General features: G+C 45.7%; 1 protein-coding gene across 1 annotated transcript; it reads right to left on the bottom strand.

The window, feature by feature from the left end:
* Nucleotides 1-356,021: 356,021 nt before the first annotated feature.
* On the bottom strand, nt 356,022-972,860 carry CA11 (carbonic anhydrase 11). The gene is made up of 9 exons (XM_069200634.1): nt 971,946-972,860; nt 735,132-735,206; nt 500,135-500,277; nt 419,854-420,039; nt 388,317-388,412; nt 369,024-369,096; nt 366,805-366,959; nt 362,004-362,169; nt 356,022-357,582 (listed from the first exon to the last, which is right to left on the bottom strand). The coding sequence occupies exons 1-9, from the start codon at nt 972,007-972,009 to the stop codon at nt 357,548-357,550; spliced, it is 993 nt and encodes a 330-aa protein (XP_069056735.1). The 5' UTR covers nt 972,010-972,860; the 3' UTR covers nt 356,022-357,547.
* Nucleotides 972,861-1,153,433: the final 180,573 nt, after the last annotated feature.

Below are 1,153,433 nucleotides of genomic sequence, written 5' to 3'. Positions count from 1 at the left end.
GTGGGACAGGCACAGTATAATCTGCAATGCTTGTGATGCATTCTGTGAACCCCTCCATTGTTCTCTGCTCAGCCAATGTGTGATGCCATGGAATGTTGGTGTGTGACTGGAGGAGTGTGACGGTTAGAGAGAGTGTGCTGAGCAGAGAGGATGCTGCTCCTGGTGGTGTTTCCTTATTATGTAACTTATCCTTTATATTTCTTCTTTTTAAAAAGAAAATCCTGTTTCGGGATTTTCTTTTTGAATAGAGAAATAAAGGGCTGCGCCCTGCCGATGCAGCCCTGTAGCAAAGAGTGAAATGCATTGATAGGAACCGGTGTGATGGTGGTTTCTGGCAATACCTTTATAAATTACCACTATAAATTTGGGAGGTGGTCTTGTCAGTATTGGGGATGCAGTAATACTCCGGGAGGAAGTAACTTTCTCTGTCCCCATGGCAGAATGGTGAGCCGCCCACCTTTATGTAAAGCAGGCCCTAAGTCTCCCATATCAGAAGCTGTTAGGTAGGTGAAAGCCTCTAGTAGACTATACCAAAACATATGATAGGCTTTGGCCCACACCATTGCTTACCATTGGTTACCATGTAGTCGCTATTATTTAGTTGCTTTTTATTCAATGGCTTTCCTTTTCAATCATTTATCTGTCCCTTGACATCTTCTGTTTTTACTTCCCTTTGAGCACTGCTGTAAGGAAATGGCTCCCTGTTGCAATTACCCCCCACTTTTTCCCTGATACTGATGCTGACTTGACTGAGAAGTGTGCTGGAACCCTACTAACCAGGCCCCAGCACCAGTGTTCTTTCACCTAAAATGTACCATTGTCTCCACAATTGGCACAACCCTGGCACCCAGGTAAGTCCCTTGTAACAGGTACCCATGGTACCAAGGGCTCTGTTGCCAGGAAAGGTCTCTAAGGGCTGCAGCATGTCTTATGCCACCCTAGGGACCCCTCACTCTGCACAGACACACTGCTTGCCAGCTTTTGTGTGCTGGTGGGGAGAAAATGACTAAGTCGACATGGCACTCCCCTCAGGGTGCCATGCCAACCTCACACTGCCTGTGGCATAGGTAAGTCACCCCTCTAGCAGGCCTTACAGCCCTAAGGCAGGGTGCACTATACCGCAGGTGAGGGCATAGGTGCATGAGCACTATGCCCCTGCAGTGTCTAAGCAAAACCTTAGACATTGTAAATGCAGGGTAGCCGAAAGAGTATATGGTCTGGGAGTCTGTCAAAAACGAACTCCACAGCTCCATAATGGCTACACTGAATACTGGGAAGTTTGGTATCAAACTTCTCAGAATAATAAACCCACACTGATGCCAGTGTTGGATTTATTACAAAATGCACACAGAGGGCATCTTAGAGCTGCCCCCTGTATTTTACCCAATTGTTCAGGCAGGACTGATTGGTCTGTGCCAGCCTGCTGCTGAGAGACGAGTTTCTGACCCCATGTGGTGAGGGCCTTTGTGCTCTCTGAGGACAGAAACAAAAGCCTGCTCTGGGTGGAGGTGCTTCACACCTCCCCCCTGCAGGAACTGTAACACCTAGCAGTGAGCCTCAAAGGCTCAGGCTTCGTGTTACAATGCCCCAGGGCACTCCAGCTAGTGGAGATGCCCACCCCCTGGACACCCCCCCCACTTTTGGCGGCAAGTCCAGGGGAGATACTTAGAAAAACAAGGAGGAGTCACTGGCCAGTCAGGACAACCCCTAAGGTGTCCTGAGCTGAGGTGACTCTGACTTTTAGAAATCCTCCATCTTGCAGATGGAGGATTCCCCCAATAGGATTAAGGATGTGCCCCCTTCCCCTCAGGGAGGAGGCACAAAGAGGGTGTAGCCACCCTCAGGGCTAGTAGCCATTGGCTACTAACCCCCCAGACCTAAACACCCCCCTAAATTGAGTATTTAGGAGCCCCCAGAATCAAGCAAGATAGATTCCTGCAACCTAAGACGAAGAAGGACTGCTGAGCTGAAAAACCTGCAGAGAAGACGGAGACAACCAACTGCTTTGGCCCCAGCTCTACTGGCCTGTCTCCCCACTTCAAAAGAACTGCTCCAGCGACGCGTTCCACAGGGTCCAGCGACCTCTGAAGCCTCAGAGGACTACACTGTATCTAAAAGGACCAAGAACTCCCGAGGACAGCGGCTCTGCTCCAAGGAAGAAGCATCTTTGCAACAAAGAAGCAACTTTGAAAGAACACACGTTTCCGGCCGGAAGCGTGAGACTTTGCACTCTGCACCCGACGCCCCCGGCTCGACTTGTGGAGAACCAACGCTACAGGGAGGACTCCCCGGCGACTGCGAGACCGTGAGTAGCCAGAGTTGACCCCCCTGAGCCCCCACAGTGACGCCTGAAGAGGGAATCCAGAGGCTCCCCCTGACCGCGACTGCCTGCTTCTAAGAACCCGAGGCCTGGTAAGGACACTGCACCCGCAGCCCCCAGGACCTGAAGGATCCGACCTCCAGTGCAGGAGCGACCCCCAGGTGGCCCTTTCCCTTGCCCAGGTGGGTGCTACCCCGAGGAGCCCCCCCTCATCTGCCTGCATCGCTGAAGAGACCCCTAGGTCTCCCATTGAACTACATTGCAAACCTGATGCCTGTTTGCACGCTGCACCCGGCCGTCCCCGTGCCGCTGAGGGTGTACTTTTTGTGCTGACTTGTGTCCCCCCCGGTGCCCTACAAAACCCCCCTGGTCTGCCCTCCGAAGACGCGGGTACTTACCTGCTGGCAGACTGGAACCGGGGCATCCCCTTCTCCATTGAAGCCTGTGTGTTTGGGGCACCACTTTGACCTCTGCACCTGACCGGCCCTGAGCTGCTGGTGTGGTAACTTTGGGGTTGCCCTGAACCGCCAACGGTGGGCTACCTTGGACCCAACCTTGAACCCTGTAGGTGGTTTACTTACCTGCAAAACTAACAAACACTTACCTTCCCCAGGAACTGTTGAAAATTGCAGTGTCCAGTTTTAAAGAGCTATTTGCCATTTGTGTGAAAACTGTATATGCTATTTTGCTAATTCAAAGTTCCTAAAGTTCCTAAGTGAAATACCTTTCATGTAAAGTATTGTTTGTAAATCTTGAACCTGTGGTTCTTAAAATAAACTAAGAAAATATATTTTTCTATATAAAAACCTATTGGCCTGGAATTGTCTTTGAGTGTGTGTTCCCCATTTATTGCCTGTGTGTGTACAACAAATGCTTAACACTACCCTCTGATAAGCCTACTGCTCGACCACACTACCACAAAATAGAGCATTAGAATTATCTCTTTTTGCCACTATCTTACCTCTAAGGGGAACCCTTGGACTCTGTGCATGCTATTTCTTACTTTGAAATAGTACATACAGAGCCAACTTCCTACAACTGCTATCCCCATCCTTTTTATTGGATGGTTATATCCTTCTACTGTTCTCATATGGGGAAATACTTTTTTCTTTTTCCGTGTCTTCGTACTATTTGTTCATTTTTGCCTATGCTGCACACCATTGGCAAGCAGCGTTGGCTGTGTCAATAGGACCAAAATGCGAGACCTATTGGCTTTACCAACGCCTTTTCTAAGAGTATGAAGACTGAAAGTGTATTGAGAGTGCTCCAACGTGAACATTTGTATTTTGCGTAGAGTGCAGAAAATCCTGGCAACATGCTTCGCACCAGGGTCTCACCCAGTGCTTAATTTGTGCTTGTTGTTTCCGGTGCTGAGCTCCGGCACTTATTTTTGAGGGCCGGGACTTATTCTTCTGCCTCAAGCATTTGCTGGGAGCAAAAGACACAAATGGGAAAAAGGGAGGAAGAGAAAAACGAAAAAGCGTCACAAAGGGAGAAAGTAGAAAGCTGCTAGAGTGAGCTAAAGGGGCAGGGAGTGGCTTTAAATGGATTGAATGGATCGAGATGGCTTCAGGATTAGGCTGCCTCAGTATTCCCTGTTCGCACATTTAATTGCAGCAGCCGCGTGTTTAAGAGGAGGGCTTTGGGTACCGGCACCTTTTTATTTAGAAATTAAGCACTGATCTCACCCTTGCAGCTGCACCGGCCTGGTCATTTGAGGAGGAAGGAGCTCAGCACAATCTCAGGCCCCTGTACAGTATAGTATCTTGTTGACTGGGCTCCGCAGGGATAGGCAACCTATTTATTTTATGGACAGCGCACTAAATCGATCGCGCAATATCAGCCACTCCTCCGGTATGATCCAGCAAAGTTACAGGTACGTTAGGGACCTGACATCAAACGTGCTTCTTTGACCAAACTTCTGTGTAAGCATCCAAAGCGACGTGCTGCTCTGGGCCACTCGTTCTCCATGGCAACAGAGGAGCTTTCCGAAGCAGTTCACGAGAGTCCCTTGAAACAAAGGCCGCACGAGTTGCCATGGCAACAGTGCTAGTCCCGGCAGCCCGCAGAAGTTTCCTGCAGGGTACTCAGTACATAGATCTTCTTCGCAGTCTGACTGCGCTGCAGACAGCAGCCTTCAGAGACCTGCTGTGTACAGATACCTGTGCCTTTCCCTGCATCTTGATGCGCTCGCTGTCGCCTGAAGAGCTTCCTAAAAGCTCATATTTTCTGCACACTGGCGGGACATGACTAATGCGAGAGAGGCATCCTTCATCTTTGATAATAGTGCTAAACTTGCATTTGTACACGTTGTCGCATAATCTGGCCTGCCGGCTTTCCAATCTCTGACACCTGAGACCTTGGACGGAAATTCCTGTTATCCAATTAAAAATGGTTTCTGCTTAGTATATTTAATAGCACGCGATTTTCGACATATGCTTAACTTCTATGAAGAAAATTCCGGTGGGTTTAGTGTCTAAAATTGTTTATTGGTTTTACCATTTTTTTTAACCATTAGAAAATGCCTTATTTTTAGGTATGGGTTTTGAGAGTGCAGCAGTAAAACAGAGATATTGTTTCTAAAACACTCTCAGTGGCCTGGATTGGGGATCTGCCCCATTCAAATATTGTTAATTTTCGACCAGCCTCTTAAACTTATAGACATATGACTTTGTCAATCAAATTCTGGCTCAGGCCAGCAGCATAAATATCTTTCACCTACTTCTATTGGCTATTTCAGTGTATCTTTACACTTCTAATCAAATGCATGCACTGCAATGTACGAGGGACTAACTTACATCAAAGAATTCCAGCGTAGTAGTAGCTGTCTGTGACAATTTGGTGAAGGTTTCTCCTAATAAAAGTCTACCATTTTTAGGGCTCGCCTACCAAACGGTGCTTACTGTCTCATTACGAAAGAATTATTGTGGGCTTACCAAACATTTACAGTGGGCATTCCACCAATTGCTTACCATTGGTTGACTTTACTGTCACTCTCATTTGCTTGCCTTTCTCATCTTGTTTTGTCCCTCCCTGGTGCATGTCCTCTTTAGTATCCTTTTTGATTGATTTGTATCCGTACACTGCTCATTTGAGGAACCTCCTTTTTTACTTTTTGGTCAAGTTGCCTTCTTTTTCCCTTGAGTGTCTTGTCAGAATTTGAACGTCAGAGTTTGACGACAATCCCCCCCACTATCCAGGATGTACTTGACTAAGCATGGATAGCAGGACCAAACTCTGGAGTGAAGGGGCAGTGAGAATGAGAGAGAAAAAAGACAGTAAGAGCACCACAATGTTGTATGGTGTAATTCTCAGAGGACTCACTAATGCTCTTACTGGTTGACACCAAGCCTTTACTATACATGTGAAAAACAACACACATTTATTATAGTTCACAGTTAGAGTCACTGGAAAAAAAGGTGGTTTAAATTTAAATGCTAACCAGCTTCAAAATGTCAAACAGCAGTGAACATTTGGTAACATGGAGGAAACCAGAAATAGTGAACTCCAAGTTGAAAGCAATCCTGGAAAAAAGGTCAGAGGAAGCAATGGACAAGATACAGCAAATCAATCCAAATTGTAATCCACAAGCAGGTCAAACTAGAGGCAAAAGCCAGGAAACTGACAGAACTGAACAAGGGGCAAAACTACAAACATGACAAAGGGTAACGCAGAGAACGAACTTAACAACAGCAAAGGAGACAGCGTTTAACTAAATTAATTTTTGTTGGCTTTAGGACTCTGCACACCTTAGCACTGCTAACCAGTGCTAAAGTGCTTGTGTTCTCTCCCTAAAACACAGTAGCTTACACCTAATTGTCACATTTAATTTTCTTGTAAATCCCTAGTAAGTGGTACTAATTGTACCAAGGGTCTATAATTTAGTGCTACTAGTGGGCCTATAGCCCTAATTGTACCACCCACTAAAGTAGCCTTTTAGAACATCTCACTACCACTGCAGTCTGTAGTGCAGTTTTAAACTGCCATTTCGACCTGGCAAAATAAACCTTTTGCTTAGCCTAGACCTGCTTTTTAATACACATGTCATCCCTAAGATAGGCCCTAAGGGCTCACAGCACAGAGTAGTGCATTGTACTTAAAAGGTGGATATGTGTATTTAAGTTTTATATGCGCTAGCAGTGGGAAACTGCTAAAGTCCTTTTTCACTGCTGCCACGCTTATCTCTCTCATTGACAGTGGGTTACCTTACTACATTTACAAAGTGATAACTTTGGATTGGGAGCAGATAGAGCTAAGCTGCTAAGACTTGAATGGATTGTAATGTAAAATGCTCTTTAATGGTAAAGTCGGATTTCAAGTCACAACTGTGAAAATGACACTTTTAGAAAGTTTGCACTCTCTTGTCCTAACTGGCCTAACCAGTAGTGCCTTCCGCTAGCATCCTGTGAATGGCTCTGTTGTTGGGGTTTGTGTATTCTTTGCAAGACAGTGACACAAAAGGGGCTTGAGTGTGATAGGATGGGCCATCCTGCAAAGTTGGCTGGGGATGGAGCCCCCACTTAAACTTACACCATGGTGGAGCACGGGCCAGATACTGTCAGGAATCTGGTTAGTCTCACTGAAAAAGTTAACTTCTCAAAGTCAGGTGCACAGAGTTCCATTTGTGGTGAGAATGCCGTGAGGAGCAGGGAGAGTGTCGTGGATGGTCATCACTGTAGCGAGAAAAGCAGGCTGTTATTGCTGTAGTACAAACAGCTGGTTGGGGGTTGCAGGAGATGGAGCTGGAGCTTTTCATTGGGGGGTCTCAGCAGGCTATTGTTGCTGTAGCACAAAGTACAGATCTTGTGTTGCTGGTCCTTGCTGGCGGTCACTGTGCGGCAAAGAGTCATCTCACCAGTGCTTAACATTGGTGGTTGTCATGGCTGGCAAGTTCTTGGCGTGAACAGGCCCATTCACGGTTGTGAAAAGCCCAAAACGCCAGGATTTCTCCTTTCTTCCCCAGAGAAACTCAAATTATACCAGGCAAAGTTCCAGGACCTGGGAGTCATCTCTTGAGGATCAGGATCTAATTCCATTAGAGCCCATCAGGGTTCAGGTAGGTCCAGTGCAGCAGGTCATCTTGGCAGTTGCAGGGAGGTCTCTGGAACTTGTTATGTCCCTGTAGCTCAGACAAGAGGTCAGGCAACTGACACTTGGAGTTGTTGTAGGACTCTGACCATGGATAATTGACTGCTGGGTTTGGGTGACAGCACCACTGCTTGTGGGTGACGAAGACTGGACACTGTCAGCCTAACCCTTTTGGCTAGTTAGCAGCACCTTACTTAAACCTAGTAAGTAAAGGTGATTGGTGGCAACCTGACGCATGCAAGTCTGACTCCACAAGGAGGTCATGGTAGAACAGTTCTTACCCCTTTCTCTCATTTGCACAAGGTCTCATACACACAGAGGAATGCAGGACAGGCTTCAATATATTTTATTGAAGTAGCTGCATTCTACTTAAAAAGGCATGAGCTGAGATTATTAGGAAAATGAAACACAATGCAAATATTATGACCATGAGCATGAAACAGATGAAAAGCCCCAGAATCCTGGCACATTAGTGAATCTCAAATCCCTACCTACACTTCCAGCATCTACAGGAGAGCATACCACTGATAACCCTTCTCTGCCCATACTAGTTCCTGGAAGGACCCCCTGGTCCCATACCTAAATAATAAGCAGGGGTTTTGCCAGTGGTCTGCTGACAGTCCTCCCAAGTGGGTGGAGCGACAAGGGTGGGTTCAGCAGAGATGCAATGACGTGGTACAGCATAAGATGGATGGCTGGAATGTTCCCTCTAACTTTATTGTGCCAGTGTGGTCTTTTTTCATAACAAAACGTGTTGTGTTCTGAGTACTTGCCTGACATGATAATGCATCTTTCTGTTCAAGGTCAACTTCATACTCTTAGACAGGGAATACTTGGAAAAGCAAGGGCACAAAATGAAATGTGAAGGACAGAAGACACAAATGAAGAGGACAAGAAAATGGCACCTTTCTAAGAGTTGACATTTGTGACTTAAAATCTGACTTCACCATTAAAGAAGATTTTAAATTATGGTTAATTTGAGTGTAAACACTGTATCTCTAGCTGCTCCCAATCAAAAGTTATCGCTTATTAAAACTAAACGGTAACCTAGTGTTACTTGACAGGAGAGATAGGCCTTACAACAATGAAAAAAGACTATAGTAGTTTTTTACTGCCCCAAAATGTACCATGCCCTATGTACCTTTAGGGCCTACTGTAGGGTTGAATTATATGTTTTAAAAAGTAAGGTTTATTTTGGCAGGTCGAAATTGCAGTTTAAAACTGCACTCCAGGCTGCAGTGGAAGGCCTGAGACATGTTTTCAAAGGCTTCTTCAGTAGGTGGCACAAGAAGTGCTGTACACCCACTAGTACCATTTAATTTACATGCCCTGGGTACATGTAGTACATGTATGGGGGATTTACAAACACATTGAAGGAGCCAATCAGGTATAGGCATATTTTCCATGTTTTAGGGAAAGAGCATATGCGCTTTAGCACTGGTTAGCAACAGTAAAGTCACAGAGTACTAAGGCTAGCAAAAGCAAATTTACAAAACAGGAGGGGTGAAGGCAAAAATTTAGGGTGTGACCCTGCAGAGGGAGCCAGGTCCAACACTACCCATAAACAATATGTAAACATTAATACAACCTTATGTAGTGGGACCAAGTTGTATCCATTATTTTAAGGACCCAATATAGTGCAAAGAGAAACACCTTCACCGATTAAGAGGTCTGTTGATGTGGCTTTTGGGGAGACCATAAATTGTCCTGCCCTGTTGACAATGAAGTTTCTGTTGTCTTTTCTGCTATTACAATGTTAACAGTGTAAAATGGCAGAGTTCAAGGTGAGCCTGCATGTTTGGCATTCAAGGAGGTGTGATGGTAGGGGCCAAACCTTTAAAATCTGAGAGAATTAAACATCATAAAACAGTACAAGGAAACTAACCAGATTCACTAATATTATTACTGCACTTCCACAACTGGCTCATGATTATCAGGCTGCCCTCCAAGCTTTTCAGCTAGAATGAACCAGAGGCCAAATGCACGAATATAAAAATGTTCATTTCCTAATTTGTGACTTTTAAGGAATTGTAATTATCAAATCACAAATTGAAATACATGTATTGTAATGAAATGGCGATGGCTTAAAATTTGCTATTTCAAATAGTGAATCACAAAGTGTGTGTTTTTATTAGTGACACTTTAGCAATTCACTATTTAGCGAATCACACTTGGATTGATTGTCGCTCTGGAACTTCCTGATGATATCATGAGTAGGAAGTGACCCACGCTTTCAACTGTATCAGATGAGGTCTCAGAGAATTCAGGAGAGGATCTGTGCTGAAGTTAGAGAAGCAGTACTTCATATAAGAAGAAAAATGGTCAATGAGGAGCCTGAAGGCACAGAGGCTGCCAGAAATAGAAAAATAACGTTTTCAGAAATAGAACTTGAAATCCTACTGGAAGAAAGTGCATATGCCCTGAAAGTAGGTGTTTGAAACCATGCTCATGTTCAGAAGGTGAATGAGCAATAAAGATGCCTTTACATTTTATTTTATCTTGTAAACAACTACAGGAGTAACCCATAGAACCAACAGGATTGGGGTATAAGGTATGTAAATGCAACAGTGTCCAGTTAGTTATCAGTTAACAACATATATTTAGATGCCGATGATAAAATAATATTTTATGTGCTCAGTGAAACGTGACCACGCACTACTCAAAGTATTCATGCAGCAAATGGAGCCAGAAGTTAAAACGGGATCACAAATAGCAACAAAGGAAACAACGGAGAGATCCAATCAGGGGTTGCAAATATGAAAATAAGAATTTTTTAAAGTCCAGTCAAAGTTTTGTTTCAATCCCAATCAGAATCAATCAGTGAGGATCTCCTTTAACCAATCAATGCCTATGGAGTTTTGACCCAAATATCAATAAATGGGCATCATCAGGGCGAAAAAGATTGTGAACAGAATACAACCATTTAAAGATTCTGTATAAACAAAATAATGGTAGATAAACTGGGATTAAATAATTTGGTCTACTCCATATGATATAAGGGAATTACATGCTCCAATGTCATATCCACAATGCATTAGTATCACTAAAGAGGCACCTAAAACATAAACATAAACAAAAAAGCATCATGGTTGTCTGTAATTATAAGTGAACAATGTGGAAGGGTGGAGGGAATCAAAATTGTAAGACTCACATATGACTCTAATGGGCTCAGAGGGATGCTATACAAATGTAAATGGAATCACTAAAAGATGTAGATAATACTATTTCCAATAAAAGTAGAGTATAATAGTTAACAGTTAATAGAGAAAGCGCACACAAACCTCACAATGGATTATTGTGAAGTTCAAAAACAAAAACCCAGGTCTGGAAATCAATAGTCTGCTTCAAAAGGAAGGCCTCAGGGGAGCAGTCAAGAATGGCTTGAGGAAGGGGAAAAAACCTTCCTACACAAAGCTGAGCCAAATCTCGGGCCACGCTGAATGCATGAACCGGGGCTCCCTGAGTGATGTAGTAGAAATGGACACTTGCAGAGGAACCTGTGACTTCACTGCATCAAAAAATGCTAGAATGTTAACCAGCAAGTGAATGGAAATTCCACACAGTACAACTCTGGTGGACAACCTGGAAGGAAGGATTATAATATAACCACTCTCTGAGAAGTAAAACAATAAGGGGCAGATTTAAGAGCCCCTAGCGTCATGGAGCATCACTTTTTATGACACTCCGGTGGCGCTTACCACTGCTCCATGTTTACATGGCGGTGTAATGCCACTTTTTGTGGCGTTATGCCTCATTGTAAATATGGGCCCCTTTGACGCTGTTTTCTGCGTTAGAGGGGCATGCAATGGGAGCTGCAATGGGAATTCCACAGCAACACCCATTGCTATTGATGCTGCCCCAGATTTATGAGAAATCATAAATCTGTGGCAGCTTCAAAACCTAACGCCACCCCAAGGGTGGCGTTAGCATAGCAAAATGAGGAGGAATGCTTTTCTTCCTCCTTGTTTTTTGCTTTTCCTATGTGTGCTGCATTCTGCAGCACACATAGAAGAAGCAAAATGCCAATTGATGATTTGATGATTTTTTATGTGCAGGAAGGGCTCCCTTCCTGCACATAAACAATCATTCAAAAATGACGCTTTGGTGCTTCTATGTGTGCTGCATTTTGCAGCACACATAGAAGAGCCAAATCACCATTATAGATTGTTTATGTGTAGGACGGTACACCTTCAGTGAATCCTGAGGGAGTACTGAGGGACACCTCACTGCACCGAGCAGTGCCCCTTGGTCACTAATGTTAAATGGACCCAGAAGAGACATGGCCCTGGAAGGTCACCACCACCATATGATCCAAGAGACACCCAAGCCTTATGTGTGCAAAACAATGCATGTGCAAGTCTGAAGTAATGTGGAGTGACATGACATGTTGAGCCCGGAGATCAGGTTATCATCAAGGACTGGAGTTCAAGGTGGAAATTCCTGACCCCTTTTGAATATTCAAACCAGGAACATAGACAGTTCTCAACGTTACTGGCACCATGGTCACCGCCCGAAGGAGAATGAGCAGGTAACCAGGAACAATTTCAGTGGGCCACCACTGATCAGCTTCACATCCGAACCAGATACCCAAGGAAGAGAAACAACAACAGCCAGGACACCCAAGTAATGGAGAACCACAGGCCAAATCCAACAGCTCAGGGACTTTGTATGTTACACAAGATGTTAAACTTTTAACACTAAGGGGGTTATTCTAACTTTGGAGGAGTGTTAATCCGTCCCAAAAGTGACGGTAAAGTGACGGATATATCACCAGCCATATTACGAGTTCCATAGGATATAATGGACTCGTAATACGGCTGGTGGTAAATCCGTCACTTTTCCATCACTTTTGGGACGGATTAACACCTCCTCCAAAGTTAGAATAACCCCCTAAGTTGGGAAGGGATGTGGTGGGTCACCCGGGACCACCCACTTGCAGAGGCATATCACTCCAGATGTACACCTTTCCAGGTGTGGCCAGAGGCTATATAATATATGGGTGTAGACCTCACAGGGCATTTCCCTCCATACCCAGTAACTGTTTGTTAAGGTTTCATTTACTGCATGCGTGCTAGATAGGCCACCACATGATCCAAGATCCAGCATGGGTCACAAGACATGAAACTTAGATCATTAACAAAAAGGAATTGTTCATCTAGGCAGTAAACATACAACAATGTTTTCAGATGCATTCATGAATACAATTATGTGCCAGAAAGGTTTTAAAAAGGAGCCTAGGGGGATGAGTTGCGAAAAAAAACTTTTTGAGAACAAATTTGCAATTTGAATACAAATCTATCCCCTAGTTCATCTGTCCATAACACAGTCTGAGTAAAAGTTGTATATAGTGTATTTAAATAAATACCTTAGTGTTACATTTCATCTTGACATAGAGGTCAGATGTTAGGCTTTCTCATCTGACAAGTGCTGCTTGTTCTTTTCACATGAAGTTTGGTGTTTCCGTTCCGTTCTCTGACTGCAAAGTGAGTAGATTTTGTATTGCGATCTTTGGGGGTCATTAAGACCCCGGCGGATATATGGCGGTAAGTGCCGCCAACAGGCTGGCGGTACGTACCGCCATATTATGACATTGGCAGGTTGGCTGAAGCCAACCCGCCAATGTACCACTTCAACCGCTATCGCGGTGACAGCCCCCGGGCTGGAGATAGCTATCTCCAGCCCGGTAGCCGTCACTGTTCCACCTGCAGGATTATGACCCCACTTACCGCCATGGTTTTCATGGCTTCCTTACCGCCACGAAAACCATGGCATTAGGCACTATCAGTGACAGGGAATTCCTTCCCTGTCTCTGATAGGGGTTTCCCCCTCCCCCTCCCTCTCCAGTTACCCCTCAACCCCTCTGCCTCTCCAATGCGTCCCACCCCCTCACATTCACGCCCCCTTCACACACACACACACATTCCCACAAACATCCACGCATGCATACTTCCACTCACACCCGCCCACACTTTCAAACATGCATGCACACACGCATTCACAACAGAACATACATGCACTCACACCTTCATACATGCACACTTGCAACACACACCCGCATTCACACACATGCAAACATACACACACACCCACACACACAATACCCCTCCCCCTCCCCTGTCGAAGCACCCACTTACCTGTGTTTAGGGGTCCTCTGGTAGAAGATGGAATGGGGCGCTGCTGCCAGTGCAGAGCCCGTCAGCAGAACACCGCCAAGCCGTATTATTTGTCATAATACGGCTGGGGGCAGTCTACTGGCGTGGCACTGCTGATGGCAGCAGCACCACCTTACCGCCATCCGCCGGCATGGCCACAGCCGAATTTCTACCATCCTTCTGGTGGAAATTCAGCTGTGGTCATATAACAGCGGACGGCTGGTAGCCGCGGCGACAGTTTTTTGGCAGCCGTCGCCGTGGCGGTAGGCAGTTTTTACCGCCAGCATCATAATGATGGCCTATGTGAAAATTGGTCTGAGTGAGAAAGGAAAGGTTGTAGAATGTTACTTTTGTTTTCTGACAGAACAAAACTTGAACTGTACAAATATTTAAAACTGTATCAGCAGTTGGGAAAGCATGAAAGAATCACAGACATTTTTACTTGAGGATGCAGAAATGATAAATATTAGCAGAATGTGATTTCCACACATTATCATATCTGTCCTGTATGGTGTTGTCTGTAAAACATCATGGGGGTGATTCTGACCCCGGCGGTCACGGACCGCCGGGGCCAGGGTCGGCGGGAGCACCGCCAACAGGCTGGCGGTGCCCCGCAGGGCATTCTGACCGCAGCGGTTTGGCCGCGGTCAGAAAGGGAAAACCGGCGGTCTCCCGCCGGTTTTCCGCTGCCCTATTGAATCCTCCATGGCAGCGTAGCTTGCTGCGCCGCCATGGGGATTCTGACACCCCATACCGCCATCCTGTTCCTGGCGGTTCTCCCGCCAGGAACAGGATGGCGGTATGGGGTGTCGCGGGGCCCCTGGGGGCCCCTGCAGTGCCCATGCCAATGGCATGGGCACTGCAGGGGCCCCCGTAAGAGGGCCCCAAAAAGAATTTCAGTGTCTGCTTTGCAGACACTGAAATTCGCGACAGGTGCAACTGCACCCGTCGCACCTTCCCACTTCGCCGGCTCAATTCTGAGCCGGCGTCCTCGTGGGAAGGGTTTTTTGCACTGGGCTGGCGGGCGGCCTTTTGGCGGTCGCCCGCCAGCCCAGTGCAAAAGCCAAAATACCCTCAGTGGTCTTTCGACCGCGGAGCGGTATTTTGGAGGGGGGAAGTCTGGCGGGCGGCCTCCGCCGCCCGCCAGACTTAGAATGACCCCCCCATGTTCTTCCAAACTTAGGGTCCATATCAATGGAAAATGTGCAGTTTGTAAATGACAGTGTGCTATCACACTGTACTTTATTACTATATTTGCAACAGTGTGATATCGCACCACTGACTGCATGCCCCAACATTACAACTCTCCTGCTGAATTGGCATTAAACAAATGAAGCGTTTTTCTCAAAAGACCGATCATTAACGAAAAAGTGTTGAAGGTATAAACGTATGAGAGCATCACTGTTCTACAGGGACATAGGCGAATACGATAAATTCCTCCCCACAACTTAAGAGGAATGTAAGGGTAGAGCAAAAAATATTGCCATTGCGCTTTCCCCTTTTTTTGAGTTACAGCTCCTCGATCTGCAGGCTCAACATCAATATGAACACGGTGGTTGAGCCTGCAGATCAAGGAGCTGTGACTTTATCGTGTTAGTCTATGGCAATCCTTGAGGAACATAGATGGTCTCATATGTTTTAGATATTACCTCACCCCTAGTCAAGTTGCTAGGTCTGTCCTGAGAAAAACCCTGTTAAATTATATCCTAGGGGGTGAAACGTCGACTGTTATGTCTTAAACACTTTTTCATTAATGATGGGACTTTGAGGACTATGCTTTGATTTGTTTCACTTTCTGGTTCCTCTACTCCAAATTATTGTCATAACGGTTTAAACTATTTTGTTATGCGCACTGTACATATTGTGCACTATTTTGTCACTTACTTCCACTCACACTGCACCGTTCCTTGGAGCACCTTATTACTGATTGGAATTGCCACTTCATTGATGTGATTTATCTAATCAATAAAAATGGAAGTAATTTCATACCGTCTATTGCAATAGCAGCATTCATTGAATTGTAATTCCCTGCCTATCTGCCTAATTTCTTCTACACAATTGCCTTTGGAACATCTGTTGTATTTATGGGTTCAAGGCAAGAAGGTCCAGTCTTCCTTCTTCAGACAGCAAGGCAGCCCTTCTTTAGAATCTTCTCATGTACAGGAGTATTCTGGTTCCATGTTCTGGTCAGTTCTTCTCTTTCCCCTGGTTTTGGCTACAGTCTGTCTAGTGTCAAAGTGCAGGCAGGACCAGGTGTAAGCTGCATCTGCCAGTGGATGGATAGGCACCCCCTGAAGACAGGAAGGGGATGAGTACAGCCATAAGGCTACAATTGAAGCTCAGGAAGGGGCTGGGTACAGCCCCCACAGGCCATCCTTCTCAGGAGAGGAACACCCTTCCTAACACCCAGTCCTTTGTCCACTGTGTGGAAGGAATATACACATCATACCACAGGAGAATCATTAACAGTCATCTGACCCTGGACACTGGCAGAAAGTAATATAAAATCCAATTTTACTATTAAGGAGAATTTCAAATTACTAACTGCTCCCATACTGAATGTATCACTTATTGAAGGTAATAAGGTAAACCACTGTTATGTTTAGGATGTATATATAGAGAGCTATAGGATGCTAGCCATGCTGCAATAAAAACATGTTTTTTTTAACTGTTATTTCATGTTAAACTTAAGTATATATGTTGTAGTTTTTGAATATCACACACTCTGCCCTATGAGCCTTTAGGCCCTACCATTGGGGTGATTTATAAATACTATAAAGAAAGGTTTAGGCCTTCAAAAAAGATTTATTTTACCAGGTCAAAATGGCAGTTTACAACTGCACTAGAAGCTGCACTAGCAGGCCAGAGGCATGTTTTGTTGTGCTACTTCAGTGGTAGCACAATGAGTGCTACAGCCTACTAGTAGCATTTAATTTACAGTCCCTGGGTACATTTAGTACCATTTCGCAAGGATTTATGAGTAAGTTAAATCTACTAATCAGGTGTATATCGATTTTACCATGGAAGGGAGAGCACAAGCATGTTTCTGCCAATGAGTAAGCAGGAGTAAAGTGTGCAGAGTTCTGAAGCAAACAAAAACTGGTTCAGCAAAAATAGGGTAGTTAAGAAACAATCAGGAGCAATGCCACACAAAAGATGGTTATTTCCAACAATAACCTTCACGAAAGTTCACTGTGACGAGATAGTTCCAGAGTTCAGAATGGTGAAAAATATGTGAATCATATTTACTCCTTGGATATCTAGGTACAAAATCAGTAATCGGGTTCAGGGCATTACGTGCCAGCTGTAGCTTTGATTGCTGAGTTTTCCCATTACAATACAGATATTTTGTTTAAGAGGGAGGGTTAAGCATGACATACATCCCATCACCAAATTCTTTCACATGTCGAAGTTGTGCCTTTCTATGGAGACCTTGGTTTGTTGTAATTCCTGTGGTGGATTAGGAAATCTAATATGGCTGTAAATCTGGGATAACATTGCATCAAAGACAGCTCTAAAAAACCTAGAAGGGAGATGTGATGAAACGTCTAACTCAATAATCAAATGATATTTAACCTCGCTACTAAATCTGTACTTGGCTTTTAGTTCCTCCTCTGAATGGTCCAGTAAAATTATCCTGAACCTAAATATCCTCTCATAATTACCATCTAAAAACCTAATCTTCCTTGCCATCACAGACAGTACAGTCATTTTGAAAAAGAGGAAACACTTCCCTTTTGTATTTCACACAAGCTTACCACCTGCTTCCATAATTTTTTTACCATTTGCTATTCACGAATGCTTAGTGCGTATCAATTGTAATTTCCAAATAAGTAATCACTATTAGGCAATCGCTAACTTTGTTCACAAAATACACAATTTTAGTAAGCAGGGCTTTTGCACCCTTTCATATATTTCATTTTCATGTTTTAGAAGTAGCAATCCAGTTTGTGACTGCACTGTGACTCCAAAACTTTATTAGATCTAGCTCCAGTTTTCTTAGCAACGATTTATCAGGATCTCGCAACTTGTATCAATAATTCTCCAACTTCTTCATTACAAGTCAGGTAACAGAGGCCCACAGTGTCTCTAACAAAAAGGCACCACCAATTTGGTTTTTGCATGCAGAAGTTGGTGATGATTGATGAAAGAATGTGACTTTAGAAGACACTGACTGCCACTGGCCACTGGGTTGTAATCTAGGGCATCCCATCTGGACTAGCTGGGCTCTGTTGTTTAGCTGGGGCTCAAACCACTGCAGTTTGCATTCTCTGTGATGAAATGTTTAGTAGGGTTTCATATTTCACTGCTACAGAGATGAAGTGTAGGACAAGATGGCAGGGGTCATGGTTATCTATCTGTTCTTTATAGAATGCCATCTATCACTTTGATGGTTGACTTTTCTGTGTTGCACCAAGGGTGAAAGCCAGATTGATAGGTCTGTATCAGAGCAATATTCTGGATTTTATTTTGGAGTTAGACAGCGGTGGTTTTCCCAATAATTCTCCTTGGAATGGAAGTCAGTAAATGGTCAGTAATTGCCTTTTTGAAGATTGACAGGAGCAGTGTAGCCCTAAAGATTTCAAGGATGGAGTCTTTTAGAAGAGTCATTAAAAATGTTCAATTCATATGTGAGGGGAGTTCGTACTATACCCTTATGACTGCTAAATAGATTGGGTGTTTTTCATGTGGATTAGTCTTTAGTGACTTGAGTCACCAGTGAATAGCATGTTCAATAAGGTCCATTTTGGTGGATTCATGGTGGGTATGAGATGTGGGTGTCAGGAGAAGTAGTATGATCAATGTGGTGTTGGATTTTCTTGATTCTTCCATTGAAGAGGTTGTTAACGGTGATGCACTTCTCATTTGAGTCTGTGATTTTGGATTTTGCTATAAGATATAGGTGATGCGTAAAAAGTTCTCTGTTACTGTTAGATGCCTTGCTGATTGTGCTTCTGTGTTAGAGGACCTTGACCTTGGTGATGTTTTCTCTGGGTAACACAAACTCATTTCAGGAATTGGGAGGCCTTTGGGTCATAGTGAAATTGTCTATTTCTTTTCAGTCTTGTGGTGACATTTTTGTGGTACCAAGGTAAGGTTGATTTTTGTTTACTATTTGTAATGGGTGCTTTTTGCTACCTGGACTACATTGTTCAGGATCTGTTTGAATTTTTCAACATTAATGTTGGTATTCAAGGATGATCGAAGGAACACCTTGGATAGAGTTTTGCACAGCATTTCCTCCACATTAAAAGTTCAGCAAAACTGCAACTACACATTATTTCCAATTCTGAACTATGCAACTTGTAATGGGCAGGTAATGTCTGTGGGGGGCAATGCTACATGTGGGATGGTGTTTAACTTGGGCAATTTTATCTCCTGCAAAAACTACAGCCCTATGTATGAGGCCAATATCTCAACTGGATGGTAGTAGCAGGAGGGCAGACGTTAGTTAGGCAGGTACAAACCGTGGGCCCAAAAAGTCACAATTTTAATGCCTACCAAGCTCCCTTCTTTCAACCACCTTTACCTCCACATCTGTGCATTACGTGGGGTGTTAAGCCTCTTTAATCACTTGGCACCTCGGAGATTCCCACACAACTGCAGAGATCTTTTTTTACGAATAGGACAAAGACAGCGGGAAAAAGACAAAAAAGCACAGGTCTTTTGTAAGGACAATCAGCACATAGTCACAAGAAGAGTGTGACAGCTTCACTTTCTGTGAACAGCACAAACTCAACTTTGATTAATTTGACTCAGAAAGATTTGGTTGACACAGGTACTCAATAGGAGACTAGGGGTTGTCCTCAATCCCTATTTTGATACGTTACACCTCTATGGTGAACTGGCTGTATTTTTAGGAAACTTAAAATAAAGGCCTTTTTTGCCAGTAAGGACAATAAGACCCTTGAGGGGGACTGCCGAGTGGAGCGTGGTCTCCCCCCTCTCCTGGGATTGTTTGGGGAAGGTGGTACGTCCCGGGGCACCATTGGGCTATTTTTGGGCTTTAATGTGGGCGCCGGGAGGAGATATTTATAGGGGCCATTTTGTACCGGCCACCATTTTGTCAGTGGGTGACACGGTGGCCGGTTAGTGGTTAGTGGCAGGTAGAGAAATTTTTCCAGAGTGCGTATATATCTTCATTAAATAAAAAAAAAGAATTCAGTGAAGAACAGGTTTTCGTTGCATGTGCAGTGATTTGGTCGGTGTTGGTTAGTCAGGTCAGGTCAAAAAACGTTATTTCGGCATCTAGTGCCATAAAATTAAAAGTCGCATAGCGCTGCAATAAATAATGGGTTAGAATTGATAAAATAGTTTGGGTTGAAATAAATAAGAAAAATAATAGTGCACGAAATGTAGTACAAAAAAAAGAATATGGCATAACACAGTTCCAAGATACAGCATTGGGACAAAGATAGACATGTATAACTACAAAGACTTGGGGCTAGACTGTCTTAGTCAATTTCATTCTGGTGCGCCACATTCCCCTGAGAAATATGTCAACTGCAATGGCAATGGGCGGACTGGAGTCTGATTTTAAGATTCTCATGGCCACAGCTTGATCTCGGGTCCCAAGCCGTTTGCAAGTTGACATGAGCCATTTCCTTCGCTGATGAGCGTAGGATGGGCAAACAAAGAAAACATGGGCAGTTGACTCCTGGCACAGGGTACAGCAGGGGCATAAGTTGTTTCCTGGAGTCTTGTTTTTCCATCTGCTGGTAAAGGTATTAAGAGGGAGGGAACGAAATCTGAACTGCATATAGAGCTTCCTGTCGGTCGGATCTAAAATGCAGTCCAGGTACGGTTCTAGCGACCTGGTGGATTTGAAGTCCAGAAACTCGTTAGATAGACGCCCTAGTGGGAGCGAGCGAGATATGGACTGGGATACCCACTCCTAATAGCAGGACTTCACTCTTTCTTTGGTCGGTAGTGGCCCTGTGATGGGAAAATATGACGAGTTTCCCATCCCAATGGCAATCAATGCTGACTTAACTGAGTGGATCTACCTGATCTTGTTGGAGGTATCCAAAGAGCAAACTTCCCTAAACGCAGTGGCAAAGGGAGAAAGTTCGGGAGTTGCCATAATTCTCCTCCAGAACAGCGGCGGCCTAAGACCAGCTATAGCGCCTAGGGGTTTGTGGGCCAGATCCATGTGCAGAGGAAGAAGCGGGGTGCTTGGGGGCAGAGAGGTGAGTTTTCTCATAAACATATATACGGGTGAGTTCCCTTACATCCTCGAAGCCCCAGAGTTCAGCCTCGTATAGAGCTGCGCTAACAGACTTCATGTTGTAGATGTGGAGAGCAGCAGATACTGGTCGTGATGATGAGGCATGGTGCTCCTTGAAAAGGACACCCACTAACTGGCCAAATTTTAATGAAGTGGAGTTGTTATGGGCTTTGCAGGACATTGAGTCTGCTAGTTTGATCCCCAGGTAATCAAAGGTGTTGACTAGTTCTAGTTTGGACCCACCTAGGAAAAGGTTCCCCCTATGTGACCTGTGGGGGTTCATGACCATGAACTTGGTTTTGGAGGTGTTTATTTCTAGTCCTCTCGTGGAGCAGAAGTCATTAAATCGATTCAACGAGGATTGGAGGCCCATCAGGGTTTTGGATACTATCAGGGTGTCATCTGCGAACAAAAGTGTTGTGATCTTTTCGTTGCCTAGGGCTGGTGCATCAGAGGGCTGCAAGGTGGGATGATCGATGACCTGATTCAAATAAAGGGAAAAAAGAGTGGGAGCTAGTACGCAGCCCTGCTGAACGCCCCTGACTACTTGGATCAGATCGGTGAGATTGCCCTGGTTCCCCCAGCATATTTTTGCATAGTTGTCCTCGTGTAGTCGGATTGTTGGGTCAGAAGCCCTGGGGGCATACCCATTTCCTTGAGGACCTCCCAAAGTTTACCTCTAGGGACCAGATCGAATGCTGATTTAAGGTCTATGAAGGCTACATAGAGACGCCCCTCCCCTATCACTACAACCTTCCAATACAAGAGCAGAAACCTGAACACCTGATCTATGATGCTTGTTTTGGACCTAAAGGCAGCCTGGAGTGGTGATAAAATGCTGTTCTCATTGATCTAATCTTCGATTTTCGATAGTAGTGCACGACAGAATGCCTTTTGTACTGTATCTAAAAGGCTAATGGGCCCATAGTTGGTGGGTAGGGACCTGCCGCCTTTCTTGTGAATGGGTATTACCTCAGCACCCCTCCAGGACTTAGGAATGGGAGCTCCCTTGACAATTGCATTGGGTAGAAGGAGAATGTACTTGGCCCATTTGTCAATGTTGTAAAGGAAGAGGTCTCCAGGGATGCCATCAAGGCCCGCAGCTTTCAATCGAACTATGTTGTCAATTGCTTCTCGGATGTCACCCAAGTTGAACAGTCAATCCCCATAGATGGTACTCGGCTGGGGTTGGGCTGCGATGGTTACGAGTTGGCTTTCGACATTATAGAGGGAATTGAAATGGTGGAACCAATCTGAGGGCAGGATGTTATTGCCAATTGCAGGGGCTCCCTTAAGGTTTCTTTTGCTTATTATGACCAAAAAGATCTGGAGTCCCTGCGTTCACATGCAGCCCTCAGGAGGCTCCATCTTTCCTCCTCCCAGTCCTTCCTGGCCTTCTTCTGCGTCTGGTGTTGGTTAGTTGTACCTGTGGGTGTCCGCCTTTTTTCTTTCGGTGGCAGTTGTTCAGCCGTAGCATGGCTGACGACAGAGTTTGGCAGGTGTTGGTTCTTTTAGAGGAGGCCGGGCGCATGGACCTCATGAGAGCAGAGGTCCTGTCTCAGATGCGCCCGGCTTGTAAAGCAGCATACGGCGTCGCGGAGGCAGTGTGGGCATGTTCGCCCCGTGCCGTGGAAAGGCCTGCTTGTCACAGGTGAGAGAAGGGGGGCGGGAGGTGGTGGGGGGAACATGGTGTTTTTGGCAGGGAAGATGGGCGGGGGCTGCGAGGCCTGTCGGTTCGCCACTAAGGGCGCGGCAGCTCGCAGGAGACTCAGGGTGTTCCAAGAAGGGCGGCGTTCGGGTTAGGGTGCCGGGCCCGCCCTCAGGAACGCACTAAGACAAAGTGGTGGGCGGCGCATGGTTAAACTCTTAACCGAGCGTGGCCCAGACAAAGTTGAGAGAACAGAAGGGAGGGGCTACTGGGCCCAAAAGGAGAGTCCTCGCATGAGGACACACTCGCGGAGTGCCGGGGAGGGGGCAGGGGGTTGAAGGGGATGACTTGGAGATGTCACCAGGGGCAGCCAGGAGGGCCCTAAAGTGGAGGACGAACGAGGCTATAGAGACACTGCCTTTAGGGGATAACCAAGGGTGGGAAGGGGGTCAAGGGGATCATGGATGCCACAAGGCTGATATGCGAGGCAGTGAGTTGGGGGGAGGGAGTAGGGAGTCTGGAAGAGGGTGATGACTGCCGTATACCGATTTGCCAGAAGTGGCCTACGATGCTGGAATGGAGTGGGTCTGACAGTGAGGGCAGGGTGGGCGATGGGGCTGATGAAGGCACTTGCGTGGTTCGGGGGTCGCTGCCTATGCAGGTAAAGCCACCCAGGCATGTTTATGGTCAACAGGAGCAGTTTTCTGGAGAGGTTAGAGATGGTAAAGGGAGGGTAGGGTCTCAGAAGGTGGGGGTGTGCGTTGTGTGAGGGAGGGAATTTCAGGTAAGGCAGTTTCGTAAGGTATAGGAGATAGCTCACAACCCGGCACATCGGACCTTTTCTGGCAGGAAGAGGCAGGGACGAGTGGCGGTTATCCAGGCGGGCAGTTTGTGGCTTCACGGTGCTGGGCCGAAGAGAAGGCGGCCCCAGGGCGGGTAGCTGGATGGCGTCACTGGAGGATTATATTCAGGAGAGCATGGCAAGAGACGCTCCTTGGGGAAGGTGGGATGATCGGGGCTGTACGCCCATCGGTGCTGCTTTTTCCGGGGAACACCGTCTTGGCGGGCAGGGCACAGGGGCAGTCCCTGCAGCACGGTATGAGGCTGGTGAGTTCATGGTAAGTGAGGGGCTGGGTGAGTGGAGTCAAGAAGGACCCAAGGATCACAGCGGTGACCTGGACTTTAGTGATGGGAGCTTGGAGGAAGGGGAAATCTCAGATGGGGAGGAGGAGGAACAAGCGTGGTGGGGCGGTAAAGGGGGGCTGTCTAATCCTGTTGATAAGTTGTTACAGGTAGCCCGTCCATCACAAGGAAGCACACAGGAGGGAGCCCAACTGGTTAGGAGGAAGGCACAGGAGTGGCTGCTGACCTTGGCACCAGATAAGGGCTCGTGCGATGCCCAGAGGAACATGGTTTCGATGGAGATTGAAGTGAAAGACAATGTCAGTGAGGGGGGAGAGGCGCTTGGTAAAAGGGGTGTGGTGGCTGCAGGGGTGACGACAGACAGTGAGGCGTTGGTGATGTTGGCTAAGGTTGAGGATAAATCGGAGCAGCAGGTAGCCAAGGGAACCAAATTGCCCCACATGGGCACGGCCAAGCCATTGGGAGCTCATTTGATGCAGACTACAAAAGAAAATATTTGGAAAGGGTAGTATGTAGAGATTTTGAAGCTCTTACACAGGAAGGTTCGTTCGAAGGAGGGGTCAAAAGAAGAAGAATTTGAGCTGGCTTAGTGGCCGAAGGTACCCATTAATATAGAGAACTGCACAGCTGCATTTTTAATTTTTGCAAGTGTGTATTGTGAAGGACATCCTGATAGGTCTGTAGCACTTTTTAAGTATATGGACGTTATACGGAAAGCGCAGCTTAATTATGGAGGGTACGCTTGGCTTCAATATGATGAAGAATTTAGGGAAAGAATGGCAGTGGACCAGGAGGTACAGTGGGGTGAGATTGACGCTGACCTTTGGCAACATACCACGGGTCCAGGGAAATTCGGAAAGACCATATTTAAGGCCAGTGGACTTCACATCACTTATCTGCCCTGTCGGGAGCGCCCAACCCAAGGAGTGGGGGTGGCAGGAAAAGGACAGTCGGGTCAAAATGCTAGCACACGCATTGGAGCGTGTTGGGACTACCACAAAGGAGCGTGCACTCGGGAATATTGTAAGTTCCGGCATGAGTGCTCTACGTGCGCAGGACGGCATGCCCTTGTGCATTGTTATGGACAGCCCACCCAGTCGGGGGGAGGAGCAATGCAGGGACCTTTACAAGGACAGGCAAACGCGGGGAGACAGACTACCAGTTCCGGAGGACAGCGCTTTAGACAGGGCCTTGCTGGAAAAAGCATGTACTCCAGGTCAATCGCTTGACTTTTTGGTTACAAGGATATGACAGGCGACAAGACGCTGACAGGTTGATTCAAGGTTTTACGCATGGTTTCTGGTTGGGGTATACAGGACCGAGAGAGCGCAGGTGGGTGGACAACCTCAGATCGGTATGAGGTAGAGAAGCAGTGGTGAGGCAAAAGCTGGACAAGGAGGTGGCGGAAGGTCGCATGGCTGCCCCTTATACAGTTTGGCCGATGCAGAACCTGATTGTCTCTCCAATTGTGGTGGCCCCCAAGAAGGAAAAAGGTCAATTTCGGCTTATCCAACATCTATCCTGGCCTGAGGGCTCCTCGGTGAACGATTTCATACCGGTGGAACTGACAAAAGTCTTATATGCGTCTGTTGAAGTGGCGGTTGATATGATGGAATCTATGGGGCCTTGCGCATTTATGGCTAAGACAGACATCAAGTCTGCCTTCCGCTTGCTGTCGGTCCACCCCCTTGATTTTGAGTTGCTTGGTATTCAGTTTCAGGGGCAGTGGTATGTAGATAAAGCGCTCCCGACTGGGTGTTCTATCTCCTGCTCTCTTTTTTAATGTTTTAGTACTTGCCTGCAATGGATTTTCAAGAGAGACACGGGGCACAGACACGTGACGCATTACCTGTATGATTCTTTCATTGTGGCCCCGCGGGATTCTCCGAGGTGCGCAAAGATTCTGCAACAATTCCAAATGGTGATAGGGGACCTTTGTGTGCCCTTGGCCCCCGAGAAAACCATGGGGCCCTGTACAGCCTTGACATTCTTGTGTATTGAGCTAGATACGGTGAGCAGGACAGTGCGACTCCCTGACAAGAAAAAGGTTAAGATGTTGCAGAGCATTTATGCTATGTTGGAAAAAAGTAAGGTGATGGCGAGGGAGGTGCAGGTATTGTTGGGTCATCTCAACTTCGCATGTATGGTGGTGAGAGCTAGGCAAACCTTTTGTAGATGGCTGGGGATGTCCTTAGCGGGGCTTTCCCTCCCTCATCACCATGTTAGACTCAAGGCAGGTATGCAGGAAGATTTGCGCATGTGGTGTCTCTTTTTGGAGTCTTTCAATGGCATTCCGTTGCAGGTATGGCAGGATTATGAGTGGGTTGTGCAGATCTTTTCGGATGCCGAAGGGGCTCATGGCTTTGTACTGTATTGGCATGGACTTTGGTGCGCAGAACGTTGGCCGGCAGCTTGGCTGAATGGAGAACGCAGTACAGCGTTTTTGAGTTGTTTCCTCTGATAGTGGCTGTATGTTTGTGGGGGCATTTGTTGCAACACAAACGGGTACTGTTTTGGGTGGATAATTTGGCAGTGGTGCAGATGGTTAACAGGCAGTCGGCCAGGAAAGCTTGAGTTTTGCAGCTGCTTCGAGTGTTTGTGTTGCAGTGTTTATGGCTGGATATTCTGTTTATGGTGCGACATGTGCCTGGTGTGGACAATGACATGCCGGACGCCTTGTCTCGTTCACAGTGGGAGAGATTCCATGGGTTGGTCTCAGGCGTGCCCCTGAGCAGAAAGAGAATGCCAGACCGGATGTGGAGCATGGGCACGAGAGGATGCTTCGATTGGTGATGAATTCATTAGCGCCCTCCACACGACGCACCTACATGGGCGCATGGCAGGAGTTTTTTAGATCAGGAGCTCGGAGAAGGGTTTTGTATACTGACAGGGTGGTGGATGTTTTTCGTTTCATAATGGACTTAATTGCTCGGGGACAGTCCAGGGTGACTATAGCTGGTAAGATGGCAGCGCTGGGTATTATGGGTAATCTTTTGTGGGGATATCACCCATTGGCAGGAGAATTGGGGCAGAGAATTATTGAGGGTTGGGCAAAAGAAAGGGGTAAGAGAGAGAGAGTGAGACAGCCGCTGTCGGTGAGTTTGCTAAAGGGTTTGTTGAGAAGCCTGAGTGCGGTGTGCGTGAATGAGCGAGAGGCTTTGCTGTTTAAGACTCTTATGTCATGGATGTTTTTGGGGGCTTTTCGGGTATCTGAATTGTTGGGTACAGGGCAAAAAAACAGGCATTTCCTGGAGGGATGTTTCCTTAGATAGTGCGGGGGTCAAATTAGATTGAAGTATTCCAAAACGGATCAGGTGGGGAGAGGGCTTGACGTCAGGTTACGGCACTACCCGGTAGCTGATATTTGCCCTTTAGCACTGGCCAAGCAGTGGCGTGAGTACAATAGGTCTCTGGAAGGAGCAGTTTTTCGCCATGAGGATGGGAAGGAGGTCACAGCATATCAACTTTTAGCGGTCGTGAGAAAAGGTGTGGCTTTGTTGGGGGAGGACGGGGAGCAATTTGGTACTCATTTCTTTAGGATTAAGGGGGTGGGGTAGGGCGGAGCTAATGGGGTTGAGGAGGTGGAAGCCAGACAATTTTAAAAGGTATGTGAGGTTAGGGCAGATTGGCTTTTAGGAAAAGGCTAATACTTGTGTTTTTTCCCCTACAGGTGTGGTACTGGGTCCAGAAGTTTCTTTCGTTTCTATTTGGGTAGTGGGAAATTCCTTTATAAAATAGGCACAGCGACAAGCGCGTAGAACTATCATTGGAGAAAACCTGGGTTTGGACAGGAATCAATACCATGTGCGGTGGGATGGAAAAGGAGGCCTGAAATGGAGTGAGTTGCTGCCCCGGCTGTGCAAGTTAGCGGTGCGGGGGTTTTGTCAAGACATTTTGCTTGTGCATGCCGGGGAGAATGACACGGTGGAGAAAACAGGGCTAGATTTAATGAAGAGTATGAAGAGGAATTTAGAAGAGTTTCATAGTAGGTGGCGAGGGTGCCATGTAGTTCTTACAGGTTTCGTACTGCGTCGGGTGTGGCGCAGGGCAAAAAAGCCAAGCACCATTGAGAGGGCAAGGAGGAAGCTGAATAAAGAGATGAGGGTTTTTTGTGAGGATCAGGGTTTTACTTTCATGGAGCACAAAGATTTAAGCTTTGAGGATGTAGAATTCTTTAGAGGTGACGGAGTACACTTGTCTTTCATGGGGATGGAACTTTACTTACTGCACATGAAGGAGACGTTGAAAGCAATGCTTCACAAAGTGTGACGTGGTGGGTTGATTTGGGTGGGACGGGCACAAAAGCCAGGCTAGCTGGCTTTTCTGGTGGCGAGGCAGTGAGACTTACATGACAAAACAAAATCTGTACGGATAGCGAATCGGACAAGACTCTAGCAGTTATTGAAAGGGGGGACAACAGACGGACAAGACGGACAGGAAGGTAGACTGACATTAACAGTTATGATACCGGCAGGGATGATTGTCAGGTTGCATTAAGGAATGGATAAGGTCAACAAACGGGTTTGACAAAGGAAGCAGGCACGGACAAAGTAAATCTGGGCAAGGAAAAAGGGAAGGGGAGGGGGAGGGCACAGTAGGGGAAGGGGGAGTATTTTGGATAGGTAATGTTGATGTTTAGTGAGGTTTTAGTTTTGTAAGGCGAAGGCCAAGGTTTGTTATTTCTAAGTGCGCCTGTTTCCAATAAAGCGGCCTTTTCTACACTCAGCAACGGTAGTATGTTTTCGTCCCCTCTTCCCCAACACAGGAGGCAGACAGAATACTGGACTTTGAAAAAAGTCTAACGTCTGCCCACCTGCTACTACCATCCCAGTTAAAATATTAGGATTTGAACTGTCACTGTTCAAAGAAGTAGAAACCAGTGATAAAATGAACATTAGAGATTTTCAGAATATGTCAAAAGAGGAGAGACAGGCTTTAGCAGATTTAAAGCCGACACTGACATCATCATAAAACCAGCCGACAAGGGAGTTGGATAGTGGTCCAATCAGTGACTCATCACAGGAAAGAATGTGTGCGCTTTCTACAGGTTAAGCAGAACTACAAGGTTTTAGTAGCAGATCCTACATCTCTGCTTACAAAAGATATTCATATACTGGTGCTGGAAGCAGAATATGAAGGTTGGATCTCTAAAAAGGATGCTGCTTTTCCCGTAATACAAACCCATTAACTCCGTACTCCTGCATCCTCCATAAATTACAAAAAACAGATTAGCACCTCCAGGACGTTCTAATGTATAAGGCATTGGTTCCATACTTAAACCATTCTCACATTCTGTGATTTCTTTTAGAAGCCATAAATACAACAGACCCCAAAGTACCTAAAGGATTCCAAAAACCTTTTAAATCTTCAGGAGAATATTACGTTTAATCCACAAGAAAATAAACCAATTGGTATGGACATAGAAAGCGTTTATACAAGCTTACCTCAAGAGGACAATCTTGTGGTAATTCAAGAAGCTCCAGAACTGCCAACTGGAACTATTCTAAACCTCCCCAGTTCATTCTGTAATGGGTTAGACTGACACTCACTAAACACGTCTCTAAATTTAAAGATACTCTGTACTTACAAACTCGTGGGAAATTTATGTGTAGTACTTTAGTCCACAGTATAGCAGGGCTATACATCTACAATTTTGAGAAGCAGTTGATACTTGATCCATCCAATCCTTTCAGAAATAACATAAAAACATGGAAGCGATACATAGATGACATTCTTATTATATGGACAGGAGATGTAGACTCCACTACCACCTTTTTTCCTGGATTAAAAACTGTGACACCAATCTGAAATTTAAACACCCTGTAAGTGATGAGTCTCTTACTTTATTGGACGGGAGGATTTTTGCCAAATAGGGTGTTCACAGATAGATATACATCACAAAAAGACAGACAGACACAACGTGTTAATTTTGACAGCTTTCATCCTTGTCCTCTAAAACAAATCTCCTATTTAGACAGTTTTTGCACATAAGGAGGAATTGCAGTAAAATATTAGACTTCAACTCACAAGCAGAAAATCTGTCTGAGAAACCGAGAACATGTAATGACCTAGAAAAGATAATACAAACATCCAAAAAGGGCCAGAAACCAAAATAGGGAATCACTGTTGGTAATGATAGCAAGAAATGATACAAAGGATAAATCATCTGTGTCCTAACCTTTAATATAGCATGATATAGTTAAAATGATCATCAAAAATAATTGGCAGGACCTTGGACATGGTAGCGTCTGATATGTTCACACAAACGAGCCAGAAGTCTGAGGGATGCCCTGGTCCATACTAGACCTATAAAAACTATTATGGGAGGCAATATCATGGTTAGTCATTGTTAGACCTGACAGCCTTAAGGTGGTCTTCCCCCAGACTTTTTGCCTTTTACCTCCTGTTTTGCCGTCCCATTTTGTTATTCGTAGGACCTTGAGCACTCTACCACCCCAGGCCAGTGCTATCGTGCTAGTGCGTCTCCCCTAAACATGGTAACACTGGTGTATCCACAAATAGCATAGTTAATTTACTTGAAAGTCCCTTGTAAAGTGGTATACCATATACCTAGGGCCTGTAAATCACATGCTACTAGTGGGCTTGCAGCATGGATTGTGCCACCCTCATAAGTGGCCTTTCAAAACTGTCTCAGACCTGCCATTGCAAGGCCTGTGTGTGCAGTTTCACTACCACTTTGACTTGGCATTTGCAACCGCCTGCCAAACCTTAAATTCACCTTTTTTACACATAAATCACCCCTAAGTTAGGCCTTAGGTGACCCATAGGGCAAGGTGCTCTGTGAAAAACTCCCATAGTCATTTTCCACTACTGTGAGGCCTAGTCCTCTCACTGGCCAGTATTGGGAAATCCTTAATATTTACTTTTAAGCTGTAATTCCTGATCAAAAAGGAATAGCTATATCATGTTTCATATCATTAGAACAGTAATGATAAATCCTCCTTACTGTAAAGTCAGATTTACCATTACTATTTTAGAAATTCCACTTTTAGAAAGTGGGCTTTTCTCTGCTCTTACTGCTCTGTGTGCCTATCAGCCTGTCTCTAATAGACATCTGGGCTAGGTGACAGTTACACCTCTAGTCAGCCATGAAAACAGGAAGGGTGGGTGTGACAAAGGACTCATCTGCATTCATCTGTATTCTGATGGGCGCTTCTGAGCTGGAAGGTTGGAGGGGAGCTAACACACTTCAATAGGGAAGTACCTGTTCCCACACAAAAGGGCTAATTCTCCCCAACTAGTAGTCTGGAGCTGGGGCTAGGAAGAAAGATCTCTGTGCAATTCAAGGAGCTGCTTTGAAGTCATCCCAACTTCAAAGGCACATCTGGGTATACATACTGGGTCTCTGATACCACCAAGTCAGTACACTTCTGGACTTGGGAAGAACTTTGCTGAAGTAAAGACTGCTGTGCTGTAAGGACTGCCACTTTGCCTAGATTGACTGTTCCAAGAAACTGCTTCTTTGCTTTGCTGAGCTGACTTGCTGCCTGCTGATCTCTGCTCTGCTGAGGACAAGGACTGGGCCCATCTTGCTGAGCCCATAGTGTTTCTAAGTGCTTGCTGGCTCGACCCCTATTCTTCTGCAGTCTCAGGGACATCAAAGACTTCCTGCAACTCACCTGATGCTGCTGGACTCTGCCATCTTTGAGTTTGTCCCTTGCCTGAGGTGCCCCCTCCTGTACTGAGCCTCAGAAGGGGGTTTTACAGCTGATTTCTGCAAAAAAACAAGGCATTACAACGCAGAAGAAATTCCACAGCATCACTCCTTTGATGGCAATGCAGAGGCTGTTCGATGACAGTAGATTCACTTTCTGCGTGGCCCAATGATGACGCTCTGTGCGGCTTCATGATGACACATTGCATTCACTTAACAGAGTTCGATGCAACATGGGACCTGACTGCGAGGATCAGAAGACACATCATGCCCTTGAAGCTGACGCTTTGCTCCATCAAAGGTACTGTTTCAGCGGACCCCTTCTGGGTTCTGTAGCCGGCGTACCCTTCATCACAGTCAGCCTGAACTTTGGATTTGCACCAGTCCTTCATGACCTCAAGCAACCTTTTGACTTCTAAACACTATTTCTGATTTCATCTTCAAAGATGTGTATCTCAACTTCTACTGATTAGAGTTTTGTCATTTTGGTCTTGTTTTACTCAGAACAATATTCTCTATTATTCTTAACATGCTGGGGGGGTGTTGCACAAATACGTCATACATTGCCTCTTAAGTTAGGCCTGGCTGCTCTGTGCCAAGCTACCAGAGGGAGAGCACAGGTTAATATAGGAAGTGTAACTTACTTACCCTGACTAGGATCGCAGTCAGTACTTGGCAGGGTGCAAACCTCTACCAACTAGAGACCCAATTTCTAACAGTCACCTAGACATTCCTAAAGTAACAGGACATTACCTGTATGGTCATTGCAGCATCTGCCTCTTGACAACCCCCATGAGACCTAACGATCTAGGGTTACCTACAACGTGGCACATTAGAAAACATACAAATTGCAATTTGAACCGGGTAATTTATATGATCATCTGCCCTAGTGGTCTTTGCTATGTCGGAATCACTGCACGTAAGGTATAGACTAGAGTATGTGTCTATACCATATGGAGTAGCCTCTGATCCCGGTCTCAGCGCTCTCCTCCACTGCCTCTGCCTTGCTCCTCATGCTTGCTGCCCAGCTGGAGCACACAGGGCTGCTGATTCGATCCCACTGTCCGCCTGGACTGACTCACCGCCTTGTGTAATTGCTGTCACTGTAATTCTTTTATTGTAAAGTGTTTTTTGTAAATCGTAATTATAATGTTGTTTTTCTGGACCCTTTCTGTTTTGCCTCTTAGCTGTGCCTTGTTGGTGCCTGTACTTTGTCAGTTTTTCCTAGCCGTTTTTTCCATCCACCAACCCGCCACCCTCCAGCCTCCCTGCCATTCCCTCCCACCTCCAAGGACTACTTATGGAGGATGCTGCATGACCTCTACTGAGTAGCCTCTTACCCTGGTCTCAGCACTCTCCCCACCTGCCTCTACCTTGCTCCTGGTTTTCTGCTGCCCAGCTGCAGCACACAAGGATTCTGGTTCAATCCCACTGTCTGCCAGGACTGACTCACCGTCTTGTGTAATTGCTGTCACTGTAATAGTTTTTTTGTAAAGTGTCTTTTTTAAAGTGTAATTATAGTCTCATTTTTTTGGACCCTTCGTTGCACCGTCCAGTTGTGCCTTCTTGCTGTGCCCTGTCATTGTCTGTACTTTGTTTGTCCATTTTTCCCACAGTTTTTCCCCTTCATTACCCCCCTCTGCCCACTTCCCTCCCACCTCACTGCTACCCCTCCATCCCCACCTCCCAAAAATACTTATAGAGGCTGCTGCGAGGCTGAGCTGCTGGCACACTGAAGGCATGCCAAAAGCAATTCTAGCTGCACCCCTCTGTGCCTGGACCACACAAAGCGCCAGGAACCCTGGGCCCCCACAGATACTCTTCCGTGGATCTCTGTGCTCTAGAGCCCCAGACGCAACAACAACTGCTGCCTTGCATCTCCCCACCACACAGTGGGCCCATTCACCTGCACCTACTGCCAATACTCCTCCACCCCAGTACTACCCACCATCATTTCCACCAATGCCTCGCCATCCCCGCTGTCTTCAAACAACTCAGATCACTCTGCAAACAGGCAACCAAAGTCTGGGATACCATCCCCACCCTTGCCCCTGATGTAACCCTCTTAACAGATACCTGGCTCAACCCCGTCTTGGCCCCAGACATCGCCATGGCAACACCCCCTAGCTACAAAATGAAACACTACGACCACACCAACAGGCACAAAAATACACAAGGAATCAATCACCTGCACCATCACCAGTGACGAAACCACCCCCATCATATAACACATGAACTTCCAGTTCCACGTCGACAACACCACCACCATCAAAGGCACCCTCACATAGAGACCACCAGGACCAAGAACCAGCCTCAGTGACGCCATTGCCAAATTCATCACCTGCTTGCCATTGAATTTGAACACCACGTCTTCTTGGGAGACCTCCAATACCACCTGGACGACCCCACTGACACCAACTCCACTGACCTACTGGAAAGACTGGAAAACATCGGCCTCAAGTATCTGATCACTGACCCACGCACAAAGCAGGACACACGCTGGACCTAGTCTTCACATCGAGCAACAGAATCAGCTACAACCACACCACAGAACCCACCTGTTTGGAACACTACATTGCAAACTTCACCATCGCCGGACCCCCCGCACCACACCCATCAGCCACAGCACACTCTCCCAGGGCTGGGCCAGGTCACTCAGCAGCAATGGACCGACATCCTCAGCATCCCACAGCTCAACGCCACCACCAAGTTGGCTCAGGCAGTACAGAACTTTGATGACTGGATCAACAGTGCCGCCAACCTGGTCGCCCCAACCAAACCAGCCAAGCCCCACAGAACCACCAAAAAAGACAGCTGGTACACCCAGGAACTCAGACAATCAAAATGAATGTGCAAACAACTGGAGAAAAGATGGTGCACCAGCAAGAACCATGCCGACCAAGCCACCTTCAAAACGGCCCTCAACGCCGACTTCCACTACCAGATCAAGGCCACAAAAAAAAGGTTCTGACCCGCCATATTGAGAACAGTGCCAACCACACCAAGGAACTCCTCACCATCATCAGAGACTTTGCCTACCCATGAGCCATCAAAAACTCCATCCATCCATCAGTAAGCTAGATCCCCAACCCTCCGACCTATCCAGCATCCCATCAACCTCCACCGCCGACCACACGCTCACCGCATGGGGACAGCTCAGCACACCGAACATGATCACACCCATGAGCTCCATCCACTGAGGAGCATCCACCGACCCCTACCCCCACAGGATCTTCAACCTCAGAAGAAACAAGATCAGCCATCAGCTCACTACTATTCTCAATACCTTCTCAACCAAAGCCATTTTTCCAGAAGGTTGGAAACATGCAGAGATAATATCGGGTAGTAGTTCGGGAGCTCGCTAGGGTCTGAGAAGCCCTCTGCTGAGTGAGCTTCAGAACTACCACCTGATCTCTCTGCTCCCGTTTCCTGGCAAAGTCCTGGAGAAGGTCATCAACCTTCAACTCACCGAACACCTGGAGAGAAACAACCTGCTAAACCCATCCCAATCAGGCTTCAGAGCCAATCACAGCCAGAGACAGCTCTGATCACCATGCCAGATGACATCCATGCCCTGCTCTATAGAGGAGAAGCAATCGCCCTGCTTCTGCTCAACCTTTCTACCGCCTTTGACACCGTCTGCCACCACACACTGATCAACCGACTATGCCAGATTGGGATCACAGACGATCAATCAGATGGATGGCATCCTTCCTCACAGCACACACCCAGAGAGTCCGCCTCCCTTCCTTCACCTCACAGGTGAAGCACACTGTTAGACCTGACAGCCTTTGGGTGGTCACCCCTAACTTTTTGCCTGCCTCCCTCCACTTTTTGGACACTGTTTGTGCTGGTATTTAGACTCTGCGCACTGTACCACTGCTAACCAGTGCTAAAGGGCATATGCTGTCTCCCTTTAAACATGGTAACATTGGATCATACCCAATTGGACTATTTAATTTACTTATAAATCCCTAGTACTGTGCACTATATGTGCCCAGGGCCTGTAGATTAAATACTACTAGTGGGCCTGGAGCACTGGTTGTGCAACCCACTTAAGTAGCCCCTTAACCTTGTCTCAGGCCTGCCATTGCAAGGCCTGTGTGTGCAGTTTCACTGCCAATTCAACTTGCCATTTAAAAGTACTTGCCAAGCCTAAAACTCCTCCTTGAAAACCGCCACTTACATTGAAGTCAACTAGTAAAGTCAGGTCGCTCATCCCCAAATTGAGACCGGGCTCCTTGGGACGCACGTTCTAAGGACTCACATAAACAAATTTGTTAATGGTCCTTCGCTATGGACTTACCCTCTGGACGGCGCTCCCGCATTTTACCAGTTGACTTCAATGTAAGTGACGGTTTTCAATCCTAAAGTGAGGGCGCTTCAATTCTTTGTTATTACATTTTGGAGAAGAGGTTTAATCTTATGGTTTTGGTCCTGATGAAGCGTCAATGGATCTGGATGGACCGTAAGGACGCGAAACATGTTGACTTCGGTGTAGAGGCACTATATCATTTATAGTCCCCTAGGTTCGTTGTTTTGAAAGTTATTGAGCATTAGACTTTAGTGTTACTTTCACTCATGTTTAATCTTGGTCTTCATCCTCCTTGTACTGATTAAAATTATGATGTGTTGCTGCGATGAATAACCAATTTTATACATATCTTTCTGTTTTCTCCAACCTATGCTAGTGCCTGTTGTAGGCATTAATGCTTAGTTAGTAGAACCCATCAGTTAATATCAGAACAGCACGGCGTAGAGCCCCCCTCGGGGAGCCCGTCAGGCGTTGCAGCGCCGGCCTGGCGAGGCGCATCTCCCGATGATGATGCCAGTCATCCATTGTGATGCTTGAGGGCTCTTGCTCCTGAGACTCCAGGTCTCCTAGGATGTCAGAATAGTTTGGAACAGTGTACTCTAATTTATATGCCCAAAGGACTCACCTGACTGCTTTCTGTGAAGGACTGCTGCCTTTGCTGCTTCCTGGCTGTGGTGAAGAAGTGCTCTCCAAGGGCTTGGATAGAGCTTGCCTCCTGTTCCCTGAAGTCTCAGGACCAAAAAGACTTCTCTCTTGCAACTGGACTCATTGTGCGGTGAAAATTAGACGCACAGCTTGCTAAAAACGACGCACAGCCTGCCCGTGGTGAAAAATTCACTGCGCGCCGAACCAGAAAGACGCAGCGCTTGTAACTGCACTTTGTAAGCCCAGGATTCCATGCACAGACCCTGGGGCGTCAGAAAACCCCACAACCCGAAGAGGATCCACGACCGAGAGCCGGAAATCGACGCACAGCCGTCCCTGCGTGGAAACTAAACAACGCATCACCGTGTGCGGCCCGAGAAATTGACGCACACCTCCTTTGTTTCCACGCTTCTCCTCCTCTGCAGCCCATTGCGGAGATTTTTCACGCGAACCAGGTACTTTGTGCTAAAAAGAGACTTTGGGCCTCATTACAACATTGGCGGGTACCGCCGTGCGGTGCCCATTTGGACATCCCCGCTGGGCCGCCGGGCGGAAACCGAGTTTCCGCCCGCCGGCCCAGCGGGGATGTGGGCCGCAACATGGGAGCCGGCTCCAAATGGAGCCGGCGGTGTTGAGGCCGTGCGACGGGTGCAGTTGCACCCGTTGCGCTTTTCACTGTCTGCACATGCCAGTGGCATGGGCAGTGCAGGGGCCCCCAGGGGTCTCACAACTCCCCGTACCGCCAGCCTTTTCCTGGCGGTTCAGACTGCCAGAAAAAGGCTGGCGGTCGGGGAGTCGTAATCCCCTGGACAGCACTGCAAGCAGCGCTGCCCTGGCGGATTACATCCGTCGGGGCTATTGTGGCGGTAAACCGCAGGCCCCGTCGGTGGTCATAATACGCCGGGAGGCACCACCAGCCTGTTGGCGGTGCTCCCGTCGTTTTGGCCCTGTGGTTGTAATACCGCCAGGGTCATAATGACCACCTTTGTTTGCTTTAAAAAGACTTAAGGCACTTTATATCACTTTTCAGTGATATCTCTACATTTACTTATTGCATCTTTGATCGTTTTGACCTGCAAATAGCCAGATAAATATTGTATATTTTTCTAAATACTGTGTGGTGTATTGTTGTGGTGCTATATTGTGTTATTGTATGATTTAATGCACAAATATTTTACAAATTGCCTTCTAAGTTAAGCCTGACTGCTCAGTGCCAAGCTACCAGAGGGTGGGCACAGGATAATTTGGATTGTGTGTGACTTACCCTGACTAGAGTGAGGGTCCTTGCTTGGACGGGGGTAACCTGACTGCCAACCAAAGACCCCATTTCTAACATTGGTGATCAGCGGTGAGGATAGGACTTGTATTTGTGCAGTGACATACAGTAAGTAAGTATTTCACTACCTACCCACAATTGAAGGTCAACTTGATTTTTATCTTTTTTCTGCAATTTTGTTTTTCCTGTCAATTTTTTGACCAAAATCCTCACTCAACATGTCTCAGGCTGGGTCTCAAGCAAGAGATTTTGACCTAGCCCTGTTGGAGACATACACTGTCAAACAGCTGAAAGGGTTCTGCAGGGATATGGGAGTACCCACCCAAGGTGCCTCCAGAAAGGAGGAATTTCAAAAGGCGCTGAGGGCCTGGGCAGAAGCCCCTTCAGAGGATGATGATGATGAGCCAGAAGATGTCCCCCAGAGGATTTTTTGCCATCAGTGGACGTTACCACTGCAACTGTGCCCCCTGCCAAACCAGGGAGCAGTGTCTCTGATTAAAGCCTGACCGCAGAGGAAAGGAGAGAGAGTTTCAGTTGCAAATGGCAAGGCTAAAAATTGAGGCTCAATAGGAGGAAAGGAGGGCAGAGAGAGAAGCCAAGCAAGCTGAGGCTAAAAGAGCAGCCAAACAGATTGAAGCTGAAAGAGCTGAAGCTGCAGCTCAGAGAGAGCCTTGGCTGAAAAAAAACTATTGTTGGCTCATGAACTGAGTCTCAAAGAGCTGGAGATCAAGGTGAGACAGTCTGAGTCCAGCAGTAATAGTGGCAGCATACAGGCAGGACCTGCTGGAGAAAAGAAGGTTTGTATACCCAAAAATATGGTGCCCAGTTTTGTGGTGGGAGATGACATAGATAAATGGCTAGCTGCTTATGAAGTTGCACTAAGGGCTCATGAGGTTCCTGAAGGGCAATGGGGTACAGCTATGTGGAGTTATTTGCCAGCACTGGGGAGGGACACACTTCTCACACTGGGTCCAAAGGATCAAAACACATACCCACTTCAGAAAGCCATTTTACTTGCCAAGTTTGGGCTGACCCCTGAGAAATACCGTCAGAGGTTCAGGGACAGCACCTAACAGTCTACACAAACATGGGTAGATTTCTTTGACTTTTCCAGTAAGGCACTGAATGGATGGGTGCGGGGCAGCAAAGTAGATGATTATAAAGGGTTATATGACGATTCTGAGAGAGCATATACTCAATATTTCTTTTACAGAGTTGCGCCAGCACTTGGTAGAGAGTAAGCTGACTGACCCAGGGAAGCTTGCTGAGGATGCGGACCTCTGGGTTAGCACCAGAGTGTCCAAAAAGGCATCTGGGGGGACTCCCACAAAGGTGGTCAGGGTTCCCAACAGAAAAAAGAGGGGGGAGAAAAACTTAAAGACAAGGAGTTCTCAAAAGGCCCCGAAAAGAATTCCCCGGGGGGTGGATACCATTCCTCTTCTAGGTTTGCAAAGAAGCCAGGGTATTTTGATAAAACACTAGGAAAATTCATCCCCAAATGCTTAGAGTGCTACCAGCATGGACACTCTAAGGGCGACTCCCAGTGCCTCAAGAGGGCACAGTCCACCACTGGACAGACACCTGGGTTGTCTAGTGTGGCGCTCGGGGGAGACAGTCCCAGTTAGCTTTGGGGAACAGGCAGAGGTTTCCCTAGTGTCCCTGGGAGAAAGAGAGATGGTGCCTAAAGCCTACATGCCAGAAAATACTTCAAGGTGTAGGCAGTGGGTCACCATTGATGGGCAAAGGGTGGAGGCTCTGCGTGACACAGGAGCCAGTATGACTACTGTCAAGAGTCAGCTGGTGTCATCAGAGCAGATAGTCCCAGATACATTACACCAGGTCATAGTCGCTGACAATGGCGAGAGTCACCTACCAGTGGCTCGGGTTCCCTTTGAGTGGGGTGGGGTCTGTGGTACTCTAAAAGTAGCTGTGAGTCCTGCCATGCCTGTAGATTGTCAGTTAGGCAATGATCTTGAGCATACTGCCTGGAAGGGAGGTAGAGCTCAGATCCCACCTGGAGATGTTAGGTTTGCCTGAGTGGGTCTGCATGACCACACAGTCCAAGGCTGCCCGGGAAGGGAGTCAAGGGCACCTGGAGCCTGGAACAATGGCCCAGACAGATGCAAAGAGGAAGGGCAAGATGCGTGGGAAACCAGTGGCCCAACCACAGCAGAATTCTGCAAGGCGCAGAAGGAATGCCCCACCCTTGAGGGTCTAAGGCAACAGGCCACAGCCCAAGCAACAGGTGACGCCTCTGGCACTCACCATATTTACTGGGAGAATGATCTCCTTTACAGTGAGCCTAAGGTTCCAGGTCCTGAGGCAGCACGTGTGCTGGTGGTCCCCCAGTGTTACCGGGCCTTTCTCCTGGGTCTGGCTCACGACATTCCCCTGGCAGGACATCTGGGCCAAAACAAGACCTTTAACCGGCTTGTTACCCACTTCCATTGGCCCAGAATGAGGTTAGCCTCAGATAATTTCTGCAGAGCTCGCCCCACCTGCCAGGCTAGTGGGAAGACAGGGAAAAAGCTTAAGGCTCCCCTGCTCCCACTCCCCGTTGTTGGCACACCTTTTGAAATGGTGGGCATCGACATTGTTGGTCCCTTGGACCCCAAAACTGCCTTGGGCAACAGGTTTGTCCTGGTTTTGGTGGACCATGCCACCCACTATCCAGAGGCAATCCCTCTGAGAACAGTGACTGCACGGTGGTGACCAGATCCCTGTTGGGAATATTTACCTGTGTGGGATTCTCTAAGGAGGTTGTGTCTGACAGGGGCACAAACTTCATGTCTGCGTACATGAAGTCCATGTGGGATGAGTGTGGGGTGACCTACCGGTTTACCACCCGTTATCATCCTCAATCCAATGGGCTTGTTGAGAGATTCAACAAGACCCTGAAGGGCATGATTAATGGCCTGACTGAAGCCATGAGGCGTAAGTGGGACATCCTCTTACCATGCCTGTTGTTTGCTTACAGAGAGGTGCCCCAGAAAGGGGTGGAGTTCGGCCCCTTTGAGCTTCTCTATGGTCACCCTGTCAGGGGGCCTCTAAGCATTGTTAAAGAGAGATGGGAGAAAGCTCCCAAGACACCTCCCCAGGATGTGGTCAGCTACATGCTGGCCCTCTGCAACCAAACCCAACGCTTCTGGAAGCAGGCCAAGAGTAAACTCAAGGCGATGAAGGAGTGGTATGACCGGAAGATCACTCTGGTTGAGGTCTTACCTGGAGACAAGGTGTGGGTGATGGAGCCAGTGGTGCCCAGGGCTCTCCAGGACTGCTGGACTGGCTCCTTTGAGATCAAGGAGCGTACGGGGGCCACTTACCTAGTAGACCTCAAGACCCCTAGGCACCCCCTAAGGGTCCTCCATCACAACAGGCTCAAACCTCACTTTGAGAGGTCTGAGATCAGTATACTCCTGATCACAGATGAGGGCATGGAAGAGGAGAGTGAACCTCTCCCGACCTCCTCTCTGCCAAAGAAGGTGATGGGTCAGTGGAGGGTGTCATTCTCTCTGACTCCCTGACTCTAAACCAGAGAGGAGACTGTTATGAGCTGTTAGAACAGTTCTCCTCCCTGTTCTCCCTTACTCCTGGCCTGACCCACCTATGTGTTCATGACATTGACACGGATGACAGTCCCCCTGTGAAGAACAAAATTTACAGGTTATCGGATAAGGTGAAGGCCAGCATCAAGGATGAGGTCTCCAAGATGTTGACTTTAGGGGTTATTGAGAAATCCAGTAGTCCCTGGGCCAGCCCTGTGGTGCTGGTTCCTAAGGCTGCTGCCCCCGTGTGAAGCCACAACTCAGGTTCTGTGTGGAATACCGGGGTCTCAACTCAGTCACACGGACTGATGCTCACCCCATCCCCTGAGCTGATGAGCTCGTTGACAGACAAGGCGCTGCCAAGTTCCTGAGTACGTTTGATCTTACTTTAGGGTACTGGCAGATTGCCCTGAGTGAGGGGGCCAAAGAGAGAAAAGCATTTTCTACACCTGATGACCATTACCAGTTCCGGGTGATGTCATTTGGGTTGCAAAATGCCCCAATGGTTGGTTAACGGGGTCCTAGCTGGCAAGGATGCCTACTGTGCAGCCTACCTGGATGACATAGCTGTCTACAGTTCCAGCTGGGATAAACACCTGCTCCACCTCAAGGAGGTGGTTTCAGCTCTGCAACAGGCAGGCCTGACCATCAAGCTAGTAAGTGCCAGATTGGACAGGGTTCCGTGGTGTACTTGGGACACCTAGTAGGTGGTGGCACGGTGCAGCCACTCCAGGCCAAGATTGAAACTATCAAGGCCTGGCAACCACCTAGAACACAGACTGAAGTGAGAGCATTTTCAGGTCTCACTGGATACTACCGCAGATTCGTCAAGGGCTATGGTACCATTGTGTCACCCTTGACAGAACTCACTTCCAAGAAACAACCTAGGTTGGTGATATGGACAGAGGCTTGTCAGAAAGCCTTTGATTCTCTGAAGGAAGCCATGTGCACGGCCCCCGTGCTCAAGGCCCCTGACTACTCTCAGGAATTTATTGTGCAGACAGACGCTTCAGATCATGGCATAGGGGCTTTTCTAGCACAGCTAAATGAGGAGGGCTCAGACCAACCAGTAGCCTTTATTAGCAGTAGGCTATTACCATGGGAACAGAGGTGGAATGCTATTGAGAGAGAAGCATTTGCTGTGGTCTGGGCACTGAAGAAGTTAAGACCCTACCTGTTTGGGACTCACATCCGGGTTTAGACAGACCACAGGCCCCTCAGAAGGCTCATGAAAATGAGGGGTGAGATTCCAAAACTCTTGAGGTGGTCCATTTCCCTACAGGGGATGGACTTTACGGTGGAGCATCGCCTGGGGATTGACCACGTCAACGCTGATGGTCTCTCCAGATACTTCCGCCTTAGCGATGAGAGCTCCCACGAGGTTGGGTAGCTCTCCCCACTTTCAGCTGGGGGGGACACATGTTAGACCTGACAGCCTTAGGGTGGTCACCCCTAACTTTTTGCCTGCCTCCCTCCACTTTTTGGACACTGTTTTTGCTGGGTTTTAGACTCTGCACACTTTACCACTGTTAACCAGTGCTAAAGTGCATATACTCTCTCCCTTTAAACATGGTAACATTGGATCATACCCAATTGGACTATTTAATGTCCTTTTAAATCTCTAGTACTCTGCACTATGGCCCATATTTATACTTTTTGACGCAAACCAGCGCCAGCGCTGGTTTGCGTCAAAAATGTTACCGCCAGCTAACGCCATTCCTACGCGCCATGCAGGTGCCTTATTTAAGGCATGACGTTAGCCGGCGCTGCGGACTGGTCTGAGTAAAAAAAAAATTACTCAAACCAGGCAGCGCCGGCGTAGGGGAAAATGGGGGTTGTGCATCAAAAAATGGTGCAAGTCAGGTTTGAGGCAAAAATCATGCCTCAAACTGGACTTGCGCCATTTTTTTAGACGCACAACCCCCATTGAAATTACTCCTGTCTTTGACAGGAGTCATGCCCCCTTGCCCAATGGCCATGCCCAGGGGACTTGTGTCCCCTGGGCATGGTCATTGGGCACAGTGGCATGTAGGTGGGCCCAAATTAGGGCCCCCCCTATGCCACTTTACAAAAATAAAAAATAATACTTACCTCAACTTACCTGTACTTACCTGGGATGGGTGCCCCCTTCCATGGGTGTCCTCCAGGGGTGGGCGAGGGTGGCAGGGGGTGTCCCTGGGGGCAGGGAAGGGCACCTCTGGACTCCTTCCATGGTCAGAGACCATGGAAGTGAGCCCACAGGTCACTTAACGCCTGCCTTGACCCAGGCGTTAAAAAACAGCACACATCAGGCTGTGCGCAGTTTTTTAGGCCTGCCCCCTCCTGTGCGTCAAAATGACGCTGGAGTATAAATAAGGCGCACAGACCTTAAAGTAATTTTTTGGGCAGGAACGCCTACCTTGCATGTCATTAACGCAAGGCAGTTTCCCGCATCCAAAAAATTACGCACACAGAGGAATTTTGACGTCCGCGGGCATCAAAGTTTAAATATGGTGCACGGTTTGCGCCTAATGAGCGTCAACATTTTTTACGCACATTCGGCGCAAACAGAGTATAAATATGCCCCTATATGTGCCCATGGCCTATAGATTAAATACTGCTAGTGGGCCTGCAGCACTGGTTGTGCTACCCACTTACGTAGCCCCTTAACCTTGTCTCAGGCCTGCCATTGCAAGACCTGTGTGTGCAGTTTCACTGCCAATTCGACTTGGCATTTAAAAGTACTTGCCAAGCCTAAAACTCCCCTTTTTCTACATATAAGACACACCTAAGGTATGCCCAAGGTAACCCATAGGGCAGGGTGCTGTGTAGGCAAAAGGCAGGACATGTACCTATGTAGTTTACACGTCCTGGTAGTGTAGAACTCCCAACTTTGTTTTTACACTGCTGTGAGGCCTGCTCCCTTCATAGGCTAACATTGGGGCTGTCCTCATATATTGTTTGAGTGGTAGCTGCTGATCTGAAAGGAGTAGAAAGGTCATATTTAGTATGGCCAGAATGGTGATATAAAATCCTGCTGACTGGTGAAGTTGGATTTAATATTACTATTTTAGAAATGTCACTTTTAGAAAGTGAGCATTTCTCTGCACTTAAATCTTTCTGTGCCTTACAATCCACGTATGGCTGGGTTTAGTTGACCGCTCCTTGTGCATTCACTCAGACACACCCCAAACACAGGATACTCAGCCTCACTGCATTCTGAATAGGTCTTCCTGGGCTGGGAGGGTGGAGGGCCTGCTCTCACACAAAGGACTGCCACACCCACTACTAGGACCCTGGCAGTCAGGATTGAACTGAAAGGGGACCTGGTGCACTTCTAAGCCACTCTTTGAAGTCTCCCCCACTTCAAAGGCACATTTGGGTATATAAACAGGGTGTCTGCCCCTTCTAACTCAGACACTTCCTGGAGAAGAAACTTGTAACCAGAACCTGCATCCTGCCAAGAAGAACTGCCTGGCTCCCCAAAGGACTCACCTGACTGCTTTCTGTGAAGGACTGCTGCCTTGCTGTTGCCCTGCTGCCTTGCTGCTCCCTGGCTGTGGTGAAGAAGTGTTCTCCAAAGGCTTGGATAGAGCTTGCCTCCTGTTCCCTGAAGTCTCAGGACCAAAGTGACTTCCCTCTGGCAACTGGACTCCTTGTGCGGTGAAAATTCGATGCACAGCTTGATAAAAATTATGCACAGCCTTCCCTGCGGTGAAATATACACTGCACGCCGAAACCGGGACTCGCTGAGGGGCTGCTGGGAGGGCGGTACTGGTATGGGGTGGCAGCTGTACCTAGGGCTGGGGTGATCACAGATGTGTCCGCCACCACCAGGGAGCTCCCATCGGAGGAGGTATCAGAGTCTGTGTTGTCCCCTCCAGTCTCCGCCATGGTGCTCCCCTCACCCTCCGTCCCACTGGTGCCATCAGCGTCGGTGGACTCTGCCTCCAGGGTCCTGTGGGATGCAGCTCCCTCTGTCGTTGGTGCCTCTGCTTCTCCACCAGATGATGCTAATGCACATAAGGACAGAATGACAAAACAAGAATGGGGGGAGAGAGACAAAGGATACACTGGGTCAATGACTGCAGCAACCCCACCGTTGGCGTACACAGCACCCTCACACACAGGGTACAGGCCTACCCACTATTCATTGCACTACCAGTGATATTGCTAGCCATCAAGGCATGAGGAGGAGTACACACCGCCAAATGCAGCACACCTGGGACCCAGGCAACCCTAGCTAGTAGTGGATGCTAACAAGCTAGGTAGGTAGTATTACCTCTTCAGACCCTTAGCCACCAGAGGACCTAAGCTGCTATGTCTGGCCTGGCCTAGGGGCACCCACTGACACACAACCACCACCCGAATACCACCCCTGCAGCCGTGAGCTTCAATGATGGCCACTGTACTCACCCCCTTGTGGCTGCTGTGATTCCCTCAAGCCCCCACCCAGCTCTGGATAGGCCACCACCAGTATGCAGGCCATCAGGGGGTCAGGGTCCGACGGCCACCCTTCCTCATTGGGAGGCCGTCCCCAGCTGGGCCTCCACGGTCTTCCGTGCCCAGCGTCTCAGGTCCTCCCACCGTTTGGTGCTCCGCCTGCCATAGACCCCCAGGGTCTGCACCTCCTTGGCGATTGCACACCATATACCCTTCTTTTGATGGGCGCTGACCTGCAGAGGCAACACAGACAGGAGAACACCATTAGACAAACAATCCAACCAGTAACACGAATGGCCCACTATTCCCGTTTCCATCACCACTGGTATACACATAGCCCAGCACACAACGTTTACCCAGCCAGAAGGACATCCCCCCCTTACACAATGCACCTCCTGGGCGATGGCACACCATATACCCTTCTTTTGATGGGCTCTGACCTGCAGAGGCAATACAGACAGGAGAACACCATTAGACAAACAGTCCAACCAGTAACACGAATGGCCCACTATTCCCGTTTCCATCACCAGTGGCATACACATAGCCCACCACACAACATTTACCCAGCCAAAAGAACATCCCCCCTTTACACAATGCCTTCACACAGAATTCCATGCATTCATACCACATGCATCGTGCCCACAGTGTACTCACCTGTTGGTCTGGAGGCCCATACAGCAGTCTGTACTGGGGTAGGACCCCATACAGCAGTCTATACTGGGGTAGGACCCCATCCACCAGTTGCTCCAACTCCTCAGAAGTGAAGGCTGGGGCCCTTTCCCCGGTCACACAGGCCATGGTAGGTTTCGGACACAGGTCACAGCAGCACATGCAGTGTAGGTCGTTTCCTATGGAAGGTCAGGAAACAATTGAGAAAAGTGAGTGGCGGTCACGTCCGCGGTGGTGTATACCGTCACCGCCGGCATAGATCAGCATTGGCCACTGTACCCCATAGGGCCCAATAATAACCAATGAGGAGTTGCACTGCGGTTCCCGACCGCCTACCACCATGGCGCACAATGTCAGCGGCATTACCTCACTTCCACCTGTCCCTCCACATAGGACAGGCGGACGCATTTCGGGGGGGGGGGAGAACAGGCCTATGGAATAATGCTGCATCACAGGATAAATAGGCACATACATGACAAATTGCACTGTCCCATTACATGTTTACAGATTGGGGACTACTGTTGTGGCTCCATTGTTCAGTTTGTGACAGACTTCTCACTCTTTTGTACTTAGATACCTACGGCTGCGGATGAACATACCCCCATGTACACACCCCTAGTGGACTTGGCTACACTGGAGGACAGGCCCATTATCTTCACCTACAGACTGGACAGGGCCACAATCACAGAGTTGTGTGCCCAATTGGAGCCTGCCCTGATATCTGCTATCCGTCATCCCACTGGGATTCCCCCTCTCGTGCAAGTGCTAACAGTGCTCCATTTCCTGCCAACTGGTTCATTCCAAGTGACAGTAGGCTTGGCAGCAGGAATGTCCAGCCAATGTTCTCAACAGTGCTGACAAGAGTGTTGTCTGCCCTGATAAAACACATGTGCAGCTACATTGCATTCCCCCAGCTTGAGGATTTGGCCACTGTGCAGGCCAGGTTTTATGCAAAGGGACATATCCCCAATATAATTGGGGCGATTGATGGAACACATATAACATTTACCCCCCCCCCGCCCTTTCCCCCCGGCCAGAATGAACAGGTGTTCAGGAATCGTAAGAGTTTCCACTCCATGAATGTGCAGATGGTGTGCTTGGCGGACCAGTACATCTCCCATGTTAGTGCTAAGTATCCTGGGTCGGTGCATGATGCCTTTATCCTAAGGAATAGCAGCATCCCAAATGTGATGGCCCAACTACAGAGGCACAGGGTGTAGCTAATTGGTGAGCCCTGGTTCTCACCCAGTATATGTTGGTGTATGCCTATATTGTGGGCCATATAGGATAGTGTGTGGCCAAATGTTGTCCCTCAATATTTGCAGGTGACTCTGGTTACCCAAACCTATCATGGCTGCTGACCCCTTTGAGAAATGCCAGGGCAAGGGCAGAAGAACGTTATAATGAGGCAAATGGGCGAACCAGAACGATCATCGAAAGGACCTTTGGCCTCCTGAAGGCCACGTTCTGGTGCCTCCATCTAACAGGTGGATCCCTGTGCTACTCACCCAAGAAGGTCTGCCAGACAGTAGTGGCATGCTGCATGTTGTACAACCTGGCCCTCAGATGACATGTGGCTTTTCTGCAGGAGGAGGAGAGTAAAGATGTCCCTGTGGCATCAGTGGACCCTGTGGACAGTGAGGAGGCAGAGGATGAGGATGTGAACAACAGAACATCTGTGGTCCGTCAGTACTTCCAATGACACACAGGTAAGACAGTGAAAATTTACATTTCTATGACTTTGGTTGTATTCTGTGTGGCACTGGCATGCTGGTATTTCCCACTTCTATGCCCACTTACTGTTACCTCTGGCTATTCATTTTGCAGATGTTGGTGATTTGACAAATACTCCTGGTGTGATCACAACAGCCAGCTACAGGTCATTGATTCTATGTTCATTCTATGACCAGTTCATTTGCAATGGTTGTACCTGTTTCAGTCAATACATATTTGAAATGCATGACATACTTGAAATCAATTAATCTCAAAGTTTGTTTATTGGAGTGCTAATATATAAAGGGGAAAGTGCAATGGTACAGGGTATTGTTCCAGTTTGCTCGTAGCACAGGTTCATTGTCCAAGGGGACATAGGAAGGGGAGCAATGGCAGTTCAAGGTGGACAGGGTGACTGAGTGGGGCACAAGGGGGACAACCAGGAGAGTCTCATTTCCTGGCGGGGGTCTTGGCAAATGTCTCTGGCTTCTGTCTGGATCGCAGGGAACATTTGCGGGATAGTTCACCTTCTGCAGGGGGAGGGGTGCTGGTGGCCTGTGGGTCCTGTGGCGGGGCTTCCTGGCCACTAGCGGTAGCAGAAGTGGAAGGCTGTTCAGATGACTGGCTAGTGGCAGGGGCCCACTGGTGAGACACTGCCTCCCTCATAATGTTGGCCATGTCTGATGGCACCCCTTCTATGGAGATCAGGGTGCTGTTGATGGCCTGCAAGTCCTCCCTGATCCCCTGATACTGTCCCTCCTGCAGCCGCCTGTTCTCCTGCACATTGTCTAGGATCTGGCCCATCGTGTCCTGGGAATGTTGACAGGCTCCCAGGATCTCTGAGAGCGCCTCCTGAAGAGTCGGTTCAATTGTCCTGTCCTGCCCCTGGTGCACAGCACTCCTCCCAGTTTCCCTGTTGGCCTGTGCATCTGTCCCCTGAACCGTGTGCTCACTGTCACTGACCACAGGTCCCTGATTGTCTTGGGACAAGGTGTAGCCTGGGGTCCCTGTACAGGTAGGCACACTGCTGATTGACGTGTCCTGGGGACAGAGGTTTGGTTACGCTGGGTGGGTGCTGTGGTGTTGTTTCCAGATGGGGGAGGCTCTGTGGTGGTCTGTGACTGGGCTTGGGTAACCGGCTGTCCAGTGGTCCAGATGGGCCAGATAGCTCATCCAGATCCTGAAGACTAGAGTTACTGTCATCACTGTGGGCCTCTTCTGTTGGGGTACTGGATAGTGCTGGCACCTCCTCTCCAGTGACATTGGCAGGGGTACATGTGGGGATGTAAATTATGTGTTATGGTTAATGTGTATAACATCTTGTACATCCCTGGCTTCCTCTCTCTGGTTGTTGTTGCCCTGCCAGCTTTTCCTGTGTATGTTGGTGTATGGTGGGATTGTTAGTTTCCCTATGCTGTGCATGCTTTAGTGATGAGTCTCCATGCAGGGCTCTGAGGGTGCCTATGCATTGGTACAGCATGCAGGGCTTGGCATTGGGATTAGTGGGATGTGATGGTGGAGGGTGTGGGACGGAGTGGATTGATGGGAGTGAGGGTATGTGATGACATGCAGGTATGGGGGTGATAATTGATGGAATTTGACTTACCAGAGTCCAGTCCTCCTCGGACTCCAGCCAGGCCCTCAGGATGCAGTATTACCAATACTTGCTCCTCCTATGCTGTGAGTTGTGGGGAAGGAGGTGGGGGTCCACCGCCAGTCCTCTGGATAGCGAACTGGTTTCTTGCTGCTATGGAATGTACCTTCCCCGTAGGTTGTTCCACCTCATCCTGATGTCATCCCTTGTTCTTGGGTGCTGTCCCACGGCGTTGACCCTGTCCACGATTCTCTGCCATACCTCCATCTTCCTGGCTATTGATATTTGCTGCACCTGTGCTCCAATAGCTGTGGTTCTACCCTGAAGATTTCCTCCACCATGACCCTTAACTCCTCCTCAGTGGCACGTGGGTGCCTTTGTGGTGTCGTGGGTGTTCTGTGATGTGTGTTGGAGAGGGTGTGTTGGGTAATGTGTTGGAATGTTTGAAGTGGGGTGCGTGAGGGATGTATGGGTGTATGTGGTGTGTGTGTCTAGTTGATGCAGTGGTCTTGGTGTCAGTCTGGTGGCGCTTATTGGTATTCGTAAGGGGTTGTGGGTAATGTGGGTGTGGGTTTTATAGTGGTGTGGGTGTGTGGGTGTGGTGTGTGTATGGGTGTCAGGTGTGTGTTGTTTGAATTGTTCAATGTGGTGGTGTTTTGTTTGTTGGTGTCCACTGTGAATACGGCAGTATGTACCGCCAATGATGTACCACCATTGAATGTCCGCCGTGGTGATTCATGGGTCATAATTTGGTGGGCGTTGTTCTGTTGGCGTAATGGTGTAGGTTTTGGTGCCGCCAGTTTATCACTGACCTTTGGTCTGGCGGATTTGTATATGTGGCTGCATTCTGTCGGATTGGTGTGTGTGTGTCATATTATGGTGAACGTATATCCGCCACATAGCGGTAAGTTGCCGGCCGTCAGCGTGGCCGTAAGTGGATTTACCGCCAGTGTCATAATGAGGGCCTATTTCTTGTGTATTTCTTTCCTCCAGAGTATGACTATGGGGTCCGCCCACCTCTAAGACTCTATGGACCATTAAAGTCATCATATAAAAGTAGGGTCAGAGAACATAACGGTTGCATGTTTTCACAATTGTGATTCCACCATTTTATGTACGTAGTATTGTTCTCACCTCAGTATGAGCGCAGTGTGTATTGCCCTTTACCAGGGCTAAACTCAGCAATGATACTGCAGAAACACTTAGATATTACACACACTATAAAATTGGAGTGTATTATTGTCCATGAGTGACCAGTAAATACATGGCTTGTTTAAATAAATCTAGCAGGAATCAAGTCTCTCTTTATCCATCTTTACAGATACTTCAATGGGTGAAATTTCCAGTTTATATTTTGTAAGTCATGCATAGCTCATAGCATGTGAAAAATGAACTGATAATTGAATGGACTGCACAAATGTTGGAGTACATTGAATACTCTAGGGAGATCGGTTTATGTTTTTAACCTTGCCATAGGTACCCCGAATAAATCTTCAGGATTGGGGAGACCTGCAGGCAATTTTAATATAGATCCCATACTAATATATATCAAAAGAGTTCTGCTACTAAAATAGCACAGACCCCACCCAGACACACTTGGGACCTTTGGTGAGGACCCGAGGATGAAGCATGCCACTGGTGTTACTGGTGGGTGAGGGACCTTTTAAAAGAAAGTGGGAATCCTCCACTATCTTTGATTAAAGGGAGGCTAGATTGACTACTTACTTGAGTTCTCTCTATTGTAATCTTGTTTTTTGTAGGCATTGGAAGAGTAGCAAATGTTTTGCTTCTCACCGCCCCCCTCTGGGTTTGGATCGTACTGTAATTGGGCATGTCATACGCATTACAAAATGCATTGTTATGGTATACATTATGGTGCTTGTGATGTACATTGCTCAGATGCAGTGGTTAGTATTGTATGAACCTATAACAAGGACTTCTAACCATTGTAGAACACCTCCACTGAAGTTACTCTCTCTCTTGTTGATGCTGAATAAGCCCTATGCAGCTACCGTTTTCTAAACTTTTGGCTTCACATTTTTAAAGTCTGTTGATAGTGCCATTCCATCGACAGGATATTTTGAGGATGAGTCCATCAAGACAAACAGGGAGCAGACAAAATCAACATTAAAATTTGTCTATGAAAGCAGCACATTTCGTCCATTAATAGAGAGACAGGACTGTCTCTTCCACTAGTCACTTGGTAGAGTAAGACATCATGGATGATTTTTTATAGCAATGTGCACTTGTTGGGGAATCACACTTTAACCCACTTTTGTCTCTGCATTCCCCAGCATCACTGGTTGACAAGCTGGATGACTATTGTTCCCCTTCTGACCCAGAGGTCACCAGAAGGTGACAAATTATGCTTCATGATTAACAGCATAACAAAAACTGCACTGACACCTATTTTAAAAGTGCTCATGTTTTCATTTTTGGTGGTCACAATCATGCCTACCGGATTCAATAATGTGCTAATAAGATTTAAATAATGTCAAAATATAATTTAGACTATATTAATTGCTAGTATTGAAACAAATGTAGTTTTCTAATATTTAATGTGTGATTTATGAGTTTAAATAGATGTGCCCATAAAATGAATATCTAACATGATGCATTAACAAGGTTTTGAAATTTATAATGACATTTTTTACTTCTTCTGATGGTATATTATTAATGCTGAATTTACAAGTTTGCATGTTGTGAGAAAACAAGGCTGATTGCAGAGGCCCCCTAACTTTTTGCCCCCATTTTCCACTTTTTGCTGGTGTTTTCCTGACTCTGATGGTGCCCTGGGTACTGCTAACCAGTCCCAGGGCCTGTGCTCTGTGTAAAATCAATATGCAAATTAGTCTAATTATAATTGGCTAAGTTAACCTACCTATAAGTCCCTAGTATATGGTAGGGCATGTAGGTTTAGGGACCACAGCATAGGTAGTGCACCCATAGGTGCACTGCTGAGGTGCCCAGTGTCATTTTAAAGGCAGGCCTGCCTTGCTGGCTGCTTTTAAATTAAATTTATATGCAAATTCGACTTTGGAATTAAAAGTAGTTCCAAAGTCTTAAACTACCTTATTTTTACATATAAGTCACCCCTAAGGTGTGCCCTATGTGCCCCTAGGGCTGGGTGCCATGTAACTATAAGCAGGGACTTTATAAAAATAGTTTTATAAGCCCTGGTGAGGTAAAAACAGGCAAATTCGTTTTTCCCTCATTGTAGTAAATGGCCTTCATAGGCTAGAATGGGGAGACTTTATTTTAAATTTTAAAGTCTCCTTAAATGTTGCATACCAAGAATTTGGTATCAAATTAATTGTTGTAATAAATCCCACAACTTCCAGTTGTGGGATTTAATATAACTTGTTCAGGTAAAAAGTTTTAGACTTTGCCTAAAAAGTTGCCAATTTCAGCCCTGCATTGTTTTTGCTGCTGTGCTCTGATTGGCCAGCCTGCTGCAGCTTAGCCAAGCTGCCTTGATGAGGTGTGAAGTGGCCTGGCTTCACACAAAGGAATGTGCCTGTGGGAGAGAATCTCCCCTCAGCAGATGGTGAGGCAGGAAGGCGGAGGGCTGCCAAACTGGTCTTCAAAGGCCGAGAAGGACATTTGGAGCACCCAGCAACACCCCCACATCCTGCAACCCCAGACAACTAGGTGCCCCCTTGATTAGATTAGGAGAGGGCAGGAGAGGGGTGTGTTTATGATTTTTAGCCACACCAGTGGGTGGGCTCAGCCAGATGTAACCTCCAAAAATCAGATTCAGCCATGATGGATTTTTTGAGAATGTTGCCTTCTGGGATGGATTTTTGCCACACTTCCCAGGAAGTGGTCATCACAGGGGGACGACCCTGTACCTGATTGGAGAACCAGGACCCCCCTGCTTTTCACCCAGGAGCAAGGATAAAACTGGCAGACCTGCACCCACACCTCAGATCCCCACAAGATTTCAACAAGAAAGAACTAAAGGAGAAGAAGGACTGCCCTGCTGGACCCCTGGCCTGCACCTGGAACCTGCACTCAGAAGGACTGCACCAGCTGCACACTTGGGCTTCACCACAAGAAGGACTTTGCCTGGCTTCAACTGGTTCAAGGAGGGACTCCCTGTTTGCTACAGGTGAAAAATTGCTATTGTGGTTCTAAATATTCTGGACCCATGTAATTTACTTTGCCACAGCAGTATGATTTTAGTATCAAAAGACCGATAATGACTAGTACACTAAGCATGAGCATTTTCGCTCAATTCCAGCAGCGTTTTCACCTCGAAATCGCCATTTTCGTCCTGCACTCGTGGCTCCCATTTTATACACGGCAGCCATTTTTAAAAGTTGCCCTCACATAGGCTTATAATACAGTCAGATTTGATTCCAAGGACACGTACACCTTGATTGACTTTTCTCTGACCTGGGCAAGCTGGAACCAGTGCCTCAGGCCAAACCTGTTTGGTCAGTCCCTCTCCCAGTGGCCGAATCAGATAGCATCAAGGCACACCATGCCATAAAACCCTTATTATCGCTCACACACCCTGCCTAATCTTGCTCACACCTGCACCTGCTCTTTTCTTCTTCTTACTTTACGAGGGGGAGGTGCCCGTTTTTATTGGGGGTCCACACTTATCTGATGTAAAATACTAGGCCTTGCCGGGTAATTTATTATGGGTTGGATGACATGAAATATGAGGTTTCAAAATGACACTGTTTTTTCCTTTGTAGTGAAAACATGTGAATGACCAACCAAAATGTCAAGAATGTTTGCCTGATGCTTAAAAAACTGTATATAAGGAAACCTGACTTTGCATTGAAACACAGTCTCCTGAGAACATACAAACCGTGCTGTTGTACTTCTAGGACGCTTGTTACTTGGTTGCAGCCAATAAATTCGATCTTTGACTTCACCTAGAAGACTCTGAGTTTCTGTGGTCTGAATCAGGAAAGTACCCGAGGTCTTTGGGTGTACCGTGGCACCACTGGGTTACCGGATCAGTACCGGTTCTGAAAAACCCAGTACCTCAGTTGGCGCCCAACGTGGGGCGATACCAGCGGTACCGGTCCAAGCCTGAGGTCCGTGAGGAGCTTCGTGTGAAAATTCTGGAGGAAGGCCGCCACTTCATCGACCCCTGCATGTCGACGTGGTCCGAAAGTCTTTGCTGCGAGGTTCCCCGCTTCCCGACGGCTACGAAGGACTGCTGCCCTGGCTATCGCCCTGATTTGGACCCTTGATGTTTGGTAGAGCGAAACGATAAGACGAGTCTTCTGGGGACGTCATTGATATTTTCAGTTAAGTATAAGTGGAGCGTCTCCCAGTCCTTAGTTGGACACTTGGTTTGGTCCTTAGTTGGACATTTGGTTTGGTATCCCTTCGGGATCACTTTGATTTGGAACTTGCAAGTACCAAAGCCGAAGGACTCGTGTATTCACGAGCCTATCGTAAACGATAATCCTTTGAAGTTTGAAGCTAGACTAGTGAGCGAAGATGCCTGGTCTTAGCAGACTTGGAAATTTGGTTTGTCTTGGTTGTAAAAGGGACTCCCGGTTGGAGGACTCATGTCCGGTTCCTCCGATTGGAACTCCAACCTATGAACTATATGTGAAGCACGGAGTAGGCCCCATCACATATAATGAAGTATGGATCCGTTACACCAGAAAAGATGGTGTTTTAAAATGGCCCCAAAATGGTAGCTTTGACACAGAAATCTTAGATAACCTCGAAGTTAGACTTTTTAAGAAGAAAGCCCGGCCGGCAATGTTTGATTCTTTCCGCTTATGGCGTAAGGAAGCCAAGCAAAAGGAAATTAAATTAGCTAAGAAAAATAAGAGAGAAAAAGGTATTTCGATTATGCAAGCTGCTATACAGTTTAAAGATAACGAAGTAGAACAGTTGAATGAGCAGTTGCATAGGCGACATAAAATGACAGTAGATAAATGCTATCCAGTTTTGCCGCCTCTTCAGCAAGATGCAGCAAAAGACTCTGAAAAAGATCCCCTAATGTCGCATTTGCTAAGTTCGCCACCACCCTATGCGCAGAATGCCACGGCACCTCCGCAACCTCTAGTTGCACAACCAGTGGTTGCATTGCCTCCTGCTCCTCCACAGAACCCACCAGCTATTCTTCAGTTGGTTCCTATTCCTCCGGTGCAGCCTTCTCAAGGGCCACCGGCTTTGACATCTGCTCTGCCTTTAATTCCTACAACTTTGACTACTATAGCGACTACCACTCCTGGTATTGTTTCTGACACTGCTTCTGTCTCTGCCTTGTCTCATTCTGTTTTTCCTCCTGTTCATTTGTCAACCTCTCCCTCTATCCGTCAGAGAATGACAAACACTGTGACTTGTCTTTTATCCCTTCTCTTTGGGTCATTAGCTACGATCCCAGTATCAGAGCGTAAACAATTGCGTAGCCAATTGCCTGATGGTAGGGAGAAAGAGACACTGAATTATTTGGCGCATAAATGGGTTACTGAACCAGCGAGATATGAACTAGAGTCTGTTATGGATGTCTTCCATCAGTGGGAAGAACCGAAACAGATATACATTTTTGAGAAAATGTGTACTTTTCTTTCTGAGGATTTAGAGGAAAATGGTTTGGAGCCCAATCCGCCTAAGTTGTGTCGTGTACGGTTCGATTTTGCGACAGGTTTGATTGTGGGTTCAGATGTCGAGAAAGCAGTTGCGATGTTATTGTCGTTTAGGACTGAAGGTGTTTCCAGGTTATTGTTTAAATATGATTCTTCTGCTAAAAAGAAAGGGAAACAGTACCCCATGAGAGAAGTTCCCCCACAATGGAGGGAAGGGGACCCAAATGCTAATCCACCTGTCCTGCCTCATTTCCAGCGTGTATGGGTACACGTTCCATGGAAGCGAGCTGAAGTTTTAGCCCTTAAGCAGACATTGCCTGATCCCCGTAAGAATCCTACAGGGTATTACAAGGAATTGTCACAGACTGCGGGGTCTTGCATTATGAATTTAGCTGACATAGACATGTTGTTTGGGAATGTTGTTCCACAGCCTTTATGGGGAAAGATTCGCCATACAGACCATGCTCAAGAGTTAGGTGACACATGGGCTAATATTGCTGCTGCAGATGCCCGACAAATTGGTGGTGCTAAACCTGAGCCTTTAGTGACAGAGCTTCCTGGTAGGTTTATTGATTACATGAAAACTATAATGCCTGCGATGCGTGTAAACTGGGATAAATTGTCTGCATGTAAGCAAAAGAAAGAAGAAACGGTATCAGATTTCTTCACCAGGTTTGAAGAAACGTTTGTGGACCACAGTGGTCAAGATATGAGCACGGAAGGTGGTCAACGTTTGTTCGTCGATAAATTTGTGCATAATCTGCTTCCTGAGTTGTGTAAAAAGTTAAAAGATTCAGAAAGTTCTTGGGCAGTTTCCTCTTCATCGCAGATATTGGCTACTGCACAGTACTACGAAAATAGAGATAAAGATGAGAGAGATAGAGTAGAGAAGAAAACTAAAGAATTGAAAACGAAGGTTCTGTTACAACAAGCGTACCTGCCACGTGGTGGTCAAAATAGTGGTGCACAGAGTAACTATCAGAACAACTATCAGAATAACTATCAGCCCCAACCGTTTCAGAGAAACTCGCAAAGAGCCGAGTAAGCTCAACCACGTATCCCAGTAGGTCCCAATCAGTGTTCATATTGCACGGAAGAGGGTCATTTCAAGTATAGTTGCCCTGCTTTGCTACAGCGCGTAAATGGTACTTCTGGTTTAAGAGGTCTAGGTGTTCCACAAGCACCTAGAGGAAGAGGACGTGGATATGTTCCCCAGAGCGCGCGCCCATTCCTCCCTCAAAACTCAATGAACAGATTTGATCAACAGGTTAATGCATCTGGTAGGACGGCTCAGTACTATACTGATGATTACTATACAGAGGATGAGCATTTGGACAGTAATGATTGCTAGGATAGCCATAGACAAAGAGAGGGAGTTGTTTCAGTTCCAGTAGATCAGAGTGGGCCTTATGTTAAGGTGATTGCATCAGGTGTGTCAGAACCTTTTCTGTTGGATACTGGTGCTACCAAGAGTTCTATTATGCACTCAAAACTCCCTGGCGCACCTTTGTCTGGCGAAACAAATGTATCAGTAGGGTTTTCCGGCGCCCCAGTTAGAAATCCGATTTCTAACCCTATATCTCTTTCTGTTGGACCTTGTAAATTTGAAACACCCCTTATTTTGACGACAGGTTGTGGCGAGAACTTGTTAGGATTAGATCTGTTAAAGAGATTGTATGCGACATTGTATTGCTCTCCTTCTGGAGTGCAACTCACATTGGGTAAGAAAGTGGTTTCACCAATGTATTTGTCAAAGGACAGATTTCCACCAGAATTTTCGTCTCTTCCTAATACTCTTTGGGCTACTGGACCTAATGATGTAGGTCTTTTGGAAATTCAGCCATATGTGATAACATTAAAAGCCAATGTTAAAATGCCATGTATTCCCCAATACAAGATCTCTAGTGAAGGGGAAAAAGCGTTGTTAGCAATTATTTGTGATCTGATTCAGAAGGATGTAATTGAAGAGACAAGAGGCAACGTTTGCAATAGTCCTGTTTTGCCTGTCTTGAAGCATACTGACCCTACTCAGCCACATGTTTATAGGTTTGTAATTGATCTTAGAGAGGTGAACAAAATAGTTGTGCCACAGTTTCCAGTCGTCCCCGATATCACTGCATTGTTGACAATGATTCCAGCTTCAGCCACTTGGTTTTCAGTGATAGACCTGAAAAATGCTTTCTTCAGCATCCCTATTGCAGAAGAGAGCAGGGACATTTTTGGCTTCAATTTGGGAGGACGAAGCTTCAGATTTAAGAGAGCTCCTCAAGGCTATTGTGAAAGTCCATCTATCTATAGTCAGGCTTTGAAAGCACAAGTTGACACTCTTATGTTACCTGATGGCGCCACTCTCATTCAATATGTTGATGATTTGCTAGTTGCTGCAGATACTAAGGAGATCTGCAAAGAAGCAACATTGTCATTATTGCGTCATTTGTCTGATTTACACCACAAAGTGTCCCTTTCAAAGTTACAGTATTGTCAAAAAGAAGTGACCTATTTAGGTCATCTCTTTTCGAAGGAGGGGAGGCAACTGACCCCAGAGAGAATCAGGGCTGTTGCAGCAATGAGTGTGCCAAGAACACAGAGAGAAGTGCGTGCTTTCTTGGGTATTACATCATATTGCAGACAATGGATACCTAATTTTTCGTTAATAGCCAAACCCTTGGTGGTAGTCCTTATGAAATAGTCTTTGGCCGCCCGGCCAATATATGGGGAGTGCCCAGGCCCAAGAAGTTTAGCGAGATAGAGCATCCTGTTTTGCTTGACTATCTGTATGAATTGACAGCTAAATTGCGTGTTTTACATCAACAGGTCCACGACACCCTGCCTCCGGTCTCTGAATCTCCAGGTCATCCCATTGAGCCTGGATCCTGGGTTTTAATAAAGAACTTTCAGCGAACCAAAAACAAGTAGCCCAGGTGGACCGGACCGCACCTTGTTCTTCTCTCCACAAGATCAGCTGTTCGAGTAGAAGGGAAGAAACACTGGATCCATGGGACCCATTGCAAAAGGGTACCCCTACCTCTGCCATATGACCGGTGGGTCCAGGAAGGTGTCGCCGACTCAGAGACTGAAACCGTGCCACGTTTTCTGCCTTTCAGCTATGCACGAATAAAAGGAACACTCACTGAGAAAGAAAGTGATGACATTTTACAATCAGCAGTATCACCGTCAGTTTGATTGGACACTACAGAACCTGAACTCCTTTTTAAGGACCACACGATACCTGGGACTAACCGTTATAATCTACGACCAAGAATAAAGGACAAATAAAGCAGTTTACTTTTCTTCCCTTTAGCAAAGTTCTCCAATATGGAAAATTATTTTTGAATGACTTTTTGCTTTTTTTGTGTTTTTTGAACCTCCATCCGGGTTCAGCTGTAGGATCGTGGCTGAAAAGACTTAGGGGGGTAGCCTGTGGACACAAGGTCTACAGGTCTGGTTTGTTCTAGGGCGGCCTGGAACATTCAGAACACTCCTAAGTGAAGTAAACCAACCGCCACAAACGGCAACGGTTAGAGGATGGAATCTTTCCAAAATGGAGAACATGTTGAAATACTGAGTTTCAAGAAGAGAATATGTGAAACGATAACCAGGAAACGGTTTTTGCTGCTGTGCATTTTTATGTTATTTAGTATACTTATGTTTTTTATAGGATATGTTTTATTCTGTTTTAACGTGATATTGGCACCCACTACCTCGTCTACACCTCCTCCTTCCACTGTTTCCCCACATTCTTTTCAACTCCTCCCTAAACATGAATCTGCTAGGAGACTAGAGTTCATTAATAACTCCTTCATCCAGCTTTTGCACCAACACCAACTAGTGATAAATACAACTAACTGTTGGGTATGTGGCCTTATGCCTCACACAGCAGATAAAGGTATCCCTTATCTGATCCTGCCTTTCAGCCACAATGCTTCAGTGTGGGCATTCAGAACGATATTCATCTATGCACACTACCCCCTACGTTTTGCGGAAGACAACCCTAAGAAAAATGCTTTAGTTAAAGGTATCATAGACATGATGAAGGACAATATCTTCTACGAGACTATCCCCAGAGATGAGACAATAGCATATATAGGATGGAACATGACCGGATATGAAGCCACAATGAGTGAGAAACAGCAAGCTAAGATATCTTCCCTGATTTGGGTTGTACCCCATCAGGGTCACCTGTGTCTGCAAGGTACTGGCAAGAATCCCAGAGCTCAGCTAGGGGAAAGCGTCTGCACTGAGACATATGTCTTCGCATCTCAGACCTCCCCTCTGCTCTTGGCAGCTAAGGGTACCTATTTCATCTGCCATGATAGAGCCTTTACATGGTTGCCCCCTGACTTTTCGGGCACATGCTTCGTTTCGTTCCTGTTGCCCCCTACCTACACAGCAGCGGCAGATTACCACAAGACAAGGATAGTTAGAGGCGTCTTCAGTGAAGAATACACTGCAGGACAAGAATTTGGGGACTTCGTAAAGGGTTTTCTGCCGTTCTGGGGACAAATAGGTAACAGCAGGAGCATAAGGCAATTGATAAGAGTGGTTGAATTCACCGTGGCTGAAACCGCTGATGCCCTTGGTAACTTGACTGCTGAGCTCCAGTCGGATCGTCTTATGACCCTTCAGAACAGGGTCGCATTAGATGTCATACTTGCAGACCGGGGTGGAGTATGTACATTGATCCAATCGAGTTGCTGTGTTTTTGTCCCAGATAACGCTCCAACAGTATACCAGGCCATCTCCAAACTGCATAGAATTTCCGAATCTATTCATTTAGATAGAGGAGATTGGTCATTAATGGGATGGTTCTGGGAACTGATATCAGCATGGGGATGGAAGATACTGATGGTCATTGGGATGATCTTGGCCATTCGTTTCCTGTTCTGTCTATGCGTGCAGTGTGCTCCTGCGATATGTGGCCTCTGTGTTACATCATGCATAAGGAAACCTGCACCAAGAGACGAGCTAAATACTAGGATGATGTTACAGCAACATCTCAACGACTTTAGAAACATAGACCTGGACTCAGATTAGCATGAGAATAGGTTTATTGCCTATGTAAGGGCAAAAGGAGGGTTTGTGGTTCTAAAAATTCTGGACCCATGTAATTTACTTTGCCACAGCAGTACGATTTTAGTATCAAAAGACCGATAATGACTAGTACACTAAGCATGAGCATTTTCGCTCAATTCCAGCAGCGTTTTCACCTCGAAATCGCCATTTTCGTCCTGCACTCGTGGCTCCCATTTTATACACAGCAGCCATTTTTAAAAGTTGCCCTCACATAGGCTTATAATACAGTCAGATTTAATTCCAAGGACACGTACACCTTGATTGACTTTTCTCTGACCTGGGCAAGCTGGAACCATTGCCTCAGGCCAAACCTGTTTGGTCAGTCCCTCTCCCAGTGGCCGAATCAGATAGCATCAAGGCACACCATGCCATAAAACCCTTATTATCGCTCACACACCCTGCCTAATCTTGCTCACACCTGCACCTGCTCTTTTCTTCTTCTTACTTTACGAGGGGGAGGTGCCCGTTTTTATTGGGGGTCCACACTTATCTGATGTAAAATACTAGGCCTTGCCGGGTAATTTTTTATGGGTTGGATGACATGAAATATGAGGTTTCATCATGACACTGTTTTTTCCTTTGTAGTGAAAACATGTGAATGACCAACCAAAATGTCAAGAATGTTTGCCTGAAGCTTAAACAACTGTATATAAGGAAACCTGACTTTGCATTGAAACACAGTCTCCTGAGAACATACAAACCGTGCTGTTGTACTTCTAGGACGCTTGTTACTTGGTTGCAGCCAATAAATTCGATCTTTGACTTCACCTAGAAGACTCTGAGTTTCTGTGGTCTGAATCAGGAAAGTACCCGAGGTCTTTGGGTGTACCGTGGCACCACTGGGTTACCGGATCAGTACCGGTTCTGAAAAACCCAGTACCTCACTATCCAGAGTCCCCTGCACCAACTCCTGAAGAAAGTGACCAGCTGACCACTGTCCAGTGGCCAAAAAGGAGTTTGCGCCAGGAGCATTCTGGGAGTTGTAGTCCGCACCCCCCAAGGACCATCACAGAACTTCTGGACCCTTGGGGTGAGCTGTGGACCCCAAAAGAACCTTAGAAGGACATCTGGGTGAAGCCCCAGAAGTTTGGAGAAGATTTGAGAATTTTTTTTAAAAAGCTCCATAGAGGGACTGACCCGCCGCGGCAATTCTAGCCGGCTTGCCTCAACCGCGACCCGGGCTGATTTGGTGGTTCGTCCCGGTAAAGAAAAATCTCCGAAAAAGAGACTAAGTCCGAAGGTAAAAAGTTGACCGGGACCTTCCAGCCATCGTATCCGAGAAGGGCTCCATGGACGTCGGATCAAGATCCAGGTTTACCCCGGTCGAAGGATTTTTACCTCGAAAAAACGACTAAGTCCGAAGGTAAAAATCTACACCGAGGAATCCAGCATTGCGTATCCGGAGAAGGGCTCCAGGAGGTCGGATTGGACTGGCAGGTTCGTCCCGGTGAAGAAAATCTTCAAAATAAAGACTAAGTCAGAAGGTAACTTTTTAACCGAGGCCTCCCGCGACCTGTAGCCGAGCAGGGCTCCATCGCGGTCGGCCTGAAACTTTGACTTTGCCCCGGTCGAGGTGCAACCAGATGACCCGATTGGCACTTTTTGTTTTTAAGCTCTAGAAAAATAATAATTCTTTAAAAATTCATATCTCCGGTTCCCTTTATCCGATTTTATTCGTTTTTGTGTCATTTTAAAGATAAAAATATAAACTATTTTTATAAATTGGTTTGGGATTTTTAAACTGTTTCCTGTGTTTTATTTAATTACTGTTTTGTGATATTTGAATGCTTTACACACTGTCTCCTAAGTTAAGCCTTGACGCTCGTTCCCAAGCTACCAAGGGTTGAGCTGGGGTTAATTTACTGAGACCTAACTGGACCTAAGTGGAGGTTAGTGGCTTGTTGCTAGGTGTAGGTACCTACCTGCCCTTACCAATAACCCATTTTCCAACACATGTTATGTGTGCTTTATTCACAAATATATTGATGCATTTGTACTTCTTGTGTTAGCATAATTAGGCCTGGAGAGCTTGTATTTTGCAGTCGTGTAAAAGTGATGAATGTTAACGTGAAATATTTCTTTGGGTTCTGTTCTCATGAGTAGCAATAGGTTCTTTGTTCAATTTCACAGAAACTTTTAGTTCAGTAACTTTGAAAAAAGAACATCCAGGGCTGTGGATGTAAGTGGAAAAATTGCTTCAACTAACCTGCAGATTCACATGGGACTGAGACAAGTCCATTGTACACCCTGGGAAGAAACTAGGGGCCAGATGTAGCAACCCTTTTGCGAGTCGCAAACGGCGAAAATCGCCGTTTGCGACTCGCAAACGTGGGTTTGCAATGCACAAATGCATATTGCGAGTCGTTACCGACTCGCAATATGCATGTGCGACTCGCAAATAGGAAGGGCTGTTCCCTTCCTATTTGCGACTCGCAATGGTATGCAATACCATTTGCGACCGCATATGCGGTCGCAAATGGCATCGCAGTTACCATCCACTTCAAGTGGATGGTAACACAATCGCAAATTGGAAGGGGTCCCCATGGGACCCCTTCCAGTTTGTGATTGCACCCAAAAATAGATTTTCAGGGCAGGGAGTGGTCCAAGGGACCACTCCCTGCCCTGAAAAAACCGAAACAAAAGGTTTTGGATTTTTTTAAAATGCAGCTCGTTTTCCCTTAGGGAAAACGGGCTACATTTAAAAAAAAAAAAACCTGCTTTATTGAGCAGCAGGTCGCTAACATGGAGGCCTGCTGACGTCAGCAGGCCTCCATGTTAGCGAGTGCCCATAGTCGCTATGGGGCCGCAATTTGCGACCCACCTCATTAATATTAATGAGGTGGGTCTTTGCGACCCCATAGCGACTTGCAGAAGGTGTCTGAGACACCTTTCTGCATCCCAAATTGCGACTTGCAATTTGCGAGTCGCAGAGACTCGCAAATTGCAAATCGCAATTTGGTTTTTTCGTACATCTGGCCCTAGATTGTTACAAGTGGAAATAAATTGTTATTGAACTGTTTGGATTCACAGAGAGAGAGGAGGCTATCCCAGACCAAACCTGGGAAAGTATAGGACTATTGCAACCCAGCAGTTTTTTTATTTTTGATTGTATGATACCTCTTTTGCATGATGTGAGGCCACTGAACTGACAAATCAGAGCCTTATGTGTGCTTTTTTATAAGGTGGACTTTGTAAGTTTCTGACAATCTTTCCTTGGCTCTTGAGAACTCTTGACTCTGTGCATTTCTCTCTCTCTGCACTTTTCCTGATGATGGCTAACTGGACTTTGCTGCTGATATAATGCTTTGCTGATGAAGAATCCTTGAATGCTGTCTCTTGCAGAGGCATTTCTCCATGCTGATTGCCATTTCCCTTGACATGTCTTACTTTTTCTAAATCAGACACTTGCATACTGACACTCACTCTTTTTATTTTTCTAGTTAATAATCTATAGCTCTAGATTCATTTTTCCAAATTGTTTTTGTCTTCTTCTTCTATTTTGTCCATATGTGTTAGCCCGTTTCCACACAAGCATGTCCTAATTTAATTGGCTGTATGAATAACCTATTTGCAACCCAAATTGTGTTCTCTGCTTTTTTGATTTGACAAATGTTAACACAGTCTGATCTGAGATATGCTTCTGTGGCGTGTCATTTCTTTAATGATATGTATTATTATCCTTGAATGCTTAATTGTGTTGATACTAATTAGATTATATTTGTTTTGCCGTTTTGGGCAACCAGTGGTGTTGATTTATCTTTACAACTTGCTTTTGTGCATAGTCTATGAGACATTAGCTTGGTGGTTTAAATAAAGTTTTGAAACTTTTCATTGATTGGAGTCTTCTTCTGTGGCTACACTGGTCATGATGTTTAAATTGTTTGGGTGGTGTAAATGTAAATTTGTGTATGGTTCACCACACTTCTTCTAGGTCAAAAGGTCCGTTGGGTCAGTGAAGCATTGGATTCCCGTGAAGGATGAAAAACGTGCTCACAACACTCATTTGTTCTCCATGTCCTTGTTCTATAGGCCATCTAGATGCAATTTCAATGAGAATGGTCTAAAGGCTCCTGTCATCAACTGTAAACATTCAGCATTCTTGATTTCCTCTGCTTGTTTAATAGTTGACATGATAGACGGACAAGCGGTCTGCATCACAAATCAAATGTGATCTCCTGAATTTGTAGTCGCCTCTCTTAGCCAGGGTCGCAGTTTGCTGTGATAAGACGTAAGCTGGCCTGTTAAACCTGGATCTGTACCCCCACATAAAAATGATATTTTTGGAGCAGGCGTGCCCATTCTCAATTCATGTTTGCTTGGGGTACCATTTCAGGAACAATGGAATGAATAGTTTGTAGTCAGTGATCACTCTGAATGAGTGGCCACATAAGTAAAGATGAACTGTGCACATTATATTTGGATATATGGAGGGTGCAGACAATGTAACATGCACTGCTACTATCATGCAGCTTCAACGCATCTGGCATAATGGGTTCCCTCATTAATCTACATCAAAGAGACTCATTTGTGTGAACTCATACAGGAACAGCTCCTAACAATTAAAATACTACGCAGCAACCTCAGTGGAGAGAGACACCCAGCTTCCTTAAGGCAGATTAGGGCACACAAGAACGGGGATCGGGAAGGAAGAAAAGTGTATTCATTGCCACTCTGCCTGATTCCACCCAGATGAGTTTATCAACCATATGACTCAGACAGGTTGCCCTCTGAGTGGCTTTCTGATTGCACTATTTTACAAGAAAAACCACAGTGACAAACATTGACTGCATTGGTGTTGTACTTTCAAGTGCAATCCCCAGCAGAAAAAGAGTCCCTTTTCTCACTATTGGCAAACACTGACACACAGGTTAAGCACCACATGACAATATCATATGATGGGTAGATACCCTTGTGTCACACAGGCAGTATTTCTGGTTAGACAAGTTTCTGGGTAGAGACGCAGATACTTATACTGGTCAGCAACTGAGAAAAACCTCAGTAGTTTCAGTAGAAATTTTCACCCACTGTCCACTTTAGGCAAGTTATTACTATACCAAGTTTGTAGTCGCTCACCTATCTGTGATCCTACTTGTCTTACGGTGCACAGTGCACTGCATGTGAAGATTCCTGTCAAGCGACTCTTTCACCTCATGCCTTTTGTTGAACATGTCTCTGCTGAGGGAATTTACCTGAAAGTTTTTGCTTTTTTCTCCCAGTCTTTGCTGACTCTCTGTGCATGACCTTAGGACTCTGGGCACTTCTTTACTGTTTGACAGTTGGAAAGTGGGTGTGCCTGTCCTACGTATGGTAGGAAGGGGTGAGTAGGGACATTGGCTGAAGTGCTGTACCCAGGACGGCCCTGTGAAACATACCCAGGAGGGTACCGACCTGGCTACTAGCGGGACATGCACTGGGTATGCTACCCCCTAGGAGACCCTTTTAACCATGTCCTAAGCCTATGGAAGGCGTTAGTGCACCTGCACTCTTGGTGGCAGTCCTGATGCGGGGGCTAACTCTGAGCTGCCTTATGCCTTCCTTGGAGGGTGCCAGTGGTGTGGCTGGCAGGGGGCTAAGGGCTGGGTGGGGATATAAAGGTGTACCCTGTCCGGGGGGGGGGCACCTCCATGTGGGTGCCCTCTACCGAAAAGGGGGGGTCAGGTGCATCCATAAAGGTGGGCTGGCCTTCTACTAGTGGCCATGGGCCATGGGCACTGTCCCCCAGTATGGACAGGTGGAAGTGCGTGCGCATGCCCTGCCTTAGAGGGGAGGTGGCACTGACCAACGTGTGTGGGTTCCACCATGGCAGGGACCAGGGTGTGCACAGAAGCCATGGGGTATTTAGAGGTACTGAGCCTGGCATACCAGGTCAGTAAGAGCACACTTACACAATGGGAGATTTCATGTATGTTGGGTCTGGCACAGCTTGCCAATAGTGGCACCCTTGTCAAGGGGCAATGGATCATATAGTGAGCCAGGGCCAGAGGGCCTCTTCATACCCATGTGCATGTGGGAGCTCACATATTTGGGGAGCTTGGCATAGCTGCCCTCGAGGTGCCTACTTGCACCAGGGCGTCATTCGCTTAAAGGAGACTGGCACAACTTGTCAGTGTGTGCATACTTGCACACAGGTGTTGCCATGTGTGAGTCGAGACTAGTAACATTCGCCCAGGTGTGTGACTTGCACCCTGGAGGTACTGAAGTTGGCATTACTTGCCAGTGTGTTCACATTTGAGCATGAGTAATCTAAGATAGGAATTGAGCCTTATAGAATGGGCCCGTATGGGCACACTTGCACCTTTGTGGTGGCATTAACTAAAGTGTCCCACATGCCCAGCGGGTATGGATGTGCACCAGGGCATATGTGCTCAGAGAGTGCTGAACACCCATGCATATTTGCACTAACTATGAGTGCTGCTCTACCCATAAGGTAACCCGGCAAAATGGGTCTTATTAAGTCTGGTTACAATTGTGGATTGCAGGGGAGCAGCCTCATGATGATTAGTGTTGTTGGACTCAGGATGACAACCCCCTGTGATAGTAAAGGTAGTTTTGTCATCGATGCCCTAGAAATGCCCACTTCTAGGAAGTGGACATTTCTAGGTTTTGAAATGTTTCTGGTGTCCTGTAAATTAGGCTTCATTCTATGGGCATTCTGAGCATTCCCAAAGTGACTGCTATAAAACCTTGGCATCCAGAACAACAGACCCCTGCCTTTTGGGGCCTGGATGGATAGACTGGGGGGAGAGGTTTATGACACTTGGCCTCTTGAAGCCATGGCATGGCCCCATTAAGAATAAATATCTACATTCCAGAGCCTCAGGATGGATAGGGAGGAAATTTATGGGAGGCATATGCGGTTCAAAGGAGAATCCATTGAACCACCCCCAACTTCAAAGGAACTCTCTAGTACAACTGGGGGTACTCAACATCTGCAAGGCAGAGTAACCTTTACGGTGATGCTGGATCAGTGCTGCTGGACCGTGTGGGCACACTACCAGAGGAATCTGTGGTGCCCAGAGGGATAACTATCTGAGAAGGGGAACAATGCACCCCTTCCTGCTTAGAGACTGGCCTGGGGCTGATTGCCTGCTGCTGTGTAGCATCCTGAAGGGTAACTCTCCAAGGGCACGCTAGCTTGTCCCCTGTTCTTGGAGGAGGTTTCAAGGACATCAAAGACCTCCTAGGAGGGAATTAAATCAACAACTGGTAATATCTGGAGAGAGGTACCTTCTGCTGCGCCTACATCATATGCTGGACTTCACCTGGCAGTAGTGGCGTTAGCGTGGCCTACGTTTTGTGTGTGGAGACCGTAACCGCCTAGTGCAGAGCTCACCAAGGACTGTCTGCACTTCAGATGAGTGGCCCTTCATGGTGGGGAATACTGCCCGCCGAAACCCCGCCGAAACGTCCTGTTGGTGCGAACAGGATCACCAGGTGTGGGACACTGCAGGCCCGCTATTGTCGAGTGTGTCACATTTTTCTCATGTGAGCCTTGGCTGAATGCTTATTGTGTGCGGTGCTGTGTTCATTGGCTGTGACCCTCAGAGGTGGGGGTGCAAGCTGAGTTGTGCTGTACTTGGCCTCGTATGGTGCAGCTGAGCTTACATTGAAGTGTGTGACGCGAGAGCCTGGTGTGTCTAAAGTCACTGTACACTAGACATGCCAGAGAGGTACAGAAACCGATTCAAGTCATAGCATGCTAGAGGTTGTGCCTTCCAGAGGGGTGCAGGATTTACATCTTTCATGGGAGAGTCTGGGAATGTGTGGTGCTTTTCAAATCATCATGCACCAGACTTGTGACTCTTTCTGAGGAGGTACCATATTGGGAATTGGCTTGGGAGTGAACGTACGTTCAGAGTGACTCAGATCATTGGACCCCTGACGTTGTGCCTCCTTTTTGTGGAAGTACAGCACTGAGCACTTTTCATGTGAAATTCCAACTATCTGGGGTCACTGGAGTCTTCATGCCCCAGATATGGCATCTCATGGTTCAGGAGGTGAGGGCCTTGTAACTTGTAATGTACAACTAAAAGTTTAGACGGCAACTCAAGTCAACAAGCCCCAACAGTGCCTCTCTATTTTGGGGGTGCTGAAATTAGTAACTATTTGGTAACATCGAACTGTCAGTCTGGGCTGGACACCTCGGTGTCTAACGGAGGCCCCAGTGACACTCCACCTGTTTTTGCAGACCTCTGAGTGAACCTCCTGTGGGGAGTCAGAACGCCTCTTCCTTAATTGTTTACCAGCTGTTGTGTTTCCTTTCCCCCACTTTGACCCTGTAACCATGAGACCAGTGAGTAGCTGTGAGTAGCCCAGTAAGTTGATGCAATCTTTGGTTCATGGAGGGGCAGGATAGCAGAAACTGGTTGGTGCGTGAGGGGTGTTTTGGAACCCAGGGTGTTTGCAAACACAGTGGCTTCCACAATCGGGGTAGCAGGGCATTGCATTAGGGTGCCGTAAGTGAGTGTTGTGAGGGTGTACGAGTGAATGTGTGCACACTCCGGCTGGTGTCTGTGCCACCACATTGCAGAGCAGAGTGGATGTGCGAGAGTGAGTGTGGGTGAATACAAAGGAAGTACCATGGTGCTGCGGGTCACATTTTTCCTGTCAGGAAGTTTGTACAGTTGTCATTACGTCTTACTAGTGTGTCTATGGCGACAGCCGCAATGGTAGGCAAAAGTGTAGTAACCAACCTGCGCCCATCAGAGACCAGAATCATCCAGGCCGGTCTACATCTCTTGGCCCTAAGGTAATTGCTTTCTTGTTTAATTCTTTAACTGTTCTTGTATATACTTACCGGCTCCTTCATTAACTTCTATAAGATGGGAAAGTATAAAGCGCAAGGCAGTCCTGCGGTGGCAGCTATATCATCTAAAATTCTCAAGTCTAAAAAAAATCCAAAAAGACTAACAAATTGTGCTACTGATGAAATCGATACTTTAATTGAGGAGGTGGAATCATTGTTAAATGGCATAGAGAGGCAACTTTCCAAAGAACAATCCAGAGTCCCCTGTACCTCTTCTTTCAAACCTAGAGTATCAAAAAGACCTACTGCAGTGGGCTCCATAGACCCTGCCCCAAATTTGGAATTTAAAATGAGGCCGAGTGGTGTAGTCAACCAAGTGGCTCCAAGTAAAGACCTTACCCAAACTGCAGCTATGGGTGTTGCTCATGGAAGAAAAACAGTTCATGACTTAACTTGTTCAAATCGTTTCTCTATTCTAGGAGACCTCAATCTAAACATAGAAGAATATACCTCCAATCCCAACTCACAAATGTCCACTAGTCAGCCTACGGATGAAAATTCTCAGGTAGAAGTGGTCAATCTAATTGTAGATCTAAAGCAAGAGATAAAGGTCCTTAAACGGATGCTGACTGAGGCTCTTACTTTACTTCGCCCGGAGGCCATAAAGAGAGTCGTGGCATCTGCAGATGGGGGAAGCTCTAAATCCCCTCTTCCAAGAGCCAACGATAAAAGCAAGGAATCTGACTTGGGGGCTGAAAAACTATTGTCTAGTAAAGGCCAATTTGTGGGTCATATGGAAATCCCTAGTGCATCCAGCTGCAGTAACCGTATACCCCAGTTTAGCCCTCATACCGGAGATCTACAAAATACTTCCACCAGGCAACGTACAGGGAAAATCCATAACCATAAATGTGGTTATTCTATATACAAGTATAATAATGTTCCGAAACTATCATTAAACTCGTATGAAGACAGTCTTTCATTAACGAATAAGGCTATCCATTGGATTAGACACATCAGGAATTGTGCTTCTATTATTCATTCAGATGTTATCTTTGCAAAGCGTCATATAGGTAAGACAGGCCAAGTGGATACAGTTGAGTTAGTATTAGCAACTCCTGACTTGGTTAATGGCCTGTTATCTATAGAGGCACGAAACCCACTACGGAACACATCAAATATAGTTCTCCAACAAAATTGTCCTTCTGGGGATATCTCTGCTAAGAAACCTGTGGCCAACACGGGAAATGGGGTGGCCAACACGGGATTTTCTGAGAAACCTACTCTAATTCCATTGGCCCTTTCTTCGGATATTCCTCTGAGGGAGTGTGAGACCTTGGCTAAGCGATTTAAAACTCCAAGCAAAAGCTAGGTTCAAATTGACCAGAAACTGATTGACTCAAAGAAGAACTAGCTCAGTGGAATACTTATTTTTTGTATGAGGGTGGAAACTCATTTAAGAACAAGGAGCGTGGTTTCCAGGGGTTATGCCAAAGGGGTGGCACACTGGAACAGAATCCAAGTATACAAGATGATATATTATCCTCGTCTTTGGTGTCTTGTTGGGGGGTCTCCAATTATTCTAGACCAAGGCCTGTTCACTCTACTGTAATTTCCTGGAATATAGCCGGTTTACGGAACAAGATTGACGATCTAGACTGGGGCTCCCTTATTGATTCTTGTAGCATCTGCCTCTTCCAGGAAACCTGGGCCACTGCTGACTTACATAGGCAAGGGTTTACATCATTCTGCAAAGAGGCTGTCCCCTCATCTGCGGGGAGGGCAAGAGGGGGTCTTATTACATGGATAAAGATAGCTAAGGTAAGGGAAGTGAAGGAAATCACAGTTAATTCTCCTGACATTCTGCCTGTCTCAATCAAACTAAAGTCAGGTCCCACACTTTTGTACGTAAACCTTTACAATAGGCCAGGTCCCCCTAGTAAAACCTCAGAAACTATATCTTTGTTGAACACTCTTGTAGCTGAGTTACTCCCTTCACATTTCCTTATCATAGCTGGCGATTTTAACACTTTATTAGAGTCCAATTTACTTTTTGCAGAGCTAGCTCAGGAAGAGGATGAAATAAGGGGAATTCCATCCTTTCATATGCTGACAAATCAGTCCAAATCTAATCCGAGGGTGCGGCAGGTTTTCGAGCTAATGCTGTCACATGGTCTACGGCCAGGAAACGGGCGTTTTCCTTTGGACATTCCAGCATGTTCCACGTTCTCTAGAGGGTCCTATAGTAGTTTGATTATTTCCTTATTGATATCAGGATATGGCATGAGATAAAGGATGTTAAAGTGGGAGATCATCGCTACAGCGATCCTTCCCCCTTTTTTTGGAGTGGGACAGGTGGTTTTTGAGGTCGAACCAACAAAGCAAGCCGAGAGAGCTACGTCCGTCCTGGAGGTGGCTAGTAACCAGCATGTATTAAGATGGGAGACCTTTAAGAACAAAAGCGCATTGCAAGCCCAACTGTCTGATTTGGTTTTGAGGTTTGCAATTCCGAATATTTATCCTGCTGATTAGACCATGGCTAAACACACAGAGTTTTTTGCTTCTCTGAAGGCTCTAATATTAGAGAAAACAAGGTAAAGGGGAGGCTCAGACCAGTTAAATCGAATCCATGGTAAAACAACGCTTGCAGGAGAGCCAAAAGTTGTCAGGACTCCAGTAGCGCGCGGGCGCAATTGCCCATATGTTGAAGCCACCATCGCTGTAAAACCACACACATTGTGTGGTAAAAGTCATCTGCCCAGATGCTTGTGCCACTGGTGCTTTCATTGCTTTCGTGAACATTTGCCATCTTGAATATTAGAGCAAGATATCTGCACTCTCATCGTTAAAACATGCATGTTGTTGTGGGCATGGAAAAGGGGAAGTCAAGAAGGACTTCATTTCCCAGCCTCCTCGGCAGAAAACTACTTTGGGTGTGGTCAGGTTATAAATACCTGTCACATCCAGTTAACCGACGCTTCCTATTCTGAGCGCCTTTGGAGAGTAGGTCCCTTTCGAGTCTCGGCCTGAGGTTTCTCAAGGCTGTCTTCATTTGCGAGCGGCCTGCTCACGGCGGTGAGAACTTTCCTTTAGGGCATTCATGCCCTCTCGGTGAACTCCGAGATCGGAGTTTATTTAGAATAAGAAAACTTTCTGAACGAGTTGCTTTGCAACATTGCTTCTTTTAGCAGTTATTTTCCGTGTTACCCAAAATAACCATTTTCCTTGTAGTACTTGCCTTTGAAGTTGAATACACAATTACTTGTGTATATTCCGCTTATTTTGTGCAACTCAAAGTAATCATGTTCTCTGCGACATTTTATGCAAAAGTTGGCTACACAATTGCTTATGTGTATTCCGTTTCGACTAAGGTGTAATTTTCCTACATTGTGAAAATGCTGATTTGAGGTCATAAGATTATTTGAGTTTCTATGATATTTCCTAGCTGAAGAAAGTGACATTGTGTTTGGTTTAACATTTTCCTGTCAAGATCTGAGTAAGTTTAATTCATCAGAAAGATCAATACTATAATTTCAATTCACCTGAGTGTCATTAAAGAATTCTAATGTCATTGTATGACTAATAATTATACAGGCAATATATTTGCGACATATTTTGATATACTACGTTTTTGGATCTCTGGAGTAAAAGTCATACAGAATTTTGTTTCTTTTGGCAGAAAAAGAGATTAGTGAGACCTTTGGGAGACAGTGAATTGTTGTTGTATATTATTTACTGCATGTGCTGTATTAACCTTTTCCTTTTCAGATCTCCCTCCTGGCTGTACCTTCCCGGCTACCCCTTCCCCCGTCCGGGCCCCTCTAAAGTTCAGCGCCATAACGGCATCTGACTTTGGTGTTGCCTGGAAGTGGGACCCTTATCAGCATCGTGCAGATCCCGAGAACTTGGACCTCCTGAAAGAATAGGAAACCCACGAGTTTTCTCTTCTCTTGATCTGCACGATAGCTGGCAAGATGGCTACCCTAGATACAGTGATGCAGGCATTAACACAATTGAAAAAAGAACTACAGGATTCTAGGAATTAAACTGCAGCTTTAGTTACTAAAGTCTCTCACTTACAAACCAAGGTGGACAGTCCTGGAGGCGCTCCTTTGCCGCGTTTACCCCCATCTCCCACCAATGTATCTGTCACTGTTCCTACGCAAATACCATTAGCCACTCCTGAGAGATTTTCTGGAGATGCCAATAAAGTCCACCCAAGTGGAGTTACATTTCACTTGTCGTCCGGCTGCTTTCCCTGACCCACAGTCCAGGATTGCCTTATTAATTTCTTACTTGTCAGGAGATGCAGCCAATTGGGCAGTTCACCTAGTAAGACAAGTTAGTCCTTTGCTTTTCAATTGGCATCGATTTGTTGACGAATTTGAGAAGGTGTTTGACTGACGAGCAGTTACCATGCCAGCTGATAAAGAACTATTGGAACTACGACAAGGAAACAAAGACCTTATTTCTTATCTCTCACAATTCAATCGTTTGGTGGTTGAGACATCTTGGCCCGAGGAAAAAAGAGCTGCGCTTTTTTATCAAGGCCTTAAGGAGGAACTAAAAGACGTTTTGGCTCAAATCGATCCTCAACCTAAAACATGGACAGATTTGATAAATCTAACTATAAGACTTGATCATTGATTTTCTAAAAGAAAAGGAGATAAGAAAAGACCTGAACGTGTTACTTGGCGTCAAGATAGTTATCGCCCCTCTCTTTCCTCTACCTCCTCAGATACTGTTAGTGAACCTATGGAAATTGGTACACTTCGCCAACCATTAACCAAAGAAGAAAAAGAACAAAGACGTTGTAAAGGTCTGTGTTTATATTGTGGAAAGAAGGAACATTTCGTAAGGGATTGTTCAGTCAAACCCAAAAACAAAACAGATTATTTTTCTAATACCAAAAGTCAAGTTGCTTCGGTAGGAAATGTTGAGGAAAACTAGCAAACCCAAGAGATAGAGAAGGGAATCCCTTGGGTGTTGTTCCAATCCCTTCTGTACATTCCTGTTCAAATCAACACCATAGACATTTTCGTATTCCAATACAGCTTTTGATTATGGATCAATGGCAGAAGGCCTTTGCTCTAATAGATTCAGGAGCCACTGGAAATTTTGTAGATTCCCAATCTGCATACCGATTACAACTCATGCGTAAAAAAAAGGTGATACCCAAAATTGTACAGGCTGTAGATGGCAGTGAACTTGCTGGAGGTCCAATCACCTCTCACACTTCGTCAATTCAACTGGCATGTTATCATTCTAATGGCCATCAACATTTAGAACAAATACAGTTTGATGTTATTAAAGCCCCCCAATATGGTTTCATTTTGGGTATGCCTTGGTTAAAATTACATAACCCACACATAGATTGGAAAAAGGAGACTCTAACCTCCTCATCGTCCTATTGTTCCAACACTTGTCCTACCACTAAACAAGTTATTCAACAAATAGATACAGCTGCAGAGAAAATAATAACATTGCCTCCTCAGTATGCCACATATGCAGATGTATTTAGTGAGCAAGCAGCTAGTACACTACCACCCCATCGTCCTTATGATTGGCAAATTGATTTGACACCTGGATCTGTGATTCCTAATTGTAGAATCTACGCCCTTTCTGAAAAAGAAAATCAATATTTACGGCAATATCTTGACCAATGTTTAAAAAACAAGTTAATTAGACCATCACGATCTCCAGCAGCTTCCCCCCTGTTCTTCGTTTCCAAGGCCAATGGAGAATTAAGACCGTGCATTGATTATAGAGCACTGAATAAAATCACAATAAAAAAATAAATATCCTTTGCCTTTGATTCCCGTACTATTGGATCAAGTAAAGGACGCTGTCATTTATAAGAAACTTGATCTTCGAGGTGCATATCATTTGGTCCGTATACGAGAAGGAGACTAATGGAAGACAGCCTTTAAAACCTGATATGGCTTGTTTGAATATCAAGTAATGCCCTTCGGCCTCTGTAATGCTCCTGCTGCATTTCAATATTTTCTCAATTACATTTTAAGAGAATATCTAGATCTATTTGTCATTGTCTATATTGATGATATTCTAATCTATTCCAGTGCAAAAGAAGTCCATGAAGAACATGTGAAAAAGGTACTCCTAACATTACGAAAACATCACCTATACTGTAAACTTAGTAAATGTGAGTTTCATACAGAAGAAGTGGAGTTTTTGGGCGTCACTTTAACACCCAAGGGGATGCAAATAACCGACAGAAAAATCCAAGCTGTTATTGATTGGCCCATACCTAAACCTGTTCGAGACGTCCAGTGTTTCCTGGGTTTAGTCAATTTTTATTGGCGTTTCATTGATCATTTTTCCCAAAAAGTGGCTCCCATTACGAAATTACTTCGCAAAAATATTCCTTTTATTTGGTTATCACAAACTGAAGAAGCCTTTTAAATGTTAAAACAAGCTTTTACCACTGCCCCTATCCTAGCCTATCCACGAATTTCGGATCCATTTATTGTAGAAGTGGATGCTTCCGATGTGGCAATTGGGGCCATTCTTTCACAACAACATCCTACTACAGGACAATTACATCCCGTGGCCTATATGTCCACAAAAATTAACACAGCAGAGCAAAATTATACAATTGCAGAAAAAGAATTATTGGCAATCTGTGAAGCTTTCAAAGAATGGAGACAATATTTGTCCGGAACAGTCCACCAGATCACAGTCTATTCAGACCACAGAAACTTACAATTCATGAGTTCAGCCCGAGTGTTAACCCCAAGACAATTACGATGGATGTTGTTTTTTGCAGAATTCAATTTTGTTGTTACTTTTAGACCAGGCAGTGATAACAAAAAAGCCGATGCTTTAACAAGACAAGATTCTACATTAGTGCACGAAAAACCTCAGCCAATGTCAATCATTAATCCTTCCAAAGTTATATGTTTAATAGCAGCAGATGAATTCCTTGACTCCATTCGTACTCATTTCCACGCCACTGAGTGGCCAATTTGGCTTAAAAAAGGCACTGATTACTCAATACGACAAGGATTACCCTTTTATAACTCTAAAATCTTTTTACCCACAAAAGAGTTACTATGCACAGCATTCCAATGGTTGCACACACATCCAGTAGCAGGCACCCAGGACCTCAAAAAACCTTAGAACTTATGAAGAGATATTTTTGGTGGCCCACTTTTACCAAAGATATTAAACAAATGACCGATGTATGCGAGACTGGCGCTCGTTGTAAAAGCTCTCATGTTAAACCAAAAGGGCTATTGATACCTTTACAAACTCCTGATTACCCATGGGAACATATCTCAATGGACTTCATTTCGGGTCTCCCTGAATTCAACCTGGTAAACACAGTATTAGTGGTCATAGACAGTCTCACTAAATATGCTCATTTTATAGCATGCAAAGGACTTCCCACATCAAGTGTCCTAGTTAATCTCAATCTGCAAAATATTGTGCATCTCCATGGTCTTCCAAAGATTATACTATCTGACAGAGGCTCTCAGTTCTCAGCACATTTATGGCAGAAATTGTGCCAGGCTCTACATATAGATTCTAATCTATCTACAAGTTACCATCCACAAACTGATGGTCAGACCGAAAGATTAAACCAGACTTTAAAACAATATCTACGCTGTTACGCAGCAGAAGATCCTTCTTCTTGGCCAACACTTCTCTGGCTTGCCGAGTTAGCCTATAATAATTCTTGTCATTCTTCGACAGAAAACACTCCATTCTATGGTCTTTATGGTCTACACCCACGCATTTTACCTGTTGATTTACCAGGTTCCACACCAGAAATGCCTGCAGTACAGGGGATGCTATCACATTTACAAAAAGTCCCTTTACAACTTCAGAAAAATCTTTAACAAGCCAAGGTAAAATACAAAAAACAATATGACAAAAAACACCAACCCGGCCCAGAATACAAAGTGAAAGACATGGTTTGGTTGTCCACAAAAAATGTGACTTTCAAAGATAAAAGTGTGTTTCATCAAAAATTCATACGGCCCTATGAAATACTTCGATGCCTCAACCCCGTAGCATACAAATTGAAGTTACCCCCGTCCTTACGGATTCATCCTGTTTTTCACACTTCATTACTTAAACCTGCTATTGCAAAGTATAACACACGTCCACCCCCGATTCTTGCTCAGGATCAATGGGAATATGAAGTACGGTCCATTCGAGATTCTCGGTTCTGTGGCAATTCTTTATAGTATTTAGTGGCTTGGAAAGGCTATGGTCCTGAAGAGGTCTCTTGGGAACCTGCTTCAGAAATCCATGCCCCACGGTTCATACGTCAATTTCATCTTCGTTATCCCAACAAACCTGGTCCGCGCCTGCGGAGAGGGTGTACTGTCAGGACTCCAGTAGCGCGGGCGCAATTGCCCACATGTTGAAGCCACCATCTCTGTAAAACCACACACATTGTGTGGTAAAAGTCATCTGCCCAGACGCTTGGGCTATTGGTGGTTTCATTGCTTTCGTGAACATTTGCCATCTTGAACATTAGAGCAAGATATCTGCACTCTCATCGTTAAAACATGCACTTTGTTATGGGCATGGAAACGGGGAAGTCAAGAAAGACTCCATTTCCCAGCCTCCTCTGCAGAAAATTACTTTGGGTGTGGTCAGGTTATAAATACCTGCCACACCTGATTTACCGACGCTTCCTATTCTGAGCATCTTTAGAGAGCGGGTCCCTTTCGCATCTCGGCCTGAGGTTTCTCAAGCCTGTCTTCATTTGCGAGTGGCCGGCTCGCGGCGGTGAGAACATTCCATTAGGGCATTCTTGCCCTCTCGGTGAACTCCGAGATTGGAGTTTATTTAGAATAAGAAAACGTTCTGAACGAGTTGCTTTGCAACATTGTTTCTTTAGCAGTTATTTTCCGTGTTACTCAAAATAACCATTTTCCTTGTAGCACTTGCCTTTGAAGTTGAATACACAATGACTTGTGTATATTCCACTTATTTTGTGCAACTCAAAGTAATCATGTTCTCTGCGACATTTTATGCAAAAGTTGGCTACACAAATGCTTATGTGTATTCCGTTACTAAGGTGTAATTTTCCTACATTGTGAAAGCGCTGATTTAAGGTCATAAGATTATTTGAGTTTCTATGATACTTCTTAGCTGAAGAAAGTGACATTGTGTTTGGTTTAACATTTTCTTGTCAAGATCTGAGTAAGTTTAATTCATCAGAAAGATCAATACTATAATTTCAATTCACCTGAGTGTCATTAAAGAATTCTAATGTCATTGTATGACTAATAATTATACAGGCAATATATTTGCGACATATTTTGATATACTACGTTTTTGGATCTCTGGAGTAAGAGTCATACAGAATTTTGTTTCTTTTGGCAGAAAAAGAGATTAGTGAGACCTTTGGGAGACAGTGAATTGTCCCCGGCCGTACCCCTCTAAAGTTCAGCGCCATACCGGCATCTGACTTTGGTGTTGCCTGGAAGTGGGACCCTTATCAGCATTGTGCAGATCCTGAGAACTTGGACCTCCTGACAAAAGTACCCTTGCAGAAGCATTTAAACTATGGGAGAGACCTGATATAATAATGGCAAGGCAGGATTACATGGATGTAATCAAGCTTAGCAAGGCGCAGTGGGCAGAGGGCATATGGCAAGAACTGTTGGTAGCTGCCAGGGATTCAAACACAAGGCGTTTTTGGACCCTAGTCTCCAATGAAGGAAGAAACTCGAGCCCTAGGCCTGACTGCCATATTCCTCCAAACACCTGGGTCTCCTATTTTACCAAACTCTATAGTCAGGATTTTGATTCTGTAGTGGGTGCAGAGGAGGAAATTGTGGCTGGGACTGATTGGGCAGGCGATATTGCACCCTTCATTATGAAAGAAACTGAGACAGGTATTAGGGTACAAAAACTAGGGAAGGCTCCGGGATTAGACGGGATCCCATCTGATTTGTACAAGTCTGACCTGACATTATAGGGCCCTTGTATTAATAAGGTTTCAAATGCTATCTTGGAGACCAACATCCTTCCTCATTCGTGGAAGGGTGCAATAATTCTCCCCATTTATAAAAAAGGGGACAAATCGGCCCTGGGGAATTATAGACCGATTAGCCTCCTAGACAACCTCCAATTTTTTTTTTCTTTTCAGGTGTAGGGAAGTCTTAGAAGTTGGATTGCAGAACATGGGGCCTTGAGTTATTTTCAGGTGGGCTTTAGGCAGGGGACGGCCACCGTGGACCAGGTCTTTCATTTTTTCACAATAAAATGGAAGGTGGCGGACCTGGACGGTGGCAGGCTCTTTGTTGCCTTTGTTGATCTTAGATCGGCTTTTGACCTGGTCTCCCATCCTAAGTTGTGGGAGACTTAGTCCAAAATTGGAGTTCCGGGCCCATTGCTACATTTGATTATAGAACTGTACACAGATAGCTTGCCAGAGTAAGGTGGGGAAGGGATGGAGAGCTATCTGACGAGTTTTCCCTTCAGAAATGTGTTAGGCAAGGATGTGTGTTAGCTCCAACCCTTTTCTTGCTTTTTATAAATGCATGTATCCCATATTTGCTTGATACCCAAAGTGACGCACCGAAATTGGGTGGTATCAAGACACCATGCCCGCTGTTTGCTGATGGCACCATGCTTTTATCCCAAACTGCCTCTGGATTATCTAGGCTTTTGGAAAAATTCTCTGATTTTTGCAAGGAGTACAGCCTACAAATAAACTGCACCAAAACTAAATGTATGATATTTGGTGACCCAAAATGTAGGCAAAAAATAATAATAATAGTCCTCAATGGTGAGGTTCTTGAATGTGTCAGTGATTTTGATTATTTGGGAATCAGGTTAGACAACTCCAATAACTGGACATCACACTTGTCAAAGTCCGTTATGTCCCTGAAACAAAAGACAGGAGATATTTTGAGATTTGTGGCTAAAACGCCCACCTTTTCCATCACACCCACAATGGATATTTATAAAGTGCAAGCTAGAGCAGGTATTTTATATGGCGCTGAGCTCTGGGGGCATGTTAAGTTCCATGATATAGGAAGAGCATAAAATCTTTTTATTAAAGCCCTGTTAAAAGTTCCATCTAGTTCTCCAACCTTGCCCATCCGAATGGACCTAAATCTGCACTCAATTATGGATCTTGCAGCTTTGCAACCGCTCCAATATAAGATTCGGATTTGGTCCTCAGTAGCGTTAGATCCTTATAGGACATGGCTAACAGCGCTTTTACGAGATCCTCGGGTTGATAAAATCCCATGGTGCAAATATGTAAAAAGGTTTTTTTTTATACTCGGGCTGATTTCCTTCTGGACGGACCCCTTGCACCTTCCGAAAAATGCTCCCCAGATGTTGAAGGACGCATATTGGGAAAATGTACATATGTTAACTCTAGCAGCTGTCCTGTCGGGTAGTATGACAGACAGCTTCTTATCTTTCAAGTGTCACTATGAGTTTGAGCATTTTTTAGACACTATTACACACCCAGTGGCACGTGCACTTTATATAAGACTTAGACTGGGATCTTTACCAGTGCACGATCTTACCACTAAATGGAAGCAATCTACTAGCTTGTCAAATTCTTGCCCAATGGGATGTAACACTAGAGAAACTATTAGTCATCTTCTATTCTACTGTCCAGCATTTAAAACGCAAAGGGCCCGTTGGATAAGACCTCTTTGTAAGACATTGGGCATTGGAGACCGTCATTCGGCCCTTAGTATTTTAGTACAAACCCCCATAGGCTGGTGGCGTGTGCTGTGGCAAAGTTTTTAGCAGCTATCTGGTGGCACAGAGCAGGATTCATAAATTGATAAAAAATGTTCTTAAGGGTAGCGAATGTGTTTTCGGTTGTTATTATTCCAATTTTCAGATTTAAACACATGTTTTTATTATACTAAACTTTTTAATATTGGGAGGAGATTCATAGGTTTTGTGAACTTTTATATGTATTTTGCCCAAGTCTTATCTTGTGTTATTTGTCTGAGAATCTAACTTTGGTCCATCAACTAGTATAGATTCTCAAAATGATAAGTGAACAAGCCATACTTATTCCCGATAGAGACTTCTTGCGTGGGATTTTTACATTTCGGATGTTGAAAACGTGGAATGTTTTATTTAGTGTGAAGATCCCACAATTTTTACTGTGATTATTTATTATTACCTTTTTACATACGTTCTTGTGAACTTGTTCTTCTGTTTGTATTTGTTGCTTTTATGGTACCTGTGCCGAAATAAAGCTTGAATTCAATTGTATGTACATTTTGCTGCTAACGTTGGGAACCAGGATGCACCCTGAAATTATGTGTTACACTGATTTTGGGGAATTCTAGGGTGGGTCTTGTGCTGAAACATGGCACCTTATGTGGGTGCGGGGAAGGAATGTATAATTTTCCTCATGTATACATACAATAGTAGTGTTTAACACAACTGGGCCTCATATTGCGGCTTCCATTACAAATCGGGATAGAGGCACAGAGTTACATTATACTTGTACAGTGTTGACCAGGTGTGTGTTGAATTCAATCTTTTTATGCATACATTGTGTATGAAGTCTCCTTTGTGCTGTGCAGCATGGTTGTGGCGGGGAAGTGCTGTGTCTTTGTTTTACTCTTTACCTCAGTGATAAGCCTGACTGCTGTGTGCCAAGCTACCCAAGGGTAAGCACAAGCTGCACAGTAAGTGTAATCAACCACCCTTGACTGGACTGGCGGGTTCTGCCTGGCTAGGGCCCTGCCTCAGCCAACCAGAACATGCTGCTTCCAACACATTTGCTGTTTGGTGTATCATTCTGCCTTCTATTGAGTGCTTACAATGAAACAGTTTAGGGACTATGGTACATCTCAAAAGCACACTAAATGATCACACATTAAGGCCCGCATTACAACCCTGGCGGTCGGTGATAAAGCGGCAGTAATACCGCCAACATGGAATTATGACCACAGCGGAAACCGCCAACACAGACAGCCACTTTAACACTCCGACACCATGGAGGTAGCAATAAAGACAGCGGCAGTAACCGCCAACAGCCAGGTAAAAGACAATGTACCACCCAATCTATTATGACACACCAATCCACCACCTTTTCCAGGGTGGTACCAACGCCATCAAAAGCACGGCGTAAACAGTACACAGAAGGGAAACGACTCACCTCTCGACACACAAGGAATAACCACGACGCCATGGAGCCTGAACTGCACATATTTCCAATGCTGGTCTACCTCCTCCTACACCAGGAACACGAACGGCGGCGAAGACGACCACTGTGAGTACTGCATCTAGCACACACGGGAGGGGGGGGGAAAAAGAGTGTGACACACACACACGCAACACACAACGCCCCCACCTCCACCCCCAACACCATACACACAAACAGATGCAACAACATCACATATACACCCCGTAAACCTCAGGAATACTACAAGGAGAAAAGGAATTGATTAAAGTGAGTGTAATATTACACATTTTGATAAATACGTCCTTAAAGTAATAAATAGTATGTACAATATATACAGATGGAGGGACAATGCCCTCTCCAAAATGTCAGTGGCCCACAGGGCCATAGCACATAGGCCAAGGCCACACTTGACTCCTGCCTCAATACGGAGAGAACACTGCAGGAGAATCAGGTCGAAAACACACATTCACCTCAGAGGGGACAGGGAATGTGCTGGCACCTCAGCCGGAAGATGGTACAGCGCCACTGCTACTGGAGGGGGCTACATGCCCTCTGCACTATCCTGGGGAGTGCAAAGCCACAGTCTCTCAAGTGGATGGTTTGCCCACTGCTTGGTCCTGGGGAGTGCAACGCCATAGTCTCTCAAGTAGGTGGTTTGCCCACTGCTTGGTCCTGGGGAGTGCAAAGCCACAGTCTCTCAAGTGCATGGTTTGCCCACTGCCTGGTCCTGGGGAGTGCAAAGCCACAGTCTCTCAAGTGGGTGGTTTGCCCACTGCTTGGTCCTTGGGAGTGCAATGCCACAGTCTCTTAAGTGGATGACTTCTCCACTGGTTCTGGAGTGGGCTTTGTGCCCAGTGTGCTTCATCCTGCCAAGGAGGGGTTGAGTGGATGCCTTCTTCCACTGGTTCTGGAGGGGGCTTTGTTCCCAGTGTGCTTCATCCTGCCAAGGAGGGGTGCCCTGTGATGCAGATCCTGGATGGTGCAAGGTCACAGTCTCTCACCTGGGTGTCACACCTACAGGTGTTGCAGGGGCCAGGACACACTACAGCCCATGTAGGCACGACTATACACTGCTCGCCGGTGGTGACGGCTGCTCAGTGGATGGCAGTTGCGGTGCAGTTGGCGGTGCTGTCAGTGGTGGGGGGAGGCTCCACCCCCCCTGCAGCCTCGGACAGCTGCCCACTGGGTCTGCTGCTGGCAGTGGTGCTGGTGGCGGTGCAGGTGGCGGTGCTGTCAGTGGTGGGGGGAGGCTCCAGCCCTTCCCCTGCAGCCTCGGATGGCTGCCCACTGGGGCTGCTAGTAGTGGTGCTGCTGGAGATGCAGGTGGTGGTGCTGTCAGTGGTGGGTGGAGGCTCCAGCCCTTCCGCTGCAGCCTCGGATGCTAAACTGCCATGGCTGGTGTTGTCGGCACAGAAGATGCTCCAGCCCCAGGCACCAGATCCATCATGCCTGCAGCGTCAGTTCCCTTTACATTGGCCTTGGCAGCTGTTGTTCTCTTCCTGCCCTTGGCAGATGGTGGTGCCTCCTTGCTTCTGCCAGCTGGTGTTCCCTTCCTGACCTTGCTGTCTGGTGTTCCCTCCTTCCCCTTGCTGGCTGGTGGTGCCTCCTTCGTCTTGCTGGCTGGTGGTGCCTCCTTCATCTTTCTGGCTGGTGTTCCCTTCTTGCCCTTGCTAGCTGGCGGCCCTTTCTTGCCCTTGGCAGGTGGTGCAGGCACATTGGCTGTGCTGACGGGTGCCTCCTAGGAGCCTCTCACACCTGCAGTAGCTGCAGGAACCCCAGTGGCCGTGGACTAGGTGGCTGAGGTGCTGGCCTGGGTTCTGCCCACCCTGGCCCGAGGTGAAGGACGGGGGTGCAGGGAATAGGTCAAGGTTGGAGAGTAAAAGCCTTTTACAGACACTGGGGCTGGAAGAGGGTGAAGGTTTGGGAGTGGAGGAAGAGGGAGTGGTGGTAGGAGGTGTCAGTCTGGTGTGTTTCGGTGCAGGTGCATGGGCTGGATGCTGTTGTGAGGTGGATGGCTGTTGGGTGTCTGATTGCTTGCGTTTGTGTACTGCGGGAGGAGGGGTCACAGACACAGTGGGAGAGGACACAGGGGACGTGTGCATGGATGTGGGAGTGGTGACTGCCAGTGAGGGGCGTGTTGTGATAGGCGTGCTGATGAGGGAGTTAATGGATGAGGATGTAGTGCATGCAGGTGTGAGTATAGACGCAACTGGGAGAGAGGTGTACGACGAGAAGGAGGGGGACACAGTGGAGGCAGTGGATGTTGGTGTGTCTGCATCTGGATGGTGCTTGTGTGAGTGCCTGTGGGATGAAGTGTGTTGCTTGTGTTTGCCTGAGCCACTTCTGTGTGTTGATTTGGGTGTATGCTGGTCTGAAGGTGTGCTTGGGATAGGCTGGGGTTGACAGGAATGGGACTTGGTAGAGGAAGTTGGAGGGGGGAGGCTAGAGACAGGGACAATGGCTGCCATCAGTGGGTTGGCCAGAGCCTTCGAATGCTCTCTGTTGGGCCGCCATGCCAGAGTGAAAGCCCTCCAGGTATGCCTTTGTTTGTTGCAAATGCCCTGCAAGACCATGGATGGCATTCACTATGGTTGACTGCCCAACAGAAAGGGATCTCAGGAAGTCAATAGCCTCCTCACTGAGGGCATCATGGCTGACTAGGGCAGGGCCTGAGGTGCCTGGGGCGAAGGAGATGCCCACCCTCCTCGGTGAGTGGGCATGGGAAACTCGCTGAGGGGCTGCTGGAAGGGCAGTGCTGGTACGGAGGTGGTGACTGTACCTATAGTTGGGATGGGCACAGAGGTGTCCGCCACTGCCAGGGAGCTTCCATCGGAGGAGGTGTCGATGTCAGAACTGTCCCCTCTTGTCTCCGTTGTGGTGCTCTCTTCGCTCTCCGTCCCACTGGTGCCCTCACCATTGGTGGATTCGGCCTCCAGGCCCATGTGGAATGCAGCTCCCTCCGTCACCGGTGCCTCTGCTCCACCGCCAGATGATGCTAATGCACACAAGGACAGGTTGACAAAACAAAAGGGAGGGGGGAGAAACAGAACATACACTTGGTCAATGCCAGCAACAACACTACCATTGGCGTACACAACTCACAGGGAACATCCCTATGCACTAGGCCATGCTCTACCAGTTACAATGCTAGTCACCAGGACATGGGGTACAATGCCTAACGCCATTAGCTGCACACCTGAAACCCACAGGACCCTGCCCAGGAGAAGATGCCCACTAGCATTATTGGGCTTGAAGTGCATCTGAGCTTGCCCATCATGGAACCTACCCTGCCATGTTCGCCCTGGCCTAGGGGCACCCACAGACCAACATTCCCCACCCAGGTGACACCTTAACACGTGCAAAGTCATGATTCTGAATGTGTACTCACCCCTTGTGGTTGCTGTGATGCCTTCAAGTGCCCATGCATCAGGATAGACCACCGCCAGGATGCGGAAGATCAGGGGGGTCAGGGTACGACGGGCACCCCTTCCTCGTTGGGAGGCCAGCCCCAGTTGGGCCTCTGCTGTCTTCCTTGCCAAGCAGCACAGGTCCTCCCACCATTTGCGACAGTGGGTTCTTCACCTGTTAAAGACCCCCAGGATCTGCACCTCCTTGGCGATGGCACGCCAAATACCCTTTTTCTGATGGGCGCTGACTTGCAGAAAAAGATACAACAGAAAAGGTATTATTCATACCGTCTGCACTGTTAAACTCATGACCCACCATATCCCTCCCATCCCCTTACGCACAGACATTGCCCATTGAACATGCAGCACTCTGCCCAGGACACCTAAGCCCCCCCCACACGAGGCTTAAACATGCAGCACGCCATACATTCATGCCCCACGCATCGCGCTCACAGTATACTCACCTGTTTATCTGGAGGACCATAAAGTAAAGGGTACTGGGGTAGGACCCCATCCACTAGTCTCTCTAACTCCTCCGAAGTGAAGGCAGGGCCCTTCCCCCAGACACTCTATCCATGGTTGCTTCCAGGCACAGGTCATAGCAGCACTTGCAGTGTAGGTCCTCTCCTGTTGAAGGTCAGGTAGCAAGTGAGTGAACAGATAGAAAATGGCGGTCACGTCCACGGCGGTGTGTAGCGTCTCTGCCGGTGTACATCACCATTGGCTCCTGGAACCTGTAGGCCCCAATGATAACCAATGATGTGTTGCACGGCGGTCGTGGACTCCTTACCGCAACGGCGCACAACGCCAGCGGAATTACCTCATTTCCATTTGTCCCTCCTCACAGGTCAGGTGGCCACCATTTCAGGGCGGCACAGGCCATGGCACCTAACTACGTTACAGCAGACATAGGCCCATCAATGGACCTACACGTTCACATACTGTTTCTGTAAAAAAAGCAGGCATATTAATCTGAGTATATCTTTGAATCTGACCATCTGCTCACCGTTTTTCACCCTAGAGTTCAACCGCTGAGGATGAATAGGAGATGGAGACATACCCCAGTGTACAGACCACTGGTGGACCTGGCAACAATGGAGGACTGGCACATTATCCTAACCTACAGACTTGATAGGGCCACAATCCAAGAGCTGTGTGCCCAATTGGAGCCAAACCTGATTTCAGCTATCTGCCACCCCACAGGTATCCCCCCTCTAGAGCAGGTCCTGTCAGTGCTCCATTTCTTGGCAAGTGGTTCCTTCCAAGCGACAGTGGCCATGGCATCAGGGATGTCACAGCCTATGTTCTCAAACGTGCTGACTAGAGAGTTGTCTGCCCTGATGATACACATATTCAGCTACATCGTATTTCCACAGGTGGATGATTTGGCCCCAGTGAAGTCTGACATCTATGCAATGGGACATATCCCCAACATCATTGGTGCTCTTGATGGTACACATATTGCCTTTGTCCCACCCCAGAGAAATGAACAGGTGTTTGGAAATCGAAAGAACTTTCGCTCTCATAATGTTCAGATGGTGTGTTTGAGGGACCAGTACATGTCCCATGCCAATGCAAAGTATCATGGGTCTGTGCATGATGCCTTTATCTTGAGGAATAGCAGCATCCCGTATGTGATGTCTCAACTCCTGAGGCACAGGGTGTGGCTAATAGGTGAGCCCATAGCCCCTACCCAGTTGATGTAGGTATATGGGTGTGGGGTTGGCCCAAATGTTGAGTTTCTGGCTAACAGGTATCCCTCGATATTTACAGGTAACTCTGGTTACCCCAACCTCTCATGGCTATTGACCCCAGTGAGGAATGCCAGGACAAGGGCAGAGGAACGTTACAATGAAGCACATGGGCGAACAAGGATGATCATTGAGTGCACCTTTGGCCTCCTGAAGGCCAGATTCCGGTGCCTCCATCTGACAGGTGGATTCCTGTACTACTCACCCAAGAAGGTGTACCAGATCATCGTTGCATTTTGCATGTTGCACAACCTGGCCTAGAGACGCCAGGTGCCTTTTCTGCAGGAGGATGAGGCTGGAGATGGTCGTTTGGCAGCGGTGGAGCCTGTGGACAGTGACAAAGAGAAGGCAGAGGAAGAGGAAGTGGACAACAGAACTACTATAATTCAACAGTACTTCCAGTGACACACAGATAAGACACTGTAACTTCACCTTCCATTGCAGTTTTGTGTTGGACATTGTACATGGCAGCCTGATTTTCCAAAATCTATGGCCACTTACTGTACCCTTTGGCATTTCTATTTTCAGATATCTGTACCCCACTCTGGCTCCTGGTGTGTTTACTCCTGCCCACTACAGGTCATACATATGTATATATAACTGTACATTTGAATTGCAATGTTTACAGCTTGTTAAACTAATACATAGTTCTATCAATTGACAGACTCCATATTAGTTCCAAGGGTGTTTATTTATGTGATAATAAGTGTAGGGAGTATTGCAATTGGCTGGGCTGATACAGTCTATTGGTATCACAGCTGCATTGTCCAAGGGGGCATAGGGAGTGGGGCAATGGCAGTTCAAGGTGGACAGGGTGACAGAGTGGGACACAAGGGTGACATTCAGGGGAGTCTTATTTCCTGGTGGGGGTCTTGACAATGTTCTCTGGCTTCTGCCTGGATCGCAGGGACTTTTTGCATGGTGGTTCTCCTTCTGCAGTGGGAGGGGTGATGGTGGCCTGTTCCTGTGGCAGGGCCTCCTGTCCACTAGCATTGGCGGAGGTGGAGGGTTGTTCTTCGGTGTGGCTAGTGTCAGGGGCCTGTTTGTGTGCCACTGCCTCCCTCATGGTGTTGGCCATGTCTGCCAGCACCCCTGCAATGGTGACCAGGGTGGTGTGGATGTCTCACAGGACCTCCCTGATCCCCAGGTACTGTCCCTCCTGCAACCGCTGGGTCTCCTGCAGCTTGGCCACTCTCTGGCTCATGCTACCAGGATGTTGGTGAGTGCCTCATGGAGAGTCGGTTCCCTTGGCCTGTCCTCCCTCTGTCATACAGCATCCCTCCCATCTTCCTTGTTGTCCTGTGCCTCGGTCCCCTGAACCGTGTGCCCACTGCTACTGACACCAGGTCCCTGATTGTCCTTTGTTTGTGGGGTTGCCTGGGGTCCCTGTAGTGATGGACACACTGCTGAGTGATGTGTCCTGGGAACAGAGGGATGGGCCCACTGGGTGGGTGCGGTGGTGGTGTTTCCTGAGGGGGAGGCTCTGTGGTGGTTTGGGATTGTGGCTGGGTCGGGACTGTGGCTGGGTCACCGACTGTCCAGAGGTTCCTGATGGGCCAGGTTGGTCATCCATTTCCAGGCATGTAGAGCTGCTGTCATCACTGTGGGCCTCTTCTGGGGGGGATCTGGAGGTTGCTGGTACCTCCTCTCCAGTGACGTTGTGTGGGGGTCCTGTGGAGATGTAAATGCAGTGTTATTGTTTCTGCGTGTGACATTTTGTGGATGGGTATTTTCACTCTATGGTTGTTATTACCAAGGCAGCTTTGGCTTGTATGAGTTGTGATTTGGTTGTCACTAGTGTGTATGCTGTGGTGATGGGTGTCCATGCAGGTCTGTGATTTGGGTCCATGCATTGGCATTGCGTGCAGGGCTTGGTATTGGGATGGGTGGGTTGTGATGGTGGGGTATATGTGAGGTGGTGGAGTGATGGGGGTGAGGGTAGGGGTAGGAGTTTGTCATGGCATGCAGGTGGGGGGGGTGAAAGTAGTAAAGATTTGACTTACCAGAGTTCAGTCCTCCTGCTACTCCTACTAGGCCCTCAGGATGCATGATCGTCAAGACTTGCTCCTCCCATGTTGTTAGTTGTGGGGGAGGTGGTGGGGGTCCACTGTCAGTTCTCTGTACAGAAATCTGGTGTCTTGCAACCACAGAACGCACCTTCCCCCGTAGGTCGTTCCACCTCTTCCTGATGTCATCCCTTGTTTTGGGGTGCTGTCCCACGTCGTTGACCCTGTACACGACTCTCCACCATAGCTCCATCTTCCTAGCAATGGACGTATGCTGCACCTGTGATCCGAATAGCTGTGGCTCTACCCAGATGATTTCCTCCACCATGACCCTTAGCTCCTCCTCAGAGAATCTGAGGTGTCTTTGTGGTGCCATGGGTGTGGTGTGGGGTGATGTGTTGGGGTGTGTGCTGTGAGGTGCGTGGATGGTGTATGGGTGATGGTGTTCTGTGGCTCTGATTCAGTGGGTGCTCCTGACGTGTCTTTCTCTCAGTTGTCAATTTTTTTTTTGTCAATGGTTATGGGTTGTGTGTGTGTTTTATATTGGTGTGGGTGTTTGGGTGTGGTGTGTGTATGTGTGTCAGGTGTGTGTAGTTTGAATTATCCAATGTGGTGTTGTATTGTTAGGTTGTGTGTATTTTGAGCGCAGCGGTCTGTACCGCCAATGGTTTACCACAGTTGAATATCCACCGCAGTGATTCGTGGGTCATAATGCTGTGGTCGTATTTCTGTTGGCGTAACAGTGTGGGTTTTGGTACCGCCATTTTATCACTGACCTTTTGTGTGGCGGACGTGTGTGTGTGTCTGTATAATGGCAGATTTCTATGTGTGGGTCATAATACGTGTAGCGGTATACTGCCGCGGTATGTTGGCGGCAGTCAGCATGGCGGTAAGCACCACTTACCGCCAACGTCATAATGAGGGGCTAAATTCTTTGTCACAGAAGGATTGCACTTAAACAGAGTTTTTTTATATTTTAGTCAGGGCTTAAAATGTGAGCCAAACCTACTTGCTTCTACAGAGCTTATTTATTTCTGCCTCCTTCTCTCCTGTTGTCGTCCTACATCAATCTCATTACTCACTTTCTATATTTCATTGCATCACTCCCACCTATATGCATTATTCTCTAGATTATTTGCTTCCATCTATTGCTGACTTTCCTCTTTCCTTTGTCCCTTTTCCCTGTTTCTTAACTTCTTTTCTTCTAATATCCACTGTTTACTTCCTCTGTTACGCAGAGGCACAGCTATGCTCTATCCAGTGCTGGGCGGGCATGTCCTCTGAGATATGCGCTTAACCTCCAGCATGTGCTGTGCATGCAGAAGGGGAAAATCAGCTAATGTTATCAAGTACAGAAAGCTACATAACCAGGGTTTCAGATCTTGTAAATTACTGTAAACAAAGGTCAAGTTAATGCAGAAACCAGCATAAGCATGATGAATGATTATTTCAGGCAGCATTACTGGGTACACACATGGGAAGCATTAGTCGAGTTTTTGGCATCATAGGATAACCATAATTGTGGCAAATCAATGTTTTGTTTTATTTTAGGCTTCGGATCATACCAGTTGTGAGTTTTCACTATTCCAATCAATTAAAGATTTGGACTAATGAATGAGAAGCCTAGATACGTGTATAGCATACTATACTAAAAGGATTACAGTACAGAACAGCATAGTGTAAAACTGTTTTTAGCACACATTTTCCTACAACACAGAGAATCAAGCTTGGTTCCTTAAACGCAGAACCTCTGCCCATTTTAAGAAGGGCTTCCTCAAAGTTTGGCATTGTTGCCCCTTTCATTTCATATCTCTAACAGGCATTGCAAGAAATTATCAGATCAGGATTACTTAATATCAGTTCCTATCGTGATAAAATAAAGTGTATCTTTGCCTCAGTTTCAGTAAAGATACATTTAATGGTGTAACATTATGTACGTTTGCTGACCCACAATTAAATAGTAAACTGAAATTAAATTTTAACATCCTGAACTTCCCTGTCCGCTGACCACAGCTACCAGTAATATTGGTAGCTTGTACCAAGTCTAAGGACAGTATTAAAATATGGGTGTTGTCTGGAAATTTAATCTACGTCTGATTCTCTAAATAGATAATATGCCCAGAAACAGGTAGCTTAAATTATGTCAACTGCTTAAGGCTCTTCACATTCAGTTTGCAGCACAAGGATAATGTGTTGATTGAGACTGAGATACATTTTTAGACTTGAGTATTACAGTGCCCTTTATAGGAGTATCCTTATGTCTCAAATGCAACTACTACAAAGTAGTCAAACAATGCCATTTGCTTGAGATTTAGGCTGGCAATTGGTATCATATTAAGATCATAATAATTCTCTGAGCCTATTATTCAAAGATTTGAAAGATTTACGTCCCGGTTACCTTGCCAACAATCTAATTTAGCACATCCCAGGTCGAGTACGTTAGAGTACCATTGAGATGTACATCTCACATGAACAGGTTTTCATTGCTTAAATCTAAGTTAAGGATCCGCTCACCAATTAAGATCAGACAGCAACAGTTTTTGATGACCTATCAGAAAGCATGGAAAGTTGCTTTACTGCTGATCTGATCAGTTTGATGAGATATGTTTCTTGGATTATTTTAAATCTTGTTGAGTTCTGGTGACATTACAAAACACTCAGCCTCATTGTTCATTATTACACCACCAGAAAAGCCCACTGGCATTAGTGGACCATAATACACAGTTATTAAATATTATCATGTCATATAAAGACATAATTGTCATAAGCTTTCAAATAATTGACTAAAGTTTAAAAAGTTCTTCCGTGCCTCCTTGGATGCACATGCTTCTACACATGGAAAGTTTGGTGATCATAATCAAGGACATATGAGTTTAAAAGATATATTCTGTCAAGTCTATTCCTGAGCACTATCACAATGTCAGTATCTTCTAGAACGTTTTGAAGCACACATTAAGTTGTGGATGGGGAGGGATGTGATAACAGCAGCTTTCATCCCTCCTGACTTCACACCTGTTCATGGACATTTTAAGCAGCCCTCATGTCACTGCTCTTTATCTGGAAAGTGAAATGATTAGGCAGAGAATAATCACAGCAGCTGACATGTGATTCAGTTACAAAACATAAAGTTGCGCAGCTGGAAATGGTCTTTGGACGATTTATTGCATGCAGTTGTTCCGCAAACTCACATCAGTCAGCCCAGCTCAATGTAGATGAATAGCGAGTGAATGCCTTTCAGCCCAGTGGGCTTCAGGCACTTTGGATGGGCAGCTAAGGTAGGATTTGGGCAGCACAGAATGGCAGCAATAGCAAGATTCAACAAATGGTAATGTGTTTGCAGTGATGTATTCAATGTCCCCAGTGATGCAGTGGTTCTGTTCTGGGTTTAACAACCTAATTTATTCTACAAGTTGTGCTGGTTTCTTCAGCTAATCCAATTAAGTAACAGACCTGAAAACAATGATTTACGTAAGCCAGGGGTGATTTCCTCCATTTTGCGAAGTAAGGGCCTCAGGCGCAATAGAAGGGCCCTCCACTTATGCCCCAGGGCTGTTATAGCCAGCTGGATGAGCAAAGTACTTCAATAGACACGTGAGTCATCCAAATCAGCTTAAATCACACAGAGCATCACTTGTGCCCTGCTGCCAGAATAAATGCTTTTTTCCTACATGAAGTATGAAGATGGCAATGAGGCAAGATGCTCTAATTAAGCCAGATGTATTGACACTGTGTGGATCTTGTGGACCTTGTGAATGGGGCCCTGTTAACTCATTGCACAGAAGTGGAAGAGCTTTGAAATAGTTCCATAGGTAAAATGAGAGTAGAGAGAGAGTACAGTGAGCCATAATGTACAACAGAGAAAGTGAAAATGGCCACCAATTGTGCAGGTTAGTTCAAGAAAAAGGTAGGCAACTGGTGAGGTAACAAAGGGGCCTGCAACCTTCCACACACAGGCTGGGCAAGAAGAGTGAAATAAGTGCATAGAACTTGTATTCTTGAATGGATGGGGACTCAGTTGAAGAATGGGAACAGGGAAGGCTGGGGCAGAGGAAACCCTGGAGAGCAGTGATATTCAGAGGATAGTGGGAAATATAATGGCAGGGTAACAAGAGTAGGGAAGTGCACATACAGGTGAAAGTCCCGGGGGCACCCAGGTATCCTCCTGCGGACAGGTGCAGTCACTCTCTGTACAAACCTGTGGAGGGATCCCTGCCCCCTTTAAACTAAGACCGGATCTGAAGCTGCAAGTGAAAGGCAGACCAGTGGCTTCAAGCAGCTGGTCCACCTTACACAAATGTGCTGTTCAGAGTGCAGGTGCATGTCCACTTCTGCACTCTGAACAGCATACTTAACATATTAGGGTGTGCTGCCCCAGTAATTGCCCAGCATAACTGGCTCAGGATTCATTTTGGCGTAGAATGGGGCAATGCACCCTAAATGCAATGAGGCTCCAGGTACATTCACAGTCATTGTGCAGGCACTGTCAAGAGTATAATACCAAAAATTAGGAGCACCCCAGGGCAACAGAAGGGAAAGTGGTAAGAGAAGACTGGCTATAAGTTGCAAGGGTGGACAAGAAGCTGGAGGGAACTGAAAACAGGATGATAGAAGAGAGCTTAGAAGACAAAGAACTTGACAAAATGGAAACAATGGATGCACAAAAGGGCAAGAGGGAAGTTTTTAATTTAAAGAAAGGGACCATGGAGGTGATAGTGACAATGATATTTGATGTTGCAACCATGATTAGGAGAAAGTAGTGGGTCTGAGCAGGGGTATAGCAACATGGGAGGGACTGACAGTAATTCAGTGCATGCTCAACAATGTGGTGGAAAAGTACAAAAACATAGACAGGATATGGGCATCCGTGGATAGGTTAAGTCACTGACAGTCAAGGCTCGCGACAACCAGAAGGGGCAGGGCGGTGCAGGGGGTGGGTGGGGTAAACAACAATTACATTTTTTTAAAACAACCTTATCCCCTCCACCGTTCACCGCTCCACTCCTCCGTCTCCTCGCTGCAGGCACAGGCTCCCAGCCTGCCCTGCGGACAATCCATGACGCTGCTCAAAGCAGCATCAGGATTGGGTGGGAGTTCCCAGCCAGGGCACTCCCAGGCTCTCTCCAACCCGGTAACTGTGTTGCTGGGCTGTAGAGAGCCTACTGTGCATGTGTGTTTGGCCGGTCTGAGACGCCCCGGCCAAACACACATGAGCTCTGAGCTGAGTGCTCTGTGTATTCCCCTCAAGTGCTCGTCACTCCCAATGCCCTTTCAAGAAAACGATAAAAACACAGTTAATTATTGTTTCCTTGAAAAGGTTTTGCAGCTGTGGCTGCTGGCTGGGGGCGACGCTCCTCCGCACTAATGGAGGCGCCGCCCCTGGCCACTAGAAGATCTCTAGGAAAAAGAGAACGAGTGGTCAAGTGTGCTACGAGAAGGCATGGCAGGACACGTTTGTAACTCCCATCCCCTGCCCAGAAGAAATGGAATTGGAAAGGTGGAGGGAGGAAGGAAACATGTAAATTTGATTACAACGAGTGTGGGAGAACACAAGGAGACACAGGTCTAGGTTATGTAACTCATGTCGGTACATTTTAACAAGTTGTTTAACTTATCCTATAAGTACTTGATATTCCAGGTCAAGCAAGGAACTATAAAGAAGCAGGAAGACGCACACTAACAGTGAGTAGAGCATTGGGAGGATGCATCTTGATATGCATGGAAACGGGAAGAAATGGAATGAACAAGGAAAGCAGATGCAGCCATCACATATGTGAAGTTGGAGCAATAGGAATAATAACTGAAGTTAAAAAGTGGAAAAAAATTGAAAGAAAGAATAAATATCCGAGGTTGTGGACACTAAAGTATTTTGATGCAGGCTTTAAGGGATGAAGAGTATTTGAACATAGCCAAGCAATTGCAATGAAAGCTAAGAGGTAAGGAAGTCTCATGGTACCCAGAATCATATAAACATGGGAAACTGTATTCTTCCTATTTACTGACAAATATTGTGAAACCTATTGAGGCAGGAGAATATATATATATTTTTATATATGGATGTGATTATGAGAACACAAGTTAAGCAGGCTTGCTGTGCCAAAGAACCCTTTTCTACTGCACACCACTCTGGGATTCCAGCATAAGGTTACACCATGAGAAGATGGACCCTGCAGGCGGTGAAGATGCAGGGATGTGCTAACCCTGCAAGTAAAAGCAGGCGTGCTAGAAGTGCATTGTGCATTGCACTCCCAACTAGTGCTATTGCATTCCAGCGAGTGTGGGCAGAAGGAGACAATATTGGGGAAGGCCATGATGAGAGAGCTTTGGCACGTTATCTGGACTGGAGGCTCTTTATCCAGTTGAGGACATTTGTGAACAAATTTCTAAGCTCCGTCACTTGTATCTCACTGACAGAAGAAACACTTTTTCCCCTACACGCTGTAAAGATACTTCCTTTGCCACTTTAATCCCTCCCTTTCTCACATTCACTACTGGTTTTAGAGGGGTAAGTTAAGGCAGGGTATTTTGTGGTTGTAACAAAGTAATGGAGTAGAATTGGTGGTAGAGAACAATCTAAAATGCTGTATAGCTCACTGATAAAATACACTACATCAATTTTCCCTATTCACCCCAAATGATCCCCTCAATATAGATTGCTCTTTAACCTTTGGCAAAAACCAGCATGTATTCGCCAATTCAGTGATTCGTGTGAAATAGAGGTGTATTAAACTGGCGACATTCCTGCAACCTGCACTACTCCAAGAAACAATCGAAATCAGCATCAGAATCGATTTATTTCCTTCAAAAAATGTACACAATGTCATGACATGATGATGTTATGGTGGTTCTGTAATGTTAGCGGCCAGACTAATCCCCTTGTGACTTTGCTCTAGCTCCCTGTGTCCCACTAAATGCCGCATAAAGCACTGCGCTTAGCAAATAAAGCCCTGTATGGAACTGGAACAAAATCACTATGACAAAACTTGAGACTTCCTATCCCAGAGGAAGCCTCCAATCCAGGCACACTTACAACTGAAAATGGCACTTTTCAACAAGACCTAGCTCGGAGGGTCTTCTTTCTCAGTACTAGTCAGCAGACTGTAAAACTCCCACTCCACTCAGGTAAGATAACTAGGAAAAGTTCTATCTTTCAGGTAGGCCATAAACACAAGTGATACCTAAGCAACCTCGAAAAAACTACCCATCAGCCCTGTTAGACCTGGCATCCTTGGCACGGTTTCCCATGTTTTTGGCCTTCTGACCTCCTGTGTTGCTGACTACATTTTGTTGTGCTCTTTCCTTAAATATGGTAACCTTGGTCTATCCACAATTGGCATATTTCATTCATATATAGGTCTCTATTGGTAACGCGTCCCAATCTAGATAATTTATTCACTCTGGGACTCGTTTTAGACCGATGAATCTTTTGACCCTGATTGAAGTCTCCTTAAGACGAGATAACTAATCAACATGTCAATCAATAGATCAATAACCTTATCAATATTAACAATAGCAAGTCAATCAAATCAGTTAAGATCATCAATAAGAATTGGAGCACACCATGACCTTTCAGTCATGAATACCCATGCAAGATTTAGTAAGATTTATGATATTTATTACCTATTGATTACAATTCTACCTGTAAGTTTATTAGTCTCAATACCAGAAAACACATCAACAATGTCACAATATGGCAACTCGAATAAGATTTCATCAAAGCAAAGATCATAAACATTAGAACAAAGCACGACGTCAACATGGATTAACTTTATCAGAGTATCATTAGCGCATTATTCAATGGATTCAGTCATTTGTCTATTTGCGTCCATTCAGTGAACTTCTTAACTAACCTTGAATTAGCATGTTGGGCTTCATGCAAAACAATTTAGTTACACAAATTTAGAAAACATCTAACTATGGTCTCTATCAAAAGATAGCAGTTGGTACCTAGAAAGGAAAGGCAAACAGACAATTACAATTTCATTATCATATAGTTACCCTCCACAATGGGTCAGCATACAGAGTCAGTCTTTGTCCTCAGGACATCAGTTGATTCGCCATTGGCCAGGAAACACAACAAAATTCAGCAGGATAGGCAATAAGGGACACTTCCCTCATAAGGAGGAAAAGTGTAAATCGGGCAAGACAAAGTAAGGATGGTTCGAAGAATCAAACAGGAAAGTTTTTAAGACAGAGCAACAAAGTGGCTATGTAACCACAAGAATAGCAGGTAATGGCAGTGGCAAAAAGTAGCTCGGAATAGCTAGAGTACTGGCTCCTAATAATGGCAGAGAATGTCTGATTTCTTCATGTTTCTAAGGGTTATATCAATCTTGTTGTACAGTCCCCTAATTTTCAATTGAGCAAGTTTTGGTGCATCATTATCTCCATCCTATGCTTTACTTGTCGCCTCATTAAGATTGTCACTTTGAACAGTTTCACGTAGTTTATTGGCTCCTGTAATTGACGTCTCCAACGGGTGAAATGTCAGGTACAACTTCTTGTTCTCACAGTCTCAGTCAGTGGTTCCATTGTCTATACCAGTTCAGGCGACCTTGTACCTGTTGCAAGTTTACACTGTTGCATTCAGCAAGAATGTCTCCCTGAGCACGTCAAGTCTCATGAGAAAGAATTTACTACGGCAACACACATCTTATATCTTCTGGAAAAGTGCGGCTCTATGTCCTTCAGCAAGTTAGCACATTACAGGTTAGAAAACACATTAATATGAAACAGGGCAGCTAGGCCCCGACTCATGCTACCTAAGGCCTAGTGATTAATTCAGCAAAACCTTAACATATAATTCTTAATGCTAATACAAAATCATACATTAGTACATTAATAATTCATTATTATTCAATTTCATTTATCATCGTATACATTGGTGGCCACTCCCCGTGGACACATTTCACACACACACACACGTTTAGTTAAGCATATTAATACATTTTCTATGAGGCATCATAATACATGAATTTGCAAACATTTCATGTTAATTTTGATTATTATATTAAAACTACACTCCAACAATCCCTCCTCTGATGACACTTGTCATCACACAAATCCATTCTTTAACATTTCTTTCATTTGTTCATTTCCCTCATTTCAATTTCCTCTTTTTGCTTTGCCTTTTCATACTTTGTCCTTAACATTTCCTTCTGTTTCTTGTCTCCCCTCCTCTCTTTATGTTTTGCCCATTTTGTTTGAACCCTTTCACTGCATTTACTCAATAACCATAGTCCGAATAAGCAAGCCAAAATAATTACTATTCCCTGTATTAGTTTTCCTAGAAACCCATGCCAAAGACCACTAAACCAACTTCCCACACGCGCAAATCCTCCTCCAACCTTTTCCCAGACTCCTTGTTCTTTCAGTTCTTTCAAATCTGCACTATCTCTTGTTAGGTTAGTAAGCATACTTCTAATCTCATTACTATTATCCGGAATATAGGCACAACAGTGGCGCTCATTAAGCATCTTACAGACTCCGCCACTTTTCGCTAAAAAATGTCTAAAGCAAGCCTGTTTTGAAGAGTCATAGCCCGCAAGTTCAGTATACATCAGGAGTATAGCCCCTGTGAAGTTGGTCAGCATGTTATCCACATTAGTAGACAACTTTCAAATCTTTATGGAGTTCAAAACAACTCCCACTGAAGGAATTATTGCTCCAAATATGTCTCCCACTACACCAACAGCAGTTTCTCTCTTTGGTCTAGCACAAAGTAATTCTGTCACTTTCAAGAATTTCTTTAAGTCATCTAGTTGATAGATATTTGGAAACACTATTCCCAAATAACATGTCCCGTACCATCCCTTAGGAAGACGGTAATAAGCACTAAGTCCACAAATATAATAGACCCCTGAGATCGCTTGATCCATTCCATTTAGCATGAAAGTCCATTTATTCTGAAACAAAAACACATGCTTACATTCACTCGTTCCCACAAATACATTGTCATAATATGACTTTGGTCATGTAATGCATGCTTACCTACATGTTTCGCATCTAAAGATAGCTTCCCTTGTTCCCTAACCCCATTGTTGCTATTACTTAGGAATGTTCGTTGCTGCAAACCCTTTTCTAATTTCCCCTTTAAAACCCTCCTATCTTCAGTGTGATCTAAAAAGCTATTTTCTACGGATGGAAGCAAGCATGTCAGATTATTGCGGTGTGCATATAATGTCCTAATTGTCATTCTAGGGTCAAAGAAACCCTTAATCAACTTTATGGCATAATATTTAGCTACGCTATTCAAATCTTCTATGATAGGCACATAAGAGAACACTAAATCATAGTTTGAGTAAAATATTCCACTTCTTCTTGGTTATAAACACACGTTAGTAGCAGACTACAACTAATCCCGTATGTTAATGGCAAGCTGTGATAGGTAACTCCCTCTTGGACCGAAAGAGGAATTTGTGTACACACATAACAAGCCTTCGCATCCATAGTGTCAACATATTCACTCAGCAAGCAATAGAAAACATTAGTAGACAACTCCCCTTTTGCATTATTTTCGTCATGTAAATACTTTGTATCCTGCTCAAACCTATCCCACGGTGTTAGTGTAGCAGTCTCAGAAACTGTAGCATTGTTAGCTTCACTCTCATCCACCAAACGCATTTCTACAAATTTAGCTATAATGAATACCATTCATACAACACCCAAAGCAACACCCAAATATTTATAGCGCTTATTTCCCTCAACATCATATCCTGACCTAGGCATGATCTGTAAAGAATCAGAAAGTAAAGTACTACAAGCGAACAACTAATTAGAGGATGGTTAATAATTCTCCTTTCCTCTGCAATGCCAAGCAAAGTCTTTCTTCAGCAAGTATTTACAGCGTTCTCATTCACTTTCGGGGTCTTTGTCAAATCCGGTTAGCAGCTGGTCACAATCCGTTTTCAAATGTCAATTCAGGTTAACAGTGTCACATCCGGTAATTTTCATTAGTCTCTTTTCTCAGGTTTCCCTTTTTCAATTTTCAGCTTAACACAGTCTCTTTATTTGTAGCCAACTTCAGGTACCATAATATTGACCTGGAACTTCGCGATCAAAACAGAATGCTAAGAAAATCCTCTTGCCATTCAGCTGACGTTGCATAAGCCCATTCAGGACCTGCGTAGTTTCTGTTTGCTATTCTCTTTCTTTTCAATTTGCGGTCACCCTGCAATTCTCCTTCACTCAGATCTTCCTTCCTAGTGGTATCGACCTCTTCCTCTATTGTTTTGTTAATGACCACTTTCCCTTTTGCAGCTTGCGACTCTGGCCACTTATCTCCTCTTAGTGTCCTTTTACTGTTTTGTTTTTCAGATTGTTGTTCACTGCCCTCCTCTTGTGCTATGGTGTTTTCTTTTGCTGGATCTGCAAGTGACTCAGGAGGAGTCTGAACACCTTGACTTCCTTCTGCCTCAACTCCTTCGCCTTCTGGGTCTGTCAGGGGTTCAACTTCAAACCCGTACCTGTCTGCTTCTGGGAGAACCTCTCTTTGGGTCAGTTCTCCTGGTGCCTCAGTTGAGATAGGCTCACTGTCACCCTTCTAGATCTCTTTTGCTGTTTGAGTGACCAATCCGTCCTCAACAGGCTCTCCTTCAGTCTCAGTTCCCCTTTGATTACTCTCCGGCACTGAGACTTCCTCTTCTGTAGCTGTTATTTTTGACAACTCAAGTTCCTCATCAGTTGGACTCGTCACCTTCTTTGTGTGACTGGCATGGATCCAGTTTGGAATTCCCGCACATTTCACAGCAGTGGTAGTTGTCAGTATCACCTGATAAGGCCCCTTCCAACGTGGCTCCAAACACGACTTCCTCATGTGTTTCTTGACCACAACCCAGTCACCAGCTTTCAGGTTGTGACCTGGATCATTTATCGGTGGCAGTGTGGTTGCTTCCACCTGGTGAGAGAAAGAGTGGACCACGTCAGCCAGACCCTTGCAGTAGTCCAACACCATATCATCCGTGATATTCACAAGAGCATTTGCAGGCACCGCGGGCAATCTCATAGCTCGGCCCATGAGAATTTCATGAGGAGACAGTCCTGTTTTCTTGTTGAGTGTATTTCTCATTGACATTAGCACTGAGGGCAATGCATCTGGCCATTTCAAATTCGTAGCTGTGCACATTTTTGCCATTCTCGACTTCAAGGTACCATTAATCTGCTCCACTAGTCCTGAGGCTTCAGGACGGTAGCTACAATGCAACTTTTGCTCAATGTTCAATGCTGCACACAAGAGCTTAACCACCTCATTGTTGAAGTGACTTCCTTTATCTGATTCTAAAGAGATCGGGAACCCGAAATGTGGTATCAATTCCCTAAGCAGCAACTTCGCTACTGTGAGACTGTCATTCCTGCGTGTAGGGTAAGCTTCAATCCAGTGACTAAAGATGCACACAATCACCAGCACGTATCTCAGACCTCCACACACAGGCATCTCAATAAAATCCAATTGCATTCTGCTAAATGGACCTCCTGCTCTCCCAATGTGGCTCAAATTCACCACGGTCCCTTTCCCAGCATTCATCTGCTGACCTTGAACGATATACAGTTCAATGCACAAAACCTTGCGACTTGATATGCATATCCACTTCCCATTGACACAAGGTCTTGTGATTTCACATGAGCATTGCATTTCACCACAGCAATTTCAAGAGGTAACTGAATCGCGTGCAACAACTCCTTAATTCTTTCACCATTTTTCACTGGAGAACCAGAAGAGGTCATAAAACCCCTCTGTAACCATAGCTGGCCAAAATCATGGACAATTCCAAATCCGTATCTGCTGTCAGTATAGATAGTGACTTTCAATTTGTCAGCGGCATGGCATGCCCTAGTAAGAGCAACCAATTCAGCCACTTGAGCAGAGTACACTCTCTCGAGCCAAGATGCTTCTAGGATACCAGTGATTGTACACACAGCGAATCCGGCTTTCAGTACTCCCACTGAGTCTCTGAGGCATGAGCCATCAACAAAGATAATGTAATCATTTTCTTCCAATTGAGTATCTTTAATGTCAGGTCTCGGTTTGGTGCACAGTTCTGTTACCTCAAGACAATCATGTTCTACTTCCTCAGCATCATCAACATCGGTATTCTCATTAGGAAGCAAAGTTGCCAGGTTTAACAAAGTACAGCGTTTCAATGACACATTAGGTGACCCCAATATAATCGTCTCGTATTTTGTTAAATGGGCATTTGTCATATGCTGCGTCTTAGTTCGGGTGAGTAGTATCTCAACTGAGTATGGGACCATGACTGTTAAGGGATGTCCCATCACTATGCCTTCACACTGAGTAAGGCTTTGACGAACTGCTGCAACTGCATGCAGACAACCCGGTAAGGCACCTGCAACTGGGTCCAAAGTAGCTGAAAAATATGCTACTGGGTGGTTTGACCCTCCGTGGACCTGCGTCAAGACAGACAAAGAACAAGCATCACGTTCATGACAAAACAGGCCAAAAGGCTTAGTGTAGTCAGGCATACCTAAAGCTGGAGCCCTGCACGTGCACTCTCTCAGCACAATGACTGCCCTCATCTCTTTCTCGGACATAGTTAAGCTACCCGGGCCATCCTTAACCTCCTTGACGGTCAACCTCACCAAAGGCTTATAGATGATTGAGAAGATTATTGTCCACTGGTGACAGTAGCCCACCATTCCCAAAAACATCCTAACGTCTCTCTTGGATGCCGGGGGATTCATCTGCAATATGGCTGTTACTCTTTCTTTAGAGATTGTCGTTGAACCTTACCAATTAGATGGCCTAAGTACTTCACCTCTTTCTGACAGTACTGCAGATTCATTGGGGACACTTTATGTCCGTTCTTTCCCAAGTGATTCAGTAAGGCAATAGTATCATACCTGCAGTCATCTTTCGTTTTGGACGCAATCAACAAATCATCAATGTACTGTACTAAAGTCGAATGAAAAGGCAGTTCCAATGATTCCAAATCCCTCTTCAATATCTGATTGAAGATGGGAAGCGATTCTGAAAACCCTTGAGGAATTCTACACCAACTGTAAACCTTGTCCAAGAATTTGAAACTGAAAAGAAATTGGCTATCCTCATGAAGAGGCACAGAAAAGAACGCTTGAGACAAGTCCACGACTGTGAACCACTCTGCATCACATGGAACCTGGAACATGATCATGGTTGGATTTGGCACTATAGAGCAACATTTTACCTCTATCTCATTAATTTTCCTCAGATCCTGGACAATTCAAACTTTCCCACAAGTCTTTCTCAGACCTATTATAGGTGAGTTACATGGGCTGCTCATCTCTTCCTTTAGTACCCCTTGCTTCACAAAGCCTGCAATTATCTGCGTCACCTGTATAAGGACATCTTGTGCCATGTGGTACTGCGGTACCTGGGGAAACACAGCATTTGGCTTCACATCTACCTTGACTGGTTCTACTCCTTTTATCAATCCCACTTCCTTTCCTGTCAAGTCCCACACTTTCTCTGTTACTGTTCCCTGTAATTCTGCTGGCAAATCGGTCACTGTGAACATCGGGAAGAAGCTTATCAAAGGGTACTCCTCACCTGCGGTCTCCGCTTCTGGTTCTGAGATCTCACCATCATCCCCTTCATCATCGCTGTTTGTCTGCACCTCAATTCCTTCACTGGAACAGGTGATTGAACACCTCGTCTTGCACAGCAAGTCTCTTCCCAGTAGGGACACAGGACTTGAATCACAGACTACAAACCTGTGCAATCCCTGGAAGGTACCAATCTCAACTTGGACCGGATCGGTAATCGGATTAGTCAGGAGCTGGTTTGCTACTCCTATCACCTTTATTGTACACCCTGAAAGCGGTAATTTCAGAACCTTTGCACTTCTGACTGTCAAGCGTGTAGCTCCTATATCAACCAAGAATGAAACTTTGTGACCATCACCTTTCCTTGTACATAAGGTCCCCTCTGATCTACTTCTAGGGATGCTGAAAGCCTGCACTCCTCACTATCTGAGCAGTCATCCGACCATTCATCGTTTATTCCATTCTCACCACGCAATGGGAACTGTTGTACTGCATTATTTTGACTCATTGTTTGGCCTGTGACCTGTTGAGGAAGCATCACCTGTTGCTATCCCATCGGACCTAAAGGCAACTGCATTTGCTGCCTGGGTACCACGGGAATCTGCTGTTGCACCTGCTGCACCTGCACTGGTTTTACACGTGGCATTTGCATTTGTTGCATAGGCTGGAGACCCTGCATCTGAACCATGTTATTCTGGAAGTTCGGATTTGGACCCCTCATTCTTGGACCCCTCACATTTTGAAATGCACTGACATCATTGCTTTGTTGAACAACACCATCCTACACCATCATCGGACATTCCCGCTTCCAGTGTCCCACGCCCCCGCACGCATGGCATGGTGACATCTTTTTCATCCCTTGCACCTCATTTTGAACCACAACAGTATTCAAATCTGGACCACGGTTCACAAAACCTCCTCGACCCTGGCCCTTCGGTTGCGTCTGAAACATCCCGTTCCCTTGCGGTTGCTGTACCATCTGCTGCACTCCGTTTCCCTGCATCCCTGCTTGAGCTGCCTTAATTTGCATCACCATCACCTTCTCTTTCAGCTTTCTCTGCTTCAATTCAATCTCATTGTTACAATATTTTGCCTACTGCAACACCTCATCAATCGGCTTCGCTTGCCAACAGATCAAATGATTCTTAATCATCTGGCTAATCTCTGGCCTCAATCCTTCAACAAACCTGAACACAAGGTGATTTATGTCTTTCGGTTCTATGACCTCTGTACCACTGTAATGTTTGAACGCTTTTAACAACCTCTCATAGTAGGCATGTATCGACTCTTTGCCTTCTTGTGCCGTTCGATCAATTTTCTGACAATCAGTAACTTTCGGCGACACTTTCTGCTTCAAAAACTCATTCACCTTATAGTAATACCTCATTACTTCAGGAGACGGTGCTCCAGTAATCTTGTCCCTTGCCGGTTCCTCTGTCGGCCAATCCACGCTCCTCTTGCATTCAAGCCACAAATCGTCTGGAACTATAATCTCAAACAGGGTATTCAGGTCTTCCCAAAGGCATATCGCAAGCTTCACAAACCTGTCTGTCTGCTGATACCATTCTATCGGCTTTTCCCTCAACCTGGGATAGTCATTCGTGAATGACAAAATGTCTCCTCTAGACCACAGTACGTGAACTAGTACCCCTCCAGCCGTTTCTCTCATCGGCAACATTTTTATTGTTCCCGTGTCTGGCACAGCTTTCGCCTGCTGCGGTTCCAGGCAGTCACTTTTCCTCTCATCTCTCTTCTTCGCCCATCTGCCTTCCCACTTCTCTAATGCCCCCCAAACTTGAGCACTCTGTAATATCTCCTTAAGGTGTGCCTTCATTCCAGTAGACCTCATGTGATCAAAGTCTTTAGGCTCGAAGTCTAACCTATAACTCCTCTTCAGATGCTTAATATTGTCTAAGTCTATGCCGTATTGGTCTGCCAGATTCGTATATATTGGTGGCCACTCCTCGTGGGCACATTTCACACACACACACGTTTAGTAAAGCATATTAATACATTTTCTATGCAGCATCATTATAGATTAATTTGCAAACATTTCATGTTAATTTTGACTATAAAACTACACTCCAACACTATTAAAGTGTACTATACATGCCAGGGGCCTGTAAATTAAATGCTACTGGTGGACCTGCTGCACTGATTGTGCCACCCACTTTAGTAGCTCTTTAAACATGGCTCAGGCCTGCAAATGCAGTCTGTGTATGCAGTTTTAAACTGCCATGTCGACCTTGCAAGTTAACCCACTTGCCAGGCCCAAACTTTCCTTTTTAATACAGATACCACCCCTAAGGTAGGCCCGGGACAGCCCCAAAGGCAGAGTGCAGTGTATTTGAAAGGTTGGAGATTTACTTTAATGTTTTACATGTCCAGGTAGTGAAAAACTCTTAAATTCCTTTTTCACTTCTGCAACGCCTATCTCTCCCATAGGTTAACAATGGGGTTGCCTTATTACCTTTTATAAGTGTCAATTTCAATTGAGACCAGATAGATATTTTGAGTTTGGTGTTCCTGGACTTACAACTTAAAATCATAGCTTATTGTGAAGATGGATTTTAAGTTGCAAGTCTGAAAATGCCACCCTTAGAAAGTTAGCATTTTATTACTTTAACCATTCTGTGCCTCTGCCTGTCTCTGAATACATGTCTGGGTGGGTGAAAGCTGGATTCTTGTGCATTCCTCCCCAGACAGCCACACAAATGATCTGAGGTGTGCTACTTACATTCTGATAGTCCATCACCAGGCTGATGAGTCTTCCTAGGCTGGATGGGGGGATGAGCTGACACTTGTACCTGAGTAGTGCTGTGCCTGTCACCACGCAAAGAGCTGCATAACCCCCTGTAGAGTGTCAGGAGCCAGTTAAGGAAGGGCAGGGATCTTGTGCACTTCAAAGGCCTCTCTTTGAAGTCTTCCCCACTTTAAAGGCACAACTGGGTCTATATACTGGACCCCAAGCCCCACCAAATCAGTACACTTCTGGACCTGAGCACATTCTGCCAGGAAGAAGGACTGCTGTGCTGCTGAACGGACTGCCACTCTGTTGGATTTTGCTCAACTCCTGCTTTGCTGCTCCTGCCCTGCTGCCTCCTTGCCTGGGAATGAGAAGGACTGAACCTTCATCTCTACATCCCCAGAATCAAAGTGACTCCAAGAGCTTACTGGCTTGCCTCCTGTTCGTCAGTATCAAGGACATCGAAGACTGTCTGCATCTCTCTTACAGCTTCTGGACTCTGCCAGCTGTGATTCCTATCCTGTCAAGTGGTGCCAATTCTGTCCTTGGAGCTTAGAAGTGGGTTTTGCAGTGGTGGCCTGAGAAAATCCACACATCGCCGTCACTGTTCAGAATGGAACCACTGCATCTCTCCTTGATGCTGACGCATCACTGTTGGCTCTAAGGATGAGGACTTTGCATCGCTGATTGCATGGCTCAGGACCGACACATCACTATCAGCCCCAGAGCATTGCCTTTTCATTGCCGGCTGCACGGCTCAATGACGATGCATTGCCTTCATCACAAGGGGTTCAACACCACACCTCGAGGACATTGCATCTAGGACTGCGAGGCTCAATGACAATGCATCCCCTGACTGTGCACATTGGAACCAGAACATCACCTTCACATCACCTCCTCTGCTTCTCGCATCGGGTCTTTGACGTCGACACAACCCTCCAACCAAGGTACTGCTTTAGCAGGACAAGGTTGGCCCAGTAGCTGGCCCACGCTCCATCGCAGTCTGCCTGAACTTTGTATTTACCCCAGTTTAGCGCGACCAAATAACCCCGGTTGGTGCTTTAAGCTTTTAAGCACTACAATTGCAGATTTTTTATTTATTTTGTATCGCAACTTCTACATATTGAATGTTAGATGTTTCAGTCTTGTTTTGTTCGGTAAATTAAGATCTATTTTTCTAACTTGATATGGATTATTTTTGATTGGTGTTTTCACTGTTTAACTGTTTAAAGTGCTGCAAAATACTTTACACATTTCTTTTTAATTTAAGCCTGAGTGCTCTGTGCCAAGCTACCAGAGGGTGAACACACGCCAATTCAGGGTGTGTATCTGACTTGTGATTCTGGTCCCTACTTCAGCAGGGTGCATACCACAGTCAACCTGATGCCCAATTTCTAATAAGCCCCAAAAAACATTGAACTACAATGAAAAATAGTGTATGCCTTCCAGATAAGAACTCACCAGCTTCCAGGTACAATAAAAGTGAAGCCCCATTCATCTCTGTCACATACCCTTTTAAATATTAGCAAGCTAATGAGCAGCACCATGTTTGTCACCACACAACTAGACCACACATCAGGAACTCATATACCTCACCAAATTCACATTACAACCACAACTTCTTCAACTGAACTGGACAGATCTGCCTGTAATCAATTGGACAGTTGAGTGCCACAGTAGCACACTAACGGTGGTGGAAGCTGTACATGGGCTAGATAAAATAAAGTATAGAAAAAAATATAGAATTTTATTACAAGACCAAAGGCAAATATTAGGCTGTCTTCATTTACTACTTTCATAATAAAAGCCACAAATTACAAAAACACTACATTTCCCAGCAAACCCTGCATCACAAACCACAGGTTGAGGGGACGTGAAACCATCAGAAAGCCATGGGCTTAATCTGTATATCGCAGTCACCAGGAAGTAGCAGCATCTTTTCTTGCTGCTCAGCCACAAGTTAAGTACTCCACATATCTCCTACTATAGACTAGTGTTAGGTATTTATTTTGAATTTTTATTATTGCATATATTTTTTTCTGAACTGGGCTGCGTTTCCCACGGTTATACTTCTTGTGCTTTATTTCTATATTTAGCAGTGGTGTGGACATTGTGTCATGGGCACTAGTACAGAGAAGTAAATGGGCCCCGTGATTGCTATTTGAACGGTGAAATACAGCAATAGTCAGAGTTCAGTAGGACCCTCATGCCTCTGGGCCTCAGTGGCACTGCGCCTGCTGCACAAATGCTTTTTTGTGACTTTGTTTTCCCTTCCTTACTACTCAAACTCCTATTACTGACACGCTGTATTTCATGCTCTGACATTTTGTTTACAAACATGTTATGAACACTACAATTGCCACTATGCATTGCTGTTGTAGGCTAGGTTCAGCACTGGAGCAATGCACTAATTATAGGTCGCATGACTGCCCAGACGTATTTGTGGCTTGCACCGGTTTATGTCTTTCTGAGGAAGTATTGGCGACAACATTTGAAGTGGGAATGGTTGACGGTATTGTTTGGTGCATGGCATAAACAGTAAAAAAGAAAACTAAAGTGCATGCAGTTTGCCCATTTTGATTTCTAAACCTTTGATTTAAATATATATGTATTTGTGTGCTTGCTATTGGAGGTGATTTTCAAGTTATTTTAAGATTATTATGATAATAATTATGAAGGGCCTGGTATTTTCATGAAAAATAATTAATAAAGCATAACATATTCTTTCCTCGATATTTCTGTTTCAAAGTTCATTGCTTAAGATATTGGCTCCTGGGCCAGTGTAATTACTGAAATATCGACCCTCACCTGCTGGCTATATCAGACTGTGCACATCCCATTCTGAAAGAGCATACTCTTTGGTGAGTTTTTCTCTGTTGCTAGAGAAATTCGGACTTCAACCAAAAGAGGTAAATGCCATTAAAATCTAAATGTGTATTCTTGTGATGTCCAAGAGCCTTCTGTACAATGTATTTCTGACTATGTCAGTTCTGCGATTAGCTATTCTTAAACACCCAAAGATATTAACACCTAGTCAGTCCTTTGGCCCTCATGTCTGGATGTAGAATGCAAAACAAAGAAATCACCTAATGTTGTTGTGGAGAGTGCAAAAAAATATGATTAAGGTAATTACAATACCACTGATTCAGCCAATGATAATGGGATGATTCCAGTAATTTCTGCTTTGTTTCTGATCTGCCAGAAAGACATAGGGGGTGATTCTAACCCTGGCGGTCGGTGATAAAGCGGCGGCCAACCCGCCAACAGGCCGGCGGTCGAAAAAATGGAATTCTGACCCTGGCGGGAACCGCCAACACAGCCCGCCACATTAACACTCCGACCGCCGCGGCGGTGCAGACAAACAGCGTGGCGGTCACCGCCAACAGGCAGGCGGCAGACAATGTACCGCCCACAGTATCACAACTCACCAATCTGCCACCTTTTCCGGGGCGGGAGCCCCGCCGATAAAAACACGGCGGAAACAGACTACGAACGGGAAAACGCGCACCAAAACACACTCCACGAGGAAGGAGGACAGCATGGAACCCGAATTAAACATCCTACCTGCTCTCGTCTACCTACTCATCTACCACGAGTACGAACTCCGGCGCAGACGACAACGGTGAGTACTGCACCTACAACACACGGGAGGGGGGAGGAGTGAAGCTTACGGCACACACATATGCAACCCCCACCCCCCCAAACTATGTACACACTAATGCAGAGCAACAATGCACAGTGACACCACCCAAACCCCCCTTAAAAATGCAAAGACAGAAATAAATTGGGACGAAAATTTTATATAAAAAATAGACTCTGATATGGAGCGGTCAACTATGCAAAATATCCATAACAAAATGATACTATATACACTGCCATGGAGAACCGAGGCAATTAGTCCTGTACATGAAAGTTAAATGGAACAGTCCGTGGGCTACAGTGTAGCGACACAAGGGCAAAGCCCACACAGGAGACCTGAGTCCTTTGGAGAGAACACTGCAGGGGCATCTGATGAAAAAACTACAGGCACCTCAGGGGGAAGGGAAGGGGGAGGCACCACAGCCACATGAGTCCACGACGCCAGATCCACGAAGGGGCCACCATGCCCATTGATGTATCCTGGGGAGTGCAAAGCCACAGTCTCTCAAGTCTCTACAGTGGGTGGGTTGCCCACTGTACCATCCTGGGGAGTGCAAAGCCACAGTCTCTCAAGTCTCTACAGTGGGTGGGTTGCCCACTTCACCATCCTGGGGAGTGCAAAGCCACAGTCTCTCAAGTCTCTACAGTGGGTGGGTTGCCCACTGTACCATCCTGGGGAGTGCAAAGCCACAGTCTCACAAGTCTCTACAGTGGGTGGGTTGCCCACTTCACCATCCTGGGGAGTGCAAAGCCACAGTCTCTCAAGTCTCTACAGTGGGTGGGTTGCCCACTGTACCATCCTGGGGAGTGCAAAGCCACAGTCTCTCAAGTCTCTACAGTGGGTGGGTTGCCCACTTCACCATCCTGGGGAGTGCAAAGCCACAGTCTCTCAAGTCTCTACAGTGGGTGGCTTGCCCACTGTACCATCCTGGGGAGTGCAAAGCCACAGTCCATCTGGTGGATGACAGTCTCCACTGCTCAAGGAGGAGGCATGGTGGGCACAGTGAACCATAAACAGTGCTTGACAGGAAGGGCCCAGCGGAGCGGTGCTTGAGACGGCGGTGCCCAGCGGAGCGGTGCTTGAGATGAAGGGCCCAGCGGAGCGGTGCTTGAGATGAAGGGCCCAGTGAGCGGTGCTTGAGATGAAGGGCCCAGCGGAGCGGTGCTTGAGACGGCGGGGCCCAGCGGAGCGGTGCTTGAGACGGCGGGCCCAGCGGAGCGGTGCTTGAGATGAAGGGCCCAGCGGAGCGGTGCTTGAGACGGCGGGGCCCAGCGGAGCGGTGCTTGAGACGGCGGGGCCCAGCGGAGAGGTGCTTGAGATGAAGGGCCCAGCGGAGCGGTGCTTGAGACGGCGGTGCCCAGCGGAGCGGTGCTTGAGACGGCGGGGCCCAGCGGAGCGGTGCTTGAGATGAAGGGCCCAGCGGAGCGGTGCTTGAGACGGCGGGGCCCAGCGTAGCGGTGCTTGAGACGGCAGGGCCCAGCGGAGCGGTGCTTGAGATGAAGGGCCCAGCGGAGCGGTGCTTGAGACGGAAGGGCCCAGCGGAGCGGTGCTTGAGACGGCGGGGCCCGGCGGGGCCCAGCGGAGCGGTGCTTGAGATGAAGGGCCCAGCGGAGCGGTGCTTGAGACGGCGGGGCCCAGCGGAGCGGTCCTCTTCTGCACGGCGGGCCCTGTTCAGCGGTGCTCTTCTGCACGGCGGGCCCTGTTCAGCGGTGCTCTTCTGCACGGCGGGCCCTGTTCAGCGGTGCCTATCTTCACGGCGGGCCCTGTTCAGCGGTGCTCTTCTGCACGGCGGGCCCTGTTCAGCGGTGCCTATCTTTACGGCGGGGCCCAGCGGAGCGGTCCTCTTCTGCACGGCGGGCCCAGTTCAGCGGTGCTCTTCTGCACGGCGGGCCCTGTTCAGCGGTGCCTATCTTCACGGCGGGGCCCAGCGGAGCGGTCCTCTTCTGCACGGCGGGCCCTGTTCAGCGGTGCTCTTCTGCACGGCGGGCCCTGTTCAGCGGTGCCTATCTTCACGGCGGGCCCTGTTCAGCGGTGCCTATCTTCACGGCGGGGCCCAGCTGAGCGGTCCTCTTCTGCACGGCAGGCCCTGTTCAGCGGTGCTCTTCTGCACGGCGGGCCCTGTTCAGCGGTGCTCTTCTGCACGGCGGGCCCTGTTCAGCGGTGCACCTTCTGCACGGCGGGCCCTGTTCAGCGGTGCCTATCTTCACGGCGGGGCCCAGCGAAGCGGTCCTCTTCTGCACGGCGGGCCCTGTTCAGCGGTGCTCTTCTGCACGGCGGGCCCTGTTCAGCGGTGCCTATCTTCACGGCGGGCCCTGTTCAGCGGTGCCTATCTTCACGGCGGGGCCCAGCGGAGCGGTCCTCTTCTGCACGGCGGGCCCTGTTCAGCGGTGCTCTTCTGCACGGCGGGCCCTGTTCAGCAGTGCTCTTCTGCACGACGGGCCCTGTTCAGCGGTGCTCTTCTGCACGGCGGGCCCTGTTCAGCGGTGCTCTTCTGCACGGCGGGCCCTGTTCAGCGGTGCACATCCAGTAGGTCAAGGGAGCCAGACCTGGCCTGGACTCCTTGCTCAGTCGCCCTCCGACCGTGATGCTTCTGGACCCTTCGGGGACGGAGTCCTGGGCCCTTTGGTGTCCTCCTTTCCAGCTGGGATGTGGCATGTGAGGCCCACCTGCTCCGCGCTCCTGCTGCCTGACTTCTCCGCCCTGCTGCCCTTATGCTCCTTAGATGGGGCTCTCGGGCCCTTGCCTCCCCTAGATGATGTGGCTGGTGAAGTGGGCGAACTTTGCTCCTTGGGGGCAGCCGTGTCAGTCCTCGCACGGCGGCCCTTGTGTTTCCTGGTCCTCTTGCCGGGGGGGGCTGGATGTGTCCTTGCTGCTGATTGAGGTGTCACTGCTGGCAAAGGGTGAACTCCAGAACCCATGCACAACAGTGACACCCGAAGCTGGGCTGGTGGTGGCTGTGGTGCTCTTGGGACTCTTTGCAGATGGAGGGGGTAGGTCATCGGAGGGAAAGAGGTCAAGATTAGCCAGGAAAAGTTTTTTAGGGCCAAGGTAAAGGGTAGGAGAAGTGGTGATTGGAGTGGAGGAAGAGGATGTGGTTGTAGGAGAGTCAGGTGTGCTGTCATTGGGTGAAGGTGCTGGTGCTGTAGGCTGTCGTGAGGTGGATGTCTGTTGGGTGGGTGGCTGCCTGCGTTTGTGTGTCTTGGAAGAGGGGGTGACAGACACAGTGGGAGAGGACACAGGGGACGTGTAAATGGCAGTGGGGGTGGTGACTGCACGCGTGCGGACTGTACAGGAGGGTGTGGTGGTGATGGAAGCACTGGCTGATGTTGGTGTGCATGCAGGTGTGAGTGTAGACGTCACAGGGAGGGAGGAGGGAGACGAGGAGGAGGGGGACACAGGGGTGGCAGTGACTGTTGGAATGTCTGCATCTGGGTGTTGCTTGGGTGAGTGTTTGTGGGATCTGTGGTGCTTGTGTCTGGATGAGCTGCCCTTGGGTGTTGAGGTGTGTGCAGGCTGGTCAGATGGTGTGGATGGGATAGGCTGAGGAACAGGAGACAGAGACAGGCTGGAGGCAGTCAGAAGAGGGAGGCTGGAAACAGGGACAATGGCTGCCGTCAGTGCTGAGGCCAGAGCAGTGAACAATCGTTGATGGGCAGCCTGACCCGAATGAATGCCCTCCAGGTAGGCATTGCTCCGATGCACCTCCCTTTCTACCCCCTGGATGGCATTCACAAGGGTAGTCTGCCCAACAATGAGCGTCCTCACAAGGTCAATGAGCTCCGCACTGAGGGCAGCAGGGGTGACAGGGGCAGGGGCTGAGGTGCCTGGGGCGAAGGAGACGCCCGCCTTCCTGGGCGAGCGGGCACGGAGCGTAGGCTGAGGGGCTGCAGGGCTGCAGGGAGGGCGGGGCTGGTGCGCTGGGTGGCGGCTGTACCTGTAGAGGCGGGGGGCCTGGATGTTTCCGCCCCCGCTAGGGAGCACCTATCCGAGGACGTGTCTGTGTCGCTGCTCTCACCACCGGTCCCCGTTGTGGTGCTCCCCTCGCCCTCCGGATCACTGGTGCCCTCGGTGTCTGTTCCTGGGCCCACTGGGGCCTTGTGACTTGCAGCTCCCTCGTGCTCCGATGCCAAATCTCCTCCGTCTGATGATGCTAATGCACACATGCACAAGAAGATGAAGAAGAAGGGTGGGGGGAGAAAAAAGAAGACCAGGTTGAGTGCATGCAATGTCAACACCGTTGGCGGAGAGGACAGACACAGGAGCCTCATGCACTAAGCCGCGCATTCGGGGTACACTACTAAGTACTTCTGACTAAGAAAACAGGTCAAGAGACGACAAACGCGCAGATGTGTGAGGCTGGACCATCAATAGCTGTACTTCTCACCCTACAGAGGTGGGGGCCGGGAGCACAGGGCCATGCCTAAGGGAGAGGACTACACTACAGAAAGCGCCCTGGCCTAATGTCACCCACAACCCTCCTCCCCCACCCAGACGCCTCCACTGCGCAGAAAGATAGCAGAATGTGCTGATACTCACCCCCTTGTGTCTGCTGTGATGCTCTCAAGCGCCCATCCAAATCAGGGTAGGCCACCGCCAGGATCCGGGACATCAGGGGGGTCAGGGTACGACTGGCACCCCTCCTAGGTTGGGAGGCCATCCCCAGCAGTGACTCGGCGGTCTTCCTGGTTCTGCGGCGGATGTCCTCCCACCTCTTGCGGCAGTGGGTGCCCCGTCTGACGTGGACCCCCAGGGCCCGGACTTCCTTGGCGATGGCACGCCAAATCTCGACTTTCTGATGGGCGCTGACCTATGTGACATGTACAGGGTGTGAAGGAAACATTCATCAACTTACTGCATGTTAGATGTGATTGGCCCCCCCTCCCCAACCTTGCCATATGGCACATGCTCTCATCTGTCGTGCGTTGCACTCCTCATTCGCCCCCCACCCCACCAACTTACATCCACCCCACTCCACACAGGCATCGCCCATTCCATGTGCACCCGGTGTACTTACCTGTTGGTCTGGAGGACCGTAGAGTAACGCATACTGGGGGAGGACCCCATCCACAAGCTTCTCCAACTCTTCAGACGTGAAGGCAGGGGCCCTTTCCCCAGTCGCAGCAGCCATTGTCACTTCCAGACCGAGGTCACAGCAGCACTTGCAGTATAGGTCCTCTCCTGTGGATGATCAGGTCTCGAGTGATTAGCCAGATAGAAAATGGCGGTCACGCCCGCGGCGGTGCGTACCGCGGCGGTGCGTACCGCTACCGCCGGCGCACCTCGTCATTGGCTCCTGAAACCCATAGGCTTCAATGTTAACCAATACGGCTCCGTGTAGCGGTCTTCGACGGCCACGGTGTGCTCCGCCAGCGCATTGACCTCACATCCCATTGTCCCACTTCACAGGTCAGGCAGCCGCCATTTCAAGGGCCCACATGGCATAATTTCTACTGCGACACACAGGCCTAGGCCTTGCATTGCCACACATACACGCCTTTCAAAACATAGATAACCGTGTGCTATGCAAGCTGTGGTGAACGTACCAGTGATTGGCTTGACTCTGTGCTCCATGTTGTCATTCCTAGGCACCGTCCGCTGGGACTTGCGAGGAGAAGGATGAATCCTCGCGTGTACCGACCGCTGGTGGACCTGTCGACAATGGAAGAACGCCACATCATACTACGATAACGACTTGACCGTGCCACTATCCATGAACTGTGTGCCCAGCTGGAGCCAGCCCTGATGTCCCCCATCCGCCAACCCACAGGAATTCCCCCTCTGGTGCAGGTTCTGTCAGTCCTCCATTTTCTTGCAAGTGGCTCATTCCAGACAACAGTGGCCATGTCATCTGGAATGTCTCAGCCTATGTTTTCAAAAGTTTTGTCTAGAGTGTTGTCTGCCCTGACGAAACACATGCGGAGTTACATTACATTCCCTGAGGAGGTTGATTTGGCCACTGTGAAGGGTGATTTTTATGCCCTTGGACATATTCCCAACATCATTGGTGCCATTGATGGGACCCATGTAGCCTTAGTCCCCCCAAAAGACGATGAGCAGGTGTACAGAAACAGGAAAAGTTACCATTCTATGAACGTCCAGGTGGTCTGTTTGGCTGACCAGTACATCTCCCATGTGAATGCCATGTTCCCTGGGTCAGTGCATGACGCGTATGTGATGCGTAATAGCAGCATCCCTTATGTGATGGAACAGCTACAGAGACAACGTGTGTGGCTAATAGGTGACTCTGGTTACCCCAACCTGCCTTGGCTATTGACCCCAGTGAGGAATCCCCGGACCAGGGCTGAGGAACGGTACAATGAGGCCCATGGGCGAACTAGGAGGATCATAGAAAGGACCTTTGGCCTCCTGAAGGCCAGGTTTAGGTGCCTGCATATGACAGGGGGATCCCTGATGTACTCACCAAAGAAGGTGTGCCAGATCATCGTGGCCTGCTGTATGCTTCACAATCTGGCATTGCGACGTCAGGTGCCTTTCCTGCAGGAGGATGGTCCAGATGGTGGTGTTGAAGCAGCTGTGGAGCCTGCGGAGAGTGAAGAGGAGGAAGACTCAGAGGACGACACAGACAACAGGGACAGAGTTATCCAACAGTATTTTCAGTAGCACACAGGTAAGAATCACCCACGCCATTTTACTTTTCCTGAAAGCCTCCTGCTTCTCAACTTTGTCTATGACCCCCCAGTTCTTTTAAACTGATGTTTGATTTTCCCTTCCCTTTTCAGTGCTGTATGACCCACTGCGTGACTTCTGCTTGGTTAGCCCATGGACTGATGCTTATTGATCTCGGTATGTGTTCAGCACAAAGTTAACAGAACATAATTGATCGGTAATGTGTTACACATTTGTAAATAATACAGCCTGACTCCTGTTTGATTTCAGTGCATTGAGTGATTTATTTTTTGTGCTAGATAATGGTACATGATATAAACATGGTGATGGGTGGGGGTGGAGTAATGGCCATGGCAGAGTCCAGTTCTCAGTCTCACAGGTCCATTGTCCATATGCCTGTGGAAGGATGGAGCAGGGGCAGTTCAAGGTTGGACAGGGTGGCAATGTGGGACAGTGGGATGACTTCAGGGGGTATCTCATGCTGGCGGGGGTCTTGACATCCTACTCTGTTGATTTTTTTGATCTCAGGCTCCTCTTGCGGGGTGGTTGTTCTTCAGCAGGAGGTGGGGTTCTGGTGGCCTGTCGTTGTGGTGGGGCCTCCTGTCCACTAGCACCGGCGGAGGTGGTAGGCTGTTCCTGGCTAGTGACAGGGGCCCTGTGTGGTGCCACATGGTCCCGCAACGTGTCTTCTATCCGGTTGAGGGCCTGGACTATGCTCCCCATAGCGGTAGAGATGTTGGTGAGTTGATTGGTGAACCCCATGTAGCGTTCCTCCTGCTGTGCCTGGATCTCCTGGAACCTGGCCAGTACCGTCGCCATCGTCTCTTGGGAGTGGTGGTAGGCTGCCATGATGGTGGTGAGGGCCTCTTGGAGAGTGGGTTCCCTGGGCCTCTCCTCCCCCCCCTGTCGCACAGCAGCCCTCCGAGTTGCCCTGTTTCCCCCGGCCTCTGTCCCCTGGACGGTGTGCCCACTACCACTGCCCCCAGGTCCCTGTTGTTATTGGGGTGGTGGGTTAGCCTGGGTGCCCTGTAGTGGCAGACACACCGCTAATTGACCTGTCCTAGAGACAGAGGCATGGGCCCGCTGGGTGGGAGCTGTGCTGTTGGTCCCAGAGGGGGTTGGGTCTGCTGTGGCCTGTGTGTGGTGAACCGACTGTCCAGAGGTCCCCGATGGTCCGGGCTGGTCATCAGGTTCCAGGTCAACAGAGCTGCTGTCATCACTGGGGGCCTCTTCCGGGGGGGGGGATGGACATTTCTGGACCCTCCTGGCCGGTGTGTTGGCGTTCGGGTCCTGCATGGGGTAAGAGAGTATGGTTATTGTTTCTGTGTGTGCTATTGCGTGCCATTTATGGGTGCCCTTGTCCCCCAGTGCTATCATTCCCTTGGGGGAGGTGTTGTGGGGGTGTTTTGGGGGGGGGTATGTGCAGTGGCCATGCTTAGGTGATGGGTGTCCATAGTTTGTGGTGGCATGCAGGAGTTGGTGTTGGGTGGGTTGTGCTGGAGAGACATTCTCAGGGAGGATGTGTGATGGGGGTTGGGGGTGAGGGTGGTGGTGGGGGTTAGCATGCTGGGGGGGGGGTGGTGAAGTAGTTGAGATTGTACTTACCAGAGTCCATTCCTCCGTGTACTCCAGCGAGGCCATCAGGATGCAGGATGTTTAGTACCTCTTGCTTCCATGCTGTGAATTCGGGTGGAGTGGGTGGGGGTCCCCCGCCAGTCTTCTGCACTGCGATGTTGTGTCGCGAGACCATCGAGCGCACCTTTCCCCTTAAGTCGTTCCAGCGTTTGCGGATGTCGTCTCGATTTCTGGGATGCTGTCCCACCGCGTTGACCCTGTCCACGATCCGCTGCCATAGCTCCGCCTTCCTGGCTATAGTGGTGTGCTGCACCTGTGAGCCGAAGAGCTGGGGTTCAACTCTTATGATTTCCTCCACCATGACCCGGAGTTCTTGGTCCGAAAAGCGTGGGTGCCTTTGGGGTGCCATGGGGTGGTGTGGATGAGGTGTGGGGTGGTGTATATGGTGATGAGTGTGTTGGTGTGTGGTGCTTTGTGCTTCTATGTGGTGTGTGGGATGGTGTAGTGTGCCTCTGTGTGATGTAGCTCTCTATTCTGTGATGTGTCTCTCTCTCCTTCGTCTCTGATCTTCGGTCGTAGGGGTTTGTGGGTGATGTGGGTGTATGTTTTATAGTTGTATGGATGTGTGGGAGTGTTGTTGGTATGTGTGTCAGGTGTGTGTATTTCAAATTGTCCAATGTGGCAGTGTTTTGGAGCTGTGTGTGTATTTTGAGCGCGGCGGTGTGTACCGCCAATGGAATACCGCGGTTGAAAGACCGCCGCGTGGATTCGTGGGTCAGAATGGCATGGGCGTGTTTGTGTTGGCGTGGCGGTGGAGGTTTGGTCATCTCCAGTTTTCCGCGGCCCGCTGATGAGGCGGCCTTCCTTGGATGTCGGGTTTTTGGCGGATTCACAGTTGGTGGTCAGAATGACCGTGGCGGTTTACCGCGGCCGCGGCGGTAGTATGGCAGAGTTCTGACCGGCGGTATAGGCCTTTTACCGCCGGGGTCAGAATGACCCGCATAATGTGTCCATGGTCACTCTCCTTAAAGAGTAGTTTTGTGGTTCTACCTCCAATGTTAACCCTATGTTGGATCCATCTCTTATATAGTATTCCAATTCCCCAGCTGCCTCTATAGTAGATGTTAGAAATTGGGTTTTTGGTTGGCAGTCAGGTTATCCCCTGTCCAAGCAAGGACCTTTACTCAGAGTAAAAGAGAAACACACCTGGTTAACCCCCGCTCACCGCCTTGGTAGCTTGGCACGAGCAGAAAGTCTTTAACCCAGAGACAATGTGCAAAGTATTTGTACCAACACACACAGTAATACAGTGGAAACACTGCAAAATGACTCAACACCAAGGTTAGAAAAACAGTCAATATTTATCTGAGTAAAACAAGACCAAACGACAAAAAATCCAACATACACAAGCAAAGTTATGATTTTTTAAACATTATAGCACTTAGAAGCACAAATGCTTTTATTTGGTGATGTCACTACGTCGTGACGGAGTCGTTCCCAACAATCCGATGCCAAAGGCACCGGTCAAAGAGTCACACAGACCCCCAGGTACAGTATGTTGTGAGAATGAGGAAACAAGCTTGTGCACAGAGTAGGGGATCATGGCATTGCTGGATCTGAGGCAGAGTCAGCTCCGGTGATGCGGAGTGAGGGAGTGGAGGCATCATGAAGAGGCAACTGGACCCTGCTGTGGAGTAGTGGAGGTGAGGTGGCATCGGTGTGAAGCGTTAGGTGGGGGCGATATCTGACAGTCCCGACGTGGTGCGGTGACTTCCACAAAGTCCTGGACTTCAGTGAGGCTGCAGCGGCATCGGGCCTGTGGGGATGTCGCACTCCAGCGAGGACCATGGCTTCAGTTGCAGGCAGCGTCATGGGATCCGGCCGCGGCGTCATTCCGGAGTCGTTCGAAGTTGGTTTCCTTGGATCTTCTTGGTTTTACACCTGTTTCTCCTTTCAAGAGCCAAGGTACTGGATTAGGCACCATTTGGCAGGGCAGGAGTCTCAGCAATAAGTCCAGGTGCTGGCAGAGGAAGTCTTTGATGGCTCCTAGACTTCAGAACAGGGGGAAGCTTATTCCAAGCCCTTGGAGATTCTTCTCAAACAGGAATATACCACAAAGTCCAGTCTTTGTCCCATTCCTCAGGCAGAAGCAGCAACTGCAGGATAGCCCAACAAAGCACAGTCACAAGCAGGGGTAACACTTCTCCTCAGCTCTGCTCCTTGGCAGATGTTCCTCTTGGTTCCAGAAGTGAATCTTGAAGTAATCTGAAGTTTGGGGTTTTGGGTCCAATACTTATACCACTCTCTGCCTTAGAAGTTGCCCCACTTCAAAGAAAAGTCTCTGTTGTTTAGGCCTGACCCCAGACACACACCAGGAGGTTGGAGACTGCATTGTGTGAGGGCAGGCACAGCTCATTCAGGTGTAAGTGAACCCTCCTCCCTCCACTGTAGCCCAGATGGCTCATCACAATATGCAGGCTATCCCCCAGCTCCCTTTCTGTCACTGTATGGAGGAGAATTGCAAACAGCCCAACTGTCAGTCTGACCCAGACAGGGAACCCACAAACAGGCAGAGTCATAGAATGATTTAAGCAAGAAAATGCCTACTTTCTAAAAGTGGCATTTTCAAACTATCAATCTAAAAACCAACTTCACCAGAAGATGTATTTTTAAATTGTGAGTTCAGAGACCCCAAACTCCACATTTCTATCTACTCTCAAAGGGAAACTGAACTTTAAGGATATTTAAAGGGAGCCCCCATGTTAGCCTATGAGAGAGATAGGCCTTTCAACAGTAAAAACCAAATTGGGCAGAATTTCACTGTTAAGACATATAAAAACACATCACTACATGTCCTAAGTTTAACATACGCTGCACCCTGCCCATGGGGCTGCCTAGGGCCTACCTTAGGGGTGCCTTACATGCATAATAAGTAAAGGTTTGGGCCTGGCAAGTTGGTATACTTGCCAAGTTGAATTTGGCAGTTTTAAACTGCACACAGAGACACTGTAATGGCAGGTCTGAGTCATGTTTACAGGGCTACTCATATGGGTGGCACAATCAGTGTGACAGGCCCACTAGTAGCATTTGATTTACAGGCCCTGAGCCCCTCTAATGCACTCTACTAGGGACTTACTAGTAAATCAAATATGCCAATCATGGAAAAGCCAATTACACATACAATTTCACATAGGGAGCAGTTGCACTTTAGCACTGGTCAGCAGTGGTAAAGTGCCCAGAGTAACAAAAACAGCAAAAACAGAGTCCAGCACACAGCAACAACCTGGGAAGCAAAAGCAAAAAGTTAGGGGAAACCATGCCGAGGATGCCAGGTCTAACACATGTCCCCCCAGCTGAAAGTGGGGAGAACTACCCAACCTCATAGGAGTTCTCATCACTAAGGCGGAAGAATCTGGGCAGACCATCAGCATTGGTGTGTTCTGTTTCAGGGCGGTGTTCCACTGTAAAGTCCATTCCTTGTAGGAAGATGGACCACCTTAACAGTTTTGGATTCTCACCCCTCATCTGCATTAACCATCTGAGGGGGCTGTGGTTGGTCTGAAACCGGAGGTGAGTCTCAAACAAGTAGGGTCTTAGCTTCTTCAGCATCCAGACCAAAGCAAAAGCTTCACCCTCAATTGCACTCCACCTACGTTTTCCTGGGAAGTAACCTCCTACTGATGAAGGCCACAGGTTGATCTAGGCACTCTTTGTTTGGCTGTGACAACACTGCTCCTACACCATGCTCTGAAGCATCAGTCTACACAACAAATTCTTTAGAGAAGTCGGGTGCCTTCAGCACGGGTGCCATGCACATGGCTGCCTTTAGGGCATCAAAAGCTGCCTGGCAAAACTCAGTCCAGATCACTTTCTTTGGTTGCTTTTTGGACATCAACTCTGTTAAGGGAGCAACAATGGTGCCATACCCCTTAACAAACCTCCTACAGAAACCGGTGAGACCTAAAAAGGCTCTCACCTCAGTCTTGATCTTGGGGGGTGGCAGGGTTTCCCAATCCAGAATGGTGTTAATCTTGGGATGTAGGGGTGCCACCTGGCCACTCCTTACCTGGAGCCCCAAGTACACTAAAGAGCCCTGCCCTATTTGGCTCTTACTAGCCTTAATAGTGAGGCCTACCTTCTGAAAGGCCTCTAACACTTTACACAGGTGCCTCAAGTGTTTCTCCAAAGTGAAGCTGAATACAGCCATGACATCCAGGTAGGCTGCACTGAAATCATCTAATCAAGCCGACACCTGGTTAACCAGCCTCTCCAAGGTGGCAGGGGCATTTGTTATCCCAAAGAGCATCACCCTAAACTGGTAGTGCCCATCTGGGGTAGAAAATGCAGACCTCTCCTTGGCCCCCTCAGTCAGAGCAAACTGCCAATATCCAGAGGTCAGATCAAACGTACTTAGACATAGGGCAGTCCTAAACTGATCAATGAACTCATCAGCTCAGGAAAATGGGGTGTGCGTCTGTCTTATTGACCGCATTGAGGCCCTGATAATCCACACAGAACCTGAGTTCTGAAGTGGCACCAGGAGCAGCAGCTTTAGGGACAAAGACCACAGGACTGGCCCACATGCTACTGGAAAACTCAATAACCCCAAGATATCACATTTTGGATACCTCACCCCTAATGTCGGCGCTAACCATGTCAGTCACTCTGTAAACTTTGTGTTTCACAGGAGGACTGTCTCCAGGGTCCACATAATAGGTACACAGGTGAGTGACCCCTGGGATCAAGGAAAACAATGAGGCAAACTGTCCCAACACCAGGCGACAGTCCCTCTGTTGCTCTGGGGTCAGTGAGGGGGAGAGATTCACACCCTCCACAGACCCATCTTTCTCCTTAGCAGACAGGAGGTCAGGAAGAGGCTCACTCTCTTCTTCCACCCCATTTTCTGTTGCTGGGAGCATGGTCACTTCAGACCTCTCAAGGTGAGGTTTGAGGCGGTTCACAGGCAGTACCCTCAAAGGGTTCCTAGGAGTCCACAAGTTCACCAGATAGGTGACATCACTCTTGCACTCCACCACCTCAAAACGTCTTGGTTCACTTGTCCTGGGAAGCACGAGGCTCCACTGGGGCCATCACCCACACTTTCTGTCCAAGATGAAATTCAACCTGAGTGGCATTCTGGTCGCACCACCATTTCATATCTTCTTGGCTTGCTTCAAGGTTCTCTTGAGCAAGCTTCCTGAAGTGGGAATTCTTGTTCCTAAAAGCCAGCATGTAACTGAATACATCCTTGGGGGGCTTACTGGAAGCTTTCTCCAAGCCTTCCCTAACCAGACTCAAAGGTCCCCCGACAGGGTGGCCGTACAGTAACTCAAAATGCTAAATCCAAGACCCTTTTGTGACACCTCCTTGTAGGTGAACAGAAGGCAGGGCAAGAAGACGTCCCACTTATGCCTAAAGGGCTCTAACAGGCCCATAATCATTCCCTTCAAGGTGCGCTTGAATCTCTCAACCAGACCGTTTCCTTGGGGATGGTAAGGAGTGGTAAACTTGTAGGTTACCCCACACTTCTTCCATAAAGACTTCATATATGTAGATATGAAGTTGGTACCCTTATCAGATACCACCTCCTTGGGGAACCCCATGCGGGTAAAACCCCCCATCAATGCACGTCCCACCACAGGGGCTGTGATTGACCTCAGAGGGATGGCTTCTGGGTACCGGGTGGCATGGTCCACCAAGACCAGGATGAACCTGTTGCCCATGGCTGTCTTGGGGTCCTTGGGTTGGCCCTTTCAAAGGGGGTGCTGACTACAGGAAAAGGTTGGCGGACAGCCTTACATTTCCCCCCACTCTTGCCACTTGCCTGACAAGTTTTGCAAGACCTACAGTACGCATCAGAATGCCTGCACATTTGGAGCCAGTAAAAGTGAGTGACAAGCCATTCAAAGGTCTTGTCCTGCCTCAAATGTCCAGCTAAAGGCACATCATGAGCCAAACCCAGTAGGAAGGCTCTGAAGCACTGGGGTACCACAAGCACACGGGCTGACCCAGGCTTAGCAACCTTAGGCTCACTATATAGGAGGCCGTCCTCCAAGTAGATCAAGTGTGATCCAGACTCATTGACAGACGCCTGGTCTGCAGCCTGCTGCCGCAAACCCTCCAGAGTAGGGCATGTCTTCTGTGCCTCAATTAATTCTTCCTTTGTGGGTCCCCCTTCCTGCTGCCACTGAGTCAGCTAGGGTACCTCCCCCATTTCAGCCACCTGTTCCCCTATAGGCTCTAGGGCGTCCCCCTCAGGTTTAGCCTCCTCCCGGACCGTGGGAACTTCTGGGGCAGGTTTTCCACACCCCTTGCCCTTCCTCCTTCTGGTAGGCCCCTGGGTCACTCTTTTAGGCTCCAGGGCCTCCTGGTCACTCTGACAGGCTGCCAATGACCAGGTGAACACACACACACCAACCCAGGCAAACCCAACATTTCCAAGTGAGACCTGTGGTCCACCTACTTCCAAGGGGAATCCTCCAGGTCATTGCCAAGCAGACAATCTGCAGGCATCGTTGGACTCACAGCTACTCTCAAGCCATCTGAGACACCCTTCATTCAAAGCGAACCTGCGCCACTCTGCACAGGTGCTCTGCGTTGTCTACCGCTACTACTTGAAGAAGTGCATGGGAAACTACCTGCTCTTTAGACACCAGGTGAATTCTCACAGTAGTCACATTGGCTCCTGTGTCTCAAAGCCTCCACCCTCTGTCCATTGATGGTTACCCACTGCCTTTACTTTTTAGTGTTCTCTGGCACAAGAGTTCTATGGACCATCTCACTGTCACCTAGTGAAATAAGGGTCAACTCAGCTGTCTCCTACCCACCTAGAACCAACTCCTTCCCAAGCGCTGTACTGGTCAAACCCTGTGACTGAGCACCAGTAGGAACCGGTGTCCACTTGAGACATTTGGGATCCCACCTCACATGACCTACCTGGTCACAAGCATAACACTTGTGGGCACCCCCCTGTGCAGGTTTCCCTTTAGAAAACCATAGCTTCTTTTCCACAGGGGGCTGGGAATCCTTTCCCTGGGAACTAGTTTGGGACCCTTTAGAGGACTCCCCCTGTTTACCCTTACCCCCTATTCTTTTGAGAAGGACCCTGCCTACCCTTGGTGTGGTCTCCCCCATACCTCTTTTGGACCCTGGTGGTCTCCCAATGGTCCACTTCCTGCGCAAGCTTCCTCGGGTGAGTCAGCTTGCTGTCAGTAAGGTGCTGGCGCAGCTCTAGAAAACAAAGACCGTACAAGTGCTCCCAAGCAATTAAGTTGTAAAGCTCCTCATAAGTTGTTACCTTACTGCCCTTCACCCAACAATCCAGTGACCTGCAGAAAGAGTCAACACATTCTAACCATGTTTGGGTTTCTTTCTTCTTGTAGGACCTAAACTTGTCCTTATACCGCTCAGGGGTGAGACCATACCTTGTGAGTAGGACATCCTTTATTATGGTGTAGGTGAGTCCCTGAGAATCCCCTAAGGTTGTCAAGGTGTCCCTCCCTTCTACCTGCCACAAACCAGCCCACCAATGTGCTTCAGGGACCATGTTGATGTGTAGAGCAGACTCATATCCATTAAATCACACGTAGATATCACCCTCCCTCTTATAATCCTTAACTAGGTCTTTGGGAATTTGCACCCTCCTTTCAGGCTGCACTGTGGTACTGCTGCCACCATCTCTATTAGACTAGCTCCTCTGACCTAGTTCCCTTAAACTAAGCTCATGAGCCAGCAGTATGTTCTTCTCCTCAATGGCCACCCTCCTCTCCTCCATCTCCCTTTTGAGGTTCTCCAACTCAAATTGGTGTACCCTCTCTGCCTCTAATACGTCCTTATGGCTGTTTTGCACCTCCGCACCACCAATCTCCTCCTCTGTGTGCCCCCCAACCTCCAGGCCATCAGTGCCTTTTGCAGCTCCTCCTTGCTGGCGGAGCTCCTAAATGGACAGGCAAGATCCTTAGTGAACTGTTTCAGTTGAGCAACTGTGTAACTCTCCAGCTTCTCCAACTCAAAAACAGCTCCAGCTGGTGCGTCTTCAGAGTGAGACATTATGGCAATTCAAAAGTGCAAAGTTCCAAAGCAGAACAAAGTGTTCCCAATGAGAAGTTCAAAAGTAAAAAAATGGAAGCAGATGAAGTCCAAGAAGAGAAAAAAAAACAAAATCACAAAAACAAGTGGTATGTGGTTATGTAATGGTCTGCGCTGAAAATAGTAGTGCAATGAAAATGGTAGTGTACTAGTAGTGTAATCACTGTATGTCAAGTACAAATACAAGTTCAATCCTCACCGCCGATCACCAATGTTAGAAATTGGGGCTTTCGTTGGCAGTTAGGCTACCCCCTGTCCAAGCAAGGACCCTCACTCTAGTTAGAGCAAAGGTGAAACACAACCGGTTAACCCCCACTAACCCCCTTGGTAGCTTGACACGAGCAGAAAGGCTTAACCCAGAGACAATGTGTAAAGTATTTGTACCGACACACACAGTAATACAGTGGAAACACTACAAAATGACTCAACACCAGGCTAGAAAAATAGGCAAAATGTGTCTGAGCAAAACAAGATCAAAACGACAAAAAAATCCAACATACACAAGCAAAGTTATGAATTTTTTAACATTAAACTTCAATATAGCCCTAGAGACACAAATGATTTGGTGATGTCAGCATTGTGACGGAGTCGTTCCCAACAATCCGACGCCAATCGCACCAGTCACGGAGCCACACAGACCCTCAGGTAGAGTACCTTGTGAGAATGAGGAAACAAGCCGGTGCACGGAGTCGGAGATCACGGCGTTGCTGGAACCAGTGCTGCAGAGTGAAGGAGCATAGGCGTCACAAAGAGGTGTCAGGTCCTCACTGTGGAGTGGTGGAGATGAGGCGGCGTCAGTGTGCAGCGTTGGAGCCGCGCACTTCCGATGGAGTCACAGAATACAGCAGGCGCGTCAGTCCAGCGTCGTCCGAATTCAGTTTCCTTAGATTTTCTTGGTTTTCCACCAGCTTCTCCTTTCAAAGAACAAGGAACTGGATTAGGCACCACTTGGAATGGCAGGAGTTTCAGCAGAGAGTCCAGGTGCTAGCAGGGGAAGTCTTTGATGGCATTGAGACTTCAGAACAGGGGGAAAACTCAGTCCAAGCCCCTGGAGGGTCTTCAAAAGCAGGAATATACCACAAGGTCCAGTCTTTGTCCCCTTCCTCAGGCAGGAGCAGCAACTGCAGGATAGCCTAAAAGAGCACAGTGACAGACAGGGGTAACACTTCTCCTCAGCTTTTCTCCTTGGCAGAGGTTCCTCTTGGTTCCACAAGTGAATCTTGAAGTACTCTGAAGTCTGGGGTTTGGGGTCCAATACTTATACCCCTTTCTGCCTTTGAAGTTGCCCCACCTCAAAGAAAAGTATTTGTTGTTTAAAGAATCCTGCCTTGCCCATGCCTGGCTCCAGACACACATCAGGGGGTAGGAGACTACATTGTGTGAGGGCAGGCACAGCCCATTCAGGTATAAGTGACCACTCCTCCATCCACTCTTTCCCAGATGGCTCATCAGGATATGCAGGCTACACCCCAGCTCCCTTTGTGTCACTGTCTGGAGGAGATTCACAAACAGCTCAACTGTCAGTCTGACCCAGACAGGGAATCCACAAACAGGAAGAGTCACAGAATGGTTTAAGCAAGAAAATGCCTACTTTCTAAAAGTGGCATTTTCAAACTAACAATCTAAAAAACAACTTCACCTAAAGATGCATTTTTAAATTGTGAGTTCAGAGACCCCAAACTCCACATGTATATCTGAATATTCCAAAGGAAAACTGCACTTTAAGAATATTTAAAGGCAGCCCCCATGTTAACCTATGAAAGGGATAGGCCTTGCAACAGTGAAAACCGAATTTAGCAGAATTTCACTGTTAAGACATGTAAAAACACATCACTATGGGGGTCATTCCAACCCTGGCGGTCGGTGATAAAGCGGCAGCCAACCCGCCAACAGGCAGGCGGTTAAAAAAAAGGAATTCTGACCCTGGCGGGAACCGCCAACACAGCCCGCCACTTTAACACTCCGACCGCCACGGCGGGACAGACAAACAGCGCGGCGGTCACCGCCAACAGGCAGGCGGCAGACAATGTACCGCCCACCCTATCACAACTCACCAATCCGCCACCTTTTCCGGGGCGGGAGCCCCGCCGATAAAAACACGGCGGAAACAGACTACGAACAGGAAAACGCTCACCTATACACACTCCACGAGGACGGAGGACAGCATGGAACCCGAATTAAACATCCTACCAGCTATTGTCTACCTGCTCATCTACCACGAGTACGAACGCCGGCGCAGACGACAACGGTGAGTACTGCACCTACGACACAGGGGAGGGGGGAGGAGGAAAGCGACACCCCCCAAACCCCCCGGAAAAATGCAAAGACATAATGAAAATTATGATAAAATTTATGTATAACATAGGTTCATTGAAGTCATGGAAAATCATCTATATGAAATATAAAAAAAAAAAAATGAACAGTGCGAAATCTGAATACATAGGCAATAAGTCCAGCTCATTTTGTTAAAGTTCCACAGTCCGTGGGCCAATGTCCACAAACACATGGGCAAAGCCCACACAGGAGACCAGATGCCGTTGGAGAGAACACTGCTGGGGCATCAGATGATAAAACTACAGGCACCTCAGGGGGAACGGAAGGGGGGGCACCTCAGCCACAGGAGTCCACGACGCCAGATCCACGAGGGGCCTCCATAGACACTGTGCCATCCTGGGGAGTGCAAAGCCACAGTCTCACAAGTCTCTACAGTGGGTGGGTTGCCCACTGTGCCATCCTGGGGAGTTCAAAGCCACAGTCCATCAGATGGATAACCGACTCCACTGGTATTGGAGGAGGCAGGGTGCTCAGAGTGCAGCGTGAACACCAGCTCGACACAGAACCGGCACTGTCAATGGGCCAGCGGTGCTTGAGACGGCGGGGCCCAGCGGAGCAGTGCTTGACAGGAAGGGCCCAGCGAAGCGGTGCTAGAGTTGAAGGGCCCAGCGGAGCGGTGCTTGACAGGAAGGGCCCAGCGGAGCGGTGCTAGAGTTGAAGGGCCCAACGGAGCGGTGCTAGAGTTGAAGGGCCCAGCGGAACGGTGCTAGAGTTGAAGGGCCCAGCGGAGCGGTGCTTGAGACGGCGGGGCCCAGCGGAGCGGTGCTTGACAGGAAGGGCCCAACAGAGCGGTGCTTGACAGGAAGGGCCCAGCGGAGCGGTGCTTGAGACGGCGGGGCCCAGCGGAGCGGTGCTAGAGTTGAAGGGCCCAGCGGAGCGGTGCTTGACAGGAAGGGCCCAGCGGAGCGGTGCTAGAGTTGAAGGGCCCAGCGGAGCGGTGCTTGAGACGGCGGGGCCCAGCGGAGCGGTGCTTGACAGGAAGGGCCCAGCGGAGCGGTGCTAGAGTTGAAGGGCCCAGCGGAGCGGTGCTAGAGTTGAAGGGCCCAGCGGAGCGGTGCTTGAGACGGCGGGGCCCAGCGGAGCGGTGCTTGACAGGAAGGGCCCAGCGGAGCGGTGCTTGACAGGAAGGGCCCAGCGGACCGGTGCTTGACAGGAAGGGCCCAGCGGGGCGGTGCTAGAGTTGAAGGGCCCAGCGGAGCGGTGCTTGAGACGGCGGGGCCCAGCGGAGCGGTGCTAGAGTTGAAGGGCCCAGCGGAGCGGTGCTAAAGTTGAAGGGCCCAGCGGACCGGTGCTTGAGACGGCGGGGCCCAGCGGAGCGGTGCTTGACAGGAAGGGCCCAGCGGATCGGTGCTTGAGACGGCGGGGCCCTCTTCAGCGGGGCCTGTCTTGGCGGGGCCCTCTTCAGCAGTGCTCTTCACGGCGGGGCCCTCTTCAGCAGTGCCTGTCTTGGCGGGGCCCTCTTCAGCGGTGCCTGTCTTGGCGGGCCCTCTTCAGCGGTGCCTGTCTTGGTGGGGCCCTCTTCAGCGGTGCCTGTCTTGGCGGGGCCCTCTTCAGCGGTGCTTGAGACGGCGGGGCCCTCTTCAGCGGGGCCTGTCTTGGCGGGGCCCTTTTCAGCGGTGCTCTTCACGGCGGGGCCCTCTTCAGCGGTGCCTGTCTTGGCGGGGCCCTCTTCAGCGGTGCCTGTCTTGGCGGGGCCCTCTTCAGCGGTGCCTGTCTTGGCCGGGCCCTCTTCAGCGGTGCCTGTCTTGGCAGGGCCCTCTTCAGCGGTGCCTGTCTTGGCGGGGCCCTCTTCAGCGGTGCTTGTCCTGTATTTCAAGGGAGCCAGACCTGGCCAGGACTCCCCGCTTAGTCGCCCTCCGACCGTGCGGTTGCTGGCCCCTCCTGTGATGGAGTCCTGGGCCCGTGGGTGTCCTCCGTCGCACCCGGTATGGGGCTGGTGGGGCCCTCCTGGTCCGCGCGCTTGCTGGCTGACCACTCTGCCCTGCTGCCCTTGCCCTCCTTCGATGAAGCTCTCTGGCCCTTGCCTCCCCTTGATGTTGTGGCAGGTGACGGGCCACGACAACGCTCCTTGGTGGCAGCCGTCTCAGTCTTCTCGCGCCGGCCCTTTGTTTTTCGGGTTCTCTTCCCAGGGGGTGGGCTGGCTGTCCCCTTGCTGCTGGCCGATGTATCTGCACTCGGGAAAGGTGGACTCCAAAACCCGTGCACAATGGTCGCCCTCGATGCAGGGCTGGTGGTGGCTGAGGTGCTCTTAGGACTCTTACCAGATGGAGGGGGTGGGTCAGGTGATGCAAAGAGGTTAACTTTGGAGAGGAAATGTTTCTTAGGAGCAATGGGAATGGTAGGTGCAGTGGGTATGGGAGTGGAGGAAGAGGATGTGGTTGTAGGAGAGTCAAGTGTGCTGTCTTTGGGTGCAGGTGCTTGTGACGTAGGCTGTGGTGAGGTGGATGGCTGTTGGGTGGGTGGCTGCCTGCGTTTGTGTGTTTTGGAAGAGGGGGTGACAGACACACTGGTGAGAGGACACAGGGGACGTGTAGATGGCAGTGGGGGTGGTGCCTGCACGTGTGCGGACTGTACTGGAGGGTGTGCTGGTGATGGAAGTACTGGCTGATGGTGGTGTGCATGCAGGTGTGAGTGGAGACGTCACAGGGAGGGAGGAGGGAGACGAGGAGGAGGGGGACACAGAGGTGGTATTGACTGTTGCCATGTCTGCATCTGGATGTTGTTTGTGTGAATGCTTGTGGGATCTGTGGTGCTTATGTCTGGATGAGCTGCCCTTGGGTGTTGAGGTGTGTGCAGGCTGGTCTGATGGTGTGGATGGGATAGGCAGAGGAACAGGAGACTGGGACTGGGTGGAGGCAGTTAGAAGAGGGAGGCTGGAAACCGGGACAATGGCTGCCGTCAGTGCTGAGGCCGGAGCATTGAACGATCGTTGATGGGCAGCCTGACGCGAATGAATGCCCTCCAGGTATGCATTGCTCCGATGCACCTCCCTTTCTACACCCTGGATGGCATTCAAGAGGGTAGACTGCCCAACAATGAGTGTCCTGAGGAGGTCAATGACCTCCTCACTGAGGGCAGCAGGGGTAACTGGGGCAGGGCCTGAGGTGCCTGGGGCGAAGGAGATGCCCGCCTTCCTGGGCGAGCGGGCACGGAGCGAAGGCCGAGGGGCTGCTGGGAGGGCGGGGCTGGTGCGCTGGGTGGTGGCTGTACCTGTTGTGGCGGTGGGCACGGATGTTGCCGCCACCGCAAGGGAGCTCCCTTCCGAGGACGAGGATGTGTCGGTGTCGCTGACGTCTCCACGGGTCCCCGTTGTGGAGCTCCCCTCGCCCTCCGTCTCACTGGTGAACTCGGTGTCTGTAGCATGGCCCTCCGGGGCCATGTGAGTTGCAGCTCCCTCGTGCTCCGATGGCAATTCTCCACCACCTGATGATGCTAATGCACACATGCACAGGAAGATAAAGAAAATGGGTGGGGGGAGAAATAAAGACAGGTTGAGTGCATGCATTGGCAACACCGTTGGCGGAGAGGACAGACACAGAAGCCCCCTGCACCACGCCGCGCAATCGGGGTACACTACTCAGTACTTGTGACTAGGCCTACAGGTCTATGGACAACAAATGCACACATGGGTGATGCAGGACCATGGATAGCTCGACTTGGCACCCTACAGAGGTGGGGGGCGGGGGCACAGGGCCATGCCTAAAGGAGGGGACTAGCCTACAGAAAGCGCCCTGGCCTAAAGTCACCCACAGCCCTCCTCCCCCACCCAGACACCTCCACTGCGCGCAAAGATAGCAGAATGTGCTGATACTCACCCCCTTGTGTCTGCTGTGATGTCCTCAAGCGCCCATCCAAATCGGGGTAGCCCACCGCCAGGATCCGGGACATCAGGGGGGTCAATTGGCGGCTGGCACCCCTCCTACGTTGGGAGGCCATCCCCAGCAGAGACTCGGTGGTCTTCCTGGTCCCACGGCGGATGTCCTCCCACCTCTTTCGGCAGTGGGTGCCCCGTCTGTTGTGGACCTCCAGGGCCCGGACGTCCTTGGCGATGGCACGCCAAATCTCAATCTTCTGATGGGCGCTGACCTATGTGACATGTACAGGGTGGGAAACGAAATATCATCACTTTTCTGCATGGTAGATGTGAGTGGCCCCCCCTCCCCAACCTTGGCATGTGGCACATGGTCTCATCTGTCGTGCGTTGCACTCCTCATTCGCTCCCCTCCCCACCATCTTACATACACCCCACTCAACACAGGCATAGCCCATTCAACGTGCACCCAGTGTACTCACTTGTTGGTCTGGAGAACCGTAGAGTAGCGCATACTGGGGGAGGACCCCATCAACAAGTTTCTCCAACTCTTCTGAAGTGAAGGCAGGGGCCCTTTCCCCAGTCGCAGCAGCCATAGTATCTCCCAGACCGAGGTCACAGCAGCACTTGCAGTATAGGTCCTCTCCTGTGGATGATCAGGTCTCGAGTGATTAAGCAGCTAGAAAATGGCGGTGACGCCCCGCGGCGGTACGCGTAACGCGACTGCCGGCGCACATCGTCATTGGCTACTGAGACCCATAGGGCAAAATGTTAACCAATGCGGCTTCGCACTGCGGTTTCCGACCGCCTACCGCCACGGTGTGCCACGCCAGCGCATTGACCTCACAGATCCCATTGTCACACTTCACAGGTCAGGCAGCCGCCATTTCAAAGGCCCACATGGCTTAATTTCTGCTGCGTCACACAGGCCTAGGCCGTGCATTGCCACTCATACATGCCTTTCACTGCATTGCGATTCATTTACTGTGCAAGCTGTTTGAACGAACCTGTGGGTTGCTTGACTCTGTGCTCCATGTTGTCCTTCCTAGGCATCGTCCGCTGGGACTTGCGAGGAGAAGGATGAATCCGCCCGTGTACCGACCGCTGGTGGACCTGTGGAAGAACGACATATTATACTTCGTTACAGACTTGACAGAGCCACTATTCATGAACTGTGTGCCCAGCTGGAGCCAGACCTGATGTCCCCCATCCGCCAACCCACAGGGACTCTGGTGCAGGTTCTGTCAGTACTCTATTTTTTGGCAAGTGGGTCTTTTCAGACAACAGTGGCCATGTCATCAGGGATGTCTCAGCCTATGTTTTCTAAGGTTTTGTCCAGAGTGTTGTCTGCCCTGATGAAATACATGCAGAGATACATTGTTTTCCCTGAGGAGGAGGATTTGGCTGCAGTGAAGGGTGATTTCTATGCCCTTGGACATATCCCCAACATCATTGGTGCCATTGATGGGACCCATGTGGCTTTGGTACCCCCCAAAGGCAGTGAGCAGGTGTACAGAAATAGAAAGAGTTATCATTCTATGAATGTCCAGGTGGTCTGTTTGGCAGACCAGTACATCTCCCATGTGAATGCCAAGTTCCCTGGGTCAGTGCATGACGTGTATGTTATGCGAAATAGCAGCGTCCCCTATGTGATGGAACAGCTTCAGAGACACCGTGTGTGGTTATTAGGTGACTCTGGTTACCCCAACCTCTCCTGGCTATTGACCCCAGTGAGGAATCCCAGGACAAGGGCAGAGGAACGGTACAATGAGGCCCATGGGCGAACTAGGAGGATAATAGAAAGGACCTTTGGGGTCCTGAAGGCCAGGTTTAGGTGCCTGCATATGACAGGGGGATCCCTAATGTACTCACCAAAGAAGGTGTGCCATATCATCGTGGCCTGCTGTATGCTTCACAATCTTGCATTGCGACGCCAGGTGCCTTTCCTGCAGGAGGATGGTCCAGATGGTGGTGTTGTAGCAGCTGTGGAGCCTGTGGAGAGTGAAGAGGAGGAAGACGACGGGGACGACACAGACAACAGGGATACAGTTATACAACAGTATTTTCAGTAGCACACAGGTAAGATTCACCCACGCCATTTTACATTTACTTGAGGCCTCCTGTGTCTCTACTTTCTGTGTTTCCCACCATTTCCTTTTAGCTGAATTGTGACTTTCCCTTCACTTTTCAGAGCTGTTTGACCAACTGCGTGACTTCTGCTTTGTTTGCCCATGGACTACAGCTTGTTGTCATTGGTATGTTGTCATTACAATGTAACAGAACATAATTGCACTGTTATGTGTGATACATAATAGTAAAATAAAAGCAGACTCCTGAAATTGTAAGTGCAATAGGTGATTTATTATAAGTGCTACATATAGGTACATGATAGTAAAACGGTGATGGGTGGGGGTGGAGAAATGTCCATGGCAGAGTCCAGTTCTCAGTCGCACAGGTGCATTGTCCATATGCCTGTGGAAGGATGGAGCAGGGGCAGTTCAAGGTTGGACAGGGTGACAATGTGGGACAGTGGGATGACATCAGGGGGTATCTTATGCTGGTGGGGGTCTTGCAATCCTACTCTGTCTTCTTGTGTGATCTCAGGTTCCGCTTGCGGGGTGGTTGTTCTTCAGCAGGAGGTGGGGTTCTGGTGGCCTGACGTTGTGTGGGGGCCTCCTGTCCACTGGCGCCGGCGGAGGTGGTAGGCTGTTCCTGGCCTGGGCTAGTGACAGGGGCCCTTTGGGGTGCCACATGGTCCCGCAATGTGGTGACTATCTGGATAAGGGCCAGGACGATGGTCCCCATTGCAGTACCGATGTTCCTCAGTTCCTCTCTGAACCCCATGTACCGTTCCTCCTGCTGTGCCTGGATCTCCTGGAACCTGGCCAGTACCGTCGCCATCGTCTCCTGGGAGTGGTGGTATGCTCCCATGATGGTGGTGAGGGCCTCTTGGAGAGTCGGTTCCCTGGGCCTGTCCCCCCCCCCTGTCGCACAGCAGCCCTCCCAGTTCCCCTGTTTCCCTGGGCCTCTGTCCCCTGGACGGTGTGCCCACTACCACTGCCCCCAGGTCCCTGTTGTTGTTGGGGTGGTGGGTCAACCTGGGTGCCCTGTAGTGGCGGACACACCGCTGATTGACGTGTCCTGGAGACAGAGGCATGGGCCCGCTGGGTGGGAGCTGTGCTGGTGTTCCCAGAGGGGGTTAGGTCTGGTGTAGCCTGTGGCTGTCTGTGGGGAACCGACTGTCCAGAGGTCCCCGATGGGCCGGGCTGGTCATCAGGGTCCAGGTCGACAGAGCTGCTGTCATCGCTGGGGGCCTCTTCTGGGGGTGGGATGGACATCTCTGGACCCTCCGTGGCGGTGTGGTGGCGTTCGGGTCCTGCAGGGGTATAAGGGCGAGGTTATTGGTTCTGTGTGTGGCTTTTCGTGGGATGGATGGGTGTCCGTGTACCCAAGTGCAGGCATTCCCGTGTGGGGGCTTTTGTGGGGGTGGCTTGTGGGGGAGATGGTTATGTGCAGTGGGCATGCTTTGGTGATGGGTGTCCATGCTTTGTGGTCGCATGCAGGTCTAGGTGTTGGGATGGGTGGGTTGTGATGGTGGTACATTTGGAAGGAGTTGGTGTGATGGGGGTGGGGGTGAGAGTGGGGCTATGTGCTGGCATGCAGATGGGGTGGGGGTGGGAAGTAGTAGTTAAGATTTGACTTACCAGAGTCCATTCCTCCAGCTACTCCTGCGAGGCCCTCAGGATGCAGGATGTGCAAGACTTCCTCCTCCCATGCTGTGAATTCTGGGGGAGTAGGTGGGGGTCCGCCGCCAGTCTTCTGCACCGCAATGTTGTGCCTTGATACCATGGAACGCACCTTCCCCCGTAGGTCGTTCCATCTCTTCCTGATGTCCTCCCGATTGCGTGGATGCTGTCCCACGCGTTGAACCTGTCGACTATCCTTTGCCATAGCTCCATCTTCTTAGCAATTGTAGTATGCTGCACCTGTGCCCCGAAGAGCTGGGGCTCTACACGTACTATTTCCTCCACCATGACCCTGAGTTCTGCGTCAGAGAACCTGTGGTGTCTTTGGGGTGCCATGGGGTGGTGTGGATGAGGTGAGGGATGTTGTATGTGTTGTGGTGTGTGGTGAGTGTGGTGGTGTATGGTGTTTTGTGCGTTGTAATTGTGTGGGTGATGTTGTGATTAGCCTCTGTGTGATGGTCTACTCTAAGCAGTGCTGTCTCTCTCTGTCCTTGATTCGCAATTGTGGAAGTAAGGGTTTGTGGGTAATGTGGGTGTGTGTTTTATATTGTATTGGGTGTGTGGGAGTGGTGTGTGTATGTGTCTCAGGTGTGTGTATTTCAAATTGTCCAATGTGGTTGTGTTTTGTAAGGGTGTGTGTATTTTGATCGTGGGTCGTAATGGTATGGGCGTATTTCTGTTGGCGTGACGGTGGAGGTTTGGTCATCGCCTTTTTTTCGCTGACCTTTGGTGTGGCGGACTTTTGTGGATGTCGGGTTTTTGGCGGTTTGCCAGTTGCGGGTCAGAATGACCGTGGCGGTTTACCGCGGCCGTGTTATGGCGGTCTTCTGACCGGCGGTATGCGCCTTTTACCGCCGAGGTCAGAATGACCGCCTATATGTCCTACCTTAAACATGCCCTGCACTCTGCCTATGGGCACACAGTTCAGGGGACAGAGGCACAGGGGAACAGGGACACTGGGAGGACTGCTGTGCGCCAGGGGGAGGACAGGCCCAGGGAACTGACTCTTCAAGAGGCACTCACCAATTTTCTGTGGGCTTACCAACAATCCCAGGATAAGATGGGCCAGATCCTTACCAATATGCAGGAGAACAAGCGGCTGCAGGAGGTACACCATCAGGGGATCAGGGAGGATTTGCAGGCCCTCAACACCACCATGGTCTCCATATCAGGGGTGCTGGCAGATATAGCCAACATCATGAGGGAATGGACAGCACAGCAGCGGGCCCCTACCACTAGCCAGTCTACTGACCAAACCACCGCTTCCGCTGCAGCTAGTGGGCAGGAGGACCTGCCACAGGACCCACAGGCCACTAGTACCCTCCTCCTGCAGAAGATGAACCACCCTGCAAATGTTCCCTGCGACTTAGACAGAGGCCAGAGACACTTGCCAAGACCAAGACCACCGCCACGAAAGAGACCCTCCTTAATTTCCCCCTTGTGTCCCACCTTGTCACATTGTCCACTTTGAACTGCCTTTGCTCCCCTTCCTATTGCCCCTTGGACACTGGACCTGTGCTACAAACAGACTGGCACAATACCCTGGACTTTCCTAAACCATCACCCCATTCCATTGCACTTCTCCGTCAATTATATGCACTACAATAAACACCCTTGAACACAACAGACATGCGGCAGTCCTTAACTGATCAATGAACTAATCAGCTCAGGAAAATGGGGTGTGCGTCTGTCTTAGTGACCACAGTGAGTCCCTGATAATCCACACAGAACCTGAGTTCTGAAGTGGCACCAGGAGCAGCAGCTTTAGGGACCAAGACCACAGGACTGGCCCACATGCTACTGGAAAACTCAATAACCCCAAGAGTTAACATTTTGGATACCTCATCCCTAATGTGGGCGCTAACCTTGTCAGTCACTCTGTAAACTTTGTGTTTCACAAGAGGACTGTCTCCAGGGTCCACATATTAGGTACACAGGTGAGTGACCCCTGGGATCAAGGAAAACAATGAGGCAAACTGTCCCAACACCAGGCGACAGTCCCTCTGTTGCTCTGGGGTCAGTGAGGGGAAGAGATTCACACCCTCCACAGACCCATCTTTCTCCTTAGCAGACAGGAGGTCAGGAAGAGGCTCACTCTCTTCTTCCACCCCATTTTCTGTTGCTAGGAGCATGGTCACTTCAGACCTCTCTAGGTGAGGTTTGAGGAGGTTCACAGGCAGTAACCTCAAAGGGTTCCTAGGAGTCCCCAAGTTCACCAGATAGGTGACATCACTCTTGCACTCCACCACCTCAAAAAGGCTCGGTTCACTTGTCCTGGAAAGCACGAGGCTCCACTGGGGCCATCACCCACACTTTCTGTCCAAGATGAAATTCAACCTGAGTGGCATTCTGGTCGCACCACCATTTCATATCTTCTTGGCTTCCTTCCAGGTTCTCTTGAGCAAGCTTCCTGAAGCGGGAATTCTTGTTCCTAAAAGCCAGCATGTAACTGAATACATCCTTGGGGGGCTTCCTGGAAGCTTTCTCCAAGCCTTCCCTAACCAGACTCAAAGGTCCCCCGACAGGGTGGCCGTACAGTAACTCAAAAGGACTAAATCCAAGACCCTTTTGTGACACCTCCTTGTAGGTGAACAGAAGGCAGGGCAAGAAGACGTCCCACTTATGCTTAAAGGGCTCTAACAGGCCCAAAATCATGCCCTTCAAGGTGCGCTTGAATCTCTAAACCAGACCGTTTCCTTGGGGATTGTAAGGAGTGGTAAACTTGTAGGTTACCCCACACTCCTTCCATAGAGACTTCATATATGTAGATATAAAGTTTGTACCCTTATCAGATACCACCTCCTTGGGGAACCCCATGCGGGTAAAAACCCCCATCAATGCACGTCCCACCACAGGGGCTGTGATTGACCTCAGAGGGATAGCTTCTAGGTACCGGGTGGCATGGTCCACCAAGACCAGGATGAACCTGTTGCCCATGGCTGTTTTGGGGTCCTTGGGTTGGCCCTTTCAAAGGGGGTGCTGACTACAGGAAAAGGTTGGCGGAGAGCCTTACATTTCCCCCCACACTCTTGCCACTTGCCTGACAAGTTTTGCAAGACCTACAGTACGCATCAGAATGCCTGCACATTTGGAGCCATTAAAAGTGAGTGACAAGCCATTCAAAGGTCTTGTCCTGCCTCAAATGTCCAGCTAAAGGCACATCATGAGTCAAATCCAGTAGGAAGGCTCTGAAGCACTGGGGTACCACAAGCACACGCGCTGACCCAGGCTTAGCAACCTTAGGCTCACTATATAGGAGGCCGTCCTCCAAGTAGATCAAGTGTGATCCAGACTCATTGACAGACGCCTGGTCTGCAGCCTCCTGCCGCAAACCCTCCAGAGTAGGGCACGTCTTCTGTGCCTCAATTAATTCTTCCTTTGTGGGTTCCCCTTCCTGCTGCCACTGAGTCAGCTAGGGTGCCTCCCCCAGTTCGGCCACCTATTCCCCTGTAGGCTCTAGGGCGTCCCACTCAGGTTTAGCCTCCTCCCGGACCGTGGGAACTTCTGGGGCAGATTTTCCATGCCCCTTGCCCTTCCTCCTTCTGGTAGGCCCCTGGGTCACTCTTTCAGGCTCCAGGGCCTCCTGGTCACTCTGACAGGCTGCCAATGACCAGGTGAACACACACACCAACCCAGGCAAACCCAACATTTCCAAGTGAGACCTGTGGTCCACCTCCTTCCAAGGGGAATCCTCCAGGTCATTGCCAAGCAGACAATCTGCAGGCATCGTTGGACTCACAGCTACTCTCAAGCCATCTGAGACACCCTTCATTCAAAGCGAACCTGTGCCACTCTGCACAGGTGCTCTGCGTTGTCTACTGCTACTACTTGAAGAAGTGCATGGGAAACTACCTGCTCTTCAGACACCAGGTGAATTCTCACAGTAGTCACATTGGCTCCTGTGTCTCAAAGCCTCCACCCTCTGTCCATTGATGGTCACCCACTGCCTTTACTTTTTAGTGTTCTCTGGCACAAGAGTTCTATGGACCATCTCACTGTCCCCTAGTGAAATAAGGGTCAACTCAGCTGTCTCCCACCCACCTAGAACCAACTCCTTCCCAAGCGCTGTACTGGCCAAACCCTGTGACTGAGCACCAGTGGGAACCGGTGTCCACTTGAGACATTTGGGATCCCACCTCACATGACCTATCTGGTCACAAGCACAAACACATGTGGGCACCCCCCTGTGCAGGTTTCTCTTTAGAAAACCATAGCTTCTTTTCCACAGGGGGCTGGGAATCCTTTCCCTGGGAACTAGTTTGGGACCCTTTAGAGGACTCCCCCTGTTTACCCTTACCCCCTATTCTTCTGAGAAGGACCCTGCCTACCCTTGGTGTGGTCTCCCCCATACCTCTTTTGGACCCTGGTGGTCTCCCAATGGTCCACTTCCTGCGCAAGCTTCCTCGGGTGAGTCAGCTTGCAGTCAGTAAGGTGCTGGCGCAGCTCTAGAAAACAAAGACCGTACAAGTGCTCCCAAGCAATTAAGTTGTAAAGCTCCTCATAAGTTGTTACCTTACTGCCCTTCACCAAACAATCCAGTGACCTGCAGAAAGAGTCAACACATTCTAACCATTTTTGGGTTTCTTTCTTCTTGTAGGACCTAAACTTGTCCTTATACCGCTCAGGGGTGAGACCATACCTTGTGAGTAGGACATCCTTTATTATGGTGTAGGTGAGTCCCTGAGGATCCCCAAAGGATGTCAAGGTGTCCCTCCCTTCTACATGCCACAAACCAGCCCACCAATGTGCTCCAGGAACCATGTTGATGTGGAGAGCAGACTCATATCCATTAAATAACACGCAGATATCACCCTCCCTCTTCTCATCCTTAACTAGGTCTTTGGGAATTTGCACCCTCCTCTCAGGCTGCACTGTGGTAATGCTGCCACCATCTCTATTAGACTAGCTCCTCTGACCTAGTTCCCTTAAACTAAGCTCATGAGCCAGCAGTATTTTCTTCTCCTCAATGGCCACCCTCCTCTCCTCCATCTCCATTTTGAGGTTCTCCAACTCAAATTGGTGTACCCTCTCTGCCTCTAATACGTCCTTATGGCTGTTTTGCACCTCCGCACCCTCAATCTCATCCTCTGTGTGCCCTCCAACCTCCAGGCCATCAGTGCCTTTTGCAGCCCCTCCTTGCTGGCGGAGCTCCTAAATGGACAGGCAAGATCCTTAGTGAACTGTTTCAGTTGAGCAACTGGGTAACTCTCCAGCTTCTCCAACTCAAAAACAGCTCCAGCTGGTGCATCTCCAGAGTGAGACATTATGGCAAGTCAAAAGTGCAAAGTTCCAAAGCAGAACAAAGAGTTCCCAATGAGAAGTTCAAAAGTAAAAAAATGGAAGCAGATGAAGTCCAAGAAGAGAAAAAAACAAAATCACAAAAACAAGTGGTATGTGGTTATGTAATGGTCTGCGCTGAAAATAGTAGTGCGAATAAAATGGTAGTGTACTAGTAGTGTAATCACTGTATGTCAAGTACAAATACAAGTTCAACCCTCACCGCTGATCACCAATGTTAGAAATTGGGTCTTTCGTTGGCAGTCAGGCTACCCCCTGTCCAAGCAAGGACCCTCACTCTAGTCAGAGCAAAGGTGAAACACAACCGGTTAACCCCCACTAACCCCCTTGGTAGCTTGACACGAGCAGAAAGGCTTAACCCAGAGACAATGTGTAAAGTATTTGTACTGACACACACAGTAATACAGTGGAAACACTACAAAATGACTCAACACCAGGTTAGAAAAATAGGCAAAATGTATCTGAGCAAAACAAGATCAAAACGACAAAAAAATCCAACTTACACAAGCAAAGTTATGAATTTTTGAACATTAAACTTCAATATAGCCCTAGAAACACAAATGCTTTGATTTGGTGATGTCAGCATTGTGACGGAGTCGTTCCCAACAATCCGACGTCAATCGCACCAGTCACGGAGCCACACAGACCCTCAGGTAGAGTACCTTGTGAGAATGAGGAAACAAGCCGGTGCACGGAGTCGGAGATTACGGCGTTGCTGGAACCAGTGCTGCAGAGTGAAGGAGCATAGGCGTCACATAGAGGTGTCAGGTCCTCACTGTGGAGTGGTGGAGATGAGGCGGCGTCAGTGTGCAGCGTTGGATCCGCGCACTTCAGATGGAGTCACAGAATACAGCAGCGCGTCAGTCCAGCGTCGTCCGAATTCAGTTTCCTTAGATTTTCTTGGTTTTCCACCAGCTTCTCCTTTCAAAGAACAAGGAACTGGATTAGGCACCACTTGGAAGGGCAGGAGTTTCAGCAGAGAGTCCAGGTGCTAGCAGGGGATGTCTTTCATGGCATTGAAACTTCAGAACAGTGGAAAAACTCATTCCAAGCCCCTGGAGAGTCTTCTCAAGCAGGAATATACCACAAGGTCCAGTCTTTGTCCCCTTCCTCGGGCAGGAGCAGCAACTGCAGGATAGCCTAAAAAAGCACAGTGACAGACAGGGGCAACACTTCTCCTCAGCTTTTCTCCTTGGCAGAGGTTCCTCTTGGTTCCACAAGTGAATCTTGAAGTACTCTGAAGTCTGGGGTTTGGGGTCCAATACTTATACCCCTTTCTGCCTTTGAAGGTGCCCCACTTCAAAGAAAAGTATTTGTTGTTTAAAGAATCCTGCCTTGCCCATGCCTGGCCCCAGACACACATCAGGGGGTTGGAGACTACATTGTGTGAGGGCAGGCACAGCCCATTCAGGTGTAAGTTACCACTCCTCCATCCACTCTTTCCCAGATGGCTCATCAGGATATGCAGGCTACACCCCAGCTCCCTTTGTGTCACTGTCTGGAGGAGATTCAAAAACAGCTCAACTGTCAGTCTGACCCAGACAGGGAATCCACAAACAGGAAGAGTCACAGAATGGTTTAAGCAAGAAAATGCCTACTTTCTAAAAGTGGCATTTTCAAACTAACAATCTAAAAAACAACTTCACCTAAAGATGCATTTTTAAATTGTGAGTTCAGAGACCCCAAACTCCACATTTATATCTGAATATCCCAAAGGAAAACTGCACTTTAAGAATATTTAAAGGAAGCCCCCATGTTAACCTATGAAAGGGATAGGCCTTGCAACAGTGAAAACCGAATTTAGCAGAATTTCATTGTTAAGACATGTAAAACCACATCAGTATATGTCCTACCTTAAACATACACTGCACCCTGCCTATGGGGCTGCCTTGGGCCTACCTTAGGGGTGCCTTACATGTATAAAAAGGGAAAGTTTCGGCCTGGCAAGTTGGTATACTTGCCAAGTCGAATTTGGCATTTTGAAACTGCACACAGAGATACTGCAATGGCAGGTCTGAGCCATGTTTACTGGGCTACTCCTGTGGGTGGCACAAGCAGTGCTGCAGGCCCACTAGTAGCATATGATTTACAGGACCAGGCACCTCTAGTGCACTTTACTAGGGACTTAGTAGTAAATCAAATATGATAATCATAGAAAGCCAATTACACATACAATTTTACGAAGGGAGTACTTGCATGTTAGCACTGTTCAGCAGTTGTAAAGTGTGCAGAGTAACAAAAACAACAAAAACAGAGTCCAGCACACAGCAACAACCTGGGAAGCAGAGGCAAAACGTTAGGGGAGACCACACTAAGGATGCCAGTTCTAACAGTAGATATTTGAATGGTTACTCTTTTTCACTGAAAGTAGGAGATGTGAAGGTAAGGGGTTTGAGTCCTGGCCGCTCCATCATAGTGTGCCTAATTCAATACAAAGTTTTAAGGTTTAATGAAACAAATAAACAATAGTTTGCTTCTGTGATCCATAGAATGGTATTTAGAAGGAGGCTGTGTATCCTGCTAGGATAAGCATTTGAATGTTGTGGATCCACTTAGAAGATTTTAAAACTCACAGACCAAACCAAGGAGAATGTAGATTCAGTAGACTGTCTTGCCTAACTGGAATGAAAAAGATTTGTGTTTTGCTGAGAATGCCAATGTGGCTATTTCTCTTTAAATACACAAAGGCCCTCATTATGACATTGGCAGTAAATGCTGCTTACCGCCCTGATGACGGCCGCCAACATATTGCTGCGGTGGCGAATATCCGTTCCCCATATTATGACATACACACAGCAAACCAACAGAATACTGCCACATACACAAATCCGCCAGTCCAAAGGTCAGTGTTAAAGTGTCAGTACGAACACCCATACCATTACACCAACAAAATAACGGCCACCACATTATGACCCATGAATCACAATGGTGGGCATTCAATGGCGGTAAACCATTGGCGGTACACACCGCCGCACTCAGATTGGCCACCCAAATACAAAACAACACAACATTGGCCTAAATGAAAATCACACACCTGACACTCATACACACACACACCAACAGCACTATAAAACACCCACCCACATTATACACAACCCTTTACGAATACCAATAAGTGTCAAAACACCAACACGAAGACCACTGAGACAACTACACACACACCCCACAAACACCCATCCATCCGTCACGAACCCCACATCAACCACATCCCACCACATCACCTAACACCCTCTGCACAACACACACCACACAACACCCATGACCCCACTAGGGCATCCCCATTTCACTGATGAGAAGTTGCGGGTCATGGTCAAGGAAATAGTCAGGGTAGAGCTAAAGCTGTTTGGAGCACACATACAGCAAATATTCATTGCCAGGAAGATGGAGCTACGGTGGAGAATCGTGGACAGGGTGAACACCGTGGGACAGCATCCAAGAACAAGGGACGACATCAGGAAGAGGTGGAACGACCTATGGGGGAATGTCCGTTCTGTGGCAGAAAGGCACCAGCTCACCATCCAGAGGACTGGTGGTGGACCCCCACCTCCTCCCCCACAGTTCACAGCATGGGAGGAGCAAGTCTTGGCAATACTGTATCCTGAGGGACTCACTGGAGTTGCCAGTGGACTGGACACTGGTGAGTCAATATTTACTACTAATCACCCCCCATACCTGCATGCCCCATCCTCACTACCATCACTCCACTCCATCCCACACACTGCACCTACACATCTGACTAACCCCAATGCCAAGCCCTGCATGCCATACCAATGCATGGACAGCCCCCCCAGCCCTGCATGGACACCCATCACCAAAGCATGCACAGCATGGAGAACTAACAAGCACACAATCCATCACCATACACAAACAAAGGTGGCAGGCAACCGCAACAATAGAGGGGATCAAATCAAATCATTAACATTTATAAAGCGCGCTACTCACCCGTGCGGGTCTCAAGGCGCTAGGGGAAAGGGGGGGGTTACTGCTGCTCGAAAAGCCAGGTTTTTAGGAGTCTCCGGAATGCGGAGTGGTCCTGGGTGGTCCTGAGGCTGGTGGGGAGGGAGTTCCAGGTCTTGGCTGCCAGGAAGGAGAAGGACCTCCCACCCGCCGTGGAGCGGCGGATGCAAGGGACGGCAGCGAGCGCGAGGCCAGAGGAACGGAGGAGACGGGTGGGGGCGTAGAAGCTGAGGCGACGGTTGAGGTATTCCGGTCCCTTGTTGTGGAGGGCTTTGTGTGCGTGGGTGAGAAGTCGGAATGTGATCCTTTTGCTGACTGGGAGCCAATGCAGGTGTCTCAGGTGTGCGGAGATGTGGCTGTTGCGGGGTACGTCGAGGATGAGGCGGGCCGAGGCGTTTTGAATACGTTGAAGGCGTTTTTGGAGTTTGGCGGTGGTCCCAGCATAGAGGGTGTTGCCGTAGTCCAGGCGGCTCGTGACGAGGGCGTGGGTCACGGTTTTTCTAGTGTCGCGGGGATCCAGCGGAAGATCTTGCGGAGCATGCAGAGGGTGAGGAAGCAGGCAGAGGACACGGCGTTGACTTGCTTGGTCATGGTGAGAAGAGGGTCCAAGATGAAGCCGAGGTTGCAGGCGTGGTCTGCGGGGGTCAGTGCGGTGCCGAGGGCCGTGGGCCACCAGGAGTCGTCCCAAGCGGATGGGGTGTTGCCGAGGATGAGGACTTCCGTTTTGTCAGAGTTCAGCTTTAGGCGGCTGAGCCTCATCCAATCTGCGACGTCCTTCATGCCCTCTTGTAGGTTGGTCTTGGCGCTGGCGGGGTCCTTGGTGAGGGAGAGTATAAGTTGGGTGTCGTCGGCGTAGGAGGTGATGATGATGTCGTGCTTGCGTACGATGTCGGCGAGGGGGCTCATGTAGACATTGAAGAGTGTCGGGCTGAGCGATGAGCCTTGAGGTACGCCGCAGATGATCTTGGTGGGGTCTGAGCGAAACGGTGGGAGGTAAACTCTTTGGAAACGGTTTGAGAGGAAGGAGGCGATCCAGTCCAGGGCCTGGCCTTGGATCCCGGTGGAGCGGAGGCAGGTGATTAGGGTGCGGTGACAGACGGTGTCGAAGGCAGCCGAGAGGTCGAGGAGGATGAGGGCGACTGTTTCACCGTTGTCCATCAGGGTTCTGATGTCGTCTGTGACTGAGATGAGGGCGGTTTCAGTGCTGTGGTTGGTTCGGAATCCGGTTTGTGAAGGGTCGAGCAGGTTGTTGTTTTCCAGGAAGGTGGTCAGCTGTTTGTTGACGGTCTTCTCTATTACCTTGGCGGGGAAGGGCAGGAGTGAGATGGGGGGGAAGCAAGGGATGTACAATATACCACAGACATGAAGTATAATACATCACTTACATCCCCACAAGTGCCCCAGCCAATCTCAGCGGGGAGGAGGTGCCATGACTAACCAGTCTCCCAACAGAAGACGCCCCCAGTGATGACAGTAACTCTGGACTTCAGGATGTGGATGAACTACCTGGCCCATCAGGAACCACCGGTCAGTCGTCCACCCCAGCCCACTCACAGGTCACCACAAAGCCTCCCCCAGCCCACTCACAGTCCACCACAGAGCCTCCCCCATCAGTATCGAACACCACAGCACCCACCCAACATCCCTACACCTCTGTCCCCAGGACAGGTCAATCAGCAGTGTGCCTCACTGTACAGGGACCCCAGTCCACACCGCACACCCAAGACAATCAGGGTCCTGTGGTCAGTGGCAGTGGGCACACAGTTCAGAGGACAGAGGCACAGGGGAACAGGGACACTGGGAGGACCACTGTGCGCCAGGGGGAGGACAGGCCCAGGGAACTGACTCTTCAGGAGGCACTCACCAATTTCCTGTAGGCTTACCAACAATCCCAGGACAAGATGGGCCAGATCCTTACCAATATGCAGGAGAACAAGCGGCTGCAGGAGGTACACCATCAGGGGATCAGGGAGGATTTGCAGGCCCTCAACACCACCATGGTCTCCATATCAGGGGTGCTGGCAGATATGGCCAACATCATGAGGGAATGGACAGCACAGCAGCGGGCCCCTACCACTAGCCAGTCTACTGACCAAACCACCGCTTCCGCTGCAGCTAGTGGGCAGGAGGCCCTGCCACAGGACCCACAGGCCAACCACCCTGCAAATGTTCCCTGCGACCTAGACAGAGGCCAGAGACACTTGCCAAGACCAAGACCACCGCCAGGAAAAGAGACCCTCCTTAATTTCCCCCTTGTGTCCCACATTGTCCACTTTGAAGTGCCTTTGCTCCCCTTCCTATGGCCCCTTGGACACTGGACCTGTGCTACAAACAGACTGGTACAATACCCTGGACTTTCCTAAACCATCACCCCATTCCATTGCACTTTTCCGTCAATTATTTGCACTACAATAAACACCCTTGAACACAACCTAAGTTAAAGTGTTTTATGTGATGAAAATGTGCATATATGGAAACAGTCACATCATTTGCAAATGATCTGAACACTGCGATAGCATACATTTTATGACGTGTATCTATCTGTAGTCATCACATCAGTACACTGTTGTTATATCACCAACATCAGCAAAATGAGAAGCCATAGGTGACAGTAAGTAGAGATGCAAAGGAAGTGAATGCCATCCTGCTACAGCCACACAGAAAACATCAATAATCAGAGGAATGGCCAGTTCAACTGTCTCACCTGTGTGTAATTGGAATTATTGACGTATAACTGATGTTCTGTTGTTCACATCCTCATCCTCTGCCTCCTCATCCTCACTGTCCTCAGGGTCCACTGCTACCACAGGGGCATTTCCAGTCTCCTCCTCCTGCAGATAAGTCACATGTCGTCTGAGGGCCAAGTTGTGCAACATGCAGAATGCCACTACTATCTGGCAGACCTTCTCGGGTGAGTAGCACAGGGATCCACCTGTCCGATGGAGGCATCTGAAATTGCCCTTCAGGAGGCCGAAGGTCCTTTCAATAATTCTACTGGTTCGCCCATGTGCATCATTATAACGATTCTCAGCTCCTGCTCTGGCATTCCTCACAGGGGTCAGGAGCCACAACAGGATTGGGTAGCCAGAGTCACCTGCAAATATTGAGGGACAAACATTAGCCTTACACAAGGGTATGGGGTCAACACCAGAAGGCATACACTGACATACATTGGGTGGGGAGTCAGGCTCACCAATTAGCCACGCCGTGTACCTCTGTAGTTGTGCCCTCAAATCTGGGATGCTGCTATTCCTCAGCACGAAGGTATCATGCACTGATCCAGGATACTTGGCAGTGACGTGGGAGATGTACTGGTCAGCCAGGCACACCATTTGCACATTGAGTGCATGGAAACTCTTCCGATTCCTGAACACTTGTTCAACTTGTTCAGTGTGGTGGGGGGAACATTCGCCCCAATAATGTTGGGCATATGTCCCATTGCATAGAATCCTGACTTCACAGTGGCCAAATCTTCCACCTGGGGGAAACCAATGTAGCTGCACATGTGTTTCACCAGGGCAGACAAATCCCTTGCCATCATGATTGAGAACATTGGCTTTGACATTCCTGCTGCCAAGCCCACTGTCACTTGGAAAGAACCAGTTGTCAGGAAATGGAGAACTGATAGAACCTGCACTAGAGGGGGGATCCAGGTGAGATGACAGATAGCAGATATCAGATCAGGCTCCAATTGAGCACAAAGCTCTGTGATTGTGGCCCTGTCCAGTTTATAGGTGAGTATCATGTACCTGTCTTCCAGTGTAGCCAAGTCCACAAGGGGTCTGTACACAGAGTCTTGTCTCCTCCTTTGATTCCTCCACAGTGGTAGGTATCTAAGGAACACAAGAGTGAGTAAACTGTCACAATTTGAGCAATGGAACCACCACCTCTGTGTTCAGGGAGCAGTAACGTGATGGGACATTGGTAATGGCAATGTATGTGCAAATTATAGAAATTACGCAGTTCTCAATTATCTGAATATTGCCCACCACCATAAAATGGCGACCGCCTGTCCTGTATGTAGGGACAAGTGGAAGTGAGGTAACTCCGCCGGCATTGCGCGTCATGGCGGAAAGCAGTCCTGCACCGCCGTGCTATTCCTCATTGGATAACATGGGGTTCTATGGAGTACAGTGGCCAATGGGGATCACTGGCGGTGGTGACGATGTACACCGCCTCGTACGTGACTGCCATTTTCTTCCTATAACCTCACTTGATTCCTGACTTTCCACTGGACAACACCTACACTGCATGTGCTGCTGTGACCTATGTCTGGATCCTGCCATGGCCCCTGTGACCAGGGAAAGGGCCCCTACCTTCACTTCAGAGGAGTTGGAGCTGTGGTGGATGGGGTCTTACCCCAGTATGGGCTGCTGTATGGGCCTCCAGACCAACAGGTGAGTACACCTTGGGCACGAGGCATGTAATAAGGTTGCATGGAGATGTGTGTGCAAGCATCGTGTCATTTGGGGGGGTCGTATGTCTGGTGGTAGTGTACATGGTGGGCACTGGGTGATGTGTGTGCCAATAGGGATGGAAGGGGATTTGTGGGCCATATGGGTGACAGGCTGGATTGTATGTGTAATGGTGTCTTCCTGTCTGTGTTTCCTCTGCTGGTCAGCGCCCATCAGAAGAAGGGATTGTGGCGTGACATCGCCAAAGATGTGCAGACCCTGGGGGTCTACAGCAGGTGGAGCACCCACTGTAGGAAGAGGTGGGAGGGCCTAAGATGCTGGGCCCGGAAGACCGCGGAGGCCCAGCTGGGGATGGCCTGCCAACGAGGGCGGGGTGCCTGTAGGAACTTGACTCCCCTGATGGCCCGCATACCGTTGATGGCCTACCCAGAGCTGGATGGGCGCTTGAGTGCATCACAGCAGCCACAGTGTGTGTTACAACTTTGATTGGTAGGTGGCATGGGAACCTGGTGGTGGGTGTCAGTTAGTGGGTGCCCCTTAATGCCAGCTCAGAGAACGCAGCGTGATCCAGCTCAAGGGTACTGGTTGTATTGCTAAGTCTGGTAACGTAGCTAGGTTGCATTACATGTCAGACAGGGCTTAGTGACTCCCAGGAGGGGTGCAGTTAGCGGGGGCTGGCTCACATCATGCTGTGGTACCTAGCTTATGTAATGCCAGTGCGATGCATAGTGCTCAATCCTAATCCCTGTGTGTGACGGTAATGTTTATGCCCTTGGCTACAAATTAAATTTTAGGAAAACTAAAATAGCCTGTCCCAGCGAATTGTTCCTGGCATATGAGCTATCAAACGAGAGCAAAAGCCTGGCCCGTACTTTCTAGAAAAATGTGCTAAACTCCAGCCACCAAACACAATCAAGAAACTACAGTCTTTACTTGGTTTCTTTAACTTTGGCAGAACTTACATTTCTGACTAAGCCCAATGTGTCAAACCACTTTATGACTTAATACACCCTGATTTTTCTAGCAGACACTGGACAATTGAACACACATGCATCCTTAGGTAATTGCAACAGGACATGCTAGAAGCAAAACACTTGCACACCCGTGATAACAAAACAAACTTGGTCATCTGAGTAATTGCTGGTGCCATTGGGTTCACCTATGTCACCTTTAATGAAGGTGCTCATAGCATATAAATCACATTTATACTCCAATGCATAACAATGTTTTGCACCCACAGAAAAAATTCTAACTGCAGTACAGATGGCTGTCATTAAGGAGAGGCCACTTGCCCAAGAAAAATGCATTAATTCCCGCCTTTTACCAGGATGATGGACAGCTTTCCAAAACGACCCCACTGCGTTTACCGCCGATTCAGGTGGTGCGTTGTTGATGCGCAGAAGCACGAGGACATCTCCACAAAGACGCACTAGTAACAATCACATTGCCAAAGGCACACAAGGTTGCTGGAGACGTTTTACCCCGTGGCCCATCACGTACCCTTAGTGTACAATATAAACGGGGCGTATAAAACATGCTAGGTTACGTTTACTGACATACTCGTAGAAAATACTCCGGTTGGGTAGACCACGATGCTCATTTTACAGAAACTAAACCTCAAAGGAAGCACTTACAAATATAATCGTAGCAGGTGCCGCAGTTGAAGCTCAGCTTCTGGAAAGGACAAGCCACCCTAACTCTTGGGCTTGGCAAAGATAAAGCAAGGCTGTGCGCTCAGAGATCCCATAGCAGAAAAAGATCTAGAATCCATCCTGGAGGTGAACTGATGATGTACTGGAGCGTAATCTGTATCTGACTGAGATGCGCGGGTTCTATCTTCCTCTGCTGGAGACACAGAGTAGAAGGTTCTCCCTTTATAAAGCACCTGTAAGCTCCGCCCGCTGAGCCACGCCCCGTCCACCCTCGAAGTAGGTAAAGGAATTCCCGCCTTTTACCAGAATGATGGACAGCTTTCCAAAACGACCCCAATGCGTTTACCGGCGATTCCGGTGGTGCGTTGTTGATGCTCAGAAGCACAAGGACATCTCCACAAAGACGCACTAGTAACAATCACATTGCCAAAGGCACACAAGGTTGCTGGAGACGTTTACCCCGTGGCCCATCACGTACCCTTAGTGTACAATATAAACGGGGTGTATAAAACATGCTAGGTAACGCTTACTGACATACTCGTAGAAAATACTCCAGTTGGGTAGGCCACGATGCTCATTTTACAGAAACTAAACCAATAACAATAAAATACACACACACTCTTTTAAACCTGTCTGACTAAGTATTTTTTACCCATGATTCTAATTATGTATTGTATGTGCATATGTGTGTGTATTCATGTGTGTGTGTGTGTAAATATATATATATATATATGTGTATGTATGTGTATATGTTGTTTCTGTGCCTGGCATGTTTGTGGATCATTGCATGGCTCCTGGTTTTTTTGGGTTGTTATACTAGATATCTATGAATTTCTGCTCTCTTTTTATCACACTTATCTACTCATCACTCTTATGTCATGTCTCTATCAAACTATCCTCCATTCTCACTCGGACTCATCCCAAATCCCTTCGACCACTTTCATCTCCTAAATATCTCTGCCTAAGCTCTTCCCTCCACCTCCACATCTAACTCACCAAACCTCACTCTACCTCTGTGACCTCCCACACAACCCTACTAAATTTTCCTGCATTCATCTCACCCTGCTACTATGCTCTCCCTAACCCTTCCACATCCTCTTTCCCCTCCGCTCCCCTTTTATTCATCTCAAGCCTTTGGATTGAGTAAATGAAGGATAAACTCCCAATTAACACTTCTGGATTTCTTTCCTCCTCCACCCCTCCATTACTCCAGTCAATCTAACTAACAAACTCTCATATCCGCAACTCAAATTAACTCATAATAATACTAAAACTGTACTCCTTATTAAATTATACTAATCCATCACTAATTCTTGTTGGGTACCGGAGTAGCGTGCTACTCATCGAAAAGCGCTTCGACGCCTCGTCAGGGGTAGTAAGCGCTATATAAATACGATTACAATTACAATTACAATTACAATTATTGTCGTTACCCTGGTGCCAGCCTTAGAGGCTGTCACCAAAGCAAGCGTTCTGAACGCTAAAGCATTACATTCACGCTGGATTCAATGGGCAACCTCCCTGACGGCCACTGATGTAGATTATGGGGGTTATTCCAACTTTGGAGGAAGTGGTAATCCGTCCCAAAAGTGACGGTAAAGTGACGGATATACCACCAGCCGTATTACGAGTCCATTATATCCTATGGAACTCGTAATACGTCTGGTGGTAAATCCGTCACATTTGGGACGGATTACCACCTCCTCCAAAGTTGGAATAACCCCCTATATCTTTGATCCAAAACTTCAGACACAACAATGTCTCCAATATGAACAGGAGTACCCCGTTCCTCTAGACATTTTGCCACTTAACAGATACCATGCTGTCATTTACACTGATGGTTCAGCACAGCCAGCTGTAGGCACCAAACATCAATACTTAGATGCTTGCACAGCTGTGAGTGGAGTGATGAAAGGATGGTGTATTCCACCCTCACACTACCTACATGCAGACCCCACAGGAATGCACAGTTCAGCTGGCTGAACTCAAATCCCTTATCATAGCAATAGAACACACAGAGCCAGGATTACTGACCTTAATTGTCTGTGACTCATACTTCTGCATCCAGTCCATCAATGATTATCTTAATCATTGGTGATTGAATGGGTTCAGAGATTCCAAAGTGAACACCATAAAACACAGAATTCTGTGGGGTAGGGTAGCTGATCTCAAGGATAAGCTACCTTGTGTTCATGTAGTACACGTTATCAACAACACTTTGGCTGATGAAGTGGCCAAATCTGCAGTAGCTACGGCTTCTGTGGCTGCAGTGACTCGTTCTCAGACGAGATTGGATAATGAAATATTGACTGCCGTGAAAAATTCGGCTGCAGGCATGCCTTTCCCAAAAGCTCTTACCACATCAGTGCATAGAATGTTGCATACGCAAAAATTCCTGGCGTTGGAGATCAAGTGATCCCCAACCAGGACCAGAAATTAGATCTAATAACAGCTGCGCATGACTGTTCTGCTTCTGCTCACACTGGTATTTCAGCCACAGTAACACTCTTACAGAAACGCTTCTGGTGGCCAGGTCTATACAAAAAGACAAAACAATACATCCTTTATTGTGATATTTGCCAGCAAATTAAGGGCTCCAACATCAAACGCCCACTGCAGACATCCCTCTTAGTGTCCAGCAGGCCACCACAATGTGTGTACCTAGGCCATTGTGGTCCTCTTCAACCTGATGGTGCATACAAATACATCTTAGTCACAGTAGATTCTTGTTCTAGATTCCTGTGTGTATGGCCTCAACGGTCGGCTGATGTTTGAACTGTTATAAAAGACTTGCTGATCTGAACATATGCGGTTACAACATTCCATTCGGACCAGGGCCCTGTCTTTGCCTCTTATGCATTCAGGGATGTCATAGGGATGATGAGTGTTGAACTCCATTACTCTTCATCATACCATCTCGAGGGAAATTTGGTAGTGGAGAGGAGGAATTGTGATCTAAAGGAGTTCTTAACAGCTAGAGTATTAGGTTTGGGCCGCAGTTGTTTTCATCACCTATATGGGGTCCAGCGAGCACTGAATAATCTGCCAAGATGGTTCTTGGGGGGACACACTCCCTATTAGGTTCTCTTTGGGATACCTATGTACGTCCCAGATCTTGATGGCCCTGGCTTAGTGGCAGCAGACACACCTTTTGACATAAATGAACGCCTCACTGTCTTACAGGAGCTTCAGTAATTTTGTGATGATAAATCATACACCAGTGCTGCCACCTTAGGAATAAGGGACTTACCAACAACTTCCACTGGCTGGATTCCTAAAGTCAGGCATCTGGTTTGTGAGAAGATCGCTGTGAAGAAGGAATTCGGTCCATTCTACAGAGCACCGGTGCCAGTGCTGGGAGTACAAGGCACAAGATCTGTTATCTCACCACCGCTGCCTGGTTCAAAAGCAACCTTCAACGACGTCAAACTTTACAGTGTGGCCGATCCTGCACAGTAGACCTAGAGGTACCTTGGGTAGTTTCCGGTCCCCTCTCACTACCCAACAGGCTATATGTCTTCAAAACAGAAATAACAACACTACTTCTGACTACACCAGCATGTCCAACGATGCTACAAATACCTTGACCATGGGGAGGGTGGAAAATGAGCTATTGCTGATTCTAGTTACCACTTCAACAACAACACCTGTCCAAGATTTGGCTGTTTTCTACACCAACACAACATAAACAGACATCGGCTAACATGAGCCTCCACGCGAAGTGGATGCATCCACAGGTAATGCACTTGTTCCTGCATTTGAAGAGACTGCTTCTGGTTACTTTATCGACATTGATTACTTTTTTTCAGATTCATCCACTCCTGTGATTGAAACTGTTTCAAAGACAAGTAAGTTGTATCTATGGCTTAAAAATAACTATTTAATTCACCCATGGAACTATTTATACTTCTGCTTAACATTTTTTGCATTGTTTCTTTGGATTGGTTTAATGACTGTTTTCGTTTTACTTATAAATGGTCATTACCGTCCTGGACACTCCTCTGTTGAGCCTGTGGATAAAGTCTTAACTCTGTATCATGCCTCACATTAAGCATGAAGAGACTTGTCCCTTGTGAACATTTCAGCTGTACCTATTCCTGATGGGATTGTGTTGGATAAAGTTCCATTTGTATATACGGGCCTACTGAGGTCATTCAGATTCCATATGTATTTAAAATTTCTATGACAGATGTAATTACACCTGGTGTTGTTTCAGATGATTGGGAGGTCCAGACAGTTGATTCTATGTTAACTGAAATGAAGGACTATTCAGTATTTGAAAGTGATGATGTATACACAAATACAAAGAATTATGGGGAAATGTTCTGCTATAACAACTGGGGACATTACTACCTGCACAGTGCCACTCGACATAGACCAGTATTTAACTACACACAGTGGGAACATTGTTCAACTCCACCTGTGGGAGCCCAAAATATCATGCGGATAAATTCACTTATTTTTCTGGCCATAACACCCAAAATTCCAGAGTCACATTATTTCAAGTTACCTCCTTCAAAAATTAGGAAAAGTTTGCTGACTGACACAGAACTGATTTATTCAGATTCCTTTGTTTCTTGTCTTGCAGTTGAAGGTTACAAATACTGGAAGATCACTATTGATATAAAGAGTGTATGAGGAACACAAGATTGGCAAATAGAGCTTTATTTACAGCGTGCCTTATCCCTGTGCAAATTATCTTTTTAAATGATACCATTCAACAGACATCCTGTCTGGGGTTAGCAAAAATGAAAGAAATGAATATGCCCAGTATTCCCATGCCGGCCAAGTTAATAACTAGCAAGCCTTCCTGAATATCACGGAAAAAGAATTTGATGCAAAAGCTCAGGCTGGTACCTATAACTCTTCACTTTCCAGTCTCTGTGGGTGGTTACTATGGCCATCGGACACAAATGGGTGTCAGGGACGTCTTATGAATTCCTCAGGGGGTTTCAGGATTAGCCGGCCAGACCCTTGCTTTGTCTGGGGTCAACACACGGGTATAGTTACAACATACAGTGTGGGTAAACTGTGCCAGCAATGGCTACAAAGTAATATGTTAGCCGCAGTTAAGGAACATCTTAACACTCTTTCTGAAGATATAGACTTTCAGGACTTCTTGTTAGGTTCTGCAAAGCCACGCTCTGAAAGATTCACCTATGCCATATATAATGAGATCTGGAAGCTTTCTCAGATACAAGTTGCTCCACATTTAAGGCAGATAGACAAGGAAAACTTAGAAAAGGCTTTAGCTGTTGTCGACAACAGCTTGAGCACTCTGTCCAACAGGATTTTTTCCCCAACAAACATAGGGGGTTATTCCAACTTTGGAGGAAGTGGTAATCCGTCCCAAAAATGACGGTAAAGTGACGGATATACCACCAGCCGTATTACGAGTCCATTATATCCTATGGAACTCGTAATACGGCTGGTGGTAAATCCGTCACATTTGGGACGGATTACCACCTCCTCCAAAGTTGGAATAACCCCCATAATGTTTTCTGCGATTGATATAATTCAGACAGACATGTCCCTTTTATATCATGGGCAAAGTGAGCTGCGTTCCATCATGCAGTTAGGTTGGACATTACAGACTTTGAAAAATGGTCGTGTTCCATGGAAGTACATTAACGGTAATGACTTGTTTGCTGCTTTTAACTTATCCAAGGAACAACGGACAATGGCTAAAAGGGAAGCAAGTTTCACCATGCTTCACATAGAAAAGTTAGAGAAGTTGCCTTTCACAGTTGCAGAAAGTCCATCAACGGTATGGCTTTTACATGGCATTATTAACTTTGCGAATTTACACTTTTCATTTTGCGAAATGCCTGAAACATCTTACTGTGTGCAAATACGAGCGGCTAGGTGATAGCTATATTAAAGGAGAGTGGGAGTTGCCCTTTGAGTATAAATGTCTGAACGGCGAAACAGAGGTCTTTCTTAGCAGAAGCGAATGTGAGACTACTGTTAGTCATTCAGTGATCTGCAAGCAGGTGTCCCTTCACGACCTTTGCAATGCAGGGGTCGCGAACATTGCCTGTTTTCTGAAGGGCACTCCCATCCCTTTGATTAGACCAGCATTTCATGTACTTTCGAATGGAAGTTATGTGGTGCTGAGTGACCAAGGCAGTTGCGGTATTCAACCAGTAATTGCCTATGCAATTTCAGTCTCTAAGGTCGTTACGTGTTGTGGACAAGTTTTATTCCCCCCCACATGAGAGATAAATCAGAAATGTGGCCTCACATTGATGCTACTAATGTAAATTATGACAAGCTAAGCAGACTAAAGGCGCTAATGTTCCAAAAACAAGTTGTCTTGACATTGGCTAGAAAAACGTATGCTCTTCACATAGCAAGATCATCAGCTGAGATAAAATCCCTAATAAATACCAACTTCCGCAAGCACTTTGGAGAGCTAGTATCCAGAATCTTCAATGCTTCAAGCAGTGAGGGGATTATCCATTTCTTTAAGGCTGTTAGGTCTGGATTTGTGTCCATCTTCCAGACTGTCTACAGAGTCATTCCATCAGCCATCCATTCACTCTTTCATTCAGCGTGTTTGGCGGCATCCCTATAATTTTGGCATTAATAGGTGGAATACAGCTGCTATCTTATCTGATTCGCAGTGGTTGGGTCTTTCCAGCTATGCAAAGCAATGGAGCCACTGCCACCAGCTCAACTGTGCCATGAACGCATGGTTCAGGTCTTAAATGCTCTGTTGCTGGAAGAATTGGAGCGTGATTGGTCATTGTCATTCCGACCAATCCTATGGTGCGTGCAGCCAGTCTTTCATTGCATGTGGTGCCTCTTCGAAAACATTTGCCTACAGTGTGTCCTGCTGTTTTGCCAGTGTCTTCTGTGGACCAAGCACTGCTGATGTCCCCGATGAGGGTTCATTCACGGTTGTGCCCCTTGAGACCAAGGCTGATTCGCGAGGCCACTTTGGAGCCACCCTTGGTGAGCGATCTGGCTCTTCTTGGCACTAGAGAGAGTGCCACTCCTGCGGGTGGACCTGCAGAAGAGACTGATAAGCACTACTGCTCTGTGGATGTCTGCCTATCCTGTTATCGATCTAACATCTGACGATGTGGCCTCTTTCCCGAGGTCCTTTCCATTCAATGGCTTCGAAGATGCTCTTCAAGATCATGACTATTGTTAGAAGGATCTGATGATTGGTTTATAATATTAAATTCCATGATTGCCTTTTAACTTTGGCCTGCTGTGCTTGTCATGGTCGTCATTATATCTCTGTGTATGTTTTTAGCTATTACTTTTTTATGATGTTTTAACTAAGGTTTTTAGCTCATTTTAATGATTTCAGCTTGTTTTAGTCCGGAGCATTTTTTTAGCTTGAATCCTTCACCTTCGGTGGCGTCATCCTATGGCACCATACTTGTTAGGGCAATGGGGAGGGTGTAGTGAATCTTATCTTGTTTTAAATTGGAATCAGGAGTGAGCTTAGCCTTCTGGCTTGCGGACCTGTGCCCCCATCACCTAGTGACTTTTACCCTATTTAGGTTGCTCAGTTTTAACGCAGTTATTTAATTATATGTTTCCAAGATGGCTGCATTGTTTCTAGTTAGGCCAATGTGTTAGTTTTACCTTATCAGTGCCACTGCGCTAATGCGTCAATATCAAGCGACAAAGATAAACAAACAGTAGGTATTCACATTAGGTACTTTCCCTCTCCATGCCTTCGAGGGAATTGTTTACATAAATTTCCATCCCAAGCATGTCTTGTTATCTATTGTTTGGGAACAGACCTATGCAAGGGGTCGGAGCAGATCTGTATACATGTACCTCACTTAGACAGATAGTCAGAGTGATTCCGACCAGATGCCATTGCTGCTATCGATGCTGCACATCACCTTGACACTGACCCAGTCTTCGTGTCACTAAGGAGTCTGAGCTACAGACCTCATTCCAAGGTAACAAGGGTTGGGGCACTTCTCATGGACATGTCATTGGCAGATTAGGTTTAACCCACCTAGCTCTCTTTAGGTTAGGAGTTAGGTTCATCCTGCTAGGGTATTAGGACATATTTCACATCTCATGTCACTTCATGTCATTGCAAGATGGTGGGGGTCTTTGTATTATTGACTTTTGTCTTCACAATTCTGTTTCTTGCATTATTTATTATCCTTATCAATGCAGCCCATGCAATTTATCGTACATTTCAGTTTTGATTAATAAAATCTATTGAAAACTTTACTGCATCTCTCTTCATTTGCCTGTGTTTGATTGAGACATGTTGTTTATGTGAGAAAGGGCTAATCTCCGTTTCACACGCCACTCCCTGAGATGTCACACACTTGAGTCCATGCGTAAATGCTGCCACAAACCACCTTTTACTGTTTGGGCTTTGGTGAGGTGCTGCTTGTGAACCGGGAGGGTTGGGACGACAGTTGCGACGTGTTGTAGAACTGGCATAGTCGGCTACAAACATAAGTACTGTCATCCTTAAACCAGCAGTCTTGCCTAGAGCTAGAGTCAGACTACAACAGGGGCGTTCCCCTGTTAGGGGAGCCGGAAAAATGGCGTAAGGAAATATATGAGATTTCCTTGCGCTACTTTTTACTTGAGCAGGCGATAAAAGTAGGCTTCCATTCTTTAGAATGAGGCCCTATGTACTCTGCAGGAGTAGAGCCAATATTTCGGCACTACTTCTGCAGAGTACATCAATAGCGTCATGAGAAATGGTGCTATTGCCCTCTACCCTGCACCATTGTGGCAGTAGGGGGGCTCTAAGGGGCTCAGGGAAAGTGGTGCTGCACTTTGTGCAGTGCCACTTTCCATGAATCTGTCCCCAAGTGTTTCTACTAGACGTTCTCCTCAGGGGTGTTCTTTTCTGATACGAAATGCATGAAGCATCCCTCCACTAACATTGAGTATTCTTGGATGTGTGTATAGTGTGACATTAAATATTATGAATTAAAGGCTACAGATTAAATAAGGTCCTCTTCTTATTAGGTAATCTTTCCACAAAAAAATGCTACTCGATCTTTTTCCACTTTAGCAAGAGGTTTAAAGCTATATCATTGGCTGAAACGAATCGAGAAACCTTTGGGGCTCAATCCACTGGAGGAGAGATGGCCTCCAGAGCCTTTTTGCCTGAAACAATGTTAGAGGACATTCTTAGGTCTGCTGATTGGTACACAATATTTACTTTCAGGACATTTTAATAGGAGGCTACGGTCTTATAGCAAAATGCAGCTTTTCCTGGCCAGAATAGTGAAAGAAAGTCATGATTTTATTAATGATGAGGGCAAGCATTACTCTTTCACTGTCAACATCTTGGCAGATGTTTTGTTTCTCATTATTGTTTTACACTACAAATGTTTTGATTCTGGCTTGCAACTCCAATTGCTACAACTCTGGTTTCTACCAAAGGCTCCATATTACCAGGATACATAAGAAACTCAAGCACTCAGGCTTCAGGACATTTCAGATGAGGTGCTGATGACCTGTTGTTTCAATTTGGTTTCTGATAACGATCTTCCATTTCATTCATCAAGAAAAGAGGCTGCTACTTATACATAGACTTAGCTCATGGCTGATTGGTGGTTTCACTTCCCCTCACCCTGCAGTTGGCGATTTAGGGTGTTTTGTGGTGTTTAGACAGAATATTGGAAACAAAAATATCAGGGGACAAAATATTGTGTCAAGAATATCGAGTATAAAAATATCGTGACGGTAAGTTTCTATAGGAAAGCAAAGTTTTACTATATATGACTCCACATATAAGTTCCTTGACAATATTTGTGTATAATCAAGTAGATGTGGAGCTAAGAACAGTAAATCAATACTCACTTATTTGCACTTACCATCTCGATACTTTGGCCCGTGATATTTTTGTCACAATATTCTGTCCACACAATATTTTTGTTCGGCTATTCTGTCAGTGATCTTTTTTTTGTGACTGGTGTCTGCTATATTAAAAGCAGAAAGTTAAGAAAACATATGTCCTAATAAAATCAGATCTTTCCTTCACAATTCTAGCTATGAAAATCTGCTTTATCCTTTTCTGCATTAAGCTTGCTTATAAAGACACCAGTGACAACTTTAGTACACAATATAATATAGTGGACTTTCGTGTATCCTTTTCTGCATTAAGCTTGCTTATAAAGACACCAGTGACAACTTTAGTACACAATATAATATAGTGGACTTTCGTGTATTGTACCTAAGTCCTGTTAAGAGCACTGTGGTTCTAAAAATTCTGGACCAATGTAATTTACTTTGCCACAGTAGTACGATTTTAGCATCAAAAGACCGATAATGGCTAGTACACTAAGCATGAGCATTTTCGCTCAATTCCAGCAGCGTTTTCACCTCGAAATCGCCATTTTCGTCCTGCACTCGTGGCTCCCATTTTATACACGGCAGTCATTTTTAAAAGTTGCCCTCACATAGGCTTATAATACACTCAGATTTGATTCCAAGGACACGTACACCTTGATTGACTTTTCTCTGACCTGGGCAAGCTGGAACCATTGCCTCAGGCCAAACCTGTTTGGTCAGTCCCTCTCCCAGTGGCCGAATCAGATAGCATCAAGGCACACCATGCCATAAAACCCTTATTATCGCTCACACACCCTGCCTAATCTTGCTCACACCTGCATCTGCTCTTTTCTTCTTCTTACTTTACGAGGGGGAGGTGCCCGTTTTTATTGGGGGTCCACACTTATCTGATGTAAAATACTAGGCCTTGCCGGGTAATTTATTATGGGTTGAATGACATGAAATATGAGGTTTCATCATGACACTGTTTTTTCCTTTGTAGTGAAAACATGTGAATGACCAACCAAAATGTCAAGAATGTTTGCCTGAAGCTTAAAAAACTGTATATAAGGAAACCTGACTTTGCATTTAAACACAGTCTCCTGAGAACATACAAACCGTGCTGTTGTACTTCTAGGACGCTTGTTACTTGGTTGCAGCCAATAAATTCGATCTTTGACTTCACCTAGAAGACTCTGAGTTTCTGTGGTCTGAATCAGGAAAGTACCCGAGGTCTTTGGGTGTACCCTGGCACCACTGGGTTACCGGATCAGTACCGGTTCTGAAAAAAACAGTACCTCAGTTGGCGCCCAACGTGGGGCAATACCAGCGGTACCGGTCCAAGCCTGAGGTCCGTGAGGAGCTTGTGTGAAAATTCTGGAAGAAGGCCGCCACTTCATCGACCCCTGCATGTCGACGTGGTCCGAAAGTCTTTGCTGTGAGGTTCCCCGCTTCCCGACGGCTACGAAGGACTGCTGCCCTGGCTATCGCCCTGATTTGGACCCTTGATGTTTGGTAGAGCGAAACGATAAGACGAGTCTTCTGGTGACGTCATCGATATTTTTAGTTAAGTATAAGTGGAGCGTCTCCCAGTCCTTAGTTGGACACTTGGGCGGTCATTCTGACCCTGGCGGTCAAAGACCGCCAGGGCGGAGGACCGCGGGAGCACCGCCGACAGGCCGGCGGTGCTCCAATGGGGATTCCGACCGCGGCGGTAAAGCCGCGGTCGGACCGGCAACACTGGCGGGCTCCCGCCAGTGTACCGCCGCCCCATTGAATCCTCCAAGGCGGCGCAGCTTGCTGCGCCGCCGAGGGGATTCCGACCCCCCCTACCGCCATCCAGATCCCGGCGGTCCGACCGCCGGGATCCGGATGGCGGTAGGGGGGGTCGCGGGGCCCCTGGGGGCCCCTGCAGGGCCCATGCCACTGGCATGGGCATTGCAGGGGCCCCGTAAGAGGGCCCCTAAATGTATTTCACTGTCTGCTGCGCAGACAGTGAAATACGCGACGGGTGCAACTGCACCCGTCGCACAGCTTCCACTCCGCCGGCTCGATTCGAGCCGGCTTCATCGTGGAAGCCTCTTTCCCGCTGAGCTGGCGGGCGCCCAGCGGGAAAGTCAGAATTGCCGCCGCGGTCTTTCGACCGCGGAACGGTAACCTGACGGCGGGACTTTGGCGGGCGGCCTCCGCCGCCCGCCAAGGTCAGAATGAGGGCCTTGGTTTGGTCCTTAGTTGGACATTTGGTTTGGTATCCCTTCGGGATCACTTTGATTTGGAACTTGCAAGTACCAAAGCCGAAGGACTCGTTTATTCACAAGACTATCGTAAACGATAATCCTTTGACGTTTGAAGCTAGACTAGTGAGCGAAGATGCCTGGTCTTAGCAGACTTGGAAATTTGTTTTGTCTTGGTTGTAAAAGGGACTCCCGGTTGGAGGACTCATGTCCGGTTCCTCCGATTGGAACTCCAACCTATGAACTATATGTGAAGCACGGAGTGGGCCCCATCACGTTTAATAAAGTATGGGTCCGCTATTCTTGGAAATAAATGTCTGTGAGGCTGTTTTTGCAGTTTTTTGGAACACTATTGAGAAAAGTTTTCTTTTCTCTTGTAAATATGACTTACAACTAGGATCTGCAAACGGTTCTGTAAGTAAATTGCGACGGCGCTATTTATGAAAAATGGCTAAAGCGCGCTGTATTGTGTGTCCTGAGTGTTTTCTGTTTATATCTGAAATGAGCTCAATGTGTGTTTGTGGGTCTTCTTGATGTTTTCAGTTTGTTAAGTAAAATGTTGGTTAATTAATATTAAGTAGAAACTTAGAAAAAATCCAGAAATGAACCATGTGATGTGCTAACATAGCTATATGTTGTTCTTTAATTTATAGAATGAGCAATTGTGCACATATACAAAACTGCCGTTAAATGCTTAATACATTAGAAAACACATTCAATAGATATAAATAGGGCCCCAAAAAAAACCGAAATTATCTATTTTTGCAAAAAATAAAATAAATTTACAGCATTTTTCTTAGATGCATTGTATTAGATGTTCACAGGCAAACTTTTCAGCTGCAGTATATTTGATAGGAATGTTCAATTCAGCCAGCACTTTCCCAGTTAAACACGGGTGGAATTTTGCATAACCTTCCTTTTAAATGAAAGTGGCGCAAAAATGTAACGCATTTCAAGTTAGGCTTATGCGCTTAGGCTTGTGAGTTAATGTATCCCAAATAATAGGCAAGGGATGCAGCTTGCTTTTATATGTGGAATTATCACAAAAAAAAGAATAATTGGGTTTTAAAAAAAAAAAGAAAATTATTAATTATGGAAAAATTATTTAAAAAATAAGTGCCTTTCAAAATCGTTTTTAAATATTTATAAAGCTTAATACCTATACTATGACCTCCTAGCATTAAAATTTAAGTTATGTTGCACCGCTAAAATGACATTTGTATGTGCAATTTTCCCTTGGCGCAGGAGCAAACAAGCTCATTTCTATAAAGTATAAGTTAATATTTTCAATGGCTGACTCATGGATTGTGTAATAGACATTCTGGTAATGCATATTATGCAAGAAAATTGTAGGATATTGATTTTTAATGCCTAAAATATCAAAGTCGATTTTGGGCAAAAGCACTGTTTAAACTGCATTTTCTTTCATTCAGAGTACTTTTTAAAGTGTCTCAGGCTTCAGTAAATGCATACATTTAGGTTTGATATATATTTGCAGGTTGTGCCTTCTTATGATTCAATGAGTCAATGTGCCAGTACAAAGGCTTGTTTTAATATCGAGGTTGAAGGTTCTAACTTCAGCTGGGCCTACTGAGACGTTCATTCATTCGAGGTTGATGAAATATGTACCATTGCATGGGATTGCAACAAGCATTTATTCTAACAACTGGTATGTGTGTTATTAAGGTTTGTGAATTATTCACAGTAAATGTAGTTTAATAATCTGGAAATAGAGATAAAAAAAATGTTGTGCCTAAAAAGGAATTTTTTCTTTTTTTTTAAATAGAGTGAATTATTGCAGGTTAGAAGGAAAACAGGAAGGCCTACTGTCTTTGACAGATTCAGAGTGGCAGAAGCTAGGAGAGCTACAGAGGCTGGCTCAAGTCACGCTGCTGAGATGCTATCTTTAGTTTTCCCATAAACAATGGAGGAGGCTGTCATGTTGACACTTGTGACCTTTTAAATTAGGGCCTTGTCTCTGTGAAATGCAGAATGACCCTACGGGCCTCTAAAAGAGGGATTTCTGGTTTCTCCTGAAGAACATCAATACAATTAAAGAACTTAATTCCAAAGGGAAAATATAAAAAAAAGGGGTTTCTTCGAAAGTCCCAACATCATGTTAAATGCTCTTCAGAACTGATACATTTGTGTCTCCGCTCTAAAAAAATAAAATGATGCCTGCTAGTTGCTTTTATTTGACAGAAAACGAAGTGTTGCATTAAGTCTTAGACAGAAAATAAGATGCAGCCCTTTTCTAAAATTTTGAAGACTACATGCCTTAATGAGAACGATTTACCAATTAAGACTTATTTTTCACAGTGGAAATTGTAGGTGCCAAATTAATATGGAGTGTCAGTGTAACAATTTTTACTTTTAGAAAGGTAAAACTAAGGTGGCTTGATGTTGCGAAGTAACTGACAAGAGGGTAACAGTTAAGTAATGGAAATTTATTTTTGTGTATTTGGTCCTATCATGAATTGTTCTTGCTGGTCCTGTATGTTAGAAGAGAAACAGTAAAGTTATATTTGACAGCAGATTTCCATTGCCTGGTGATCTACTGTCAAAAGGAGGGTAAGGATTTTAAACCTGACAAATTAAACAGGCCCAAATATTGGGTTTTGGGCTGCAGGTTTACAGTGCATAAAGTACATGAGATGGTGTTGTGTGTCACCGCTTATTCACACATGCTATTGTTTTGTCTATGCTTTTTGTGCTTGATACACAGCAAGTATATCTGATAGCTTGACGTTTTGTGCGTTTTTATTATTTTTTATTTGTTTTTTTTGCATGTTTGTTGCTGCTTTTGATACTATTACAAGCTCCCCTGTGTTGTGAGGGGATGGTCATGACGATGCCCATCGCTACGCAACAGTTGGTTGAACTTGTTCTGGTTACTAAATTCCACAGATAATGATATTTCATGCTGTGAACATAAGAGACAACACTTCACCAGTGCATGTCTATTTGGCTATAATGGTATTGAAGGAAAATAAAAAGAGATATACAGGATCAAAGTGTGTCACCTGCAGTTAGTCACGTTACTGCCCCTTCCCTTAAAGGAACAGGCAGCCCTACATTTATGTAGCCTTGATTGGACCTAAGGATGAAATTGTAGATCTGTGACTCAAGGTGGCCTAATTTCTATATTACATTAGTTAATGATGTTCTGTTTCCTAAGTAGCATATGGCTTTTGTTCCTTAAAAGAAAACCAGGTTTTCATTTTTTCCTGAGAAGGAACTGAAACATTAGCTAGGAGTACCGTATATGGTGTAGTCACCAACGGTATAGTTAACATTTGTGTAACTTTGGCCTTTGTGTATCACCCGTACTCTCGGTGTTGTGTCACATGCCTGACTATCACCCAAATAATTTTTTTGTTCTTCCTATAGATTTTTTCTTTTGTTACTTCCCCTGACCAATGTCGCATCATGCTTAGTTATTGAGATTTTAGCTATGTCCTAGTCCCATTTCTCTTTTTCAAATTCCTTTCACCAGTCACACCTTTTATTATTATTGATGTATTGTTCAGGTTCACATTTCCAGACTGCAGTGATGTACCAGGGACCCCCATGTTATGTATAATTCCCTTTGGTATGACCAGACTGGTTTTCAAGAATTTGCCTTAGGCCTGCTTCAATGTTTTCCAGCCTCACTGTCAGGGTAGCGATAGACTGGTTAACTGACTCAATATTATAGTAAGACAAGTTTTCCATCTCAATAGGAGATATCTTATGTTTACCTTTTTGAACATGACGAATTTTCAATGTCTATTTTAATTTGGTTTTCGGTTCCCTTCTGTTCCTGCTACTTAAATTTTTGGTGGGATCAGATGTGTCCTAATCATGCAAATATCAGGACCCTCTAGTTCTTGTCTTTTTGTTTGCACATTTGACTATTAGCCTGTGTATTGCATAGTGCACCTGATGCACAGTTTTTAAAGGAAGGTTTCTACATGTCCCTGATAATCGGTATCATGTGATTTCTCTATTGAGATGTTCTAAGATAAGGAGGAACACCTAGACTTAATCATTGAGGAAAATATGTGTTTACCCCATTAGACAATGCCACTGTGTGAGGAAATCCATTCAGATAGAATTCTCATGTAGCTATAGATGGCAGCGAATAATGGAGAGAACCCAATTAAAGATGCTAGAGACCCTGTTTTGCCCTTCTGCCTTTGTCTTTGTATTTTATGCCCATGGTGTACGGCTACTCCTTTAAGATTGCAGACCACCTGCTTGCAGTCCCCTTGTTAAAAACCATGAACTGTTTTTGTACTAAATTGAAGGGAACTAACAACTGTGGCACATTTCCTACGTCACTAGATTCTGCGGGTATCAAGTCATAATAACCTGCAGGACATTGATTTAAGCCTAATTCCCATCAGTGACAGCTACAGATGAAAGACGGACGTTTTGGCCCTACAGTCTCAGCACCCAGAAAGTAGCAAAGCTGGACAGCGATCACCAGCACATGGTATTGTACTTGCTCCATCAGACGGCGTTGGACATCACAAAACCAAAGTTTCAGTGTAAAAGAGCTAAAGAGAAGGATTCCTGTTGTTGATGGCAGAGCTGTTTTGAGGTTTCATTTCTCTACCTGTCATGTGCTGGTAACCTCTGACAGTGTGCAATCCCTTGAGCCCCTTGGCCTGAGTTTTGGCCACACCCCCCCTTTTCTTTGCTCCAACGGAAGAAGGGCAGTGCACCGGAGATTTCAAGTTTGGAAAAAGGCACTATATTGTGGTGCCCATGAAAGAGCAGCTTGAGCGTCCTCTGACACTAAATAATGAGTGTTGGAGTCTGAAAGTGCTGCTGAGCTTGAGCTATTTCCCAATTAATGGTGCTTGGGTCTGCACGAGATGATTTGTGCCCTTGATCAATGAAGAGCACATTGTTTGTAGTGTCTGCCACAGAGGAGAGACACTGGTGCATTACTTTAAGACATTGAGACTTTCGAGTGAGCTGTGGGTGTTTGCCAGGAGGGCACTCCAACTAAGCAGTACTTTTCTCACGAAGAGGCCTGAATTGAGAGGCCCATGCGAAAGAAAACAACAAAAGAAAATTTGATGGAAAATAGAAGCCTGCCAGAGAGGCTTTTTGAACGGACTCTGGGCATAGTTGGTTTCACAAGAGGTTTCCGTGTGATTGTATAGACTAGGTGTTAGGAGACTGATTGTTTTGCTGGCATTGTTTTAAAGTACTATTCTGTTAAGTAAAAGCAGAATAAAGTCCATTTTCTGTGGAAAGAGTACCCCCTTTTCACCTTAGAACATTGATGAGAGTCACCACTGTTCCACCTGAACATACCAAAATTACTGAAATGCAGAGGAGCCCTAAAAATGTTACTAGATAATTTTAGGATTTGCTTTTTGGTTAGGGTTGTGAAAAATTATTATTTCCTTTGTAATAGTGGTCACTACTTTCTCCCGTTGTCTATATGTTCTTAATAACGTGTTTTCTAGTGTCTTTTAAACATGACGTTGTCATTTATGGGTGGGATTGTTTTTCTCTACTCAATTGACTTCTGCACCCACTTCCCAACCTATGTCTTTTCCTACTATTGTTTCTTTGCACTCTTTTCACCCTTTTCCTGAACATGAGCAGGTTAGAAGATCAGAATTCGTAAGCAATTCTTTTGTACAGCTTCAGCATCAACACTAGTTAGTAGTGAACATCACTAATTGTTGGGTGTGTGATCTTATGCCACCTACTGCAGATAGAGGTATTCCTTAATTTGTCCTGCCATATGTGGCCTCTGTGTTACATCATGCATAAGGAAACCTGCACCAAGAGACGAGCTAAATACTAGGATGATGTTACAGCAACATCTCAACGACTTTAGAAACATAGACCTGGACTCAGATTAGCATGAGAATAGGTTTATTGCCTATGTAAGGGCAAAAGGAGGGTTTGTGGTTCTAAAAATTCTGGACCCATGTAATTTACTTTGCCACAGCAGTACAATTTTAGTATCAAAAGACCGATAATGACTAGTACACTAAGCATGAGCATTTTCGCTCAATTCCAGCTTCGTTTTCACCTCAAAATCGCCATTTTTGTCCTGCACTCGTGGCTCCCATTTTATACACGGCAGCCATTTTTTAAAGTTGCCCTCACATATGCTTATAATACAGTCAGATTTGATTCCAAGGACACGTACACCTTGATTGACTTTTCTCTGACCTGGGCAAGCTGGAACCATTGCCTCAGGCCAAACCTGTTTGGTCAGTCCCTCTCCCAGTGGCCGAATCAGATAGCATCAAGGCACACCATGCCATAAAACCCTTATTATCGCTCACACACCCTGCCTAATCTTGCTCACACCTGCACCTGCTCTTTTCTTCTTCTTACTTTACGAGGGGGAGGTGCCCGTTTTTATTGGGGGTCCACACTTATCTGATGTAAAATACTAGGCCTTGCCGGGTAATTTATTATGGGTTGGATGACATGAAATATGAGGTTTCATCATGACACTGTTTTTTCCTTTGTAGTGAAAACATGTGAATGACCAACCAAAATGTCAAGAATGTTTGCCTGAAGCTTAAAAAACTGTATATAAGGAAACCTGACTTTGCATTGAAACACAGTCTCCTGAGAACATACAAACCGTGCTGTTGTACTTCTAGGACGCTTGTTACTTGGTTGCAGCCAATAAATTCGATCTTTGACTTCACCTAGAAGACTCTGAGTTTCTGTGGTCTGAATCAGGAAAGTACCCGAGGTCTTTGGGTGTACCCTGGCACCACTGGGTTACCGGATCAGTACCGGTTCTGAAAAACCCAGTACCTCAGCACCAGAAGGCTCAGAAAACTGGAAACAAAAAAGGTGATAGTGAGATTAGACAGGACAGCAGGCCTTCCAAATCACACTCTGGTTGTGTATCACATGTGAACTTTAAGGACAGCTAGAAAGCCTTATCTAGCATGGGCTTTCAGCTTGTGTGTGATCTAGGTTGGGCGTCCTAATCTGTGCTTCCCAACCTTTCCAAGACATGGAATGCAGCTGCTGAAAGCTTTTTATTTTAGGGTAGATCAGCTGCCTAGCCAGTGCTGGAACACCAAATGTCTGCCCACTTCCAAGGACCTGGGCACCTAGAAATTAACCCCTCCAAATATCACACAGTTCTAATTAGGGTGCCAGCTGACATAGACGTCATTTAGAAGCCACGAGATCTTCCCTCCCCTGGATTTCCCTTGCAACATTTGCCATAAATGTTCTTGCAGTTCTGAATATCGCTGCACAGACCAAAATGCAAAGAGAAAAAGCTGACTGGATGAGCTATTAATTGAATAATTAGGTCAACTTAAGAGCCCTGACAGCACAACATACGTTTGGGAGTCAAAATTAAGTTTATTGAAAAAAGAAGAAATACACATTATTTGTACCATATGAGCTTCAGCCGAATGCATGCTTTTGAAGGGTCACAACAACCAAATCAAATGAATGTCATTTAAAAGCTAATGTATCATGCACAGGGAGTTGGACTGGGCATTTTTTGCTAAGGAAAGGAGGCATATTCACGCACTTAACGTGGAGGTGTTTGGGCCACCTCCCAGCTTCTAATCAAATTAAGCACAATATGGGCCTGATTACAACTTTGGAGGAGGTGTTAATCCGTCCCAAATGTGATGGATATACCACCAGCCGTATTACGAGTTCCATAGGATATAATGGACTCGTAATACGGCTGGTGGTATATCCGTCACTTTACCGTCACTTTTGGGACGGATTAACACCTCCTCCAAAGTTGTAATCAGGCCCTATGTTACTTGCAGTGTTATTTTATGAGCCAACAAGCCTACCATAGCAGTCTTTGCTTGCAGCAGTCACTCCAGGTTAAAAATGTCATCACGACTGACATGTTCTTTTCTGTTTGAGCTGGGCCTGTGCATTAAAGTTCTGATACCTGCACATGCCCAGCACAGTCACACATGCCGTTTTAAATGATTTGCTCCATGTTGTCTTATGATACATCGGGACACTCGTCACCTTGCCAGTGCAGAGCAGCTATATGCAGAGGAAGCCAGTAAATATTCTCAGTGTGGGCCCAAGCCCTAGAAAAAGGTGAGGACTAGGGCCGGACTGGGAACCCAAAGCAGCCCTGGCAATTTTGTTGGACCAGCCCACGGGGAGAGAGATGTGCAAGTGTGAAGCACTACTGCTTTTGTTATTGGGAGCTGATGTTGCTACACTGCTGCAAAACCGCCCCCCCCCCACTTCTGCAAAATCAGCCTCCAGCCTCTAGCCTCCCGGGGAAACGCCCGATGCCTGCTAAGCCAGTCCTGCCCTGGCGAGGACAGAGGCAGCACAGTGCTGTCTGCATTCGTCTGACTGTTCCGCTCAGCTACATTATCCCCACATGCTAGTGAGAGGTGACTAAAGCATTGCATGTAGGGTATATATGGATGAAGGCATTGGCACCACATCTAGAAACAAGCATTGACAAAGCCGATAGGTTTCACCTATGCGAGATCTATTGGCTTTATAAATGTTTTTAGACATGCTGCACAGCATTGCTGGCAGCGTTGTGTGTCATAATGCAATAGCATTGTGTGTCATAGTGCAATTTTTTTTTTTTACTTTCAGCCAATTGACAAACATAATAGCTCTCGCATTGGCAAAACCTTTTGGCTTTGCTAATGCTTGTTAAAGTTGGTACTGAGTCAAGTAAACAGCAGCCCAGTGCTGCTATTGACCAGGGGGAGCATGTAAAAGTCAGGAGGGCCTAGGTCCACCAGGCCATACTTTGAGTACCATTGGGTCTAGATACATTTTTCTATTTAAAAATATAACAGTTTTACATGACTCTTCCTTAACATGAAATATCGGGTGATGCAGCAGATTTATTTGAGTGGATAGTTTCAGGTTCATATATTTGATATTAATGTGAAGAAATGATACTATTTATAAGCACTATAATAACCTTAATTTGTTGTTTTGGAAGTTTCTAGTTCCTATTTTATAAAACAAGTAGTCATAGGAGGGGCTATTAGTGGGAAAACACTCCAAAAAAATAAATAACTTTCCTTAAAAGCAACAAGTCTGCAGAGCATTCTTTGAACATCCTTGGTAATTTCACTACCCTGGTCTTGTGCTTCGAAATAAGCTGCTGTTCTGGCCCACTAGGCACAAAGCGGAGGGCCATTTAAAATTCTCTCTCCCTTCACATGAATCTATCTGTCTAATGAACCTGTTTGATCAGCGCCTGACTCTTGGTAACTTTAGGGTGCTAAATGTCACAAGCAAATTATAAACGATAGATCTGTATGTTCAGTGTTTTGTGTCTCGATTTTGTTGCTCTTTATACCGGACTGAAATAAAGGGCTGCAGGCAAGTTCACTGTCTATTTGGCGCTGTCACTCGGTGACTTTTCCAACTATTCGTCTACTGACGGCGGCATTTTGTATTCTAGCGCCCCTTCAAGGCACTTAGGGGCTTATTTACAAGCCTCCGATGCGCAGGGTGGCACAGCAAGTGTCTTGCTGTGTCACCCTGTGCCACCAGGAAAGGGCAGAAATGTGCTGTATCTACAAGATATACCGCATTTCTGTCCTCCCCACCTGCACTGGCACTGAAATGAGCTCCCTAACGCCAACGCAGGCACCCTTCCTGCACATAAACAATCAATAATGCAGCACACAAAGAAGTAGCAAATCGCCATTATTTAATGATTGTTTATGGGCAGGAAGGCACACCTTCCTGCCCATAAACAATCATTGATGGCCTTTTGCTTTTTCTGTGTGTGCTGCAAAATCCAGCACACATGGGAAAAGCAAAAACGAGGAGAAATAAATGTATTTCTCCTCGTTGTACCACTCTTTTGCCACCCCTGTGCATTAGTTTTTGGTTAGTTAGTTTTTGGTGCTGCCACAGATTTTTGATTTCTCGTAAATGTGGGGCAGTGTCAAAAGCAATGGGTGTTGCGTGAAAACGCCTACAGCAACACCCATTGCATGCCCCTCTGCCACAGAAAACTGTTGGGGGGGCTTGTATTTCCAAGACGGCATTAAGCCATAAAAAGTGGGTTAACGCTGCCTTGTAAATGCGGTGCAGGGCATTGGGCCACCAGAGCGTCACTGAAAGTGGCACTCAAGTGGTGCATGGGGATTGTAAATATGCCCCTTAATGGGAACAAAGAAGCACACTCTGGACCAGATCTACAAGAAACAGGTGCAGTATGATGCTGCACCAAAAATAGCAGTACCGCGCTGCACCAGTTTTGAAAAGCAGGGATGCGCCATATTTACAAAAATATGGCACACCCCTGCATTTATCCCTGCGCCGGCCCTAAATTTAGGAGCCTGTACCAACACAGGCATCCTTGTACCTTGCTGCAAGGGTGTCTGCATTGAGGGGAATTATTGTTTATGTGCAAGAAGGTGTCCCTTCCTGCACATAAAGAATCTACTATGACGATTCAGCACTTCTATGTTTGCTGCAGAATGCACCACAAATAAAAGTACCAAATTGTCATTTTTGAATGATTGTTTATGTGCAGAAAGGGACAACTTCCTGCACATAAACAACCATTCTTGGCCTTTTGCTCTTACTATGTGTGCTGTAGAATGCAGCACACATGAAAAAAGCAAAAAACAGGGAGGAATAAAAGTATCCCTTCTCTTTGTGCCATGCTAACGTCACCCCTGGGGTGGTGTTAGTTTTTGGAGCTGCACAAATTTACGCATTCTAGTAAATCTGTTGCAGCGTCACAACCGATTGGTAAGTGAGTAATAGATGGCATGGCCTCAAAAAGTGACATCCTGGAAACTCTAATAATAACTATACCTAGCAAAGAAAACAACATGTGTTCTAATTATCCCGCTCAGTGGTACTCCTTTTATCGTCCTGGTGAGTGTGAAGAGCTGAGCTGATTCCGTGACAACTCTCTGCCCCTGGCGGTCATCTCTTCTGAGCTATCTTACCTGCTGTACTCATTTTCACAAGGAGGGGTAGGTGCCTGTTGCATGTGCTACACAAGGGTCAAAATAACAGCCAGTCCATACAGCTGCTTATTGACCTATTGCACAAGGTATACAACTCAAATGTCACGAAGCCAGCGCCTAGAAGCCCTTGCAGGTTTAGTTGAAGAGAAATTACATAGAAATATGGTCTCCTATTCACACCCACCTCCATATATAGATATATATTTGTGTATATGTACATATATGTACTCTAGATACAGTATAAATTACACTGTAACTGGAAGGTTAATTTAGAAAGGGAACTTCAAAAAGTTTAACTGTTGTTAAAGCCGCACACAGTGACATAATAAGTAGCGAAGCGAGGAGGGGTAAGGGCCTTTTTGCTTATTGCCCCACATACTCTGGGAGTGCATCTTTTCGAAGGATGTACACCTTAGTCATGTTACACAGCACGGATATGGAGCTCTACTGCAACAGGAGCTCACTGAAGGCGAAGAGCTCTCCACAGAGCAGGGCGCTGGGTGGGGTGAGGTTGATACTTACAGCAGGCCCTGCCAACGCTGTGCAGGAGAGGAGGGGGGCTGCAGTCTCTCGAGCATGCAGCGAGTGGCCTCCCATCCCTTCTTTAAAAATGTTCGGCCATTAATTCCACACGTTGCTTGCTGTGATTAGACTAGCATTTACTAGAACAACCAAACATTTTAATTTAAAATCAGTTCTCTAAGGCGGAGGAGCGTTGCCCCGGTGCTTGCAGCATAAAGAAAAATAAAATGATAATAAAGGACTGTAAAGCCTCTGCCTTAGTGGAGGAGTCCCCCGGTGACTTTCAGCTGCATGTGCACACACTTTCAGCAGCACCTGCATGTGATGTCTGCTTTTGTTCTTTCTGACCAGCAATGTGCAGGGCAGGAGAGGGCTTTTTAAAAAAAATTCTCCCAGCCCAGGACAAATGCCCAAATTAAGAGGCCATCAAGTCTCCTTTTTTTATTGTCCTGCTAGAAGCTGTCTGGAGCCTCACAGCTAGCTGCAATGGAGGAAACAAAGCCAAACAGCTTGTCATCTCTTCACAGGTACTTGAGAGGCATGGTTTTCACTTTCTTTAATCCTTGTATATAAGAGAAATGCTTGCAGTGTAAGAATGTCTGATATGTTGGTCTGTCCCAGTATTTACACAAACAACAATTTAAATAGCGCTATTTTGCTTTTTTTCATTCATAGCACTACTCATCCCAATGCAGGGTACCCAGGCACTTTGCATCATAGGTAAACATTATACATTGACAATAAACAATGTGTGTAAAGCAGTGTACAGCATGTGTTACATCATACATTAAGGGTTGCAAGCTGTAGGAGTGACGTCCTTCATAGCTCCCTGTGCTATATTAGAAGGATTACAAGTTGTGAACTGCAAGTTACAAATAGATCTTTGCTAAAAGCAGTAACCCAATTACCTATCTACATAAAATACAAATCTGTCATATACACATCGCATCATGTGCTTTGCAGGTGACACAATAACCCTCAATGCTACTTTCATTCAAAACTGGGACTAGGCAAAACACAGATCTCTCCAGCAAATGCATTAACCCCCAGAGTTATCTTACCATTATTATTATTCCCTGAAATGTATTGGGCACACAGAGATCTCTGCAGCAGGGGCCTTAACCCCATAAGATATTTTAAAATGCAGACTTTGTAACCAATTAAGCAGAACTGATTTACTGTCACATTTTTCTGTGCTGCTAATTTCTGTGTGGCAGAGTTGTAAACAAACAAATGTATACATTTAAGTGCAGAATTTTGTGTTTGGGTTGAGTAACTACTTTGGCACAACCCTAACCCAAAGTTTCACTTGTTAAATCTCACAATGCACTCAAATGTAGTGATAAAACTGCTAAACATGTGTTTGAGGTGATAAGACCTGATGCCACATCCTGTGTGTTCATGGGTTGTGATGTCAAGTACGATGTCACACTGTGATGTCAAGCGCCATGATCTCACTTGCAAACTGCCTAACTTGGTGAGTCCACTCGCTTTTTTTTAATGACTTGTGCCTCGTACAGCGCTTTCTTACAGCTCTACCTGCGACACATGTGAAGCCAGATCCACCCAATCCATGTATTAGACATGGCATCATTGGCATGGTCTTCCCTAACTTTTTGCCTCCACTTCCCAGGTTGTTTCTGTGTGCTGGACTCTGTTTTTGCTGTTTTGTATGCTCTGGACACTTTACCACTGCTGACCAGTGCTAAAGTGTAAGTGTTTCCTATACAAAATATATGTGCATATTGGCTTATTCATGATTGGCATATTTGATTTACTAGTAAGTCCCTAGTAAAGTGCACTAGCAGTGCCCAGGGTCTGTAAATCAAATGCTACTAGTGGGCCTGCAGCACTGGTTGTGCCACCCACATTAGTAGCCCTGTAAACATGGCTCAGACCTGCCACTGCAGTGTCTGTAAGTGCAGTTCTAAACTGCCAATTCAACTTAGTAAATGTACCCACTTGCCAGGCCTAAACCTTCCCTTTTTATACATGTAAGGCACCCCTAAGGTAGGCCCTGGGTAGCCCCATGGGCAGGGTGCAGTGTATGTTAAAGGTGGGACATGTACTTATATTTGTTACATGTCCTGACAGTGAAGTACTGCCAAATTCGGGTTTCACTGTTGCAAGGCCTATTTCTCTCATGGATAACATGGGGGCTGCCTTTAAATGTTATTACAGCGCAGATTCCCTTTGGGAGCAGATAGACATCTGGAGTTTGGGGTCTCTGAACTCACAATTTAAAAATACATCTTTTAGTGAAATTGGTTTTTAGATTGTGTATTTTAAAATGCCACTTTTAGAAAGTTGGCATTTTCTTGCTTAAACTATTCTGTGACTCTGCTTGTTTGTGAATTCCCTGTCTGGGTCAGTTTGACAATTTGGCTGTTAGCACCTCTCCTCTAGACAGTGAAAGAAAGGGTGCTGGGGTGTAGCCTGCATATCCTGATGGGGCATCTGGGCTGAAGGGAGTGGAGGAGTGGTCACTTATATCTGAAAGGGCTGTGCCTGCCCTCACACAATGCAGTCTCTAACCCCCTGGTGTGTGTCTGGGGTCTGGCCTGGGCAAGGCAGGATCTTGAAAACAGCAGAGACTTTTCTTTGAAGTGGGCATACTTCAAATGCAGAAAGGGGTATAAGAAGAGCACCCAAAACCCCTGACAATCAGATTACTTCTGGAACCAAGATGAACCTCTGCCAAGGAGAAGAGCTAGAGAAGCTGGAGGAGGAGTACTGCCCCTGTGACTGTGCTTTGCTGGGTTGGCCTTCAGTAGCTGCTTCTGCCTGAGAGAGGACAAAGACTGACTTTTGTGTGACTTCCCACTGGTAAAGTATCTCCAGGGGCTTGGAATGAGCTTGCCTCCTGTTGTTGAAGTCTCAGGGGGAACAAATACTTCTCTCTGCAAGTACCTGGGCTTTCTGCTGATAGTCCGGCCTGCCAAATGGTGCCCTAACCTGTCTCTGGGCCCTTAAAAGATGTGGCTGGTAGAAAAGGACATAAATCCACCCAAAGACCGCAGTGTGTGGAAACTTTCGACGCAACACCTGCCTCATGTCTGAAAAATGACGCGCAGCCGGCCTCGCGGCTAAAATCGACATTCCACCTGCATTACGGCTGGGAGATCGACGCAATGCGGCTGGAGAAACGACGCGCAACACCCACAGTGGCTGCTGTTATCGACCTAAGCCCCCACGCAGTGTGGTTTCCTGACACCGCGCAACCGGATTTCAACACAACATCACTGGGCGAAAATCAACGTAAAGCCTGCTCGGATCTGAGGTACCTATCCTGGATCGACGCATCGCTCTCTTGTGGGAGAGAAGAAACAACACACGGTGACCCAACAGGAGGAGGAACGACGCACGGTCTCACTTGCATGTGAGAAATCGACGCATCGCTGGCCTTTTTCGATGCACACTCATATGTGCGGCTTTATTTTGACGCTACCCAGGTAGTTTTGTGCAATAACAAGGTTCTCACTGTTTTCTAGAGGGTTTAAGACTCTTTTTCTTTTTAAATTCATAACTTTACTTGTGTATGTCCGATTTTTATTGTTTTGCTCTTGTTTCATTTAGATAAATATTGCCTATTTTCTAAACCTCTGTTGTGTCATTTTGTACTGTTTCTACTAAGTTACTGTGTGTGTTGGTACAAAAACTTCACACCTTGCTTCTGAATTTAAGCCTGCCTGCTCATGCCAAGCTACCAAGGGGTTGCATGGGAGTTAACTGAGGGTGATTCTCGTTTACCCTGACTAGAGTGAGGGTCCTTGCTTGGCAGGGTATAACCTGACTGCCAACCAAAGACCCCATTTCCACACCATGGATTTAAACTCCCTGCAGTTTGGATGGCTGGCGTGGGACTGGGTGGCAGTAATAGCAAGGTTTGAAAGTAATCCTGGACAGTGGGAGAAGGTTGGGGAGGTGGGGAACTACAAGAGTGAGAAGGGGAAGGGAAAGGGAAAGCAACACAAGGAAACAGTAACAGTAGGAGGAGGGCAGTGTCAGGGATATGACTGCAGAGACATGCGTTCTATAGGAGTGCCTGCTAAAAAGTGAAAAAACAGAGTACCTGCAACACTCTCCTGTGAGTGAAAGGACACTGGCCACAGAAATCCTTCCCTGGTCCATCCTCCACAACAGGACACAAACTCTATGGCCAGGAGGGAGCTGGAGGCAAGGAAGTGACACTGACCATTAGGAAGAAAGGAACCTGGATTAACATGGGAGCCAACCAATGGTAAGTAGAGGTAGGTAATGAATGAAGAGTCCAAGTTTGCCTCAACTCTACTATACCCTGGAGACTTATGCAGTCTCTTTTCAGGCCTTCAGACAGGTGGTTTTAGCCTTCCCACCACCTAAATAGGTCAGGATATAGAAATATGAAAATTTTGCATGCCCAAAGTGTCACAAAGCAAAGACAAGAAAATACAATTTCAAGTATTCATTGAAAATAACTTAGCCTTGTAAATAAAACATGAGGTGCAATTATTAAGCAGATGAGACACATCATTGTAATAATCATTTTGGAGTGGTGAAAAACCCAAACAATTCAACCTTGTTAGTTGTTCCTAATGCTAGTCCTATCTGTCACAAGTATCTGTACAGTAAAGTGAGCATAGTGGGAGTATCCTTCTGCCAGACCTATTGGAATAATCTAACCCCATACCTTAGCATCACATGTTAGGATCTGGCCGCAGTGTATCAAAGAATGTACCTGTCTATTTGTGCAAGCCTGCACACTTCTCTTGCACGGCTACGTTTCTTCTCAGGATGAAGGTTGGGGTCAAAAGGGCTAAATCTCAGTCACTGCTCATAGCAGTTTCCATGACAACTTCAGTGAAAGTGCCTCTCACAAAATTCAGCATGGATGCTGTTTAAACAACAAAACTCTACCCTTATTGTACTGTGACAGAGGTACAGAACAGCATCTTTAGTCAGTTCAGGGAGAAAGAGTTGTCTTCTATGTGCCCAATATTATAACAAGGGCATTGTTTTCCAATTGTGTGACCCTGGGAAGAATTGTGCAGACTATAGGGTGACAATGCCTATAATGAATGAATGCGTGTATGGCACATTTTTGCATTAGAGAAAAACTTGTCTAAACCACCATTAGAAAAAGATGCCAAGTTAAAAAGGAAAACTAAAGTGGAGGCTAAATGTAATCTCTATGTAATCTCTATAAACCCTCCTCTTGGTCGGATAAGACACCTATATAAAAAGCAAGCAATAGCAATGAAGATATGTAAAAAGCCTTGCTTTTCATACACACACTTTTACAGCATAAGCAGACGCAGAAAGCCATAAAAATGCCAAAATAAAAAAACTCACAAACTACTATAAAATGAAAACAAGAATGCTTAAAAAACAAAAAGCCAAGCAAAGAGTCTTGGAAGCACTCCAACTGAAGCATGAAATTTCCAAATGTCCACCACTTTCATTTCCAGAGTGTTGTTGGGGCCCTGGAAGGAACTTGCATCCACAGCCAACAGCTCAACAAAGACTTAAAGAGCAAGATCCTAGGAATGAATATGGGCATTACTAGCCCAGTCAGCAGAAGCCGAAGACAACAGTGCTAGGAGTGCAGCCTCAGAAGAAGATCCAGAAAACGTGAAGTGCAAGGAACATCCAGTATTAGGAAAAGTGGCTCACAATTGCAGCAAAGGATACATCATCACCTGACAACACAGTTGATGCAACCGCAAAGGATGCACAAGCAGAATAACAACCATAGACTGTGACAACTGCTTAGCAATGAACAAGTATATTGCACACTTGAAAGAGCACCACAGATGGTGAAACACAGGCTGCAGTCTCTGAAACCACACAGGTCCGAAGGACAGTAACCAGTTCTCGTTCAGTTCTGATAACAAATAAACTACAAAATACTGTATCATGTGTTCATGACACAGAAGGACATGCATCAATTCCGTGGCCATTTGGCCTTGTTGTGGGACATCCATTGCAGGGCAACAAAAATGGAGCCAAAATAGCAACCAGAAGGAATAACACAATTGGAATGACTCAGAAAATGCTTGAAAACAAGAAATGAAAAAAAAAAAATGGAATAACTGCAAGTATACACTGGAACATAGAAATTAGTCCAGACCCAAGTACTTTAAAAACATGTGTCAGTCCAGTGGTGTTAAATGCATTAAAAATTTGATTTAGAATCTCACCAAAATGCTGTGGCAATTGAGTGTGCAAAAGTGATTGCATTTCTGGAGACGAACAGGCTACCTGAAGATCAAATATTTCTTGGGCAGATTGTAGAGATATGCTTGTAGGAGTAGAATAGAATGTGAAGGGTATGTACATTCTGAGAAGATTAATTGGAAGGTTGGGGAAAAGAATGTTGGAGACTGGAGGAAGAGGAAGCTGGGAGTTATTAATGCTGATCATGAAAGAATATTTCTGGAATAAAGGACTTCTCTACTCCTACCAAATTGTGTGATTACAATGTTGTCATGTCATTATTGACAACAGCAAAAGCCTTTTCTGACTTTTCCTTATCAATGTGTCTTAACTGTTCAGCAGCTTCTTGTTGAGAAATTTTAAAAACTGTATTATAAAACATTTAGAACGAGGAGATCTGAGACCCAACTAAAATTCCTGTTTGTACATATCACCTGAAAGAAGGGATAAGTGGTCTTTAACTGCTGATAAGGTGGAGTGTTCTAACCATTGCTGCCATAAATTTCCTAGGCTATAGATAGTAACCACCCCCAAGGGTTGTGACTGAATATACCAGGTGTCTGGCCTGCATCCTTTAAACCCCTTGAAAGAGTTTTAAAAACATAAATTGTAGCCATTAATTTCCAATGGCCACAGTAACCACCCATCTGAACCAAAAATTTAAGAACTGTATGTTCCATTTCAGATCATTCCATTAGGTTGTTCATCCGTTAAATTAATGAACTGTTGCATATTATCAAATCATGCAACAGAGGGAATGCTAGGTGTGTTCACATTTTTAGCATTGACCAAACCAAGACATATAGGCCCTCATCATGACATTCGTGGTAACAACCGCTTACGGCCACACTGACGGCCGCCAACGTACCACCGTAGTGGTGAATATCCGTTCAGTATATTATGACACACACACACCAAACTGACAGAATACAGCTGCATACTCAAATCCGCCAGCCCAAAGGTTAGTGGTAAACTGTCGGTACCAACACCTATACCGTTATGCCAACAGAACAACGCCCACCACATTATGACCCACGAATCACCACGGCGGACATTCAACGGCGGTAAACTATTGGCGCGCTTAGAATGGACATCCAAATACTAAACAACACAACATTGGCCAATTCAAACAACAAATACTTGACACTCATACACACACCACCCCCACCCACTCACACCACTATAAAACACACATCTACATTACCCACAACCCTTTACGAATACAAATCTTTGCCACCAGACATCAAGACCACTGCAACAAATACACACACACCCATAAATTTCTCATGCACTCCACTATGCACACCCATTCACACCACCCAACACCCACACACTTACAGACACCACACAACACCCATGGCCCCACAAAGCACCCCTGTCTCGCAGATGAGAAGTTGAAGGTCATGGTGGAGGAAATAGTCAAGGTAGAGTCACAGCTGTTTGGAGCACAGGTACAGCAGATATCCATTGCAAGGAAGATGGAGCTATAGCGGAGAATTGTAGACAGGGTGAACACTGTGGGACAACATCCAAGAACAAGGGATGACATCAGGAAGAGGTTGAACGACCTACTGGGGTAGGTGCGTCCCTTGGCAGCAAGGCACCAGCTCGCTATCCTGAGGACTGGCGGTGGATCCCCACCTCCTCCCCCACAGCTCACAGCATGGAAGGAGGAAGTTTTGGCATTACTGCATCCTGAGGAACTCATTGTAGTAGCTGGAGGACTGGACACTGGTAAGTCAACATTTGCCACTTATCACCCCCCATGCCTGCATGCCATCACACCCCCTCAACCTCACCCCCATCACTTCACCCGATCCCACACACGTCACCTACACATATGACTAACTCCAATGCCCAGCCCTGCATGTCATACCAATGCATGGACAGCCCTCCCAGCCCTGCGTGCACACCCATCAGAAAAGCATGCACAGCATAGGGGAACTAACAATCCTACAATACATCACCATTCACATTCAAAGGTGGCAGGCCAAAAGCAACCATGGAGGGCAAGATAGGGAAGTACAACATGTCACAGGCATGAAGCATAATACATCACTTACATTCCCACAGGTGCCCCAGCCAATCTCAGTGGAGAGGAGGTGCCACGACTATCCAGTCCCCACCAGAAGATACCCCCAGTGATGACAGTAACTCTGGACTCCAGGATCTGGATCAACAACCTGGCCCATCAGGGACCACTGGACAGTCAGTCCCCCACCCCACTCCAAGTCCACCACAGAGCCTCCCCATCAGTTACCAACACCACAGCACCCACCCAGCGTACCCACACCTCTGTCCCCAGGACACGTCAATCAGCAGTACAGTGCCCACCTTTACAGGGACTCCAGTCCACACCTCACACCCAAGACCATCAGGGGCCTGGGGTCAGTGGGCACACCATTCAGGGGACAGGGGAACAGGGGAACAGGGCAACAGGGACACTGGGAGGACGGCTGTGTGTCACGTGGAGGACAGGCCCAGGGAACCGACTCTTCAGGAGGCACTCACTAATGTCCTGGGTGCCTACCAACAATCCCAGGAAACGATGGGCCAGATCCTGAGCAACATGCAGGACAACAAGTGGCTAAGGAGGAACACCATCAGGAGATCAGGGAGGACTTGCAGGCCCTCAACACCACCATGATCTCTATAGCAGGGGTGATGGCAGATATGGGCAACATCATGAGGGAATGGACTGCACAGGAGCGGTCCCCTACCACTAGCCAGTCTATCGAACAGCCCACAACATCCGCTGCAACTAGTGGACAGGAGGCCCCACCACAGGACCCACAAGCCACCAGCACCCTCCCCCTGCAGAAGGTGAACCACCCCGCAAATGTTCCCTGAGAACCAGACAGAAGCCAGAGACACTTGCCAAGACCAAGACCACCACCAGGAAATGAGACTCTCCTGATTGTCCCCCTTGTGTACCACCCTGTCACCTTGTCCACTTTGAACTGCCATTGCTCCCCTTCCTATGGCCCCTCGGACACTGGACCCATCCTAAAAACAGACTGGAACAATACCCTGGACTTTCCCCCACTATCACCCTGTACCATTGCACTTTACCCTCAATTTTTTAGAACTACAATAAACACCTTTGAACACAATTTGAGTAACACTGTTTTATGTGTCTTAAATGTGCATTTGTGGGAACAGTCACATTGAGTGCAAATGATCTGAACACTGTGATAGCTAACAAATATTGACCTGGAACTGCCTGTAGTGATCATATCAGAACAATGTTGTCATTTCACCAACATCTGGAAAATGAGAAGCCATAGGTGACAGTAAGTTGAGATGCAAAAGAAGTGAATGCCATCATGCCACATGCACACAGATAAATCAGTAGTCAGAGTAATAGTCAGTTCCACTGTCTCACCTGTTTGTAATTGGAAGTATTGTCGTATAACTGATGTTCTGTTGTCCTCATCCTCATCCTCACCGTCCTCAGGGTCCACTGCTGCCACAGGGTCATCTCCAGTCCCCTCCCTAGGAGAAAAGGCACATTTCGTCTCAGGGCCAGGTTGTACAACATGCAGCATGCCACTACTATCTGCCAGACCTTTCCGGGTGAGAAGAACAGAGATCCACCTGTCAGATGGAGGCACCTGAACCTGGACTTCAGGAGGCGAAGGTCAGCTCGATTATTCTTCTGGTTCGCCCATGTGCCTCATTATAAAGGTCCTCAGCCCCTGTCCTGGCATTAGTCACATGGGTCAGCAGCCACAATAGGTTTGTGTAGCCAGAGTCACCTGCAGGTATTGAGGGACAACATTTAGCCCTATACAATGCTATGGGGATAGCACTTGAAGGCATACACTGACATTCAGTGGGTGGGGTATCTGGCTCACTTATTAGCCACACCCTGTGCCTCTGTAGTTGGGCCACTACATTTGGGATGCTGCTATTCCTCAGGACGAAGGCGTCATGCACCGACCCAGGATACTTGGCAGTGACGTGGGAGATGTACTGGTCCACCAGGCACACCATTTACACATTCAGTGAGTGGAAACTCTTCAGATTCTGAACATCTGTTCATTCTGGCGGGTGGGGGGGACTAACACAATATGTGTACCGTCAATGACACCAATTATATTGGGGGTATGGCCGATTGCATAAAATACTGCCTTTACAGTGGCCAAATCTTCCACCTGGAGGAAAGCAATGTAGCAGCACATGTGTTTCACCAGGGCAGACAAGACCCTTGCCAGCACAATAGAAAACATTGGCTCTGACATTCCAGCTGTCAAGTCCACTGTCACCTGGAAAGAACCAGTTGCCAGGCAATGGAGCACTGATAGCACTTGCACAAGAAGGGTGATCCCAGTGGGATGACAGACAGCTGATATCAGATCAGGCTCCAATTGGGCACACAACTCTGTGTTGCATTTATGTGATGGGACAGTGGGAATGAAAAGGTATGTGCAAATCTAGGCAGGGACGCAGTAAAGGTTAATCTGATGGTTGTCCATCACCATGAATTAGCGACCACCTGTACTGTATGTAGGGACAGGTGGAAGTGAGGTAACTCCGCCGACATTGTGCATCGTGGCGGAAGGTAGTCTTGCACTGCTGTGCAATTCCTCATTGGATAATATGGGGCTCTATGGAGTACAGTGGCCAATGGGGATCTGCACCGGCGGTGACGGTATACACCACCACGGACGTGACCGCCATTTTCTATCTGATTCCTCACTTGTTTCCTGACCTTCAACAGGTGAACACCTACCCTGCGTGTGCTGCTGTGACCTGTGTCTGGAATCTACCATGGCCCTTGTGACTGGGGAAAGGGCCCCTGCCTTCACTTCGGAGGAGTTGGAGTGAATGGTGGATGGGGTCCAACAGGTGAGTACACCTTGGGCACTATGCATGTGGGAAGGATGCATGGAGATGTGTGCAAGTATCGTGTCATGGGGGTTGATGTCATGTCGTGGTGTACATGGTGTGCGCCGGCCGATGCGTGTGCCAATGCTGAAGAAAATGGCATTGGTGGGCCATATGTGTGACAGGCTGGATTGTATGTGTAATGGTGTCCTCCCATCTGTATCGTCTCTGCAGGTGAGTGCCCATCAAAAGAATGGATTATGGCGTGCCATTGCCAAGGATATGCGGACCCTGGGGGTTTATGGCAGGCAGACCACCAACTGTTGGAAACGGAGGGAGGACCTGGGACGCTGGGCACGGAAGACCGTGGCGGCCCAGCTGGGTATGGTCTCCCAATGAGGAAGGGGTGCCCATCGCAACCTGACCCCCTGATCGCCAGCATACTGACAGTAGCCTACCCAGAGCTGAATGGGCACTTGAGGACATCACAGCAGCCACCAGGGGGTGAGTACAGTGGCCATTACAACAATAATTTGTAGGTGGCATGGGATCAAGGTGGTGGGTGTCAGTTAGTAGGTGCCCCTTAATTCCAGGCCAGACACTGCGGCGTGATCCAGCTCCAGGGTAATGTTTGAAAGGCAAAACAAGGTAACCTAGCTAAGTTGCACTCCATGTCAGACAGGGTTTAGTGGGTCCCAGGAGGTGTGCAGTTGGCGGTGTTTGGTCCTCATCTTGCTCTGGCATCTACCCAACTCAGTGCCAGTGCAATGCATAGTGTTCAATCCTGATCTCCATGTGTGACGGTGCTGTGTATGCCAACTGTGGTGTTGGTGCAGTACTTGACCCAGTGTTCTCTTTCTCTCTCTCCCCTTTATCTTCTGTCATCCTGTCCATGTGTGCATTAGCATCATCTGAAGGAGGAGCAGGGGCTATGACGACAGAGGGAGCTGCATCCACAGGACCCAGGACGAAGAGTCCACCGACACCGAGGGAACCAGTGGGACGGAGGGCCAGGGGAGCACCACGGCGGAGACAGGAGGTCACAACCCAGACTCAGATACCTCCTCCGATGGAAGCTCCCTGGTAGTGGCCGACACCTCTGTGACCACCCCAGCTGCAGGTACTGCCACCACCCCTGTACCAGCACCCACCTCCCAGTAGCCCCTCAGCGAGTTGCCCGTGCCCGCTCACCCAGGAGGGTGGGCATCTCCTTCACCCCAGGGACCCAAGGTCCTGCCCCAGTGAGCCCTGCTGCCCTGAGTGAGGAGGCTATTGACCTCCTGAGATCCATCTCTGCAGGGCAGTCAACCATTGTGAATGCCATCCAGGGGCTGGCATCCCAGATGCAGCCATGCAATGCATTCCTGGAGGGCATCCACGGTGTACTGGCAGCCCAACAGAGATCGATTCAGGCTCTGGCCTCCTCTCTGATGGCAGCCATTGCCCTCTCCCTACCGTCCCCCCTCCAAAAACCACTTCCCAGTCCCAGTCTCCTCAGCCCCAACCCAACCCATGCACACATACAGATGAGCATGCACACAAGACAACACACAAGAGTAGCACAGTCAAACACAGGCACCACACTTCAACACACATGCACTCATGCAAACACCAGACAGCTGCAGACACAACCACATCCACTACCTCCACTGTGTCCCCCTCCTCCTCCTCTTCTTCCTCCACCTCACTCACAGTCACGTCCACACTCACACCTGCATGCGCTGCTTCAACATCTACCACCAGCATCACCACACCAAGCAGCACACACACCTCACTAGCAGACACCTCCACAACATCCATGCATGCATCCCCTGTCTCCTCTCCAACCCTGTCTATCCCCACTCTTCCTAAAGCACACAACTGCAAGCAGTCAGACACCCAACAGCCATCCACCTCACATCAGCGCACACTCCCCATGCACCTGCACCCAAGTCTAGCAGACTTACTCCTCCAACAACCACTCCCTCAACCTCCACTCCTATCCCTCCTCCCTCTTCCCACCCCACCATCCCTAAAAAGCTTTTACTTGCCCAACTTGACCTCTTCCCTCCCCTTTCCCCCCGTCCTGCCCATAAGAGCAGGGTCCCAAAGACCCAGCCCAGCACCTCAGCCAAACAGTCCACGTGGATAGTGGAGGTACCTCCTAGTCGTGGAGGCAAGACAGTGATGGTTCCACTACACCAGCCATGAAGGGTAATGATCCCACAGCCACTGCCTTGAAGGGGAAGAAGCCCTCGACCCCTGCCATGAAGGGGAAGGAGGCTGCACCTCCTGCCATGAAGGGGAATAAGCCCTCGACTCCTGCCATGAAGGGGAAGAAGATCTTGACTCCTGCCATGAAGGGGAAGAAGCCCTCCAGCAGAAGCTGCCAGGATGGCACCGCCGCCACCACCGCCGGTCATGGAACCCTCACCTCTAGCTGAGGCAGTGCAGCCCACTCCTCCTGCAGATGCTGCATCTTCACCCGCTGTGACAGTGCAACCCTCACCTCCAGCAGAGGGCATGTAGGCTACCCTCCTGGGACTGCTGTACAGGGAGCCCCCTCCAGAGCCAGTGGGCAAGTCACCCATCTGAGAGACTGTGGCCTTGCACTCCTCAGCACTGAGAAATGGGAATGAAGCCCCCTCCAGAACCAGTGGGCAAGTCACCCACATGAGAGACTGTGGCCTTGCACTCGCATGCACAAAGAAATGGGCATGGAGCCCCCTCCAGAGCCAGTGGGCAAGTTCCTGATTTCAGATGAGGTGCCCCCCACCTCTTATCCCCCTGAAGTGCCTGTCCACTTGCAAAATTATGCCCCTGCAGAGTTCTGTGCAGTTGCTGTCAGGAGACAAGTTGGGCCTTGGACTGTGCCCTGTGGCCAAGTGGGCCCTTGGAATGGGACTGGGCATTGGACCTTTGTGGACAATTGTACATATCAGGTTCATGTGGTGGCTTTTCCCTTGCTAATACATTTTCAGTACTTCCGAAACCTGGTCCTTGTTTTATTGTGCCATGTGACGTCTGCAGCTGGTTGTGTGTATGGTGTGTGTGTCTGGTGTGTGTTGTGCGTGTATGTGTCCCTCTTGTTTTCCTCCCTCCCTTGTGTGGTAGGCGGCTGTACTCACCGTCATCGTCTTCTTCAGCATTAGTGTTCCAGGTGGAGCATGGGATAGTTGAGCATCGGAAAGACTTGAAGTTCCTGTTCCATGACGGCAACGGAGTCCCATGTGTACTTGTTGGTGAGTCTTTTGTTTTCTGTGTTCTGTTTCCGCCAGGCTTTTGATGACGTTGGCACAGCCCTGGAAATCCTGGCTGTTTCCTTTGTCATAATATGGTAGGCGGTACATTGTCTTCCATCTGGCTGTTGATAGCTACCGCCGTAGTCAGTGATGTTAACGCCCTGGCAGATGGTGTGGTAGATTGGCTGTCTATGGGAGTTCTCACCACCATGGTCATAATTTGGTGGTAATTACCGCTGGCCTGTTGGCGGTATTTCTGCCACTTTATCACTTACCACCAATGTCATGATGAGGGCCATAGTCTGTTGAACTGTTTTAATTAAAAACGTTCATTTGGTGAGGGAATCAGACAAACCCTAAATAAAGCATCAGTGCCCTGGACCTCCCAGTGTTGTGTACCCAAATAGAGTTAAGGTCAATATTGTCTTCCAATAGTCATATCCCTTTAGGGTTAGCTGTGAAATAAAGGAGTCAGAATCAATCTATTTTATATGTGTAGGCATGTTTTTCTTTGGTGGGGAAGGTGTATGCCTACAATAAATAGAAAATGGGTATGTAGGGACATGACAATGAAATATAAAGGAAATTCTTTAAATATGTTTTAGAACTACCTACAGGTGGTGTTAGGCAGTGTTTCCACTGTGTATAGTTAAAAATAGCAATCGGAGTACTAGCTCTGTGTAAATAGTGATGTGCAAAATGATGGTAGCAAAACATTTCACCATGGTTTGCAGAATTCAAAAACAAACCCAGATTTCCAAATACTGTGTACGATTCTAACTAAGACAGTATATTAGAAACAGTCATAACTTCCCATTAATCAGAAATGAAACCTGGGTTAATCATGTAATGTATAGCAATTTAAAACACATCATAATTTGTAACGTATATGTAAGACCAACAATGTCATAGGGGACCTTATCCCAAACCCAAACAATACCATCACTGACAGGGAATGCATTAAAATTCACATGGAACAAGTCTCTTTGGACCTTATGTGAAGAATGGGGTGTAAGCACCATGGCTGCCAGTTCTGGAGAAGAGCGATCTGAGAGGTAGTGTCCAATCCAGAGGAAGATAAACAATAATGAAAGAAAAATCCCAAAACAGGACCACGGACGGATCGCATAAGCCTGTTTTAGGCAAAAGAACAGTGCACATGTACCACCCAGGGAGATATGTGAAGAGCTTGAAGAAAAATCTTCAGTGTTGACAAAGTAACCAGAGGCAGTCTGAGTAAAAATAAGGACCTCATCAGGCAAAGGAGAGCAGATAGACACCTCCAAATGTGGTTAATAGTAATCAATTTCATTGCTAGGAGCAGCAGCGGTAGGAAATGGCAAAATCATGTTAGATACACATCTTGTGTTTTTATCAGTAACAGATACGATTGTAAGATCAGCATCTGAAGTCCCCAGTTGGGGCGAGAAGAAAGAACGGAACTACTTAGTGTATGCAGAGGGATCTCTTGCAGGGTAGAAAGAAGAGACAAGTAACTATTCAGATACCCTTGTGGCCTACTAAGGAGAACTGGCCAAATGATGTAACTTGATCAAATCAATGGAAACTTGTTATTTCTGTTTACAACCAGCAAGCAGTGGTAAAATCACAGTTTGAGTACTTTGGACAGCAAGGACAGGCACTGGTGCACAGCAGGACTGGCCAAACTCTTTTTTGTCTGCAATCTTCTCTCGGCCTAGAACCCCAACTTTAGGAATTCAGCAAGAAGCCAATGGTTGATTGTTCACTTCATCAGTGGTAGAACGTTTAGAAGTTAAATCCGAGTGCTCATCTCAGAAGTCTTGTAATTCCTGTAAAACAGCGAAATGTTCGTTGATGCCAAAGGGTGCATCTGCCCCCACTGAGTCATCAAGATCTAGAACAAACATTTGGACCCCAAATAATACCTCATAGGGAGTCCTACCACCCAATGACTGTCTAGGCAGATTATTTAATGCTCTCTGAATTACACGCAGATAATGGATCCAACTATGACTTGAACCTATTACTCTAGCTGTTAAGGATTGCTTTAAGTTGCGGTTCTTCCTTTCCACTATTGAATTATTTCCATAAGGATAATCAGGGCGGAATAATGCACAGCAAAACTCAGGGTGCCCATAGTATCCCAGTAAGCCTTAGAGGCAGAGCCGGTCCCTGGTCCTAATGGAATGACACAACTGCATATGTACAGATCAAGACTAGCAAATCTTTAGTAGCAGTTTGAGCATCAGCTGATTGCTCTGACCATGCCCATAGAAATCGAGAACAAGAATCAATGGCCACTAAGATAAGTTTAAAGACACAGAGTAGTCCGCAATGATCTAAATAGACACATTGTAATGGCTTATTTGAAACTAAAAGCGGTGTCTGTGTTGGGTGTGCAACTGTGGAACTTTTAATTTGTTGACAAACATCACAGCAATGGACAAATCCTTTAGTTTGTTTATAATTACCCTGCCACCAGTAGTGTTTCTGTAATAAAGGAACTGTAGCTGCCACACCAGCATGGGGAGATGCAAATCCCTCATGAGCAGCTATTATTAACTCTAACCTGAAGTCCCAGTTGGTTATCTCTCGATCACCCACCCCGGGAACAGAGGCAAAGGGATATTATGAAGACTCAATAGAAAGCTTTTTGCTGAATAGCCTCTAGGTAGGGGCGCGCAACTAGCTGAAGCAGGCACCACCGCCATGATGTCACCATCGATCCTCGTATGTGAATGAGTAATTGCAGCTACTAACACAGACTTAGCAGCTGCCCTGCCAGCTTCATCAGCTAACGCATTCCCTGCAACCTATACGCCAACCCGTTGATGACTCAATGTGTGGATCACATGAGGCAGTGGCAAAGCATCTTTCAGTTCCACCACCTTTCAAAGAGAGGCCTATGTTGGATAGTGTTACCCTTAAAATCTCTAAATCGATTCAAGTGCCAATAAGGAAAATTATCATTAAAAGATTGGACGCAGTAATAAGAATTGCACACTATACATGTGAGGAATTCTGAATCCATATTCTGCAGTGCTGGAACCAAAGCTTTCAATTCAGCCAGCCGAGCAGTACAGTCACTCACATTTTCTGTACATGTTGTATGTGCCTGAAATAGACCATCTTTCTTGATACCTTTTAGCGCAGCACATGCAGCCAAGTACTTATATTTCGTACCAACTGTGGGCTGGGCTGAACAATCAGAATATTTTATGAAAGTATACTGATCTAGAGGCAAAATTTCACTAGACACTGAGGAGCATATTTAAGAGCTCCTACGGCCATCGTAACGCCTCATTAATGTAATATTTTGATGCTAATGTGGCGTTAGAAGGCCAAAAACACCACACCATATTTACAAAGTGGCACCATGCATGAATGGCACCAGGCATAATGTATGCAAAGGGGGAGTTTCCCCTTTAGGGGGGCCGAGAAAATTGTGCAAGGAAATCTAAAAGATTTCCTTGCGTCATTTTTTTGGCACCTTTTAACGCCTGCTCAGAGCAGGTGATAAAAGGGGGCATGCCATTGAATACAATGAGCCCCTATGTTCTCTGCAGGAGTAGCGCCACTACTTCTGCATTGTACATCAATAGCGTCAAAAAAACTATCCTATTGCCCCCTACCCTGCGCCATGGTGCACTGTATTTTAAACATGGCGCACACATAGTGGTGGTAGGGGGGCACTAAAGGGCTCAAGAAAAGTGGCGCTGCACTGTGTGGAGAACCACTTTATTTAAATATGCCCCTGGCTATTATTCTTCATACTGGAGGAATTCTTGTGTTCTCATAGTAGGGTTAAAACATAATCTACATCAGTAGCTGTAAAGGAAGTGGACCACTGGAACCATCTTGGATTTAGGCTTTTGCATTAGGAACACTGGCTTTGGTAACATCCTCTAAGGCCAGAATAGGATAAGCCACAAATATTTGTTTTACCCTGAGTCAATTGACATTGCTTCATTACAGCCGTTTAAACTGCAGCCAGAATGTTTTCTGTGGATGCAAAAGGCAATTCCACATTTGAATATAAATGTGATTAATAAGCAATTAGCACTGTTCCACCTTCATGAACAAAACATATGTCTAACTACGGGAACCCACAAAGATGCTGATCACCAAACTAGGAGCCTCATTTACAAGAAACTGATGCATCGGGCTGAAGCATCAGATTTCTTGCGCTACCTAACGATTCCTTAACAACACCATGGAAGCGCTGAATTTACTAAAGAGAGCTCCATGGCGAAAGCTTTCACAGATGCGTCTGAAATTCTGAAGCATCTGTGGTGCTAGGTAGCTCATTGATGGACTAGCATAAAAAAAATGGTGCTACTTCAGCAATGCGAGGAAGGCTCCCATAAACAAAAGCCCAGCGCCAGTTTATTGACTGTTCTGAGCAGGTGTTAAACGTTTGACACAAAAGTCACAGATTGGCGCAGTGAAATGTTGTAAATTTCACTGTGTCAGTTCTGGGTGGCTTTTTCCCTGAGAACGCCTACCTTGCATACATTATATCTGGCGCAGATATAATGTGACACATTTGGTCCAATGCGTCAGTTTATAAAGCTGGAGCAGTGTAAAGCACTGCTTAGCACCACCCTTTAAAAAAAAAAATGACACGACGGTGGCGCAAAGGCCTTGTAAATGAGACCCCAGTAGTGTTAACACGAGTATGTAAGTGTTTAGACTCAGTCACTGGAAATGTCCAATGTAGTTTTGCATTTTTTATGAACCATGGTATTTATTAACCCTGTGGTGTGCACATTTTGTACAGCAAAAGTCTGTGTGTGACTGTTTAAATGTCAAATGTCTAAGACTATATGATAGGAATGATCAGGTTTAATCACAGGAAATTGTGGATTATTCAAGGCTCAATCACTCCTTGATATTCTAATTGTGATAGATTATCCTTAACAGGACATTTAGGGCCAGATGTAGCAAAGGTTTTTACCCATTCTGTGTCTATGGGAAAAAGTGTTCGTACATATGGCCCTTAGCTTCATGTTTAATAGGGTATTGTGCCTGCATCTGCAGGCTGGCCCTTATAGGTATAACATGATAAGGCAGTGGTATTCAAACTTTTTCATGCTGCACCTTACTCCACCCCACCCCCACCCTCCCTGAGGGAGGAAAAAAAATCATCAGGCCCTCCTCCTAATTTTTCACATTTATTCTATTAAATTAACAATGTTTGAATGGGTATGCATTTATTTAAACTTTGCGGTAAATTTCTGTTACTGTGTTGAAAATGTAATCAAATACAAGATGCCAAACATAATATTCTGGTCAGGCATGCCTTGTTGACATGTAAATGTTTCCAGAGTGTGATTTTCAGAAGTGAGGGTGGGGGTTTTGAAGTGTATTTGGAGTACCTTTCATTTTAACACATACTCCCAGCTTCGAGAAAGATGACAAAACATGTTAGTGATGGTTCGTTACAGAGCGGTTTACTGCTGTTCATTTTTTTCAGCTTAAAACAAAGCCCTCTTACTAACATAATTCTACTTTTGGCCAGAGTCTGGTGTCCCCCTCACCCCCTGGATCACTTGAGGCTCCTTCCAGTTTGAAGACCCCTGGAGTCTTTATCCCAACATGCCTGATTGTGATATAATGCTGGGGTCTGTGCAAGAACCCATTTTGTAGCATATGCTGCTTTAACTTCCTCAGGAACAACAACAGAAAAGGAAGGTAGTATTAAATTATCTCCAGGTGGGCAATCTACCTCAACCAAGAGAATGTCATATTTATTAGTGCCAGAATATTATTTTAATAGTACCCACTATGTCACTCTCAATTAGTATGTCCAAACCATAAAGGCGGTCATTCCAACCTCTGCGGTAAAAGGCGCTTACCGCCAGACAGAAGAGCGCCATAACACCGCCGCGGTCGCGGTAAACCGCCATGGTCATTCTGACCCACAACAGGCAAACCGCCAAAATACCGACATCCACAAAAGTCCGCCACACCAAAGGTCAGCGATAAACTGGCGATGACCAATCCTCCACCGTCACGCCAACAGAAATACGCCCATGCCATTACGACCCACGAATTAACGAGGCGGTCTTTCAACAGCGGTATTCTATTGGCGGTACACACCGCCGCGGTCGAAATACACATACTCGTACAAAACACTACCACATTGGACTATTCGAAATACACACACCTGATACACATACACACACCACTCCCACACACCCAATACAATATAAAACACACACCCACATCACCCACAAACCCCTATGACCAGAAATTCTGAGAGAAGGCGAGAGAGAGACACCACAGTCAACTACCAAGCATCCACAGGCACACAATACCAATACCCACAGAACTTCCACGCACCTCACACAACACACCACTAAATAGCACCCCACCTATCACTACACACTCCACCCCACACATCATCCACACCACCCCATGGCACCTCAAAGACACCCCAGGTTCTCAGATGCTGAACTCAGGGTCATGGTGGAGGAAATCGTACGAGTAGAGCCCCAGCTGTTCGGGACACAGGTGCAGCACACCACCATTGCCAGGAAGATGGAGCTATGGAGCAGAATAGTCGACAGGGTCAACTCTGTGGGACAGCACCCAAGAAATCGGGACGACATCAGGAAGCGGTGGAACGACCTACGGGGGAAGGTGCGTTCCACGGTATCAAGGCACAACATCGCGGTACAGCGGACTGGCGGCGGACCCCCACCTCCTCCCCCAGAAATTACAACATGGGAGGAGCAAGTCTTGAACATCCTGCCTCCTGAGGGCCTCGCAGGAGTCGGTGGAGGAATGGACTCTGGTAAGTCCCATCTTCACTACTTCATCCCCCCACCCCACCTGCATGCCAACTCATACCCCCACCCTCACCCTCACCCCCATCACAACTACCCCTTGCAAATGTCTCACCATCACAACCCACCCATCCCAAAACTTAGCCCTGCATGCGGCCCCAAAGCATGGACACCCATCACCAAAGCATGCCCAATGCACATACCCATCACCCCCCCCCAAAACACCGTCACAACAGCCCCCACAAAGGAATGCCAGCACTGGGGTACACGGGCATCCACCCATTGCACGCCATTGGCACACACAGAAGCAATAACCATACTTTTATACCCCTGCAGGACCAGAACGGCAGGTCACCACGCAGGAGGGTCCACAAATGTCCCCTCCACCCCCAGAAGAGGCCCACAGTGATGACAGCAGCTCTGTCTCCCTGGATCTAGATGACCAGCCTGGTCCTTCGGGGACCTCGGGACAGTCGGTTCCCCTCAGACAGGCACAGGCCACAGCAGACCTTCCCCCCTCTGGGAACACCAGCACAGCACCCACCCAGCGGGCCCATACCTCTGTCCCCAGGACACGTCAATCAGCGGTGTGTCCACCACTACAGGGAACCCAGGCTAACCCACCACCCCAACAACAACAGGGACCTGGGGGCAGTGGTAGTGGGCACACGGTCCAGGGGACGGAGGCCCAAGGAAACAGGGGAACTGGGAGGGCAGCTGTGCGACAGGGGGGGGGACAGGCCAAGGGAACCCACTCTCCATGAGGCCCTCTCCTCCATCATGGGAGCATACCACCGCTCCCAGGAGACGATGGCGACGGTCCTGGCCAGGTTTCAGGAAATCCAGCTTCTGCAAGAGCAACAGTATATGGGGTTCAGGGAGGAACTGAGAAACATCAGTACCGCCATGGGTACCATCGTAGTGGCCCTGAATGAGTTAATCTCCACATTGCGGACCACTGTGGCACCTCAAAGGGCCCCTGACACTAGCATGGACCAAGAACTGGCTACCACCTCCGCCGGCGCTAGTGGACAGGAGGCCCCGACAGAAGACCAACAGGCCACCAGAACCCCACCCCCTGCAGAAGGAGAACCACCCCGCAAGCGGGCCCTGAGATCCAGGAAGAAGACAGAGTAACATATCAAGACCCCCGCCAGCAAAGGATACCGCCCTGATTGTCATCCCACTGTCCCACATTGTCACCCTGTCCAACCTTAAACTGCCCCTGCTCCACTTCCCACAGGCATTTGGACAATGCACCTGTGAACCTGATAGTCTGGACTCTGCCATGGACAATCCTCCACCATCACCCCTCACCGATTTGCAACCACCCATCCAAATTAGAGCACTTGAATAAACACACTTATTGCACATAAACAATCTGGAGTCTGTCTGTGATTTTAACAAATGTATTAGACATGACAGTGCCAAAATTGTTATTCACATTGTGATATGCCAACAAACCGCTGTCACACAGCTGTAGTCCATGGGGAAACAAAGCAGATGTCACGCAGTGGGGCCCACAGCTCTGAAAACGGAAGGGAAAGTCACAACACAGTTACCATACACTGGGGGAAAAAGTCAGACAGTAGAGAGGTAGGAGTCTTTAAGTAAATGTAATATGCCGGTGTGTACTCTTACCTGTGTGTCACTGAAAATATTGCTCTATTACTGTGTTCCTGTTGTCTATGTCGTCCTCTCCAGCTTCCTCTTCTTCACTCTCCACAGGCTCCACAGCTGCTACAACACCACCATCTGGACCATCCTCCTGCAGAAAAGGCACCTGGCGGCGCAAAGCCAGGTTGTGAAGCATACAGCAGGCCACGATGATCTGGCACACCTTCTTTGGTGAGTACATTAGGGATCCACCTGTCATATGGAGGCACCTGAACCTGGCCTTCAGGAGGCCGAAGGTTCGCTCGATCACCCTCCTAGTCCGCCCATGGGCCTCATTGTAGCGTTCCTCTGCCCTGGTCCTGGGATTCCTCACTGGGGTCAGTAGCCAGGACAGGTTGGGGTAACCAGAGTCCCCTAATAGCCACACCCGGTGCCTCTGGAGTTGACCCTTCACATACAGGATGCTGCTATTCCGCAGGATGTAGGCGTCATGCACTGAGCCAGGGAACTTGGCATTAACATGGGAGATGTACTGGTCTGCCAAACAGACCATCTGTACATTCATTGAATGATAACTTTTCCTGTTCCTGTACACCTGTTCACTCCTGCTGGGGGGTACCAAAGCCACATGTGTCCCATCAATGGCACCTATGATGTTGGGGATATGTCCAAGGGCATAGAAATCACCCTTCACTGTAGGCAAATCCCCCCACCTCAGGGAAAATCATGTGTTTCAGCAGGGCAGACAACACTCTGGACAACACCTTGGAAAACATAGGTTCAGACATCCCTGATGATATGGCCACTGTTGTTTGAAATGACCCACTTGCTAAGAAATGGAGTACTGACAGCACCTGCACTAGAGGGGGGATCCCTGTGGGTTGGCGGATGGGTGACATCAGGTCTGCCTCCAGCTGGGCACACAGTTCCTGTATAGTGGCTCAGTCAAGCCTGTATGTCAGTATGACATGTCTTTCCTCCATTGTCGACAGGTCTACCAGCGGTCTGTACACGGTAAGATTCCTCCATCTCCTCGCATTGCCCAGCGGACGGTGCCTAGGAAGGACAACAGTGAGCACAGAGTCAATCAACCCACAGGTACGTTCCCACAGCTTGCACACAACACGATTCACTATGCATTGAATGGTTTGTATGAGTGTTGAGGAAAGGCCTAGGTATGTGTGACGCAGTAGAAATTAAGCCATGTGGGCCCTTGAAATGGCGGCTGCCTGACCTGTGAAGTGTGACAATGGGATGTGAGGTCAATGCGCTGGCGTGGCACACCATGGCGGTAGGCGGTCAAAGACCAAGGTGCAAAGCCGCATTGGTTAACATAGAATCCTATGGGTTTCATGAGCCAATGACGATGTGCGCCATTTTCTACCTGCTTAATCACTCGATACCTGATCTTCCACAGGAGAGAACCTACACTGCAAGTGCTGCTGTGGCCTCGGTCTGGAAGAGACAATGGCTGCTGCGACTGGGGAAAGGGCCTCTGCCTTCACTTCTGAAGAATTGGAGAAACTCGTGGATGGGGTCCTCCCCCAGTATGCGCTACTCTACGGTCCTCCAGACCAACAGGTAAGTACAGTGGGACCATGCTTTGTGGGCAATGCCTGGGTTGAGTCGGGTGGATGAAAGATGGTGGGGAGGGGAGCGATTGAGGCATGCATCAGACGACAGATGAGAGCATTGGCCACATGGCAAGGGTGGGGATGGGGGGCCACTCACATCAAGCATGCAGAAGGTGATGATTTTTTTTCTCCCCCTGTACATGTCACATAGGTCAGCGCCCACCAGAAAATTGCTATTTGGCGTGCCATCGCCAAGGACGTCCGGACCCTGGGGGTCCACAACAGACGGGGCACCCACTGCCGGAAGAGGTGGGAGGACATCCGACGCGGGAGCAGGAAGACGGCGGAGGCTCTGCTGTGGATGGCCTCCCAACGTAGGAGGGGTGCCAGTCGTCAATTGATCCCCCTGATGTCCCGGATCCTGGCAGTGGCCTACCCCGATTTGGATGGGCGTGTGAGGACATCACAGCAGACACAACGTGGTGAGTACACTCTCATTCTGGTGACTTTGCGCACACTGGAGGTGTCTGGGTGGGGGAGGTGGGCTGTGGGTATCTCTAGGCCAGGGAGATTTCTGTAGGCTGGGCCCCTCCGTAAGGCATGGCCCTGTGCCCCCGCCCCCCCACCTCTGTAGGGTGCCATGTACAGCTATTCATGGCCCTGTGTCATCTCTGTGTGCAGTTGTCGTCCATAGGCTTGTAGGCCATGTCCCACTGATTGAGTAGTGGACCCCAAGTGCGCAGCGTAGTGCAGGGGGCTTCTGTGTCTGTCCTCTCCGCCAACGGTAGCGGTAATCCATGCACTCAACATGTCTTTCTTTCCCCCCTCCCCTTTTTTGTGGTCTTCCTGTTCATGTGTGCAATAGCATCATCAGGCGGAGGAGAAGTGGCATCGGAGCACGAGGGAGCTGCATCCCACATGGCCCTGGAGGGCCATGCAACGGACTCTGAGTACACCAGTGGGACGGAGGGCGAGGGGAGCTCCACAGCGGGGACTCGTGCTGATGTCAGTGGCAGCGACTCGTCCTCTGAAGGGAGCTCCCTTGTGGTGGCGACAACATCCATGCCCCCTGCAACAACAGGTACAGCCGCCACCCAGCACACCAGCACCGCCCTCCCAGAAGCCCCTCAGCATTTGCCCCGTGCCCGCTCACCCAGGAAGGGGGGCATCTCCTTTGCCCCAGGCACCTCAGGCCCTGCCCCTGTCACCCCTGCTGCCCTCAGTGAGGAGGTCATTGACCTCCTGAGGACCATCACTGTTGGGCAGTCTACCCTTTTGAATGCCATCCAGGGTGTAGAAAGGGAGGTGCACCGGAGTAATGCATACCTGGAGGGCATTCATTCGGGTCAGGCTGCCCATCAGCGATCGTTCAATGCTCTGGCCTCAGCACTGACGGCAGCAATTGCGCTGAACAGGGCAAGGACCGCTGAACAGGGCAAGGACAGCCAAGGCAAGCACCGCTGAACAGGGCAAGGACCGCCAAGGCAAGCACCGCTGAACAGGGCAAGGACCGCTGAACTGGGCCCTTCATCTCAAGCACCGCTCCGCTGGGCCCTTCATTTCAAGCACCGCTCCGCTGGGCACCGCCGTCTCAAGCACCGCTGCACTGGGCCCTTCATCTCAAGCACCGCTGCACTGGGCCCTTCATCTCAAGCACCGCTGCACTGGGCCCTTCATCTCAAGCACCGCTCCGCTGGGCACCGCCGTCTCAAGCACCGCTCCGCTGGGCACCGCCGTCTCAAGCACCGCTCCGCTGGGCCCTTCATCTCAAGCACCGCTGCACTGGGACCTTCATCTCAAGCACCGCTCCGCTGGGCACCGCCGTCTCAAGCACCGCTCCGCTGGGCCCTTCATCTCAAGCACCGCTCCGCTGGGCCCTTCATCTCAAGCACCCTGCACTGGGCCCTTCATCTCAAGCACCGCTGAACAGGGCACCGCCGTCTCAAGCACCGCTGAACTTGGCAAGGACCGCTGAACAGGGCAAGGACCGCCAAGGAAAGCACCGCTGAACAGGGCAAGGACCACTGAACAGGGCAAGGACCGCCAATGCAAGCACCGCTGAACAGGGCAAGGACCGCCAAGGCAAGCACCGCTGAACAGGGCAAGGACCGCTGAACAGGGCAAGGACCGCCAAGGCAAGCACCGCTGAACAGGGCAACGACTGCTGAACTGGGCCCTTCATCTCAAGCACCGCTCCGCTGGGCACCGCCTTCTCAAGCACCGCTCCGCTGGGCCCTTCATCTCAAGCACCGCTCCGCTGGGCACCGCCGTCTCAAGCACCGCTGCACTGGGCCCTTCATCTCAAGCACCGCTGCACTGGGCCCTTCATTTCAAGCACCGCTGCACTGGGCCCTTCATCTCAAGCACCGCTGCACTGGGCCCTTCATCTCAAGCACCACTCTGCTGGGCACCGCCGTCTCAAGCACCGCTCCGCTGGGCCCTTCATCTCAAGCACCACTGCACTGGGCCCTTCATCTCAAGCACCGCTCCGCTGGGCACCGCCATCTCAAGCACCGCTCTGCTGGGCCCTTCCTCTCAAGCACCACTCCGCTGGGCCCTTCATCTCAAGCACCGCTGTACTGGGCCCTTCATCTCAAGCACCGCTCCGCTGGGCCCTTCATCTCAAGCACCGCTGAACAGGGCACCGCCGTCTCAAGCACCGCTGAACTGGGCCTTCATCTCAAGCACCACTGGCCCATGGGCGGAAGGGGCAGTGCCGCATCTGTGTTGGGCAGGGCTGCACCAAGCACTCTGGGCACCAGTCCCCCTCCAGAACCAGTGGAAACTGTCATCCACTTGAGAGACTGTGGCTTTGCACTCCCCAGGATGTAACAGTGGGCAAACCACCCACTGTAGAGACTTGAGAGACTGTGGCTTTGCACTCCCCAGGATGGTACAGTGGGCAAGCCACCCACTGTATGGACTTGAGAGACTGTGGCTTTGCACTCCCCAGGATGGTACAGTGGGCAAACCACCCACTGTATGGACTTGAGAGACTGTGGCTTTGCACTCCCCAGGATGGGACAGTGGCCATGGAGGCCCCTCGTGGATCTGGCGTCGTGTACTCATGTGGCTGAGGTGCCCCCCCTTCCCTTCCCCCTGAGGTGCCTGTAGTTTTTCTATCTGATGCCCCTGCAGTGTTCTCTCCGTTGGTGTCAGGTATCCTGTGTGGGCCTTGCCCATGTGATTTGGGCCCAGTGGTCCACGGACAATGACAGCTAAAATTATCGGACTTTTAATATTTATGTATATATTAGTTTTAAATGTGTGATATTTTTATATGCCGATAATACAATATATTCGACCGTTTATGATCATTTCATTTTGTCTTTGCATTCTTCCGGGGTTTTGGGGGTTGTAACAGTGATGTATTGCTATGCATTGATGTGTGTGTTGTAGTGGGTGAGGGTGGTGGTGGGTGTGTAGCGTATGTGTGCCCGTAATATTTTCTCCTCCCCCCTCCCCTGTGTCGTAGGTGCAGTACTCACCGTAGTCTTCTGCACCTGTGTTCGTGCTCCTGGTAGAGGAGCAGGAATACAATAGCTGGTAGGATGTGTAGTTCGGGTTCCATGCTGTCCAGATTCCTCGTGGGGTGTATGGAGGTGAGCGTTTTCCGTTTGAAATGTCTGTTTCCGCCGTGTTTTTATCGGCGGGGCTACCGCTCCGGAAAAGGTGGCGGATTGGTGGGTTGTGATAGGGTGGGCGGTACATTGACTCCCTCCTGCCTGTTGGAGGTGACCGCCGCGCTGTTTGTTTGTCCTGCCGTGGCGGTCGGAGTGTTAAAGTGGCGGTCTCTGTTGGCGGTTTCTGCCAGGGTCAGAATTCCATTTTTTAAACCGCCAGCCTGTTGGCGGTAAGCCGCCGCTTTAACACCGACCGCCAGGGTTGGAATGACCCCCAAAGTCTATCACGAGGACTTAACCGCTAATCTGGAGTTTCAACCTGTACATAGTCATTAGTCTGTCTTGCCACCAGAAACTCTTGAAGAGTCTGGTGAACTATTGTTGTGTAAGTATTTGTGGCATATTTAGTGGAAATCCCTGCCACTTTTGTCTCTTTAAATTGTGATTTTTGTCGTGGAAGTTTATCCTTCTTTTTATGATGAGCTCAGAGGAGCAATGTTAGTCAGTTTTTGGTTTCACATATTTTTCCTGTCTGCAGTCGTGACATCCATCTCTCTCTGACCCCTTGTCCGTAGAGTCCTGAAAGGAACAAGCAGGACACATATCAGAATACTGATACCTATCAAGCTGTTTAATTGTATCACAGTTATAATGTTTTTCAGAAGACTCAGGTTGCAGAGATCCAGTCCATGTTTTAGTTTTAACCTTTTCTTTAATTTTATCACAGCACATTTTACAAGATTCAGGTGTCTTCTTGGCAGAATCAGAATCCTGTTTGCCTTTAAGTTGTGGCTTGGTAGGCATGGTTCCCAAGCTATCACCACCTATAGATGCATAGATTTCAGAAATTATTTTAATTAGCTCTTGTCCCATTGGTGTATTGCTAAAAAAGTTGCCTCCCCTTTATTGTTACTTACATTCATGGAGCACATTATGGGAAAGTTGCCAATTAATTTTATCCCCAAATCCAGGTCAGGGGCCTTTGCTCATTTTGAATTTGCTTAAACACTTCAGGCAAAACAGCAATTGATGGAGTACCATGAATAAGGGTGTAAATGGAAGCAAATTAAGCAACCCATGTAGTATATTCTTCAATGGGGGAACAATGTGTGGAAGACACATAGGGCCTCATTACGAGTCTGGCTGTCACTAGACCACCAGACTTGCGGATGGCAGTCAGACTGCCACATCACAACTCTGGTGGTCGGGCCGCCAGAGAACAGCCAGCTCCACAAGGATCAGAGATCCCAGTGGTCTGGAGGTGCCGGTGGGCCGAATCCACCAGGGCAGCGCTGACCTCCTTCTCTGCCAGCGGTTTCATGGCGGAACTACCAATATGAAAATGCTAGCGGAGAATGGGTGCAGGGGGCCCCAGGGCAGTGCAGGGGCCCACCTGGCCAGCACCATCACAATGTTCACTGTCTGCAAAGCTGGTGCATCCTGCGCTCTACAGCATTGCCGCCAGCTCGATTATGAGCCGGAGGCAATGCTGCAGGCTGTTTCCCGCTAGGCTAGCGGGTGGAAACTCATATTTCTGCCCGCTGACCTAGTGGGAAACTCTTAATGGGGCTGGTCGGGAGGTAGCCAGTATGGCGGCAACCTCCCTGTCTGAAGTTCAGTGGACAGTGTAAACCATCTAACAAACTCATAATCAGCCCCATAGTGATAATTCTAAAGTTATCTTGTGGTCCTGTATGGGGAAACACAGCTTCAAGGTGATTTGTTTTTTGTGCAATTCAAAATTGAATTTTAGCACATTTGGTAGGGATTTTACCCATAATGGCATTAATAGTAACTGGACTAATTTCAGGCACAGCTAACCGTGCCTGCTCAGCTTGAAGAGCCCGTGCTGGGACAGTAGTTAATGGATGCATTATAAACTGCAGCAGATGTTGAAACAGTCTAACCTTAAGAAAGCAAGTGTCTTATGCTGGTTTAATACATTTGCATGAGGATAAGGCCTATAGCCTACTAAGAATGTCCAGGTTGCCCCGTCATTATTGAGAGACCCAGTCGCACATTTTGAAGTGTATGCGGGAGGGCGCCTTGGAACCAATTATGAGGTTCCTGGTAATTCAATGGTATTTCTAAATATTTATTAGGTCTGTATACAGCTGGAACTGCAGCCTCAGTTTATGAGGAAAATGTTTGGAAATTGGTATTGACTGTAGGAAAACTAAACTGGGAATAAAAAACTTCACATTTATATACTTCATGTGCCTCAACCACGACAGTAATATCTCCACCGTTATTGGTGACCCTATGTCTAGTTAAATGATCAGTGACAGCTTGTCTGCAATTAATAGCAATAATTACTGGTTGCACCATATTTAATTAATTGAATCCAAAGAAAGGAAACACTATAGGGGGTAGTCCTTTTAAAAAATCAAGCTTGGTCAACCTACAGGCATAATTAGGTGCTTCCTATTAAGGCTGAGGAGGATAAATCCTTATCACCATGGACATCTCAACATAGAGGTGATAAAGGAGCCTTGGGCACCTGCAAGAATACTACTCAGGAGACCCATTAAATAGGTACCAGACCTAAAACATTACACGGTTTCTACAAATTGAGTAGAAATGTGTAATGGATCAACAAAAATACTAATGTGGGGACTTAGTCCTGTTATATTATCAGTAAATGTTGTCTTTTTTGGCTAGCTCACAGTACCACATCTAAATCCCTAACCTTTCAGGGTTATAGATGTTGTCAGTGATCTCGAACATGACAACTCCAATTCCCAAGCAATTTGTGGAAACAGATCTTAGCCTCTGGTTCATCACTTTTTCATGCCTAATGTGTCACGAAGAAAAGATATGAAAACACATTTTCAAATATTTATTGAAAAGATCTTATCCTTGTGAAAACATGAGCTGTGGTTATTTAGCAGATGAGACGCATCATTGTAATAAGCATTATTGGAATTGTGAAAACACACAATCAATTAAACGCCGTAATTTGTTCCTAATGTCACTCCTATCTTTCACTAGTATCTCTAAACTAGAGAGAGCATAGTGGGAGTACCTTTCTCCCAGACCTATTGGAATGATCTAGTCTCCTACCTTGGTGTTATGCGTCAGGAAGGCAGCCATAGTGCATTAAAAAATGCACTTGTCTAAGTGTGCAAGCCTGCACACTTCTCTTGCACGGCTATCTTTTGTCTGAGGGTGAAGTTTGGGGCAAGCAGGGCTGTATCACAGTCACAGCAGTTTCTATGATAACTTCAGCACGAAGTACCTTGCACCATATTCTGTATGGATGCTCTTTAAATAATAAAACACTTTCCTTATCGTATTGTGTCAGTGGTGCAGAACAGCATCTTTAGTTAGTCTGGGGAGAAAGGGACATCTCCGAGGAGCACCAAAAATAACAAAGTCATTGTGTTCTAATTATATGACCCTGGGACTAATTGTGCAGACTACAGGGCAACTATGACTATGAGGAATAAATGTGTGTATGGCACATTTTCATATTAGAGGACAACTTGCAAACTGAGATTAGGAAAAGATGCCAAGTTAAAAAGGAAAAATAAAATGGAGGCTAAATGTAATCTCTACAACAGTACCCTGTGCATTTATGCTGGCTGAGATGAGTGAGTATTGTTGACTTGCATGATCGATGCACAGCCTTTTGAGCTCTGGAGGAAAAAAGTACCAATCACATAGAGAAGCAGAAGATTGTAAGAAGACTGCCACACCTATAGGGAATGTCATTGTGCTAGTAAGTGGGCTAGCTAGTTTCATGTGCAAAATCAACAAAGTACCAGAAGCCCCATGTCACATGAGATCCTTAATCCAAGACAAGATTTTATGCTTACAGCACTAGTGGCATCTGGCACTTTTCAAGTTAGAGGTGTGCAACACTTCGTTATTGGCAATACAATATGCCACCCTGGTCTCCTCTCATCATCTTGCCTTGACTGTGTTCCTCATTTCCCACCTTATCCCCTCTTGTCTCTTTCTCAATGCCTTGTCCACAGTTGTTCCTCACATGTTTCCTGTCCCTGGTTGCAGTGTCCTTGGTCAGCTAGAGCACTGACCAACAGGGTTAGTGTCCTTCAGCCATAACACTTTGCATTTTGGAACTAATAGTTTAGTTTTTTAAGTCATAGCTTTTTAGTCAATAATTACTTAGGCTTGTGGCTCTTTTTGTCTACACCATGAACATGACCGTCCCCACCTCAACAGATTTACGTCTTTTATCACATTTCCTGTATTTCTTTACAATTAGACCAGTGCTTTGCACATTCGACCAGTCTATGGTGTTGAGTTATTAAAGATGAACCAATGGGAAACAATAGCTAAACTCCTGTACTGTGCAAGACCATTTCACTGGAGCCTGCTTCTGATTGCTGTAGTCTGGACGGATGGCATTGGGGGATCAGGCGGTGGTTCAATGAGAGTTAGTCTTCCAGAGGAAAATTGATTAAAGCGATCAATAGCAAATCTTTAGTAGAAGACTTTCCAATATGTCCTACAACCAAATAAATGCTGTAGCTTGGTCAGCACATTTCAAAAGTATCTATGGGGATCCAGTACCCAAAGAGTGATGCTAAAGAGTTCTGGAAGATTGAATGCACAAGGAAGACTCGGAAACGAGAGTGAAGTGCTGCTGCTTGCCCTACTGGCATTCTTTAACACTAGCCCAGAGTTCCTATTTCTATAGAGTAGTTGCCCTTCAAAGCATATAACTGCTTGGACTCAGCAGTCACTCAGCAACTGATCGCTGAACCCTGATTCTCAGCCTATTAGGCTTCTGAGGGAGGTCACTCCCTCCTCCATTATTGGATCCTTTAAAAGGGCACTTGAACAATTGTTAGTGCAGATTTCCTGCGTCATGGTATGGCTATGTGCTGAAAGTGGGGAGGGTAGGGTGCGTATGCTCTCCCCTTCCATCGACACACTCCCCTTATTCCCTATCACTAATGCCCATACGTTCTGGAGCCCCCGGGTGAGTTAGCCGCGGTCCCCTTATAATCTGGCTACGGCTCCCTTGCCTGCTGTTTGTCTTTACATACTGCTCTTTAGCCAGCCCTTGCTTTCTAACCAAAATAACTGCATTCTGGGAGTTATAGTTTGATGGGAAGAAGATAGATACAATAAATAAAATAGCATAAGAAGGCGAGCACCAAGGAACTAAAAATGTAGGTCTTTTTTATGTAATATGTGGAAGTTGGGTCCATTGCTTTTCTAGCATTTCACATTAGAGTGATTGGTGAAAATTGCTGAAAACATCTTACTTCACCATTACAGAACAGTTGTAAATTTGGACATATTACTATGGACTGTATTTCTTTTAAAGAAAGGGGCAACTTCTTACGATGGCATATCTGGGAGGCGGTGGCGTGGGCATTACAGCTAAAGAGGATAAGGTTGTATTTTAAGATAGTGTGGGGAGGCATTGTAGAATAACCATTGTGTCATTGAGGTGTTTAGGGTCACAACTGGACTGCACGGCAAAGAAGCTGCAGATATGTGTTGCATGCCTTGTCGCTTCACCTCCACTGTGATTTTTTCACAACTTAAGGAACCTCCCTGTGCTTCGTCAAACAAAACAGTGAAGCATCACTGTTGAGCTATGATAAATCTTGATCATTAAGGCATCTTTATACAACATTGTTTTCTGAGCTCAGATTTACATTGCCTGTTTATGATCAAATAAACATACTTAATTTTAGATTTGCTACACCATCCAATGGTCTATTGTGTCATTCTTTTTCATGTCTGTCACTAAAAGATGCAGCAAATGGGTCGGCCCATTTTTAGCTATTGTTTAGCTTCTCTGTGAGTGATGGCACTTTGATCTTTCACAAGGAGCACATGCATACACAAAGTAGTTCCCTTGATTGGAAAAGATTACTGTGGCAAAGTGTGTTTTGAGACCAAGTAATTGCTTTTTCTTTAGTCACATTTTTATATTTTTGTGTGGGCCTGGTAACAAACAAAAACGTTTTACAAAAACCATGACACAACAAAAGTATTGACAAAGCCAAAAGGCACACAGCCAAACATCGGAAAAAATGTTTTTTTGCCAATGCTTGTTTTCTTAGAGTTGCTAAACACTGACTGTATATTGGGTTTGTGCTTTTATCATCTCCCACGGCCAGTCAGGGTTCAGCACTCTGGCCCAAATGAAACAAGCATGTGGCTCTGTTTCCAAAGTGGAGCCGTATACGTTTCTTGTGTATTCACACTTGTAGCAATTGCATCAAGCACATTTTGTTTCCAGATGAGCTTATTCACCACATGTGTGCCTCACAGCAGGCTTGGAAATTAGAGACAATTTGGATTACTTAGAGAAAAGGGTGATCTTATATGGCCTCTGAAAGATTTCAGAACGAGTTAGGATGCTTACAGCACATTTGTTTGCTGAACATGCCCCAATTACTTCTCGATACCCTCTGAGATAACTCGACTCATTTTGTTAGGTAACAAGATTACAAAAACCCAAAGCATATTTGTGCCACAAACAGTGTGGATTACTTAAAATGGCAGGTGTTTTAAAATTCTGGCAGCCAGCTGGAAGTATCACTGTGTGACTGTTTTCTCTTCCTCTCACGCAGGTTAAAGAGTTGTCTCCATTCAGCTCTGGGATTTATTTTAAAGGAAAAGTCTCAGCATTTTCGTCGTAGAAACTATGGGGCATATTTATGAGCCCCTAGCGCCACTGGAGCATCACTTTAGTGAAAGTGCCGCGCTAACCTCTGCTCCATATTTACAAGAAGGTGTAATGCCACTTTTTGTGGTGTTACACCTCCTTGTAAATATGGGCCCCTCTGACACAGTTATCTGCATCAGAAGGGCTTGCAATGGGTGTTTTGCTGTGGGTGCGCCACAGGAACACTCATAGCAGTTTGACACTGCCTCAGCTTCACGAGATTTTGTAAACCTGAGGCAGCGCCAAAATCTAACGCCACCTCCAGGGGTGGCATTAGCAAGGCACAACCAGGAGGAATACTCTTATTCCTCCTCGTTTTTAACTTTTTCATTGTGTGCTGCATTGTGCGTTTTGAAAATGACGGAGCGCAGTGCTGCCAATTTTGGCGCAGCGTCGCGCTCTGTCATTTTCCCATAAATATGGGGCTATATCTCTCTGGTGAGTTTTCTGCCCCTTGTTGAAAGTGATCAGCATATTCCAGCTAGAGATGGGCAAACATAGTTTTTGTAGTCCTGTGGGCAACTGCGCCATTTTGCATCTGCTTACAGAGGAGTGGTAAAAGGGAGGAATACAAATGAAATGTTTTACAAAACAAGAATTAATCTTTCTGGACACTGAGGAATGGAAGTATCGAGAAACTCCTGTGCCTCCTACAATGTCCATTAAAAGTACATTACGTTAATTACAATGACTGGCCCCGACAGTGCTCCTCAAAGGAACTGAGAAGACTTCCTGCTTTAAGGTGACCACCTCAGATTATCACAGATTCTGTTTCCAGACCTGGGTTTTTAACCTTAAAATAATTCCCTTCAAGTGTCTTAGTCTAATTGAGGCAAACCAAGAGTTCAGCAACCAGAATGCATAGGTTTTCACACAACAGCCCAGGACTGGGCTGATGTCAGGAGTGGAGGTAACCACTGTTTCCAGTAATAGTTGGTTGGAGCCGATGAAATATGGGAAAGATGGCTGATTACAAAATAGCACTACTTGAACTGGTGGCATTTAGGCAACTTCAGCATCTTCTGAAGGATTAAGTCAACATGGACAGCTTTCAGAGAAGATTCCATTCTCATAATGTGGACAGTATATTAACGACATTATAGCATCATATATCTTATCCACAGCTAAAAACAAGGAGTTCTCCTTTTTTAAACTGCACTGACTAGCTTCTATATGTACAGCTATATGATAATATTTCATTTTAACACCAGGAATATTAATTAGCAAAAGCAAGGCTAGCCTATGATTTAAGAGGCACTGTGCATAGAGATACTATAGAACCATCTAGTCAAAACATGGCAGGGCACATTTATGAGAGGCTTGTACCACGGCTGTGTCAGTTTGTTCCCTGGGGCATTGAAGATATTGGGTGCGGGGAGCCACGTGCCCCCTACACCCAATTTCTGCAATGCCCTGGGGAGGTGATGCTGATGGCCTCCGGGGTCGCGGGGGTGGAGGGGCAATCACCCCCGCACCCAATTTCTTCAATGCCCCAGGGAGGTGGTGGTCCTAGGGGATGCGGGTGTGCCAAACAGCCCTCCCAGTTCATTTACATTTGTGCCCCGGGTCTGCGGGGGGGGGTTAGCACCCCCCATTACACATAATGAAAGCCCCTGGAAGGTGGTGGTGCCTCCCCCTTCATTACAATGAAAAATGCCCCAGGGACTTGGACCACTAAGGGGTTTCAAAATTACAAAGCGTGGGAGGCCGCGCTTCATATATATCTATATCTATATATCATACGGAAAGACTCAGATCTTGGTCCAATAATAGGATCAGGTCCAATGATCACGTATCGAAAGGCTCCATCATTGAAAGATTATATTGTAAGAAGCCACTTTACAATAAAAAATCAACAGAATTGGCTAATTGAACAACAATGTGGCTTCGTAAAATGTAACAGTTGCAAAGCTTGCAAAATTGGAAAATCAACTAAAACTGTAAAATTATGGGATAAAACGGTAATGAACATTAAATATCGAATAACTTGCAACACCAAATTTACAGTTTATGTAATTGAATGTCATTGTGGCTTGAGATACGTAGGCAGTACAATCTGCATGCTTAAGAAAAGAATTTTAGAGCATGTCAGAGCAGTTTTACATAAAGATCAAACATATGCCATAGCCAAACACTTCCAACAACATGAAACAAACAGTTGGAGAATGTTACGCTATTATGGGATAGACCACATTCCCGAAAATGAAAGAGGTGGAGATAGAGTAAAAAAATTGAGACAACTGGAATCTAAGTATATTATCTCAATGAGGACCAAGATCCCGTCAGGGCTTAATTATGATGAGGAGCTTTATGTCCATCTCTGAATTAAAATGAATCGGAATTTATTTTATAAAAAATATTATCAGAACCATGATTAAATATTAAATCATAGAATTACACTAATTAAATTCACATTTTTTCACATGATTTACACTTGAGAAATGAATTTTGAGTAAATAATTAGGGAAATGAATTTTGAGGTTTATTCAATCATGAAATGGCTGATTATTGTAGATTTATATTTTATAATTGTTTGGTTCTTTCTCTAATTTATGATAATTCGTTTTTCATTTTAAGTTATAAATATATAATTTTTTTATCATTTATATTATTTCATGGGATGAACACATTTTGAATTGATGAAATTTAGTATAAATTTGGTGAAATTTTGTATTGCATAATTGAACTATTATAACCAGAATGCATTGGATTGGTATGTGAGATAGATAGTATAAATAGATCTGTTAGAGAAAGGACTATAGAACTAAGAAGAAGACTGTATAGTCGAAACGCGTTAGAAGACTGTATAGTCGAAACGCGTTGTTCTTTTTCTTTTGCACCGAATAAACCACTTAAATTTATTCTGTGGCTGAGCGGAGTGCGTGGCAATCAATTCTTTTGTTTTTACATATCTATATCTATATATATATATATATATATATATATATATATATATATATATATATAGATATGTATTTTTTTAATTTTGCAGAATCAGTAGATCCGCCACAAATCACAGAAAAAAATGTAAACCATGCTTTTTAGCCTTGAGGGGGGTCCCTTTGGGATCCCAGTACCAGAGCTAAAGTGTCAGAGGGTCCATACCCTGGCCCCTTTTCTTTATTTGTATCCTTTTTTCAGCTGCCTTCCTTGTTGAAGTGTTGGCAGCCAATCAGAGCCCAAAATCTTGAAGGGTCAGAAATACCTGCCTATATATACAAATTTGGATTTTCTTAAATTTCTCAAAAACTACTGAACAGATTTGCACCAAAAAGGGCTCTTTCTGGACCAAGAGCTACCTTTCTGCCAACTTTTATGTAATTACGTCCAGAAGTTTCGGCGCTATCGCTGTTTAAAATCCCTATGGAAAAATTAATGGGGAAAATTCGTTTTGGGACCCTCCCCTTTTTTCTTAGGTCAACTTTCCAGACAGCAGCTGAAGGGAGCGCCATATTTTCTTGAAAAATATGGCGCCAAAGTTATTAGCAAAACAAAAAACGCTCTTTCTGTAGAAAACTAGGTCCTATCTATAACTACCTTGTGGTGACCACCACTAGGTAATATATATATATATATATATATATATATATATATATATATATATATATATATATATATATATATATATTTATATATATAGAGGATCCTTTCATTTAGGAAGGCATCTTTGAGGAGATCATCCATGAATATATTACCGGTGCTTCCAACTGCCAACTCTGGAAACCAAAGTTACACTTTCCAGAAACGTGCAAATGTACTATTCTTAATAGAATGGCTTCTGGTCCTATTAGAGACATAAAACTTAGCAAGCATTTTTGAGGCTAAAGGGCACTTATAATCGATATTTGATTATAAAATATATTCAGTACAGAAAGTGCTTTATGAAAACAAATAATGCTGAATTACATAATATGTGATGGTTTTCACAACCCCAATCCTGTTTTACAATAATTCAGTACAAAAGAGCCTCATAACTTTCTTCTTTATATCTTAATTTAAATTTTCCTCATCATCCTCAGAACTAGCAAGTGTATAAATAATGTCAGTACAGTTAGTTTTACAAAAGCGTAGAATGCTGCACATTATTAATTATATTGGAATGTACAATACAACCTGTAAGAAATTGGGTTACTGGTTGAAGGGAATGAAACGCTACTCAAGCAGGAACCATAATGCTTGTCAGGGTGAAGTCACAAACAACCTGAAATTAACCTATACTCAAACCTCGGGTGGGCTGGCACAGAACAGTCATGCTTAACTCAGAGGCAAGTTGTAAAACATATGTGCAGCACTTTAAACAGCAACATGGTGAAAACACACGAGCAAAGGATAAGACACCAGGTTAGAAAAACAGAATCATTTTTAACAAATGAAACAAGTAAAAATTACAAAAATCCAATCAATAGAACCGAAGATATGCAGGTTTAAAGATCACATGTTTAGACTGACTACGATAGAACGTGGGCTGGCTAGAGGGACCTAGTTAGGTTCGCTGAACAAGAGTACCTTGCGAGGTCCTGTGTGAAGGATGTGTCGTGCAGCTGAGGTGATGCGTTGGTTCTGATGGGCTGCAAGGCTGTGATGCAAGGTCTGCATCTTCGTCAAGGATCCTGTTGATGAGAGCTTGCAATGTGAAGTCCGGTGCTGAGGATGCTTTGTGCAGTCAAGGCGAAGCGTTGGTCTGAGGAGCCGTGAGGCTGTGATGAGAGAACCTGAATCATCATTGTCGAGACTGCCATCGCTGAGAGATTTGCAATGCAAGTGTCTTTGTCAAGAAAGCTTTGCAAAGGCAGTGGTTCCAGTATAGGTTGCAAGGTTGCATCAGGAAAAAACTCCAGCAGAGGGATCACATATTCAGGAAGAGGCTGCTTGTAGGGGCAACATCTAGTGGCAGTGGTGGTACAGGAAAAGAAGATGGGCACAAAGGAAGTGTTCCATCAGCAGGCAACAAGATAGCAGCAGGAGTTTGTCAGGGGATCTAGACCCAGGGCATGGCACAGCTCCCAAAGCATGAATGCTGCTGTCTCTAGTGAGAACAGCTCGTTTGCAGGAAGATGAGGAGTACCAACAACATTTGACAGCTGTTTTTGTGATAAGCAAAATCTGATAGGGGCCACACCAGTGAGGCTGCAGTGTGGTCTATATGTAAGCATATATGCAGCTAGTCACTGGGCTAGAGGGAGTGGTAAGTTTTGGTCAACACCCAGGAAGGGTTGGAACATAAATTGTAGAGACACTGTATAAGCTTTCTGCAATATTGTAAAACTCCATCATCATTCAAGTGTAAATCCAACTAAACACCTGCGACTAGGGGTTCAAGGATAGCCTCACAGATCAGCCCATGATCATTTCATAGGGGCTCAATTTGGTCTCTTGAAAAGGAATCACTTTAAGGGACGATAATGCAAATGGCTGACATTGGGCCATTTTAACTGTGTTTGTGAGCGTGTCTTAGCTATTTTGTTCTTAAACGTGTCATTGTTCCTTTCTACTGTGCCCGCTGACACTGGCTGATATGCACATTGGAAATGCTTGTCTATACTAAGGGCTTGCAGGAAGTGTTTCTCGCGGTCACTTGCAATCCGGTGTTGTACTCTGAACTGAGGGATACACCTTCTAAGTAACCTTTTAGTTACTGTGCTTACACAGGAACAAGGGCACACTTCTACCTATCTTGAAAACATACACCACATAACTTGGACATATCAACAAGTTTCAAAATTCTGTATCTGCATAAAATCATCTCGATGTGCACAGATGGGCCCCAACGAGGAGAGTGGGCAGCAGACGTGGCCTTAAACTTTTTCCTAACATGGGCATATGGCACAGAACTGACAATACTGCTAGGCTGTGGTAAAATGGATGGGTGAATTCCAATGGGCTGCTTCAGCACGTTTCCTGCTGTTCCTACCAAAATGGGTTGCTCTGTGATACAACCTGGTGAGGTTGGTGAGTTGAAATTTCAGTGGGATCACACGCTCAGTGCTTTCGCTTTACACCCGATCAGGTCTTATGTACATTTCTACTTGCCCCTGTAATGAGACAAATCCTTTAGTGTTGGTACAGGGAATAAGTCAATTCTCACAACATACATAGCAACATCAGCATATTTTTAGCAGATCACATTTTTAGCAGCTAAATCAGCTACAGTGTTAAACCCTCTGAAAATTATCATGCGGCTGCTGGTGTGCATCACAATTTTCTTCTGCCACTTTCTTGGGAAACTGTAAGGCATTTTAAAGATTTCAACATGAAATCCATTTAATAGGGGTTCCAGCCGATGATAAGAAACCCCTATGTGTCTATAGAAGTCCAAAGTCATGTGTCACTAGTACATTGTTACAATCTTTTCGTTGGCAAAAATGCAGGTTCTGGTGAGAGCTATAAGCTGTGCAACTTGAGCCAATTTTACAGTAGAAGGCAACTCTTCACAATCTAATACACAGTATAGCCAGCAAACAGGACACCATCATCATTTCTGAGACATGACCCCTCCACAGAATATGTTAACTCACAGTCAAGAGCTGGCATATCAGATAAGTTCACATAGGGTTTGGTTACAAGCACAGGAACAAGAATACAATTATAGTTTTCTCCTTCTTCACTGGTGCTCATTAGAGAGGCAGGATACAGGGCTGCACACTGGATCAGGGCAATATGAGAGGCAGACAACAATAAAATGTCATCAGGCTGTAGAAAGGTATTGGGTTTTGTAGTGAGGAAGAGAGCAATCATGAACGAGCCACAGCAACAGTTAAATGGGAACTCAGCCCAATAATATCTAATGCCTCTATGAGATTTGCATCCGCCGCCAAAGACATTAAACATGGCAGAAGCCTATTTGCGACTTGATCCAGAATTTAAGAGTAATACGTTATGGGCTTTTTATGCTCCTGATGCCTCTGTACCAACACTCTAAGTAAAAAGTCATTATGTTCTTGACAATCCAAAGGAAAAACTTTGGCATAGGGTTTTGCTTATTTTGTATTCCTCTGATTCATAATGTATGATTTAATCTCTTTTAAATAAACATATTAAATACATGTGTACATCTTTAACCAATAAGATGCTTTAGGAAGTAGGAGTTACTAGGGCTACTGGATCAACCTATATTCTGGTTGATCTTAATGAATGAAACATTTTAAATCAACCCTTCTATATGATAACATCCTATGAAAATGAGTGTGCATTCTGTCCCAAAAACATTATAAAAATATTTTATTTTGGAAGGAAAGGCAGTGGTATTTTGTGCCTTCTTGGGAGATGAACTCCATGTCAGCCTATTTTGCAGATCTAATTAGATATGTATATTTATGCTAATTCTTTTGATTTCTTAATTATTTTTTTTAGGTTCAATAATGGTACTATTTTTAATACATTCAGAATCTTATTAAATTTTAAATCTTCATGGTGCAAGAGTGCCTGTCTTATAGGCAGGATTGTTTTGCAGGAAAAGGCACCTTCCTGAACAAAAATAATCCTCAGAGGCATTTTCCTCTTTTTAAGTGTGCTTCAGAATTCAGCACACTTAGAAAGAGAAACAAGGATAAATAAAGCTATTTTTCCTTGTTGCTCCTCCCCTAGGAAGGCATAGCGTTTTGACTCATTCCCAGTTTAACCTGGGTGGATAATTCTTGGAAAGCCCCAAAATCCATGGGTGGATGCGTGCGAACACCCATGCTCCACCGCATGGAACCCATCTCTGGGGCAGAGTATTGGGAGGCAGCATTTTGTGCTGCCTTGTGTAACTCCAGATTAATCAAGCCATTCAGGCCGGCACATGTGGCCTTGCGTGACTTGATAAATCTGACTTAGGTTTTGCTTTGCCCTTATGTGTCGCAACAGTGATGCAAAACCATGATTAACTATGCCCCTGTTTTTTTATTAAAACACCCCTTTTTAGTGGCTTGTACAAAGCATTGTCTACTTTATTAAGTTAATTAACACTATTTAGACAAATTAGTGAAACATGTTGGCCGTCAAGGAGTCAGAGAATCTTGGAAATGTTTGGACTATTGCCAGACTATCTGTAGACATTAGTCCAGAAGTTTCATTTGGTAAATAGAGTCTTGTGCAGCAGTGTGTTTTGTGACATGTATTGTGTTTTGATGATTGTGTCCGTGTTGTGCTTAGAGTATTTTTCCATGCCCAGTATGCAGCATGTGATATATTATGGTCTGTTGATGATGGTGCATTATTAAATATTGTTGAGATATTATTTGTCTTGATGTGTATTTTGTGTGAAAATGCATGGATTTTTAAAATGTGAGTTAGATAAAGGGCCTCCTAAAGATTTAAAGGTAGAATGTATGTTTAAAATAAGTTGAAGTTATGAGATCCTTAATAGTCTTATTGTGAATGAGTACTAATTAGGAACAGTAGTATTTATTCTATGCACAAGGGTAAATTATAATGATTCCAGGTTAGGGTACTGAGCGGTGAAATGCCTAATTTGGGTGTGTGGGATGGTGTATGTCTTAAAGCACTGCTTCTCTTAAGTGATGAATTTAACTTTCATCCCATATCCTGGTACACAGGCACAGATTTATTGTTTGTTGATTTTGGAATTTCTGTATTTGAGATATTGTTGGAAAATCTATAGTAATTTATTGCGCATGTATATTGTGAAGTGTTTCAATTTGTAATGGGTACAATTTTGGTAAAATCTCAGAATTCACTGTCACAAGGGCAAGATCTGTCTCTGGTTATAAGTCCTACACATGAAATATTTTGAACCATGGTATGTGTATGTGCCTGGGGGTTAAAGAATGACAAAAAATTACTGCAAATGACATAAAAAGCAGCAATTTCCTGAAAACGATATGAAGAAACTTGATTATTTAAGGCTTGTTTTGTTTGACATGAAACTGCAATTGAGACCTGTGCAGATTGAAGCAATGAATGAATGGGAGTATGAAGCTAATGAGAAAGCACATAACAAAAGGTTGACACCACAAATGGACGGATGCACATCTGCATTTGTTATAAAATATTTGGTGTGAGGAAGTATAAGAAACTGGTGCATTTCCAATATTTGCTGGTGACCCAAAGAAAAAAAAATCAAAAGAATAACGTTTAGGAAAAGAGTGATTCTGAGGAAGAAGATGAATTCATGGATGATTTTGGATGATTATGATTAATTTATTGCATGTGGCAAGACCACCTTCTTATAATGAGGATCCAGTTCAGATTCGAGAACGTGGGTTCAGTGAACCAAGTGACAGGAAGGATGATTCAGAAGCTGGTGAACCATCACAAAGTAAGACTAGGGTTGTGAAACACATGGAGTAGATTTAAAAGAATTTGTAGACTCAGTGATTTATAGTTGTAAAATTCAACCATTGACTTCTGATGAATTTTTGTTTTTAAATTTGAAAACAGGGAAACAAGTTTTAATGCATATGAAGAACTCAAGGAATAGCTGAAGAAATGGGTGTGAGTCTGGCTAAAAAGAAAATTCAAAACAGCAAGCACTGTACGAGTAAGGGCAAGTTTCAGAGAAATTATAGATTTAATTTGAGAATAGGACAATGCAAAAAAGTGCAAAGGTCACTGGACTGAAACTGAAATGAAAATTGAAAAAAAAACATGAGTGGTTCTAAATGTGAAGTTGTTGAAAGAGAGTTCTTATTGAGAGAAGTGCATGGAGGGGCTTATGTGCATGTCCCCAGACAGGTAATTTGGAATTTTACAGGTTTTCCAAACCCCTGGAAAGTAGTAAGAAAAGTGGTATACTGAAATGGATAGGATTGTGACTGTTTCAAATGTGCTTCATGGGCATTTGGTTGCATTATTTTCAACAAATTAAGTAATTGAGCATTTAAAAGGAAAGGTTCCAGAATCAAGTTCTTTGGTCAAATAATTATGACATTGAGACAAAATGCAGGTGGGTCATTTCATACATAACATAAGAGATTAATGTAGATTTACAAACAGTGGAAGAAATGATCCATTAAAGGAAGGCGAGTTGGGATTTGTTTGTGTTTGGATCCGGAGTTGAGTTCACAGATCTGCAGAGTGTGATGTGTTGGCAATCAAATTTGTTGGACAAAATACTAATGTATGTGAAATACCATAGTGATTATTGTGAGTTTAAAAAATAAGTCAACAAAAAATAATTTTATGCTGGAGCAGAGAAAATACTTTCAGAAAGGTGGTTATGGTCTTTTTGAAGCTTCTGTTGGGGAATTTCATGGTCCTCCAGTAAGTGGAGGAAATGGCCTTTCAGGTGCAAAATAATGTATGGGATGTTCACAGAATTACAGATTTCATCAAAATCTAGCTCAACCTCAAATGAAACTAGCAGGATTTAGTTGCATTTTTCATAATTTACAGCTTTACTTAGAGTGCCTTTTGGACTGAGTCAGTCACAATGATGGTGCCTGAGGAGGGAGAAGGATTCTATGCTTGGCGCAGTACTAGAGGTAGACCAGAATGAACCCTTTATAGAAGGAGAAGAGAATGACAGTCGGTACCATTTTTGGTTGAGACAGGTGCTACCACAATTAGACCACAGGAAGTTCCAAACCTACCTCTCTCAAGCAAAAAGAAGTCCAAGTAGGAGGCACTTCAAATAAACAGGTGACTAATAAGTTGTCAACAAATGTTCCTGTAAAAGTAGTCTCAGGTAAAGTAAGGATCTCTTTATAACTAGTGAAATAAGTCATGTAAATCTAATAGGTCGTAATAATGTAGATTGAATTGTGTAATCCGCCAGATAGTGTTTGCATTCAAACAAATGATCCTGATTTTGATTTCAACATTTCAACATCAAAACACCAGAAAAAAAAATTGGTATGTTTCCAGCTGTCACAGAGAAAGATTTACCCTTAGATTTAAGACACACAGTAAATAGAGGCGTTTGAGATTTTACAGGAATAGAGAGGGCTGATTAAATGTGTGAAACTAGAGCAAATTAAAGTGAGATTAGATGCAGCGTTTCCATACCATTCCCCAATACAGACTTTCTCATGAAGCTGAAGAAGAGATTATACCCATGACTGAAAACATGGTGCAGCAAAACAAATTAAAAGAGGTTTTGGGGAGTCCATGTAACACACCTGACATGGGCTTCTGCAATTGATAGAGGATAGTCCAAGATTTGAGAAAGCTAAATGAGATGATAGTTTCATATTATCATGGTATCCTATAAAGGAGTAATTTAAATCCAAATTCCAGTAGATACTGAATGATTCAGGGTAATTAATCTGCGCTCAGCATTTTTCTCCATACCAGTATCTTTTTGAGTTGAAATGTCTAAATAGAGTCCTGTCCTGGTTTGGGCTAGAATTCAACAAGTTCCTTAACATTTTTCTCCCAATTACTGAAGAAGGATCTATAATCCTTAGTATTGCCTATTACAAATTCTAGATAATTTTGGGAATAAAACCACCAACAACACAGAGAAAAGAGAGGATTTTTCTAGTAATGGTTGGATACTGTCATCTATGGATTCCAAACTTTTCCTTGATTGTAAAGCTTCCACAAAAACTAATACACAATGGGGGTCATTCTGACCCTGGCGGTCGGTGACCGTCAGGGTCACCGACCACTGGAGCACCGCCAACAGGCTGGCGGTGCTCCGTCGAGCATTCTAATCGCGGCAGTTCAGCCGCGGTCAGAAACGGAAAGTCGGCGGTCTCCCGCCGACTTTCCGGTGCTCGGGAGAATCCTCCATGCTCCGCCGCCATGGGGATTCTGACACCCCCTACCGCCATCCTGTTCCTGGCGGGTCTCCCGCCAGGAACAGGATGGCGGTAGGGGGTGCCGCGGGGCCCCTGGGGGCCTCTGCAGTGCCCATGCCAATGGCATGGGCACTGCAGGGGCCCCCGTAAGAGGGCCCCACAAAGTATTTCAGTGTCTGCAATGCAGACACTGAAATACGCGACGGGTGCCACTGCACCCGTCGCACCCCTGCAACTCCACCGGCTCCATTCGGAGCCGGCATCCTCGTTGCAGGGGCATTTCCGCTGGGCCGGCGGGCGCTCTTTTGGAGAGCGCCCGCCGGCCCAGCGGAAATGTAAGAATGTCCGCCGCGGTCTTTTGACCGCGGTGCGGTCATTTGTCGGCAGGACTTTGGCGGGCGGCCTCCGCCGCCCGCCAAAGTCAGAATCAGGCCCAATATTTCTGAGCTGGGATAAGGTTCTGTCTATGTGTTTCTGTTTTTGTTCCACTCTCTTGGTCGGCCCAGCTCTGTTTTTTGTTTCTTGCCCCAGCTGTAGTATAGTGTCAGTGGAGCATGGGGAAAAGAAAGGCGGCATCTTTGAATCAATCAACCCCTCACGTGGCTTGAGAGTTTCCACTATTGATGGTTCCTTGGCATGCGCAGTAGGGGTAGAGTTGAAGGAGATTGAGATGGTGGAGCATCGCCTATCTCTGACTGGGGATGGCTCTTCTCTTGTACAGTTGAGTTTTCCCATGTACTTGGTGATCCCTCCTTTGCATCCTGGGCATTTTAACCCTGATGTGGGGCGCTGGACAGAGAGTATTCAGGACTTTGCTTCAGTATCTACATTTTCGCCACAGGGTCTGGATGTAATTGGTGACTTAACCCGAGAGCCTACACAGTCTTTGTGCCCAACTCAAGCCCAAAGAATAAGTGCAGGAAGCGGGCGGCAGCACCCATAAGCGTAAGCAGCCATGCTAATGTGAACATGTAAACAGTTATTGCAACATTCCTCTCCCCCCATGGGATACCTTGTCTGATGCACATTTAACGGAGTTTAATGCTGTTCTCAGTGCTAAACTGGACCCAGTTCTTACCAAGTTAATGCTTACTGAATCCAGATTATCATTTATCATTGATATCTTGAACAATGTTGGTGAACCGGCACTTCAAGTTGCAGTTTAACTAATAAGGTCTTCCTTGTTTATTCACGGATCCCTCAAGAAAACGTTGCTAGGCCGGACGCCCTTTCTGAAATGCCTCAGCCTTGTAGGGCACCAAATAATGCTCTGCTTTTTTTCCTGTGGCCACTTAGTTCCCACCCCAAAGTTCTCACCTTTCTACCAAGGCTCACTCCATAGGCTCCAAGACAGGAGTCGTTATCTGGGGAATATGCCACCACTGACTAGACCCATGTGAGAATCTTATGTTCAGCTTAAAAACAAACGGCCTGATTTAGAGTTTGGTGGAGGGGGTTACTCTGTCGCAAACATGATGGATATCCCATCTGCCGTTTTATGATTTCCACAGGCTATCATGGAATCGTAATATGGCGGACAGAAAATCTGTGTAAGAAGTTGGCTCTGTATGTACTATTTCAAAGTAGGAGCATGCACAGAGTCCAAGGGTTCCCCTTAGAGGTAAGATAGTGGCAAAAATAGATAATTCTAATGCTCTATTTTGTGGTAGTGTGGTCGAGCAGTAGGCTTATCAGAGGGTAGTGTTAAGCATTTGTTGTACACACACAGGCAATAAATGAGGAACACACACTCAAAGACAATTCCAGGCCAATAGGTTTTTATTTAGAAAAAGTATATTTTCTTAGTTTATTTTAAGAACCACAGGTTCAAGATTTACAAACAATACTTTAAATGAAAGGTACTTCACTCAGGTATCATAGGAACTTTGAATCAACAAAATAGCATGTACAGTTTTGGCAAAAATGGCAATAAGCTATTTTAAAACTAGACAGTGCAAATTTCAACAGTTCCTGGGGGAGGTAAGTATTTGTTAGTTTTGTAGGTAAGTAAACCACCTACAGGGTTCAAACTTGGGTCCAAGGTAGCCCACCGTTGGGGGTTCAGGGCAACCCCAAAGTTACCACACCAGCAGCTCAGGGCCGGTCAGCTGCAGAGGTCAAAGTGGTGCCCAAAACACATAGGCTTCAATGGAGAAGGGGGTGCCCCGGTTCCAGTCTGCCAGCAGGTAAGTACCCGCGACTTCGGAGGGCAGACCAGGGGGGTTTTGTAGGGCACCGGGGGGGGGGACACAAGTCAGCACAAAAAGTACACCCTCAGCGGCACGGGGGCGGCCGGGTGCAGAGTGCAAACAGGCGTCGGGTTTGTAATAGATTTCAGTGGGAGACCCAGGGGTCTCTTCAAGGAAGCAGGCAGGCAAGGGTGGGGGCTCCTCGGGGTAGCCACCACCTGGGCAAGGGCGAGGGCCACCTGGGGGTCGTTTCTGCACTGGAGGTAAATCAATCAATCAATCAGTGCATTTATAGAGCGCGCTACTCATGGTGCTGGGGGGGGGGGAGTTACTGCTGCTCGAAAAGCCATGTCTTGAGGAGTTTCCTGAAGGCAAGATGGTCCTGGGTAGTTCTTAGGTGTGCGGGGAGAGAGTTCCATGCTTTGGCTGCCAGGTAGGTGAATGATCTTCCTCCGGCGGTGCTTCTGTGGATCCGTGGGACGGTGGCGAGAGCGAGGCTGGCTGAGCGGAGCTGACGGGTGGGAGAGGCGGCTGTTGAGGTATTCGGGGCCCATGTTGTGGAGTGCTTTGTGTGCGTGGGTGAGGAGCCTGAAGGTGATCCTCTTGTTGACGGGGAGCCAGTGCAGGTGTTTCAGGTGGGCAGATATGTGGCTGTGGCGAGGAATGTCGAGGATGAGGCGTGCGGAGGCGTTCTGTATGCGTTGTAGATGTTTCTGAAGCTTTGCGGTGGTGCCTGCATATAGGGTGTTTCCGTAGTCTAGTCGGCTTGTGACGAGGGCATGGGTAACTGTCTTTCTGGTTTCGGCGGGGATCCATCAGAAGATTTTTCAGAGCATGCGTTGGGTGTTGAAGCATGATGACAAGACGGCGTTGACTTGCTTGGTCATTGTGAGGAGGGGGTCCAGGATGAATCCGAGGTTGAGTGCGTGATCCGAGGGGTTTGGTGCGTTGCCCAGCGTCGTGGGCCACCAGGAGTCGTCCCAGGCGGATGGGGATTGTCCGAGGATGAGGACCTCCGTCTTGTCTGAGTTCAGTTTTAGGCGGCTGAGCTTCGTACATTCCGCGACGTCTTTCATTCCTTCTTGTAGGTTGGTTTTGGCGGTGGTTGGGTCTTTGGTGAGGGAGAGTATCAACTGGGTGTCGTCGGCGTAGGAGATGATGTTGATGTTGTGTTTGCGTGTGATGGCAGCGAGGGGGCTCATGTAGATATTGAAGAGGGTTGGGCTGAGCGAGGATCCTTGGGGTACGCCGCAGATGATCTCGGTGGGTTCTGAGCGGAAGGGAGGGAGGTGAGCTCTCTGGGTTCTGTTGGAGAGGAACGAGATGATCCAGTCTAGGGCCTGTCCTAGGATTCCAGTGGTGCGGAGGCGGGTTATTAGGGTGCGATGGCACACGGTGTCGAAGGCAGGCGAGAGGTCCAGGAGGATGAGGGCGGTTGTTTCTCCATTGTCCGTCAGAGTCCTGATGTCGTCGGTGACTGCGATGAGGGCGGTTTCTGTGCTGTGGTTGGCTCGAAATCCAGATTGGGATGGGTCGAGCGACTTGTTAGCCTCAAGAAAAGCGGTCAGCTGCTTATTGACGGTCTTCTCGATGACCTTGGCCGGGAAGGGAAGAAGAGAGATGGGGCGGAAGTTCTTCAGGTCATTGGGGTCTGCCGTGGTTTTTTTTAGGAGGGCGTTGATTTCTGCGTGTTTCCAGCTCTCGGGGAAGATGGCTGATGCAAACGATCTGTTGATGAAGTTCCGGAGATGGGGAACAATGACAGACTCGGCTTTGTTGAAGATGTGATGGGGGCAAGGGTCCAAGGGGGAGCCAGAGTGGATGGTGTTCATGATGCTTCTGGTCTCTTCTGAGCTGATAGGGGTCCAGGAGCTGAGTGTAGTGGTGGGGGCTGCTGGTTCGGTGGTGGGGGCGGGGTCTGAGGTCCGAAGCTGTCGTGTAGATCTGCGATCTTTCGGTGGAAGAACGTAGCGAGGGAGTTGCAGAGTTCTTGTGAGGGTGTGATGTCGTTGGAGCTGGCGCTGGGGTTGGAGAGCTCTTTGACGATGTTGAAGAGTTCCTTGCTGTTGTGTGTGTTGTTGTCTAGTCGCTCTTTGAATGATGTCCTTTTGGTGAATCGGGCTTGACAGGTGAAGGGTCCATGGGTTCGTTTAGGGCTGGCTTGGTAGCAGGTGGCTGTTCGTCCGGTGTTGAGGGCATTGAGGGAGGCGGCGTCGTATCTTAGTTGAGTGCGATTGGGGCCAGGGGTACTGGCGCTGGGCGCGGTCAAGGCGCAGACGGGCGCGCCAGCGGACGCCATAAGATAGAAGGGGGGGAGGAGGGGTCAGCTGGGAGGCTGGAGGGAGGCAGCGAATGGGAGCGGGGGCAGAGCCGCACGGGTGGCAGTGGCGGGAAAGAGCGCAAACAGAAAATAGTAAAATCAAAGAGGAAGACACCAAAAAGGAGAAAAACGCTTAGAAAAATGTGGCAGGGGCCTGGGCAGGCGGAGCTGCAGCGGCGGGGAAGCGACCTACCCAAGGGTCGCTGTCTCTGCCGCGCAGCGGCCGCCATAAGAGGGAAGGGGGGGAGGAGGGGTCAGCTGGGAGGTGGGAGGGAGGTCAGCGAATGGGGGCAGGGGGGCGGGGCCGCACGGGTGGCAGCGGCGGAAAAGAGCGCAAAAAAAAAATAGTAAACTCAAAGAGGAAGACGCCAAAAAGGAGAAAAATGCTTAGAAAAACGTGGCAGGGGCCTGGGCAGGCGGAGCTGCAGCGGCAGGGAAGCGACCTACCCAAGGGTCAAGGGTCGCTGTCTCTGCCACGCAGCGGCCGCCATAAGAGGGAAGGGGGGAGGGGTCAGCTGGGAGGCGGGAGGGAGGTCAGCAAATGGGAGCAGGGGGGGGCGGGGCCGCACGGGTGGCAGCGGCGGGAAAGAGCGCAAAAAGAAAATAGTAAAATCAAAGAGGAAGATGCCAAAAAGGAGAAAACCACTTAGAAAAATGTGGCAGGGGCCTGGGCAGGCGGAGCTGCAGCGGCGGGGAAGCGACCTACCCAAGGGTCAAGGGTCGCTGTCTCTGCCACGCAGCGGCTGCCATAAGAGGGAGGGGAGGAGGAGGAGTCAGGCGGGAGGGAGGTCAGCGAATGGGAGCGGGGGCGGGGCCAAATGGGTGGCAGCGGCGGGAAAGAGCGCAAAAAGAAAATAGTAAAATCAAAGAGGAAGACGCCAAAAAGGAGGAAAACGCTTAGAAAAACGTAGCAGGGGCCTGGGCAGGTGGAGCTGCAGTGGCGGGGAAGCGACCTACCCAATGTCGGATCCTTCAGGTCCTGGGGGCTGCGAGTGCAGTGTCTTTACCAGGCGTCGGGTTCTTAGAAGCAGGCAGTCGCGGTCAGGGGGAGCCTCTGGATTCCCTCTGCAGGCGTCGCTGGGGGAACTCAGGGGGGTCAACTCTGGGTACTCACAGGGTCGCAGTCGCTGGGGAGTCCTCCCTGTAGTGTTGTTTCTCCGCAGGTCGAGCCGGGGGTGTCGGGTGCAGAGTGGAAAGTCTCACGCTTCCGGCGGGAAACGTGCAGTCCTTTAAAAGTTGTTTCTTTGTTGCAAGTTGTAGTTTCTTTGGAACAGGGCCGCTGTCCTCAGGAGTTCTTGGTCCTTTTAGATGCAGGATAGTCCTCTGAGGCTTCAGAGGTCGCTGGACCCTGGGGGACGCGTCGCTGTTGCTGTTTTCCTTGAAGTGGGGAGACAGGCCGGTAGGGCTGGGGCCAAAGCAGTTGGTGTCTCCGTCTTCTCTGCAGGGCTTCAAGTCAGCAGTCCTTCTTCGTCTTCAGGTTGCAGGAATCTATCTTCCTCGGTTCTGCGGGCCCCTAAATACTCAATTTAGGGGTGTGTTTAGGCCTGGGGGTTAGTAGCCAATGGCTACTAGCCCTGAGGGAGGCTACACCCTCTTTGTGCCTCCTCCCTGAGGGGAGGGGGGCACATCCCTAGTCCTATTGGGGGAATCCTCCATCTGCAAGATGGAGGATTTCTAAAAGTCAGAGTCACCTCAGCTCAGGACACCTTAGGGGTTGTCCTGACTGGCCAGTGGCTCCACCTTGTTTTTGTCATTATCTCCTCCGGCCTTGCCGCCAAAAGTGGGGCCGTGGCCGGAGGGGGCAGGCATCTCCACTAGCTGGGATGCCCTGTGGTGCTGTAACAAAGGGGCTGAGCCTTTGAGGCTCACCGCCAGGTGTTACAGTTCCTGCAGGGGGAGGTGAGAAGCACCTCCACACAGTACAGGCTTTGTTCCTGGCCACAGAGTGACAAAGGCACTCTCCCCATGTGGCCAGCAACATGTCTGGTGTGTAGCAGGCTGGTAAAACTAGTCAGCCCACACTGGAAGTCGGGTATGTTTTCAGGGGGCATCTCTAAGATGCCTTCTGGGGTGTATTTCACAATAAAATGTACACTGGCATCAGTGTGCATTTATTGTGCTGAGAAGTTTGATACCAAACTTCCCAGTTTTTCAGTGTAGCCCTTATGGTGTTGTGGAGTTTGTGTTTGACAGACTCCCAGACCATATACTCTTATGTCTACCCTGCACTTACAATGTCTAAGGTTTTGCTTAGGCACTGTAGGGGCATAGTGCTCATGCACCTAAGCCCTCACCTATGGTATAGTGCACCCTGCCTTAGGACTGCTAGAGGGGTGACTTATCTATGCCATGGGCAGTGTGAGGTTGGCATGGCACCCTGAGGGGAGTGCCATGTCGACTTAGTTATTTTCTCCCCACCAGCACACACAAGCTGGCAAGCAGTGTGTCTGTGCTGAGTGAGGGGTCCCCAGGGTGGCATAAGACATGCTGCAGCCCTTAGAGACCTTCCCTGACATCAGGGCCCTTGGTACCAGGGGTACCAGTTACAAGGGACTTACCTAGATGCCAGGGTGTGCCAATTGTGGAGACAAAGGTACAGGTTAGGGAAAGAACACTGGTGCTGGGGCCTGGTTAGCAGGCCTCAGCACACTTTCAAGCATAACTTGGCATCAGCAAAGGCAAAAAGTCAGGGGGTAACCATGCCAAGGAGGCATTTCCTTACACAGCCCCCCCCCCCCAAAACGAAAGAGGATGAGACTAACCTTTCCCAAGAGAGTCTTCATTTTCTAAGTGGAAGAACCTGGAAAGGCCATCTGCATTGGCATGGGCATTCCCAGGTCTGTGTTCCACTATAAAGTGCATTCCCTGTAGGGAGATGGACCACCTCAACAGTTTTGGATTTTCACCTTTCATTTGCATTACCCATCTGAGAGGTCTGTGGTCAGTTTGAACTACTAAGTGAGTACCAAAGAGGTATGGTCTCAGCTTCTTCAGGGACCAAACCACAGCAAAGGCCTCCCTCTCAATGGCACTCCAATGCTGCTCCCTGGGGAGTAACCTCCTGCTAATGAAAGCAACAGGCTGGTCAAGGCCATCATCATTTGTCTGGGACAAAACTGCCCCTATCCCATGTTCAGAGGCATCAGTCTACACAATGAACTGCTTGGAGTAATCTGGAGCTTTTAGAACTGGTGCTGTGCACATAGCTTGTTTCAGGGTGTCAAAGGCCTGTTGGCATTCTACAGTCCAGTTTACCTTCTTGGGCATTTTCTTGGAGGTACGTTCTGTGAGGGGTGTCACTATTGATCCATATCCCTTCACAAACCTCCTGTAGTACCCAGTGAAGCCAAGGAATGCCCTGACTTGAGTCTGGGTTTTTGGAGCTACCCAGTCCAGAATAGTCTGGATCTTGGGCTGGAGTGGCTGAACTTGGCCTCCACCTACAAGGTGTCCCAAGTAAACCACAGTTCCCTACCCTATCTGACATTTGGATGCCTTGATAGAGAGGCCTGCTACTTGCAGGGCCTTCAAAACCTTCTTCAGGTGGACCAGGTGATCCTGCCTGCTGGGGCTAAAGACAGCAATATCGTCAAGATAAGCTGCACTAAAGGACTCCAAGCCAACAAGGACTTGATTCACCAACCTTTGGAAGGTGGCAGGGCATTCTTTAAACCAAAGGGCATTACAGTAAACTGATAATGCCCATCAGGTGTGGAGAATGCTGTCTTTTCTTTTGCTCCTGGTGCCATTTTGATTTGCCAGTACCCTGCTGTCAAGTCAAAGGTACTTAAGTATCTGGCAGCACCTAGTTTGTCAATTAATTCATCTGCCCTTGGAATGGGATGGGCATCTGTCTTGGTGACAGAATTAAGTCCTCTGTAGTCCACACAAAACCTCATCTCTCTCTTTCCATCCTTGGTGTGAGGTTTGGGGACTAAGACCACTGGGCTAGCCCAGGGGCTGTCAGAGTGCTCAATGACTCCCAATTCCAGCATCTTGTGGACTTCCACCTTGATGCTTTCCTTAACTTGGTCAGACTGTCTGAAAATGTTGTTTTTGACAGGCATGCTGTCTCCTGTGTCCACATCATGGGTACACAGGTGTGTCTGACCAGGAGTTAGGGGAAAGAGCTCAGCAAACTGTTGTAAGACTTTCCTACAGTCAAATTGCTGTTGGCCAGAGAGGGTGTCTGAGTAGATCACTCCATCTACTGAGCCATCTTTAGGGTCTGTGGAGAGGAGATCAGGGAGAGGTTCACTCTCAGCTTCCTTGTCCTCATCTGTTACCATCAACAGATTCACATCTGCTCTGTCATGAAAGAGCTTGAGGCGGTTCACATGGATCACCCTTTTGGGGGTCCTGCTAGTGCCTAGGTCTACCAGAAAAGTGACCTGACTCTTTCTCTCTAGCACTGGGTAAGGGCCACTCCATCTGTCCTGATGTGCCCTGGGAGCCACAGGCTCCAGAACCCAGACTTTCTGCCCTGGCTGAAATTCAATTTTAGCAGCCTTTTGGTCATACCACATCTTCTGGAGTTGTTGGCTGGCCTCAAGGTTTTTGCTGGCCTTTTCCATGTACTCTCCCATCCTGGAACGTAGGCCTAGTACATAGTCCACTATATCTTGTTTAGGCTCATGAAGAGGTCTCTCCCAGCCTTCTTTTACAAGAGCTAGTGGTCCCCTGACAGGATGGCCAAACAGAAGTTCAAAGGGAGAAACCCTACTCCTTTCTGTGGGACCTCTCTGTAGGCGAAAAGCAGACATGGCAAGAGGACATCCCATCTCCTTTTGAGCTTTTCAAGGAGCCCCATGATCATGCCTTTCAATGTCTTGTTAAATCTTTCTACAAGACCATTGGTTTGTGGATGGTATGGTGTGGTGAATTTGTAAGTCACCCCACACTCATTCCACATATGCTTCTGGTATGCTGACATGAAGTTGGTACCCCTGTCAGACACCACCTCCTTAGGAAATCCCACTCTGGTAAATATACCAATGAGTGCTTTGGCTACTGCAGGGGCAGTAGTGGACCTAAGGGGAATTGCTTCAGGGTATCTAGTAGCATGATCCACTACTACTAGTATGTATTGGTTCCCTGAGGCTGTGGGAGGTTCAAGTGGACCCACTATGTCCCCACCCACTCTTTCAAAGGGGACCCCCACCACTGGAAGTGGAATGAGGGGGGCCTTTGGGTGTCCACCTGTCTTACCACTGGCTTGACAGTTGGCACAGGAGACACAAAACTCCTTTAACTTCTGGGACATGTTGGGCCAATAGAAATGGTTAATTAACCTTTCCCAAGTCTTGGTTTGTCCCAAATGCCCAGCAAGTGGAATATCATGAGCTAAGGTCAAAATGAACTTCCTAAACTCCTGAGGCACTACCACTCTCCTAGTGGCACCAGGTTTGGGATCTCTTGCCTCAGTGTAGAGGAGTCCATCTTCCCAATAGACTCTATGTGTTCCAGTGATTTTTCCTTGGGTCTTTTCAGCAGCTTGCTGCCTAAGGCCTCCAAGAGAGGGACAGGTTTCTTGCCCCTTACACAATTGTTCCCTTCTGGGTCCCCCTGGGCCTAAGAGTTCAACCTGATAAGGTTCTAACTCCATGGGCTCAGTTCCCTCAGAGGGCAGAACTTCTTCCTGGGAAGAGATGTTCCCTTTCTTTTGTTGTGTCGAAGCTGGTTCCCCATTCTTCTTTCCTTTTCTCTTGGAGGGTTGGGCCATTTTTCCAGGCTCCAACACCACGTTTTCACCCTGAGCCTTGCACTGTGCCCTTGTATTGACACACACCAGTTCAGGGATACCCAGCATGGCTGCATGGGTTTTGAGTTCTACCTCAGCCCATAATGAGGACTCCAGGTCATTTCCAAGCAAACAGTCTACAGGGATATTTGAGGAGACCACCATCTGTTTCAGGCCATTGACCCCTCCCCACTCTAAAGTTACCATAGCCATGGGATGTACTTTAGTCTGACTGTCAGCGTTGGTGACTGGATAAGTTTGTCCAGCCAGGTATTGACCAGGGGAAACCAGTTTGTCTGTCACCATGGTGACACTGGCACCTGTATCCCTCAGGCCTTATACACTAATCCCATTAATTAAGAGTTGCTGTTTGTATTTTTGCATATTAGGGGGCCAGGCAGCCAGTGTGGCTAAGTCCACCCCACCCTCAGAGACTAATGTAGCTTCAGTGTGAACCCTGATTTGCTCTGGGCACACTGTTGATCCCACCTGGAGACTGGTTATTCCAGTGCTAACTGGAGTAGAGTTTGAAGTTGAACCTTTCTTGGGACAGGCCTTGTCTCCAGTTTGGTGTCCCTGCTGATTACAGCTACAACACCAGGCCTTTTTGGGATCAAAGTTTTTACCCTTGTACCCAAAATTGGATTGTGAAGAGGCTTTGGACCCTCCCTCCTGAGCAGGTTTTTGGGGCCCTGTAGAAGACTATTTACTTTTTCCCTTGGATGTCTCAACACTCTTCCCCTGGGGAGTCTTTGTGACCCCTTTCTTTTGGTCACCCCCTCTGGAAGTCTTGGTCGCCCTAGTCTTGACCCAATGGTCTGCTTCCTTTCCCAATTCTTGGGGAGAAATTGGTCCTAGGTCTACCAGATGCTGATGCAGTTTATCATTGAAACAATTACTTAACAGGTGTTCTTTCACAAATAAATTGTACAACCCATCATAATCATTTACACCACTGCCATGAATCCAACCATCCAGTGTTTTGACTGAGAAGTCAACAAAATAAACCCAGGTCTGGCTCGAGGATTTTGAGCCCCCTGAATCTAATCCTGTACTCCGCAGTTGAGAATCCAAAGCCCTCAATCAGGGTAGCCTTCATGAGGTCATAGGACTCCGCATCTTTTCCAGAGAGTGTGAGGAGTCTATCCCTACACTTTCCAGTGAACATTTCCCAAAGGAGAGCACCCCAGTGAGATTTGCTTACTTTTCTGGTTGCACAAGCCCTCTCAAAAGCTGTGAACCATTTGGTGATGTCATCACCATCTTCATATTTAGTTACAATCCCTTTAGGGGATGCCAGGAGAATCTCTGACCCTATTTATATTGCTGCCACCATTGATGGGACTTAAGCCCATCTCTTGTCTTTCCCTTTCTATGGCTAGGATCTGCCTTTCCAAAGCCACTCTTTTGGCCAACCTGGCTAGCAGGCAGTCATCTTCATTGAGGCTGTCCTCAATGCTTCCAGAGTTGCTGGACTCTCCTGTGAGAGAAGCAGCATCTCTGACTATCACTTCTGGAGTCAGGATTGGAGAAACCCTGGTCTCCCTATCTAGGGTTGGAGGTGGGAATTCCTCCAACTCACTAGTGTCCCCCTCTGTGAGGCCATCATCAGAGGGATTGTTTTTAGCAAACTCTGCCAAGAGCTCCTGGAGCTGTACTTTGGTAGGGTTTGAACCAGTCTTTGGGGGTCATTCTGACCCTGGCGGTAAAATCCGCCAGGGCCAACGACCGCGGGAGCACCGCCAACAGGCTGGCGGTGCTCCCTTGGGCATTCTGACCGTGGCGGTACAGCCGCGGTCAGAAACGGAAAACCGGCGGTGTACCGCCGGTTTTCCGCTGCCCTGGGGAATCCTCCATGGCGGCGCAGCTTGCTGCGCCACCATGGGGATTCCGACCCCCATACTGCCATCCTGTTCCTGGCGGTTTTGGCTGCCAGGCACAGGATGGCGGTATGGGGTGTTGTAGGGGCCCCCGTAACAGGGCCCCACCAAGATTTTCAGTGTCTGCCATGCAGACACTGAAAATCGCGACGGGTGCAACTGTACCCGTCGCACCCCTTCCACTCCGCCGGCTCCATTCGGAGCCGGCATCCTCTTGGAAGGGTGTTTCCCGCTGGGCTGGCGGGCGGCCTTCTGGCGGTCGCCTGCCAGCCCAGCGGGAAACCCAGAATACCCGCGGCGGTCTTTTGACCGCACAGCGGTATTCTGGCGGCTCCAGCCGGGCCGGCAGCTTCCGCCGCCGGCCAGGGTCAGAATGACCCCCTTTATATTTTTGATTTTACAGAGAGACCTTAACTCTGACATCCTAAGATGCAGGTAAGGGGTGAGGTTGAGTTCCATCACATTCTCTTCTGTAGTAGACATTTTGGGCCTGATTACAACTTTGGAGGACGGTGTTAATCCGTCCCAAATGTGACGGATATACCACCTACCGTATTACGAGTTCCATAGGATATAATGGACTCGTAATACGGTAGGTGGTATATCCGTCACATTGGGACGGATTAACACAGTCCTCCAAAGTTGTAATCACGCCCTTTGTTTCTAAAAGTTGGAATACTTTTTAAGAATCTAAAACTATCTCTAGAACTTAATTCAAACTTTTACAAAACTTTTAAACTCTAAAAGAAATGCAACAGGGGCTAACACAAGGCCCTAGCAGGACTTTTAAAAATTTAGAAAGATAGCTCAAATTTCAAAAATCAGTTTCTAATGACAATTTTGGGAATTTAGTTGTGTGATCAGGTATTGGCTGAGTAGTCCAGCAAATGCAAAGTCTTGTACCCCACCGCTGATCCACCAATGTAGGAAGTTGGTTCTGTGTGTACTATTTCAAAGAAGGAAATAACATGCACAGAGTCCAAGGGTCCCCTTAGAGATAAGATAGTGGCAAAAAGAGATAATTCTAATGCTCTATTTTGAGGTAGTGTGGTCGAGCAGTAGGCTTATCAGAGGGTAGTGTTAAGCATTTGTTGTACACACACAGGCAATAAATGAGGAACACACACTCAAAGACAATTCCAGGCCAATAGGTTTTTATAGAGAAAAATATATATTTTCTTAGTTTATTTTAAGAACCACAGGTTCAAGATTTACAAACAATACTTTAAATGAAAGGTACTTCACTCAGGTATCATAGGAACTTTGAATCAACAAAATAGCATGTACAGTTTTGGCACAAATGGCAATAAGCTATTTTAAAACTAGACAGTGCAAATTTCAACAGTTCCTGGGGGAGGTAAGTATTTGTTAGTTTTGCAGGTAAGTAAACCACCTACAGGGTTCAAAGTTTGGTCCAAGGTAGCCCACCGTTGGGGGTTCAGGGCAACCCCAAAGTTACCACACCAGCAGCTCAGGGCCGGTCAGGTGCAGAGGTCAAAGTGGTGCCCTAAACGCAGAGGCTTCAATGGAGAAGGGATGCCCCGGTTCCAGTCTGCCAGCAGGTAAGTACCCGTGACTTCGGAGGGCAGACCAGGTGGGTTTTGTAGGGCACCGGGGGGACACAATTCAGCACAAAAAGTACACCCTCAGCGGCACGGGGGTGGCAGGGTGCAGAGTGCAAACAGGCGTCAGGTTTGTAATAGATTTCAATGGGAGGCCCAGGGGTCTCTTCAGCAAAGCAGGCAGGCAAGGGGGGGACTTCTCGGGGTAGCCACCACCTGGGCAAGGGAGAGGGCCACCTGGGGGTCGCTTCTGCACTGGAGGTCGGATCCATCAGGTCCTGGGGGCTGCGAGTGCAGTGTCTTTACCAGGCGTCCAATCCGTCATGTTTGTTTGTGAGTAATCTCCTCTGCCAGACGCTAAGGGGGTTAGTTGGCTAGAAATGCATTCGAACTCGGGCCCACATATATAGGGATCCATTAATATGGTAAGAAGGGAGAATTGAGTGGTGAGTGACATTAAGAGGTAGGTCAGAGACTGCGTGGTGATCAGTTTTAACAGACCTACCATTGCAGCACGTTTTGACAACTCTAAGTAAAGTTAGAACTAGCAGACCGTCAATCATCCAGGCTCTTCATCTTGGATTCTTTTATCAGCTGGAAGTTGTTGCTGAGCTTCTTGGAAACAGGTGCCGCATCGGTCAAACTCTTGGGGCAGATGATTCCCTGTTTCGCCTGTATCCCCAGTTGTGAGGATTGTTAAAAGATTGGCCCGATTGAGCAACTTGGACTCTTGAGACTGACTCGCCCACCCTGATTTACCTTTGCCTTCCACTATCCCTTTGTTCACAAACTCCCCTGTTGATACCAGTTTTTAACCCTCATGATTTCCTATTACTATCATGAAACATCGTGGGCTTTGTGGCTTGTTGTTAGCTTCTTTTATAAGGCAATACCATTTGATCTACTTGCAAGAAACATGGGAAGAGTCAAATTGTTTTTCTCTTGAAGAGTACAAAACTTATGTTAGCCCTGGTGTGGTCTCAGCAGTGGGGGTGGGTGCTAAAGGAAGTTTGGTCACCTTTATTTTTTTGATTTTTGTGGGAAAATCAAGGATTTTGCTTGGGGCTCACATCTATTATAAGTGTTGAAGTTAACATTTCCAGGCATATCTATTGCATTGATTAACTTTTATGATACAAAAGCTTGGTCTGTTGAGTCATCTAACCTCACACTTTAAGTACTGCTATTTGTACACTGACTGGCAGTAGGCATGGTCTGGATAAGCTTTTAGCTGTTGATTTTAGCATCCACTTATGTGAGTGCCCCTTGGACTTAACTAACACCTAGTCTAAATGTACTTTGGTAGAGGGGCTACATGTGGCTCATAGTAGGGAGGGTTCTGAACTTAGCACAATCTTAAATAACTATACTCTAGTGTTTTTCCCTTGGAGAAACTGGTCAATTCTATTAATCCCTGTATGTTACCAACTTTTATAGGTAAGGGTTGTGCTTAATTTTTGTATCAGATTCGTTTTTTTGTTGATTACTAATTTTAGTATAGTGCACAGCCCATTTAGTTATCATAACCCTCTATCTTTAGCAATGAATGGGATACATTCTTCTACTAGGAATTCACCACGGATACAGGGGGTTGTTTTCTCCAACAGACCAAGGTGGGCGATTAAGGTGGTCCCAGTCTCTCTTTTCAGGATGTAGGCATGAGATGTTAACGTGTTTGAATTTATGCTCCTCGGGTGGGTCAGTTCTATCTGCCCATGTGGATATCTTCATAAGATATCCGCATAAGGTATCAGCATTACTTAAGGGACCCAAGATGATCACAATGTCACATGAATCTAAATGGTTTGACCGCAAGTGCTCTAAAGATGTACAAAGTCTGAAAGAAGTACTAAAGTGTGTGCCTAGAGATAAGAATTGCATTGTCGTGTATCGCAGGGTGTATAAATTGGAACCTACGAATCATAAAAACATTTAAGAGAGATAGCTTGGGTTGATATAGCTCATGCTTGTGCCAGTAAATGCAGCTCTTTGTTCTAGCGTGCAATAAATCGGACCTGTTTTGCTAGTGATAATGGTCCTGCTCTATGCCACCACATCACAGAGCTCCAGTGGATAGCAGAATTTGAAAAGATTTATAATTGTGCACCTGTTTCAGGAAGTGAAGAGATGAGTTTGTCCTTGGGTGGGAGATCCAAGCTTGTTTTTACACTAGGGAAAGTTATCCAGGTTATTTTAACTCTATCATGAAATAAGGCCTGTGCGTCTGATGGAATACACCCTGATCTGTTTTGGGGCGCTGTCGAAGGTCTGGGGTCCAGTTTTTATGATGGTTTTAAATGCTGCAGTGAAGGGGCCATCCGCTCTCATGGTCTACTTCTATAATTGCCCCTATATTCACGAATGGGAAAAAATAACCCTCAATGTTATTTACCGATATCTTTGATAGACACAGTAGTGAAGGTCCTGGAAAGGGTGCTTTTAGATAGGTTAATGTTGTTGGTGAATGAGAACAACATAATCTCCGAGCTTCAATATGACTTTAGGTCAGGTAGATCTACAATTGACCAATGCCTGAATTTGTATATGATCATAAACACGTACACCGTCTGAGTCGATCCACCTGGCTTTTATGGATATCACATCTGCCTTTGATAGGGTCATCCTAGAGAAGTTGTGGAGTTTGCTTTTTTCTAGGGGTTGGACCCTGGTATTATGCAGCTCTAAAAGAGATTTACATGTACACACCTCAGATTCTGTTTTGGCTCTGCTTGTACCCAACCCTTTAAGAGGGGTTTTGACACCTTCACCCTTTATTGCCACCTTCACCCTTTATTTAAATGGGTTAGAGCATGCCCTTCTTTCTTTGGAAGCTGATTGCCCGAAGGTAGGGACGAAATCGCTCCTGGGGCTACTGTATGCAGATGACGAGGTCCTGATGGCCAGGACTGCTGTTGGTCTACAGCTGTTATTGAATAAGTTTGTAGATTTCATGGGCAGCTTAGATTTTTCAATTAATTTTAACAAGTCCTATGGCTTGGTAGTGGGCCTGCAGTCTTCTAGAACTAAAACAATTAAGGTGGGTGACCACATCCTGGACAAAGTTTTGGCTTTTTCCCATCTTGGGGTTTTATTCAACTCCAGTAGGAACTGGAAGCCCCGATTGCTAATAAGAAAGAACAGCTTGTTAAGGTCAATGCGGCCGTTACTAGCTTTGCTCAGAAGTTGGGATCTAGGCCGCCCTGGGCCCTAACAAAGGTCTATCAGGCCAAGTGTGTTTCCAAGATTTTTTATGGCAGTAATGTTTGGGGATTTATGAGAGTAGACACTCTGCAGACTGTTGAAAATATGTTTTAAGGCATTTGCTGAGGGTTCCCCAAAGATCTCCAGCACTCTGTGCATGAAGAATTAGGAGTAAAGTATATTGGAGACATTATTACACTGAGGCCACTGTTATGCTGGATTAAGGTCTGGACTAGGGAAGAATCTCAGTTGAATAGGTGGATCCTCGAAGATTGTCTGTCGCTTGACCATGCTGCTAAGATCCAGTGGATTGTATCTGTTACAGAGTCTTTTAATAGTCTGGGTAGGGAGGATTTATTTCACAGTCCCCAGACCATGGTCCCCACAGAGCTAAAGTGGGTGAAGAATCACTTTCTGGAATGTAGGATGTTACTGAGAGAGCAGTCGGGACTGATGAAACCCTTGGTACACGTGCACATGCAGTTCAGCATATGGTATCTTATTTATGTATCCATTGTAAAAAGAGACAGGGACAGATTTCTGTTGATCAGATTTAAATTCAATATGTTATATTATTAATTGGCTTCTCCTTGAAGTTGGAGTCTGTCTGACCTCTGGGGTCCATGCGGCGACAATGTGTCTCCGCAGGACACCCTACATATTATGATATTTTGTAGTTATTTTAGGTTACCTAAGAGAATGTTTATTATTCCTTTGTTGAAATCCCTACATTTTATGCAAGTTCGACATGCTCTTATGCTTTTCAGATTTTATCTAACAAGCACATTATTTTTAAAGTCATTTGTTTTATAAGAGACTCAGTGAGATTGAAATATTCCAGGCTTGATTAATTTTGCTGCTACTGATTGATGATTTTATTTACGTGATCTTGGTGTCATTATTTTTTAGGGTTTTATTAATTGATTTCATCATTTTAAGTGTAATATGTATTTTATCTTTTTTTAATTATTATTGTATCTATGTAGGATTTGTTTATGCTTTCTTGTGTTGTTTACATTTGTGGTTAAGATTATAATCGAATATAGTTTATGAATGAATAAACCTGGATGGCGCAAGCCGAGACAGGGAGCTGTATCTGTACAAGGTTGTAAAACCTGGGCCTCCCTTCATTGCTGCACTTGATGTTTCTTCTGCAGCATAAAAGCTAAAACCTCCCTCACATAGTAATGTTAATAGGGTTAAGTTGACAAGAGCACTCCTGCCTAAATCTGTGATTGGATGAACCAGCAGCCTTCCTTTTTGTGAGTCTGACAGTACTGCTCATGATGCAGATACATTGGGCTAAACCCGAGTGGCATCAAGACAGTTTAGTGAATAACTACACCTTATAACACACAGGCAGTCAGGAGGGAGTGGCTCCCTGCAGACCATTTGGACTGATGGCGTGATAGAAAGCTCAAAGGCCATAGTGTTGGCAGTCCAGAAGCAGGGGTGGACTGACCATGCCATAGGAGGTGACAGGAACGCAGGTCCCTCTGGTGACCATCGACGAGTTGAGCAGTCGGTGGACCTCGAAGGGATACCACACACATTTGAGGCTATTCTTGAGGCTATTACAGCATCTCAAAAGGCCCTTGAAAGTAAAATTGATGGAGCTGCCACATATTTGCCACTGCTCTGAGCAGAACCATCTAATTTATCTGACAGATTGCCACAAGGTGGAGTCAACCCTAGCAGTGACACACCTGACAGTGGTTGAGCTGCAGAGGAATGTGGCATACCTCAAGACAAGATGGAGGAGATGGACATTAGAGTGGAGAGGGCAGAGGAGTGTTCCAGAAGAAACAATGTGAGAAACATTGGATTTCTAGGGAAAGATGATAGTCTCTCTGTGGAATTATTCCTGGAGTGGTGGGCCACAGATCATGTGGCACCAAATGGGCTGCCGACATTCTTTACTGTGGAAAGAACGCACAGAGTGCCCTCGACCAATCTGAGACAATGCCTCCTCCGATCAGTGGTAGCAACACTCCTAAACTACAGGGACAGAGACAACATGTTGCTGCTAGCCAGGAAAAATTGATTATATGAAGTGGAGAGGGGAGGTACGTCTTAACCAGATTATATGGTTGTGGTGTTGTGCAGGGAATTCCTTCCTGCAAGTCAAACTGAATCTTAGACTCCTGGGAGTGAAATACATGTTAATGTACCCAGTGAAAGTAAAGATTAATTGACAATGGAGTGATGCACTTTTTCCTGAAACCAGAGGATGTGTCCGCTTGGGTAGATAAAGTGCCTGCGGAGCGAAAAAAGTGGCGCTCCGGTGGCAATTGGGCTTTGTAAATCTGGCCCTCGATGTGGATGAAAGTATTTCGTCAGCGGTACTGTGCTGCTTACTTGACACTACACGATACAGGTGACTAAATATACATTTTTTCACTTTAAATTTGCTTGGTATGGGCCAGCATGTGCAGTTTACACAATTTCCTTTTCCGACAAGGAACGGATGTGGCATGCTTCCAAGAGATTCACCTGGTGCTGCAAGACCTTACTGCACCTTGTAGAGGTTGTAAGAGACAATAATATTGCATGGCACAGTCTTCATGTGCAAGGGGGTGGCATTGTTATGGATTAAACTTTTATTGCGCCCTGCAATAGACCAAGCAGTGGCTCTAGGAGCTCTACTGTAGAAACAACTGTTGCAAATCAAAATGAAATACTGATGTGCACTATGGATCACAAGCAATGATTGCTAGACATCACATGGCGAGGGACAAGGCAGGACATTTGCTATTTTGGCTTGTTGGACACAATGATGTAGGGAACAGATGATGGCACAGCGGGGTGTCATTGTGACATAGAAATCATGTAGGCTTACATTGATGCTGTTATAACAGACTATTATGACGTCCTTTACTGTTAGAAGGGGAATCAGCAATGTGGAAAATGTGACTGCTTATGTTAGGTCACTAGGAGTGTGAGAAATAAACAGTGTGAAAAGAGAAGACTTGGAAACCCCTTTGACAATTGAAGAGATTAAAACTGCTATATTGGGATGGGCAGCTGTTCTGGTGCAAGGTTGAGATGGATCACCTGTGAAGTTTAATACTTCATACTTTACTATGTTGATGCCCAAGTTGCATAAAATGTATGAATCGCCAAAGGAGAGACAAGCACTCCCTGATACAACTTGAGGGCTGTAAAAAAATGGGTTGTTGGTTGACTGGGGTGTGAGCCTTGGCAAAGCAACGGTCACAATCCCTTGCAGGGTGAACCACAAAATGTTACTAAATTGACCTGTGCTTAACCCTGAGTAGCTTGACACAAAAAGCAATCAGGCTTAACTTGGAGGCAATGTGTAAAGTATTTATGCAGCACACAAACAGTAATAAAGTAAAAATATACCCCCAGAAATCACAAACCAATTTGGAACAATAGAGTAAATGTTACTAAATCATTTGACTCCAAAACAACAAAAATTCAATCAGTAGAACCAGAGTAGTGAATTTTAAAAGCTTAAGGGTTAAGAAAGCGCCTAAAAGATACAAGTTTCCACCGTGGACATCTAGTCACATTTAGCACTACAGCCAAGAGTCCAGGAGCATATGGAGACCTCTTGGGGGTTCAGGACTCACTCAGGCTGGGGCCAGTTGCGGGTTCAAGATGGTGGGAGCCTGTTATGTCCCTGTGGTTCTGAACAGGAGACCAGCAAAATGTCCCTAGGAGTCAGTTCTGGAAGTCGTGGGTGCAGGTGAAGATGCAGGGCTCAGCGGCAGGACTGACCTCTGAGGGTTCCAAGCAGGCTTTAGGCAGCAACGCAGTCCTTCCGGGAACAGCAGGAGTCTAGCAGAGTGCACAGTAGGTCAAAGCAGCAGGCAGTCCTCTGAGAGTCCTTCCATCAAGTCCAGCATTGAACTGAAGAGTGTGTCTGAAGGTCCTATTTTTATACCCAGGTGCCCTTCTCCTGGAAGGTGGAAGACGTTTTTAGAAAGGTTCTTTGAAGTTCTGAGTGTTTTCTGCCTCCCCTGCCCTGGCTCCAAGCTGACTACACTGGCAATACACGGTTGTTAAGTCGATTTGACAGGAGACAGGAAACAACCTATTCAGGTGCAAGAAGGGCTGTGCTCAGTTCCACCACTCATCAAGCCAGTTAATGGCACGTTATGGCACACCTAAGCACAGTATTGTCTGGGAGGAATTCACAAAGTCTGTCAGTTACAACTAGTCACGTGACCCAAGACAGTCTGCAGGCACAAAGGGCAGAAAAATGGCAACTTTCTAAAAGTGGTATTTTCAAAATCGTAATGAAAAATCCAACTTACCATTAAAGAGGGTTTATCATTACAATTCCATGGATACCAAACATGATTTATCTACTGCCTCTCATTTCGGAATTACAACTTCTTAAAGGTAGTAAGGAATCCCCAATGTTATCCTATGGAAGGGATAGTCCTCACAGTAGTGGCAAAACGAATTTTAGAGTTTTTCACTACCAGGACATGTAAAACTTAAAAGTACATGTACTACATTTCAATTAAACAACACCCGGCCCTATGGGCTAACTAGGGCTTACCTTAGGAGTGACCTATATGTAATAAAAGGGGAGTTTAAGGCCTGGCAAGGGGGTTTTAAATGCCAAGTCAACATGGCAGTGCATTCAAGCTGCAATGGCATGGCTGGGACATGTTTTGGAGGGCTACCTATGTGGGTGGTGCAAAAAGTGCTGCAGACCCACTGGTAGCATTTAATTTACAGACCCTGGGTATATGGTATACCGCTCTACAAGGGTATTACAGGTAAACTAAATATGACAATAGGGTATAAACCATGTTTTATCGAGAGCGCACAAGCACTTCAGCACTGGTTAGCAGTGGGAAAGTGCACAGAGCCCTAAGGCCAACACAAACAAATTCAGCAAAAAAAGTAGGAGGATGAAGGCAAAAAGTTTGGAGGTGACCCTGTTGTAGCTATTCTCAAGACAGTCCAAAACCTGCTGGCACACCGTGGATACTGTTCCCTGATGATGCTTAATATTGATTATAAATACTTACCAAGGCTTTATCCAACAGGCGAACTTCATTGATGATATCACAGCTACACCTACATCAGTCAGGAGTCATCCCCACTAGAAATGCAGCAATTAATACCAGGAGGTGTTTTCTATGTCATGGCAGACTGTCCTGAGACACAGGGTATGGTAGTAGTGTCAATCTACATGGAGAACGCTTTTGACACCCTGAGATGGGAATACCTATTTGTGGTGCTCTAAATGATGAGGTTTAGCCATATAAGCCTTCTACTAATATAAATGACGTTCATGCAGCCAGTAGCAAGGGTGTGAAAGGGCAAAATCGTCTTGGAGTCATGACCTTTTAAATGAGGGACTCAGTAAGGCTACCTGTTCTCCTCACTGTTTTTTGCCCTGACCATGAAGCCTTCGGCTGTGTGTTGCAAACAGCGAGTGTAGCATGTGGAATAAAAATGAGGCGGGAGGTCCATGTCATCTCTGTATGCAGATGATATACTATTGTATTTAAAGAATGTGTCGGACACTAGTACTAGCTCGTTCAGAACTTGAAAAAGTGGCAGTCTTGAGAGTTAATGTTCCTAAATTGTGTATTCATTAAAGTGCAGAAATGAATCTGCTAGAGAGGACAATGTAACTCCAGTCTTGCCTGGGAAGAACATACCTTTAAATATTTAGAGGGGACTATCTCACTTCCTGATGTTGTTGCTGGTAATATAACATATGCTAATGCGTGGCTTAGAAGCTCTGTTCGATTTTGGAATAAGCTGCCCCTGTTGCAGCAAGGGCTGGAAGCCATACCAAAACTGATCATTCTGCCACAGCTTCTTTACTATTTTGTGACATTGCCGGTGAGCCTTCTCGGGGAGAATTACCAGTCTGTTGCTCTAGTGTGGGGTGGGAGTAGACACAAGGGTGCGCTGAAAAAATTACACCTGCTTTTAAGGAACGCAGACATTGGCACACCAGAAAGGGTGGTTTACTACCTGGCAGCTCAGGAGCAATGCGTGGCCTGGTGGCTTTCAGAAGCAGCTGGGCAGGACTTAAAATTTGCTATGAAGCAGTGATGCCTACTCAAACAACATGATAAACATGTCAAGTATGCCAAGCTGATGCTGGTTGCAAAGTATGGTTTGGCTAGGACAATGGTTCGCATGAGACTGGGACGCCATTAGCATTTGTTGGAAGGTGGGTCACTAGTTGTGTGGCCTGCACAAGTAATGAGTCCGCACATGACCGCTACTGAGAACCAAAACCCCATTGTAGCGCTTGAATCTCATAGGGTAGCGTTGCAGAACAGTCCAATGCTTACTCCAGTGAGGTGGTGTGGGCTAGTAATCCCCATTCACGAGCACACAAGCATGACTCTCAATAAATGATTCTCCAGTCTGTGCTTTTCTTTTGATAAAGTAAAAGTACATTTGTTACTCACACACACATTACTCAATAATGTGCAACAATCTACAAATATACACATAGTGATGGAATCACTATGGGAGGGCATTGTGTAATCTTTCATGTCTCCTCCAAGGGAGGATATAATCCAACAACCCACACGGCAAAACAATCCCCGGTGTCCCCCTGCAACATTTGAACATTTTACAGTAATGTGGAACTAACACACATACATCTGCAATTAAGTACATATATCTTGCCAAGAGGTGGCTGTCAGTCTCATTCAAATTAGCATCAACAGGGAACATATAGGACCATATTCAAACAATTTAACCATTAGGATTACTTTTGCATTACTTTCAAATTACTCTTAATTGACCATCAAATAACAGTTGAATACATTGGGTAATACCAGCCTACATCTCTAGTAGGCACATTCCCACAAGCCAAAACAAAAGTCCACATAAGCTTGTGCTGTAACACATGGTAGAACCCTTGGGGGGTTATCATTCCTTTTTCCCACCCTATCTAGTGGGGGACACAAACTGCATTGGGGGGAGGCTGCACTGCTCCTGCAGCTCCCTCTGTCCATGAGCATGGATTTGGTGGTGGCCCCATCTCCCTGAGACCACCACAAGCTGGTTTATGGGACTAAACCCCTGCTCCTGCCCGCAAAGCATGCTGGGGCAGCCGCATATGCGATGAGCGGCTCTCCTGCTGCACTGGGGAGAGCCGCTGTGCCAGCAAAATGGACGCTTCTTACAGTGGGGTGCCCGGTCCCACACCGGACATCCCCACACAAGGTAAGTGCTCCCTCGTTGGAGGGCAGCGCAGGGAGCCCACCCCTGGCCAGCCACCTCAGTGTGCTGCCGTAGGAGCCGGCCTTCTCTGTGCTGTCCGCCTGCTCCAGTAGGCAGATGCGTGCAGGCCCGCGGCTGGACGGGCCGCTTGGGGGAGTGGAACGGCACTCCCCCCCTTCCTCCTGGCAGCTTCAGGGCCCCGGGATGGGGTCCGGGGCCCTTATGAAGATTTTCACGGGGTGCGACAGGGCCCCCCGATTTGACTTCTGCTGGGGCCACAGGATGGGGTCTGGGGCCCCCAGCCAATCTTCACGGGAAGCGCAATGGTGCTCCCCGGCTTCTTCGCCACCGGCTCCTCCACAGCTGGCAGCCATCTTGCAGGGATGCGGGAAGGCTCCCCCCACTCCTCCTTCTTCACGGGGCCTCGGGATTGGGTCTGGGGCCCCTTATGTCCAATCTTCACAGGAAGCGCGATGGCGCTCCCTGAGTTTACTTCGGTAGCAGGGGGCCCCGGGATGGGGTCCCTAATCCTGAGCTGAGTCAGAGAAAGATGACATCCATGGATGACCCATAAGTTGTACAACTATGCTCCTGTAACATACTGCATCATTCATTTCTTACAAGTTACAGTGTACTTTGGTGTGACTCTGGTCTCGGTGGACCCCAGAGAACTGGAGTTGCACCCTAGGCCCTCCTTTCCCATTGACATTTACTGGAGTACCCCCACAATGTAAATACCCTAAGCACACTGACATTGGCATTTAACTGAGTGTCCCTACAGTGAAAAGACAGTAAGCACACTGACTCTCCCTCACATGTGTACACCCCTCTCATGAGACCTACTTCAGGTCACTACCCACTTTGCATAGTTCCTCCTGCACCAGGCTTACCTAAGCCCAGTTCTTGGGCTGCGCACCCCAGAAATCCTCGCCCCACAGCCCTCACATGGGTGCACATTTATGTGCACACATGATAACATGTAACCCGCCCGGGGCCTCCTGCCCTGCCTGCGTCACAGCCTTTCCTTAGCACGGCGGCACCGGCGGTAAACACGTGCAGTCCATTTTACCATGTGTTTACTGTGTGTGAGTCCCCTCATAGGAGGCTCCCTCACAGTAAAAAGTAAAAAACCAGGTGGTCAAAAAGCAAAAAATCAGGGCAGACGTGATGGTCAGAACCGTCCTCTAACAGCATTGATGATGCCTTTGTTGGCCCTTCTGGATTTTAACTGATCGATGGGTAAGATACAGGTGGGCACCTGGGATGCATGGTGTGAAAAGACCTCTAGAGACGCATGAGTGGAGCTGTTGCACCATTCAGGAACTCAGGCATGGGGCAAATTTTGGCCATTAGCAATATGTTATATGCCATAGAGACTACCTAGGGTTGAAGAGTTGCTCCCGAGTAATCATGTTGTGCTGTGCACAGTGATAGCATTAAGATTGTCATATAGGGTGGTTGCTGAGATATACCGGGGTCTATTGAACATGACAAAGTGACTCTAAATCCACAAAGGGAAACGTGGGTAGAATATGTTGATGGCGGTATTTCAGATATGAAATGGGACAGAATAAAGGCATACCCACAGACAGTAGCGTGGAATGTTGAGTTTAGGCTGCTACAATTCATTATTTTGCACTATATGTGGCACCCAACAGGCTCCAAAGAATAGTTCCTGGTGTTTATGATGCTTTTCATAGATGTAGAGGGAAGAAGACAACCAGTTATACATGTCCTGGGACTGTGCAATATTGTTCTGCTACAGGACTAGCATTTACAATTATGTAGAGCAGGAAGCAGGCTCCCCGATTGGAGGTTGGCCCCTGGACCGCTTTTTTGGGATTATTACCTACTTTGAAGTATCAAAAGAAGCCGGGTCGATTTGCAGACCTGGCCATTCTGCTAGATAAACAGTAAATAGCAATGCATTGGAAAAGTGTTAGAGCAATATCATTGAATGAGTGGGAAAGGGAACTGTGAAAATAGGTAGGAGATGACATTTTGATGGTGGCATGGCTGGTTAGATGAAAGAAGAAGTGGTGCAGGACAAGTTATTTGAAACAGCTGACCAGTAGGAATGATGATAGGACTCCATGAAAATTGAGGGTGTTTCCCTTTAAAGGGAATGACAGCTGATATAAAAATAAACCTTGGGTATAGAGAAACTGGACTATGGGAGGTAGAATATACAGGGCATCTCTGGGCATGTGCTGACTGCTAAGGTACCATGTGTGAGTGCAATTTCCCAACAGTCCTCACCTTGGGGGGGGGGGGGGGTTGTTTACACACAAAGGATGAAATGTACAACAGTGAGGAACAACTGCAGTTAAGTGATACATGAGGTGGATCGTTGATCCCTGCTATTTTTAATGACTTTTCTAAATGCAAATAAAAGACAAGAAAATTAATAAGAGAGTTCTTGGTATTCCATCTGCTGCTTTTGTAAATATTACTGATAATTTGGTCTTGGATTGCTGCAAGACCTAGCTAATACAATACGCTCTATCACTCACTAGGTGAAACTTACAATACCTTCCGCAAGACAGATATTTGTCATGATGTTGAAACGTAAGACTAGGTTCATTTGAAGAAGCATGTAAGAAGGTGCTGCCTGGTGCCATTCTGAAGTGGACCAGATATGGTGATAATGGTGACTAACACAGTTGTGCAGAGTAGAGGTTTGCTATATTGTAGCTACGCATCTTACACAAAGAGTGTGTTCTGCAGATGAAGAAACTGTGAAACAAACTATTGACTCACAAAGCCAAACTCAGGTCCACTGCAGGGATCCATAGAGAGGAAAACAAAGAGTTCAAGAAAAAAGAGATGGGGAAAGAACTCTGAACGTCTAGACAGCAAATCTAAGTACACAGCTTGCAAATTGTGCAAATTAGGAAATAGATGAAACTGAAGCAGATCAAGTAAATTAAAATGAAGATAGAAACTTGATTTCAGATGATTTGCCTGGGGGTGTGAGATAAAAAGTGAAGGTTTGCAAAAAGAATTTAAGAAAAGTCGTGAACAATCAGTTAAAGACAGTAAAAGGGAATGCTGACAAAGAGAAAGAACAAAGCATTAATGAATTATCATTTGAGAAGTCAACTATAGATGTTGCTTCAAGAAAATCAACGAGAGTAAGAGTGCCAACCAAGTGCCAAGTGGTTCCTTAATGGGCATATGCAACAAAACCTGTGTCCGAAAAAAGACACATTGATTTGAAAGATTTTACATTTTTGTTTGAGAAGCCCCCATGAAATGACAATTGAACTGTAAAATGATTAATGTTGAATATGTTTCCTGCACTGTTACTCTGAATTTTTAAAAGTCTGTGATGTTCTTAAAATTGTTTTGATAGGTTTGGATTACTGTAACACTACATTTGATTACTTAGATTACCTTTGGGTTACTTTTAAATTGCTTGTGATTTATTTGATTACTTTTTGTACTATGTTTAAGAGCAAGGGAAGATGCCTTCAAGAAAAGCAAGAGTTTGGCTTTTTAAATATTTTTTTTATATTTTGTGATTCTTACTTCCATTGCAGTGACTAGTGTGTTGATGTACCGGTACTCTCCTGCTGAAAATCTATCAATCCTAAATAACAGCTCAATTTTGTATAATGATACTAACACTGAAAATCATATGTGGGATCCTTAAGATAGTTATAAGAAGAGTTTGGAGGATATCCTTAAGTCAATATACTATAGCCTAACAGGCTGCGATAGCGGGCTATATCAGCCATTGAAGACCCACTTCAGCATTAAAGGCCCAAGCCAAAAGCAAGCTTTCAACGTTCCAATATTCTAATTTTTGCTTTCTTCAGTTTCTGAAGATGTTAGTTATGTACAGTTAACTCTGAGCCACAGTGTTCATGTTTAGAATTCATATACAATACAATCATCATGCACCCTTACTTAGTAGAATGTGATTTAGATTTTAATTTGTCTATTGATGGAATACCTGGTAGTAAAAGACTTGAAATGCCTGAAATCTTTAGGCGTCCTCTAAACCTTTATGGCACCAACAGTTAAAACATTAACTGACAACGTGTGTGTAATTGGAATGAAACTGAGTGTGATTTTGTTAGAGAATGTTACAGGAAAAGATTAAAGGAACAATTAGAATAATCAGACAAAATGAAGTCTGATGTGAGAGAAGAGATAGTGATTAAGAGCACACATATATGCCCTAGTCTAAAAGTTGGAAAGAGAAAAAAAACAGATGTATAAGTGTAATGCGACTGATACAAAGTGAATATGATAAACCAGTTGTAAGAGGCAATAGTGAGTGTGCTAATACGTATATTATCCATGTGGTTACATGTTAGGTAGTATAATGTTCATGTTTAAAGGCATAATTTACGTTTGCACTGATTGTTTTACACTTCCCCAGGATTGGAAAGGCTCTTGTCATTTAGCATTAGTGTTTCAGAAGGTTCATGATGTGCAAAGTCTGAATGAATTGAGTGAAGTATGACATGGAAAGGTGAAGAGAGAAAGTGTGAGTCAATGAGAGCTAGATGTGTTTAGTTTATGTATTCTTCCCATAGGAATAGCTTTAAATGATTCTAAGAATAGAAAATTGCCTACTTTAGTTGAGTAATTATCTGATAACACAGCAGTTGCTTAAACTAAGAATAATGAAGAAATGTTTGTGACATGATCTATGCTTATACAAAAAATATCATTAGATATGCTATTGAGCAAAGAGGAAAGTGTTTGCTGTTTGGTGAAGTCAGGGTTGTACTTACATTCCTGATAGTAGTCATAGTATTAATAAATATATTAACAATAGAACTAGCAGTGTGACTTGGATACAGCTAATGAGGGAACCAGGAATTTGGGAAAAGGTTCATGGTTTGGTGAGATTGGTAAAGGTATACTAATGCAGAATTTTTCTTTACTAATTGTAATAATCCTGGTTATAATGAGTGTCTAATATTTACGCTTTTAGAAGCAATTTACATTAGAGATTAAAGTTATATTTGCAGAGAACTCTGCTGTAGTTGAACAATGTTTCATAATGGATGATTTCATCTCCTTATTTAAATATGTACAGCTTTAACAATAAGTTGCTTTAGGAAGTAGCATTGATTATGGATGCTGTACCAACCAATATATTTATTGACTCTCAGGAATGAAACATTTTGAATCCAACCCTCCTATGTTATGTCAAGCTATGAAAATGTGTGTGCTACAGTCCCCAAAAAATAAAATAAAAGGCATGTAATTTTGAAGGAGAGCCAGTGACATTTTGGGCCTTTTTGGGAGATGTACTCTATGCTAGTCTATTTTGCAGATATATTTAGATACTTATAATCATGTTCATTTTTTTGATTTATTGATTAATGTTTTTTTCTTTTTGTAATACTACTATTTTTGAATAAACCCACAAGGTTATTAACTTTAGAATCTTGTCATGTGCAATTTTAATAATAACCTTTGCCTAAGTCTATGAGAGACCCAGGTAGTTCCATTCCTGCCCAATGAGCTTTTAATTTCTTAAATAATGCATCAACAATACTCATTAAATCATGGGGAGTCCATAATTCTACCCTTGGCACTGGGTAGTCCCTCAAAGGAAGAAGGAGGAGGGCCCTCATAATAAGTGCCGCTTGAATTAAGAGACAGGAAACACCTCCTAGACAATTGTTCTGTGGTTTGTATCAAAACTTTTAAGAGTAATAGTAGGACATTGTTCAATGAAGTCTCTACTTCCTGTGATGGGCCATACATTAGACCTTGGCTGATCCTAAATAGTGGAATTAGAGTCTTGTCTGCTTGCTCCCACCTCTTTACCAGGCACTTTACTGTCAGTCATTCATATTGCAGAGCTTGCCTGAGCATTACCTCATTGTGCTCACACCACCAGTAGTTCCACAGGCGCGGTCTATGTCCAAGGTATGGTCTGTTACAGGATGTTGAGACTCCACTGAAAAATTCCTTATTAATATACAAACAGCTGCACCCCAGCCCGTTCAATCAACATGAGGAGCAGGTACATTAGATCCTCATCTCGTGTGCTCTCATTCTCTTTCTCCTTCTGTGGTTATGTATTCTGGGAAAATATATGTGGAGGGAACTCCATCCCTAAGGGGACTAATTTGGTCTACCGAATTCTCCATGGTATCCCTCATACCTTGGACTTGGGATTCATGCTTACATATGTGCACCTCCTCATGCAACTGTAAGAAGAGAGGCAGTTGATCAGCATCTATCTTATTTTTAGGATCCTTCAGTTTCTTCTGTAAATGAGCTAATCTTGCTATCTTCGAAGTACTGTATTCAGTAAAAGACGCCATTCCATCTGTCGTAGTTTGGACTGAGCAAGACTGCTGGTCTCAGGATGACAGTACTTTCGTTTGTAGGTGACTAAGTCTCTTCCTACAAGTAGTTGTAACTGTTGTCCAAACCTTACCGGCTCACTAGCAGTACCTCACCAGAAACACAATAGTAAAAGGTGATTTGTAGCAGTCGCGTACGCATGGACTTAAAGTAAGATATCTCAGGGTTGTCGTGGTTAAACGGAAATTACCCTTTTCTCACAGATCTATTATGTCTCATACAAACAAAGGCAATGACACAGATGCAGTAAAGTTATAATAGTTTTTTATTTAACATAACTGCAATTTGCGATAAGTTGCATGAACTGCAATGATTAGGATAATAAATATACCAAGAAACAGTATTGTGAAGAAGAGAGTCATGGTTATAAAGACCCCCACCATTTTTGCAATATATGAAAGAAGTATATATATATGTATGAGATGGAATATGCCCTAATACCCTAATGAGAATAGGTCTAACCTCCTACCTAAAGGAGAGCTGGGTTTGCTAAACCTAATCTGCCAAAGCAAGGCCCATGAGAGGAGCCCCCAACCCTCGTTACCTTGGAATGAGGTCTCTATCTCAGACTCCGTAGGGACACAAAGTCTGGGTCAGCGTCAAGACGACTGCAGCATCGATATCAGCGATGGTGGCGATGCCCTCTGGTCGGAATCCCTCTGATTATCTGTCTAAAGTGTGATGTATTTATACAGATCTACAAGGTCCCCTGACGTAGGTGTAATTCAAAACAATAGATAACAGGCATGCTTGGGACGGCAATTAATATCAACAATCCCTCGAAAGTATAGAGAGGGAAAATCCCTAAGTGTGAACATCTACTGTTTGTTTGTCTTTCGTGCTTGATCTTGACGCCTTGGCGCAGTGACACTGATAATAAGACTCATAACAAGTGGCCTAACTATAAACAAGGCCGCCATCTTAAAGGAAATAAATAATTAAATGGACTAAGACAGAGCAAGCTAAGTAGGTTAAAAGTCACTAGGTGACGGGGGCACGAGTTTACAAGCCTACGGCTAAGCTAACTCCTGTTATCCCGTTAAAACAAACTAGGATTCACTACACATCCTTAGTGATTTCCACACACTCTCACTACTATTTGCACACGTTTACTGTATTGTAGGTACATAGTTTGAGCAGTAGTCCCTTTCAATGGTAGCACACTATGGCACATATTTATACTTTTTGACGCAAAACTGCGCTGATGCAGTTTTGCGTCAAAAAGTTTAACGCCGGCTAACGCCATTTCATTGCGCCACCCGGGCATCAAATTTATACTTTGACTCACGGCGGCGCAAACCACTGGTGGGAGTCATTTTTCTTTACTCAAACCAATGTGCCACGTCGTAAAGAAAAACGACGTTAACACGGCGGAAACCGGATACGCGCCATTTTTTGACGCAATAGCATAAAAAAGCAGCGCAAACACTGCAAAATGTGCCAAGGAGCCCCAAAATGGATTCCAGAAGCTATGAGAGACCCCAGGAGGATGATAACCGACCAGGAACCAGCCAGGAGGACCCACACAAGACCCAGGGGAGGGAAAAGAAGAAAAGAAAGTGTCGGTTCAGTGCAGAGGAGCATGAAATACTGGTGAAAGAGGTGATGGAACACCAGCACCAACTATTTGTTACCTTCTAATTGCCAATTGGGAGGAGAGAGGCAATTTGGCAACAAATTGTCAATAAGATCAACAGTGTGGCAGAAGTACGGAGAACAGTCACCGAGTGCAAGAAACGCTGGCAGGACTGCAAGCGCAGGGCCAAGGAAAAGATGGCAAGGAAGGCAGCACTGCAGACTGGAGGTGGAAGTCCAGCACCGCAGGAGGCACTGGACCACATGGAGGAGATGGTGGCAGCCGTCATCCCTGAGGAGATCATCACAGGGATTCAAGGACAGGACAGCGGAGACTACCAGGAAACAGTACAGATGCAGGGTAAGTGGCATGGGGAACTAAAATGACTAATTGTAAACTTCAACTAGGGGGAGGAGATACCTACTACACAATGCATGTAAGCCATGATAATCAGGTAGTGGAAAAGGCAAAGGGACATGGCACGGGGGCATGGGCTGTGCTGGGCAAACCTGGGGCACAGCACAACACTACACCAACAACCTTTGCATGGGGGTATGCTGCCATGCCAAGGATGCTGGAAAAGCAAAGCCAGTCCAGGAGGGTAGGGTACAACGTAAAACTGGCATGCTGTCACACGACAGCTGGTATTGTCACTTTTTTTAACTATGCCTCAATTTCCATACCCGCAAGTGAAATCAACAGTTGCCACTACCACCTCTGCTGTGTGTGCAGGTCAAGTAGCTAATGGCAGTTACGTGCCAATGGATCAAACACACCCAAATTAGAGAGTTCAGGATGACAACGTTATCAATCTCCTGTAATTAATAAAAATGTGCTAATCCTGTCAAATGTTAATGTCCATAGTCGCTACAAACATCAGGCACTGTCATAAACATTATGAGGTACACAGCAGGTCTACCCTGTGCCTGGGTCACAATAGCTGCAATGCCATCATGCAGCATCCCAACTGTTATACTGCTAAGACAAAAACATTGAGGGGGAGGACATATGTTTCCAGCTAGTGAAACACAGCCGCACAGTCATAAGAGGAAATGGAACACTGCTAGGACCATCAGTGCAATCCAATGTAGCACACATTCCCCAACATCAGCAATACACACTACCAATGCTGACACCTGTATTGTGCCATGCCAATGCTATACATAGTATATACTAGGTATCAGCAAACATATAGCTGGATGTGAAATATCTGAGACTGGGTCAGTTCCAGATTGTTAATTGTGGTGCAAGTGCCATCAGAACACCAACAGCCATTGCAAGGCCACACCATTATAATAGAAGTAGACGGAGGGTTTAGTAGGACAAGAAGGTGGCAACATACAATTTGGGCAGAACCTACACCTAGAGGATGTGACGCAGATATTTCCCCAAACTGCCCACACTACATGTGACATGCAGGTGGGGCATAGGCCTAGGAGAATGCCAATATTGATGACAGTAACAATGAACAGGAACCAAGATCACAATTTGCAACTAATAGGCACTCAAGAAATTCATATTACAAATGTCACAACACAGACACACTAATTGTACAATATCTCATTGCAGAGGATGAAGGCTCTCCTGGGGGTATGCCTGTCAAGGACTTCCCTGATGACATGGATGACGAACTGACAAACATCAGCCAGCAAACCCTCCAAGATGTCCTTGGAACCCTCCAGACCCCACCTTCAGTTGCAAGAAGGAGCACAGAAGTAGCAGCCATCACAGAGGACCCCCCCCACACCCCAATTGTACGACCTGGCAGCTCCAACCCAGCTGAGGACTCTGACAACACTGGCACCAGCTTTGAGAGGACTGTAGTTGGAGTACAGCGGGAGCTGGGCAAGGAGGTGCGGGTGGGGATGCAAAATATGGCAGCCAGCCTTGAGGGTGTGCGTTTGTGCATGATGTCATCTGCAGAACAGGCAGCAGCCATGCAAGGGCGAACATCTATCTTACAAGAATTTCAGCAAAGTGTGAAGGAAATCAGCACAGCAGTAAGGGAGTTGCCACAACACCTCGCACACCACATCTTTCACTGCGTGCACAAATGCAATATTGACCACCTCAGGGCCGACCTGGCTGCCTCCCACAGTGATGTAGCTGCTATACTTAATAACCAACATCTCCTCCTTGCTGCAGTAATGTCCTTAATAGCCCCACAATTGGCAGCTACCGGGACTTTTAACTCCACGTCTTCAAACACTGAAGTGTGTGTTGCCCCTTCAAACCCACCACCACCAAGGGCAGAGGAGACGACACACACATCAGAAGATGAAGACGTGGAACAGATCACCTTCACCTGTAAGAGTACCCGGTAGTGCAAGTCCTTGCCACATGGGCACTGATATCCTAGGTCATGTGCTTCATAACATGCCAGTCTTGCAACAGCAGCTCACATGCACTGTTTTCCAGCCCTTAATACTATGCTCTGTGATTGTCTCTCACTACCTCATAGGCAATTCATGTTCCTCTGCACTGTATGACACTTCAACCCAGCATGTCCAATGACATGACCTTTTGCACTTGTGTAGTATCACAATAGAAGGCCTCACACTAATGGACTCACAATCCTGGACTATGTAAATATAGCACTACAGCACTTTAAAATAAATAGCACTTACACAATCACTTTGTCTCTGTGTAATGTGACACATCAACCATGTAGGAGATTAGTGATGTTTGCCTCTTGTCAATGGCCATAGAATGTTAATATAACTGCCTTGAAAGATTGTGGGCTGATATCTATGCACGTTGGACAGAATAAGTTTGCTTCAAGGGATGTCTAAACAGAAAATCAATGTCTTCAAATTTGTCTTCTAGACAATATTTAGGTATGTGACATTTGACTCTAAAATTTCATCACACACACCATACAACAGGAATGGATGTGTACGGGTGTACAGACGAAGTAGTAACTTGGCAGTACAATGTAAGAAATGATAGGTGTGAGTTATGTTTACTGTACTACATAACATTTTACTATCACTCACCTTATCAGGGTTCTCATGAACATCAGGCTGCAGGCAGACATACCACAGTGTCCCAGAGACAAAATCCGGTCTCAAAGTATGACGGATTGAAAACATACATCTAAACTTAACAACACATTGTGAACCATAGTAAACTTGAGTGGTGGGTGCAATGGATGGCAGATGCATAGAGAAGTAGCTTTGGTGTAGCAGCCAATGTGACAGCTCATTGGGATTTGGATGCAGGATGGAACACAAATGCAAATACTAAATTGACACTGTTCACCCATGCCAAGGCCCTGATCCCCAAGCATATGACACATACTGTAAAGGAGTACCTAAATGTTTATTGAACTGTAAAAAAAGGATAATAAAACTTGGGAAACACCTTAACTAACCTAACTTATCCTAACTACACGTTACCCACAACTGGTCCTAACTACCCTAAGCTAAACTTACTTATCACTTTAACTAAACACTCTAAACATCAACTCCCCACCCCCCTTATATGACGGGACACATGGAAGACAACAAACACTAATCCTTGAGCGCCTGTTTCCCCATTAATCCACACCCCTTCTTTTTTTGTCCGTTTGTTTAGTGGGCAGCTGCTCGGATACTGGCTTATCACATGGTATTACTTAGGATGCATAGGACCAAGCTAGCAGAGGAATTATTTGACAGTTTGGCTAAGGGAGGTACGTTTCGTGACACACTACAAAGCAATTTGCGTTCACAGAAGGAGGGTCTCAGGAGCAAATTTATCAGACTTGAGAAGTTAAAAAAGAGTGAATTGTCCAAGTGGTGGGATGGGGCGACTTTGAAACAATATAAGAAACTTAATCGTATTCCCTGTAGTTTGAGATCTCAGATTTTCCCTACTTACGATGACTTGGATGCTGACCTGTTGAGACTATGGACAATGAGTTGATGGACAGCTCCATGAGACTCATGGACATTTTGATTATGAATGCAGATAGGAAGGGTGACCGCTTACAGTCCAACATAGATGTTCTTGAGAAAGAAATTTTGGATTTAGACTTGAAGGACGCCACTGAGAAAAACTACAAGATTTTAGAGGAAGTATTACATACATTTCAAGAAGAGGTTACCCAAAGAAAAGCAAGGAAACTCAAACGGGATGAAAGGGATTACTTGACAGGCAGGGTCTTCACCTTTGCCAGCAAATATGACCACCTGGTTAATAATAATCAAGACTTGAGAGGGCCGAGGGTGTCTAACATCTCGGATTCCACCTCCATGAGCTGCTCAGTTATTAGTGACAGTGAGGTTGAGAGTGGGATGGGTACTTCGGTACAGAGAGATGCTTTACAAAGTAAGAATGTTTTTTTACAGGAACTGATGAGAATGAAACAGGGCAAATCCAATCTAAACCGAAAGGCTGCAACTACAGGAAGACTAGGAGGGGTGGAAGAGGGTCAGGTGGCAAGACCAAAAGATTCAAATGGTATAAGGACGAGGTCTTGGGACAAAAGAACGTAGAGTTGGGTACATCTTCCTCCATCAATGTCATTAACTGCTTGTCACTTGAGCTTCCTCCAGGGGCCACCAGTCTGTCAGAGAAGGGTCTCAATTTTTGCCCCAGCACTTTTGGTGATCCCTGTAGATCCAAGGTTGATCTCTATAAATTTGTTTGTAGATTAAAACTAAAAAAATATTTTTACATAATTCAGATTTGGATATTTTTACAGCTACTCAGCCTCCTAGGCTACCGATGAGCCCGTTATCCATTAAAGAGGTTCAGGATACAGCACTTATATTATCCATTGCTGAACGTGATGAGGATCCTAATATTATGTCACGTGTACTACAGGACTTAGAGGTAGCTCCAAACACTAGTATTTCTAGTGGTTTTAAGAACTAATCGCGCTGGACACCGAGGATGGTGGGCATCAACTCTCTGGATAGATTCTTTGACGTGGTGTGTAAGGACTTTGACAATTATCTACTGAAGAAAAGCAGATTTTTACGTTTTTCCCAAAATTTGAATTCTGTTGAACTGGGGGCATTGAGATCGCTCCAACAAGAAAAAGAAGTTATTATCAGGCCAGCCGATAAAGGCGGTAATGTAGTCATTATGAATAAACTGGACTATGACAATGAGATTTTGTCCCATTTGAATGATGTGACGTGCTATGAACGTGTTAATGGTAATCCCATTCCAACTCTTACTCACATGATAAACAACAGGCTACTTGCCTGGCAAAAACAAGGGCTTCTTAATAAGGATGAACTTCTTTATCTTAAGGTACACCATCCTAGTTTTCCTTGTCTCTACCCACTACCTAAAGTACATAAGGAATTACATTTTCCTCCAGGTAGACCCATTGTGTCTGGCATATTTGGTCCGACAGAGAGACTTTCCGACTATGTGGATTTTTTTCTACAACCATTGGTTTATAATATCCCGTCTTTCATTAAGAACACCACGCATATCCTCAGTATTTTGAATGATATAGATTGGGAAAATGGTATGTTACTGGTCACGTTGGATGTTACCGCTCTCTACACATGCATTAATCATGACCTAGGGCGTAGGGCTGTCCAATATTTCTTGAACAGAAGATCGGCTAGTTTATGGGAGCACACTGACATGCTAATTGAGATGATGGATTTGATTCTTACTAACAACTTTTTTCTGTTCAATGGGAATTGGTTTCGTCAAAAACAAGGTGTAGGTCCAAATTCTCCCCCTCCTATGCTAATCTTTTTATGGGGTGGTTTGAGGACAAGTGGGTGTGGGGTCCGGGATCTACTCAGTGGCAAACACATATTTTGTACTGGGGTCGCTACATCGACGATTGTTTCTTAATTTGGAAGGGTGGTGTAGATAAATTGTTGGAATTTTGTGATTTCCTAAATTCAAACACTATGAATGTGAAGTTCATGTATCAATTTAGCTCTGAGAGGATTGACTTTCTGGACGTGGAGCTTTTTATTTTGAATAACAGAATACAAAGTTAACTTTTCCGCAAGGCAACGGCATGTAACTCTATTTTGCATGCCAGTAGTGCTCACCCCGCACATCAGATTGTTTCCATCCCGTATGGTGAATTGGTAAGAGCACGACGTAACTGTAGTATGGATCAGGAATTCTTGTTTCATGTGACTGACATGGGGATGAGGTTTGCTAAACGTGGTTTCTCCAATCATGTGATCAAGAAGGCGCAACAACGGGCCAGACAACTTAAAAGGAATGATACTCTAAAAGACAAGGTTGCTAACTATGACAATAGAAATTCAGACAATGTTAGATTTGTTACAGATTATAACTAATCATCACTAATTTTGAAGAAATTTATGTTGAAACACTGGGGTATATTACGTGAAGACGAGTCTTTAAAGGATGTGGTTCCTATACAAATTCCCATGTCCTATCGTAGAGGTAGGACTCTGAGGGATATCCTGAGCCCCAGTTTTACAGTTGCTATGCCTACTAAAACGTGGCTCTCACCACTGGGTGTGGGGTTCTTTAAATGTGGTCGTTGTGGTGTCTGCCACTGGGCCTGCCATAACATTCATGAATTCACCACACACAACCAACGAACTTACAAAATCACTTCAATGATTGATGGTAACACCTCGTTTGTTATTTATATAATACGTTGTAAATGTCTTCGTATATATGTTGGTAGCACTGTTCGTTCATTGAAGATTAGAATTGGTGAACATGTCAGAGCTCTTAAAAACTGTGATGCAAGATATCCTATTGTCGCACACATTATGAGTCGTGCCTCACAGGATGTTCATAAAAGTTTTGAGTTTTTTTGGATTTGAGCAGGTTCCCACAAATCCAAGAGGGGGCAACAGGGAATTGGCTCTACGCAGAAAAGAAGCTTTATGGATTATGATACTGAGAGTGGTGGAGTTCGGGTTGAATTCTGATAGGGAGCTAGAATATTTTTTGGGTGATTAATCATTACTAGAATACTTACCATGACATGTGTTTGTATGTCCTTTTTCAATATTCTGTATACGTTTACACATTTATTGTTCTTTTTCAGTTTTCAGACTTTGAATGATGATCTGTTGTCTTTATACAGTACAGTTAATTCTATTGTGCAATGTGAGCTTGTACCATGTGATGATTGTTTTTCTATTCCTCACAGCATTTGAGTTGATAACTTAAATCTACTGGTATGATCACACATGTATAGATTTTTATCTTATAGACCTAGAGATTTGTACAACCATCATTTACTGATCTAGTTATTCCCTTGTTTCATCTTATTTCTCCTGAACTGATATTTCTGGAGTCTTTTCTTTCTCTTTCATTTTATGTACTGTTTATGTTATGGGATTGTGGTTTATTTTCTAGTGTTGTACTTTTTGATATGGGCTATTGCTATTTGGCATAGATTTATTTTAGATTTTCCTTTGTTTCCGTGTACTAGCTGGTTTGTTTTCCTGACACACTGGCTACACGTTAGATGTGTACTCGTCCTCTTTCTTTTTCTTTTTCCATGATTGTGGTCCTTCTTTGATTGTTACCGCACACAGGGCTGTTTATATATTTCTGCTTGACAGCGGCCGCAGGCAGTATATGCGCGGTCGCATGGGACGCATACCGGAACACCGGTTGATTTGCTTTTAATAATGGGTAAGTGGTGACTTGTTCATGCGCTTCTTTACGTGGCGCTGTTTTGTTTTCACGGGGATACACACCAGTTAAGGGTTTGTTTGTCTAACGCGTAGTTTGGTATGATTTTCTTTCTTTCCATAGTGCTGTGGAGATTTATCCATGCGATTTAGTTGAATATATGGTATTTGCATTACGGATACTCTGGTTTATTCATGAAGAATTTTATTCAGGTATTTTAATAACTTTCTTGTTTTTCTATCACGGGTTTGGTGATGGTTTTTAACACTATTCACGATAGTGGTTGTTTTTCACAAGATGTGTGTTTATACTCTATTTAGTTGGATTCGGGCCATAGACTCCGTGACTATATTGTTGTCGAGAAAATCGCGCATCACCATGATGCTATTGTTTTCTACTTTTGAGGTAAAGTGAGCTATTTGATGAATCTTACGTTAGCCCATGTTTATTAATTCTTATATATTTTCATATTTTCTTTGGACATTAATTACTTCTCTGGGTGGGCATTACACAACTTCTTTATTGGGTCTTTCACAATAGCGGTTTTTGGTGATTATTTTGATATGGTTTTGGCAGCACATATTTTTTTCTGGTTTTGCTTGGGTGTTTCCGTTCTTTTCAGCTTTCCTCTTTCTTTCTTCCTTATGCTTTTGACTTTCGTCCTTCTTCTCCTGGTGTAATGCTATTGTGTATTGTTACCTGTTTTGGTTATGTGCAATTTATGTTCTCCACTCAAATGTTGTATCTATGTAATTTTCTAGCACTGAAGAAGTCATGTGGGATTTTGGTCCCGTGACGAAACACGTGTTGGCTTGTTTTGCATTTCAAGATCTGTTTTGCGTCTGAAATTATCATGTGAAGCTTCAGCAATTGGACTTTGTGGTGACTCCATTTTCAGAAGAACTGTGCTTTATAATACATTTGGAGATAACTGGATTGGTTTCACATGGACTGGTGATATTACTTAATTATGTAATTGAATTGTTTAACTACTTTACTACATTATCTGTTATACCTTCATTTATACTTATACCTATGTTATGATTGTTTTTTTGAGTGCCTCACATAGATAAATTAACCTAAACACATGCTATCTTATCCTAAACAATTATATATTTTTTTGTTATTTTGTTTTTATATATTTTTTGTAATTTGTTTATATATTTTTTTGTATTTTTGTATTTTTTAACACACAAAAACCCCAATATCATCCCTCCACCCACCCACCCACACAAAAAAACATGTAAAAATATCATACCCCCAACCCACTTATACTAACCAAACTAACAGCCTATTCTAACCTAACACTAAGTCCCCTTAACCCACTAAATATAAGAACCAGGAAGGAGGAGGGAGGGGTGGGAATCATGGCTGAGGGTCTCAAAGTTACAAGTTTGCCCTCCACAGGATCTTTTTTATCCCACACACTCTCCTGTTAATCTGGAACACCTCCTGCTGAAGCCTGTCCATTCTGCGCAACATCCGTTGCATGTTGGCCATTAGGTCAGCAAAAACAAATTATTATTCCAAAGCCATTAGAGAAGCGATCAATGTCCCTAAAGAATTGTTTAAAACAGTATGAGCTCTGATGACCATGCCGATTAGTACAGGATCTCCTGTCTCAGAGAATTCACCTCTGTACTGTCAAAAGGTGGCTGACTTTTTTAACGACAAAATCGTCAATTTGCTGATAGATTTCAGGCCTCCCCCCCATCCCCCGGATTTAGAGGATGAATGGGAAGAGGCTCTGCCTCACTCCGACTTAGGTAAGCAATTACATTGTTTTCAACCTCTCTCTGTCAATAGAATTGAAGATCTATTGTTGTCAGTGAAATCCGGCTCACCTAATGATCCTTGCCCGCCACGTATTTTAAAACTAGCTCCCACTTTGATTGCCTCTGCTTTGGAGCCAGTGTTCGCGGAAATCCTGCTGCAGGGTAGTTTCCCTGCAGATTGGGTTATTCCGCTTACTAAAAAACCTGGCAAAGATGCAACAGAACTTTCTAACCTCCACCCGATTTCACTTCTACCTGTCCTGGCCAAAATGCTAGAAAAACACCTCAACCAGGAGCTCGCTGAGTCCCTTCAAGCAAACGGAAGGCTGGACCCCTCCCAACATGGTTTCCGCCATGCTCACAGCACCGAACCGGCTTTAATCTCTACTTCGGATATAATCCGCAGAAGAGGGGATATGGGAGAAGGCACAATTCTAGTTTTACTTGCCGCATTTGATACCATCTCTCCTCTCATCTTACTTCAGCGCCTCCATCAGGCTGGAGTGAGGAGCAAAGCATGGAAACTACTTAGACCTTTTCTATCTGATAGAACCATTACAGTGGCCAGTGGTGAGCAACGTGCCTCCCCCTTTCAACTTCCTTGTGGAGTGCCGCAGGGGTCATCCCTCAGCCCTACCCTTTTAAATTTGTATATGGCACCCCTAGCGGGCCTGGTACGCTCTTTCGGTTTCCAGATCGTATCCTATGCTGATGATACTCAGTTGATTATTTCTGTATCTTGCAACTGGGAAGAATCCAGAGAGAAATTTTGACTCTGCATGGCAGCAATCAATAACTAGATGGCCAGCAATTGGCTTAAACTTAATGGGGATAAGACCATTATTATGTGTTTTGTACATAATAATATTCCCTGGGACAGCAGTTGGTGGCCAGAAGCCTGTGGGGGATGCCCTTCACCCAGTCTTTCTGCCAAAAATCTTGGCATTATATTTGACACTTCTCTTTCCTTTAATCTACAGATCAACCAAATTGTCAAAGTCTGCTTTTGGATCCTAAAAACTCTTAGGAAATTATGCACTTTTTGAAGGAAGACTTAAGAACGCCGGTCGTGCTGGTTCTTGTCACTTCAAGACTGGATTACTGCAATGCACTTATGTTAAATGCCAATAAAACTTCCCTTGGCAAATTACAGTCCATTCAGAATACGGCGGCCCACCTGATTTTGAATCTCCCCCAGTCCTCTTCTGCCAGTAGCAGTTTGAAATTACTACACTGGCTACCTATTAATAAGAGAATTATTTTCAAGACTCTCTGCTTAACTCATAGAGCTTTACAGTTTGAGGGTTGCAAATACCTGAAGTCTACCCTGCGACAATACCAACCTACCAGAAATTTGAGATCCTCTTCCAAACATATGATCGCGGTTCCCCGATGCAATAGGGCTAGATGGGGGGACCGTGCGTTTTCGGTAGAAGCCGCAAGGCTATGGAATGCACTACCTCTTGCGCTTCGTCAAACAGCCGCCCACTCCATTTTTAGAACAAATCTGAAAACTTGGCTTTTTTTGCAATTGGCACGCTGTCTTTTTTGGAGGAGCACTTTGTTCTCCTGTTTACTTGTTCTCCTGTTTACTTGCTCACTTTAGCGCTTCGATCCTTACTTTATAAATAACTCAATACAACACAATACAATACAATGTCACGTTGCATGTTCCTAAAATCAACATTGTCAATGACTGCAGCAGGGGTGGTCTGTGTGCCATTTGTGGAGGGTTGTGCTGTTGCCGGTGCCATGCTTGGAGGGGGAGGTGCAGGGGCTGATGTTAGTGGTCCAGGAGTGGAGGATGTAGCGGGACCTGCAGTGGTGGCTGTCGTCCTTGGTGCCACTTGGGATGGAGTGGTGGTGCTGGTGGTGGCGGCTGTTGTGGACAGGGATGGGCCCCCTTGGGCAAATGCGCTCCAGGCCCCTGTGGCTCTCTCACAGCGATAATGCTGTGCCATGTGGCGGAACCCAGACTCAACATACAGAATGTGGCGGTTACGCATCGCCCTCCTCTGGAATTTGCGGATCTGATTGTCATCCATATTGGCTGCTGTTAAAAAAGATGAAGCCAAACATTAGTTACATCATTCTGTGATACAGCTGCTGATGATTTTTAAAAAATTACTCAAAATTAGCTTAAACAGGCCAAATCACAGTACAGATCACAGAGTGTCCCTCAGGAAGAACATGCCAACACAGCCTACACATGTCCTACCTAACAGCACAGCAATGCTCAAAAAGATGTGTACCTACTTAAATGATCTAAGCATCATTGTTCTGCCATAAGTCACATAACAAATGCTGCAAGACCTCCACATGTGACAGGCCAACTAATGACTATCTTCTGGATGACAATCAAGGGCCACAAGATCTGTGATTTGTAAATGGAATTGCCAGGATGGTATGCAGTTGCTAATCATGAGGGGGTATCCTAGGTTGGAACAAAAGAATTGCTAAATAACATGTCTGTGTACTACACTTGGATTCTCAAACCTAGGTACACATATTTCATAACCCTAAGCCTGTGCCTCAGAGGGGGATGGACATGAAACACATACTTTCAAACATCAAGGACAGCCAGGAAGCTTTACAACTGTCCATGGGTTTAGTCAGTCCACCACAAGTAAGGAGGGTGTCCAACTAGGATAGACACAAACATTGTACAATAGACACAAACATTGTACAATCACATCCACATTTATGTTCCTAATTGCAGACAATTGTCAACATCATTGGATATTATCAATACTGTCCTACAACAAGCACATAGATGCAAGCACCCATCTGGGCTTGAGCTGCATACACACCTATGACATTCTACTCAAGTGCCACATAAATGTAGCACAACATGTAGAACTAGATGCTGCTAGGAAGTCAAACATACAGTCCTACATGTTCATTAGTTAACAGGGAGGCTCAAGTCTGTTGGTAATACTTCAGCATCTCTGCTCTGTGTGATTCAGGGTATGACCTACTGACTAAATCATGAAAATGGCTACCTCCAAATATTTCATTACAAGAAAAGTAACAACAAATGTCACCCTATTCACATGGCAATTCCTACAGCGCTGCACTACAATCCCAAAGGATGACTCTACGCCACTGATTGTCCAACTCAAATATGGAAAAAAAAGTCAAACTCCACTCAACTCACATGTTAGATCATGTTCCAGCACATCATACCTCGCTATGTGTCCAACACACAGGAGTCATTCACACAACAGCTGCAAACACAACACAGAACTGAAATATCAACACTTACTGGATAGGTCTGGGTCCGCAAATCAAGCCACTTCTCCAATTGTGTAGGGGCAGGTCTACCTGTAACACATGGAAGGATGAAATGTGCTCAGTGTCTGTGCACTGTACAACACTTCGAAGAATAAATTACTGTGTGTGACATTATATCTGATAGTCCAGGCCCTCAGGCATGATGACATACCACTGCAAACATGTATTGACCCTGTCACTCCAGTGAGTGATACACACACATATGCACACATGCAGTGGCCCTAACAATCATGTGGTGACAAATATGATTCCTCAATTGGTTGCAGATTCATTTATAGAGTGTACTCCATTTATTCATCGGGTGTTATGAGAGACATGCAAAGCCACGTTCCTGGTGCACTGCAATACCAGTCACTCAGGTATTGTGGCTTGTGCATTGAGGGAGAACCAGTTACTGTGTGATGCTCATGTGGGTTGAGTTTAGCTCATGAATTATTATGCTTTCTATGGTCCATTACATGTGGGCCTTTGTTGTCTGTAGGTTACATATGCTACATTGACAGTGTACCCTGAGACAGATATGCCCCCATGACACCATAATGGCAGGGATCCTGTGTGTTACTTGATGACAATCTGACGCTAAACATGGATTGGCAATTTATCTAAATTAATACAACAAAGAAATATATGCTGACAGTGTCTATGTTGGTCATCCGTGACAGAATGCATGGGCACAGGTGTAGTCATTGCACCTGAAATGTGTCACTCATTGCCCAGTGTACCCATATCGGGTATAGGAATTCACAGTTAGCCACATTCATCATCTTACATTAGCCAAGTTGGGTGATCTGCGGGTATACAACAAACTGACACTGTTCCATTATTGAAACATGGTTTAGCAAATGTCCTACTGTGGCAATCTTGATGATGTAGGTTTCAATTTGTATGCACCTTAGGAATGGCAGCAGTCACAGGAATGCTGGTGTTCTGATCTTAGCATACACCATATCTGTGATAGCCTTCATACTGGGAAGTTAGCTATTGTACATATGCTGCACTAGATCAGCAGGGGTGTACCAAACGTAACGTAGCAAAGTATTTGGGCACTTTATATGTATGATTGAATCGGTCAGGGGTCCCTTTCACAACATCATGCAAGTAATAAATTGTGACCATGCAATCACCAACTTCAGGTATCCCATGATGACGAATAACTTATGAAAATTGCATGGCTATAAAGGGACACAGATGGCAAATGCATCAGCTCTATTCAAGCTATTGTGCCCGAGGCAAATTAAAACACACAGGAACAATGAACAGAGGGCCAGAGATATTTGTTATTCCTCAATTTGTAGCATTGGCTTCATGTTTTACCCTACAGCAATGGAAAGTAGCACCAAGCATGTAGATATGAACCCGTATGCATTACTTTGGCATCCATTTCTAATTTAATTGCGGCACAAAGCAAGTCAAAGTATCAGCCTGAGATATTACCAGAGGTTAGGAAGAACTTTGTATGTATAGCCAAGAATACAGTTCAGACATGAATTCCAAATAATTGGGGACCACATTAATTCCTTGCTTTACCTTGTGAAATACATCTCTTTCTTGGTACACTCACAGACCATGAATGAAACATATGTTTGAGCCACATTCGCATCATCTATTGATGTCAAAGCAGCACTAATTTACAAGATCAAGTTGTGTTTTGTAAGTTTATCCAGCTGTAGCGTCAACAAATGATGGTAATGTGTAGCAAATATTGCATAAATCAGGGCCAGTGTATATTTAACTTGCATTCCACATGTTCAAAAATACTGCATGCAGCATATCAACAAATCTGATAATGTCAGTACAGAGCATTTATATGTGCACATTAGTCTGAATTGTACTCACCAACAGGGCCACCAATCACCACACCCAGGTGGTCCAGCAGGTCTTGCTCTCTGGCAACAAGGTCAGCCCAGCGGTGCTTGGGTTAGTGGTCGTTGCGCAGTGTGTTGAAAATTCTCCTCAGATGGTACAGCACCTTGGACCACCTGAGCCTCCCAGCCTCCGTGTGATACCCCTGTATCACCCTTCCACAAGCCTCAATTATAAGTGGGAGGAAGTGGCACACCAGCCAAATGAATGCCCCCAGCTCTTCCTCACCCATTCTCCCCAGACGTGCCCTACCCAACATGAGCAAAATAATATTTATACGAAAGGGTAAAGAGGAAAATACAGGGAAAGGAGGGAGGAAAATGAAAGTTAAGTACCCCACAAACAGCCCAACAACCCCCAAACTAACAATACCCACTACACACTCCCAACAGTACAAAGACAAAATTAGACACAAATATGACAAACAAACACTGTATGTTGGATACCACATCCTGGTCACTTGTTTGTGTACTACCCATGAGTCAGGCATTTGAAAATGCTATGTAGGTACAGTGTTTGTGACACAGAGTCCCAAAACCAATCCAAAAATGTTATGTCACGCCACATTTTGAGTCATATATATGACCTATGTTTCTGGTGTGGCAGTGGAGGACCAGCAGACCAAGCTGCATGTGTTCACATATTTTCAGTGGTTAATTACACAAAGGTGTCCAGTTCAAGTGTGTGGCAATGTGTACCCTGTGTTATTGTTGGCCTCCATGTTGTCACATTTTCGTGCAGGTCTAGTAATGAGTCTGTGGAGCCATTCCCTGCATTAACAAAGTATCCTTCAAAGCAGAATTGACCAAAAGCCAAAGAGGAATCAACAACACACATGGGGATAGTCCAGCTATGGCACTGCAGAGGTTTTATGAGGCTGACAACAGGGCAACCTTGGTGTGCTCACAAATGTAATGGATCAGTAAATAGAACCTGGCAGGTTTCATCCCAACGTTTGTACACAGGGTGGCCTCTAGAATTCCCACTGCAACAGGGAACATCAGTGCCTCTGTGTTGATTCATCTCACAGCTAGTCACCAGGCAATCACCATCATTGGGTTGCAGCCAACGTGAATCTGTGTGTGGACCGTCAGTTGTTGGGCTGCTTGTGGTTTACTTATCTTTCATTTTCCTCCCACCTTTCCCTGTATTTTCCTATGTACCCTTTCCTATAAATATTATTTTTGTCATGTTGGGTAGGCCACGTCTGGGGAGAATGGGTGAGGAGGAGCTGGGGGCATTCATTTGGCTGGTGTGCCACTTCCTCCCCCTGATGATTGAGGCTGCTGGAAGGGTGATACAGGGGTATCACACGGAGGCGTGGAGGCTCAGGTGATACAAGGTGCTGTACCATATGAGTTGAATTTTCAACACACCGCGCAACAACCACCAACTCAAGCACCGCTGGGCTGACCTGGTTGCCAGAGAGCAAGACCAGCTGGACCACCTGGGTGTGGTGATTGGTGGCCCTGTTGGTGAGTACAATTCAGACTAATGTGCACAAATAAATGCCCTGTAATGACAGCATCAGATTTGTTGATATGCTGCATGCAATGTTTTTGGACATGTGGAATGCAAGTTAAATATACAGTGGCCCTCATTTATACAATATTTGCTACACATTACAGTCATTTGTTGACGCAACAGCTGCATAAACTTACAAAACACGACTTGATCTTGTAAATTAGTGCTGCTTTGACGTCAATAGATGATGGAAATGTGGCTCAAACATATGTTTCATTCATGGTCTGTGAGTGTACCAAGAAAGAGATGTATTTCACGAGCTAAAGCAAGGAATTAATGTGGCCCCCAATTATTTGGAATACATGTCTGAACTGTATTCCTGGCCATACGTACAAAGTTCTTCCTAACCTCTGGTAATATCTTAGGCTGATACTTTGATTTGCTGTGTGCCGCAATTAAATTAGAAATGGATGCACACGGGTTCATATCTACATGCTTGGTGCTACTTTCCATTGCTGTAGCGTAAAACATGAAGCAAATGCTACAAATTGAGGAATAAAATATATCTCTGGCCCTCTGTTCATTGTCCCTGTGTGTTTTAATTTGCCTTGGGCACAATAGCTGGAACAGAGCTGATGCATTTGACATCTGTGCACTTTATAGCCATGCAATTCTCATAAGTTATTGGGCCATCATGGGATACCTGAAGTTGTTGATTGCATGGTCATAATTTATTACTTGCATGATGTTGTGCAAGGGACCCCTGACCAATTCCATCATACATATAAAGTGCCCAAATACTTTGCTACTTTACGTTTGGTACACCCCTGTTGATCTAGTTCAGCATATGTACAATAGCTAACTTCCCAGTATGAAGGCTATCACAGACATTGGTGTATGCTAAGATTAGAAGACCAGCATTCCTGTGACTACTGCCATTCCCAAGGTGCATACAAACTGAAACCTACATCATCAAGATTGCCACAGTAGGACATTTGCTAAACCATGTTTCAGTAATGGAACAGTGTCAGTTTGTTGTATACCCGCAGATCACCCAACTTGGCTAATGTAAGACGATGAATGTGGCTAACTGTGAATTCCTATACCCGATATGGGTACACAGGGCAACGAGTGACACATTTCAGGTGCAATGACTACACCTGTGCACATGCATTCTGTCACGGATGACCAAAATAGACACTGTCAGCATATATTTCTTTGTTGTATTAATTTAGATAAATTGCCAATCCATGTTTAGCGTCAGATTGCCATCAAGAAACGCAAAGGATCCCTGCCATTATGGTGTCATAGGGGGCATATCTGGCTCAGGGTACACTGTCAATGTAGCATATGTAACCTACAGACAAAACAGGTCCACATGTAATGGACCATAGAAAGCATAATAATTCATGAGCTAAACTCAACCCACATGAGCATCACACAGTAACTGATTGTCCCTCGATGCACAAGCCACAATACCTGAGTGACTGGTATTGCAGTGCACCAGGAAGGTGGCTTTGCATGTCTCTCATAACAACAGAAGAATAAATGGAGTACACTCTATAAATGAATCTGCAACCAATTGAGGAATCATGTATGTCACTACATGATTGTTAGGGCAACTGCATGTGTGCATATGTGTGTTTATCACTCACTGGAGTGATAGAGTGAATACATGTTTGCAGTGGTATGTCTGTTGGAGTGTCATCATGCCTGAGGGGCTAGACTATCAGATATAATATCACACACAGTAATGTGTTCTTCACAGTGCTGTACAGTGCACAGACATTGAGCACATTTCACCCTTCCATGTGTTACAGGTGGGCCTGCCCCCTAAACAATTGGAGAAGTGGCTCGATTTGCGGACCCAGACATTTCAGGTAAGTGTTGATAGTTCAGTTCCGTGTTGTGTTTGCAGCTGTTGTGTGATTGACTCCTGTGTGTTGGACACATAGCAAGGTATGATGTGCTGGAACATGATCTGATATGTGAGTTGTCTGGAGTTTGACTTTTTTTGCCATATTTGAGTTGGACAATCAGTGGCGTAGAGACATCCTTTGGGATTGTAGTGCAGAGCTGTATGAATTGCCATGTGAATAGGGTGACATGTGTTGTTACTTTTCTTGTAATTAAATATTTAGAGGTAGCCATTTTCATGATTTAGTCAGCAAGTCATACCCTGAATCACACAGAGAAGGGATGCTGAAGTATTACCCACAGACTTGGACCTCCCTGTTAACTAATGAACATGTAGGACTGTATGTTTGACTTCCTAGCAGCAGCTAGCTCCACATGTTGTGCTAAGTTTATGTGGCACTTGAGTAGAATGTCATAGGTGTGTATGCAGCTCAAGCCCAGATGGGTGCTTGCATCTATGTGCTTGTTGTAGGACAGGTATTTATGATATCAAATGATGTTGACAATTGTCCGCAATTAGGAACGTGATTGTACAATGTTTGTGTCTATCCTAGTTGAACACCCTCCTTACCTGTGGTGGACTGCCTAAACCCATGGACAGCTGTCCAAAGCTTCCTGGCTGTCTTTGACGTTTGAAAGTATGTGTTTCATGTCCATCCCCTCTGAAGCACAGGCTTAGGGTTATGAAATATGTGTACCTAGATGTGAGAATCCAAGTGTAGTACACAGACATGTTATTTAGCAATTCTTTTGTTCCAACCTAGGATACCTCCTCATGATTAGCAACTGCATACCATCCTGGCAATTCCATTTGCAAATCACAGATCTTGTGGCCCTTGACTGTCATCCAGAAGATAGTCATTAGTTGGCCTGTCACCTGTGCAGGTCTTTCAGCATTTGTTATGTGACTTATGGCAGAACAATGATGCTTAGATCATTTAAGTAGGTACACATCTTTTTGAGCATTGCTGTGCTGTTAGATGGGACATGTGTAGGCTGCGTTGGCATGTACTTCCGGGGGGACACTCTGTGATCTGTAATGTGATTTGGCCTGTTGAAGCTAATTTTGAGTATTTTTTTTAATATCATCAGTAACTGTATCACACAATGATGTAACTAATGTTTGGCTCAATCTTTTGTAACAGCAGCCAATATGGATGCCAATCAGATCCACGAATTCCATAGGAGGGTGGTGCGTTACCGCCACATTCTGGATGTTGAGTCTGGGTTCCGCCACATGGCACGCGTTATCGCCATGAGAGAGCCACAGGGGTCTGGAGGGCATTTACCCAAGGGGGCCATCCCTGTCCACAACAGCCGCCACTACCAGCACCACTCCTCCATCCCAAGTGGCACCAAGGATGACAGCCACCACTGCAGGTCCCTCTACATCCTCTGCTCCTGGACCACTGACAGCAGCCCCTGCACCTCCCCCTCCAAGCATGGCATCGGCAACAGCACAACCCTCCACAACTGGTACACAGACCACCCCTGCTGCAGTCATTGACAATGTTGATTTTAGGAACATGCAACGTGACATGCAATGGATATTGCACTGAATGGACAGGCTGCAGTAGGAGGTGTCCCAGTCTAACAGAACAGTGCGTGGGATAAAAAAGATCCTGCTGAGGGCAAACTTGTGACTTTGAGACCCTCAGCCATGATTCTCTCCCCTCCCTCCTCTTTCCTGGTTCTTATATTTAGTGGGTTTAGGGGGCTTAGTGTTAGGTAAGAATAGGCTGTTAGTTTAGTTAGTATAAGTGGGTTGGGGGGTGGAGGGTATGATATTTTTAAATTTTTTTTGTGGGTGGGTGGACAATGATGTTGAGGGTTTTGTGTATTAAAAAATAAAAAAACACCAACAATCTATAAAACAAATAAAAAAAATATATAAAAACAAAAAACAAAAAAAATGTATAATTGTTTAGGATACGATAGTATGTGTTTAGGTTAGTATAGGTTGTCCTCCATGTGTCCCATCATATAAAGGGGGGGGGTGTTGATGTTTAGAGTGTTTAGTTAAATGTGATAAGTAAGTTTAGCTTAGGGTAGTTAGGGCCAGTTGTGGGTAATATGTAGTTAGGATAGGTTAGGTTAGTTAAGGTGTTTCCCATAGTTTTATTATCCTTTTTTATGGTTGAATAAATATTTAGGTACTCCTTTACAGTATGTGTCACATGCTTGGGGATCAGGGCCTTTGCATGGGTGAACAGTGTCAATTTAGTATTTGCATTTGTGTTCCATCCTTCATCCAAATCCCAATGAGCTGTCACATTGGCAGCTACACCAAAGCCACTTCTCTATGCATCTGCCATCCATTGCACCCACCACTCAAGGGTACTACGGTTCCCAATGTGTTGTTAAGTTTGGATGTATGTTTTCAATCTGTCATACTTTGAGACAAGATTTTGTCTCTGGGACACTATGGTACATCTGCCTGCAGCCTGATGTTCATGTGAACCCTGATAAGGTGAGTGATAGTAAACTCTTATGGAGTACAGTAGTACAGCATACATAACTATCATTTCTTACATTGTACTGCCAGGTTTCATATTTGTCCGTACACTCGTACACATCCATTCCTGTTGTATGGTGTGTGTGTGATGAAATTTTAGAGTCAAATGCCACATACCTAAATATTGTCTAGAAGACAAATTTGAAGACATTGATCTTCTGCTTAGACATCCGTTGAAGCAGACTTATTCTGTCCAATACAGCATTATACTGTAACTTTTCTATGTACTTCAGAAAATACCCTTAGGAAGGGCAGATGATGGTACAATCCAGACACCAGTGCATAGATATCAGCCCACAATCTTTCACGGCAGTTGTATTTACATTCTATGGCCTTTGACAAGAGGCAAACATCACTAATCTCCTACGCGGTTGATGTGTCACATTACACAGAGACAAAGTGGTTGTGTGAGTACTATTTATCTTAAAATGCTGTAGTGCTATATTTACATTGTCCAGGATTTGGAGTCCATTAGTGTGACACCTTCTATTGTGACACTAAACAAGTGCAAAAGGTCATGTCATTGAAGTTTCATACAGTGCAGAGGAACATGAATTTCCAATAAGGTAGTGAGAGACAGTCACAGAGCATAGTATTAAGGTAAACAATGGGCTGGAGAACAGTGCATGTGAGCTGCTGTTGCAAGACTGGCATGTTACGAAACACAGACCTAGGATATCAGTGCCCATGTGGCAAGGACCTGTGCTACCGGGTACTCATATGGGTGAAGATAATCTGTTCCACATCTTCATCTTCTGATGTGTGTGTTGTCTCCTGTGCCCTTGGTGAACGTGGGTTTGAAGGGGAACACACACTTCAGTGTTTGAAGACGTGGAGTCAGAAATCCTGGTAGCTGCCAACTGTGGGGCTATTAAAGGCATTACTGCAGCAAGGAGGAGCTGTTGGTTCTTAAGTATTTCAGCTACATTACTGTGGTATGCAGCCAGGTTGGCCCTGAGGGGGTCAATATTGCATATGTGCACGCAGTGAAAGGTTTGGTGTGTGAGGTGTGGTGGCAACTCCCTTACTGCTGTGCTGATTTCCTTCACACTTTGTTGAACTTCAACTTGCAAGATAGATGTTCGCCGTTGCATGGCTGCTGCCTGTACTGCAGATGACATCATGCACTAACGCATCCCCTCAAGGCTGGCTGCCATATTTTGCATCCCCACCCACACCTCCTTGGCCAGCTCCCGCTGTACTCCAACTACAGTCCTCTCAAAGCCGGTGCCAGTGTCGTCAGAGTCCTCAGCTGGGCTGACAGGTCGTACAATTGGGGTGGTGGGTGGGTCCTCTGTGATGGCTGCTACTTCTGTGCTCCTCCTTGCGACTGAAGGTGGGGTCTGGAGGGTTCCAAGGACATCTTGGAGGGTCTGCTGGCTGATGTTTGTCAGCTCGTCATCCATATCATCAGGGAAGTCCAGGACAGGCATATCCCCAGGAGAGCCTTCGTCCTCTGCAATGAGATATCGTACAATTAGTGTGTCTGTGTTGTGGCATTTGTAATGTGAATTTTCTGAGTTCCTATTAGTTGCACATTGTGATCTTGGTTCCTGTTCATTGTTACTGTCATCAATATTGACATTCTCCCAGGCCTATGCCCCACCTGCATGTCACATGTAGTGTGGGGAGTTTGGGGAAATGTCTGCGTCACATTCTCTAGGTGTAGGTTCTGCCCAAATTGTATGTTGCCACCTTCTTGTCATACTCAACCCTCAATGCCTTGCAATGGCTGAGGGTGTTCTGATGGCACTTGCACCACACTTAACAATCTGGAACTGACCCAGTCTCAAATATTTCACATCAAGCTATATGTTGCTGATACCTAGTATATACTATGCATTGGCATGGCACAATACAGGTGTCAGCATTGGTAGTGTGTACTGCTGATGTTGGGCAATGTATGCTACATTGGATTGCACTGATGGTCCTAGCAGTGTTCCGTTTCCTCTTATGACTGTGCGGGTGTGTTTCACTAGCTGGAAACATACGTTCTTCCCCTCAATGCTGTTGTCTTAGCAGCATGACAGCTGGGATGTTGCATGGTGGCATTGCAGCTATTGTGACCCAGGCACAGGGTAGACCCTGACATGTGCAGCATGTGTATGACATTACTGCTGTGTACCTCATAATGTTTATGACAGTGCCTGATGTTTGTAGCGACTATGGACATTAACATTTGACAGGATTAGCACATTTTTATTGATTACAGGGGATTGATAACGTTGTCATCCTGAACGCTCTAATTTGGGTTTGCTTGATCCATGGGCATGTAACTGCCATTAGCTACTTGACCTGCACACACAGCAGAGGTGGTAGTGGCAACTGTTGTCAATGTTAAATTTCACTTGCGGATATGGCCTGAGTTGGGAAATTGAGGCATAGTTCAAAAAAGCGACAATACCAGCTGTCGTGTGACAGCATGCCAGTTTTAGGTAGTGTTGAACTCTACCCTCCCTGGACTGGCTTTGCTTTTCCAACATCCTTGGCATGGCAGCATACCCCCATGCAAAGGTTGTTGGTGTAGTGTTGTGCTGTGTCCCAGGTTTGCCCAGCACAGCCCATGCCCCCGTGCCATGCCCCTTTGCCTTTTCCACTACCTGATTTTCATGGCTTACATGCATTGCGTAGTAGGTATGTCCCCCCATCCCCAGTTGCAGTTTACAATTAGGCATTTTAGTTCCCCATGCCACTTACCCTGCATCTATGTTGTTTCCTGGTAGTCTGCGCTGTCCTGTCCTTGAATCCCTGTGACAATCTCCTTAGGGATGACGGCTGCCACCATCTCCTCCATGTGGTCCAGGGCCTCCTGCGGTGCTGGACTCCCACCTCCAGCAGTGCTGCCTTCCTGTTCCTTGCCATTTTTTCCTTGGTCCTGCGCTTGCAGTCATGCCAGCGTTTCTTGCACTCTGTAATTGTTCTCCATACTTCTGCCACACTGTTGATCATCAACAATTTGTTGCCAAATTGCCTCTCTCCTCCCAATTGGCAATTTGGAGGTGACAAATAGTTGGCGCTGGTGTTCCATCACCTCTTTCACCAGTAATTCATGCTCCTCTGCACTGAACCGACACTTTCTTTTATTCTTTTCCCTCTCCTGGGTCTTTTGTGGGTCCTCCTGGCTGGTTCCTGGTTGGTTGTCATCTTCCTGGGGTCTCTCATAGCTTCTGGAATCCATTTTGGGGCTACTTTGCACATTTTGCAGTGTTTGCACTGCTTTTTGTCGCTATTGCATCAAAAAATGGAACGTATCTGGCTTGCGACATCGTAACCGGATAAAAGTAATTTTTCTTAACGCAGTTAACGTCATTTTTCTTTAGGACGTGGCGCATTGGTTTGAGTAAAAAAAAAAAGACTCATACCAGTGGTTTGTGCCGCCGTGTGTCAAAGTATAAATTTGACGCAATGAAATGGCGTTAGCCGGTGTTAATCTTTTTGGCGCAGTTTCATATCAAAAAGTATAAGTATGGGCCTCAGTGCCTAATGGTGGACAGACTAGTACTGAGAGTCCAAAGTTGAAGTGAAAGAGTGAGAGCATAAATACAGAGGTTAGGTAGGTGTCAGTGTAAAGATGGTGTTTGGCACTAAATAAAGTACTCGTTTAATTAATGTTTTGTGAACAGTAGGCATGAATTACCCTTGCAGTACTCCTGACCTACACCTGAATTCCAGGAGTAAGTCACAAACACTTCTTAGGTACAGCCCAATCTTTTTGAACCTGACTACCTGGTTCTAAAGGAGTTGGTGTTTAGGAAGAAGATAAGAAGAACACAAGTGATTCCTTTGGTGTATTAACTCAGAAATATTTCAGACATCATATTATATTGCATCACAAGGCCGAGAAGGGTTTTTGAGCAAACAGACCTGTTGGGAGATCAGTCTTTGATTTGCTGAGTTAAGACAACTTAACGCCACATGCCTGCATGTGTACGCCCAGTTTTACCCATAGTGGATGCTGCAATTTTTGTCGTTCAGCCAGGGTGACATTACACAGGCAAAACATGTGTGTCACAGTTTCAGGTATGAACTCAGATAGATGGCAGGGCACGACCTTTTCAGGCCAAAGCATTGGCCTCTCATGCTTGCTTACTGGGTGGATCCCCTAGCAATGGAGCAAATATTTACTTTTTTGTATTGTACTTTAATACTTCAACCAAGATTGACTGAGGGACTAAGGTTTGAAGCTACTTAGAATTAGCAAAGCATGGAGCCCTTTCTCAAGGTTGTCTTGTCTTTTTTTAATGACAGTTGCTTTGTGACTTTTTTGGTTACAATTTTAAAAAGCTTATGGTTTACAGCTGACGACCATAGGCTCCTCAGGGTTAGCTGCTCAGTTGAGGCTTCTAGAAAGGTTAGGGCCGGGGAGCAGGACTTCTTTGATATATTCCCCCTATGTAGCCGCTTCTGGTGTTCCTAGCCGCATTTCTTAGTTTGTGGCAAAAGTTGATGAAAGCTGCATACCTGGCAAGAGACTGCTTAAGCAGGCCAAATTCCAACCTAATCAGAGCTGGCGAGGTATGTTCGGAAAGCTTGAACAAATGCCGATAAATGCTCACTATGGTGTTGTCCAAGACCTTAGAGTCTTTACCGCGAAGGGCTACACTTCCATAAGCCTGAGTGGGAACCACCTTTGCTCTAGCTACTTCTAGCAATGGGCTGATTGAGTATTTATTCAGGGTTTTTTTTAAGAGCGTCTGAAGCCCTGAAGACAAGGCAACCCCTTTCTGTCTTATTTCATCCCTGTGTCTGGTGAAGGAGCAATGGCAGTCAAACAGAACACCAAGGTATTTATAAGTGGGAGTTCCTTCTAACTTTCTTCCGTCTAGGATCCAGGTTGCTGTCCCCTTAAGGGATCTCCTACCAGAAATCATAATTTTGGTATTCTTATGATTTATTTGCAGCCTGTTCTTCAGAGAGTAAGCTTTGGTCACATTCAGTAGGTGCTTCATGCTCACCCTAGTTCAACTAAGTAGAACAATGTCGACGGCATAATAGAGATTGAACAATATCACTGATCACATCCTTAGTGCATGTGAGTTTATGGAAGATGGGGCAGTTGGAAAGTCAGCCAGGAAGAGATTAAACAAAGTAGGGGCTTCTTTAGGCCTCTAGTTGCTGAAATCCTCCTTGAGAGGTCTGTTCCGTTTCCCACTTTTATCCTGACACAGGTTCTGGCGTACAGATTCTCAACAGCTTCCAGAAGCTGTGGCAGAATTTGCCAACTATTGAGTTTCCCCCAAAGCTTACTTTGGTAAACACTATCTACAAGTATAACAGGCTGCTTGCAACCAGGTATTGTCTTTAATTGATGGAATCAAGTGAAGCTTCCAGATGTTTTTGAGTGGTATTGCATGGGAATTAACAGCTGATCTGTGAAGTGTGTGCTGTTAAAGGACAGTTATAAATAAAATTGCACTATGTACAGTCTGGGAATTACTAAAATCTATATTTGGAAGCACTTTTTACCTTAATCCCTTTCGCGCATTTTGTAGCAGCCTGTCTTATACTGTGTGTATCACAAGTTTAAAACAATGACTTTGATTTTCACACTGCATTCTGTCACAGACTGGGACCTTATAGCACTATATATAAATAGGTGATTATTGTCTACTCCACCAACCAGGATTCAAATCTGTGGCTCTCTGGTTACAAAAACAGGGACCTCTGCAGTGCATTGACTAATAGAGGTTTCATAATGTACAACAGCGCATTTCCCACATATTAACCTGCATTTATTTTTCATTTATGTTGTCCATTATATGTAGTTACCTGAAGGTGAAAGTCCGAAAAAAGTTACAGAATATTTTGTTTTTTAGCCATGCCTTTGACCGCACCCCCTACGCTCACTCACCCCACCCCCATTGTGCGCAGCATTCCCAGTCCCCATACTTTTTTTAACACACTTTGACTGATGTCTGGAAGAGTTTACTTCACCCTTCCTTCCTCCCTTCTAACAACATATCCATTGCATCCTTTCATTCATCTATCCATCCATCCTTTTACCTTTTCATTCACCCATAATTTCAAGCATCCTCTGTATCACCCACCAATTCAATCAGCATCCTTTCGCCTTTTCTGCAATTTTTACACTTTTCCCTCTGTGAATCTTTTCACACTTTCAACATCCATTCTTTAATTGTTCTGTCTCCTCACTCTTTCTTTCACTTTTCCTTCCTCGTTTCTTTCATTCACTCCTTTCCCCTTTTCTTCCTTTTAACCTTCGTTCCAACCTTTCTTCCTTCCTCTCTTTCTTCTCATCCCCCTCTCCTTTTTATTTCTCCCCTCCTTTCTTTTTGTTTTTTTACCTTTCTCGATCCTAACCGCTCTTTGTATTTTCCTCTCTTGTTCTCTCATTCTTCTCTATTTTTCTCTAATTTCTTTTCTTTTTCTTCTTCACTTGCTTGGCCTTTCTGCTTTACTGCGGTAAATCAAATGAATAAAACACTGCACATATTGGTATATTTTTATCGGCATAAATAAGGATAATTGCCTACCATTGGTTGGCTTCATTTTCACTGTCATTTGCTCGCTTCCTATTCACCAGCATGTGTCATCTTTCCTTCTGTTCCTTGTGTTTGTCCTTACCCTGAGCATGGACGCATTAAAAGTGTACACTCAATGTTCCCTTTTCAGGCGATTCATTTGTCTTGATATTTAAGCACCTTACGAAAGCAGATGTGATTTTCAGCTCTCTCTCGTGTGCGCCATCCCCGCCGCCGTACTCGCTTGTGTTGCTCTTCCTCTGTCCGTGTGCTCCTCCCTTGCCCCCTCTGTGATGTCCCAGGGTGTATATCTTCCCCCTTGCTTTCTCGTCCATAATTGTCTCTCCCCCTCCCCCCTCCTCGGCTCCATGTTGCGCTCTCAGTCATCTTCTTGCTCCCCGCCACATTCCGGTTTCTCCATTTACTAATCACTACTTTCGTCCTCTGTATTCCCCCCCCTCACCCTCTATGTTGCTTCACCGCACACATGCCCCCCACAGACGTGATTTAGGGGTCAACCGGGGCCACAGTAGAGACCCCTGTCATGCCCTTTGCAACCCCTGGCAAACCTTTGCGACCGCCTATATCCTGAAGGCAATGGAAGGGAAAAAAGTTAACCAGGGATCTCTTGAGCCATGTTTACTTTCGGAAGCTTGCGGGTATCACAGACATCTATCTGTTTAACCAATAAATGCGTTCAAGAGTAAAACAAGAACTACAGTGCAACACAATGTTGCCATCCGGAACCTAAATGAAGTCAACATTCCTGACCTGGAAGTTCACATCTGAGACTACAACAAAAAGTAAGAGACAGTCACAGCTGAGACACTAGAAGAGTTCATAGTTGCCAGGTTTCCCAGTTCAATGCATGATGTGCTGCTCGAGTACGCACTTTTTTTTCTTTGTCTTCTGGGACTTGTAGTCCTGTTTTATAATGAACTAAATAAAACCACAATTTCCAGAATTCACAGAAAAACCCTGGACTGGAGCAGCATATTATGCAAGAACCTGGGAAGGACTGAGAGTTAGGGGAGAAAAATATAGGAGTGTTATAGAGACAGAGACCAATGGAGTGGGACATATGTGGGAGGCAATAGAGGCTATAAAGAGAGAGATGAGGAAGGTCTTATTACTTCACTTCCTGTGTTGTCATCTGACGCACAGGGCATGGGATGGCACCACTGCTCCCTCTGGCATGTTGGTGAATTGACGTCCATTATGCCCCCGTGGTTGTTCGTCCCCTCGCCCACCTGTTTCTTCCCCAGCACTCCTTTGATCCACGTTGCTTCTCTCAACCCGTGCTACCGTTTTTCATTTGTGTTTACTGATCCAGTAAACTCTTGACTCTTTTTGCAGGTGCATGCCTGCTTGATGATTGTGCGTATAAAATGACGCAGCCGGTGGCTTCGTTGTGAAAAATTCTGAGGCGGGGCCTGAGGATTTTCATATTTTCTCTGGCGGGCACGGCATTAAAAAGTTTGAAAACCACCGTTCTAGAGTATCCTTATGTCACATTTTTACAGCAAAAAATTGCCACCAGAGGGTAGTACAGCACAAGCAAGAAGCTCATGAGATGCAGTTTGGTTTAATTTTCCTCTCATTTTGTTGTTGTTCTGGGAATCCCAAGAAATGACGTTGTTTGCTTCACGCAAGCGTGAAAACCACGCTTCGACACTGGGGTGAAATTCCGCGCTGAGTGGTTGCATTTCTCTAGATGATCATGAGGAGTGTTACTTATATAACAGTTTTGGGGGGAAGGCACAGAAACCAGGTGGCTGTGTGTAAAAGGACGCTTTATTGGAACAGGTGCACTTACAAATAATTCCCCTCGGCCTTTGCCTTACAAAACTAAAGCCTCACTAGACATCAATTTCACCCAAGCACCGTCCTCCCCCCTCCCCTACCCCCACCTCCCCCATCCCTGTCAAATTCTCCTGCCACCCCTCTCGAGTATTGTGTATCTACCTCTGAATCTTTCATCCCGAGCCTGTCAATCCTCCCTCCTGCCCGTCGCGACCTGCTGCTGTACCCCCCCTTTCTATCCCAACTTGCCCCTCACTTCTGCCCATCCGCACGCGTTTAGTTGGCTGCAAAGTGTAATCACCGCCAAAGCACAGCAAAAAACCCATCAAAACGTCCACCGAAACAACCCATGAAAGGACAGAACGACATAAGGGGAGGGAGGAAGGGGAAAAAATCGCCCGCTCCAAACACTAGGACCGGCCACCGTGTCACCAAGGACAAAATGGTGGCCGGTCACAAGATGGAGCCCACCTAATAAACCCCCCACCCAAGAAGCCCAAAAGGAGCCCAAACCCAGCTCACAGAGCCCGGGCTGTACCACCCCCCCAAAGACCCCGGGGGGAGACCTCATTCTTCGGCTGGTTCCCCCGGGACCCCATTGGGGCGGAAGGCACAGATACCAGACTCCGTGGCTGTGTGTAAAAGGCTGCTTTATTGGAACAGGTGCACTTACAAATAATTCCCCTCGGCCTTTGCCTTACAAAACTAAAGCCTCACTAGACATCAATTTCACCTAAGTACCATCCTCCCCCCTCCCCTACCCCCACCTCCCCCTCCATGTCAAATTCTCCTGCCACCCCTCTCGAGTATTGTGTATCTACCTCTGAATCCTGGCCGTTGTTATCATCCCGAGCCTGTCAATCCTCCCTCCTGCCCGTCGCGACTTGCTGCTGTACCCCCTCCTTTCTATCCCAACTTGCCCCTCACTTCTGCCCATCCGCACGCGTTTAGTTGGCTGCAAAGTGTAATCACCGCCACCAGAAAAGCCGACTAGGCTTTTCTGCCCCCCCACTGCGCCTGGGTGTCCCCGACCTACTGCTTACGTAACTCGAAACAACGCCTTCAGGAAGTCCTTCAACTCCAACAAGTAGAGCTCCATTCCTACAAATGACAGATGAACGCCATCATCCCTAAAGAATTCGACATCCTCAAAGTGTATGTCTCTATGCTCCAGAAACGAAATTCCCTTATCTAAGAAGAAAAGCCGCAGCTCCTTATTCAACTTCCTTCTTGCCCTTTCCACTGCCCCTGGCTTCCTTGCCCCCCTCCAAATCCGCCGCGGAACAAAACCCGTCACAACGATATGACAACCCCTCCACTGGGACCTAATAGTCACAAAATCCTTCTTCATTGACTTCAACACATCTAAACCTGTCTTCTTGACCATATCATTCTCTCCCACGTGCAGACATAGAACATCTGGGCAAGGCCCGCCCCTTTTATCCCTGACAACCGTGCAATCAATTCTTCCCACCGCATACCGCCCTTACCAAACCATCGAACTTGAAAACAATGTAAATCAAACCCCAAATTCCCCCCCAACGCAGTTCGCTGAGCCTGGCGATGCGCCCACTTCACGAACGAATGACCAACTATCCATATGCAGACGAAATCATCTTCCGGGCCCGCCACTACACCTGGAAAAAGAAAATTGACAGTTAGAGCGCGCACACCAATACGATTCCTCGCCCTCGAACATATCTCTTGAAACAATCCGAACTCCACCTGCCCAATGACATAATGGCCTCCCTCGACTAACCCTGCAACCCTGCCTCCGTCGCAACGCCAATGCGAAAGGAGTGCATCCCAAAAAGGTAAGGGTCCTCGCCTAATGCAGACAGCCCTTTCCGGAGTACCGCCAAAAGCTGTGCAGCTGTTACCCTACTGCCATCCCTATGCTGGAAAACCAACTCTGCCCCCTGCTCGGCCTGCCGATGCAAACGCCGCCCCAGAACCAGCGGGCAAATGGCAGCCACCGGATAATTCTTCAACCATACTACTACGCCCGATGCTCTCTGATCAGTTTTAGAGCTGCCTACGCGCACCAGCACACCCTTGGGCCCCAGCCGCACGTCCTCCCAGCACAAGCCCACCTTCTTTGAAGTACCCAATAGCTCTGAGACCCGAAATGCACCAAAAAACATCCAAGACATGAGTGTCCCAAATAGCAAAGCCTCCACGGTAGAATAGCATAACTCAGGCATCAACCGCACCACCGCTTTCAAAAGTGACAACGACAAGGGGCTCCTTCTTCTTCTTACCGACCCTTTTTCGCGCGCCCAACCTTCCAGAATCCGCTGGCCCAATTCCCCCGCAGTCGGTTGATAACCCCATAAGCACTTACCCATGAAACCCAACGCTGCCAACTTACCTGCTATAGTAACACGCGACTGACCTTTCTCAATCAATGACAATCCTCAATCACCTCATCCATTCGCGACCTCCTGCGTGCACCCGATTGTCTAAATTCCTCCCACGCTTTTAGGTACGCCCGACGAGTAGAAGGGGCAAGAGACTGGATTACCAGTTGAAGCATCCTCTCGTGCCTATGGTCCAGAGCGACTCGGGCATCACCGTCCTGCGCAAAACCGTGCCCGTGACCAACCCATGGAATCTGTCCCACTGTGAACGAGACAAAGCATCGGCAACGTCATTGTCCACACCTGGAACATGCCTCGCCCGAAAAGCAATGTTGTGTTTCAAACACTGCAAAACAAAAGCCCGTAGAAGACAAAGGACCTGTGCATCACGCGCCGACTGCCTGTTCACCAACTGTACAACAGCCATATTGTCCACCCTAAACAAAACCTTTTTATGCTGCAAATCACTTCCCCACAAGCACACTGTGACGACAAGAGGAAAGAACTCCAAAAAGGCGATGCTCTTCCCTCCCCGTTTCCATGCCTCTGGCCACGACTCCGCACACCATCGCCCCTGCCAAAACAGACCGAAACCCGACGCTCCTGCCGCGTCTGAATAGATCTGGACATCCCATTCCCACTCCTGCCAGACCCTCAAAGGGATGCCATTGAAGGTCTCCAAAAAAGTCAGCCACATCCGAAGATCCTCCCGAACGCCAACCTTAAGCCGCACATGATGATGTGGCAAACGCGTACCCGATAGAGCAAGCGCCAATCGCCTACAAAAAGTCCTCCCCGCCCGGACTACTCTACAAGCAAAGTTAAGATGTCCCAACAAAACCTGTATCTCCCGCACTGTGACCTTTTCTTTCCCCAACATCTGCCTTGTCCTGTGTAGCATATCAAATTTTTTGTCCTGCGGAAGCCGAGCCAACCCTGCCACCGTATCCAATTCGATGCCAAGGAAAGACAGCACCGTACCAGGCCCCACTGTCTTTTCGGGAGCCAAGGGCACACCAAGGTCCCCCATGATTTTCTGGAAAATGCATAACAATTCCGCGCACCGTAGAGTGTTAGCTTCAGCCGCAAAAAAAAAATCATCCGGGTAATGCGTAACCTGAGCATGCCCAGACACTTCTGTAAATATCCATTGTAAGCATGAACTGAAACATTCAAACAAAGCACAAGAACTCGCACAGCCTATAGGCAGAGCCTTGTCCACAAACCAAGCACCATCAAACTGTATACCCAACAACTCAAAATCATCCGGGTGCACTGGCAATAATCGAAATGCCGACTTTATGTCTGTTTTTGCCATCAGCGCCCCAGGTCCCAACCGCTCGACCATTGCCATCGCCACATCCACGGACGCATACGAAACCCGTGAACAGTCCTCCGGGATAAAATCATTAACCGACGAGCCCTCCGGCCAAGACAGGTGCTGTATTAAGCGAAACTGTCCTTTTTCTTTTTTAGGCACTACCCCAATGGGGGATACGATAAGATTTGGCAAAGGCCACTGTAGAAAAGGGCCCGCCATTCGTCCTTCCTCCACTTCTTTCGCCAGCTTAGCTTTCACCCTGTCCTCTTTGCCCCTCACCGACGGCAAATTCTCCGTCCAGCGACGCACCCTCGGACCCTTGTATCCCAAACGAAAACCGTGAGCGAAACCGCGGCGCAACAACTCCGCCTCTTGCCTGCAGGGATAAAACTCCAGCCAGGCAGTCAAAACCCGAACGTTAACCGGCGTATGAGCCCTTACCCGCAGCTCCCGATCGGAAACGCTGGTCCCGCCCGCCGAGTCCTGACTGCTCCCAACCCCAAGCTCCCTGACTTTGGCCAGTCGAATTTCCTGCTGCTGCCGGGCCGGCACAGTGGAGAACTGGGTGCCTCCCTGCACACTTTGAGCACTCATGCCGGAATTTACAATATTCACGGGAACAAATCCCTTTATTGTAGTCCCAACATGCTCCCGATTTTCCGCCCGAAGAGGATGAGGAGCCGAACTGACTACCACTGGCGTTCCCCACCCCTTGGGTGGGGCGCTCTCGAAAGGGGCGATACGTGATAGGAAGGCCACTGGCCGTGAACACCGTTTTACCGAATTTTGCTGGGCCCATGGTGTGCTGCCAAAGATCAGCATCAATCTCCCCCCATTGGACTTCCGAATCCGCCGCCATACGCGCTCTAAACTCCTCATCATACTGTCGCCACGCAAAGCCCCCGAAATGGGCCTTACGGATCATATCCATATATTTAAAAAGCGCCACCGCCCGCTCGGGATAGCGTTCACAGTACACACTTGCAAATATTAGGAATGCCGCCGTCCAGTTTTCAATGGTAACTGGCACCCTAGGGCGCTTTGACAGCTCAAACTCCTCTTCCTTCGATCCCTCTTTTGCCCGCACCTCTCTGTGCAGCAGCTTGAGTACTTCCACGTACTCCCCCTTCCAGATCTTTTCTTTAGTGGACTGCATCAGATGCGCCCCCAACGGTTTCGCAGTACCCATGTACGGTAAACGAGCCCGCTTCGATACCGGCTGCTCCGTCTTGTCCCCTGCTCCCTTCTCCTCTGTCCGTTTGTCATCCGCCTCCTTGGGCGCCACTTCCCCCTTTTTCTGCTCGCTGTTCTCACCCTTTACCGACTCTTGCGCCCCGCTCCCTTCCGTGCCCACCCCGCATCCGCGACGTATATCCCTTTGAACAAGCGCATCGCCCCCAACCCCTTTGGCTCACTCGCTTCCACAGCCACTGACACCATGGTAAAGCTTGCTTCCTCACCTGCCGGTAATGACGGTGGCCGCTCCTGTGCCTTCCGCCGCCCACATTGGCCTTCTTCGGACACCCACACTCGAGGCCGCGTCTGATCCCGCGTATCCTGCAACGACTTAGGTAGAGCATTAGCGGGCCCCACCCCGCCCTGCTCCCACCAGCTTTCCTCCGTACCATCATCCACCAGCTCTCCTTCCTCCAAGCTGGTCTCATCGTAGTCCAACACGTTATCCACACACCATGTGTCACTGCCATGCTCCCACACCTCCTGGGCCGGCCGTGGCCCCTCAACCCTTGCTGTCTTGACCGTGCTGTTCTTGCGCACCCCCCCTTGAACTCCCGCTGGACCCGGATGCCGCTCCCAGGAGGCGGGGGCGCCAGCGGGTGCACGACCCCTGCCTCCACACCGCTTCCCGGGAGTGTCCGCAGCCACTCGGCTCTCCAACAACCATCCCGTTGATGGGCTTCGGCCAGCCGCCCGAGGCTCCGCCTGTCCTTCTGACCAGGGTAACCGAGCCGCCCGGTGCTCGCCTGGCTCTCCCTCCTCGCAATGTTCTCTCTGCCCCGACAGGTCCGGCGTGCCGTAAAAAACGAAGTCCCGTGCCGCGACAAAACGGGTACCCCCCCTAGTCGCTGGATCTGGCCCCAAACTCCCAGGCTCCCCATAAACTTTCTTTGGGGCTCCGCGACGCACCATGAGGAGGGGGGACACCCCCCCACTCTCACCCTCCCCTGACTCCGCCTGCTCACCCTCACTCTCCGAGGCGCTCCATTCCAACATGGTAGGCCACTTATTGGATACCGGAACTAGGGGATCATACTCCCCACCCCTCTCCTCCTGGCCCTCGCTCTCTCCCCCTCCACTATACCCCTTGCCAAACTGCCCCAAGCTCAATTCCCCAACCCACCCAGGCTGCAGGCCCTGCCCCTCCCCTCCCGCCTGCCCACCTTTAATTCCACCCTGACTGTTACCCTTGTCCTGGGCCGGTCACAAGATGGAGCCCACCTAATAAACCCCCCGCCCAAGAAGCCCAAAAGGAGCCCAAACCCAGCCCACAGAGCCCGGGCTGTACCACCCCCCCAAAGACCCCGGGGGGAAGACCTCATTCTTCGGCTGGTCCCCCCCCGGGACCCCATTAGAACTGAAGTGTTCCCTATGTCCTGTTGTTGTGCGCGATGCTTGGCAACAAATAATTACAGTACTGCGCATTTATCAACATGGACTTTGGCCCAACGGTCGTGGTCTTTCTGTTACTCCGTTCTGTCTTACTGACCACTCCCATTGTCCACGCCCCTTTTATTACTTAATAACATATGACCCGTGGGCCACACCATAACACACAAGGAGGAGGGGTTGCGTCCGCAACACCCCTTCCAACAGTGGTAACATGGTAGTGCATGCATTCCCGTTCTGTCATGGGCGCGACACTACATCCCTCCCAAAAGTGCAAAACAAAAACACACAGTTGTGAAAAAAATTCGAAAACCACAGTCATCAATTATTTATACTAAATAATCTTGCAGTCTTGTCGAAGGCTCGGGGTTGCTTCGTAAACGGTATCATGACTCGGACATCTGACCAGCAGGTGACATCAACCCACCAGGGCTGATGACTGGGGCACTGTCCTGCTCAGGGAGTGCCCGGTCATTGCCAACAGAGTCATCATGATGCAGAGGTTTCTCGGGTCCAATTTCCTCCAAGGCCTCTTCAGACTCGGCCGTATAGGAATCATTTTCTATGTCATCATCCGGTACCAGCAAAGGAGGTTGAAACTTTTTAAACCAGGAGAAATTACGAGCAATCCATTCAGATCCCCTTGTTGCCACCACAAGGGATCCTTGGCACCTAGTAACAGTCCAGGGCTTGTCCTCAAACGGCAGCCAAAACTTGCTGCCAGGGAATCTATCTCGTACCCGCACACAGTCTCCGACTTGTACATTTGACTGACATGATCGCCGGTGACGGCTCACCATATCAACAGATCGCTTCCTCTTGGAATATTCTCGGTCGTTATTCAATGGTATGTGCTTCCAGGACTCATGATGTGGAATGGCATCTGTCACCACGTGGCCCATTGAGAGGTGACTAGGCGCTACTCCAGTAGTGGAGTGTGGGGGTCAGACTATAATCACCGAGAAAAGAGTACACAGCCCTCTTCGGTTGTTTCGCTCTTGGCTACTGCAATACAGACCACTTTATTCAAAGTCCTCATAAAACTTTCAACCTCTCCATTAGCTTGAGGCCATCTGGGTGTGATCTTTCAGTGTTTAATGCCTAAGGAACGTAGGTACTCTGAAAATTCCTTTCCTTGAAACGGGGGACCATTGTCAGTCTTTACCTCTTTGACCAATCCATGGGTGGCAAATATCTTCTCCAACTTTGGGATTACTTCAGCTGCTGTCAGAGCTCTGACTACTTCTACCTCAGGGTAGAAAAAGTAGTCGTCAACCATTACCATCATGTGATTGCCATTAGGTAAGCTTCCAAAATCAAGACTGACTGATACCCAGGGTTTGTGTGGTAGTTTTTCTGTCTCTATCGGGACAGGCACACTAGGCTCACTGGTTGCTTGACACCAGTGGCAGGAACGTACCAGCTTTTCGACTTTTTCATCCATCATTGGAAACCACACTTTGGTTCTCAATCTACTCTTGGTTTTCACCATTCCTTGATGACCAGCATGAGCCAACTGAACTGCCCGGTTAGCGAGGCTTGATGGAATAACTAACTGGTGCCCTCTAAGAAGGCATCCATTATCACTGACTGTCAAATCCTGTTGAGCGTGGTGCAGCCCTTCCATGGTCATCTGCCCTTCAGGGTTTAGAGACCGCCACTGTTTCTGTCCAGTGTTAGTCTTTACAGCTTGCAACGTTCGCTGGAGATTGTCATCTGCTTGAGTGGCTTGTCTTATAGCGTCCATCGAGATGGGCAGAGGTCGAGACCTCTCCGCCACACACCTCACATACTCTTCTGTTTCTAGGGCTTCACCTTCTTCAGAGGGGGTGGCGGGCCTAGGGTGTCTTGAGAGGTAGTCCGCCGGGTTATTTGTTCCAGTGCGATATTCCACCTTGCAATCATATCCTTGCAACTGTAGCATCCATTTGTTGATGTGCGGGGGCGGCTTAGATGCTGTACCTTGAAATAACCGTATGAGCGGTTTATGATCAGTGGTGACAATGAACGAGTGTCCATACACATACAGATGAAAGTGGTTGCACCCCCAATGAATATCGATCGCTTCTTGTTCGATCTGGGAATACCTTCTCTCAGTCTCCGTCAGCGACCTGCTCACGTATGCTATTGGGGCCCATTCTTCTACTTGAATTTTCTGTAGGAGCACTGCCCACAGCCCCGTCGGGCTGGCATCCACGGCTCTCATTGGGGGATGAAGTATCGGAGCGTGGTATCTGCTGACAACGCCTCTTTTGTTGCCTTGAATGCAATTTCCTGTGCCAGACCCCATGACCACGCCGTTGCAACTTTGGTGAGATCCCTCAGGGGTTGGGTTAATGACGTGAGGTCTTTGATGAAGCGGCCACAGTAAATCACCATGCCTAAGAATCTTCGGACCTCTGTAACATTCGTCGGGGGAAGAGCGTTCTTTATGTCTGCAACTTTACCGGGGTCAGGAGCAACTCCTGACAAAAATGTGTACACAAAAAATTATATTTTTTCTTTCAAAAATTCACATTTCTCCCGGTGAAGGGTGAGGCCAGAATCATGAATATGCTGAAGAACTTTCTTGAGTTGGATGTAATGTTCTTGAATGGTCTTGGCGTAGATCAAAATATTGTCACTGACGTTGATGACGCCTTACAGATCTCTCAATAATTCTCGTATGGTATTTTGAAAAACCTCTGCTGCACTCGAGATCCCAAAATTCAATCTTTTGTATCGGCGAAGTCTGATATGGGTGAAGAAGGTCGTAATATATCGAGACTTCTCCCCCAGAATTAACTGGTGATATCCAGACCTTAAATCAAGTTTCAAAAACCACTTTGCTTCACTCAACTCCCCAATGAAGTCATCAATAGTAGGAGTAAGAGGGGGAACAAAGTGGCCAGGGCACACCCGTATCGTGAATCCAGATAATGTTCAGGAATAGAGTAGATGTCCGATCTGGAATTTTAGTGCAGAGGAATTCATTATAGATGCAAATGGGTAATCAAAGTCACGATCACAGAGAGAATGTTGTGCAGTAAGTCCATGTATCCAAAAGCAGCCAGATGTTAATGAATGGTCAAGGTTACAATCAAATGACCACAAACAACAAAGAGTCCGTACAGCAAAACAGCCAACACGTGTTTCGTCTTCAAGACTTTGTCAAGGCTTTGGATTTGCGTAATATATATCAGGATATGGAAAACCATAAACCGGACAGGTAGTGGAGATTTAAGTTTCTCTAAGTGCAGTCAATGAGCGTAAAAAGGATCAATGGTGGCCATGGTACGCCTTAAATATAGTTGAAATAAACCTGTGCTGGTCGCGTCAGGAAAAGCAGTGTTAAGATTTCATTCTCTTTTTATGGCAGAATTAGGTAGCCTGATATCGACACAAATCCTGACCTCCCCCGGTTGTTTAGGCTTCTTGGCCACTACAATCGGGGATACCCATAGTGTGGGGCTATATTCTTTTTCAATGATCCCTGCAGCTTCTAGTGTCATTATTTCTCTCAACAAGGTGTCTGAGGTCGAATGCTATCCGTCGATGTCTTAGAGCCACTGGTTGGATTGATTGGTCAATATGCAGAGTGAATTTTTTGTTCTTTATACACCCTATGCCTTCGAAGACTTGGGAGAACGACTCTGAATGTCACTGAGAGACTCAATGTAGACTCCAAATGTGAATGTCACAATGCCTAAGGCTTCGGCTGTGTGGTACCTTAGAAGGGTGCGCTGACCTTCCTCAGCAATGTATATGTATGCTTCAGTTACTTGGGACCCATGTGATACGGTAGTTCGGAATCTCCCTTTCACGGTGAGTGGTTGTACTTGTCCATATGTGAATACTTTGATGTGTGTCAGGGTCGGTAGCGGTTTCAGAGTTCGGTAAGTCACTTGTGACATGACGTTGATGGACGCCCCAGAGTCCACTATGACCACCACCGGACACCCTGCAACATGCACCTTGCACTCGGGCAATCTTTCGTTCTTCTGTGTAGCAGTGCCGACAGTGAAGAGTGAGTGAACTACTTGTGTCTCGTCTTCATCATTGCCCATGTCACTGCCACAGGACTGTACCTCAACTGCAGTATTTACTGTGGTTTGGGTCACTACTTCTTTCGCTGAGCGGCATACTTTGACAAAGTGATTAAGTTTTCCGCATCCTGCACACTTCTTACCCTTGGCTGGACAACTAGCCATGGGATGAGTCGATCCTTCGCATCTCTTACATGTTCTCCGTGGCGGTGATTGTCTCTGAGGTTTGGCGGAGGCTAGCATGACTGCAGCAGCTTGTTCAGTTTTGATCGGCTCTGGAGTGCAGCCTCCATGTGAGAGGCTCTAGCCTTTGACAGTTCCTTTGTCCTACCCATCATCAGCAGGATGTCTGCGAGAGAGCGTCCTGATTCCTCCAGGATGCGATCTCTTAGTTTGGATGATGCGCATCATTTTCGTTGTGGAACTCACACGTAGTAGCAAGTTCTTTTAGCTTCATATAGAACATATGAATGGACTCTTCTGTGTGTTGACGAGCGTGCCTAAACACGAACCTCTCATAGTCGACGTTGACCATTGGCGCAAAATATGCTTGCAATGAGTGTTAAATGCGTCTTCGGCTCTGCTTTAACTATCATTTTGGATATGCGATGTACTGTATATCCTTTCCACCCAGGTGCACTAGCATGGCTCTTTTCTGTTCATCTTCAGTCTTTGTGGTGTCGAAGAAAAACATTAGGCGCTCTACCCAATCATTCCAACGGGAGGCTTGTGCAGACGGGGCACCCTCCACTATGAATGGTTCAATGGGTGGGGTAAGGAGTTCATCGTGTGGCTGATGTGCTCCTGGTGGCTGACGGTCCCTTTCTAGTGTGGCCAACAGTCTTTTCAATGTCCCCTCTTAACGTTGTTTTTTGTTTCTTTTTTCTTTTTTTTTGTGTGTGCTGCAGCACAGGGGAACGTGTCTGCTGGCCTGTTAGGGTAGACCAGCTTTTCAGGGCTCTTCTTCACTTATGGGCCAGAGCTGTGATGCAAGGATTACTGTGCCTTTAAGGCAGAGCAGGGGGCATGGCCAGCCAACATTCAGTGTGTAAAAGGCCTGTGTGCCTTTAAGACAGGACAGGGGGCTTGGCTAACGACTGTTCCATGAACTGGGGGCATGGCCAGCCCGGTGAAACTGTAGAGTGCCTGGCTTGTAACCACGCAGCAGAACGAGGAAAAGGGACGTTGCTAGCCGCATCTTACCAGTAAGTGATTGCCTGATGCTGGAGAGGCTCGAGACCAGAGCAGAAGCCTTCATGATGACAGCTGTTGCCAAGGAGTCGGCAGCAGCAGAAACCGAGGCACGAGCACCTTGCGCTACCGGATGTAGCGAGCAGGTGCCTCATCGACGACAGGTGGGTGAATCGATCCCTCGTCGCCAGTGTTGTGTTGTTGTGCGTGATGCTTGGCAACACGTAATAATTACAGTACTGCGCATTTATCAACATGGACTTGGCCCAACAGTTGTGGTCTTTATGTTACTCCGTTCCGTCTTACTGACCACTTCTATTGTCCTCTCCCCTTTTATTACTTAATAACACATGACCCCCTGGGCCACACCATAACACACAAGGAGGAGGGGTTGTGTCTGCAACACCCCTCCCAACAGTGGTAACATGGTAGTGCACGCATTCCTGTTCCGTTGCGGGCGCAGCACTACACCCTATTTATCTCAAAGTGTAATAGTAACCTCACAGTCTATAGGCAAAGCTATTATTTGAGCATTAATTAAACTTTCTCGACTGTAAACCAGGTATCAAGGGATATAAGAGCGATGTATAACAAGTCAAGTGGGAATATGGGATAAAAAATAATATTGTAGGAAGGCATCTCGTAAAAATCCATAGTATAGCAATTCAGTTTACAAAAAATCAAAATGCTTAAATAGATTAAATAAAACATCAGTATGAAAAAATAAGTAAATGTCACAAACAGGGGCGCAACTAGACCCAAACTTAAGGGGGTGGGTAAGTACGTCAAGGTGGGGGCTACCACTTCACATAATGTGGGAAGAGGCATTCTTAGAGCCAGTATAAGAGCACATATTGCCAATGTGTCTGTCTTTAATGTGCCAACACAAGCAGACAGCATTCGTGCATGCCTGTATTTTCACACATCAACACATTAAAGCCAGATCTACTGGCTTTGCCAATAATTCCACTCGGAGACTAAGCACTGCTGGGGCTTGTAGAGTATCCGTCAAACCAGATGTCTGCAAGATGTTACATACCAACCAGCTTTGTGCCTATGTGCATGTCTGACACACAGAAAAGAAAGCCTTATTGAAAAGGTGTCTTTTCTTACTAAAAAGCAATTTGAGACACATAATAAACAAATGCCTCAGGGAACACAAAGATGTCTATGATGGGATTCCCAGATGAACTCAAGAAAGTGCTTCCTCAGTCATTGAGAAGGAGACTTATATGAATCTTATTACAGAAGTGGAGCATTCTGGGAAACAGAAAACTACATAGAGCTTATGTCTGAATGTCACACAATGAGGGGTGTTCACAAAGAGTCCAAAAGGAGGGGACATACACAGAGCAGAATAAGTGGGATAACTTCAGAATGTAAAGGCTTGCTTCAGTTTATATTGTTATAGCACAAACATAACAGGGAGGCATCAGAATGTTCTATATTATGGGGGAGTGATGAGGCAACGCAAGACTTCATACATCAAGTGGGGGGATAAATCTTTGAATTACACACAATTACACCATCATCACAGATTAAGTGATTTGTTCAGACCTGCACAGTTTTTAGTCAAGATCCAAGCTTGATTCAAAGCCATGTTCCCAAGCTGACTTAGTCATTACACCACATCTTCTTCCTCAGTTGGTGTAACAAACCATTCAAAAAAAGGTTGAGTTGAAAATGCTCCAAACATTCACCTTCACAAATCCTTCTGAATACTTATCTTCTTTTGAGATTTTTCCATAGGCATTATGCTGTGTTCCCCATGCTGTCTAGTGAGTAGAGCAAATGCATATTATTGTGGCATGTAGATATTAATCAGGGGTTTCATCTTAATTATATTGTCTGTCATTTAAGGTTCAGGTTCATCTATGTGCATATACAGTATGGGTTAAATTTAACATGGTATTTAACATAAGTATTTACATATTTTTCAACAATGTAATGATTTATTACTAGTGATGCATCTCCAGTGTACCCATCATGGTGGAACAAAGATTGTGGTTCAGATGATAAGTACATTTCTTTTTGTACAGTGGTATTATTATAAAATAGTATACAAAGGGTCGATGAATCTTTTTTTGTAGTCTTTGGCCCTTCAGTGCTTTCCTGACATGGCTATGCACTGCTGTGACATGAAAGTGCCAATGTTGCAAATTATATCTAGTAAATCCAGTTTCTGTTTATGAGCTGCAGGTTAAATATCGTTAAAAAGGTACAGATGTTTTCCTAGGCCAAACTTGCACTCAGTCACATTAACTTTTTGTCAGAATGAAATAGAGATGGCTAAAGATGCCAACATTTAAATCTGCACATGCTGCACCAAAATTCATTATTGTAAATAATGTTGTCAGTCATATTTATGAAGGAGCTAATGCTGTGTAAAAAATACATTATATTTTGTTATGTGCGCATCCACAGCACAAAGCACTGGTGCAGGATTAAATTGAGAGATTTGAGGAGAAGCAGAGGGAGACCTGGCCATAGAGCATGAATGTGGGAAGGTGCGAGAATACCCATGAACCTGCTGCCAGCTTCAACGGGGATCCTGTAGCCTCAGCTGATTGGCACCACCTGCTCCACCAGCCAGTGATGAGCTCATGTTCTTCCACATGAACACATGCTGATGATCTCTCACAGGAAGATCAAAAGTAGAGCTAGCAGTCTAGGGGAGTGCTTAGGTCTTCTTGTCTGCTGAGGCAACTATGATTGAGGTCTAAGGCTGCTGAAGGAAATCCCTCCACCTGTACCCTTGAAGTTGACCTGCTTTCTCTCTAATCTCCACACACCCATCCACTCGGTTTGCTTGCTGCAATCTAGCCCAGAGAGGTAATAGCAGAAGGACTGGCAGCTGGATCACTAGTGGATGACAGCATTGTTTGTCATGTCCTGAAAAAGCAGGGCACTGTTATGAGTTATATCCATTGACAACACTACTCAGAATGACAGCAGCAGGAGCTTACAGTATATGATAGCAGCAGCATTTGCTTACAGTGACAAAAGCATGAGCTGCAGGACATGGCATGCAGGCACTGAATGTAGACTAAGTGACAGCAGCAAGGCTCCAGGATATGAAAAAGTAGGAGCTGTGGTAACAGCCGGACTCAATGTGACCATGTCAGAAGATCCAGGATGTTTCCAAAGCATCTCTAACGGCATCTTAAGTAAGCGAGTGTGCCTACACAACAACTATCAGAATGCCTCCACAGTGAGATAGGCAGTAGCACTCACACTTTTATTAATCAATCCATTTCAAAGGATTTAGCACCTTCTCCAAAGAACTGTGTGTTACCTACATCCTCTGCCTTACAGGTTCTGTCAGCAATACAGCTTTACACTACAGCTGTCATGTTGTGCCTTTTGTAAATGGACGGTGAGCTTGCACTGCTGCAAGCAAGGGAAGCATGTTTGTTGCTGTCTAGGAGTACCTATAGGTAAGGAAAGAAACCTTAAATTTTAGCAGTCGATATGTAGTGAAGCTTACAGTGCTGCTGCCCACAACATACATGTCCTGCAAGAAAGGGAAGCTCGCACTGCTGTCAACTAAGCTGCATATGTCCTATAATGAAGCAAAGCTTGCACTGCTGCTGTCCCATCTATACCTGTTCTGTGAGAGAGGGACACTTTTCTACTGATGCTCGTCTTCTTCCTGTTCTGCAGGGAAGCTTTCACAATAACTATCATTCTTGTCCCTCCTCTGTTTGACAGCACCTTGTGCTGTCATGTGCACACTACCTATTCTTTGTGCTATGGATGCTGCCAATGTCATACTGTGCCTGTGGTATGTTTTAGTGATTCTTCTAATAAACAGTTTACCTTTACAGAAGCCAAAAAAGTTGGTTTGTCAATGTTTATTTATATATGTGATCTTAATAAAAGACCAAACTCACCAAGATATGCATAAGGTTAATACTTCATGTCCAGTGTGAAACAGAGTTTGGAAAGTGATTATACCGCCTTCTACAATTCTAAAACATGGCTGCCAAGTGACTATGTATGTGTGCAACACCTTCACACCTGCCCAGTGCTTAGTTTGTAACAAAAAAACACACAAGTGCTACTATTCAAAATGTTTCTTGGTATCTGCAACATTGCCCACGCACAAGGCAACAGTCAGACATCTGGTAAAAAACAGGGCAAAAGTAGTAGGCAAAATGTGCAGCAAAGTTTGCCTTAGTATCATTGCTAGCTGCTTGTTCACACATCACTCATTCTGCCATCTCCCATTTCACACTCTTTCTCTCCTCTTCCCCATCTCAGTCACATCTTTTATTTCCTTTTCTCTCTTTCTTCCCTCCATATTCTCTAACACTTTCTCTATATTCTCTGTCACTAATCTCTATCTTGTCTCTGTTTCTCCACAATATATGTTCTCAATCCCTTCCCTCTCACTCTCATCCTCTCTCATCCTTTTCATCCGGACTCCCTATCAGATGCAACCCATGTCAAAAACTAACCTGAGTGAGAGGCCTGCAGTACTTCCACAAATTAGAAGCTGGCCACTGGTATTGCATTCCCCACAGAAGTTCAGATTTTACATTGTATTAATGAATACTGGAAGAGCTGAACTCTGCCTGTGAACTGGCTCAACACAATCTTTGCATCAACACAACTCATGCTGTGCAGGTGCTGAGTTCTATGTATACAGTGACTCTGCTCTGGGTCGGTGCAAGAAATAAACTGTTTGTAAAGAAACTCAACAGAAAATCTGTAGGAGCTCAGCTCCATCTGAGAATAAACTCTGATCTGTCTATGCATGGGTTCAGAACTATGGGGGTCATTCTGACCCCGGCGGTCATGGACCGCCGGGGCCAGGGTTGGAGGGAGCACCGCCAACAGGCTGGCGGTGCCCCGCAGGGCATTCTGACCGCGGCGGATTCTGACACCCCATACCGCCATCCTGTTGGAACAGGATGGCGGTATGGGGTGTCGTGGGGCCCCCGTAAGAGGGCCCCACAAAGAATTTCAGTGTCTGCTCAGCAGACACTGAAATTCGCGACGGGTGCAACTGCACTCGTCGCACCTTCCCACTTCGCCGGCTCCATTTGGAGCCGGCGTCCTCGTGGGAAAGGTGTTTTCCACTGGGCTGGCAGGCGGCCTTTTGGCGGTCGCCCGCCAGCCCAGTGGAAAACCCAGAATCACTGCAGCGGTCTTATGACCGCGGAGCGGTGTTCTGGAGGGGGGAACTCTGGCGGGCGGCCTCCGCCGCCCGTCAGGGTTAGAATCACCCCCTATGTATGCAGGGACTCAGCTGTGGCATCACAAGCAGAGATACAGACTTTGGAACTGGGGAACAAAGTTTGGATCTCAGCATCAGTTCAACCTCCGTAATCCTGAGTAAATCACTTAACCTCCCTCTGACGAAAAAAACGTACGTGACCTTGTGTAATGTGGCTGGTGCTCATGTAAAGCCCTCTATTACCTTCAGGTCAAGTTTGTGACATATAAAATGCAAAACAAAAAATCAACTCAATTCGTTTATTAGCTCTGCTCTACAAGAAGATACGGCCTGGTTATTACAGAGTCCCATTCTCTCTGCGTGTGCAGGAACTAATTTACTCTGTGCAGGAACTCATTTATGTTGTCTAGGTATCCAGCCGCATATGTAGAAGTGCAACTGACATTAGTTTTGGGTTTCTCTACTTAATCATACATGCGGTGAAATGTGGTTCTCAATTCCAGGCAGTCTTGACCCTTTGATTGTTACATTGCGGTGTCTTTTGAAAAATAAATACTGCCCGAGAATGTATAATTCTCAAAACTAAGTTTGGGGTCTTCAGGCTACTTCATTGCTTTGATGCTGGGATTGGGAGTGTGGTTTTTTAGTATACTCATCCAGATGTCATCCCTATACAAACTTTCTAATTCCCTCAACTATGTAAAATGTGAGCTCTTGTCTGTGGCACTAAGCTTTAAAATCCCTTCTTCCGGCGGACATCCAAAAGAAGGGAGAAACTTGGAGTGTGTCTCAGGAGAGGGTGCATTAACGCATAAGAATATCGTTGCTGGGTTGAGGTTGACATAGGATAGTAGAAGTCAGGGACAGCATGAGCGAACTGCAAAAGTGGGTCAGCTGGAGAGACAGCAAGGCCCAGAGCTCGTGCACCCAGGGTGTGTTTCAATTGTGCCTTTAAAATGTGTCTGTGTGGTGAATTTGGAGCTGGGCACACCTTTCACCATGTTTTCGAACCATCAACTACCACTTGCATAGATGGTATGGAGGTTCAATAGGTAAGCCACCCAGGGGCAGTGTAGTTTGGTTCACACTACGCTGTTGCAACAGAATGCTTTGGTGGGTGCAGTGTCAGGTGCTGTCAATACACAGTGATATGCTGATCATCTCTGTCAGTCTATTACATGTTCATCTACCAAATACCCAGGGCAAGATGCACACACAGCATTTTGTGAGGTGAACTGTGAGAAGTAAGCACTCGGCAGCCTGCGACTAGCCACAGTGGAATATTGCACTGCATATATGCCCTAATGTGGTGTACATGTGCTCCCCTACCAACATGAGCTACATAGCAATCATGAAGTAGATGAGCACAATGACAGGCAGCTCTCCTTTGCTGCAGACTATTAGAGCAAAATGCATGACTGTTAAAGTAACTGTGTGACATGAAGTTATTGTCAAGCCATCAAACTTACACAAATACTGCCTGATAGGCCATAGCTGGCCTTTGTTCTGGGACAGGACAGGCAGCCAGGAGCATTTTACTCAGATGCTGCCTGAGGAACCATCTTTTAAAATTCCTTGCGCCCACTGATAGCTGCTAGTGCAACCTACCATCAATCACTGAAACAAACTAACTGCTGCCCAAAGCCCTATTTGCCAATATCACTTTGCACACTCTAAGGACCAGATTTACTAAGCAATTACATCGTCCTTGCATGATGCAAGTCATCACAAGGCAACGCAAATTCGTAAGTGGTATTTGCTAAGCCATGCTAAGCCACCTTGCATGGCTCTGTGTGGTTCAGTAAATCCAAAGTAACATGTTCCATGGGTCAGATTTGTTCAATCCACTGCATACACCCATGGATTTTGACACAATCCCAGATTTATGAATGTCTGTAAAGTGGGATTGCACCAAAATGGTGCATTTTCTGGACCAAGGCTTAGCGAGGAGCAATATCTTAATTTTCCCTTGTTACTTCTTTGTTTCTGTTTTGCATTCTGCAGCACACATATAAAGAGGAGAATGCCTTTAGGGATTGTTTTTGTACAGGAAGGTATCCCTTGCTGCACAAACATAATCCTGCCCATAACACAGGCACCCTTGCAATATTGTACAAGTGTGCCTGTGTTGGTGGCAGGCAGCCACAAGTGCTCCAGTGCTAAGAGACAGCAGAAGCCATTGCCATGTAAGAAAAGAAAACAAAACGTTCTCCCCTTTTTTTGCATTCACATAGCACGTGGTGCTCCTAGTCACATGTAGTAAGCGCTATGTAAATGCAATTACATGCAATATATTTTGTGATTATTGCCGTTTTTGTTTGGAGGAATGCTAAAGCATATGGCCTTTCACAATGAAGCCCCCCACCCATGAGGTTTGTGTCTTAGCATATTTAGGATAACTCGTGACCTCTGCCCCTTCTTTGAATCCTCTTTCCAGACACTTTCCCGAAGCACAGAAGTTGAAGGTGCCTTTATAAAGAAAAGAAAATGTTTCCCTAACAGTGCTCTGCCCAGGCACTCTCTGAGACAAACACCAAGGAGCTGCAGCCCGGGCTATGGCACACAATGGTGGGGGTGGCTTAAGCCCTTTTGGCCTAATGGGTGTTACATGCCTGCATACAAATATAAAATAGGTGTAGATTCAGGAAATAACCCAGAAACTGGGTGATTGCTTGACATAGTGTACAAAGCTTCTGGGGAGGATGAACATATCACACTTTTCTGAAACACTCTATATCAGTGACCTGGATCATCTCAAACATGCCAAGGGTGCACCATGGAATCATGGAACAGATGGAATGAACAGTAGTGTCCATAGCCATGATATATATATATATATTTTGGGGGTGTTGCATACAATGGCCAACAGATAAAACTTGTAAGGCCCTCTAGAATGGGAAATCATAAACAGTTGTCGGCCGTGGTGGGCGGCAGTTTTAGGAGGGGAAGGGGAGGATGGGAAGCACACTCACACTCATTCTTTCACACACACACGCATGCGCACACATCCATTAACAACACTCATCAACATTCAAACATGCACGCACGCACCAAACATTAATTTAAAAAGATGGCGCACACCCCCCAGGTCATCCAATGAGGGAAGGCAGCAGTCCCACTCTGTGGCGAGGTGTCACTGATTGACACTTGCTCTGGGCGCTTCAGGGCTTATACCTGAAGTGCCCAGGTCGGAGTCAATGGGTGACGCTTCCCTCGTCACCGAGGGGGAGGGCCACGAGGCACCTTTGCTGAGCCAAGGAGGTCACACCCACAGGAGCTGTGACCTCTTCATCCCAGTAAAGTTCAGCTCAGGCAGCCAGGAGACTGCGCAAATCGCGCATGTCTGCTCCTGGCTGCCTGACCTGAACATGAAGAGTGTCTGTCAGACTGACCTTTGTACAGCCTGACCGGCACTCTTCATGAGGGCCAAAAAGGACATGCCGCGCCTGGTCGATGTATATCACCAGCATGTTGTGTGCTGAGATCAGTAGTTTCAATGTCCACTTTACAATGGGGGTGCACAATTCCCAGCATGCAAACGCCAGACTTTACATTTGTGAGCGTCGTAACATGGGTCCTGTTGGCAGCCATGCATGTATTATTTACTAGACCCGAGTAAAAAAAAACAAATTCTGTGGTGTCTCAAGTTTAAAGTTAGATTATCCTCCTTATAATAAAAATACACACAGCAACTCTGAAATATGGTGCTATCATTATTTGTTCCGCTGCACCCCGTAACCCCACCGCCCCTTCACTTTAGTAATCAAACCTGGCATTTATTCTCTGCTTCTCTCCTAACCTCCATATTTCTTCACTATTATATTTCTTAAGTCTCAGAAATACTTCACTATCACATCTCTTCACATCTCCTACATCCCTTCACTAACCTTTCACTCCACAGCCCCAGCATTGCTCCAAGTCCCCATACTTTTTCCATTGTCAATGATGCTACATGACTCTTAGGCCCATATTCATACTTTTTTAGCGCCGCATTTGCACCGCTTTTTTGAGCAAAAGCGGCTCAAACTTCCAAAATACAATTGAAATTTGGAAGTTTGCGCCGCCTTTGCACCAAAAAGCGGCGCAAATGCGATGCTGTAAAAAGTATAAATATGGGCCTTAGATTGGCGAAATTCCCTAGGGATGTTTTAGCGGAATTTAGTTGGGGCACGGGACAGGTCTGGAGGTCACAGCATGGCCATCACATGTTATGCTTTCAGGCACTAAGCAAGATTAAGAACTCTGCTGTGCCATTGGGTGTCCCTTCGTCAGACACAGAAAGAGGGTGTGGTGGAGGCCATCACAACCACATGGTGGTGTGGTGTCTGTGCTCTATTCAGTCATTCGCACCTGGTCTAGGTAGCACTTAAAGTGGGGAACTTTCCGTTCTCACTTTGCAGGACACTGCATGCTTGGACACATTTTGCACATTTGGAGACACCAGTAGAGGTTTGTTGGGTAGCTGTGGGACTATGAATCACATAGCACATTCTCTAACCCCCTCTTCTAGATAAGACCCTCTTAAAAGATATAACTATAAAGGATGTTGAGTTTCTTCAGTGTCATTACTATTCATACTTGTTTAAAATGACTCTTCCTGCAGGGTTATCCCCAAACTTTTTGCCTTTCTCCTATTTTTCTGACCCTCTTTTTGTTGGCTTAAGCACTCTGGGCATTTTTCCACTGCTAATCAGTACTAAAGTGCATGTGCTCTCTTCCCTAAAACTTGAAAGGATTGGCTTACACCTGTAAGTCCTTTGTCAAGTGTTATACCATATAGCCACGGCATGTAAATGAAATGCTTCTAGTGGGCCTGAAGTGCTGATTGCACCACCCACAGAAGTAGCCTTTCAAACTTGTCTCAGACCTGCCACTGTAGCGCCTGCAGGCTCAGTTTACTGCCACATTGACTTGACAATTCAAACTAATTGCCAAGCCCTAAACTCCCTTTTTACTAAATCTAAGTCACCACTAAGGTAGGCTCTAGATAGCCCTATGGGTAGGGTGGTGTGTATGTAAAAGGCAGGACATATACTTTTATGTTTTACATTTCCTAATAGTGACAAACAGCCTATTTCATTTTTCACTACTGGAGGACTGCTCCTCTCATAAGATAGCATTGGGAATTCCCTTATACTGTATATGTTGTAAATGGTAATTTTTGATCTGAGAAGAGTAGCGTCGGCATGTTTGGTATGTTTGGATTGGTAGTGAGAAATCCTCCTTAGAGGTGTAGTTGGAGATTACATTCCTATTTTAGAAATGCCCCTTTTTGAAAGTTTGAAACTCTAGAGTTTTTAAGCCTGACTCCAATCCACGTCTAGGGAAGAGTGAGACCTGCACTTAGTGCATACTTTCCAGACAACCATAACACAGGAGGGGCACAGGAGGGTCTGGGTGTGACAGAAGAGGCGTCTGCATCCATCTCCATACTGATAGTCATCCTGGCCTGTGGAGAGGGAGGGTTGTTCACACCTTACATGACAATAAGCTGTTTCTGTCTCATACAGTAGGCTGATTACCCCCTACTGATGCCTGGAGCCAGGGCTGGGTTGGGTTGAAAAGAGTTGTGTTACACTTGAAAGGCTCATTTGAAGTCAATTCCTCAACAGATACATTTTTGAGTAGAAGTACAGAGGCTCTGACCCCATGATTTTAGAACACCTTTGGAACTGAGACTGAACCTCTACCAGAAGGACTGCTGAGCTGAAAAATGACTCATCTAGACTGCTGTTCGGCTGTTGCGGTGCTATCTGCTGTCTGCTGAGTGACTTAAAGGACTAACTGAATTGCTTTTCTGCTTGTTGTCCTGCTGCCATCTGCTTCCTGACTTTGGATGACCCAGGCACTACCAGGACTAACAGGAGGAACCACCAGGAACCATCTGTCCCTGTTGTGCCCCGTTGAGTGCGTCCCAAGTGTAGTGTAGCCATTTTTAATATAACTTCATGCACGTTAGTTTAACATACTAGGCCACTGTGCACTTTGCCCTAGATTCATTTTATTCAGCCTCGCACTGTTATTTTACAATAACCAGTTTTACAGTCTTGTTTTTATTTCCGTCTATCACACTGTTTAGCTTAGTTCAGCACTGTGTTCTCAAATACTGCATTCTTGATGGCCCTGTGCTTCAGTCAAGGCTACAGTCTGGTACATTGCCGGTAAACGCAGTAGAAGTTTAGTCTCCAGTATTCATTGAAAATACACATCCTTACGTAGGGACATTTTCTTAGAACATCTGCGTGTTAGTTATAAAAACACTTCCTAGTCCTAGTACAGGTCAGAGGGAGATTCCGGCCAGGGACCTACAACTAGATACTGACTGCCTTGTTGCAGATGCTGATGTAGATTACAGGCCTTTGCTCAGGTATGAGGGTTGATGTCCTCCCAGGGGAACCTGAAAGGCAGGCTTAGAGCTTCACAGGCTGTGCTCAAAATATAACTTAGAGAGAACATAATCTAGCAGCACTATGATAGCTTTGTTCTTGTGCTTCACTCTCATCGTTACTATTTTAATCCTACTGTGTTGTGTAGTTCTGGTTATTGCAGCTCACGCTTTGCTATTGAAAATGCAGTTGTTTTATTAAACCAATCTTTAAAACTTAAACTGCCTCTGTCATTTATATATGAGACAGCACTGTGTATGAAAGAACCGGTTGTGACCTGAGTGACCACGACTTCCCTGGGAAGTGGTAACATGTCATGCGCTCGGCTGCCCAATTGTCTCCTCCACTTGGGAGAGATGAGGCACTGCTAGTTAGCCAGAGCAAAACCCGGATTTAGAGTGACAAGGGTCCTTCACCGTGGGTTAGACTTAGTCCCCCACACTGCGAACGATCTTGCTGCTCAAAATCCAGTAGTCTCATTAGGATAACGAGAGCCTACATGACACAAGGAGTCTAGCACATAGCACAGAGAGAGCACTGGTTTCCCGCTCCTTGGCTCACGTGACCCAGCTCCTGGAGAGCTCTTTGTATCTTAATTTTGTTGTTGCCCCCTCCAAGTGTACCAGGGCTTGGTGGCCTGCCCTGTATCTTTCTGGTTGATGGTTAGGGAGTGCTGTCCTTGGCACTTGACTGCCTCGCCAGTTGCAGTGCATGGAGAGTGCTCTATGTCTCTTAGTGAGCTCTGGATGTTGGGCTGGTGCGAATGGTGAGCACTTCTCTTTTCTTTAGCTGTACCAACATAAGCGCATGTTGATAGGTGCCAGACAGCACATTTCAAGTGCTCCTGTTTACTAGGTTTAAGGGCATATAGAAGTAGTGCTGCCCAGCTACCAGCTCTCTGCTAGTATTTGTTTTCCCCAAAAAAATGGACCTGGGCTCCTGTGTCAGAAGTGGCACCTTGGAGGTGTGTCAGGGAGATCCCGGGCCCCCACCTTCTCTTCCATGAGGAGAGCACCACAGAGTCACCCGGACCCTGTGGGTTGGGAAGAGAGAGAACAATGGCACTGCCTGGATCTTGTGCGGCTGCTGGAGAGAACAAAACTTGTCCTGCTGCTGTGCCGCATGCTTGTGTGCTGCAGCCACTTTTGAAGCCCTGCATGCAGAGGGAACCACTGAGGGTTTCCCCGCACTCCTAAGCAGGTGCCTGACCCCTATACTTACCTGGAGCAGTGCCAGCGGCATCTCCTCTTGCTGCTGCATAGTGTATGGGATGCTCTCCTTGTACCATGAGCATTCAGAGCCCTCGCCTCCAGGAGGACTTGAATACTATTATATAACAAATATTGGAAGCACAGGTACTTCTGCACCCCATTGTTCATTCATGACCACAGCGTAGTGCCTAAAGTTACCTCTTTACAATGCAGTATTCACCCTATTTTGTACATGTCATACACTTGCTGGGAAAATTATTGCATTGTGCAGAGGTGTCTATAGCCTATTTCCTTCTTTTCTTCACCCAACGTTGTTGGTGACATGCGGGGAGTAATATATTTAGGGTGATCAAGGGTGATTCATATGTACCGCTCTTGAGCTGATATGCATCCCCTAACCTAGCCATTCACAGTTACATATTGTGATTGCTTTGTACTGCTCAGGATAACCGACACTATGAAAGTGACGGAATAATGTACACATTAATGATTATTTACTTTGTGCATGTCTTGTGACATATTTACAATATACGAACCATATTTTTTATATAATCTTGTGGTGTATTTATTGTGTTAGTACTGTGAATGTGCTGCACAACTTCTTTATACATTGCCTCTAGAGATATGCCTGACACCTCTGTGCCAAGCTGCCAGGAGGTGAACGCAGGTTGTCTTTGGTGCATAATTTACTTGCCCTGAATAGAGTGGTGGGTCTACATGGCTTAGGTGCAAACCCCAACCAACCAGAAATTCAATTTCTGACAATACTGTTTTCAAGTTCAAACACTTTACCAGCTCCTGCAGTAAGCCTTGACTGCTTGATATTGCAATATTTTTACAAAATGAAGATTTTTCTCTCCAGTAGTAAATATCATTATCCACCACTGACACTGCCCAGTAACCACTAACTGCCACATGACCAAAGAAAAGGTCTTGTAATTTGCTCATGTCTTTTTCTCATTATTTGAAGATACAGAGGAAGCTCAGAAACAGGCAGAACACAGTTAGTGAGTGCTTTAAAAACATTGAGAAGACCCAAAACAGAGTGGGCAAGTCACTGCGATGGGCATAAAACAGACCTAGATGTGGTACAGGGGTATGTTTTAGCCATGGGACTGCAATACTTGACAGCTAATCTCTGCTTTACGAATTCAACCAAATATACTGTAAATAAACTCTGTATTCTAAAACTAGGGAGAGCCCCTACAACACTGTGATATTTACCTGGTAATGTAGTAAATCCTAACTTATTTTAATGGGAAGCAGAAGTTAGCTTAGCCTCCTGGCTTGCGGACTTGTGCCCCTGTCTCCTAGTGACTTTTAACCTACTTATCTTGCTCTGTTTTAGCAAATTTATTTAATTGTATCTTCCCAAGATGGCTGCTGTGCTTTTAGTTAAGAAGATCTTTTGTTTTAAGTTATCAGTGCCACTTTGCAAAGGGGTCAAGCTCAGCATCAAAAGATAAATAAAATGTAGGTATTCACATTAGGTACTTTCCCACTCTTATGCTTTCCAGGCAATTTTTTATGTGATTGCCACCCCAAGCATGTCTTGTTATCTATTGTTTGGGAACAGACCTACGCCAGGGGTCTGATCAGATATGTATAAATACATCTCAAACAGACGGATAGTCAGAGGGATTCCTATCAGATGCCATCAATGCTATCTTTGCTACACGTCGCCTTGAAGCTGACCCAGTCTTCGTGTCCCTACAGAGTCTGATCTAGAGACCTCATTCCAAGGTAATAAGGGTTAGGGGCACTTCTCATGGACATGGTACTGGCAGATTAGGTTTAACACACCTAGCTCTCTTTAGGTTAGGTTCATCATGTTAGGGTAATAGGACATATTTTCATCTCATGTAATTTCATGTTATTGCAAGATGGTGGGGGGTGTTTGTGTTCATGACTCTCGTTTTTACCATTCAGTTTCTTGCATCATTCATTATCTTACTCATTGCAGCCTATGCAACTTATTGTAGATTGCAGTCTTGTTGATAAAGCCTATTGAAAGGGGTAATCTCTGTTTAACCACAACCTCCCTGAGATGTCTCACTCTTGAGTCTATGCGTAAACGCTGCCACAAATCACCTTTTACTATTTGGGTTTTTGGTGAGGTGCTGCTTGTGTTGGGACGACAGTTGTGACTTGTTGTAGGATTGGCATACTCACCTACAAACATAAGTACTGTCCTCCTTTAACCAGCACTCTTGTCTAGAGAAGAGGCAACTACAACAGTAAGAGTAGTCCTTTTGCCTTGTCTTGGGGCAAGATTCCTTGTGCTGTATTATTGGGTCTCCTTGTCTAACAAATTGTTTGATCCTGGCTCTTTCTGTGCCCCTGTTCACTGATCTGGCAATATGTGAGCACTTGATATAGGTTTAGCAGAAAAAATAACCACAAAAGGCATATTCTCATTACAGTACCAGAACATGGTTTTGTTTCACACATTTAGAAGATGTTTCCCTGACAATGCAGCACAGTAAGCATCCCTCTCATACCATTGAAATATTAGGTGTATGTTTGAAGTGCAGAGTAGAAAACGTTATGGGGTGGGAAGGTAGAGTTATATGAGGATTCTTAGCTTGGGCGGAGTTTAATTGTGCATCCTTCTTATCTTGAAATGCAAATGAGTTGAGGGAACTGCTCGCCTCGCCACTAGTGTTTATCTTTTGGGAGGCTGCGAAAACATGGCTGTCACACATTTGTGTTTTTTTGTCTTGCACAAGTTAGAACAGCAAGATAACTATAACAATGGGAAGAGTTGCAGAATGCTGGAGGGAGACATTAATTGTCACTGGCGAATAATAAGACCTTTGACAATAGGTCAGGTGGAGCAGTAACTTACAGGCTCTGAAAACAAGTCTGGATGAGGCAAGGGCTGCACACAGCAACAGAGAAAATAGGAGCAGGGCCAAAATAAGGGATGAGGGAAGTAGTACTAATCTGTGTGTGAGGTAGATAGGGGTCATTTCTGACTGTTAGAGGCAGCACATTCTGGTTGGCTGAGGCAAGGCCCTTGCCAGGCAGAACCTACAACTCCCTTTAGGGGTGGGTGCTTACACTCACATTATAACCTGCACTCGCCCTTGGGTAGCATGGCACAGAGCAGTCAGAGCAGGAGGTCTTTGATGTCCCTGAGACTTCTGCAGAGAACACGGGGCAGGCCAACCTGCCCCCGGAGAGCACACTTTGATTACTACACAGCAGCAGGTAGTCGGCTCAGGCCAGCCACACTACAGGAAGGGTGCTTAGATCCCTTCCTTGGGTAGTTATCCTCCTGTGCACAACAGACTCCTCTGGCCGGGAACACCACGCGGTCCAGCAGTACCAGCCCCATGTGGCCGTAGATGCAACTCTCCCTTGCTGATGGGTAGTACCCTTAGTTATACTAAAGTGTGCCTTTGAAGTTCGGATGGTTCCAGGGGTTCTCCTTTGAACCACCGAGATCTCCCCTAAATGTCATCCCTGTCTGCCTGAGGCCATGGAAGTTAGATCTTTATCTTTAGTGGGGCTATGCTATGAAAGGGGTCTGTTTTTTTTGCTGTTGCTTGGGGAATGAACAGATGTGCTCTACCCCTGCAACTAGTGGAATGAAGCTGAATTTACAGCTTCATAGAAGTGGCATTTCTAGAGTGTTAGGAACCAAACAGCCTTTAGCATCAGAGGAGGTTTGCCATTCTGAATCCAATGATACTAAACATCATGAGGCTGCTCCCCTGCAATCCACTATTGCAGCCAGACCTAATAAGACTCTTTCTCCCATGTTACCTTATGGGCAAAGCAACTCTCATGTGCAGTGCGAACACTCATGGGCATTCTGCATTCCCTGGGCACGTGTGAACTGGTGCACATACAAGCCTTCAAAGGCAGGCTTGACACTTAGGTTAAAGCTACCACAAGGGTACAAGTGTGCCTATACTGGCCTGCGCTATCAGGCTCAGCTCCTGCACTAGAATACCCAAGTGTGCACACCCTAGCAAGTGATGCCAAATCCAGTATCTATGTAGGCAATCACCCGTGTGTGTAGGCACACACAGGCTAGTGCCACTTCCAGGTGGATGAAAGGATGGCGCTGGCACTTTCACACTGTACATACAGTAGTAAAGTGCCATTGGCCGGTAGGTCCCTTGCAAGAGCCAGCAAAACATCCTAGATAAAAGCAAACAATCTTGGGGAACCACTACCTCTGCTGGTCAAGTCTACAAGGATAGCTCAGAAGAAAGTTGCAAAGTGGTTGTGCAATAAGTTACAACTAAGTCACCTTCGAACTATGGGATTATTCACCTCACTCACAAAGCTGTCTAACTAGGGTGGTCCAGAAGGTCAAGGACTGGAAATGTTGGCAATCCCCCCTTAGGATACTTATCGAAGAAATGTGTTTAATTTCTTTCTTGAATGATAAGGGGTGTGATTGTGCAGCTCTAGTGGGAGAAAGATTCTAGAGGTCAATGACTATCATGACATGGGAGACTCATGGGCTCCTCATCGCAATTTGCAGGGGGACCCTGGAGTTTTGCATTACACCATTATAGGCCTGTTGGGGTGATTTTACTGTAATCCTGCCTCTCAGTATCAGAACTAATAAAAAAGAGGGAGCTGGACTGTGAATTGAAATCAGCCCTGGCAAATGTTGTCAGACCATTCCCCATACTGTACATAGCAAGCTAGGGCAGGAAACTAGCCCTATTAGTGCATGGTGAGTTTGAGGGCATCTCCTCACAATATTTTTCCACACAATATTTTTCTGAAAAAAATATGAATTTTTCAAAATATTTTTCATTGTATATAAATACATGCCATCACCTTCACAGCATGATGAATGGCAACCTACCGGTGTATTATGATTCAATCATGGTGGTAACAACAAAGAATGCACAGGCATGCTTATGGAGTGCAGACTCAGTTGACAGGTTCCTTTTGGGAGACTGAGTCTGCAGTAGGGCTGGTACTGAGTCACAGTAAAGCTTGTGGTTTTGAATAAGGTGACGGTTTATGGGAAGCTTCCTCGAATTGTGGGGCAAAGTGTTATCATCCAGCCGCAGCTTTATGATGTGATGAGCTGAGGAAATTTATTGATGAGATCAAGTAAATGTATTGTCTGAGTATTTACCTCATCAGAATTCAGCAAATTCTTAAATTTTTCATTAAAGTGTGGGAATTTTCTGGGAGGTGATGGATTTGAAGAGCATCTTACTATATCAAAGATATTCTCAAACTTTATAAAGAAGGAAACTTTTTTAACCACTTTTTACCTGCAGACCCTTTTCCTTAAAGGAAAAATGACAGTAAATTATGAAGATAACGTTCTTTGTATTGAGAGGTAATCACAGACATAGTTGTCTGCTAATCCCAGCAAGCCATTATCCTTGTGAAGGCCCCCAATCAGAGTGAGCCTCAATTTTGAACCTGCCTCATAAATAAGGATGGGATAGGGTGGATTACAATCCACTTCAAAACTGTTATTTGCAACCCAATCTGTTCCTGCCAAAAAAAACTTCTAGACATATGTTTTTGAGACCATATAGTATGTACTTCAGGCTCTTTATTCACTTATTCAGCTCTGCAAAGAACCATGCAATGAATAGTTTTGCTTTCTTCTTTTGAGTGAGAGGTGTCAGTTTAATGATGGTGTGGTTCAAGGATGGTAGGTAGTTTACGCCCCTCTCTTTTGTATGGTTCAGACAAGAAGAGACATGGTGGCCAAGCTTGCTTAGATATGTATTCTTAAAGTTTTGTTTTGTTGAAACTTTGGGTGACTTGTGTACCTCAGTATCAAAGCAGAATTGGCAGGTGATCGACTAAGCATCTTGGATGTTATCCTAATTCACACGGATTCCAGTGCTGGAAATGATGTACTTTGCAGTGAAAGGGATTTGTAAAAAATACTCTGTTTGATAAAGTTCAGTGTCTTTTCGGTTCTCCTGTCCTGCTTCCTGGCATATTCAACAGCTGTGGGTGTGTGCCCAAGGCGTGTGGGGAGAGGGGAGGTAGTGGTATGGTCAGGGTTAATAGAGCAGGGGAACTGGCCATCCATCTTGCCCCCTTTGGAGATGCCAGTGGTTCTAAATTGTCAAATCTGTCCGCCTCTTTTAGATTAAGCTGTAGAAGAAAATGTCATCTTCCGATGTGATCGTTTATGTAGTGATGTGTTTGATGCATTATTTCACAAATAGTGGGTGATATGTGATATTTGTATTCTTGTGAACTTGGTTCAGGAAGCCTTTGGTTTGCATGCTTTGTCTCAACCATACAGGTGAGCAATACATCCAGAGACAGTTATGTGTCCTTGATAGCTTGAAAATTGTATATTTGTTTCATTTATGTGCCTTTGTGTACTGTGTTTCTGCTATTTGCATGGCCTGGAAATCTGGAATTATCATTGATCGGAGTCAAAGTGGTCTGTGGACATTTTAACTGGTTGTGATTCAAAATGTTTAGAGGTGAATTGATTTGTGCAGCAGGGTCGGACTGCCTTTGGGGCAGTCAGTGCCCAAAGGGTTAGTCTGACAGATTAGTGTGTGTCTGCTTTGTAGCAGCTTGTGGGCCTGTTTTATGGCCAGGTGGGCTGTTTTTTTTACTGTTGTTTTCCCTTATCTTACCAAAAATATTGCCTTCGGCAAACTCAAATTCATGTCATCTTCCATACTTTTCAAAAAAACCACACCACGTTTCTGTACAAGTTCAAAGCTGGCCTGATTTGCCTGTGTGGGGCCCAATTTTATCCATCTGGTTTGCTAATTGGGGCCATGCTTATTTAGGTGGCCGGGTCTGTTTTATGTCCCAGTCCGACCCTGTTGGACAGTGGCTAGGAAGGTTACACATATCTATTGTTTAGTAGTAGATTATACGAAACAGTGTCCATCTAAGTCCTGGTATGGGTCTGTGGAGAGCATTATGTTTAAGAATGTGTGCGTCCAAGGACTTTTGCCCTTTGCTTCCATCTATTGGTGTGCGCAGTTGTCCATTACTCAGCTCAGGGTGGTTGGTTGGTTTGGAGGCATATTTGCTAATAATGTGGCTTTTTTAAAATGTTGTATGTGTGTGGCACAATTCAGTTAATTTCTTGGAAATTGTTATATTGATCAATAGAAGTTATTGCTAGTGGCTACCCATAATTAGAGCATATCGTGCAGGGAAGGGTAGCACACTCACTCACAGCCATCTATTCACACACAGACACTCACCCTTCACATCACGCACTCACATATAGATAGATATACATTCATCCATACACACATGCACACACCAAACATTAAATAAAAACATACCACTCAACTTTGGCAACGTCTCTGGAGAGAAGGCTTAAATATTCAAGGGTGGGTTGAGACTGCTGCCTCCTCTCATTGGCTGACCTTAGTTCAGCTAGTGGGAGGAGGCGACAGTCCCCATCTCGTCACAGAGTGGGATGGGGTCAGTGAGAGTTACTGACCCCAACCTACTCTATGACGAGGTGTCAGTGATAGCCACTCAGACCTGGGCACTTCAGCGATTAAAACTTGCTTTGAGGTCTGAGGCTATCAATGATGCTCTCCCTCATCATGATGGGGAGGTCCTCCAAGTGCTTTGCCAGATTGAATAGGTCATGCCCACAGGAGATGTGACATCTTCAGCTAGTAAAGTTCAGCTCAGACTGCCAGGCCACTTACGATTTAATGCATGTATAGCACCTAGATATCTGACCTGAACATATAGGGCCTGGTTCACAAAGGTAAACAAGCACTTTTTTTAACGATCATTTGTTATTCACACTGGGGTGTGCAAGTAGTGTCTTTACGAGTGCAGAGTATCCACATATACAAAAACCTATCTTTTTATGTGCGAGGCTCCAGACTCGTAAAGATACTACTTGTAAATCCCTTTGTGAATAGCAACAGTCTTAAACATACATGAAAGTGTATGTTTATCTCTGTGAATCAGGCCCAGAGAGTGTATGTCAGGCTGACCTTTCCTCAGCCTGACAGACACTCTTTGTTTTGGGCAAAAAGGTTGGGGCGTGACCCCTCCTCCCTTAGGACTTGCCTCTGCTGGTTATCGATATGCTTTCGGGTGTGAAAACATAAATGGTTTTGGTGTTATGTTGTGCATGCCAAATGGCATGCTAATGTCTTCTATTGCTGTTGGGTAAAAGCTATAATATAACTTCCTAACTTCATATAGATGTAGTGTTGAGGTGGTACTGCTTAGCCACCCGTCCATCACTTAGGGGTATATTTATACCCCATTTGCACCAAATTGCGTCTTTTTTTTAATGGAAAATCGGTGCAAAACTAACTACATATTTATAGTAGACTGGTCTAACGTCAAAATATTGGGGTTTGCACCATTGTTTAGATGCGTGAACCTACCTTGCGTCAATGAGATCCAAGGTAGGCGTTTCCATCTAAAAAATGGTGGTAACCCCATTGCCCCATATTTTTGCCCCCGTGCTAAAATGATGCATGGGTGAGAGGAGGGGCTAAATAATGGTGCAAAGCTTGCTTATTTAATGCTTGACTCAGACCAGGTGTTAAGTGACGGTGTTGAACCATGGAAATGGGTCCACAGGTGACCTCCTCAAGCCCCAGGAACACCCCCATCCACACCAGAGGGACACCGGAGGATGGGGGACCCCATCCCAGGTAAGTAGGGTAAGTAATTTGTTTTTTAATTAAAGTGCCATCGGGGGCCCAACTTGTGGCCCCCTGCATGGCACAGGGTACAATGGCCATGCCCAGGGGACACTGGTCCCCTGTGCTGACCATTGGGGTGGTGGGCATGACTCATTTCTTCTCTGAGACAGGAGTCAAGTGGTATGGGTGATTTTGTGTCAGAAAATGACGCTAGGCTGGTTAGTGTCATCTTTTTTTTTTTTTACTCTAACCAGCCTAACGTTATTTTTTGGTGCAAAACCCCCTTCTCCCATACCGCCAGCCCCACCCAGCTAACGTATTTTTTTTTTAAGCTAGACCACCCTTTGCACCAGCTTGTGCCATTCCATAAATGTGGCGCCCGGCTGGTGCTCAGGAATGGCGCAAGCCCGTGCAAAACTGCGTTAGTGCAGTTTTGCACCAAAAAGTATAAATATGCCCCTTAGTGTTTATTGCTATATAGAGTGAATTAATTTTTTTTTTTTTGGTGCAAAACTGCGTCAGTGCATGTTGTTAGCATGTTGACCATGTTGACCAGGCCAAAGGGTGTCTGAATTCTGCTATTGGCATATGGCGAAACATGACTATAACTTAATGTGCTGTTGAGGTGGCAATGCTTAGCAAATTATTGGGCAAAGTCTGAGAGCCCCAGTGCAGTAAATGTAATTTCCCCACTGTTCATAGTATAAGGCATTCCGTCAACTCTGAGGTGCAAAATCAACAGGGTCTATGGTTTGAAGTAATAAGTAAATTATTGGGGACATCAGTATTTTTGGGTCTGATTGCTTCAGTAGTTTATCCTTTTCTGTTCAGTATTCCCTGGAGATTGCCACTACTTTTGGCATGGGGACAATATGAAGGAAACATGGCAAGTCCAAAGTGTTTTTTAATTCTTTTAATTCTAACTGTGGCCAGTATATTTGCAACTTACTCTATTGGGAATTCCTACATGGCTTTTAGCTGTGTTCATGTTGGTGCAAGTGGTTGTGCTAATGTGTATAGTTGGTGTAGGATGAAGCATCCCTACTTCTTTATATAGTTATGCTGTTGAAGTGCCATTTTGTTTAAAGGTGGATCATAAAGATATAGGGGGTCATTCTGACCTCAGTGGTAAAAGTCGCTTACCGCCGGTCAGAAGACCGCCATAACACCGCCGCGGTCGCCGTAAACCGCCACGGTCATTCTGACCCGCAACTGGCAAACCGCCAAAAACCCAACAACAACAAAAGTCCGCCACACCAACTGCCAGCGAAAAACTGGCGATGACCAAACCTCCACCGTCACGCCAACAGAAATACGCCCATGCTATTCCGACCCAGAAATCACTGCAGCGGTCTTTCAACCGCGGTATTCCATTGGCGGTACACACCGCCGCGCTCAAAATACACACACCTTTACAAAACACAGCCACATTGGACAATTCAAAATACACACACCTGAGACACATACACACACCACTCCCACACACCCATTACAATATAAAACACACACCTACATCACCCACAAACCCTTACGACCACAATTGCGACTGAAAGCCAGAGAGAGACAGCACAGAATAGAGTACACCATCACACAGAGGCAAATCACAACATCACCCACACAATATCCACGCACAAAACACCATACACCACCACACTCACCACACTCTACAACACATACACCACCCCACACCTCATCCACACCACCCCATGGCACCCCAAAGACACCCCAGGTTTTCTGACGCAAACTCAGGGTCATGGTGGAGGAAATAGTTCGGGTAGAGCCCCAGCTCTTCGGGACACAGGTGCAGCACACCACCATTGCCAGGAAGATGGAGCTATGGCAAAGAATAGTGGACAGGGTCAACGCTGTGGGACAGCATCCCCGAAATCAGGATGATATCAGGAAGCGGTGGAACGACCTACGGGGGAAGGTGCGTTCCATGGTATCAAGGCACAACATTGCGGTGCAGAAGACTGGCGGCGGACCCCCACCTACTCCCCCAGAATTTACAGCATGGGAGGAGCAAGTCTTGCACATCCTGCATCCTGAGGGCCTCGCAGGAGTAGCTGGAGGAATGGACTCTGGTAAGTCAAATCTTCACTACTTCATTCCCCCCACCCCACCTGCATGCCAAATCATACCCCCACCCTCACCCCCACCCCCATCACACCAACGCCTTGCAAATGGCTCACCATCACAACCCACCCATCCCAACACCTAGCCCTGCATGTGTCCACAAAGCATGGACACCCATCACCAAAGCATGCCCACTGCACATACCCATCTCCCCCACAAGCCACCGTCACAACAGCCCCCACAAGGGAATGCCAGCACTGGGGTACACGGCCACCCACCCATTGCACACTATGGCACACACAGAAGCAATAACCATACTCTTATACCCCTGCAGGACCCGAACGCCACCACACCGCCCAGGAGGGTCCAGAAATGTCCATCCCACCCCCAGAAGAGGCCCCCAGTGATGACAGCAGCTCTGTCTCCCTGGACCCAGATGACCAGCCCGGCCCATTGGGGACCTCGGGACAGTCGGTTCCCCTCACACAGCCACAGGCCACAGCAGACCTACCCCCCTCTGGGAACACCAGCCCAGCTCACACCCAGCGGGCCCATGCCTCTGTCTCCAGGACACATCAATCAGCGGTGTGTCCACCACTACAGGGCACCCAGGTTGACCCACCACCCCAACAACAGAAGGGACCTGGGGGCAGTGGTAGTGGGCACACGGTCCAGGGGACAGAGGCCCAGGGAAACAGGGGAACTGGGAGGGCTGCTGTGCGACAGGGAGGGGACAGGCCCAGGTAACCCACTCTCCACAAGGCCCTCTCCTCCATCATGGGAGCATGCCACTGCTCTCAGGAGACGATGGCTACGGTACTGGCCAGGTTCCAGGAGATCCAGGTACTGCAGGAGGAACAGTACATGGGGTTCAGGGAAGAACTCAGAGCCATTAGTTCCGCAATGGGGACCATTGTCGTGGCTCTTAACCAGATTGTCACCACATTGCGGGACCATGTGGCACCACAAAGGGCCCCTGTCACTAGCATGGACCAGGAACAGCCTACCACCTCCGCTGGCGCAAGTGGACAGGAGGCCCCCACACAACAACAGGCCACCAGAACCCCACCTCCTGCATAAGAAGAACCATCCCGCAAGCTGTACCTGAGATCTAGGAAGAAGACAGAGTAGGATGCCAAGACCCCCGCCAGCAAAGGATACCCCCTGATGTCATCCCACTGTCCCACATTGTCACCCTGTCCAACCTTGAACTGCCCCTGCTCCATCCTTCCACAGGCATATGGACAATGCATCTGTGAGACTGAAAATCTGGACTCTGCCATGGACATTACTCCACCATCACCCATCGCCGATTTTCAAGCATGTCCCTAAATTTAGCACTTAAATAAAATCACTTATTGCACTAAAATTATCTGTAGTCTGCTTGTATTTTGAACAAATGTATTAGACATAACGGTGCCAAAATGTTCAGTTACATTGTGATGACAACATACCACTGTGACACAGCTGTAGTCCATGGGCAAACAAAGCAGAGGTCACGCAGTGGGACCCACATCTCTGAAAACGGAAGGGAAAGTCACAACTCAGGTAACATAAACTGGGGGGAAACTCAGACAGTAGAGAGGCAGGAGACTGTAAGTACATGTAAAATGGCGGTGTTGATTCGTACCTGTGTGTTATTGAAAATACTGTTGTATCACTGTGTCCCTGTTGTCTGTGTCGTCCCCGTCGTCTTCCTCCTCTTCACTCTCCACAGGCTCCACAGCTGCCACAACACCACCCTCTGGACCATCCTCCTGCAGGAAAGGCACCTGGCGTCGCAAAGCCAGGTTGTGAAGCATACAGCAGGCCACGATGATCTGGCACACCTTCTTCGGTGAGTACATTAGGGATCCACCTGTCATATGCATGCACCTAAACCTGGCCTTCAGGAGGCCGAAGGTCCGCTCGATCACCCTCCTAGTCCGCCCATGGGCCTCATTGTACCGTTCCTCTGCCCTGGTCCGGGGATTCCTCACTGGGGTCAGTAGCCACGACAGGTTGGGGTAACCAGAGTCACCAATTAGCCACACACAGTGTCTCTGTAGCTGTTCCATCACATAAGGGATGCTGCTATTTCGCATGATGTACGCGTCATGCACTGACCCAGGGAACTTGGCATTTACATGGGAGATGTACTGGTCAGCCAAACAGACCACCTGGACATTCATAGAATGATAACTTTTTCTGTTCCTGTACACCTGTTCACTTTCACTGGGGGGAACCAAAGCCACATGGGTCCCATCAATGGCACCAATGATGTTGGCAATATGTCCAAGGGCATAGAAATCACCCTTCACTGTATCCAAATCGCCCACCTCAGGGAAAACAATGTAGCTCCGCATGTATTTCATCAGGGCAGACAACACTCTGGACAAAACCTTAGAAAACATAGGCTGAGACATCCCTGATGAAATGGCCACTGTTGTTTGAAATGACCCACTTGCCAAAAAATGGAGTACTGACAGAACCTGCACCAGAGGGGGAATCCCTGTGGGTTGGCGAATGGGTGACATCAGGTCTGGCTCCAGCTGGGCACACAGTTCCTGTATAGTGGCTCGGTCAAGTCTGTATGTCAGTATGACATGTCTTTCTTCCATTGTCGACAGGTCCACCAGCGGTCTGTACATGGGAAGATTCCTCCATCTCCTCGCAAGTCCCAGCGGATGGTGCCTAGGAAGGACAACATGGAGCACAGAGTCAAGCAAACCCCAGGTACGTTCCCACAGCTTGCACAGTACACAATTCGCTATGCATTGAATGGCTTGTATGATTGGCAATGCAAGGCCTAGGCCTGTGTGACGCAGTAGAAATTAAGCCATGTGGGCCCTTGAAATGGCGGCTGCCTGACCTGTGAAGTGTAACAATGGGATGTGAGGTCAATGCGCTGGCGTGGCACACCGTGGCGGTAGGCGGTCGAAGAACCGCGGTGCAAAGCCGCATTGGTTAACATAGAACCCTCTGGGTTTCAGGAGCCAATGACGAAGTGCGCCGGCGGGCGCGGTACGCACCGCCGCGGGCGTGACCGCCATTTTCTATCAGCTTAATCACTCGAGACCTGATCATCCACAGGAGAGGATCTATACTGCAAGTGCTGCTGTGACCTCGGTCTGGAAGAGACAATGGCTGCTGCGACTGGGGAAAGGGCCCCTGCCTTCACTTCTGAAGAATTGGAGAAACTCGTGGATGGGGTCCTCCCCCAGTATGCGCTACTCTACGGTCCTCCAGACCAACAGGTTAGTACACTGGGACCATGCTTTGTGGGCAATGCCTGGGTTGAGTGGGGTGAATGAACGAAGGTGCGGAGGGGAGCGTATGAGGCATGCATCAAACGACAGATGAGAGCATGTGCCACATGGCAAGGGTGTGGATGGGGGGACACTCACATCGAGCATGCAGAAAATGTTGATATTTTATTTTCTCTCCCTGTACGTGTCACATAGGTCAGCGCCCATCAGAAAGTCGACATTTGGCGTGCCATCGCCAAGGACGTCCGGACCTTGGGGGTCCACAACAGACGGGGCACCCACTGCGCAAGAGGTGGGAGGACATCCGCCACGGGAGCAGAAAGACCGCGGAGGCTCTGCTGGGGATGGCCTCCCAACGTAGGAGGGGTGCCACTCGTCAATTGACCCCCCTGATGTCTCGGATCCTGGTGGTGGCCTACCCAGATTTGGATGGGCGCGTGAGGACATCACAGCAGACACAAGGGGGTGAGTACAAGCACATTCTGCTATCTTCGCGCGCAGTGGAGGTGTCTGGGTGGGGGAGGAGGGATGTGGGCATCCCTAGGCCAGGGCGATTTCTGTAGGCTAGGCCCCTCCGTAAGGCATGGCCCTGTGCCCCTGCCCTCCACCTCTGTAAGGTGGCAAGTACAGCTATCCATGGCCTTGTGTCACCTATGTGTGCAGATGTCGTCCATTGGCTTGTAGGCCAAGTCTCACTGATTGAGTAGTGTACCCCAAGTGCGCGGCGTAGTGCAGGGGGCTTCTGTGTCTGTCCTCTCTGCCAACTGTGTTGCCAATGCATGCACTCAACATGTCTTTATTTCTCCCCCCCCCCTTTTTTTGTCTGCTCTTCCTGTTCATGTGTGCATTAGCATCATCTGTCGGAGGAGAAGTGGCATTGGAGCACGAGGGAGCTGCATCTCACATGTCCCCGGAGGGCCATGCAACGGACTCTGATTTCACCAGTGACACGGAGGGCGAGGGGGGCTCCACAACGGGGACACGTGGAGACATCAGCGACACCGACACGTCCTCGGAAGGGAGCTCCCTTGTTGTGGCAGCAACATCCGTGCCCACCGCAACAACAGGTACAGCCGCCACCCAGCGCACCAGCTCCGCCCTCCAAGCAGCCCCTCAGCGTTCGCCCCGTGCCCGCTCCCACACCAAGGCGGGCATCTCCTTCGCCCCAGGCACCTCAGGCCCTGCCCCAGTTACCCCTGCTGCCCTCAGTGAGGAGGTCATTGACCTCCTCCGGACGCTCATTGTTGGGCAGTCTACCCTTATGAATGCCATCCAGGGGTGGAAAGGGAGGTGCATCGGAGCAATGCATACCTGGAGGGCATTCATTCGGGTCAGGCTGCCCATCAGCGATCGTTCAACGCTCTGGCCTCAGCACTGACGGCAGCCATTGTCCCTGTCTCCTGCCTCCCTCCTCCAACTCCCTCCACCCAGTCCCACTCCCCTGTTCCTCTGCCTATCCCAGACACACCTACAGACCAGCCTGCACACACCTCAACACCCAAGGTCAGCTCATCCAAACATAAGCACCACACATCCCACAAGCATTCACACAAGCAACATCCACATGCAGACATGCCAACAGCCACTGCCTCCTCTGTGTCCCCCTCCTCCTCGTCTCCCTCCTCCCTCCCTGTGACGTCTCCACTCACACTTGCATGCACCACTTCATCAGCCACTACGTCCATCACCAGCACACCCACCAGAACACTCCGCACACGTGCAGTCACCACCCCCACTGCCATTTACACGTCCCCTGTGTCCTCTCCCAGTGTGTCTGTCACCCCCTCTTCCAAACCACACAAACGCAGGCAACTACCCACCCAACAGCCATCCACCTCACGACAGCCTCCGTCACAAGCACCTGCACCCAACGACAGCACACTTGACTCTCCTACAACCACATCCTCTTCCTCCACTCCCATACCCACTGCACCTACCCTTCCCATTGCTCCTAAAAAGTTTTTCCTCTCCAAACTTAACCTCTTTCCATCACCTGACCCACCCCCTCCATCTCGTAAAAGTCCAATCAGCACCTCAGCCACCACAAGCCCTGGACCTACAAGGACCATAGTCCAGGGATATTGGAGTCCACCACCTTCGAGGGCAGCTACATCGGCCAGCAGCAAAGGGACAGCCAGCCCACCCCCTGGGAAAAAAAACAAAAAAGGCAAGGGCCGGCGCGAGAGGACAGAGACGGCAGCCTCCACAGGCACCACCCTGGCACTGTCAGGAAGTGGGGTGCCACCTGGCACATCTCCAAAGGGAGGCAAGGGACACAGAGGATCAGGCAAGGATGGCAAGGGCAGCCCGGCTGACAAGTCCGGCAGCAGGCGAGCTGCCCAGGAGGGCCCCACCAGACCCATTCCGGGGGTGAAGGAGTACACCCACGGGCACGGGACACCAGCACAGGAGGGCCCCGCAAGCGAGAAGTCGGATGGCGAGTGAACACCATATATTGGCCAGATCTGGTGCCCTGGAGACACATGTGAAGAACCGCTGAACAGGGCCCTTCAAGACAAGCACCGCTGAACAGGGCACGCCGTCTCAAGAACCGCTGAACAGGGCCCTTCAAGACAAGCACCGCTGAACAGGGCACCGCCGTCTCAAGAACCGCTGAACAGGGCCCTTCAAGACAAGCACCGCTGAACAGGGCACCGCCGTCTCAAGAACCGCTGAACAGGGCCCTTCAAGACAAGCACCGCTGAACAGGGCACCGCCGTCTCAAGAACTGCTGAACAGGGCCCTTCAAGACAAGCACCGCTGAACAGGGCCCCGCCGTCTCAAGAACCGCTGAACAGGGCCCTTCAAGACATGCACCGCTGAACAGGGCCCCGCCGTCTCAAGAACCGCTGAACAGGGCCCTTCAAGACAAGCACCGCTGAACAGGGCCCGCCGTCTCAAGAACCGCTGAACAGGGCCCGCCGTCTCAAGAACCGCTGAACAGGGCCCTTCAAGACAAGCACCGCTGAACAGGGCCCCGCCGTCTCAAGAACCGCTGAACAGGGCCCTTCAAGACAAGCACCGCTGAACAGGACAAGCACCGCTGAACAGGGCCCCGCCGTCTCAAGAACCGCTGAACAGGGCCCTTCAAGACAAGCACCGCTGAACAGGGCCCCGCCGTCTCAAGAACCGCTGAACAGGGCCCTTCAAGACAAGCACCGCTCCGCTGGGCCCTTCCTCTCAAGCACCGCTCCGCTGGGCCCTTCAACTCATGCACCGCTCCGCTGGGCACCGCCGTCTCTGCACCACTCCGCTGGGCCCTTCAACTCAAGCACTGCTCCGCTGGGCACCGACGTCTCTGCACCGCTCCGCTGGGCCCTTCAACTCAAGCACCGCTCCGCTGGGCCCTTCCTCTCAAGCACCGCTCCGCTGGGCCCTTCCTCTCAAGCACCGCTCCGCTGGGCCCTTCAACTCATGCACCGCTCCGCTGGGCACCGCCGTCTCTGCACTGCTCCGCTGGGCCCTTCAACTCAAGCACCGCTGACACATTGGCAGAAGGGGCAGGCCCGGATCAGTGTCGGACAGGGCTGCAGGATACACTCTGGGCACCAAGACTCCTCCAGTACCGCTGGAGTCTGTCATCCACTTGTGAGACTGTGGCTTTGCACTCCCCAGGATGGCACAGTGGGCAAGCCACCCACTGTAGGGACTTGAGAGACTGTGGCTTTGCACTCCCCAGGATTGAACAGTGGGCAAGCCACCCACTGTAGGGACTTGAGAGACTGTGGCTTTGCACTCCCCAGGATTGAACAGTGGGCAAGCCACCCACTGTAGGGACTTGAGAGACTGTGGCTTTGCACTCCCCAGGATTGAACAGTGGGCAAGCCACCCACTGTAGGGACTTGTGAGACTGTGGCTTTGCACTCCCCAGGATTGAACAGTGGGCAAGCCACCCACTGTAGGGACTTGAGAGACTGTGGCTTTGCACTCCCCAGGATTGAACAGTGGGCAAGCCACCCACTGTAGGGACTTGTGAGACTGTGGCTTTGCACTCCCCAGGATTGAACAGTGGGCAAGCCACCCACTGTAGGGACTTGAGAGACTGTGGCTTTGCACTCCCCAGGTTTGAACAGTGGCCATGGAGGCCCCTCGTGGATCTCGCGTCGTGGACTCATGTGGCTGAGGTGCCCCCCCTTCACTTCCCCCTGAGGTGCCTGTAGTTTTCCTATCTGATGCCCCTGCAGTTTTCTCTCCAATGGATTCGGGTCTCATGTGTGGCCTTTGCCCATGTGTTGAGGACCATTGGCCCACGTACAATGACAGAAAGCCAATTTTGACGGAACAATTTACATATGTGTATATAGTTATGGGATGTTCAACTTACTTATTTACTTAGCCTTACAATATATTTGAATTGCAATAACATATTATTTTGTCTTTGCATTCTTCCGGGGGGTTTGGGGGGTGTCACTCTGAGTTGTTGCTCTGCATTGGTGTGTAGGTAGTTGGGAGGGGGGGGGTGTGTCGCGTATGTGTGTGCCCGGATTCTTTTCTCCTCCCCCCTTCCCTGTGTTGTAGGTGCAGTACTCACCGTTGTCTTCTGCGCCGGCGTTCGTGCTCCTGGTAGAGGAGCAGGTAGACAATTGCTGGTAGGATGTGTAGTTCTGGTTCCATGCTGTCCAGATTCCTCGTGGAGTGTGTAGGGTGAGCGTTTTCCCGTTCGTAGTCTGTTTCCGCCGTGTTTTTATCGGCGGGGCTCCCGCCCCGGAAAAGGTGGCGGATTGGTGAGTTGTGATAGGGTGGGCGGTACATTGTCTGCCGCCTGTCTGTTGGCGGTGACCGCCGCGCTGTTTGTTTGTCCCACCGTGGCGGTCGGAGTGTTAAAGTGGCGGTCTGTGTTGGCGGTTCCCGCCAGGGTCAGAATTCAATTTTTTTTACCACCTGCCTGTTGGCGAGTTGGCCGCCGCTTTAACACCGACCGCCAGGGTTGGAATGACACCCAGAGTGATCTGAATGTACCATTTAGAATGTAAAACATGGCTGCATTTCTAGTTATAGTGTTGTATTATATGCGTGAATGTGTCATGGGGTGTGTCTGATGTTTTATGCTGGTGTCTCCGGACTTGACACCTCCAAAAATCTTTAAAGATATCTTCTACACAGCCTGTGCAGTGGACATAGATTACTCAACAACTTCCTGGAACTAGGTTAATTCCCACCCAAGCTGAAAACTTCCTACATTATACCCAGAAAAATAAAGACCAATATCAAATGGCCTGTTTTGAGAAAAAAATATTTGAAAGAGTGGTGTTTACGTGACTTTTAAAATGTATGTAACAATATAGCTTGATATCAGACCAACAATTTCTCTTTGGATGAGGCATAGGCTCAGAGTCAGCCGTAATATCTATTTGGGAAATCCTAAAATTCACAGAGGACATGAACTGTGTGGCTGCCCTATTACTTCTGTACCTATCAGCTGCATTTGACACTGACCACCACTACATGCAAATGCAAAGATTCTTTCATTTCAGAAAACATAAAAATTCTGTTAAATTAATTGCTTCTTACCTCAAACACAAAGTATGATACAGATCCTGATCTGCCACAGTGGCGAAAAATACCAGCCTACCACCATATGATCCAAGGATCTCAAGGCTTCTTGAACAATATCATCAGAAATCTAGGGCTAACAATGGAGACAAAAGTCTTGTTGATACCACATGTCAACAGAGTCACAAAGAGCACCTTTTATATATTGAAAGCACTGCATTGCAACTTCCCATACCTTGAATACCAACAATAGCTATAAGCTATTCACACTTGTAATCTCCATGTTTGAATATGCCAAAAGCATTTAACTTTGTGCTCCCAGTTTCATGATATACAGTATACAATGAATCCAAACTGCTGCCTCAAGACTCCTTCTCTACCCTCACCCAAAAGAACATGTGACTCCAGTCCTGCAATCACTCTGCTGGCTAGCTGTAAATAAAAGAGCAATGTTTACGGCATTCTGCGTCGAACAAAGTCTCTGCAGGAACATGACAACTAGACCTACAAGTTAAGTTCAAGTAGTACAAACAAAACAGAACTGTGTGCTTCTGGATTGCCACATAGATCACATATAACCTTACCATAATAAATGCATAGGAGGCACTGCTTTCTCAGTACAAGCCATCAAGCTCTGGAACCCAGAGCCAGCCAAGATTTTAATAATTTGGGAGCATATACACTTTATAAAGAAGTTGAAAATATACCTAGTTACAAGATAACCTTTCAATCTCCAACCCTTGGATAGTACTGGGAAAGATAATTGCACCTTTAAGTACAATATACAGTTTACAGCTATGAAAAAGTCCGACCAGCACACTACTTTTTAGAGCTAGATAGGCTAAGAAAGGCTGACCTATAGCTATCCTGGATATTATATAGTATTATGAATTCATATACAACCCTTCTGGCCCACAATAATACTAACACTATACCATAGAGATATTTCTCCTTGTTACGCTTCTGTTGGGTAAGTACAACATTTTGGTCCTAGGTTTACAAGTCCAATATATGGGTTGATGCATGGAAATGCCCATTTTCCAGCCATGAAACGCCTACCTGAAGGTCTTACGTCGGAGCTGCACCAAAAAAGTGACACAACCCCCAACACAAAGTCATAATAAATCTATCCCTCAGTGTTTTGGATATCAGTGAAAGCTGCTTTCCATTGAGCTCTCAAGCTCTAAAACTCTCCAGGTAATTTGAATGTCCTATTCAAAGTGTATTATTCAAAGTGGTGTTCAAAGTGATACTGTTGATGGATTGGCACTTCGTAGCATTGAAAGTAGAAGAACATGTATGCAGATTTTGGTGATTAATCACCCTGTTACCTTCAGTGTTGTAGCGACCAGGACTGCAGTCTTTTACATTGAGGATCTTAGATTCAGATTTCAACTGAAGTCAACCTTCATGCAATTGAGACCTGTGCTTTCTCAGGAAGAGTGGAGGGTCAGTGGCATAGCAAGCTTGCCATCGGCCCAAGTGTAAGCCAGGAAAATTAGCTGCCAGCACTTATTTGGTAGTAGAATATAGCAATAATCAGGGTTCTGTGGGCCCCAGAGCCTTTATAACTGCACCTGATAAACCACTGGTAGCTATACCCCTTTGTGGAAACCAAGAGGGAGAGTTCCAATGTTCCTAGGCATGGTTGGGAAAGCTTACTTGAAGACACTTGCTGTCTATTTCCTTTTAAAAGTTGGCAGGTTTGGTTGTTTTTTCAGGTCTGGGCTAAGATTGTTCGAGTGTTACACCGATAGACTTACCACTGTGGGTCTTTCAGATGAATCTTGCTTGACTGTGGAGGTGTGAATTTACTGGATCTCTGGATTCTCTTTAGGTTATACTTATCATTTGGAGGTACTTTAGCCAAGTTACCACCTCAGTTTTGAAGCTGAATCATAGGATCTGAACTATGCTACCAAGAAAGGTTCTTGTCGATGTACTGCAGCTATAAAGTTGTAGAAACCGTATTGTCCTTTTCAGTAACATGGGAGTTGATGGCTTTAGTTACTAGTGTGTTATGGTGGCCAAAAGAAGGTCCAAGATCGAAACATACTCTGAGGTTTATTACACCTTGAGCTGTAATCGCCATGGTTCTTAGTTCCTCTAACTAGTGAAGAGGAGGTTTTTTCTGCTGTTCACCAGGATTCCAGCTGGGAACATCATCATCAGTCATGGTCTAGGGGTTACTGTGAGTGTAAAGAAGAACGTCCACAACTAGTAGTCCAGCTATCCAATCTCACAATTTTTCCTGTGTCTCAAATATTCTTTCCTTTGTACGTTTCATTCATTGATATGTATAAGGAGTAGCTAAACCAAGTAACCCACCCCAAAGTGGAAATCTGGTGCATCTCATGCCGCTGATGTGGCCACTGGATTCCAACACAAGCTAAGTTTGATTTCTCACTCTATAGATTTAAACGGGGTATCACCCCACTTACCCCCACTTACCCCTTAGCTTAGGTCTACGCTGATGATAGCATGTTAATAGATGTGGTATACAGTATCTCCAACCAGCAGTGATGTTCACCAGCTCCCACGAAAATTAAAACCTATAACTGCTGGTAACAGGGACCACATTTGTGTTTATTTGCTGTAATGAAAAATTTTTATGGGTTGTGACCAACATAATGTTACGAATGTAAGCAACTAGAAGGGCATAAGTCTCTGATACACCCGTTGTTAGGGGTACTTGTAGCTGAGAATGAAAAAAAAATCATAAAAGAGTGCAAGATGGTGGAGGATGGATGTTACCCACAGAATCACAAATCACCTCCATCCCTCACTTTATAGTCCACATAGTTCCTCCCACATAGTTCCTAAAGAACTGTTGTAATTCACAAGGATTCCTGCCAGAGAAACCGTTTCAAAGTTTACTTTGTTTGGTACCAAATAGCCACCTGTGTTTAGTGTGCTTGGGCAGGACAAAGCCTTTCTCACCCAACATCATTCGCCTCGTTCCAAGAAGCAAAAACCCGGATTTGACCTTGTGTTTCAAATGTCAACCTTTATGAAGGCCTGCACATAAACGTTTGAGTTGCCAGGCAGTTCATTAAAGACTTCCACTAACCAGAACAGTGTCATCCCACCCCTGGTGCCTTCAGAACATGGAGCTCAGTGGTCTGAATGTTCTTTGGACTGCAACCAAAAGAGATAGCTGTGATGTCCCACCCTCTTGATGCTTTTATGACATCCGATTGTTCAGTAATGGAGTAGAAAAGCTGCAGTATTGATGCGAGCTGTATCCAAGCTATCACAAATTCAAAACAATCTGACTCTGATTAGGTAAACCTGTGTATGTGACGGATCCCTGTTTCACACTTGGTGGCTTGGCATAAACATCAATGTATTCCTTAAAACAAAATGCATGTGCTACACGAGCAATGCTGTCGAATCACCATTACAGTTAATCAATAATTGCTTTAACATTTCCAAGTCACTCCAGGAAAAAAGAGAGTAATTTAGTAAAATTACAGAAAAATGAAAACAAATCTGATTAATGCATTAAAAAAATTGTAAAGAGATTTCATAGCAGACAGTGGAAATTCAAAAATCAATGCTAGTCTATGTGGTTCTGTAGACTTTCAAATTGGCGCTCTCTGCAGCTCTCTCATATTGATCATGGTTAGATACACCCTGGTAGTTCATTCACTCCAAAACTTACAGAGGGCATCTACCTAGACACCGTTTATGGACAATCTCATTTGAGGTCATGGTTTATTTAGGTCAAAACATTTACCTTCGGTCAAAACTCTTAGTGGGACATGACTTGAAGCTGGACTGTGCATAGCTCCACAAGGCTGGATACTCCTTTCTTTCATTCCACCACTGGTTTAGAGTTTTGCTGTCAAAGGATCCATGTGGGTCAAACAACTAAAATACAGCTGGTGAAGTTGCATTTTTTTCAGGTTAACCATGTCCCTTTTCTCCAGAGATGAAACATTCCTAAACCCTAACTTTTACAAATCATGATAATCATTCTGTAATCTCCTTCTCCATCTTCCAAACGTCTCCAAAGTCTTGGGAAAGGTTTCTTAGTCACGAGGCAGCACGATAACGTCTGCAGCAAAATATAATATCACAACAACCTCATGGAGTTCATATGAAGCAGCTCCTACTCCATGGGTGCGGAAGGGCCACTTCATACCCAACACTTAGGAAAGGAGTTTCACTTGGGCAGGTCTAAGAAATGGATAGTTCAACTTAATTTGAAAATTATGCTTTGGCACTTCTGTGTGTGCTGCATTGTGCAGCACACACAAGTGCCAAAGCGCCATTAGTGATTGTTTATGTGCAGAAAGGGACACCTTCCCGCACATAAACAATCACACCCCTCAACACAGACATCCTTGCACGATGGTGCAAGGATGCCTGCATTGGCGCTGGAAGCTAAATTTAGCACAAGCGCAGGGGGAAACAGCAGTGCACCGTATTCCCTTAAATACGGTGCATCCCTGCGTTTCTAAAGTGATGCAGCGCGGCATTGCCAATTTTGGTGCAGCTCTGGCACTTTTCTTTAAATCTGGCCCAAAGTTTTTCAAATTATCTGTCTTTTTATACTGATCCACAGCTGTCAAATTACTTACTAATTCATTTCCTATCTTGCCTTCAATAATGTCCTCTATAAAAACTTTTAAAATTCATTTATTTATTCTTGTCGGGTTTTCAGGAAGGTGCATTCAACATTTTTTTGGCTTCTTATTATTCCTCTTTAATGTCTATTTTCATAATAATGGGATGTGTATTTCATATTGCATTTTTATTCTGTTTATCTATATTCAGTTATTCTATTCATATTGCATGATTGATTTGTTTATTCGCCGGATTTAAATCAATTGTTTGTACACTGTCTTGCTTCCATAAAGAGTGGGGGATGCGCTGTACAAATGATACAACTAAACAGGTAAACATTTTAGGAGTCTTAGTTAATGTCCTGGGGCACTTTATTCATATTCCACCAAGGGCTTACACAATTCTGTTCTTTCCTATGACAGAAGATGCTGATTGTGAACAGTGTTTTACAACAACTGAGAGGATGGCAAACAGCACATTTGGGCTCATGTTTAAAAGAAAATGACGGAGGCGACGCAGTGCCAAAATTGGCAGCCCCGCGCTCTGTCATTTTCACAACTCAGGGATGCACCCTATTTCATTGAATACGGCACACCCGTGTTGTCCCCTGCACTGGTGTTAAATTAAGCTGCCTGCGCCAACACAGGCATCCTTGCACCATCATGCAAGGATGTCTGTGTCGAAGGGTTTGTTTGTTTATGTGTGGGAAGGTGTCCATTCATGCACATAAACAATCACTAATGGTGAATTGGCACTTCTGTGTGTGCTGCAGGATGCAGCACACACAAAAATGCCAAATCGTCATTTTGAAATGATTGTTTATGTGCAGGTACACCTTCCTGCACATAAACAATCATGTCTGGCATTTTGCGCCTTGCTAACAACACCCCTGTGGTGGCATTAGATTTTGACGCTGACTCAGGTTTACAAAATCTCGTAAATCTGAGGCAGCGTCAAAATGCAATGGGTGTTGCTGTGGCACACCCACAGCAACACCCATTGCATGTACCTTCCACGCAAAAGGCCGCGTGTGAAGGGGCTGTATGTACAAGGTGGTGTTAAGCCACAAAAAGTGGCTTAACGTCACCTTGTAAATATGGTGCAGGGCAGAGCGCCACCAGCGCGTCACTAAAAGTGACCCTCCGGTGGCACTAGGGGCTCTTAAATATGCCCCTTGGAATGATACATTTCGGTGGGGGAATCAATAGCCAATCTAGATGCATCTGTGCCTGCCTGTGTTCGTATGGATTATCTCATTAATTTCAGACCCATTGCTTTTGCCTACGCTTGTTCATAAAAAAAGCTTTTGGAGGAACTAACAGTGGTCGTATGACATGGCATACCATACTGTGATAGTGTTAAGTAACAAAACACCACACATGACAACTGCTACAATTTTGCTGACCCAGGGCATCTAAATATGGCCTACATGGTTGCAATCTTGCTTTGGTAGCCAAGAAAAGGATTTATTTTCTGTAGTGATGTGGTGCTGGCCATGCTTTCTGCTATGAACATAGTCAGAGGACCACACCTGTCAGGGACCTGAAAACATTTTTCCAAGGAGTGAGCAAAGTTGCAAAGTTGTTTAGCGTCCTCAGCAAAGCCCTACGGAAAACCTTGCACTCGCTGCAAACGTTTACACATTTGCATATAAATCGTGATTTGTGACAAATTAAATTGAAAAATGTAAGGTTGAGGAGAAATATGCTACATATATTTGCTTTTGTGCATCAATAACTTTTACAAAATAGAAAGTTAAAAATGTCTGCATGTGTTAAATGTCATGGAAGGGGTTTATTGTAGTGAAAACTATCTTTCAATATTCAGAAAACCTTTGCATGAGAGAAAGTGATGTTAAACCGAGAAACTTTGCCAGCTTTTTAAATGGTATAAACCGGGAACGTTGCAAAACTTCACTAGCAAAAAAAACGATTTTGCATACCCCTTGTCAATGCCCCTTTCAGTGGGCCACGGAGCAAGCAGGAGCTACTGGGCCCAACCGTGGTGAAGCCTTTTACTCCTGATGTCCAGGGTTCTGACTTACTACGGGTCCTGAGCAACTGGGTCAAGTACTTCTTCATCACTTGACTCTCAGCGGTAGCAGCACTTGACTCTTAGTGGTAGCATGGGTCGAATAATCCAATGCTTCTTTTGGGGGGAGGGGTAGACACAGGACGTGAACACAGGTTCACAACTCAAAATACATTCAATAGCAGCAATAAATGTCTAGTAATATACTTTCTTTTCTGACAAAAGGAGTATTTATATATGATCCCAAAGTGAAGTACAGGATAGACAAACAATAAACACAGCCCCTTGAGGTCAGGGCTCTAGTGTTTAATAGGCAGTACCCTGAGTCTGATTTCACTTTCATTAGCAGTAGGGGTTATTCATCATGCATTAAAGGCGACATTCAGGTTAGGCCTCCACTATCTGCCTGAGTCTCAGGAGTCCCACTCTGACTGTTATAAAATTCAAAAGTATTCCAGTACTAAAGCGCTATATGGCAGACAAGGTCCCTTGGGGCCTTCTGGCCGATCCCTGTCTTACTGGCATCAGCAGGGATTGTCCATAAGGAGTCCCCAAGACCATCTTTCTCACAGGCACACAGCTGCTGCCTCTGGCGAGTATCATTCACAGCTCTGCACGGACGGCAGCTGGGTGTCTTCAGGTCTCCTCCGATGCGAAGGTAAATTTCCTTAGGTCTTCCCCACAGGTGGGCACAGGGAGTATTTCAGTGGCTTCTGGTTCCAATACTCAGTTGGGACTCAGACCCGCATGGGTCAAGATGGTGGCCTTTCAATGTGTCAATGGCATCTACTGGGCTACGATCCTGGTCTTGTTCCGGTGACCCCCCTTTGACATACAGCATGACCATACCTCCTCCTCACTCAGGCGATGGCCCAATCGGCTGAGCAGCAGGTTCCTCTTCACGGTAGCCCTCTGTGCCATATGCGGTCACTGATTTATACGCTGCAGATGGGTGATGGCCTGATCTGCACAGAAAAGTTCACAATGGCCCTCTCTGACATATCAATCAATCAAAGCATTTGTAAAGCGCACTACTCACCTGTGAGGGTCTCAAGGCGCTTGGAGGAGGGTGCTGCTACTGTTCGAACAGCCATGTCTTGAGGTGTCTCCTGAAGGATAGTAGGTACTGTGTCTGTCATAGGTGGATAGGAAGAGTGTTCCACGTCTTGGTGGTGAAGTGGGAGAATGATCTGCCACCGGTGGTCGTTCTGTGGATGCGTGGGATGGTGGCGAGGGTGAGGTCAGTGGAGCGAAGCTGTCGGGTTGGGGTGTAGAAAGAGAGCTGTCTGTTGAGTTATTCTGGTCCGGTGTTGTGCAGTGCTTTGTAGGCGCGGGTGAGGAGTTTGAACGTGATTCTCTTGTTGATGGAGAGCCAGGGCAGGTCTCTTAGGTGGGTTGTGGTGTGGCTGTGGCGGGGGATGTCCAAGATGAGGCGTGCAGAGGCGTTCTGTATGCATTGCAGTCTTTTTTCGAGGTTGGCCGTGGTTCATGCGTAGAGGGCGTTGCCGTAGTCCAGTCTGCTGCTAGCGAGGGCTTGGGTGACCTTCCTTCTGGTGGGGATCCATTTGTAGATCTTCCGAAGCATACGGAGGGTGTTGAAACAGGAGGAAGAGACGGCATCTATCCCAGCACCCTCTATCAATCAATCTACACCCTCTTCATTCATCTCCACTCTCTCCATCCATACACACCCTCTTCACTTATCCCCACACTCCCCATCATCCACACCCTCTTCATTTATCCCCACACTCTCCATCATCTATCCATCCATCTACACCACGCACACTTATCCCTCCACTCACTCTCCATCAATCCATGCACACCCTCTTCATTGGTTCCCACTCTTTCCATCATTCATCCATCCTTCGTCCCGAGTAATGTAGCCATCCATTAACCGATTCAGTCATAAACATAGCTTTTGTGCACACTAAAATGTTAAGGGACTGTTCTTTGTTCACAGACTATTTTAGGTTTGTATGACATTGAGCATTGTGAGCAATAAATAAACGGCCCCTCAATGCAGAAATATGAGTGTTTGTATTTAGTTTCATCATAATGCCAAAGATGAGCTCTGCTTTAGAAAAAATGCATCATGCATGTAATATAGGTCAAAGCCAGACATCAGAAGCCTGGCCTAAATCAGGTAAAAATGAGTGCGCTAATGGAAAATGAACAAGAAATGTGGTTGTGTTAACATACTGCAATAAAAGAGGCTGACGAGAAAATGGTTAGCTTCTCCCTAAAAAAGTAAAGCACATTGAGATTCAATGAAAACACATGCCATTTTAGAAAAGTGAAATTTCGTCCAGGATATTTGAATGAACCTCTGCCGTTGGTCAGCAGTACATTTTTGATGGAGCTACCTCTCTTTATAGGTGTGAATACGGTGTCTGCGTGTATCTCTCCAGAGGAGCAGGCATGTTTCTCCTCCTTCAGGTTCTCTCTGTTGGGTTGTCTGCACACAAGCAGGAACCCGAGCACACGTTATCACTCTTTATAATGAATTACAAGAAATGTGTAATGTTTAAATTATGGACAACAGGGCATCCCTAGAGCACAACTGGGGAGGACATATGGGGTCACCAACTTAGACGCAAAAGGTTAATTTCCTGATTGGTATGGAAAACTTCACCGAGTCTTCCTCTTGCATACGAGGTTCTGGACTTAATCCTGGACACAAACAATGATCCATCTGCAGAATACCGTCATGCAAACCTAAAGGTTAAGTTACATTATAGTTAGGTGAAAATTTCACCGACATTGTAATGTTTTAAACAAAACAAAAACATTGAAATTCACCAGGTAGTTATCTCGAGTAAGTATAACTCATGCCTTAAAATAACTTTAACTCTCGCCCCTACCATGCACAAATTTGTCATCAATGATGTAATTTCAGATGTTGCTGTGATGTCATCAATGGTGTCATAGAACATGTCATGAGTGACGTAATATGTGAGGTAAACAGTGCATGGCGAGGGCGCAAGTTTGAAACATTCCATTGTCACTGAAATGTTCACCTAACGACATCATTTCTTCAACTTTTGTTTTTCAGTGAATTTCTAAGGTTTTTTTAAATGTTAATTAAGACATAGGCCCTCATTCCAACATTGACGGGCGGCGGAGGCCGCCCGTCAATGTTGCGCGTCAGGAATACCGCTCCGCGGTCCAGAGACCGCGGAGGGTATTCCAAGTTTTCCCCTGGGCCGGCCGGGCGGCCTTTCGGCGGGAAAACGACCTTCCCACCATGAAGCCGGCTTGTAATCGAGCCGGCGGAGTGGGAAGGTGCGACGGGTGCTGTTGCAAGGCAGACAGTGAAATCAATTTTGGGGCCCTCTTATGGGGGCCCCTGCAGTGCCCATGCCGTTGGCCCCGCGACTCCCCCTCCCGCCATCCGGTTCCCGGCGGGAGAACCGCCAGGAACTGGATGGCGGGAGGGGGAATCGGAATCCCCAAGCCGGCGCAGCAAGCTGCGCCGGCTTGGAGGATTCCTTGGGGGCAGCGGGAAACCGGCGGGAGACCGCCGGTTTCCCTTCTCTGACCGCGGCTAAGCCGCCGCGGTCAGAATGCCCCGCGGGGCACCGCCGGCCTGTCGGCGGTGCCACCGCGTCCCGCGGCCCTGGCGGAAGTAATCCGCCAGGGTCGTAATGACCACCATAATTTAAAAAAACTATAACGTCACTTAATGTCACTTAAACCTTTGTGTTTTTTAGTGAATTTTTAGGGTGTTGTTAACATAAAGTAATATTTTGTTACCATATGTAAAGCCAACCACACACTGCACATGCAGGATTGGCCGCAGAGTGTGGCAAGAAGACAGGCAGCTAACTGCACGCTAAGGATGTTCTTCTGGCATGTGCAGCATGCGGTTGGTCTTGCAGGCCCTGGCTGCAGTCAGACAGACTGACTAACTTTGTCAGAGTCACAACACCAAAATATACAAAAGTGGGCCTATTGACTTTACCAAGGGTTGAGCACATCAATGTATATATAGCAGATCTATCATCTTTCTAAAAAAATCACCAATATTTTTAAGCAGATGTCCATTTTAGTAATTCACAGAATGCAATGTTTAATAATAGTGATTGTTATAAAATGTTTAATAAAGTTTTCATTAAAAAAATCAATGTCTGTGACTCTTTCTTTTAACATTAATTATATGATTGCTTTTTGTGGGCAAAAAATGTTAAAAGAAAGACTCAGAGCACGTTGTTTTTTTTCTATTTAAAAAAAATAAAATAAGCATGTCTCTGAGTCTTTCTTTTAACATTTTTCAGCTCACAACATTCAGGCCCTCATTATGACCCGGCGGTGGGTGATAAAGTGGCGGTAATACCACCAACAGGCTGGCGTTAAGTACCACCAAATTATGACCATGGCGGTGACATCTCCGATAGACAGCCAATGTACCACACCAACCGCCAGGGCGGAATCAATAGCCACCACAGCGGTAGCCGTCTACAGCCAGGCGGAAGTCAAAGTTCCGCCCACCATATTAAGACCCTGCAAACGGCCCCCTTTTCTGGGGCAGTACCAACGCCAACAAAACCCTGGTGGAAACAGAGCACAAAAGTCAAAGGACTCACCATTGGAGACACAGGGAAGAACCATGCTGCCATGGAACCCGAACTGCAATTTTTCCCGATCTTCTACGTCATGCTCCACCTGGAACACCAATGCCGACGAAGACTACAACGATGAGTACAGCCACCTATCACACATGGGAGGGAGGGAGGAAAACGAGAGAGACACACACACGCACAACACACACCATTCACACACACACACCACACACACAACCAGCTGCACTACAAAAACAATTTGACCCTGAAAATCGGCAGAATAAAGTAAGGACAACAGGAATTGACGAAATTGATTGTAATCAGATCAACATCAAAATTAATAATCATATTTGGCCATGAAACAGATATGTACACTTGTACAAAAAAGGAACACTGTCCAGTCCAAAGTTCAAAGGGCCCACATGGACACAGGGCACAGTCCAAGGCCCAACTCGAATCCTGAGCACATCCGGATAGAACAGGGGCATCAGTTTGCAAATAGGCAGGCACCTCAGGGGGAGGGGGGTCACCTCAGCCAGATGCGGGAGCAAGCCCACTGGTTCTGGAGGGGGCAACATGCCCATTGCTTTGTCCTGGTGAGTGCAAGGCCACAGTCTCTCAAGTGGGTGTCTTGCCCACTGGTTCTGGAGGGGGCAACATGCCCATTGCCTTGTCCTGGGGACTGCAAGGACACAGTCTCTCAGGTGGGTGTCTTGCCCACTGGTTCTGGAGGGGGCAACATGCCCATTGCTTTGTCCTGGAAAGTGCAAGGCCACAGTCTCTCAAGTGGGTGACTTGTACACTGGTCCTGGAGGGGGCACCCCGTACAGCAGCCCCTGGAGGGTGGACTACATGGCGTCTGTCGGCGGTGATGGCTGCATGCTGGTGGTGGATGGGGAGGCTCCTGGGCAGTCCCTGCACTCTGTGATGGCAGCACATCCATGGCTGGCGGTGGGGGCCCTGTGACAGCTGCTGGTGGTGGCTGTGTTTGCCTGACACCTTCCGCTGGAGTAGAGTGCCTCTTCTCCTCCTGGTCATGGGTTGGGGATCCCTTCCTGGCAGGGGAGGATGGGCTCTTCCCCTCTCTGCTTGGTGGTGCAGGTTCCTTTCCCTTCCTCACACCTTGTGCAGGCTCCTTCCCCTTCTTTACAGCTGGTGCAGTCTCCTTCCCCTTCTTCACAGCTGGTGCAGTCTCCTTCCCCTTCTTCACAGCTGGTGCAGGCTCCTTCCCCTTCCTCACAGCTGGTGCCGGACTCTTCCCTTTCATACCAGGTTGTGCTGCCTCCTTCCCCCTCAGTGTTGTCATTTTGGTATCCCTACCACCACAAGTAGGTGGTGCTACCACTGTCCCCGTGGACAGTTTGGCTGAGGTGCTGGGCTGTGTCCTTGCTACCCTTCCCATACGTGCAGGACAGGGGAGGGGTAGGGAAGAGGTCAATCTGGGAAAGGAAAAGCTTTTTAGGGACACTGGGGCGGGAGGAGGGAGGATTAATGGGAGTGGAGGATTAGTGAGTGGTTGTCTGAGGTGTATGTCTGCTGGATTTGGGTGTAGGTGCATGGGCTGTATGCTGTTGTGAGGTGGATGGCTGTTGGGTGTCTGTCGGCTTTGTTTGTGTCCATTGGGGTGGAGGGCAGACACGGTGAGAGAGGACACAGGGGACAAGTGCATGGACGTTGTGGAGGTGTCTGCCAGTGAGGTGTGTGTTCTGCTTTGTGTGGTGATGATGCTGGTAGTGGATATTGATGGAATGCATGCAGGTGTGAGTGTGGACGTAACTGGTTGGGAGGTGGAGGAGGAGAGGGAGACAGTGGAGACAGTGGATGTTGTAGTGTCTGCAACTGAATGGTGTTTGTGTGAGTGCCTGTGGGATGAAGTGTGGTGCTTGTGTTTTCCTGTGCCACTCTTGTTTGTTGTCTTCTTTGCGTGCTCGTCTGTCTGTGTGCTTGGGATGGGTTGGGGTTGAGGAGAATGAGACTGGGAGGAGGAAGTTGGAGGGAGGACGGTAGAAACAGGGACAATGGCTGTCATTAGAGAAGAGACCAGAGCCTGACTCGATCTCTGTTGGGCTGCCAATCCACTCTGAATACCCTCCAGGAATGCACTGTATTGCTGCATCTGGGATGCCAGCCCCTGGATGCATTCACAATGGTTGATTGCCCTAAAGAGATGGCTCTCAGGAGGTCAATAGCCTCCTCACTCAAGGCAGCAGGGCTCACTAGGGCAGGGCCTGAGCTGCCTGGGGCAAAGGAGATGCCCACCCTCCTGGGTGAGGGGGAACGGGCAACTTGCTGAGGGGCTACTGGTACGGGGGTGGCGGCTGTACCTGCAGCTGGGGTGGTCACAGAGGTGTCTGCCACCACCAGGGAGCTCCCGTCGGAGGAGGTATCAGAGTCTGTGTTGTCCCCTCCAGTCTCCGGTGTGGTGCTCCCCTCGCCCTCCGTCCCACTGGTTCCCTCAGCATCGCTGGACTCTGCCTCCAGGGTCCTGTGGGATGCAGCTCCCTCTGTTGTCGTTGCCTCTGCTCCTCTGCCAGGTGATGCTAATGTACACAAGGACAGGATGACAAAACAAGAAAGGGGGGGAAGAGAGACAAAGGATGCACTAGGTCAATGACTGCACCAAACACCACTGTTGGCATACACAGCACCCTCACACACAGGGAACAGGCATACGTACTGGGCATTGCACTACTAGTTAAATGGCTAGTCACCAAGGCATGAGGAGGGGCACACTCCACCAACTGCAGCACACCTGGGACACACGCAGCCCTCCCCAGAAGTGAATACTAACAAGCTAGGTAAGCAGTAATTTCCATTCAGACCCTTAGCCTCCAGAGGACTTACACTGCTATGTCTTGCTTGGCCAAGGGGCACCCACTGACACACAACCTCCACCCGGATACCACCCCACCAGCCGTAAATTGTAATGATAGCCACTGTACTCACCCCCTTGTGGCTGCTGTGATGCCCTCAAGTGCCTATCCAGCTCAGGGTAGGCCACCACCAGTATGCGGGCCATCAGGGGGGACAGGCTCCGACAGGCACCCCTTCCTCGTTGGGAGGCCATCCTCAGCTGGGCCTCCATGGTCATTCGTGCCTAGCGTCTGAGGTCCTCCCACTGTTTGCAACAGTGGGTGCTCCGCCTGCCATAGACCCACAGGGTCCGCACCTCATTGGCGGTGGCACGCCAGATTCCCTTCTTTTGATGGGCGCTGACCTGCAGAGGCAATACAGACAGGAGAACACCATTAGACAAACAGTCCAACCTGTCACACAAATGGCCCACCATACCCGTTTGCATCACCATTGGCACACACATAGCCCAGCGCACAACATCTACACCACCAAGAGGACTTCCACCCACCCCCTTACACTAGGCCTTCACACACAACTGCATGCATTCATGCCACATTCATCATGCCCACAGTGTACTCACCTGTTGGTCTGGAGGCCCATACAGCAGTCTGTACTAGGGTAGGACCCAATCCACCAGTCGCTCCAACTCCAAGTGAAGGCTGGGGCCCTTCCCCAGTCACATGGGCCATGGTAGGTTCCAGATACAGGTCACAGCAGCACATGCCGTGTAGGTCCTCTGCTATGGAAGGTCAGGAAACAATTGAGGAATGTGAAATAAAATGGTGGTCACGTCCGCGGCGGTGCATAATGTCACCGCCGGCGTAGATCCTTATTGGCCATTGTACTCCATGGGGCCCAATATGAACCAATGAGGATTTGCACAGCAGTTCACGACCGCCAACTGCCACTGCGCACAAAGCCGGCGGCATTACCTCACTTCCACCTGTCCCTCCACACGGGACAGGCGGTCGCCATTTCAAAGCGGGTGAACAGGCCTATCGATATTTACTGCATCACAGGATAAATAGGAACATACTTTTAAATTCCACTGTCCCAAAACATGATTGCACCATGTGGACTGCTGTTGTGGTATAGTTTTCCAAATTGTGACAGCCTACTCACTCTTGTGTCCCTTAGACACCTATTGCTGCGGATGAATAGGAGATGGAGACATACCGCTGTGCATAGACCCCTGGTGGACTTGGCAACACTGGAGGACAGGCACATTATCCTCACCTATAGACTGGACAGGGCCACAATCACAGAGCTGTGTGCCCAGTTGGAACTTGACCTGATCTCAGCTATCTGTCATCCGACTGGGATCCCCCCTCTTGTGCAGGTTCTATCAGTGCTCCATTTCCCGGCAACTGGTTCTTTGCAAGTGACAGTGGGCTTGGCATCAGGAATGTCACAGCCAATGTTCTCAATCATGCTGGCAAGAATCCTGTCTGCCCTGATAAAACACATGTGCAGCTACATTGCTTTCCCCCAGGTGGAGGATTTGGCCACTGTGAAGGCCGGGTTTTATGCAATGGGACATATCCCCAACATAATTGGGGTGATTGACGGAACACATATTGCATTTGTTCCCCCCACCCCCGGCAAAAAGAACAGGTGTTCAGGAATCGTAAGAGTTTCCACTCCATGAATGTGCAGATGGTGTGCCTGGCAGACCAGTACATCTCCCATGTCAATGCTAAGTATCCTGGGTCGGTGCATGATGCTTTTGCCCTAAGGAATAGCAGCATCCCAAATGTGATGTCCCAACTGCAGAGGCACAGGGTGTGGCTAATAGGTGAGCCTTGGTTCCCACCCAGTATATGTTGGTGTATGCCTATGCTGTTGGCCATATAGGATAGTGTGTGGCTAATTGTTGTTCCTCAATATTTGCAGGTGACTCTGGTTAACCAAACCTATCATGGCTGCTGACCCCTGTGAGGAATGCCAGGACAAGGGCAGAAGAACGTTATAATGAGGGGCACATGGGTGAACCAGAAAGATCATTGAGAGGACCTTTGGCCTTCTGAAGGCCAGGTTCAGGTGCCTCCATCTGACAGGTGGATGCCTGTGCTACTTACCCAAGAAGGTCTGTCAGATAGTAGTGGCATACTGCATGTTGCACAACCTGGCCCTCACACGCCATGTACCTTTTCTGCAGGAGGAGGAGACTAGAGATGCCCCTGTGGCAGCAGTGGACTCTGAGGACAGTGAGGATGAAGAGGCAGAGGATGAGGATGTGGACAACAGAACATTGGTGATACGTTAGTACTTTCAATGACACACAGGTGAGACAGTGCTACTTCACATTTCTATGACTATTGGTATATTCTGTGTGGCATTGGCATACTGGCATTACCCACTTCTTTCCCCTACTTACTGTTACCTATGGATATTCATTTTACAGATGTTGGTGATATGACAACATTGTCCTGATGTGATCACAACAGCCAGCAACAGGTCATTAATTCTATGCTCATAGTATTTACAGTTCATTTGCAATGGTTGTAGCTGTTTCAATCAATACAAATTTGCAATACATGAAATACTAGTAGTCGAGTTTTATCCAATGGTGTTTATTGTTGTGCTAAAATATAGAGGGTAAAGTGCAATGGAATGGGGTGATGATGGAGGAAATTCCAGGGTAGTGTTCCAGTCTGTTTGTAGCACAGGTGCATTGTCCATGGGGACATAGGAAGGGGAGCAATGGCAGTTGAAGGTGGACAAGGTGACTGAGTAGGACAGAAGGGGGACAATAAGGAGAGTCTCAATTCCTGGCAGGGGTCTTGGCAAGTGTCTCTGGCATCTGTCTGTTTGGTAGTGAACGTATGCGGGGTGGCTCACCTCCTTCAGGGGGAGTGGTGCTGGTGGCCTGTTGGTCCCATGGCGGGGCCTCCTGGCCACTAGCGGCAGCGGAAATGGAGGGCTGTTCAGATGACTGGCTAGTGGTAGGGACCAGCTGAAGTGCTGTTGCCTCCCTCATGATGTTGGCCATGTCTGCCAGCACCCCTGCTATGGACATCAGGGTGTTGTTAATTGCCTGCAAGTCCTCCCTGATCCCCTGATACTGTCCCTCCTGCAGCCACCTGTTCTCCTGCACGTTGTCTAGGATCTGGCCCTTTGTGTCCTGAGAATGTTGGTAGGCTCCCAAGATCTTGGTGAGTGCCTCCTGGAGAGTCGGTTCCCTGCTCCTGTCCTCCCCCTGGTGCACAGCAGTCCTCCCAGTTTCCCTGTTGGCCTATGCCTCTGTCCCCTGAACGGTGTGGCCACTGCCACTGACCCCAGGTTCCTGATTGTCTTGTGGGCGAGGTGTGGCCTGGGGTCCCTGTACAAGTGGGCACACTGCTGATTGACGTGTCCTGGGGACAGAGGTGTGGGTATGCTGTGTGGGTGCTGTGGGTTGGTTCCTGATGGGGGAGGCTCTGTGGTAGTCTGTGAGTGGGCTTGGGTGACCGGCTTTCCAGTGGTCCCTGATTGGCCAGGTAGGTCATCCAGATCCTGAAGTCCAGAGTTACTGTCATCACTGGGGGCCTCTTCTGTTAGGGGACTGGATAGTGGTGACACCTCCTCCCCAGGGACATTGGCTGTGGTACCTGTGGGGATGTAACTGATGTATTATGCTTCAAGTGTATGACATTTCCACTTCTGTAACTTCCCCTCTACACTTTTTGGACTTTGTGACGCTGCCATATAGAAAAATCTACAAGACCTAGACACATCTGAAAACTAAACATCTGGGTGAGTCCAGGGTGGTATGCTTCACATGCAACCCGCACCATTTTCCTAAACACAATGCCCTGCAAACCTCCAACTTTGCTTGAAATCACACATTTTCCCCACATTTTAGTGATGAAAGCTTCCGCAATCTGCAGGAATCCACAAAATGTCTACCACCCAGCATTATCACATCTATACTGATAAAAATTCTGCCCCTCTTGTCGGTCTAAAAACATTTTTTTCCAAACTGCCTTTTGAACCCACTTTGGTTCCCCCTCAATTTTGACATGTTTTTGGCTCTTTTCTCTCACAGGCAATTGGACCACCTACACAAGTGAGGTATAATTTTTATCAGGAGACTGAGGGGAACATTGAATGGTAGGAAATTTGTGCCGGTGCGGTGATCCCACACAGAAATGTGGGAAAAAATGTGATTTTTTTTTGCTAAATTTGAGGTTTGTGGAGGATTCTGGGTTAGAAAACAATGGGGGATCCACGCAAGTCACATCTCCATGGACTCCCTTGGTTGTCTAGTTTACAGAAATGTCTGGATTTGGTAGGTTTCCCTAGATGGCTGCTGAGCCCAGGACCACAAACGCAGGTGCCCCCCACCCCCAGCAAAAATGGGAAGTTTTGTATTTGACAATTTTGATATGTCCACATAGTATTTTGGGGCATTTCCTGTTGCGGGCACTAGGCCTACCCACACAAGTGAGGCACCATTTTTATTGAGAGACTTGGGGGAATGCTGGGTGGAAGGAATTTTGTGGCTCCCCTCACATTCTAGAACTTTCCATCACCAAAACGTGGCAGAAAAAGTGTTTTTCTTGCCAAATTCTGAGGTTTGCTAAGGATTCTGGGTAACAGAACCTGGTGAGAGCATCACAGGTTACCCCATCCTGGTTTCTCCTGGGTGTCTAGTTTTCAGAAATGTCCAGATTTGCTAGGTTTTCCTAGGTGCCGGATGAGCTAGAGGTCAAAATCCACAACTAGGCTCTATGCAAAAAACAGGTCAGGTTTCTTTGGGGAAATGTGATGTGTCCATGTTGTGTTTTGGGGAATTCCCTGTTGCTGGCACTAGGCCTACCCATACAAGTGAGGTACCATTTTTATCGAGAGTCTTGGGGGAATGCTGGGTGGAAGGACGTTTGTGGCGCATCTCAGATTCCAGAACTTTCCATCACCGAAATGTGAGGAAAAAGTGTTTTTTTGACCAAACTTTAGAGGTTTGCGAAGGATTGTGGGTAACAGAACTTGGTGAGAGCGCCCAAGTTACAACATCCTGTGTTCCCCTAGGTGTCTAAGTTTAAAAAATGCACAGGTTTGGTAGGTTTCCTGTTGCGGGAACTAGTCCTACCTACACAATGAGGTACCATTTTTATCAGGAGACTTGGGGGAATGCTGAGTGGAAGGAAATTTGTGACTCCTCCCAGATTCCAGAACTTTCTATCACCAAAATGTGAGGAAAAAGTGCTTTTTGCCACATTTTGAGGTTTGCAAAGAATTCCGGGTGACAGAACCTGGTGAGAGCTCCACAAGTCACCCCATTCTGAATTCCCCTAGGTGCCTAGTTTTAAAAAATGTATAGGTTTGCTAGGTTTCCCTAGGTGCCAGCTGAGCTAGAGGCCAAAATCCACAGCTAGGCACTTTGCAAAAAACAGGTCAGTTTTCTTTGGGAAAATGTGATGTGTCCATGTTGTGTTTTGGGGCATTTCCTGTCGCTGGCACTAGGCCTTCCCACACAAGTGAGGTACCATTTCCATCGAGACACTTGGGGGGATGTTGGGTGGAAGGAAGTTTGTGGCTCCCCTCAGATTCCAGACGTTTCCATCACCAAAATGTGAGAAAAAAGTGGTTTTTTTGGCCCAATTTTGAAGTTTGCAAAGGATTCTGGGTAACAGAACCTGGTGAGAGCCCCACAAGTCACCCCATTCTGAATTCCCTTTGGTGTCTAGTTTTAAAAAATGCACAGGTTTGGTAGGTTTCCTGTCGGGGGCACTAGGCCTACCCACACAGGTGAGGTACCATTTTTAATCGAGAGACTTGGAAAAATGCTGGGAGGAAGAAAATTTGTGACTCCTCTCAGATTCCAGAACTTTCAATCACCGAAATGTGAGGAAAAAGTGTTTTTTTGACCAAATTTTAGAGGGTTGCGAAGTATTCTGGGTAACAGAACTTGGTGAGAACGCCACAAGTTACAATATCCTTGGTTCCCCTAGGTGTCTAAGTTTAAAAAATGCACAGGTTTGGTAGGTTTCCTGTCGCAGGCACTAGTCCTACCTACACAAGTGAGGTACCATTTTTATCAGGAGACTTGGGGGAATGCTGACTGGAAGGAAATGTGTGACTCCTCCCAGATTCCAGAACTTTCTATCACCGAAATGTGAGGAAAAAGTGTTTTTTGCCACATTTTGAGGTTTGCAGATAATTCCGGTGACAGAACCTGGTGAGAGCCCCACAAGTCACCCCATTTTGGATTCCCCTGGGTGTCTAGTTTAAAAAAAATATATAGGTTTGCTAGGTTTCCCTAGGTGCCGACTGAGCTAGAGGCCAAAATCCACAGCTAGGCACTTTGCAAAAAACAGGTCAGTTTTCTTTGGGAAAATGTGATGTGTCCATGTTGTGTTTTGGGGCATTTCCTGTTGCTGGCACTAGGCCTTCCCACACAAGTGAGGTACCATTTCCATCGAGACACTTGGGGGGATGTTGGGTGGAAGGAAGTTTGTGGCTCCCCTCAGATTCCAGACGTTTCCATCACCAAAATGTGAGAAAAAAGTGTTTTTTTTGGCCAAATTTTGAAGTTTGCAAAGGATTCTGGGTAACAGAACCTGGTGAGAGCCCCACAAGTCACCCCATTCTGAATTCCCTTTGGTGTCTAGTTTTAAAAAATGCACAGGTTTGGTAGGTTTCCTGTCGGGGGCACTACGCCTACCCACACAGGTGAGGTACCATTTTTAATCGAGAGACTTGGAAAAATGCTGGGAGGAAGAAAATTTGTGACTCCTCTCAGATTCCAGAACTTTCAATCACCGAAATGTGAGGAAAAAGTGTTTTTTTGACCAAATTTTAGAGGGTTGCGAAGTATTCTGGGTAACAGAACTTGGTGAGAACGCCACAAGTTACAATATCCTTGGTTCCCCTAGGTGTCTAAGTTTAAAAAATGCACAGGTTTGGTAGGTTTCCTGTCGCAGGCACTAGTCCTACCTACACAAGTGAGGTACCATTTTTATCAGGAGACTTGGGGGAATGCTGACTGGAAGGAAATATGTGACTCCTCCCAGATTCCAGAACTTTCTATCACCGAAATGTGAGGAAAAAGTGTTTTTTGCCACATTTTGAGGTTTGCAGATAATTCCGGTGACAGAACCTGGTGAGAGCCCCACAAGTCACCCCATTTTGGATTCCCCTGGGTGTCTAGTTTTTAAAAAATATATAGGTTTGCTAGGTTTCCCTAGGTGCCGGCTGAGCTAGAGGCCAAAATCCACAGCTAGGCACTTTGCAAAAAACAGGTCAGTTTTCTTTGGGAAAATGTGATGTGTCCATGTTATGTTTTGGGGCATTTCCTGTCGCTGGCACTAGGCCTTCCCACACAAGTGATGTACCATTTTCATCAAGACACTTGGGGAAATGCTGGGTGGAAGGAAGTTTGGGTCTCCCCTCAGATTCCAGAAGTTTCCATCACCGAAATGTGAGAAAAAAGTGGGTTTTTTTGGCCAAATTTTGAGGTTTGCAAAGGATTCTGGGTAATCACAAATCACCCCATTCTGAATTCCCCTAGGTGTCTAGTTTTAAAAAATGCACAGGTTTGGTAGGTTTCCTGTCGCGGGCACTAGGCCTACCAACATAGTTGAGGCACCATTTTTATTTGTGAGACTTGGGGGAATGCTGGGTGGAAGGAATTTTGTGACTCCTCTCAGATTCCAGAACTTTCTATCACCGAAATGTGAGGAAAAAGTGTTTTTGCCAAATTTTGAGGTTTGCAGAGGTTTCTGGGTGACAAAACCTGGTCAGAGCCCCACAAGTCACCCCAATCTGAATTTCCCTAGGTGTCTAGTTTTCAAAAATGTGCAGGTTTGCTAGGTTTCCCCAGGTGCCAGCTGAGCTAAAGGCCAAAGCCCACAACTAGGCACTTTGTAAAAAAACAGCTCTGTTTTCTTTGTGAAAATGTGATGTGTTCTTTTTGTGTTTCCTGTCACGAGCATTAGGCCTACTCACGGAAGTGAGGTACCATTTTTATCAGGAGACTTGGGGGAACACAGAATAGTGAAACAAGTGTTATTGCCCCTTGTCATTCTCTACATTTTTTCCTTCCAAATGTAAGACAACGTGTTAAAAAGACGTCTATTTGAGAAATGCCCTGTAACTCACATGCTAGTATGGGAACCCTAGAATTCAGAGATGTGCAAATAACCACTGCTTCTCAAAACCTTATCTAGTGCCCATTTTGGAAATACAAAGGTTTTCGTGATACCTATTTTTCACTTTTTATATTTCAGCAAATGAATTGCTGTATACCCGGTATAGGATGAATACCCATTGCAAGGTGCAGCTCATTTATTGGCTCTGGGTACCTAGGGTTCTTGATGAACCTACAAGCCCTATATATCCCCGCAAGCAGAAGAGTCCAGCAGAGGTAACGGTATATTGCTTTAAAAAATCTGACATCGCAGAAAAAAGTTACAGAGTAAAACGTGGAGAAAAATGGCTGTTTTTTTCACCTCAATTTCAATATTCTTTTATTTCAGCTGTTATTTTCTGTAAGAAACACTTGTAGGATCTTCACAAAAGACCCCTTTCTGAATTCAGAATGTTGTCTACTTTTCAGAAATGTTTAGCTTTCTGGGATCCAGCATTGGTTTCTTACCCATTTCTGTCACTAACTGGAAGGAGAATGAAAGCACAAAAAATAGTAAAAATGGGGTATGTCCCAGTAAAATGTCAAAATTGTGTTGAAAAATTGGGTTTTCTAATTCAAGTCTGCCTGTTCCTGATAGCTGGAAAGATGGTAATTTTACCACTGCAAACCCTTTGTTGATGCCATTTTCAGGGAAAAAACACAAGCGTTCTTCTGCATCCCTTTTTTCCCATTAAAAAAAAAAACTACATTTTCGCTGTATTTTGGCTAATTTATTGGTCTCCTTCAGGGGAAACCACAAAGTCTGGGTACCTCTAGAATCCCACGGATGTTGGAAAAAAGGACGTAAATTTGGCATAGGTAGCTTATTTGGAGAAACAGTTATGGGGGCCTAAGCGCGAACTGTCCCAAATAGCCAAACAAAGGCTCAGCACAGGAGGGGAAAAGGCCTGGCAGCGAAGGGGTTAATAAATATTCTGATGGGGGTGTATGGCCATACCTTCCTGAACCTTTAGAGGTTAAAAGACCCAATTCCACGGGGGCATTTTTTAAAATGGGTGGGCGCTCACCACTTATTCCCAAGCCAATAGTGCTACAAGGACTCTATTCCCCAGGGCCTTAGGCGGGTGACCTGATGCTCACCTTGGGTACCCAAAAACATCGGGCCATGTGTCAGCCAATGGGCCCCTGTTGCCCCACCTACTCACTGCATGCAACCATCCTGTGCTCCAGTTCAGCATTAGGCGGTGTTTTTTCATGTTGCTGCAGGGAAGGAGAAGTCTGAGTTTCCCTGGCCGCAAGAGCACAGGCATGGAAATCAATGATTGCTCCCCCCAGCAACAGCATTTATACAGGGTGGAAGCAGACAAGTCTTCCATGCCTGTGCTCTCGCAGGCAAGGAAACAGTGTCCTGGGGTGGGCTCATGGGGCACAGACAGTGAGCCTGCCCTGTGGGATGTGGTCCCAAAAGTATTTGTTGGCTCAGGGAGGGGGGCCACACACCCTCCCCTTTCAAAGGACAGGCCCCAGGTGATGCATACCCCTTTTTTAAAATATTGGCTCCATTGGATGGGGTCCCCGGGACCTTAAGAAGCTCTTGAGAGGGGGCACCTGCCCCCCATAACATTCAATACTTATACTAAGGCCCTGGGGAAGGGATCATCAGGCCATAGTTTGCTTGGGGTGGGTGGCTGTGTACCCTTTCCCCTTTAATTAATGCAACAAGTCCAGGAGATGGGGCCTTCAGGGCAAACATTGGCTCATGCATGGGTGTCCCACGCATGGCTGCCTCCACATAGAAATGTATTTATTGTCCCTTCGGCCCTGGCCCATCAATGGGGAATATATATTTTTTTTTTTAATGGTGGCCGCCACTTTGTTTTGGTTTTTCCACTGGAGTACCTTGGTGTCGCCGAAAAAAATAATTATGGCCCCTTACCTGGAAGGTCTAGGAGGACAGGACATCCCCACCCTGCTCCTTTATATGTTTTTCTTGTTTACTCCTTGTCAGGACAGGGACCTAAGTTCTTGAGTCTTGTAATGGCTAGTGCAATATTTCTGTTCATGTTGCGGCCAGCCAATTAGAGAACTCGCTCCAGCTGGAGCCTGACTCCTTCGGCACCAAGATGTCCTGAGGTAAAAAAAAAACACCACTTGGCCAATCAGAACTCTCCATTCTTTTAACTTGCGTTCTCATGAGTGTCCCTTCATCACAACCGTTCAGGTATACAAATATTTTTGTACTTTCATTTCTCAAGAAATACAGAACAGATTTGCACCAAAGAACAAAAAGCATGCTTTCTGGAACAAGATCTAGCTTTCTGTCAAATTTGGTGTATTTCTGTTCAGCTTTTCTTGTGGTATCACATTCTAAACAGAAGACAGGTATGCCCAGATATGGGTCCGATGCTCACTGTACTCTTGGAATCAAGCTATACTTGGCTTGTTAACCCTTATCAGGGCTAAACCGGTCCTAGGTTGCTTGCATTCTGGTTCAGGGAGGACATGCCTTTGTAGGGAAGGGCTGGCCTATAAGGCAATCAAGCAGTCCCTGATGGGCTGGTCAGACAGATCAGTGTGTGGGCCTATTTTATGGCCAGGTGGGCCTGTTTTACCATTGATTTCCCTGATATTATCCCTTTTTCAGCTCTATAATTTACTAAGGGGGACCCTTTTTTTAAGTTTGGTGCTCAGGCCTACTTTTTGTCCCATTCCGACCCTACTGGCTTGGCAGTTGGGGCTGGCCTGTTGCCTCTGAAGGAGGATCAAGACTGATTTGCATATGACTGAGTCCAAACTGAGGCGGTATGATCGCCGAAAAATGATGGATTGAGATGTGGCCGAGTGATTTCCAGTGGCTGAGATTAATTGAATCATTCCATCCATCACCTTATTGTTGTTGCTGTTTGCGCCCTAGGTGTGACAGGTATGCAGAGACATGGACCCCGTGCTCACTGTGCCACTGGAATCAAGATATACCTAGCCGATGAGACCTTATCATGGAGAAACCCTTTCTTGGTTGCTTTTATTCCTGTAGGACCTGGATTGGTAGTTTGGCCTGCACCGTTCCCATTGGATCAGGATGTATTGCATATGGCTGGTCCAAACTGAAGTGACATGCTGGGCAAAAAAAGATGGATTAGGATGCAACCCCAACAAGAGCCAGTGGATGACATTAATTCGAGCATTCAGTTTATCACCTTGTTGTTACTGCAGCATACTTCACTGGCAGGCTCTCACAGTTGATCTCTGTGCAAATGTAGGTTGTAATTGAAGAATATTGGATTAGGTCTGGACTCTAACTTTCTATTCTTCACAACATACACACCTCAGTACAACTACAGCACTCTGAAATGTCCAACGAGTGATGCACATCACCTTAACATAAATTGTGAAAAAATACACTGACAATGGCATCACTAGGAAGTTCAACATATGTAGAGTACTTTTACAAACTGTCACACAACACTGTGGGCACATTACTGTGACGGGAAACTCAATACTAGATGCTCACTTTGTAGCTACAGTATAAGTGTACAACTGACTTTGTCAGCCACCAATCTCAGAATAGCACTTTTTGTGGTTCTTCCTTGTGGTGAATATGTGTTTTCGATGTATCATTCCATATGGTGACTTTGCATTTTGGTGAGGCTCCATTCTGAACCTGTTCTGCTACTGCTCCCCCAATAGCTATGGGATGTTTCATGTATCTGCTCTGTGCTGTTGATTTGTTTAGCACTGTTTTCTTCCCAGCTTCACTGTTTTTCTCCCACACCGTGTTCTCATTCCCTGCCCTCTATTAGTACTCTCAATGGTCACCTTCTACATATTTGTCACATTTCCTTCTCGAGGTCCTTTAAGTGCACCCCTCCACATAGTGGGGTGATGCCAGGGCCCAACAAAAGTTTTATTACAGCCTATGAGGAATCAGCCTGGACCAGTTCATACTGCACCATAACCTGTGCATGCATTTGTGGAAGCTATTCCACATTTGAATTACATATATGGATGAATATTAGTTATTTCACAATTTTGAATTATATGTACATTATTACTTGTCATTCCACCTTTGTGTTCCAACATTCAAATTCTCCATGACAGTTAACACAGAGCTATTTCATTTGAAACAAAATTGTTATGATGTGCGTTACTGTGTTTCCTCTTGGCTTAAACTAAGTTAGGTGTCAATTAGGCCTCAACTCATATGGCATCATGATGTTCATTGTTTGTTTATATTTCAAGCTTGTCACCACATGCAGCAAGATGTGCACTCTTTATAGCTCACTTTGTTGCATTTATCCAATATTGTTTTCTATTGCTTATATAACTAATTTGTTCTGACACCTCTGGGTGACATTGTCAGAAGGGGAAGAATCAAGGTTTATGTAGTGGTCTAGTGCTACAATGGTGTGGTTGTAGGATGTTGCAATATGATCTGTTGAAATTATGATGCTTTTGCTCACACCATGCTGACTTTGCAGTTTCCATAATATCCAAAGCTAAAATTGACTGTATAAACCCCTGAATTTGGGGGTGAGCCAGTCACTTTCCTGAGCCTCTAGGGATGTTGTCTAGTTTCATATTGATTTGCTGCACATTTGATAATTAGTCTACATACCTGATTTTTGCTCATTAATGCATTATTCTTATAACTGCGAGCCTTCGTGTTGAATTACTTCTGTGTATTTTAACTAATTCTGTTTGAATTACTACTGCATTTGCATGTTCTATTTTTTCTGTATTGCACTTTAAATTTTAATAAACCTTCATGCTTTTTCCTACATTTTTGATCTCAAAATCCCATTTGAGTCAGTCCTTTTTTATTCAATGTAGTTGAATCAATCAATCAGTAATTTGTTAAGCGCGCTACTCACCCAGTAGGGTGTCAAGGCATTGGGGTGGGGGGGGGGGGTGCTACTGCTCGAAGAGCCAGGTCTTGAAGCGCTTCCTGAAGGTCAGGAGGTCCTGGGTCAGACGTAGGTTGATGGGGAGGGAGTTCCAGGTTTTGGCGGCAAGGTGAGAGAAGGATCTGCCGCTAGTTATGGTATGGTGGATTTTGTCTCTATGGACACTTTACCTCATATATCTTGAGGTCAGCATTGTCTGCGACCCCGCAGTTGAAGCACCACTATTGTGAAGATTATCTAAGTGATAGCACACCCAGGGTTTGTTTTTCCTGAACATCAGTGGCGTGAGTTGGGGTGAGGCCATTGCTGAGGCTCAGTGCATCCATTGTTAATAATATCATAGGACATCAATGCCACAACATCGCTTCACCTGCTCTTTCCTCGTGCTAAAGAGCTGGAATCTCGTTAAATGTCTTATCTCAAGTAAAATAATGTTATAAGATCTACATATCTATGATTGCAAAATATGCATTGTGTTTACTGCATGCCTTCCTCCACAGGACAGCCCAACATCAAGAAAACATGTGAGACAGACGTTCCTACATACTTCCTAAATGGTAGATATGTTCCTTATTAGCAATCAGATATTTCCCAGCAAGAGCCACCACCAAGAAATTCCAAACATGTAACACATTAGACGGTGTTTCTCCCAAAGTTCCAATATGTCACACTGCTGACTGTCCCTCAATTCCTGACACTCCTCAACAAAGTATCTTACATATAGGTGTTTTGCTTCACTCTACTGAAACGGAGCACATTAAACTGAAACCCTTGTGTCCTTATGTGAACTACCTGACAATAAAGCCTTGTAGGAGGACGAATGCTGCCGCCACAACAACACATCGATTGCCTCACACTAACTTAAATATGAGAATAATTCACAGCAAAATGTGTGACATTAACTTAAATATGAGAATGGTTCCGAACAAATTGCCTTGAATATACCCCACTTACAGCTGATTACGCTGAAGTGTTCTCTCAAAGGAATAGTACCACAGGCAGGGCCCTGACCCCCATAATGACATAAACTACTAAACCTGTGGGCAAAGGGATCCATGCATATAGCACACTGTAAATGTCCCTGATATAACTCACCTCGCTTGTCCCATTAACCAGTTCACTCAACCACTTGTTATGTGCGACAGGAATACCCACACTCTAAGCAATGCACTGGACTGCGGGTTCCTTAGTCACCAGGCCTCTTTGTCTTCAATAAGAGAGAATCTCACAACCATAGAGAGTGCCTGACCCAGAAAGCAGAATGTCCAATAATGCTGGTAACATACTATACCCTGAGGTTGATTTTACCTGGGAAGGTGATGAAGCTCGAGGGCTCGATAACATCAACCAATTAATGCACTGTTTCCCGTTTCGTTCACTCTGCAGATGAATGATTCTCTTTAGCGTGAGAGAGGCAGCTAGTGAATGATATCACAATAGGTCCCCAAACCCAACCACAATTCAAACAAATGAATATCATAGATCATTATTCCTGGTGTTTCTGATGCAGGATTGGGTAAAGACAACTGGATCTCTGATCTGGATCTGTTTTCAGTAGGGACCGTCACGCTTTACTCAGTTGTAAGACCAACCAATCTGGGGGTATCTACGTGTCCACGAGCTACGTCTAAACTCTGCGTTCACGCCACAGCGCCAGCTCCAGTCACAGTTAGTGTGGGCACTGGGGGTGCCTCCATTACGCCAGCCGATAGCTTCAGGGGCTCTCCGTTAAGCAGCGGCCTTGCTTTGTTCTCGGTGTGCAAAGGCAGGCGTTGTTTTATTTGTCAATATTAAAAGATACAAATCACACCTATGGCATTCGGTGAATGGGGTGACCCCAGGGGCCATAATTCTGTTGGATAAAACATGAGCGCGCGCTGTCCCTCTGCCGCCCATGAATCTCCCTGTATTTATGGCCGTGTCTACTGGAGAGACACTGGAACATTACCAACTGATATTAAAGTGTCCAGCGGAAGAGTCATGATCTTTGTCAGGGATGCATCAGGATAACGTGGCCTCGGCGACGCAAGATTTGAAGCAGCTGCACCGGGTTCTCTCTTCTTCCTTCATTTCTTCCTTTTTGCCTACCTACCCACGTACCTCCCTCCCTTCTTCTCTCCCTCCCTCCCTTCACCCGTCCCTCCCGGACTTTTCTGCTGCTTCCCTCCCCCTTCCCTGTCCTCTGCTTCTGCTGCCTTCCATTGCCTCCTCACTTCCCCCCACACTGTCTTCGTTCTGTCCTTTCTTTCTTCCCCCATGCTTTTGTACACAATTACTCTTTTTTGTTTTGGATGTCATTCTTTTTTCCGTTGTATCTCTTGATTTTTTTTTTTTACTTCTTTTTCATTTTTTTACTTTCTCTCTTCTTTTTTCCTCTTTACCCTTGCCATTTGCCCCCTCTTTTTACCTTAATTGCCTTTTTTATTTCTGCCCCTTTCCCTTGTTATTCTTTTCTACTCTTTCTTGTTCACTTATTGCCTTTTACATTTTTTAGGTTTTCTTCAAATGCTCCTTCTTTTAAAGACTCAAGGGTAAAAACAACAGAGTGTATCCGAAACGAAAACTTAAACAACTGTATATTGCAGGTCAAGCATCATTTTGCAAAAACAATGAGAACTTTAAGATCTGTCAGTAAAAGACAATCATTTTTCATTTCTTGAGATCGATACAAATTTTAAACATGCTTTTTAAATAAAAATAATTTTCCTCTGTCTTTGTCAGCAGTTTTAGTAGAGTGTTCCTGACCGAGGTTAAGGAGTTGTACAGGTGTAGAATGATGCTACTGGGCCGAAAATGCGCGCTTCTGCAAGTAGCTGATATCAATGTGGACGATTTGGACGATCCACCACTCTGCTCCTTAACCACGATTTGGAGTCCTTGGGACTTCCAGAAGACTTCATGTTCCTTCTATATGGCTGTGAATTTAAAAAGTCTATATAAAAATAGCCCTGTAATACTTGCATTCTTCATAAGGTGGTCAAGCTGGAGATAACCACACACAAGAAGCCACAATCATAAGGCTAAAAGTTTCTCTGGAATGACAGTGAAGGAAGAGGAGGTTTGACTCCAGGATGGGTTCTGGGTGGGTTTTTCTTTTGATTTAGTAATCTATCTTCTATATGACCTCAGATGCTTGAATCATATGCCTTGCAGGCACCGTGAATCTTTTGAAAACAACATCATTGGTGTAGCATTCGCGGCCAATAAATCATTCCATGATTTCCTTATAGAGTGCATCTCAAGGTCCTGGTTCCTTGGACTTACATAAGTAGAAAAACGTTTGAAGGAGCTTATACAAGTGTCTGACGATATCCAGTTGACATATTGGTGTTAGGAGGACATTTCTATGACAGAATTATCTTTTATGATTCTTCTAGGGGCACATTTGAGCAGAAGGAAGTTTGGGTGAAGTTTGTGACAAAGAACTAAGTACTGGAGACATTCTAAGGACAGCACAACACCCTTGTTTCTTTCTCTGGACAGAGCCATGCTCTGTGGGTCAGTGCCATATTGTTCTCCATAACAAACCTCCCCTGTAAAAAGAAATCATGTTCTGAGAAATGTCCATCGAAGATTGTTGAATTTCTTAATTTTCGTCCTCATTGGCCTGGGAATGATTGAAGGCGGAGGACTTGTATAAACAATACAACACCTTCCACCCACATTATCGCACTCCAAGTTAGCAAAGGCCTGTTGCAAGAAATGGGCTAGTTCTTGGAATCAGATGCATGTTTGACATTTCTTATACAGGACATCCCACTGTAGATTATAGATTTTTTTTAAAGAAATTGACAAAGAAACAATCCGATCTCTTCTTAAAGACAAACTGATGACAGACTTTGGTACGAAGGCCAGATGATAACTGTGGGGTACGAATATGAAGAAACCCTTTGTTCCTTTAAGTAGATGTCTTCAGAGGTGTCTGAATGTCAACTGTAAACACAAAAGATATGGTTACACATTGTTCCACCAAATTCTACTGTTTAGCATACTGAAACAAGTCCCCCAACTACACAATCCTCAGTCCATCAGAAATATTAGACTTCTAACAGCATCCTCAAAGGTTAATGCATTTTCTGCAGGAAACTATTAGCCTGCAGGTCACAACATCCCAGCATGTTGAGGCCAATTTAGCCTTTCAACTTCTGAGATCAATAAAATGAGAACATTTTAGTTGATTAACAGTACCACTAGTTATTTACGGAAAAAAAATCAACAAATGAATATGTTGGATGGTGGTATTTCCGCCTTCGACTGTGGGGACTGGAAGAATAGCCTATGAACTGGCCTACTTGTCAGTGTCAACGTAACTAGTCTCAATAACAAGCTCAAGTGGGGCCAGCGCATATATGATAATACACCCTTTTGTGGAGGTCTATCACCCTTTGATGATTGTCTCAGAGCTAGCTTCCAAACATGAAGGGATGAGCGGTGGAGGCAAAGAAATTGGTACCAAAGGAACACTTACCTAATGCAAATTTAGGCAGATAAATAAACAATACTTGACAGAATGCAGTGAATTACACCTGTGCATGCCTGCATGCACAAAGTTATATATAGGGATCACGGTTTTATGGTATTTATCTTTTTGACATTTCCATCTGTATTCGTCCAGATTTATATTTTTGGCCATCTTTTTTATCCATAATTATTTAGTTTTTTGTGAACAGATGAGGCGATGTATATTTCTGCATTTATTTAACTGATAAAAGTGCACTCAAACTTTGATGTGTCAGATTTTAGCAGATTACACAGCCACAAATATTAAAATAATAAAGCCACATTATTATTTTTTTATAACAACACAACAACATGATGAGATAATAGTAATTTAGGCAAATCTTACTGAGCTTTGTAACTGCCCTTGCTGCCAATATGTACAGCTATTGGCCTAAAAGTCATTAATCTCAGTACATGGAGACACTCAAAAGAAGCCAAATTATATTTAATTTTCAACTTTTAAAAAATAAATGCAGACAGGAAGCCCCGTGTTTTCTGTTTGTATTTATGTGTAAAAACGGAGAAACAGGGAGCCCAAGTCATTTTATGTCCAAACACGAAAGTAAAGTTCTTCCGTCTCTTGTTACATAACTGTCTTTTCTCTAGAAGGCCAACTGCACATTGACTGCAGGGTTGATATGTGTTTATGTTTAGCTATAAATGGCTTCTGTTGTCTGACGGATTTCATGTCATGAATGCCAAAAACTATCCATTGGTTCATAAGGTTCAGTCCCCTTTAGCTCACTGCTTAAGGAAAAGCTGATTCGCATTTTAGGTCTGGCCAAAGAAAAATTTCAGTCTCCATGTTAGTTAGTGGCGTTCAGGCCTCCCGGAGGAATAATGGATTCCAATCGTAGTGCAAGAACAGTGGAAAAAAAGGCTACAGGAGTGTCATAGTGCGTGTGCGAGGTGACTCATGTGCAGATATATGTAATCTTGCTCAGGCTGCCATATGGCCATGACTCATATATGTGCATGTGAGCTGATGCATGCACACGTTTAAATCATTGCTCTGTTTTTTTCTATGCTATTTGACCATAGTAACAGACTTTTTTTCTTTTTCCCTGATGCTGATCATGATCATATGTATAAAGGTAATAATCACATCTCCATTGACAGGAGCTGGATGCACTGTTTAAATTCAGTTAATAGTACATTTAAAAGTTGATAGTGGAGATAGACCACTTAAGAGACTTTGTGGGAGTGATGCTGTGATGTTGGGAGATATCAATATTGACGAGGACCCTTTTAGATAGTGATCTTGTATGGGGGACATGTGTGTTTGGGGGCTCCGTGTCCCTCACGTCTTTGTGTAAGCGATCTTTTCCGAAGCAGATAGGGTACTTGCCTTTCAAAATGGGGGATTTGACTAAGCCCCTGATAGTTGCTTATACTTTCTGAAGCTTTCAGTTCCAAGACAAATTATAAAAAGGAAAACCTCTTACCGAATGATAGAGCGCATATGTGCATGTCTCTCAGAGGGTTTAATGTATGGTGACGAGTTAAAGAATACAGGGGTTTACTGAAATACACACTCCCCAAATACTTTGTAAATAGGGAATTCCAAAAGCCAATCCTTAGTTTGAGTTTGAGGGATAGCTACTAATAGTGAACATCAAGGTATTGAACAAAGAGATGCACATTTATGAATAATCAAGGTTTTATTATTTGGATTTGCTTTATGGTACCCTGTATCAGGAAGCAGTATATCATGCCAGCATCGTAATGTAGGTGATATCTAAAGTAGACATTTGCCTGTTTTGTATTGCTATATTGATGATGAAGTTATTAAGGAACTTCAGTGATGCCACTTATTGTGATATCATCAGAGTTAAGGTTATGCGACCAGTTCCTGGAATATTCATGACAAGAGGCCATATGATTTCACATCCTGTGATGTCATTATGGTCAAATCATGTATGATGTCAATTTCCTGGCATTTTGGTCATACATTTGCATAGGTTTCTATTTTTCACCTGTTAAGCAAATAAGCATAAGAGGGCAGTGCTACTGCGGGCGACACCCACCTGTGTGAGGTTTACCCAAAGATAGCAGATCCCTAAAAAACACAGTCATGGAGTTGCATGTAAATCTGCTATTTTAGGTTTGTACCAGTGGTGGCCCGTCCTTTAGGGCGGAGGGGCCACGCCCCCTCCACCTTTTGCTCCTCATGAAGAGTGTCTGTCAGGCTGAACAAACGCCAGCCTGACAGACACTCTTCATTTTCAGCTCAGACAGCCAGGAGTGAGCCATGCGCAATTTGCGCAGAGTCCTGGCTGCCTGAGCTGAACTTTGCTGGGCTGAGGAGGTCACAGCGCCTATGGGCAAAGGTGCCTCGAGGCCATCCGTCACCCATTGACACTCGCCCTGGGCGCTTCAGGTTTAAGCCCTGAAGCGCCCAGGGCGAGTGTCAATCAGTGACACTTCGTCACAGAGTGGGGTGGGGTCTGTAGTCTCAGTGACCCCATCCCACTCTGTGACGAGGCTGGGACTGCTGCCTTCCCTCATTGGCTGTTGAGGGAAGGCAGCAGTCCCAACCCTCCTGGGACCTAGAGGCTGAAGGTAAGTGTGTGTGTGTATGTGTGTGATGTTTTAAATTGAATGTTTGGTGCGCACATGCATGTTTGAGTGTTATGAATTTTGTTAATGGATGTGCGTGCGTGCATGTGTGTGTGAAAGAATGAGTGTGTGTGATCTTTTAAAATGAATGTTTGGTGCATGCATGCATGTTTGAATGTATGAGTGTTAATGGATGTGCGTGCGTGCGTGTGTGAAAGAATGAGTGTGTGTGATGTTTTAAAATGAATGTTTGGTGCGTGCGTGCATGTTTGAATGGTATGAGTGTTGTTAATGGATGTGCGTGCGCTCATGTCTGTGTGTGTGTGCTTCCCGCCACCCCCCCTCCCTCCTAAAGCTGCCGGCCGCCACCGGTCTGTACTAAGTGTCCCTTGCTCCCACACTTACAGTGTCTGCATGCAGCTTTGCAGGAGGCCACGGCATTTTTTTCAGTAAATTTGGTCCAAGGAACACAAACACCTATAAAGAAACCATTGAGACCCCCTCCTGCATTTTCCTGTGGGACAGCGGGGTCAGGTACCCTAAAGGATGTGAGTGAATGCTGCGAAGGATATCTGTTCAATGTTTTCTAAATTACGTGCAACTGAATAAGTGAATTTTATCTTAAGGAGATACAAGATGGTTTCAACTTAAGCAGTATGGCTGTTCTATGAAAAATTGTATTGATTATGCTTTTCTACAGATCATATCTTACAGTGATTTCTTTCAGCTTATGCACTCATCCTACCCTGGAAAATTAACATTGGTTGTTGGTGGGGCTGTCTATAGGTGGTGTAAGCCTGTTCTAACCCTACTTCTACACAAAAGCCAGTGTACGAGCGAATGTGGCTACATTAATGTACATGTGGCTAAGGGACAGTGTTGCTAATTCCAGCTGTGAACACGACCCAGACTGTCAAAAACCCCCAATAGGAACCCAAAGTAGAAAGAAAAGCCTAGATCCAGCATGATAGCACAATGGTGGCATGAGACTCCTACATTAAATGCATATTATTGCTGTTTGTTATAAGGAAACCCACTTTGGACAAATGCTTAAATTCTGTAGATTATACAACAGCCCTAGATAAATAAAAATAAAGCTCTACGAAAATATACACTTTCATAATTTATGCTGTGTTGTGTCGTCATCTAAAGAAAGTAAAAGCAATGTTTCGTTTTGTATTAAAAAGCAAAAGCATTTGACCCATCACATAAGATGCTTGAAATAATTGACGTGAGACATATCTGCAAAGGTGAGTAGGGGTAAGGTAAGGCAGAGCACTGCCAGTTCACTGTACCATGAAGTTTGAAGTTGGCTCCTTTACATTTTCTTCCTGCTTTACGGAAGTCGATGTTCCCACGCAGCCCTCGGTGAAAAAGTGGCTGAACAGGCCGGAAGTTGTCGCTCATACTATGGAAGATTTCCGAGGGCTGGCTTTGGCTTAGAAGGCGTAGGGAGTGCACCTAAAGGAAAACAAACGAACAGCTGAAGAGTATGAAAGAACGACAGAGAGGCTGAATTAAGAGCAGATGGATATTATACCCCAGCCTGTCAATCTTTGTGCACTGGTTTAGGTTTTAGTCTTGACAAATCAAGACAGGGGCTTGGGGACAAGTTCCTTTTTGGTTTCCTGGCCATGGCCTTGATCCCTTAAAATCTGTGCTCCATGAGCTGGAGTTCTTAAACCTTTCTTAAATGTTTTACGTATATTTCCCTGGTACAGAGGACTGCCTACCAATACAAAGTCTGAGTTGCATAGGATGTCAAACTTGGGGTAGAAAGTTAGGAATAGATTTCCTATAATTTTATGTCGTGGTTGTACCACTGTTTTGGCACAGCGATGAAGCAAAATATTTGTAATGGTAAAAACTATCCTTACTGTGGTAATAAACTGGAACTAGGAATTTGCACTGGAGTAAAACAAGTGTAAATGTGCACTTATTAACATTGTAGCTCTAAATAATATGCCTTTTCACTGCCATGGCATAAATGTTCTTATGTAGATTTGTGGATCGCTCTGTCACGCAAGAGGGTGTCCTGGCACTGAGCAGTTGTGAGGCTAGGCATGCATAGGGCCCAATGGGACTATTCAAAAAGCCAGGTCTTCAGCTTCTTGCGGAAATTAAAATGTATAGAGGAAGCTGCTATGAGTAGTAGCAGATCATTCCATGCTTTAGGAATGATGTAGGACAAAGCTTGACCGCTGGATCTGGTTTTCCATATGAGTGGGATTTGTGCAAGTCGGAGTGTGGACGAGCAGAGGTGTCTGGAAAGTTTGTGAAAGCACATGCGATTGCTGAGGGCGTGTTTTTTAGTGCCTTGAAAGTGTGGGTGAGGAGTTTGAATTCTTCTCCTTTGTGAATGGGGAGCCAGTGCAGCTCCTTCAGGTGTGATGTGATGTGAGTGTGGGATGCGAGGTTGAGACTGATTCTGGCCGCAATGTCCTGAATAGTCTGCAGCCTTCTGGTGAGTTTTTGTTGTTGATCAAAGCATAGAGGGTGTTCCATAGCCAGGTCAGTCTGTTGCGCAGTCCTCGCCCTGGGAAGAAATCAAATATAATGCCCCCTTCATTGCCAACATTTTGTCCAGGCTGTAGCCTACAATTTTGTGTATAAAGATATACAAGGTGGAAATATTAACTGATTTGCCTTTTCAAATACTTTTCTTTTGCATCCTGGTAATTTTAGTCCTGCATTTATAGCAGGGACAAACAAAACTGCAAGTAATAAATGAAAAGAGAAGCTAAAGAATTTAATAAAATACCACAAAATATCTCACTAATTTTGTACTTGCAAACATTTGACCAAAGAAAAAGACCTTCATGTTTAGAAAACAGTAGGTAGAGGTTCAGGTGCTCTCAAATGAGACCATCACTGCCTAGCTGGCGGCTGTCCTGTCCGACCTCGCCTTCCTCACTTCTCCTAATTAAAATATGCCAACAATAGTGGGCAGGGGCTTTTGTACTCATTGGCTAGGTATTGGCTGTTTACCCAAACCCCCTGTACCTCCTTCATCTGGATTATCTCATCTTATTCATGCAGGTGCCACTTTGTTGGTGAGAGGTCAAGAGGGTTGGAGGTGTGAAGAGAATGGAAGGAGATGAGTTTAGAAAAAGACACCTGAAACCTGTGTAGAACCAAATAATTAATAATTGTAGGATGGGCTGAATCGCTGGAGCCAGATCAGAGGGAGAGTGATGCATGATCTGTATGCAGACAGCTCCTGCACCCCTCTGACCATCAGGACCCTGGCTAAAAGCTTTCCCTGCCCATAATCCAGCTTGCTTGTGACCAAGGTGAGCATGATGGTTTTCTGGGTGCTGATTAGGAGCCATTGGGAGCTGTTGGGAAATGTTCATCAGCATCTTCAGGGTATGGAAACATGAGGCAGTGATGGCGTTGACTTGGGCAGTCATGTTGAGTTTTCTGTTGATGATGATCCGGAGGTTCTTGGTGTGGGTGGTGGGAGTCAGTTCTAGCTCTGTTGGCCACCACTGGACTCTCATAATCCCTGAAGATCATGATTACAGTCTTCTTGGTGTTCAGCTTTAGACAGTTGATCTTCATTCAATGGGCAATTACAGTCATGCAGGCATTGAACTTGTTCCGGGTGCTTGGAGTCTTGTACATGAGGAAAAGCCTGAGTTGGTTGTCATTGGCATAGGAGAGGACATTGATATTGTGGGAGCAGAGGATGCTGGCTAAGGAGATCATGTAGACATTGAAGAGGGTCAGGCTCAGTGAGGATCATTATGGAAGTCCACAGATAAGGTCACAGACATCCAAGGTATATGGTGTCAGGCAGACTGACTGAGTACTTCCAATTAGGAAGAAGCAGATCCATCAAAGTGCATGTCATCAGTGCAGTGCAGGCGTTGGATAAGGATGGGGTGGGAGACTGTGTCAAAAGCTGTAGAGAAGTAGAGCAGGGTGAAGGCCCCTGTGTCTCCACTGTCCAGAGCCATGCCGATGTGATTCGTAGCAGGGATGATGGTGGTTTACATGCTGTGGTTGGGGCTGAAACCAGACTGAGTGGTGTCAAGGAGTTGGTGGTCATTGAGGTAATTGATGAGGTGTCTGTTGATGATTTTCACTAATACAGTGGTCTTCAAACTTTTTTAATACTTTGCCCCCCCCAGTGAAAACAAAAATCAACGCCCCCCCTCTGAATTCTTCCCAATTATTCTATTAAAATGGCTATGTTTAAATATGATTAGACTGATTCAAACATTGCAGAAGTTCTGTTACTGTTTTAAAAGTGCAATCAAATACAATATGCAAAACTTACTATTCTGGTCAGATACGCCTTACTAACTTGTAAAACTATGCAAGGCATGATTATTTGGGGTGGGTGGGATGGGATTTTTTGAAGTGTATTTGGAGTCCCTTCCCTTTTGACACATACCCCCAGCTTGGATATAATTGACAAAACATGTTAGTGATGTCCTATTACAAAGTGGTTTACTGATGCTCAATTTTTCAGTTTAAACAAATCCCTGTTATCAGCATAATGCTTCTTTTGGCCAGAGCCTGGCGCTCCCCAGGGATCATTTGAGGACCCCCCAAGAGGGGCCCGCCCCCATTTCAAGACCCCTGCTCTAATACCTTATCTGAGAATGATAGCAAGGAGATAGGTCCATAGTTGGCAAGCGCTGAAGAGTTCACAGATGGTTTCTTCAGAAATGGGAGGACAGCTGCATGTTTTCAAGCATCTGGGAAGGTAGTGGAAGAGGCATTCCGAATAGGTGTGAGCATGTCACTGATGAGTTGCAGTCCTCTGGACTAATCGAGTTGGAGACAGGGGTTCTTTAGGGCCCCTGAGTGGATGGACTTCATGGTGGCTGTGGTTTCTTCTGGAGTGATGATGGGCCTTGTGGTTAGCATCGGTTCTTTGGATAAGACTGGGGAGCATTTGGAGGCAAAAATAATATATATGCAAATGTCATATGCTATTTAGCACTATTGTTGAGTGCTGGGAGAGACCATGACTCACAAAAGGTGAAAGCTCGAGCGAGTCATGATGCCCCCCTCCCTCAACAATTGTAATACTTGGAATATTGTACTCTACAGATCTACATATATAGTTCATGCCATGGTATTTTTATGTGTACTTACTTTAGCAGTAGGCATTTAAACTAAACCAGGATGCAATGGGTGAATTGTATGTAGAATAGTAAAATCACATTGAAGAGACCCTGTGATTTTTAGGAGTGTTGTCACCATGTCTAAATTGTTTACATGCAGTCTTTGTTGCAGTAAAATGAGTTTTCACATGGGAGTTTTGCACTACTATGGTAATAAACTCTTTGCACTGCAGAAATGAATGTGCAAATGTGTTGTATTAGTACTTTTGCTCATGGCATGGCCTTCAGGCTTTATTAGGGACACTACATCAGAGAAGTATCACTTTACACAATTCCTTCCCTCATTTCCCACAGTACAATCTTGCAATGAACAGAAAACTAGATAGAGGTCTAATATACATGAGTAAATCCTTGAGACCTACAATAAGGTTTGTGCCAAACAAGTATTTTTCTTGTGTTATGAGGGGCTTGCACATCATATTGTTCTAGGCATGTATTCCGTATCTTGGTGAGATTCTTTAATGCAGGACTTTGGGAAAACTGACAAGTGGCAAATTAATTGCTTTGATATGGCTAGTCTGTTTAATCTAAGACCTAATTATGAGTGGTTTCCAATCAGAATTCTGAGATCAGGAGGAATACCATAGCTCTCTTTATGTTAACCCAGATATAGCTCCTGAAAACAGCTGAAATCTCTGTCTCAAAGCATATAGGAAAAGGAGGAACTACAGGTGGAATCAGACCTGGAATTATAGATTATTTTAGTAATTCGTAATTTACTAAGGACACTCAGGGGTCAATTTGTAATGGACCAGATTTTCCCTACCACTGGAATTACCAGTACTCCCCCTATTGGAAACTGTGGGAGTGGGTATACCAGTTCCCATTACAGAGACATTCATGATGAGGGCTGCAGTGGAATGTGGATGCTTGATAAGTGAACTGGAGGAGAAATTGGAATTAGTATCTGTTGCTATGGTTTAAGTGATGCTTTCTGTTTTCAGAGTGGGCCTACCTGCATGGATGTTATATTCAGCGGTCTATCGATGATAATCCAGGTGACTGTTTCATAGCATGGAGGCACTGTCATCGAACCTTGGTAAGTCAGAAACCCAAAGTTTTCTGGGTACAGATCTTCAATGCTCAAGTCGTGAAGGATATTGGCCTCATCTGAGAGATAAAGGTAAACATTAATAATGTAGATATCTGCCATAGTTTAATTTGCTGAACAATAGGTGGAAGTAGTCCTATTTTCATGAGACTGCAATACATACATCTTGTTCCTTTGTAGGGATTTAGAGAGCAGACTTATGGTAAGAACACAGAGTTTCATACCTGACGTAACCATAAACAGCTACATTAATTTGAGAAACAGATTATGAAGCATATTGAAAAAAAATCAATTTCACATTTTTGTCAGCATTACAGATACCCATTTTAAATTCTGAACAACTTAAAATGAATAACTGAGGATGAATAAATGTCTGAGGGCGTGCCCAGTATAGAAATGAAGACCATTCTTCTATGAAACGTTTGGGATTTGTAATATTTTTGCAGTTTCAATAGGGATGCGCTCCTAGATCTAGGAACAGATGATGGCTAGAATCAACAGAAAAAGCTGCACTTGGTTGATGTGATATGCACAGTTAAAAAGTATTTTCTCACGACTCAAGATTTCAGTTGTCACTGTAGAGGAAGGAATTAAGCCCTCTAAATCTTTGGTCTACACTCTGGCTAATATTAGAGTCCCAATCGGCATTCACAGCCCACCAGAGTCAGTACTGCTTCTTGGGAAGATGTCGAGGGAGTCCACTTAGTGCATATTTGTAGAGCAGCCGCTTAGTCAGCTTCTCACATAGCTGTACCACATTACAAGCAAATGGTAAAATATGCTGCTTTTTCCAGGTTTAGGACACAGCCTCTATGCACAAAGTACCTAGCATTACACTTGGGACCAGTTATTGATAAAAGACATGGGTATCAGCAGCAGCTGCTTTCCCTATTGGTGTTAATATCACGCATGAAAGAAGTCAACCACTCTACCAATGATGACGATCCAACAAGACTTATTTCAAGATAAGATAGTGAGTATACAGCAGGAGCTTTCTCCCCATTGAATGCATGAGGCCCTCTTCCATAAGTGACCATTTCCCAAAGCATTCAACAAATAAAGACTTTCCTCCCCACATTCTATAAAACATGACAACACGCATGCCAGCAGATCCGCACTCCAGAGATGCCACATTTATGACCTTCTGACAATGCTTTGATCCATTAGTGGTAAACTTTCCTAGTGGCCTTTGTGTCTTTGAAGTTTAACTTGGTCATTTCCAAGAAGATTGTAAGGATGCTTTGCATAGTATTTCATGTATGGAAGGACGTAGGTGAGGTTAATGTTTTCTTATTAGGAACTTTGAAAAAGGAGTGTTCTAGACTGCTCACAACTAATGAATGTGCTAAGGAACAGTAAGTCTATGAGTAATGAAAGTTACAAGAAAGAAATCTAAGCAGTCATGGCTCACGCAACGCTGAAGGGGGGGGCGGCACGCGAATGGGGGATTAACAGGGAAGGGGTATTAAATTAGAAATCTAATTTAAAAAAAAAACACTTACCTGTGCTGCTGCCGCCTTCACCACCGCACTGCTACTCACCTCTTCTCTGCCTGCAGGCACAGGCTCCCGGTCTGCCCTGCGCCAATCCTGATGCTGCTCAGAGCAGTGTCAGGATTAGTTGGGAGTGCCCATCCAGGACGCTCCCAGGCAGACTGGGAGCCTGTGCAGGCACTCTCCAGTCCAGCAACATTGTTGCACTTGTGTGTTTGGACGGCCAGAGGTAGCTGGCCAAACATGCATGTGCTCTGAGAGGAAGTGCTGAGAACTACCCCTCATTGTTCCTCACCCACATGGCCCCACCCCTTTTCCACAAAAATGATAATAAACAAAGATTATTATTGTTTTTGTGGAAAAGGTTTGTAGCTGCCGCTGCTGGCAGGAGCATGACGCTTCTCCGCCCTTATGGAGGAACCTCCCCGGAATCTAAGCATGATGTTACCTCTTTTGAATGAAGAAGAGTTTCTTCATAGGCAATATCATTTCGCCACAGTTATAAAATTTCCCAGCAGACCCCAGTGCCAGAGAACCACAGGCAAGGTAAGAAACTTTTTCTAATTTTTTACTCTTTAGCAATTAGGAGGCAGCCTTTTCAAAAGCAAACATTCAGTGCCTGCGTCTTACGTTTGAAGGAGATTCTGGTGATTGTCTCTCTGTTCAGCAGCCTGTTGAGAAATGGATTGGAATTATTTGCGACCTGCAAGAGGGGGAAAGATCCAGACATTATATTCACTGCAATAAACAATCTTCTTCCAACCCATCCATACAGACAACTCAGCACCCTCCATATTCAAGAATGTTGGTTAACACTATACCCAGAACCCATGCCTAGTGGGGACAAAACAACTTTATTTACCATTCATGATGGAAATATTTAATTTCTCCTAAACGCAAAGTTCTGAAATTAAATACTGGAATATTGAGTAATCACCAAACCAAACATAGCTTTAAACGCCATAAAATATTGTTTGTTACTTTTTAGAAGTTAGTAGCAGCACAGATGTGTTTGCTTACCTAGCATAGACTCTTACAATGGAATCCCATGTTTACCTGGCCTGGTCTCTGTGTGCAGTCCTTCTCAATCTGGCATCTTTGTTCCCACTTGGAATTGGCTCTGGGAACCGCCAATAAGAGGAGAAGAACATTAACTCTATGTATATACTTGCCTGGAATAGACTCTTGTTGCAGAATTTGGAAAAGAGCCGCAACAGTATGTACAGACTTGGAATGGACTCTGAAAATTCAGTTAAAGGCGTATATTTCTAGAATGTTCTGGTAGGGGAACTGTCTGATGTTTAAAGGAATCGAACTAAACTGATGCAGATATGTATCCTTCCCTGGAACAAGAAGTTTGTGGTATGAGCTACAGAAGCAATCAACCTGAGGTCATGAAAAATACTGTCCCTGAAGGTGGAGATATTCACAGAAGCTTTTCAAGCTTTTCGAACTTTGGTGGATCTTGGCCAACATTGCCAAAAGTTTAGGCTAAACATGATTTTGGAATTCCTTGTAGAATTTAGAACCTAAAGTTAACTCTACAATTATGCTAGTAATATTATGCATTATGGTTATGTTTCCCTACCATAAGGTATAGAACATCTAATTTTCGGTCTCTGGTAATACTAATATATGAACAAAGTTCAACAAATTTCGATTTACGTCTTGGAATTTACTTGTTCCTGGATATGTGTAATTCAGCTGCTCAATAATTTCACGTTTTTAAATACCTATCATTTTTTAGTCCAGCTAATGAACACTTTTGACATTGAATGCTCCATCAAACACAAATGGTAAATAGCTCAAAAATTGTTTATATAAAATTTCACTATGTATTGTCAAGCACATAAAACTTACTAGGACTATAGAAGGAATGAAAAAAAAAACTTAATAACGACCCCACTATTCTCTCCGTATTTTTATCTATTGGTTTTATTCAAATGTAATATACTGAACAGAATCTAGAAGATGCTTCACATAGCTCATCCGTACCTAAAAATTTCACAAGAAAGCAATTAGGCTATCATTCATGCCATTTGCGAGTCAACTATTTCCAATTTTTTGAATAAACATTTAAAAAAGGCCTATATCTTTGTATCACAAATAGATCTTTAGATAGTCTATAGAGATAGTGGTGGTTTGTTCAGTATTTAATGAAACCCATATGACACTTTATTAACTATCTGGTACACATAGACATGACCCAAATGTGTGCACCTTCCTGCACAGAAACAATCCGCTGACAACGCAGACACACTTGCATGCTTGTGCAAGGGTGCCTGCATTGGCCCTAGGTAGCAATCTGTACATCACCACAAGGGGAAAGGTCAGAAATGCACCGTAGATACGGTGCATTTCTGCCCTCCCTATGTGGTGCCCTCTCCATGTGGTGCAGGGCAACGCAGCAAGGGCACTTGCTGTGCTGCCGCGCACCCCTGGGCCTATAAATATACCCCTCAGTCTTAAAGGCATTGAAATTTGCCACTTCAATGTGTGAATATAACATCCCCTGTGCGCTTATTATCATCTTACTGAACATTACTGAAGACATCCCAAATTACATCATAATGGACATCAGTGGCGTGATCATATATGGTACATTCTGAAAACATGTGGCCAGGCACTCCTTCCTGGTAAGACCATTACATATAGTGAGCAGGTCTCCATTCTCTGTAGAAATTGGACATTGGCATTGGACTGCTCTTGATGTACCTAAAGTTGCACAAGCTTAAATCCTTATAACAGACATGATAAGCGGTCCTTAGAAATAAAGGTGTGGCTCCATTAGGCAAATGATCTCTCCCATGTTCTGTTTCACACAGACCTTTGTGGCATGAAGCAGGCATCTTGACCCTGGGAGATAGGTTCACAGCTACTCATATGAGCATGGGCTTTAGGCCACCAGTCAAGGCCAACATTAGATTGGGCTTTCAAACCTTTCAATGTAGTATAAGGAATAGGGAAACTGAACTAAATTACAGTCCCATGGAATAGCAAAACAGAGACAGGCTTGGGGCACATCCAGTTGCAGATTATAAAGAAAATATTCCAGAACTTGACTATTATAAGTTATTACAGTCGAGTTCTGACGTCACAATACTTGCTTTCAGTGCCAGCAGCCCAGGTGAAAGGCAGATCAGATCACGGAGCATAATCGTAACAGCTGTTTCAAGCAACAAAAATGGAATATTGCTTTTCTTTCTTCTGTTCTATTTTTCAAGTTTACAATGAGAAGCAGAAAGAACGCGTTTTTTTATAATTCCTTAGATAGTTAGAGAAAAGCTAGAATCTATCAGCATGTCTCTACACATTCCAACAAATATCTAATAGGGTTTTAATGTGTTTAATTCTGCACTAGCGGTTATATTTGTATTCTTCATGTTTGCAAACATGCTCATTCTTTCACATGAAAGAGCAACGCATCGAGGTTTTAAGTGATTTGTGGGAAAGGTGATGGTGTGACGATGTATTATATGAGATAATGTAACCCTTCGCATGCATGATAAGGATATTGCAAGTCACCTTAGAATTCCATAGCCTTAAAAAATCACACAGCCTTCAGCTTCTTTCCTCTCTATGCTTATGGAACTTGTTGCACACACAGTTACTATTTATAAATAAAAGATGTCAGAACTCAACTGTGATAAGTTATTGCAGTCGAGTTCTGATATCAAATTGACTGCTGCCAGAGCCAGCAGCTCAGGTGAAAGGCAGGTCAGGTCATGAAGCATCTGTTTAGAGTAACAACATTGAAAAGCTGCTTTTCTTTCTTCTGCTCTATTTTTCTAGTTTACGGTAACCAGCAGAAAGAACATGAATTGTTTTTGCTGGTTAAGGTAGAAGCTTTCCATATGTTTCTACACAATCTGGGCTACTGCATTTGTTTTTTCAAATTGACTTGTGTTGAACTGTTTTTAATATATGTTTGCAATAAATATCTAACATGTGGTTGATGTGTTTAATTTTGCACTAGCTTTCATATAAAAGAGCTATGCACCAAGATTTTTATTGGTTTGTGGGAGAGGAGATCTTATAGGCATGTATAACATGAGACAAATTACTCCTTGCTTCCTTGACAAGGATATTGCAAGCCACCTCTGAGTTCCATAACCGTTCCTCTATATGGTTATGGAACTCGTTATTTACTTGCAATAACCTTATAATGTACGCAGATGGTACTTTATCCCTCACATATTAGTCACCAATAGTGGAGGTCCAATATTGGTTAGCATCCACTTTATAATCTTGTTTAAAATTAACAAAAACGTCTACAATGATTCACCAATGGACAGAAGTAAAGTGGTAGTATTAGTCGCTCCAACCGTTTTGCACACTGGCCCTAGAAGTACTTGTGGCCATCTTGAAAATTCCACATAACTTTCTAGCACAATTCATTGTAAAGTACATCTCATAAGAGTAGTGGTGTCACTAAAGAGGTAACATCTCTAGATTAATGCCAATTTCATTGGCGAACAATATCAGTGTTAAGTCACCTTCCATAATTCTTTGTGTCCATAAAATAGAACTAAGAGTGTTACTCAGCCCTTAGACAGCACAGATTGACAAAAGCTTTATCTCTACCCTCACCATAGTTTGAAATAAGCTTTTTCCTTACACTCCCAGGTTTGAAATACGCTTTTCCCTACACCCATCCTGGATATTTCCTGAGGGGAAGGTGAGGGTATGCTCCAGGCAGTTTTCTTGTACTAGTCTTAGCATTCAGAAATTTGGACAAAGCCTTTCCAGGGTCCACTTAGAGGAGACTTAATTAATTGAGAATTAGAAATGTATTTTGTAAAGCTTTGCTATAATAAAAAAAAAAAAAACTGCAAAATTATGCCAAAAAGTTTGTGCTGAAAGACTGCCTATTACCAGTGTAAGAAGTCGCAGTCCAATGTGGAACCACTTTAAAGGTCATCGTATAGAGAGTTCACCAGCCCTTCTACATCTAAGTTTAACCACAAACGTTTGTGTGCAGGAAGTGTATTTAAAAGCCAGTGCTGTCAAGTTTGCCACTATCAAAATGATTTGTTGAACACTCTAAAAAAGCCAGGCTAAATCTCATCTGTAATTCCCACTACAATATGGCAGTCAATACAAACCTGATGCGTGTTCCCCCTTACTACGCAAATCGTTTCTGAAGACTTAGAAAATCATCATTTGAGCTGTAGCATTTAAAGTCACTACACTTAAAAAAAAAGCATCCTTGAAAGCCTTATCAGTACTAGGACACAACCAGTAGAAAGACATTTCAAGTCACTACACTTCCCAAAGCCATATTACAGTGTGGCATTACTGGCAGAAAAACATAAGCACACTCCATCAAGTCCTTACCACATCTAAGCTAGCTAGAGTACAAGAGGAAACCCACCCAACATCACTCTCATGCATTAGCAGCTTAAACCAACAGGTAGACACAAAACTCACACAACAGCTAAGCCCAAAAACCAAACGCTAAACCTGCTCTCTACTAGCTCTACTCCTCTGGCACTATCTTTATCATTCACCAGCCCTCCCATGTCAAAGTTCTTCATAAGGCAGGTTGCGCGGAAACACTACCTATGAAGAAGCCACATATCTCAGCTTTATAAATGCCTCTGATGTGGCACTAGAAGCATAATTCTATTGCCCTCTACCAGATTCAAGACAGCCATAACTAGCCATTGAGAACCCTTACACCTAGATATGGATTTCCAGAAAGGAGAAATCCAGTTCCACATTAACTCAGTGCAACACAGGGCCTTGAATATTTAATGTCATTTTCAACCTTATAGCCATCCTGAAAGATGAAGTCACAGACAAAAGAATGGAATATAATGCCCATCCTCTATATCTAAAAGTGAAATGATCTGGATTCAATTAACTATCTTTGTTGTGTGCAAATGGCTATTTTTCTATGGTGTCCGGCCTTTTTAACCTTTAACAAATGTCCTCTGTTTAGTTTAAAGTTTTTTAGTTGTATTTTAGGTAAATTTTCGGTTTTGCAAGGGCTCCTGGATTTAAAAAAAAACTCTCGTAAAATCCACGCGAGTCACACAACCCTGGATTTCCTTAGGTGTATAATTTTTTTTAATGTGTGGGTTTGGTTGGTTTCCCAGAGTCCCAGCCAAGCACAGGCCCAAAATCCATTGCTACTACTTTGCAAAACAGGGGTCAGTCTGGAGTGGAAAAATTTGATCTGTCCATGTTGCGTTTTGGGGCCTTTCCTGTCTTGGCCGCTAGACCCGCCCATACAAGTGCAGGAGCATTTTTTTATTAGGAAAAGGGTGGACACTCTGGGTGGTAGGAATTCTGTGGCTCCCTGCAGCTTCCTGATCTTTCACTCACATAAATATGAGGAAATGTGTGTTTTTAGCCAAAGTTTCATATTTGCACGGCCCCATGGGTAAGGAAATGATGAGTCACGCCACCTTGGAATCTCCTGGGTTTCCTAGTTTTCAGAAATGTCTGGGTTTGGTAGGATACCGTAGGGGGCAGCTGAACTAGGGCCCACACTCTACAGCTACTCACATTGTTACAGATGTTTTGATTTTGCTCGATGAAATGTGATATCTCTAGGTCGCATCTTGGGGTCTTTTGTGTCTCAAATGCTAGGCCCATCCACACAACTGGAGTACAGCCTTTATTGGGACACATGTGGAAACCAACATTAGTTGAATATTTGTTATTACCAATTGAATTGCTCTACATTTGGACTTCTAAATGTAAGGCTGTTTGCAGAAAAGACCAGATTTGGCAAAATGCCCTCTGAATCACATGATAATGTACCAGTGTTCAATTTGAGCCGGTGGTTGCCAGTGGGGGGCAACTGCACTCTTTTCGAGGGGCCGGCACTTATTTTTCTGCCTTCAGCTAATTACTGTGACCGAAAAGAGGGAAAACACACAAGTGGGAAAGAGAAATACAGAAAAGTGTCGCAAAGGGAGAAAGCAGAGAGCTGCAAGAGTGACCTGAAAATGCAGGAAGCGGCTGGAAAGAGGCCTGAGGTGCTTTAGGATCATGCACCCTCAGTATTCTGTGCTCGCACATTTAATTCCAGCAGCCTCGTGTTTTGGAGGAGAGCTGTAGGCACCGGCACTGTTGCATTTACCAACTGCAAGGAAGCCACCACTAATCCAACCACCCTCTTTCTCTGCACGAGTTGTGTGAATAGGAATGCTGACAACACCGAATAAATAACAGAAGCAGCCAACACCTTTTCACAGCCTCAAACAGCATCACCTCAATGGATCACCGCAGTTCCCAGAAGGAGCCAATATTATTGCACAGCCACAAAGAGCATCATCTCCATAACAGCCACACATGCTCCGATGCATTGAGCTGCTACCTCTTCTCACTTTACACACAGCACCTCAAAGCAGGTGCTCACCTAAGCCACTGCTATGGTAGTGTGATTGTGTGCGCCTTTCTTCAGTACTGAGCTTCAGCATAGGAGAACGGTTTTGGAATGAAATGAGGTTGCATGAGGTGCCACAAATGACAGAAACCACAAAAATATGGTGTGTTCTGCTATCAGTTACACACTTAATGAAAGTTAAAGTGCAACTGTTGTGCAAGCTGCACACAACATTCATGTAGCTTGACATTTTCTGACACCTGTGGCTTGCTGCATATGACTGCAGCTACTCACAGTCCGGTGTTGCCTCCTGTCCTACTATTGTGTTGGTGGCTCCGTCTGCAGCTGATGATGAGTAATGTAAGAGGTGTAGCAAGCAGATGCATTTTTCCCACACTATGGCACAGCTTGGATGAATCGTATGGCTAAGGTTGCGAGTAAAAGGTACCTATGAACATAATTCATTCTGCAAATGAACAAATAAAGCAAGAGAAAGTTTGAATAATGTTTGTAATTATATGCATCATTTTATATTGAGAAAGCTGTATGATTTTTGTTTGAAGAGCCTCCTACTGAGTTCATTGTGGCAATGAAGCAGGCCGTTAGGCATGGCGTTTGACGAGGATCCTCCTCAGTTAATTTCAGTAATGGTACTGCCCATTCTGCATGGTGTGAGCATCCCGGAGACAATTTCAGGCGTGGCCGTCCTTTAGAGCGGAGGGGCCACGCCCCCCCACCTTTTGCACCACATGAAGAATGCCGGTCAGGCTGAACAAAGGTCAGCCTGACAGACACTCTTCATGTTCAGGTCAGGCAGCCAGGAGCAGACATGCACGATTTGCAGAGATTCCTGGCTGCCTGAGCTGAACTTTGCTGGGCTGAAGAGGTCACAGCTCCTGTGGGCGTGACCTCCTCGGCTCAGCAAAGGTGCCTCGAGGCCCTCCCCTGGGTGAGAGGGAAGCGTCACCCATTGACTTTGATCTGGGCGCTTCAGGTTTAAGCCCTGAAGCGCCCAGGGTGAGTGTCAATCAGTGACACCTCGTCACAGAGTGGGGTGGGATCAGCAGTCTCACTGACCCCATCCCACTCTGTGACGAAGTTGGGACTGCTGCCTTCCCTCATTGGCTGACCTAAGCTTAGCCGGTGAGGGAAGGCAGCAGTCCCAAACCTCCTCGGACCTCCGGGGCTGAAGGTGAGAGAAAGAGAGAGACAGAGAGAGAGGGAGAGAGAGAGAGAGAGAGAGAGAGAGAGAGATTTTTAAATGAATGTTTGGTGTGTGCATGTATGTTTGAATGTTGATGGGTGTTGTTAATGGATGTGCGTGCATGTGTGTGTGTGAAAGAGTGTGTGTGTGCTTCTAGCCCCCCTCCTCCCTAAAACTTCCAGCCGCCGCTGGACAATTAAAAAAATAACGTTTGCAATTACATGTATTACTTTTTTTTTTTAGAAAGCTGTTCGATTTCTGTGTGAAGAGGCTCCTTTCAAGTTAATTCAAGTTAATTTTAGTAACGGAGCGATCAGTTGTCCATTCCGTTTGAAGAGGCTCCTCACAAATTTATTTTAGCAATGGAGGGGTCCATTGTGCATGGTGTGAGCATCCCAGAGACAAAGGCTTCCATCAGCCCTTGTGGAAGCAATGGAAATGGTCTCTTTGACTGTTTTCTACACACCAGTGCCCCCAACGTGTGGCGGATCGGTCACCCATTTTAAAAAGAAAAGAGTAGCCCTGAAATTGATGAAAAATGGCTGATGAGTATGGTTTGAAAGTAGTTGGGCAGTGTGCTCGGGGAGGGCTAAGCACTGGAAGAAGCATGACTTATTTATGCATGCCCTTCATGAATGGAGATGCTGCAAAATTGAGCATCGATGATGGCAGCAAATGCAGACTGAAGCCGCTATGTAGATGACATCAGTCTCGTTCGAGACACACATATGCATCTAGAGCTCAGAAATAAAAAGGAAGCAAATGGAGGCATTCCCCACGTGCCTGCATTTTGGTGCACTTTCATTCTCCCTGTTCTTTTTATTTTTCATGGCAAAATTTCCCTATTGGAATATTCGTGTTAAATCAGTGAGATACTTTCTTTGGAACCAACCCTTAGGACAGTGTAATCAATCAGCACAAAATTTGTCAGAGTGAAAGTCTGGCTATTGCACTTTATTTCATCAAAGGTTGGAGAAATTTTGTCAAGTGAAAGGAAAGTTATTGACACAGCGAATTAAGTCTTTGTTTTATCTCTCTCTCTCGCTCCCTCTCAATCTCTTTCTGTGTATGTGTGTGTCCACACACACACGCACACACACACATATATGTACATATATATATATATATATATATATATATATATATATATATCAATGTGTTTAATAAATCAATCACTGACACCACTCATTCACTAAAAGGGTGAATATAAGCTTCACGGCCAAATGATAGAACCGCTGCATTCCCTCGAGAATATCGCCTGCCACTCAAGAATATAATATATGCTGACCAGACAATCCTAAATCTCGCAGAGCTGGAAATCTATCTTTCAAAGTATCACACTTCACCTAAGGTCTCAGTAAATCTTTGGGGGCCTTCATCAAATTATTTCTAGACAGGATCATGGAAATTGCCATCATCACCCAAAAAACATCAAACGGAGTTCAATAATGTACTGAGAAAAGTAATCTCTCTTCCACCGCAGGAAAGTTCCCGGTAGACTAGGACAGACAAAAATCATGGGCAAAAAAAGGATGTCGGACGGTTACCTTTACTCATGAACCTCCCTTCCAAGAATGCATTTGTTGACCATTTTGTTGAGGTTGATGTCCCTTACAGGTGCGACTGTTATGATAGGGAGGCCGTGGCTTGATGACACAGTCTGAGCAAATTGCTCCTCACAACTTATGGGGTTGCATTTATGGTACTGAATAAAAAATGAATGAAACAAAAGACATTTGCAGATTAACATATGGTAAATACAGTTTTTTTTAACTCAAACTTTGTGTCAGTCTAGAAAGACCAGAGCTAAACTTTACTAACCATATTCAAATCTTTCCCATGGCATCTTGATTTGAGCTTGACAAAGGCTACCACAGTGGCACAGATGATCCCAGTGAGATCTTGGCTCTTGAGATGACATTTTAAAAGACACTCATAAGCTAAAACTATTCCCTTAAACTATAAATAATTGGTAGCTGTAGATAAGTGGCATGGCCTCTGCTGATCCTAAAATATAAATAACTGGGTACATGTCTAGTGGCCTGGCCACCGCTGATCCTAATGTCCTCAACTGTAACTAAATACGCAAGTGGCCTGACCACTGCTGATCCTAATATCCTACATTATAAATCTCTGGGTACATAAGTGGCCTAGCCACTGATGTGCTGCCCATAATCTCCCAGACTATACATATTGTGTAGATGACTGGAGGCCTGGCCATTGCTGATCATAATCTACTAGGCTATAAATAGGTAGATAGGTGGGTTGGTCACTGCTGATCTCAGTCTCCTAAGCTATAAGTAATAGGTAATAACATAGGGTCTGATTTAGATTTTGGTGGATGGGTAACTCCATCCCAACAGTGACGGATAGGCCTGAGTGGGAAACTCCGCTCCGCTTGCAGAGCTAACGGAGTTTTTGGAACTCTGTGCTCCACTTGGAGCGTAGAGTTATCCAAAAAAGTCCACTAGCCCCGCCAGTTGAGCGGAGCTTCCGCTGTGCAGCCCATAACTGGGCTGCAGTTTGCCCCGGAGCAAAGGAGGCAGCCACTGAAGAAGAGAAGACTTGTCACTGTACGATGACGAGGAGAGGAGGTCCCCTGGGAAGACCCAGGTAAGTCCTAGTCTATTTCTTTTGTTGTTGTTGTTTGTGCACACTGAATTCAGGCCAGGGCCGTAGGCGGCGAAAGCTTCCGTTTCAGGCATCTTGTGCACTGACCTGCCCTGTGTGCACTGCACAAGAGACAGGCCGGTACACAAGAGGCCTGAAACAGCTGCTTTCACTGCCTATGGCTCTCCTGAATGCACCCGATCTCAGAAGCACTAAGCAAGGTCGGGCCTGGGTGATGGGTGCATTCAGGAGGAATCCACGGTTACGTAAATCTGTCTCTTCAGAATTCCAATGAGGTTTTTTTCATCTCTGCAGAATTCCAGGGAGCCGGATTCCGTTTACTCCACCCAGGCCTAGTGACCGATAGCCCATCCACTGAAATATAAATCTGATTATTTCCTATGTGATTTATATTTCGGCAGATGGAATATGCTTTACCGTTGTGATGGAGTAACACCTTCGTCGAAATCTAATCAGGCCCATAATCCCCTAGGCTATAAGTATTTAGGTAGATGACAAGTGGCCTCCCCACTGCTGATCACAATGTGGAATATAAATAATTGGGTAGTTTCTAGTGGCCTGGCCACAGCAAATGCAAGACTGATATATTGCATTGCCTTAGAAGAAAAAAAAACCTACACATGCCTTTCTTCCATTTACATAATTCACAGATTCAGGTGGGAATGTCTTGGACATGGCCTTAGTCGCAGAAGATCAATCATGACAGACCCTCCAGCCAATGTAAACCCTCACTACTGGCGTTTCAGTCAGATACATCTCTTGCTGGTGGGGTAGAGGGGCATGGCCAGGCCAGCCAAGATGGTGGACGAAGCTCTCTTAGCCTGCGTCTGTTGGCCCAACCATCACCTAATATCCTGGATGAGGGTCCTGCACTGGGACCGCGGTTGGGCACACAACCTCTAAACCTACTACTCTGTCTGCCTAAGGCTTTACATGCCCACCATGGCTTCTATGGGACTGCGTAGTTGAGCCCTGTGGCCTCTCACCCGCTGGTACCTGGCTGTATGGCTTGAGGGTGGGTCATACAGTACAAGGCCGAAGCCAACCTCCCTTTGCTCCCCAGGCCCCCTTTCCTGACTCCAGGTCCGGATTCTTCCTTCTGAGGGCCCAGGGGCATAGCCCAATCAAGAGTGCTGAAGTGGGACCATGGGAGGTGACGCAGAGGCCCTGCGCCCATCAGGTGGCTGCTGCAGGGGGGGCCTGCTTAACGGCTGATCCTCTCAGAACCTACAAGTCGCTTCCTTCACCCGCACGACATCTGCACAGAACACCCCCACAATAGCAGCAGCCTCGAGGCACATGCAGAGGGAAAGCCTTCACAAAACCTGACTGTGAGGTGGGCCACTACAGGACAGCCACCTGCAGGTCGGTACATACTGAGCCTGACATGGTGCTTCTGTCATCTGTGTTGCATCTGTGCTGGCCCCACTGCTACCGTGTCAATATCAGGATGTGCAGGGGGGCCCAAGCATAAAGGCCCATCAGCAGGTTGACTACTGTATAGGAGCCTGCTTGGTGGTTGATCCCCTCATAAACCTAAAGGGTGCTCCCTCAATCTGCATGATACCTGCATACCTGCACTGACCCCCCCGCTTTGGCATCAGCATCGAGACGCATGGGGGGTCTCTTCACAAACCAGGACCTACTGCTCAGCTCCCCCTGTTGCCTCCAAACTCAGTAGCCTTTTCACCCTCACTGACAGCTCCCATTTACCCTGATAATCCCTGCCAGGGCTCTAGAGACACGCAAGCTCCCACAGGAAGGCCCACATGCTAGACAAAGCTCACGGAGTCTGACAGGGCACTGAGGCACGCAAGGGGAGCTCTGCCTGAGGCCCAGATCTAAGCATTTCCAAGCACTGGGCCTACTGCTCCTCTCACATCATACCAGCAACTACAGGCCCTGCCATTGGTCACCCGTGCAAGACTTAACCCCCATTTTTCTTTTTTTTCACTACCTGACTGCCCCCACCAGGCCTCAGGGGGTCTTACCCACTGTCTCCCCCACCTCTGCTAGATTCTGATAGATGGAAGGACATGCCCAACACCTCTCAGCTGATTACACAAACCAGGGATCAGATCCTACATTTTGAACACCTACTTCGGTGCTGGCACTGAGGTGTGTCAGGGGGGATAAGCACTTTGCAAACCCTAACTCTGGTTCCCTGAGGCCAACAAACATCTGCACTTCCCCACTGGCTGCCCCATTGGATGGCCCCTGAAGGCTGGGCTGTCACTGGACCTCTGGGCCTGCCCCCTCCCCATAATGTGTCACTCAAAGGGCATCTGGAACACTCTAGAAGAAGCCTTGGCTTTACCATCCCCTAGTCCTCTAGATTGACACACATCCCGGGAGGTGCAAGGGACAAAGCCTGCTGGTGGACAACTCCAGAAAACTAACACCCAACGTTGAGGATAGCAGCGCAACGACCTTCAGCACCAGCATTATGGGGCATCCACATCATCCCCCTGATTTCTCTCCCCAGTACAATCCTGCAGTTCCCCTGAGAAACAGTGACGCATTACAGCTCTGATGAGGAGATCCTGTGGAGGTTCTTTGGTTTGCCTCACCCATGTTGCAGGGAGTGCTGGCCCTCCTGTTCCCCCTTGATTTCCATTTTACACCCGTGGCAGACCTGACAGTCATATCTCCGTGGGGCTAATTAACATGGGCAAGCTACACTCCTCAACACCCGCACCGCCATTGGCAGCAGCAGATCCATTACTGGGACCCATCTGACCACTGTCCATGTTGGACAAGCTGAATAAAGTACTGGCTCCCATAGAACCCCCGCAGATCTCAATGGAGATCAGGCTAGGTACTCTGGCCACTGAATTGAGCTTCCTGTGTGATAACCACCGCAAACTCTCTGATAAAATCTTGGATGAGGAAAAAGCCCTGAGCACACTATACCCATTGGTGACCCACAACCAATGCACCATCCAGGATCTACAGGAACAAGTCCACCAACTCGAAGACAGGGCAGAAGACATAAAAGGTCACTCACAGAGAAGTAACATACACATTCTAGGTCTGCCGGAGGGGGCGGAGGGTCAGGACTCAATAGCATATTTGGAAGCCTGGTTCAAGTCCATCACTTCAGCATCAGAGCTCCCCCCATTCTATCCTTGGAGAGGGCTCATCATGAGCCTGCTCACTCCTCCCCCCTTCATGCCCTATGCTGGCAAATCTCTTACACTTCAAAGATTGTGACACTCTTCTGCATGCTGCCAGGCAGGCTGGCCCCCTCTGAGTAGAGGACAAAGTGATCATACTGTTCCCTGATTATACCCCACAGTCCAATGCCAATGCACCTCCTTCCTGGAGGTCAAAAGCCATCTTTGTCAGCTTGGAGTGCAATATTCGCTGCTGTTCCCTGCCTGCCTCAAGATCATGGCTGACGGAACCTCAACTTTCATTACAGATCCAAAGTACTCCTGGGACTGGGTAGATCAGTACCATAGAACATCTGCATTGGAAATGTACTAGACCCACTCCACCTCCTCCCAATCCACGCGAGAAACACAAAGGCAGGTCCGGAGCAGGAACCTCTTCACCCTCATCTCTGATGATGCCTCTAAACCTCGAGCAAATTATTGAGAACCAACGGCAGGCCCTGTGAGCTGCAAACCACCCTGGAGATCACTGTCACCACCACTGACAATGAGAAGGGGCTGCACATCTTCACAACTGACTATGACACTCTCAAACATCCCCTCACAAACAGCGGACAATCTAATTTGACCCTCCTCCTCCAATCCCTACTCCACTTGGACTCTTTTCATAAGTGAGAAGACCCTCCTCCTTCAATCCCTCCTCCACCTGGATTGTTTTCATAAGCGAGAACTGATGTCAGACTTGATATTGCCCTGTCTTTATTACTGTACTTGGTCATTACTGTTGGACACTTCACTTCCCACACCCTGCTCCCCGTCATGATGGACATCAAATCTCCCTGTTCCCTCTCATAGCCTGTTGCACTCAAGCTTGCAGCCTCTGATATACTCGCTTTTTTAACTAGCTGACCTTGATGGATCCGCGGCATGTTGGTGGTCCCGAGGGCCCCTCCAGCTCAGCCCTCAGCTAATAGGTCATATAGGACACTGCATTACACCTCAGAACCTGGTCACCCACCACAATATGCCAGAGTTTCCTTTTGTGTGCATTGTTTGGATGTACTGTTGGTGGTAGCAGGCTCTTTCCATTGTTCCCAACTTGTTACTTACAGCTCTTTTCCTCTTGCTGTCCATAATCATATGGCTAGATGCAGCAGGCAAATGTTACACAACCCGCACACAGACGACTGGGCATGCCGGTGGACTGGTGGGTACCATTAGTGGCTTTCTCCATGCTAATCATTGCTTCTTGCCCACATGATGACTCCAAATACTGATATTCACTTCCTTACACTGAACGTGTGAGGAATGCACACCGCTAGGAAGCAGTCTGCTCTTATATTAAACACCAATGTGCACAAATAGTTTTCCTGCAGGAGACACACAATGGGGGAGGAACTTACTCATACAACAATTTACTAATCATCATACCCACATGGTGCCTTAATCTGGATTAGACCTGGACTTCCCTTCCAGGCCATAGAAGTGATAGCCCCAATACCCTAGCAGTAAACTCTACTCATTCTACTCAGTGCCCCATAGTCTTTATGTGTGCCTCAACTGTTTTCTCTGCTCTGCCTCTTTGGTGCCTCTTGTGCAACATTTAGACTATCTAGGAAGCGTTATGTCCAATCACTATGCCCACACGATGCACATTCGATGGGTGCCCCTACATTCACTGACCCCCACGTGGTGTCTCCAGCTTGATTGCCTGGAGGACTCTGTCCTCTGAGATGAACAGGGAAACCACATTTGGCACTACTTCACTGAGAACCACAACAGACCCCCCTACCAGAATGCTGGAATGGGATGCCTTCAAAGGGGTGACCCATGGCGTCTGTGTCCAAGAGATAATAGGAGTCCGTAGGACCTGAGACAGAAAAATAACGGGCACTGAAAAGAGCCATGCTAGGCTGGGTAAAGCAGCAGATTGTAAACCCCCCCCCCCCTATGTTCGCAACTGCAAAAACATCCTATACCACCCTACTAGAGCATTTCTGATGCTTTAACTTCACGGCTCATGCAGCAACGGTACACATAGTGCATGATAAGTCAGGCCTGGCTGATTAGGCAGAACAATTTGGTTACCTCCATCCCTGAGATAATCACATTCTCGGGTTCTATTGTCCACACACAAGAGGAAATACTACAGGCCTTTCCCGCTTGTTATTCCTCCATTTACCTCGCCCTGCCAGACTCCTCAAGGGAACACTCCTGCACATTCTTAGCAGATGTTGACCTGCCCCGCATTCCCACCTCCACTAGACTTTCCCACAATGTCAAAATAATGACAGAAGACATGAAACAGGCAATCCGAGATCTAATCTGAAACAAAACACCAGAACTCAACGGCTTGCCACTGAAATACGAAAGCACTTTTTCCACACTCTTGGCGTGCTGCGAAAATGTCTGAAGTGGCACTACATGCTTGGGATCTACTCCACTCACTTTGAGAGTCCCTTCTGGTCTCTATTCCTAAATCAGACAGCAATCCTTTACAATTGTCATCCTTTAGGCCCATAACCGGTCTACAAAGTTCTGAGGAAGATCCTAGCTGACAGATATGCCTGAGTTCTTCCGGAACGTATCCATGCTGACAAAAATGGGGTTGTCTCCGGATGAAGTACCTTCCAGGACATTTGTTGCCTTTTTCACTTACAAGATCAAATTAAGGGTGCGTTCTCACATGCAGCCTGTCTCATATTAGATCTAGGAAAGGAACTCAACATGTTGACATGTCACTATCTCTTCATGGTGCTAACGTGTATGGAGGTTGGGCCACTATTACTTGCTTACACCTGGCTACTCCACACCAAGCCAACATCTCGGATATGCCTGGGTCACCTAATTTCCACCACCTTCCTGGTGGACCGAGCGACCAGGCACGGATTCCCACTCTCTCCCTTCGTCTTTGCACTTGCAATGGAACCCTTGGCCATACGCCTGTGAGGGGAGGGCCAGGAGTGGGGTCTTGCCCTCGAGGACAGCATGCATACAGTGCCCTGCATGTGGATGACCTACTAATCTCAACAGCCGAGTTTGCATGCACATCGCTATTTCAAGTGCACCTATTCCCGTGTTTTCATTTACTATGTACTGCTCATGGTATACACTGCTATGTTTTGTCATTCTGATGGACTCTGTTAATTGTAACTGTTGCTCAGAAAGAAAAACTCAGTAAATGTATTTTAAAAAAAAATACCTCTTGCTTGATTACCCTTAGCTGTAAGCACTATTCCTGTATTCAGTAAATAATTATGTACAGAGGTTTCCAAATGCAACTGGCAAAAGTGGAATGGAAGTAAACAGGTGACCAGCATAAATCTGCTATTTGGCTATCAGTAGCCATGAAAATGAAGTGTAATATGCTACTACAGGAAGAACAACATGTTTATGTATGGGAACGACTTACACCACACCACATAACAGCACCCTTTAAGCGTGTAGGTGTTACAAGACTAGACGGGCCTGCTGTTCTTTTACGGCTATCACTGCCTATTAACTGTTTGCTAATCAGGAGTGCCTTTATAATACAGTTCAGCATTAGCTCACAGCCCTGTGTGCACCCTTTATCAATGACGTGAACATGTATCGTTGTTCTCAGTAATAGTCCAGGGGTCCCACAGTGGCTAGCCCAGGGGTGCACGTTCTAAATTTTCTGATGAAAAAATATATTGATTTTTCACTAGTAGCATACTTGGGAACATTTCTGCCATGCTTTAAATTACACAAGCTAAAATAGACATCATTTTGTCAGAGGGAGCACGTTAGTTAAACTAAGTATGGGTTACCATTGAGTAACGATAGGTAGGGTGAAGGATTGCATATTCATGGTCCTAATGCAATCTGTTTATTAGGTTGAAGTGATATACCGGTAGGCCGTCTATCTATTACATCCCTAAGGAAGTGCTATTTGGAATATGCCATCCCACGTGGAGTGCTTCCTATGCAGGCTACAGAAATGGAAAGGGGAGGAAACAACTCAAATAATTGTGGGGTTCAGGGGATTGTGTTTCTCAAATGGAAAACATCTTCTTCCCTTACAGGATAAAATGTACCATTGCACAAAATCAATAGCATAAGGGCAGGCAAATTTGACAATCATGCTCAATCACACTGTTGGAAACGCCGAGAGGTATACTTGGAACCTTGCGACTGCTACAGCTTTCGAAGCACACGTCAGGAATGTTTTAGCAATTGTTAAAGAGGTGTAAATCAGCAGCCATGCGTGGATGTCTGCATAAATGCAATGCTGCTACTCTGCGGGAAAGATTTGTTTCGTTTTTGTGATTTTAATCCTATCTGCTGAACCTAACTTAAATTAGATGGTGCCATGGGAAGAGTCACTTTGCAGAACTGTGTTACACACGTCTATTAAGTGATTGCCTTGGTACCTGAATTCTAGGTAGGTGCCTTGAGAGAAGACCTGGGGCCATATTACACAAAGTGCCCCTTTGCGTCCGAGCTGTATTATGAATGCAGGCACAGCGGAAAAGAAGCTGTCAGGAGGCACTCTGACAGTGCGCCACAAAAAAGGTGCCACCTGCAGTGAAACATGGAGCAGCTGCTTCAAAGCCACCCTATGTTTACTTGAAGATCCAGCCCCCGGGGCAGCACAAGTACACGGCTGTCCCGAGGGCAGCACATTCAACATACTAGGGTGCACTTTCTCTGTTTGCGCATGGCACACCAGTTTGAAGGTGCTCCATACCGCAAACAGGAAAAATGTGCCCTATATGTAATATGGCCCCAGCTAGCGAATGCATAATTTTAAGTGAAATGGGCCCTGGGCATGACCAGTCAGGTTTGATGCAGTTCAGGCGGTCGCCTGAAGACATTCACTGGAAAGAGCGGCTCTGTGCTATACCTACATTGTAATCATCTAAAGCTCTTCCTGAGAGGGGAGCCAATAGGAAACATTTGTACTAACCTTTTTTTTATTCTCTGGGAACATTCTTTCAGAATTAAAGATAAAAAGTGTCTCATTACATACCGTAGCTGGAATACAACCTCTGTTCATGAGAGGGGACACGCCCGTACTGAATACATACTCACGTAATCCATTTCTCCACTGGGTCATTGTAAACTAGAACGTTCGCCACTTGGTCTTGGTGGCCCATATATATAGAAGTACAGGCCAATATTTCTTCAACTATAATGAGCGACTCTTGAAGAGATGTTTGAATTACAAAGGTGATAGACTTCAAATGAAAATTGGCAGGCGTTACAGAAGGAATCATGGTGAAAGACTCACATGTTAAGAGGTTAACAAGCCTACAGATTAAAAAATGAAATCTGAATGATCAAATTTCAATGTTTTTTTTAATTTATCAGGATTCAACCCCATACGTTTCTTTTCTTTTCTTTGTGTCTTATCCAGCAGAAGAGCGCTGTCCATTTTGGTAACATTAAGTTTTTGCATCATGCAGGTGCTTCTAAAAAGCCTATGGGTCTTGCATAGGATCACTAAAACATCATGGTGACTCCCCGTAACCCAGCCCCACCATATTTCAGATGTTTCAGCTTGCTGTGAAGTCTTCAGATTTGCCTGTAGACGAGTCCACCTCTGAGCATGTGGTTGATCAGAGCTATATGTGATGACAGACACTAAATGTCCGACTGTAAAGACTCACGTTGACCAAGAAGGAGATGATGGCCAATCCATTGGGGTTGCGTGAGGCTTCGCTAATGTTGCTGTATAGCTCCTCATTGAAATGGATAAGCTGTACCTGGGGAAAGTAAGCAACAATTATTACTTGCAGTCATAGTCACTGAATCTCTAAGAGACTGAGGGATAGAGTACAGAAAAAACATTGGCCCCTAAAAGAGTATAATTACTGAACTAGAAGTAGAAGATAAAGCCTTGACTGACTGAAGTGCTGATGAGAAAGCTGGCTCTAAATGCTTCTAGGGGTTTCCATCTCTTCAGTTCCCTCTATTCCTTCAAGAAGCAATACATGAAAGTCTACTATGTCAGAAGTGAGGACTAATGTCAAATTACACAACCAATTATTAAGCCACTCAATGGCACACAATGTCACTGTAGATTCTGTGACCCATAAAAGCACAAGGCTGCATAACGAGAACTCCCTGGTAACTTCCAATAAGCTTAAAATTTACAGAAGGTGGTACTTATCCCATATATAAGACTAGAGAGTTACTTTTTCTGTGTAGGATTCTGCGGCAGTCTATCCCCTTCAAGGACTTTTCACTATGTAATGCCATTGTCCAGTACTGCAGAACAGCTGATGGGTCAACTAAATCTCTGGGGAAAAATGGTAAGGGATAAAGCAGCAAGCAACAAAGTGAAGGAAGCAACACTTGAACTAATTGGACTACATCCCATTCCATTGTTTTCGCCCACTCTGGCCCTTGAGACAGAGAGCAGCCATATGCAAATCGGCCATAGTCCTGCTCCAATAGGAACCGTCCAGCTCAAACTGCGAGGCCATCTCCCCTCCAAATAGGAGCACAAGCAGCCCTAGATCATCCGTGAGCTATAGTTTAGGATAAAGCAAAACCAGAGTCATAGGTAAATAAGTGTCCTCTTCCATGCACTGGCCACAGCCAGAGCAGTCCACAATAATATCGGTCAGCTGTGGTCTGAGGACAGAGCTGCTTTTATGCGTACGTTGCTGTTTTTGATCATTTCCTTCATTTTTTAAACATATATTTTGGGCCCCCTTTTTGTTTTCAAGTGTCAATAAAATCAACGACCCTCTGTATAACTGCTAACATTATTGTTCTCTGTCCAGGACTAGCAATATCCATAAACAGCAATGGAGCTATATTCCGTTAAAAAGCGCTTCGTTTTTTCCTTTTTACGTTTTCATAAAGCAAAAACACAGGTGGCAGTTACTCCTCAGTCCCTAACCATGACGCACTCTAGCAACAAAAAAAACAAAACAAAAAAAAAGATCCTAAATTTTATAACACTATCTAACAGAATGCGAACGGAAAGGTACTCCAGGGAGGGTCACATGATTTCAAAACTGTGCTCTTTATGTAGTGTAGCGCTGCACTGTTGTCATGAGTCTGATAATTTTACAGTTTAGATGTGGCTCTACAGTTATCAGTTTTCGTCAGCTAAGCAGATGCTTGGCATTATACAATAATGCCATTGAGGAAGCTATAGGTGTGTGGCTATCTAATAGTAATATCGCTTTAAGTAAAGCATTTTGTAATAGGGCTGTGTTGACAGTAGTAGCGTAATGTTATGTATTATTCTGGAATGGTAAATTGGAATATTTTTAGGGAATGTGGGGCAAATGTTACAGGGCTTGGTGGATGTTGCCTAGGTGGCAAGTCCAGACTGGACGTAGTAGGCATCTGGCGTTTTCCCAGGAGGCTGAAAGGTTGAGGGGGTGCTTTTGTTAGTAGGGGGGCAGTTTTATAATAGTGCAGGAGTACTAAAAGCTCTGCAGAGTTCCTTGTATATCCAACTGTTTTCAGGCAACAATTAAAGTGGCAAGATAATGCTGGTGATTAATGTACCTGCTGGTGAGATATGGAATGTTGTCTAGTCGCAGTTTTGACTCATCTAAGGTAACTTAGAGGGTTAATATGCCTGGTGCAAATAACGTGTATTATGCAGACTACATAACAGTATTTTATGTGCATAGTTCAGTGTGATACTGCTTTTGTCACAGAGATCCTTTTGCTACTGTGCAGTTCATAAGTTACAATCATAATCTTGCACAGTGAGCTATGAACTGCCATCAAAAAGCTGCATGCAAACTCCATGGTACAGTTAGAAAGCTATATTTTTTCCAATCTTTAATTATCCTAATTTTGCCAACAACGGTTTGTTTGGGTAGAAATAACTTATTAATAAAGTCAACCCTTACTATTTTGTTACACTCGGACTCCTGAAATTATGCTTACCCAGACCAAGCACTCTGAAAAAATGCGTACCAGGATGGTTGACCTGTGAATCCTACACTTTGTAGTTCCCTTTGTTTGATGTGACATTTTCTATACAGTGATTTACACATGTATAATTCATTATTTCTGTAGCTGTGTGTGATGTAAAGTGCTGCAACAAGCTACACTGGTAAGAGAGACACTAGACAGCAAATTAAATACTTGAGGGAGAGGGGCTATGGAAAGATGAGAGGCGCTGACAGAGGGCGATGGTGAGGGAATCTTTGAAGAACCCCAATAAAGATTGTTGTATCCTTGTACACTGTATTCACATCATTTACTAAGCTTTAAAAACAAATACAATTGAATAGATAATGACAAATATGTTGTACAGTGCACTGTTTTGCCATTTTTTCCCCAAATGTTTTTTGGGGGAGAACCGCCCAAGCCCTGTTGTAGTGGTCAGGGTCACTGTATGAACCTTATGGGAGCTGGTCTGACAGAATTTGCCAGGACTGCTTTGGGTTCCCAGTAAGGCCCTGCTACTTGGGGCTGCCTACATATCTACGCAGTTGAGTGACAACAAATCAAATTGCAGAGGCCTTCATTTCACTGTGGTGAGGATGACGTCCAGACTTGCACATGCAAAGCACAATGAATTATCATAATAGTAACCTTATGAACCGACCATTAGCTTCTTGCAGAATATTCCCATGCCAAAGGTGCTGCTTGTACTGTGCCTAGAAACCCAAAATACAGTACTGCCTTTAAGAATATTGTTACAGACTATAATCTGTACCAGGAGTCGAATAGGTGATAGTTTATCAGGTTTGCCAACTGAAGCAATGAGAAGTTAGGCAGCAGGTAGTATATCATGGAGATGGAAGAAGATGGGCAGGCCATGGTCATCTTCATGTGGGGAGTTTTAGATGGTGCATTGAGTGAAGAGGGATGGCTGAACTGGTGACAAGAAGGTGAGGTGTGTCACCAGTGGGGTTAGTGCTGTGAGAAGGGTGTCCACGAGTAAGAAAAGCCAATAAGGAACAGGGGTGTTACTATCATATAGCAGATAAGCTAATGAAGGGCTTTGCGAAGACAAGGTCTGTCGGTGTGCCAATGAGAATAAGTGGAAGATTGTTAAATATAATCTGTGAAGGTCACTTGGATATGGACAGAATAAAGCATAAAAATCAATAGAATGTCATGTGAGGAACTGTGTAACATCTGCTAGTGACAAGTCTAGATGTATTCATCCCGGTTCAGTCAGGCCAGTTGCTGTGCTAGAATGACAATGGACCAAGTGGGCATTAGACATGGCTGATCCATATGGTGTGCTGGGAGACAGAACAAAATTTGCTGTAGTTAAGATCTACACCGTTTTTCAAGTCACCTATGGTGATTTGTTTGTGTGATAAGTTCCAAAAAGATTATTGACTTTATACATGATATTTCCAATCACAAGGGTATCCCTAATGAGCTAGTGACAGACAATGTGAGTTCCTTAGTTTCTGTGGAAATGGAGGAGTACTTGCAAGTGGTGTGTGGAAAGCAAATGAAAACATTCTTGTTTGCTACCTATGGAGAAATAGTGTGGTGGAATGCTTCCATAGAGGGAAAAAAGTTCACATGCTGTAGGACTAGTTCATTGATAGGAATTGGAAATCTCTGATGAGATATTGACAACAGACCACTGCTATGAGGACAGTGACATAGAGGCACCCAAACTGACACTGGGACATCAGCTCTGCCCTGGGATTACTGATACAGAATCACTGACACATAATCACAAATGCTGGGATCTGCTTCAGGTATCCTAATGCATGGGTACTGTCACTGATAAAGGGACATTAGCACTGTGATAAAGTGACAATGATCTAAAAAATGGCTCACTGAGATGGGACACTAATCCAGGATGCTTGTTCCTGGTCCAGTGAGGACCTGGCTTGGCAGTTCGGGCTGGACTGTTCCCATGAGGAACAGGGTCAAGACTGATTTGCATATGGCTGGGTCCAAAATTTGGGTGGCATAGTGAGCAAAACAACGATGGAGTAAACCCAGATCTGTGACTGGGGATGAGTGTTTGCATTGTTCAGCACTCCGTCCATCATCGTTTTGTGTCACTAATGAAGAGGCACCATTTCTGAGTCACCAACACAGATACAGTAGCACTGATGTGGACACTGCTGCTTTGACATTGAGACTCTTGGACACCTACACTGAGGCACCAGGATAGCCAGACTGGGACATAAAGCCAGAGGAGCTGACATTACAATGTGGACATTGTAGGAGCCTGGACTGGCTTGTAGTGAGTACCAAGGGGTACTTGCACCTTGCACCAGGCCCAGTTATCCCTTATTAGTGTATAGGGTGTCTAGCAGCATAGGCTGATAGATAATGGTAGCTTAGCAGAGCAGCTTAGGCTGAACTAGGAGACGAGTGAAGCTCCTACAGTACCACCAGTGTCACTTGCACAATATCATAAGAAAACACAATACACAGTTATACTAAAAATAAAGGTACTTTATTTTTATGACAATATGCCAAAGTATCTCAGAGTGTACCCTCAGTGAGAGGATAGAAAATATACACAAGATATATGTACACAATACCAAAAATATGCAGTATAGTCTTAGAAAACAGTGCAAACAATGTATAGTTACAATAGGATGCAATGGGACACATAGGGATAGGGGCAACACAAACCATATACTCCAAAAGTGGAATGCGAACCACGAATGGACCCCAAACCTATGTGACCTTGTAGAGGGTCGCTGGGACTATTAGAAAATAGTAAGGGTTAGAAAAATAGCCCACCCCAAGACCCTGAAAAGTGAGTGCAAAGTGCACTAAAGTTCCCCAAAGGACATAGAAGTCGTGATAGGGGAATTCTGCAGGAAAGACACAAACCAGCAATGCAACAACAATGGATTTCCAGTCGAGGGTACCTGTGGAACATGGGAACCAAGTCCAAAAGTCACAAGCAAGTCGGAGATGGGCAGATGCCCAGGAAATGCCAGCTGTGGGTGCAAGGAAGCTGCTACTGGACAGTAGAAGCTTAGGTTTCTGCAGGAACGACAAGGGCTAGAGACTTCCTCTTTGGAGGACGGATCCCTCACGCTGTGTGGAGAGTCGTGCAGAAGTGTTTTCCCGCCGAAAGACCGCCAACAAGCCTTGCTAGCTGCAAATCGTGTGGTTAGTGTTTTTGGACGCTGCTGTGGAGGGACCAGGATGTCCCAGGAGGGACCAGGATGTCGCAAATTGCGCCAGGAGACAGAGGCGACGTCGAGCAAGACAAGGAGCCCTCTCAGCAGCAGGTAGCACCTGGAGAAGTGCCAGAAACAGGCACTACGAGGATGCGTGAAACGGTGCTCACCCGAAGTTGCACAAAGGAGTCCCACGTCGCCGGAGACCAACTTAGAAAGTCGTGCAATGCAGGTTAGAGTGCTGTGGACCCAGGCTTGGCTGTGCACAAAGGATTTCCGGAGTAGCTGCAAAAGTCGCGGTTCCCAGCAATACAGTCTGGCGTGTGGAGGCAAGGACTTACCTCCACCAAACTTGGACTGAAGAGTCACTGGACTGTGGGGGTCACTTGGACACAGTTGCTGGATTCGAGGGACCTCGCTCGTCGTGCTGAGAGGAGACCCAAGGGACTGGTGATGGAGTTCTTTGGTTCTTTGGTGCCTGCGGTTGCAGGGGGACGATTCCGTCGACCCACGGCAGATTTCTTCGGAGCTTCTAGTGCAGAGAGGAGGCAGACTACCCCCAGAGCATGCACCACCAGGAAAACAGTCGTGAAGGCGGCAGGATCAGCGTTACAGAGTTGCAGTAGTCGTCTTTGCTACTATGTTGCAGTTTTGCAGGCTTCCAGCGCGGTCAGCAGTCGATTCCTTGGCAGAAGGTGAAGAGAGAGATGCAGAGGAACTCGGATGAGCTCTTGCATTCGTTATCTAAAGTTTCCCCAGAGACAGAGACCCTAAATAGCCAGAAAAGAGGGTTTGGCTACAGAGGAGAGAGGATAGGCTAGCAACACCTGAAGGAGCCTATCAGAAGGAGTCTCTGACGTCACCTGGTGGCACTGGCCAATCAGAGCAGTCCAGTGTGCCAGCAGCACCTCTGTTTCTAAGATGGCAGAGGTCTGGAGCACACTGGAGGAGCTCTGGACACCTCCCAGGGGAGGTGCAGGTCAGGGGAGTGGTCAATCCCCTTTCCTTTGTCCAGTTTCGTGCCAGAGCAGGGCTAAGGGGTCCCTGAACCGGTGTAGACTGGCTTATGCAGAAATGGGCACCAAAAGTGCCCATGAAAGCATTTCCAGAGGCTGGGGGAGGCTACTCCTCCCCTGCCTTCACACCATTTTCCAAAGGGAGAGGGTGTAACACCCTCTCTCAGAGGAAGTCCTTTGTTCTGCCATCCTGGGACAAGCCTGGCTTGACCCCAGGAGGGCAGAAACCTGTCTGAGGGGTTGGCAGCAGCAGCAGCTGCAGTGAAACCCCAGGAAAGGCAGTTTGGCAGTACCAGGGTCTGTGCTACAGACCACTGGGATCATGGGATTGTGCCAACTATGCCAGGATGGCATAGAGGGGGCAATTCCATGATCATAGACATGTTACATGGCCATATTCGGAGTTACCATTGTGAAGCTACATATAGGTAGTGACCTATATGTAGTGCATGCGTGTAATGGTGTCCCCGCACTCACAAAGTCCGGGGAATTGGCCCTGAACAATGTGGGGGCACCTTGGCTAGTGCCAGGGTGCCCTCACACTAAGTAACTTTGCACCTAACCTTTACCAGGTAAAGGTTAGACATATAGGTGACTTATAAGTTACTTAAGTGCAGTGTAAAATGGCTGTGAAATAACGTGGAAGTTATTTCACTCAGGCTGCAGTGGCAGGCCTGTGTAAGAATTGTCAGAGCTCCCTATGGGTGGCAAAAGAAATGCTGCAGCCCATAGGGATCTCCTGGAACCCCAATACCCTGGGTACCTTAGTACCATATACTAGGGAATTATAAGGGTGTTCCAGTAAGCCAATGTAAATTGGTAAACTTGGTCACTAGCCTGTTAGTGACAATTTGGAAAGAAATGAGAGAGCATAATCACTGAGGTTCTGATTAGCAGAGCCTCAGTGAGACAGTTAGTCACTACACAGGTAACACATTCAGGCACACTTATGAGCACTGGGGCCCTGGCTGGCAGGGTCCCAGTGACACATACAACTAAAACAACATATATACAGTGAAAAATGGGGGTAACATGCCAGGCAAGATGGTGCTTTCCTACACAACCGCCCCCCCCAAACGAAGGACAATAAGACTAGCCATGACCTGATGAGTCTTCATTGTCTAAGTGGAAATATCTGGAGAGTCCATCTGCATTGGAGTGGCTACTCCCAGGTCTATGTTCCACTGTATAGTCCATTCCCTGTAGGGAAATGGACCACTTCAACAATTTAGGATTTTTACCTTTCATTTGTTTTAGCCAAAGTAGAGGTTTGTGGTCTGTCTGAACAATGAAGTGAGTGCCAAACAGGTATGGCCTCAACCTCTTCAGAGACCAGACCACAGCAAAGGCCTCCCTCTCTATGGCAGACCAACGCTTTTCTCTAGGGGTCAACTTCCTACTAATAAAAGCAACAGGTTGATCCTGGCCCTCCGAATTAAGTTGTGATAGGACTGCCCCTACTCCTAATTCAGATGCATCAGTTTGGACATAGAATTTTTTAGAGTAACAAGGGCTTTTCAGGACAGGTGCAGAGCACATGGCCTGCTTCAGCTCCTCAAAAGCTTTCTGACAGTTTGCTGTCCATAATACCTTTTTAGGCATTTTCTTGGATGTGAGGTCATTAAGAGGGGCTGCAATGGAGCCATAGTTCTTAATGAACCTCCTGTAATACCCAGTGAGGCCTAGGAAGGCTCTCACCTGAGTCTGAGTAGTAGGGGGAACCCAATCTATAATAGTTTGGATTTTCCCCTGAAGTGGTGCAATCTGTTCCCCACCAACAAGGTGTCCCAGATAAACCACCTTACCCTGCCCTATCTGGCACTTTGAAGCCTTGATAGTGAGGCCTGCCTTTTGCAGGGCCTCTAAAACTTTCCATAGGTGGACCAGTTGATCATCCCAGCTGGAGCTAAAGACAGCTATATCGTCCAAATATGCTGCACTGAAAGCTTCCAGCTCTTGCAGGACTGTGTTCACCAACCTCTGAATAGTGGCAGGTGCATTTTTCAATCCAAAAGGCATTACTGTGAACTGGTAATGTCCTCCAATGGTTGAAAATGCAGTTTTAGGTTTAGCATCTTCTGATAATTTGATCTGCCAATACCCTGCAGTCAAATCAAAAGTGCTTAGATACTTGGCAGATGCCAGTGTATCTATGAGCTCATCTGCCCTGGGTATAGGGTGAGCATCAGTTTTGGTTACCTGGTTGAGACCTCTGTAGTCTACACAAAACCGCATTTCCTTCTTTCCATCTTTGGAATGGGGTTTTGGTACAAGTACCACAGGAGAAGCCCATGGACTTTCAGAGTGCTCAACCACTCCCAGTTCTAACATTTTCTGCACTTCTTGCTTTATGCAGTCTCTGACATGGTCAGGCTGCCTATAGATCTTACTTTTGACAGGCAAGCTGTCTCCAGTATCTATAGTGTGCTCACACCAAGAAGTGGTACCTGGCACAGTACAAAATAGTTCAGAAAACTGACCCAGGAGATTTATGCAATGGTCTTTCTGCTCAGCAGTAAGACAATCAGCCAAAACTACCCCTTCCACAAGAGCATCTTGTTCTGTGGAAGAAAAGAGATCAGGTAGAGGATCACTGTCTTCTTCCTGTCCCTCATCAGTTGCCATGAGCAGGGTGAGATCAGCCCTGTCATAGTAGGGTTTCAGGCGGTTGACATGGAGCACCCTAAGGGGACTCCTGGCATTGCCCAAGTCAACTAAATAGGTGACTTCACCCTTTTTCTCAACAATTGTGTGGGGTCCACTCCATTTATCTTGGAGTGCTCTTGGTGCCACAGGCTCCAAGACCCACACTTTCTGCCCTGGTTTGTACTGAACCAAAACAGCCTTCTGGTCATGCCATTGCTTTTAGAGCTCTTGGCTGGCCTGAAGGTTTTTACTGGCCTTTTTCATATACTCAGCCATCCTTGATCTGAGGCCAAGCACATAATCCACAATATCTTGCTTTGGAGCTTTTAAAGGTTGTTCCCAACCCTCCCTGACAAGTGTTAGTGGACAGGGTGTCCAAAGAGGAGTTCAAAGGGGCTGAAGCCCACTCCTTTCTGGGGTACCTCCCTGTAAGCAAAAAGGAGGCATGGTAACAGGATATCCCATCTCCTGCGGAGTTTTTCAGGGAGACCCATAATCATGCCTTTGAGAGTTTTGTTAAATCTCTCCACCAGTCCATTTGTTTGTGGATGATAGGGTGTAGTGAACTTGTAAGTTACACCACACTCCTTCCACATGGCCTTTAAGTATGCAGACATGAAATTGCTTCCCCTGTCTGATACTACTTCCTTTGGGAAGCCCACCCTAGAAAATATTCCCAGGAGGGCCTTTGCCACTGCAGGTGCTGTAGTGGTCCTTAAAGGAATTGCTTCAGGATATCTTGTGGCATGGTCCACTACCACCAAGATAAACCTATTGCCTGAAGCAGTAGGAGGTCAAGGGGGGCAACTATGTCAACCCCTACCCTTTCAAAGGGAACCCGAACCACAGGCAGTGGAATAAGGGGTGCCTTTGGAGTGCCACCTGTCTTGCCACTGGCTTGACAGGTTTCACAGGACTTACAAAATTCCTTTGTGTCCTCAGACATCCTAGGTCAGTGAAACAGGGGAACAAGCCTGTCCCAAGTTTTCATTTGTCCCAGATGTCCAGCTAGGGGAATGTCGTGGGCTAGAGTTAGGAGGAACTTTCTGTACTCCTGAGGAATCACTAACCTCCTGGCAGTTCCAGGTTTAGGATCCATTGCTTCAGTGTACAAGAGGTTGTCCTCCCAGTAAACTCTGTGAGAGTCACTGACATCCCCATTAGCCTGTTTGACAGCTTGCTGTCTTAGACCCTCTAGTGTGGGACAGGTTTGCTGTGCCACACTCAGCTCCTCCCTGGCAGGCCCCCCTTCACCCAAAAGCTCAGCAGTGTCTGCTTCCAGCTCCTCTGGTGTAGGTTCTGCACAGGGTGGAAATTCTTCTTCCTCAGAACAAGAATCCACTGTAGAGGGAGGGATAGTAGGAAGTGCTTTACTTCTACTAGCCCTAGCTTTAGGGAGCACTTGGTCCATTGTTCCAGGATCCAAGCTTCCCTGTCCTTTTTGCTTTTTGGCCTGAGCCCTGGTTAAAGCACAAATATGCCCTGGGATGCCCAGCATTGCTGCATGGGCCTCCAACTCCACATCTGACCAAGCTGATGTCTCCAAATAATTTCCTAGTAGACAGTCTACAGGTAAATCTGTGGCTACCACAACTTTCTTTGGTCCAGTAACCCCCCCCCCCCCAGTTGAGATTTACAACAGCCATGGGGTGGCTAAGTGTGTTGTTGTGAGCATCGGTTACTTGGTACTGGTGACCAAGTAGGTGTTGTTCAGGGTGGACCAGTTTCTCTATGACCATAGTCACACTGGCACCAGTGTCCCTGTAGGCCTGAACCTCAACACCATTTATTAGGGGTAGCTGCTTGTACTTATCCATATTAAGGGGACAAGCAACTAAGGTGGCTAAATCAATAGCCCCCTCAGAGACTAACACAGCCTCTGTGGTCTCCCTAACAAGACCAACCCCAAATAAGTTACCAATAGTGAGCCCAGCTACTCCCTTGGATTGGCTATTAGTAGGTTTGCTCCCACCACCACTGCTATTAGTAGGGAAACTAGGTGTAGCAGTAGGGGTTGTAGTGGTAGGAGGCTTGGTGCTTTTCTTTGGACAACTGGGATATGTTGTCCAATGGCCTTTTATTTTACATAAATAGCACCATGGTTTCTTTTCTTTGTTTTGATTAGAAGAGGATTTGGGACCACCACCCCCACCAGAGTGTTTTTGTGGGCCTGATGAAGACTCATTTTTAGATTTGTCCCCACCCTTGTCAGAAGACTTACCATCCTTCTTCTTGCCATCTTTGTCACCCCCTGTAGGAACTTTTCTGTTCACCCTTGTTCTGACCCATTTGTCTGCCTTCTTTCCCAATTCTTGGGGAGAGGTCAGATCAGAGTCCACCAAGTACTGGTGCAACAAATCAGACACACAATTATTAAGAATATGCTCTCTCAGGATCAAGTTATACAGGCTGTCATAATCAGTAACTTTACTGCCATGTAACCACCCCTCCAAGGCCTTCACTGAATGGTCAATGAAATCAACCCAGTCTTGTGAAGACTCCTTTTTGGTCTCTCTGAACTTTATCCTGTATTGTTCAGTGGTTAAGCCATAACCATCCAGGAGTGCATTCTTAAGAACTGTAAAATTATTGGCATCACTTTCTTTCACAGTAAGGAGCCTATCCCTACCTTTTCCACTAAATGATAGCCATAGGATAGCAGCCCACTGCCTTTGAGGGACATCCTGTACAACACAGGCCCTCTCAAGTGAAGCAAACCACTTGTTAATGTCATCCCCCTCCTTATAAAGGGGAACTATCTTATGCAGATTCCTGGAATCATGCTCTTTTGCAGGATGACTATGGGGAATACTGCTGCTGCCACCATGGGTTTCAAAACCCAACTTCTGTCTTTCCTTCTCTAGTTCTAAAGACTGTCTATCCAAATCCAGCTGTTGCTTTTTAAGCTTCAGTCTGGTTTGTTCCACCCTCATCTTATTGAGTTCCCTTTCTAACATTCTGTCATCAGGGTTGGTGGGAGGGACATTCTTAGACACAGAAGTATGATGAGAATGAACAGAAGGAGACCTGTCCCTTACAGAGGGCACCCTAACAGCTTGGCTGACAGTGTAATGTGAGAGCACACCATCTGTATGATGTGACTCCACCTCAGTACCAACTATGCTAGACTGTCTAGTAATGGGCAGGCTAGAAAGTTTCTTTCCTGAATCTTTTCCTGGGGGAGTCCCTGGATCAGATTGGGAACCATTAGCTACTTTTTCAACAGATGGGGCACTTTTAGCCTTATCTTGTTCTCTAAGCATGTTAAGTAACAATTCCAAGGAAGGATTCTTCCCTACACTTAAACCTCTCTCTATGCAGAGACTCCTTGCTCCTTTCCAGCTAAGGTGATCATATGCAAGTTTGGACAGATCAACATTTTGGCCTGTGCCAGACATTTTTATAGAGAGTTAAAGTGATAGAAAAAGAGAAAAAAGTTTCTCAGAGCTTTTAGAAAGACAGAGAAAAAAAACTTTTTAAACTTTTTAGAACTTTTTAGCAAGTTTAGAAGTACTTTTCAGCAGTTTAGAAAAGAGTGAAAAGAGGAAATGCAAAACTTTTTAGTTATGTGTACACACACTGAACTTGTTTTGTATATTTTTCTCTTATGAAAAGTACAATGACAAGAGTGGTAAGTAGTCTCAAAGCACTTATCCCACCGCTGCCACCAATGTAGGAGGCTGGACTGGCTTGTAGTGAGTACCAAGGGGTACTTGCACCTTGCACCAGGCCCAGTTATCCCTTATTAGTGTATAGGGTGTCTAGCAGCATAGGCTGATAGATAATGGTAGCTTAGCAGAGCAGCTTAGGCTGAACTAGGAGACGAGTGAAGCTCCTACAGTACCACCAGTGTCACTTGCACAATATCATAAGAAAACACAATACACAGTTATACTAAAAATAAAGGTACTTTATTTTTATGACAATATGCCAAAGTATCTCAGAGTGTACCCTTAGTGAGAGGATAGAAAATATACACAAGATATAGGTACACAATACCAAAAATATGCAGTATAGTCTTAGAAAACAGTGCAAACAATGTATAGTTACAATAGGATGCAATGGGACACATAGGGATAGGGGCAACACAAACCATATACTCCAAAAGTGGAATGCGAAACACGAATGGACCCCAAACCTATGTGACCTTGTAGAGGGTCGCTGGGACTATTAGAAAATAGTAAGGGTAAGAAAAATAGCCCACTCCAAGACCCTGAAAAGTGAGTGCAAAGTGCACTAAAGTTCACCAAAGGACATTGAAGTCGTGATAGGGGAATTCTGCAGGAAAGACACAAACCAGCAATGCAACAACAATGGATTTCTAGTTGAGGGTACCTGTGGAACAAGGGGACCAAGTCCAAAAGTCACAAGCAAGTCGGAGATGGGCAGATGCCCAGGAAATGCCAGCTGTGGGTGCAAGGAAGCTGCTACTGGACAGTAGAAGCTTAGGTTTCTGCAGGAACAACAAGGGCTAGAGACTTCCGCTTTGGAGGACGGATCCCTCACGCCGCGGAGAGTTGTGCAGAAGTGTTTTCCTGCCGAAAGACCGCCAACAAGCCTTGCAAGCTGCAAATCATATGGTTAGTGTTTTTGGACGCTGCTGTGGCCCAGGAGGGACCAGGATGTCGCAAATTGCGCCAGGAGACAGAGGGGTTGTCGAGCAAGACAAGGAGACCTCTCAGCAGCAGGTAGCACCCGGAGAAGTGCCAGAAACAGGCACTATGAGGATGCGTGAAATGGTGCTCACCCCAAGTTGCACAAAAGAGTCCCACGTCGCCGGAGACCAACTTAGAAAGTCGTGCAATGCCGGTTAGAGTGCCGTGGACCCAGGCTTGGCTGTGCACAAAGGATTTCTGCCGGAAGTGCACAGGGGCCGGAGTAGCTGCAAAAGTTGTGGTTCCCAGCAATGCAGTCTGGCGTGGGGAGGCAAGGACTTACCTCCACCAAACTTGGACTGAAGAGTCACTGGACTGTGGGGGTCACTTGGACACAGTTGCTGGATTCGAGGGACCTCTCTCGTCGTGCTGAGAGGAGACCCAAGGGACCGGTGATGCAGTTCTTTGGTGCCTGCGGTTGCAGGGGGACGATTCCGTCGACCCACTGGAGATTTCTTCGGAGCTTCTAGTGCAGAGAGGAGGCAGACTACCCCCACATTATGCACCACCAGGAAAACAGTCGAGAAGGTGGCAGGATCAGCGTTACAGAGTTGCAGTAGTCATCTTTGCTACTATGTTGCAGTTTTGCAGGCTTCCAGCGCGGTCAGCAGTCGATTCCTTGGCAGAAGGTGAAGAGAGAGATGCAGAGGAACTCGGATGAGCTCTTGCATTCGTTATCTAAAGTTTCCCCAGAGACAGAGACCCTAAATAGCCAGAAAAGAGGGTTTGGCTACCTAGGAGAGAGGATAGGCTAGCAACACCTGAAGGAGCCTATCAGAAGGAGTCTCTGACGTCACCTGGTGGCACTGGCCACTCAGAGCAGTCCAGTGTGCCAGCAGCACCTCTGTTTCCTTCCAAGATGGCAGAGGTCTGGAGCACACTGGAGGAGCTCTGGACACCTCCCAGGGGAGTTGCAGGTCAGGGGAGTGGTCACTCCCCTTTCCTTTGTCCAGTTATGTGCCAGAGCAGGGCTAAGGGGTCCCTGAACCGGTGTAGACTGGCTTATGCAGAAATGGGCACCAAAAGTGCCCATGAAAGCATTTCCAGAGGCTGGGGGAGGCTACTCCTCCCCTGCCTTCACACCATTTTCCAAAGGGAGAGGGTGTAACACCCTCTCTCAGAGGAAGTCCTTTGTTCTGCCATCCTGGGACAAGCCTGGCTTGACCCCAGGAGGGCAGAAACCTGTCTGAGGGGTTGGCAGCAGCTGCAGTGAAACCCCAGGAAAGGCAGTTTGACAGTACCAGGGTCTGTGATACAGACCACTGGGATCATGGGATTGTGCCAACTATGCCAGGATGGCATAGAGGGGGCAATTCCATGATCATAGACATGTTACATGGCCATATTCGGAGTTATCATTGTGAAGCTACATATAGGTAGTGACCTATATGTAGTGCATGCGTGTAATGGTGTCCCCGCACTCACAAAGTCCGGGGAATTGGCCCTGAACAATGTGGGGGCACCTTGGCTAGTGCCAGGGTGCCCTCACACTAAGTAACTTTGCACCTAACCTTTACCAGGTAAAGGTTAGACATATAGGTGACTTATAAGTTACTTAAGTGCAGTGTAAAATGGTTGTGAAATAACGTGGACGTTATTTCACTCAGGCTGCAGTGGCAGGCCTGTGTAAGAATTGTCAGATCTCCCCATGGGTGGCAAAAGAAATGCTGCAGCCCATAGGGATCTCCTGGAACCCCAATACCCAGGGTACCTTAGTACCATATACTAGGGAATTATAAGGGTGTTCCAGTAAGCCAATGTAAATTGGTAAACTTGGTCACTAGCCTGTTAGTGACAATTTGGAAAGAAATGAGAGAGCATATCCACTGAGGTTCTGATTAGCAGAGCCTCAGTGAGACAGTTAGTCACTACACAGGTAAAACATTCAGGCACACTTATGAGCACTGGGGCCCTGGCTGGCAGGGTCCCAGTGACACATACAACTAAAACAACATATATACAGTGAAAAATGGGGGTAACATGCCAGGCAAGATGGTACTTTCCTACAGACATTCACACAGATACACTGATACACTGATATACTTACATTGACAATGAAGTACTGACACAACTACACTGAGACATTGACAATGGGACACCAACACAATCGTTGGCTCACAGGCACTGACACAAAGCCAGCAACACTGACTCTGGTAAACCAATGTTAAGGAAGTAACAACTGGGCTGGGTGAGGATTTTACCGTAACCTTTGGGTTATGTGAGCATTTCACCTTAACCTGTGAAGATGGGCACATTTTGTGAACGTTTGCTTCTATAAAGTTGTCATAGTTTAATGGATTTGCACACTTCAGTGAAGTGAAGGTTCCCGACATCTGAATGTAGCTTCTTTCTAGACACAGGATGCTCCATTTGTGAGGGGTGAGACATCCAGTGGCTGCAGAATAGGCAGCTGTGGACCTAATGTATCATGGTTCCCCACATGTGCTCACCCCTATTGCCATCCACCTCTTGTCCCGGACCTTATTGGCCACCCCCCCAGCCCCATTGCCTGTCAGGATGTCATCCGCACTGGTGTGGCAGGAGCCATTCCACCCAGGCTTGTGGCTGCCACATGCCTGCTGCATATGTGTGAACCCCCGTGGCAATCGCCAGTACAGCAAATGCTGTTTCCATGCTGGCACCTCAAAAGACATGAAAGTATGTCGCTTAAGAATGGCAGGCCACGGTGCGATTCAAGGATCTTCAGCAGGATTCGAGAATCTCGGGATTTGAGGATTTAGTTCAGGCTTCAAGGACCTTGCAGTCTATAAGAGCTACACACCAGGTATGGGAAGGTGCATGGCTTACCTGCCAGAAGATGAGAGGAAGCCTCTGCTCTTCACGTGCATTCCTCTGCTAAATTCCCCTCTTCCTCTGTGTTCTTAGCTCTCATGTTGAGACAATCTTCAAGCTGGATGCTGAGTTTATTTTCTTAGAAGGTTTCTGTGCATGTTGGAACTTCTCCTGCAGTGTCACTTCAAAGAATGTCTTCATACCCTTAGAACTCTTCAAACGCTTCCAGCACACACACTTCATAAAAGTGATTAGCTAGGGAGAGTTGGATGTATTTTTTGGGATGTGAAACTACTGTTGGATTCTTCAATTGCACCTTGCAACCACATACTGAAAGTCTGCCTTGCCTTCTAAGTTGTGCTATAACAACTAAATCCACGGCCTTTGCAAAGTTGTTTCTTTTCAGTGCCTCAAACTGTGGAGCTTTAACAACTGTGTACAGGACAATGGAAAGACCCTGTTTTATAACGAGTCCCTTGTCTCTGGCAAGATAAAAGTATTGTACCATTGAGACATTGAGTGTTTACTGTAATACACTATTTACTACAAGGCACACATTGGTACAGTGATTAGAATGTTACCATCAATGTGAAATCCATGTAAAAAAAAGCAACCCTGCAATAGTATACACGAGATGTCACTCTTGAGAGACTACAGAAGACCCTAAAGAGCCTCCATTTGACAAGACAAGCTGGATGACTATAACTCAACTTCATCTCTTGTGTGCCTTCTCTCATATGCCTCTCCTCCTTTACTCTCTTCATCATTACTTTCAAGCACGATCTTAGACATGTTTGGCACTTCGGACAGGGAAGGATGTTGAAGGTTTATACATCACTTCTGCAGCTACATTCGGTTCTACTGGTTAGTGGTAACTTGAGTCTGATTACTAGGTATGGCATGGCACGAGGCAGGCTAGAGAACAGGGCTGTACACAGTGGTGGAAAAGGCATGCCTGCAAGGATGTTGCAGAGAAGGAGGAGGTTATGTCACAAAGGACACGCCAGGTGTGCTGCCTCGGATGGAGCCTTCTGTTGAGTGATGGTGATCCATCAGCTGCATGTTGTTGCCCCTTTCAGCATTGGGAATGGTTTCTTGGTGCCAGAAGTGGCAGCTGATGCTCCCATAATTTTTTTAACTTCATGAACTTCTCACTATGCAAAGCTCAGCAAGTTTAAAAAAAATGGTGCAGCTGAGTCTTCATAATTGCGCGCAGCTCCAAACTGATGCATTGAAACTAGGGGGACTTTAACTGCCAAAGAGATCACGTCAATAATTGGACAGTGACGGGGGCATTGACATTGGTCACTGATATCAGTAATGGAGCAGAACACTAGCACAGGGAAACTTACAGGATACTGATACAGAGCCACAGAAACAGGTGTCAGCGCTAATACAGCATAAGTAGCATTGACGTTGGCATTTCTACACTAGGACAGTGACACTGGGGCACCGACACAGAGGATACCTGCACTAAAGTTGCACATTAACAGTGGCATACCAAGGGCTAGCTCCCATTGCTGCAGCAGGTGCAGTGGCACAGGGGACACTGAGCCTGGATTATTTCTGTATTTCACAGTTCGAACAGCGGCCCAGAGGTCTACTTTCTTCCCTGCTCCAGGGCCCATGAGACACTGGCTACGCCACCATAGCACAGTGATACTGACACTACAGCATAGTCATTCAAACACCTACACTGGAACACGGACGGATTGACACTGATTTAGGTACAACACCAATTGAACACTGACAAAAGGAGAGACACACAATAACATTGACACCGACACAGGTATGTGGACATGTTTTCATGTACACATGGCACATTATGCAAAGTTTGTACCTCAGCTGCGCTCGAAAATGAGATTTTCTATGGTTGCAACAGCTCTTCCAAGGAAGTTACCATTTGCTATGCTTATCATCCCAACCTATTTTTGGAGGAGGTGTTCCTATAATTTCTAAGGTCAGCCTCTGCTAGATGGCTGGTGCTATATAAAATTATTATAAGTGAACCTAGCTCCATGGACAAAGACATTAGAGCACAGACCCTGCAGCAGAAAGAATGGGACATGAAAAGTGAGAGTACAATCATGGGATACAAACAGTAGGACTTGTAGTCTGAGATTGTTAACAGACACAGGAAGACATCACATCACCAGCACATGTAACGCAATAACTCCTGCAAATCAACAAACTCTTTTGACAGTCCACTGCACCAAGAAGCCAAACCAAAGACCGATTTTGCGCTTTACAATTAATAATTAATAAAAACCTAGCAATATATAAATAGAAACTCGCAAAAACACGGGTGGAGTCATCATAAAATTGACGCACTGGCAAAAGGAAGCACTGTTGCCGGAAAACCTCGGTATGTAACTTAAAAAGTAATATACAGTATACGTTGCCTCAAGGTAAGTCATTTCCTCCTCAAATAACAGATGCATTAAATAAATAACACATCTCCTACTGAACAAAAAGCACATGGCAATGAGCTACAGCGAAACTCGTAAAATACTAATCAAAATGACACATTTTTCATATTAGTAAAAGTGAATTAAACTAGAAAACAGTGTAAAAGAAGTTCAATGTGGTTTATCCTTCGAAATAAATGGATAAAATGTTCTCGAAAGACTATCGTAATCTTCCAAATTTCTCCTAAATGTCTATGCAAAATATTGCACAGATAAGCATTTTCCAAAGCGAAATATTTTACTTTCCCCACAATTCTCTAAAAATATTCCGCATGAAACATGTACTAAAATAATCAAGCACTATCCTGTGGCCTGCGAGTCGGTTAGTGGTTTTATGGACATATGCAGGTTGCATGTCAAAAAATCATGGATGTTAATATTGTCCTTGAAGAATATCACAGTCACAATATTGACTACTAAACTATTACCAAGGTGTGAATGTACAAGTAAATGCAGATTTACTTTTCTTAACTCCACATCTAAGCATGCAACTTGAAGATATATAGCGTCAAAACACACGTGTGGATTTAAATAACTTGTCTATTGATATTTAACTGGACGATGTTCCGTTTGTCGATATTTTAGTTACAATATTTTTTGCCGAATGATATCAAATCCACTTTATTCTCGTTTCTAATCCATATACAAAACATGCAAATATAAAAAAAACATTCCTTATCAAATGACTGTATAAACCATGTTGTATGGCTCTCTAGTGACCAAGTTGTCACATGTGGAGAGAACTATGTGAATTCTAATCTTATTTTCCTTCTTGACCAAAATGTGTGATTCTGGCAAAATTATGTTCTCTCTCTCTCTCTCTGTTAGTATGAGGCGTGCACAAAGACAAGCACGTCTCCCTGTTAACATAAATGCAAATAACAAGGCATTTGTCACGAAAAAATACACTGATATAAGAGCATGCCTGATGTCCGATTCAAATAGTTTATTGATTTTTTGTAAAGTTGAACATCATAAAATGGGTATGGTTATACATGGAGGAAGGGCCCTAGAAAGAGGCACATAAAAACAGTTGCACATTATGAATCAGAAATCAATAGTTTTTTTTTCATTCCTTTTTTAAAAATTAATAGCAATAGTTCCACTTTTTTCTGTTTTATCCATAAAGTAACTAATTTGTCATACCTTAAATCCTCATTAAAAAAATACCCTTTAGATGTTCATATCAAAGCCTGCTTGTGGCACTCGTAGTAGTCGACCAGTAGAAAGTGCCATTTTAATCCGAATTCGATTATCTGCATTTTCCTTCTTTTTTTTTTTGCTTTTTTTGCAACATTTTTTTTTACTTTCAAGAAAAATACGGCAGGAAAACAACATTACCAAATTGGTAGAGAAATAGATAACGGTAATCCCCACATATGGGGGTCGTATGGCAGCGAATCGAACCCAGGGAGGTGGGTGAGTCTGGCTAAGAGTTTAGTCCAGTCTTAGAGCCAGCAGGCTGAGTACATCAGTTGTGGCAATCAGTTCATGTAGGGCGATCACCAACTTCTGGTTTTGATCAATGTACGGGAAGGTGGCCCCCAGCTGATAAGGTGCAGGCAAAGGAGTCAGTCGTTTGGGAGAGTGTCACAGCATGTTCTTGTCATGTCAGTGCTGTGATGTGGAAGGTCATCTTGCAGTTAGGAGTTAGTATATACAAGAGGGGGGGTGAGGAAGGTGGCCCCCTTGCAATAGAAGATACTAGCTGGGAGTGTTGCGTGAGGGCTCTGTCGCTGGCAGCTCTTGGTTAACGGTCTGGTCTCTCAGTCCAGAAAGGCCATGTTTGGGGAGGCCTCTAATGTCAGGGTTGGGTCGAGGGTTGCAATGGACTCCAGAAAGGCGCCCATACTCTGTCAAAGGCTTCCAGGTTATCATTAAGTGTATATGTGAACATTTCATACAGGGACACTCTCTGTAGTTCTACCACATATTCTGTGGGAGTGGGATCTGTGGATTGGTGCCAGTGGCAATGAAGGCATATTTTGCCACTGCCAGGGCCAAAGCTGGCCACCAGTTGACATGAACGTACATTTCAGAGGCATCGTCAACAACGTGGAGGAGGGCCCGGTGTGCAGAGGGGCAGCCATACTGAGGATGGAACCTTCAGCGGTGTGCCCATACAGCAACCTAGTCTTTTTGTATCCTCGGACAGTTTGTTAAGATATGTAACAGATCGCACTCATCTACCAAGCATCTCCAGCATTTGCTGTAGGGCAGGAGGCCTGCTCAGTGCACTTTCTTCTGGGACCAGTATTCATGTAATAGCTTGAAGCATAGCCTAGGAATTTGAGGCATGACTCTCTGAGGACTCTAACATGGGAACGGACTAGTTTCACCCAGACCATCGGAACGCATTCCCTTCCTAAAGTAGCCTGCCACTTGGTACGTGTTAGGATCAGGATAGGTTTCAAATGGACTTCTGTGTACTCTGTACAGTCCTGAGACTAGAGGCCTATATTCACTCCTGAGATGAAGATATCACTGGATAGATGATACTGGGGGGTGCATAAAATGAAGCGGAGGAAACAGGATAGCTGGCTGTGTCTCCAGTAGTCTGCCTGGTGAGATTAAATTCTCCCTCTATGCCTCTCAGAGGTCATTACAGTACTGGAGTTTCACTGCAGCTGAGCTGGTATGGGTTTGTGGGTGGCAAGGGTGGTTTTAGGGTTTAGGGTGGGTTTTGGGTGACAAGGGCATTTTTAGGGTTTAGGGTGGGTGTGTTTTTTGGTTGCCAAGGGTATTTTAGGGTTTAGGATGGGTGTGGGTTTTTGGTTGGCAAGGGTATTTTTAGGATTTAGGGGAGTATGGGTTTATGGGTTGTGGGTTAACATGGTAATATAAATACATGTGTGGATGTTATTTATATATATATATATATATATATATCTACATATATATATACACACACATCTATAAAAAAATACATACACATGCATAAATATGCATAAATATGTATGTATGCATAGATATGTATGTATATATGTGTACATGTACATATATATTCATATATATGTATATATGTATATACATATATATATATTTACATACATATATTCATTGAAACAAAAGTTACAGGGAAGTTATAGTTAGGAAATGCAATCTAAAAAAAACTTAGAAATTCACAAAAAAAATCAAAGGTTACAGGCACATTACAGTTAGGTTCAGATTTTGCACACAAAACCATAGAAATTCAAAAGTTATAGTTATACATATCTCAAGAAACTATAACTCATGCCCTAAGGTACCTGTAACTCTCATCCCTGCAATGAACAATTTTCTCATCAATAATGTTATTGCAAATGTTGCAGTTACATTATGAATGCTGTTATAGAAGAGGTCATTACTGATGTAATAGGTGGGGTTAGTAGCAGTGCATGGCGAGAGTGGGCATGGAAACATATGAAAAGTCTGCCACCAGTGGGCGGGAGTAGTTTTCCGGCCCCTGCCTGCTGAGACCGGACTTACTGTTTGCTCTCGCTTAGGCAGAGCTGTCAAAGCTCCAGCCAGGCGAAAGCATACATCTATGTCCCGAGGGTGGACATCTTGGAACATAAGGAGCTGGCCCTGAGGGGTAGTGGTCCCTGGTGCTATTAATGGCCTGCAGCCCCACGCCTTTAAGATTGTATGGGCTGGCCCCAGGGCTGAGGTCCCTGGGGCCAAAAATGGCCCAGTAGGGGGGTCATGTGGCTCCCCTCCCTCTTGTAAAAATGGGCCTGGCCCCAGGGAGGTGGTGGTCCCTGAAGCCAAAAAGGGTTCCCGAGGGGGGTCCGTGCGGTCCCTCTCCCCTCTCAAAGATAGCCTTTGCACTGGGGAGGTGGCGGTCCCTTGGGCCTAAATAGGCCATGCGGAGGGGGGCCATGTGCCCACCTGGAGACTGAAGTATAAACAAGTGCACAAGACCATGTTTGTTTTTTTTTCTTTTTGCTGAGATTTGTGGATTCTCTGTGATTTTCACAGCAATTTTTTTTTAAAACAAGGTTTTGGGCCCCAGCGGGGTCCATGTGGGACCCTGCTCCACGCATAGGGGCTCACGATATTCCTACCTTGCCCACTTCTTTTTTTTTTTTATGGGACTCGGCTGAGTCCGAAGCCCAAGATGGCTGCCAACACTTCCTGGTAGAAGTGTTGGTAGCCATTCAGATCTCAGCATGAGAACTGTCGGATCCCTGGAGGATCTGTGTTCCTAGATATCTAAATGTATTTTTACTGTAATATCTTCAGAGCTACAGAACAGATTCACACCATATTACAAAGAGGGCTCTTTCTGGAACTAGAGCGAGCTTTCTGCGAAATTTGATGTAATTCTGTTCTGGCTATGGTCGTGCCCAAAATCCATATGGATTCTGCTATTGGAGGTCTCGTTTTTTGGAAATATAAGATTTATGAGTTACGTGGGAGCACCGGCACAGGAGAGCGCGCCACTGATGTGGACAGTTTTGATGAAAACAAGTTGGAAGCAGTGCCACGCCCGCTCTTTGCAAAGAGGACTGAACGCCGACATAACTGGGAAAGGAGAAACTAGTACGAGTGAGACAGAGGTCGAGCACTGCGTCTACGACGCTGGGGGCACAGCGGTCACAGGAGTCTCCCTGAGTAAGTAGCCACTTCTCATCATTATGCAAAAAGATTTGACGAAATAAAGCAATTTACCTCTTGTAAAAGCGCTGCAGCCCCAGTTGGACTTTATTCTGAGAAAACGCGTGGAGCTGCGTTAAGGGGCCATAGAAGGTTTTCTGAAATTGTAACATGGAAGCAACTAGGATACATTGTTGCAAGATATCTCACATACATTCACTTCGGAGTTCAACATTGCCAGCCAGATGGTTAAAGTATATGTGAAAGGTGCGCAATCAGAACTGTGAACGTTTTCCAAAGCAAAAATAGCAAAGCATCCGAAGCCGTAACTTATTAATGAGGGCACTGAGGGAAAAAAGTGACTAATCGACCTGATATAATATGGTAGTTCAAGCCTTGTAACGCGTCACAAATGTAACATAGAAAAAGAAACGGGGTCAGTTAAAAGTCCCGGGGCTATAGGATCGGATACTCACAGAGACTGGTTTGGTAAAAAAAGGATACAAAGTGCCATTGAGCATATAGGGTAACAATATAGGAATTACGATGTCTGTTTTTTTTACTTTGAACATTATTTTACAATTGTTGAAGAAACAAACAAACGATCCATCCTCAGACAAAGAATCGGTTGAGAGATGTAAGGATTAGCGTTAATGAAAGCCTAATGGCGAAATGTTAGAGAAACGTAAAATACAGTTATTTTGTCAGATTATTCAAATGTTTGACCTCATTACCTATACGACTAAGAATTTGCGGTGGTAGAAAGACACGAGGAGGAGACCAAAAGGTCACGAGGCATGAACGGCATGAGGGAATACATACGTAGCTTGTAAAATATGCAGGAGGCCTGAGGAGTGAGGGAAGAAAGTAAGATAGAACTATTTAATGAATGAAAATCGTAAATTCTATCTGCCCACGAGTAGACCAAGTGCAAAGAGATATCGTTGGTAATTATCTATTTATCACAAGAGAATCAACAGACGTGAGAGGGCACAAAAAGAGTCGGACCATCATAATCAACATATTGGAAGCAAGTGCAAAAGACGTCAAAAAGAAGCAGAGGCTTTTTTTCGTAGTGACACAAGAGTGATAAGCACAGCGGCGAGTGGGAAGGTCTCCACAGAGAAAATGAGCCCAAAATAATTGTTCTTCCAACTGGCAAAGAGGACAAGAAAATAAATAAGATTTGGGAAATAATTACACTAGAAAAAACACTTAAAAGTAGAGAGCGTTCCGAGAGGACTAAGGATTTTTGTAATGCCAAACCACCTAGGTACGTCTCCAGAAATGTTACCATAAAGGGGTCAAAATAACATGGAATGTTAAAAAAAATATTCATTAAATATGAAAAGAAAGATCTAGAGAAAATAGCAACAGAGCTAAAAGAATTGGAAGAAAGAATCTCACAACTGGAGAAGGATGAAGTGGAAAAATGGCAGAAACAACTGGACTAAAACTAGAAATACATGAGAATGAAGTGAAAAGAAAGAAACAACTGAAATGTACTAGAGATGATTAGGCTCAAGGTAAAATATACACATTTGCAAGATGATTTGATATCTTGACACAAGAGAGAAGTCAGGAGAAACCAATGACCATAGTTCAAAGGGAGACCTCACTGTCATCATTAGAGGTCATGAGTGGATAAAAAACAGAGGGCAATGAAAAAGCATACGCACAGACAATAACGAAACCCACACTAGCAGAGAAAATGCAACTGTTTTTTTAGACCAACAATCAAGAGGGAAAGCAAACAATGAAAGCCAGGGCAGAGGAAGAGGAAGAAAAGAAGTGGAAGAGGCCATGGGAAAAACCTATCCTCTTCGGAATCGAAGGAAATAAACTTTGAGAATAAAGAATTGGTGGTGAACATCTCAAGCTACATTCTAACATTGACAGAACACAGGCCCTCATTTTGACTTTGGTGGACTTTTTGAAAGACCGCCGAAGCCGCTGCAGCCAGCGGACTGCCAGTGCGGTTGGTCTGCTGACCCCCATACCAGGAGTCATTGGAGGACTTCTGCCCATTTATGGGTGGCAGTCTGACTCAGAAGAGGCGGGTGGATCGCCAGCACCGCCACTGCAGCAAGACTCCGCCAGCTGTATTATGAGCTGTAATATGGCTTGGCGGATTCTTTCTGGCCCATAAAAATTGGGAGTTTACATTTCTCTCTGTCAACCATGTTGAATGCTAAGATAAGATCATGCTTCAAGATGAGAGAGTTTAGAGACTTCACATATGATGTATGCTTAAAATGGGTGAGGTTTCCCTTATTTTGGTTCACGAAACCATGTACCCTTTTCCCACTAGGGCAACAAAATGTGATATTAAAATCGCTCACCGAGATTAGGACTGTCTTACATTTAGCAACCAAATAGAAAGAAACCACAAAATCATAATATTTCTCTATGGCGACAGTGGAATGCTGGTTACAATTACTAATTAAAAAAAATTCAACAACAAGATATCATACTCAATTGGGAAGGCTAGCAAAGTTACCAACCAAAAAAAAGAGGAGGACCACATTTTCGTGACCTTAGATCCTGGAACTTGAACTGATATAAACGTTGTAGGACAACCATTAGACATTTCTGGTGGTGAAACAAGGGCTGGTTTAAAGAAGGTGTAATACCCATCAATGTGAAAGTCCACACTCATCCATGTTTTCGGCAACACAAAATGTCCAGTGAGCTTCCAAAGTCAATTCAGTCGGGATTATGAGCCTTTGAGTGTTTGTATGCAATGTTCCATGAAATACGATTCCAGCCATTGTTTGTTAAGGTAGCAGTGGGCCATTCCACCCTGAGGCCGACATTAGGAGAAGGGCATTGACTAGGGGAGGGAGCTCGGGCAGGGAGTCAATCCAGTTGGTCCAACTGTGCAATAGGAGAGAATCTATTGGAAACAGTCACAGGATGAGGGGGATCTGAGGGACTGTGACTATTTTGCTTGATGGCCTGTACAAAAAAACAGTGGAAGTGCTTCAATTGGCTTATGAGGTAGCCCAGAAATACTAAGCCTAGACAGAATATCTTTTGTCACCACCTTGTCTTTGAAATTAACAACAATATAGTCATCCCTGTCCAATTTTGGTGTATTACCCATGATACTCTCTGGACATGGATGATCTGGCTGTGCATCAGACCTGGGCCCCCAGCCCACCATTTACCCAGTGCACCACTTTTGTTCATCAGTTGGTCATAGTTCTCCCTCTTATTCTGCCTCGGGCGGAATACATTTCAACACCCCTCACAAAGGGGGAGGGGAGGTTGCTTGGTGTGGTAATTGCAGCATTGGAAGCTTCAACTAGGGCAATTGCTTAACATGCCATGGGGTCCTATGGCATGATCTGAAGCCCCACCTCTACCATTCAAATTTCTTTGTGGTCCGTGAACTTTATCCATGGGTTTACTCCAAGCCCCACTTAGAGGATGATTGCCCGCCACAGAAGAAAAATTAACAGACTTTCCTTGAGGTTGTAGTCCGCTTGATGGTATTGGGTTCAAGACTGGGCCTACCAATCTGGGAAACAAAGGACCAGCCGACTGCTGCTCAGCAAAGGCAAGGTTCAAATTAGACAGTTGTTCCTCAATTTTCACTAAACAGGTGAAAATGGGGCTCAAGGCATCAATAATAGATATTGTTAATTGGTCAACAGAGTGTTCATCTTCATGGCCTACCGTGGAGATATTTCATCTGACCACGGTGATCAGTGTTAATCACAATTTCAGCAATCATGGTGCAAATCGTTGCACATTACCACCACTTTATCCACCAGTTATCATCCACAAACAGATGGTCAAACTGAGAGATTAAACCAGACTTTGAAACAGTTTCTGTGCTTCTGAGCTGAGGATGCAGACACCACTTGGGTGGATCTTCTCTGGCTGGTGGAACTATCAAATAATCTTATCATTCCTCGACTGGCACTATTCCTTTTGTTGGGTTATATGCGTACCATCCAAACACCTTACTGGTCACTCTACAGTCCTCCATACACCAAATGCCAGCAGTAAAAGACACCTTGACTCATATGCACCAGGTGCATGAGTGTCTACAAGAATACCTGAAAAAAGGCAAAATGTAATATGACAAAAGACACAGGCTGGGACCAGTGTATCACCTACTAAACATTTTTCCTTTAAAAACAAGGGTATTTTCCATCCAAAGTTCATAGGGCCATTTGAGGTAACAAGTCAAGTGAATCCAGTAACATATAAATGAAAACTTCAAGCAACTTTTCTAATACATCCAGTTTTCCATACATCCCTCCTTAAGGCTGATCATGCCCATTGTCCAGAATTACTAGCCCCTGTGCTGGTCCAGGGTGACTGGAAATGTAAGGTATGCAGAATTTTATATTCTAAGTTTAGAGGGTCCTCATTGTGGTATCTGGTCTCCTGAAAAGGTTATGGTCATGAGAATGACTCTTGGGAGCCTGCCAGGATTGTCTATGCTCCCCAATTGAGACGCCACTTCCACCTCATTTTCCTCAAAAGCCAGGCTCATGCTTAAGAGGGGGAGTACTGTCAGGTTTTGGGCGAACCATGGTCTAGGGCCTGCCCTTTCCACTCCAGTGGTGGCATCTTGTCTGCTAATTGCCATGTGTGCCAAGCCCCTGTCTTGGAAAGCCCATCACGCAGCATTTGCTGCGCGTTGGTGGTTGCACTGTTCATACCATCACTAATGGGTATGGTCTATTCATATTGCACCTTTATTAATGTTTATGAGATGTATTCACATGTGTCTCAATGCCTTTATGATGCCATTTTACCCTCCTGGAATGAAGTAGTCACATAAGACTACAACTTCCAGAAACCCAGGTGGTGGCTATTTTGGGTGTGGCACGATATATAAATCAAAACACAAAAGAGAGTGGCAGGAGTCCTGCCGCCCCACACGTACTCCCAAAGCAAAAAATACAAATCCATAAACCACTGGAAGTGTGAGGTCGGAGAGGAGGGTGCAGCTGGATTAGTGCGTCCTCAGATACTCGTACCGGTTCGGTGTAGATAAATACTAGATGGAGGTGTGCGTGAATGGAAAACTATGGTTGTGTCTCAGAAGAGGGAGTTCCCTTTACAGACTAAGTGGTCTCACACACATTACAGTGTCATGCTTCATCATGTGACCACCTAGCCCCACCCAGGTAAGAAAGTACTACCTGGGCGGACTCAACCTCGTTGTTAAAGGAACAGTCGAGGGAGTGCTGAAATAAATCTTACTGGATAAATGACAGGGATCCAGATGAGGTTAGGAATACAAATACCATACGTATCACCAGTCCTGGTTGGGTATTTTTAATACAGGTGTACGCAGGTAGGGTTAAAATGGAATGGCGACTCAGTTGAGTGTTAATGTCTCATAGAGTCTAAAAAACAAGGACCAACATGTTTCTGCCCTCTCTAAGTGCTGGAAGGTCAGGGGCATTCGTCAGGTTCTAGGATTCCCTAGATAGGGCAGCTAATAGGCATGCTCACTAGGTGTAAGGAGAAGGGAAAGAGGCCTACCTGAACAGGTGGTTCATATTATGGTAGGTCCAAGGGTAAAAGGCGACTAGCCTCTGGTCTGGGAATTGCTGGGGGAGGTATCCCTTATAGTCACACTCACTCCAAAGGAAATTACCGGTGGGTGTACCTACATGTCGGCGCCCAGCACTAATCCAGCTGCACCCTCCTCCGACCTCACACTTCCAGTGGTTTATGCAGGATATATAAAACCTGCCACGCCCCACACCTGGTGCTCACTATTCCTTGGGACCCCATATGAGCAGGAGCTCTTCATCTCCGGTTCTGAGAGGCTGATTTCTGGTGTAGTGCTCATCTGATCTAACGGTTTGCAGCTTCTGCACGGGCATTTCTTATTGCCGGCTCCCATTGGATTCCAGTAGCTGCGTTCCATGCCTCGAAGCATTTCCCACGCGCACATTCAGACCAGGCCGTGTTCTGCATCATAAGAGTGATTTATTTGTGCCACAATTAATAATCTTCAATTCAGTGGGTTCTTGAGATTCAAAGCACTCATTTGTGTATGTATACTATATAACAAGAGAATTCACAGGCAGACAGAGCTCGGATATATATTGGCTGTAGTTCGCTAAGAACTCTCATATTCACAGTGCCTTACCAGTAAATTAGGCGACATTGACACACAAGTGCAAAGTCTTCTGATTTGGGTTTTCTATTTTGATTGAGCCTTATAGATTCATAACTGTTGTTTAGAGACACCTTTGATTTGAGTGTCTGAGTTAAGGCGTCATTCGAGTTACTTCTAGACAACGTGAACCCCAATGTGATTATATGATTGCAAAGTGCTTGCTGAGTGTGTGGAGGCCTCATAAGGGTCACATTAGGAGAAAGGGAAATAACTCTTGATGTGTGTATGGAGGTCTTATGATGTGAATGAGAGTCTCGTTATTATTCAATAGCTCCACTAGTTGTGCATAACTGTAGAATACTTTGGGCACGAAAACTGATTAAGAACATCAGTGTTGAATTCTTGACGAGAAACTTTTGGTCTAAAGCACATGGTGGTGTTTAAGTTTTGTTGTTTAACATTTGTGCATTGCAGATCTTCTTCCCTGCTGTTCCCTTCCCCTCTCCTGGCCACTCTAAGATTCTGTGCTATATCAGCATTCAGAATTGGAGGTGCCTGGTGGTGGGCCTTGCAGAGCCTCATGCAGATCCTGAGGAAGTGATCCTAATTTGACAGCCATTTAAATAATTGAAGGGATGACTAGCTTCTCAGTTCCCTATCTGAGAATGTTGCTCTCATAAAATTCACAGTCATTAGCAAATAAATTGTTATAAAATTAATTTATTGCATGACTGGACCTTAATGCTGGATTGTAGGAATCTGTTTGCATTTTATCAAACATTTCAACCGCAAATAGACCTTTAAGTTAAGTTCACTTCTATTAAATTGTTCACAGTGATCTCTTCAACAAGTTTAATTTCCTCAGTGAAGACCAAGAATTTAAAAGGGTGTGGTGATGGTCTAAGCATGTAGCATACAGAATAAAATGCAACATAGTGACATATCGTACATAAAAAGATATTGCGAGTCACATGGGAATTCAATGACCACATAAAGAAATGCCCCTTTTCCCTATTCGGGTACTGAACTTTGTGATTTTCAATATCCTTATAGAATAGGGTAGGACATGTTTCATCACATATGTCCAGATTTGGAAATAGGAAAGAGGGAGATTTTGTAAAACAAATCTGGATTTCTCTCAATTGACTTGCATTGAAGTGGAGGTAATTTTAGTCAATTTTTTAACTTAAAATAATAGGAGCCCTCGTCCTGAATCAGGTGTGTTTGGCCTGTATGTCTTGACTCATATAGAAGACACCATTTGTTATCATAGTCAGACACAAATAACTGATTCCACTGTGCAATTGTTTGTTTATATATTTTCTCCTCGTAGTGTAATAACCAAATGATTTGCAGGTGCTAGTGACAATACGAATACTGGCCCCCTACTCTTTTTTGGAAGGATAAATGCAATTATAATCTCTAATTGTGCATGGATGTTCTAGGACTTACATTACCACAACATTTGCAGTTGGCTAGTATGTAAACCTGATTTGACTTGGAGTTCAAACATGAATAAATTCAACAAATTATTGGACTTTACCTCGCAGTGGATTTAATTGAACCATGCAAAAGGACTGATCTTATTTTCTGAAAAAGGGTCCCAGGAGAAGAAGATTCTAATGATCCATTTTAATTTTGTGGATTTAAACATTTGTAACTGTTTGCCTAAGAGATTAACTTTTTTGTCCCTAAATTAAAGAATGTAGTGTCCTTACGCCTTCAGTACCAGCTATGTTCTATTTAGTTTCATTGGAAAGAATATTAATTTGTTGAACTCTAACCCCTAAATATCTTGGTGCAAAAGGTTGTGCTTAGCTCGTTCATTCCGTACATACAGGGTTGGCTTACCTCTGCAGCAGATGGCTTCTTGTTCACAAGGTGCTCAGATCCTAACCCATCCTCACTGCCGAAGTGAAGCCGTACCTCTTCCAATCGGTGGTTGTAGAGCAGTGGCCCGCCAGATACATTCACTGGGTGGTGCTGATCGGGACGAAATGACACATGCCGGCCTGTGTTGAACAGGGTTCCACTGACCTGTGGGGAAATCATCAAAGAAAATGAACAGAGGTAAAAGGACATAGGAATGGGAGAACAGCAGAAAAAACTCAGTAAAAAAAGTATAAAATACGAAATGAAGATTTAAAAAATGGAGAGAATAAAAGCAGAAATATAGAAAATGAGAAAAGAAGACATGAAGAAGAGAGGAAAAATATTGAACAGTGAAAAAAAATAAAAGAAAAAATAAAGGAGGAAGACAAAAGTAGAAAGGATGAAAAAAGAACAAATAGAAATCAAAAAAGTTCAAATGAAAGAATTAGTTAATGAAAGATAAAATATGAAAAAATTAAGACATAAACATCTAATAATAATAAAACAGCAGGTACTGAAACTGTTAAGGCTTTAATGATGTAAAGTCCCCTACAAATAATAATTACTGGGTTACGCTTTCAGATGGAATATTGTATTGTAGAAACCTGCAGCAGGAGAACATTTACATTTAAGATTGCATGAGCAATTGAATTGGACAGAATTTAGTATCTCTGTGAAAACAGCATTTGAAAGGAGAGAAGGAAAACCATGGAAAAGCAGCAGCAAGAAAATAAGAAGCAGGAAACAAAAATCTTGGAAAAAAAGTTTGAAATAGAAACAAGCATTAGCAAAGGCAATAGATATACTGTGACTGCTGATCTGTTGGCTTTGCCATTATTTGTAAAGTGTTGTTTGAAAGAAGTAAAAGGGATAAAAATCAAAATACTGGAGTAAAAGCAAACACATATCTGATGGTATCCCAAAACTATACACTGAATACGTTTTCAACCTTTTCAAATGGAATGGTTTATTTTTCAGATAGTTTTCACTCATGCCACTCTGAAAAGAATTAAAAAAGAATAAGGAGGTGTCAGAATGTAAAAGGAAATGCTTGCTAGGGCCTAATTTACTTTCCACAGTATTCAGCCATTTGTTCCTCTGTAGTGGCTGAGGAAGCAGAATTATGGGCCTGTGCTCTCATACTAAATACAACTGCCTCAGACACCATACCAGCTGAAAGAGTGCAACGGGTGGTCCTTCCTCCAGTGTCATAAAAGCCTTAGTGCCTATGCTTGTTCTTTCAAGCAATATGTGGAATGCATAAGATAAAGCAAAATAAAGGGCCTGATTTAGATCTTAGTGGAGGGGAATACTCTGTTACAAATGTTACAGATATCCTGTCATACGTATTACGATTCCATTATATCCTATGGAGACCGTAATACAGCAGATGGGGTATCTTTCCGCCGATATCTAAATCAGGCCCAAAGTCTGCTCTTCAGCTACACCCTAAAATAAATATCCATGTTGCTGTGCTTTTAGAGACACGCTGGGAGATGTAGAGAGCAACACAGCACAGGCGGTATTTTGGGAGTGGAAGGCCAGCACACAGCAGACATAACTAGAAAACCCATGCACTATTTTGGAATTCTGAATGAACAAGAAGAAAGAAGTTCCCTGAATGTGACCAGTGGAAGGACAGAAGTTTGGCCAATCAAAAGGATCGCAGAAAAACTATGCTCTGGGGAGGGAGAAACACAAAAAGAGGAAGGCAAGCATTGAATAAGACACAAGGGAGAATGACAATAAAGCCAACCAATGTTAAACAATGTGCTTTCTGTAAGCCTATTCTAAGTTCACATTAGTCTTTTGCAGCCAGACATCTTGTGCTGTGTGGTAGATGAGGTCTAAAGTTAATGAAAAGGAGAAGAAATGTCTCAAGAGCTACAATAACTAAACTAAAAAGGTAAAGTATAGAGTAAAAAACACGAGAGAAAAAAGAAGAGTAACAACAAAATGAAAATCCAGAAAAAATGTCATGGCAGTGAGAAACACATGAAAAGGAATTCAGATTTACAGAAGGGAAATTAAAACAGAGGGAAAGGGGAGATATATTTAAGAACAACAGATGGGAAGAGGAAGGAAGGGTATGAAAATCAATGAAATAGGAGGAAGGAAAGGTGTGGAAATCAATCTATTTATGGTCCCATAGGTCGCATGTTCTTATAACAAAATATCTGAGGTTGAAGGCAGCAGTGCAGGGGGTGGAAGCAACGGGATTTGCTAAATATGTCTTTCGAGTAAAGATTCATTGTGAAAAGTGCTAACAAGCGTCTGTGAGATTGCTGGCGACCACCAATCCGTGCTCCAATATAACCAGCCTGAAGAAGCCCTGTTGCGGAAAAAAGACTTGTGAGACAGCAGATGTGAGAGCCAAATACCTTCCCCAGGGAAATCACACAGTATTATTCGGACCATGTGAGTGACATTGCTGTCCCTGAGTTGGAGCACTACAGACTGGGCAGTAGCCTGAGACACCGAGCTGCCGCCTCAAGGATTTCTCTCTAATTTGTGTTTCATGCCCTACAGACTTTACCACCTCTGGGTTATATCTATTTGTTCGGTCTACTTTTTTTTTTGTGTTGTAGTTTTTTACTGCGTGTAACAGCAGATAACATGCCAAATCAATACAATATGACACAATACAACCTTACAAGGCGAAAACGGTAATTAGTCCACCTGAGTTAGGCTATAGGACAACAATTTGTGAATAACATGTTCTAGAGGGAGCACTTGAGTGTCGTCTAAGATACATCTGTAGGTACATGGTACATAAATCAGTGGTTGTGGGACCTAACATTTTTTGGTGGGGAAAAAAGATAAAGGGATAGCAGGAGAGACCAGCAATATGGGGCAATGAATAGTAATAATAATGATAATAGCAAAAATGATACTTATAATAATAGTAATAACAATAGCGACATCGGAGGCGATCATCAGTAAACAACATATCAGAGAATACTAATCTATGCTAAGAGGGGGAGTGGGGAGTGGGAGGGGAGTCAGATGGGAAGTGGAGGGGGGGGATGGGTGAGGGATGTGAACCGTTCAGGTATCTGCTGACAGAAAATGGGGGGGGTAGCGAGGGTAGAGGAAATCAGCTGTCGGGTCAGGACAATTTTCGAAGTTTGTCTGCCACTTGTGAATCTAACGTCTCTGTTCATCGTCTTCTCCCTGGTTTATGATTGAGATAGAGAAATGGGCTTGCATCTGTTACAGGCAGGATCCTTCTAATAGTAGCGGGGCTATCCGAGACTGCATAAGTGGGGATAATAGAAGCTGTTCCATGATAGTCGGGTAGCGCAATATCAAGGGTTGCGGTGGCAAGGATGGTATAAGGGTGGCATGTCCAGGTCTTATATTGTTAGGCAAGGGGTGGGAAGAGAAGGGAGAAAGGAGGGAGAAGATAAGAGACGATACAGAGAAGAAAAACGAGGAGAAGGAAAAAAGGAGGAGAGAGAGAGAGGAAAAGAGAAGAAAGAAAAAGAAAAGAAAGGAGAGGAAGGAAGAAGAAGGGAGAAGAAAAGGGAAAAGAAATGAAGAAGAAGAAGGAGGGGCTGGGAGAGCGGAAGGGGAAAGATCCGGTGTTGGAGAAAGGTGAGAGAGGGGAAAGAAGGGGTGACAAGGAAGAGATAGGTAGACAGGAGGGGAGGAATAGAGAGGAAGCGTGGGAGGGGGTGTGAGAGCCAATCGGCCAAGTGCAGTGGTCCCAGGGCTAGGAAAACAAAGAAGGGGGGGAGGTACGAGATGATAGAAAGTAGGAGAGTAGGAGGGGGGATGTGGGTGGGAAAAGGAGGAAGGGAGAGAAGGGAAGGGTATCGGGGAAAGAGAGGGAAAGCAGGAGGTACATGCATGGGGTCAGCTGGTGAGCAGCAGTAGTGGCTGTGATGTCGGTTAGACATCAGGAAGGAAGGGAGCCCATACCTGAGCAAAGATGGCAGCCTGATCCTAAAGGTTATAAATGACTCTCTCATGCGTGGCAATGTTAAACATAGCCACAGTCCATTCCTCGGGTGTGGGTGGCGTCGCAGATCTTCAGTGTCTTAGGATACATATTTTCGCAGTTGCCAGGGCTGCATCGATGGGCAGTTGCTGAGCACGTGGAGTGGATTGCAACGCGGTTCCGTGCAGCGCCAGCACGACACATGCGGAAGGAGGCCGGCCTTATGTAGCTTCATCGGGTTCAAGTACCAATCATGTAGTATCTGGAAGAGGCAGAACTTTAGGGGAGCTTCACGAGTCCCTCTGTCCAGCGCTTCCACCGTGTCTGCCCAGTCCTCCTCCTCGAAGGTCAGCTGGAGGCGGGTTTGCCATTGTAGACGTAGCTTATCCAAGACAGGTCGAGAGAATAGACGGCTGATAAAGACTTCGTACAAGCCAGCCATAACGCCCTTATGCTTCCCCCATGTCTTCAAGTAGGCTATTATGGGTGAGGGTTGCAATGAATAATGTCAGGATTTTGACGCATATAATGCTGGAGTTGTAAATATTTCCACTTTTACGCGGGATGGAGACGGAATTCCTCTTTCAGACTAGTGAAAGGTTTGAGCCTGTTGGACTCCAATACCTGGTATAGGCTAGTTATAGTGGCGTCTCTCAAATGTGGCCAGTTCAGGGCTGCACCCCCCACGCATCTACTATTGTTATGCCATAGGGGGGCCTGGGCGTGGAGGGAGGGGTGAACCCCTAAAAGGCGATGGGCCCTCTGCCACGCTACACCCGTTGCCTTCAGATTCGGATTCGGGTCATCGGGGGGACGGTGGTCCTGCGGTACAGTCCATCAAGGCCTCCCCTATGGGAGAGCAACTCCCTCTCCACTGACACCCATTGTGGCGATTCTGCAGGACTATGCAGAGTGGCAGCCAGTGGTGATAGACGGAGGGCTAGGGCATAATGTTCCACCGAAGGGAGTCCCATTCCGCTGTGCGACCTACGTGCTATGAGCTTGGCCGATGCTAGGCGGGGGCGTGTGGTTCCCCACACAAAGGCCGTGATTGCGGCGTCCACCGACCACAACATGGACAGGTGTATCTGAAGAGGGAGAAGTCCCATTACGTATGTGAACCACGGTGCTGTGACCATGCGCACCGCCTGCAGCCTTCCCCACATGGAGATGCCAAGCTGTGCCCATTTGTCAAAGTCGAGTCTCATACGGGCAGTGAGAGGGTCTAGGTTGTCCACTGTCATGCGTTCCAGGCTGCGGTTGACAAAGATCCCCAAGTATTTAAGGCGTTTCCGGGTCCAGTGGAAGGAGAAGCCCAGGATCGCTGATTTTGTCGTCTCTCGCGACAGAAGGAGGGCTTCGCTCTTGTCCCAGTTTACCCGATATCCAGAGAGGAGGGCCAAGTCGTCTATGATTGCCATAAGGTCAGGTAGTGAGCGATCTAAATCAGTTAAATTAAGCAGGATGTCGTCAGCATACAGGTAGAGTTTGGAGGTGACGCCGCCCGGCTGTGGGATGCCCGCTAATCCAGGGGATACGCGAATCACAGCCGCTAGCGGCTCAAGTGCCAGTAGGAACAAAAGGGGGGAGAGCGGGCAGCCCTGCCTCGTTCCTCTGCAGATAGGGAAAGGATCTGAGAGGAAGCCTCCACAATTGACCTGTGCAGTGGGTTGGTGTTACAGTAGAGGAACTTTGGAAATAAATTGGTCGCCCAGACCATATTTTGTTAATGTTGTGAAAAGGGATGGCCATTCTATTCGGTCAAATGCTTTTTCGGCATCGAGGGGCAGTGCTAAGGTGGCCTCAGGTGTATTCCAAACCCCCCCAGAGGGCATGGCATAATGTACAAAGGTGATTCCGTGAGCTGCGGCCTGGCACAAAGCTGACCTGTGACTGATGTATGAGGGACGGTATGACCCTGTGCAGACGGGCCGCTAAAACGCGGGCCAATATTTTAATATCACAGTTCAGGAGGGATATTGTCCGATAGCTGCCGCAGAGCAAAGGGTCCGACCCGGTTTTGGTATGACAGCAATGACGGCGGAGTTGGATATCGCGCCCAGTGAATTAGTCTGACAGGCTTCGTCCAGCGCCCCGTGTAAAACATCAAGCATCTCCTCCCCTGCCCATTTATAGAATTCCGCAGGGAATCCATCCTCACCTGGTGACTTGTGGTACGGGAGACCGGAGACAACTTGTAGAATTTCCTGGCGGGTGATGTCCCCCCTAACAGTTCCCGGCCTTCATCGGAGAGGGAGGGCAAGGTGACAGTACTGAGAAAAGCCTCTATTTGGGCGGGGGAGGACTGTGTGTCCGAGGTACAGAGGCGGCGATAGAAGGTTGCAAATTCGTCCACTATGTCCTGCAGGTGCGTGAGGATCTCTCCCGACTGGGCCCAGATAGCCGGTATAGCAAGGGTCGATGCTCTTTGGTGAAGTTGTGCGGCCAGAAGACGGCCAGCCTTCTCCCCTTGCTCATAATGTCGTCCCTGTAGGCGCCGCAGCTCATAATCAGCCTGGGAGGTAAAGAGTTCGTTCAAAGCTGTACAGGCTCTCTCCAAGTCCCTGCGGGTGGGAAGGGAGGGGTGGGTTGTGTATCACTATGTCAGGCGTATAATATCAGTCTCTAAGGTCGTTTGCCGCTCCGCCCTCTCTTTATTTGCCAGTGCAGCATTGCGCATCATCTGTCCCAATATTGTTGCTTTTGCCGCAGCCCAGATTATCCTTTTGGATGTCACTGACCCAAGATTGTCCCGGATATATGTGGATGTGTGTGCCTGCAGCTGTGCCTTCCCCTGAGGGATTCGGTAGCGTCGGGCAGCGAGGCGCCACGGTTTGCGGCCTGGGGACACCTTGCCCAGCTGAAGGGCTAGCAAGATCGGGGAATGGTCTGACAAGCCCTCACTAAGTATGCAAGAGTCCTGCGTTTGTGCTACGAGATTGTGCGAAATAAGGAAATAGTCCAGCCGGGATTGGGTGCCGTGAACTGGGGATAGGAAGATATACTCCCTATCACTCGGGTGCGTCAGCCTCGACGGTTCCACCAGGCCGTTGTCATGCATTACGTCGGACTGTAGGGCTCTGTCCCCGCTATTGATGGTGTCTAAAGGCCCTGTCCTGTCTAGTACGGCATCTCGGGTTAGGTTCCAGTCCCCGCTCTAATCTCTGTCAAGAGACGGTTGATGCAGAGGAAAAATTGCCTCTTGGGACCTACTGGGGAATAGACAAATCCCATGCATAGCGAGGCGCCTCCCAGCTTCAATTTGGCAAATATGTATCGTCCCTCCGGGTCGGCCTATGACTTGGTAACTTTGAAGGGCAAGCTCTTTCACAGCAATATCATAGTCCCACATTTCCGCAGCACCGTGTTCTGGTCCTCCAGTGGGGGGGTGCTACAGCTGGATAGCGCGGTCCCTACCCAGTCCCTTCGTAGTTTATCAGATTTGAGTCGGGTCAAGTTGGTTTCCTGAAGGAGGGCTATGTCCACTTGTTTGGTATTAAGGTACAAAAGTATTTTCTTCCGTTTAATGAAGTGGGTAAGACCTTTGGCGTTCCAAAAGACAACCCATAGCAGGGTGGGCGAGGCATGCATACGTCCAGCCATGGGGGAAGGTTATTAAAGGTGGTGGAGCAAAAGGTATAAAGAGGAGGAGTAGGAGGGCAAGGGAAGGGGAAGGGAAGGTGCGGGGTGCTGTCGAATTTAGGGCGAGGTGGCTTGCGGGTGGGGAAATGGGGTGTGGGGGAGGGGGATAGAAGGAGAGGAGGGCGAAATAGAGAGAGACACCAGGGAGGGGAGGAGGTGGAACGGACGGGAGGCAGGGGGTAAAGATGTAGAGTAAGTGTGTGGAGGGGAAGGAAGAGAAAAGAGAAAATAGGAAATAGGAAATAGAAAATAGGAAATAGAAGGGAAGATAAAAAAAAAAGAAAGAAGGAAGGGGAAGGGAAGAGGGGAGGGGGAGAACGGAGCAAACTGAAGCCCCAGCAAACCTAAGCTTTAATCTGCAGGTCTATACCCAGACCATACTAGTCCTAGGGCGGGGCAAGGCCGGCCGGACCGTGGCCAGGGACGGGGGCGCAGGGCCACCATTGTCCATTGATACCCGCTTCCAATGATCTCGGAGCTGGGTTCCCCCTGGGAGGGGCATGTTGTGATAAGGTGTAATTTGGCTTGATGTCCCCTAACAAAGGGGTGTGGGGGGGCAAGGCAATGCAGCGTCACACCTTCAAAGGATAGGCCCACTGAGGGGGGGGTAGGAGAGGGGAGGGGAGGAGTGGCGAGACGAAACATAAGTGACTAGACCTAAATTTAAAGGGAGAGAGGATGTAGAGAACAGCACAGGGACTGCAAAAATGGAGACATAACAATGAGAAATAATCAATCTGTACTGCACTCCTCACTATGGTAACAGCTATGTCATTAAAGCCAGTACAGGGCTATAAGGCTTAGGGAGCACGAATCGTTCCACATGTCATAAAACCCAACAGAGCATCAACAGTCTTCATAGGTCTATTCTGCTTGACCCCCAATTGGTGAATATAAAAAAAAAAAAAAAAAAAGAAAAAAAACTTTGCCTTACAGGGATAACAAAGATATAATAAGAAACACCAAACATTATGTAAGAATGAAAAGAACTGTACTCAGCCAGCTGACGGGTCAGTAGAGGGGCCGCTGTTTCCAGGCCAAGGAGGGGCCATGGTCGCAAAGTTCTTAGTTTCAACTATCTCAGAGGATAAGGCAGGTTCAAGTGGGCCCGCTAAGAGTTTTAAGGGGGAGCGAGATTTGTCTCTATCCGCCACCTGCGTATGGAGCGCCACCGCATGCAGTACCTGTCCCCTGTCGTCATGGCTGTGCAGGAGTCTCTCCAGGTCCTGTCCCCTGGGGCAGGAAGTTGATGGGCAGACCCTGACCCTCCTGGGGCAAGGTCTTGAGAGGGAGTGTTCTGATCTGCAGCCATTGTGTCTCGGTGTGGAGTCGAGGGGGAAGAATCTTTGAGGGACAAACCATCCAAGAAAGAACGCAAGTCTTCCGTGTCGTAGAAGTCTTTGGAGGCGCCGTTTTTTGTTATCCACATTCTCGCCGGGTCGAACAGGCCATATTTCACTTCCAGCTGGCATAGTCGCAGATGGAGGGCCAGGAATGCCCTACGCCGGTCGCTGGTTTCCTTGGAGAAATCTGCCGATATTCGAATTGTGTGTCCGTCTAGCTGAAAGGGACCTTGAGTACGTGCTTTCTGTATGAGTTGACAGGCCTGCGTGTGGCAAAGAAGATAGGCTATGATCGGTCGGGGCGAGCATCTGTACTGGTTCTCCGGGGGCCCAGTCTTTGGGCTCTTTGGAACTCCAAGGGTGGCTCAAAGGTAGTGCCAGTCAGCCTAGGCCGGGTGTCTCGCAGGAATCTATGGAGGTCCTCACCCTCAATGTTTTCAGGAAATCCTATGAAACGGACGTTGTCCCTTCGGCTCCTTTCTTCCAAGTCCGTCAGCTTGCTACAGAGAAAGAGGAGTTCCTGATCTCAGTCCTGGAAAGAGAGGCGTGGGCCTCCACTTTTGACACTCATTGTTCCAGTCCCAGGACGTGTGTCTGAAAGATTGCAATTTCCGTACCAATAGATTTAGTTTCTGCCGCCATTAAAACCATTGCGCTATCCATCCCCTCCAATCTACGGCCAACTGCCGAGATTTCCTGAAGGATACGGTCCATTGTGGGCCCCTGGCTGGGTCCGCCATCTCTTGGTGTGTGGCAGAGGGCTGTGTCACCGCTGGCAGAGGGGCCCCCTTCACCTGGAGTAAGGCCTCAGAGAAGAGTAACTGACTTGCCGGCTTGCCCGTGTTCTTGTGGGACGACCGTCCACCTGGCATCTTAGGGCTTGGTGACGACCGCGTAGGGGGCAGGGGGAGACCAGAAGTTTCAGAGGCCCCCTCCTGAGGCTGCATCTGGTCCCACTCTGCGTGGACGGGTAGATGTTTGGGGGATAGGAGGGAGATAAGCTAAAGGATTCCCATCCTCACCGTGGGTTAGCCGGTGGGTAATTCACCCCCTCGGGGGCCGTTGCGTTGCCCGTGCTCCGTCAGTGGAAGGAGGTCACAATCCAGAGGGGGGAAAGGTGTCCAGTGCGATGGCAAAGGGGTGACTGGTCACGATGTGCAGGCTCAGCGTGCCGGAGCCAGGGTACTCTGGGGAATAGGGAGTTCTAGGTCCTTTTTTGTTGTGGTGTGGGCCTTCCTCCGTAGACCTTTGCAATAGGCGTAGTACTAGTATCCACCTCACCTTGATGCACTGTGAGTGCACCAGGCCATATCTTCTGTAATAGGGCAGGGGCGGAGTTCAGCTGGAAGCCCAATGAGGATGACAGTCAGATCGTGATGGTAGGCGCTGACTCGCGCGTGCTCATAGTTCCTCCAAGGGTCTCCTTCATCGCAGGGCGCGTGGTGTGGGGGGGCAGATAGGCTATATCCAGCAGGTATGGCAAATTGTCCAGCAGTAAGGTATTAAAAGTAGGAAGCAGACCGACGTGTCTCTGCGTACTCAATTGTGGCCCCTTATGTTTCACTGGTTCGCTGTCCCTCTTCGTTGTCAGCCAGGTGTGTGGGGAGTGGGTGGAGGAGGGGGCAGGCATGCACGGGGAGCAGGGAGGTCCCCGCTGGGGGGCAAAAGGCAAAGTCTCTTCTCCTCTTTCTCTTTCAGGGCCCCCAGCTCCTCACGAGGCTCTTGCCCGTTCTCATTGCCCCCCCGGGAGGACGTCGCTGTGCTCGTCTCAAGAGGCTGGCCCCAATTCCCAGGGCGTCGTGGCTCTGGGGCTCTGGCCTCACGAAGCTCTCTCTCTGCCCCCGTCTTGCGCAGCGCCCCAGCGGCAAGGTGGGAAGCTGAGCTGCGCGTTGGCGGGTGGTGGGGTCGGCACAGGTTTGAAGAATTAAGAGCCCAGGGGTGCCCCCTCCGCTTCTGGGCCTTGCTGCTGCCCTCTATGGCATCAGATCTCGATACGGCCAGAGGCCGTGGTTCCGAGTTCCCTCTCGGGCCGCCTCACCTCCGCGCCGATTTCTCCGAAGCTCCTGCTCCACAACTCTACCGGGAGCCTTCTCCACCTGCCCGGCACCTTCCGATTTACCTTGTGCCACTGGGGGGGATTTTCTCACTCCCGCAGCACCCCTATCCACGGCCCGGCCCAGCCGCCTCGCGGAGCGCACAGATCAGGCGGCCATCGCGCTTCGTGGCCAGACCACGCCCTCTGTTCGGTCTACTTTAAGAGAGGGAGAAAGGGAAAGGGTTTTGGTTCAAGAGAACTTATTAAGGGCATTACAGAATATGGTGGGATGGGCTTACTTATTTGTTTTAATTGGAGACTGAATCCCTGAGGCAGAATACCTAAAAAGTAAATCAATAGTCTGCCATTGCTTGGCCATTATCAATTGGGAAGTAAGAAGAATTAGAAGGGTCTGTTTGGGGCATTAAATGCTCACTTTATATCAGTGGTAAACCATATCCATTGAGGTATTGGAACATCAAACATGGGACACAAATATGATTCTTGCCCTCATCGGACAACGCATGGGTCAAGTGAAAAGGCAACAATGAGGTATATTCTCCTTAGTGTAAAGCTGAGATCTTCCAAGTTTAACACTTTGGAATTTGCCCAGAAGATGTTCAGATAAGGACTTATAATGTGCATTGGGTTTGTTAGGTTTTTATGGAAGTTAAAAACTATGCATTCTTGTCGGTTTCTTAGGAGTGGAAAACTCTGCTGAGCTAATAGAATACAATTTTTGAGGACACGTAGAAAGGCCTCATTCAAGAAGACCTCTCTCACTTTGCATCTTGCAGTGATTGACTGATGGCACAGGATAGACTGCTGCTGCAGTCAAAGTGAGTGCCCAGCACCTCGCAGGTGAATTGGACAATGATGGTGTAACCGGCAGTCACTGTGAGATCCCTGTATGGCACCTAGGGCAGATCTACTATCATTTTATGCCGGGTTTGCACGATAACAGTAAAGCAAACACGTGCAGAATGTTTATTTTGAATTTACTTTCCAGTGCAAAATGTGTTTTGTGCTGGAAAGTTGTCTGAAAGTAATGCAAAACAGTGCTCTGTGCTGCAGTATATTATTTTGCAACAAGGGGGCTTTGCATGTGTTGAACATTGGTAATCCCATGCTAAGCACACATGGTTTTTTATGCAAAACCCTATCTATTATCACTAGTAGATGACAGGGTTTTGCACCAAAAAATAAACCTCTTAAGGCAGGTGTAAAAAACGGAAAAGGCTTTCATTTTTCCAAACGTTTCCGATTTTGCAGATATGCTGCACTGTGCAGCACACATCCAATGTGTGAAAGGTTTTCAAGTTTACCTAGGCATGGTATTTTGTACTGGAAGGGGTACCATTCCAGAACAAATCCTATAATAGAAATGACGCAGACACTTTTAAACTAGGGTGCAAAGTTTTGCGGGATGGAACTCGGCAGTATTCGTGTGCTCAGTGATTGGGAGAGTGTAGGATAATGCCATATCCTACTAGGTGTGGTTTCCTTTTCTCTCCTCACGCAATGTAGTACAGCAACTATGGGGTGCTAAGCTGCATTGCGTGATAACTTTGTAAATTTGAGCCCTACTGTCCATCAGCAACAGTGGTCATAGAGCAGGATCATGACTCGGTGAAATGCTTGCCCCCTTGCCGTGCAGAATGGCATCACCCTCGAGAAAGCCAGTGGAAAGCTAGAGATGTTGCAAGTGCATTATGCCCACAATTCTCTTTAGAGCCAGGTCACAGGGTGACTGCTGTAGACAGGTCCTGTGCCACTCTGAAGGTCAGCTCCCAGGCTATGGGCCTATCTTGCTCATGCTAAAGGCCAGCCATACATATGGGATCAGTGTTCAAAAATGGTATGGGGTTCTCAACATTCCTGGTCACTCCTGCAGCCTAGCTCCGCATCTTTGGGTGCTGCTCTTTCCTGCTTGACCGCCACCAATGTAGTGTGCTTGAGGTGTATATGACTGCCCTAATAGGCTATCCTCTGGTTGTTCAAATGTTATGACTATTTCAACATCACATTTAATGACCTATATACCTATTTATGGATACAGCTGCATTGAACTTTACTTTTAGGCCAGACAGGTAGATTAGGAATTGATGCACATTTACCCTCTGTATGTCAGCATCATTTCAATGTGGCTAATTCATCAGGTTTTGGGCCTCCTGGCTAAGCTCATTCAAATACTACACCTATGGATGGTCAATGCAGTCTCTTCCCCAATTTGCCAACTGCAACGGAATGTTAGTGCAGCTGGAATGATCCTCACTCCCACCATTCAGTTTAGAGTATATGTCACTGACCTCTCTGAGTCACCCAATGAAGTAGGAGTACCGCTCCCTGGACTGCAGTAATCAGAGTGAGTTTCTGCTGTGCAACTTCAGTTTTTTCAGCCAGAAGACCTACCAACCACCCACACTTACCTCCCACTAACCATGGGTATCATTTTGCGGTGGCCGAGGGTCACAGCTGTGGGGTGTCTTAATGAATGCTGGGGACAGAAGTTAAATGGTGCTGTCATGTGCCTGTTTAAAGACTTTTTTATCCCGCAACGAATGAGCCTGCGGTGCCTTTACAGTGTTCTGAAGGTGGTGTGCTCATAAAAAAAAACAAGACAATTGCAACAAGGGCCTGGCACACAAGAGAGAAAAGGATGAGTTCACGAACAGGGGGCAACCGATAGTCTAGAAGAGAGCGGAAAGACACACCAGACAGACAAGTGAGACACAGTGAGAAAAAGACATATGTATGTGTGGAGATGTTTGAGAGATAAATATAGACTAGTTTGAAAGAGGGAAAGACAGATGAGATAGTTGGTGACAGACAGAGACAGGTGCAAAACAAGCATTTGCAATGCAATGGGTCTTGCGTTTGCTCGAGTTAGCGCTATTAGTGTAGTAAATTCCTAACTTTTCTTGCCACATAACTGAAAATGACAAGTAAAGTAGATGCATAAGCGAATCGATTCCAAGCACCGCGGTCGCCATGAGCAGGAGCACGAAGGAGAGGCAAAAAAGGAAAAAGAAGCTTGCTTGTACTCAAACGGATTGGTAAAAGTGCAATTATCCACGTAACAGTCGATGGCCAAGGCGGTAACAAAACTGCCTGTTGGTTTGTATATCTTGTGTCCTGCATATGTCACACCCTCTGCCGCATGCCTTGTGCAGTGGAACTGAGGGAATGCAGAGACAATGGAAAGGGAATGTTGTGGGTGGTTTGGGAGTTGGGGGCAGTTGGGTTGGAGAGACTGGAGAGGGAGGACAGAAGTTGACTCTCTCCATGACCAGGCAAGTCAACGCCGTCTCCGCGTCCTGCTTCAACACCCTCCGTATGCTCCGCAGGATCTTCAAATGGATCCCCCTCGACACGAGAAAAGCCGTTACCCAGGCCCTCATCACCAACAGACTCGACTACGGGAACGCCCTCTACTCAGGAATTACAAACAAGCTCCTGAGGCGACTCCAACGCATGCAGAACTCCTCAGCCCGACTCATCCTCGATGTCCCCCGCCGCAGCTACATCACACTCCACCTGAGAGGCCTGCACTGGCTCCCCATCAACAAAAGGATCACCTTCAAGCTCCTGATCCACGCACACAAAGCACTGCACAACACCGGATCCACCTACCTCAACAACCGACTCAGCTTCTACACCCCCACCCGAAGCCTCCGCTCAGCCAACCTCGCCCTCGCCACAGTCCCCTGCATCCGAAAAACCACCAGCGGCGGCAGATCCTTCTCCTACCTAGCCGCCAAGACCTGGAACACTCTCCCCACCATCCTACGACAGACCCAGGACCTGCTGGCCTTCAGAAGACTCCTCAAGACCTGGCTCTTCGACCAGTAGCACCCCCCCTCCCCAGCGCCTTGAGACCCTCGCAGGTATGTAGCGCGCTTTACAAATGCAGTGATTGATTGATTGATTGAAGTATTTTTGGTGAATAGCAGTGATTCCTTGATTGGTGAGTTAAAGAATTCTTGTATGAAAAGACCGTTTTGCTTGGTAGAAATAAATGGTGTTCAAGTTAAGGTGATGGCTGATTCTGGATCACCATTTACACTTTTGAGCGAAGCCAAGTGGAATGAACTGTTCAAGAGTCAAGGGCTCACTCTAACTCAGTCCCGAATTCAGCCAGTTGGATATGGAGGGAAATCAATTGATGTGGTTGCTGAATTTCATGCTGAACTCAGATTTAAGAATAATGTAACACCAGCAACAATATATGTGGCCACAGATAACACATGTGTCCTAGGGTGGTTTGATCAGGGCAAATTGGAGTTAGTGTTAGACCCAAATAACCCTGAACAAGTAGTAATGAGAAGAGAATACATGCAGGTGTCTTCTGTTACGTGCGATAAATGGGAGTTACATTATCCAGACATATTTAAAAGTGATGTGGGATTATTCCAGGGGTTTGCTCATAAAATCAAGATCAAGGAGAATGCTCAACCAAAGGTCCATAAGGTACGCAAAGTTCTCACTTTGAGAGATGATTTCAGGAAAGAATTGGATAAGTTGTGTGCTCAGGACATTTTTGAACTGTCTTCAGATTGGGTTGCGCCTGTAGTTTTGGCTTGCAAGGCGAATGGTTTGTTGCGAATGTGTGTGGATTTACGCGATCTTAATGTTCAAAATTGGGTGGACCAATATCCTCTACCCAACATTTCAGAAATGTTATCATCCATCAAGGGAGGTAAAATATGTTCCTTGCTTGATATGACGTCTGCATACCAGCAAATTAGTCTGCATCTGAGTTCAAGGCATTACACGGCTTTCATTACACCTTTTGGTTTATTTCAATTTAAACGAATGCCGTTCGGATTGGCTTCTCCATCTGCCGTCTTCCAGAGGACGGGAGACACTATGTTCAAAGATATGTGTGGAGTGAAGGCATTTCAAGACGGCATTTTGGTTTATGGCAAGGATGCGTGTGAACATGTTGAGAGATTATGTTGTGTGTTGGAAGTGTTGAAATTGAAAGGTGTGACTCTCAGTTCCAGTAATTGTCATTTTGGTGTATCTGCTGTGAATTATTTAGGTTTTGAGTTGCCAGCGGATGGCATCAAACCCAAAATAAGTTTAGTAAAAGCTATTCAAGACTTTGTGTGTCCAGAGAATAAAGTTCAGTTGAGGTCTTTCATGGGCTTAATAGAGTTTTATGCCAGATTCATACCAAACTGTTCAGAAAAAACTCATAATCTAAGGAATCTAATGAAGAAAAATGTTAGATTTTTATGGGATGTCAGCTACAACCGTGAGTTTGAGAGCATAAAGCAGGAAACTACTCAGGCAATCCTCTGAAACCTTTTGACACCAGAGATCACACTGTTATAATGACTGATGCAAGCCAAAAATGTTTGGGTGCCGTGTTGTTGCAATGAAGGGATGGCAAGGAGGAAGTGGTTGCATTTGCATCGAGGAGTTTGAGAGGAGCTGAAGCAACGTATTCGGTGATTGAACGTGAGGCCTTAGCGTGTTGGTGGGGCATAAATCATTTTAGACAATTTGTGTGGGGCACCTGGTTTATTGTTAGGACTGATCACAAACCTTTGCTCCAACTATTTACAGCCAAGGGTGCGGAGAGACCCACACCACGGATTGCCAAGTGGCAGTACAAATTGTGTGAACACAATTTTAAGTTGGAGTACGTTCCTGGTAGGAAAAATGTGTTGGCTGATTGTTTGTCAAGATTGTCCGGCACTGATTCCTTGGAAGTTATAACTACAGACATAAGCTCCAAGGATGAAGACGGTGAAATTGCGGTGTGTTCGATAGGTGAACAATTGGACCGGGCGTTGGATGAACAGGAGTGGAGGAGAGCTTGTGAAGAGGATCAAGATATGAGGTCAATCATGCATGGTGTTGTTGTGGGCTGGTCACAGTGGACTCCTGGAGATGAACTGAGGGAGTACAAACATGTTTTTGATGAGTTGTCGGTAATCTAGGGACTGGGGATTTTTTTTTTGCGGCAACTTAATGCCAGGGGAGCGACCCCTTAGGCAAGGGTCACTCTCCTGGGCGGGCAAATTTATTTTAGGCCATTTCTGCTCCCCTTGGGGGCAGACTGGCAAATTTCTATTAGGCCGATCTGCCCCCGGGGGGTGGGGGGCAGAAACCACTTACGCACCAGGGATTGGTGTGTGTGTATGTGTGTGAGTTCTTTAGGGGGGCATCCCCTTGGGTAAGGGTCTCTCCCCATGGGGACACATTACTGTTGGCCATATCTGCCTATTTTTGGAAGGCCAGAAAGCCCACGAGAGACCAGGGAAGATTTTTTTTCCAAATTAAGAGGGTGGGGGTATGGCCATACCCCCACCCCAAATAAATGGGGCCAAAGTTGTTCTTCCCACCAGTGGGCAGATGGGGCAATTACCCCTGATCCACACCCCAGGGGGGCAGATAGTCTACTAGATGCCAGGGATTTAAAAAGAAACAAAAAATAGGGGGGTGGTGGCTTCCAACCAATATGGGCCTGGTTATGCCCCCACCCCAACTGATGGGGGAAACAGTCTTTAAGCTCTCCCCCGCACACTAATCCCACGGCAAGAAAATTTACATTTAATAAATTTGGGTTTTGGTTTTACATTTGGGCCATGAGAGCTTGGCTAACTCTAAAAATCGTCCCACTTGGAATGGTGAGGGCTGCACTTTATGGACTTTGGGACGCTGCCATGTAGAAATATCCACAAGACCTAGACACATCTGAAAACTAAACATCTGGGTGATTCCAGGGTGGTGTGTTTCACATGTACCCCGTACCATTTTCTTACCCACAATGCCCTGCAAACCTCCAACTTTGCCGTAAATCACACATTTTTCCCACATTTTTGGGATGGAACCTTCTGGAATCTGCAGGAATCCACAAAATTCCTACCACCCAGCATTGCCTCAATGATACCAATAACAATTCTGCTGCACTTGTCAGCTTAAAAATGTATTTTTTTCAAACTGCCCTTTTGGACCCGCTTTGGTTCCCCCTCAATTTAGACATGTTTTTGTCTCTTCCCTGTCACAAGCACTTGGCCCACCTACACAAATGAGGTATCATTTTTACCGGGAGACTGAGGGGAACGTTGGGTGGTATGAAATTTGTCCCGGTGCGGTGATCCCACAGTGAAATGAGGGAAAAATGTGATTTTGTAAGCTACATTTGAGGGTTGCTGAGGATTCTGGGTAAGAAAACATTGGGGGATCCACGCAAGTCAAACCTCCCTGGACCCCCTCATGTATCTAGTTTCTAGAAATGTCTGGGTTTGGTAGGTTTCCCTAGATGGCTGCTGAGCTCAGGACCAAAAACGCAGGTGCCACCCCCGCAAAAAACAGGTAGTTTTGTACTTGATAATTTGGATGTGTCCAGATAGTGTTTTGGGGCATTTCCTTTCGCAGGCAGTAGGCCTACCCACAAAAGTGAGGTAACATTTTTATCAGGAGACTTGGGGAAATGCTGGGTGGAAGGAAATTTGTGGCTCCTCTCAGATTCCAGAACTTTCTGTCACCGAAATGAGAGGAAAAAGTGTTTTTTGGCCAACGTTTTAGGTTTGCAAAGGAACCTGGTCAGAGCCCCACAAGTCACCCCATCTTGGATTCCCCTAGGTCTCTTGTTTTCAGAAATGCGCAGGTTTGCTAGGTATCCCTAGGTGCCGGCTTAGCTAGAGGCCCGAATCCACAGCTAGGCACTTTACAAGAAACAGCTCTGTTTTCTTTGGGAAAATGTGATGTGTCCACTTTGTGTTTTGGGGCATTTTCTGTTGCGGGCTCTAGGCCTACCCACACAAGTGAGGTACCATTTTTATCAGGAGACTTGGGGGAGCACTAGGTGGAAGGAAATTTGTGGCTCCTCTCACATTCCAGAACTTTCTGTCACTGAAATGAAAGGAAAAAGTGTTTTTGAGGTTTGCAAAGGATTCTGGTTAACAGAACCAGGCCAGAGCGCCACAAGTCACCTTGGATTCCCCTAGGTGTCTAGTTTGCAAAAATGCACAGGTTTGCTACGTTTCCCTAGGTGCCGGCTGAGCTAGAGGCCACTTTGCACTTTGCAAAAAACAGCTCTGTTTTCTTTGGGAAAATGTGATGTGTCCACGTTGTGTTTTGGGGCATTTCCTGTCACGGGCACTAGGCCTACCCACACAAGTGACCTACCATTTTTATCGGGAGACTTAGGGGAGCGCTAGGTGGAAGGAAATTTGTGGCTCCTCTCAGATTCCAGAACTTTCTGTCACCAAAATGAGAGGAAAAAGTGTTTTTGGCCACATTTTGAGGTTTGCAAAGGATTTTGGGTAACAGAACCTGGTCAGAGCCACACAAGTCACCCCATCTTGGATTCCCCTGGGTGTCTAGTTTTAAAAAATGTGCAGGTTTGCTAGGTTTTCCTAGGTGCCGGCTGAGCTAGAGGCCAAAATCCACAGCTAGGCACTTTCCAAAGACAGCTCTGTTTTCTTTGTGAAAATGTGATGTGTCCACATTGTGGTTTGGGGCATTTCCTGTTGCGGGCGCTAGGCCTACCCACACAAGTGAGGTACCATTTATATCGGGAGACTTGGGGGGGCACTGGGTAGAAGGAAATTTGTGGCTCCTCTCAGATTCCAGAACTGTCACCGAAATGAGAGGAAATGTGTTTTTTTGGCCAAAGTTTGAGGTTTGCAAAGGATTCTGGGTAACAGAACCTGGTCAGAGCCCCACAAGTCACCCCATCTTAGATTCCCCTAGGTGTCTAGTTTTCATAACTGTGCAAATTTGCTAGGTTTCTCCAGGTGCTGGCTGATCTACAGGCCAAAATCCACAGCTAGGCACTTTGCAAAAAAAAGTTCTGTTTTCTTTGTGAAAATGTGATGGCTCCATTTTGTGTTTTGGGGCATTTCCTGTCCGGGCGCTACGCCTACTCACACAAGTGAGGTACCATTTTTATTAGGAGACTTGGGGGAACGCTGGGTGGAAGGACATTGGTGGCCCCTCTCAGATTCCAGAACTTTGTCACCGAAATGTGAGGAAAAAGTGTGTTTTTTGGCTGAATTTTGAGGATTGCAAAAGATTCTGGGTAACAGAACCTGGTCAGAGCCCCACAAGTCACTCCATCTTGGATTCCTCTAGGTGTCTAGTTTTCAAAACTGCACCGGTTTGCTAGGTTTTCCTAGGTGCCGGCTGAACTAGAGGCCAAAATCTACAGCTAGGCACTTTGCAAAGAACTTGTCAGATTCCAATGTAAAAATGTGATGTGTCCATTTTGTGTTTTCTGTCGCGAGCATTAGGCCTACCAATGTAAGTGAGGTACCATTTTTATCGGGAGACTTGGGGGAACACAGAATAGTAAAACAAGTGTTGTTGCCCCTTGTCTTTCTCTACATTTATTCCTTCCAAATGTAAGATAGTGTGTAAAAAAGACGTCTATTTGATATTTGAGAAATGTCCTGTAATTCACATGCTTTTATGGGCACCCCGGAATTCAGAGATGTGCAAATAACCACTGCTTCTCAACACTTTATCTTGTGCCCATTTTGGAAATACAAAGGTTTTCTTGATACCAATTTTATACTTTGTATATTTCAGAAAATTAATTGCTGTATAACCGGTATAGAATGAAAACACATTGCAAGGTGCAGCTCATTTATTGGCTCTGGGTAACTAGTGTTCTTGATGAACCTATAAGCCCAATATATCCCCGCAACCAGAAGAGTCCAGCAGACGTAACGGTATATCGCTTGCAAAAATCTGACATCGCAGGAAAACGTTACAGAGTAAACCGTGGAGAAAAATGGCTGTTTTTCTTGCACCTCAATTTCAATATTCTTTTATTTCAGGTGTTATATTTTGTAGGAAACACTTGTAGGATCTACACAAACGACCCCTTGCTGAATTCAGAATGTTGTCTACTTTTCAGAAATGTTAAGCTTTCTGGGATCCAGCATTGGTTTCTCACCAATTTCTGTCACTAACTGGAAGGAGGCTGAAAGCACAAAAAATAGTAAAAATGGGGTCCAGTAAAATGTCAAAATTGTGTTGAAAAATTGGGTTTTCTAATTCAAGTGTGCCTGTTCCTGAAAGCTGGGATGATTTTACCACTGCAAACCGTTTGTTGATGCCACTTTCAGGGAAAAAAACAACAAGCCTTCTGCAACCCATTTTCCCATATTCGCTGTATTTTGGCTAATTTCTTGGTCTCCTGCAGGGGAACCTACAAAATCTGGGTACCTCTAGAATCCCTAGGATGTTGGATAAAAAGGACGCACATTTATCATCGGTAGCTTATGTGGAGAAAACGTTATGAGGGCCTAAGTGCGAACTGCCCCAAATAGCAAAAAAAAGGCTCGGCACAGGAGGTGAAAAGGCCTGGCAGCAAAGGGGTTTAAATCTATGTTGTGCTCGCGTGTGTAGGTGCGAGTCTATGAGACAGAGAGCCAGTGTACATGTGAGAGTGTGTCTGTTTTAAATGTGAAAAAGTTTGAATGTGAGAGTGAAAGTGGGTGTGAGTGAGAATAAATAATAATGAATGTGAAGCATGTTACAGAGGGTGGACTGTGAATAAATATGAGTCCTAATGAGTGAGAGGCAATGAGTGGACGGAACTGAGTACGTTTGAATGTGTCAGAGCGAATGAGAGTAAGTGAAAATGAGTGAATTAGAGTAAGAGTGAGTACAAGCGGGTGTGAGAAAGACTATATGAGTAAAAGATAGGAAGAGAAAATTTGTCTGAGAGTGAGTGCTCATTTATGAGTGAGAATGAGAAAGTCAGAGCGAGTGAGATTGTGAGACTAAATGAGAAAGAATGCATGAGTGAGTCTGAGTGAGAGAGAGAGTGAAAGCAAGAGTTAGTGTGAGTGAGAATGAATGGGTATGCGTAGGAAAGAAGGTAAGTGAGTGAATGTAAGTGAGCTTGAGCGAGAATGTGGTGTTATGCTTACAAGTCTGTAGTTGATTTGGCATACTGAAGGTAATGCTTGGCTTGTAGAAACATTTACTGCAAAAGGCGAGTGCTGGCATAGTAGACACAATTCTTAGCATGCCAGGCACATGTAACAAAATACTGGCATTGCCATTCTGGAGTTAAGGCCTGTCATTTGGGGACACCCATGGAAATATTATGACACCGGCATACTGGAACACATTCTTCGACATAGGGGGCATCCATGTCAAAATGGTAGGTCTGGCACATTGGTAGTAACTCTTGGCATAAGATAATTCTGATATATTGGAGGGAAGGAAACCAAAATGTTTACCCTGATCTACTAGACCTAATTTTTAACATGAGTCACCCATAGTATATGACGAGCGCCAATAGCAAAATTCCAGCACTGCCATATTTTGTGTAATTTTTAGCCTAAGGGACACCCATGGCATATGGTGGGGAGCACCAATGACAAAATGCACATTTTTATACAAGTTGTTGCTATGCTTCATTATCGCGAATACAAGAGAATGATAAAATTTTTTGACTCAGTACAGTTTGGTGTCTTATGGCACTATATACACTTGAGATGAAAACGTAACAAATACATCATTTTATTTTTTAATACAGAAAGAAAAGAGCAAGGTTCCTCTGGCATCTTATCAGCACCCTAACATAGGTCATATCTGAAAACGACAGTTGTGTTGTTAAATTAGTCATGAAGGTATTATGGAGCTTCAGCTGGGTCAATTATTTGAATCTAATCAATATCATGTGACATAGCTTTGTGGGACACTTCATGATCAAAGGTCATGATTATATCACTTTTGTGATGTTACCAAGGTCAAAGGGTGTGTAATGCCACGTCTTCAATCCCAGGTATTTTGGTGAATCAATGTCCATGCCACTAACAATAATGTCCCTGAATTAAAATGGTTTGACTAATTACGTGAAGAGAGAAAAGATCTTCATTACCTTAATTCCAAGGGCTTGGATAGTACTCTGTCACTGGAGATACATCTTTCCAAGACAAATCATTAAAACTGAAAAGTCATTGGATAGCCACAACAGTCAGCTTGTGGCCATACAACCACTTCTCAGGGTACACCTGCTATATCCACAATCTAATCCAAGAAATGTGTGGCAGCTGTCCACATCAAGTATAAACTACCCCACAGAGTTCTCAAAGATGGTTAGACTATGAGGGAAAATGCACACATTAAAGATAGTGCTGATAATAAGTAAGGTATAACCCTCCAATATTCAGAAACAATATTTGTTCTGCAAATTTTCTAAGCTAGCTACCGAATTACTGGAGTGAGGCCTAAGTAACTGTCAGTGGCTAAGAATAATTCAAGCATTCCATCTATCACCTTGTTGTTATTGCAGTTCACGCCCTAAGTGTGATAGGCATGCCCAGACTTGGGTCCCATGCTCACTGTGCCACTGGAAAAAAAGCTATACCTGACTGAACAGCCACAATCAGGGTGAAAACGGTCTTGGGCTGCTCATCCTCTGGTTCAGGGAGGACCTGGCTTGGCAGTTCAAGCTGTACTGTTCCTATTGGAGCAGGGCCAAGGCTGAATGCATATGGCTGGGTCCAAACTGAGGTGGCAAGATGGATGAAAAATTAACAACTGAAATGCAGCCCAAGTGATTGTCAGTAGCTGAGATTAACTCAAACATTCCATTCATCATCTTTTTGTTGTAGGTACAGAATTAGGCAGTTATAAACTGATAGTAAGTGTTGATTGGTGAAATATCCCATATAAGACATGACTGGACTGTCAGGCACAACCATATTGACAGAACCATGCTAAATAATTGAATGGAATATCATTCCTATAGGACGCTTGGTACCTCTTACATCCATCTGACAGGGGCTAGCGTGTCTTAGCCCCACAGCACATCATATGGCAATTACTATTTTCTGCTCCTATAAACACGCACAAGGATTTCCTGAAGGAGAAGAATTTTATACACTTTTTTGCTTGCGGAATAGCAGTAAAGTTTATATCATGCAATAAATAGCAAAACATGGAAGTATGTATCATATTTAAGGTGTACTTATATATATATATATATATATATATATATATATCAAACACAATTTATTAAATACGATAATCACAAAAAAAGAGACGTTTTTTACAACGGTAAGATCAAAGACAATTAAATCAGTGAGTTGCACCTGCCCATGGCACAATTAGATCAATACTCAAAAGTCCAAAGTGAAGTTCCAAAGTACCACGGTGACCCTTATATTTCATGTAAATATATAAAAAAAACTTCCAGATGCAAAAATCTGAATCCGTCAAATATTTCCCAACCACCAGTCACCGCCAGGACCTTGTCGGCGAAAATGCAGGACATCCCACCCTGCCACCACCGAGCACACAAACTCCTTGTCCTCCAAATAATGATGCACAAATCACCGCAGCAGTCAGTGGAAGTTGAACGACCATTGGTGGTACAGACCGCCACGGCCAGCAATGGGACCAACAGTAAGAATTGCACACATTGGCAAGTTTGAAACCCACACACCTGACACACATCCACAATACTATAAAACACTCACAGACACACCCCACAATCCTTTGCATCGCCAATAGGACAACTGAGATTGAGACCTCCACAAGCAGACACTGAATGCCACAACCATACGAATCACACACCCAACCACACAACAGCACCCTCACCTAGATCCACAAAACACACCATTCATAACACACACCATGGCACCCCCCAAACACCCACGCTTCACAGAAAGGGAGCTAAGGACCCTGGTGGATGAGATACTGAAGGTTGAGCCACAATTATTCGGGGCACAGGTCCAGCACACACCCATCACCAGGAACATGGAGTTATGGCAGACCATTGTCAACAAGGTCAATGCAGTGGGACACCATCCACGCACAAAAGACGACATCCACAAGAGATGGAACGACCTGCGCGGAAAGGTGAGGTCAATGGCATCCCAGCACAACATTGCAGTCCAGAAGACTGGGGGAGGACCTCCACCAACACCACCCGACTACACTGACTGGGAGGAAAAGGTACTGGCCATCCTGCACCCTGAGGGCCTCACTGGACTCACTGGAGGAATGGACTCGGGTAAGTCATCTACAATTACCCCATAACCATCACACCTGTAATGTATGCACCACCTCACCTCTCCAACATCCATACTACCCCTCCCAGGCCACAATCACAACATCCAGCCACCCTGCATGCCCCCAATTCCACCAACAGGACCACATACCTCCCCCTGTGCACAGCCACCTACCCCTGCAAGGAATCACAAAGGCACTACACCACCCACAATGAACCTCCACATCCTAAGCAAAATGCAATGGTAATCTCACAAAGGCACCCTGCATGGCCCAAAAGTGAAAACCTGCACAAAACAGCCCAGCCCTGTGCATCCCATCTGATTATGCAATTGTAACAGACAGGTCCATTCTCCCCAACAGGCACCACCATCCATGCCACCCTAACAGACAGGAAAAGGAGTGGCAGTGCCCCACATGGAGACAGAGGCACCACCTAGGACACTGGAGAGGGAATCCTGGACAGTGAGGAGTACCTTGGCCCCTCACACAGTCCTGGACTGTCACCATCCAGCTGCCCCACCCAGGACACCACTGGCACCCCTACTACACACCCACCAACATCAGGCCAGGGCAACCGAACCCACACCTGTGTATCCAGGCCACAGACTGGTGGAACACAAGAACAGAGGACACAGTCACCACCTACCAAGAGGAAGGAAGACGATGGCCCCAGTACAAGTGGTACCACCAGACCTGTGCAGGGGACACAGGCACAGGGGGCTAGGCCCAGTGGGAGGGCATCAGTGGCCCAGAGGGGAGGGCACAGGATAGATGCTGCAGCCCAGGACGTGATCTCTGAGGTCCTAGGAGCATACCACCATACTCAGGACAGATTGACCCGGATTGTGGCAACCCTGGAGCAGAGTCAAAGGCTACAGAGAGCCCAACACCAAGAGACCATGGAGTAGTGTGAGAAAGTAGCCTCTTTCTAGCCTTGTTACCCCCACTTTAGGCCTGTTTGTGAGTGTATGTCAGGGTGTTTTCACTGTCTCACTGGGATCCTGCCAGCCAGGGCCCAGTGCTCATAGTGAAAACCCTATGTTTTCAGTATGTTTGTTATGTGTCACTGGGACCCTGCTAGTCAGGACCCCAGTGCTCATAAGTTTGTGGCCTATATGTATGTGTTCCCTGTGTGGTGCCTAACTGTCTCACTGAGGCTCTGCTAATCAGAACCTCAGTGGTTATGCTCTCTCAGTTCTTTCCAAATTGTCACTAACAGGCTAGTGACCAATTTTACCAATTTACATTGGCTTACTGGAACACCCTTATAATTCCCTAGTATATGGTACTAAGGTACCCAGGGTATTGGGGTTCCAGGAGATCCCTATGGGCTGCAGCATTTCTTTTGCCACCCATAGGGAGCTCTGACAATTCTTACACAGGCCTGCCACTGCAGCCTGAGTGAAATAACGTCCACGTTATTTCACAGCCATTTTACACTGCACTTAAGTAACTTATAAGTCACCTATATGTCTAACCTTTACCTGGTAAAGGTTAGGTGCAAAGTTACTTAGTGTGAGGGCACCCTGGCACTAGCCAAGGTGCCCCCACATTGTTCAGAGCCAATTCCCTGAACTTTGTGAGTGCGGGGACACCATTACACGCGTGCACTACATATAGGTCACTACCTATATGTAGCTTCACAATGGTAACTCCGAATAGGGCCATGTAACATGTCTAAGATCATGGAATTGCCCCCTCTATGCCATCCTGGCATTGTTGGCACAATTCCATGATCCCAGTGGTCTGTAGCACAGACCCTGGTACTGCCAAACTGCCTTTCCTGGGGTTTCACTGCAGCTGCTGCTGCTGCCAACCCCTCAGACAGGTTTCTGCCCCCCTGGGGTCAAGCCAGGCTTGTCCCAGGATGGCAGAACAAAGGACTTCCTCTGAGAGAGGGTGTTACACCCTCTCCCTTTGGAAAATGGTGTGAAGGCAGGGGAGGAGTAGCCTCCCCCAGCCTCTGGAAATGCTTTCTTGGGCACAGATGTGCCCAATTCTGCATAAGCCAGTCTACACCGGTTCAGGGGACCCCTTAGCCCTGCTCTGGCGCGAAACTGGACAAAGGAAAGGGGAGTGACCACTCCCCTGACCTGCACCTCCCCTGGGAGGTGTCCAGAGCTCCTCCAGTGTGCTCCAGACCTCTGCCATCTTGGAAACAGAGGTGCTGCTGGCACACTGGACTGCTCTGAGTGGCCAGTGCCACCAGGTGACGTCAGAGACTCCTTGTGATAGGCTCCTTCAGGTGTTGCTAGCCTATCCTCTCTCCTAAGTAGCCAAACCCTCTTTTCTGGCTATTTAGGGTCTCTGTCTCTGGGGAAACTTTAGATAACGAATGCAAGAGCTCATCCGAGTTCCTCTGCATCTCTCTCTTCACCTTCTGCCAAGGAATCGACTGCTGACCGCGCTGGAAGCCTGCAACACTGCAACAAAGTAGCAAAGACGACTACTGCAACTCTGTAACACTGATCCTGCCGCCTTCTCGACTGTTTTCCTGGTGGTGCATGCTGTGGGGGTAGTCTGCCTCCTCTCTGCACTAGAAGCTCCGAAGAAATCTCCCGTGGGTCGACGGAATCTTCCCCCTGCAACCGCAGGCACCAAAAAGCTGCATTACCGGTCCCTTGGGTCTCCTCTCAGCACGACGAGCGAGGTCCCTCGAATCCAGCAACTCTGTCCAAGTGACTCCCACAGTCCAGTGACTCTTCAGTCCAAGTTTGGTGGAGGTAAGTCCTTGCCTCACCTTACTGGGCTGCATTGCTGGGAACCGCGACTTTTGCAGCTACTCCGGCCCCTGTGAACTTCCGGCAGAAATCCTTTGTGCACAGCCAAGCCTCGGTCCACGGCACTCTAACCTGCATTGCACGACTTTCTAAGTTGGTCTCCGGCGACGTGGGACTCCTTTGTGTAACTTCGGGTGAGCACTGTTTCACGCATCCTTGTAGTGCCTGTTTCTGGCACTTCTCCGGGTGCTACCTGCTGCTGAGAGGGCTCCTTGTCTTGCTCGACGTCCCCTCTCTCTCCTGGTTCAATTTGCGACCTCATGGTCCCTCTAGGACCACAGCAGCGTCCAAAAACGCTAACCGCATGATTTGCAGCTAGCAAGGCTTGTTGGCGTTCTTTCGGCGGGAAAACACTTCTGCACGACTTTCCACGGCGAGAGGGATCCGTCCACCAAAAGGGAAGTCTCTAGCCCTTTTCGTTCCTGCAGAAACCTCAGCTTCTTCTGTCCAGTAGAAGCTTCTTTGCACCCACAGCTGGCATTTCCTGGTCATATGCCCATCTCCGACTTGCTTGTGACTTTTGGACTTGGTCCCCTTGTTCCACAGGTACCCTAGATTGGAAATCCACAGTTGTTGCATTGTTGGTTTGTGTCTTTCCTGCATTATTCCTCTATCACGACTTCTTTGTCTTTTGGGGAACTTTAGTGCACTTTGCACTCACTTTTCAGGGTCTTGGGGAGGGCTAATTTTCTAACTCTCACTATTTTCTAATAGTCCCAGCGACCCTCTACAAGGTCACATAGGTTTGGGGTCCATTCGTGGTTCGCATTCCACTTTTGGAGTATATGGTTTGTGTTGCCCCTATCCCTATGTGTCCCCATTGCATCCTATTGTAACTATACATTGTTTGCACTGTTTTCTAAGACTATACTGCATATTTTTGCTATTGTGTATATATATCTTGTGTATATTTCCTATCCTCTCACTGAGGGTACACTCTAAGATACTTTGGCATATTGTCATAAAAATAAAGTACCTTTATTTTTAGTATTACTGTGTATTGTGTTTTCTTATGATATTGTGCAAGTGACACTTGTGGTACTGCAGTAGCTTCACACGTCTCCTAGTTCAGCCTAAGCTGCTCTGCTAAGCTACCATTATCTATCAGCCTAAGCTGCTAGACACCCTATACACTAATAAGGGATAACTGGGCCTGGTGCAAGGTGCAAGTACCCCTTGGTACTCACTACAAGCCAGTCCAGCCTCCTACATTGGTTGTGCAGCGGTGGGATAAGTGCTTTGAGACTACTTACCACTCTTGTCATTGTACTTTTCATTAGAGAAAAATATACAAAACAAGGTCAGTGTATATACACATAGCCAAAAAGTTTTGCATTTCCTCTTTTCACTCTTTTCTAAGTGCTGAAAAGTACTTCTAAACTTTCTAAAAAGTTCTTAAAAGTTTAAAAAGTTTTGTCTGTCTTTCTAAAAAGTTCTGAAAACTTTTTTCTCTTTTTCTATCACTTTAACTCTCTCTAAAAATGTCTGGCACAGGCCAAAATGTTGATCTGTCCAAACTTGCATATGATCACCTTAGCTGGAAAGGAGCAAGGAGTCTCTGCATAGAGAGAGGTTTGAGTGTAGGGAAGAATCCTTCCTTGGAATTGTTGCTTAATATGCTTAGAGAACAAGATAAGGCCATAGGGGCCACATCTGTTGAAAAAGTAGCAAATGGTTCCCAATCTGATCCAGGGACTCCCCCAGGAAAAGATTCAGGAAAGAAAGTTCCTAGCCTGCCCATTACAAGACAGTCTAGCATAGTTGGTAATGATGATGAGCCACACCATACAAATAGTGTTGTCTCACATCATAGCAAAAGCATTTATTCTCACCATACTGGTAGTGATGTTTCTGTCAGCCAAGCTGTTAGGGTGCCCTCTGTAAGGGACAGGTCTCCTTCTGTTCATTCCCATCATACCTCTGTATCTAGAAATGTCCCTCCCACCAACCCTGATGACAGATTGTTAGAAGGGGAACTCAATAAGTTGAGGGTGGAACAAACCAGACTGAAGCTTAAAAAGCAACAGCTGGATTTGGATAGACAGTCTTTAGAATTAGAGAAGGAAAGACAGAAGTTGGGTTTAGAAACCCATGGTGGCAGCAGCAGTATTCCCCATAGTCATCCTGTAAAAGAGCATGATTCCAGGAATCTGCACAAGATAGTTCCCCCTTATAAGGAGGGGGATGACATTAACAAGTGGTTTGCTGCACTTGAGAGGGCCTGTGTTTTACAGGATGTCCCTCAAAGGCAGTGGGCTGCTATCCTATGGCTATCATTTAGTGGAAAAGGTAGGGATAGGCTCCTTACTGTGAAAGAAAATGATGCTAATAATTTCCAAGTTCTTAAGAATGCACTCCTGGATGGTTATGGCTTAACCACTGAACAATACAGGATAAAGTTCAGAGAGACCAAAAAGGAGTCTTCACAAGACTGGGTTGATTTCATTGACCATCCAGTGAAGGCCTTGGAGGGGTGGTTACATGGCAGTAAAGTTACTGATTATGACAGCCTGTATAACTTGATCCTGAGAGAGCATATTCTTAATAATTGTGTGTCTGATTTGTTGCACCAGTACTTGGTGGACTCTGATCTGACCTCTCCCCAAGAATTGGGAAAGAAGGCAGACAAATGGGTCAGAACAAGAGTGAACAGAAAAGTTCATACAGGGGGTGACAAAGAGAACACTAAGAAGAAAGATGGTGAAAAATCTCAAGATAAGCATGGGGATAAGGGTAAAACCAAAGATCCCACTTCAAATCTTAAATACTCTTCAGGGGGTGGGGATAAAACAAATTCTTCCTCTTCTTCTCAACCTACACAATTTAAAAAGCCTTGGTGCTTTGTGTGTAAAAAAAGAGGCCATAGGCCAGGGGATAAGTCCTGTCCAGGTAAACCCCCTGAGCCTACCACCACTAATACATCAAGCTCTAGTGCCCCTAGCAGTAGTGGTACTAGTGGTGGGACTGCTGGCAACAGTCAAGTTAAGGGTGTAGTTGGGTTCACTTATGGATCCATAGTAGAAACTGGGGTAGTCAGTCCCAAGACAGTTTCTGTCACACCTAGTGGCATTAGCCTTGCCACACTGGCTGCTTGTCCCCTTACAATGGATAAGTACAGGCAGACAGTTTCAATAAATGGTGTTGAGGCCTTGGCCTACAGGGACACAGGTGCCAGTATCACTTTGGTGACTGAAAACCTAGTGCATCCTGATCAACACATCATTGGACAACAGTATAAAATTATTGATGTCCATAACTCCACTAAGTTTCTTCCCTTAGCTATAATTCAGTTTAGTTGGGGTGGAGTTACTGGCCCTAAGCAGGTGGTGGTATCACCTAGCTTACCTGTAGACTGTCTCTTAGGTAATGACCTAGAGGCCTCAGGTTGGGCTGATGTAGAGTTTTATGCCCATGCAGCCATGCTGGGCATCCCTGAGGAATTGTTCCCTCTCATTTCTACTGAAATGAAAAAGCAAAGGAGAGAAGGCCTGAAAACTTAGGATCCCTCTCCATCAACAGGTAAAAAGGGTATCACAGTATCCCCTAACCACCCTACCATTCAGGATACCATTCCTGTGGTGGGAGAAACCTCTCCTGGGGTGGCACCTGTTCCAAGGGAATCATCAGCTGGCAAAGCTGGACTCCCTGAGGTAGAAGTACCTCTCTGTGGGATAACTAACATTGGTGAGAAAAAGAGCACCATTTTAGTTAACATGGAGCATCCCTCCAACCCTCCCAGAGAAACTTTAGTGCAGAAACTCTGCACTGCCTCACAACACTTAGGACAGCATCCCTGCCCTAGTGTGGAGCTCATAGGACAGCATCCCTGCCCTGCTCCAACTCAAGAGAAACAGCATCCCTGTTCTCTCTTCCAGCCATATGGACAAAGTTTTTGCCCAGCTATGGCTTTACTGAGACAGCATCCCTGTCTGGCATTTCCATCATTACAAATAGGTTCAGTGGATAATTCCCACTGCTCTAAACTAAAACTTACTGATAGAAACTCTGAAAATACATCTTCACATTGTTGGTTAGCTAAAAAACTTCAAACAGGGTGGTTTACATCCCCACAGGGAAGTAACCATATAGTGGATGATAAAGGGAGTAACCAGTCTATTGCAGAGCTACTCTCTACTTATCACCACTTAGACAATAAAGTCTCAACTGGCCAAGGTTAGCCTTATTGTCCTTCGTTTGGGGGGGGGGGGGTTGTGTGAGAAAGTAGCCTCTTTCTAGCCTTGTTACCCCCACTTTAGGCCTGTTTGTGAGTGTATGTCAGGGTGTTTTCACTGTCTCACTGGGATCCTGCCAGCCAGGGCCCAGTGCTCATAGTGAAAACCCTATGTTTTCAGTATGTTTGTTATGTGTCACTGGGACCCTGCTAGTCAGGACCCCAGTGCTCATAAGTTTGTGGCCTATATGTATGTGTTCCCTGTGTGGTGCCTAACTGTCTCACTGAGGCTCTGCTAATCAGAACCTCAGTGGTTATGCTCTCTCAGTTCTTTCCAAATTGTCACTAACAGGCTAGTGACCAATTTTACCAATTTACATTGGCTTACTGGAACACCCTTATAATTCCCTAGTATATGGTACTAAGGTACCCAGGGTATTGGGGTTCCAGGAGATCCCTATGGGCTGCAGCATTTCTTTTGCCACCCATAGGGAGCTCTGACAATTCTTACACAGGCCTGCCACTGCAGCCTGAGTGAAATAACGTCCACGTTATTTCACAGCCATTTTACACTGCACTTAAGTAACTTATAAGTCACCTATATGTCTAACCTTTACCTGGTAAAGGTTAGGTGCAAAGTTACTTAGTGTGAGGGCACCCTGGCACTAGCCAAGGTGCCCCCACATTGTTCAGAGCCAATTCCCTGAACTTTGTGAGTGCGGGGACACCATTACACGCGTGCACTACATATAGGTCACTACCTATATGTAGCTTCACAATGGTAACTCCGAATAGGGCCATGTAACATGTCTAAGATCATGGAATTGCCCCCTCTATGCCATCCTGGCATTGTTGGCACAATTCCATGATCCCAGTGGTCTGTAGCACAGACCCTGGTACTGCCAAACTGCCTTTCCTGGGGTTTCACTGCAGCTGCTGCTGCTGCCAATCCCTCAGACAGGTTTCTGCCCCCCTGGGGTCAAGCCAGGCTTATCCCAGGATGGCAGAACAAAGGACTTCCTCTGAGAGAGGGTGTTACACCCTCTCCCTTTGGAAAATGGTGTGAAGGCAGGGGAGGAGTAGCCTCCCCCAGCCTCTGGAAATGCTTTCTTGGGCACAGATGTGCCCAATTCTGCATAAGCCAGTCTACACCGGTTCAGGGGACCCCTTAGCCCTGCTCTGGCGCGAAACTGGACAAAGGAAAGGGGAGTGACCACTCCCCTGACCTGCACCTCCCCTGGGAGGTGTCCAGAGCTCCTCCAGTGTGCTCCAGACCTCTGCCATCTTGGAAACAGAGGTGCTGCTGGCACACTGGACTGCTCTGAGTGGCCAGTGCCACCAGGTGACGTCAGAGACTCCTTGTGATAGGCTCCTTCAGGTGTTGCTAGCCTATCCTCTCTCCTAAGTAGCCAATCCCTCTTTTCTGGCTATTTAGGGTCTCTGTCTCTGGGGAAACTTTAGATAATGAATGCAAGAGCTCATCCGAGTTCCTCTGCATCTCTCTCTTCACCTTCTGCCAAGGAATCGACTGCTGACCGCGCTGGAAGCCTGCAACACTGCAACAAAGTAGCAAAGACGACTACTGCAACTCTGTAACGCTGATTCTGCCGCCTTCTCGACTGTTTTCCTGGTGGTGCATGCTGTGGGGGTAGTCTGCCTCCTCTCTGCACTAGAAGCTCCGAAGAAATCTCCCGTGGGTCGACGGAATCTTCCCCCTGCAACCGCAGGCACCAAAAAGCTGCATTACCGGTCCCTTGGGTCTCCTCTCAGCATGACGAGCGAGGTCCCTCGAATCCAGCAACTCTGTCCAAGTGACTCCCACAGTCCAGTGACTTTTCAGTCCAAGTTTGGTGGAGGTAAGTCCTTGCCTCACCTCGCTGGGCTGCATTGCTGGGAACCGCGACTTTTGCAGCTACTCCGGCCCCTGTGCACTTCCGGCGGAAATCCTTTGTGCACAGCCAAGCCTGGGTCCACGGCACTCTAACCTGCATTGCACGACTTTCTAAGTTGGTCTCCGGCGACGTGGGACTCCTTTGTGTAACTTCGGGTGAGCACCGTTTCACGCATCCTTGTAGTGCCTGTTTCTGGCACTTCTCCGGGTGCTACCTGCTGCTGAGAGGGCTCCTTGTCTTGTTCGACGTCCCCTCTCTCTCCTGGTCCAATTTGCGACCTCCTGGTCCCTCCAGGGCCACAGCACCGTCCAAAAACGCTAACCGCATGATTTGCACCTAGCAAGGCTTTTTGGCATTCTTTCGGCGGGAAAACACTTCTGCACAACTCTCCACGGCAAGTGGGATCCGTCCACCAAAGGGGAAGTCTCTAGCTCTTTTCGTTCCTGCAGAAACCTCAGCTTCTTCTGTCCAGTAGAAGCTTCTTTGCACCCACAGCTGGCATTTCCTGGGCATATGCCCATCTCCGACTTGCTTGTGACTTTTGGACTTGGTCCCCTTGTTCCACAGGTACCCTAGATTGGAAATCCACAGTTGTTGCATTGTTGGTTTGTGTCTTTCCTGCATTATTCCTCTATCACGACTTCTTTGTCTTTTGGGGAACTTTAGTGCACTTTGCACTCACTTTTCAGGGTCTTGGGGAGGGCTAATTTTCTAACTCTCACTATTTTCTAATAGTCCCAGCGACCCTCTACAAGGTCACATAGGTTTGGGGTCCATTCGTGGTTCGCATTCCACTTTTGGAGTATATGGTTTGTGTTGCCCCTATCCCTATGTGTCCCCATTGCATCCTATTGTAACTATACATTGTTTGCACTGTTTTCTAAGACTATACTGCATATTTTTGCTATTGTGTATATATATCTTGTGTATATTTCCTATCCTCTCACTGAGGGTACACTCTAAGATACTTTGGCATATTGTCATAAAAATAAAGTACCTTATTTTTAGTATTACTGTGTATTGTGTTTTCATATGATATTGTGCAAGTGACACTTGTGGTACTGTAGTAGCTTCACACGTCTCCTAGTTCAGCCTAAGCTGCTCTGCTAAGCTACCATTATCTATCAGCCTAAGCTGCTAGACACCCTATACACTAATAAGGGATAACTGGGCCTGGTGCAAGGTGCAAGTACCCCTTGGTACTCACTACAAGCCAGTCCAGCCTCCTACAAGTAGTGGAAACTGTACAATACCACCATGGCCACCATAGCAGGTGTGCTGCTGCACCTTGTCTCAACCTAGCCCGAGACCTCCACAGACCAGGAATCCCCTACTATAGGCCAAGATACAGACTGGCCAACAACAGCAGCAGCAGCAGCAACTGGACTTGTGCCACCATCTGAGGACACACAGGAGACCTGCACCTCAAACCGTACAGGCCAACACCAGGCACCCAAACAGTCCCTCAGGCCCAGATATGGCACTGGAACACCAGCCAAGACCAAGGCCCCATCTAAGAAGTGACTCTGACAAGAATTGTCCTCCAAGTGTGCCACTGAAACACCATCCACACCGTGCAATAACAGCCCCAAAAACTGTAAATAACAGATAGACATATCACCACTGCCAATAAGCGCTGAGACCATGTAGCCAATATGGACATCCACCAGTAGCCCACTCCCATCACTGTAAAGAGCACAATGGCATCCCTGACACCAAATAAAACACCTTTTCACCAATGTAAATGTCCCCTGTCATTATGTTGAATCAAATTGAAGTATGCATACAATTGTCATTGAAATCATTTATTAATATCTTAATTGCAGGAATGGCACCCCACGCATAACATGGGGTTGTGCCAACAGAAATGTCAAACAAGTTGTCCATAATGTCACATGTCCCATGCAAACCTGGTCACAGTGACAATGTCTATAAACCCAACACCCCCATAGAGGATAAGGCATACTGGCAGTATGCTGCACAGACAGCAACAGCACCAAATAGTACCACTTAGTTACTGGAAGTACAGTTGGATCAGTTGGGTCCTGGAGTGTACATCTTCCCCCTCCTCATGATCAACATCACTCTCATCCTCTCTCTGAGGAAGCTGGTCTGGATATACAGCTCTCTCTTCCTCCAAGAGGGTAACATATTTCCTCACAGCCACGTTGTGCAGCATGCAGCAGGCCACCACTGTTCTACACACCTTTTCAGGCACATAGGCCAGGGATCCCCCAGAGATATGGAGGCAACGGAATCTAGCCTTCAGGAGACCTATTGTGCACTTTATCCCCCTCCTAGTACGTCCATAGGACTCATTGTAATTTCCCTCTGCATCTGTCCTAGGATTCCTCACTGGTGTCAGGAGCCAAGGCATGTTGGGGTAGCCAGAATCACCTGCAAAAGGGGGCAAAACAGGACTGTCACTGACAACCCTCAGTGGCAGACAGCCTGGCTGTCTGTTATGTGCCAAAAAGTGTCAGACACACTTACCTATGATCCATCCTCTGTCCCATTGTAGTTGTTCCAGCATGTGTGGCACACTGCTGTTCCTCAGCACAAAGGAATCATGGACTGATCCAGGGAACCTGGCATTCACATGTGAGATGTACTGGTCTGGAGTACACACCAATTGAATGTTCATGGAGTGAAAGTTCTTCCTGTTTATGTACACCTGTTCACTTACTCTTGGGGGGAGGAGAGCTATGTGGGTTCCAACAATGGCACCTATCACATGGGGAAGGTTGGCAAAGGCATAGAAGTCTGACTTAATGGCAGGGAAATCAGCACTTTGGGGAAACCTCACATAGGACTGCAGGTGTCGTACAAATCCATTCAGGAATCTGGACAATATAATGCTAAACATTGGCTGTTGCAAACCTGCACCCATGCCCACTGTCACTTGAAATGAGCCAGTGGCCAGGAAATGGAGTGCAAAGAGCACTTGCACTTCAGGAGGGATGGTATACTGATTCTGATTAGCCGGACTCAGTGCTGGATCCAGTAATGCACAAAGTTCATGAACTGTAGCACGGTTGAGTCTGTAATTGATAATGATGTGACGCTCCACCATGGTCCCCAAATCAACAAGTGGTCTGTTCACTGATGGCCCCCCCCCTCACCACATGGGTCTGTACGTAGGAGGAGTTGAGAACACATGTGAGGAACACACATACATCTGCCCAACATGTTAAACCTTCAGCACTGCTGGCATACAAGTAGATGACACATATGCATAGTAGGATGTTAAACTGGAGTGACATGTACTCAATGATACATCAGGACTGTTGTGGTGAGTAAATGTATATTTGTTCATGCCTATGGGGGTTGGGGAAAATAGGGCCTGCATGGGACAAATGAGAAATTAATAACTGCGTAGTAATGGCCAAAATGTCTGCCCCCTGTAATCCAGAAATGTTGTAGTGGAAGTGACCTCATACCGCTAGCGGTTGTCATAATAGCGTAAGGTGGTGTTCACCGCCGTGTGACCATTCATTAGTTAACATGGTTGTCAATAGGGAATATTAGCATATCATGATCGTCGCCGCCGGTGACGGTGCACACCGCTGCCGAGCGTACACCATCTCATCACCCAAACTTCACTTGACTCCCGGATTACGTGCATGCAGGTACTCTACTGAGTGTGCTGCTGTGTCCTGCCTCTGGTCCTGGAAATGGCATGAGTGTCAGGGGAAAGGGCCCAGGGCTTCACCACCGATGAACTGGACAAGCTCGTGGACGAGGTCCTACCCCTGTACGCCAAGCTCCATGGTTGACCAGAGGTACAGGTGAGTAGGTGGATTGGGGGCAATGATGTGTGTAATGGTGGTAGATGGCTGTAAACATGTGTGCATGTTTGACACTGTACAGTCGTAGGATTCATGACATGCTGCGTGTGTGACGTCCTGTTATGCTGTTGTGAGTGTCCGTCCAATAGGGGGCGTATAGCCAGCTGTATGTACTGGGCACTGTCTGACCTCTGTGTTACTTTTTCTGTGTGTCCCATATAGGTCAGCGCTCATCAGAAGAGGGGACTCTGGCATGCTATCGCCAGGGAGGTGCAGACCCTGGGGGTCTACAACCAGCATTGTGCCCTGAAGGCTTGAAGGCTGCACAGCAGACACAAGGGGGTGAGTACAAAAACCATTGTATACCTCCTTGATGGATGTGTGAGTGTGCTGCAGTATGTAAGGTGTCTAGTAGCAGGGACTCTGACTAATGTCCTTTTACATAATGGCCCTCGTGGGAAGTTGAGTTGTAAGACTCAGGTCTGCAGTACTTCAGGTCCTTCTGTGATGTTGGAAATGGCTGGAGAGAAGGGTTGTGGCCACTAGTCAGGGGCATAGCCATGCGTATAGCGGTAGGTGCTGCATGGTGGAATATTTGCAGGGTGGGTGTATGTGTGAACCAGTTATGTATCTCCATTCAGCTATTTACAAGTGTCTCTCCTGTTTTGTTTCCCTATCCCTGTTCTCTTGTGTTGTCTGTGTACATCAGCATCATCTGGCAAGGGAGCTGAGGCAACGGCGATTGGGGATGCAGCGGCCCACGGTTCCACAGAGGCAGAGTCAAGCGACGCCAAGGGGACCAGTGGGTTGGAGGGCGAGGGGAGTACCACAGGGGAGGCAACTACCATTGGAGGTAGTGACTCTGATACTTCCTCCGATGAGTGCTCCTTGGTGGTGTCCCACCCATTCTGTGTCCCCTTTCGACACCCCCCATACCATCACTGCCCTCCTACTTGCTCCCCACTGAGTTGCCCGTGCCCACTCACCCAGAAGGGTGGGCATCTCCTTCGCCCCAGGCACCTCATCCCCTGCCCCAGTCAGCCCTGCTGCCATGACGGAGGAGGCTATTGACCTCCTGAGGACCATCTCTGTAGGGCAGACAACCATTGTCAATGACATCCAGGGCCTAGCATCAGAGGTGCAGCAGACCAGTGCCTACCTGGTTGGCATTCATGGTGCCGTCTCTGGCCTACAGAGATCTTTTCAGGCTCTGGCCTCCTCTTTGATGGCAGCCAGTGTCCCTGGTCATTCCGTCCCCCCTTCAACCACCTCTACCCCTTCTAGCACCCCACTCCCTTCACCCGTCCCAAGCACACATTCTGACAACCATGCACACACCTCAACACACAAGAAGTACACTGCAAAACACAAGCACCACACTTCCCACCACACACATACACACAATCAACATACAAAGGCACACACACCAACATCCACTTCCCCCAGTGTGTCCACCTCTTCCGCCTCCCTGTTTGTCACCTCCACATGCAAAATCACAGGCACTGCACCCTCATTCACTGTTGCTGACCCCATTCTGGCAGTCACCACTAAATCAGACATCCATTCATGCACCCCAGAAACCACACCTTCACTCACTACAACGACTTTGGTTGACACATGCAACACACACCAAACTTGCAGACACACAGACAACATACATTTACACTCGCAGCCTGTCTTGTCCCACTGTGTCCACCCCCCTCCTCCCAAGACATTCAAACGTTCCAAAACACCAACCCAACGCACATCCACCACACCTCAGAATACTGTACATTCACCTGCACCCATGTCACGCACACCTACACCTGTCACGACCAATCCCTCTACCTCCACTCCCATGCCTCCCTCCAGGTCCACCCCGATGGCCCCTAAAAACGTTTCCTATCCCGTGTTGACCTATTCGAACCCAATGGCCCACCCCGTCTCATCCCTAAATGTACCCACCTCCTTGCCCTGTCCACTCCTCCCACTTCACAGCCCGCCCCTGTCCGCCCTTCCCATTCCCATGCTACCTCCCCTGTGAGCAAGAGACCCCATACTAGCCCAGGAACATCTGCTGCACTCCTGTACAAGCCACTCCACCAGTTTCAAAGACCAGACCCAAGCCCCCTCCACCTTCCAAACGTAAAGCCAAACCCCCCCACTCATAAGTGCCCACCCCCACAACTGCCTGCCCCTGTTCCCTGAGGTGCCTGGATGCCCCAATGTTGCACCTTTGAGGTGGAGTACCATTTGCACTTGTGGGAGTCAAGTTGGGGCCATTTGGGCCCATCAGATTTCGGACCATGGACTGGCCATTCGCCTTCTGTTGGACTTCTGTTGCTCATGGAGCTTAATAAAGTGTTTGTGTGGCAGTGTCGGCGGCAGTGGACGCGGTCATGGAGGTATATGGCAAGGAGCAGGGCTGGCATGATTTGCAAGTCTCTATCGATGTCTGCTTCGGCGTGTTGTGTGAGCCTCCGGTGAGTGTTTCCTTTTATTTGGTTCATTTCTGCCTGGCTTTGCGTGGCAGTGGTTCCCACCCCGGAACTGACGACGGTCTAGTGCTTCATTATTTGATGGGCGGGTAGGGCCTTTCCGGCGGCCTGTGGGCCGCATCTGCCGTCATTGTCGGCACTCCTCGGCTGGCGTTAAGTGGTTTTCATGGTGCCTGTTTTTCAGGTGGTTCATAATTTGGCAGGCCAGACCGCCTGACTGTTGGCGGTAGTTACCACCACCAGCGGAGCGGTGTTTACCGCCATGTTCATTATGAGGGCCATAATCTTTACTGCTATTCCGTGAGCAAAATATTGTACATAATTCTTCTCCTTCAGGGGATCCTTTTGTTCGTTTACATTTATACCTAGTCTCCACTCTTATCGGGTTGCCCAAGCACATTGTGGTGTAATGTCTGCTCCTGGGCACTGCCCTTCCATATATGTCTGATTGTACGATACCTGAGAGCTGGATCCCTGACCACACACCCATTCAGCAGAAACTGAACTTGGCACAAATAACATCTATCTTCACTGGAGCAGATGCAGAGACAGAACACCAGGGGAAAAGTGCCCTTTCAGATCCCATTTACAAAACTATAAAAAAGTTTGGTTACTTCAGCTCAACCTCTGTAGACAGAAGGCTAAGTGACATGGAGGGGCTTCCTAATGTGGGATTTTACATTTGCTAAACAAATTTCATAGACAGAAGAAGAGAAACGAGAACTGTTAAAAAAAGATCTAATAATGCAGCACAATCCAGACCCATCAGCTTGCCTGGAACATGTATTAGAACAAGCTCAGAGTTTCCTCAACTCGCTTTTTAGCCAAAATGCAAAACAGGCCCGATTAAACCTAAGTGGCAACAATATGAACAAAAAGAGAAGGTGAGCAAATTATATTTACTTGCCACACAACTAAAACAAAGCAAGGTAAATTTGATAGCTACTGTATTTTATTCTGAGGGCCGACTGCTTAAAACATCGGTAGATCACCAGGGGCTTCTGCCACCTATTATGAAACTCTCTATATTCCTGAAAATATTGACACACCAACAGTTAGGGAGGAATTCATAGCAACCATACAATTATCCGCTGCTTAATTTATGATGGTATTCACTGGTGCTAATTACAAACACTTATGTCATAACACTGACACATATTTATGATAGGCCACCACATTGTGGCAGGCTATTTTTTATAAAAAGATACAAGAGCAAAGTGTTAAGCAATTCAATATACGGTTAAAAAACATAACACCGCAATGATCCAGCCATTCCTATAGTATTGGCTCACATAGTAGTGCCCGAATTGCCATATTTGTAGGGCTTTAATGGTACGTAGGTTTTGTTGTATTTTGCAGCCCTGTCACGGACAGTAGGTGATACAAGCTGCAATGGCCTTCTGAGAAATATTTTGTGCCCTGGCACTTAATATTTTTCAAATTATAAGGTGGGATCCCTATGAATATGATAAAGTCAGTGACTTCTAAATCATCTGGGAAGTTTGGCTTCCCTAGAATTGTTTGTAAGGCCAGCAAGATTCTATTTGTACCTTTGTTGTATGCAGCATGCAATACCTCATCCATAAATAAGGGGGGAAACCTGCTGGAATGCTACAATTATTAATCTTTCTCCTCAATATACACTGATAAGAAAATATAAGCTAAGATATTGACAAATAGGTTACAAAAGGTTGATTCCCTCTGTGATCTATTCTTCACAAGTTATTTGTTGTGGGGAGATAATCCAGAAAGATTTGAGAACATTTGCACACCAGTGACAAACAAAAGACTCATAAGTAGACTACACAGCCCTGTTGGAAGTGGAGAAGGCATTAACATGCATTTGAATAAGGGTGTGATTTCCATACCCTTTAGAGGGTCATCCTTATACATGGTTTAATTTCCAGGGTGTGATGGTTACATGACTCCCCACTGCAAGTCAGCTGTGGCAGCTTCTCCTCGGTCGTGATCAAGAGAGGGAGGCATCAATGCTTTCACCTGTCCTCCCTTATCTTTTTCATGACCTTGGTATCCCAAGTGACTATGATTTGTTGCTCAGAGGACATACACAGGATTCAAACATCTGTAGGCACCAACAAGGCCTTTTTATATGCTAATATCATCTTGGTCACATACCAAGCCTGATGGGTCTTGCTCTACACTGATGTCCTTCATACACCTGGTCATTTGCTTCTCAAGTTATAAAATAACCAAGAGAAAATTAGGCTTTTCCTATGTTTCCTATGTTCTATACAACCACTAAAGTGAGCATACAGGGCTATGACATGAGATAGGTGTCTAGGGGACTTAGGTGCCTGGGGATCAATACCAAAAACAAGTCAGGAAATAATTGCAGAGGCCATCAAACCTCTGATATCCCAGATGAAAAATAGACTCTAGAACCCTATTAATTTATAAAAGTGGGGCAGAATCAAGACTCTAGAAATGACTAGCACTTAACTACAATTGTATGTTTGGTATATATCTGTTATCAGTCCATGTAAACCAACTGAGATGTATCTTGGACTACAAGGTAAATGAATGCGACTTAAAGAGACCCATACAAAAACCAGAGAAGCTGTGGGCACACACCTGGATATTTACATTTTCCTTCATATGGAACCTACTACCACCCATATCACCTACTGCAACTGTCCACAGGCAATGCAGACCCCATATGGTTGGAGAAGGAATGAAAGTTATGAGACTGCACATAAAGTGGTATCCTGTCCACATGGCAAAGGAGGCTGATGCCTTCCGCAGTCAATCCTGCCTTTCAATGCATAACTATATAACAGCTGTTACACAGACACCACAAACCGGATGCTTTTACAGCCATTTTACACTTACATTGACCAATGCATACCTACTAATTGGATCCTGGTATGATAGAAGGACTGACCCACCTGGGAAATTTCCAATCTGAACCAGTTATTCTCTGAATAAATGCTCAAAAGCTTCCAGTCTCTGTGTGTTGAATTCCATTTGGAACACACTCTGGGCCTAATTAAGAGTTTGGCAAATGGGATAGTCCATCCACCAAACTCCCGACAGAGTGGCTGCCACTGTAGTGGCGACCACCCCACCGGACCTATTAGGTGTTTCCCGCTAGGCTGACAGGCGGAAAGCAAGATTTCTGCCCGTCAGTCTAGCGGGAAATAGGTGGCAGCATTTTCTCCAGCTCGTAATGCTGCAGTCGCAGGATACACCAGCGCCTTTGTAATGTTCACTGTCTGCACAGTGCATGGGCAGTGCAGGGCCCCCCCTGTGGCCACCTGCACCTGTTCTCCACCAGCCTTTTCATGGTGGTAAAACTGCTATGAAAAAGCAGGCGGAGAAAAAGATCGAAATTAGCAGGGCAGGGCTGCCCTGAGTGATTGCGATCATCACCGCCGCCAGGCTGCTGGGATCATGGATCCCAGCAGTGATGGCGGTACCCTGGTAGTCTAACCACTTGCGTCTTAATGTGCTGCCACAGCAGCGGGGGTCCTGACCGCAAGGCTGGTAGTCTGAAGACCACCAGCCTTGCAATGAGGCCCTCAGTTCTGTCATTACCATCAAATGTTGCAGTGTCTGAATCAAAGCTTAGGACCTTTTCTAACTGAACTACCAAAATCCCCTATCCTACAGTTTCTGATGGATACTTCTGTCCCCAGATTCCTCATTTTAGAATATTCACCAGGAGCTACAATTTGATCTTTAGAAATTTGTAGCCCCCTTGTGCCAACAGGTGGCATTGTGCAGCTCCGCACTCACTACATACCACTCTGGAAGTGATGGAGTGGAATTTCATAGAAGGGCCACTCCTGCAATAGGGATGGCAGTTTGTTTCTTTCTGCACCTTCCAATGCAGATCCGTATCTCCACTCTGACTTTGTTGGTCTTCCAACAATTCAAATTTTTTTCCACAGTGTGCTAGTGTCCCACTGAACACAAAAAAAATGCAAACTCTGCTGTGGCTGCAGAAAGCAGATGTCAGTCCTGGGCCCACACAAGGTGTGCCTTTGGTGCCTGGCTCTAAGTCAAGGGATAAACATTCTAATGCAGCTAAGGTGATATGAGATTGTACGGCAAACTTATACGTGGCAGAGCACAAAACCAATTTGTTGTCTTTGTGCAGGTCCGGCATCAGATTGAAATAATGGGCCTGGTCGTGGTCACTTTGTTGTTCCTGTGAACACTCTCTTTCCAGCTTGAAATTATTTTGTCAGTTGTAGCTCCAGTCCTGACGCAACAATAAAAAAGCAAAGCTGAATTTGACCCCAAACAGAAGGTATGAGGGCCTAAAGATGTAAGTCATACTCTGTTGAGGTCGTCAGTCACAGAGGCCCTCATTACAACATTGGCGGTAAAAGCCGCTTACTGCCGTGCAGAAGATCTCCAACACACCGCCGCGGAAAACCGCCACAGCTATTATGACCCACATTTCGGAATCCGCCAAAATTCAGACATCCACACAAGTCCGCCACACCAAAGGTCAGTGATAAACTGGCGAAAACAAAACCTCCACTGTCATGCCAACAGAAATACGCCCACACTATGACGACACACAAATCCACGCGCAGTCTTTCAACCGCGGTATTCCATTGGCGGTACACACCGCCGCGCTCAAAATACACACACATTTACAAAACACAGCCTCATTGGACAATTCAAAATATACACACCTGATACACACACCACTCCCACACACCCATTACAATATAAAACACACACCCACATCACCCACAAACCCCTACGACAAAATTTCACGAATGAAGGCCAAAGAGAGACACCACCAGCAAGAACAACAGCATCCACAGGCACACAACACCATCACCCACAGAACTTCCACGCACCTCACACAACACACCACTACATAACAGCACACTTATCACCACACAATCCACCCCACACACCACCCACACCACCCCATGGCACAGCAAAGACACCCCAGGTTCTCAGAGGAGGAGCTCAGGGTCATGGTGGAGGAAATCATCCGGGTAGAGCCACAGCTATTCGGACCACAGGTGCAGCACACCTCCATTGCAAGGAAGATGGAGCTATGGTGAAGAATAGTGGACAGGGTCAACGCAGTGGGACAGCACCCAAGAAATCGGGAGGACATCAGGAAGAGGTGGAACGACCTACGGGGGAAGGTGCGTTCCGTGGTCTCAAGACACCACCTGGCGGTTCAGCAGACTGGCGGCGGACCCCCACCTCCTCACCCACAACTAACAACATGGGAGGAGCAGGTCTTGGCGATTCTGCATCCTGAGGGCCTCGCAGGAGTAGGCAGAGGAATGGACTCTGGTAAGTCAAATCTTAACTATTACATCCCCCACCCTACCTGCATGCTATCACATACCCCCACCCTCACCCCCAGCACCCCAACTCCTCACATATGTCCCAACATCACAAACCACCCATCCCAACACCAAGCCCTGCATGCAACAACAGAGCATGGACACCCATCGCTAAAGCATGCACACTGCACATACCCATACAATCCCCTAAACCACCATCACACAAGCTCCCACACAGGAATGCAAGCACTGGGGTACACGCTCACCCACCCATTGCACACTGTGACACATACAGATGCAATAACCATCCTTTTATACCCCTGCAGGACCCCTACCCAACGTCACCGGACAGGAGGGTCCACACATGTCCACACCACCAACAGAAGAGGACTACAGTGATGACAGCACCTCTGTCCAACTGGATCTAGATGACCAGCCCGGCCCGTCGGGGACCTCTGGACAGTCGGTTCCCTCACACTGGCACAGGCCATCACAGACCTTCCCCCCTCTGAAAATACCAGCACAGCACCCACCCAGCGGGCCCCTACCTCCGTCACCAGGACACGTCAATCAGCTGTGTGTCCACCACTACAGGGAACCCAGGATAACCCACCACCCCAACAACAACAGGGACCTGGGGGCAGTGGTAGTAGGCACACAGTCCAGGGGACGGAGGCCCAGAAACACAGGGGAACTGGGAGGGCTGCTGTGCGACAGGGGGCGGACAGGCCAAGGGAACCCACTCTCCACGAGGCCCTCTCCTCCATCATGGGAGCCTACCACCACTCCCAGGGGAGATGGCAACGGTACTGGCCAAGTTTCAGGAGACCCAGCGCCTGCAGGAGGAACAGTATATGGGCTTCAGGGAGGAACTCAGAACCATCAGCTCCACCCTGGGCACCATCGTAGGGGTGCTGAAGGAACTCGTGAACACCAGGAGGGACACTGTGGCACTACAAGGGGCCGCTGACACTAGCATGGACGATGAACTGCCCACCACCTCCGCCGGTGCTAGTGGACAGGATGCTCCGCCACAGGACCACCACACCAGCACCCCACCCCCTGCAGAGGGAGAACCACTCCGCAAATGGTCCCTGAGATCCAGGACAATCACAGAGCACGATGCCAAGACCCCGCCAAGAAATGAGACCACCCTGATTGTCATCCTACTGTCCCACTTTGTCACCCTGTCCGTACTTAAACTGCCCAACCTCCACTTCCTATGCCCATTTGGGCAATGCACCTGTGAGACTAATAGACTGGACTCTGCCATGGACATTCCTCCGCCATCACCCCTCACCATTTCACTACCCCCTCCAATATTGAGCACTTAAATAAATACACTTAAAACACAAAACAATCTGCAGTCTGTCTGTTATTTCGAAATAGTGTATTAGCAATTACAGTGACAAAATGCTCTTTCAATTGTAATGTCAACATACCTATATCACACAGATCAAGTCCATGAGGAATCAATGCAGATGTCACACAGTGGGACCCACATCTGTGAAATCGTAAGGGAAAGTGACAACTCAGTGACCATACACTGGGTGAAAACGACAGACAGTAGAGAGGTAGTAGTGGTTAAGTACATGTAGTAGGCAGGTCTGTACTATTACCTGTGTCTCACTGTAAATATTGCTGGATCACTGAGTCCCTGTTGTTCATCTCTTCTTCCTCTGCTTCCCCGTCTTCACTATCCACAGGCTCCACAGCTGCAACAACACTGCCATCTGGACCATCCTCCTGCAGAAAAGGCACCTGTCGTCGTAATGCCAAGTTATGAAGCATACAGCAGGCCACGATGATCTGGCACACCTTCTTTGATGAGTAGAATAGGGATCCACCTGTCATATGGAGGCACCTGAACCTGGCCTTCAGGAGGCCGAAGGTCCGCTCGATCACCCTCCTAGTTCGCCCATGGGCCTCATTGTAGCGTTCCTCTGCCCTTGTCCTGGGATTCCTCACTGGGGTCAGTAGCCATGACAGGTTGGGGTAACCAGAGTCACCTGCAAATGGCGAGGGACAAGTATTAGACACACACTAACCTGTATGGTAACCCCCAGACCCAGACAACCATTCCCATTGTGAGGGAACACGATGTAGCTCCGCATGTGTTTCAGAAGGGCAGACAACACTCTGGAGAATACGTTGGAAAACATAGACTGGGACATCCCTGATGCTATGAACACTGTTGTTTGAAATGACCCACTTGCTAGGAAATGGAGCACTGACAGCACCTGCACTTGAAGGGGGATTCCTGTGGGATGGCGGATTGCTGACATCAGGTCTGGCTCCAACTGGGTGCACAGTTCCTGGATTGTGGCACGGTCAAGCCTGTATGTGATTATGACATGTCGCTCCTCCATTGTCGACAGGAGGTCGGTCAAACATCTCAGAGGTAAGTACCCACAGTTTACACAGAACACCAATCATACACAAAAGGTGGCCTGTATGTGTGTTGAGTCTAGGCCTAGATATGTGTGGCGCAGTTGGAAATGAAGCCATGTGGGCCCCTGAAATGGCGGCTCCCTTACCTCTAAAGTGGGACAATGGGATGTGAGGTAACTGTGCTGGCGTTGTACACTGTCGCGGTAGGCGGTCGAAGTCCGCGGCGCAGTGCTGCATTGGTTAACATTGGACCCTATGGGTCCCAGGAGCCAATGACGATGTGCGCCGGCGGTGACGGTATGCACCGTCACGGACGTGACCGCCATTTTCTATCTGTTAAATCACTCGATACCTGATCTTCGACAGGAGAGGACCTACACTGCAAGTGCTGCTGTGACCTCGGTCTGGAAGAGACAATGGCTCGCGTGTCTGGGGAAAGGGCCCCTGCCTTCACATCGGAGGAGTTGGAGAAGCTCGTGGATGGGGTCCTCCCCCAGTACACGCTACTCTACGGTCCTCCAGACAAACAGGTAAATACACTGGGAGCTTGCTGTATGGGCTATGACTGTGTGGAGTGGGGGGGATGAAAGATGGGGGGAGATTGAGGCGTGCATGAAATGACGGTGAGTGCATGTGCATCATGACAAGGGTAGGGATGGGGCCAATCACTTTGACGGTGCAGTTGGTAATAACTACTCTTTTTCCCCTGTACATTTCATGTAGGTCAGCGCCCACCAGAAAAAAGATAATTGGCATGCCATCACCAAGGACGTACGGACCCTGGGGGTCTACCACAGACGGAGCACCCACTGCCAGAAAAGATGGGAGGACATTCACCGCTGGAGCAAGAAGACGGCGCAGGCTCAGCTGGGGATGGCATCCCAATGTGGGAGGGGTGCCCGTCGCACCATGACCCCCCTGATGTTCCAGATCCTGGCGGTGGCGTACCCGGAGTTGGATGGGTGCTTGAGGGCATCACAGTAGGCACAAGGGGGTGAGTACACTCTCATTCTCCTGACTTTGCGCGCAGTGTAGTTGTCTGGGTGGGGGAGGTGGGCTGTGGGTTTCCCTAGGCCTGGGGGAGTTCCGTAGGCAAGGCCCCTCCGTAAGGCAGGCCATGTGGCACCCCAGCCCACCTCTGTAGAATGCCAAGTACACCTAGTCATGCCCCTGTGTCATCTATGTGTGCAAGTGTCGTTCATAGCCTTGTAGGCCATTTCCCAGGAATTGAACAGTGGAGCCCAAGAGCACGGTGTAGGGCAGGGGGCTTCTGTGTCTGTCGTGTCCGCCAACGGTAGCGGTAAGGCATGCACTCAACATGTCTCTCTTCTGTTTTCCCCCCCTTTTTGTGGTCTCCCTGTTCTTGTGTGCATTAGCATCATAAGGCGGAGGAGCAGTGGCACCGGAGCAGGAGGGAGCTGCATCCCACATGGCCCTGGAGGGCGACACTACGGAGTCTGAATTCACCAGTGGGACGGAGGGCGAAGGGAGCTCCACGGCGGGGACAGGAGCTGAGACCAGCGACAAGGACTCGTCCTCTGATGGGAGCTCCCTTGTGGTGGCGGCAACATCTGTGCCTCCCACATCTACAGGTACAGCCGCCACCACCCCTACCAGCACCGCCCTCCCAGCAGCCCCTCAGGCTTTGCCCCATGCCCGCTCACCCAGGAGGGTGGGCATCACCTTCGCCCCAGGCACCTCAGGCCCTGCCCCAGTCACCCCTGCTGCCCTCAGTGAGGAGGCCATTGACCTCCTCAGGTCCCTCACTGTTGGGCAGTCTACCATTTTAAATGCCATCCAGGGTGTATAGAGGCAGTTGCAACACACTAATGCATTCCTGGAGGGCATTCATTCTGGTCAGGCGAGCCTTTCAGACTCTGGCCTCAGCACTGATGGCAGCCATTGTCCCCGTCTCTAGCCTCCCCCCTCCAGCTTCCTCCACCCAGACCCAATCCCCTCTACCTCAGCCCATCCCAAGCACACCTACAGACCAACATGCACACATGTCAACACCCAAGGGTAGTTCAGGCAAACATAAGCACCACACATCCCAGAGGCATTCACGCAAGCATCACACACATGCAGACACACCAACATCCACTGCCTCCACTATGTCCCCCTCCTGCTCGTCTCCTTCCTCCCTCCCAGTGACATCTACACTCACACCTGCATGCACTACCTCTACAGCCACTACGTCCCTCTCCAACACACCCACCACCACACCCCACTCACGTGCAGTCACCACCCCACTACCATTCACACGTCCTCTGTGTCCTCTCCCAGTGTGTCTGTGACGCCCCCTCCCAAGATACACAAACGCAGGCACACACCCACCCAACAGCCATCCACCTCATGACAGCCTCCAGCACATGCACCTTCACCCAAAGTCACCAAACGTACACCTCCTACAACCACCACCTCTTCCTCCACTCCCAAACCCCCTCCAGCTACCCATCCCAGTGTGTCCAAAAAACATTTCCTGTCCACCCTTGACCTCTTTCTCACACCTCCCCCACCCCGTCCATCTCATAGGTCCAGAACTAGCACCTCAGCCACAACATCTCCGGGACCAGTGGTGCTGTAGTCTGTAGTCACCGGAAGCTGGAGTGCACCGGCCACCAGGGCAGCCAGTGTGGCACGGAGCCACAGCACAGACAGTCCCCCACCTGTGAAGCATCAGAAATTGGCCAGTCCCCGGCAAGAGAGGGGGAAGAATTCAGCCACCAAAGCCACTACCAGGGGTCCCGGTGGGAGTGTGGAGTCAGCTGTGACACCTTCCAAGGTGGGTAAGGGCCACAAGAAACCTGGCAAGTCTGGGAAGAGCAGCACGGCGGAGAAGACCTCCATCATCCCCGTTGCCCAGGAGGCCACCGCCAGCACCAGCCCTGCTGCCCAGGAGGCCACCGCCAGCACCAGCCCTACTGCCCAGAAGGCCACCGCCAGCACCAGCCCAGCTGCCCAGGAGGCCATCGCCAGCACCAGCCCAGCTGCCCAGGAGGCCCAGTTGCCCAGGAGGCCACCGCCAGCACCAGCCCAGCTGCCCAGGAGGCCACCGCCAGCACCAGTCCTGCTGCCCAGGAGGCCACCGCCAGCACCAGCCCTGCTGCCCAGGAGGCCAGCACCAGCACCAGCCCAGCTGCCCAGGAGGCCACCGCCAGCAAAAGCCCCATTGGGCCATGAAGGACCGCCAGCAAAAGCCCCGTTGGGCCATGAAGGACCGCAAGCAAAAGCCCCGTTGGGCCATGAAGGACCGCCAGCAAAAACCCCGTTGGGCCATGAAGGACCGCCAGCAAAAGCCCCGTTGGGCCATGAAGGACCGCCAGCAAAAGGCCCGTTGGGCCATGAAGGACCACCAGCAAAAGCCCCGTTGGGCCATGAAGGACCGCCAGCAGCTGAGACCCTGCAATGGAGACCACCATCTCAAGCACCGCTGAACAGGGCACTGCCGTCTCAAGCACCGCTGCACAGGGCACCGCCATCTCAAGCACCGCTGAATAGGGCACCGCCGTCTCAAGCACCGCTGAACAGGGCACCGCCGTCTCAAGCACCGCTGCACAGGGCACCGCCATCTCAAGCACCGCTGCACAGGGCACCGCCATCTCAAGCACAGCTGAACAGGGCACCGCCGTCTCAAGCACCGCTGGCCCATGAGCGGCATGGGCACTGACGCAACTGAGTCCGTCACGGGGTGAATGATGCACTCTGGGCACCATGCCCCCTCCAGAACCAGTGGAGACTGTTATCCACTTGAGAGACTGTGGCTTTGCACTCCCCAGGATATGGCAGTGGGCAAACCACCCACTGTAGAGACTTGAGAGACTGTGGCTTTGCACTCCCCAGGATATGACAGTGGGCAACCCACCCACTGTAGAGACTTGAGAGACTGTGGCTTTGCACTCCCCAGGATTGAACAGTGGGAAGCCCACCCACTGTAGTGACATGAGAGACTGTGGCTTTGCACTCCCCAGGATTGAACAGTGGGCATGTGGCCCCCTTGTGGATTTGTCATCGTGCACTCAAGCGGCTGAAGTGCCCCCCTTTCCCTCCCCCTGAGGTGCCTGTTTAGTTGCTGTCTGATGCCCCTGCAGTGTTCTCTCCACCATGGTCGGGGATCTTGTGTGGGCCTCGCCCATACCGTGTGGTCATGGTGTTCCACAGACTTTCTTAGAACACTACCTGGACTACTATGCTTGGTATATATTATGTACATGGTTTATATATCTATTTCTGCCTACTGGCTTTTAATATATTACAATGGTTACACTCATTTTCTATTGTCTTTGCATTCTTCCGGGGGGTTTGGGGGGTGTAACTGTGATGTATTGATACGCATTAGTGTGTGTGTTGTAGTGGGTGAGGGTGTGGGTGGGGGTGTTGCGTGTGTGTGTCCCTGTTTTTTCCCTCCCCCTTCCCTGTGTCGTAGGTGCAGTACTCACCGTGGTCTTCGTCGCCGGCGTTCGTGCTCCTGGTAGAGGAGCAAGAAGATGAGGGCTGGAAAAATGTGAAGCTCTGGTTCCATGGCGTCCTCGTTCCTCGTGGAATGTGTAGAGGTGAGCGGTTTTCCTTCGGGATTCCTGTTTCCGCCGTGTTTTTATCCGCGGTGAATCCGCCCCGGAAAAGGTGGCGGATTGGCCTGTCATAATAGTGTGGGTGGTACATTGTCTCCCGCCTGTCTGTTGGCGGTGACCGCCGCGCTGTTTTGTTTGTACCGCCGTGACGGTCGGAGTGTTAAAGTGTCTGTCTTTGTTGGCAGTTTCCGCCACAGTTGTGATTCCAAATTTTTTACCGCTTGCCTGTTGGCGGTCTTACCGCCGCTTTAACACCGACCGCCAGGGTTGTAATGACCACCAGAATCAGTTAGTCCAAACAAGCCATGAGTTTCTTGGACCTTTGTCGACCCACACAACTGATTCAGGCTTTCAAATGCTGCTTATTTTCAGTGCATTTCTGGCTCCCTCTGAGGCACCTTCTATCCTCCATAGAACTACAGGGGCCTCCAGTTGAGTTACCGCTTATAGTTCCCTCCTCAGTGCCATTTGTCCCCTTAGAGCCCTTTGCCAAATCTAGTACAGACTTCCACTCTGGCCCAGAGATACAAACCAGTTTCCGCAGCCCAGACACCAGCTCCAATGCCGTTAGTGCCAGTGGATGATGCTGTGAGGACACCCATGTTGGATCCTGAACTGACTGATTCTGAGCTGACTGATCCTGGTTATAGCTTTACCTAACTCACAGTAGTGCAACCTGTTGGTATGCAACTTGACTCTATCCCAGCATTTATGCTGTGTCTCAGCTATCAGCAGAGGCTGTATTTTCTTTTTGGCTATGAGTCTTATCATGTGCCAGAGAAGGGTGCACACCAGGATATTGATTATACGGATGATGGTTTTGAGGATGGCTTACCCCCCCCCCCCTATTATACTGATGATACTTTATGCTTTGTTTGAGAGAATGAACACAAGAGGGCTTGACACCTCCCCTGAGACGGTGCTTGACTCACCACATGGGCCACCAATTAAAAAAAGTGCCTCATTTGCAGTGATGGTTCAAAGAGTAGCCAAAGTATTTGAATTACAGGTGCCCTCCTTTAGGACTAAAACTAATGTTTTGATGGAAATTCTGCAGCCTGGACTAACAACATTTGAGCCCTTGCTCCCATGTAATGGTGCCCTCACAGATACTCTGCTGGCTTCCTGGTCAAAATCATGTTCTTGATTTGTGTTCTTGGCTGCCTGCTAGCTGTTAGGTGACCAGACACAATAAACCCACCCAGTGATCTGGATTTGTTCACCAAGCACCCTAGTCTGAGAGTCTCATTGTATAGGTGTTGGTCAGTAAGGTAAACCCTAATCCACTTCTGACAAGTCCTCTGGATTGGGAATCAAAAAGGATTGATGGTTCTTCTGCAAACATATATGTTGTCACCTATCAGCCTTGGAGTCTGTCAACTCAGCTAATATTCATATGCCCTTTGGGATGTGGCCAGTGAGATCTTGCCAGCAATCACAGAGGATCTTAGGACCTCTCTGGCTCAGGCAATCCATGATGGGCAGGAAGTGACCAGTATGCTATCTGGACCAATTTGGGTACCACAGACTGCATTGGAAGTACAGCCGGTACCAATGTTGTCCTTCATGGACACGCCTAGAAGAGGTCCCCCAGATTTTCCAGTGATGCACAAAGCATCATTAGCAGATATGCTCTTTCAGAGGCCTCACCTTTTATAGAGAATACAGACTTCACTTTGGAACACTTTAAAGACAGCAGAGCTGCAGTGCATTCTTTGAGGCTATTGCAAAACAATTGCTGCACCAGTTCTGGAATTGTAGGGGTTATGGCAGAGGGCTGGAGCACAGGCAGAGATAGCCTTCCCAGCTCAGTCCTTTTGGGGCTGCAGACGTGGAACCAATTAAATAATGCAGGCCAATGGGGCATCGGTCCTCTTACTGCTTCTCCCTTGCAACAATGGCCATCAAACCACTTCAGTTTGCCCTCAGTGGCTCATGCCCAACAGTGGGAGGCAGGATTGGTGCTCTATCATATCTGGCAGATGGATCTTGCAAATTGTTCAAAAAGGCTATGTTCTACCTTTTCTCTTCTCTCCATCCAAAATCCCTCCCATAGCAGAATGAATTTAGAAGGTACGACTGCTAATCTCCAGAGGTCCCGTAGAGAGGATACTGGATTCTGAGAAATGTGTGGGTTTGGTATTCCCATTACTTTCTTGTCCAAACAAAACAAGGACAGGAAAGGCCTACCTTGGACCTCCAACCCCTAGATGCCTTCATCGAAAGGACAAATTCAAAATGTACCCAATGCTGGTAGGCTGGTGGGTGGAGGGGGGGTGTCATTTGCAATGGGGTTTGGAGATTAGAGACCTCTTATCTCCATTGGAGTGCCCGCTCCATATCAATCTCCTAGAGTTATGGGCCATTTATCTGGCTTTGTGGGTTTTCATAACTGTACTTCTAGGAGAGGGTGGTTCAGTTTCTCACAGATCCCACAACCATGAGGCACTGCATCAGACAGCATGGTGTGGGGTCCTGGATTCTGTGCCAAAAAAATGTGTATCTCTGGAGTTGGCTAGAGCATCACAACATCTTTCTATTCACTAACCACTTGGCAGAGTCCTTGAATGCCGGAATGGATGAACTAAGCAGATGCCATCTCACAGATCATATGTGGTGTCCACATCCAGGGTGGCAGAGGGCATCTTCCTTCCTTCAAGAAGATTGTTTATCCACAATAGAGAAAGTGTAGTGTCAACAGTTTTGCAACATTTCAGAAGAACACTTATTAGGAGGCACATTGTGGTTGACAAGGAACAACCAATTCCTTCTCTCCACTACCTCTGCTGCCCAGAACTCTAAAGAAGATAAACAATGATGGGACCCAAGTCATCTAAGTGATCGAAGATTGTACATCCTGAGCATGAGCATCTCTCCTCTGATCAGACTACCTCTTAGGGAGGACCAAGTGTCTCAGCAGCAGTGCAGGGTTCTCTACACAACTTACATATCCATGCGGCTGCATTTGACTGCATTCAATTTCCACCTAAAGTGGTATATATCATCTGAACCACCAGATGCTCCTTAATGAGATCTATTTATCCTGGGACAAATGTAACTGGGTGTGGTGACTGGGACACCAGGCCTTTACCGGTAAAGCTATGGGATGTCCTTTTATTTGCTTTGTCTTTAGCCCAGCAAAGCCTTGCAATGGCCACGATAAAAGGTCATATGTTTGGCCTTTCTTCATTGGCTGTACCAACTGTCCTTATTTTAAATCACCTGTTGTGATACAACTTATTAAAGGTTTAATGTACATGTTCCCTCCTTTGTGATACCAAAGTGGGACATTAACTTGGTCTTAACACTCTACATTTGCACAAAATTCAAGTCTACGCTTAGCAACTTGCTGCTTTTCCTGCCCTTGAGGACTGTAAATTGCCCTACACCACCTTTTGGTAGACAAATTGATGATGAGAACTTGGGTGGTCTTCTTACTGAAAGCTGTGAATCCTTTACATGTTGGGCAAATAGATGACTCTTCCAGTATTCTTTGCTGTCCCTCACCCCTAGAGAGGGAAAGAGAGGCTCTACCAGTTAGAAAAGACCACAGAGTAAACAATAAACTTTTAGAAAAATGGTGGTGGGTTTTTACTGAGGGAGGTTGGTGGAGATGGGAGTGGGGTAGAGTATGTCATTGCATAGGGGGAAAAGTTTGCTTGGGTATAGCTTTAAAATACAGCATTTACCACCAGGGAGAGTCAAAGACACGTTTTACATTCTTTGCTCTGAAAGGGCTCTCCTCTATTTTGCCTTATTTGGGTTGGGACAAAAAGAAAAAAGAAAATATAGAAGAGAGAAAGGGAAAATGGGGCAATGTGACATGGAATCCATAACTGTTAGCCATAATGTCAATGGCTTGAACAATAGGTGCATAAGGTATCTTGTCCTTCTGAGCTTGTGGCAGTAAGATCCATCTGTGATTCTCCTGCAGGAGACTCATTTTAACTGGGGCAAAGAGGGAAATAGATTAAACTATCCCAGGGTTAAACAATGATTTTTCTCATCTGCAAGAGCATCACGTAGAGACACTGAGGTGGTTATCTGTAAAAAAAAGCACAAGTTAGATTTTGCCACCTATTAAAGGTGAGCGGGGCTCCTGTGGCTAACAATGTGCGATACAATATTGCCTCCTTGTAGCCTTATCTGTTAAATGTTCAACAGCCTCAATCATTACAATGGGAGCTATATTCTCACAGGGATACCCATTTTATGAAAATGTTTTATTTTTCCCTTCCACAAGCATGGATTCATCTAATCCTCACCGGGTGCAACATAAAAAGTGCACCAAACTAATCTTTAATTATCTATGTGCCAGGTTAGTAGGTACTATGATATGTGTTGAGAATTAAATCCATTGGCCAGAAATTCTGGTGTTGTTCAAAGAAATACAGAACAGCCTCATGTATAGATCTATTTTTAGCTCTGTTTCTAAATGTCTCTACATATCATGCTTGAGCTTTTTCTGATCACTCTGTTTTTCTAAAATTTGCTTTAGTTAACCCTAGTATCATTCATAAGTGAATTATGAATAACAGCATGTTAGATCAAGATGGGGATAGGCAACTATTATAACTATTATCAGCAGAGATTGAACACTTTTTCTTAATGAATGATTATGCAGCAGACCATGCAACAGACAGGGAGGCATTTAAAGCCACATTTTGTGACTTCATGATATTGATCACTGACTGTAGCAAATATAAGATAAAATAGAACTAGGAAAAAGTCAGCAAGCTGCTGATGCTGCTTGCAAAGTCCAGGTAGACCAATCTGATTAAACCCTGCATGAGTGGCAGGATAAGAAGGAAGCCTTAAAAGTGTTTTTTTTTTTTCAAAAGGAAGTCCTTAGCCAGCACACTTATAACAATCAGCTATATGAAGAGGGTGAACAGATGGGATGTTTCTTGCCCTGGGTATCTGAAGAAAAAAGGAAATGGAATCAGATCACAGGATTTAAGAATGCAGGTACAAAAAGAATAAAAAGAGGAGGTGCTGGTATAGAGGAAAACATTTTCTGGAATATTGTGCCTCTTTGTATAGGGGGAAATAGATCCATGTGACCTGGCCTTAGTAAATCAATATTTAGGTAAAGTACAGCTTCCAGAGGTAGAAGAGGAGTCAGTGACGTTTTTAATATCCCTGGTTAGCTGTGAAGAAGTTAAAATGGAAGTAAAGGAATTTATAGGATTGAAAGAACTGAGGGAGGACAACTGTTTCACTATTAGTGGTTACGTTAGCATAGTTATATAAATCCATTTGATTGGCAGGATTCATTCCACCATCTTCTAAAATAAGTGTATTAATCAACTTTGTTTTAAAAGGTAAATGAATTTGATGTGTCTTCTTATAGACTTATAAATCTTTTAAATACGGACTATAAGATTTTTATGAACGCTTCAACTAATCAAATTAGCACTGTTATGAATAAGCTGATACATTTAGACCACAGTGGTTTTATTCAAGGACATATTTTGCAGAGGAATACATAATACCTAGCTGAGTTTATTGACCTTGTTATAGTGGATAACATTCCTGCAGCCGTAATATTGTTTGACACGGAGAAAGCGTTTGATCTCGTAAACTGAGACTTTTTATTCAAGACATTACAAACATTTTAATTTCCTATGCCGATCTTGAGAGCTATTCGCAACCTATATGATACCAAGTTATAACAAACAATCAGGGTGAGGGTACTACATTTCCAAGCAGAGGTACCAGTCAGGGTTGCTCATTGCCACCCATGGATCACTGACATAATATAGGAATCACCAATATAGTGAAATAGAACTATTGTGTCAGAAATATTGCTTACAAAAATATAAATTTCCTATCCTTATAATGGTAAATAGAAAAAGAAATGTCACCCTCACATCAATAAAAAAGTAGACTTCAGAGGGGTAAGATTTCCTATTCTCAGTCCAGTTTGTGCAACAGTAGGGGAAGTGTTGGACTTAGGTAGGGTAAAACTTACCGTTCCCACTCCAGTCTGTACAACAGTAGGGAAAGCGTTGGACTTCAGAAACATTAAATTGCTATTACCACTTTAGTCTAAGCAACAGTAGGTAATGTAATTCACTTCAAACACATTACATATTTGAATAACCTTATTAATAAAAAAAATAAAAAACACTAAATATAAATATCATTACTCAACGTAACTTATATATATATATATATGTATATATATTTTTTTTTAGAAAACACAAACATCCAAATTATAAAATTCATGAACATTGTAATAATTTCCAATTAAAAATAATGATTATTTAATTATTACGTTATTTTCTTCTACTTTATACCCCTACAGACCTAACAACCCACACCTAAAATATAATTAAAATAAATAAGTAAAATGCAAGTTACATGATTGATCATTAATTGCATCATTAATTAATTAATAGTTGATTAAATATTACTTAACGTCCTAAAGTACAACTCTGCAAACCCAGCAGCTCACATCTAAAATATAACTGAAATATATAATTATTACACAATTTACATAATTATCAATTGATTGAATATTTAATTACACATGAATAATTCTTATTTTTATTTATCATTTATTTAACCTCCCACACTATACTGCTACAATTCTAGCAACTAAAATAAAACAATATTACATAATGTACAAAATGAATAATTCATTCAATAATTATTAATACATTATGAATTAATTGTTAATTAATTATTATTTAATTAACTTCCTACCCCTCTATCTACACAGCAGTAACCCGCAGCTCTAGATATAATTAACATTTTATTAATACACAATTTATTTAATTAATAATAAATTCAATAATTAATATTAAATTAATGATTAATTAATTATTACCTTATTAACTTCCCACAGTCTATCTCTACAAATGTAGCAACCCAAACCTACAATCTATGTTCAAGAAATCAATACTACATAATATGCATAATGAATAGCAATCACATATTTATTTAAAAATGTGCAATAAAATAATAATTCATTCTTACTTAATGAACTTGCCACTCTATCCTTCTACAAACAGGACAACCTGCTACAACAATATAAATTACTAATAATAATTAAATAAAAAATTAAAAATCACATAAAATTACTAACTATATTTAAAAATATTAATAACAGTTATGGATGCAATGTTAACACATCAAATATATGAACTAAAACACATTACATTAATTTTAAAAACTATATTTTTTACAACTAGATTATTGAAAATGATATTTCCAAGAATGATATTCTTAGAAACAATATAACTTATCCAAAAAAACAGTATCCTTAACAATGATAGTTCTGGATCACAACATTTTTGTATCACAATATTTTCTTTTCTGATATTTCTGTCTCACAGTATTTACAACTCAATATTTTCTCCAAATACCTCACTCACACTGTTTGTTCTATTTATAGTGAACTCTGCTCAATATATTCACTCGCATAGCGTAATACATCCACCTTTGGTAGACGTCTCTAAGATAAAACTATATGCAGACAACATTGCCCTTTAGTTCTTCCCTCATACAGATAATATCAAGTCAGCATTAAAAGCGATTCAAAGATAAACTAATTTGGGGTTATATAAAATTAACAAAACTAAAACCGATCCTCTTCTGTCTAAAACCGCACATGACATCCTACCCCCTGAAATAAGGGTGAATTATATTCAACTTTCCATAAGATTTTTAAGAGTCTTTTAATCTGATTCTCTCCTTGACAGCTATCATTTGAACAATGCCCCACTGATATCAAAAATCCACTCTATTCTCATAGTCTTGAAAGGGCTTCCCCCATCTATAATAGCCTGTGCATCCTAATTAAAATGTCTATTCTGCTCCTCATATTACTTCTTTTACAAAATGTGTCTTGTAAGCTGGAGGCTTCCTTTTTACTAAGTTAAAGAGATGCTTCATGTCATTCCTATGGAAAAGCAGACCCTTAGAGCTTCCCTAAAGATTTGATAACTACCAAAGTCAGATGGAGGATTATCATTTACATGCTTTGGATCTTACTATTTACCATCTGTTACACTTCAGATTCCTAGACTTTCATTACTAATATTCCCATTTGATAATTCCATTATTTTCTATATGCTTCATCATAATGGGATAGTAAGCTTGACACAGGCCATAAAGAACCTAAGATACCTAAAAAAGTGAGGTGTAAGACCCTATAGGTTATCTTGGCTGACAGACGACAACGTTTTTGGAAAAATGCAATATTAACCATCCATACTGAGACCCATTTGGAATGTTGCCGGCACCTATCTCCTTGTTTTTCCTCTACTGTTGTGAAGAGATGGGGTAGTATTAACATCCATAAGGTTGGGGATTTCTTGGATAAGAATAAAATTAAAACTGAGGTAGAGATTAACTTAACAAATCTCCTGTATGTTGTCTCCCTTAGCTTCTCTTATAGACAAATGTTCTCTGTTCTTAAGAGCCGGCATCTATCTGCTATATATCAATCACCTGCATTAGTACAGAAATTGAAGCAAATGACTCATTAAGGTAATGGTATATAAATAACTATGCAGAGACAGTCCTCAGATAATTGAGGATATGAACATGAAGTGGCAGCATCATACGGAGATTACAATTGACAAAGAATTTTGGTCCAGATACTTTGATTATGGCTATTCATTTTTGAGAGGAGCCAGCTTTCAGAGAATGGCGTTTTTTAATGGCTGCTTCTTGTATTAGACCCCAGACAGGTTAAACAAAATATTTAGAACTACAGATAAAAAGTACCCTAGGTGCAACGAACTAGGAGAATGGCAGTATATTTTCTGGCCATGCATTGATGTTTTGGAAATAGGATGTACGGTTAAGTCCTTCATCTCTATTGACCTATGGGATTTGGAAATTCCTTCACAATTTAGGAAAAGGGATGTGCAATTTATTTATATTTCTATAGTGGTGGTCTCTATATTTATGCAGCATTGGACATTTTCTGTTCATCCTACATTGGGGGAATAGCTTAATATGATGAAGAAGGTTAGCTGAGAGAATATTGGTACCATCAGTGGAGTAACAAAGGTCCCCCACAGCCCCTGCTGTGCAGGTGGGCTCGAGCTCCAGGGGGCCCCCTCAGCACAGTAGACTGGCCTGAGATCTCCAGAGTGAGTTCAGAAAAGGGCCCCTCCATGTACTGTGCAGGGGGGCCCTCTGAAGTTTTGATATGCAGGTACCATGCTTGGGTAAATCAAATTCAGTGGTGTAAGCAAATATCCAGTACTTTTACAAGGGCAGAAACCCATTAGGCATGATGGGTTGATCTGTGTATGGTCATTGGAAGTAGACACTAGCACTTTTCAACTCCATTAGTTGGACGTGTATTAATGCACTTTAACAGTATTATGATCAACTTGTATTTTTCTTTTACCCTTCATTGCACCTGCACATTAGAGAAAATTGAGCTTTTATTATCTGGTTAGAATATATGGCTCTTTTATATAGCTTTAGCTACAAGTAAATAATGCACTTTGAGAGAAAGGGTTGGGTCCTATGTATTTTGTTCCAATAATCCTTGTTTGTCATTTTGTATGCTTAGGTCTATTTATTGTGCTACATATAATAATGATTGTGTGTGAACCGTTTGCAGTAAACAATGCCTGAATAGAGAGCATTGTTATGACAGGTCATGCACGTCTTTCTTTTCTGCAACTGCACTTTAGAGTAGATAAACTGTCCATGTAGCTAGAATATGTGCCATGTCTTAGATAAATCTGAATATACACTTGTATTGCACTTTGGGAAGAGAGGAAGAGCTCAAATGTATTGTTGGTTTTATCTGTTTTTTTTCTTTAGGCAATTGCCATATGAAATATTTGTAATAGAAATATTTCCACTGTATCCTAAGCGTATCAAAAATAAACATTAAAAAACATAAGAAGCAGCCATTGGAAGGCTTGAGAGCCCATTACACCAGGGCTAAGGTCTCTATCACTGCACTACAGTGTAGGCATAAGGGCATGAGGAGTACCTATCTTTGATATATGCTAGCCGCAACGTGGGCATGACTTCATGATGTATGACTGCCTTGCCAGCCAGGTTCAGCAGAAATTACACATTGGACCTCAATACGAGGCTGGCAGTTTTGTGACCGCCAGCCTAATGGTGTTGCTGTGGTGGTCCAACCACCAAATTACAAGTTTGGGGGTCAGAACGCCATCCAACGCCATCTCTGCCAGGATGCTAGATCCCGACGGGGTGACAGTAGCCTTGGTTGCAGTCAGCCATGGTGGTGATGAATACAGCTCCGACCTGCTGATTATAACCTTGCTCTCTGCCAGCCTTTTAACTCCGGTTTCCCCACCATGAAAAGGCTGACAGGGAACAAGTGCAGGGGAGTCACAGGGAGGCCCATGCACTGCCCATGCTCCATCAGAGTGCACACTGTCTGCTTTGCAGACAGTGCGCATTCTGAGGGTGCTGGTCGGCCCCCTCTGTGCTAGGAGATCCTTTAAGGGAGCTGAGTGCTAGCCTGTAGCACTGTTCCTGGTGGTCAGACCAGCAGGAATGCTCTATTCCAAGGTTTCCACTGGTCAGCCAGGTCTGACCAGTGGAAAACTTGGAATAGGGCAGTGGCGTCCTCCCCGCGAGTTTGGCGGGCCCACATTGGGACCGCCAAACACTTATTTGTTCACAGATGTTCCACCATAGTGAGGTAGTGCTTTAGTATCTATTCAACAATTGTTCATGTTCCTTGTTGAAGACAGAAAGGGAAAAAACAAGAAACTGACATCAGCATTTTTGAATGGGGTTTATATGTACCTACACTACATTACTTCCAAGGCGGTATGAGGTCTGCACAGATAGATACCACACTGCTACCAAATTCTCCAGATCCAGCCTGGCACCTGAGGGAATATCTAAGGTAAGGAATCTGTGGTTAGATAGAATATTCACCAGGAACAGCATTACCAAAGCTAGGTAACTTGCTCATCTCATAACATGGGGCCTCCAATGAGAGGGAGGCTCCAGTCTGCATGAGGTCCTAATCAATAAATGGTCTTCCAAATCTACTGAGAGTGCTTCCACATTACTATGACAATACCTTTGTGAAGAATAATCCTCAGTAGAATGGTCATCCTTGATACAGACCTATAGTCCATATGTAAGGGTGGAAAAACTTAAGTATTTTAAGATACTGAATGGTCACTACTGGTAAATTACACAGGGTGGGACTCCTCACCCATTCACGATTCTGGTGATGTATCCGCAAGGGTTGTGATTTATTACATATATTATGGCACTGTGATATGATCCAGACATACTGGTTGACCATATGAGTCCATATGAGACACACTGATTCATACCAGTGACATCATCACAGTCACCTCAATTAGCTGTACTATCGTGACATATGGAATGTGGAAAAACTCAGCACTCCTGTACACAGGTAGATAGAGACATCAATGATAACAATCAAAATGTGCATTGTGTGTCACAAGAGACAGCCATATATATAACCTGCCAGGAGTAATAGCTCACAGAATGAATGTGAATAGCACACTATGAACGTGTCATCTATAGAAGTGATAGCATGATAGTGTTTGACAATGTTTGGACCCTTTCTTAAATAAACACGGATGAGGGCAAAAGTGGTTGCCAGGATATATTGATGGTCCTATGAGATGCTCTACTGTCCCTGAAACCTATCTTTTGTGACTGTTTCACATCCATGCCAGTTTAGTCAACATCTCTTGGTTCGTGGACACCATGAACGGCCCCCATACTACTGCAAAACAAATACCCACTCAAAATAAGAACTGCGTGACATTGTTATTCTGATTGCTGCATCAGGAATGAACCCAAGCCATAACAATAAATCATTATGTCCAAAGGACTATTAAACTATGAGACCTGACGCCTTTACAGTACACTTTGACCAAGTTCTTGGATTTGCATTACACTTTGACCTAGTTCTTTGAGATTTCGCCCCTATAAGCCTTATAAGCCCTCCCACCCCAACCCTACACCTTCTTTTCTCTAGGTCTTGAGATAGATGAATGTTATCCCATGCTGAATGCGCTACAGTGGGTTTTGCTAGGTTGAGTTATGATCATATACTATGTTTTTTTATATTCTTTGAAGTAATACTCTGTGGTGTGTGCTCACTTATGAACAAGACGGCTGGACATCAAGTTCATTATTTTACATGTACTGCACAGTGATCTCTCTTGGTGTTTACTGGAATCTAATTTGTGAACATGCCCACCACAACAGATGTACGGCTCCCATTTTGAGGTTTCCTTCTATTCTTCTTAATAAATATTTACTGCAAAAAAGTGGAACTCCCTATCTACCAAAAAAAAATCCAAGTGAAATCTCCCAAACTGTTCACGTTTTACGTTGATTGACCATGGTGTCTCGTTTGTATGAAAATTGTAAGCATGCCCTGTCATACAAACTGCACACTAGACACCAGGTCAACACATTACGCACACAGCTTTGCATAAAATATCGCTTGGGGCTCTGGCACGCATCCAGTTCCACCGTTCCTAAAAGACATTTTCTTGTCGAACCACATGTGCGGTAAACAAAAGTTACCCAAAACAAGGAGGTCCCGGGGGGGGGGATTGCTGAGCTACGATGTCTCCCCTCCCGGGATGTTTGGGGAAGTGGTGCAGCCATGGGTGCTGTTTGAGCGCTCTTGGGCTATGGGGGGAGATATTTAAGGTAGCCATTTAGTTATAGATACCATTTTAGAGCGACCGGCTGGCCGGTAGAGAGTGTAGCTTTATTGTGGTTTCTGTCAGAGTAGTTTTGTGCTTAATAACGTTGGAAAGTGTTTTTAGGGTGGAGTGATATTGTAGTTACTGGACAGGTGACAGAGATTTAGGTGGGTAAACATAGTTTAAGGAGCAGAGGTTTGTTTGTGGTGGCTTACAGGAGGCAGTTTTGACGTGTTGCACAGCAGCAAGATGGTGGAAAAGAAAGTCCAGGAAGTGCTTCGCTTGCTAAAGGAGGCCGGCTGCCTGGATATGATGCGGGAGGAGGCTCTGGGCCCCCTGAGGCTGGCCTGATGAGCAGTGAGCGTGGTGGCTGCTGCCGTTCTGGCTTTTGCCCCGCGCCGTGTGTTCCCCAAGAAGAATGCGTGAGTATGCGGAGAAGGGGGAGGGGCCAGGGGAACATGAGACAGGATGCGGGGAAGGGGCGGGGAGGTGTTTTATCCTCGAGGATGTCAGAGGCGATGCCGCAGAGGGCTGGGCTCGGAGCCAGGGGGAGCAGCTCAGAGCATCGCTGTGTGAAAAGGACGGGGCGAGGAGGCAGGCTGGGGCCAGCCTCGTGGAGCGCACAGAGCGCTCGCACAGTGCCGAGTGGCCTAAAAGGGAGGGGGAAGGGCTGGGCTGGGCCGCAGGACAGTCAGGAAGCGGCAGGCTTACAACAGCCCCGCACAGTGGAGAAAGGGAGCAATATTAATACTCTGCAGGGGCAAGGGGAGGAGGTGGTTGGATCAGACAGTGAATTTAAGGACAGAGATTCTTGGGAAGGTACAGTGGGGTTTGCAGCAGAGTCAGAGGGTATAGGGGAAGGTGCTGCCTCACAGCTAGATTTCCTGTGGTACTGGAGTGATGAGGAAAAGAGGGTGGGGTTTAAGATGATGGCATTACTTTGAAAGTGCGCCCTCCCCGAAGTACGTATGGCCGGGGGAGGATCATGGAGAAGCAGATAGTTGGCAGGGAAGGGCAGTTGTTTGGGGAGGGAGAATACTTTGAAGGGGGAGGGTGAGGGAGTCGAGACAGGTGATGGGCCAGGCAAGGAAGGTAGCAGTAGAGTAGGCCCAGGTCTGAGCGGCACTCCAGGCATTTCATGGCAGGGTGACAATCTCGTACAGGGGGACCTGGGAGGGTCATGGGTGGCCCGTGGACCCTGGGAGGAGGAGAAGACGGGGCCCCGAGTGGCCAGCTGCATGATGTCATGGAGAGATTTCATGGAAGAGGACTGCAAGGTTATGGTTGTTCGTAAGGGGTCGCGAGGCAGAGCAGGTATTTTGCCCCCGCCAATACAGCCTCAGAAGAACGGCGACCTACCCTGACACAAAAGGAGCAGTTTGTTGGATCACGGGGCAAGATGGTTTTACACCCCGGAGGCATGGCATTGGAGGAACAGGCAAGGGATTCGAGGACCTCCTTAATATAGTCCATCATTAATACCAATTCCAAATGTCTTAATATAATTATTAATATTTCCACAAAAATTCTGAATCCTCAACAAACAATTTTTGATTTGAAACAACTTATTTATTCTTATACCACATCATCCTCAATACAGAACATAAAATATATTTATTTAAACAATCTTGCCACATCAAATATTATAATTGGTCAATCAAAGCATTGTGAGTATTGGTCGAAAACATAAACCATTAGATTGAATAATTATGTGTGTTGGTCCCAAACATAAATCATGTAGTAAGAAGAAAAAGCCATCAACAGTATGTTCTTGTTGAGAATTGTTTTCAGTCCAATGCCTCATGTAGTCCACTGTTGAAAAATCAGTCTTCCGCCCATATCAGTTGGATGTTGTAATCACAATCCAGGGATAGAGGAACTGTTTGACTATTCAAACCCTTAATGAAAATAGCCAACACGTGTTTCGTCCTATCATAGGACTTCTTCAGGGCTACTGAAAAATAATAATACTAGTATTGTGATATAGAACTGGATGTAGACCCATTAATGAAGAAAAATATATTGATTAGTGTATGACTGAGGCATGCATAAGTCATGCAGGTGAGTGCTTGTTGACTTTATTTCGAAACTATACTTGTGCAACTGAAAAGGAAAAGAAAAAGGAAAGACACACCCAGAAATGTATCACATACATTTTGAAATTCCTAGGTAGTTGTGTTATATCCACCAGATGGAAAGTGGCAAAATAAGATGATGTTTCCTTATCTAATATCCACATTTTTTATACAAGTACTACATATCTATTAATTTTACTGCTCAACGAAAATGTTTTTCCCAAAAAAATAATACAGAAAAAATATATAATACAAATAAATAAACATTATGTAGAAAAGTGGAGAGAGGGAGAGTGACGACTTTGAATTATTATTATACCAAATATCCCAATATTAGTATTTAATTGCTCAAAGCAATCCAAAACAAACACCACACCCAAAAATGCATTTACCTCATGTCAATTAAGCAAGGAACTTCAAAAATAATATAGAGACGACATTCACTAAAGAAAAACAAAAGTATGTCACCACTGAAATGTAGACTACCCATAGATAGCATTACATATCTGTTCAAGGTCCAGAGCATATAATTGTGGATGTTTACATCCCAACTTACATCTTGAGTCAATTACATATATACTTACAATCAATATACAACACCTATAATACTAGTACTTTCGTAAATAAAGCCAATCAAAAAGTTTTCACCGTATCTCCCTATAAGATTTTTACTATCAAGTCAAAGAACATGTGTAAATCTATAACCATATTATACAATAGACGTAATGCCGAAAATAAACAATTAGGATATCTATCTATGCATATTTATTTAATTGTCGAACTCTCAGATTTTATGAGTATAAGAATAAACTATATATTCATGTACTGCAATTTTTTAACCCCTCTGGGTAACTATTGAAATCCCATCTACCCAATCCACATGGGTCAAATACGTATGATGTGATTCTAGACGCCATGTAAAAGAGACACCCCTATCACCGCCATCTTGAAGTATGATTCAAATAACCATTTTGCATCGTTATCAGCATATTTTAGAGTAAATAACCTCCAAACATCCGTTATATAAAATTTCTATATTTATATATGGTCACAAAAGTAAAAGTAGATATCAAATACACATAGACTTGATCATGGGAATATGAAGTCAAGAATGTCTGTTTCATCGTACTCGAAATTCAAAGAAATAGTCATATATACATAAAGTGAAGTTTTGGAAATCAAAAAAGATAAAAAACAATGTACGTACTTGTCAACCCAGTTTACCAAGATCTGTTCACTCAGCTCACATCCTACGGTATTTAACACGAACTAAAAGATGCGATCTGAAACTAATAAGTGGACGTTCGCCATCTTACAAAGTGTTTTTATACTCGTGTTTCCATTGAAGTCAGCACCAAAAATATTACCCATGCTGTGTTATCCACATATGACGATATATTTATATCAACAGTAATATCTCGAATAAGTCATTTCAGTATGTGTCATATCGTAAATGTCTTGAAATATCTGCCCATAATAACAATGAAACTAAATGAAAGCCACCTACATGAAAATGTTTTTATAAACGCAATCTCGTATGTATCCTGATTTGCCACATAACACCATGCGAAACAATATCTATTAGACATTTATGTATAAACTCAATCAGAGGAAATCACATCATTCTGTCCCAGCATAAGTCAAAAATACAATGAGCCGGAGCATCTAAAAAACACAAACTGTCACCTTGTATGGGTTAATCCCCAAAAGATTGCAAGATATTAATATTTCATGCCACCAATAGTACATCTATGTCCACATATACATGGATAAGATATGTATCATGAGAGGAACAAGTATATGTTATCGTTAATGATTAGTAAAGCACAGAATGTCAGTATATTCAATACCATTAGTTAAATGTTCATGTCTGCATTTAAGTGAAAAATATGTATGTCATGATTGTGTTGAGTACATCTTGTCAAGAGATCTGGAGAGGTGAGTATGTGGAGATGCTAAAGTTACTGCACAGTGAGGTGCGGTCTAAAGAAGGTTCAAAGGAAGAGGAGTACGAGCTGGTCAAGAGGCCAAAGGTGCCTATTAACATTGAAAATTGGACAGCTGCCTTTTTAATTTATGGCAGTGTTTATTGTGAGCGTTTCCCAGAGAGGGCTGCCTCGCTCCTAAAATATATGGACGTTATCCATAAGGCTCAGCTTAATTACGGGGGATATGCCTGGGTTCAATATGACTAGGAATTCTGGGCACGGGTGGCAGCAGATGAGGATGTACAATGGGGGGAAATTGACACAGGCTTGTGGCAGCATACAATGGGCCCTTCCAAATTTGGTAAAATGATCTTTACGGCTAGCAGACTGCCCATTACATATCGGCCCTTTCGAGAGCGCCCCACCCACGATGGGGCAGGAGCAAATGCAAAAGGCACATCTGGATCAGGAGGGACAGGGCCTGCTAAGTCGGGGCATGCTGGGACTATAACAAGGGTTTGTGCACCCGTGAGTATTGCAAGTTCCGGCATGAGTGTTCCCGCTGCGCAGGTAGACATGCAGTTTTCCACTGTTACGCTTCGGTGAACCAAGGGGCGACAGGATTAGGGCAGTGCCAATCTTCAGGCGGGAGCAGCTCAGGGAGCCAAGGTGGCAGCAAATACAGAGGCGGACAGGGTCCTATGGGAAAAAGCTCGTACCCCGGTTAGGTTCGACAGGTTACGTTTTTCGCTTGAACGGTATGACGCCCGGGAGGCTGCACAGGTTGTTTACAGGGTTTTTCTGAAGGTTTTCGACTGGCTTACATGGGTCTGCGCATGCGGCGGTGGGCCGAAAATTTAAAATCTATTAAAGGAAGGGAGGCAATTGTACAGCAGAAACTAGATAAGGAAGTAGCGGAGGGTCAAATGGAAGGCCCTTTTTCAGATTGGCCGCTGGATAATCTCAAAGTGTCTCCCATTGGAGTGGTTCCCAAAAGAGAGCAAGGTCAATTTCGACTCATTCATCCTTTGTCTTGGCCGGAGGGGTCGTCTGTCAATGATTTTATACCAGAGGAACTGACAAAAGTGTCCTATGCGTCGGTGGACGTAGTTATTGACATGGTGGAGGCGTTCAGGGAAAGGGCGCTGATGGCTAAGACGGACATAAAGTCTGCTTTTCGTCTGCTCCCGGACAGTCCTGATGATTTTGAATTGTTAGGCATTCAGTTTCAAGGTCAATGGTATGTCAACAAAGCACTGCCCAGGGGCTGTTCTATTTCGTGCTCCTTATTTGAGTGTTTTAGTACTTGTCTGCAATGGATCTTTTCCTTCATAACGGGACATAAGGCAGTGACGCATTATTTGGACAATTTCTTTATTGTTGCGCAGGCGGGATCAGACCATTGTGCGGTCATCCTTCGGCAGTTTCAGAACATCATGGGGGATCTGGGTGGGCCCCTGGCCCCGGAAAAGACAGTAGGGCCCTCTACGGCCTTGACTTTTTTAGGTATTGAGCTAGACACAACATTGATGGTGGCACGGTTGCGTATTGAGAAGAAGATGTCGATGACTGGTACAATCACAGACATGGTATGACGGAATAAGGTCACAGTTAGAGATGTTCAGGTATTGTTGGGACATCTTAATTTCGCTTGTAGGGTAGTGAGAGCTGGAAGGACATTCTGTAGGTGCTTGGGGCTCGCTTTGGCGGGGCGGCAGTTACCGCATCATCATGCTCGGTTTCGGATGGGAGTAAAGGAGGACTTGAGGATGTGGTGTGTGTTTCTGGAACAATTCAATGGGATTCCCCTACAGTCATGGCAGGCATATGAATGGGACGTTCAGATATTTTCTGATGCTGCAGGAGGTTCTGGCTTTGGGCTGTACTGGCAAGGGAGGTATTGTGTGGAAACTTGGCTGGCGACTAGGACCGGGGGGGGTCAGAACATCGCGTTCCTGGAATTGTTTCCTTTGGTGGTAGTGGCGTGTATATGGGGACAACTACTTGAACAAAAGTGCTCTTCAGAGTTGACAACCTGGTGGTGGTACAGGTAGTCAACAGGCAATCGGCTCGGGAAACGCAGGTGCTGCAATTGCTGCGAGTTTTCGTGCTTCACTGTTTGCGCCACAATATTCAATTTAAGGTCAGGCATGTGCCAGGAGTGAACAATGACATTGCAGATGCTTTGTCTCGTTCACAGTGGGAGAGATTCCATGGGCTGGTTGTGGGCGAGCCCTTGTCCAGGACACGGATGCTGGTAGCCTTATGGACAGTGGGAGAGAGAGGATGCTCCGGTTGGTGGCGAATTCTTTGGCCCTGTCTACACAGCAAGCGTTAGCCAGGGCATGGCGGGAGTTTAGGTGATCGGGAGCTCATTGACAACCAGATGAGAAGGGAAAGTTGGAAGATGTAGTGCGTTTTTATATGAAGTTGGTGCAGAGGTGTCAGTCACGAATCACCATTGCAGAGAAAATAGTGGGCATTGCTTTCCTGGGGAAGTTTTTCTGGGGGTACTCACCATCTGTGGGAAAGCTGGGCCAGCAGATATTGGAGGGCTGGGCAGAGGAAGAAGGGAAGCGGGAAGCGGCGAGGCAGCCATTGTCATTGGAATTGCTGAAGGAAGTTATGCATGCTCTTGGGGGCGTTTGCTATGATGTAGCGGAAAGCCTTCTTTTCAGGGCGTTAATGTCATGGATGATTTTTGTGGCGTTTAGGGTATTGGAGCTCCTGGGTTCTGGGAAAAAATCAGGGTTGAAGTGGGGCGACGTGGTGTTCAGGGGTACCACAATGACACTGGGGATTCATAGGTCAAAGACGGATCAGCAGTGGCTGGGTGTGCAGGTTGTGATGGTGACATACCCTGTGGCTGCGATATGTCCTGTTTGGTGGGGCAGGGGACTGAAGGAGAGCAGGTTTTCTGCTGGGGAGGAAGTTTTTCGACATAGGAATGGGGCAAGGGTATCTGTGCATCAGCTTTTAGCGGTGCTGCGAGCAAGTTTGAGGTATGTGAGGAAGGACACATCTCAGTTTGGTACACACTCGTTTTGGATAGGCATGACGATGGAAGCAGGATATAGGGGATGGGGTTTCGGGCGGATAATGCATCTGGGGATGAGGGAGTCAGAGGCTTACAAGCGCTGTTTCAGATGAGGGGGCTCTGACGTCTCGGAATAGGGAAGTAACATGTTTTTCTCCTTCTGCAGGTTCGGTGTCGGGCCTGAGACGCAGTTCCTGTCCATATGGGTCGTCGGACACTCATTTGTCAAGTGGGCCCAAAGGCAAGTGGGACGGACTGCAATTGGTGACAACTTGGGTTTGGAAAGGGAAAGATACAAGGTTCGCTGGGTTGGTATAGGAGGGATGCAGTGGGGGAAATTGTTAGCGACTTTACAGCTGCAAAAGTGGCGTAGTTTTTGCCCCAATGTCCTATTATTACACCTAGGGGAGAATGATTTAGTTAAGAGGACAAGGTTGGATGTGCTCAAGGGTATAAAGGCGGACTTTTTAGAAATTCGTCAACAGTGGTATGACTTCCACTTGGTATGGACTGCCTTTGTGCCGCGTAGAATATGGAGGGGTGCGGAGAAGCCAGGGGCTATAGAGAGGGCTCGCAGGAAGATTAATAAAGAAATGAAATCCTTTTGTGCGATGCATGGTATCTCATTTTTGGAGCATGTGACCTACGTTTCGAGGATCGGGAAATTTTCAGGGGCGATGGCATACACCTGTCCTTTATAGGCATGGAGTTGTACATGCTCCAAGTGAAGGAGGTCCTGAAAGCAATGTTTTGTGAGAAGTGATGAGGGTCATGTAGGACGGAGGGACTAACGCATACCTTGAGGGGGGGGGCAGAAAAAGGAGAAACCCCTTTTTTTCTGGTGGCGGGAACTGAGACAGTTCACAGGACTGTGAGAACAGGGAGGGACGGCAGAGCCGACAAGACATTGTCAGGTGGGAAAAGACTGGACGACAGCAGGACAACTCAGATAGGAATAAGTGGGCATTAGGAGTTTTTGGGGAGTTACATGTTCAAGGGGTAGGGCGCAGCAGGAGACTATTAACATGACAATCTGATTCAGCAAGGAATCATTACAATGGAAGGGGTATTAAGAAGCCATGTGGTTAATGGAAAGGGAGGGGGAGGGTACAGTAGGGGAGGGTAGAGGAATGATAGGATAACTCGATGTATAGTGAGGTTTTAGTTTTGTGAGGCGATAGGCCAAGGGTTTTAAGGTTTGTAAGTGCACCTGTTTCCAATAAAGCAGCCTTTTACACACAATAAGGTGCTATGTGATGTCCTTCTTCCCCAAGGAGGTCCCAGGGGGGATAGTCGAGCTACGAGGTCTCCCTCTGGGAAGTTTAGAGCAGTGGTGCAACCCACGGGAGCCGTTTGGGCACTTTTGGGCTATGGTGGGGATATTTAAGGTAGCCATTTTAGTTATAGCCACCATTTTAGAGCGACACAGTGGCCGGTTGAGAGTGTAGCTTTACCCTCCCTCCCTAGTATATATATATATCATCATGCGTTCCTCTTTCCTCCTACATCTGTTTACTCTGCTTATTTTGATGGAAGCGGATGTACTATGTATTGGGCCTCAACACTGCTTTTATGTAGGATAGTTTGTGCCCAAATTCACTACAAAAATATCAGGATGTATATAGAAGGCTACAAATGTCCATTTAACTTGAACATTAGTAGTCATATGCAGCTGTGTGAAAACATGAGAGAAAAATATGATAATACAGGAACGGATTTTTATGTGACGGTTCGAGGGCACTTTGTTTGAATTTCTTGAAAGTGGATTCACTGCAAGAAGTAGGCACAGGAAAGAGAAACAAACCGAATTATAAATAACCATGATATATAGACCTCATCATAGAAATGATTTTACATAGGTTTTGTAGATATAAGTGGTATTCATTCTTTGTATTCAGACACACATTTTTAGTATGAACAATGTTATCCATCTCGTCACTTACTTTCTGAGGCAGTTTTATCAATCGTATCCTTCTGGGTTTATTTTTACACTTGTGATAGTGAATCGTACTGACATTGATTTTTATGAAGAAACTTCTAATGTTTTTGAATCAGCAAATGATATTCCTGGAGTACCCATGGACCCTTCCCCTCTTTGGCTCAATGGTGCTGGAGAATATGGACTATCCTTGCTAGGGAACATCTTGCATTGTGAAGGGGGAAAGTTACAGGTTCAACTCCACGTGGTGACCCCTCGTGCACTTTATATTCACGAGACAGTTGTCTATCTGAATATCTGAGTATTGTATACAGAAATACTCTCTGAGATGAATACTGTGTTCCCAATTTTGCTTACAAAATATCATCCGCTGGGCTGTAGATTGACTATTTTAGTGCCACTAATGCAATATTTTAGTAGACAACATTTCGGACGCAATATTTCTGTCTGACAATATTCTATAAGTGATATTTGGGTGTCACACCTGGTGGGACCACCTTCTGTGACTTGCCTACCCCGTTCAAGGCCCCTATGTTTCAATTTTTTAAATGTGAACTCACAGCAAGAAGTAGGAGCAACAATCAGCAAGGGAGGTTAATACACATGTCTATTGCCCCTGTCATTTATGAGGTATAAATCTGAATAATGCTGTGTATATAGCATAAGCATTGATTCACCAAAATGCCTGGGAAAGAGGATGTGACACCACATATCCTTTGACCTTAATGACATCACAGGAAGTGACATTATATGACCCTTTGCCCTGAGTTTTTCCTCAGAAAGGCATGTCACATGACCCTAACATCACGAAAATGTACATCACTGACATTCCATAGACGTTCCATAGTAATAGCATTAGTACACAAACAAAGGCCTATTTTAGGTACCACCTGTTGACTTGAGCGTTGAAAGTTCTAAGGCAAAATACTTATCCTGAAGTGTACTAAGCAAGCGAAGCAAATAAGCCAGACCCCTTTTAAGGGGTATCTCCCACTTGGAAAAATTTGAAAGGAATGGGGTGACATTGTACATTTTGAAGCACGGTTTTCCCATAAATATGCTAAAATGCATTAGGCACTGAAAGGGCACTAATTAAATATTAAAATCCTTGCCCTATATGTAAAAAATACCTCCATTGTGAATGGGACAGCATTTTGTCATGAGTGCTCCCATATTCCATGGGTGCCACCTTATATTAAAAAATTACGTTAAATATGTATGGGGTAGAATTTTGGAACTTATGCTGCCCTTATACAATAGGCCCTTATGTCAAAAATGACTTCAGTATGTAAGAGCCAACATTTTGTCATTATTGCTACCCTCCTATATGCCAGGATTTCCAATCTTATGGCAAGAAATTGCCTCCATTGTGCTGGTACCAGCTTTATGCCACTGCTGTCCACATGCCATGAATTTCTTTGAGTATGCTAGTATTTTTTCATGGGTGTCCTATATGCAGGGCCATTGGAATTATGCATCAAAGGAGGACCAACTAATGCAGTAGGGTTTACTAAATTTATACAGCAAGAAAATACAAATCATGCAGCATAATGCAGCATATTTTGTAATAGTATCAGTTCATTATTTTGTCAGTTTTATACATGTTACTGCTGTCTGGACAAATGTTTCACCTTATTAGTACTGGTTTCACCTTATTAGTACTAGATTAACACTCAAATATAGCAATGTGCAACAGAAAGGTGAGTAGCCAACCTTTGCAAAGTGCCTTCCACTGCACAACAAGTGCTATCACATTTTTAGTAACTTTTGATTCATTTGAGCTAGAAACTATTTTTTTTAATTTACATCTGCAAATTATGCAGCAGGTGGTGGATTGTTTGCCAAATGTGGCAATTCCATATTCATGCAAAAAAGCTGCAACTGTGGAATAGCATTATTCCAATGGCCCTTCCTATATGCCATGATTTACTTCTAAAATGTCAGTATCAGTATTTTACCATTGGTGCCCTTTATGCCAAGAATTACCTGAAGCATACCAGTGTCAATATTATGTCACAGGTGACTACCATGCTCTGAATTGCTGCAAGTATACTACTACTAGTATTTTGGCCTGGGTATCTCTAAGAGACAATAATTTACTTCAGTATGCCAGGAGCACTCTCAGACTTGCAAGCATCACATCCTCATTCACATTCAGTCACTAACTCTCACTCATTTATTATCGCTCACACTTTTACATTCTCTTACACTCATTCTTATTCATTCTCACTCACTCACTTGCATTCATTCTTAATCTTACTCATTCTCACTCACACCTCACTGACACTCACACTGATTACTTAATAACTATTTTCGCCGGATTTGTGTCATTTTTGTGACCCAACCCCAGTGCAAAGTGTTAGGATGGGATCTGCTATCCCACACAAACCAGGATTTGCATTGAATAGTAAAAAAGTAACACAAAGTTGGACTATACTTTGCTTTGCAATATCTTGCGTTAAGGGCTGTTCTGTGGGTGTTGAAGGAGCATTCCCATGCAACCACCTGTACTTGTTGACTCAAATCCGTATCTACAGCCAGGGGTTTTGGTGTTCCAGTCAAAGCTTTCAACTGATGCAATGTTGGGTGTGCAGAACGCATGGGCTGGGAGTCTCTACAATGCCCTGAAATAATCCTGAAGATTGTTTCTCCTCGGGCTTTTTCCTCTTTTCTGGCACTTTTCTGCTTTGGGGCTTCCTGTTTCAGCAGCAAGGTGGTTACTGGAAGGGGATGCCCATGCGTCTGGCAGTCAAAAACTGTGGAAATCTGGGCATTCAGTGCAACCCATAGCCAAAGACTCTGCGAGGAATCAACTCCATGATCGAGGTTGCAGCTGTGACCCCTGGCAACCACAAAATGACATCCATGGTTATAGCTCGCGAATTATGTATTTTAAATCAGACCAGAGGCACTTGTTGAAGAAGGGCTCTGTCAGAGAGAGGTCTGGAATTGAGGGAGGGATTTTGACATTGCACCTCCTGCAAACGTGTTTAAATCATGCAAAAAATACATCTGATTTCACTCGCCTAAGGCCAGGAGCCATATGGTTCTTAAAAAAGAAGAAATATAAAAATACTAAATAATATAAATATCAAAACAGAGTAATGCATAATAATTGTGCAAATGCAGACTTTAACAGCCCCAGACCCTCCCCTTCACATGTGGAGTCCCCAGACCTCCATCCTGTTACCCATCATTTTCAGTCTCTAGATGGCACCCTGCGGACTCTTCTATGCAGATGCCAAGCAGAAGCACCATTATGTTGACAACATCCAACTCTATCTCAACAGCTCAACAACCAATGACATATAGAGACTCAAAGCCTGCCTTGGACGCATTCCAACCATGAATACTAAACTGCCTGATGCATGAATCAGAATTCCTCCAGTTTGCCAACATGGCTAAGCAGGCTGTGGTTCAGTTATAGCTCTCCATCTTAGACCTAACAGCTGTACAGCGCTTTGTTGCTAGTCTGAACAATTTGCACGTTAGAAATACCAAAACATACTTTTATAGATACATTGCAACAGGCTCATACAATATTTTTTCTTTCTGGGTCGTATACAATTGCCTTTACCTATGGCTTAATGATGATCAACAGTGCAGTGCCAAATAATATTTCCCCAGTCTCTCAAAGTCGAGGAAGAGTGAAGGGAGTGCCAAAACACAACGAGTTAAGAGCAGCAGTAACAGAGGGCGGATGGGTGAAGGGAAGCTTGAGCTAACTGAACATTAACCATGAGGGATTCTATTACAGAAATGTTGTACTAGTGTAAGAAAACTTGAAACGCATTTTCACAATTTGTACTGGTTTTGTAAAAGTAATTGACACTGACAATATTTGCACCAGGGAAAAACATGGTACAAAATTGATTTTACGAGGTTTTTCCGGGTTTACAAAATATAATGTACAAAAATAAAAATTGTCCACTTTTGGGATGTAGAAGATGGATTATGATTAAACAAAATCAGTTCGTTTCACCCATTTATTATGTGAGTATCAACACACTACAAGATCTGTTATTTTTTTTCCCCAAGATGCTATTCACCAACCATTGTTTATTTGTTAAAATTGCAATGACTCACGTTAATTTACAAACAGAAAAGCATAGAAATCACGTTCTGAATTGATGCACCAAATATTTCTAATTTTTACCCTGGAGTGTACATTTTTCTCTACAGGGGCGTAGATCTGGGGGATTGGCGTTTTCGGCGCTACACCACCCTAAAAATGTATTCAGTAGTGAATATTTGGGTACAAGTGCTTTTAGTCAGGTGAAGTGTCTGTCGGATTTCACATCGGATTTTTACATGGCCACACTGACAAAAACACACACACACACACACTCTTGTAAAGGCCTTAAAAATGTAAATTTAACAATTATTGAGATTTAAGTGCCCTAACAATCCACACTCCTCTCTCTTTCCACTGCCCCTTAAGCCTTAAGCCTCCCTCTGCTTCACATGTAATGTGTTTTAACAAGATGTCCCACTGTGATTTTTTGGAAATATGAAGGTCACACCCCACAATCATACTGACCAAGCTACACACCAAAATTCTGCATCATAGACTGGGACATTTGTTTACAGAATTACATATTTCAGGACTAGCAAAACAGTGCAAAGCGGCTGCACATAATTGTTTTCTAAAATGATTTGGAAATTGCAATTAGGTTTATTTTGTCTGTGATAGGATTCGGGGCTTTCTCATCACAAGTCAGTTCCACGGATGTCAAAGGTTTCAGGCCTACAGAATATCAAGAAACTCAAGGGGAGGCTAGTCCTTTCAAATTAATTCACTCCCCACTCGGGTCACGAGAAGAGGATGTGCCAATAAACCTCCTGAACATTGCAAAATCTTCAGGCAATCAGGAAAGCCTGCCTCATTGTTTGAAAGATGTTTAACAGCAACATTTTTGTAGTAGACATAGCAGAATAGTTTTCTCAGTTTTCATATCTACTTTTGATATATTATCTTCCTTATACATGTATACTCTCAATATGTACCTATGTATCTATATCGTTATTGCCTTACTTCTACTGTCGAAGAGAAAAAACCTTTGACTCTAGTCAGTGCACTACTCTGTCTCACCCTAAACCTCTCTCAATATATCCTCTGCCTTCACTTTGACTCATCCCAAATCCCAAACCTCATTTTACTAATATGATTTCCAAAATAACCCTGTTTAGACTCTTCCCTCCTCTACCTCTCCTTAGATCACCCCAAACCTCATTTTACTACTAAGATCTCCCAAACTCCCCTTTCTAAATTCTTCCCTCATCTATCTTTCCTTTGACTTATCACAAACCTCATTTCACTACTTTGAGCTCCCTAATCCATTTCTAGAGACTCTTCCATCCTCTAGCTCTCATTTTACTCATCTAAAAAATCATTTTACTACTAAGATCTCCCAAATAACACATTATAGACTCTTCCCTCTGCTATCCCTCCATTATCCTGTTCAATCCAACTAAAACCGCTCAAATGAACTCACATTTTATTCTAATCCAGCACTAATACTTTTTGGTTTCTGAAGCTGTGTGATACTCGCCGAAAAACACTTTGACACCTTGTCAAGGGTAATAAGCGGTATATAAATACAATTACAATTTGTATCACTACAAAGTCTCTGTTGTGTAGTCCTTGGTGCCTTTATTTATTTTGCCCAGAGCACTTTTTAATAGTACATGCTATTGCTTTCCTTCTGCCCACTACTCAACCATACCCTGATAGTGGAGTGATTTCCATGGTGTACCAGAAAAAGTATCACACCCAACCTTTTCCCTAGATGTTATAGTATTCAGCTACATCACTGCGTTCGAGTGCTTAATTTGAGCCAGTTGTTTCAGGTGTGGGGGCACCAACACTTATTTTTGAGGGCCGGCACTTATTTTTTCCTCAAGCATTTACTGTGAGCAAACAATGTATATGGGAAAGACGGAGGAAGGGAAAAGCAAAAATGCATCACAAAGACGGAAAGCTGCAAGAATGAGCTGAAGGGGCAGGGAGTGGCTGTAAATAGGTTAAAGACGCCCAAGATGGTTTCAGGATTACGCTGCATCTGTATTCCCTGCTTGCACATTTAATTGCAGCAGCCGTGTGTTTCAGAGGAGCACAGCACATTTTTATTTATAAATTAAGCACTGCTATCTCCCCATCTGCCATCCATAGGAGGGGCCAAATTAGTCCCTATGATATAGCGCCCCTGGCTGTGCATTCCCTCATTCTTTATCCCAAATAAATTTTTTACACTTTGCCCATCATGCGGCCCCGATTCTCAAAAATGGTCGCTAACAAACCTTCCTCTTGACCAGGCTCAGTCTCAGCGGGGGCAAGAAGGGATCAAAGACGATTTCGCTGGTGTTTATATCAATAGGCGATTGCCGCTTCCCAATGGTGCAGAGGTTCCAAGCTGAGTTCACCAGCCCCCAAAATGCTGGCCCTGAAAATGGAGGGAAAAAAAAGCAAAATGAATGACTAAAGAAGAGATAATGAAGCTGCAGACCACATATTCCCAAAGCCACCCTATGGGTACCATTTAAAACGGCCTTGTATGTGCAATATTCATCACAGGGTTATTGACATTCTTTTGTGTCTTTTCCTCTTTTGGTTGTTTCTGTTTTTTATTAATACAAGTGAAAAATGCCTGGAGAAAGATTATTTTCTACAACATACCTAATAAATAAAATGCACAGATAATCGTAGTGAACAAACACACATTAAATCGCTAGAGACTTCTGACTGTTAAGCTCACATAAATGTAAGTTGAATAAATATTATTATTAGCATTTTATACCAGGGTACCACCCAAAGAAAATAAGCTTACTTAAAATACTACGTAGGACCTAATAATGTTAAAAAGCTACATACACATGGACCAAATACATTCAGTAGCAGAATATTCAAATCGTACTACAAGGTAGACCAAAATAGTAGATGCAAAAATAGGATGCTAAAATGTTGCCTTTTTAATTCAATTTAACTTTATTCGGTACAACGACCATAAAAGCACAGAAAAAGAAACACATTAAAAAAATTGCATGATATCATATAATACAAAAACAATTGATCAAATCCATTAAAGTCACCTAGAAATAAATAAATAAAATAAAATGTGATATATACATAATATACATACATTAAAAAGGACCGTACGAGTCTTAAGCAATTTACAAAATTATGACTCCCAGTAAATATTAGTATAGCTTGAGCATGGGTAAACAAAATACACAATACTAAGCCAGTGGGAACTGTAACTGAGAAATAAACCCACAAATTTCCTCGGACTTTAGCTCTCCTAGCAACGGTTGCCTAAAAAGGTGGTGCAGGGGTTGTAATCCATAATCCACAATACTGCCTATAGCACCTTGCATCATAATCAAACCTAATAAAAGTATCATATATCAATAAATTCAGTGCAGCCTGATCATAAAAAAAAAAAAAAATCAATAAGCTTTAGTAAAACTATCGACTCTTAAGGGGCCTTGATACTGATAAAGTTGTTTTGTTAGTAACAACATAGCCAGCCATTAGATGTACTAGTTAGTAGCAACCCCTTTGTGAATTGATCTTGGCCACAAACTTATGGGTACTCAACCCATTGTCACCTAAAATGTTGGCACGCTTATGTCATACGAAGACAAGGACTCAGCTTACGAAGTATACAATTTGCTCCGCAGTGTTTGTCCTAAATAAAGTCAGTGCCACCTGAAAGTTTGCAATCCCTAGAGATAAACAGAGAGGTAAGAGCCATTGACGTCTTGCTTTGTTCGCAGTAGCCTGGACAGACAATAATAATATGATTAATCGACTCAGAAGCCAACCACATACATGACATAAAGCAGAAACACATCCCTCAGACCAAGCGCTATAAAAAATGTTTAAAGGAAAACACTCATACCTAAATCGCAGGTAAAGGCTCTTAGCCATTTTTAATATGTTGAGAATGCAGATGGACAGTTACTGAATATCATGAAGGCTCTTATGAGGCCATTGATTTTGACCTGTGAACTGTGATTTGAGTGTGTCTCTCAATTGCTGTCCCCATCAATTTTTAATTGGAAACATATTTGGATACAGATTTGTTTTGGCAAGATGGGTGTCCTTTGATCAACTTTTAAAGGACCAGGGAAAAATAAATTAGTGAATGAAGAGCTAATGAGTTGGCACTAAATTCGATCAAATGGTGGAATGTCTGATTTGTGATGCTAGCCATAGAATTACTGAGACACAGTTGATGGGTTTAAGTTATTTTATAATTTTGAAAAGATTTTCCCAGAAACTGATTGCAAAAGCAGACAACAAGCAACATGTTTTATGATCTTAAAATAGGTTTAATTGAAAGCGAGTTTGGAGTAAACTTTTCTCACATGAGTGTGATTTTGTTGATGAAAATCACATGAAAGTTGGTGCAGCAGGAATTTTAGTACTGTCCCTCATGTCACAGTAATCATTTATGTGTATTATTTTATTCATTAGGTTAATCAAAGTTCTAATAGTTTGATAGTATAGTGCTGCACTGAGAAGCCATGATAGTGTGCATACACTCTAAACTATGGGCCTCATTATGAGTTTGGCAGTCCGTGAACCACAACAGTAGCGGTGGCGGTCCGACCGCCGCAACTTTGGCAGTCAGACCACCCTATTACAAGTTTGATGCTCGGACCGCCAGCGAGGGCCAACACCTCCATAGACAGTGCAGCGGGACCACAGTGGCCAATGTTGGAGATCCTGGCATTGGGACCATCATGGACATTACTACCTGCAGTACCATCAAGCTTTTAATGGCGTTCCCATCGCCATAGAAAGCTTGGCAGTCAGGCAGGTAAGGGGCCCAAAACAGGGGGTCCCAAGAGGTACAGCCCCAGGGAGGATGAGGTGGGGGCTGCTGTGGGCCCCCCAAACATTTGGGTTTCGAGTGTGCACTGTGTCCCGTGATGCATGGGCACAGTCCGCCCGTCGTGCTGGCAGGTGGGGAACCATGGCTGGCAGTAGCTCCATTATGCCGCCCCTGCCTCTTCCCATCAGTCATGGCAGCCAGGAACTGGTAATCCAGCAGTCTTTGTACCGTCAGCCTGGTGCCGTTTCTAAGACTGCCCCATGACCGTCCGGGGATCCGGCTGCCAAACTCATAATGAGGTCCTAACTGATGAATCCCATGTGGTATAGAGTTTAGGTTACATATTAAAGAAATTAACTGGTCATCATGTTATATTTTAGAGGGAAAACAAATAGTTTACATTCAAACAATCATAGATTTCTAATGGGAAATATTTTAAATTTGTATGCAAAGATAGAAAAATTTGTTCTGAGCCATATTAATAAAAATGTATGAACAGAGTTATTTTCAAAGTTACTGTAACATGAATGCTAATGGTAGTTTACTAATGCTGAATTTATAATTTGTGTATTAAAATGTGTTTGTTTCATATGTTTTAATGTGCTGTATTAATTAACTTGCATCAACCTAAATGAGGCCTCTTAAACCCTGTATTGGTGACTGTGCAGAAAATGCCTAGTCATCTTGCTAACATGAACCTTTCTTCCAGATTTCGTTCTCATGAAAATGTTAGCTTGGTAATAGATGTCTATTGTTTTACACTTAGTGAGTATGAGAAGCTGTCCTTGAGTAAAGAACATCCAGGACTGTGGACTGGCAACATATACAAATCTTGTATGGAAGAGTACAGATGGACACCGCTCTCATGACAAACCTGAAAAATCTTGCAGGTGCTGCAGACTGAGTCGCATGATCTTTTCTATTGGATGTCAAACCTTCAACATCATGTAGAACGATGGACTGACAAATCATTTTGCCCTATGAACTTTACTATACCATTCCCCAGGTGAACTCTGGTAAGATGCAGCAGTGGCGTAACAAAGGCCCCCGTTGCCCCTGTGGTGCCCCCAAGCTCTAGAAGGCCCCCTCAGCACAGTACACTGTGAACAGGCAGCAGGCTCCTCTCAGGGCACAGGGAGGGTAGGGCCCCCTCTAGGTACTTTGCAGGGGGACCCCTCAAGTTTCATTACACCACTGAGAAGCAGGGTCAGAACCCTGAAGAATCTCAAGCAGAATCGGAAGCTGGATTCCCCTTTGAGCATTCTCTCTTGGTTAACCCCTTGGACTCTGAGAGGTATATTCCTTTCTGCCCTTGCCCCTTTAAAATTCTTTGCTGAGGTTTAGAGATTTTCCCGAACCCACAGAAGAAGACTTTTGACAGAGAGTCTGAAATTCTGACATTTTCCCTTTTTACTTAATTTTGCCCACTTTCACCAGTGATCTGTTGCCCCAGATTCCTCTTTTCCAAATTATTTGTGCCCTTTTTGTTTTTTTGCTTCAAATGTTCATCCCAGTGCATGATTATACCCGATTGGCTAATCTGTAGGGTTTCCTGTGCTCAAATTAGCTGAACCTGGATAAATTTAAATCACCCTAATGCTTATTAAAAGTGAGCAATGCTTGTTTTCTCTATATCACGTTATTCTTCTGATGTTCTGTATTGTATTTGTTGAATGCTTAGTTCTACTAATGCTAGTTCGCTTGAATCTTTTCCATTGCCTTGGTCAACCCTTAGTGATTTTGTATCTTTAGAACTTTGTGCCTTGTTACAAACCTGGCAGTCTCATGACCACCAGGTTCGCGGATGGTGGTTGGACCGCCCCCAATGCGGTGGTCCAAGTGCCATAATACGACCACAATGGTTGTGCCGCAGTCGGATCGCCAGGACCGCCAGGATTAGTTGTACCGGCTGGCTGATGGTCCTGGTGGTCTTAATCTACCAGCGCAGCATCGTTTTCCGCCAACAATTTCATGGCGGTAGCACTTGGCATGGGTAGTGCAGGGCCCTGCTGGCCAGCACCATCACATTGTCCACTGTCCGCTTTGCAGACAGTAAACATTGAGAGGGTGCTGGTGCACCCTGCATCCTACAGCAATGCCGCTGGCTCAATTACGAGCCATAGACAAAGCTGTAGGGTGTTTCGCGCTAGACCAGAGGGCAAAAACTCTGGTTCCTGCCCACCGACCTAGCAGGAAACTCTTAATGGGCCCGGCGGTGAGGCAGCTACAATGGCAGAAGGGTAAAAGCTCCTGCCGAGCTCGTAATCAGGCCCATTGTCTTGAGAAATGTCTATATGACTTTGAGTCCACTCTTGTAATATAACCCCTTAACTTTATTCCCGGCTGGAGTTTTCCTTGTTGGACACATTGGTCATACTGTGTAGTTGAATTGATTTGTATTGAAATTTAATGATTTGTTCTCCACACCCTTAAGCTGAGTTCAAAGATTCATTGACCTTGTCAGGCATTGATTCCTATGAAGGAAGAAATGTGTCAACAAAGTTATAGCACAGTGTGAGAGTAGGATGTTCAGAGATGGACAGGAGTTAGTATGGATATATCGAACCAGAGATTGTACAGTATTGGGAGAGGTGTTGGTTTGCTTTTGGAGGTAGCTGGCTTGTTAAAATGATGATTTAATTGTAGTGTAGCTCACTGAATTATATGAGCTTAGTACAAACCAACAATGATTTTGAGTTTCGTAAAGCTTTCTCTGTATTAAGGATTTGTCTTATTTCAATTGCAAGTAGTTTTGTGGACCAATCTAGGATTGGATTGTGATATTTGTTATTGGATTAATGAAGGGGTGGTCGTAATATCATTAAGGATATGATTATATTTGATAGACTTGTAGATATCTGTAGAGGGTTTGAGGTGTCTATGCCTTGCTAGAATTACTCTTCAAAGATAGTTGTAGTTAGTTGTTTATAGGCACATCCAAACATTTTGTGGGCTTTAGGTTTGCAGTAAAATAATTTTAGATTGCTTTGTGAAACAGCTTGGGGAAAAGAACAGACCAGTCAATTTCTAAAAGTAGAAGGTATTTAAATTTGCATGAGCATATAATGATGAGGGTAAGAATTCTGACTTGTTGGTTTTGTAAGCAGGACAGCTGGTGAAGAGTGAGAAAATTTAACGTGTTATGAAGGGTCACATATTCTAAGAAATTGGGCTATACATTGTGAAAGATGTGAGTCCTTCACAAGTGTTAGGTCCACAACTTTCTCTTTACGTGGAACCAGATACCCCATTGTAGCACTTGACTTTCTGATAGTAGCGAAGCAGAGCAGTTCAATGCCTACTCAGGGGGATAGTGTGGTCTAGTACACCCAGCTGGCTGGTACACAACATCAACAGTCATTAAATAAATGCCCAGTCAGCACATCTTCTTATAAAAAAGGAAATTTACTTAAATTCACTACTGAATACTACACATGAATTTACACATATCTACAATTGGGTAGATGGAAAAAGCTTTGGTGACATCCTCAAAGCAGTTGGCACCTAAGAAAACCATAACCATATTCCTACATGTATGCATAAACACAATATCAAAGGGTGCAATTATGAAAGGTCTGGCTTCGTCAGGGTGTTACCAGAAATCTAAAAATAAAACATTGCAAAATTGCAAACCACATTAGTAGCATCCTCTGGTGATAATGTCTCTCATTGACATGTATGATGACTTACGGTTCATGTAAACCTATTAAATAAAGCATTGCAAATTCCACCACATGCGGACATGAGCCCTTTTTCTATCTTTATAATGCTGCTATTGCAGATTTACACCAACCAACAGACGTACCTGAATTCCACAGCCTCTGTGATAAAGCACAAGTTTTGGAAGTGCTCACGTATGAAATCAATATCCCTGAGGAGAATGGACAGAAAACCCTAGGAGACATGGGGCACTGGAAATCCTGTGGCGACTTATGTGGGGGCACCTGCACTCCAAGCAGAACAGAAATGCTAGTCAAATCATTGGTGGCGCCCCTGCCCTTCCTATGGCACTACAAAAGAATGATATTCACATTTTGGGAGCATATGTGAGGATTCTGGGGAATTCCTTTCTTCCAAGGTGGTGAACCCCTGATGAGCAGTTTTTCCACTGTGCAAGTGGATGCTTTTGGTTATTTTTCCAAAGTGTCCTCATATGTTTTTACTTTTCATTTTTCAAGGGTGCCCCAGTCACATTCGGATCACTGGTAGCCTTGGTTTCCATTGGGAGCTGCAGAGGGAGCACCAAGGCCCTGCTGGCCCGTCAGCTCCCTTGTGCCCAGGGGATCCAGCAGCTTGCTCTTCTTCTGCCTACATGCAGCATGGGTGGGATGCTATCTAAGGTATGCTCTCTGCCCCCCCAGACAAGTACACAGGGGCCATTGGAGGTCGCTGCATCAGTCCTGAGACTCTTGGCACCCGTGGCAATGTTTTTGAAGCAAGTTGATGCTCAATGCTTTGCCTTCTGTCTTGGGGAGATAGGGTCCCTGGGACAGTTTTCATTGTGACAGGCTGGGGAGATGAGGTCTACGGGCATAGATGGCTCTGGAGAGTGGACTCCACGCACTCCCTCTCCCCATTAAAAATGTACATAGAAGTGTAGGAAATTGGGTGACTGGTTGAAGGGGATGAACCCTACTCAAGAAATATCCACAATTCCTGTTATGGTAAAGGCACAAGCAACCTCCAAATTAACCTACGCTTAACCCTCAGGCAGCTTGGCACAAAAGCATTGAAGCCTAACTCGCAGGCAATGTGTAAAGTATTTATGCAGCACACAATCAGTAATAAACTAAAAACACAATACAAGAAAAGGTCCACACCAATTTAGAAAAATACAATAAAATTTAATAAATTATTTGAGACCCATACAGTAAAAATTCAATCAGTAGAACCGGAGATATGCAGTTTTAAAGATTTCCGTGAAAAAGTGCCTAGAAGCACAAAGTGCTGACTTTGGCTATCTGGTCATGCCAGACGGGGACAATGTCACAAGATCAGGATGCCTGTGATGAAGCATGGGCCGGATACAGAAATGAAGAGCCTCATTTACAAGGCCCTAGCGCCACCAGAGCATCACTTTTTGTGATGCTGCAGTGGTGCTGTGCAATGCACCTTATCTACAAGGCGGCATTAAGCCTGGCTTAATGTGGCCTTGTAGATATGGGCTGCCCTGATGTAGTTTTCTGCTGCTAAGTGGTATACAATGGGTGTGGCTGTGGGTGTACCCATGCAACACCCATTGCTTTTTTATACTGCCTCATATTTACGAGAAATCATAAACCTGAGGCAGTGCCAAAAAACGAATGCCTCCCTATGGGAGTGGTGCAACAAGGATAAATACTTTGATTTCTTCTTGTTTTTTGCTCTTTCTATGTGTGCTGCTTTCTGCAGCACACATAGAAGGAGCAAATCACCATTAAAGATTGTTTTTGTGCAAGAAGGTGTCCCTTCTTGCACAAAAACAATCCCCGCAGCACAGCCATCCTTGCACCATGGTGCAAGGGCGGCTGCATTGGCAGTAGGCAGTTAATTTAGCGTCGGCATAGGGGTTGACACAGGGATGTACTGTATTCTTTTTAGTACGGTGCATCTCTGCATTTTGGAAATGATGCAGCTTGGCACAGCAAGATTGCTTGCGGCACCTCACTGCGCTATTTCCTTGTAGATGAGGCCCCAAATTAGGCCTCCCACTGAACAAAGTACCTTAAATCCTGGTTTGCAAAGCTTTGCGAGATCCCGCAACGAGGATGCTTCTCGCAACTGCGGTTCTGAAGAAGCTTTGGGGTGGGGATGCAGGGTTCTGTGTCATCTTCGTGGATGCCATTGAAGAGTGGATTGCAAAGCGAGGGCCTGTGTCAAGAATGTGTTGCTCAGCTGCGGTTCTGCAGAGACTGCGGGTTGCGATGCGAAGTCTGGCATCAGGGATGCATTGTGCTGTGGCTGTTCCGATGCAGCTTGGAGGAGACGCATCACGCTACATTGGTTCTACTTACAGGACCACAGCTGGTCTAGCAGGGAACCTTCAGAGTAATTACCTTGGCCCTATAGTGGAGACAAAGGCCTGGAATCTGATTATGGCTGAGTCAGGGAAGTATAATTCTGGAAGTGCCATGAGGAGCACAAATGTCCCAAAAGTGACAGTGGATTTGCACCTGGTGTACATGTTTACCCTGAACGTGATACCTAACTGTTGTCTCTGTAGCTGCTTCAGTCAAGCACTTTAAACCTTCACTATTGAATGCCCACTCATGTTATAAGGCCCAACCCAGGTCAGTACTAATCCCTGAAGGGTCTCTTCTGCAAAAGGTCATTTTTCCTGTGCTGAACTGTAGCAGTGTAAGAAATAAATACACCAATACAAATATTGCTCTATCAGTTATGGTTTCACAGAAAAATGGTTCAAAAGGAAGGCATATGAGAATATCTAACCCTAGCTTTAATCAATAGAGAGAGGTGTTTTGCATGCCGTTTCCCAGGCAGCGGCACAGGAATGGTGACATCACAACTCACATGTAGCAAGTGATGAGAGTGGTGTTATTTTCTATCTGCGGGTGAAAAGTGATGTCAGACCTAGACTGTGAGAAGGGACTATGGGCCAGATGTAAGTAGAAATGGTTTTGCGACTCACAAAACTATATGCAGAATGGTGTCCCTGACACCATCTGCGAATCGCAAGGGGGTCGCAAAGACCCACCACATTAAAATTAATGAGGTGGGTCGCAATTTGCGACCCCCTTACGATTCCCTGCACTCACAGGGATGGTGGCCTGCTGGAGACAGCAGACCTCCATGTCTTTGACTGCTTTTTTAATAAAGCAGTTTTTTTTTGTATTGCAGCCCGTTTTCCTTAAAGGAAAACGAGTTGCAATACAAAAGAAAAATGAAACCATTTGGTTTCATTTTTTCAGAGTAGGCAGTGGTCCTTGCGAAAGAGTTAGCACCCACTTGACATGGGTGCTAACTGCGAATTGCGGTGCGAATCGCAAATAGGAAGGGAAGACCCCTTCCTATTTGCGAGTCGCATTCCCATTTTGCGAGTCGGTACCGACTCACAAAATGGGAATGTGCATTGCGATGCCCGTTTTGCATGGCACAAACTGTGAATTTCGCAGTTTGCGCCATGCAAAACGGTTGCTACATCTGGCCCTTAGTTGCAATTTTGGAGAACAGTCTGCTCTCAATGTGTAGAAAGCTCTTAGAGCAAAACATAACCTTCTTCATTTGGCATTTTATAGCACATTTGTTCTCCATTAATTTAGCATTTTTATATACAGAAATAATTCACAATTGATTCCTTTCTGAATAAAATCAGTGTATAACATTTCCAGAAGATAAACTTGCAGTTGCAATTTCATTCAAATAAAAAATCATCTAAACTAAATGGAGACAGTGGCAAGAATTGGTTGTCTGGAGGCTGAAGGTGTCCTGTTTTAGCTAGAATGGATTATAAAGATTGTGAACCTTGTTCCCAGAATTTTAAGTAATACACTTTACAATTGCGAATTGTGTATGGATGGTATCTAAGTAATTTTTAGATAATAATTTATTGTTACATTAGGGGTGTCTTGTTGATAGGGTGTAAAAATACAGGGTGCTCCACAAACCTTGTGACAGGGTGACAGAACGTAGCCTATTTAAAGGTGTAGGTTTGCCTACAGACCTATGGGGTTTGTGTTATAATGAGGTTTTGTGGTATTAATTTCTTCGATATTTAAAACTGTATTTATGCATATTTTTGGCTCATCTAAATTTATTTATATATGTACTAAATATATATGTATATTAAGCGGGTAACAAAATGTTGCTACCGCAAGTAAATTTCCACTTTTATCTGGCGCCTCTTTTCAGGTCTGTACGAAGTTAGTGCATGATATACTGTACATATTTTTATTAAAACAGTACGATCACATGAAGCATTATCCTTATGAAACTACCACAAACGCAGCTATTTACACTTCATTTAGGAATCCTCGCCTTCCTTTTTAGAACTATTTGTTGTTTATATGCAGAGCGAAAGCCTCCCAATCATGACCGATAAACGGAGAGACATTCAAATGATGACCCAATTACTGTATTTTCTGATTTTTAAAATAAATACAGACAGTGAAAAAGGTGTTTTTCTGTCTCTATTTATACATTAATTAATAAAGGAAAAACAGAGAGCCTTAATTATAATATAGTTAATGCAAAACATATTGATCATTCATTGTAATTATAATCACACAGAACATGCCTCAATGGAGTGTTTACAGGTTTTGTTTTTGCAGCGGTTGTACACAGTTCCAGTACCTCACCAATCCGGCAGACAATCACAAAACTATAAATACACAAATAAATATATTTTGCCACCAGGGTAGGTCTGACTTTCTATGGGAGAGGCCTTTTAATTTTCTTAATAATGTTAGCTCCGTTTGACGAATCTGAACAAAACTTTCAACAACAAAAAAGTTAATCAAGTGGGGGTTCTTCAATGTACATTTTCCACTGATCTAGCAAGGGGGGGGGGGGGCGAGAAAAAAGGGAGGGGTCCAAAAAGTATAATTTTTAGTCTCTCTAGGAAAGGTTGCTGAGACAGAAAAAACTGATGAATGGAATGTAACCATTCGGTGTACATTCCCTTCAGTAGTTTTCGAGAAATTAGCATTTAAACAGATGCTCAGGGTGGGCATGAAAGGGTTAACCCAGAAAAAAATTTAGATATATTTGGACGGTTACTTCATGAAGGAAATGTGGTACCAGTATCATGGATCCTCTGGCAATCCAAACTTAAAAAATAATCAATTGTAATTGTAATCCTACTCTACCTTATTATTTTTTTGAGCTGCGGTTTCCAGAGCAAGGTTCCTTCCCATGGTGCTTCCGTACCATGGTGAAGAATCCACGGTACTGGGCCTTTACCATTGATCCAAGGAGGTCTGCATGGCCCCATGACAACATGGTAAGGAAGCTTTCTCCCAGAACTGCAAGTCCAAAAAAAGAAAAATAAGGGTAGGCATTCAGATTTATATATGTGTAGCCCTTCAGAGGGTTGGGCGAAGGGCAAAGGGGCTGCTCGCCAAGCCCTCCACCCAATCCTGGCCAGAGAACAGAGCTTGTGGTTAACTACAACTCGCAAGGACAGCGGCCTTCTGCTGCATGGGTTGGCTGCACCCTTTGGTCAGGTCATGCGCCCCACCACTGCTGCTTATTGCCAAAAGTTGTAGACAGTAAGTGCTGGATGCCCACAGCGGGTTGAATGAGTGTTGGAAGTTGAGATGTCATCAAGGATGTCATCAATGGTTTAAATTACCATGTCATGAGTGATGGCAGCGGCGCAAGTCATAGTTAGTTCAATGAACTATAATGGGTGAACGGGTGGAGCTGCTCTTCACCTAAACTTGAGAACTTCCCAGAATTCATTATTTCCTGTTTCGCATAAAAAGATATTGTTTTGACTTGTACTGGGTGCTCCCTGGGGTATGGACAAATGTAAATCTCTCTGAAGAGCTATAATGATAGTGAAACACATCTGTGGTTGCTTTCATTCATTCTAGCTTGGCTTGGATGGCATTTTATCAGACCCAAATCTATAATACTGTGCATGGAGTTGCTAATTCTATGCTTATATGTAACCTACTGGTGGTCGCCACTAGGTAGTTATAGTTAGGACCATTTTTCTAAAGACAGAGCATTTTTTGTTTTGCCAATAACTTTGGCACCGCTTGATGAATCATCATAAAATTTTCAAAACGTATACTTTGGTCATTCAGCTGCTGTCTTGAAAGTTTCGGAGTGATCTGTGAAGCGGGGCTGAAATAAAGGGAGGGTCCCAAAACACTTTTTCTCCATTCTGTGTTCATGGGGATTTTGCATTCTTTAGACACTCTTACAGCCCGAACTGCCAAAATGGAATTAAACTGAATTTGGCACAAAGCTAGATTCTATTCTGCAGATTACACTTTTTGTGGTTTGGTGTAAATCTGTTCAGTAGTTTTTGAGATATTATAGTTTTAAAAATATAGATGTCTAGCACTGCGGATTTGGATTTGTGGATTTGGATTTGGGGAAAAGCAAGGCCCTGATTAGCTGGCCGCAACCTGATAGAAAAGTTGCAGCCCCCATTTTGTTTGTTTCATCGGCTTGGGGGTTAGAGAAGATGAGTGAAAAAACACATATGGGGTCACTCGTGGACAACAAATTGCCCAATTATTTTTTTGCATCTGATCCACGGGTTTGTGGATCCACAGGTGGATCCATGCATTCTGGATTCACAAATCGGAGGCTAGATTCATGAATCCAGAGAAAAAAATTGAATAAAAAACATCCACTGCATCCAAACTCATGCTGTGCATGGCCAAAGGCTGTGCGCAGCTTGGGTTTGGGTGCACACATGAAGGCTGGCTGCTGCCAACTCCAGTCGTGCACGGCTGAACACTGCTTATATTTACACTTGTGCGTGCTAAAAAACATAGAAATTCACGGAAAAAAACAAAGGTTACTGAGACGTTAAAGTTAGGTCCTGAATTTACTCCCACAGAACCTTAGAAATTCAGCAGTTGACTTACGTCCTTTACTTGCCTATATTTTTGGTGCCGCTTGCTGAATCTTCACCATCTTTTTCCAAACAAATTGACAGTCATGTCAGATGCTGTCTAGAAAGTTTTGAGTTGATCGTACCTACACCATGCACTGGTATTTACCCACAAATTATGGGACTTATAACATCCTTGATTACATCATTGATAATATCGATGTAACATTTCCAGTAAAAGTTTTTATGAAAAAAACTGTGCATGGTGGGGGCGCGAGTTATAGTTACCTTAGGGCACGAGTTATAGTTAGAAGAGATAACTCTAACTATAACTGGTGAATTTCTAAGGTTTTGTATGTTTAAAATTTGATCCTAACTATAACGTCCCTGTAACCTTTTTTATTTCAGTGACTTTTTATGTGTTTTTTAAAATTCTATTTCTTAACTATATTGTCCCTGTAACCTTTGTTTTTTTCAGTGAATTTCTATGATTTTTTTTTATGTATAGTAATTTTCAATACTATACGTTAATCCAACACTGCTGAGCACGGCCTGTTGCAACCACCCAAACTTACACCGTGTACGGCTTTCACCCATGTGCAGCAGAGGTTGCTAGCAAGACCTGGCCTGCAGCAAGACCCTGTGGCCAACCTCCCTAACCACATGCTGCACATTGCCCTTTGGCCATGCCTGGCGGGAGTTGTTGGCTGTCTCTCTGGGTGTGAGAATAGGTGTGACAGGGCATACCTGGGGAGGAGAGGGGTTGTCAGATTGTTTGTCTCGGTGTGGGAGTGCGTACGTCAGTGTTTTAATGGGTGCGTCAGTGTGTGTGTGGGTCTGTGAGTGGGTGCATGACGGTGTCAACTGGTCTGTGAGTGGGTGTGTGAGTGGTTGCATAACTATCTGAGTGGGTGCATGAGGGTCTGTGTGGGGCTCTGAGTGAGTGCATGAGGGTCCGAGTGGGTCTGTGAGTGGGTGCATGAGGGTCTGAGTGGGTGTGTGAGTGGGAGAATTGATTGAAAGAGAGAGAAAGAAAGGGAGAGGTATAGAGTTTTTTATGCTTTGATGTCTGATATAGAATGAGATATTTCTATCGAAATTAAAATAAAAAATGTATATACAATTTTTTATGGTAATGAGTCCAACTGGACTCGAACCCCCAAAGTTCAGCATGAAGGTCTGTGAACTTGGTAGGGTTTTTTTTTCTTTCACTTTTTTTTAGTCCTTTCTGGGCTTTCTGGGACTGTAAGGGAGCCCTAAAGGGCTCACCCACAGTCCCTCTTTATTTATTTAGGTTTTTCTTACATTTTTATTTTTAATAAAATGCCCTTACAAACTACCTAACACTGCAGGGTCCTCCTGCCTTAAGGCTTCCCCTGCAGTGCCATTGCTTCAGCAAGCATGGAGCTGCTTTGATAGCAGCTCCATGCTTGCTGAAGCATTTCATCTCTGTCCCCTGTACGCGTGCAGGGGGCAGAGATAAAAGCTCTGCTGTTTGACAGCGGGACCTGCTTTAAAGGTCCTCCTGTTAAACAACTGAGTGTTTGCTGTGGCTTGGCTGCAATGCTGCAGCCAAGCCACAGCAAACAGCTATGTCCTGGGGTGGGCAACCCAGGACATAGTTGGAGCCGGCCCTGGGTGAGTGGTGGTCCCCAGGGCCATTTGTGGCTCCACAAGGGGGTCTGCACAGTCCCACTCCAACATGGTCATTTCCTCAGGGAGGTGGTGGTTTCGGGGGTCTCATAAGGATCCCCTTTCGTTTTTTGAAGATTTGTCCCAGGGGTGATGGTCCCCAGGGCAGCAGGGGTGCACAGCCCCCCCCCCCATCAATCACGTAGCCCCAGGGGATGGTGATCCCTGGGGCAGGCGGGGGGCAGTGTGCAGCCTCCGCAAATAAATTGCTTTTTTCCCTCGGGATGGTGGTCCCCGGGGTCTGGGAGGGCCACAGGCCCCCCAGCATTAGTTAAATGGATAGCCCCTTGGAGGTGGTGGTCCGTAGGGCTGTGGGGGAGGCCAACATCGTGAAGGTACATTCTACTTATAATTGTATCCTTGCTTACATAATGACAGTATCAACTCTGTGATAAAAACACCATAGCAACAGACACTTTAGCACTAGAGCTGGTGGCACCACACTGTCAAAGACCCAACCAACTCTTGTTTTGAAATGAACTAGATATCAAATGAAAAGAAAATTTCAAGCAGCTTAGAGAGTTTTCAAATCAGCAATGCTCCCCGTGAAACTCAAATCATTAAAGGAAAACTACATTCAGTCAAGACAGCCAAAGCCAACTTTCTACAAATACAACTGGACAAATATCATCTGCAATTTATTCACTTAAAAATGACCCTGACTCCCATATCCCTCCTAGACTACTTCACTTATAAGATCCATGATATCAGAAACATCCACCTTTCCACGACCTGTCCAAACAAACCAATAACACCCAAAATGGTCCCCACTTTGGACTGATTTAGTTCCATTACGAACAAATAAATCTTGCTACTGAATCTATGTTTTGATATTAATCACATAAATAACCCAATTTCCCCAATGCTAATATTTAAGTTCAAATCCAATTCTTTTGACTCTCATGAACCCTATGTAGTGTCTCTACCATACCTGTTCGATACGCCCTCTCTTGCATACACATCAGGTACTTTCTCTCATGCCCAGCCCTTGAGCTCCTTTTCCATCCTAACTTAGGTATTTTACTTCATCCCTGCTCAGGTCATCTCTATCTGACATATCTACTAATAACCTCTCTTCCATTCTCCAGGTGTTCCTACATCCATCTCTCTTTAGGTACTGCTAGCGCGTTAGACCTTAATAAGTAAACTTACAAGGAGACGTGAATAGGTCGATGGACCTTTTGACTTGCTTCGAAGTTTTCCCACCATATTCCGTACCAATATAGATCAATGTCTAATAACAATCAATAACGTCAGTAATCAATAGGACTCAGTAATTGTCACACACCATGACCTTGCAGTCATGAATAACCCCACCTTTATATAAAAGTTAGAAAATGTATTTCCCTATATTAACAATGCTAATGTTACATAACTTAGGGGGTCATTCTGACCCCGGCGGTCTAAGACCGCCGGGGCCAGGGTCGGCGGGAGCACCGCCGACAGGCCGGCGGTGCTCCCAAGGGCATTCCGACCGCGGCGGTAAAGCCGCGGTCGGACCGGCAACACTGGCGGTCTCCCGCCAGTGTACCGCCGCCCTTTGGAATCCTCCAAGGCGGCGCAGCTAGCTGCGCCGCCGAGGGGATTCCGACCCCCCCTACCGCCTTCCAGTTCCCGGCGGTCCGCCCGCCGGGAACTGGATGGCGGTAGGGGGGGTCGCGGGGCCCCTGGGGGCCCCTGCAGTGCCCATGCCACTGGCATGGGCACTGCAGGGGCCCCCGTAAGAGGGCCCCTACAAGTATTTCACTGTCTGCTTGGCAGACAGTGAAATACACGACGGGTGCAACAGCACCCGTCGCACCTTCCCACTCCGCCGGCTCGATTACGAGCCGGCATCCTCGTGGGAAGGGAGTTTTTCCCTGGGCTGGCGGGCGGTCTTTTGGCGACCGCCCACCAGCCCAGGGAAAAACTTAGAATACCCTCCGCGGTCTACTGACCGCGGTGCGGTATTTCGGAGGGGGGAACTCTGGCGGGCGGCCTCCGCCGCCCGCCAGAGTTAGAATGACCCCCTTAATCTCAAAATCAAATGATAAACATACAGAAACAACACTGGCTGACCAAAGCGGTAAAAGAATCGCAATCTAATCAAAGCTCGAGCTACTACACATTCAAAAGTTACAGTACAAATTAATAGCAAGAATACCTGCACAAACACTATTACATACAATTAGAATTCAGCAAAGAAAAGACATCAACTGTTATTACATGAAGCGAACTTCATCAGTGAGAACCCTAACTAACACCAGGTTAGCATAGCATGTTTGGGCTTCATGCAAAACAATTTAGTCACACTATGGCTCTATCAAAATAGCAGTCGGTACCTAGAAACAAAAGCAAATAGTCATAGCAATCAATAATGTTATCAGTATACCTTTCCTCAGTTTGGATCAGCAAGCTATGACAGTCTTCGTCATCAGGACATCAGTCTGGTCAGCACGGCATCAGGATTCAGTATCAAAGTTCAGAAAAAACAAAGTCTTTTTAAGCAAAAAAGTTAAGCATGGCTCTTCTCAAGACAGTCAAGAAAATAATGGCCCTAGGGCAAAATGGAAAATGGGCAAATGGTGTCCTCTTCTCAGTGCAGTTTGGCTAAGTTAGATTTACTAAAACTACTCCCCATGTCCCTATTGGTTCAAAGAGTTGCATGTTTACGGATAGTCCAAAGAAACTAAAACTTCAAATCTATGATTCTACTACTATATGTTTCACATGTCGATGATTGGCTCCTCATCTCCTGTTCCCATCGCGTGGCTTGTCAGGTATCAATACTGTTGCAGCTTATACTCCAGTCAGTGCATCCATTGTCTTCTCCTGGGAAGGTCAGTCTTACACATATTACATTAAACATTGTTTCACTAGCAAATACATCATCTTGTAGCAAGCAGCTCTCATGAGAATGGATTTTAGCTACGAGCATTTGGTCAGCACAGTGGAAAATCACAACCTACTTCTCTAAGCATCCATTTTATAAGTCGATTAAGCAACGCAGCTTGACAGGAGTCTGTGCAACTAGGCCAAGACCTTGCTAAGTTAAGGCCTATAATTAATAAAGCAGATACATAATACATAACCCTTAATATGACATATTACTACATTAATAAAACGTGAGCTGAACATTTTATATTAATAAGCCATTATTAATTACACTTTGTGAAACTTGACAGCCACTCAGGTGGGTGCACCTCCAAATGTGTGCATTATTTTTCCCTTGCATGGAAAATCTTTCTTTCACAAGATGCCACCTTTTCAAACTTCCTATGGATGAACAGGAAGTGTTTTCTATGCAAATTCAATACTCAGAATACATGAATAATCATTAATAATTTCATTAAGAAACTCAGCGTTAACAGTACTCTCTTGTCTTTATCCCTTCACAGGTAGTCCTTGTCATCGACATAAGGCACCATCCATTCATCGCAGGTTTTCCCTTTGCTGTCTCAATATCTCCCTCAATTACATCTCATGACCCTTTGGTGATATTTCTTCATTTTCTCTCTAAGGAACATCCCAGGGCCCAGTGCTATCCTTTTCTACAAGCCCCACTCAGGTAACCTGCTTTCTCTTGGTTTATTTTCCACACAAAGCTGTTACTCTTGCTTACATCCTTCTTATGCACCCTCCACCCCTCTTTCAGTACCTTCTGTAGCCTTAGCTTCCCACTATTTCTCCCGAAAGAGTGCTTTCCACCCTCCATTGGGCCTCAGTTCTAAAGTGTATACATACCATTCTGAGCACAAGCCATTCCTGTGCCCTAAAAGCAGGTATACCTGCTCACCATTCTCCTTAACCGGTTCTGTGCCCAGGACGTAATGGTCACAGAGCCCAGAGGGAGCGCTAGCGCTCCCTTTGTGGGGCTCCCCTCCCACCCCCCCAAGTCAAGGATGGAAAGGGAAGCCCTTCCCCTTCCACCCCTGACCCCCCCCACCCCTCCTGTGACATCCGCGCGCGAACGCGCGTTGAATGTCACAGAGCCTCCCCCATCGCGCTGGAAGCTCAGCTTCCAGCGCGATCGAAAGAGAAATGCCTTGCCTGCCTGCCCCTTGGGGGCAGATTGGCATATTTTGATGAGGCCAATCTGCCCCCAAGGGGAACAGAAACCACTAGACACCAGGCAGTTTTTTTCTTTTTAAGTGAATTTCATGCAAGGGGAGCGACCCCTTAGGCAAGGGTCGCTCCCCTGGGGGGCGGGAATTATTTTAGGCCATTTCTGCCCCCCTGGGGGTAGATCAGCCTATTTTGATTAGGCTGATCTGCCCCCAAGGGGGGCAGAAACCACTAGGCACCAGGGATTTTTTGTTTTTTTTTGTTTTACAGATGGACAAGGGTCGCTCCCCTGGAGGGGAAAATTGTATTTAGGCCATTTCTGCCCCCCTTGGGGGCAGATCGGCCGATTTTTGCTATGCCAATCTGCCCCCAAGGGGTGGCAGAAACCACTAGGCACCGGGGATTTATTTTTTGGCGCCAATGTCACGCATGGGGATCGACCCCGTAGGCAAGGGTCGCTCCCGGGGGGGGATTGGGGGGTGGGGGGCAAATTTATTTTAGGCCATTTCTGCCCCTTTATTAGGCCGATCTGCCCCCGGGGGGGAGGCAGAAACCTCTAGGCGCCAGGGCACATTTTTTTTGTGGTTTTTTTTTGTTTGTTTGGTTTTTTAGAGATTGGGAGCGACCCATTAGGCAAGGGTCGCTCCCCTGAAGGGCAAATTGTATTTAAACCATTTCTGCCCCCCTTTGGGGGCAGATTGGCTGATTTTAGGTCAATCTGCCCCCAAGGGGGAAGAAACCACTAGGCACGGGGATTTTTTTTTTTGGTGCCAATGTCACGCAGGGGGAGCAACCCCGTAGGCAAGGGTCGCTCCCGGGGAGGGGTTGGGGGCATGGGGGGGCAAATTTATTTTAGGCCATTTCTGCCCCCCCTGTGGGCAGATCGGCCTATTGTTATTAGGCCGATCTGCCCCCGGGGGGGGGCAGAAACCTCTAGGCGCCAGGGCAAATTTTTATTTTGTGTTTTTTTTTTTTGTTTGTTTTTTTAGAGATGGGGAGCGACCCATTAGGCAAGGGTCGCTCCCCTGGGGGGCAAATTGTATTTAGACCATTTCTGCCCCCCTTGGGGGCAGATTGGCCGATTTTAGGTCAATCTGCCCCCAAGGGGGAAGAAACCACTAGGCACCGGGGATTATTTTTTTGGGCGCCAATGTCACGCAGGGGGAGCGACCCCGTAGGCAAGGGTTGCTCCCGGGGAGGGGTTGGGGGACAAATTTATTTTAGGCCATTTCTACCCCCCCTGGAGCCGGCTGAGCTAGAGGCCAAAATCCACAGGTAGGCACTGTTTTCTATTAAAAAATGTGATGTGTCCACGTTGTGTTTTGGGCCATTTCCTGTCGGGGCGCTAGGCCTACCCACACAAGTGAGGTATCGTTTTTATCGGGAGACTTGGGGGAATGCTGGGTGGAAGGAAATTTGTGGCTCCTCTCAGATTCCAGAGCTTTCTGTCACCGAAATGTGAGGAAAACGTGTTGTTTTAGCCAAATTATGAGGTTTGCAAAGGATTCTGGGTAACAGAACCTGGTCAGAGCCCCACAAGTCACCCCATCTTGGATTCCCCCAAGTCTCTAGTTTTAAAAACTGCACAGGTTTGGTAGTTTTCCCTATGTGCCGGGTGAGCTAGAGGCCAAAATCTACAGGTAGGCACTTTGCAAAAAACACCTCTGTTTTCTTCCAAAAAATGTGATGTGTCCACGTTGCGTTTTGGGGCATTTCCTGTCACGGGCGCTAGGCCTACCCACACAAGTGAGGTATCATTTTTATCAGGAGACTTGGGGGAACGCTGGGTGGAAGGAAATTTGTGGCTCCTCTCTGATTCCAGAACTTTCTGTCACCAAAATGTGAGGAAAATGTGTTTTTTTAGCCAAAGTTTGAGGTTTGCAAAGGATTCTGGGTAACAGAACCTGGTCAGAGCCCCACAAGTCACCCCATCTTGGATTCACCTAGGTCTTTAGTTTTAAAAAAATGCACAGGTTTGGTAGGTTTCCCTAGGTGCCGGCTGAGCTAGAGGCCAAAATCTACAGGTAGGCACTTTGTAAAAAAACACCTCTGTTTTCTTTCAAAAAATGTGATGTGTCCACGCTGCGTTTTGGGGTGTTTCCTGTCGCGGGCGCTAGGCCTACCCACACAAGTGAGGTATCATTTTTATCAGGAGACTTGGGGGAACATAGATTAGCAAAACAAGTGTTATTGCCCCTTGTCTTTCTCTACAATTTTTCCTTCCAAATATAAGAGAGTGTGTAAAAAAGACATCTATTTGAGAAATGCCCTGTAATTCACATGCTAGTATGGTCACCCCGGAATTCAGAGATGTGCAAATAACCACTGCTCCTCAACACCTTATCTTGTGCCCTTTTTGGAAATACAAAGGTTTTCTTGATAGCTATTTTTCACTCTTTATATTTCAGCAAGTGAATTGCTGTATAACCAGTATAGAATGAAAACGCACTGCAGGGTGCAGCTCATTTATTGGCTCTGGGCACTTAGGGTTCTTGATGAACCTACAAGCCCTATATATCCCTGCAACCAGTGGAGTCCAGCAGACGTAACTGTATATTGCTTTCGAAAATCTGACATTGCAGGAAAAAGTTACAGAGTAAAACGTAGAGAAGAATTGATGTTTTTTTTACCTCAATTTAAATATTTTTCTTTTTCAGTTGGTATTTTCTGTAGGAAACACTTGTAGGATCAACACAAATGACCCCTTGCTGAATTCAGAATTTTGTCTACTTTTTAGAAATATTTAGGTTTCTGGGATCCAGCATTGGTTTCACGCCCATTTCTGTCACTGACTGGAAGGAGGCTGAAAGCACAACATTTTTTAAAAATGGGTTATGTCCCAGTAAAATGCCAAATTTGTGTTGAAAAATTGGGTTTTCTTATTCAAGTCTGCCTGTTCCTGAAAGCTGGGAAGCTGGTGATTTTAGCACCGCAAACCCTTTGTTGATGCCATTTTCAGGGAAAACACCACAAGCCTTCTTCTGTAGCCACTTTTTCCCATTTTTTTTAAAAAAACGAAATTTTCACTGTATTTTGGCTAATTTCTTGGCCTCCTTCAGGGGAACCCACAAAGTCTGGGTACCTCTGGAATCCCTAGGATGTTGAAAAAAAAGGACGCAAATTTGGCTTGGCTAGCTTATGTGGACAGAGGGCCTAAGCGCGAACTGCCCCAAATAGCCAAAAAAAGGCTTGGCACAGGAGGGGGAAAAGGCCTGGCAGCGAAGGGGTTAAAGCAAACAGCTCATTGTGTCCCCACATTGTCCCTGACCTCCACCTCACCCAACCCTACCCACGTCAGACTAACATAGTTGTGTGAATTTCTTGTGTGATTAGTGTTTTTATTAAAGTTGAATCTCCATAAGTAGTGGACCTTGTGAACACATGCTAGACAAAGTATTTTCACAGATTAAAATCTTGCTTTTCACAAATGAACCGTACGGATTTAGCTGAGAAGGATTCTCTGTGGCAGTCTAGTCATAAAATGATGAGTGGATATATGCTGGTGTTTCTACTGAAGGAGGCGGGCAAAGGCAATTGTTATTGCTTTCTTGCAAGTGAATGAGCTAGATCTGCTTAAACTCCGCTGAAACTTCTTACTGACAGAGCTCACAAAGCTGCAAAAAGTGACCCTGTGTCATTTGAGACAACCTAAGCCAGTCCTGGCATTTTTGTTATAGCTCTTTCCATACAAAGATTTTAAAGACCTCACAGAGTGGTGGAAATTAAACTACAAGTCCAAAAATGCAATGTGCAGTAGACTAAAAAAAATAGCTTGCTGAAGGCGTGGAGCAATTTGACATATATGAGCACAGCATAAATCAGTTCCTTCTATTGTGCCTCATCTAAGCAGAGTATGTGCACTAATACAGGTTTGTTCAATCTAACACCCGTTCAATGTGAAGCTAGGATGCTTGAGCAAGTTTGTGTCACTCCCAATCAATTAATTTCACTCACCATTGTCAAGTAAAACATCGGACCGCTGTAAAAGTAGAGCAGGAATAAAGCAGGAATAGTATTCCTAATAACATGTTATTGCCTTTGCCTAATCAGAACACAGACCGAAACGTGTTGTGTTGGCTGGGTGTCTGTAAGATGTTAGATGGCCGTGAAAGCGTTTTAGTATGAAAAGGCAATAAATATGCGCCATGTGTTTTGTCCTAAGAAGGTTTTGTGCAGCAGACCAACGTCTCATTTAATTGATAGTGAATAAAGTAGGTGGATTGGGTGGCTGATCCCAGCCTGGTGTAAAATCCCTCCCGGTGTTCCCTTCCTTCAGGGGAGACCTCTCTATAGCTGGACACAACAGTTGCACCTCAGAAATAAGGCATGCCTTTCTTATAGATACTATGTTGGTTGTTATGTGGGAATATCACGTGAAAGCGGTAGGTGTCTTCTTGAAGAGTCACTGAATAAATGAAAAGGCCATGCAGCATAAAAACCTCTAGGCAGACAGTACAACCAAAATGAAAAAGGATTCCGTGTGCTAGGGAAGGAACGCGCAGAAAGCTAGGAGCAATTAACAAGGAAAGACAAAACATAAGAGAATTAATGGTGAATGGTGATGGGGGCTCCATTTCCTATTATAAGGGGCAACAGAAAGTTTGTGAACGAGGAAGTCGGAAGTAATATACAGGAATTAGTGCTGCTATGCTATTTGGGATGTGTCAATATTGCAGATTGTTTAGATGACTATGATGGTTTGGGAGGAACCAAATATAACACTTCCTGTTTCTTCATGGAAAGCTGGAATAGGTGCAAACTTGTGAACAAAAGATTTCCCATGCATGGGGTGATAAGGAAATTCAGAGATAGTGTTAGAAATTGAATTAGAGGTAAGGCGACACCTAATATAATGTTTATCACTCTTCATGGGAGAAGAATGTACAATGTAAAAAGTGGCTTCTAGAGGGCGTGGTATGATAGCACACACATACAACTCTCCTCCTCCTGCACTGTGCCAAGGGCAGGGAGACTGCTGCAATTCACGGACCACAGCTGGAGTGAGATCCATGTTGACTGTTTGGCATAACAAGACTGCTAAATACAGTCATTGTTTATCAGTGGAAAGAGATCTTAGTCCCTATGTCTTTTATTGGAGGAAACACCTGAGGTACATTTGTGGTTTCACTGTGTCCGGTAGTCAATGGTGCTGTTGATCCAAAGCATGCTGTAGGGATACTCTGGGCTCAGGGCCTCAACCTCCTGCCGAGGAAGGCTAGTTTTCTCCTCAGTCAAAGATGATAATAGGCACTTTATCGTACCTCTGCTCTTGGCAGTTCCCCTTTTCTAAGCAGCATCTTCCTAGTGCAAGGCTAACTCCAGTCCTCCTCCTTAGAAGATTGTCATCTCCTTCCTTCAAAGCAAAATGTAGAACTTCCTCAGGATTCTGGTCATGATCCTTGCAAGGGGACTTAGAGGACATTACCCCAACTATGAGTCACAAACGATTTCCTCAGTCACCCCTTCTTTGAGAACCCAGATTCTGGATGATTCTTTTCACCCCCACATTTAATTTTGCAAACATAGATTGTGTATTACACAAGCCCACCCTGGAATTGGTGTCATGTAGTTCTAACTTTTGCATATTAATCCCAGACTAATCCAGCCAGTCTTTGTTTTTTTTTTTTCGTTTTTTTTTTAGTCCTCATTCACCCTAGGCAGTGTATAGAGCTCCCTTTACTTGTCAACCGACACATGGGAAGTTACTTTCGGCCAAGGGTTACCCTCTCTTCTCGACCAATCCTTAGACTATCTTAAGTCCCCAAGGATTTCAGAGTAGGGTGTATAATCATCGGACCGGTGACACAAAACCATATCAATTTCAACAAACAATAAAAATAATCGTAAAGTTACAACCCTCAGTGATCTATTTTCCAATCCAACAATGGTGCCCAGAAATCCCCTCGCACCTTATCCTTTCCCCCTATAGCTTGATCCAAATCTGCTATACTTAATATATCTCTAAGCCATTCTGCATATCCTGGCGAAGCCGTCGACATCCATTTCCTGCATATTTCTCGTCTCCCCAACACTATTGCATAGAATACTAACTTTTTCTCTCTCACCGTAGCAGGCCGTCCCAACCAATCCTGGGCTTGCCCGAAAATTATCAACCTTAAGGAGGCCTCTATTCTCTGTTTCAGAATACTCGAAATTGTTCCACATACTTCTTCCCAAAAGTGTCTGACATCCAAGCATTCCCAAAACATATGAATATCTGTAGCTTGGGGCAACCCACATTTTGAACAGTTCACCCCCTGGCCTCCTTTCATTTTAGATAATTTATCTGGGGAAATGTAAGCTCTATGTAGCGTGTAATAATGATTTTTCTTTAGCACAGCAGGTTTCACTATACCATGAAGCAGTACTAATGACTCCTTCCACCACCTTTCAAGCAATTCTTCCGAAAAACAGTCTCCCCACAGTTTTGCTGGAAGGTCGAAATCGCCATCTACCCCATCCAGGATCCCCCAGTACCAAGCTGACACTTTGTGGGGGCCTATTAAAGGGCACGGGGTAATCACATCCAAAGGGTTGTTCTTACCCACACCTTCCTTAATCCCTTTGGCCCATTCTCTAACTTGCAAATATTTCCACCTAGACAAGGCTCCTCTCGTTAGTAACACTAATTCTTCCCATGAAAGCAGGTCTCCTTCAAAAAACAACTCTCCCCAGTACTCTACTCCAGCCTGTTTTATCGGTAGCACAAGTATATCTTGGAAACATTCTGGAGTACCCGGGGAATCCCATATAGGTGCATTGGAGTTATAATAGGTTAGTTTTACTAATCGTCTGATCCGATACCAACATTCCGCTAGGCCCCGCATAATTTTCAGCCTTATCTTCTTGTAGAATTTGGGGTCCCCGAATTTAAAAATAAAGTTTGTTGACGCACCCTTAATATTAGAAGCCATTGATTTAAACATTAGACCAACTGTTGTGGAGTCCGATATGGAAAAAACTCTAAATTTTTTTAAAAGGAAAGCCCAAGCATAATATTGCAAATCCGGTAATGCCAAACCTCCCTTTTGCTTACGCCGCCTCAACTTTCTCCTTGAAATTCTAACCCCCTTAGAGTTCCAAATAAAATCGCTTATTAAGCACTGCATTTTTTCTATATATTTTTTCTGCATAGGGAGTGGAGAAGTTGAAAACAAAAAATTCCATTTTGGAAGAATAGACATTTTTACCAAGTTAACCCTGCCTATAATAGACAAAGGGAGATGGGTCCAGCCTTTTAATAGTCCCTTGCATTCCAGCAATAATTTAACCTGATTCCTCTCTACTAGTTGGTCAATGTTTTGAGGTATCAAAATTCCCAAATATCTGATTTCCTTCTTACAATGGACTGATCTATAATCCATATTCCATGCCATTATCTCTGTTTTTTCTACATTCACCTGATACCCTGAAATCTTGCCAAATTCCTCCGCAAGCCTAATAGCCTCAGGGAATGCCGTTGAAAGATTATCAGTAAAAAGCAGAAGATCGTCTGCGTACAGAGATAATTTTTTCTCCCAGCCCTGACAACGGAAGGGGGAAATCACCCTGTTCCACCGAATCTTTCTTGCAAAATTAAACAGTACAGGGGATAACGGGCAACCCTGTCTAGTACCCCTTGCAATAACAATTGGGCCAGTAAGATTCCCGTTCACTAATATTCTGGCGGTTGGGGCCTTATAGATTTTATTTACTACTCCGCACACATTAGTTCCCAGATTAGCCTTCCTTAACAGAAACTTTAGATAATCCCAGTTTACTTGATCGAAGGCTTTAGCTGCATCAATTGTAATAATCCCCAAAGGGGAATCAAGTGATACCGCAAGGTCTATTGCCCCAATCAATTCGTAAGTCAACTCGTGGAGGTATCTACCTTTTGAAAAGCCCTTCTGATCTGAGTGTATTAAGTTATTTGCAACTTTATTTAGTCTATCCGCTATAATTTTAGAAAATAGCTTATAATCACTATTCAAAAGTGAGATAGGTCTGTAAGATGCACGGTTAGTCGGGTTTCTACCCGGCTTCAAAATCAACGTGATAACCGCTTCATTCCAAGAGAGCGGCATATCTATCTCATTAAAAAAGATTCTACCGAATAATTCCAACAAAATCTGGCTTATTAGGTCCCCTGAGGCTTTATACACCTCCACCGGGATACCGTCGGGGCCCGGAGCTTTCCCGTCTTTGCCCCCCGCTAGGGCCGCCCTTACCTCCTCAGCCGTAATAGGGCCATTTAACCATTCCCGAGCTTGTTGCGAAATCTGTGGCAAGGTATCTTGGGCTAGCCAGTTTTCTACCCGCTTTACTTGCCCATCCACATGTTCCGTATACAAAGATGAATAAAAATCTTGAAACCCACGTTCAATATCCTCCCTATGTATCAGTTTTTCACCTGTATCCTCAATCATTATTTCCTTAATCTGGCTCCTAACCTGATCTGATTTGGCTTTCCAAGCTAACAGCTTCCCTGAATTTTCCCCATATTCAAAGTGTCTTAATTTGCTGACCTCCAATCTTTTCGCAATACGTGCCCTCAAAATATCAGCCAGTTGCGATCTTAACTCGGCCAATTCCACTCTTCCAGTCTCCTCCTCCTGCGACCCAATCCCTCTACCAACCAACACTTCGGTTTTTAACAGCATCTCCTGCTCTAAAGCCTTTATTTTGTCTCTAAACACTTTATATTTGTAGCATGCTATACTTTTGAGCACCCCTCGTATTACCGCCTTAAAAGAATCCCAAACCACTGATAATGTTGCCGATCCTATATTAATGTTAAAGAAAGCCTCGGATTCCCTACGTAAATGCAGCAAGACATCTTCATCTAATAATAATGCATGCTCCAATGTCCACCTCCTAACCAGCCTTCTCTGTGGAGCAGACAAATGCAGAATTACTGCCGCATGATCCGACAAATGTGGAGGCAGATATTCGACTTCTTCAATATTTTCCAATAACCTTTCATTGACTAGGAAATAATCGATACGTGACGCATGGCTATATTTCTTATTAAAAAAGGAGAAGGCTCTAGCCTCCCCTGTCTTCTTCCGCCAAATATCACACAGACCTTGGTCTTTCATCATTCTCTTTAAAAAACATTGCGCTTTGGGTGTACCCAAAGATCTACAAGAGTCAGACCTATCCAATCTATTGTCCAGAACCACATTAAAGTCACCCGCCATAATAACTGAATCTGAGAATTCAATAAGCTGAGAGAATACTTTCTTTAAAGGACCGCTATCGTCGCAATTTGGGCCGTAATACCCAGCCAGAACTAAGGATATTTCATTCACCTGTAATTTCACTATAATCCACCGACCAGCTTGATCTGTCTTTATTTCGAAAATTTCTGGTCTAGCTTGAAATCCTTGTTTAATTAAGATGGCTACCCCCCTTGTATGAAAATTATGGGAGGTGCAAAGACACATTTGCACCCACTTTTGAGTGCTAAATAACTCTTCACACTCGCCCTCCGCCAAATGAGTTTCCTGCAAGATTAAAATTTGCGCCGGGGAATGCTTTAAATATTGAAGAATTCTGTTTCGTCTCGACTTAGTCCTCAACCCATTAATATTCCACAAGAGAAGCTTTATCGTAGACTTGCCCTCCCCCCTGGGCTTGCCCTCCCCCTGGGCCACAGTCTTTGTTTTACACTATCAGTAGGATGGTCCAGTGGCACAACGAAACCTGAGAGGGGCCCCCCTGCAAAGTGCATGCAAAGGCCCTCCTCCAGACTAATTCAGGAGCTCTCAGGCCCAGGTAGTGTGCTGAGGGGGCACCTGGAGCTCAGGGACCTCCCTCACCACGGGGGTGGAGGGACCTTTGTTACACCACTGGTATGGTGGGGTGAAGTTGGGAGTCTCCTGTAAGATAAGACCTAAACCAAAAGCTCAAGATAGGGAAAGGCTTCCCCACTTACCTACCTATTAACTTGTTGGCGGTACCTATGGAACAGGAAAGGAAGCCCTGCCAAGTGCCACACATCAGGGGTTAGAGTAATGCATTTCACTGGTTTTCCGTGGATCATCTCACTGAAATGTGAAGTTGCGCAATTCAGGCATCCTAGATTTCTTCAGACGGCATAAACACTCTCAATATGACCAATATTATGGTATTCTCAGTATCTGTTCATGGGATTGGTCACTCTAGGCCTGAGATATAGAAGAACTGATTTTTTCATGGTTACCGATGTGTTGGGGTCTGGGCAGCCTCCGTGAGATTTGCACAGCAATAGGAAGTGGTAGCAGCCTCATGGGTCAGAGTAGAGCAAGTACGGTGCTGGGAGTTTCAGTGAACTTAGCTGCAACATGGCGCACTGTGTGCAACCTCCATGGGGTTTAGGTTCAGCTTGCACCTTAAAACGATAAGGAGAACCATCCCCAGACCTGACAAGCAGAGTATGTCACGTCTCCTACATGTGCAGCATATCTTCATGACAAACAACGAAACAAACGCACTCTCTCCTTAAACACCTGACAGTCCAATCGAGTATCTTTATATTTGACTGTCTGGTCTAAAGCTCTACAGAAACAGCACTCTGCAGCTGGGAGACTAGTGGAGAGCCCCTCTCAATCTGGAGAGCGAGCTCTGGGAACAGCAACCAAATCACCAACTTCTGAGAGAACGTTGTCATTCATGATCTTATTGGCCCAGCAGTCAGGACAGGAGCACTGCCCATCAAACAGAAAGGCAGGTGCAGGCCTGAATACACAGCTAGGACGACGCCAGATATTCATTTTTCTTTTTTAGTTTAGCACAGGGATACTCAAAGTACGTCCCCCCTGATGTTTAATTGCGGTCCCCTAGTAAACAGTAGCACTCAGCTGCTGTGCACTTGACAGAGCAGGAACAAACAGAAAGCTGCAAAGCGGTATACTTTATTTACATGTTAATTAAAGTAACAGAATAGAAGAAATGGTGTCCTAGAAACCTCTCTTTAGAAACACCTTTAGTTTTAATGACATCTTGCACCTAACATGCTGAAACCTGATCAACTCTGCAAACTTTTAAAAAAGTGTATTTTATCGACGTGCATGAGCATTTCACCTTAGAAGACCAGATTATATCACTGCATTAGAGGCACTAGCAGAGACAGTTTTCAAACATGGGGGGTGATTCTAACCCTGGCGGTCGGTGATAAAGCGGCGGCCAACCCGCCAACAGGCTGGCGGTAAAACAAATGGAATTCAGACCCTGGCGGGAACCGCCAACACAGACCGCCACTTTAACACTCCGACCGCCACGGCGGGACAAACAAACAGCGCGGCGGTCACCGCCAACAGGCAGGCGGCAGACAATGTACCGCCCACACTATCACAACTCACCAATCCGCCACCTTTTCCGGGGCGGGAGCCCCGCCGATAAAAACACGGCGGAAACAGACTATGAACGGGAAAACGCTCACCAAAACACACTCTACGAGGAAAGAGGACAGCATGGAACCCGAATTGAACATCATACCTGCTCTCGTCTACCTTCTCATCTACCACGAGTACGAACTCCGGCGCAGACGACAACGGTGAGTACTGCACCTACGACACACGGGAGGGGGAGGACGAAAGGTTACGGGCACACACATATGCGACCCCCCCCCAACTATGTACACACCAATGCAGAGCAACAAGTCACAGTGACACCACCCAAACACCCCTGAAAAATGCTATGACATAAGCAAATTTGGAATAAATATTTATGTACCAAAAAGCTCCTGAAAATTATCGTACAACCATGCAAAATATTTACAGTAACAAAAAATATATACACATCAGTGTATAACTGAAGTAACAAGTCCTGCTCCTCCTACGAATTTATTATGTCCGTGGGCCAAAGTTTTGCGAAACAAGGGCAAAGCCCACACAGGAGACCTGAGTCCTTTGGAGAGAACACTGCAGGGGCATCTGATGTAAAAACTACAGGCACCTCAGGGGGAACGGATGGGGGGGCACCACAGCCACATGAGTCCACGACGCCAGATCCACGAGGAGCCACCATGCCCACTGTACCATCCTGGGGAGTGCAAAGCCACAGTCTCTCAATGTCTCCACAGTGGCTGGGCTGCCCACTGCGCCATCCTGGGGAGTGCAAAGCCACAGTCTCTCAATGTCTCCACAGTGGGTGGGCTGCCCACTGCGCCATCCTGGGGAGTGCAAAGCCACAGTCTCTCAATGTCTCCACAGTGGGTGGGCTGCCCACTGCGCCATCCTGGGGAGTGCAAAGCCACAGTCTCTCAATGTCTCTACAGTGGGTGGGCTGCCCACTGCACCATCCTGGGGAGTGCAAAGCCACAGTCTCTCAATGTCTCTACAGTGGGTGGGCTGCCCACTGCACCATCCTGGGGAGTGCAAAGCCACAGTCTCTCAATGTCTCTACAGTGGGTGGGCTGCCCACTGCACCATCCTGGGGAGTGCAAAGCCACAGTCTCTCAATGTCTCTACAGTGGGTGGGCTGCCCACTGCACCATCCTGGGGAGTGCAAAGCCACAGTCTCTCAATGTCTCTACAGTGGGTGGGCTGCCCACTGCACCATCCTGGGGAGTGCAAAGCCACAGTCTCTCAATGTCTCTACAGTGGGTGGGCTGCCCACTGCGCCATCCTGGGGAGTGCAAAGCCACAGTCCATCAGGTGGATGACAGTCTCCACTGGTCAAGGAGGAGGCATGGTGGGCACAGTGAACCATAAACAGTGCTTGATATGAAGGGCCCAGCGGAGCGGTGCTTGAGATGAAGGGCCCAGCGGAGCAGTGCTTGAGACGGCGGTGCCCAGCGGAGCGGTGCTTGAGACGGCGGTGCCCAGCGGAGCGGTGCTTGAGATGAAGGGCCCAGCGGAGCGGTGCTTGAGACGGCGGTGCCCAGCGGAGCGGTGCTTGAGATGAAGGGCCCAGCGGAGCGGTGCTTGAGATGAAGGGCCCAGCGGAGCGGTGCTTGAGATGAAGGGCCCAGCGGAGCGGTGCTTGAGACGGCGGTGCCCAGCGGAGCGGTGCTTGAGATGAAGGGCCCAGCAGAGCGGTGCTTGAGATGAAGGGCCCAGCGGAGCGGTGCTTGAGACGGCGGTGCCCAGCGGAGCGGTGCTTGAGACGGCGGTGCCCAGCGGAGCGGTGCTTGAGACGGCGGTGCCCAGCGGAGCGGTGCTTGAGATGAAGGGCCCAGCGGAGCGGTGCTTGAGACGGCGGTGCCCAGCGGAGCGGTGCTTGAGACGGCGGTGCCCAGCGGAGCGGTGCTTGAGATGAAGGGCCCAGCGGAGCGGTGCTTGAGATGAAGGGCCCAGCGGAGCGGTGCTTGAGATGAAGGGCCCAGCGGAGCGGTGCTTGAGATGAAGGGCCCAGCGGAGCGGTGCTTGAGACGGCGGTGCCCAGCGGAGCGGTGCTTGAGACGGCGGTGCCCAGCGGACCGGTGCTTGAGATGAAGGGCCCAGCGGAGCGGTGCTTGACAGGAAGGGCCCAGCGGAGCGGTGCCTATCTTCACGGCGGGGCCCTGTTCAGCGGTGCTCTTCTGCACGGCGGGCCCTCTTCAGCGGTGCCTATCTTCACGGCGGGGCCCTGTTCAGCGGTGCTCTTCTGCACGGCGGGCCCTCTTCAGCGGTGCCTATCTTCACGGCGGGGCCCTCTTCAAGGGAGCCAGACCTGTGCTGAACTCCCTGCTCAGTCGCCCTCGGACCGTGACGTTTCTGGACCCTTCGGGGACGGACTCCTGGGCTCCTTAGTGTCCTCCTTCACAGCTGGGATGTGACATGTGGGGCCCAACTGCTCCGCGCTCCTGCTGCCCTTCCGCTCCTTTGATGGGGCTCTCGGGCCCTTGCCTCCCCTAGAAGTTGTGGCTGGTGAAGTGGGCGCACATTGCTCCTTGGGGGCAGCCGTGTCAGTCCTCGCACGGCGGACCTTGTGTTTGCGGGTCCTCTTGCCGGGGGGGGGCTGGACGTGTCCTTGCTGCTGATCGAAGTGTCACTGCTGGCAAAGGGTGGACTCCAGTACCCATGCACAACAGTGACACTCGAAGCTGGGCTGGTGGTGGCTGCGGTGCTCTTGGGACTCTTTGCAGATGGAGGGGGTAGGTCATCGGAGGGAAAGAGGTTAAGATTAGCCAGGAAAAGTTTTTTAGGTCCAAGGTAAAGGGTAGGAGAAGTGGTGATGGGAGTGGAGGAAGAGGATGTGGTTGTAGGAGAGTCAGGTGTGCTGTCATTGGGTGAAGGTGCTGGTGCTGTAGGCTGTCGTGAGGTGGATGTCTGTTGGTTGGGTGGCTGCCTGCGTTTGTGTGTCTTGGAAGAGGGGGTGAAAGACACAGTGGGAGAGGACACAGGGGACGTGTAAATGGCAGTGGGGGTGGTGACTGCACGAGTGAGGACTGTACTGGAGGGTGAGGTGGTGATGGAAGCACTGGCTGATGTTGGGGTGCATGCAGGTGTGAGTGTAGACGTCACAGGGAGGGAGGAGGGAGACGATGAGGAGGGGGACACAGAGGTGGTAGTGACTGCTGGAATGTCTGCATCTGGGTGTTGCTTGGGTGAGTGTTTGTGGGATCTGTGGTGCTTGTGTCTGGATGAGCTGCCCTTGGGTGTTGAGGTGTGTGCAGGCAGGTCTGATGGTGTGGATGGGATAGGCTGAGGAACAGGAGACAGAGACAGGCTGGAGGCAGTCAGAAGAGGGAGGCTGGAAACAGGGACAATGGCTGCCGACAGTGCTGGGGCCAGGGCAGTGAACGCTCGTTGATGGGCAGCCTGACCCGAATGAATGCCCTCCAGGTACGCATTGCTCTGTTGCACCTCCCTTTCCACACCCTGGATGGCATTCAAAAGGGTAGTCTGCCCAACAATGAGCGTCCTCACGAGGTCAATGAGCTCCGCACTAAGGGCAGCAGGGGTAACAGAGGCAGGGGCTGAGGTGCCTGGGGCGAAGGAGACGCGCGCCTTCCTGGGCGAACGGGCACGGAGCAAAGGCTGAGGGGCTGCTGGGAGGGCGGTGCTGGTGCGCTGGGTGGCGGCTGTACCTGTAGAGGCGGGGGGCACGGATGCTGCCGCCACCGCTAGGGAGCACCCATCCGAGGACGTGTCACTGTCGCTGGTGTCACCACCGGTCCCCGTTGTGGTGCTCCCCTCGCCCTACGGATCACTGGTGCCCTCGGTGTCTGTTCCTGGGCCCACCGGGGCCTTGTGACCTGCAGCTCCCTCGTGCTCCGATGCCAAATCTCCTCCGCCTGATGATGCTAATGCACACATGCACAAGAAGATGAAGAAAAAGGGTGGGGTGAGAAAAAAGAAGACCAGGTTGAGTGCATGCAATGTCAACACCGTTGGCGGAGAGGACAGACACAGGAGCCTCATGCACTAAGCCGCGCATTCGGGGTACACTACTCAGTACTACTGACTAGGACAACAGGTCAAGAGACGTCAAACGCGCACATGGGTGATGCTGGAACATCAATGGCTGTACTTGTCACCCTACAGAAGTGGGGGCCGAGGGCACAGGGCCATGCCTAAGGGAGAGGACTACACTACAGAAAGCGCCCTGGCCTAATGTCACCCACAGCCCTCCTCCCCCACCCAGACGCCTCCACTGCGCAGAAAGATAGGAGAATGTGCTGATACTCACCCCCTTGTGTCTGCTGTGATGTCTTAAAGCGCCCATCCAATTCAGGGTAGGCCACCGCCAGGATCCGGGACATCAGGGGGGTCATGGTGCGACTGGCACCCCTCCTAGGTTGGGAGGCCATCCCCAGCAGTGATTCTGCGGTCTTCCTTGTTCCGCGGCGGATGTCCTCCCACCTCTTGCGGCAGTGGGTGCCCAGTCTGTTGTGGACCCCCAAGTTCCGGACTTCCTTGGCGATGGCATGCCAAATGTCGACTTTCTGATGGGCGCTGACCTATTTGACATGTACAGGGTGGAAAGGAAACAATCATCAATGACCTGCATGTTAGATGTGATTGCCCCCCCCCCCACCAACTATGCTATATGGCACATGCTCTCATCTGTCGTGCGTTGCACTCCTCATTCGCCCCCCACCCCACCAACTTACATCCACCCCAATCCACACAGGCATAGCCCATTCCATGTGCACCCGGTGTACTCACCTGTTGGTCTGGAGGACCGTAGAGTAGCGCATACTGGGGGAGGACCCCATCCACGAGCTTCTCCAACTCTTCAGACGTGAAGGCAGGGGCCCTTTCCCCAGTCGCAGCAGCCATTGTCTCTTCCAGACCGAGGTCACAGCAGCACTTGCAGTATAGGTCCTCTCCTGTGGATGATCAGGTCTCGAGTGAGCAATCATCTAGCAATCATCTAGGAAATGGCGGTCATGCCCGCGGCGGTACCCCAGCTCATCTTATCCCTCACAAACAACCCCACCTCAGCTAGGACCAGATTTCATGAAGGAATGAAGGAAGTGGCGAACTGGATGACAGACAGCCGCCTGAAACTGAACGCCGACAAGACGGAGGTCCTCATCCTCGGCCCCACCCCCACCGCATGGGACGACTCCTGGTGGCCCCCCGCCCTAGGCAGCACTCCCCAGCCCACCGACCACGCACGCAACCTCGGCTTCATCCTGGACTCATCCCTCACCATGACCAGACAGGTGAACTCGGTGACCTCAGCATGCTTCAACACCCTACGCATGCTCCGCAAGATCTTCCGCTGGATCCCCACCGACACCAGGAAGACTGTCACCCACGCCCTCGTCACCAATCGCTTGGACTACGGGAACACCCTGTACGCGGGCATCACCACCAAGCTGCTGAGGAAACTCCAACGGATCCAGAACGCTGCCGCAAGACTCATCCTGGACATCCCTCGCCACCACCACATCTCAGGACACTTGAAAAAACTCCATTGGCTCCCCGTCAACAAGAGGATCACCTTCCGACTCCTCACCCACGCACACAAAGCCCTTCACAACCTCGGACCCAAACTCATCAACAACCGCGTCTCCTTCTACACTCCTCTGCGCACTCTACGATCCGCCGGACAGGCCCTGGCAGCCGTACCCCGCATCCGCAAAGCCACCGCCGGAGGAAGATCCTTCTCTTTCATGGCAGCGAAGACCTGGAACTCTCTGCCCAGCCACCTTCGCGCCATACCTGAACACCTCTCCTTCAGAAGGCAGCTCAAGACCTGGCTCTTCAAGCACTGACCCCCCCCCCCAGCGCCTTGAGACCCTTTATGGGTGAGTAGCGCGCTTTATAAATGCGAATGATTGATTGATTGATTGATACCGCTGCGGTGCGTACCGCGACCGCCGGCGCACATCGTCATTGGCTCCTGAAACCCATAGGCTTCAATATTAACCAATGCGGCTTCGTATAGCGGTCTTCGACCGCCTACCGCCACGGTGTGCCCCGCCAGCGCGTTGACCTCACATCCCATTGTCCCACTTCTCAGGTCAGGCAGCCGCCATTTCAAGGGCCCACATGGCTAAATTTTGACTGCGTCACACAGGCCTAGGCCTTGCATTGCCACACATACACGCCTTTCAACCCATTGCGATTCTTTAACTGTGCAAGCTGTCTGAACGTACCTGTGGTTTGCCTGACTCTGTGCTCCATGTTGTCCTTCCTAGGCACCGTCCGCTGGGACTTGCGAGGAGAAGGACGAATCCTCGCGTGTACCGTCCGCTGGTGGACCTGTCGACAATGGAAGAACGCCATATAATACTACGCTACAGACTTGACCGTGCCACTATACATGAACTGTGTGCCCAGCTGGAGCCAGCCCTGATGTCCCCCATCCGCCAACCCACAGGGATTCCCCCTCTGGTGCAGGTTCTGTCAGTCCTCCATTTTTTGGCAAGTGGGTCATTCCAGACAACAGTGGCCATGTCATCTGGAATGTCTCAGCCTATGTTTTCAAAGATTTTGAGCAGAGTGTTGTCTGCCCTGATGAAACTCATGCCGAGCTACATCATTTTCCCAGAGGAGGGTGATTTGCCTACAGTGAAGGGTGATTTCTATGCCCTTGGACATATCCCCAACATCATTGGTGCCATTGATGGGACCCATGTGGCTTTGGTACCCCCAAAAGACGATGAGCAGGTGTACAGAAACAGGAAAAATGACCATTCGATGAATGTCCAGGTGGTCTGTTTGGCTGACCAGTACATCTCCCATGTAAATGCAAAGTTCCCTGGGTCAGTGCATGACGCGTATGTCATGCGTAATAGCAGCATCCCCTATGTGATGGAGCAGCTACAGAGACAACATGTGTGGCTAATAGGTGACTCTGGTTACCCCAACCTGCCTTGGCTATTGACCCCAGTGAGGAATCCCCGGACCAGGGCAGAGGAACGGTACAATGAGGCCCATGGGCGAACTAGGAGGATCATAGAAAGGACCTTCGGCCTCCTGAAGGCCAGGTTTAGGTGCCTGCATATGACAGGGGGATCCCTTATGTACTCACCAAAGAAGGTGTGCCATATCATCGTGGCCTGCTGTATGCTTCACAATCTGGCATTGCGACGTCAGGTTCCTTTCCTGCAGGAGGATGGTGCAGATGGTGGTGTTGAAGCAGCTGTGGAGCCTGCGGAGAGTGAAGAGGAGGAAGACTCAGAGGACGACACAGACAACAGGGACAGAGTAATAGAACAGTATTTTCAGTAGCACACAGGTAAGAATCAGCCATGCCATTTTATATTTCCTGAAAGCCTCCTGCATCTCTACTTTGTGTATTTCCCCCCAGAACTTTTAACATGATGTTTGATTTTCCCTTCCCTTTTCAGTGCTGTATGAGCCACTGCGTGACTTCTGCTTGGTTAGCCCATGGACTAATGCTAAGTTACCTCGGTATGTGTTCATCACAAAGTTAACAGAACGTAATTGATATGTAATGTGTTATACATTTGTAAATAAGACAGGCTGAGTCCAGATTGATTTCAGTGCAATGAGTGATTTATTTTTAGTGCATAGATATTGTTACATGAAAGTAAAACAGTGATGGGTGGGGGTGGAGTAATGTCCATGGCAGAGTCCAGTTCTCAGTCTGACAGGTGCATTGTCCATATGCCTGTGGCAGGATGGAGCAGGGGCAGTTCAAGGTTTGACAGGGTGGCAATGTGGAACAGTGTGAGGACTTCAGGGGGTATGTGATGCTGGCGGGGGTCTTGACATCCTACTCTGTCGATTTTTTTCCTCTCAGGCTCCTCTTGCGGGGTGGTTGTTGTTCAGCAGGAGGTGGGGTTCTGATGGCCTGTCGTTGTGGTGGGGCCTCCTGTCCACTAGCGCCGGCGGAGGTGGTAGGCTGTTCCTGTTCCGGGCTAGTGACAGGGGCCCTGTGTGATGCCACATGGTCCCGAAACGTGTCCTCTATACGGTTCAGGGCCTGGACTATGCTCCCCATAGCGGTAGAGATGTTGGTTAGTTGGTCGCTGAACCCCATGTAGCGTTGCTCCTGCTGTGCCTGGATCTCCTGGAACCTGGCCAGTACCGTCGCCATCGTCTCTTGTGAGTGGTGGTAGGCTGCCATGATGGTGGTGATGGCCTCTTGGAGGGTGGGTTCCCTGGGCCTCTCCTCCCCCCCTGTCGCACAGCAGCCCTCCGAGTTGCCCTGTTTCCCTGGGCCTCTGTCCCCTGGACGGTGTGCCCACTACCACTGCCCCCAGGTCCCTGTTGTTGTTGGGGTGGTGGGTTAGCCTGGGTGCCCTGTAGTGGCAGACACACCGCTGCTTGACCTGTCCTAGAGACTGAGGCATGGGTCCGCTGGGTGGGAGCTGTGCTGTTGTTCCCAGAGGGGGTTGGGTCTGCAGTGGCCTGTGTCTGGGTGAGGGGAACCGACTGACCAGAGGTCCCCGATGGTCCGGGCTGGTCATCAGGGTCCAGGTCGACAGAGCTGCTGTCATCACTAGGGGCCTGTTCCGGGGGTGGGATGGACATTTCTGGTCCCTCCTGACTGGTGTGTTGTCGTTCGGGTCCTGCATGGGGCAAGAGGGTATGGTTATTGTTTCTGTGTGTGCATTAGCTTGCGTTTTATGGGTGCCCTTGTCCCCCAGTGCTGGCATTCCCTTGGGGGAGGTGTTGTGAGGGTGTTTTGGGGGGGGAGGATGGGTATGTGCAGTGGTCATGCATAGGTGATGGGTGTCCATAGTTTGGGGATGGCATGCAGGGGTTGGTGTTGGGTGGGTTGTGCTGGAGAGACATTCTCAGGGAGGATGTGTGATGGGGGGTTGGGGGTGAGGGTGGGGGTGGGGGTTAGCATGCTGGGGGGGGGAAGGAGTTGGGCTTGTACTTACCAGAGTCCCTTCCTCCGGATACTCCAGCGAGGCCATCAGGATGCAGGATGTTTAGTACCTCTTGCTCCCATGCTGTGAATTCGGGTGGTGTGGGTGGTGGTCCCCCGCCAGTCTTCTGCACTGCGATGTTGTGTCGCGAGACCATCGATCGCACCTTCCCCCATAGGTCGTTCCATCGTTTGCGGATGTCGTCCCTATTTCTGGGATGCTGTCCCACCGCGTTGACCCTGTCCACGATCCGCTGCCATAGCTCCGCCTTCCTGGCTATCGTGGTGTGCTGCACCTGTGAGCCGAAGAGCTGGGGTTCGACTCTTATAATTTCCTCCACCATGACCCGGAGTTCTTGGTCCGAAAAGCGTGGGTGCCTTTGGGGTGCCATGGGGCGGTGTGTATGAGGTGTTGGGTGGTGTATGTGGTGATGTGTGTGTTGGTGTGTGGTGCTTTGTGCTTCTATGTGGTGTGTGTGATGGTGTAGTGTGCCTCTGTGTGTTGTAGCTCTATTTTCTCTGATGTGTCTCTCTCTCCTTCGTCTCTGATTTTTGGTAGTAGGGGTTTGTGGGTGATGTGGGGGTGTGTTTTATAGTGTAATGGGTGTGTGGGAGTGGTGTGTGTATGTGTTTCAGGTGTGTGCCTTTCAAATTGTCCAATGTGGTAGGGGTTTGTAAAGGTGTGTGTATTTTGACCGCGGCGGTGTGTACCGCCAATGGACTACCGCGGTTGAATGACCACCGCGTGGATTTGCAGGTCATAATGGAATGGGCGTATTTCTGTTGGCGTGGCGGTGGAGGTTTGGTCATCTCCAGTTTACCACTGGCCGCTGATGTGGCGGACTGCAGTGGAGGTCGGATTTTTGGAGGTTTTGCAGTTGTGGGTCAGAATGTCCGTAGCGGCTGACCGCGGCCGCGGCGGTATTGTGGCGGCCTTCTGACCGGCGGTAAGCGGCTTTTACCGCCGAGGTCAGAATGACCCCCATGATCTTGGAAACATTCATGCCGCCCCCATTTGGAAAACAGTGCCATTATTGTCAGGTGCACCTTGTGCGTAGTCTTGTTATATAATTGGAACAACATTATAGTTTTGTACAGCACACGTCCTGAATTTGTATGTGTCAAGGGTCTCTTTTATGTGGTAGTGAAGAAAAGGGAGGCAAAGTGAAATTAACCAATTGCCTAGGCTCACACAATTTGGTTAGGTGGGGATGCAAGGACTGATAACCAGGTTTTCTGGTTTCACATTTTGTAATTCACCCACCAGATGAGTGTCATTTCCCTCTCATGTTTAACATTAGATGTTAATATTTTGACTTTAATTATAAGTGCATGAGGATAGAGCATTGATGGCAGACAGAAACCATGGGAAGATTCATTTTGTTGTCCATACCATGCAACTGCTTTGCGTCCCCCTACGCCAACCTTTCATCACCTCCAACCCTCGCAGTACTGGCATCTGTGCTGCCCTCCGGCATGCCACAGAGAGGATTTTGCGGCCCCCGGGGAAATGTTTGCGAGTACCCATTGTTTGGCACATTCTTTTAATGGCTTTGGTTATGTGGTGTTTTTTTGGTTGTGATCATTGTTTATTTTGATTAGGCAAATCTGCAAACTTCATCACAAATCTCCCAGTGAGAGGAGGGGGTGGGGCCTCATGCCGAGAAGCACCTAAGAGGCACTTTTGCTCCCACCCCAGCCCCAAACCGCTCCTCGACAAAACAAAAAGCTTGCTGAGGCTGCTGCCGCTGTCCTGAGGTGTTTTCACACCCATTATTAGACATTGGCAGTTAAAAGCCTCCAAAAACTAGATGACAACCATTGTTTATAGTGGTTTTCAGCTTGCTTTCCCTGCCACCGTGTCATATTGGCTCCTCACCGGGAGACCGTTTGAGGGGAGCCAATATCGTGTGTCACACACTGTGTGAGTTGGCAGGTCTGGATTAGATGTAAATTACAGGCAGTGGCACCAGGGGCAGCTTCTTCACAATGGTGGAGCGTCACCCCTCTGGCTAAGCCAGGAGATGAAAGATAAAATAATATTTGATTATCGTTTTATCTTTCATCTGCTGGCTCAGCCAGCAGTGTGTTCAGGGTGGGGTGGGACTGGGCTGTGGGAGGGGGGGGAGATGGGTGAGTATACTAAATGCGCACATGTGTTTGGCCTGCTGCCTGAGACCGGCCAAACACACATGCGCACTTAGGTTTCTCCAGCCCTGCTGTGTATACAGCAGGGCTGGAGAAACAGCACAGACCCCAGGCTTGTGTCTGAGCAGCACCCTGAGCCACTCAGACCAATCCTGACACTGCTTACATGCTATGTTTAGCATGCAATCAGCGGCAGGATTGCTGGGGAGCCTGTGCTGGGACACCAAAAGAAGACCAGAGGAGCAACACGGCAGGAGGCGATGGCGATGATCAAGGGGAAAAAGGTATTGTTTTTTATTATATTTTTATTTATTTATCCCCCTACCCCCCTATTGACATCTCTTCATCGTCTCTATAACCCAAGGTCAGTTCTACGCTTGTTTAGGAGGTTGGCTTGTTTTTGGGCCCCAGAAAGATTGAATTTCCCTGTAAAGATTAAGGGGGTTATTACATCTTTGGAGGAGGTGTTAATCCGTCCCAAAAGTGACGGTAAAGTGACGGATATACCACCAGCTGTATTACGAGTTCCATAGGATATAATGGACTCGTAATACAGCTGGTGGTATATCCGTCACTTTACCGTCACTTTTGGGACGGATTAACACCTCCTCCAAAGTTGTAATAACCCCCTAAGTGGACTACAAATAGTGTTGCCTGTGCACTGTCACTTCATGACTGGTGCTATCCATGTTCATCTTATCTGTACCTTGTTATTAAAGTGCCCAGGTGCCCCTACCTTCCACCTGAATGCTGATGAGATAGAACAATGCCACTGAAAGGAATCACATATTAATACATCAACCTTTGACACCATGCATCCCACAGTCTTCCTGTTCTGAGACCATCAATTCAGCTTCACATACATTCGAGAGAGATACAATGAGTACAGATTCCCACTATACAATAATCATTTATTTGATATCCTTTCAAAAGGACTGGTTTGCAACAGCAGAGAACTTTAGGTCTGCAAGGGATATGGAAAGTACAACATGAATACTGATAACATAACAAATGGCCACTTTGTAACGCTGACACTCTAAAAAGACAAAATTTGTCTAGCACATATTTGTCATAAATCCCTCAAAGCCAAGACTTTGTACCTACATGCAAACTGGCTTAAACTTTGTTAACTTGATCAAAAGATTCTGCTGCAAATAATTGGGGGAAAAGTTATAGTGTGCTCATTCACAATAAAAAAACTTTAATTTTGCACATAAATATTTAGAACTTTTTAGTGATTCTCAACATGCACTGATAGCAACAAATCTACTCTTGTTCTGACGTTTTCTGGTACCTGTACTGACAACACATAAGCTGTACATACAGGCACAGCGAACAAGCATTGGCAAAGCCATTAGGTCTCACTTAAGAAAATTATTGGCTTTGGCAATGTTTTTGTAGCCATGCTGCACAACAGTGCGTACGTTTTGCAGTGTGTCTAAAAATAATTTTAAAAAGAGGAAGACTGTCACCCACGCCCTCGTCACCAGTCGCTTGGACTACGGGAACACCCTGTACGCGGGCATCACCACCAAGCTGCTGAGGAAACTCCAACGGATCCAGAACGCTGCCGCAAGACTCATCCTGGACATCCCTCGCCACCACCACATCTCAGGATACTTGAAAAAACTCCATTGGCTCCCCGTCAACAAGAGGATCACCTTCCGACTCCTCACCCACGCACACAAAGCCCTTCACAACCTCGGACCCAAACTCATCAACAACCGCGTCTCCTTCTACACTCCTCTGCGCACTCTACGATCCGCCGGACAGGCCCTGGCAGCCGTACCCCGCATCCGCAAAGCCACCGCCGGAGGAAGATCCTTCTCTTTCCTGGCAGCGAAGACCTGGAACTCTCTGCCCAGCCACCTTCGCGCCATACCTGAACACCTCTCCTTCAGAAGGCAGCTCAAGACCTGGCTCTTCAAGCACTGACCCCCCCCCCCAGCGCCTTGAGACCCTTTATGGGTGAGTAGCGCGCTTTATAAATGCGAATGATTGATTGATTGATTGATACCGCTGCGGTGCGTACCGCGACCGCCGGCGCACATCGTCATTGGCTCCTGAAACCCATAGACTTCAATATTAACCAATGCGGCTTCGTATAGCGGTCTTCGACCGCCTACCGCCACGGTGTGCCCCGCCAGCGCGTTGACCTCACATCCCATTGTCCCACTTCTCAGGTCAGGCAGCCGCCATTTCAAGGGCCCACATGGCTAAATTTTGAATTCCTGAATTTGTATGTGTCAAGGGTCTCTTTTATGTGGTAGTGAAGAAAAGGGAGGCAAAGTGAAATTAACCAATTGCCTAGGCTCACACAATTTGGTTAGGTGGGGATGCAAGGACTGATAACCAGGTTTTCTGGTTTCACATTTTGTAATTCACCCACCAGATGAGTGTCATTTCCCTCTCATGTTTAACATTAGATGTTAATATTTTGACTTTAATTATAAGTGCATGAGGATAGAGCATTGATGGCAGACAGAAACCATGGGAAGATTCATTTTGTTGTCCATACCATGCAACTGCTTTGCGTCCCCCTACGCCAACCTTTCATCACCTCCAACCCTCGCAGTACTGGCATCTGTGCTGCCCTCCGGCATGCCACAGAGAGGATTTTGCGGCCCCCGGGGAAATGTTTGCGAGTACCCATTGTTTGGCACATTCTTTTAATGGCTTTGGTTATGTGGTGTTTTTTTGGTTGTGATCATTGTTTATTTTGATTAGGCAAATCTGCAAACTTCATCACAAATCTCCCAGTGAGAGGAGGGGGTGGGGCCTCATGCCGAGAAGCACCTAAGAGGCACTTTTGCTCCCACCCCAGCCCCAAACCGCTCCTCGACAAAACAAAAAGCTTGCTGAGGCTGCTGCCGCTGTCCTGAGGTGTTTTCACACCCATTATTAGACATTGGCAGTTAAAAGCCTCCAAAAACTAGATGACAACCATTGTTTATAGTGGTTTTCAGCTTGCTTTCCCTGCCACCGTGTCATATTGGCTCCTCACCGGGAGACCGTTTGAGGGGAGCCAATATCGTGTGTCACACACTGTGTGAGTTGGCAGGTCTGGATTAGATGTAAATTACAGGCAGTGGCACCAGGGGCAGCTTCTTCACAATGGTGGAGCGTCACCCCTCTGGCTAAGCCAGGAGATGAAAGATAAAATAATATTTGATTATCGTTTTATCTTTCATCTGCTGGCTCAGCCAGCAGTGTGTTCAGGGTGGGGTGGGACTGGGCTGTGGGAGGGGGGGGAGATGGGTGAGTATACTAAATGCGCACATGTGTTTGGCCTGCTGCCTGAGACCGGCCAAACACACATGCGCACTTAGGTTTCTCCAGCCCTGCTGTGTATACAGCAGGGCTGGAGAAACAGCACAGACCCCAGGCTTGTGTCTGAGCAGCACCCTGAGCCACTCAGACCAATCCTGACACTGCTTACATGCTATGTTTAGCATGCAATCAGCGGCAGGATTGCTGGGGAGCCTGTGCTGGGACACCAAAAGAAGACCAGAGGAGCAACACGGCAGGAGGCGATGGCGATGATCAAGGGGAAAAAGGTATTGTTTTTTATTATATTTTTATTTATTTATCCCCCTACCCCCCTATTGACATCTCTTCATCGTCTCTATAACCCAAGGTCAGTTCTACGCTTGTTTAGGAGGTTGGCTTGTTTTTGGGCCCCAGAAAGATTGAATTTCCCTGTAAAGATTAAGGGGGTTATTACATCTTTGGAGGAGGTGTTAATCCGTCCCAAAAGTGACGGTAAAGTGACGGATATACCACCAGCTGTATTACGAGTTCCATAGGATATAATGGACTCGTAATACAGCTGGTGGTATATCCGTCACTTTACCGTCACTTTTGGGACGGATTAACACCTCCTCCAAAGTTGTAATAACCCCCTAAGTGGACTACAAATAGTGTTGCCTGTGCACTGTCACTTCATGACTGGTGCTATCCATGTTCATCTTATCTGTACCTTGTTATTAAAGTGCCCAGGTGCCCCTACCTTCCACCTGAATGCTGATGAGATAGAACAATGCCACTGAAAGGAATCACATATTAATACATCAACCTTTGACACCATGCATCCCACAGTCTTCCTGTTCTGAGACCATCAATTCAGCTTCACATACATTCGAGAGAGATACAATGAGTACAGATTCCCACTATACAATAATCATTTATTTGATATCCTTTCAAAAGGACTGGTTTGCAACAGCAGAGAACTTTAGGTCTGCAAGGGATATGGAAAGTACAACATGAATACTGATAACATAACAAATGGCCACTTTGTAACGCTGACACTCTAAAAAGACAAAATTTGTCTAGCACATATTTGTCATAAATCCCTCAAAGCCAAGACTTTGTACCTACATGCAAACTGGCTTAAACTTTGTTAACTTGATCAAAAGATTCTGCTGCAAATAATTGGGGGAAAAGTTATAGTGTGCTCATTCACAATAAAAAAACTTTAATTTTGCACATAAATATTTAGAACTTTTTAGTGATTCTCAACATGCACTGATAGCAACAAATCTACTCTTGTTCTGACGTTTTCTGGTACCTGTACTGACAACACATAAGCTGTACATACAGGCACAGCGAACAAGCATTGGCAAAGCCATTAGGTCTCACTTAAGAAAATTATTGGCTTTGGCAATGTTTTGTAACCATGCTGCACAACAGTGCGTACGTTTTGCAGTGTGTCTAAAAATAATTTTAAAAAGAGCTATGACACAGCCAGTGCTAATGCGCTTTTGTTTAAGGGCATTAGTGTGCTGAATGCATCATAGTCCTTCTTTTATTACTATTTTTTAGCTATGCTCAAAGCAGCTACTCTGCTATACAGCACAGCTACAAACCATTACCTAAGTCAGCTATGTCCATGTTGTACAGTATTAACAAAAGGCAACGGCAGAGCCAATAGTTTCAAAGGTGGGACCTATTGGCTTTGCCAATGTTTGTTAGGTCTCAACACAACATCCTTGTGATTGTAAGCAAATCAGTTAACCTCCCCATGTATGAAAGATAAAAAGAGGACATTTGGAAAAAAATCCTACCACACAAAGAAAACAATTGCATCCGTGTTGTGGTGAAAATACATTTGAAAGCAGATAACATCTGTTATTGCAATAAAAGCAGATAACATTGGCTGTTACAACAAACATCCATTTCAAAGAAGAAAACGGCTTCTTTGAAGTGAGTGTAACTTAGTAAAACAGAGCTACAAATGGCAAGAGGTTCAACAAAGGTGGCAGGGAAGAAGAAAAAATAAAAGTAGTGTCTCCTTCATGATGCAATCAGCAGAGGCACAGCAATTAAGCTGAAGCAATCACTACTTGGTCCGTGCTCCAGCAGAAAGAAGAGGAAGTGTAGCCAGGACGCAGTGGCCAATTAGAAGGCAGAAAAAAGAGTGACAATTAAGCCAAATAATGTCTCAGGCAAGACCTAAAATTGGCTTTTACTTTTGGGTTATCTTTCATGTTTAAACAAGTGGCTTCCTTCATTTATTTTTATTTTTGATGTGCAGCTATGTCAGTTAACTGGTGTTTCGTTAATAGGTGGCTTTGCATGTGTTATTAGCAGAAAGTTTGAAGAGCTTGTATTTGATGAGATTAGTAATCTGCATATATGTGGCGTGGACTTGGTGTCAGAGTTTTGGTTACATGGCTTGCTAGTTGTACATATTTCGGATTCTTTTTTTTTACAGTTAACCCCTTAGCTGCTGGGCCTTTCCCCCCCAGTGCTGAGCCCTTTTTTGGCTATTTGGGGTAGTTCGCGCTTAGGGCTTCATAACTTTTTGTCCACATAAGCTAACCACGCCAAATTTGCGTCCTTTTTTTCCAACATCCTAGGGATTCTAATGGTACCCAGAGTTGGTGGTTTCCCCTGGAGGAGACCAAGAAAATAGCCAAAATACAGTGAAAATTTAGTTTTTTCCAAAAAAATGGGAAAAAAGGGCTGCCGAAGAAGGCTTGTGGTTTTTTCCCTGAAAATGCCATCAACAAAGGGTTTCTGGTGCTGAAATCACTATCTTCCCACCTTTCAGGAACGGGCAGACTTGAATCAGAAAACCTAATTTTTCAACACAAATTTGGCATTTTACTGGGACATACCCCATTTCTACTATATTTGGTGCTTTCAGCCTCCTTCCAGTTAGTGACAGGAATGGGTGTGAAACCAATGCTGGATCCCGGAATGCTAAACATTTCTGAAAACTAGACAAAATTCTGAATTCAGCAAGGGGTCATTTGTGTAGATCCTACAAGGTTTTCCTACAGAAAATAACAGCTGAAATAAAAAAATATTGAAATTGAGCTGAAAACAACAGCCATTTTTCTTTATGTTTTACTCTGTAACTTTTTCCTGCGATGTCAGATTTCTGAAAGCAATATACCGTTTTGTCTGCTGGACTCTTCTGGTTGCGGGGATATAAAGGGCTTGTAAGTTCATCAAGAACCCTAGGTACCCAGAGCCAATAAATGAGCTGCTCCCTGCAGTTGCTTTTCATTCTATACTGGGTATACAGCAATTCATTTGCTGAAATATGAAGAGTGAAAAAGAGGTATCAAGAAAACCTTTGCATTTCCAAAATGGGATCAAGATAAGGTTTTGAGGAGCAGTGGTTATTTGCACATCGCTGAATTCCGAGGTGCCCATACTAGCATGTGAATTGCAGGGCATTTCTCAAATAGACGTCTTTTTTACACACTCTCTTATATTTGGAAGGAAAAAATGTAGAGAAAGATAAGGGGCAATAACACTTGTTTTGCTATTCTGTGTTCCCCCAAGTCTCCCGATAAAAATGATACCTCACTTGTGTGGGGAGGCCTAGTGCCCGCGACAGGAAATGCCCCAAAACACAACATGGACACATCCTATTTTTTTTATAGAAAACACAGCTGTTTTTTACAAAGTGCCTACCAGTAGATTTTGGCCTCTAGCTCAGCCGGCACATAGGGAAACCTACCAAACCTGTGCATTTCTGAAAACTAGAGACCTAGGGGAATCCAAGGAGGGGTGACTCGCGGGGCTCGGACCAGGTTCTGTTACCCAGAATCCTTTGCAAACCTCAAAAAGTGGCTAAAAAAACACGTTTTCCTCACATTTCGGTGACAGAAAGTTCTGGAATCTGAGAGGAGCCACAAATTTCCTTCCACCCGGCGTTCCCCCAAGTCTCCCGATAAAAATGATACCTCACTTGTGTGGGTAGGCCTAGCGCCCGCGACAGGAAACGCCCCAAAGCGTAACGTGGACACATCCAAATTTTTGGAAGAAAACAGAGGTGTTTTTTGAGAAGTGCCTACCTGTAGATTTTGGCCTCTAGCTCAGCCGGCACCTAGGGAAACCTACCAAACCTGTGCATTTCTGAAAACTAGAGACCTAGGGGAATCCAAGGAGGGGTGACTCGCGGGGCTCGGACCAGGTTCTGTTACCCAGAATCCTTTGCAAACCTCAAAAAGTGGCTAAAAAAACAAGTTTTCCTCACATTTCGGTGACAGAAAGTTCTGGAATCTGAGAGAAGCCACAAATTTTCTTCCACCCGGCGTTCCCCCAAGTCTCCCGATAAAAATGATACCTCACTTGTGTGGGTAGGCCTAGCGCCCGCGACAGGAAACGCCCCAAAGCGCAACGTGGACACATCCAAATTTTTGGAAGAAAACAGAGGTGTTTTTTGAGAAGTGCCTACCTGTAGATTTTGGCCTCTAGCTCAGCCGGCACCTAGGGAAACCTACCAAACCTGTGCATTTCTGAAAACTAGAGACCTAGGGCAATCCAAGGAGGGGTGACTCGCGGGGCTCGGACCAGGTTCTGTTACCCAGAATCCTTTGCAAACCTCAAAAAGTGGCTAAAAAAACAAGTTTTCCTCACATTTCGGTGACAGAAAGTTCTGGAATCTGAGAGGAGCCACAAATTTCCTTCCACCCGGCGTTCCCCCAAGTCTCCCGATAAAAATGATACCTCACTTGTGTGGGTAGGCCTAGCGCCCGCGACAGGAAACGCCCCAAAGCGCAATGTGGACACATCCAAATTTTTGGAAGAAAACAGAGGTGTTTTTTGAGAAGTGCCTACCTGTAGATTTTGGCCTCTAGCTCAGCCGGCACATAGGGAAACCTACCAAACCTGTGCATTTCTGAAAACTAGAGACCTAGGGGAACCCGAGGAGGGGTGACTTGCGGGGCTCGGACCAGGTTCTGTTACCCAGAATCCTTTGCAAACCTCAAAAAGTGGCTAAAAAAACAAGTTTTCCTCACATTTCGGTGACAGAAAGTTCTGGAATCTGAGAGGAGCCACAAATTTCCTTCCACCCGGCGTTCCCCTAAGTCTCCCGATAAAAATTATACCTCACTTGTGTGGGTAGGCCTAGCGCCCGCGACAGGAAACGCCCCAAAGCGCAACGTGGACACATCCAAATTTTTGGAAGAAAACAGAGGTGTTTTTTGAGAAGTGCCTACCTGTAGATTTTGGCCTCTAGCTCAGCCGGCACATAGGGAAACCTACCAAACCTGTGCATTTCTGAAAACTAGAGACCTAGGGGAATCCGAGGAGGGGTGACTTGCGGGGCTCAGACCAGGTTCTGTTACCCAGAATCCTTTGCAAACCTCAAAAAGTGGCTAAAAAAACAAGTTTTCCTCACATTTCGGTGACAGAAAGTTCTGGAATCTGAGAGGAGCCACAAATTTCCTTCCACCCGGCGTTCCCCTAAGTCTCCCGATAAAAATTATACCTCACTTGTATGGGTAGGCCTAGCGCCCGCGACAGGAAATGCCCCAAAACAGAACGTGGACACATCACATTTTTTCATAGAAAACAGTGCCTACCTGTGGATTTTGGCCTCTAGCTCAGCCGGCACCTGGGGAAACCTAGCAAACCAGCACATTTTTGAAAACTAGAAACCCAGGGGAATCCAAGATGAGGTGACTTGTGGGGCTCGGACCAGGTTCTGTTACCCAGAATCCTTTGCAAACCTCAAAATGTGGCTAAAATACCACGTTTTCCTCACATTTCGGTGACAGAAAGTTCTGGAATCTGAGAGGAGCCACAAATTTCCTTCCACCCAGCGTTCCCCCAAGTCTCCCGATAAATATGATACCTCACTTGTGTGGTTAGGCCTGGTGCCTGCGACAGGAATAGATCACACAACGGTCAATGTTGGTCCTTACGTGAGGCAGCTGTTGACCCTGGGGTGATCCATTCCTGACACAGGCACTAGATGTAGGCACTCAAGTTGGGTAGTGTTTTTATCAGGACAGGTGAGGAGTCACTGGGTGGTAGGAATGTTGTGGATCCCAGCATATTCCTGTAGTTTGTGTGACAGAAATGCAAGAAAAATAGAGTTTTTTTTCAACATTTCAGCTTTGCAGGGTATTCTGGGTAAGAAAACTTTGGGGAATCCACACAAGTCACACCTCTGTGGACTCCCCCGAATGTCTAGTTTCCAGAAATGTTTGGGTTTAGTGTGTTTCTCTATATGGCCGCCGAATCCAGGACCAAAAACACAGGTGCCTGCCTTACAAAACCAGTTTGTTTTGCCATAGACAATTTTGATGTCTCCACAATATGATTTGGGTGGTGGAATTTGGGGCTGAACTAAATTGGTGAGCTCCCAAGAGAGCACTCTCTCTCTGCTTGCCGCCGCATTCACCTGCTCTCTGGGTTGGCCTAACCCACTATTACCCAGTTGCACGAACAGCTTGCGAAGGGACAGCAGGAATGTCCTCATCACCTCCCTCATAATGTACTGGAAGAGGAGTGTTCGAATGGGACTCCTCTGACTGAAAAATCACTCCCAGAGTCTGCGCCATTGTCCTATCCCTCAGATGCTGTCTCAGTATCTGATGTCTCAGTCTCTGATCCTATGTCAGAGCGGTCCTCTATAACCCGAGTGCAGGCAGCAGTCATCCATCAAGATGCCATCTCTGCTATTGGTTAAACTGTTGCTCTAAAACACTAGCCTACGTAGACAGTCACAAAATCGATGGTGTGTGTGAGATACGTGCAACAGTAGAGGCCACCTTACCTGCGCTTCTTCCCTCAATCAGCACGTACTTTCAAGACACTCAAAAAACACCTTGTCACATACCATTCGTCACAGTCTTTAGCACCTCCTGCGCCCAGGCCAACAATCATTATTGGTGCTCCCACTCCCTCCTCCTCGGATTCCCTCATTACCACCCAGCAAAAGTGCCCTTCATCTCTCCATAGACTTTACTAATGTACTCAGCTATTTACATAAAATACAGATGTGCTCTTTGCAGTAGGCATATAAACCTTCTGCGCTTCTTTATGGCACTAAAACTGCCAGTAGACAAGTCGGACCCTTTTCCCCCCAGGGAAACCACACACATATTGACAAAAGTGATGTATATATGACAGCCAACCACCTGAAACTCAACTCAAGCAAAACCGAAATAATCCTCTTTGGCCCTCACCAAAAAAACCTGGGACCCCCCATGGTGGCCCACCACGCTAGGCCCTGCACCCACCCCCGCCAACTACGCACGCAACCTCAGCATCATCCTAGACTCCTCCCTCTCTATGACCCAACAAATCAACGCTCTTACCTCCTCATGCTTCAACAAACTCCATATACTGAAAAACATTCAAATGGATCCCCACAGAGACCAGAAAAACTGTCACTCACGCACTCATCAGCAGCAGGCTTGATTACAGAAACGCCCTCTACGCCGGCACCACTCTAAAACTCAAGTGCAAACTACACGCATCCAGAACTCAGCAGCACGACTCATCCTCGACCTCCGCCGACATGAACACATCTCTCCACACCTCAAATCCCTCCACTGGCTCCCCATTGACAAAAGGATCACCTTCAAGATCCTCATCCTCGCACACAAATCACTCCACAACACAGGCCCTGCCTACCTCAACGAGAGTCACCTTCCACACCCCCACACGAAACGTCAGTTCAGCTGACCTCTCTCTCGCCTCTGTCCCCCGCATCAAACACACCACCACCGGGGGCAGATCCTTCTCCTACATTGCACCCAAAACATGGAACGCACTCACAACCCACATTCGCAAGACCCAAAACCTACTTCTTTTCAGGAAGGGCCTCAAAACCTGGCTTTTTGAACAGTGAACCTCCTAGCCCCTTTCCCTCCCCCCGTCCCCCCCCCCCCAGCGCCTTGAGACCCTCACAGGTTAGTAGCGCGCTTTATAAATCTCTTTGATACAGATCTACCTATATATATATATATATATATATATATATATATATATATATATAAATATATATATATATATATATACATAGATATATCTATAGATATATCCATGTACCTAGATATATCTATCTACATAGATATATATATATAGATATATACATATATTTTTTTTTAGTTATTGTATGGTTTCCTTGGGGGCCAAAATGGCTCCCAGGGAAACCCTACAACATCTAAAAAAAAAAATGCCCCCACAGGGGGTCACCCTGCCCACGGGCGACCCCCTGTCATTTCCTTTTTTTTTTTTTGAAGAAAAAAAAAATCCCCTGGGGGGGGGCGCGATACCCCCCCCCCACCCCCCCAGGGGGCACCTACCTTTTTTTTTTTTAAAGAAAATTATGCCGGGGGGGCGGCCCGTTTTCCGGGGGGGCCGCCCCCCAAAAGTGAAATCCCTGGTGTCTAGTGGGGTTTCCTGGCCCCCGATCGCAGCTGTGCTGCGATCGGGGGCCAGGAAACACTTTCAGGAAGGCCTCGTAAGAAAGGGGAGACTCTCCCCTTTCTTACGAGGCCTTCCCGAACGTGTAAAAGGCCGTTTTCCCCATGAAAGCAGGAAGCGGCCGCAAGGCTGCTTCCTGCTTTCATGGGGAAAACACCTTTGCAACGTCAGCGCGCCTCGCGGCGCGCTGACGTCAGAAAGGGGCGGGTGGGGGGCGGGGGGAGACACGGTAGCTTCCGTGTCTCCCGGGGGGAGTAAAAAAAAAAAAAAAAAATACTCGGGTGCGATGCACCCGAGGATTTATTAATGCCCTTCCTGGTGTCGGCCACTGGTCGTGACCCGCACCAGGGAGGGTGTGTGGGTTAAGAGGTTAATCACATAATTTCTATGACAGGAAGAGCTGTCTGCAGATGACTGGCTCAAAACAGTGAGATAGACCTGTGGCGCAGGATAAATGCTTAAGCGTGGGCATCTCATTTCAGAGCCTGTCAGTTCTTAATTTGTAAATAAAAATGTGCTGATGCCCAGAGCTCTCTTTTGAAACACGCGGCTGCTGCATTTAAATGTGTGAGCACTGAATGCTGAGGCAGCAGAATCCTAAAACCATCTCAGGCCTCTTTAAACCATTTACAGCCACTCCCTGCTCTTTAAACCATTTACAGCCACTCCCTACCCCTTCAGCTTTCTCCCTTTGTGAAGCTTTTTTGTTTTTCTCTTCCTCCGTCTTTCCCATATGTGTCTTTTGCTAGCAGTAATTGCCTGTTATAGAAAACTAAATGCCAGCCCTCAAAAATAAGTGCCAGTGCCCTGCACTGGAAACCACTGGCTCAAATTAAGCACTGGAGCCTGTGCATCCACACATCGGTGCCACCTTTTAGCACCCCAGTCTTGTAAGCTATACCAGGTCACATGCACCAGGTTAAAAGGGCTCTTAGTGCCTGACCCCACCAATAGTTTATGGCACGAGACCATGGGTCCAGCCCATTAATATGGAGGAAGCACTGAGAGCACTGGAGGTTGTGAAGCAGTGGCACAAGATGGAGGTGCTGTAGTTCGCGTCCGTCTACTATAGACCTAGTGTTAGTATGAGTAGCATATATGAAGGATGCTCTCTGGTACCATGGACACACATAAGCCTCAATTTACAAGCCATGTCTCATTTCACAGAGGGTTAGTACCAAAGCATTACCCCATGACCAGGATAAAATGTATCTTACTCATTGAGAATCAGCCACTTTTTAATGCACCAACTAAGCTTAAACCCCCACCCCCTCGCCAGCAGAGTTTTAAAATCTTGGCTTTTTGGGACATTTAATGGCTAACTACTCCTTAATATTTGTGTAATATTGGTGCAATTTACAATAGATAAAATTACTTCTAGATGTTCTTTTCACATTTCTATCTGGGACATTAGTTGTGTTTGAATAGCATTCTCACAGTCACGAAGCAGCTTCAAGCCACTAATAGAAATACCAGTGAGATCCGAGTATGTAAAACTGCACTCATGTTGTATGCATACATACCAATGTTTCCAGAGCAGAAAGAGGGAGATTAAATTAAATTATAATAATATGTGGAATATAGTTTTGCCATTGACTTGTAATTAAGTGGGGAAACTTCAGATGGGAGAAGCTATATTAAGGCTATGTTTGGCTTTTAAGACCATGAGTCTCCCGGCTAAATTGGGTCTGTTGGCATGTACGTGTTTGGCACCCTTTCTATAATGCATCATAAAAATGATGCTTGACATGATACGTTATCACTAATATTAACCCCAGTGAGTTCCAAATATAAAGGGTATCAGCAGTGTTGGGCTTCTTAAAGCAAACAATGCATTTATTTGTGTTTTACTGCATGGCAGGCATTATAGATTTATCATAGCATCAGCATTATTTTTTTAATTGCATGCGTATGTATTGCCTCAATCTTTTCCTGCTTTGCAATGATATGTAGATGAATGTGAATATGAAAAAGGGAGATTGTAAAACATACATTTTTATGCCTATTTGATCGCATTGCAGTTTGTGCCTCAGCTCTGCTGCAAATGAGTATATGATGTGGTTGCTACAGACCTTATGTGATGTTAACATATACAGTATGTTAATTACATCACCACCTCCTTTTCTTGTACTTGTTTCCTGCCTTCTACAGCTAGGGCTGTGGCCAGTGCTGACTGGTTGACACTATACAAAAATAATAAGTAACTTACCGGTAGTCTTGAAGACCGAGACATAAGCTCATTCGCTCTGGTCTTTTCCATGAGCTACCGCCCATCGGGCACATGAGCATTTTGCCTCAATAGACCTGCCCTTCTGACCGGGGGCTGGGTCCCACCAACAATCTGGTGATCCCTTCTCCCATGAAACTGATAACATGGAGATTAGCATCTTAAGTGTGGTATGTGGAGTAAAGGGAGTGGATCATGGAGTCAGTATATTACTGTGCGGAAACTCAGAGTAGACTGTTAGTTGAGGGGAAAGCCACTCGATTTTGGATCCAACGCCATGGCTCACTGGACAGACGAGAATGGTAAGGAGCAAGGAATTATTTGAAAAGAGATGGTCTTCAAGAGTCTCAGTGCCCCTACAATAAGTGCTGGTGGGGACATCAGGCGCCCACTGGCACAAATTAAGTGCTGTCAAGTGGGTGCCATGTTCTTTTGCTCCAGCTTGTCAAACTTTGTTGTTCTTCAGAAACAAGCCCAATAGTGGGTTTTGCTTTGGAAAAACAAAACACAAATGGCCCTGATACTCTCAGATTTTACTGCCAGCACTTAGGGGTTATTTGTGCTTTTCCTGGCAGTCCTAATCAGGAAAAAATAAATGTCAAACGAAATACCCTATATAGGGTGCACCTCCTGTTGTACGTTGACTGTCAGATCTGTGACATAAGGGCCCTTGGTCAAAATGGCACCAGGCGGCCTCCCATCTCTGGAAACCTGTTTTTTCGCCGACCTCGAACTTAGGCACCTTATAGCCAGTTTGGGAGGCCAGGAGCCCTACCAACGTATGGCGGGATTCCTATTCACAAAATTCTAAAAAAGGATCTTTGTGAATGGACCCAAAAGTCATTTTGGTAAATGTAGAACAGGTAGTCGGTAGATTGCTGTGACAATCACAGTCCTGCCTGCTGTGTTCTTAATGTGTACACTGCTGTATGTTTTAATATAAGACTGTGTGGCACATATTGCAAACTGGGTCACTTCTAGACACTTATATACACCTCAGATTAGGATCAGGGAGCAATAGAGGCAAAAGATCCTTGAAAGTCGTGCACATTTTCTCAGAATACCTTACTGTGTGCCTCAAAGCCAGCAGCACCCCCATGCGTAGAATGCTAATTCCTAAACATATCAAATTTGCCTCTGAAATTCTGCAGAACGTAACACTCCATCCCCTCTTCTTTCGTCCTTTTCTGCCTCCTGCGCAGTTGTTGCATTCTCTACTAAAAAAAGAAGGCAATGTTATCACCTTGATGTTCCTGAAAGCAATATATCCCAGCAAGCTGATATGAGGCTAATCGTATGTATGTCCAGATAATGACAAGAAATTGGATAAATATAAGGGTCTCCAGCACTGTAAAACAATGCCAAAGATTCCATGTTTTGTGAGCATGACACTGTTAATATGTGGCAAAAAAGGTCTTTCATATTTAGCATGTGTACACTCCAGCAATATTGGGGACGATTTCCGAATGAGACAGATACATTGATGGTATCAAGGTACACCACTTAGGGCCTGGTTTAGAGTTTTGTCACAGACATGATGGACATCCTGTTCGCCGTATTAGGATGCACCTAGGGTGTAATGGAGTTGTAATATAACTGGATATCTGGCATGTTTGTGACAGAGTAACTCCATCCGCCAAACTCGAAATTGGACCGTTAGTCTGGTTTCTATGTTCGATTAATGACAGCCTATATTACAAATAAGTGCCAAGATGAGGTTCCCAAGGGACTCATTTGGTTTTCTTAAGCAGTTGAGTGCTGTGGGAGAACATCACTAAGTATAATATTTGACTGAGGTAGCTAGAGGACAGAGAAATCTATGCAATTTGGAAACTATTGTTTTATTGGTTTTGGCAATCCTATGATACAGTTTTTGATTGAAGAGAGAATAATAGCCACATTCAATATATGTATAAAGTAGATAGTACAAACACATAAGTGCAGTAACCTGTGTAAGAAGCGATTAAAATGTAAAGGTACCTAATACAACAAAAATTAGGTATTGCATCAACAGTTATGGAGGTAAAAGTGATTGGAGGGGAATGTTGGGTTCGTGCTGCCTTTTGCAACCGATGCTCGATGATTCAACGATGACACTTTTGCCTACATTACATGACAGCCCACAAGAAGACCAGCCAAATTCCTATGCACTTTACATCAAGCTGAATTCCTGATGATCCAAATAAAATTATTGAAAACGAGGGCGGGGCTACTGAGAAACATTGAGGCTCCTGGTTACAAGTTGGTCATTATATTCTGACCCATGCGCAACCCCTCTATTTATTGAGAGCTGCACTACAAGAAATGTGAAAGGAACAGGTTGCATTTTTCGGAAGCCCTGAATCGAGGGAAATGGCTCAGGGTGTACGATCATTTCCAAAGTGTCTGCGATACAATACTTATGGAATAAAACTGAATCTGTTCGATTTATTTCTTTGATCTGCCTGCCATTTTATGGCACGTGCACAGCAACAACCATTTAGCTAGTAGTGCACAAAACGTAAATATCTTAGATCGACTGGCTAAGGCCTTATCGTCACCTTTCAAGACAGACTTACGCTTCTTACATGTGACTGACTCCACCCAGCCCCACTTGCCTTTGAGGAAGTCCGAACTTGCAAATAAATCTGGATATAGGGCACATCCACTTCCGGCATCTTCGATAATGTTCTGGGTAAATGTTTATCAATTGGTTCCACAGTCTGGAGACGAATTGAGTGTGGGAGGGGTTTACAGGAGTGGACCAGTGAGTCAACAAAGAGAGAAGCAATAAATCTCTCGACAATGAAACAAACAGTGTACTTAAGACGCTGTTTTCGATTTTCTGTGCCTTCTACCTGCACAGCGCCGCGTCTGTGTTGATATTATGTTTCGGCAGGGACCGTTAATCATAAAAAAAAAAAAATCCGTCGAGCTAAATGAAAACCGAGTAAAAGTTTCAACCAGATTAATTAGGGGCGTGTAATTATTCCGCAGCTCGGTAGCGGAGAATGTCGACGGAAGCGCTCATTCTGGTGAGCTGGGGTACATTAAATGTCATTACATTGGCGCGACTCTTTTCTGCCTGATATTAAATCGTCTATTTTTTTGGAAATTTATTTCCATGTGTCCTATAATATTTTCGCTATTTGCTGTTTGCAAATCTCCTTTCATTTTTCTTGTCATGCTCGTGCCATGACTCCGAAAATGAGGGTTAAACTGACCCACTGCCACTTTAAAACCTGGTTGCTCCGTGACAGCTTGTTCATTGAGAGGCTCTAAGAAGAGGTGTCGCTCTATTTTGACACAAACGTTAGGTTGGTGGAATCTGTGGTCCCATATGGGACTTCTTCAGGACAATAGCAGGGCCAAAGCAAATTCTAAGTAACAGGGGTTAGAAAGAGGAAGGTAGAACTGCTGATGACCTGGAGAAACAAATCTAGGGCTCCGAGAATAAGGCGACAAGTTGAAGAGACACATCCTTCAGCAACTCAGTGCTGCAGTGGAGGAACCTAATTAAATGAGACTGGGGCTGCATGGCCAGCTACCCAACACAAGATATATGAATGGGGTGACAAGTTAGGGAAGCTGCTGTACTGCATGGCAATGTGCAACTTCGAGCTCAGTATCAATCTACAGATATGTCAAAGTGACATCATGCTAGTGATCAAAGCCACGTCTGTAGCCGATACCTTTGCTGAATTCTATGCCACTCTATATACTGCATGTGATCCTCAGCTCACCGAGCAATTCCACCCAGTAGCTTATGATTTGCGGGTGAAGTCCATGGACTCAGTGCAAATTAAAACAAGCTTGACACCTCTTTACCATTGAAGAGGTTCAAGAATCAATTACCACTTTGAACAGCATAAGGACTCCAGGCCCAAACAGGTTCCCGGCAGACTTCTTAAAAAATGCTCCTCTATACTGGACCCATGTCTTTTGCGCATGAGCAAAGAGGTGATGGACGTGGACCAGCTGCCAGCTGATATGATGGAGGACACAATTGTGATGCTTCCCAAACAGGGGAAGACCCAACTGAGTACTCCTCATACAGGCCCATTTCACTTATCAACCCAGAGGCCAAGCTCTTAGTGAACATACACGCCACTTGCCTAATAGGTGTCTTAATATCTCTGATTCGTATGACCAAAATTGCCTCATTCCACGCTATGTCACCTAACACTGTATACATGGCTAAAGATGGTCATCTCCACAGCGGCAGAAGTGAAAGGGTTGACCACCTTGTTCTTCTTACACTTCATGAAGGTGTTTGACTCAGTCCACCTGCCGTTTATGTTGCTGATCCTGAAATGTATGAACTTTGGTACACAGTTTCTGACCTATGTTGAGAATCTGTACCACGCACATTAGATGTGAGTATGGGTCAATGGGGTAATGTCCTCCCCGAACCAGATATAGAGCTATACAAGACAGAGATCCCCACCTTTCTTTTCACTGGTTTTCAAATCACTGGCAGTGTAGATCCAATGGATGTGGGACTGTGGAGGATTTGATAGCTCTTAGTTCGCCTCTGACCTTCTGGTGTACATGCTGAGAATGGAATGCACTATGCTGCGGTTACAGGAAATCACATTTACCATGGTAAGTCACAATATGTTCCAATCGGCATAGGCACAACTGGAGAAAGCAGACACCCTTTTCACATCCATGGGCATTCATGCTACCTTATTTCCGCAACTGTGCTTGAATCTCAATGTTGCCATGCTACTGGCACATAGTCAAAAGGACCTGTTGGCCTGGGAAATACTCCCCCTCTTGATTATGGGTTGTGGGGACCTCTTTAAGGTGGTGACAGTCCCCAAGTTCCTCTATATACTCACAAATATCTGGTTTAAATTGGCCCCACCGCTATTTAATGGCATTAACACCATGCACTCAGGAGGTTCCGGTGGGCTTGGGCTCAACCCCGGGTGTCACCAATCAAATTCATCCAAGCTCCATGTGACGGTGGAATGGGGATATCAGATCCCACCTTTACTATTGAGCCTTGCAGCTGGTAATCAGTTGGTAATCATAAATGACAGGATATATGGAGACACTTGTTGTGAAGCCATTTTAGTTATAGCTCCATGCACGTTATTTTGGCACACTAGGCCTGCCGCTGTGCACTTTAACCCAGATATAGTTTATTCAGCTTTGTTTATTATTTTAATAATAGCCACATTTGCGGTCTTGTTTTATTTATTTCTATCTAGCTGTTCTTTGCTTAGGTCAACACTCTGGCATTCATTCCTACTCTGCCGCCCGCCAGGCGGGAACCGACATATGGCCGCTCCGCGGTCGAAAGACCGCTGGGGCCATTCCAACCTTCCCGCTAGGCCGACAGGCGCTAACATTGTTAGCGCCCGCCGGCCCAGCGGGAAGGCGGCCTGCAACACTGAAGCCGGCTCCGAATGGAGTCGGCGGTGTTGCAGGTGTGCGACGGGTGCAGTTGCACCCGTCGCGCTTTTCACTGTCTGCTAAGCAGACAGTGAAAAGCATGCTGGGGCCCTGTTAGGGGGTCCCTGCACTGCCCATGCCAGTGGCATGGGCAGTGCAGGGGCCCCCAGGGGCCCCAGGACACCCGTTCCCGCCAGCCTGTTCCTGGCGGTGAAAACCGCCAGAAACAGGCTGGCGGGAAGGGGGTCAGAATCCCCAGGGCAGCGCTGCTTGCAGCGCTGCCCTGGCGGATTCGCCCAGCCGGGGGAAATCCGGTGGGAAACCGCCGGACCCGGTTTTCTGACCGCAGCTTTACCGCCGCGGTCAGAATGAGCCAGGAAGCACCGCCAGCCTGTTGGCGGTGCTTCCGCCATTCGCGGCCCTGGCGGTTTTTACCGCCAGGGTCGGAATGTCCCCCTCTGTTCTTAAACAAGCACTCTGTGCTTCTCTCAAGGCTGCAGTGAGATAGGTTGCCAGTAAAACGTGGTAATGCTTTGTCTCTGGTATTCTTAGAAACATAAACATCCTTACGCGTAAGGGACGTTTTCCCAGAACATCAGTTGTTTTAGCATAAAAACAATTCCCTGTCCCACACATGTTAGAGGGGGATTCCTGCCAGATGACCACGACTGTATGCTGATTGCTGAACGGTTCACTTCAGGTGCTTATGCAGACTTCAGGCCTTTGCTCAGGTATGGGGATGATGCTTCCCAGGGGAACCTTAAGGGCAGAACTAGAGTTTAACATGCTGTGCTCTAATATAGCCTAGGTAGGAATTAGTCTAAAACCTTATTGAAACATATACTGCCTCTGCTTGTCAGAGTATATGTGAGACTAATGTAACTTAGAGAAACGGATGAGATCTGACTGACCACGATCTCCCTGAGAAGTCAATTGTGTCATGCGCTCAGCTGCCCAATCATCCCTGCTCTTGGGTAGAGATGAGGCACTGCTAGTTAGCCGGAGCAAAACCCGGATTGGGGCGACAGGTGTCACCTGAAGTGGGTTAGACTCAGTCTCCCACACCTCAGGAGATTCTGCCGCTCAAATCCAGTAATCTCATTAGAATAATAAGAGTCTACCTGACAACCCAACATAAAAACCATGGAAGGACTCCTGGGTTCCTAAGGGAATTTCAGAGCCAACAAAAATTCCCATAGGTTGCTGGCACCAACAACTAATGCATAGTAAATGATTTAAGGGGAAACTTCTCTTTAAAAAGGCACTTGGCTGCTTCGGGCCTCAATGGGTATGCGCTATGCAATCTGGCTAGGATTTTGAGGGTGGGAGATGTGTGGGAGGGTGGCCATATTAAAACATTCGCCCAGCTAATGGAAGAACACACATTGCACCCCTCCCAGTTCCTACACTACCTGAAACTACTACATGCAATTCACTCATATCACTATTGGCTACAAGATGTCCCAGATTTTAATTCACTCAAACCCAAATGTGTAATGAAACTACTCAAAAAGAAGGGTATATCACATACATACAGGTCCGTATTGGCAAATACACCAGATCTTCTGCCACAACTGAGAGACAGATGACAGACAGACACTGGTCCTCTGGATGATGATCAATGGACCAAAGCCAAAATGGTGGCTAGATATCTTGCTAGATCATCTAAAATATGAATGACTAAATTAAAATGTTTTCACTGAGCATACTATGCTATGCTTGTGTGCATGCTTAGGAGAAAAGATCCCTCTTGTTTATGCTGCCAGGACTTTTTTATATGATCCAGCTACTGGGGCATGATGTACACCAACGTACGCGCAACAGTGGGATACCCTCTTTCCTTAAATCTAAAGATATTGTCCTGCGGTGGAGCAAGAGGGGTTGAATGGTGCGGGCAATGGGTCTGCTGGTGGCAAAGCATGACATTGTCAGACACTAAATTGCATCTGGCCCCCCTTGGGCTTGAGGAAGGGACACATGGAATGGAAATTTGTGCTGAAGCCGAATGAACAGTTAATAGGGCAAGGGGCTGGCCACATAAGTATGATAGGGTATGGGATGCATGGTGGGCCACTGTAGTTCAATAATGCGAGAAAGTGCAGGGACAAAGACCTTCAATATGAGGATTGTTCTACGTAGCTATAAGATGAGTCCTGTGTTTTATCACTGTTGGAGTGAAGTGATGGTGCTGTTCAGATAAACTTTTAGTGAAATATAATAAAAGGAATTTATATTAAAAAAACATGAATGGCTCTGTTTTATCTCCAGTAAACCCACTGCCCAGTTTATATCATGCCTGAGTAGCCAAAATCTCCAAAATTATACTCAAGTAATGATGTCACTCAGTTGCTAAGCACACCAGAAAGTTATTATATTATGCTGTAATAAAGTTTCCATTACACCCCATTGACCACATTGCCCAATGCCCATTATACCAGAGTGTGAAAACTGAGCAGTTCTGGTGTGCATACTAAATAACAAAGTCAGAATATCGAGGGTTCTAAATATAGAGGACAAAGGGCCAGATGTACGAAACGTTTGGCATGGCACAGACAGCGAAATTCGCTGTTTGCGCCATGCAAAACGCGCATTGCGATGCACATTCCCATTTTGTGAGTCGGTAACTTGGTTACCGACTCGCAAAATGGGAATGTGAGTGTTCCCCTTCCTATTTGCGATTCGCATCGCGATGCAAAATTGTTTTGTGAACGCGAACGCGGTCGCAAAGCAATTCGCAGTTAGCACCCATGTGAAGTGGGTGCTAACCCATTCGCAAAAGGGAAGGGGTCCCAATGGGACCCCTTCCCCTTTGTGAATGGCTCAGAAAATATTTTTTCAGAGCAGGCAGTGGTCCTCCGTTAAGGAAAACGGGCTGCAATACAAAAAAAAACTGCTTTATTAAAAAAGCAGTCACAGACATGGTGGTCTGCTGTCTCCAGCAGGCCACCATCCCTGTGAGTGCAGGGAATCGCAAGGGGGTCGCAAATTGCGATCCACCTCATTAATATTAATGAGGTGGGTCTTTGCGACCCCCTTGCGATTCGCAGGTGGTGTCAGGGACAACATCCTGCATATGGGTTTGCGACTCACAAATTGCGAGTCGCAAACCCATTCCTACCTACATCTGGCCCAAAATGTCGAAAAACATATTGACAGGTAAGGGAGCCTAGATTTTCTGTACCTAACTCCACATTTATGTACCTATGTGGTACTTCTATCTTAAAGGAATGTAGATGTGGAGTTAGGAATAGTAAATCTGTGGTTCTCTATATGCACTTACCTTTCGACATTTTGTCCTGCAATATTCTGTGCTCGATATTCTTGTATGCCGAAATTCTTCATTACAGTAGTCAGCAGTGCAATCGTCATTTCCCATGTTACTCTCAGAAAGCACATATTCTAGGTCTCATTACATCATAGTATAGTATATCTACAATGAACAAGTAAACACAAGTTCTATGATGCTCCAGTTTAATACGAGCCTCAACAGTGCAATGTTGCACACTCATTGCAATAGACTGAAATGACTCAATTTTCACATATTACTAGTTCCCATAATGCTCTGTTAGCATTCGTTTCCATAATACACCATTTGATAAATGCTGCCAGTTTCCCTTCGTCCGATTTAGCATAGCATTTTCCATTATTTACCAGTGGGTATACAATCCCATGTTCCATGATGCCACAGCTACAACTGCTACTAAGTTGCCATAATTTACAATTATGGAAACATTGAAATCGTTTCTACCCTAATTCAAGCACGTGACTGTATGCCTTCTGTAATTCAACGTGTCCTCACTTCGATGGATTCAGTGGAATATTAAAATGACTTGGAATCCATGCTAGTCAGTCTAGAAATGGGGACCTCAATGTTCATGATGCATGTTTTAGGTTACACTGTCCATGTTAGTGTTAGGAATCCCAGCCAACACCTTTATTAGTTTTGACTGTCACATAGTATCTACAGAATATAGCAACCTCAGGTCTCCTATACGAGTTAACAATGTATGAAATGTAATACTATTGGATTAGAGTATTTTAGTAAATTTTCAGGTATGGATTATTTATGAAGCTTTGTGTCCAGTATGCTAACCTGGCATTTGTGAGGATGCATGTGGACGTTTCTTTATTGGTCAAGAGTACATTGATGTATTCTGTTGTTTTGTAATATGGTTTAGGGCCTTTGGGGCAAGTGGGGGTACCTGTGAAACCTTAAACTGCATCCCTAAAAGAAATGTCTCTTGGGATTGATACTGGCCTTGATGGGAGCATGCACTCTAAATGAACTCTAAATTAACCCACTACTATGCTAAGTGTTACTCGGTGAAGGTCATAATACAAGAGGAAATTACCTTGGTGGGTCCCTTTCTGTTCCTTGGCAACTAAGGGCAGAAGTAATTCCAGCGATTGCGGAGCAGCAACAAAAATACTTTAAGGTGCCATGATGGAAGAGCAAATGGGCATAAAAGATGGCCTGTTGGTTTAACCTGGCCTAAACAGGCTGTAATAAGCTGTGTGTAGGCTCTAGGCAGCTTCCTTAATGACTCTTTCACCAAGGTAAAGCATCCAATGACACACAGAGACTTTTTATAACCTGGATAGGTCAGAGAGTGTAGTCCCTCCTGATTTTTGCTTTTAATCTCGACAGCTCATCGCAGGAGAAAGTGTATACAGATATGTAACTCATAACAACGTGTTCCTCATGGAAGCATATATATTTTTGTCATTATCATCAGAGGCAATCATTTATTTTCTTTTAAAGGGGCATTGAGGGGGCTTCTCTGTTTTTTTTAGTCAGTGTCACGAATGCTCTGACATTTCTTACTGGGCAGGTTGGCATTGAGACTTTGAGCTGAACTGTCTACCGCAGTCATAAGCAGGACATAAATTTGCAGCTGATGAAAAGCATGCAGAGATGAAGTTAGAGTACGCCTGCGTCTGCCTTTCCTCTTCTTAATTGGGGGACCCGATTGCCCCTGTCCTGCCTGTGCTCATGCTTTCATGCATTTAGCTACAGTGGGAGTGGAAGGCATGCACTCAACAAATGCTGGTCACCTGTCACTTTATTTTACCCTGTGAGCCGGGGGCCAGCTAGGTAGAACCAGGGAAACACAATGCATTGTGCTAACTGGGACATTTTAGGTTTGAGAAATGTGCCTAGTAGGAGCTTTTCAGAGAACAAGTGTGCCTGCTGTAGTGTTCTAGGAACTGGAACATTATAGAAACTTTTAAAATATGGTATGCAGGTCATTATCGCACATGAAGTGGGTTTACTTGGCCATAAGGAATTGGCAAAGATAATTATGTCTTGTGAAATCCTACAGAATGAACTAACCAGTAAATTATGGAAACATGGAAAATGATAATGGAGGCATTTTCGAAAATGGAGAGTTTTGCAGATTATTTAAAAAAATAATTAGAGTGCTAAGAGTGTTAAGTCGGTAACAGTCTGTTTTTTAAGACAAAACCTTGCCCTATACCCTCAGTTGCGGCCACTTTCTTGTTTGGAGTCAATTATAAATCTTTTAAAATGTTATGTTTTCTGTAGTTTTCTGCAGGGTATATTTTCATTTAGATCCCCTCCTTGGACCCTTGGTTTTGCTTGCCCTACTGTCCCGCACTCCCACAGAGCTGTCGACATGTAGAAGCAATAAATCAAAAAGGTTACGCACGGTTCCAAATGATATAGAGGGTTTCTTTCAAGAGGATGGTTCAATCAGTAGATGAAAACCGAAATTTTCGAAGCAAGAGCCCTCACTCACCTTTCGGTGACATGCTTCATCATTGGGCCCAGCTCCTCGTCAAGCCGGCGCTGCAATGCCTGACGGGCCCCACAAGGGGGCTCTTTGCCGGAGATCTTTTAAGAATCGTGTGAAGCCGGTCAGAAAAAACAAAGTGAAGGATTGGTATATGAATTTTTTTTTAAAAATGACTAGAGGTACCTATTAATATTTTATTCTTCTGCTGATACCTCTGACATGGTTAAAAACCGATATGAGGGGAAATAGTGGAATAATGTCCACACACCTCATCAAAACCAGATAGGTATGGTTACTATGTCTCTTAATAAAGAATTTTCGAAAAAGAGACAGTGCCCACAGGATCCCCTGTGTCACTCAATGTAGTTGGTCAACATGTTTCTCGCTCTCTTCTCGTCAACAATCGATCTAATGCGATTCGTCAGGACCTAATTACATACCTAATCCTTATAAACCATGGATAATCCCAAAATTAAGGGAATCAAAACCTAGAGAAATATGGAAAGAAAGAAACTCAAGTTAGAACATAGCTTAATTCATAAGGACAATGAATCAACAGTATCCTATGTTGTGAAAAACCCCATACACAAGTGAGATTTGATTTGTTGCTATCTGTTCAATTATAACAGATTTTAGTTCCCGTGACATCAACATTACTGTTCTACTTACTGCGATTTTTTGAAGGCTCCTATGAATCATGACGCTCTGTGGAGATTCTTTCTTATTATTATATGCTGATAGCCCTGTCTAAGTGCCATTGTCGCAATTTCCTTATGCTTTCTTTTTAAAGTGTGTTCTAATTGGGCACTGTCTCCTTACATATAATGCCTGTGTAATATCACATGGTTACGTATTTTAATGCATCCTTATGTCACTAATAAGGTGGTTTCCACCTGTATTATGCGCCCTCCTGTTATATGATTCATCTAATCGGTTGCATTTCACCTGACATAACCTGACATAACATGAGATTTGCTATTATTATTTTTGGGAGAAAAGAGATCCCCCTTTTCATAACACACAATATTATTTGGAGTCATAATTAATGTGCTGTCTAATCTAGCTTTTTTATGACCTTTTGTAACAGTAATGTTTATGTTCTTTGTGTGTACATGTAGGTCAGAGTGGATTTTAAAGCCTGATACTACCCCGATGAGGCCCTACCATTAGTTTTTGGAGGGTAAGCAGTGTGGACAGCACGTTTTCTTCCTGAAAAGTTGTATCATCACTTTTACGAGTCACCTGGCACTTTAGGGATCCCTCACTTGTGTATGGGGTTTTTCACAACATAGGATACTGTTGATTCATTGTCCTTATGAATTAAGCTATGTTCTAACTTGGGTTTCTTTCTTTCCATATTTCTCTAGGTTTTGATTCCCTTAATTTTGGGATTATCCATGGTTTATAAGGATTAGGTATGTAATTAGGTCCTGACGAATCGCATTAGATCGATTGTTGACGAGAAGAGAGCGAGAAACATGTTGACCAACTACATTGAGTGACACAGGGGATCCTGTGGGCACTGTCTCTTTTTCGAAAATTCTTTATTAAGAGACATAGTAACCATACCTATCTGGTTTTGATGAGGTGTGTGGACATTATTCCACTATTTCCCCTCATATCGGTTTTTAACCATGTCAGAGGTATCAGCAGAAGAATAAAATATTAATAGGTACCTCTAGTAATTTTTAACATTTTTTTCATATACCAATCCTTCACTTTGTTTTTTCTGACCGGCTTCACACGATTCTTAAAAGATCTCCGGCAAAGAGCCCCCTTGTGGGGCCCGTCAGGCATTGCAGCGCCGGCTTGACGAGGAGCTGGGCCCAATGATGAAGCATGTCACCGAAAGGTGAGTGAGGGCTCTTGCTTCGAAAATTTCGGTTTTCATCTACTGATTGAACCATCCTCTTGAAAGAAACCCTCTATATCATTTGGAACCGTGCGTAACCTTTTTGATTTATTGATTACTGGGAACCTTACGCACAGGACCAGGAGTTTACACTCCAAATATCCCATTTTGCCCCCCCTTTTGTTGTTTATCCGACATGTAGAAGCCACTGAAAAATTATTTGGGTGATGCGATTTAGAGTAGCACAAGAATTAATTCTGTTTGTAGGGAGTGGGGAGCTGGGTAGTGTAAGTATGCAAGGACGTTCCGCAATAGGTCATGTGGACAGAGTGCAGATGACCTTGGACTAAATCGTTGCTTCGGTTGAGACCCAGTGAAGTGTTTTAATTGTCGGTTTAATGTGGTGACGTTAAATAACAGCAAATTGTGGTAGCCGGAGACTTATGGAACCTTACAACTTGTTAAAATTGGGACATAATGGGGGCTTTCAACTTTTTATTGGGGAGATGTGAAATTCCCTATCCGTTGTTTGTTTCGCCCAATTAATTTTTCATTTTTAACATTTGGACGTGTATCCTGTGTTGTACACTGAGTCCTGCTAAAAAATATATGCATCCACAAAAACACTGCTTAGAAGGAATGCCTCGGTTCTGCTAGTGCAACGTCTGCTGTCGTGGGTACGGGATTGCTTTGGCTGTCAGACATGTGTCGAGCAGCCTATGGAGAGTGGTCATATTCTAATAACTTGCCAATTGCAAATCAAGAGTAAACGTGCAGCCCACCCTGCCGGTTGCATCTGGATCAGCTATGAAACTGTTGAGCAAGATTTTTCCCACAATCGAAAATGTCATACAGCTTCCTTCTGTAGAAGGCTTTTATGGAAGGTATGCATAATGGGGCCAGAATGTAACCTTGAAAAGTGCAACTGTTAATGCCTGTCACTGAACCACAGAGCTCCATTAAATTCTCTATTTGTCAGTAAAAAGAAGCCTCCAAAATACTATTAATCATTGGTTAACTATTGTGCAGCATTTTTATATTTTGCATTTATTAGAGACACTTTACCACCCCATAAATGACAGTGTGTTCCTTGTGATTCGGATGTCATTCACCATTTTAATATACACTCAGTTAATTTCTAATGGTCCCAAAGGTTGGGAACAATATATTCAGTTTCAGATTAACTGTAAGGTACAATTGCAGTTCTTGTCTGAAACTACACATAGAGAAAGAAGACGTTTGGCAAGTACAAATAATGCCCCAATAGACGATTAAAAATTAGCATGAACATTTTACTAAACTCAGAAGTATAAAAGGTTGGCATTCAAAGCTGAGATGTGGTTAGTGCTCACACATCTTAACAGGGTTTTAACATACTATTTGCCACACATTTTACATGTGTTAGCCAACCTGATTCCTTTTGCAGTACGTGTGTTATGAGGCAAATATTTGTGTTTCTAGATTTTTCTTATTTATACTGCATCAAAGATGATTGTACGCCTCAATGTGATTTTGCATCCAAATGTGTTTTTGCTCCTAAATGAGATTTGTCCTTCTATACGTAATGGCAATGTTGCAACAAAGGACATTTTTCACCTAAAACTGATTTTTAACCTAAATATGTTTTTGCATCTGAGTGTGATTTCTGATTCTACAAGTGTTTTCACACTCTTGTTGATATTGCACCAATAGTAATTTTGTATCAAAACAGGATTTTGCATCCAAATGTGTTTACGGTCCTAAATGTGATTTGTGATTTTGCACCTCAATGTGCTGTCAACTGAGTGGGAGGTCAAACAGCTCGATACTTCCACAGATATTGCACTAAGGGTGGGTTTTCACTTAAATATAATTTGGCACATATGTCTGCACCACAAAATTATTTCTCATCTAAATGTGATTTTGCTTCTAAATGAGATCCCATATGACGATTGTTTGTCCCCACAGTGGTCCTGAACCTAAAAAAGAGATTTTGCACATGAATGTCATTATAAATGTCATTATTCCTATGTCTTCGTCCCAGTCAGTCCATGTAAAGTGGATTGTACCGCATGGCAGGAAACACAAGCACTGACAAAGCCAATAGGTCTTGCCTATACTCAAGCTATTGGCTTTGGCAATGTGTTTTGCCATGTTGTACACCAGTCTGGCTGCTGTTCAGCATGACAAAAAGTTAGTGACATGGAGTGTCAGAGTGCAGTGGGGGAGTAGAGTGTCATATAGTTTATTTGTTGGAGTGTTATAGAGTGGAGTGGGGGATAGAGTGTCATAGAGCTGAGTGGAGGAGAGTAGAGTTCAGTGGGTCAGTGGCAGAGAGTGCCAGAGTAGAGAAGGGTGGGTTGGAGTGGATTGATGTAGTGGGGTGGGTTGTATTGGAGTAGAGTGGGGTGGATTGGATTGGTGCAGAGTGGGGTGGATTGAGTGAGGTGGATTGCTGTGGGTTTTCTTAGACTGGAGTGAAGTGGATTGAAATAGGATGAGGTGGACTGGATTGGATTGGGGTGGATTCGAGAGGGGTGGATTAGGTTGAATTGGAGTGGGGCGGACTGGATTCACTGGATTGCATTGAGGTGGGATGGATTGGAGTGGGAAATTGAAATTCCTTCTATCTGTGTTCATCTTACAGAGTTTAAGGAACATTAAAATAACTTTTATTAGCCTTTTTTTCATCTGTCTGCCTTTTGCATAGTGGAGCTATAGTATTCATAATTCTCATATTGTTGGAAATTGTAATGTTTAACAAAGTGGAACCATTTTCTTGAGTTTAGTTTGTGGGTCTTGGATCATTTTCCCATCCCTGATTAGGTGAAGTAGGAGCAGTTACTAAAGATTTTAGGGCTTCGTAGGAAATTTATATTTGGGGTTTTAGGTTTTGAGTGAGGTAATAGTGGTTTGTTTATTGAGAGTGGACTAGTAAAGTGGTCAGATCTATTACACTTGATGGGATTGCCCACAGACGTCCATGTAAGTTCAGCAATGATAACAACTAAGTCGGCTCCCTTACATTGGCTGGATTCATGCATGATTGCATTAAAATTGTTTCAATATTGCCTTACATGTGATGTCTTCAGTGTCATTCCAGTGAATGTTAGAATTCTTGAGAATTAATTAATCATCTGGACATAATAATTACTTAGATAAAAGGGCAATCAGGTCTTTGAAGAAGTTTACACTAGTACGCTCTTCATTTGGTATGATTTAGAGACCTGAATGGTTATTTCTTGGATTCTAATCATTTGGTGATGGAGAAAGAATAAGATGTATTATTTTCCTTATTATAGTCAGTCCTCCTCCATTTCAATCCATGTCATTAAGTATAATTTTGTGTCATTGTGGGATCATTAGACCAGAAAGGATGTGTGCTGAGTGGGAGAGCTAGGTTTCCGGCAGGAAGAGAATATCCAAATGGTACTGAGAGGTCAGGAACGCTGTTGCTGGAGCCTTAGTTGATGCTGCTTTTAGATTATCAGCTTCAGAGCTTATTTTACTGGCTAAAAGTCTCACAGCATCAGATGAGCGATGCTATTTGGACATGCTCATCACACTGAGCTCCAATTTTTGAATTTTTTATTGTTTGGTATTTCCCTATGATGGTTTTTTATTTCCATTTTTTGTGTTGGTCATTCTGGGAGTTTCATGTTCAGAGTTGTTTAGTGGTGTAATAGTTGAAGTGCTAGCCTTTTGAGTGTAGGTGTGTAGGGTATGAAGTTGTTTAAGTGGGTGGACATTACAGGTAGGTCCAGTGTGTTTGTAATGTAGGAGGAAACTGGTAGATTCTTAAGCAACAATGACCACCTTGGGATTATGTATGAGGGTGTGGTTACTTTTAGTTGTATTCATATAAATCTCTTTCTGATTATTCTGTGTGTGTTACTCCTTTCAGCTTCATAAATTACCTTGATTGTTCAGCTTTGAGTGAAGTTATCTGGTACATTTTTGGAGTGTACGATTGGTGGATTTGTTCACCTAAGTAAGGCTACTAGTTTCTGAGGAGAGGCAAGGTATCAACGTGGCCCCAAAGTTAGTGCACAATGAGGCAAATGCCAATGAATTTCATACTAATAGGCCTAGACACATATGAATTTATTGAAAAAGAGGGCAGTCAGGGATCTATATTTGCCATCATGTTTAGTCAACAATCTACTATGAGGTAACACATAATCATTGACAATGTAATTCCTAGTGCAAGACTGACAGCATGGTTTAAGACGTACGGCAGATTTATGAAAAGTGGTGCTGCACCTAGTGATGCGCCACTTTTCTTGTGCCCCTTAGCGCCACCCCTAACGTCACCATGTGTGCGCCGCCATATTTAAAATATGGCACACAATGGCAATAGTCAGGGGTACTAGCATCATAATTTTTTGCGCTAGTCCTGCGCTTTGCAGGATTAGCATAAAAAATGTTTACGCTAATCCTGCAAAGCACCCAGAGGCCCATAGAAACCAGTGGAAGCCTCCTTTTAACGCCTTATTAGATTTCCTTGCACCATTTTTTGCCCCCCCCCCCCAATGGGGGAATGCCCCCTTTGCATACATTATGCCTGGAGCAGGCATGATACAGCGCAAAGGGTTACAAATTGGCGCAATGCATGCATTGAGACACTTTATAAATATGGAGTGGCATTTTTGGCCTTCTAACGCCAAATTAGCATCAAAAAAATTACGCTAATGTAGCGTTAGAGGGGGGGCAAGGCCCTCTTGAATCTGGGCCTTAGTGTGAACTCCTGTTCCTAATATGAGCCAGCGGGCAGATTTGCTGCTATGAATCCATGTCTGAGCACAATACAATCATTAATACCTGTTCATGTTAAGAATGTGCAGTTACATGTGGAGTCTATATCTACTGTCCCGACCATGAGTCCCAATATTAATGGTAGGTCTTTGTCACTAGTTTTGCTTAAATATGGCCTGCTTAATGCCAGGTCCCTGGTGAAGCATGCCTTAGAGATTAACTTGCGCATACTGTTTATGTGTAGTTAATTTGTAGACAGTATGACTCATTCTACATTCCTTATCATGGAATTAGTGTTGGAGAGAATTTACATTTTATAATCTGGTAAAAGAGAGATGTTATGACTGTTCCCCGGTCCAGTGTGACTCTAACCAGCCTACACAAGTACTGTTTCCTTTAAGATGCTGCCCTTTGAGAGGACACCCAGTCAAGGATACCCTCTCTAAAATTAGGTGCCCTGTTGTGCCAATTGGAGGAGAACCAGGCTTACTGCGACCTTGCACAAGTAAAACGCTGTTCCCACATCTTTGAATTGGTGGTATCTTACCTGTGGCTATATTTTATTTGTTGTTTTTATTATTGCCACAGGCATTTGCTTACTTATTCTAGCATTTATCCTTACTTTTTAGACCTCTGCTTGGTTTTTCTAGTGTCAGGTGGTTGGCGCTGCAGTGTTCCCACCAGTCAGAGCAGGACACCAGCGGCTGCCATCTTGGGTGACGGTGTGGTCATTTGGGAGGGTTGTACTATTTAATGGGGTGGTTGCGGGAACGCGCAGCCTTACTGTGACCTCCCACGACTAAAACGCTGTTCCCACATCATTAAATTGATGGTATCTTAACTGTGGCTATATTTTAATTGCTGTTTTTATTATTGCCACAGGCATTTGCTTACTTATTCTAGCATTTATGCTTCCTTGTTAGACCTCGGATCAGTTTTTCTAGTGTCAGGTGGTTGGCGCTTCAGTGTTCCCACCTGTTAGAGCAGGACACCAGCAGCAGCCATCTTGGGTGACGGCGGTCTAGTCATTTCGGGGGGTGTTACTATCTAATGTAGTGGTTGCTGTGACTGTGTAATGGGCGCATGCTGCAGGTGCGCAGATGACACACAAAAGGTAAGTCCGTCTGCCCCTATCCACGCACCATTCACGCACACAGCCAGCCACGCTGCTGGTTTTTTCCTCGAACCAAGAAAGACCCTGGGTACTAGAATTTGTTACTCCAAGGAGAAACTATTGGATAATGGGATGCAGGCTGTTGATCCCTCTCCCACTTCTTTATCTACTGTCCCAATCGTGAGTCCCAATGATAACAGTAGGTCTTTATCACCAGTTTCGCGTAAATGTGTCCTGCTTAATGCCAGGTCCCTGGTGAAGCATACCTTAGAGATTAACTTGCTGCTACAAAGTGATAACTTGGATATACTATTCATCCCTGAAACTTGGACCACAAATGATTCAGCTATTGACTTGGGCCGGGCGTTCCCTCAGGGGTTCAATACCATTCATAAGCCTCGTATCAACAGGCTGGGGGCGGAGTGGGGATAATATTTCAAGAGAGTTGGAACATTGATACCCTCGTCCGTAATGAGCTTGCTGGCCTTGAATTGTTGGACTTTTCCCACTAACCTGTGAACTGCTGTATCGCTTCTAGCATTCTTTGCTACCACCCTCAAGGTCCTCAGGCGCATACCTACCTTCCCTGAATGAGAGTATTACTAATCTGGTCCTTACACATTCGAGATTTCTATTGTTAGGATATTTTAATTGGTGGGCAGAGGAGGATCTCTCCTCCGCTTTCAAGAAATTACATGGCTCTTGCCATGCTTTAGCATTGCAGCAACTAGTTCAGGGCCCTACTCATCAAGGTGGCCACAGCCTTGACCTGTTTTTGCAACATAGGGGCTAGTTACTATGGGTACCTCCCTTGCTCTCTGCTGAACAGATCATGTACTTGTTACCTTATTTCTTCATAGTACTGATCCCAGGCCTCCTAAGCCTATGCTGGTGCCAGCACGTATTGGCAAAGTCTGTTAAAAATTCAGTAAATCATCACACAGCAAACGTTTTCAATCTGCTGAATGCTGATAATTTGGATAGCACAAGGGATGAGAATTTTACTGCCTATATGAATAGTATTGTGGAGACTTTGGATGCAGTCATCCCACTAATGAAATTGAAAACCCATCACAGACACTTTGCCCCTTGGAATAACGCATCTTTGAAACACCTCAAACAATCCTGTAAGAAACTGGAAAGGAGGTGGCATCGATTTTATAAAGAAGAAAACCACCCTAAAAACCTCTGTACGGGAATACAAAAATGAGATCGAAAAGGCCAAAGCAAGCTATTATGCCAATGCCATTTAGTGGGCCCTAATAAAGAAAAAAAAAAGGTATTTGACGTTGTGCGTGACATTTTCAACCCAGAGTGCATGAGCCAAACAGTAAGTCCCTCACAGGAGCGCTGAGATAAACTCTCTGCCTTGTTCGAGGATAAGATCTGCAAGATCCTGGAGTCTATAAATGCCTCCAATTCTCCAACCAAACACTCATTTGAGGCTGCTTTCCCTAGCAGTGAGGACTCTCCCCAGCTCGAGAATAAGTTGGATAGGTTCTGTCCTCTTATGGAAGATCTTTTTTTCTCTGTTACAATGTCTATTTCCTCCTGTTCCCCTCTTGACCCTTTGCATCACAGGCTCTGGAACGAACTGGTGGTTGAACATTTTCATCCACTAATATAACTCTGCAATCAGTCCCACAAATTGGGTACTGTTCCATCAGTATGGAAGAAGACAATGGTGACTCCCCTATATTAAAAAAGCTTCCCTTGGACCCAAGCGTTCTAAGCAATTATAGGCCTATATCTCTCTTGCCATGTCAAGTTAAAATCCTGGAATGCCACCGGACACTGTCACAATTCTTGGAGGACAACTCTGTCCTCTAAGGAGAGCAATTCGGCTTAAGGCCAAACAATGCTCATGGCACTGGATGTGCTTAGAATGAGGACTGATGGGGGCCAATCTGTTGCTTTGGCCCTTTTAGACCTCTGAGCAGTATTTGATACAGTGAATCACAGTACGCTCCTTGGTTGACTTGCAGTGTCCAGAGTTTGTGGCACCGTACATAAATGGATTAGTTCCTATCTTTCGGAATGCTCTAATTCAGTTGCTCTTCCTCCCTACACCTCAAATTTTAGGAACCTGGATCATGACATTCCTCAGGGCTCAGCCCTGAGCCTGGTCCTTTTTAATATTTATCTCAAGCCTCTGGTCTCCAAGGAAATCTCACAATCTTAGCGTGGGTGGTGAACTGCACAGACGATACACAGCTAATTCTGATCTTTGATAAGGACCAATCGGCGTCTGTTACTGCCTTTCACAATTGTATAACTGATGTGATCAGTTGGCTTAACCTCAATTTGCTTAAATTTAATGGGGACATTTTTACGCTGTTCTGCAAGTAAAGTCCCTAATGTTATCCCATTGAACTTCCAGTCTGCTGACAACAGAGCTAACCCCGGAATCAGTCTGTAATTTGGGGTTTCTTTTGGCAATAAGCTTTCATTGGAATCTTGTGTGAACTAACTCGTTGGCACCTGTTTTCACTACTTTGAAGTCTTTGTAAGATTCTTCCACTAATACCTCCCCTCTGCTAAAGCGCTCATTTTTTGCTGTGTCGTTTGACTATTCCAATTCTCTTCTGTTAGGTGTACCAGATTATCTCTTACACAGACTGCACAGGGTTCAGATTGTGGCTGCCAACTTGGCTCTAAAAAGACACAGAAGATCGTCCGTCTCTATGGTACTGAAAGATTTGCACTGGCTTCCGCTGTGGTAGCTTGTAGTTTTTAAATCCCTCAACACTGTCTGTAAAGCCCTCTAAGGTAGGGGTCCTGTGCAGCTTCAAAATAAATTAAAAAGATACTCTCCTGGGAGGTGCCCCTTTCTGCCTCCACTAATCTGCTGTATACCAAAATTCAGAGAATCCAGACTTGGCAGACAAGCTTTTATGGTGAGAGCCGCCCAAATTTGGAATCGGCTCCTCAGTTCCCTTAGATCTGTGATGGACCTTCTGCATTTTAGAAAAACCTTGAAAACCTGGCTTTTCTCACAGTAGTGTTGGCTCACCTTGTATTATTACACATTCTGCAGCTTTACCTGTTCATGACCTGTCTAGCTGGTAGGCCACCCTCTGTCTTCCCTTCCCCTCCCTGTCCGGGTAGGGCTCTTTTTAGCACCAGGATACCTGAATGTTCGCAGTGCACTTTATACATTTTTTTGAATAAAAAATAAATGATGGCCACCTATTTCTTTTTTCTAAGTAGTGCAGATAGAGAACCAAATCTGATCAGCACGGGCGTCTAGCTTCTACCACTGACCTTGCTGTGATCACCTTTAAAGCCAGGAACAGGTATTTGGCCCTTTTCACGTGTTTCCTAACCAAGATGGCGCCCTTGTGTGGTCTACAGAGGGATGACACCCACAGTAAGATGACCACACAACTCTTCATCCCTTGTATTGCAGACTTGATTAGGTGACTGAACAGACATTTTCAAAAATGTGCATGTGTGCGCTTTTTAGCATTATATCACTTTACTCTGCCATATGTTTGGTATTAAAGAAAATCTGTCTAGTAACATAGCATTTTCCTCTGAAAAACACCATAATAAATTAAAACAGGCGATCTTATACCGAAGTATTGTCATTATTCATTGATGTGTTAGCCAAGGTTATAAGAGCTGGGGTTTTCATTCTCCACCTCAAGTGTTCTTGCCTAAAGACATATTACTGCAACCCTGGGAAGACCCTTCCCAGTGGCTCCCTCTTGTTTTATCCCATCAGTGCAAATGGAGAGAACATTGGATCAACTGTGCAAACCACACTTGATGTGTTTTATTTTTAGCATAACAGTAAACAAATATTTCCGCCAGGGCTTCAAATGGCACAAGAGCAGATGTATTATGAAACTACTTTTTAGATGCCCTGCTCCTCTTCCTCCTGTCCTTCTTTTCCTCTTTCTCTTCCAATCCCTTCACTTCCCACCCCTTCAATTCCCCAGTCCATTAGTCTCCCAGTGACCATTCTGGGGAAGTGGTGTGGTCCTAGGGAGTGTGGAGGGAGAGGCGGGGTCTGCACAACCCACCAGTGAGTTCTTCACAGCTTAATTTGAGCTGTACTTGAAGATCGGTCCCATCAGCATTTATTTTTAAAGACCAGCACTTATTATTCCTCATCGGATTTTGACCCAGAGCACGAGAGCGAAAAACACAAACGGGGATGAGGAAGAGGAAGTCGGAAAAACAATGAGAAAGGGAGGAAGCATGGGTGAAAAAGAAACTTCAAAAGTGAGAGAAAAGGGCTGGGAGTGTCCGATGGTGGATGAAAAAGACATGAGCTGGAATCAAGACAAGGCAGCCTTGGAATTGGGTAGGAGGACATTCAGTTGCACCAGCACTTATTCTTGTACAAATTAAGCACGGACTTCCTTCGACAAGGAGTCCGCACTACACGTGGGAACCACACTTGCCATGAATAGATCTTGTTAAGCTTGCCTATAAGATGTGGGCAGCCTAAAACCCAAGGTGGTTCTGCATGGCACAGAAAATAAAATAATGCGAATCACATCAAATTGCCCCCTCCCTCCCCTCATTTATGTCCCCACCGCATCCTCCCTCGCTGCTGAGGAAGCCCAAAGCACTGGATTCGGAAAGTCAGCACAAGATCTTGAGGATAACTGGTGGATAGCCAGAGTGGTATTTTCCCTGCTCAAGTCACTGAGATGAAATGAGTATATATATATTATCATTGTACCAAGCAGAAATAAAACGAAGTACAAAATAAAAATCGGTTTAAAATTGTTTGAAAAAGACAAACTAGAACTGCATTTTACTTAATTTGCATGATTTCAACATTTTTAGAAGTGTCTCTTTGTGACATACAGGGAGTGCAGAATTATTAGGCAAATTAGTATTTTGACCACATCATCCTCTTTATGCATGTTGTCTGACTCCAAGCTGTATAGGCTCGAAAGCCTACTACCAATTAAGCATATTAGGTGATGTGCATCTCTGTAATGAGAAGGGGTGTGGTCTAATGATATCAACACCCTATATCAGGTGTGCATAATTATTAGGCAACTTCCTTTCCTTTGGCAAAATGGGTCAAAAGAAGGACTTGACAGGCTCAGAAAAGTCAAAAATAGTGAGATATCTTGCAGAGGGATGCAGCACTCTTAAAATTGCAAACCTTCTGAAGCGTGATCATCGAACAATCAAGCGTTTCATTCAAAATAGTCAACAAGTCGCAAGAAGCGTGTGGAAAAACCAAGGCGCAAAATAACTGCCCATGAACTGAGAAAAGTCAAGCGTGCAGCTGCCACGATGCCACTTGCCACCAGTTTGGCCATATTTCAGAGCTGCAACATCACTGGAGTGCCCAAAAGCACAAGGTGTGCAATACTCAGAGACATGGCCAAGGTAAGAAAGGCTGAAAGACGACCACCACTGAACAAGACACACAAGCTGAAACGTCAAGACTGGGCCAAGAAATATCTCAAGACTGATTTTTCTAAGGTTTTATGGACTGATGAAATGAGAGTGAGTCTTGATGGGCCAGATGGATGGGCCCGTGGCTGGATTGGTAAAGGGCGGAGAGCTCCAGTCCGACTCAGACGCCAGCAAGGTGGAGGTGGAGTACTGGTTTGGGCTGGTATCATCAAAGATGAGCTTGTGGGGCCTTTTCGGGTTGAGGATGGAGTCAAGCTCAACTCCCAGTCCTACTGCCAGTTCCTGGAAGACACCTTCTTCAAGCAGTGGTACAGGAAGAAGTCTGCATCTTTCAAGAAAAACATGATTTTCATGCAGGGCAATGCTCCATCACACGCGTCCAAGTACTCCACAGCGTGGCTGGCAAGAAAGGGTATAAAAGAAGGAAATCTAATGACATGGTCTCCTTGTTCACCTGATCTGAACCCCATTGAGAACCTGTGGTCCATCATCAAATGTGAGATTTACAAGGAGGGAAAACAGTACACCTCTCTGAACAGTGTCTGGGAGGCTGTGGTTGCTGCTGCACGCAATGTTGAAGGTGAACAGATCAAAACACTGACAGAATCCATGGATGGCAGGCTTTTGAGTGTCCTTGCAAAGAAAGGTGGCTATATTGGTCACTGATTTGTTTTTGTTTTGTTTTTGAATGTCAGAAATGTATATTTGTGAATGTTGAGATGTTATATTGGTTTCACTGGTAATAATAAATAATTGAAATGGGTATATATTTTTTTTTGTTAAGTTGCCTAATAATTATGCACAGTAATAGTCACCTGCACACACAGATATCCCCCTAACATAGCTAAAACTAAAAACAAACTAAAAACTACTTCCAAAAATATTCAGCTTTGATATTAATGAGTTTTTTGGGTTCATTGAGAACATGGTTGTTGTTCAATAATAAAATTAATCCTCAAAAATACAACTTGCCTAATAATTCTGCACTCCCTGTACATTTAAATGTGTCCTCTCTTTTCTATTGTCGCTTTTTAATTATGAAAATTGGGCTGACATAGAGGAAGAAGGAGGGGATATATTCCCCTCCATCACCATACTTCCAAGCACTGGTCGCACTTGGGGACGAAGCTGTTATTTCCGAACCCCTGCACGGCCTAATATCCTTTCAAGTTTGCTTTAATTGAAATAATGCTTTGAAAAAAGAGGCCTCATTTGCGTATCGATTCCCCGCTCTGCTCATCTGCCTTCCACTAATTAAACTACTTGACTTTTACAATATCCGCTAATGTGGGGAACTAGGTTACTGCATCCCCTGGCACACCGCGGAGGCGGTTACCGTGACAACAACAAGTAGCGTACATGCGCATCGTTTGTAGCACCACGCTCCATGCCACGGGCTCTCTTCCGAGCATATGTTTCGGGCTCATGCGCGACTGCAGCCCATGGGGGAAATATAACCCACTTCAGGAATATTGATTTACCGCAGAGTCAGACCTACTAGGTGTTTGTTGGGGGGTGGGGGCGGGTGGCATTGAAAGGGGTCGAGAACAGGATAATAGCCCATAAAGATAGGCGGGGGGGGCTTGCTAACCTGACGTTTGCAAGGGCCTTTCGTCCAAGGAGGTATTTCTATCTTGATAGCTGAATCGGATTCTGTGGTGCGCAGAGTTTTGTTTGCCAAGGCCTCATTCTTACATGAGCGGCAGGTGGTATTGGCATCAATGCTAGAGTGCGCTTAGCTGAAATGAGTTAAAACATTGCACTCCATCCCTCCTATAGACGTAGGAGTGCTTAATCCACAGCCTTCAAGCCGCCGGCACGCGCTCGGAAGCCTCCCCAGCGCCCGCTCGGTTCCTCGCGGGTAGAAGTTGTACCTGTAAGGTTGGTACGGATGGGGTGCGGTAATGTGCACAGAGGTCAGTTGGCCACTCTACCCATGGTCTATACCGTGTCAGTGTCGCGTGATAGGTGCAGCAGCCCGGATGGGCTTTGCAGAATAGTGGCCGGCCTTGAAACCATCATATTTCTGGGAAAGCCAGACCTCTCAGGTGCCCATTTTGGGACAGGCCAGTCAGTCTCTCAAGCTCTGGAAACGGAACGCGCAATGGGTTAATTTTATTTTTACCCAAAAATATTAGATCAAACTACCGAGGTGTCTGTGTTCCATTATACACATGGAGTGTTTATTTGAGGCAGCTCAGCTTCCCATTGACCCTGAATGGTGTAGCTGGGGGCAGCTGTTTTTGCTGATCTTTAGTTTTCTTATACACTGCCACTTGTATGTGCATCTCGTTTTTAGGCCTGGCTTGACATCACAGCTGTGCGCCCGATCTATTGGTCCCGATATTTTAAAATACATAGAATACAGAGAATGGGATTTAGCTCCATCCAGTGGATTATTACTCTCTCATCCTATTTCATAGGCTATTTGGTGTATCTTTCCACCTAGTTTACATCACAAACTAAACTGAATAATCAATCACACGTTCTTGTCTTTCTCTATCTAATGCACAGTATACAGGAAGCAACTTTCTTCTATTTTTCATTGAAACATCCTTCTTATGTTTTAGTCATGACGTGCGCATATTTTTCCTGTTTGTTTTGCCCAGAGTTCTTTCAACTCTGCGTTTTTCTTGTTAACTTTACATGTATGCTTGTTTACTGTTCTTTTTTCACTGTATGGATATGACCATTGCTTTCTACTTCTGCTGCCTATTCATTGTTATTCTTCATTTATGTTGCAATGCAATAAAAACGTTTTCCCAAAGCCAATAGGCCTTGTTTGCGAGAGATAACACGTAAATAAAAACATGCACAATTTTCTTTTCACGCATTAGCGTTTTAAAACCAGACCTATTGACTTTGCTACTAATTTGCATCATATCGCAACAGTGTTTTCTTTTCAGGAGTTCTAAAAAATCTCAAGAGAAGCATTTCAGAGCAACGTTTGAGTACAAACTCCAAGGGCAAGCAAAATAGGAGCTCGCTATTGAATAATCACCAGGGAAATCTGGGCTTGGCTGCAAGTCCGCTCGCACTAACCATTTTTCTGCTGAAACAAATTGGTCCAAAATGAGCTCGGATTGCTTTTTGTCATGATGGACTTTAGGATGACTTTAAAGGATGGGCTATCTCAGGTTGGTCTACCTGTGACATTGCTAGGTTAATCTGCGTTAGATCCCTGAGTTTAGATTGAGAAAGTCGATGTTCTTAGCGGGAAACGCTTGTCAGAGCTCTCCTGAGCTTCCTAAATCAGAGCCAGAAACGTAGAATATATGAAGTTACCAACATTGTGGGGTCATTTCTCGAGTGACTCACTAAACTGTCTGCTTACCAAGGGCCTTTCAGCAAGAATATTCTTTTTGGCAATATGATTTTCAAACTCATAAATCTGGGTCTACACACATAAAAATCCTTTTCACTACAGTTACTGGGCTAACATATAATGCCACCAGGAAGGTAAGGGCAGCTATTGTCAGAGTGCAAATTGCCAGAAATGTCAACCTCTACCACTTTTAGTGGGAAACCCAATCTAGCCTGTCAGCACCTAACAATGCTGGAGCAACTTTTCAAAGTGTGCTTTGTGGGACAATGCACTTTATCACATGCAATCCAATGAAAGATACTAAAAACAAGAGTGTTCATCCAGTCATATATCTGAAAGGCCTGAGGTATGCAAGTGGGTCTTTAGCATGCAGTAGGAGAACATGTGCTCATTTATTTTCATTTTACAAAGAGCGTGTCTTTTATATGTAAGTTGACTGTAGATGCTGCATGTGTATGTATTTTTATGTCTGTTTCATGTGTCATATAAGAAGACAGAGGCGGCATGGATTGTGTGAAAGGCTTTTGGACTGACTACAGGTGCCTGAAGAGTCATGTCTAGGTCGTAGATGCATGACAAGTAGCGTGCCTCTGGTTAGTTAGAATGGGGAGGTCCTCATAGGAGCAGCCATTTTGTGAAACCGCGATTGTTTTGAATTGAGAAGTTCTCCTTGGAGGAGCCATTTTGAGACTGTCGATATTTAGCTGTTGAAAAGAACAGAATTGTGTGTATTCTAACTAGTGGTGGATATTGGGACCTTTGGTTAGAGCTCATTTTGAGGGAATACTGATTTGTGTCTCTCTATTCTGAATATAGGGGCCTTAAGTACTCAGTTTACACAAGAGTTTTCTCTAACATGTCTGAAAAAAATGTTAATTGGTTCGATATTTGAACCTTAAAATATTCTAGCATAGGAATAATGGGTAACGTATGCCACGTGATTTGCTCAGTAGAATATAGAATAGCATGGACCAATATTTATGAGTGGGAAATACTTTAAAAAAAACTATCACCTAAGCTGACATTACATGGTTCGGTGATAATTACACATTTTTTTAGGGGTCTTATTCGCACTCTAGACTAAATATCTGTCCGCACTGTGGAGTAAAGGGTTAGTTTAGGCTAATTCAATGTGTGAGGATTCCAAAGGACTCAGGCTGGAAAGACCCAAGTAATATATGAGGACCTGGATTCATCTCTATATACCAGAAGCCAGTAGTACGAATTTTCTTGTCACAAACCCTGCGATTCAGTAAACATGTTACAGGATCGCTAAATGGGTTTAGGAAATCATAAGAATTCGCTGTTTAGAAGGGGTGTGGTTAGTGCATAGCTTCCAAACAGTGATTCCTTATGGGGTGCATTAAACTTTTATGACTGAGATGTGGTTGCAAACATTAACAGTTTATCCACACCTCAAAGGAGGTGGTAACCCATTCACAAACTGGAAAGTGTTTCTAGGAGACCCATTCCCTTTAGTGAATAGTCCCAAAAAAAATTCTTAGGAGTAGACAGTCTGTCTACAGTTCAAAAATAGTTTTGCAAACGTTCCTTTTTTTTAACACATCACATTTCCCTTGAAATAAAATGGACTGCATAGTTTTAAAGAAATCATAGAGATGATGTTCTGCTAACTCTAGCAGGCCACCATCCCTGTGATGGCGGTGAATCATAGTGGGTCCATAGTGGGTCCTCCTCTGTTACAGATTGTTTCTCCTGTTGCTAGAGCCCACATTTTGTTAGCAGATTCCCTATCATTTTACCAGTTCTCATATTCTGTTTAGGGGTGGGTGGTAAACTGTGCTCTGTCGGTGGAGTTTATGAAGTTTTGCCCACTGCCCACTCCGCTGGGACGCAGAGTTCAGCAAAAACTCTGTTAGCCACTGTATTGCGCAGTTTACCACACATCCGTAATATTGATGTCTAAGCATCCTATAAAAAAGGTGCTCTTATTTTTAAATAATAACTAACTTCGTCCTAATGGAGGTGTCATCGCTTGTTTGAGTGCATATTTTGCATATCCACTGTTTCTCCGGAACTGAAAATATTGCATCCTTAATTCAACATCTTCAAAAAAGTTTGCTGAGGTGAACATGCACACGGACAGCACCCGGTCACTCTTCCAGCCCTAGGATGCCACCTCAGATGTGCTGTTGCTGCAGTGCCCAACCTGCCCTTTTTGTCAGTAAGGCCCGGAGGCAACAGAGAATGAAGTTCCCAGCTCCCCGCGCTGAGGGAGGAGTACGGAGTGAATGAGGCTCTGCTGGAGTGTACCAGACCAGCTTCACCAAATGCATTGTAGGCCACCCCAGAGCCATCAGCCCAGTGCTTAATTTGTGCTTGTTGTTTCTGGTGCTGAGCACCGGCACTTATTTTTGAGGGCCGAGGCTTATTCTCCTGCCTCAAGCATTTGCTGCAAGCAAAAGGCACAGTTGGGAAAGACGGAGGAAGAGAAAAAGGAAAAAGCGTCACTATGGAAGAAAGCAAAAAGCTGCTGGAGTTAGTTGAAGGGGCAGGGCGTGGCTTTAAATGGATTGAAGAGGCCCGAGATGGCTTCAGGATTATGCTGCCTCAGTATTCCGTGTTTGCAAATTTAAATGCAGCAGCCGCGTGTTCAAGAGGAGGACTTTGGGCACCTGCACATTTTTAGTTACAAATTAAGCACTGCATCAACCTCCTGCTAGTGCTGGCTGCCTTGGACCCTTCAGTGGTAGGTATGACAGCTCAGCTGCGCAACTAGCTTCGCAATAAAGTTTATTGCCTTTACAAAGTCTTGAAGAACTCAACAACAGCTGCGGGTACAAACCTATAATTCAATTGACGTTTTTTAAAAATTCTAAACGGGTATACATTTTGCAAGTGGTGTTTAACTTCCTCAGTTTCTTTCACACATATATGGATTACTTTACAACACTATTGGCAGAAGCTCCACTCATGACTCCCTGCACCCTCAATACCCTCCTCCCTATCCCCGCCATCCCCAACCCGTTGTGGGCCACTCCCCGGTTGTCACCCCTAGTCAGTGCTGGGCACCATGCAAATGTCAGTGTCAGAAACATTCTCAAATAGCAAAAGAAAGATGTAATAAACAGGAGTGAAATATGAGGTGGCAGAAGTCCCCTTCCTTCCACAGCAGTTTCACTCTACTCCACCCTATTTTTCATAACATAAAGAGGAGTACCGATCATGCAATTTGAGCAGTGACATAAACTGAATTACCTTAACTTCTACTTTCCTAAGTTTAAAAGTACAAAAGCTAGTGCTCAGAAGTGGCCTGTGAGACACAAAGGCGCATATTTACAATGAACTGGCAGTTTGGCTCAGATGCGCCAGTTTCCTTCCGCTGCCCTGATCCTCCCTAGCAAATACCATAGAAGCATTGTATTTACAACACAGCACACCATGGCACTCGTTAGCACAACTGTGCCAACATTTTTGGTGCAGTTGTGGCACTTTGTTGAACTAGCGTCCAAAATGTTGGCACCAGTACAGCAAAGCTCAGGGAGGCACGTAGGATAAAACTAGCTTCACTTTAACGCCTGCGCTAGACTGGTGCAGTGAAATCTTGTAAATTTCACTGCATCATTTTTTTGGGCCTCCCAGCAGGGGAACGCCCATGGATGTTATTTAGGGGTCGTAAGGGGTCGCAAATTCGACCCCTGGCTTGGCCTATGCTACCCCTGGCACTGCCTTTGCAACCCCTGATTTCAGTGGTGCCAGATTCAGTGCCAGAGACACACAGTGGCAGCTTGTCCTTATGCATAGCATTTGGGGCTCCATTCACTTTATTTTTCTGTGAATTGGTTATTACACTTATAGTGAATAATACAATATTATTTACTATCAGTGTAATACAAATGGAGCATAATTGGCTGGAATATGCCCTTCCATGGCAGCTGAGGTAAGCTCAAAATGCTTTTAAAGGTATGTTGTATGAATGCTCACATGTCAGAGTGTGTTTATGTGAGAGAGGGTGTATGTAACTATAAATTTGTGTGTACGTATAAGTATATGTGCGTAAGTGGAGGTGAAAGGGTGTGGTATGTCACTCCCACTACCCCTGGCATTTAGGTGAATTGACATCCATGGGTACTCCTCCCTTGCATACATTATACCTGGCACAGGTATAATGTGGTGCAAGGGTTTACAAAGTGGTGCAATGGTACGACTACACAGACTTGTAAATAGAGCACAGGGTGAGGGACAGTTTAGCACTGCTGTAGCATAAAAAAGAATGACGCTACAGCAGCACTAAGGGGCGCAAGGGGCTTGTAAATATGCCCCAAAGTGCTATACAAAAACTCATAAATAATCACAAACCACAAACAAGTGCATTTGGTGGGTGTCAATCCTTGCTTGTGCACTCTCTTTTTACAAGGTAATAACTAGGTGCCACCAGCACGTGGCTAAATATGCCTGCACATTGAACCCCCGTCCTCTCTTAACGCTGACTGGGATGCAGGGTGAGGCTGTCACAGCCTGAGAGCACCTCCCTACCCCCTCGGGTCTTCAGTCCTTATGGTAAAGAAGGGCAATCAATATCTCTTCTTACATGTTCGTGGGCGGCATGGAAGGAGGGAGCTTTGATCGACTTGATGGGCATTGGCGCTGTGGTGTCTAGTTTCCCCGTGCAGTGTATGGATACTCTGTGATGCCAATCATTTTTAAGTCGATTTCAAATCATTTCCCCCACTGGCATAGGCTAAGAATGTCCATCGAGAGAAACAGAGTGCACCTGGGAATATATGGTAGACATGTCTGAAACAAAAGACCTGACTTCCCGCTTATGACTACCCATTACTTCAGGTGTTATAATATATAATGCAGAAGTGAAAGCAATAAATCTTCATCGCAAAGAAGCACTTCTTATTCCTTTGCATATGTTTGATTTAATGTAAGCACTTCTTTTTCTATGGTAAAATGTGAACTCTTTAATGTGGCACTGAATATCTGACCCTACATCTGCTTCCCTGCCATTCAGATTGCAGAGCTGATTGTTCTTCTGTTTCCTCAACAGACATGCCTGCTGCTTACCCCTTCATTAGCATCAAATGGCACTGCGCTGGTCAAGACTACATATTTGTTGCCTGCACCAAGAGATTGTAAACAGTAGCCTGCTTAGCTACTTTCGAAAGAGCTGATTGGCTTAGCCTGGTATTGTAGTATGCTGGCTTCTGTGTCCGCTGTGCAAGTTTGGACTTGCTGTTCAGGTCTGGGCATGCTTTTTCACTATAACAAAAGAATACTTCTTTCATTTTGGTAAAGTCAATATAATATTTAGGGGTGGGCAGAGCTCTGCAGAATCTCACAGAGTTTTTATGTAACTCTGCTGAATTCCGCAGAGTACACCTCCGCGAGTTCCGCCCAATCCTCTGTTTCCAGATCCACTTCCTTGTTGCCAGATATAATCTTCTAGAACATGCTAAGTTGCGTGTGTTCTAGCTCTACAGTGTTCCAGAAAACACAAAGCAGAAGTGTTCGTAAAGCTCAACACAAGGTCTGTCACCTTATGTTCATGTATTCAGCCTGAAAATAAAGTTTTTCCCCATGCGCACTGATCCCTCCTGGGACTGGCAATGTATGTCTTACCGAAGTTTCCAACATACACTGCTAGCATCATGATTACATGCAGATTGAATGTTGGATAAATCCTAATGACAATAGTAGACAGAGTGAGAGGCTGTTAATTGAAAGTCACATACAGGGCTTTGCTACCAGCTGGCAGAACTGAATATCTGGTTCCATTCCCCTATCATTTTCACGTTCCAGGTACTGCTACTCACAGTCCCTCTGGCTCTTTCTACTAGATTTTTAGATTTTGAGGGCCTAGGACTCTTGTTCTTCATGTTATTGGCACAGTGCCTGTGGTGCACTGCTCCAGTCCATTGTCAGAGGGCTCACAACATCAGAGTGGTATTAGATATGTAAAGGTTCATAAGGAAGAATTGCATCTAACAAATCAAGTGACATTCCAATGACTCGTTCAGAGCTTTATGGGGTAATTATAGGGGTATTTTGGGGGGGGCAAACAATAGGCTGAGGGGAGGAAGTTCACAATCTGTACTAAAAATGTAAAAAAGTAAATGTTTTTATGATCATCTGCTCAGGGGTTTATTATGTTAACCGTCTAGCCCAGAGTCTTACAGGAATGTTGATGCTAGCAGCACGGATCCCTCTTTTTATGCACTCGTGGCATTGAAATCTAAATGCCAAACCTTTCTGTAATTTCAAGTACCTGAGAGAACTCAGAGCGAATAAAAGCTTACAGGGTAATGAAAGGTTTTCTGGATTAGGGATGTTGGGACGACAACACCAACTGTTGGCCAGCTGCATTTCCTTGCTAGAGGTCGCACCCACCTCTTTTTTCCCAGTATGGAGAGGCTTCAGATGGGTCTGGATGCACAGAGAGAGAGATGTGGAGTGTGTACATAGCAGAACTGCACCATGTGGTTATGATAAGAAGTTCATACAGTTAATTAACAGCCACATTCCAAAAGCCACATAGCTGCCATGTGGGTGTGCCATCTGTGGCACTTTTGTAAATCGTAAAGGTCAGGAAAATCGAAGCAAGGTACCAGGAACTCAAAGACCTCCCTGGGTTGCTATGTGTTTAAAACGCCAACTCCATCACATGGCTTCCAGAAGTATAGTTGAACTGGCTGATGGGCAGATGTTTCCCATCTTGTTTCCCTAATCTTATGATCATCTGTTTGGACAGGGATTTGCTGCTCTGCCTTCCATTCTCATTTGCTGGCTTGAAAACGGAAAGCAAGAGGAATCATGATGTCTCACATGGTTACTTGTATTTCATGAAAGTCATTTACTCCAGAAGAGTAAAGCGCAATTTGGACTTCCCCAAAAACAGAGCAGCTCATAGACCTAGAGTTCTAGCACTTGCTCTTTTAAAAGGCTAAGTGAATCCCAGACACAGTCCATATGCCTCTGCTTTGCATTTGTTATTCTAACTGTAAATGGAGCAGGGATAATTATCATCTGATGAAAAAAAAAGACTCTGATGATAACGTTCCAATGTCATATGGCCAAAGAGAAAAGTGGGAAAAATAAAAATGTGATGATTGGATTAAATTAATTAGTCTCCTCTACGGGTAAGTGATTTGAGAAGCATTCCAGGGTATTGTTTTGATATAATTGTGCTACCGCAGACAGAGACCACCTATATGCAAAATACTATTGGTCCTGCTTCAACATGCACATTTAATCCTCAGCTGCCATTCCACATGCTTTGAGAATTGGAACACAAGCAACACCAAACTGATGTTGACCTTTATGAGCCTTTTCAGTGAGGTACAGAGGGGAGAGGACGAGGAGGGTCTTCAACACCCTCGGTTCTGACAACAGTGCCTTGATTCATTGTTGATGATAGTTCCTCGAAATATATGATATTTAGAGTAGAAATATAATGTCTTCCACGTCCTATCTATCTTGCAGACTGTATGTGTACTACAAGGGCTTAGAGTAGAGAAACAAGCCGACAGACGTTCTGCACAGTGGTGGTGGTGGCAGTTCAAGGTGTGCCTGCAGTGGTGCGGCGGTTGCATCACTGGTAGGTTTGGAAAATGACCTGCTGTTCACCTGCGTGGTGCTGTCCATCCCACTGTCTTCAATGGCCTTCTTGTTCAGCCTGTACTGAATATCTGAATAAGGGAATCTAAAAATACAAAAAAGCACTGAAAGTGAACGCTGAGAAGGGGAAACATTTTCTGAAAGAGGCTAAACAAAAATCCGTGAAAATTAACACCGAGAAAGGGAAAGAAAAAAACTGTGTGATCGCGCTGCTACAGTTCACTCGTAATGAAACCTATCGGCAAAAGTGCAATTATCTACGAAACCGGCAAAAGTGCAATTAACTATGTACTAGGGTCGATATTATGCAAAGCGCTCGACTTCTGCCAAGCGAGATCACGCTGCGAAAATATAGAAAAAGTAGTCCACAAATCCAGTGAGCCTCACATGTTTTCAGTACTTGGTCGCTGCGCTCGAGGAGGGCTAACCACCGGAAAAGGCATGACGTATGCGTGCCTTCCACTAATGAAAGCAAGAAGATATTAACAGGCAAGCCCACAAACCAATGAAAGACACTGACATGACGTGGACGGGGCTCCGAGCCCTTTTCTAACTCCTAATGCGTCTCGCAAGCGATAAGCATGCGCAAGCGCATGCAACGCAGGCTCGACCCTAAAAAGGAAGTGGCAACGTCACTAATCGACAGTAGTAAAGGCTCCCCCCCAGAAAAGTTGTGCAAAAACGGGGATTGGATGGGGATTGGAAAAGAGTGTTTAAGGGGGCACAAAAAAAAGTAAAAAGAAAGAATGATCAGTTATGGAAATAAAGGTGGAACCGCTATGTTTTACTATCACCCTGTAATCTTCTGCTAGTCCTGGTTCTGTCTGTCGTGCTGGTTCTACTTCCTGGCGGCTCGTGCTGGTCTTCTTACTGTCTGTTGTGCTAGTAATGCCTTCTGTCTCCAATCCCATTCACTTGCACATTGAAATGAAATGTAAAGGGGAATAGTGCAAACAGTTAGCACTGGTCAAGATCCAGCTGACAGCTAAAAACATTTCACAGTTTCTCACGTGCCTAAAACATGATCCAAGGCACAGCTTTTGGGTAAATTAATTTCCAAAATACCGCTATGCAATATTTTGGAAATGTGAATTGGAGGAAGCCTGTTAAGAAATTCATGTGCTGGAAGTGTTTGTCAATCAGCGGACAAATTAGTGAGGCAGAAGGTGGTGCATGATCCACCCCCTTGAAAGACGTGGCTCAACAAGGCGCCTGATACTGTTGTTTCCCACGGTCCACCTACGGAGCATGAAGGAAGATTCAAGCCTTCCCCCTGATCGTGACAAGTCCTTTAGGATTTGAAGATCCAGTGACCCACCGAGGAGAGCAGAAAGTTTGTGTTTCACTTCGAAATAAGCGTCAGTGGGTTGTGTATGACCATTTTTATTACACTATTTTATTGAGTGCAGAAACGTCACCTTACCATTATTCATCCTTATCGCCTGTCATAATACCATAATCTGTGTTTTCTTCAACAGACATTTCTTTAAGAATAAGTGAATAAGAGATATGGACTTCATTTTGATGAGTACTTGGAGGTGGATCCATAAGATGATGCCCACATGCAGATAATTTTACCGCCCATTGATCTACAGATGAAGGGTGGTGCAGGAAATAAGGTGGATGGAGGATTAGAATAGTATGTGGTGTGAGATGAGAAGCATGATGATGATGTGGCCGTACGCAAGTAAAAAAACATTGATTTCTACAGGTTTGCCGGAATTTATCCCCGAGGAGATTACAATTGATTTACCCTGCCTGTAATGGGGACTTCCCTATATGAAGGGTTCTTGTGTCTGATTTCTTGCACATGACATGTGTTGGAAACGACTCTTTTTGCAGGATTATCTCCAAACATTTTGCCGCTGACCTCTTGTTTTTAACTATGTGCTGCATTTTGTTTTTGCTGGCTTTAGGACTCTGGGCCCTTTACCACTGCTGACCAGTGCTAAAGTGTGAGTGCTCTGTCTAAATGGAATTGGTGATTGGTTTATCCAGGATTGGCATATCTAATTTAATAGTAAGTCCCTAGTATAGTGCACCATGTGTGCCCAGGGCCTGTAAATCATATGCTATTAGTGGGCCTGCAGCATTGATTGTGCCACCCACACGAGTAATCATGTTAACATGTCTCAGGCCCACCATTGTAGATCCTGGGTGTGCAGTTTTAAACTGCCAATGTCGACCTAGCAAGTGTACCCACTTGCCAGGCCAAACTTTCCCTTTTACTACATGTGCATCACCCCTACAGTAGGCTCAAGTCCGCCCCATGGGCAGGCTACAGTGTTTAAAAGGTAGGACATGTGCCAGTGTATTTAACATGTCCTGATATTGAAATACTGCTAAACTCTGTTTTCACTATTGCAAGGCCTATCTCTCCCTTAAGTTAAGATGGGATTGCCTTCAAATATCTTTCAAGTGTAATTTCCCATTGGGAGCAGATAAAGATTTGAGTCTGAGGTCTCTGAACTCACAATTTAAAATTACATCTTTTGATGCAGTTGGTTTTTAACATGTGAGATTCAAAATGCCAGTTTTAGAAAGTGGGCATTTTCTTCCTTAACCATTCTGTGCCTCTGTCTTTGTGTGAAATACATGTCTGGGCCAGGATGACAGTTGGGGTGTTTGTGTATTCACTCAAGACAGTCACGCAGAGGAAGCTGAAGTGTGCCCTGCATATTCCTATGGTTCTTCCTGTGCTATAGTGGGGGGAGGAGCTGACACTTGCACCTGACCTGTTCCTGTCCTTATGCAAAGCAGCCTCCAACACACTGGAGAGTGTCTGGGGCCAGGGCAGGAAAGGCAGCATCCTGTGCACCACAAAGACTTTCCTTTGAAGTTTGCCTGCTTTAAAGGCAGAAATGAGTACTGGACCTCTGAGACCGCAACTTTAGAATTCCTCAAGACTGAGGACGTTCTGCCAGGAAGAAGAGCTAGATGAATAGGGCCACTGCCTGCAGCGGAGCCGTGGTCCCCGCTGAGGGCAAAGACCTTGACCGATGCTGCAGGCCCAATGCTGCCACAGTGCCTCTGAATTCCTGCCACAACATGAGTCCCTAGTGCTGTGTCACCAACTTCCATGACGCCCGACTCCACCACAGCACCTGTGGTGTGAACGCGACGCCGCAAATTCAACACCTTGCATCTTGACCTGCTGGATTCATTGACCCCCAACAGATCATAAGGAACTGAAGCCGCACCACCAACGGCTCATCATTTCCTCTCCAACCATAGGGAACCAAATCCTTACCTCCCCTGCCTAGCAGTAAGGAACCAATGCCTCACCTTCCTGGTAGCAGTAATGAACTGATGCCACACTGACGATGCCTCACACCCCCGACTCCGCACAACATCTTTGTTTCCTCATTATTTTCAAACGTATTGTATGGGTCCATGTGTCTGCATGACTGGCCTGCACTCCCTCGCAAGTGGCGTTGGACTGTTGAGAATGACTTTGTCAAGACACCGTGACTGGCCCAGTAGCAGCTATTGTGTTTCTAAGTGCTATACTAAGATTTAATCTTTGAAAAATCATATCTTCACTTGTGTATGTTGGATCTTTGTCATTTTGGTCTTGTTCTACTCCAATAAATATTGGATATTTTTCTAAACTGTTGTTGAGTTATTTTGCGGTGTTTTCACTGTGTTACTGTGTGTGTGTGTGTGTATGTGTGTGTACAAATACTTTATACATTGCCCCTGACATAACCTCGTGTCAAGCTACCAAAGGGGTAATCTTAGCTGTGTGGCTCCCTTACCCTGGCTAGAATGAGGGTCCCTACATGGGTAGGGAGCAAACCACTGCCAACTAGAGATCCCATTTCTAACACTGGTGGCAATGGTGGGATAGGACTTGTATTTGTAATTGACATACAGTGATTGGTGTACAATACTTCCATATTGCAGACCATTACACAACCACATACTGTTTTTTTCCTTTTGGCCTTTTGTTTTTGCCTTGTGGAGTTCTTGTGCAACCTTTAATTTTTGTCCACAATCATGTCTCGCTCTGGTGAGGAAGCAGCAGTTATTGTAAATTTGGTGATTGAGCAGGATAGGCAGGATACCTATAGGGTGCTTGAGCACAAAGAGTTCTGCAAAGAGTTAAGGTTGTCCTTTTAATGGTCTCACCAGAAAGGAGGAGCTGGTGAGGGTGCTGAGGGCCTTGTAAGCAGCCAGGAAGGCTGGTGAGCATGCAGAGGTGGACAGTGCGGATCTGGCAGAGCAGAGTTTACATGGTGATTTTGTGGCACAACAGGATCTGTCTAGGGGGAAGGCACCATCCAGGTCAGGCAGATGTGTGTCTTGGAAGGTTCTGACCTCAGAGAAGCAGGAGGACAGGCAGAAAGCTAGGAAGCTTACTTTGGAGCTTGAAAAGCTCAGGCTGGAAATGGATGCAAAGAAGCTGGCCATAGAAGAAAGGAAAATGATCTTTGCTCACAAGCGGAGATTAATGGAGCTGGATTTGAAAAGCAAGACCAGCACAGATGGTGGCAGGATTGCATCAGTGCAGTCTGAATTTAGGGAAAGAGTATACTAAGGAGGATGACATATACAGGTAGTTTCAGGGCCATGAGGAAGCTCTCCACACGCACGGGGTCCCTGAGAGAGATTAGGGAGCAGGTCCGTGGAACTACTTCACAGTGAAAGGGAGGGACACAGTGTTGGCACTAGGGGCAGCAAGCATGTTCACCTACACTACCATGAAGGATGCCCTTATCACTAGGTATGGCCTGACACCAGAGAAATACAGAAGGAAGTTAAGGGAGAGTAGTAAACTTGATTCCCAAACTTGGCTTGAGTGTGTGGATTACTTTTGCAGAGTACTGGATGGTTGGGTGAAGGGCAGTCAGGTAACAGATTATCAGGGGCTGTACAATTTAGTTTCTGGTAGCATTTAGCTACTTTGTGTTTTCCAGAGATGAACCAGCACTTGATTGGCAGCAGGCTTACTGACCATAGGAAGCTTGCTCAGGAGGTGGACCGCTGGATGAGTTACAGGGTCCACAAGAAGTTGTATGTGGGAGACTCAGCCAAGGGTGGGCAGAGTCCCCAACAGAAGGAGGGGGAGGTCAAGGGAGACCCAGACAGGTCCCAGGATAAGGCGGAAGAAAAAGGTCCTTATGTCCCTTCTGACAGGAAGGAGGGAGGTTCTGGTGAATGGTGGCTCAGGACACCCCATTTTCAACCCCATTGCTTTGAGTGTTCTCAAGTAGGACACAAGAAAGGGGGCTCTGTCTGTCCTAAGAAAACCACTGGTGGCCCCTCAAAAGGGGTGGCCAATGTTACCCAAGTCGAATGTAATCCCCAGTGGCAGGCCATGGACCATGCTGTGACCTCCCTTAGTTGGGAGGTGGAGTCAGAGGGTGAGGTGGTGATCCCTGAGGGTGGGAGTTGTCACCTCCACTAGGTGGAAGTGGATGGGGTCCCAGTCACTACTCTTGGGGACACCAGGGCTAGCCGGACCATGGTTGTGGAAAGGCTAATTTCCTCAGAGCATTATACCAGCAAGGTGCGTAGAGTGACTCCAGCCCATGGGCAGGACTTTTTCCTCCCTATGGCTCTGGTGTCCCAAGAGCGGAGTGGGGAGGTGACACAGAGAAGGGCCATTGTTAGTCCCCAGATGCCCATAGGCCGCCTTTTGGGGAATGAGTTGCCCAAGGTGTAAGGGGAACCTGGAAAGGTGGCCTCTAACAGTTCAGTTTTCGAGGGGTGGCACTCCAAAGCAGAAGGTACAGGACCCCAGGAAGATGGACAAGAGGAGGGAGAGCCCACCCCTGTCCTCTGCTCAGCCTGAGGGTGCTACCCTAAGTTGAGTGACCAGTCTCAGGATTCAACCCCTGAACTGGTGGGAGGTAAAGTGGAAAAGGGTTTAAGGCACCTGGGGTTCCTGACTGACCCTTTTCAAAACCACAGACGCTAGAGACCCCAGGATGGCCTGGAGCCTGGCTCTTGACACTGACAGTGGCTTCTGTTGGTTGTTGTGCTTGTGGTCAGAGTTTTCATTGGGTTGGTCATCGTAGTCACACCCAAGGGGTGGAATGGGCCTCATCGCACTGTTGTCCACATGGTACTGTCTGCCTACTGAGATGGATCTATGAGCATGGTAAACATAAGTGTTACACAGATGGAATCCACAGATGAGGAGAAGGATTCCACCTGGGTTAGTTCTGTGGGCCCTGAGAGTGTAGACATAGGGATCCACTTGAGTTCAAAGAGGAAATTAGTGGGCCATTGTCCAGGTTATATCGCTCTAAGCAAGAAAGTCTAGCAAAGTATTGATTGCCCCACTCTGGGAGGGGTTTGTGTTAGAAATAGATCTTTTTTGCAGCATTAGCCCTAAACCTTTTGCCTCTGACCTCCTGTTTTTGACTATGTGCTGCATTTTGTTTTTGCTGGCTTTAGGGCTCTGGGCACTGTACCACTGCTGACTGGTGCTAAAGTGCAAGTGCAGGTTGCCTAAATGGTATTGATGATTGGTTTATCTATAATTGGCATATTTGTTTTACTAGTAAGTCCCTAGTATAGTGCTCCATGTGTGCCCAGGGCCTGTAAATCAAATGCTACTAGTGGGTGTGCAGTACTGATTGTGCCACCCACATGAGTAGCCCTGTAAACATACCATTGCAGTTCCTATGTGTGCAGTTTTAAACAGTCATGTCGACCTGGAAAGCGCACCCACTTGCCCGGCCCAAAGCTTCCCTTTTACTACGTGTAAGTCACCCCTACGGTAGGCTCAAGGCAGCCCCATGGTCAGGGTAAAGTGTTTTTAAAAGGTAGGACATGTGCCACTGTATTTAACATGTCCCGATAGTGAAATACTGCTAAATTCGGTTTTCACTATTGGAAGGCTTATCGCTCTCATAAGTTAACATATGATTGCCTTCAAATGTCTTTCAAGTGTAATTTCCCATTGGGAGCACATAGAGATAGGCGGTTGGGGTCTCTGAGCTCACGGTCTTAAATTACATCTTTTGGTGAAGTAGTTTTTTAAATTGTTAGTTTGAAAATGCCACTTTTGGAAAGTGGGCATTTTCTTGCGTAACCATTCTGTGCTTTTGCCAGTCTGGGAAATACACGTCTGGGTCAGTATGACAGTTTGGCTATTTGTGTATTCATTCCAGACAGTCACATAAAGGGAGCTGAGGTGTGCACTGCATATCCTGATGGTTCTTTCTGGGCTGGAGCGGTAGGAGGAGCTGACACTTGCATCTGAATACGGCTGTTCCTGTCCTTATGCAAAGCAGTCTCCAACCCCCTGCAGTGTGCCTGGGGCCAGGGCAGAAAAGGCAGCGTCTTGTGCAATACAAAGACTTTCCTTTGATGTTTGCCTACTTCAATGGCAGAAATTAGTTTAAGTACTAGACCCCTGAGACCACAACTTTAGAATCTTCCTGAGCTAAGGACATTCTACCAGGGAGAAGAACTAGATGCTATAGGTGGGAATGCCTGTTGCTTTCCTGTGCTGGCCTGCTGCTTCTGTCCTGGGAGTGAAAGGATTGGACTTTGCTTTCTACATCTTCCTTCCAAAGGTTCTCCAAGGGCTTGGACTCAGCTTGCCTCCTATTAGACATCTCAGGGACATCATAGACTTCATCTGCCAGCACCTTGGCTCTCTTGCCGAGAGGACTGACTAGCCAAGTGGTGCAAATCCAGTCCTTGGGCCTTTTGGAGTGAGTTCTAATTGAACCAAGAATAAACCAAGAACTTTGACTTCAGAGTGACTTCGTAACTGGCACTGCTGTCTGATTCCATGAGGCTGCCTGCACCAGAGCCGTGGACTCCGCTGAGTGCAATGACTGCAACTGACACCACAGGGCTGATGCTGCCGCAGCACCTCCAAAGTCCTGTCACAGCGTGAATCCCTAGTACTGTGTCACCAACGTCTGTGATGCCCAACTCTGACTCCGCCACAGCACCTGTGGTCTGATCGTGACACTGTGAAGTCAACGCCTTGTGGCTTGACCTGTCAGATTTATTGACTCTGCCAGATCGTAAGAAAATCGATACCTCGCCACCTATGCTGCATCATCTCCCCTGTAAACGTAAGGAACTGACTCTTCACCTCCCCTGCCTAGCAGTAAGGAACCGATGCCTCACCTCCCCAGTAGAAGTAAGGAACCGACGCCGCACAGGCTCCAGCGGCACCTCACCTCCCTGACTATGTGCAATATATTTGTTTCCTTATCATTTTCAAAGGTACTGTACCTGGGGTCAGTGTAACTTCGTGACCGGCCTGCTTTACCTCGCGAGTAGAGTCGGACTGTTGGGAATTACTCCGTCAAGATGCCATGATAAATCCAGTTGAAGCTATTGTGTTTCTAAGCACTACATTAAGACTTAATCTTTGAAAATGTGTATCTTTACTTGTTTATGTTGGATATTTGTTGTTTTAGTCTTGTTTTAATCAGATAAATATTGGCTATTTTTCTAAAAATGGTGTGGAGTACTTTTGTGGTGTTTTCATTGTGTTCCTATGTGTGTGTGTACAAATACTTTACACATTGCCTCTAAGATAAACCTGACTGTCCATACCAGGCTACCAAGGGAGTGAGCAGGGGATATGCTCGCTGTGAGTAGAGTGAGGGTATCTACTTGACAGGGCACAAACCACTGCCAACTAGAGACTCCATTTCTTACAGCATGGTACTGTCCAGTTATTGACCTATTGGGTGGAAATACTAGCACACATAAAGAGATTAACTGAGTAGGATGTCCCCCGTACGATTAAGCAGTGCTTGCTCAGCCTAATTCCTGATAGTGCCAAGAGGACACTGTGTAGATGGTTCACAGTGTTGGGTCATACTGTGGCCAAGAGACAAATCGCTATCTGTTGGCTGAGTCCCAGGGTACCAAAGTGCAGGGACTGCACAAGGGACTTAATGAAATGGGCTGGAGTGGAGGAAGAAGATATGCGATGGTTGCGACAAGATGAGAAGGTGGGGGATGACATGGTCTCCTGGGTGTCATGGTAGAGGCACTGGGGTACCCCTGGAAGAGGACACACTTAGCTAATTTCCCCAGGTTCTGTGTGGTGCAGGTTGGCTGGTGATGGGCAGGGATGCGGTTGGAGGGAAGAGTGGTCCGTGATGAGTGTAGTATAGAATGCAGTCAATCAAGATTGTGACTGATATGTACAGGCTACTAAAGTTCTCCCTAAATAAAGAGATCAGATTTAACTGGAAGCTGGGGAGGAGGGAGTTGGGGGTGGCTCATTATGATGGGGTTTCTTCTGTTTTTCCTTCTGCCAAAATGCGGTCGACATGTGGAGGGTGATGCTAGAGACAGATACTCGAGGAGAACTGGAGTACTGCTAACGCTTTGATGGTATTGAACTAAACTGTACTATTTTGGATATTTGTCTTGGTGTGCTATATGTGCTCCAGCACTTGTTTATTTTTTTATTTATTTTTAATCCATGTTCGCCGACCCCAATGAGCGAAGATTAAGTTGTGCCAGTGTGATGTGGCACCATTCGTTTGGCTTGAAAAGTAGGAGAATGGCAGCATTTTGTGCTTTCCACCATTGAAAGGCTCATTTGAGGCAGCGACGGGGAGGAAGTGTATACATGATGTGGTTCAGCCATTTGTAGTCCAGCATTTCTGATTATTGTAACCACAGTGAGTGTGTCAACATGATGTCTACCCCTTGGGCATCCTGAGTGAGCCTTAACAGTGTACATGATTGCAAAGAGCGTGTCATACAACCACGATCGCCTCGATCAGGCAGAGCATCGCCGGAGAAGAGCATTTGGGAGACAGCCAGCATACATCAGGGAGCAAGGCAAGTGGGGAAGCTTGCCGGCTTCTGATGAATGGTCTGGCGCAAGCTAGTCCAATAATTGCTTTGTAGGGCTTGGGCATATGATGAATACTCTGACATCAGGCCTTCATCTTTCACTGCTTAATTGTGCGTCTCTGTTTGTGTTACTCGGCCATGTTTTAGTTCAATTCCTCCGCTGAGTCCCACACCCACCCACCCGTCTCATCATTTTTACCAATCAGGCAGATGAGTCTTAGTTACAAATATTGCCCTGGAATCTCTCAATTTAATCGGCCAAACGCAAGAAGTAATTAGGAAAGGGAAGGTGTCTTGGAAGCCTCCTGCGGAGACAACGGGTTATGGATTTCCCATTTTACTCCCAAGGAGGATGGGACGGCAGACGTGGAAGGAGATGGATGAAAGCAATTCAAGGGTGGCAGGCTCAGTGTGTCGGTGCCTTCTCCATCTGGAGAAACCAATCAAGTCTAATGTCTTAATCAATAACAGTTTACCACCTCACTCTTCCAGGGGAAATGTAAATTCGAATCTCGGGGGAGGCGGGGAGACTGCGGGGTGCGGGCGGGGGGGGGGGGGGGGAGGGCGTGGTTAAAATGAGTGACCAACAGAGCAAAGGTAATAGAGACACAGAAAAAGCTCAGAGAAGGATAGGAAAGAGGCTGAGTGAAGGGGAGAGGAGAACACGGGACGAATGGAAACACAAAATTGACGCGAGGAGAGACGGAGAGAACAAGGAGAAACGGTGGGCAGAGATCATGCAAGTTAGTTGAACTAACAAACAAAAAAAGGAAAGAAGAAAATAAATGGAGAGCGACGGGAAAGATGGGGTCTAAGCAGAATAAGGGGGATAAAAGAGAGTGGCAGAGTACTGAACTGAGGAGAATACAGGAGAAAGTGAATGATACAAACACGAAAGAAGGGGAATAACCAGAAAACGGGGATAGTCTGAAAGCAACAGACACAGGTAGAGGTTGGAAGAGAGATGGGCGGAAATCAAGGATGAAATAAGAGAGAGACGTAAGAGGTGATGTTGACGGGGAAAAGAGAGGGACTGATCTTAGGAGAGGTAAAGCAGGAATGGAAAGAGGTCAGCAGAGACAATGGGGTGGATAAAGAAAGATGGACAGAGAGATCAAGAAGCTCGGGGGGACTGGACGAGAGAGAGGGGAAAGAACTATTATTACAGAGGGGCTGAAGTCAGAAGGGAAGCAGAGCGAGGAGAACGGAGAGGGGCACATAACGTGAGGCAGGAGGAGACAAAGGAGAAGGAGAAGAGCGAACGTTGGGAAGGGAAGCAGAGGGGGCGACTGGATAAAGGGGAGGGGGAGGGAGGCCAAAAACGATTTACTGAGACAATGAGAGGCAAGGTGAGGGACGGCACCGAGGAGACGGAGATACGAGGGAGTGAGAGGGTTTAGAAGAGGTAGAGGCTGGGACTAGAGAGAAGCTAAGGGATAAGGCAAGAGACGGATAAGTCAAAAGATAGGTATTGATTGGTACGGGGGGTTGGGGGAGGAGGTATTCTGGGAGCTGGACACGTATAGCCAGTGCTAAAGGGGTTGCAGGGAGAGGTAAGATAGATTTACGGAGAGACAGAGGAAGAGTAAAGCACAGAGAGGCAGAAAACGTGGATTGCCGAAGAGGGTGTAATTAGAGACAAAGGTACGGAGAGAGAGAGAGCGACAGAGAAAGAGAGAGAGAGAGAGAGAGAGGGCAGAAGGCCTACTCGTCAGGCATACCGAAAAAAGACACGAGCGAGGTCTATGAACTGGAAGGTAGGAGGAGACGGCTATTAATGATTACTTCAAGGGTCGAGGTAAGAGGAGCGTGGTGTTAGACCCTCGCAGGAAGGGAAGGATACGGCGCCGTTCGGGAAAAAGGCGAAATCCTTAATAGGTGTCTATCAGGGGAACGTACAGATGTCTCTTTGTCTTTGAACGTCTGATAAGAATTGACAAAGGTGACTTTTAAAGTCATTGCAGGGGAGATTGTGCTTACTGAGGAGAAAGTAAGGAAACAGCTTGAGGTGATTAACATAAATAAAACCCTAGGGCCTGATAGGATGCACCCGAGGGGCCTCAAGCAGCCAAGTGCAGTTTTGAAGGCTCAATCACATCTGGACAAGCGTCTGGAGACTGGAGTGAAGCTGATGTAAAGCCAATGCAAGGGAAGAAGCACACTCAGACCCTGGCAACTACTGACCATAAAGTCGAACATTAGATGACGTGAATATATTGCTTTAATGGTACGCGTCTTCAGCAGCCTGCATAGCTGTGCCATGCTTGCCATGTTTCCTGCTGCCCTGAAAGCTCCCTTCATTTTTAGGGTTGAGCCTGCGTCGCATGACCTAGCGCATGCGTATCGCAGCAAGACGCTTTAGGTATTAGAAAAGGGCTCGGAGCCCTGTCGACGTCATGTCAGTGTTTTTCATTGGTTCGTGGGCTTGCCTATTAAAATCTGCTTGCTTTCATTAGTCGAAGGCATGCATACGTCATGCCTTTTCCGGTGGCTAGCCCTCCTCGAGCGCATCGACCAAGTCCAGAAAACATGCGAGGCTCCCTGTTTTCTGTCTGGCTCGTGGACTACTTTTTTTCTATTTTCCTAGCGCAATTTCGCTTGGCAGAAGTCAAGCGTTTTACACAGTTAATTGCACTTTTTCGGGTTACGTACATAAATGCACTTTTGCCGATAGGTGAAAAGTCGGGTTAGGAGTTTACAACGCTATCAGCTCTAACATGAGCATACGCGAGACCCGTTGCATTGCAAATGCTTGTTTGCTTTTTGCCACAGTTTGGGGGCCCTAACTCTGAGAGACCCGTAATACTATAAATTGGTGCTCCTCAGCGTCACCATTTTGTCCTACAATGAAACCATGCAAAGGTAAACCCTCAATTGATCTCTCCACCCTGTAGCCTCGAGAGGCTGTCCCTTGAACCTTCTGCACAAGCCATAACCGGTGGCAGGATATTTACACATGCAAAAGATTGGGAGTTGCCTACTGGTCCACCTGTGTAAATTAAGTCCAGAGGACTGAGGAAGATTGTGTACTTCTCATACCACCAGATTGCATGCATTCAATTGTATGCCAGGATTATTGCACCCGCTGCATCGACCTAACCTTTAAGTTGCAAGGTAAATGGTATGGGTGAAAATAATACTTTATAGAGTTAGGAAGACGATATGGCGGCAGAATGAATAATAAATCATTACCTTGATGATACAGTGACATGCAATACAATGGAAGTGATATATCTGATAACAGATATTATTGACATGGATCTAGCCGCATACAACCTAGCAGACAGAGCCCCCTTCCTATTTGTTTATGTCTGGGATGATTGTGACCATTAATGCCATTACTTTTGAACTCATGGATAATGATCATTGGAACGGGTGCCGATGATAAATAGTTTTTGAATACTAGTGGGACATTCATAGCTGTTGGCAAATATTTACTTTTGGAAGATTTTTGGTTGCAAGATGGAAGATGATTACTTTCTGTCATGGACAAGCCCATTCCCCACTTGTTTCTCTGTTGTTCTTTGTTTTCCAGGGCTGTTTGAAACTAAAGCATGACATGTCTTACCAGTTCAGACCCACAGAAGGCGTACATGAGCATCCAAATGTAGGCGGTGATCACTGTGTGGCATTCTGGGTAAATTACCTTTTCAGATTTCTCTGTGGACAGGGACACTGTCGCCAAGTACTGACTCGGATTGGAAGCTTGGCATGTTCATTTGCATGATCCGGAATATGTAAGCTAGAGCTGTCCCCCAGTTGTGAACTTTTTGAACCATGTAGTGGCCCAGCTACTTATGTTTCTTACGGAACATGGCGTTGAGTACTGGCTGTTTCCTCCTGGCTAGGAACAAGACTGAATGCTGCTGCTGATGATTCTCTGCTGGCCTGCTTCATGCTGTTACTGGTCTTATATTCATCAAAGCTCCATCTAGCCCAAGGACCCCGGAGACAGGTACTCTGAACCTTGAAGCTCTCTCTATCCTTTACCAGAGACAGGAGGTGGGAGGCCAAAACCCCTTCAACTACAAGGGACGGTCACCTGAGTGCTGACTCTTCCAGGCAGGCACACTACTGATATTCACCAATGTGCAACATATTCTGCTCTTACATTAACCTGTTGCTGTTGAGATAGTGTCACACTCAATCAGTTTGCAAGGTAACCAGATTGTCAGTGGCCTCTGTGTCCAAGAAGGTGCCAGGGAGAGCAAAACATCAAAAAAGTTAAAGGAGTTGTCTTATTCTTAATTAAAAAAAAGGCACAACACAAATGAAAAATTCAAACTGTCTGATTCACTTTTGTGTGAATATAAAAGAGGGGAACTCTTTGTAGGTAACAAACAATCAGACGAGTTACTCAAAGAAGCAAACAAGAAACAAAGCCAATAAGTCCCCCCCCTTCAATAGAATCATCCCACCTTTTGGCATTGCTATTTTTATTTGTTCTGTACTGACCAAAAAAACATAAAAAGTAATATCTTATTTGCTTATTTTATGTTAGATAGCACTGCCAAAAAAATCCACTGAAGTTTGATGATTTAATTATGTACCTGTTCAAGCCGTATGCCCACCTAGGTGCCATGATGTGGCAACCATTTTATTTAAAGTTTTTATCTTTTAAATAACTGTTCTAGTTTGGTAGGTGCCAATGCTGGAGTGGTAAACTATAACAACGTACTCCTAAAAGCACACCAGCTTTTAAACCCTGTAGCAAATATCAGTTGCCAGGCATGCCATAAAACCTCAAACTTAAAAAAAAAATAAAAAAAAATGAAATGAGGGGTTAAGAGAGCAATGAAAGAGCAGGTGGAGAAAATGTCAATGCTAAGGGGTGATAGATGAAGGTGTGACTACATTGCTGTAGTGAAACTGAATTTTATTGGTAAATAGTAGTTGTGTAAGTCTAGAATGGTGGCACACAAAGGTGTGTGTATGATGGAGTATATGCATGTTCATTATGATGCTTTAATGGATGTACATTGCGTGGCTGTGTGGAAGTACAATGGTGGCTGCGTGGGCACATGATAGTTTGTGGATGTACATACGTGGATAGTTGTGTATGAATGAATGTGGCTGAGTGGTTGTTTGATGGGGGCGTGTGAGTTTTTACTGATGGTTCTGCGGACATATGATGGTTCTGGGTGGCTCTATGGATGTGAGTGTGGTGCCTTATAATGGTGGGTGGACACACTATGAAGGAGGGTATATTGACGTATTATGATGTGTTTGCTGACTTATGATGGTTGTGGTGACATGTATACACACACAGACACACACACATATATAGTAATGGTTAGTATTCCCAGGTATAAGAATTCTTTGGATTTGTGCTGCTAATAACTTTGCCCTGTTTGACAAGTCTTCAAGCAACTTTCCAGACCTATTGCTTTTTCTACATTGGAGGAGGATGGAAAGTTTCCTGGTGATTGGTCAAAGGGATGCAAAGAAGGGGGTGTATATCCGCCAATTGCCTAGTCACATTTCACTGAGATTTGGCAGGAATGTAGATTATGGTGTGTAGATTATCCTTTTTTGTATTTCAGGTAAATAGGGTAAGCATTTTGGACATTAGCAGGCATTTAAACATAGTCATATCTGCTATTGCAGTCATTTTGTAAAATTTCACAGTATATCATGGTATTTTGCAAAACCACTGTGGTTCACAGCGATGACAAGGCATTATGTGATTAGCTACTGACTGCCTTTACAAAAGTTAAAGGCAATTATGTTGTTTGAATGCCTCTTTTCCTGTGTTATGGGTTAGGGTCTTAGGTATAGGTAAGTTAGATTTTATAATTTTCTTAATTATCATCATAATAGGTAAGGGAAATTATTTATACATTTCTATATATTTTGTAAAAAATATATGGAGTACCACAGTGCTTCCTAGAAAGTACTGTGATATTTTGCAAACTAAATAAATATGTTAAACTACACTCTACGTCACTCCACTTGATGTCACTCTACTATTCACCACTCCACACTAAGCTAATCCACTGTTGTCACCCCACTTTATGCCTCTCCACTCTACACCACTTCACTGTAGGCTATAACACTTTACACCACTCCACTCTATGCCACTCCAGTGTACGCTATTCCATTGCACCTCACTACATTGTACCTCACTCCATTTTACTGCACCTCATATTATGCCACTCCACGCCACTGAGTGCTGTTCCATTCTGCACTACTCCACTGTACACCATTCCACTCTACCCCACTCCAGTGTACACTATTCCACTGTATGCCACTGCACTGTAACCCACACCACCCTACACCACTTCACTGTACACTATTCCACTGTACAGCACTACACTGTATATCACTCCACTCCACTCTACATCACTCCAATATTTGCCACGCTACTGTATGCTATTCCACTCTCAAATCCCTCTGTGCCTCTCCACTCTCTGGTTTCCCACTGTACTCCACCCAGTGTAAACTACACAATTCCACTGTATCCCACTCCACTTTACACAACTCCATTCTACACCACTCCACTGTATGCTATTATAATGCACCCCATTCCATGCCACTCCCCTCTACGGACTCTACTGTACACCACTCCTACCTATGCCACGCCACAATAAACCACTCCACTGTATGCTACTTCGCTCTGTGCTATTACAATGTACACCACATCACTATATGCCATTCCACCCCACACTATTCTACTGTAGGCCACTCTAGTTTGCACCACTCTATCCCATGCTATTCCAGTGCATGCCACTGAACTGTACACTACTCCACTCTATGGCACTCCTCTGTACACCACACAACCCTATGCTATTCTTCTGTACGCCACTCCACTATACATTACTCAACTCTACACCACTCCACTCTGTTACTTCACTCCGGTGCTTGAAATGGAAAAATTAAAGTGCAGGTACTCTGTGCAAAAGTACCTGCTTGTTTCTGAGAAGTGCCAGTACTCTACAATTGAAAGCATTACATTTTTCTTGAGATGTACCGGTACTCTCCCTCTCAAAATAAAAAAGTGCCAGTACTCAGTACCGGAGAGTACCGGCCCATTTAAAGCACTGCTTCACTCTATGCTAATTCAATCTACATTATTTTACTGTACACAACCCCACTCTACCCCAATCCACTGTATACCACTCCAGTCTACGCCACCCCACATACGCTAGTCCATTCTATGCCACTCCAATGTACACCACTTCACTGTACACCACGCCACTCTATATTATGCCACTGTATGCTACTCGGGTCTACACTACTTGGCTCTAAGCTATTCCACTATATACCACTCCACTGTACGCTTCTCCACTCTAAGCCACTCCACCATATACTATTCCACTCTAACTCACTCCACTGTGCCACTTCAGTCTAGGCCACACCATTGTGCACCACTTCACTGTACGCAACTTCAGTCTACACCACTCCATTCAGCGACACTTTATGGCACAACATAGCATGCCACTGAACTCTATGCCACTCCAGTCTGTACCACTCCAGTCTACTCCACTCTATGGCCCTCTATCCCACTCTACAACACTCTACACCCCTCCACTCTATCGAACTCTACTCCACTTTATGCTACTCTCCTGTTCAACACTGTATTCCAGTCTGTCACAGTACAAACCTGTAGTTGACTCTATGCTACTGTACTAAATCTACTCCACAGACATCCACTCTACAACACTCTGTGCCTCTACATTCGACTGTACAATGCTCTACTCCATCTATGCCCCTGTATGGCATTCTGCTCACCTCTATACAACTATATGAGACTCTAGTCTACTCTGACACACTACACAACTCCCTCTATGCCTCTCCACGCCCACTTTACTTCATGCTAGTCTATGAAATACTTGTCCACTCTACTGCACTGTACTCCACTACTCCACTGTACACCACTCCATTCTACCCCACTCTGTGCCACATGATTCTACAACACACTATACCACTACACTCTACAACACTATGCTGTATGCCACTCCACTCTATGCCACTCTACTGTACAATATTCCATTGTACTCCACTCCACTCTATACCACTCATCTCTTCAGCAATTTACTGTATGCCACTCCATTCTATCCATCGCCACTCCACAACTCTCTATCCCCTTCCTCTCTACCATGCAATAATTCACTCTAAAGCACTCCACTATACAGTGGTGTACTCCAGTCAATCCAAGTGTGTGGCACTTTAGTTTACTCTATGCCACTGTATGACAATCTTCCCCACTCTACACAAGTCCCTCTATACCACTCCACCCCTCTTTACTGCACTCTACTCTGACACACTACTACACCCTACTATACTCTACTCCTGTACTCCACTCTACACTACCACTCTCTACGTGACTCTATGCCACTCAACAGTACAAGACCGTGTGCCACTCCACTATACACATTGTGCCACACTCTACTCCATGTCACTCTGTTGTAGAACACTCTAATCCAGTCCTTGGCACTCCACTGTACTCCACTCTATAACAATTTCCAACAAGCCAGTCCACTCCACTGTACAACACAACACTCCACTCTATGAGACTTTACTCCACTCCATAAAGGACCAAGATACTCTATTCCACACCACACTACTCGACTGTACAATATAACAATCCACTCTATTACACGTTACTCCACTCTATCCTTCACTACTCTACTCAGCTCCACTCCACTCTAGTCTCCTGTGCGATATTTTACCCCACTCTTTGCCACTGTTCGACACTCCACTGTATGCCACTCAACGCTATGAAAATCTCCTCTACTGTATATAACTCCACTCTACAAAACTCTACTGCCCTGTATGCCACTCTACGGCACTCTATCCCACTCCACTCCACTGTACAACTGTGTACTTAACTCCATGCCTGTACACTCCATTTTGCAACACACTACTCCACTTTACGAGACTTTACAAGTCTACAAAACACCATTCCACTCTACTGTACAAGATGCCACACCAGTTGATGACACATTTTAATTGACTTTACACTACATCACTAGACTCTCCTTCACCCTACTTACAACACGCAAACCCACTCTACTATATTTCAGTCCACACTACATTACAATATTCCTCTTACTCCACTGCACACACTTTACCTTACACCATGCCACTATGCAACATTACACTCTCTGTGGTTCCAACGGTATGACACACTACTCTGCTCTGTGCAACTACACCTTACAGGACTCTACTACACTGTATGCCACTCTACCCCACTCTAGGTCCATCCACTCTAAGCCACTGTACTACACTTTCAGGACACAACACTATGCTCCTCTTTATGACATACCACGCCACTATATGACACAGCACTCCAAAGCACAACACTCTCCTCCACTGTACAACACTCTACCACAGTCTACTGTATGACAGGCCACTCTATGACACTCAAGTATACCACATTACAGTCTGCAAGACTGTCTGCCACTTTAGTGTACAGCACTCCACTCGACAACACTGAAATATGCAACACTATACTCCATTCCACTCTATGAGTCTCCAGTATATGGCACACTACCCCACTACACTGCATAACACTTTACTCCACTCTACACTATTCCACTCCACTATTCCACTGAACATATTCCACTATGACACTGTCCTCCACTATACTCCAGAACAGTCCAATTACCAGCACGCAAATGAATAACACTCAACACTATGATTTGAAACACATTTAAAAAATAAATAATTCAAAGGTTAAAGCTAAGTGATAGTTAGGAAAACTGTATTTATTCTTTCTATACAAACCCACCCAAACCTATACAAATATTAGAAATTCTAAAGCTATAGTTATAATTACATTTATAATTTATGGACCACCTTCAAATTGCTATAATTTGTGCATCTCCATACACAGTGTTGTCACCTTACTCGCCACACTAGTAGTAACTACCGAAGGTTGAGGTTCGCAGGCAGAGAGTCAGAGGACCTCAGCAATGTGTCAAATCTCCCAGGTGAGTGCAATGGTCTCCTATTGTATGGGAACCAGGCTGTACTTTTGAGAAGACACACACAAGGGTCCCTTTTCACAGCATTAGCAGCAGAGACCGGTTTAACTGAGCATGGCAGAGGAGACTTACTGTGAGAGAGAACAAGCTGCTTTAGAACTGTTCAGTGTAAGTAACAATATTGACGAAAGCAGAAGTCAAAGTGGTATCGTGAATGATACGTTTCAAATTGCTGGAGAAATTATCCAGAAAGTAACTTCAAATTGGTGGCAAAATGCCTTACTAAAAAGATGTCAATGTGGGGAGGATACCCAGGGGACTGACAATTATGGTCACATGTATTTATGAATACCCACAACCTAATCTACTTAAAGAATGAGCAGAACTCAATGCGACAAGCTCATTAGGCATGTTCAAAATATTAATTGAATATTCCAAAATTGAGAGAAATTATTTATGGGTCCAAATTAAGGGAATGAATGAACTAATTGACAAAGATCAGAAAAAAGAGTGAGTCGTAAAATTCAGAAATGAAAGTAGAAAATAAGACTTGGAAAATACGAAGATACAATTAAAACTGGAAAAGTTATGAAATTTCAAACAGACCACGCTTGTGCAAAAAAAAAAAAACAGTGTCTAGAATGAATATATATATATATAAATATATATATATATATATAGTCACAATTCAATTGAAAAAGTATGACGCCCACTCAAAGCAGTGCAAGCAGTTTACTGCAACACGAACATGAGGTGTTTCACCCGACACGCAGGCTTGATCAAATGTATAGAAAGAGAGGGAGAGTAAAAGAGAGGGAGCTAGTATATTACATGTGTATGTATGTATGTATATATATATATATATATATATATATATATATATATACACACAAACATAATCTTGCACCCTTTACAGAAAGACTGGCACCTGGCTCAGAGACTCCTTCAGTACTTGCATTCATGAGTTGCTGAGTTAAATACCTCAAAACGTTTTGCCTAGCCAGCGCTTTGTTCACGATGTAGATGCCATTACAGTTCATTCCTGTCAAACAGAATGATCACCACCACCTGTTTAAGAAACATAAATAACAGGTTGCCTCATGTGAGAAAAGTAGCTCCCAAATTTTGTAGTGTAGTAAATATCAACAGGATATGTAGAAGATGGAAGAAGATTCTTATGCCACTTAAGGCACGTTATGTCTCTCATAATTAATCTGACTCTTACACTGAGTATTTCAATGCAAGTCAATACATAATGCCCCCATGATCATTGCAAAGTCAACTTACAGGGTAATTGAGATGGTCATAAATATTTCAAATCAAACTCCATGTATGACTTCCTTCAAATGTCCATGTCTTGCCCAAGTGGGCATCCACAAATTAATAAGATATTTAACATTTTGGTAAATATTCTGAAATAACGAAAAAAGGATAAACTCATCTAAAACCCTTAAAAAGTGTACAAGCATCAGCTTCCTTGCTATAGCAGATCTTCAAAATGATCATAGATACCCGTACAATTCCTCGTGAACATTGAGACCCTGGAGTTCATTTGAATCATTTTGAGATACAGTGCAGCCGACCAAATTCAAAGAAATTTAAGAGGAGGTGATAGGGAAAGAGAGATAAAAAACTAGAGTCTAGGTACATTCTAGATATGGATTCAGCAGCAGTTTGTCTTGAAGGTATTTTTCTCTGGTCAGGCCCTGTACCCCATATCCCTGCAGACAACCACCCCTTTAGCTGTGCGCAGTGGGGAGGTTGGCTGCAAAGCATAACCACTAGCCAGGCCCTATACCCAACCCCACCGTGAATGGCTGCACCCCTGCTGAGCATGGCCTTTGGACATGCGCAGTAGGAGGATGGCCACAGATCCTAGCCTTTGCACACACCCAACATGTGAGCTCCCTGCCTCCAGAAAATTAACCAATATGTTCTTTTTTTTCACATTTTATAGGGCGTCTAGGTTCTCCAACCTACCTACCACACAAGTTTCTACCTCATCGCATCTTGGCACCATGCAAGCTTTTTCAGGGAGACTTGCAGTGTATCACTGTACTAAAGCTTGAACAGTGGCTCCTGTTTGAGTACCACAGTACCTCACAGGGGCTATGCTGGGTCCCATAGGAGTACCACCGTGTAATTTAATCCTCTGAGGCTCAGGGTGTTCCTACACTGCCCCTTATGCCTAGTTTAAAATATGTGATTTGAAATGGCTTGTGCACCATTTAGTTGCATTAAATCTGGTGGAACACTGATCTTTACTCATTGTTATCACATGTATCATAATATATTTGACGTCCTAAAGCTCATTATCTCCCAACCTTGGGGTTTACTTTTTGACCACCCTACCTTTAAAAGGATTCCAAACCCAAATAGAAATATTTGCACCTATTGAGCAGTACTAACCAGAGATCTACTCAAAAATCCCTGAGTGCCCATGGACCTATAAAACATTTCTTGCATTGGAACACTAGCATTTGATTCAAGAGTGCTGTCATTTGTACATTTGTATTGTTAGTGTATTCTGCTGGTGTGGTCATTACAATTATTTTGAACAATTCCTCCAGAGTTTGGCTATTGTCTTTGTAAGGATGTGAAACATAAATGAGTGTATTTGAGTACATCTTCATTGAGTGCTTAAAACCTAGGATGAGGAAAATCATAAAATAATGCCATAACATAATGCTTTCACTCAGATTCAACATGGCTTGATCTTGCCTGTAATGTAATGAGTTAGTTGATCTAAAGATTGGGTAGTTAACACTGGAAGTGTGTTGACAGTGGTAGTCATTTACGGCTCCTCTCCCTTATTAGTGAATACTAGATTTTTTGTGGGTATCCTTAAGCATCACATTGCTCAACTCTCAAGTTAGGTTCACCTTAGCCACCTTATTGGGTAACTTGTGTAATTATATACTTGGGCAAGACTCAATTAATTTGTGTAATGAGATTACAGTAAGTGACCCATTCACTAATGTTTTTACTGTGGAGTTTTATGTGTGCAAACTAAGTTCTCCTGCTTGGGTGCGGAATACGAGTAGTCAGAGAAATCCAGATATGAGATCGAGCAACCGCCGATGTTATGTATTCAAAGTACTTAGAAGTTGATGGTTTAAAGTAATAAATGTCAGAATATTGTGTACAGAAATATTACCTGACATGTATAGTAAACGTAATGTTGTTTACAAAAACACAGTCCGATTGGTTATAGCATTCTTATATTAATCCCAATTGGGAAATACGTTGGTTAATTATATTTATTAAACAATATTTATGTCAGACTTTACTCTGTACACGATATTCAGTATCATATATTTTTAAAGCATCTATGTTTTTCACGAACTTGATAAATCAGAGGTAAATTGTTTCTGCTCTCGGGCTTGGAGTCATGCTGTTCCAAAGTTTAGGGCCCAGAAGGCTTGGATCTGCCTCCATGTTACAATTATTTAACCATTGTTGGATAAGATGCAGACAGGTCAATCACAGGTCCCTGAGGGGATTATAGTGGAGAGACAGATCTAGCAGGTAGACATTAAGAATGATGAAGTAGGTCTTGATTTCTTGGTCTGTAGCATTTGCAGTATTCTCTGTGAAGTTTTTGAAAGACCTGTAAATATAATAATGAATTGCAAGAGCCTATAATCTAAGGCATAGTCATATCAGTCCTGTGGTTGGTTTGCAGCAGTGGATGTATATTCTTGCCTAGTTGAATTGCCTTAATTATTGCATTCATTTATGAAGGCAATCACATCTCTTTTTTTAATATGAGCCCATATTTCTTGCTACCTGTGATATGTTTCATGGGTGCCAAGATGGTTATAGGCCATTTTTTAAAGGAAGCTTTTTCAACACTGCCACTAGCATTGCTCTGTATCCACAGTGTTTGCTCTGTTCTGTTCTCTTTCATTCACTCGAATGTGTGGTAAAGGCATTAAGTGATGTGTGTCTGGGTTCCTGTTTTTTTGTTTAGTGGCATATGAATATGGATGTCATTGGCCTACATTTGGAATTGTGCTTTCTGACGCTCAGGTACACTTACTAGATCATGTAATTGTAACAATAATTCCTTCAGACAGAGAACTGAAGCCACAGACTTAAGTACTGATCAGCTTTCATTTAATTAATCTTGTGCACTCAAATATATTTGTGATAGACCTGCTAAGCATATGTGGGAGGGCTTAAAGTTTGATGTTATCTCTTGGGATGTCACTTACCATGAGGTAATAGGCCGTGATGCCACATTCTATGATGTCACACCCGATGTCACGTGCCTTAATGGCACTTTCATACTGCCTAACTTACTTAGTCCCCCCACTTATTTTTTTAGGACTTGTGCCCTGGTTCAAGGTATTACATGGGGTTGGTTCTGATATTCACACGCACCGTCGTTGTTACTCGCAAGTGCCTTAAGCCTGATTTTAAATAATGCACGAGTTGGTTTTTCTCAAGAGGTTCTAGCAACAGGCTATCAACCTCCTTCCCCGAGATTTTACTGGGATAAAGCAGGTTATCCGGCATTAGGAAAGATGTGCCAAAGCACACAGCCATACTTGTTTTACACTAAAGCAAAACTTAAAGAACACATTGGGGCAGTTTTACTGTTGACCACCGAATTCTTGTAATTGACCCAGATGACGGCCTGTGTAGGTCATTTCTCCTCTTCCTGTCCACGGCCACTCTCCCGCTCCTCCTCTCTCTATTCTCTCATGATCTCCCTATTTTTCTTGACTTTCTTCTCTTTCCTTTCCCCTCTTCCGTGCTTCTTCCCACTCTCACTTTTTGTAACTAGCAATCTCTTTTTTCCCCTCACTTCTATCCACCTTCCCCTCTATCTTCCTACCTACTTCTCACCTTTTAGTCCCCTGTCCCATCTTCCTCCGTTTCCATCTTTCATAGACGACTGCCCTCCCCCTTTTTCTTTCTTTTCGTGCCTTCCCCCTTACTGACCTCTCTCTCTCTCTCTCTCTCTCCCTCCTATGGCTCCATCTCTTCCCTCTGTCTGTCTTTCCTATATCTTTCTCCCTCTCTCTCTCTCTCTCGTTCTCTCCGTAGCTGGCTCTCCCGTTTCCTCCCCCAGCTAACCCCTCCTCATCCCTCCTGGTCCTCCAGGTGCCTGACAGATGAGAATGTGCTAAACTTCATGAGTCAAAGCGCCGTCTCCCGTGCTGACAAAAAGCAATCGCTCAAACCTCCTCTAGAAAAACAGAAAGACATTTTATTTACAGTTATTAAGACACCCACCGGCTTTCCATCGAGCTGGGGCAGAGGGAGGGAGAAAAGTAGGTTAGAGAGAGAGGGGGGACTGAGATGGGAAGAAAAATGAGCTCTGCATCAAAACAATTTAAAAACAATCTTAACCAGGACACATAATTAAAGCACACAGTAGACTGTGTCCCAGATTGAGAGCGTTTGGGATATGTAATGCCTCTAGAGTGAGCACTGCTGGGGGTGATGCTGGGTGACCGACCCATGTGGGCTTTGCTTTTGGATTGTCTTGCGACATTTATAACAAGCTTATTACCACTATGCGGGTGCTGAAGCGCTTGCCTACATGGGCAGCGCGCGACACCATTAAATGTTAGACATTAATTGTTATGAATTTACTTTTAGCGTTCTTTGGCAAAATACGTTCTTTTTAGCAATAATATCTGATAACAACCTCATATTCAAAGTACCAGGTCAAGGTGCCAGAATGTCATCGTGAAAGTACCAATTCAAGAAGCCTAGATCCTCCTCTTCCAAGTACCAGATCAGGGTGCCTAGAACCTCATATTTTAAGATTCAGGTCAAGGTGCCTAGAACCTCATCTTTTAAGTGCCAGGTTAATGTGCCTAAAACCTCATGGTCTAAATACCAGGTCAAGGTGCCTAGAACCTCATCTTGAAAGTGCCGGGTTTAGGTGCCTAAAACCTCATAGTCCAAATACCAGGTCAAGTTGCCTAGAACCTCATCTTGAAAGTGCCAAGTCAAGGTGCCTGGTGCATCATCTTGTACATAACAGGTAAAAGAGCCTAGAATCTCAGATTTTAAGTATCAGACTAAGATGTCTATAACCTTATTTCTTAAGTACCAGGTCAAGGTGCTTAGAACCTCATAGTCCAAGTACCAGGTCAAGGTATCTAGAACCCCATCTTGAAAGTACCAGGGCGATGTGCCTAGAATTTAACCTTGCATGTGCAAGGTCAAGATGCCTAGAACCTCGTCTTAAACGTACGAAGTCAAGGTGTCTACATCCTCATCTTGTAAGTACCAGTACATGGTGTCTAAAACTTCACCTTATAAGTACCAGATGAAGATGTCTAGAACCACATATTCTAAGCACTGGGTCAAGGTACCTAGAACCTCATCTTGAAATAACTAGGTCAAGGTGCGTACAACCTCTTCTTGTACATACTAGGTCAAGGTGCCTAGAGCCTCAACTTAAAAGTACAAAGTCAAGGTGGCTACAGCCTCATCTTAAAAGTGCAAAGTCAAGGTGCTTACAGCCTCATTTTTCAAGTACCAGTACACGGTGCCTAAAACCTCACCTTGTAAGTACCAGGTGAGGGTGCCTAGACCCACATATTGTAAGTACCAGGTCAAGGTACCTAGAACCTTATCTTGAAAGAACCAGGTCAAGGTGCTCAAAACCTCTTCTTGTACATACTAGGTGAAGGTGTCTAGATCCTCATCTTGTAAATACCAGGTCAAAGTGCCATATAACCTCATCTTGTACACACCAAGTCAAGTCGCCTAGAACATCATATTCCAATTACCAGGTCAAGGTGCCTTGATATTGCAGCAATAAATAAGGGGCCAAAGTCATTCCTTTCTCAATATCAAAGTACTGTAAAATCAGGCATTGGATTGGGCTGCACAGGTGCCTAGATATAGAAACCCAGCAAAATAGACATGATATGGCTCAGGCCTATAGGCCAGTCGGACGATGTGATGAAGTAATAGTCCCCAAACCACATGTTGACTGTGTCTTTGCTTTGACCTTGTACAACTTTCCATTGCCTTTTGACTAGGTTTGTGATTTATAATTACCACATGCATACTTACATACATACATACTAAAGTATACACTACTACTAGTTGTATTTTTACCCATCTGTGCTGTGAAGAGTAATGACTCTGCTATCTGGAAACAGTGTTGTGTATACAGTAAACAGAATGATGAGCTGAGCAGAGAAACAGACATAATTGACATGCTCAATGCTAATGTTAACGCAGCTCTTCTTTCCAATGTAAATGTAGAATCTTGGTTCTCCATCTGTATGGCAGTGTTCATGAATATGTAGCGGCTTGGTCGTTCGTCTTTAAGTCTGGGTTCATAAGTATGCAACAGGCAGGTCCCCCAGCTGTACTGTTGTAATCAAGGTCAATAGCATCATGGTTGTGCTGCCCAGAGTTGAAGAGGCCTAGGGTCATGTCATGCACACCACTATTACAGCAATTGCGATTTGCCAAAGACTCTTTAAAGCGAATGGAGGGGAAGATATGCTGGGGTGTGCCATGCAAATCCACCCCTCTGTCTGTTTCTCCAGGTTTGAATTACAAATTCTGCATTGAAATTCTGTGGCTTACAACTATAAGGAAAAATATTGCTAATCTTGGGATGGGGAGAAAATGCACTGGTTGTACTTCTTGAGACCTAGCAGCCAGTAACTAACCCTAGGAGCCATTACCCACACCTGCAAATGCTACATTGCCCCATCTGCCTGCCAGAAACACCTAAGCATGCTGGAATATAGACTGCCCAGCTCTTTCTCCCACATTGGCACAATCCTGTGACAGGAACCCTGGCATGATGGAGGAAAACCGACCTCTGTGAGGGAAATTACAAGCAGATCCTCTAGTTTTTGTTGTAACGCTAAGCTATGCTGCATTGCGCCACAGGATGAGAGAAAAACACCACCATATTTAGTAAGAAATGGTGCTGTTTTTCTCTATCCCCGGCATTGTTTTTTTTAGGCTGCCGAGCATCCATGCACCCATCCTTGCACCATAGTGCAAGAATATGTGCTCTCCAAGAAGCACATGTTTTGTATTGGATGGGGACACTTTCAGTACAAAATCTATGTTTTTATACTTTCTCCACTTTGTATGTATGCTGTGTAGTTCAGCACCTAGGTAAAGCTGGAAAAATGTGGAGAAGATGCTCCACTACTCAACCTGCTTTGAGGAGGTCTAATTTCTTGATGAAAATCCCTGTCCACAAATGTTAGTCGATAGGGATTTATGTCAAACGTCATGAGAAGTTGCGTAGGAAGGCCCATGTGCCACTATTGGGAGAAGATGTGGCCTACTGGCTCTAGCTTCAGGCTTTGGAACCTGGAGACTCACATTTGGAACCTGGCCTCGGTGCTAGATTCAACATCATGTGATTCTGGGCAAAACACTTAATGTCCCTGCCCCTAAAAATGTTTGCTGTATGTATAATGTATGTGTGTAATGCCCACTTTATGCGCTCAGTCTTGCAGATCGCCTTCCAGCCCTTTCTGTAATGTACAGCACTGCGTTGCTTCACAGCTAGGTTTTTGCTATATAAATACCAATACATTTTTATATACATACATTCTCATGTTATGCTCCCTTTATCCAAAAGAGCACATAGCACTTCTTTACATAGCTTTAGGTAACTTTCCAATGCAATTCAAGATTTTGATGCAAAGTAAAGCCCACCACAATACTAGGGCATTGCCAAACCCAGTCGCCTCTTTATATGCTCTAGTGTGTTGAAAAAATCTTCCAAATTCCACATAGGCTAGTCAATGCTGTCTATCACACAGAGGCGGCTCTTCCTCAATGGCAGAGGGGCGTCACAGCCCTGGACAAGAGCCAGGACATCAAAATAAAACAATAGCTTACTATTGTTTTATTTTTCATCTGCTGGCTCAGCCAGCAGTGCAGGGAGGGGCAGGGCTGGGTCATGGGAGGTGGGAGGGGGAAGGAGGAGAGAGTGCACCTAAGTGCGCATGTGTACTTGACTGGCTGCCTCAGGCCAGCCAAACATACATGCGCACTTAGGCTTCTCCAGCCCAGCTTTGTTGAGCAGCTGTGCTGGAGAAACTGCACAGACCCCAGGGCGGCTCAGACCAATTCTAGCATTGCTTTCATGCTAGACTTAGCATGAAAGCAGCACCAGGATTGCTGGGGAGCCTTTTCTGGTGTCCAAGTGAATACTAGGACATCATAAGAAGAGGAGCAACAAGCGAGGCGGCAGGAGTTGTTGGAGGTGGCGGGAATGGTGGAAACGTACATTTAAATAAAAAAACATTTTATTGTTTTCTCCCATCCCCACAAGCTCCCCCCCATCAATCCCCCATGATGACATTTGCAGCAGCCACATATCCTCTATAGGTGAGTTTTACCAATCACAAGATTGGAAAGAACAGTCTCTAAACTACAAAAATCCAAGTGATCTCAAATCTCTTCAATCTCATCATTTGAATATCTCAGAGTCATTTTTCCATTATCTGAAAAGCGTTGCACCACTGCATTCAGCCAATAAGAACAGAAAGATATCAGCAGTTCATTTTGAAATCTTCCGAACATCGAAATCAGCATTTTGAATGCAAGAGTGTCTGAATTTATTTCGAGGAGAGGGGCTTGTTTCTGGGGAAGGAAGAAGTATTTTAAATGCTAAACCAATCAGACATTCTGTACCACTAGGACATTATATGCAGACATATATTTGACCATTTCTCGATATGCAAAAACATTCCGCTTAAATCCTCGATTAGCCATATTAAATCCTGAGGTCACCCTCCCTCCCAGCTCACCACACACTCCCCTGCTCAAACGATCTCACTCACCTGATGGTGCCAAAAACAAACAACTGCAATACCAGAGGAGACGGGCCCTTCTTAGGAGCTGATCCTTGCACGTGCAATAGTGTCCTCCAGCCCAGGGCTAGTTTTAGCGCTGCTGGTGCCTGCTGCAACAATTTGTTTGCGCCTCCAATGACCTTGTTCGTCAGGGCTTCCCTCCCTACTACCATCCAAAAGTGTCCCCTTTCACATGTATTTCATTTGTTTTATAGCACTACTCATACCATTGTAGGGTGCTAGAGCACTGTACATCTCACAATATACAGAATTGTAAGTGTGTAAATCTGTGTATAGGAAATGTTGTATACCACCCTGAGGACTACAAGGCGAGAAGTAACATGTCTTCCATACTGGCAGGCAGTACATTTTAAGAGTGCTTGTCTAAAGAAGTGCAAGCTCTGGATTTAAAAAGTAACACAGTGGATGGGATTTTCTTTACTAATAATTTATTTCTACCCAAGCGTACCCTTTTAGCATCAATAGAACTAAAACCCTGTGAAAAAAGAAAGTTCTAACCTTTACCTTGCATGCTGCTTTTTAATGACAGTTCATAGCTCAATGTTTTATATTAGGATTGTACTTTATGAACTGCAAGTAAGAAAGGGATATCTGTGACAAAAGCAGTAACCCACTGAGCTATCTACATAAAATACGATTCTGTTTTTTGCATGGCACATGTTCTTCGCAGCAAGAATATTAACCCTGCCCTACTTTGTTATGAGTCAAAACTGCCACTAGAAATAAAATCCATCTCTTCAGCAGGTACATTATTCACAATTGTTATCCTAACATTTTTATTGTTGCCTGAAAAATGCTGGCTACACAAGGAATTCTGCAGTGCTTTTAAAACAGTAGGATATTTCCAAACATAGCACCCTTGAGCTCGGCGTCCAGTACGGTGGTACAGCCGGTTGACCACCTCAAAGCCGTCCTTGCTCTAGCACGTGTTACTCTGAAAAGCTTTTTCCCTTCAATGCTCTAGGGTAACTGAAAAGTGGTACCCAGAGCGCCACAAAACGTTTACATCATTAGGCAAACAACTAAAACAACTGAAAATCCACTTATTTTAAATATTATTGCCACTGGCTCTTCTCCAAACCTGTTGCTGTGAAGCATCTAGAAGCAATTCACTTATGCAGTGTGTGCTATTCAAAATGTATAAGTAAATAAACACCATAGTACATAATTACTATTTGTGCAAGGTTTACCCCCTACTCACATTTACCACTTGATTTCGATTTTTTGCTGCTAATGGGAAAATAGGTGCTGAACATTTTTCAACCCATTATTGTTTCACCATTAATTTTTTGTGGCTGGTGATTCAAAACACAAAAAGAGAGGGAGAGAACTAAGTTTGTGCTCAACTTAAAATAGGTACAAAGCATAAAAATATACATTGGTTGCCTCCAGTTTTAGGTTTGGCATTAGCCAAGACCTATTGATTTGACTGAAACTATTTAAACAATTTACTTACTTCTAGTGTGTTTTAGCCTCCTCTCTTTATCCACTGGTCTGTTGTGTCTGTAACATTTGTGTTTCATCCACAATGGCGTACAGCTTGGGGCAGTGGATCAGCCCACTTCAGCCACTGGCTAACTTTACTGTGGGTGATGGCATCCAGCTCTCACAAGGAGCACATCCGCACACAAAGTAGTTCCTTTCAGTGAAAGTGACTACTATAGCAATGTGTGCATTTTGATTCCAAAAAAATTGTTTTGCTTTTAGACATTTTTTAACACCGACTGTTGGTAAAGGACATGCACCCCTGCCTTGAGTGCCCAACTGTACTGTTGTCTGGATCGCATATGTTGATTTTTTTTGTCACAGGTGAATACGGACCATGTGTTTCCAGCACGACATAGGCCTGTCTCACGGATTGTGGTCTTGTTGAAACAGATGAGACACCCAAAGCCTACCCTCATAGATGTGAAGGGACACAGCCTTCACCAAAAGTTAAGCAAGACAAGCAGGGCAGTGGCAACATATCAGGCAATGATCAGTAGTAGTAACAAGCTTAATTTTACCCTTTGCCACTAGAGTGAAGCCTACAGGTTCCTGAAATTTTAAAAAAGTTCTGGTGTTGTGTGCTTAACTTACTCTTGTCCTACATCAGGTTGATGTGGAGTGACAGTGCTAAATGTATGTGTGTTTGCAATGGTTACAGTACAGGGATTGAGCAGTACTGAGTAGTATATATGAAATAAGTGCATGTGCTGAGTGGATGTATGACAGTGAGGAATACATGATATGAAAGATGTAGCCCTTTGCAGTGTGTGCGCGATGAAAGAATGTTCTGGGTGTATGTGTGCTTGTGCGAAGTACAGTGCATGAAAAGTGAAGTGTTGTGCAGTGTGCACACAGTGAGTGTGTGTGCTGGCAATGTGTTTGTTTGCAAATAGCATACCCTGGTGCAGTATAAAAAAGCTCCAGTGCTGAACGGTGTGTGCAGACTGCATGTTTTTACTGAATGTATATAGACCATATAATGGTACAATGCATGGAGGTAACAGTGCTGTACAGTAAGTGTGCTGTGAATATGCACTGAGTAGGTGTGCCTGCATTGATACAGTATATATGGATGGACCTCTGCTCCATTTTAGGAAGTCATGAGGAAGAGAGGGACCCCTCTAGACCAATTTGTGTATTGCTGCATTCCAGTGAGCTGGATGGGATTCACTGGAGTAAGGGAGGAAGATACTCTCCCTTTAAACTTTACTCTTTGATTTCGTGATAGATCACAAGGAAGGAGGCAGACACATCTCATGAAGGAGATGGGGCTGATAAGAGAATCATAAAGAGTAGGGCTGAGATTCTAGGGTTAATCCTTTGATGTACATGTCACTGTGGCTGACATGGAGGTGTGAACTCTGGTCATTCCCATGAATTGTGTGGTAGGTCAATCGGCTAAGAAGTTTTACCTACCATGACACCCTTTCAAGGGGAATGATTAAAAGAGAAATGTGTCTGCTGATATTGGCTATCGTGTACGCCTGGAAGGGCCACCTTAGGGAGGGTGATCACACAAGAGTAGTCTGCATCTGCCAATAAGAACCATTGCAAACCAGTATGCCTGGACGGGTTCTAGTACCACCGTGGCCAAGAATTTGGGTTGTCGTCACGACAGAAAGAAAATTGCTGTGACCAGTGGGTCAAGCCCGCCAACTGTGTACTGCAACTGATGGATTCTCCATGGACCACAAGGACGTCACAAAAGACATCGCACCCTCATTAGAACTCTATCTGGGAGCTGAAGGATCAAACACCCCCCCCCGCCCTGGTGAGAAGTGACTTACCTTGTGTCTGCCACGTGTGAACAGCTTCAATCTTATTTGTATGAACTAGTAACTTGGCTCTCAGGAGGGAGTTTGTGCCTGCTAGGGGCTGTCGCACATGCTGCAAGGAGCCTGTCTTTGTTGAACAGGAGCAGGATTCAGAAGTGTCTATGGAGACGGCACTTGCCACACCATTGAATTCTTCTATACCGCCAGAGCAGGTAAGACTGGAACTGGACCTTTGAGGCCCTGGGGGACTTGTTGCTATTGGTGCTGCAACATCATAGTCACTTTTAGTGAAATCTCAAGAAGTCAAAGGGGAACTCTTGAGAAAAGCCTGCTAGTAAATATTCACTGGATCCAACCACCAGTGAATGGGGAATAACCCCGACCACGTTATAAGAAGGAGGGTGGGACAGGGACTTGCCTGACAATGACTAGTCCCCTGACATCAAGGGGATTGTCTGATTGCTAATGAGTGTCGTTTTTTCATGGCCTGAGTAGCATTAAAAATAAAATACTTTTTTTCTTTTAAAATGAAAGCATTTGACTGTACATTGATTTAATTTTTTGTTTGTACTGTTTGCACTTTCAGTTATGAGTTGTGGCTCCTTGAATACGTGAATTCAGTTGGGTAGCAACTTGTAGTGGAATGTTATGCAGAAATGCCATGAACAGAAGTAGATCAGGGTGTTATCAGTGACTGAGACCAAATAGCAGCACCCTGGGTAAAGGGCAGGCCTAAGGTAGTATATCGGCTACACACTAGTCCTTAGACTGTAAGTGATGAACCATGTCCAAGTGACACGAGCCCTGGGGTGCTCTGGTGATAGGGTGGTCCCTGGTGCTGGATGAGATGAGAGGTGGCGCTGAGGTCCACTTTGCAGGTTATACAGATATAGGTAAAGCCTAGTGGTGGTTGACTGGTGTTTCAGTGCGGGAAGGGAAAACGAAACGATCTGATTCGTAACCCTTGGTGAGCCTACTGGATGTGAGGGAGTCTTTGGTAGTGGTGATGCTGGCGGCGAAGCAGCATAACCCTGTCCCCCTGATCTCAGAGCGGGGTCCAGGTGGTCACAGGTTGCCGAGTGGGAAGACATGAACTGAATTATTCTGCCCAGCTTTCCCCTCATACAACAGAGCGCGTTCTCATATGTACATTGAGTTTCCGCAGCCTCGCTGCGGAATAATGAAGCTCTCACCGTTTTCATAAGATCAAACATATTTTATCTTTCAGTCTCACACTATTAACCTTTGTTTTACAAGAAATGCCCTTTAAGTAATGGTTCCCTTGTTTTTTAATTCAGTCACTTAAATATTTACTTATTGTTTTAAGGTCATCTGTCTGACAATGTAGCTTACCTCCAAATGCTGAGCGCTTCATTCTTTTTCTAATGGTGGCCGCGCACTGCGATTTTCTTCTCTCCAAAGCATTGCAAATTGGAGTTATTACGATATGGTATTCTTTTGTGGATACTGTTCGTTTGCTTCAGCACTGCACTGTTCGCCCATTAAGATTTATTATGCGCTGTGATTTCCTGATCTTTTTCATATTTTACAGATGAGCAGAAAACAGGATTGGGAATCAGTGCTGCCCCTTCCCCCATGGCATTAAGCACTGTTCCATGCATTCTAATTAGCAATAGCCAGCATCTGCCCACATTAGCTTACCTGCGTCTCTCTGAAGACCGCTACCGCAGAAGACCTTCCCTAAACAGGAGAGTGCGATAAGTTAGCTGCCGCCACCTGCTTCAGTAATCCACTGCATCTCCGATATAGTGCGGACTAATTAATTTCATGATGTTGCAAATTGTTCAGGTAGCCTGCTTGCACGTGGGGGGTATTAAGGTATGGATTACCTGGCAGAGCACTCCCACCGTTCGCAAGCCTGAGACCGTCACACTCATTTCACGTGGTAGTCAGTATGGTCCACTGATCCAGTAGGAGTCTGTCCATACTAAGGGGCTCATTCTGAGCCCGGCGGGCGGCGGGCGCCGCCCGCCTGGAGGGAGCCGCCAAATGACCGCACCGCGGTCATAAGACCGCGGCGGCCATTGAGACATTTCCTCTGGGCCGGCGGGCGCTCTCCAAAAGAGCGCCCGCCGGCCCAGAGGAAATGCCCCTGCAACGAGGACGCCAGCTCAGAATTGAGCCGGCGTAGTTGCAGGGGTGCGACGGGTGCAGTTTGCACCGGTCGCGTATTTCAGTGTCTGCATTGCAGACACTGAAATACTTTGTGGGGCCCTCTTACGGGGGCCCCTGCAGTGCCCATGCCATTGGCATGGGCACTGCAGGGGCCCCCAGGGGCCCCCGCGGCACCCCCTACCGCCATCCTGTTCCTGGCGGGAGACCCGCCAGGAACAGGATGGTGGTAGGGGGTGTCAGAATCCCCATGGCTGCGGAGCACGCTCCGCAGCCATGGAGGATTCCCCCGAGCAGCGGGAAGTCGGCGGGAGACCGCCGACTTTCCGCTTCTGACCGCGGCTGAACCGCCGCGGTCAGAATGCTCGTGGGAGCACCGCCAGCCTGTTGGCGGTGCTCCCGTGGTCGGTGGCCCTGGCGGCCACCGGCCGCCAGGGTCAGAATGACCCCCTAAATGTTCTATCTCTCTTGCCTTTCCTTACCCCTATACCCCTCTCCGGAAGACTGTGCAGGTAGATTGGTGGAGTGTTGTCTGATCCCAGTGCCTCTTTCTCCTTACAGGAACAGGCACATCCCTGACGGGAGTTCCTGATATGGTCATAATGGTACTGAGCTCCCAAAAATGTCATTATATTGCCCTCTCAAGCCACTGTCATCCTTCCATATTGCTGTCACACTTTCTCATAGCTGACACAACATGTTCTGCTTGTATGAGTTGAATTGAGCGGAGGACATCTATGTAGCACATTATAGATCTCTTTGGATATTTCTGAAATGGTTCTCGGTCCTGTGAAAACCACATTATCAACCACCACCTGAAAAAAACGGCTCATCAGAAAATACTGACCAAATACTGTCTATTTCCAACCTCCCTTACTGGCCAGTTACTGCCTATCTCCAATCTCCATTACCTCAGGAAAATCAGAAAAAGTGAACTGATGAAACAGCTTCTTGTGTACTTGGAGTTGATCGGTATGTAGTGGCCAATTACTGCCTATCTTCAGCCTTCCTCGCCTCAGCAATATCAGGGAAATGGACGTGATGAGCCAACTTTATGAGTACATGGAGTTTAACTACCTTCTCTATGACAACCAATCACGATTTTGAGTAGCTAGATGCACCAAAACTCACCAAACAATACCCAGCAGTACCAGGCTCCTCGTCCCTCATACCTACAGCGACCTCAATTGTATTTGAGATCTGAGTACTGACATTAAGACTGCATAGCATCAATGTTTTATCCTTCCTAAAGTGAAACCTTTCCGGCTGTTTTTATCTTGTCTCTTTTGTTCTGTGATCAAAGACAGAGGCCAAATATCAGGCTGTGATCCTCATTACGAGTCTGGCGGTTGGACCGCCAGACTTGCGGTGGCGGTTGGACCGCCGTGGTGGTCTGACCATCACATTACGACTATGGTGGAGCCGCCACGTGCCGACCACTGACACTGCCACTTTGGCACCAGTTGACAGCCTGGCGGTCTCAACTGTTGTAATCCTCCAGGGTGGTTCTGCATGCAGCACCACCCTGGGGATTACAACTCACCAATCTACTAGCCTTTTCATGGCACCCTGGGGGCCCCTGCACTGCCCATGCACTTGGAATGGGCAGTGCAGGGACCCCATGGACAGCCCCATCACGCTTTCCACTGCCCGGATTATGGCAGTGAAAAGCGCAGCGGGTGCTACTGCGCGCGCTGCACTGCCACATTGCCGCCAGCTCGATTACGATGAATCGATCTGGAGTTAATGCTGATACTACGAACAGTGCTACTGGGTTCCATTACTGGACAACTGGGATGGACTTCCTATTAGGCCAAGCACTACAGAAGGATAATCTCGTTATTTTGGTATCCGGTCCCTCATGACATGAGAGTCCCAAGATGGTGCCATATACACCTGGGATGTAACTAAAGATCTCCTTGAATGGACATGTCTCTGAAATTGCTATGCCCATAACACATTAGGTTGAGAGTTGTTAGCAACTACCTGTGGGCTTTAACAAGTACTGAACAGCACTGCCATTGGTCCCACAGCCTGATAAAAACCCTTAATTCTCAAAATCCACAAAAGAACACATGAGAACAGACAATTGAGTCCATCCAAGAAGGACACACCTTTCTTGGCTTCTGGAAGTGCTTGCTCTATCTGTGTGGACGTGTGTCTTTCAAAAGGCTACTCACTGCCCTTGAGTTTGCAGTTGCGCACATAGTGGCATGCAAGAGCTTCACCAGGGTTACATGGCAGATGAGAGAGTTGAAGCGTATAGCAGCAGCTGGCTCCAGAGTTAAGGACAGAAAGACAGCCATAGTGGAACAGGAACCACGGAAGCCCCAGAGAGGTCAGACATCTTCCGGCCCTGGAATTCAGGTACTGGGGCTGTCACACTGGAGTGGGCAGTTTCTCTTGCCAGGCCACACCTGAGCAAGGCTTCTTCACTAGATGATCATGGTCATGGACTGCCTAAAAGCAAAGAGTTGGGGAAGTGGGTGGCAATAGGGTGAAAGGATATGGTGCAGGAGAAACTGCGATCCAGTATTGGGGCCTTCACATCACAACCTGCTCTCATTCCTGCCCGAATCCATCCGTGGCGCTGTGTTGGCAGTATATTGCCTCACTCCTTAACTGCCATTTTGTAGCAAACCACAGAGGTTTTGGAGTTCACATTGAACGTACAAGCACACATCACCAATCTATAGCATTGTATCTTAGTTCCATTTTCCAGGGTAAAGGAAGTTTTAACAGTTGTCTGAATATTAAAGAATTGTTGCTCAGGCTTTGTCATGCTGAGGTCACCCAAGTCCTGCAAGGCCATTATAAAAGCTGTGTTATCCATTGCTAACAGGCTGGTGGCCACGACCACATGACACCTGTTCTGCTTACCATGTCTGTCTGCCTAGTTGTATCAGGCATTTGCTTAAACTGGCACCGGGCTTGGATAGACTGGAAAACAGGCCCTAGCTAAAATGTTCAAACCCGCCCCTCACTGCAAGAGGCCATGACTAGAATGGGGCTATGGGGCACGATGTGGTCGTGGTAGCCCTTCATAACCTAAAAACAACCTCTAAGGCCTGTTGCCTATGGGAAAATGCAAGAGTGGCAGCATGGTCAGTGTAGCCCTGCTCAGCACCTATTTGTAACACCCCATAAGAGCATATTTAGTAATTGAAATCTTATCAAATGGTTCAAGTTTAATAGGGAGGCTGGTCTTGACAAGCTAGCTTACCCGACTCTAAGACTGGTTGGTGGCCAATGGAACCAAGAAATTGTCTGGCTTCTGATATCTCATCTTAGTTTGCGAATAAACCTGCTCCATCTTTTACCAGAGCTGACACTACACTATGAAATGTACTCCTAGTGAATCTGCCTCATTCAAACGTTCTTCTATTTTAGAAACGTTCTCTTTTTCTCTCTTTCTTTGTACCTACCTAGTTTACAATGCATTTTTTTATTTTATTTTATATGACTTTATTGTTACTGTTTCTGTTTTACATTTGCTGAAGTTTCTTTTGTAAATCCCTCTGACATCTTTGGTCTGGTTTACAACAGCTGTTGTAAGGAAATGCCTCCTTGGCATGGTTACCCCCTGACTTTTTGCCTTTGCTGATGCTAAGTTTTGATTTGAAAGTGTGCTGAGGCCTGTTAACCAGGCCCCAGCACCAGTGTTCTTTCCCTAACCTGTACTTTTGTTTTCACAATTGGCACACCCTGGCATCCAGGTAAGTCCCTTGTAACTGGTACCCCTGGTACCAAGGGCCCTGATGCCAGGGAAGGTCCCTAAGGGATGCAGCATGTCTTATGCCACCCTGGGGACCCCTCACTCAGCACAGACACACTGCTTGCCAGCTTGTGTGTGCTGGTGAGGACAAAACGAGTAAGTCGACATGGCACTCCCCTCAGGGTGCCATGCCAACCTCACACTGCCTATGCAGTATAGATAAGTCACCCCTCTAGCAGGCCTTACAGCCCTAAGGCAGGGTGCACTATACCATAGGTGAGGGCACTAGTGCATGAGCACTGTGCCCCTACAGTGTCTAAGCAAAACCTTAGACATTGTAAGTGCAGGGTAGCCATAAGAGTATATGGTCTGGGAGTCTGTCAAACACGAACTCCACAGCACCATAATGGCTACACTGAAAACTGGGAAGTTTGGTATCAAACTTCTCAGCACAATAAATGCACACTGATGCCAGTGTACATTTTATTGTAACATACACCCCAGAGGGCACCTTAGAGGTGCCCCCTGAAACCTTAACCAACTACCCGTGTAGGCTGACTGGTTTTAGCAGCCTGCCACACTCAAGACATGTTGCTGGCCACATGGGGAGAGTGCCTTTGTCACTCTGTGGCTAGTAACAAAGCCTGTACTGGGTGGAGATGCTTATCACCGCCCCCATGCAGGAACTGTAACACCTGGCGGTGAGCCTCAAAGGCTCACCCCCTTGGTTACAGCACCCCAGGGCATTCCAACTAGTGGAGTTGCCCGCCCCCTCCGGCCACGGCCCCACTTTTGGCGGCAAGGCCGGAGGAGATAATGAGAAAAACAAGGAGGAGTCACTGGCCAGTCAGGACAGCCCCTAAGGCAACCTCAGCTGAGGTGACTCTGACTTTTAGAAATCCTCCATCTTGCAGATGGAGGATTCCCCCAATAGGGATAGGAATGTGACCCCCTCCCCTTGGGAGGAGGCACAAAGAGGGTGTAGCCACCCTCAGGGCTAGTAGCCATTGGCTACTGCCCTCCCAGACCTAAACACACCCCTAAATCCTGTATTTAGGGACTCCCCTGAACCTAGGAACTCAGATTCCTGCAAACTAAGAAGAAGAGGACTGCTAAGCTGAAAAATCCTGCAGAGAAGACGGAGACACCAACTGCTTTGGCCCCAGCTCTACCGGCCTGTCTCCCCACTTCTAAAGACACTGCTCCAGCGACGCTCTCCCCAGGGACCGGAGACCTCTGAATCCTCAGAGGACTGCCTTACTCTAGAAGGACCAAGAAACTCCAGAGGACAGCGGCTCTGTTCATCCAAGACTGCAACTTTGTTTCAAAGGAGCAACTTTAAAACAACTGCGTTTCCCGCCGGAAGCGTGAGACTTGCTACTCTGCACCCGACGCCCCCGGCTCGACTTGTGGAGAAACTACACTTCAGGGAGGACTCCCCGGCGACTGCAAGACCGTGAGTAGCCAGAGTTGTCCCCCCTGAGCCCCCACAGCGACGGCTGCAGAGGGAATCCCGAGGCTTCCCCTGACCGCGACTGCTGCTTCCCAGATCCCGACGCCTGGTAAAGACTCTGCACCCGCAGCCCCCAGGACCTGAAAGATTGGAACTCCAGTGCAGGAGTGACCCCCAGGAGGCCCTCTCCCTTGCCCAGGTGGTGGCTACCCCGAGGAGACCCCCCCTTGCCTGCCTGCATCACTGAAGAGACCCCTTGGTCTCCCTTTGATTTCTATTGGAAACCCGATGCGTGTTTGCACACTGCACCCGGCCGCCCCCGTGCTGCTGAGGGTGTACTTTCTGTGCTAACTTGTGTCCCCCCCGGTGCCCTACAAAACCCCCCTGGTCTGCCCTCCGAAGACGCGGGTACTTACCTGCTGGCAGACTGGAACCGGGGCACCCCCTTCTCCATTGAAGCCTATGCGTTTTGGGCACCTCTTTGACCTCTGCACCTGACCGGCCCTGAGCTGCTGGTGTGGTAACTTTGGGGTTGCTCTGAACCCCCAACGGTGGGCTACTTTGGACCCCAACTTGAACCCCGTAGGTGGTTTACTTACCTGCAAGAACTAACAAACTCTTACCCCCCTAGGAACTGTGAAAATTGCACTGTGTCTAGTTTTAAAATAGCTATATGTGATTTATGTGAAAAGTATATATGCTATTTTGATTATTCAAAGTTCCTAAAGTGTAGTAAAGTACCATCTTGCCTGGCATGTTACCCCCATTTTTCACTGTATATATGTTGTTTTAGTTGTATGTGTCACTGGGACCCTGGTAACCCAGGGCCCCAGTGCTCATAAGTGTGCCTGAATGTGTTACCTGTGTAGTGACTAACTGTCTCACTGAGGCTCTGCTAATCAGAACCTCAGTGGTTATGCTCTCTCATTTCTTTCCAAATTGTCACTGACAGGCTAGTGACCATTTTTACCAATTTACATTGGCTTACTGGAACACCCTTATAATTCCCTAGTATATGGTACTGAGGTACCCAGGGTATTGGGGTTCCAGGAGATCCCTATGGGCTGCAGCATTTCTTTTGCCACCCATAGGGAGCTCTGACAATTCTTACACAGGCCTGCCACTGCAGCCTGGGTGAAATAACGTCCACGTTATTTCACAGCCATTTTACACTGCACTTAAGTAACTTATAAGTCACCTATATGTCTAACCTTTACCTGGTAAAGGTTAGGTGCAAAGTTACTTAGTGTGAGGGCACCCTGGCACTAGCCAAGGTGCCCCCACATTGTTCAGAGCCAATTCCCTGAACTTTGTGAGTGCGGGGACACCATTACACGCGTGCACTACATATAGGTCACTACCTATATGTAGCTTCACCATGGTAACTCCGAATATGGCCATGTAACATGTCTATGATCATGGAATTGCCCCCTCTATGCCATCCTGGCATAGTTGGCACAATCCCATGATCCCAGTGGTCTGTAGCACAGACCCTGGTACTGCCAAACTGCCCTTCCTGGGATTTCACTGCAGCTGCTGCTGCTGCCAACCCCTCAGACAGGCAGCTGCCCTCCTGGGGTCCAGCCAGGCCTGGCCCAGGATGGCAGAACAAAGAACTTCCTCTGAGAGAGGGTGTGACACCCTCTCCCTTTGGAAAATGGTGTGAAGGCAGGGGAGGAGTAGCCTCCCCCAGCCTCTGGAAATGCCTTGTTGGGCACAGAAGTGCCCAATTCTGCATAAGCCAGTCTACACCGGTTCAGGGACCCCTTAGCCCCTGCTCTGGCGCGAAACTGGACAAAGGAAAGGGGAGTGACCACTCCCCTGACCTGCACCTCCCCTGGGAGGTGTCCAGAGCTCCTCCAGTGTGCTCCAGACCTCTGCCATCTTGGAAACAGAGGTGCTGCTGGCACACTGGACTGCTCTGAGTGGCCAGTGCCACCAGGTGACGTCAGAGACTCCTGCTGATAGGCTCCTTCAGGTGTTAGTAGCCTATCCTCTCTCCTAAGTAGCCAAACCCTCTTTTCTGGCTATTTAGGGTCTCTGTCTCTGGGGAAACTTTAGATAACGAATGCAAGAGCTCATCCGAGTTCCTCTGCATCTCTCTCTTCACCTTCTGATAAGGAATCGACTGCTGACCGCGCTGGAAGCCTGCAAACCTGCAACATAGTAGCAAAGACGACTACTGCAACTCTGTAACGCTGATCCTGCCGCCTTCTCGACTGTTTTCCTGCTTGTGCATGCTGTGGGGGTAGTCTGCCTCCTCTCTGCACCAGAAGCTCCGAAGAAATCTCCCGTGGGTCGACGGAATCTTCCCCCTGCAACCGCAGGCACCAAAAAGCTGCATTACCGGTCCCTTGGGTCTCCTCTCAGCACGACGAGCGAGGTCCCTCGAATCCAGCGACTCTGTCCAAGTGACCCCCACAGTCCAGTGACTCTTCAGCCCAAGTTTGGTGGAGGTAAGTCCTTGCCTCACCTCGCTGGGCTGCATTGCTGGGAACCGCAACTTTGCAGCTACTCCGGCCCCTGTGCACTTCCGGCGGAAATCCTTTGTGCACAGCCAAGCCTGGGTCCGCGGCACTCTAACCTGCATTGCACGACTTTCTAAGTTGGTCTCCGGCGACGTGGGACTCCTTTGTGCAACTTCGGTGAGCACCGTTTCACGCATCCTCGTAGTGCCTGTTTCTGGCACTTCTCCGGGTGCTACCTGCTTCAGTGAGGGCTCTTTGTCTTGCTCGACGTCCCCTCTCTCTTCAGGTCCAATTTGCGACCTCCTGGTCCCTCCTGGGCCCCAGCAGCGTCCAAAAACGCCAAACGCACGATTTACAGCTAGCAAGGCTTGTTGGCGTTCTTTCGGCGGGAAAACACTTCTGCACGACTCTCCACGGCGAGAGGGATCCGTCCACCAAAGGGAAAGTCTCTAGCCCTTTTCGTTCCTGCAGAAACCTCAGCTTCTTCTGTCCAGTCGAAGCTTCTTTGCACCCGCAGCTGGCATTTCCGGGGCATCTGCCCATCTCCGACTTGCTTGTGACTTTTGGACTTGGTCCCCTTGTTCCACAGGTACCCTAGATTGGAAATCCACAGTTGTTGCATTGCTGGTTTGTGTCTTTCCTGCATTATTCCTCTAACACGACTATTTTGTCCTTAGGGGAACTTTAGTGCACTTTGCACTCACTTTTCAGAGTCTTGGGGAGGGTTATTTTTCTAACTCTCACTGTTTTCTAATAGTCCCAGCGACCCTCTACAAGGTCACATAGGTTTGGGGTCCATTCGTGGTTCGCATTCCACTTTTGGAGTATATGGTTTGTGTTGCCCCTATCCCTATGTTTCCCCATTGCATCCTATTGTAACTATACATTGTTTGCACTGTTTTCTAAGACTATACTGCATATTTTTGCTATTGTGTATATATATCTTGTGTATATTTCCTATCCTCTCACTGAGGGTACACTCTAAGATACTTTGGCATATTGTCATAAAAATAAAGTACCTTTATTTTTAGTATAACTGTGTATTGTGTTTTCTTATGATATTGTGCATATGACACTAAGTGGTACTGTAGTAGCTTCACACGTCTCCTAGTTCAGCCTAAGCTGCTCTGCTAAGCTACCATTATCTATCAGCCTAAGCTGCTAGACACCCTATACACTAATAAGGGATAACTGGGCCTGGTGCAAGGTGCAAGTACCCCTTGGTACTCACTACAAGCCAGTCCAGCCTCCTACATTGGTTGTGCAGTGGTGGGATAAGTGCTTGAGACTACTTACCACTCTTGTCATTGTACTTTTCATAAGAGAAAAATATACAAAACAAGGTCAGTGTATATACACATAGCCAAAAAGTTTTGCATTTCCTCTTTTCACTCTTTTCTAAGGGCTGAAAAGTACTCCTAAACTTTCAAAAAAAGTTCTTAAAAGTTTAAAAAGTTTTTTTCTGTCTTTCCAAAAAGTTCTGAAAACTTTTTTCTCTTTTTCTATCACTTTAACTCTCTCTAAAAAATGTCTGGCACAGGCCAAAGTGTTGATCTGTCCAAACTTGCATATGACAACCTTAGCTGGAAAAGAGCAAGGAGTCTCTGTATAGAGAGAGGTTTGAGTGTAGGGAAGAATCCTTCCTTGGAACTGTTACTTAACATGCTTAGAGAACAGGATAAGGCCATAGGTGCCCCATCTGTTGAAAAAGTACCTAATAGTTCCCAATCTGATTCAGGGACTCCCCCAGGAAAAGATTCAGGAAAGAAACTTCCTAGCCTGCCCATTACTAGACAATCTAGCATAGATGGTAATGATGATGAGCCACACCAAATAAATAGTGTTGTCTCACATCATAGCAAAAGCATTTATTCTCACCATACTGGTAGTAATGTTTCTGTAAACCAAGCTGTTAGGGTGCCTTCTGTAAGGGATAGGTCTCCTTCTGTTCATTCCCATCATAGCTCTGTTTCTAGAAATGTCCCTCCCACCAACCCTGATGACAGAATGTTAGAGAGGGAACTCAATAAGTTGAGGGTGGAACAAACCAGACTGAAGCTTAAAAAGCAACAGCTGGATTTGGATAGACAGTCTTTTGAATTAGAGAAGGAAAGACAGAAGTTGGGTTTAGAAACCCATGGTGGCAGCAGCAGTATTCCCCATAGTCATCCTGCAAAAGAGCATGATTCCAGGAATCTGCACAAGATAGTTCCCCCTTATAAGGAGGGGGATGACATTAACAAGTGGTTTGCTGCACTTGAGAGGGCCTGTGTTGTACAGGATGTCCCTCAAAGGCAGTGGGCTGCTATCCTATGGCTATCATTTAGTGGAAAAGGTAGGGATAGGCTCCTTACTGTGAAAGAAAATGATGCTAATAATTTCCAAGTTCTTAAGAATGCACTCCTGGATGGTTATGGCTTAACCACTGAACAGTACAGGATAAAGTTCAGAGAGACCAAAAAGGAGTCTTCACAAGACTGGGTTGATTTTATTGACCATTCAGTGAAGGCCTTGGAGGGGTGGTTACATGGCAGTAAAGTTACTGATTATGACAGCCTGTATAACTTAATCCTGAGAGAGCATATTCTTAATAATTGTGTGTCTGATTTGTTGCACCAGTACTTGGTGGACTCTGATCTGACCTCTCCCCAAGAATTGGGAAAGAAGGCAGACAAATGGGTCAGAACAAGAGTGAACAGAAAAGTTCATACAGGGGGTGGCAAAGATGGCAACAAAAAGAAGGATGGTAAGTCTTCTGACAAGGGTGGGGACAAATCTAAAAGTGAGTCTTCATCAGGCCCACAAAAACACTCTGGTGGGGGTGGTGGGTCCAAATCCTCCTTTAATCAGAACAAGGAAAAGAAACCATGGTGCTATTTATGTAAAATAAAAGGCCATTGGACAACAGATCCCAGTTGTCCAAAGAAAGGCACCACAGCTCCTACCACTACAACCCCTACTGCTACACCTAGTGTCCCTACTAATAGCAGTGGTGGTGGGAGCAAACCTACTAATAGCCAATCCAAGGGAGTAGCTGGGCTCACTTTTGGTAATTTAGTTGGGGTTGGTCTAATTAGGGAGACCACAGAGGCTACTTTAGTCTCTGAAGGGGCTATTGATTTAGCCACTTTGGTTGCTTGCCCCCATAACTTGGAGAAGTACAAGCAACTAACCCTAATAAATGGTGTTGAGGTCCAGGCCTACAGGGACACAGGTGCCAGTGTCACAATGGTGATGGAGAAACTGGTGCACCCTGAACAACACATACTTGGACACCAGTACCAAGTAACCGATGCTCACAACATAACACAAAGCCACCCCATGGCTGTTGTAAATCTCAACTGGGGGGGGTAACTGGTCCAAAGAAAGTTGTGGTAGCTTCAGATTTACCTGTAGACTGTCTATTAGGGAATGATTTGGAGACATCAGCTTGGTCAGATGTGGAGTTGGAGGCCCATGCAGCAATGCTGGGCATCCCAGGGCATATTTTTGCTTTGACAAGGGCTCAGGCCAAAAAGCAAAAAGGACAGGGAAGCTTGGATCCTGGAACAATGGACCAAGTGCTCCCTAAAGCTAGGGCTAGTAGAAGCAAACCACTTCCTACTATCCCTCCCTCTACAGTGGATTCTAATTCTGAGGAAGAAGAATTCCCTCCCTGTGCAGAACCTACACCAGAGGAGTTGGAAGCAGACACTGCTGAGCTTTTGGGTGAAGGGGGGCCTGCCAGAGAGGAGCTGAGTGTGGCACAGCAAACCTGTCCCACATTAGAGGGTCTCAGACAGCAAGCTGTCAAACAGGCTAATGGGGATGTCAGTGACTCTCACAGAGTTTACTGGGAGGACAACCTCTTGTACACTGAGCATAGGGATCCTAAACCTGGAGCTGCCAGGAGATTAGTGATTCCTCAGGAGTACAGAAAGTTCCTCCTAACACTGGCACATGACATTCCCTTAGCTGGGCATCTAGGACAAATGAAAACTTGGGACAGGCTTGTTCCCCTGTTTCATTGGCCTAGGATGTCTGAGGACACAAAAGAATTTTGTAAGTCCTGTGAAACCTGTCAAGCCAGTGGCAAGACAGGTGGCACCCCAAAGGCACCCCTTATCCCACTGCCTGTGGTTGGGGTTCCCTTTGAAAGGGTAGGGGTTGACATAGTTGGCCCCCTTGACCCTCCTACTGCTTCAGGCAATAGGTTTATCTTAGTGGTAGTGGACCATGCCACAAGATATCCTGAAGCTATTCCTTTAAGGACCACTACAGCACCTGCAGTGGCAAAGGCCCTCCTGGGAATATTTTCCAGGGTGGGCTTCCCAAAGGAAGTAGTATCAGACAGAGGAAGCAATTTCATGTCTGCATACTTAAAGGCCATGTGGAAGGAGTGTGGTGTAACGTACAAGTTCACAACACCCTATCATCCACAAACAAATGGACTGGTGGAGAGATTTAATAAAACTCTCAAAGGCATGATTATGGGTCTCCCTGAAAAACTCCGCAGGAGATGGGATATCCTTCTACCATGCCTCCTTTTTGCCTACAGGGAGGTACCCCAGAAAGGAGTGGGCTTCAGCCCCTTTGAACTTCTTTTTGGACACCCTGTTAGGGGTCCACTCACACTTGTAAAGGAGGGTTGGGAACAACCTTTAAAAGCTCCTAAGCAGGATATTGTGGATTATGTACTTGGCCTCAGATCAAGGATGGCTGAGTACATGAAAAAGGCCAGTAAAAACCTTCAGGCCAGCCAAGAGCTCCAGAAGCAATGGCATGATCAGAAGGCTGTTTTGGTTCAGTACCAACCAGGGCAGAAAGTGTGGGTCTTGGAGCCTGTGGCCCCAAGAGCACTCCAAGATAAATGGAGTGGACCCCACACAATTGTTGAAAAGAAGGGTGAAGTCACCTACTTGGTTGACTTAGGCACTGCCAGGAGTCCCCTTAGGGTGCTCCATGTCAACTGCCTGAAACCCTACTATGACAGGGCTGATCTCACCCTGCTCATGGCAACAGATGAGGGACAGGAAGAAGATAGTGATCCTCTACCTGATCTCTTCTCTTCCACAGATCAAGATGCTCTTGTGGAAGGTGTAGTTTTGGCTGATTGCCTTACTGCTGAGAAGAAAGACAATTGCATAAATCTCCTAGGACAATTTTCAGAACTCTTCTCTACTGTGCCAGGCACCACTTCTTGGTGTGAGCACACTATAGATACTGGAGACAGTTTACCTGTCAAAAGTAAGATCTATAGGCAGCCTGACCATGTCAGGGACTGCATAAAGCAAGAAGTTCAGAAAATGTTGGAACTAGGAGTGGTTGAGCACTCTGACAGTCCATGGGCTTCTCCTGTGGTACTGGTACCAAAACCCAATTCTAAAGATGGAAAGAAAGAAATGCGGTTTTGTGTAGACTATAGAGGTCTCAACTTGGTAACCAAAACTGATGCTCACCCTATACCCAGGGCAGATGAGCTTATAGATACACTGGCATCTGCCAAGTATCTAAGCACTTTTGATTTGACTGCAGGGTATTGGCAGATCAAATTATCAGAAGATGCTAAACCTAAGACTGCATTTTCTACCATTGGAGGACATTACCAGTTTACTGTAATGCCTTTTGGTTTGAAAAATGCACCTGCCACTTTTCAGAGGTTGGTGAACACAGTCCTGCAAGGGCTGGAAGCTTTCAGTGCAGCATATTTGGACGATATAGCTGTCTTTAGCTCCAGCTGGGATGATCACCTGGTCCACCTATGGAAAGTTTTGGAGGCCCTGCAAAAGGCAGGCCTCACTATCAAGGCTTCAAAGTGCCAGATAGGGCAGGGTAAGGTGGTTTATCTGGGACACCTTGTTGGTGGGGAACAGATTGCACCACTTCAGGGGAAAATCCAAACTATTATTGATTGGGTTCCCCCTACCACTCAGACTAAGGTGAGAGCCTTCCTAGGCCTCACTGGGTATTACAGGAGGTTCATTAAGAACTATGGCTCCATTGCAGCCCCTCTTAATGACCTCACATCCAAGAAAATGCCTAAAAAGGTATTATGGACAGCAAACTGTCAGAAAGCTTTTGAGGAGCTGAAGCAGGCCATGTGCTCTGCACCTGTCCTGAAAAGCCCTTTTTACTCTAAAAAATTCTATGTCCAAACTGATGCATCTGAATTAGGAGTAGGGGCAGTCCTATCACAACTTAATTCTGAGGGCCAGGATCAACCTGTTGCTTTTATTAGTAGGAGGTTGACCCCTAGAGAAAAGCGTTGGTCTGCCATTGAGAGGGAGGCCTTTGCTGTGGTCTGGGCTCTGAAGAAGTTGAGGCCATACCTGTTTGGCACTCACTTCATTGTTCAGACAGACCACAAACCTCTACTTTGGCTAAAACAAATGAAAGGTGAAAATCCTAAATTGTTGAGGTGGTCCATATCCCTACAGGGAATGGACTATACAGTGGAACATAGACCTGGGAGTAGCCACTCCAATGCAGATGGACTCTCCAGATATTTCCACTTAGACAATGAAGACTCATCAGGTCATGGCTAGTCTTATTGTCCTTCGTTTGGGGGGGGTTGTGTAGGAAAGTACCATCTTGCCTGGGATGTTACCCCCATTTTTCACTGTATATATGTTGTTTTAGTTGTATGTGTCACTGGGACCCTGGTAACCCAGGGCCCCAGTGCTCATAAGTGTGCCTGAATGTGTTACCTGTGTAGTGACTAACTGTCTCACTGAGGCTCTGCTAATCAGAACCTCAGTGGTTATGCTCTCTCATTTCTTTCCAAATTGTCACTGACAGGCTAGTGACCATTTTTACCAATTTACATTGGCTTACTGGAACACCCTTATAATTCCCTAGTATATGGTACTGAGGTACCCAGGGTATTGGGGTTCCAGGAGATCCCTATGGGCTGCAGCATTTCTTTTGCCACCCATAGGGAGCTCTGACAATTCTTACACAGGCCTGCCACTGCAGCCTGGGTGAAATAACGTCCACGTTATTTCACAGCCATTTTACACTGCACTTAAGTAACTTATAAGTCACCTATATGTCTAACCTTTACCTGGTAAAGGTTAGGTGCAAAGTTACTTAGTGTGAGGGCACCCTGGCACTAGCCAAGGTGCCCCCACATTGTTCAGAGCCAATTCCCTGAACTTTGTGAGTGCGGGGACACCATTACACGCGTGCACTACATATAGGTCACTACCTATATGTAGCTTCACCATGGTAACCCCGAATATGGCCATGTAACATGTCTATGATCATGGAATTGCCCCCTCTATGCCATCCTGGCATAGTTGGCACAATCCCATGATCCCAGTGGTCTGTAGCACAGACCCTGGTACTGCCAAACTGCCCTTCCTGGGGTTTCACTGCAGCTGCTGCTGCTGCCAACCCCTCAGACAGGCAGCTGCCCTCCTGGGGTCCAGCCAGGCCTGGCCCAGGATGGCAGAACAAAGAACTTCCTCTGAGAGAGGGTGTGACACCCTCTCCCTTTGGAAAATGTTGTGAAGGCAGGGGAGGAGTAGCCTCCCCCAGCCTCTGGAAATGCTTTGTTGGGCACAGAGGTGCCCAATTCTGCATAAGCCAGTCTACACCGGTTCAGGGACCCCTTAGCCCATGCTCTGGCGCGAAACTGGACAAAGGAAAGGGGAGTGACCACTCCCCTGACCTGCACCTCCCCTGGGAGGTGTCCAGAGCTCCTCCAGTGTGCTCCAGACCTCTGCCATCTTGGAAACAGAGGTGCTGCTGGCACACTGGACTGCTCTGAGTGGCCAGTGCCACCAGGTGACGTCAGAGACTCCTGCTGATAGGCTCCTTCAGGTGTTAGTAGCCTATCCTCTCTCCTAAGTAGCCAAACCCTCTTTTCTGGCTATTTAGGGTCTCTGTCTCTGGGGAAACTTTAGATAACGAATGCAAGAGCTCATCCGAGTTCCTCTGCATCTCTCTCTTCACCTTCTGATAAGGAATCGACTGCTGACCGCGCTGGAAGCCTGCAAACCTGCAACATAGTAGCAAAGACGACTACTGCAACTCTGTAACGCTGATCCTGCCGCCTTCTCGACTGTTTTCCTGGTGGTGCATGCTGTGGGGGTAGTCTGCCTCCTCTCTGCACCAGAAGCTCCGAAGAAATCTCCCGTGGGTCAACGGAATCTTCCCCCTGCAACCGCAGGCACCAAAAAGCTGCATTACCGGTCCCTTGGGTCTCCTCTCAGCACGACGAGCGAGGTCCCTCGAATCCAGCGACTCTGTCCAAGTGACCCCCACAGTCCAGTGACTCTTCAGCCCAAGTTTGGTGGAGGTAAGTCCTTGCCTCACCTCGCTGGGCTGCGTTGCTGGGAACCGCGACTTTGCAGCTACTCCGGCCCCTGTGCACTTCCGGCGGAAATCCTTTGTGCACAGCCAAGCCTGGGTCCGCGGCACTCTAACCTGCATTGCACGACTTTCTAAGTTGGTCTCCGGCGACGTGGGACTCCTTTGTGCAACTTCGGCGAGCACCGTTTCACGCATCCTCGTAGTGCCTGTTTCTGGCACTTCTCCGGGTGCTACCTGCTTCAGTGAGGGCTCTTTGTCTTGCTCGACGTCCCCTCTCTCTTCAGGTCCAATTTGCGACCTCCTGGTCCCTCCTGGGCCCCAGCAGCGTCCAAAAACGCCAAACGCACGATTTGCAGCTAGCAAGGCTTGTTGGCGTTCTTTCGGCGGGAAAACACTTCTGCACGACTCTCCACGGCGAGAGGGATCCGTCCACCAAAGGGGAAGTCTCTAGCCCTTTTCGTTCCTGCAGAAACCTCAGCTTCTTCTGTCCAGTCGAAGCTTCTTTGCACCCGCAGCTGGCATTTCCGGGGCATCTGCCCATCTCCGACTTGCTTGTGACTTTTGGACTTGGTCCCCTTGTTCCACAGGTACCCTAGATTGGAAATCCACAGTTGTTGCATTGCTGGTTTGTGTCTTTCCTGCATTATTCCTCTAACACGACTATTTTGTCCTTAGGGGAACTTTAGTGCACTTTGCACTCACTTTTCAGAGTCTTGGGGAGGGTTATTTTTCTAACTCTCACTATTTTCTAATAGTCCCAGCGACCCTCTACAAGGTCACATAGGTTTGGGGTCCATTCGTGGTTCGCATTCCACTTTTGGAGTATATGGTTTGTGTTGCCCCTATCCCTATGTTTCCCCATTGCATCCTATTGTAACTATACATTGTTTGCACTGTTTTCTAAGACTATACTGCATATTTTTGCTATTGTGTATATATATCTTGTGTATATTTCCTATCCTCTCACTGAGGGTACACTCTAAGATACTTTGGCATATTGTCATAAAAATAAAGTACCTTTATTTTTAGTATAACTGTGTATTGTGTTTTCTTATGATATTGTGCATATGACACTAAGTGGTACTGTAGTAGCTTCACACGTCTCCTAGTTCAGCCTAAGCTGCTCTGCTAAGCTACCATTATCTATCAGCCTAAGCTGCTAGACACCCTATACACTAATAAGGGATAACTGGGCCTGGTGCAAGGTGCAAGTACCCCTTGGTACTCACTACAAGCCAGTCCAGCCTCCTACATAAAGTACCTACCTGCAATACCTTTCATTTGAAGTATTACATGTAAAATTTTAACCTGTGGTTCTTAAAATAAACTAAGAAAATATATTTTTCTATACAAAAACCTATTGGCCTGGAATTGTCTTTGAGTGTGTGTTCCTCATTTATTGCTTGTGTGTGTACAACAAATGCTTAACACTACTCCTTTGATAAGCCTACTGCTCGACCCCACTACCACAAAATAGAGCATTAGTATTATCTCTTTTTGCCACTATCTTACCTCTAAGGGGAACCCTTGGACTCTGTGCATACTATTCCTTACTTTGAAATAGTGCATACAGAGCCAACTTCCTACATTGGTGGATCAGCGGTGGGGTACAAGACTTTGCATTTGCTGGACTACTCAGCCAATACCTGATCACACGACAAATTCCAAAAATTGTCATTAGAAATTGTTTTTACAATTTGTGCTATTTTTCTAAATTTTTAAAAGTCCTGCTAGGGCCTTGTGTTAGTCCCTGTTAGCATTTCTTTTAGAGTTTAAAAGTTTTGTGAAAGTTTGAAGTAAGTTCTAGAAATAGTTTTAGATTCTTAAAAAGTATTCCAACTTTTAGAAACATAATGCCTGGTGCAGAAGAGAATGTGGTGGAACTCTACCTCACACCTTACCTCCATCTTAAGATGAGGGAGCTAAGGTCTCTCTGCAAAATAAAGAAAATCCCAGTTGGCTTAAGACCCTCCAAACAACAGCTCCAGGAGCTTTTGGCAGAGTTTGAAAAAGCCAACCCCTCTGAGGATAACAACCCAGAGGATGATAGTAGTGACTTGGAGGAGAATTCCCCCCTTCCAGTCCTAACTAGGGAGATCAGGGACCCTCAATCCCTGATTCCAACTGTGATAGTCAGAGATGCTGCTTCCCTCGCAGGAGGGGCCAGCACCTCTGAAATCACTGAGGATAGCCTCAGTGAAGATGACCTCCTGTTAGCCAGGATGGCCAAAAGATTGGCTTTGGAGAGACAGCTCCTAGCCATAGAAAGGGAAAGACAAGAGATGGGTTTTGGTCCCATCCATGGTGGCAGCAACATAAATAGGGTCAGAGATTCTCCTGACATGTTGAAAATCCCAAAAGGGATTGTAACTAAATATGAAGATGGTGATGACATCACCAAATGGTTCACAGCTTTTGAGAGGGCTTGTGCAACCAGAAAAGTAAACAGATCTCACTGGGGTGCTCTCCTTTGGGAAATGTTCACTGGAAAGTGTAGGGATAGACTCCTCATACTCTCTGGAAAAGATGCAGAATCTTATGACCTCATGAAGGGTACCCTGATTGAGGGATTTGGATTCTCCACTGAGGAGTATAGAATTAGATTCAGGGGGGCTCAAAAATCCTCGAGCCAGACCTGGGTTGATTTTGTGGACTACTCAGTGAAAACACTGGATGGTTGGATTCAAGGCAGTGGTGTAAATGATTATGATGGGCTGTACAATTTATTTGTGAAAGAACATCTATTGAGTAATTGTTCAAATGATAAACTGCATCAGCATCTGGTAGACCTAGGACCAATTTCTCCCCAAGAATTGGGAAAGAAGGCGGACCATTGGGTCAAGACTAGGGTGACCAAGACTTCCACAGAGGGTGACCAAAAGAAAGGGGTCACAAAGCCTCCCCAGGGGAAGTGTGTTAAGACATCCAAAAACAAAAATAGTAAAGAGTCTTCTACAGGCCCCCAAAAACCTGCACAGGAGGGTGGGCCCAGAGCCTCCTCACAAAACAATTCTGGGTACAAGGGTAAAAACTTTGATCCCAAAAAGGCCTGGTGTCGTAGCTGTAATCAGCCTGGACACCAAACTGGAGACAAGGCCTGTCCCAAGAAAAGTACCACTTCTAACTCCACTCCAGCTAACACTGGAATGGCTAGTCTCCAAGTGGGATCAACAGTGTGCCCAGAGCAAATCAGGTGTCACACTGAAGCTACATTAGTCTCTGAGGGTGGGGTGGATTTAGCCACACTGGCTGCCTGGCCTCCTAACATGCAAAAATACAGGCAGCAGCTCTTAATTAATGGGACAAGTGTAGAAGGCCTGAGGGATACAGGTGCCAGTGTCACTATGGTGACAGAGAAACTGGTTTCCCCTGGTCAATACCTAGCTGGACAAACTTATCCAGTCACCAACGCTGACAATCAGACTAAAGTACATCCCATGGCTATGGTAACTTTAGAGTGGGGAGGGGTCAATGGCCTGAAACAGGTGGTGGTCTCCTCAAATATCCCAGTAGACTGTTTGCTTGGAAATGACCTGGAGTCCTCGGCATGGGCTAAGGTAGAATTGAAAACCCATGCAGCCATGCTGGGTATCCCTGAACTGGTGTGTGTCAAGACAAGGGCACAGTGCAAGGCTCAGGGTGAAAAAGTAGAGTTGGAGCCTGGAAAAAGGGCCCAGCCTACCAAGAGAAAAGGAAAGGCAACTGGGAAACCAGCTGCAACACAACAACAAAAAGAGAACCTCTCTTCTCAGGGAGACGTTCTGCCCTCTGAGGGAACTGAGCCTATGGAGTTAGAACCTTATCAGGTTGAGCTCTTAGGCCCAGGGGGACCCTCGAGGGAGCAGTTGTGTAAGGGGCAAGAAACCTGTCCCTCTCTTGAAGGCCTTAGGCAGCAAGCTGCTGAAGAGTCCAATGGCAAGAAGACTAGAACACATAGGGTCTATTGGGAAGATGGACTCTTTTATACTGAGGCAAGAGATCCCAAACCTGGTGCCACTAGGAGAGTGGTAGTGCCTCAGGAGTTTAGGGAGTTCTTACTGACCTTAGCCCATGATATTCCTCTTGCTGGGCATTTGGGACAAACCAAGACGTGGGAGAGACTAGTCAACCACTTCTACTGGCCCAACATGTCCCAGAAAGTCAAGGAGTTTTGTGTCTCCTGTACCACCTGTCAAGCCAGTGGTAAGACAGGTGGACACCCAAAGGCCCCCCTCATTCCACTTCCAGTGGTGGGGGTCCCCTTTGAAAGAGTGGGTGTGGACATAGTGGGTCCACTTGAACCTCCCACAGCCTCAGGGAACATGTACATACTAGTAGTAGTGGATCATGCTACTAGATACCCTGAAGCTATTCCCCTTAGGTCGACTACTGCCCCTGCAGTAGCCAAGGCCCTCATTGGTATTTTTACCAGAGTGGGTTTCCCTAAGGAGGTGGTGTCTGACAGAGGTACCAACTTCATGTCAGCATACCTGAAACACATGTGGAATGAGTGTGGAGTGACTTATAAATTCACTACACCATACCATCCACAAACTAATGGCCTTGTTGAGAGATTCAACAAGACATTAAAAGGCATGATCATGGGGCTCCCTGAAAAACTCAAAAGGAGATGGGATGTCCTCTTGCCATGTCTGCTTTTCGCTTACAGAGAGGTGCCTCAGAAGGGAGTAGGGTTCTCACCCTTTGAACTTCTGTTTGGCCACCCTGTAAGGGGACCACTAGCTCTTGTGAAAGAAGGCTGGGAGAGACCTCTTCATGAGCCTAAGCAAGATATAGTGGACTATGTACTTGGCCTACGTTCAAGGATGGAAGAGTACATGGAAAAGGCAAGTAAAAACCTTGAGGCCAGCCAACAGCTCCAGAAGTTTTGGTATGACCAAAAGGCTGCAATGGTTGAATTTCAACCAGGGCAGAAAGTCTGGGTTCTGGAGCCTGTGGCTCCCAGGGCACTTCAGGACAAATTGAGTGGCCCTTACCCAGTGCTAGAAAAGAAGAGTCAGGTCACCTACCTGGTGGACCTAGGCACTAGCAGGAGCCCCAAGAGGGTGATCCATGTGAACCGCCTTAAGCTCTTCCATGACAGGGCTGATGTGAATCTGTTGATGGTAACAGATGAGGACCAGGAAGCTGAGAGTGAACCTCTCCCTGATCTCCTCTCATCAAACCCTAAAGATGGTTCAGTAGATGGAGTGATCTATTCAGACACCCTCTCTGACCAACAGCAATCTGACTGCAGGAAGGTCTTGCAACAGTTTGCTGAGCTCTTTTCCCTAACCCCTGGTCAGACACACCTGTGTACCCATGATGTGGACACAGGAGACAGCATGCCTGTCAAAAACAAAATATTCAGACAGTCTGACCAAGTTAAGGAAAGCATCAAGGTGGAAGTGCACAAGATGCTGGAATTGGGAGTAATTGAGCACTCTGACAGCCCCTGGGCTAGCCAGTGGTCTTAGTCCCCAAACCTCACACCAAAGATGGAAAGAGAGAGATGAGGTTTTGTGTGGACTACAGAGGACTTAATTCTGTCACCAAGACAGATACCCATCCCATTCCAAGGGCTGATGAACTGATTGACAAATTAGGTGCTGCCAAATTCTTAAGTACCTTTGACTTAACAGCAGGGTACTGGCAAATCAAAATGGCACCAGGAGCAAAAGAAAAGACAGCATTCTCCACACCTGATGGGCATTATCAGTTTACTGTTATGCCCTTTGGTTTAAAGAATGCCCCTGCCACCTTCCAAAGGTTGGCGAATCAAGTCCTTGCTGGTTTGGAGTCCTTTAGTGCAGCTTATCTTGACGATATTGCTGTCTTTAGCTCCAGCTGGCAGGATCACCTGGTCCACCTGGAGAAGGTTTTGAAGGCTCTGCAATCAGCAGGCCTCTCTATCAAGGCATCCAAATGTCAGATAGGGCAGGGAACTGTGGTTTACTTGGGACACCGTTGTAGGTGGAGGCCAAGTTCAGCCTCTCCATCCTAAGATCCAGACTATTCTGGACTGGGCAGCTCTAAAAACCCAGACTCAAGTCAGGGCATTCCTTGGCTTGACTGGGTACTACAGGAGGTTTGTGAAGGGATATGGATCCATAGTGACAGCCCTCACAGAACTTACCTCCAAGAAAATGCCCAAGAAGGTAAACTGGACTGTAGAATGCCAACAGGCCTTTGATACCCTGAAACAAGCAATGTGCACAGCACCAGTTCTAAAAGCTCCAGATTACTTCAGGCAGTTCATTGTGCAGACAGATACCTCTTAACATGGGGTAGGGGTAGTTTTGTCCCAAACAAATGATAATGGCCTTGACCAGCCTGTTGCTTTCATTAGCAGGAGGTTACTCCCCAGGGAGCAGCGTTGGAGTGCCATTGAGAGGGAGGCTTTTGCTGTGGTTTGGTCCCTGAAGAAGCTGAGACCATACCTCTTTGGTACTCACTTTGTAGTTCAAACTGACCACAGACCTCTCAGATGGCTGATGCAAATGAAAGGTGAAAATCCAAAACTTTTGAGGTGGTCCATCTCCCCTACAGGGAATGGACTTTATAGTGGAACACAGACCTGGGACTGCCCATGCCAATGTAGATGGCCTTTCCAGGTTCTTCCACTTAGAAAATGAAGACTCTCTTTGGGAAAGGTTACTCTCATCCTCTTTCGTTTGGGGGGTGGGGTTGTGTAAGGAAAGGCCTCCTTGGCATGGTTACCCCCTGACTTTTTGGCTTTGCTGATGCTAAGTTTTGATTTGAAAGTGTGCTGAGGCCTGCTAACCAGGCCCCAGCACCAGTGTTCTTTACCTAACCTGTACATTTGTTTTCACAATTGGCACACCCTGGCATCCAGGTAAGTCCCTTGTAACTGGTACCCCTGGTACCAAGGGCCCTGATGCCAGGGAAGGTCTCTAAGGGATGCAGCATGTCTTATGCCACCCTGGGGACCCCTCACTCAGCACAGACACACTGCTTGCCAGCTTGTGTGTGCTGGTGAGGACAAAACGAGTAAGTCGACATGGCACTCCCCTCAGGGTGCCATGCCAACCTCACACTGCCTATGCAGTATAGATAAGTCACCCCTCTAGCAGGCCTTACAGCCCTAAGGCAGGGTGCACTATACCATAGGTGAGGGCACTAGTGCATGAGCACTGTGCCCCTACAGTGTCTAAGCAAAACCTTAGACATTGTAAGTGCAGGGTAGCCATAAGAGTATATGGTCTGGGAGTCTGTCAAACACGAACTCCACAGCACCATAATGGCTACACTGAAAACTGGGAAGTTTGGTATCAAACTTCTCAGCACAATAAATGCACACTGATGCCAGTGTACATTTTATTGTAACATACACCTCAGAGGGCACCTTAGAGGTGCCCCCTGAAACCTTAACCAACTACCCGTGTAGGCTGACTGGTTTTAGCAGCCTGCCACACTCGAGACATGTTGCTGGCCACATGGGGAGAGTGCCTTTGTCACTCTGTGGCTAGTAACAAAGCCTGTACTGGATGGAGATGCTTATCACCTCCCCCTTGCAGAAAATGTAACACCTGGCGGTGAGCCTCAAAGGCTCACCCCCTTGGTTACACCACCCCAGGGCATTCCAACTAGTGGAGTTGCCCGCCCCCTCCGGCCATGGCCCCACTTTTGGCGGCAAGGCCGGAGGAGATAATGAGAAAAACAAGGAGGAGTCACTGGCCAGTCAGGACAGCCCCTAAGGCAACCTCAGCTGAGGTGACTGACTTTTAGAAATCCTCCATCTGGCAGATGGAGGATTCCCCCAATAGGGATAGGAATGTGACCCCCTCCCCTTGGGAGGAGGCACAAAGAGGGTGTAGCCACCCTCAGAGCTAGTAGCCATTGGCTACTGCCCTCCCAGACCTAAACACACCCCTAAATTCTGTATTTAGGGGCTCCCCTGAACCTAGGAACTCAGATTCCTGCAACCTAAGAAGAAGAGGACTGCTAGGCTGAAAAACCCTGCAGAGAAGACGGAGACACCAACTGCTTTGCCCCCAGCTCTACCGGCCTGTCTCCCCACTTCTAAAGACACTGCTCCAGCGTCGCTCTCCCCAGGGACCAGCGACCTCTGAATCCTCAGAGGACTGCCCTACTCTAGAAGGACCAAGAAACTCTCGAGGACAGCGGCTCTTTTCATCCAAGACTGCAACTTTGTTTCAAAGGAGCAACTTTAAAACAACTGTGTTTCCCACCGGAAGTGTGAGACTTGCTACTCTGCACCCGACGCCCCCGGCTCGACTTGTGGAGAAACTACACTTCAGGGAGGACTCCCCGGCGACTGCGAGACCGTGAGTAGCCAGAGTTGTCCCCCCTGAGCTCCCACAGCAACGCCTGCAGAGGGAATCCTGAGGCTCCCCCTGACCGCGACTGCCTGCTTCCCAGATCCCGACGCCTGGTAAAGACTCTGCACCCGCAGCCCCCAGGACCTGAAAGATCGGAACTCCAGTGTAGGAGTGACCCCCAGGAGGCCCTCTCCCTTGCCCAGGTGGTGGCTACCCCGAGGAGTCCCCCCCCCTTGCCTGCCTGCATCGCCGAAGAGACCCCTTGGTCTCCCATTGATTTCTATTGGAAACCCGACGCGTGTTTGCACACTGCACCTGGCCGTCCCCGTGCTGCTGAGGGTGTACTTTCTGTGCTAACTTGTGTCCCCCCCGGTGCCCTAAAAAAAAACCCTGGTCTGCCCTCCGAAGACGTGGGTACTTACCTGCTGGCAGACTAGAACCGGGGCACCCCCTTCTCCATTGAAGCCTATGCGTTTTGGACACCTCTTTGACCTCTGCACCTGACCGGCCCTGAGCTGCTGGTGTGGTAACTTTGGGGTTGCTCTGAACCCCCAACGGTGGGCTACTTTGGACCCAAACTTGAACCCCGTAGGTGGTTTACTTACCTAACAAACTCTTACTCCCCCTAGGAACTGTGAAAATTGCACTGTCTAGTTTTAAAATAGCTATATGTGATTTATGTGGAAAGTATATATGCCATTTTGATTATTCAAAGTTCCTCAAGTACCTACATGTAATACCTTTCATTTGAAGTATTACATGTAACATTTGAACCTGTGGTTCTTAAAATAAACTAAGAAAAGATATTTTTCTATACAAAAACCTATTGGCCTGGAATTGTCTTTGAGTGTGTGTTCCTCATTTATTGCTTGTGTGTGTACAACAAATGCTTAACACTACTCCTTTGATAAGCCTACTGCTCGACTCCACTACCACAAAATAGAGCATTAGTATTATCTCTTTTTGCCACTATCTTACCTCTAAGGGGAACCCTTGGACTCTGTGCATACTATTCCTTACTTTGAAATAGTGCATACAGAGCCAACTTCCTACAGCTGTTTTGTGCAAACAGCATGGTCATAGGCTATAGAAAGTCCACAATACCTACAGTATATGCAGGCGCAACTCCTTCCCTAGGTCAGAGGAGCATTGTCCCCCGCCAGCAGCAGCTGCTGCAAAACTTTTAACTAAAAACGATAATAAACTGTGTTTATTATCGTTTTTAGTAAAAGGGGCGGGCCACAGGCTGTTATGAGCACTGAGGAGGAGGGCACAGCACTCCCCCTCACTTCGTATGTATGTTTGGCCTGACGTCTCGTGCCGGCCAAACACACATGTGCAGTAGGCTCTCTCCAGCCTAGCAACACAGTTGCCGGCTGGAGAGAACATGCACAGGCTCCCAGTCTGCCTGGGAGCACCCTGGCTGAGCAACAATGAAGGTAAGTTTATTTATTTTTTATTATTTTCACCCCCAGCACCCCCTGCCGCCACGCACGCCACCCCGCGTTACCACAATGAGCCGCTCCTGAGTATATGGCCACAAACCCTGCCCTCTGTGTATTAATAAAAGATGTACCCCCATAATCATAACTTGTGCACACATTTTACAAGCCACCATGTGTCTTCACACACAGCTGGGCCTTGGGCAATTCACGTGTAGCTATCATGCACAAAACCCTCAAAATTCACTAAAAAGAATGATTATAAGGGATGATGTGCGGATGTACTACAGTAATTTTGAAACCTGCAATATCAATATAAAAATATGCAAATTCTCTCAGAGAGCTTCAGTTGATGGGCGTTGCTTGCAATCAAAAATCCCTCAACTCATAAAATGTGCCAGCTATAAATATTTACCAAGACAACAATCCCCCAGTACAATACCCATTATCTCTTGCATGCTATCACAGTGACATCAGAAATGACATCATCAACAACATATTGGTGACATGATATGTGATATCTTCAGTTACACCATTCATGACTTCAAATTATATCAGAGAAATTTTAAAAGATGGGGACGAGTGCACACAGGCCATACTAAGGGGAGATACTGTGCACAGTACACAAGGCCAGGGACTGAAGTGGTCCAGGTCCTGCCAGTGCTCAGCACTGGCTTAAAAACGAGTCTGTACAAGGCCCTATTTTCATGTTTTTAACTTTACAAGCAAAAAAATGTTTTTTTTCTCGACAATCACTGTAAACCCCATAAATGTTCCCCAGCTCTGTGATGCAATACCTCCTTACATTTCACGTTTTAATACATCTTGTGCTTACTAATAGTTGTTTTTTTCTAGATGTATTGTTTCTATAATTTAATTTCTAATGCAACATATGACTACTGTGTAGCGCATACTGTGAACTGAGTTGCCTGTAGTCATCTGGGTGAGTTCAAGGTGTGATGGGTGTTCATGACAGGACATGATCAAGACAGTTGGGGGTAAGGCTGAAAGCAGTCTGAGTTTCACCTAGTTAATTTTAGTGGGTCATGAGGTGTTCAGACTACATGCTCATCCAATTTGTGGCCTCCCTGCTCAGTGTACAAAACGTAGGTCACATTAATGAAAACTGTAATTGTCATTTAATGAAAAAGTGTGTGTAGGAGGTACAGAAAGCTGTCGAATTATTCACAGTGCCAGGAAACAGAAATGGCGTGCGTACAAATAGAGACAGAGAGAGTGAGAAATAGAGAAATAATGGTGAAGGGGAGGTTGTGTAAAGAAGTGCATTCAGAAGAACTCAGTGATTACAGAGTAATGACGAGGAAGAAGATAAAGCGTGAAGCATGAAGACAGAATGATTTCAGAAAGAGAGATGTGGGGAGTAAAGTGTGTAAGTGACTGACATAGACTCAGAGATTGTAGGGGAATGGGACAGTACGAGGCACTCAGAACGACTCTCTTCCACAGACCTTTGTAAAGTTTGATTTACAGTATTGTATTTCCTGAACCTAAACAGTATCAGTTCTGATTATTGACAAAATCATGATTGTTACTCATTTATTTGATACTGAATGAAAATGAGCAGCAGCACAGCTGATAGGTCTGGCTTGTTCTCGGTGTGTGTGTTTGTAATGTGTATGTTTGGATGCACTAACAGACAACCGATAGAGTGGCACCCAAATACTCCTGTGTCAAGCGCCGGAGAATAGTTCACCTGTTTTAGGCCACACGCTTAACTACACAGGGCACTCCTCTAGTAAAGGATACCTAGTTATGCCTCTCTAGCCACTTCCTTACAAGGGCCTCCCACCTTTGTCACCCAGCGTGAAACCCTCCAGATAGTTTTAACAAGGTCCCTACCACGTGAAAAGTTCACAGGTGAGGCTGTGTCCTATATGTACTGCACACTGAAGAGGGATGCAATGGTTGTCCTGTGTGTACTATGCACTTGCAATAAATAAAGGCCAGACCATGAATGTACTGCACACAGGGAAAGGCAATTTGCTGTACCCGTCAAGCAGAAGACACATGGCATGACCAAAGACCTTACAATGTGATTATTAGTCATGAGGCCCAGGTGCAGGACATACCATGAGAACATTGACAACATCAATGCCAGCAATAATGTAACTGGTAATTTCATAGCTGATGACATCAGTGATGTTGCAGGTCTTAGCTTGTGTGTACTGTACACAAGGCACTAATGCAGGCCATGTTTGTAGAAACTCAATCATCCATGTCAGATGGCACAACTGATGTCATAAGTGGTATCAATGGTGGTGTCACTTGAGATGTAGTCACTGTTGTCAAGTGTGAGATCAAGAGAAGGGCACAGCGGGGACTCGCGATTATATGGACAAATAAGTGAAGTGATTTTATCCTTTTGAATTGTAACCCTAGTCACTCAAACTGAGGTGTTTCAGATAATTTTTTAACTCATTAACTTATGTTAGTATACTTTAGCAGAGAACACAAAAAGGTTCTTTAATGAATACATATGTGTTTATGCTGTGTCAACAACAAAAAATATAATCGGACAAAGCACATTCGAGGTACATCCACACAGATTTATGCAGTGCAAAGGTCAGTTTCATCATAGTATAGCTGAACTAACTTAAAAAATCACTGCTTTAATGCACAGTGGGATTCAAAACCACAATTACTTTAGGCAGTGGTCCCCAACCTTTTAACTTCTGTGCACCCCCACTTTATCAATACTGGAACCTGAGGACCCCCTCACTGAGTCATTACTGAAAGATGGGTAACTAATCTGTTAATATTTAATATTCTAAGCAGTCACGGACCTCCTGAGGAGGCTTCACGGACCCCAGGGGTCCCTAGACCACAGGCTGGGAACCACTGCTTTCGAGAGTACAACATCTGGAGCCTCACTTAGCAGACTTTATGAATGTGATGCTATTCCACTGGACTTATGTCAGCTTTCGTACTCGTTTTTTTAAGTACCTTTCCAACCATTATAGATAACAACATGGCATTAAACATTTGCAGATACACATGGGGTAACAACCTGTGTCGTGAGTCTTACCCCCTCTTCACTCAAATTTGGGGATGCAAAGCACATCACACTTTGTAAATCCGCTTCATACATAACTATGCATATAAAGACATCTGAAATGATAGGCGATGAAGAGGTGCTAGCTAGTTTTCATCACGTTTTTTCCAAAGATCAACACATTGTATATCAACAGTTGCTGAATATTTTAAAGCCTGCGCTAGGCGGATTAAAGGTCCCCTCTTGTTCGGCGTCTGGCAACGCGCCTTTGTAGTTCTGGGCACGTGCTTCTGCCAGTCGCATGCTCCCGCGGCGCGAGGATCAGATTTCCTGTCCTCGGACGGCGAGCTCATTGGCTGCTCCTGTGGGTTGCTGCTCCATCTGGCGCCTTCAAAGCCTCGCGCTGCGGCGGTGGCGCTATGGCGCCTGAGGAGAGTGGCGCTGGCTCAGAGGCGCGGTGGGGAGCACCGCGGCGGCAGTATCCTTAGAAGAGGGGCGCCGTCGCCGCATTCATTACGCCAGTAATACAATCAATGGCAGACAGTCTGCGCACGTCTCTGGGCTACCTAAGTCTCGTCCCCCGAGCAAAAAGAAGCTTTCTTTAGCAACATGGGTCAAGAGCAACTTTAAGAAGATTAATTATAAGCTGGTACTTGAGCATCTTTTTATGCAGCACGCGACACAAGACGCGTTTTGGGTACATTAATGATTGAGTCAGATACAAGAGTTGCAGATGACTGAAACCTTAAAAAGTCACTCCTAGCGTGACTAGAGGAAAAACAAACAGGGGAATCATAAGGATAATGCAAACTAATGTGGCAATCGTTGAAGTTTAACGCTGTCTGTAGCGGACATGTGCCAGCTCTGCTCGGCGTAGTGTGACCCTTCAGGGTAAGTCTTTATGGCTGTCTGGCATCACGCAAAGTCTTAAAGTGATCGAGAGTTTCTGAAGAAAACAAGAACACCACAAATTATGCAACAAGTGGAACGCGCTGGAGCAAACATTCAGTTAGCCAAGGAGGGTATTAATGGTGACAGAAAGAAGCACACGAGGGGTAAAAAAGAGCGCACAAGAAATGACAGAGCTGTCTTAGAGTCTTAATGGAAAGGTGGATTGAAGAGCACTGCGAACAAGGAGAATTCCAAGGTGAGGGGTGGATTCTAACCACCAGCTAATAAACTGTGTGCAAGAAAAGCAGCAAGTCCCTTACCGAGGGCATTTTGAAACCCCAGATTTGTGAAGGCAACTTGGCTGCTGTGGAGTTGAACGAAATAGAGGGGCGTGGGTGGAAATCCTGGCTAAAACATATCACTGGTCAAAGGGGGTGGCTGCAGTGGCATTTTACTCTGACTGGATTAGAGAGTCAAAGTCACTTACATCGCAGTGAACTCGCACTCATGATCCAAAGTCAGTGAAGCGTCGTGCCACCTGTTCACCGAACGTGCGTCATCGTCTCGTCAAGGATAAATGGAACAGCGTAACACAAAAACTCGTCTGCAGTACAGTACGCAGGTGGCGTACAAGCCTTCTGAAATCTTCCTTCCTCAGAACCCAGAACACTTGCATTGTCGAAGCAAAGTGTGACTTTTCAAGTTCAACAATGGCAGAAATTAAACTTTAGCAAAGGTAAAATGCATATTTCAACGACATATCTCCCAATCTAGTCCTCTTGTGAAACAGACTTACTGAAAAGGCATCAACATCCCACCTGATGTGAAATATTATTGGAATGACACGAAAAAGAAAAGGCCAGCAGTGTAATTGGTGCTATTCTGCATTGATAAGAACCATGAAAAAACTTAGTTTATGCAGCAAATGTTTAGTGCCCGTTAGGGCAAAAACCAACATATCCGGTGACTCTGCCCTTGTGTGGACAGTCACTTCTCCACCGCCTGATGTGACTTCTTGTATTGCGTGTTTTTTAATTGTAAACTACATTGCTGCAGCATCTTCCTCAATGTAATTATGTCGGGTTGTTTGATTTATCTAAAAGAAAGATCAATTTGATAGAATTTTTCAATTCCTAATTGACACTAGGTGTGCTGCAGTTCTTGTGCCATTTGATTGAGTGGGCATAACAGATTTGTTTTCGGCCTGTTTCTGCAGCTTCCATGCCAAAGATTTCTAACTCGTGTTTTTCCCATCAGGTGTGGTACTAGAATATTCTAGTTCGAATATAATCTGGCATACACTTTGTTTACAAAAATATTGGTCCTCTGGATTTAATAATAGGAAACCTACAGTCAATACAGCCAGTGGTACAATATTTATGTAAACAATATTCACAACATGATATTTTTGTCAATCGATGTTTCAGACTACAATAATCTGGTATACACCTGTTGAAACAATTGTCATTTCTTTCAGACGGCAAATTTGCTGTTTGTCACAGATAGTTCTGCTGCTAATGTCTGAATTGAATTACATGGCTTAGTAATTAGCAGTGACATCAAGGTGGTGTTCTTGGTCTAGAGTATTATTTTCATATTATTTGGACTGTTCTGGTGTGTAACCAGCATTTCATAAATAACTTTCATTGTCATATTATAGACATTTCCAAATAAACTGTGCAGTTTGAATCACATTTCTACAACAAATATACTTTATTTTTAATTATCTCAATTTTGTGTAATAAGAGATTTGTCTGCAAGAATCGGTGGAAGGTAACCAGTGCACTTAATGTGACATCTATAGGGGTTTTGTCCTGTGATTATGCTCATTTTAATACTCACAGAATCCCACTGAGTATACAAATGATTTTTCAAAACGTAGATCTAAATTCTAATAAAAATATGTTTTGAATTCAGATCCAGTTTCACATCAAAAAGAACATTAAAGTAAACCACTCTGACTATTCAAATTATTTTACCTAAATTAAATAATTAGGCTATCTTTAGAAAGTGTACCTTAGGGTCATTGTTTAGAGAATACTGTGAGCTAGAACCAAGGTTTGGGTCAATAAGATATCATCCTCCATGATGGTCTCTTAGAGACCATGGTCAAATATTGTTTGTTTCGTTTAAAGCAGTGCTCAAACATACCTGTGCTTCTTATATCCGAAGAATATGAAGTAACAATATAGAAGTATAGGGTATAGTTTAACAAAATTTCATTCTTGAAGTTTGTCTCTTACTGGATAGTAACATCTACGTTGATATTCTTTGCTCAATTAAATAAGGCATCTCTCTTTATCTGAACTTATTAAGCTATTAATACACCATGGAATGAATGAAAAACATAGTAATATGCTATATTTTTGAAAGCCAATTCAAAATGTCCTTCACCCGCACTCATTGGTCAACAGGTATCCCAAATCCGCATTCTGACAACACATTTGCCACACACTCACAACATTCACAACTGACACTTACCACCACTGCAGCACAATTTCTCCTTCAGCGATGATGTTTAATCTGTCTTCCTTCTGTCATATTTTTCCACATTGCTTCCTCTCAAATCAGACTTGGTTTTCCACTACATACAGCGATCCCCTTCTCTCACACTCTACATCTCTGCTCTCTGTAGCTAATACCTTGGTCCATAAGTTGCCCAACTATGTGGTGGGGGCTTATAAACATGCGCTTTCATAGAGTTATTACTGCTGCGCTTTCTATATATTTTAGTTTATTCTGATGTCTTACTCTTTGTAGCACTTGCTCTTTTAATGCGTAATCTCCAAAGCATGAGACTAAAACATCAAACTGGGATTTTAATCTGGCGCTTGATAGGAAACACCTATAGATGCTACCCAAGCTCTCTTCCCAGACAGTTATCTCTGACTGCAGCGTTGAAATATGAACTACAAGATCGTTAACCAGTTAACCAAATGGTCTAATGTCGAGAGTAATATTTACTCAAATAATACTGTGTGAAATATTAGTATATCCTAGATTTAAATATTTTATTCCACTGTCCCTATGTGTGACTCGCAAATTTTAACTGTATCAGAGAGTTTTCTCAAATCTTGTTGTGGATGGTCCACCATAAACTCCACCAAATTGGGAGGAAACTGGCTTGCTATGTCCACAACGTGTTTCGTTGTCTTAATACACTGCATGCATAATAGTATTAACATAAAATTCAGTTTCATTGTATTTTATTGTCGATGAACCATCAGGTTTGTTCGGTTTTTAGGATCCTTTTTACTATCTAGAGCAGTTGTCTAATTAGCATTTAAGACAGCAGTACCCTTAGGCTATTAGCAGTTTTCTGCAGAGAAAAACTAGATTTGTTTCCGCTAATTTTAGTTATAACAAATATTTGCCACATCGACAGAATTCACCTCGCAATGGGATTAGTGTAGTACCAAAATTACTTTCAGAGGATAGTTTCACTTGCTTTATTTAATAAAATTCAATGAAGAATGCAAATAATAAAGTTTAGACGCAAATATTCAGATGGTCATTTAGTTGTACTAGCGAGTAGACATATATAGACACCATTATTTTTCAATAAATTCAGCATTTTTCAGCCTGTAGATAGAAATATCTTTAACACAGTCTCGATCCTTCCAGTAGCTGCATCGTGGCAATATTACCAGTAACAGCAGTACCACCTCCAATAGACAGTTTGCACCATGGCATGTGCCATATAAATGATCACACTCATTCTCTCTCTGCAGGGTAGAAATTCCCTGGCGCTGTCACCAAATGCCATCCTTCTTGTCGCTGCATCATAATAGTTTAGCCAGTGTGCTTATCTACACAGATGGCATGAATCCCTTGACAGGTGCATTTGAATTCTAGAATTAATTGGAATGCAGTGGGTCACTGAAAGTCATTCTTTTATAAAACAAAAAAACTAAAAAAATGGTTACTGCCCACAGGACAAACGCATGAATCAATTAGTGGTTGGTGGCAGCTGATTTATGTAGTGTGGTCAAGTATTTTTTAGCTGCAGTCCAAAGTGGGAACAGTTGAGTACATAAAGAATAAAAAGGTGGCACTCTGCAGGTCAGTGAGCATTTGGCTCATGTGATTCCAAGGACAGTAGGCAATGCTCGTCACAAGGTTTGCACAGTTTCTGTTGTGTCCGACAGGCCAAAAGAACTGGTCACATGCTCGATGGTTCACTCACTTATAATCGTATGTAGTTTATAACGGTGCTAGATGTCTTTTTAGAGCAGTCAGATAAATGGTTGCAAACTATACACGTTGAATCAAGCAGCATTAGGAAGCACAAACTTCTTGGGCACCTAAACATTAAATGCATCATTGGGTTAATTATTTACAAATATCCCTTATACCTTTTGTGCTGCAAGCCAGATAAGCCTGTGTTAGAAGAAAGTGCTACTGAAACACCAGCACCATTGTGGCTCAGAAGAATGGTTAGCAAGTTGACTCCTTTTCTGAATTCTGAAGAGTCGCTCTCCTATTTTTACATGGCGTTTGCTGCATGAGTCAGATGCCATATATATTGTACCAGTGCTTAATTTGTAAATAAAAACGTGCCTGTGTCCTAAGCCCTCCTCTTAAACACGCGGCTGCTGTTACTAAGGGCCAGATGTAGCAAAGGTTTAGCGACTCGCAAACGGCGAAAAACGCCGTTTGCGAGTCGCTAAAGCCACTTTGCTATGTAGAAATACATTTTGCGAGTCGGAACCGACTCGCAAAATGCATTTCCGACTCGCAAATAGGAAGGGGTGTTCCCTTCCTATTTGCGACTCGCAATGCGATGCAATTCCATTTGCGACCGCGAAAGCGGTCGTAAATGGACTCGCAGTTACCATCCACTTGAAGTGGATGGTAACCCAGTCGCAAACTGGAAGGGGTCCCCATGGGACCCCTTCCCCTTTGTGTCTGGCATAAAAAATAATTTTTCAGAGCAGACAGTGGTCCAATGGACCACTACCTGCCCTGAAAAATACCGAAACTAAAGGTTTCGGTTTATTTTTCAAAGTGCAGCTCGTTTTCCTTTAAGGAAAACGGGTTGCACTTTGAAAAAAAAAAAACTGCTTTATTTAAAAGCAGTCACGGACATGGAGGTCTGCTGACTACAGCAGGCCTCCATCCCCGTGAGTGCCCTGAATCGCTATGGGGTCGCAAATTGCGACCCACCTCAATAATATTAATGAGGTGGGTCTTTGCAACCCCATAGCGACTCGCAGACGGTGTCTGTGACACCGTTCTGCATAGCAAATTGCGAGTTGCAATTTGCGAGTCGGAAGGACTCGCAAATTGCAACTCGCAATTTGCCACCTACCTACATCTGGCACTAAATGTGGGAACAAGGAATACTGAGACAGTGTAATCCTGAAGCCATCTTGGGCCTCTTCAGTCTATTTAAAGCTACTCCCTTCCATTTCAGCTCACGTTTGCAGCTTTCTGCTTTCTCCCTCTGTGACGCTTTTTCGTTTTTCTCTTCCTCCGTCTTTCCCATATGTTTCTTTTGCTCGCAGTAAATACTTGAGGCAGAAGAATAAGCGCCGGCCCTAAAAAAATAAGTGCCGGTGCTCAGCACCGGAAACAACAAGCACAAATTAAGCACTGTATTGTACTACCTAAACTGGATTATTCCAATGGCCTCTACCATGGAACATCTCTATTTACTACGAAGAAACTACAACACATTCAAAACTCGGCTGCCAGACTACTCCTATATGTAAAGCCACAAGCTCACATCTCCCCAGTGTTGTGGGCCCTACAATGATTACCGGTTGCCAGAAGATACACCTTTAAGCTGCTTTGTATCATCCACGAAGCAATACACGAAGCAATACATGGAACACGATCACTCTTCATCGGGAATAAAATCACCAAATACATTCCACAGGGAAACCTCTGCCTAAGATTGGCACCCCCACCTTACAAGTAAAAGGCAATAGGTGGTACATCTTTCTCTGTTCAAGCAACCAAACTATCCCCAAATTTAAGATCTACGGATAGCTATCTTATCTTCAGAAGACTACTCAAGAGTTGGCTCTTTTTTTTCTACCTAGCCACCATACTCAAGTAACAATGAACTGCATATCCCTGTGTAAGTAAACATTTATAATAAAAAAAAAAAAAATATATATATATATATATATATATATATATATATATATATATATATATATATATTTCTCTGTACAAATATGTATAATAACTATTTCATCCTTAAATATATACCTACTCTTTAGGCCTGTTTAACAAATGTATATATATATATATATATAAATATATATATATTTATATATTTATATATATATATATATATATATATAAATATATATATATATATATATGATTATAAATATATATATATATATATATGTATATTATTCTATGGTTAACAAGTTCATAAGTCATTGCATAGATTTTAAATAACTTGTTTGATTAGATGCTTATGAGTCTCTCTTTAATTTATCTATCACAATAGGTAAATTGTATCTTAACTATTTTTCTAAAAGTATTTCACTATTGAAATATTGAGCAAAAATAATATAATGTTAGAAAAGTACACAAATAAATGAACTTCAAATACTGCAACTCTTGAGTCTGTGTTTGTACAGTACAACTTTAAATGTCAATGTATTAAATTCCTTACACATATATTTCCTTACTATGTAATCATGTATCTATATATTTATTACTTTAGTCCTACTGTAAAAGAGAAATAAAATTTCTTGAAAGCTTTACTCTATCTCACCATCACCTTATACCTCTATCAATCTATCCTCTATCTCCACTCTGACATCCCAAACCCATTCTACTTCTATGATCTCCAAAATAACCCTTCCTAGAATCGCCCCTCCTCTACCCCTCATGGCTCACCTCAAACCTCAGTTTACTACTATGACCTCCCAAACAATCCTACTAAATTCTTTCTCATTTATCTCTCCTTTGATTCATCCCAAACCCCATTTTACTACTGTGCTCTCCCTAATCCCTTTCTCTCACTCTTCCCTCCTCCATCTCTCCTTTACTCATCCCAAATCTCATCTTACTACTATTAATATCTCACAGATAACACTTCTGGATTCTTACCTCCTCTATCCCTCCATTACTCTATTCAATCCAACGAACAGACTCACATGCTCTCCACTCAAATTATCTCACACCTTCCTATACAAATATTAATACAGTACTCATATTTCTGTATACTAATCCACCATCACTCATTTTGGATTCCGGAGTAGCATGCTACTCTCCGAGAAGCGCTTTGCTGCCTCATCAGGGGTAGTAAGTGCTAGATAAGTACAATACAATTACAATATTGCTGACTTGGCTCGTGCTAGGACTTTTAGAGTCAAGGAAAACTCTTGGGCTTTGCAGTGGCTCGACTCTTCCTATTAATTTGCTGCTTCTCCACCTCCAGTGTATCAGTTTTTCAAAAGGCCACTGTATAGAGTTTCATGGCTTATGGCATCATGAAGAGAGTTTGTAAATATCTTTGAGCAAAGTCCACTCATTGTCTGGAGTGGATATAATGGGGGAGCAAGCTTAGAAGAGGAAAGAAGAAGCGAGATTGGAAGACAAAGGTAGAGAAGAGACAAACAGATCTAAAATTAGAGATTTGAAAGGATGATACTTAGACTAGCAGCTCATTTTTTGTCCTTGGAATCTGAAAACTAGGGCTGTGCGAAATTATAATCAGGGGTCATTTACCACACCTACAATGAGCCATGCCAACGTCACTGGCAAGCTTTTGTACAGGAAACAAAACATGCCTCTTTCTTCACATGACTGTGCTTGGAATTCCAAGCTGCCCTGGAAGTCCCAGTGAGGGCTCATTTGAAGTTTCAAGGCAAGTCAGGGCTTGAGGAGTCCAGATACATTCTCTGGAATGTCCCCTTCCGCCACTTGGTGTTCATATATTACAAGAATGGGTCAAGTTCTAGCGGTCGAAGAATGAGGACCCCAGAACCTGGGGTCTGTGTTCCAGCCCTCTATGTTGCCAAGGTGGGGGTCCCTCGGGCCTGGGTAGTTCTCTCCTACCTGCTTGGGTTTAAAAGCTTTAACTGGGCCCCAGTCAGAGCTATGACAAGCATGGGGGTGGAAGCCCCCAGCCCTGGCCTCTGTTCCTCTGGCCCACCATGCCCAAAAGAAACTGGGAAAGAGTCCGCCAGCCGGGAAAGTCCTCCTTCTCTGCCCAGGTTAAGAAGCGGGTGGTTTGCCACCTGTCAAATGACTGGGCACACTTGGTCCATTTAGGGATAGACTGCTTGGCCTGCTTTGACTGTCTCTTCAAGAAAAGAGCTTCCGTATTGCTTGGACTGTCTGACTCAAGGGTCTGCCTTTTATAGAAACCACCCAGCAGAGGGAAGGCCAAGCAGCCTGGCAGCTTGTAACCGCTCAGTGGTCTGACCAGAGTAGATGGGGTTGGGTGGCTGTAGTCCTGGATCTCATCTGGCACTCTAGCCCCACATGGCTGCCAGTTACCCTTCTGCACCAAGCACATTTCATCAGGAAATAAACCTAGGCATGCCTGTCTATCCCTTCTGTTGTCACGATCCTGCCGGTGCCTGTATGACTGCCCTAACACCCCACACCCTGCAAGCAGGCGGGGGCTCCTGCAGCAGGTTCCTGAGGGATGTGAGAGCTGGTTCGGGATGGGCACACAGCTCCTCCTCCTGTCCAGCAGGTGCAGCTACTTGTCTAAAAAATTAAGCCATGTGCATTTGCCGTACAGTGGAACTGCGAATAGCTCATTAAGTCAGTTATGGTTCCTTTGATCACTATATCTGTTACTTGGGTAACTCTGGTAATTCTAGAGGTAATACATGCCGATGAGTGCTGACCTCCTGGAATGCTTGCAGTTATTAGACCAAGGCCAGTCCAGGCCTGCCAGACTACTTTGATGATTCTACATAACCTCAGGCAAATCTTACATCCTGTGATGGCGACAATGTTTGCCCTATCTACTGTCAATAGTTCTTTCTATGCCTACCATGGTGACACTGTGTAATGGGGAATCAGGTTTGATTCCAGAGGGAGAACCTGAGAAACGGCAACCGCATCCAAAGAAAGCAGCAGGTTTACAAATTACCTATTTCCAGGAGGTAGGGTGAAAAATAATTGTAGAGGATTCTTTTCAGGCTATGTACTTGAAATTAGTACACTTTAAAACCTTTAAGGAGGATCCATTGCAGGGCAAGTCTTGGGCCAGCAGCTGCAGTAATTCAAGTTCCAATAGTGTATATTAAAGTTGCAAGCTAGTAGTTGAATCTTGGAATGGTGCTGGTAGTCTGTCGTGAGGTGAGCTACTGTCTGCTCCAGCACCATCTTTTTGCTCAAAAAAGGCTGGCCACCTTAATTCTTTGTCTAGGAATAGTGTAATAGGACTCTGGTTCTATTTTTCTGGTTTTTGGACCTGGGGCCATGATTAAGAGGGGCGGCTGCAAGGGGAACTAGACAGGGCTGCCCTCTTTCCCCTTTGCTATTCGCAATAGCGATAGAACTGCTGGCCTGCATGGCTACGGAGGACAGAGCTTATAGAGGCATCACCATAGCAGGCCAGATCCATCATATAGCACTATATGTGAATGACCTTCTACTTTTTCTTAGAAATGTGGAGGGAGACCTACAATGGGCTCAGTCGTTACTAAAAATCTTCGGAGACCTAGCAGGCTTGAGAGTGAACTGGAAGAAATCCAGCCTCTTCCCATACGAGGAGGGAGGGTACTCCCCCGCTATAGGAGAACTGCAGTGGGAACCTAGGTGCCTAAGATATTTAGGGGTCCATATCTACCATGACTCCCAGAACCTCTATGAAGGCAATATAGAACGAGCGCTAAGACGTATTTAAGGCTCAATGGGGTTCTGTGCTACACTACCTACCTCAGTGGCAGGCAGAATAGCACTTTTAAAGATGATAGCCCTCCCTAGGCTACCCTATTTTTTTTACAGCCATCCCGGTGTGGATACCTGGTAGCTTCTTTACTAACCTGTACTCTATGCTCACAGGATTCATATGGGGTTCAGGCAGGCGGAGACTCTCGCTTGCAGCGATGCGAAGGACAACTGAAGAGAGCGGTATGGATGTCCCAGACTTCGAAGCTTATTACTTTGCTGGCCAACTTCAGTGGCTGACCAGGTGGATGGCTGCCCGCACAGTACCCGAAAGTGAAATTTTACCTTTCACCCCTGAATTACATTCATTGGCTGGAGTCATTCTGGACCTGGTCGGCCAAAGGCCAGTGGTCTTCAGGCTTTAGAGTTCATCCACAGATGCTGGAGGAGACATCTACTTAAGACACAATGCCCAAGACCCTACTCCCCTGAAATGCCACTGAGAGGCTTATTAATGTTTCCACACAGAGGGAACTGAGGTGCGATTTAGGGGTTGGGAGAGCGCAGGAGCCACTACACTGGGCTCATTATACGAAGCAGACTCTTTGCTACCATTCGCAGACTTTTGTGACAGATGCCAGTTACCAGTGGGGAGTTGCCTGCTACATAGAGCAATCACAAACACGATAAGAAGACACTGGCGCGTGGGACGTACAGAGCCCCCCACCTCGGAGGTTGCACAGTACCTTGTGAGAGCAGCAGGGACACATAAAGCAGTAACCACCCTCTATAGAAAAATCCGAACTACCATGACCTGTCCCTTGTTGGACCTTAAACTAAAATGGGAAACAGACCTGGGGGCAACAATAGAAGACCAGGTGTGGGAGGAAACACTATTCCGGACCACGAGAGCCTCTAGAAACGCCCGATTTAAATTAATCAATATATACGTTTTACATAGAGTATATCTAATGCAGGGCAGAATTAAAAGACACTTTGGGCTCTCGGGGCTAGTTGCCCCAGATGCCGGGAGGAGGGAGCTGAATTTCGACACGTTTTGGGCCTGCCCAGTAATACGGGAATACTGGCATGACATAACACAACTTCTCTCTGACATTACTGGGCGTGCGGTGCCAGAGGACCCCAGACACTGCCTTCTAGGAGGTTATCGGCGTCAGCCCAAACACAAATACACTAACCAATTTCAAGATCTAGCACTTGTCTTGGCCAAAAGAGAGATAGCAATGACCTGGAAAGCGGCGACAGGACCGAGGATACAAGCTTGGACAAGGGAAGTCCTCAGATAGTCTAAAGCCAAAGAGACGATTAGAGATGGAGAGGCACAGAGAGGCACGGAGAGGCCAGGGGCATATAGACGGTGTTAGGGCTTTGGAGCACATTGGTAGGTGAATGGGAACTGCGAGTCAAGGAAGCTCAGGACCCCTGACACCCATAAGGGAACGCCGGCAGAATGGCACAGACCCCCGAAGCCCTCCATAAAACACGTACTCTAGCGAAGCACCCATACAGGAATGCCCCAATCACTCCCATGAGCAAAACACATTCCAGACCAAACCATATGAAACCAAGTTCTTACAGATAATAGCTACTACATTGCACTTACCAGACACTCAAACGTTAGTTGGGAAGGGTGGGAGGGAGGAGGGAGGTTTGATCCCCTCAGGAGGAGACATATAAATCGACAGTGACTAGAGGGCCACTGTATCATCTTATGGAAATTGCCTATCCCTTACTGTAATAATAATAGATATAAATGAATATTTGTATGAAAATGGCAAATCACAAGTCTGCTGACGCAGAAACCTAGTGCAAAAGGACATAATGCCTGCAAGAAACGCTATAATTGGCCAATGTCAGATCTCTTTACTCTACTTGAGGGGAATTTCCGTCATGTTGTAACGTTTGTTTTTCTATATGTACCAAAAATCAATAAAACATTTTTTTTTTAATTATTAAGAGGGGCGGTCAAGGGCATTCGTTTTATGTCACTAGACATGAAAATCGTGGACAGCGCAAGACAAACCAGAGTGAAAGCGTTAGGCAAGAATGTTTACATTAATCAAGATTCAAGAAAGAAAGCCAGTGGTTCAAAGATGACCAGATACCATTGTAGTTCCGACCATAAACGATGCTGACTAGAGATCCAGCTGCATTTTTCCCATGACCCACTGAGTCGCTTTTGAGAAGCCAAATTCTATGGTTCCTAGGAGGAGTATGGTTGCAAAGCTGAAATTTAAAGGAATGGACAGAAAGCCACTACGAAAAAGGGAGCCTGTAGCTTAATTTGACTCAATATGGGGAATCTCACCCGGCCCAGACACAGAAAGGATTCACAGATCTATTTCTCGATTCAGTGATTGGTAGTGTATGGCTGCTCTTAGTTCAACAATTTATCTAGTTAATTCCAATAATGAACAATACTCCTTAATGCTAATTACCTGACCCCCAGCGGTCTGCTTTCAACTTTATAGAGGGAAAGCAATGTTCATCCACACAAGATCGAGCAATAACAGGTTTGTAATGCCTTAGATGTCTGGGGCTGCCCGCACACTACATTGAACATATTGTGTGTCTATCTTATGCAAACAGGTGCGGGTAACACGCTGAACCATGTTTGTAATCAGGATTGAAATTATTTCCCATGAATGACTAATTCCCAATAAGTGCTGTTCACATTGATTACGTTTGTGCCCTTTGCACACACCGCCCATCACTACTACCGATTTGATGGTTTAATGAGATCCTTAGATAAGCCTCACTGTGGTCAGCAACAACAGTTTTGGTGGAGCGCCAAAAAGACAATCAAACTTGACTATCTAGAGGAAGTAAAAGTGGGAACAAGGATTCCATAAGTGAACCTGCAGAATGATTATTAATGATAGAGCTGACTAACTAAACAACTGCCAATGCCTGAAGGAATCCTTGGCTACCTCCTAGACAGAACCCAAGTCACAGGGCCCAGCCTTCCTCTCATGCATCCTGGCCAATAGAATGTTTATGGCAGTTGGGCACTTGGGTGGGTACCAGACACGGGGTGTGCTCATCTACCTGGAAGGATTCAATCGACATGAGAGGGACCAGGGTCAATGACCCCCATCTCCTCTGGGAGGGGTGCAATGTGAGAGACATGTCTCCAAGGATGGAATCCATGCGCACCCAACTCTCACCTGGGGGTAACCGAATTGCAGTGCTTCCCCAAACTTTGACCTCCCCCACCCCCTAAAGGCCCTGCTGTACAAATTGGTCATCTGACAAGGGCTTGGAGATGAAAGACTAAATGAACCATCTAGTAGATGGTTCCCTCTGATGTTTTCCTCAGGATAGCTGGTGCTCGGTAAAACCCCAGTTTTATCTGGTAAAGCGGATGATTAGAGGTCTTAGGGACATAAAAGTCCAAATCTATTCTCAAACTTTTGATGGGTATGAACCCTACCTTGCTAGCATGGAGCTGGGCATCAAATGAGATTGCCACTTTTGGTAACCACAACTGGTGCTGTGGGATGAACCGAACGGCAGGTTAAGGTGCCCAATTCTCATCAGAAAGGGTGTTGGTTGATATAGACAGCAGGAGGGTGGCTCTGAAAATGGGAATCCACAATTAGTGTGTAATAACTTATCAACCAACTTATCCTGAAAACGGATAGTTGTGGAGCATTGCATCCATACCCAGCATTTGCTGGTGCTGAAAGCCATTGAGACATAGCTGCAATGAGTAGGAGGGCTGCTGCAGTGCGCATGGAAGTCCAGGGTGAGAGCCTGATTGGATCTTGATGGAAGCGGTAAGTATTCAAGTGAGAACGTCAAAATGGAGAAGGGTTCCACGTGAACAGGAATTGAACATGGGTCAGATGTTCCTAAAAGATAGGTGAGCAGCATTCAGAAAAACTGTTGCAGACCAAATTTGACTGTTTAAATAAAAACAAAGCATTGCGAAAACTCGAGGTGGGTGTAGACTCAATGTAATTTCTGCTGAGTGTGGTTAATGTAAAAGTGAAGAAATTCAATGAAGCGCAGGTAAATGGCTGGAATAACTATGACTCTCTTAACCTCTTCTCAGTCACAGTGGCCTCCGAGTGGTACTGCTGGTAACTATCTCTATACCGCTTGTTAGACCCGGCAGCTCTTGCCGTGGATTCATTGTACTTTTTGCTTCTGACCCCTTGTTTTTAGACCCTGTGCTGTAATTCGTTTTTGCAGGTTTTGATACTGCTAACCAGTGCTAAAATGCAAGTGCTCTCTGTCAAAAAGATATTGGTATTTTGTTTTCCATTATTGGCACATTTGATTTGCTGGTAAGTACCTAGAGAAGTGCACTATGGGTGCCCAGGGCCTGTAAATGAAATGCTACTAGTAGGCGTAAACCTGTCTCAGACCTGCCACTGCAGTGTCTGTGTGTGCTGTTTTGCATTGCCCATTCGACTTGGCAAATGTGCCCACTAGCCAGGCCCAAACCTTCCCTTTTACTTCATGTAGGTCACCCCTAAGAAAGGCCTTAGGTAGCCCCATGGGCACGGTGCAGTGTATTTAAAAGTTAGGACATGTACAGGTGTGTATTACATGTCCTGATAGTGAAATACTGCAAAATTTGGTTTTCACTATTGCCAGGCCCATATCTCTTATAGGTTAACATGGGGATTACCTTTAAATATCTTTTAAGAGTAATTTCCCATTTGAAGCAGATAGAGATGTGGAGTTTTGGGTCTCTGAACTCACAATTTAAAAATACATTTTGATAAAGATGTTTTTTAAACTGTCAGTTTGAAAATGCCAATTTTAGAAAGTGAGCATTTTTTGCTTAACCATTCTGTGCCTCTGCCTGCCTGTGGAATCCACATCTGGGACAGATTGACAGTTTGCTGTTTGTGAATTCCCTCTACACAGTGACACAAAGGGAGCTGAGGAGTGTCCTGCATATCCTGATAAGTCTCCTAGGCTAGAGTGGGGTGGAAGGAGCTGACACTGGCACCTGAAAGGGCTGTGCCTGTCCTCACACAATGCAGTCTCCAACCTCCTGGTGTGTGTCTGGAACCAGCCCTGGGCCAGGCAGGATCTTGTGAACAACAGAGACTTCCATTTGAAGTTTGCCTACTTTAAAAGCAGAAATGAGTATAAGTAGTGGACCCAAAACCCCAGACTTTTAGAAGCATCCACTAATATTGAAAGAGACAATCATGATGAGCAAGTAATATCAGACAGAACAATAAAAGAAAGTTGTGAAAACTTAATAAACAGAAAACAAGCCCCTAAAATCATGAGCTTTTGTAATTTAGATAACAGAATATCAGAAGTGAAAAAAGGTTTTAAAATCTGCAGCATCACAAAGCTGTTATGGACTTGATGGAGAAAAATAGTGAATTATATCACAGAAAATAGCAGTGATATCCATCCAAAACCAGCCAACCAAAATCAAAATGAAACACTTAATGAAAATGGTGCTGAGCCTGTGATGTTCAAGAGACGAGAATCAAATTGTTTCAGTCCAAATTAATGTACACAAGAAAGATTTAATCATAAGAAACTATATGTTAATTCAAAAGGCAGCTTTGAAGAATATCAGGCAATGTTCAATAAAGCTAAAAAGAAACTTGCCAGAATAATTGTGATGAGGTGGATGATGCCACTTGCCAGATCTGTGAGGGTGCTGCTTATCAATATTAAATTGAAATTATTGAAAAAGAAAGCAAGAAAAACCAATCATCCCAAATGACAGAATCCCAGAATAACGGGACTACGAACATCTCTGTAAAGAAACCACAGTTCTTAAAATAACAGATGAATGTGAGGAAACCAACTTAAAGCAAGCAGTGGGGTCTGACAATGTTGACCTAAATTATCTGTATAATGTTCACAAGGAAGAAACAGGTTTCCTGCCTAGAATACTATCAGTTTGGTTAGAAATTAGTAGTGTCCAAGAATGTATCAAAAGAAACATATCAATATTAATTTCCAAAAACGTACCATAAATGAGCTGAAAAAAACAAGCAATTGGGAGACTGATTACAATTTCTACAGCATTCATGAGGTTACTAACAAACATCCTGACAGAAAAGCTTCATGAAAGTGAGAGGATGTCTTGAAAACATGACACTGCTATATAATATCATAAAAGGGGCATGTAGGAATAAACGCGTGCAGTGGTTCATGATTCATAGATATTTATAAAGCTTTTGAATCTGTTAGTCACTATCACATCATGCAGAATCTCGAAAAACAAAGAGTTCTGTCATATATCCAAGATTTAATAAGAGATTTATACACAGATTCATCTAATTACATCAAGGGCTAAAAACAATGAATCAACACCAGAAATAACACTGAAGTGTGGGATCAAACAAGGTGACTCACTATCACCACTGTTGGTTAATATTGTCATGGGCCCAGTAACACATAATCTCAGAAAAACAGCAAGGGCCTTACATTTGGACTTATTAAAATCACTGATTTACCCTTTGAAAACAACATACCAGTACTCAGTAACTCCTGGGAAGGCATGAGTACTATGTTCATCTAAAGATTCAGCTCAACAACAGGCCTGAAAAGGGGGCCAAAAAGACATTTGGGGTTTTTATAACAAAAACAAAATTCTGGTGAATAAATGCACACCATGGCAATTTGAAAAAGAAAATCAATAACATACATCCAGGTGATAGTGGGATGTATCTCAGATTGAACTTTGAACCTCACACAGGCCATACTAATAACAGCAATATAAATGAAATATTAACAGAATGAACTACAAATCTTGACAATCAACTGCTCAAGTCCACACAAAAGGTTGAAATACTCTGTCAATACAAGGTTCATACACTGTCATTTAACCTAGAAATGGCAGCCACAGAAGCAAACACTCCTATTGAACTAGACCTGACAATAAAGAAATATGTCAAGAACTATCTTTACCTATCTACGTACACATGTGATGGACGTTTGTATTAAAAAACTCAGATAGTGGCTTAGGTAACCTGAAGATGTTTAAAACTATATCAGTCAACAAAGTGAAGAATCTATTGTTTCCACAGAGTAAATCCAGACTTGCACATTGCTGACTCTTACATGCACGCAAGAAATATAAAAAAAAAAATAGATCGACCACATTATCAAAACTAACAATCTAAAATTGTCAGACAGCAGATTCCCAGAATACTCTAAGCATTGTGTGACTAGACAAAATACGATTGCTGAGACTGAATGCCATGAACACTAGAGAAACAATATCAAGAGGAAGAGATCAACCATTTGCTACTTATGGCTAATGCAAGAATGTCAGGTGCATAGCCTAAAACAAAGGGTATAAGAAAAAAAACCATAAGATTTTGGAGCTACTAATAAACTAGAACATGTGGTTGGCTAATGTAAGGGAACCTCATTTAAAGAATAGTCAACATGAACTAAGAAAACCTGATGAAGTGTTCATCAAAGATGGTACCGTTGGGTTGATTGATGTTTCAATCCATTATGAAAACTTGCAGAATTCCCTTGAATAAGCATGTGAAAGTAAAGTGAAATACTGCAGTAAACCATCTCAAGAAATCAAAACTTTCAGAACTTTTCCACTGTGAAATTTTATGGTTTAATCACAAATTGTCAGGGAATGTGGCCTCACTGTAACAATGCTGCACTAACTGATCTAGGACTACAAATATCATTCCCTTTCAAGAAACATGAGTGGCTTACCACCATGATAGACACTTTAAAACGTGTGACACGTTTTCATTGATAACTAATAGATTAGCAAAGCTTGATAACTCTTTACTGAAGGTGTTTGGTTTTAAGTGAAATTTTTAAGTTGGAAATGTTCAACACATGTTTAGTCTAATAAGTTATTGTGACTTTAGATAATGTTATATTATATTAGCATTTGAAAATTATATATAAATTTTGACGCTAAAATAACATTAGTATTAATTGAATATTATTGTTATAGGTGATGTTAAGATTTAGTCATTTAGTTAGATAGTTATGTGTGAATCTAGGTTAGTATAGATAATATTGAACTCTGTAAAATAAGTCAGAAAATACACACAAATAATAAGTACAGGTCACATTATTATATGATAATTGTATGTTAACCAAATCTTACTCTGCACAGGACATTCCTAATCAGAAGTTCCAGGAGTGCAGTTAGACACAGCCAAAACGAAGTGCTAGAGAAGTACTGTAGGGTGTACTATCTCTATTGGATATGTGGGTCATGTTTCTGTCAGAGCATCTTACAGTGTAGTTGCATTCTGGGACAATCCTTGTGTTGTTGAAAGCAAGACCAACTTGATGCTAATGGGCAGCAATAATAAAGCAGACTAAGCCACCGTGTGGTGGAATAAGAATAGTCAAATGCTTTGTAATCTAATTAGTGATGTGCATGAATGGGTAACTAAGATTCCCTCTGTCCTCTCATACTATCTATTGAAACTGAAGCAAAGGGGACAGGCTTGACAGAATCAGTGGAGAGAAGAAGATGGTGTTGATTTTGACTCTAGTCTGGCACTGTGAAGAGACATCAGAAGTGTAGATAAGTGGAAGACCACTACTCATCATTTTTTCACTTACCAGGTGAGGCCTGGTGAGAGCCATATGGGGCACTCGCTTCTTACTCCAAGAGCCCAGTGCCTGACATTTGCCAGGAGCTACCCATCCTGGGAACAGTGGCAGGTGGAAGGTTTGACTAGTGCAGTGCACTTGTCAGTCAAACGATAGTGCAGGTGTCCTATGAAGCAGAAGGGTGAAAATCTTGCTTTATCTTGATGTTCAGAATGAATACATACCGTGAAAGGGGGTCTCATGATCATTCTGACATTTGGGGTTCCCAGCAATAGATGTAAGAAAAGGTTACCACAGACATAACTGGATTGTGGTGGCCAAGCATTCATAGCAATGTTGCCTTTTGTATCCTTTGATGTCCTATCAAGGTGAAGCAGAATTTACCAAACATTTAATTGTTTACCTGGTAATATGGAACAGGAGCTTGGTTTAGACAATTGTGAGAAAGTTTTGCATTATCCTAATGATGATATTCTGTTGCAGTAGTAATTCTGCTCAATACGGGAGGAATCACAGATTCAGACATTTGGATTTATGTGCTTGGCTGAGGAACCAATGGGAAGAAGCTACCATCTGGCAGATTATTACTGAACGCATATAAGTCAGAATCCCCCTGAACTGTTACAATACCGTAGTGCAGTGGAGCTTTGTTTACCCTGAGATAGGCAGCCTCTGAAACAGTGAGTAGAGCCGCACACTTGTGGACCGAACCATGGACAGAAGGGGGCCACCTCCTTCACCCTTAATGCACGGTATGTTCGTGGGGCTCTTGGCACTAAAACATTTGTAGAGATGACGTGATTCTAGGTTTTTAAGTAGTAGAGTAGCTACCTTTATGCGATGTATTTAAAGTCATCCTCTGAGCCAAGCTTTTGTCTGCATCTATGGGTGCCTATGCCCCACCTGGGGTCCCCTAGGTGCCAGCCCACTGGGAGGGATGGGTGTGGGCTCCTAGAAGGCTGCCTCCACCACAAACAGAGCAGCGTGGAGGCCTCCCCCTCTCGCCCTGCACCAGACAGGTGCAGGGAATGGCCACGATTCTTCCCAGGTAAGCAGGATGACCAGATTGCTGACTCGGTCACCAACGGAGTTGCCTGGGCGGAAAAGGGTGGTGGGTAGGGTTAGAAAGGAGTCTCCTGATTGCTGACTTCATCATCAGCTGCCTCCTCAGCATTTTGGTCACTAGTTGGCCTGAGCCATCTCATTGCAGGCTGGCCAGTCCTCATGATCAGTCGGTGGCTGGCCAACCTGACGACCATGCAGTGGCTGGTTGACCAGATTACCAGACAGTGCAGCTTACTCTGACTTGTCCCTTCTCTAAACCCTCACTTTATGGGTGCTTGATATTCAAGAAAAACAGCTTCCCAAACAGAAAGGGGCGCTGAAGGCTTAATCCTCCTCCGCTCTGCACACTTGCTTATCAGGAAGATGTAAGGCATCAACCTGGGGCATCCTCAGCTGATGGATGGGGGTGACATTTCCTTCTTAGGTCACTGTGGCTGCAGACTAGGAAGGACTCTGGTGTCCCTCCAGAGTGTGGAGCATAGAGAGGTCCCCAGTGAATGCTCAACCTTGAGATCCCAGGGCAGGTGTCCTAAACCGTGTTTTGACAGCTGAGTTATACGTCAACTGCAAACAGGTGCAAGGTAAACGTGTTAACAAGCTAATACGTTTTTGTTTCTGTGAACAGGTTTAATCGAACAGTTACGTACTGTTCTATGCGGAGCGCGCCACGTTCGGGATGCTCACGCTGCAATAAAAATGCTCTTTCCTTCTAATGCTATCCGCAGACCTCGGAGGCTGCGCTATTTCAAATACTTCAAAAATAGATTATCCATCAAGTGCAAATGAATGCCGGAAGAGGGAGTACAGCGCGAAGACGAGAAAACGACCCCTAGTCCAAGGTGGCATCTGGAGGCATGTCTCGTTGCACCTTGCCAACCGTCTAGGTGTATACGTGCCTCTGCCTGTCCTGATCACCAGCCTTCGAGGAGGTGAGATGTTTTATTTGACCTTTCGAGAGCTGATTCTTAGCAGTCGTGATATCGTAGCTGTGAGGGATGGTATTCCTGACACCCTGAATGAGAGGGAAGCATGTACTGAAAGGCCGAGAGGCGGCTCATGCATTTTAATATATTTTAGTCCGGTGTTCATGGTGCAATTTCATTTTCCCTCTTAAGCTTATCCTTCCATCTTCTCCTACCCGTTCCGAGCCCTCTCATATTTCCTCCTATTTCATTTCTTGTTCTGCCACTCTGTCTTTTACATCCACTCCCATCCCGTTGCTTGTTTGTCTTCAGTGCCCTCTCTCCCGCCCTTTCTTCCTGCCCTCCCTCTTTACTTCTCCTTACCTCGCTTCCTTCCTCCATGCCATCCTTCTCTTTCTTTCTCCCTCCTTCTCATCACACCCTTCCTTCTCTCATGCCCTCTTTTCCTCCATCCCATCCTTCATTACTTTGGTATAATTAGCAGATCTTCTTTTCAACACTGTGAAGCAGCAAGCGTTTGATGAGAAGAGCCATCATTATTTACATCTCAGATGTCACGTGCTGTCCCGTTACTAGGTCTGCGCTACAGGATGCTGTGGCTGCCTGTTGGTCAACTACATTTTGGTCTCACGGTGCTAAGGCCGTGTTGTATCTTTCCGCCGCTGAGGTCGCATGCATTCAGGAACTACCTTCTGTTTCTTCCGTCACTCCACGCAGTATATACATATTTCTGCTTTGTCCTTCACTTTCTTCTCCAACAAAGGCCAGAAAATGACTCTCGAGCGGAGTCTGCCAGCGCAAGCCCCTCGGCCAAGCTTAGAGTAGGGTCTTCAGGGCACAAGTGATGGGGGGGTGCGCTCACCGGGGTAATAATGCCGCCAGTGCTGTCTCGCGGGGTGGCAGTTATTGTCCTGATTGTGCGCGGAAATGAGAACAGCACATGTGCATTTGTGAGTCCCAACGAGGCATAGTTGCCAAGTTTCCGTAGCCCGTGCGTGATGTGAATATCCAGTCCAGGTTTTTCTCCTTTGTATTCTGGGACTTGTAGTACCGGGTTTATAATCGATCAAACGCATCTACACGTCTCAGAATTCAAAGAAAACCCTGGACTAGAGAAGACACCTTCGCACTGACCTGGGAACCTTCTGGGAGTAGGATGGGCGTTCTTGAGGATCGGAGCCACTGCTGCGGCAGGCGCCAGGTGTGGATGGAAATGCTGTGCAATTTTAGCAGCCAGAATAGGTATGGGTCACTTCACCTTATCTAGGCTTTTTTCAAAGATGTTAAAATGTCCATTCCCGTAAATGGTTAATAGCAAATTGTGTGCGCTTTGTTGTCATTTCTTGCCCTCCCAAATTGAGAGTGTTTTTTGGGCGAGGGGGTTTGGGGGTTTGGTGGGACATATATCCAAGTGTGCATATTAATTTGCATTGTGCTTAATTTGCAGATAAATAAGTGCCGAGGCCCAAGAGATTTCTTAGGAGGCAACTGCAGCTTTCACCACCCACTCTCCCTGCTAGAACTGCCAAGTGCCTACTTAAAGTCACGCTCCTGCAAATGTGAAAATATGGACTATTAGCCACCCATCCACAGCTGTAAGAATAGCTTTAAGGTGCTGGTATTAATATTTATATGTGTTTTTGCAATGTTAAGTGGCTGTTGATGTTTAAAAGTAGTCAATAAATAAGTACCGGTTCTGAACACTGGCAAACACCGGCACAAATAAAGCACTGTTTTTGCAGTTGATTCTACATTTTTAAAGCTTGTCACAAACTTACCTGGGGCTTGGGGAAAAGTGAGAGTTTTTCCTCCTAAACCGAGTAAATCAATTTTTAAAAGGTTGTCATACATTGTCCTCGTTAAAGAGTCTGTTAGCAATGCATCACACTGGCTCTCTGCTTCTGTGATTTAATTGGGTTCATGGAGTCTCCTTCCTCTGAGGCAAGGTTTAAAACTGTACATGGTGGGTTTATGGTTCTACCATAAGGACATATTGATGAACATGTGTGGCAGATGGCATATTTCAAAACATTTGTGTCCAGTCATATTGATACTGCAGAATATTTCAATCAGCGGATTGATTTAGTGGCAGGTGACGCCAGTGGGTGGGGTTAAAAATACGTTTTTAGTGAATATGTTGGGCTCATCACCTTCCTGAAAAGCTAGTGTAAATTCATGGAGTGGGGAAAGAGCATTGGGAAAGCCAATAGCTTGTCCTGTTAGAGCCAAGACCTATTGCTTTTCCAATGATGGATTGAGTCTGGTGACCACCATGTAGCTTTGCCATGGTCCAATGTTTGGAAAGGCTCACATGCTGCCATTTCAGTATTTGGAGCCAGGTAGAACTCTGCTAAAGCTCTGGTGAGCTAGCTCAGTGAATTAATGACTCGCTGCTGAGATCTCTGTCTTGGCAAGTGAAACATCCTTTCATTATTCCAAGGTTGATGAAAGACCTGCTAATTATTTATAATAACAGCAACTGTGAGTCACAGTACGCTTAAATCTCAAGCTTCATAGTAGAACCTAGTAAAGAAAATCACAACTTCTTATAGATAACTTATTTCTGATTTTGCAGAACTTAACTAAGCTCTTTCTTAGGCAAATGGGCTGTTTCAGTGCTGGTTCACTCCAGGTCTGCTAAAGCACCTGAATTCGGACCTGCCACACACATGGCTATTAATGTATGAGCACACCCAACATATCTCCACAAATGCACCTCAATGATGCGTACAATCTACCTGCCACGCACATGGCTATTAATGTATGAGCACACCCAACATATCTCCACAAATGCACCTCAATGATGCGTACAATCTACCTGCCACACACATGGCTATTAATGTATGAGCCCACCCAACACATCTCCACAAATGCACCTCAATGATGCGTACAATCTACCCACATAAATATCACCCAGTACACAGCCAAGTGGAAGGCTTGCTTCACAAAGGAAACACTGATTATGACATATGGTTAGAAATACCCGTTCATGGTTGTAGCTTACACCATTTTATATAATTTGCAAATAGAAAGGCTTGCCTAGTAATAACATTTGCTCCTGTTTTCCTAAACCAATGTTTGCATAATCTATGTATACATTTCGATACTCGAATAAAGGTGCTAAGAAATATGAAACATTTCAAACTAACTTCAGTTTAGTTTTCGACCTTCCACTTTTTATTTCTCCATCTCATCTTTTATCTTCGTGCTTGCCCCTTGGGAATAGTGATGTGATTTGTGTGGTTTCCCGCACGTTCAGGGGAATTTGCACCCTGAATTTTCAGGTGTAAGCTATCTCTGCTGAAAGCCATGGGAATGTCTTACAAGTGGCTGTGAATAGTGCTGGGTGGTGAACTCCGCTACGCTCGTGGAGTTTGAAGAGTTTTTTTCCACTCTGCACTCCACATAGTGCACAGAGTTCTGAGGAAAATCTTACTCAAACCTCTTCCTAGTGACATTTCTCAACGAGGGCTGTCATGGATGGTCACTCCCACTCGCTTTGAGAAACCTTCAGTTCGAGTTGAGGAAGGTGCCGCTCGAGTTGAAAATCTACGTGAGTGGCAGAAAAAAAGCAGCGCCCTCTTGCGCTGCACGTGGTGCTATTTGTGCTGATTTTTCAGCACAGGGCACACGTTTGGAGCTAAAAATCAGCACGAACAGCTTGACCTAACGCACTCTGCGGGTTACGGAACTCCGCATAGTGCAGCAGAGTTATTTGGTCACTTCATGTAGCAGAACTCCGCCCAGACCTAGTTGTGAATCACCACTGAGGAAAGACTGAGTTAACCTTCACTTCATTTGTATGGGATTGCCATGACTACTCTTCCGACATTCCTGGGAGCTCACTTCTATATCTTACGTTAAAAGCTATGAATGCATAGTCTTCTTGTGACTGATTAGGATGTGTAGTTGCTTTTCCTATGTATTTACCCCCTAAACGCTCGTTGAATCATATTCCATACGCAGATCAGAGAACAGTACAAATCCTGTATGAAATGGGTGCTGCTCTCGCTCCTACAACAGTACTGATATGTAACTCCGCCCGTGTGCCTCAGTCTGATAGACAGCACTCTCTGTTTTTGTGATCACCACTCAAATTATTAGGCCCCTGGTAGAAAAAAGCCTGCACACCCATGCACGGAATGGCAAAATACATGCTTACCACAACAATATTTTAGCTAAAAAACTTTATACGTAAAGTTATAATTTATCGTATTCATTTTATGTGATAAAAGTTCTAAGTGGAAACATATTGGTCTCTTCACAAAGTTTAGAGTAAGTTGGAGTAAGTAAAGTAGTCCTAAACAACTAACATTGGAATAGAATGGGAGTAGACAGAGATCACTAATATACAATTAGTCAAAATAAAAAGGGCTGTGCTCTCGTCGCACTTTTACTAATAGAGAGTTGGATGTTTGGGGTCGATTCACATAAGTATGTAAGAGTTCTTAAAAGAGTACTCTAGTAGTATCACTTACCCTACCCAGAAGTGTTTTTGCGATTCAGCCCTACAGTGTTCACAATGTCTAGGTGTCCACTATTGGGCCACAGCAATTTAAGATGTTTATACTGGCTGGAAGGGCTACGGGCAGTGGCGTTGCAAAATCATAACATCCTACTGTGAAGCCAATGAGGGACACTCAGGGTCCCATAGCTCATCTATAATAATTGGCCCTGAGCTGAAAGGGGGATGAGAAAGGGACTCCTGAAGGGTGGCAGGCCCCCTGCACGGCAAACGCTGCAGGGGCTTTTGTTGCTCCCCTCCCTTGGAAGAATGTAGCCAGCAAAAGACTGGCACTATTAGGAGAGTTAGCTGGTAAGATGCTGTGGGACGTTGATCTTTGCTTTGAATAACACCATTGTGCTTCTGACTTGTTTAGACCGGAGGGGGATATGGATATGTGACAACTACAACATTTGCACACTGGCACCCTAACTTTGACGCAGTTGTGACTTTGGAATTTACCTTTCCCTTAACCTGAAATGGATCTTATTTAAATATGTGTTGGGCACTGTGTGCAAGGCAGGGCTGCATCCTGGTTACCCGTTGCCAGAAGATCCACTTTCAAGCTGCTTTGTATCACCCACAAAGCTAATCATGGAACAGGACCGCTTTTTATCAGAAAGAAAATGACCAAATACATCCAACAAAGAACCCTCTGCTCAAGACTGGCACCCCGCCTTAGAACACCACCATACAAGAAAAAGACTATAGGTGGTACATCCTTCTCTGTCCAAGCAGCCAAACTATGGAATTCATTACCCCCAACTATAAGAGCCACAGATAACTTTCTTGTCTTCAGAAAACTACTCAAGAGTTGGCTCTTTCCTTCATAACCACCTTTTTCAAACAACTATGAACTGCATATGCCTATGTGGATAAATATTTTTTTCAGATTATATGTATATTTCTATTTATTTATAGTTTCTTTGGAAAATATGTATTGCTACTATGTCATAACAATAAAATACACACACACTCTTTAAACCTGTCTAAGTATTTTTTTACCCATGATTCTAATTATGTTGTATGTGCATATGTGTGTGTGTGTGTGTGTGTGTGTGTATATATATATATATATATATATATATATATATATATATATATATATATATATATATGTATGTGTATGTGTATATGTTATTTCTGTGCTTGGCATGTTCGTGGATCATTGCATGGCTCCTAGTTTTTTTTGGGTTGTTATACTAGATATCTATGAATTCCTGCTCTCATCTTATCACACTTATCTCCTCATCACTCTTATGTCATGTCTCTATCAAACTATCCTCCATTCTCACTCTGACTCATCCCACATCCCTTCTACCACTTTCATCTCCTAAATATCTCTGCCTAAGCTCTTCCCTCCACATCTAACTCACCAAACCTCACTCTACCTCTGTGACCTCCCACACAACCCAACTAAATTCTCCTGCATTCATCTCACCCTGCTACTATGCTCTCCCTAACCCTTCCACATACTCTTCCTCCTCCACCTCCCTTTACCCATCCCAAGCCTTTGGGTTGAGTAAATGAAGGATATACTCCCAATTAACACCTCTGGATTTATTTCCTCCTCCACCCCTCCATTACTCCAGTCTAACTAACAAACTCTCATATCCGCGGCTCAAATTAACTCATAATAATACTAAAACTGTACTCATTATTTAACGATACTAATCCATCACTAATTCTTGTTGGGTTCCGGAGTAGCGTGCTACTCATCGAAAAGCGCTTCGACGCCTCGTCAGGGGTAGTAAGCGCTATATAAATACGATTACAATACAATACAATCCTGGCTCGCACTGGTACAGCCGCAGAATTCGCCAGCAGACTCTGGAGGTGGAGAGGGGTGTGGCTGGTTGGAGGGTACAGGGCTGTTGGCTCTCAATTTCTTTTGGTAGGCAGGTGGCACTATAGCTGTTACCAAGATGATCAATGATTAAGGCTGGCCGTTGAGATGGGAAATGCAGCAATAAGTTACGGGCACTTCAACTGGTTTTCAAGTAAAGACTGTGCTGAAAACATTCCCTCTAATCTCTTCAGGCTTCTCTGGACTTGCACCTGAACCTGATCCATTTTCAAGGCTCCCAGGAGTGACACAACTAGTGCTTACTTTGTGCCAGTGGCTGCAGGTGGCGGGCACCAGCCCGCATGTCCGGGGACTGGGACTTATTTTTCATCACCTGACGATGACCCAAAAAAGAGCAAAAACTCTGAAAACAGAAAAAAGGGATGAAGAAGTGTAAGGAAAACAGTAACAAATGGAAAAAAACTGTGATAGCAAAGAATTTGCAGTGCAGGAATGAAATAAAAAGACAGGAACTGTTGGGTGATGTAAGGAAGAGGCACGAGGCAGACTCAAGACCAAGCACTTTGATCTTAAGCACCTTGGCATTCAGCAGCATCAGCTGCTGGCTCATAAATCTCAGTGCCCCTGCATTTATTTTTGTGAAAAAGAAGCACTGTCTCAACCCTCTGAAGGAACGTCTTTTTCTGGTTCCAACTATGCGTTTGCTATCATCTTTTCAAAGCCTAGCAAAGAACAGCTGGAGATGGCCACACAGTGGCCTCTAGTCTGGGAATAGCCATCTGACAAGATCTTCACTTCTCTTCATCTCCACAAGGTGGGCACAGAATGAAAACCCTGCTGTCTTTCAACTCAGGTGCCACTCTTCTCAGGCTGGCAGATGTCTTTGAAATTAATCATCAAAGTCTTGCTTATGCGCTTGTTGCCACGAGATAACTTCAGGAAGGCTGGGTACTTCAATTCACTGGAGATAAGGTAATCTAGGTTGTGCTTCAAAGGCAAAAATATCTATTGTAGACTAGAGCAGTGGTTCCCAACCTTTTGACTTCTGTGGACCCCCACTTTATCATTACTGAAACCCGGGGACCCGCCACTGAATCCTTATTGGAATCCGTCCACCCACTGGGTCATTACCGAAAGCTGGGGACCGGGATCCAATCTGTTAATATATTTAATTTTCTAAGCAGTCGCGGACCCCCTGAGGAGGCTTCACAGACCCCGAGGGGTTCCCAGACCACAGATTGGGAACCACTGAACTAGAGTTCAACCATGCAACACAAACCATGTATTTCAGATTCAGCAAACCACTCTGAGTGTATAGCGGCACACCACTAGATCTGGCTTTTTGTTACAAAAGTAAGCACCTGATCAGGACATAGTTTGACAGTATTTTTGATTCTTTGCAGTATTCCGGTCACTCATAGCTCCTCCACAGGTAGGAATGGAAACAAAGTAAATCTGTCAGCCTCTACCCTCCACAAGGCGCCAGCTCAGCATGAACTAAATGTCTTCCTTGCAAGCCAACCTCTGATAAAGAACCTTTCGCTCTTATTGGACTCAGCAGGAAATGAAAACAAGATCAGTGCCCCTTCAGTGCTTACTTCCTGACATGCTCTACGTCAAAGCCCTCTGGTTCTGGTCAGATTCAGGCTGAATGTAAAGAAGCATTCAAAGGGTTGTCTTTCATAGATGCCCCACATCGTCTACATGTCATCACACGCTATCGCTCACATTCTCTTTCTTACATGAAAGCCTGCATTGACATGCGCAGTCACACACACTCATCGATCTCTGGACCATCAGTTTGACAACATGAACAGCACCACAAACACTGTGAGTGAATTGATCCATAAGTACTGAAAACTCCAAAGCAGTATGTATCCTGGACTGGCAGCTCAGTGGATTAACACATAGACTCAAATAATCTGTGTTTGACTTCATGGTCACAAGTTCGATTTCAATATTATGTCATTTGCATAGTGATTTCCTGTGTCTTATGGGCGGTCCAAAGTGCTTTCTGGGTGGTAGTGTAAGATTCTCCTGTTGTAATGTATGGATCCAGAAAAGCGTTGGGAGAAGTTATAGGTATCACCTGTGAATAGTGTTTGTAGCGGCGGTATCGTCTGTGAGTAGTGTTTTGGTGGTGTGCATGAGGTACAGCATGTGTGCCTGAGACTTGGGCAAGCACATGTGGCAGAACGATATTCATGGGAAGAATGTGAAAGGAGTCTGAGAAACAGCGTCACCAGCAGCATATAGGACGCTTATGACTTGCAGAGAGTTGATCTCTGATTGTGTGAGCAGAAATTTCTTCATTGCTGTTCCAAACTTGAGTGGCTATGAACGATCCTATTCACTTTCATAGTGTCTTCCAAAGCCTGTGTGTCTAGAGAGGGAAGGAGTTCCCCCTGATGTGGTTTGGTGCGAGTCTGGTCTTAAGTGGCACAAACCCACCAAGTGTAGACTATGTTAAACTGCTAGAAGTAGAGGATATTGGGACTGATAAGGAGCCATAGAAGCCTATCCATTAGAGATGCTGTAAGCCACCTGTTTGCAGTGTATGTGTATATTGTATTACCCAAATGAGACCTTGGAGGTGCTCCAAGCTATCAGGAAATACCATGTGAACTCCACACAGGACTGATCAGAATCCATCCCTGGACTATACCCACCAGTAGCACTCTGTTGAGACGGTGCGCTTTAAGTAGCGCAACTGTTGCTATTTCCTCAGAGTTATATGGTCTATGCAAAAGTAGAAAGGTTCAGCCTCATAATCTACAGACACTATATTACAGCATCTATACAGTGCACCCATGAGTGGAGTACCAGCCACCCATGAAACCAGTGACACCATCGCAGTAGGTCAGTGAGCCCATGTGAAGTGAAAAAGAAGAACTATTGGTTGGGGTAGAGTAGAAAGATTAGAAGCAAGGGGAGGGTAGTCTCTACCTTACTGCTATGTTGTTATCTAGGACATTTTATTTTGTTGTGGGTCTGAAAACAGGTGCGAAAGCAGAGCGACCTCTTCCAGGCAACAACATCCTCTCTCACTTACTTATTTTACATATCTAAGTGCATTGAATCCATGAGGTGTACGGATACTTTCCAATGAAAAATGACGTATTGCTTAGAATGGTACTTTTGACAGAAAATATACAGAGATAAATAGGGAAAGGAAGTAAGAGGTTGCTAATAGAGGAGCAAACAGTGCACTCTGGGTGTGAACACAAGGGTTATAAAGGATTATCAGGGGGTGGAGGGTGGGTTAACAGATTGTCTGGACAAGGATAATACAAGTCATGAGTAATGACTCTGAATAGGCGTGTCTTGACCTGTTTTTAAAGGTGGTGAGTGAGATTAGATTTAGTTGGTCAGGGATTAAAGGGTTCCATGCTGAAGTGGCCACCCCAGAGAAAGAGTTTTTGCAGGCTTAGGTATTCGTAAACATAGGTACTCCCAGAACCAATATGTCTACCAGAATGTCAGCAGGTTAGCCTGGTAAGGTGAATGTAGACCACGCACAGCTTTACAGACTATGTAGCATAACTTGAACCAAATTCGGGCTGGAACTGGAAGCCTGTGTAGGGCTTTAAGAATCAGAATAAAACACTGTGATGCAGGGGATGCCAGTCAAGTACTGGTGTCAGTTCCAGTTTCAAACTCCAGACATAGCTCATGCCTATGCTATTTTTCTGCATATCCGTATCGCTTAGCATTTACTTAGCCTCTTGGCGTTTTGTAAAAGACATTGGTCTAAGGTTGCATTTCATCCAACGGGTTTCTCCACCGTGGTATTCCGCCTTGATTCATGTGGCGTGGGTGAATGGTTTTGATGCGTGTCAGTTATCCTTACAAAGGTGCTGCATAAGCTGAGTTTGGGCCTTTGAACCTTCCAACCTAATAACCTGGGTGAATGTCGAGAGGGTTGTCCTTATGCAGTGACTTTCTTTGGGGCTTCAGGTCTTAAGGACCATCGTCTAACACATGCTAAGTGTCCCATTGACATGTTTAATTTTGACAACCTTTATGTGGATCGCAGATGTATGTTTTTTTACTGGCTATTGGTGGCACATCAATTGGTTGTTCTGTGGTTCTTTTGCGGGCTCTTATAGTCTGCCTTATAAGGCTCCATGGTCTTGACCACTTGTCTCTTTCTCTGTGGAGGGGAGGGCAGGCAGGGTCTATTGTGTAGATCTGTGGCAGGAAACTGATGTAGAAACTGAAGTGAGGATCAGACAAAACACATCGGGATCTGGTTCCATATTCAAGAACACAGGAGACATGCATGGTGTCTCTACAAGAGCAGCATCCACCCTGTTCAGCCTCCCTCTGCCACTGGCTTGCCTGCAAGTCCACACACACTGTTGAGCACACACCATTTCATCTGGAGTCGCATGCACAGTTTGGGAATATTAAAAAATCCACCTTTTAATGTTGGATAGGCCAATTTAACTGACATCTAAAGTTCGCTCCTCCGACCCGTTCTTCTAAAAGTTGCTGTTCTGCTCCTTTCCCAGAAAAACAAGATAAGATAAATCGGCAACCCTTGCCACTGTGTGCGCGCGCACAAGTACCCGGAAACTCACGATCCTGTAACATTTGTGTTCACGACTGATGTTAACAGCTTTATCGTGATTTGTACCTAACATTTGCAAGTTACAATTGATACATCGTCGTTATTTCCTAACTATCTTTGCATATAATTTGTTTTATATTTTCTGCCACGGAGAAGATACCACGTACGCCGTTATGTCATATGACGTAGCTGCCAAGTGGGCACGTTTCATGTGTGTACTCCTTCAAAGATTCCAGACAATAGCAAATTGCATTCTGGGACATGCAGTTTATGTTTTCACACTTTTAGCATTGCAGGCTATAAAGTGTGCACTGGTTTAAAGAATCAGAGAGGGCATGGTTCAGCTCTCGGATCTGCGTTTGTCATGCTTAAAAATGTATATGCTGATAACATCGAAATGTGTAGCAGACCTTATTTATAATTTAGAAAGGACGCACTAGTGGCTTGCCAACACCAAGAAATAAGATAGGTTCTTGGCCTTTTTCATGCTGACACAAACGGAATCTAAGTAGTTCAGATTTGAGTTAAGCACAAACTTAGAATGTATTGCCTTTTGATTAAAAAAATACCGTTAAGTAAACAAAAAACTTTGGAAACCCTAAGAAGAAGTCTAGTTTCTCGTGACAACAGTGTTTTCTACATTCTAAATGAAGCTAAGAGCGAATGCGCTATGGTAATATGTGAAAGGGGCCAATCACGAGTCATTTGGTAATTCCAGTTCATATGGTAATGGAAGTTACTACTGCCTTAATCAGGATCATGAGTCCTGCGGGAACACCACGGGTTGGGAGTGTTTCACAAAGTCTGCTAACAGCAGATGAAATGTCTGCATGAAGGAAGTCCTGTCTGAAACTATGAAGAACATATGGGAACCAGCACGAAAACACCAGTTCCCTCATGGTTGTCACAAGTTATGTTGCAACAGTCAGGCCATGGGCGGGAATACCACTTGTTTATAGTAATACCACACCCAGTATTGCCTTGCCTCCCGATGCCTGGCCTCTCAGATCAGACCCTAAATACAGGAATATACTGACCCATTCTTGGATATGCATGAAACAGTAATCTTTTCACCGTGCAATCGTTAATCAAGCAATTGGTACTGAGATGGTATTGGCTCCTTCATCTACAGCTCCTGGAGGGGAATTTACAAATATTTCAGTGATAAAGGGTAACTCCTGATACAGCCTCCTTCAGCACACAGAGATGAAACCAATGTAATCTCAGTGTGTTGTTCATGAAGCTTGTTTCTAATGGTTTGCTGTGCTTGTTGGACATCGGTATGGCTTGACTGAAGTCATTCCTCTGAAAATCATCTCACCTCATGTCCTACCACATGAAAAATCTGCTGAGTATAGGCCCTTGCTTTCAAAACAGGAGCTGGTCGTGCTTAGTGCTTCCGGAAAGATGGTGATCCTTGTTGTGAAAAGAGTACTTTGTACATGGTCAATAATATTTGGATGTATGGACTGGAGAAAGCAGCTCCATCTCTGATCAATGGCTATTTAAAGTTAAAGGAACAACAAATACAACTGCACACCACGGGTGACAATGGTGATCTGAAGACACTAACGTTTGATGTGGAGAGGCTAGAGGAGCAGTGGCGGCCGGCAGCTTTAGGAGGGAGGGGCGGCGGGAAGCACACACACACACACACACACACATTCTTTCACACACAGACATGCACGCACGCACATCAATTAACAACGCTCATACCATTCATACATTCATGCACGCACCAAACATTCATTTTAAAACATCACACACACTCATTCTTTCACACACGCACGCACATCCATTAACACTCATAACATTCAAGCATGCACGCGCGCACCAAACATTCAGTTTAAAACATCACACACATACACACACACACTTACCTTCAGCCTCCAGGTCCCAGGAGGGTTGGGACTGCTGCCTTCCCTCAATGGCTGACCTTAGGTCAGCCAATGAGGGAAGGCAGCAGTCCCAGCCTCTTCACAGAGTGGGATGGGGTCAGTGAGACTGCTGACCCCACACCACTCTGTGACGAAGTGTCACAGATTGACACTTGCTCTGGGCGCTTCAGGGCTGAAACCTGAAGCACCCAGGGCGAGTGTCAATGGGTGACGCTTTCCTCGTCACCCAGGGGAGGGCCTCAAGGCACCTTTGCTGAGCCGAGGAGGTCACACCCATAGGAGCTGTGACCTCCTCAGCCCAGCAAAGTTCAGCTCAGGCAGCCAGGAGTCTGCGCAAATCGCGCATGGCTCACTCCTGGCTGTCTGAGCTGAAAATGAAGAGTGTCTGCCAAGCTGACCTTTGTTTAGCCTGACAGACACTCTTCATGAGGGGCAAAAGGTGGGGGGGGGGGCAACTCCGCCCTAAAGGACGGGCCGCCACTGTAGAGGAGGTCATATCACTGACTTCAGTTACTGTCATGATGTTATTCACCCCGACAAGTTTCACCACCATAGCAGATAGACAAGCCTAGGTCTAATTAGCACAGACCCTGAGGTCTTCTCCATTCGAAGACAGACAATCATCATGTCACGTTGGAATAAAAACAAATGCATATATAACATACTGTGGTATGTTGGCTTTCATCATATTCCCATTCAGAAGGCCTTCCCAAAATCTCCCTTTTGTCAAAAACATAGTTATATTATGTTATGTTATTTGTGTTGTGTTTTGTTATGTGGCATGTTCTTTTACAGAACCTGGTCACACCAAACGGTCTCTTGGTGCACGCACACCAAAGAATGGAGGAGTAGCCCTGTCATTTATTTGTATCAATCAATCAAAAAATTTATTAAGCGCGCTACTCACCCTAAAGTGTCTCAAGGCGCTGTGGGGAGGGGGGAGGAAGGGAGAATGCCATTTACTGCTCGAAAAAGCCATGTCTTGAGGTGCTTTCTGAAAGTCAGGAGGTCCTGGGTCTTGCGTAGGTTGGTGGGAAGGAAGTTCCAAGTCTTGGAGGCGAGGTAGGAGAAAGATCTGCCTCCGGAGGTGGTGCGTTGGATGCGGGGGACTGTGGCGAGGGTGAGTTCAGCAAAGCGGAGGAGTCGAGTGGGTGTGTGGAAGTTCACTCATTCGTTGAGGTAGGCTGGTCCAGTGTTGTGCAGGGATTTGTGAGCGTGGATGAGGACTTTGAAGATGATCCTTTTGCTGATGGGCAGCCAGGGATCTGAGGTGAGCAGAGATGTATTCGTGGCGTGGGAGGTTAAGGATGAGGCGTGCGGCTGCGTTCTGGATTCGCTGGAGTTTCTGCTGAAATTTAGCTATGGTACCAGCGTAGAGGGTGTTTCTGTAGTCTAATCTGCTGTTGATGAGTGCATGGGTGACAGTTTTTTCTGGTTTCTATGGGAATCCATGTGAAGGTCTTCCGTAGCATGCGAAGCGTGTTGAAACAGGAGGATGATATGGTGTTGATTTGCTGGGCCATGGAGAGAGATGAGTCTAAGATGATGCTGAGGTTGCGTGCGTGGGTGGAGGGTGTTGGGGGTGGTCCTAGGGCGGTGGGCCACCAGGAGTCATTCCATATTGTCTTGTTGGGGCCAAAGATGATGATTTCTGTTTTGTTGGAGTTGAGTTTGAGGTGGCTTGCTGTCATCCATTTGGTGGTGTCGAGGAGTCTGGCGTGGAGGTTTGCCTTGGCGGTGGAAGGGTTCCTGGTGAGGGAGATGACGAGTTGGGTGTCGTCTGCATACGAAATGATGGTGATTCCGTGGGGGTGGAGGATGTTGGCGAGCGGGGCCATGTAAATGTTGAAGAGGGTAGGGCTGAGGGAGGACCCTTGGGGGACCCCGCAGATGATCTTGGTTGCTGGGGACTGGAAGGGAGGGAGGCGGACTTTCTGGGTTCTTTTGGTGAGGAAGGAGGTGAGCCAGTCCAGGGCCTTGTGTCGGATTTGTATAGGTGAATAAAAATAACTTTTTAAAAATATTTTCTAGCTGTACCTTCTTTCTCTTCTAAGAGTTGTTAGGGGATTATTATGTGGAGTTGGGTCAACTTTTCTCTTCCTGTGACAAAACGAATCACAAGACCTGTTGATTCACTGACTTTAGAGACGGTAGCAGAATGCTGTGAGAAAATTGCTATTTAATGACATTATGAGCCTTATCATGGAGGGAATGATGCATAAGGCATATTCATCTGAATGTGAGAGAGTAGGTATTGTTGGCCAAGACTGTAGGAACAACAACCGTGACAATTACTTGGGCTAAAGACTGGATGAACTGGTTGTCACTTATGATCCACGAACCACAGCTATGCCTTGCATAGAATACCGAATCACACAATGTTAAATAGGAATACATTCATGCGATGTAAAATACAGCCACTATTGTTGCCTGATACAAACATGTGGCAGAATTATGAACGAAAGTGTAATTAGCGATTTCTACATGCGTTCAATAACGATTATGAGTTCAAACAGAAATAATTTAGGCTGCTTCTCTCTAAAGTGGGGCATAAAAATACAACCAAGTGAGCGGGCATTTGTGAATTACGTCCCCACTGCATTATTTTGAATATGCCTCACGGCAAAGCATACACTACATCTGAGAATTGGTCTCTTATTTCAGCATTAACCATGGTGGTACCTTCATTTGCAGCAGGTGTGGGAGCCAGTATGGTTGGCATGCTGGTCTTAATGAGGGTGGTAGAAGCTAGTGAGAAGTGACTGACTGTGACCTATTCTCGAATCCTTCAAGGGGCAGCAGACTGCGAGGAGCCTCCCACCCATGGAGGGGTCACCTCTATTATGCCTTGAACAGCGGATTACGAAAGTCTGTAAATAATTAAGAAATCCTGTGGTGGATTCGCAGCTAGAAATTGTTATTTGCAGGCATTTTGTACCCTCCTTTTTCTCTCTCTTCCTCACTGCTGGTTTGTCCTTGGTGCTGCACTCGCTGCCTCTCTTCATTTGTTTCAGTCACCACTTAGTTCTCTCTCTTTCGCGCTCTCTCCCCGTCTGAAGCAAAACCTTCCTAGCCCTATTCCAACACACCGAGCAAGGAAATGACATCTCTCTTCCCATTAAACACACTGATGGCAGAGGAGGGTGAAGAGGCAGGTGCGAGAAGGCGGCGAGGAGGGCAAAGGCAGAGATGGGAGGTATTGATTTGCTAAAGGTCTGGAGTAATTTCCCTCAGGTCCAGAGGAGCTATGAATTTTTAACACTGAGCCTATTTCCGTGCCGGTCTGGTATAGGCCTGAACGTCATGGCGCACGTCCGTACGTGTCCGCGCGAATAACTGTGAGTCTTCGAGCATGCGCCGCGCGATTTGTTAGTCTGTATGTTTGTCAGGCGGGGGAGGGTGTGTGAACTAAACTACATACTTCAATCCTGAATGGTTGATGGGGTTGCTGCCTGCTCACTTCCTAGGTAAGTCGACTGCTCTGAAAGAGAATAAAGTCCCTGCTGCCACCGGCATAGATTTTCTACTGGCTTCCCCTCCAGCTGTAGAGACCTGCCATCAGGATAACAGACAATTATCATTTGATTTCCTTTGCGCTAAGTTACTTTTCCATTTCATGAGTTCCGTTTTTATTCTACAAATTCAATTGTAATGTTGGCTCCTATGGTGCGACAGACCTATTTCACTGTCCACGGGCAACCTATCCAGTGCACTCCGATCTCAGCAATTCATTGGGCATCTTCCTGCAGGGGCCCACGGGCCTCCGCCACTGCAGTATTACCACAAAAAATACTGTAGGATTAGAAATGAGGCCCTATCCTCAAAAGGGGCCCTTACCATTTGAATCCATAACCAGATTGGGCGTCGGCAAAGGCACTAACTACAACTGGGCTGGAAAATTCTGACCCTTGCTCACGAAGGAACGCTGGTGCCATTAAGTCAAGAGCCCCACATTTTACCAAACACATATCAACAGGCCAGATTGTTGTTATCCGAGAAGAATGCCTTAAACATGCCTGGCTAGACAGACTTTGGGATAAAAATATACCATAACCCACATTCTGTGGCCCATTTTGAAAGGTTTAATTAGTTACATGCAGTATATAAATATTGCACTCTGCAAATACCAAATCCAAGATATCGTATTGTATTGGGTGTGATAAATATCGTATCACCCCACCCAGACACTAGCAAGCAGAGTCTTAAGGTCATTGTGATCTGGTTTTCTTTAATTTGGTGTGACTTTTTCAAATAAGGCATGCAAACTTTGCTGATGTCATTTAACTTCTGAGATAGAGAGCTTCTTATATTTAATTATTGTTTTATAAAGCTCTCCTAGCAACAATCACCACGTTGAGGAATATGTTTGAGACATTTATACCCATACTATTAGCCGCCTATAGCCGCCTACTGCACCCTTGTTCATGTTAATAACGTAGCTGTAAAAGCATACAGATGATGAACATAATTCTGCTTGTGACAGGATAGAAAGTGTATACATTTATGTACCTTTCTGTGGTGATAAAAATGCTAATGAACACAGATGATCAGTTGGATCTTTATTAGCCACAGTCATTGACAGCTCCGACTGCTCTCTACAACTGTCCCCTCTGGAGCGCCCCCTGAGGATCTCTCATTGCACATTCCATGTATATTATGGAATGTAGAATATATGAGATCACCACAATATCTTCATACTCTATACAAAATGATAACAACTGAATATAAATGCATTTCAAAATACATAAGCAAAATGATAACAACTGAATATCAATGCATTTCAAAATACATAAGAAAAAGCTTAATCACAATATCTAACAGGTTTTTTAATAATCCTCTTACTTTTGAGTCTTAATAGTTCTTCATTGTTTGCTTTCAAACCAGGTTTGTTATTTTACTTTTGTTCACAGTGATTTTTAATTCCACTTGGCTCTTCAATTACATTGCGAGATCGCCCCCTAGTGTCTCCATCGTAATCTCCCTTAATTTGCACTATTCTGCTTTTATTCCACCATTTGTTGCCTTTGCTCTGTACTGCGTGTTGGAAACAGTGTCTGCTCTCTCTGGACTTCTGAATTTGGACAACCCCTTAGCCACATGTGTGGGATTTGTTACTTGTATCCAATCACCTATATTAATTTCAGTTCTTTCTACCCGTGCATTGTGTTTTTTTTATCATAGACATCCTTAATTTTATTCTGAAGCTTCTGAACACGAGGTCTAATGATCTCATCTAAAGACGTAGCTTTATCGGCTTTGGTCTTAACTTCTCTCAACCAAGCAGGACACAGTTTAGAGGCCGAAAAACACGGGCTCTCATCACTTCAAACGGACTTACACCAGTAACCGCATTTGGACAGGAACGATGTGACCACAACATGTCCTCCGCTGCTTCATTCACTTCTATTTTATTTTGAATGCCAATTGTGTACATTCAACCAGTGTGCAATTCATTTTTCCAACAAGACCATTTCCTTGAGGATTATAAAGAGCTACCCGCTTCTGTTGGATGAGAAATTTTTCCCGAAATTCTTTCTTTTCTCTAGAGATAAACTGTACCCCGTTGTCTGACACTAATTCTTTAGAGACTCCTTCCCTGGCAAATAATCTCTTCAAACTTTTAATAACCGCATTTGTATTGGGTTCCTCTATAAATTCTACTTCCCACCATTTGCTATAATAGTCCACAAACACAAATCTAGATCTTCTTGCTAGGGTGCTAAATGGACCAATAAAATCAATGGCCAGCTTAATCCAGGGTCCTACAGGCAAAATACTTGGTGTTAAAGGTGTTAGCTGAGTTTTCAACACTTTGGGGGTCATTCCAACCTTGGCGGTAAATGCCGCTTACCACTGTCAGAAGACCGCCAACATACCGCCGCGGTAAACCACCACGGTCATTCTGACCCAGAACAGGCAAACCGCCAAAATACAGACATCCACAAAAGTCCGCCACACCAAAGGCCAGCGAGAAACTGGCGATGACCAAACCTCCACCGTCACGCCAACAGAAATACGCCCACACTATCACGACACACGAATCCACGTGGCGGTCTTTCAACCGCGGTAATCCATTGGCAGTACACACTGCCGTGCTCAAAATACACACACACTTACAAAACACAACCACATTGGACAATTCAAAATACACACACCTGATACACATACAAACACCCCTCCCACACACCCAACACAATATAAAACACACACCCACATTACCCACAAACCCCCACTCCTACAGAATCGGGACCACACACTGAGAAAAAGAGAACTGAGCACCCAGACGCGCATTTTACTTTCACCCAGCAATATTTCCACGCACTTCTAACAACACACCAATACACATCACCACACAATCCATCCCACACATCACCCACACCACCCCATGGCACCGCAAAGACACCCCAGGTTCTCCGAGGATGAACTCAAGGTCATGGTGGAGGAAATTGTACGGGTAGAGCCACAGCTCTTCGGGACACAGGTGCAGCACACCACCATTGCCAGGAAGATGGAGCTATGGAGCAGAATAGTCGATAGGGTCAACGCTGTGGGACAGCACCCAAGAAATAGGGACGACATCAGGAAGTGGTGGAATGACCTACGGGGGAAGGTGCGTTCAATGGTATCCAGGCACAACATCGCGGTACAGCGGACTGGCGGCGGACCCCCACCTCCTCCCCCAGAATTTACAACATGGGAGGAGCAAGTCTTGGCGATCCTGCATCCTGAGGGCCTCGCAGGAGTATCTGGAGGAATGGACTCTGGTAAGTCAAATCATCACTACTTCATCCCCCCGCCCCACCAGCATACCAACTCATACTCCCACCCTCACCCTCACCCCCATCACATCCTGCTCCTTGCAAATGTCTCACCATCACAGCCCACCCATCCCAACACCAATCCCTGCATGCGACCACAAAGCATGGACACCCATCACCAAAGCATGCCCACTGCACATACCCATCCCCCACCAAATCACCGTCACAAAGGCCCCCACACGGGAATGCCAGCACTGGGGTACAAGGGCACCCACCCATTACACGCTATGGCACACACAAATGCAATAACCATACTTTTACACCCCTGCAGGACCCGAACGCCACGTCACCGCGCAGGAGGGTCCACAAATGTCCACTCCACCCCCAGAAGAGGCCCACAGTGAGGACAGCACCTCTGTCGACCTGGATCTAGATGACCAGCCCGGTCCATCGGGGACCTCGGGACAGTCGGTTCCCCTCAGGCAGCCACAGGCCATAGCAGACCTTCCCCCCTCTGGGAACACCAGCACAGCACCCACCCAGCGGGCCCATCCCTCAGTCCCCAGGACACGTCAATCAGCAGTGTGTCCACCACTACAGGGCACCCAGGTTAACCCACCACCCCAACAACAACAGGGACCTGGGGGCAGTGGTAGTAGGCACACGGTCCAGGGGACAGAGGCCCAGGGAAACAGGGGAACTGGGAGGGCTGCTGTGCGACGGGGGGGACAGGCCCAGGGAACCCACTCTCCACGAGGCCCTCTCCTCCATCATGGGAGCCTACCACCACTCCCAGGAGACGATGGCGACGGTCCTGGCCAGGTTTCAGGAGATCCAGCTTCTGCAGGAGGAACAGTATTTGGGGTTCAGGGAGGAACTACGAAACATCAGTTCCGCCCTGGCCACCATTGTAGGGGCTCTGAATCAGGTAGTCACCACATTGCGGGACACTGTGGCACCACAAAGGGCCCCTGACACTAGCATGGACCAAGAACTGCCTACCACCTCTGCCGGCGCTAGTGGACAGGAGGCCCCGCCACAGGACCAACAGGCCACCAGCACCCCACCCCCTGCAGAAGGAGAACCACCCCGCAAGCGGGCCCTGAGATCCATGAAGAAGACAGAGTAAGATGCCAAGACCCCCGCCAGGAAAGGATACCTCCCTGATAGACATCCCACTGTCCCACATTGACACCCTGTCCATTCTTATACTGCCCATGCTCCACTTTCCATAGGCATTTGGACAATGCACCTGTGATACTAATAGTCTGTACTCTGCCATGGACAATCCTCCACCATCACCCCTCACCGATTTGCAATCACCAACCATAATAGACCACTGAAATAAACACAGTTATTGCACAAAACAATCTGGAGTCTGGCTGTGATTTTGTACTAGTGTATTAGACATTACCGTCCCAAAATGCATATTTACATTGTGATGCCAACATACCACTGTCACACAGCTGTAGTCCATGGGGAAACAAAGCAGATGTCATGCAGTATGGCCCACATCTCTGAAAATGGAAGGGAAAGTCACAACTCAGTTACCATACACTGGGGGAAAAGGTCAGACAGTAGAGAGGTAGTAGGGGTTAAGTATATGTAATATGCCGGGTTGGAATCTTACCTGTGTGTCATTGAAAATACTGCTGTATTACTGTGTTCCTGTTGTCTATGTTGTCCTCTTCGGCTTCCTCGTCTTCACTCTCCACAGGCTCCACAGCTGCTACAACACCACCATCTGGATCATCCTCCTGCAGAAAAGGCACCTGGTGTCGCAAAGCCAGGTTGTGAAGCATACAGCAGGCCACGATGATCTGGCACACCTTTGGTGAGTAGAATAGGGATCCACCTGTCATATGCAGGCACCTGAACCTGGCCTTCAGGAGGCCAAAGGTCCGCTCGATCACCCTCCTATTTCTCCCATGGGCCTCATTGTACCGTTCCTCTGCCCTTGTCCGGAGATTCCTCACTGGGGTCAGTAGCCATGACAGGTTGGGGTAACCAGAGACACCAATTAGCCACACACGGTGCCTCTGTAGTTGACCCATCACGTAAGGGATGCTGCTATTCCGCATGATGTACTCGTCATGCACTGAGCCAGGGAACTTGGCATTAACATGGGAGATGTACTGGTCTGCCAAACACACCATCTGTACATTCATCGAATGATAACTCTTTCTGTTTCTGTACACTTGTTCACTCCTGCTGGGGGGTACTAAAGCCACATGGGTCCCATCAATGGTACCTATGATGTTGGGGATATGTCCAAGGCCATAGAAATCACCTTTCACTGTAGGCAAATCCCCCACCTCAGGGAAAACAATCTAGCTCTGCATGTGTTTCAGAAGGGCAGACAACACTCTGGACAACACCTTGGAAAACATAGGCTGGGACATCCCTGATGATATGGCCACTGTTGTTTGAAATGACCCACTTGCAAAGAAATGGAGTACTGACCGCACCTGCACTAGAGGTGGGATCCCTGTGGGTTGGCGGATGGGTGACATCAGGTCTGGCTCCAGCTGGGCACACAGTTCATGAATAGTGGCTCGGTCAAGCCTGTATGTCAGTATGACATGTCTTTCCTCCATTGTCGACAGGTCTACCAGCGGTCTGTACACGGGAAGATTCCTCCATTTCCTCGCATGTCCCAGCAGACAGTGCCTATGAAGGACAACCGCGAGCAGAGTCAATCAACCCACAGGTACGTAACCACAGTTTGCACAAAACACGATTCCCAATCCAATGAATGGTTTGTATGAGTGTTGATGCAAGGCCCAGGTATGTGTGACGCAGTTAAAAGTAAGCCATGTGGGCCCTTGAAATGGCGGCTGCCTGACCTGTGAAGTGTGACAATGGGATGTGAGGTAAATGCGTTGGCGTGGCACACCGTGGCGGTTGAAGACCGCGGCGCAAAGCAGCATTGGTTAACATTGAACCCTATGGGTCTCAGGAGCCAATGACGATGTGCGCCGGCGGTCGCGGTACGCACCGCCGTGGGCGTGACCGCCATTTTCTATCTGCTTAATCACTCAATACCTGATCTTCGACAGGAGAGGACCTACACTGCAAGTGCTGCTGTGACCTCGGTCTGGAAGAGACAATGGCTCATGCGACTGGGGAAAGGGCCCCTGCCTTCACTGCTCAGGAATTGGAGAAACTCGTGGATGGGGTCCTCCCCCAGTATGCGCTACTCTACGGTCCTCCAGACCAACAGGTAAGTACACTGGGACCATGCTTTGTGGCCAATGCCTGTGTTGAGTCGGGTGGATGAAAGATGGTGGGGAGGGGAGCGAATGAGGCATGCATCAAACGACGGATGACAGGATGTGCCACATGGCAAGGGTAGGGATGGGGGGGCCACTCACATTGAGGGTGCAGAAGGTGATGACTCTTTTTCTCCCCCTGTACATTTCACATAGGTCAGCGCCCACCATAAGATAGACATTTGGCGTGCCATCGCCAAGGACGTCCGGGCCCTGGGGGTCCACCACAGACGGGGCACCCACTGCCGGAAGAGATGGGAGGACATCCGATGCTGGAGCAGGAAGACGGCGGAGGCTCAGCTGGGGATGGCCTCCTAACGTGGGAGGGGTGCCAGTTGGACTTTGACCCCCCTGATGTCCCTGATCCTGGCGGTGGCCTACCCCGATTTGGATGGGCGCGTGAGGACATCACAGCAGACACAAGGGGGTGAGTACACTCTCATTCTGGTGACTTTGCGTGCAGTGGAGGTGTCTGGGTGGGGGAGGAGGGCTGTGGGTATCCCTAGGCCAGGGTGATTTCTGTAGGCTAGGCCCCTCCGTAAAGCATGGCCCTGTGCCCCCGCCCCCCACCTCTGTAGGGTGCCAAGTACAGCTATTCATGGCCCTGTGTCATCTATGTGTGCAGATGTCGTCCATAGGCTTGTCAGCCATGTCACACGGATTGAGTAGTGGACCCCAAGTGCGCGGCGTAGTGCAGGGGGCTTCTGTGTCTGTCCTCTCCGCCAACAGTGTCGCCAATGCATGCACTCAACATGTCTTTATTTTATCCCCCCCCCCCTTTTTTGTGGTCTTCCTGTTCATGTGTGCATTAGCATCATCAGGCGGAGGAGAAGTGGCATCGGAGCACGAGGGAGCTGCATCCCACATGGCCCTGGAGGGCCATGCAACGGATTCCGAATACACCAGTGGGACGGAGGGCGAGGGGAGCTCCACAGCGGGCACTCGGGCAGACATAAGTGACACTGACTCGTCCTCTGAAGGGAGCTCCATTGTGGTGGCGGCAACATCCGTGCCCCCCGCAACAACAGGTACAGCCGCCACCCAGCGCACCAGCACCGCCCTCCCAGCAGCCCCTCAGCGTTTGCCCCGTGCCCGCTCACCCAGGAAGGTGGGCATCTCCTTCGCCCCAGGCACCTCAGGCCCTGCCCCAGTCACCCCTGCTGCCCTCAGTGAGGAGATCATTGACCTCCTGAGGACGCTCACTGTTGGGCAGTCTACCATTTTGAATGCCATCCAGGGTGTCGAAAGAGAGGTGCACCAGAGTAATGCATACCTGGAGGGCATTCATTCTGGTCAGGCTGCCCTTCAGCGATCGTTCAACACTCTGGCCTCAGCACTGATGGCAGCAATTGTCCCTGTCTCTAGCCTCCCCCCTCCAACTTCCTCCACCCATACCCTATCACCTGTACCTCTGCCTATCCCAGACACATCATCAGACCAGCCTGCACACACCTCAACACCCAAGGGAAGCTCATCCAGACATAAGCACCACACATCACACAAGCATTCACACAAGCAACATCCACATACAGACATACCAACACATGTGTCCCCCTCCTCCTCGTCTCCCTCCTCCCTCCCTGTCACGTCTCCACTCACACCTGCATGCACAACATCTTCAGCCACTACCTCCATCAACAGCACTCCCACCAGAACCCCCCGCACACGTGCAGTCACCACCCCCACTGCCATTTACACGTCCCCTGTGTCCTCTCCCAGTGTGTCTGTGACCCCCTCTTCCAAGATACACAAACGCAGGCAGCCACCCACCCAACAGCCATCCACCTCACGACAGCCTCCAGCCCAAGCACCTGCACCCAAAGACACCAGACTTAAGACTCCTACAACCACAACCTCTTCCTCCACTCCCATACCCACTACACCTACCCGTCCCACTGGTCCTAAAATGCTATTCCTGTCCAAACTTAACCTCTTTCCTACAACTCCCCCACCCCGTCCATCTCATAGGACTCCAGTCAGCACCTCAGCCACCACAAAACCGGGCCCTGTGATGACAGTCTGCCATGGACTGTGGAGTCCCCCACCCTCAAGGGCAGCCTGTTCAGTACGGAGCCAAGGCACGGGCAGCCCACCCCCGGAGAAACACCCGAAGATAGTCAGCGGCCGGCGCGAGAGGGTGAAAACACCAGGCACTAAAATCCCTACCATGGCTCCGGCACGAAGTGTGGAGACAGGTGGCACACCGCCCAAGGTGGGGAAGGGCCACAGGCGAACATGGAAGGCTGGGAAGGGCAGCACGCCAGAGGAGACCGCCATCAGCCCAGCTGGCCAGGAGGGCCCCGCCAGCCCCATCCCAGGTGGGCAGGAGGACACCAACAGGCCCGGTACTGCAGACCAGGAAGGCCCCACCAGCCACCCGACAGATGGGCAGGAAGGCCCGCCAGCCACAGGACAGGTAGCAAATGACCTGCACGCCATGGCCGGATCCGCTGAACTGCGCCCTTCATCTCAAGCACCGCTGAATTGGGCCCTGCCGTCTCAAGCACCGCTGCACTGGGCCCTTCATCTCAAGCACCGCTGAACTGGGCACCGCTGTCTCAAGCACCGCTGAACTGGGCACCGCCGTCTCAAGCACCGCTGCACTGGGCCCTTCATCTCAAGCACCGCTGAACTGGGCACCGTCGTCTCAAGCACCGCTGAACTGGGCCCTTCATCTCAAGCACCGCTGAACTGGGCACCGCCGTCTCAAGCACCGCTGAACTGGGCCCTTCATCTCAAGCACCGCTGAACTGGGCCCCGCCGTCTCAAGCACCGCTGCACTGGGCCCTTCATCTCAAGCACCGCTGAACTGGGCACCGCCGTCTCAAGCACCGCTGAACTGGGCACCGCCGTCTCAAGCACCGCTGAACTGGGCACCGCCGTCTCAAGCACCGCTGAACTGGGCACCGCCGTCTGAAGCACTGCTGCACTGGACCCTTCATCTCAAGCACCGCTGAACTGGGCCCTTCATCTCAAGCACCGCTGAACTGGACACCGCCGTCTCAAGCACCGCTGCACTGGGCCCTTCATCTCAAGCACCGCTGAATTGGGCCCCGCCGTCTCAAGCACCGCTGCACTGGCCCTTAATCTCAAGCACCGCTGAACTGGGCACCGCCGTCTCAAGCACCGCTGCACTGGGCCCTTCATCTCAAGCACCGCTGAACTGGGCACCGCCGTCTCAAGCACTGCTGAACTGGGCACCGCCGTCTCAAGCACCGCTGAACTGGGCACCGCCGTCTCAAGCAGCGCTGAATTGGGCCCCGCCGTCTCAAGCACCGCTGCACTGGGCCCTTCATCTCAAGCACCGCTGAACTGGGAACCGCCGTCTCAAGCACCGCTGAACTGGGCCCTTCATCTCAAGCACCGCTGAACTGGGCACCGCCGTCTCAAGCACCGCTGAACTGGGCCCTTCATCTCAAGCACCACTGAATTGGGCACCGCCGTCTCAAGCACTGCTGAACTGGGCCCTTCATCTCAAGCACCGCTGAATTGGGCACCGCCGTCTCAAGCACCGCTGAACTGGGCCCTTCATCTCAAGCACCGCTGAATTGGGCCCCGCCGTCTCAAGCACCGCTGCACTGGGCCCTTCATCTCAAGCACCGCTGAACTGGGCACCGCCGTCTCAAGCACCGCTGAGCTGGGCACCGCCGTCTCAAGCACCGCTGAGCTGGGCCCTTCATCTCAAGCACCGCTGAACTGGGCACCGCCGAACTGGGCACCGCCGTCTCAAGCACCGCTGGGCCATTAGCGGCAGGGGCAGGCCCGCATCTGTGTCGGGCAGGGCTGCACGAAGCACTCGGGGCACCAGTCCCCCTCCAGAACCAGTGGAGACTGTCATCCACTTGAGAGACTGTGGCTTTGCACTCCCCAGGATGGCACAGTGGGCAACCCACCCACTGCAGAGGCTTGAGAGACTGTGGCTTTGCACTCCCCAGGATGGCACAGTGGGCAACCCACCCACTGCAGAGACTTGAGAGACTGTGGCTTTGCACTCCCCAGGATGGCACAGTGGGCAACCCACCCACTGCAGAGACTTGAGAGCCTGTGGCTTTGCACTCCCCAGGATTGAACAGTGGCCATGGAGGCCCCTCGTGGATCTGGCGTTGTGCACTCATCTGGCTGAGGTGCCCCTCCTTCCCTTCCCCCTGAGGTGCCTGTAGTTTTCCTATCTGATGCCCCTGCAGTGTTCGCTCCGTTGGAGTCAGGTATCCTGTGTGGGCTTTGCCCATGTGATTTGGGCCCAGTGGTCCACGGACAATGCCTGCTACAATGCTCGGACTTGTACATATATGTATATAAGTGTTTTAGATGTGTAGATATATATATATATATAATTCAGCCAGTAATACAATGTATTCCAATGTTTAGAATCATTTCCTTTTGTCTTTGCATTCTTCCAGGGGGTTTGGGGGGGTAACTGTGATGTATTACTGTGCATTGATGTGTGTGTTGTAGTGGGTGAGGGTGGGTGTGTCCCCGTAATATTTTCTCCTCCCCCCTCCCCTGTGTCGTAGGTGCAGTACTCACCGTTGTCTTCTGCGCCGGCGTTCGTGCTCCTGGTAGAGGAGCAGGAAGACAATCACTGGGAGGATGTGGAGTTCGGGTTCCATGCTGTCCAGATTCCTTGTGGGGTGTATGGAGGTGAGCGTTTTCCGTTTGAAATGGCTGTTTCCGCCGTGTTTTTATCGGCGGGGCTACCGCCCTGGAAAAGGTGGCGCATTGGTGTGTTGTGATAGGGTGGGCGGTACATTGACTCCCGCCTGTCTGTTGGCGGTGACCGCCGCGCTGTTTGTTTATCCCGCCGTGGCGGGCGGTGGGTTGATGTGGCGGTCTCTGTTGGCAGTTTCCGCCAGGGTCGGAATTCCATTTTTTTTACCGCCAGCCTGTTGGCGGTTTAGCCGCAGGTTTAACACCGACCGCCAGGGTTGGAATGACCACCTTTGTCACTGTTTGCACAGATCACACAATTTCTCACACACGTAACTATTTCAAGATCCATATCTGGCCACCAATAACACTCTCCTATCTTTCTCTTAGTAATCGTTTGTCCTAAATGTCCTTGATGACCAATCATAATGGTTTTGTCTCTTAAGCCTCTGGGTCGAATGAATTTATGGCTCCTCATCAAAATACCATTGTTCTCTACCAATAATTTGTCTGCAGCTTTAGAATAGGCTTGTAAATTTATTGGCAGAGAACTTTCCTTGGGCTAACCATGGGTCAGTAGTTCTTTATATATATCATATCTTCCTCTTTTAACATTTCTTCGTTTCACTCAGTCTCCACAAAAGTGTTCCCATCACACACATCTACAACCGCAATCAAACACTCTTCTTCTTCATCATCCACCAAACTCTATTTTCTCATCCAAATCGATTGGTGAACGAGACAAATATTCGGCCCTGATATTTTTTCTACAAGGAATATACTTGACTTTGAAATCATAATGTAGTAGTTTTGAACTCAATCCAGCAATTCTCTGAGTGTGTTCTTTGATAACTTCTCCACTAAGGATGTTCACTAATGGTTTATGATCAGTCTTGAGTGTAAACCTTCTCCCCCAAATGTAGTTTTTGAATCATTCAACAGCCCAACAGCATCCAATAATTCTTTTTCTATCACAGAAAAAACTTTTTTGTTGACTCTCAAAGAATGTGGCACAATCCCTATAGTTTGTTTATGATTGTTTTTGTCTTCTTGGGATAACATTGCCCCCAAACCATTGTTACTAGCATCTACAGTAATAGTGCAAGGTTCAATAGGATCAAATGGCGCTAAAATTCCTGCCTCAACTATGTCATTTGTAAGTGCTCTAAATTCTTCCTGTCATTTTGCATCTCACACAAATTCTTTATTTTTCTTTAGGCGTTCCCATAAGTTTGCTGTTTTACTAGAAAAATTCTTAATGAATTTTGAATAAAGTTCACATAAACCCAGAAAAGATGCAACATGGTCTTTTGTTTTTGGTTCAGGTGCACTAACAATCGCTTCTACCAAACCTGGTCTGGGTTTAACCCCATCTTTTGAGATAACATGACCTAAGTACTCTATGCTGTATTTAGCAAACTCACTTTTTTTTTTACATTTGCTACTATACCACATTTATGTAATCTTTGTAGCACTTTATTTATTGCTTCATCATGGGTACGTTTATTCTCACCAGCAATCAGTTTATCATCCAGAAAAGTTACAACCCCTTCAATACCCAGAAGTATGTTTTCTAAAACCCTCTGAAAGACAGAAGAAGTGGACGCCAACCCAAAAGGCATCCTTTTGAATTGCAAAGTGACAAAAGGTAAAACAAAAAGCTGTGTAATGCATTGAGGTTTCGTCAACCTGATGATATGCTGAAGATAAGTCTATTTTGCTGAAAACTTATTTTCCAGCAAAAGTAGATGTGATGTCATCAATATGTGGTAAAGTATGTGAATCGACCCATATGACCTTGTTCAGACTAGGCAAATCAATACAAACTCTTAATTGTCCATTTTTTTTTGTGCGATGGCCAAAGGAGATAAACAAAGTGATGACTCTATAGGTTCTATAACTTGAGAATACCCTCTAAATCCTGGTGTACATTTCTCAATTTATACGTTACAGGCACAGCACCATTTTGTACTTTGATCTTATGTCTGAAATCTGTGATCCTGCCCAAATTATTACTGAACACCTTAATGAACTTTTGTAACCAAATATTATTTGGTTGTTTGTGTTGAAGTACCAGAGATTCATCATTTAACTCATCGGTAACTAATGAAACTTGAACACTCCTCCCTGGTCTTAATGTCATACTGAATAAACCCTGGTGATACCACCGGGTATGTTCAAACCTTTTTTAGCTACATAAACTTTCCCAGGAATCACTTTGTTTTTTTATTTCATATGTGCTTCAAAATAACCAATGAGGTCTATTGTCTTTCTATCGTACAACACAGGGTTTCTGTCAGAGGGTAACAAGTTCTTTCCCCCATATATTTGTAATTATGGTCATCCTTGCCCCAGACTCTATTAATAGGCGTAGTTTCTTTCCATCAACCTCAATGTTTTCATAAGGGTCTATGCAATTATGTTCACTGCATTGGACCACTAGAATTACATCTTTCTTTGGTTCACTTCTTCGCTAGAGCTTTCCTTTGGATCAAGTTCTTCAATCACATTCACTTTATCAAGTGTTTTACTACTTTGACAAACTTTGGCAAAATGCCCTATTTTCTCACATATTCTGCACTTCACATTTTTAGCTGGACATGGGCGAGCATTGTTACCATGTCTAGTATTACCATATTTGAAACATATGTTCCTTCTGCTAAAGAATTCATCTTTAGGTTGGTTCTGTGTTGATCTCTTGGTTTGTTCTTTAGCATAATCGCTGGAGTTCCCTTTAATTTTGACTGCGGATACTCCAACATGTTGTTTTTGTGATAGTTCCTTGCATGCTTTCTCAGAAATTTCTATACTTTTTACAATTTCTACTGTTTCTGTCAAAGAAGGATTATTTAACGTTTAAAGTTTCTCCTGAATTTTCTAATCCCACCAGTGTACCACTATTTGATCGCGAATACGTTGTGCTGAAAGGTTTTCAAATTCACATTCAGAAGCTAATGTATGTCAAATTGCTACATAACTGCCAACTGATTAATCTTGAAATTGTGCTTGTGTGAAAAATGTATGTCTATTTACTATCAAGCATGGTTGAACATCAAACTGCTTTTCGTTTTTTTTTACTACAAGTTGATACTTATCAATGTCATCTGCTTTCCCGTCTAGTTATTCATACGTTGGTAAGTGTTCGTAAACGGATTGGCCTTCAACCCCTAAATTGTGTTCTAATAAGAATCTTATCTCCTCTGAGCAATATCTATTACCACCTATACCTCCTAAATATTTAGTGAAAGCCTAATGCCAACTTCTCCAAGGTATTGGTGGATCTCCAGGTGTTTGTAAAAATGGTGGCAGTGTGCTGACGCTCTTCTTAATAACTATGATAATGTGTAGTAGTAGTATGCAAAAATACATTTGTTTAACACTGCTTTGCTTCTATTTCAGTGGCTCCCTAATTGCGTGCGGATTGCAGTAAAATCCACAAACTCCTGAGTATTATGCGTGCGGATCGCAGTGAGTTTATTTGTGGGGGTCGCAGTAAAATCCTCCAGCTCGTGAGTGTTGCGCGTGTGGATCACAGTGAGTTTGTAGTGCGTGCCGATCGCAGTGAAACCTGCACATTTCTGTGAGGGGTTCATTATGCGTGCGGATCACAGTGAAGTCCACACGCTTCTATGAGGGGTTTAATCACCATATGTGTCGCTACATATTACAAGTGTGGATCGTACGTTACTGTAATGGATTTTGGCAAAGTATGTCGAACGTACGTATTATGCGTGTGGATCGCAGTTTCCCAAAATGTAGCTGACGTATATATTTGTACGTGCCATGTAGCATGGGTGCCTCAAGCTGCGTAGGGCTGAATGTACGTAATGATGTAACGTGATGCTGGATGTGCTCAAATGCACGTGATGCTGGCCGCGCGTGAGGCTATGTAGCGCGAAAGACTGCTGGGGAGCATAAGTAACGATTACATATAAAGGTGTAAAATTTACGCGAAATGAACGTACATGATGGGTCTTTGAAACGGAGCCTGTCAAAACTTTACAACAAAAACAAGCAACTGGCCTGAAACCATGTAGCACAGTCCGCAAGCTCTTTGCGCTCGTCGCGCTCGATGGAAGAGAATCCCTTGGGGTCCTGAGAAACTGGAAGTGGGTTCTTGACTGTGGCCAACTCGTTGCCAGAGTTTGTGGTAATAAAAATGAGAATGAACACCGATGATCAGTTCAATGAAGTTGGATCTTTATTGGCCACAGTCATCGACCGCTCCAACTGCTCTTTACAACTGTCCTCTCTGGAATGCCCCGAGGATCTCTCATTCCACATTCAATGTATAGTATGGAATGTAGAATGTATGAGATCACCACACTTTCTTTATCAACATGTATTTCACAATTTGTTTAGTCCTGTTAATGGTGAAGGGGAGCCTTGGTGCACTGTGGTTCAGTAGTATCACAGATGCATTTAGATGTGGTGGGTGACAAGCCCACAGTTTGGCTGTAGTGGATGGTTGTGGTAGATGAGTTGATGTGGTAGAGGTCTTACTTTTCAGTAGACAAATGTTCATAGCGATTGTAGCCGAAATAGTAGTGGGATCATTATCCTGAACCCCAGTAGAAGGATTGACACAATACTGATTCTTATTATCTCCTGAACCCTTGTGCTTGGTTACCTGCTCCTAGCATCCATTTTGTGGCAGGTGACTTCCTGAAGACCAAGGTAAGGAAACTAGAGGTAATTTCTTGATTCTGATCTCTATATCATCTCACTGCTCCCTGCTATTGACACCTATCTCAATCTGCAGTGGTTTGACCCTACTTCCAATCATGTTGCAGTCAGCAGCCTGTGCCTGAATTAACCCCAGTTTAAACTCTACAACTTTATTTGAGAGCTTAAATACATGCAGCTCATCCAAAATTCTGCTGATAAGGAGTTTATGCTAGCACAGTCATGTTTTTAACAGTTAGCTCTGGCTACATGTCCTGTGCTGAATATTGTTTTAAAAATGTATTGTTCATCTGTGATAGCGGTCTGGAGACAGTCCTCTGTTGCAGATTTAATTATTGGCTTACCTGACTTAGCCTTTTATTCTTCAGGATAGATGATACAAGTAAACTGGGTTATAGTAACACACACTCTTTACAAAGCCGTAAATCTGCAAAATGGGTTAAACAGCTCCATTGAAAAGACTATTATTGTAGGCTATTTAATTAGCTTCCCTTTCTAGGTGACATGCAGCTCACTTTGCTGACAGCATCGTACCATGTAGAATCTATGATGAGCAAGTGTTAGACCTGACATCCTTGGTGTGGTTTTCCCCTAATTTTTTGCCTTCCAACCTCGGATTTTGCTGACTTCATTTTTTGCTGGCCTTAGGACACTATGCACTTTACTACTGCTAACCAGTGCTTGTGCTCTTTACCTAAAACATGGCAACATTGACAAGTATGCAATTGGCATATTTAACTAACTAATAAGTCCCTAGTAAAATGCCCTACCCGTTCCCTGGGCCTGTAAATTAAATGCTACTAGTGGGCCTGAAGCATTGATTGTGCCACCCACTTAAGTAGCACTTTAAACATCTCAGGCCTGCCACTGCAGCCTGTGTATGTGCAGTTTTAAATGGCCATTTCAACCTGGTAAAGTAAGTCTTTTGCCAGGCCCAAACCTTCCTTTTTAACTGCAATTGTAATTACATAGTGCTTACTACCCCTGACGAGGCATCAAAGCGCTTTTCGGCAAGTAGCATGCTACTCTGGGACCCAAAAGACTTAGTGGTGGATTAGTATAGGGAAATATGAGCATAGTTTTGGTATTAGTATAGGGAAACAGACTCATATGTTCACCGCCTAAATTAACTCCTGTTAGTTGGATTGATTAAAATAATTTAGGGATAGAAGAGGGAAGAATCCAGAACGTGTTAATTGGGAGATCATAGAAGTAAGTTGAGGTTTGGGTTAAGTAAAGGAGAGATAGTGAGGGAAGAATTTAGAAAGGGGTGTTTGGGAGATCATAATAGTAAAATTAGGTTTGGGATGACCCAAAGGAGAGATACATGATGGAGAATTTAGTAGGGTTGTTTGGGAGATCATAGTAGTAAATGGAGGTTTGGGCGGAGCTAGGAGGGGTAAAGGCGGGAAGAGTCTAGGAAGGGTTATCTTGGAGATCATAGAAGTAGAATAAGGTATGGAATGAGTCAGAGAGTGGGGATGGAGGATAGGTTGATAGAGGTAGGACTAAAGTAATACATATATAGATACATGCTTACATAGAAAGGGAATACATTTGTAAGGAAGACAATTTATTGAAAGTTGTATCGCATAAACACAGACTTTTAAGTGTTGCAGTATTTGAAGTTCATTTATTTGTGCACTTTTTATAAGATTATTTAATCTTTTCCTCAATCTTTCAATAGCAAAATGCTTGTAGATAAATAGTTAAGATAATATTTACCTACTGTGATAGATAATCAAAAGAGACTCATAAGCAGCTAATCAAACAACTTATAAACTATGCAATGACCTATGAATATGTTAAGCGTAGAAAAATATACATATATATCACCCTGTAAAAATCACCCCTATGGTAGGCCGCCCTGAACAGCCCAAAGGGCAGGGTGCAATGTTTTTAAAAAGTAGGACATGTACTTTTACGTTTTACATATTCTAGTAGTGAAAAACTCTTTAATTTTTCAATACTGCAGGTCCTATCTCTCCCATATGACAGCATTGGGGGTTAGCTTACTACATTTTAAAAGGGTAATCAGTTCGTGTTTGATATCTCTGGAATTGTAATGACAATCCTAACTTGTGGTGAAGTTAAATTTTAAGTAACAATTCCGAAAATACCACTTTTATAAAGTTGGCATTTTTTTGCTTTAGCCCATTGGAACATGCAGCTTGTCTCTGGGTCTCAAGACTGAGTGTAGTGGACAGGTGAGCTTTGTGTATTCCTTCTGTACAGTCACATACAATGAAGAGGTTAGGTGTGACAGGATGGGCCATCACTGGCAGGATGGGAGGGAGGAGCTGGACCCAGCCTCGCTTACACTTGAATGCAATGTGTCCTATCTCCACACAAAGAGCTGCATGCTCCTTGTACTTACTCTAGAGCCATGGCTGGGAAGGCAGGACACCTATGTACTTCAAAGGCATTCCTCTAGAAGCTTTTCACCACTTCAGAAGCACAACTGGGTATACATACTTCACCTCTGACACCACCAAGCTAGTACACTTTTGGGAGTGTGGATTCTCTGCCAGGAAGAAAGACTGCTGTGCTGTTGAAAGGACCTCCATTCTGCAGGACTGGTGTTCTGAAGAACTGTTGCCCTTCTCTGCTGACCATCTGCCTGATGTCCTATTTCCTAGTTGAGAAGTACTGGACCTGCATCTCTTTAACCCAGAGTGGCTTCAAAGGCTAGTTAGCTGGCCTCCTTATCTAAAGCCTCAGGTACACAATAGGCTTCAAAAAAACGTGTACCTGCACCTGGACGGTGTCATCTGTGAGCCTACCTTGCCAAGTGGTGCCACCCAAGTTCTGGACCCTTGAAATTGGACTTAAGGTGCTCTACCAGCCTCTGTGGATCCAGCAGAACAGACACATCTCCTCTGCTGCGCAGAGCAAACCGAGCAGAACGGAAGCATTGCCGCTGCTACGTGGATTGGGCCTAATGCAGAGACCCACATCACATTGCAGCCCATAGGAACTGCTGCCATACAACACTTCCTTGGTGCAGGCCCTCGCAACCCTCGTCTCGATAAAGCCAGACTACGCATTGGAGCCTTGCAGCTCTTCAGATCAGACACGTCGCTCAACTGCGCACCGCATCCGCAGTAGTGGACTTTGCATCACAAGCCTGTTGACGGGAACTTTGAAGATGATGAAGACTTTTGCATCGCAGCCTCGCCACATCTTGGAACCGATGCTTCACTTCAGCTTTTCAACACATCTTTGACGCGGATCCTCGCAACGCTCCACAAACCAGGTTTTAAAGTACTCTGTTCAGCAGATGCAACTGGGTCCCTGTAGCCGGCCTGCGTACAATCACGGTCACCCTGAACTGGTGACCTTGTCCCAAGCCAGTGTGACCAGATATCCATAGTTGGCGCTTTGTGCTTTTTGGCACTATTCTCACCAAAATCTTTAAAATTGCACTTTCTCCAATTCTGCTGATTAGATTTTGTCATTTTGGTCTTGTTTTATTTATTAACAGAAGTTCTATTTTTCTAACTGGGTGTGCGTTCCTTTTTTGTGTAGTGTTTTCACTTTATTACTGTTTGAAGTGTTGACTCTGAGTTAGGCATCACTGCTCTGTGCCAAACTACCAGAGGAATGAGCACAGGCTAATTTAGAGTTGACGTGTGCCTCACCCTGACAAGTATTGTGGTTGCTGCTTGACCAAGGCTCACACCCCATTCAACCAAAAATCCTGTTTCTTACAGCAGGGTTTAGTGGCTTGACTGATAGCTGGAGTTCTGTGTAATCTCCGATTACCTGAAGCTTTCCTGTAAACGCAGAGACTGAAAAACAGGCTAGAACTACAGACTATTAGTATATTGAAAATATCTCCTAACAAAAGTTCCAATATATTTTAAATTCCTAAATTCATCCAAACTCAGGACTAGGTTAATTTAATTTTCTAACTTCAGCATATTGGTGGCAAGTGTTTGATACTGTAGTTTTTTTTTGTAGGAAGATATTTATTTATTGTAGTTATTCTGACATTTGCTGCTTTAGTGCCAGTATGGTTTCAAACTATGGCCCTCATTACGGCTTTGGCGGCGTTTTGATAAGACCGCCGAAGCCGCGGGCACCAACATACCGCCAATGCTGGTGGTATGTTTGGTACCACATTATGACATTTCCTCTGGGCCAACGGACAGAAACAGCATTTCCACCCGCTGGCCAAGCGGAAACGTCACCACAACAATGAAGCTGGCTCGTAATGGAGCCGGCGGCAATGTTGAGATGCGTCGGGTGCGCCAGGACCTACGCGCATTCCACTGCCCCTAATTCGGGCAGTGGAATGCACGATGGGGCTGTGCATGGGGACTCCCCTGAGTCACCCATACCGCCAGCCTTTCCATGGCGGTGTCTACCGCCATGGAAAGGCTGGCGGATGTGGTCTCGTAATCCCCAGGCTGCCCTGGCGGATTACAACCGCATGGACGGTATTGGCGGTATTACTGTCGCGAGACCGCCACGGTCATAATGTGGCGGTAAGTACCACCAGCCTGTTGGCGGTACTACTGCCACATTATCGCCTCCCGCCGGGGTCAAAATGACCCCCTATGTTCCTTAAATTCATGTTTTTACATGGTTGCATGGTGTCAATCTCAAAGCCCTTGTCTTTCATGTTGATAGGTAACCTGCAAGTTAAGGCTTTGAAAAGGGATTGTCATAACATATGCGTACGCAGTAGACACTACAAACCCTTCCTCAACCATAGACAGAGACACAATAAGCTTTACTTTCTAATGTCATCTAAATAGGATCTTACTACATTTTTTTTTTTTTACTTTAAAAATAATATATACAAGATTGAGAAATATATACATACACACACTTCTAAACTACTGCTCATTAAGGAAGAAAGAGTATACACAGCAATGCTACAAGGCAATTATAAATAGAGTACACCCTGCGTTTGGAGCTCTCGGGGGCAGGAGCTCTTTATTGGTAGAGGCAGCAAAGTAGAAAATGTTGCCTCTTTCCTTCACCTCCAGAGAAGGATGCAGAAAAGATGCAGCTTCGGGTTTGACACTGATGTGAGCCCTATCAGTCTCATGTTAGCTAACCAACAAAGGAGATCGTTGTACTTTCCCCTACATTAAGGAGAATGAGGATAAACAGTAGATAGTTCACACAAGTAAACATCCTCATGAAGGGAACAGATTAAGAATTGTCCATTTTTCATGACTGCAAGCATTACCAGGTAAAGGAAGACAGCTAAACAGTGCACACCTAAAGGACAGCCAGCTCACCCAGATTATATTGACGGTCACCCTAACAGAGGAACAAAGGAAAGCAGGCTCAACAAAAATAGAAAGAGGCACTGCCGCCAATTTAAAATACAGAAATCTGAGAGCAAAACGCCCAGCCCAGTGCAGGATGTACAAAACCCTGTTGTGTTTTCAATCACTATTATTAAAAGAAATAGCAGCGGCTCAGACCTCAAAAATACTTTTACACCTTATAAAAGCCATTTCACCAGTCTGAAAAGACTTTCCTTTTAAAAAAGTGACCCTTTTTAAATTGCTAAGAGAAAGCGACCTAAAAGGGACGTCCCCTCCTATTTGCGATTTAAAAAGTGATGTCTTAATGGTTAGTGACCGTAGTTGCAGTCGTACACCATTGATCAGTGACTGGCCCGATTTGGGGTTGTAGCTGATTTCCAAATGGAAAGCTTTACCAGCGGGTAGGCTTTTACTTTGAGAATCATGTCAGCAGCCTCGGGGGGGGGGGAAAGTCAGGGGTTCATAGGACCACTGCTTGCTCCGCTCCTCCACCGATCTTTTCCCAAATGGGAACTATCTTAAAAAAGGACACCTGTTCCTTTAACTGAAATGTTTTTTTTGTTGTTTTTTTTTAATTAAAAATATGTTTCTCGTGTGGGAATGCAAATGAATGTATGGTGGCTTGCTGTCCCTTGCAGACCTTCTTCATCTATCCTTTTGCAGTGAAACACAGGGGTTGTGCATAATGACCTGCCTACTGTTCATTAGGCAGTTCATTTTATAACCCACTGTAAATGGAGAATTTGAAATATAAGGTATTAATACAAAGGTTGCATCACACATTGCATTCCCATTCACAAACTAGTCAGTGTACAAACAGCACGTTTCTGTTTTGGTAATAAGACGAGTGCATTGGGTTCAAAGTCGTCCAGGCTAAGAAATCCAGATCGCACTTTCTGTGCGATCAAGAATATTCTACCAACCTTAATCTACAGGAATGCATCATAAGATACCCAGAAGGCAGTTTAATAAATGGCAAACGACACTGACAGCAACAATGTCCACAAAGAATATAGTACACTCCCTGCCTAATGAAGCGGTACCAAGCGCAGCTCTGCCAAGAAAACACATGTATTAGACTTGCCCAAAAGAACCTAGGTATCCTAGTATAGACTCGCTACGAACAACACATTAAACACTACTTCCCAGACAAAGGAGGTCTGCTACAAATAATAGCACTATCAGGAAACCAGCAATTCACTACTACCCCATGGTAATAGCAGCATCGCTACCAAGAAAGTACCATCCTACACTTCACCTCATCTCCCCTCTGGCCCACAACATCCTAACTTACTAACTATAGAATTCAAGGTGAAGCTATCATCTTGCCACATTAATAGCCCAGCCCACAAGACATTTACTACCATCAGACTCAAGCAACTGAATTTGCACTCTGTGGAACCATGGCCACCCTGAATATGTACCCTCCTAAGGCAAAGAGAGTCTTACACCAACAGTAGTCTCAGCAATGCCATGTAAGTGTGAAGGCAACAGCCGCACAATGCTTCACTGGCAGAGAGATACAGATTTAGGTACAAAACTACTTTAGCACAACGGCACAGTTCAACCAAGCATGCACATCCTCCAGGCTTATCCAGAAGATTTCGGGCATGCAGAGCACTACCTGTATGCCATCTACTTCAACCTAATTAGTGCACTAACTGTAGCTTCTAGGAGAACATATGGTTCCAGAACATTTGTGAATTAGAACAGCCTATGGAAAACAGGACCCAGCAACCCACTATCGCACCAATCTCTGTCTTGTGGCAACAGTCTGCCATTACAAGAAAACTATAGAAACTCAAACTGCATAATGGGCACTAGAACAAAACCAAGCCCCCTTCTGTGGTCCTAGATCGCACCTTCCAACAGCTGAACAGCTGACCCCACATTAACTCTAACTGTGCTGCATTCAGGCATCAGCTAAAAATCACCCTATTTCGAAGAGTAAGGATTCCAGCCTTGTATGCAGTGCTCCCCTTTGACAACAATCAAGGCATTTGGCAGTGCAACCAATAAATGTTGGCACCTGCTCGGAGAGGGAGCAATCTTAGCAGGCGTTGCAATTTGTTTTGATTTGACTGTGGCTGTTGTTGTCTTACCTGACCTGTCTTTGAAGAAGTATGCTCAAGACTTGCTTTAAAACACTTTTCAGACCTTCCAGTTTTCCAGGAGTGCTTTCAAACTTTAATTGTTTCTCGAAAATGCATTTTGTTTATGCAGTTTGCTCCAGAAGGTCTCTTAAATGCTTCGTGTCGGATTCAAACTCCTCACAACATTGTGTCTGTTGCCAAATATTATCAGTTATATAAAAAAATGAAGGTCATTCACGTAGACCATGAGGATATGAGAGTGGAACAGCAAAGCCTAACTTTACTTAAGGCAAAAACAATTCTTATGTAAGCCCAGACAAAAACACGTCCAAGTTCAGAAGATGTCCATACTCACCCAGTGGACTATGGATAGTCAAAGAAAAGCAGGCCCACTGTCAGCATACTTAACACCCTGACTGGTTGATCATGATTTCAAGAACGACCTTAACAAAGGCACACATACCCCAGGAAAACCGTAGATAATAGGGTCTCAATAGAAGCTAATCAACTAACCGCAGACCTCATTCTAAGTGTAATTACATCAGGCATCGACTGCCACCCTACTGACAACACACAAATTCCAGACACACCATACAGAATCAGTCAAGGAAAGAAGGTTACCCACCAGCAGCATACTCAACTCTGAGAAAATTAAGCACGGCATCAATGGTCACCATATCAAAAGCATAAAACCTAGACCCTGCAAGGTGTAGACATTTTAAAGAAACCAGTGCTACCAACAGGGACTTTGCCTACAAATTGCGAGATGAAGGAATCGGTGCAGAGGCAACACAAACGCCAGTTCTGCAGACTTCACCTACACATTTAGAACCCTAAAAGCTGGCCAAACAACAGCACAGCTCCATACTGCACTTAATTCACAGCCTTTAAGCTGTGCACCAACAATAACCAAACTGATAACGTATGAAAATGACACACCCTAAAGAATATTGTGGACACCCTGAAGAAATCAGTACCACCAATTACCCTACAAATTAAAGAGTACAGGAGCATCTGCCGCCCCAAAAGGTGGCAGCAGCGTAGACCTAACCACACAGTATGAATATTTTCTTTTAAAGAACACGTCTACACTTCAGAGTAATGAAAGCACAGATGAAGAAATTAAAAATCTAAACAGCCACAGATTCAAGCAAACCCCAGCCAGGTGGCAAGCAGCCAAGATGCTGGGCGCAAAAGTGGGTCTTTATGGAAGACAGCTGGAACTCTGTTTTGGCTTCGATCTCTTATAATTGGGCAGCCTATGGACACGAACTAGACATAGCCAATTAGATCCCCCCTAAACCTAAATTCAACATCATACGTACCCAAAGAATGCTTTGGGCGGATGAATCCTTTGGATTCCTTTGCGCAGCTATGCTCCCAACCCACACTAATGCGATTCATTTAAGTCAGGCAATGCATTCTCATGCACGTATGAAATCAGATCTGGTTTATATGTATATATATAGCTCTATTTATGCTCCGCGTCTGGGGATGTGTGTTCTGTTTCGGCATCTAATTGGGTTTGTTTCCGTCTGAAGGCCCCCACGCACTACTTGAGATGCGCATTGATAATGATGGCCTGTCACACCCTGGAAGGGCTGGTGGAAGGGAGCTGCCTGCCAACGGAGGCTTCATTAAACATTAAAGGCAGAAGAAAGAACCGTCTCAGCCTCGAGTCGCTGCTGCAGCGAGCATCTCTCGCCAGGGAGGGAGACTGCCTGTATTCCCTCTCCGAAGCTTAATGTTTGCAATCAGTAGAACACGGCGTGGTTTAACTAATTGACGGGCTGATGAATTGGGCTGACCACCCCTCTCCGCCCCCATTGCAACACCTGGTTTCCTTCTGCAGGTCTTCATTTCCCACGTCCAAATGGTCCGTCTTTCTGGACTCGCCCTGACTTTAATTTCAACACGGGCCATTCAGTCTCGTACTCTAATGTTGTTCTGTTGATTTCATTCCTTTCACTCTTGCTCCCCCGCCCTCCTTTCTACACACCCTCCTTCTCCCCATTCCTTTCTTTCCTGGTTCCTTCGACGGTATGTTTTATGTATATCAGCTTTTCTTTACTGCATCACTATGCAGTAAGAGTCCACACACCAGCTAACCCTCCATCGCAGAGTGACTGTGGTTTTGACTCTTTACAGCCCTCCGCTCCTTTTCCACTAGGCAACCCCTATATGAATATAACATACATAGCTATTTCACTAGAGTCCCGAAGGTCGACCGCGTCGCTTTCTTTCTTAGCTTCCTGTCCTTTCTTCTTATATTCCTTTCTTTATTCATTTTGACTTCTGTTTTCCCCCATCATTTTCCTCACTTGATACCCTTCTTCCCTCGCCCACTCATCTCCCTCGTCCTTTTTAACTCGCTTCCGTCCGTCATTCGTGAATTCTTCTTTCTCCTACTTCTTTCGTCCAAGCCAGTTTTCTCTCTGTGTCCTTGCTCCCTATCGTTCTGACTTTCACACTTTGCTTCCATCTATTCCTCCATTTTACTTTCTTTTAATTTCCTTTCATTCTTCATCTCTCCCTCCCACTTTCTTCCTCCTTTTACTTACTTTCCACTCTCTTCCTTCACTCCCAGGGAAAGGAACAAATGTCCATATGGCCTAACTGTGATGGTTGGGCGAGGGGCGTTAGATGGCGGGAATTGGCAGTAGAGGAACGTTTGTATGCATACTTGATGTGTGTGACGCCATCCCCTATGTTCGTAAAAGCAGCGTCTCTTTGAGTGCATACGTGCCTCCGTTATTTTATTTTAACACACGCGCCACCTCTCACTCTTTCAAAAGCAGTGCGTCTTCCAGCGGGCAGGCACAGTCGGGTGCGACCTGGCCGTATGGACACGCTGTTCCTGTCCTTCGGTACCTTTACCCCATTCCAAGTGCAGGCACTCGCAGTAAAGCCGCACCTCGTGGCACAATAAATCCGCCTCGTAAAGTGTCGAGCTCTGCAGAAAAGGCCATGTATATTTATTGGGTTCCTGTTTTTTTGAGGACTCGCGGTGGGGCTGGCCTCCTAGGGGACTGTCTCTCTGTACGGAGGGAAATGAAAAGTACATTTGAAGCCAAGCAGCAAATTGAAGAAAAACCATTGCCTCTGTGTTTTTCGTTTCAAAATGAATCGTGCTCCACACACAAGCCCAGTGTCAGCTCCTTTGTTTTTCAGGGTTTGGTTTGTGCAATATTTATGGACTCCCGGTGATTTCTGGAAATACTTGCGGACTCATTCATGTTCGAGCTTGTACTGTGACTAAACTGATGGCAGCGCTCACTGATCGGAGCACACGCCCCTAAAAACAGAGAGGGGTGCTCCCAGGTGAAAGGGTAAAGACGGCCCAAGAAGTCGGTGGGTGGGGCTAACCAAGTTAGGCAATATACAAGTGACCTCATGGCATGTATCATGAGGTCACATGATATTGCACGTGGCATCACAGGAAGTGATATTACAATTTATTACCTCACAGTAAGTGACATCAGAAGAAGTGACATCAGATCTTAAGACCTCACACATATGTTTAGCAGATCTTATAAGAGTACATTTGAGCATATTACAACATTTAACAAATGAGATTTTACATTGGGGGTTGTGCCAAAAATGTGACGCAACACATTGTAAAATCTAGGTTTCAACATATATATTATATTTTTTAAAAACTGCCACAAAGAAATTGTCAACAAGGAGAAAGTTGGCAGTAAACCTGTTCTACTTAAGTGGTTGCAAAGTCTGAATTTTAAAATATCTTATGGGGCTAAAAAATCTGCTGTAGAGATCTTTGTGTTCCCAGTAAGTCTCTGGGAATAATAATGGTACAAAAACTCTGGAGGATAACGTATTTACTGATGGATTCTGTGTTTTGTGTAGCCCCAGTTTTGAATCATAGTGGCACAGAGTGTTAATGTGTTACCTGCAAATCACGTCATGTAACATGAAAATAACAGATGTTTATTTTATGGAGTTGGATTACTGCTTTTATCACAGAAATCCTTTGCAATTCATAAACTGTAATCCTTCTAATCCACTGCATTTGCTACTAGGTGTGAGATAGAACACAAGGAGGCCTGATAGCCCCTTAAATTCAGCCTTTGTTTTGGGTCCAGCTTGAATTTAAAATAACAAAATCCGTTTGCTGCCTGCACGTGATTGCTCAGAATTAAAATAGATGACGATACAGGTTCTGCTGAATGTGTCCCAGCGTCTGAAAAGTACACCAGCATGAGTTCAGCCTATTTCTGTGCGGCCTAACTTCTTCGCAAGGTGGACCATATCCACACTGTGAAAAGAGTGGGTAGACACCGTCTACCCATATGTATCCTCAACTTGAGCAATGGGTAAAGAGGTACCTAGGAACCACAGACAAATTTGAAGAGGAAAAGGGAGCAGTAGGTAGAGCCATTAATTCCTGGGACTCCTTCCAAACAATTTCACTCTGTAAGGAGTGCCAAAACTAGCACTTTAAATGGGCAGGTCCTGTCAGGTACTGAATGCCCACACTTTCTTAAAATTAAAGGTGGGGGGGTACCAGCACTTTTTACCAGAGATGCAATATTTTCAAAGGGGGAGAACTAATACTTCTCAGTAGCAAACTGACACTCTGGGATAGGGAGTACCTGGACTTTCATATTTCCATTTCAATCATGGGCCAAATCCCTCCCCCCAAAACTGACATTTAACTCTGGTAACTACAAAAACAGGGTCTCCATGTCACCTTCTTACTAGTCTTAGATATATTATTTGCCTCTATTTAGATATAAATCCCCTGTATATATTAAGCTTTAGCTTCTGATACCCCTGTCACGGTAATCCTGTGACACCCTTCTCCACATGTCATAATATCTGACTGACCATGTAGGAAGTTGGCTCTGTATATACTATCTCAAAGTGAGAGATAAGCAGAGTCCAGGGGTTCCTCTTAGAGGTTGATAGTGGCAATAATAGATAATAACAATGCTCTATTTGTGGTAGTGTGGTCGAGAAGTAGGCTTATCAGAGGGTAGTGTTAAGCATTTGTTTTACACACACAGGCAATACATGAGAACACACACTCAATGACTTAACTCCAGTCCAATAGGTTTTTATATAGAAAAATATAATTTTCTTTATTTTAGAACAACAAGATTCAGAATTCAAGTAAGTACATAAATTGTAAGGTGCTTGGCATAGGTAAATATATAACTTTTAAGTAAAACAGTAATGTACACAGTTTGCCATAAAATGACAATAAGCTATTTTAAAAGTAGACACTGCAAAATTCAACTGTTCCTGGGAAAGGTAAGTAAAGGTTAGTTTGTCAGGTAAGTTCAGTCTCCGGGGCATAGGCAGCCCACCGTTGGGGGCTCAAGTCAACCCCAAACACCCAACACCAGCAACACAGGGCTGGTCAGGTGCAGAGGTCAAAGAGGGGCCCAAATAACATAGGCACCTATAGAGACTAGGGGTGCTCCGGTTCCAGTCTGCTAGCAGGTAAGTATCTGCGTCCTCAGGGGGCAGACCAGGTTTTTTTTGTAGAGCACTGGGGGGCTCACAAACAGGCCCACAAAATACACCCTCAGCGGCACAGGGGTGGCTGGGTGCAGTGTGCAAAGTAGGTGTTGGGTTTTGAATAGAAATCAATGGAGGGACTGACGATGCAGGCAGGGCACAGGGGGGGCTTCTTGGGCCAGCCACCGACTGGGCAACGATGAGGGCCGCCTGTTGGTCACTCCTGCACTGGTAGTTGGTTTCTCTCGGGCCTGGGGGTTGCGGGTGCAGTGCTTATTCCAGGCGTTTGGTTCTTTGTTACCAGGCAGTTGGGGTCAGGGGGAGCCTCTGGATTCTCTCTGCAGGGGTCACCGGGGGGGTGCAGGGAGGTCGTCTCAGGGTGTCCACGTCGCCTGTGGGTCCTTGCTGCAATGTTAGTTCTTCTGGACACGAGCCGGGAGCGTCGGGTGATGAGTGTTGGGGACTCATGCTTCAGCAGTGAGGCTGGAGTCCCTTTAAAGATGGTCTCTTCCTTGTTATTTGGACAGAGCCGCTATCCACAGGAGATTCTTGGTCCTTTGGGTTGCAGGGCAGCCCTCTGAGTTGGCAGAGGTCGCTGGTCCCGCAGGATGTGTCGCTGTTGCAGGTTCTTCGAATCAGGAAACAGGCGGTAGGGCTGGAGCCAAAGCAGTTGTCTTCTTCCTTCTTCTCTGTGGGGTTTTCAGGTCAGCCGTCCTTCTTCTTTGTAGTTCATCAGGAATCTAATATCCTGGGTTCAGGGTTGCCCCTAAATACTGAATTTAGGGGTGTGTTAGGGTTAAAGGGCAGTAGCCAATGGCCACTGTGCCTGAGGGTGGCTACACCCTCCTTATGCTCCCTCCCTTTGGGGAGGGGAGCACATCCCTCTCCCCATTGGGCTAAATCCTCCAAAACAAGATGGAGGATTTTCAGAGGATGGCGTCACTTCAGCTCTGGTCACCTTAGGGGTGGACCTGGCTGAGGGTGTGGCTCCTCCTTGTTTTTCTCCCTATATCCCCAGACTTGCCACCAAAAGTGGGGGCTGTGTCTGGGGGGAGCAGGCATCTCCACTAGCTGGAGTGCCCTGGGGTATTGTAACACAATGCCTAAGCTTTTGAGGCTCACTGCTAGGTGTTACAGTTCCTGCACTGCAGGCTTTGTTTCTGGCCTCAGAGAGCACAAAGGCTCTCACCCTAGGGGATCAGAAACTCGTCTCAGTGACAGGCTGGAACAGACCAGTCAGTCCTGCACTGAAGGATTGGGTAAAATACAGGGGCATCTCTAAGATGCCCTCTGTGTGCATTTTTTTTAAATAAATCCAACACTGGCATCAGAGTGGGTTTATTATTCTGAGAAATTTAATACCAAACTTCCCAGTATTCAGTGTAGCCATTATGGAACGGTGCAGTTTGTTTTGACAGTACTTAATATGGCCACACTGTACTTACAATGTCTAAGAATGGACTTAGACACTGTAGGGGCATATCGCTTATGCAGCTATGCCCTCTCCTGTGGTAGGGTGCACCCTGCCTTAGGGCTTTAATGCCTGCTAGAGGGGTGACTTATCTATGCCACAGGCAGTGTTTTGTGGGCATGGCACCCTGAGGGGGGATGCCATCTCGACTTTGCCCTTTTCTCCCCACCAACACAAAAAATCTGCAGTGGCAGTGTGCAGGTGTTGGGTGAGGGGTCCCTTAGGGTAGCACAGCACATGCTGCAGCCATTAGGGACCTTTCCTGGTAACAGGGCCCTTGGTACCACTGGTACCTTTTACAAGGTACTTATCTGTGTGCAAGGGGTGTGCCAGTTGTGGAAACAATGGTACATTTTTTGTGAAAGAACACTGGTAAGTGGAGGGGGGGCTAACTGGAACAAGGAACCATACTCCTACAGACCATGTATCCCCATAGTGGTGCCATTTTCTTTTCTGTTTTCTCATTTCATTTTCTGACTACTGAATGGAGCCTCACCCACTGTAAACTCTGTTACATTTGGATTATGAGCTGTAATCTGTAGTTCCAAGAGGTAAGAGTGCACAAAACATGGAAACTGAGATTCTTAGCAAAATAGGGGCTTGGTCAGAGAGCCTAAGGGTGGGCTCAGACACATTACCAAAAAGAACAACATATTCTGTAATCATTTTGCTGTCTATTCACATACATGTAATCTCTTATCAAATGTAAAGCACATACCTTATTAAACTAAACTGTGGAAATGCGCTGTTCTGAAAGGAAAGCAAGATTAGTAAATTTCATCACTTCAGATGTCGGTGTGCGGAACCAGAGATAGAGCCTGATTTAAAGTATGGTGGATGGGTTCTCTGTCACAAACATGACAGATATCCCATCTGCCTTAGTATAAGTGGCATAGGGTATAATGCACTTGTAATAAGATGGAATAACCTGTCTGCCAAACTCTAAATCAGACCCTCAGTGTTTAAGTGCTTCCAGTGCTATTACTTTTTGTAATGCTGAATCAGACTGTACCTAGTGCAAACTTGTTTTTTGTGGGTTCTCATTTAAAGGCTGCGTTCCAGAATTGGCAACAACTTTACAGTCTCTCTCAAAAAGAATAACTATTTGTCACTATAAATATTCAAATGAGTCTATCAATTAAAGAGTAGATTGTCTCTCAAGCAGCATTTAGATTTTCCGAATAGCCAATTGCACACATATGCATTTCTTTCAGGTACAGGCACCCAGGAGGAAAGGCGTGTTTCTTCTCTCCTGTTTGTCCATTCACTCCCAATTGGCCTTACTCAGTAAAAGAACTGCAGTAGCTCCTCTGCTTCAAGCTAAACAGTGAGAAGCTAAAGTGAGTACTGATACACTTGTCCCGATCGGAGTGCTGCTGCTGCTTCCCCAGTCCAAATAAAGAAGCTTCACATGGCCCATCCCTCTCAACATTTCCTCTGTAAGAGAGACACAACTGTGTTGTACATGGGATGTTGAAGAGCGAGAAAACAGCCCATGAGCATTTGAGGTGAGGCTCTAACTTTTGTTGGGTTGCCAGAGGCCTTTCCCTGCTTCTGAAGCCTGCTTCCAGCCTTTGTCTTCACATCTGTGGTGTTCCTGTCCTTCCTGTGCTTTTACTGCCGCTAGACACAACAATAGCCCACATTCTAGGGTTGACTCACCCTTGGTTAATGTTCGAGAGAGTGTTGTTGTACACCTGACCAGCCAGTCACCTTCCAATACGGGCTGTGCTCTGGGCCATCCCTAGGTCTTAACGACCCCTTTCTGCATCACTGGGCTGTGTTGGAAATGCATGGCAGCAATAATGAACCCCCATTTTCCAGTGCTTTGTCCTACACATTCACCACTTGACTTTGACTGCAGAGTCACACAAAAAACTAAAAAGGACACACTGACACTTACCCACCAAGTAAGACTTCACAGCTCGCAAATAATTTTAAACTAAAATGAAAGACATAAAACACCTAGGCCCTCATTCTGACCTTGGCGGGCGGCGGAGGCCGCCCGCCAAAGTCCCGCCGTCAGATTACCGTTCCGCGGTCGAAAGACCGCGGCGGTAATTCTGACTTTCCCGCTGGGCTGGCGGGCGGTCGCCTTCAGACCGCCCGCCAGCCCAGCGGGAAAGAGGCTTCCACGATGAAGCCGGCTCGGAATCGAGCCGGCGGAGTGGAAGCTGTGCGACGGGTGCAGTTGCACCCGTCGCGTATTTCACTGTCTGCGCAGCAGACAGTGAAATACATGTAGGGGCCCTCTTACGGGGGCCCCTGCAGTGCCCATGCCAGTGGCATGGGCACTGCAGGGGCCCCCAGGGGCCCCGCGACCCCCCCTACCGCCATCCGGATCCCGGCGGTCCGACCGCCGGGATCTGGATGGCGGTAGGGGGGGTCGGAATCCCCGCAGCGGTGCAGCAAGCTGCGCCGCCGCGGAGGATTCAATGGGGCGGCGGTACACTGGCGGGACCCCGCCAGTGGTGCCGGTCCGACCGCGGCTTTACCGCCGCGGTCGGAATCCCCATTGGAGCACCGCCGGCCTGTCGGCGGTGCTCCCGCGGTCCTCCGCCCTGGCGGTCAAAGACCGCCAGGGTCAGAATGACCACCCTAGTGTGTATGTATGTATTTATGTACGTATGTATGTGTAAGGTGTTTCCATAGTGCACCCAGTGCTACCCTCAGAGTGATAGAGGGCTACTGCCCTTACCGGTAGTTATGTGACATGAGCACAGTTGTGGCAGCATACCCTTTTTGTGTCTTGTAGTGATCGCTAGTATGAACAGGCCTTTTTGCCTCCATCACTGAAGTGGTGCCTACTGGCCCACCCATGTATAATTCCATGGCTGTGTACTTAACTCACCCTTGGCCTGCATGGACTGTGTTTAGGGCTGGACATCAAATGATACCTGTGTGTGTGTGTGTGTGTGTGTGTGTGTGTGTGCTGGGATGTGTGTATACCTGTGTATGGTACTGTTAGAAACAGGGACTGTAGTTGGCAGTCAGTTTACACCCTGTCCAGGTAGGGACCCTCACTCTAGTCAGGGTAAGGTAGTTACACAACTAAGATAACCACTGCTCACCCCTTTGGTAGGATGGCTCAAGCAGTCAGGCTAATGTCAGAGGCAATGTGTAAAGTATTTGTACCCACACACAAAGTAACACATTGAAAACAACACAAAAGAACTCGACACCAGTTTAGAGTTTTCAGATCAGAGTTAAAGTGTAGCTCACCTGTTTATTTAAGTATTTATTTCCTAGACTGCTATGACACCTACAAAATGATTTCTGAAATGAACCAACCAGCAACCGGGTTTTCCCTTTTTATGGTGAGCGCACAAGCGCTTTTCGACCTGTTGTAAGTATTCTGTGGGCTTTTAACCACACCCATCACTTTCACTTGTTTGAGGGCTTGCCTTTCAAAAATCGTTTGATGTCATTGGTAAATGCTTTACGTTTGTCCCGGTTTTGTTTCCGCCTTGCAGACTGACCTTGTTACATGGATTATTGCAAGATTGTCAATATACTTCAGCAGGGGCAAAACTATTTTGTTCTTTTGTCTCTCCCCTTCGTGCTCCATAGCGACCAGGGCGCTCACAGCGAGAACAGGCAGAACAGCATGAACTCCATCGGCGGAATTGAAAAGTTGGTCACATTGTCCACACTGTTACCTAATAAAAGTAATTTTTTTGGCTCTCCCCTTCACACTCCATAGCTTTCACAAAAACACTTGTAATTGATAGATGCTTTACGTAAAAACAGGAAATCCTCAAAGTGCTCTTGTGACACAGCGGGAGAGTCGAACTACAATATTCACTGCACTCTGTAAACTCGCCCCATAATGATTTGGAGGCTATTAATTTTATAAAACATTTTTGCTCATAACTTGCACAATGGGACTACCACCACAACGTTAATAACAAAATGCTCTTTCTGTCTACATTATCTCTAGGTCCCCCACACTAGGTTAGTGGGGACCTCAAAATAATAACCCATCCCATCATTGTGCCTTTCTAAGCTCTCTCATGGCTGGAACTTTTGTTTTACAGCTGGGAGCAGTTTTTGTTTTAAGGAACCTGTTAGGTCTGAAAGTGTGTAAGGCACTATGCCCTCTAGGGGCTAAATATATGGTTACACTGCATTACTTTCTGCCATTCATTTTTCTTGTGGTTATGCACTCTAGGGACTAACTATATGGTTACATGACCATGGGCCAGATGTACAAAAGATTTTTGCATTTGCAAACGGTCTGATTTGCAAAATCATTCACAGTTACCACCAACTTCAAGTTGGTGATCCATTTTCAAACGGGAAGGAGTCTCAAGGACCCCTTCCTCTTTATGAATGAAAGCGTAAATATTTTTTGAGAGGAGGTAGTAGTCCCACGGACCACTGCCCACTCTGAAAAAATTATAAGAAAACATTTTAGTTTTTGTTTGAAATGCATTCTGTTTTCCTTTGAGAAAAACGGGCTGCATTAAAAAAATAAAAAAACTTTTATTTAAAAGCAGTTACAGACATAGGGGGTTATTACAACTTTGGAGGAGGTGTTAATCCGTCCCAAAAGTGACGGTAAAATGACGGGTATACCACCAGCTGTATTACGAGTTCCATACGATATAATGGACTCGTAATACGGCTGGTGGTATATCCGTCACTTTACCGTCACTTTTGGGACGGATTAACACCTCCTCCAAAGTTGTAATAACCCCCATAGTGCTTTGCTGTCCCCAGCAGGCCACAATCCCTATGAGTGCAGACATTCACAATGGGGTCGCAAATTGCGACCTACCTCATGAATATTAATGAGGTAGGTCTGTGCGACCCCAATGGGAATCGCAAGCAGTGTGCTTTACACTGTTGTATATTTTAAAACAAAATATCATACATCTGGCCCCATGTTTTTTACAAGTGCTATTTTTATTGTGATGTCCTTTTAGGGGTTGTTCTGAGCATTACATTCAACATACTACAATATTTGCAGGCACCAAAACTCGTCCCATAATGCTTTGCAGGGCGTTACTTTTACAAAACATTTTTGCTCATAACTCAGCCTGTTGTGGTCCTAGGACAATGGGACCACCTTCAAAACGTTCACAACAATGTGCTCTTTCTGTCTACACTAGGTTAGTGGGGACCCCAATATAGTAACCCCTCCCACCATTCAGTCCTTTTTAAGCACTCTCATGGATGTCACTTTCGTTTTACAGTGGGGAGTAGTTTGTGCTTGTAATTTCATTGCAGTAGGCTTGCTAGCCCTAAATATGTGTAAGGGGATGTGCGCTCTAGGAGATAAATATATGGTTACATTGCACTACTTTCTGACATTTTCTTCTTGTGTGGTTATGCTCTCTAGGGGCTGACTATATGGTTACCTGACCGTGTTTCTTACAGATGCTATTTTCATTGTGGTGTTCTCTATGGGCTGTTCTGCGCATTAGAGTCTAACGCCAAAAGTTTATTTCTGATAAAGGTTTTTATTGGGTTTACATGATCATTGATATGGTTTATTAATCTCTCCTTATTGCAATGATAACCATGATTCGGGCCAACTTAACATCCTTATTACAATATGACTGAACACTCTTGATATGTTTGGGTGACCCTTCTAGTTTATTTCTCTTTTTACTCCTCCGTGGCTGTCTTGTGTCTTTTTTGGGGGAATTGTTAGCCAGTCAGCAACTCTGATGGTGTGGTGGTGAAAGTGGTATTCTATTCTAATTAGCATGTCAGATTTAAATTAGGATTCTAAATGGCAACATTTTCATTTTGGTTGCAGATAGAGGAAGAAGGTAAATGGAAGTGCTTTAGTTATATGCAGGGCCACTGGAATTATGTGTCAGGAAAGGACCAAATTGAGGCAGGGTTGACCAATTTCTGTGCAAGAAAAGTCCAGTTAAGTCTAGTCTAGTTAACTCAAGCACATGCGAGATCTATTGCATTGCAAATCCTTGTTTCAGATTATAGCTAGTTTCCTCCCACAGTAGAAAGAGGAGGTAATGGCAGATTTTGGCCACGCAGACAATGATAGCGGAGAGGGTTTCCACCTTTCTCAGAAAAGACAACCAGTTTGTCTGAGTTTGGTGTTCTAGAAGCTTCAGAAATTGGTACTCCAACAGCAGTTTGTGTATTTGTGTAAATTACTCAGTTTTCTTTTTAAACGCAGAAATTCTGCATCTATTTGTTTTAAAAACAATTTCGGAATGGCCTAGACAGCATTAACATTATTTTCACAAATTTTCATCTTGTGTTTGTTGCTTTCAGTTTACATTGCAAAGGGGAATATTACGCTCTTTGAATGGGTTTCCTCATTTGCTTACCTGTCACAGTATGAAAATACTGGACAGGCCAGTGAAATACTAAACAGATGGCAACCCTATCACAGTACGGGTAATTTCAGCATATTTTCAGAGGCAGAACGGATGCTTCTGCAAGGCATGCAGTGCTCAAAGCTTGTAAGCAAGCCCAAGAGCCTTTGAACCTGCCCTAGCGGTTAGTGAAGGACAATTTTTCCTCAGAGGTAGAGATCTTAGTCTTGCTTAGGAGCTTAGATTACTAGGTGGAGCAACTCCATTATCTCAGTGCAGAAAGCTTTGTTAGGAACTTGTGGTTGGTGATGAGAGTTTCTACTTACCTCAGTGGTAGAGTTATTGGTTACTTGCATCAGCACATCTGTCAACTGCAACTGTGTGTCACACGTTATTGGCATTCTTCACATGGTGAAGGGCCAATATCAAGGGTGAACTCAAAGTGAGCTGGGAAGTTCTTCATAGAATTGGGTTATAGCTCGTGTGTAAAGGCTCTGTAGTATTAATTGTCATCACTGGGGATTAATTAGGTCGTCCCCAAGGCATGGGAAGTGGTGTTTTCAGAGTTGTTAGAAGTAGTTGTCTAGCCAGTGGTGGGAAGAAGGCCTCACTCCATCCATGGCCACACCACTTCCTTTGTCTGTTTATGGCTACTCAGACATTGACTCTGAGCCCCAGCTGCTTACCAGCCATCATCCTCTCCAAAGCTCAACCTCATGAGGGGAATCTGTGGACGGTTGGCTGGTCGGCATCAGTGCAATGCTGCTCTGAGATAGAGTTCCTGTTTGGAACTCTGAGGATTACTGGGGTTACCTTTGTTTGAGAAACTGGAGCCTGTAGAACGCTATATTGAGGGTGACAATATTGATCTATAATAATACCCACTACATCGGCCTAACCTTTACATTGTCAAGGTGAGTATGTGATTGCTATTCATATGCATATATGTACCTATAATTATCTTGTGATTTCGAGGTTAGGTAGATGTCGTGGATGTGATATTTTTGTCATGCCATATAACATATGCTGTATAGTGGGAGCATACAGTTCTGGAGTATCTGAGGCGGCTGCTTTCTTAGGTGATTGGCAGCGTTTTTAGTTACGAATCAGGGGGGCTGTTGAGAGCACTTTTTCCTTCAGTTCGGCAGAAGAGTTTTTAAGTGCCTTGTCATTAGTAAGACCATGCGATTATTTAGCTCGGCAGCAAAGGTCTGCTTCAGCACTCCTGACAGAATTGCCTCAAAAGCAAATGACTCAAAATAACTCATTACATTGGCCTTAAAATTGCTCGCCCGAAAAACAGAGATTTCTATGCTAAGAGAGGACTAAAAAATGCTTTCTTGTTTAAAATTGAAGATGAAGCCAGTTATTATTTATATATATATATATACATATATATATATATAAATACTCAGGCGCGGCTCCTCCACTACGGCGGAGGAGCTTTATCACCTACGAGCAGCAGCTGCAAAACCTTTACTACAAAACTAGGTTTATTATTGTTTTGTAGTAAAAGTGGCGTGGCATTAGGGATGACGAGAACTGAGGGGGAATGCACAGCACTCCCCCTCAGTGCACATGTATGTTTGGCCGACCGTCTCGGGCCGGCCAAACAGACATACGTAGTAGGCTCTCTCCAGTACAGTTGCCAGACTGGAGAGGGCAGGCACAGGCTTCCAGTCCAATCCGAATGCTGCTTCGAGCAGGCAGGGCAGGATTGGCTGCAGGGCAGGAGCCTGTGCCTGCAGTGCAGGAGAGTAGCGGTGAGGCGGCTGTGGCGGAGAAGCAGGTAAGTGATTTTTTTATTTTTATTAATTCACCCCGCACCCTGCCACTTGCGCCGCCCTGCCCCAACAAAGCCCCACGAGCCGCTCCTGTTTATACTTCGTAATAACAGATACAGGGGCTCACACGTTGGGTGTAATAAGGAGAAAGATGAGACACTGAGGACAAAGTGTGTATTTAAGGAGAACACTAACATGACTTTTAAACGTGATTTACACTTTAGTTAAAAGAATAATAGGGATGAAATGCATACTTTCTTCAGTGCATCGAAAGGTCTGATGATAATTAGCTCTATTGTTTATAAAGATCAAGAAAAAAGTTAAACAGATTTTTTTTTTTTAAGTTAGTGAAAAGCATTCATGACACCGACATTTTGATATGAATGTGCAGCAATGTGATGTAGATAACGAATCATAAGGATTAATTGTGCTGTTAATAAAGAAAATAAGGTTACAAAAAAGAGTCCCTGTTAATCCTATTAATATGGAAAAAGTAAGTAGCAATTTTGCTGTATTTTCATTCAGCTAATATTCATTTTGATTCTATAAATGTGAAATGTATGTAAGAAAAATGTGAATTCAAAATTATATTTTGGGAAGTGAAAATAAATTATGCATTTAAGGCGTATCAAAAAGAGCAGCAAAGCAGAAAGTAGTGTCAGGATACAGGAATACATAATTATCTTTATTTTGTTAAATGTCATATTAAAGGCTCGTATTCTGACATTGATAATAAATAACATGAGCAAAAGCGTCATTTCCCAATCTGAAACCTATCTGAGTAATTATTAGGTTTAAAAATAATAATAAATAGCAACAGAACTGAATTTGCTGTGTGAGTCGGACTCGAGCAAGTAAGTTTTAGATGCGTTTTCTTCAGGGTGATTTGTACTCCTGTGAGAATTGTTCAGTATTGCTGTTCAATCTTGCTTTTTATAGCTACCCATTGATGAGTCAGTGCAATTTTCCAGACAAACTTAAATCCAGTCGAGTAAGCCTTACTCCAGACATGCTGTCCTACTGCTGGCCTTCTGTGTGCTTCACTTGTTGGGGACGGTACTGGTGCAATACATAAAGTAACCACTGTCTTTGGTAGTGACCTACCATGCCTTAGTCAGACATTTTCACTCAGGCTTCAACACCAGCTGCTGCACTAAGCACCTTTGTCGGTGTATTAATGACAGTTTATGCATACAATGACTGGAGTCCCAGTTTGCTGTTCTTGTTGGATGATCTTCGGCCTTTAATGCAATTGACCCCAAAACCCTATTTTCCTTTTAGAGAGAACGACTGGGCTTTGGTGCTAGATCCTTGAACTGGTTTTGCTCATACTGACCAATGACATTTAGGGGGTGGAGATTGGAGTGATTATGTTTGATTCTACCGCCGTGCCTATGTAGCAGGAATCAATTATCTTACCTCTGTTTATCACATGTGTATGTGACACTGGGGGGTTAATGGCCTAGTAGGGCTTTTGTATACATCAGTTATATTGTTAGGTCTGAGAGTGTCAGTTGAAAATTATATTTGCCAGCGTAAACATTCCCTGAGGCACACTAAGGACAGGATGTCCTGCCACTTTCCTAAAGTAAACTTACAAAAGGTGACATTGCTCTTCTATCCCAGGAAGAGCTTACCTCCATACACTAGTCGCAGTAGCTTCCCTTTGATGGGTGTCTGCCTCACTATCTTTATTAGAAAAATTTAGAGGTTCACCTTAGGATGAGGACTAACATTGTCCGAATGTGTAAACAGCACTATGAAGTCAGCAAAATACAAACGCTGTCTCAAGTGGTGGATAATGCCCTATGTCGCCCCTGCTGATTTCAATAGTAGGATTCATTTGCAGTTTTCTACAGCACGGTATGAATTCTGGGAATGCAGAAATTGCTTGAATTCCTCAATCGTTACTTGAGCATCTGAGAGTATGAATTCCTGCCCCAGCCTTTTTAATATAAGAAGAGACCTAACAACATCACAGCGACCATATAAAGAGGTGCATTGACTACAACTGGATGTTTGATTGCGCCTCTGGTTTTCTCCAATGCCTTCAAGGGAGCTCATTGTGGTTCACCTTCTTATATGACAGAAGCAGTGTATAAGTTCAAGTGGAACCAGTTCCCCCAGACGGAAGGCTATGTTTCCTTTAGCAAAGGGGCACTTAAGAAAATAAAAACCTTAAAACAGACTTTTTTGGCTTGGTACCTGTTGGCACAGGTATGCAACCTGTTCAAGTATATAGAAGTGCAAAGCGTCAACTGCCGTTATATGGTCACGGTGGACTGAGTCAAAGTCACAGGTTCAGGCCAACTGCGATGGAGTGCGGGCCGGCTACAGGGACCCACTTGGGCCTGCTGAACACTGTACCTTAAATCCTGGTGTGTGGTCTGCGTGGCGTTGCTTTGCGAGACTTCGTGTCATCTGGTACCTGTTCCGAGAAGTTGTGCAGCGAGCACTTTGCAGAGCTTGGCATTGATTTGCATCATTCTTGATGGGCTGGCAGCTTTCCGGGGCTTCACACTGCCCGACATTGAGTCCCATGAGGCTGGCAGCTGCGCAGAGAGGCCTTGTGAGGTTTTGTGTTGCTTCACAGCAGATCCAATGAACACCACAAAAGGTACAGCACCTTAAACCCACTTCTAAGGCAGAGCAGACTCACAACTTATAGAGTCTAGGTGCAGATGGTTCACGTCTTTGATGTCCCTGAGACCTGGGAACAGGAGGCAAGCTAATAAGCCCTTGGAGATTACTTGTGATGGGAAGGCAGAATCCTTCCAGCAGAGTCAGGGAGCAGCAAGCCGCAGGGCAACAAGCAGAAAAGCAGTCTTTCCAGGAAAAGCAGTCCAACTGAGTACTTTGAACAGCACGGCCGTCCTGACAGATTTGAGTTGTAGGTCCTGAAGTGTCCGATTTTAGGGGTTCGGAGACCCAGTACAGATACCCAAATGTGCCTTTGCAGTTGGGGAGACTTCAAAGAGTGATTTTGAAGTGCACCTGTTCCCCTTTCATCCCAGTCCTGTCTGCCAGGAGATCTGTGGGGATTATCAGTCCTTTGTATAGGGTCAGACCACTACCCTTTGAAGTGTAGGTAAGAGAGCCTCATTCCCTTCCTACCCATGAAGACCAATCAGTTTGCAGATGAATGCAGATGCAACTGAGTGTCCTTTGTTTATGGCCGTCTGGATGGAATGTACAAGGGGAGCTGTCACCCAGCACAGACTAGACAGATTGGAGACAGGCTGTAAGGCACAGAGAGCAGTAAGAGCAGATAAATGCCTACTGTCTAAAAGTTTTTTTTAGAAAAAGGGGCAACACCCCATAACCCAGGGACCCAAAAATAATGTAAATGAAAGACACAAATGGTCCCATGGGGGGAGTGTAGCCCTTGACTTCCACGACAATAGTTTCTCAAAGAACCTTTTTTTAAATGAGGGATTATTTATACATTTAATGCATTTTATTTTTAATGCAGCAAATTAACCTCAAAATCATGTAATAACTAACATTGTATAAAGGTGTTCCTATACGGTAACGGTGCAGTGCAAATTGATAAGGTGAATAAATAGTGCACTGGTGCTATGTAGAATAGCCTTCCCTGTCACAAATGTAAAGAAAATACCTCCCCTGCCATCCCTAACCACTCCCACCATCTTTCCTGTCTGCCTTCCCCCCCACTGCAGCTGTTCTTTCTGCTTTGAGGCAAAGCAGACAAGGAGTGTTGCATTGATATGCTCTCAGAGAACCCCACAAGCCTGACCTGGAAGACCTTTATAGCACAGCAACAGTGGGTGATATATGTCTTCATTGATTTCAAGATAGCCTTTGATATGATTAATAGGAAATTGTTGTAGTATGACTTACATCACCTGGGTATTTCAGCATGCTTAAAAGCTGTCACATTTCTATATAAACATGATTTTAAAGATGTTTGCTATGGTCCCAGTTGAGAGTGTGCTGAAAGGTTTAAGATACACCAGGGAGTAAGAGATGGATGTAGCGTACAACCAAAGCTCTTCAACTTATTTATAATGATGTAATGAATGAGCCACCATCGGTCTCGCATGATGCTCCCTTGTTGGCAGGTGTTATCATCCCTGTCTCACACGTTGCAGATGGTGCTGCTCTCTTTTCGCACAGCAAGATGGGATTACAGAACCTCTTACAAAGTTTTAATGAGTTTTGACCCACAATTTGTAGTCAACCTGAAGAAAATAAAAATGGTTATAAACAACAGAAAAAAAGTAATTGCCCAGATGATGTTTGATGGTTGCTTCATAGACTAAGCAAATAAAACGAGAATCTACAACACTTACAAATCGAAGGCACATGCTATTAGTGTTTAATAGGAAGTTGAGGGAAGTGTAGTAAACATTATATTGGTTTCTACACAGCCATGTCCATGTATGATTGTTATATTCTGGGGCATTATGAAGCCATCATAACCCAGAAGTACTTTCCTTTAAGGAAAACGGGCTACACTTAAAAAAAAAAAAAACTGCTTTATTTAAAAGCAGTCACGAACATGGAGGTCTGCTGACTACAGCAGGCCTCCATGTTTGCGAGTGCCCATAGTCGGTATGGGGCCGCAATTTGCGACCCATCTCATTAATATTAATGAGGTGGGTCTTTGCGACCCCATACCGACTCGCAGAAGGTGTCTGAGACACCTTTCTGCATCCCAAATTGCGACTTGCAATTTGCGAGTCGCAGGGACTCGCAAATTGCAAGTCGCAATTTGGGAGTTTCCTACATCTGGCCCTCTATTTTATACCAAAGAGGAGCTCAATCTCTGAAGACGTAGTATTGGGAATGGATTTAGAGAAGATGGATCACAAGTACTCTAGACACAAAATGAACTGCATTGTACTTAAAAATGTAAATGTCCTCTGTAAAAGAATCATACTTTGGATGCGTTTTCTTGTTTGCCTTAAACTTGTGTCAATTTTAGAATTGGGTTACTACCAGTTGTTAGGTATACTGATAGGTGGGCAAGTGATACTCTTGTAAATGCTAATGCAGTGAGTTTAGCTGGAAACAATTGAACATTTCTTATTTACTTGCTCCTCATATCGAAGATAGACGAACCATTAGTTGATCCCAATTTTCAAGGCGGCCCAGGATAGATTTCTGAAGAATGACTTAAGTCTGTAAGTCTTCAGAGCAGAAGATACTGGTCAGTGCCGTTTCTAGAATTATGGGTAAATCTTGAAGTAGAATAAGCTTCATTTCGGTGAGAGAAATATACAAAAATGTCAGGCTTTGGTATTATTATGATATAGCGATTGGTTAGTATCCTTAAGCGTTAGTGACCCGTGCTGATCCTTTACATCCGTGGTATATTAATTCATTACATGCCCACGCATTAGATCACCTACCTGGCACAAACGTCCCGTGGAGGCTCTCTTTGTACGCCCACCAGTCCTCGTACGACTTCGCAGAACTAAACTGAGCTGGGGACAGAAGAAACAAACAAATCACTACTGTGTCTTAAACTCAGATAGAAAATCTTTAATTATGTCTTGGATAGTCAGTAAGAAAAATTCCTAATCTTTGTGCATTCTTTAGCGCATACATACTTCTATGCCAGATGCAAAATTGCCCATCAGGGTTAGGGCTCCCACGAGATTCAACATACTTGGTAAACTAGCGATATGCAGTGGTTCGTTGCCATGAACTACGCGTCTGCGCAATGCTCTATCACTCCCTGCAGTGCAATCATAAATCAGAAAACAATACTACCGGCGACATTGTGTTCTTCTGACCAATTTGATGTGCTTTACCGCCATATGTTTATCAGGCTCTGGTCGTGCCACCTTGGTGAGCCAGGCAGTCAGTGTGGCCTGTTGATGCGGCACATAACTCAACGCGGCGCTGCACGCTTTTATTGCCGAGCAATATTATTCAGCCGAATGCTATAAAGTTCACCGCCGAGCTAGAAAATCTATCACCGCGCTAATGTATGCATGGCACTGCGATGTGATTTACCGCCATGTTTTTGCGGGCGGCAGATCTGTCCCCTTCCATGCAATTTGATCCCTACAGGGGTGTATTTCCCAGCGCCATGACATAATATAACACAGTTGCCGGGCCACATCGCTTGCCCCGGCGCCATTTTGCAGACTGGCAGTCTGTCATATTCGGTTTGGGGCATTGGGGGAATTCATCGCTGTGCACTGTGATTGGCCAGGGTGTTATTCACTGCAGTGCGGAGGCGTCAAACTCACTTCACTCTTATTGTATTTGGCAAGGAGCTGTATTCCCTGTCAGGCACCCGCCTATAATAGAGAGTTATCTTCTGCTGAAGCTCTGCCAGCCTAATTAAATGTATCACTATATTTTATTTTCTCTGCGGATAGTGTGCTCTTCCCAGCCCCTTCTCGGATTAATAAAATGACAGCATTAAAAAAGGTGCCCAGAGCCTGCTTCTCGGCGAAGGAAGGCAGAATTTGATATCAGTGCCGTAGAAAAAGGGTGCAATGGGTCCTAATGAAAGAAAAAAGGAAACTGCCCTCTTCCTCTGGTTTGGTAGTTAAAGAGCAGTTTCTAACTGGGGTGAAGTGGGCCCTCAAACTATTGGGACCCGGTGACATTGCATTTACTGCACTCCTGATATCTAAAAACCTGAGGCTGAATTTTTTTTTTCCCAATTAATTTGAGACGTGAAGCTCTCACGCACATATATATTAACCATAAGCAACCTATATGGCCAGGAGATTCAGTCCAGAGGCCTTAGAGAGAACTCTGCTTCCATTTACTCAGACCAGGTATCGTCTCCCACGCTGGTTGTCTACTGAAGGGAGGAAACCCTTTGACAAGGACATAGACAACGTCTGGTTTGCTATGTCACAAGCTATCCAGCCTCTGGACAGAAGCCACCATTTCAAACCAACAACTATCCCATGGGACACGCTATCAGGGGATAGATATTAAAATTCCGTACTTGCGTTAACAGTAACTGATTGAAAGACCCTGCATCCTTAATAGAGGGCACTTGAATTCCTCAACTGTACCTGACATGTAGAGCATTAGACAACCATATCGACACAAAGTTACATGATCCTGTGAAGTCACATTCCCTCTCAAAGTTTGGACATTTTTCAAACGAAGAAACATTTATTTTGGAAAATCAGAATTAGAGATGGCAGGAAATTCTGGAATAATTCCTGGGTCAGCGCCCTTGATTCTAGTAGAACTTTGAAAGACTCAAACATGCAAGCTTCTCTAGGGCGTTCTGGGTACCAGAGCTACCATCAAATATTTTATAGGTATATTATATGTTTTGGAATGACGCATGTCTGCAGCATATGCAAATGAAGGAAACAAGGTATAGATGGTGATCAGCATGGGTTTCAGGGTTACCTCCTTTTAAAAAGAAACACATTTGTCAAGCACCCTGGTTGCACATTGGGGACCATGCAGGTTCTAGAGCCAACCATGGCTATGCAGATGACTAGGCTGCCACTAGCGGAGGAGCTGCAGATTACCAAACCAGCTTTCTGACTTTGCTACTGTGCTAAAATTTAAAATTTCACTTATCCTAGGGGGTCCAAACTTCATTCAGTGATCCTTATTGCAGAGATCAACCCCAGCTCTGTGGATACTGACATTGCAATGAAGTTGCTACATTCAGCATTGCATTAATGTTCCATGAGATAAAGCCCAATGAAGCTAATAAAATCATACTAAATCCCCACCTTCGGGTGACCATTTTTGGTTATAACTGCCTCAGTCTCAATTTTTTTTGGTGTCATACACTTTGAGTATTTACTGAAGTTTTGTATGGACACTCACATTATGCAAAGTTAAAGCAATGCATCAATTAAAGTACCATTATAAAATTCTGCTGACATAGCACAAAATTGTGCACCACTGCACAGGCAGCTGGGCAGCCCTTAGTAAATAACACCCCTGGTGTTCCCCTACACCAATAACCAATTTATCAAGACAGGTATATTGTGCATTATGTTCATCCAATAAAGGGGTAGCATTTTTCATTCCTGATGAAGAAATGAAAGATTTCAATAACTGAGAAGTCACCTCCAATTTTTCTTAGCACTCAATTTCATATTTTGCTTAGTACATTCCATCAGTCCACTCAATGTGGGGTGTGAGGAGGCTGTTTTGCACCAATGATGCCATGCAGTTGTATATTTGCTTCATAAACATGTCTCAAAAACAGAACCATTAATGGAAGCCAATATTTCAGGTAATCAGCAAGATCAAACTATAACCTCGAATGTCACCACTAAGCACTGTGTAAATTATACCGCTGTCCATTCAAAGATGCCAAATGAATTAATTATATTGTTAACAGTGTGACAATTGTAATACTGCCTAAGCAGCATATGGATAACAGGGCTGCACGAACACATGTTCACACATGCCTGTGTCTTCCTCCTAGGATGTAGCAAGTTCGAGGGGTGCACTGGGTGTCAGATGTTATCCTTTGTCTTCTAACACTTCAAAACATTGGGCATCATTACGAACCTGGCAGTCTCATGACCGCCAGGTTCGCGGTGGTGGTCGGACCGCCACCAATGCAGCGGTCTGAGCACCATATTCTGACCTTGGTGGTTGTGCCACAGTCAGACCGCCAGCACCACCAGGATTAGTCGTCCCGGTGATCTGGCAGTTGGGCGGTCCTAATCCACCAGGGGATTGCGACTTTGTTCTCCATCAGCGATTTCATGGCGGTAGCACCACCATGAAAAGGCTGGCAGAGAACTGATGCAGGGGGCCCCAGGAGGTCCCTGCACTGCCCATGCACTTGCCAGTGCAGTGCAGGGTCCCCCTTGGCCAGCACCCTCGCAATGTTCACTTTCTGCTTTGCAGACAGTGAACATTGTGAGTGTGCTGGTGCACCCTGCGCACTATAGCATTGCCGCCGGCTCTAATACGAGATGGAGATAATGCTGTAGGCTGTTACCCGCTGGGCCAGTGAGCGGAAACTGAGGTTTCCACCCGCACACTGGCCCAGCGGGAAACTTGTAATGGGCCTAGGGGGTAAGAAGCCACAATGGTGGCAACCTCCCTGTGGGGATTTCGGCAGACGGGCTTTTCTGTCTGCCAAAATCATAATAAGGCCCATTGTGTCAGGGAGATAATTCAGACCTTACCCAGTACCTTGCTGTAGACTTTTAGTCACTACATGGAACTGAACTATGTGACTCTTTTTGATTCCAACATCCACGGCCTTCCTTCCCCTTCCTGTTAGTTCCCCCCTGAGTTTGTTGGCTTCTACACCTTATCCCTCCAGCAGGCATTTCTTTCTGGAGTAGGTGAGCAGACTGTTTCACCATGGTTTTCTGCCTTAGTCCTCTTTCCTCATAGGAACTTTCACATTAGTTTGTCCTGCACTTTGTATTTGATAAAAACAAACACAACCTCTTATCAAAGTCTAAAATAACCTGATAGCTTTCTTTAAAGGGCATCCACCGGCAGGAGAAATGTTTTCTCTAGAAATAATCCAGTAAAATCTGCATGTAACCTCATCCCTCTTTTTTCATACATTTTGAAGGATAACATGGCTTTTCTATAGATACCTCTGACATGCACAGCATTGTGTCACTTTCCTTTGTAGAGGTTCATCAGTGTAAGCCCACAGAACAAGTCTATGAAACGTTGCCTTATTGTGAGTTTTTTCTAGGATGCTTTTCACTTGACTCTTACACTATCTCAGCCCATGCTTAAAGTTAGAGCTGTTACCATATGTGGACCACAGAGAGAGGAATCCTTTGATGAACTGAGGCCAATGGGGCTTTGTTTTGAGCACAACCAAGAAAGCAAAAAAAAAAAACTAAGAGACGGGTTTAGAGTTTGATGATCAGGTACTCTGTCACAAGTATGACCGCTATCACGTCCACCTTATTGCAAGTGCCACACGAAACAAAGCACTTGAAATAAGGCAGACGGGATCTCTGTCATGGTTGTGGTGGAGTAACCTGTCTGCCAAACTGTAAATCAGGTCCTAAGCAGTGAATCCCTGTAGCTTCACTGACCAGTCCAAACCCTTCTTAAGTAGGCCATGTATACACACTCTGAAGGGAACAGTAATTCCCTGGTAGAGGTTTACGTATCAGGTGTCAAATAGTGGAAGATGAAGTTGAGCATACACACTAAAATATAATGATGGGCAGCTCGTGTGAAAGTCCAAGTGTAAAACTAGGTTGATGTATAAGGAAGCATAATCCTTCTCTAAATAACCTCTAGAAGAGCTCGTGATCCCTTTGCAAGAACAATCTGTGTTTTTTCCTAACTCTTTCCCAAATCCGAGCATTGCCTATGTGCTGCCACCTAGATGCAGAACACCAAAATGTCTGTTCACGCTCAACCATCGAGTTATAAGTGAAACATCCCAGCTCCTGTCTTAGACCATACTTCATCCTGCTCAGAATACATATCTCACTCTGAATCGGTATAGACTAACATTTCCATTGTGAACCAATCCCTCCTGCTAGGTCTAATCTTTCTTGCAAATCACATGTAAAAGAATCAGTGTTGCTCATACAGATGGATCCTGATCCCTGATTGTACTAAAGGGTTAACATCAGAAATGGCTCCTGCCTAGTTTCTTTAGACTGCCCACAACACTCGGATAGCCATTATTTTACCCTGTGTTCATTGTAGTGCTAGTGTCCGTATTTGTGATGAAATAAACTACCTCTGATGCCATATCTTGTGTTCCCTTTGAGCCCTCCAGTACGGAGGTAACCTACTACCACATCTTCGAGTAGACCAGTGCGAAGGTATGTATTTATCTCATACCCTTTGCACATTTTTGCAAAAAATATGAAAACACTGAATAGCAATAGTTTGTGCCACTTGGGCTTTCTTGAGAAAAATGGGGCAACTAAGATTATTTAAAATAAAATATTCCAAGTTTTCAATATTTTTATACAAGTGTAATCTGACGTACCTATCCTTCTTGAGTGTTGAATCACCTTGAAGAAAGGTTACACAGGGATGCACTCACATACAAAGCACTCATAATTTATCCAGATGCAGCGCCAAGTAACACTCATTGGCTCAGGTGATAATAATTGGGAACAATACAAATTTTGCTTGCATATTTGCAAATCCCTCAACTGTAACAGCTCTACCTACTACAGACTGCCCTGTGTCAGGATCATTATTATTCTTTGAAATATACTTGATGCCAAAGACAGGCAAAGAGATAACCTGGGACTTAAATCAGAAATGGTGCACTAGCAAAACAAATTCAGAAAAATACATTTGCCCAGTGTTTGCTACTTGAGAAATATCATTTGGCCAAAATAGCATTTGTGCAAGGAGAAAACTTAGAGCAGTGGTTCCCAATCTTTTGACTTCTGTGGACCCCCACGTCATGATTACTGGAACCCGGGGAACCCACTGAATAACTATTGGAGTCCGGGGACCTCCCACTAAGTCATGACTGAAAGATGGGGACCTAATCTGTTAATATTCCTTAATTTTCTAGGCTGTCACGGACCTCCTGAGGAGGCTTCGCAGACCCCCAGGGGTCCCCGGACCACAGGTTGGGAACCACTGACTTAGAGCAAAGTTTTTGATCTTTATATAATAGGCGGTTGATGACAATAACTTTTCACTAATTTTCAAATATAGGTCTGTGTTTCAGGTAAGCTTTAGTGGTTCCATTTTTAATTATCTGAGTGAAAACATAGTGCTGAATCAGTTTTGATTTTTGATTTTTTACAAGGGCTATTTATACGTTAAACCACTGTCAATGACTAACTTAAAATGATTTTAAAGCAATACATGTTTTCCACATACTGTCACATATCTGTTTTATTCAAGTTTTTCTCGAGTGGCAGAATCTTTTTGTGAAATAAACTGGAGCAAAATCTGCTTCACCATTCTATATTAAAAAAACAGCTTGAACCATAGCTGGTGCAAATGCATTGTACATGGACTATCTGGGAAGGGCATTGTCAGATTTTTTTTTTTTTAAACTGATTTTTATTGGTGTATTTAAACAAGGTACAAACATTTGGCATGAAACAACTAAGTTTTAAACAGTTAAGTGCTTCACGCATTTCCAGGTGGGAGGGTGGTTATTCACTCTTGTCCACAATGCAAAAAGCAAAATTTGTGCAATAGCATTATTATGCACTTGTGTGCATACTAAATGATGTGGGAATACATGTTGAGTTATGAACAACATGCATGCCTCAAGGGTCATAGAACTGGGTATTACTAAGGGAGACAGACGTTAACTGTTCATGGACATATAGGGTGTGGTCAGCATGTTGACACAAACTGTATGTTTTAAGTATGTTATGTGCAGGGGTGTCGGTGGGGGGCATGTTGACTAGGGGGCGCTCATATCAATCAAAGCAGAAGGGGGGAGTTCCCCAATAAGATAGGGGGGTCTGCATCTCTGACTGCATAACACGTAATATGATATGAAGGCCACGCAGGCTAGCCATATTCCCTGTTCCCATAAATGTCACAGCTTATGGAGATCTGGTATTGTCATGGGGGTGCTGCCCAAAATGGGCGAGAATCGTTAGCCAATGTTATCAGATGGGGTGGAGGCCCCGCACTGTCACGCGGTGTAGGGCGTTCTCCTCCGCTGCTCCCCATTTAATTATGTCTCCCCTCCAGACCATCACCGGAGTGGGACAGATGATCGCCTGTGTAGCGTGATCGTGCAGACTGCCAGCATGAGGGTCAATGCAGCCAAGGGAGACCGCACTTTATGTGTTTCCTTCCGTTTATAAATGCCAAGGGCACTATCTTCCCATGTGTTCAAGTCAGGTAGCTCCAACAGTCCTTGAAGGGTAGTGTTTATTGCGGACCAATAAGGGTGAAGTGTCGGGCAAGCCCACTGTATGTGGCACAGATGCGCCTCTTCTTGGGTACAGCGTGGGCACATAAGGTGTGCATTGGGATAATACTTATTGAGGCAGGTGGGGGTTAAGTATGCTCTGTGTAGGAGGTAAAACTGTATATTCTTGAAACAGGAGTTGTGGGAGACCTTCCAAGGATGGGATAATGTTGTTTCTCATTCTCTATTGGTTAGTTCCCAGCCCAGGTCTGTCTCCCCTTGACACCTGAGTGAATTTAGGGATACACAGTGAACATCAAGTATGGCTCTATGCAGCCAGGTTATGAGGTGGTGACCAGGACCCATGGTGTATATTGTTTGTATGATGGGATTGTGCTGTGGTTAGGTCTCCACTTGTCCCCAGAGCATCCATATAGTAGCACATAGTTGTCAATGGGTGAGAAATTTCCCTGGCGATATATTGTTATTCTCCATGAGCTGGTCAAATGTGAGTAAGCAGCCATCAAGATACAGGTCACCCATTACTGCAAAGTCATTGGTTGTCCACTCTGCTAAGTGTCGCGCTGTGTAGTTGCCTGGGAGCCGGGGCAGTCCCACCAGCGGAACATTAGGTGCATAGCACAGCCAGTGTCAGGAGAGTCTATATATTCGTAGCGTGCAGCGGCTGTCTACCCGGCCCTGTGGTGGCCAGGAAGTGGGAACATCAGCCTTGGCAACAAGAGGCTGCGGACAGTGATTGTGATGAGAGGGCCCTGAACAATGACAGCCTCACCCATATAGCGGCCAGCCATCCACTACTACAGCCATTGAAGCTGGGCAGCTAGAATGTGAGCCTCAAACACTTGGGCTCCAGCCCGCCTCGGTCTCGGAGGAGTTGCATCTTAAAAAATAGCCACTCTATGGAGCTGTCGGCCCCAGATTAGAGTTCCCATCAATGTATCCAGTTCTCTGAAGAAAGCACTGGGACAACTGGGAGATTTGCAAAGAAATATATTATCCTAGGGAGTATAAGCATTTTTGTGAGTGCTATCCTTCCTATGGGGGCAAAGGGGAGGGACTGCCAGAATGCCATCTGGGATAGTGGGCAACCCTGGCGGGGGCCTCGCTAGACTGGGAACGAGTTGGAGACTAAAGGACCCAGCCGGACCCAAGAGGAGGGTGCATTCTAGAGGAGGCGGGTATATGCTAATAGGCGTTCTAGCACACCTAAACGAGCCAACACCTGAAATAAATATTCCCATGATAGCGTGTCAAATGCCTTATCCACATCTAAGATGAGGGCTACCACATGTGGAAAGGAATCTCGGAGTTGATCCTGTATGTGAAACAGGCGGCGGAGATTTTGCGAGGCATTCCACCTCCGGACAAACCGATTTTGGTCTTCGTGCATTAGGGTGGGGACTATTTGTGCGAAACGACTTGCTATAACTTTGTCTAATATTTTGTAGTCTGCCCCCAGAATAGCCATTGGCCAGTAGGAGCTAAGGGTAGTTGGGCCTCGATCAGGCTTTAAAATAGAGGTAAGCAGAGACTATCGGAGTGTTCTAGGCAGGATGCCCCTCTGCATGCTTCATTATATATCGCCACAGGCTGCGGGGCAAATTTAGTCGCAAACGTGGAGTAGAACTCCAGCGGCAGACCATCTAAGCCTGGTGATTTATTTCTGGCTAAGTCTTTCATTGCTTGACGGACCTTTTGTTCCATAATTATGGCATCTAGGTTCCTCCTGATGGCTGCAGGGATACATGCGATGGTAATTTCTGACAGGAAGTCAGTGACGGCCTGGGTAGAGGCCGCAGTTGGGCCTCATCTATTTATACATAGTAGTGCGCGAGTTCTTGCAGGATCGAATCCTGGTCCCTAGGTGTCTATCTCGACTGACAGCGAATCTCTGTAATTGGAGTGGTGCTTGTATCTTCCTGTACTAGCCATGCAAGCGGCCGTTCAGCCTCGTCTCCCTCCTGGTGTATCCACGCTGCACCATAGGTGCTCCAATTGAGTGGCGAGCACTTCACACGCCCGTATTCGCTGCTCGGTCGTGTCTGTTGGAGAATCGGGTTGCCTGTCCAACTCAGCCAGGTGCACCTCATCCAACTCACGTTCGAATGTTCTGCAAACATTTGTGACTTCTTTGATTGAAACACCCTGTGTGACAACCTTGAGGGAGTCCCATTCTATAGCATGACTCCCGCTGTGTTATGGTTTTTGGTGAAATAGTGTTGTCCATGGGTCCCGTGCTTGCTATGCCACCAGATTCAAGCTAGCCTGGCTGATGAAGGGTGATACCCTGAAACCGGTCCCAGGATGGTTGTTTCTGGTCCAGAGAGGACCTGGCCTGGCAGTTCGGGCTGGACTGTTCCGATGGGGGACAGATTCAAGACTGATTTGCATATGGCTGGGTCTGAACTGGAATGGCATGGCAAGCAAAAAAACTGATGGATTAAACCCAGATCTTTGACTGGGGGAGAATGTTTGATTTGTTCTGCATTCCATCCATCTCCTGTTGTTTTTACATTTGTTAGTGCTTGTCAAAGGGCAGAGTCCTCCAACACGTAGTGCCTAAGGTGCCAGAGAGGGTAGAGGGTCACAAGGGCAACCAGTGTAAGTCCACCACATGGGCGGAATGGTCTGCCATGATTCTGCCCAGGTAGTCGGTGTGCGTCACCAGGGGAGTTATAGTGTAAGAGCTCAGAAAACTTTCCAATTGGACCTAGAGGTGATGGGATATGGAATAAAAGGGGTAAAGTTTATCATTCTGATGGATACAGCTACCTGTGGATTCCTCACCTAATGAATTCTCCCCATGCGCAGCATTCAACGGAAACTTCTTTACAGCTCTGCACGTCGGTGAGGAGGTCACAGTTGCCCGACTCCACGCGGCTCCGCCTGACGTCATCATGGCAATAAGAGGCCCTCGCCGGCATGCTGACGTCAGTTCCCTTTTTTCTGTGCCTTTGATAACGGTTATTTCTCTAGCTCTTGTATCGTTTGCTGTTGAAAGAGATACTTTGTGTTTTTTCGGGATATCTGTTCCGAAGAAGTCAATGGTTCAAGCCTTGCAGAGAATGCAGAGGTCGAATGTCAGTCACTGACCCGTATAACGACTGTCTATGGTGTCTGAGCTGGGACCATGTCATCCAGGAGTGTGGTTCATGCCAGAAAATGAACCCCAAAGCTCTGAAGGAGTGTGAAGTAAAACTATTTTTAGCAAAAGCTAAAAAGGAGAAGAGGAGTCACCATAGGTCTTCGTCGGGGAAGTCGGCGAAGAGTCATAAGAAGCGGCGCCATCACGATTCCCGGTGTCGTTCCAGAGGAAGCCGTTCAAGGTCGAGGTCTCCATCTGCTCAGCGGCATAAGTCCTGGGAGGTCAGCCCGACGGTGACTCCTCAGCCTTCGACTCCCCAATCTTCTTTGGCGCCGTCGGTCTTTGAGGTGGTGGAGCCTCAGAGTCCTCGCTCATCTCCGGCGCATCCGGATGTACAGGATTCGAGTCCGGCTCCGGCTCCACAGGAGTATCCTGCTTTCCCTGCTCCGGGGACGGATCCAGCGGCATTCCTTAATGCCATGTTTGCCATGTTTCAGAGCATGGCGCCAGGAGGCCCCACTGGTCCCTTGACGTTTAATTTAGGCGCTCCGGCTCCATATAGACCAACGGCGTTCATGCCATTCTCTCTGGCAGGAGACACTAGCCCGGCACCAGTACTGCCGGTGCAGCTGTTGACGTTGGTGGAAAGACCTGCGACGCCGGTGTCTATTCAGATGGAGATGTCCGGAAGTCGAATGGCGTCGATGGGTGGAAATAGAGTGTCCACGGTGCCGATGGATCCATCTCTGGCGTTGGAGGGGTCCGGAGATCGTGTGGTGACTCTTTGTCGATGCCAGGGCTGGAGGCGAAATTGCGTTCCCGAAGGAAGGCCCTCAGATTGTTGGAGGAGAGAGAATACCAGAGACAGCTCCTTGAGGAAGGGGAGATTGTGGAGCCCCTCGGTGACTTTCAGGGGTTGGACACTGCCAGTGGGCTGGATACTTCGCCGGAGTGGGATTTGGCCTCACCAGGGGAATATACTGAGGAGGCAGCCTTGTTTCATTCTGTCATCAGGAAGGTTGCTGATTTCTTAGAACTCCCACTTCTGATGGCTCAGGTCAAGACGAATATCCTGACGGAGGTGCTACATCCTGCCACTGCTATTGTGGATCCGTTGTTGCCTTTTAATAAAGCTCTTATGGATCCCATAGTTGAGGTTTGGAAAAAGCCTGTTTCTTCGTCCACAGTGAACAGGTCGGTGGCCAAACGATATAGGTCAGCGCCTGGGGACCCTGAATTCCTTTCCAAACATCCGTCTCCTTAGAGTCTGGTGGTGCAGGCGTCTTGTTCGTCGTGGTCTGCTCCTGGCTCCTTCCCTGGTGTGCCATCCGACAGGGAGTCCAAACGCATGGAGCAGTCTGCAAAGAAGGTTTTCTTGTCAGGCAGCATAGCACTTAAATCAGCTAATGCCACGTGTATCCTGGGTAGATACATTCATGCTATAAGGGATGCAGCTAAAGCAGCGTTGCCTGATATGCCCCAAGACTTGCAAGGACTCCTCACGGATGCCCAGTTGGCGGCGACACTGGTCATACAATCAGGACTGGACACCACAGACTCTGTTGCTAGAGCCATGGGAACCTCCATCGCTACCAGACGTCATGCTTGGTTGCGTACGTCTGGGTTTTCATCGGATGCCCTTTGATGGCAATAAATTATTTGCCACTAAAGCCAACTCTGCGTTGGAACGCTTTAAGGAGAGTAGGGCAATGGCGAAATCCTTGGGCCTGCAGGCTGTTTCAACCCCATTTAGATTTCTTAGAGTATTTGGACGAGGGGTGTCCTTCCGTGGGAGATCGCAGCAGGCAGGCCAGCAGCCCTCAAGTCTCCCTTACAGATCTTTTAGGGGGGGGTAGAGTCCGCACTAGAGGGGCCACCCAAAAGCAGCACCCTACCTCTTCCTCACGGGAGATGCAACAGGGAAAGCAACCCTAGTCCTCTAACCATTGCGTCCCATGTATCTCCGGTAGGGGGAAGGTTGTCTCTTTTTCTTCCCATGTGGGAGTCGATAACATCCGACTCCTGGGTCATCAGTGTGGTGAGGAAAGGCTATGCCCTTCCCTTTCGGGAGATTCCTCCTCCCTTCCCTGTCCTTCCTTTTGTTGAGAAGATCATCTCCTGTTAGAACAGGAGGTTATATCCCTATTGTCAAAGGGTGCAGTAGAGTTGGTTCCCGAGCAGAAGAGGGGTCAGGGATGTTATTCAAGGTATTTTCTGATCCCCAAAAAGGATGGTCGTTTGAGGCCTATCCTGGACCTGAGGATTTTGAATTGGTTCCTCAAGCAGGAGAAATTCAAAATGTTGACTCTAGCACAGGTACTTATGGCGTTAAACAAGGAGGATTGGATGGTGTCTGTCGACTTGCAGGATGCTTATTTCCATATTCCCATTCTCAAGTCACAAAGGAAGTATCTCCATTTTGTGGTGGGGTTGCAACACTACCAGTTTGCGGTCCTTCCTTTTGGTCTTACTTCCGCGTCTCAAGTCTTCACGAAGGTGATGGCGGTGGTTGCAGCGAATCTCAGGAGAAAGGGAATAGAAGTATTCCCTTACCTGGACGATTGGTTGATCAAAGCCAAGTCTCCGGAGCTCATGCTGCATCACCTGCAGATGACAACCCAGTTGTTGTTCAGTCTGGGCTTTTCGATAAACGTGCCCAGGTCTCACCTGGAGCCCTCTCAACGCCTCCTGTTAGAGGGGCAATACTGGACACTACATTGAATCGAGCCTTTCCTCCGCCACAGCGGATTCAGGACATTCAGGTGTTGATTCCAATGTTTCAAGAAGGAGCGGTTGTTCCAGTCCTCAAGGTCCTGTGTCTGCTCGGTCTGTTTGCTTCTTGCATTCTGTTGGTCACTCATGCACGATGGCACATGAGGGCTCTTCAGTGGTGTCTCCCCAAGCAGTGGTTTCAGCACAAGGGGGATCTCGAGGAGTCGATAGGATCTCCAGGGACACTGCAGTGGATCTTCAATGGTGGGCTGCGGTCGGCAACCTGTCTCAAGGAGAGCCGTTCTCGTTGCCACCTCCAGTGGCCACAGTGATAAAAGATGGCTCCACTTTGGGGTGGGGAGCTCACCTGGGGGACCTGGAGATCAAAAGTCGTTGGTCTCCAGTGGAGCAGGTGTTTCATATCAACCTGCTGGAATTGCGGGCGATACTTTTGGCTCTCAAGGCCTTCCTCCCTTCCATTCGCGGTCAGTCGGTTCAAGTCTTGACGGACAACATGACTGCGATGTGGTACATCAACAAGCAGGGAGGAGTAGGGTTGTATCTTCTCTGCAGAGAGGCTCTGCGGCTCTGGTCCTGGCCAAAGGACCATCGGCTTTGCTTAATATCAACCATCTGGCCGGGGTTCAAAACACGCGTGCGGACAGTCTCAGTCGGCTACTCTCGGCCGATCACGAGTGGCGTCTTCATCCACTCGGGAGAAGGTGCACTGCCCATTGTTCTGCAGCCTTCAGTATCCAGTGCAGGAAGTGTTGGGGGACGCCTTTCAGATGTCCTGGAACGGCCAGTTGCTTTACGCATTTCCCCCCCATACCCTTGATTCCTCGAGTTCTGAGGAAGATTCGCCAAGACCGGGCCCAAGTCATATTAATAGCTCCGGATTGGCCAAGAAGGGTGTGGTACACGGACCTTCTCCAACTCTCAATGTGCCCTCCGCTCCGTCTCCCTTTCAGGGCAGACCTCCTCTCACAGTCGCAGGGGCAGGTTCTACACCCCCACCTCCAGAACCTGCACCTTCATGCCTGGAGATTGAACGGGTCAATCTGAGTTTTTTTCTCTCCCACCGGATGTGATGGACGTTATTTTATCGGCCCGGCGACACTCCACCAAATCTGTCTATGCGAGCAGATGGGCTAGATTCGTAGGTTGGTGTGGAGAGAGGCAAATTAATCCCTTAAATGCCCATTTGTCGGACATATTGATGTTTGCATTGTCCTTGGCACAGCAAGGCTGCACTGTTGCTACTGTCAAGGGCTATCTTTCGGCCCTCTCAGCCTTCTTATGCCTTCCTGATCAACCCTCTTTGTTCAAATCCCATTTAGTGTTGAGGTTTTTGAAGGGGCTTACCAATAGGTTTCCTCCCACTCCGTTTCTTAAGCCCCAGTGGGATTTAAATCTGGTCTTAACCTTTTTGATGGGCTCTCCTTTTGAGCCACTACATTCTTGCCCTTTAAGATTTTTAGTCCTAATGACTGTGTTTCTTACGGCCATCACGTCTGCTAGGCGTGTAAGTGAGCTTCAAGCTCTTTGTGTTCACCCTCCTTTTACAACCTTTCATAAGGACAAAGTGGTGCTGAGGACCAGGGTGGCTTTCCTCCCCAAGGTAGTGACTCCTTTTCATTTGGGACAGTCTATCCCTCTTCCATTCTATCCTCCTCTGCATCCATCTAAGGAGGAGGAGAGGCTCCATGGACTGGACCCAAGGAGGGCTCTCAGTTTTTACATGGACAGGACGAGGGAGTTCCGCTTGGACGACCAACTCTTTGTCGGATACGTGGGGAAGAGGAAGGGGAAGGCCGTCCACAAACAAACGCTATCCAGGTGGGTCGTTCTTTGTATTAAGATATGTTATACCATCAGGAGGATCTTTCTTCGCCAATGAATAAGAGCCCATTCCACCAGGGCTAAGCCGGCCACATTGGCCCTGGCTAGAGGTGTTCCAGTGGCAGACATTTGTAAGGCCGCGACTTGGGCGTCCCTCCACACCTTCGTAAAGTATTATTGCTTGGACTCTGAGTTGAGGGGGGATAGCCTTTTTGCGCGGTCTGTGCTGCGTTTTTTTTTGGTATGATCAGTCAGACTCCCACCTCCGAGGCGGTACTGCTTTCGGACTCTATTCATTAGGTGAGGAATCCACAGGTAGTTGTATCCATCAGCAGAGCAAGTTACTAACCTTCGGTAACGCTTTTTCTGGTGTATACACTAGCTACCGGTGGATTCCTCACGGTCCCTCCCGCCTCCCCGTAGTCTGTCTGGTCATACCGAGATTTCCTTGGGTGTGTACATGTATATTTGATTGTTTCTGCATTATGAGGGTATACATTTATATATATTTGTATATATGTTTATATTTGTATGTATTGGTATACATTCATGGGTATGTACATTTTTTACGAATATGCGTTGATACTGTTGCCATTATTAGTTATTTACCTTTTCTATAAACGTTTTCTTGAATATGGTCATGATGAGTATGGAATGTCAATATTCACCTATTTGCCTCAAAGGCACGTCAAAAATGGCGTAAACTGACGTCAGCACGCCGGCGAGGGCCTCTTATTGCCACGATGAAGTCAGACGGAGCCGCGTGGAGTCGGGCAATTGTGACGTCTTCGCCGATGTGCAGAGCTGGAAAGAAGTTTCCGCCTAATGCTGCGCTTGGGGAGAATTCATTAGGTGAGGAATCCACAGGTAGCTAGTGTATCCACCAGAAAAAGCGTTACCGAAGGTAAGTAACTTGCTCGTTGGGTGCAACGTGTGCCAGACATCTCTGAGGGACCACTGTTCAGTCCAGGCTGTGAGGTGTGCCGCTTGATGACAGGGTAATGGATGGGGTAGGGGTGAGTGGTATCTGTCCAGGACACTGTTGAAGTCACCTCCCACAAAAGCCATGGGAGATGTGTCTTATGGGCAAGGTGTGTCGACAGGTGGTCCCAGAGGAGGTGTTGATCTGTGTTAGGGGCATATATGCTGCATATCAAGAGTGGTTTCCCATTTAACTGGCCCTCTAACAACACGAAGCAGCCCTCTGTATAGATTGTGCCCCGGTTTCCTGAAATGGAAGGCCTGGACGCACCCAGGTCGGGCCCCTCACTGAGTAGGAGGCACCAAGGATCTGCCGCCTTGATGGTAGCATGGAGAATAGGTTGAATAGGTGGTAACTTGGAGAATTTAATGCCAGTAGTGGCGAAGCCTTGGTGCCTCCTCATCAGTGATATGTGTCTCTTGTGTAATACTATGTTGGCGTTCTGGCTCCAGACATAGAAGTAGACTGTGTAGCGCTTTCGTGCGGTGTGCATGCCCCTTACATTAAGGGTGAGGAAGTGGACTGCCATAGGTGTGTTCATCGAGTTGATGTGGATTTGCTCAGGGGGAGTAAGGGGTGGCCTCCTGTGTGCCTCTACGCATATGTATAACTGCTTGTGGGCGGTCGTGTGCTCCCAACTCATAGATGTCTCTGTAGTTTGCTGTTTTGATGAGGAAGGATCACGTATCTTTGGAGAAGAGGGTAGTGAGGGAATGTCAAACAGGGGGAGCCCCTCACAATGAGCAAGGCGCCCAAAATGGGGGGGAAGGCCTCAGTATAAAATGCGCTCTGTTTGTAGCAGTCCTTATAAATATCAAAGGCCATCCCGCTGTTTCCATATGTGCGGTCCTGTCCAAGCCACCACCTGGGAGGAACCGTCAAACAGGGATGCGGGACCCCAGTCACTTAGATCAGAGCGTCTGCATCTGTGCTGTGACAACAGGTAGCATGGGTGAGTTCCAGGGCGAGATGAAATGTGAGGACCTGTTTCATATCCGGTTGTGGGGGTCGCTGCTCCCAAGATGGCTGCGGCAGTCAGCACTGCTTTTCTCTCCTGAACTGTTCCAAATCTGGGGAGGCAGCCGGGACTTTCCTGGAGGCAGTCCTCCTAAGCGGATGTGTCCCCCTTGATTCTGCCTCCAGCTGGGAGACCAGAGAGGTCGCCCGCTACCATATACGGAGGTGTCATCATCTCGGCGGTCCAACCCTTGCATCACCTCCGATGGATCCATAAAAAAGTTCATCTTGTTTGCAATGATGCGTAGACGGGCTGGAAAGAGTAGGTAGTACTGTAGTCCCAATTGCCGGAGGTGGAGTTTGACTGCCAGGAATGTGGAGCGCCATTGCTAAACCTGTTTGGCGTAGTACGGGAACAGCATGAACGATTTGTCTTCAAGCCGCAGCAGTGCCACCTTCCTAGCCACTCATAAGATGGAGCCTCTGTCCCAGTAGTGTAGACATTTTACAAGCATAGGACGTGAAGGTGACCCGTGGGTGGCCAGCAAGCGGGGAATCTATGTGCCCTCTCTAGTGTGTAGAATGGTGTAAGGTCTGAGCCCTGCATGAAGGAGTTGAACCATGTTTCCAGAAAGGCCAGGGGGCCCGACCCTTCTGTCCCCTCAGGCATCCAAATGATTCTGATGTTCTTTCTTCAAGAGCGCCTTTCTTCATCATCTGCTTGCATCTCCAGGCTCTGGTAGGTCGCTTCCCCGCCGCTGCAGCTCCACCTGCCCAGGCCCCTGCCACGCCTTGCTAGGGTGTTCAGGTATTTCAGGTTCTTCTCTTGACCTTCGACTGTTTCTTGCCTTTTCTCTTTTGCTCTTTGCTTTCCACTGTTTCCTGCCATTTCTCTTTTGCTCTTTGCTTTCCACTGTTTCTTGCCATTTCTCTTTTGCTCTTTGCTTTCCACTGTTTCTTTTTCTCTTGCTGTGCGCTTTCCCGCTTTTTCACGCCGCTGACACCCGTGCGGCCCCGCCCCCGCTCCCATTCGCTGTCCTCCCTCCCGCCTCCCAGCTGACCCCTCCTCCCCCCTTTCCCTCTTATGGCGGCGCTGCGCGGCCACGTGCAGCGGGCGCGCCAAAGGCAAGCCCGTCTGCGCCTGGACCGCGCCCAGCGCCAGAACCCCTGGCCCCCACCGCACTCAAAACACCCGACTAAGATACGACACCGCCTCCCTCAACGCCCTCAACCCTGGACGAACAGCCAACTGCTACCAAGCCAGCCCTAAACGTACTCATGGACCCTTCACCTGTCAAGCCTGCAAGTACACATTCCACCGAGCCTGCAGACCTCCCACCGGCCCTCGCACCAACAACCACCTCAAGTGCATCCTCCTCAACACACGCTCCGTCCACAAGCATGCCATCTAACTATGGGACCTCCTGGACACAACAGCACCAGACGTCGCCTTCATCACAGAAACCTGGATGAACGCCTCCTCGGCTCCTGACATCGCCATAGCCATCCCCGACGGCTACAAGATCGCCCGGAAGGACCGCATCAACCAAACCGGTGGAGGAATCGCCATCATCTACAGGAACTCCATCAACATCACGACCACCACCAAAGACACCCCCTCGCCGCCGAACACGTACACTTCCAGATCCACACCGACCCCAGAACCACCCTCAGAGGAACTCTCGTCTACAAGGCCCACGTGCCCAATTCAGCGAAACCATCACAGATTTCATCAGCCCGCACGCCCTAGCCTCACCACACTACATCCTCCTCGGGGTCCTGAACTTCCACCTGGAGAAAAACAACGACAACAACACCGCCACCCTGCTCGCCAACCTCGGACTCAAGCAACTGGTGTACACCCCCACCCACACCGCTGGCCACACGCTCGACCCCATCTTCTCCACCAGCAACCACATATCCTTCAGCCACTCCTCTGAACTACACTGGACCGACCACAGATGCGTCCACTTCACCTTCAAACGGGAGACCCACCACCATCGCACACAACAAATCCCCCGCAGACACTGGAGCAAAATCTCCACAGAGCAGCTCCTCTCAACACTGAACCAAAACCCACCAGCCATCACCACTGACGCCAACAACGCAGCCCTCAGCCTCACACAGTGGATCACCAACTGTGCCGAAAACCTCGCTCCACTTAAAAGCCACCCAAGCGGGACCAGCATCAGGAAACCCCAGTGGTTCACGGACGCCCTCAAAGAATCCAAGATATCCTGCCGTACCCTTGAAAAAACCTGGCGCAGAGAACGCACCACAGAAATCATGTCAGCCCTCAAGATCGCCACCCGTGAACACCACCAGCTGATCCGCTCCACCAAAAGGACACCATTCAAAGAGTGGCCCACGGATCTGGGCACCGCACCAACCCCCTCAGACCACGCACGCAACCTCGGATTCATCCTGGACCCCCTCCTCACTATGACCAAGCAAGTCAACGCCGTCTCGTCATCATGCTTCAACACCCTACGCATGCTCCGAAAAATCTTCCAATGGATCCCTGCCGAAACCAGAAAGACAGTTACCCATGCCCTCGTCACAAGCCGTCTGGACTACGGAAACACCCTATACGCAGGGACCACCGCAAAGCTACAGAAAGGTCTTCAACGCATACAGAACGCCTCCCCACGCCTCATCCTCGACATCCCCCGCCACATCCACATATCCGCCCACCTGAAACACCTGCACTGGCTCCCCGTCAACAAGAGGATCACCTTCAGGCTCCTCACCCACGCACACAAAGCTCTCCACAACATGGGCCCCGAATACCTCAACAGCCGCCTCTCGTTCTACACGCCCACCCGTCAGCTTCGCTAAGCCAGCCTCACCCTCGCCACCGTCCCACGTATCCGCAGAACCACCGCAGGAGGAAAATCCTTCACCTACCTGGCAGCCAAAGCATGGAACTCCCTCCCTGCACACCTAAGAACTACCCAGGACCATCTCGCCTTCAGGAAGCGCCTCAAGACATGGCTTTTCGAGCAGCAGTAACCCCCCCCCTCCCCAGGGCCTTGAGACCCTCTCGGGTGAGTAGCGCGCTCTATAAATGCATTGATTGATTGATTGATTGACCTGAGCACAAAGGTCCCACATTTCTGCTTGATATTCCGTTACCTGTGGTCGCAATTCGGTGAGTGTCCTTTTCCCATCAGAGACTTTATCTACCAGTTTTCAGTGGTCATCTCATAGGAAGCCAAGTTCTGTGGCCAGTGTTCCTAGCTGGGCCTCCATAGATTGCTTGACTTGCGCTGTGACTGCGAGTACTTGATCCAGGGTAGGATGCTGAAAGTTTGTGGAGTCAGCAGGGGCACTATCTTCCCATTGTGGTTACGAGTCCTGGTTACGTCCTTTTCCTGCATTCCTCGATGCCAGAGATGTGCTGCCCCCTGCGCAGAACCAGTTTGATGAAACCTCCCCAGGAAGCCGTCCTTTGAGAATCTCAAGCTCCAAGGTCATAGGCACCACAAACCTACAGCTGTCAACTTAGTATTGTGGCTGGGTTGGTTCACTCAGGGACTTTCCAGCACAGTTTAGTTCAGCACAGCCATTTCCATCCTCTCCCATGGGGGCGCTATCAATGAGGTCCATCTGGTTGTTGCCAGAGGTCTAACCAGGTCTCAGGAGAACCTGGTTAACTGCCAGCTAGCGGGGCCTCTCTCCAGCAGTCACCGGGGCCTGGCCCGATGCGTTACCTCTCTGGGGGCCTCTCACAACTTTCATCAGGCCGGTTGCTGTTGGTCTCAGAGCAAGGCTGCTACTCTAGTAATGTGTCTCAGGTCATGGGCACCCTCAGTCTCTTACAAGGACTGCCTGGTCCAAAACTCCTCGCTGCTCATCCCTGGCTGGGTTTGGCCCCCACACCTCTCTCTGGCTGTCAGTCTCAGGGCCCCCCCTGTCTTTGGCTGCACCCCACGTGTCTCCCCTGGGCCCATGATCCAAATTATCCCTCTCACCTTATGACTCCATGGCGTGTGGCTCACGGCTGGTTGTCATGTAACGCCGGGTGGGGAGAGCCACCCCCCAACGCCCCCCCTTTTCACCTTACCCCCCCGGCCATGCCCAGTAACCTCCACTGTCAGCAGATCACCGCTAATAATCATGTCCAGGATATGGCAGCCAAGGGTAGCCGCCACTGCATGTGTCACTCCAAGCCATGCCTCACGGCCACCTGGTTTCTACTGTCGGGTGGCCCGCCGTCAACACTCGTTGCCCGAGGTTAGTGCTACTGACTCCGAAGGCGGTGTATCACGGCTTCTGATCACTTCGGTTGCGTAGCTAGACATTCCCGGCTCGGCAGACTGCCTCCGGCCGCATCGGCACGTGCTGGTATGCTGCACCCATAAAGTGGCCTTGTGTTGTCGCACCTGCCCCTCCTCTTGCCAGTGCCAGCTCTCCGTCCTCCCGGGGATCTGGAACGCAGCTAGTGGAAAGTTGCTGCCACCACACCCGGGATTTCTCCTGGCGAGTTGGCGGCCCATGGTGAAACTGATCTAAGGTGTGTCCACCATGTTGGCTTTCGTGGCCACGCCCCCTCAGCATTGTCAGAACATAGTTTATTATTGCTGGGCCTTGCCCAGGCCAGGGTGAAGTTTCATTCATGCCAGATTAAGTTTGGTAATTCTCTATTACTCTTTGACACGGAATTACTGATAATTGTGTGATTAAACATGCTTGTGTCATTAGGGGGAAAACCCTACCACAAGAGCACATTTAGAACTCACTGTCTGTATTCTGCTGCATTTATTACTATTTCTTCATGCACAAATAGATGTGTCCTTTTTGGATGCAAGGGTGCATTGTGCTCTAAGAAAATAACACTGAGTGCCAGCAAAAACCCTTCCCCAAGAACACATTAATTCAGAATTACTCTTCTTGCGTAATTCCTCATAACCATGCAGAATACATTGGTAAATCAACATCACTATGCTACACAGAATTACGTGAGTTAGGCCCACCCTTAGCCTTGACTGGGAGAGGCAGATCATGGTGGTACCAACCTGGAGATTGGAGTGCACGATGCTAGAAGACTGGGTTTGTAGGGAGTCTTTCAGCGACATTGTACATTACTACTTTAGGAGAAATAATGGAACTTCGTCTGATGCATTGTTAGAATGGAAGGCTTTGCAGGTTTTAACCAGAGGTTGCTGTATTACATCAGTAACTAGGGTTCATAGACACTAGTGTTTCCCGTGTTCACTGACCACATGCAACAACAGCAGGTCCTGAATGAGAAAGAGAAATATGCCGTAATAGTTAAAACGTAGATGTTTTAACTATGCTAGTTCTGATGGGGATAAAGCAGGACACTTATGCTTGGCTAATTAAAGATGAAATTAATTAAACGTCTCTAGAGTACTATACTGAACTCTGTAGACAAACGAGCACAATGACACTGACAGAGATAGATGCTTACTCCAATAAATAAAACCTCTAATTGGAGTGCCAGCCAAGAACTATTAAGGCATTGAATTAACCTGTTACTGAGACAGAACTTAGAGTCCAATAAGGATATTCCCCTATGGAAAACCTCAGGTTCAGATGGCCTACCAATGAACTTTTACCTGATTTATTCCGAAGGATTGGCCAACACCTTGTACACATGTACTCCACCACTCTGGCAAAGGGATACCACCCTAATGTGACCAAAGAAGCTCAGATTATAAACACTGCAAACTTTTAGCAAAGAAGTTGTGTGCTTTACTGCCTATGGCTCTTCACCTAGATCAGAAAGGATTCATGCCCAAATGCAATACAACACTACACATGAGGGATTTATGTAGGGGCCTGGATGAAAAAAACACCTAGAATGATGGCATGAAAATTAGTGTTACTGGTGGACTTTGAGAAGGCTTTCACTATGCTTGGCTGGTTCTAGTTCACAATGGTCCTTCAAAGATTTAACCTTAGGGGGAACTGCCACGCTGGACATCCCTACTAAATACTATATATCGACCCCATGGCAAGGGTCCACACTGGTAATAAAATTTCTACCACATTTAAAATATTTAGTATGGCTAAGCAAGGGTGTTTCCTATGTCCTGTGATGCTTGCTGTAGTGACAGAACCTTGACTAGTGCTACGAGGACAGAAGGTTGGAAGATGGGTATCCAACTGAGGCATGAAGGACGTCATCTCACTCTCCTGAAAGCTCTCCTTTTATTCCTGCATGGCAACCACCCTAGATTGGATACCACAGTTGAAGCCCACCCAGGTTTGGTCAAGTATTGGGTCTCTGAGTGAAATAGACCAAGATTTGTGTGTTTCCTGCAACCCAGACACTACCTTGGAGACCACAATGGTGAGAATGTTGTGGTGGTAAATTGTGGACCTTACACATCCAGAGATGTAAGAGCTGAATATACCTTACAGATTTGGATTTTCTGGAAGGGGACCTGGCCAAGTCCTTATCAACCCTGAGGAACCATGTGGAGTTCTGGAAGTTACTCACCTGTCAGGTATGACCTGCATAGTAAAAATTATAATGCTTCCCTGATTAGTATATCTTTTCACCAACCTTCTTTTGTGAATACCTATATAAATCTTAACAGAGTTAAATATATTTCTTTCTGATCTAATCTGAGCCGATATGAATAGGTACAGGGTGGCATTACATAAACTGCAGCTCCTGGTCATTGAGGATAGCCTACGGGCTCCTGAGTTTGAATTAGATCACCTGGCCGCTCAGCTCCGGTGGGTGGCATGGTGGTTATATGAAGCCTATTAGTCAAACACAGACCTCTCAGTGAGAACCTTTATAGACAAGACATATACCGTTGTGCACAACCGCCTTCCGAGGGTCTCTTTTAAATGCTGATGAAGTTGTTTTATGACAATATATTTGCTACACTGCCTCTGGTAGGGCCTCCTGGATCACACGGTTTTACATTCCCAAACAGCTAAGCACTTGGACAACTTTAGGGATAGAATATGTGGGAGGCTATAATTTACAGACCCCTTAACATCCTTTCAACATTAGTCAGAAGAGGATGGACGTATAAAGGGGCAATTTTTACTTTACTGGGCATTGAGGAATTGGTTTCATAAGCTACGGAGCACATCCCATGATGAAAGGCCATGCAATCTTTACTTTTGATGGGAGACTTCTGGCACTGTATTTTCATACAGCACTCTTCAGCTCGACTTAATCCAATATTAATGAGCTGACGATTAAATTAGACAGGGCCACAGGGAAGGAGCTGGGGAACAATGAATGGCGGAGAGTGCCTCAATATGCACATAAAGTATCCAGAAAATCCCCGCTTTAAATATACATAAATGAGTTACGCACATCATACCTATATGATCCCTAGTAGGAATAATAAGGTGTACAAAACAGCATTTTCCAGGTGCCCAAGACGCTGGGTTTTATCATATGTTGTGGGGTTGTGGAGAGAAAAGGCAGTTCTGAAAGGGGATCACTGACAAACTAGCACCACAGAACGGGGATTGCTGGCGAAATTAGTAAATTTGGGCTTTCAATTAGTGAAAAGAGCCATTGTAATGGCCAGCAAATTATCTACAGTACCACATCTTTGTCAGTGGAAAGAAGAGGTTCAAAGATGGGCAGAGTACTAGACTATGGCTCTACGCAGGGAGAAAGAGGGGGCGTTGTGCAAGAGACTATACTACCTTTTTTTTATCTGAACACACAGAAACCAGCATGAGATTGATGAAAACACCAAGGAAAGCTTTCTGCTGATATGCAAATATATTGCTTTGTTATTAGCGCGCAACAATGACTGAGTGGTAACATATGAATGGTAACCAATGTTAACACCAAGGCCACTATATCAACATACATTTTTTTGTAGTAAGATAGGCCAATAAAGGAGCCCCTAAAACTTGTGAAAACGGATTTCCCTTTTATTTGCACTAGTGCAGAATTTCAACACTACAGCCTCTGGTGCAGTGTAACAAATAGTTTCTTTTATCAGACTGCTGCAAAAGGTTAGGTATTTCTGGTTGTTGGTAATCATGAGGGATGACACATTTGGCAAGAGGTTTGCCTTTTCCTAAAGATGTATCCAAATATCGCACTCCTAGGCCCTCATTATGAGCTAAACAGTTATTTACAATATGTGCTCTAACTGCCGTTATCACGTATATCTCAATTAAGTGTTTTGTGATAAATATCAGCAGGTAAACCTGACATATTTATCAGGAGAAAAATGCTCGGTATTTACTAGAACCTGTGGCTTTTGTGGTGATAAGAGCCAAAATCCATGTTATGGGCTAAAAACTCTTAACTGGGTGATAATTATCATAATCGATAAATTCCGACTCAGCGGAGTCCACTTTTGTCAAGTGTAGTAAATATCGCCAATTACTGGCCCACTCCCAGTCAGGGCCTTAGAGCTGGATGAATGGATTGCTTGGTATCGTCATTGTTTTTTTTTTTTTTTTTTTTTTTTTTTTACAGGCCCTCATTACGAGTTGCCTGTTCCTTTCCGATCCCTGCATGTACTGTTTTTTACATAGGTATCGAAATTACAAGTACTGTGGCAATTATCACATCCCTCCAATTTTCTCAAGGTTAATTTCAGCTTCACTTGGGGAAAATGCCTGATAAATTTTGATGAATGTATATGTTAGTTCACCAAGAAATAGGCAACAATACCCATATCCAACAGGATACAGCCAAGAAATATGAGCCCTCTAGTACAGTGGTTTCCAAACCTTTTGACTTCTGTGGACCCCCACTTTATCATTACTGGAACCTGAGACCACCAGTGAATCATTATTGGAATCCAGGGACCCGCCACACTGAGTCATTATTGGAAGCCAGGGACCCCCTTCTATACATTGTCGATGATTTGAAATGCAGAACAAAACACAAAAAATGCAGAAACACGCATTCAAACACATACACAAATGACAACATATTTTATTTAATTTGCAAACAAATATAAATTAAAAAAAATAAGTAGGAAGGTTGGAACTTTTTAAAATTCATTTGAAGCAACATATCGCCCATGCTATATTCTGATGCACCTGCACTGCTTCCACCGCTCAATCTGAGGATACAAATTTAATTTTTAGTCTCCAATTTCAAATTCCTTGACATTTAGAGTATGTTTTAACATTTTCAATTGTAGATTTAACTACTTTATTTATATACACTTTATTAATCTGTTAATATTACTTAATTTTGTAAGCAGTCACAGACCCCCTGAGGGGGCTTGGTGGACCCTAAGCGGTCCCGGAACCACTTGTTGGGAACCATGGCTTTAGTACTGTTCTTTGGGGTAATGTCAGTTTTCCTACCATCATCAGAAGATCCACTTCTCCTTAACAGAGAACTGGACAAGGCAGTACTGTTTGACAATTTGGAATTTTCTATTAAATGCATGATCCACTTCATGACAGCTAATAAATTTAAGCATAGCAGCTTCAACCTCAGAACAGACCATTCTGAATATGTATTTATTCATATGTATTTATTCTTTGTGGGATTTGTAAATCCACTTCACTGTGCTTTTATGGTCTACTTTGCAAATCTGAATGAATGAGTGTGCTTGAGATGCACTGAGGTAGTGAAGGCTAAAATTTTGATTAGCTGATGAAGATTAGGGCTTTCTGGAATGTGTTGTAGTTAAAGACGTAACCCTTCTATTATGACCCAGTATACCTCTCTGATGAGGCCAATCAAGTCTGTCATTCTTTCCCTTCAGATTTCTTTTCTGCAGGACAAGGTTGGTAAAAGTGACAGCCCAACCATCCAAAGAGTAGACTCAATGACATTCATAAAATAGACATCTCTTACCCTCCATTAATATGAAGTGTTGAACACATAGCGGAATGGGATGGATCTACCTGCGCACATATTGACAGGGTAAGTTAGGCCTTGAGTGTCCGTCAATATGCTTGTGTGATAGCAAGGGTGTAAGGATGACTGAACAAGATCATCACCTGCCGCTGGAATTACTCATGGGATCGGAGTGTTCAAGCTATGTTTTCCGTGTTTATATGAAGCACAGGATTCGATAAGGGGGTAGAAGGCAAACATAGTCTCAGTATATAATGTTCTGCAAGTGTTTTGGGGATTTGTGTTCGTCCATGTACAGACTCTGCATTTCCCTTCGGAGTCTGCCAGTTTCCAGGGGCACTATTTTCCTGCAGGAGATAAACCAACCCAGATTGTAGCAGCCCACCCTAACTCCTTTTCAGCGTTTTGTACCCCAGCATGGCATGCAAGGGCAGTTATATTCTAAGAACCTCCAACCTCATGTTTTCCCACTCCTTCTTGGGGTCCCTACTGTAGGCATGGATTCAGAGTAAATAACTTATGGGATCAGTGCTCAAGTGGATTTTTGTGCTAAAAAATACCAGCAATGGCAGGAGTGAACCTCGCACGCCCCCATGCCATGGCAATGTGCCATTTGGACTGGACCAGACCTACCAGCCAAAATTAGTCCAACCGATTGGTTCAGGCAACTGCATTGAACTTATGGGCAGTTTTCCGGTCTTGGACCAGACACGTTAGACTGCATCTGTTGGTTCCTGCTTACAGTTTAGGAGACAGTTAAACACTCAGGTCCACAAATGAGTACAGCAGTTAACAGTCTGATTTCCTATATGATAGTGGGTAGTCTGATTGAACACAATATTTGAGCAAAGCTGACATTTTCTGTAATTCAATATTTTGCTTATTGCATGATTTTGTTGAATTATTGTGTGTATACATGCATTCGGTATTTGTACACCGTTGAGCCGGTTTTAGTATTTTTAATGTAATTTTGTCACATAAGTTAACTGGAAGATAAGAAGACAGACTATTTTACCAAGTTCACAAAATTGGATCTAGTAGAGGAGATGGGATTACAGACAAGGTCATCGGGTTCCATAGCTGACAAACGAGCCACTCGACCACACGTTTCTCCTTCATTCCTGTGGGCTGAAAGCACTCACTGGCCGTACTTGAGACCTAGTGAAAGGTAATGTGTCTCCATGAAGACTTCACACTTTTTTCCGAACTCTGTGACCTAATTTCAGCCGGTTCCTCGCTTGATGATCATCTGTCACATCAAATCGTTGAAAGGGAGGGGCGGGCTTAATGCCGAGAAGAAAACCCAATCTGTGTGACTGAGTTTCCCACGTTGCTTCAGTAATGGAACAAAGACCTGTGCCCAGAGGCAACTCGATCCTTGTGTATCCGCCTGACTACCTGCCTCACTCTGGGACCATCATTCATGAGTACCACGTTCCCGTCCTCCCTGTCCTGTGTTAACTCATTCACTCCTGTAGAGAGCATGTGAAGGGCTACTGGTGGGATGCAATTAATCGGAGGGGTCAAAACGAAATTTCAATACGTTTCAGTTGTTATGTATTGCTTCATATTGTCTCTAAACCGGCATCTAAGACAATTTGCAAGGTAGTCTGCTTCCCCTGAGAGCATGATATGTGGTATTATTTGTGGATTTGCTACAAGTGGGCCCGGTGTAAGCCCCGAATATCGAACTCACAATATCGGTGGGACAGAATATCAAAGACAAAATATCGCAAAAACATACTGACAGGTAAGTAAGTCTAGATTTGACATACTTAGCTCCACATACATTTATCGAAGGTGCACATATATCGTCAAAGTGAACGCCCAACCATTCCTAAGAGTGGACTCAACGTAATTTGTAAAATGAACATGTCTTATCCTCCATTCATACGAAGTGTTGAACACACAGCGGAATGAGATGCATCTACTTGGGCACATATTGATAGGTTAAGTTAGGCCTTGAGTGTCCGTCAATATACATGTGCAGTAGCAAGGGTGTAAGGATGGCTTGACAAGATCATCACTTGCTGCTGGAATTGCTCATAGGATCAGAGTGTTTCAAGCTTTGTTTTCATGTCTGTGTGAAGCACAGGATTAGATAAGGGGGTAGAAGGCAATCACAGTCCCGGTAAATAATGTAACACACATACGCATAATTAACCAGTCCAACTCTCTGCAGGTGTTTTGCGTCAATTGTGTTCCTCCATATACAGACTCTGCTGATGTGGATTTAGGAATAGTAAATCTATAATTCCCTATATACCCTTGCTTTTCGATATTATGACCCTCAATATTCGGTCCTTGATATTCTTGTACCACAGTATTGATGGTGTTGATATGTGCTAGTACAGCCAGTGTGCCCTGGGCCCAACATCAGGTTTAGACTAGCCTCCGCTAGGCCAGAGAACATTTGAAAAGTTGTCTTTCATGGAAGCAGGCTGAGCTTGAGACTTCTTTTGAGTGTGGCAGAAAAAAAGGATGGGTCAACAACAACACAACTGACTCGGGTGTATCCCAGCTGCTGGGTATTCCTGATCAAGCCAATCTTGAGCAGGACTCGCAGCAGTGTAAAAACGAATTTAGGGGTTTTACACTACCAGGACATGTAAACTACACAGGAAAGTGTCCTGCCTTTTGCCTACACAGCACCCTGCCCTATGGGTTACCTAGGGCATACCTTAGGGGTGTCTTATATGTAGAAAAAGGGGAGTTTTAGGCTTGGCAAGTACTTTTAAATGCCAAGTCGAATTGGCAGTGAAACTGCACACACAGGCCTTGCAATGGGCGGCCTGAGGCAAAGTTAAGGAGCTACTTAAGTGGGTGGCACAACCAGTGCTGCAGGCCCACTAGCAGCATTTAATCTACAGGCCCTGGGCACATATAGTGCACTCTTATAAGTAAATTAAATAGTCCAGTTGGGTATGATCCAATGTTACCATGTTTAAAGGGAGAGAGCATATGCACTTTAGCACTGGTTAGCCGTGGTAAAGTGTGCAGAGTCTTAAAACCAGCAAAAACAGTATCTAAAATATGGAGGGAGGCAGGCAAAAAGTTAGGGGTGACCACCCTAAAGCTGTCAGGTCTAACACCTGCGTTGCAGGGGGGCTGGAGAAGGATGTTGGGTTATGGTTTACTTCACTTTGTGTTTGAAATAATGTTGTTTTTGTTCCGATAATAGGGAAATGCAGGGCAAAACTGTGATGGTAACAGGGACACAGGCAAAAGACATTGATAAGGGAACTCTCTATGGACACGGTGGACATGACACATAGGGATGGCAGTGTGCTCCCTATAGTCTTGAAGGAGAATCCACAATAAGAAATACTCTAAAAGTCATGACCTAGAATACTAATGGACTTGGGAGTAGGAAAAAGGGAACAATGGTATTGCAATACCTGAAACATCACTCCTCCGACTTTGTACTTCTACAGGAAACCCATCTGAGGCGTAACAAATACCGAGCCCTTGACAGGAAGGGGTACCACTGGACAGTACACATGTATTTTACATTGGACTCCAGGGGGATTGGGATACTGATTAAAAAGTCACTCCCCTACATTCCACAATCCACATGGCATGACTCCTCTGAGAGTTTTGTGGCACAATCCGGCATACACCAAGGGTGTACTTTAAATTTATGTTTGTTATATGTTCCACCAAAAATTAAATCCATACATTCTGGTAAGACAGTGGGTACTAATGGCATACCGATTGAACTACACAAAGGAATGGCATCAAATATATCCTAACATTTACTGGCTATCTACCAAACAGTGCTTAAAGAAGGTGAATTCCTACTACATCATAGAATTGCAACTATTGTAGTGCTCCACAAGAAAAATAAACCTCCCACAGAATGCTCGTCCTACCGCCCAATATCACTGCAGAATGTAGAAGCAAAGGTTCTAGCACTTTGATTGCAGAAAATAATCACAGCAATTATACACAACGACCAGTCAGGCTTTATGACACACTTCTTAATCTGAGGTGATTATACACTGTGTTTCACATGACGCAAGACACAGAGTAGATCCAGCATTAATCCTTTTATTGAATGCACAGTGTTAGTTGGAACTACGTCTTTGCTGTCATCTAGTGCCTACAATTTGGCCCTGGTTTTTGTGCCTGAGTCCGACTCCTGTACACAAACCCAGTGGCAAGGGTCAGAGTTACCGGAATGTTGTTCCCATCATTTGGCTTAAGTAGGGGTACCCGTCAAGGATGCCCGAAATCCCCCGTGATTTTTGCCCGAGCACTAGAACCATGTACAGCCTGGATCTGCACTGATCCGCTCATTTGGGCGAATCCAGGGCACAAGAGCATGGGCGGAACGCATATATCTTTATGCCGAGAACGTTCTGCTGTACCTAGATAACTCAACCATATCCGTAGATAGAATACTGCAGGTGTTTTGTGTATTCGGGAACCACTCAGGCTACTGCATAAATTGGGACAAATACTGTTTGTTTCCACTGGAGTGGGTATACCACGCTTGCCACGTGAGACAGCGTTGACGGTGGAACCAGATGGTTTTATCTATCTGCGTATCTTTATTACACAGGATATGATGGAGTTCCTGAAGAAGAACCTGTATGTCATACTAGACAAGCTACATCAAGATGTAGCTCATTGGCGGAAACTGTGGCTTTCCCTCATGGGGAGAGCAGTCCTATATAAAATGATGGCTCTACCCACCTGCTAAATGCATTACAAAGCACACTATTCCCCATACTGAATTCCTTCTTTCACAGGGTAGAAAAGGAATTTCGGCTTCCCCTCAGGGATGGGGTGACCCCTAGAGTAGCACTGACCAAACTTAAAAAAAAAAGGGCTTATGATGGAGGTCTGGCAATCCCAGATATTCTGAAACATTACTGGGCGTTCCAGTTAGTGGTCATCAATCACTCGGTCGATGGTGATCGACAAGAATCAGCACTCTGGGTGGACAGGGAGGCGATGGGCATGAGGGACTATGCTGTATAATACCAGACGGAGATGGACGCTGCCTACACATACTTGGACAGTGGTTGACACAGGAGGGGGTGACCCTGAGATTTTTAGGATGGGCATCAAAAATGACAGAACTACACCATGGGATAGAGGGCTCCTGTTGGAGGTGGGAGGCTTTGGAGATTGGCAAAATGGGAGCTTCTGGGCATAGAGGGTCTGGAAGATGTCTAGCATGATGGGGGTTGCTGGCCCTTTAGGGAACTACAGCCCTAATTTCAATTGGCTGACACTGAGCATTACCACTATCACAGGTAACTCACGCCCTTGCTGCTTATCTCACCCAGGGGTTGCGGGTGGAGGAATTTTCACCACTCAACAATCAACTTTTGATGAATTTTATGCCAGAGAAAGCCACCTCCCTAATGTATAAAAAGATTATGAATAACGCCCCAGACATTCTGGGCTCCCTGAGGGCTAGGTGGGAGATGGGGCTGGGTGACTTGAATGATGAAACATGGGGTGAAGTGCTACAAGTCCAAGAGTAATATCAATATGGGCTAGGTTTCGCCTAGTTCAACTCTGCATTCTTATTAGATCCTACTATGCAACAGCAATGCTATTAAAGTTGGGGGGACGTCTTTGAGGAGCTGCATATGGGAATGTAGTTAGGAAGGCACATTCATACATATATTGTGGACGCGTCCAGTGATACAGAATTATTGGGCAAATGTTACAGGGGTAATGGTGAGAGTGACAGGAGAAGAGATCCCATTGGAAGCTAAATGGCTTCTCCTCAATGTCAAAGGTGAGGGGACATGGCCGAAATACACCACATTATGGTTAGCAGTGAGGGCCAGAGTGGCAAAAAGGAACATAGCATGAGGCTGGGGAGTGCTGTTGCCTCCCTGGATTCATGATTGGCAGAAGGACATGTACTGGTACCGAAATGCAGAAAAAGTGACATATCGAGGGGGAGGGGGTGTTAACAAATGGGAAAAGATTTGGGACAATTGGCACTCCTTCCAGGAAGATGGTGACATATCAGACTAAGGATATGAGTACTGAAGAGGGACAGGTGCTTACAAGTTGGACATTGTGGGATAGGGCTATTTCTGTATTTCCAAGGGGAGTGCTCCGACAGAGGGGGTGTTGCAAAATATTTCCTTCGACTTGTTGCTAAGCGTTAATTTCTCGAACCTAACATTGTCTGCATGTGGTATGAAACCAAAAAACTATGAAAAGATGTTTACAAATATATATCATCTCACAGGTGTGCTTTTAAGGTACCCCTAAGATGAGTTTGATACAAACTGACAACAACATAAAAGTACACAGCAGCCCCTTCATTCGTTAGCTGTTGTAGTTGACAGCAGGGTAACACTAGTTATGTCTGCTGAGATAAGTTTACTTATAAAGATATATGAAGTGTGCATGTTCTTTGCAAAATGTATTACTGCTCATGGTCTTGGTTAAGGGTGCAATATATGTGTTAAATTAATAAATTGTTCATATGCTTGTGTGCATCTGTGTGGGTACACACATTCACCGAGAGGGTGGAGATGTGATGGGCCCCCAGCTTTTTAGTTCTCACTTACCAGACAGCACAAGTTGTTTGCAAAAAAGCCCTATTGTTAGCTTACAGTGTGCCTTGAGCCCGCTGTTAGAAATGGGGTCTTTGGTTGACAGTCAGGTTACCCCCTGTTCAAGCAAGGACCTTCACTCTAGTTAGGGTAAAAGAGAATCACCCTCAGCTAGGTGTAAAGTATTTGTACCAACACACACAGTAAATTAATGAAAACACTACAAAATGACACAATACAGGTGAAGAAAAATAGGAAATATTTATTTAAACAATACAAGACCGAAACGACAAAAATCCACAATGCACAAGTCAAGTTATCAATAAAAATGCAAAAAGAGTCTTTAAGTAGTTTCAAATGCACACTAACGCTGTTAGCGTGAAAAAGTACCTTGGGTGCGTCAAAAATAACCCCGCACGGGCGAGTGTGGGTCAAAAAGGGCTTGCGATGCGTTGATTCCACTCATGAGCGGGACCTCGCGCTGTTTATCTTTTCACCGGTTCGGGGTTTCTTCTCTCCGCAGGAGAGCGATGCATTGATCTGGTCAGCGCTCTTGGGTCCGGGCAGGCCTTGCATTGTTTTTCCACACCCAGCAGTACTTGAGTCGGAAATCCACCCGCACGATGATCCGAAAACCCCGCAGCGTGGGTTGTGATCTCCCAGCCTCCGTCAGCATGCTGCGTGTCGTTTCTCCCGCTCCGTGCGTCGATTCTTTTTTTGCGTTTCCTGCGAGCATCGAATCTCAGCTGCAGATCGGAGTTGCGTCGATCTTTTCCCCACGTGGCGCTCTGTGCGTGGATTTCCTTGTCTTTAGGCTGCCAGCTTCTCATTTTAAGGTCCCAGGAACTGGATGGGCACCACAGGGCAGAGTAGGGGTCCCTGCAGGGACTCCAGGTGCTGGCAGAGAGAAGTCTTTGCTGTCCTTGAGACTTCAAACAACAGGAGGCAAGCTCTAAATCAAGCCCTTGGAGATTTCTTCTCAAGATGGAAGGCACACAAAGTCCAGTCTTTGCCCTCTTACTCTGGCAAAAGCAGCAACTGCAGGCTAGCTCACAAAGCACAGTCACAGGCAGGGCAGCTCTTCTTCCTCAGCTCTTCAGCTCTTCTCCAGGCAGAGGTTCCTCTTGTTTCCAGAAGTGTTTCTTAGGTCTGTGGTTTTGGGTGCCCTTCTTATACCCAATTTCTCCTTTGAAGTTGGCCTACTTCAAAGTAAAGTCTCTTGGAATGTGAAATCTGCCTTGCCCAGGCCAGGCCCCAGACACTCACCAGGGGAACGGAGACTGCATTGTGGGAGGACAGGCACAGCCCTTTCAGGTGTAAGTGACCACCCCTCACCTCCCTCCTAGCACAGATGGCTCATCATGAAATGCAGACTAAGCCCCAGCTCCCTTTGTGCCACTGCTTAGTGTGAGGTGCAACCAGCCCAACTGTCAAACTGACTCAGACAGGGAATCCACAAACAGGCAGAGACACAGAAATGACACAGAAATGATATAAGCAAAAAAATGCTCACTTTCTAAAAGTGGCATTTTCAAACACACACCCTTAAAATCAACCTTACTAAAAGATGTATTTTTAAATTGAGAGCTCAGAGACCCCAAACTCCACATGTCCATCCGCTCCTCAAGGGAATCTACACTTTAATCAGATTTAAAGGTAACCTATGAGAGGGACAGGCCTTGCAACAGTGAAAAACGAATTTAGCAATATTTCACTGTCAGGACATATAAAACACATTACCATATGTCCTACCTTAACCATACACTGCACCCTGCCCTTGGGGCTACCTAGGGCCTACCTTAGCGGGGTCTGACATGTAAGAAAAGGGAAGGTTTAGGCCTGGCAAGTGGGTACACTTGCCAAGTCGAATTTACAGTTAAAACTGCACACATAGACACTGCAATGGCAGGTCTGAGATATGATTTCAGAGCTACTTATGTGGGTGGCACAACCAGTGCTGCAGGCCCACTAGTAGCATTTGATTTACAGGGCCGGGCACGTCTAGTGCACTGTACTAGGGACTTACTAATAAATCAAATATGCCAATCATGGATAAGCCAATTACATACACATTTTGTAGAGGAGCACTTCCACTTTAGCAATGGTTAGCAGTGGTAAAGTGCCCAAAGTAACAAAAACAGTAAAATCAGAGTCCAGCACACATCAACAACCTGGGGAACAGAGGCAAAAAGTTAAGGTGGACCATGCCAAGGATGAAAAGTCTAACACCCGCCCATTGATTGCCATTGGTTGACTTATGGTCACTCTCATTTGCTTGTTTTCTGTGTGTTAGCTTGTATGGGCTTTCATTCTTCTTCTTGTGTTTGTTCCTCTCCTGGAGTGTGGCCTTATTACCTGTGTACTTCTACTGCTTACTTTTCAGGTACTACATTTTTTCTTTTTAGTTACGCATTCCATGAGAGTGCATGCGTTTTCCAGCTGTCTCCTTCACGTACTTCTCTTCTCCCTTCCACTCAGAGGTGTTAGCTCTCGCTCACATGTGTGCTTCTCCCCTGCACCCTTCTTTGTTGCACCTGCCCTCGAGTGCTTCTCCCCATTATGTTTTCTCCAGTGTCTTTCTACACCTCCTCCTGCTCTCCAAGTTGCTTTCTCTCACCCATGTCATTTACTTCTCCCACACCCTCCATGTTGCCTTTACCCTCCATGCTGTTTAACTACACCGGTGCCCTTTGTGTTGCCTCTGCCCTCTCTGTGTTGCTTCAGTCTCTCCTTTGTGTTGCTTCACCTCAACCATGTCCTCTGTAATGCTATCCCCACTCCCTTTAAAAAAATATGCTTTTGCATTTTTTTGTTGTTGTTTATTTACCATTGCATCTCGGATCATTAAATAAAAAGGCAAAAGCCGTCTGTGTTATTTTGTGGGTAGGCGCATGCATGCTGCGAGCTCCTACAAAATGATGTGACTGCAGCCTCATAGTGCCTGTGTGGGGGAGGGGGTCCACTTCAGCCATGCTGCACAGTCTAAGGGTTTCTCTGAAGCATAACTAAAAACCATTGATTAAGCTAGTAGTCCCAAAGGCAAGACCGATAGGCTTTACCAGTGCTTTTTATCTAAAGCAGCAAAGCCTACAATACTGGCCATAGACCAATTACTCACGAAAGCAGACACAAGAACGCCTTTGTTACTCAAAGACTATATCATCATTCATACTTCCTTGTTAACGCAGCAGACACATAAAGAGAGGGAAAATAGGTTAGAAATTGCCGGATAAATTCGGTGCAACTACATTTGCACCGGATTCTCTCTTATTTGCACAATTTTGTACATCTGCACAGAGAAAGGGGAATAGCATGTGCAAATGATAGTTGTGCTCACTTTTTTCATCACACTCCCCCATTTTACACAATATGCCGTCATACTTTTCACCGGGGAAAATCTTGTAGTAAGGATCAGGGCAATCAGTAAGCAAACGTGCAATGTGCGTTAGTTCTGAAATGGCTATGAAAAACATGTGTGCTCATTTTAGCACTGTTGGGGCCTAAATAACCCTGTGGCAACTGGTACTTATGCACACATGAGTGTTTGGGGTGTCTGTGGAAGACAGCTGGTTGACCTTTGCGTTGCTGAAGGCTTTTGGGAGCACCGTGACCTTAATAACATACATCATAGCTATGCTGACGAGATCTTATCAACAGACAGGTGGGATAAGATGTCCCTTGTGCAAACACATTCACTGAGAGTGTGGGGTGAAAATATTAGGGTTTCTCCTACCTATCAGGCCTTATCATTCACTGGGTCAAAGATTGTACCAGACGAAATATGCAATGTGTTCCATGGTTCAATCTCACACTTTTAATCTAAGCAAGCATTGGCAAAGCCAACAGATCTGGGTTTAATGTGACAATGCACGAAGAAGTAGCACATTAGAGCGAGACAACTGAGCAAGACATCTGGAAGAGAGAGCTCTAGTTGTAAAGCTGTCCCTTGTGCAGTTCTATAACAGTGCTTGACTGGAGCTGAAGCACATGCACAAACAGCCAATAACACTAGATGAGAGATAAATACTCCTGTGGGCTGAACCAAAACACAACTGACAAAGTCTCAACCCAATGGCTGAAAGAGGCTGGTCGAAGACAGGCAGTCGTTGAAAGGGGCGGACCTAATCCCGCTGTGTATATTGTTAGCAATAGGTCGATTGACAGCTGCAGTGTGAAAACCCAAACCTAAAAGAACTGAGGCAAATGAGGAGTAACTGCTCACCTCAGCATAACACAATTTAGGTAGCTGAGAAATCTTGGATAAGACATCAATATCCTAGTTCCAGAAGCCATAATTATTAATGCACTGCACTCCTCAACATCTCCAATAACAAAAAGTGTTGCTTTCATACCGCACATCATGTAACTAAGCACTTGGGCTTTAGTGTTCATGACAACTGTTGCTGTGGACTTCAACAGCCTGGGCTGACACAACTGGAAGGGAAATAGCTCTGCGAATTCAGATTAGGCACTACCCGTCCTGATACAAATTCCAGTTGACCAGCTATAATGGTATAGTTGATAGCACATGTGGGTTTTTGACGTGAACAGCTATGAAGAAAAGACCAGATGAATCTCGAATCTTTATTATTGGTGTTTGTGGTTTACTGCTGGTATTTTTTAGCCAGAAGTAATTCCATTGTTTTTTTTCTGCTGTGCACAAATAGTTCAGTGATTTTTCTGGATCCAGTAGAAGCCATTTGAAATTGTGAAAAATGAATTAAAAAAGTTTCAAAAATCTCATATCCTTTATGCAGGTCTGTTCAGAGGCTCACTGCCTGCCTTGGAACGAGAGAATTTCACCAGCTGGACAAGTGTTGTGTGCTATTTTCTTGTTTTTTTCGGCATATCATGCCACAGCTGAACCCAGCGCTAGAATAATTCTGAGTGCTTATTAAAACAGCCAGCCACGGTTCAAGGACATGGGTATTAAAAGAACGGTGCAGTCTTATTTAAGACTGTGAAGGCCAGTGCTTAGCTCTCCAAATAAATGCACTAACCGCAGAAATGTGTGTGCAGCCTATAGGTCACGGGTATGAATCTCAGCATGCCTTAACAGCCTTTCGTCCTTCTGGGGTTGAGAAAAATATTACTAGTGAGTTGGATGTTAGTAACTTTGGTTTTATAGACTGCTGCAAAAAAGATGTCACTGAGTTAAGCCTGCAAAAATGGTTAGTTATCTAGGAGTGGGTGGAATGTTTCCTTCCACCCACGGAACTGGCAAAATTCCACTAATTGCTACATGGTGGAATTATTTTTCCATGAGGCCTCAGAAATGAGAGCAAGATTTGATGTCCCATGGCACCATTGTCTAATGCGGGCAGTTGCGGTCAGAGTGCTGCTTCTTCAATAGATTTTCTGCTCAAGCAGCAGCAAAACGAACTGAAATTTCTATGCACTCTTGCACAACGCATGGTGATTTTTTCAGTGTTGCTCACGGTACTGGTGCTAAATTGTACAATGACATGCATATTTCTACCCGTTGGCGGAACTCCCTGAAGTTTTGCAGATTTTTATGCAACTCTATGGGAATTCTGTGGACAGAAACTCTGCGAGTTCTGCCCACCCCTAACCCTATATCAGGTGGCTAGCGCATAAAGCATGAATGTCTTTATTACTTACCAATAACTTCTTTACTCCAAGTCCAGGTCGTCCTCGTTCTGGTCCTTACTCTTACTCTGAGAGGGTGAGTCTCATTGGGACACAGGCAACTTTTTTGGTTCTCAGGAAAATGTATTTTTTTTTCTCTGCCCCTCTGTTTTATCAGTGACCTTCTACCTCAATTAGTTCAAGAACACTACTAAGCAAGTAAGTTACGGAGGTGGATGATCAAGGGAATGGAAGGGTGACTTGGACACAGAGTAATGAAGATTACTGGTGGGTAGTCAACTCGTTATCTCCTCTGCCAGCTTCCTCGTTCTACTCCTTACTCTGTGAGTTTATAAAAAGCATTTCATTCCCCAGAAGTCGTACTGGCAACCAAGCAACAAGCAGGCCTCAGACAAATCGACCATTTACCCAAACAGATGTAATTAGTAATAAAAAATCAGAGAAGAGGGCAACAAAGTGGTACACCCCAGACATATGGCGAACCTCCCATGGCCAGAAGGCAGAGCAGAAACTCAGAGCAAGAATCCTTACAGCCTGATCCTGAAAGGTACAAAGACTAACCAACAGCTCACAGAGGTCAGTGGAACCGCAAAGGACCACAAACTCATCAGAGTGAACCATAAGCAAGAACAAGTATTGGCAAAGCAAGTAGGCCTCACCTTTTTGACTTATTGACTTAGCTGATGTTTTATGCTGATGCTGTGCAACATCGGCAGATGTCATCTAGCATGAGGAAAAAAACAAGCACTTGAAAAACCAATGTCTTTCGTATAAGACCTATTGTCTTTGCACATGATATTCAGCCATACAGTAAAGCAGCGCAGCTGCTGTGCAGCATGACCTATATATTTTGTTAATTAAATAAGAGTGTTATGTTGCAGCTACTGCATTATTATGTGGGCACTCGTCTACAAAATAGGTGAACTTTTTTTATTTACCAATCCCAGATGGATTGGTAAATTAAAAGTAGCGCCCAAAGAGTTTTGGGCAGAGTTAGAAGGGCATTTTAGAGCGAGGACCACATGGAGTGCTGGGTGGAGGGAGAACAGGATATCCGTAACTGGACAACAGGGAATACTGGGTGGGGGAAAGAAGCACATGAGAAATATCGACGTGAAATGCTGGTTGGGAGGAAAGAACACAGCAAAAGGGAAGAATGTGGAGTGCTGTGTAGGGTTAGAGTAGTACACAGAGGGGATAGAACAACCAGGGGAGCTGGGGATGGGCAGACAAGCCCAAGAGGAAGACAGGTGAAAAACACATGCATTCTTATAGATCGCTTCACAAAAAAGAAAGAAAAAAAAAGTTCTCAAAAAGACAATACTAGAACACTTGTGGAATCATAGAAGGCAGCCACTCAAACGGATGGTAAACAAAGTATGCTCTACAATTAGGACAAAAGCAAGATGGATGAGCTAAAACGAATAAAAATATTGACTGGAATGTAAGCAAATAAGAGTGATAAAACAAACATCCAATGGAAAGCAATGGGAGGAGTTACTTTCCAGATCAGCTATTGACATGTCCCCAGTAAGCCTTTCACAACCAGACAGCTGCGCTGCCTGGCAGTCCTCAGCCTAAAAAGGGAAAAAAGGAAAGCTAAATGGTGTGATGACTTGACAAGTGCCTGAGTGCATACGCATCATGCCACTGCAGGAAGCTGTGCCATCCAGTAAGCATGCTTGTTGCTGTATCCATGTCAAGGCATTGCCATGCATGTGCACTACTACTGAATGACACAGACACCATTTTTTTTATTTTTTATTTGCTGATTCAAGATGGCAAATCCAACTTGGAGTGATAAATAAAGATTTTGCTTGGCAAAATCCCATTTTTGAAAGCGGGGTGGGTGGCACAAATTGGACAAATTAGAAATATAGCATCAAGTTCTCGGTGGTAATTTCACCTAGAGAGAATTGAACAAGTCCGTAATGATCTGGTAGTACATCTTGCTGTCCACAGCTACTTAATGCAAATCATCCACGAGGGGTGGGGGAACAATGTAGGAATGAGCGGGAAGAGAAGAAGTGAGGAAAGCAGTGAGGAGTGGGCAGGGGAAGCAATGAACAAACTTTAGACACTGGGGGAACGAAATTAAAAAGGACAGAATGTGGGGAGGAGGTAGCAAACCAGAGCACTTGGGGTGGAGGCCGGGTGTTAACATGAGAAGTAGCACATGAGCAAGGAAGCAAGTGCAGGGAGGAAGGAGAAGCACGTAGTGCATGGTGGATGGTATTTAGAAGGGGAAATAACACACAAAGAAAATACACATGCATTCTTCTGGAGTGTTTCTATTAAAAGAAATAAATGGTTCCGTGAATGTGAGCAGCAGAAAGATACAAGTCATTCAGTCAGGGTAAAGAAGTGATGCTCCAGGAGAGGGACACACACAAGAGGAGGAAGGAAAGCTGTTGAATAAGAAGCAAGCAAATGAGAGTGAGCAGATTAATGGTAAGCAATGGTTGAGGTCTAAGCCAGCTATAAGTTTTCGGTATCGTCCATAAGGGACCCAGTGCCAGACTAAGCCATCACAATGGAACAAAGCAGATACCAAACTGTCAGATCAGAAAGATGTCAACAGAAGCTATGCTTAAGACAATGTCTACAGGAACAAACAGGATCAAGAATTAAGTGATAGAGGTGGGAGGTCACATATCACATTTGGGATTGAACAAAAAAAATAAAAAATTATATGGTAGCAAAGAAGTTACATGTTCTCCAAGGCGAGATTCACCCTGATAGAGTAAGGAATATTACAAGATAGATAGACAGGGGGGTAAACAATTTATGCCAAAAATCTGTGTGCCATCTGCAAGTAACTAATTGAAACCTCTGTGCAGTCTCAGCATTTCATCCTTGAAAAAGATATGACATCAGGACGATATAGGGTGGAAACAGCCAACCCTTACATGAAAGATCCTCCCCTCAGGGATGATGACCTCTCCATAGCATTGAAGACAGCTAGAATAAACAAATGCACAGGGCAGTCATACATGCTGCAAGGAGGGGTGAAGGAGTGCTGCAGCACCCCCAAAAATAGCCATCCTGGAGTTCAGAAGGTGAATGAGCGATACAGATGGCTTTAGATTGTGGGCCACATTACGAGTTTGGGGTACGGGAATACCCGTCTGCCAAACTCCCGGCATGGTGGCTGCCACTGTAGTGGCGACCTCCCCACTGGACTCATAATGACTTTCCAACTGGGCTTCCGGGCGGTAACTTGTCAGTCCAGCAGGAAAGTGGTGGCAGCGTTGCTTCCAGCAGGGGGCACCAGCACCCTTGTAATGAGCACTGCCTGCATAGTAGATAGTGCACATTACAAGGGTCCTAGGCATTGGGGCCCCAACACCTGTTCTCCACTAGTCTTTTCAAGGTGGTTAGACCTGATTACAACCTGGTTCTCTGAGTGCTGCGCTGACCTGGCTGATGGCAACCTGCTCCCACCATCAGCCCGTCAGGATCACCGATCCTGGTTGGGACATAGAAACCCTGGTGGTCGGACCGCCAAGGTTGTAATGTGGCAGTCAGACAGCCACCGCAAGTCTGACGATCTAGTGACCGCCAGACTCGTAATTAAGCCCTCTGTTTCTATTATGTCACATTTGCTAGACTTGTATTCTGGCAAACCCCTGCTTATTTGGAAACTGATATTTACTTATATTTCTATGACTGCAAATTGAGAGGATTTTATTAAAGTTACCTTTTTGACAATCTTGCAGGGGTATTGGAAGTGAAAGGAAGGGCTGCAGGATGGTAGTTTTTTTTTCTAATACAGAGCAACATTTAAATACCAGTAAATTAACTTTACCCGTATTTCAAAACATGTCAGGAATTAGGAAAGAACAAATAAGGCTCTTTTTTGGTAATTTTGAAGTATGATGTAAAATACTCTTTACATAGTGCCAATGAAAAATATTTGCTGAAACCCGATTTCCACAGATCATCGTTTGGGTGCTGTACAGTTTTACCAGTAAAATTGCATGCGTTTTCATATTTAGTGGACATTCCAACTGAAAATGCTGTTTCTGTGAACGACAGAGTGCTACCTCACCAGTGGTCCAAAATGTAACAGTGGCTAGGAAGCAGCACCCGTACCACTCTCCCGCTGGATGCTCGTTGGCACATTTACTGTACTTTCAGTGATTTAACATTAATGGCAGCGCCACCACTCTGAAATGTGTTCGGCACCTCTGAGGGCAGTGCCTCGAACAGGAAGAAGACACCTGTCAACGCCGTGTGCGACCGCCTCAGCCTGGCGAACCAGTGCGCGCGCCGAGGCGACTGCGAGAGTGCAAGCCTCGCTTTAGAAAACTCCTAAATAAATAAACACGTTATCTGCAGCTCTGCTAGACTGTGACAGCAGCTGCCATCTAAAAACTAATGTATTCTTGCTGTTACGGAGTGACAGGGTCAGTGTGCCACACATTAGAACACCGGACTCTGGAAGCGCGCCGAGGGTCGGTGAGAGATCAATGCACGCTAAAAACATTTTCTATTTTGGAGACAGATATATGTTACAGTGTCGGTTTATCATCGCCTCCTTTGTCACAGCAGTTTAATGCAATATACGTCCTAAGTGCACTCAGTGCCTCTCTGCTGCTCAATAAATGGCGCATGTGTCAGAGAAATACACATTTCTCTGACGAGTTCTTGCTGTTTTATCGCGGATATTCAAGACAAGCTTTTAACATGTCAAACATAACAAAACACAGCGCCCGCGATTTCTGTATCATAATTTAAAAGCTACCCTTGGAGATGATAAATTGAAGGGAAGTCGGAAGTCAATGCAGATAAACAGCCGCAGTTTACCTAGAATACAATTTGCCTCGCGGAAGGAAAGCATACGCCTATGCAAGGCGGCATTCAACTGCGTTGCTGGGGGTTTGGGTGAAGTGAAAGGCGTCAAATTAGAATACATCTGATCTAATCGTTCGGTGACATTGGAAAATCGTCTACATTTCTGGAGGAAGCGCTAACTCGGGAGGAAAAGTTCAACAGTGACATTATCCTCCCCCTACCACAGTTTTGGCGGATTCAGTTCTTCAGGTTAGTTCTCCTCCCGATCCAGCTCTTGCTCATGAATGAGAGGGTTGTCCACTCGCCACATGCGCTGTATTAGGCCTGATGTCTTCCATTTTTCTACCGCGCAAGCAGAGGGCAGGAAGTGAGAACATAAGCACCAGGCGCAAAACCTGACGAACGCGCCCATTTATCTTACTGATGAGACCTGTGCGGGTTCGCCGCGGGGGCGTAATCACCATTCACCTCACCTCACCTCAGACTTTGCAAAGGGAAGACTCGTCAAAGGCTTTGGTGCAGTCCAACTTCTTGACTAGCATCCATCATCGACCTGTTAACCTACTCACCGGTTTGCCCTGCCCGCTAGTGGGATTATGGGGTACAGGGGGCTTTGAACGAAGGGATCCACCGTTATTATGTTCGTATTGTGTGTGTGACATCGAAGTCTAAACCTCTTGGCCACCCACCCATTGATGACTCTGACTCCTAAACCTTCCACCACCTGTCTTGGCTCTTAGCCGCTCTGTTTTGAACACCATACTTGAGTTAATGATCACATTGACTTTTATATATTCCTTTAACACTGTCGGTTACGGTGCAACTTCATAACTGTTTGTTCCAATTTTGTCTCCACTATGACCCCTTCTCTGCCCTATTTTGTGTAGTATAAAGAATAATAAAGTACCCCACCATACATTCTAAGGATATTGCAAGTCTCTTTGGAGTTCCATAACCATATAGAGGTACGAGGCCGAAGGCCAAGGCCACGTTCTTTTATAAGGTTATCGAACCCTGAGGTGCACTTGCAGTAGCCTTACCATGTACAGTAGGGGATACTTTATCCCATATAATACACGGTCACATCATCACGTTTCCCACAAACCAAATAAAATCTTGATGCAAAGCTCTTTCATATGAAAGAGGGAGCGTGTTTCCAAACACAAAGAGTAAAAATAAAGACTTGAATGCAAAATTAAACACATCAAAAACCTGTAAGATATTTGTTGCAAATAGATATTAGAAACAGTTCAATTTAAATCAGTTAAAAAAAAAAAAGCTGCAGTAGCTCAGAATGTGTTGAAATATGCTGAAATAATCTAGCTTTTCTCTAACTGAGGAGAGCAAAAAAATAAGCATATTCTCTCTGCTTGTCATTGTAAGCAATTAAAATAGAGCAGAACAAAGAAAAACAATGTTCTTTTTCCCTTGCTTTAAGCACTTGCTTCAATTATGCTTGTGACCTGACCTGCCTTTCACCTCAGCTGCTGGCACTGGCAGCAGGCATCCTGACGTCATAACTCGACTGTAATATATTGTATTAGTCAGTTCTGACTTCTTTTCTTTATAATCAACGACTGACTGCGATGCTAGTTACTGACTATAAATACATTTGAGACACGCATTTACATAGGGGGTTATAGAATCACATGGATTAAGAAACATGTAGAGCAGGTTCAGCTATTCCTGTGGCCTTGCAGCATAGTGGAACTCTCGATTTCTGGGTGTTTCAGATGGGTCATCAGTAATATTGGTGTGGTTCATAGGCTGATTTTGTATACACTTTTGCTGTGGGTGTTAGAGTGGGTAAGTGATGTCTCGTGTGCGCAGCCAGGTATATTTACCTATTCAGTTGAATGGCATCTTTTACACTGGTATGTGTATTGTTCGACTTAAAATATCTGCGCTGTGGTAGATGAGTGTGTATTTTAGGGGTCCAGAGTTCCCCTTTAAATGGACTTGACGAGAAAGTGTTGTTTTGGTGTTGCATTCCAGCATCATCTATAGACTTTAAGGGCTTGTATGTTTTTCCTTAACTCTGCTGGCTTTCTCCCATCACTTGACTCTACTCCAATGTAACTCTGTTGCCTCCTGTCTATCTTTAAACCTGTCTATCTTTAAACCATGTTGTCCTCTGTGCTGTCTCTTCATTCTCCTGATCCCAACCATCTTTTGACTGTGTTGGATTATTAAACCATGGTGTCCTCTATGCTGCCTTTGATTCTTTTGACCCACCCACCTTTTGACTCTGTTGGTGTACATACCATCATTTCACGCACCTGGGTCATTTATCCTCACTGGAGTCTTTTGGCTTTCATACCTTCACTTGACTTACCAGGGTACTTTAACATCATTTGACTCTTTTGAATTTATGCCCCATCCCTTAACTCTCATGAGTCCTTTATCATTACTTGACTCTGTTACATTTTATGATTTACGTTGACTGCATTGTCCTTCCTAAGCTCTGATAGCCCCAAAACATATCTCTTTTAAGTAGCCACACACAGAATACATTGACTCTGTTGCCTCTCATGCCATCCTGTGACAATGTGGCAGCTGTGGCATCCAGTGATGCTTTAAGCATCTGCAGTTTCCACCAAGCAACAAAGGCAGCCCTACTAACAAGAACGAGGGCCAAACAAATTTCTTCTAAGTACAGTGGTTCTTATTGCACGATACATATAAATATACAGTAAGTTACCAACCCAGTCCTATTGGTATCTTAACAATAAAATGGAGACCATCTCATTTATCAGAAAAGAATACAATTACTAAAATCCACTTGGACATGAATATATTTGTGCAAGGCTTGTAAAACCATGAAGAAAAAAACCAAGAAAACCATGCAACCTACATATATGACATAACATACCAAATATTCAAAACAACATGACAAGGTTTCTAGACAGGATAGCCAAAACAACCCATTTCAAATAAAGCCCATACTTGTAGCTCAATTAAATTCAAAGGGCCACTTCGTTAGGTTTGTTCTGAGCACAGTCAGCGATGTTTCAACTCTTTAAAAGAATACTTGGTCTCATCAGGACTAAACAAATAAGTGGGGTTATCACACGGAACCCAAGATCAATTCAAAAGTTGGTTTCCAACCGCATTAGGTCATATGATTTCAAATGCTTCTAAAAAGAATCTGTGCCCCGATAGGAAGAAGAGAGGCTTACAAATCCCAGTAGCGTACAATCGCACGTATCTAACAGGCGAGTGGGGACCTCTCCCTTAGCAAACAAGGAAGCAGCCCCGGTGTCGGCAATGCCGGTTCTCCAAATAAATGTACGCCCTGCACACAACAGTGCATTACTGGCTGTGAGCTAAGTATACCCCACCTGATTTACAAACAAATGGACTGTTGATCCTCTCTGGGCCTTTGACCTGGTTGACTCTAGTACCATCCCATGAATCTCTTACTTGCCATCCCATTCCCTGATTCTATTGCTATCCCTTACATCAGTGGTTCCCAACCTGTGGTTGTGGACCCCCAGGGGTCTGTGACACATTCCAAGGGGGTCCACAGGCATCTCAAGGCCTGGGCAGACAGGAAAGTACTTCTCCAGCTGGGACCTCTTGACAAAAACACATGCATGTTTTTATATTTGTTACTTCATTTGTGTAGCAGTTTCAAAAGCACTGCAAAGTTCTTTATGTAGCCAGCAGCTTCTGGACACAAATACAAGAGTCAGGATAACTCTGGTGATGCATATACCTGCTGGAGAGAGATGGACATTTTGTCTAGCAGCAGCTTTGACTCATCCAAGGTAGCGCAGATGGTTAACATGACTGCTGCCAAGAACAGTTATCATGCAAAGAACAGTATTTTATGTGCATAGTACAGTGGGTTACTACTTTTACCACTGACATTCTTTCATTACCATGCAGTTCAACAGTTACAATTGTAATCTAGCACGGTGAGCTATGACCTGCCATCAACGAGCTGCATGCAGACTGCATTGTACAAGTTAGAAAGCTATGTTTTTTCCCCCGGTCTTTCATTATCTTGATGCTGCTGGAAAAGGTGTGTTTGTGTAGAAATACATTTTTATTATTAAAGTCAGTGCTAACCACTGTGTTAAGTTGTCAATCCTAGGTTTGTGCTTCTCCAGACCAAGCACTCTTAGAAAACAGCAACGAGTATGGATGACATGTGAAACCTACACCTTGTAGTCCCCTTTGACTTATGTAACATTTTCAATACAATGATTTACACATGTATGGTTGGTTGTCTCTGTATGTGTGTGATGTAAAGTTCTCCAACTCCCTACAATGTTAGAGGTGCTATAAATCAAATGAAATACATGTGACAGTAGAGCTATAGAGAAACGAGAGGCACTGAAGGTTTTGCTTACTTTCCCCACCAGATATTTATGGGAAAAAGCTTTCTCATTTCTTATGTACCTAAAATGTAAATACAGAAATCACTTGAGAAATGCTGAATCTGACCTCAGGATTCAAACCCCCCCCCCAGAAGAAACCTGAAAAGTTTGCCGCCGAGATGCAGCAATAACCTTCCAAATAAGAAGTTTTAGATTTTCCCAAAATAAATATGTCTTTAACAATTCAAGTATACGTTTGGTGTGTATTTGTTTGTGTATTTTTTGTGAATTACTGTTTTAATGTTTGAAATTTAAATCGTACAAATTGCTTGGGGGACCCCAGCTTCCTGTAGTGATTCAGTGGAGTACTCAGGAATCCAAAGGTTGGGAATCACTGCCTTACATTGTTTAACTGTGCTTGACCCACAGATCTATTTACTCTTATTGCTCCTGATTCCCTGTCACTCACCATCAGAAAGCTGGGTCTTATGCGCCAGTGGACTAAGATGTCCATGTCAAGAACGTGTTAGCATTATGTTCACACGTTGGAATGCTGGTGGGTGTACTCAGCTCTTCATCCATTCGAGGCCATTAAAATGAGTCCTGTTGAGTTGAGTAACAATAAGCATTTGCTATTTCAGCACCAAGAGATCCAATGTTGAACATGTGCTTTACAAACATACACTATATTTTCTTGAGTCCATCATCACTAGCCGTCAACATGGTTACTTCCCTGCTCCCTCTTGTTGCCATCGGCTTGAATGTAATATATATTTTCTGCTGGTTCCGTACTGTCCTGTTGTCTGTGCTGTCTCAAGTAACACACTTTGGCCACAATTACGAGTTCCTGTAACTTTATTGTTGTTTATCTCCAAAATACAGATGTTGCGGTATTTAGCAGGCCTTTTCACACTGCACACTTCAGAAGATTTGACTTGCAGAATTTATCAAGGGAAAAACAAGGGGGAACGAGAAACATATATTCGTGACACCTGTGCAAACAGGTTTGCAAGGATGTCGTAATTTAGCAAGGCCCTAATCGAGGCCCTTGACTCAGCAGATGCCACACCACCTGCTGGCTATGTTCCCTTCCACAAAATATCTTCACTCTGCAGGGTCCGGTATCATCCACTGGCTGTGCTTACTGTATAATCTGTTGACTTCTGCACCGGCCCATCACTCTCCTGCTGCAGTACCATGCCTTAGCCGAAGGGAAGTCTCAAATGACAATGGCTTCGAAGCAAAATGATGCTTTTCTCACAGCAGACGATCACACTTCACACTTCGTTGCACTTACTTAGGCAGTTGTTTTAAGTCAGCAGCAATTTGTAAGCACATAGTCATTGTTCATCATCTGTCTGCTTTCGATGTAGCTGAGTAGGTCCTTTATTCCCTGTTCTATTACTGTAAACATAAAGCAGCCAATCATCTTTAGCGGAGATAAGATGTTTTTACAGACTTCACTCACCTCATATTTTCTGTTCTGGGCTTGAATGACTTTACTGACAGACTACCTCTCACTTTGTTTCTTACGATATCCCACATAGTTGCGCCCAGCTTTGCAAGGCCACTGGACAGCTGGCCGTTTGTAGCAGGCAGTTTCAACATCGCGACAACTTAGAGTACATGAACCGATAAAGTGGGCTTGTTCAGAATGTTATTCAGAGCTCAAACACCTTCCAGCCGTCAGTACCACAGAAACCTGTGACCATGCAGGGTCACTTGTGAACTAGTTGAAGATCATTGTCTTTGTAGATGTGTGCCCAAACCTTGTGCCTTCCTGACAAGCCATGAGGCCAATCTGCTTATAATGCAGCCACAAGCAGGAATCTTACTCATGAGGTGGTCCTAGCCACATGGCAGTTCTACTAAGTCAGTGTCCACATTTTCATGGAGGGCCCAGGAGCTGAGGACAGGTTTGTGAGATGGGTGGAGAGGCAATTCCACACTAGTAACCAATGAGTACTTAGTCAAATAAGCCGTCAAGTTTTCACTGTTCAAGCAGGCAAAGAACAAAAACTTTACATCCTGTTAAGTCACCTGATGAACTTCTTCTGACCCCTCTCTCTGCCCCTCACCCATCCCATACCAGGCACCCCATCCTACTACAGAGCAGTCTTAAATCTTCCAGAGCCCCTCATTCCCAACATATTGAATGCTTGAATCACACTTACAGCTAAGGGTTGCCGGGACCAATATCATCAACTTCCTAACCTTTAACTTATCAACTTTATTTAGGTTTTAATTGACAGTAGTGCACACTGCTAAGTACAACACCAGTGCTTAAAAACACTTTTTCAAATGTGCCACATGACCCAACTAAGTATAAAACCAAAAACTCTTAGTTCACATGCGGTCAGAGTATGCTCATAACGAGTAGTAACTTTCATTTCCCTTCATCACAGATACCTGGCTGCTACAAGACTGCAACCCTACTAGAACTGCATTATGAATAGCACCTAAGGGTCCTCAGACACTTGAGTGGTATCATGTTACAGCTAAGAACTTATTTTCCAAATCTGCCATTGTGTCATCTTCAAAACCAGCTCTTTGGCCTACAACATTCTTTCCGCCCTTATCTGACAACTTGAGGACCATCGCCAAACAATTGCTTACCACCCACAAGCACTTCGTGTCATCTTTTGATTTCCCATTCACAGCTCTGCCCATCGTACATTTCACAACATGTGTATATGCTAGACCCCTAGCCTAATATTACAGAACTCACTAGCATCACTGCCCCTCATCAGCTGCACCTCCTTTCTGCCACCACTATTTTCACAACACGGACTGCCTCCACATAGTTGCATCAACTCCTAGCTTCCTGACTTCTAACTACTTACCCGTTCAACAATTCCCTCTTAACTCTCTTATGTAACCTGACTGTCCACTTATTCCTACCCTTCTTCCATCCAAAAAACGATGCTGTACTGTAAAGCACTGAAGTCGACCCTCTTCAAAATGAATGTTCTACCTTTCCACTAGTGAAAACATCTACACCAGAGCAATGATCTACCCACATCCACTGTTGTTTCCATGCCCAGCTGTTGGCCATGTGGAAGACTCACAATACCACCAAATGCAGTGAGACTCCATGGACCAAAAGCAATGCGGATAAGGTATGAAGGCTTCCTGCAGTTAATTTGGGAAAACGACAATCAAGCTGGTGTCGACTAAATTCTCGTAGACTACCTACAATAATGTAATTATCTCCACCTAAAAATACTTCTGACGCATAAAATCTGGTAAAAAGGCAAGGATTTTGGGCCATATTTATACTTTTTGACGCAAAACTGCGCCAACGCAGTTTTGCGCCAAAAAAATTAGCGCCGGCTAACGCCATTCTGAAGCACCATACGGGCGCCGTATTTATTGAATGACGTTAGCCGGCGTTAGCCGCCGGCGCTGTCTGGTGTGCGTTAAAAAAAACGATGTACACCAGGCAGCGCCGGCGTAGGGGGAAAATGGCGTATGGGCGTCCACAAATGGTGCAAGTCAGGCTGAGGCAAAAAAATCGCCTCAACCCGATTTGCGCCATTTTTTTACGACGCCCAACCCCCATTGAAATGACTCCTGTCTTAGCAAAGACAGGAGTCATGCCCCCTTGCCCAATGGCCATGCCCAGGGGACTTCTGTCCCCTGGGCATGGTCATTGGACATAGTGGCATGTAGGGGGGCACAAATCAGGCCCCCCTATGCCACAATTTTTTTTTTTTTTAATTACTTACCTGAACTTACCTTAATGTCCCTGGGGTGGGTCCCTCCATCCTTGGGTGTCCTCCTGGGGTGGGCAAGGGTGGCAGGGGGTGTCCCTGGGGGCAGGCGAGGGCACCTCTGGGCTCATTCTGAGTCCACAGGTCCCTTAACGCCTGCCCTGACCCAGGCGCTAAAATCCGGCGCTATTGCGGGTTTTTTAGACCCGCCCACTCCCGGGCATCATTTTTGCCCGGGAGTATAAATACGACGAATATGCATCGGAGTCATTTTTTAAGACGGGAACGCCTACCTTGCATATCATTAACGCAAGGAAGGTGTTCACACCAAAAAAGGACGCTAACTCCATGGACTTTGGCGCTAGACGCGTCTAACGCCAAAGTATAAATATGGAGTTAGTTTTGCATCGAATTTGCGTCGAAAAAAACGACGCAAATTCGGCGCAAACAGAGTATAAATATGCCCCTTTGTTTTTTAATATAGTGCTTCCTAAAACCTAATGGCAGTGAATTACTCATCAGGCTACCCCAGCCCCCCACTAACAACCTTGAGAGCTTCTTGATCACTAAAGTCATGGACATTCAAGGAGTCATCAAGGCCAAAATGCTGTTCTGTTCATCACGGGTCACTGTAGCCAACTTGTTGCATAAATATTCTTTCACGTACTATCCTAGACCTAGTCGAATAACTTCACAAGTGCTTCCAGCCCTTGAAGTCCCCTGTAATTCCATAACAATCACCTTTTACAAAGGATTCATGGCGACCGACGCACAATAACCGACCACCTCATAAACTGCTGACTTAAAAAAAGGCAGCTGTGGCTTTCAAAAAAGCCACTTACAAGAAGCAACCCACTAATCCTCATTCCTTGACAAAATCAGATGAACAGCAGGACTTTTCTGGCACTCCAATATTTTGTAATAGAGCAAGGTACAGCACTTCATATCCTCTGCATCCTTGACCACTGTCAATCGTAGTTCATGCCTAAGTATGGTGCAGAAACCGCTCTATTTTATGTTTCTCACCTTGGCAGACATCTCCCTTTCTATCCTCGTCCTCCTAACCCTTCATTTGCTGTTCCACGTTATTTCTATGGCGCCCTTGTCAGCAACATTTATTCAGCAATCAGCAATGCAGAATACATCAAAAGATGGTTTGCACCCTTATTCAGCAGCCTCTACCAGCAAGTCAGTAGTGACATAGACGGCAACTGCCATTACCCATGATAAAACAAAAAAACAACATAGGCAAAGATACCTACGATCTCACTACTACACATGCATCATTACAACATGAAACAGTCACCACAATACACCACACAATGGCAAAAAAATGTAAAACATTCATTATCTTATTACATTACACCTGCTTTGATTTCCGTGTAATATTAAGCATTCCACTAGCATCATACAACCATACATCCACAGATAGATGTCAGTCTGACTGTGACAAGTACGAACTACTATATCATTTTACATTCTATCACCATGTAACATTCAGTAAATTATACATCATCATAAAAACATAAAACTAGTGTCACAAACCCATACTCCCACCTCAATGTATAATCACACACACTGCAACATCACAGAACAAGAGGCCCACGGTTACATACCAAAATAACATACATAACTAATAAAAATCTATGCATGATTTTTTAAACATTGTATAAAAAAAGAGTAGGTCAAAACAACTAATTATGAGAAAGCATTGTATTTATATTAACTAGTAAGAATCATCATTCACACAACTATAAAAATGAAAATGAATGTCAACAGCAGAATCTTGAATGTTGTCATCAGTGAAGTTATCAGCGATGCCATTTGAGATGAGACTTTCAGAAACAAACCTTTGCCCTAAGACAATGATTGACTAAAGTGAGCAGTTCTTCATCCAAATCCAGATAGACATAACATTCTTACTATTGTATTGTTTTGCAATTGCATTTACATAGCACTTACTACCACTTATAAGGTATTGAATTACTGTATGGTGGGTAGCACACTACTCCAAAACCCAAGCAAGGTTAGCATTTAACCCATTGGTTTTTGGGATCCACTATGAACCTTTTCTGAGCCTCCTTCTTCCTATAAGGTTTTTCCTCTAAATGGACACACAAAAAATCCTTGAATAGTGCCTCATTGTATGACAATTTGTCCAGCCTGCTTCTCTGAGCAGTTAGGATCTTTGTACTTAGATTATCTTCAGTGGAAGTCCCTTTTATATGTGTCTATTTTGCATTGTTCAATCATCTTCATGCTTTGAGGTTCTTGGTCTTCATGTTCCAATACTGGCAACCATGGCACTGAAAGTTACTTAACAACTGTTGGTCTGCTTTCAGCAGCTGGGGAACTTTGTTCTTTGATATGACCCTGCTGTAAGGTCTCTGTGGCTTATACTCTCTGTTGCTTCTTGCACTAAATTCCAGGAGGCATTCTTCTGTAATGTAATTGATGCTGGAATAAGCACTATGATTTCCTAAAGAGTCCTTTGTCCATCCTTGTGATACTGATTGCACTGATGCACAGAACAGTTGGCATGTAACATATACAGGATTGCAAATAGATAGGCAGTATGGACCTGATTTAGATCTTGGTGGCATGGATACTGCACTGCGCCAACAAAAGATAATCCATACAGCCAAGACTGTAGTCCACCTACCAGATTTGGATGTGCCTAACTACTGTCTCTGCAGTGGTTAAATCCCTCTGACAACCATACTAAGGCAGATCTCTAATTCTGCCTACTTAATTTAGAAGGGTGGAATTAGCAATCAGTTTTCACTGCCTGTCTCTGCCAGGAAAACCCTGGAGGCAATGGGCATCAGGATTTCTTTAAAAAAAAAAAAAAATAGAAAACAATTTGAGGGATGACCCCATCACATTGGCAAAGTCATGCACCAAACGTAAAAAGCATTAACAGGAATTGCTGTGACCGCAGTTTCTGCCAATGCTTTTGAAATGACCGCCAGCTTGGTGACCATTTCTAAATCTGTCAGGCGGAGTATTCTCGGCTTGACAGGTGTTAAATCCTCTGCCAGACCAATGGAGATTACTATGTCAGCCAGATTGAAAATCGGGCCTTGGGGATAGGAAGACACTGACATTGTGCCTGGGAAACTCTACCACAGGGTAAGACTTACACTTAAATACAAAAAGACATACACTTGGACAGAACATGTACTGGCACTGAGTAAGGGATCATGTCATGAAAAGTGATGAAAAGAAAACATACACTTGCTTTGGGGCACATCATACACTGTAACATGGAAAGGAGACAGATATTCTGTATCTGGGAACACACTGAAACCTGGGTAGAAACCATTATAACTAAGAGAGAAAGACATTCCTATTGTGACTGAGAGATACATACATAGACACAATGACAAGGCATCACAGACACAGACATTTGAAAGTACACACTGGAAGAGGGTGGCACCACCATGGACACAAACATAAACACAAGCAACTCAAGATAGGCTTCGCCTGGTCTTGGTTTGCTTGTATTCTGGTTTAGAGAGCACCTCTTGGTATTTTAGGCTGAACTGTTCCTACTGGAGCAGGACCAACACTGAACTGTATAAATCTGAGTCTATGGCACGGTAAGCAAAAAAAATGATGGACTGGGACGCATCACTGAGTAAATTACCAGAGGTGAGATTCATTCAAGATTTCAATTCATCATGTTTTTGTATTCTTCACAAGAGCTTGTTGGCAAATGGGACAGGAATACACTAACACTTAAGAATGACCCTGAGGAAAAATTATTTTTGCCTTGGAGTCTGAATTCTGGAAGAGGTGGACATTTTCATACCTGCATGTTTTACTTAGCATGTTTGTTCTCCCAGTGAAACCTACAGTACACTGGAAAAATGCATCATTTTGAGTTTTCACACCATGGAATGGGGAAAAACGTGCAGTAATACTGTGCTCTCCCACGGGCCAAGGTGTGGAAATTAGAACAAAGTGATAGTACCGCACCTAGCAAATATTGCATCCTCCAGTATCACTAATTCTGGGCATTATATTACTGCATCGCTTTGCCACAGCAGTTGTAATGACCCTAGGAACACAGGTGTTGATGGAAATGCATAATACCCCTGTAAGATACTCCTAACAAATATAAATCCCACCCTATAGAGCCAAAAGACCAGGTAAAAGGCAACTGCTACTCCAAACTAAAACTTCACAACATAACATAACACCACACAACATAACATAACATAACCACAACATGACGTAAATGTCACGATTAGCCCTGCAACATTCTGTTGTTTCATTGCATCACTAACCAACCCAGTATTCTTTTTGGCCTACCTCCTCCTATGAGCAATAATATAAATACTTTTAACACCACTGGCTTGTCCGATAACCAGCCTGTCTGGGTAGCTTACGATTTGCCAACAGAAAAGCTCGCCTTTGGCTGTCCCCATTTATTGTGAGAAGTGCATATAGCAAGCATTCGTATTCAGTGAAGCGATCTATGGTCATAATATAATTCAAGCTGAAGCACCTGTGTACCTTGTGTACAGGATTTAGTGCAATACCAATATTTCCTAGAACACAAAATGAGAGTTAGCCCAGCAGTCATTCTTAAACCATATTATTTTATTCATGCACTAGAATGTGACTTAGCCACTGATTACAGTCCTCACTCACCAGCTTGGTGATACACCGCTGTAGATTTTCAGGGGTATTAAACATACATATTGCACTTGGTGTTAGCTTGTTCCTTGGTGCTCGCAGTGGTTGCAGATACAGAGACAGTAACAGTGAGAACACATTTTAATCAGTGGGTAAGCCAGGATTATAAATGACGTCTTCATTATCTAGCGCATACAGCGTTGACTGTGGCATGATCACACCATGCGCCAGACGCTGTCAGTAGTAAGTGGGTGGTGGAGTTGAGCCTGCTACTCAATAAATCGCTCACAAGCACACCTGGATCCCCTATGGATATTCTCATCACTCAAACACCACGGGATCCTGTACTACATTACTGAACCTACAAATTATGTGACTGTACCATGTCCATGGAGCCATGATGACATCACTTCACAACGCAGATGCCGGTATTGACTCTCTGTCATCCATGACGTATCACCTGTGGTGACCTAACCCATAAAGCAACCACCCAACAACAACACACACTCTTTTTTCACATCCTCTAGGACAACTACCTTATCAATACCAACTATGCCTAAAACCACCCTCCCACCTCAGTTTACTCCTTGTTTCTGACTTACTGGTTCACTTAACAGCCACCAACATTCTCTCCCCTTTCAGCAGTGCCTTAACACATCAACCACACCCATCGGTCCAATCCCACACAACACCTGACAAAAGCAAACACCTCAGTACTTGCTCATACAGGGCAATTCTGCTCTAACCTGCGTCACTCATCAGACGTGCCTCATGTTCCTGGTTCCATGTAACCTTAGATCGACCTTCAATTTTATTGGGTTTTGAAACGTGCTTTAAATGCCAACATCCAACCAGGACAAGTGTCCTTTTCCCTGACATTCTTTTGTGCAAGATGGGTGACCCAAGACAGATCAAAAATATTTTTTTGAAGAAGAGACAAAAAGTTAAACAATATAAACTCAAATACTTCCTAATCCCTCTTCGCATTCCCAACCACATCCCAGAAAATGCCCTAATGTGTAGCCCTCCATTATCAAAAGTCCTGATCATGCATGTCCACGTTTTGTATTGGCCCTACCTACATCTACGGTGAAGCACACTCAAATTTATGAGGCAGATATGTGTTCTACCATTAGCAGCCCCGTCGCTGGAAAACTTCATAAGAGTTGTTAACCGAGTGGATTAGCTTTTCACAGTAATTTGCTCACAGGTCCTCCCCATACCATTCTGCATGGGTTGTAACCATGCTTGTACCACACCAACCAAGTAGATATGGGTTCCTAAGAAGCATGTAGTACATCCACATCTTGAACCCGGGGGTATCAGCAGGTATCACAGTGCATAGAGATGCCCAGAAGTAATTGTATTACAGGCTCTAAGCCTCAGTATAAGGTATGTCTCATTCTGTGTCTCAGATCAAAATTTAAAAGAAGTGGGCATCCCCAAAGATGTGAAGCAATATTCCCTTGCAATGTATCCACTTCTAACACAGATTATTCTAAGGGACATTTCTTTGTGCTTGAGGTGTTTTTGGGTATAGTGCCTTTTGTACAACCTCTTTAACAATGTGTTGATTTCATACGTACATGCGTGCTACTTGTGCTGTTGAACACCCTGACCCATATGCCTCCTTGTGAAAATATTTTTTCCCTCAACCTTGTGTCCTGATAGACCTAACCCCAGCTTTCGTTCATTCCTCCTGACCTCCCCCCTCCCCCCCACAGAAGGCTGTTGAGCTCAGAGCACAAACTTGTCTCCCTTTAAGTCTTCTGTGTATATATCTCTAACATACTGAGAGATTAAGTATTGGCCTTCCACAGGACAGAGTTCTTCACCCAGTGTGGTCTCTGGATTTGCTCAAACCTCTCACATTCCCAATTCCAAAGCCTGACTTACAATTTTCACAAGACTAGAACACCCCAGAGTGTAACATGCTCGAGTGTCAAACAATGTTATAACGAGGGTAAAGTAGTTAACACAGAGATCTGCACACTGTAGTCCAAGCATCGAACACCTGCCTGATGCTTAGCAGTGGCCAGTTCGCCATTGAGTGTTTAGTGATGCACCACTGTTGCTCAGCCTGGGGCTAGTTGGGGCACCTCACTGTATATGTTTTTGAGCAAATATAATGTTTGCAAACATTGAGTGCAGGACCAATGTTAAAAACATTGCAAATGTTGTGGTACACCTAAACATCAGTACTACTTTTATAGAAAAATGACATTTGCAAAGTTGAACATATGTTTCCGATAAAAAATACACCTCCTTTCTTCTTCACCTGTTCATGTTTACTTTACGCCTCTCTATGGGTGATCCACATAGTTGCCCACTAGTGCAGCCACATGAAAGGTGTATCTAGCCTCAGTACATAGGCAGCGGCCTCTCTTTGCATTCTGCAGCAGTCCTTTCCCAGCTGCTGTCTGTAGAGAGAAGCTATTCCTCAGGATGGTTAGCTTGACTCATTACTGGTAGTGAGCTACTGCCCAACGTCCTGACTTTGCCAATATAAGCTGGAGCTGCCCACAATTCGGGTGCCAACTCGCTGAACAACGTTAGGACCTGGGGCAGCATGGGACTTGCTGTTGATGGTGAGTCAAGAGTGTGGAAATGAGTGTTTCCCACATACCTCATGACTGGAAACAACCCTGAACCCTACTGAAACCATCCTGGCCTGCCCGCTGCTGACATTTCCTCTATTGAATCACTAGCCATCAAAGGAATATACAAAAGTAGATACAGCTCCTAGAAGCCCTCCCTATAGCTCAACAAAGACTTGCGGAAGGCTGCATCAAAGAACCTTTAAATGTAAGTACAGTTAAGAGCGAACCAAGATTCAGCCTGTTGGGTACACTCATTACAACAGTATTATTGTTACTTACCCCACCTTCTACAGTAATCTACTAGCCAGATCAAGAGAGACCCTTTTGGTCTGTAGCGAACCTTCAATGCCTTTAGGCGTTCATCCATACATTGTGGGCAAGACTGCATCTCTTACCACTGAGACTGGTGCCCCTCTTGTGAGAAGGCACTGGCCCGGAGACTCTGTCTCAGAGGAAGCAACATATTCTTGTAGCAGTCTGGGAGAATGTACAAGTGAACTTCAATACACTGTCTCCTTCCTTTGTCGGTGCCAGATAAATTGTAACTCGAAGTGTACTGCTTTTGTTTGCTTCTGTGTTGCTTTAGATGTTATTGAACTTCTAAGGTTACAAAATTTAAATGTTACAGAAATGTTACATTGTAGCTATTTTGCTGTGATTATTGTAGCTTTCTTTTGTTATAGCATCCTGAAGGTGCATACTTATTGTTCACGTACATTGCCTTTTTGTGAACAAGAATTAACTATGTCTGAGTGCCTTTCTTTGTTCTAAGTGTTTTCAAAGGCTTGCGAACGTTAGAGCTTTGCAAACCTTAAATAGATTTCATATGGAGGTACTCGGGGTTTACTACAGTATTATTGTATTACCATATTAAATAAGTATTGTGTACAGTGAATTGTATCCATTTGTCTTGCCTACCTCAGAAATATCTATATGTATGTTAAAATATTATTACACGTTTGCAATATCGTTTAACTGTGATAATGATGCTGTACTCTACTTGGCCTCACATTACACCACGTCCATTGAGCTAGGCAATGACTGCTTGACTGTTCACCTAGAGAGTGAAAGATACTTAGTAAGGCCAACTTTCTCCATAAGATATCGTGCCTGGAGCACGTTTTGATGCCCAACATTCTCACTTTTAGAATATTTGATGTAAATGGAGATAAGAAGTTTACAATTGTCCCACACCTTATCCCGAAACAAGAAATCCTTTTCAGTACTGCAAAATGTAAACTCTAAATACAACGATATTTTGATCAAAAAAAGTAAAGATAGTTTGATCGCAATGGGTTTCGAAGATTTGTTAAATCCAAACGAGGAGTACATGTCCACCAAATGTATCAAAGTGAAGAAGAATGACGTTATCATCCTAGTGAGATGTTTAAGAAATGAAGAGCTGCGTACAAAAACACCTGTTACCTCATAGATTTCACAACTACAATGCACAATTCTATGCTCAATCTGATGCCCCAAATACTGAGGTGGTTGACAGACTCCTGGCAGTATCTATATCCCCACTAACTTTAAAGGGGCCAAAGTAAATATTTAAAAGCCATTTTATTGGAATCTTCGTGGTTATCAAGTATACTTATGGTCAGGTTGGGCTCTTGGGGCATATATCTCTCCTGATTTTTAGAAACTATGATTTGGCATCATAGACATTCATTCATTGGTTTTCAGACAATGAGTGGGTGGGTCAAAAAATCCATCCTTCTTGTTGTTGACAACCTAGAGATGAACCACACCAATACAGCTCAATACAGTATTTCTTCTATCAATAAAGAGTTTAGCATCTGCATTTAAATATTTACAAACAAGCTTAAGGAGGTTTGGGGAAGAGTTATTTTATGGTTCCAGAAAAGGTTCCTTTGTAGGTCCCGTCTGAGGGTGTTTGGACAAAATATTAAGTTGTAAATATCGGGGGAAAGATATATCAGAAATAAAATATTGTGATACATAAATATTGTGATGCAAGAATATTGTTGACAAGACTAATTTTTTGAGATAAGTGATATCATTTTAAATAATATTGGTGTTTTTAAAAAGCTGTCAGTAATACAGTGGTAAAAAAGATGCTTTTTAAAAATTATTTTAATGTGTTTTCGTTGATATATCAAATTTATGTTACTATTGTTTATATATATATATATATATATATATATATATATATATATATATTTTTTTTTTTTTAAATACACCATGTAATTGTAAGTGATTTTGATTTTTTGGTTAATTGTTAATAGTAATGTATAGCCTTGTAGGGGATTGTTGGTTGTGTAGGGGGACAGGGGGAGAAGTTAATTGGGTAATAATTAATTATTAATTATTTAATACATTTTATTTAATTATATGATTGATATTTATTATGTAAATTAAGTAATACTGATTTGTTATATATTATTTGGGGGGGGTTTGTAGGGGCATATGATGGGAAGTTAATTAGGTAATAATAAACTAACAATGAACTATTTTTTGATAATTCATTATTTAACTGAAGTTAAATTATGTAAAATATGGAATACTGTTTATTTTAATTGTATTTTAGACGTGGGCTTCTAGGTTTGTAGGGATTTAGGATGGGAAGTTAATCAAGTAATAATTAAGTAACAATTATTAATTGGTAATTAATTATTTAATTGATTTTAATATGCAAATTATGGATTACTTATTTTTGCAGTTATAGATTAATTGATAAATATTTTAATTAATAATTATGTAAATTGATTATTTGTTTTTAGTTTTTTTAATATAAATATAGATTTTCAATGTTGTGTGTATTTTTTTCTACATTCATAGGGTTAATCAAAGTAACAGTTTGAAAGTGTACTAGAAGGAATTACTTTCCATACTCTTGCTTAGGCTTCAGTTGGAGGAGTAAAATTAATCTTTTCGAAATTCAACACTTTCCCTACTTTTGTGCTGTTTGGACTAGGAATAATCAATTTCACTTCTTCAAAATGTAGGCCCAGATTTTCAAGTGGCCTGTGCCTCCGATCCGTCACTTTTTTGACGCATTGGTGGTGCAGGCTGCTGACCCACATCTAAAAGGCCAAGCAAAGCCACTTTGCTTGGCAATACATGGCCTTATAGATATGGAGTAAGGCAACACAGCGCAAGTCGTTGCATTGCCTTACTTTGCATCTAGGAGGCGTTTCAATGGGTGTTGCATGGGTGTTCCCACATTACACCAATGAATTGTGATGCATTCCCAGATTTCCGAGGTTTTGGAACCCAGGTTCCAGTGGGTGGGATTGAGGGGGTGTAGAAGTGATGTAACGGGGAGAATTATCTTTATTTCCTCCCATTTTTTCCTTTTAGGATTGTTTTTGTGCAGGAAGGTGTCCCTTCCTGCACAAAAACAATCATCCCCGCAACGCAAGGGTGCCTACATTGGCACATGACAGCAATTTGTGTGCTAACACAGGGGAAAAGGACAGGAATGTGCCATACCTCATAGATACAGCACATTTCTGCCCTTTTGTTTTGACGCAGGGCAGTGCAACAAGAAGGCTTGCGGCACTGTCCTGTGCCAAAACATTGTAAATCTGGCCCTTAGTGCTTTCCCTACTGTTGCACAGACTGCAGTGGGAGTCAAATACTTTCCCTACTTTTGCTCTCTTTACAGAGGAAATAATACATTTAACACATTTGAAGTCCAGTGCTTTTCCTACTGTTGCACAGACTGCAGTAGGAATAGCAAATTGTACCCCTCTGAAGTCTAACAATGTAATGGCTTAAAAGTGGAGTACTTTCCTTATTCTTGCTTAAACTGCAGTTGGAATAGTAAAATTAACCTTTCCACAGTCCAACACGTTATATAGATATATATTCACTTTAAAAAAAACAAAGATTACAGGTACTTTATAGTTAGGTTCTGAATTTAGTCATAGAAAACCTTAGAAATTCAGCAGTTACAGTTAGGGTTTTTGCAAATAACTATAACTCGCGCCCGGACCATCCACAGTTATTTTCTTCAATAATTTGAGATCTGTTTCATTTATATTTGTAATAATGACATTATAGAAGTTGTCATGAGTGCTATAATATCTGTGGTAATTAGCAGTGCATTGCTAGGACACGAACTATAGTTACTTGAAAGAACTCTAACTATAACTGCTGAATTTCTATGGTTTTCTTCAAGTAAATTCAGAACTTGTAACGTCCCTGTAACCTTTGGTTTTTAAAGAGAATTTTGTATGATTTTTAAATTCTATTTCCTAACTATAACATCCCTGTAACCTTTGTTTTTTAGTGACTTTCTATGTTTTTTAACATACAATAATTTTCATTACTATAGGTTAATCCAACCACCGCTAGCCTGTGGTCAGACCCTACGGCTAACCCCTAGAAGCACCCAACCCTACGCTGCGCACAGCCTTCGGCCATGCGCTTCGGGGGTTGTCTGCAGGGCTTGGTCTACAGCCAGTCCCTGCAGCCAACCCATAGAACCACCCAACCCCTCATGACCCCCCTCTTCAGGATGATATCAGCCCTGGGGACACCCTCTCCTGGGGCCCAGTGTACATATTTATTTATTTTGGGGGGAGGAAGTTGCATGCCCCCATCAGGTCGATCTTGTCCCTGAGGATCCCATCCCCCCAGGGCCTGGCCTAAACATTACAGTTTTGGGGGGGAGGAGGGCCAGCCCTCCTCCCTAGGTCAATCTTGGCACCCATTCTCTATGTGAGGGACCATGGGGGGAGCATTAAGGCCCCCATGGCCCAAAGTGGCTCCCCACCTCCGGTGAGAGTCAGCATTGCTCTCACAGAGAGGGAGCAGCTCCCTCTCTGTGAGAGCATTGTTTCCTCTGTCTGCCTGCCTGCATCTCTCATGAAGGGAGAGCTGTGTGACAGCTCTCTATTCATCAGACCCGGAGTATTTGCTATGACTTTACCAAGCCACAACAAACAGCTATGTCCCGTGGCTGGGCACCCCGGGACATAGCAGGAGCCGGCCCTGGGGGGGGGGGGGAGGTGGCAGTCCCCAGGGCCATCATTAGCTCTTTGAGGGGGGCCACACACCCCCTCCAACATACATAACCCAAGGGAGGTGTGGTCCTTGGGGCTGCCGGAGGTCCCAACTGGACCCTAATCAATTTTATTTTATTGCATCTGCTCTGGGGAGGTGGTGGTCCCTGAGGCTGTGGGGTAGGGCCTGCAGTCCCGCACCAAATTTACTTAATGCCCTGGGGAGGTGGTGGTCCATGGGGTTGCAGGGGCCCCAAACAGACCCCCTAAATTTATTTCTAAATTTGCCCAAGGGAGGTGGTGGTCCCCTGGGCTACAGGGGTCCAAAATTGACCCCTGATCTCTTTTTCAAAATATGTCCCGGGAGATGGCGGTCTCCCGGCCTGCTGGGGGCCACACGGCCCACCCACACACAATAAAACGAATGCCCCCGGGAGTTGGTGGTCCCTGGAGCTGTGGGGGGCAGGCAACCCCACTGCACTTCAATAAGCATTGTCCCCGGGACTTGGCCCACCTGGGGACACGAAAAAGAACTACGAGAGCCCACATTTCCTTTTTTTTTTTTTTAAATGCTTACCTGATCTGCGGTTCTACCACAAATTGCAGCTATTTTAAAAAAATACTTTTTTTCCTGGGGCGGGTGGGAGGGGGGACCCTGGCCCTTTTTCCTTTCTTTTTTTACTTTTTGTCTGGGACTCGCCTCAAGCAGAGTCCCGATACGGCTGCAAACCCTTCATTGTTTGAAGTGTTGGCAGCCAATCAGATCTGAGCACAAGATCAGGAGCTGTTATGAATCCTTTGCGCCCCTATATATATATATACAAATATGGATTTTCTTCAATTTCTCAAAAACTACTGAACATATTAGACCAAATAGCTAAAAGGGCTCTTTCTGGACCAAGAGCTACCTTTCTGCCACATTTGGAATAATTCTGTCCAGTGGTTTTGGTGCTATCGCTGTTCAATTTGTCCAATGGGAATTAACATTGGAAGGACTCTAAATTTCATCGCCACCCTTTATCTCGGTCCCCACTTCACTGATCACCCTGAAACTTTCCAGACAGCAGCTGATGTGACTGTCAATTGTTTGGGGAAATTTCGGGAAGATTCGTCAAGCGGCACCAAAGATATAGGCAAGCAAAAAACAGCCTTTTCTATAGAAACTAGGTCCTAACTATAACTAACTAATGACAACCAACATATATATGTATGTATATATATATATATATATATATATATATATATATATATTCATAATAATAACTTGAGATTATTAAAAACAATATAAAGTTAGACGAAGTATTTATTCATTATGTTACAAAATGTATACATGCACACATATATGTACACATATACATATATATATATATATATGTGTGTGTGTGTGTATATATATATATATATATATATGTTTATATATATATATATATATATACAAACACACACAAATACTTGGAATGATACCCCAAATGTTTCAGCGCACTGCAACTAAAAATATGATGCAGCTCATTTGTTTGTTGGGGGATTTAATTTTACTATATGACTGCAATGTTAAGACCTTCATCCTAGACTTCGTAGACATAGCATATAATTATTTATTTGTTTCTGGATAGATTCTAAATAGGGATTAATCTGAATATCTGACATTTTCCCAACAAATTAATTATGTCCTCTATGGGTCTGAGGAACTCTGGCATACAAAGGGTACTTTGCTTTCTGTCAAAGGATGAATTCCAATACCAATCACCCAAGATAATCCAGCTCTGAAGACAACTTTGAATACCCAGTCCAACCTAGCAATAATCTTAACAGGTTCAAATCGACCCCTGCTGCCTTTTTAACATGTCTAGTTACATGTAAATTCATTGTCCCCCTATTAATCCGAACCACTCTCAGACAATATTGCTTGACAAAATCTATATTCAACAATCACAGCCCCCAGAGGAGGAAGGAATTCAGACTATCAGAGATTGCATGGATGGCTGCTCTTTCTCTCAAATGAGAATCTCTTACTGACATTTCGTCTTTCAGGCAGCAGATTTCTCTAACCTCTGCAGGTCCCTTCAGTAGTCTGTTAAGTGTGGCCCTCGATCACCCAGTACCAAATGGTCCAATGGCAAATTCCTCCTCATCATGCAACAATATTAAAACACATCTTCATAGCCTCAGAAACATGCAAGCTACGTAGCAGCCATTAATTTAGTTGTACACGCAGTTTCTGGCTATCATAGGACCGAGGCAAGAAAGGGAGTTTAGGAAATTATATTCTAGTGCATGTCAACTAGAACTTCTGCTCATAGAACTATGATGTTTCTTGAAAACATTCATGAAGACAAAGTACTAATCTCCGCAGGAATGCTCCTGCACATGTGAGTTGCAACAAACACGGGAGTTGGGCAGGCTTCAACATATGATTTGTGGCTGACCAAAATCTAAGCCTTCTCTTCTGGTAGCTGCATCTTCTGATGTCATTCAGCCATTGTTTGATCTGCTTAAAATCTTTACCACGTCTTATTTTTAAGGTCTTTCCCTCAGCTTGGGGCTTTCTCTGGATTGATGTTTTATTGACTGAAATGCTCTGCTCTGCTCCTCACCGGAACCTTTATCCAAGCCCTGGGCAGGGGAGGGGGGGCGGCAGGATAAACACAAAACCATATGAAGTACCATCAGCTCTTTATCCAGTGCCCACTGAAAGCTCCGATGTAGTTGCTTTTTCAAAATTACTGCGCAACCAGGCCTTACAAATCAAATGACTGGTCATGTCAGATCTATTTTTTTTTTTTAAATAAAGGGAGGCTGTGGGTATAAGAACCAGAAGAGGAGGAGGCAGGAAGTAACCAATAGCCTGTTTATTTTTTGATCGCTACATAGAATATTAAGAATCTGTTTAATTGCAAAAAGTTATCCTTCACATGAATAACTCAGCTGGAAATGAAAATTCGAAATATAACGCATACATTGCAGACTGCCAAAGTAGACGATCAACATCAGTTATGGGAGGAGTCTGATTTACCACTGATTTATTGGCTCCACTACTAACCAACCAGTTTCTTGATTTCCAAACCATCCCATGAATATATTTAGAGATGCTAAATCCTGTGGGTCTTTCACGAGCCACATTAAGTTTTTCTTACTTTTGTCCTTAAGTTTCATAGGAAAGTTTCTTTTATCTGCGACGACCTCAGAGGCTTGTCTTTGGGACCACTACCATTTAACATCTACTATGATATTCACATCAATGTTATCTGGTGACGAAGCCTTAGGATTCTCTATTCAGAATTGGCAAAAACATTGTTTTGTGGTCAGTCCAGACCTGTTAGCTGTCACCGGTACCCACTTTTCATAGACATTTATTTGTCAGTGAAAGTGAGGTTTCTAAATACTACAAAAACGGAGACTGCCATCCTTCGTTCATCCTTGAAATGATTATCCATTCATACAAATCTGTATCTAAAATCTTAAATTAATTTTCTGATAGTTTAGTAGTCTTGGCAAACTCTAACTGTCCCACATTAAGCTTAGAACTAAAATGAGGTTATAATTAGGGCTATGTGAAATATGCATATGTTGCTTTCACGTAATTATAAGAGGTTGGGGGGAAATTATACGGAATTACGCAAAATGCAAATCTGCGTCCTCCCAATTTTTGACAACAGGGTGCATTTCTAGGCAAAGAACAAGCACAATATCCACCACTGTTCTGTTTGTTAGCATTCTTGTCATGCTATATTTTTACCACGAATCACTGCCTAATTACGCGACTGGTGTATTGGATTAATTTTTGGAATTTCATATAAAAAGGATAATGTAAAATTACCAAATTTATGCAAATTACACTGTCATGGTTAAGATTTCACCCGGGCATACAGATAATCATCGTACAGTTATAAAGCTAATCTTCAATGAAAATGAGTGAATATTCTTTGCTGATTCTATGATGTATTAAAGAAAACGTGCCATGTTGCGGCCCACGCTGGTTAGATCCTTTGTGTGTGTGCCAGGGCAGCTTGGGTCACTGCTGCTCATGATTTATCTGCGTTATTTGCACATGGAAGTTTTCACTGCTGATGTCTCTGCTGTGTGCATGTGTGTGTAATGATGGTCATTTGGCTTGTGCCCATAACATAGCTGTTCTTGTGTGTTTGAGGGAAATGTGCATACCCGCTGCAGAGGCTGCACCTGTTTTGAGTGTGAGGGAGTTTTGCTCTGCTACTCCTCTCCATGTTGTTCTACATGTGTGAAGCTTTGTCAGTGAGTGTTGTTACTCAATACCATTGAGGTTATGTAGCGGTTTACATGTGAAGCACTGTTCAGGGGCCCTTTATATGCCCCTTTTGGATTATCACCAACAGCCTGCAGTGGGGAAACCATACTAATTTAAGAATGTGGTAAATTTGCATTCATGCTTTATTCCCCATTCTGACTTAAATCAGAATAAGAAGATAGGTTCATACCATGGAAATTGACAAGGTGCGGCATCAGATTTTCCCCAGTGCAAAATGACTGCACCCTAAATCTCCAGTAAATCCAATGAGGGCTGAATATTGAACCCCGGTATTTCAGCATTATAAAAAATAACATGCTAGAAAAGCCGGTTCCAAAAAGGATTATATTTTATGAAGAAAGAAATGAGGGCAAATTAGATTTTCAGAAGATTCATTGTTTTGTTTAAAAAAAAAAAGATATATACGGTCTTTGATGGCAATCAGAAGATTTTATATGCAGTTACCACCTAATTACAAGTTTTCTCATCATTCTCATTTGGCCTGTCACAGGAATTACTGGTCAAATTGGGTTTAAGGTTTCTCTATGCGCATTTCACAAGGACAAATCTGCCGGAATGCACTGTGGAAAGCAAGTCCAAATACTTTAAAAACTTAAGCGAAACGATACAGGAGTAATGATTGTTGGTTATTCTCATTTACAAGTTCAAAGCTTGTAATGGCTCAACATTTCCACATCCGATAATTACTGATTGCCACTATATTGGAAATTTTGCGTGCAAAATGACCAGTGTGGAGTTCCAGTAATGCTCCTAAATGGGGCCTTAGTGTCATTCAGATACCACAGCCATATATAAAGCTGAGTGTTATTAGGATTCTGTTCAAAGGCGATGCCAGTTTCCCAGCAGCTCCATGTAGATAATCCTATAGGTAAGTCACTGCCTTTGCTTAAAAACTAAAAAATGGAATAAGTTAGTGGAACAAAATTATATTGCATAACTACTGGAAAAATATTTGAAATGACTGACAAGGATTATTAGGATTCTGTTCAAAGGCGATGCCAGTTTCCCAGCAGCTCCATGTAGATAATCCTATAGGTAAGTCACTGCCTTTGCTTAAAAACAAAAAAATTGAATAAGTTAGTGGAACAAAATTATATTGCATAACTACTGGAAAAATATTTGAAATGACTGACAAGGATAAGAAAAACTGATAACTAATATTAATAAACTGATCTATCAAGTTGATTTCAAATTATCTTATTTATTTTGCACAGTTGTAGATTGCTGTGAAATTAATGTATTGTCTTGATTATGAGTATTCCAGGGTCAGATGTGATAACTTCCACATTCAATATCATCTGTCACCAAAGTGTACCTAGTTTATCAGGTGCAATCATAATTGCCAGTCTTGCAGTTTACCTTGAGAATGGGGTATAACATGCAGATTTTTGTGCATAAAAATATGAATGGCTCAGTATTTTCAGGATCCTTTTAACCCCTTAAATTCCAGCAGGTTTGACCTGCTGAAATCTAATGAGCGGTAGGGACTTTATCGCAATAGGTAACTACTAAGAGCAGTTAACACTTCGCATCGCTTATAACTGTGATCCCTTCGCAAACAGGTGATTGTGCGCAGGTTGCAGTTCACTCTGCCACTCGGAACTAGTCCTATGTGTTTTAAGGGCTGGGTCCACGAGAATTAAAAGCTGCTGTAGTCACTGTCCTATTGAAGGAAAAAATTGGTAGCCGGTTAGCCCATAAACTATTGCCCAATTGATAATGCTCTGTATTAGGCAAGCAGTTGGAAAAGGCAGTAGAACAGTTACAGATTTATATTGCATGCCCTACTTTTCACAGTCACTCACAGGTAAGCTGTCAGCAATTAAGAGGCACAGACCTCATTTTATGGCAGCAACAGAAGACCTCTGGATAGCGGAGGTGCCCCAGTTTATTTGGACTTTTCACAGTCATTCCTTGCTGACTCCCACCAGGTCCTTCTCACTGGATTGGTGCATGTTGGGGTCAGAGGCTTGCTTGTGGATTGGATAGTGTTCTGCACAAGATCTCAGGGTAAACTTATTAGAAATGGGGTCTCTATTTGGCAGTCATTTAAACCCTGTCCATGTAAAGACCCTCACTCCAGTTTGGAAAGATAGCCAATAGTTATCTGAGTAAAACAAGACCAAACGGCAAAAAAAACAACATACAAAAGTAAAGATATCACTTTTTAAAGTGGAAATGAGTCTTAAGGAACAAATGATTGTATTTTTTTATAGCACAAATTACTTGGGAGGCGTCAAAACAAAGACGATGCAGGCCGCAGGGGAGGTGAGGTGCATAAATGCAAAGCAATGCAATGCATCAGTTCCTCACTGCGCAGGGAATGTGATGTGTGGATTCTTTCCTCACAGGAGAGGCAATGCACCAGTTCCTTACTTGCAGAGGGGAGGTGATGCATTTATTCTTTCCTCACTGGTTGATTTCCAGACACGCAGCCTCAGTTCCATACTGCTGTTTGGGGTCGATGAGAAATTGACACCCCAGGGATGATGCGTGGAAAATCCAGACGCGCTGTGTTAATGGAGCCGCGGTGAAACAGGTGTTGCGTCAATTCTGCAGCTGCAAGAAAGGCGGTGCGTCAATTCTCCAGCTGCGGGACAGGGGTTTCATCGAATTTTCTGCTGTGGTGCCTCAGTTCGTGGATTTTCTCCGTCAGATCACCAGCTTACACTTCCAAGGGCCGAGGGACTGGAGTTGGCACCACTTGGCAAGTCTGGACTTTCAGCAGAAGAGCCCAGACACTGGCAGATGAAGTCTTTGATGTCCCAGAGAGTTCTTTCTTAACAGCAGGGCAAGCTCAGTACAAGCCCTTGGAGAACATTGGAAAGCAGGATGTAGAAAGCAAAGTCCAGTCTTTTCACTCGCAGTACAGAAGTAACAAGCAGCAGGGCAGCACAACAAAGCAATAAGCAGAGTGGCAGTCCCTCCTACAGCATCTAGCTCTTCTTCCTGGATGAATGTCCTTAGTCCAGAAGTGTTATAACTTTGTGGGGTCAGGGCAAACTTCAAAGAGAACTCTTTGTAGTGAACAAGACCCTGCCTTTCCAGTCCTGGCCCCAGACACACTCCAGTGGGTTGGAGACTGCTTTATGTAAGGACAGCACATCCCTATTCATGTGCAAGTGTCAGCTCCTCCCACCACTCTAGCTCAGGAAGACCCACCAGGATATGCAGGGCACACCTGAGCTCCCTTTGTGTGACTGTCTAGAGTGATTTCACAAACAGCCCAACTGTCATCCTGACTGAGATGTGTATTCAGCAAACAGACAGAGGCACTTTCTAAAAGTGGCATTTTCAAATTTGCAATTCAAAAACCAACTTCTTCAAAAGATGTATTATTAAATTGTGAGTTTAGAGACCCCAAACTCCACATCTCTATCTGCTCGAAATAGGAAATTACACTTAAAAGATATTTCAAAGCAACCCCCATGTTACCTTATGGGAGGGATAGGCCTTGCAATAGTGACAAATAAATTTAGCAGTATTTCACTATCAGGACGTGTAAAACACACTAGTACATGTCCTACCTTTTAAGTACACTGCACCTTCAATATTGGGCTGCTTTGGGCCTACCTTAGGGGTGATTTATATGTAGTAAAATGGAAGGTTTTGGCCTGGCAAGTGGGTGCACTGACCAGGTTGATATGGCAGTTTAAAACTGCACACATAGGCACTGCAAGGGCAGGCCTGAAGCTTGTTTGCAGGGCTACTTGTGTGGGTGGCACAATCAGTGCTGCACGCCCACTAGAAGCATTTGATTTACAAGCCCTGGGCACACCTGGTGCAACATACTAGGGACTTACTAGTAAATAATATAAGCAAGTGATGGGGAAACCAGTCACCAATACAATTTAGACAGAGAGCACTTGCACTTTAGCACTGGTCAGCAGTGGTAAAGTGCCCAAAGTCCTACAAGCAGCAAAAACGAAAGTCAGCACAGGATTAAAAACAGGAGTTCAGATGCCAAAATGCTTTGGGATAACCATGTAGAAAAGGGTAATATCCAACAGAATTGAATACTCAGAATTGTTTGCTAACACCAGTAGTGATACCCAGGGCTTTGGACCATTCAAAATTGGCATACGCAGTGCTTAAACCCAATGTTTTTTAGGAACTCTCTACCTTTGGAGAAGTGTAGCTCAATGGTTAGAGCAGCAGACCCTGATGCAGAAATCTGGCCTGGGACCAGGGTTCAATTCCTGCCTTGGTGGGTCTTGGGCTCAATTTCCTCGGACCTGATAATTCTTGCATCGGTGCCTAATCTAATTCATGGGTCCCACTCTGTAACTCTGGGCAATAGCTTGCTTAATCTCCACAACGGCCCCAACAGCGCTGGGATGCCTGGATTCACCTTGGAGGTTGCCCAGCAGTGGGCACCTCACAGGGAAAAGCCAGGAGGGGTTCCACAGCGGTATGCGTACAGCGCCTTGAGACCCTTATGGGTGAGTAGTGCGCTATACAAGTACAAAGTTTACAGTTTAGTTTTACAGTTTACCTTTGGTACAGAGTGCCAGGGTTGAAGAATACCAAGGATGCCCAGCTTTTATTCCACCTTATCCCTCTTTCACCACATTGCATTTTCTGTCTCTACACTTAAGTCTTGCAGGTTCTTTTTCATTCCTGCTTTCTCACTCTTTGTCACTGTTTTCCTCTCTTTCTCTCCCTCCTTCCTTTTGTCTCTTTTGCTCTGGCAAAACAAGTCTAGGTCATTAAAAATGAGCATTGGTTCCTACCACCTGCAACAACCAGCACAAATTAAGCACTCAGCACATATCAACTTGAAATTAAATGAAATGGGGGCTTGTGAAGCACAACTACTGCCCTGATTGGTATCCTGGTGCTAGCCTAAAATCACTATAGTACATAGGATCAATGGTTTTCCTTAAGGCACCTGAGAACTTACAGAAGGGGAGACAAACAGCAAAGAGAACAGCTAGAGCTTTAGATGGTTTCTAAAAATAAGTTAATTGCCTTCCTGTCTCAAGGTGCGTGGAAGCTGGTTCTTCTTCAGCTGCTAAAACTAAGAAGGCTACCCTCTTTTGTAACCAGTCTGAATTTGCATTGATGGATCTTAAAGTTCTATGGGAGACATAATCTGACCATGGGATACTTTGGGCTTGCTTATTGAAAGGTTCTAAAGTCTGTAACCAAGGCTTTAAACAGAATACGTTTCTGCACAAGCGCTAGTCAAGTTGCCTCAGGTGGTTAAAGACAGAGTCTCGCCAGGACAGATTAAGTACCAGTCTTACTGCTGCATCTTAAACCACTTCATTTATCTTGTGCATCAACTTCATTTATTTTCACTTATATTGTGCATCTACTGTACTTGATCAAACATCAGCAGAATCTTCAATGTGTCACTTCGAAGTTCCTAAAGAAAGCTTTTCGTTGATACGGAAGGGCGTCCATTCCAGTAGCCCTTTCTTGGCAAACAGTGGGAAAACAAGCCACCTTTATCTGTAGTTCAGATAGCCTGCTATAGAATTTGCCATCCCTTTCTGTGAAAGAGACCTCCTTCCTGTGAGCCATCATAAACACTTTGCTGTGTGTTTTCAGTCCTGCCAGGAGGATCATGGGCCAGTTTCTCTCTCACCGGGGTGCTCCTTTTCAACACGGGAAAGTCTCTTGGTCGCTCTTTGAACTTTTCAGAATCGATTGCTTCTGAAACAGACAGAAACTATGGGGCATATTTACAAGCCCCTAGTGCCACAGGAGCGTGCTCCGATGGCGCTGTGCACTCTGCTGTATTTGCAAGGTGGCTTTAAGTCACTTTTTGTGGCTTAACACCACCTTGTAAATACGGCTCCTTCATCGCACTTTGTGTGGAATGGGCGTGCAATGGGTGTTGCTGTGGGCGAGCCATAGCAACACCCATTTCATTTTGACACTGCCCCAGATTGATGATATTTCATAAATCTGAGGCAGTGTCAAAAAGTAACACCATCCCTGGGGTGGCGTTAGCATGGTGCAACGAGGAGAAATGCTTTCATTTCTCATAGTTTTTTGATCTTTCTATGAGCCAGATTTACAAGGCCCTTGTGCCACATTAGCGTCAGTTTTTTATGCTAATGTGGCTCTAAAAGGCAATTTCCGATGAGCCCAATTTACAAAGTCGGCGTTAGGAGGCCCGCAAAAATGACGCAGTGAAATCTACAAGTTTTCACTGCACCATTTTGGCGACATTTTTAACGCCTCCTTAAAGTGATGCACCCATTACATAGCACCACTTACTAGTGAAAAATTAGATGTCTGGACTGAAATTCAAAGTAGCTCCCTGTACAATGTGATATTTCTGTTAACTATTAAGCCCTGTGAATTTCTTTTAGCACTCACAAAAGTGGCAGCTTCTTCTGTTCACGCTTTAACACCCACGAACAAGGAAGAAGACACCTGTCAGCAGAGGACAGAGGGATAAACCAACCCGTAACCTTGTCAGTTTTTAGAAACCTGCGAAGGCTTGTTTCTCAGAACTGCTAGAGCGGAATATCAGGGTTGTATGTCTTCCAATAAACCCGAGGATCCTTTTCCCCGGCTTCGAGGCGAGACGTCTGCCCAGATATCGACCACTGCTCGGTCTCGATCGAAGTCTGTTTCTTGGGTTTTACAGCATACAGTCCTAGACTGTGTCCAGAGGTCTCACGTTACGCGTGTTAGGTGTGAGAGCCCCCATGTATTAGGTACCTTTCGTCCGAGAAAGGGGAAAGACAAAACTACAGGTACCAGAATGCACAGAAAAACCAAATACTTCGAGGACAGCTTGTCCTGGTGCTTGAAGAGGGATAACAGGTGTTCATTGTTTTTTACAGTGCCTCTTTAAGGCCACTGATTAGAAGCGCTAGCTATACCCACTTTAGAACATAGACTCTTGCACCAGTCGTGATAGTGCTTAACAACAGTAAGGTGTTTATTTTTCTGTTGATAATTATTGTAGTCCTATGTTTTTATTTTGAATGTTTGAGCTCCAGCGAGCAGCTTGCTGCTGCTGTAAACAAAGAATGTTCACTGACACAATCATCGAACTCCGAATGACGAAAAGGTGAGTGGGCCACATCTGGTTTGAAACAGATGACTTATAGTTGACACAAGTGAACTTTGCAGTAGCCACATCAACACATTCAGTGGTAGTGCCAACAATGTTCAGACACTGTCTAATACAAACATGGGCAAAGCCAATAGGTCTGGCCTTAAATGATTTGCCATATTTGTATTGCGTTTTTTCTGTAAACTTATGCAATATTCAAAAGAAAATGCCAAAAATATGAAAATAAACGAATGGCCCAACAGCCCAGGCGCACAAGCCTTGGCATTGAAGGGCACTCAGTTTCAGGATGCTGAATTGTGATCACGCAAAATAATGTCACTCACAGAGCACGATAGCCAGTGGGTGAAGTGGGCTGACCCGTAGTACCTAGTATCTGCATTATTATCCCTCAGGGCCACACCAAACCTGCTCCAATTTGGGAAAGAGTTGAAATCACATTACTAAGCAGTCATACACAGCCAGCTATGTCTCAACTCACTTATTGACTTTGAAACCTCTACAGCTCTGCTCTGCCTAGGTTCCTGCTATACAAATACAACATGCATACATACATATTTAACACTCTGCTGTAATGGGTGGTTAAAATGTGAATGATAGTTGACCAGGCCACTGGCTGAAAAGGGCTAACTGTAAGTCCTATATGTAGGTACATATGAATGTATTTTTATTATGACAATATGAAAGCTGGTGCTATGTTCAAGCCGTACATAAAAGGGACTGTCTATTTAGCCTATATATTTAGCAAAATGACACTTCAGGACTTTGATAGCATTAGGAGGAACGTATTGCAATGGTGGTACAGAATTCGGTCACTGGGATAGCATCTGACAATTCGCTTCACATGTTGTCCCAATAAAATGTCTGTATATCCAGTATAGCTCCCTACAGGTACACAAGTGTCAGCAGTCTTCCCATGCTTGATCCTGTCTCCGCCACATTGCTGCATTTGTATAATAACAGCAATGTGATGTGTACTGAAAGTGTCTATGGGTGTGGAGTCAGTCCTTCCCATCCAGGAAGGAACAGCAGGTTATCATGTAACACTCACAATAAAAAGAGAGAATAACACACATCACAATACTCTCCTTGGTTAAAGGAGCAGGGAATGGAGGGGAGAGGTGAATGTAGAGGGGAGAGGTATAAGCTGAAAATAGGGGTGCACAACTTTCAGATAAAGAATACCTGGCATTTGTGACGGTTTTGAGATTCAGGGTAGGTTTGGAGCTTATACTTGAATAAGAATTTGTGTAAAATCTCCCTTATCACGTTGTAATTTTGTCTCTATTGGCCTTGATGGGCTGTATTTACAAAACTACACTCCTTTTTAGGGCTGAGCGCACAAGCGCTCCGTCCCTGTTGTAATCTCTCTTTGGGCTTTTAACAATACACATGTCATGCCTGCCACTTTCATTGGTTCATGGGCGTGCCTTTTAGAATCCGCTTGCTTTCATTAGTGAAAGGCATGCATACGTCATGCCTTTTCCGGTGTTTAGCCCAACTACACAGCACCGGTAAACTACTGAAAACATACGAGGCTCCAAGTTTTCAGCCTTGTTTCTGCACTACTTTATCTTTTTATTTTCCAGGCAGCGCGATTGCACTGGGTTTTACATAGCGCAATCACGCTTTTTTTTTTCTTTCAGTTTATGTGGCAAGAAAAGTCCCGTTAGGAGTTTACAAAGTTAATAGCTCTAACTCGAGCAAATGCAAGACCCGTCACATTGCAGATGCTTGTTTCTTATGTCAAACAGACCCAGGTTATTCCTGCACACCTCTGCTAGGGATGTCTTACTAGGCTTATTTCTGGGAATGTCATGAGACAATTCCAGCGGGCTCCTATTCCCACTTACAAGAGTTCTCCATAGTGGAGTCCTCTACAAAGAAACATCATGCGCAAGTGCAAAAAAGTTCTTTGAAGAAAAATGTTTTCTCTATTTTAAAAGCCCTTTCCCAACATCGTGTGAAATATGGAGGTGATTCGTTCTCCAGGGACTTACTCTAGTCCTTGGCAGGAGTGAATCTGTGACCAGTTTCAGGGTGGAAAGGGGTCGGATCGAAGTTTGAGAATGCCCACCAATGTCCATGTGCATGAGCAGCTTCAAAATTCCAAGTCAAATCATGCCTTTGAACACCCACTTAACACTTCTTGAGTGTGGTATACACTTGCGGATTTCACTACAATTGTGGATAAGAAATTTGCAGTCTTAAAAGCATTTACGCCTGCCGGGAATCACTTGGTGAATTTCTGGCAGGCATTTAAAAAGGTATTTTCAGTCGTAAACTTACGTTTACAACAGCATTTAATTTTGTGAATAGGGCATTATATACGTATTTTATAAATACTTTTGAGGCGATTTATGCTTGTATTTACAGTTTCAACTTTTATTTTCAAAGGGAAAAAATACCAACTTTTGCTGGTTTTCCAAGTATTTTTTTTAGTGCTGTAAATCCATCCATAAAGTTCATCTTTATTTAAGTAAACTGGTTGAATTGGTTGAATGAAGAATGTTGTATACATCGATACACTTAGTGGACATGCATAAGTTTGGGTATAAAAACAGGACAGTTATACCATCCCCTTACAAATCAAATTTTCTTCTTTACCTCAGCAATGCAAGGAAGCTTCTCCTACACCCTGTACAGAAAACATTCTACTCTGAGTCTACTTGTAAATGACTGTCCCCGTGTAAATCCCTGTTTGCGCACGTCTGATGCATTATTAGATCACCCCAGCTGTTTTCCCCTGACAGATTTTGGCATATCAATCCTGACAAAATTTACTGGGAGAATAAACCTGTACTAAAGACATAACATGCAGAATCTAGTGTGTTAACTACAAATTTCACAACTTATGCCTTATTTTGTAGTAAAAAATGTGTAAGAGGGGGTATTAAATGCATCTGGTAAATACCTCACCTTGGGGCTAATGGTATTTACAATAATGTGATAAACAACTCACCTTTTTCCAACATCCTGGAAATCTAGGGTGTAATTTTTTAACAACTTTTAAAATGTCTATGAAACCCATCTTTGGACATCTCTCTTCATTTTGTGTGCACTTCTAATTATTTGTGTAGGCAACACTTTTAATTTACTAAAGCAAGCATTTAAGTCGAAATGTTGTAAAAAAGTCACCTATAGCGAATGCGTCAATTTCAAGTGTGGCTTGTCACCTTTGTACATAAATGTTTTGAAAAAACAACCAGACCACTTTTGTGTCCAATTGATTTTTGCACTGCCTACTCAGGTGAGGCGGAATATCAGCTCATTTGCACTTCCGATCATGGTGTAAAGCTACTTTTGCTGCATTGTGCAGATCGCTCATTACATAGTGGCCAAAGTCTGTTTTTAGAAGTATTATGAGCATTAACGTTCCTAATTGTGTTATGTGTATATAATCTGCTCTTAATAGTGTTGCCACACTCAACCCTGCCTGTTCTTCAAGAACCCCACCTGCTAAACTGAAACATCAGTGAAAATCTCTTTAAGAAATATGCTACCAAGGCTATAGTATCTCAGCTAAAGCTAGCTATCACCTAGGCATTAAGAACAACAAAAACATAATCTAAACTGCCCATTTATACTACCCTGCTTCCAGAATTGGAGCAGCTCATACTCCTTCTTCAAACCAGCGTCTTCTGCAAAGCCCTTTGATCCTTCTGATGAGCTTTGAACTTCCCTGATTTTTCCATTAAGACAAAGAATTGAAAAATTAGACTTACTTTTGATACCAATGTGGCACCCTCCTTGCAAGGTTGTTTAATGGACCCATCACTGGTGCTTTTACAATCATCAACTATTCTTTGTAGACTACATTACTTGCCCGACCTCCCACAGAGTCCCTCAGGGCACTTCTCAGATCTATTTGATGTTTAAACTTTATCTTACTCAGGGAGCTTTAATCACACAATCCTATCGTTTCTTTCTGATGTCTTATGCAAATGATGCCCAAATTATTGTTTCCTGGACTGAAGACCTGGGATCAGCTCAAGAGGAAGCTTGGTCTTATATGCGGGCAGCTGGCTCCTGAATGCCGACTAATTAAAACTTAATAGCAACAAAAGAGAGGTAGGCATCTTTAGAGGACCGCCTAACATAAGGTTTTCTCTTTGTGGACACAAGGAGCTTGCCCATCACCTGCACTTTTCCTGCAGTAATGACCTTGGCCCGGCCTAAGAGGAATTTTGGTCTTACATGCTAGCAGTTGCCTCTTGTATGAAGACTGATTAAAACTCAATAGCTACAAAACAGAGGTAGCCATCTTTCGAGCCCCTCCTAACTTATGGTTTGTACTCTCTTTGTGGACCAGGGGATCTGAGCATATCATCCAGACTGAGTCAACACTGACATTGACATTCAGTCAACAACAAACCCTGGATCCATAGATATAAAGTGTTTCATTCACTTGCATTTACTACATCCATATACTATGCAAAATTAGCTCTCTTCTCTCCTCTGCCTGCAATGAGACTGTTGTAAATTCAATTACTGTTTTATGACTAGATTATGGAAACTCTAGCTTGAGTTTTCTGCATATTTTATTTGCCGACTTTAAATTATTCAAAGCTCTGCTACATGCCACATCCGAGGACTGTTCCCTTGCTTTCCTTTCTCCTTTCATATTTCTCCATTGACTTCCTGTCACCAAATGATCTACCTTCAACATGTGCGTTTGCCATTTTACACCCCATAAAACAGCTCTTCTGTTACTTCAGAATTGTATCACTCCTTACGTTCCTTCCCGAATCCTACGCTTTATGATAGCCAACATCCTGAACCTTCCTACATTTCAGAGGGCAAGAATTAGAGACTTATCTTTTTTTTTCTGGCTGAGAAGCACTGGAACCCTCTCCCTTATGAACTTCTGCAGGACTCTAATCTTCTTTCTGCTCAGACAAAAAAAACGTTAACTTGGCTTTTCCCATAGTAGTGCAGTCAGCAACACTCCTTAGCCATAGGGCAGCCTGTTATGATATAAGTGGGCTTCTCACTGTATCTTTATTCATTAATTTGATTCAATAGAGCAATAGCTAAAAAGTACTTAAACCACACCATTTTGTATAATTTTCCAAGTTGTCCTGGGGAAGGAGGTTAGGAGAAGAAGCCTGAATGTTTTGCAAACAGATTTTGAAAGCTTATTGGGTTGAGAATAATGCAACTGACCCCTTATGAAGGAGAGTCACAAACCTCTTCTAAGGGTTGTTAAGTTGTATTATGCTGAGACCAATGATACTGGCTCATTGTGTTTTAAAATGCATTATTCGCCACATATTGTCCAAGAAATAATTGAAAAGACTATCCATTTTCACCACAAGAGTGTTGGGATCCCAAACAAGTAAATTTGAGTTAGATTCTAAAATCGTCTCCCCTCTTGCATATGAAGTGTTAGCAAATCCCCCCACTACCCCCAACCCCTGATGTTTGGATCTAATTGCACCCTTGCGTGTAAGCATTATACACTGGTTCTGTTTAATACAAATCAATGTTCTGCTCTCTCTGTTGGAACAGGGCATAATTGCTCTTCGCAACTGGAACGGAAGCAATTCTTTCTTTCCAGTGATTTTGTTTCACCAGGAGCAGTTCGTGCATCGACTGTTCAATGCATGGATTGATTGCTAGTAACTTCTGTTCTTCATCCTCATACATGTTAACATATATGATTTTCTTTCACTTACTGTCGGGAAATTACTAGTTTAACTTGACAATCAGACGTTATGAGAAGGAATTCCATCCTTTCCTGACTCTTTGACTGCATTGACTATTCAGGGGTTTAGTGGCGAAGAGGGCTGCAGGGACCATATCACCACACAGAATATACTCACGGACTTCATTGATGAAGTTTCCTCAACAGTGTGCATTTCACAGCAGTGGTAGAAAGATGGAGCTACACGTCATGTGCCGCAATTGAACAGTCCATACTACAAAGCATTCATCTGTTGTGATCTAATGTAAGACATAACAGAGTAATATTCTGTCATCTAATGGTGGATGGAGGAATTCCAGCAATCTCTTTCTGTAATCTGATGCAGGAGAAAGTCAGCTGTAAAGCCCCTTCTGTGAACAAATACGGTTAAGTGATCCGAGTAGATTACACAGATGTAAAGCAGAGTCAAGCAGTCAGCATAGTCATTATTGTCATATAGTACAAGGCAAAGTAGACCAAGGTATCAAGTGATCTTGAATTGAGTAAAGAATACATTAATTGAAATAAATTCCACTAAACCCCATTATGGTAAGCAAAATAAAGTAACTTACTAAAGCAGAGTAAAGAAATGTTAGTATTCTCCTATAATCTGATAAATCTGAATTGAACAGTGGTAATTTCCTGTCATCGCATGATTAATAAAGGCACTAGAGTAATGTCATTCTTCCATCAATTGGAGGGTAAAGTAATTAAAGTAATTATTTTATTTAATCAAATGCAAGGTAATGTACTCAGAGTACTCTCCCGATATCATCTGTTGCAATTTAAAACAATTCAATGCATTTCCTATTATAAATCACGAAAGTACAAATTAATGAGAATAAACTACTCCTTTCACCTAACGTAGTGGAAATGAAATGTAGTGAAAATGAATTACACTCTGTAACCTATTACCCTACTCAAGCACCAACAACAGTGCTTGTCAGTGTGAAGCAATAGCAAACCCCAAATTAACCTGTGCTGTGCCTAATCTTTTGGTAGCCTGGCACAAAAGCAGCCAGGCTCAGCATAGAGGTAATGTGTAAAGTATTTATGAAATACACAAACAGTAATGAAGAGAAAACACAACTTAGGAAAATTCACACACACATTTAGAAAAATAAAGTACAATTTTATAAATTATTTGACTCCAAAATAATCAAAATCCAGCCAGTAGAACCAAAATATACAGTTTCAAAGATTTTAGGTGAATATAGCATCTAAAGTCACAAAGCTCCACTTGCAGTGAACTGGTCATGCTAGACCGGGGGAAAGTCAGACTGACCACGATGGAGAGCAGACTGGATACAGGAGAGAGGGACTGGGTTAGCCCCTCTGAAAAAAAGTTAACTTCTCATGTGTGGAGAGTCCAGTTCGTGGGATGTCGTGAGGCACAGGAAGAGAGTCGTAGATGGTCATCGCTGTACCAGGCAGAGCAAGCTGGGCTTCATGGACAATGGTTATTGTAGCAAGAAGATTCTGCCAGGCACTGAGGAGCATTGCTGGAGCATCACATTGGCAGTCACTGCAGGCTATTGATGCAGTAGTATGAAGTGTAGATTGTGTGTTGCTGGTTGTCGGTGGCAATTACAGTGGCATGAAAAGTTGGGTCCACAGGAACTTCAAGTTGGCTCTCACCATGGGCAGTGAGATCTCGGTGTGAACGGGCCTGTTTGTGATCATGAACAGCCCAAAACCTCACAATTTCTCCTTGTATTCACAGAAGAAACTCAACTGATGCTAGGATCTGTTGAGGCATCTCTGAGGAATCAGGAATCCTCTACAGGAGAGGCCAGCAAGGCTAAGGGAGGTCCAGTTTTAGATCTACACAGGTCAAGTGCAGCTGGGCAGAGCTTGTTGTGTCCCTGTAGCTTAGAACAGGAAGTCAGCTACCTGACTCTTGGAGTAACTCTGCCTGCGATGAAGGGAGCAGATTTAGGCTTCTTTCACAGAGAGCAGAACAGGCTTCAAGCAGCAGAGCAGTCCTCTGGCAGCAGGGCAGTTCTTTTTCTGTAGTATCCACAGGGCCTGGAGTGTACTGAAGAACAGAACTCAAGGTCCAATATTTATACCTAGTGCCAGCTTTGAAGTGGGGGAAGCTTCTAGATTTCTCCCCACATCTGGTTCTGGAATTTCCTTCCTTACTTCTGAGGCATCTTGGGTGACACCAGACTAGTGTGAACTGATTTGTGAGTTTAGTGAGGCAACCTCTTTAAAGTGCAAATGTGGTAGGTGACAACTCCGCCCCTTCAATTAGGTCAGGCTGGCCCACCTTGCCAATGTCCAGTCTCCCTTTGTGATAGTGTCTGGGAGGAATACACAAAGGCAAACCGCCAACTACATCTGGTCATGTGACCCAAGATACAGGCTGCAGGCACCAAATGGTTGGGAGAAAAAAATGCAACGTGGCATGTTTGGAATTGTGACTTAAAATCTGACTTTAACAATAAAGAGTGATTTAAATTAAAATCCCTTAGAAAACAAACCTGTTTCCAAGCAGAGCATGGATGGCATTTAGGGGTTGCCAGGGGTCACAGCTGCGACCCCTGGCTTGTCCTGTGCAACCCCTGGCACTGCCTTCGCGACCCATGAGGTGGCAAAATTAGTTCCAGGAACACATGGACGATTTGTGCTAAGAATGGAGTACAGTTAGCTGGAAAGTCACCGTTTCTGGAAGCTGAGGTGAGTAAAAATGCTTTTAATCGTATGTTGTGTGCGTGCTTGCTGGTTAGTGTGTGTTTATGTGAGCAACATTGTATGTGTGAATGTGTGTGTATATGTAAGCGTGTGTGTGTGAGTGAAAGTAAAGGTCAAATGGCGTGTTATGTCACTTCTGCTCCCCCTGGCATTTTGGTTAATTGATGTTCATGAAGCAAAGATTAAAACCTATATTAAAGCTGGACTCTTGGCTATATTTTAGTCACAACAGACTAGATAGCGGATTTCATACTATAGGTCGATGAACCGAACCAAACCCGCTTTAAAGAAAACGTCAGAAGCAAAAGGTCAAATACCAAACAATTCACTATACATCATTATGAAAACCAATGCGACCATTAATAACCACACCAGTTTTTTAAGAAGTAAAAATATTTATTTCCCTCTACTAACAATGCTAAAGTCACGAATATTATTCTCAAGTTCAATTGATACATATAGAGAAACAATAAAGGCTGGTTGAGTCAACAAATGAACCTAAGCTTAATCAAAGCAGTAAAAAGTATTATTTCAATAGAGAATACACAAAACCATAGCAGTAGAATTTGAGCAAGAGAAATTGAATACATTGAATCAAGAAACAAAAGGAATCAATGACCATTCATGAGTATGAGAGTAACACCTCACTAACCACCAATTAGCATTAACATGTTGGGCTTCATGTAAGATTTAGTAACATAAATTTAGAAAACATCTAGCTATGGCGCTATCAAAATAGCCGCAGTATTAAAACAGTAGTACTGGGTACCTGAAAAGCAAAAGACAAACACAATATACAGATCTATATGATTACCTATCCTTAAGGTAGTCAGTAATCAGATTATAACTTCATCAAGGGGACAGCATATCCGCAATCAGAACAGGAACAAGATAGGGGGATGGGTTAGAATTTGGACTATAAGATTACTAAACCATCAAAGCATTAGTTCAGTATTGAACAGACATAGTAAACTCAGAAAATAATAAAACATTAGAATGTCGGTAGACTGACTGGCAAAGCATGAAGTGTCAGTGACAGATCACACAAATGCATGAAGTGAAGTCTCTGGAACCCAGGAAAAGTAAGAAGAACCCCACACCAATGGTGACTGAACATTAAATTAAACTTGCTAAACTCCTGTGATTGGCTACAACATAAGGTGAGCAGAATATATCCAATGAGACAGTTATTAGATATCACAATTATATAAAATGTTAGCTCCGAAAATGTTCATTCGCTGCTGCTCTTCTTGCGTAGTTCAGGTTTATACTAAATGTATCTTGCACACTTCCTTCTCCGTTTGCGATCTGTAGGCCCTTTATTTGGCACCTTCCAAATACACTGTTGCTGGACAGTGATTACAAAAATATGGAAAAATTTCTTCTGCACCATTCTCTCCAGAGAAATACATGAGATGAAAACATAACTACAGACAAATATGCTAGTTCAATGAATGAAGTCTGTTAGGCAACGGACATGAAGTGATAACATTAGAAACATTTAAAATAACATTGCACAGTGGCCTTGCCCAGCAGAGCCCAAGAAATACTTGTATTATTTTAGCATTTATTTTAGCAGAGAACATGCTCTTAAAGAGACAGAACATTTTCTCATCACAATATTAACATAACATTACTAAACATATGCAGGCCTTTCACTCGGCCACTAAGTAAAGCACAATTTTAGTGTTAACATAAGTTTATAGTCAAATTATTTCAGACATTAGTACATAAGTATGATTACGTAAAGAAAAATTATTCACATCAAAATATCTGAGCTCATACCTATTAAATCTAATAAGTTAATCCAATGCTATCCTATGGGAGAGGTAGTCCTCACTGTAGTGAAAACAACAATTTGAAGTTTTTTTTACTACCAGGACATGTAAAGCTTTAAAGTACATGTCCAACTTTTCAAATACAATGCACCCTGCTCTATGGGCTGTTTAGGGCCTACCCTAGGGGTGAATTATATGCATAAAGAAGGAAGGTTTCGGGCAGGCAGTAGGTTTATTTTGCCAGGTCAAAACGGCAGTTTAGAAACTGCACAAAGGCTGCAATGACAGGTCTGAGACATGTTTTTAAAGGCTACTTACGTGAGTAGTACAATACGTGCTCCAGGCCTACTAGTTACACTTAATTTAATTAACAGTCTCTGGGTACGTGTAGTACCACTTTACTAGGGACTAAAATAAATGTGCCAATTGGGTGTAAACAACTTATACTATGCTTAAAGGAGAGAGCACAGGCACTTTACCACTGGTTAGCAGTAGTAAAGTGCACAGAGTCCTAAAAGCCAACAGAAAATGGGTTCAGAAAACAGGAAGGGTGAAGGCAAAAGGTTTGAGGGTGACCCTTCAGAGAGGGTCAAGTCCAACAGGGTACTAGGCGTAAGATAAGCAGAGTAATCTCTTTCAGTAATATGTTGTCACATCAAGTAACCAGAGAAGTGTCCTTATGTAATTTGATTCAGAGCAATGTAGTCAGAGTAATCTCTTTCTGAAATAAAATGTATATTAAAGCAAAGTGATGTCCTTCTCAAATGGATTAACGGGAAATCACAATATTCTACTTTTATACAATGGAGAATACATTACTCAGACTAACGTGTATTTATTTATTCATTTATTTTACATTTTTTGATAGCACCGCTCTGCGAAGGGGTAGTGCATGCCTTACAGACCAATAAAGCCGTTGAGACAAATTCTCAAAACTGGACTAGAACAATTGATGGGGCAAGTAACGACAACAAAGAATAGCAGAGAATCGTCGTAACTTGGGATAAGAGATTAGGTTGTGTGGTGGGGGAGAGAGGGGTGTGGTTAGAAGAGAAGGGAGATGTGGGGTAAAGTCGGTAAAAGGGTAATGACTGGCAAAGGAAGAGGGTTCGAGGTAGAGAAGGTGAAGGAGGAGGAGAAACAAAGGATAAGAGCTTGGAAGGCAAGGGGGGAACAAATGCGAGATGCTAGTGTTAAGGAGGGAATGTGAGCGGGGATGGGTTAGGGACAGGAGGAGGCTAAAATGAACATAAAAAAGTAGTTGAAAGGCAGATGCATTACTAAGTTGTTGCAGGAAAGCGTTTGTACTCTGTTGGATGAGGTAACAGCAATAATTTTGTGTTGTTTAATACTGAGTGAAACAGTCAATGTTATATCACGCAGGCTGAAATGTTCACACTAATCTACTGTTAGCTCCTTCTGCGATCAAATGCAATGGAAAGTAATCACAATAAACTCTTGTAATATAATAAGGGGTCACCTAATACACGTAGCTTCCTTCTTTAAAATCATGTAGTATAAAGTAGCCAGAAGGGGCTCCTTCTTAGATGCAAACCTGATTAAGGCAAATAAATCTCATTAATTTCCTTTCCTTTTGCGACCAAATGTAGGAAATAGTAACGAGCGTAATTGTGTCCTTTAATAAAATGCTAGGTAAAGTACCTAATGCAGAATAATGCAATTGAAGCACTCCAAGGATAAAGGAGTCCGCGTACTCACCTTCTGTAACCTACTGTGGTTTAAAGTAATCAGAGTAATCTTCTATAACCTAATGCAGTAACAAAGTAATCAGTCATCTCACTCTACAATCTATTGTAAGTCTATCCAATAAAGCGTTAACCCAGCGTGTTAACGTGAGGAGCTTATCTCATAGCACAAATAACTTGAGCACCAATTTATTGGGTGACAGCAGCACCTGTTACTCACTGAGCTTAGAAATTGCTGACTGCGACAGACGTCCTGGTCCTTGGGTTTCCAATCAACATCTGTGGTTCGGTCATTTTATCACATAATTGAAAGACGTTTTTCTTTTTTTAATAATGCAGCTGCTTGACAAGACTTTATGACAATTCGCTCTTGAGTCTCGTAGTCTTGAACTGCAGGACTGGTTGCTGGCATTAATTCGTGTTGTTATAGTAACGGCACCAAGATGCTCACGGTAGCCGAGAACTCCTCGTTTTCCGTTTTACTAGCATAACACGTTAGTTTTTCAGCTGTACAAGTCCTTCAAAGGCAACTGTCAGCACATTTGTGTTTTTCTCTTTTGGCCAAAACACACGTTTCCACTTTTTCTGGACCATCCTTTTGCAAATACAAACATGCCTTACTCCTTAAGACATGTTGCAGTACAGTGGTACATATTAATTCATATTCCTCCTGCAAATAAATCACCCTACCATTTGCTCCACATCAAGGCTTCTTTCTCTGACCTAAGCCTTCTCTGACTTCAGACGGACTTCATGGCCCACTTTTCTTCCACCGAACTCACATTCCAGAACAATGCCTCATGACCAAATGTTAGCATTTTTTTGTTCAACGAACTCCAAAATTTCTCCTTAGTAGCCTGCAGCGATGATCTCATTTCCTGACTTCACTCACTGAGAACTACCAACACTTTTCCTGATAGGTGGTAGTCACTCAATTGAACAGTCAACAAGTTCCTCTCCTGTCTGTTCTTCCCTTCATCAAAACAGACGGCAAAGTACATCCAAAAGCACAAAGTTAGAGTGTGTTGGTAAGCCACTCTCTGCTTCATGTGGTAAAAAGTGCAATTGGTACATACCCCAGTGCAGGCAAAAGCCATCTTTTACCCCAACGTGCTAGTCATACATCAGGATGCCTTTTTGGTACCCATGCCCTGCAGCAGACACCCCAATGGCCCTGGGGATGAATGGTATGACACAGACAACACCCATACCCAACTGGTTACTTTGACAGAAGGTCATGATTAATAAAGCAAAAACAAAGATCACACTTTCTGCATCCTCAGTCCTGTAGCCTAATAAACTAATCATGTACTAATACATCTTAATTTCTATGGCACCCCTTCCATAAGAACAAATTAGCCCAACCTGTTTGACACCACGGACCCCATTAGAATATCATGTGACACTACTCCTCCCTTCCTTCATATCCTTCTCAGCTACCTTTTATGTATGGGTGCACATATATGTATGTTGTGTTTAAAATATTACATACCTAGCCTTTGGGCAGCAGAGCACTGTAAAGGATCAGCGGCAGGGACACAGTGCACTGACTGGTTGTGTACTGTTACTGCATCATGATGTAGTTAAAGAGGTACACTTTTAACTCTTTCCTGAATTGGTGAATGATTGGGTTACCCTGATGGGCACAGGGGTATTGTTACCGATTCAGATGGGTGCATAGGGGGAAAAGGCCTACTGCCTTGTTTTATGTTTTACACTTCTTTGTCTCCAGTCTGATGGTGACCTGACTGTGGGTGTTCCAATACCCATCAGAGATGGTGAACATATCGGCCAGATAGGCGGGGTGATGATCATGATGGCCTTATGGTTGATGCAGTTGGGTTCCCAGATGGTGTGGGCCTGCAAGGATGCTAGTAGAGCTTGAATGGGATGATATAATCCTATTTCTTCAGGCTATGGAAGAGATGTGCTGTGGCATGGGGAGCATGGCCAGCCACTGCAGGATGGCAGACAGTTCGTAGAACCACTCCACCAGAAGACCCAAGATCCGGCAACACCAGCCACCATATGTGCCCAGGTGGCACGGGTATGGGAAGATATGTAGTGTGGTAGCCTAGCAGTATCATTTGAGCCATTTTGTGGGGTCCCACGACCACTTGGAGGCCGTATATCCTGACCAAAGCCTTCCTGGACCTCAGTGGCCTCCCTCGTGGCCTGAAACACATGAGGCAGGCTTGAGAGAGATGACAACCCTGAACTCAGTCGAAAGACCAGAGGGTCAGAAAGATGATGTGAATGGACTCCTGATGTCCACCACTGAGTGTGAGGTGACCGTCGGAATTCCTTGCCCGCCACACAAACTGCCAGAAACCATGAGGCCTATATTGAGAAAAGGGGGTGGGCAGCCATGTTCCCTCGACGTGGTAAGAGCACATGCTAATGCAGTGAGTACTTGTGGTAGAGACCCTGATGCATGCCAAAACCCCCAACCCGCTGTTAGACCTGGCAACTTTTGGTGGGGTTTCCCCGGAAATTTTGCTTTCTGACCTCCTGTTTTGACTGTGTGCTAAACTCCGCTTTTTGCGTCTTTAGGGCTCTGTGAACTTTTTCACTCCTGAGCAGTACTAAAGGGCAAGTGTTCTGTGCCTAAAATGTGATTCATTTGGTCTCTCCATGATTGGCATATTTGATTTACTGGTAAGTCCCTAGTGAAGTGCACTGCGTGCGCCCAGGGCCTGCTAATCAAATGCTACCAGTGGGCCTGCAGCACCGATTGTGCCACCCACTACAGTAGCCTTTCAAACCTGTCTCAGGTCTGCCACTGCAGAGCCTGTGAGTGCAGTTTTAAACTGCTATTTCGACTTGGCAAGTGTACCCACTTGCCAAGCACAAACCTTCCTTTTTATTACATGTAAGTCCCTCCTAAGGTAGGTCCTAGTTAGCCCCAAGGGCAGGGTGTAGTGTATTTGAAAAGCTGGACATGTACTATTAAGTTTAGCATGCCCAGATAGTGAAGAACCTTTACATTTGTTTTTCAGCATTGCATAGACTATCTCTCCCGTAGGCTAACAAATGGGGTTACCTCAAAACATCTTTTATGTGTAATTTCCAATTGGGAAAACTAGAAATGTGGGGTTTGGTGTCTCTGCACTCACAATTTAAAAACACATCTGTTGGTAAAGTTGTTTGTTAAATTGCAGGTCTGAAAATCCTACTTTTAGAAAGTTAACATTTTCTAACTTTAACCATTCTGTGCCTTAGCCTGTCTCTGAATACACGTTTGGGGTTAGGTGACAGCTACACTTGTGCATTCTCTCTAGACAGCCACAACACATGAAGGGCTAGGTGTGACGGGAATTCCGCTGCATTTACGTGCATACTCATAGTCTTCCTGTGCAAGGAGGAGGACAAGGAGTTCACACTTACATCTGAATAGGTTGTGTCCTGCCCTCATACAAAGGGCTGATTTACCCCAACTGGTAGTCTTGAGCCTGGGCTGGGTTGAAATGAATCCTTGTGCACTTCAAAGAGTTCCTTTGAAGTCACCCCTACATCAAAGGCCTTTTTGGGTATAAGCACTGGACCTCTGACACCATATACTCAGAACACTTCTGGACTGAAGACATTTTGCCAGGAAGAAGGACTGCTGTGGTGCCAGGAGGGACTGCCACTTTGCTGGTTGCTTTGCTGCATTGGCCTGCTGACTGGTGCTTCTTGCCTGCGAATGAGAGGACTGGACTTAATTTTCTACATTCTGCAATCTAAAGTTTATTCAAGTGCCTGACTGAGCTTGCCTCCTGTTTCTGAAATCCCAGGGAAATCAAAGACTTCACCAGTATATTGCTACCAGCAACTGGGCTCCGCTGCTGGGAGTCCTGCTCTGCCAAGTGGTGCCATATCCAGTACTGGGCACTTGGAGGTGAGTGTGGTGCTGCAACTCAAGAAACTGATGCATCAACACCAGTGCATCAATTGGAACCGATACAATGAACCCAGCACGTCGATCGGAACTGGTGCATTCTGCTGCAGAAACAACACCTTGCTGCTGGCTGCAATGAAGCCACGGACACCGCTTGCTGACTGCATGACACAATGACCCTGACTTACAATGCAGCCCAGACTTGGCTGATGCAGCACCGGAACATCGTAACTGATGCACATTGCTTCTTGCCATCAACACATCAATGACATTGTCCGATCATGAAACAATGCATCTCCTGCAATAGCGACGCATCCCATACTTTGGATCAACACATCATCCTCGGGCATCAAGACAACCTAGGTACTGTCAGCGGGTCTGTGTGACTCCTGTACTCAGCCCACGCTCCAACTCGGTCAGACTTGACTTTTGGATTTGCCCCAGTCCACCGCGACTACATAGCCCCAGTTGGAGCTATTGACTTCTAAGCACTGCATTTTGATTTAATCTTTAAAAATTAATAACTTGACTTGTGTGTAGGACTTGGGTTGTTTTGGTCTTGTTTGACATATAAATATTGGCTATTTTTCTAAGCTGGTGTGGAGTCCATTTATGGTGTTTTCACTGTGTTACTGTGTGTGTGTGCACAAATACTTTACACATTGCCTCTTAAGTTTAGCCTGACTGCTCTGTGCCAAGCTACAGAGTATGAGCACATGCACATTTTTAGTGTGGATCTTACTTGCCCTGACTAGGATTGTTTCCCCCACTGGGACAGGGTGCAAACCTCTGCCAACTAGAGACCCAGGGCCTGATTCTAACTTTGGAGGACGGTGTTAAACCGTCCCAAAAGTGGCGGATATACCACCTACCGTATTACGAGTCCATTATATCCTATGGAACTCGTAATACGGTAGGTGGTATATCCGCCACTTTTGGGACGGTTTAACACCGTCCTCCAAAGTTAGAATCAGGCCCCCAGTGTCTAACACCCGCCCACAGCCGTACTTATAGTATATATAATGTCATTTCCCCGTTCTGCATTGCCTTCCCTACTCTAAATGGTTCAGCAACAGTCAATTCCAGATCGGAGTAGTGCTGAGAGCAGTGACAAGCATAGAACTCCCCCTGTGCCCCAGAGCCAGACAAGACTTTGGCCTTGTGAACCAGCAGCTACCTTCACCATGGATGTAGCTTCAGGGGGGGTGTTTAGGGTGTCACACCCCCTAATAAATGTCTTTTCTGGCAGATAGTTGGGCACAGGTGTTTTCAGTTGGGTATGGTAAGGTCTCTGTCACATTTCATCAGGAATGTTTACGTAAACACAGACAAAAAAAACACACACACACACACACTCCCTCTCTGCTTTTAAAGTCTTAAAAATGATGGTTATTTTACAAAATATTGTGTTTTCCCTCACTTACTACCCCTGCCAATCCACATTCATCTTACTTTCTACTGCCCCTTTATCCCCTCTCATGTTCCCTGCCTGTCATATTTGTTGGAAAATCTGAAGCTCACCACCCCCAATCTTACTGACCAAGCTACGCCCCTGACATTCACCCTGAGGGAGACACACTCACATTGTAAGAAGTAATGAGGGGCCACTATACATACTGCTACGAGAGCCCTAAATATGTAAAATACGTTAACCACTTAATACATCAATCAGAGGAGCAGACTTCAGCAGTGGTGCGGGTGGCAGTGCATCTTCTGTGCACCCGATGTCCAACTCTACCTGAGGGGCATAGTATTGGATCCTGAAAAGTGGCAGAAGCAGGGCTCCTGAGAGCCTCTACCAACCCTACATGGCCCTTGAACAGGCCACCACTCCACTACTGCAACTGAACTCCTACCCTTTTGGAGTGGAAGTGAGACAAAGAGGCCACAACACTTAGCTCAACATGACTTGGGGCCTGACCCCCACTGTCTCGATATGGGGAGCACTAGGCAGAGATCTCTGACTCAGAGAGTGTGGCCTAATGAGTCACTTCCACCTTGACCACTGAGACACCTCCTACTCATCACAGCACTAATAAGCCCATGGACAACTCTAGACCTCCTACATGGCCACATAGATAGTAAAAGAGGCTCCTAGTGAGGATCTATTTAATTCAAATGTTGTTCCCCTCTACCACACCACAAGAAACCATATTCAGCTTTACTGCATCGGCTCGTGCACGTACTCCACCAGATCAAACAGCACTATTTTATGCCCTTTCGAAGCAACCTGTGTATAAAACAGGAGAGCCTTTTTTGTCCGCTAGATCCTACTCTCTTCCTCACTGGGGCAGTGGAGGCCCTGTGTGGAACCTAGACTGATCACGCCCCCCTTGGGTAGTGCTCAGTCAGAATTTAAGGGGAGAAGGGGTCCTGTAATCCTGTTCCACTGTAATCAAGGAATGTTCCGGGCTAAGGAACCGGACAGACGGTGGCATGGGATGACCCAACATCCGTTCCTAGAGACACCTTAGTTTTGATTATCCAGAACAAGCGAAAATCCCACGGAGGGTCATTTTTTTGCCAGGACCTTCTTCAGTTAGGACTGCATGTGCCACCCCACCTACCCTTCCAGTGGAGAAACTGGGGGTCTGGCCAGTCCACAAGGACATACAACCTAATACATCTCATCGCCTATCTCTTTAGGTGAGTCCACTACCTGGCGCTGTTATTACCTAGTGGACACCAGCCACCTGAACGTGCCTGATTATGGTACAGAGGGGAGGGGCAGGCCCTCAGCCACTAGCGTATCAGGCCACTGGGACCACCAACAGTCCTCACCGAGACCTGATACCAGTCGCCTCAACTATGACACTTGCCGACACAAAGCTGGCACAACATTCTGGAGGCTATCACTGATACCATACAGGACTTCGGAAATAGGGTTGATGCAGTGGCAGTTGAGATGGGCCTGTTGCATGACGACCAGAGAAATTTGTCCACTTGAATTGCACACACACACAAAGCGCAATAAATTAATTTCAACCAATGCTGACTGACTTTGAAGCACAGACCTGGTCCCTCACTGCCAAGGTACAAGAACTGGAGGCTAGGGCGGAAGACTCCAAGGGACGTTCCAGCCACAGTAACCTCTATATGTGGGCTTCCCAGAATGGGTGGAAGGCGCAGACGCAGTGCTGTTCTTTGAAACCTGGCTGATGCAAGTGGTGGCTCCAGACAAGTTGTCCCCTCACTTCTTAGTGGAACACGCCCACTGAGTGCCAGTCAGACGACCACCGGTAGGAGCACCTCCCAGGCCAGTAGTATCCAGGATAATGAATTACAGGGACAAAGAAGCCATATTACAAGTGACCCACACTGCCGAACCCATCCTTTATGAAAACACTTGAGTATTTCTCTTCCTAGATTACAACCTATCAGTACAACAATGCAGAGCATCCTACCTAGGAGTGAAGATAAGACTGCAACAAGCTGGCCTAAGTTACTCTGTGCTCTTCGCCGCCAAACTCGAAGCCATGGTGAAAAACTGAAGCTACTCCTTCACCAAACTAGCAAATGCTTGGGATTGGGTAGAACAATGCTGATATGAGTCCTCACTGATGTCTCAGCCATGTGAAGCCAGGAATAAACAATGTGTCAAGCGCAGGGTCCAAGACACTAGAGCTACCAAGGTTCAAAGCCTACCCCAACACAAGCTAAGGAGAAACAGATACAAGCACTGTTGACCAAAATCACAATATTATTTTCACGCATTACATACTACACTAGGGAGCATCATTTGGTACAAGGGCAGATGCTGAGTTGTGCTATGCATGCTACAACTACAGGTGGAAAAAGGGGACCTAGGAGCCCTGAACTTTGAACACTACTACCTAGCAGCACAACTACAATGGTCCACCCATTTGTTAGCGGGATGCCAAAAGGAGGAACAGGGGCTACCCTCTCCTAATCCTGCATAGCGTATTTTACCGGTGGCTTTCCTCCCATGGGTGCGACCCATTCTTGAATCTAATAACCTACTGCACATAGCATACAACAGTTTCCATCGCTGCCTGCGACTCATGCCACATACCCCTCCATATTCCCCTGAAATTCGACTATGTTCCATCACATCATTCCGCAACATGATTGGGAGGGAGGGCCTTTCGATGTGGGAGGCCACAAGGGTGGGCACACTGGGAGCTCTATTCCATGACGGTGAGCTTATATCCTTTGAGTAGCTGCAGGTGGAGTGCAAGCTACCAGCGGGTCACTTCCTGGCACATGGCCGTCTACTAGCCAGACTGGGCCAGATGTGGCACATCACAAACACAGAGATGGACCAGCACCCACTAGTACATACACTCCACATCATAGGTAGCGTTTGTCAACTAATCACATGCTTTGTCCGGGCCCTAGCGTATACCACACATGACCCGTTTATCATCGACTCGCAGGTGCTGGAAAAGAGACATAGGCCAGGAACAAACAAAAAAAAAATAGTAGGAGAGAGAACTTATATAACAAAGAAAGCTGTCACACAGCGCGAAGTTTCAGTTCATACAACATAACATCCTGCATAGGGCGAACCTCCACAAGATGTTTTGGTCTGCCTTTGGCTGTCCCCAATGCCAACAACCAGGGGCCGACATGGCACATATGTTCTGGAGTTGTACAGCGGCAGTGACCCGGTGGGGAGAAAATTGCTAATGCACTAACGGAGGTGATGGGCTGAACCAACCTGTGTACTATAGAGAACTCATTACTAGTGCAGTGACACTCAAATAGTGTAAGGCCGAGGCTGTGGAACTTAGATGTGAGGAGGCTCATGGATTGCGCAGGATCCCCATAGCCACAGACTCGGAAACACTGCTCCATGAATTACCAACATTCAAGGAGGGTCTCCCTGGTTAACCAACAACCACGCTGAACTCTAGTCCCATGTCCTACTACTCGGGCCAGTCAGGCCCCCTAGCCCATCCCTCCTCCTTCTCCTTCCCCTACCACCTCCCTACATAAGCAAGCCATATGTTACACAATACTATCATGTAACAAGTTTCATACCAGCATCGCAGCTTATGATGCCATGCAAATATGCAATACGACCACACCAGGGGAAGAGGCTAATATTGCCAAAGTATTCAATATTTTCTGAAATGCGATATCACTGATATGATATGTTGTTTCCATTAATTAAAATGTTTCTAACAAGTTCCAACGACTCCTGCCATATATACTGTGTCACACGTATGATATGTAACATCATTTCTGCATATGTTATACAGATCCATCCATACTTACCATGCTTACATATTGTGTACTACTGCTGAAATAAAAAAAAAATGTTTCAAAGAGATCTGCTGCTGAATGCAGAATACCCTTAAGTGGAACCATGCTTGCTTCCAAGCTTAGGGAACCATGGCTGTGCTCGGAGATGTTTTAAAAAACTGGCACACATATGAGCAACAGATTCCCAGCCCAGTCTGAAAGTTAAAGGGGATGTGGGCCACCCGGACAAACTGATTTGAAGAAAGCAATGGCAGCTGCGGTCTCCTCAATGATAACTGAGGTAAGGTTGGAAAAAGAAGGCCTGGAAGACATTGGACTGCAATAGTTAAATAAAAATAATTGGTGAGATTTGTTTCAGTGTAGAAATTGCTGTAAATGGCTGAAATTTTATTCTGAATGATCAAGGGCATATTTTCAACGAGGGTTTGGGAGGGGGAAACGGCTTGCTGGCAGGCAAAGGGTACATGAAGACTTTACCATAGAGAAAGTTTCTGTGGCTGAGTTAGTAGATGCGGGTACCTTATCAGCGTAGTAGGAGGGACATGCTTTCTTTATGAGTTTATGGTCATTTTTGATAATTTATCTATATATGTGTTAGGATTTAGAATTATAGTCCAGCTCCCATTTCTGTACTATTGCTCAGTATTGATGTTTAATCTCTTTTAGTGAGTACCAAGGGGAGGTTAAGGTGTTGCAAGATGACTTACTAACTTCGACCGGTGTGGTACTTTCTAGGGCTGCCAAGATCCACGAGATGAAGCTAAAGGTTTGTCCCCTAGCACTAGGGACACTTGAAAACACTGGAAAAAGTATAATGCCGAAGTTTTTCCCCATTTACTCCTTAGGCTAGTCTTTTGCACACCATCTTCTCTCTCAGTGCACTCCTAAACCATCCTCTGAAATACTTCCAGCAGCATCTGGCAATGTTACTGGCAGCCCACCTTGCATACAAACAGGAAGTTATACAAGAAGTGCAGCATGTGCTCAAGCCAAACTTTCTGCAACATGCCAGGTTCACAAGGCGTTAAAACTGACACATAAGAACCAACCTGCACGACCTTGGCCTTCATAATGCATTTCAACTAGCCAAAAATCCACCCTTTTAGGACATTAAAACATTATTGTACCTTGCACTTTACTATTCAAGCAGCCCCCTCCATGTGCTTCCATTAACCAACCTTCAAGCTACTACAAGTGGGTCAATCAAAGAAAACCTGCATTGTGTTTTCTACTAGCCAACCTACAGGCTACTATAAGTGGGTGCATCAAACAACACCTGCCTTGTGCTTTCTACTATTCAATCTTCAGGCTACTACAAGTGGGTGTATCAAACAAAACCTGCCTTGTGTTTCCTATTAGCCAACCTACAGGCTACAACAAGTAGGGCATCAAACTAAACTTCATTTGCGCTTTGGTGGGAGCAACTCCCGTTTGGGTATGATCAACTCTTTCATAAAGAGGAATTGAAGGGACCCATCAGTCTCCTTTCTTCCAGTTCATTTTTCAGTTTCTTTGTGGCAGTCTCAAGTTTATTACTCACTGAAGATATGTTGTCCACCAATCTTTCCAACTATTTTCTGTATCATGAACTCCTCACTCAAGCCTAATTGAAGGGATGCTCAAAGGGGCCAGTTCAGACCTAGTCTTCGTTTGCCCTGTTGTTAGCCTATGCCCCCTCCTAACTGACCCTAGCATGTTGAACACTCTAAGAGGAGACAAAATAGAATCAAACATAAACAGGTATTGACAAAGCCTGTAGGTCTTTGTTGTGGTTTGCACTAGATCACTTGGATGGAATGCGGTGACAATCACTTTGAGGTCACAGTGTTCCAAGCAATATCAAGCTTCTGGGGAGATTTGAATGTGCTCAGTTATGATTGGTTCACTGCCTGAGGAGGTTGGATAAACATGCTGCAAACCTAATAAAGGCTTATGAGGAATTTTGAAGTGAAAAGCCCATTCTTAACACTGGTGGTGAGGAGAGAAACTGTTGCCAACGTCCTAGATAAATCGGAACCCACTCAACCCATATTAAGCATCTTTTGAAGTGATATTGTGGACACGGAGGTGAGAGGGGAGCCGCCAAGGGAGAGCTGAACTGCTGTGTGCCTTTTTGCTGACCCGAGGTGTGCCAGAACTTTGACACGTTTTGCGACCAATTAAAGGCAGTAAACTGAGCCGAGGTGTGAGCAGAACCTTGGCACGTGTGCGACTGGTTGCAGCTACTGACTTGTGCGAGAGGTGTGCTCTCGTTTCTGTCTGTGAGCAAATGATGACATTTTGAGCATGTGACGTTCCTTCCAGCATGATTGGATAAAGCTGAGGAATGTGAGTACTGGAGAGAAAGCAGTTTTTTTGCAACAACGTTTGTTCTCACGTAGAAGGTAAAACTTGATCATAAGTGCCTATGCCCATTTTTTATGAATCCTTCTCACTCAGGTCACTCGGCAACAAGCGGTGATCCACACACCATTAATATTTAATCCTTTATTGGTGCATAGATCATTCAGCAACAAGCGGTGATCCGCACACCATTGATATTAATCGGTGATCCACACACCATTGATATTTTATGATGTATTAACACCTGGATCATTCAGCAACAAGCGGTGACCTGCACACCTTTGAGATTAATCAACCGTTGATATTAATTAATTGCTAACAATAAATTAAGCAGAATTGTCTTTTTTCCTATTTATATACAAGTTATTTGCTGGTCTTCATTTCAGTGATTAGCACACTGTAGTCTTTTTGAAGAACAGAGAAGTAGGTTGTTAGCCCAAAGTACTTCTAGTGTTACTAACAATTTGAATATTCAGACATTATGGCAGGCCCTAATATGTCTGAACCTACTCATTTCCTTTCAGATAAGGGCGATCCTATTTTGCCGTGTGTGAGAAAACAGGGCTGATTGCAGAGGCCCCCTAACTTTTTGCCCCCATTTTTCACTTTTTGCTGGTGTTTTCCTGACTCTGATGGTGCCCTGGGTACTGCTAACCAGTCCCAGGGCCTGTGCTCTGTGTCTCATCAGTATGCAAATTAGGCTAATTATAATTGGCTACGTCAACCTACCTATAAGTCCCTAGTCTATGGTAGGGCATGTAGGTTTAAGGACCCCAGCATGAGTAGTGTACCCATAGTGCACTGCTGAGGTGCCCAGTGTCATTTTAAAGGCAGGCCTGTCTTGCTGGCTGCTTTTAAATTCAAGTTACATGCAAATTCGACTTTGGAATTAAAAGTAGTTCCAAAGCCTTAAACTACCTTATTTCTTTACATATAAGTCACCCCTAAGGTGTGCCCTATGTGCCCCTAGGGCTGGGTGCCATGTAACTATAAGCAGGGACCTTATAAAAATTAATTTTATAAGCCCTGGTGAGGTAAAACAGCCAAATTAGTTTTTCCCTCATTGTAGTGAATGGCCTCCACAGGCTAGAATGGGGAGACTTTATTTTAATTCTAAAAGTCCCCTTAAGTAACAGATACCACACGTTTGGTATCAAATTAATTGTTATAATAAATCCCACAACTTCCAGTTGTGGGATTTAATATAACTTGTTCAGGTAAGGAGTTTTAAACTTTACATGAAAAGTTACCAACTTCAGCCCTGCAGTGTTTTTGCTGCTTTGTTCTGATTGGCCAGCCACTGGCAGCCTGGCCAGGCTGCCTTGATGAGGTGTGAAGTGGCCTGGCTCAACACAAAGAGATGTGCCTGGTGGAGGAGATCTTCCCTCAGCAGATGGGGAAGCAGGAAGGAGGGAGGGCTGCCATACTGGTCTTCAAAGGCAGGGAAGGACATTTGGAGAAACCCAGTAACACCCTCACATCCTGCAAACCCAGACAATTATGTGCCCCCTTGATTAGAATAGGAGAGGGCAGGAGAGGGGTGTGTTTAGGGTTTTTACCCACACCAGTGGGTGGGCTCAGCCAGATGAAACCTCAAAAAATCACTTTCAGCCATGATGGATTTTTTAGGAATGTTGCTCCCTGGGATTGATTTTTGTCACACTTCCCAGGAAGTGGTCATCACAGGGGGAAATACCCTGCATCTGATTGGAGAACTAGGACTCCCCTGTTTTTCACCCAGGAGCAAGGATAAAACAGGCAGACCTGCACCCACACCTCAGTTCCCTACCAGATCTTTATCAGATTCCAAAAAGGAAGAACTACAGAAGAAGGACTGCCCTGCTGGACCCCTGGCTTGCACCTGGACACTGCACCAGCCGGACACTTGGGCTTCACCACAAGAAGTACTTTGCCTGGCTTCAACTTCAAGGAGGGACTCCATGTTTGCTACAGGTGAAAACTTGCTAACCAACTCCTGATAAAACCAACCAGCTGACTACTGTCCGTGGCCAAAGAGGAGTTTGCGCCAGGTGCATTCTGGGAGATGTAGTCCGTGCCCTCAACGAGCATCTCAGAGCTTCCGAAACCTTGGGGTGAACTGTGGACCTCAAAAGAAATTTAAAAGAATATCTGGAAGACGATCCAGGAGTTTGGAGAACTTTGGAGAACTTTTGGAAAAAAGCTCCATAGAGGGATCGACCCACCGCGGCAACTCTAGCTGGCTTGCCTCAACTGCGACCCGGCCTGACTTGCAGGTTCGTCCCGGTGAAGAAAATCTCCAAAAAAGTGACTACGTCCGAACGTAGGAAGTTGACCTGGACTTCCCATGCAGTGTATCCGAAAAGGGCTCCAAGGACGTGAGATCAAGATTCAGGTTTGCCCCAGTCGAAGGATTTTCACCTCAAAAAACGACTAAGTCCGAAGGTAAAAATCTCCACAGAGGGCTCCCGCGACGCGTATCTGAGGAAGAGTTCCAGGAGGTCGGACTCGACTGGCAGGTTCGTCCCGCTGAAGAAAATCTCCAGAAAAACAACTAAGTCCTAAGGTAAACTTTTGACGAGGCCTCCCGCGGGCTGTAGCCGAGCCAGGCTCCATCGCGGTTGGCCTTAAACTTTGACTTTGCCCTAGTCGAGGTGCGACCAGATGACCAGATTGGCGCTTTTTGTTTCTATGAGTTAGAAAGCATTCATTCTTAAAAAATTCATATCTCTGGTTTCCCTTACCCGATTCTATTCGTTTTGGTGTCATTTTAAAGCTAAAAATATTTCCTATTTTTATAAATTGATTCTGGATTTTTAAACTGTTTCCTGTGTTTTATTCAATTACTGTTTTGTGATATTTGAATGCTTTACGCTTTGTCTCCTTAGTTAAGCCTTGCCGCTCGTTGCCAATCTACCAAGGGTTGAGCTAGGTTTAATTTACTGAGACCTAACTGGACCTAAGTGGAGGTTAGTGGCCTATTGCTAAGTGTAGGTACTTACCTGCCCTTACCAATAACCCTTTTTCCAACACCATGGAAAAGATGGAAGCAGAGATTTGATTTATACTTACTTGCAATTGGGGGAGAAAAATGTTCGGCAGTTCGCAAACAAGCTGTATTACTTCATAATTTAGGAGTAAAAGGGAGGAAATCATAATTGGTCATGGGGAGGGTGAACCAGACAATGTTTTTACATGTCTGAAATAATGTTTGAGAAACATTTTGATGCACAGATTAAAGTGGTACTGGAAAGGCACATATTTTTCACTAGAGTGCAGGGGAAACAGGAGAAAATTGGCACATATGTTGCAGCCTTGAAAATGTTAGCTCCTACATGCGAATATGAACAACTGACTGATTCTCTTGCCAGAGACCAGATTGTCAAATGCACAAACAATATAAAAATACAAGAAAAATTAGTAGCTAAAAATCCCACATTGAAAGAGGCGATAGCTATAGTTAAATGTATGGAGAATACTAGTATGTGGGTGCATGAAATGCGTGATGAAAAAGAAAAAGGCAACATGCTTGTGGATGAGTCAGTGAATGAAGTAAGAGGAGTTGGTAGAAATGCAGAGAAGGAACTAGATAAACATGAGAGAATGAAGAGCAAGGAGGGACATAAAATGTTTGAGTAGAAATTTTCTCAAAATGATACTCTAATATCAACAAAAAGTGGAGGTGTGTAATGTTTTAGATGTGCGAGCGAAGGACATCTTTCCAATCGTTCTAGATGTTTCGCAAGGTTAGCAGTCTGCAAGAGATGTGGTAAGAAAGGGCACTATGCCAGGGTGTGTAGATAGAATAAACAGCAAACGGTGAGTTGTACTGAAGGAGAAGAAACATGTATTTTCAATATAAAGGATAATGAATGTGTGGATGCAGATCCACTAGAAATGTGAAATTCTGGTGGGAGGAAAAAAGTTGTTGTACTTGGTGATTTGTGATCACATACACGATGATTGGTAAGAAGAATTAAAAACATTAAAAGAAAGAGAAGTAATTGAAGAAACTGAGTGCTCAGAATGGTTGGTCCCCATAGTTCTAGCACCAAAGGATGGGGGTAAAGAGATTTGTATGTGTGTTGACTTTAGAGCATTAAATAAACACATCTGGGTTGATCATCAACCATACAGAATATTTCTGAAACTCTGGCTTTGATCAAAGATTCTAAGTTATTCAGTGTGATGGATTTGTTCTCTGCTTACCATCAGGTTATGCTCCATCCGTATTCTAGGCAATTAACTTCATTTGCAACCCACTTTGGGAGCATTTAGATTCATCCGGATGTCTTTTGGACTGGCTTCTGCAGCTGCATGCTTTCAGAGGTTCATGAAGAAAGTGTTAGAAGGGTTGGACAAAGTTTTGTTTTTCCAGGATGATTTAGTCTATGGACGAAACCAATGCGAACATGATGAAATATTGTGGAAGGTGTTGGAGCGATTACAGTATGCAGGCTTGGTGATAAAAAATGAAAAGTGTAAGTTCAGAGTATCCGCTGTAACTTATCTGGGGCACACCATCTCAGATGAAGGCATAAGTCCAAAAATTGATTTGGCAAGCAGCATTGTGGAAGCCCCCAAACGAGAAAACAGAGACCAAGTCCAAGCATTTCTTGATTTGGCAGAATGTTTTGCAAAATGTATTCAGAATTGTGCTAGTGTTTCTCAACCACTGTGGTTGCTGCTAAAGAAGGGTGCCCATTTCAACTGGACTAAAGAATGTGATCAGTTTTTTCAACAGTATTAAATGCAACATTGGAAAATTACCAACTTTGGGACATTTTGATGCTTATAGGAAAACAATTGTGTTGACTGATGCCAGTCTGAAGGGTTTGGGTGCAGTTTTAGCCCAAATGGTGAATGGTGAAATGAAGATGATAGCTATTGCTTCCCGCATCTTAAAAGGTGCTGAAGAGCATTATGTAGTTATTGAACGAGAGGCCTTAGCTGTATATTGGGCAATTATCCACTTTACGTTTTTTAATGAGAATACTATTTGTGGTCAGATCGGACCAACGACCACTTACTTTAATCGTATGTTCTTATGTAAGGAGTTGGAGAATGTATCCTCTAGGATAAGGAGGTGGTCAGATGGATTGACCAGTTATAATTTTACAGTTGAATGTATACCTGGATCAGGGAATGCAATGGCAGATTGCCTCTTTAGATTGCCGATCAACCAGAGTGTAGATGTGTGTGAAGAAGTAGTTATAGATTGGGTATGTGAATCAATCAGCCCTGGAGGAAAGTGCAATGGATAATGTTATTTCAAACAACTTAGAATTATCTACATTAAAGTAACTCATTGTTAATGGTTGGCCAAAAAAGAAAGATATACCAACTAATATGAAAGGATGTCTTTGTGTAACAGACAAACTTAGCATTAGTGATGGGAAAGTATTAAGGGGGAAACGGGTGGTACCCCCGATGTTTTGAGACGTAAGTTAATTAACTTGGCTCATGAAGGACATTTAGGGAGAAATTTGACCAATGCTCGTTTGTGTGAATGGTACTGGTGGCCAATGATGGATCAAGAGGTTGAAGTGGTGGTAAAGGATTGTTGGCATTGTGTGAATAATGACAAAACAAAGACAATTCACGCAGTTCCTCTGTAACCTGTTGAGTTGCCAGTGGAGCTATGGACTAAACTAGGTCTTGATATAGCACAGCCATTTGATATTCTAGCCAAGGATGAACAATATGTTATGCTGCTGGTAGACTATGCATCTAAGTGGGTGGTCACGTAGTGTGTGGTTATGGTAAACACTAAAATAGTAATAAAATTTTTAAAGGAAGAATTTTCTAGTGAAGGTGTTCCGAAAACTCCTATAACTGATAATGGGGTACAGTTTGTATCCCAGGAAATGTAAAATTTTCTTAAAGAGTTGTCAGGAACTCATTTCAAGACAGCCTCTATTCACCTCAAGCCAATGGTTTGAATAAGAAAATAAAAAATTGTGCACAGCATGCACTCTTGAATAAGATATCCCTAAAAGAAATGTTGAGAGAAACCTGGTGGGCACACCGTGTCACTCCTAATAGTGTAATATCTACATCTCCATTTGTTTCACTTAAAGACAGGAAACCACATTGTGAACTCAATCCTGTGTGGCTAAAAACTAAGCGGGGAACAAAATGTGGACTTTCCAAATTATAAGTTTGTTCTGCATAGGGGGGAACATCAAAATAAATATAAATCTTACTTTGATGCTAAGAATTGTGCACATGAATCAAAGTTTCAGGTCGGTGACCGAGTTTTAGTGAAAAGACCTAATATAAGAAGAAAGGGGCATTCAAAATTCATGGGTCCTTTTGTGATAACTTCTCTTTAAAGGAATATCACAATTTTAGACTCAGGGGATGTCTGTAGTATATCTAGATTAACAAAATTAAATGGGGTTGGTCAGGAACTATGCTGAAAGAGAGCCATGCGGTGGAGGATTTGAATAATGATATAGAATTTTTAATAATACGTGTGAGATATAAACCTACTTGGCACAAGGACTACGTAATGGGGAAAATTACAAATTACAGACTTAATTAAGTCATGAATGGAAGAATTTTATTAAATAAGGGAACCTTCTACTGTTATACATAAAGTGAATGTATGTATATGTATATATGTTTCATTTTATTTTGTACACAAATTATTTCGATGATGTAATTTGTTTAATTACAAACGTATTATTTTAATATGGATTTTTAACAGTTGTATTCTGATATTATATTATAAGAGAGAGAGATGTGTTGTAGTTTGCACTAGATCACTTGGCTGGAATACGGTGACAATCACTTTCAGGTCACAGCATTCCAGGCAGTGTCAAGCTTCTGAGGGAGATTTGAATGTGGTCAGTTACGATCCGTTCGTTGCCTGAGGAGGTTGTTTAAACACGCTACGAACCTAATAAAAATGTATGAAGGACCTCTGAAGCGAAAAGTGTATTCTTAACAGTCTTGCTTTGCAAATGCTTTCCGGCAGCCACTATTGACATTGTCAGTACTGGATGCATAAAGCATAGAATAGAATTAGGCTATTGTTTTCTAGACTTTCAAGATAGCTGCCTCATTGCATAACACAAGTTGGCAGCTGTCTGAAAAATAGGGAAAATTGTGTTTATAAGGGTGCGGGGGGTTGACCACAGAATACAAATAAGGGGCTTTAAAACAGCCTCCAAAGTATATCTACCATTCAATTACAGAGATGGGGACGTTTCTGTGACCACTGCATCACATACCAAATAAATTCACATTATACGCACAAAATAGTTCTCTATGGACGGGCATGTGATGGACACCTCAGCATGCTAGGCATTTGATGTGTGAATGTGTCTCATGCAGGGTAAAGGTGGTCAGCTTAGTTGCTATGGCACTGTGCTTGCACAGACGCTTCCTGGTATTTGTTTTTTGGCATTTGTATTTAAATGTTTGCCAAGTGACCTACTGACCCCTAACTGAGTTGTGCCCTGGTTCTCAAGTAAAGATCGTGGACCCCAGGAGATCTTGGTGGCCAAACTAGGGGTTGTGTGGGTTTCAGTCCAGCACAGACACCTGAAATAATTGGAGCAGTCCCCCACAAAAACATCCAAATATGTGATATCTTTCTTACAGACAATACAGTCCTGAGAATTATAAAAGTCTACACCCAGCAAAGAAGATGTCAGGATACTTAACACTGCTCTTCGCAATAAAGGAGGCAATTAATAAATCTGTTCATCTTCTGTGGGAATGTAAACTGCATAAATGGCTAGTGGGGTAATGACTGGTCAAACTAGTGAAATTAAAAATGCACTAGGTGTCCCCTTGAATAGTCACAACTAACCCAGGACAGATTCTAAAAGCTTTCTATTAAAAACTTTCAGTGCAAGTGAATGTTTGACAACCACAAGAAATCCTATAGAAAGTGAGGATTCCACATCCCCACATATATTGCAAGAGGAGCCCAAACAGTCACAGATCACATCCACTGCCCAGCCGAAGACTGGAACAGATATTGCAAATGCAGACTATAATGGAGAATTAAAAGCAGCCACCACGTCTTTCATCATGACGTCAAGGATATCCTAGTTAAAGAGATTACAGAATCTCAATAATTAACCAGTTCATAGGATGTCAGCACTAAAGAAAGAAGAAAATTGAACCAGACCAAATAAACCAGGTTAAATGATGGACAACTTAATGTATATTACAATACTCAAAAAGGCAGTCATCATATATTAGGAAAACTGTCTAGCCTGCTATCAAAATCTTCTGGACTCAATAACACCAGTGGTATCAACATAACTATACAGAACCTAACCAAGATCCACAAAAAAAAACAAAAAGAAATGTTATGGTTTGATAATGTCTGTAGACAAACTAAAGAGGAACTGAAAACTTTAATGCAGGTCCCAGCAGAGGAAATTCAAACAGTCAAAAGAGATTATAAAAGCTAATATGAAGAATAAAGGAGACAATTAAACACCTGTAATGCCCTAGAACAAGCAACACTAAAAAACGGTCCCAGAAACTTCGGAAAGAGAACAAAAATGGTGAAGTTGTTGCCATAATGTAACACTATGAAGCTTACTATCTCTGAAGAAATCTGGATAAGCCACTTCATAACAATCTTCAGCCAAGAAATCTTCTCAGCTGACAAGCCATTAGGTCAACCCCTGAGTCAAATTCCCTTCTAAATGAAAGAACTGATCTATGAAGTAAGTTTAGTTTAGGAAAAATGAGGTCAGCCATTGAAGAGCTTCTGAAGGGAAACCTCCCAACCCAAATGTGGTTCTTCTCGCAGTATTTAACCCAAGGGTGGCCAACACATACTAAAAGTGGTGGGGCGGGTGGAGGAGCTCAGGCGTGGAGTGTGCAGGGAAGGGGAGCATGCAGGGGGGCCTTGGGAGGGTTTTAAAGTAAAAACAAATTAAAGTTACCTGGTGCTGCCAGTTGCCTTACGCTCCTCTTCCTGATTCCAGCAGCTTTAGAGACTCCCTGTGCAACCCCTGTGCTGCTCTCATGCTATTATGAAGCATGAGAGCAGTGCAGGGATTGGCCTGAGTGGGCTGGTTTACCTCTCACTCAGGTACAGTCAGTCAGTGCTGATTCTCCAACCCGGCTGTCAAACACAGCTGGGTTGGAGAAACCCAAATGCGCATGTCTGTTTGGTCGGCCTAGAATGGCCGGCCAAACAGACATGCGCACTTAAGGGCAATACACTCCTCCTTCCCCCTCCCATGGCCCAGCTACGCCCCTCCTGGCATATGCTGGCTCAGCAGCTGCAAAATAAAATGAAATATTGTTTTATTTTTCCACTACTGAGCCAGGGGGCGGAGCTCCTTTGCCATTGCGAAGGAGCCACCCCTGATTTAAACTCTCCTCAGAATGGTAATCAAGCATCCTCACCACAATCTTTCAAGAGGTCATGTCCACGGAAACCTGACCTTCATCCTGGTTCAAAGGCATCATTATCCCTTTTACAAGAAAGGATCAAAAAACCCGACTCAAATTCATACAGATCAAAAAGTATTTTTGACATTAACTGTAAAAGACACACAAAATATTGCTTCATGCCATAGTAGACAGGACAAAAAAGAAAACTCATTAAATCCAGTTCAAGGGGACTTGAGAGAAAGTCACTCAATGGTTTAGCACGACTTGGTAAATTCACACCAATTAGTCAGCACAACAAATAAGCTGCATCTCTGCACTGCATTTCTCACCTTTAGCTCAGCTTTCGATCGTGTTCCAACGCTGAGGTTGTAGAGTGAGCTCTCTCTATTAGGCCTTGATCCAACATGGATATGATTAGTAAAAATGCTTTTCTCGAAAAACAACGTCAGAAGTAAGGCTGCATCAAAACGACTGCTTAAGCTGAAATGTCACTATTTAGTGCCTCGTTAAAAAGGGCTATATCCTCGTCCATTTACTGTGTCTCCCTCTATTCCAATGACCTACACAATTATGTCCTCAAAGCCGTCCCCTCAATATGAACAGTCAAGATATCTGCTCTATTATATGTGGACAACTCCATTCTGATTGCTCATACCAACCACAGCGTTCAAGGCCCAACTATCAGCAATGGAAAAATACTGCATGGTAAATAGACTTAAGATAAACAAACAGAAATAATGACAAAGGTACTTAGTAAAAATCAAAGAATATAGATATCGTTCATCATTGAGCATGTGGTTTTACCACCATCTTTTTGCATTGATGAATTACGTTACACTTGTTTGCCAGGTTGGAGAGGACTGTGGGAAGGAACAGATGGGCTGTGGCAAGGAAGGCCAGGCAACAAATGTGATGGGAGGGATGAGGGTGTGAGGGTGTGAATGAGGAAGTAGCTAATTGGAGAGAAGCAGAAGGAGTACAAAAACATTCAATACCATGTCATGTGCCTCCCTGAATGAAGGCCTCAGAAGAATACAAGTCATCCAATAAACGGGACAGTAATGAACCTATGCTCCTTATGAATGACAAACGTAAGAGGAAGAAGAACTGTAGAATAAGAAGCAAGTATATAAAATTGAAATCAGCACGAACTACATATATGTAATGGCCAGGGCAACTGAAATTATGCAATTATGCAGCCACAGTGCTTTCTGCATAATTATGGATTTGCTACACTTCCCACATACTCCATTATGCGCTGCGTAATTTGCAGATTTTAACAAAAACAGAATTGTTTCTAGGCACCAAGGGATCAAAAGATACTAAAAAAACAGTCACATATGGTGTTGCTCAGTAGAATGACCTTTGGAAAGTTTAAATGGGCCTATTTCAGTTGCTGACTGGACAAAGGACAAAATAATGAAGTAATACTTCCATCAATTGTCTCATAGTGTGCCACACAATTTGCCTTCTCTTTCAGTATAATTTACCATTTGCCATAGAACTTCAGTGACACCCAAAGCCCTCTATAAGAATTGGTATTGTACACATAGGTTTTTGACAATAGGCAGCTAAAAGCTGTCTCCAGGCAAGAACTTAAAAAAGCCATCACGGAACCACAAATATTAGGAAACCCATTTGGTCTTAGAATCAGGCACAGGAGAACAACTTAGGAATCACAGTAACAGGGAGATGTGAGAATTGTACATGAAATGAGTTAGTACAATGTGAAATAAATTTACGAGTCTCTTCTTGTAAGAAGCTGAATTTCTACAAGATAGAATACAAGGATTCGGATTATGCTTCAAGATAGCATTTTATTGGCTGCAGCGGTAACCTCCAAAGAGTATCCAAATGGAACTCTTTGGCCAAAGCAACAGATCTTTCCCTTAGCCTCTGATGTCTTTCATTGTACAAAAAAAAAAAAAAAACACTTTACCACACTATACATGCGTCACAATTTCCAGACGCCTTCAAGCAAACATTTCCTGTAGCACCTTTAAACCACAAGAACAGGGTGTTCAAACACAGAGATAACATTTCTAGAACACAGGGCGGTTTAACACATCTGCAAAGTTTCACATCTGCAACAAATGAAATTAAACAGGTGTTGAAGGCATACAATTTTGTTCGTAGTACAGAACAAATGAACAAAATGGAGCCCTCACACCAAGTTTCACAACAGCACACCTGATATTGAACTTTCCTCACCAGTACTTACAATTACAAACAATTAAAAGTGGTGACCATATGAGACAGCATAATAACACCTTATTCACAGATTAGAACAAACCATCTACTTCAGTAGTTCTGAACCTGTGGGACCGCAAAGCCTGCTCAGGGGGTTGGCAACTGGTTAGAAAATTAATATTAACAGATTAATAAAGTGTATGTAAAGCAGTGCTTAATTTGACTGGTGGCTTCCGGTGCCGGGCACCGGCACTCATTTTTGAGGGCCGACACTTTTTTTCTGCCTCAAGCATTTACTGCTAGAAAAAGACACATATGGGAAAAACGGAGGAAGAGAAAAACGAAAAAAATGTCACAAAGGGAAAAAGCAGAAACCTGCAAGGTGAGCTGAAGGGGCAGTAAATGGATTAAAGAGACCCGAGATGTCCTCAAGATTATGCTACCTCAGTATTCCGTGCTCTGACATTTAATTGGAGCAGCCACATGTTTCAGAGGAGAGCTTTGGGCACCGGCATGTTTTTATTTTCAAATTAAGCACTGATATAAAGTGGCTAGATGTACAATTGAAAATTTTAAAACATATTGTTAAGTCACGAAATCCGAAATTGGAGGCTACAGAATTAAATTAGAATCCTCAGGTTGGTGGGAGCAGTGAAAGTGTATCAATCAGAATATAGTATGGATGATGTGTGGTGTCAATTCAATTTAGAAGAGCGCCAACCTTCCTATTAAAATGTAAAAAAATATATATATATTTTATTTGTTTCCAAATTAAATAAAATGTTTTATCATTTCTGTATGTGTTTGATGGAATATTCGTTTGTGTATTTTTTGTGTATTGTTTTGGGGTTCAAGTCATCAACAAAGTTTAGGCCTGGGTAGCCGGCTTCCAGTAAGGATTCAGTGGGGTGAGGGTTTGGGGGAGGGGGGGTCACAAGATTCCAAAAATGATTCAGTGGGGGTCCCCGTGTTCCAGTAAAGACAAAGTGGGGGTCCACAGAAGCCAAAAGGTTGGGAACCACTGATCTACTTATCTGTCTGATTTTAGGGCCGCTTTACCCAGCCTCAACCAATGATCCTGTACATTCATAAAGGCACTTCACAAACCTGCAAAGGTATAGATCCCAACTGCTTAGTAAGACATCTGACAAGACCCAGTTACTGTCATGCACAACTCAACTGACAGTCCAAAAGGGGTATGCATTGCCACTACCTGAAGAACGGGCACCATCCACTGTAATAAGATCTACTTATGATGAATGAAAATCATTGTGAGCTACTAATCTTATTAGTGTTGGAATGGTAGGCACATCAGACAAGACTGCATTAGTGGGCACCATATGCATGATTACCGGCAGTGATCACCTTCAACAATGTAAAACAAAGTATTTGTCAGTCTGGAATGCCTCTGTGTAGGTAATGTATGGCAGCCAGAGCAGCAGTGCCCCTGGCACGAAAGTAATAATGTTAGTAATAGGTTCCCCCACATTATTTAGCACTCAAAAATCAGCTTTAAATATATTTTAGATGTTCAACCACTATTCTCCAAAAATTAACATATGAGATCTGAAAGTACACACATTTTCGTTTTGAATGCACAGTTTTCAGCACCCCTATATTCATTCAGCCAAGCAAAAGGTTCCAATCTAGTAGGCTCGAATACCTACTGGTAGCTGAAAAGTTGCTACTAGCTCACGAGCTGCATGTTGGAGAAGCCTGTCCTGCCATAACCCTTGAAGGCCAATGCCCTGTTCTCAACAAACTTGGGTTCATGGACGTTCATAAGTCTGTGTGTGAGGTCCATCCTCGTTGGATTCTTCAGCGTGCTGCAGACCACAAGCCTTGCCACCCATGCCTCAAGCTCCAGCCCAGAATCCTAGTGGAGCTAGGCCAACAAAACCGGTCCAGCCTATAAATGCTGAAATGCTGATTTGTGTGCGAGCATTGAATATTCATGAGGGATGATGGGGCTAAAGATGGGATGCCAGCAAAATCAGTAGTAGGGAGGTGTGAATACTATTCAGATGTTGGGCTTTTGTTCTTGTCACAATTTTCACCAATAGTTCTTCATGGGTATTTGGCACATTTCTATAAATACTTGGCTAACATTTGCTTTATTTGAGTTCCTATTCGCTACGTGCAAAAGCAGCCACTCAATGTTTTGTCGGTCGCCACAGATACCTGTTCGAACTAAGAAAGGCGGAAAAGACCTGTGCATTTCTTGTCTTTGTTTGAACAGAACTGATGTCTGATGGTTACACTGGAATGTACTGCTTACACAGAGGGGAGCTCTTTTTCAAAAATAATGCTAAGCGTTCAGCCGGCCTAGTGTTCAAGAGACCCTCTCCCTGGATACTGCATTGCCCCTCGGCTCACTGTCTCAGAACATCCACGCTGGCGCGTGCGGTTCTCGCGCCCTTTCTTGTCGTGGAAGCGTGTTGTTCGTGCTTCCTCTCATCCGCGTGCCTGACAAGCTCTTTTCGCAGCTGTGCACCGATTCGGCGATCATTTCGTGGCTGGCCCCCTGTCAGCAGTTCTGTTTGAACAGATTTCTCCTCGTTACTTTATAGAGCCAAACCAGTCCCTGGGGTTCTCAGCTCGGGGCTGCAACATGTGTTTATATTACAGTGTTGTTTTTATCCCCTAAAATCTAACATTTTTTCCGATTTTTTGGAGTAAAAGCACAGCGGCATAGCAAGGCTACAGAACGCCACCGATAGGTTGTAGTTCGCATGTTTAAATAAGATACCGCAGATATTATTCGATCTTTGTTTAAACTTTAGGTCACAAAATCAAATCCTAGAAATTGTTTAGTAGGTTATAAGCCTGCAGCAAAGGGTTTTATGTCAAAATATCAAGGATGTAAATATGGAGTTGTCGAACTACTGACTAGAACGTCGTGAAGTTAAGTAACTTCACATCGATCCATATTATGAACACAGACACACATATATATATATATATATATATATATATATATATATATTCTGAATTTACTTTACTATGTGTATTTACATAAAGTAAAGTCAGAACCAAACTATAACGCCCCTGTAACCTTTAACACACACACATATATATAAATCACTTAAAAACAAAAGGTTACAGGGGCATTATAGTTAGGTTCTGAATTTACTCGGACAAAACTAGAGAAATTCAGCAGTTATAACTTTATTAACAGAGTTATTTCAAGTAACTATAACTCGCGGCCTAGGGTAACTATAACAAGCGCCACCATCTTGCACAGTTTTGACTTCACTAATTTAATTCCTAATGTTTCATTGATATTTCGATCGATATTATAAAAGTTGTCATGGGTGTTGTAATATCTGGGATTTGTAATTAGCAGTGCATGGCGAGGGTGTGAGTTATAGTTACCCTAGGCCTCTTCACACCACTTTCCTCTGCAGTCTCTCTGTATTAGACAATTAGGGGGTCATTATGACCCCGGCCTTCGGTGGAAATGTGGCGGTAGTACCGCCAACAGGCTGGCGATATATACCGCCACATTATGACATTGGCGGGTTGGCTGAAGCCAAACCGCCTATGTACCACACCGACCGCTATGGCGGTAGCAGCCGCCTGGCTGGAGATAACAATCTCCAACCTGGCGGTTGCTACTGTCCTGCCGGTGACATAATGACTCTGCCTACCGCCATGGTTTTTGTGACGTTCATAACGCCACCAAAACCATGGCGGTAGGCCCTACCAGTGACAGGGAATTCCTTCCCTGTCACTAATAGGAGGCCCACCCACCCCCCTAAAACTCCCAGACAACCCTCCCTCCATCCACGCCCCCCCTTCTAATCCTCCCCCCATACACGCACACTTGCAAGCACACACCATGCATTCACACACTCACTCACACAGGCATACACGCATTCATACACGCCTGCATCCATTCAATCACACACACATCCGTACACACATCCAAACGTACAGGCAGACACGCATTCACATTTCCATTCATTCACGCATTCTCACACAAGCACACACACACATGCAAGCAACACTACACAATCATTCACATTCACGCACACATTCACACATTCATGCATACACACACAACACCCCCCCCAGCCCCTCGTCCCTGTCGGAAACCTGACTTACCTGAATCCAGGGGGTCTTCCGGCAGGGGATGGGACGGGGCGCTGCTACTGCCAGCAGCGCCCACCAGCAGAACACCGCCAAGCCGTATTATTTGTCATAATACGGCTGGCGGTGGTCTACTGGTGTGGTGCTGCTGGTGGTAGCAGTGCCACCTTAACACTGTCCGCCAGCATGGCCACAGCCGGATTTCCACCCTCCTTGTGACGGAAATCCAGCTGTGGTCATAATTTGCCAGATGGATGTTAGCTGCGGCGATGGTCTTTTGGCGGCCGTCGCCGTGGCAGTAGGCAGCACTTACCGTCAAAGTTATAATGAGCGCCTTATGTCCTTTTTCTCCCTAGATCTTTTTAAAATCCTCAATTTGCATATAGATGTCATCTCCTTCATCTTCATCACTTTCTTTTCACTCTGTTCTTTTTCATAGACTTCTGTGTCTCTTTTTCTCAAACACCCCACTCGTTTACTCATTTTTCTGTTCCTTTGGGACTGCCAATCTGTACTTCCTTGTGTCATCTTCTCATCACCATCTCTTTCTCTCACACCCACACTCTTTTCCTCATTTTTCTGTTCCTTTGGTACTGTCAATATTTCAACAGTTGTCTACCTCCTTCACACACGTTCACATAAACTGTGATTACATTTACCTTATATGTTAACATTGCTTTGTGCTGTCTGTAGAGAGGCCAAGGATTGAATGTGCTTGTAGTATGAACACTTTTATTACCCACTGACAGTCACTGTGGGCAAGTCACATTGGCTTCAGCCTCAGCTCCAGAACTCTCAATCATGCTCTGCCCTGAAGACAAACGCACAACCTGAACTTATCCAGACACCTGAAGATGACTCATTTCACAATATGCACTATACACGAGTCATATGATGAATGAGAAAAAAACTACAGAAAAACATTTGCAAAAAATAAATATCCTTAAAGAATGCACAATGAAATAAATCACGAGACATGTAAACAAGGACTACGTCGATGACATGGCATATCTTAAGGGTTTTACTCTCATAGTTGAGAAATAGATCGGTGATTATGCCTGCAAAGTAAAGGACGTGACCATAGGGGACTGTAGGGATTTGTTCATCAATCAGTTTTAATTACGCCAGGCCTGAGACCTGTCAGGATCTGGCCCAATTAAAGCTTGAATAAAAGTAGGCCCACACACATACACACACTTTTTGCATCACTCTTACATTAATTATATGTTTGCCACAGTACTTGGCAATATTTAAATTTCCATATTCTGGTAGTAAACCATTGCATCCATCTGCATGTAAACAGCAAGTCATATGTTTCAGCCTTTCAGGAACAGTCCTATCCAAGCTGCCAGGCCAGATCCTCTCTGAAGGGGTACACAATAGCTGAAGCCCTATGGCATAATAACCAGCCCAGATCTGGCCAGACCCTGTCACTTAAGTCTTCACACTGGGGTAAAAAAGATCAAGACAAAAAGGTCCTGGCTGCTTGAATTACACTCAGCAACTGGTAATTACTTTGTGTCGCAATCTTGCCCATTGTTTTTTTGCTCACCATGCCACCTGAGACAAGTGGCGATCATATGCACATCAGCCTTGGTCCTGCTCCAATAGGAAATGTCTTATGTTCCCTCATTGTCGCCCTTGTTATGGCTTTGAAGAAAGGATGGTGCTCTGAAAAATGTTTTGCCATTTTGGGTTAGAGAGGCAGTGTCCAGTACCTTGGTTACCACCATTCCCCCTTACAAATCCTATCGCCCGCTGCTGAATGGCAATCAGAGTTGCACTGCTCTGGTGATAACTTCATGGAAACTAAATGTGAACAACGTCCTGCAAACATAAACACTGAAAACGGACAAAGTTACTGATGAATGTAAAGATAAAAGAATATACAGGAAATTCAATAATTCATTAAACTATGCCACCCCTCATTATTTTACTTCAAGTCATTACATTCACTGATGTAAATATCATATTGAGGTGTCAGCTACGATAGTTCTGAATGATGCTTTAAAAAGTTTGTCCTCAATTATGAGTAGACCAATACCATGTGGCAGACATGCTGACATACACTGCAGGTGGAGCATAAATCATCTTCACCATACTAATGTGACCACCAAACGTTCATGTCTGAAATGGTGACATTTACAACCCCATCAGCGCACAATACTATGTGCATAAAAAAAGATAAATGAAGAATGTTCGAACCTTTGTGCACAGTAGAATGATACATGTTCTAATTGTGGACTCAAAATGACACTTCCATATGCTTCACTCTTGTTATACCAAACCACTGTTTATTCATGGTGCTAAAGCATGACTACCAGGCGCGCTTTAAGGTGGTGCGACCAGTGCGGGCGCACTGAGTGCTGACCTAGGGTGAGGGTGCTGACATTGGGAGGGGATGGGGGAGCGCTGTGTTTAACAATAACTTATGATTTAAAAGCATCTGCTGCAGAGCGCCTTGTGCATCCAGCTTTCAGGAATTGTAAAAATGTCATGATAACTCTTGCGATTAATGTTCCTGCTAGAGAGAGAGAGAGATCCAAGTTTTGTCTAGTGGCAGTTTTGACTCTCCACAAAGTAGCACACGTGGTTAATATGCCTGCTGCAAAGAACAGGTACCTTGCAGATCACAGATCTTTATTTTAAGTGGATAGCTGAGGGGATTACTGCTTTTGTCAGAGAGATCCTTTTGTTACTGCAGTTCATAAGATACAACCCTAATATAGATCAGTGACTGTTATCAACTGTCATCAATGAGCTACATGCAAACTGCATAAAGTGAGCCGGGATGTTATGGTTTTTCACCAGTCTTTCATTATCTATTCCTAATGTTGCTAAAAGGTTCGCTTGGGAAGATATATTTTCTTGTTAGTGAAGCCAGCCTGTTCCAGTGCTTTAAAGTAAATGAAATGTATGTGAGGGAAGGGCTATGGAGAGATGAGGGGCACTTTTGGCAGGTGGTAGGGAGGGAATCCGAGGAGTGGGAAAGAGGAGGGCATAAAAAAAGATTGTCACACAAGCCGCCACAAGCGCTAAAGCCCTCCCTAATTACTAGGTTGTAAAAAATAAAACAAGTTGCCCTAATACACAAAATCCCGTAGTGAAATGACTGAAATCAGTCTTACACACTCAATCTTATGAAAATTTGATGTTTAAAATGCGAAAAAATAGGTAAAAACAGAACATATCCATTCCACCGTCCATTCCAGCATGCAGTTGATTATTGAGTATTGCTTCCTCAAAATAAAGGTAAAATGTGAATGCGTTAATATGCACATTTTTTATTGAATAAAGGAAACTTTCTATATAAATAAATCTGCTCGTTGCTTAGGTTCAATAATCCCAAGAAACACTTCTAGATAACAATGTCATATGTTAATGTATTGCCAAACTTAACCGTGACTGTTAGCTCAAAATGATCTCTCAAGGATGTTAAGCAATCATTGATGTTTGTTTGGGACGCTTTCTGTGTGATGCAGCTGAAAAGCTATCAGAGTAATGTAGCCCCACAGGAGATTAATAGGAGTCTAGAACAATAACACGCCATGTAAAAAATAGATACAACACTCACTTTGCTTCGAAGTAGAAAGCATTAAATATGATAAATGATCAAAACCTGATTACAGAACCTCAGATCTGTGAAGGTGACAAACTAACGCCCTCATTATGACAATGGCGGTAAGTCCCGCTTACCACCATGCCTACTGCGGCCAACATACCGCCGCGGTTTACCGCTACCCATATTATGGCACACACATAGCAATCCGTCACTATACAGACACACACATAAGTCTGCCAGCCCAAAGGTCAGTGATAAATTTGCGGTAGCAAAACCCACGCCAACAGAACTACGCCCACAGCATTATGATCCACGAATCACCGCGGCGGACATTCAATGGCGCTAAACCATTGGCGGTTTTTACCGCCGCCTTCAAAATACACACATACTAACAAAACAACACCACATTGGACATTTTGAATAACACACACCTGACACCCATACACACACCACACCCACACCCACACACCCACACCACTATAAAACACACACCCACAGTACCCACAACCCTTTACAACTCAAGAAAATTGATAAATGAGGTAGAGACACACCAAGAGCACCCACAGAACCAGAGCCACAGAACACCATCACCCATACACCATCCATGCAGCTCACAGCACACACCCCAACACATCACCCCACACACCCTCACACACACCACTCACACTACACCCATGGCACCACAAAGTCACCCCAGGTTCTCAGAGGAGGAGCTAAGGGTCATGGTGGAGGAAATCATCCGGGTAGAGCCACAGCTATTTGGATCACAGGTGCAGCAGACAGCCATTGCCAGGAAGATGGAGCTATGGTGGAGGATCGTGGAGAGGGTCAACGCCGTGCGACAGCACCCCAGAATAAGGGATGACATCAGGAAGAGGTGGAACGACCTACGGGGGAAGGTGCGTTCCGTGATAGCAAGACACCAGATAGCAGGAGAGAGGATTGGCGGTGGACCCCCACCTCCTCCCCCACAACTAACAACATGGGAGGAGCAAGTCTTGGCAATACTGCATCCTGAGGGCCTGGCAGGAGTAGCAGAAGGACTGGACTCTGGTAAGCCAAATCTCTATTACTATCACCCCCCTACCTGCATGCCATCACAAACCCCCTCCCCTACACTCGCCCCATCACTCCACCACCTCACGTACAGCCCTGCATGCAACACCAATGCATGGACACCCATCACAGACCTGCATGGACAACCATCATCAAAGCATGCACACTTGAGACGATCACCTATCCAACCAAATCACCAATCACACAAACCTAAGCTGCCAGGGCAATCACAACCATACAGGGCAACACACCCATGCACAAAATGTTACACGCAGAAACAATAACACTGCATTTACATCCCCTCAGATCCCCACACAACGTCACCGGAGAGGAGGTGCCAGCAACATTCCAGTCCCCCCACAGAGGAGGCCCACAGTGATGACAGCAGCTCTGCACACCTGGATCAGGATGACCAACCTGGCCCATCAGGGACCTCCGGACAGTCGGTTATCCAGGCACAGTCCCATACCACCACAGAGCCTCCCGCCCTCAGGAAATACCAGCACAGCACCCACCAAGGGGGCCAATACCTCTGTCCCCAGGACTCTTCAATCAGCAGTGTGTCCACCACTACAGGGACTCCAGGCAACCCCACAAACACAGAACGTTCAGGGACCTGGGGGTCAGTGGGCACACGGTTCAGGGGACAGAGGCACAGGACAACAGGGAAGCTGGGAGGACTACTGTGCGACAGGGGAAGGACAAGCCCAGGGAACCGACTCTCCACGAGGCACTCACCAACATCCTAGGAGCATACCACCATTCCCAGGAGATGAAGGGCCATACACTGGCCAAGGTGCAGGAGACCCAGAGGCTGCAGGAGGGACAGCACCTTGGGATCAGGGAGGACCTGAGGGCCATCCAAACCCCCCTGGTCACCATTGCAGGGGTGTTGGCAGACATGGCCAACACCATGAGGGAGGCAGTGGCACACCACCGGGCCCCTGACACTAACCACACTGATGAATAGCCCTCCACCTCCTCTGAGCTAGTGGACAGGAGGCCCCGCCACAGGAACAACAGTCCATCAGCACCCCTCCCCCTGCAGAAGGAGAACCACCACGCAAATGGTCCCTGCGATCCAGGCAGAAGCCAGAGACTACTGCCAAGACCCCCACCAGGAAATAAGACTCTCCTGAATGTCACCCTTGTGTCTCACTATGTCACCCTGTCCACCTTGAACTGCCATTGCTCAACTTCCTATGTCCCCTTGGATAGTGCACCTGTGATGCAAATAGACTGGAACTATTCCCTGGACTCTCCTCCACCACCATCCCAGCCTATAGCAATACTACATCCACTTATTAGCACATAAATAAACACCCTTGTAAAAAATACAAGTATTGAGTCAGTCAATTGATTGAACTATGTATTCGTTTAACAATCTGTAAACATTGCAATTCAACTGTACAGTAATGCGTACATCGGTATGACCTGTAGTTTGCTGCAGTCAACACACCAGGAGCCAGAATGGGGCACATATATCTGTAAATAGACATTCCAAAGGGCACAGTAATTGGCCATAGTAGTGGGAATATCAGCCTGCCAGTGACAATATCCAATACAAAACTGTCAATGGACGGTGAAGATACAATGGCCCTCATTACAACCCTGACGGTCGGTGTTATAGCGGCCGTAATACCGCCAACGGGCCGGCCCAAAAAAAAATGGAATCACGACCATGGCGGAAACCGCCAACATAGACAGCCACTTTAACACTCTGACCGCCTTGGCGGTAGAAACAAACACCGCAGCGGTAACCGCCAACAGACAGGTGGAGGACAAAGTACCGCCCACTGTATTTCAACACGCATATCTGCCACCTTTTCCGGGGGGGAACCAACGCTATCAAAAGCACGGCGGAAACAGTACACAGAAGGGAAAACACTCACCTCTCGACACCCAACGAGGAACCAGGACGCCATGGAGCCCGAACTACAGGTGATACCAATGCTGCTCTTCCTCCTGCTCTATCAGGAGCAGGACAGACGCCGTTGATGACTATGATGAGTACTGCATCTACAACACAGGGGAGGGGGGAGGGAAAAGAGAGTGACACACACACGCAACACGCAATACCCCCACCCCCACCCTCACCCACAACAACATACACAAAAATACATGCAGCAACATTACATATACACCCCATCACCCCCTGGAAGAACGCAAGGACAAAATTAAATGATTTTAACGATTGTAATCATGAAAAATCTGATAGTCAAAATTCAGTATATACAAATATGTACACCAACTACACAAGTCCGGATAGTGTACCAATCGTTGTCCGTGGACCACTGGTCCCAAAATGCATGGGCGAAGCCCACACAAGATACCTGACTGGAAACAGAGAGAACACTGCTGGGGCATCAGATCGAAAATAAACAGGCACCTCAGAGGGAGGGAGAGGGGGGCACCTCAGCCAGATGAACGCACGACGCCACTGCTGCACAAGGGGGCTCCATGCCCATTGCTGTATCCTGGGGAGTGCAAAGCCACAGTCTCTCAGGTCTCTCCAGTGGGTGGTTTGCCCACTGCTTTATCCTGGGAAGTACAAAAGCCACAGTCTCAAGTCTCTCCAGTGGGTGGTTTGCCCACTGCTTTATCCTGGGGAGTGCAAATCCACAGTCTCTCAAGTGGATGTCATTCTCCACTGGTTCTGGAGGGGGCCTGGTGTCCAGAGTACTTCATCCTGCCAAAAACTGAGGTAGTGGATGTATGTCTCCACTGGTTCTGGAGGGGGCCTGGTTCCCAGAGTGCTTCGTCCTGCCAAGGACTGAGGTAGTGGATGTATGTCTCCACTGGTTCTGAAGGGGGACTGGTGCCCAGAGTGCTTCATCCTGCCAAGGACTGAGGTACTGGACGTATGTCTCCACTGGTTCTGGAAGGGGCCTGGTTCCCAGAGTGCTTCATCTTGCCAAGGACTGAGGTAGTGGATGTATGTCTCCACTGGTTCGGGGGGGGGGGGGGGGGGGGGGGAGCTGGTGCCCAGAGTGCTTCATCTTGCCAAGGACTGAGGTAGTGTATGTAATTCTCCACTGGTTCTGGGGGGGGGGGGTGGCTGGTGCCCAGAGTGCTTCATCCTGCCAAGGACTGAGGTAGTGGATGTCATTCTCCACTGGTTCTGGAGGGGGCCTGGTGCCCAGAGTGTTCCATGTGCAGTGTGGCCGGTACCATTCCCTCACCTGGGTGTGTGTGCGCCACGAGATTGCCGAGGAACAGGTAGCATGATACGCCATGGAGGCAGCGACATACCCCACACTGCTGCGGCTTCGCCTTCCACCTGCTGGTGCAAACAGTCAAGGAAGTCATGCCTCATGAAAGCTGGCCAGGGTCCAGGAACTCTCCTCAAGCCTCGGACGACTGACCACTGGGGATGGTAGCCATGTCAGCGGTGGTGCCACTGTCTGAGCACGTCGCGGGGCTGGTGGCGGTGCTTGCGGCGATGTCTGTGGCCGCGGTGCTGGCGGTGATGCATGGGTCACCACCTGCTGAGGGACACAGCAGGACGTCTCCTGCAGCCTCGGACGGCTGCCCATGGGGGAAGATGCTGGGGACTGTCGCTGAGGCTGTAGACGTGCAGGTGGCTGTGCAGGTGGCGGTGCTGGTGGCGGGGCAGCTTGCAGTGTTCGGCGCCAACAGGTTGGTGTTGCCGTGGACAGAGGGGGTGACACTGGTGCCTCAGTTGGTGCCACCATGCCCTGTCCTGACCTGCTCTTCTGCTTTTGTCCCTTCCCTACCTTTGATGGTGCGCAGGTGTCTTGCCACTGTCCCTTTTTGTTTTTGCATAGCCCTTGGTGGTTGGTAGGTGCGGCTTCTCCCTCCGGGATGTGGGCACCTTCTTTACCTTGGCAGGTGGAGGAATGTCCTTGCCCTTGCTACGTGGCACACTGTCAGCCCTGATGCGTGGCGCACGCAATGACCCCGCAGTTGCTGGCACCACTGTGCCTGGGGATTTGGTGGCTGAGGTGCTGGGCTGGGACCTGGCCCTAGGGGAAGGGAAGAGGTCAAGGTTTGCCAGGAAAAGTTTTTTAGACACACTGGGGCAGGAAGATGGAGTGGGTTTGGGAGTGGAGGAAGAGATAGTGGTTGTAGGAAGTGTACGTCTGCTGAATTTGGGTGAAGGTGCATGGGCCGGAGGCTGTTGTGAGGTGGGTGGCTGTTGGGTGGGTGTGTGCCTGCGTTTGTGTACTTTGGGAGGAGGGCTCACAGACACACTGGGAGAGGACACAGGATGTGTGAATGGTAGTGGGGGTGGTGAGTGCACGCGAGCGGTGTGTGGTGATGGGCGTGCTGGTGATGGAGGTAGTGGCTGAGGATGTAGTGTATGCAGGTGTGAGTGGAGACGAGACAGGAAAGGAGGAGGAGGGAGACACAGTGGAGGCAGTGGTTGTTGCTGTGTCTGCATGGGGATGGTGCTTGCGTGAGTGCTTGTGGGATGTGTGGTGCTTATGTTTGCCATGTCCACTCTTGTGTGTTGGTGAGTGTGCACGCTGGTCTGATGGTGTGCTTTGGATAGGCTGAGGTACAGGGGATTGGGTCTGGGTAGTGGAAGTTGGAGGGGGGTAGGCTGGACACAGGGACGATGGCTGCCATCAGTGTTGATGCCAGAGCCTGAAATGCTCTCTGTTGGGCCGCCTGCACAGAATGAATGCCCTCCAGGTATGCTTTTGTTTGTTGGAAATGCCTCTGAACACCCTGGACGGCATTCAAAATGGTAAATTGCCCAACAGTGAGGTGTTTCATCAGGGCAGACAAGACTCTGGTCAGCACTATTGAGAACATTGGCTGTGACATTCCTGCTGCCAAGCCCACTGTCACTTGGAAAGAACCAGTTGTCAAGAAATGGAGCACAGATACCACTTGCACAAGAGGGGGGATGCCAGTGGGGTGACGTATAACAGAGATCAGGTCTGGCTCCAATTGGGCACACAGCTATTGGATTGGGGCCCGGTCAAGTCTGTAGGTGAGGATACTGTGCCTGTGCGCAATTGTTGCCAAGTCCACCAGGGGACTGTACACGGGGGGGGGTGTCTCCGTCTCCTATTCATCTGCAGCGGTTCCAATCTAGGGGGCAAAACGATGAGCATCTTGTCAGGATTCCACATTTCCAAAATGTACAGTGCATTGCATGTTGTGACTGAAACAGTATGTTGTTGTATAGGCCCAAATGGTGCCTATGTGTGCTGTGACGTAGTTAGGTGCCATGGCCTGCCCCCCCCCCTGAAATGGCGTCCGCCTGTCCTGTGTGGATGGACAGGTGGAAATTAGGTAATGCCGCTGACATTGTGCGCCGTTGCGGGAGGCAGTTGAGTACCGCCGACCTACTCCTCATTGGTTGTCATTGGGCCCTATGAGTTACAGTGGTCAATGGTGATGTACACCGGCGGTGCCGATATGCACCGCCGTGGACGTGACCGCCATTTTCTATCTGTTCACTCACTTGCTACCTGACCTTCAACAGGAGAGGACCTACACTGCAAGTGCTGCTGTGACCTGTGTCTGGAACCGACCATGACTTGTGTCACTGGGGAAAGGGCCCCTGCCTTCACCGCTGTGGAGTTGGAGAGACTGGTGAATGGGGTCCTACCCCAATACCAAATGCTGTATGGGCCTCCAGATCAACAGGTGGGTACACTGTGAGCACGATGCATGGGGCATGAATACATGGAGTGCTGTATGTGAGGGCATCGTGTAAGGGGGGATGTTTGAAGGGTCCTGGGCAGCATGCCTCATGTATGATGGGCAATGTCTGTGTCTAAGGGGATGGGAAGGAAATGGTGGGCCATGAGTGTAACAGGCCGGACGGTATGACTGATACCTTTTTTCTATGTTTACTTCTCTGAAGGTCAGCGCCCATCAGAAAAAGGGTATATGGCATGCCATCGCCAAGGATGTGCGGGCCCTGAGGATCTACGGCAGGCGGAGCACCCACTGTCGCAAACAATGGGAGGACCTGTGACGCTGGGCAAGGAAGACAATGAAGGCCCAGCTGGGGATGGCCTCCCAACGAGGAAGGGGTGCCTGTCGAACCCTGACCCCAGATGTTCTGCATACTGGCGGTGGCCTATCCAGAGCTGGATGGGCGCTTGAGAGCATCACAGCACCCCAACTACAGGTACAGCCGCCACCCCCATACTAGCACTGCCCTCCGAGCAGCCCCTTAGTAAGTTTCACGTTCCCGCTCACCCTGGAGGGTGGGCATCTCCTTCGCCCCAGGCACCTCAGGCCCTGCCCCAGTTAGCCCTGCTGCCCTGAGTGAGGAGGCTATTGACCTCCTGCGGTCCATCTCTGTTGGGCAGTCAACCATATTGAATGCTATCCAGTGGCTGGCTGACCATTTGCAACAAACAAATGCATTCCTGGAGGGCATTCACTCTGGCATAACGGCCCAACAGAGATCAATCCAGGCTCTGGCCTCCTCCCTGATGGCAGCCATTGTTCCTGTCTCTAGCCTCCCCCCTCCAACTTCCTCTGCCCAGTCCCATTCCCCTGAACCCCAACCTATCCCAACCACACATTCAGACCAGCGCACCCAAGACAACACACAAGAGTGGCTCAGGAAAACACAAGCACCACACATCATCCCACAGGCACTCACACAAACACCATCCAGATGCAGACACATCAACATCCACTGCCTCCACTGTGTCCCCCTCCTCCTCCTCCTACCATCCAGTTGCGTCTACACTCACACCTGCATGCACTACATCCACGTCCAGTGCCTCGTTCACCATCACGCATATCACTACACACCCCTCACTGGCAGTCACCACCCCCACATCCATGCACACATCCCTTGTGTCCTCTCCCACTGTCTCTGTGCCCCCTCCTCCCAAAGTACACAAATGCAAGCACTCAGACACCCAAAAGCCATCCACCTCACAACAGCATCCAGCCCATGCACCTGCACCCAAACACAGCAGACAGACACCTCCAACAACCACTCCCTCTTCCTCCACTTCCAAACCTTCACCCTCCTCACACCTGTGTCCCTAAAAAGCTTTTCCTCTCTGCCGTTGACCTCTTCCCTACACCCCGTCCTTCATGTCGGGCCAGGATGGTCAGTACCCAGGCTAGCACCTCAGCCACCCAGTCCACAGCCACAGTAGTGTCGGCAGCTATTGCAGGTGTGAGAGGCGCCAAGGAACCACCCATCAGCACTGGCAGTGTGCCTGAACCAGCTGGCAAGGGGAAGGGCAAGGATGCACCACCAGCTGGCAAGGGCAAGGAGGCACCACCAGCTGGTAAGGACAAGGAGGCACCACCAGCTGGTAAGGGCAAGGAGGCACCACCAGCTGGCAAGGAAACCCTACCAGATGGCAAGGGCAAGGAGGCACTGCCAGCTTACAAGGGGAAGGGCAAAGGGCCTGCACCTGCAGGCAGGAAGAACAGGAGGCCTGGTGCTGGAACTGATTCTGAGCCCCCACCACCACCCCTGGCGGTTCAGCCGTCCGAGGCTGCAGAAGGGCTGGAGCCTACCCACACCACTGGCATCCCCGACACCTGCACCACCACCAGCACCGCTGCCAGCAGCAGCAGCCCCTGTGGGCAGCTGTCCGAGGCTGCAGGGGATGGACTGGAGCCTCTCCCCACCACTGCCACCACTGAGCAGCCGTCACCACCGGCGGCCAGTCTGTAGTCTTGCCTCCATGGACTGTAAAGCATCCTGACCCCTGCAAATCGTGTGGGTCTGACACCCAGGTGAGAGACTGTGACCTTGCACTCCCCAAGGTCTGTATCACAGGGCACAAAGCCGCCTCCAGAACCAGTGGAAGAAGACATCCACTCACTCGCTCCTTGCCAGGATGAAGCACACTGGGCACAAAGCCCCCTCCATAACCAGTGGAAGAAGCCATCCACTCACCCCATCCTTGCCAGGATGAAGCACACTGGGCACAGAGCCCCCTACAGAACAAGTGTAAGAAGGCATCCACTCACCCCCTCCTTGCCAGGATGAAGCACACTGGGCACAGAGCCCCCTCCAGAACCAGTGGAGAAGCCACCCACTTGAGAGACTGTGGCCTTGCACTCCCCAGGACCAAGCAGTGGGCAAACCACCCACTTGAGAGACTGTGGCTTTGCACTACCCAGGACCAAGCAGTGGGCAAATCACCCACTTGAGAGACTGTGGCCTTGCACTTCCCAGGACCAAGCAGTGTGCAAACCACCCACTTGAGGGACTGTGGCCTTGCACTCCCCAGGACCAAGCAGTGGGCAAACCACCCACTTGAGAGACTGTGGCTTTGCACTACCCAAGACCAAGCAGAGGGCAAACCACCGACTTGAGAGACTGTGGCCTTCAACTCCCCAGGACCAAGCAGTGGGCAAACCACCCACTTCAGAGACGGTGGCTTTGCACTCCCCAGGACCAAGCAGTGGGCAAACCACCCACTTCAGAGACTGTGGCCTTGCACTCCCCAGGACCAAGCAGGGGGCAAACCACCCACTTCAGAGACTGTGGCTTTGCACTCCCCAGCACATCACACAGGGCATGTTGGCCCCTCCGGGACCAGTGGTGTTGTACTATCTTCCGGCTGAGGTGCCCCCCCCCCTGTCCGCCGTCCCCCTGAGGTGCCTGTGTATTTTTGACCTGATGCCCCTGCAGTGGTCTCTCGGTGTTGATGCAGGAGTCAAGTGGGGCCTTGGCCAATGTGATGAGGCCCTGTGGCCCACGGACATTGTGGACTGGGCAGTATCCCTCCATTTGTATATGTGTAAATACTGTTTTGATTTTTGAGGACGTAGTTCTAGTGGTTTATCTTATTATGCTCATTTTAATCACTTCCTTTTGTCCGTGCATTATTCCTGAGGGGTACGGGGTGGATATATAATGTTTGTGCATCTGATTGTGTGTATGGTGTTGGGGGTGTTGCGTGTGTGTGTCACTCTCTTTGTCCTTCCCCCTCCCTTGTGTGCTAGGCGGCAGTACTCACCGTGGTCGTCTTCGTCGTGTTGGTATTCATGGTGTAGGAGGAGATAGACCAGCATGGGGAACACCTGCAGTTCGGGCTCCATGGCGACGTGGTTCTTTCCTGAGTGTCCAGAGGTGATTCATTTCCCTTCTGTGTTCTGTTTCTGCCGTGCTTTTGATGTTTTTTTTTTACCGCCCCAGAAAAGGTGGGGGGTAGGCCTGTTGTAATACGGTGGGCGGTACATTGTCTTCCGCCTGGCTGTTGGTGGGTACCGCCACAGTGCTTGTTGCTACCGCTGTGGCGGTCGGTGTGTTAAAGTGGCTGTCTGTGTGAGGGGTTTCCGCCGTGGTCATAATTCCATTTTTTTTTTACCGCCGGCTTGTTGACGATGTTACCGCTGCTTTATCACCGACCGCCAGGGTTGTAATGAGGGCCTAAATGTTTATAAACTGGTGCTTTTGCATCATACTATGGACAGCTCATGGTATTTCCTTATAGATATGTAATGAAGATACATCCATACATTTTCAATAAAAGTAAAAAATCAACGCAAGTCGCCAAGTATAATAAAAAGCTGAACCTTCACTCTACCCACTGCTCTGCTCATGACCTCACAATAGGTTTCAATGCTGAGACAAGACTCAATAAGCAGCATGCTGTGGCTGAAGTGCTTGGCAGGCCCTGCTCTGAGCACCCTTAGACAACATGAGGATGGGCATGGCCCTTGGCATTGTCAAGGTGCTCTGGGTACAGGGCATGGCCTTCAGCCCAGACTGTGCACTTTGATCCTTGGTGCCCCATCCCGTTTCGGCACTGAGCTTAGCATGAGACCAAGCCATGCACTTACTATCCCTTCTCCCTAGAGGAAACCCATGACCAATGTACTCTGCAGCCAGAACCTGGCCAAACTTTTAAGTTTGGAATCCGAAACATAAAATCCCCTCCACCGAGGTATTTGAAGGTAATTTCAATGTTTTTTTAATAACAAACATGATTTCTCTTCTGAGTAAATAACCATAACTTCTTTTTAACAAAGCTTTCAAGGTGATGCTTCTAATTGACGCAGTGATCTATTTTAGTTCCTGATTCAAGTAAAGATCAACTGAAAATAGCCTGTATGTATGTCTGTAGGCATGCATGTGTGTATGTGTATATATATATAGGAGATATCTGTTTAGTTCCAATCTGCCTAGGAGTCAGCTGAGCACTAAACGAAGCACAAGCCCAGGGGTATGACTCATGGCCATTTACAGAGAAGTAGGTAATCAGGATGTACCTATTGTGTGGGGAGACAGTGTTTCTTGAATAGCTAGTTCCTGAGCTTGTTTTACTGAACTGCAGTGGTGGACAGAGCAGTATTGATTTTGGTGGAGATGTTGTTTCTCATCCTAGGGTGGCGAAGACTTGTCTTCTATTTTTATTTCTTTTTCTACTCACTTTTTTTTTATAATCTGACAAATATTCTTGTCCAGATGAGTTTGGATGCCATTTCTGATTGCTTTATAGGTGATGCACATGGTCTTGAAGATGATGCAAGCCTCAAAAGAGAGCTAGTGTAGCTTATTTGGTACTGGTGTGTTATGGTTCAATATCTGCAGTTCCTTCATGGGACATGGTGCGGCATATAGGGGGCCTGAGGAGTATCATGACTGTATCAGGTAGAATGTTGAGTAGAGTGTTGCTTCCGTCCAGTTGTGAAAGTGCTGATGCATGCACAATTTACCGGGAGGAAGGGTTTCAATTTTTAGAAGGGAGAGCTGATGTCATGATATCTTTGTTTTCCTTGTACTATGTTGTTTGAAGGAGAGGTCTGTGTTGATGAAGTATCTAAGTGATTATCCATAGAGGTCTGTGTCAATGAAGTATCCAAGTGATTTTGCATAGTTTGTCAGCTGATGGTTGAAGTTATCCAGGTTAATGTTGTATTATGTTATGCCAATGCGTAGAGCACTATATCACCAGAAACGGAACAGGTACTGAATCTAGGCACACCTAAGGCCTTGTGGGACTTCCCAAAAAGCCATATCTTCAGATTCTTGCAGAATTCAAGAAGTGAGAAGGTGACTCTTACGTATGGTGGCATGTCGTTCCATGCTTTAACAGAGATGGAGGGAAAGGCTCAAACACCAGATCTGGTTTTCCTTATGTGCATGATTGTTGCAAGTAGGTGTCTGGATGAGCAGAGGTGAAAGGTTTGTGAAAGCAGATGCGATTCTTGAGGTATGCTGGGCCAGTGTTATGTAGTGCCATGAAAGTGTGGGTAAAGAGTTTGAATTGTGCTAATTTTTGAATGGGGAGCCAGTGGAGCTCCTTCAGGTGTAGTGTGATGTGAATGCTATTGGGAGGTTGAGAGTGATTCTGGCCACCACGTTCTGAATAGTCTACAGCCTGTTTGTTAATTCCGGCATAGAGAGTGTTCCCGTAGTCCGGCTTGCTTGTGACTGGGGCATGTGAGATAGTTTTCCAGGTCCTGATTGGGAGCCATTTGAAAATCTTCCTCAGCATCTTCTGGGTATGGCAGCATGAGGTGTTCACTTGCGTGGTCCTGTCGAGTTTGCTGTTGATGATGATGCCAAGGTTCTTGGCATGGATGGTGGGTGTTGGCCCTAGCTGTTTGGGCCACCTGGTGAAGCCCCAGGGGGAAGTGCTTTTCCCAACGAACACAATTTGGGTCTTGTTGGTGTTCAGCTTTAAACAGTTGGTATTCATGTAGTGGAAGATTTCAGGCATGCAGGCATTGAACGTGATCTGGGTACTGACCGTCTTGTCCATGAGGGAAAAAATTATTTGCATGTCATCAGTGTGAAGAGGACGTTAATATCTATAAGAGCAGATGATGCTAGCTAGAGGTATCATATATTCGTCAAAGAGAGTTGGACTCAGGGATGATCCTTGCAGAACTCCACAGATGAGGTCCAAGACTCCTGAGGTGTATGGTGCCAGGCTGACTGACTGAGTCCTTCAATGTCTGGAAAGACTAGATCCATTGGACTGTGTGTCCTTTGGATTCCTATGTGATGTAGGATTTGGATGAGGATGGGGTGTGAGACTGTGTCAAATGCTGCAAAGAGGTTCCGAAGGATGATGGCTGCTGTGTCTCTTCTATCCAGAGTCATGTGGATGTCATCTGTGGAAGCCATGAAGGCAGTACTATTTACTGAAAGGTGCCCCCAAAAATGTATTTACGGCTTGGGCACGACGGACAATAGAACAATATATACTCAAGATCCCAGTAACCAATTTATGTACAATGAGTCAATCTTCAATCATTACTAACCCACTACTATTTCAAAACATCTTTTTATTTCATTGATTTTCAGTATTCATAAAAATATCACAAAAATAACATAAATAAACTTAATTGATATGTACCTTCAGTATAGATAATTCTCCTATTTCCAAAATTGTATTAAAAATGCAGTATGTCATCATAACAATTTCATTAACCTCAAGAAAGAATAAATTAAAACAGAACCACACACTCCTACCATTCACGCATTCATACAAATTACTCAATAACACATACTCATAGCATTATCCACTCCTGAATTTCTCATACCAACACAAAGAGGAGACACCGTCTTTAGTCTTCCATCAATATATCTTGACCAGGAAGATCAACATACGCTCAGCGCACATTTTGGTGGCCTCAATAATTCATAACCACTTTCTCCTGGTGTCCTTTTTCTCATGAAAATGAAGGGTTTGTGCTGAATAAAATTAATTAACTCCTCTATTATGAATTAGGGCATTTTCTGAAGATAAGTAGGGCACCCCTGGAACTCAGATTTCAACCGACTCAGAAGAAGGACTGCCCTGCTGCACCAAGGGACCAGCAAAGAAAGGCTGCACTGAACGAGGACTGCCCTTGCTGCACCTGGTGGCTAGCGAGGAGAGATTTGGCTTGCCATGTCCTGTTCAAGGAGAAGCTGTCGCCTGAGTCCAGTCAAGCCAAGAGAACTTCAAGGTCCAGCTGACTGGCCTCCTGTTTGCACCAAAGGGACACAACAGCTGAAGAAGCATGCTGAGGCAAGTTGGTAGCCCAAATTCTACAAGTCGCTATCACATCTGCCACAACACCCACTTCCTGAGCCTCCTAAGGCCCTGGGACTCCATCCCTCATGGCCAGCTCACAGACTGCGTGGGCAGAGAAGCATATGTTTCCTCCCAGCTGGCAGGAGCATTTTCAAACCTCCTGCCTGGTGGGAGCAAACATGGCTTCCCTGCCTGCAGGAAAGGCATGTCTGCTCCCAGCCAGTGGGAGATTTAAAATTGCTCTCACCGGGTGGGAGCAAACGTCTGAATCCCTGTCTGCATTCCTGTGGGCACGGAAACATATATTGCTCTTGTCTGGAGGGAAAAAGTCAAAACAGCTGCTCCCTCTGGGCAGGGGCAGTGGCGGGTCCTAAAGTATGTGGGGAGCTGGCTGTGGTTGCAGGAACCCTGGTGCTCCCCTGCGGTATTCAACTAGTGGTTTGTAAATGCCTTAGGTGGGCACTGGTGCACCTACCTCTGACCCCGGGGATGAGGTCTCCAGGGATCTAGGAGGATCACAAAGTGGGGCTTTGCAGCCCCCCTCCCCTTTAACTCATCCAGCCCCAGGATTGGGGTTAATAGTGCCTAATAAGCCTTGGGAAGTGCGGCTGTGTGCCTCCCTCTCCTTTTTTAATGCATTTGGCCCCAGGTAATGAGGTCCTAGGGCCTATTAAAGTTCGGGGAGGGGATTCATGTAGCATAGGGGTGGCCTTCGGGCCCTGGGGACCCCCATCTCAGGAGCCAAAACTTATATATCTAAGGGGCGGGGTGTGCAACCCGTCTGCCCAAGCCTTATTAGGCCCCAGGGATACCATCCCCAGGACCAAATTCCATTAAAAAGGGGAGGGGGCCATTGGTACTACCTTTTCAAGATTATTGTGGCCCCATGGTCCCCATCCCTCATGGCCCCTTGACATTTTAGATGGGTGCCCCGGTGCCCACCTGGGGCACCCACCAACAACACTCAGATTACAAGATGGGCATGTGGACCTCCCATTGAGCCTCATTAGACCTTGGGGACCCCATTACAAGGGCCAAATACAATTAAAAAGCAGAAGTGGTCCCCCTCCCTGAGCCTCACTAGGCCCTGGGGGGCCATCCCGAGGCTAAATTCAATCAAAAAAGTGGAGAAGCCCAGCAGTCCTCTTTCACAAGCCTCATTAGGCCCTAGGGACTCCATCCTCTGGTGCCAAATTCAATTATAAAAGGGGAGAGGACCATAAGCCCCTCCCCCCAAGCCTCATAAGGCCCCACGGACCCCTTCCTTGGGGCCAAATTCAACAGAAAAAGGGAGGGGGCCTCCCTCTCCAAGCCTATAAAAGCCCCCTTTTTAACTAAAGTACAACCCTTTGGATGGGGTCCCCAAGGACTATGGAGGCTCCCCCCTCTTTTTAATAAAATATGGCCCTGGGGAATGGGGTCTTGTGGTCCAAGAAGGCTCAGGGATAGGGGCCACGTATCCCCCCTCCACTTAACTACTATCTGCAGCAAACCACGGGGCCCTGGCCCACCTGGAGGATATTTTTTTGGAAAGGCACGAGAGCCCTGTTTTTGTGGCAAAATTAACGAAAACATTTTTGGGGCTCAGACAGGGTCCCTCTGGGACACCATCACCAGGCCCATGGGCTCAAGGTATCCTTACCTTCCACCCTTGTATTTTTTTGGTATTTGTTTTAGGACTCTGCTCTGAGTCCAGAGTCCTTAGATAGCTGCCAACACTTCCTGGTTCACATGGTAGCAGCCTATTAGATCGCAGCAGGAGGACTGTTGGCTCTGTGGACCCTCAGCGGAGTGAAATATACAAAGTTTTTCACCATTAATTGCTCTAAAAACACTGAATGGATTTACACCAAATCACAAAAAGTATGCTTTCTAGACCAAGATCTAGCTTTCTGCCAAATTTGGTGCAAACCCATTCAGCAGTTTGAGCTGCAGCTGTTTCTAAAGTTCTCATGGAAAATGAAAGGGGAAAACATGTTTTTGGCCCCCATTTTTTCTCAGCCCCCACCTGAACTAGCACCCTAAAACTTCCCATATGCAAACTGGTCAAAAAGTAGCAGTTTTGTGGGATTCGTCGAACAGAACTAAAGTTATAAGCAACACAAAAACGGCATTTCTTACTGAAACATGATCTTAACTTACTAGAAGTAGTGGACCTGGTTTCACACTCTTTTCAGCTCGAAACAGACAACACTAACTATAACTCGCCACTCTACCATGCACTGTGTTGTGACAAATAATGTCATTTGAGAAGTTATAACTGTTGGTATGAATGCTGATTTTACATGCTATAAATGATGCAGCATGCAAGGGTATAAACAGTGCATGGAGAAGGCATGAGTTATAGTTAATGTAGTGTGGCGAGTAAGGTGACAAGGCTGTGTTTGGAGATGCACAGCGAATAGTAATTTGAAGGTGGTGCATAAATCATAAAATGAAGTTGGAATTATAACTTCACAATTTATACTGTTTATGTATTTTTAGTTGAAAAAGAATATATTAGGTATTTCTAACTATAAATTGTCCTTAACCCTTGTTTTTTTTTTCATTGTATGTTAATGGTTTTTATTTTTTAATAAAATGTGTTTCAAATCACAGTGTAGAGTGTCATTGATTGGAATGTCTAAAGTGGAGTGCAGTACACTACAGTGAAGGAAAGTGTTGTAGAGACTAGTATCGTAGAGTGAAGCATTGTAGAATGGAACTGAGTGGAGTTCAGAAGAGCAGAGTGACATAGCATACTGTGAAGTAAAGTGCTATACAGTGGAGTGGTGTGATGTGTGATATTGTAAAGTAGAACAGCGTGTTGTACAGTGTAGTGGCATGTTGAACAGTGAAGGTGAGTGTTGTACAGTGTGGGGCCCTGAGGATCTCCACCTCCCTGGCACTATATTACTAGTGTGGGGGAGGCCATTGGCCTCCCCCACGCTCTGGAGACCACCATCTCCCCAGGGCATTTATTTCTTTTTCATAGGGGGCCACACGTCACCCCGCACCCTTGGGATCTCCACCACTCTGGGGCTAAATTCATAACTGGTGTGGGGAGGCCGGTTGACCTCCCCCTACTGCCCAGGAGACCACCACTTCCCTGGGGCTTCATAAATATTCAGTGTGGGGGGACCATACGGCTTCGCCACTGCCCTGGGGATCACCACCTCCCTGGGGCATTTATGATATTCTGGGCCTGATTACGAGTTTGGCAGGTGGGATGACCCATCCGCCAAACTTCTGATGGGGAGGCTGCCGCTATACTGACTACCTCCCCGCTGGGCCCATTACGACTTTCCCACTGGGCTGACAGGATGAAACCAAGATTTCCGCCAATCAGCCCAGGAGAAAAGTGGCAGCAGCATTGTTGCAGGCTTGTAATTGAGCCGACGGCAATGCTGTCGCCAGGAGGGTGCACCAGCAGCATCGCAATGCTCACTACAGTTTTTTCATCCAAAAATGAACTGAAAATATTACAGTATATTATCAATGATGTTTGTGGGGTAATTAGCAGTGCATGACGAAGGTGTGAGTTATAGTTACCTCAGGGGACGAGTTGTCATTACTAGAGGTAACTCTAACTATTACTAGTGAATTTCTGTGGTTTTGTGCGTTTAAAATGTGAGCATAACTATAATGCCCCTGTAACCTTTGTTTTTTTTAAGTTAAATCTGTTTTTTTAAATTCTATTTCCTAACTGTAATGTCCCTGTAACTTTTTTTTCAGTGAATATATATATATATATATATCAAAACAAATCCCTTTCAGGGTTAGAGTGACGCATAAACTATGCAAAAAAGAATAGAGAACTCTGGGTAGTTCCCAAGTTTAGGTGGAGAGCACCTCTAGTAAGGAGCACTCTGCAACACCAGTGACACTCTAGATTTGCTCACCTCAAATGTCTGTTTATCTAGCAAAGTTTTTAAGCATTGGATCAGCACAGTGCTATCCACGCTTAGCTATATAGTGACAAAGTCTTTTGCCATTTATACAGCAAAGTCTTGACACAGTGTCAACCTTGCCGAGCTGTAAAACGACAAAAGCCATTTACCACTCCAGGCACAGTATTACAGCTTTGGACTGGTAAAACACCGTCCAAGCCAACCTGGAATGAGTAAAAGCAACCCCTGACACGTGTTTCGCTCTCATTAGAGCTCATCAGCTATGTTTAGCTTTGTCCAGACACAAGAGAGCACCCAGTATAAGTCAAAACAAATCCCTTTCAGGGTTAGAGTGATGCATAAACTATGCAAAAAAGAATAGAGAACTCTGGGTAGTTCCCAAGTTTAGGTGGAGAGCAGCTCTAGTAAGGAGCACTCTGCAACACCAGCGACACTTTAGATTTGCTCACCTCAAATGTCTGTTTATCTAGCAAAGTTTTTGCTAGGTGTTGGTGTTGCAGAGTGCTCCTTACTAGAGCTGCTCTCCACCTAAACTTGGGAACTACCCAGAGTTCTCTATTCTTTTTTGCATAGTTTATGCGTCACTTTAACCCTGAAAGGGATTTGTTTTGACTTATACTGGGTGCTCCTTTGTGTCTGGACAAAGCTAAACCTCGCTGATGAGCTCTAATGAGAGCGAAACACGTGTCAGGGGTTGCTTTTACTCATTCCAGGTTGGCTTGGACGGTGTTTTACCAGTCCAAAGCTGTAATACTGTGCCTGGAGTGGTAAATGGCTTTTGTCTTTTGTCGTTTTACAGCTTGGCAAGGTTGACACTGTGTCAAACCTATGCTTAAAGACTTTGCTGTATAAATGGCAAAAGACTTTGGGGCCCGCCTGGAGGGAACCGCCATTTGGCCGCCCCGTAGTCAAAAGACCGCTGGGGCCATTCCAACTTTCCCACTGGGCCGGCGGGCGCTACCTAAGGTAGCGCCCGCCGGCACAGCGGGAAAGGGGCCTGCAACACTGAAGCCGGCTCCGAATGGAGCCGGCGGTGTTGCAGGTGTGCGACGGGTGCAGTAGCACCCGTCGCGCTTTTCACTGTCTGCTAGGCAGACAGTGAAAAGCAGGCTGGGGCCCTGTTAGGGGGCCCCTGCACTGCCCATGCCATTGGCATGGGCAGTGCAGGGGCCCCCAGGACACCCGTTCCCGCCATCCTGTTCCTGGCGGTAAAAAACGGCAGAAACAGGGTGGCGGGAAGGGGGTCAGAATCCCCATGCCATGGCGGATTTGGGCAACCGGGGGAAATCCGGCGGGAAACCGCCGGACCCGGTTTTCTGACCGCGGCTTTACCGCCGCGGTCAGAATGGCCCAGGAAGCACCGCCAGCCTGTTGGCGGTGCTTCCGTCACCCGCGGCCCTGGCGGTCTATGACCGCCAGGGTCGGAATGAGGGCCTTTGTCACTATCTAGCTCAGCGTGGATAGCACTGTGCTGATCCAATGCTTAAAAACTTTGCTAGATAAACAGACATTTGAGGTGAGCAAATCTAGAATGTCGCTGGTGTTGCAGAGTGCTCTTTACTAGAGCTGCTCTCCACCTAAACTTGGGAACTACCCAGAGTTCTCTATTCTTTTTTGCATATATATATATATATATATATATATATATATATATATATATATATTCACTATATCTTATGTATATATATATATATATATATATATTTGCTAAAAAAACAAAGGTTACAGAGACTTTATATAAACAGTTTACTCATCAATGATGTACTGCAAATGTTACAATGATATTATCAATGATGTCATTAAAGATGTCATAAGTCTTGGGTAAGCAGCAGTGCATGGCGAGGACGGAAGTCATAGTTACCTTAGGGCACAATTTATAGTTACTCAAAATAACTATAACAGCTGAATTTCTATGGTTTTGTGCATGTAAAATCTGAACCTAACTATACCATCCCTGTAATCTTAGTTTTTTTGTGACTTTCTAAAAAAAATTAAATTCTATTCCCCAACTATAATGTCCCTGTAACCTTTATTTTTTCAGTGATTTTCTAGTGTTTTTTAATATTAAGTAAAATACCCAACACAATGCACGGTGGGGTGGGGGGAGTTGAATGCAGGGTCTGGACTGCCATTGTGCTACCCCCACCCAGCTTGCTGCTCCCGCCCCCCTTGCCATCCATTGTTAAAGTCCATGCCCCTCCTCCCTCATTATAGTCCTATGTGGCTGTTCTGCCACTGCCCTTCTCACCTGCCCTAAACAGTCAGCTTGCTGCCCCATTCGCCTCCTCCCTACCCTCTGTTGTCCGTATCCATGTACCAGCCCCCTCCTTCCTGCCCTGCATTGTCCGATGTGCTGCCACTGCGCTCCATTTAGGTAGATGTCCTTACACACTCCTCCTGCCCTCTGTTGCCCAATTCTATGCCTCATCATTGCCCTTTCTGCTTAGCCTCTGTCCTTAACTTGCTGAGCCTACCCTCCTACCCTTGCCCTATGATGTCTATGTGCTTGCCCATGCTCCCTCCTTTTTGCCCACCATGTTCCATGGGCCTACCACTGCCCCTCCCATCTACTCTGAGTGTTCTTTTGAGCTGCCACTGCCCCCCACCTGCCTTGCATTGTCAGATGGCTGCCACTTGTCCCTTCCACCTCTGCCTTGCCTGTCTGAGTTCCATGCCCCTATACTCTCCCTCCAGTCCTCCATGGTCCATTTTGCTGCCACTCCATTTCTGCCCTCAATGCTCTGTTGTGCTGCAACTGCTCCTCCTGCCTACCCCATGTGGTCTGTTGTGAAGCCCCTCCCCCTTCCCCTGCCCTCTCTTGTCTGTGTCTAGTCCCTACCCATCCCTTCTGTCCTTCATGGTCCCTTGTGCATGCATTGCACCTCCTTCATGTCCACCATGGCTGTTGTGCTACCACTAACACTCTTGCTTGCCACGCATGGCCTTCTGTGCTGCCAACGCCCCCCCACCTGCCCTGTGTGGTCAAATTGCTGCCCCTGACCCCCTGCCACCTTCCCTCCGTTGTCTGTGTGTATGCCATTATAGTCTCACTGTTGCCTTCCATGATGTGTTGTGTTTCTAGTGCTCATCCTGCCTGCCCTCCTTGGTCAGCTTGCTGCTCCAGCCCTGCCCCCTGCCCTCCATTTTCCATGTGCAGTCCCCTATACTTTACCTCCTGCCTTGTCTGGTCCATTGTCGTGCCCTTACCCCCTTCTTCCTACCCCTTATACTGCACATTCCCCTCCTGTCTGTCTGGTATGGCCAGCTTGCTGCCCTTGCCTCTTTCCCCTCTGTTCTCTGTTGTCCATGTTCATGGCCCTGTCCCCTCCCTATTGCTTTCAAATGGTCCATTGGGCTGCACTGCCATCCCAATTTCCCCATGTGGTGTATTGTTCTGCTGCAACCCCTGATGCCTGCACTGTAAGGTCAGTTTGGTGCCCTTGCCCATCTCCCTCCTCCCTCCTGCCTTCTGTTATCTGAGTCCAGGTACCCACCCCATTTCTCCTGCTCTCCGTGATCCAATGTACCATACATGCCAACATTTTTACCTTGGTAAGAGAGAGATTTTGAAAAAGTACCTGGGGAATTGATTTCTCCCTTTGACTCACATTGAAAAAAGGAGATTTTAAGAAAGAGACAGATAATATAAATCCCTTTTGGGCTTAAAACATTGGGTGTCTCCTGCCTGAATCGGGTCTGTTGGCCTGTATGATTGTATAGCCACTGCCTCTTCTTTCTGCCCTCAGTGGTCTGTTATATTGCCAAGGCCTCTCTTGCCTGTCCTGCATGGTTTGCTTGTTGCTCCTACACCCCTTTCCCCCGCACGTTTTGCTGCCACTCCCCTTCCCACCTGCTCAGTGTGGTAAACTTGTTGCTTCTGCATACTCATCCCTGCCCTAAATTATCCAAGTTTGTGCCCCTGACATCTGACTCCCCACAGTATTCTAATGAACAACTAGTTTGCTAAAACTCCATGTTTATTACAAAAGTGTGGCACGCCTGACGTCATCTTTATGTAATCAAAACTGTAATACCGAAAGCATTTCCTTTAGAAATTATAAAAATGAGAGGGTCTTATTACCATAGAAATTATGGTCAGTGCAGTAAAACACCTAAATTGAAGACGTATTTTCTGAGTTCTCAAATAGAGACAAAGAACTTTAAAATTATTTGCTAACTTGATTTTTTTATCCAGTTGATCACTTGATTATATATTACACTTAGGGGACAGAATGTGGTGTTATGGCTAGAGCTGCAGACTTTGCAACTCTGGAACTAGGTTTGAGTTTCTGTGTCAGCTCGACATCCTGTGATTCTGGGCAAATCACTTAATCTCCCAATGCCTAAAGGCCAAAAGGAATGTGTCCTTGTGTAATGTAACTGATGCTCATGTAGAGCACTCCAATGCCCTTGTGTCAAGCCTGCGCTATATAAAACGGGGGAAAAAACATAACAAAAAAATGTTTTGCACACTTCTGTCATTGGAATATATTTGGGCTACATTTGGGTGATATTTGTCCTACATTTGGGCACTTCTTTTTCTGTTGGCCATCTTGGGAGGCCTATTGTTATGAAACTCCCTAATCTCCTCATTTCCTGCAGTATCCTCAGTAGAAAATGATTTCAGTTTTTCACTTCGATTCCATCAAGATGGCGGTCAGATGTGCCACACTTTTGGCAAAAAAATTGAAAATGTTAGCATTCTAGTTGCTCAATAGAATACTGTAATTCTACTTCGATTCCATCAAGATGGCGGTCGGAAGTGCCACACTTTTGGCATAAATTGAAAATGTTAGCACTCTAGTTGCTCATTAAAATACTGTAATTCTACTTCGATTCCATCAAGATGGTGGTCAGATGTGCCACACTTTTGACATAAATTGAAAATGTTAGCTCATTAGAATACTGTAGTAAACTGCTGATCACCAGGGAGTTATCTGGCAGTCTGCTGCTGGTGTTGAAAGTGTATGTTTCAGTCTGCAGATCAGAATGTTTTAATGAAATGGAAGAGGAAGATATTTGAGAACTCACTTACAACATGTCCTATTTTTTCTTTGTACAGCACTAACCATAATTTCTATTACAAAATTCCATTCAAAATTGTTTGCTGTGCTACCCTTCACCTATCCCTCTAGTGGGTTGCAGCAACTCTCCACAAACTCCCTCAAAGATTGGTAAGATGGTTTCCTATTGACCCTGAACCTCATTCTGTATTCCTCAAGGGTGAAGCCATATTTCCTTATGAGTGCCTGCTTCATGGGGAATACTCCTGCCTGTCACTCCCTACCAGGGCCAATAGGGCATCACTCCACTCCTCAAGAATATAGCTCTGCAGGCCAGTCCCACAATCCTTTTCAGAGCGTCCTGTGCGCTACCAGAGCTTCCTCATATTCCAGCAATCACTGATGAATGCCCTCCCCCTTCTTAAACCCAGGCACCAAGTCTTTGGGTGTGTGGGGATTGTGCTTGACACTAGACTCTAAATTGCTGCTACCACTGGGCTCCACCGGCAGTGCTGGTGAGCCCAGAATTCTCAAACTATGCTCAAGAGCAAGTTTTCCCTAGAACGGCCCTCTCACCCTCCGCCGTCCTCCCCCCGACTTAGGCCTTCTTCACCCCAGCCGTGCTAGCTGCAACCTCAGGTCACCCTTTTCCTGTCTATTTCTGAACTCTTCAGTGGACAGGGAATGGTGTGACACCACCCCTGGCACAGGACCCAGCAAAGGACTCCCTATCTGAGGGGTCCACCCTGTCTACTGGTGTCCCCATCCAGTCATTCCCTCCATCCTGGTCAGTCTCTTCATGGTTACTGTCCACTAGGGATATGATCTAAGAACCCTCCCACTGAGAACCCTCACTTCACTCATGGTACTCCTCTGGGTCTCCCTTAGCACCATTACCTCCCTGTGTATGGTAGCAATCTTTCTTACCCTTTTGCAAAAAAAGTGTAGGGTTTTCACAAGGTCCCCACTCTCTGGTAGTCTCCTCTCCCTACAGAAAACCTTTAACTCCTCCTGAGTGTAACCCCATAGGGTGTCTCGGACCGGACAAAGGTTGACTCCATTTTGACAAGGTACCGAAAATATAAGTGTAACAACAAGATACCCAGGTGTAAGAGCTGAAACAGGAAAAATGACCAATGAAAGAATCAGGAGAAACAAAACATGTAATGATCTAAGTGTAAAGTTTGTAGTGCAACAATGAGTCACTATGGTATTGTGAAAGCTCAAGTCCTACCCTCACCGCTTGCCACCAATGTTTGAAATGGGGTTTCTGGTTGGCTAGGGTAGGCACCTAATCCAGGAAATCACCACCACTCTAGTCAGTGCTAGGGAGCTACACACCTAAGATAACCCCTGCTCATGCTCTTGGTAGCTTTGGCCAGAGTAGTCAGGCTTATCCCAGAGGCAAAGTGTAAAGCTTTTGCACAGCACACAAAACCCAGTGACACAATAAATACACTACAAAAGAGACTTCACAGGAGGTTATATAAAATTAAACTATATTGCACATCAAACATAGACCACCACATAACTAAGTTATACTTTGAGAAAAGGGCAATTGTCAGACCATCATCATAATGAGATCAAATAATAAGAAACATTCCATACTTCGCTCATGTAATAAACAAACCCTCCCCATACATACATGACAGTTCCTGAAATATGCCCTTATCGTAACCGTGCAACTAATATATCAGAAATCACCCCAGGTCATAACATGTAGGGTAAGCAATGAGGGCAGAAACACGACAGAGAAATGCAGAACATCAATGATTAACCATCCCCTCACCCTTTACATATTGACATCAACAGTCTCACCATGAGACCTAGTGCTATTGTGTTCTTGTGTCATATGTTAGAGTAAAAAAGGAAGACGCAAACCCGAATTGTAGGGAGCAGCCACCACTGCGCACCTACTGGGGTAAATACGGTAAGAAAATTCCCACCGGCAAGACCAGGACCTCCTCTGAGGATCCTGGATCCGTGGGTCCCCCGAAGGTTAGGCACAAACATGGGGGGCGGGCTCCCACACCGCCTGCAGTGGCAGGGAGACCTCCCTGGTTCCCCCGCACGGGCTGAATTCCAACAACCAGCTGCTCACGTCCTTGCGGTGTAGCCACCAGTACTCAGCCCCACTGAAAATGCTGAAAAGGGGTGAAATGCTTCCAAAGGTACATGTAAGCTGGGGGGTGGGGAGGAAAGACCCACCACCCTAGCCGTGGAGAACAACTGGTAAGCACAATGATGTGGGGAGCCAGTAGCAGGGAAGTACATCAAGGTCCTTATAGGCAGAATGTCAGTCCTTCTGGTGACCTAGCCACATGTCCGCACAACATCAGGTCAGTTCCAATGGCTGCTTCCCTGGCAAAACAGTCCCCTCCAGCAGCATCTGGCACCAAGTCCACACAGTGTCTAAAAACATGGGGTACAACCCCTATACTTATACTCAAAAAGTTTTTGATTTAAGGGGGCACTTCAAAAGACCTGTAGAAGTGCACAACACCCCCTTTCAACCAAAGCCCTGGCTCCAGACATCAGTAAGGGGTAAACAAGCCCTTTGTGTGAGGGCAGGCCTATACAAATGAAGTGTGACCCAGCTCCCAATTTCCTAGCCCAGGAAGACCACTCAGTGTGCAGATGTAATCCTGTTACACCTCCACCCTCCCTGTGTGATGGCTGTCTGTAGAGTATGCACAAAGCCCAGCTGTCACTCTACCCAAGACGTGTATTGGAGTCAGGCTGCAAAGCACAAGAGTTATAAGCAGAGTGAAATGCCCACTTTCTAAAGTGGCATTTCTACGATAGTAATAATAAACCCTCCAATAGGCAGGATTTCTCACTAACATTCCAAACACACCAAACATGCCCACGCTACTCCTAGATATCGTAGACATATATAAGGGAATTCCCAATGGAAGCCTATGAGATGAACAGTACTCACAGCAGTGAGAAACCAAATAGGCTGTTTGTCACTACTAGGATATGCCACACAATGAAAGCACATGTCCTACCTTTTCTTTACACCACACCCTGCCCATAGGGCTACCTAGGGCCTACCTAAGGGTTGGCCTATATGTAGTAAAAAGGGAGTTTCAGCCTTGGCAAGTAATTTTAGATGCCAAGCCAATATGGCAGTAAACTGTGCACGCAGGCCTTGCAGTGTCAGGCCTGAGGCTGCTTTGAAAGTTTACTTCTGTGGGTGGCACAAGCTGCGCTACAGACCTCTGGTAGAATTTATTTTACAGGCCCTGGTTAGAAAGGATACGACTGTACAAGGGACTTACAGGTAAATTAAATGTCCCAATCAGGTGTAAGCCAATCATACCAAGTTTAAAGGGGAGAGTACATGCACTTTAGCACTGAACAGTAGTGATAAAGTGCCCAGAGTCCTAAAGCCAACTAAAGAGAGTCCGGAAAATAGGAGGAGGAACACAAAATGTTTGGGGATGACCCTGCAAAAAGGGCCTGGTCCAACAAAACCGCTCATTTTGTTCCTTTTTAAATTAAATGTTTTAAGTTTTACCAGTTTGATTCAATCAAGATGGCTTTAGGTATGCCACACTTTTGTCATACGTTAGACTGTTAGTGCTCTAGTTGTTCTTTAGAACACTTTGGTAGGCTGCAGTATAACACAAGAGAATCAACTGACAGGCTGCTCCTGTTTGAAGTATGTTTTACTGAGAATATCAGAGTTCAGTCTCATATGGCTGAGAAAGATAGTGTGAATTTACAGAAAATATGCTCTCATTTGCTCTCATTTTAGCTTCTAAAACTAAACTAAGATCTGTTACCACCCTTTATACATTCTCCTTTGTGTGACCCTCAAAACCTGCTATTCACTACAATGCATTTCAATGGGTGCTATCAAGTATATTGGTCACAACATGGCTGCCAGTACTTTCTGGTTGAAGTGCTGACAGCCAATCAGATCTCACCATGACTTGTGTGCTTAGGCTCCTCCCAGATATATATCTATATTTCTTTTTACTTTAATATCTCAAAAACTACTGAACAAATTTACATCAAATCACAGAAGCATGCTTTCGTGACGAAGAGCTAGCTTTCTGCAAATTTGGTGTAATTCCGTCCACCAGTTCGGGCTGTAGTCATGTTCAAAATCCCCATAGGAATTAACATTGGAAACACACTTTTGTTGCCCCCCCCCTTTTTCTCAGCCACCCCCACTTGATGAATCACCCCAAAACTGTCCATGCACAGTAAGACATAGTAGGGCACTATTTTTATTTTTATAACAAGCCCTTTACAGGGTATCTGAGACCTTGGGGGAAGCCTCAAGGCCCCCTCCGCGGTCCCATTGCTTCAGCAACCAAGGAGCTCCTCTAAGTAGAAGCTCCATGGTTGCTGAAGCAAACCTTTCATCGCTGTTCCCTGCACAGATCCCGCTGTCAAAAAGTAGAGTGTTTGCTGTGGCTTGGCTTCAGCTTCAAAGCTACAGCCAAACCACAGCAAACAGTTATGTCCTGGGTTGGCACCCTGGGTTGGCCAGTCCTGGAGGGTGGCGGTCCCCAGGGCCATCAGTTGCTCCATGAGGGGGCTGCATGGCCCCCCTTCAACCAAGAATGCCCCGGGGAGGTGGTGGTTCCCAGGGCTAATGAGGTGGCCATCAGGCCTCCCCCACATTATAAAAACCTTTTGCTCTAAGGGGTGGTGATCCCTGGGCTGGAAGGGGAGCCGTTGTGGCTGACTGCACATATTTTCAGCATCGCCCTGGGGAGGTGGCGGTTCCCAGAACTACGGGGGGCAGGCGGCCCCCGGTACTTTAAAACAATGCCTCTGGACTTGGCCTACCCAGGAGCTTCAAAAAAACAGGCCCACGCTTCATTTTGTTTCAACTTTTGGAGGATCCACGGATCCATTGTGACTCCCGCTGAGCTTTTTAAAAAAAAAGCTTTTTAGCCCTGGGGGTGAGTGGGCACCACCAGAACTAAGGGGACAGGGTACCATGCAGCCCCTCTGTTCATATTTCAGGAATGTCCCTGGAGAGGTGGTGATACCCTGGGCCATCTGGTCTCCCCCATGTATTAAAAGCATTTTTGCCATGGGGATGGTGGTACCCGGGGCACAGGGGGGCTGTGGGGCCCCCGCACATACTTTAGGAATAGCCCCGGGGGGTGGCGTGAGTTATAGTTACTTCAAATAACTCTAACTATAATTGCTGAATTTCTATGGTTTTGTACAAGTAAATTCAGAACCTAACTATAACATACCTGTGACCTTTGTTTTTCCAGTGACTATGTATACACACACACACACACACACACACACATATATATTCGCTGAAAAAATAAAGGTTGAAGTAAAGTGTTTTCAATCAAAAAAGCCTTAAAAATTCATTGAAAGAACCAAAGGTTAAAGTAATGTTATAATATAATTAGGTGAGTTTCTCAGTGATAAAGTTTAACATTTAGAATTAAAAAATACAGAAATTCACCAGTTATAGGTACTTGCACCCCTGCCATGCACTGCTTATGATCTCACCTATGACATCACTCATGATGCTGCTCTATGACATCATTTATGACATCACTGATGACAGCCAACCACAGTGACCTTTTTTTTTTAAATCTGCAGTACTCTGGGACTCTAATAGGACCAACCATCCAGATGTACTTAACATTTTTATCTTTTTTAATCTCTTCAAGCTTAACCAGAAGACCTCACACCTCTTCAAACACAAAGGTCTCAAAAAATGGCCTAGCAAATTTAAACTAAATCATAAAAAGCACACTTTCTGAGTAAAGTTCTAACTTTTTGCCAGATTTAGTGTAATTCCTTTTTGGCTATTTTTCTTTATCAGACAGCAAAGTTTACAATGGGAATTAATATGAGAAATCAATGTTTTGGGACTTCTCCTTTTTCTTGGTCCCCAATTGATGGTTTGTTGCAAACCTTTCCATGAACGAACTGAGGTGGATGATTTTTTTTTTTGTAAAGTTTCATGCAGGTTCAATAGTTATTAAATTATCAGCAAACAATATGTTCTACCTAAGGAAATTCTGACCTAACTATAAGTACACAGTGGCGACCTTATTTCATAAAAAAGAGGTTTTAACTGTGACTTTTTTCCTGTAATTCACAGTGCTGAGTACATTTACAGCATATTTAGTTTCCCTAAACAAATTTAAAAAAGTTAGATGGATGGTTACACATCATTTACTGTTTATTTTGATGCTGGTAAGAAAAGAAAACGCTTTCAGAATGACAGTGCTGCTTACCTGAATTGTTCACCCTTGCAGGCCCATCCCCAATGCAAATATTTCCAATGAATCCTACCTGGTGTGTGTAAATCTAGCAAGGGCAGTGGAGCAAAAACTAGGATTACATTCTAACAAGCATTTGCAATACAATAGGTGTCACATTTGCTTGAGTTAGAGCTATTGGTGTTAAAAAGGCATAAATGGACTTTTCTTGCTACATAAATTGGTCACCCTGCAACATAATTTGGTCCTCTCTGCCACATAATTCCAGTGAAACTGCATATAACTAAAGCACTTACATTTACCTTCTTCCTCTATCTGCAGCAAAAAATGAAAATATTGCCATGGTTTATTATATTTATATTATTTTTTGGGGTCCCCTCCAACCTAATGTGGTGACACAGCGATGATCTAGACTGAAAGAGCATATTGTGTTGTTTTGATGGTGGTCCCATTGTCCTAGGACCACCTCATGATGAGTTATGGGCAAGATGTTTTGTAAAAGGAATGCCTCACAAAGCATTATGGAACGAGTTTCCAAGTGCAGCAAATATTGTAGTATCTTGACTGTAATGCTCAGACCAGCCCCTAGAGGGCACCACAATAAAAATAGCATTTGCAAGGAACATGTTCATGTTATCACATAGCATCCTCTATGGAGCATAACCACATTAAAACAGAATGACAAAATGTAAGGCAGTCATAAAGACATCTCTTTTTACACATGGTGCAGTTACTTTTAAGGTACGACTGTTTCTATTAGTTTAGGCTTTTTCCAACACCCAACCTGTGGGTGTCCCAAAGGTGGGGCAGATGCCCAGAGGTTAAGAATGGGAAAGAATCAGGATGTATGAGTCACAATATCTGATCAGCTTCTGTCTCACCTACGTTTGGCAGCGTCTATGAATGTGATCTTACATAGTTTCATCCCTGTCTGTCAGTGCTCAGAGGCCACTCAAGTGGCCCACGTTGGGATTTACTGAAAAAAATCACTCAACATCAACATGACTATCAAGTGCTTGGCCGTTATCTGGGTACTGCTTTCCTGTCACCAGCTTCAGGCTGCAAACAGGTCTTCATGCTCCAGGTTTTGTAAACTAGAGACTTCATCAGATGCTGTGCTGCACAAGGCGCCGGATTCTATACGTTATACAAGTGGATGAGCAGTTGTGTACCTACATGTGCACTGATCAAGCAATATAAAATGCATTTTTCAATTTGTGCAAATACAGTGTATTCAGAGTTAGCGTAAATGTAATCTTGTAATGGTCATCCGGTGCAAATGTCAGAGCAAAACTGCACAGGGACTGGAGAAGTGCATGTAAGCCAGCTCCTGGTATTCTTCGGTGGGGCTTTCAGAAAAACCTTATTCACAAAATAATGTGGAGACAGTCGCATTAATGTAGCAGTAAATAAAATGTCTTATCATGTCTTTCTCACTTGTGTACTAACAATAATTATGCACGGTATGCTCTAGCAAAATGAAGAAAAAAATAATCAGTAAAAAAAGATGTTTTGTTAATAAGCATGGAAGAGATATTCCTGTTTATTACAACATTAGCAGACTGTAGCTGATATCTTGACAACTGCACAATACACAACCTTCAGTCACCTACAATGGCATAACTCATTCATACATGAGGGCTTACATCATTTTAAAGTGGGAAGTTAACAATCAATGTGTAGGTGTCTAGCTATCCTCGAGGTGCACATCTGAGCCACATCTGAGCAGTCTCTGTAAAAACTTGCTTTGAATCAGAAGATAATGGGTTGTGTGTTTTGACTCACAAGACTGCCTCGAGGAAATAGGTTAGATTGTAAAGTTGAAAGAACACTTTTTTCTTTAATTAAGGGACCAGAAATGCAGTTTCCGGTAGCATCCAAAGGCATCGAAAGAGGGCTGCGGTACTGTGAAATGTGAACATAGTGTGATGGCCAACAAAAATATACTCTTAGTGAAATTGCCTGGGAGGGAACTAAGCAGGGGAGGGGAATTTAGAAAAACGCACCAATAAAAAGGAAGCATTTAACACAAGCACAATAAACAACGAATGGGAAGAGTAAGTGTGGTTAAAAGCCTATAGATTGAATACAATTTTTTTTGCAGACAGCGCTGCACGCTGCCTATGCTCGACCTAAATAGGACTACAGCAGAGTGAGTGGATTCAATCAGCGCTTCAATGTAAGAATAAAGCTAGAGATGAAATTGCAAACACAAATTCCTTGCACATTAATTTTGATACCGCATGGTGCCTTAGTTAGCAGATGTGCCATTTGCACCTGATTACAAGTTGCAAACCACGAATGAAGAATAATGCAATAATTCCATGAGTTTTTCCTCATTGAGAGATGGGCAAAGCTGGAATATGCACTTCTCGGTTGCGCCATTTGCTACAGGCTGATGCAAATCATGTGGCAGTCCCATGTACACCCAATTTATAATCCCATTTTCAGGAATGTATGGGAGTTTGCACCCTAAATGGGATTACCAGCCCAACTGTAATCAAGCCCTAGGTAGGGGGTGTTATGTTCATGCAATCAGATGAAAGAGAGATGCATGTATTCCCTGTCAATATCTACCTATGATACTCCACTGTGTCCCAGATTCTGTCAAGCACTCAATAATTGGGTGAGATATTGTACACGCTACACTTCTGGCTGTGGATTCAGGAGACCACAGTGGTAATGCACTTCACCACTATAGCAAATTATGTGATCTGAGGAAACCGCTCTATTTCCGAGCGCCTCATTTTCCTTACTTGAAAATTGCAATACCATGGAAAGATGTAAGGCACCAGTTTGTAGCTCTGTGTATCTAATGGATATTTTAAAACCTATATCTTCAGACAAGCATCTCCATTCCAAAGCTAGAAGCTTCGCCTGCCACACTCCTGGCCTGTTTGCAGGAGAGAGACCTGGTACTGACCTGCCCCTGGGAGCAGGCGTTAATAACCCTCCCAGAATGCCTTGCCCTCCTTCTTCCAATATGAGGTCTGCCTGCCGAAGCGTTCCCAGTGGAGTGAGGCTGCAGAATGAAATAACAGAAGAAATACCTCCTCATGCATTTTTTATCGCTAGTGTTTTCGCCTCCGAATCCACCCTCCCGGTTTCCGCCTGGTTTTATATTTTCATTTTTCGAGACTTTATTGTCGCGCCACTGTTCAGTCGGAGTCCTGCGTTCCTCCGCGTGAGACCTTTTCGTTTTCTAAGTGCCAGCTCGCAGAGGAGTCCTCGGTGCCATGGCTGTCTAATAGGCGAACACATGTTGTAAATTAGCGAGATTGTATCTCTCTTGCCGCCTGCAAGGGCCTAATTTGTCACTTGGGGGAGAAGCAATTTTCGCTTCCTGGCAGTCCCAGATTTAAGGGTTAGGCTGTCTTTAAGATCGTCTCGCTCTTTGGTCACTGACTTTTATGATTTTTGTCGTCTTTTTATCAGATAAACTAACTGTGCAGCACTGGACGCGAAATTAATCATCCACACCACAAAAAAGTCACAAAGTGCCACACAGACTTTATCTTCGTGATCAGCAGTGCCACGTGCAGGCACTATAGTTACCATCCATCCGTCCACCAACACATTGAACCCCCTTATCTGCAGTTTGGTCTCACTAATCCTGCCTCAGCATATGATCGGTAATAGAAATAGAAAAGGCACACACACTGAAGGAGGCATAGCGTCATCAAAAGGCAGAGTTGGGGAGTTCTCGTAGGGAGGAGAAATGTCGGCGACAATTAATGGCCTCTCACTACATAATATATGCATTCATTTTACAAAGAACTTGACCAGGTCAAATACTACAGTAAAGCTGCTTTGACTTACTTTATAGCTCACAAATAATTTGACCACAATTGACTCTCACAACTCAGCGGTACTATGTTAGTTAATTCAAACAAAAATCCAAATGTTTGAAAAGAAACCCAGTCGTGTTTCGGGCGTACAGCATAAAAGTTACCAGCAGGGACATCCCACACATGTGGTGCTGTGCATAGAGACTGCATTGCTGAGTGTGCCAGGTTTGGATGAATCCGGTTTATGAAGTAGCACTGGCAAACCCAGTAGCTATGGTCTTTGAAGGGATTAGCTGATCCTTTGTCTTTGCTACTGCTTGTTGCTGATGAACAACCTCGACATAGAGAAAGAAAGCTTGTTGCCAGTGCTGAAAAGCATTACTCTCTTGTTTGTTCCTTGCCCTCTGGTAGTATTAAGAGCACTTGGTTGAAAGAAAATAATGCCTGATGTACACAGGGTTGTGCTTGGAATGCTGCCGTTTCCAGAGACAATCTGAAGGCAGACTCTCAATTCATAAGACTCTCAATTCATAAGACCTATTAGTAGAATGCACCAGTCCACAGTTCAGTTGACCTGCGGTTTGTATTGGTTACCTGCACATGAATCGGTGCCAGAACTGAAATCCAGCGAGTTCCCACACAGTGTCAGCACAGCATATGATTATGTCTTCCAACAATAATCTGAAAAATGTTGTGAGAGTCTGTTCAGTCTTTCACGTACTTCCACAGCTGACAGCTATTCCTCAGGAGAATTATGCATAATTCAGATGCACCCATATTTGAAAGCTAGGATACAATGTGGCCATTGTAAGGGAAAGCATATTGCCAAAAAACCCCTCTGAAATGGCTGTTCATAAAACGATGAACATCATAAAAAAAGTGTATGTACTGTACTTCAATAATTACTTCAATAATTATATAGTGCTTATTGACTGTTGAACTTGACCATTTATGCAGGGTTATCCCCAAACTTCTTGCCTTCACCCCCTGTTTTCTGAACACATTTATGTTGGCTTTTAGGACTCTGTGCCCTTTACCATGCTGACCAGTGCTAAAGTGCTTGTCCTCTCTCCTTAAAACATGTTAAAAGTGGCTTACACTCAATTGCCACATTTAGTTTACTTGTGAGCCCCTAGTAAAGTGGTACTACATGTACAGATGGCCTGTAAATCAAATGCTACTAATAGGCCTGCAGCACGTATTGTGCCATCCACTTAATTAGTCGGGGGTTGCAGCATTTATTGTGCCACCCATTTATGTAGTCCTTAAAACATGTTTCAGGTTTTTTTAAACAGCCATTTTGACCCAAACATTTCTTTTTAATAAACATAGGTCAACCCTAGTCTAAGGCCTGGACAGCCCAGAGGTCAGGGTGGAGTGTGTTTGAAAAGTTGGACATGCATTTTTAAGTTTTAAATGTCCCAGTAGTGAAAAACTAAAATTGTTTTTCACTACTGCAAGGCCTGCCTCTTCCACAGGATAACAATATTACCTTTAATAAGATGTTACTTCTAAATGGAAGCAGGTACACAGCTCATGTTTGGTGTGTTTAGAATTGCAATAAAAAATCCTTTCTTTTGGTAAAGTCAGATTTTAGATTACAATTTTGAAAATGCCACTTTTAGAAAGTTGTCATTTTCCTGCTTTAGCCATTTATTGCCTGCAGCCTGTCTCTGGGTAACATGACTGGGTGAAGCTGACAGTTGGACTTGGTGTATTCCTCCTAGAAAGTCACCCACAATGGAGAGCTTAGGTGTGCCTGGATGGTCCATCACTGTCAGGATAGGAGGGTTGAGCTTGGCACAGCCCGACTTACACTTGAATAGCCTGTGCCCTGCCTCAAAACCAAGGGCTAAATACCCTCTGTAGTTAGTCTGAAGCCAGGGCAGGATAGTCAGAAAATGTGTGCATTTCGAAGGGAATCCTCTAGAAGCTTCTCACACTTCAAAAGAAGCACCTGGTATAATTATTCGACCTTGGACACCAACTCAGTACGCTTCTGGACCTTCTGCTAGGAAGAAGGACTACTGAGCTGCTGACTGGACTGCCACTCTGCTTGACTAGCCCCCAAGTGATAGTCCTTAGGTCCGGGACCCTTGGCATGGCCTCACTGGAGCTGAATGGACGTTTTTGGTCTCTTTCCAACCACAAATGGGCCTGTTGGTGAAAAGACCTTGTCGCTCGCACTGCCTACCAACTCGAACTGCCATCAGCCCGTCCCTTATGCTACAGCATTGACTAAAACCGTACTGTGTTTCTCCTTCATATAAAAGAGATAGAATGGTTGCAGACAAGAAAAAGAGAAGGAGATTCTGTAGTGAAAACTTAATCGCATCACAAAACAGTTAGTAAAGAAAGTATGATGGAACAACACATGCGCCAACCACGCATGCCTGAACAACACGGTCGGAACAACGACTGCATTGTTCCCACAAATGCCTTTACCACGCATGCCTTTACAACAATTTTTCATTGTAAAGGCATGTCTAGTAAAGGCATGTGAGGAACAGCATGCGTGGTTTTCGCATGCCATCCCCCCACCCTGAGCCCTAAAACCTACCTCAACTCCTCACCGCCCTAAAAACAACCGACCCCACCCCCAAAAATGAAACTATCCCAACCCCACCCCAAAAAACAAATTACCCTGACCCCCACACCAATAAAACAAACTACCCCGACCCCTCCACCCCACCCCCAAAACCAACAATCCCCTACCCCCAAAATCCAAACCACCCCCACCCCCCACCCCCAAAAACTAAACTATCCCAATCCCCCACTTCCAAAAACCTAAGTACCCCGATCTCCCACCCAAAAAAAAAAACTACCCCACCCCAAAAACCAAACTACCCCTCCTGACCCCAAAAAACTAAACTATTCCGGCGCCCCACCCCACCCCCAAAAACCAACGACCCCCAACCCCCAGAAACCAAACTAAGCCGATGCCCACCGCCACCCCCACCCCCACCCCAAAAAACAAACTACCCCAATCCCTCACCCGCAAAAAACAAACTACCTCGATCGACCACCCCTCCGGCCCCAAAACAAAACTAGCCCGACCACTCACCCCACCCCTAATAACAGAACTGCCCTGATCCCCCACCCCTAAAAACCAGAACTACCCCATTCCCCCACCCCGTTCCTAAAAAAAAAAAACTACCCGACCTACGCCCACCCCAAGCCCTTAATCCACCGCCAGACCCAAAAACTAACCCCCAACCCTGCCCCAGCCCCACTTATCTGACTGCGTCCTCTCCGATGCTGACTCCCTTTTTTTCTGCCTTAAACATGCATGTGCATTGTTCTGCATATGCGGGCTTAAGGCAGAGAAAAAAGGAGTCGCTATTAACGCAAGTGTGGTTCCGCTTGAGTTAACCACAACATCGTGGATCTGGAATCATTGTTCCAGATGTTCCCTGTTAGTAAATGTTTCAAAAACATATAAGAACCAGTTTAATGTAAGTCCTATTTTTTTTTTTTAAAAAGACTGTAACTCAGAATGAGTAAGAAAACACACAGAGATTTTCTTTCCTGCAATGAACTATAGCATGCAAAAGTGTGTTATCTCTGTTAGAGTGTGGTTTTTATAATCAAGATTAACATGAAATGTTTATGAACTAATGCGTAATAATGCCGCATAGAAAATGTATTAATGTGTTTTACTAAATGTGAGTCCGAAATGTGCCCACGGGGAGTGGCCACCATGATATACGACGATTAATGAATTTTTTTTTAAAAAAGACTGTAGCTCAGAATGAGTAAGAAAACACACAGAGATTTTCTTTCCTGCAATGAACTATAGCATGCAAAAAGTGTGTTATCTCTGTTAGAGTGTGGTTTTTATAATCAAGATTAACATGAAATGTTTATGAACTAATGCATAATAATGCCGCATAGAAAATGTATTAATGTGTTTTACTAAACGTGAGTCCGAAATGTGCCAACCGGGAGTGGCCACCGTGATATACGACGATTAATGAAATTGACTAATAATGAAATAATAATGTATTAATGTATGATTTTATACTAAGAGTTATACGTTAAAGTTTTGCTAATTAATTCACTAGGCCTTAGTTAGCATGAGTCGAGGCCTAGCTGCCTGGTTTCATATTAAATGTGTTTTTCTAACGTGCAGTGTGCTGACTTGCTGAAGAACATGTAGTTGTACTTTTTCAGTAGCTAGAAGATGAGTGTAACTGTAGTAGATTCATTCTCATGAAACTCGACTTGCTCAAGGAGACATTCTTGCCGAATGCAACAGTGTAAACTTGCAACAGGTACAAGGTCGCCTAAACTGGTATAGATTGAAAAGGAGACCCAGCACATCGAAGTGTCCATTGATATCCACAAAATTATCACATTTCTTCAAAAATCACATAATTCAATAGAGTTCTTATGAAAACTTTTTGTTCTTTATTTATCCACAATGACAATATCTAATCCATCATAGCCAACGCGTTTCGTCCAAACGGACTTCTTCAGGGCTACAAAAAATATACAAATACATAAAATATCAATCAATATAATATTCTATATACATCCTCCACCCATATTAAATATAAAATGCTGTGAAAAAATTAAAATCATAAATGATCACCATCATGGTAATTTTTTATTTTATTAAAGAAATTAAACTAATGACTTAACTTATAGAAAAATATAAATAGAGGGGGAAAAAGGCTAAAATATTTTTATATTTTAATTTTCTAAATAATTGCAATAATTTCCAACATTGTCAGTTTTTTATTTATTTCTTCATTTCCTTCACTTCCTCCAAAACTACCTATGTCATCTTATTATGTATTTTATTTTATTTTAAACTCTTCATTTTTATATTTTTTTATATTTAAAAAAAATATATATATATACATATATATATATCAAATGTTGTAAAAAAAATGTGTTTCTTAACATAGTAATTGCATATATGTTACTTCCTACCAAGTGACAAACTTTATCCTCCACATTTCACTTAATTTTGGTTATCAATTAGTTTTAATTACAAACAACTCCAAATTTCAAAGATTTATTTTGTATTCTTCTGATTCTCATCTTTCAATCTTTCCAACACTATTCCATTCCCATTAGAAGTAAGGTTACATATCAATGTTTTATTGTCAATTGATCATCTACTAGGACAAAATAAAGATGGTACACACTATTACAGAAGAAACATCAACCCATACCTCATAATTGCAGTATGTAACGCACTCCACGGCACAACGCCATCCGATCTCCTGACAATGAAACCGATTGTGTTCTCAAACTGGTATAGACAATGGAACTACTGACTGGGTCTGTGAGAGGACCTTGAGAACATGAAATCATACCGGACATTTTACCCGCTGGAGACGTCAATCACAGGAGCCAATAAACTACGTGAGAACTGTTATGAGGTGACAATTTTGATGAGGCGATCAGTAAACTATTGGATGGAGATGATGGTGCGCTAAAACTTGCCCAATTGGAAATTAGGGGACTGTACCACAAGATTGATATAAAATTCATGGACACAAGGAGAAATCAGTTATTGCAAGCCATTAGATGCCATTCCGAGCCATTAAGAGTTAATGTGCCATTGCATGCTGTCATTCTGCCTAAAGACTTTTCTGTGATTCCTCAAACTATCCTTACTTTGCCTTGCCCAATTCTATACTTTTCCTCTTTATGAGGGAAGTATTCCCTTCTTCCCGATCTTGCTGAACTTTTGCTTTGTTTCCTGGCCGATGGCGAATCAACTGCTGTCCTGAGGACGAAGACTGACTCTGTATGCTGACCCATTACGGAGGGTAACTATATGATGATAAAATTGTGATTGTCTATTTGCCTTTCCTTTCTATGTACCAACTGCTTCTTTTGACAGAGACCATAGATAGATGTTTTCTAAATTTGTGTTGTCAAAATTGTTTTGCATGAAGCCCAACATGCCAATGCTAATTCGAGGTTAGTTAAGGGGTTCATTAAACGGACGCAAATAGACAAATGACTGAATCTATGCTTTGTTGAATAATGCGCTAATGATACTCTGCTAAAGTTAATCCATGTTGACATTGTGCTATGTTCTAATATTCATAATCTTTGCTTTGATGAAATCTTATTTGAGTTGCCATATTATGACAATGTTGATGTGCTTCTTGGTTTTGAGACTAATAAACTTGCTAGTAGAGTGTAATCAATAGGGAATAAACATCATAAACTTGCTAAAATCTGGCGTGGTTATTCATGACTGAAAGGTCATGGTGGTGTTCGTGTCTTACTAATATCATTGATTAATTTGGTTGAATTGCCACTGTGATTATTGATGAGGCTATTGATTATTAATTGACATGTTGACTAGTTATCTCATCTTAAGGAGACTTCAATCAGGGTCAAAAGCTTCATCGGCCTAAAACGAGTCCCAGAGTGAATAAATTATCTAGATTGGGACGCGTTATCATCTCCTTTCTGGTGATCATTGTTAATTTTACAAAAAAAAAACAGATTAGAGGAGTAAAAAGTAAGCTATGTTTTTCTTTGTTTAAACTTACAACTGCAATAATCCTCGTGATCTGTCTTTCACCTTGGTTCCGGCAGCAGGCATTATGATGCTACAATTTAATTGTAATACCTTATTACAGTAGAACAGTTATACTATTTTTCCATTCCAGGTGACAGAGACCTCACAAATCGACTGTATTAAGGACATTAGAGACTGGATTTTATAAAGGGATGGTTGGCTTTATGTATGCATTATTATTATTGTTATGTGGCATTGTTATAGGGCACGCACAATTGGCCAGTACAATAACACTGTAGCATTATCACTAATCTATACGGGCTGCTTTGAACCCCAACCCTGAATGGACACAGGAAAGATGGAATCCTAACATTAGTACCACTAGCTTCCCTGAAATGACTACTACTGTGAAGAGCAGTGTAGTTACATATGCATTAACTCCTCCCCTTTAGAGTATGGTCATGTATCGTAAAAACATGGGGGCAGATATTGTACGTGAATACCACAGCCAGTCATTATAAACAAAATGGAGGAACAGTTGGCTGAAGCATGAAGAGGGAGTTGGGGAGAGGCTACAACAGTGTTTGGGTTAGGTTTTCACAGATGTGAGTCAGGGTTTAATCTGTAAAAAAGTAAATGCTAGAGCCCGAAGTTTTGTTCAGAAGCTCGTGGCCAGAGCTGTCGAAGGTCAGGGTGCCGAATACACAACTGTGTAGTCTTCATTCCACCTCACGCCTCCTTTCTCCTTATGTTTCTCTTTCGGGTCCTTTACATCCCCACTTTCTCCATTTATCACCGTTTTTCTATATTTCTCTGCCCCTTATTTTCTTCCAATTTTCTGTCTTTCTCTTTCTTTCTGAGCATGAAACGTTTTTTGAGAAACAATAGGTGACGGGCCAAAAAATGAGTCCCACGTCCACCTGCAACCACCGGCTCAGATTAAGCATTGGTGCAAACAGATTATCAGGGTAAGGTGTGCTGGAGAGGCTCGGAAGGGAAGCTAGGGATTGATAGGAATTAGCTGAGCTGTTGTGCTTGAGCTTGCAGGCGTATCTGATGTACTGGTAGGTCAGCCAGGAAAGGTGACATAGGGCTGGGATGTCAAACATAGTACTCGTCGGGGGCGGGGAGTCACAGGAGTCCAGTAACTGAGGATGGACAGGGACTTCACACTTCAAAATGTTAACAGTGATGTTAGAGGGAGGGCTAGTAGCCATTCACAGAGAGTCCATTGGTGAAGTGTTTGGGGGAGGTCTAGCAACAGTTCCAAAATATGTAGAAGGTAGGCGGCCTTAAGTGGGTAGATTTATTTATGACCCAGGTTTAAGTTTGCCTTGAGACATTTTCTAGGTGCATATTTATGGCTATGTATGTGCCTGCAACAACACAGGATGGCAATGCATATGCGTGTTCCTCTTAAAGAACATTTATATGCAGTATAAACAAAAGGGGATTTGAAAAATAGACGCCTCGCCTTTCAGCTGTGAAATGTTGGAGTGAGCATATACCGTGTTCGAACCGTGATAAGATCGGTGTGAAGAGAGATATTGATTTGTGGGTAATTGATTATGTGAATATAAACAGAATCTGTCAGCTAATTGGCGCCTGTCTCCACCAGTTGTAGTCAGATCGCATTACATCTCAATAAATAGACATGTAAAAAATAGAACTGGGGGGGTGAAACAGATACAAGTGGGGGAAGGGAGAGGTGCTGTGAGAGAGTGAGATAGGGAAGGGGGGATGCTGTTGCATCGGGAAGGACCCCGAGAGGAGGAAATTAGCAGAAGAAAGCAAAATAAGCAAAGAATAAAAAAAAAATAGTTAGGGAGGAAATGAACAAAAAAAGGAAGAGGACATGCATGATGAAACGAGAAAAATAGGCTGGATCTAACAACAGAAAAGACAATAAGTAATAAAAAGGCATTTGAGAAAATGATTAGGAGACAGAAGGAAATGTAGAAGAATTACGGAGAACTAGTAAGAGGAAGAATAAGACCATGATATTAGGTAGAGGAAGAAAATTAAGACTAAAGGAGATAACAAAGCACATCCAGACAAGAAGCACACAAAGGAAGAAGAAAAAAAGTAAAGTAGAAGAAAATGTGGGAAGGAAGGAAGCGGAGAAGATGTGAGCAAATCCAGCAGACACAGCACTAAAAAGAGTGAAGGGGACTGAGTGAAAAGAGGATGGACAAGCGAGGACCGCAAACAACAGGACAGGAGGATTAAGGATAGAAAGTGATTAGATGAGCTGGAATGTAGGTAACTAGGCAAGTAGAAAAAGAGTACAAAAAGTAGAACAGAAAACGAAAGAAAGAATGAAAGGGGAATTAGAAGAATGGAGTTGAATTAGAAAGGTACAAAATCAAAAAAATAGAAGACCAAAAGGAAAGCAAGAGAAAAAAGAGAAGGAGAGAAAAGGAAAAATAAGAAGAAGAAGGAGGGACAGCAAGGGAGATTGAAAAAACAAATAAAGAAAAACACGTTAGTAAATAAAGCAACAGAATGAAGATAATACATGGAGGAGAAAATGAGAGTGAATGCGATAGAAAGATAAGGAAGGCCATAAAAAGAGGGAAGGGGTATCAGACAGGAAAAGGAACAACGGAAGGAAGGAAAGCAAAATAATAGAATGAAGCAAAGGAAGGGTCAGAAGAAAGGGAAAGGAGAACAGATGAATGGGAAATAATATGGGATGGTATAAGAAAAGGAGAGAAAGTATGAATAAATATGAACAAACGATCAAAAACAACAGAGGTAAAGGCAATAAAAAGCGGGAAAACAAGGAAACCAAGCGATGCAAGAAAAAAACAGAGAAGGGGTAAGAAGATATAGAAGGAAGGAAATCAGGTGGAAAGAAGAAGAAGAAGAAAAGAACAAGAAGACGAGGAAGGAAGGAACAGAAAAAGAGAGAACAAAGCACTGCTAGACAAAGGCGAAGGGATGAAAAGGTATAGAGGGGAGGAATGCAGATAAGTTAGAGGAGAACATGTAGTAATGTAGTATTATTAGGGGAAGGGCAGAAAGAGATGGAAGAAAGCAAAGGAAGGAATGGAGGAGGAAGGGTGGCGGCAAGAAGGAGGAATGGGAAGAAGGACGAGTGGATGGAAGATAATAATGAAGAAATTCTGGAAAGAAGGAAGGTGAATGGAGTAAAATCACCAATGGACTAAAAGGACTGAAGGAAAACAATTAATATACAAGTAGGTCACAAAAATAGCTGGGAAACTGAGATGAAAAGAAAGCCAAAAGAAGGAAAGAAATGAAGAACATTAAAGTAGGAAAGGGGTCAAGTAGACGAAAAGGAGATAGGGATGAAAGTTCTACATTAGAAAAGAAGAGAAGTGTTAAAAGCAAGTTAGAAGACGAGAAAGAAAACAACTGAAAGAAGGAGATATTGGCAGGAATCCGGTCCTTGAGTAGGCCTTGGAATTGAGATGGGCACATTGCTAAACTGATTTTCAAAAGCCTTTTGTTCCCCGAGTAGAGCGCTGGTCTGGCCGAATTTGAATATGAAGTTTCCAAGATGGGAAGTAAGGAACCTACTTGCAGATTGGCAAGCCCACAATAGTCGGAAGGGGTATTTTTGCCTTGTTTTGGAAGGAGTCAGAGATAATATGAGCAGGGAAAAAGGCAATCGTAGAGAAACGAAGTGAAAAAAATGGGTTAGTGGTACCAGAATTTGAATAAACGTGCACGGTCAAGAGAACGTGGAGGAAGGAAACAGAGAAACAAATGAAAAGAATAATAGAGTGAACTAACGGGAAAAAAGAGAGAGAAGGAAATAAGTAAACAAAAAATGAAACCGTGAGAAGCAGAGAAGTCAGAAAGGAAAGAACGAAGGATGAAGTAGAAGGAAAGGAAAAGACGAGGTACAGAAATCTGGAGAAAATGAGACAACAAAGGAAATTATCTAAGAGAAAAATATGAAAGAAGCAAAGACAAAAAGATAAATGGGGGGGGGGTCGTATAGAAAGAAAGTAAAGATCAATTAATGGCAAATCCAATAAATCTGGCATGCCTTCAGTTAAACGTCAAAGCTGCTAACTTTACCAGAGCTGATGCCTAAATGATGCAAGCAGTGCGCAGACAGCTATGGTACAAGTAGAGGTATGGGCAGAGAGAGATGTGGCCAGGGAAAAGTATGATCAAGGGCAGAAGTGGCTGGGAGAGTTGCAGCCTGGGTGCAGACTGCGAGAGGTGCAAACAAGGAGAGGAACAGGCAGGGAGAGATGCAGGAGGCGCCTGTTTGTGAGACACTGTCTAGTAGAGGTAGATACAGTGAAATATGCAGCCTGGCAGAGGGGTGGGGAATATGTGCCAGGAGGGAGATTTGTGGCTGGGAAATGTATGAGCTGGGAAAGGTGTGGGTCGGACTCTGGCTGCAAGAGGTATAGGCACAGATAGGGGCGAGGAGAAGTACTGGCAGTGAGAGGTAGGAGTAAGAAGGTAAGTGGACTGGGAGAGATATGGACAGGCATAGGTACTCAGATTGGAAGAGTTGCCAACAGACAGAAGTACGGGTAGTAATAGTAACAGGCAGGGAGTGGTTTGGGCAGGCTGAGGTGCAGTCAGGGCGTGGTGCGGGCAGGTATAAATATGGGCAGGTAGAGACATGGGAATAAAGATGTATGGGCAGGGACAGGTGTAGTAGGCAGAGGTAGAAGGAGGGAGTGCTATGGGCAGGGATTGGTGCAGGGTATATGTGTAAGCTGAAAGACGTGTGGCCAGTGAAATGCAGAGGGACGGAGAGATGCAGGCTGGGAGACCAATGTCTGAGAGATATGCAAATATTGGTGCATGGTGGAACAGGCAGACAGAGGTCTAGAGAAGTACGTGCAGGATGAGGGCATGCTGACAGGTGTGGGCAGGGAGATGTGAAGTTAGAGACAGGTGCTTGATTGGTAAAAACTGACAGAGATGTGTACTGGGAGTTATTTGTGCAGGGTGAAGTATATGAGGGAGAGGTACAGGCATGGACAGGTATAGGCAGAGAAAAATGAGCAAAAAGGGCTAAAGTGAAATGGGCAATGGTGGACTTGGAACTTTCTGCAGGGTCATTCCCAAACTTTTTACCTTGACCCCCCTGTTTTCTGAACTAATTTTGTTGGCTTTTAGGACTCCGTACCCTTTACCACTGCTAACCAGTACTAAAGTGCCTCTGCTGTCTCCCTAGAACATGGTGAAATTGGCTTACACCCAATTGACATATTTCATTTATTTGTAAGTCTCTAGTAAAATGGTACTACCTATACCCAGTGCATGTAAATTAAATGACACTTGTGGGTCTGGAGCACTGATTGTGCCACCCACTTAAGTAGCCTTCTATACATGCCTCAAGCCTGCCACGGCAGCCTGTGTGTGCAGTTTTAAACTGCATTTCAACCTGGCAAAATAAACCTTTTACAAGGCCTAAACCTTCCTATTTAATACCTATAAGTCAACCTTAAGGTAGGCCATAAACAACCCATATGGCAGGGTTTAGTGTATTTAAAAGGTTGGACATGTACTTTTAACTTTTACATGTCCTGGTAGTGAGAAGCTCTTAAATTCATTTTTCACTCCTGCAAGGCCCGCCTCTCCCCAAGGATAACATTGGGTTACCTTGTTACATTTAATAAGTGCTTTCAATTGGGAACAGGTAGGAAAGTTGAGTTTGGTCTCTAGGGAAATGTAATTTTAAAACAACTATAACAACTAAAATGGAAAAGTTGGATTTTAAGTCACAGTTCTGACAATGCCACTTTTAGAAAGTTGACATTTTCTTGTCTTAACCGTCTTCTTATCTAAACCGTTTGGAGCCTGCAGCCTGACATGACTCGGTGTAGCTGGCAGTTGGTCTTTGTGTATTGCTCTCAGACAGCAAGACAAAGGGGGAATAGTGGTTGCCTGGATGGGCCATCACTGTCAGGATGAGGGGAAGTAGCTGTGACCTACCACCATGCACACCACAAAGACTCTGCCTGAGCATACTCACAGAGGGGTTACCACTATCTTTTGTGCCCACAGACTAGCTGGGTGCAGGGCAGGAAGGAAGGAAATTCCAGACTGGAGGGGCGTAGCTGTAGACATTTGTTCCACTTCAAAGTGGGCACCAGGTTAAAATATTGAACCATAAGATCCAACTCGTCAGTATACATAAGAAGAAGGACTACTGTGCTGCTCTGCTGCAAAAGGCTGTTACTCTGCTGCCCTGCTGCCTGAATGAGAAGGGCTGGACCTGCATCTTGAACCTAGAGTGACTCAAAGGGCTAGTTTGCTGGCTTCCTGATTAGAGCCTCAGGGGCATAAACGGCACCAACCACTCTGAACCCTGCACTTGGACTCTGCCTGCTATAAGTCCTAACCATCCTCCCAAGTGGTGCCACCCCAGTCCTGGACCATTGGAAGTGGGCCTGAAGGTGATTTGCCAGCCTAGTTGTGGTCCCAGCAGAACCAAAGCAGTGTCACACATCTCTGATAAAGGACTTTGTAGCTCCTTGGAACCGCTGCTGTGCGATGCATCCTGGATGCAAGGCCATGCATTGCAGCCCTGAAGCTCCTCAGAACTGCCACTGTGCAACAAATCCTCAACACAGGCCCTCTCATCTCAGCCCCACAGCTATTTTGATCCTCTGTTGTGCAATGAATCCTTGATCTCACATCATAGCCCTGCAGCTCCACAGAACTACCTCTGCATGACACATCTTCGATACAGGACCTGGCATCACAGTAACAAACCTCTTCAGAACTGCTGCTGCACTACGCATCCTCAACATAGGACATATCCTCAACATAGGACCTCACAACTCTCTCCAACCAGTGGGCCTACCTTATTTGCTGTATCCAGCCCATGCTCCTCCATGGCCAGCTTGAACTTGTGACTTTGTCCTGGTCCAGCGCGACCAGATAACCCCAGTTGCTGCTTTGTGCTTTAACACACTATTTTTCACTTAAAACTGTAAAATTGCATACCTCTGGTTATATTGATTGGATTTTTGACATTTTTTGCCTCAAATAATGTAATACATTTTACTCTACTTTTCTACATCGTGTGAGATTTTGTGTGTGTTGTGTTTTCATCTTATTACTGTTTGAAGTGTTTCATAAATACTTTACATATTGCCTCTATGTTAAGTCTGACTGCTTTTGTGCCAAGCTATCAGAGGGTTAGGCAACGGTTAATTAGGGGTTTGCTTATGTTTCACCCTGACAAGGATTGTGGTTGCTGCTTGAACAAGGTTCACCTTCCTAACCACGTAAACCAATTTCTTAGATTGATGTTCAGCTGTGAGGTTCAGGACTTGTGTTGCTCAGTGCCATACAGTGATTTTGTGTAACACTAACATCCCAGATAAATAATTTGATACCATTTTGAGTTTCTTCTAGATGCTTTTTGATTTGTTCTTTTGCTTTCTACAAATTAACCCTTATCCTACTTGCTTGTCTGTGGCTACAGGATGGAATTTGAGCTGATCAAGCAGGATAACTGCACTATGGTTGAGCTCAAGAAGTTCTGCAAGGAGAGTGGACTTTCAGCCAAGAGGAACGCCAGGAAGCTAGAGCTCCGGAAGGCTCTGAGAGCTTGGGCTGTAGTTCATCACTCACTGGCAGCAGCAATAGACCAGGAAGGAGTGGATGATGTGGATGAGCAAAAGGAGGAGGACCTGGGTGCAGGCCCCTGAGTGCAGCACACAGAGCTAAGCCTGACTGCTTATGTGCCAAGCTATCAGAGTGTTCACCATAGGTTAATTTGTGGTTTGCTGAAAAATATACATAAATAATTAGTAACAAAACCACTTCATTGCAGTGTAAACCTGAAATGCACCTCACATATAGACGCTAATGTGTTTAAAAAAGAGGGAACTACCAAAACAATATTTACATGTTCCCTGGAATAACAAAATGAGTGCAGTTTCTGAAAAAAATGTTATCAAAATGCAATTTACTCTCCAACTTTTCCAAGCCAGTGATTAGCATTAGAATAGATGTGGAAAAGGTGTGAAATGCCTCCTACGAGCAACAAATAGGCTGACCTGAATGGGCAGAGATGACTCCTCTGAACCTCACAGAATATGCAGTGTGGGGGATGTGCATATCCATTTTGCCACCACACTGCCAAATCATGCTGGAGTGTCAAGTCATGCTTGACATATCTGCTGGGCTTTAATTAAAACACTTGGAGCACTCTTAAGAGGCAGAGAACAAGATGCTAAGATAGTCCTTGTGTATACGCTGTGCATGCACTGACTAATATGCAATGACTAGTCACTGGGAAACCCTGCTTTTGCCTTACCAGACTTCTGTCTCTGGGTTTCTTGGGAATACAATGGCCCTCATTCTGACCTTGGCGGGCGGCGGAGGCCGCCCGCCAAAGTCCCGCCGTCAGGTTACCGTTCCGCGGTGGAAAGACCGCGGCGGTAATTCTGACTTTCCCGCTGGGCTGGCGGGCGGTCTCCTTCAGACCGCCAGCCAGCCCAGCGGGAAAGAGGCTTCCACGATGAAGCCGGCTCGGAATCGAGCCGGCGGAGTGGAAGCTGTGCGACGGGTGCAGTTGCACCCGTCGCGTATTTCACTGTCTGCGCAGCGGACAGTGAAATACATTTAGGGGCCCTCTTACGGGGGCCCCTGCAATGCCCATGCCAGTGGCATGGGCACTGCAGGGGCCCCCAGGGGCCCCGCGACCCCCCCTACCGCCATCCGGATCTCGGCGGTCCGACCGCCGGGATCTGGATGGCGGTAGGGGGGGTCAGAATCCCCGCGGCGGTGCAGCAAGCTGCGCCGCCGCGGAGGATTCAATGGGGCCGCGGTACACTGGCGGGACCCCGCCAGTGGTGCCGGTCCGACCGCGGCTTTACCGCCGCGGTCGGAATCCCCATTGAAGCACCGCCGGCTTGTCGGCGGTGCTCCCGCGGTCCTCCGCCCTGGCGGTCAAAGACCGCCAGGGTCAGAATGAGGGCCAATGTCTGCTTCAATTGTGATTGTGGTGTTAAATGAGGGAGGACACTAGAAGTACCATAGTACACTTCCCACACACACCCCACCCAAGATTAGTGTGGATAAGGTTTTCACCATCTTGAAAATGCCCAAAGTGGGTAGGGTTGGCCCTGGGAATTTATACCCCATTGGCTGGTCGTTCCCACCCACTAGCTTTTGCCAGGCATAAATTAGGTAACTCCTGTCACCCATTTCAGACCTGGAACTCAGTTCTGGGACTGAGGAGGAACAGAAGAGGACTGGACCTGCTTACTGTGACCTGAGAAGAGCCCTGAAGGACTTAACCTGCTCCCTTTTGTACCCAGGACAAAGAAGTGGACTCCAAGGGCCATAAGGCAGATCACCTGTTCAAATTACAGGGATACAACAAGATACAAAAGGCCGTCCCTGCACTGGTACAGCTGATAAGTGGCAGCAGGACCTGGACTGTATACTGTTGTTAGCCACTACACACACCCTGTGAGTCTTTAAGTGCCTCTCCTGAGATCTGGGGTATTTTGAAGTGCATTCCTGTGGAGGATTGGGACTTGAAGGACTAAGGGCCTGATTTAGAGTTTGACAGATGGGTTACTCCATCACAAACATAACGGATGGCCAGTCATTCGTATTACAAGTTCCATGAGATATAATGGAATTGTAATGGTTTATGACGGACTAACCCCATCTGCCAAACTCAAAATCAGTTCTTAAGTCAGTGGGTAAAATCTTTGACCAGGACAAACAAGGTTGGTGTATCCAACCCAGACTCCGTCACTCCTACTTCAATATTTTAAAAAGCAAATCTTTGATTCCTCTGATTTGATTTTTGACATTTTGGTGTAATTTTATTTATCAATTTTTATGCAATTTTTCTCATTCAATTAGAGATTTTTTATTGTTTTACATTTTACCATTATTGCTATTTGGTATTGCATAAGTTCTTTACTCCCCAATTAATAATGCAGTTACTTACAGTGTTTATGATGGTCAAATGGCAGGGACAGAGTGAAAGTTGTGCATGTGAAACAGAGAGGCAGAGAACGTGTGACTATGAGAGAATGCAGGCCGTGTTAGGATCTCTATGAGTAATTAGTACCCGTAAAGTCAAAGATTAACTTTGTGGAAGCTCAAGTGCACTTGTTATATGGTTCCCACTAAAAGGTTTGAGTTGGTATTAGGGTGGCAGAACTTCAGGATGAGAAGACCGAGTCTGTCTACACCATCAGTAACTGCCAACCCAATTCCTAGCCAGCAACCTTCCAAATGTAACAGATAATTGCAGCAAACATGAGTATGGTACTCTGACTCCCAAGGAAGTCATGGAAACAGATCTTACCCCTTTCGTTGTTTTACTCATGCATGCCAAGGGTAAACACAAGACTGATACAAATAAATGTTTTCAAACATTTATTGAAATAATCTTATTCTTGCATAGAGAGAATGAGCTGTGATAATTAGGCAGATGGAACAAATCATTGTAACCAGTGTTAATAACATGATGAAAATAATAAACAGTCCAAGCATGATGATCTTCGATCTATATCTTCTCTTTCCACCTAGCACTACCTACAATTTGAGAGCATAGCGAGTGTACCCTCTACCTCTGCCTGATCTAGGAGGATAGGCTGTGACCCGTGTACCTGGAAAGCTGAATCAGCATGCCAGTCTAGAGTGGAATTGGCAAACCTTCTCCCCAGGCTGGAAGATCAGTGTCAACAAAGTTGCATATCAAAAACAGCATTAATTCCAGGACAGTAATGGCTGGAGTGCTCCTCTGATCCCTTTGGGGCAGTGCACCATTTCTATAATGTAAACCGCACTGAGTTAGAGGCACTGCTCTGATGCAGTGATATGTTTAGATGTTAGAAGCTGTGTCAGATGGGCAATGAAAGCACTAGGATATCTTTTTCTATGGTCTTAGCCTGGAATAGAGTGTACAGATTACATGTCGGAAAAGGATAAATAAAACAAGCAGCATGTACTATGTATTCTTGGAATAATATTGCGCAAGCATAAAGTGTGTAAAATGTTCTTGCTAAAAAGTGACGTCAGCCCAAAACATGCAAAGGCTAAAATATAAAACTAAACTAAAATTGAGAACCAGAGTGAGCCCGAGAAGGCCTCATGACACTCTGTGGATCAGTCCCTTCCCTGTTTTTTTTAGGTCTGCCCTAATTAAAAGTCTGTTTTAGTCACGGTTTTAGGAAGACACATTAACAGTCCTAACTACTTTGAAAAATTCTCTGTGTGAAAGGTGGGTGGGCTTGGAGAGAAGGAGGGGCTTTAAGGCGTTCACTACCGGAGCACTTTGGAGGACATCAGAGGAGCAGGACTTGGATACAGTCACAATGGGATGCTGTCCAAAAGCACAAACAAAAAGCTTCTCAAGACGCATTCCGTTCCAGTAAGACTGCAACATCCATACTGGATTTGCGGTCAGCAGAGCCTTCACACTCAATCTGGGAACCAGCTCTGTGCATTGGTGTCCAGCTCACTGTGTGGTGTCCTCTCTTCACCTCATGACTGTCTGAAGAGAGCACATATTGTGTAACACACCATGGTGCTATGTGAGTTGGCAGGGCTCTAAACATGTTTTAATTGTTATCCATTTAGACTTGGAGACAGAAGTGTTAACCCTGAATATGAAATCCATTGCAAGGCCTCACAGTGATGTGTAGACATGACTGTGTGTGCGAAACACTGAGAGGAAATGTGTTTGTGTGCATATATGTGTTACATACTGAGTGTGGTGAGTGCGTCTGTATATTTTAAACAGACATATAGAAATGTTTGCGTAACAAAGACAGAGAGCTTGTGTTTGCAACCAAGAAAACTGAAAAATGTGTGTGTTTGTGTGTAACAGTGAAAGTGAGTGGGCATATGGAAATCACATTTGGGTCTGCAAAGCTAGTGAAAGACACATTTCTGGCATAGTAGCATTATAGCATTCTGTCCTTCTCAAGCCTGGAGAACAATGGGTGGGCTGTGTTATGTCTTTAAAGTATCTTCTTTAGTAGTTGTTTATTTATGTAATTGTAGACTCTTGAGATGTGTGGGTTATACTCTTGTCAGTTGTATCTGAGTTGCCAAGAGGGAAGCCTTGTTCAAGGCAGGTTACCACTAAACACAGTTTTTGGCACTTGGACTGTGTTTGAGTCATCAGTACAATTTGGTGATGAGGATGGGATCAGGAAGGGGCTGTAGCATGGTTAACAGACATTGAAAAAGACAGTAGGGGAGCATATAAAATGTATATCTTATCATGGCGATGTTTGTCTCCTTGGCAAATCTTTGTTCTAAGCGTAATTCTGCTTCTTTATAAGCATCTTGAATAGGGCACTGTAGGAAGTTGGCTCTGTATGTGCTATTTCAAAGTAAGGAATAGCATGCACAGAGTCCAAGGGTTCCCCTTAGAGGTAAAATAGTGGTAAAAAGAGATAATACTAATGCTCTATTTTGTGGTAGTGTGGTCGAGCAGTAGGCTTATCCAAGGAGTAGTGTTAAGCATTTGTTGTACATACACATAGACAATAAATGAGGTACACACACTCAGAGACAAATCCAGCCAATAGGTTTTTATATAGAAAAATATCTTTTCTTAGTTTATTTTAAGAACCACAGGTTCAAATTCTACATGTAATATCTCATTCGAAAGGTATTGCAGGTAAGTACTTTAGGAACTTCAAATCATCAAAATTGCATGTATACTTTTCAAGTTATTCACAAATAGCTATTTTAAAAGTGGACACTTAGTGCAATTTTCACAGTTCCTAGGGGAGGTAAGTATTTGTTAGGTTAACCAGGTAAGTAAGACACTTACAGGGCTTAGTTCTTGGTCCAAGGTAGCCCACCGTTGGGGGTTCAGAGCAACCCCAAAGTCACCACACCAGCAGCTCAGGGCCGGTCAGGTGCAGAGTTCAAAGTGGTGCCCAAAACACATAGGCTAGAATGGAGAGAAGGGGGTGCCCCGGTTCCGGTCTGCTTGCAGGTAAGTACCCGCGTCTTCGGAGGGCAGACCAGGGGGGTTTTGTAGGGCACCGGGGGGGACACAGGTCCACACAGAAATTTCACCCTCAGCGGCGCGGGGGCGGCCGGGTGCAGTGTAGAAACAAGCGTCGGGTTCGCAATGTTAGTCTATGAGAGATCTCGGGATCTCTTCAGCGCTGCAGGCAGGCAAGGGGGGGATTCCTCGGGGAAACCTCCACTTGGGCAAGGGCGAGGGACTCCTGGGGGTCACTTCTCCAGTGAAAGTCCGGTCCTTCAGGTCCTGGGGGCTGCGGGTGCAGGGTCTCTCCCAGGCGTCGGGACTTTAGGTTCAAAGAGTCGCGGTCAGGGGAAGCCTCGGGATTCCCTCTGCAGGCGGCGCTGTGGGGGCTCAGGGGGGACAGGTTTTGGTACTCACAGTATCAGAGTAGTCCTGGGGTCCCTCCTGAGGTGTCGGATCTCCACCAGCCGAGTCGGGGTCGCCGGGTGCAGTGTTGCAAGTCTCACGCTTCTTGCGGGGAGCTTGCAGGGTTCTTTAAAGCTGCTGGAAACAAAGTTGCAGCTTTTCTTGGAGCAGGTCCGCTGTCCTCGGGAGTTTCTTGTCTTTTCGAAGCAGGGGCAGTCCTCAGAGGATGTCGAGGTCGCTGGTCCCTTTGGAAGGCGTCGCTGGAGCAGGATCTTTGGAAGGCAGGAGACAGGCCGGTGAGTTTCTGGAGCCAAGGCAGTTGTCGTCTTCTGGTCTTCCGCTGCAGGGGTTTTCAGCTGGGCAGTCCTTCTTCTTGTAGTTGCAGGAATCTAGTTTTCTAGGGTTCAGGGTAGCCCTTAAATACTAAATTTAAGGGCGTGTTTAGGTCTGGGGGGTTAGTAGCCAATGGCTACTAGCCCTGAGGGTGGGTACACCCTCTTTGTGCCTCCTCCCAAGGGGAGGGGGTCACAATCCTAACCCTATTGGGGGAATCCTCCATCTGCAAGATGGAGGATTTCTAAAAGTCAGAGTCACCTCAGCTCAGGACACCTTAGGGGCTGTCCTGACTGGCCAGTGACTCCTCCTTGTTTTTCTCATTATTTTCTCCGGCCTTGCCGCCAAAAGTGGGGCCTGGCCGGAGGGGGCGGGCAACTCCACTAGCTGGAGTGTCCTGCTGGGTTGGCACAAAGGAGGTGAGCCTTTGAGGCTCACCGCCAGGTGTGACAATTCCTGCCTGGGAGAGGTGTTAGCATCTCCACCCAGTGCAGGCTTTGTTACTGGCCTCAGAGTGACAAAGGCACTCTCCCCATGGGGCCAGCAACATGTCTCGGTTTGTGGCAGGCTGCTAAAACTAGTCAGCCTACACAGATAGTCGGTTAAGTTTCAGGGGGCACCTCTAAGGTGCCCTCTGTGGTGTGTTTTACAATAAAATGTACACTGGCATCAGTGTGCATTTATTGTGCTGAGAAGTTTGATACCAAACTTCCCAGTTTTCAGTGTAGCCATTATGGTGCTGTGGAGTTCGTGTTTGACAAACTCCCAGACCATATACTCTTATGGCTACCCTGCACTTACAATGTCTAAGGTTTTGCTTAGACACTGTAGGGGCACAGTGCTCATGCACTGGTACCCTCACCTATGGTATAGTGCACCCTGCCTTAGGGCTGTAAGGCCTGCTAGAGGGGTGTCTTACCTATACTGCATAGGCAGTGAGAGGCTGGCATGGCACCCTGAGGGGAGTGCCATGTCGACTTACTCATTTTGTTCTCACCAGCACACACAGGCTTGTAAGCAGTGTGTCTGTGCTGAGTGAGGGGTCTCTAGGGTGGCATAATACCTGCTACAGCCCTTAGAGACCTTCCCTGGCATCAGGGCCCTTGGTACCAGAGGTACCAGTTACAAGGGACTTATCTGGATGCCAGGGTGTGCCAATTGTGGAAACAATGGTACATTTTAGGTGAAAGAACACTGGTGCTGGGGCCTGGTTAGCAGGGTCCCAGCACACTTCTCAGTCAAGTCAGCATCAGTATCAGGCAAAAAGTGGGGGGCAACTGCAACAGGGAGCCATTTCTTTACACAAGCCCCCCCCAGCCCACAGGCCAGGAGACTCAGCCAACGCTGGAAGAGTCTTCCTAGTCTGTCAGGCGAGGAAGAGTAGAGGAAATGGCTGGTTTGTTGCAGGGCCTACTCTGCCTTACATCCTTCTGTTCAGGTCATTCCCTTTGGGGAACTGACCCACTTCCACAGTGATAGGACCTAGTCTGAATTGCCTCTTGTCTGCCTCTTCAATGTCTCCACCCATTCTTTCTATTTTGGTCTTAGAGGTATCCACCTCTGCTAACCTTATCTTGGCCAGGGTTACCCCTAGCTTACCCAAAGAGGTTACCCAGAGCTGGAGTAACCCCACCATGACCAATAGGGTCAGGGGGCCTAACTTGCTATTTGGCATGGGGTCAGACCACCAGGCCAAGGATAGTGCAGCCATAAAGGCTAACACCCAGCAGAGGCCACTGACAGCTGTCAGTGCCCAGAACCACACCTTTAGCTCTTCACCTACAAGGGAAGGGGCTAAGTTACAGGCTTCTTTGGGTTCAGGGTGCCTGTCTGCTGTATTAGAGTGGGGGGTCACCACATCTTGTAGTAAACACCCTTCTTCCACTCTTTCTTCTGTTAGCTGAGGAGCCACCCACTCAGGCTTAACAGTTGCCTGACTAGCCAGGACTTCTTGTGGGTCAGGTTGGACTTTATCAGAGCCATTTTTGGAGTTCTCCCCTACTGGAGCAGAATCTCCTTGGCTTGCTGGAACCTTGGCTAAAGGTTGTCCACCTTTCCTACTCTGTTTCCTTTTCTTTTTCTTCTGGGGCCTACTTGCATTTACTGCAGATGCAGGACTTCCAGAATCCTTGGGAGAGGACTGGCACTGGACCAGTTCCTCTCTTGGGCTCTGACTAACCTCTGGGTAGTCATTTCCAAGGAGACAATCAAGGGGGAGGTCTGTACTGACTACTACCCTTCTCCAGCTAAGAGTGCCACCCACTTCTATGGGTACTAAAGCCACAGGCCTCTTAGTGACCCTGTCTAGGCTAACTCTTACCCTGGCAGTCTCACCTGGGATGTACTGGTTTGAGAGCACCAGCCTGTCATGCACAATAGTGTGACTGGCACAAGTGTCTCTCAGGGCAGTGGTTGGGATTCCATTCACCAGTAGGTGGTGGAAGTGTCTACTTCCCTCTGGAATCTCCAACTCACCTGTTGGGCCCTGTTTCCAGTTGAAGGCTATGAAGACCTCCTCATCTGAGGAGTCATCTCCCATGGCTACACTGGTTACCCCTGGAATTTTGTTCTGGGGTTTGTTTTTGGGACAAGAAGTGTCCTTGGTGTGGTGCCCAGACTGTTTACAGTTGTGGCACCATGCCTTAGTGGCATCCCAGTTCTTACCCTGGTACCCACCTTTGTTTTGGGTTGTGTCTTGGGGCCCACCCACCTGTTCTGGTTTTTGGGGGCCTACAGAGGACTCTTTTTCTTTGTTTCTAGTGTCACCCACTTTTTCCTGGGGAGTTTTTGTAACCCCTTTCTTTTGGTCACCCCCAGTGGAAGTTTTGGTTACTCTAGTCTTGACCCAGTGGTCTGCCTTCTTTCCCAATTCTTGGGGAGAAATTGGACCTAGGTCTACCAGATACTGATGCAACTTTTCATTGAAGCAGTTACTTAAAATGTGTTCTTTCATAAACAAATTATAAAGCCCAACATAGTCACACACTTCATTTCCAGTTAACCAACCATCTAGTGTTTTTACTGAGTAGTCTACAAAATCAACCCAGGTCTGGCTCGAGGATTTTTGAGCCCCCCTGAATCTAATTCTATACTCCTCAGTGGAGAATCCAAAGCCCTCAATCAGGGTACCCTTCATGAGGTCATAAGATTCTGCATCTTTTCCAGAGAGTGTGAGGAGTCTATCCCTACACTTTCCAGTGAACATTTCCCAAAGGAGAGCACCCCAGTGAGATCTGTTTACTTTTCTGGTTACACAAGCCCTCTCAAAAGCTGTGAACCATTTGGTGATGTCATCACCATCTTCATATTTTGTTACAATCCCTTTGGGGATTTTTAGGATGTCAGGAGAATCTCTGACCCTATTTAAGTTGCTGCCACCATCGATGGGACCTAGGCCCATCTCTTTTCTTTCCCTCTCTATGGCTAGGATCTGTCTTTCCAAAGCCAATCTTTTGGCCATCCTGGCTAACTGGATGTCCTCTTCACTGGGGCTATCCTCAGTGATTTCAGAGGTGTTGGTCTCTCCTGTGAGGGAACCAGCATCTCTGACTATTATTTTTGGAGTCAGGGTTTGAGGGACCCTGTTCTCCCTAGATAGGACTGGTAGGGGGGAATTGTCCTCCAAGTCACTATCCTCTTCTTCTGAGTTGCCACCCTCAGAGGGGTTGGCCTTTTCAAACTCTGCCAAAAGCTCCTGGAGCTGTATTTTGGTAGGTTTGGGGCCCATTGTTATTTTCTTTATTTTACAGAGTGACCTTAGCTCCCTCATCTTAAGATGGAGGTAAGGTGTGGTGTCGAGTTCCACCACAGTCACATCTGTGCTAGACATTTTGCTTCTAAAAGTTGGAATACTTTTTAAGAATCTACAACTGGTTCTAGAATCTAATTCAAACTTTTACAAACTTTTAAACTCTAAAAGAAATGCTAAACAGGGACTTAACACACAAGGCCCTAGCAGGACTTTTAAGAATTTAGAAAACTTTTCAAATTGCAAAAATCAATTTCTAATGACAATTTTGGAATTTGTCGTGTGATCAGGTATTGGCTGAGTAGTCCAGCAAATGCAAAGTCTTGTACCCCACCGCTGATCCACCAATGTAGGAAGTTGGCTCTGTATGTGCTATTTCAAAGTAAGGAATAGCATGCACAGAGTCCAAGGGTTCCCCTTAGAGGTAAAATAGTGGTAAAAAGAGATAATACTAATGCTCTATTTTGTGGTAGTGTGGTCGAGCAGTAGGCTTATCCAAGGAGTAGTGTTAAGCATTTGTTGTACATACACATAGACAATAAATGAGGTACACACACTCAGAGACAAATCCAGCCAATAGGTTTTTATATAGAAAAATATCTTTTCTTAGTTTATTTTAAGAACCACAGGTTCAAATTCTACATGTAATATCTCATTCGAAAGGTATTGCAGGTAAGTACTTTAGGAACTTCAAATCATCAAAATTGCATGTATACTTTTCAAGTTATTCACAAATAGCTATTTTAAAAGTGGACACTTAGTGCAATTTTCACAGTTCCTAGGGGAGGTAAGTATTTGTTAGGTTAACCAGGTAAGTAAGACACTTACAGGGCTTAGTTCTTGGTCCAAGGTAGCCCACCGTTGGGGGTTCAGAGCAACCCCAAAGTCACCACACCAGCAGCTCAGGGCAGGTCAGGTGCAGAGTTCAAAGTGGTGCCCAAAACACATAGGCTAGAATGGAGAGAAGGGGGTGCCCCGGTTCCGGTCTGCTTGCAGGTAAGTACCCGCGTCTTCGGAGGGCAGACCAGGGGGGTTTTGTAGGGCACCGGGGGGGACACAGGTCCACACAGAAATTTCACCCTCAGCGGCGCGGGGGCGGCCGGGTGCAGTGTAGAAACAAGCGTCGGGTTCGCAATGTTAGTCTATGAGAGATCTCGGGATCTCTTCAGCGCTGCAGGCAGGCAAGGGGGGGATTCCTCGGGGAAACCTCCACTTGGGCAAGGGCGAGGGACTCCTGGGGGTCACTTCTCCAGTGAAAGTCCGGTCCTTCAGGTCCTGGGGGCTGCGGGTGCAGGGTCTCTCCCAGGCGTCGGGACTTTAGGTTCAAAGAGTCGCGGTCAGGGGAAGCCTCGGGATTCCCTCTGCAGGCGGCGCTGTGGGGGCTCAGGGGGGACAGGTTTTGGTACTCACAGTATCAGAGTAGTCCTGGGGTCCCTCCTGAGGTGTCGGATCTCCACCAGCCGAGTCGGGGTCGCCGGGTGCAGTGTTGCAAGTCTCACGCTTCTTGCGGGGAGCTTGCAGGGTTCTTTAAAGCTGCTGGAAACAAAGTTGCAGCTTTTCTTGGAGCAGGTCCGCTGTCCTCGGGAGTTTCTTGTCTTTTCGAAGCAGGGGCAGTCCTCAGAGGATGTCGAGGTCGCTTGGAAGGCGTCGCTGGAGCAGGATCTTTGGAAGGCAGGAGACAGGCCGGTGAGTTTCTGGAGCCAAGGCAGTTGTCGTCTTCTGGTCTTCCGCTGCAGGGGTTTTCAGCTGGGCAGTCCTTCTTCTTGTAGTTGCAGGAATCTAGTTTTCTAGGGTTCAGGGTAGCCCTTAAATACTAAATTTAAGGGCGTGTTTAGGTCTGGGGGGTTAGTAGCCAATGGCTACTAGCCCTGAGGGTGGGTACACCCTCTTTGTGCCTCCTCCCAAGGGGAGGGGGTCACAATCCTAACCCTATTGGGGGAATCCTCCATCTGCAAGATGGAGGATTTCTAAAAGTCAGAGTCACCTCAGCTCAGGACACCTTAGGGGCTGTCCTGACTGGCCAGTGACTCCTCCTTGTTTTTCTCATTATTTTCTCCGGCCTTGCCGCCAAAAGTGGGGCCTGGCCGGAGGGGGCGGGCAACTCCACTAGCTGGAGTGTCCTGCTGGGTTGGCACAAAGGAGGTGAGCCTTTGAGGCTCACCGCCAGGTGTGACAATTCCTGCCTGGGAGAGGTGTTAGCATCTCCACCCAGTGCAGGCTTTGTTACTGGCCTCAGAGTGACAAAGGCACTCTCCCCATGGGGCCAGCAACATGTCTCGGTTTGTGGCAGGCTGCTAAAACTAGTCAGCCTACACAGATAGTCGGTTAAGTTTCAGGGGGCACCTCTAAGGTGCCCTCTGTGGTGTGTTTTACAATAAAATGTACACTGGCATCAGTGTGCATTTATTGTGCTGAGAAGTTTGATACCAAACTTCCCAGTTTTCAGTGTAGCCATTATGGTGCTGTGGAGTTCGTGTTTGACAAACTCCCAGACCATATACTCTTATGGCTACCCTGCACTTACAATGTCTAAGGTTTTGCTTAGACACTGTAGGGGCACAGTGCTCATGCACTGGTACCCTCACCTATGGTATAGTGCACCCTGCCTTAGGGCTGTAAGGCCTGCTAGAGGGGTGTCTTACCTATACTGCATAGGCAGTGAGAGGCTGGCATGGCACCCTGAGGGGAGTGCCATGTCGACTTACTCATTTTGTTCTCACCAGCACACACAGGCTTGTAAGCAGTGTGTCTGTGCTGAGTGAGGGGTCTCTAGGGTGGCATAATACCTGCTACAGCCCTTAGAGACCTTCCCTGGCATCAGGGCCCTTGGTACCAGAGGTACCAGTTACAAGGGACTTATCTGGATGCCAGGGTGTGCCAATTGTGGAAACAATGGTACATTTTAGGTGAAAGAACACTGGTGCTGGGGCCTGGTTAGCAGGGTCCCAGCACACTTCTCAGTCAAGTCAGCATCAGTATCAGGCAAAAAGTGGGGGGCAACTGCAACAGGGAGCCATTTCTTTACAGGCACTTTTCATAATCAACAACTACAGGCATAAACCTGAATTCATGTTGACCTTCTTTCACCAAATTGCTCAACAATAATGCTTTTTACCCAGGAAGAAGCTGTAGCGTGGTCAGCAGACATTAAAAAGGGCAGTGGGGGAGTGTTTACCATGGAGGAGTGGAAGAGAGAAATGGAAGCTGATTAAGTCTTGAGGGAAGTAAACTAAATGATATGACTAGGTGGCAGGAGGGAAAGTACTGTGTCTTCATGCTTTAGGCCCTATGTAAACATTTTGGAGGAATTGTTCTGTAGGGACATAAGGTGGTGATGAGAATAGACATGTTTGTGCCTCCAATCGGATTGAGGAAGCACATAATAAAATTGGCTTATAAAGGACATCTTATGCAGACATTGACTAAAGAGATGTTAAGAGAACATTTTTGCCCCATTCAAAGACAAAATCATCTCATTTATGTTAGGTAAAGGGAAACTGTCAGTTTTGATTTCGTAGTTTACGTTTCGCAGACCCACACAAAAACGCAGCCAACCATCAGCTTTCTCAAGGATCATACCTGGTGGCACCCAATTCCTGGCTTTCACTGGCTCAATTATTCCCTCACAAAACACCTCATCAAGCATTTTCTTCAAAAAGTAATACTAAACATAAATAAAAGAAGAAAAAGGAAACTTAAAAACAAAACTCTACCAAATGGAGACCCACCAAAGGAAAAGATTATTGCTTTACACAATAACAGAAAATACTGATAGCCACAGAATGAACACAGCGAAAGACATTCCTCCAAAGTGGAACACCACACAAGATATCAACACAAGGTATTATTTTACATAGTCACTCAAATGCACAGGTGGTCTTCGGTTCCTTTGACTCCTGTTTAATAACATTTCAGCTCTCTCACCGCAACAACACCGTTCTTTCAGCATTTTAACTACCATTTATATCATTATCTTCCATCTACATAAAATCATTAATGTCATTGTTGTCATGGAATGAGGATGGAATGTATATACCCCCTTCTGGCATACCACAATTCTCCTCTTATTCCAGTTTTATTCTCAAGCACTACATGCCAATTGTGAACCAACCTGACATTACATGGACCCCAAAACTTGATCTTGACCCAATCAGCGGCTTTCACCTTGTTTCTTTTACTACAGGGTGGTTAAATAAACAATATCTTGCTGGATTATGTGAAACCTCAGTATGCAAAAAATGTATTCCAATGGCTAAGAAATTCGTGAGGAGGAAAACTTAACACATCTGGCAACCGGCAACTGTTTCTTTTGCAACTAAATCTAAATCAGATCGTCACTTATTTTCCCTGTGTCCTTCCTATAAATTAACTATAAAAAGAGGTATTTCATTTTTTGGCTAAGGAATCTAGGGTCAGGAGTTATGAGAGTGCCCTATGGTTATGTAAAACTGCTGTCAATCAAGTTAGTGTTTTAGCACTTTCTAAGTAGTTTGATTTTACCTTGAGTTAATATAAGAATAAGACAGTATGGCTGCATATTAACTGAATATGGAGGTGAATATGATATATGAATTATTTGTAAGAGGGTGAACATCTTAAGTCATATATTTTTATATAATGTGAGGTTTTAAAATATTTGAAATGTAATATAAATTGCAGATATCAATACTTTTGAGTTTTATGAATGTGATTTTCTGAAAGAAACTGATACTGACACAGAGAGGATATGTGTGTGTGTGTGTGTGTGAAACAGAGTGGGTAAGTGTGTGCGTTTGTGTGTACATGTAAGTGAGACAGACTATGTGAATCTAAAACATTCCAAAATAGTAAAAATGTAAGAAAAATGTAAGCATAAAACAAGAATAGTGTGTGTATTTCAGAGGATGTGTCAGAGAGAAAGCTTCTGTGAGAGTGTGTGCGAGAATCGCAAAGAGTGTGTGTAAAAGAGAGGAGAGAACGTGCTTACATATGAAACATAAGAGGGTGTGTGATTTGGTGATACACAAAGAAGTGTGATTTGTGCGCAACAATCAGCAGAAAAGAGAGGTTATGAGACAGAGAAAGGGTGTGTTAATGCTCGTGTCAAGAGAGTGTGTGAAGAAGAACAGAGAGGCAGAGAGACAATTGACAAAAATAGATAGATAGATAGATAGATAGATAGATAGATAGATAGATAGATAGATAGATAGATAGATAGATAGATAGATAGATAGATAGATAGATAGATAGATAGATAGATGTTCACACAGAGAAACAAATAAGATGAGAGAAAAAAACAGCGTATTCCTATATTGCAACAAAGCCAGACTATGAGTACAAAACACCACCAGTCAGGGCTATGACATTACCACTCAGCTTATAGGACGGACATATATAAGAAACTAGAAAAAGCCTCAACAAGACATTGTGGCGTTCATTTAGACCTGGGCAAAGGAATTGCTTCCATCTTGCCTAAATAGAGCCACCAAACTGCCATGCTCCATGGGTATATATTCCCTTGACTACAGAGGCAGGTGGGCCACAGCTTAGGGATGGCAAGACAGTGACAGGCATCAAAATGGATGGGTAGGCACCACCACACTGAATTACTTCTCCCTTCTGGGGGCCCTGTTTGGGGTACCTCGTTAGAATGGTACCTTGCAGAGGCACTTGAGCCATACAAGAACATCTTGAGTGGTTCTAGCATTGTAATTACAGAAGATGCCATGGGCAGGTGGTCTTCCAAGATGCATTGGCAATGCCACAGATTACCTTGACTGAAAAAATGTGGAAATTAGAGATTTCCTTACCAATGCAGAGGACATGCAGGTTAGAAATGGGTGTTTCCCTTGATTGCCAAAAGATACTAGCACACCCCAAGGAAGGTATTACTTGATGATGCTAGTGACAGGTTCTGTCGTCCACTGCCCTGCACAGAGGCCCATCACCATTCTTCTATCTCACAAAGCTATGTCATAATTGACAGGCAAATAACATCATCAAATCCTGGTGTGGTGGGGGTTCTGTGGGCAACTGATGGTACTTGAGAGCACAAGACTCAAATTCTGCGAGAAGAAAGTCACAATCTGGGAAAAATAGGAGATACCAGGTTGTAACACTATCAAAGGAAAAGGAACTCACATAAAAACCCACAAATGCTTTGCTTTGCATATTACCAATGTTAGATTTCAGTGGGTAAAGGAGACAGAGTCTGCCTCAAACATGAGTGCTAAAGACCTTCTAATAAATAAGGGAGTCAAAAGTTGTGATGTTTTTCTCATACAAACTTTACGTAATACTCAGAAATACTACTAGTACTACCCGTTGTCAGCAAGGTCCTCCAGATAGGTTTCTTTCCAATTTCTAAGTAGAGAGGGATGCCCTGCGAAGCAGTGAGGGATGCACCGGCATTGTGTATGCCAATAATTGTGAACCTCATTAGACTACAATTGCGCAATCAAAGCTGCGTACATCCCTAGTAATAAATTGTCATCTGTGGAACTATGCAACGATTCTAGTTTTGCCACTTGACTGTTATGTGATCCTCAACTCCCCTTTCATCTCCCTGTGCCTCAGCTGCCTTCCCTTACTCACAACCTCAAAGAATCAAAATAAACAAAAATAATAAATCGTGCGGTATGTCAATAGCTGGACATCACTTTGAGTGTCCACACTCAACAGTAAGCCCGCAGCTTGCTCAGGTCGGTGATCTGGTAGCTTAGAAGTCAGACTGCGCACTCAATAAATCCCTGCATTGGGATCAAACAAGTCTGCAAGAACATCATGAAATGCTCCTGCTCATCATTAAATAAGGCACAGCCAGACAGGTAAATGGCATGCATAGGAACTTGAGAGTTTCTTCAGTTTGATTGCACAGCACTTCCTCATTCTGAGCAAAGAACAGTCTCTGTAATGGAAAGCAGAGCGCCCCAGATACCCAGAATTTAATGGGTGAAGACCAATATATTATCAAACGAGCTAAAGTGCTAGGCAAAAATTAAAAGACTTCCTGGCATAAGAAACGAATACAATACATATATTCACAGGATCTCACCATCTAAAGGGTTAGTCTTTTGCTTTTTGTATTGTCATCTTGTTTTTTAACTGTATATTTGCAATTATGTTCTTGTTTCAGTGTTTATGATATATACATATACATTCTCTCTATATATATTTATATACATAAACAAAGAGTTATAGTTAGGTGTATACATAAAGAAAGAGTTATAGTTAGGTGAAATTTCAGTGACAACATAATTTCTTCAACTCAAAAACACCTCTGAAATTCACCAGTTACAGGTATCTCTAGTAACTACTGTATAATTGATGCCCTAAGGTAACTATAACACACACCCCTACCATGCAAAGTGTTCTCATCAATGATGTAATTTCAAATGTTGCAGTGATGTTGTCAATGATGTCACAAAATAGCTATAACACTATATTAACCTTCGTTTTTTTTCAGTAAATTTCTAGCTTTTTTTGTTTTAACGTAAAGTAGTATCTTGTTACCATACATAACCTCATCCCTTACACAGCCTTTGGCCGCGAGCAACGGGGTTTAGCCACAGGGCCTGGACTCAACTATGCACATTGTGAGGTTGGTCGCAGGGCTTGCAGACAATCTCCCTAGGAAATCAACTCGCTTCCGTGCACAGCATTCAAAACCAGCACGTGACACTGTACTTTTTTTTCAATCCAAAAAAGAGCAAACGTGAAAAATTACGTATCATCCCAAAAATATGGCCATATCAATTTATCATGCAATAACCATTGACAAAGCCAATGCTTCTCGCTTTGTGTTTACAGTGAAAATCTTTTGCAAGGTGGGCATTTCGATGTGCTCTATTTGTATAAGATTATAATTGTAAAATGAGGTTGTGAGCAGAAAACAAAGTTAACGGGGGTTATTGTTGTAACACAAATGGAAACGTAAAGTGTGTCCTGTTAATAGTTTGGCTGGTTGGTTACTAATAAGCCAAAAGTGGTTAAAAAAACAGGTGGGTGAATTTATAACATAAAGCACAATGACGTGTAGTGACAACACAAGTATTAATCTCGCAGCAATTGATACCATAACCATATAATTTCCTTCGCGTAAATTGGAATGACCCTATTTAATAGTTGAATCTAATACACAAATATTCCCATGTGTGTTAGCTATGAATGTCAACATGTGTATACAATGTATGCATCCCTATCTAAACAACACTCGAAAACCTATGTAATGGCTTGTGAATGCAAAGCAGGGAATGTTTTGGGCAATGCACGAGTTTTAACAAATAATGCGAGCAATTATAAATACGTAATTTGTGTACTACGAAATAATGAACAAATGCGCAAATAACCAAAGCAATTAAACATAAATTGAGGAGTGCAGAAATAGCTTTAAGATGCTACTGCTCGTTAACTTGTTAACGATTCTCATTAATCTTTCAAACTGAACACGATGAGATCAGGGGTGGCACATGAAGACAAAGGCAATTATTTGTAACACATTAAAAATGTGGCATAGTGCATGAGGTTTGTTTTGATTAGCATTCTGAAGAGACTCATCCCGACTGCATGAGTGCCACATTAAAAGACAAATACAATATCTACAATGAGACATAGAAAAGGGAAAACACATTTTAGATTTCATTTTGCAAATCATGTTTCTGTCTCCATACCTAAAGAGCTTACCGAGTTTACGAGTGACTCAAAATTACATTGTTTCTAAACAATTTTGATGTTTTGTGTTAAGGTGCCTGTTTGTTGCTGGTACTCATTTTACCAATGCGTAAATTACCTTCCTCAACCTACTAGAGACACCCCTGCCTTGTTAAGCAATAAAAATGAAAATGGTGGACAGCTTCCTCCCCAGTCAAGAACTCCAAAACTGACGCCTCATGGGCCACTATAAAAACTAGGAGATGCTGCCAGAGAGACCCCAAGAGTCCGGTCACGGTATTGCAAGTGTATGTGAGCCTTCCTCTGAAGGTTTCTGCTCAGGTAAATTTTCAGCACCTTCTGCTGTGTTTGTAGAAATAGACAGAATAATCCCGGAGGAAAACTTTGCCAGGATCAGGGCTGAGCTGGACACTTCCATCCAGGGACTTTTGTGGGGCTTTCCTTTCAGTCCTGGGGCTGCTTGTGATTATCATTTGTGTTAAAGATGGGATCTGTGCATGCAGCGTTGCATCTTACGGGACTTGAAGGAATCTGCGCACACTGCACTGCTGTTTATTGCAGAAATCTGTGCATGCTGCACTACTTTAAACTGCACTGTAAGGAATCTGTGCCCACAAGCACTATATCTTACTGCACTATGAGAAATATGTGCTCACTGCGCTGTGAGGAATCTTTGCACACTGCAATGCATATTACTACACTATGGAAAATATGTTCACACTACGGTACGATCCTTTGCTGCACGACGCTCTTGGACTCAGTATTAGATGGCTGGCTGTAGTGCAATGGGGTGGTGAGTTTTCATTTTAACTCCTTTATTGATGTAAGATTTTAGAGTCATTATTTATGATCTCCTAATGAAATCCGAGTAACCAGTGGTCGACGCTTCCAAATGCCACCACCTATGGACCATTTTGCCTCTATAGTTGAGTTATTTCACGGACCCATTAAAACCTGTTTTTAGACTCCTCTCCAGGTGTTTACATTTCTTTTAAATCTCTTTCCAGTTGTTTCGTGTGACATGGTGCCACACAGTGTTTGACTTTGGCCTTTAAGGGCTACACAAGTTGCTTATCTCATTTTGTAGCGCTGAACAGAAGAAAGCTGTACATTTGCATCCTGTAACAGAATGTGTTTTTATGCAGTGCGTGGTGTGAGCTGAATCACCTCCAGGGGCTTGGCTTTAGTGTCGATAACAAGTGATGGCTTGAAGGGTCGGGGAAGGATTGTAGTGTGAAGACCTCGATGCCAGTGGAAGTCCTTACCAATGACATAGCAGGGCCTTTCTGCCTTAGTCCCTAATTCAAGACTGACCCTGTGTCACACTTGAAGCAAAATGTTTTCTTGCCTGGCAGCTCCTCCCATTGAAGACGGATGCACCTATTTTTTTTCTATAGGTGAACATGTGCCCCGGTATCACATCTGCAGACATACAGGGTAAAAAAGCACTTCTGTATCCCGTTATTCCTAGATAATGTTTCTAAAGGTTGCAGTTTAAGAATTGACCTACCAATTTTTTATGCAAGCATCAGAATTTGACAATTATGATAACCAAATTATTCCAATCGCATTATTCCACAGTGCCAGTTTCTTGTATTTGAGCATAAAGAGATTCATTCAGTTTTAAAAACAGAATTTCTGTTTGCCTCAACCTCTAAGTACAATCACTGCCTCATGCTTCAGAAATGGTTTGGGGTGGATCTCCTTTCAAATGTTTTTTTCAAGCCAGGCTGCTCTCCATACACAGCATTTGTGTAGTGATGACCTCACACCAGGGCAGTCTCCAGTCAGGAGCACCCACAACAGACACAAGGAGGTGTGAGGGCTCTGCACTGAAATGTGGCCAAGGTCATCAAAAGGCTAGGTCCTACTTAAAGAGCCTTGTTCAACTTGCAGCTCCACCCTTCCTCACCCATAGCATCTACAAAAAGGCAGTTCTTCAAGTGTAATCAGCAGACATTTGTTAACAAAAATGTCACTGAATTTTTAAAGGGAACATTTTCATTTGTCCCCAAATTCACACCAGTGTCTGCGTCTGTAGAGGAGCGCACTGTGAGTCTCGGTAAGCAGGACGATTTAATGTTTTATTCCCTTTGATGGTGTGCTATTCTTAATATTTTTAACATTTAATTTTTAAATAAGAAAAACAAACATTCATCTTTTAAAACTTTTTTTGCTGCACTTTTCTAGGCCTCTTTTCCGGCGCTATAGTGGTAGGGTAGGGGCTCTGTCGGAGTCCCCCACCATTAGTTAGCTGTTTGTGGATCACGGACCAGGTCAGCGTCCTACGCCAGCACCGCACGCTTATCTTCGGGTCGGATACGGCCGCGCAGCGAGGAGCGCACTCTGAGTCTCGGTGAGCAGGACGATTTAATGTTTTATTCCCTTTGATGGTGTGCTATTTTTAACATTTAATTTTTAAATAAGAAAAACAAACATTCCTCTTTTAAAACTTTTTTGCTGCCCTTTTTTTGGCCTCTTTTCAGGCGCTCTAGTAGTAGGGTAGGGGTCTGTCATAGCCCCCCTGCCATTAGTTAGCTGTTTGTGGATCACTGATCAGGTCAGCGTTCTAGCTGCTGCCGGTCACATGGGTTTCTACGCCAGCATCGGAATGCTTATTTTTGGGTCGGATGCGGCCGCGCAGCGAGGAGCACACTGTGAGTCTCGGTGAGCAGGACGATTTAATGTTTTATTCCCTTTGATGGTGTGCTATTTTTAACATTTAATTTTTAAATAAGAAAAACAAACATTCCTCTTGTAAAACTTTTTTGCTGCACTTTTTTTGGCCTCTTTTCATGCATTCTAGTGGTAGGGTAGGGGTCTGTCAGAGCCCCCCGCCATTAGTTAGCTGTTTGTGGATCACGGACCAGGTCAACGTTCTAGTTGCTGCTGGTTGTAGGGTTGCTGTACAGGGCCACGACCAGCCCTGCGCGCAGCGCAAATAAACACACGTGTGGCCAGTCCTTAGTTAGCAGGGAAACTGCGTCAGCGCAGTCCCTCATTTATTTAATTACCTCGGTTCCGCGTTCCGTCCGGACACGCGGAACCAGTTACAAAGTATCGGAGAGGCCGGGTGGCTCTCTACATCCCTCCCATGTTTTACTTCACACAGAAGAGGAGAAACAACCCAAAACAAAAAAAAAACACAAATAGATATATGTGAACATGAAAAATGTCACGACACCGATAGGAGGCATGCAGCGTCTTAAAACGAAACTCTTCTGATGACAAAACAGCCAGGATCTACCACAGCTCCCAATGGACCCAGCGAACATACGAAATCTTGGAGCCGACTGTTCGGGACCGGATTAGAGCGTAGATTATAGTGCCCGCCTCTAAGTGGGGATCCCTCAGAAACGTCGGTTTCACCTGGATGAGATTGGGCACTTGGCGTCACCACCTGAGCGCCCCCATTCCTGGCCTCCTCGGCAGTAGACTCCAACGTAGAGTCATCGACCTCCTCCTCCTGATTTACAACTGGGGTTCCGGCACTCCTAAAATACGATACGTTTCTGGTGACCCTCTGACTGCCTCGAGCTGCTGTCACCATGGCACCTCGTACACTGACAACCTGCCAGGGTTCGGGCTCAAACGGAGTCTGGAATTTTACTCCTGGCCGACGATGCTTCACCACCACTTTGTCCCCCTTTTGAAACCCTCGATATTTACTTCACCGTCGCTCGGTGGCTTTACGATTAGTACACTCTCTGCGTTGTTGCGTGGCATCAACATCGAGCTCGGGTGCGATCCACTGAGGATCAGACGGAATACAATCCCTTGGAGGGGCCTTGAACATCAGTGTGGCCGGGGCACACCCTGTAGTACTGTGGGGGGTCTGGCGATAAGCACTCAAAAATTCTTGTAGACACTTCTCACTGTCTTCTCTTTGTTCCACTCCTATTCTGAGGGCTCGGTTTAGAGTTCGCATAAACCTTTCAACATCCCCATTTGCCTGCGGCCAATAGGGCAAAATCCTGCGATGACGTATGGCCAAACCCTCAAGGTAAGACCGGAATTCCTGTCCATGGAAAGGCGGACCGTTGTCTGTTCTGACTTCGTCGGGGAGACCAAACATGGCAAATGTCTTCTGAAGTACCGGCCTCACATTCTCAAACGCCGTGGAAGACACAACGTCCACGACAGGGAATTTTGTGCACAAGTCAATAATGACGACAGTCAGCCGCCCATCCGGGAAGCTCCCAAAGTCCATACTCACTTTTGCCCACGGCTTCACACTCGCCGGCTCAGTGACCACGGGGCAACAGGGTGGCTCCCCTGAGGTGATGATACAGGAATGGCACTTTCCCACCAGTTCATCCACCTGGCTGTCCATGCCGGGGAACCATACCTTGGCCCTCAATCTTGCCTTAGTCTTTGCAGCGCCTTGATGGCCCTGATGTGCTAGCTCCACTACTTTGCCCACAGACTCTGGGGCATCACGATTCTCCTTCCTCTCAGGACCAGTCCTTGTCCATCCGTGGACAATTCATCTCGCACCCTCCACATTCCTTGCATCGCGGCTTTACACTCATAATTGGCTGCTTTGGTTCTTTCCAGAAACAGCTTCCACTCTTTGTGCTGAAGCGCTTCTTTAACCTGGTTAAGGGTTGCATCTACCTTGGAGGCGTCTACAATGTCTCCTACACTCAGGGCTTTAGGGGACGCCGATTGCACCACCATGTTGACGAATATCTCTGTGCTCTCCTCATCATTCTCCTGAGAGTCATTGGACGTGTCTGCGGATGGGTGACGAGACAGATAGTTTGCAGGGTTATTCACTCCTGGCCGATAGACGACTGTAAATCGGTAAGGTTGCAACAAAACGGTCCACCGTTCTATCCGTGGGGGTGCCAGACGAGGACAGCCAGCAAACAATGCGACCAAAGGCTTGTGATCCGTCACCACCCGGAACTCTTGGCCATACAGGTATAAGTGGAAGTGTTTACACGCCCACCGGATCGCCAGAGCCTCCCGTTCTATTTGGGCATAGCGTGGTTCTACTGACGACAATGCTCTACTGGCATAAGCAACCGGAACCCACTCCTGCGAGTTTTGCTCCTGCTGAAGAACGGCACCTAGCCCTACTGGACTAGCATCCACCACGACTCCGGTTCGCCGGTGAGGGTTAAAGTACGCCATTGTTGACTTATCAAGTAGCGCTGTCTTGATGTCGGCAAACGCTTTGTCTGCCATTGGACTCCATTCCCACCGATGCCCAGTCTTAGTGAGTTGTCTGAGGGGTTCAGCCATGGTCGCAAGCTGAGGGATAAACCTACCACAATATGTTGCCATGCCCAGGAAACTTCTCACTTCTGTGGTATTCTTCGGGATCGGCGCCTGACGGATAGCATCCGCCTTCCGAGGGTCAACTTGCAGACCATTCTTTGAGAAGACATAGCCGACAAATTCTACTGACGTCTGATAGAACGCACATTTCTTTTTATGGAGTGTTAGACCTGCCTCTGATAACCTTTGCAATGTAGCTCTTAGGTGTCGGTGATGTTCTTCTCGGGTTTTGGAGTATATGAGGATGTCATCACTCAAGTTGATTACCCCTTGCAGTCCTGAGAGCGTCTCCCTTATCGCGCTTTGAAATACTTCGGCGGCCGAGGATACCCCAAAGCTCAGTCTTTTGTATCGCCTAAGTCCCACATGCGTTGAAAAGGTAGTGATATTTCTACTATCAGGCTCCAGTTCCAGCTGATGATATCCAGCATTGAGGTCCAACTTCGAGAACCACTGTGCACCATTCAGATCTGCTATGATATCATCCATTGTAGGTGTTATATGCCGCTCCCTTTTAATCGCCTTGTTGGGCAGGCGCATGTCGACACATAGACGGATGGCACCAGGTTGCTTAGGTTTCGGCACTATTACCAACGGCGACACCCACGGTGTGGGCCCTTCTACCTTCTCAATCACTCCTTGATCTTCAAGTAGTTGTAGCTCCCTTTCCTCGGCAGGGCGTAGGTGAAACGGAACTCGTCGGTGCCTGAGAGCAACAGGTGTCACCCTGTGGTCTATGTGTAGCTTAACATTTTTACCTTTGAGTCGCCCTAGGCCTTCGAAGAGCTGCGGAAACTCATTGACTAAACGTTCAGCATGAGAATCATATATTTGTCGCGCAAAAAATACTAACTCAAGCTCCACCGCGGTGTGGCACCCTAACAGCGTACCTCGGTCTCCAGCCACCACATTGAATCTCGCCCGTGCAGCCACTTGTTCGCTGGACACTGATACCTCCACCGTGCCCCTCAGAGGAAGTGGTTCTCTGCCCCCTTAGTTGTAAATTCTGGTGGTAGTTGGGGAGAGCACTGGTGTGGGAGTCAGCTGCCTGAACAGAGTCTCATCCATTACATTTACCGATGCGCCTGTGTCTATGAGCACTGTCGCTGACTTGCCATTGATGTGGACCTTGCTCATGGGTGGAGGTCGCTTTTTCTGTTGCCTCTCACCAGTGAACGAGATGACAAAAATGTCTTCGTCTTCATCCTCTTCGAAGATGGGGGTTTTCTGAGCCATCATCTCACTGGAATTATCAGCCTCGGCGGTCACACTTCTGACCCTGGTGTCTCTTCTTCTCTGGTTCCCTTGCCAGCCTTTTCCAGACCTGCATACTCTAGCAAAATGGTTGTCTTTGCCACACTTGTCACATTGTTTTCCTTTTGCTGGGCACGCCATGGGTGGTTTGTGATCATACCCACAGCTTCGACAGGTGCGAGCATTTTGCCCACCAACGTTCACCTTTCGTCCTGATGGTTGACGCGTCTGGATGGCCTCCACTTGCTTTTCCTTCACCTGGACCGGGTGTGCAGTCGACGCAGCTGCCAGGGACTCTTCCCCGTACTGCTGCCATGGCATCTGCTCTCACTGCTGATAACTCATGTGAACGCGCCAACACCAGGATGTCATCAAGGGGCATACCCTGCTGGCGTAGGATGAGTTTCCTCAGTGCATTTGAACGACATCCTTGAATGATCTGCGCCCTGATCTCCTCTTGTTGATTGAGGCCTACACATGAGCTTGCTAGTTTTCTTAATCGGGCATAGAACATGTCCATTGATTCAACATCAGTTTGTTGAGCCTGCCGAAGTTTAAAACGCTCAAAGTCTGAATTTAGTTGTGGGTCAAAATGCTTGTTCAGAGCTTCGACCGCTGCATTGAAGTCCGACTTATCACCCGTGTTGGGGAGCGCATCAAACAACTCTTGCAGCTCATCCCCTCCCATTAACAGCATGAGAGACCTGCGCACAGCCCCATCTGTCTCTCTAGTGGCGCAGAAGTAATTCTCTAATCGGTTCAGCCATAAGCGCCATCTTGGCGAGGCAGTGGCCGGGTCAATCAGTTGGCTAAATGGTGGCAGTGCGGTTACTGATGAGTGGGCACTGGGGCCCGCTTGCACGTGCGCCTGGGGGTTTTCCTGTGCTGGGGCACTCATGGTGTGTTTTGATTTCTGGTGTCACTACTTCTATATATGCTTATTTACCCCCCTTTTTATTCTAGGAGATATATTGATGTAAGTGGTTTTTTTTTTCCACAGGGCCTCCTGCCCTATTTGCAGCTCACCTTCGTTGTCTTTTTTTTTTTCACAGGGCCTCCTGCCCTCTTTCAGTTCCTTTTTGTATTTTTTTTCTTTCCTTTTTTTTTGAGTGGGGGCTCCTGCCCCTCCGGCTCCTATGCTGTGTTCCCCTCTCTGGGGAGCACAGCCCGAGCGGCCTGAAGGCGGGGGTTCGTGCGCTCGAGATTGCACACGCCCCTCGTGGTGCTGCCGGGCTGTGGCACTGCCTCCCGGTCACGTTTTTCTTTTTTTTTTCTGTCGCTGCGCTTGCAGCTTTCCGGTGCTGTGCGCGCCTCCGGGGCGGCCGCACAGCACTCGCAGTGAGTACGGGACGTCAAATGTCCCTCGCGGCAAAGAGGCGGGGCGCGCCTCCCCGATCAGAGCGCCCCGCGCCACTTGCCTTTCTTGGATCCGCCGCCGGGCACGGAGCTCCAGCCCGTCTTCTCCTCGCTTCAGCACGTCCTCTGGGGACGACGCGGGGATCCTGATAACCCGCTCGTCGCCACTGTAGGGTTGCTGTACAGGGCCACGACCAGCCCTGCGCGCAGCACAAATAAACCCACGTGTGGCCAGTCCTTAGTTAGCAGGGAAACTGCGTCAGTGCAGTCCCTCATTTATTTAATTACCTCGGTTCCGCGTTCCGTCCGGACACGCGGAACCAGTTACAAAGTATCGGAGAGGCCGGGTGGCTCTCTACACTGGTCACGCGGGTTCCTACGCCAGCACCGGCATGCTTATTTTCGGGCAGCGAAGGCGTGCCTAAGGAAAGCCCGTCTGCGCCCGTCCGCGTCCAACCAGGGCCAGGGGCTGGGGATTCTGGACTGCCTCAGGCTATTCCTAGGCAAATTGTCTATGCATCTCACATCCTCCACGCCCTAGAAGCATCCTCGTCATGTAAGCATTTGAGACCTTTGGCCTCATATAATTGTACAGATTGGGTATGCGAACTATGCGGCTGGGCACCTCTGACCTCAGCTGCCTGCGAGCCGTTACTTGGAGAAAGTAAAAGGATTCGCTTAAACAGGGATAAATCCAGGAATCCTCTGGTCTGTGCATTGATGACTGCGCGGGCCCTTCCTAAACATAAGGCAGAGATTGAAGATTTGATTGACTGTCATAAATTAGATTGTCTCTTTATCACTGAATCCTGGGCGAAGTTTGATTCGAATCTAGATTTTTATGCACCAACACCTTTAGGATATTCCTTCTTTAGACTGGATGGATCTACGGGCAGAGGGGTGGGTTAGCCATTATTTGTAGGTCTCATTTCACATGTCAGTGGGAGCCCACAAATTCTCTTTTAAAAACTTACGAGGGTTTGTATTTCAAAATTCGTCAGAAAAATAATATTCTTCTGGAAGGACTCTTGGTCTACAGACCCCCAGGCTCTCACGCAACATTCATGCAAGACTGGCCTAATTTAATTGAGCCATTGTCTATTTCCACAAACTGTATTATTTTGGGGGATTTAATCACCATTTTGATGGGAGTCAACACACTCATATTAAGGACTTGGTTAATTTTATGGTGACTTTTGACTGGGATCTTAAAGTCACTTCGGCCACTCAAGCGGCCGTTCACATCCTAGACGGAATTTTTGCCCATCCTGTGGATCAAGTGACAGTGACTAACATTCCTCTGGAGTGGTCTGCTCATCACCTTTTAATCTTTAGATGTAGGAATTCATATCCTGATCAACACACAAATATGAAAAGCAATTCTGCGCGACAGTGGAACAGGATCACAAAACATCTGCTAAGCCCAGCCTTGACTGCTGGGTGGGTCACTCCCCTATGTCTGTTTTAGACGGTTTTAATTATGGTATTAATTCCGCTTTTAATCAACTGGCTCCAGTGGTGACTAGGACCTCCTCACTATACAAAAAAACTAGTTGTCCTTGGTTCAATAAGGATCTTAAGCTTTTACAAAGGAGATATCGCCAACAAGAAAGGCGCTGGAAGCTTACTCCCAATTCAGGGGAGAAGGATAAGTTGAGAATAGTCCAGAAGGTCGATAGGGCTGCATGCTTTAAGGCCAAGTCGGACTATTTAACTGCAAGGATTTAAGGTGCATCGAATACCCCGAGAGAATTATTTAGGGTGGTTCGGTCTTTGATTACACCCCTTCCTTCCGCTGAGGTGGATAATTCTCAGGAATTCTGTAATAAAGTGGCATCTTATTTTGAAACTAAAATCTTACAAATTCACTCAACCTTTTTGCACTCTGTTGAGATGCAATTTTCTTCCAATGTCTTGAATTTTTCTTCAGACACCGACATTCCTCTGCTCACGAATTTTAAGCCTTTGCCGCCTTACAGGATCACGGAACTCTTAATGGGAATTAAATCAGGCTCCCCTAATGATCCTTGTCCACATCCTACAGATGGTTCCGGAATTAGTCGCTTCGGCTCTCTTGCCGGTCTTTCAGGAGGTGTTATCTACTGGTGTCTTCCCCCTATCTTGGAGGAAGGCAACTGTAATCCCTCTGAAAAAGAAACCGGACCATGCATCACATGATCTGAACCTTTCTGCTGCATTTGATACCATCTCTCCTCAGATAATGGTATCTAGACTCCGCCAAGCAGGGATTAGAGATTCTGCCCTTAAGATTTTGGAGTCCTTTTTGGGCGATAGACTGATTACTGTGAGCTGGGTCGACTTTAGGGCTCCTGCCTTTTGTCTGCCGTGCGGGGTCCCTCAGGGCTCGGCTCTCAGTCCTACTCTGTTTAATGTTTATGTTGCCCCTTTGGCCAAACTGATCCACTCGTACAGCTTCATGCCCACCTCCTACGCGGATGACACCCAACTGATGATCCCGCTGTCTAGGTCTAGGAATAACTGGGAGGAAGTGACTGATCGGTTCTGTAACTGTATGCGTGAGATCAATAGTTGGATGGGTCAGAATTGGTTGAAGCTTAACAGTAATAAAACAGAAATTGTGCTTTTCGGATCTAGTAATGAGGTGTGGAATTCCCGATGGTGGCCTTCAGAGTGTGGGGAGCTTCCCTCCCCTATTGCTGCCACCAAAAATTTGGGAGTCATCTTCAATAACTGTCTGTGTTTTAAGCCTCAAGTAAACACCATGGTCAAAGCAAGCTATTGGATTTTAAAAACTTTGAGGAAAATCCTCCCTTTTTTGCAGCAGGAGGAGAGAGTGACAGTCATTCTGGCATTGGTAATGTCCAGACTGAACTACTGTAATTCTTTGTTTTTGGACCTGGATGAAATGTCATTGAGAAAGCTCCAACTGATTCAAAAGAATGCGGTTCGACTGATTTTAGATCTCCCTCGCTCGGCATCTGCCAGCAATAGCCTTAAATGATTGCACTGGCTTCCGGTCGCGAAGCGGATCACATTTAAAACACTATGCCTAACGTTCAAGGCGGTTCAAGGAGGAGGAACAGACTACCCAGCTGCTAGACTACGGTGGTACAACCCATGTCGGCAACTTAGATCTAAAAACGCTCATTTGATTCAAATCTATCGCACTCGAAGGGCGAAATGGGGGGATAAAGCGTTTACAGTGGCGGCTGCTAAGCACTGGAACTCGCTCTCTTGGAAATATTAGGAAGGAGGACAACTTCCTGACTTTCAGGAGGTTGGTGAAAACCTGGCTGTTTCCTCGTTAACTGACTGTCTCTACACCTGGCCCTCTCTCTCGGACTCGCACTGCACCTACTCCAGCGCTTCAATGCTAAGGCCGGAATGCGCTTTAGAAAAACTCAAATACAAATACAAATCTCCACTCTGCAGCCACTGTAATGCAGGCAACACACTTCCACTGTCTAGGAAGCTGTCCTCACCTTCCTCAGTTGCCAATGCAAACCAGAGGAACTCAAATGGATCCCACACTGCTTTGTAATCAATAATGTGAGCCAAACACACCAGAGGACATCAACTTCAGCCTTTGCAAAATCTCTTTTTCAATGTGTACATTAGATGCACATTTATTTTTTCACATTGATATGATCTTGGGTCCAGCCTATAACTCTTGATATTTCTCGACATAAACATTAAGCCATTATTTGTCACCTTCAACCTTTGAGCTGACCAGAGAGGTGGTCTAGTAGTAGCCTAGCAGAGGAGAGATGGCACACCTGATTCTAGTACCTAATGTAGCACAATTTTCACAAGTAAATGAAGTTGTTTCTTTCTGCCTTCTTGGGTCCTCAAACTACATGCTCAGCTTCTGATTGTAACCTCTTTTTTCCCTCTTTTGTTATTCTCTCTTTCAAATGTCTCTCCTTCCCTTCCATCCTCTGCATGCCTCTTCTCTGTGGGCACAACCTACTCTGTCACATGCATGCTTGCCTTATTCTCTATTATTACATTTCTGCAAATTTACCACCACTCATTTACAAAATCACAATCACCCTACCTTTCCTCTAAAAGTCATACCTTTCGAACCTAAAAATACCTAATCTTCTTTAACTCATCTTTCATAGCAACCATGTGCATGAGCTCACATACCCCCCAGTAATGATTGCAACTAACCCCTATTAATTTAGTTCACCATAAAGAAACTAGATAAACTGCATGGATTGGTTCGCTTGAATCCCAATAACTGAAAGTAACCAATAACACTGGACTAACCATAAACATTGTGTTCTGAAGCAGTGTGCTGTAAAGCACTTCAGCGCCTCATCAGGAGTAGTAAGTACTACATTACATTTATAATTTATTTTTGTTTAAATATTTTACATAATTTAATACTATTTCCTATGTAGTGTTAAAGTAAATATATAAAAAACAGCACATTTATTATTTAACTTACTAAATAATACATATGTTCTATTTTGATATATTTCTTTAAAATGTCTTTATATTCCTTTATATTATTTGCTGTGGGTTTTTCGAAGTCACTTCCTTCATCATTTTCTATGTAGGGTGTTGCACTACCAGTGGTTGGCCATGTGTAGTGCTGGACCTCCTACAAACATGTAATTTTAATGTAATTTTTGAATACTGAGAAATAGTAAATTTACTCACATGTGTTAGCTTACTCAAAAGTCTAAGTTACCTAGGTAAACTAGGACCTAAATGTTTTCACATTGTCTGGAGATGATATTGTGAGGGACTGACGATGTAAGATTGATGTTATAATTCTGATGATCATTTTTTGGGGTAGACTTAGTTTGGTGTAAAAAGGATATGACATCTGAAAATAAAAGGTAATGTACCATTGAAACAGGGAGCAGAAAGTGTTGGGGGCAAGGTCACTGCAACTACCACCTTACTGTAGAAAGTAGAGAAGAGGGTAAATCTGGACAAGTTGGGGGTCTCCCTCTTTTGGGCTTGGTCTCAGATTGGCTAAAAGCTGCCTGCAGAACGTAATCTTGTACAAACAAAGTTCATGGGTATTTTAATTCTTGAAGAGAGATGAATTGTGTCTGGCTGCTTTGTAGTGCAAAAGGCTTGAAGCTCACCTGGGAGGACATTGAGTTGTATAATTTCACTACTGCTGTGAGGAGGGTACTGCGGGTATTTTTTTTTAATTAAGGGAATATAGGTATGGTAGGGGAGTATAATAGAATATTTGAACAGACACACCAATGAAATGTCAATATGGAAAGCCCTCTTTCTAGTAGGTGATTGCAAGCAGACGAGGTTGGATACTGTTTTACTAGCCTACAATGCTTTGGCCCTTATATATGATGACCCCCATATAAAGAACATTATTAACCTGGAATGTGCAGGTCTACGCGGCTTCCCCATAGAGTCTATTCCTATTTAAAAAGGCATAGACTTCACATTGCTATGCTCAATTTGAGTGTAAAACTATAATTAAGTGGTGGACTGGCAATTGGACAATGCCCCTCGATCAGGGTTGAAGCATGATATAGAGGCTGTAATCACGAATGTTATGCCGTACTTTCCTTTAATAGATATTTGAAGAAAACAACATCCAGCAGACAGGGTATATTCACACCACTAATGTGCATAGTATTCTTAGGAGAGAAGATTATGTGCTGGCTTCAAGGGATGATGTTAAGTTATTTGGAGATGCATTATATCTCAATAGATTTCTAACTGACCACTCACTTTTGCTCTATACTCTTAATCTCGGATTTAGGAGGCCCAGAATATCTCAGATTGTGGATGGAAGTCCTAGCAAATAATGGTTTTCTCACCCCCATACAACAATTCAGAAGGTGCTTTTTTCAGGACAATCGTGGAAGCACAAATGGTAGGGCCAAAGTGTGGGAAGCAGTCAAGGTGGTGTATAGAGGAAATGTATCTCAAAAGTCTTTTGGGTGGTGGGACAGCTGGAATGCAATCTCTTGTACACGGTGGTTATATTGGAGGATTTGGCAAAGAAGGTAATTACAGACCCTGATAGCTACTGACAGTTGCTGGATACTAAAAGTAACATGGAGGACACATGTGCCTCATGAAACAAGTGTACCTATATGCAACATAGACATAAGCTATTTAGGAAAGCAAAGAGGTCAGGCTATCTCCTAGTCTGGATGGTGTGAGAAGGCCCACATATACATCCAATCATTAGGATCAAATTAATGACATATGTAGGGAATTCCTTAAGGCAGGATTCATGAGGTTGAACACTGCCACTGACCTAGGCATCAACATGTATTTACACAGGGTGGCATGCCTGTGACTCACAGAGGTACAGAGGGAAATCTTGGAGGCTCCTGTTGTGATTCAGTAGCTGAGGAAGACACTGGAGGGGATAAGGAAGGGGAAATTGCCAGGTGTGGATGCATTCATGCTGATCCCAACCAGGTGATGCCAAAGCATTTTCTAGGTATTCTGTTGGGGGTATTAGAGGAAACCAGGGAAAATTCCAACATTGAAAATAGTGTTGATAGTTCTTGTTCCCAGAGAGGGAACAGACCACACCCTGGTGTCAGTCTTTAGGCCCCTGTAGTTGTTAAATACTGAAGCAACATTGTTGAGTAAACCACTACCTAATAGACTCCTGAAAGTCATAAGGGCTTTTATAGATAAAGACCAGATTAAATATATCCCAGGAAGCAGCATTATGTGTAATATACATAGGCTGACACACTCTCAAAACATCAACGCAAGAGTTTGTGCTGGCGACACTTAATCTGGAGCCAGCCTTTGACACAGTGAACTGGCTTTATGTTTGGACTCTTCTGAAGAACATGGCGTTTGGTCCAAATTTTTTATATTGGTTGAAACTGCTAAACAGGGGCGGAAAGGCTGGGGTGCAGACTGGGGGAGTGATTTCTGAACCCTTGGGGGAAGAAAAGGGTAACCAGATAGGGATGCTCCTTCTCTCCTATGTTTTCTGATCTGGCAATGGAGCCACTTGCCTGCAGATTGTGGGAGGATCTGTAGAAGGGGGGATTCAGGTGCAATCAGTGCAGTCAGTCCCTTGTATAGTGGACAAACTGGAGGAATTTGGGAAGATATTGGCACTGAAAATGGATCGCCTTTGTCCTGGTTTTCGGGTTGGAGTAGAAACCAAGAGGTTTCCGATACTTTGGAATCTGGGTCTCTGGAGAACAATATGTCTGTAATTTGGATTGTCAGTGAACTTCTGGAAAATCTTGTCTCGCTTCACTATCGGCCGAATATCGCTGGCAAAAGTGGTGTTTATGCCATGGCATCTTTGTGTGCTTCAGAGCACCATGTGCCCGATGGGCACCTTTTGTAAGCTAGATAGCCCTCTGTGTATGTTGGTCTGGACCAGAAAGTGAAGTAGGGTTAAATTAGCCACACCTAAAATCCCATCCGTAAAGGAAGGATTGGAGCTACCTGACCAATATATATATCTGTTGATCAGGTAGCTCTAATCCTAGGTAGTTATAGTTAGGACCTAGTTTCCATAGAAAAAGGTGTTTTGTACATCTTTTCTACCGCTTAACAAATCTTCACAAAATTTTCCAAAAAGACTCAACAGTCACATCAGCTGCTATCTGGTAAGATTTGGGGTGATCAGTCAAGCGGGCGGGTGAAAAAAGGAGTGTTTCCGATGTTAATTCCCATAGGAAATGTTGAACAGCGAAAGCACTTGAACCACTGGACGGAATTACACCAAATTTGGCAGAAAGTTACCTCTTGGTCCAGAAAGAGCCCTTTTTGTTGTTTGGTGTAAATCCATTCAGTAGTTTTTGAGAAATTAAAGGAAATCCAAATGTGTATATCTAAGGAAGCAAATGATTTGCAACCTTTCCTGATCTCATGCAAAGATCTGATTGGCTGCCAACACTTCAGCAAGGAAGTGTTGGCGGCCACTTTGGGACTTGGCTTCAGCTGACTCCCAAAAAAATGTAAAAAGTAAGAAAATGGGCCAGGGTACGGATGTCCTGACCCCTTAGCTCTGGTGCTGGGGTCCCAGAGGGACCCCCTAGGGCAAAAAAGCATTTTAAAAACCTTTTGGCGGACGTCCCAGCAGATTCATAGATCCACCGAAAAGTTTACAAAATCCAAGCGCGGGCTCCCACACTTATTTTTTAATAAGACCCCCGTGCGGGCCAGGTCCCAGGGGCATAGCACTGCTAATTACCCATAATTTACAGCACTCATGACATCTTTGATAACAGTAAAATGTTTGACGAAAATACTGTGCATGGTGGGGGGGTGAGTTATAGTTACCTTAGGGCGAGTGTTATAGTTACTTGAGATAACTATAAAGGGTGAATTTCTATGGTATTGTACGTTTAAAATGGGAGCCTAACTATAACGTCCCGATGACGTATATAATATCTATGTATATATATATATATATCTATATATATATATATATATATACATATATATATATCTATATATCATTGACACCTCCTGCTCCGTAAGGGGCCACAGACCCTGCAGGGCGGCCTGGGTTACTGGGGCGAAGCATCCCACAGAAAATATCTCCAAAAAACGAAAAGCCCAGGCACCAGTCCATGTTAAAATCCAAGCATTTAATAGCATTTCTGAGCAGCAAGACAAAAAATCCTGACACGTTTCGGCAACAGCATGCCTTGTTCACAGGTAAGTAAGAGCAGGTGTGAGTGAGCCAGTGCTTTTTAAATACACAGTCATGTGACTTCAATAACCAAACTCCAACTCCCATAATGCACAGTTCCATATAAATAACTTCCTGAACTGGAGCGCTTAATTTCCATATAGCTGCAATAGCGTCACAGGCACTTCAGTTCACCATATAAATGTTCTTGTGTGCATTAGGTATCCATTACTTGATAGTCCACTTGCTTTTACAGTTGCTGCCCAGCATGATAACAGCTATACAAGGAATACATGAAAAGTAAGAGGAGAGGCACACTGTCTCCCTCCTATCCCTTGCTCACCTCCATCACAATATATTTCTCAGATAAATGCCTTGTTTGCATGAAGGAGAGCGGGTCGGGCCCCTTCCATAAAACTATCATTGACACCTCCTGCTCCGTAAGGGGCCACAGACCCTGCAGGGCGGCCTGGGTTACTGGGGCGAAGCATCCCACAGAAAATATCTCCAAAAAACGAAGAAAAAAAAAACCATTGGTTGGGCCAGGTCCCAGGGGCATTTGGGGCTTCATATAGGAGGAGGTGCATGGGGCCCTCCTCCTTGGGCTTTAATAAGCCAGGGGGACTACCACCTCCCCGGGGAAATTTTGTAAAATGAGCAGGGGGGTGGCGTGGCCCCCTCGCACTCCAGGAACTACCACCTCCCTGGGACAAAATGCTTTTTTAAAGTGGGGGAGGTTAGGCGACCTCCCTTATAACCCCAGTGATCACCACCTCCACAGGACTTTTTTAAGTTTGACTGCGGGAGGCGCAAGGCCCCCCCACTGCCACAGCACCACCACCTCCCCGGGGCTTTGTTAATATTGACTGCAGGGGGCAACATTGCCCACCCCCCGCTGTCCCAGGGACAACCACCTTCCCGGGCAAAGAGTAAATAAAGAGAAAGGGGTTTGTTCCGCCCCCCCCCCCATAGACCCAGAGACAACGACCTCTCCAGGGCTGTGTCCACCTTGGAGGGGGGCCCCGTTGGAAATCTTGAGGGGTCACTGATGGCCCTGGGGACCCCCAAGGCCGGCTCCTGCTTTGTCCTGAGGTGCCCACCCCTGGTACAAAGCTGTTTGCTGTGGCTTTGTTGCAGCTTTGACAGCTGCAGCCAAGTCACAGCAAACATGCCGCTTTATGTCAGCAGGACATGTTAAGTAGGTCACACTGTCACAGGGGGGAGTTTTCATCTCTGTTCCCTGCACACAGGTATTCATGCAGGGAACAGAGATGAAAGGTTTGCTTCAGCAACCACGGAGCTGCTGTTAAAAGCAGCTCCTTGCTTGCTGAAGCAATGGGACCACAAGGGAGGCCTTGAGGCTTCCCCCACGGTCCCAGATAGCCCGTAAAGGGCATGTAGTAAAAAAAAATATAACAGTCAGGGGCCACGAGGAAGACCCTGAGGCTTCCCCCACAGTCCCAGATAGCCCATAAAGAGCAGATTATAACATTTTAGAAAACATGTAAGGACCACGGGGGAGCTCAGGTAGCACACAATTGGCTAAAAACGTGTATTTAAAAAAAAAAATAGCTCAAGTGTGAAGGTCACAGCCTTTCACACTGAGCATTGAGGGTTTGAGTCCAGCCGGACTTGTTTCCCTCCTTTTTTTTAAAAGTAGAAATGTTTAAGGCTTATATGAAAGGTGATCTTACACTTTTTACATGACAAATATATTTTTGTCTTAAAATTTAGCAGAAATATCTCATTCTAAGTATATCATACATCAAAGCCTAACAAAGTCTCTATCTCTGTCCCTCTCGCCCTCTCTCTCTCTCTTTCAATCTCTTTCACCCACTCACATACTCAGACACTTACGCACCCACTCACAGAATTACGCAAACCCTTGTGCACCCAGTCACAGCCCCAGTCAGACCCTCATGCACCCACTCACAGACCCACTCAGACTCTCACATACCCACTCACAGATCCACTGACACCCTCATGCACCCACTCACAGACCCATGCAAAACACTGACGCACCCACTAAAACACTGATGAACGCACTCTCATAAACAGACAGACACTCTCACCCCCAGATACACACTGTCACAACTATTCTCACAGCCAGAGATGATGTGGGCAACTGCTGCCATGCACGGACAACGGTCCGTACGCAGGGTGGGGTCTGACTGCAGTCCAGGTCTTGCTGGCAACCTGCGATCCGCATGGGCGAAGGCTGTGTGTGGTGCAAGGTTGGGTGCCTACAGGGGGTTGGCCGCAGGGCCTGGCCAGAGGCCAGGCCCTATGGTGACCTACCACCGTGAATGGCTGAAGGCTGCGTCTGGCAGTGATTGGATTAATGTATAGTAATGAAAGTTACTATACGTTAAAAAGAACATAGAAATTCACTGAAAAAAACAAAAGTTAAAGGGACATTATAGTGAGAAAATAGAATTAAAAAACATAGATTTTCACTACAAAAACAAAGATTACAGGTATGTTATAGTTAGACACACATTTTAAACTTACTTAACCAAAGGAATTCACCAGTTAGATTTAGAGTTAGCTCAAGTAACTGTAACATGTGCCCTAAGGTAACTATAACTCGCGCCTTAGCCATGTACTGCTAACTACCCCACAAGTTATGGCAGTCGTGACATCTTTGATAACATCATTGAAAATATCAATGTAATCTTTGCAGCAACATTTTTGACAAAAAAAACTGTGCATATATGTAGGAGACTGGCCTGGCTTATAGTGGGTACCTGATGGTACTTACACCTGGTGCCAGGTCCAGTTATCCTTTATTAGTAGATAAGTAGTGTTCTAGCAGCTAAGTCTGATAGAGGTAGCTATAGCAGAGCAGCTTAGGCTGAACTAGGAGACATGCAAAGCTCCTACTATACCACTTACATCATATAACACTATATCATAAAAATCACAATACTCAGAGTTACTAAAAATAAAGGTACTTAATTTTAGTGACAATATGTCAGAAATATCTCAGAGGATATACTCCCTTAGGAAGTAAGTAAAATACACAAAATATACACACAAACCAAAATCAGGTAAGTAAACAGTTAGAAAAGTAGTGCAAACACTGTAGAATACAATAGGATGCAATAGGCCTAGGGGCAACACAAACCATTTACTAAGAAAGTGGAATGCGAACCACTTAGGGATACCAGGCCCATTGTAGTGTGTAGAGGGTCGCTGGGAGTGTAAGAAAACACTAAGGGTGTCCAAGATACCCCACCCCAGGACCCTGAAAAGTAGGAGTAAAGTTACCCTACTTTCCCAGAAACAGGCTAAAGTTGTGATAGGAGATTCTGCAAGGACCACAACTGACTGCAAAGCACTGAAGACGGATTCTTGGACCTGAGGACCTGCAAAGGAAGGGACCAAGTCCAAAAGTCACGAAAGTGTCCAGGGGAGGAAGGAGCCCACTAAACCCCAGATGAAGGTGCAAAATGGCTGCCTCTGGGTGGAAAAAGCTAAAGATTCTGCAACAACGGAAGATGCCAGGAACTTCTCCTTTGCACAGAAGATGTCCCACAGCGTGCTGGAGGATGCAGAGTTGTTTTCACACAGAAAGACCGTAAACAAGCCTTGCTAGCTGCAAAGGGCGCGGTTAAAGAAAATGGGTGCTGCCCGGGCCCAGGAAGGACCAGGAGGTCGCCCCTTGGAAGAGGAGACAGAGGGGGCGCTCAGCAACACAGAGAGCCCATGCAGAAGCAGGCAGCACCTGCATAAGTACTTGAACACAGGTTCAAGAAAACTGAGCACAGCGGTCGTCTCGACACTACAAAGGAGGGTCCAACGAAGCCGGTGGTCAACTCAGTGAGTTGAGCAATGCAGGACAGAGTGCTGGGGACTTTGGCTGTGCTGTGTACGAAGGATTCCTTGCAAAAGTGCACAGAAGGCCTAGCAGCTGCAGTTCATGCAGTACACAGGATTACTGTCTGGCATGGGGAGGCAAGGTCTTACCTCCACCAAATTTGGACAGATGGACCACTGGACTGTCGGGGTCACTTGGATCCAGCTCATGTGTTCCAGGGACCACTCTTGTCACGATGAGAGGGGACCCAGATGACTGGTGAAGCAGAAGTTTGGTGCCTGCGTTAGCAGGGGGAGATTCCGTCGACCCACAGGAGATTTCTTCTTGGATTCCAGTGCAGGGTGAAGGCAGACAGCCCCCAGAGCATGCACCACCAAGAAACAGTCGAGAAAGCCGGCAGGATTAGGCGCTACAATGTCGCTGGTAGTCTTCTTACTACTTTGTTGCAGTTTTGCAGGCATGCTGGAGCAGTCAGTGGTCGATCCTTGGCAGAAGTCGAAGAGGGATATGCAGAGGAACTCTGGTGAGCTCTTGCATTCGTAATCTGAAGAGAAGCCCTCAGAGGAGGATTGGCCACCTAGTCATGTAAGCACCTATCAGGAGGGGTCTCTGACGTCACCTGCTGGCACTGGCCACTCAGAGGCCTCCATTGTGCCCTCATACCTCTGCATTCAAGATGACAGAGGTCTGAGACACACTGGAGGAGCTCTGGGCACCACCCCTGGCGGGGTGATGGACAGGGGATGGGTCACTCCCCTTTCCTTTGTCCAGTTTGGCACCAGAGCAAGGGACTGGGGATCCCTGAACCGATGTAGACTAGCTTATACAAGGAGGGCACCATCTATGCCCTTCAAAGCATTTGCAGAGGCTACTCCTCCCCAGCCCTTAACAACTATTTCCAAAGGGAAAGGGTGTAACACCCTCTCTCAGAGTACATTTTTTGTTCTGCCTTCCTGGGAAAACCCCAGAGAGCTGGTTTGGCAGTACCCGAGGTCCATGCTGGAGCCCCGGGGATGCATGGGATTGGCACCCCAATACCAAATTTGCCATGGGGGGACAATTCCATGATCTTAGACATGTTACATGGCCATATTCAGAGTTACCATTGTGAAGCTACATATAGGTATTGACCTATATGTAGTGCACACGTGTAATGGTGTCCCCGCACTCACAAAGTCCAAGGAAATTGCCCTGAACTAAGTGGGGGCACCTTGGCTAGTGCCAGGGTGCCTTCACACTTAGTAACTTTGCACCTAACCTTCACTAAGTGAGGGTTAGACATATAGGTGACTTATAAGTTACTTAAGTGCAGTGTAAAATGGCTGTGAAATTACGTGGACGTTATTTCACTCAGGCTGCAGTGGCAGTCCTGTGTAAGAATTGTCTGAGCTCCCTATGGGTGGCAAAAGAAATGCTGCAGCCCATAGGGATCTCCTGGAACCCCAATACCCTGGGTACCTAGGTACCATATACTAGGGAATTATAAGGGTGTTCCAGTGTGCCAATTAGAATTGGTAAAAATGGTCACTAGCCTGCAGTGACAATTTTAAAGGCAGAGAGAGCATAAGCACTGAGGTTCTGATTAGCAGAGCCTCAGTGACACAGTTAGGCACCACACAGGGAACACATTCAAGCCACAACTATGAGCACTGGGGTCCTGGCTAGCAGGATCCCAGTGAGCCAGACAAAAACAAACTGACACACAAGTAAAAAATGGGGGTAACATGCCAGGCAAGATGGTACTTTCCTACACAACCCCTCCCCCCTCAAACGAGGACAATAAGGCTAACCTTGCCCAGATGAGTCTTCATTGTCTAAGTGGAAATATCTGGAGAGTCCATCTGCATTGGAGTGGGTACGCCCAGGTCTATGTTCCACTGTATAGTCCATTCCCTGTAGGGAGATGGACCACCTCAACAATTTAGGGTTTTCAACTTTCATTTGTTTAAGCCACAATAGAGGTTTGTGGTCTGTCTGAACAATAAAGTGAGTACCAAACAGGTATGGCCTCATCTTTTTCAGTGCCCAGACCACAGCAAAGGCTCCCCTCTCTATGGCAGACCAACGCTTATCTCTAGGGGTCAACCTCCTGCTGATAAAAGCAACAGGTTGATCCTGGCCCTCAGTGTTAAGCTGTGATAGTACTACCCCTACCCCTAATTCAGAAGCATCAGTCTGGTCTATGAATTTCTTGGAGTAGCAAGGGCTTTTTAGGACAGGTGCAGAGCACATGGCCTGTTTGAGCTCATCAAAAGCCTTTTGACAGCTAGCTGTCCACAATACCTTCTTAGGCATCTTCTTGCTAGTGAGGTCATTAAGAGGAGCTGCAATGGAGCCATAGTTCTTAATGAACCTCCTATAGTACCCTGTGAGGCCGATGAAGGCTCTCACCTGGGTTTGAGTTGTAGGGGGAGCCCATTCCATAATGGTCTGGATCTTCCCCTGCAGTGGTGCAATCTGTTCCCCACCTACCAGGTGGCCAAGGTAAACTACTTTTCCCTACCCTATCTGGCACTTTGAAGCCTTGATAGTGAGGCCTGCCTTTTGCAGGGCCTCCAAAACTTTCCATAGGTGGACCAGGTGCTAATGCCAAGTGGAGCTAAAGACAGCTATATCATCTAGATACGCTGCACTAAAAGCTTCCAAACCTTGCAGGACTGTGTTCACCAACCTCTGAAAAGTGGCAGGTGCATTCTTCAAACAAAAGGGCATAACATTGAACTGATAGTGCCCTCCAAAGGTGGAAAATTACGTTTTAGGTTTAGCATCTTCTGATAATTTAATCTGCCAATACCCTGCAGTTAAATCAAAAGTGCTTAGATACTTGGCAGAAGCCTGTGTATCTATTAGCTCATCTGCCCTGGGTATAGGGTGACCATCAGTTTTGGTTACTTGATTGAGACCTCTGTAGTCAACACAAAACCTCATTTCTCTTTTACCATCTTTACTGTGAGGTTTTGGGACAAACACCACTGGGCTAGCCCATGGGCTTTCTGAATGCTCAATCACTCATAAGTCTAGCATTTTCTGTACCTCTTGTTTTATGCAATCTCTGACATGGTCAGGCTGCCTATAAATCTTACTTTTGACAGGTAAACTGTCTCCAGTGTTGAATGTGTGCTCACACCAGTCCAGGTAGTTGTACCTGGTATCAGTGAGAAGAGGTCAGAGAATGGGCCTAGGAAAATTATACAGTTGTCCTTCTGCTCAGCAGTAAGGCAATCTGCAAGCACCACTCCCTCCACTAAGCCATCAGCTTCAGTGGTGGAGAAGAGGTCGGGGAGAGGGTCACTCTCTTCTTCCTGCCCCTCATCAGTTGCCATGAACCGGGTTAAATCAGCCCTGTCATAGTAGGGTTTTAGGCGATTGACATGGAGCACCCTAAGGGGACTCCTGGCAGTGCTCAGGTCTACCAAATAGGTAACCTCACCCTTCTTTTCAACAGTGAGATGGGGTCCACTCCATTTGTCCTGGAGTGCTCTTGTTGCCACAGGCTCCAATACCCACACCTTCTGTCCTGGGTGGTACTGGGTCAGGACAGCCTTCTGGTCATGCCATTGCTTTTGGAGATCTTGGCTGGCCTGAAGGTTTTTACTGGCCTTTTACATGTACTCAGCCATTATGGATCTTAGGCCAAGTACATAGTCCACAATGTCTTGCTTTGGAGCTTTTAAAGGTTGTTCCCAACTCTCCTTCACAAGTGCAAGAGGACCTCTTACAGGGTGCCCAAAGAGGAGTTCAAAGGGGCTAAAGCCCACTCCTTTTTGGGGTACGCCCCTGTAAGCAAAAGGAGGCATGGCAACAGTACATCCCATCTTCTTCTGAGTTTTTCAGGGAGTCCCATAATCATACCTTTGAGAGTTTTATTAAACCTCTCAACCAGACCACTTGTCTGTGGATGATAAGGAGTAGTGAACTTATAAGTTACACCACACTCCTTCCACATAGCTTTGAGGCATGCAGACATGAAGTTACTACCCCTGTCTGACACCACTTTCTTAGGGAAGCCCACTCTGGAAAAGATTCCAAGGAGGGCCTTTGCCACTGCAGGAGCTGTAGTGGTCCTTAAGGGAATTGCTTCAGGATACCTAGTGGCATGGTCCAGTACCAAAAGGATTAATCTACTGCCTGAAGCTGTTGGATGGTCAAGGGGTCCAACTATGCCAACCCCTACCCTTTCAAAGGGCACTCCAACCACTGGGAGTGGAATTAGGGGGGCCTTAGGTGTGCCACCAGTCTTGCCACTTGCTTGGCAGGTCACACAGGAGTGACAAAACTCCTTAGTGTCTTCTGACAAGTGAGGCCAGTGAAACAATGGAACAAGTCTGTCCCAAGTTTTGCTCTGGCCCAAATGCCCAGCCAAAGGAATGTCATGTGCTAAGGTCAGAAGAAACTCTCTATATTGCAAAAGAATGACCAATCTCCTGGCAGCTCCAGGTTTAGGGTCCCTTGACTCAGTATAAAGGAGGTTGTCTTCCCAATCGACCTTTTGGCTATCAGTGACATCCCCATTCTGCTGTTTGACAGCTTGCTGTCTTAAACCCTCTAGTGTGGGACATGTCTGCTGTGCCACACTCAGCTCTTCCCTAACAGGCCCCCTGCACCCAAAAGCTCAGCAGTGTCTTCTGCCAGCTCATCCGGCAGCAGGTTCTGCACAGGGAGATGATTACTCTTCCTCAAAAGGGGAATCTTCTGGAGAGGGAGGGATAGTGGGCAAGGATTTACCCTTTCTACCCCTAGCTTTTGGGGGCACTTGGTCCATTGTTCCAGGATCCCAGCTTCCCTGTCCTCTTTTCTTCTGGGCCTGAGCCCTTGTCAAAGCAAAGATATGCCCTGGAATGCCCAGCATTGCTGCTTGAGCCTCCAACTCCACTTCAGCCCAAGCTGATGTCTCCAAATCAATGTCTAGTAAGCAGTCTACAGGTAAAACAGTGGCTACCACAACTTTCTTTGGACCAGTAACCCCTCCACCCCCCAATTGAGATTCACAACAGCCATGGGGTGGCTAAGAGTGTTGTTATGACCATCAGTCACTTGGTACTGCTGACCAAGTAGGTGCTGATCAGGGTGAACAAGTTTCTCAATCACCATAGTGACACTGGCTCCTGTATCCCTGTAGGCCTCAACCTCAAGACCATTTATTAGGGGAAGTTGCTTGTACTTACCCATATTAAGGGGACAAGCAACCAAGGTGGCAAAGTCAATACCACCATCAGAGACTAAAGTAGCCTCTGTGGTCTCCCTAACAAGACCAACCCCAACTACATTACCAATGGTGAGTCCAGCTACACCCTTTGGTTGGCTATTTGTAATAGACTTCCCACCACCACTGCTATTACTAGGGGCACTAGAGGACGCGGTTGTGGTAGTGAGAGCCTTGGTGTTTTTCTTTGGGCAGGTGGAATCACTTGCCCAATGGCCTTTACTTTTACATAAATAACACCATGGCTTCTTTTGATTGTTGGTAGAGGATTTGGACCCACCACCCCAGAGGATTTTTGTGGGCCTGATGAAGACTCGGAATGTTTTTTATCTTTGTCCCCACCCTTGTCAGAAGATTTACCATCCTTATTCTTGCAATCCTTGTCACCACCTGTATGAACTTTTCTGTTCACTCTTGTTCTGACCCATTTGTCTGCCTTCTTTCCCAATTCTTGGGGAGAGGTCAGATCTGAGTCTACCATGTACTGATGCAACAAGTCAGACACACAATTATTCAAAATATGCTCTCTCAGGATTAGATTATACAGGCTTTCATAGTCAGTCACCTTACTGCCATGTAACCATCCCTCCAAGGCCTTCACCGAACAGTCTACAAAGTCTGCCCAGTCTTGAGAGGACTTTATTCTGGTATCTCTGAACTTTATCCTGTATTGTTCAGTGGGTAAGCCAAATCCATCTAAGAGTGCATCCTTCAAAACTTTGTAATTATTAGCATCACTTTCTCTGACAGTAAGGAGCCTCTCCCTACCCTTACCAGTGAAAGATAGCCACAAGATAGCAGCCTACTGCCTTTGAGGGACCAACTGTAGCGTACAGGCCCTCTCAAGTGCAGCAAACCACTTGTTAATGTCATCCCCCTCCTTGTAAGGGGGGAACTATCTTATGCAGGTTCCTAGAATCTTGTTCTCTTCAAGGATTACTATCAAGGACACCGCTGCTGCCACCATGGGGAACTAACTCCAACCTCTGCCTTTCCCTCTCTACATCTAGAGATTCCCTGTCTAAGACCAACTGCTGCTGTCTCAGCTTCAGTCTGGCCTCTTCCAACCTCAGCTTTCTGAGTTCCCTCTCTAGGGTGTTATCCTCAGGGTGGGAGGCTTGGGAATTCTGAGACACAGAGGAAATGTGGGAATTGGCAGAAGTGGACCTGTCTCTAACTGGCTGGACTCTAGTTACCTGGCCTTTTGGAGTGAAAGGTGCCCTACTAGTGTGTGACCCCCCTCCCACTACCAGTGTCACTAGGTGGCCTGTTAGCTGGCAGGTCTTTGGATGAACCCTCCCCAGAGTCCTCAGGGCCCTCCCATGATTCTTGCTGGGTATCCCCCTCCTCTACCTCCTGATCCTGGGATGGGCCAGACGGGTTCTGGTCACTTTCTAGGAGAAGGCTAAGGAGAAGATCTTTGGTAGGGTTCTTACCAATGCTTAAACCCTCTTTCTATGCAGAGACCCCTCAAACTTTTAAAGTTTAAACTACCATAGGTTGCCTGGACAACTGTGGGAGTAAGTTCTACTGCAAACATAGTTGTTAGAAAGGGTTTAGGACAGAGAGAAAAAAGTTTTAGAAACTTCTAAAGTTTAAAGAAAAGAGAAAAACTTTTCAAACTTTTCAAAACTTTTCAAAACTTTTTAGAAACGTTGTAGAACGTTTTTAGACAGAGAGTTAAACTGTTTAGGTTAACTGTGTATATTTTTAAGTATTTGGAATATGTTTTTCTTATGAAAAGCACCAATGACAAGGTGGTAAAGCAGTTACAAGTACTTATCCCACCGCTGCACCACCAATGTAGGAGGCTGGCCTGGCTTAAAGTGGGTACCTGATGGTACTTACACCAGGTGCCAGGTCCAGTTATCCCTTATTAGTAGATTAGTAGTGTTCTAGCAGCTTAGGCTGATAGAGGTAGCTATAGCAGAGCAGCTTAGGCTGAACTAGGAGACATGCAAAGCTCTTACGATACCACTTATATCATATAGCTCTATATCATAAGAATCACAATACTCAGAGTTACTAAAAATAAAGGTACTTAATTTTAGTGACAATATGTCAGAAGTATCTCAGAGAATATACTTCCTTAGGAGGTAAGCAAAATACACAAAATATACACACAAACCAAAATCAGGTAAGTAAACAGTTAGAAAAGTAGTGCAACCACTGTAGAATACAATAGGATGCAATAGGCCTAGGGGCAACACAAACCATATACTAAAAAAGTGGAATGCGAACCACTTAGGGACCCCAGGCCTAGTGTAGTGTGTAGAGAATTGCTGGGAGTGTAAGAAAACACTAAGGGTGTCCAAGATACCCCACCCCAAGACCCTGAAAATTAGGAGTAAAGTGACCCTACTTCCCCAGAAACACACTAAAGTCGTGATAGGAGATTCTGCAAGGACCACAACTGGCTGCAAAGCACTGAAGACGGATTCCTGGTCCTGAGGACCTGCAAAGCAAGAGGACCAAATCCAAGAGTCACGAAAGTGTCCAGAGGGGGCAGGAGCCCACTAAACCCTGGATGAAGGTGCAAAATGGATGCCTCCGGGTGGAAGAAGCTGAAGATACTGCAACAACAGAGGATGCCAGGAGCTTCTCCTTTGCACAGAAGATGTCCTACGGTGTGCAGGAGGATGCACAGTTGTTTCCACACAGAAAGACCACAAACAAGCCTTGCTAGCTGCAAAGGTCGCAGTTGAAGAAAATGGGTGCTGCCTGGGCCGAGGAAGGACCAGGAGGTCGCCCCTTGGAGGAGGAGACAGACGGGGTGCTCAGCAACACAGAGAGCCCATGCAGAAGCAGGCAGCTCCAGCAGAAGTACTTGAACACAGGTTCAAGAAAATTGAGCACGGCGGTTGTCTCAACACTACACAGGAGGGTCCCACGAAGCCGGTGGTCAACTCAGCGAGTTGAGAAATGCAGGACAGAGTGCTGGGGATGTGGGCTGTGCTGTGCACAAAGAATTCCTTGCAAAAGTGCACAGAATCCCTAGCTATTGCAGATCACGCAGTACACAGGATTACTGTCTGGCGTGGGGAGGCAAGGACTTACCTCCACCAAATTTGGACAGATGGACCACTGGACTGTCGGTGTCACTTGGATTCAGCTCCTGTGTTCCAGGGACCACGCTCGTCACGATGAGAAGGGACCCAGAGGACCGGTGAAGCAGAAGTTTGGTGCCTGTGTTAGCAGGGGGAAGATTCCTTCGACCCACAGGAGATTTCTTCTTGGCTTCCAGTGCAGGGTGAAGGCAGAGAGCCCCCAGAGCATGCACCACCAGGAAACAGTCAAGAAAGCCAGCAGGATTAGGCGCTACAATGTCACTGGAAGTCTTCTTACTACTTTGTTGCAGTTTTGCAGGCGTCCTGGAGCAGTCAGCGGTCGATCCTTGGCAGGAGTCAAAGAGGGATATGCAGAGGAACTCTGGTGAGCTCTTGCATTCGTTATCTGAAGAGAAGCCCACAGGAGAGACCCTAAATAGCCCTCAGAGGAGGATTGGCCACCTAGTCAGGTAAGCACCTATCAGGAGGGGTCTCTGACGTCATCTGCTGGCACTGGCCACTCAAAGGCCTCCATTGTGCCCTCACACCTCTGCATTCAAGATGGCAGAGGTCTGGGACACACTGGAGGAGCTCTGGGCACCATCCCTGGGGTGGTGATGGACACACAAAGCATTTCCAGAGGCTGGGGGAGGCTACTCCTCCCCAGCCCTTAACACCTATTTCCAAAGGGAGAGGGTGGAACACCCTCTCCCATAGTAAATTTTTTGTTCTGCCTTCCTGGGACTGGGCTGCCTAGACCCCAGGAGGGCAGAAGCCTGTCTGTGGGTTGGCAGCAGCTGTGGCTGCAGTGAAACCCCCAGAGAGCTGGTTTGGCAGTACCCGGGGTCCATGCTGGAGCCCTGGGATGCATGGGATTGGCACCCCAATACCAGATTTGGCATGGGGGAACAATTCCATGATCTTAGACATGTTACATGGCCATATTCGGAGTTACCATTGTGCAGCCACATATAGGTATTGACCTATATGTAGTGCACGTGTGTAATGGTGTCCCGGCACTCACAAAGTCCAGGGAAATGGCCCTGAACTATGTGGTGGCACCTTGGCTAGTGCCAGGGTGCCCTCACACTTAGTAACTTTGCACCTAACCTTCACCAAGTAAGGGTTAGACATATAGGTGACTTATAAGTTACTTAAGTGCAGTGTAAACTGGCTGTGAAATAACGGGGACGTTATTTCACTCAGGCTGCAGTGGCACTCCTGTGTAAGAATTGTCTGAGCTCCCTGTGGGTGGCAAAAGAAATGCTGCAGCCCATAGGGATCTCCTGGAACCCCAATACCCTGGGTACCTAGGTACCAGATACTAGGGAATTATAAGGGTGTTCCAGTGTGCCAATTAGAATTGGTAAAAATGGTCACTAGCCTGCAGTGACAATTGTAAAGGCAGAGAGAGCATAAGCACTGAGGTTCTGATTAGCAGAGCCTCAGTGACACAGTTAGGCACTACACAGGGAACACATTCAAGCCACAACTATGAGCACTGGGGTCCTGGCTAGCAGAATCCCAGTGAGGCAGGCAAAAACAAACTGACACACAAGTAAAAAATGAGGGTAACATGCCAGGCAAGATGGTACTTTCCTACAATAGATATATATACATATATATATATATAATAATGTGTCTGCTTAGTTGCAGGATGCTGTCTGTTCACTGTTTTAATGAAAGCCCAAACTGGGAGAAACCCTTCCTTGTGGGAACATGTATGAAGTATATCTTATGGGGTATTTTTATGTTGCGGTGGGAGTACCACATAATCTCCCATTTTTAGTCCGGCAGATGGGGGAGGTGTGGCTCCGGGTGGTACTTAGTGTAATAAAGATGCCATTTGTGATGGACATACTATTTTGGGCATTGCGTCCATTCCAAAGCATGATGGACAATATGCCTTCTGGAGATGGCAAGAGGAGAGATGCCACACGGTAGTGGACCTGCTTTCAAACAATAGATATGTGTCCTTTTTGCAGGCCCAAGAATTGTTTGGGACTGGCCCAGAGCAGTTCCAACAATATCCCAAAATAATGCATGCTGATACAGGTATTTGGAATATGTTTCCAGAAGCCCTGCCAGAACATAGCATAATGCAACAACTTATGGGATTGGGAGGAGGTAAGAAGCTTATCACACAACTGTACGCAACATTAATGCTTGATATTGAAGGCAGGGGAGCGAAGGCCTATAAAAAGATTGATAGAGGACTGCCCAGAGGCACAGTCAGAGATGAACTGGAAAAAGATAAACCATTAGTATGTGGTAGAAGTGTCATGACCGGGGCTGACTTCTTGCATATGGCATGGACTTGTCCAAGGGTTGAAGAGTGTTGGGGGAGAGTGATCAGCAGTTTTTCACCAATTATTGGGGTGGGGTCGGATATATCTGTAAAGAACTGTTTATTAGGAACATTTCCTGTGGAAAAAGGGCACAAAACGAAAACATGGATGTTGGCCTTGGGGACCCTTTTGTCAAGGAGACATGTTCCAATCCATCAGGCATCTACTAGGCCCTTAGAGATTGCTAGATCGAATGAAGATCTAAAGGAATGGGTGCTGGCTGATGAACTGCATATTAAGCATATGCCAAGGGACGAAAAGCTCTCAGATGATTAGAATGAATAAGATGAAATGTTAAACAGGTTATTGGACCCTTCGAATAATAGACCACACTGAATTAGGGCAATGGGAGAAGACAATATTTTGTTCCTTATCATTCATGGGACAATGTAGGCTGGCTTTCATAATGCTGAAATGATGTTAAAAGAACTCTGTTTAGCTAATGATAAGATAGGTTTCCTTCCTTTGATTTTGTCACAGTTTTTCGTGAAACTAATAGAAAGAATTAAAACAAAGCATTCTGAAAAAATTACCATCATGGGCCATAGTACTTGTTACCCATCTGGGAACTGATTTAATTGATTCACTTGACAAGGGAGCTCCTTTCTTTGCAGAGGAAACTAGTTTTGAACTGACTTCAGCCGTTCAGTGGACAGCGTTGCAGACATGTATTTTGTACTGGGTGGGTCCCCTTCCAGTATAAACCTATGCCTCACATCATGCAAGCAACACTGCATTATGGTGCAATGATGTGTGCGTTGGCACAAGGCAGCCTAAAATATACCAGTGTTAAGGGAAAGAGCAACAGCTCCAAATCTTGATAGATATGTCAATATTCTGCTCTATCCCTTTCACTCAACGTAGTGCTCTGTTGCATGAAAAATTTGAATACATCTGACTTCTCCTGTCCTTTGCTGGCAATAATGGGGCACCATTGGTGCCACTCAACGATTTGGAGCCTGTGTCACTGCGATTTAGGCAAAACATTCCAAACAGTCAACCCAAAAACCCAGCAACCATAATGGAAAAGGATTACTACCCAAGTAAAAAAAAAGAATGATTTATTCTGCCAAAATCCAGTACACACATTGTCCCTTCCACCAGTTAATGCAGCTACTGGGGATCCAGTAGCCCAAGGAACTATGCACTTTATCAGTTCAAAAGAGAGACTAGTTGGGGAGCTAACTGACTTCAAAATCAATGAGTGAGGTTCGGTGTTGGAATGTGGCTAGGATGTAAAAGGACATCCGCCACAGTCTCCACATTTTAGAGGCTCATATTTCAGACTCTGAAAGTCACAGTTAAGATTCTTAATTGGCGGGCCATGTGTTGGGAACAATGGAACATATGATCAGGATTTTACTACTAATTTATATGTGGAGGTCTTCAATACCATGAAGACTAGAAAAAAAAATGAATAAAACACTATCTCTAGGAATGGGTCAGGAAGAGGAAATACTACATATCCATTTGAGGATAGGAACTGGCATTTACTGCCTCCCCTAAGTCAGGAACGTTACCAGATGGGTCAGAGATGATACAGGGATACCATAACCACAGTGATAGAATGCTCCCTGTGGTCCTCAGGTTTCACAGATATGTAAAAAGACAATTTGTGGAAGGTGGAATCCATAGCCTTGCGCCTCGGCACAGAGAAGAGTGTGAACTGTTTTAAATTTGTACTGGAACCACACCCTTCTAGTACAAATTCCTATGTGTAGACATCTGCAGATGGCCAGACTCATTTGGTGTGTCCTGAGTATCACAGCACATATACAATTTGTTTCTGAGGTAAATCAATGCATTCCACCCTGTTTGTGACTGCTTATATTAGACATTAATATTTGATGCAAAGCACAATCAGGTTATCTTAGTTGATCGGGTTTTGCACTGATCCACAGTGGTGGCTGGACTCAGAGCAAAGTGGTGGGGCGGCACACAACAAAAAAGACACATAAACAAACAAAGAAACTTGTCTGCCGGCTGCCTCATCGCCACCATTTGCTGCTCTTCTAGGTCCCTCGCTGACGGCACAGGCTCCCAGCCTGCCCTGCAGGCACTCCTAACACTGTGCATGAGAGCAGTGTCAGGATTGGCCTGAGCACTCTCGATTTGCACTCCCAGGCAGACTGGGATCCTGTGCCTGCTTTCTCCAACCCGGCAACACTGCTGGGTTGGAGACAGCTCAGTGCCATGTGTGTTTGGCTGTCCTGAGACGGCCAGCCAAACACACATGCGCCCTGAGGGGAGCGCACCTACTACTCCCTCTGGTGCCTGTCATCCTCATGATCCCACCCCCGAAAAATAAAACGATAATAAACATAGTTTATTATTGCTTCATTTTTCAAGTTTTCAGCTGCTGCTGCTGGTGGAGGGGGGAGGGGTAGGTGCCACCCCTTCTGATTCACCCAACAATGCCCCTTTGGCCCAAAAAGCCACAAAGTGTATTTGGTAGTGTGAAACGGGTAGACCTGGGTGAAATTTTAATTTGCATAATTTCATGAATTTTGCTTTATGCTTGTTATGCAAAATTCCCAGAAATACAGCATTATTTCATTAAGTTCTATTCATTGTAAAAATTTATATCAAATGCACAGGAACAACAAAATGTGAGCTGCTGTTGTCCGTGATGCTTTTTTTGCATTATTTTTCAGTGCATAATGAGTCCACTTGGCAAAAATTTACACAATAATGCATTTTGAGCTAAAAACAAAGCACTTAATGATGGGTTTACAATTTGATTAAATACACGTCATTTTGCAGAAATTTCACATAATTATGTGAAAGTAAATTATGTGAATTTCTCACACCCCTACAAAAGGGCGCCTTTTCCGCACAAAACATAATTTGCTCTGAACTGTAAATCACAGCTGCTACTTTGCATAGCGCTCCCCCCAGAATAAAGTCTTAGTAAATCTGGACCTTTGTTTTCATTCACATGGCCTACCTTTGCTGGGTGCTCACGGTCTCTATAGGAAGTGCATCATTTAGGTTTGTATTAATGTACTTTGTTGTCTTTATATATGTGAATTACTTCTCGATAATTAGGCAGCAAGGTACGGGGGCCTAATCATCGGCCAAAGAGGAGAGTAAAACATTTTCATTTGAAACACCTACAGTTCACCCCTGCCAGGAGTAGGTGTAAGCATTTTACATATGACACCTGGACATCTTCCCCATGGCAGACATATAGAGAAAATAGGGACTGCATTTTTATTCTCAATAAGGCAGGCAAGATCATATTAGTCTCAGATTTCATCTTGAAATTTACTCTGTAGCAGTTCTTTAGCCTCTGTCAGGTCCCTGTGATCCAAGTCAAATAGAGAAGGACAAGTTGGAAAACTCTCTCGACTTCAGGGAAGGGATATACATCTGGCTGCCTACCAGGTTCGGCTGGCTTACAATGTAATGCATGGGAAGTGAGCCCATCCCCACCCAGACAAACTTGCCCCTCCTTGGCATACACATGAAACCATGCAATCTAGACAACCTTTTCCATCCCTGATCTTCCATTTAGAAACCAAATGCATAGAAAACGTTGTATTATTGAGGTACAACAATGAAACACATTCAAATGAAATACAAATGCTAAAAAACAAATCTGAAAAGTGATGTCTTCAGTGACATGATGTAATCTGGTTATCCTGACCTTAGTTCTCTCCTGTTCACTCTGAGGCCCCTCACGCAAAGATATTATTTTTCAAGGTGATTGGCTGCAATAAAATATCCTCTGGTTCTGCACCCTTCTTTTTACCTTGGTTCCAATGTTACCCCAAATCCGATCTTACATTTGCTTCAGTGTTGTCTAGCCTTTGTAAAAACTGCACATAACATTCAGTAATGGAAGAGAAACACTATCTATAAAGTGATTGAATGGTATGATATCGATTGAAAATCTGATAATAGCTAAACAGATATGGGCAGAAGAGTAAGGATACATCAGAGAGTTAAAATGAAGTATCAATTTTCTTCGAAGAGAGGATAATCTAATAGGTGCTATCGATTTCTTGTAAAAGTGAAAAGAGGCTCGATATAAATTAAGGTGTTTTCATGTCACATAATCTGATTTTGCTTTTATACATTTAGTACATCTATATGGCACCGAAACTGCCTCCCGATATTTAGGCGCTTTAGAAAGTGTGTAACAGAGCCTATATACCTTCCTTCGCACGCATTTCATCAAACATGGAAGGAAGAAAGCCCAGAAGCTCGCAGAAGCTGCTCCTGTTTTTTAGGTGCAATTGCGATGATTTGCATGAGATTGGCCCTCTTCTTTTGTTGCACAGATGTGCTAAAAAGACGGATCTGCTAACCAGAGACAACTGGGAAACACCTGCTCACCTCTACTTCTTTAGGGTCAGGGTTCGATGAATCTGAATAAAGTTTTGCCCTTTCTCTAGTGGCACAGATGGAACAGTGGCACAATGAAAACTGATGGGGGGCCCTTCACAATGCGAGGAGGGGCCCCTTAGTATCACAAATCTCACAGATATTATTTGTTTTGGGTCTGAATGGTGCCCCCCTGAAAGGCCGAGGGGCTCCTGAAGGACTGGGCCCCACCTGCCCCACAGGGTCGGAAAAAAGCCTGCGTATGCCCCTGAGATGGAAGCTTGGAAGTGGTGAACCGTTTTATTCCAGGGATACAGCGTCCTGCCAGGGACATCACCCTGTTGTTATATTATGACGCTACCTGATTGGACATGGTGTGTCTAAAAACACTTGTGTCATTTATAGGCATTAGTTAAATAATATTTATGGACCAGTTTTGTTCATTTTGTTCTATATAGACTCTAACTAAAGTGGAGTTGTTCATACATGGACACCTTGGTGTTTGTAACTAAAACACGCTACCACTCCCAATCTGGATTTGTGTTTGCTTTCTTTCCAGTGTTGCACAAGGTTATTCCAAACCCATACAGTCCAAAATATTAGTAAGCACCAACATTTTAGTAGGGTGCTGTCTTGTGTCTTTTGCACTTTCTTCAGAGCAAGGAGCTGTTGTTTTTGACACAGACCTTCCATCAGGTTGCTCCGTGGTTAGCTAGAAATAATCAGAAAATATTTACTCCATGTCGTGAAGGGTGTTATATTGCAGTCTGTGTGTTATCAGCAAATCAATTTTAGATTAAAAGACCACTAGTAGCCAATGCAAGTTGCAGCCTGCAGCGGAGATATTCATGTCTTAGACTTATAATGTATGGTGCCAATTTTTTTAACAATACAAAAGGATGATGTGTGGAGTGTTGAAACTTTTCAAACACTCACCCCCAGTCACAGATCTGGGTTTATTCCATCCTTCTTTTGCTCACCATGCCACCCCAGTTTAGACCTAGCCATACGCAAATCAGTCTTGACCCTGCTCTCCATGGAAACAGTCCAGCCCAAGCTACCAGACCAGGTTTTCCCAGAACCAGAAACAAGCATCCTAGGACCAGTTGCAGGGTATCACCCTTCATCAGCCAGGTTAGCTTGAACTCAGTTGCAAAGTGAGCAAGGGACCCACGTCTGGGCATACCCTTCCCACGTAGGGAAACTTTAGCAACACAAAAGGATGATGGATGGAGTGTTGAAACTTTTCAAACACTCACCCGGAGTCACAGATCTGGGTTTAATCCATTGTTCTTTTGCTCACCATGCCACCCCATTTTCGACCTAGCCGTATACAAATCAGTCTTGACCCTGTTACCCAGTGAACAGTCCAGTCCAAACTTCCAGGCCAGGTCTTCCCTGGACCAGAAACAAGCATCCAGGCTAGCTTGCATCCAGTGGCACAGTGAGCAAGGAACCCACGGGTGATACCCTGAAAACGGTTCCAGAATGCTTGAATCCTGTCCAGGGAGGACCTGGCTTGGCAGTTCGAGCTGGACTGCTCCCATAGGGAGAAGGGTCAAGACTGATTTGCACATAGCTGGGTCCGAACTGGGGGTGAGATGGCAATCAAAATAGCGATGGATTAAACCCAGATCTGTGTCTGGAGGTGAGTGTTTGAAACGTTTCAGCACTCCGTCCATCATTTTATTTTGTGATATTGCCTTGTGGATCCTAAGTGGCTAGGGTATGCTCAGACATGTTTCCCTTGCTTGCTGCGCCACTTGATTCAAGCTAGCCTGGCTAATGAAGGATGATACCCTGAAACTGATCCCAGAATGCTTGAGTCCTGTCCAGGGAGGACTTGGCTTAGCAGTTCAGGCTGGACTGCTCTCCTATGGAACAGGGTCAAGACTGATTTGCATATAGCTGGGTCTGAACTGGGGTGACGTGGCAGGCAAAATAATGATGGATTAAACCCAGATCTGTGGGTGAGTGTTTGAAAAGTTTTCACACTCTGTCCATCATTTTATATTGTGATATTGCAAATTTTTTAGCCCTTCCGATGGGGCACATCATCTCTTTGTAGTGGGGGTGGTGTGAAGGAGTTTGTGTGACTGGTTCCTTCTGGGCAGTGGTAACTTTCTGATGTGACAGCCTGTTGCTCACTTCCAGGCCACCGTATTGATATATGTGTGATGTCATCAGTGATATCATACACACTTTCTGAATGGTCTGGGCGGAATTACTTAACACGTTGTTGATCCTTCCCAGGACTGAGCCAGTGGGCATGGATATGGGACGGTATAAATGTAGCTATTACTGTCCTCCAGCTCCTTTCTAGTCAGGCCCATCAGTCCAGTTCTCTTTTTCTGGAGGTTTGAGAGATAGGGAGATGGGAACAATGGTAGAAGGAGCAGCCTAGCTTCTCCCACCCTTGCTCTCACCAACTGAAGAAATTAACAAAGAGAAGGAGATAGAAGGGGGGAAACTAGGATTCTATTTAGATCTTCCCCTTCCAATCCCTACTTTCAGAGTCCATTTCTCTCCTTTGTATCACAATATTTCTCTGTCAAGAAAGCATTGTGAGAGGAAGGTGCTGTGTGTCTGTGCCACAGCAAAAACCTAGACACTATTTTGATATTTTATTTGCCTAAGAAAAAACCCAAACAGCGTCACCTTTCTGGGTCACAAACATTTAGTTCCATGCCCCAGCATGGGGGAAGATGCAGTTTTGATTTTCTGACTGTACAAATATAAAGTCCAGTGTCTGTCTTTTTAGCACAAAAACACAATTAGCCGTGGCCAGCACAAAACTGCACACAGTTGGTATTTCGCTTTGCTATGTTTCGTATCCACTTGCAAATTGAGAAAGGGGAAAGACAGGTGTGATAGCAACAGGAAATCCTAGAGAAAGCTATAGACTGTGGAAACGTAAACATAACGCTAAGTTTAGCAAAGGAACATGTGTCTAGCTTGCTTAAGGATTCTTCAAAGACACCAATTGCTAAAATAAAAAATAGTGAATGCACTGTTACTTTTTGACCAGATAGGGCGTACACAAAAAAATACATCACTATGTCCTGCTGGCCATACAGTTGGAGACAAGTATAGAGTTTACACTTTATTTAACAACCTATGATACCCAAATCCAGCAAGTCAAGCTGTGGTTTCCAATCATTTTTAATTTCATTTTGTATCAGCGATTTGTCACTTGATAATGAAAAGGAAATACATACATAATTGAGGATTAATGAAAACTATGTATTTTAGAAATGTACCCAAGTGTCTGAGTGTAAGCATAGCAGACAATCTTCCCACTCTGAATTCTGGATTAGCCATGATGGCAAGTGATTCTGAAGAACTTTTTTGAACAAGGACCCTGGCTTAAATAGGAAATCCACAAAGGGAAATGCAATAGCTGTTGGAAAATAGGTTATGGGTCATTGGTAAGGGCAGGTAACTACCTACACTTAGCAATAGGCCACTAGCCACCACTTAGGTCCAGTTAGGTCTCAATAAATTAAACCCAGCTCAACCCTTGGTAGCTTGGCAACGAGGGACAAGGCTTAATTTAGGAGACAACGTGTAAAGCATTTAAAAATCACAAAACAGTAAATAAGTAAAACACAAAACACACAAAAAATTCAATAACAATTTATAAAAATGAATTCGATTTTTATCTTTAAAATGACACCAAAATGATACGGGGAACCGGATATCTGAATTTTTAAAGAATTAATGCTTTTTAGCGCTTAGAAACAAATAGCGGCAATCTGGTCATCCTGTTGCACCTTGGCCGGGGCAAACTCAGAGTTTAAGGCCAACCACGATGGAGCCCTGCTCGGCTACAGCCTGCGGGAGGCCTCGGCCAAAAGTTTACCTTCTGACTTAGTTGTTTTCTTGAAGATTTTCTTCAGCGGGACCAGGTCGCCAGTCCGATCCAACCTCCTGGAACTTGGATACGCATCACATTAGCCCTCTTTGGAGATTTTTACCTTCAGACTTAGTCATTTTTTTGAGGTGAAAATCCTTCGACCTTGGGCAAACCTGAATCTTTATCCGACATACCTGGAGCCTCTTCGGATGCACTGCCTGGGAGGTCCCGGTCAATTTTCTACATTCGTACTTAGTCACTTTTGCAGAGATTTTCTCCACCGGGACAAACCTACAAGTCAGGCTGGGTCGCGCTTGAGGCAAGCCGGCTAGAGTTGCCGCAGCGGGTCGGTCCCTTTATGGAGCTTTTTTCAAAACGTTCCCCAAACTTCTCCAAACTTCTGGGTCTTCTCCAAGATGTTCTTTTAAGGTTCTTTTGAATTTTTGAGGTCCACAGCTGAACCCAAGGTTCCAAAAGCTCTGAGATGCTCCTTGAGGGCTTGGACTACAACTCCCAGAATGCACCTGGCGCAAACTCCAAATTGGCCACTGGACAGTAGTCAGATGGTCAGTTTCTTCAGGAGTTGGTGCAGGGGACTCTGGTTAGCAATTTTTCACCTGTAGCAAACAGGGAGTCCCTCCTTAAACCAGTTGAAGCAAGGCAAAGTCCTTGTGGTGAAGCCCAAGTGTGCAACTGGTGCAGTCCTCCAAAGAGCAGTGTCCAGGTGCAGGCCAGTAGTTCTTCCTTGTTGGAATCTGGTAGGGATCTGAGGTGTAGGTGCAGGTCTGCCAGTTTTATCCTTGCTCCTGGGTGAAAAACAGGGGAGTCCTGCTTCTCCAATCAGATGCAGGGTCCTTCCCCCTGTGATGACCACTTCCTGGGAAGTGTGGCACAAATCAATCCCAGGGAGCAACATTCCTCAAAAATCCATCATGGATGAAAGTGATTTTTGGAGGTTACATCTGGCTGAGCCCACCCACTGGTGTGGCTAAAAATCTTAAACACACCCTTCTCCGGCCCTCTCCTAATCTAATCAGGGGGCACCTAATTGTCTGGGTTTGCAGGATGTGAGGGAGGTGCCGGGCTACTCCAAATGTCCTTCCCTGCCTTTGAAGACCAGTTTGGCAGCCCTTCCTGCCTCTCCATCTGCTGAGGGAAGTTCTCCTCCGTAGGCACATCTCTTTGTGTTCAGCCCAGGCTACTTCACACCTCATCAATGCAGCCTGGCCAGGCTGCCAGAGCCTGGCCAGTCAGAGCAAAGCACTACAGGGCTAAAGTTGACAACTTTTTAGGTAAAGTTTAAAACTCTTTACCTGAACAAGTTATATTAAGTCCAACAATTGTAATTTGTTGGATTTATTATAACAATTAATTTGATACCAAACTTGAGGTACCTGACACTTAAGGGGATTTTATAAATTAAAATAAAGTCTCCCTATTCTGGCCTATGGAGGCCATTCACTAGAATGAGGGAAAAACGAATTTGCCCGTTTTACTTCACCAGGGCTTATAAAACTATTTTTATAAGGTCCCTGCTTATGGTTATATGGTTCCCAGCCTTAGGGGCACATAGGGCACACCTCAGGGGTGACGTATATGTACAAATAAGGTAGTTTAAGACTTTGGAAGTACTTTTAATTCCAAAGTCGAATATGCATGTAACTTTAATTTAAAAGCAGCCAGCAAGGCAGGCCTGCCTTTAAAATGACACTGGGCACCTCAGCAGGGCACCTATGGCTACACTACCTATGGTGGGGTCCCTAAACCTACATGCCCTACCATATACGAGGGACTTATAGGAAGGTTGACTTAGCCAATTATAATTAGCTTAATTTGCATACTCATTTTATACAGAGCACAGGCCCTGGGACTGGTTGCCAGCACCCAGGGCACCATCAGAGTCAGGAAAACACCAGCCCAAAGTGAAAATAGGGCCAAATATTAGGGGGCCTCTGCAATATGCCCTGTTTTCTCACAATAGCCCGTAACAAATGCCTTACAATTTAAAATGTCCACTCTTCTCCTTATTACAACTGTATTCCATGTATGTGAGTGGGCTCTTATTGCAGGACAGGAAAGGCCCTAGAATGAGACTGTGTAAAGTACAAGATAGAAGTTTTTAATTAGATTGTCTTTGGGATGTAGGTATCTGCTGTATGTGGGCTTGTGTCAGCCTATCATCTCTGAAAATTTGCAAGAATGGACTCCGGGGGAATGTGTGACTTGTGTCGATGCCACCACCTTTTCTTACCCAGAATGCCTTGTGAGCATCAATCTTTGGTTGAAAAATAGAATGCCCTCATATTTCACCATATTTCACAGACAGCATTTGAACTTGTGGATAGCAGGTAACACACCATTCCAAAACTTCTACCTATAAAAACAAATTCCTCACTTGTGTGAATGGTCCAATAATAATTGACAGGAACAGTCCAAAACTATGACTATGTGAAGTCAATATAGTGTCCATCTGGTCCTCATATGATCAAAGTTTTGCCTACTTGTATCAGATGCAGTAGGTCCATCCACACCTGGATTCTGTTTTTACTGAGAGAAGTATGTGAACAGCACATGTTAGGACTTTTGTCAGTTCCAAATGTTCTTGAGTTTTTGGCTCCAGAAAACCGAAGTTTTTCAATTGTTTTTACACAGACTGTGACACTTAAAAGGGATGGTGGGTTACCCAGGATCTCCAATTTTCAGAAATGTGTAGAGTTGGAAGGTTCCTCGATGTGCCAACTGAAACAGGATCCAAATACTGCAGGCATTCCTACCGAATCTCCCCCCATCAAAAAGATTCTCTTCTGACTAGTGAATGGCTGCTTGTCCAAACCCTTGGAAAGGAAATCCATAAGTGCCTGATATGCAGAAGATCTAGGGAAAACCCAGGGCAATGCAGATACACGTCAAGCCTTGGAAACAATACGTTGCTGCATGTTATAAGGGGGAAAAAAGTGCTGAAACTATGGCCCTCTTGTTTTGTTTCTGTCTTGCCTATTAACTATCTGTTGGGAGACATATCGAGGGTTTAGCAATAATGTACAGGGGCTTGGACCCTGCCTTTTGCTTTCCAATTGTTGGTTTTCTTGTCACTCTCATTTGCCTGCTTTTTATTGGTGGCCGAGCTTGTCAATCTTTTGTATGCCTGTCCCAAAAAGAATAGCCTCTTTACTATCTCATTCAATGCTAGGCTTTGCTTGCTTTTCTAGCACTACATTTTAGTATTGGGTTAAGAAGTTCATGAGAGTGCATATGTTTTCCAGCTTTCTCCATTTTATAATTTTCACCTTCTGCACTCTCTGTTACTCTCTGCTGCCCATGCGCTTCTCCTCAGCCCTGCATATTTCCCTCTCTCACTTGTAGTCTTCCCCTGTTTCTTTCTCGCTTGTGTGCTTCTTCCCTGCCTGCTCCAGGCTGCTGTCGTTCACCTGTTTGCTCCCCACAGTTCTTCACTTTTCTTTCTCTTTGCATCATACAGTATACTTCACCCACCTACTACCTCTGTTTTTCTTCCCCCACTTGTGCCCTCTGTGCTGCTTCAGTCACCCATGCTCGCTCCTTTGTAGTTTCCGCCCCATCATTTGGGCCCCAATCTTGCTTACCCACAATGTTGCTTTCTCTGCCTGCCCCATATTTCTTCTGCCTGTTTATTGTTTCCTTTCCTGTGTTGATTTTTCTCAAATTAATTAGCCATGTTGCACAGCTTAAGCAATGCTGTGCAACATGGCTAAAAAGCATTGGCAAAGCCAATAAGTCCCAAAGACCTATTGGCTCTGCAAATGCTTGTTTTATGCAGTATCTTACTTCCCCATTGCTACTCTGTTCATTTCCCAGTTTGTCTTCCAGTGGGAGAACAGATGATTTTCAAGTTTTGGTTCCCTATTCTTTTCCTAATTGCTAATGTTTGTATTTTCCAAAGTTTACCTTTTCCCATCTAAGGGTTTGCTGACACTGCATACCTTCTAACTTTTGTGGTCCATTTTCTATAATCGTTTTGTGCATGAACTCACTGACAATGGCATCTTGGATTCTCTTTCACTGAGTGCACTAGCTACTCTGCATGCTGAATGCCAACAGGCACGGATTGTGACATAGCTTACCATCCTCTCATTGACGATTGAGCCACTGTTGTAATGTTTTTGATATCTGACTCACTTTGCTATGTTTCTAATGTAATTTTTTCCTGGTCTGCCCCCTTTTTAGGGTACATTGAAGATAGTTCTCACCATTGATGTTCCTTAATACTATCACCACTTATGAATTTGTTTTTTGCAATGCTGGGAGTAAAAGAGAATCAATTGAGTAAGAGATTGCTCCGTAGGTGACCACTTACACGTCTCCCCACTTATTCACTTTCCTTTTATATGAGTAATGTTTGTGTTCCTGTCATTTTTTAGAGTGATATGCCCGGATCAAAGTGATTTTACGGTAAGCAAATTTCTGACTGCTTCTCAGCCATGTTGGTTGTCATTTTTAACCTGGGCTTGATTTACTTCTCCTTACTGTGTTAGTGTGTGACTCCAAATGCTTTTGACAAGTCACCTAATGAAGACCTTCCAATGGCATTTTTCTGGGGTTTAAAAATTATATTGACTCGTTCATAGTTTTAGATAGGAACTCTTGGATATAATCATTTGTGATTTGGAAGACGTTTTGCACTGTAATCAGCTATTCAGATTGACAGCAAAACAGTCCTCTATGTTATTTTTTTAAAATTATTTTTCACTTTATCACAGCGCCTAGGCACTGTGACATTCCTACATCCTTCAACTTCTTTTTAAAAGTTGTACAGCAATTGTGATCTTTTCTGAAAAACTTTGTTTATGACTGAAGTGTATATATGCATACAAATGTATATATCAATAATATTGTCTCGACACGCTAGCAGTATTTCTGAAAGAGAAACGGTAAAATATAACTAGTAGTGGTGTGTGTTCAAAGTCTAGCAGGTATTACACCACTTTGCAGTCATGTTTTTATTTATGACATACATACTACAGTATCCATTAATTTGAGTAACTTTGAAGTAACCACAGTTCCCTATACTGAAAATCTGAAAAATATCATGTTCATTGCATTCTCGTGGCCAGCCAATTAGGATGAGAACATTCTGGCTCCAAGCATTAGAAACCTTAGGAAGTGTAGATGCTGAAAGTATGGGGTTGTGGTACTTAGCTGTAAGCCCAAGAGTGACACCTGGAACCAACATACAGACACCATAAACTAGTCCTTTGCTTTCATTTGCTTTCAAAATGTCTGAAATGCATGGTACCCAGTTTGTCACTTGTGGGCACAGAGAACCCTTAGAAAACCAATACATGTCTGGCACTCCCACTCATAAGATGCAGAGGAACACAGACAGATGTCAAGTGTTGGAAGCGTTATGTTCTTGTACAAAGGAGACTCAAAAGAATCACCCTGCTCTGAGCCAAAAAAAAATGCTAACAAGCTTACAAATACCATGTTCAACGTATTTCCTGGCTAACAGAGCAAAAAAGTCTGATATCCACTGAAAGATACTTTAAGATGTGGAAATGTTGAAACTATTTAGTTATTGTATGTTTACATACAGCCCATGGGTAATACTTGTGTCCAAAATAAAGTCGACCACCATTGCATATTCCTTTGCTTTTGAAATTTCCCATCTGCATTGCTGCTGGTTTATTGCATGTTGACACATCAGACCTATTAAAATTCCATACTTCTGATATTCCCACTCTTAGCCAAGGAAAAACAAAGTGTGTCAGGGCTTGTCAGTGGCACATTCCTACATGAGGGAGACTGGTGAGAATGCTAAACATTTGACAAATATTATGTTTAGTGCTTTTGCCGGGCTGTTTACTCCACGCAGAGATATCTGGCTTGTATCACTAAATTCCTTAGGTTGTACAAAATGAAAAGATATATAGTTTTCATGCTTCCAGAATAGTTCTTAATTTGACATATATCATCAAATGAACAGTGCACCCTAAACAGTGATAATGCCTCATTTTAGCATTGTTCACTTTATGTGATTATGCAGCATATATTATTACGAAAACCCACACCTGTTTGGTATTCCCAGACTCCCGACATGCCGAGCAAAATTTTTTTGATTAGCGTTACAGGATGCCTGACAAAATATTGAGTAAATTGGTTTAAAATGGAAATGTCTGTAAAGCAGGGTTTGTACCAATACATTACTCATAATGCGCTGAAGGAAATATAGGTTTTGTATAGTTGCACATACAGTCCAAAGACGTACCCATTTTGAAAAATGTTCCAGTACTTAGGTGCGCTAATGTCCTAAAATGGAAATTGGAGGAGCGGATACCCTGGCTATCCAAGGAAAGCCACTCATCAAGGCTCACTTTCTTTGGTTCCATCTAGGCCCTGCCTCCAGTTGCACCAGTTGATTACAGATTGCACACAGATGTTTCCAGGACGCACGTTCATGTAGTACTTTAGTTTAGCATGGCGTAAGATAGTTCAGTGGGGTAATAGTTAAGCCAGTCTTATTACCAGTAATCCATAGTCACACATTGCTGGTCCTGGAAACATCTGGCTGCACTTCTGTTAGTACTGCCCTTTTTGGCTCTATCTGCGAAATTATCTGCCCCCGGCCGAGGCTGTCTGCATCAGCAAGTCCTTAACACGGTCTCTATACTTCTTATCACTGTTACCATACCAAACAGTTTAAACAGTGGAGTAAAAAAGTGAGAAACACCCACTGTAGTGTGCAGAAGAACATTCCACAGGAGCATCCACATATTTCATTTTATTCTTTCCATGACTGTTCTTTGGGCCAGAAACAGGGCACAACCAACATGCACAGCTCAGCAGCGAGTTCTCCAATATTTCTACTTTCTACATCATTTCACTTAGCGGGTATTAGGCAATCCGAGCTTCACTATTGCCAAACCACGTGTGCACATGATAACAAGCACAAAAAAAACAAGAAGGCCCTGCCCATGCCAACCGCGTGGTGCCGTACTTTCCAACTCGAACGGCACCACGCATTGGAATTTTACATCACGTGAATAGCACAGCAAGAAACTCCTCCCGCTAGCGGAACTCCATGTAGCATGACAGAGTGTTTTTTTCGACTTTGCGGAGCTCCGCGTAGTGTAGCAACGCGAACTCCACCTTTGCCTAACATGAACCACCTGATAAGCAAAAAACAGGCCAAAACTGGTCTGTGATTACTGAACAATCTTGACATATGTTGTTCTTCAGTTGTGAAAGTGAAGGTGAGATCCTATACAGGATCCATAATACCGCATGCAACTATTAAAAGTCAGTCTAGCTTTCCACAATAGTGCTGTGGGCAGCATCCTCGTGGATGCATCTGTTTATGAGTCAAAACTGTTCTTCTCCATCAGAAGCGTACTCTTTCTGACCACAGGTGACTTTGGGCACAATGTCTTCAAAGGCACTTTCTTTGGTTCTTACCATGCAAAGTGTCACTAAAAAGGCAGAAAATGGCCTGATTTTGGAAAATTATGAATCCAGGTACCTTTAGGAGTTCCGACCTTAGAACTGTGCTGGCTTTCCACGTAAACGTTAAATCCTCATCTGCTGAACCCTCTGATTGTATTAAAGGCAGTGTATGGCTTCACTGGTTTCAGATCCCATAGCTCTTCATAGGACCTGTGTACCAACGCACCTCACACTGCAGCTCTTCCAGACAACTGGAATCTAGTGGGGATGTCTGACCTGATTACACTATTGTCTATTATGAAAACGTGTCCTTCACATTCTATGGAATGACAAATGGCTTCCCTAGAGAAGACGCATAATCTATAGCAGGATGTAAAAATCCTATAAGAACAGCGTTGACTCTTCTACGGATCAAGAAATTATGTGGATATTTTTCGCAAGTTTACAAGAAATATATTTATAGTATCTCGATTGTGTACGGATAATTCTGGAGGAAAATATTCTCTGTTTCACTCTAAGGGATGACTAAGGATTCATCTGCCAACGATGCTCCAGTATGTGCAATTTTCAGAGGATGTGGAAATAAATGAAACATCTTTCCATCATTACCTGCAAAGATGGGATCGTTCACTGAGCGCAGCCCCAGCTCAAAGGAAGAAACTGGTCCTTTGGATCCAGATCTGGCAGAACCATGGAAGACGGGACTGGTCTCTGGTCGGATCAGGCAGCAGTGTCCGCCTGCGTGTTAAAACACTCACAGGACAGGGTGTCCAAGCCGTGAACTGCCATTTTGCAGATCACAAAATACATTTACATGTAATTTCAACAAGGAAAAACATAATATTCTATATTAAACACATGCCCTCTCGTGTCATGCGCAACAATACAAGACCTCAAGCAGCAACAAGTGGGCTAACTTAATTCACTACTCTGAGGAGATAAACTAACACCTTAAATCATGATTTTGGGTCCTTTCACGGAGCCACTGATGTAAAAACAAGCAGAGGACCCGAGACAAAACCGCGAGAGATGATAGAGTGATGCATCTGAGCAGCACATGGATGGGGTTTACGTGATTTCAGCATCTGGATTGGCCCCGAATAGGACTGGAATAGTCGATTCACCGACGTTAAGTCAGGTTTTTAGAACGACCGAGGCACATGCAAATAAACCCCAGGGAATTTAATTAAATAAATGAGCCTCATACATATTCACTGCGCATAATTTGAAAACCTGTCTCGATTTTCCATGTTTTGAAGCCAACAATCCCAGCATTCGGTAAGAGGTTGAGAATGCTGCCCTAGCTTTCATTTCGAATCTGTTCGGGGAGGGGGAATCAGTCCCAGATCCTTTCAATCTGGCACAAGCTTGGCACATCTTATTTTATATTTTACCTAATAAGGATGTAATCTGACTCACCACCACTCCTAATCGGGCCTAGGTCAATCCCAATCTGGGTATGGTCAAAATATTTCCGATTTGGACCAAACTTGCTTTGTGTGGCACAAGGTACTTTAAATCTTGGTAAGGCTAGTCCAGGTCTGACTGACACAGGACAATCCAAAACTGGTCTGGGTATACCAAAACCTGACCTGAACAAAACAGATCGGTCCCTTGTTATCCCAAATGGCTTTCAGAGCATTCTAAACATGTAGCAGATTGACTAACACAGGGATTCATCAACACGTGCCTGGCCATCACTATCAGTAGTCAAGGAATAGCTCCACCCAAGTATCCACCTTTATCGTGAATGGTGATAGTGGCATTCAGAGTAGAGGTGCCAAGATTTGCAAGAGACACCGACCTATTGTATTCTCTAAAACAGTACTATGACCATAGATCTGGGCACCGCTTAGGTAGAGCTATTTACAGTTTACAGCTAGGGGTGGGCGGTGAACTCTGCTCCGCTCGTGGAGTTTGTGGAGTTTTTCCCACTCTACGCTCCGCTTACAGCGCATCTTTCTGAAAAACTCTTCATAGCGGAGCAGAGTTTTTTCCTCGTTCATGCTCACCAATTTGAGTTGGCGAGTGTGAGCAAGGAAACTCTTACTCAAGGCCACTTCCCGGCGAGATTTCTCAATGTATGCGGTTGCAGATGGTTGCAACCGCTCGCATTGAGAAACCTTTCGTTTGCATTGAGGGCGCTGCCGCTCAAGTAGAAAATCTACTTGAGCGGCAGAAAAGAAGCAGCGCCTTCTTGCGCTGTGCAGTGAGCTGTTTGTGCTGATTTTTCAGCATGGGACAAACACCTGGCACTAAAAATCAGTGCGAACGGCACGACCTAACGCACTCCGGTGCTTGCGGAACTCCACATAGCCAGGTGGAGTTTTTTGGGCACTTTGCAGAGCTCCGTGAACTCCGTACATCCCCATGCTTTTGATGTACTAAACGTAAGGAATTTTCTGAAGGAAGGGCATGTGAGCTAGTGGTCAAGCTGTAGGCTGTGGACCCAGAAGCAACAAATGATTTACCCCCTCTTTCCCGCCCCCTGACTTAAGTTGTGTTATCCTGGGCAAAATAATTTGAGCCTAATTGTAAAAACTAATTGTATAGGAACAAAATGTTAAAGGCATGAATCTTCACAAGCTCTAGTAGTTAAATCCGAAATTATTGTTTATTCACGAAAATTGTCATGAATCCCCAAGTAGATAGCAGGCAAGGGATGTCACTTATGAAGTTCAGAAAGGAACTGAAAAGTCACCTCTTGAAGGAGCACCTCATCGGCCATTGATAAGGACTGCTAACAACTTAAGCACACCAATGGACCAGCTCTCCTCTTCTGCAGTCTGCGCACGTTAAAGATTCATTCTCTGGAGGAATATGGTAACCTTGTCATTATACACAGATCTCTGTTGTCCATGGCTAGGTTGGTGCTTTGTAATTATCAGTGCCAGCGGAAAATGCATGCAGTGTGTAATGCACTCCAGCTCACATATTTGTTACAAGACGTCCATCTTTCTTGTGTAACTTGCACAAAGATGAAGCTCCCATGAGCAAGTTGCTCATGAGAAGGATGTCATTGAGCAAGATGTTCATGAACAAAATGTCTCTGAGCAAAGTTTACAAGAACAAGGTACCACTGAGTAAGATATCCCTGGGCAAGATGCCATCACACAAGGGGCGCACATGTAAGATGGTGTTGACCAAAGTTCAAAAGACCAAGATGCCACTGAGCAAGACACCAATGAGCAAGATCTAATCAATCAAGGATTGCACGTGCAAGATGCCATTGACCAAAGTTCACAAGGATAAGATGCCACTGAGTAAGGTACTTATGGGCAAGATCGACTCAATCAAGATGTGCATGTGCAAGATGGCATTGACCAAAGTTCACAAGGACAAATTGCCAATGAGTAAGGCACTCATGGGCAAGATCGAATCAATTAAGATGTGCAAGATGGCATTGACCAAAGTTCAAAAAGACAAGATGCCACTGAGTACGACACTCATGGGCAAGATTGAATCAATTGAGGTGTGCATGTGCAAGATGGCATTGACTAAAGTTCACAAGGATAAAATGCCACTGAGCTAGGTACTCATGGGCAAGATCAAATCAATCAAGGCGCACATGTGCAAGATGGCATTAACTACATTTCACAAGGGCAAATTGCCAATGAGCAAGGCACTCATAGGCAGGATCAAATCATTTAAGGTGTGCACATGCAAGATGGCATTGACCAAAGTTCACAAGGACAAGATGCCGCTGAGCAGGGAAGTCATGGGCAAGATCGAATCAAGTAAGGTGTACATGTGCAAGATGGCATAGACCACAGTTCAAAAAGACAGGATGCTACTGAGCACTACACTCATGCGCAAGATTGAATCAGTTGAGGTGTGCATGTGCAAGATGGCATTGACCAAAGTTCAAAAGGACAAGATTCCACTGAGCAAGACACTCATGGGCAAGAGCGAATCAATCAAGATACGAAAGTGCAAGATGCATTGACTAAAGTTCTTCAAGGACAAGATGCCACTGAGCAGGGCACTCATGGGCAAGATCAAATCAATCAAGGTGTGCACGTGCAAGATGGCATTGACCAAAGTTCAAAAGGACAAGAAGCCACTGAGCACACCACTCATGGCAAGATTGAAAAGGTGTGCACGTGCAAGATGGCATTGACCAAAGTTCAAAAGGACAAGATGCCACTGAGCAAGACACTCATGTGCAAGATCGAATCAATCAAGGTACGAAAGTGCAAAATGCATTGACTAAAGTTCACAAGGATGAAATGCCACTGAGCAAGGTACTCGTGGGCAAGATCGACTCGATCAAGGTGTGCATGTGCAAAGTGGTATTGACAGAAGTTCACAAGGATAAAATGCCACTGGGCAAGGTACTCATGGGCAAGAGCGCATCAATCAAGGTGCACACGTGCAAATTGCCATTGACTAAAGTTCACAAGGACAAAATTCCAATGAGCAAGGCACTCATGGGCAGGATCAAATCAATTAAGGTGTGCACGTGCCAGATGGCATTGACCAAAGTTCACAAGGACCAGATGATACTGAGCAAGGTACTCATGGGCAAGATCAAATCAATCAAGGTGTGCATGTGCAAGATGGCTTTGAGCAAGGTTCACACGGACAAGATGCCCCTGAGCAAGGCACTCATGGGCAACATTCCATCTAGCATCGTGCTCATGGGCTAGTACCGCTGAGAAAGTGCCCAAGAACAATATACAAATGGCTAAATTGATCTTGGATAATGAGGACCCACGACAATATGTATAAGGCTTGTTCAGATGACAGGCAGACGGAAAGCACGAAACAGAATGATGCACATTATCACGATCACAAGCATTAGTAGGACTACCAACATTTATTTTGTTAAGAATTATTGATTTAAAGTTCATTTTTATATTGATTTTCACCAGTTTTGTTCTTTACCATGGTGTTCTTGTGTTCTTTTGGGATGTAATCTGTCTCATCCTTGGGAGTTATTCCAGTTCAACAGCATCAAGTAACCTGGGCAAATGTCCTTATTAAATTTATGTCTGTTTAGAACATGAGCAATTCATGATCAAGGAAACTTAAATAGATCGTGTGGCTCACTTCTGTGAGTCAGTGTCTATCTTGTGGAGTCGACTTCCTCTGTGGGTGTCCCCCTCCTCTTAATGGAATGTCTTGTGGCTTCTTCCATTTTGCATATGCAAATACTGTGATTTGACAGACCCTCCCCCAGCCGTTTCTCACACCTTTCTTGTGCTCAGTCACATGTTGCATATTCCACATATGTGGTGTGAGTTTACATATGCTTATCTTCTAATCCTGTCTCAGGCGTAATTTATAAGAGGACAAATTTTGCATTCTCTTCTGGGCGCAAGTACGTACATGTGGCAAAATGTCCCCTTTGAAGATAAGGGGTTTTCTGCCCTATTTTGCTCTTCTGCCATAAACCGCGTGTCCTTAGAAACAGGCTAGACACATATATTAGGCGCTAGGTTAAACAAAACTGTTTATTTACATCTGTTCATCATTGACAGCAATAATTTGTATCATTTTTTTTTACAGCCATGGCTATTCAAACAAAAAGATGTTACTTTTTGCACATGTATGTTTACATTTGATTCGAAAAAGTCAGTCTGATGAGGACAGGGGACAACGTTTCCTTGGTTATCACCCCCAAATGCCGATCATATTTCCATTTTAAACCATATTCTGATTTCTGGATTAGCGGTAAATATTTATAAATTCTGTTAGCTGGATCCATCCACTTAAACAGCTAGGACACTGACGCGTGTATGAGGCTTTCCCTACCAATTATAGGATCGCCCTACTGCGCGAAGACGCGATGGCCTGAGCGACGGCCTGTGAACGTGCTCCAGAAACAAAGATGTGTCTGCACTTTATAAATATATAAGCGATGTCTACCACTCTGTCGTCTTTAGGAGGTGCTGCATCTGTTTCTTGTATACCCGTACGGCCAGAACTCGGTAAGTGTTCCCTATGTACCGCAGATCACGGGGAGATGAATCGCTACCATTCACGAACTCGCCAGATCACTTGGGAATACATTTGCTTCAATCTTGCTTTATGTTAAATCGACTTGACAACATCAGTGACAAGAGCTGAAGGGTGCACAGCACGTCTGTGGTTGTTGGTTGTCTTTCGGAGTTGTCTGCCTTAGGTGACAAAGTCTCAGTGTTTTACTGCCTTCAGAGTGTGACATTATTCAGAGTTTGTGCTGCAAACCATTAAATTTACAAACTGCTGTTTTCAGGTCACAAAGCATGGATCTCTTGATAAAAAGACATGTAAACATTGTGTTTTTCATGAGAAATGTGCATTTCCTAAACCACCAAGAGAGTGACCTAAACGCTTCATTTAGCCAACCACCGCCCACCCTGAGTGTACCAGAAGAAATGCACTTGTTTCCATCGCTCTCCGTTCAGGGGAGCGAGAGCAACCGGGACCACCTGTTTGCCCCGGGGGAGCCTGGGACCACTCCCCCTCGGCTTTTAGAGTCCTGCACTGGAAGGGTCGAAGACTGGAGCCAGTCCTTGGGGTCGTGGCTAGGGGCGTTGCTCCAAATCGAACGCAACGATCACCCCCACCCCCTCCTCCCGCCCCCGCCTTCTGGAACTGTGTCCTGGGTCCCGAAGGACCTCGGGTTGTGTTCTCGTCGGCCTGCTTCATAGTGAGTTGCCGACCCCATAGAACCACACTGGCAAGAAACGTCTCCACCCTCACTCCACTTCCCTCAAAGTGCTCCCACGTTGTTTGCTTGGTTTATAACCCACTAAGCAAAAGAATGTAACTACGACTCCCCCCTTTGACAACGGTGTGATCCTGGGCCAAAGACGCTGTACATGAATGTCAAAGTAAATGGAATAGGAGGAAATGCAGCAGGCGCGTTTTCATACATCGTTTCCTGCAACTTGCGAGTCCCAGCCACATTACCCCCTTATAGCGCTTGAGTAGTTGTAATGTTTAACCGCTTTATGAAAATTATGGAATAAATAAATACAATGTTTAACTCATTTTCTCATAAAGGTGCTGCCTTACCTGCTACGTAGGTGATGGCAACTGCCTGGATGATTAGCAAAGCTCTGCAGGTTAAAGCCAGCATCCTTCTGCAGGGTCTCTCGTCATCCCCAGAACAAGCAGGAGCAGAAATAATATGAGATGTCGCTGAATTTCAAAAGTAGAATGCCAGATATACAAAGTGTGTTTTTAAGTTTTGTCTCGGCGCTGAACAGTCAACGAGACAGTTTTATCTTCACTCAAGCATCTTGTTCCAGCATCCGTGCCTCACAAATCTTGTGACTGGTACCTCGCAAGACTGGTTCTTATACTTTATAAATATATAAGTGATGTCTACCACTCTTTAGAAGGTGCTGCTTTAGAAGGTGCTGCATCTGTTTATTATATACGAAAAGAAGAACATGTTATTTTGGCCGTATTAGAAGAAAAGAATAGAATCAATGGTTGCGTCCGCTGTCCCGGGAGAGCAGCCGGGATCCTTGGCTCATTTTCGTGAAAAGGCGTGCAAAAAGAAAGCCAGATCGTGATTTAGTATCCGATAAGGTTCGCCTCGAGTGGGTGGGACTCGTGGTACGACGCAGGGCTCTTCGCATTGGCGTTTTACACATGTACGTATAATATGATAAGTTGATGGTGAAGTCGAGAAGCGCACGGTTGATCGCGAAGTCCAAGATGAAAGGTGACACGTACGGATACGGTCAAAAAACCCTCTCGAACGTCAGATCTGACAGCCTGACAATCTAGCGTCAGTCAAAAAGATGTCTTTGCTCTCTCGCAGCAGCATCGGCACCTCTCCCGTGAGTGCGCCTCCCCCTCTCGTGGCCTGGCAGGTGAGGTGAGAGTGTACCCGTTCCCTGTCTGTCCCTATCTCTCTCCCAGCTCCCTCTTCCCTAGTTCTATCTCTCTGCCTCTCTCTGTGCGATCACATTTTCTTTTCCACACACACACCCTGAGAGGGGAGAAGGGGAGGGGGAGGGATTTAAGGTGGATCCTGGGAAGAGGCGGAAAATATGGAATTAATAAATAACGCCCTCGCAAGCCTGTAAACTCTGTGGAACTCTGCGCTCCCTTAAGTGAGGGAGACCCCGGGCAGTCTTTGGTTGTAGGGCGCATGGAGGCGCAGATGTCTGGCTGCAGGTGCGGTTAGCGGGCTGAGACTTGGACCTGTTCTCCAAGCGCTGCCAGAAGGGGTTATTGCTGAAAAAATGAATAAAAGATATCGCTAGTCTCATACGCCAGTATAAAACGTCAGTAGGTATAGACCGTATGGTTTGATGGCTACTAGATGAGACTCACCTTTCTGAAATACCCACAGGAAGGGGAGTCACGGAAACGAGGGAGGACCCATCTGTGATGGGCGTGACAGGGTGAGAAGTGAGAGACCGAACCTTGCACGTGTGAATAGGTGGGGTGAGAGGGAAGGAGACACAATAGAGCCTATGATGAATAGTGGGGCAGGGTGGGTGGGGCTAGGGATTGAGGGCATGTGAGGACTGGAAGGGGGGAGGGGAAGGCAAAACACCTGTGATAAATCTTGGGACAGGGTGGGAAGAGGGGATCCGAATCTGATATGAGTGAAAGGACCGGGCCAGCGGCGGAAATGTGATGAAGGCGTGTGATGAGTGGAGGGAGAGAATGAGATGGAGTTGGGAGACAGAGAGCCGGTGATGAATGTAGGGTCAGGGTGTAAAGGAGAGACAGAGAACTCGCGAAGGGAAGAGAGAGAACCTGTGAAGTATGACACATGTTGGTAAGAAGGGGATCACGGACTAGTGGGCCCAATCAGGACCCCATGCCACGGTGCCAATAATGCTGCACTTTGGTAGCCACGCCCCAGGAGGTGTAGACAGAGTTGTGATGAATGGAGGGCCGGGGTGTGATGGAGCTGAGACTGAGAACCTTTGAAGAGAAATGGAGCAGTGTTAGAGAGACAGGGCCTGTGAAAAATGAATGACCTGAGTGAGTCGTGAAGACCGCGCTGGGAGTGACCAGAGATGAGTGAAAGGGTGGTGTCAATGGAAAAAGGGTGACACGGAGCCTTAATGAATAAGGGATAGAAAGAAAGAAGAGACTGAATGGAGAGAAGGCACAGGGTGAGGAAGAGAGAGACAGCCTGTGAGTAATAAGCTTTGGCAAGCCAACAGGTTTTGCCTATGCAAGAGGTAATGGCTTTGCCACTGTGTTTTGCCATGTTGTACACCAGTGTGGCTGCTGCTCAGCATGGCTAAAAGTTAGTGGCTTGAAGTGGTGTATGGTGTCGCAGAGTGGAGTGGCATACAATGAAGAAGAGTGTTGTAGAATGGAGTGGCATAAAGGATTGTGGAGTGGTGTAGAGTGGAGCAGAGGGTTGTGGAGCGGCATAGAGTGGAGAGGGGTGCCATTCAGTGTTGTATAGTGGAGTGTCATAGCATGAAGTGCCATGAAGTAGAGTGTCGTGGAGTAGAGTGGATTGTTGTGGAGCAGACTGGAGTGTCATGAAGTAGAGTTGAGTGATGTGGAGCAGAGTGGAGTGTCGTGGAACAGAGTTGTGTAGAGTGGACTGGACTGGACTGTTGTAGAGTAGACTAGAGTAGAGGGGTGTAGAGTACAGCATAGAAGTGTACAGAAGAGTGGAGTGGAGTGGTGTAGAGTGGCAACAACGGGAGGGGTGTGGAGGGGCATGAAGTTGAGGGACATAGAGTGGAGGGGCACAGAGTGGAGTAGGGTGTTGTAGAGTGGAGTGGCATAGAATGTAATTGAATGGGGTGGCATAGAGTGGAGTAGTGTAGAGTGGAGTGGTGGAGTAGAGTGAAATAGTGTGTCATGGATTAGAGTGGAGTGCTGTATATTGGAGTAAACTGGTGTGGCATAGAGGGAGTTGTGTATAGTGGAGTAGAGTCTCATAGACTGGAGGGGCATAGAATGGAGTAGAGTGTCATAGAGTATAGTGGCACAGATTGGAGCAGAGTGTCATGGAATGGCATAGAGTGGCAGAGCATGTTGTGGAGTTGAATGGAGTGTCACAGAGTGAAGTGTTGTAGAGTGGAGTGTGGTAAAGTAAAGTGTCATAGAGAGGAGGGTTGTGGCTTAGAGTGGAGTGTTGTGGCTTAGAGTGGAGTGTCATACAGTGGAGTGTGGTAAAGTAGAGTGATGTAGAGTGGAGGGACATAGAGTGGAGGCTGATAGTGTGTCATGGAGTAGAGTGGTGCAGAGTAGGTTGGCATAAAGTAGAGTATAGTGGTACAGAGTGGAGTGTTGTGGAGTAGAGTGGAGTGTCACAGAGTGGAATGTAGTAGAGTAGGGTGTTGTAGAGCAGAGGGTCATAGAGTGAATGGTCATAATGTGTCATGGAGTAGAGTGAAATAGTGTGGGAATAGAGTGGAGTGGGGTGGGGTGGCATAGAGTAGAGTGCAGTAGAGTGGAGTGTCAGAGTGGAGTGTCAGAGTGGAGTGCCATAGAGTGGAATGTTGTAAAGTGGAGGAGCACAGAGTGGAGGGGCTTAGAGTGGAGCAGCATAGAGTGGAGTGGCATAGCATAAAGTGGAATAGGTGTCTTAGAATAGATTGAAGTGTCAGAGTGGAGTAGAGCAGGGTGGCATAGAGTGCAGTGTCATAGATTTGAGAGGAGTTTTGTAGAGTGGAGGTTTGTGGAGTAGAGTAGAGTGTCATAGAGTGGATTGGAGGATAGCAGAGTAGAGGGTGGTAGAGTGGGGGTCATGGAGTAAAGTGGAATAGAGTGGCATAGAGTGGAGTAGAGTATGGTGGTGCAGAGTGGAATGTCATAGAGTGGAGTGTTGTAGCATGTAGTGTAGTAGAGTTAAGGTGCATAGAGAGGAGGAGCTTAGAGTGAAGGGATGCACAGTGTTGTAGAGTGTTGTGGCACAGAGTGGAGTAGAATGTTGTTGAGTAGAATGTGGTGTTGTGCTGATGAATGGAGTGTCATAGAGTGGAGTGTCATAGAGTGGAGTGGAGTGTCAAGCAGTGGTGAATTGTAGGGTGGAGTGGCATGAATGGGTATAGAATGGAGTGGCATAGAGTGAAGTAGAGCGAAATAGTGTAGCCTCGAGTGGAGTAAAGTGTTATAGAGTAGAATAAAGCATCAGAGTGGAGTAGAGTAGAGTGGCATGCAGTGGAGTAGAGTGGTATAGAGGGGATTGGCATAGAGAGTTGTAGAGTGAATGGGTGTACTGTGGAGGGTCACAGAGCGGAGTGGCATAGTGTGTCACAGAGTGGAGTAGACTGGAGTATTGTAGAGTGAAGTATCGTAGAGTGGAGTGTTCTAGAGTGGAGTGTCATAGACTGAAGTGTCATAAAGTAGGGTAAAGTGAAGTAGAGTAGCATAGAGTGGAGTAAGTAAAGTGAAGGAGAGTGGCATAGAGTGGTGTAGAGTGGAGTAGAGTGGCATAGCATTAAGACGAGTGGTGTAGAGTGTTGTGGTGTACAGTGGAGTCTCATGGAGTCGCATGGAGTGGAGTAGAGTGGTAAAGAGTGGTGCAGAGTGTGGTAGAGTGGCATAGAATGGAGTTGCATAGTCTGCTATGGAGTTGTGGAGTGGCGTGGAGTGGTATAGAGTGGAGGGGAGTAGAGTGGAGTGGCATAGAGTGGAGGGGCAAAGAGTGTCATAGAGTGGAATAGAGTGCTGTAGAGTGGAGTGTCATAGAGTGGAGGGTCATAGAGCAGAGATGCATTGAGTGGAGTGGTGCAGAGTAGAGTAAAGTGTCTTACAGTAGAGTGGCATAGCATAGATTAGAGTAAAGTGTCAGAGTGGAGTGGTGTAGAGGTGAGTAGAGTGGCACAGTGTGGCATAGCATGTCGCGGAGTGGAGTGTCATAGAGCTGAGTGCCTTAGAGTGGAGTGTCATAGAGTGGGGTAGATTCATATAGTGGAGTGGCATAGATTGGAGTAGAGTGGCCTAGCGTTAAGCGGCATAGAGTGGCATAGGGTATCGTAGAGTGGCGTAGAATGAAGTAGAGAGTCATAGGATGGAGTGACATAGAGTGGAGAACAATTAAGTGAAGTAGAGTGGAGCGATGTAGAGTAGAGGGATGTCCAGTGGTGGGACAAGGAGGGGTGTAGCATAGAGTGGAGTACATTTTTTTAGAGTGGAGTCAGATGTTGAAGAGTGGAGTGGCACAGAGTGGAGTGTTGTAGAGTGGAGCAAAGTGATGTGGATTATAGAAGAGTGGACTGGCATAGAGTGTTATAGAGTGAGCATTGCATGTCATTGAGTGGAGTGTCGTACAACAGAGTGTCATAGAGAGGATTAAAGTGACCTAGAGTGAAGTGGTGTAAGGGGTCATAAAGCAGACTGGCATAGAGGGGAGTGGTTAGAGTGGCATGAAGTAGAGTGTCGTACAGTGGAGTGTTACAGAGTGGAGGGGTAGATAGTGGAGGGGTATTGAGTGTCATAGAGTGGAGTGTTGTAAAGTGGAGTTTCAGGGATCAGAGAGCCCTACAGTGGAGTGTCATAGAGTGGAGGTGTGTAGAGTGGAGTGGAACAGCGTAGAGTGGAGTAAAAGTTTGCAGACTGGAGTAAAGTAGAGTGGCATAGAGTGGAGTAGGGTGACCTATAAATAAGTGGCAAAGAGTGGTGTAGATTGGGGTGGAGTATTGTTGAATGGAATAGGTGAAGTAGAGTTTCACAGAGTGGAGTAGCATAGAGTGGACTAGGAAGGCCTAGGGTTAAGTGGCAAAGAGTGGTGCAGAGTGTTGTAGAGTGGCATAGGTGAAGTAGAGTGTCATAGAGTGGAGTGGCATACAGTGGAGTAGAGTGAAGTATAGTAGAGTGTCAGAGAGTAGAGTGCCATAGAGTGGAGAGGTGTAGAGTGAAGGGGTGTAGTGTGGTACAGCGTAGAGTGGAGTAAAGTGTCTTAGAGCGCAATAAGGTGTCGTAGAGTGAAGTGGTGTAGAGTCGAGTGCTATAGGGTGGAGTGGAATAGGGTGGAATAAAGTGTCATAGAGTGGAGTAAAGTGGCATGGAGAGTAGTACACTGGAGTGTTAGAGTGGCATAGAGTGTTGTAAACGAGAGTGGAGTGTTGTATAGGGGAGTTGAGTGGCCTAGAGTAGCATAGAGTGAAGTGGCACAGAGTGGAGTGCAATCTCATGGAGTGCCACAGTGTGGATTAGAGTGGAGAAGTGTGAGACTGGACTAAAGTGGCAAAAAGTGGAGTAGAGTGGCAGAGAGATGAGTAGGGTAGAGTGGCCTAGAGTGGCATGTAGTGCAGGTGTGTAGAGTGGCATAGAATAGAGTAGAGGTTCATAGACTGGAGTGGGGTAGAGTGGGATATGCTTGGCATGGTGGTGCACTGACTTTACAAACAAAACATTTTCAATTAAAATGACCATTACATTAAAGAGTTTTACTGTTAAAACTATACAGTGCACAAACAATAATATGTGGAAATGGTATCACCTAGTGTATTGATTTGTTTTGTTCATATTCAATTATTTGTTTCATGCACACTTCAAAATTACAAAAACTTTGCTTCATTTGTGCTTGCACAGTTCATTTACAGACATTTAATTTTTTTGTGTGCTAGAATAAAGCCTTTAGTAAGTAAGTAAAGGCTGCGAAAGAGGCAGGAAGATCAAATTAAAAAGACAAGAAAAACCAACACAGAATCAAAGGGAAAACACCCTGTTTCACCCCTCCCCCCAGATTGTCGGATATAGCCTCTCACTTTTCAGTCGGAAAAAGAAAAGTAAACATCAAGCTCTCTTGGATGACAAAGCCTGATATTTGACCTCTGTGTTTGAATGCACAGCAAGTGCGACAAAATAAGAACAACATTTAAAGACCTGTTTACAGAAAGACTGCACTCATGGAAGAATACAGTACATACTCTATGCTCCATGGGAGGGACAAGGACATGGTGGACAGCCTAAAAAGATAAAGCCAGGTCAAAGAAAGTAAGTAAGTGTGAGTTACAAACCAGAAAGCCACTGGTAAGCAATGGGAGGGATTGATTTCTAGGTCAGCATGCTGAATGTCCACAAGATGTCTTTAGCAAACCAAACAGCTGCGCTGTCTGGTAGGCTTTGACCTAAAAAGGGACAGAATGACACAAGAGGCAGAGAACCTGTGGCTAGAAAGGAGAAAAAGAGATTCTATATTAATTGAAAGGACAGGGCGAAGGGACAGAAGAGACAGAGGCCCTCATTCTGACCCTGGCGGTCAAAGACCGCCAGGGCGGAGGACCGCGGGAGCACCGCCGACAGGCCGGCGGTGCTCCAATGGGGATTCCGACCGCGGCGGTAAAGCCGCGGTCGGACCGGCACCACTGGCGGGCTCCCGCCAGTGTACCGCCGCCCCATTGAATCCTCCACGGCGGCGCAGCTTGCTGCACCGCCGCGGGGATCCCGACCCCCCCTACCGCCATCCAGATCCCGGCGGTCCGACCGCCGGGATCCGGATGGCGGTAGGGGGGGTCGCGGGGCCCCTGGGGGCCCCTGCAGTGCCCATGCCACTGGCATGGGCATTGCAGGGGCCCCCGTAAGAGGGCCCCTACATGTATTTCACTGTCTGCTGCGCAGACAGTGAAATACGCGACGGGTGCAACTGCACCCGTCGCACAGCTTCCACTCCGCCGGCTCGATTCCGAGCCGGCTTCATCGTGGAAGCCTCTTTCCCGCTGGGCTGGCGGGCGGTCTGAAGGCGACCGCCCGCCAGCCCAGCGGGAAAGTCAGAATTACCGCCGCGGTCTTTCGACCGCGGAACGGTAACCTGACGGCGGGACTTTGGCGGGCGGCCTCCGCCGCCCGCCAAGGTCAGAATGAGGGCCAGAATGTTAGAAATGGGGTCTTTGGTTGGCAGTCAGGTTACCCCCTGTCCAAGCAAGGACCCTCACTCTAGTCAGGGTAAAGGAGAATCACCCTCAGCTAACCCCTGCTCACCCCCTTGGTAGCTTGGCACGAGCAGGCAGGCTTAACTTCAGAGTCTAGGTGTAAAGTATTTGTACCAACACACACAGTAACTTAATGAAAACACTACAAAATGACAACACAGGTTTAGAAAAATAGGAAATATTTATCTAAACAAAACAAGACAAAACAACAAAAATCCAACATACACAAGTCAAGTTATTAATTTTAAAAGCAAAAGAGTCTTAAATCCCTTTGTAAAAAGTAAAAACACTGTTAGTGTTGAAAAGTACCTGGGTAGCCTCAAAATAACACGCACGGACGAGCGTGTGTCGAAAAAGGTTATCAATGCATCTATTTCTTACCCGCATGTGAGAATGTGCGTCGGTTCTCCTTCTCCGGTCGGGTCAGTGTATGTCGTTTTTCCTCTCCGCAGGAGAGCGATGCGTCGATCCGGGCAAGCACTCGGGTCAGAGCAGGCGTTGGTTTGTTTTTTGCGCGCCCAGCAAGGTTTGCGTCAAAAGTCCACGCTGTGTGGGTGGCGATGTTACTAGCCTCCGTTAGCGGTGTTGCATGTCGTTTCTCCAGCCGCGTGCGTTGATCTTCCAGCCCAGCTGCAGGCGGAGCGTCAATTTCCGCCACGAAGCCGGAGGCGCATCGTTTCTTCAGCTGCATCACAGAGGTTGTGTCGGAAATTTCAGCGCAGAGTGGTCTGTGCATGGATGTTCAATCTTGGTCTGCCAGCTTCACCTGTCAAGGCCCCAGGAACTGGATAGGGCACCACTTGGCAAGGCAGGAGTCTCAGCATAGAGTCCAGGTGCTGGCAGGGGAAGTCTTTGATGGCCCTGAGACTTCAATAACAGGAGGTAAGCCCTTGGAGATTTCTTCACAAGCAGGAATGCACAACAAAGTCCAGTCTTTGTCCCCTTTCACCAGGCAGCAACTGCAGGATAGCGCCACAAAGAACAGTCACAGGCAGGGCAGCACTTCTCCTCAGCTCTTCAGCTCCTCTCCAGGCAGAGGTTCCTCTTGATTTCCAGAAGTGATCTAACGTCTGTGGTTTTGGGTGCTCTTTTATACCCATTTTGGCCTTTGAAGTAGGCTTACTTCAAAGGAAGGTCTCTCTTGTTTGTGAAATCCTGCCTTGCCCAGGCCAGGCCCCAGACACACACCAAGGAGTTGGAGACTGCATTGTGTGAGAGCAGGCACCACCCTTTCACTCGTGAGTGACCACTCCTCCCCTCCCTCCTAGCACAGATGGCTCATCAGGCTATGCAGGCTATACCCCAGATCCCTTGGTGTCACTGTCTAGAGAGAGGTGCAAACATCCAAACAGTTAAACTGACCCAGACAGGGAATCCACAAACAGGCAGAGTCACAGAATGGTTTAAGCAAGAACATGCCCACTTTCTAAAAGTGGCATTTTCAAACACACAATCTCAAAAACAACTTTACTAAAAGATGTCATTTTAAATTGTGAGTTCAGAGACCCCAGACTCCACATGTCTACCCGCTCCCAAAGGGAATCTATGCTTTAATCATATTTAAAGGCAGCCCCCATGTTAACCTATGAGAGGGATAGGCCTTGCAGCAGTGAAAACCAACTTTAGCAGTATTTCACTGTTAGGACATATAAAACACATTAGTATATGTCCTACCTTAATCATACACTGCACCCTGCCCATGGGGCTACCTAGGGCCTACCTTAGGGGTGTCTTACATGTAAGAAAAGGGAAGGTTTAGGCCGGGCAAGTAGGTACTCTTGCCAAGTTGAATTGGCAGTTTAGAAGCTGCACACACACACTGCAGTGGCAGGTCTGAGACACGGTTACAGGGCTATTAATGTGGGTGGCACAACCAGTGATGCAGGCCCACAATTAGCATTTGATTTACAGGCCCTGGGCACCTCTAGTGCACTTTACTAGGGACTTACCAGTAAATCAATTATGGCAATAATGGATAAACCAAACAACAATACAATTTAAACAGAGAGATTATGCACTTTAGCACTGGTTAGCAGTGGTAAATTGCTCAGACTTCTAAAGCCAACAAAAACAGGTCAGAAAAAATAGGAGGAAGGAGGCAAAAAGATTGGAGATGACCCTGTAAAAGAAAAAAGTCCAACACATTCCCTACCAGCATAAAGCCAGGGGAGACCAATCAATACCTTGATGGATTTACTTGATTAGGGCGATAGAACAGGGACCTAGGCCCACAACAGCAGGGGCATGTTCCAGTTCTACACCTTCCTGACTCCAGTTGGATCCCTCTGTCAACACTCTCAGGGCCCACTAAGCTAACCCATGGGGAACCCATCTCCTCACCTGCAGACACTATCTGTGCAGCACCTATCCTTACTTTGCTCACAGAGTTATCCCAGGGGTCAGATAGTACCACCAGGGCCAACACAGTGGTGTGACCCACTCCACCCCATGGGATGTGACTCTTGTCCACCCCCACCAGGGGCAACTCTGTCCACCAGAACAGCAAGCCACAGTGGCCACTGACAGCTGTCAGGGGTGAGAGTCAGGCCCCAGGCCTCTCAAAGCCCTCTAACCACTGTGACTGTGGAGAGTGGGGGGGGCGGTAGCCCCGGGTGCTTGGCACCCCTTGACCATTCTTCCTTCCACCAGGTCAGGGATGATAGCCTGACCCTGGTCATCCCCTCTGGGGCTCTTTACCCTCCTTCTAGGAGTGGCACCCCCAGAGCCCTGAATTGTCAGGGTGCTTGTAGAAGCAGTCTTGCACAATTCTCCCACCAGTGCAGGGATGTTAACCTGCAACGGGTCCTCCAACCTGGGGTCTATATCTTCAGGTTGGAAGAGGGCCAGTGGCGAGGCTTCCCTCCCCCTGCTCTTCCGTCTGTGGTCCTGCACCCCCCAACTAGGAGTGCCCCTTCCCAGAAGACAACATGGTAGCAGTAGCCCCTCCCTCCAGGTCAGGGGGGACACCCTAAACCTGGCCTTTAAATCTAGGGTCTATACCCTTAGATTGAACTGGGGTCAGCGGTGAGTCTCTTCCTCCCCTGCCCCTACTCCCAGGGTTCTGTACCCCTCCACCATGGAGAGTACCCCTAGAAGTCACACCAGGTGGGGTGATTGGGAAAACCGCCCCCCCTTCAGGTCAGGGTTTACCCCCTACACCTGATCCTCCAATTTAGGGTCTGTACCCTCAGACTGGACCACTGCCTGGCAACCCAGGACTGGGGACACATCTACCCACCACAAGGTCAGAGTTTAACCCCTGAACTTGACCATCCAACCCAGAGTCACCACCCTGCGGTTGAACCACTGCCTGGCGCACCAAAACTTCCTTGGGAGCACACCTACTCCCCATCAGGTCAGAGTTTAGCACCTGAACCTGATCATTCAACCCAGAGTAACCACCCCACGGTTGAACCTTTGCCTGGTGCACCAGGACTTCCCGGGGGGCACACCTACCCTCCACAAGGGAAACACCTTCCCCAAGGGCCACACAGGAGTATGGCTGGCACAAGTCTCCTGACCCTGCCCATCTGGCAGAGTCTGGATTCTCCACAGCCCAGAAATGGTCTCACCAAGGTCATTCCTGGGGGGTGCTGACCTCATAGCTAACCCCTGACCCTCCAGGTTCTCCACTGGGGCCCTCAACCACCTCTCAACCCTCTGTCTAGACTTCTGTACCCCCTCACTAGGAGTGGTACTGCCAGACAACAGAACTGGTGAACGCTGGCTACAGCCACCCCCCCAAGTTCTCCTGACACTGTGGGGTCTCCCTCAGCAGGTGGCCCTATGGTACAGCTCAGGCTCCCCTCCTGGTGTTCTCTCATGGAACCCTCCAGGACCTGGGGCTGAATCTCGGGCACCCTGGGCCTCACCCATCCCCATTCCCTCTCTTCTGAGACTGGACATGGGATCCCTCACCCTTCCCACTATACTGGGACCTACCTGTTACACTGCAATCCTTCCCTACCTCACCTGGTTGGGAAATACCTAGACCACTCCCCCTCAGGAGTACCCCTAAATGCCTCTTCAGACTCTCTGGTACTCACCCAGAGGTGTGCCTCCAGTGTAAGTTCCCTGGAGTCAGAGAGCTCACACTCCACCTGGTGTTGGCATAGCTCTGGAAAATAAGGACTAGACATATGCTCTCCAGCACTTACATCACTCAGCCCCTCACATGAATTAACCAAAGTACCCTTCACCCAACCATCCAGTGACTCAGCCTTGAAAGAGTACCCCACATCACCCCCCTGAGACTGGTGAGACAGTACCTGACTGTCCCTGACACTCAACCTACACTCTTCTGGGATGTCTCCACACACCATAACCAGGACCTCTACCTGGGGGGAACCCCTCTCCCTGTCACTCTCACCTAGAGCCAGTAGAGTGTCTCTCCGACCAGTAGGAATATGACTCCCTATGCCAGTTCCCCAATCTACCTCAGGGACCCTGTGTATCACTGGAGCTATCTCATACCCCAGAACCTCCTGGTGTATGTCAACCCCCTCCTTCAAGTAGGGCATCACATCTCTGGGCATGTGTACTTCTTCAGTACTGAATTTAGAATTGTTGCTGCCACCATTCCAGCTGGACTCAGCCCTCATGACTTCCAGCTCTTTCAGTTTTAGCTCATAAGCCAAAATCATCTTTTTCACCTCTAAGGCCTTCTTCCTTTCTTCCAACTTCTTCGTCCATTGCATCCTCAACTTCCCTAACTCCAACTGGTGAGCCCTCTCTGCCTGTTTGTCCTGCAACTCTTCAGGAGTCACACCCTCAGAGGAGACACTGATACCCCTTCCTGGTGACCCTCCCCCAGGTGTGACAGGTACCTCCACTACACCACTGTGTATCCTCTGCACTTCCCCATCCACATCCTCCTCCTCCATGTGCCCCCCAGCCTTCTTGACTGTCACCCAGTCCCTCAGTGCCTTTTGCAGCTCCCCCTTCCTGGTGGAGCACTTAACGGGACAGGCAAAATCTTTACAGAACTGTTTCAATTGAGCAACTGAGTACCTTTTCAGTTTCCCTAATTCAAAAACAGCTCCAGCTGATGCATCTCCAGATTAAGACATGATGGCAAACAAGTGCACAGTTTCAAAGGCAGAAAAGTTCCCAATTAAGTTCAAAGAAAAGTCAATCAAGGGATCATCAGAAACATGGAAGTAGAACAAAAAGAAGTCCCCAAGAGAAAAAGCAAAAATCACAAGACAAATAGTATGTGGTCTCGTAGTGGTCTGCACTCAAAACAGTAGTGTACACTTAATCACTGTATGTCAAGTACAAATACAAGTCCAGTCCCAACCGCTGATCACCAGTTTTAGAAATGGGGTCTTTGATTGGCAGTCAGGTTACCCCCTGTCTAAGCAAGGACCGTCACTCTAGTCAGGGTAAAGGAGAAGCACTCTCAGCTAACCCCCGCCCACCCCCTTGGTAGCTTGGCACGAGCAGGCAAGATTAACTTCAGAGTCTAGGTGTAAAGTATTTGTACCAACACATCCAGTAACTCAGTGAAAACACTACAAAATGGCACAACACAGGTTTAGAAAAATAGGAAACATTTATCTAAACAAAACAAGACCAAACGGACAAAAATCCAATATACACAAGTCAAATTATTAATTTTAAAAGCAAAAGAGTCTTAAATCCTTTTGTAAACAGTAAAAACACTGTTAGCGTTGAAAATACCTGGATAAAATCAAAATAACATGCACAGGCAAGTGTGCGTAAAAGAATGTTATCGATATGCCGATTTCTCACCCGCAAGCGAGACCGTGCATCCTTTCTCCTTCTCCGTTCGGGTCGGCATGCATAATTTTTCCTCTCCACAGGAGAGCGATGCATTAATTCAGGCAAGCACTCGGGTCCGGGCAGGCATTGTGTTGTTTTTCTGCGCCCAGCAAGGTTTGTGTTGAAAATCCTGCCGCATAGTATCATCAAAACCGCACTGTGTGGGTTGCGATGTTACCAGCCTCCGTTAGTGGTATTGCATGTCGTTTCTCCAGCCACATGCATCAATCTTCCAGCCGAGCTGCAGGCGGACTGTCGATTTCAGCTGCAAAGCCGACAGCGCATCGTTTCTTCAGCCACGTCTCGGAGGTTGCGTCGGAAATTTCCCCGCACGGCCGTCTGTGCGTGGATTTTCAATCTCGGTCTGTCAGCTTCACCTGTCAAGGCCCCAGGAACTGGATAGGACACCACTTGTCAGGGAAGGAGTCTCAGCAGAGAGGCCAGATGCTGGCAGGGGAAGTCTTTGATGGCCCTGAGACTTCAACAACAGGAGGCAAGCTCAGGAACAGCCCCTGGAAATGTCTTCACAAGCAGGAATGCACAAAAAGTCCAGTCTTTGTCCCCTTTCACCAGGCAGAAGCAGCAACTGCAGGATAGCTCCACAAATCAGTCACAGGCAGGGCAGCACTTCTCCTTAGCTCTTCAGCTCTTCTCCAGGCAGAGGTTCCTCTTGATTTCCAGAAGTGATCTAAAGTCTGTGGTTTTGGGTGCTCTTCTTATACCCATTTTAGCCTTTGAAGTAGGCTTACTTCAAAGGAAAGTCTCTCTTGTTTGTGAAATCCTGCCTTGCCCAGGCCAGGCCCCAGACACACACCGGGGGTGGAGACTGCATTGTGTGAGGGCAGGCAGAGCCCTTTCAGGTGTGAGTGACCACTCCTCCCCTCCTTCCTAGCACAGATGGCTCATCAGGATATGCAGGCTACACCCCAGCTCCCTTTGTGTCGCTGTCTAGAGAGAGGTGCAAACAGCCCAACTGTCAAACTGACCCAGACAGGCAATCCACAAACAGCCAGAGTAACAGAATGGTTTAAGCAAGAAAATGCCCACTTTCTAAAAGTGGCATTTGCAAACACACAATCTCAAAACCAACTTTACTAAAAGATGTATTTTTATATTGTGAGTTCAGAGACCCCAAACTCCACATGTCTATCTGCTCCCAAAGGGAATCTATGCTTTAATCATATTTAAAGGCAGCCCCCCATGTTAACCTATGAGAGCGAAAACCAAATTTGGCAGTATTTCACTATTAGGACATATAAAACACATTAGTATATGTCCTACCTTAACCATACACTGCACCCTGCCCATGGGGCTACCTAGGGCCTACCTTAGGGGTGTCTTACATGTGAGAAAATAGAAGGTTTAGGCCTGGCAAGTGGGTACACTTGCTAAGTCGAATTGGAAGTTTAAAAACTGCACACACAGACACTGCAATGGCAGGTCTGAGACATGATTACAGGGCTACTAATGTGGGTGGCACAACCAGTGATGCAGTCCCACTAGTAGCATTTGATTTACAGGCACTGGGCACCTCTAGTGCACTTTACTAGGGACTTACTAGTACATCAAATATGCCATTCATGGATAAACCAAACAACAATACAAATTACACAGAGAGCATATGCACTTTAGCACTGGTTAGCAGTGGTAAAGTTCTCAAAGTTCTAAAGCCAACAAAAACAGGTCAGACAAAATAGGAGGCTGGAGGCAAAAAGATTGGAGATGACCCTGTAAAAGGAAAAAGTCCAACACAGAACATGTGATTTATTGAGGTTCAGATTGAGGGCAGAGACAAAGCATGTGACGAATAAAGGCAAAAGGCGAGAAGGAGGGAGCATTTGAGAAAGGTAGGGTAGGGTGAGAGAAGAAAGAGAGAACCCGTGATGAATGCAGCTATAGAGAGAAAAACACTGAGCCTGTGAGGACTGAAGGAACAGGATGAAAAGGACTGAAAGAGGGCCAGTGAGAAATGATTTAACAGAGAGAGAGAGAGAGAGGTGGAGACAGCATTGAGATGAATAGAGGTGGAGGGAGGTTGGGAGAGGGGAGCTGTGATATGTAGAGACAGCATGAGAAGGATAGAGGAGATGACTGAAGGGACAGACAGGATTAATGAGAGTACACCATACATATCATGTGACTAATAGACAGACATATGAAGAAAGAGACGAGAAACAGAGGTTGTGAGCAGTTATGGGGCTGGGTGACAGCAGCAGACAGAGTCCTTGCGGAAGAAAAAAGCAGGCGTGAGGACATGGTGTGGAAACAGAGAATCTGTGAATAATAAAGCGAGAGGGTAAAAAGAGTAAGAAAGAGATATGGGGCTATAAGGTAAGAAGAAGAAAGGCAGATTTGCTTGTAAAAGGAGAGAACGTGTGCCTGTCATTAATGGCGAGACTGCCTGAGCGGGGGAGGGGAGAGAATTTTTGAGTAGTTGGTAGACAGTGAGAGAGAAGAGTCTTAAAGAATTAAGAATTAAGCTTAAAACTCGAGAATATGGGCACCCAGAGACTGGGTGTAGGCCTAGAGAGCAGCCCAGCCCGGCAGGAAAAATGTAAAAAACATGTGTCGCATATACACAGCTCTGTTATGACCCCGTCATAGGGGGAGAAAGACAGCCTAAGAGGGAGTTTGAACAAGAGAGAAAGTGAAAAGAGTAGTATCCCAGTATCACACGTCACAGGCGAAGAGGGCCTGTAGACAGTGTGAAATGAATGCTGGGTGCAGAGTGAGGAGAGGAAATGCAGGACAGCTAGGGTGGTTGTGACGATAGAGACCGTGTGTAGCAAAGTGAGTTCTACCCTTGGCAGCACCCGCTTTTTTGGTTTATGACCTCGGCTGTGGAGTGGGACTCCACAAAGAAGTTCCACTCACCATGTTACTCTGTTTACATTGACTCTGTTTAAATTGACTGTGAGCTGTTGTCTCCAGTGTCCGCCTTTTAATATGTCAGTCGCTGTGGACTGAAGGAATTGGGGAATCTATACAGAACATGGTACATGTGTTAACATGCATACGCATGTAGATTGAGCCAGGAAGACTATAGTGTAATTCAGCTTATCACTCATGTAGAGCACCCTATAGCCCGAAGGTTATCTGTAATTTAAACAAAGACAACAATATCACTCCCAGAAAAGTAATTCACTTGAAGAACTGCATATATTTCTCATGATAGGTGAACATCGTTATTAAAATAAAACAATGAGCAAAAACAAGCATGATCCTCGAATCAGCACCGGTCAGCGTGTTGTCCGCCAATGTGAAGTTCCGACAGTGACTTGCTCCTCCCTCCAAACAGAGATTGCCTGTGTCTCCTGTGGGCATTAAGCTCAAGCAACAACCTGCTCCTCACCCTAACAACGATCTAATCATGGCCCCCACAAACCCGGAATTCCAGGTCAGGCACCTTGCGTGGACTTGGACTCAGAGAAGGTAAATTCCTCGCCAGGACACACCTGGTCCCTGTATCTAACTCAAGCTCCATCACAAGGGATGTAGCTTTGGAGGGGGAAATTGGGAGTGAGACACTGCCAAAATAAATGTAGATAATGTAGAGGGCCCTGAGTCAGATCAGCTATGTCTGTGTCGATTATTCCTTGTGGACAAAGAATAAAAAACAAAATAGTGACCTTTGCTGTAATACAGGGAAGAGAGAAAAACAGAGAAAGGCATCTGAAGGCTGAATTTCAAAATGTGAAACCAGATAGATTTGAATCAAGACCAGCTTCCTGGCTTGTTCGAATTGTGTGATCTTGTCTAACATTTTATTTAATGGAGTCTCCTTTTACTTTATTATCATATTTGAAAGCACTTTTAAACACTTGAGTTCAGGATGTGCGCTGTACAAGCACCTCTTATGACTGATTTATTAGACAATAATTTTGCTGTATCCACAGTGAAAATCTACACCACATTTAAGGTTTACATTGTAGTGTAGCCATTTTTAATGTAGCTTTCTGCACGTTTGCTTAAAGTATTAGGCCTCTATGCACTTTGCCCTAGATGCATTTTATTCAGCCTTGCACTGTTATTTTACAATAATCAGTTTCACGGTCTTGTTTTATTTTCTTCTATCACACTGTTTAGCTTTCTTCAGCACTGAAGTTCTCAAACAATACATTCTTGCTCGCTCTGTGCTTCAGTCAAGGATACAGTCTGGTACATTGCCGATAGACGTGGTAGAAGTTTAGTCAGAAGTTTAGTCTTTAGGGTTCACAGAAAGTACACATTCTTACGTAGGGACGTTTCTTAGAACACCGGCGTGTTAGTTATAAAAACACTTCCTAGTCCTGGTACACGTAAGAGGGAGATTCCGACCAGGAACCCACAACTAGACTCTGACTGCCCTGTTGTGGATGCTGATCCCGATCACAGGCCTTTGCTCAGGTATGAGTGTCGATGTCCTCCCGGGGGAACCTGAAAGGCAGGCTTAGAGCTTAACATGCTGTGCTCAAAATAGAACTTAGAAGAGAGAACGTAATCTAGTTGCACTATGATAGCTTTATTCTTATGTTTCACTCTCCTCGTTACTATTTCAATCCTACTGTATTGTATGGTTCTGGTTATTGCGGCTCATGCCTTGTTATCTAAAATGCAGTCGTTTTATTAAACCAATCTTTAAAACTTAAACTGCCTTTGTCATTTATATATGAGACCACACTGTGTATGAGAGAACTGATTGGGATCTGAGTGACCACGACTTTCCTGGGAAGCACTAAGATGTCATGTGCTCGGCTGCCCAATTGTCTCTTCCCTTTGGTAGAGATGAGGCACTGCTAGTTAGCCAGAGCTCAACCCGGATTTGGGGTGACAAGGGTCCTTCGCCGTGGGTTAGACTTAGTCTCCCACACTGTGAACGATACTGTCGCCCAAAAATCCAGTAGTCTCATTAGGATAATGAGAGCCTATGCGACAACATGACCACTTTAAGTTTGCATGAAGGGCCTGAGTGCTATTCACAAACTGAATTTTGTAGTACTTTTATAGTACTACTATAGAACTAAACACAGATTACAAAATGATATTAACCAATGTACTTCTTGAGTACTACTGGATTTTGGCAGTAGTACTTTAGGTGTGCAGTTTGTGTATAGCATTTTGTAGTGTGTTTGTAGTACTATACACCATACTACAAAATACAGGTAGTGACAAGGCTCCAGGGCATCTTATTTGGTGGAGATGTGTAAGTTAATTTACACTTGAATTTTGTGACTAGTCAAAAAGTACTCAATTTACTTGAAAGTGTAAGTTCATCAAAAGTGTGAGTTACATTTGTAAATTAGGCCCATATAGAGACTGGTTTACCACAAAAATATTACATCTGCACCCATAGAAGTAGTCCTTGAATGGGTGCAAATGTATTACCTTTCAGAATTCACAAACATTGTCAGTTGTAGACGTGGAAAGCTGTGCCAGTCTTAAGTTTCCAAGCATACAACTGGCAATCAAACACCCATAAGACGATGGCATGACTATTTGCAAATAGTCTTAGCAGCAATTACTCAAGGTAGCATTATAACCCATCGCTTTTCACCCACTGCACCACTCTCAACAGATGCTCAATTAATGCAATTCAGTACTGACCCTGTTCCTCATGGAAGCAGTCCATCTCAAACCTTGGTCATCAGACCCATCCACCCTGCAGCCTACTGCTTTCTTAGTTGGGAAATTTGAGATTCACACTCCCCGAATCTCACTGGCTCAACTGTGCACCTGTCCATTGTGGTTAGCCTCAAGTTGTAACGTTGAGCTGTTCCACTGCAGCCAGATACCCGCAAGTGGTGCTAAGCACTTTTTGGCACTATTTTCACCTAGAAATTTTAGTGTCATTGTATTTATAATATATTACTGTTTTTTCCAAGATGGTTTGTGATTTTTTTGCATTGTGTTTTCATGTTATTACTGGCACACTCGGTCAGCCCCGCCCTGCTTGGCTGTCTTCAAGGACTTTCGCCTAAACGTTCATCTCTGCTTCCCCCCAAACCCGCAAGAGAAAAGAAGAATTCACAATCTTATCAGATGAGTGCTAGCATGCGTGCATACCAAAGTAACTCTATGAAACCTGCGAGTGCAAGACTTTTGTCGAACATTTTTCAGACTTTGATTAAAGAATTGTTTTGCTGGAACTCTATTTAGGAGTCTCTTGTTTTGATGTCAGTTACCAAGTTGCAGAACAGTCCCCGGGACATCCCTGAAAGTTGTTTGAACTGTTTCACATATTCACTATTCACAGCAATTTGTTTGAGAAAAAAAACCAAAGCAAGGCATGTATCTTCTTAGAAGGAGATTACGTTCAGCAGAATAGTGTAATTCGAAGGAGCATGTGTATGAGCTAGTTTGTAGCTAAGAATGTGCAACTGTTTTTACAGAACTGCGAGTAAAACATTAACAAAGTGACATAATCCAAAACACTGGAATAAGTGTGTTGGAATCCTCCAGAGATGAAGCATGCAGAAACACTCCAGCTGAAAGTGAATTTCTCTATCTGTCTTTCTCACTGCATTCCCTCTACATCTTTGTGGGTTGAATATTATTCATCCAGCTATGGAAGGTGCAGTTGGACATTGGTGGTCTAGCAACATGCTTCGCTCTTGCTGAGCCAAGGAACCACAGGTTAGTCAATCTGAGTACCTGTTTTCTAATCTGTGCCTGACAAAGGGGTCTATATGTTACTTTGATCCACATTATACTCTTTAGAATTCTTATGGTTCTTTACTTTAGATTGTTATCATTTCACCTTTGTATTGCTTGGCTATATCTTTTGTACCTTCTATGGTAATTGTTTTGTTTGTGTGCCATATTTATTGCCTTGCCTTTTTATTTGTTCTTTTTAACTCAGTCCCCTTCAATGAAGCCATCTCCCCAGTTTCAAGGAAAGTTAGCAAGTAGGGGGCAATATTAGTGCATTTTACTGCTGTCTATCTCTAATTTCTAGAATGGTGATTTCTGAAGTTTGTTAGCAAGACTACCTTTGTGTACTTACCTTCATTGTAAGAGTTAGACAAGAATTTCGGGAGCATTCTAAGTTGTAGACACAGTGGTTAGGTGTAGGTGCAGTATGTGATGGTATTTACAGAAACAAATGTTAATGTTAAGGTTCTCAGACACTGATATTACTTGTACAAGGAATATGGCATTTTTATCACTTAGAGTTGAAGGGCAGCTACATGGAAACTGTTTGGAAGGTCCTATAATCTCTGTGGCAGAGATACACGCCTATCACAATTGTATCACTTAGAAATGGTCAGCAATAACCTACCTGCTATGTCTTCACACTCAATTATATTGAGGTTTCTGAGTGCATAGTTGATTAAAATCATTACACCTTAAAACAATAAAAAACAGCATTAAGATGTAAAATATACTAGGCTACTGTTGTCAAATACTGATTGCAAATGAGAGGAAAAGTCATAAAATGCCATTTGAAATGCAACTTGTTTTCAATAACAAAGTAGACTTGAGCTAGTCTGTGCGAATTATTTTAAAGCATCAGTACTTGGCCGAAGGCATGCCTGTGCAAAGTTTTCTGGAATATGCAAGAAAGGATTTGATCTTATGGACAGGTCTTGGCAAAAAGAGTTTCATGAAAGGATATCAGATGAAATAAAAGAGAGATCAGTATTGAAGTGCTCAAGTGCTTGCCTACTGGGCTGCATGAACTCCCTGTGAGACTCAGCTACGGGGTACTAGCTCGGTGTAAAATGACAGAGTGAACCAGGCATGTTGTCTCTTGGCAAATACCTCTATATCTGCTAGGATTGAGCGGGCCTTAGTGGTGTTGTTAACTAACACTTTAGTTTGATGGTAAGAAGTAAGGGATTCCAGTTGGTCCATTAGGCCTAATGTTGCCAAGGAACTATCTAGGTAAAGCCTAGATAAAGAGTGGATCCTCTCATTCATTTCTGCTTAAAGGATGGAGCAGAGCATGCCTAAAGTTGCCACCTTAAATTTGCAGGAGAATTTGATGAATACACACCTCCTTGCCATTGGTTGTCTGACTAGGCCAAATCCAAGGCGTAACTGGACAGGCAACATATAAGATGGTAGGCAGAAGGGCAATTTGAAGAGCTTGGTGATGACTTTCTCTAGGTATACCCCATCCCTTGCCCTCAGGAGTTCAATACCGTATACAATGGTGGGGATCAGTTTTGCCTGGATAATCTTCAGCAACGGTACGTTGGATGAGGAACCTGTGGTTGCTTTGATGTGTTTAAATGCAGATGTAAGGGAGAGGGATTTCTGCCGTATCAGGTCCAGGTGTGGCTTAAAAATCCCTTTGCTGTCCAGGAGGACTTCCAGATATTTATATTCCTGGACATCTTCCACCACTCTGTTGTTGCCCAAGTACCACCGAGATGAGCACTGTTGTGGCCTTGTGAATTACATTGTTTTGCATTTTTCAGGCTGATGATCAACGCATTGGCAGTGTAGTGTTTGGCAGTGGTGTTCAGAAGCCTTTGAAGTTTTTAGTTCGACTAAGGAGAATCAGACAATCTGCATACCTCAGGCACGGCAGAGCGGGTTTCCCTAGTTTTGGGGCGTGAGAGTTTGCTTGTGCTAGGCTAGTTGGCACGTCAGCTAAAAAGAGATCGAAAAGAGTAGGTGCTAGCACACACCCCTATTGTAAGCCAAGATAAGTTGGAATTCCTCTTGAAAGGTCGGCACCATTCCTGAGCTTGATTCTTACGAGGTGTCAGTACGTGGTTGGAGATGATCCACTTAGAAAGCTTCCACCATAGTTTGCCTCTGTCTACCAGGTAAAAACTGGCCTTGTAACCTATAAATGGTAAGTGGGGAGTTTGCTTAGTGCACCTACTGTGTTTGAACAGTAGCGATATGGACAAGAGATTGACAGATGTACCCACACCTTTGGAAAAGCCTCTTACATCAAATGGGAATAGATTATTGATTCCCAAGCTTCCAACTCCTCCAGGAGGCAGCCCACAAAATACTTAGACTCAATGTTCAGGATGGCTATCAGCCGATAATTAGCTGGATCAGTCAGCGACCCCCCTTTAAACATTGGGGTGATAGTTGAGACTTTCCATGAGTGGGGAACTGAATTAAGACATCTTATGCCATCAAAAACTGTTGCCAAATGAGCTGCCCAGAAGGATTTGTCCGCTTTAAAAAGAGGAGCAGCAATTCCATTTGGTCCTGGAGCCCCCTCGGTTATTTGCTGCTCAAATACGTCTGAGTGAATAAATGGTGTGCTTAGCTTTGTGCCACAGTTTGACTGGCCATAATTGTCTTGCTGACAAAGCATGCATCCTTATTTTTTACCAAGCTTGGGGAGCCAAAGTGTTGGGTGAGAAACCAAGTCTCCTCATAGATGTTAACTGTAACCCTTGATAGTGATAAGCCTTTTAAACAGTTCATCTGCTTCCAAAACCTTGCGTGTCTATTCATTTTAAGGTCATGTAGGAGCTTGGTCACTAGATAGGCTAGAGTTCCATTTGAAGTGCTTCCTGTAAGCTGTTCTAGCTTTGGCCAGGAGCCCTCCTAATGCTTTGTCACTTGGGTCTCATTGGTATAATCTTGGGACACTGTTTAAGCTTAATTTTAGCACCTTGGTTTCTCGATTTACGGGTGGCACTGAATGGAGCCCAGGTTTACCAGCTTAATGTGAGCAATTATCCACATGCTCTTTCGCAAACAGTTCCCAAGCCGTGTCTGTGGAGCTTCCATGGTCCACTTTTGTTGCCGGCGTACATTTTGTCTCCTCTGATAGGTTGCTAATAGTGTCCAATGACCATTTATGCTTCTTGCATGGCACACTGTAATGCATCTGTTGGGTCATTGATGTCAATGGTCATAGCGAGAAGTAGTTCTTGTGGTAAGTAGTCACTTTCACTTCTTACAGTAATCTAAAACCTGGAGACTAGGTGAAACAGGGGTGTGCAAGCCTTCTGATTGTGAAAGGAAAAATAGGGCTGCTCATCAGTATGGAAGTGACCATTGGCAGCACACACATTCATAAACTCCAGCTCGCTAATACACCAAGTTTATCAGTTTTGAAGGCTTGACTTGGAACTTGGTTGGGTATCTGACAAAAAGTGTTCTGAGTCACATGGATTTCTTTAGTGCATTCAGTGCCCAAGAAGTTCATATTAAAATCCCCAGAGTATTATTTCGAAGGGGGAGGGACTGTCCTGCAGCTTGACAAATTCCTTGGCCAGGTGATATTTGGCCACCAGTTTAAACTCCTTTTTTTGGAGGACTATAGATGTTCATAAAAGCTAGTTTGAGACTTTGAGAGCCCCATGTCTGAGAAAGTAAGACTGTTTGTAAGCTGCTCCATATAGTTGCATGCATAAAATTGCTCCCTTGTATAGCAGAATGTTTGTAGATCGCTAAGCCCTCACTTGGGTGGCAGTAGAGGGCTAGTTTTGTGGCTGTAACAGGGTAATTGATGTATCCTGGAATTGTCGGGGTTGTTTTAGTCCATGGTTTCTGCAGCATAATTATTTGAAAAGAAAAGAAATTATTCTCTGTCTCCTTATCGGGTAGCTTGTTGAGGAGACCATTGATATTCCATGAACATACATGAAGCTTCCCTATTGGCCCGGTGGCCGCTGATGTCAGTTTGCTTATTCGTAATTGTCTTATTATTGGATTCAAAGTACCTGGGAGCTTGGTCCAGTTGTGAGAATGGGGGACACCGCTGGTTCCATGCGGCATTTGTAAAGCGCCTTGTTAGGCAAAGGTCAGTGGTGATTTGCTCCACACACTTCTTAGGATTGAAATAGGGACATTGTTTGGAGATGTGAGTGTCTGATTAGCTATTTGCATGAGTAGGACATAGTGATACACTGGTTCAGTGGTAGGAGTAACCTGGATGCCTCAGTTCTTTAAGACACTTTCTGCTCGCAAAACCTGGTAGTGGCTGTGCTGGAAGCCCTGGTCACCTTGGAGGTTTTGTTTCCATGAGTTGGACTACACGAGAGAAACTCAACCGAGGCTATGTCACAGTGGATAAGTTCACAGTATCATCTACTTGGCTCAGCAGATGAAGAATGTTGCCATGGTTAAGCATGTCAAACGGTCCTCTTGACATATTTTCTGGATACATTAGATCTACTCTAGCAGCTGGGGGGAATAAAGATGGTGATGTTAAGGCATGAGCCAGGGTCTGGAACTTCATGGAATCAGTGGCAGGCGAATAGTGCCTAGGTGCTTCTTTCACAGGTGTTGGTCCTGCCTTGATATTCAGAAGTGTATTATTGTGATCACTAGAAACACTTGGCTCTGGCCAGCTGCTGAAGGTTTGGTTATGCATTGAAGGTACAATACTTTTCTTTCCCATGTGCCACTATGAATGTAAGAATGTATGTAAATATGTATGTTCATAAGTACATATACATGTGGTACTTGTATAGCGATAACCTAGTGAAAGGCACCAGAGCACATTACAAGGTCTAAGGAAACAGTCAACAAGTGATTGGAAGGTTTACTGGGTTCTGGAAATGCAAGTTGACTGTTACTTTGTTGTGGTATAGCTTTCTTTAAAGCGGTGTGTCTTCAGCTCTTTCCAATATGGGAGCTGAGTTAGGACAGTCATGAAGGATACAGGAATGTGATTCCGCCTACTGATGGCCTGATTCACAAACTGCTCTTTATAGTATGAAAAGTACTCATACAGCAGTACAACTTACTTACACCAAATTCTATTCTCAAACCGACAACTGGAAAGTGGAAATCTCCACCTCTTTCTTTTCTCTCTTTTCGATGAGGAGCCCTCCACACATGTAAGTGCACTACTTAGAAGCAAATGTAGAAGAAATTGAGGATTATCTGCTACAAAATGGCAGAAGTTTAAGAAAATGTAAGGAGACCCTTAGGGAAGGGCATGATATTACAAATACCCACCCACAAAGCCCATTGCTATTCACAAACTACACTTCTAAAGATACTACAGCCCAAAGGGTTTCAAAACAGTAGTAAAGTACTACAGCCTTGGAGTAAGTCAAGCACCACACATGCCCTTCACAAGTAGTGCAACACACTCCCATAGAAAATGATGGAGGCATAATTTTACATCATTAAAATTAAAGCTATATATATATATATATATAGAGAGAGAGACTTTTATATTAATTTAATAAAAAAACAAAAACAAAATAAAAATTAATTTTAAACTTTTGTTAAAAATTCAAAAATATTTTAAAAAATGAGTACAATTATTTCAGTTTACAACAACAAAACGGAATACATTTTAAATAAAACTAAAAACGTTACTGTGGGTGAAATGTTTGTAAATTATTCCATAAAAAGAACTCTAAACTTTGTCCTATTCTTGGATGGATTCAGATCACAGCTTCCCAACAACATAAAATCCCCGGGATTCTACGTTGACGCCAACCAAGGTTTAAAAATCCATATTACAAAGAAGATTGAAACTGCATGCTAGCAACTCACCCTGCTGGGTAAAGATCCTCTCACATATCGATGCAAAAGACTTTGTGGGCACATGAGGGCAGTTCAAGGAGCTCTCCTACCTAGAGCTGGATACATTAGATGGCTCCAACATTCAGTCAACAATTTCTTGTTCTCTTTTTTACCATCAGATGATTGTGGATGTGCATGCTGGTTTCCAGCAGCAGCACATACATTATTATGAAAACTGCTTTCCCATGGGGTTATCTTTACCACATTGGTGGTAATCTCCACCCACATGCGAGAAGTTACTAGTAGTACACTAGTAAATGTACTCATAGATGTCTCCACGCTGTGATTGTAGGGGGCGGGAACATGTAAGTCTACTGTATAGTACAGGCTTTATGTATATACATATATAGGGGGTGATTCCAAGCGGGAACCGCCAGAAGACCGTACCGCGGTCAAAAGACCGTACCGCGGTCAAAAGACCGCGGCGGTCATTCTGGGTTTCCCACTGGGCTGGCGGGCGACCGCCAAAAGGCCGCCCGCCAGCCCAGTGGGAAACACCCATCCACGAGGAAGCCGGCTCCGAATGGAGCCGGCGGAGTGGAAGGGGTGCGACGGGTGCTGTAGCACCCGTCACGAATTTCAGTGTCTGCTAAGCAGACACTGAAATTCAAAGTGGGGCCCTCTTACGGGGGCCCCTGCAGTGCCCATGCCATTGGCATGGGCACTGCAGGGGCCCCCAGGGGCCCCACGACTCCCCTCACCGCCATCCTGTTCCTGGCGGTCGAAACCGCCAGGAACAGGATGGCGGTGAGGGGGTCAGAATCCCCATGGCGGCGCAGCAAGCTGCGCCGCCATGGAGGATTCCCCTGGGCAGCGGAAAGTCGGCGGTACACCGCCGACTTTCCGTTTCTGGCCGCGGCTGTACCGCCGCGGTCAGAATGCCCAAAGGAGCACCGCCAGCCTGTTGGCGGTGCTCCCGCGGACCCCGGCCCTGGCGGTTTTTACCACCAGGGTCGGAATCACCCCCATAGTATTAAATATTATTGGAATGGTTAACTATTTACCATTTACTACTTTAAACTCTATCTATATTTTAAAAATGTATAGTTTTGCCTCTTCTTGGGCAATATTAGTATCAACAATACCTTCTTCTGATATCTTCATACTTGCCATTATAACTACAGGATCACAATATTATGGTCAATCACGTTTTTGACACAATATTTTTGACAAAGATATTGTTTACCACAATATTGTTTAGGTGATCCATTTATATTCATCCCCCAGTGACAGTCACCAAGAACAAACACAAGGCTCACTCTCTGCTGTGAATCTATTTGGATGCAGATTACAAATAGCCAGCAACACTAAGGGGGTGATTCCGACCCTGGTGGTAAAAACCGCCAGGGCCTGCGGGAGCACCGCCAACAGGCTGGCTGTGCTCCTTTGGGCATTCTGACCGCGGCGGTACAGTCGCGGCCAGAAACGGAAAGTCGGCGGTGTACCGCCGACTTTCCGCTGCCCAGGGGAATCCTCATGGGGATTCTGACCCCCTCACCGCCATCCTGTTCCTGGCGGTTTTGACCGCCAGGAACAGGATGGCGGTGAGGGGTGTCGTGGGGCCCCTGGGAGCCCTGCAGTGCCCATGCCAATGGCATGGGCACTGCAGGGGCCCCCGTAAGAGGGCCCCACTTTGAATTTCAGTGTCTGCTTAGCAGACACTGAAATTCGCGACGGGTGCTACTGCACCCGTCGCACCCCTTCCACTCCGCCGGCTCCATTCGGGGCCGGCTTCCTCGTGGAAGGGTGTTTCCCACTGGGCTGGCGGGCGGCCTTTTGGCGGTCGCCCGCCAGCCCAGTGGGAAACCCAGAATGACCGCCGCGGTCTTTTGACCGCGGTACGGTCTTCTGGCGGTTCCCGCTTGGTGGGCGGCTCCCACTGCCCGCCAAACTTGGAATCACCCCCTAAATCTTGGGGATTCTACATTGGCACCAAGCTAGGTTTGAAAATCCATATTACCAAGAAGATTCAAAGTGCCTGCCACCAACTCACATTAGGCCTGGGCAGAGTTTACAGAGTCCTGCTATGCAGAACTCCGCTAATCCCTGAAAAAACTACGCAGAGTTCCGCGAGCAGGGGAGTTTGGGTAAGTTGGGCTATTGGCACTGAATTTTAGTGGCAAGAGTTTCTCCTGCACTGTAAAATCAGCATGAACAGCATCATTTGGGGCACCAGACTTCTGTATGCAGCTCGAGTAGATTTTCTACTCGAGCAGCAGCTTCCTCAATGCCAGTGCAGCTTTCTCAATGCAGGCATTGCATTTTTTGACACAAAAGTGTGGCAAACTTTCAAAAGTCAATCTTTCAGTTTTGTAATTTTGTTAATAAATGAGGCAAATCTGGTGCTAAAAAACTATAAATCAGGCCCTAAATGCTACAGGGCACCCAAACATAGAAACACTGGTAGAATGTATCTATGCTACATATGACGCTTATAAAAAGGAGAAACAGGACTCTTTCCGTCCATCATCTGTTCTTTTTACGCCAGGAATGGTGACATCATCGCTAGGGCACTGTTCCACTCGACTGCTTGTCCCCTTTTCCGCAGTACTTGGTAAGTTACCAGGGACCCACAGTGGTCCGAATAACTAAGAGATGTCGGTTTCGGATAGAGCACTGCGTCTACGTCTTGTGTGTGTCAGTGCTTCATTGTGACTGAGTCCAGCCCCTTGGTTACTTCTTGTTCACTCAGACCGTGTTTCTTAACAGTCATCCCTCTGGCCAAGGCGCGCACTTTAGATTTCACTCTCACAACGAATGGCTTGAGTTGATGAAATCGTCAGCTGGCATCGCTCCAATCTCTCTTGTCCTTTCCGTGATGAACAGCATTTTGAATATTTTCTTTTACCTCGGGAGTACTCGTCACACTGCTTGAAAACTGACGTTCAATATTATTGCCTTTCTGTTCCTTTCGCTTCATCGATTATGCTGTGTAATTCATCATCTGCAATCTTGTCTCTTATTAACATCTCACCTTTCTTCTTCGGTGACGGCTGTACTGTCCGAGGTCTCTTCTAAAACTGCATCTTCTCGTGCACCAGCGCCAAGTTTACGGAAAAGTTTTTTTTCTTCAGATTATCAGTTTTTAGTAGTGGAGGTGATAAAGCATGAAATGTCGGTACCCTTGGTAAGAATACATCTACATTTGTCACTTTCACCAAAATGTGCAGTTTCCTCCACATTTTTGCCATCGCTCATTTCCGTTAATATTCCTATTGCTATTGGATTTATTTGCGATCACAACCATCTAACCGCAATTTCGTTTTTTTTTTTAAATGGACCATTTTTCTAAATGGATCATTAGCAGATTAAGGGCCTGATTCTAACTTTGGAGGACGGTGTTAAACCGTCCCAAAAGTGGCGGATATACCACCTACCGTATTACGAGTTCCATAGGATATAATGGACTCGTAATACGGTAGGTGGTATATCCGCCACTTTTGGGACGGTTTAACACCGTCCTCCAAAGTTAGAATCAGGCCCTAAGTATTCCATTGCCCTCACACTCAGACACATGTTCCCCTCTACTTTTCTGCCCTCATACTTCGGCACAAGTTCCCCTCTACTTCTCTGACCTCACACGCAGGAACAAGTTCCCCTCTCCTTGTCTCACTCGCACTACAGCACAAGCCCCCCCCCCCTCCTTTTCTGCACTCACACTCCAGAAAAAGTTCCCCTCTCCTTGGCTGCACTCACACCCCCACACAAGTTCCCCTCTCCTTATCTGCACTCATACTCCAGCACAAGTTACCCTCTCCTTGTCTGTCTGCACTCACACTCCGGCACAAGTTCTCACATTAATTGGTGTATCATTCCCTAGTAAAGTACATAAAACAAATGCAAACTCTCTTCTACACCTTTACTCTTGGAGGCAACATTAATCACAAAGCTAACCACGAGGGCCGTTCACCCACCATCAGAGAAGGGACCTAAACATTGTCAGCGACTCCAGACACCTGAGTTTATACTTGATCAGACCAGATGTGTAAGCGAACAATGTGATCACGAGATTACATAAAACACAAACACTAGATTTAATCACATAAGACTGAGGTCCATGCTACAATTATGGCCCACAATAGGTCACTGAACATGCCTCCATCTTAAAGATACCTCCACTTGTAACTCGAGACAAACATGCATTTACCCTAAGTGACGCTCTGTTTTAACCCAGCAGCCATCTTGGAATAAACCAAAATATGTTAGAACTGACAGCCTTAGGGTGGTCACCCCTAACTTTTTGCCTGCCTCCCTCCACTTTTTGGATACTGTTTTTGCTGGTTTTTAGACTCTGCACACTTTACCACTGCTAACCAGTGCTAAAGTACATATGCTTTCTCCCTTTAAACATGATGACATTGGATCATGCCCAATTGGATTATTTAATGTACTCATAAATCCCTAGTAAAGTGCATTATATGTGCCGAGGGCCTGTAGATTAAAAGCTACTAGTGGGCCTTCAGCACTGATTGTGCCACCCACTTAAGTAGCCCCCTAACCATGTCTCAGACCAGCCATTCATTGCAAGGTCTGTGTGTGCAGTTTCACTGCCAATTCGACTTGGCATTTAAAAGTACTTGCCAAGCTTAAAACTCCAATTTTTCTACATATAAGTCACTCCTAAGGTAAGCCCTAGGTAACCCATAGGGCAGGGTGCCGTGTAGACAAAAGGCAGGACATGTACCTGTGTCGTTTAAATGTCCTGGTAGTGTAAAACTCCTAAATTCGTTTTTGCACTGCTGTGAGGCCTGCTCCTTTCATAAGCTAAAATTAGGGCTATCCTCATATACTGTTTGAGTGGTAGCTGCTGATCTGAAAGGAGTATGTCACAGTGCCCTTTCCTCGGGATCTGCACGCTGCTGAACAAAAGGCCCACCTCCCGGTGTCACCAACTCAGAAAGCTATTATAGCACAGAGTTATGATGAAGCCAGGTAGGGGGAAGGGAATTAGGGTAGGGAACTGCAGGGAGAGAGATCTGAAAAGAAACTGTTAGAACAAATATGCATACATTCATTCATAACAGTATAACTCACCAATAAACTCTTGAATAAAGGCGTCGCCGTGATATCAGATTGAGACCCTTTGTGAATTGGGCGCAGCCCCTTCTTTGAATCATGGAACAAGAACAAACTGCAACCTCTGAACCTAGAGATGGCAAGAGCTTTGGACTATGGTCATCCTCTGAATATCAATCATGTAACAATTATGCATTCGTAAGATAAATGTTTGATCTCAGCCTAGAAATTCTCAAAGACTTAAATATGTATCTCACATATTATGCTTCCCAAAAAACAATGAAACTATAATTTGCTTATCTCTGAAACGTTTTCACATTTTCTACCTAGGCCTGAAAGTTTACTCATTAAACTTGAAGCATTTTGTTCATTGGGTAGAACCACCTTGCTTGTTGTTCATGAAGCGCTTTGATCATCATGCATGAAGCGTTTTGTTCATTATGCCAGAGAGCGCTTTTACTTGCTTTGTCTGAAGTGCTACGCTTGTTATGCCAAGGGGCGCTTTTCTCATGTGGCCTGAAGCGTTTTGATACTTGTGCCCAGATCGCTTTAATCATGTAGCCTGAAATGCTTTGATTGTCGTGGCAAGGGCGCTTTAATCATGTGGACTGAAACAATTTGATTGTCGTGCCAAGGGTGCTTTACTCATGTGGACTGAAACGCTTTGATTGTTGTGCCAAGGGCGCTTTACTCATGTGGACTGAAACGCTTTGATTGTCGAGCCAAGGGCGCTTTACTCATGTGGACTGAAACCCTTTGATTGTCGTGCCAAGGGCGCTTTACTCATGTGGACTGAAATGCTTTTGATTATCGTGCCAAGAGCGCTTTACATGTGTGGCCTGAAGCGCTTTTGATTATCGTGACAAGGGCGCATTACGCATGTGGCCTGAAGCGCTTTGCTCGTTGTGCTAAGGGGCGCTTTACTCCTGTGATCCGAAGCGATTTGATCGTCGCGCCAAGGCCGCTTTACTCTTAGAACTGGAAACGCTTTACTTGTTGTGCTAAGGGGTGCTGTACTTTTGTAAGTAACGACCTACTCGTATCTGAATTCACAATGGAAACAAGGATACTCCAACGTGCTGTCAATCTGCCATGCAGGAAATCTGCTCTTCTTCAGAGTAATCCCCTCGAGGTCTGACTGCATCAAAGTCTTCAAAATAGTGAGCAATGTGCTTGGGTGTGGCTGGGCTTTATAGGCCTGCCACACCCCAAGATGGCCGCTGCCTTTAAAAACCTGGGAATTGTAGTCTCTTCATAGAATAGCACTGATAAGTGCATCTTGTCCACCAATGTCCTGGCCCTGCAGAAACATGAGCTTTACCACAGGGCAAGCGACGCTGATGACCACTTTTAGAACAGGAGGCAATGACAAGTGGTGCGCATGAAGCGCTGCAAATACGCGCTGCAGAGTTTCAGACGGGACCTGGACCGCGCACAGCCTTATTCCTGATATTACACCACTCTCCCAAGCGTGGTCCAGGGCCCGGCTTATTTTCCGGTCTGTATCCTTTCCAGGACACTAAGTACCAAAGGGAAGACCCACGATATCTGGAGTCTAAAATAGATCGCACCTCATATTCCCAATGACCTTGGACTAATAGAGGAGCAGGTTGTGTGACACTTGAGGGCGAAGCAGGTTCGAGAAGTGAAGTGTGAGACACCGGATGACTTTTCAAGGATGATGGCAATTTTAGTTTATATGTTACTGGGTTTACTTGTCGCAGAGCTTCATAGGGCCCTATGAATTTTGGATGAAACATATTTTTATTTTTTAATACAAAGTTTTTTGTGGATAACCAAACTCATCTTTGTCTGTATACTGAGGACCAGGCTGGTGTTTTTTGTCATATTGCATTTTATATTTTGTCTTTGCTTGGTGTAGATTTGTTTGCAATTGTGAATGTACCTTTTTCATGTGTGTTAACATGTCCATGACTGCTGAAGTGGTTTGAGTAGAAACAGGTAGCATACCTGGCAAAATGTGCGGATGACGCCCATGTAAACCATAGAAAGGAGTTGAGTTTATTGAAGAGTGGTGAGAGTTGTTATAAGCCAGTTCTGCAAGCCACAAAAGATCCAGCTAGGTTTTAGGAGACTTTGTTGCATAACATCGTAAGTATTGTTTTAGAGTTTGGTTTAATTTCTTTGTTTGACCATCCGTTTGTGGATTATAACTAGTGGATAAAGTCGAATCAACTCGTAAAGCCTTGCACCATTGCTGCCAATAACGTGCAGAAAATTGTGGTCCTCTATCAGAGAGGATGACTCTTGGAAGTCCATGAAGGTGAACAATGTTTTCTAAGATGATAGTTGCTAAGGTGTCAGAGGTTGGGAGACCTTTACAGGCAATGAAATGAGCATATTTGGTAAGACTATCCACCACCACTAAAATGGTTGTAAATTGCTTTACTTGAGGAAGACCAGTAATAAAATCCATAGAGATATGTTTCCATGGATGACTGGGAACAGGTATGGGTATCAATAGACCTTTGGGGTTGCTATGTTCGCTTTTGCATCTTGCACATACTTCACATGATTTTAGCATTTGCTTTAAGTCATGAACAAATGTAGGCCACCAAAAATACCTTTTCATGAGTTCTAGTGTTTTTTTGAGGACCTGGATGACCTGCCAGAGGATGACTATGCAACCAATAAAAAGCTGTCTCTCTTAACTCCTCAGTGGGCAGGAATACTCAAGATTCGTGTAGAGGTAGGCCTTGTTGAATGGACCTTTTGGTGTCTTGCTGTAACCACTCTTGTCACTTGGTGATGTGAAATTGATTACGAATAAGATCAAAGAACTTCTCAGCTGCTATTAAACACAACACTTTTGAAGGCGTTAGAATAGGCATGGATTTTTGTTTAGTATGTGTGATCGAAGAATCTTGCCTAGACAATGCGTCGGCCCTACGATTATCTACTCCTGGTCTAAAAGTCACAATGATATTAAATTCTGCAAATAATAGCATCCATCTCAGTTGCCTGGGAGTTAGTAGTCTGGCAGAGCTCATAAACTGTAAGTTTCTATGGTCAGAGTATACAGTTATGGTGTGTTTTGCTCCCAATAGATAATGTCTCCATTATTTGAAAGCATTGCAAATTGCTAGTAATTCTTTTTCTGCTATGGTGTAATTCTGTTCTGCTTCATTCAGTTTTCTTGACACATATGCTATGGGTGCAATTGTCCAGTTTCCCGGTGACGTTGGGATAGGATGGCCCCAACAGCGACCTCAGATGCATCGGCTTCCACAATGAGTGGTTCCTCCACATTGGGATGAGCTAGAATGGGAGCTGAAGTAAAAGCTTTTCTTAAGTCTTGAAATGCTTCCTCTGTCTCTTGGCACAAGTTGAAGAAGGCCTTTTTCCTTAGCAATTTGGTAATTGGTGCCACCTTTTAGGAGAAGTGATGGATGAAACGTCAATAAAAATTCGCAAAACCCAAAAAACATTGGATGTCACATACTGATTTTGGTGCGGGCCATTCTGATACTGATTGAATTTTTCTTTCAGTCATTTGCATGCCGTCAGGTGTTAAAATGACTCACAAAAATTCAACTTCTTTGGTATGGAATTCGCATTTACTTAATTTGCAAAACAAATTATGGTTTTGTAGAGTTTGTAATACCTTTTTTACATGTTCTTCATGTATTTCTTCAGAGTTTGAATAGATCAATATCGTCAATATAAACGATGACAAAGATATCTAGGTGTATCTCAGAACATAGTTTAGGAAATATTGGAAAGTTGCTGGAGCGTTAAATAGACCAAACGGCATCACTAGATACTCAAAGAAACCATAACAAGTCTTAAAAGCCATTTTCCATTCATCTTCCTCTCGAATTCGAACTAGGTGATAAGCACCTCGTAAGTCAAGTTTGGTGTAAATAACAGCGGATTTCACCTGGTCTAACAAGACTGGTATGATAGATAGTGGATATTTATTTTTAACAGTGATCTTGTTTATCGCTCTAAAGTCAATACAAGGTCTCAATTCGCCATTGGCTTTGGGTATGAAAAACAGCGGAGAAGCCGCTGGAGATCGTGATGGCCGAATTCGCTCGTTGGCTAAGCATTGATCAAGGTATTCTCGTATTACTTGATTTTCTTTCTCTGATAATGCATAGATTCTACAATTTGGTATATTGGCACCGGGTACAAGGTCGATCTGACAGTTGTACGGCCTGTGAGGTGGTAAGGAGCTCGCTTTCTTTTCACAGAAAAGGTCAGTATATTCTGAATACTGTGGTGGCAGCTCAATTTCCTTCTCGACTGCAGTAGCTATAGATTGTTGAAGATTTCCTTCTTTGTCTCGTCTTGGTTGAAGACTTTTTTTGAACAAGAAGAAGAAGGAAAACGCAAAACCTGGTTGTGCCAGTCTATGCATGGATTGTGTAATATTAACCACAGCATTCCTAAAATAAAACCATATTGGGGTGCTTGGATTATATCGAAGCGAATTATCTCACAGTGGTTCAGTTTCTCATCATCTTTGCAAATCATTTGTATTCGTGAGGTTTGTTTAGCAACGGGGCCTCCTGCCAATTCACTACCATCAACTGCATAAACAACTTCAGGAACCTTTTTCTTGACACAGGGTATGTGTAAATCTAGTGCAGTTTGTTGGTCCACAAAATTTCCTGTTGCCCCTGAATTAATTAGAACTTGTACATTATGGCCCTCATTACAACCCTGGCAGACGGTGTTAAAGCAGCGGTAAAACCGCCAACAGGCCGGCGGGAAAAAATTTGCAATTATGACCGTGGCGGAAACTGCCAACAAAGACAGCCACTTTAACACTCCGACTGCCAGGGCGGTACAAACAAACAGCGCGGCGGTCACCACCAACAGACAGGCGGAAGACAATGTACAGCCCACACTATTATGACAGGCCAATCTGCCACCTTTTCCTGGGCGGATTCACCGCAGATAAAAACACGGCGGAAACAGGAATTTAGAAGGGAAAATGCTCACCTCTACACACTCCACGAGGAACGAGGACACCATGGACCGGGAACTCTAAATTCTACCTGCGATAGTCTTCCTGCTCCTGTACCAGGAGCACGAACGCCGGCGGCGAAGACCACAGTGAGTACTGCACCTACGACACAGGGGAGGGGGGAGGCAAAAAACAGGGACACACACACGCAACACCCCCACCCTCACCCACTACAACACACACACTAATACAGATCTATACATCATAGTTACACCACCCAAACCCCCCGTAAGAATGCAAAGACCAAAGGAAATGATTGTAACCATTGTAATCTATAAAAATACAGTACTATAAAATATATATACACTATAAACAAATATATACACCAATAATACAAGTCCAGGTATTGCACCATTTATAGACCGTGGACCACTGGCCCAAAATGCATGGGCAAGGCCCACACTCGATACCAGATCAAAACAGAGAGAACACTGCAGGGCATCAGATAGAAATACAACAGGCACCTCAGGGGGAAAGGAAGGAGGGCACCTCAGCCGGATGAGTGCACGACGCCACATCCACGAGGGGGCTCCATGCCCACTGTTCAACCCTGGGGAGTGCAAAGCCACAGTCTCTTAAGTCTCTCCAGTGGGTGGTCTGCCCACTGTTCAATCCTGGTGAGTGCAAAGCCACAGTCTCTCAAGTCTCTACAGTGGGTGGTTTGCCCACTGTTCAATCCTGGGGAGTGCAAAGCCACAGTCTCTCAAGTCTCCCAAGTGGGTGGTTTGCCCACTGTTCCATCCTGGGGAGTGCAAAGCCACAGTCTCTGAAGTCTCTACAGTGGGTGGTTGTCCCACTGTTCAATCCTGGGGAGTGCAAAGCCACAGTCTCCCAAGTCTCTACAGTGGGTGGTTTGCCCACTGTTCAATCCTGGGGAGTGCAAAGCCACAGTCTCTCAAGTCTCCCAAGTGGGTGGTTTGCCCACTGTTCCATCCTGGGGAGTGCAAAGCCATAGTCTCACAAGTCTCTACAGTGGGTGGTTTGCCCACTGTTCCATTCTGGGGAGTGCAAAGCCACAGTCTCTCAAGTTGATAACAGTCTCCACTGGCTCTGGAGGGGGACTGGTGCCCAGAGTGCTTCATCCTGTTAAAGTCAGAGGTAATGAATGGATCTCTCCACTGGTTCTGGAGGGGGACTGGTGCCCAGAGTGCTTCATGCTGTTAAGGACAGAGGTAGTGGATGGATGTCTCCACTGGTTCTGGAGGGGGACTAGTGCCCAGAGTACTTCATCTTGTTAAGGACAGAGGTAGTGGATGGATGTCTCCACTGGTTCTGGAGAGGGACTGGTGGCCAGAGTGCTTCATCTTGTTAAGGACAGAGGTAGTGGATGGATGTCTCCACTGGTTCTGGAGGGGGACTGGTGCCCAGAGTGCATCACTCACCCTATGACGGTCCCAGTTGCGTCAGTGCCCCTGCCGCTCATGGGCCAGCGGTGCTTGATTTGGCGGTGCCCTGTTCAGCGGTGCTTGATTTGGCGGTGCCCTGTTCAGCGGTGCTTGAGTTGGTGGTGCTCTGTTCAGCGGTGCTTGATTTGGCGTGCCCTGTTCAGCGGTGCTTGAGTTGGCGGTGCCCTGTTCAGCGGTGCTTGAGTTGGCGGTGCCCTGTTCAGCGGGGCTTGTGCTGGCGGTCCTTCATGGCCCAGCGGGGCTTGTGCTGGCGGTCCTTCATGGCCCAGCGGGGCTTGTGCTGGCAGTCCTTCATGGCCCAGCAGGGCTTGTGCTGGCGGTCCTTTATGGCCCAGCGGTGCTTGTGCTGGCGGTCCTTCATGGCCCAACTGGGCTTGTGCTGGCGGTCCTTCATGGCCCAGCGGGGCTTGTGCTGGCGGTCCTTCATGGCCCATCTGGGCTGGGGCTGGCGGGCCCTCCTGGGCAGCTGGGCTGGGGCTGGCGGGGCCCTCCTGGGCAGCTGGGATGGGGCAGGTGGGGCCCTCCTGGGCAGCTGGGATGGGGCCCTCCTGGGCAGCAGGGCTGGGGCTGGTGGGGCCCTCCTGGGCAGCTGGGATGGGACTGGCGGTGGCCTCTTGGGCAGCTGGGATGGGGCTGGCGGTGGGCTCCTGGGCAGCTGGGCTGGGGCTGGCGGTGTCCTCCTGGGCAGCTGGGATGAGGCTGGCGGGGCCCTCCTGGGCAGCTGGGCTGGGGCTGGCGGGCCCTCCTGGGCAGCTGGGATGGGGCTGACGGTGCCCTCCTGGGCAGCTGGGATGGGACTGGCGGTGGCCTCCTGGGCAGCTGGGATGGGGCTGGCGGGGCCCTATTGGGCAGCGGGGATGATGGCGGTCTTCTCTGCCGTGCTGCTCTTCCCAGACTTGCCGGGTTTCTTGTGGCCCTTCCACACCTTGGGAGGTGTCACAGCTGAGTCCACACTCCCACCGGGATCCCTGGGAGCGGCTTTGGTGGCTGGAGTCTTCCCCCTCTCTCGCCGGGCACTGGCCAACTTCTGATGCTTCACAGGGGGGGGGGCTGGCTCTGCTGTGGCTCCGTGCCACACTGGCTCTCCTGGTGGCCGGTGCACTCCACATACCTGTGACTACAGGCACCACTGGTCCCGGAGATGTTGTGGCTAGTTCAGGACCTATGAGATGGACGGGGTGGGGGAGGTGTGGGAAAAAGGTCAAGGCTGGACAGGAAAAGTTTTTGGGACACACTGGGATGGGTAGCTGGAGGGGGTTTGGGAGTGGAGGAAAAGGTGATGGTAGTAGGAGGTGTACATTTGGTGACTTTGGGTGCAGGAGCATGCACTGGAGGCTGTTGTGAGGTGGATGGCTGTTGGGTGGGTGTGTGCCTGCGTTTGTGTATCTTGGGAGGGGGCGTCACAGACACACTGGGAGAGGGCACAGGGGACGTGTGAATGGTAGTGGGGGTGGTGACTGCACGTAAGCGGGGTGTGCTGGTGGGTGTGCTGGTGAGGGACGTAGTGGCTGAAGAGGTAGTGCATGCAGGTGTGTGTGTAGATGAGACTGGGAGGGAGGAGGGAGACGAGGAGAAGGGGGACACATTGGAGGCAGTGGATGTTGGTGTGTCTGCATGTGTGTGATGCTTGCGTGAGTGCCTGTGGGATGTGTGGTGCTTATGTTTGCCTGGGCTTCCCTTGTGTGGTGAGGTGTGTGCAGGCTGGTCTGATGGTGTGCTTGGGATAGGCAGAGGTACAGGGGATTGGGTCTGGGTGGAGGAAGTTGGAGGGGGGAGGCTAGACACAGGGACAATGGCTGCCATCAGTGCTGAGGCCAGAGTTTGAAAGGCTCAGTGAAGGGCCGCCTGACCAGAATGAATGCCCTCCAGGAATGCATTAGTTTGTTGCAACTGCCTTTCTACACCCAGGATGGCATTCAAAATGGTAGACTGCCCAACAGTGAGTAACCTGAGGAGGTCAAGGGCCTCCTCACTGAGGGCAGCAGGGGTGACTGGGGCAGGGGCTGAGGTGCCTGGGGCGAAGGTGATGCCCACCCTCCTGGGTGAGCGGGCACGGGGCGAAGGCTGAGGGGCTGCTGGGAGGGCGGTGCTGGTAGGGGAGGTGGCGGCTGTACCTGTAGATGCGGGGGGCACAGATGTTGCCGTCACCACAAGGGAGCTCCCATCAGAGTAGGAGTCCGTGTCGCTGGTCTCAGCTCCTGACCCCGCCGTGGTGCTCCTCTCGCCCTCCGTCCCACTGGTGAATTCTGAGTCCGTAGTGTGGCCCTCCATGGCCATGTGGGATGCTGCTCCCTCATGCTCCGGTGCCACTGCTCCACCGCCTGATGATGCTAATGCACACAAGAACACGGAAACCACAAAAAGTGGGGGTGGAAACAGAATAAAGACATGTTGAGTGCATGGATTACCGTGACCGTTGGCGGACAATACAGACACAGAAGCCCCCTGCACTACGCTGCGCACCTGGGCTCTACAGTGCAATTCCTGGGAAATGGCCTACAAGGCTATGGACGACATCTGCACACATAGATGACACATGGGCATGAATAGCTGTACTTGGCACTCTACAGAGGTGGGGTGGGGAGCCACAGGACCATGCCTTAAGGAGGGGCCTAGCCTACCGAACTCGCCCTGGCCTAGGGAAACCCACAGCCCTCCTTCCCCACCCAGACAACTCCACTGCGCGCAAAGTCAGCTGAATGAGAGTGTACTCACCCCCTTGTGTCTGCTGTGATGCCCTCAAGCGCCCATCCAACTCTGGGTAGGCCACCGCCAGGATCCTGAACATCAGGGGGATCATGGTTCGACGGGCACCCCTCCCACGTTGTGAGGCCATCCCCAGCTGAGCCTCCGCCGTCTTCTTGCTCCAGCGGCGAATGTCCTCCCATCTTTTCCGGCAGTGGGTGCTCGGTCTGTGGTAGACACCCCAGGTCCAGACGTCCTTGGCGATGGCACGCCAAATATCTTTCTTCTGGTGGGCGCTGACCTACATGAAATGTACAGGGGAAGAAGAGAAGTCATTACCAACTGCACCGTCAAAGTGAGTGGCCCCCATCCCTACCCTTGCCATGTGGCACATGCACCCACCGTCTTTCATGCATGCAGAACTCTGCCCCTTTCCTTCTCACATTCAGCCCTCTCCACACAGGCATAGCCCATACAACATGCTCCCTGTGTACTTACCTGTTTGTCTGGAGGACCGTAGAGTAGCGTGTACTGGGGGAGGACCCCATCAACGAGCTTCTCCAACTCCTTCGTGCTGAATGCAGGGGCCCTTTCCCCAGACGCAAAAGCCATTGTCTCTTCCAGACTGAGGTCACATCAGCACTTACAGTGTAGGTCCTCTCCTGTCGAAGATCAGGTATCGAGTGATTCAACAGATAGAAAATGGCGGTCACGTCCGCGGCGGTGCGTGCCATCACCGCTGGCGTACATCGTCATTGGCTCCTGGGACCCATAGGGTCCAATGTTAACCAATGCAGCATTGCGCCGCGGTCTCCGACCGCCTACCACGACGGTGTACAACGCCAGCGCAGTTACCTCACATCCCATTGTCCCACTTTAGAGGTCAGGCAGCCGCCATTTCAGGGGCCCACATGGCCTAATTTCCAACTGCGTCACACATACCTAGGCCTAGTCTCAACACACATACAAACCACCTTTTGTGTATGATTGGTGTTCTGGGTAAACCTTGGGTACATACCTCTGAGTTGTGTGACTCTGTGGTCGCTGTTGTCCTTCATAGGCACCGTCCGCTGGGACATGTGAGGAGATGGCGGCATCCTCCGGTGTACCGACCGTTGGTGGACCTGTCGACAATGGAGGAAAGACATTTGATAATCACCTACAGGTTTGACTATGCCACAATCCAGGAACTGTGTACCCAGTTGGAGCCAGACGTGACGTCAGGAATCCCCCCTCAAGTGCAGGTGCTATCAGTGCTCCATTTCCTTGCAAGTGGGTCTTTTCAAACAACTGTGGCCATGGCATCAGGGATGTCCCAGCCTATGTTTTCCAACGTATTGTCCAGAGTGTTGTCGGCCCTGCTGAAAAACATGCGGAGCTACATCGTTTTCCCTCAGGTGGAGGATTTGCCTACAGTGAAAGGTGACTTTTATGCCCTTGGACATATCCCCAACATCATAGGTGCCATTGATGGGACCCATGTGGCTTTGGTCCCCCCCCCACAGGAGTGAACAGGTGTACAGAAACCGGAAGAGTTATCATTCGATGAATGTACAGATGGTATGTTTGGCAGACCAGTACATCTCCCATGTGAATGCAATGTTCCCTGGCTCAGTGCATGACACTGCGGAATAGCAGCATCCCTTATGTGATGGGTGAACTCCAGAGGCACAGTGTGTGGCAATTAGGTGAGCCCCTGGAAGCAAGACAGTGGGAATGGGTCTGGGGTTATCCCTACAGGTTAGTGTTTGTCTAACAGTTGTCCCTCGCCATTTGCAGGTGACTCTGGTTACCCCAACCTGTCATGGCTACTGACCCCAGTGAGGAATCCCAGGACCAATGCAGAGGAACGCTACAATTAGGCCCATGGGCGAACTAGGAAGGTGATCGAGCGGACCTTCGGCCTCCTGAAGGCCAGGTTCTGGTGCCTCCACATGACAGGTGGATCCCTATTCTACTCACCAAAGAAGGTGTGCCAGATCATTGTGGCCTGATGTATGCTTCACAACTTGGCTTTGTGACGACAGGTGCCTTTTCCTCCAGGAGGATGGTCCAGATGGCGGTGTTGTGGCAGCTGTGGAGCCTGTGGACAGTGATGAGGATGAAGCAGAGGAAGAAGACAGGCAGATCAGGGACTCAGTGATCCAGCAATATTTCCAGTGAAACACAGGTGAGAATGCATTCCTGCCTACTACATGTACTTTTCAACTACTACCTCTCTACTGTCTGTCGTTTTCACCCAGTGTATGGTCCCTGAGTTGTCACTTTCCCTTACGGTTTCACAGATGTGGGTCCCAACGTGTGTCATCTGCTTAGATTCCTCATTGACTAGAGCTGTGTGACCTAGGTATGTTGACATTACTATTTTAAGAACATTTTGTCACTGTAATTGCAAATACACTATTTAGAAATCACAGACAGACTTCAGATCGTTTTGTGCTTTAGGTGTGTTTATTTAAATGCAAAATATTGGTGGGGTAGTTAAATGGTGAGGGGTGATGGCGGAGGAGTGTCCATGGCAGAGTCCAGTCTATTAGTCTCACAGGTGCACTGCCCATATGGGCATAGGAAGTGGAGCTGGCGCAGTTTAATTATGGACAGGGTGACAAAGTGGGACAGTGGGATGACAATCAGGGTGGTCTCATTTCTTGGTGGGGGTCTTGGCATCGTGCTCTGTCTTGTTCCTGGGTCTCAGGGACCGTTTGCGGGGTGGTTCTCCGTCTGCAGGGGGTGGGGTGCTGGTGTGGTGGTACTGTGGCGGGCGTCCTGTCCACTAGCGCCGGCGGAGGTGGTGGGCAGTTCATCGTCCATGCTAGTGTCAGGGGGCCCTTGGAGTGCCACAGTGTCCCTCCTGGTGTTAAGTAGTTCCTTCAGCACCCCTACGATGGTGCCCAGGGTGGAGCTGATGGTTCTGAGTTCCTCCCTGAAGCCCATATACTGTTCCTCCTGCATGCGCTGGGTCTCCTGAAACTTGGCCAGTACTGTTGCCATCGTCTCCTGGGAGTGGTGCTATGCTCCCATGATGGAGGAGAGGGCCTTGTGGAGAGTGGGTTCCCTTGGCCTGTCCGCCCCTTGTCGCACAGCAGCCCTCCCAGTTCCCCTGTGTTCCTGGGCCTCCGTCCCCTGGACAGTGTGCCCACTGCCACTGCCCCCAGGTCCCTGTTGTTGTTGGGGTGGTGGGTTATCCTGGGTTCCCTCTAGTGGTGGACACACAGCTGATTGATGTGTCCAGGGGACGGAGGTATGGGCCCGCTGGGTGGGTGCTGTGCTGGTGTTTCCAGAGGGGGGAAGGTCTGTGGTGGCCTGTGACTGGGTGAGGGGAACCGACTGTCCTGTGGTCCCCGATGGGCCGGGCTGGTCATCTAGATCCAGTTGGACAGAGGTGCTGTCATCACTGTGGGCCTCTTCTGTGGGTGGAGTGGACATGTCTGGACCCTCCTGTCTGGTGACGTTGGGTAGGGGTCCTGCAGGGGTGGAAAGGCATGATTATTGCATCTGTGTGTGTCATGGTGTGTAATGGGTGGGTGACCGTGTACCCCAGTGCTGGCATTCCTGTGTGGGGGCTTGTGTGATGATGGTTTAGGGGGGTGTATGGGTATGTGCAGTGGGCATGTTTTAGTGATGGGTGTCCATGCTTTGTTGTTGCATGCAGGGCTTGGTGTTGGGATGTGTGGTTTGTGATATTGGTACATTTGTGAGGAGTTGGAGTGATAGGGGTGAGGGCGAGGGTGGGGGTATGTGATAGCATGCAGGTAGGGTGGGGGATGTAATAGTAAAGATTTGACTTACCAGAGTCCATTCCTCCAGCTACTCCTGCAAGGCCCTCAGGATGCAGAATCGCCAAGACCTGCTCCTCCCATGTTGTTAGTTGTGGGGGAGGAAGTGGGGGTCCGCCACCAGTCCGCTGAACCACCAGGTGGTGGTGTCTTGAGACCACGGAATGCACCTTCCCCCGTAGGTCATTCCACCTTTTCCTGATGTCCTCCCGATTTCTTGGGTGCTGTCCCACTGCCTTGACCCTGTCCACTATTCTTCGCCATAGCTCCATCTTCCTTGCAATGGAGGTATGCTGCACCTGTGATCCAAATAGCTGTGGCTCTACCCGGGTGATTTCCTCCACCATGACCCTGAGTTCCTCCTCCGAGAACCTGGGGTGTCTTTGCGGTGCCATGGGGTGGTGTAGGTGATGTGTGGGGTGGTGTGTGTGGTGATAAGTGTGGTGATATGTAGTGGTGTGTTGTGCGAGGTGCGAGGAAGTTGTGTGGGTGATGGTGTTATGTGCCTGTGAATGCTGTTGTACTTGCTGGTGGTGTCTCTCTCTGTGCTTCGTTCTCAGTTTTTGTGGTAGGGGTTTGTGGGTGATGTGGGTGTGTGTTTTATATTGTATTGGGTGTGTGGGAGTGGTGTGTTTATGTGTATCAGATGTGTGTATTTTGAATTGTCCAATGTGGCTGTGTTTTTTAAGAGTGTGTGTATTTTGAGCGCAGCAGTGTGTACCACCAATGGAATACTGCGGTTGAAAGTCCGCTGCGTGGATTCGTGTGTTGTGATAGTGTGGGCGTATTTCTGTTGGAGTGACAGTGTTGGTTTTGTTTTCGCCAGTTTATCACTGACCTTTGGTGTGGCGGACTTGTGTGGGTGTCTGAATTTTGGCGGATTCCGAACTGTGGGCCACAATAGCTGTGGCGGAATTCCGCAGCCGCGGCGGTGTGTTGGCGGTCTTCTGCATGGCGGTAAGCGCCTTTTACCGCCAATGTTGTAATGACCGCCTATGTCTTTTTCCATGTACAGTCAGTTGTACTAAAATTTGAAAATGTTTGACATAGCGATTTGTGCAAGAACACATTGAAGGGATTGTAAATTTGCCCAAGAGGTCCCCTTTGTTTTTTCTTGGGCACTTTAGTTTTCCTGTGAATTTTCCAAAGCAATCGCTATCTTTTTCTTTGTCACAAATGTTGGATCAATTTTACCTTTGGGTTTCTTTTGACATTCCTTTACGAAATTACCCTTTTTTCCACAATACAGACACTGTCCATTTCTTCGTCGCATGTTTTTCTCCTCTTTGGTGAATGATGGGCAAACAGTTCCGATATCCATCGGTTCTATAACAGGATCTGAGGACAACTGAAGGTGTCTGGACCTTTCCATTCGCCAGTTGGGTTTTTCCCATTTTTTCTTTACTCCTTTTCTCTCTGAGAGTCTATGATCTATGCGCAGGCTTAGATTAATCAAATCAGTGCAAGTTTCCGGTTGCGGTTCAACTAGGGCCAATACGTCTTTCAGTTCGTCTTTTAGCCCTTGGTAAAATACTGCTGACCTTTTTTCTTCTGGCCAAGCGGTTTCCACAACTAACTGGTTGAAGTGCGACAAATACGTTATCAAGTCTTTGTTTCCTTGACGTAGTTCTAATAACTCTTTGTCTGCAGACATAGTTATTGCGCGCCTGTCAAATACGTTTACAAATTCTTCTACAAAACAACCCCAATTATACAAAAGGGGACTGTCTAATCGGACAAGTAGCTAGATCACCATTCGGATATGATATAAGGAATGCAATTCTAGATTGTGCGTGCAGAAAGGCACTCCGACGACGCGTAAAATGTAATTCCACCTGAGTGAGAAAAACCTGAACCTTATTGGGGTCCCCAGAAAATCTTTCTGGTGCAGCTAGAGGAATCTGTGTCGGCACATTCACAGCTATGTTAGTAGGTGTGGAAAGCATAGGACAAGACTCAGATTCAGAAACATCTACCTTACTCTGTAACTGGGTTACTTTGTTAACTAAATCAGCTGTAACATTTTTTGAGTCTGTCAAATCCCTTTGCATTTGAGTGACTACTTGCATAAGGGTGTCTACGGTGGCCATTTTGCACAGCTCACGTACAGACCAAGAGGAAAGTATAAAACTTGTGGGCTCACTATTCTGTCACAGTGCCCTTTCCTCGGGATCTGCACGCTGCTGAACAAAAGGCCCACCTCCCGGCGTCACCAACTCCGAAAGCTATTATAGCACAGAGTTATGATGAAGCCAGGCGGCGGGAAGGGAATTAGGGTAGGGAACTGCAGGGAGAGAGATCTGAAAAGAAACGGTTAGAACAAATAGGCATACATTTATTCATAACAGTATAACTCACCAATAAAATCTTGAATAAAGGTATCTCCGTGATATCAGATTAAGACCCTTGGTGAATTGGGCGTAGCACCTTCTTTGAATCATGGAACAAGAACAAACTGCAACCTCTGAACCTAGAGATGGCAAGAGCTTTGGACTATGGTCATCCTCTGAATATCAATCATGTAACAATTATGCATTCATGAGATAAACGTTTGATCTCAGCCTAGAAATTCTCAAAGACTTAAATATGTATCTCACATATTATGCTTCCCAAAAAACAATGAAACTATAATTTGCTTATCTCTGAAATGTTTTCAAATTTTCTACCTAGGCCTGAAAGTTTACTCATTGAACTTGAAGCGTTTTGTTCGTTGGGCAGAAGCACCTTGCTTGTTGTTCATGAAGCGCTTTGATCATCATACATGAAGCGCTTTGTTCATTATGCCAGAGAGCGCTTTTACTTGCTTTGTCTGAAGTGCTACACTCGTTATGCCAAGGGGTGCTTTACTCATGTGGCCTGAAGCGTTTTGATACTCGTGCCCAGCTCGCTTTACTCATGTAGCCTGAAACGCTTTGATTGTCATTCCAAGGGCGCTTTACTCATGTGGACTGAAACGCTTTGATTGTCGTGCCAAGGGTGCTTTACTCATGTGGACTGAAACGCTTTGATTGTCGTGCCAAGGGCGCTTTACTCATGTGGACTGAAACGCTTTGATTGTCATGCCAAGGGCGCTTTACTCATGTGGACTGAAACGCATTTGATTATCATGCCAAGGGCGCTTTACACATGTGGCCTGAAGCGCTTTTGATTATCGTGCCAAGGGCAACTTACGCGTGTGGCCTGAAGTGCTTTGCTCGTTGTGCTAAGGGGCGCTTTACTCCTGTGATCCGAAGCACTTTGATCGTTGCGCCAAGGCCGCTTTACTCTTAGAACTGGAAACGCTTTGCTTTTTGAGCTAATGGGCGCTGTACTTTTGGAAGTAACAACTCCCTTCAAGATTGGGCTCATCAAGACCTTACCGCTACGAGTACGACCTACTCATATCTGAATTCACCATGGAAACAAGGATACTCCGACTTGCTGTCAATCTGCCGTGCAGGAAATCTGCTCTTCTTCAGAGGAATTCCCTCGAGGTCTGACTACATCGAAGTCTTCAAAATAGTGAGCAATGTGCTTGGGTGTGGCTGGGTTTTATAGGCCTGTCACACCCCAAGATGGCCGCTGCCTCTAAAAACCTGGGAATTGCAGTCCCTTCATAGAATAGCACTGATAAGTGCATCTTGTCCACCAATGTCCTGACCCTGCAGCTGCATGAGCTTTACCACAGGGCTGGCGATGCTGATGACCACGTTTAGAACATGAAGGGATGACAAATGGTGCACATGAAGCGGCGCAAATACACGCAGCGGAGTTCCAGGCGTGACCTGGTCCACGCACAGCCTTATTCCTAACAGAGTAGGAAAGTCATATTTAGTACGGCCGGAATGGTAATACAAAATCCTGCTGACTGGTGAAGTTGGATTTAATATTACTATTTTAGAAAAGCCACTTTTAGAAAGTGAGCATTTCTCTACACTTAATTCCTTCTGTGCCTTACAATCCACGTCTGTCTAGGTTCAGTTGACAGCTCCTTTGTGCATTCACTCAGACAAACCCCAAACACAGGATGCTCAGCCTCACTTGCATTCATCTGCATTTTCAATGGGTCTTCCTGGGCTGGGACGGTGGAGGGCTTGACACTTACATGTCAAAGGACAGTAGCCTGCCCTCACACAAAGGACTGCTAACATACATGTGCTCTCTCCCTTTAAACATTATGACATTGGATCATACCCAATTGGATTATTTAATGTACTTATAAGTCCCTAGTAAAGTGCACTATATGTGCCCAGGGCCTGCAGATTAAATGCTACTAGGGGCCCCGCAGCACTGATTGTACCACCCACTTAAGTAGCCCTTTAACCATGTCTCAGGCTGCCATTGCAAAGCCTGTGTGTGCAGTTTCACTGCTAATTCGACTTGGCATTTAAAATTACTTGCCAAGACCTAAATCTCCAGTTTTTCTACATATAAGACACCCCTAAGGTATGCCCTAGGTAACCCACCGGGCAGGGTGCTGTGTAGACAAAAGGCAGGACATGTACCTGTGTAGTTTACATGTCATGGTAGTGTAAAACTCCTAAATTGTTTTTTGCACTGCTGTGAGGCCTGCTCCTTTCATAGGCTAACATTAAGGCTACCCTCATATACTATTTGAGTGGTAGCTGCTGATCCAAAAGGAGTAGGAAGGTCATATTTAGTGTGGCCGGAATAGTAATACAAAATCCTGCTGACTGGTGAAGTTGAATTTAACTGCCACACCCCCTGCTGGGACCCTGGCAGACAGGGTTGAACTGAAAGGGGACCTTGTGCCATTCTAAGCCACTCTTTGAAGTCTCCCCCCACTTCAAAGGCACATTTGGGTATTTAAACAGGGCCTCTGCCACTACCAACTCAGACACTTTCTGCAGAAGAGAACCAGAACCAGAACCTGCAACCTGCCAAGAAGAATTGCCTGGCTGCTCAGAGGACTCACCTGACTCCTTTCTGTTAAGGACTGCTGCCTTGCTGTTGCCCTACTGCCTTGCTGCTCTCTGGCTGTGCTGAGAAGTGCTCTCCAAAGGCTTGGATAGAGCTTGCCTCCTGTTCCCCGAAGTCTCAGGACCAAAAAGACTTCATCTCTACAAGAAGAACTCCCTGTGCAGCGAAAATCGACACACAGCCTGTCAGAAACAATGCACAGCCTGCATCGCAGTGAAAAATTCACCGCACACTGAACCGGAATGACGGAGCCTGACTTTGCAACGAGAAAATCGACCCAGCGCCAGCGTAGTGACCGGAAATTCGACACATGGCCCACTGGATCAACGCACAGTGGAGCCGGAATGACCCAGCCTGACTTCCAGAGAGGAATCGACGCAGTGCCTGCCGTGCGGTAGTAATTTCCATGCAAAGCCCACCAGATCGTCACAGCCCCTGTTACTTCATCCTGTCAGTGCCGGATTTCAATGCATCGTCCCCAGGGCGTCCGAAAATCCCACAACCCAAAGAGGATCCAAAACCGAGAGTCGGAAATCAACGCGAAGCCTTCCCTGCATGAAAAAGAAATGACGCATCGCAGTGTAGACAGTAAGCTGACTGATCCCAGGAAGCTTGCTGAGGAGGGTGACCTCTAGGGAAGCACCAGAGGGTCCAGAAAGGCATCTGAGGGGGACACCCACAAAGGTGGTCAGGGTTCCCACCAGAAGAAAGAGGGGGGAGAAAAACTTAAAGTTAAGGAACTCTCAAAAGGCCCCCAAAACAATTCCCAAGGGGGGTAGGGTTTTGGTAACCAGTCCACGCCAAAATTTGTAAAGAAGCCAGGGTACTTTGATAAGAAATTAGGGAAGTTCATCCCCAAATGCTTAGAGTGCTACCAGCATGGACACTCTAAGGGTGACTCCTAATGTCCCAAGAGGGCACAGTGCACCACTGGAGGGCAGACATCTGGGTTGGCTAGTGTAGCACTCGGGGGGGAGACAGTCCCAGTTAGTTTTCGGGAGCAGATTGAGGTGTCCCTAGTATCCTTGGGAGATAAGGAAATGGTGCCAAAAGTCCACATGCCTGCTAATACTTCCAAGTATAGGCAGTGGGTCACCATTGATGGGCAAAGGGTGGAGGCTCTGTGTGACACAGGAGCTAGTATGACTACTGTCAAGAGTCAGCTGGTATCAGCAGAGCAGATAATCCCTAATATATTCCACCAGGTCATAGTCGCTGAAAATTGCGAGAGTCACCTACCGGTGGCTCTAGTTCCCTTTGAGTGTGGGGGGGGGTTCGGGTACTCTAAAGGTAGCTTTGAGGCCTGCCATGACTGTAGATTGTCTGTTAGGCAAAGATCTTAAGCATACTGCCTGGAAAGAGGTAGAGTTCAGATCCCACCTGGAGATGGTAGGTTTGCCTGAGTGAGTCTGCATGACCACAAGGTCCATGGCTGCCTGGGAAGGGAGCCAAGGGCGTCTGGAGCCTTGAACAATGGCCCAGACAGCTGCACAGAGGAAGGGCAAGATATTCCCATGGTGATGGAGAGGGTCCAGAGGAGGAGGCCCCTGAGCCAACTGGAGAGGATATTACTGAGCTGGGTAACCTGCCTGAACTTTCTGGCAAGTAGAGGGTGGGCCAACCAGGGAAGAATTCTGCAAGGCGCAGAAAGAGTGCCCCACTCTTGAGGGTCTGAGGCAACAGGCCACAGCCCAAGAAGCAGGTGAAGCCTCTGGCGATCACCATATCTACTGGGAGAATGATCTCCTTTACAGCGAGCCTAAGGCTCCAGCCATTGGGGCAGCACGTGTGCTGGTGTTCCCCCAGTATTACCGGGCCTTCCTACTGGGCCTCGCTCACGACATCCCCCTGGCAGGACATTTGGGCCTAGACAAGACCTTTGCCAGGCTTGTCACCGCTTCCATTGGCCTAGAATGCGGGTAGCCTCAGATAGTTTCTGCAGGGCCTGCCCCACCTGCCAGGCTAGTGAGAAGACAGAAAAAAGGCTTAAGGCCCCTCTGATCCCACTCCCCATCATTGGCACCCCTTTTGAAAGGGTGGGCATCAATGTCATTGGTCCCTTGGTCCCCAAAACTGCCTTGGGCAACAGGTTTATCCTGATTTTGTGGACCATGCCACCAGCTACCCAGAGGCAATCCCTCTGAGAACAGTGACTATACTGGTGGTGACCTGAGCCCTGATGGGAAAATTTACCCATGTGGGGTTCCCAAAGGAGGTTGTGTCTGACAGAGGCACAAACTTCATGTCAGCGTACATGAAGTCCATGTGGGATGAGTGCGGGGTAACCTACCGCATTACCACCCCTTACCATCCTCAATCCAATGGGCTTGTTGAGAGATTCAACAAGACACTAAAAGAAATGATCAATGGCCCACCTTAGGTCATGAGGCGTAAGTGGGGCGTCCTCTTGCCATGCCTTCTCTTTGCGTATAGGGAGGTGCCCCAGAAAGGGGGTGGGGTTCAGCCCCTTTGAACTTCTCTATGGTCAACCTGTCATGGGACCACTAAGCATAGTGAAAGAGGGCTGGGAGAAAGCTCCCAAGACACCTCCCCTGGATGTGGTCAGTTACATGCTGGCCCTCCCCAACCAGACCAATGCTTCTGGAAGCAGGCCAAAAGTAACATTGGGGCCAGTCAAGAGGTGATGAAGGAGTGGTATGACCGGAAGGCCACTCTTGTTGAATTCTCACCTGGAGACAAAATTTGGATAATGGAGCCAATAGAGCCTAGAGAGCTCCTGGACCGCTGGACTGGCACATTTGAGATCAAGGAGTGAAAGGGGGAGGCCACTTACCTAGTGGACCTCAAGACCCCTAGACACCCCCAAGGGTTCTCTACCACAACCGACTCAAGCCTCATTTTGAGAGGTCTGAGGTCAGTATGCTCCTTGACAAATGAGGGCACGGAAGAGGAGAGCGAGTCTCTCCCCAACCTCCTCTCTGCCAAATAAGGTGATGGGTCAGTGGAGGTTGTCAATCTTTCTGACTCCCTGACTCTAGATCAGAGAGAAGAGTGATATGAGTTGTTGGAGCAGTTCTCTTTCCTGTTTTCCCATACTCCTGGACTCACCCACTTGTATGTCCACGATATAGACACGGGAGACAGTCCCCCTGTAAAGAACAACATTTACAGGTTGTCAGATAAGGTGAAGGCCAGCATTAAGGAGGAAGTCGCCAAGATGCTGGCCTTAGGGGCTATTGAGAAGTTTAGTAGTCCCTGGGCCAGCCCTGTGGTGCTGGTACCCAAGGCTGCTGCACCCGGGGCCAAGCCAGAACTCCGGTTCTGCGTGGACTACCGGGGTCTCAACTCAGTCACATGGACTGACGCTCAACCGATTCTCCGAGCTGATGAGCTTGTAGACAGACTAGATGCTGCTAAATTCCTCAGTACCTTTGATCTCACGTCAGGGTACTGGCAGATCGCCTTGGCTGAGGGGGCTAAAGAGAGATCTGCATTTCCACACCTGAGGGCCATTTGGGTTGAAAAATGCCCGCTACCTTCCAACGGTTGGTTAATGGGGTCCTAGCTGGCAAGGATGCCTTCTTCGCAACATACCTAGACGACATAGCCTTCTGTAGTTCCAGCTGGGAGGAACATCTGATCCACCTCAAGGAGCTGCTTCAGGTTCTGCAACAGGCAGGCCTGACCATCAAGGCTAGTAAGTGCCAGATTGGGCAAGGTTCTGTGGTGTACTTGGGGCACCTAGTAGGTGGTGGCAAGGTGCAGCCACTCCAGGCCAAGATTGAATCTATAAAGGCTTGGCAACCACCTAGAATACAGACAGAGGTGAGAGCCTTACTAGGCCTCACCGGTTACTACTGTAGATGTGTCAAGGGCTTTGGATCCATTGTGTCACCCTTGACAGAACTTACTTCCAAAAAGCAACCTAGGTTGGTGAATTGGACAGAGGCTTGTCAGAAAGCCTTTGACTCCCTGAAGGAAGCCATGTGCAAGGCCCCCGTACTCAAGGCCCCTGACTACTACCAGGAATTTATTGTGCAGACAGATGCTTCAGAGCATGGCACAGGGGCAGTTCTAGCACAGCTAAATGAGGAGGGCCAAGACCAACCAGTAGTCTTTATTAGCAGAAGACTATTACCACTGGAACAGAGGTGGAGTGCTATTGAGAGAGAAGCATTTGCGGTGGTCTGGGCACTGAAGAAGCTGAGACCATACCTGTTTGGGACTCACTTCTGGGCTCCGACAGACCACAGGCCCCTCAGATGAGGGTTGAGAATAATAAAGTCTTAAGGTGGTCAATGTCCCTGTAGGGGATGGACTTTACGGTGGAGCATCGCTAATGGTCTCTCCAGGTACTTCTGCCTTAGCGATGAGAGCACCAAGGAGGTTGGATACCTCTCCCCACTTTTAGCTGGGGGGGACACATGCAGGTTTTTAGACTCTGCAAACTTTACCACTACTAACCCGTGCTAACATACATGTGCTCTCTCCCTTTAAACATTATGACATTGGATCATACCCAATTGGATTATTTAATGTACTTATAAGTCCCTAGTAAAGTGCACTATATGTGCCCAGGGTCTGCAGATTAAATGCTACTAGTGGGCCCGCAGCACTGATTGTACCACCCACTTAAGTAGCCCTTTAACCATGTCTCAGGCCTGCCATTGCAAGGCCTGCGTGTGCAGTTTCACTGCTAATTCGACTTGGCATTTAAAATTACTTGCCAAGACCTAAAACTCCAGTTTTTCTACATATAAGACACCCCTAAGGTATGCCCTAGGTAACCCACAGGGCAGGGTGCTATGTAGACAAAAGGCAGGACATGTACCTGTGTAGTTTACATGTCATGGTAGTGTAAAACTCCTTAATTGTTTTTTGCACTGCTGTGAGGCCTGCTCCTTTCATAGGCTAACATTAAGGCTACCCTCATATACTGTTTGAGTGGTAGCTGCTGATCCAAAAGGAGTAGGAAGGTGATATTTAGTGTGGCCGGAATAGTAATACAAAATCCTGCTGACTGGTGAAGTTGAATTTAACTGCCACACCCCCTGCTGGGACCCTGGCAGACAGGGTTGAACTGAAAGGGGACCTTGTGCCATTCTATGCCACTCTTTGAAGTCCCCCCCCACTTCAAAGGCACATTTGGGTATTTAAACAGGGCCTCTGCCACTACCAACTCAGACACTTTCTGGAGAAGAGAACCAGAACCAGAACCTGCAACCTGCCAAGAAGAATTGCCTGGCTGCTCAAAGGACTTACCGGACTCCTTTCTGTTAAGGACTGCTGCCTTGCTGTTGCCCTGCTGCCTTGCTGCTCTCTGGCTGTGCTGAGAAGTGCTCTCCAAAGGCTTGGATAGAGCTTGCCTCCTGTTCCCTGAAGTCTCAGGACCAAAAAGACTTCACCTCTACAAGAAGAACTCCCTGTGCAGCGAAAATCGACACACAGCCTGTCAGAAACAATGCACAGCCTGCATCGCAGTGAAAAATTCACCGCACACTAAACCGGAATGATGGAGCCCGACTTTGCAATGAGAAAATCGACGCAGCGCCAGCGTAGTGACTGGAAATTCTACACATGGCCCACTGGATCAACGCACAGTCGAGCCGGAATGACCCAGCCCGACTTCCAGAGAGGAATCGACACAGTGCCTGCAGTGCGGTAGTAATTTCCACGCAAAGCCCACCAGATCGTCGCTGCCCCTGTGACTTCATCCTGTCAGTGCCGGATTTCAATGCATCGTCCCCAGGGCGTCCGAAAATCCCACAACCCAAAGAGGATCCAAAACCGAGAGTCGGAAATCAACGCGAAGCCTTCCCTGCATGAAAAAGAAATGACGCATCGCAGTGTAGACAGTAAGCTGACTGATCCCAGGAAGCTTGCTGAGGAGGGTGACCTCTAGGGAAGCACCAGAGGGTCCAGAAAGGCATCTGAGGGGGACACCCACAAAGGTGGTCAGGGTTCCCACCAGAAGAAAGAGGGGGGAGAAAAACTTAAAGTTAAGGAACTCTCAAAAGGCCCCCAAAACAATTCCCAAGGGGGGTAGGGTTTTGGTAACCAGTCCACGCCAAAATTTGTAAAGAAGCCAGGGTACTTTGATAAGAAATTAGGGAAGTTCATCCCCAAATGCTTAGAGTGCTACCAGCATGGACACTCTAAGGGTGACTCCTAATGTCCCAGGAGGGCACAGTGCACCACTGGAGGGCAGACATCTGGGTTGGCTAGTGTAGCACTCGGGGGGGAGACAGTCCCAGTTAGTTTTCGGGAGCAGATTGAGGAGTCCCTAGTATCCTTGGGAGATAAGGAAATGGTGCCAAAATTCCACATGCCTGCTAATACTTCCAAGTATAGGCAGTGGGTCACCATTGATGGGCAAAGGGTGGAGGCTCTGTGTGACACAGGAGCTAGTATGACTACTGTCAAGAGTCAGCTGGTATCAGCAGAGCAGATAATCCCTAATATATTCCACCAGGTCATAGTCGCTGAAAATTGCAAGAGTCACCTACCGGTGGCTCTAGTTCCCTTTGAGTGTGGGGGGGCGGTTCTGGTACTCTAAAGGTAGCTTTGAGGCCTGCCATGACTGTAGATTGTCTGTTAGGCCAAGATCTTAAGCATACTGCCTGGAAAGAGGTAGAGTTCAGATCCCACCTGGAGATGCTAGGTTTGCCTGAGTGAGTCTGCATGACCACAAGGTCCATGGCTGCCTAGGAAGGGAGCCAAGGGCGTCTGGAGCCTTGAACAATGGCCCAGACAGCTGCACAGAGGAAGGGCAAGATATTCCCATGGTGATGGAGAGGGTCCAGAGGAGGAGGCCCCTGAGCCAACTGGAGAGGAAATTACTGAGCTGGGTAACCTACCTGAACTTTCTGGCAAGTAGAGGGTGGGCCAACCAGGGAAGAATTCTGCAAGGCGCAGAAAGAGTGCCCCACTCTTGAGGGTCTGAGGCAACAGGCCACAGCCCAAGAAGCAGGTGAAGCCTCTGGCGATCACCATATCTACTGGGAGAATGATCTCCTTTACAGCGAGCCTAAGGCTCCAGCCATTGGGGCAGCACGTGTGCTGGTGTTCCCCCAGTATTACCGGGCCTTCCTACTGGGCCTGGCTCACGACATCCCCCTGGCAGGACATTTGGGCCTAGACAAGACCTTTGCTGGGCTTGTCACCCACTTCCATTGGCCTAGAATGCGGGTAGCCTCAGATAGTTTCTGCAGGGCCTCCCCCACCTGCCAGGCTAGTGAGAAGACAGGAAAAAGGCTTAAGGCCCCTCTGATCCCACTCCCCATCATTGGCACCCCTTTTGAAAGGGTGGGCATCAATGTCATTGGTCCCTTGGTCCCCAAAACTGCCTTGGGCAACAGGTTTATCCTGATTTTGTGGTCCATGCCACCAGCTACCCAGAGGCAATCCCTCTGAGAACAGTGACTATACTGGTGGTGACCTGAGCCCTGATGGGAAAATTTACCCATGGGGGTTCCCAAAGGAGGTTGTGTCTGACAGAGGCACAAACTTCATGTCAGCGTACATGAAGTCCATGTGGGATGAGTGCGGGGTAACCTACCGCATTACCACCCCTTACCATCCTCAATCCAATGGGCTTGTTGAGAGATTCAACAAGACACTAAAAGGAATGATCAATGGCCCACCTTAGGTCATGAGGCGTAAGTGGGGCGTCCTCTTGCCATGCCTTCTCTTTGTGTATAGGGAGGTGCCCCAGAAAGGGGGTGGGGTTCAGCCCCTTTGAACTTCTCTATGGTCAACCTGTCAGGGGACCACTAAGCATAGTGAAAGTGTCAACACCAGAACAGTACGCGCTCTATTGGCATCAAAAATTGCAAAAAAACATCACTTTAAAAATAACATGATTCATGCATTGTGCTGATATGTTGTATTTTACCCTTTTGCATTGCAGAGTTCAATCCTAAACACTTATTCTTAATATGTTTACAAATACTGTTTCTTTGCAAGGTATTGCTACAGGTTTTCAGAGTGGGTTAGGGTGTGGCCTCTTTCCAGGGCCTTCCAGAGACTTTCCCTGCAACATGCCTGGGCGTGGTTGTGGGCTGGGCCAAGACTCTATATAAGGAGAGTCAGCCCAACTCCCAGTGCTCACTATTCAGAGGTTCCAGTGCAGAAGAGCAGCTATTTCCAGAACTTCAGTTCCAGTGGCCTTTTTGATCTCCCAGTTCTGCTTTGAAATCTTCATTGGTGCATCTTGTTCCTGGGTGGTAAGACGGTAGTTGGGTTTATTCCCAATACCGTTTATTTTTTCTAGAATTATCTCATTCTAAGATCTGATCGTTTATTTATGTTAACAATTTGTTTTAAGGTCATAGTCATAAAAAGTGCACTCGAGTATTTTTGTTAAAGTGTGTACATGGATGTTTATGAATCGGCAAGAAGCGCGATTTGTTTATAGTTTTGAAACTCATGTTACATTGCGCACCAGTGTTTATTGACATACACGTGGATATTTATGAATCAGCAGGAGGCGCGATTCGTTTGAAAAACTTTGAAATCTTGAGTTGCATTGCGCGCTGGCATTTATTGACACATACATGATTGATCACGAATCGGCAAGAGGCGCAGTTCGTTTATGAAGCTTTAAAAGCTTGTGGAACATTGTGTGTTACTATTTATTGACATTTAAAAGAAGGTTTTGAAGTGGCACGATGTATAATTCGATTTAAGATAATTTCAAAACCTGTCGCTATTTATTGTGCAACCATTTCTTGACTTTGCATGGTGGCATTCGAGTCAGCAGGACATGCAATTTTTTACTAGAGTTTATTTATGTTGTGAACTGCATATTACCATTCCAGGATAATTGCTTGGTACAATTCGAGTTAACAAGTATGGGAAATATTTCTTGAACTATTGAACCCATTGAAAAATATTTCTTCTCTAGTGTTTTAAGAGTGTAATCTGAGTTGAAAACATTTCAAGGAAAATATATATAGGATCAGAAGTTCTGGATGCAATATTATATGCTCCTATTATGCATATTCTTGTTATTCTAATTCATGCTTGAATAAGAAAAGTTTTATTTCAATTAATCTTGATTCCATTACAGGTATCTGATCATCACAAAATCTGTTCATTTTTAAAACTGCAATTCAAGATTGCTCATATTTTCAGAAAGACTATGGGGGTCATTCCAACCCTGGCAGTCATCGACCGCCAGGGTGGATGACGACGGAAGCACCGCCAACAGACTGGCGGTGCTTCCCTGCCCATTCAGACCACGGCGGTAAAGCCGCGGTCAGAAAAGGGGATCCGGCGGTTTGGGCTGGGTCTGGGCTGAATCTCCATGGCGGCGCTGCAAGCAGCGCCGCCATGGAGATTCCGACCCCCTTCCCGCCACCCTGTTTCTGGCGGTTTTTACCGCCAGGAACAGGATGGCGGGAACGGGTGTTGTGGGGCCCCTGGGGCCCTGGCATGGGCAGTGCAGGGGCCCCCTAACAGGGCCCCAGCATGATTTTCACTGTCTGCTTAGCAGACAGTGAAAATCGCGACGGGTGCAACTGCACCCGTCGCACCCCTGCAACACCGCCGGCTCCATTCGGAGCCGGCTTCTATGTTGCAGGGCCTTTCCTGCTGGGCCGGCGGGCGCTCCTTTGGCGGGCGCCCGCCAGCCCAGCGGGAAAGCCAGCGGGAGCGGCCAAACGGCGGTGACCGCATGGCGCCCGGCTACCGCCGCCCACCTCGGTCAGAATGACCGCCTATGTTTATTAATATTTACTTCAGGTTATATTGTGTGTTCTAACCTTTTTTCCCATTAAAGGTCTCCTTCCCAGCAGTACCCTTCCTAATCCCCTCTTCCCCTCTTGAACTCTCACAGTCTCTGTGAATTATCTATCAGAGTCTTGGAGTTGTTCATTAGAGGACGTGTTGGGAACGTGCGCAAACCCCGAGGATCTGGTGACTCTGACAGAAAGAGGGCTGGGAGAAGGCTCCCAAGACTCCTCCCCTGGATGTGGTCAGTTACATGCTGGCCCTCCACAACCAGGCCAATGCTTCTGGAAGCAGGCCAAAATTAACATTGGGGCCAGTCAAGAGGTGATGAAGGAGTGGTATGACCGGAAGGCCACTCTTGTTGAATTCTCACCTGGAGACAAAATTTGGATAATGGAGCCAGTAGAGCCTAGAGATCTCCAGGACCACTGGACTGGCACATTTGAGATCAAGGAGTGAAAGGGGGAGGCCACTTACCTAGTGGACCTCAAGACCCCTAGACACCCCCAAGGGTTCTCCACCACAACCGACTCAAGCCTCATTTTGAGAGGTCTGAGGTCAGTATGCTCCTTGACAGATGAGGGCACGGAAGAGGAGAGCGAGTCTCTCCCCAACCTCCTCTCTGCCAAATAAGGTGATGGGTCAGTGGAGGTTGTCAATCTTTCTGACTCCCTGACTCTAGATCAGAGAGAAGAGTGATATGAGTTGTTGGAGCAGTTCTCTTTCCTGTTTTCCCATACTCCTGGACTCACCCACTTGTATGTCCACGATATAGACACGGGAGACAGTCCCCCTGTAAAGAACAACATTTACAGGTTGTCAGATAAGGTGAAGGCAAGCATCAAGGAGGAAGTCGCCAAGATGCTGGCCTTAGGGGCTATTGAGAAGTTTAGTAGTCCCTGGGCCAGCCCTGTGGTGCTGGTACCCAAGGCTGCTGCACCCGGGGCCAAGCCAGAACTCCGGTTCTCCGTGGACTGCCGGGGTCTCAACTCAGTCACATGGACTGACGCTCAACCGATTCTCCGAGCTGATGAGCTTGTAGACAGACTAGATGCTGCCAAATTCCTCAGTACCTTTGATCTCACGTCAGGGTACTGGCAGATCGCCTTGGCTGAGGGGGCTAAAGAGAGATCTGCATTTCCACACCTGAGGGCCATTTGGGTTGAAAAATGCCCGCTACCTTCCAACGGTTGGTTAATGGGGTCCTAGCTGGCAAGGATGCCTTCTGCGCAACCTACCTAGACGACATAGCCTTCTGTAGTTCCAGCTGGGAGGAACACCTGATCCACCTCAAGGAGCTGCTTCAGGCTCTGCAACAGGCAGGCCTGACCATCAAGGCTAGTAAGTGCCAGATTGGGCAAGGTTCTGTGGTGTACTTGGGGCACCTAGTAGGTGGTGGCAAGGTGCAGCCACTCCAGGCCAAGATTGAATCTATAAAGGCTTGGCAACCACCTAGAATACAGACAGAGGTGAGAGCCTTACTAGGCCTCACCAGTTGTTAGTACTGTAGATGTGTCAAGGGCTTTGGATCCATTGTGTCACCCTTGACAGAACTTACTTCCAAAAAGCAACCTAGGTTGGTGAATTGGACAGAGGCTTGTCAGAAAGCCTTTGACTCCCTGCAGGAAGCCATGTGCAAGGCCCCCGTACTCAAGGCCCCTGACTACTACCAGGAATTTATTGTGTAGACAGATGCTTCAGAGCATGGCACAGGGGCAGTTCTAGCACAGCTAAATGAGGATGGCCAAGACCAACCAGTAGTCTTTATTAGCAGAAGACTATTACCACGGGAACAGAGGTGGAGTGCTATTGAGAGAGAAGCATTTGCGGTGGTCTGGGCACTGAAGAAGCTGAGACCATACCTGTTTGGGACTCACTTCTGGGCTCCGACAGACCACAGGCCCCTCAGATGAGGGGTGAGAATAATAAAGTCTTAAGGTGGTCAATGTCCCTGTAGGGGATGGACTTTACGGTGGAGCATCGCTGATGGTCTCTCCAGATACTTCTGCCTTAGCGATGAGAGCACCAAGGAGGTTGGATACCTCTCCCCACTTTCAGCTGGGGGGGACACATGCAGGTTTTTAGGCTCTGCAAAGTTTACCACTGCTAACCAGTGCTAACATACATGTGCTCTCTCCCTTTAAACATTATGACATTGGATCATACCCAATTGGATTATTTAATGTACTTATAAGTCCCTAGTAAAGTGCACTATATGTGCCCAGGGCCTGCAGATTAAATGCTACTAGTGGGCCCGCAGCACTGATTGTACCACCCACTTAAGTAGCCCTTTAACCATGTCTCAGGCCTGCCATTGCAAGGCCTGTGTGTGCAGTTTCACTGCTAATTCGACTTGGCATTTAAAATTACTTGCCAAGACCTAAAACTCCAGTTTTTCTACATATAAGACACCCCTAAGGTATGCCCTAGGTAACCCACAGGGCAGGGTGCTGTGTAGACAAAAGGCAGGACATGTACCTGTGTAGTTTACATGTCATGGCAGTGTAAAACTCCTAAATTGTTTTTTGCACTGCTGTGAGGCCTGCTCCTTTCATAGGCTAACATTAAGGCTACCCTCATATACTGTTTGAGTGGTAGCTGCTGATCCAAAAGGAGTAGGAAGGTCATATTTAGTTTGGCCGGAATAGTAATACAAAATCCTGCTGACTGGTGAAGTTGAATTTAACTGCCACACCCCCTGCTGGGACCCTGGCAGACAGGGTTGAACTGAAAGGGGACCATGTGCCATTCTAAGCCACTCTTTGAAGTCTCCCCCCACTTCAAAGGCACATTTGGGTATTTAAACAGGGCCTCTGCCCCTACCAACTCAGACACTTTCTGCAGAAGAGAACCAGAACCTGCAACCTGCCAAGAAGAATGCGTGGCTGCTCAAAGGACTCACCTGACTCCTTTCTGTTAAGGACTGCTGCCTTGCTGTTGCCCTGCTGCCTTGCTGCTCTCTGGCTGTGCTGAGAAGTGCTCTCCAAAGGCTTGGATAGAGCTTGCCTTCTGTTCCCTGAAGTCTCAGGACCAAAAAGACTTCATCTCTACAAGAAGAACTCCCTGTGCAGCGGAAATCGACACACAGCCTGTCAGAAACAATGCACAGCTTGCATCGCAGTGAAAAATTCACCGCACACTGAACCGAAATGACGGAGCCCGACTTTGCCAACGAGAAAATCGACGCAGCGCCAGCGTAGTGACCGGAATTCGACACATGGCCCACTGGATCAACGCACAGTCGAGCCGGAATGACCCAGCCCGACTTTCAGAGAGGAATCGACGCAGTGCCTGCAGTGCGGTAGTAATTTCCACGCAAAGCCCAACAGATCGTCGCAGCCCCTGTGACTTCATCCTGTCAGTGCCGGATTTCAATGCATCGTCCCCAGGGCGTCCCCAAATCCCACAACCCAAAGAGGATCCAAAACCGAGAGTCGGAAATCAACGCGAAGCCTTCCCTGCATGAAAAAGAAATGACGCATCGCAGTGTAGACAGTAAGCTGACTGATCCCAGGAAGCTTGCTGAGGAGGGTGACCTCTAGGGAAGCACCAGAGGGTCCAGAAAGGCATCTGAGGGGGACACCCACAAAGGTGGTCAGGGTTCCCACCAGAAGAAAGATGGGGGAGAAAAACTTAAAGTTAAGGAACTCTCAAAAGGCCCCCAAAACAATTCCCAAGGGGGGTGGGGTGGTGGTAACCAGTCCACGCCAAAATTTGTAAAGAAGCCAGGGTACTTTGATAAGAAATTAGGGAACTTCATCCCCAAATGCTTAGAGTGCTACCAGCACGGACACTCTAAGGGTGACTCCTAATGTCCAAGAGGGCACAGTGCACCACTGGAGGGCAGACATCTGGGTTGGCTAGTGTAGCACTCGGGGGAGACAGTCCCGGTTAGTTTTCGGGAGGAGATTGAGGTGTCCCTAGTATCCTTGGGAGATAAGGAAATGGTGCCAAAAGTCCACATGCCTGCTAATACTTCCAAGTATAGGCAGTGGGTCACCATTGATGGGCAATGGGTGGAGGCTCTGTGTGACACAGGAGCTAGTATGACTACTGTCAAGAGTCAGCTGGTATCAGCAGAGCAGATAATCCCTAATATATTCCACCAGGTCATAGTCGCTGAAAATTGCGAGAGTCACCTACCGGTGGCTCTAGTTCCCTTTGAGTGTGGGGGGGGGGTTCTGGTACTCTAAAGGTAGCTTTGAGGCCTGCCATGGCTGTAGATTGTCTGTTAGGCAAAGATCTTAAGCATACTGCCTGGAAAGAGGTAGAGTTCAGATCCCACCTGGAGATGCTAGGTTTGCCTGAGTGAGTCTGCATGACCACAAGGTCCATGGCTGCCTGGGAAGGGAGCCAAGGGCGTCTGGAGCCTTGAACAATGGCCCAGACAGCTGCACAGAGGAAGGGCAAGATATTCCCATGGTGATGGAGAGGGTCCAGAGGAGGAGGCCCCTGAGCCAACTGGAGAGGATATTACTGAGCTGGGTAACCTACCTGAACTTTCTGGCAAGTAGAGGGTGGGCCAACCAGGGAAGAATTCTGCAAGGCGCAGAAAGAGTGCCCCACTCTTGAGGGTCTGAGGCAACAGGCCACAGCCCAAGAAGCAGGTGAAGCCTCTGGCGATCACCATATCTACTGGGAGAATGATCTCCTTTACAGCGAGCCTAAGGCTCCAGCCATTGGGGCAGCACGTGTGCTGGTGTTCCCCCAGTATTACCGGGCCTTCCTACTGGGCCTGGCTCACGACATCCCCCTGGCAGGACATTTGGGCCTAGACAAGACCTTTGCCAGGCTTGTCACCCACTTCCATTGGCCTAGAATGCGGGTAGCCTCAGATAGTTTGTACAGGGCCTGCCCCACCTGCCAGGCTAGTGAGAAGACAGGAAAAAGGCTTAAGGCCCCTCTGATCCCACTCCCCATCATTGGCACCCCTTTTGAAAGGGTGGACATCGATGTCATTGGTCCTTTGGTCCCCAAAACTGCCTTGGGCAACAGGATTATCCTGATTTTGTGGACCATGCCACCAGCTACCCAGAGGCAATCCCTCTGAGAACAGTGACTATACTGGTGGTGACCTGAGCCCTGATGGGAAAATTTACCCATGTGGGGTTCCCAAAGGAGGTTGTGTCTGACAGAGGCACAAACTTCATGTCAGCGTACATGAAGTCCATGTGGGATGAGTGTGGGGGAACCTACCGCATTACCACCCCTTACCATCCTCAATCCAATGGGCTTGTTGAGAGATTCAACAAGACACTAAAAGGAATGATCAATGGCCCACCTTAGGTCATGAGGCGTAAGTGGGTCGTCCTCTTGCCATGCCTTCTCTTTGCGTATAGGGAGGTGCCCCAGAAAGGGGGTGGGGTTCAGCCCCTTTGAACTTCTCTATGGTCAACCTGTCAGGGGACCACTAAGCATAGTGAAAGTGTCAACACCAGAACAGTACGCGCTCTATTGGCATCAAAAATTGCAAAAAAACATCACTTTAAAAATAACATGATTCATGCATTGTGCTGATATGTTGTATTTTACCCTTTTGCATTGCAGAGTTCAATCCTAAACACTTATTCTTAATATGTTTACAAATACTGTTTCTTTGCAAGGTATTGCTACAGGTTTTCAGAGTGGGTTAGGGTGTGGCCTCTTTCCAGGGCCTTCCAGAGACTTTCCCTGCAACATGCCTGGGCGTGGTTGTGGGCTGGGCCAAGACTCTATATAAGGAGAGTCAGCCCAACTCCCAGTGCTCACTATTCAGAGGTTCCAGTGCAGAAGAGCAGCTATTTCCAGAACTTCAGTTCCAGTGGCCTTTTTGATCTCCCAGTTCTGCTTTGAAATCTTCATTGGTGCATCTTGTTCCTGGGTGGTAAGACGGTAGTTGGGTTTATTCCCAATACCGTTTATTTTATCTAGAATTATCTCATTCTAAGATCTGATCGTTTATTTATGTTAACAATTTGTTTTAAGGTCATAGTCATAAAAAGTGCACTCGAGTATTTTTGTTAAAGTGTGTACATGGATGTTTATGAATCGGCAAGAAGCGCGATTTGTTTATAGTTTTGAAACTCATGTTACATTGCGCGCCAGTGTTTATTGACATACATGTGGATATTTATGAATCAGCAGGAGGCGCGATTCGTTTGAAAAACTTTGAAATCTTGAGTTGCATTGCGCTCTGGCATTTATTGACACATACATGATTGATCACGAATCGGCAAGAGGCGCAGTTCGTTTATGAAGCTTTAAAAGCTTGTGGAACATTGTGTGTTACTATTTATTGACATTTAAAAGAAGGTTTTGAAGTGGCACGATGTATAATTCGATTTAAGATAATTTCAAAACCTGTCGCTATTTATTGTGCAACCATTTCTTGACTTTGCATGGTGGCATTCGAGTCAGCAGGACATGCAATTTTTTACTAGAGTTTATTTATGATGTGAACTGCATATTACCATTCCAGGATAATTGCTTGGTACAATTCGAGTTAACAAGTATGGGAAATATTTCTTGAACTATTGAACCCATTGAAAAATATTTCTTCTCTGGTGTTTTAAGAGTGTAATCTGAGTTGAAAACATTTCAAGGAAAATATATATAGGATCAGAAGTTCTGGATGCAATATTATATGCTCCTATTATGCATATTCTTGTTATTCTAATTCATGCTTGAATAAGAAAAGTTTTATTTCAATTAATCTTGATTCCATTACAGGTATCTGATCATCACAAAATCTGTTCATTTTTAAAACTGCAATTCAAGATTGCTCATATTTTCAGAAAGACTATGGGGGTCATTCCAACCCTGGCAGTCATCGACCGCCAGGGTGGATGACGACGGAAGCACCGCCAACAGGCTGGCGGTGCTTCCCTGCCCAATCTGACCACGGCGGTAAAGCCGCGGTCAGAAAAGGGGATCCGGCGGTTTGGGCTGGGTCTGGGCTGAATCTCCATGGCGGCGCTGCAAGCAGCAAGCAGCGCCGCCATGGAGATTCCGACCCCCTTCCCGCCACCCTGTTTCTGGTGGTTTTTACCGCCAGGAACAGGATGGCGGGAACGGGTGTCGTGGGGCCCCTGGGGGCCCATGCACTGCCCATGCCCCTAACAGGGCCCCAGCATGATTTTCACTGTCTGCTTAGCAGACAGTGAAAATCGCAACGGGTGCAACTGCACCCGTCGCACCCCTGCAACACCGCCGGCTCCATTCGGAGCCGGCTTCTATGTTGCAGGGCCTTTCCCGCTGGGCCGGCGGGCGCTCCTTTGGCGGGCGCCCGCCGGCCCAGCGGGAAAGCCAGCGGGAGCGGCCAAATGGCGGTGACCGCATGGCGGCCGGCTACCGCCGCCCACCTCTGTCAGAATGACCGCCTATGTTTATTAATATTTACTTCAGGTTATATTGTGTGTTCTAACCTTTTTTCCCATTAAAGGTCTCCTTCCCAGCAGTACCCTTCCTAATCCCCTCTTCCCCTCTTGAACTCTCACAGTCTCTGTGAATTGTCTATCAGAGTCTTGGAGTTGTTCATTAGAGGACGTGTTGGGAACGTGCGCAAACCCCGAGGATCTGGTGACTCTGACAGAAAGAGGGCTGGGAGAAGGCTCCCAAGACTCCTCCCCTGGATGTGGTCAGTTACATGCTGGCCCTCCACAACCAGGCCAATGCTTCTGGAAGCAGGCCAAAAGTAACATTGGGGCCAGTCAGGAGGTGATGAAGGAGTGGTATGACCGGAAGGCCACTCTTGTTGAATTCTCACCTGGAGACAAAATTTGGATAATGGAGCCAGTAGAGCCTAGAGATCTCCAGGACCACTGGACTGGCACATTTGAGATCAAGGAGTGAAAGGGGGAGGCCACTTACCTAGTGGACCTCAAGACCCCTAGACACCCCCAAGGGTTCTCCACCACAACCGACTCAAGCCTCATTTTGAGAGGTCTGAGGTCAGTATGCTCCTTGACAGATGAGGGCACGGAAGAGGAGAGCGAGTCTCTCCCCAACCTCCTCTCTGCCAAATAAGGTGATGGGTCAGTGGAGGTTGTCAATCTTTCTGACTCCCTGACTCTAGATCAGAGAGAAGAGTGATATGAGTTGTTGGAGCAGTTCTCTTTCCTGTTTTCCCATACTCCTGGACTCACCCACTTGTATGTCCACGATATAGACACGGGAGACAGTCCCCCTGTAAAGAACAACATTTACAGGTTGTCAGATAAGGTGAAGGCAAGCATCAAGGAGGAAGTCGCCAAGATGCTGGCCTTAGGGGCTATTGAGAAGTTTAGTAGTCCCTGGGCCAGCCCTGTGGTGCTGGTACCCAAGGCTGCTGCACACGGGGCCAAGCCAGAACTCCGGTTCTGCGTGGACTGCCGGGGTCTCAACTCAGTCACATGGACTGACGCTCAACCGATTCTCCGAGCTGATGAGCTTGTAGACAGACTAGATGCTGCCAAATTCCTCAGTACCTTTGATCTCACGTCAGGGTACTGGCAGATCGCCTTGGCTGAGGGGGCTAAAGAGAGATCTGCATTTCCACACCTGAGGGCCATTTGGGTTGAAAAATGCCCGCTACCTTCCAACGGTTGGTTAATGGGGTCCTAGCTGGCAAGGATGCCTTCTGCGCAACCTACCTAGACGACATAGCCTTCTGTAGTTCCAGCTGGGAGGAACACCTGATCCACCTCAAGGAGCTGCTTCAGGCTCTGCAACAGGCAGGCCTGACCATCAAGGCTAGTAAGTGCCAGATTGGGCAAGGTTCTGTGGTGTACTTGGGGCACCTAGTAGGTGGTGGCAAGGTGCAGCCACTCCAGGCCAAGATTGAATCTATAAAGGCTTGGCAACCACCTAGAATACAGACAGAGGTGAGAGCCTTACTAGGCCTCACCAGTTGTTACTACTGTAGATGTGTCAAGGGCTTTGGATCCATTGTGTCACTCTTGACAGAACTTACTTCCAAAAAGCAACCTAGGTTGGTGAATTGGACAGAGGCTTGTCAGAAAGCCTTTGACTCCCTGCAGGAAGCCATGTGCAAGGCCCCCGTACTCAAGGCCCCTGACTACTACCAGGAATTTATTGTGTAGACAGATGCTTCAGAGCATGGCACAGGGGCAGTTCTAGCACAGCTAAATGAGGATGGCCAAGACCAACCAGTAGTCTTTATTAGCAGAAGACTATTACCACGGGAACAGAGGTGGAGTGCTATTGAGAGAGAAGCATTTGCGGTGGTCTGGGCACTGAAGAAGCTGAGACCATACCTGTTTGGGACTCACTTCTGGGCTCCGACAGACCACAGGCCCCTCAGATGAGGGGTGATAATAATAAAGTCTTAAGGTGGTCAATGTCCCTGTAGGGGATGGACTTTACGGTGGAGCATCGCTGATGGTCTCTCCAGATACTTCTGCCTTAGCGATGAGAGCACCAAGGAGGTTGGATACCTCTCCCCACTTTCAGCTGGGGGGGACACATGCAGGTTTTTAGGCTCTGCAAACTTTACCACTGCTAACCAGTGCTAACATACATGTGCTCTCTCCCTTTAAACATTATGACATTGGATCATACCCAATTGGATTATTTAATGTACTTATAAGTCCCTAGTAAAGTGCACTATATGTGCCCAGGGCCTGCAGATTAAATGCTACTAGTGGGCCCGCAGCACTGATTGTACCACCCACTTAAGTAGCCCTTTAACCATGTCTCAGGCCTGCCATTGCAAGGCCTGTGTGTGCAGTTTCACTGCTAATTCGACTTGGCATTTAAAATTACTTGCCAAGACCTAAAACTCCAGTTTTTCTACATATAAGACACCCCTAAGGTATGCCCTAGGTAACCCACAGGGCAGGGTGCTGTGTAGACAAAAGGCAGGACATGTACCTGTGTAGTTTACATGTCATGGCAGTGTAAAACTCCTAAATTGTTTTTTGCACTGCTGTGAGGCCTGCTCCTTTCATAGGCTAACATTAAGGCTACCCTCATATACTGTTTGAGTGGTAGCTGCTGATCCAAAAGGAGTAGGAAGGTCATATTTAGTTTGGCCGGAATAGTAATACAAAATCCTGCTGACTGGTGAAGTTGAATTTAACTGCCACACCCCCTGCTGGGACCCTGGCAGACAGGGTTGAACTGAAAGGGGACCATGTGCCATTCTAAGCCACTCTTTGAAGTCTCCCCCCACTTCAAAGGCACATTTGGGTATTTAAACAGGGCCTCTGCCCCTACCAACTCAGACACTTTCTGCAGAAGAGAACCAGAACCTGCAACCTGCCAAGAAGAATTGCGTGGCTGCTCAAAGGACTCACCTGACTCCTTTCTGTTAAGGACTGCTGCCTTGCTGTTGCCCTGCTGCCTTGCTGCTCTCTGGCTGTGCTGAGAAGTGCTCTCCAAAGGCTTGGATAGAGCTTGCCTTCTGTTCCCTGAAGTCTCAGGACCAAAAAGACTTCATCTCTACAAGAAGAACTCCCTGTGCAGCGGAAATCGACACACAGCCTGTCAGAAACAATGCACAGCTTGCATCGCAGTGAAAAATTCACCGCACACTGAACCGGAATGACGGAGCCCGACTTTGCAACGAGAAAATCGACGCAGCGCCAGCGTAGTGACCGGAAATTCGACACATGGCCCACTGGATCAACGCACAGTCGAGCCGGAATGACCCAGCCCGACTTCCAGAGAGGAATTGACGCAGTGCCTGCAGTGCGGTAGTAATTTCCACGCAAAGCCCAACGGATCGTCGCAGCCCCTGTGACTTCATCCTGTCAGTGCCGGATTTCAATGCATCGTCCCCAGGGCGTCCCCAAATCCCACAACCCAAAGAGGATCCAAAACCGAGAGTCGGAAATCAACGCGAAGCCTTCCCTGCATGAAAAAGAAATGACGCATCGCAGTGTAGACAGTAAGCTGACTGATCCCAGGAAGCTTGCTGAGGAGGGTGACCTCTAGGGAAGCACCAGAGGGTCCAGAAAGGCATCTGAGGGGGACACACACAAAGGTGGTCAGGGTTCCCACCAGAAGAAAGATGGGGGAGAAAAACTTAAAGTTAAGAAACTCTCAAAAGGCCCCCAAAACAATTCCCAAGGGGGGTGGGGTGGTGGTAACCAGTCCATGCCAACATTTGTAAAGAAGCCAGGGTATTTTGATAAGAAATTAGGGAAGTTCATCCCCAAATGCTTAGAGTGCTACCAGCACGGACACTCTAAGGGTGACTCCTAATGTCCAAGAGGGCACAGTGCACCACTGGAGGGCAGACATCTGGGTTCGCTAGTGTAGCACTCAGGGGGGAGACAGTCCCAGTTACTTTTCCGGAGGAGATTGAGGTGTCCCTAGTATCCTTGGGAGATAAGGAAATGGTGCCAAAAGTCCACATGCCTGCTAATACTTCCAAGTATAGGCAGTGGGTCACCATTGATGGGCAAAGGGTGGAGGCTCTGTGTGACACAGGAGCTAGTATGACTACTGTCAAGAGTCAGATGGTATCAGCAGAGCAGATAATCCCTAATATATTCCACCAGGTCATAGTCGCTGAAAATTGCGAGAGTCACCTACCGGTGGATCTAGTTCCCTTTGAGTGTGGGGGGGGTGGTTCTGGTACTCTAAAGGTAGCTTTGAAGCCTGCCATGACTGTAGATTGTCTGTTAGGCAAAGATCTTAAGCATACTGCCTGGAAAGAGATAGAGTTCAGATCCCACCTGGAGATGCTAGGTTTGCCTGAGTGAGTCTGCATGACCACAAGGTCCATGGCTGCCTGGGAAGGGAGCCAAGGGCGCCTGGAGCCTTGAACAATGGCCCAGACAGCTGCACAGAGGAAGGGTAAGATATTCCCATGGTGATGGAGAGGGTCCAGAGGAGGAGGCCCCTGAGCCAACTGGAGAGGATATTACTGAGCTGGGTAACCTACCTGAACTTTCTGGCAAGTAGAGGGTGGGCCAACCAGGGAAGAATTCTGCAAGATGCAGAAAGAGTGCCCCACTCTTGAGGGTCTGAGGCAACAGGCCACAGCCCAAGAAGCAGGTGAAGCCTCTGGCGATCACCATATCTAGTGGGAGAATTATCTCCTTTACAGCGAGCCTAAGGCTCCAGCCATTGGGGCAGCACGTGTGCTGGTGTTCCCCCAGTATTACCGGGCCTTCCTACTGGGCCTGGCTCATGACATCCCCCTGGCAGGACTTTTGGGCCTAGACAAGACCTTTGCCAGGCTTGTCACCCACTTCCATTGGCCTAGAATGCGGGTAGCCTCAGATAGTTTCTGCAGGGCCTGCCCCACCTGCCAGGCTAGTGAGAAGACAGGAAAAAGGCTTAAGGCCCCTCTGATCCCACTCCCCATCATTGCACCCCTTTTGAAAGGGTGGGCATCGATGTCATTGGTCCCTTGGTCCCCAAAACTGCCTTGGGTAACAGGTTTATCCTGATTTTGTGGACCATGCCACCAGCTACCCAGAGGCAATCCCTCTGAGAACAGTGACTATACTGGTGGTGACCTGAGCCCTGATGGGAAAGTTTACCCATGTGGGGTTCCCAAAGGAGGTTTTGTCTTACAGAGGCACAAACTTCATTTCAGCGTACATGAAGTCCATGTGGATGAGTGCGGGGTAACCTACCGCATTACCACCCCTTACCATCCTCAATCCAATGGGCTTGCTGAGAGATTCAACAAGACACTGAAAGGAATGATCAATGGCCCACCTTAGGTCATGAGGCGTAAGTGGGGCGTCCTCTTGCCATGCCTTCTCTTTGCGTATAGGGAGGTGCCCCAGAAAGGGGGTGGGGTTCAGCGCCTTTGAACTTCTCTATGGTCAACCTGTCAGGGGACCACTAAGCATAGTGAAAGAGGGCTGGGAGAAAGCTCCCAAGACACCTCCCCTGGATGTGGTCAGTTACATGCTGGCCCTCCACAACCAGGCCAATGCTTCTGGAAGCAGGCCAAAAGTAACATTGGGGCCAGTCAAGAGGTGATGAAGGAGTGGTATGACCGGAAGGCCACTCTTGTTGAATTCTCACCTGGAGACAAAATTTGGATAATGGAGCCAGTAGAGCCTAGAGATCTCCAGGACCGCTGGACTGGCACATTTGAGATCAAGGAGTGAAAGGGGGAGGCCACTTACCTAGTGGACCTCAAGACCCCTAGACACCCCCAAGGGTTCTCCACCACAACCGACTCAAGCCTCATTTTGAGAGGTCTGAGGTCAGTATGCTCCTTGACAGTTGAGGGCACGGAAGAGGAGAGCGAGTCTCTCCCCAACCTCCTCTCTGCTAAATAAGGTGATGGGTCAGTGGAGGTTGTCAATCTTTCTGACTCCCTGACTCTAGATCAGAGAGAAGAGTGATATGAGTTGTTGGAGCAGTTCTCTTTCCTGTTTTCCCATACTCCTGGACTCACCCACTTGTATGTCCAGGATATAGACACAGGAGACAGTCCCCCTGTAAAGAACAACATTTACAGGTTGTCAGATAAGGTGAAGGCCAGCATCAAGGAGGAAGTCGCCAAGATGCTGGCCTTAGGGGCTATTGAGAAGTTTAGTAGTCCCTGGGCCAGCCCTGTGGTGCTGGTACCCGAGGCTGCTGCACCCGGGGCCAAGCCAGAACTCTGGTTCTGCGTGGACTACCGGGGTCTCAACTCAGTCACATGGACTGACGCTCAACCGATTCTCCGTGCTGATGAGCTTGTAGACAGACTAGATGCTGCCAAATTCCTCAGTACCTTTGATCTCACGTCAGGGTACTGGCAGATCGCCTTGCCTGAGGGGGCTAAAGAGAGATCTGCATTTCCACACCTGAGGGCCATTTGGGTTGAAAAATGCCCGCTACCTTCCAACGGTTGGTTAATGGGGTCCTAGCTGGCAAGGATGCCTTCTACGCAACCTACCTAGACGACATAGAGTTCTGTAGTTCCAGCTGGGAGGAACACCTGATCCACCTCAAGGAGCTGCTTCAGGCTCTGCAACAGGCAGGCCTGACCATCAAGGCTAGTAAGTGCCAGATTGGGCAAGGTTCTGTGGTGTACTTGGGGCACCTAGTAGGTGGTGGCAAGGTGCAGCCACTCCAGGCCAAGATTGAATCTATAAAGGCTTGGCAACCACCTAGAATACAGACAGAGGTGAGAGCCTTACTAGGCCTCACCGGTTACTACTGTAGATGTGTTAAGGGCTTTGGATCCATTGTGTCACCCTTGACAGAACTTACGTCCAAAAAGCAACCTAGGTTGGTGAATTGGACAGAGGCTTGTCAGAAAGCCTTTGACTCCCTGCAGGAAGCCATGTGCAAGGCCCCCGTACTCAAGGCCCCTGACTACTACCAGGAATTTATTGTGCAGACAGATGCTTCAGAGCATGGCACAGGGGCAGTTCTAGCACAGCTAAATGAGGATGGCCAAGACCAACCAGTAGTCTTTATTAGCAGAAGACTATTACCACGGGAACAGAGGTGGAGTGCTATTGAGAGAGAAGCATTTGCGGTGGTCTGGGCACTGAAGAAGCTGAGACCATACCTGTTTGGGACTCACTTCTGGGCTCCGACAGACCACAGGCCCCTCAGATGAGGGGTGAGAATAATAAAGTCTTAAGGTGGTCAATGTCCCTGTAGGGGATGGACTTTACGGTGGATCATCGCTGATGGTCTCTCCAGATACTTCTGCCTTAGCGATGAGAGCACCAAGGAGGTTGGATACCTCTCCCCACTTTCAGCTGGGGGGGGGACATGCAGGTTTTTAGGCTCTGCAAACTTTACCACTGCTAACCAGTGCTAACATACATGTGCTCTCTCCCTTTAAACATTATGACATTGGATCATACCCAATTGGATTATTTAATGTACTTATAAGTCCCTAGTAAAGTGCACTATATGTGCCCAGGGCCTGCAGATTAAATGCTACTAGTGGGCCCGCAGCACTGATTGTACCACCCACTTAAGTAGCCCTTTAACCATGTCTCAGGCCTGCCATTGCAAGGCCTGTGTGTGCAGTTTCACTGCTAATTCGACTTGGCATTTAAAATTACTTGCCAAGACCTAAAACTCCAGTTTTTCTACATATAAGACACCCCTAAGGTATGCCCTAGGTAACCCACAGGGCAGGGTGCCGTGTAGACAAAAGGCAGGACATGTTCCTGTGTAGTTTACATGTCATGGCAGTGTAAAACTCCTAAATTGTTTTTTGCACTGCTGTGAGGCCTGCTCCTTTCATAGGCTAACATTAATGCTACCCTCATATACTGTTTGAGTGGTAGCTGCTGATCCAAAAGGAGTAGGAAGGTCATATTTAGTTTGGCCGGAATAGTAATACAAAATCCTGCTGACTGGTGAAGTTGAATTTAACTGCCACACCCCCTGCTGGGACCCTGGCAGACAGGGTTGAACTGAAAGGGGACCATGTGCCATTCTAAGCCACTCTTTGAAGTCTCCCCCCACTTCAAAGGCACATTTGGGTATTTAAACAGGGCCTCTGCCCCTACCAACTCAGACACTTTTTGCAGAAGAGAACCAGAACCAGAACCTGCAACCTGCCAAGAAGAATTGCGTGGCTGCTCAAAGGACTGACCTGACTCCTTTCTGTTAAGGACTGCTGCCTTGCTGTTGCCCTGCTGCCTTGCTGCTCTCTGGCTGTGCTGAGAAGTGCTCTCCAAAGGCTTGGATAGAGCTTGCCTCCTGTTCCCTGAAGTCTCAGGACCAAAAAGACTTCATCTCTACAAGAAGAACTCCCTGTGCAGCGAAAATCGACACACAGCCTGTCAGAAACAATGCACAGCCTGCATCGCAGTGAAAAATTCACCGCACACTGAACCGGAATAACGGAGCCCGACTTTGCAACGAGAAAATCAACGCAGCACCAGCGTAGTGACCGGAAATTCGACACATGGCCCACTGGATCAACGCACAGTCGAGCCGGAATGACCCAGCCCGACTTCCAGAGAGGAATCGACGCAGTGCCTGCAGTGCGGTAGTAATTTCCACGCAAAGCCCAACGGATCGTCGCAGCCCCTGTGACTTCATCCTGTCACTACCGGATTTCAATGCATCGTCCCCAGGGCGTCCCCAAATCCCACAACCCAAAAAGGATCCAAAACCGAGAGTCAGAAATCAACGCGAAGCCTTCCCTGCATGAAAAAGAAATGACGCATCGCAGTGTAGACAGTAAGCTGACTGATCCCAGGAAGCTTGCTGAGGAGGGTGACCTCTAGGGAAGCACCAGAGGGTCCAGAAAGGCATCTGAGGGGGACACCCACAAAGGTGGTCAGGGTTCCCACCAGAAGAAAGATGGGGGAGAAAAACTTAAAGTTAAGGAACTCTCAAAAGGCCCCCAAAACAATTCCCAAGGGGGGTGGGGTGGTGGTAACCAGTCCACGCCAAAATTTGTAAAGAAGCCAGGGTACTTTGATAAGAAATTAGGGAACTTCATCCCCAAATGCTTAGAGTGCTACCAGCACGGACACTCTAAGGGTGACTCCTAATGTCCAAGAGGGCACAGTGCACCACTGGAGGGCAGACATCTGGGTTGGCTAGTGTAGCACTCAGGGGGGAGACAGTCCCAGTTAGTTTTCGGGAGGAGATTGAGGTGTCCCTAGTATCCTTGGGAGATAAGGAAATGGTGCCAAAAGCCCACATGCCTGCTAATACTTCCAAGTATAGGCAGTGGGTCACCATTGATGGGCAAAGGGTGGAGGCTCTGTGTGACACAGGAGCTAGTATGACTACTGTCAAGAGTCAGCTGGTATCAGCAGAGCAGATAATCCCTAATATATTCCACCAGGTCCTAGTCGCTGAAAATTGCGAGAGTCACCTACCGGTGGCTCTAGTTCCCTTTGAGTGTGGGGGGGGGGTTCTGGTACTCTAAAGGTAGCTTTGAGGCCTGCCATGACTGTAGATTGTCTGTTAGGCAAAGATCTTAAGCATACTGCCTGGAAAGAGGTAGAGTTCAGATCCCACCTGGAGATGCTAGGTTTGCCTGAGTGAGTCTGCATGACCACAAGGTCCATGGCTGCCTGGGAAGGGAGCCAAGGGCGCCTGGAGCCTTGAACAATGGCCCAGACAGCTGCACAGAGGAAGGGCAAGATATTCCCATGGTGATGGAGAGGGTCCAGAGGAGGAGGCCCCTGAGCCAACTGGAGAGGATATTACTGAGCTGGGTAACCTACCTGAACTTTCTGGCAAGTAGAGGGTGGGCCAACCAGGGAAGAATTCTGCAAGACGCAGAAAGAGTGCCCCACTCTTGAGGGTCTGAGGCAACAGGCCACAGCCCAAGAAGCAGGTGAAGCCTCTTGCGATCACCATATCTAGTGGGATAATTATCTCCTTTACAGCGAGCCTAAGGCTCCAGCCATTGGGGCAGCACGTGTGCTGGTGTTCCCCCAGTATTACCGGGACTTCCTACTGGGCCTGGCTCATGACATCCCCCTGGCAGGACATTTGGGCCTAGACAAGACCTTTGCCAGGCTTGTCACCCACTTCCATTGGCCTAGAATGCGGGTAGCCTCAGATAGTTTCTGCAGGGCCTGCCCCACCTGCCAGGCTAGTGAGAAGACAGGAAAAAGGCTTAAGGCCCCTCTGATCCCACTCCCCATCATTGGCACCCCTTTTGAAAGGGTGGGCATCAATGTCATTGGTCCCTTGGTCCCCAAAACTGCCTTGGGTAACAGGTTTATCCTGATTTTGTGGACCATGCCACCAGCTACCCAGAGGCAATCCCTCTGAGAACAGTGACTATACTGGTGGTGACCTGAACCCTGATGGGAAAATTTACCCATGTGGGGTTCCCAAAGGAGGTTGTGTCTGACAGAGGCACAAACTTCATTTCAGCGTACATGAAGTCCATGTGGATGAGTGCGGGGTAACCTACCGCATTACCACCCCTTACCATCCTCAATCCAATGGGCTTGTTGAGAGATTCAACAAGACACTAAAAGGAATGATCAATGGCCCACCTTAGGTCATGAGGCGTAAGTGGGGCGTCCTCTTGCCATGCCTTCTCTTTGCGTATAGGGAGGTGCCCCAGAAAGGGGGTGGGGTTCAGCCCCTTTGAACTTCTCTATGGTCAACCTGTCAGGGGACCACTAAGCATAGTGAAAGAGGGCTGGGAGAAAGCTCCCAAGACACCTCCCCTGGATGTGGTCAGTTACATGCTGGCCCTCCACAACCAGGCCAATGCTTCTGGAAGCAGGCCAAAAGTAACATTGGGGCCAGTCAAGAGGTGATGAAGGAGTGGTATGACCGGAAGGCCACTCTTGTTGAATTCTCACCTGGAGACAAAATTTGGATAATGGAGCCAGTAGAGCCTAGAGATATCCAGGACTGCTGGACTGGCACATTTGAGATCAAGGAGTGAAAGGGGGAGGCCACTTACCTAGTGGACCTCAAGACCCCTAGACACTCCCAAGGGTTCTCCACCACAACTGACTCAAGCCTCATTTTGAGAGGTCTGAGGTCAGTATGCTCCTTGACAGTTGAGGGCACGGAAGAGGAGAGCGAGTCTCTCCCCAACCTCCTCTCTGCTAAATAAGGTGATGGGTCAGTGGAGGTTGTCAATCTTTCTGACTCCCTGACTCTAGATCAGAGAGAAGAGTGATATGAGTTGTTGGAGCAGTTCTCTTTCCTGTTTTCCCATACTCCTGGACTCACCCACTTGTATGTCCAGGATATAGACACAGGAGACAGTCCCCCTGTAAAGAACAACATTTACAGGTTGTCAGATAAGGTGAAGGCCAGCATCAAGGAGGAAGTCGCCAAGATGCTGGCCTTAGGGGCTATTGAGAAGTTTAGTAGTCCCTGGGCCAGCCCTGTGGTGCTGGTACCCGAGGCTGCTGCACCCGGGGCCAAGCCAGAACTCTGGTTCTGCGTGGACTACCGGGGTCTCAACTCAGTCACATGGACTGACGCTCAACCGATTCTCCGTGCTGATGAGCTTGTAGACAGACTAGATGCTGCCAAATTCCTCAGTACCTTTGATCTCACGTCAGGGTACTGGCAGATCGCCTTGGCTGAGGGGGCTAAAGAGAGATCTGCATTTCCACACCTGAGGGCCATTTGGGTTGAAAAATGCCCGCTACCTTCCAACGGTTGGTTAATGGGGTCCTAGCTGGCAAGGATGCCTTCTGCGCAACCTACCTAGACGACATAGCCTTCTGTTGTTCCAGCTGGGAGGAACACCTGATCCACCTCAAGGAGCTGCTTCAGGCTCTGCAACAGGCAGGCCTGACCATCAAGGCTAGTAAGTGCCAGATTGGGCAAGGTTCTGTGGTGTACTTGGGGCACCTAGTAGGTGGTGGCAAGGTGCAGCCACTCCAGGCCAAGATTGAATCTATAAAGGCTAGGCAACCACCTAGAATACAGACAGAGGTGAGAGCCTTACTAGGCCTCACCGGTTACTACTGTAGATGTGTCAAGGGCTTTGGATTTATTGTGTCACCCTTGACAGAACTTACTTCCAAAAAGCAACCTAGGTTGGTGAATTGGACAGAGGCTTGTCAGAAAGCCTTTGACTCCCTGAAGGACGCCATGTGCAAGGCCCCCGTACTCAAGGCCCCTGACTACTACCAGGAATTTATTGTGAAGACAGATGCTTCAGAGCATGGCACAGGGGCAGTTCTAGCACAGCTAAATGAGGAGGGCGAAGACCAACCAGTAGTCTTTATTAGCAGAAGACTATTACCACGGGAACAGAGGTGGAGCGCTATTGAGAGAGAAGCATTTGCGGTGGTCTGGGCACTGAAGAAGCTGAGACCATACCTGTTTGGGACTCACTTCTGGGCTCCGACAGACCACAGGCCCCTCAGATGAGGGGTGAGAATAATAAAGTCTTAAGGTGGTCAATGTCCCTGTAGGGGATGGACTTTACGGTGGAGCATCGCTGATGGTCTCTCCAGATACTTCTGCCTTAGCGATGAGAGCACCAAGGAGGTTGGATACCTCTCCCCACTTTCAGCTGGGGGGGACACGTGCAGGTTTTTAGGCTCTGCAAACTTTGTCACTGCTAACCAGTGCTAACATACATGTGCTCTCTCCCTTTAAACATTATGACATTGGATCATACCCAATTGGATTATTTAATGTACTTATAAGTCCCTAGTAAAGTGCACTATATGTGCCCAGGGCCTGCAGATTAAATGCTACTAGTGGGCCCGCAGCACTGATTGTACCACCCACTTAAGTAGCCCTTTAACCATGTCTCAGGCCTGCCATTGCAAGGCCTGTGTGTGCAGTTTCACTGCTAATTCGACTTGGCATTTAAAATTACTTGCCAAGACCTAAAACTCCAGTTTTTCTTCATATAAGACACCCCTAAGGTATGCCCTAGGTAACCCACAGGGCAGGGTGCGGTGTAGACAAAAGACAGGACATGCACCTGTGTAGTTTACATGTCATGGTAGTGTAAAACTCCTAAATTGTTTTTTGCACTGCTGTGAGGCCTGCTCCTTTCATAGGTTAACATTAAGACTACCCTCAATATACTGTTTGAGTGGTAGCTGCTGATCCAAAAGGAGTAGGAAGGTCATATTTAGTGTGACCGGAATAGTAATACAAAATCCTGCTGACTGGTGAAGTTGAATTTAACTGCCACACCCCCTGCTGGGACCCTGGCAGACAGGGTTGAACTGAAAGGGGACCTTGTGCCATTCTAAGCCACTCTTTGAAGTCTCCCCCCACATCAAAGGCACATTTGGGTATTTAAACAGGGCCTCTGCCCCTACCAACTCAGACACTTTCTGGAGAAGAGAACCAGAACCAGAACCTGCAACCTGCCAAGAAGAATTGCGTGGTTGCTCAAAGGACTCATCTGACTCCTTTCTGTTAAGGACTGCTGCCTTGCTGTTGCCCTGCTGCCTTGCTGCTCTCTGGCTGTGCTGAGAAGTGCTCTCCAAAGGCTTGGATAGAGCTTGCCTCCTGTTCCCTGAAGTCTCAGGACCAAAAAGACTTCATCTCTACAAGAAGAACTCCCTGTGCAGCGAAAATCGACACACAGCCTGTCAGAAACAATGCACAGCCTGCATCGCAGTGAAAAATTCACCGCACACTGAACCGGAATGACGGAGCCCGACTTTGCAACGAGAAAATCGACGCAGCGCCAGCGTAGTGACCGGAAATTCGACACATGGCCCACTGGATCAACGCACAGTCGAGCCGGAATGACCCAGCCCGACTTCCAGAGAGGAATCGACGCAGTGCCTGCCGTGCGGTAGTAATTTCCACGCAAAGCCCACCGGATCGTCGCAGCCCCTGTGACTTCATCCTGTCAGTGCCGGATTTCAATGCATCGTCCCCAGGGCGTCCGCAAATCCCACAACCCAAAGAGGATCCAAAACCGAGAGTCGGAATTCAATGCGAAGCCTTCCCTGCATGAAAAAGAAATGACGCATCGCAGTGTAGACAGTAAGCTGACTGATCCCAGGAAGCTTGCTGAGGAGGGTGACCTCTAGGGAAGCACCAGAGGGTCCAGAAAGGCATCTGAGGGGGACACGCACAAAGGTGGTCAGGGTTCCCACCAGAAGATAGAGGGGGAGAAAAACTTAAAGTTAAGGAACTCTCAAAAGGCCTCCAAAACAATTCCCAAGGGGGGTGGGGTGGTGGTAACCAGTCCACGCCAACATTTGTAAAGAAGCCAGGGTACTTTGATAAGAAATTAGGGAAGTTCATCCCCAAATGCTTAGAGTGCTACCAGCACGGACACTCTAAGGGTGACTCCTAATGTCCAAGAGGGCACAGTGCACCACTGGAGGGCAGACATCTGGGTTGGCTAGTGTAGCACTCAGGGGGGAGACAGTCCCAGTTAGTTTTCGGGAGCAGATTGAGGTGTCCCTAGTATCCTTGGGAGATAAGGAAATGGTGCCAAAAGTCCATATGGCTGCTAATACTTCCAAGTATAGGCAGTGGGTCACCATTGATGGGCAAAGGGTGGAGGCTCTGTGTGACACAGGAGCTAGTATGACTACTGTCAAGAGTCAGATGGTATCAGCAGAGCAGATAATCCCTAATATATTCCACCAGGTCATAGTCGCTGAAAATTGCAAGAGTCACCTACCGGTGGCTCTAGTTCTCTTTGAGTGTGGGGGGGGGTTCTGGTACTCTAAAGGTAGCTTTGAGGCCTGCCATGACTGTAGATTGTCTGTTAGGCAAAGATCTTAAGCATACTGCCTGGAAAGAGGTAGAGTTCAGATCCTACCTGGAGATGCTAGGTTTGCCTGAGTGAGTCTGCATGACCACAAGGTCCATGGCTGCATGGGAAGGGAGCCAAGGGCGTCTGCAGCCTTGAACAATGGCCCAGACAGCTGCACAGAGGAAGGGCAAGATATTCCCATGGTGATGGAGAGGGTCCAGAGGAGGAGGCCCCTGAGCCAACTGGAGAGGATATTACTGAGCTGGGTAACCTACCTGAACTTTCTGGCAAGTAGAGGGTGGGCCAACCAGGGAAGAATTCTGCAAGACGCAGAAAGAGTGCCCCACTCTTGAGGGTCTGAGGCAACAGGCCACAGCCCAAGAAGCAGGTGAAGCCTCTGGCGATCACCATATCTACTGGGAGAATGATCTCCTTTACAGCGAGCCTAAGGCTCCAGCCATTGGAGCAGCACGTGTGCTGGTGTTCCCCCAGTATTACTGGGCCTTCCTACTGGGCCTGGCTCATGACATCCCCCTGGCAGGACACTTGGGCCTAGACAAGACCTTTGCCAGGCTTGTCACCCACTTCCATTGGCCTAGAATGCGGGTAGCCTCAGATAGTTTCTGCAGGGCCTGCCCCACCTACCAGGCTAGTGAGAAGACAGGAAAAAGGCTTAAGGCCCCTCTGATCCCACTCCCCATCATTGGCACCCCTTTTGAAAGGATGGGCATCAATGTCATTGGTCCCTTGGTCCCCAAAACTGCCTTGGGCAACAGGTTTATCCTGATTTTGTGGACCATGCCACCAGCTACCCAGAGGCAATCCCTCTGAGAACAGTGACTATACTGGTGGTGACCTGAGCCTGTGTCTGACAGAGGCACAAACCTCATTTCAGCGTACATGAAGTCCATGTGGGATGAGTGCAGGGTAACCTACCGCATTACCACCCCTTACCATCCTCAATCCAATGGGCTTGTTGAGAGATTCAACAAGACACTAAAAGGAATGATCAATGGCCTACCTCAGGTCATGAGGTGTAAGTGGGGCGTCCTCTTGCCATGCCTTCTCTTTGCGTATAGGGAGGTGCCCCAGAAAGGGGGTGGGGTTCAGCCCCTTTGAACTTCTCTATGGTCAACCTGTCAGGGGACCACTAAGCATAGTGAAAGAGGGCTGGGAGAAAGCTCCCAAGACACCTCCCCTGGATGTGGTCAGTTACATGCTGGCCCTCCACAACCAGGCCAATGCTTCTGGAAGCAGGCCAAAAGTAACATTGGGGCCAGTCAAGAGGTGATGAAGGAGTGGGATGACCGGAAGGCCACTCTTGTTGAATTCTCACCTGGAGACAAAATTTGGATAATGGAGCCAGTAGAGCCTAGAGATCTCCAGGACCGCTGGACTGGCACATTTGAGATCAAGGAGTGAAAGGGGGAGGCCACTTACCTAGTGGACCTCAAGACCCCTAGATACCCCCAAGAGTTCTCCACCACAACCGACTCAAGCCTCATTTTGAGAGGTCTGAGGTCAGTATGCTCCTTGACAGATGAGGGCACGGAAGAGGAGAGCGAGCCTCTCCCCAACCTCCTCTCTGCTAAATAAGGTGATTGGTCAGTGGAGGTTGTCAATCTTTCTGACTCCCTGACTCTAGATCAGAGAGAAGAGTGATATGAGTTGTTGGAGCAGTTCTCTTTCCTGTTTTCCCATACTCCTGGACTCACCCACTTGTATGTCCACGATATAGACACAGGAGACAGTGCCCCTGTAAAGAACAACATTTACAGGTTGTCAGATAAGGTGAAGGCCAGCATCAAGGAGGAAGTCGCCAAGATGCTGGCCTTAGGGGATATTGAGAAGTTTAGTAGTCCCTGGGCCAGCCCTGTGGTGCTGGTACCCAAGGCTGCTGCACCCGGGGCCAAGCCAGAACTCCGGTTCTGCGTGGACTACTGGGGTCTCAACTCAGTCACATGGACTGAAGCTCAACCGATTCTCCGAGCTGATGAGCTTGTAGACAGACTAGATGCTGCCAAATTCCTCAGTACCTTTGATCTCACGTCAGGGTACTGGCAGATCACCTTGGCTGAGGGGGCTAAAGAGAGATCTGCATTTCCACACCTGAGGGCCATTTGGGTTGAAAAATGCCCGCTACCTTCCAACGGTTGGTTAATGGGGTCCTAGCTGGCAAGGATGCCTTCTGTGCAACCTACCTAGACGACATAGCCTTCTGTAGTTCCAGCTGGGAGGAACACCTGATCCACCACAAGGAGCTGCTTCAGGCTCTGCAACAGGCAGGCCTGACCATCAAGGCTAGTAAGTGCCAGATTGGGCAAGGTTCTGTGGTGTACTTGGGGCACCTAGTAGGTGGTGGCAAGGTGCAGCCACTCCAGGCCAAGATTGAATCTATAAAGGCTTGGCAACCACCTAGAATACAGACAGAGGTGAGAGCCTTACGAGGCCTCACCGGTTACTACTGTAGATGTGTCAAGGGCTTTGGATCCATTGTGTCACCCTTGACAGAACTTACTTCCAAAAAGCAACCTAGGTTGGTGAATTGGACAGAGACTTGTCAGAAAGCCTTTGACTCCCTGAAGGAAGCCATGTGCAAGGCCCCCGTACTCAAGGCCCCTGACTACTACCAGGAATTTATTGTGCAGACAAATGCTTCAGAGCATGGCACGGGGGCAGTTCTAGCACAGCTAAATGAGGAGGGCCAAGACCAACTAGTAGTCTTTATTAGCAGAAGATTATTACCACGGGAACAGAGGTGGGGTGCTATTGAGAGAGAAGCATTTGCGGTGGTCTGGGCACTGAAGAAGCTGAGACCATACCTGTTTGGGACTCACTTCTGGGCTTCGACAGACCACAGGCCCCTCAGATGAGGGGTGAGAATAATTAAGTCTTAAGGTGGTCAATGTCCCTGTAGGGGATGGACTTTAAGGTGGAGCATCGCTGATGGTCTCTCCAGATACTTCTGCCTAAGCGATGAGAGCACCAAGGAGGTTGGATACCTCTCCCCACTTTCAGCTGGGGGGACACATGCAGGTTTTTAGGCTCTGCAAACTTTACCACTGCTAACCAGTGCTAACATACATGTGCTCTCTCCCTTTAAACATATGACATTGGATCATACCCAATTGGATTATTTAATGTACTTATAAGTCCCTAGTAAAGTGCACTATATGTGCCCAGGGCCTGCAGATTAAATGCTACTAGTGGGCCCGCAGCACTGATTGTACCACCCACTTAAGTAGCCCTTTAACCATGTCTCAGGCCTGCCATTGCAAGGCCTGTGTGTGCAGTTTCACTGCTAATTCGACTTGGCATTTAAAATTACTTGCCAAGACCTAAAACTCCAGTTTTTCTACATATAAGACACCCCTAAGGTATGCCCTAGGTAACCCACAGGGCAGGGTGCTGTGTAGACAAAAGGCAGGACATGTACCTGTGTAGTTTACATGTCATGGTAGTGTAAAACTCCTAAATTGTTTTTTGCACTGCTGTGAGGCCTGCTCCTTTCACAGGCTAACATTAAGGCTACCCTCATATACTGTTTGAGTGGGAGGTGCTGATCCAAAAGGAGTAGGAAGGTCATATTTAGCGTGGCCGGAATAGTAATACAAAATCCTGCTGACTGGTGAAGTTGAATTTAACTGCCATACCCCCTGCTGGGACCCTGGCAGACAGGGTTGAACTGAAAGGGGGCCTTGTGCACTTCTTAGCCACTCTTTGAAGTCTCCCCAATTCAAAGGCACATTTGGGTATTTAAACAGGGCCTCTGCCCCTACCAAGTCAGATACTTCTTGGAGAAGAGAACCTGAACCTGAACCTGCAATCTGTCAAGGAGAACTGCCTAGCTGCCCAAAGGACTCACCTGACTGCTTTCTGTGAAATACTGCTGCCTTGCTTTTGCCCTGCTGCCTTGCTGCTCTCTGGCTGTGCTGAGAAGTGCTCTCCAAGGGCTTAAATAGAGCTTGCCTCCTGTCCCCTGAAGTCTCAGGACCAAAAAGACTTCATCTCTACAAGAAGAACTCCCTGTGCAGCGAAAATCGTCGCACAGCCTGCCAGAAACGACCCACAACCTGCATCGCAGTGAAAAATTCACACACGCCGAACCGGAATGACGGAGCCCAACTTCGCAATGAGAAGATCGACACAGCGCCAGCGTAGCGACCGGAAATTCGACGCACGCCCCACTGGATCGACACACAGCCGAGCCCGGAAAGATGCAGCCCAACTTCCAGAGAGGAATCTACGCTGCGCCTGCTGTGCGATAGAAATTTCCACACAACGCTCCCCGGATCGACGCAGCCCCTGTGACTTTTTCCTGTCACTGCTGGATTCAATCGCATCTTCCCCGGGCATCAGAAAACCCCGCAACCCGAAGAGGATCCAAGACCGAGCGTCAGAAATCGGTGCAAATCCTTCCCTGTATGAAAAATAAATGACGCATCGCTGTGTGCAGCCCGATAAATCGATGCACACCTCCCTGTTTCCACTCATCTCCTTCTCTGCGGTTCTTTGCGGAGATTTTGAATACAAACCAGGTAAATTGTGCTTGCAAGAGACCTTTATTGCTTTTAAGTGACTAAAGACACTTATTTTACAGTGATTTCTCAAAAATATTCTTATTGCATTTTAATTGTTTTGACCTGCATCTTACCAGATATATATTATAAATTTTTCTAAACACTGTGGTGTATTTTTGTGGTGTTCTTGCACAACTACTTTACACATTGCCTTCTAAGTTAAGCCTGACTGCTCAGTGCCAAACTACCGGAGGCTTGACACAGGGTAATTTGGATTATGTGTGTGACTTACCCTGACTAGAGTGAGGGTCCTTGCTTGGACAGGGGGCAACCTGACTGCCAACCAAAGACCCTATTTCTAACACAATACATGCATGCCTAAAGATCTCTACGTGACTCACACCTCTATGTAAAAGTTAGAGTGTTTATTTCCCTATATTAACAATGCTAATGTCATGTAACTTAGGGCCAGATGTATGAAACTTTTTTGCATTCGCAAACGGTGCGATTCGCAAAATTCGCCCGTTTGTGAATGCAAAAACGTGGTCTGTGATGCATGAAACATTCGCAGAACAAAAAAATGAAATCACAAAAATTTCAATTTTTTTGCGTTGCAACCTGTTTTTGCGAGTCACATTTTGCGGTTCATTATTTCAAGTAGGAAATTGCGAGGCGCAAAATGCGATTCGCAAAATCCAAGTCGCAATTCGATGTATCAAAAAATCGCAAATTGCGATTTTTCACAGAATGGCATTTTGCACATGCAAAATACCACTAAGTGAAACCAGGTGGTAACCAGGTGCAACCTAGGTAAAGAGGCCCAGAATGCCTCAGGCTCTTCCACAATGGCTGAACTCTACGTAATGGCGAGGAGGATGAGGATCTTGGCAGGTTTGAGGAGAGGGAGGAGGAGACAGGAACGCATTTTCAAAGTGCGCATTACACTTTTTGACCAGACAGAGGAGGAAATATTTGAGAGGTATAGGTTGAACTCAGCCATGATACTTGATCTGATAGCTGAGCTACAACCCATACTGCAGCGCAGAACACGTAGGACTCATAGCATCCCCACCCATGTGCAGGTATTATGCTCCCTCTACCTACTTGCCTCAGGGAGCTATCAAAGGGTCATAGCAGCAGCTGGAGTGGTCTCACAGAGTACCCTCTCTAGATTTTTCAATGCATTTATTAACGCCTTGCTGAGCAGAATACACCAGTACATCAGATTCCCCCTCACCCCACAGGAAATACAGCAGACAAAAATTTAATTTTACCAGATAGCACAGTTCCCCCATGTCCTAGGTGCCATAGATTGGACACATGTTGCAATCTATCCACCATCAGCCACAGAGTATGTGTACCGCAACCGTAAATACCAACATTCAATGAATATACAGGTGATATGCAATGCCTCTTATATCATAACTGATCTCGTGGCCAGGTACCCAGGGAGCACCCATGATTCATACATATTTCCCCACAGCGGCATTCACACAAGACTGCTAGCTGGGGAGTTTGGTGAAGGATATCAACCAGGTATTGTCCCTCTGTACACTGGCGCATTGATGGCGTGCTGATGTCAGATGGCTCAGTTACTCAATATACCCTCTGTCCCTTCCAGGAGACAGTGCCTACGCAGTGCGCACCTACATGATGACGCCCTACCTCAATCCTGCAACACTAGCAGAACGGAGATACAATGCAGCACACAGGGCAACCCGCAACGTGGTGGAGTGCACCTTTGGCCTGCTGAAGAGTCGCTTGCGGTGCCTCCACAAAAGTGCCCAGAGACAACATGTAGAATAGTGGCTACTTGTGCAATCTAGCACAATATAGCTACCACCAGGGGCATACCTGTGGAAATATCGGAGCCAGACTCAGATGAGGATGATGATCCCATACCACCCCCACAGGCAGAAGACAGGGCTAGTGCAGCAGAGGGAAGGCAAAGGCGTGCTGACATCACACACAACCATTTCAGATGTAAGTATGAAAACACAAATCCACTGACAAATGTACCTGTAGTGACTAAATTTATTACCTTAATGTCAGGTAATGTTAGTCCAACGAATACCAACAAAAGTGATTGTTAAAAAAAACAATAGCAGTTCACAGTAAAGCACTATTCCTTCATAGTGTACTCATTCCAGACACACATACAGTCCCCTGTGGCCACTACAGTCACTTCTTTCGGCCACGCACGCCACTCGAGTGCCCAGTTGCCTCACTGGCACCTCGATTGTCTGGCTCTGTGGCAGTGCTGTGCCTGGCACTGCGCCGTCTGGTGTCCATTGCTGGCACAGCTAGGCTGCTGAGGCTGGATGTGTCCTCCGTGTCCCCGAGTCCAAGCTCGCTAGGTGTGGCTGACCTGTTTCCCATGATATTGTCAATCACATTGGTGATTTGAACTTGTCCTTGAGCCACATCCCTGCTCCTGTATGCTGCCTTAACCTGTGCAGCCTCTGCACGACGTGAATTAGGGAGGTGGAATTAGCCAGCCTAGTCACAGAGCGACAATATCCCCCAAACATGCTCATGAAGCATTGCTCCTGCCTGCGGTGGCTCAACCTGTCATGGCACAGCTCCTGACATAGTTCCCTCACAGCAGTAGTGAGCTCCCTTGTGTCCTGCGATGCCTTGACCTGTCCCCCATGCAGCTGTTCAATGTTGGCATTCAGGCACTCCAGCTGGCGATACAGGCCCCCCATGTTAGCATTATGTTGCTGCATCTGCCTTTGTAATGCCGTGATCTTTTTATTTTGCAGGTGCTGCTTCTGCAACATAGCCGATTCCAGGCCACCAAATAAGGAGGTTCCCTCACCTGCCTCATAAGCCTGTGCACCTGCATATGTAGGTATCCTGCGGGGTGCTGTGGTCTGCTGCGAACGGGGCTCCTGCATCTGGGTGCATCTGCCAGTTGGGGATGGTGTTTGTGGGCCTTCCTGCTGCTCATCAGAGTCCTGATTCAGTTCTGGCAGTGGCAGTGCCCTAGGCCTGCGTTGGAGTGGCGCAATGTTCTGAGACCCACTCGTATTGGAGTCTGAAGCAGGATGGGTGTCTGTCTCCCCTACACTGGCACATGCTGTGGCTGCTGGGCCTGCCCCACCTGCAATGACAATATGCAGCATGTCAGTTATGTTTGTTACAATTAAGGTCACACAATGGTAATAAAGGTACAGGTACTTCTCTTCACTGTGTTGTGGGTGTTGTGTTCTTCTGTGTGTCGCTCTACCTCTTACATTGTATGTGCTACTTTCAGCTCTGGGTTGTGGACTACCACTCCCATAAGGCATTGTTGTGCTGCTTCTAAGATGTGGAATGGACTACTTCTCACAATGTTTTACATTACTTGCTAATTCCTAAGGGGCTTTTGTGCATACACATATGGGGTTACAATTCAATATTGCACTTACCTTTGCTGGTACTTGGTGTGCCGGAGATGTCAATCTCAGTGACCCCACTGACTGCTTCTGGGAGGAGTGTGGACTCCACTAGGTCCTCTATCGGGGTGGAGAGTGTCTCTGTGGGTTGTCTGCCTCCTGTGCTCCTGGCCTCCTGCAGTCTTCTTGCCACCCTCTTCTTGGCACGGGACCGCAGGTCGTACCACCTCTTCTTGATTTCTTCTACCGAGCGCTGTGCCATTCCAACAGTGCAGATCTTTGTCTGTATTTCTGCCCAGAGTCTCAGTTTTTCACTCTCAGGCACCTCGAGTGAGCTTTTGCCAAACAACCGGTCATGGCTCCTGACCACCATCTCTGTCAGCACCTCCAGCTCTTGCTCGCTAAATTTCAGCTTGCGCTTTCTTTCTCCCTTCTCCTTTCCCTGGGCAGAGGTGACCATGTTTGTTCAGCTGTGCTGCCTTCTCCAGAGACTTGCTCAGTGTGGCTGGGCTGACTCTCTCTGAGTGCTGGTTTGGGTGTGGCACCTGAAACTGCCTGGGATGACTCACTTCCTACTTGTGATGTCATCAGGCTCCTCCAGTTGTGCTTTCTTGCAATTTCTCGCAATTTGCGATTTTTAATTACCGAATCGCAATTTGAGAAAATGAAATTGCGCTTTGGTAATTGGGCCTCGAAGACCACAAATAGAGATTTTTAAGAAATCGCTAATTCCGAATCGCAATTATGATACATGGCCTATTGAGACTCAGAAATAGCGATTTCTTAAAAATCGCTATTTGCAATTCGCAGGGCCATTTCTTCATACATCTGGCCCTTAGTCTCAAAATCAAATGATAAACATATAGAAACAATACTGGCTGACCAAAGCGGTGAAAGAATCGCAATCTAAACAAAGCTTGAGCTACTACACATTCTAAGGTTACAGTACAAATTAGTAACACGAATAACTGAGCAAACGAAATAGCATACATTTAGATTCAGCAAAGAAAAAACATTAACTGTTACTACATGTAACGAACTTCATCAGTGGGAACCCTAACTAACATCAGATTAGCATAGCATGTTTGGACTTCATGCAAAACAATTTAGTCACACCAGTTTGGAAAACATCTAACTATGGCTCTGTCAAAGGTAGCGGTTTGTACCTAGAAACAAAAGAAAGTAGAAATAACAATCAGTAACATCGTCTTATACCTGGCCTCAGAAAGGGTTCAGCAAGCTGTGACAGTCTTCGTCAATACGACATTAGTTCGGTCAGCAAGACATCAGGATTCAGCATTAAGGTTCAGGATAAGCAAAGTCTCTTCATGCAGTGCGGAAAAGGATAGTAACTAAACACTTAAGAAGAATGGGGAGACTGTCCTGGAACGATCTCTCTCCTCTCAGTGCTGTCTGGCTAAATTAGATTTCCTAAAACTACTTCCCATGTCCTTATTGGTTAAAGAATCACATGTTTACACTTAGTCCAGTGAAAATAAAACCCCAAATCTAAAGTTTTACTAGTACACGGTTCACATATCTATGATTGGCTCCTCTTCTCCCGTTCCCATCGTTCGGCTTGTCAGGTATCAATGTTGTTGCAGCTTACACTCCAGTCAGTGCATCCATTGTCTTTTCCTGGGAAGGTCATTTTTACACCAACTTCATTATACAATGTATCCTTAGCTAGTACAGCATCTTCTAGCAAGCAGTTTCTCATGAGAATGAACTTCAGCTATGAGGACTTGGTCAGTACAGTGGAAAATCACAATTTAATTCTCTAAGCAGCTATTTTATAAGTCGCCTGAGAAAACGCAGCTTGACATGAGGCCATGCAACTAGGCTCAAGACCCCCGCTAAGTTAAGGCTTACAATTAATAAAGCTAATACATAATGCATAACCCTTAATATGAAATATTACTACATTATTCAAACATGAGCTCAACATTTTACATTAATAGGCCATTAATGAGTACACTTTGTGAATGTTGGCGGCCACTAAGGTTGGCACAACTTCAAATGTGTGCATTATTTTCCTCTAAGCTAATTCACTTACTGTGCAAATTCAACACTCAGAATAAATGAATATTCACTAGTAAAATTCAGCATTAACAGTCCTTCCTCTGATAACTAAATGTTTCTCACACAAGATTTCAGCTTAAAATTTTGTCTTCTCGATCCCCTTAAATCTTCTTTCCCTTTTTGAATTTTCCCTAAACAAATTTTCTCTTTTCATTTCTTCCCTCCTCTGATCATTTTTCATTTTCTTCAGTTTAATCATCCTACACAATTTACACATTCCCCTTGCTCCATTACGCAATCATCAATATCCCTTGTACTGTTTTCAATGTTATCCCTTTCCCAATATTGCTGAGCAAATTTCGCACTGAAACAAATCCTTTGTCAACTTTCTCCCAAACACCTGGGGCATATTTATACTTTGTTTGCACCAGATTTACATCATTTTGTAGACCCGTCTAGCATCAAAATAATGGTGTTAACGTCATTTTGGGTGAAACCTCCTTGCATCAATGTGATGTAAGGTAGACTTTCCCGTCTACAAAATTACTCAAACACTGTAGCAGCATATTTATCCACCCGGGCAAAAAAGAAGCACAAGTGGGAGACTGACCCAAAAAATTAAGTTAACACCGTTTTGCATCAAAATGTAACGCCTGGGTCAGGGCAGGTGTTAAAGTGAGGCAAGCACACCACAACTTAAGGAAAACACACAGAAGCAACATTGCAACCCACAGGACATGATGGAGGTGATACTGATACAACTTGCTAGACAGTGCAGAGGACAGCAACAACTCCAGGAATCACCACCACTACAACGAAGCCCACAAAGGCAACGCATAAGGCAGGAGAGGCTCTTCAGAACCACGACAACCCTCCTTGGTCTCAGGGACATTAACATAATTAGGACTTACAGACTCAACCAGCAAGCCATACTACACCTGCTGCACCACATTGAGCCTCAAATTTCAGACAGCCCGCAGACCCCACACAAAATACCACCTGTAACAAAGCTGCTCACTGTCCTGCACATGACGGCAAGTGGCTCATTCCAAACAATGAGTGCACTGGTAGCTGGTGTCTCTGCATTCCTGCCAAAGGTTTTAGACGCCATCATCTCCCTGACACTCCACCACATCACAATCCCTAACACCCAGCAAAAGCAGCAGGAGAACAAACACAGGTTTTATCAAATCCATGGCTTCCTGCATGTGCTTGGTGCAATGAACTGCACCCATGTCCGGCTCGTACCACCTGCAGCAACCTAGCACTTATACCGGAATTGCAAGCACACGCATTCCATTAATGTGCAGGGCATAGTGGACCACTGCAGATTATTCATAAACATTTTGACCAAGTATCCTAGGAGTGTCCATGACGCCTATATATTCCAATATAGTATGATCAATGAACAGTTCCAGGATAGACAATTTGGAAATGGTCTGCTTGTGGGCAAGTCTGTAAATATAGTAATGTACACACAACACACCACACCTGTCGGACACACAAGACATACACCACTACAGTAACATATGGCCAGGCTAACACACATGTGCAGGTGATAACATATATGCAACATGCTGCAGTACAGCACAATCAGTGCACAACACCAATACACACACCCACATGTACGTAACACACCCACAACTTGACAGGCACACCACAGGAGGGACAGGTGCAGACATGTACCCTTTGAAAACAGCAGAACTACACCGACCACTACAAGTGGGCTCAGGTTGCCCACTAGGTACGCATCACACAAACTACACCAAACAAACAATAGCACAGACACATCAAGGGCATACACCATGCCCATGTCATGTAACTTCCAAATAGACACAGATGTCTCAAGTCATGTTGTGCTAATCACTGCCAGAACAAATATCAAACAAATATCAAACACCACACAACTTGCGCCAATAGCTACTGCGTCTCATCAACACATACCTAAATTACCTGAAGTGTGCAGAGACATCTGTCTGATTCAGTGGCTCATAGACATAGGAATAAAAGATCAATCACCAACACATACCATGTGCCAGATGTGGAACCACAGTCACTGTAGTACAACCTCACATGCAACACTCACTTACTCACAACACCATCATGCCTGTACCAGATACAAGAAATGGCCTAACAGGGGGCAGAGACACAGTCAGACAGTGCAGATCATGGATGTCATAGTGGGACCCAGTAGGAGACAACAGGGCATCACTGACCTCACATGCACATGCACATGCCAAGGAACACATTTGCTAAGTGGCTGAGCTACATCCCATAGCCTGCACTGTGCATGTGTCGACAGTAGAAATGCACAGTATTGTTTTGGAAGATAGGCGAGACACTGCTAGTTATGTTGATCATCCAGTGACAATGGGATACACCCCCTTGCACACCTCATGGCTAACATGAACACCAAGGGAACAATGTAAAATCCCACAGTTCATAGTCATGGCCTGCACTGTATGTACATCTTGGCAGATGACCATCTACATTACTTTAAGCCACATTCCAAATTGACCACCCTACCATGCTGCATGTAGGTGGAAGGGGTGTGCAATGTTTCTTGATGCAGGTCTGTCACTACAAGACTCGAAAAGGAGTTCTGGTCCAGTGTATATCCTCCTACTATAGGAGGATATACACTGAACCAGAATTCCTCCTGATCCCTCCTTTTCGAGTATGTGAGTACAGCAGCTTAGCTGTGGGACTATTACTTCTTTTCAAAACACCCTTAATATGGATAATTTCCAGGGGCTGAGTTTTGACGATGACATAGTATCTGCTATTCTACAGACTCCTTCTATTTTGGGAAATGACGGCGCAGGACCCTCGGGTCCATCTAAAGAAGAGTGGGACAAGTTGTCTGCACTCAAAAGAGACCTTATTAAAACCGTCTTACACGGCACGATTTTGACTGAATATTTGAGGGCAAATATTGCCCCTAACGGTCTTCTCGTTTCAAATATGCCCAGTATTTTCTTGCAAGATTTAGCCTTCAGAAAAGACTGGGCACAGGTAGCATGGAAATGCACCAGAGATTGGTTGGTGCTCATTATCAACACTTCCAAACGTTTGGCTGACTCCATCACGGTACAAATTTCACTCATGGAAGACGCTCTCAAAACTACAGTTTCACTGGCTGCTTTTAAGAGTCGACTAGCAGAAATCAACTCTGAACTTAACGACAACAGGGAGTTCTTAACTCAACAGAAAATTACAAAGTTACAAAAAGACATTTTGAGGTTCAGCCGTGAAAAGGTTTACCCTTACATCACAGATGATTTTACCACTGAGGCACATTCCTTTTCCTCTGATGAATCCTCTGCATCAACAAAGAAACCACGGAAATACAGCAATAGCTCCTCATCCGATGGTTGGAGTACGGATGATGACGGTACTCATCCATTTTACCATTACCCTCAGTATCATCCTGGACAACCCTTAGCATGGCAACAACCGTTTCCATTTTATCAACCTCGCCCCATGCTCCCATACCTGCCTTTTTTAGGCTGCGGCCGGGGCAGGGGAAGAGGCAGAAGGAGAGGAAGAGGCAGAAGGGTACACTGGGCCCAGGACGAACCACAAATGATAACCCGCAGTCAAGGAAAGAATCCACCGAATCGGATCTAGTGGTAAACCTATCATCACGATTGCTTTCCCCTATTGACTACAGGTCCTGAATAAAGGGTTAGGATTCGTCCCTACACCTAGAGAGGATCCTTTCCGCCTCCAAGGTGAAATGTCCCATCTCTTTAGGAGATTAGACTACAATTTTTCTTTGGTGATAGATCTCATTCTGACCAGCCCACCGACACGGGCCTCCGGAAACCATCTACATTCATGCCCCCGCCTCCTCCATGCCCTGCGAGGTACTAGCATTTGAAAAAGCAGTATCACTTGGCATCTTTACAACCGAAACAGAGTTTTTCCAACATCTCCAATGTTGAAAGAAATGCCCTGAAAACACTATCAACAGATACGAGTATTGTCATTAAACCTGCGGATAAAGGGGGAGCCACGGTCATAATGAACTCCTCCAACTACAGACAGGAATGCCTCCGTTTACTGGGGGACTCCACCTATTACACGCAGATCAATACCGATCCAACTAAGAGATTACAAACCGAAATACGAGGCATGATAGGGGAAGCCTTAGGAAACACATGGATTTCACGCAAGGAAGCCGAATTTCTGGATACCACTAATCCACGTATCCCCTATTTCTACTGCCTCCCCAAGATTCACAAGGGCAAGAAACCCCCCCGGGGCGTCCTATAGTTTCCGGTATAGGTTCCGTCCTGGAACCCCTTTCCACCTTTTGTGACAAATTCTTACAACCGATTGTCCAGACATCTTCCACGTATCTAAAGGACACTAAAGACGTCCTCAATTTGATTGCAATCATCAACTCAACTACTCAAGTTAACGCCCTTATCACTCTGGATGTTGAAGCCCTTCACACAAATATCCCACAAGAGGCCACTCTAGAAGTTGTGGAAACTGCCCTTCATTCGGTTGACCAGACACTCACTTCTCCTGTACATTTTATCATGCACTGTGCATCTCTCGCCTTGAAAGAAAATTTCTTCCAGTTCGAGGATCTCCTTTTTCATCAGACTCGCGGCACATCAATGGGTAGTACCTTTGCCCCGAGTCTCGCTTGCCTGTACATGTTTGACTTTGAATCACGGTTCATACTTCCTGACACCAATCCTTTTCATGCTAACATTAAACTCTGGCGCAGGTATATTGATGACATTTTGATCGTGTGGCAGGGTGCTCTTTTGGAGGTTCAAGCATTCACTACCTGGATTAATACATTGAACCCCTTTTTGAAATTCACATCTTCCATTTCTGACACTCAGATACCTTTTCTGGACCTCATGATTTGCATAAAGGGTGGTAAATTATACACTCATACCTACCAAAATACTACAGACCGCAATAGTCTCCTTTCGTATGAGAGTCACCACCCTAAGGCACTGAGAGACAACCTACCCTACGGCCAGTTCCTCCGACTGCGACGGAACTGCAGCATTATACGCACGTTCAATTCCCAAGCTAATGACCTGACCAACAAGCTTGGTAATCGCCACTATCCAGATAAGGTGGTGAGGGCAGCCTACAAACAGGCAAAATCCTGCAACAGAGATAATTTACTATCTACCACTCCCCAGAACTCAGACACCAAACTCACCTGTGTATCGACTTTTACTCCTCTCTCCAACTCCATCAAAAAAGTGAATAAGAGATGGTCCATCCTATGTAGTGGAGGTGAACAGATTCCCAAACCTCTGTTTGCTTTTAAACGCACCACAAATGTTAAGGATTTATTAGTTCATACCAGACCTCGCCCCGCCCATCCTCTTCCTCATTCACAAACTCTATGGGGTACCCACCTGTGGCTGGTCACTTCCCGTGTGGTTCCTGCAATGCATGCGCTCTCACTAAACGGTTAAAATCCATCGAATTTGAGTCCATAGGCTCATGGCAACTAGTTAAACATACAAACTGCAACACAAAGAATTGTGTTTATATGATCACCTGCCCCTGTAATTTACAATATGTAGGGATGACCACAAGAGCAGTGAAACTTAGAATCAATGAACATCGCAGCAACATCAGATGTGGTCGCGCCACAACTAAATTGGCCGTACACTTCCTTGAGAGCAGACATAGCCCTGATGATATGTGGTGGGTTGTCCTTCAAATTGACTCACGTAACACATCAGACTCTCTTTTTGAGTTAGAACAACGATGGGTGTTTAAGCTACGCACTCATGTTAAAGGATTGAATGATGACATTCCTTGGAATTGTTTAACCAGGTGATTCCACCTTTCACCTCTAGACCAGTGAAGGCATTATTCCTGATTTTTACGAGGCTATCTTTACACATTAGATCCTTATTATCCCTAACTCCATGTTCTGGTTTCTTGACCCTAGATTGATTTCGACTTAGATTGGCAGTTTTGCCGTTTTTTTAATTAAGAGACTATTTATTCCTGGTCTACTTGACAATTGATCTTCTTTAATGGCCCCTTACGTTATAATCTCCTTGCGTGGGTGTTACTAGTTACCTACTCAATCCTCGTCCATTTCTTTCTATCCCTAGAGACTCCGTTTAGAGTCCTTTCTCTCTTTCTAGTTACTTCAGACTAACGCATGGGCGTAGCCTGACTTCCTGACCACGTCCGACACCGGAAACAATAACTCATTGTTTCCGGCACGCCGTACTGATTACCGACCCGACCGGGGTTCCTTCACATTTCAGGAACCACGGACCGGGGTAAGTTGCCGCCTGACTACAGCAGTTCCAACAAGTAAGTGGACTGCCGCGTTCTCTCAGATGCTCCGAGTCCCACCTCCTTGGGACTCGGCTTGTAACGCGTGCCTTGTATCGATTCTTTCTGCCCGATGCGACTCGCATCAGAGTCTCTCCGCCGCCAGCAATCCGTGATTTTCTTTTGCCTGGCTACCATAGCATATTATGGGGGACTTTTTATGGACACGTTAGGACCCCTGTTTTACTGTCTACAGGGATCCTCACTTAGCACTTTATCGATCACTCCCCCTTGTTCTCAGATTCTTACTGGTTTTTCTCTCCCGGTTGATCAGCCTCACTGCTAGCGCAGCTCCTTATTTTGTAATTTCTTTGCTACTTACATTGTTCTTTGGGAAGCATATAGGGATTATTCTTTGCCCTTATAACTGATTAACAGCCAGTCTACTGTGAAAAGAGATTTATTGTTGTACTGGTCTCATTTGTATCAGCGTTGTTCCTGTGAATTTCCTAAGAGGTACCAGAACTTGTTATTATTACACAGGACATCTCCATGTTACTATGCCCTTTACGTACCTGGACACATTATTGGTACCTTATCTTTCATGTTTAACTTTCTCATATCTTCCTTTTAGACTTCATTAGCGCTGGGCCAATGGTCTTTGTGTTCCTATGAAGCTCGTTCTCTAGTTTAGGACGGTAAGCCTGTACTACGAGTAAATGCATGTGTGTTGTTCACGAGTTAACACTTTCACTGCACAGAACGGTCGCCATCTTTTCCCACTATATATATTGGTTATGATTCGCCCTTACCCCTGTTTAACCTGTGTACTTTTATTCACAGGGCGACAGTTAGGAATTATCGGTTCCATATTTATGTAAGTGACTGTTACTTTTCCCAGGTATTCTTTGGTCTTCAATAACTTGCACATTTTTTAAGGAAACATATGTGGCCCTTAGTAATTAGGAGATACACATAGTCATCTAGGTCCTGATGAAGCATCACTGGATCCGTATGGACCACCAGGATGCGAAACATGTTGACCCATGAGAGGGTAGGCTTTGGAAAATCCCCAGACTCCTCCCTCTGACATTTTTCTCTATAGAGTGATTGATCTTAATTTCTAAATTCACTCTTGTGACTATATTTTTTAACCTTGGCCCTGACCGTCCATCTGGTCTAATAAAACTATTGTCCCAGTGGCGGTTTTGAGAGTCAATTTTAACCACGCTTTCTTTTGATCTCCTCTGACACTTCTCTCACCTTTGGGGTCACGGCACCACCATAAAAAAGATCTCCGGCAAAGAGCCCCCCCACCAGGGGTGGTGCCCGTCAGACATTGCAGTGCCGGTCTGACGAGGAGCAGTGCCTCTGATGAAGCATGACATCCTATGGATGTGTGAGGCCTCTTGCTCCTAGAATTTAGGACCCCTACCACCAGTTTCCGTTCTTTATGGTTGGAACAGTGTATCATTTCTATTCTGACTGTCACTACAAGATACATAGCATGAAGGTGCACACATGTTGCTGTCCCCTAAGACCTGAGGAAGTGCCCAAAAAAATACCACCCCAGGGGTGCAGTATGCAGTTTGCAAATAGAAGGTAGACGGTGCTATGAACTCAGATGAATGTGACACAAATGCATGCCGCACACAGCCGCACACACAAAAAGAGCCAATTGTCCATCAGAAAAGCATATATCCAGGGAAGTGTACCATACAGCACAGATACACCCACCTCCACATGGCAGATAGCCAAGTACCCTGGTATAGGGTAGGTAGCGTTGATGAACGGCTACACATGTGCAACTGGTGCCGGGTACAACAAAGGGTTGCCAAGTAACATGTCACACATGGGGCATCCTTGCATTGTTGAAATGTTGCAGGACACTGCAGCCAATTTAGGAGACATGGGCCCTCATTCTGACCCTGGCGGTCTTTGACCGCCAGGGCGGAGGACCGCGGGAGCACCGCCGACAAGCCGGCGGTGCTTCAATGGGGATTCCGACCGCGGCGGTAAAGCCGCGGTCGGACCGGCACCACTGGCGGGGTCCCGCCAGTGTACCGCGGCCCCATTGAATCCTCCGCGGCGGCGCAGCTTGCTGCACCGCCGCGGGGATTCTGACCCCCCCTACCGCCATCCAGATCCCGGCGGTCGGACCGCCGAGATCCGGATGGCGGTAGGGGGGGTCGCGGGGCCCCTGGGGGCCCCTGCAGTGCCCATGCCACTGGCATGGGCATTGCAGGGGCCCCCGTAAGAGGGCCCCTACATGTATTTCACTGTCTGCTGCGCAGACAGTGAAATACGCGACGGGTGCAACTGCACCCGTCGCACAGCTTCCACTCCGCCGGCTCGATTCCGAGCCGGCTTCATCGTGGAAGCCTCTTTCCCGCTGGGCTGGCTGGCGGTCTGAAGGAGACCGCCCGCCAGCCCAGCGGGAAAGTCAGAATTACCGCCGCGGTCTTTCGACCGCGGAACGGTAACCTGACGGCGGGACTTTGGCGGGCGGCCTCCGCCGCCCGCCAAGGTCAGAATGAGGGCCATGGTGTGCATTCACACTAACCAATTTCATAGGCCCTAAGTGTCACACCTCATCTGCAATGACACATGTCAAAAGGGATGGGATGTTCAGGCACTGTAGTGCTGCCTTGTTGCTACCACATATGACCCCTTTGTGTTGTCAGGATGTGTCATGTCCCCTCTACTGATACCACACTGATATTAAAGTGCACTACAAAACGCATGGTACATACATAATGACTATCAGTGTGGAATCCAACTCAAGTGTTCTAGGTCCTTGACCCATACACAAGATTGTCATGTCCAACAACCTAGTCCTGAGGAAAGATTACACAAGGCTAGGAACTCACACCAAAACACAAATACATATGAGCCACAGCCAGATCCTAATATTAACTGCCATGCTATATGACTTACATCTTGCAAGCACTCACAATGATTTACTCCTGTAATCTTTTGCAGTGGATATGGGTTATGGCATACAGCCACGTACCCAGTTCACAACCCAAGCACATTAGCAGAGTGTGCATATAATGAGGGACATCGGAGGACACGGACCAATGTGGAGAGGACATTTGGCATCCTGAAGTCCAGATTCAGGTGCTTGGACGTCACAGGAGGCAGCCTCTTATATGCCAGAGAAATGGTCTGCAAGATCATATTGACCTGTGCTATCCTGCACAACATATGTTGTACTGATGAATGTACCATTATATGAGCAGGTTGATGACCTGCCTGTGGAAAAGGAGGATGAGGGTGGAGAAGTAAATGAGGGGGAAGATCACAACACAGCTGCTGGTATATGCAGCAGACTGCAAATTGTACAGAACGTCTTCATATAATCATCACGTAACTCACCTTGTAAATTTTGTAAATAAACATCTCATTCATCCACACAATCTGGCTTTGGTGTCTTCAATCTCTCCAACATATATAACATTAATAGTCTAACCTCAGGGAGCATGTCACAAATACAAATCTGAAGAGTACTGTAGCAACATCACACAGTGAAGTGTATGAGTGAACTGCTACCATCATACACATCTCAATTAGCCTCATCACTTGAATGTGACAACTGAAGGACACAGTTTATGGACCACAACATATAATTTACATCCACGTTGCCAACTTGTATAACAATAGCACATCACACACAACATCATGTCTAAAAATGACCTAAAGAAGGGGTCCACACATGAGGCAGTGGATGTCAAAATGTGGTGAGACTGTAATGTTTGAACAGACCACTAACACAACTCAGTGTGAGATTTGCAATGGCTACATGGAGCAAGTGTGACAGGGTGGGGACATCGTTGGTGACAATGTCCAACATGATTAGCCCATGTATGACAAGCAATGGGAGAAATGGAGGATGCGCAGTACATCCATGGAAATCACACCTGCACACCTGCCACTGCCATGGTGCCCAATCCTGTCACAGGGTACACATGAGTCACACTTTGCACGGGCATGTTTATGGAATGCACATCAGAATGGATGAGAACATATGCAGCTATGGCTGCAGGTCCACCACAAAGTAATTGTAATACAAAGCAAAATGTTATGATTTTCAACTGGCTATTGTGTTCAATACATGAAATGGTAGGAATGTAGGCAGAGTGTGTCAATCACAGTATGTAGCAAAGATGTACACATGTCAGACATATGTGTAGTTCACAAGTCATTCATATACTCAAGATCAACATATGGGGGAATTTGTCACATAACATGTGCCAATATGCAAGCATCAGCCGTCATCAACAATCCCTGAGCTGTGAATGTTGCATGAAATGTGATGCTCTGTAAGACAACCACACACAGCACTTAAGTGAACACAGATCACAATCACATATCATGAAGCTTGCATAGTACTGACTGCCATACGTATGTGGATACACTGTTGTCACACATACGGACACATGCATGACGTGTACACATTTGCATGCTGTTGATTCTGTAACACACACATTGGTGTAAAACAACAATCACACACAAATCACATTGTACAATGGACTACCACATGTGGTCATACACCAAATGCCATACTGCAGCCCAGCACATACAATTATTATCTTAATACAGGGTGCATACACCAACAAATCTCAAAATCACGCAATCACGATTAGAGTAAAAGAAATTTGCAAATGTGTCAAAAATATCCACAAACACAAACTACATGACCCATGGGCCCTTAGCGTATTTTCCACCTTAGCACTCCTCGCAATGGTGATATACTGTTAAATCGACGCATAAAGGTAATGCGTCAATATAAATAAACGCACGTAAGTAAAGTCAGAAATACTCACACAAATATCAGACACATAAAAAAATACACGCATAACAGAAAACATGGTGCAAGGGCACAGGAAGTGAACTAATAGGATATCCTGTTAACAGGAATGGTACAGTTCGTGTACTTTCACTTTCTCTTTACAGTCTGTGCCTCTTTTGACTGTGTGGTTGTGTTTTGGAGTTGGTGGTGTCTTCTTGCAATTTAGTTTATCTTGTGCTGTCCCTCCTGTCGTGTTTAGTGTTGTATTTTACTGTCATTTGTCCCAGTGTCTGTGAATGTGTTGTGTTTAGTGTATTTTACCTTGTACTTGTGCTGTCGGGTGTCTGTCTGGATTAGTACTATATGTAAGTTAGTTGGGTTATTGCATTTTTGGGTGCTAAGTTTCCTTTCATTATTTCTGTTTCTCCATTGTACTGTCTAACATTTTTTTCTACCTGTACCCCAGTGCAATGTCTGGCAGTGGGAGGCTGACCAGAATGGGAGAGGAGAAGCTGGGAGGCTTTATTTGACTGGTAGCCCACTACTTCCCATTGATGCTAGAGGTGGGTGGGTGTGTGATCCAGGGCTACCATACGGAGGCAAGGTGGCTGCATTGGGGAAAGGTGCTCCACCACCAGAAGTGGGTGTACCACACCAGTCGCAATGACATTAGCTGAAGCATTGCTGGGCTGACCTTGTGGGCAGGTAGCAGGATCTTCTTGACCATCTTGGTGTGGTGATTGGTGGGCCTATTGGTGAGTCCTCCATTGGCTAACTAATTATTGTTCACTGCACGTGCCAGTAGCAGATGTGTTGGCGTGCTGCATGCAATGCTTGTGGACAGATTGCATGCAAACAAAATGAAGTGTCACTGTGCCAGTATAGACATGGGCTTTGAATATCCTAATATTTAACCAGTGCAAGTCAGAAGTTCGGATAGTAATGCACATCCATAACTAAGTCACACATTTCATGGGTCATGGCAACATCTGTACCACAGCATTGTGTCATGTATGATGAGGCTAAACACTGCCAGCATATCATTTGTGAGTGGATTGTGATAACTGAGTATGACAATCCATGTATGGTGCAATAATGACAGAGTTTCACATACATCAGCCCTGCCATTATGCTTACAAAGGGGGAATTCCCACCTTAGAGGGCACTAGCAATGGGCCATTTGATGCCATCAGCCAATTGTGACACATCAGTCATGGATTAATCAAAGCATGTGAATTGCAGCCTAACTATTTAGCCGCTTGTCCTCCACAAAGTGCCTCTGTGTGCCTTGCAGGGCAAGCCAGAATACCTGAATCAGTTGTCTTGCAAAGCACAAGGGTCGTGTCATTTACCTGTCACCCAACTCCCCCTCGTACCATGGAGTTCCATCTTCTACAGATTGGCCAGACATGGTTGTTGCAGGGTGTAGCACTACATGAGTCTCAGGCCGTGTGTAAGAGTGCAGATGTATGGCTGTCATAAACCAGAGTGACAGTCTCATTTTGGGTATGCAGTGGTGTGTCTGTTGCCCTGTCAACAACCTGGATGAATACCACTTCTGAATTAGTACATACTGCCATATGTTGTCCACTAGGTGTGACAGTGATGTGATACTAACCATGGTTTTCCATCCATATATTTCAGGTGGACCCCCCTACACCATAGGTGAAGTGGCAAGATTTGAAGACCCAGATGTATCCAGTAAGTGTGATTTTGTCTGTCCTGTGTAGTGTTGAAGTGTTTAGTATGAGTGAGTCATGAGTGCAGCACCCAATGCTAGGAGTGATGAACTGTAAAATGATCAGAAAGCAGAGTAGGATGGATGGTGACAAAGTGTCACATTGAAGTGGTTCCCCATGCATGAGCAGAGAGTCATATCTTGTGAGGCTTCTGGCACTCAATGCCAGCATTGTGTAAACAAGGTGATGTCAAGCCACACGTAGCTCCTTATGTGAGTTAGATGTGCACTGTTGTGTATGTGATGGCACTGGAATACACCATCATTTACACAACACAGTGATGCACCATTTTCTTGATAAATTGGTGCATCCCTGAATTGTGATGTACAAATAGGAATGCGTGGGCATTTGTCCACCAGCATGGTGCTAATAATCTTGTAGTCCACCTACGTGACAACTAAATGGAATGTGATAAGCGTGCATGAAGGTCAAGTACAATTGTGTGCATGGTTCTGGGTGTTTGAGGAATGATATTGGCTGATAAGTTATTGATGGGTGTCTACATCTGGACACATGAATGGAGAAGTGAGAGACTTATGGATACCAGCTTCATATTTTGTCATCACCTAATATATGGTTCACCCCCGATGCCATGTATGGGTGGGCATGCATTGGTGGATGACCTGGACAGTTGAGATGTTGATCTGCATGGCTATACCCCCAGGCATAGGGGGTGGGATCAACAAATGTGTAGGTAGATGTGATGCTCACTGTGTAGGTAACAGTCATTTTGATCAGGATTGGATGTGTACCTATCAACACTGAACCATTATGGTAAACAACGTCATCCCATACTCACAATAGCAGCATCAAGTTTCAGGTGATGTATGTTTGAAAATTTGACACTTAAGAAGAGGACTAGTGGCCCTGATCAATGTGAATCTGATGCTGCCTTAGCATTGTCACACATGGTGCAAAGTCTAAGCACATCAGAATTTGTTTGTTACCTAATCTTGTTGTGGTTGGCTATGCTGTAAGGGAAATGTTGGTAAGGCAGCGTTGTTGTTTCATCCATCAGGGCAATTGAATCATCTGGATTTTGAGTAGGAGTGCATGTGCTATTCGATGTTGATAGTAAGCTGATTTACTGTACATACTTCACACAATGCTGACACTGATGGTTGCCTGTCTCATTTTTACAGCTGCCAACATAAATGAGAACCAACTCCTTGCATTTCAGAAGAGGGAAGTGAGCTATAGGCACATTTTGGCAGGAGAATCTGGGTTTAGGAGGATGGCACGCCGCTATCGCTTAGAGCGATCCACTGGTGAATGGTGGGCATTTAGCCAAGGTGGACCCACACTGCCCACACAGGCCAGACCAAGCACATCTGCTGTGCAGGGTCCCATGGCTGCCAACATTACCATTGCTCTAGCTGCTGCACACACAAGAACCATGACACAGCCAACCACATCAGCTGCCAGCGACATGAGTGCCATAAAAGATCTTCAGAGGTATGTATAACTGGTTCTCCAAAAGTTGGACTCCATTGAGCAGGAGGTGGCCAACGATAACGAGGCCCTAAAAAATATTTTTAAAAAACTAAAAAGGGCCAACCTCTGAATGACATTATGCCACTCCTCCCAGCTTGACTCCGTCCCTCCTCTTTTTCTACTTTTTTTGTGGGTATTAGGGGGTTAGTTGAGGGTTAGAATAGGTTAGTTGGTTAATTAGAATAAGTAGGTTTGGGGGGGGTTAAATAGTTTTTTATATTTTACTATGTGAGTAGGTTAGGTGGGGGTGATGTTGGGGCTTTTCTATGTTTATAAAAATTTTTTTTACAAACAAATATATATTTGTTTAGTCATAGTAACTAAGGGCCAGATGTACAAACGTTTTGCGACTCGCAAATGGGTTGCAGCACTATTAGCGACAGTGCAAAAAGCTAAATGGTATGTACATCTGCCATTTGCAAATCCAAAATAGCATTGCAACCCATTACCAAATCGCAAATGCTATTGACTGGATTTTGCGAATAGCAAATATGAAATCGCAATTTGCGACTCGCAAACCATATTTACAAAGCAGTCGCAAATTGCGACTAGTCGCAAATAGTGCATTTTGCACAGCCAGATTAGCACTGATTTAGAACAGGTAGTAAGCAGATCTAAAGTATAAAAGCAGACCCAGAAGGCATCAGGGTTTTAAAAAATGGGTGCACTCTACGTGACTGCATGGAGGAGGTGATTCCAGGCTGCCTAGCAGAGGAGGAGGAGGCAGAGACAGCAGAGGATATACAGGACCAGGAAGACCATATTTCAACAAACAGAGGAGGAAATTTACAACAAATATAGACTGAACAGCACAGTCATTTTAGAGCTCATAGAACTGCTCAAACCCCAGCTAGAAAGCCGTACCCTGCACAGCTGCTCTATCCCCACACATGTGCAAGTGCTGTGCTCACTACACCTTTTGGCTTGGGTAGCTCCCAGGGGGTGATAGCTGTCACTGGTGGGCTGTACCAAAGTGCCCTGTCACGGTTCTTCAGAAGGTTCCTAGATGCCATATTTGCACACATGTCCAAATACATTTACCTTCCTGGGAATGCGGGGGAAATACACAACACCAAACTGAACATCTATGGAATTGCCAACTTCCCACATGTATTAGGGTGTGTGGATGAAACACATGTACCCATATATCCACCTTCACATCTGGAGTATTTGTTCCGTATTAGAAAATGTACCCACTCACTAAATATCCAGGTGGTATGTGATGCCCACAATGTCATAACCGATATAGTGGCAAAATACCCAGGGAGCACACATGACGCTTATAACTTCTGGCACAATGGAATTCAGCAGCACCTAGAACGTAGGGAGTTTGATGAAAGATATTTTCTAGGTACTGTGTAGTAGAACTCAATTCCATGAATATGTGTCAGTGGATACTCATGTGAAACCATGCTCACAATTGTTTCTCCATTACGCGGGTGACGGTGCATATGCATTGAGGCCATGGATCCTTACCCCATACCTAACACCTGCAAATCAAAATGAGAGGCGCTACAACATTGCACATCAGCGCACCAGAGCCGTGATTAAACCTTCAGCCTGCTGAAATCCCATTTCCGATGCCTGCATAAAAGTGGAGGTGCACGCCAATATACCCTGGAGATTGCATCCAAGATTGTGGCTACATGTACCATCCTCCACAACATTGCAAAAAGGCATGGCCTACATCTCACTATTGATGAGGCGGAATCCGAGGAGCAGGAACAGGAGGTGCCACTACGACAGCCTGGGGATGGTAGCATTACGATGGAGGGGAGACAATGACGTGATCACATTGCAACCCAGTACTTTGGCAGGTAAGTGACAACTGATACCGCCCTCACCAATGTCATACACACATAGCCATGTTCTTGTAACAACTATCCTTTAATGTCAGGATTGTGTTTGCACATTCCCCAGTCCCTGTGTTAGAGTGCCTTTTATCTGTTGTGAATTTCTGTTCATTAATAGCAGCGGTTCGTTTTGTAGGCGTTGACCGGTGAGTAGGGATGTCTCTAGCCCCAGGAAAAGCTGAGTACTGTTGTCCTCATTACCCGCATCTCTCACCACGTGATGCCTTCTACATATTGAAACTCTCTGTGGGTGGCTTCCACCCATCTGTAGACTGGGAGACATCTGTGCAATCTGATTGTCAGAATCTTGGTCCTCAATGGGTACAGGGTCAATATCACCTATGGTTTGTGGGTTGCACACCTCTGTGACAATGCTGACTGCCTCCTCTGCCGCCATGTTGGCATCATCTCCTCCCTCCACACGGGGGTCATCATTGGATACCTGAGGGGGACCTATAGGACACAATGAATACCCTGTCAGTACCTATCAGATGCTTGGTACAATACTTTTTTTAGCCATCACTAGTTTGAGTACTGGACTACATTACCCATTATGCACTATACTTGTACTGAAAATATAAACATGGGCTTCTCAGAATGATGCATGCTTTTGTTAACTGGGGATGTCTGCATAGTGGCCTGACAAGTGTGAACATGTGAAATGTGCTACTCACTTTTTGAGGTTCCTGGTACTGAACTGTCCAGGTCCCCTATTCCCACGACAGCCTCCGGCTCCAGTGTGGTCTCCACCATACTTTCCATTGCTGTGGGTGGTGGTGCCGTGGATGGTCCTCCACCTGTTCCACGTGCCTCCTTCAGCCACTCTGCAACCTTTTCTTTCGTTCTAGACCTGAGGTCATACCACCTTTTGCGGACTTCATCAATTGAGCGATGGCTGACTCCAATGGCAGTGATTTTGGCCTGTATGTCCAGCCATATTTTATTTTATGACACAGTCATTGAAGCCCTCCCAAACAGGACCTTATTACGATGCCAGCCACCACCAAATTGCTAAATTGGTTTTTCCTTCCTACGTACATACCGATTTGTGACTCTGTAATTGCGATTCGCATTGATTCCCGAATCAATTGATTACCGAATCATAAAACATTGTTTTTCGTACATCTGGCCCTAAATGTATAGTTTAGTGTATGTTGTCCTGCATGTGTCTTGTGATATAAAGGGGGTGGGGTGAATGTGTAGAGTGTGTGGTTAAATGTGTAAGGTAAGTGTAGCATAGAGTAATTAGGGTCTGTTGTGGTTTATGTATAGTTAGGATGGGTGTTAATTACTATTGTTTAGTTAATTAATTTATCATAATAAATGTTATTGGGCACTCCCTTACTTCATGTGTCATATGATTGTGTCTCAGGGTCTTCCCATGGGTGTACAGGACAAATTGTGCGTTGTCCTGGGGACTCAGTCCTGCATCCAAATCCCTCTCTTGACATTTTCAACACCTCCTCATGACTGAGCTGTCACATTGGCAGCTACAACACACCTACTTACCTGTGCACCGGCCATCCAGCTGACTACATTGACCATGTATAGGACAGGATAGGTGTGGGAATTCAGCTAACATTGTATGTGTTTTTTGTTGGGGTGTTGGGCACTGTGGGACATGTTACTGCTGTCTACATATCATTCCTATCCTGCTAAACTGACCAGTGGCAATAATGGACGAGTTTGAGTCCCTCTGTTTCACACCAGTGTGTTTTAGTGATACTCCCAGCTGACACCCATTCTTGCAGTATGTAGTGGGTTTGGCATACATGTTTTCAAAATATATTACATATTCAGTGATTTGATAGTAGGGGATGAGGCCAACATCAACGTACAACATGTAGGTACCATGTGCATAGATATGTGCCCACATATACAAGCACTCTTGTACTGATGCTCAGTGACTTGAGACATGTTACAAACATCACAAACACTAGGCATAGTAGAAGTGCCACAACGCACATAAACATGCTGGTTGTGTAGGTAGTGTTTATTTACAAGTGTAACAGTGCAAAGTATATACAAAGTCCAGGTCTGTGACTCCATTTGTGGAATCGATCCAATTGGGACAAAACACAAGTCCAGGGTTGTGGGACATGTCACGGGACATGTTTGAGTAAAATGTTTTTCAGTGCAGGAGTACACAATTTGCCAAATGGAAAGTTAGGGACAATAGCAGTCCATAGCAGAGAGGTCAACAGTGTGTTGAGGTGGAGTGCATATCTGTCAGAGTGCCTACACTGGCTTGATGTGAAGCACAGGACTAAGGAAAACACTGCCCATGTGGCATGGGCTGGTGCTGCCGGGAACTCCTATGGGTGAAGATGATCTGTTCCACATCTCCGATGTGTAGGGTTCCTCCTCTACCCTTGAAGGTGGTATTGGGGAGGTAGAGGGGGGCAAACACACCTCAGTGGTTGCAGATGTAGACTCCCAATTCCCAGCAGCTGCCATCCGTGGCACTGCATATGGCATCACTGCTGCAGGGAGAAGCTGCTGGTTTTTAAGTATAGCTGCAATATCCCTGTGGTAGGCAGCTATGTCTGCCCTGAGGGAGACCAATTCCCGGAGCATGGAGTCCTTATTGTCCTCAGGCACACAGCTGCCAGTTTGGGAGGGCAGTTGTTGTGGCCTCTCCCTCATGGAAGCAGCTATGTCCCTCAGACACTCTTGGACTCGACACATTGGGTGGTGTGTGCGTCGGTTGGCTGCAGTCTGTGCCTTTGCAGTGACCATGCACGTCCACATCCCCTCAGGCTGGCTGACATTGTTTGCATCCCCACCCGCACCTCCTTGGCCAGCCCCCGCTGGACTCTCACCACTGCCCTCTCGAAGCTTGTGCCTGTGTCCTTGGAGTCCTCTGCTGTGTCGGTGCTGGCAGGTCGTACCCTTGAGTTGCCAAGTGGGGCCTGTGGGATGTCTGCTAGTTCAATACTCCTCATTGCGACTGGAGGTGGTGTCTGCATGTTCAAAAGGACTTCTTGGAGGGTCTCATGGCTGATAGTTGCCAGCTGGTCATCCAGGTCATCATGGTACTCCAGGACAGGCAGATCTGCAGGAGAGCCATCAGCCTCTGCAATGAGATGGTGTAAAATCAGTCTGTCTGTGTTGTGGCAGTTGACAAATCACTTCACTGACTTGATGTTCTAGGCTCATTGCCATAATAGGTCCATGTTGATGTAGAAGTGATGCAGCACGGTGCTGTGCAATAATAATCTGTGCTGCACTGCTTTACTTTGGTGACACAAGATTGCACCTTCTGCAAGTGATTATGGGGTGCCACTGTGTTGTCCCCCATACTGGTGCAAGATTCAGCCGCCAGCGTAATTGTATGCATCCTTGTACCATTGTGCAAGGACGTATGCGTTGAGGGGTGTGACTGTTAATGTGTGTCGAAGTATCCCTTCATGCACATTAACAATCACCAATGGCAATTTGCAGCAGACATAGGAATTGAGAAATGAAGGAGGTACAAATGTATTCCTCCTCGTTGCACCCTGGTAATGCCAACCCTGGGGCTGGCGTAATAGATTTGGCCCTACCTCAAGTTTACAATATTCCATTTATCTGAGGCAGCATTGAAATATGTGGTGTGTTGCTGGGGCACGCCCACAGCAACACCCATTGCACCACCTTCCATGCACTGTCATGATTAGGTACTTACATATTTACAAGGTGACATAGGGGGTCAATCCGACCCCGGCGGGCGGTGGGCGCCGCCCACCGGGCGGAAACCTCCAAAAGACCGCACCGCGGTCAAATGACCGTGGGAGTCATTACAACTTTCCCGCCGGCCCAGCGGGAAAGCCCCTGCAAAGAGGAAGCCGGCTCCGAATGGAGCCGGCGGATTTGCAGGGGTGCGACGGGTGCAGACACTGAAAATCCTTGTGGGGCCCAGTTAGGGGGCCCCTGCACTGCCCATGCCAGTGGCATGGGCAGTGCAGGGGCCCCCACGGGCCCCACGACACCCGTTCCCGCCAGCCTCTTCCTGGCGGTGTAAACCGCCAGGAACAGGCTGGCGGGAAGAGGGTCGGAATCCCCATGGCGGTGCTGCAAGCAGCGCCGCCATGGAGGATTCCCTGGGCCAGGGGAAAACCGGCGGGAAACCGCCGGTTCCCCTTTTCTGACCGCGGCTTTACCGCCGCGGTCAGAATGGCCCAGGAAGCACCGCCAGCCTGTTGGCGGTGCTTCCTCTGCCCTCCACCCGCCAGGGTCGGAATGAGGGCCATAATGCCATAAAAAGTATCTTAACGCTACCTTGTCAATACAGCGCAGTGCTTAGTGCCACTGGAGTGTCACTGAAAGTGACGCTCCGGTGGCGCTAGGGGCCTTTGATGTGCCCATTAGTTCTAATTAATTGTTCCAGCACATCATAGCTGCAGTCTCTGCAGTCTACAGCCCTATGCCCAACCTGCATGTCACATGAATGGAAGCCCAGTTGCCACAATTGTCTACATCATATATTCTGAGTGTGTTGTCTGTCCTTATTGTGTCTTGACGGCCTCTTACCTTGTTCTACCCTTCCTTTGCATTGATTTGCATGGTGTTGCCTTGCAATGTGTGTTGCTCATGGCACAGTATCACACATGGCACTTTTCACCTGTCTCAGTCTTTCCTGTTTCACAAACACCTATCCTGTGCTGAGACCTTGCACCACCCCAGGGATGGCATATTCGCCACACTGTGCTCTTGTTGCCATTGATGTCTCCTCATGATGTGATTTGTGTTTGTATGCTACTCAGCATAGCATTCATGGACCTGGCAGAGTACTGTCGGAGTAGATTGTTTACCTTACTGAATACCTATGTCCTCCCCCTCAATGCAGCCCTCCTTGCACTATGATACATCAGTGCAGCATGGTGACAGTACAGCTCATGTGACAAAAGCACAGGTTTGAACCCAGGGATCGCCAATATTGGTATGAAATTTCTGCTGTGCACATCATTCTGTTTGTGACAGTGCCTGATGGTAAATGTGTCTATGGACATTGCCAATTCTGAGGAGTTGTACTCAGGTCAGGGCTTGAGGTAGGTTGTTATTTCATGTGCAACAGTCCAAGGGGCATCTGACAGCCACTGTGTAATTGTTAACCCCCTACAGCACAGGTGGTGGTGGCAACTGTTGTCAATGTGCAATTACCCGTGGGCCACTAGCCTGGACATGGTAGGTTACCAGCAGCTGAGAAACAGACTATGGTATCAGTCCTGTGACACCAGACCAGTGATACATTCAACACTTCCCTCCAAATTTCCTCCAGCCGTTGCATGGTGGTGTAACCTCCATGAAATGGTTGTTGGTGAAGGGGTGTGGTGTGCCCCTGGGTGGCCCTGCACATCCCATGTACTTGGCATGGGCAGTGCAGGGTGTCCCATACCTTGGCCCTTTCCTCTTTCCACTGCCTGATTTTCAGGGCTGGGTGCAGCGTGTCCTGTTACACCCAATGCAGGCCACAACTGGCACTGACTCTATTTGATCCATCTATATTGTCTAGTGTGTGCCCCACAGAGCTACCATGTGCGGACATATTACCTTCCACCATCCAAATGTGTGACTCATACTGACAAGTGCAGTGGGTACACTGCACTGGCAGTCTTACCAACACCAGGCTTGCCCATGCACCATCCCCTGCCCGTTGATGTGGAATTAACTGCCATTAAGTGAAAGCCATACCCCATGTGTTGTATGAGTGTGTTTATTTCCCAATTCCCATGTGTTTGACATGGTTGTGTCCAAATAGTTGTGGGCTCAGCCTGTGACTGTTGTGACCTACTGTTGTACATATTTTGTGTATTGGCACATTTCAGTTCAGCATCAATATGTGTGATTGAACACAACTTCAGTTTAGTTGGTCTAGGTAGTGGCATGTTACCAATGATACCAGTCCAGCCTGCTATTCCGCCAGCACCTGTTGAGTTAATTGTTCCATGCACCCAGGGGACACCCTGACTGCATGATGTAGGGATGGCTGCCTCATGTGGATGAGTTGTCTAAGTGTGGTGGTGCTACTGGCACATGCCTGGGTACTGTTTGGACAGCTGCAATGACTGGTGCGCTGTGAGATGCAGCACACATGCATTTGGGCAATGAGGCAAGGCTGTTACAAAATGTTACAGCAAGGGACACCATTATGTAGTAGTCCCAGGAATGGTGTTGAGTGACTACCTGGTCTCTGAGGTCTTGGTCGTGTTAGTGGTGTTGATGTGACTACATGCAAGGGATTTCGTGATATCACAACCAGTGGCACAATGATTATACATGCCATCCATCCCATGAACTGCATTTGTACATGTGGGTATCTAGGCCTGGTGTTCTTAATATGTCCAGGTTGTATATGTTTCAATGGTGCATGGCACCCTCAAGGCGCAGGTACATGGGTAAGCTTACGTTGGCATGGTGCAAGTTGCTTAATGTGCATTGTATCCCTCTGCGCTCCTTTGACATACATTGTGTGAATCCTTTGTGCCTCCCCAGTCTTGCAATTGACATTTAAGCATATATTCCCCCATGCAATTTACCCTGCATGTGGTGTTTCCTGGTATTCTGCACTGTCCTGTCCTTGTATCCCTGTGACGATTTCTTCCTGGAAGACTGCTGCTCCTCCATCTCATCCATGTCCTCTTTGGGTGCTGGACTCCCACCTCCAGTTTGCAGTGCTGCTTTCGTGTTCCGTGCCATTTTTTCCTTGGTCCTTCTCTTGCAGTCATGCCAGTGTTTCTTCACTCAGCCACTGTTCTCCTAACCTCTGCCACACTGTTGACCTTATCCACAATCTGCTGCCAGATTGCCTCTCTCCTTCCAATTGGCAATTTGGAGGTGACAAGGAGTTGATTTTGATGCTCCGTCATCTCCCTCACCAGTATTTCGTGCTCCTCTGTGCTAAAATGGCACTTCTTTTTCTTCTTCCTCCCCTGGGTCTTGTCTGTGTCCTGGTGGCTGGTTCCTGGTTGATTGGGGTCTCCTTGGGGTCTCTCCTGGCTTCTGGGATCCATTTTGGGGCTCCTTTGCACTGTTTGCTCAGTTTGCGGCTCTTTTTGACGCTACTGTGGGCAAAAATGGTGCATTTCCGCTTTGCGACGTGTTTCCATGTCGTAAACCGGATTAGAGTCATTTTTCCTCCATTAACGTCATTTTGCCTTATGACAAGGCGCAATGGTTAAAGTGGGAAAAAATGACTCTAAACATTTTTTCGTTCCACCCAGCGTCAAAGTATAAATCTGACGCCTGAGTGGTATTAAAAAATGGCACTAGTCAGCGCTAACCTTTTTGATGCAAAACGGAAAGCATTATCATTTCTAAAAGTCCTTCTCTGTAAACCCTTTTCTAACTTCTCTTTTAATGCCTTTCTCCTGTCATCTGTCTGATCTAAGAAGCTCTTTTCTAGTGGTGTAAGCAACCATGTCAGGTTATTCTTGTGCGCATATGCAGTACCAAGAGTTAATGTAGGCTAGAAAAAACCTCTTACTAATACTATTTCATTATCCTTAGCTACTCTACTCAGATTTCTAATTATGGGTACAAACGAAAACCCATCATGGTTTGAATGGAAATATTGGATGTACTCCTGGTTATAGAATCTTGTTTGTAACAGACTTATCTCATAATTAAGAGGCAAATTATGGTAGGTAACTCCTTCTTCGACTGATGAAGGAATCTTCGTACACACAAAACAATTCCTCGCATCCATCGTCTCAACATACTCACTCAATAAGCGATAGAAGACATTAGAAGAAAGTTCCCCTTGTAAGTTACCTACGTGCCGATATTTCTCATCTAACCTAAATTTCTCTATCGCTATTAATGCATAAGTTGTCTTTAAAGCTGAAGTATGGTTGGCTTTACTCTTGTCAAGAACAGTCATACCCACAATCAATATCACACACAATATGACACACACAAATGCCAAACCAATACTTATGTATTAACAGCACTTGTTCTTCCTACCCAGCTGGCTAATGTTACCCATGATCTGTAAAGAATCAGAAAGCCAAAGAGAAAAACTTATAACTATTCAGCAAAATCAAAAACAAAAAAACTTCAATCTGCTTTCAGCAGTTATTTACAGCTTTCAGTCTCACTTCCAGGATCCTTTGTCAAACTTGGTTTAACAGTTTGTCAAAATAGGTTATCTTGTCAAATCAGGTTTTCAAAAGTCAAATCAGTTTTTTTTCTCCAAAGTCTTTTCTGGTTACTTTCAACAGTCTCATTTTCTTTGTACTTTTCTCAAATTTGTCTCAACAGTTCTGTTCAGTGACTTCCTTCAAGTGTCTCGATCAAAACAAAAAGACAAAAATTCTCTCTGTCATTCACTTTTTGGTGCATATGCCCATTCGGGACCTGCGTACCTTCGACTTGCTATTCTCTTTCTTTTCAACTTTCAATCTCCATTTAATTCTCCTTCACTCAGATCTTCTTCCTCGATTGTTGTCACAACAACTTTATCCTTTCTCTCTGCTTGTGACTCCGGCCACTTATCTCCTTTCAGTGGACCCTTGGTCAATACTCTTCTCAGTGTTGAACTTGAAACTTCTTCTTGCTCTGCAGGATTTTTTCTTGACTGACCTGCAACTGGTTCAGGAGGAGTCAGACCACATTGGCTTTGATCAGCCTCAACTCCTTCCTCCTCAGAGTCTAGCGTTTGCACTGATAGTCTCTCAAAATTGTCTACTTCGGGACAGCCCTCCTCTGACAAGACTCTCCTACTGCCTCAATCGATATTGGCTCACTGTCACTCTCCTGGAGGTCTTTTTCTTCATCTCTCACAGGAGTGACTGAACCGTTCTCAACTCGCTCAGATCTGGTCTCAGTTCCTCTTCCTTCTCCTTCCGGCTCTGACGCTTGTCTGGTCCTAGTTGGTACTCTCAACAACTCCTCTTCCTTGTCCAAAGGACAGTCCACTTTTCTCATGTGGCTGTCGTGTATCTAGTCCACAACTCCAGCGCACTTCACAGCTATGGTAGTGATCAAAACTACCTGGAAAGGGCCTTTCCATCGAGGTTTTAAACACGTCTTCCTCACATGCTTCGGACCACAACCCAGTCACCAGCTCTCAGGTTGTGTCCTTGATCTTGGGACGGCTGCAGTATGGTGACTTCCACCTGCTGAGAGAAAGAGCAAACCACATCAGCCAGACCTTTGCAGTAGTACAACACCATATCATCTGTTATGTTCACAAGAGCATTTGCAGGAACTGCTGGAAACCTCATTGCTCTGCACATGAGGATTTTGTTCAGTGACAATCCTGTCTTCCTGTTTGGTGTGTTTCTCATTGTCATCAGAACTAACAGCAGTGTGTCAGGCCATTTCAGGTGCGTGGACGCACACATTTTCGGCATTCTTGATTTCAAGGTACCATTCATCTGTTCCACTAGTCCTGATGCTTTAGGGCGGTAACTACAATGCAACTTCTGTTCATTGATTAATACCCATCACAATACTTTCACACTGAGTAAGGCTCTGACCAACCACAGTAAATGCACGCAGGCAGCCTGGTAAAGCTGCTGCGACTAGGTCCAAAGTAGCTGAAAAATATGCTACTGGGCGGTTCACACCTCCATGGACCTCCGTCAAGACAGACAAATAACACGCATCACGCTTATGACAAGACAACGTGAAGGACTTAGTGTAGTCAGGCATACCCAAAGCCGGAGCTTTACACAGACTCTCTCTCGCTAAACTCAGAAAACGTTTTCATGCAAGCCTGATCTAACACTAGGAGATCAGTGACTTCTTTATGAGCCAGCTTCTGCAATGGTTTGAAAATGACTAAAAAATTGGGAATCCATTGACGACAGTAGCCTACCATCCCTAACAACATCCTGACATCTCTCTGTGTGGCTGAGGGACTCATCTGCAATATGGCTGTGACCCTTTCTCTGGATATTTTTCTCATTCCCTCCTCAATCTGGTGACCCAAGTATTTCACTTCTTTCGGACAGTACTGTAATGTAAGTGGAGACACTTTATGGGCATTCTTTCCCAAATGGTTCAGCAAGGCAATCGTGTCATACTTGCACTCTTCCTTTGTTTTGGACGCAATCAGCAAATCATCGATGTACTGTTCCAGTGTCGATTGGAAAAGCTATTCCAACGACTCCAAATTATTTTTCAAGATCTGATTGAATATGGAAGGTGACTCTGAAAACCCTTGAGGAATTCTACACCAACAGTAAACTCGATCTAAAAATTTGAAACAAAAGAGAAATTGACTATCCTCGTGAAGAGGCCCAGAAAAGGAAGCTTGTGACAAGTCTATGACAGTGAAACATTCAGCATCATATGGAATCTGAATCAGAATCACAGCTGGATTAGGTACCACTGGGCAACATTTGACCACAATGTCATTTATTTTTCTCAAATCCTGGACAATTCGAACTTTCCAACGGGGCTTTTTCAATCCCATTATCAGTGAATTACATGGGCTGCTCAACACTTCTTTCAAGACCCCTTGGTTTACAAACTATGCAATTACGTGAGCAACATTCATAAGGATATCCTGTGGCATGTGATACTGGGAACTCTGGAGAAAAACTGCATTTGGCTTTATAGGAACTTTAACTGGCTCAACTATGTTTATCAGACCGATCTCTTTCCCTCTCAGATCCAACACTTTCTCTTTAACCATTCCCTGTAAATCAGGAGGAAGCTCCTTCACAGTGAACACTGGAAATAAATTAATCAGGGGGTACTCATTATTTATTGCATCACACTTGGTCTCTGGATCTAGGTCATCCTCATCATCACTATTCGTTGTATCTTGATTCCATCATTTGAGCAAGTAGTCGAGCACCTGGTTTTACACAGCTAGTCTCTCCCCGGTAGGGATACCGGACTTGAATCACAGACTACGAATTTGTGCAATCCTTTAAAGTTGCCAATTGTAACCTGAATTGGTTCTGTAATTGGATTGGTCAAATGCTGATTCGCTACTCCTACAATCTGGACTGCCTTTCCTGAAAGTGGCGAGTTCGGAACTTCTGCAGTTCGCACTGTAGAGCATGTAGCTCCTGTGTCAACCAAGAATGAAACCTTGTGAACCATTATATTTTCCTTCACATATGGGCCTTTATGATCTACGTCTAAAGAAGCTGCAAGCATCCAAACCTCCTCATCTGACTTCTCGCTCACCCAATCATCGTTTATTCCATTCTTACTGTGTAACTGGAGTTGGTGTACTGTGTTATTACTTTGGTTAAGCTCCTGACCTGTTGAGGAAGCATCACCTGCTGCTTTTCTATTGGGGCTTGAGGTATTTGAATTTGCTGTCTAGGTACCATTTGAACCTGCAGTTGCATTGATTTCAACTGAGTCATTTGTACACGTGGTATTTGCACCTGCTGCATGGCCTGAAAATTTTGCATTTGATTCACATTATTATGAAAATTTGGATTATGACCTCTCATTCTCTGTCCTCTCATGTTTTGGAACAAGTTGATGTCACTTGTTTGCTGACCAACATCTTTGTGCACCATCATTGGACACTACCGCTTCCAATGTCCGACCGCTCCGCAAGAGTGACACGGCAACAATCTCTTCATTCCCTGCACATCATTCTGAACCACTACAGTACCCAAGTCGGGACTACTATTTTCATTTCCTCCGCGACCTCTATCTCTCATCTGATTTAGAAATACTTCATTTCCCTGCTGTTGCTGTGGAAAAGTTTCCTGCATCCCTGTTTGTGCCACTTTATTCGGCATCACCATCGCCTTTTCGTGCAGCTTTCTTTGCTTCAACTCAATCCTGTCACTACAGTGCTTTGCATACTGCAACACCTCATCAATCGGCTTTGCTTGCCAGCAAATTAAATAACACTTAATCATCTGGCTAATTTCAGGTCTCAATCCTTCCACATACCTAAACACAAAATTAATCATATCTTTCGGCTCAATAGTCTCTGTACTTGTGGCCATAAAGAACGTGGCCACAAGTCTGCGGGGTAGGTTAATCAGCCTGCTAAACAAGGAACTACAAAATTAAAGTTCCTTTTTCCTGACTTGTGATCCTTTTAAGAACGCTATCCTGAAATTGGGGATGGGTGAACTCACAAGTAGAACTAAGTAAGTGACTACTTATCTTTAGATACCACTGAGTATTTATTCTAATAATTATGGAGTAGACTTTCTTTTTTCGGTCCTGAGGAAGCGTCATGGGATCCGATTGGACCATTTGGACGCGAAACATGTAGACCTGTTTGAGAGAGATACCATAGATTGTCTATCCTCTTTTTTGGGAGTAGGTGACCATTATTTATCACCCATTACTCTCCGATTTTGTTTTTAATCTTGGTCTTCATCAGATAAAACAGATTAAAACTATGATTGATAATCACTGGTGATTAATCAATTTTAACTTTTTTCTTTCACTCCATTGACATTTGGGTACTCCCTATTGGGCACCCACTCAAATCAAATCAATGTTTTGGAAGTGCTACTATCTGAGCACCCCGGTTAAGAGCACCCCCTCTGGGGGAGCCCGTTAGGCATTGCAGTACCGGCCTAACGAGGAGCTTTCCCAATGATGAAGCCAGTCATCCACTGTGGTGCATGAGGGTTCCTGCTCCTGTAGATATTTCTTTCACTCTATAGTTCATTTTCAATAGGAACAGTGTATTTTTTGATTTATAATGTCTGTTTGGGAGACCGTACACTGGACCTCTAATCTCCCGGTCCCTCTCTTATTAATTTGTTGCTGGTACCATTCTACTGGCTTCTCTCTCAACCTGGGATAATCATTTGTTAAAGACAGAATGTCACTTCTGCTCCAAGGGACATGAACAAAATGACCTCCTGGAATATCTCTCATTGGTAGGATTTTCACTGGATCCTTGCCCTGCTGCTTGTTTGCGTGAGCTCCGCAGAATCCCTTTTTCTCTTATTTCTTTTCTTTGCCTATCTACCTTTCCATTTGTCTAATGCTCCCCATGTCTGGATACTTTTGAGTATCTCCCTAAGGTGTGCCTTCATTCCTGCAGATCTCATATGTTTGAAGTCTTTTGTGTCAAAATCAAATCTGTAACTCCTTTTCAAATGCTTTGTTTTCTCTATTTCTATACTGTGCTTCTCTGCCAGGTCTGCTAGCCTTTGATGCATGCTGCTCACTTCCCTCATAATTTTCGGGCACAGATATCTCAACTCTGCTTCTGTGTAGGACTATAGTCTGTTCACACCCATCGTTCCGTCAAAGAGCTCACCCACTTCCATTCCTAATCTCGTATAGTTCAAGTACTCCTCTCCCCTCGGAGCACTCTGTGGGGTAGTCAGCTTGATTAAACATTCAGTCAGTTATTGGGCAGTCAAACCTTGCAACAAAATATTATTGGCCTGGGTATGTGGCACCCATTGCTCAACTGTATCCGAGGACTGCAGTGTCAATAATTTCAGGCTCTGACTAATGATTGACCCTATGACAGTATCCAGAGGAACTCCGAATGAACTATGGTCCAGCAATGATCTTGATCCGTCAAAGGCCTGTACCATAGAAGAGACTACTCGGGTATTCTCATTAAGTCCTCCCCTCTTTGAATTCTGACTCAGGACTCCCTGTCCATTTGCACTGTTATTCTTTTGTGCGAACAAAGGTACAATTGGATGAATGGCAACAGGTACATATACAGCGTCTGGGCTTGGTGTAACACTCAGGTTCTGTGGATGCATGGTTCCCGTACTCTAGCTCATCAGTACGGACCTATCTGACTCTGTCCTTATTATCGGAGCGTATTTTGGCACTGCTTGTGACTGCACTTGAGGCAGTAAAAGTGGAGTTGGCTCTGCCTGAACTAATATCGGTTTTGGAAACACCTGTCCTGTAGGCACTGTCAAGTTTGTGGCAGTTTCCACTATAGGTACATCAGGGTAAATTCTCGGGACCTTCAACTGTGGCACCTGCTTTTGTGCTACCAGAGTAACAGGTAGGTTGAGACTGCTCTGCATTAGGCTTGGTGTCATATTAAGATTAATCTGCACTGGACTCATTGTTACTTTAACCTGTGTCGGTGCTGAAGGATTTACACTAGTGCTCGGACCACTCTCTTGTGCTGCATATGGTGGGCGACGATTTCTCAATAACTGTAAAATAAACTCATCTCCGTCTGACTCTTCCTCAAGTGTAAAAGATCCTCTAGACTCCTTTGACCTCTGCTCTCTACTCTCGTAAGGACTCCTAGTGGCTTTCTTTCCTTTTCTCTCACTGTCCTGTGTAATCGCTAGAAACATTTTCATCCCCTGTAAAGTCTTGGTTCTCCAAAATGTCTGATTGCCGTCCCATCTAGCCTCCGCTAGTGTCTTTTCGGCCTTTCTCATCCTCCTCTCAAATTTCTGTTGCTCTTGCTGTTTGGCTACTAACTCCTAGATTGCCAAATCCTTGAACTGTGCTGGTCACAGAGGGGGTTTCAGATCATACAGCACACTTCTCAGATTCTCTAAGCTCCTCAAATTAAATGTTCCTTGGGCAGGAAACGCTAAGCTCCCATCCTTCTCTGTCACTTTGCACCATTGTTTCAACCAAAGACATAGCGCAACACCCTGCTCTTTGGTTACAATGTAAGTTGGTGTACCTGCTGGCAGTGCAATATCCTCTATGCTGGATGTAATGTATGTATCACCCATCAAAGCACTCTTTAAAGCTTTGAACAATTTAATTTGCAACCTTTATGTTATTCTAAATGAATCAGGAAGTGACTTTTAGTCCCAGAATTATATTCACCCACCTTCTCAACCAGTTGCGCTCCACTGCTGGCTGGCAACCCGTATGCGACCCTTCTCACTAATTAACCTATCCCAGTGCGGTTCCAATGACGACACACTCACACGTACTGCGGCTGACAAAGTCTTGCGGCTTGTCCTGCCAAACTCAGATTCACACAAAACTAATGCAAAATTATTGCGAGCACTAAACAGAATCAAAACCCAATTTGTCCGTTTATAACAGGTAAGGTAACACAATAGCTTCAGAAACTTTATGGATTTTTCAGTGACGGCTTCCACTCTAGCAGCTTCTTCTTCTTTCTCAGTTTCCCTGATATGCAAGCAAAATTCGACCCACAAATTTCACTCTCAACTGATGAGTGGGTCTGTCCTGGTGCACATACGACTCGCCAGATCGCAGTCGAAAATTCTTTTGCTCACTTTCACTCACACTCTGACTAGTCGACCACGCCCAATCGACCTATTAAACCAGACAAATTACAACAAAAGCCAAGTGTCTCATACACTTTTTCAAAATACTCTGGAGTCTTAGACCACGCAGGGTCCGTATATCAACAACCACATGGACAATTTGTTAGCACAAAGCACCACACACGTGCAGTTTGACGACTTCCCTACTTCCACACTTCAGAGTACGCCCACTCCTTCTACAATTTCATTTGGAGTACGCAAACTCACCTGCAATTTACAGAAGCTGTGCAAGCGCTAAACCTACTTCATTCACACCATCACTAAAATGCTGAGAACATCCTCAAACAATAGTTGGCAAGCTCCAAGGTTCAGGGAAAGTCATTTTAAGTACTTAGGGGCATATTTTCTCTCTACTTTGTATCATCAAATCTAGAAAAATCCAAAAGGTCTCCCCAAATCTGTGAATTATTTTACTCTGTCTAGGATATTAACCCTTACCTTACCACCATCTCTGGGGACACCTGTTATTCCTCACTTACAATCTCTGGGATCAAATACTCTTCTACCTATCTCTGGACTGTATGATGGGCTCTTAAGGAGACAAACCATGTACTGGGTATCTATGATGGGCTCTCAAGGAGACAAGCCATCAATCTCCGCTACCATCTCTGTTAGCACATCAGACCTTATTAAGTAAACTTACAAGGGAAAGGCGTATAGGCCAATGGACCTTTTGACTGCACTTCAAATAGTTCCCACCATATATCCTGTATCAATACAAATCAATAGCAGTAACAATCAATGACATCAATAATCCATAGGAGTCAGTCATTTCCACACACCATGACCTTGCGAGCATGAATAATCAATCCTCTATGTAAAAGTTAGAATGTATATTTCCTTATATTAACAATGCTAATGTCATGTAACTTAGGGGGTTATTCCAACTTTGGAGGAGTGTTAATCCGTCGCAAAAGTGAAGGTAAAGTGACGGATATACCACCAGCCGTATTACGAGTTCCATAGGATATAATGGACTCGTAATATGGCTGGTGGTAAATCCGTCACTTTTCCGTCACTTTTGGGACGGATTAACACCTCCTCCAAAGTTGGAATAACCCCCTTAGTCTCAAAATCAAATGATAAACATACAGAAACAATACTGGCAGACCAAAGTAGCAAAAGAATCACAATCTAAACAAAGCGTGAGCTGCCACACAGTCTAAGGTTACAGTCCAAATCAATAACATGAATAGCTGCACAAACAAAATAGTATACATTTAGATTCAGCAAAGAAAATACAACAACTGTAACTACATGTAGCGAACTTCATCAGTGGGAACCCTAACTAACATCAGATTAGCATAGCATGTTTGGACTTCATGCAAAACAATTTGTTTGCACCAATTTAGAGAACATCTAACTATGGCTCTGTCAACAGTAGCGGTTGGTACCTACAAACAAAAAAAACAGACATAACAATCAGTAACATCGTCTTATATCTTGCCTCAGAAAGGGTTCAGCAAGCTGTGACAGTCTTCGTCAATAGGACATCAGTTCAGTCAGCAAGACAACAGGATTCAGCATTAAAGTTCAGGAAAAACAAAGGCCCTCATTCTGACCCTGGCGGTCCTAAACTGCCAGGGCCGCGGGCAACGGAAGCACCGCCAACAGTCTGGCGGTGCTTCATTGCCCATTCTGACCGCGGCGGTAAAGCCGCGGTCAGAAAAGGGGATCCGGCGGTTTCCCGCCGGAATACCCCTGGCAGGGCTGAACCTCCATGGTGGCGCTGCAAGCAGCGCCGCCATGGGGATTCCGACCCCCTTCCCGCCAGCCTGTTTCTGGCGGTTTTGACCGCCAGGAATAGGATGGCGGGGGGATAGGTGTCGTGGGGCCCCTGGGGGCCCCTGCACTGCCCATGCCACTGGCATGGGCAGTGCAGGGGCCCCCTAACAGGGCCCCATCATGATTTTCACTGTCTGCATAGCAGACAGTGAAAATTGCGACGGGTGCAACTGCACCCATCGCACCCCTGCAACACAGACGGCTCCATTCGGAGCCGGCCTCTGTGTTGCAGGGCCTATCCCGCTGGGCCGGCGGGCGCTCCTTTGGCGGGTGCCCGCCGGCCCAGCGGGAAAGCCAGAATGGCCTCCGCGGTCTTTTGACCGCGGAGCGGGCAAATGGCGGTGACCGCATGGCGGGCGGCGGCAGTCAGAATGACCGCCAAAGTCTCTTCATGCAGTGCGGAAAAGGATAATAACTAAACACTCAAGAAGAATGGGGAGACTGTCCTGGAACGATCTCTCTCCTCTTAGTGCTGTTCGGCTAAGTTAGATTTCCTAAAACTACTTCCCACGCCCTTATTGGTCAAAGAATAAATAGCATGTTTACACTTAGTCTAATTAAAATAAAACCCCAAATCTAAAGTCTTGCTAGTACACGATTCACATGTCGCTGATTGGCTCCTCAGTGCTCCAGTCAGTGCATCCATTGCCTTTTCCTGGGAAGGTCACTTTTACACCAACTACATTATACAATGTATCCCTAGCTAGTACAGGATCTTCTGGCAAGCAGTTTCTCATGAGAACGAACTTCAGCTACAAGCACTTGGTCAGTACAGTGGAAAATCACAATTTAATTCTCTGAGCAGTCATTTTATATGTTGCCTAAAAAAATGCAGCTGGACTTGAGGCCATGCAACCAGGCCCAAGGCCTCGCTAAGTTAAGGCTTATGATTAATAAAGCTAAAACATAATGCATAACCCTTAATATGACATATTACTACATTAATCAAACATGAGCTGAACATTTTACATTAATAAGCCATTAATGAGTACACTTTGTGAACATTGATGGCCACTCACGTGGGCGCAACTTCAAATGCGTGCATTATTTTCCTCTAAGTTAATTCATTTACTATGCAAATTCAACACTCAGAATACACGAATATTCATTAGTAAAATTCAGCGTTAACACTCCCTCACAGTAAAACAGCAAACCAAAATAAACCAGACATACTGTTCTAGAGCAAACATAATTAGCCCTAAAATATCCATATCTATGACATGTCGTTAACTGCCCGACTCCCACCGTGCACTGAAACTGCCTATATGCCAGCAATTTTACTTTGCATTAAACTTCATGTCAGTAACGAGTGCATCTCCATACTTTTCCACATTGAGATGTACACTTCCAGTCCAACGCCTTGCCACGGAAACTCTTACATATAATCTAAACCCTAAGCAGCACGCTTGCCTGCTAGGGGACCCACTCCTTTCTCACGCTTTATCTCCTCCTTCCTCACGGGAAGATCCTTTCAAGTTTTGGATCACTCTTTTTTGTCTGACGTCAGGTCTCTATCTTGTGGAGTCCCGCAGGGTTTATCTTTAAGCCCCACCTTGTTTAACATCTATCTGTCATCCTTGGCCACAGTAGTCGCTCCTTATAACCTCTCTATGGTCACTTATGCTGATGACACGCAATTGGTGGTTTCCCTCTCTAGTAGTAGGGACTCCCCCTCTGCCAACCTGGCCGACTGCATGAAAGATATTGGGGAATGGATGACCCTGTCGAAACTGAAATTTAATGACAGCAAATCAGAGGTAATGATTATAGGTAATGGCGCCCCTACCGCCCCTCTGGCTATGTACTCTGAGGCTTTTAACAGCCTGCCTCCTCCAATAACACAAGTAAAAAGCCTCGGCTATCTGCTTGACCCACGCTTAACTATGGAGCCACAAGCTAAAAGAATCTCCTCGATCTGCTTTGGCTTAATTAGAAGTGTCAGGAAGATTCTTGGACTTCTGCCATTCGCTGCCAGAAGAAATCTTGTACAAGCCCTAGTTCTCTCCCGCCTGGACTACGGGAACTCCCTATATCTTAGTTCTCCAGATTATGTAATAAAGAGGCTGCAGGTTACGCAGAACGCGGCAGCTAGACTTCTCATGAATACCCCAAGGCATCTTTCCGCTAAACCAGCACTTGCAGCTCTTCATTGGCTCCCGATTAAGCAGCGCATTCAGTTTAAAGCTCTGTGTCTTGTTCACAGAGCCTTACACAATAAGGGTCCCCTTTCCCTTAGAAAACGTATCTTTATTTACTCGCCCCTTAGACCTCTTAGATCTCATTCTTCTCGACAGGTTTACATCCCTTCGGTCAAGAGATCATGGGGAGGTAATTCGTTCTCCATCAGGGCTGCTCGGCTCTGGAATGCCCTGCCCTTTGAATGCCGTCAGGAATCCTCTGAACTTCTCTTTAGGAGGAAGTTGAAAACCATTCTCTTTCCCAGTTAATCTGCTTCCCCTGGCTCTTCCGACATTCACGGTGTACTTTAGCGCTGGGATGCCCCGGGTAGCCATGCGCTCTACAAATCTATAAACTAAACTAAACTAAACTATACGACGCGGTTATGAAAGACCATGATAGAATGGAAATCAGTCATAGAAACCCCTTTAGTTCCTTTCTGAAGATATTGCAAATATTTGGTATACTATAGTGCCCCCACACAGCTAAGGTAATTACTAAGGGGCAGATTTACAGGCCCCTTCCACCACTTTAACATCGCATTAGTGTAATTTTAATGACACAAAGGCAGTGTTAAGGTGGCTGTACCCCCGCACATTATTTACAAAGTGGCGCAATGCATTCATTGCACTACTTTCCAGCCCCTTGCGTCACATTATGCCTGCGCCAGGCATAATGTATGCCAGGGGGGCATTCCCACTCAGGGAGGCCTGAAAAAATGGTGCAGTGAAATTTACAAGAGTTCACAGCACCATTCTTTCTTTTATTTTTAAGGCCTGCTCAGGGCAAATTTGGCAGAGCTGTACTGCATCTTTTCAGAAACACAGGATGGTGTACAATACAGTACACCCTGTGTTTTCCCTAGGGCTGGAGCTAAAATTAGCTGCCTAGCGTCAGCGCAGGCACCCATAGTGCAAGGGTGCCTGCGTTGCAGGGAATGATTGTTTATGTTCAGGAAGGAGTCCCATCCTGCACATAAACAATCAATAATGGAGATTTGTTACTTCTATGTGTGCTGAAGATTGCTGCACACATAGAAGTAGCAAATTGTCATCATTTAATGATTGTTTATATGCAGGAAGGAACATCTTCCTGCACATTAACAGTGATCGATGGTGTTTAGCTCTTTCTATGTGTGCTGCACAATGCAGCATACATAGAAAAAGCAAAAACAAGGAGAAATAAAAGTATTTCTCCTTGTTGTGCCACTCTAACGCCACCCCTGGGTTGGCATTAATTTTTGGCACTGTCCCAGGGTTACGATTTCTCAAAAATCTGGGGCAGCGTCAAAAGCAATGGGTCTTGGGTGGAAACACCCATTGCATGCCCCTCTGCCACAGAAAACTGCATTGGAGCGTGGTGGCCCATATTTACAGAGCGGCGTCAAGCCACACAAAGTGGCTTAGCGCTGCCTTGCAAATATGGAAGAGGGCACAGCGCAACCCGAGCGTAATGAATAACCACTATTTCATGTTTTGGAAAAAACAATGAAATGTCACGAGATGTGTTAGGCCACTGCTACATGTAAACATTATTAATTCAGCGTGTATTACGTTATGAACCTCTTTACAAATGATTTTTTTGTGCAATGTCCACTTTCATACATAAATAATTAACACTAGTTCGCTTGGTGTCTACGTCACTTACCTTTCCTTACTGATGATGAAAGTTGGGATCAATATCCCTAAGAGCAAATCAGAGCATTCCCAAGTGTGAGCATAAACCTCTTGTCAGCGCCACATTTTACAGTATTACAGAGATACAGTCATCTGCCTCATGCCACCCTTATTCCATTAGACAAAGCCACCGCCCCCACACAACCGGCCTGAAGCGGCATCAATGGAGGGAGCGGGGGGTAGGTTTGAGAGGGTGTGGATATCCCTTGCCTGGAGCAGTATCCCTGGTGTGTTACCGCTGTCACCAATTTTAACATACCTGGGCCCAGATTTAACAGAGCCTAGTGCCATCTAACGACACATAAGTGTCTTTTTTTTTAACGCTAATGTGGCATTATGTGGCCAAAAACGCTTTGCCATATTTACAATGTAGCGCGATGCATGCATTACGCCACTTTGTAACCCCTTGAGACACATTATGCCTCCACCAGGCATAGTATATGCAAGTGGGGGTGTTCCCCTGTTATGGGGGACGCAAAAATTGCGCAAAGAAATCTAAGAGATTTCTTTGTGTCATTTTTTCCAGCATTTTTAATGCCTGCTCAGAGCAGGTGTTAAAAGGGGGCATGCCATTGTTTTCAATGGGCCTCTAGATACTGTTCAGGGTTAGCGCCAACATTTTGGCACTAAACCCGAACAGTAGGTCAATAGCGTCCGAAATTCTGACGCTATTGCCCCCTAATCTGCGCTATAGTGCGCTGTATTTTAAATACGGCACACACATGGTGGCGGTAGGGGGGCGCAAGGGGCCTCAAGAAAATTGGCGCTACATGTAATGTGGCACCACTTTTCTTAAATTTGACCCCTGGTGTCTCCGGACCCAGGCAGGGTGTGAAAACTTTAGACACCGTTATTCAGAGCAGTGTTATTGGGCGCAGCCTTTAGAGCAGACTGCAGGAGCAATAAATTGATCTGACCCTCAACCGCCTGCTAAATTGACAGGAGCAGCAAATGCTCCCCTCACCTGTTCTTCCCTCCTACAGCCCCACATTTCAAACCCCAATGCAATGGCCCTAAAAATACCCCCCACACCTTAGCCACATGGTCCAAAGAGGCGAAAAACGAGTGCAAGTTTGGGCCTATTGTTTCCCCTAAAATTGGGAGAAATATCGAGATTAGAAGCCAGTATTCCTGGTTCCACATTTTATTTCTCATTTTGAAGGAAATATCTTTTAATCCCTGGATTTTGGAGGGATGATACCGCCGGAATGAGTGATTCAAATGCAATCAGGCCTAAATGCGGGCACCATGTAATCGGGGCCTAGGGGTTTGAATCTTGTAAGGAACCAAACATGCAGTGTCATTCATTACTGCACTCATCCTGTCCTACCGCTGCCACTTTAGTTGGGTTTTGGGATTAATGCTGCTTACATGTGATGCTGGCGGAACGCCTGTGATCCTGTGGTCTCTGCTTCCACCTCCAACATTAATATACAGCTTTGCCTCTAATGAATTTGGGCAAAAATTCAGGAGTTTGGCACCAAATTATTATGAACTATTATGAGAGGAGTTCTGGTAGCAAATAAATCAACCTCTACCCTGGGACTCATTTTCATTAAGGCTTTTCAGGAGACTGGGGTGAAGGTCTTGCCTTGTCCTCAGTTCCCTCTGACAGTCGCACAAGAAAACCATGGCACTGACCAATGTCCTAAATTCACATCCAGACAGCTCTCAAACAATATAACCTAACTGTAAGCATGAAACGTATTACACCCCTTTCCACCTCATAGAAAGGAGCAGTCACCTCTTTGTATCATGACTGTCACCCCCAGTCGACACGGCCACCCCAACCTATTGGGAATCCTTGCACTCTGGTCTGCCAGCCAGTCTGAATGTCCCTTCAGATTCTGTGATGTCGACCTCATAAGGAGCAGTGTTCATTGCTCCTATTGTGTCTTCTCTCAGCATAAAAACTTCGCACTGTACAGCCCCTAGCGACCCCGCATTTGGACTAGGTTTGTATGACATACATGAATTCTCAGCTCTGTCATGGCACTCACACACGTTGACTGACATGTCAGTGATTCACTTTTGCACGGTCCTCAGGCAGTCCTGCAATGGTTCTTCACAACACCCCTGTTCACATATTCATATCACATGAACTGAGGATTTCCGGATGCTCAATATATACAGTAAAAAGGCATTGAGGATCGGGGACACCAGGACAAGAATTAGTGCTAAACGCACACTTGACTGTCTGAAATCAATTTACAACTTTTCAAGCAGTACCCCCATTTCCCTCATTAGCACGTCTTTCTCTTCTGATAATACACCAGTACTCATTCACGAGGACCCAAGTTTAACGCCATAAAACAAAAGCACCTTCAGGCATCTTAAAAGGATCAAACTAAGTGCCAGATTTACAAGGAGCTGGCTCAGCGTGGCGCTGCGCCACAATTGACAACTCCCTACTGCGTCATTTCTGAAATTCAGGTATGTGCCGTATTTACGAAAATACAGTGCACCCCTGTGATTCCCTAGCGCTGGCACTCAATTTAGCTGCCAATGCAGGCATCCTTCTACCAAAGTGCAAGGGTGTCTGCTTTGAAGGGAATTATTGTTTATGTGCAGGAAGGTGTCCCTTCCTGCACATGCACAATCTGCAATGACGATTTGGCACTTCTATGTGCACTGCAGAATGCATCACAAATAGAAGTAGCAAATCATCATTATTAAATGATTGTTAATGTGCAGGAAGGGACACCTAAATAATCATTCATGGTGTTTTACTTCTGCAGCACACATAGAAAATGCAAAAACGAGGAGGAATAAGGGCTAGATTTACAATGTTTTGGCACACAGCAGCACTGCAAGCGTTCTTGCTGCGCTGCCCTGTGTCAAAACAAAAGAATGAGCCATAGTTACAAGATAGGGCAAATTCCTGTCCTTTTCCCCTGTGCTGGCGTACAAATTGCTGCCATACGCCAACATAGGCACCCTTGTGCAATGGTGCAAGGGTGCCCGCAATGTGGGGATAATTGTTTTTGTCCAGGAAGGGGCACCTTCCTTCACAAAAGCAATCCCAAGAGGAGTTTTCCTCTTTCCATGTGTGCTGCAAGTGTAGCACACATGGAAAGAGGAAAAAGTAGGGAGAAATAAAGATATTTCTCCTTGTTGTGTCACTTCTAAGCCACCCCTGGGGTGGCATAGGGTTTTGGCGCATTCCCAAGTTTACAAAACCCTATAACTCTGGGAATGCATCAAAATCATGGAAATGCCTTCCGTATGCAAAGTAAGGCAGAGCTGTGTTGCCTTGCTCCATATCTACAAGGCCATTTAAAGTCACGCAAAGTGGCTTTGTGTGGCTTTGTAGATATGGGTCAGCAGCCTGCGCCGCCAGTGCGTCAAAAAAAGTGATGCGTTGGCTGCGCAGGCAGCTTGTAAATCTGGGCCTTAAGTATTTTTCCTTGTTGCACAATTCTAACGCCACCCCTGGGGTGACATTAGCTTTTGGCACTGCCACAGATTTACAAATTCATGTAAATCTGGGACAGCGTCAAAAGCAATGGGTGTTGCAGTGAAACTCCCACAGCAATACCCATTGCACGTCTCTCTGCTGCAGAAAACTGCATTGGAGGGGCCTATATTTACAAGGTGGTGTTACGCCACAAAAATGGCTTAGTGCCATTTTGTAAATATGGCACAGTGCACAGCGCCACCAAAGCATCACAAAAAATGACGCTCCGGTGGTGCTAGGGCCTTGTAAATATGCCCCAAAATCTTTTCATTTGCTGTTTAACACCTCAACGTTTCTCTTTAAACATATAAATATGCCCCAGTGAAACCCTACTTAAAAGATTTTATCAGGTGCCCATCTGACACCAGAGCTCTCCAAGAGGTCTAAACACCAAACTTAAGAAATTGAAAGGAACTCTTATTTGGAAATTCATTAGAAATGCAATTGGTGTAAAAGCAAATCAGTTATGCACATGTTAATGTAGTTATTTACCTCCCAAGTCTCAAAAGTTGTTACTGAAACTTTATTACAACTGGCATCTTATTTAATCATTCTTAGAATAAATGTAGTTACATTGATCACACACCACGCTGTCCTCGGGCACATTCGCTTCTTCTGCTTGGATATTTGCAAACCTTATTACCGAGCTTTAGCTCAATGTTACTTTCATTATATCCTGATTTTGAGCATGAGTGGATTCTCTTAACTGTCCAGGGTACCAATGCTTCAGTTTCAGCATAATCAAATGACATTAAGGGCCTGATGTGCAAAGGTATTTTGTTCTTGTAAAGCCTGCAATTTGCAGTTCGCAAAATCACACGTTTTATGATTACAAAATACCTTTTTGTCATAATTATTTACCTTTTTACATTGGATGTGGCAAACATTACAATTCAACACAAATTATTGCTCATCAATCCTCGAAAATATGATATTCCATTGTTGCATATTGTATCTGCAAGGCAAGAGTTTAACATATGCAGTACATATTAGTAGTGTAGGCATCTTTGATGAGTGCTGCACGTTCTAAGTCATTCATTTCGAGTTGGATATCGAGCTGCCATGATTTGATGTGCATATTCTTTTGCTTGTCTAGGGGTGTGTGACATTAAGATATGAAATCTGGTCCTTCCCATATCCCCATGCCTCCACTCCCTGGCTTTATCTTCTCTGTGAGGGCTATTGGAGGTTTGCATCCCGAGACTCAGATAGTTTCCTAATAGTCTTCTGCAGTCTATTTCATTGTCTTATTATTCCTTCATGTAGCTATCATATGTGATTTGTCCTCTATTGTATAAAGTCCCTTTTCCAGAATATTGTGGTGGGGCAGTGAGGATATACCCAGTGAATGACCATTTGGCACTTCACCAACACCATCCCCAGAACTCCAAAACCATATCTAGTCTTTCTGGACTTCGGAATAATGCCAAGTAACAAGTGTTTTTTCAAAACCTCAGGTATGGTGTCTGGTTTTGGGTACACTCTGTCCACCTCCCTTCTCCTGTAATTGACAGTCACTCTGCAGGACCATGTCTCGTGTATAAAGGAGACTGTGAACACTTCACACCGTGGTTGGCTCTCTATATATCCTATTATGTTTTTATGGTATCACATCAAGCATTCCTCAATGCTTTTTTGACCTTGGAGCAGGTCATCTCCCATTCCTGGTCATTGAGAGGCTCCGGTATGTCTTCCTGCTATTGCTTCCATGCCTTAAATGGGGTCCTCTTATCTGCCTTCAAGGCACTGTACAGTTATGCGTCCTGTCTGTGCTGCCATCCCAACACCAATATAGCCTCCACTGTGGATGATGGCTTCATTGCCCTTGGTAATTCAGTTCATATTTCCATGACTGAGTTAGCTAGACTAACGTAGTGAAAAAAAAGTCCTGACATGATCTCCAATGACTTTTGTGACACTATGAATGAAATGAAGGTGCCTTCCAGATATGTCACCTAGCATGCTACACCCATCCTCTCTCCATCTACAAGTCGACAAATATCAACGTATATGTTTAAAAACCCTACAGGCACCAAGGTGCTCATTCTGAGTTTGGCGGGCGGCGTCGGCTGCCTGCCAAACTCAACCCGCTTAACTAACATGACAACAGAAAACCTTGCTATATGGCCTCACATTCCCATTAGTGTAGAGTGTAGTAATGGTGCTCAATACATTCTGAACATGCCTGTTGTCAAACATGTATTCTGGAACAAGAGAACTTGTACCAACAACTTATAGCTCAAATTAGGAATGGAGCACACCTAAACAAGTGAAAGGGATTACAATTTCTAGTTCAATACATGGAATCCATAATACTGTTGAGAAATTTGATAAATAGACGTACTGTAATTTAAGAGAAAAATAGACCTACGCTGTAAGACAATGGTGTATGATGTATCCGAGACTGTACTGTTACAATACTTTTAATACCAAGCATATCTAGAAAATGTGCATGGGTACAACAAAAGATTTGTGAAAGACCAACAAGAAATATATAATAAAGCCAAGTCAAATATAAACAAAAACACCACACATTTGTCCCAAGACCTATGACTTAGTCACAGCCTCGTATTTTGTGTTTTGGCAATGTCCAAGCCTCATGCTGCAATAAGTTCATCAGTAGCCGAATAATGTCCAATTCATTGGTTCGTTGCACTGAAAGTTCTTGTCATCCAATATGGAAGATCAACATGTAATTTAATAATCCATTTCAGACCGATGTAGAAAATAAATTTGTAGATCAACAATCCAATTCAGCCATAATCCAATTCAGCCGACACGTGTTTCGTCCCAAGCGGGACTTTATCAAGGCTTGCTTTTCTGTATTCTTTGTAAATAGAATGTCCTGTTTCAGATTGGATGAATCAATTTAGATGCAGCAGCACTGTAGAGCTGTAATTGTTTATACAATAAAATCCGAATGTGCAGTTCACAGGTATGGGTGATTTATACACTGCGTAACCTAGTTTGTAGTCCGTTCGGACTGTGTCGAAAGTCCTTCCGTGTACGCTGGTGCCGTCAGGACACCGCCGGCCGTATTCTGACTTCACCACAGGGCCGGGGGGCGGAAACAGTGTTTCCGCCTGCTGGCCCTGCGGTGCAGAGGGCAAAACAATGACGCCGGGTCACAAATCGAGCCGGCGTCAATATGGCGGTGCAGCGTGTACAGCAGCACCCGTTGTGCATTTCACTGCCCATAATTCGGGCAGTGAAATGCGTGATGGGGCTGTGCATGGGGGCCCCCGGCACCCCCATTTCGCCAGCTTTTCCACAGCAGTGTGAACTGCCATGGAAAGGCTAGCGGAATGGAACTCGTAATCTGACAGGCAGCGCTGCCCTGGCGGTTTATAACTGCGGGGACCACCAGACTGGAGGCCGTCTCCGGCGTGGTGACGGTATTACCGCAGCATTTAGGACGTGGTCAGAATGTGGCGGATCGAACCGCCACTACCGCAGCAGTCGGATGGCCACCCCGAATCTGGCGGTCTCAAGACCGCCAGACTAGGAATGAGCCCCCAAGTCTCTAATGACCCTGAAAATGGGGGTCGTTGATTGGCTCTCCGTACTGCAACTCCCTAGGATTCCCATGTCTGTAGTACTATGTGTATGTGATGATTTGACTCTACCAATTATGAGCAGCTCTGCCAATGTTTTGCTTTCTAGTTTTCCTATAGTTAATGCTTTTCCCAACTATCACGCTCCTCTGACCATTTTGTCATAGACTGGTAAGACTCCAGAATTTCTGTGTATTATTGTAATTTGTTCAAAAGTGTTTTTACTCCTACCCATGCCTGTTCATATTAGGCTCCCTGGGTTTCAGCAAACTGGTTGCTTTTAGACTGCTGTTTTTTACCCATGACTGCTTGAAATTCCCCTCCTAGTTTTTCACAGAGACTACATAATGCTACCACTTTTGTTTTTACTAAGGGCTACACATACACCTCAGTGGCTAACCAGAGTGTGTTTAGGAGACTGCTTAATCTGCTCTGTGGTATAAACTGTGTTTGGAAAGTGTATGCACCACTTGTTTTTGCCTTAAAAAGTCATATATTTGAGTGTGTGGCAAGCAATATTTCAGTGGTTTCAAATCTGTCCCTTACCTGGAGAGTAGACTCTGCTAGCTTGGAAGTATGGATTCTGCTGGTTTGCATCCAAGGAGATTTTGAATAAAGGAGCACCTCCCTGCTCCCTTCCATGGGGTCTTGGGTTTAAGGTCACTTGGCTCTCATATAAGTTTCTATTGGTTGTTGCATATGTTGTTGTGATTGGTTGCTGGGGCTAGTATTTCTATTCACTTAAGGGTTAGGGTTTATGTTCTGATTGGTAATAAGGCTAGGGTTCCTATTGGACTAAGGTGTTTGGGTTACTGTTGTGATTAGCTGTCATGGCTAGGGTTGTGCTTGGTACTGGGCTAGGGTTCCTATTGGTCTAGAGTTTTTAGGGTTACCTTTGTGATTGGCTGTGAGGGCAAGGGTTATGCTTGGTACTAGCACTAGAGTTCCTATTGGTTTAAAGTTTTTAGGGTTGCTGTTGTGATTAGCTGTTGGGCCTAGGGTTCTGCTCTGTACTAGATCTAGGGTTGCTTTTTGTTTAAACGTTTTAGGGTTGTTGTTGTGATTGGCTGTCGGGGCAAGGCTTGTGCTCGGTACTAGGGCTATGGTTCCTACTGGCTTAAAGTTTTTAGGGTTATTGTTGCGATTAGCTGTCAGGGCTAGCGTTGTGATTGGTTAATAGGGCAAGGTTTCCCATCGGCTGTAGGGTTTAGGGTTAGAAATCTGATTTGTTGGGGTTGGGGCTAAGGTTCCATTGGTCAATGGGGCTATTTAAGCTTAGGGTTCAAGGCATCTCAGCCCAGGCAGTTAGGCAAAGGGCGAAGGGTGAAGAGGACAAGGGCAGCTGCCTGTTTTGGCCTGTTCAGGCCGGGTCTTGCCTAGGGCCAGAGATGCTGTCCAATTTTCCATCTTTAAGAACTGACCTTAATTCTTTCACGTCCTCCACTATCCAAACACAAACCCAGCAAAGTCATTCAACTCATGCACCCGAAACAAACCTCATACAGATTTCAATGTCTCAACAACAACCACAAAACCCCACCGCACCTATACACACATCCACCACAACTACAATATTAAGGCCCTCATTTTGACCTTGGTGGTAAATACCGAATACCACCATGCTGACTGCCGCCAGCAGAAAGCCGCGGAGGCAGACATCCATCGGCCACATAATGACACATACATTCAAAACCCGCAGAAGCAGCCACAACCACAAATCCACCAGACCCACTGAACGTGATAAACTGTCGTTACTACCACCCATACCGTTACGCCACCAACACTACGCCCTCCAAATAATGATCCACCAGTTACCAGAGCGGGCATTCAATGATGGTAAACCATTGGTGGTGAACACCGCCATGGCGGATAAGGCCACCCAAAGACAAAACAAGCCAACATTGGCCAGAACAAAAAATACACACATGACACCCACCCACCAACAGCACTATAAAACACACACCCACATCACCCCCATTCTTTTGCTAACACGACAAGACTGCAATAGCTAGCCACAAAAATCACAGGGAGAACTTCACACACATACCACAACCACCCATTCACCTGTCATGCACCACACACCACACACACCACCACATTACTCAACACCCTCTGCACAACACACACAACACCCATGTCCCCACAATGGCACCCCCGTTTCACTGATGAGGAGTTATGGGTCATGGTTGAGGAAATAGTCAGGGTACAGCCACAGCTGTTTGGAGCACTGATCCAGCAGACATTTCCATTGCCAGGAAGATGGAGCTAGGGTGGAGGATTGTGGACTGGGTGAACGCCGTGGAACAGCATCCAGGAACAAGGGACAGCATCCGGAAGAGTTGAAACGACCTATGGGGTAAGGTTTGTTCCATAGCAGCAAGACATCCAGAGGACTGGCGGTGGACCCCTACCTCCACACCCACAGATGGCAGCATGTGAGGAGCAAGTCTTGGTAATCCCACATCGCGAGGGACTCCCTGGAGTTGCCGGAGGATGGACACTGGTGAGTCAATTTTACTACCTATCCCCCCGTACTTGCATGCCGCCACCACCACCACCCTCACCCTGAAATCCATCACTCTGCTCCATCCCACACAGTGCACCACCACAATTAACTAATCCAAATGCCAAGCCCTGCATGCCATACCCACTTATGCACATACCTTCAAACCCTGCATGTACACCCACACTGGGCCCGTTCTACAAACAGACTGGACCACTACCCTGGACTATTCCCAGCCATCACCTCACGCTATAGCAACTCCCATTGTAGAACAATTTTCAATAAACACCCTTGGACACAACTTGAGTAAAAATGCTTTATCTACAGGTAATGTACAATGTAACAAACTGTAATGAACTGCATGATCCTGTGTAAATGTCTAGTAACATGTTGACCCATCCAACAAATGTGTCTCAGCAGTCTGTACACATCACACCATTACACTGTTGGAACAACAGCAACAACTGCAATAAGGGAAGATATAGGTGACAGTCAGGTGGGATGCAAAGGGAATGGCTGGCATCATGCTGCAGTCACACAGTACAACACTAAAATGTAGTCTTGCTTAGTTCAGCACTCTTACCTGAGTGTCATTAAAAGTACCTCTGGATCAAATATGACCTGTTGTCCGCATCCTCCTCCTCTTCCTCCTCATTGTCCTTAGTGTCCACTGTTGCCACAGCTGCATTGTCACCCCTCTCCTCCTGCAGACAGGGTACATGCCATCTGAGGGCTCAATTGCGCAACATGCAGCACACAACAATGATTCTGCATACCTTCTCAGGGGAGTAGCATAGGGATCCACCTGTCAGATGGAGGCACCTGATCCTAGCTTTCAAGATGCCGAAGGTCCTTTCTACAGTTCTCCTGGTACACCCATGGGCATCATTATACTCTCGGATTCCTAAAATGGGTCATGAGCCAGGACAGGTTTGGGTAGCCGTAATCACCTGCAAGAAGTAAGGGACACACATTAGCCCAGGGCAAATGCATGGGCCATGACTCCTGAAGGCATGCACTCACAAACATTGGGTGGGGACACAGGCTCACCTATTAGCCACTGTACTTGTGCCATCAGTTGTGGGACCCTGTTATTCCTCAGGATAAAGCCATCATGTACCGACCCTGGATACTTGGCAGTGACGTGGGAGATGTACTGGTCAGCCAGGCACACCATCTGGACATTGGGTGAGTGGAAACTCTTCTGATTCCTGTAAACTTGTTCATTGGCCCTGGGGGGGACAAAGGAAATATGGGGCCTGTCAATGGCCCTGATAACATGAGGTATATGTCCCATTGCACAAAATAGAATTCACAGTGGGTAAGTCATCTACTTGGGGCAATGCGATGTAGCTGCACATGTGTTTGAGCAAGGCAGACAAAACTCTAGCAAGCACAATAGAGAACATTTGCTGTGACATCCCTGCAGCCCAGCCCACTGTCACCTGGAAGGAGCCTGTTGTTTGGAAATGGAGCACTGAGAGTACATGCACAAGAGGGGGGATTGCTGTAGTGCTACGGATAACAGGTAGCAGATCAGGCTCCAATTGTGCACACAGCTATGTGATTGTGGCCCTGTTCAGATGATAGGTGAGTATGATGTGCCAGTCCTCCAGTGTAGCCAAGTCCACAAGGTGTCTGTACACGGTTGCTTGCCTGCTCCTTTTCCTCCATAGTGGTCGGTACCTAAGGGACCCAAATGTAGAAAATGAGTGTCAACAGGAACCATGAACACAATACTGCAGTGTACACAGAGCATGTTTGTATGTTGGCCACTGGAACTGTGTAGGTGAGTACATTCAACTACAATGACACACTTAATAATCTGTACATGTGTACCAGTATTAGAAAATGGCACCCACCTGTCCTGCATTCAGGAACAGGTGAAGTGACCTCATACCGTTGGCGTTGGCGTCATGGCAGAATGTGGTCCGCACCGCCGTTCAATTCCTCATTGGCTAACATGGCCCTCTATGGAATATGGGAACCAATGATGATCAATGCCGGTGGTGACAGTGTTCACCACCGCGTACGTGACCGCCATTTCCATCCAGACACAGACTCCCTGTTCATACAAAACACCAGCACTTTCCTGTATTTGCTCCTACCAGACCCCTTTTTATCACAACAAAACCTATGCTCAGGCTTCCATCACACCATCCGCGAACACCCTCCTCATCTTTTTACCACTTACACACAACCATAAAATCCTTCTACTCCCTTCCACCACACATATTACCTAGTCTATTGAACAAATCTAACACACTCTTAACTCTTGTCTATCCCCTCTTACACACCACATGCACACGTCTACAAACACATCACCACTCCCTTTACTATTCAAACACCCCTCACCAGCGGTAACTCACATGCAAATCCTTCACAGGAAAACACTACATCAGTATCTCCTCTCACTACGCCACAAAAACTAAATAAACCACAAACATCAGCACATCAAAATAACACAAACCTTTTAATAATTTCATCACACCCACCCCCACCCTCATGACTACACAAAAAATACAAATCCTGACCAATCTTTACTCCAAAATTCTCACTCTTCACCAACATCTACCACATACACCCCAACATTCATTCAACTGCCTCTCATCCATTGCACAAATAAGAGCCTTAGATTATGATCCACATGCTCCTCCACCACCCATAACCCATACTCCTTCCACCCTAAACAGACGCATATAAAATAAACAACATGACACTCTTAACAACTTTGCATCCCCCTGTCTATTACAGAACAAGGCTACTCTACAAAAATAAGTAAACTCATCACGTCACTCTAGGCCACCAAGTCCACCACCAACACACACAGACCCAACCAAATGCCTCCTAATTCTGGTGGACAAGGAACACAATATAGAAAAACAACACTATTGTGACCCTCATACAGTTATCACAACTAATAACACACCTGCTACAAGCTTGAAATATACTGCTTACCCTTCTCCAAAACAAAATGACACCACCACCAAAACACATTTTCTCAACTGCCTGCTCATAAATCCTCAATCACTCTAAAAAAATACAAGCACCACATCTATCACATGCTCACTGACACACAACCTGACTTACTATTCATAACAGAATCATGGTTGGGAGATGACATAGCCCCAGTGTTGCATGAAGCCGTTCATTCATGCTATCAAACTGTCACGCAAAACCATATAGACAAAAGAGGCGGTAGACTAGCTATTAAATTCAAACAAGCCATAAATTTCAGTGAAACAGAAAACATTTCATACAAGTTTGTGAGGCTCTCATCATTAGATCGAACCTGACACCAACTTCCTCCTGTAACGTTCACCTCCTTTACAGACCTCCGCATAACAATTCAACATTCCTAGACACATTTCTAGACACAGTTTCAAACCTCATACCGTTATGCTCCAACCTCTTTATTCTTGGGAACCTAAACATTTGGTTTGACAAACCCACTAGCCACATCCAAAAACTATCACATTGAACCTACATCAGATTGTACCCAATTACACACACATCACTGAACACATCCTAGATGTCATTTTTGCATACCCAGAACTAGTTACTGTTCAAAGCATCACATGGTCAGACCACCATTTGGTACCTTTCCAACATAAAACACCACAAATCAACACACCCAAGACCGCCTTACATACATACATTTATTGTCCATGGAACAAACTCAGTTTTGAAGACTTAGAAACACAACTAACAGTCAACATAGATCTCGACACAATAAATTCTTATGAGTGGCTAAAGGAAGCATTCAATATCCTAATACAACTTAAGAAAACCAAACAGGACAAAAGAAAACCAACAACTTGAAGAAATACAGAACTAAAAAATATAAAACAACAAATCAGAAGGCTGCAAGGAACCTGAATCAAAACAAACAAAATTCAAGACAAAGTCAGCTACACAACCTCAACAAAATATATAAATCATCTATCAAAAAAGCTAAAAAAGGTACTACTTAGACAGAATTCAAAATGCTAAATCTGCAAGAAAAGAATTTTATAAAATTCTCAACGAATGTCAAAAACCTAAATGCATGGAAGGAACTTATCCCATTAACCAATAATTCACAGACAAACTGGAAAATCATCACACAACTAAGGCAGACACATTAGACTCCTATTTAAAACAAAGGAAAACCACCAGCACCAACCTGTTTCCTAAAATCCCCTCCAAGTGTAAGCCAACACAGCCTCTGAATTCCTTCAAGCAAATATCACAAAGTGAATTTAGGGATTTGGTCAAAGCGAGCAGGCATTCCGACTGCCCTTCCGACCCTTGTCTACGACACATCTTCAAGAACATTCTTTTATCTACGTCTGCTGCCACACCAGTAAGAAGAATCATCAATAATTATTTACCTATGGGAACCTTTCCTGAAGACCTTAAAAAGGCATACATACGTATTAAAGAAAACAAACCTAGATCTACATGACCCCAACAACTACAGACCCATTGCAAATGGACCTTTCAAATGCAAAGTGATTGAAAGAGCAGCATTCACCCAGTCACAATTCATGACATTGACGAAAACTCCATACTTTCAGATGACTAAACTGGATTCCACCCAGGAAGAGGCACTGAATCTACACTCATGGCAATCTGGGATGATCTTAAAAACACAGTTGACCGCAATGGAGTTGCTGCACTACTTCTTTTGGACTTCTCAGCTGGCTTTGACACTGTTGACCATGACACCCTACTTCAAAGACTCCATGAAGCCAGCATAGAAGGTACTATTCTCGACTGGATCACATCCTACCTTCAAAACAGAACAAATGTCGTATATTCTTCCCTTTTCTCATCCACACCCTACTTCACAAAAGCAGGAGTCCCTCAAGGATCAATCATCTCACCTATGCTTTTCAGCATCTACATGATGTCATTACCAGAACTGATCAATTTCAACTCACATGCAACAACTATGCAGATGACACACAAATACTCCTTAAATTGGAATGCCTCAAAGACATTGGAAACTCGTAAATCTTCAGTTGCCTCAGAGTCGCTAATCAGTGAATGACTTTGAACCATCACAACCTGAATGCCTCCAAAACGGAAATACTCACATATGGCAACTGGAAAAATTATGACCCACTGTGAGCCTGGCCTGATGATATGGGACCACCTCCTCAAGTATCTAAGGAAGTTAAAAACATTGGAATTATCATAGACTCCAAGTTAACAATGAATGCCCAAGTTGACAAGTTAGCATGATCAAGATTCATCACCTTGAAAAATCTGCAACCCATTTTCCCCCACTTCAGATTTCCATGCAAGGTCCAGGCTACTATCTCTCTTGTACTATCTAAACTAGATTACGCCAATGGTCTCTACCATGGATCATCTCTATATACTATGAAAAAACTACAATGCATTCAGAACTCAGTTACCAGACTACTACTACCTGTAAAGCCACAAGCCCACATCTCCCCTATCTTGAGGGCACTACATTGGTTACCAGTTGCCAGACAATCTACCTTCAAGCTGCTTTGTATCTCTCATAAAGCAATATATGGAACAGGACCACTTTTCATCAGAAATAAAATCACCAAATACATTCAACAAAGAAACCTCCACTCAAGATGGGCACCCCACCATACAAAAAAAAGACTAGAGGTGGTACGCCCTTCTCTGTTTAAGTGGCCGAACTATGGAATTCATTACCCCCAAATAAAAGATCGGCGGATAACTATCTTGTCTTCAGAAGTCAACTCAAGAGTTGGCTTTTTCATTCATATTCACCATTTCCAAACAGCAAAGGACTGCATATGCCTGTGTTGGTAAACATTTATAATCTGATTATGTGTATATATTTAAATATATGTATTTCCTTAAGAAATATGTATAATTGCTGTTTTATAATAATAAAATATATGCATACTCTTTAATTCTATTTAATAAATGTATATTTACTCATGGTTAGATGTATATATGTGTTTATGGAGTGTGTATGTGTATATATGTGTGCATATATGTATATACAAGTATGTGTACAAAGTATGTATGTGTGTATGTGTGTGTAAATACATATATGTGTGTATATTATTTTATGCTTAACATGTTCATAGGTCATTGCATAGTTCCTAGATAAATTGTTAGATGAGATATTTATGAATCCCTGTTTTTGTGTTTATCATCACAATGAGCAAATGCTATCTTAACTATTTTATCAGCAATCATTTCACTATTGAAAATTGAGGAAAGATAAAATAATGTTAGAAAAGTACACAAATAAATTAACTTCAAATATTGCAAATCTTGAAAGTTTGTGTTTATACAACACAATTTTAAATCTCTAAATATTATATCCATTATTATATTCCTTACACATATATTCTCCTACTATGTATTTATGTATTTATTTATTTATTACTTTAGTCCTACTGGACACAAGGGCAAAAAAATACTCTTTTGCAAGCTTTACTCTGTCTCCCCATCACCCTATGCCTATATCAATCTATCCTTCATCCCCACTCTCTGACTGATCCCAAATCCATTGTACTACTATGATCTCCAAAATAAACTTGCCTAAGGTCTTCCCTCCTCTATTACCCCTGGCTAACTCCAAACCTCAGTTTACTACTATGATCTCCCAAACAACCCTAATAAATTCTCCCTCACTTAGCTCACCTTCGACTCATCCAAAACCCCTTCTACTACTATGATCTCCTTAGCACCGTTCTAAAGACTTTTCCCTTCTCCATCTCTCTTTTACTCATCCCAAGCCTCATCCTATTATTAGAAAGTCCTAATGAATACGTCTGCATTCTTCCCTCCTCTATCCCTCCATTACTCTATTCAAAAACCTACTAACAAACTCACATATCCTCTGTTCAAATTAACTCATACTAGTACTGTACTCATATTTCCCTATACTAATCCACAACTAAACCTTTAGGGTTCTGGAGTTGCGTGCTACTCACCAAAAAGCACTTTGACACCTACTTCTTTTTTCATTCAAACCATAGTTATCAAAAGTCTGTCTAGGTCCTTATAATTTAGTTTCTTCAAAGGGCACATTGAGTTCTGAAGGACATACATGTATCACGGAGGAGAGATAATTTCTGCATTCTCCCCAAATGGAAAGAATTAGGTTGTTACAGAATTTTGGACCTTAGTGGTTCATTAATCACTTTGGACCCTTACATTCCTACTGTTTTTGGCTATTCCTACCCCCTGGATCATGGGATACCTGAAATTTTCTTTTAATGATCAAAGACCTATGTCTGGACGGACACTTATTGGTGCCTCCACCATACTCCCCAGAGGGAAAATGGTGATCTTTTACAAGTTGGTCAGTAGTCTAGATGCTGCACAAAATGTATCCTATTCCTGGAGGATGAATTCAGATCTCCAGGGCTGTCTAAGAAACACAAGTGAGGGGCATCTTTCAATTTTCTATCTCTCTGATTTTGAATGCCTCATTTTCACTCAGACTTGACTTTGAGGGAGTCGATTATGTAAGTGAGATCTTGAAGGTAGGTCTTTGGAGAGTGGCCATTGTGGGATTCCACAAGAAGACATGGGTGTAAGAGATAAAGTAGGCATGGTGTCATCTATGTGCTCTGATATTTTGTTTCACTAAAGAAGAGATTGATAGCATTGCACTTTTCTGTGGGGTGAGGAATAGCAAAGCAGACACTGAAATTCTTCGTGGGGCCCTCTTACGGGGGCCCCCGGAGTGCCCATGCCATTGGCATGGGCACTGCAGGGGCCCCCAGGGGCCCCGCGGCACCCCCTACCGCCATCCTGTTCCTGGCGGGAGAACCGCCAGGAACCGGATGGCGGTAGGGGGTGTCAGAATCCATGGAGGATTCTCAAGGGCAGCGGGAAGTCGGCGGTACACCGCCGACTTTCCGTTTCTGGCCGCGGCTGAACCGCCGCGGTCAGAATGCCCAGCGGTGCACCGCCAGCCTGTTGGCGGTGCTACCGCCGACCTCCGCCATGGCGGTAATTACCGCCAGGGTCAGAATGACCCCACATGTGTCCTCGAAGGTAAAACTTAAATAAACATGCAATAAAACATTGACATGACAGGTTAGCTTGATTGTACACAATTGTACACGATTATTGTGGGGTACAAACAGTTGAGTGGACAGAAAAATTAATAATGATAAAGTAAGTGGTGGAATGCACACCCTGTTTTCCAACAGTTTTGACCATTTTTAACATGGTATAAGGTAGAAATATCTGGCTCCTGTTGCGGGTTCCGTCCAAACCATGCAAATTGTTTAATACAAAGCTGATGACCTGATTAAACCTTTTATAAGGCCCAAATATCCAATTTAACCACATATTCATCACCCCTAGGGGAGGCCCTATGCAGCACAAAGGGCATGGTGCAGTGTGTTACTGAAAAACTCCTAAATTCATTTTCATGTGAGGCCTACATCTCCCATAGGGCAGCATTGGGTTACCTTATTACAATTATTATGTGATGATTTTCTATTGGGAGCAGGTAGACAGAAAGACTTTGGTGTCTAAAGTATTGTAAGTAAAAGCCCATGTTAATCGTAAAATCGGATTTTTAATCACAATTCTGAAAATACCACTTTTAGAAAGTTGGCATTTTCTTTTCCCAACCATTGGTGTTTGTTGCCTGTATCCTATGTCACATGGCTAGGTGTAGTTGGCAGTTGGTCCTTGTGTAGTGCTCCTAGACAGTAAAACAAAGGGAAGCTAGGTGCTGGCAGGAAGGGCCACTCTAAGTTAATGAGGCGGGAGGAGTGTCACCTACCAATCTTACACTTCACAAAGGCCCTGCCTGAGCACTCTCATAAAGGGGTAGTCTATTGTAACCCCCAACAATCAGGGGCCAGGGCAGGGAGGCAGGAAATTCTAAACGCTTCTGGGGGCTGGAAACCTCTAGAGGCTTCTCCTAGCTCAAAGTAGGCAAAAGGTATAAATGTTGGACCTTAGTGGAAGACTCAGATGGACTGCTATACTGCTCTGTAAGAAGGACTTCCACTCTGCTGCCCTGGTTCCTGCAAGCCTGCTATCTGGATAAAAGACTGGACTTGCTTCTTGAACCCAGGATCCCCAGGCTGACTCCAAGAACAGTTGGCTGGCCTCCTGATCAGGAGCCTCAGGGACAGAACAGGCTTTCTCCATCATCTACTCAGATCAGGACTCTGTCAGCTGTGAGTCCTACCCTCCCAAGTGGTGCCACCCTAGTCCTGGACCCTTGGAAGTGGGCCTGAAGATGCTCTCCAGCCCCAACTGTGGTCTCAGCAGTGCCACTGTGTGGTTCGTCTCTGGTGAAAGACTTTGTATTGCCACCCACAGCCTTCGGGGAATTGCCACAGTGCAGAGCATCCTCAATGCAGGCTTCGCATTGCAAGCCTGCAGCTTCTTTGGAACCAATTGCTGCATATCGCATCTTGATGCAAGACATTGCAAGCCCCTTGTTTATGGTATCCTGGCTGATGATGCCGGACCTTACATCACAGCTTCTAGAAACTGTCGCTGTGCGACACATTGTTATCATGGGACTCCACATCTCTCATAACCAGGACTTAAGGTACTCTTTTTTAGCAGGTCTCTCTTGCTGTCCCGCACTCCATCACAGTTGACCAGCACTTGTGACTTTGTCTGGGTCTGGTGTGACCAGATATCCACAGTTGGCACATTTTCCTTTTTGAACTATTTGTCACTTAAAACTGTGAAACTGCATATCTTCAGTTCTACTGATTTGTCACTTTGGTCTTAAATTATTTATTAAACTTTACTCTGTTTTTCTAAATTGGTGTGAGATTTTTCTCGTGTTGTGTTTCACTTTATTACTGTAATATGTCACAGATTGCCTCAATATTAAGCCTGACTGTTTTTGTACCAAGCTAGCATGGGGTTAAGCACAGGTTAATTTGGGGTCTGATTGTTACTTCAGCCTGACAAGGATTGTGGTTTCTGCTTGAGAAGGGTTTCACGACCCCCTCAGCTAGTAAATCAGTTTCTTACAAGCATCAAGAGTAGTAAAAGATGAGAGTATAGTTCCATGAATCACACATGATAAACTGTATGAACACTACATATTATGGTCTGCAAGGAGATAAAGTTAGGAAATTGGTCAAATACGTTTGGGGAAAAAGCCAAGTGTTGCTTCATCTGTGTAGATAAGTTTCTATAAGTGAATGGGGCAGCAAATCTGAGAGTGTAGAGAGCCTCAAGGGGGTACACTGTTTTACTTGCAGATATCTAAACCTCTGGTGGGTTGAAAGCCAATTTCTGGTGGGTCATGAAACTCCAAGCAATAAATAAGGTTGCATTTAAATTCTGTGTTAGTCTTGTCACATTTGCAGCGCTTCAAATACAGAGGTCAAATGTTAGGCTATGTCTTCCAACACATTTCTGCTTATTTTTCTACATGGGGAATAGTGTTTACAAGCTCCTTTCACTTTGCATGGAGAGAAAGTAAAGTTAATTATGTGACAGTCTTGCTAAGTGCAAGGTGTGTTATAAGGAAAGTCTGTAGGATCTCTTTTTTTGTATCACACAACAAAATGTAAATAAATACCTGTAAATGAACTGAACACATTCAGCAGTTAGAAAAGGCAAAAAAGATGAAACACATATTTTTGTAATTCTGAAGTATGATGGAAACAGAGATTTTAAAAGGATCAAAACAAATGAAGATACTTATCATTAGTGCGCAATATAGTTTTAGCAGTAAACTCTAGGGGCCTCATTTAAAACAAACTGGTGCTTTCACTCACGATGCATCAGTTTGCTTGCACCGGCCTTCTCCCCACTAATGACACCATGGTAGCACTGTATTTGCAATTCAGCACACTATGGCGCTCGTTAGCACAGCTGCATCTGAATTTCGGCCGCAGTTGTGGTGCTTTCCTAGACTAGCATCACAAATGTTGACGATAGTCCAGCAAAGCACAGGAAAACCCCTAGAACAAAGCACAGTGTCACTTTAATGCCTACCATGAGCAGGCACTAAAAAATAATGCTAGAATGATGCAGTGAAATATTGTAGATTTCACTGCACCATTCCTAAGGGTTTCCTTGCAGGGGAATACCTCTGTAGTAATGATGCTGCATGAGAATATAGTTGAAATATCGATAGAGAAGAAGATTTATTCAGATCGGTCACACGCAGCTCCTCTGAAAGCCAGTCACATCTCAACTGACTTGGAACGACCTGCTCTGTCATAATAAAACATTCTATTAGAATGTCCAAACCACAGGAAACTTAAAGTAACATCCCACATCAAATTATAACACATCTTCCCCCTTTCTGAACTCCTTAAAAATACTTACAATTTTTTTTTGAAAGGTTGAGAACAAAAACTAGGAAGAAAATGTGAGGTGACTGGTAAGAAAGCATGACACCAATCTTATTTCAGTTGAACATAATCTTCCAAGTGGCACAGCCGTTTTTGAACTCTTTGACTATGGAAAACTACGGTCAGGGTAGGAGTTTGATTACAAGCAGTTGAATTCACTACAGCCCCATCCTGAGGGATAAAACCTGTACCCTCTTCCCCCTCCATGAGGATTAAGATTTATACCAGTTATTGCACCCCTTCTTTAACTACCATCACCAGCCATGCCTTTTGGACTCACTTCCAAACTCTTCAATGAAACTGTTACACCCAGACATGCAATGTATAGGCTTCACATCTCCTTTGCTCCCTTTCTGGTACAGGGCCACTCTCCTCTCGTTCATTTGTTACCATTCTCTAACACAACATAACTCCTACTCACTATACCAACTCTAAATGGGCCCATACATTTTGATAAACCACCTGACACTCTGCCCTGTCTTATTTTCACCCAGTCACCTACAACCACATCACTTCCCTTTTCCTTCTCTTTCACCACCACCACACTTGCCTTCGGACAATTATAAACCATCCACGCAGGAATTAACTTTGACCCTGGTTTCCTGCCTCTCATCATCTCAAACGGAGAAACTCCAGTAGCTTTGTTAACTGTAGTGCAATGGGCCCAAACCACTTCGTCAACCATTTTCTTCACCTCCTTCCCACTTTGAATGGCCATGAGAATGGTACCTGTAACAAGGTGATTAACCCTCTCCATCATTCCATTTGCTTGTGGATTGTACAAAGCAGTACAATATAACTCCATGATTCTCAAGGTACCTCTTCATCTCATGTGTGACGTGAGTTGAGTACCATTGTCTGTTATCAAAACACAAGACCTTCTTCTCAAAACACTTAATTTAAAGTCTCTATGGTACTCCTTGTTGTTATGTCTGGTAAAAATTTGACTATAACCCATCTAGAATGGACATCAACCATGACTAACACATTTTGGAGTCTATTCCTTATAATGTGAATGGGGCCAATGAAATCTAGACAAACTGCACTCCATAGTGAACCAGGATCTCCTATGCGACCACATACACTTTGCGCTCCTGTTCTCAACCTTTTTTCACTTTCCCTACAGACCACACAGTCCTCCACCCATTGAGAAACTATGTCATCCATCCCTGGCCACCAAAAACTTTCTCTGACCCTTTTTTTAGTGAGAGTTTGTCCCAAATGACCTTCATGACCTAACAAAGATTTTTTTCTTAATACCATCTAGTGGTACGAACTTATCGTTCCTCATTATCAGCTTATCATTCACCAATGTCAATTCATCTACATTTTTTACGTAAGGTCTCACAGCCACACTGACTGCACTCTCTATTCTCTTGCCCTCTAACACCATATGTACTACTCCTTTGAGAGCGGAGTCATTCTCCATAATTAACTCCCAATCCTTTGCCCTGAAGGCTTCTGCCCCACAGTCTTCACAATCAGTCAACCAAGCTACCACCCATTCTTGTTCCTTACAGTCAATGTCTCTTTCGTCAATGTCCTCCCACTTCAAGGACAGTCTAGACAGACAGTCGGCCTGGGTATTTATCCAACCTGGAATGTGTTCAATAACATAACGGTACTCTTGAAGTCTAGACGCTAGTCTTGCTAGTCTGGCAGAGCCCTTACCCGCCCCCCCAGCACTTAACACTTTAAGTAATGGCTTGTGATCAGATCGCAATATAAAAACTATGCCACAAACGAAGGTTCTAAATGTTCCACAGACCAAGCAGCAGCTAAAGCCTCTCGCTCAATCACCGAATAGTTGCGTTCGCTCTCCGTCAGAGAGCGCAAAGCAAAAGCCACTGTCACCTCTTTCTCCCCTTGTACTTGCAATAACACAGATCCCACTCCACATGCACTGGCATCCATCATCAATATTGTCTTGCAATGCGTGTCAAAGGGCGTCAAAATACTAGCATTACAAATTTCTCTTTCCACTGCATCAAACGCCTCTTGTTGGTCATTCTCCCATTTGCAAATACAACCATTCCATAACAGCTTCCTTAGAGTCTCTGTTTTCATAGCAAAATTCTCCACAAACTTGCTATAGTATTCAATAAGCCCCATAAATGAGCGTAGTTGATCTTTGTCACTAGGAACAGGTGCAGACCTAATGGCCTTCAACAAATCCTCTTTAGGTCTAAATCCTTTCCCAGAGATAGTGTGGCCTAAATACTCAATTTCCTCAACTAAGAATTTATAGCTCCCCTAAGCTTGTCCAACACTACCTTGAGAACTGGATTGTGCTCACTAACAGTTTGACCAAAAATCTAATTCTGACATAGCTCTTTGAAACACACTTTCGGCTGAGGACTACCAAAAAGGCATCCTGGTAAATTGAAATGTGCCCTCAGTAGTTATAAAGGCTGTTAGTGCTCTGGAATCTTCATGCAACCTGATCTCATGGCAAGCACTCTTTAAATCTAACTTGGAAAAATATCTGCCCCCTTTAAGTAGTAGCAAGAGTTCATTTATATCTGGAAGCGGAAACACGCCTGTCACCACAAATTGATACAAACTTTGCAAATCCACACAGAAGCAGAGTTTTCCATTACATTTCTTGCTCATAACTACAGGAGAAATCCACGAAGAAGCCTCTATGGGTTCGATGATACCATCTTTCTTCAAATCATCAAGCAATTTCTTTACCTCACCTCTTACCACCACAGGTACTCTCCTCAGTTTATGCTTCACCAGTACTGCTCCTTCTCGTAAAACTATTCTGTGCACATACCCTTTCAACTCTCCCAACCTTTCCTCAAACACATCCTTCCCTCCATTCAAAATTTCATCCACACTAACATCATCCACTATTAAAACTTTCTCAACAGAATGGGGATTGATAACAATATGTAGATCATATTGGTGTACCCAACCAATATGGGAGGACCACTATCAGCCACGTACACCTTCCCTTCAATACTCTGTGACTTAAATACAATAGATGATTCAAAGTATCCCAAAATATTGATCTTTGAACCTTGATACCCTCTGGGGCTAAGATCTTTGGGTAACAAGGAAACCTCAGGCCAATTTTCTTCCCACATTGACTTTGGAACAATTGTATACAATGAACCTGAATCAACCATTAATTCCACTTTTTTACCCAATATCGATAAAAAACCCTTCGGTCTAGCTTCTCTCCCCACTCCAGTCTCATCCAATTGCCCTATGAAGACACAATCTTCCATGCAATTCTCCTCCGCATATGATACAGTCGATGCCACACGTGCTCTGTAACCATCTTTGCACACACAAGCAAAATGCCCCTTGTGGCCACACTTTCTACAATCCTTGTTTGCAGCAAAAAAACATTTAGCCTCACTGGTGTGGGATGAACTCCCACACCTAGAGCACACTTTAAGTTTTGGAGATTTGAAATCTCTAGTAATCTGTTTACTGACTGAACCCCCATATTTAGGAGTAACACTTTTTTATATAAGAGCTACATCGCCTTCCCCATTGGTATTGTCTTTTTGCTGATTTCTTTCATACAGACCTCTGACTCCTCAACTATTTTAGCTATTGTTATCGCGTCCTTGAGGGATGGGTTCTTTGCTGCCCATAACCGCTCTTGAGACTTCTTGCTCCTTTAGTGCATGATGAGTTGGTCACAAATCAGCTCATCAGTCATAAGACCAAACCTGCATTTCACTGAAAGTTCACGTAGACTTGAAATAAAGTCATCTAGCGGCTCCCCTTCTGTCTGAGGTCTGGTATAAAACTTATATCGTAGCATAACAATGTTCTCCTCTTTAGAAAACCTTTTCTCCATGCGTAGTTTGCTTCCTCTATCTCATCCTGTAAAGGTTGCCCATTGTCGTCCCGTATTTCAAGTAAATATTTTAAAATATGATGTGCCTCCTTGCTGATGGTACTTAATAATAATAATGCTTTTTTTCTGTGAGGTGAAAAATGTTGTCCATCCAATGCTATTAAATAATTCTCAAAAATGTCTATCCACTCCTCCCACTGAATAGCTGGTTGGCTTTGTTGATCCAAAAATGTTGGAGGTATATTTATGGATGAAGCCATTATAATGCCACACATAAAGCTGAAGCTACAGTCACTCTAATGTGTAGGTTAGAACCACTTCCAAACACACTTTCTGAGAATGAATAATTCAGGCTGTATCAAGGTCCTCTTTCAGTTTTCACTATGTCACGTGTAGATAAAAATACCAAGGTCCACTCCTCTAAAATAAACATTGGTCACGTAAGAAGACGAGGAAGTGCCAATCTGGTCTTGAGTAGTGTGGATGCAGGACATGGAGGAACCAGCATGAGCTTGGCCACACATGCGGCTACTGCGCGAGGTACTGCATTGCTATGGCACTGTATTTATACAGGTGCGCATGTGAGTACAGGCGATAATACAGTGAAAATGCGCGCACACGTTTAAAATGTTGTTTGATAAGAGTAAACTTCTCACCTCCCGAACATATAACATGTTGAGCAGCGACCAATATTGCTCCTCCTAGTACGCACTTCCCACCGAGCCTCAAGCACACAGGATAATTTCATTGGTGATGGGTTAATCCCACCACGGAGCGCGTCTGGTCCGTATCCCACAGCATCTCTGATGTGACTGGCGCAGCACTCCATGCTCATCGTCAAAAATGTAGTAATGACGCTGCACAAGGATATAATTGAAATATAGATAGAGAAGAAGATTTATTCAGATCGGACAGACCCCGCTCCTCCGAAAGCCAGTCACATCTCAACTGACTTGGAACGACCCGCTCTGTCATAACAAAACTTTCTATTAGAATGTCCAAACCGCATGAAACTTAAAGTAACCTCCCACGTTAAATTATAACAGCCTCCCTTGCATTCATTACACCGGGCGCAGGTATACTCTGGTGCAAGGGTTTACAAACTGGTGCAATTGTATAATTGCACCAGTTTGTAAATATGGGGAGAGGGTCGGACTGTTCTACACCACCATAGCATCAGAAAAAATAATGATACAGCAGTGCAAGCGGCTTGTACAAAAGCCCCTATGTTTGTGCAAATTTAGTGATCATTTCGATGGAACTTATGCTGTCCACAAATGGCAGAGAGCTACCATAGGATGCTTTTGTTAAATTAAAAATTGGCCGACTGAGGACACTTCCTGCTTGCCCCATCAAATCAGAAAGTGGGAGCAACTAGAATCTGTGAGTGCTGGGCGCAGCTCCCTTAATTTCTATTCAAATGAAACCTGAGTGGGATAACACTGGCCCTATGAAAAGCAGATCATAAGCCAAGAGGACATCATCAGAAAGGGATGGAGATGTGCTCAATCCGAGGACGACGAGAGGGAGAAGGAGGCATGGTCAGAAACACTGAAGACACTGAGACAAATGGGGAGTTGTAGTCCCAAGACTAAGAGGAGCCCCCATAAAATGCCACGCTGAAGGGGGAAAATGTAAGTGACCTCCTGGAGGCACCAGAAAGACAAAGTTTCCTGCTCTGCTCCAGGAGGAGCGTGGCTTCTCCTGGTACACAACCACTTCCTGGGCAGATACAGGAAAGGGGAAACTAGGAGGGCAGATAGACGTGGGAAACAAGCGTTAAAGTTACTAATACTTCACTCTGTTCATACAAGTTTTGAACAGCACTTTTTTTTCCTCTTTTCTTTTTTGGTTTGGTTACTTATGAAGTATAACAAATTTCTTGACTTCGCTTGTTTCCAAAACCTGAGATTTCTCTCTAAGGTGCATCAACTTATGGTTATTAGAATCCTACCTTTACATATGGTCCTATTACTAGCATAGAGAGAAAGGAATAATTTTTGGTTATTTGGGCCCATATTTATACTTTTTGACGCAAAACTGCGCCAACGCAGTTTTGCGTCAAAAAAATTAGCGCCGGCTAACGCCATTCTGAAGCACCATGCGGGCGCCGTATTTATTGAATGACGTTAGCCGGCGTTAGCCGCCGGCACTGTCTGGTGTGCGTTAAAAAAAAACACGTACACCAGGCAGCGCCGGCGTAGGGGGAAAATGGCGTATGGGCGTTACAAATGGTGCAAGTCAGGCTGGGGCAAAAAAATCGCCTTCACCCGATTTGCGCCATTTTTTTTTCCCTCCCAACCCCCATTGAAATGACTCCTGTCTTAGCAAAGACAGGAGTGATGCCCCCTTGCCCAATGGCCATGCCCAGGGGACTTCTGTCCCCTGGGCATGGTCATTGGGCATAGTGGCATGTAGGGGGGCACAAATCAGGCCCCCCTATGCCACAATTTTTTTTAAAAAAAAATACTTACCTGAACTTACCTTAATGTCCCTGGGATGGGTCCCTCCTGCCTTGGGTGTCCTCCTGGGGTGGGCATGGGTGACAGGGGGTGTCCCTGGGGGTATGGGGGGGCACCTCTGGGCTCATTCTGAGCCCACAGGTCCCTTAACGCCTGCCCTGACCCAGGCGTTAAAATCCTGCGCTAATTCGGGTTTTTTAGACCCGCCCACTCCCGGGCGTGATTTTTGCCCGGGAGTATAAATCCCACGCATATGCATCGGAGTCGTTTTTTAAGACGGGAACGCCTACCTTGCATATCATTAACGCAAGGAAGGTGTTCACGCCAAAAAATGATGCTAACTCCATGAACTTTGTCGCTAGACGCATCTAACGCCAAAGTATAAATATGGAGTTAGTTTTGCGTCAAATTTGCGTCGAAAAAAACAACGCAAATTCGGCGCAAACGGAGTATAAATATGCCCCTTGTTGTCTTCCTTTTCAAGGCTGATGCAGTAGCACTGCTCCTTGGTGGTGGGTATGTTGTTTAAATTTTAAATGATATCAAGAGTCCCCTTAAACCTATTTTACCAAATCCCTAAGAATAGAAAATAAAAAGTATTTTTGACATAGACTTACCAGTGGCCTTATCTCTTCCTTCCAGGCACCTATCCGATCCTGGTGGCCTTGGCCTTCTGCATCTGAAGAAAGAAAGGAAAAGAAGGAGCCATTATTGCTTTACAATGCTTAAAATAAGATAATAATAATAAAGAAGAAGAAAGAGTTTTGCCACAAAAACAATGTCACATGTCTTTAATCCTGCATACATAAACAAATTACATTGGTATGTATCTGCCACACTTTAATAGTTATTTTGCCAGTTTCAAAAGTAGAGTAATTTGTGCTCTATTGACTTCATTGAAAATTATGCCCTATCTGGTGCTTGGATTAATAGCATCTGTTATTTCCTCCTCTGTAATATCTATCTCTAATTGATCCACCACTTCACCTTGCAGTTTGGGAATATGCAGGGCATCAAAAAAGCTATGATCCAACTCCTGGCCCACGTTAGTAGTCCGAGAAGCATAAAGGTCCCTATAAAATCCACTAAATTCTTCTGTGATCTGTTTTGAAAGCATAATCAGTCTTCTCAGATTTCAAGTGACAGTTTTGACTCCATCTGCTTCAACTATAATGTAAGAAGTCTACTTTCCTTTTCTCCTTGTTCCCACTCCATGAATTTAATTCTTAAGAAGATTTTTTCTGCTGCTGAAAAAAGTTAATTCAAGTCAAGATTTGCTCGGATTAAACTTTTTTAGGGCATGTGCTGAGGGTGCTTCTCTTTACTGTTTTGGCATGTCCTGGATTTTCTGTTCCAGTTGTTGCTTTTGCGCCTTATCTTTTATTTACAGCCAACTTCTAACTACCTGTTTAGTTTTAGTTTCCTTCTCACCTAAGCTCTGCAGACTGCCCACAATATCTGTGTTGACACTACCTATTATGTACCGTAGGCTTGAGATTAATTAGCAATTTATTTTGTTTTTCTATTTTTCTGGGTTTCTGGGTTTCCATACTAGCATCATTCAGAACTTGTTTTCAGTCTGAAGATGTTCTAGTACAATCCCCGGCTGTATAGGCAAGTGGTTTTATATACCACTGTAAAGTACCTTGTAGTCTGTCAACTTTGATTTAAAGGAGGCTAAAATAAGAAGCAGTCAGTTCTTGTCTTCGTTCCATGAACACAGAACAGGTATGTGTATTCCCTTTCTCTTGGGTGGAGAAGATGCCACAGGTTTAAGAGATCATGGTCCAAAATTAAGCCCTTCAGCTACAGCCTATTGTTATTTCTACTTTTTATCATGGGGCCTATATCTGTCAATGAGCAGGTTGTGGCAAAATATTCCAGTCTCTGTCAACTTTGGTGCAATCAAATTTGATTTGCAGCTAGCCCATTGTAGTGAAAAAGATTACATTTGTTGGTATTGGGTGTGCATATATAGATCCTACTTTCAGTTGAGAAGGTATTACCAGTTTAACAAAGATAACCATCCACCAGGATCAGACCAAGTGTTGTAAATACAAACCGTTTCTTGTGAAACAGTATCCTAGCTGTCCTTACATTAGCAATATAATTTTCAACATCACTGCATCATTGTGATGTGGGTCTTTGTTATATGTAGAGATGTTGCAGTGTCTCGTAGACACATATACTTGATACTAATATGTGATGTTGTTGTTACTGAGTTTGTTGTGAAAGGTATGTTGATCACAGAGACGAACGTTAGTTATGAGATATGATATATTCTCTTGACATTTTCTTAATTCTTAATGTAATACTGCATAATGTTTTCCTCTTTTGTTCAAGGGACATCTGGTGTGGTCATATGTGATTCATATAAGATGTTCACTCATGATTTACGTAGGCATATTGGGCCTCATTAAGAGTGTGATGGTCTTCACACCTCCACACACGTGGTGGCGGTCAGGACCACTGCTGTTGCGGTGGTCCGACCACCACATTGAGACCCTGGCGGTCAGATTGCTAGGGAACCACCAGCACCACCAGGATCTATGACCCCAGCAGCCTGGCAGTGGATGAAATTGTAATGCACCGGAGCAGCGCCGCCAGCCTTTTCATGGTGGTGTAACCACCATGAAAAGGCTGGGGGAGAACTAGTGCAGGGAGCCACAAGGGGGCCCCTGCACTTCTCATGCCCAGCATCGTTGCAATGTTCACTGTCTGTCTTGCAGACAGAGATCATTGTGAGGGTTCTGGTGAACTCTGCGGGCAACGGTACTGCTGGCGGCTCGATTACGAGTCAAAAACAATACTGTAGCCTGTTTCCCTCTAGGTCGGTGGGTGGAAACTGAGGTTTCTGCCTGCCAACCTAGAGGGAAACTCTTAACCCCTTCTGTGCCGCGGATGTAATGGTTACGTCCTGCGGCACAGTGCTCCTGTGCCCACGACGTAACCATTACGTCCTGGGCACAAAGCCCAGAGGGAGCGCTAGTGCTCCCTCTGTGGGGTTTCCCCCACCCCCCAACACAGGGATGGAATGGGAAGCCCTTCCCCTTCCACCCCCGACAGCTCCCCGTGACCCCCCATCCCCGTTGCGCGCTGACTATCACAGAGCCCTCCTCCCATGCGATCGGAAGAGAAATGCTCAGCATTCCTCTTCCGATTACGTGGAGGAGGCCTGAGAGGCTTCAAAGGGAAGGAAAGGAATTTCCTTCCCTTTGAAGTCTCTCTGAGCGTTTTAGCAGCTGGATTGCAAAGCAATCCGGCTGCTAAAATGCCCACTAGACACCAGGGATTTATTTTATAAAAGGAAACTGGCATGAGGGGAGCGACCCCTTGGGCAAGGATCGCTCCCAGGGGGGGCATTTGTTTCAAGGCCTTTTCTGCCCCCAGGAGGGGCAGAAACCTCTAGGCACCAGGGATCAATTTTTGTTTTTTTTGTTTTGTTTTGTTTTTGTTTATTTTGTTTTTTTTAGAGGTGGGGAGCAAATTGTATTTAGACCATTTCTGCCCCTATTGGGGGCAGATCGGCCGATTTTAGGTCAATCTGCCCCCAAGGGGGCAGAAACCACTAGGCACCGGGGATCTTTTTTTTTGCACCAATGTCACGCAAGGGTCGCTCCCCGGGGGGACGGTGGGCAGGGTGGCAAATATATTTTAGGCCATTTCTGCCCCCCGAGGACAGATCGGCCTATTGTTATTAGCCCGATCTGCCCCCGGGGGGGGCAGAAGCCTCGAGGCGCCAGGGATAAAAAAAAATTGGGATTTCATTTTTGTTTTGTTTTATTTTTTTAGAGGTGGGGAGCGACCCCTTAGGCAAGGGTCGCTACCCGGGCGGGAGCAAATTTATTTTAGGCCTTTTCTGCCCCCCCGGGGGCAGATCGGCCTCTTGTTATTAGGCCGATCTGCCCCCGGGGGGGCAGAAGCCTCTAGGCGCCAGGGCTAAAAAAAACTTTTGTTTTTTGTTTTTGTTTTGTTTTTTAGAGGTGGGGAGCGAGCCCTTAGGCAAGGGTCGCTCCCCGGGGAGGAGGGGCAAATTTAATTTAGGCCTTTTCTGCCCCCATCGGCCTATTGTTATTAGGCCGATCTGCCCCCAGGTGTGGCAGAAACATCTAGGTGCCAGGGATTGGTGTGTGTGTATGCGTGTGTTTTCTTCAGGGGGGCAGCCCCTTGGGTAAGGGTCGCTCCCCATGGGGGCACATTACTGTTGGCCATATCTGCCCCCCATTGGGAGCAGATGGGCCTATTTTTGGACGGCCCATCTGCCCCCAAGGGGGGGCAGAAAGGCCACCAGACGCCAGGGAAGTTTTTTTTTCAAAAATAAGAGGGTGGGGGTATGGCCATACCCCCACCCCAAATAAATGGGGCCAACGTTGTTCTGTCCTCCAGTGGGCAGATGGGGCCATTACCCCAATCCACAACCCGGGGGGGGGCAGAAAGTCTACTAGATGGCAGGGAATTTTTAAAAAAACAAAAAATATTGGGGTGGTGGCTACCAACCAGTATGGGCCTGGTTACGCCCCCACCTCAACTGAAGGGGGTAACAGTCTTTCAGCTCTCCCCGCACTCTAAAACATCTTATCCCACAGCAAGCAAGAAGACATTTGATTATTTTGGGTTTTAGTTTTACATTTGGGCCATGAGAGCTTGGCTTACTCTCAAAATCGTCCCACTTGGAATGGTGAGGGCTGCACTTCATGGACTTTGGGACGCTGCCATGTAGAAAAATCCACAAGACCTAGACACATCTGAAAACTAAACATCTGGGTGATTCCAGGGTGGTGTGTTTCACATGCACCCCGCACCATTTCTGTACCCACAATCCCCTGCAAACCTCCAACTTTGCTGGAAATCACACATTTTTCCCACATTTTTGTGATGGAACCTTCCAGAATCTGCAGGAATCCACAAAATTCCTACCACCTAGCATTGTCTCATCTATACCGATAAAAATTCCGCTGCACTTGTCAGCCTAAAAATGTTTTTTTGCAAACTGCCCTTTTGGACTCACTTTGTTCCCCCTCAATATCGGCATGTTGTTGGCTCTTCCCTTTCACAAGCACTTGGCCCACCTACACAAATGAGGTAGCATTTTTACCGGGAGACTGAGGGTAACATGTGGTGGTATGAAATGTGTCCCAGTGCGAAGATCCCACACATAATTGTGGGAAAAATTTGATTTTTTTAGCTAAATTTGAGGTTTGTTGAGGATTCTGGGTAAGAGAACATTGGGGGATCCACGCAAGTCATACCTCACTGGACTCCCTCGGGTGTCTAGTTTTCAGTCTGGGTTTGGTAGGTTTCCCTATAAGGCTGCTGTGCCCAGGACCAAAAACGCAGGTGCCCCCCTGCAAAAACAGGTAGTTTTGTATTTGATAATTTAGATGTGTCCAGATAGTGTTTTGGGGCATTTCTTTCGCGGGCAGTAGGCCCACCCACAAAAGTGAGGTACCATTTTTACCGGGAGACTTGGAGGAACGCTGGGTGGAAGGAAATTTGTGGCTCCTCTCTGATTCCAGAACTTTCTGTCACCGAAATGACAGGGAAAAGTGTTTTTTTGGCCAAATTTTGAGGTTTGCAAAGGATTCTGGGTAGCAGAACCTGGTCAGACCCCACAAGTCACCCCATTTTGGATTCCCCAGGGTATCTAGTTTTCATAAATATGCTGGTTTGCTAGGTTTCCCCAGGTGCCGGCTGAGCTAGAGGACACAATCCACAGATAGGCACTTTGTAAAAAAACACCTCTGTTTTCTGTGAAAAAATGTGATGTGTCCACGTTGTGTTTTGGGACATTTCCTTTCGTGGACGCTCTGCCTACCCACACAAGTGAGGTACCATTTTTATCGGGAGACTTGGGGGAATGCTGGGTGGAAGGAAATTTGTGGCTCCTCTCAGATTCCAGAACTTTCTGTCACCAGAATGAGAGGAAAAAGTATTTTTTTTGGCCAAATTTTGAGGTTTGCAAAGGATTCTGGGTAACAGAACCTGGTCAGAGCCCCACAGGTCCCCCCATTTTGGATTCCCCTAGGTGTCTAGTTTTGAAAAATGCACTGGTTTGCTAGGTTTCCCCAGGTGCCGGCTGAGCTAGAGGCCACAATCCACAGGTAGAAACTTTGTAAAAAAACACCTCTGTTTTCTGTGAAAAAATGTGATGTGTCCACGTTATGTTTTGGGACATTTCCTTTCGTGGGCGCTATGCCTACCCACACAAGTGAGGTACCATTTTTATCGGGAGACTTGGGGGAACGCTGGGTGGAACGAAATTTGTGGCTCCTCTCAGATTCCAGAACTTTCTGTCACCTCAATAAGAGGAGAAAGTGTTTTTTTGGCCAAATTTTGACGTTTGCAAAGGATTCTGGGTAACAGAACCTGGTCAGAGCCCCACAAGTCACCCTATCTTGGATTCCCCTAGGTGTCTAGTTTTCAAAACTGTGCAGGTTTGCTAGGTTTCCCAAGGTGCCGGCTGAGCTAGAGGCCACAATCCACAGGTAGGCACTTTGTAAAAAACACCTCTGTTTTCTGTGAAAAAATGTGATGTGTCCACGTTGTGTTTTGGGCCATTTCCTTTCGTGGGCGCTATGCCTACCCACACAAGTGAGGTACCATTTTTATCGGGAGACTTGGGGGAATGCTTGGTGGAAGGAAATTTGTGGCTCCTCTCAGATTCCAGAACTTTCTGTCACCTCAATAAGAGGAGAAAGTGTTTTTTTGGCCAAATTTTGAGGTTTGCAAAGGATTCTGGGTAACAGAACCTGGGCAGAGCCCCACAAGTCACCCCATCTTGGATTCCCCTAGGTGTCTAGTTTTCAAAAGTGCACTGGTTTGCTAGGTTTCCCCAGGTGCTGGCTGAGCTAGAGGCCAAAATACACAGGTAGGCACTTTGCAAAAAACTGCTCTGTTTTCTTTGTGAAAATGTGATGTGTCCACTTTGTGTTTTGGGACATTTCCTGTTGCGGGTGCTAGGCCTATCCACGCAAGTGAGGTACCATTTTTATCGGGAGACGTAGGGGAACACAGAAGAGTAAAACAAGTGTTCTTGCCCTTTGTCTTTCTCTACATTTTTTCCTTCCAAATGCAAGACAGTGTCTAAAAAAGACGTCCATTTGAGAAATGCCCTGTAATTCACATGCTAGTATGGGCACCCCGGAATTCAGAGATGTGCAAATAACCACTGCTGCTCAATACCTTACCTTGTGGGCATTTTGGAAATAGAAAGGTTTTCTTGATACCTATTTTTCACTTTTTATATTTTAGCAAATGAATTGCCGTATACCCGGTATAGTATAAAAACCAATTGCAAGGTGCAGCTCATTTATTGGGTCTGGGTACCTAGGGTTCTTGATGAACCTACAAGCCCTATATATCCCCGCAACCAGAAGAGTCCAGCGGACGTAACAGTATATTGCTTTCAAAAATCTGACACCACAGGAAAAAGTTACAGAATAAAACGTGGAGAAAAATGGCTGTTTTTTTCACCTCAATGTCAATATTTTTTTTATTTCAGCTATTATTTTCTGTAGGAAACACTTGTAGGATCTACACAAATGACCCCTTGCTGAATTCAGGCTTTCCCGTCTGTCAACGTTGTAATAGGACCCTTCATGACTACTGCCCACACTTACATTTATCTGTTATTTTCTTTCTCGCTCTTGTGATTCTGTGTACTACTATGTTTTGAGTGGTTGTTCGAAAAATTATGCCTTGTGACTATGGTAAGCCCCCCAACTTTTGGTATCTGGAACTATAACACCTTGGTATCTCCTTTGAATTTGGATCACATTAATTTAATTACGGTACGATGTGACCACCACATTGGTCTTTCAAATTGTAACAGGGTTTGGCTTGTCTAAGTGACTTTATGAATGTGTTTGCACAATTGTGTTTGTTGGTTTTGGGGCACTAATCCCATTCGCTAACAAGATCTAGTGTACCTCTTTGCACTAGATACACACCATCCGGGTTGAACACATGGTATGATTACTCCTGACTAAGATGGCGGCCGTTCCGATGAGGTAGATACAGACGTTTTACAGATTAGGACATTGTTTGTTTTCACTACAGAGGTTATCAGGTTTTTACGCTGATGATAGGCAACTTGGATGTGTAAAGGTACCCAATATGGGTCCGGCGTTAGACGCCTACTACACATGTGGGAAAGTTGGAGTACTCTCCTTCCGATTTACGAGATTGATAATTCTGAGAGGTGAGAGTTTAGCTTTATCTTTTTAAATGAGTGATTATGGTGGTCACGGTAACACTGGTTTTAGGGGTCGGGTTAACCAATTTTGGATAATCTTTCTTGGTAAGAACCATTTTGGATACTGGGATTTCCTTTATGATTGCTGATAAATTGTACCACATTTAGTCACGAGTTGGCGTTATCACATATTCTCCATGTACTTGGTATAATCATTTTTTGGACAGCATTGTAAAATATAAAAATGTTTTTCGTTTGCTACAGCGGAAAAAGAATGCTTTAGATTTTATTACAAAACACAGAGGCTCCTATTATGCTATCTTCTCTTGCTTTAATTCCAATAGCAGCCAAGAAAAACTACAACTCCCAGAAAACCTGGCTGGGAAACTACCCAGTACATGTCATAAAGAAAACAACCAATCAGGATAACAGGTGAGTATAAACATCTTGACTGAGAGCAACAAGTCCTCTTTTCTTGCTGCTCGCAGTCAAGATAAGTACTATTTTACTACTTCTATTATTATATAAGTTTTTCAGGTTTTACTTCCTTGTAACTGTATTTATTTGTGTTATACGGTGTTTATATTCGTACTAGTTAAAAAAAAAATATTGTTTTTCCTTGCTCCGTGTTTTATCTGTCAACATTCCAAAGCGAGCGCCTTCAGCGCGCGCTGTGTAACGGCCTGGTGTGACCGTTACACGCTTAGCGGCGGCGCTCCGAGCGATCTGCTGTTCTCCTCAGCTGTTCGTCGGATCGGTCATGCTTTGTCAAACGCGTCCGTTTCTTCATTATTTACTTTGCGAGTGCAGTCAGCTGATTTCTCACCTCCGGCACGCCTTTTCAAACGCTTCGGGCATTACAAAGCCCTTTCATTTAGCGGCGTTTCAGGCAGCTGTTCCTTTCTGGTTCTCCCTCCGGGGAATCCTTCCTTGCCCTCTTCAGCTTCTGGTCTCAACACACGGAGGTGTGCTCAGCCACGCCTCTTATTGATTTAGGCAGTTTTTCTCACGGACAGCCACTTCCTGGTTCTGCCTTTCTGCACAGCTTAATCCTTTCCTCTCTGGACACTTTTGTTCCTGTGTCAATTTTTTCTTATTTTTCCCCATTCTTTATTATTATTGGTGTTTACATTTTTTTGTACATTTCATTATGGAAAATTCCTCTGATGATGAAGAGGCTCACCATTTTAAGGATGATTATGATTCCTTTATTAAGGACTCCATTCAAGAAGCGGTCTCAAATTCAATTTCTGAATTTTCAAAAACTTTTGAAGCCTCTGTCAGGAAAATACTGTCTGTTGATAAGTCATCTGCCGCTTCGAAGAAAACTAAGAAATGAAAGGCAGACAATGTAGCCTCTAATTCGGACTCTCCGTTAAAAAATACCTCTACTCAACCGTCCAATTCCTCTAACGTTACCTTTCCCATTCAAATTACCAGCCTGGGAGATACAGACGATGACATGGGTGATACGGACACGGATAAGGAGGATCCAGACATAATGATCTGGTAGGGCCTGTGGAGAAGAGACGTAAAACTTCTCTGAATTTATTGGGAGAATCATCCAAGTCTAATGAGAATAATAATTCCTTAATGGATTTTGCGGGTCAACCAATGTTTGACCCAACGCTTATCCGTCACCCTAACTCCACTGAATGGACTCCCTGTGACCATGTGGCGGCATATGTATCAAATAATTTACGCCAACCTTTAGACAAATTAGTGCGTAACAGACTAAAATCGGAATGCCCCAGACCTTCCCTTCCCAACAATATAACCGCTACTCCTGTTATTGATTCCAATATGTTGATGTTCTTTACAAAGTTTGAGAAGGACCCCAAGAAAGGGGTAGACAGGGCCTGGACCAACTGCCAGGACAGATTGCTAGATCTCTCGGGTCCTCTCACGAGAATTTTGGATTTGGCCGAAGAAGCCAGGATTGAGGGCAAGAAAGTTGACCCGGTTATCCTTTCCAATTGGGCCCAAAGGGCGATTTGCCTCCTTGTTAACACAAACGCTTCCATGGCGCAAGAAAGACGGAAAAGTCTTTTATTGAAGATTGACCCAAAATTAAACAACCTCGCCTCCAAGGAGATGGGACCTGAGGCCAACGGACTTCTGTTTGGGGACTTCGTTATCAAGGAGCTCAGTAAATACGTGGCCATTTTTACTTCTATTGACAAAACACAGACTTTCATGCAAAACATTTTTCACTCACATGTTTTTGGAAGAGCCGGCAAAGGCAGGAGCCGCTTTGCCGGCCAATACACCCACAGGGGTGCGGTCAACCAGACCAGAGGCTCCACTTCCTATCAACAGGAATTCAAGCCACAGTTCTACCCACAGAGAAGTCGTTCCTTCAGACGTGGCTTCAGATCCAGAGGCTCACAAAACTCAGGTAAGCGTTCCTACTTCTGGTCCATTGTTGGTGTGAGGACGGACAGCCTTATTTCTAACAAATTGGCAGATGTTGACAACAGACCCGTGGGTAGTGCAGACGGTTTCATGCTATTGTATTGAGCTCTATTCCACTCCAATCCAACATTGTATTCCAAAACCTTTAATGTTTTCAAAAGAACAAGACAGTTTGCTCTCTCACGAGATTCATTCCTTCATTCTCAAACAAGCAATAGAGTCATGCTCCCCTCATCCCTCAGGGTTCACCAGTACGCTATTTCTAGTTAAAAAAAAAAAAGAATTGGCAATATATACACCTAAAGTTTTTCAACAAATTTGTAGTTTATCATCACTTCAAGATGGAAACTATCATCCATCTTCGGGACTCGCTATTGGCAAACGATTGGATGGTTCGTTTAGACCTGCAAGATGCTTATCTTTCCATCCCAATTCATCAGTCCTTCAGGAAATTTCTTCAGTTTCAATGGAAGGACCAATATTTTTGCTTCACTTGCCTTCCTTTTGGTCTCTCTTCAGCCCCTTGGTGTTTCACCAAGGTATTAAAACCAGTGGTGACACACATGAGAGCTCAGGGTGTCACTATCATGGTCTACCTAGACGATTTTCTCATTTTACATCAGGACAGATCCATCCTGATGGAACACTTAGACATATTTGTTTCCCTCCTTCAGGGCCTAGGCGTTCTTATCAACAGAGAAAAATCCGATCTTATTCCGTCTCGCCAGATGGAGTTTTTAGGGTTTCTCATAGATTCTGTCAAAGCTACCCTTCACCTTCCAGCTCAAAAGATTTCCCATATAAAAAAGGAAATACTCTCGGTTTTGAACAAATCACAACTTACGATCAAAGGTCTAGCCCAGATAATCGGTCTCCTTGCCTCATCTATCCAGGCCATATTTCCAGGTCCTCTTCATTATCGAGCACTCCAGCGATTAAAAATTCGACACCTTTGCAAAGGTTTCGGATACGAGGATTCAGTGTTGCTGGATCACGATTCTCGGATCGAACTTCAAAGGTGGCTCGATCACCTAAATGCATGTAATGGCCGGGTAATTTTCTCTACAGCACCAGATCTTGTCTTAGAATCCAATGCAAGTCGGACTGGTTGAGGCGCAAGATGCGCTCAGTTCTCGACTGGAGGTCTAGGGTGAAGAGAGGAGTCATCACTGCATATAAATTGTTGAGAGATTCTTGCAGGTTCCTTTGCGATCCAAACCTTCGCCAAAGACAAGGTAAGTTGTTCTATTCTCCTCCGGATGGGCAACCTTTTGGCGGTTCGATATATAAATCATCTAGGAGGTACACGGTCAAAACCTCTTGCTGAGTTAGCAAAAAGTCTGTGGGAATCTTGCCCAATTTTACAGTTGGCGACCGGATCCTCAAGCGTTGGCTTTCAACGCTTTTCAACAAGACTGGTCCAACCAAACGAATTACGCTTTCCCTCCCTTCATTATGATCTCCAGAGTCTTGGTTCAGATCCGCCACCAATCCACCAGAATCTTACTAATCACCCCCTTTTGGCAGGGACAGCCCTGGTTCCCTTCAGCTCTCGAATTACTGATAGACTTCCCTGTTCTCCTTCCTCTCTTTCCCTCTCTTTTGTTGAATCCCAAGGGTCAACCTCACAAATTGGTACTCAATCACACTCTTCAGTTATTCGCATGGATGGTTTTGGGTCTGCCTGGAGAACCCCAGGAATTTCGCAAGAAGGTGCTAGCTTCAACCGGCAGGCCTGGGATCCCGGCTCAACCAGGGTGTACAAATCAGCCTGGTCAGTCTGGCATAATTGGTGTCTGGTCAGGGGTGCGAACCCTTTTCAGTGGATGTAGTTCTTATCGTTAATTTCTTAGCCTCCCTGGCAGCCCAGGGTAAAGCATATAGAACAGTGAACATGTACAGGTCCGCCATCTCTGCGGAACATGTTCGAATCAACAAAAAGGCAATTGGTGAACATCCTCTGATCTGCTGACTGTTAAAGGGAGTACGTTTTGCCAAACCTCCTTTACCTAAGTATAATTTTATGTGGGATGTCAATGTGATTTTACATTTCCATTTGTCTCAACAACCTAATTCTCTCCTATCCTTGAAATTCCTTTCGGCCAAACTTACCATTCTCCTCTGTCTGGTTTCTCTCAAATGCATTTCCGATGTTAGAGCTTTGGATATACCTTCTGTACAATATACTCCTGCAGGTGTTTTCTTTCAGGTTCGAAGAAGAACAAAGACTAATCTGATGTCAGTTTTTTATCCGTATTTCCCTGGTCATGCGGAATTGTGTGTGGGTAGTTGTTTGAGAGAGTATATATCAAGAACAAAAGATTTGAGAAAGCCTTCCGAAACTCAACTCCTCTGCTCCTTTAGGTCCCCTCACAATCATGTCTCGTCTACTACCTTAGCCCGTTGGGTAAAATGGATTATGAATCTTGCTGGTATTGACATTTCTGCCTTTGGGGCTCATTCCACTAGAGGGGTTATGGCTTCCAAGGCTTTTTTGGCAGGATTGAGTTTGGTTGACATTCTCAAATTGGCAGATTGGTCTAATGTCTCAACTTTTAGAAAGTTCTATTGCAAACCTGTTTCTTATGTTGCCAGTTCAGTGATTTCTATGCTTTGAACTAGCATAATAGGAGCCTCTGTGTTTTGTAATAAAATGGAGATTTTCTTAGCTTAAGTGAAAGAAAGTCTTGATTTTATTAAAGACACTGAGGCAAGTATTATTCCGCCACCTTTTTCTTCTTTTGACCCTCCCTTTGTTTTTTCATCAGGTCCATCTACCTCTACCAACCAGACATCTTAGAGGTTTTCCTCCACCGCGACATGATGATCCGACGGGTCTATCTACTTTTCGGCAGAAGAGTTCGCTACTTCAAGGCTTCCAGCACTCCATGTTTATTCCAAACTTCGATGAAAAGACTTTCAACATCATATACCATTTGGAGGCCTTCTTTTCACTTCTGTTGGCTTGCATTATTTTACTTTTGATTGTTTCTTTATTCAGAGTTGATTAACTGCTCTGCAAGAAAAGAGGACTTGTTGCTCTCAGTCAAGATGTTTACACTCACCTGTTATTCTGATTGGTTGTTTTCTTTATGACATGTACTGGGTAGTTTCCCAGCCAGGTTTTCTGGGAGTTGTAGTTTTTCTTGGCTGCTATTGGAATTAAAGCAAGAGAAGATAGCATAATACTTGCCTCCGTGTCTTTAATGAAATCAAGACTTTCTTTCACTTAAGATAAGAAAATCTCCATTTATGTTTTGTATCACGGTCTCTTTATAATCTTAGAACTGTTAGATAATTTATGTAATATGGAAAGAATGAATATTCCTTTGCTTTTTTAGGCACAATTTTAGTTTCCGTATTTACCATTTGGAAAGAGACTTTGGACCAATTTAATTTTCTACCGCTTATTTGTTAAGATATGTGTAAATAAATAGCCTTCACTAACAATAGTGGAACATAACCATCCCTTTTGACACGATGAGCTATTACAGAAAAAAAGTGTTTCAGATATTGGTGTTGCATTGGACTCACACTAGTGATTAACAAATTGTGAATTATGTATTTGTACGGTTACTCAATGGCTATTAGGCTCTGGATGTATGAGAACCTTAAACTTAATATGGTTTTTGGAATTCCCTCACGACACATACACTAACGGTGTTTGGGTTGTGTGTGAAGTCTCTTTACTTTTTGGTCTGAATCTAGTCACGTCTTTCTACTGTGTATTCTTTTTTACCCTTATTTAGTACTTTGTAATTCATTAAGTTTGTAACCACTTTGTTCTGTTGGACTCTGAGATCACTCTGGTTTCCTTTTCAAACTAGAAACACATAGGTTTAAATTTATCATATCACTTTCCACCTATGTGGTTATGGTAGTGGTACAAGGAGATAGATGCTAACGCAGACTTGGGGTATATGTTTTTGTTTGTAGCTCTGATGAAGGTGTAGGTCCATAATCATGAGCGACGAAACATGAGTTGGCTACATTGAATGTTTGGAATATGACTCTTGTGTATATCCGATATGCCTGAAGAAAACGGAGACTACGAATAAAATAACAATTCCAAAATCACAAACTTTTGAAATGTCTACACTGCTAGGGTTGCTCAGGGGGCTTTCTGATGCTCAAATAAGGAGCATTGGCTTCTCTAGAGAATTGAAAGTGGCCCTTCCGTACTCTCTAGAGCACCATGTACTGAATTTTGTGTTTAATATTTATGTGGTACATCTGGATTGCGCCTCTCCATATTTGGCTGCTTATTGTACTTATTCTAATTGTAAAGAAAGCTAAGCACTCCTCTCCCAAATTAATGTCACTAGCACATCTGGACTTAAAATGCAAACATATTTCAGACTAAACCCCAGACTTCAATAGAGGTAATAAAATTAATTATTTATTATTTAATAGCTGCTATTATTTTCATAGTAAAACTGCTACATAACTGTTTCTAACATATAAAACATGTGTTTGTTTAATCCAGATATAAAAGGCACTCCAGTTATTTTCTTCTACCAATCACAACTTCTCTGCAAGTAAAATATTTTGCTCATGGCGTTTTGAATTGATTGTTTTTTTTTATTTTATTTTTTACCAAAAATAACATTCATAATCGGTGTGTATAACATTCAGAGCAATGCCACCGACGGAAAGTGGAAACGAATAGCTGATCTAACTTTACAAGTGTAGCTGTAGTATTAAACGACAATTCCAAAACTCATTTACATTTTTTTTAAAGGTTTGCCTTGCTTATTGGACTATTTCAAATAACTGTAAAAATACTTGAAGAAAGAGGCATGACGTTTTGAAGTTACAAGATCACACATTTTAGCTTGTTTTTTTCACAGTCTATTGAATAACTCAAATAATCAAGGGAAATCATGTTTCATTGCAATGTGAAAAATGCAAAAATGCGCTTTTTTTGACCAGAGATAGGACCTGTCATCCACACCTAACAATTAAGTTGCAGCAGTGCTCAGTAACACTGCACGTTGTAATATACTTCTCTTTAACTTTCAAGGTGCACATCTACAACCACTTCAGCTAATTTCTATCATGCCGACTATAAATCAGTGTGCTTCAGAAGTGAGACCCTCTCCACTTCACTAATAGGATCAACTGTGAAATTATAGTTCCTACTCTGACTTACTCAGGTAATTGAAGAATTTCCAAGCTACTGAAATATATAATAATGCGTACACTGATGTTTCTTAGTACTACCTTAATTTTATTGTGTTTAAGAAATAAACCACCTCAGGTAACCTGGCACAACGCAGAGGAAACACCTAGGCCTCATTTTAAACATGTTAATGGGATGTCACAGGATAAACCGGGGTTATCACCAGGACATGGATTGCAATGTGTGCACAAATGTTACACAGACATGCTGTTTTCCCCTCATATTAATATCTGGTACTATTGGTACAGAAAAAAACAATATTTGAATTTTTCAGCTTGGACTAGGAAAAACATGATGTGGTACTACAATATTGTGTTATTCCTAGTTCATCCTGCTGAGCTCTGCAGTAGTGACATTTCCTCCGGCAGCACTAGCTCATGGTATTCAATCTTCAGATCTTGTAAATCAGCCATAGGATCTTTCCAATGACAGATTCGTTGGTGAGACGATGGTATCTGTAGTGACCATTTCTTTGTGCGGATTCCCTTGCCAGTGGTGCTGTGCTGTATATATAACTTTCCGACTTACCTTTTCACAATTGTTTACAGATTTCAAGACAGTAGTGATTAGCAGTGATTAGAGATGCAGATGGCGATATTAATAATGACATAATTGCTGATGGCATAATAGGTGTATTCAATACTCTAAGCAATGATGTAATCATTAATAATTAATTTGGGCTGTTATTGGCATGTGTTTTGCAATCAGAAGAGAGCTGTGAGCGACGGTAACATTACACATCTTCCTTACTTATTTGCATTATATGAATTTCCTGGGTTTAGCAAGTTACATTTATTCAGGTTCTGTGAATGTTCTGTGAAGGCAGTCTTAACTTCACATTAAGTGCATTAATCTTTATTGTACAGGTTATTGAAAAAAATCTCAATTTTTTATAGACATATTTAAAAAGAATGGAAAGGTGCACTTGCTTGCTTGCAGGATTACCAGGACTTGACAAATGCTCACCGGCTTCCCCAGTAAACTCTACACTCAGAGGACTCACTGAAATCGGAGAGAAAACTGCAGCCTGCTTCAGACAGGGAGCCTTTTCTAGAGGTTTCCATGAAGAAAGAAAGAAAAATACTGGTAACCATAAAACATCATCATAAATAACGGATTTATATCTTTCTGAATTACTAATCTCACCTTTATCCTATAACTACCAGCATGGCACCCTCTTTTCTCAAACATTTCTCAAAGAATTACTGCAGAAAAAGAATTAAACATTAGCTTTGAGTAATCTTATGCGCTCCCTGGTCTGCATTCTGCCATGCATTATATGCATTTACACATATTTAGTTTGAAGAATTTCAACAAGAGTTATGAACAATCATTATCTCGCTAGTTCTTCTATTATGGAAATCACATTCCTTCACCAACCTTCTAGTCTTTGAGTTGTAATGTAGTGATAATTGTGCTAAGGTTCCAATCTACTACTATGACAATGCACACTTTCTTTCTTTCATCTTTACTCGGCATCAGAGCAGGATAAACCATAAACGCATGTGTATCGTATATACATTAAAAAAAACAAAAAAATTCCAAATTTGAAGGCATGTAACGCTGCATTACATCACAAATAAATTGTCATGTATATCATGTATGTATGAAAGCAGAATGAAATTATCTAACACAAAATACATGTGAAGCTGCATTACATCACAGACAAAACTACTAGGATTACTACTACCTAAAATATACGAATTCCAAATGTGTCAAGCTTTTCTTTTTAACTATAGCATAGACAAAACACCTGACAACAGCATTGCATACAGTAACAACATTTAAATCGATGTACGACAATGGCTCCCAATAGTTGAACAACTTTTCTTTTAAAAATATTGGTTATGAAATGTGTAAACAGAATAACATTTTCAGAAAAGTGCTTAGTACAATGTTGATTGAGTGGATCTCTTGTCACAGGGGCATATCAAGTTGTTGAGACCTCAACATCCCCTTTTCAGGAAAGCAATCAAAATGGTGGATTTTACCTTGATAGAATTGATTAAAATATATCCGTTGTATGTGTAAGAAATTGGGTTACTGGTTGAGGGAGGTGAACCCCTTCTCAAACAGCTACCATAATTATTCTCAGGGTGAAGTCACAAGTAAAACCTAAATTAACCTGTGCTCAATCCTCAGGCAGCTTGGCATATAGCAGTCAGGCTTAAGCCAGAAGCAATGTGTAAAGTATTTGTGCAACACTTTAAACAGTAACACAGTGAAAGCACACCACAAAAGGAGCTCACAAAGGTAATAAAAAATAGAGTAATTTAAAAAAAATAAAACAGGACCAAATGACAAACATCCAATTAGTAGAACAGGAAACATTGAATTTCAAAGTTTTTAGAAAGAGTAGCAGCAACAGGCGTAAAGCACCAACTACGGGTATCTGGTCGCACCAGACAGGGACAAAGTCTCAAGCTCAGGCTGACCACGCTGGAGTGCAGGCCAACTGTAGGGAACCAATTATGCCTTCTGAACAGAGTACCTTAAATTCTCGGTGTCTGAGCATTGCGTTGATCCACTTCAAAGATGCGTCATGCAGCCGAAGCAATGTGTCTGTTCCCAGATGCAGCGAGGCTGCGGTGCAAGGTCCTGTTCCATCAATGTAGATAATCTCGTTGACGGGTCTTGTGATGCAAAGTCTGGCATGGGGGATGCGGTGCACAGTTGGGGTGATGCGCTGGTTCCGGAGAGATGCGAGGCTGCAATGTGTAGTCCGGAGTCATTGTCGAGGCTGCCGTCAATGAGAGGTGTGAGGTCCTGCACCGAGAGATGTGCCACGTAGTGGTGGTTCCAAAGATGATGCGGGCTGCAGCGGGGATGTAATTTTTTGCGATGAGTCCAATCCATGCAGCAGCAGAGATGCATCAGTTCTGCTTGGGGTTGTGCAGCAGAGGTGATGTGTCAGTTCCGGTGGGTCCACAGAGGCTGGGAAAACACTTTAAGACCACTTCCAAGAGTCCAGAACTGAGGTGGCACCACTTTGCAGGGCAGGCACACAGATGGCAGAGTCCAGGTGCAGATAGAAGGTGGTTATACGCCTGTTATGTCCCTGAGGCTTCAGATAAGGAGGCCAGGCAACTAACCCTTGGAGTCACTCTGGGTTTAAGAAATGCAGGTCCAGTCCTTCTCACCCAGGCGAGAGGGCAGCAGCAGCAGGTCAGCAGAGCAAAGTCCAGCAGAGTACAATCCAGCAGAGTGGCAGTCCTTAAGCATCACAGCAGTCCTTCTTCCTGGCAGAGTATGCACAGTCCAGATATGTACTGAAGAGTTGAAGTTTGAGGTCCACTATTTATTCCCAGTTGTGCCTTTGAAGAGTGTGAGAAGCTTCTAGAGGCATACCTTTGAAGTGCACAAATGACTTGCCTTCCCTGTCCTGAATCCAGACTATCTACAGGGGGTATACTGCCCTTTATGCGGACACAGGACACATCCTATTCAGTTGTAAGTGAGGCTATGCCCAGCTCATCCCGCACATCCCAAGAGCGGTGGCCCATCCAGTCACACTGAAGCTCCCATGGCATGTGGCTGTCCAGGAGGAACACAGAAAGCCCAGCTGCCAATTACACCCAGTCATGTGACCAGAGACAGGCTGCAGGCACCCAATGGCTAAGGTAAGAAAATGCCAACTTTCTGAAAGTTACATTTTCAGAATTATAATTTAAAATCAGACTTCACAATAAGTTAGGATTTTAAATTAGCATTCCAGAGACACCAAACATGGACTGATAATCTTTTTCCATTTGGAAAATATAGTAAGGCAACTCCAATGTTATCCTATGGGATAGATAAGCCTTGCAATAGTGAAAAACAAATTTAAGAGTTTCTCACTGCCAGAGCATGTACAACTTAAAAGCACATATCCTGCTTTTTAAATCCATTGCACCTTCCCTCTCCACTATCCAGGGCCTACTCTAGGCTCTGCTGACCGATATGTATTGAAAAGGAAGGTTTGGGCCCGGCAAAATGTTTTTTTGCCAGGCCAAAAGGATAGTTTAAAACTACACACAAAGGTGCTGCAATGGCAGATCCGAGACATGTTTAAAGGGCTACTTAAGGGGGTGGCACATCTGTGCTGCAGGCCGACTAATAGCATCTAATTTACAAGCCCTGGGTAGATGTGGTACCACCTTACTAGGGACTTACAAGTAGAATAAATATGCCAATTAGGGCTAAGCCAATTTTACTGTTTTTAGATGAGAGAGCACAAGCATTTTATCATTGGTTAGCAGTGGTAAAGTGTGCAGAATATTAATGTCAGCAAAAACAAGATCGGAAAAAAGAAAGAAGAATGGAGACAAAATGTTGGGGGTGATTCCACCTTAAGACTGAAAGGTCTAACACTGTGCATTAGAGACCAGATTTAAATTACTTTGTGTCCTTAAGTACTTGCAAGTTGACAAATACCTCACTAAGGTAATTTAATTATGGTCTCTCAAATATCCTTTGTGTGCACTCAAGCAATTGGAGAGATGTTTTAATTCCTTGTTAGAGAACAGCACTATGTTTTCCAATGTCTTTTAAAGGTCCCATTCTGGGCAATCAAATCCCTTTAAAATATCTCTAATATTTGCTGTCCAATGAATTTTAAAGCACATGATCCAACACTAAGCAATCTTCAGGAATTGTTTTAGTAAACCGCATCTCAGTTTTGGACCAAAAAGAATGCCAGAGTTGCAGTGGTTTTCTATCTATTATATCCTTTAGGAGGGGGAGTCCTAATTCAATGTGAATATCCGTCTCTGAGACTGAACGTGGAACTGTGAGAAGTCATCCCAAAAGTGCATTCTTTTACCTTTGTAAAGATGATTTGCCCCTTCCCCCATACATGCTCCATACTTTTTTAGAACCACAGAGTGAGCATTTCTTTAACCCCTTTGCTGCCAGGCCTTTTCCCCCTCAGGTGGCAGGCCTCTTTTTTGGCTATTTGAGGCAGGGCGCGCTTAGGCCCTCATAATGTTTTTGTCCACATAAGCTACCCACACCAAATTTGAGTCCTTTTTTTCCCAACATCCTAGGGATTCTAAAGGTACCCAGACTTTGTGAGTTCCCCTGGGGGAGACCAAGAAATTAGCCAAAATACAGTGAAAAGTTTTTTTTTTTTAAACAATTGGAAAAAAGGGCTGCAGAAGAAGGCTTGTGGTTTTTCCCTGAAATTGGCATCAACAAAGGGTTTGCAGTGCTAAAATCACCAGCTTCCCAGCTTTCAGGAACAGGCAGACTTGAATCAGAAAACCCAATTTGTCAACACAATTTTGGCATTTTACTGGGACATACCCAATTTTTATGATTTTTTGTGCTTTCAGCCTCCTTCCAGTCAGTGACAGAAATGGGTGTTAAACCAATGCTGGGTACCAGAAACCTAAACATTTCTGAAAAGTAGACAAAATTCTGAATTCAGCAATGAGTAATGTGTGTAGATCCTACAAGGGTTTCCTACAGAAAATGACAACTGAAATAAAAAAATATTGAAATTGAGGTAAAAAAACAGCAATTTTTCTCTACGTTTCACTCTGTAACTTTTTCCTGCAATGTCAGATTTTTTAAAGCAATATACCGTTACGTCTGCTGGACTCTTCTGGTTGTGGGGATATATGGGGCTTGTAGGTTCATCAAGAACCCTAGATACCCAGAGACAATAAATGAGCTGCACCTTTCAGTGGGTTTTCATTCTATACCGGATGTACAACAATTCATTTGCTGAAATATAAAGAGTAAAAAATAGGTATCAAGGAAACCTCTGTATTTCCAAAATGGGCACAAGATAAGGTGTTGAGGAGCAGTGGTTATTTGCACATCTCTGAATTCTGGGGTGCCCATACTAGCATGTGAATTACAGGGCATTTCTCAAATAGACGTCTTTTTTACACACTGTCTTATATTCAGAAGGAAAAAATGTAGAGAAAGACAAGGGGCAATAACACTTGTTTTGGTATTCTATGTTCCCCCAAGTCTCCCGATAAAAATGGTACGTCACTTGTGTGGGTAGGCCTAGTGCCAGCTACAGGAAATACACCAAAACACAAAGTGGACACATCACATTTTCTCAAAGAAAACAGAGGTGTTTTTTGCAAAGTGCCTACGTGTGGATTTTGGCCTCTAGCTCAGCCGCTACCTAGGGAAACCTACCAAACCTGTGCATTTTTGAAAACTAGAGACCTAGGGGAATCCAAGATGGGGTGACTTGTAGGGTTCTCACCAGGTTCTGTTACCCAGAAACCTTTGCAAACCTCCAAATGTGGCTAAAAAAACACTTTTTCCTCACATTTCGGTGACAGAAAGTTGTGAAATCTGAGAGGAGCCACAAATTTCCTTCCACCCAGCGTTCCCCCAAGTCTCCCAATAAAAATGGTACCTCACTTGTGGGGGCAGGCCTAGCGCCCATGACAGGTAAAGCCCCAAAACACAACGTGGACACATCACATTTTCACAAAGAAAACAGAGCTGTTTTTTGCAAAGTGCCTACCTGTGGATTTTGGCCTCTAGCTCAGCCGCCACCTAGGGAAACCTACCAAACCTGTGCATTTTTGAAAACTAGAGACCTAGGGGAATCCAAGACGGGGTGACTTGTGGGGCTCTCACCAGGTTCTGTTATCCAGAATCCTTTGCAAACCTCAAAATGTGACTACAAAAACACGTTTTCCTCACATTTCGGTGACAGAAAGTTCTGGAATCTGAGAGGAGCTGCAAATTTCCTTCCACCCAGTGTTCCCCCAAAGTCTCCCGATAAAAATGGTACCTCACTTGTGGGGGGGTATGCCTAGCGCCCAGGACAGGAAAAGCCCCAAAACACAACATGGACACATCAGATTTTCACAAAGAAAACAGAGGTGTTTTTTGTGAAGTGCCTACCTGTGGATTTTGGCGTCTAGCTCAGCCGCCACCTAGGGAAACCTACCAAACCTGTGCATTTTTGAAAACTAGAGACCTAGAGGAATCCAAGACGGGGTGACTTGTGGGGCTCTCACCAGGTTCTGTTACCCAGAATCCTTTGCAAATCTCAAAATGTGGCAAAAAAACACTTTTTTCTCACATTTCGGTGACAGAAAGTTCTGGAATCTGAGAGAAGCCACAAATTTCCTTCCACCCAGCGTTCCCCCAGTCTCCCGATAAAAATGGTACCTCACTTGTGTGGGTAGCCCTAGTGCACACGACAGGAAATGCCCCAAAACACAAAGTGGACACACATTTTCTCAAAGAAAACAGAGGTGTTTTTTGCAAAGTGCCTACCTGTGGATTTTGGCCTCTAGCTCAGCCGCCACCTAGGGAAACCTACCAAAGCTGTGCATTTGTGAAAACTAGAGACCTAGGGGAGTCCAAGACGGGGTGACTTGTAGGGCTCTCACCAGGTTCTGTTACCCAGATTCCTGTGCAAACCTCAAAATGTGGCTAAAAAAACACTTTTTCCTCACATTTTGGTGACAGAAAGTTGTGGAATCTGAGAGGAGCCACAAATTTCCTTCCACCCAGTGTTCCCCAAAGTCTCCCGATAAAAATGGTACATCACTTGTGGGGGGTAGGCCTAGCGCCCAGGACAGGAAAAGCCCCAAAACACAACGTGGACACATCAGATTTTCACAAAGAAAACAGAGGTGTTTTTTGCAAAGTGCCTACCTGTGGATTTTGGGCTCTAGCTCAGCCGCTACCTAGGGAAACCTACCAAACCTGTGCATTTTTGAAAACTAGAGACCTTTGGGAATCCAAGACGGGGTGACTTGTGGGGCTCTCACCAGGTTCTGTTACCCAGAATCCTTTGCAAACCTCAAAATGTGACTACAAAAACACTTTTTCCTCACATTTCGGTGACAGAAATTTCTGGAATCTGAGAGGAGCCACAAATTTCCTATCACCCAGCGTTCCCCCAAGTCTCCTGATAAAAATGGTACCTCACTTTTGTGGGTAGGCCAAGTGTTTGTGACAGGGAAGAGCCAAAAACAAGTTGAAATTGAGGGGGAACCAAAGTGGGTCCAAAAAGGCAGTTTGAAAAAAGACATTTTTAGGCTGACAAGTGCAGCAGAAATGTTATCAGTATAGATGAGACAATGCTGGGTGGTAGGAATTTTGTGGATTCCTGCGGATTCCGGATGGTTCCATCACAGAAATGTGGGAAAAATGTGTGATTTCCACCAAAGTTGCAGGTTTACAGGGCATTGTGGGTAAGGAAATGGTGCGGGGTGCATGTCAAGCACCCCACCCTGGAATCAACTAGATGTTCAGTTTTCAGATGAGTGTAGGTCTTGTGGATTTTTCCACATGGCAGCTTCCCAGAGTAAAAGAAAAGTGCAGCTCTCACCATTCCAAGTGGGACGATTTTGAGAGTTACCAAGTTCTCATGGCCCAAATGTAAAACAAAAACCAAAAATAATCAAAGTCCTCTTGCTTGCCATGGGATAAGATGTTTTAGTGTGCGGGGGAGAGCTGAATGACTGTTAGCCCCTTCAGTATGGGTGGGGGCATAACCAGGCACATACTGGTTGTTAGCCACCACCCCACTATTTTCTTTTATTGTTTTTATTCCCTGGCATCTAGTAGACTTTCTGACCCCCCCGGGGTGTGGATCGGGGGTAATTGCCCAATCTGCCCACTGGTAGGCAGAACAACTTTGGCCCCAGTTATTTGGGGTGGGGGTATGGCCATACCCCGACCTCTTATTTTGAAAAAACAATCTTCCCTGGTCTCTGGTGGGCTTTCTGCCCCCTTGGGGGCAGATGGGCCTTCCAAAAATAGGCCAATCTGCCCCAAGGGGGGCAGTTATGGCCAACAGTAATGTGCCCCCATCGGGAGCGACCCTTGCCCAAGGGGCTGCCCCCCCAAAGCAAAACACACACATACACACACTCCAATCCGTGGTGTCTAGAGGTTTCTGCCCCCTTTGGGGCATATTGACCTAACAAAAATAGGCCGATCTGCCCCCAAGGGCTAAAAGTCATTTGCCCCCTTGGGGAGTGGCCCTTGCCCAAGGGGCCACTCCCCTTATGCGCAAGTAAAAAAAAAAAAATCCCTGGCAGAAATGGCCTAATAATAATTTGCCCCCCCGGGAGCAACCCTTGCCCAAGGGGTCACTCCCTAAACATAAAAAAAACAATAAATAAAATGATCCCTGGTGTCTAGTGGATTTCTGCCCCCGGGGGGAGCAGAAATGGCCTAAAAGTCATTTGCCCCCCTGGGGAGTGGCCCTTGCCCAAGGGGCCACTCCCCTTATGCGCAAGAACAAAAAAAAAAAATCCCTTGTGTCTAGTGGTTTCTGCCCCGCCTGGGGGCAGAAATGGCCTAATAATAATTTGCCCCAGGGGTCGCTCCCCAAACATAAAAAAAACAAAAAAACAATAAATACAATTTTCCCTGGTGTCTAGTGGATTTCTGCCCCCGGGGGGGGGGAGCAGAAATATCCAAGAACAAATTGACCCCCTGGGGAGCGGCCCTTGCCCAAGGGGCCGCTCCCCTTATTGGAAATAACAAAACAAAAAAAATTCCTTGGTGTCTAGTGGCATTTCTGCTGCCCGATCTCATCGCGATCGGGCAGCAGAAATGCTCAGAGAGACATGAAAGGAGAGGAAAGGCCTTTCCTCTCCTTTCATGCCTCTCTGCCCCCTCCACATGATCGGAGGAAAAATGCTTTTGCATTTCTCCTTCGATCGGCGCTGGAAGCTGAGCTTCCAGCGCCGGGGGAAGGCCTCTGATGAGGTCGCGTGCTGATGTCCTCAGACGCCACGGGAGGGTTACAGGGGGGTGGAGTGGAAGGGAAAGTGATTCCCCTTCCATCTCTGCCCAGGGGAAGGGGTGCTCGGCCAACGGGGGGAGCGCTAGCGCTCCTCCGGGGGCCCATAGCCAGACGAGGTGGTCTCGTCCTCGAGGACGAGATCACCCAGTCAAGGGCACACAAGCGGTTAATTGACTTAGAGTCAGATTTAGGCACTTGGTGCAGCGCCACTTTCCCTGCGCCCCATAACACCTGCCTACCACCACCAAGTGTGTATATAAAATGCGTTGCATCAAGGCACAGGTTAGGGGGCAATAGCGTAATTTCTCATGACACTTTTGATGTACTCTGCAGGAGTACCGCCAAAATATTGGTGCTACTCCTGCAGAGTACATAGGACCCCATTCTACAGAATGGAAGCCCCTTTTAATGCCTGCTCTTGAGCAGGCGTTAAAAGTGCTGTAAAAAATGGTGCAAGGAAATCTTCTGGATTTCCTTACGTCATTTTTCCACCTCCAATAACAGGGGAACGCCCTCTTTGCATACATTACGCCTGGCGCAGGCATAATGTAGCGCAAAGGGTTACAAAGTGGCGTAATGCATGCATTGCGCCACTCTGTAAATATGGCATGGGGATTTCGGCCTCGTTGGGCCACATTAACGCAAAATGTGGTGCAAGGTGGCGCTAAGGCATTATAAATATGCCCCTTAGTATCTAATTAGGTTACAGAACTAAATAACACTTCATTGTTTCTCAACATATTAGTGCAACTGATTTTCTTATGATGATTCAGCTATCATTAGAGGAAACGTGCAGACCCAACTAGCCGAAGCTCTGGATACTTGTGATCCTACCCCCTCTATTATAAAATGGACTGGTTTTTAATCTACATTCACTAATAGCAAAAAAAATGATTAATCCTTAGGTCTAACTCTTCCATGTACTCTGTAAAGGCATTAATAAGATTCTGTAAGACCATAATCTGCACACAAAAGTATTGCTACAATTCTGGGAGTATTGGTGCCAATTGATTTTCCTTCTACATCATTAATATAAAGAGATAGGAGAAACTGTGCAAGAACACATCCTTGATTCACCCCACTTCCTATCCTAAACAAATCGGTTAGTTCCCCTAAATCAAACCCTAGATGATAAGTTATTACACGTATGAGCTAGAAGGGAGATTATGGCCCTCATTACATCCCTGGCAGTAAATGCCGCCTACCACCGTGCTGACGGACGCCAACATACCGTGACCACGGTATTCCGCTACGGGTATTATGACCCACACTGAGAAATACGTCACAATACAGACACCCACACGAGTCCGCCAGACCAAAGGTCAGTGATAAACTGGCGATAGCAAAACCTACACCGTTACGCCAACAAGAATACGCCCACAGTATCATGACCCA

Source organism: Pleurodeles waltl, chromosome 7 (genome assembly GCF_031143425.1).
Source record: "Pleurodeles waltl isolate 20211129_DDA chromosome 7, aPleWal1.hap1.20221129, whole genome shotgun sequence".
In the NCBI taxonomy this organism is placed as follows: Eukaryota; Metazoa; Chordata; class Amphibia; order Caudata; family Salamandridae; genus Pleurodeles; species Pleurodeles waltl.
This window is presented reverse-complemented; position numbering and strand designations above follow the sequence as displayed.

What these genes read in the sequence shown, in the direction of transcription:
- CA11 (XM_069200634.1), bottom strand. Translation starts at nt 972,009, where the DNA reads ATGCTGGCTTTAACCTGCAGAGCTTTGCTAATCATCCAGGCAGTTGCC. An exon ending in CCACGGGACGTTTGTGCCAG is followed by an intron (nt 500,278 to 735,131) that starts GTAGGTGATCTA and finishes CTCCATTTTCAG; the next exon opens with GGCCAGCATTTTGGGGGCTG. An exon ending in AGCCAACTTCAAACTTCATG is followed by an intron (nt 357,583 to 362,003) that starts GTACAGTGAACT and finishes TTGTGTTTACAG; the next exon opens with TTGACATTCAGACACCTCTG.